A 1,101,632-nucleotide genomic window follows, 5' to 3' on the forward strand; every position below is an offset into this window, starting at 1 on the left:
CCGTGAAGTTCATCTAAATGTTATCGTTGAGTAAACTTAAATAGAACTGACTAAAGGTGCCGGTAACTTTTAGCTAATTGTACAAGTGAATGAATTGGAAGATTTAACAATCGAATCCTGTAAATCTGTGATACAATAAAACATTGATTAATTAATTATCTTTTTTAAGAAATATTACGGCATTTATTTTGTTATAATTTTTTTTATTCATTAATTAATCGGTAGATAATTATAATTCCTGTTGGAAATATTGGACAAATTAATAATAATTACATTAGTGAATAATTAATAAATAATATTCGCAAATTTACATATTAAAGATCTTATATTTTTACAATCCATTACAGTGATCAATATAAATATTTGTTGATTATGTATTTTTCGTTTTAATAAAATGAAGTTGTTTCATAATCTTTCTCATGTTTATAATAAAAAATATACATGTATTATATTCTAAATAATTAGGAAATATTTTTTTGCTATTTACAATATTAAAATTAAAATCGATTAATAGTAATATTAAAATAATTATTAACCAATCTAACACTTTTTTTCAGTATTATTTTATGATTTTTTTTTTTTTTACGTTACGTCTTTCTCCATCAGTTTTTTAAATATCTACAGCACAGCTGTATCATTAATTACTTTTCTTTTGCAAAAAGTAAGTAAATTTAAAGACTGATTAATTATTTAAAAATTTTTTTTCAAATCACTTGAGTGATTTTTTTTTTTTTTGAATTTATCTATTATCGCTTATCATCCTAAATTCATTTATTAATAAAATGTTGAAATTTAAATAGCCCTTTAAATTGTTACTCACTCTTTGCAAAACCAAAACTGTTTCAATAATAAATTTGTCCAAATGCATTATTCATCAACTACTTCAATATTATTTCTACTCGTTATTAATAATATTATTACAATTCGTTTACAAATGAACTTTCAATGTTTTATCATCTAAAAATATTATTGATATTTTTGACACAACATTTAATTTTATAATTTATAAAAAACATTGAACTAAAAAATTATAAAATCAATTGGCGAAAGATTGTTTTTTCTTTATACATTTAATATTTGATTTTTAGTTTTTAAATGATTCATTTTATTCTTATCAATCTTTCATTTATTTTACTTTCAAGTTTTCGAATTGGTAAAATTTTATAAAATATTCATTTATTTTTCTTCGTTTAGTTTTTAGACATTAAATATTCGCTTTATCTTGAATCATTTCCTCGGAACAGTTTCTAGGAAATAAAAAAATGTATTTTGTTAAATATAATGAATTATCGATCTTAAAAAAAAAAACTTTCTACGTCGTAATGAATGATTTTAATAAATAAAAACGAGGGTTGATGAATAAAGAACTCATGTTAAACAAATCATTCATCTCGTTTGAGCATTAACTATAAATACGATTGAATATTAGTGTAGTATAAATTGATAAGATTGATTATTAAACAGTTTTGGAAGCAAAGAGTTGTTAATTATTAATAAATTATTACTTGGCATTTATAATGTGAATTATGATGTAATTCTCAATCAAAGCTTAATCTAATCTTAAGTCTATAATATAAATTTAAAAAGTAAGGCACTAATATTGTCAATTAATGAATGCCTTTTGAGCGCATTTAAAATTAAACATGATTAAAGAAACACAATTCACGGAATATTCACAACAGTATTAAATTTCAAGCAGAATTAACTTAGAGTTAATTCTAATACAAGTCAGAAACTGATGGGAATATTTCAAGTCTTGTAATTAGTCTTTACAAATGTCTGACGTTTATGAATAAAAAAAATATATATCTTTTTTTAAACATAGAACACACACACGATCAGGATTAAAATGTTCAAAGCATTAACTTAATTTAAATAATAGCGAATGTAGAATGGACGAATGATATTGACTTTCGATCATATTATTTGTGATATATGATGATTTTAGAAATATAATTTTATGGTTTAAAATAAATTACAACCTCCTTAACGATGCCATACTTAGAGAACTGCATTTTGCCTTTCGAGTGGGTTGAACTGACATTGGAGCTACGAGTACATCTTCTCTGGAAGGCGAATCCGTGCCATTATTGCCTAATTCCTAAAGAAAGTAAAAAATTATTGAATTACAATTTCTTGATATCAAATTTATTATTACAACACATTGAATAAATTTCTAAAAGAGTTATTTAAATAGCTTTTTTTAATAACAAAAGTAAGATTATATTTTTTTAGTTATTTAGGAGAGGTTTTTTTTATCTTATTTAAATAACTCTTTGTTAGCAATGTACTTTCGTAATTAGATTATCCATATCAATTATTAAAATTAACGATATGGCCCACTAGAGTATTACACTTGATGAAAAATTTACCCACAATATTCACAAAGGAAAAGCATGCATTAATATTTGACAGAGAGAGAAATAAGTATGAAAGACTTACGTGTAAGATGACGATAGTCATCCTGATAAAGTTGTTAAGCAAGTCATAAAAGAAATTTTTTTTTAAACTATTAAAGAATTGTTAAAAAGTAGTTGTGATAGAAAGTAAAAGTTGAGCTGTGAGAAGGTGAATATTTAATCAAAATTATATATAATAATTAATGAATTTCTGATACAATTATCATAAATTACAATTGATTTTTAATTATTATATATGGATGTAGTGTATCAAGTTGTATGTATTGATATTTGATTTTAAATAGTTTTAAATAGATGCAATTGTAGCGTAGAAATAAAAATGCAGATTAGTAAAAGTGAAAAAAGCTTAATTTAAGAAAAAAAATTCATCGCAATAAAATAGATAAGAATAATTAATTAATAAATGAATGAATTTTTTTTGTTTAACTAACGTTAATATTGTTGCAACTGGCTAGACGCATTTGGGCAAGTTGCTGGCTCGCTGGAGTAAGGCTGTTCGTTGAGCCGAATGGTGACATCATTGTGGACATTGCTCTTTTCAATTTGCTTGGAGTTTTGTTGAAGCTGAATGCTCTGCCAACTTTCATTCTCGTACGTGATGCAAATCTGAATAGGAAAAAAACAAATTTTTATTTTTATCAACAAATTGCATTTTGACATTTAAAAAATTTCACGCTAAAAAATGGTTCAGCTAAAGAGATAACTCTTTTGATAAAACAAAGTTAAAAAAAAATAAGCTAAAAAAAAGTAATAAAGATAAGCTTTAAATCTTATATAATATTGCCAAGTTTTTTGAAACATTATGTAAAAATTGCAGATAAATTTTAACTACATACACATTTAATTTCATACATTTACTATAAAGTTTGTTTTTTAGTTTCTTTCTGCGGTCAAACTGCAAACCATGCTGCGTCTATTATTTTACTTGGAAAAATTTTGAAATTTAATGAAAAAATGAACTTCAAAAAAGAAAAAAAAAAAGAAAAATGATAAAAAAGAATAGATGAGTATAAAAGAAAAGAAAAAAAAAAGCAATGTACAATTTTAGGAAAATAATTAGGTGTTGTGCGAACACTAACGGTATTGGGACATGTAACGTAGTTTCACACATGCTACTAAGTAGGAACACATACGGATCCATATACTCCAGGTAAAAATTATAAAATAGGCTCCTGCAACCAAACATCACGGTGTCCCATTATTGTTCCGTTCCCATGCAGTATAAGAAAAAAAATTTTACATTAAAAACTAAACTATGTAATAATTGTATAAGTTTGTTTAACGAACTTTTGGTATTTGATTGAATTTAAAAGAATTAGCTAAAGTACACAAATGTTGAATAAATATGGAAATAACAGAATTTATAATAGTTTATACATAAATATTATTATAAAAAATGAATTTTTAAAAGTTTATTTTTATATTTTAAATAATACTTACTTAAATGCTTTACTCAATGTCCCCAAAGCGACGTCACTGGTATCAATTTCAAGCTGATGAGAGTCAAGACTAATTAAAAATGTATCCTGTAAAAGAAAAGAAAATTTATGAGTATACAAACTTGATTCAATTTGCTTTTGTACTTAAAAACTTAAACAAACTTACAGCATCAGCTTTGCAAACTGTATTCGCCATTTGTCTGCATAATGTTCGCAAATAGTTACTTTTATTTATTTCTTCATCTGTTATTGTAAATGAATACAACTTTTCCTTTAATTCTTGATTATTCCGTACCATTAAAGCAAATACTTTTTGACATTCTGAAAAATAAAAAAGAATTATAAGTTAAACTTACTATTATCATTATATAATTGAAAGTATTTTTATATTAAATCATGATAGAAATATCAATTACAAAATATACTTGACAAATATTTACCATCAGTTTCACGAATGTCGACAACCTTCTTTATTGTACTTAATGACAGCATTTTAATGTGTTTGTAAGGTTTACCCTGATTAAGTTTAACTGTGTGAAGTCCATTAGCCATATTAGGGCTTTTTAAAGAATTAAAAGCTTTTGAACGTTTTTTACATATCTCCAAAGTATCAGTAAATAAAAATAATACCAAATGATCTCCACGACCACTTAATCCTTCACCTAGCTCCATAACATCACACTTTCCAATAAATGATCGATGTGAAGATACTAAATGAGGTGGACAGTTGTCTATTTCATTGAAAATATCAAACATCACAAGTTGACCTTCTGTTTTTCTCTTGTCTTCATTTATATACGTCATCACCTCTTTAATACTACTGATTGATAGTTCCAAGGCACCATGGTCTGAATTATTCTTACTTGTATGTTTAAGAATATCAGTTAATAATAAGCTAATACTGGGAAGTCGTTGCACAGGTTTTATCATTAATTCTTTAAGGCTCTGTCTACCACATTCTGGTTTTGTTTGGCAAATTTTTAAAAACGCATGAAATCGAGGTTTATTTTGATCACATTGATCTAGCATTTCTTTAGTATTTTCAAAGAAATTAACGTATGGCGGGTAAGCTTTTACTAAGTCTGGAGCGTATTTCAAAAATATATTTCCTATACTGATATCTTCTGCCCAGTGTGCTGCACTGTATCGTAGTTCTTCCAACATTTTTTTATGCACCTCATAAATTGGCGGGAAATTTCCAAAAATTATTTTAGCTTCTGTACTGTTCAATAATTCATTACTCGTTTCAATATAATCTTCCAATGGTGATTTGAATAACTGAAAAAAAAATCAAGTTGAAATTATTTTCATTTAAAATCTGTAGTGAGTTAGGATATAGGACATTGACATTAGAGTGAGAAAATAAGGCATCTTTATACCTGCCTGATTGCCACCCGTAGTACCATTGGTACCTGACCCGGAGGTGAGGGTGGTAAATACTCAGGTAAAGATGCCATATTCCGTTCTTATGATAAAGTTAAAATTTGTACGATTTAAGGTTAGGAAAACGCCGGTTATTTTCCCGAAAAATGGGAAAAACCGATTAATTGATAGAAAAATTTTATTACTTACTGTCATTATTGTACTTAAAATACCAACGTAGTTGGACTCTGTTTGCACTAACTCCAAAAACACTTGATGCCGAGGAGATAAGTTTTTCCGGGTAGATTCTGCTGTTACAGCTTCTACTTCTGGAATATCTTTTTTCATTTTGAAATAATTAATTTATAAAATTTATTAAACTTTTATAGAATAACACACGTATAACTTTAATATCCCGACGGTTAAACACGACCCGATTTAAAAGATGTCAATTACCATCCAACATTTGCTTGTCAGGACTTGCAGTGCAATCTAAGAAGCTTCCACTAACACTCAGGTGACCTGCATCGCTGATGCTAGATCTTCTTTTGTGAACAGCCGGCGAATCGGTGCCGTTTTGTACAAGGCTCGACAGTGTGTCAGCAAGACGTTTGCGTTTCCGTCTAGTCGATGCCGTAGTAGGTGTTGCAGTTTGCTGATTGTCTTTTTTGACAGTTGCGCTCGGTGACAATATTGACTCCAAGTACTACGAACAAAGTATTATTGTAAAATAATGTTGCCAACTGTAGAAATTTTTAACAATTCTTACATCTTCAAATAAGTATTCTTTCTCATCAGCAGCCCCTTCGTTTTGAACTGACGTCCAAAACCACTCAGCCTTAACTATGAAGGCTCGCATTGCCGCCAAATCCGGCAAAGTATTCACGTTTGACTCGTCGACAACCTTAAATTAATAAAAGACTTTTTTTAACAAAATAACCAAGTAACAAATGACATAAACATTATCTGCACGTAGACACAAAGTATAAACGTTTTGGCGACAGTACAGTTTCCATAATTTGGTGAGCAATAAAGTGACCAGTTGAAGGGGAAGGTACGCTAAATCTCCTTGAAAATAGGACCCAAAGGAAGATAATGAGGTGTACAGGTCCGTTTTACGAGTACGTCATTCCTGACCATATTATGGAAACTCTGCTATATTCTAAACAATAATAATATAATGAATACTCTTATATTATTAAATTATTTTTTAATAATATAGTATCAATAATAGAAATAGTATGATGATAATTTTGATTTTAAAAAAATATTAATAACCGCCCTTTACTTCCCTTCACCAACAAAAATTGACAACAAATCCTACAGAAAAAAAATTTTTAAAACAAGTACCATCAAAGATGGCGCGTCCTTCCGTTGTTTAATCTTGAAGTATTTTTCTTTTTGTAAATTAGATTTAAAATCAACAGAAGCAGATATATCACGTATTAAGCCTTTTGGATACCTAGGTAGATTTGGCAGTGACAACCGTGTTGATTTAGATTGAGTAGAGAAGAAGCTACATGATAGAGAGCGTCGCTTGATCTTAAAGTCATTGATAGTATGTGGACTAATTTGCGTGGAGCATTGTTTAAATGAAAGAGGAAATGTCATATCGTGTATTGATGACGATGATGAAGAAAAAGAAGGAGCAGATTGATAATAATATGGATATTTTGAAATTGATAGTCTAGATTGATGTTTTTTCATTTTCTGATTCATTTCTTTGCATAAATATTCGTCAATATTTTCTTCTTGTTTTAATGATGTATTCGAACATTGCTTTTTCAAGCTTTGGGATTGATTTGCAGTTGCCGTGAATGATGGTAATGTAAAACATGATTTAGATTTTTTCCATTTAAGATAACGTCTCGGTATTATATGTTTTTTTTTGAATAAATTATTATCATTAATTGATAGAGGTTTTTTAAAATAATTATTTTTTAAATTATTTATATTTTGTAAAATTTTAGTTGAAGATAAAAAATTATTGCGTTCATTAAGCATATCAGATTCGTTAAACGAGTGAGGTTGTTCTGAATTAGAAGAGAAATAATCCATAAAAATAGCTGAATCTTGACTTGTATTTCTATAAAAACTACTGACTCCCGCAGTATCTCTATCAATATTCATAACAGAACCCAACGTCATTAATGAAGTTATGCTATTAAATTGACTTTTAGAAGACTCATCATCATCATCATCATCATCATCATCATCATTATTATTACTATTATTTAGAATTAATCGCGGACTTTCTTTATCAGATGGACTAAGAATGAATGTTTGATTTAATAAAGGGGAAGACTTGGGTGGTGAAGGGATAGATTTAGTATTAGAGTAATTAGAAGATTGTATTCTAGGAGCCTTAGTTTCACCATTTTTTGTGCGCTTGTTGTTAAAATCAGTAACCTAAACAATTATTTCAGCAAGAAGATAAATAAAATCCTTATTTAAAGCATAATAATAATATTTCATCAATTTGTTGTTCAAACTTACTACGTGGGTGCATTCAGGATCATCAATCTCTGTTGGTTCTCCCCCTTGCTGTTGAAGAACTTCACACATATGCCTCTTTTCATCATCAGGGAAGCCAAAGAAACATACTTTTGCACCAAAAAAGGGTTTCAACTTATACTGTGCAATCTAAAAGATATTTTATTAATTAACGATTACTAAAAATTTGTTACTCATTAATATTAATTTATGAATTACACTAATTTGTTTTTTGTTTTAGGTTAGACAGATCAACTTACCATATTTTCATTATTTGCATAGCTCGTCACATCATTTTTAGCATCCCAGAGTGCTATTACCCAATTCATAGACATGATAGGTACCCGAAAGGTAACAGCATATCTGTATTTATCACCACCACAGCAATTTGCAATGAGGTGAGTCACTTTTGCACCCATATCTTTTCTAATACTGCCTCCCATACTGTGAATCATATTGATGAGCCTTGTCTATCAAAAATAAAAAAGACCAATCATAATTAATATTTATAAAAAAAAAAAAATTTTGATTTCTAATTTGCATAAAAAAAAAAAAAAAGAATCATCTTTAATTTACCAATTCATCTTTTTTTCTGAATCCAGTAAACACTACAACTGTTCCGAGCATAGCTCTTGTGTACATGGGTCTGTTGATACTGGGTAGAGATTCCTTCCTTTCTGCCAACTGTACAAGTGCAGTTGGTCCCAATATTCTATTGAAATATTTCACATGTAAAATAGGTATATTATTTGGAAATAATAACAATTATCAATACATATTAAATATTATTTATGAAATGAAAATTGAAAAAGGATTTTCAGTGTCACCTGTGTGGGCTTTTGTGTAAAACTTCATATTCGGATCCTTCGAAATGCTTGAGAACAAAATAGGTACAATAAGTTGTATCGTCGACATATTCTACTCCAGTGTCAGATTTAAGAACAGGAACATTAAATTGATAAGCTGCTGTTTCAAGTATTGGATCACTACTGGCTATTCCAACTAAACATATTCTTTTTTTTCTTGGAAGGATTATTGCTGTAAAAAAAAAAAAAAAAAGTGTAACGAAGTAAATATTTCAAAACCAAAACAAAGTATCTTTAAGTAAAAAATGTATCAAAATAGCTTTGACTTTGATTATACATTTAAAATATATTATTATACCAAAACTAATAGCTTTATTTGGATTGTTTGATGAAATATATATTTGCAAAGTCTAAACAGGCTTTCCAATGATGCGGCAATTGCTCGTGTCCGCTGACGTAATTTTTTTTGTAGCTCTAATATGTCAAGGACGATATCAAAAAAAGTAAAAAATCGCTGTTCATAAATAAAAATATTTTTTTTATCGATAGTATGAACTTATGTGGCCATCAAAACAGTTAAAAAAACAAAGAGAATAATAATAAACGCGTGACGAATACTTATAGTCATATGATATAACATGAAGCTGCTTTATATTCTGAATTTTTAGGGGTTAGAATGAAATAAAAGCTATAGTATAATCTTTTTGGTCAATTTTCGACCGTTATTTTTCTTTTGGTAAACTAGGAAATATTCATATAATTCTTCTTCACTATTTTTCGATTTTATTATTTATTTATATATTTCTGATAACACTTACGTTCGGACTTCGTGGCTTCCTCACTATTTATATCACTGATACTGCTGTGTACGCTCTGCTCTTCCATTTTGACTGTTTCGTTATAACATCGAGACGCTCGTCCGTTTGTTCTCGTCTAAAGTCGCGAATTGTTCGCGAATAACAAATCTCAACAGAGTTTGCGAGTAGTAAAATAAAAATCTCAATGATAGCTATCATTTAAAATCCATCCTCATTAATAAACTAACGGTCACAAAAATCACACTCCCGCCTTGACGTATCATACACATCGATCTGACAAAACCATTAGTGTAAAAACATACTCGTGTACTTAAAACTTTCTCTCTTCTGTTTAGCTTTACTACAGGTCCTATACAGCTTACCACTTTACTGCTATTTTTTTTCTTTATCCTGAATGCTCGAAAATGTCTTGAGAAAAGAGATGTACAATAACAGCATGCCAACTAGCTTTACAAAGAGGAGTTAACTGGTATTTCTCAGTATTTAGTTACAAATATTATTCACAGAGAGCACTAAAATACATTTTTGAGCGCAGAAACTTAAATTTAAAATTTTGCAACATTATTTAATTTTTTTTTTCAATCAAAAAAAATTTTTTTTACACAAAAAAAATAATATTAAGAAGCTATCTATCATCTGAAGCTTATGCTCTTATGATTTCTTATGAAATATCTTTTATTTTATTTAAAGAACTTTTTATTGTAAATAACTTGTATCTTATTATTTAATTATAATAAAATTATAAGAACTAATAAAATAAATAATGAAGATTTATCGTCGTGAAAAATTGCAGCAGTAGTCATTATTTTTTTGAATTTTTTTGCCATCATTACATATAATAAAATAATATTTTCGTTAACAGAATTTACTTGGAAATTCATTACACATTATCAAATCTCGTGCACATGCTTTCATGCCCAATTTAGGCGATAATGAATGACAAATGTAATATTTGAATTAATATTCAAATAAAATATAAATATTTACATATTACTTTTATACAGTACGGTACAGTACATTTTACAGTAATACATTACAATTTACATTTTTTCCTTTAATTTTTTTTCGAATTTCAGATTAATAAATATTACAAATATGTGCTAAGTTCTATACAAATCAGTTATTCAAAATAATTTATATTTCCTTTTTCAATGACAATGATTAAGAATATTTTTATGTTTAACAAACAGTTATTAGTGAATAACTCAATATATATATATTTAAATAAATCGCATTTAACTTAAAAGAAATGTGTAAATAGCATCACTCACATTACAAAAATTGCGTGTGATAAAAACAATAAATAAAAGGTGTTTATATATAATGATATAATGTAAATCTTTTAGTAAAAATTATAATAAAAAAAAAACGTCGACCATGATTTGTATCCTCTGGAAATATATTTTCTCTGAAAATATCCTAATAAACCATATAATCATCTATTAATTACAATTGTTCTCTTAGAACCAATAGAGTCATCTAGCAATTTTTTTTTTTTATCAATTTGTTTTGTATTCACATAGTAAATCTATTTACATGAATAGTAAAAAAAATCTCTAGTCAGTTGATGTTAATAAATTAAAAAAATTGATTATCAAATTTTCGCATTTTTAACTCTATAGTATTAGTTATTACACATAACAATTGACTAGGTTTTTAATTAATTTGACTGCAATCATCTGAACTTTGATATTAATTAGCTAAATAACAAATATTGCAATTTTATTTATGTATAATTGTAAATCAATAAAATTAATATGCCAAATGTTTTTTTCTTTTTTAATTTCTTCCTAGAGGCATATCATTATGCACATGTAAATGAACCTAATTTTTTTAACTCGAGGTGCAACTAATAGCTACAATGTCGATTGATGAATAATTATAAATTACATATTAATTATTTGGAATGTAAATTTATTTCATCATCATCATCACTGTAATCATCACTTAAATAGTGATTATTTTTGTCGAATTCGAAACGTCCGCTTTTTTTTGGTGGTGGACTGTAAAAATATTCATTACTATCGTTTAAAAATTAATTAAACTTATTAAATTAAAACATAAAATATATTAATTATTATTAATATTTTACCTCACTCGATCCTCATCATTATTACTTCCACTACTTCCATTAGGACTACAAGCTCTTTTCGGGCTTGCTGGTGGAGATAGAGCTTGCATTATACGTCCTTTACTTTCATTCCAAATAGTCGACTGTAAACATAGATTAACAAAAAAAACTTGAAACAAAATTCATTGTAAATAAGTTTGCACCACTGATTATTTAACTTTGACAAATAAAACAGCATTGGGAATGATGTATAAGAAGATATATTTAATTTATTTAAAGGAACATAAAAAATGAACAATAGGTAAGGGATGATGAGTTACACGGAGGATGTAAAGATAAAAATGATTATAAATACTCTTGATAAAATTTTCTTGTGGATTTAGAAGTGTAAAAAAGGTTCTCTAACTATGTACTTTTTGGCAGTGTAAATTGTTGTTGAAATTCCAATGAGAAAAAAAATGAAACGTAAAAAAATAGTAAAAAATTTCTTTCGTGAAATACCCACCAAACGACCTTCTCTTCCAAAAAGTAAAAGAAATGCATCTATGAAATCACGTGATCTCTCTTCCCATTTGCTTATCATATCCACTCTTTTTTCTTCTATATTTTCGAAAACACGTTTTCCTTTATCTTTTAAGTCATCAAATTTATTTTGGAGGCGGAATTTTTTTTCCTAGAATGAAATGTTTGTTTTAAATACATATACATTCATATTTTAATCTTTAATAACTTACACTCAGAAAAGAAACATTCAATTCTTTAGCACTGTAACCTCTTGCTAGATTTCTTCTCACATAAATATCATAATCTTTAACTATTCTTGCAACAATATCTGAGGTAGAAACACCTTCGGTCCTTTGAGTTGCCACAAACATTCCTCTTGCTTTGATAGCTGCATAAACATCTTCAGCCTCTTCACTTGAATAGGGAATATCGTCATGGGCTACAAAGTCTATCTGTGATGTGCGAAAAATAAAAACAATTCAATCATTTACAACAGTTAAACGAGCAATTTAGTATGAATAGTCTTATTGTATTATTTCTATCTTACTTTATGCTTGGTAAGATATTCTTCATCTAGTTCCCATGGTGCATTTCGCACTACTTCATCAACGTAGCGGCAGTGTTGAACCGCTTCATATCTTTCTGTATCAGTCATAACGGTTCGACCTTTTTTCGCATGTGTTAGTTCATCATTGCAAACTAAAAATAATTTAGTTTATAATGAATAAATAATTTCAAACACTTGTATGAAAGTAATGTTTATATAGAAAATATATATATATATATCATACTTCCAACAATGAGATAAACATTAGGAAATAAATTTTTTGCTTGCATCAGTTGACGTGCATGACCTTGATGAAATAAATCGTAAATTCCGTCAGCATAAACTCTAATTCTTCTTGGAGCTGTGAAAAAATTCATTCGTTAAAATCATGCTTTTTAATGAAAAATGACAAATTCCAATGATAATTTACCTTTGCCACTTTTAGCCATTTTTAACGTAATTTTCGTGTCATAATCACAAGCTGCTGCTTCTGCAATAGCTTCTGGATCATCAGAGAATGGTGCTGCTTTGTAAATTGACTATAAGAATAAAAACAAATTATTACAATAAAATTGACACTTTGCAATGTTAGTAAAATAAACAGTAATTGAATATTATTGAATAAATCTGTTTCACCAATCTTCATGTCTTGCTATGTTTTCCAAACAAAATTAATATCAAAATATAGTACTGATATCACAATGTTGATAATAAAATTACATAAATGATAATACTAATTATGTTACAAAGTTTTAAACAGATAAAATTCTAGTAAAGTATTTATAAAATAATAATTTACCGGGAACGACGTTGGAGAATCACCTCGGGAACTTGGAGGATCATCATCTTGATGACTTTGAGAAAGTTTTTTACCGTTTGAATTTCGTTCATCCATGATTAGGATAAGCTTCTTGCCACGTTAGAGTTTTATTCAATACCTGTAATTAACACAAGAAAATTAAAGTTGTTACAAATAGTTTACTTTTATTTATCAATGCTTCCTTAATTATCTTTTGACGTTAGAATATGACCAACAAACTGATAAAGTTTAATTTATCGAAAAAATAACTAAAGATCAGTTAGAAATAAAACTTAAAATTATTCACAATTTAAAAAACGATATTAGTTAAAAAGCAAACATATTTAACTAACCTATTATTCTGATTATATTATAAAAAAAAATATTCCACTAATTTAATGTGGTTTATGATTATTAAAATGTACACTAGTTGTAAAAAATTGGATCAGTCTAATAAAAAATTTGTTGACAAATATGTCAATCAAAATAGTAGCGTATTGACATTAGAATAGAGATTCTAACAAATGACAATTGTAAATCAAAGATTGTTTTTTTTTTTAAATAAAAGTAACGCGTTATTAAAAGGCTAAAACAAAGACTTATTTTTTTATTCTATAATTTAATATGCCCGGCTGGCCTATCTTTTTAGATATCTTTTCATTCTTTAACATACACGAAATAAAAATCTAGTGCCAGATTTTAAGTTTATACAAACCGGGTATGCACGTTGAAATAAAATCACACTATTCACATTCAACTTTTATTACTGTTTCTTTAACTTCTCCATACGGATAACATTCAAAGTCACGTTTAGATCAACTTTGGACAAAATCACAATTGTAACTGACTATAAAATCCACCAAAATGTATAAATGTGAAGGCTAGCAGTATAGGTTATACCTGATTAGCGGACATAAACGATATGGAGTGGATAGAAATGCAGAGTGAGACTTAAAACTGTGAGTCAGGGACGTATATAACAAGTAGTAATACATATAATACAAACAAGTAAGGGGAAAGACAGTCTCATTGATCATGTAATGTCAATTTTTGTTTTTTTTTTCAAGCATTTCAATTAAGTTGTACTTTCAATCGTTTCTATTTCGTTTTTCAACAACGTTGAAATGGAGTTAACTTTAAACGCTCCGAAGAGAAACTTGTTACCTAACTATTCTATTATTAATACCTAAAAAAAAATCATACTATTGTTAATTTAAATAAAATTAAAACGTAATATTTATAATATTAATTATATATGTATATGTACCGATAATCAGCACTAGATGATTATAAAAATGACGACGTAATATCGGATGATCCACGGCGTCACAAAAAAATTGTCCACGTTATTAACTAAAAATATATCAAGTATAATTGACACAAATTATCATTTCTTTTTATACTTACTATTTATCCGATTGTTGTACAAAAAAGTCTGGAAAATAACCAAATTATTTATTCAACTATTTTTTTTATATTAGATTGTGTACGTCTAACAAAAATGCGACGATTAAAATAAGCATTAAATATTTTTATCACATTGTTTTTATTTTGATTGTTTTCACCCATCCATTCTATTTGTGGTTATTTCGAGATTCTTAAATATTAATGAGTTATTCGGCGAAATTGTTTTAGAAGTAAAAAACGGTTATTTTATATTTATTTACATTTATTGGATTAAAAGAGCACAAAATAGCCATATTGCTTGAATAATGTTGATAGATATAATATTAATAAAAATATTGATAAACAAAAAGTGTTCCTAACCACAAAATAATGTTTTGAACTTTAAAATTTTTTTTGAAAAAACCGTTTTTATTTATGGCGGGGAATGCATTGGAACCGGAAATTTAATAAATCGGAAATGACGTACTGCGCATAAGCTTGCGTATGAATCAACAGTCCACATCATTCGCTGTATTCCATCGGCGTGTCAATGACAGTCATGCACATACACATTCAATGGTAAAATCAAGCAGTAGAGTAGTGGTGTGAAAGCCACGAGACTTACAATAGTAACGAAATCTTTTTAAAACACACGCACACAGTATCCAAAGTCGAAAAATAAAGTTGTATGTGTGTCTGGGTCAACTACTGCGTGCGTGCGTGCAACGTGTGGTGTGTGGATGGGTTATTTTTCATTTTTGAATAAATCACGATGGTTATCCAACAAGAAGTTGTTTCTAAAGCTGAAGAAATAGCAGATCAGGTAATATCACAGAAAATATTCATATATTACTGTTAAAATTAGATTAAAATACTCCAAAACAAGTACTTTCTTCTAGAAGGAAAGGATACAATACTGTTTCCTACGGGACACAGGTGTGTTTCTCCTGTCAACGTCATCACAATCATATCCCTTCAATGTTTAACATATTTTTTGTCATTTATACATTCTATTATCTTAGTCATGATTTGTTTATAACTTTTTAAATGATAGGAAATGCAATACATTTATCACACAAAACAGTTTGAAAATTGTTAGAGGTTATGCAAGCATTGAGCTCCATAAATAGTCTTTTAGCAATTATCAATTATATTTTAGTTATTTATAGAATGTTTTGAATTAATTTTATTTTCTTTAATTAATTATAAATTATTTAAATAGATGAGTTGGTATTTTTTGTAAGAATGAACATATTGAACTCATTAATTACAAGCAGATGAATTGATTATTAATAAAATGTTAATACTTTTTAGGTAATTCGTAATGGAAAACATGTATTACCAACGTTAGCTCGACTTTGTCTGATTGCCACGTTTCTCGAAGATGGCTTACGGATGTGGTTCCAATGGAATGAGCAAAGAGAGTATATGGATATGTCTTGGGGCTGTGGAAGGTTTCTTGCAACCATATTTGTCCTGATAAATTTAATTGGGCAATTAGGAGGATGTGTCATGGTTATTGGAAGATGGCAAGTTAGTATAGCATGTGGAGTGCTATTTTTTATTGTTGTCCTACAAACATTCGCATATAGCATCCTTTGGGATCTTCAATTTCTCTTCCGAAATCTTGCCCTCATTGGTGCACTTTTATTGGTTCTTGCCGAATCAAGAGTAGAAGGAAGATCTCTGTTTGCTGGAGTACCTACTCTTGGTGATAATAAGCCTAAGAATTATCTACAGCTGGCTGGCCGTGTATTATTGGCTTTTATGTTTATTACCCTCATACGTTTTGAAATATCATTTATGCAGATAGTGCAGGATATACTTGGAAGTATACTCATGGTACTTGTAACGATTGGCTACAAAACCAAACTTAGTGCTCTACTTTTGGTTCTGTTACTTTCGGCATTGAATTTCTATCATAATGCTTGGTGGTCTATCCCAGATCACAAACCACTTAGGGACTTCCTTAAATACGATTTTTTCCAGGTAATCAGATAATTAAATTTTTATATTTAATCCTTGGTTTTTTTCTATCTCCAACTTTCATTAAATTTATTATTGTTATATTTCAGACTTTATCTGTAATTGGAGGATTATTGATGATTGTGTCACTAGGACCTGGTGGCGTGTCTATGGATGAACATAAGAAGAGGTGGTAAACTTGTACTAGAAGTACTAAAAATTGAAGTTAACATTTAAATTTTAAATTCTATAAGTGATCCTTGTCAACATTACTTATACAAAATGATAAGACGTAAAAAAATACCACAAAAGATAAAATAATTTTATATAACAAGTTAAAATCATTGAGCGACTACTTAAATGACTAGTGATTGAAAAATAAACGCCCAAGGATATTTAACGATGATTATAGAATGAAAAAAAATTCAAAACATATGTTTATTTAAATTTAATAAAGAATAAAAGAAGATATAAAATACAAACATGAATATGTTTAGATATGGAAGATATTATAATACAAAAAAAAATTAATGAAATACATTTACAAGAAAAAAAAAACAAATAAGACTAATTTATATTATCGTAAACATGATATTGTACATAAAACAGTGATTATGAAAGGGGAAAAAAATACATGTCTTTCGGTTTACTTTCGTTTCTTTTTTACCTATATTTTAGTTCTCTTATAAATTCTTTATTAATGATTCATGAGTGAATAATTTTATAATGTAAAAATCAATGAATAAAGTTTTTAAAACTTCATTATTATTAAACAATTTTATAAGAATGAAAATTATTAATCCATTTTTTAGAATGTTAATAAATAAGGAAAATTTGAAAAAAACCTGATTACCTATTTATTTTTTTTATTTTCCATAACCTTACATTATGTACGATTTCATATTACTGATTAACATTTTTATGTTTTCCACCAGTATATTATCGTTTAAAAAAGCCTATAAATTATCTTTATTCATTGGATAAGAAAAAAATTGAGAAAATTTATGATTTTTCTGTCAGTTTGAATTATTTTATTAATAAAATAGAACAAAACGGTTTTGAGCTAAACGACGCTCGAGGCGCCAATGAAAATCCATGATCTTATTGGTTACTACCACAAACGTGTGTGTGTATAAAACAACAGCTGTTTCATATCAATTAATTTTTTTTATACATATCATCTTATATTCTTGTTTATTGTATTAACTTTATATATTTACAATGGCATAGTTCTTAATTTATTTTAATTCATTTCTTTAATCATACAGTAAGTGTTTTTAATTATAACCTTTTACTCTTCTCTATAATGAATTTAAAAAAAATTTACATCTGTCAAATCCAACTTTTCAATGTCGACTTATGTTCTACTTTCTCTTTTAGATTATTAAATTTCGTTATAAAGGTTCATGTAATGAGATTCTTTCTGAAATGTAATTTTTATTTCTAAATAAATTGTGTTTACTCTGATAAAGGTTATATTTTTATCGTAGTTAACCTAAAAATGTTTCTGTAAACATTATTCACGAAATAGAAAATCAATAAACAATGTTCTAATTTCTTTCAGTTATTTTCATATGGTCTAAATTACTAACAAGTCTGTAGAAACTTAGAAGATGTTGTCAGCATTTAAACGTTTAGCTGGAAAACATGATGGTATGGGTAACACATCACCTAGGCCTGCTCATCAATCAATGCCCACAATATTGCAAAGAAAATTCGCTAAAGGAGTCCAATATAATAGTAAAGTTATTTTTAATTATATTTAATACTTAAAATAATTAAGTAGAATTTATAAATCATTTAAATAGACTTATTGAACATATGAGTAAAATTTAATTCAATTATTTTGCAGTGAAAATTATTATAAAAGGTGACAGAAATGTTGGAAAAACCTGTCTATTTCATCGTCTACAAGGTCAAAAATTTATTGAAGAATACATTCCAACGGAAGAAATTCAAGTAGCTAGTATTCAATGGAATTATAAGACGACAGATGATGTGGTGAAAGTAGAAGTTTGGGATGTAGTTGATCGAGGACGTAGAAGACGAAAATTAGATGGTTTAAAAATGGACAATGCACCATCAGATGCTATCATAGAAGAGCCGGCATTAGATGCAGAATTTCTCGATGTTTATAAAGGGACCAATGGTGTAATAGTAATGATGGACATTACGAAAACATGGACCTTTGATTATGTTCAACGAGAATTACCAAAAATTCCTGGTCACATTCCTGTGATTGTTTTAGGAAATCATTGTGATATGTCTCATCATCGAACAGTAAATGCTGATCGTGTTACATATTTTATCGACACATTAACTGATAGAAATGCTCAAATACGTTACGCAGAATCTTCTATGCGTAATGGATTTGGTTTGAAATTGCTACATAAATTTTTTAATCTTCCGTTTTTACAACTACAGCGAGAAACATTGATAAAGCAATTGGAGACAAATGAAGAAGAAACTCAACTTACTAGCCAAGAATTAGATTTATTTCAAGAGAGTGATGATGCTGATTATGAAAAATTTTTAGATAACCTTATGCAACGGAGAAGAGTGATAGCAGACTCAGCATCTGCAACGGTTCTAGTCCCTAACGTAACATCATCACTGAGTGCACATCACTCATTGTCTTCCAATAATATTCATAATAATTATGGACAACCAGATGTTAAAAAATCTCATTCAATATCTGGACCTATTGGAGGTGGAACTCCAATTCCTATTAAACAGAATGAAATAAAAAATATTCCAAAACGAGATATGAAAGTTTCTCAACAAATAGACTACTCATTAAAAAATTCAGCAGTAAATTCATTGTCAAAAACTGGAGATGCACCTGATTTGAATGGAGAAAAAGAATCTCAAAAGCAGCAAGGCTTTGTTTCAAAAATTTTTTCTATGAAAAAGAATGATGAAGGATGTCCAGGAACTGATACTCCTTTAGCATCTGTAGAAGATTTTATTCCTGATGATGGAGTTTTGGACAGATCGTTCTTAGATGACAGTAATCAATCGCCTCATAAAAATCAAGGAGACAACGCCTTAGAAAGTGATAGTGAAACAGAAACAGCAAATCCATTAGTAGCTGGATATGAAGATGATTTATCATCTGCTGATGAAGCTACTGTAGCTATGGAACCAAGATTAATTGAAAATCCATTAAGTAAACAAAGAAAAAGAATTGAAGAGGAAAAAAAAATAAATACTAATGTAAATTACAATAAACGTGATTCAATATCTTCCAGTGAACAAGAATTGGGAAATTCTGTAATGAATGGTAATTTTAAATCTCTTAATGATCATGATGAAAATTCAGATACATTTGAAAATTGGTTAAGTAGAGATTCCAAGTGGAGACAAAGTCCAGAGGGTGGAGAGGACGTTAGTAGCATTGGAACTAGGAAAGATAAATTAGATGTTAGTGATAAAAGTGTTGATGTGAGTGTAACAAGTTCGAATGTTCATTTAGAATTACTCGATAACTCAAGTGTTCGACCAGTTTACTCAAATTCTAGCAGTCCTATAATGAAAGAGAAGAAAAAGCATAAAGAAAAGAGTGATGACAAAGAAAAGAAGAAAAAAAAGAAAAGTAAAGATAAAGAAAAAGAAAGAGAGAAAAATGAAAAAGCTGAAAAGAAGAAAAAAAGATCGCATAATCGTACGAAAGATGAAGACCGAGGTCGAGATGAACTCGAAGAGTTTTTAAATGGTTCTAGTTCACGAGCAAATGTCAGTGTTGCTTATGAGGCTTTATAACAAATTTTTCCTTAAGATATTAATCATCACATCATATTGCTTATTTATATATCTGCCAAGTTAACGAAATGGATGAAATGTAAAGCAAGAATATATTACTCAGATGAACTGAGATGAATAAAAAAAAAATAACATTTGGGGTTGATTCCCGATGATAACAAGTTATTTAACGAAACATGTAAGAAAAAATCGTTCAGAGTTATAAAGATATTACTCTTTTCAAAGTACTGTTGCGTAAAGTATCAGTGAATATATAATATTCCATCAAAATAATTTTAATTATACGAAATAGTCATGATGACTGAAATTTATTATGAATAATATTTAAAATAATCATAAAAAGTTTATATACGCTCTGGAAGCAAAACTGCTAATGAAACTATTATATTAATAACATGAAAAAAAAAAACAAAATTAATGACTTTAGGAAAATTCGTAATTCAAGTTTATTAAAGTCACTTATTTTTATTTTTCCAATAATAAAACTTATTCTCCCATTGTGTATTTTCGTAAGTAAGTAAAATAATTAAGCCAATTTTTAAACTAAAAACACTTAATAATTATTTTCGAATTATTATAAATAAAAACAAATTGTATATTCAATTTTTATAATAATGTATCAATGTGAAAGTATATTTCACTCAAAAAGACAATAAATTTTACCTTCTTATATTTTTTTTTAATAAGATCTTTTTTCTTCAGTTGATAGAATATTATTTGTTTGATAAATATTATTTATAAAAAGCTGGTCTATTAATAAAGTTAATCATTGGCTTAATTATATATTATATTTGAAGTGTATCAATTAATGATTTATAAAATTTTTAGTATAAATATTTGATGTCTTCATATTGACTGTATAGTTGGTATATGTGAAAAGAGTGCAACGTCCGTCATTAGTCATTATTAATAACTATTTACAACAATGATTGTTAATTTTATAATTATTTTTATTAACTTCCAAATATGTGAAGTTTCCGTTCTATATTTATTCCTCAATAATATTTAATTACTTTTTGTAAATATTTCTATTGAATAGTAGATTTATTTAGCAACATTTATGTTAAAATGATCAAAGTTTTTTCTTTCATCATCTTGATATAACAGATTTATATCATTTTAATATCCAGTGTAATAACTTTATTGCTTGAAAAATAAATAAATGTATATTTATAATCAGAAAATCATTTTTATATTCTTCATTATAGGTATAAAGTATAATTAATATTTATAATAGTACATTCAGCACCAAGATCTTGTAATTATAATGACATTCGATTGATTCAACAGCATATTTTATAAGTAAATTGTTAATTGCGCAATAACAATTATTTATAAATAATATAATTATTTTGTATTAATAATAATTCACTTTAAACTTACTATTTTTATTGGTTGTTGAAATTTGTAATTGTAGGAGAATTTTATTGGCGCATGACAAGTATGAAATAACATGGTGGATCCTGCGAATTTCGAGCAAATGCTCGAGACTTGTTTAAATTAAATCAACGTAAAATTGAGATTTTATTATTAGTGTTTTAAGTAATATTATAGAATAATAGTTATTTAAACATTTTAATACGATGTCTTTCTACATTCGAAATATACCTAACAAATTATGTTTATACGTCGGCACACGAAACCAAATAATACAGTCTGATCGAAAGTTGACAAAACTTATGAGAATATCGGCATTCACTCACAAGGTTTAAATTATTACAATTACAATAAATAATGCGAATAACCTCAATAAATTGATAGAAGATTAATTATTTTATTTATTTCTATTTAGAACTCTCACTGTCACGTACTATTAACCTATTTTTCATTTATCGGCATATGCGACTAATACTTAACCTCAATTAAATAAACTTATATAATAAATAAAAACGTTTCTCTTTAATGATTGTAAATTCTTATATTTTAATTTTGTATATTTTTTTATAGGCTACTTCATCTTCAAGTAAAACAATAGAAAATGAATTTGTTAAATTACATACACCAATCAACACAATACAAGAAACAAACTTGAATAATTTAAATTCATCGTATTATTCTATTGCTTCTAAATTGGCAGAACAAACAAATCCAATCACTGAATCAGAAAAATTAAATCGACCTGCTAGCAATGAAGATAATAGCAGTGAAAAGAAAACAGATGGTCCTACGAAAGAACAGTTAGAATTTATTTACAGGACTCTCGAACATGATGTAAGAAATATTTTATTTTATTTATAATTATTTTTTATAATTAAATATATAATAAATTATAATTATTGATTCTACTACTAATAAACTATAAAAATTTCAGCTTCCGAAATTTTTCGTGACTGCACATAATTATAATATTTATAGTCCCCATTTGGAATTTGTAAATAATTTCAAAGGCGAAGTTTCACAGTAACTATCAATTTTATTGATTGATACAAAAATATAAATTGTATTTATTAAATTGATATTATTTCTAATTTTGTGTTTTAGCGGTCTACCGGCATATATAAAACAAACATTATGGATAAAAATCGCTGGTCATCTTTGCTACGTTTATGTTAAATTTGAAGTTTTAAAAATAACTAAACATCCTGAAGACAATACGGTAAGAGTGAGATGGCGAATTTGCGGCTTATCAACTTGGCAAGCCCTTTCAAATTTCTATAGAATGATGAGGAATTTAGATAGAAAAGAGACGTAGGTGTTTTTCAATATTTTTATTATTGATAAAAACAATTAAAGTAGTTATTGATGGATAAATTATCATAATTATAGGTGGTATGATGGCTTTTCAACATTTTTTGTGGGATCTGATGGAAAAGTATTCAAACATATAGCTGATAAAATGATGCCTGATAATGATCCAGTACAAGATAAAGAGAAAACTAATATCGCCGCAAAATTAACTACGTGAGTAATGCTGTTAATAGACTATTGAATGTCTATTATAAATACATTCACTTCCGGAGTGAGTGTAATTTGAGTATAAGCGTTATTCATTTTATTTCTTTAGTTATTTTAATTTATATTAACTATTAATTTTTTGAAATTTTCATCACTGTTATTATAATAACTATGCTCATTATTCACAAATTTTTTTTAATAAAAATTGTTAAATGCTACATTTATAAATTATAATTTAATGCGAATTATTCATCCGATTAAGTTAATATAAAAATAGTTTAATAAATATGACTTCACAAGTCAATTATTGGTGAGGAAGAGAGTGACTCTCTTGACAAATGCTTCGATCCGAATTTATTGGCATATTAAACCTGTAATAATTTCAGAGATTAAAACATCAATAATTAATTTCTCAATATTCACAATAATTATTAAAAGAAAAAAATTAACATACCTAAGTAATCATCCATCAACGTTCCAATAGCAAACTAAGACAAACAAATAGAATTAAATTAGATAAACTTCAGAGAAATGAATGAGTAATTAAATTATCTAAAAGCGACTTACGATTCCTGTAGCATCAACTCTTGTACCGACTATTTTCAATCGAATTTCATCATCAGCTTGAATTACAACGTCCTAAAGAATTTTTATATAAATATTAATTGCAAATCATTGCTTCATACTCATTGATTATTTTATAATTTTAATTATATTGGGTATGGACAAAAGTTTTAGCCGTTTTGCGAATCTCGAATACCGAGTTGAAAAAAATATATTCCTCATAAATAAATAACGCAATATTGCGCAGTAGAATTCTAGATGCCACAAGCTTTTAATAGCTCATGCCTACATAATTCTTGTTTATACGTAATTGTAACATAATTTTAATTTTTTTTAACTCTCTAAAAACGAATAGAACTCTTGCACACGCCAATATTATAAATAATTATACACAATGTGTTTGTTCTTACCTCTTCTTTTGATTTGTAACATGGTGGGCTCACGTTAGGACAAAATTGCATATCCGCTGGAATTGTCTACAAATAAACATAAGAAATATTTTAGATGCATAAGTAATTAATTAAAGAATGGGACTTTTTTATATTATTTACTTACATGATGAGATATAAAACACGATAATGGTCCAATTTCAGCAAACATTCCTACCTGTAGAGAGACAAATATAATTTTTGTTCTGCTTAATTATTATAATAAACAAGTAGATTCGTACCTTGTTGACTTGTGTTACTATAGCATCTAAGACTTCACCTTTAAATGGTCTAAAAACGATCGCTTTATATTTTACAGGATACACTACGAATCCTTGACCAGGTTGAATAATACCAGCTCCTATACTATCAATTGTCGTAACAGCAACAACAAATCCATACCTAAAACCCGGTGTTTACAAAGAGTTGTAAAATAGCATACTTGAAATAATTGAAAGATCATATAATTATAAATTAAATTACACTTACTTTCCGCTACAAGTTCCTTCGACTTCTGTATATAATTTTTGTTTAACTGTGTCAAGAAGTTGAGGTCCAAAGTATCTAGGATGTAGAAGGATCTCATGCTCCAAAGATATCTGAGCAAAATTTTGAATTAATTTCTTTGTTTATTACTTTTCTAATGTTTATGTATTATTTAAATTAATTTAATATTTATGCTTACATGATAAAACATTGTATAACATTAACGATAATTTTTTATAGTAATTTTTTAGATCGTTTAAAAATAAAAATAACAAACGCGTGAAATCGTTTGATGGGTTTTTTGAGGTTATGTAGACCTTAAGTCATATTTCCAATTTTCACAACAACAAAATACCACCACAAATTTAACATGTATTTACATCGTTTACATGCATATTTGTGTATGTATACATGCAAGCCTATTTACCAAACATACGTAAATCTATTCACTGTTATGTTTTGAGAGATTTTGCATTGAGCTTGTATTCTCATCTATTGTATAATGTTTAACAGTAAAAAAAATAATTTGCCGCCTAGGCCAAGCTTACCTTTACCTGAACAAATATTAGAAGATCTTCATAATGCAAATAAAAATGATATAACCTTCAATATCATAAAAAGTGGTGAGTAATAATCATTTATTCGATTTCACCAAAAACATTTCTTGTTATTATAACAATCAATTTAAATTGTAAATTAATATTTTTGTTAGAAAATGAGAAGAAATCAAATTCTTATTTCTCATCCAACACCAATGAAACTGAGAATATTTATGAAAAAGCTCGAGGATATTTAGATGGTATCCAACAATTAAAAGTATTGGAAAAACAATTAAATGAAGAACAAGAATCATTAAAAATCAGTTATGACGAAATTACAAAATTAGCACAAGACATTCGTAATCAAGCACAGGCAGTTCTTATAAAATAACACAAAACATATGATTAAAGAAATTAATTACAAATATTTCATTCAAAATAACACTTTATTTTTACACCAAATTGTTGATCACAATTATGACTTTACGTACTATGCAATACAAGAAGTATTTTTAAATTTAATTTATAGAGGATATTTGTATATTTGTTAATTTATTAACCACTTTAATCAATTACACAATTTGTACTGCTATTTATTTGTTCGGAATAATTCATAAAATGGACGGATAATGAACAACAATTACTGGAATATAAAATTATAATTATAAGGCACATTATTGTGGTAATTGATCACATAACAATTAATGAAAATCATATTTCTAAATTTTATCTAAATATAATTTTATAAGTAAAAATGAAAAATAACACAGTATAGTAATTTGTTCATAATAATACAACTATAAGCATAATGATATGTTTGTAACCTTGAGACCTTAAATGATTATCTATATTTATACTCAGATGTAAAGAGCAATTCTTGTGCTTGTGACAATGACTTAATTTCTACGACATAATAATAATAATAATAACTGGGATTTTAAGAAGATTATAATACAAAATTTTGTATGTAAAACAGCAATCAAGTGAGTAATATCATATTTTTGTGTTAAATTGAATATTTTTATGCAAAATAGTGTTACATACCTATTAATGAAGTTACGTAATTAGATATTGAGCTTGAATGTTACACTCGAAATGGATATTCTGACAAATTATTTATTCATATCAATTGTCATAATATTTGCATAAAAATCATTCAATTGTACTGAAGATTTATTTAGTAAACTTGATTACTTGGACTTATACTATACGTTGGATCATATCTAATAACAGGATCACTAAGGTAAGCACACCACGTAAAACCTGGCGGATAGCCTGAAAAAGTCATGCTCTTATTGTTAATTCAATCTGAAAATAATTATGGTTAATATTCAATACAATAATATGAATATTAATATTATTTATAATTGTTTTGATTTGTTTATTGTGATGTTAATTAGTAAAAATACCCATCGATAATAAAGCTGTTAAAAAAGAATAAATAAATTTATAATACTTACATATTTCCCAATTTTTTTTATAAATACAATATATAATTTTTTTTTGTTTCAAGTATTTAAAGCATGATTATGCGATAGAACAGAGATTTTTTCCTTTTTTTGTCCAGCTGCGTGCAAATAATTATTTACGATTAGTTATTATTCTTTGCTATTAATAACTACGATAACCTACTAGTATAAAAGAAAATAATTAAAACATTAACATCAATAATTAAATTTTAATTGAGAATCTAATAGAAATACATTGTTATATTCACATATAAAATATTTTTAAATTAATATTATCGATATGAATTTTTATTGCAAATATTATAAAAATTATTTCTCTCCCAAATACTATTTTAATACAAAATCAATCATCAGACCATATATTATAAAAACCAATTAACAAAAATAATAATAATAATTACAATTATTGTGCTAATTATTCTCTTGACTTTTAAAAAATATATTATGCTAGGAAAGACAATTTTCCAATTATTCAATTAGTTGTCTCCAATTTTTAAGTATTCTTATCATTCTACTTAACATAAAAACAATTTAAAATTGGACGGAGTTAGTTTGCAAATAATTACTAAAATTAATTGTTAAAAATTTTGTGCTTCAAAGCAGCTGGTAGATAGTACATCTATCTGTTTTAGTGATAAAATAATAATTTTCTAAATAAGATAATAAACTTATCAATAAAATGTTAAAGCAGATAGGTATACTAAAAAGTTAATAGCAAATAAACTGATGAATCATTTAAAACTACCAGCACCAACCCGTATTATAAATAGAAGTTTCTAATAATCTACATAATATTAAATAATAATTTAATGAAATATTACAATAAACTATAATCAATGAAATGGCGTATAATAATCACTGGTAATTATGACACTAATGTATATAAAATATATTTATATACATATATGTATATCTTCAACAAAAAATTAAAGGAATTCATTAAGTACACAGACGCACATTGTACAGAAGCGAAAAAAGTAGATATGTAGAGATAACAATTCTTCTAAAGATAAGAAAGTAACAAAATAGTATACTTCTGTCAATACATGACTGTGATGTTACTGTTTAAATAGCTATCAGCTGCCATTAATGACTAACAAAAATGTTTTCTATTAGATTACCAAAAATCTAGCTATATTATTATTATAACATCATGTATAAATCTTCTGTTTTCACTTCAATTGTATTTAAAGTACCTTGGTAAATAAATACCAACAAATATTTACATAAAAGCAAGTTCAGCCTTGTTCTGAAAAATTTTGATGATTGTGATGATGCCATTTAATTGATATGGTGAATGTACAAATACTTATTACAAAGTGTAATAATTATGCAGAGATATGGATTTTATTTAAAACCAAAATCGGGCATGGTAAATATTTGACGTAAAGTTAACTTGCCTCTGGGCTTGTATTTAAGATGATCCTCGATAAACTGGCAAGGACAACGGGCGGAGACGCAATGACGCGGAGGAACAGTTGGTCCCACGATGGTTCTATTGCGCTCCTGAGAGTCAATAACCAAGTCGAGTCTGTGACGAACAAATTGCCGCGTCCATCGTGACGCGTATCTCAGCAACAGCAACTCCGCCCGCTCCTGCCAACACACACCGTCACCATTCAACGAATAAAGCTGTGTAATTGTAAGCAATATTTCAAGGCACAATTTTAACATTATTTTCAAAATGCTGCAAAGCTAATAGTAAGTCAGAAACTAAGCAAGTTAAAAGGTTTTAAAAAATTATCCTCCTTATTACTAGATTATGTCTATCAATATCAAATTACTGGAATAGTTGATTTCATTTATAAACTCTATCACCTATAATATTATTAAAAATTATTTAATCTAATTAAGTCATTTCTTTCTAGCTATTATCTTTTATCATTTTTGCTTCTAAAAATATTGTAAAATTATAAAACTGTGGTCTCATACAAATGATGATCCTACAATTTTACAACTCATTTAAAATTACATTTAATTATCAATGTTCATTTTTTATGGATCCTTGTTTATTGACTTGATCCATTTTTTATCGACTAAATGACTTTATTATACAAGTACCTTATTATGCGATAAAGGTAATTTCTTTAATTTTATTTACTTTTCCTTGAGACTCTTTTTATTGCTCAATTGAAGAAGTTTCAATGAACTGTTATGTTCTAAATTACCACAAGACCATTGTTTTATGATTTTACATTACTTTTTGTTTTTCATGATGAAACTTTGTCCAATGATGGATTAAAATCCTCTGTCCCTTAAAAAGCTGCTCCACCTAGGACAAAAATCCCTGCCTTGAACACGTGGTTTATTACGTAACCATTCTTCAATGTATTGACAAGGACATAATGCTGAAGCCAAATGTCGTGGAGAAGAAGGATTACCACCTTCTTCATCAACTGTCCAGTCTAGCCGTCGTCGAAGATAGTCCTTTCCCCAACGTTGCACGTAACGACATAAAACTTGTTCACTTTTACCCTAATTTTACATTACATAAACATTCATTTGTAATACAATATTTTAAAAATAATAAAAAAAAAATAGATACAAAAGTAATAAGAGAGTTGGAAACAGGAAGTAAGCATTATGTAAAAGGCTTATCAGTAAATAGAAAAAAAAAAATATACATGTTTTACCTGCTTTCGAGATAACCGTGTAGTCGAGCTCCCTTGTATGACAATATCACTATCGTCAATATCCATGCGTTGTTGTAATTCTTGTCTTCGTCGTTGGGCTTCACTCGTCTCGTCGCCACCGATAATTCTACCTTCTCTTTCTTCTCTTTCAATAACATCTTGCAATTTTTTCTGCGAAAATTGATTATTGTTAAATAGCACAAAAGAAACCATTTACTGATAATGAAAAATTAAAAATAATTAACAATGTGTTGAGATATGAATTTTTTTATGTGACTTAGTCATAAGTACTCACTATACAATCAGTAGTGTCAAAGTATATGAAGCAAAGATTCACTTTATGACACGATATTTTTCCTCTGTCATCCAAGCCAAGTAGAATTTTATGACGTAACAGATGTTTATTCACTTGTGCCATACACTTCTCCAGGTTATGATTGAGTTTAATCTTGATAAACATGCACAAGAATATAGCAGCAGCATTTAAAATTAACCACATTATTCCAAGGCCAAAAAGAGTTAGCCCTGTGACACCAGAAAACAATAGGCCAAGGAGTATTATAAATGCTGTGAATATCCATAAGACGAGAATTCTTTTGTAGCATATGTTGTACATGTTGAAACGTACATCATTGACCAGCAATTCCATAATATGCACATAATCTTCAACTGTCAACTGAAATCAAATAGATAGATTTGAGATTGATGAAACTATTTATTACTCACATTAAATAAAAAAAGAAAATTATTTTTACCGTCAATCCTTGAGCCATAAGTTCCTCAGGAACTAGTTCAGGTCGAAATTTCGCTGGTGTAATCCAAGGCCACCTGGTATTAACTGGCAGTAGAGTAACAATTGTATCTCCATTAGCAAATCCTCGTCTTATATTACCAATAGGTGTGCTTATAATATTATTAATATTGTTCCGACCATTCGAAACATCGCGAAGATCAATGGTTTTTAAAGATGCACTTTTGGGGTCTGAAACTTTAACTTCAGATGCAGCAAGATTATCAGGACTCTCGGAAGATAATGATCTACTTAGCCCTGATCGATCTAAATTTATTTGGACGGATTCTGTTGCTATCACAGCACCTTTATATTCATTTTGTTCTTTTTTATGATTCTCTTCTGCTTTCTCAGCAGCTTTTATTATTTTATCAACACTCACAGTCACTGATTCTTGTTTTATTGTAGCTGGAATGTTTTCGTTTGTTATCTCTTCAGTGTGTTGTGTAGATTCTTCGTCGAATTGAACCCAATTTTTTTTAGCTGGTGCTTCTGTTGTATTTATAGGTATCGACACGTGGTCGGTACTATCCTGAGATATTGGAGCACTCATTTTATTGCATTGAATATGGTAAATATTCCTTGTCTATCGTTTTTCTTGATTGTTAGTTAATTATTTAAAATTTGTGTTTGTCAAAGAGGTACGTAAGAGTTGCCGTGACGAAGAAAAAATGAAGTAAAATTTTCAGTCATACTTTCACCATGTATTTAAATCTGTAAAAAAAAAATTCAACAATTAATTAAGTATATAAACATTGAAAATCAAATTCAAACAATTAAATAACTATTATTGTTCATTTCAGATATTCAATATCATTCCGCCATTTTCAACCAGTTTCATATGTGTATGTAAATATAAACAGGGAGTGTCCGTGGACGATATAAAACCGGAATTGACCACTTAACGAGTAGTAAATCAGAATGGTAAATAAATAAATTGATTTGAAAAATAAAAGTGATTTTTTTCTCTATTAAATAATCATTTTTCGAAATAAAACTTTCCAGTATTTCATAATTTTTAATTTCGTTCGGAAAAAAGGTTAAGACCGAGGGGTCTTTTCACTTTACCTTTTCAAATCAACTTCACTTTCTCTTTCGTAAATGGAAATCAATAGAAAAAAAACTTTTTTGGAGTTTAACAGAATGTATGAGTAATTAAAATATATTGTTAAATACAACTGACAAGTAAATTATATATTTTAGTTAATGGTATGCCACATGCAACGTACATACCTGGTAAACAGTCTGCAGTCTTATGACCAGGAGTAAGTGTATGAACAGTTGGTGGAAGCAGGTAGAGGTCAAGGGGACCCCGACGAGAGCCAGTCAGGTACGAGCGTACAACGGATATATACGAATGAAATGTGAACAGGCATCGATTGAGAAAGGGTACGTGAGTATATAAATTTCGAGACGTAATAGGTACATTGTTGTATCATTGCAAGATGAGAGTCAAACTAATTAGTGCATGTACTAGTGTTTTATTCTCTCTAATATTATGACGTTTTATGTAATAAAATATTTATCAGTAATAATTGTTGTTTATTTATTCTTAATAACAATAACCTAATTTTTCTATTTGTTTCTCTTAATAATGTTTAGATTTACATTTTAGAAATTCATTCACGGACAACATTATTTAAATAAAATATTTGAAAATGGCAGCAAGATATTTTTTAAGAAGCTTGAACTTATTAAGAAGTGGGAGAAATTATTTTTATTATGATAAAATTCAAACAAACTTTATTAATTTACAATTCATAAGATTAAAGCAATGGAGACAACCAAAATCATGGTATTATGATTGTTTATTAGAGAAATTAGATTTTATTGAGGATATTTAATTATTTAATTCATTTTCTATAGGAGTTTTAATAACAAATTCAAACAAAATTTAATAATAGCAAGTTCAGGACTCTGGGGATTGTTTAAGTTTGGAGATGACGAAGAAAATGATGCTGAATCTGAACTAATAATGTTAATAAAACGATCAGTCTTATTAATTCAGGTTTTACTCGCCCAATCGTAAATATTTTATATGATAAATCACCTTGGAAATTAAATAAATATCTCTATTACATAGAAAGACGAATTTAAAAAAGCTGAACAAATGTTACATGTTGCACTTCGTCAAGCACAAATGCTCCAAAATGAGCAAGGAATTACCTATATTTATTATGTCATGGCTGATTTAGCTTTCCAAGTCGGAGAAATTGAGAAGGCACAAAATCTTTATAAATCAGTCATGCAAAGATTACTATCTAGTGGCACACCTCAAGATGATATAAAGATTGTCCACATCAGTCTAAAAATAGCCAGACTGTATGAACAAGATGGAAATCCAAGGTAAACAAACTAGATTTATATAAAATAAAAAATTTATAAATTAAATTATTTATTAATTATTGATAATAGTAGTAATTACATAAAATAGCATGGCAGAAAATGGTTATCAGTTTTGTATTCAAACTATGAATACTCACCTGAAAGACAATCCTGATGATGAAGAAACTTTGATTCTATGGGCAACATTGAAGGATTGGTATGCAAAAATGCTTACAACTCAATCACGATATCCCGAAGCACTCGATAACTTTCTGGAAGCTTATAAAGTTTGCTCTCAAGTGAATGGAAAAGATCATGAATGGTCGCTACTACTGATGAATGATCTTGGAATGGTTCTAAGTGTTTTAGGACAACATGATGATGCTTTGAAATATTTAGAAGAAGCTGTCGAGATAGGTATTGTATAAAATCAATTGATATTACATTGGTACAGACAATTGATATTATTAAAAAATTAATTAATCATTTTAGGAAAAAGTGTCAAAGATTTAGATCTCACTGAAATGTATATAAACTTAGGATTTGTTTATCTCTCAAAATCTTTATACAAAGAAGCGCATAAAGCATGTATGGAAGGTTTAAAATATGCTAAAGAGAACGGGAAAGATGATTGTTTGGAGGAAGCTAATCAATGTTTATCAGCAGTAAAAGGATTATTTTAGAATAAATAATTGTATTATTTTTTAATTACAAGATGTTATAAATTATCCGCAACTGTATATAGAATAATAAATTATATTATAAACTGTTATAATTCAGGAAATAATAATTTGTTTAATTGTGTTGTACACAATAAAATGTATAATGTACAAAAAAAATAATACCACAAATTCATGATTCATTTTGCAATATTAACCGAAAAAAATAATTGATTCTGGAAAAAAATATTTCAAGACTAAAAATCGGACAAAAACTGTAAAAAATATATCACAATTAACTTCCATAGTACGATTCATAGAAACTTCTTCTAACTTATGGTTTTCATTCTATGTACTTAAATCGTTCTTTAAAAAATTCATTTATTCGTATTCTGCTATCAGTACCATCATATACACTCCAACTAGCAATGCAATTATTTCTTTTATTGATTGCCAGAATTTAGTATCTGATAATAATTCAGGTATTACGGATACAGTTGCAATATAAATAAATCCCCCAGCAGTAAAAGGAAGAATCCAGTGTGTAGCAATATCTCCTGTGGAAATCAATTATCATTACAAATAAAATATCTGAGTCTGAATGTTATCTATTATTATCTTTAATATGAATTAAAACATCATCAATTACCCATTCCTTCAGCTAGAAGAGACACATAAGTACCACACAAAGCACCTACAGCTGTTGTCAGTTGTAATAATATTGCCTAAAAAATAATATATGCAATTACGTTCTTTTGATAAGAGTTTTTTTTTTCATTTAAAATAAGTGTTATTTCTATTTACTTTTTTCTTGCTGCATCCACTTTGAATGAGAATAGCAAAATCTCCAATTTCATGGGGGACTTCATGGAGTAATATTGTAAAAGTTGTTACATATCCAACATTTTTTCCTGCTAAATAACTAGCTCCAATTGCTAAGCCATCTGTAAAATTATGTAAAAAGTCAGCAGCTAGATTCAGGTATCCAGCAATTTTAATGTCTTCATTCTCTATTTGTTCTTCGGATTGATTATTGTTTTCATTTTTTTCTGTCAGACTTTCTGTATTGTCTTCAGTTTCATTTTTCTTCTTTTCTTTCGATTGGTCTTTTTCCACTGTATCAGTGATACTGTGTGAGTGTGAATGACCACCTTTGACTAGTCGAATTGCTTTTTCTACCATTAAAAACATTATTATACCGAGAAGAACACATAAACCCACAGACATATCATGACCATGACTATGTCCATGTTCATGATCATCATGTTCATCATGTCCATCGTGATCATGAGAATGAGAATGCGGCGTCAAAGCGTGTGGTATCAAGTGAAGAAAGGCATCTCCAAGTAGACCTCCTGATGCAAAACTCAATAAAATCTTCAATAATGGTTCTTTTTCTTTCGTATTATCCAAAGGAACAAAAAATAGAATAATAAATGGAGCTATTGATATCAATAAAGTTGATGTCATTGCATTAAAAAATACATCTTTATTAGGTTCTGCTGATTTTTCATTTAATTTTGGTTTCGAGGGTTCATGATGATGATGATGGTGGTGATGATGATGATGCTGATGTTGTGGCTTTAAATTTTCATTAGCTTCTTTTGAATATTTAAAACTTGGATTCGCATCATAATGATGGTGATGATCATCATCGTGTAGATGTTCATGGGATTGACAAAGAAGCGGTAAATCCAAAAAAATCAATAATAAAAGAATAACTAGAGCAACATTTACCCAAAAAGAATTTTTTTTCCACCACCATACATTCTGTTCAGAACACTGTGAAGTAGTTTTCATGATGATATTATTTTTTATAAGTAGTTCTATTTATACACTTCATTTATTCATTAATTGTTCATTAACTATTTTAAGTATAACATAAATTTGAAATTATTTTTATGTAAAATTTAAAACAATATTGTATTTATATTATTACTATATTTATATTAGCATTTACGATGTTATGTCCACGCATAGGATAAAACGTGGATCAAATTCTCTACGCCAATAGAATTCGAGCTCCACTGAAGTAAAAAATTACGCATTTATCTCAAAATTTGTAAAGGAATATACTTGTAATGCCATCATGTATTACATCAAATAATGCTTTTTATTTTGAACATTAAGGTTAAAATCTTTTTTCATTTTTAAGTAAATAAATTTAGGAACATCGTTTTATTATTTAAATAAAAAAATGTAATTAAATTATGTAAATAATAAAAAACAAAATTATCCTGTAGAAATAAGCTACAGGATGATTCCTAACCAAAATAATTTAGCATTAGCGCCCTCTAAGAAACTTGAAATGAAGATGAACTTCTGAGCGTACACACACTTTTGAATAATAAACAAAGAAATTTTAACGTATTTTATAACATTAGTTTGGGTGAATGCTTCAGAGAAAATTTTAAATATCTAATTTAATGAAAATCCTTACAATGTTTTGTGTTAACCATTATAACTATAAGGGTGTAACGTATTTTTATTAGTTAAAATTAATAATATACATTTTACTGAGGACTAAAAGTGTCGTAGACGCTATCAAGTACGACTCTAACCTTATAAAAGCATTGTTTTCAAATCTGACTTCAAACTTATTTTATTGCATGATTTTTTTGATTTTATTATTACTATTTCTCTGTTGAATTCTTCGAAATGTTTAACAATTCGGAAATTCGTGGATCTTGCAATGCTATTTTCTCAAGCTCTCCTATTAATTTTAATAAAGAGAATGAGTCTCCTCTTAAAGCACGAACGTAAGTTTGTTTATGAATTTTTTTCTAAATACCAACACTTTTTATTATTTTTATCATAATTATATCTAATTTTTGGCACAGCTTTTCATCACTTATTTTATCAATATCACATGAATTTTGTATTGATTTTAAATTAGCATTTTACTTTAGTTAGTTCATTGTGACCAAGTTATTAATTAATTTAGTTTCTATTTTTAGTGGAAATACAAGTGAAACAGATTTAGCAAAGAAAACTCCAAGAATGGACAAGATATCGCAATTGAACAAAAACAAATCAATTTCTGTTGAAACAGTGGTGCTAAACAAAAATGAATCACTTCCTCCTGAACGAGTCAACAGTAGCCCCTCATTAAGTTTTCGTAGAGCGAAAATAACTAATAGATCGCAAAGACAAGATTCAAAGTTTTGCAAAAAATCATATTCAGATGACAAACTCAAAACTCCATCTAAATCTAAATCTATTAATCACGTTCCTACAGAAAAATCGCCTGTGAGGCATTTTTGTTCATCAAAATCTTCAAGTAATATTAGTAATATAAAGACTGATGGAACTCCATTCAGAACTCCAGTAAAGAGGTTTTTTGATAGCCATTTAATGTCATCAACACCGGATTGTTTTGGCTCAGTGCAATTCGAAACTCCCAGAGTAGAAAAGACTGATGTTACAAAGGATGAAGCGACTATTTATGACGAAGAAAACAGTAATCTCACCGTAGGAATTAGAGTAAGACCTATGAATTCTAGGTAAGTATTAATAAAATAAAGATTTGTGATTTTTAATCATCATTTCTACTAAGCTTTAATAATACAATGATTTAAATTTAATTTATTCCAGAGAACTGAATGATCAAAAGGTTTTATCTATTATCAAAGTAAAAGATTCAAGTATAATTGTTGAATGTGATTCTTCTCAACATGAGTTCATCTATGACCATTGTTTCGTATCATATTCAAATACTGAAAGGAAAAACCATGCCAGTCAGGAGACAGTATTCAACAATATGGTTTTACCTCTGGTACAAAATGCATTTGAAGGCTACAATGTATGTCTTTTTGCATACGGTCAGACTGGATCTGGGAAAAGTTACAGTATGATGGGTTCTGAATCATCTTTCTTAAATTCAACTACTCTTTGTGAAGATGCTGGAATAATACCTCGATTTTGTCATGAAATCTTTACTCGTGCTGCTGAAAATAAACAATTCAATACCAGTGTAGAGATAAGTTACTTTGAAATTTATAATGAAAAAATTCATGATTTATTAACCACTAATTCAAATCAAAGTGGAACGAAACGAGCTCCTTTAAAAGTGCGAGAGCATCCTATCTTTGGACCTTACGTTGTTGATTTAAGTCAACACACAGTTCAGAATTATGAAGATCTTCAAATGTGGTTGAAAGTTGGAAACTCACAGAGAGCAACAGCAGCAACAGGAATGAATGAAAAAAGCTCAAGATCTCACAGTATTTTTAGTATTATATTAACCCAAGGACAAAATAATGATCCAGCTGATGGAGTGGTTCGTTCTGGAGACTCTGGTCGTCGTAGTAAAATAAACCTTGTTGATCTTGCAGGAAGTGAAAGGCTTAGTCAGACTTGTGCCAGTGGCGAAAGATTACGAGTAAGTAACTCAGTTGTTTTTAAATATTTTCTTCAGCAAATATTTCAACAAATAATTATTATTATTATAGGAAGGTGTTTCAATTAATAAATCCCTCCTTATTCTGGGCAAAGTAATTGCATCTCTCGCTGAAAGCACTACCAATAGAAAACGTGGTTTCGTTCCCTATCGAGAGTCGGTACTGACATGGCTTTTAAAGGTAAGTTTTAAAATCTTTTTTTTTTTATAAACTTAGTAAAAACATCTCTTTATTCATTATTATAAAATTAATACATAATACTTGAGATTGTTTTCTTACATTATAGCAATAATACATAGCTCATATTTTATTCTTTTTTTATAATACTTTGTTAATTAAAAAAACTGCTGATTTCTGAGTCCATAAAAAAAGGTCTTTGGAATTGATCCGTGTGTCTTAGTGCATTGTATCCGTAAAATAATTAAACATAGGTGGTCGGATTTTTATTCGTTTAATGCCGCATTTACAGCTGCAATTGCACTGACATTGACACACTTTTCCGTTCATACTGCAGGTACATTTATTTGGTACTTGGGTTTTCTGCTTTTTTTCTATAAAAAAAGAATTAAAAAATCATTATTTGTTTCCATTGGTTACAAAGTTAATAGCTCTTATTAAAATCAAAATTTTTTACGCAACAAGTTAAATCTATTTTAAAATAACTATTTTTTTCTATGAAAACGTCATTTATGATTAAAACGATGACGTAAAATTGATATAAATTAATTTTCAATAATTAATCTATTAATTACCTTGTTTTTTGTTGCTTTTAAACATATCCCAACCCATATTTGTTGAGATTTTTAATTGTTACAACTTGTAGAAATTCAAAAAATATGTCTGGTGTATCTAGAAAATTCTGAGACTTATTTTCTATATTATCAACTGCAAACTGTAATCGATAACACGTAGGTTCTCTGATAAGTTTCTGAAACCACTGGGTAGCTCTGGTATCCACTGCGGCTTTATACAATTTGCACACGGCACCAAGGTTTTGCACAAGGTACCAATAAGCGCGCAACTCACAATACTTTGATTAAAGTATTTCTAAGTTCATTAATTTTTAATGTTTCAGAATAAATTAATTTACTTATTAACATTTAAAATAATTCTTAATAAAAAATAAAATATTTAGGACTATTTTTTATAGGTTAATTTTTATAAAAATGTTGCTTTGATCATCAAATTGAACAGTAGTGTCGTGTGCATCAAAATATGCAACAACTTTATTTGAAACGACATAAGAATGCTTTATAAGCAGTCAAACTATTTTTTATCAAAATTTTTAAAGAATAAAATGATAAAGTTTTTATTTGCAAATAAAAATGTGAAGAAGTAAATTTATGATTCATTTCAAATTAGAAAATAATTAGTTCTTTCATCGAAAACAATAAACATACGACAATAATGTCTATTATAAAGGAATATCAAGCATACAATTGATAATGATAAATTTTTATTAATTTTATATTTGAAAAATAGAATTGAATAATAATCAAGCTAAATAGTAAAAAGTAGTGAAACTTTTTTTATCATATTTTTATTAACATTGTGAAAAGCTCTTCTCATTATGTTTTGAACGTTACACTTGTTATTGAACTTTTTGGTTAAGTTTGAAAGAAAAAATCATCTTTCGGATTTATAGAATGATATTAAAATATCCAACTGCATCAATATTTAACACTTTAAATAACTCTTATAGTTATTATAAATATTGAACTTTTCATTAACTCAAAGTATAACCTTTTGTAATCTGTTTTTAATTATCACAAAAATAACAACAATTTTTTTCTAAACAAACATATTTATTATCGATAATAATAACTAGTATATTTATGATATTTATAAAAGCAATTAATTTTCTTTTCAGTAATCAATTTAATTAATACATCAATCAATACATTTTATACTTATGAAAATTCCAAAAATCACAATTTTTATCATTTTAAACAAAACTTAAATGTAGTATGATACAAAAATATTACTTATGCATTATGATCTTGATAACAATTCTTCCAAATAATTTACCTTCAAGCAATATTAATTATTGATTAATATTTAGTCAGATATATCGTGAAATTATTTTTTTAATTTCTAAATCAAGTGAACTATTAATCATTGATGAATCTGGAATAAGTATCAAAGTAAAAAAGAAAGTTAGCACAAAATCATAATATTTTGTCAGTCATATTGCCTGTAAATAAATGAGTACAAAGACTATTTAAACTTGGCTGAAATTATACATGTCATTCTTTGCACTTTTGCATTTTTAAAAATATTGTTTCATCTCGAACAAAACTATTCACAATATAAACATACGTGAACATTAATTAATGATATTTCTTTCATAAAAATCTTCACTTAGAGGTATTTTTCTCAATCATACATATAGACTTTTTTAAATTAAATAATGAAAATTTATCAATCTTCAACTCCTTCGATTTTTGCAGCCTTGTCTCATCATTATTCTTTTTTTTCTAGATCATCTTTATTTTTGCTGACATCTGTGGTAGTAGCGACGTCTTCTCCATCTTCTTTCTCTTCTTCTTCTTCCTCTTCTTCTTCATATATCTCATTACATGATGAGGTTCTGCTACGACGTCTTATGTATGATCCAAGAGCTCTTCTTTTACTTTCTTTGCATAAATAGCAATTTTCTTTGTGAGTGGTACGTGATTGGTGATGCTGGATCTGCTCTTGCTGTTGTCGAGTTGTTTGATTGGCAAATGATTTTCCTATTAATCAAAAAAAAAAAAAACAACTATTATTATTATCCAGTCATCATATTAATTAATAATTGATTAATATTCAATTGAAAACATATTTTTAATGCATATCAACAATTGAAATGCTTAGCATTTCACGTTATTTCCCTTTTTATATTTTCGCTTAGCAACCATGCTCATGACCTAACTGGTTACCGAAACCAGTTTGTAGAAACTTCTGTATAAATATTCAAATATGGATTAATTCCGTAGCTAAAGACACACTCAATACCCACCAGATTAACATTCGTGATTACTCATAATTATAATTTTTGATATTATGACCAGTCTTTTGACAATCTTTAACTTGTACTCGAATATTATCATATACTATCATACTGAGAAAGTATTCTTATCGGTCATACTACTATAATTATTAGATCATGTAATTAACGATTTGATTTATTTGCACACGTTTTTAGTTTTTATTATCAAAATTTGTATGAAACATTATTTTAAATGATCAAAAAAAAATATAATTCTGCTTATAACCAGATATGGAATGAGATTCATCAACTGATATTGAATAATTTCCTTCAGATAAACTCTTCTCATGGATTAAATTCTAGATATTAATTTTTTAATTCGATATTTAAAATGTGTTCTTCCCAATATTATCATATCTCCAAAGTACTATGAAGATTACAAGACTGAATCATAAAAACAAAGTCAACAAATAATCTATTTATGGTTTAATTATTAACTCTATCATTAGTTTGAGTACATGAAAGCAAAAAATAATTTTTATGTTCGATATATCTATTTGTTTATCATTTAATCAGTTGATGCAGCTCATTTTTTATAGCCTTGAAAATGCTGCAGGCCATTTTAATACTATGTGGTACTGTAATCTACTAACATTAAACCGCAAGGTGAGAACATGTTAGATAAAATAAACAATATTTGCTACGGCGCAATTGGGCTTGACCTACTTCAAGATAAAATTTCATGACAACAACAAAGAATTTTGGCTTATCAATTCATCTACTTACAAAACTTCTACGTTTTACTCCAATCAAGCAAAATATTCTTACCAATGATAAGCTTAAGTTCATCAGTTTCCAATTAGAAATCTATGTGGAAAATTTTTTTAAATACATTGTATACGTAATAATCGCTAGGTTGTTGATCTGGCTTTCACTTGAGTGGTTTACCTTTTAGTATTTTTTGCAGACATTTTTATTTTTATTCAACTTTTTTTAAGCTCTCTATTTTTACTTTCTGACTAAAATAATCAAACATTACAGTTACCATTTTACTGATATAATTATAATCAAATTATGATAATAGTTCTGTTTATTTGCTGGATATAAATATGACATTTTTTTTAGCTTATTAATTTGTTAAATAATTTCGTTGTTTATTAACAATTATAAGATTGTTTCTGATGAATATTAACTTATTAATTTATCCACGATAATGAAGTAATTTTTTTGTTTATCTAATGATTCAATATTTTCTATGAAAAATACGACATTTACAAGTGTGAAATCACCGTACTTTGCATGATGAAGTTTAAAAATATCTTTTCTAAAAATATTATTCAACACGTGACTTGATGTACATGTTATATTCACGACACTTGAACTTAATTAATTATACATACCATACTGAAAGTAATTTTTATTCCATGGTTGTTCATAATCTCGGTAGGCTGGTGTTCTGAATGATCCATAGGTCAGTACCTCTGGCATGTAAACAAGATCCATGGTTATAGAAAATTTTGAATCTTCGTACCAACTCCAATGACTTTACCAAAGATTTCAGTACTCTTTTTTTCCTCCAAAATCAGTACAGTTGCTTATTATTTATTATTTTAATTAAAAAAATAGTAAATAATTGAATAAATCAATTAAATAAGTGATATTTATATGCTATGGAGCACTAGAGTTAGGTTTTTTTCTACGCTTAGGCCGATTTTGTTTTAAAAATCTGCACATGGGCGTTGAATGAGGAATTTTTTACCACGAATTTGTATCAAACAAACTCCAAAAAAAAATTCGATGTTTATATACGTCTAGTACAATGGTCTTCGCAACTACTAACGTGTGATCAACGCGTACAAATGTTTACTTGCAAGTGGCTTCCCCTTCCAATCTTAAGTCCTATCCCTCTTTGTTGTCCCCTCAAATACAATTCCCCTCCCTACATGGCAGGAAGTGCATAATGTATATGTATATCGTCGAAGAGGTGTATCCCTCTTTTTGCGTGTTAATTTTTCTCTTCATATCAAATGTTTTTGACCAACATCCCACTCATAATCACTTAAACTATATACTGCGTACAAAACGTTGAACACACCCAGCACGTAGCTAGCATACAACTCACTGAAACCTGTTATATTACATTTAGAGTCCGAACGACCTTTAAATAAAGTCTGGATGCTGGTAAACGTGATCACTTCAACGTACACCACGCAATAGTTTGACTATTTAAGGCCCTTCAAATGAAATAACATCAAGGTCCTTCCAAATGACTCTCATTCATTGAATATGGAAATAAATCTAACGACATATATACAAAAATGTATTTTTCCAAATAAAATTACAATATTAATTTATAAAATAAGCCTTGAACTTTTATTTCATAATGATAATAAAAGTTTCTTTAACCCAGTTTTATTAGTCTTTAATAAAACAGCAATGGATTTATGTGGTACAGATTCTGTTGTTTGGAAAAAGAATCATATGTTGATTTGTCCCAAATCTCATTCTTCATAATCGATAAATAATTATTATAATTACAAAGAATAATATAAAATCTTATAAGATAAGAATTATAATTCATATATTTGCTTATTCAGTGTAATAAAAATTACTTATTCTCTTAGTTGCAAAAGTAATAATTAATTTTTTTTTGATAAAGAATATGATTCAATAGTATACAGATTTTAAAGCAAAAAAGCTTCTTTGGAGTAATCTTCAGAAATCATTAAATACATAATAGATAAGTTAAGAATTGATTCAATCGAAAGATTGAAGGTTGTTAGAGGAATGTTAGAAGATTATCTAATGTAATTGTGATATTTTTTTCTTTTAAGATAGAGAAATGTACACGGATTTTTTATTTAAATTATCAAATGAATCAGTCAAGGTTACGAAAATAGCCAACTGATAATAAATATAATAAACATCTTAGTTTTGAGGGAATTATCTGACATTATTTGAACAATTTGTATTTTTATTATTTTTAAATTCAATAAGTTGATAGATAAATTACGTCATTTTAAAATGATTTGTTTATTTGTTTAGGAAAGCCTTGGAGGAAATTCGAAAACTGCAATGCTGGCCACCGTATCACCAAGTAGTGTTCATCTAGAAGAAACTTTAGCTACACTACGATATGCATGCCAAGCAAGATCTATTGTCAATCGAGTTAGAGTTAATGAAGATGCTCATGACAAACTTATTAGGTAAGTAATTATAGTAACTATACTATTAAGAATTAGAACCAATTGATCTAAATTTAATTTTTACAACACTTATTTATTTATAATTTCATTTGTTCTTGTTTATTATAGAGAGCTTAAGGCTGAAGTTCTAAGACTGAAGAGTTATGGACGACAACTTGCTTCTTCAAGGCTTTTGAGTAATGAAGGGTTCGGTAATTTGGATGAAGAAGTGGTTAAGAAACAGGTGGAAATTGATCAACTCAAAGATCAGTTGAAGAAAACTGAAGAACAATTGGCCATTAATCAAAAGTAAGAATTGCAATAATTAATTAAAGTTTTAATAACTTCTGTAAAAAAGAAGTATAGGAGATTGGAAAAGAATATTCTCAGTTATCTAAAATGATAGGATAACATTAGAATGGTCCTGATTTTAGTCGGAAATGTGAAAAAAGAAAAATTGTCAGCAAAACTGTTTCTAGGTCATTTGCGGAAAGATTGCAGGAAGCAGGGGAACGTCGAAAGTCGGAGTTAAATTTCCTACGACATTGCGGAATTGCGGTTGAAATAGACTTGAAGGAAAAAAATTCTACTCCTTGTTTGGTTAATCTTGCAGCAGATCCGATGTTATCTGGTACATTGTTGTATCTCATTCCTCCCGGAAAAGTGCGGATTGGGCGAACTAAACATCATAAAGCTGTTGACACAATTGATATCATCCTCAATGATCCACTTGTTGCTCCATTCCACTGGTTAGTGACGAAAACATGACGGAAATATCTGATCAATAATGAATCAACGATTCATTTGTACTTGAATTTTTATTAATCACTATTTAATTATGGCTTGGTTTTGATTCGCATGAATGATCTTCGATAATTAATTCTCAGCTTTTTTTTTTGTTTTTATTTGATTGTTTTTTTTTATTTCATCATTTTTTATTCTTAACATCACTGAGTATCTCACTAATTAATAAAAAATTGAGTAGTAAGTGTATTATACAATCCGGTAGGGAGGTAAGCCAAAGACGAGGGTAGTGAATATACAAGTGAAGATGGCCAACTTCCTTCCTGTGTAGTACATACTATTCTTTGTTATGTTTATTTTAAAAATTCACGATCATTTTGTTTTCCTAATTATTCTCACAAATAAGAATGCTTTGGCGAGTTATAACTATTTGTTATCACGATAATTATTTATGTATTACTTATAGCAGTAAATGCTGCATACTTTATTTAAACTTGGTTTAATTATTTTATAGCACTGTTGAGAATAATAATGGAGTCTTAAGTTTAACACCAGAATCAAATGGTGATACATATGTTAATGGTCAAGTAAGCTTTTAATATCTTATTTAAATACCAAAATATTCAATAAATTAAATATAAATACCATATGATTAATTTAATATTATTTTTCAGCTTATATGTGATAGAGTGTATCTAAAACATGGAGATCGATTGATAATTGGAGGGAATCACTATTTCAAAGTGTGCAATCCTCATGATGAACGTTTTAATAGCCCCGGAAATAATCAATTAATTGATTATGAATTTGCACATCAAGAGATACTTAGTATTCAAGAGGAAAAGTTAGTTTTTCTTTTATTTTATCGATTTAATTATAATTTTAAATACATAAGAAATTAATTTATCTATTTGTTTACTTATAGATTGAAAGCAGAGCTTGAAGAAGCTAAGCAAAAAGCCTTAATGGAACTAGAAAATGCGAAGAAAGAAGTAGAAATACAACTTACTTCTCAGAAAAGTGTTTATGAAAATGAAATAAAATTATTGGGAGTGTCATTAGAGCAACACAAAGCTGCGCTAAGAGAAATTAATCAAAAGAAACGTGAATTAGAGATAGAAAAAGAAATATTAACATATCAAATAGAAAAAAATGATAAACAGGATGTTAATTGTTGTGAAACAATATCTATTTCGCCATATGAATCTAATTTCTTAGAGGAACTGAAAAAACTTCTCACAGAAACTACTAATGATGTAGAAACAGCTTTAGTGGTAGAAGCTAGTAATGAAGCAATTGTTTCTGCTGGAATTACTATGCATGAAATGCAACTGCTGGTCAAAGAAGCCACTGAACGGTGTCGAGAAATTGGCATTAATTATGTGAGTTATTTTTAACTGCATTAAGAATTTATATTAATTATTCAAAAATAAATTAATTCATGGGTATGTTTTTCTTTTTTAGGAATTCTTTCAACAAAAATTGATTTCAGACAAAGGCCTTGAGCCAATTATTAAAATCCGTGATAAAGATCGAATGTTGGAAACACTTTGGCAACCAAGATTATTTTTAAATTGGCTTCATAAGCTCCGAGACTTTGATGATGAAGATACTATCAAGGAATTGATAGAATCTGAAACACCTTGGGAGGCATTTGAAGAAAGTGAAATTCCTGAATACACTTTTAATTCTAGTCGTATCTCAATTAATCTAACCCCTGTCAAGAAACAACTCAATGAAAGTTTGCATCAATTATCGATGAATAGTTCATTGCTTGATGTAACACAAGATAAAACATCTGAGGTATTTATTAATAAAAGACATGATGATATGAATGCTTGTCTTCTTCAGATGGAACTCGCGACCAATACTTTGAAAAAACTGTGCCATCAGTATGAAAGTCGAGAATTAAGCGGAGAAGTTACTAAATCTTTAGATAATGTATGTAAAATTGTTTCGTCATTGCGAAATAAATTGGACTTAGCACATAAAAATGACCAGAGTAGCACAAAAAATAGTACAAATATGGAAAGTAGCCTTAATAATGTTGATAAAGAAAATATCTCAACTACGGAGACTCAAAAGATAGACCAAAATAATTTAGAAAATGAACCAAAAAAATTGAAAAAAGAAATTTCAAGAATAACTTCCAGAAAGTGCCCATTTTTTCAAGATAACTCACAAAAATCAGTTAGATTTAACGTTGAATAATTTATTATTATTATTACTACTACTACTACTACTACTACTACTACTACTATTCTTACTCTTCATATTACTATCATAAAGTTAAATTTTTTTGATTCACAAGTTTGTCTATGTTTTAAATTCACACAAATACTTTTTGAATATTTGATATTAAATGACTATCAATAAAAAATATTGAAAGCTTTGAACTTCCGACATGATTTTTTGTTAAAATTTTTCAAAAAAGTTACTTAATTTTTTATAAATTTTGAATACTATTTAAATGAGTTTTTCATTCTTCATACAAATTAGTCAGTAGGCAATTAAGAAGAAAAACTATCAAGAATGTAAATATCAAAATTTTTGATAAATACATCGATTATAAGATTAGTTTTCATGACAAAGAAAGCTGTGACTACTTCTTAATAATAATAAAATAGAATTATCATATTATAATTAAATAAGTTTTGCTTTTCATTTATTGTAATGATTATTATAAGTATTATTTAAATAATATATAAAGGCATAATGAATAAGATTGAAATAGAGATATTAATTTTATTGCAATGGTAAACAATGTCTTAATGAATAAAGATTTTATACATTTGTCAATATTAGTATTATTTTTATTATCAAGACGATGCCTTATCATAATACAATCCAATAAAATTAGAATAATTAATCAAAGTAATCCTCTATATCTATATTAGGATTCAATAAATCCTCACCATAAATACTAACATCTAGCTGATTAAGAATTAAATTCTCGCACATTTCTTCAAGATCAGTTTCTCCGATAAGCACTGCACCTTGAAGTTTACCGTCTTTAATAACAAGTTTTATGTATTCCAAATTTTTTGTTAACCTCAGTAAAATTTCATGATTTTTTTCCAACTTCTGGCCATTGTATAATCCTAGGAGAACTACTTTATATCCAAAAAAGGTAGTGACATGTGAAAATAACTCGAAACAAAAATCTTGGAAAAATTCGTCGCCTCTTAGAGTTGATGCCATTGATTTAGCAGCATATCGACCCATTTGATGGGCTTGAGTCCATAATCTCATTTGAAACCATTGCTCTGCTAAATCCCAACCAGCTGAACAGACATCTCCAGCTGCATAGATATCATTCACAGATGTTTCTAATTTCCAATCGACCAAAAAACCACCATCATCACCTCTTTTTAATTCTTCTAATCCCTTGATATCAGTATTTGGAATAACTCCTGTTGCTGAAACGATGAAATCACAACCTATGACTTTTCCATTCGTTAATTCAACATGAACAGGCCAATCAGAGTTCGCAGGAATTTCTTCTGGATTTAAAATTCGAGCTATTTCACATTCATACTCTATATCTACTTTTGTAGAATTATTTTTTTGACCTTTCATAACAAATGACTCATGCCAATCTGGACCAAGAGCTGCTCCAACATTATTCGAATCCTTTTTAGATCCAATTACTGTGTATTTAAATCGTTTACAAATATTTTCTTCTCCAGTATCCTTAGGTGTATTTTTTAATAATTTATCTTTGAAGAATTCTGCTGCTCCAGGATCGAAAAATGTTGCAGAAATATGTTTATCTTTAATTACCCAAATTATTTCGACATTCTCGACTTCATGAACTATTTCTGTAGCTATACCTCCGTTTCCAACAACAATTATTTTCCGAGCGTTGATGATTTTTTTTGAAAAAGTCTCAACTGATTCTGTATCTCGAATTCCCAAAACATAAGGATTGTCATATATGATGCGAGGTTTTGCTCCAGTACATAAACATAATTTTTTAAACTTTATCTTTACTCCTCTTTGAGTTTCTACTATTTTTTCTTTTGTATCAACCAAAGTGACGACATCATTAATAACAGACAATGATGAGTTACGATCCATTATAGATTGGAAATCTTTTTCTGCAACATCAAATTTCATAATAGTTTTACCCAGTGGAATTACATTCGTGACAGTTTTTACCAATGCATTGGCGCTTATTAAAATTGTTTTTTCATCACTTTCTAAGAATGATAAACCTTCTACACATGATACTCCAGCAATTCCTCCTCCGATAACAACGAATGTTGCATCCATAGTTAATTATTTTTACAATCTAATGTAATGTATCAAAATGTTTCCTGTAGTTTTTTTACGCAAGGTTTTCTTTAGGTTTGTACCATTCAGAGTAATCGTAAGCTCGGAAAGGAACATCAAATGTAATCAATCCATAAATTTTAGCTTTAGTTATAGCAACAAGTAATCTTTTATGCTGTCTTCGACAAAGATTTGTTACGCTGAAATAGAAATAAAGAGAATTAAAACCTATGGGGTAAATGTTATGCTTGAATTATCAATGAATCTTACTCATAGCCCAATATAGCTCCATTATACTCTGATATAAACTGTTTTAACAAATTCACATTTGTGTAATCTAAAACTAAATATTCATCTCGACAAATGGGGCATGGACTTCCATAGACAATGAAACCTTTTCTCTGTAAATAAAATTTATTAATAAATAATAATAACAATTTGAGTTATAAAATAAAATGGTAGAATAGAAATCCTTACAACACAACTCTGTCTAGTTTTTTTAGGAGGAAGCTGTCCCTTGTGATTTCTTCGATAAGGTTTCCAGACAGGTTCGTCACCATACGTTTGTTTATAAGCTAACATATTTATCAATTATTGATGTGAATTAATTAAATATATTCTCATCAATATGCATAAAATTTCATACCACTGCTAGCTAGGTATCGAATGCTAGTCTCTACAGGAATTGGATTTCTTCTATCTTTAGTAGGATCAATTGCCTTTTCAGAAGGATGCTGTTCTAGGTTTTCATTTTCTTCATCATTAAATAAAACAGTTCCTCGAGAAAACTGTCTTCCTACAGCAATCTAAAACGATAGATATTTTTATACATCATTCGTACGTTTTAAAAAAATTTTTTTTAACAAGTTTAAAAAATGATAGGTTATGAACATTACTTTATTTAATAATTCATATCTCAGTGATTGATGGAGTTTCGTCAGAATAAATAACATATTCAACTATTAAAATTAACAATTAACTAAAATTTTGTTATTTCCAAAAAATTTTTAGAGTGTATAGGTTAAGCGTGCACTCAATTTATTTTTCGCCGGTTCTGCTCAGAAGTTGAGAACCCTTAGGCCGCCATTTTTCTGTCTGTACTCAAAAGAAAAACTTTAAACATTCATTAATTTTTTTTTTTAAATACAACTAATTATTGTTCCTATTTATAATTAATTATAATAATTTTTAAATAATTTTTTATAATCGGAATGAATCATTTAAGGTTAGGTTAATAAAATTGTAAAAAAGGAAGTGGAAATAATTTGACGACCGACATTTTGTCACACTTACATCCGGGTTCCTAAAACGTATTTCCCGTTTGGTCGCGGCAGCTCGTGATACGTAGTTAGGTGAGAAAAATAATCGAAGTCGTCTAAAGTTGGAATAAAAACGTGAAAAATATTAAAAGGTAATGATATTACGATTCACTGGGTTTTTGGTTACAGATGACAGGTTGGCGAGAGATTATATGGGAATAATAAGAAAAAACCCAATTTATAGGATCTCCACCCAGCCGAGAATAAAACTCAAGACGCTGAAGCCATTACCCAATTAATCGGAGACGCTTGTATTGACGTTTTATTGTGTATAATACATAGTTTTTTTTTTTATTATACTATCGTGAACCAAGCGTTTACAATAAGGAACTTAAAAAATTAATTATAAATAATGTAAGTGGCTTATCGATTAGCCTTATAAAAGAAACGTATAAAATGAAATATTAAACGAAAATTCCTCGAATTACGTCACTATTAAAGACGATAGATTGTGCTTTCTATTCATAAAGAACAATAAAAATCTATTTGCTTATTTTCTTATATATAATAATGAAGCATATGTCAATGTTGTCTGTAGTGTTATATCTTAGTAATTATCGGGAACGCGAATAAAAGTGCAAATAAATGAGAACTTGAATTAAAGAAATAATTTAAGTGAATTGATGCATTTGAGTGGGTCAGAAGTGTTTTAAAAATATTTTATTATTCTACAAAATGGAAAATAATTATTACATTGGATGCATTGAGTCATTTAGTTGCCTATAGATAGATACAAAAAAAAACTGAGGAATTTACGAAAGTAACCGAAGTTGAACGATTTATATTCGTGATCGTGTCGCGTTAGTTGCATTTTGTGGTAGATAATAAGAATTCGAGGAAAAAAGGAGGAGTAGCGAGCTTAACTGCTCATATAGTGACGTCATAGATTTAAAATGGGGACATAACGATTTTGTATTGCGATTGGTTATCATTGGATTGCTGTTGAAATCCTATTGGTCGTTAGTAGCATCTAGCTTCCTTTCTCTTGCTCAGTAAATGGGTATGCGCAACACAAATGCGCAGATTCTTTAGCAGTCGATGGGCAAACCCCGTCTATCAGAACAATCGCCATTTCATATTCGCATATTTTTCATTTTCAGCGCGATATTTTTATCAATTTTGAGTCATCTTAGCAAATATAGACTCAAAAATAAATGTCGAATAGGATTTTCAATAAATAATCTACGGGTAGGAAAATAATTTAAAGATAATTTTCTTTTAGAAATTGTTCCATATGGAACAATGATACTCGTGTTCCTTTAGCGTATTTTCTCCACTAAGCTGATTCATGTGGCTTATTACTGTTAAGATATTTTATTATTTTTTTCATTTTCTTAATAATATTGTAATAATTTAAAAGTGCATGAGAATAATTTTATTGTGGAAAAAGTCATAATTTTTAAAGATGGCCAGTGATCATTAAACTAGATCATTTACGTGATACGTGGCATTTTATACTCATTAATACTTTCTTTACAGATTCAATCATGCTTTTAACCTTGTGGGACATCATCATCCATTAATTTGAAGAAGAAATTGCTAGTTATTAATTTAAAAAATTAAAAATGGTGAGTTTATTTATATAAAAGATATTTTATACACTATTTCGGTGGTATGAACAATTACATGTTAAAAGATCAGGTGAAAAAGGTGGCGCCACTATGGCGATAATTATTGTACCCTAATATGTAAGAGTCATGAGTCGGTATTCTTATTTCCGTTCTGCGAAAGAGGGGAAAATAAAATAGATCAATGACCTTTGAAATCACTCAACGCTATATTAGCCAATAACTTTTCTATCCTTTATTATTCATCAGAAATAAATACATAACTTAATTTTAACCGGCCTTAAAATAATAAGTTTTTGCTGTAATTATTGACGAAATTACTGAATTTATTTTATTTTTTATAATTTCAGCCACGAATAGATCCATTATCATTGTTGAAGTGTTTAAGCGTTTTATTAGGATCTACGGGTGGGATTAAAAGTAAAGAAGAGGTTCATCGCTTAGCGAATCTTATGACCAAGTTTTCAAAAAAACTTGTTTCTAAATGCATCTATATTCAAATTCTCAAGAGTACTAGTGCGGAATTATTAAATCAGTAAGTATTTAAGTAAGATAAAAATTAATTAATAGCATTTACTGTAAACATTGTAACTTTTTTTAATAAACTTAATCCAGAAAATCATACTTGTGATTTTTATCGAAAAGATCTTATTAAATAATTATTAACGCATTTTCATAAGATACTTTCAATTTTATGCATATCATTTTCTATCTAAGATCTTTCTATCTAAAAGCACGTGAGAATACAGATACTTTTTACATTGAAAAGTGTATGTATAGCTAATAAATTCAAAGCAACGTGCAAAATAAAATAGGACTCTGAACCATTGGGCGATTTCTTTTTAATGAGTCGTGCTTACTGATATGTTTCCAACAACTTTGATTAATAAATAATAAAATTTCTGATCTAAGCTATTAACTTTACATAATTAAAATTAATTGTTCATTGTGTTTTAGATTTATGAGCGATGGAGGATGGAATTTAATTCACATGTGGTTAACTGATGGTATTGTAGCTAAAAATTGGGCATTAATTCAAGAGTTATTGGAGCTTCTATTACTTTGCCCAGTGGACATCGACCGACTTAAAAGCAATAATTGTCCAAAGCTGATCAAAGGACTGTCTAAGGAAGGGAGTCATCAGAACGTTCGATTATTAGCAAGCCGATTGGTTGAACAATGGTTAAAAATTGTAAAAGGAGAAGCAGCTCCAAATTCCGTACCAATGCAGATAACAATCGCAAATCAACCAACATCAGCAAGATTTGTCGCAGTAAAAACAGATCAAAAAGACATGGTAGAAAGTTCTACCGTTAAAGTTCAAGACCTTAATATTAATGCGAATTCTGTTGTTAGAGATACAACCATTCAACATCCTATTGTTCAGCAGGTGCAACCAATTCAAGATCAAATTCACATACAACCCGTACAAGTACAAATTGTTAATACAACGTTACCAGGACAATTAAAGCCAACGCAAATAAAAAAACAATCCTATGTTGTAGTTTCTAATCCATCATCTCAAAATCAAACAGCCGTTCCAGTGTATAAAATAACTATTCGCGATGGCGATCAAATTCTCACTAAAGTTGAAACTGATCCTTCAAATATTTTTAATGATAGTGCGAATAATGTAGTTTTAAATGGAGAAATAAAAAAAGACGTTTTTGGTAAACAAGATAATGATGATATATCATCGACTGAAAATTGTCAATCATATAATAATGGTGTGTCTGATAATGTTGAGAGTGAAGTGAAGCAAGAATCTAATTGTAATGATGAAACTGAAAATGTTGTGAAAAGCATTAAAGATGAAACAGATAGTACTATAGACAATACTGTTAATAGTGAAAATAAATCTAGTGATAAAGAAAATCGAGAGTCTCAAAAGAAAGATGAAAAATCTAGCAATAGTTCTGATAAAAAAAGTAGCCATCAAAGTTCATCTAAAAGTACCTCTAAACATAGTTCAGGATCTAGTTCTCGATCGAGTTCTAGTTCACGCAAGTCTTCATCACACCGTTCTAGTTCTAGTAGTAAGAGTTCATCAAGTTCCAGTAAATCTTCCAAAGACAAGCACCATTCAAGTAAACACTCAAGCAGTTCAAGTAAAAGTAAGTCAGACAAAGAGAAAGAACGCGAAAAAGAAAAAGAAAAACAGAAAAAAGATCAAGCAGAAAAGGATAAAGCTACATTGGAGAAGGTCCAAGGCCAGTCATTGGGAAGTAAATTTGGTAAAATTCCTAAGAAGAAAGCTGAAGATGAAAAATCAACAGATTCAGTACGGAAATCATCAACAGAGTCACGCGAGAGTTCGAAAGAAAACAAAGACAAAAGCGATTCGAAAGACAAAAAATCATCAATAAGTCCTACTATTTTGGAAAAGAAGAACATTTCAATATCTATAGAAAATAGGAAAAATTCCCAAGATTCAACGCGTCCGAAAACTGTTAAAACATTCAATTCTAAATTTAGGTCGACAGGTCTTGAAGAAGAAGTTAAACCTCCACCTCCTAGGACTGCTAGTAAGAAAACATCTTCAACGGCCGATAAAAAAATTATTCCACCTAAAATACCATCATTGAAAAGGCCATCTCCAATTCGAGAATCCGGTGCTTCTGCTGATAAAAAAGCTAAGCTTTCTTTGGATCCTCCAGTCATTGTATCGGATGATAAAAAAGGAGGGATTAAAATTATTCCCCCAAAACCAAAACGTAAGTACATTTTTATACTTATTTATAATTATTACACAAAATTATTATGCAATAATATATTAATTTACACAAAATTTTTATTAAATAAAATCATATTAAATTCGTTACATATAATTTATTTAAAAAATAATTGATTTTTTATTGAAGAGTTAATATCTTGTTGCATCTAAGTATTAATAGTATAATATTTTTCTTTTTGTATTATTTAAAAAAATCTCTTCGCATTATTTATGTATATATCATGAAATAACTGTTGCAAAATGGTTGAATAACATTATTATTATTATTAATTTATTAATGGCTTACTATTGAGTTTCCAGGTGAAATCTTCCCAAATGGTTGGATATGCATCTATATCATTGATGGAGAACTTACTTTATTAATTAATTTTATTTTTTCTAGAATTTTTTTGCATGTTGAATATTTTATTAAAAAATTTTTTTTAATAGATATTATGAAGAATATACTGCTAATGTAAATTTTATGTTTGAAGAAAGAAGTAACATCTGTATCGTATCCTCATATTTTTTTATGTCAGGTAAAATTTAATTAATCTGACAAGAAGGTATATTTTATTGTAATTATTTAAAATTATAAGTAAGATAATTAGAGTCATCAAAAAAAAATAATAATAATAATAATAATAATCATAATTGAACGCGTAATTGAGATATAGTAAAACACAAACATGAACATAAAGTGATTGAAGAAAGAACTTCAATGGAGATGTATATTTGAAGATGTAACTCAACATAACATCAATTCAACATCATCGAATGGTAATATTTAGCTCATTATGCGGTAAGGAATACACTTGTTATTAATTTTTTCTCAATTTTTCTTGTATATGTATATTTTATTGGAGGTAAAACAATAAATTTATCATAAATCTGGAAAAACATTTGAGCTTTTGAGTTTTAGATACATATAGTCCACTTGAATATTTATTATTTCAAACGACAATTCACCAATTATTTATTATGGAATATGTTTCACACATATCTTAAATGAAAAATTTATACACAGTGAGCATGTGAAAATAATTAATAAACCAAAGGTTTTTTTTTCTTTTAATAAAACTGAAAAAAAAAAATGATCATAAACGTAATGAACAAAAATTATATTATAAAAATACATTCATATAAATGTCATGTTTTATGCGCGAATATAAAACTTTTAATTAAAAATTAAACATTTTTCATAAACTAAAATAATGATCATTACATATTTTTATAATAATTTGATTGCTATATACAATCACTTTTTTTCTTTCTCATTTTCTCACTTTCTTGATAAGAGTGTATGAAAGTGTGCAAGAGAAGAGAAAGAGAGAGTACTTTTATAAAAATAGATTCATTAGAGGGTAAAACAGCAAATAATATCCATTTTAATTTTCAAATAGAGTAAATACATGAGATATATATATATATTTATCTAACCATACTAAAGAAGAAGTAAATAAGATAAAGCACATTTAAAAATAATTTTGCTATTATTGAAAGTATCAAAAAACATTCAAGACAACACCCAATATTTGTTTAATTTATTTCTATTATTAATAACAAAAGAGAATTTAATAATAAATTAATACTCGGTATTTCATTGATTAAATTGTAGTTATTAAAAAAGATTAAATTAATAATAAAAAAGTGTGAAGTTTTCGAAATTGATATTAAAATAAATATGAAGCTATAAATGATCATTAAAAAGATTGAAATGATGATGCAGAGTATATTCAAGTGATTTCATTTTTTTATATTCATCTTTATGTTAATCAAATACTTATTTGCCACAGAGTTTTCTAATGGAAATAATTTGCCGCCTCGTTTCTATTTCGAGCTGAGTCAATGTTTTCTTAACAGGGTCTGTCGTGTTATCGCTATCTGTTTCACTGTTTGCAAGAAAAGGAAAGAGCCATTACACTACTAACCAATCAGCTGATATTGACTGCAGCGAGTGGACTCGTGATGTTCTGTCTGCACATCATCAGTTTAAATCTACTTCTTTTGGCCTCTTCTAAACTACAGAGAGGCTGATTCAAAATATTCAGATTTTTAATTTAAAACAAATTCATTTAAATAATTTATACTAATTATTGATAAATGAAATACTGAATTCATTGAGTTTATAATGAATACATAACATGCTTTCAATTAATATCCTATGAAATTTTATTATTTTTATAACTTTAAAGATCTTATGATCTTTTGGAAAAGTTACTTAATTTTTTAATTTTTTTATTCATATTTTATATCAATAAAAAATATAATATTTATTCTTTCATTAAATCGTAAGAGAAATGATCAATCATAAAATAAAAGTAAATAAAATATTTATTTAATAAATATAATTCTTCACCTTCTTATATTTTTTATATTAAGTTTACTATAATTAAATTTGAATATTTATCTTTAATAATAAAAGGAATTTTTTATGGGAAAATAATTTGATATTTATTAAAAAGTATTTTTATACAGATAAGCTTATTATATTGAAATTAAACATAATCTTATTTGTTGCGAAAAGATATGCAAAGACATGTGACCATTAATCGATCAAGAATAACTTGCTATAACTGTATAACTGATATTGTCATTGATATTTGTAAGTCATTTTTAAAAAGAAATCATGTAATTATTTTTTCCAGCAAAAATATATATATGACCTTTTTTAGCTACTTATTAATTAAGTTATTAATGATAAATACAATTAAAATAATGCGAAGAGAATATTAATGAATAATTATTTGCATATAGAATCGAATCGATGGATTTATTAATAAATAATACATGCATATGTTATAGCAATGGTACTGCAGGAGAGTGACATGTTTATGGACGCTTTGACGGCGTCAACAAAGAATAAAGAACCGAGAAAGCGGAAACGTCGGACGTCAGTATCCAAGGACGGATCTACCGAAGCGAAGAAATCTGAGGGCGCAAACTCGGTATCAGGAGACCATACAGCTAGAGATAGTACACCACCTCCTTCCTCACCTCAAAATACTGATGAACGATCTCTTTCAGTTAAACCCGAATTTAAGGTAATTATAGTTTTTTTTAAAAGAATAAATGATTTTTGTTTCTTCTTTGATGTTTACTTAATTTTGTTCTATTGTTACAGTTTTATCAGGACACTCTTGAAACAGATGAGGACAAAGAAGATAAAGATCGACAAGATGATAAAGATGTAGAAATGGATGAAGATAAGCTGAAAGAGAGAGGAATAAATGATGATGAGGAAAGAAGTCGAACGCCAACTAATGAAGATGAAGTTGAAGATATGAAAGGTCCTGCTTCTCCGGATGATCCTGAAGATACAGGACGGAAAGAATCAGATCTTCAATCAGAAATAAGATATGTCGATGGTTTAAGAAGTGTTTTACTTCTTCAAAAACGAAGAGGTCCAAAGAAAAATTTAAAATGGAAGACTGAATTAGAATCAGTCAGATATTTTGAATTGGATGAAACTGAAAGAGTTAATGTAACGAAAACATTTACTGATATGAAACAAATGGAAAAACAAAATGAAAGAGAAGCATTCCAGATGGCGAGAAAATTAAGTACTGAAGATTTAATGGAAGAGAGAACTAGGTGGAAAGTTTTAATTCCGATTGACTTACCTCCTCCTTTAGTAGAACCAGGAAAAGATAGCAAAGAAAAGGATATTCAGTATGCAAGAGAGAAAGGAATTCTTCAAGCTCTCTATTTTAATCGTAGTATGATTCCGGATTCCGCAGCGGAGCCTGATGAAGAACGTCATCATGTGATAACTGATCCGAAAATTATTCCTCTTGACGATCTCACAGGTAATAAAGAAAGTGAAAAAGACTTTACATCAGTGGCATGGCCAGAGCCGAAACCTCAATTAGCTTCAGTAGCTCCAGTTGTATCTAATGTTCATTTTCCATCATTTGCTCCACATAATCAATCAATGCCTACAATGCAAATGCAGTCGAATCCTATAGGGTCGATGAATCCAATGCCACAACAAATGAATCAAACAATGATGCCACCAATGAATCATATGGCTGGTAGTGTTCAAGACATGAATACCGGTGCTGGTGGATGGAGAACTGGAGATGGCAAGGTTGTTGTTCCTGATGTTCAAATGAATAATATGAATAATATGCCTAATATGACAGGAAATTTACCTCCTGGATTTCCACCACCTGGTATGGAAAATCCAATGATGCCTAATATGATGCCACCACCTCCAGGAATGTTTAATCAACAAGATGGTTATCCTAATATAATGGGTGAAGATGGTTCTTATGGTCATATGCCTAATAACTTCCAAGGTCCAGGAATGTTTGGCCCTGGACCTAACTTCCAAAATGGACCCAACATTCCGCGAGGGATGGGTCCAATGCATGGAGCTAATAGAGGTAGAGGTGGTCCTGGATGGTTTCGTGGTGGTGGTGGTGTTATTGGCGGCGGTGGTGGAGGAGTGGGGCCAATGCGTGGAGGCTGGGTTGGACGTGGTGGATGGAGAGGTAATGGAAAACAACCTCCAGTTTGTCGACAATTCAGTAAAAATGGTTATTGTAGAGTTGGTGACAAATGCCAATATCTCCATCCTGGAGTCAATTGTCCACCATTCTAAAGAGCCTTATAAATTTATATATTTGTAATCGATAGCAATGAATAGGCGACAACTTAAAGCATTGTCCAATAAGAGTGTACATAGAAACTTTATAAAGAGTACTAAAAAGACCATTTTGATTATTGGCTTTTCGAATTTCTGAGTGATGAATATTTTATAGGAAAAGCTTTATGTCTTCCTATTAAATTTTATATCGAATTTCAAAGATAAGCCCACTATGTCACTGCCGTGCAATTGATAAAGCTGAGGTAACTAAATACATTTCCTGTGATAGATCGTCATTAGAGACATTAACGATTGATATAAAATAATATTAAATATAAGATAACTATAAGTGAAGAAGTTCAATTAATAATGTATATAATCAAGCGATTATGAAACGAAATTTTTCACATTAATAATAATAATAACGATAATGTATATTTTCTTGTAAATATCATTGTATTATTTTTGTATAAACAATTTAGAGATTATAATTAATAAGCATGATAATATAATGATAAAAAAGCATTAATTATTAAAGAAAAAATTTCATAATTAAGAAAATTAGCTATAATAATTACAGTGGTGAATTTAAATATTAACTCTGATGAACATAGTTATGAAAGAATATTCGAACCAAGTTCTTATAAAAGTAATTTACCGATATATATATATAAAATTACAATTATTATTTTTACAGCTAGCATTATTGTTTAAATTAACAATTATTAAGTAATTATAAATTTTCTTTTTATTTCTTTTATACATGATTGATAATTATGTTTGTATATAAAATCAATTAATGTAATGAACTGCTTAAAGATATATGGTTGTAAAATTTATTTTTAAACAGCAAATTTTTTCATTTTTATCATATTCCATGTAAATAATTTTGCGAATTAAATTTTCTATTAGAAAAATTCTTTTTTTAATGAACAATAATAATAATTACTGAACATTTCGTCAAGCTATAGTAGATATGAGTGTTTGTAATTACTGAAAAATTGCAAATATCTTACTAAATATACAGTTAGAACATTAGTTAAATCTTAAGTAACGATGTCTCCTATGCTTTTGATTTCGATGCTCTTCGTCATTATGGCCACGTTTGTGTCGACCTGAATCATTATCACGCCTTTTTGATTGCCTACTCCACCAGTTTTCAATTATTGGAGGTTCTTTTTTGCAAGAATCTCGCTTTGTTTTATTATTAACGTAATCGACATCATCATCTGTGTAGCGATTAGAAAATTCTAAATCACAATCAGCAAGAAATTTCTTTTGGTCATCATTTAATTCAGCTATTACTTTATTTAGTTTCTGTAATTCTGCTCCTACAAAAACAAAAAATGTAATTAGATCAATGAACAATTGATTAATACATAACTTATTTGAATTGTTTGAAAATAATAATAAAATTAGAAAAAGGTTACCTTCTTCAATATCACGTTGATCATTAATTAATGAAGCCATTTAACAAATTTAAATTAATAATAAGATCTTAGTAATGAATATTAACAGTCACTTCAGGAAGAAAATAAAAAGCAGGCTTGTTTTCAACAAATTTATTGTTGACAATGAGTCAAGATAAAACTAAAATCTACTTTACCAACAACAAACAAAATTTTTTCTATCTTTCGATAGATAAAAACGATGCCGTGCAAATTTATTACCGACAGAGCATACCCAGCAGCAATGGCCAGATTAAAAAATTCCTCACTTCTCCCTATCGAGATACCTTCCTATCTATGCGTTCATTTTGTTCGTTAGATTTGTCGTCACATTTCAGAGTTTCATATTCACTTACATTTCTACGTATATTCTCGACATTTACAAAGCTGTCCTTGTGTATAAAACGTTAATAAATAAGTGATATTTATAAATATATTTATACTCATAATAAGTGTATGAAAAAATATTTGTCACATCTTATGTACAAAAAAGTATACCCAACGTTAAATTAATTGATGGTTATTCGTTTTACTTGTGCAATAAATCGACATCAGCAAAAAATGAAGCTGTTACTAACACTTATTTTCTGCTGGGCAATCATTTTAGTATCTGGTAATTATTTTCAATGCTTCACATTTTTTCTTTGTTTTAAATTGATAACATGACTTTTTTTTCTTTATTGTTCAGGCTTTATCATAAATTTTTGAAGAAATGCCAAAGAAATTTCATTGTTGTCTTTATAATAAAAAATAATAAACTGAAACATGATTTGGCAATATTTTGATATTTAATAACGGTGAAACAAGATTTTTGGTTTCGATTATACAGAGACAAAGAGCATTAACAAGTTTTGCTAACCGGTTTTTTCCAACATTTAGTCATGATAAATGATCTGTTTCTACCACCATTTTTTTATCACTTATTGCTGATAGGTTTCTATTGAATAGTTGAAAAAATATTCGTCATGATATTACATGGCGTCGAGATACGGCTTCGAATATAAACATAAAACTTTGGAATGCGAAAAAATGATGATATCTCACGTATGACACTAAGTTGTATGACTAAATTAATATTTACATGCAAGACTAAAAACATGAATACCTAATTTATATGTAATTATCAACATCTATTGTTACTTTTTGTCAATACTCACTTATCTTCAACGTATTACGTAATTTTTTAATTTCCATTAAGATCATTTTTAGATTAATCTCATTATCAAATTGGAAAATTTACAACCATTTAATATATACAATGGCAACTATTTATTAAATTAATCAGCTATATTCGCTAGTATATCATTTACATTGGATAAGTTATCTTTTCGTGTAATTAACTCAGGAAGAATGACAAGTCCTCTTTAGTAATGTTTAAAAAAATTAAATTATAATTATTACAAGTAATAATTTTATTCAGGCATATTAATCGAGATTTTGAGTTCTAATGTCAAATATGATTGTAACGCAAAATGTTTCAAGTAGCCAAATTACATCTTTTGATATAAGTTGATTTAAAGATTTGAGTTTATTAGCCCTACTCAAAATAAGTTTGTTGAATGTTATCTTAAAAAATTATTTCAGGTGCCGATCAGATACCAACAAAACCAATTGAAAAAAATGCAAGTGAAATTGATGTTCCAATAGAACCAACAAATCCTAATAATGTAACTTCAACAACTTTACTACCTCCACAGCCAGAAACTACAACCATTACAACAACTTCTACGACAAAAACTACAACTACAACTACAACTACAATTACTACTCCAAAAACAACTACACCTGATTCAAACACCACAACGTCTATTCCAACAACTACACCTACTCCAACACCAGCACCTCCAACACCAAAGCCAGAAATAGGTCAATGGACGGTGAATTCTACCAATTATACTTGTATTGTCCTTCGTATGGCAGCACAATTCAACATCACTTATATTACAAGTGATAATAAGGTTAATTTATTTGATAATATTTACACAAACGATAGCAATGACGATAAAGAAATCAATTTATTTTTAATTTTAACTAATTATTAATAATCTTATTGTATTCTTTGTTTATATAACGTGATATTTTTTCCAGACTATGTCAAGACACATGATATTGCCTTCAAGTAACGTCACTACTGCCTCGGGAAATTGTGGAGATCCAGAGCAAGTTATTGAAATATCATGGAACAGTTCCACATCACCAATGAAAAATAATGATTCATTGATATTCCATTTTATCAAAAATAAAACTCAATCTATGTACTCTTTACATCACATTGAAGTTAAAATAGCGGTAGAGGAATTACCGAAATTTAACTCCAGTATGTATAATTTATCAGTGATAATCGGATCACAGTAGATAATTTTTTAAATATATTTCTTTATAATTACTGTTAAGCATTGTATTCATATCATTATTTACTTATAGGTTCTCCATTGGTATTGATACATAATGCTAGTGAATATAAAATACCATTAATTAACTCATACAGGTGTTTGAAGTCTCAAAAAATATCTCTTTCGTCAACGGTGAAAAATACAACGGGTATTCTTGATGTATCCGATCTTCAATTCCAAGCCTTCAAAAATGAAAAGAGTTCTGCATTTAGTACAGGTGGATAAATTTAAAGATTAAAATAAAATCTAAATTAAATTTGTAGTGTCCATAATTAAATAGTATAATTATGATTAATGTAATAATTTTAATTTGCAGCCGAAGATTGCCCATATGAAACACCAGACTACGTCCCCATCGCAGTTGGTTGTGGACTAATTATTTTAGTGGTAGTTGTTTTGGTGGCTTATCTTGTTGGCCGAAGACGTAGTCAGGCACGTGGTTACCTTAGTATGTAAGAAAATACTAATAATGTTAATTCGGTTTTTTTTTAATTTTTATTACAATTATAATTATTGTTTAAATCCCTATAATTACAAGTTAATTATTGATGATTATTCGATGATTTATGAAATTATAATTATATTATCTAATGAGTCTCTTTGTCCAATTATTGATAATGTATTTTTTTCGTAAAATAACCTATTCGGTAAAAAAAATATCTTTATTTTTTCTATATCATTATATATTCCTATTCATCATTATTTGATATTCTAATTATAGAATCAATATATATATACAGTATGATATCAAATACGTTTTAAAGTAATGCGTAATTCGTGTACAATAAATATAAAAATTATAGTATTAAAAATAAATTTAATAAAAAAAGGCTTCTATCTTATTATTAAACCCAACAGTAGTTTTTTTTTGTTCAAATTAAATGTATAGCTTTTATGCAGTTGATAACAATTACAAAGAACAATCAAAGTTCAAAATATTTCCTGAGGAATTTTATTATTTTTTTTTTTTTCAAATGCGTAGTTCATTTTTAAGAAGATAGGGGCGCTGGCATCTTTGTTTACAGTTGTATAAAGCCGGTATGAACTTTTATTTCGTTAATTTTCTTTTCAAGTGCAAGTTTTGTTAATAATTTATGTTTGTTTATAACAACACAATTAACAATTAATTGGTCTAAAATGTCTAATAATAAAAATGTTAAAAAAAATAAAAAGAATTCAAATCAATCTAATGTACGATCAAAAGATGCTCATAGCTTGAACGATGAAGAGGTTTATCGGAAAGTTAAAAGACAGAAATTTAATCATAACAATGAAGAAAATGATTTAATTAAAAAAATAAAAGTAGACTCAACAAAAACTGTTAAGTATAATAAATGCACTATATGCAATCAGAGGTTATGTCACTTGAAAAAACGTGATCCAATGCCTCAAGGTACTGTTGATGAAGTTGTTGCATTAGTTGATAAAAAATTATCATTAACTGCTGATGATGAATTTGATGATTTTAAACCCACTTATAAATTAATCAATTTCAGGTATTTATTATTCACATAAGACTCGAGGTTTACTTCTAATATTATATCTGACAGTGTTGTTAATAATTAATCATCATATTTTCAGTGTGTATGATGCAAATGATCATTTGTGTAGATTTGATACCGGTTTGATAGAAGCTAATGTTTATCTTTACTGCAGTGGTTGTATTTTACCAATTTATGATGGAGATGTATCAAATCAAGAACTATCTAATGGAGTCATGGCTGAGAAAATTGGTCCGATTAATGAATGGTATGTAACTGGATTTGATGGAGGACCACAGCAGCCTATTGGAATTAGTACTCCATATGCTGATTATTATTTAATGTATCCAACTGAATCTTACAAAGAGTACATGGATCCAGTGATTGAAAAAATATATTTAAGTAAAGTAGTAATAGAATTTCTCACTTCCCAAGATAATCCTACGTATGAAGATCTTCTGGATGAATTACAGGTTTTTTTTCAAAGATTAATCAAAATTTTTACAAATTGCTATTGCAATAAAAATATTTATTAAAGTATAATTATTTGTTTCAGACTGTAGAATTGCCTGAAAGAATTGAGCGCTTTACTGAAGAAACTTTGTTAAAAAATGCACAATTTATTTGTGATCAGGTTATTTCTCTTGATCTGAATTCAGATGAAGATATCTTTCCTTTGCTTTCTACATCTTGTATGCGATCTCTGATAAAGCTTACTGGTGTTACGATTGAAAATAATAAGAAACAGTCAAAAATAAATGATACATCTCCAATCAAGAAAAAATCATCTCAAGTTGTTCTGACAAAGTTAATTCATCAGATTGTTAATAGATTTTTTGTAAAAACCCAAGATCAAAGTGATGAAATATTCGATACAGTCCCATCAATAGATTCTGAGAAAAATCATGTTCATAAGAAAAAAAATATTAAATCAACGAAAAGTAAAATTGAAACAAATAGAAAAAAATGTTTACATAAAACTATGGAGGCAATTGAAGATGACTCAGACTCTGATGATCAAGTAGAGAAGTCAGAGTGTTTTAAAGAATTTAAAAATTTACCTGAAATGCTGAGTAGTATAAAAATTTCTTCGAAAAAATTTCAATGGAAAAGCTTGCCTATTTTTGAAGAGAAAAATCGCACTTATTACAGTGAGTTCTCATTGGAGAATAATTATGAAACTATATATAGTTCTATCAATGGGTTTGTGAAGATAAAATCAAACAATCCCCGTTTTGAAGTAATTTCTAAAATTATTTCTATGTGGGAGGATCGGGAAGGAAACCAAAAAGCTCATGTTAATTGTTTTTATAATAGTAGAGACTCTATTTTAGGTAATTTAGGTGATAAATATGAATTATTCTCAAGTGATTTGTGTGCAGATATTATGTTAAAAGCCATTGATAGTCCTTGTACTGTCATTTATCAAAATATACCCACGAACTGGAATAAACTTGGTAATACAGAAGCTAGTGTATGTGAAAAATCAAGATGTGAAGCAAATCCTGTTTATTTTTATCGGATGCATTACATACCAGAAAGTGCAAGATTTGAATATCCTAACTTTGATTGTACTTCAAATTTAAAAAGCCCTAAATATTCAGAATCTTCAACAAATACTCGTAACATATCAGAAAAAAATTATTTCCAAGGTTGTTTAGTATGTCGACGAAGAAATGAGAGCAAAAGACTTTCAAGACCTAAGCTTCTTGAACCCAATAAAGCTGTGAGTGCTGATAAAATATTTTTTAACTGTATTGTATATAGAAATGAAGAGTATCGTCTGCAGAATGGTGTATATATTTTACCGTCATTTGTAAAATATAAATACAAATTTTCTATTCCAAATAATCAACGATCAAAGCAAGATGTTGATGATGAGATTTATCCGGAGTATTATAGAAAATGTTTGATAGGAGATCATGTTAAAGGATCTAATTATGATACACCTGAACCCTTTGCTATAGGATGCATCAAAGCTATCTATGTATCAATACAAAAAGAAAGTTTGAAAAATATTGATGAAGATACTGATGTAGATCCTAAGGATGTAACAATATTAATCAACAAAATGTATAGAAGTGAAAATACTCATCAGGGATCATCACTAACTCCGAAATCAGATTTTAATTTATTATTTTGGAGTGATGAAGAATGTGAAATTCCTTTTTCAGCAGTGATGGGAAGGTGTGAAATTATTTATAGGTCTTCAAATGAATCAATTGATGAATGGAGTCTAGGAAAATTTCATAAATTTTATTTTAATCAATCTTATAATGCTGATGAAGAAAAATTTCATGAACCATCAGATGAAGTACGATCAATAGGTTCTTCAATCCTTCAAAACAATAAAGAAAAATTTACCAAAGTTAAACCATTAAAAACTCTAGATATTTTCTCAGGATGTGGTGGATTATCTCAAGGCTTTTCAACCTGTGGAATTGCTGATGTGAGATGGGCAATTGAAAAAGACTCATCTGCTGCCAAAGCATTTATCAAAAATCATTCAAATGTAGAAATGTTTGAAGGAGATTGTAATTATTTGTTAAAAAAAATTATTAATAATGAAAAAGTAAATTTTCCAAAAAAAGGTGATATTGAACTTTTATGTGGTGGACCTCCTTGTCAAGGATTCAGTGGATTAAATCGTTTTAATTGTAATCAATATTCATACTTAAAGAATACTTTACTCTTCACTTTTTTATCATATTGTGATTATTTTCGACCGAAATTTGTTGTAATGGAGAATGTACAGAACTTTGCTCTACATCATAAGGGTTTGATGTTAAAGTTAGCTATATACTGTTTTTTACAAATCGGATACCAGTGTACTTTTGCCGTTTTACAAGCAGGAAATTTTGGATTACCTCAAGCTCGAAGAAGAATTATTTTACTAGCTGCTGCACCAGGATCAACATTACCAATGTATCCAGAGCCCCTGCATGTGTTTAGTAAACGCAGTTGTCAGCTAGATGTTGTTATTGATGGAAGAAAATACTCTCCGAATTTTTTTTGGAAAGATTCAGCACCTTATCGAACTGTTTGCGTTCGAGATGCTATTGGAGATTTACCGAAAATCAGAAATGGTGATAACAAGATGGATATTTCGTACGAAAATGATGCACAATCACATTATCAAAAGAAAATGAGAAGAAATAAAATTTGTGGTGATACTATAATGGATCATATATGTAAAAAAATGTCCCCTCTTGTAGAAGCTCGAATAGAAAATATACCAACAAATGCTGGAGCAGATTGGAGAGATATTCCAAATATTATTGTTAACTTAAGTGATGGTTCTGTTACAAAAAAATTAGAGTATAAATATAAAGATCATTTAGGAAGATTGAAAGGGGTCTGCTCTTGTGTAATTGGAGAAAAGTGTAATCCTGATGATCGACAAGAGAATACTTTGATTCCTTGGTGCTTGCCTCATACTAGTCATAGGCATAACGGTTGGGCTGGTACCTACGGCCGCTTGGATTGGGATGGCTTCTTTGGTACAACAATTACGAATCCTGAACCTTTAGGAAAACAAGTATTAATTTCTATTTAATTTTAATTTTATTGAATATTGACAGAAATGATCTTTAATCCATTTTTATTTTATTTATTCAGGGTAGAGTTCTACATCCAGATCAAAGTCGAGTAGTAAGTATCAGAGAATGCGCTCGTTCTCAAGGATTTCCAGATAATTACTGTTTTCATGGATCTGTAATTGAAAAGTATCGACAAATTGGTAATGCTGTACCACCACCCCTTGCTGAAGCAATTGGAAATGAAATTCTAAAAATTCTATGACAATTTTAGTTTTAATAAAAAATGTTTAAATATTTCTTAAAATTTTTATAAAAATTAGTCATATAAAAACATATACAAAAACTATTTTTTTATTTGTTTATAAAAAGAATAAATGTTTAATTCATAAAATTGTAGTTATTATTATGAAAGTTTACTTATCATTCAAAGGTAATGAAAATAAACAAATTTTATTAATAAAATTATTGCCATTATTTTTAATAATTAAATTAGTAATTTAGATTATGCGTAAATTCATACAAATATACAGTTATTTGATGATTGTATAACCTTCCTGAATTGACATGACAGTTGGAACAATTTGTAGATAAAGGCTAAGTATGTATGTACGGCTGCATACTTACACGTTGAAATTCCGCATTTAGAGCGTGTCATGGTGACGTTGACCAAAATAAGTTATTTTTTATGATTTTAAAATATAATTTGTTGTAAAAATATAGTGATTTAATTAATTATTTCGTAACATGTGGGCTGATACTGTCTTAATTGTATTTATTAGTATCTGTACAGCTTTATTAGGAGAAGGTAAAAATATTATCATACATACTCCAATTTCATTTTACATGTGATTAATTATAAAATTAGGAAAATTTGTTGCTATTTTGAATGATTGTTAACTTAAAACATATTTTATTCGATAGGTTTAACATGGTTAATGGTGTATAGAACTGAAAAATATCAAAAATTGAAAGCTGAAGTGGAAAAACAAAGTAAAAAATGTAAGTTACATTGTTTATAACCTATTATCTTTTCAACAATTGAACTTCTTTGTTTTGAAATACTTTTAAATTAGAAAATAAACCACTGTTTATTGTTTAAAAATTATTTTAGTGGAAAAACGTAAAGAAGCTCATGGCGATTCTCTGGATAAACAGCAAAAAAAGAAAATCGAACGTGAAGAAGAACGTTTGAAAAATAATAATCGTGATTTATCTTTAGTAAAAATGAAATCAATGTTCGCAATTGGATTTGCATTCACTGCTCTTCTTAGTATGTTTAATAGTATATTTGATGGTAAAATTGTTGCGAGATTGCCATTTATTCCAATTACATGGATCCAAGGTTTGTCACACAGAAATCTTTCTGGTGATGATTACACAGAGTGTTCATTCATTTTTTTGTATATTTTGTGCACAATGAGTATTAGACAGGTAATATTTCTTTATTATTAACTATTTATTTAATTAATAAATTTGTAAAATATTATACATATAATATTTTCTTACAGAACATTCAAAAATTGCTAGGATTTGCTCCATCAAGAACAGCTAGTAAACAAAGTGGAAGTATTTTTGGACCACCGCCTCAACAATTCAAATGAAAATATTTACAGCTAAATAAAAATTTCACTACGTTCTTTTTTTAGTGTCATTTAAATGAAGTGTTATTTATTAACTATTCTAAACTTGAGATTAATAAAAGTATAATTTTTTTCGATTAAAGCACAGCGGCAGTCATATATTCCTGTGTTATGAATCTATCAAAGCATAATCTATTAAGATTTATTGAAGTGAAAGCTCCATTTTTCATGACTTCACATAAACTTCGTCCAACAGCAGGTGACATTTGAGGTGCGTGTTCTCCAAATCCAGTTGCAAAAAAAATATGATTATAATACGGATGTACTCCAACTATTCCATTTCCGTCAAATGTATTGTAATCATAGAAACTAGCCCATGATTGTTTTAATTTAATATCTTTAAATGCTGGAACACGATGCGCTAGTGTAGGATGTATTTTATTGTAGAAAAAGTCATCATTTGGTTCTGGATTTTCATCGTACGATTCTTCATCTTCATCTTGTAATACTCGTCCAGCTGTGTAGTGATTTGAAAGAGTTTCTCTTTTGAAGTAACATCCACTAGTGTCCATAACCATTGGAGTGTTAAGACCAGGTCCATTTGAAGCTTCGAACCCATATAAAAATCGTTTCCTGGATATTGAATTTTTTTTTTATCAGTTAATGACGATAATTCATCTTTTTTGGAGTTCAATAACAGTTCGGAGTATTAAAAAATTATTTTTACCTTTTCTGTATTGGTAATGGAACAGATCTAATTCCCGTAGTATTTCCAATTTTCATAAGTTTAGCAACATCACTGCTCTCATGCCCTGCAGCTATCACACACATAGCAAACTGTATTACTTTACGTTCACCAGAAACAGTTTGGACCTAAAAAAAAGTAAACCGAGATAGAATATCAATTATTAAATATTTTAATGATTCCTCTAATACTAAGAAGTTGACTTACAGAAGCATGATTAAGATTTAGGTTTAAATTGATGGTCGAGGTTGATGGTGATGAGATAAATTCATTATCTGTAGAACTAATGATAAAACCTTTTAATTCCGCTGTTACAAATTCAACACCTAAATCAAGAGCTTTTGTTTTATAAGCATTTAATAATGCCCATGGATCAAATGATCCTTCTAATTCAAGACCTAAAGTTCCTAGAACAATTCCATCTGTATTTAACCATGGAAATCTTTTCTTTAGTACATCTTGAGATAATAAAGCAACTTTAGTTCCAGCATTATTCATAATTTGTACACTCTTTTCTAACGCTTCAGCTTCCTCTTCATTACGAGTAAGAAATAAATTTCCATGCGGACGATAACCAATGTCTATTCGAGGCTGTCCTCTGACACGTAAATGATAATTAATATTTTTAAAAAAGTCGGCGGCAAATTGTGACATTTCTATATTTTCGATTAAACCAAATTGCTGTCGTAAATTGTTAGAAGAGATAAGCATTGGCCTTGATAGATTCTGCAATAAAAAAGAAGTAGTTTGGATTTTATACATTTTGAATAATTCAACTTTATTTAGATAGCTTTTAAAGTTACCATAGGTTTTCTGTCAACAACAACAACACTCCAATTATCACCGCCCACTTTTTTTAGCCAGTATGCTGCAGAACAGCCCATTATACCACCTCCAATAATAAGCACATCAATATGAGAAGGAAATGATACTGAATCGGCTTCCAATTCTTTCCACGGTGAACGATATGGTCGTTTCCAAAAAAATACGTTGTTTCTAATCGTTCGGAATTGCTTACCCAGCACTCGGAATGCTCTGTCATATGCATCTTCTGGCTCCACTGGTGAAGTCCAATAACCATCAGGTTCTTTTTTGTTATCATAGGTATAAGTGTATTTCTGATTTACCTTATGCTATAAAATAATTCATACATTCGTCAAATAATTAAAAAACTCTTTACTACAAACATTCTTCAGTGATAAATATTAAATTCAATTACCTCTTCCTGCAAAACAGCAGAACTCTTGATTGATCTTGAACATATAGTGTCCAACGTTTTTTTATTTTGAATAATTCTTCGCAACATGATTAATACATATGATAATTAATTTCATGCAATCGAAGTATAAATTATTATTAATACATTTCCATGCTGAAATTCAATATTTTGGAGTTTATTTAATTGTAGTTGAATTCAATAATTATTAGAACCATAACCTTTGTTGCGGTAGATGGACTGTTTTATTTGACATCCTAACCTCTCCTGCCGTTCTCACATGGTAAACTTGTTTATTTATATCAGCTAACCACATGATACCGTGAACGGTAGACAATTTTTCTCAGAATTTTATGTGCTCCATAAAATAATCATTATTATTACATTGAAAAATGTTAATTGTTTATTATACGAGAAGATCTTCTGATAATAATATCAAAAGTAACCAATTAAATTATCTGTTGGAATGATTTCAAGGAAATAAACCTTTACTGATGATATCGTTTCATCGATGCATTTATGATTAATAAATTTTTAATTTTTGATATATTCCAGATGTTTTAACCTTTAAAAATTTAATTAATGAATGCAACAAGTATGGATTAAAGCATTGTCAAAATATTGTCAATAAATCAACAAGCAGATTACGTTGCATATGAAATGGGAAATTTGAATTTAGAATTCATTAGAAAGAGACGAACGTTAACATATAAATACACATAATCAGGCCTAGAGTTCTAGATGACTTATTTTGAATCTATTTTCGGCGATTTGGAATCCCAGCTGATCCCTACTTGAATGCCAACCACTTTTTTGTAGGCTCAATGATTTCCTATTTGTAGAAATACGAACAGTTTGCCAAGAACCACTATAACTGTTATTACTCAGTGTAATTTTGATGCAGCAGTCTAACGCTCGTTTTAAATATACAAAATTTAGATATTTAATTAAAAATCATTATAATAATTATTTTACTTGGTGCTATAGATAACAATTAATCTGGCGTCTCAAAATTATTGTTGGAATAAATCAATAAACAATGAATTAAAAGAGTCACTATATGTAAACAATCATGAAAATAACTGGTCTCAGTGTCCAATGTGCCATAGAACAATGCAAGAGCCTTGTCTTCTTGATTGCCTTCATCCAATTTGTTCCAATTGCATTGATGCATGTCTCAAAGTGGTACCACAAGGTATAAATATATTTAAAAAATATATTCTTTAAAAAAAAGTTAACAAAAAATCGCTATCAATTGGTGATGAAATGTTAAGACTCGCGACAATGGATTCAGGCTCCTTGGAATCTTCTTGGGCCATTCCAAGTCAAAGAGGATGTCCAATCTGTGATTACCCTTTGCCAACATCAAAATCACCGACACCTCCACCACATTATCCACTTCAGCACCGTCTTTTAATGAATGCTATCATAACAAGGCAACTTTTGTGCTACTGTGACACCTGTAACAATCAGCAAGAGGTAAGAAAATTCAATTAGTTATATACAAAAATATTTTAATCAATAAGCTAACACTTTCCTCATTGATTGAGCATAATAAATTCTTCCTAAGGCTTCTCTTCACTGTTCTACCTGCTTGCGGAATTTTTGTTTGACTTGTGGAACAAAACATCATCAAACTCGTGGAGTGAGAAGTGGAATCCATAAAGTTTGTCCACTCTATCAAGCTAAACGTTTTAGACGTACAACAGTGTGTCTTAAACACCCTGTACATCCAGTGCGATTTTATTGTATCGCTTGCCAGCAGGTTTGAATGCTTTTATATTGACTTGATAGTGATATTAGTAACTTATCAAGCAATTGTCGTTCAGGTGGCTTGCTGCGAGTGCATGTGGGGAGGTGAACATCGAGGCCATGCAAGTGAGGAACACACGGTAGCAGGCAAAACAATTTCTTCTCTATTAGCGAATGTTATCCGCAATGCCAAAAATCTTCTTGATAGATTGCTGCTTCGTTATACATTGAATTCATTCTCATCGAGCTATTCTTGTCGTAGCAATCATTCTACTCAACCGTATGCTGTCTATTGGTTATTTGTACTTTATTTTTTATCGATTCATCATTTATTTATTTACTCTCAGGAATCCTCAACATTGGCAAGACAAAGAGGACTCTTTATATACTAAAGAAGCTCGTCAAAGAATAGAAGAGTTCAATCGACTTAAAAATGCACGCTATCTTCTTGATGCTATTTCATTCACTGAACAGCTTCTTGCTGAAGGATCCTACGCAGAAATTTTAAGCTTAGCGAAAATTATTCTGAAAAGATTTCAAATGCTGGGTTTAAATAATCGATTAGGTAATTGTTAAAAATAATAAATAAAATATTAAAAATTAACTTAAAACTTACAAACATAATTTAAATTACGTTCAGATAATTCTTATCGAAATCATAATCATACGGGAGTATTCCATTGCTGTTCTTTCTGCTCGAGTGGTGGAAAAAAAGAGGCAACGTGTGCTTGTGGAAGAACGATGCCTGGTAAATAGTTTTATTAAATAAAAAAAATTAAATAATGGATAAAAGATTTATTTGATAAATAATGTTTCAAGGTGGCTACAGAGGTTGTGGCCATGGACACCCCGGACATCTTCATGTTAAACATTGGTCTTGCTGTGGATCAACAGATCCGAACAGTATTTGTTCGCAACAAGGTCCACAAAGACCGATCTATCGTTTTAGACTGTAATCACCAACTAATTTATTTAAATTCAATATCCATTGTAAATTATACCTAACAATCCTTGTATTTTCTTTCAATCGATATGTCTTTTATTATTTTTTTAATGACATTATCTAAATGCATAATACTATTCGATTGAAATTGAAAAAAAAATTTAATACTTTTATGACAAAAAATTGAAATTAATATATAATTAGATCGATATCTGAATAATAAAATAAATAAAAAATGTGAAGAAAAAAAAATTTGTTAATTTCTGTACACAATTTCAAGCATTATATACACTAATTATACCGGCATTAAAGCACATTTTCATTAATGTTTTCAAATGATCTTCATAATTAATTCCGTGTTTATTTTTAATTAAATGACGTTTTAAAGAGCTGTTAACTATTTCTCCTCGGCCGGGAATTTTCATTCGTACTTCTAAAGGATCAACCCATAAAGTATAACCAAGCCGCAGACAAACCTATATAAATAAAAACAATTATTAGTAATACCAATATTTTAAGTATTGATTTCACAATTAAAAGGTACCTTTGCTTGTAAAAAATTGTTCATTCGTAATTCCGTTTTAAACCATCGTTCAGTACATTCAGTCGCATAATTATTCCACTCAGTTTCTTGATCATAAGGTTGGATATTTGTTAAAAAAATTTCTACAATATACGACGGAGCTTTTGCTAATTCTTCAGGTAACTGAACAAGCTTACTAACCTGTAAATAATTAAATAAATGTATTTATTTATTTTTTTTTATAAAGAAATAAATTTTAATAATTACCCTTTGATGTTTGTAAACAAGTCCAGAATCAATACATCTTATGTCAACGACAGAAGGATTATTTCGATCATCATATTTGGTAATATTAATAACCTGCACCCTTTGATACTGATCGAAAGATGTATCATAGCCATAAAATCCACCAGCAACTATTGTCTTAATTTTTCTTCTGTTTTCTTTATTTGCATAAAAAGCAGAAACTTTACTAACAATGAAAGCATGATCTTTCTCTGATATTTTATATTCTTCTCTTTCATTATTTATGTATGCTAAAATTTTAGCAGAAAAATGAGTAGCACTGTGAATGTAAGTTATAATAAACTTGATTTCATCTCCAATTGATATTCCGCACGTGGGAGTATCAACATCAGAAATAAAGCAATGTCTATAAGTACATGTACTCAATGTTGAACAACTTCCTAGTGTTTTAATGTTATCACAAATAGCAAATGCTTTCTTCTTGTATTCAATGTTGATATAAATTTTTTCAAATGCACTCAATTGTTCTGATGAAAAATTATAGCCTGATCTTTGTACAAGATCTAAAACTCCACGAAGTTGTACATCATTTGAATCATCAATAAGAATAGTTACTTCACTTTTGGGTGATTTCTTCTTTAAGTTTGCCATCAAAGTCGAAAATCTAAAAAGAAAAGTACTTTTGCATGATACTGCAATTGAATAATGAATCAACCAATCTACATCAGTAATATTTAGATCAGGTAATACTTCATCGGTGCAAATTAATAATTTATACATCCCAGAAATACTGGCGCTCCATGAATCTTTGATTACAGATATATCTGTAAAAACCATTTCTGTATTAGCTAATAGGGTATCAAAATTGTCTTTTAAATATTCATTCAACTCTACAGCTTCTTCATCATTTGCACAAATAATCATCGTTTTCACCATTTTATAAATATTCCCAAGAAGTCCTTTAACTCTTTCTTTTTTCCTCTCTTTCAAAACAAGACGAGTTCTCAATTTCGTTCGGCAAAAAATAGCTGCATCTGCAAATGATCCTATGCAGATGTACGGATTATTAAAAATTCGTATGAATTTTTCAACATCCACAGACCAAGTTCTTGAAGTTGCAATAATTTGAACAGCCATCAGATCAGAAAGATTGTTTTGTTTAGTCGCAGCAACAGGAGTATATGTATATAACAATTGATTTAAAGATGTTAAATATTTTTTTATCATCATGTCTAAATTATCAATGACTAAATGACTGATATAATTAAATTTCAAAATTTCTCTATGATGTTCATCACTCAAATATCGAAGCAAAAATGGTGGAGTTGAGATAAAAACATGACACCCATTAAATATTTGAGCTGTAACTGATCTATCAGTACATCCATTATGAGCTGCAATTACTCGAATTTCTTTATAGTGATCTGGAAGTAGATCCATAAAAATTGCGTAAGTCTTCAAAACTTCTATCGATGTCTCGCAGAGTATTAAAACCAACGGAAAATTTTTCTCTTGATAATTCTTGATTTTTATTATGATGTTTGTGATGGGAGGAATAAATCCGAAGGTTTTGCCATGTTTTATCGGCGCAACTGCTAGCACATCAAATCCCTTAGCAATTGCTGACCACATGTGTGATTGTATTTTCCATAAATTATTTATTGATAGTTGTTTCAAACCTTTATGAACCCCTTTAGGATATTTTGCCTCAATAATATTGTTTAAAGGTTTGCATTCTAACTCACTATTTACGAAAATGTCATCAAACCCGAATCTTCTGTCTTTTATTTGACATTTTGAAATTTTATCTAAAATATCTTCACTTGATTTATCAGTTGTAGTAGAATCTTCCAAATTGTTAAGTTCGATGGAACTATTGGAATGTATAGTATTATTGAGACAACTAATAGCAACATAAGCATGTATTAATGCTTTTGTTAATGGAATTAACTTTTTATTTATAACTAAATGAAGTTCTCCATACTTTCTTTTATTCTGATAAGTCGACTGAATCTCAAAATAAACTGTTTCCGAAACAGATAATAAACTCTTCATCAAATCTATAGCTTCTGATGTCCACTTGGGCTCAATATTTAATTTTACGGGTTTATCTTTTTTGGAATGATACTTGGAAACAGGTAAAATATTATATAGACCAATAAATTCAGTAAGATAAGGGTCAGAAAGAATAGTCGGTGAAACTTCCATAAAAGCTTCTCGATTCATTTTAACAATATCTCCATAGTCTACTAAAAATGCTGAATACTTGGATTTTTTTTCATCGAATCCTGTTATCAACGCACGACAATGCCAAGCAGGAAGATCAACTTTGTCTGACATTTTTTTATGCACAATTGTCAGCTAGAAAACACCACAAACGCATTAGTTGAAGAAAGACATTTTGTCCACATGCTAAGTCTACGAAACAAAACAATACTTACTGTTCCAATAGCAAGCTTTGACTTGTTATCTTCCGTGCCTTCATTTAATTCTTCAATTCGTCTTGATTCAATCCGTAGCTTTTCATTTATTCGGCTGATAGTATTGTAAAAATTTTTTATGTTTGGAGTTATTAAAATTTTGTAAGGATCTATTGCTTTGTGTACTTTTACTTCTTCCGCATTGGGGGGAAAGAACATTTTTATTTTTAAGGCTAAAAAATTATTGTTATCAATAAATAATTATCAATAAACTTTTTTGTGTAAATAAAATTATATAAATATTTACCCATTATTAGAAGTTGTTTTAATTGCGACTTAATTTAATGTAAACTACCTAATGTACACAACTGCATTTGAAACAAAGGATTCACGAAAAATATTTAGAGATCAAAGTGCTTGAAAGATAATGTATACACGCGCTATTTCTGAGAAATCGGCTCTGGCATCAACTTCCAAATCAGTATGACAACTAAAGAGTTTGAAAACAAGTGTTACTAACCTAAAAATGTATTATTTACAACAGTGCGCGAAGCGCAATCAAATCGGTTGTTACTTTTCGCAATATAAATCAATTTTTTGAGATAATTTTTATGTTTTTTGTGTAAAAATCAATGTGACAATGTATATTTTTGATGTACAATATTTTATTGGAAATGTATATAAACAATGTAAAGCTATTTCAGTACCAAAGATTAATTTATCTCGATCACAAAAGGTAATCAATGCTTACATAGTAGGTTAGAGTTCATTCATTTATTAATTAATATTTATTATCAATTTTTTGTCAAGCACTGATAACAGAAAATTTATTCATTTTTAGATATTTATAATATGTTTGACTGGTGGAACTTTGTTATTAAGTGGTTTAGCTAAATATTTAAAAAGACGACGACGACCACCTCATCCTCATTTTCGTCGACCAACAATTAGACAACGATATATCAATACAAAGGGTTCAAATTTTGGTAATTAGATTATATTAATTGATACTTAAATGTGTAGGGATATCAATTATCCAGTTCAATACCCTTGTCCATCTGCTTTATTAAATATTTTGATCAATTTAGATGCGGTTTCACAAGTGTCATGGGCTAAAAGAAGTGAAGCCAGCACTCGAAGTCATATAAGTGACAGAGCTTCACTTGTTTCATCGATACCTGGTGGTCCCGAAGGTGATGTTAAACTTACTCCACAACAATACGGTGTTTTAGGTAAGTGACAAGAATTATTGTCATATTTGAACCCCTAATTTGGGTGAATATTGTGGTATTTTTACTACAAAAAAGAATAATAATACGATTATATTATTTTGAAATTTCAAATTTCTTATTTACGTTTACATAAATAATATAATTTAATTTTATTAACAATAGCAAAATATAAACAATCAAAATAATGACATAATTATTAATTACATAAATATATTTTTAAATTAAATTCAATTAATAATAATGGATATTTATATTCGGATTCCACACAACTTTTAAAATATTTAAATAATTTATAATTGTTAAAATTGATTTAAACAGATAAATAATAGGTAATTCAAAAGAATAATGTTGTGCAGAATAATTTTAAATACAAAAATTTTAATACAATTATTTTATAATTAATGTCATAGACAGATAAGTTAAGAATTAATTATTTTACTAACTAATAAATATTATTGAATCTTATAAATAAATACTGAAATATTTTGTTATCTTATAGAGATAAACAATTAACAAAAAAAATAAAAATAACATATTCATTTGTTTTCACTTAATAAAAATAACTAATAGCATTTTATTATATAACTGCCATCAATTTTGAATAATAAGCCCTAATTATTTTCACAATCTCTCATACTTTCTTATCCTAGCTTTATAAATATTACAAACTTCTGTAATTGTATCCCAATCTCAAAAATATAGTGTAGCTGCATCTCAATCTAAGCAACTACTTATTCTCTCTTATTATTTTTCCATCATGAACGTTTTACAATTTTCAAATATATAATATCATTAATAAGTTATTATGTTTTTTATCAACTATCACTTGACAAAAATTTTATTGAATCAGAATAATTATAATTGCTATTCAGCGAATAAAGGACTTTGCTAAATTACATTTTTAATTTGTTTAAAAAAAGATTGTTTCATTTTCTTTTCTAATTTATTTCAGAATTATAAATATTTTTTTGTGATAATTTTTTATTATTTATAACATTCTTTTATGTGAAATTATTTATTTATGTGAAGATTATAGATAATATTTATTTTATAAATATATATATATATATATATTGTAAGTGAGTTTCTAAACGGTTGATTTTGAATAACGGAGATATTTTTAAAAATGTTCATTACTTTTTTTCCATTGCCTGAATTATTATTTTTTTTCTTTCTTTCTTTCAGTAATACATTAGTTGCATTAACAATTATCTAATATATTACATACTTCTTGGCTTATTTTTGCTTGTACTTGACGTTCAGTAAGACTAGTTTACAATAATTGTAATAGATAATTTCTTAAACAGCTACATGTAAGAAGGCGTTGGGTATTTAAAACATATTTTTAATATTTTTGTTTTTTTTTTTGCATACACACAAATGCTTTAAACTCTCAAGCTTTCTCTTTTTTTTTAAAGGCAAGCATATAAATTGTTGTCTATAACGCATTCAACGTCCTGATTATTGATATTTTCATGCCAAATAATAACTATAAATCACATAGTTAAAATTCTTTTATTAAATTGGTAACTTTCACAAGTGTTTAAAGGCATTATTACGCCAAGAATTGTAAGAATAATATTTATATTTCTGTTATGTATGTATTGTTTGAATCTTTTCCTGAGAGAAAAAATAATTTCTAGCATTATAAATTATTATTAGTAGAAAATGTCATTCACAAAAATCGAATATATGTATGATACTTTTTTAAAGCAATTAATATATTAATTTATATCTTTTTTTTTAATCAATAAAATTATCAATTTTAAGCAAAGTAATTTATATCATTGGAAACAATCTTTGATTCTTTAGAATCTCGATATTTTAATCAAACAAAGAAGTACGAATATTATGAATAATTTATCAATAAATTATCCAATAATATTATTTTTTTTTTTAATAAAAAATAATTTATTTCTTATGAAAATCATCGTTTTTAAAACAATGAAAATATTACCATGGATTTAAATTACATTATTTTTCAATTATTTCAATAGAATTCTAATTAATGACAAATAAATTAGTCTCTTCACGTAATCCTAAAAATACTTGCAAAAATGGATGTTAAAAATACTACAATACTTAGTTCAGCTATATTAGAAAAGTCAGAAGCTGACTCTTCTTTGTTCTTTAATGACAATGGTCCTCTATCATCATTTTGCATTGAATTGTCAGTTTTTCTTGGAGGGATAATTGAATTTTCATCAAAGTCGTCTTTAACTATGTCTGATGTTGTACCAGAGAGTGTTGTTTTACTAATACTATCAGAATGACTTGTGCTACTGCTACTTACAACGCTGACACTTGAAGTGCTTATTTTTTTCTGAGTAACTGTGATGGTGGTCATATGTGAGGTTGGTGGGCTCAATGTTGTTGGGACGATACTTTGATTATTTATAAAATAAATAGGACTGAATTCTGGTCTGACGTTCATCATCGTTTGTTCCCTTCGTATTCCACTTATTTCCCTAGACCTAGTCTCTCGGTCTTCATAGTGAGACACTAGTTTCCCCATGTATGGTACCTCCATGTCTACATAGTTGGCCCTGAGTGTAACATTAACAGCTGTCCTTGCTTCAAGATAAATTTCGACCCTGTTTGTTGATAAAATCAAGTATAAAAAGTGATGAAATTATTTTTAGAGTTGATGAATAATGTTCATGTCTATCAAGAGACTGAATAAACTTACATAAAAAAGCTATTATGTAAATTTACTATCAACTCTGCACATTTATTTACTTTCTCACGCATTTTAAAAAGATACTTACGTGTATAAATCAGTACGATTGCCCTGCTCTCTCAAACCCCATTCAATATTAGGTAACCTTGTACCATTGACAAGTGTAATGGACGTATTTAGAGCTTTGATCATTGCATGACCCTGTCCCCAGTAACTCAAGTACTCATAGTCATAACTGAAGGCCTGGGCTAGTTTGGCTGGTTCATCACGATTATTACTAATAGTAATAGTTCCAAGTATTTGAGACTCATTCTTCAGAGTTCTCTTACGCCAATAATTTAATTTCACTGATGTTAAATCATAAAATATGGGCTCACTTTCAACTAGGATTTCACCAACCACAGCAGATCCTTCTTCTCCATTCTGAAATAAATAAAAATAAATGAATTATAATTAAATAATTATTCTAAATGATGATATAAAATGAATAAAAGACTTGAAATGAATCACAACGTATATAAAAAATAAAAATTAAATTGCCATTGTAACTGACATTTTTAACGTAATTTATTTTCCCAAGTCCAATTGTAGTATCAAGTGTGCCAATGTAGTGGGTGTAGGTTGAGTCAGTTTCATTATTATCTTCTTGTTTATTAGAGACAACATGTCTTGCAATGAATTTCCCGTCTGCTCCATCAGATACAAGAACTGTTCCTACAGGAATTTTATGAAATTTATCCCATGCAAGCCACCTCAATCTTGCTGAATTCTCGACATTTTCTAGCAAGTAATACTGGTCATGAGTAGAAGTGCTGCCTAGAAGTGTAACGGTGCATTGTTTCTTTCCTTTTATTTGACTTCCAGCCACCCATACACCACCATATAACACTCGACAGACAAACACTGGTTGCTCTTCATTCTCTACAGAACTGTCGGAGTCTTTTGAATTCATTCCATCTATAACAAACCATATTTTTCCAATTAATCCAAGACATCTTAATTTTTCTTCTCTACATAATAGGATTTTATTTTTTTTTAAATTTATTACTTTATGAAGATGATAAAAAATAACTAAGAATAGAAACTGTTACGTTAATATTTATGGCCTTACTGGTTTTTTCTTTCTTTTATGATGATGTAAAAATGGTGTTTGAATACCTTTTATGGTTTTCTGAAATCCACCGATAACAATCTCTTTGGAGTCATCACGGTGAGCAATAGGGAGCCAATTAAGTGTGCTAGAAGTCACAGGCTGATGAAGCTTGGAGTATATACGAACACTACTGTCGCCGGAAGCAAGTGTGATAACAAGTAGGATCATGAAGAGCATATTGCTCTGATAGATATAAGTATTAGACTTCATCTGAAAGCAGAAAAAAAATTCATTAATCAAGTTTCTTCAGTTCGAGAGTCTTTCTTTTGATAATGAATAAAATTATCTTTGATAAACTAGCTTCCAATAATTATTAATAACAACTTTATTAAGAAAAAATATTCCATGACTCAACTTTAACTTGAAAATTTACTTTTTTATGTGAAATAATAATTTGAGATAAATTTATTTCAGGTTCGTTAGACGTTGAAAGGTTACTGAAATATAAAAGAAATACAGTCTGCAATATTAAAAGACATAAAGTGAAATGAAAGTCAAACACTTTGTGTACTGGTTTTGAAATGTCAATTGTCCACATATTTTTGAAGAAAGAAAAATATTTTTTACTTCAAATTAAAATATTCATATCGCTGACTAATATGAATATTAGTAACTGAGCTGGTTTTTTTTACGATAAGTCAAGAAATCTGAGCTTGGTTCTCATAAAAAGACATTTAAAAAATATGAAACTTCCTAGCCATCATCAAGCTTTAGCTAAAAAATTTTTTTTTTTGAAGCAAAAAAAAAATCAAGAAGTTTTATAGGATTTTCTTGGATAAAAACCGGAAACGGAAGAAAATTTACTGATTCGCAATACGATTCTGTTGGTCACGGAACATGATGCAGTGGTAACGGTGCCTAGTTCCGTAGTGCCATTAAGAGATACATGTCGATATAATAAAGTTATTCACTCTAAGTACTAAGGCTATATGTCTAGGAAGCTTTTAGAAACCTTGACCAAGTATGTAGTTCACTTAAGAAAGCTTTAAACTATTAACAATTGACGCAATCAGTTTGCATCAACTGATGACCCGTGACCACTTGGCGCCGTTCTACATCCTGGTTACCTGTTTCAAGGCAAAAAGGATGCTTTAAAATCAGTGCACAAGAAATATAAAACAACTTGATGCCATGAATTCAATGCTAAAATACTTTGTGGTGATTCATCAATCTTCTTGATAACTATCTAAAGCTAAATAACATTTTTTAAACTCTATTAAATCGAGAAATACTTATTTCTAGTTTAATTTGTTCAAGTACTACCTGTTTACACTATTTATACATGATAGTTTTATCTTGATTATATTAGCATAAATTAAAATCATACCACTGTTGTTAATTATATAGCACAACACTCCAAAGTGTTTTTGATCTAAAATGTCATAAATCAACTGCAGCTTTAGTAAAAATACTCTTATGTAATGGCTATAGACTATTTGTGTATAACTAAAGTCTTATTCGGCATAAAAATAGCATAAAAATCGGATTGTTTTAATTGAAAAGACCTGTTTCAGAGATTGGAATGGAGTTAAAGTTGATTAGAAATTATTGATTTTATTCAGCTTTTTGGTAATCTTTGGTGCTGTTGATAGAAGCACTCTAATTAATTGTTATAAAAATATTTATATTATTCTAGGATTTATATTGAACTGCATTACATAAATAAAGTCAAAAGAAAAACAAATTTCATCTAGCTGGGGATAAAGTTCAATAAATTTCCCACCACTTGATATCTTTATTCAGGATAAAACTTCTCTGTTATGAATTAGGTCAAACTCGTGGAGAAATAAATGAGTTTTAAAATTATTCGGCTGAGCAAAAAATTGATTAATTATGTAGTGACACAACTGGGCTAATGCAGCAAAATTGCTGTACACAAAAAAAAATACTTCTATACATGAGAATAAGAATATTATTATTTTATCACGGATTAAATTGAATAGCAATAATAATTGATGTTTCAAAATCATAACTGTTGCTGATGTATGATTTCATTATTCATTCATGATTGAAATGAATTTTTTCTCCAGTCGACTTCACATCCACTTGATGTTACTTGGATATTTCAATCTCTGAATTACCATTGTTCCAGTCAGCTATCAATTAACCATGGGTTATTGTTCGATCATTATTATTATCATAACTGTACAGATTATTTGCCATGTTCAAACATTATAATCTTTGATGCTTCAGTTAAATCTACAATAATTATAGAGATTATTTTGGATCCAATGACCTCATTTATTCACCATTGGCGTTAAAGGTTGCAAAGTGAATAAGATCTCTGTTTAGGATCTGAAGGAGTTTCAAATTCATCTTCTTGATGGAATAAAATATTTCCAACGAATATATTTAATTAACCCAATGAATTATTTAGCTAATAATCATCTATGAATATTTATCAGCAAGTAAATTAGTTCATAATAAATAGATAGCTAATTATAACCCAGGATGTGTTTGAATTTTTCACCGACAAAGTGAATAATTATCTTGCTGATGGAAGTGAGCAACTAGAGTCTATTTTTACTGATTGAACACCTTTCGTGCCCTCCCAGGGGTAATGCAATTTAGTTATTTTTTAATTAAATAAATAAATGAAAAGTTTACTTAAACAGGATAGAATAAATTGAACGGTAAAATAGAGTAGTTTGAAAATGAGAGTCAGGTCACAATATTACCACGCTTGACCTATCTCTGTAATTGACATTGAGCAGTGATGAGTTAACGAGCACTCTCTCGGGTCATTTTAAGTGACTTTATACGTAGTCCAGGGGTCGATTCTGATGCATGCTCTACGTAGGCGGTACCAGGCATACATGAGAGGTGACTTATGTATCTAGAATATAATAGGAGAGTAATGATATACCCATACCCATACTCATCATACCCCATCTACTCTACACCTAACTACATTACACTAAGGCATTCTCCATTTCTGTGTCACTCTCTCATTAAATTCCATCACTCAATCAATTTATCTACAACCATATGCTCTAATACACATATTCGTTTAATAAGTCACTTTTTTTTTTTAATTTTTATTCTCTATTCTTTTTATAGCTAGCTTACTTGTAAACTACATCTAATTGTTGTTCATTATATTACGCCATGAAGTAATAAGATTTGCTATGGAATTGATTTTTAGCCTTCATCACATACTGTTTATCAAGTAAATTCTTTTTTATTCCTTCTAAAAGAATTAATAAAGCACTAGGCAATTTATTTTAAATAGAATTAAATTAAATTATTGAATGGCTTTTGTTCTAAGCCAACAATTGTTATTAAATTTTTTTCATCAAACCTTTTAAATAGAATACTCCAAAATAATTTGCCTTTTCAGTGAGCACGAAACCATTTTTTTTTTTCTACTTGGAATAATATTCTTTCAATTGTGGTTTTTTATTTTTTCATTAACTCAACACTGGTCACGTTTATGCACTGGTGCACTTTTTCAATCAAGAATTCACTGATTAAAGGAAATAGTTGATCAAGATTATAGTGTCAGTGGTGTCGTTGGGAAGAATCCACGTCCTGTTTAATCGAATAGCATCCACGCAATGTAATGTTTTCTATTGATTCTGTGCCTGCTGCTGAGAGGGGAATTATCCTGAGGGGCTACGAAACTCAACTTGCCTCCCTTTCAACCCCTCTCAATACCTCCCTTTACCTCAAGGTCAGCCCCTGGCAATCAAAATACACTGAACTCTATATACACTCCAACGCTCTCACAGTCACAGGTGCACAAGTTAACGATGCATCAGCATTTTATTTTTTTTTTTGGTGATGACTTATCTACTTCCTACTTCCCAAAGAAAATAAATTCATCAAAACCATCCATTGAGAACTGGTATTTCAATTTGACTATGACGTAAGAGGTATTTTTTTTTTCTGAGTTTATCCTGTGAGGTAGAACTAGAATTGCCAGGAATTCGAGATTCTATGTCAGTCGTTCTACACGACTGGATATTGAAATAGTATATAGATTATTTCACTTAATTGGATTAAGGTTCGAATGAAACCATGGGAATGTATACAAGTGTATTATTTTAATGTTTTCATGAGAATCAACAAGATTTAATTAGAGACCGGTATATTTACACTTGGAATCATTCCGAATGATTAATCATTGGCCTTGAAAGATACTAGGATTTTTAAGAGCTATTTCTTTTTGATCATTATTAGATGCTTGCAATGATTTTGGATATACTTATGATAATGAAGTTTAGTTGTAATATAAATTAAGTTGAACTGGAGAAAAATACAATGATCTTGAGTCATCTAATATACTCTCAAGAAGTTGTGTGTACGTTAGAACTTTAATGAATTTTTTCTGTCTTCCTTGCTACCCTTAATTTCATTTAATTGACTTAGTCACCAAAGTCTGGAGGTTTTGGAGTAACTTTAGCAGTGTCATTCACATATTTCTGTCAATCTTGGATTATTATTGTGCTTTATAATTACTTATGCCGACAAATTGTAAGTTAAATTAATTTTATTCAATAGAATCATCATTTGATAGCCATCAATACCTAGGATCAAATTGACAACTGTCCTATCAAATGTTATTATTGAAAGAGAAATGAAAAATGATTGGTAATCAGGGTTCAAGTACTTACAATAACTTATTTTATGTAGAATCACGTTGCAAAAAAAAATCCTGGTGATGTAATAAAAATTTTGAACATGAATGATTAAAAGTAAAATAGTCAAACCGGCTTGATCAGAGGTCTTGGTGTTAAAGTTTTTGAATAAAAAGATCAATTAACACGTTAGACACAAGAACATTGAGAAAAATAAATCGTGGTACATTTACAAAGCAAGCAAATGCGACTGACGCGAGAACCTTTTTGGCTTAGCTCTACTCCTGGCGGTTCTATTCGTTGGATGACCGTTATCTTTCCCTTTCTTCCTTGAAGCCAGATCCCTACTCTAACTTCATTGACTATCCTTTTTTTTCATACATTAAAGTCGCTAATATGAGCTCACTCTGATACACTGAATGACCCTCTGTTAGAGCTCAATGACAGGCACAACACAGAGTTTTGTTGTATTTTTTGTCGTTGGCAAGGAGAGAAAGTGTAAATGCGTACGATATGCAAAGTAGAAGGTACAGGAATCGACGTGGAACTGGTGTTTGTTGGATTGAATGCACCGATGCGCGCGTTTCTCTTGGTGTGCGAAGTAGTTGGGGGCTGGTATGGAATAGAAAAGGGTGCTGTAGAGGGAGAAAACACGAGTCTGCGCTTCCCCTAGACATTCAGTCTATCCGATATCGACCCCTCCCGTGCCCCATTCGATGACACATCCTCCCATGCGAATTTTCAAAAGCATTACGTCACATGCGTTGTGGTATTGACGCCGACCAAGAGACTCCAGTTCACCGGGATCTCATCTAAGAGTTTAGTTACTCTTCAAGAAACTTTTCTTCCTTACTATCCATTGTAATTAACTACTTTTACCAGGCCATAGGAAATGATTACTATCACTAGTCTCTTTATTCTTCTTTCAAATGAATTCCTGATTTTTCAACATGATATAATTAGCTTTCGAATAAATTTCATTTTTCCATTGTTATTTATTCAGTAGGCTTTGAATTTGTTGAACAAGTTAATTATTATTTAGTTTTATAACCAAACACTCCAATGACAAAGCCATAAAATTATTCTTATTGATAATTTATGCAATAACATATTACATAAATTTGTATTTAATGACTTTAAAAACGACGACGAGCTTGAAAAACCGTTAATTTATTTAAAATCTTGAAACTGAAGAATATTTTTATATCTTGGATCTTTGATAATTTTTTTAAATTTATTAATGCTTCGTCACGTAATTTATTATATTCTTATTATTATATACTCTTTATTCAGTACAATATAATCTTGAGATTTTAAAAATGTAAATGTTTCTTTTTAAACTTCACCAGTTTCTTATTTATGACCAGATGCTTGATATTCTATTATGACCAGATTGAATTATTGTACAGGTTTAGAGGCATTGGAGAAGGCACTTTATTGTTGGGAAGATGCTCTTACAGCATTCAGTTGCACTATTGGTACTAATGCACTCGCGCTACCATCAAAAGCTGATGCTGCTTTCACCCATGATGTTCAAGAACTCCTTGATCTTGGTTATCAAATGCAGAGCACTGCTGAATTATTATTCATTGATCAGGTAGTCCAGATAATATATAAAAACTTGTCCAAAGATTAGCTATAATGATATTAAATAATGTTGATAATTGAGTTCATCAATTCACTACTGTTACCAAAGAGATCACATTGTGCAAAAAAAAATGAACTCATTTATATTATGACATCGTTCTCATTGTTTGATGAGACGTAACATCATTTTTGTGGTAACTTTGTGTCAAGGATAAACCAATTGGTTTCTGTGTATGCTCAAAGCCATTTCTTTTGTATATTTACAGCATTCGGTGCTTTTCTGCAACGATAGTGACGGAAGTGAGGCGAGTCAAAGGCGTGCATCGACTAATCGTTCATTTGGAAGAGAAAAAGAAAAGGCTGATGCTGCATCATCACCCGAATCATTTGCATCTGCTAAAGATGGGGTAATTCTTCAACAAAAAAAAAAAATAATAAAATATTTAGAAAATCATCAGAATAATAATAGTTATAAAAAGTAAAAGTGTCACATAATATTTGAATAAATCTCTCAATTGTACCTCCTATTTTCTTTCAGGTAGCAGATCTAAGAGAATTCGAGGAATATTTTGAATTTTTCCCCCATTTAGAGCAACAAAAATTATATCATGCAGCACTGAAACAGCATGAGGACAAAAGCATTCCATGCAGGTAAACTATGGATTTTCATTGGAAATAGATAATTCGAATTCTATTATGTCAATCTATTGAAATTAAGTATCGATCGTCTTAATTTTTTTTTTATTATCATCATTATTATTTATTATTATACCTTTTTTTACTTTGTTTGTCGTGATTCAAGTCTTTTCCATTTTTTTTTTTACTATTCAACAGGCGGCTTCATACAGAGCTCGTAAAGTGTGGATCGGACGTAGAACACGTAGCAAAGGTTCACTGTTTACGTCAAGCCTATTCTAGACTTTTTACAATGCCTGGTGCCGCAACCTGGATCGCTGACATTGGTCGGCAGATCATCAGTGATTTAATTGTCTATGCGGATAAGGTATGCTTTCTGAAGGATGTGCTTGAGTTATGTAAATTCAAAAATGTCAACAATCACAGTATAAAAAAAAATTAATCCATTATTCATTTGAGTTACTTACAAGCAAATAATCATTATTAAAATATAAATAAATTGTTGAATAAATAAATAAACTAATTATTTTCCAGGATCCAGAAGAATATTTAATTCATTATGATAACATGATGGAATTCTTGGCCAATCCTAGTAGTTATAAAATAATGCATGAAGAATTAACAGCACGAGGTGTTAAATGTATCAACTTCTATGATGTCCTAATCGATTTTATACTTTTGGACGCATTTGATGAAGTTGATAAACCACCATCATCCATTAAAGCCATTCTGCAGAACCGCTGGATATCTGCCAGTTTCCGGAAAACTGTAAGAAAAAAAATCCATTAATCATAGTTGATGATGTTTATGATACTTAAAAAACGTAGCTTTTTAATGAGTACTTGGAAATGATTATTATTGATTTTTTTTAAGGCAATCGGGACTGCAGTTTGGTCAATTTTAGCTGGAAAAAGACAAATGCTCAAGTATAATAAAGGATTTTTAGCTCATTTTTATTTAATTTCTGAGCAAGTATCTCCTGTGCTAATTTGGGGATTCTTGGGACCCGAGGGAAGTCTAAAGTCAACTTGTCAATACTTCCGGGATCAAGTGATAGAATTTTTAGTAGATATTTTCAATTTTTTTAAAGTGAGATATACCAATGTCGATGAACTTGCGGAAGATATATGGAGGGAAATGAAGACAAGGGTTGAGAATATAAATCAACGACTTGCACTTGAGGGATGTTAATAACCAAGTAATTGAAAATATTAGTCATTATATGGAATAGTAAACACGAATCAAAGTCGTATAAATAAAATAGACTGTCATGTGTATCGTTGTTGATTCAATGAAACTGCCAGTTATTATGAGAATTATTTAAACAATCTATACGTAAATTTAGCTGATCGTAACTATTTAATCATGTTGAATAATTATTTAATACAAATTGATATAACCAAAAGCAATAATATCAAAAAAGCACATATATTCCAACGCATAAATATTTATCTCGTATTTAATTATAATATCCAGGGATGATTAGCAGCTAATCAATTCTCAGGAACTGTGGAAGATTATTTAATATATTGTATATGGATGTATAAATATGTATTGATGTACAGAAAAATGAGGGAAAGAATTTTGTAACCAATGGATCTGTATTATACACATAAAAAAATAGAAAAATCTGTCAAAATTATTGGTAAAAACTTTATGTTTTTTTTTACCTTTTGTTTATGTGGTAATTAATCATATAAAATATTATCCCTTTCGTCATCTGACTCATCATCATCGTCTGATGACCAAAAACCTGCTGGCATCAATGCCTCACGAGGTTCTTTATTTTCTTGTAAACCATCCCATGCTAGAAGAATTAAATGATTTCATAAGAAAAATGAATTGAAAAAATTATTTAAATAAGTTAAATATATAAATTTTGTTTACACGCTTCGAAAACATCTTCTGTGTTAAAGACTAGCTTTATATCGTCATATTTCTCTGGATCAGCCATTATTTGTGGGGGTTTGGATCGATGGTATTGAAGTCTTGGCCATTGTAGAACTGAAAATCATACAAAAGATTAAATTTTAATTAATTTTATAAATTAATCAAGTATTTTAGTAATAATAGTTTCTACCTACATTTGTGAGCTTTCGGTATGTGTATTCTTATTTCTCGTTCCAGGTTTAGGTTGATTATTTTTCCGGGAATGATAGCTCCAAAAAAATATAAACATAAGTAATAGGATTTATCTTCATGGATCGTACTAAAAAAAATTAGTTGATAACTTTGAAGAATTTCATCAAATAAAAACAAATTATTGTGGTATTGAATTACATTTCGACCGAGCATCAGGTCAGTTAGAAATTTTATTAATACATGAAGATTTAAATATATATAGTTAATCGTTAATTTGATACACACCTATATCTGATATGATCGAAATCCACGAATAAAAAGTATTTGTTTACATTAGCTAGCATAATCCGTAGCACAATTTTATTATCAGTTTGATACCAATATACTGTGGGAGTTCGGAATTTATTTGTAAGTAACGGTAATTGCATTTTTAATTCCTGCGGATTTTCTTCTTCAGGCTTCATTTTTTTTTTTTGCTTTCAGTAACAATTGTCAGCTTTAAAAATGTATGTCAAAATATCACTTGTTTATCTTTAAAAAAGGGAAGCACGTGTTGATTCAAAAAAAAACTTTATCAAATTTAGATATAGAGGTCACTTTTGACATAACCTCAAGATTATTTTCAACAATAAAATCGCGTTATAAAAAATGTCGATCATTGAAAATGCATCAAAAAATTACTTTCCTCAAGGGTGTGCGTTGTTCCATGATGTTTTCTGATGAGATATGGTTTGGTTGTATTCGTCATTGTTGATAATAAGTTTTTAGAGTGAAGTGAATTTTGAAATTGCCAAAAGAATGTCGCAAATTGATGATAAAAAGGATACTCCTGGCACAGGATTTCGTAAAATAGATATCGATGAGTATAATGAAAATAATTTTAAAGAAGAAGATGCTGATGGAGGATCAGGGCCTACCGGTCCTGATGAAAATGAAATTCTAGCACTACTTAACCAATATCCTTTTTCAATACTATTTTTTTATAAATTAATTAAATAATTTTCTGATTTCTAATAAATAAAATATTTTATCAATTCCAATGAATATTTTAAATTTAGTATTATTCAAATAGTATTTGCCTTAACGGATATATCCAAAGGAAAACATGCAGAAGCATTAATTACTGCTTTGAAAGCCGCACCACTTGGATCTAAAAATCAACAGGTCAAGGTAAATGTTGGGAACTATTTACATAGTAATATACAATAGTGATTAGTAAATAAAATCAATATATTTTTCTAGGATAATGCAAGGAACGTGATACAAAAGGTACTTCTAAGTATAAAATCAAATCAAATGGACGACTGTCTAGCTCAACTCGACAGGGATTTGATGGATGTGTTGATGAAATATATTTACCGAGGTTTTGAGATACCATCAAAGGATAGCAGTTCACATTTATTAATATGGCATGAAAAAGTGTACAGTCTCAGTGGAGTTGGTAGTATTATCAGAGTATTTACTGACAGCAAAAGAATTTAAAAACAAAATTTCTATTATTTAAGCTCAATAAAAAAGTATACATTAAAGTGAAAAATCAAATTCCACATTTTTTGTTAACATTATATTCAACATTTCTCTTTATTTTATATTTTAATATTTTATTCTTTTGTATAATTATGATTATAATATAATATGTATATTTTTTTAATATAACGATTATATAAGAAATAACACGGTAAAGCTGTAATAATGAAAAGTACAAATTAATTTTGTTACCCTGAATCTTGAATATTATATTTGTCTGGCTATTATTCTCCACAATCATGATCCGAAGATCAGGCTAAATTGTAAAACAGTGTAGAAGACAAAAAAATAATTATTGTTTATTCACATTTGTGTTTGACAGTTCTCATCATCACATTTGTTTGTCGGATTAAAAATAATGCACTGATGAAGACAGCTTTGGCTCTGAAATTTATAAAAAATAAATATTATCAATTTATTCAAAGTTATTCAAATAAATTAATTATCAAATTTTAATTAAAGTTTAACTTACTGTCCTTCTTTGAAATACTCTTTTAATGTATTACTAAAACGTTTGCTGCATTTAACAAACTCTCTTTTACGTTGATCGAGAGCTTGTTTACCTGAAACTCCAGGTATAAATGCCGTGACCTCATTTACGGCATCTAAGAGTTTTTTGATTGCGCTTGCAATTTCCCTGGAAAAAATAGATTTAATTAATTCAATTCCATTAGAATCATTATATAAATGGTGAAAGTATTAATTTTTATAACAACTCAACCAGATTATTTATGCATAAATGTCAATAATTCATACTTAATTGTTTCTAAAAATGTCTTTCGGTCGGTGATTTCATCAGGAATTCTGCTTAGTATTCTTTTTAATGCTGCTGATTTACGATTGAGCTCTTGGAATGCATCTTCTGACCTGGTTGAGCGATATTCTGCAGAAATAAATCATAGTTAATTTAATAGACTCTTAAAAAATATTTTTAGACTATTTGTTGTTGTTAAAAATAAAATATCCACCATCACAGTCAGTTGCTGCTCCTTGTAAACGAAGTACACTTGCATTCATGTCAAGACTCAGCTCTGCTCTTCGTACTATTCCTAGTAACAGATCATATGTGATTCCTGGATGAGCATTTTCTGCTTTGGATAAAGCAGATTTCAATGTTTGGGCTGCTATGACATTCTGAGTCTCCAACTAGCGTAAAAAAGAATTGTCAGTTAATTACAAAATTTTTAATTTAATTGAAAAATTATAATTAAAATACAAAATTAAATGTAATAAAGGTCTTACTGCATTTAATAAGTAAATCAGTACAGCTTACCTTATTTAATATCGGTCGAAGTATCACAGGGAGAACAAGTGATGTAACTGGAGTCTCATCTCCCATTGTCATCCTTTACGTAAAATCGAAATTTTTACAATGAAAACTCAAGTGAAAGAGTAAAAAACTTTCCTTACACTTATTAAATTATTATAGTAATTATTAATTTCTTAAAAAATATTTAATGTTTTTCCTTTCGACTATGTTTAGGGCTCAAAGAGCTTCAACAAGTCGTCAACAAAAATAAATTATCACTTCATTTCACTAAATTATTTTTCCTTTTCACTTGACAGCTGTCATTAAACAGTTAATCTACTACATGAAAAGGAGGTTAAGCAAGTACTTTGCATAGACATGTACATGTACTATCTAGCTATATATAGTATGTAAACATAGTATATACCTGTACAGTGTATTAATCAACGGAGTGGGAGATTAGAAACTTCAAAATAAGTGTTACTCCAGCTTTTACTAGAAGTAAAAAAAAATTATTGAACAATCTAACTAAATTAATAATATCAAATAATTATAACCTCTTTTTTTTTTCATTTACCTTCACTACTTGCAAATTTTAAAACCCTCAAAAATCTTTACTGCAGCATTTTTGAAAATTTATAGATAATTTATGCGCAAGTTCATGTGTTGCGCATCTTCTAACGTGTGCGCTTATTGGTTAGTTTGTGTCGCTTGTTGCGATACAGTCACCAATGAAGCTTCATGCGTACTGGACCCAGATTGTACCGTGAAAAACATTGAGCCGACTATCTAACCTAGTTCGGATCTTTATTTTTCTATTTAAACTTTATTTATCAATTAAAACATTGTTTTTTATTTGATAATAATATTTATTTTGAGTGTAGTGGAATATTTAGTCTGAAATTAAAATAATAGGTTATCATCATGCCTCAAAAAGTTGATTCGGAGGGGAACGTATATGTTTTTGTAAGTAAACCATTCATAATAGTTGCCTATAATTACATAAAATTAATTTGTATTTATTATTTTAATTTTTTGTCTTTTATAGAATGATGAGGATTTACCTTACGAAGAAGAAATTCTACGTAACCCCTATTCTGTGAAACACTGGGCTCGATACATTGATCACTTAAAGAATACAAAAAGTCCCAACATCAACATCGTCTTCGAGAGAGCTCTTAAAGAGCTTCCAGGTAGTTACAAATTATGGTACAATTATTTATGCCATCGAGTAAATCAAGTAAAAAATCGTCGCATTGATGATCCTCTGTACGAAGATGTTAACAATGCATTTGAACGTGCTCTTGTTTTTATGCATAAAATGCCTAGAATATGGATAGATTATTGTTCATTTATGACAAAACAATGTTTTATAACGAGAACTAGGCATATTTTTGATAGAGCTTTGAGAGCTCTTCCCATTACTCAGCATCATCGGATATGGCCGCTTTATTTGGACTTTGTTAAAAGCCATAATATTTCAGAAACAGGAATTCGTGTATTCCGTAGGTATTTGAAGCTCGCTCCAGAAGATACAGAAGATTACATTGAATATCTGATCTCCATAGACCGCCTTGATGAAGCTGCGATCAAACTTGCTCAAATAGTGAATCAAGATGACTTTGTATCAAAGCATGGGAAATCTAATCATCAGCTCTGGTCAGAATTGTGTGATTTAATTTCTAAAAATCCGACGAAAATAAAATCGTTGAAAGTTGATGCTATTATCAGAGGAGGTTTAAGAAGATACACAGATCAAGTAGGATCACTGTGGAATTCTCTGGCAGATTATTACGTCAGAAGTGGACTTTTTGAACGAGCTCGTGATATTTATGAAGAAGCTATACAGACAGTGACAACAGTAAGAGATTTTACCCAAGTGTTTGATGCTTATTCTCATTTTGAAGAATTGATTACTGATAAACGAATGGAAGAAGTTAGCAATAATCCTAATTCTGATGAAGATGATGATATAGAGCTGGAGTTACGGCTAGCGAGACTTGAACATTTAATGGAACGTAGACCTCTTCTTCTAAACTCAGTTCTTCTTCGTCAGAACCCGCATAATGTTCAAGAGTGGCATAAAAGAGTGAAGTTATATGAGGGACAGCCCCATGAAATCATCAATACCTATACCGAAGCTGTGCAAACAGTTCAACCTCATTTAGCTGTTGATAAACTTCATACACTATGGGTGGCATTTGCCAAATTTTATGAGGAGAATGATCAAATATCAGATGCTAGAGTGGTATTTGAAAAAGCAACTCATGTTCCTTATACAAAGGTTGATGATCTAGCATCAGTTTGGTGCGAATGGGCAGAAATGGAGATTCGTCATGGGAATTGTATTGAAGCTTTGAAGTTAATGCATCGAGCAACAGCTATACCATCAAGAAGAGTAGCTTATTATGATGAAACAGAGACAGTTCAAACGAGACTATATAAATCATTGAAAGTGTGGTCGATGTATGCTGATTTAGAAGAAAGTTTCGGGACTTTTAGAACTTGTAAAGCAGTTTATGATAATATAATCAATCTTAAAATTGCTACTCCTCAGATTATCATCAATTACGGTCTCTTTTTAGAAGAGAATAATTATTTCGAAGAAGCTTTCAGAGCTTACGAGAACGGAATTGCGTTATTCAAGTGGCCAAATGTTTATGACATTTGGAATACATATTTAACTAAATTCTTGAAAAGATATGGAGGTAGTAAGCTAGAAAGAACGCGAGATTTATTCGAGCAATGTCTTGAACATTGTCCACCTAAATACGCCAAAGTCTTCTATTTATTGTATGCTAAATTGGAGGAAGAACATGGATTAGCTAAGCATGCTATGAAAGTTTATGAACGTGCTACAAATGCTGTTCCTAATGAAGAAAGGTTTGAGATGTTTAATATTTATATCAAGAAGGCTGCGGAAATTTATGGTGTTCCAAAGACACGCGAAATTTATAAAGAAGCTATTGAAGTATTGAATGATGAAAACTCAAGAGAAATGTCGCTGAGGTTTGCGGAAATGGAGACAAAGCTTGGAGAAGTTGATCGAGCAAGAGCTATCTATGTTCATTGCAGTGAAATATGTGACCCCAGAGTCACTTCCCACTTTTGGCAAGTCTGGAAGGAATTCGAAGTACGACATGGAAATGAAGATACAATGCGAGAGATGCTGAGAATTAAAAGAAGTGTTCAAGCAATGTATAATACTCAAGTCAACATGATGTCAGCACAGATGTTGAGCAATGTAAATATTTCTCAGACTTCTGATACTCCGGTAGATGCTATGAAAATGCTGGATAGCAAAGCTGGTGCTGATACTAATACTTCAGTGACTGCTAGAGGTGCTATTAGCTTCGTTCGTGGAGTTACTGAAGGTGGAGCTGCGAATAATAATGCTAAAGTTAGTAATCCAGATGAAATAAATATTGATACGGATGATACTGATAATGAAGAAGAAGGAGAAGAAGATGTTGAAGAGGAAGATGTGCCCGTCAAAAAACGAAAAATTCCTTCAGAAGTCTTTGGTGGACTGAAGTCCAATGATGATGAAGGCGAATAAGATAATTTTTTATACATAATAAAGAATGTAATGTTATCGAATAAAATAAATTTGTAATTAGCTTTTTTCAAATCTTCAATGTATTTATTTAAGGATTGCTTCTTGATCAAATCCTCATATTTTATTATTTTAATATCTACCAATTGTATTTTAAACAGTGAAAGTGATTACTGATTTAGTAAATTAAATATGAATTCAATCAGGTGTAATAAAAAATGTAAAACAGCAAATAGCATTCGTGATAACTATTTGTGGAAACTACTGGTGATGAAGTAGCTTTCAATATTGAATGGACAGAAGTATTTCATTGATTGAAATCCATTTTTTTATAAATAATAAATAATGTAATATTATTAAATAAAATAAATTTGTATTATCATTAAATTGTTATTTATTTATATTATTTATATTTTAAATTTACAATCGAAAATAATTAAATGGTATAGCGGGGTGGGTTTAGAAAATGAACATCATTGAATACTTCTGAAGAATCACTTTCTGTATGTCCATTCGTAACCAAAACTCTTTTCATACCTCCAAAAAATATTAGTTCACCTTTTCCTAATATAAATGAGTATAATATTCGTTCTTCTGGACCTTTTTGTGCACATTTACTCTGCTTAACCCAAGTTGCTATTCGATCTTCACATAATACATTAGCTATATTTAATACAAATATTGATAATCCATTTACAATTTTTTTCCGTTCATTACGACGTCGATACTCTTCATTTATTTTATAAATATCATCTAAAAGTTTCAGACGGTTCAATCCTATTCTATTGACCCCATGATCAGGATGAAATGCAGCCATTGGTCCATTCCAATTATTCCGTTCAACAACAATTCGTACTCTTTGACGAGGCCTATGTCTATCTGTTGATGATCCTGGTGGTAAATGTCGTTGTCGATTCTCTGGTACATTGTGTTGCTCAACTGGTATGTTACGTTTTACTTCCGGCTGTTTGCAATTGTCTACAAAAGCAACTGGTCCATAACACATCACTCTCTCACTAGTACTTCGTTCTTTATTTTGATTCTTTGTTTTTCTTTTACTTAAAATAATTATGTTATCTCCAACTTTACATGCTGGATGGCACCAAATCATCATGGGAGCCCATTCATTGCCACTTATTTTAATTTTAGTCCAAGTCCAGTCGGGGTTTGACATATTCAGTAACCAAACATCATCAATTCCAACATTTGGAGCTGTACAACCTCCGAGAATCAGGAGATTTTTGTCATTTAAGGGGATTTGTGAGTGACCGTAACGAGGTTGGGGTTTCGGATCAGGAGTTGATTGTTGGTACCAGGAGTGAGTATCTAAATTGAAGCACCAAATGTTATTTGAAGATCTAGAAGAATTAAATGAATAAGAATAGATTGTTAAGAATATTTAAACCAACTATTTTAAAGATTAAATATAACTTTACCGTAAAAAATCACTTATTCCTCCAAACACAACCATAATATTGTCATGGACTGATGCAGAATGAGCACAAGTAGCTGGTGGACTATTCAATGTTTCAATAGCAGTCCATTTGTTTGCTGTTATTGAATAAATATGAAGTTCACTAAATAATTTTCTGACCTGAAAAATAACTTTTTATATTTCTATTCCATTTAAATAATAAGACCAAAGCTAGTTACCTCGAAAAGTGGATACGATGGGGGATGAGCCCATCCTCCAAATAAAATGAAAGACTTTTTATAATAAACCATACTCGCACAAGCTTTAGGTGATGGGTAATTTCCCATTGGAATCGGTCTTTCCCATTTACGTGTATCTAAGTCTAACTTCCATAAGTCATTAAATGTTGTACCAGTCTTTGTGCATCCTCCAAAAATATACATTGAATTTTCATAGGCACACGCTGAATGAGAATGACGTTTTGATATACTTGGCAAGCGCTCGTCTGTTGGTAGAGCATCCCAGAGAAGGGAACCATAGGCAACAGATCTTTGAAAATAAGACTCTCTATGTTCTATCACATCTATAACAATATTAAAGTAAATCAGTTATTTTTCTCACAACAAAAACAAATTGGCAGAAATTGATGTAAATAATTTTTTTTATGAATTAAATTGAAGATTAAATACATAAGCATGGATATTTTATGAAATTAAAAACAAGTTCAGTTATTATTGAATAATAAATAGAAAGATGCTTACGTTTGACAGCATGATACCATCGTTTACAAACCAACATACACTCTTTCAGATCTTTGTATGGTGGAATAAGGTTCAAAATATGTTCTAAAATTTCATCAGGTAAATATTCAATATGGCAAGCCATTGTTATTTAAATTAGAATGATTGTTTTTAATCATAAATTCGATTTATGTCAACTAAATGGTCTTGACACACTCCAAACAGGTATGTCAATCGTCTAACTTAACCAAAGTCATTGGAAATTTATAATAACGTATCACAATAGGTTATTTTAAATGTTAAATGTAGAGTATTTTTAAAAAATATGTAATAACATAATTTATTTTTCGAAAAATATTCGGTTTGTTGATGATTTTTTGTTGTCTAATTGCCAGGCTTATTGCGAAGTTACTTAATCCTTTGAATTCGATTTTACCGACCATTTTGTTTTTGGAGCAACAAACTGTTTACTTATCGATTTTAGAAATTCTAAATATTATTGTATGAGGGCGCCTCATGTTTTTTCTGAATGACGCCATATTCCTGAAGCAGAACACAAAAGTTCAATGGCTGCCTTTCATTATTATCATAAATCTTATTAATAAACGTATAATTCAAGTGATAAAAACGTATTAAATATCTTATAGTGACTTAGATTTAAGAATTGACGTGTTTAAAGTTCTTTTAAAATGTCTGTGACTTTTGCACAACGTGCTGGAAGGCCACCACCGAGCCCTGCTCAAATACAAAAGGTTCGTTAGTTTTTTTTTACTCCATTAACGGTATAATAAAGAAATAAAATGTTTAACTCACTTTATGATATGTATTTTAGATGCTAGATGAGAATAGTCATCTTATTCAAACAATACAAGATTTTCAAAACAAAGGAAAGAGTCAAGAATGTCTTCAATATCAACAGATTTTGCATCGCAATTTAGTATATCTTGCTTCGATCGCTGATGCCAATCAAAACATTCAAGCCTTGTTACCGGTAAAATATTTAAATAATTATTATTGAAAAGGCATTGATGAAATTAGTGAGAATCAATATGAAAGAATTTATTGTTTTTAGCCCCCACAAGGTATGCCTCCAATGGCTAATGGCCCTCAACATAATATGATGGGACCTCAGGGACCATCAAGTGGTCCTCCTAGTGGCACTGGCCCAGGTGTAGAAATGCCACCAAATCCACCACAGCCAATGCCTATGGCAGGTTTTAATCAAGGTCAGCCAACTGGTCATGGTGGTTATAGAGGTCCTCCAGTTATGTCTGGACAGGGTCCTGCAATGAATCGACCCAATACAGGCCCAGGCCCTCAACAATATCGTGCTGCTCCCCAAGGATATCCTCAACAACCATCACAGGGATATCCATCTTCTTATGGTGGACAAAATCCTGGTGGAAATTATCAAGGTCCTCAAGGTTCTGGATATGGGTCAGGACAGCCTAATCAATATGGAACTCCTCCGAATGCACCACAACAAGGATATCCTACATCGACACAGCAAAATTATGGTCCTCCTACTACTGTTAACAGCTATGGAAACCAGCCAGGAAATTATCCACCACCAGGAGGAAATCCACCTGGTCAGGGATACGGTCCACCACCTCCTCCAAACCAACAACCATATCCTCCTCCAACTTCAACTCAACAAAACTTTTCTCCAAATCCTCAACAACAACAACAGCCCCCTGGACAGTACGGAAGTCCTAGTCCTCAGCCAAATTATCAGCCTCAATCTCAACCACCTTCTCAGAATGCATATGGAGCAAATCAATCTCCTGGTAATTATCCACCACCCCCAAGCTCTCAAGCTTATCCTAATAATGTTCCTCCTCAAAATTATCCTCCTCCAGCTACTTCGAATAACGTGGCTCAATCGACACAAGGACCGCCACAACAGTCTGGTCCTCCTCAGAATTATGTTAGCCAACCAAGTCCAGGTACTGGTCCTCCAGGTCCACCTTATGGGCCTTCATCAAATTCTCCTCCTTTCAGTAGTAGTGGAGTTAGTGGAATCAATACTTACGTTCCAAGTAATCAATCCACTAGCACTCCTTCTGCATCCACTCAAACTTATCCACCTACTAGTGGACCTCCTCCAGCGACAGTTCAAGCTGGCAATTATGTTCCAGGGCCTACTCCTTCTGGTTATCCAGTTCATCAACCTTCACATTTAGTTCCACATCCTCATCCTGGACCTCATCAAATTCCTCATTCATCACCTGCGCAGTCTCAATCCGGACCACCACCACAATCGCAGCCGCCTGGATCTCAACAGCCACCTCCATCACAGCCCTCTTCTCAGCAACAGGTATGTTGTTTGTTCTCATTATTATATCAAGATTGAATTAATGATCTGAAAAAATACTAATAATAAATTATATTTTATGTTAGTCTCAACAGCCGCCAACGCCATCATCACAGCAGCCACCACAAGGGCCTCCCCCAGGACCACCACAACAGCAAGGAGGTCAACAACCTCCTCCCCAATCGCAGCATCATCAATCGCAATCACCAAGTCCAGTTCCAAGTAATTTCCCACCATCATCAGGTAACATTTCGCAAGGGCCTCCTTCAGGGCCACCTGGACCACCTTCTCAACAACCACCAGGAGGATATGGACCTCCCCAATCTCATCCAGCAACGACGCAGACTTATGTACCTTCAGGACCAGGTCAACCACCTCAAGTTTATCCTCCACATCCACCAAGTCAAGGTGGTCAACCTCATTATGGACATCCACCGTATCCACCACAAAATTACCCACCACATCCACCACCACCTTCTGGACAAGGATATCAATATCCACCTCGTCCTCCTGCAGGCCATATGCCACCACCCCCGGGTCCTCAAGGTCCACCACCGAATCAGTATGGAGGTTATGGTTATCAGCAACCACCGCAGTGATATAATAGGAATTTTATTCAAAAATGATTATGCAAATTTTCGATGTTATAATTATATCATAAATATGTTTATCGCATTGGAATTTTTATATTTTGAACTTTATTAACTTCAGTTTATGTTTAATGGACTATTGTGTATTCTTTTTATGTTTTTAAAGAAAAAATAAAGCTAAATTAGTTGATATAAATTTACTAGTCAGTTATTATTTACCTAGTGGTTATTAATGTTGTGCTCAAAATAATTCTACAATGCATGATGCATATTTAACGTGTTGTGATTAATGGACAGTTCAGATTTGACGTAACTAAGCAAATAATTTTTTAATTCGATAAAATCAGCGGGATGGTTCATCGACCGTCTCAAAAATAATGTATATACGTTATTGTATACCAATAACGGTTGAATCAACGTATCCTTTCAACCTCTCAGAGCATTTCTATCGGTATTTATAAATTTTTTGTCGTCTTTCAACCTTCGAGAAAAATTTTACCCAGATGCCATCTGTATTAACTAACTGCATCTACACTTTTCCGAAACCTGACCATAAAATTTAGCCAGTATTGCTAAATAAAAGTAGCCATCCAAAGAAGATAGTGAATAAAGAAATGATAATTTCATTTTCTATAGTAATAAGCCTGGAAGGATTTAAAAATTTCATATAAATATATTCCTCTACACCGACATTCCCTCAATATGATGTTAATTGAATGTAGGGAGTTCTTATCTATTTTATTTAAATTATTTATTTATATTTTAAATTATAATCTCAGAGGCGATTGTTTTTATTTTTCAATACTATTCAAAAACGATACTTGTGTGTGATGCATTATTAATTACACTGTTATTTAAATTTATAACTTTTTGAATGACATTAAGCTAGCTACGATCATATTTCATAATCATTCATTCCAAATTATTCTAGAATTATCGTTGTTGTATCTATGATAGACTGTGGTGGGAGAAAATTGCTAAAATTTCAAGTTCCAATGTTTTACAGTTTTGAAGTAATTTTATTCAATTGCGAAACAGTACTAAAAAATTAAGATCTTGGATGTTATGACTTCGTAATTGTTTAAAGCATATGTCTTTCAATTGTGAATTAGGTATTTATCGGGATGGTTCTATCGACCCGTCTCCAAAAATAAGTAGACTTTGACCTCAGTAGAGCATTAATCATTAATGTTCAAGATTAAAACCTATAATTTTGCCTTTTATCCTCCCATTTTAATGAATTTTATCAGGACAATCTACTTGTAAACAAATTTTAGGTCAAAGGCCATCTAGTGGTTGAACCCCTACTCTCCACATAATTTGTTAAAATTATTTAAAAAATCAGCATACAAAAATTTAATCTAATTTTTCCCATTCTATATTCATAACTATAGTTCAGTTTTAGACGATAAAGATGGTTTAACAACTTCATCAGAATGACAATCACAAACATGGTTTGGTTGACCTACTGGCTCCATACCATCCAATACCTTAATATCACTTATCATTCTCTGACTCCATTCCTACAAAAACAAAAAAAAAATTAATTTCCATTGTCTAATAAAATATCCACATTATTACTTTCATTACAATACGCACTTTTAACAACGAAACATAATAACAAAGCACATCTCTAGGCAGAGCAACCTGTCGAATCAATTCTCGACCATTCTTTGCAATTTTCCTAGCTATGTCATCATTCGCTTTAGCCCATTTAACCTTCTCAACTAAATCAGACAAGTTATGATTCACTGGAACGTAATGCTCATGAGGGATCAAGTGGTGATAGAAAAATTCATAATATTTAGAAGTTTGTTTGAAGACTAGAGAATCTCCAGCTAGCAGATAAGGCTGTCGATATGCAGCAACTGTACCATCAATATTCAGCTGATATTTATACTAGAAAAATCATGAAGACATAACAACATTGTATTCCTGATAACATTTTGGTAATTTATCAGTATCAAACTCACCTTGAAGAAGTCAAAAAATGATATATGACGTTCTCCAGGACCATACTTTTCCATTTCATTTTTAAAAAAGAAGAAATTCGTTATAGAAACATTGAACAGCTCTGGATTTTCTCTAGCAATATCTATCAAATCTAATCGTTCCCTTCTTGAATCTCTGCCTCTCCAGAATACCTTTTCAATCTTCTTTTCCCAAGGAGTTTTAATATTCCCTTGAACTGATAGAACATCTAGCATAACTCTAGCATAAAAACTTCAATAAATAACATCTCCAAGAGTAAAAGAAATAATTTTCTGATTGATGTTATTACCTTCCCATATTTTCTAATGACGACTCCGTAAGATCGTAAGTAGGTAAAACTATATCATTAGTATCATCAGATCCACACCAAGAGAAAATGGGATACAATTGATTATTTTTTGGTACAAGAGGCCAATCTCCTAGGTTCATAAAAAATTCGCTATCTGGTAAGTGTACTTTTCGAGACAAGGATAGTAAAATGGAGTCCGAAAAGATGTTGAATCCAACATGTTGGCCATAACATTTTCTGTAAATCTGTAGTGTTTTTATTTTGTTTATAAATATGATAGTATTTATGTAAGATAAATATGATAAACAGTAATTTAATTACCTTATTATTCTTTATCACATAATGACAGAAGCTGTAGCTGTGAGGCTTATGATAAGTTTTGATCAGATCAGCACGAATTTTATCAAAATCTACTTCCGGGAAAATTTTCAAATCTTCTTCTATTTGTGAGTATGATTCAGGACATTCGTAATTGGTCATCCATGATTCAAGAGATGGATGTGGACAATTACATTCTTCTTCATAAATTGGACCTTAAAATTAATTAATAGTTGAATTGAAAAAATGTCTCCTCGGTATCCAATTTTTAATTAATTAAAAGAGTTTACTTGTTTATTATCATGACTGAAGAGTTACTTGTATTTATTAGTTTCAATGAAATTATTAATTACAATGAATGAAACTGATGGGTCTACCTTTTTCTGACTTTGATGCTGATGTCAAAACAAGATCTTTTACTCTAACACTCATTTCAAAGTTATAACAAGTTTCGTACACTCTATAACGAACAATAAAGCTACCATCATCGCAATCTAATGTCTGTGCCCAAATTCTACAAGCTTGATTATTTTTATTACGACCTTTAATACTTGCAAAAACTATATTTTTTCCTGGTGACTTTGTTATACTGAAAATTATTTTATTTTGTATAGTGATGGTTTGATATCAATTAAAGAATTTGTATTACAGGTTTAAATGATTAGTATTTATAAATAAAATGAATGATTAAAATTAAAACTTACTTTCTTTCTTGATAGTCTCTTAATTGTAAAAAAAAATAACGAGCTCTCATCACAACCTTTTGTGGATTCAATCCAGGACCCCATACTAATGTTTTGGAAGGATCAATATCAATTGCAACATACAGAGGAATGTAGAAAAAAATGAGAAATATAAATTGTATAAAATCCATTACTCTATAAGTGAGTATTTATAGAACAAAATTGATGAATAATTTATCTATTTATGTGATCGATTAATTTATTTTCCTACAAAAATAACCTGGTTTTAATTCAACTTTTATAAATGGTAATATTATCACTTTTTAGCCAATTATTCATTAATAATTTTCTCTACTCTACACTTTTAAGATACAAACAAACTCCTTCCACTGAAAAATAAACAATTGATTCTAATCAGAACACATGTCGTTGTGACATAACCTCTCGATTGTTATTATTAAGAGCTATCATTCGTGTGTGAATGTGTGTGCACACATATCACTCTACATTTTAATTTGCTATTGGAGCGCACAATTATAAACTTTAATTAACGGAAACATTACTTCTAAGACTTTATTAATTAATAGTAAAATATTAGAACTGATAATAATCGAAGAAAAATATGAAATACATTAGATGTTTGATTAAAATATCTTTTTTATTATAAAATGACAATGGATATAAAAAATCATTAAACGTCGTTATAAAAAAATTATTAAACATCAGTCGTTTATGAATTCGCATTACATACGGTTCACACCTGAAAACCAAACAAATAAAAATATAAATTTTGAATAGTAGTTCAATTACTGCAAATAGGTATTACTCAATTGAATTTTTACGTACGTGGATGAGAATAACCACTTTGTCTCGGTAAAGCATGAACTAATCGGGGGTTGAAAGGAGGTCTCATTGGTGGTAACAGTGGAGGCATTCGTCCTCGAACAATAGGTACAGGATTACGCAGTGTTATCATCGGATTCATCATTATTGGTCGCATGTAGTTCTAAAGGAGGAAGGAAATAATTATTATATTTCGAATGAATGTCAATTTGACTCAATAACAAGCATATCTTACGTCATAAAAAATAGGTACTGGTACAGGCTCCATGTAATGATGTGGTATGGTCATTCTGCGGTCTCTTTCTCGAGAATCTCTACGTGTTCTACTATCACGGCGGTCATAATCACGATCTCTAGACCTATGTCTGTTATCATCATACTCCCTTGAAGGTGTGTGATGCCGATATTCATGAGATCTATTGTGACTTGATCTTGAAACAAATAGCATATTAATTTTAAGCAGTTTGCTATTAAATACTATCATAGTTTATTGATTTATTTATAATTATTCTTACCTTTCATATTTCGAACTTTGATGGTGATCTTTTTCCACCTCACTTCGGGATCTGTATCTGGAAAACAGATAACAAGTTAGTTTGATCCGTCTCAGCCCCAGTAACCCATAATTGCCAACTACAAAAAAACGTAGCTAACAAAGATGAGTGTTAAGGGCATAAACAATTTTTCAGCAATTTCAGTATAAATATATATTGCTTTTTTCAAAGCAATATTATCTTTGAAGAGATTACTCTTCAAGATATTATGCCATGTTTGACATAATTTCCATAATATATCCATATATAACGCAATAATATTTTTTAAGTATGTTTATAGTAACTTACAACTAAATATTAATATGAAAATGGAATTCTATCAATACTTAATGAACTATTATTAGAAAATTAATTATCAATATGATAAATTAATTTTTTTAGTAATATTAGTGTACTTACTTGATGACGAAGACAATTCAAAAATAACAAAAAAAAGTATACTGGTACATATAGATGAATTGCTGAAGCATGACTTACGATGAGTACCTGGAAACGTAGTTTTTGATTGCAGCATAAATCATTCAAGCAAAATGCATGGATTTTGGTAAGTGAGTGATGTCGATGATCATCTGATGGTGCTAAAACGAAATAAACCATAACATGTTCATAAATTGATAATGGTTGTGCAATTATAAAATCCAATTTGATCCAAATTATATGGAGAAATCTAGTAGCCTTCTTCGTGTGCTGGACATCATGGACTGCTCCTTGATGAGTGACATTATATGTAAAATACATGTCAAGAACGATACATACCCAAGCATGATGAGTTAATCGCAGTGCTGGAATGATACTATGAACTAAAAAAAAAAGAATGTAATAATTTTAACAAATATTGCCTACGAAGTTGTTGAGTAAACAACTCAGATTGGTGGATTTGTTAATCAACATCAATGATCCTAACAAAATGTACATATTAAATACTCATCAACTTACTTAAAAAGCATATTCAGCATACGGTGACTACGTACAATTACTTGGAATATTCTGGCTCACAATTAGCAAGCTTGAGCTCACCTATTGGATCAACAGATACTCAACAAGCAATCATGAGTCAGCCGTACTAAGGTCAGAACTAAGACATTTGGTTTTCAGGAGTCAAACAAGAGATGGAGCAAACGAGCTCACGAAGAGACTCAGCATGCAGCTATTCTCTACTCGTCATACTCCCGAAAAATCCAAAATCTTGTTAGTTCTAAATATATATCCATATATCCATATTAAATTGGAATCATGAATTAATTGTAACCATTCGTATAAGCAAACGAACCTTGACTCCCTATGTGGACTTTTACTATGATGATAACGTCTTGGACTAGGACTAGAAGTAGATCGTCTTCTTGAAGAATGAGGGATTTTAAAAGACCCAACAGCTACAACCTTGCGATGTTCTTCTATTTTCGCCGTACAACTTTCAGCTTCCTTTATTTCTTCTCGTTCGAAAATAGGCTTGGTACCTTCTCCTGTTAGAAAAATTATGCTATTAGAATTATGATGGTAAAACTTGTTGTTCATAATAACAAGCCATGCTAAAAATAACACCTGTGATTATTATTAAATACATGATTTTAGAAAAGTACTGAGATGTAGATTGATTTTTTGATATGATCAGTCTGTATGTCGATAATACAGTCATATAAATCATAAAAGAGTGTAAAAAAAATACTTCAATTTATATTTTAATAGTAATAGTATCAGATGTAATATAAATTCAAGTATTTTATAAGTGCTAGAAAAATTCACTGTAGTAATTGATGTCTTAAGAATTTTGTGATCTTCAGTGGTGCAAAAATCTTCCAGTCGATGATCTTCACATGTTGTTTATAAACGAAAAACGATTCGATAAAATTTCCAATAAGTCAAATAAAAATAAATTCTTTAAATGAAGCTGAAATGATGCTTTTTCAATGAACCTAATGTGATTAACTGTTGAAACCAATTAGAGTGCAAAGTTAATTTCTGTGCATTGACTATTCGTGTAGAAGTGATATTTGACGTTAATTAAATGTAGCACTTAATCCACAGCAAACGTTAATAAAAATATTTTCGCTTACATGTGACTTTGATACCTCTTGAAATCGTTCCTCGGAATCCATGACGCAATCTTCAGAGACGTTTTTTATTTAATATTGATTTACTGTTATTGAAGTTCATTTATTTTATCTTCCAACAGTTGAAATCTTCGGAATGACGTTCAATCTTCGAGTTCGTTGTTTATATCCTATTTTTATTATGCTTGAACTGTACTTATCATATTCATAGAAAAGTCAGTAGACTGCATGATTGTAGATATTATTCATTTATTGGATAACGAAATAGAAACTTCATTCAGCCAATAATTGTAAATAGCCGCAGAATATTTTGTACATTTTTATCACGCATCAATAATAAAAGGATATAAAAAAATCTAACTAAATTACCCTCTCTTCTTATTAATTTTATTTCCTCTGGATTTTCAATCCTTCTATCAAGTGGTTCTGCAGAAGCTTCTGTTGATGGTAAATTTCTGTGAATAATTGTTTTTATATTCTTCAAGTCTGTGATAGAAATTTTTGTACCATCACCTCCTTTAAACAATTTCTTTCTTGAAGACGGAGAGTCATATCTACAAATGAATACAATTATGTGTGAAATGCAAAAACTATTGGCTATTATTTTCAAATAAAAAAACCAATAAGTGAAAGATGAAAACTTACTTTTCAGACATGACTATATCTTTTGGAGTACTCTTTTCATGATGATGTTTTCTGTAAGACCTATCTGAAGATTTACTCCGATTTCTGCTATGACTACGACTTCGACTTCGACAAGATGATCTTCGACTGCGACTCTTCAATCCAAGTTCTCGAGCACGGCGTTCTTCATATTCTTGAATCATTCGCTGCTTTCGACGTTCATGTTCGCGAGCTTTTTCTTGCTCAATCATCCATTCTCTTCGTCGACGCATTTTTTCTTCCATCGAACGAGAGTAACTTGGAGTTTCACTTTTATTTGGCCTTATATCACTACCACGTTTCATGCTTATGCTGAGCTGGGTCATAAATTGACCTCTTTATATATTTGAATAAAAATGTAAAAACAATGTAAATAAATGAAGTAAAATGTTTTTAAAAGTGAGGTTAACTGAGCATTAAATGTTAAATAGAAAATTGTGGTCAGTAAATTCACTGAATAGTATTACTTAAAATGATTGAGGATACTAGTAATTTATATCTGCACTAGTTATAAAATTTCGGTTAGCAACAATAAACATGCAACAAAACAGACAACACAATTTCTCCTTCAAATACTGGGCGCAAGTGAAGCGTTACTTTGTAGCCGTGCGCAAAAACATGCGCAGATTTATAGAAGCCCGGTAGCGTTATCCAGTTAGCATTTGAAGCTTTTCAATCAATTTTATTTTGTAATTAAACAATTTTCTTTTGTAGAAATGTTAATTACACGAAATCCTTTGGTATATATTTATAAACACATAAATATTTTATCAATAATGAAATATAATTAAGTATGCATTATAAAAGATAAAATAATTTTTATTGTCTTGAACAATAAATTATGGGAAAGAAGTACAAATATTTGTTTAAACAATTTTTTTTTAAGGCTCATATTTATACTTCTGTATTCGATAAACAGGTTATCTCATGCAATTCATTCATAAGCTGTAAGAAAGCCTATTTATTTATACTTAAAGAAAATTCCTGAAATTTCAAATTCCTGAAAGAATATCATGTTTTGTTTCTAAATAGATTGGATTGGCTTACAAAGTGAAAAGTATCTAATCCCATAAATAATCTGATAATTTATTGGTCTTGACAGTGCTCGAAAATTATTCTATAATTTTAATTTTGTCGCATTATTAAAATTTTTAACCTCATAAATCTATCAATAATAATCAAAGTAATTGAGATCAAGCTGTCTGATTAAAACTATGCAGTCGTTTTTTGAAATCGCAGATATTAATCCCCAATCAACCCAGTCTATGATACCTCGATCAGAATCAGCTCGAAAGTTTCCTAGTATCTTTATCGATGAAGAAAAGAACCTCGGCAATTGGAAAAAATACTTGGAAGATACTTTAGAAGCTGACAATTTAGCCCAAGCAGACAATTTATTTGATCTTGTAGAGCAAAGTGTTATTGATGAAGATTGTGAAACAGTCATCGGTAGAATCATTTGTTTATTCAACCTCTAATCTTCATAAATATAATTCCACATTTTTTTTCAGATGAACTTGATATTCCTGAAGAAACAGAACCGAAGATATTGTCAGTTATTAGAACCATTATAACTATTTACAGTAAAAATGAGCAGAAAAGATATAGAGTTGGAAATGGATGGGTTCCATTGCTAAGTCGTCTGGTCAAGAAAAATCCAGAAAAGCTACCAACATATATTGCATTTAAACGCATGAGAGACAATTACGTTCCAGAACCTGGAACTCATGGATATGTTTTGCGTCTTCTACTTATGTATCATGATCCAGAGCTTTGCAATATGTTGGACAATGATAAATTCTCTCTCGCCAAGTACACTGAGTTGTGGGTCAATTCTTTATTCGCAGGAACTTGTGTTGAATCAGTACTAAAATCATTATGGGCATACCTTTTCAAACATGATGATCCTTTTAAAATTTTTTTTGTCATTCTATCAATCATTATAAATAAAAGGTGATTAATTTTTAACTTATCATCAATTTATTCTTTTGAAAATTATAAAACTAATTTCAATTCAATTTTATTGCTTTCAGAGCTAAAATTATTGAAATGAGATTTGATGCCAAGGAAAAAATAGGAAATGCCATACAACTATTTCCTCGTTTCATGGATGCTGCAGAAGTGAGAGAAATTATATCGTCTGCAGGTATATTGGACACGAATACACCTCCATTCTTCAAGGAATTGTTTAAAAATTTCATGTTTGGTAGAAAACGTGAGAAAAAACCTGATAACTTGCCTGAATATTTACCATCTTCAGCTTTTCAAGTGATCTCAAATATTCATGGCGTGCCACCTTACATAGATTTTCATTATTTCATAGCAGATTGTAGACCTTATGTCATGTACGAAAATGGACGGTTTGCTTTTAAACATAATTTCCATATAGATTGTGATTTGGTATCTGAATGGTCATCAGCTTATTTAAATGCTGCTTTAAAAACACTTAAATCAATGGTAGAGGATTTTGTAATTGAAGAACCTAATAAAGTTAAACACATTTGTGTAATGGGTAGTGGGCTACAAGGCTATGATCCATGTATTCAGAATGTCATAACAGCACTTTTGCACAAGAATACAAAATACGTGAGCATTCTCTATGGTGGATACAACACTGTTCATCAACTATTGAAATTAAAAAATGAACTTAACTATTCTCTGAGGAATCACGTTGAGAATAAATGTGTTTTTTGTAATCCAGTTTTACTTCAAACAGGAGATGAGCAATCTGTGGATAATGCAGAACTTTATCAAGCAGGTTCAAGCAAATCAGGAAATGCAGAAACACCATCACTGGAGCAGGAATTGAATATTCCTGGTAAAATAAAGCAAAAATTAAGACAAACTGGACAGGATATAAAAAACCAATTCATGTCATGTGTGAATCCACAATCACCTTCTTGTGAAGGTTCATCAAAAGGACTATCAGGTGGTATCAAACTACCATCAGATAACATCTATGAAGATATTGAAACGGCATATGGCAAAGGAAGTATGGCTACAGATAGTGATATCTATGGAGTATTCAATTTAAATGACATTACTACTTCCAATGTATCTTTAAAACCAGATGAAATATCATTGGAGCCTCAGTTCCAACCAGTATTGATTGACCAATGGACAAAAACTCCAGATGTAGAAAAGGTATTCAAATGTAGAGAAATTTTGACAAGTGGACGTACTTATGCAAGGTAAATATGCTATGATTTGTTTCTTTTTGTAATTTCTAGGCATGAAGGTGAAATAAATATTAATTTATTGTTTCAGTCGATTAATAGTGACTCATACAAATATAATTCTGCTACGGAGAATTGATCAAAAATCAAAGAATAAGGCTCTCTTAATATTAAACTGTCCTATTTTATATATTTTAAAAATCTCAGGAAGTAGCAAGAATAAAGATTTTATGACAATTACTTTTGATATGACTGGAACTATATCAGTGCCATATGACAAAGTAAAATTATTATTGCCAGGAAAAGAAAAATTCATGAATTTGATCAACAATAAGTTTGGAATTAATAAATAAAATAGACTTTGAAATTATTTATAAATTTTCTGACATTATTAAATTTATTATAAATATAAAATATTTTTAACTAAGTAATATTATTGATATACATGTAATATATTTAATTACAAAATAAAAAATGTTTCAAATATAAATGTCATGATAAATTGTCATCTATCAGAATTATTACAGTTTTTCTAGTCTATCTATATAAAATAAATAATGTTTTAATTTTGTTTACATCAACGGACCTTACTGGAAACCTCATCGACATTCTCAAGGAATATTAATTTATATTTATATTAATTTCAATGTTGAGTTCTATCATTATTGCACAAATTTTATGAACATTTAGTCTCGAGTATACTTCAAAGAATGGCTGAAGTACTTAATAGATCACTGTTTTCTGCTGAAGATATCGAATACCGTTTTTGCGATCCTGAACATCTTAACTTACAATCCGAGAGACAACTCACATCCATATCTACCGACCAGTTATCAAAAATAGCACCTTGGAGAAGATTTCTAGAAGAGACAACAACTACAGATGACATAGAATCTGATAATCTTTTTGATCTTCCAGAACAGAGTGCTATTGATGAAGATTGTCAAATGCTCATAGGTATGATAATGAGATTTCATTATGAATAATTACTAAAAAATCTAGATCTTTCTTTCTTGTTAAATAAAACTCTCTTTTGTCAGATGAAGTTGAAATTCCTGAAGAAAGAAAAGAACAAATGCTGCTGGCTGTTCGAACAGTCATCACTGTTTACAGCAAAAGTGAAAAAGAAACTTATAAATCTGGAAATGGATGGATTTATTTATTAGGTCAAATAATATCAACAACTGATTCAACCTTGGATATTTTTATCATATTTAAAAAAATAAGAGACACATACGTTCCAACACCACGAACCCATGGATTTATTTTGAAACTTCTACTACGTTATCATGATCCAAGCTTTTATAGTTGGATTAATGACCATGATATTTCTTTAGATCAATGCACTGAGTCATGGTTTAACTCATTGTTTGCACAAAATTGTACTAAACAAGTATGTAATCTCATATGGGAGGCTTTTGTCAACCACCAAGATTCATTTAGAATTTTTTTCATTGCCTTATCAATCATTCTCCTACAGAAAAGGTAACTTGACGTAATCAAACAAAAAAATTCCAACAAATGAATTTATTAACTAGATATTTTTATTTTTTCATAGCAACTTGGAGAAGATGGCAATAAATGCCAAAGAAAAAATCAAAGATACAATTAGACTATTTCCTAATTTTATCAACACTCAAGATCTGATAGATGTTTTGGAGAATACCAAAAAGTTCGATCTTAATACACCTCCTTTCTTTAGAGAAGCATTTGGATCTTTTATGTTTGGAGATGATCGAGAATCAACTCCTAAATGGCTACCTTTGTTGCTACCATTATCAGTGACTTCAATGTTGGAAAATCTTCGTGATGTGCGAGTACCAACTATTGTATCTGATTATTTTATTGTAGATTGTCGACCTTCCAATCAATATGCAGGTGGTCATTTTTCATTCAAATATAAATACCATCTAGATTGCAACTCATTAATCAAATTATCCTCTGGAACATACGCCATCAATGATATTCAATTGTTGATAGAAAGAATAGAAGCAGCACAAAATGTTTCACAAAATAAAGAAATCCATATTTGTTTGATGGGCAGTAATTTGGTTACCAATGATAAATGTGTCCATACACTAGCTCTAAAGCTTTTGAAGAAGAATATTAAATATGTCAGTATGCTGTATGGTGGATATGAGATCATTCACAATACTCTGAAAAAACAGAAAGAATTTGACAAGTATGTTATTGATCATAATGAAAGAAAATGTATTGTTTGCAATCCAATGAGAAAAAAGTTTACGACACAAATAAAGAAGAAGTTCATGAAATCTAAGGAAAAATTGTTGACTTGTGTCAATCTAATGGATGGTAATTGTGAAGATAATTCAAAAGATATTGAATATATATTTACTGAAGACAATAAAATCGTTGCTGCTAAAGAACCAGTTGGGCGAACTCGTAGCACAGTTTCGATAGAAAGTGATATTCATGGAGTAGGAAATCCAAGCATTTCTAATCGATCAAACCTTTCGACAGATAATGATAGCTCGCAGCTTCATATTCAGTTTAAAATAGTCTTGAAAGATGAATGGCTGACATTACCAAATGTGATGGAATTTAAATGTAAAGAAATTACATCAGATGGAGAGACACTTCCAAGGTAAATATCTTAAGTAATTGATGAAGTTTAATGACATGTTATGTGTGTTTAATTTGGTAGGTATGATGGTAGAAATAGCGATTAATACCGAAGCTTTTCTATTTCAGTCTATTGCTAGTAACTGATACACATCTCGTCCACCTCAGATTAATCAAAGATTTTGAAGACAATGCATATTTAATAGTTAATTGTCATCTTTTTTACATTGAGCGCATCCGAGGAAGTACGAGTAATAAAAATATGATGATTATTTCATTTGATACCACACATGATAATAGAAGTACACCGGAAAAACATCTAGTGCCTTATGAAGAAATCAAATATAGAATGAAAGAGAAAGAAAAATTTACTCAAGTCATTAATGCAAAATTTAAGACATTACAAGGTTGATATTTAAAGTGATGTAAAACTTAAAAAATTGAGTTGAAGTGATATGTTAAGATTAAAATATTTAATGGAATGAAAAGATGAATTTGTATTTATTAAGGAGTGGATGGGAAGGATTTGATGAAATAAAAAGACAAGAATTTATAAAAAAATTTTTTTTTTTTTTTATTATAGTGTACACTTGACCGGCTAGATGTTTTTAGCTGATCATAATAAAAATATATAATACTTTTTGTTCCGAAACAGTCTTGAAAAATAAAATTATTTACATTAACCTAAACTTAACCTATGACCAGTCTTAGGAGTTCCTTTTTTTTTTTTTTTATCACATGGAAGTAGTTTTTTTTTGTTAATACTTGGGAAATGGAGTTGATGTTTAGTCCACTTCTTCAACAGTTGGTCCATTGTAGTTGTCATTCTGACGATATTGAGCTCCACAATCCTGAGGACCATTGCCAGCACCACCCTGATGGATCTTGGTCATAATTGGCGAGCATATCTTCTGGATTTCTTCCAATTTGTGCTTGTATTCGTCAACTTCGGCTAAGGTGTTGTTATCTAGCCACTGGATGGTCTCAGTGCACAATTGGGTGACTCTATCTTTATCAGATTGAGTCAATTTAGAACCGCAATCTTCGACAGCTTGTTTGATGGAGAATACATAGCTCTCAAGTTGATTACGAGCAGCTGCCTTGTCTCGCTGTTGTTGATCTTGGTCGCGGTATCTCTCAGCTTCTGAGAGCATGCGGTCAATTTCTTCTCGAGATAGTCGTCCTTTGTCGTTGGTAATTCTTACGTCATTACTACGGCCACTGGCTGTGTCCTTGGCTGTTACATGCAGGATACCGTTGGCGTCCATGTCGAAGGTGACATCGATCTTTGGTACACCACGTGGAGCAGGGGCTATACCGCTGAGTTCGAATCTTCCCAGCAAGTTGTTGTCCTTTGTCATAGCACGCTCACCCTCGTAAACTTGGATGGTAACGCCGGGTTGGTTGTCAGAGTAGGTGGTAAATGTTTGAGTTTGTTTGCAGGGTATACGAGCATTACGTTCAATGATGTTGGTCATCATACCTCCTGCTGTCTCAATACCCAACGAGAGAGGTGCTACGTCAACTAGAAGAACATCTTGGAGTGTTGAATTCTTACCACCTTCACCCGTTAAAATAGCTGCTTGCACTGCAGCACCATATGCAACTGCCTCATCAGGATTAATTGAGAGATTCAATTGTTTTCCACAGAAAAAGTTCTGGAGCATCGACTGGATCTTCGGGATGCGAGTTGAACCTCCGACGAGGACGACATCGTGGATTGCTCTTTTATCCAATTTGGCGTCTGCTAGTGCCTTCTCCACTGGTTGTAATGTGGATCTGAAGAGATCTGAACATAATTCTTCAAAACGTGCTCTCGAGACTTTGGTGTAGAAATCAATACCCTCAAAGAGAGCATCTATCTCGAGTGTTGCTTCCGTACTAGATGACAATGTACGTTTAGCACGTTCAGCAGCCGTTCTCAACCTCCTTAAGGCTCTTGGATTTGATTTGATGTTCTTCCTATATTTTCTCTCGAACTCCTGACAGAGATGGTCAACCAATCTTGAATCAAAGTCTTCGCCACCAAGGTGAGTATCTCCAGCCGTTGCTTTAACCTCGAAGAGTGATCCCTCGTCAATTGTCAAAATTGACACGTCGAAAGTTCCACCTCCAAGATCAAAGATTAAAACGTTCTTCTCACCCTTCAAGTTCTTGTCCAATCCATACGCAAGAGCAGCTGCTGTTGGTTCATTAATGATCCTGAGGACATTTAATCCTGCTATTGCTCCAGCATCTTTGGTGGCCTGACGCTGTGAATCGTTGAAGTAAGCTGGTACTGTGATAACTGCATCCCTCACTTTCTCACCAAGGTAAGCTTCAGCAGTCTCTTTCATTTTTGTCAGGACCATTGAACTGATCTCTTCTGGATTGAACCTCTTCACTTCACCACGGAACTCCACCTGGATCTTTGGCTTTCCTCCTTCACTGACCACTTTGAATGGCCAATGTTTCAAATCCTGTTGAACTTTAGGGTCGTCGAACTTACGGCCAATAAGACGTTTGGCGTCGAAGACGGTGTTTGATGGATTCATCGCCACTTGGTTCTTAGCTGCGTCTCCAATGAGTCGCTCGGTGTCCGTAAAGGCAACATAGCTAGGTGTTGTTCTGTTGCCCTGATCGTTGGCGATTATTTCCACTTTTCCTTGTTGCCACACACCCACGCATGAGTATGTAGTGCCCAAATCAATACCGACTGCAGGCATTGTGATGTTTTGTTTGTTTAAACTTTAACTCCTCACTAACTCTCTTAATTGTTTGCTTTCTTTTTGTGTACTGGTGCCGGGTTCTGCTTGCTCGCCGCTTTTATACTCTCGGCCGCTGCGCACCACAGTGGGGGACGAACGTTCCAGATGCGTCGAATCGTTTTCTCTAGCACTATCTATGATGATACTCCTAAAAATTGAGAATTCTGGATAATTATTATGTCCTTCTTCATATTTTTTAGCTTAATTTTTTAATGAAAACATCAATGACATTTCCCTTATCAATATTCCAAGTCCAATTGCCAAAAATTACGCCTGAATCTTCAAGAATGTTTTTATTGAAGTGTTTTTTGATAAAAAATGATCAAATCTTTCTTGTTTACAATTACTTTATGTCACATTTATACATAATTGATACACTGATGCAAGTTCATTGACAAAAAGTGTTCGTTGATCAATGCTAGAGATAAATTATTCCAGCAACACCTGATATCTAGCAACACCTAGAATATTCGCAAGTATTCGAGAATATTCTGGTTTCGTACGAATGTGTAGGTGATTGTTGATGAAGGAGAGCGTTTATTTATATCACCAGCCATCAAAACAATGTCAATGACTTTGGTCATACGTCAACTATAGCATTTCTATATTTAAACTTAGTTTTGGAGTTAAAAGATATTAAAGGGACATTTCATACATAGATAACGGAATTTTCGAGAGCTTTCGCATGGCCCACTGATCAATAAATGACATTCACAAACGTTCAGTTACGTTTGAGTCATTACTATTATTAAACTATAATTTTTATCTGATACTTCAATAACTTGATTCATTCATGGAGTAAATAATGATGAATAAACATATGCTTACCAATCTTGATAAACTAACATGTTTACAAAATGACAATGATTGTTGTGTAGGTTAATTCTTTTTCATTTCAAATGAAGGTTTGACTGATGAGTTTGAAGGTTAAATATAAAAAAACATGATTCATTATGACCGGAAAATTCAAAAACTATGATGATGAGTTATAAAATAATGTTCTAGGTCATTGACTTGAACTAGAGAAGAAGAGAATATTCTAGGACCGTCTGGTGTCTCCAGTCAGCGATCAATACTGTCACAACAATGGTAACATACCGTCATTTATACATTGCTGTAAACTTCTAGAAATCACCGGATAAATCTCGAAGTATCTGCGGTCGATAACAAGTTAGGAATAGATTTGAATTTAAATGGACGAAAAAAGGTAAATGATAAACTGATTAGTGAAAAACCTATAGAAGTAATAGAAAATACTACGATAGAAGATCATAATCATAGAAATAATAATTGTTAAAGGTCCTTCCTACAAAAAATAGGATTGGAGCATTATTGATTTTACTTCCAAGTTCAGTTACGTTCGTACGCATGTTCGTGATATTTCTGGAACGTTCGTCCCCCACTGTGGTGCGCAGCGGCCGAGAGTATAAAAGCGGCGAGCAAGCAGAACCCGGCACCAGTACACAAAAAGAAAGCAAACAATTAAGAGAGTTAGTGAGGAGTTAAAGTTTAAACAAACAAAACATCACAATGCCTGCAGTCGGTATTGATTTGGGCACTACATACTCATGCGTGGGTGTGTGGCAACAAGGAAAAGTGGAAATAATCGCCAACGATCAGGGCAACAGAACAACACCTAGCTATGTTGCCTTTACGGACACCGAGCGACTCATTGGAGACGCAGCTAAGAACCAAGTGGCGATGAATCCATCAAACACCGTCTTCGACGCCAAACGTCTTATTGGCCGTAAGTTCGACGACCCTAAAGTTCAACAGGATTTGAAACATTGGCCATTCAAAGTGGTCAGTGAAGGAGGAAAGCCAAAGATCCAGGTGGAGTTCCGTGGTGAAGTGAAGAGGTTCAATCCAGAAGAGATCAGTTCAATGGTCCTGACAAAAATGAAAGAGACTGCTGAAGCTTACCTTGGTGAGAAAGTGAGGGATGCAGTTATCACAGTACCAGCTTACTTCAACGATTCACAGCGTCAGGCCACCAAAGATGCTGGAGCAATAGCAGGATTAAATGTCCTCAGGATCATTAATGAACCAACAGCAGCTGCTCTTGCGTATGGATTGGACAAGAACTTGAAGGGTGAGAAGAACGTTTTAATCTTTGATCTTGGAGGTGGAACTTTCGACGTGTCAATTTTGACAATTGACGAGGGATCACTCTTCGAGGTTAAAGCAACGGCTGGAGATACTCACCTTGGTGGCGAAGACTTTGATTCAAGATTGGTTGACCATCTCTGTCAGGAGTTCGAGAGAAAATATAGGAAGAACATCAAATCAAATCCAAGAGCCTTAAGGAGGTTGAGAACGGCTGCTGAACGTGCTAAACGTACATTGTCATCTAGTACGGAAGCAACACTCGAGATAGATGCTCTCTTTGAGGGTATTGATTTCTACACCAAAGTCTCGAGAGCACGTTTTGAAGAATTATGTTCAGATCTCTTCAGATCCACATTACAACCAGTGGAGAAGGCACTAGCAGACGCCAAATTGGATAAAAGAGCAATCCACGATGTCGTCCTCGTCGGAGGTTCAACTCGCATCCCGAAGATCCAGTCGATGCTCCAGAACTTTTTCTGTGGAAAACAATTGAATCTCTCAATTAATCCTGATGAGGCAGTTGCATATGGTGCTGCAGTGCAAGCAGCTATTTTAACGGGTGAAGGTGGTAAGAATTCAACACTCCAAGATGTTCTTCTAGTTGACGTAGCACCTCTCTCGTTGGGTATTGAGACAGCAGGAGGTATGATGACCAACATCATTGAACGTAATGCTCGTATACCCTGCAAACAAACTCAAACATTTACCACCTACTCTGACAACCAACCCGGCGTTACCATCCAAGTTTACGAGGGTGAGCGTGCTATGACAAAGGACAACAACTTGCTGGGAAGATTCGAACTCAGCGGTATAGCCCCTGCTCCACGTGGTGTACCAAAGATCGATGTCACCTTCGACATGGACGCCAACGGTATCCTGCATGTAACAGCCAAGGACACAGCCAGTGGCCGTAGTAATGACGTAAGAATTACCAACGACAAAGGACGACTATCTCGAGAAGAAATTGACCGCATGCTCTCAGAAGCTGAGAGATACCGCGACCAAGATCAACAACAGCGAGACAAGGCAGCTGCTCGTAATCAACTTGAGAGCTATGTATTCTCCATCAAACAAGCTGTCGAAGATTGCGGTTCTAAATTGACTCAATCTGATAAAGATAGAGTCACCCAATTGTGCACTGAGACCATCCAGTGGCTAGATAACAACACCTTAGCCGAAGTTGACGAATACAAGCACAAATTGGAAGAAATCCAGAAGATATGCTCGCCAATTATGACCAAGATCCATCAGGGTGGTGCTGGCAATGGTCCTCAGGATTGTGGAGCTCAATATCGTCAGAATGACAACTACAATGGACCAACTGTTGAAGAAGTGGACTAAACATCAACTCCATTTCCCAAGTATTAACAAAAAAAAACTACTTCCATGTGATAAAAAAAAAAAAAAAGGAACTCCTAAGACTGGTCATAGGTTAAGTTTAGGTTAATGTAAATAATTTTATTTTTCAAGACTGTTTCGGAACAAAAAGTATTATATATTTTTATTATGATCAGCTAAAAACATCTAGCCGGTCAAGTGTACACTATAATAAAAAAAAAAAAAAATTTTTTTATAAATTCTTGTCTTTTTATTTCATCAAATCCTTCCAATATATTAATAATTCGTTATGACTGTCGACAATCATCAATTATTATCATCTATTTCCAAATTTTCATCGATTTTGCCGTAAGTCAATATCATAAATGATGTTGAATATTGTCGATATATTTTATCTCTCTTCATATTATATTCAGGATTAGCTGCAAAAACCATTTAACAGTATCAGTTATCGTCTCGATTCTTATTTATACCTACTTTCATTTTTATTTAACATTCCAATTACTTACCGTTAACATTACAGTTTCCAAATTCTCCATTTCCAAAACATCCTATCAAAGGAATCTCTGGAAAAATACTTTTAAATATTGAAGACTCTACATTTTTACGATTGTTGTACCAATGTGCACCTCGTCCATTGCAAGAAAACATCAATCCAATTGTATGTTTGTATAATTGCAAATTATCTTTTAGTTTTAAAAGTTTACTTCTAATGTCTTTTTCATTAACGTCATTTTTATCTAAAAAAGTCGACCAAGATTTGACATACTTTCCAGATATTATCAAAGCTAGCCATGTAAGGTCATCTCCGACTTCTTCGTGCTGATATATTACGTCTATCTCTTTAACAACTCCACCCCATACAGATTTAATTCCCCTAAAATCATTTACTATCAGTTCAGTTCAAAAAAGAATTTAAAATATAAAACATTATTTTCCGTACCTCAAGTTCATTTTATTTAATTTACGAACCATATAACTTTCATCAATACATAATAAAATTACACATTCAGGATTTTCTAATCCACCAATACCCTTCTCAAAAATTTCCGACAAATCTGATTTTATTTCGTGTTCATATTCTGCTGAACCTATATATTCATTTTTCTCTCTTTTGAATATATACGAAACTGTTAAATACGCATTTATCATGTTAATATGGACACTTGGATCATCTGGCAGTAAAAAATATGATGACAAACATTTATTCTCTTCGTATTCTTCATTTTCTATAACTAGTCCAGGAACATTTATGCCTACACTGAAGCAGTTTTTTGGAAAATATTTCTTATAACCAACTGAAAATAGTAATTTATCATTACACTCCAGACGTACATTAATTGATTGTTAATTTTTAATTATATTTCTCAGTTATCCAGTTAAAAGTACTTACAAAAAGCACGATTATCTTCTCCTAGATTAGCAAGAACTCCGTCTTTACTAATAAAAACTAAATTAAGCATTGGCTTATTTCTTATAGAACTTTCGAAAATTCTATTTACGTCATGTTTTTTAATCAAATCTTCATAAGTTCCTGAACGGATGATCACTTTTCTGATACTTAACTCAAATGTCGCTACATCACGCCATAGTCTAGAACAAATCAATGAATACAGCAAGTTATAAGTAATAATTATTCGATTAATTAATAAGAAAAATTAAATATTTACTTGCAAACTTGAGAACAGTGACACAAATCAATGGCCGGTAGATATGAAAAGATGATTCCCAAAGCATCATATGATAGCAGATTTGATTCATCTTTTGAACTTTCAGTCTTTTCCCTAAAACATTAAATATTATTATTATTACTATTAGAAATGATTAGCTTAATAAAAAGTAAACTGAATGCTTTATTATATATTGTTCTTTTAAATCCTATTCAATGTTTCAAAGTTTTCATTTTTGTGTACATTAAAAAAATAAATACATGACTTACTCATAAGTGGATAGTTTACACTTTTTCCTATCATTTCTTTCCGGTTCAATCCTTCGATTACTTATTACATCAGCTTCCATGGACATAGTATGCAGATTAGGTATTCTTTCAACAACCTCCAATGTTTACAATAATTAAATAATAATAAAATTTAAAACACTAGTTGCCTCACTTTTTTCGCAACATATGACTCCAAACAAGCACTTGCTCATTCAGAGATGATAAAGTAAATTTCTTTATTATCGACTGGGCAATGATTGAATTATAGTAAAATTGACTATAGTAACTGATAAAACAAATTCAGCCAATGAAAATTGAGCTTTACATTCAAATTTCAATCTAAAAGACGAAAATAAACCGGTAACAATGGCTTATAGTATTTGGTGATTTGACACAAAAACAGATTAAATTAGAAACCAATTGTGAATTGTTTGTGTTTTTATTTGGTTGTAGTGATTTAATAGCTGCTTATTTTATTGCCATAGTATTATTAGTGTTCTAAGTAAAAAGAAATATTTTATATTATCAATAATTATCATCATAATGATCTAGATTGATCAAGAGAAATAAAAGCAATTGATTTTATTTTTTGAAACATCTGCCAGCATATCTTTTTTCATTGTATAGAAAGGTGTACATTGGAGTATAAAATTTTTCTTTAAAATCTCATGTTACTAACGATTGGATTAACGTTGTTGAATTTTTAAGTTTATTTATAATAAATTGAAGATGAATGAAGGAGCAGCAAAGAATGAATCTTTTACTGACAATAAACAAAGCATTGGTATGTCTAAATCTAGTCGATCTTCTTCATCATCAAAACTTCAACCAGAAAAAATAATGCTAACAATAGAAATGATGGAAAGTGATGATGAAGATGAAGATGGTGATGAGAATTACCTTAAAAATGATAATCCGGAGGAAGAAGAAATCGATCAAGATGTTGAAGAGAAGAAAAATGATAATGCAATTGATACATTTAATGTAGAATTAAAAAAAGAATTACCTAGTATTGAAGGGTTAGCCATCAGTCTACAGACAGAAGGTAAAAAGAGTTTTGAAAAATCTCATTCAAATCAAAATTATCATTGTGATAAAATTGATAGAAATAATGAATTAAAGTTAATCAACAACTCTTCCTCTCGATATCAATTAGAATATGGACGAATGGATATTGATAGCATTCCAAAAACTTCAGAGTCTTCATTAGTTCCTGAAAAATATTCAAGAACTCATGGTAGTTCTTCAGTTTTAGAAGCTACACCTTTAGAGACGATATCATCATCTTACTCAAGTGGAATATCATCAGCATCATCTGGAATACCGTCACTTAATACTGGAATATTGGTGACTTCTCAGAACCAAATACATGATTTATTGACAGGTCAAAAACATAAAGGATCAATTACTTCTACAACAATTCATTTAAATAAGCAATCAAACACGAAATACGAACAAGTTAGTACTCATTCTGCTAATGCTTCTAATGCATCTCATAAACCAGACCCTGGAACTATAACTACAAATACATTCCAATCAAGTCTCAATTCTGCTGCAATAAACATTAAACCAGAGTCTGGTGTTGTGAATCAAGCACATATTAATCAGAATACGTCTTCACATCATTTGCCACTTGAAACCCCTATTAAACATCAACTACCGACTGGAAGTATGAGACCAGTTCCATCATATTCCCACAGGAATCTTATGCAGACTCCTCAAAGCAAGAATCAAGCTAATTTCAGCTCCAATAAATCTTATGTACAAACTCCTGCAACAATTTTTTCTCATTGGCAAAATTTACTACATACCCCAGTGCAAAACAGTGGATTGGATCGAGGATCAGGACAAGGATCATCAATTGTTCCTAAACAGGAGTCGTATTGGTAATTAATTATCATCATCATCTTTAAGTTCATTATATTATTAATCATTTTTTCTTTCAGGTGCAAGAGTACTGAAAGAAAGGGAGTACGAAGGCCTCTGGCTGAAACAATGATTCAAGAACCTCGAACATCAACTGATAATGTTAAGTATGTTGAAACGAATCATGAGCATCATGAAATTCAAAATCAATTGCCATTGGAATCGAAAAATTATCTTCAAAAAGAATCCCAAGTTTATTCTCCTCTTCCAAATAAAACTAAAGTTTCAGAAAAAAGTTCTTTGGAGAACCAAAACTGTCCTACATCAGAAACTTATAAAAGAACTCACAGTGAAATTCAAAACCGACCAATAGAGTTTCAAAGTAGTGGACAATCATCACAAACATCTAAGTCACAAGAATCTAAAGAGAATATATATCCGACGTTTCGAGATAGCTTTGAGAAAAAAGAAGAATCTTCGAAAAAATCATCAGAATTAATTTTGGAGAATAATCAAATTAATAAATTATCCAAATCAGATTCTTCAACTGTGAAAGAAGCATTTTGTAATCTCCAAAACATTAATAATAAAGTAAACGTAGTAGCATCAGTACCTTCGAGTATAAATAAAATTCAATTAGGAAAAAATCTTGTTGTTAAAGGTGTGGAGTATTTGATTCTCGATAAAGTGGGCGAAGGTATGAGTGGAGTAGTGTACAGGGTTAGAAATCTGAGTAATTCAGAATTGAGAGCCATAAAATGTGTAGACTTATCTAAAATGGATAAAGAAAACGCTCAATCTTGTATTCAGGAGATCACAATGCTTTCTAAACTGCAAGGACCATCGATAGTTCAGATGTTTGATTATGAAATTGACAAACATATGATATATGTGGTTTTGGAAATGGGAGACACTGATTTAAGTCGTTTGTTAAAATCCATTACTGCAGAAAAAACTCCACCGTTAACCATGGTCTTATATTATTGGACTGAAATGCTATCAGCAGTAAAATATATCCATGATAATGGTGTAATCCATTCGGATTTAAAACCAGCTAATTTTTTATTAGTCAAAGGAAGACTTAAACTCATAGATTTTGGTATTGCTTCTACTATAAATGGTGATATGACGTCTGTAGTAAAAAATACAACATGTGGAACATTAAATTATATTAGTCCTGAAGCTTTAGTGGATATTGGAGAATCTCCCAGTCAGCACAGTAAATATAAAATCAGTTGCAAATCAGATGTGTGGTCGTTGGGATGTATTCTCTATTCATTAGTTTATGGACGAACACCATTTCAACATATTCGACAGTATTGGGCTAAAATAAATGCAATAGTTAATCCTGCTTCAAAGATTTCATTTACACAACCACCTAATGCTGATCCAATACCGCCAGTGTTGATTGATGTGATGAAAAAATGTTTACAACATAATCCTAAAGCTAGACCTTCTGTTGAACAGTTACTTCAAATCCATTATATACCAACTGAACATCCCAGAAATGTTCCAGAGATCCCACCCACTATCATCATGAAAATAAAAAATGTATTGAATGATGAAGAATGGCATCAATTCATAGAGGTAATTTGATAGATTATAATCATTGTCAATAATTATTTTCATTATTATCAATGATTGAATTATTTGATTACAGATTATGGAGAAGCAAAGAAAGGCTTGATTATATTTTTCATTGTCGATTTTCGCGATAATGTACATAAAATTTGTATAATTTGATAATTATGTGTAAGTGATGAACTAATAGTATTTTATAAAACAGAAACTCTAATTATTCAATAAAAAATTAATTGTTAAATAGATGTAGTATACATAATTATCGATAATAAAGGTAATTTTTTGGCATAAGGGTTAAAAATATGCTCTAACAATTGCTTTTTATCTGCACAAATTTATTTGAATTAAAAAAAAACAAGATATTAAATTATATAATTTATTATTAAATAATAAATGATTATAATAGTTTTATACAAAGAACAAAAGCAAAGAGATATGACATTTATTTATGTATGACTATAGTTTTACATTTTTTTTAATTAACTTGTCAATTGTTTTCTAATGTACAGACTTATTGTTATTTATAGTAATATAATGGCTATTCAGATATAAAGATAAAATATATTATTTCATGTGACAAAAATAAGAATGAACACGACCAAAAATATCATTCCCTTTATAACTATTTATTAATATTAAAATTTGGTTTTTCGGGGATCCTTAAGCCGTGATAAATTGGCTTTTAAAATGAGGGATCTAACACACAGCCGTTTGATGATGAATTTAATTGGAAAATTAAGTATAGATTTTAACTGAAAGTGTTATTCAAAGCATGAATAAAATCGGTCATATTCGGTAACTATTTATCTAAACGAATAAATAAGTATCTGAGTTAGATTATGGCTTTAATTTATTTTATAGTGATTGATACCAAAAAATTTTCAACATTATTACCATTAATAAGTGTTTATAATATGATCATTATTACATGCATTTCTGATAATATAATTGCACGAGTAATATTCACATTCATCACGTATTATCAATTTATTTATTCTTTTTTTTATAACAAACAAAAATATTAAATATAGAAATCTTAATGTTTTGAATTAAAAAAAAAATATTTTTAATATTATCTGAATTAATTCAGTTTTTATTCATCAAATGATTAAACTTTTGTTATTAATAAAAAGAATTAACATTAATAGCATGTTATTGAACAATAAAAATAGTTTGTACTATTATTTATGCAAATAATAATTTCAAAAAGCTATCTCAAAATCTTAATTACTTATTATTACACTTATATTATCCGAGAAATCATTTGAATTACTCACAATTACTATTTATTGAAAATAATTAAAAAAAAAAATCAAAAAATTCTCCTAATATTCTGTGACAAAAGATCGGATACAATACACTTTTTCTAAGTTAAATTTTACACTTGGTGAATTATCTAACATGAAATTCTCAATCTTAACATTGTAACGAATACTCTTCGGATAGAAAATGTATTTCTATGGACAACAATTAAAAAATTTAATCGAGAACGCATTCTACCGATTATGCGTTTACAAAACGATCCAATGAGTATGCATTAAAATGACTAATTTTAGAAACTTCGTACCTCTTCGTACAAAACTTTCAATCAATGTGTATTATTTAACTGCCAGTAATGAAATAATCTTTCATCTTTTATTAAAGCCATTGAATTGGGCCTTTGAAATGTAAGCATAATTTCTTTTACTTTGTTTTTAATTTCTTTATCGAAAATTCGTTCACCAGTTTTCTCCAAAGCAGCTGACATATCATATTCCACTGAAGGAAGTGGCTCACGAATAAATCTTGCAGCTGTTGCAACGTTTGGTAGAATATGATTTTGGAGTGCTCGAATTTCCCAAAGACTACTGAGAAGAGCATTGCTTTGAAGAGGATCACGTTCTTCCATAAGAAAAGGATCACCGACGCCTGGATGTTCAGTTATATCACCGCCTTGGGGATGATCAATAAGACGTTTTAATCCTGGATGTCGAAGTAGAAGATTGCCAATAAAAAGCAAAATTATTAGAATATCTTCCGGTGGTGCAACAAGAGTCAAACGAGCCAATCGTTTTGCAAATGCTGCTACTAGAGCTTCTGGTAAATGTCTGTAAAAAAGAATTATTTTTAAATTTATTCGATCTCTTGAAAGTCAATTAATAATACAGTGAGATAAGTGATCAAGAAAATATCAAGTTGAAGAAAGTAATAATAAGGTTGGACTTACGTTGAACTTAAAAATAAATCCGACAAATAGAAGAGTCGTGCTTTGTACTTCGTATGAAAAATTTCTGGTTCAAACATTGAATAGAGTTTGGTAAAAATATTAGGATACTCAAGATTATGTTTAGTCACAAGTACAAAAACTCCTTGAAGAGCAAGAAGCCCAATAGGGCCATCTATATCCAACGAATCCATTAAGAAATCTGTTAATAATACTGGTTTTTCTAAATAAGGCATAACTCTTTCCAAAAGGACTATCAAAAGTTGCTTGTGCAAATGGGGCGTTAATTCCCAGTGCATAATACATGCCCAAACTTTATTCAATGCTCTTCTAGTTGATGATTGATCCCATGTAAAATTTGTCAATGAATCATCTTGATTAACACAAAGTAATTCCTGATCATTTGTTGATGCTAGTTCATCATCTTTAGGAAATGATAATTTATGAATAAGTTCTAGCAAATTTTTTATAAATAATTCTTGAGGTTGTCTCTTTGGTGTTAAAGAAGGTAGGCTCTTCCACGTATAATATAATGCATCTTTGTATCCAGTAATTTCTTCAAATCTTGCTATCAGAGAGGAATTATCTCTATCAGGAGAAAGAAGTTTCATAAGAATTGGTTTTAGTCGATGAAGTGGAAAATAATAAGTATGCTTTTCCGTTGGTTCAATAGGAAATTTCCCTTCTTCAGCCATTAATTTCAATGCTGTAGTCAGAGCTTGTAGTTGTGTAGCAGTTTTATCACTTTCAAAGCAACACAAAATCTTTTCCCAAATTTCTTCATAACAGTTTCGTAACCAATTGATGTATCTAAGTTCTGGGCTTGGTTCTATAAAATTAAATTCATTTGATTTCATTGAAAATAAAATGTAGCTTTAGCTGACACAAAATATCATATTCAGCTATGAGCTACTAAAAAAAATCATCAGATAGTTAAATCAATGAATAAATTAAGCAAATTGAAGATGTCACGCTAACATAAATTAATTAACAAAAAATGTACAACAATAAAATCTTACCAGAAATTGTTAGGGCGATTGTTCTTTCTAAATACATATCACGTCTTTTTAATACTTCTAAAAAAATTGTCTCCAAAGTAAGGATACAAAGTGTGCTAGAATCCTTGAAAAAATAAAGAAATAAAATAATTCGGTAAATTTTTTGATTTTCAAATACCTAACCTAATTAGAAAAAAATCAGAAAAAATATGAAAACTTACATCCCATTGACCTATTATGTCGATTAGATTATTAGCATGTTTTCTTGAAGCAAGAAACTCTTGAGCTTTTTGTCTAAGCTGCTTAGATGACATTTTGGAAAATTGAGAATGACCAAGACCTACTGTTTCAACCGCTGCCATTGTGGCCGTTGTAGCAAAAAAAGATGATGAATGAAAATAAGAATCCGGCAAACTTTTGATCAAGACTATCCACACTTTGCTAACCTGACATGCATATAGACAACTGGTTGAGCAAGATTATGAAGCCGGCGCAAAAGAATATCGGAGTATTTTATATGCGCGAAATTTAAAAACATTAATATTGCTTGTACTCAAGTTTAAATAATTATTTTTCCTATTTATAAATTATTTAATTAAATTATAATAATAACAACCACGTGAAACAATCACCTCACTCACTTGCTAGTTCAGCTCATTGACTATATCGACTGTTTGCAACGTAGTTGTAGTCTAACCTCAAATTATACTACTGTTTTGAGAAGTCACGTGTGTCACATAGCACTCAAATAAATCATTTACAAATTATACAAAAATAACAGAATAATTTTTTTTATTAATAACTAATCAAAATGAGACGATTATCTGAAGAAAGAACTAAATTAGTTTTAGAAAAATTAGCTAAATAGTAAGTAAAAACTTTCTTTTTTATCTAGGTTATATTTTTAATTATTTTAAATTTTAAAAAGCAATATAATAATATATATATTGTATTATTTATACTTATTATATTCTTATCTTTCTTACTTTACTAGTAAATATCAATTCTCTAACCTATAAGAGATCTATTATTATTTATTATTTATAACAACTGTCTTGATTACAGTATTGGAGATAACGTTAAGCTGTTGGTAAATCGACCTGATGGAATTTATTGCTTCAGAGAGAAGAAAGATCGAGTATACTATGTCTCAGAGAAAGTTTTATCACTTGCATCAACAGTTGCTCCAGAAAATCTCGTTAGTTTCGGTACATGTTTCGGGAAGTTTACCAAATCTGGTAAATTTAGGCTCCATATCACTGCACTTCATTATTTAGCTCCTTATGCACAGGTAACTTCTTCCTGATCCACATAAAAAATTCAATAAATTTTCACAATATTAAATAAATTATAATTTTAGCATAAAATATGGCTCAAATCGGCAGCAGAACAACAATTTTTATACGGACATCACGTGGTAAAAGGTGGCATGAGTCGAATTACTGAAAATACACCTCAATACCAAGGAGTTGTAGTTTACTCTATGAATGATTTACCATTGGTAAGCAGAGTGATTCAATTATTTGATAAAACGATGGCTATTTAGTCATTTATTTATGCATTATTTCAATCATAGGGTTTTGGAGTAGCTGCAAAAAGTTCAGCTGATTGTAAACTCGCGGATCCAATGGCAACAATTTGTTTTAATCAAGCAGACTTAGGCGAATATATTCGATCAGAAGATACATTATTATAATGAACTTTTAATAATAGGTATTATTATTGAACTTAATATTAATTATTAATTTTAGATACCATACTTTGTATATTTTTTAAAATTAAAGTATTCAAAAAAATTTATCAATGTATTACTAATTTTTATTATAATAATATTTAATCCAACGTAAAAATAATGACGTTAGAATTTAAATAAGTTATTTTAACTTTAATTAATTTGAATGTCACTTAGATTTTATCAATCGATTTATCAAGTGTCGATTGTTGAAGCTCGATCTTCAAGAAGCTGCTGCCATCTACTTAGAAAAGCATCCTGAACGCGAATCAAAATATAAATTTATAAAAAACTACGTCAGTGTTAGTGTAAACAAACTGGAGTAAACCATCAAGTACTCAATGCGATGTAAAGCCTACATAAAAAAGACTAATTGTAACATATTAATAAATAATATATCTAGAGTTCAATTAATTTTGATATGTTAATTTTTGATTCTAAATAAAAGTCAAGTTTGAGATGCTGTTATATATTAATTCACATTTTATCTTGTTAATCAAAGTTGTGTAAATTAAGAAGACAAATCAAGAAAACGTATTGATTATTGATTGCTGCAGAATATGAGAAGCTAAAAATTACAGTGAGTAATCAACAAGTAGTCATTCATTATTTTTATGTTATTGATGACTTGTGAAAGGTTGGAAATTGATCTATGATGAGTGCGAGTTTTAAATTACAAGATACCATTCAAGAGTACTCATGGAATTTTTTTAATAATCTTGGTATAAAAGCTATTATAGTTATCAATCAAAATGAAAATCACAAGGATACTCTAATAGATAAAAAAAAATTTGAGTTTGTAATTGATTGAAAGTGAATAGCTTTTCAAAAACAATTGTATTCAATTTTATTTTATGCATCAAGTATTTAATATTATAAAACTGAATTACATTTAATTTAATGACATGATTATTTTAATAGAAAATATTTATTAAAAGCTCATTTATTATTTTGTAGACTTTTGAAATGGCTGAAGATAGTAGTAATGATCTATGTAGAGAAGACTTTGATGCTGGACCATCAAGTTATGATGAAATAGAACCAAATTTATATCTGGGTAATCTTACAGCTGCTACAGATATAAAATGGTTAAAAGAAACTAAAATTACACATATACTTACTGTTGATTCGTGTCCATTGCCAAGAAAAGTTCAAATTCTTCCCAATGTTAATTTAAAATTTATTCAAATCACAGATATGCCTCGTGAAGATTTTTTAATTCACTTTGAAGACTCTTATCAATTTATTAACTATGCTCTTCAAGATGGTGGGAAAGTTTTAGTCCACTGCTATTTTGGAGTTTCAAGATCTGCAACTCTGGTTATTGCTTATATAATGAAAAAACATGAGATGAATTATGATGATGCGTTTGAGTTTGTTAAAGCTAAAAGACGATTTGTTGGACCAAATCCTGGATTTATAGCACAATTAAAGTTATATGAGACTATGGGTTGGACAATCAATACTCAAGATGTTCAATTTAAATTATATCGTCTTCAAATAGCCGCTGATAAAGTTCGTAAAGCCAAAATTCTTCCTTCAAGTTTTGCTGATTTAATTAAACCAGATCCCTCTTTGGCGACTGTCCGTCCAGAGCCTACTGTTTATCGATGTAAAAAATGTAGAAGAATCGTAGCTAGTGCAAGTAATTTACTCCCACATTCTCCTCAAGAGAAGCAAGTTTGGAGATATGTTAGTGTAAGAAAACAAGAGATGAGATCAAAGCAAATGAAGGCTTTAGAAGAGGTTGAAAAAGCTAAGAAAGAGGACAAGTCCACTGAGATTTGTACTAAAACCTATTTTATAGAACCTTTAGCTTGGATGCCAGATATTATGCATAACGTGGAAGGAAAGCTTAATTGTCCTAAATGTGAAACAAAATTAGGATCTTATAGTTGGGTTTCTGGATGCCAGTGTCCTTGTGGTACAAAAATTGCACCTGCTTTTTATTTGATCCCATCCAAAGTCGACTGGAGTAATGCTGTACAAAATGTTGTGGTAACTGTTTGAATATTACTTCTTATCAACTATTCACATTTAATTATTAATGTCTTTCATTTTTTCATGGGTCATTCTTTTAATACTTGAAAAAAAATTATATTCTTTTTTATCGACAACATATTTTTAAGGATAATTGACCAATGTCAATTGTGATAAATAAATTAGAGAGACTATCAATTGTTGATTAATAAAAAAATTAATTTGAAAATTAGATTATTTTTAAGAAAATGTTTTTTGGTTAACTAAATTTAGTCTTATAGTTAAAAAAAAAAAATCAATAATATTAAAGTGTTCGAAAAAAATAAAATCTAAAAAATATTTTTTTATACTTATAATACCAGGTAATGATCCATGAAAAATAAAATAAAAATGCCAATTAAATAAATATACCGTTAAATTAAAATCATAATGATGATGTTAAATGTCGAACTAACTAATGAAATAATTCAATCAGTAATATGCAAATGAATAAGACTACAAAAAAAAACTGTGACCACATTCTAATCTTGTGCCAATAATAATGATGTCTCATTAATATTGATATTTGTAACATGAATGTTATTTATTGTACTTATATTAAAACCTTCATGTGCCAAAAAATATTTTAAAGAATCATTAATCTTACTTTATAACATTTAATTTAGTTTTAAAAAATTACTTTATTACCCTGTTTTATTTTTTAAAAATTGTATTATAACAATTTAACATCATAATAACCAATAATAATTACAACTAATATTTTAGTAACTAAAATTAACCCTAATCTTCCACACACGGGTCATTGAATTTGGCATGAAAAATTGGCGGTCGGAGAAATACTTATAGGATTACGTAACTTTAAAGGTATGAAGACGAGATTTTATTTTAAAATATTTGTTATAATATAAAATAGGCCATTTGTATAACAATGGATTTTTTTTTTTAGATTAGTATCATCCGTTAAAATCACTTGAAGCGTTATTGACACAAAGAGTAACCCATGTGTGGGGGATTTAGTGTGTTGAAAAATAATGTAGAGGACTAGGGTGAATAGAAATGCATGTAAAATTACTACTGCACACTCACACGATACTTAAAGTATAAAATACCAATACTTAAGCATAAATATCTTTGGTATCTCTATACTTGATGTATAATTAAGGCACTTTTTCGACTTAAAAAGAATTTTAGATTATTTTTAATCACATACTGGCATGCATAGCGGAATAAGCAGCTCCATAAGGATGACTTCTCAATCTAAGGGCACTTAAACTATTCATTGCAGCTCCATCAATACCCCCGTGTACTTCAGACTGGTGATATGATGGAAAACTAACATTACTGAGATTACTATTAACATATCCATGACAATTTGCTGTAGTTTGTATTGCAGCATAATGTTGAGATGATCTCCAATAATCGCTGTAAGAATATTGTGAAACTTGGGATGGAGATTGTAGAGACTCGGATGATGTTTCGTGAGTATGTGCTATCCTGATAGGTCGTAGTGGCAGTGTTGTTTCAATTTCTCGAGTAGGCACTGCACCACGATTTAATGCTGAACTCCTTTCATTTCGCCGAAACTTTGCTCGTCGATTTTGAAACCAGACCTATTAAGAAAAAATACACAATGTTTTATTATTCATTTAAAAGCTAATAAAAATTGAAACTACATTTATTAGAGTACAAATTGTTGCTCTAAAGTAGTAAATAAAGATATTGAGCAAAGAATTGGCTATAAAAATAAAAGAATGAACATGATAGTAGTGTAGGCAAATTTTTTTTATGAAAAGAAAGGAAGTAGAAACGGATACGACCGGAGACGGGACAGCGTGACGGCTCCTGGCAGACGTACAAGTAAAGTCTGAGAGACGCTTGAGAAACGGTGAGATGGCAGTTGAAACTAAGCTAAAGGAGAAGCCGAAGAGAGATGACGTGAAGAAAGCGAAGAGGGGTAAAGCCAGAAGAATAACCACACACGTGCTGGACTCGACACGCTATGAAAGCATGTGCTTTCTGGAGAGCTACTGATGCCGACGAGCTAATCATAGCTGTTTGCCTGACAACCTGTCTCCTCCGATTTTCTGCCTAACTGTCCGCGACCTCCGAATCTTTCGCCATAAGCTTACGACATAACACGACGACGTGTCATGCTTAAACGCAAACCATTTCTTACGATGTAAGCTTCAAAGTTTTTTTTTTATATTTAGTTTTCGTGTCTTCATTCGTTTTATTCCATGAAATACGAGATTTGAAAATTTTCTATGTATTTTTGAGTTCAACAATTTATCAGTTAATGACACAATATTAAGCTTGATGATAGCACTGATGAGTAATTTTTTATTTGTGTTAAATATTCAGTAATTTCAATCATTAAAGAGTTAATTCTAGAGTACAGAACATTTTAAAATGATTAAACATAAAACTTTATCAGCTGAAATTATATAATAATCAACAGAAGTCATGATATACTGACCAATACTTAACTACGTTTAAAGTAGCTAATTAAGTAACAATTAATTCAACGTAATTAGCTTTATTATATCCTATAAAATGTATGATGATAAAACAATGAACATTATGTGGGTTAAAACTGCAATCTAGATGTGAATTTTTTGTTACCTGCACTCTGGCTTCAGATAAAGAGACTCTTGTTGCAAGCTCTTCTCTTACGAAAGCATCAGGGTAATGTGTCCTCTCAAAAACTCTTTCAAGAGCTGCAAGTTGTTGAGCTGAGAATGTTGTCCTGCTTCTTCTTGGTCTTCTTCCTCCATTAGATGTAGATTCATTGCAATCTAAAAAATCAAACAGATTGGTTAGGATATTTATTTTTAAATTAAGAAATATGATGGAAGTAAAATAATATAAAATAAATATAAAAATAGAATGGGAAAAAAATATTATAGTTGAATGGATTTAGTTAGTATTGGTGTATATGTAGTATGTATGAGAGGCGAGAACACTCGACGCGCCGACTGGATCAAGTCAAGCGCAAAAAGGATCTCGATTCTTGATGCGGTGGTGCGATATTCCCTCAGCATAGGACAGACATATAATTCTTCAATGAACCCACTGTACTTGGGTAATCATCAAAGCGGTATAATCAAAGCAGCATGACGTTCATGAAACGCGCCATTACGATTAAATCAAACGCTTTGGCGTCTTTTCACTAAATGCATCATTTGTCAAATTCGTATTTATATTTACTTTACGTTAAATCATGTAATCCTTTTCTTAATCAAATTAATTTATCATTTAATTGATCAATGAATGATCACTTGGAAATGTTGTTAGAAAAGTAAGAAGTGTATTTCAATCACCAACTTGTCGAGTTTGGTCATATTTGGTTGCTAAAAAAAAATTTATTGGTCATAAGATATTTAAATAGATCAACATACATACCTAGAGAATGATTTGTGGTTGATAGAAGCCTCGAAACAGTAAAATCTTGGGGGATATGAGAATTAGCAACTTGAGATATGATAATTGATTCATTAACTGGATCCTCGCTTTCTGAAGTTAACATATTTTTTTGATGGATGTTTCTTCACATTTAATTGAATAACTGGGATACTTTAAACTATAAATCACTTGGATAATTGGTTAATTTAATGATACAGTTGATGATAAATTGTAGCAAAATAATTTGAAAACTTAACACAATGTATTACTTTATTTTTCCTTTAAGACTAATAAATAGAATGTTTCTGATAAATAGTCATTGAAAATATAGAATATACTTTCGACACGTGTACTGTGCGCTGTTTTACTTTCCACTTCTCTTACTACCTGTTATCTTTTGCTTCTTTTTCTTATGTAAAACCACTAATATAGCTCGTGTTCCCAACCAATTATAATTAATTATATATAAACGCAAATAATTCGTAATGTCATGCGAACATTTTTTTTTCATTTTTTTCTTTTTTTCAAATGAATATCTATTATAATTGAAGCACATACAGGAACACTGTCACCAGTTGAAATGAATTTAAATTAAATTATTCCTTAGTCGACGTGTCGTGTTTTATATCCATATCTAATTTGTACTCGAAGACTAATCAAATAATGTAAATTATGAATTTTGTCCAACACAAAATTAAACAGTAAAAGAAGAGAATATAAGGAAGACTTTGACGGGGGTAAATGAAAGTGTTAATTGGTAGAGGTAGATGGAAGAGTAACTGGGAAATTAATCTTTCTGAATAATTTGAAAGCTGTATGTGTATAGAGAGGCAAGATGCCAACTGACTTTGCGAGTTAAGACGTACTTAAAGGTCTACATCTCCTCCCTCTAAATCTCTTTCATTCCATCTCTTTTCCTCAACTCCTTCCTTTTATCTCTTCTCTTCTCACATGTTGATACATTATCCTTCTCTTCTCTTGCCTCGGTCTTCATTACTTCTCTAATGCTACTTGACGAAAGAAATAGAATTATTTGAGAGTAGGTGGAGATTTCTAAGCTCCACCCTTATCTCCTGGTCATTGGTGAACAACATGATTTAATTTTTTATTCAATCAAGTGAAAATATTCCATATCATATCAATAATAACCAATGTCCTCCTGGAATACTCCATTTTTTTTTATTTGATGAGATTTTTCCTCTTTATTTCCCTTTTTTATGCATTCTGAAAACAAAAATTAAAAATAATGAATGTTTTTCCTTCGTGGATTGCAATGGTTCAATCTAATATTAAAAATTATGTCAATATTAAGTTGATAAACACAATCGATAATCTAATCAACATAACTGATTTAGAGTTAACAGATCTCAAATACAATTTGGAAAGTAATGAGTCAGCAGATGCGATTTAGTTGAAGTCGAAGCTTAGTTACGACACACCGACGATGCAGTGACAATAAAACGGTTTGAAATAATAGAGAGAAAAAGAAAAATAAAGAGATAAATGCAAACGTCGCGACGTCTTGACGTGGACACGTCGTGACGCCCACAGAGAATTATTAGGCGGGACTGCAATTGCTACAAAATTCCTTTTTTTCAAATCTCAACACCAGTCACTATTTTTTTATTTTTCATGTTTACACTTTAGCTCATTTTTCATGAATCACAACTCCATGAGTAATTGAAGCCACGAAAAAAAAATCTGGTAAGAACATTTCTTATTTCGTCAGCTAATTTATCCACATTTCTTTTTAATTGGATGGAAACCAACATCTTGCTCCTTATATACCTAATGACATCATTTTTTCAATTTAAAAAATATATACATTCTTTACTGAACTATTTTTCATTTAAATTTACTGACCTTTAAATAAATAATAAATAAATAGAATTTTTTACTGCATAGTTGGAATTAAATAAAGACATTTTTTGTAGATTAAAATGTCCTAGTATGATCTTAGATCAGTTCATTTTCTTAAACTGACCTCTATTGCCGTAACAGAATTTTATACCCGTGTACCTAGGGGATGTAGCTATCAAGGTAAAACGAAACCGCAGATGTGGTCATCGAGGGTCTAATGCTGTCCAACATCATTGAGTCACACATCTTGAAAAAAAAAAAAATTTAAAAGGGGAGTGTCAGAAAGGAAAATCGTTTGAACACTCTTACCGTGAATAATCTATAATAGAGAAGACTAGTTAGAGAGTGATTTAAACTAAAATCACTCCAGAGAGAACAATTTTGTTTGGTTGGTAAAAATCTGAACAGAAGATGGCAAGACGTCGTTTGATTCTAACATGTTTATGACCCTTACAGATCCTTTGAGAATTATCGAGGGTTTCTACTCGCACAATAAGGACTAAATTTTCATCCCAAATCTATAACAGTCAGTAACGATTTATTTTACAACCTATTTAAAAAAATAAACCAAATAATCATTGTCATAAAAATAATTATTAAATATTATTAAACAAATGTCTATTCAAGTTTAACTTACTTTGTATTTTTGGAGCTCATCTTTCTTTGAGGTGGGTCATTTTTAATTTACTTTTTGCTGTTATTTAACACTCCATTCAACCAATTATAAGATTCATGCGTCATCTCCGCTAATTAACCCTAGGGAAAATAGTAATCCAAAACTACGTGTTCACTGATGCTCCCTCATTCGGTCTTTTCTTTATACTCTATTTCTAACCTATCACGTTTCGCCATCCTTCTTACATTGATACAGATGACGTTCTGCAGATCATGTCATACATCATTTTTTTTCTCTCTATCAAGTTCTTAATAACTCAATATCGTTTTTTTACCATCATGATAAATTCATGGCATGTTGTAAAGTTTTTTTATTGTTTGTTACAAGGGTGGTAGAGGTTACCAAGTAAACGATTTTTTTTTAAATTACAAAAATATATGAAACAATAATTCCAATGAATATCGAGTTGAATTTCCGGTTAAAGAACTCATTAGCTGTATTCAAATCTACAGAAAAAAATACAAACAAGTAAATAATACAGTGGAACCAAATGTCAATGGCAAATGACAGTTAGTAAATTGAACATGATATTCATGTGGGTAACTCACGAAAAAAGGTCATTAATAATAACCTGTTATCAATTACATATGAATAAAAATTATACGAAAAACAGTATAACCTATAAGCGTAATATGCGCACACACATATGGGGCGTTAAAAATCGTAACGGGTGCCGATATCATTCTCCGACTTGGGGGTGAGTTCATATAGAAAGACAAGAAAATTACAATGGTCTATATTACGGACACACATCAAGCTAGTCAGCTGGCAAAAGGCGTGACTTAGATCAGCTCCTGTTGGCCCTCACGCGCAACCGTAAAACTTATACGCATAATTTTACGCTCACCATACATTTATATTATTCGAATACTCTTGAAACCTGTCGCCAGTTCGAACCAACTGACATGATGTCAATGTCAATTAAAGTGACGTTTGGTATATTTTCCATTTTCACTCCATAATACTCTGTTCCAGATACTTATCAGTCCATAATTTATCAGAAATTGTTTATCGTTAAATTTTAATGTGCAAATGTTGAAAAATATTTTTAAATTATTTCTATGAAGTCCCAGATGACGAGTGGCTATTGAATAAATTGTTTTAACCGTTAGAAAAAATTGAATAATCAAATTCCAAAAAAATAATTTGACACAATTGAATGCTAAATCTAATAGTATTTTTCATCAAAAATAATTCAGCATACAAAAGATGCTGAATTTAAATTAGCTTTGACCACTTATTATTATTATACATTAAAGTAACAATCATTTAAATGTGCAGACCTTAATCAATGTGGTTTGATTGATTTAGCATGAATAGAAGTCTGCAATAATAAACTTAAATACAAGTCTGTAACCATAAAGTAAAGAAAAGCCAAGGGGGTAAAATGATATCTTTGATAGACCTTTTGAAGACCAATGCTTTTATTCTACCTTTCTCCTTCTTTGCTGGGGTGAAAATAACACCCCCGTTAACAGAGCATGACCCCTGCCTTATTCTATTTCCATCTTTCTTATCTCCGCCCTATACCCCTTCTGATCTCACCTACACATGCAGCAGTTACAAAAAACATTATGTATTCATGGTATTCCATCAGCATTCTTAATGTTCATCCACACTTATTCCTCTATTTCCTATCATTTCTTATTCATTTTCACCTTGGTACGATGCACTTCTTGCATAAATATTCTCCTAGGGGGTGCATCCTAAATGGCTTCCGTCACGCTTTTAATTTTTGTTATTCAATTTCTGCATTCTAATACACTTTATTTTAGTGCTTTATCTTCATTATAACACCTGGTGTTGGATATCTGCTGTTGGTCAGTGAAAAATAACAGTTATAAAACATAGAAGATTCTTAATAAACTCATCATTTTTTTTTATTCTAGATCCTCTGCTGTTTGTAAGATTAATTATTTATTGGGGTTCAAAATAACTGATATTATTCAACAAATTTTTTATACTCAACAATAGAAATACTTGGAATTGATGAAGTCAACGTTGCAGTTGGAAGTCAGTCATGCTTAGTTTATCTAGACATTTTTATTTATAATGTAAATTATCTATTGGAAATGATGCCATGTTTACTATCAGTCTCTCTTGACCTAATAGCCTAGAGTTTACACAAATTGATTAATCATCAACGATTCTATTCTCATATTTAAATGATGGATAGGACCAAATGGCGATTTTAGGATTAAGGTATTGTATATCAGTTAAACTGCTACTGCTCCAAAGACCACCCGTGGACTATTGGTATTTATCTTTCAGGTGTTGAGGGTGATTTTAGCATCAACTTCTGTCTATCTCCGTACTCTATTGTTTCCACCCTCTTTGACTTTCTGTCAAAATTTTTTGATCGGAAGTCTTCTGGTCATCCGGTATCTGAATGTAAATTCATCTGATGACCATCTGGTTAACTTATTGATAATGACACATTAAAATCTGATGATTTATTAATTTTTACATGTCATTTCAATGATCTGGACAGTACGGAATTAGAATATCTACCTTTATTTTAGTAACGGAAGCAAAAGTAATACTTATTCTCGATGTCTACACGTTATGTCTCATGAGAGCCACAAAAGAAACATGAGTAGTGTCTGTCTTACTTACATACTGTCACACTTAGTTACTAACCACCACGACAAATTTTCAACACGTGCACATTGGTATGTATCTCATAAAAGAAGACTATAAGATGATCCACTTCTTTTCCAAAATTAAGCTACTTGTTGTGCTGTGTCTCTAGAGGTATTTATAAAATAATCAGGACAATGTATCCTACCATTATTATCATTTTATATTCTCATTGAAATTATTTTATACATTTTTAAAAAAATACCATTCTTTTCAGGAATAAAATGCTGCTCAAATGTATAACATCCTTCTGTCATACTCTCGTTTTTTATGACGTCAATCTTTCTGGATTAATATTATTAAAGGACAATATGACCATTGGTCAGTGATGGTAGTTCAATTATGTCCAATACTTCCACCATATGTCTCATTTGATGAATTTTAATTCAAATCTATCGGTCACTTCTGACAATTTGATCAGCAGTCTGAAAAATATCAACCCTTTTAAATAATGACTAACAAAAGATAAAAATTAATGGAATAAATTTGGGCTTTCACACTAGAAATAAATCGTTGAGATATTTTTTAAAGAGTTCATGAGTCTTTTATGTTATTCCGAAAGCAATGATTGCTCCTGCTAGTGGAATATAATTATTTAAACATCAAGCAAAATTTGATAATGATGAAATAATGTTGCCAGGAATTTAATTATATATGTGAATGAATTTAAATTTACCAGGGGGGGCTGAAATATTTTAGGGTTAAAAGGAAGGTTTCGAGACATTCAGACAACATGGCCAAAGTTCAATAACATAGCTATATTAAAATTGGCTTATCAGTTGATCAATCTAAGGCGTTGTGTGTTATATTAATCATTGAGACAGGAAATGATTGGTAGGTACAACACGTGCAATTCATGCTTTATATGTACGATTGAGGGCTGATTATAGTAAAAGGGTTGGAAAAAATGAATCAGATCAGTGCCACCTGCCCTATCATACGTACATTTTTATACAAGAAAGTCTTTTATATGATATATAAATGAATTTGTAATTTTTATTAGTATGTTATTCATTTGATAATATTTTACAGAAACCACAACCAGGCAGATGGTAGAGGTATTTTGTTTTAGTGGCATTTTATTCACCGAAAAAAGAATCAATATCACAACTAAAGTAACTCACGAGCTGTAGAACAGGTAAATCAAGACTTGGCCACTATTTAAAATGTATATACCTTGATTTTCAAGGTCATAGTTCGAATGTGAGTAAGAACAAAAAGTCTAAACATTATAAAGAACGAGTACATAGAATGAATAAGATGGCAGAAATGTCAATTTGACAGACGTGAGAACCTGCCTAAAGCCATCATTCTTCTCATGAAGCATCAATAAAGACCAAAGAAATTTGCATGAAAAATTCTAAAAGTTGTTCTAAAAAGAATGAAGGGAAACAAATATTCTGCTATGAGCATATGATATTTTTTGTTGGATTTTAACAATAGTTGCTCTAGGGTTCAGAGAATCTATTACTGAAGAATAAGAAAGTAGCATTGATATTCTAACAATAATTAAATTAATTTAAAAAAATTGAAATACATTGTATCTATTAACTAGTTCAATTCATCAATTGATAATGATAAAAAATGAACCAAAATTATTATTGGTGACACGTGGCGAGTACTTACATGATCATTATGATGGCATATGCACATGAAAGTACACAATGCTAAACAAATGGAAAGTCATGTAGTGGAATACAGGGACGTATGTTACTGGATATAATTTTCATTTTATAAAATAGATGAATATCAGTTGATCTCGTGCTTATCCATCTGCATATGTGGCTCGTGCGAGCTACCCTGTCACCTCAATTGTCACTAATGATTTTTTTATCATTTTCCAACACCTATTGTCAACCGTTAAAACTCTGTTAAATATGTTAGCACATAAAGTGACAATTATAGATCTAAAATGAGTATAATTGGTTGGAATTAGTGAAAGATAATTATCCAGAATTAATTCAGTTGGTGAACGTTAAATGTTTGATGTTAAAAAAAGTCATTTCATTAACGGACAAGTCTATGATGCGGGGCCTGATGAAAATGATGATGAAGGTAATAGTTAATACCTAGTTTGAATACATGAAATGTGCAAGGAATATTGAATTGTAGGTACCAATGTTGCGGTAAGCCAATAGATGGTCTCTATCTTGATGAAAGTATGCTGCATGTGAATATGTATAGCCAAGCAAAGGTAATATGGGGGTGCACATTAGAATGAAAGATGCAGCTGTCCCGTATACAGACGATGGTATACTGCACCAAGTAAATGTTCCAATAACGACAATAACAGAAATCTTGGTTTCCTCTGCATATATCAATCTTCTATGTTCGTTTACTTATTGCATTGGACAAACACTATTTCCATGAAAATAAAAATATTTACTTACGTAACTGAAGTGAAATATTTATATGACGTGTGCTGCAGGAGAATGCATTCTGCGGTAAGAGAAAATGTCCAGCTCAAAGAGGGCTCTTTGATAAACTACAATAAAAATTTTATCCTAAGTATACAAAAAATTGCTAATGGCTTTCAAAAAGTCTTTTCTACCTCAATAACGACTGGAATATATGAAAAAAAATTACCTCTGCACAGGAAAAAAAAACATCTTTGCACATATTTATTTTTAAGATATGAAAATATTTCAATTTGATACACTGATGAGCTTTGGATCCTCATTTTTTTCTTCCATTCATGATGAAAAATATTAAAAAATATCAATAATTCATAATCTTGGAAAATCCAGCTGGGTTTGTCATATCTGGCAGTTTAAGTCTTCAAGAAAATAAGTTTCTTTACGTTGGAATAAGTCAAGGCAAAAGATCAAGAGTTTAGTTTTTATGATGAAAACAGGAAAAAATGAATCAATTGATACAGAACATTTTTTTGGATGGATTTAATTCAGGTGTTGGCGGATAATATGACATGATGAAAAGCTTGAAAACATCCTACACAAAGATGGTTTTGACGTCCTAAATGTCCACAAAAGCATCCATCATCGATTTAGAGTAGATACTTCTTTCTAGCCATAAAACTGAAAGATGAAAGAATCAGGGCGCCTGAAGCTGCAATACCTGAAGCAAGATGCACACAATGGCTCAGTGCATTTTTAAAGTGTGTAGGAGATGTGGCAAGATGAGTGTATTATTGTAGTGAATAGAAAATATGGGAACTATAGCAAAGAAGCCGGAAAATAAGAAGATTATTTCAACGATGAAGTATGAATATCGATTTTGCGGTGAAAAGCCATCTGTCACTAAAGAGTCCACTAAATGGTTTCAATGTATCCTGACGAATGTATATCTTTAGAAATGTTACAGCTTTAAGTAGCTTTAATAAAAGCAAACCGTAGCTTCTCTATTGTTGACCATGTCAGTCTATTTAGAGTAATTGATTTTAACTATCACATCTACTCATCACTGGCGCGTGCAATAGACATCATTTATTATTTCATTTTTTAATGTAATTTTTAGTTTAAAAAATTGTTTTTTTGGTGATAAAATATGTTAAGTCTACGTAAGTCTTGCTGATGAGTTGGATGAGTGAAGGGCACGTGCTAAGGAGTTCATACAAATTTTGCTTTCAACTTCTTTTATTTTCCTTCTTCTATTTCTCCTTCATTAAAGGTAAAAAAAAATAGTTTGTAAGACTTTGAAAAGTTGAAGTCTGAATAGTATGTACTGTTCGTAGGATTAGTCTGCTTTTTTAGCATTTAACGGCCAAAGGATTGGTGGCAACATGAATAGAATAGGAGTACGAAGAGAATCGAATTTAAGGGTATTATATTGAGGGACAATTTGTACTTCCGTCAAGCATACAAGCAGAATTTTTTTCTTCATCCTCGTGATTATTTCTTCAACCGCATTACAGCTAAGTCTTCCCTTTTCTATTCCTCCTTTTGACTTTGCTGGCGCTCGTGCTCTCAAGCGCAAATTTATGAATTAATAAATAGCAATCCGAGGGAGTTGGCTTCTAAGTTGAATTGACAATCTCATATATTAAATACAATTGAAGTGTGGTTTTCACGCGATCATGACTCTTGAGAATGAAAATTCCATTCAGGAATTTACACAAGCGATTAACTTTCTCCAAAGCCTTGGTGTTTACTGCTCCAAAAAGAAATTTACAAGCTGATCAGCTATGGTCATTCCAAGGAACAATTCATATCATTTCACGCTATTTAAACTTGACTTTATTTTATTAAAATCCAACAAAATATTTAAGTTGACTTGGTTTTATTCCTGCTGAAAAAAAAATCAATAGTCAAAGTTTCTTAAAATATATTCTTCTGAGTACCTTTGGATGGAATAATATATGTGTAGCACGTGCCCAAATTTAAATTTATCTCCAAAAATCTATGGTAAGTATTTAAATAAATAAATTCCGTAGCTCTTAATACCTTCAGATTTTCTGAAATAAATTTCATCCATCCATGATAATATTCTAACCAGGATAATGCTGACTAAAGGATAATTTGTCATTGTTCATAAATCTCGTGTTTTTAAAGATCCACTCTCGACAGTTTATCAATGTAACTCGTGACTCATGAGTATATTTCTTCAATATATAGTAGGGGAGATTAATAAATGGTTACTCTACCCTTTTTTTGCTTGCGACATTTTTCTAATACCCTTATTTTATTTTTAAATCGTCCATTTAAAATTATAAACGTTCACGTGGCTACAATTTATCAACATTTTTATGCTTATCAGAATAATTGAATTTAATTTATAGAAAATTTGTAAAATAAATAACAAAAAATTACGAGAATTATAACAAAAAATTTTAATTCGTTATAAGATGTTATCTCCAATGAAAAGGTCAATCCACCCTCTGTAATTGACAAATAAAATTGTACTTTCATTGCATGAACTTTTACATTTGGTGATAAAAATTTTGAAAAGTCATACAGTGGAGTCAATATCAAAACGAGGATCACGTAATGTGAGTTGGGCAAAAGAGGGTGACTTTTGGTGAAGTGGCAGAGGTGGTAAAGGTCTGAAATAAACTTTAGGGAAGGGATGATAATGAGTAGTGGGGGGCTTACCGGTTCAGTCCCTACCTTTATATGAACCCATAACATATACGACTGTAGGCCTAGGGTAATCCCCTACCCTTCGAAGCTACATAAGGCCCCAGTGAATAGTTTTACCATGTCAGTGGTTTAACAGCCGTTGTCGCGCCGACATACATCGCACGTTCGCGATCGCGGGCTATGCCACGATTATTCTAGTCGTTACGATTTTATTAATTAATTCAAATCATTAATTGTTGTTCTGTAAAAAAAAAAAAAATATGTTTTAATATTCAACGTTATGTGGATGATTTATATTAAAGTGAATTGATTGACATTTTAATTATTACGGATACCTGAAGAAATTAGTCGAGCATTGCTGACAGTTACTGGATGAAAATTTGTGCACTTTTGTATTTTACAAATTATTCAAGTGAGTTATTATTTTTATTTATTATTAATTAATATTTAATTATTAAAAAATAATTAAAATAATTAAGTAATAAATAATGACAATTAAGTTGTCTTTAAATGTTGACTGATTTTTATTTTTGCAAAGAGTCAAAAGTTCCTAAAGATTTACTGCTTTTTACTGCCCTTCCAAATGACCACATCTGTACAGCATGTTTTCAATAATTTCCATGACGTAGAGTATAAATTTATTACATTTTAGTGGGAGCTGACCAACATGGTCAAGCAATGTGAGATTTTATACGGTAATAAACTATCTTTAACTCCATTTACTTTCGTGATAATTTTAGAAAGTTCCCTTCTCTCTTTTTAAAAACTAGCTGATCTGTCATATATTTCACACATTTTATTGATATATTTCCAGTAGAACTAATTTTTATATTATTTTCGTATTGGATCAACTATTTATTTATTCTAGAATCGAATTTATCTATTGTTATTCTTCAAATTGTAGCAGAACAAAATTGGAAAATAAAAATAATATTTTTAAATAATAGCTTGATGTAACAAATTACATCAACATATTGAAGAATCGGGTAAATTTTTTAATATTTTATGTAACGTTCAGTTCCATTAGCATTCAACGTCAGGACTTGAGTAGTTTATTTACATGTAAATATTCTTTTCCAAGGACTTTTAAAAAGAACGTTCTCGTGTTTAAAAAAATATTCCGCCAGTTTGTGAAATCCACGCATGGTTGAAAGGGGTTCACTATCTTTCTTTTTTTTATCACATTCACTTTAATTGCTACTGGTTGCATGTTGATCAAAACTGATTTTCAATCTCACGAGATATATAATAGTATCACTCCAAAAAATATCAGCTGATCATTATATCGATAATCATTATCCTGATCAATCTTCCATCAAGCTGGCTCTTATTATAATTTTTTCCAAGCTCTTATAGAACCTTCAGCATCAGATAAACCTGAGGAAAGACAAAATAATTAAATATTATTATATTTCATGAGAATCTTTGAATTTTTTTATTTAGTTAAACGAAAAAAAAAATTCGGACAATAAAAATAGGCAGAGAATTTTCAACGACTAGGGTGAATAAAAAGAAAAACAAGTGTTATAATCTTGAATCAAAAGAGAGTGGATAGACATAAAGAAGATTCACAAATAAAATCAACTGTCCACTGTCAAAAAGAACGAGCGAGTAAGAATAAAAGAGAAAGATTGGGTCGTTTAGATTTCAAAGAAAAAATACGCCAAGTAAAGTTTTTTAGATTGGCACATGCGTGAGGAGAATACATCTGCCGATCGAAGAGAATTGAGAGTAAAGAATCAGTCGAAAAGTATAACAAGAATACTTTGGCAAAGAGCAAGAGCGTGAAACGAGAAGACGGGTCCTATAGAAAAGATTTGCCCTTCTCTTTTCTTTTTGGCACTATTCTTTTTTACTCGGCTTTTACTCACCCTCTCTATACATTTATCCCAGTTTAAAAAGCCCCAACATACCCCAACATACATACCTACATATATGTATATAAATATACGCGAGATTTGAAAATTGCAGTCAACCCCTAAAAGTTCTCTCATTGATTCTCGCGTCCGGTTCTCTTTAAATGTCCCATCAGACATTTCTCCACAGGATACTGCCCTTGATCCATTGTTCCAACCTTTATTTCGAGGTTCGTCTTTGCCTTAAACCTGCCTCCATATGTGCTAACTTCTATGAGCAAATCAGGGCATGCGTAACCTGGAAAAAAAATGTAAAATAAGACTAGTTGAAAAAAATAAAGAAGAATACGAAAGAGAGAGAAACATGGTCCAATGCATATGCATAAGTGCTCAAAATTCAGCCGAGTTATAAAAAGACATGTGTGCACGTGACTGGTTAGAGCTGTTTGATATATGCAAAAAAATCCTGCTACAAACAATATTGAAGACATTCATCTTTCTTGTATCATGGGAACGACATGGAGAGAGAGAGTATATCAAGGCAGGTGTGACGTAAATGTGTGCTATCTATTGTTTTATATATTGACTCAGGATGTTTGGAATCTCAGCATGCTTCCTAGCTATAACAGAAACCACATAGCATGTGTTCAATGTCTTGGCAATATAAATTAGAGCAATATAGACTCTAGATGAATACCTAAAAAGGTAAAGCAACGTTGGAGCAACTTTTGTCAGTTGACAAATGTCCACTCCAATAATTTATCGGTATAAACAGTTGATGTTGGTCTGAAGTCCTTGGTAGACTTTGAAAAGATAAATAAACAAATAATTTATCAATAATAATAGCTTATAAGAATTATTGAGCAAGATGTAATCCTCCAATTTTGATCATCAAACCACATACAATGATGGTGATTATTTTTAATTCCTCTCCTATAGATATTTTTTTTCAATATAAAATTTAACAATATTGAATGCAATATACCTTGGGGCACGAAGATTACATATAAGAATGGAAGAAAAGAGCGTTGATGCATATGTACGTTGGTTGATCCCCTAAACTAGATGAATAGCGACCATTTTCTTTCGCGATTCGACCGAAACGTTTCGCGTTTTCTGTTAGAGAGCTCATGTATGTTAGGATTTTTGGATCTCCCCGTTGTGTAGAAACACACACTCAAGCCAAAAATCAGGTACGAACCTTTGCTCACCTGCCTCCTTTTCTCCCCAGGCCCCTTTAATCGCATTCTTCAACTCCAAGATTGAACGCGAATCCCCCTGACATGGTTCTAACCTTCACTTTCCCATTCTCTTTTTCTATCTTGCTCTTTTTATTGTACTCATCTTTGTTTCTTTTTCGACACATCTAGCTGGAACAAGACTTGGATCCTCGTGCTGTCTTACCACGTGATCCTTACTGGAATGCCACTCCTTAGTCAATACCAGTTTTTTTCCATCTCCTTCTGTTTTATCTTCAACTTCTTTCGTTGCTTCATGTGTTTAGTTACTTCAAACTCTTTCAAGGTACATCAATGAACCCCATAATATTTTTTAAAACTTCATAAAAAAATAATTCCTTTTATTTTTCTTGCCACGCCTGTCTATCGTCATCTATTGTCTTCCAAGTTTTTTACGTATTTTTCTTAACTTTTTCCTCAATTCTGCTGTTTCATCACAACTTGTGTGTATACTTTTATAACAGCATAACTGATCAACAGGTAAAAATTCGTTGAGCCACTTTACCTTCCTTTAAGAAATCGTCGACATCCGTGACCTCTTCAACTTCTTAACTTGCGGATGATGATAATTTAAAGAAATACGGAAGGATATAAAGAAATGTCGTTTGTTTTTTGTCACTTTTAAGTTGACCAAATGTCGCATAAAGAAAACCTCTTCTTTAATTACAGATACAAAAAAAAAAGCACCAAGAGATAATTATGGTTTGATTAAATCTAATCTCCCTGGTTTCATCATACGGGATTATAAAAGGATAACTAGCAATTTTTGTGCATGATACCCCTGACCTATAACCTCAGCAATATTCATTGGAGCATGTACATAAAGAGTATGAACCTAAAAAAAAAGAAGACCAGCTATAACGGTCGTTTCATACATTATATATTTTATTTTTTACCTCTTTCCTTGTGGCTTCTTCTCATAGCATTTATTCGCGTTTCTTATTTCATTCTCTTTTTGATACGTAGAAGGAGACAGAAAAATTCAGACCTGGAACACGAAAAAAGTACAGCGGATGGAAATAGAAAAAGGACAATAAAAGAATTGTTCCGAAAAAAGAAGGGGAAACTAAACCCTAGATTTATAATTGTTCGTTATTCAACCTCTTCTTTTTTTTTATTCATCTCAGCTTTTATATCCTACTTCTCCTGGCTTTATGAATATCTCATACAGTAAACCTGTCGCCTGATATACATTTACCTGTTTTTTTTTTATTGCTTTTCATATCTGCTATATGGGAATTTAAAAATATGAATCATGTAACAATAGAAAAAACAGTTGTACCATGTTGCTTTCAATTGTTACATTGTTATATATATACTTATTTCATAATTCATATAAATAAAGCATTTAATAATACCTGAGTCAATTGATCAAAAACAATTGTTCCCAAAAAAATAAGTAAAAATTCCGTTGAATAATTGGAGAAAATATTGTTGATATTTTGTGTCATTTTGTTCAACATTTTAACCTAAAAATAAAAATAAAATATATGTATATAATAAAAAGGGTGGGAAAAAGCCATACACAGCCGTTATTAGTCAACATCAGATAAATATCTTTACTTTGAAATAAATAGAAATGCAGGTGAGCCCCACATGATGTTTGTTCCTGTAGAGAAAATGGCTTATTCGTTCATTCATGACGCAATCAATTGTTAAAATTATGTAAATAAGACTATCAAGGTTTAAAATCGTAATTGCACGAGTATTTACATAAAGAATGACATCAAATAGACCCCCCTCAACGATAAAGAAAAATTTTATTCACTCATCAATTAAACTATAAACCACTGAATTAATCTCTACATATAATAAGTATTGTTATACTATTACAGACATAACCTGTTGCTATAATTTTTTATGCACACGATATCATCTATTTAGATGCGATAACATATGCTCTAAAGGGTCTCTATTACCTAACATAAAAGAAATATTAGCACCGGTGCAATTTTATTGTCCGCAATCAACCGCAGATAATTTAACCTTAAATCACAAGTTCATAAAAGTATTATTTTTCAGATACTTTGTGGTGATATTTTTAAAAATCTGTCAGTAGATAAATGTTATTCTTGTTTATCATGACAGCATAAATGTTCATTGAATGGAAGTACTTGATTTTCAATGGTATAAAGATCGATATATTTTCTTGAAGTTGTTGATGCGGAGCATAAACCATTTAGAGTTCTTTAAAGTAGTTTAGTGCTCTTTATAAATCGATAAAAAAAAATAAATAATACATTATCTGATTGGCATAATTTCGGCAGTGATCCGAATGAGTTCTTGAACTCACGTATCGTATGTAGATTGCCAGATGACGGAGTAACCAGATGGGCAGGTGCCCCCTCAAATAGTATTCGTCCCACACTCAAGTTTCTTTGACTTGTGTAGCCCAATGCATTTACTAATGGCTTTAACCTTTACGTGTAAGTGCATACATGTGTAATATTATAGACTGCACACATGATGTACCTATATATGGAGTTAAATACAACACAAGCATTCGTATAAACTGAACACAAATTTAAATAAGTCTATAAATGCATAAATGGTGTATTTGTAAATGTGACATGACGGAATTCACTGGTGAAAAAAAGGCCGCTCGCGTGCATACAGCAACAGCCTGTATGCAAATGAATGCGTTTTTATGCTTTAACACTGACAATAGCTTACTCATATGTGCACTCTTTCTCTTTCTCTTTTCCTAGTATACATGTCCCTACCCCCCTTCGAGAGGAACCGTTAAAAGTTAAAACCTGTTGGCTTTAGGTGTGTGAATGCAATTTTTAAGTTGTACACGATATTTTGCTAACTATTGTTATGTAGAGTTATATTTATTATAGGGTATTTGAGAATTGATTTTCCTTGTTAACACCAATTAACTTTTCATTGATTAACTGGGGTGATGAGAGTAACACTTGTTTGCTGATGATGTAATCATATTTGCCCTTATTTATACCTGGAATGATTTAATCAATACATTTGTACATATTTGTGATAATTACAAGTTAAATACTCAAAAAAAAAATATTCAAGGTAATATTACCAACTTTTAAAGTGAAATAACACCAAAAAAAATAAGGTTATTTTTAACCCTACATTGCATACTGAAAAATTAAAATATAAAATAAAATATCTATTCATTTATTGAATTTTAATTTTTTAAATTATTTTTTCAGGTGTCTAGACCTTGAGTAACACACATATTTTTTTTAGACTAAAAAAAAAAATTATGCATTGTAGGGTTAGGTGGCTGAAGTCTTTTCTGTTTGGAGTAATCTTTATCTAAGATATTTTTTTAGGTTAAAAATTGATAAAATATTTTAGACAGTGTAGATCTAGACATCATTTAAAATTTATTGACGCCAAAGCAATAAATAGTTCTCCAAAAATTTTATCGTATCAACACAAATGTCATTTCAAAAGAAATATATTCTATAGAAGATCAATATCAGAAAAGAATGTACTTCAAAGAAAATGTCTGTGTTTCCGTTTTATTTTTATTTTATATCTTTTTAAATTTAGTTATACTTTTTCTAGACATGTTTTCATTATCGATTTAAGAATGAATAACGTTTCGTTTACCCAATCACAAAAGAATAATAACCGCGTTAACTTGTAAAACCGAAAAAACTCAGGTGCACATAGAGTAAAGCCCTCTTTTGCGTGGTTGTCAGAGGTTCACCTGTTTTGCTGTTTCCCGTATGCTACGACAGGTGCTCATCTATTGTTATTACCATCGTAGCGCCAAGCTTCTTCTGTCCTATCCTTTTTCTTACGGGTAATTAAGTGTACGTACCAAGAATACTTTTTACTGACCTTCCTATACCTTACTAACTTTAAACTTAATTTCGTCTTTTTGAAAAATACTCAACACGCCTCCTTGTTAAATCGACCAATTCCCATGTCAACTCTTCCGTACCCTTAGCACTTACTACGCCACAAAAATTAGTTTAATTAAAGTATAATGAAGGCAATCATCTCCATTCGTCAACTTCAATCGTAGATTTTTTAAATAAGATTTTTTTTATAACAGGTGTCAACATAGTTATTAATTCAAATACTTGGATTTTGAGTACACGGGAAAAAGAAAACATTACTTAGTACTGTGCTACTCAATAATTTCTTTAATTAATGAAAATGAATCTAAACCTGAATGATTTACAGTACTGTAATGAGTGATAATGAAGAGTTAGTGCAAGCTTTATTAAAATTGTTTGACAGATCACAATTAAGTTGCATAAAATCTAAAAAATGGTTTATTATTGTAATTTTTCCAGAAATGCTAAAGTGGGCAGTGTCTAGATCATTATCAACTGCAAGTTCGACGCCTCATGGTCCACCTACAATGGATAGAACTAGTCGGCGGCCTTTCCGTGACCTTTCCAACACACCACCTGCTGATGGCTTGAAATCAAGAATGACATCACAATCTGTAGCTGAAGGAGATCAGAACACAATGTCACGACCCACCCCAGGGCGTCGAAGACGCTGCAGGAGTCATGGAAGTGACCTTCGTACTTATTTTCAAGTGAGTACTGATGCGATTAATTTTATAATTTTTCTTTCCAAGTCACTTGAATGAATTTTCAAACAAGCCGTTATAATTACAGGCTACGAAACCAAGTTTGAGACGTCACAAGCGCCAATCTATCGCCAACGACTCTCTAGATTCTCCAAAGACAGAAAGCTCTTACCAAAGTACACCCCGAGTAGACACTGACATCGGTCCTTTAACCTACATTCCTGAATGCATTACTAATGTTAGATATTCTACAGCGTTAACGCTGCCAACAGACCCAACATCATTACCTCGCACCTACCCAAAGGTGTTTCAGCATGTCAACAACACTGAACTACCTCAGAACGTGATGAATGAAGCTCGAGTAAACTTCCAGTCTCATATATCAGACTTTTTCCAACAAATATCTGTTGCTGGTAGTCCGGAAGATGTGATGGAAGCTGGTTCAGTGTCTCTAAGAAAACCAAATTTATTTCACAAATATCAACAAGATGCAGTTCAATTAGCTTCTAATGAATTAAAAATACCTTCTTATTCAAAATTTACTCGGACTCATAAATTAAGTACGAGATCCAAGACTCCTTATCATACAAAAGCTCCAAAGAGTCCAAGTACAATTAAAGAAACTCCACTTGTTGGAAGCTTAGCTGAGTTGAGAATTGATCAAGACATTCCCAAGTTTGAAAATATGGACAATACAGTAACAGAAGTGCTTTCTAGGCAGCAAAAACAAAACGTAGGAAGTAAGACAGTGGCTGAAATTTTAATGTTGGATGTCGATGAAAGAAAGAAGGTTTTAGAAATGAAAGATGAAGAGAAAAATGTGTCAGAAGATGAAGAAAACAATGAACAAATAGATGATGAAAATAAAGCACCACATAATGATAGTACTGTTTCTTCAGCTAGTCAACTTCTTGAAGATCCTTCACCTATTTCTTGGGCTTTCAGGTCCTTTTCTAATGACTCTGATAGCGAATTTCCTTTACGCCGGCAGCGAGGAATCAGAAGAAAACGCCAACAAAGGGATCAAGGATCCAATAAAGAGTCAGCCAGCAAGAGAGTTAAAATGGGATCACAAAGTGTTAGTCCAGCAACAAAGAAAAAAATTCTAGAAGAGGTTCAAGAACCTCTGGCCGAGGCTGTGAATGTTTATGTCAAAAAGCCACCACTTGAGACTGACTTGGATTCTCCGTTAGATAAAAGAAATAGCAAGGTATTGAGTCAAAGTCAAAAAGATGAAGAAATAAATAAAATTCATCCATGGGATTCAGAAAGTCCTAAATCATCATGGATGGATGATGTTTTAAGCTCTAAGAGTTCATTACTACATTCTGCTACGGTAACTCCTGAAGCACCTCTCATTGCTACTGTAAGACGATGCCTTAAATATAGTCCTGACATCGAGATACCAAGGACACAGACTCGAGGGTCTATTGAAATTGAATGCAATGTTATCGGAGATTACATCCACGTACGAGGTTGGTAAATTTAATTATCGTTCATGTATGAAATGATTACTGAAAATAAACCCTCCTCTTATCTCTCTCTCTTTCTATTCTTCCTTCATCTATTTTTAATTTTTTTTAGTTGAAAGTTTTCGAGAAATCAGATCAAGCAGAAAAACTATTAATGATCTACTGAATAAATGAAGTATTAATGCTACATAAACTAGCTAAAGTGATTCCAATGTATTATTAATTTGATTCTATCCTCTATAAACCGTCTTACGTCATCGGAAGCTCCAGCTTTATGGAAATTAGGGTGAAATACTGGAATCGACACGTTCCTGGAAGATTGTCAGTACATGCGCATGATAACAGACCATCTACTGTTTCTCTCTCTAGTTTATCTTGTTGTTCCTCCCGGAATAGAGTTGGAGGGAATGAGAGACAAGAGTCAAAAGTAAAGAACCTGTGACTACGTTCCTGACTGATATTATTGCGCAATCGCGAAGATACTCTTCTTCCTTTTTTTTACCTCCGCTTTCTTTGTCTATCACATTTTATACTTGGCGTCCCTTTGGGGTAAAGTTCCAAGTGGTACCGAGTGTGCCAGTAACCCACAGGCCTTTCTACCGTCTCTATATTGGTTAGTAGGTTTTATCACTCTATTTTCATTATTTCCACGTCAGTTATCGTTTATTTATCAAATCCAATAAAATAGATTTCAAGTAAAAAATTATTTATAATCAAATAAAACAATGTTTCTTGGTGAAATAAACAATAATTAATTCTTTACTTAACTATAAAAAGTGTAGTTGTGGTTAGAAAGTACAAAATGTGAATAAAAAGTTGACAGAAGCTTGACAAAATCCAACAGAGAATAAGAAGGTCTTTATCGTCTATGAGAGGGAAATGAAAAATGTACATTAATACTGCATTGAATAAATCAAGCTAGTAAAACAGTAGTGTGACAAGTGATACAGTCAGCCACGACAGCAAAGTCTTTACCTAAAACTCTTTTTCTATTTACCATTCTACCTTTCATGCTTTTATTTATTACCTTTAATATCTTTATCAAACAACTAAGAAATAACATTTCAATTTTATTATCCAATGATATTACTTTCCAATCCATCATCAATCATCAGTTGTTGTTTTTTTTTATTATTTATCTTAATAATTAGTTTTTTTAAGTCATACTTTAAATGTATTATCAACAAATAATCTTTATGAAAGATTTTCATTCAATACAATTATTGCATTATTTATATTTAATTTTTTTTTGTGATAGTGATTCGTTGCAAGGATCTTAGAAGAACATACAAGGGTCCAATTCACGCCTACGTGAAGGTAAGCCTAAAAAATTCGTGTGGTGAAGGTGTAGTGAAAAGAACTGCAGTTCATCGTGCAACTCCAAATCCAGTATTCCACGAGACACTTATTTTGCCAAGTCCAAGTAATTATAGTTGCATCAATAAGTCTACATCACTAGATATTGCTGTTTGGCATCGTGATCGTAGAGCAAGGTAAACCAATTCAACTATTTTATTAACTTTTTTTTTTTTTTAAATCCTCTCTCTCTCTCAATTATTTCTAAAATTAAACTTGTTTTTATTTTCTTTTATATTTAAATAAAAATAGCTCGTTTGTTGTTACGTAACTGGATGACTTTGTGTCGATTACTGTTATGTATTGAAATTCTTTGATACTTTTAGTTCCATGTCGAGAATTTATTGTAAATCAAAGTACCTTCCGGAGCATAAAATACGAATATCAGAACAAGTTCATTTAGTAATCGGGAGAGGGGAATCGATTGTCAGTGCAGACATGCGCATGACATTTAATCCACGTGCGAAAATCCTATCTTAAGTGATTCTGTAGACTTAAATTAATGTTTAAGCTCTTGGAATAATTATTGAACAACTAATACCTAATTTAAATTGATAATAACATTGTAATAGGATGTATAATAATATTTAATGTCTTTTATAAAGAACAATTGATTTATTTAATTTTTATTTTTAATTACAGACGTAGTGAACTCCTGGGCTGCATGACTCTACCTTTACCCCTGGCACAGGATAAGGTAAGGAGCATTGATTGTTATTATATATATTGTTTCATAAATAAAACATGAGAGAAACTGAGTGAATAATGAGAGAAAAAGTTTCAAGTTTTAATGTAAAAGTTTCATATAATCATGATTTAAATTTACTCATATTAAAATATATATTAAATGGATTTTTTATCCCTTCTCCTCTCCTCTTTCTCAGAGGTCATGGTTAAGTCGATTATCCAATCAGCGAACCGCAACTATTTTTTTTTTCATCTACCTTTGCACAATCGTTGCAGTAAACTCGTGAAAGACACAAGTGTTTATTTTGTTCTGATCTTGTAAAGTTGATGATAAATTAAATTGAATAGTAAAGGAAGCCTTAAATAAAACAAATATAATATATTTTTTCTCAGTATCTATTTCTAAAAGACAAGTTCAATAAAATATTTCATTTTAAAATGATTGTCGTAGCTATTTACTGTGTTGCATTTCTCGTTGCTGGAATTCTTCTGAAAATTTTCACTATTTGTTAACGGGATATCTACTTCTGGAATTTATTGATTGCTGTTCAGACAAAATGTGATTATTTAAATTTCTTTAAATTGGTTTAAAGTATTTATAAAATGTTTATTCGTTATTTTTTTTTTTATTGATAAGGAAAATAAAATTAATTTTATGGTTGTTATAGGAAGCGACATGGCACCCTCTGGAAGTAAGAACCGGCCGAAATACAAGTACACCTTATGCAAAATTACCCCAAGAATGTGCAGTGTCTTCACCGCTATCAAAAGACGGAGATCAAGTAGATAATAATTCTTCCAATGCTGATGATCTTACTTATCTGAGACACCTTGAGTTAGAACCTCTAGATCCACTCACTGGTTTACCACTTAACCCTGGATTCACCGCAAGAGGCGGAAGAACACCGTGCACAATCACAAGGCGATTGATTAGACAAAATGTAGCTAATCAGGTAAATAGACTATCACATTCTAAACCAAAGCCATCAATCTAATTTCGTAGGAACAAATATTAGAATATTATACCTGGAATAGTTGTTTTTTTTTTATCAGCATCAACATGTTATTAAATGATTTTTCATTTGATCAATTAAAGGTCCCATGGGGTTTCTCATTATCGTGGGGACGACCACCACGGGTAGAACGTGTAGACCCTAATAGCCCAGCAGAGCGAGCGGGTTTAAGGCCAGGAGATCATGTTGTATTTGTGGACACGACAAATGTTGTCACGCGAGCTCGCGAGGATATACTTAACCTGATTCAAGCTGCCACTAATCAGTTGATTCTTGAAGTTTACCGCAAATCAGGACCTCATGTCAGTAGCACGCAACGACCAAGCCTGGTGAATGTAACGCTGCAGCCTGTGCCTCCTGATCATTCCCATGGTCAACAAGCGATCGCCTTCACCGCTGAGGTCGGTACAGGCGTATTAGTTTAGAATTTTAAATTTCAACAACTCCCCTATTATCCATTAATTGCTTCATTATTATTTATTCAATTGTATTATTATAATTATAATGATTTTTTTATGTAATAATTCATTATTGTTTCTTGACGTTATTTGTTCGATGATTGCTTGTACTACAGTGAGAGTAATGATAATTGCGAAGATATTAAAGTAAAAAAATGAAAAAAAGGCAAACTTTTAGCGAGTAATGGATAAGTCTAGGAAAAAATGTCTGCTGTGTTATTAATTTTTTTTTGCTTTATTTTCATTAAGTTTAACTATTTTACTTTTTTTTTATTATTATTAATATTAATGTACATGATGTATTATTAATTATTATTGATTATTTCAATAATTGTATATGTTTTATTTTGTATTTAATTGGAGTCAGATGACCAAGTATACGTTGAACAGAGCTTATTATTATTAATAAGAGAAATAATAACTAATACAATGAGCAGTAATCATTTAAATTATTATTATTACTATCGCGAATAATATGACGTTTTAAAATAATATATACATTTTTTATGTTCGTTACCAAACGTCCAAGTTGTTCGTCTAATTATACTTAAACTAATTATCTAATCAACCAAGTCGCGAGAGTGAGATTACATTTTGTATTTTGTTCTTTTTTCTTTTTTGTTACCAATAAGTTTTGTTTATAAAGTAAAAACTGTGTTTTAATTTTTTTCTCCTCACCCTTTCCTATTTTTTTTGCCTTCAAATATTCCATTCAGGCCATGATAATAATTTATGCATGTACTTGTCAAAATATATACTATTCAAATTTTTATTCAATAAAAATATCTATTCTAGATCTAATTTTAGATTGATAGATTAGATTCTAGTCGACTCAGTTATTGTATAGAACAGTTAGAAAAATATTTTTATCAGTAGTTTTAATGATATAAAAATTTAAATGGATTGCTTTGAAGAGTAGTATCATTTGAAAAACAAAATATTATCTATTTTTGGGTAACATGAACTTTATCATATGAATATGACATTAAATTGACATTGAGTGCTTTAAAAAAATATCTTGGAATAATATAAAAAGTCTAGTTTAATTTAATCAATTAATTTGATGTCATATTATGAATTTAAAGCTAAATGAAATGAAAAAAAAGTCTCAATTACCCAAAGTATCCAAAGAAATCCTCTAGATTTTTCCAAATCTTGCACCGGATGCACCCCCTGAGGAGGAGCTGAGCATCAGAGAGACTCGTTACTGGAGTGTATTGAAAGGTGGAATAAGCCGTTTTTATACACCATTAGCAGAACGACGTGACATATTGTCAGCAACAGATCATACTATTCTATTCCAAAACCTAGAAGAATTATTGAAACTATCAGAAGAGATTCGAGATGAAGGTGGTGGTATTGACAGTTATTTAGTCCGAATACCTAGAATAACAGCAAGCTATCGGAGGTATTTGAGTGGTCTCCAAAGAGCTTGCTGTCTTCTAGTGGCATTGCGAAGAAATTCAGCTTTTGCAAAATTGGTTTGTGAACCTGCTGTGCCTCATAAACGTCGTCCTGATTTGACAGGAGTATTATTGCTTCCTTTAGAACACTACAGGTGAGAATGAACCTTGTCATAGTCAAGTTGAAATCTTATTAGTATGATTCCTTCAGAGAAATGACAAGGCTGCTAGGTCTAGCGTCTCCTAGGAATTGTCAGAAAGCAAGAGATCTAGCTCAAGGCTATAGAGAAGCAACTGCTAATGCTGGGGTTATGGAACCACCCCGAGACACTGGAAGACCTTTGTTAAGTTTACAAGAAGTGGAATCGCGATTGGTCTTTGCTAGATGCAAACCTTTTACCCTTGCAATGCCTGGCAGACAATGGTTGGTTTGTTCATGTTCATAATAATATCTATTCTCTTTAAAAATTATCTTCACTTAAATAATTACTTGTTAGATCATTGAATGTATATTCAAATAGTTTTGTAGAAATTTTTATCCAATTTTTAGAACATTAATTATTCATGTTTATAGTTAATAGATTAAATTTAAAAAGATAATAGTTTAAATAATTTTTAAATAATTAATTTTTAATAGTCCTCACTTCAAAGTGAATACAAATAACATAATAACATTCAGAAAATTCTTTCTAATCAAAGGCTCTTCGGTGGAGCACTGGCAAAGGTTGAAGGAAGACGTCTCCAACCAACGTGGGCTCTTTTATTAACAGATCTCTTGGTATTTGCTCGGGTGTCTCGTGATCGAGTTCTCTTTGTTACTGAAGAACCACTTCGATTATCAAACATCGCAGAAGCATGTTTCACCGTACGAAAACGGCCTACTGAATTCCGTCTCCAAGTATCAATCAATCAAAATGGTACTTATCAGAACGGACATGTAGACGTGACCCAAAGTGGTGGATGTAGTCCTCACAGTCGACCACGAAGACGTGTGCTAGTGTTACGTGCCCCTAATCCTGAACTAAAAGCTGTATGGCATAATCTCCTGCAACGTCAGATGTGAGTAGAAGTTTAATAACATTAATTATTTAATCCCTTGAAAGTCACCCCAGCCTCTGAATCATCTTCCCTTTAACTCTGCCCATTTTAGCATCTATGTGAATACAGGATTCACGGATACGTCGACCTTACCCAGTCCCGAAGAGAGTCCTTACGTTGGTAGTCATTATACAACTGCTTGTGATTCATCAGCTAGTCCTCAGGTATTACTTTTCATTCAAATAAGCTTTCTAAACTCCATCATTGTATAATACAATAATAAATGTATATTTCATTTATAGAAACTTTATAATGAGTTTTATTTTAATATTTAATAAATATTATATTTTATTTATATTAGATCACTATTTCAAGAAACTCTCATGAGCTCGAAGATAAACTCCAAGAGACAAGTTTGGAATCAATAGCCAAGAAAAGTAGCAGCTCGAATCAAGAAAATCATTTAGCACAATGGGTCCGAAATTCTCATCAAATACCACCACCTGATCATGAAATATCTCTGGAAGAATGGACAGCAGAAGAATTAGCTGCTCGTGCTCCAAAAGAGTCTTCAACGTCTTCAACGAATGTTCAAGTTCATGAGCAGGGAATTGAAGAAAATACTGTACCAAGTTCTGATCCTGATCAACACAGCACGACATCGAGTGCCAGCTTGTCAACCGTTAAATCTAGTAATGTTACCTTGAAGAAAAATGGAAAGGAAACACCTACTTCTTCGCTCAACATGTGCCGAAGGTGCCACAGGTGGAGTTTTTGTGTCGTGATTAGGATAGAATTTTCTTTTATAGTTAGCTTTTTTTTTGATCATTATGTTGCTCAACAGAATAAAATCCAACTGCATGTGTACAATTATTCTTTTGATATTGAGTTGATTATAGTAATTTTTTTAATGGAAGTGGCATTGAATGTTTCAAAGTTTCTTTAGCTGCTGTAATAAAAGTATTATTTTGTGCTTTATAGGAAACTTTTGTTGATAAGCATGCAATTTTACTTGTACATGAATGAATTTATATAAATAAATGTGTAATGTAGAGTATTAAAAACCGTTTAGTATAACAGGTGATGATAATTATAAAGAATTAAAATAATATTACAGATCTGGGTGTCCTACTCCACCTCTTCCACGAGACCCCTTCTCTCCTCTCCCACCAAAAATATCAGTACTTCCGCCAACACCAGACTTTTGCCCAAGTCACAGATTAAAGAATGGAATTCATGACAGTCCAAGTAGAAGCAGTACTAATTGTACTCCTGCTGATGGAAATACTGAAGATGGTAGTGAAGATGACTTAGACTGTGATGGTGAACCTCCTTACCGGTTAGTATGAATTTTTAAAATGTAATTTTGATTAAATAAATAATTGAAATAATTTTTAATCATCAAGAGCACTACGAAGATTCGGAACGATGAGTAGTTTAGATCAAGATGATGAATTAGATGAACAAGAAGACGATAATCAATGTCCAGAATCACCACCGTCAGGTTTAAGATCGTGGACAACACGAGCTAGTAATTTTGTCGTTAGTAAGATGGTCCTTTTAGAGCAATTAAGCGAAGGAGTAGGTAGTTATTTACTTCAACCACCTGTACCACCAGAAAGAACTGAGTTCTCTTTAGATCCTAATGACGAAGAAGGTACAACATCAGGAGGAACATCTGGAGATGACATCTGGGGTACACCAACTTCCGGAGGACCTGATGATGACAGTTTTACAGCAAGTCCAGTAAGTTTCATATAATATTCTTCATCCAGTTCATGAAAAAAAGTGGATTCTATTTTTTCCGACTTTTACTTCTTTAATCTAAAAAAAAGTTTATCATTAGACTTGAAAAATAAATTATTCTAAATAAGTTGCTAATATTTTATGAGTAAAAGTTTTAGAAAAAAGAACTACCTTTTTTCATCTATGTTTGAAGGTACAGATTCTTTGAGTTTTATCACTGCCGCCAGATTTATTGAAGCACCAATAGATTAGACTGTACCTTCCAACACCTGATGTGGAATAAGAGCATCAAATAGCAATGACCATTAGAAAATAAAGCTTCGCACGGCTCTGCATGATACAACGCTTTTCTTCTCTTTGCAAAAACAACTATTAAACAAAGCTGTTCATGTACCTGACAACTTATCTAGCCGTCAATCAATGGAAACATCACTGGAGAGGACAATTATGGACTGACATTGAATGCTGATGATGACCCTGATGAGAGTGGTGATTCTGAAGATTGTAATGTAACAGAAATCAATATGGATCAGTTACTTGGTAACAGTAATTTTTCATCACTTCGTTGCTTCCTGAACCGAAGAAGATTAGAACCACTACCGGAAGAGGAAGATTTATCAGCAAGTGGGAAGGACCAAGTTGGATGGTGGTGACAGAGGTTGTATTCTATAAGCTCCAAGATTGAAGATGAGGAAAAAAATAAAGAACGTGATGAAATATTCGCTAAACTGAGTCAAGAAGATGAAGAATTTCGAAAAAAAATTCTGGACCTTCATCGTAAGCTTTCAGATGTTGATGAAGATTCCGTCCAAGTTAAGACATCGGAGAAGAAACCTGAAAAACGAGTTACTCTGGTCGAAGCAACTCCACCTAAATCATCAGAAGGTGGAAAAATTCTCAAACCTGCCCTCAAGCCATTTTCTAAAATTAGTTCACTTGATAGACCGGAAACTAGTCAGAAAGTAATTGACAAGAGAAAATTGAAAAAAATGGACTTAGAGTTTGAAAGAAGAAAACACTTGGAACAATTGAAAAAACGATCAGATAAAATGAGTCAAGCTTTAGAGGAAGAAAAAGATGATAGTACGTCTGTTAGACCTCAAGAAACAAATTTCCTTCATCGTTTAAGGATTCGAAGACGTAGCATTAAATTACTCAGTTTCTTAAGTGGAAAAATGTCTGATAAAGCTCAAGAAGAACGGGCTGCTAGATTACTTAAAATCTACATGCCTGAAAAAAATACTAAAGGACAAAATACTATTTCTATTCATCATACTTCGAAAGATGGAAAATTTTGGAAAGTTCGAAACCGAAGACGATCAAATTCTCCTTAAATAAAACCGATTATTTTATTTCGGATTATCAAATAAATTGTTCAATTATAAAAATAAAATTAAGAAGTGAAGAATAAAATCTAGAGAGTACTGTCAATATATTTACGTCCAGGGATAGAAGTATATGAACTATGTCTTTCAATTAATTGTCTAGGATTTTCTGAATGAGAAGACATGAATGAATTGTTTTTATTTTAAAAAAAATTCCAAGTATTGATAGATAACTCGAGAATTTGAAGAATAAAGAGGACTTTTTTAGAGCTTAAATGCAAATAAATTAGCATTATCAAAAGTATGAATAAAAAAAAATGTAATTAATTAAAATTCGATATGTTTATTTCACTAATGTGAAATTATAAACGCCTTGTAATTAAAGATATTAGGTTTGTTATATTGAAATTAAAAATTGTGCAAACGGCCTAGTGATTGTAATTAAAAAATTTTTCAATCATTCTCGAGTAACTTAAAAATGTAACTGGCCTAGATAATCGGCTATACTTAATACTATGTTATTTAAATGAATTAATAAACTAATGATTAATTAATAATACATTATTCAATATAATAAATTATTAATTAACGTTTGTACTGAGTACTTGGTATCGTTCTTAAGAGTTATTGGGAGCTCATTATGAAATAATTAAATGATCAGAGTTGCTTTTGAAATAATGAACATGTAACTATAATGATCTAATCTAATTATATTTAGGTCCGCACGACTGACCCAACGCGGCACTTATTATCTTCCATTTAAACATTAGGAAAATTTTGAAACTTAAGGTAACTAAATAAATTTAGAACTATAAAAACAATCTAATACATAAAACAAGTAATTAAGAAAATTAGAAAAACATTACTCTTTTATTGCAGATCAGTTTAATGTTACTGTTGGTAGATTGTAAAATCTTGTTTGACAGAGGCTAAGTTTAAAGGCGAATAAATTATACTATTTGTTGAATATATTGGTCATTTTATTGAAATTTCCTTTCAATAATGATTATTTATCATTTTATTTTTTACCAAAAACTTAATTATAATAATATTATTATTTTATTCATGTTATATTAATGCTGCTCCAACATCTTTCTAGAATATACATGAGTAGACGTCTCAAATTTATAAATTGTATCCCCTTTGCCATCTTTTTCGTAATTCTGTTCTCAATGTTTCACGATCTAGTCTTTTAGGATCATTCATAAATTCTACAGTGGCTTTTTCACGAGCACTATCAACTTTGGGTGCTAGTAAGAATTTTCCATTATCAAGAAGCCAAGTTTGCACTGAATCACTATCCTCCGGCAATTTCTCCGGTAAATAAATTGGGGTAATTTTGACTAAATGCTTAATTTTCCACAACTGTGCGCAAACTTCTGGTATATTTTTGACGATTGCAATATCGCTAGCCTTAATAATAAAGATTTTTAATAAAATTACACATGACAATGATCATCAACAGAAATTTTTATAACAAAATTGCGATTGATAATTAATTTTAATTATATTTATTTCATGTACTTACTATTTCATTTAGTTTGAGAGCATCTAAAATGTATTTTTCCCAATAAGGATTACCTTTGTAAGGTTTCACACGTTGGACCATTAAAAGTTTAGTCGGTTCGAAAGGTGGATCCTTATGGTCTGCATTTCTAATTAATAAATTGAAAATCAATTTATTTTTGCTTTTTAGTATAAAGTTTTCTAACTGATAATACACCACTCTGATTCTTTTACTAAAAAAATAATTTCAACAAAACTCACTCACCGAGGATAATAGGTTATTTTTCCATACTTTATTCCGTCAGGTTTCCATTCTCTTGGGGTTTTTCGAAGATAATAATTACGAGTTTGAATAAAACAATACAAGGATCGAGACATTATTTTTTGTCTAAAATAAATACAGAAAACATATGAATTATAGGTTAATTAAGCAAATTGCATTTCTTGTGATACCTTTCAACTACGTAAAAGTATTGATTTACGTAATGACACTGATTATATTCTAAAAGTATATCGTTATGATTACTTGTTTAGTTTTAATCATCAATTATTAGTGACAGTAACAATTAATATTTAAAAATTAAATAATTGTTTATTCAACAAATCATTAGAGGTTATGTGCGTATGATATGCGCAATGTCCACTGAGCGGCAGTAGTTTTTAATAACCACGGTTATTGTGGTTTTAAATTGCACAACATAAATTAAATGACTTAAAAACAAATATTTCATACATAAAATTGCAACCACTATCTCATTAATATATTAACGAATATTTTTTTATTTAACTTCATCGTACAACAAATTGTAAACATGTCGACATTGTTTTCAATGTATTGTTTAAAATTAACCAATTACAAGTCTCGACATAAACAATTGACAACAATTTTGAAAGTAAGCAATTATTTGCAAAAAAACTGAATTAAAATAGAAGTACTGATTGTAATTATAAATTATTTTTCAGCAAATAAAATGATAAACAAGCAATTAAATTTATTTATCACATTTTAATTTAGTGTTGGGCATCATCATCCACTTCGGAAAATGAATTGAATGAACAAAAAAGACGTCAACAAATATTGAGTAAAGGTCTTCCAGAAAAAAAGCCCATAAAAGGAGTAAAACAAATTGTACTAGTTGCTTCAGGAAAAGGTGGAGTAGGAAAATCTACGACTAGTGTTAATTTAGCCACTGCACTTAAAATTATCGAACCAGAGAAAAAAATAGGGCTACTAGATGCTGATATATTTGGCCCTACGATACCTCTTATGATGAATCTTAATGAAGCACCGCTTACTAATGATGAGAAGTTCATCGAACCTCTTGTAAATTATGGCATTAAATGGTTCTCTTCTATTTTAGACTGTCTATCAAAGTTTTTGCTGATTAGAATAATTTTTTATTCAAAATATTGTTTTAGTATGTCGATGGGATTTTTAGTCGATAAAAAAAGTCCAGTAATATGGAGAGGATTAATGGTGATGGGTGCATTAGATACTTTGTTACGTAAAGTAGCTTGGGGTCCTCTTGATTATCTTATAATTGATACTCCACCTGGAACTGGTGATACTCTTTTGTCATTAACTCAAAATATTCCTCTCAGTGGTGTTCTAATTGTCACAACACCTCAAAAGGCAGCTTTAGATGTAGCTCGACGAGGAGCTAAGATGTTTCAAAAATTATCAATCCCCATTGCTGGTATCGTTGAAAATATGTCAAGCATCATTTGTCCAAAGTGTGCTAGTGAAGTTCCACTGTTTGGAGATGGTAGCATGAATTTATCACAAGAACTTGGTAAATAACGATTTATATTACATTATCCATTGTTATTTTTATCTATATGGTGATGGTAATTAATTTTTAATTGATTATTTTTAGAAGTTCCAATTTTAGCTAAGTTTTCGTTAAACGAAAAAATATCAGAGTGTGGTGATTCAGGAAAACCAATCATTTTTGCTGAACCTAATTCTGAACATGCAAATTTATATAGAGATTTAGCAAAGAAAATGGTAGTTTTTTTGCAAAAACAATCAATTAATAATTTGTAAAACATTTACAATTTTTTCATCAATAAATATACATATTTTAATGATTTAATTAATACTTTGCTCATAATTTTCATAATTATTTAAATCTTCGCGCTGGTTATACAGAGACACCTATTAGCAGTTTTTCGCACTACTGGTCGTTATCGATCAAAAAAATTATTATGTTTCTCTATCTTATGTCAGCCAAGTCTAAGCTGTGAAAATACACAGATATGGAGTTGGCAATCTTGTAAATTTTGTGACTGGGTCTTTCCGATCATTACAATCTAACTGGTAATTTTTTTACATTTGTCTTATTTTTCTTGAATTACAATAAGAATACCCATCCTAGACAATTAATGAATTCTTTCTATTATACTTACTTTTTCAATATGCCCATTTTTTGAAATGGTCAATTAATTATATCACACTTTATCCACGAAAATAAATTGTCTATTAACAGTTCACCTGACGATTACATAAATGCTTTGAAGATTAATTCTCCAATTTATCAATCATTTATGTTAAATAATGATTAAAAGTTTTGTTGATGATAAAGTTATGTCACATTATAATTACTAAGTGGTTCCAATAAATACATATACCTGTTTTAGTGAAGGACAAATAAGATCAAGATGTTCCGTCAAACGACTAACCTGGTACCCCGGGTATCAGCAATTGCTCCACAACAAAACCAACAGAGAGGCATGGCCACTCTAAAAGCTATCTCTATTCGTTTAAAATCAGTCAAAAACATTCAGAAGATCACCCAGTCCATGAAGATGGTGTCAGCTGCTAAATACAATCATGCTGAGCGAGATTTAAAACAAGCAAGGCCTTTGGGTCAAGGAACCAAAATCTTTTATGAACAAGCAGAAATCAAACCACCTGAAACTGAACCAAAACAACTAATGATCGCTGTAACGAGTGATCGAGGTCTTTGTGGAGCCGTCCACAGTGGAGTTTCTCGTAATATTCGTGATAAATTACTTGCAGATTCCAATTTACGTGAAAACACTAAAATTATTTGCATTGGAGAAAAATCAAGAGCAATACTATCACGAATGTTTGCTAATAATATTCTCTTCGTTGCATCTGAAGTAGGTCGACGACCACCAACATTTACTGATGCTTCCAAAATTGCTAATGAGGTCATGAACTCTGGGTACATCATTAATTTTTACATTTTTGTTAAAGATAACTTGTTTGATAAAATTTTCAAGTACTTCAACTATAATAACCCTTATTATATATTTTCAGATATAGTTTTGGATCTGGAAGCATCGTCTATAACAGATTTAGATCTGTAGTATCTTACAAAATTGATGAACTGCCATTATTTGACAAACAAGCTGTAACAGCTTCCCCAAAGCTTTCCATTTATGATTCTATTGATGAGGATGTTCTTCAAAGCTATTTGGAGTTCTCTTTAGCCTCATTGCTTTTCTATTCCATGAAAGAAGGTGCATGCAGTGAACAATCCAGCAGAATGACTGCTATGGATAACGCTAGCAAAAATGCCGGTGAAATGATTGATAAACTTACTTTAACATTCAACCGTACTCGTCAAGCTGTCATTACTCGAGAACTTATTGAAATTATTTCCGGAGCTGCTGCGTTGGATTAATCAGGAAAATAAAGTGTATAGTCGACCAAGTTGGCAAGTGAAAATAATACACATATTATAAATTATAATAAATAATTGAGTTTACAATAATAATTAGAAAATTAAAATAACTAGAAATTGTTTTATCATTTGATGACTTTGCCCACAAAAGAAAATACATCAATTTTAATATATTTTTTTGCTTCTAATAACTTAAAGATAATGTATTATTTTAAATATTTAATTAAAGTACGTAATTATTAAATAATAAACTGCCAATTATTTTCAATACTTTGGTATTAATTTAGTTTACGTATGAGGTAAAATAGGTTTTAAATAAATTCTTATCACTACACACCACTGATTGTTATCCAAAATAAAAATTGAATAATCTATAAATATAATTTTAACTTATTTACAATATATAAATAAATTTTATTGCACTAATAAATCAAAATAAAATTAATAATAGTGATAACTAGATATTCGATAATAAGTTATATTACTCAAAAGAACAATTAATATTTATCTCTACATCTATGCTACCAAATCACTCATATTTACATCATCATGAAATTTATCAGTGTTTCATCAACTCAAAATTCTTAATTATGCAGTAACTTTGTTGTTGAAATCGTTATTATCATAATAAATAATTAAAGTATGTCAATATATATAATAAATAATTAAGAGATAAAAACACAATGATGTTACAAAATTAGTGAAATAGAAAATCGGCCTATTTTTTCAAAGTTATTAAAGATCGTTCATGAAATAATTTAAAATCAATTGTCAAGTTGGTGTCGATGAAGACGTTGATACGATCTTAATTAAAATATCATTTTGTCGATATTATATTTTGTGAGTTCGTGAAAAAGAGAATTAATTATTTAACTTTCCAAAAATGGCATCAGTATTTCGCTTTTTCTTTGGTAATGATAAACCTAGTTTGATTGAGACATCTCGATCAATTGATAATCAAGAAGATTACTCAGATGATGAATCAGATCAATCAAATTCAGAATCAGTGAATTGTGTTCGAAATCGTATTAAGCCAGTAGTTGCTGACTTTCATCCTACATCTGAATCAGCAGTAGATGGTATGTAGATTATAATTAGTTTAAAAATTTAAATAAATTTAATTGCTGATAAATAAATTTTCAATCATTCCTAGAAGTCGATAAGAAGCCTGATAATCTTGTAATCAAAGATGTAGACCTTCTAATCCATGTCAATGGTAACTATCACAACACTTCTAGATTTGATCGTATGCGTCGGAAAGATGATGGAAAACGACTAGTAGTCAGACGTGGACAAGAATTTTTCCTCAAGTTACATTTTAATCGAGAATTTAACGAAGAGATTGATGAAATTTATTTTACTTTTACATTAACTGGTGTAATTGCTTCTCTTAAACATGGTACTCATGTGATTTTCCCTCTACGTACTGATGAAGAATTACCAGAAAAACATTGGTCTGCTACTCTCCTTGAAAGGAAAGAGAATTCTGCTCTTATTAAAGTACATTTTAACTTACTATTTATTTATTTAATCTTAAAAAAATATACTGGTTAGTAAATTATAATTCTTTAAATAGATTTATTCACCAGCGGATGCAATAATTGGAAAATGGAAAATTGAAATTGATGCAAAGAGTAAAACTAATCCTGACTTATCTCACCATTATAATCTAAAACATCTAATTTATCTTCTTTTTAATCCTTGGTCTAAAGGTAAAAACTATTTTTTAATATTTATTGGTATTTATTAATTTTTCTGAAGAATGTTTCTAACAATTATTGCTCATTAGATGACGATGTCTTTCTTGAGGATGAAGAGCATCGTAAGGAGTTTATATTAGCAGACACTGGCTACATTTGGCGACTTCATGTGAATGAACCAGCATTCTGGAGATATGCTCAGTTTGAGGAGAATATTCTTGACTGTGCTTTATATTTAGTATCAGATATTGCAAAGGTTGATGCTTCATCTAGAAATGATCCTATCAAGATATCAAGAAAACTAACGGCAGCAATAAACTCTAATGATGATGATAATGGAGTCTTAACTGGCAGATGGACACAAGAGTATGAAAATGGTACTCCTCCATGGAAATGGACTGGATCCAAGGAAATTCTTCAACAATACTACGATAAAAAGCAATCAGTAAATTACGGACAATGTTGGGTCTTTGCTGGAGTTTTAGCTACTGTTTGCCGAGCTTTGGGATTACCTTGTCGAGTTGTTACTAATTATCAAAGTGCTCATGATACAGAGGGTAGTTTAACTATCGACTACTTTTATGATGACAATGCTAAAGACATCGATGATATTACTAATGATTCTATATGGTACAATAATTTTTATATATCTTTTAGGATGTTATTAATTGTTAATTGTGATATAAAAATGTTTTAATATCGTAGGAATTTCCATGTTTGGAACGAAATTTGGATGAAAAGACCAGATATTGGAGATGGTTTGTATGACGGTTGGCAAGTAGTTGATGCTACACCACAAGAAGCAAGTGATGGTATGTTCTGTTGTGGTCCCATGTCTGTTGAAGCTATCAAAAATGGTGATGTTTTATTGCCTTATGATGGAAAGTTTATCTATTCTGAAGTTAATGCTGATGAAGTGTGTTGGAAGTATAGTGGACCAACGGAACCTTTGAAACTCCTTGAAAAATATGTAAATCGGTTAGTTCTTAGTCACAACATAATTAATAATTATAACCATTATGAGGATTGGATTTGTAATAATTTCTCTACCTTCTTTCAGTATTGGAGTGAACATAAGTACAAAAGCTGTAGGAAAGTGGGCGAGAGAAGATTTAACACATTCGTACAAACATCCTGAAGGTATGTAAGGGAAATAACATTTTAAATTGTTTATGATTATTTTTTATGAACATAAAAAAGTATTTAGATAATAAAAATTGATTTAACATTTTAGGAAGCACTATGGAAAGAGAATCATTCCAGAAGGCTTTGAAACAATGTAACCATTACTTCAGTCGTTATTACATGAATGAAGAATTTTCTGATGTTAAATTTGATTTCATGTTATGTGACAAAAACGTTTCAAAAGACAATTATGGGTATGTTGTAAGAAAAATATATAGGGTTTTATAAAAATTGTATGTATTAATTTTTAAATAAATCATTTATTTAGTGCTATTCTTATGATTAAAAATAAGAATTTGGAGAAAGAGTACTCAGTTTCAATGGTATGTTGTGCTGAGAAAAAACATTATACAGGAAAAAGAGTAGGCAAACCATGGAAAGTCACAAATGATCAACACACTATTCAACCTGGAGATGAAAAAATAATTCATATTAATCTTGATAAATGTAAAGAGATTATGAATACAATCAATGATTGCATTGTTAATGTTAAGTGTTTAGCTAAAGTTCATGGAACAAACTATGAATTTCTTGCGAAAGAAAATTTGGAATTTGACAAGCCTAAGATACAAATTACGGTAAAAATACATCACTTTAATTTATTATGAATTTGAATATTTTTATCACTAATTTGTTATACTTTTTTATTAGAAAAAAGATGATGTTATCGTTGATCAGCAGCTAAAGATGACTGCAACTTTCATTAATCCCTTGAAAACTGATTTGACAAGAGGAAAATTCACAATCGAAGCTGTTGGTTTTTACAAAAAAACACTCAAATTCATAGTCGCAAAACCAATTAAGCCAGGGAAAGAAATAACTTGTGAGTTTTGTTTAACTCCTAAACATGAGGGCCGAGGAGTTGTAATTGTGAAATTCTCATCAGGCCATCAAATTGGCGTAGTTCAAGGGGCTATTAATTTCGATATAATGAATAAAATTTAATTTAATTTAGGTAACATATTTATTGCATTATTAATATGGTATATAAAAATTATAAACAAATATTTATTGTTAGATGTAAGATTCAAAAATAATTTAATTTAATGATAATCAAATTTAAAGTTCTTTCTTTTATTAATGATAGTTTTTTCGGTTTAAATAAAAAAAATGTATTACACATGTCAAAATAAAAATAGATTAATTTGAAAATTATATTAATAATTTTTATTTTATTTGAAAAACTGACGGGAGATTTACTTACTCATATGTGACAGAATTAATAAGCAAAATTTCCTGGTTATTTTAAATAATATAACTATTTAAAAAATACCAATGTTAAATGAAGTAAATAATTACCTTATTATTATTTATGTAAAACAATTAAAATTTTATCGTGAAATTTTATCCAAGCATGTTATTAACAATTATTGTTGCTTTTATCGTTTTTGCAATAAAAATGAAAAATAATAGATTATTTATTATATACAAAGGTAAGGCACATAACAATTATTTGACCTCTTTCATATTAAATTTTATTCGTGTTATTGTATTTTTTCTAAAGCTGAAAAATTTTTTTAACATTCGATGAAGTCAACAATTTCTTCATTTTTCTGTTACAAAGTCTTCTATTTATAATTTTCGAATTCTTTCCGAATTTTCTTATTCATTTTTATTGGTGATGAATCTGATTTCTTTGGATTAATTTTATTCGAATCAATTCTATTAAAATTTCATATGATTATGAATATTATCGTATATGATTATATATCAGCCAATATAAATAAATACATTAATCAGTGTCATAATATAAAGGCTACTGTTGATTTCCATCAGCATAATACTTTAAGACCCAGATAAACAAGTACAATTTAATTTTGGTGAAAAGTTTCTTTAATGTCACATTGATTACAAATTGACTTTATTAAAAAAATTAATGATAAACGATCATGTTTATCTTAATTTATGTTGAAAGTATGATAAATATTATAATAAACAAAATAGGCTAAAAATTAGAGTGCATTTTGTTATCATACAATACCTTAATAATATTAAGTACAGATGAAGTTATTGTAATAATTAAATGTTTAGCACAGGAACATCATTTGGACTTAGTAGATTGTCACAAGAAATTATGTTTTGAATACATCTTAATTAATGAATTGATTGATAACATCCTTTGCTCCTTATGCTAAATTATGTAAAGTTTAGTTGGGAAGGGAAATTGGAAGGGTCTGTTTACCAAGGCTGCCGAATGCTGTTCTCAATGCACTAATGGAATATTCAGGTATCATACCATCGCATGTTGAACCTTCAAAAAATCGAACGACATTAATGATCGGTACTGTATTTCAACAATAGTAAAATATTTAAAATTAGAATAAAAAGTTAAATGGATGGTTTTTAAAGGTCAGATACTAAACATTATAATTTTCAGGAAACGAATTTTAATAACTTACTTGATAGTAATATGAAAACAAGCAAAGCAGAAAATTTTATCGCAAGGTATTTTTTATTCTGCAAATACATTTTTGCAAGTTTGAAAATTCCTTAAAACTGATACTAAAGTTATATCCAATGTATACCATACACGGTTGTTTATATACTTCTTCAGCAGTTATTTGAGGCAGTTTAACGCAATAATTAAATAAATTCCCGTCTGTGGTAGTAATTAACAAAATTACTTTTATCTATAAATTTAATAAATAGAAAAATTTTCGTTACTTCATACTCATTAAGATAATGCATACTATTTAAATAGTAGCATAGTTCGTTCACAAGAAAATATTTTTTAAAAGCATTACAAAATTTTGCAATGATCGTTCAAAAGAACTGCGAACATCTGCAGTAAGTACACCGAGTGTCCCATACGAATTTGCTTCTGCATTTACGTATGAATCTTACGACAGAAAATAATATCAGGAACTAACTTACTCTTATAAGAGTATTTTACTTTTAAGATTTTAGATGTATATCGGACATCTTCTTGGCTCTCTTTTAAACGTTTGTTTGGCTTTCTTTCAGACATTTAAATAGTCATCTTTTTGGATATCTTTAAGATAACTTCCAGAATATCCAATAGGAATTTGATATCTTCCTATCTGAGTTTAAAAGATGCCTTCTGGATAGTTTTTTTCTAGTTGGGTTTACTCTAAGTACTCTTTTTCTTTTTAAATTTCGTTCTAAGGAAAAATTTTAAAAAATGCCCATTAGATTATTTACTGCTGCCTTTATTTATAGTAGAGCCATCTGGGTGCCAGAGTACAAATTAAAAAAATGTACACTACAGACATCTTGTGGTGAGAGTACCAACTAAAAATTCAAATATTGACCCATCGGTAATTTTTTGGGCATTGTCCTCTAGTGAGATGCGTGTTAATAAATGTTTTTACATTTTACTTTATATTATTTAATATTTTTTCGAAAAAATACCCTCATGTTTGAATAGTTTTGTCATAAGTTCATAATATCAATTATGAGTAGACCTTGGAGACGCTTTCGAAAAGGTTATAGACGTTCAAACAATGCCAACAAAAACAACGCACCACGTAATGCACATTTCTAATTTAAATAATTTTTATTAATATTTAATTTATTTATATGATTTTGTTTTTATATAATAGAATCAAATAAGAGAGATAATAATTCTCATAGATCAAGCAATGACAGTGACAATAATGATGAGGAAGAAGATGAGATAGGATCATCAATCGATGATAATGATTCTTTTTTAAATGTTTATGCGATCAAAGATGATCCTAACATCCGTTTTCATGGTTGTCATTTATACTTTGATATGAATGGTATAAATATAATTTAATACTTTTTAAAGAATCTAAGACTTTGTGATAATTTTTTATTTTTATTCATTAGATATAAGTAAAGATCGACTACTTGTTCGCAAAGTGGAGGCAGCAGAAAATTTTTTTAATAAAAACACAGCTATCCCAGCTAGCATATCGAATGATGGGCCGTCATTTAATGTAAATGTTGATAGTTTTCTTAATGATAAAGATTTTATGGATGATTGGAGCAGCTTTGAAAGCGATCTACAAGATAATCCTCAAGTAACTCTCAGTTGTTTAGGTTTAGGACTTCATCAGGCAGTAATTAATTTACCTTCAGATGAACTTATTGAAAGTCTTCATATGTTGAGAGTAAAAATATTCAATTACAAACCATTAATTCCATCAAGTGACATCAAAGTCAGCTCTTATGGAAAATTGATAGCAACAAGAGGTTGTATCATTCGAGTTGGTCGTGTGAAACAATTAGCTCAATGGTTTGTATTTTCTTGCATTTCATGTAAAGCAAAAACAATAATAAAACAACCGAATGGAATTTTAACATTGCCAAAAAGATGTAAAGAATGTGGAAAAGGTAAATTTAAACCAGTACTTAGTTCTCCATATGTGAGATCAATATCATATCAAGTGGTAAAATTGCAAGAACACTTGGATACACTACAAGAAGATCGTGGAAAAATGCCTAGAATTTTAGAAGTAGAACTGTTTGATGATTTAGTAGACACCTGTGCACCTGGTGATGATGTAACAGTCGTAGGAGTTGTGAAAGTTCGTGGTACTGATGATGGGATACAGAAAGGCAAAGATGCTAGTTCCAATGCTTTATATATGGAAGCTGTATCAATAGTTGATAATAAAAATAAATCTCAGGGAAAAAATTCGACTGGTATCGTAGAATTAGATAATAAAGATTTAATAGCAATAAAAAAAATTCATAATCGTCAAGATTTATTTTATCTATTAGTTCATTCACTTTGTCCAACGATTTATGGTCATGAAATGATTAAAACTGGATTGCTATTAAGTTTATTCGGTGGAACTGGTACATCAACATCGCGAGATGACATTCATGTATTAATGGTTGGTGATCCTGGTCTTGGAAAATCACAAATGCTGCAAGCATGCTCAAAAATAGCTTCTCAAAGTGTTTATGTTTGTGGTAATGCTAGCACATCATCAGGTTTAACTGTTACACTTACTAAAGAAGCTGGAACAACAGATTTTGCTCTCGAGCCAGGTGCCTTAGTCTTAGCAGATAGTGGTTGTTGTATTATTGATGAATTTGATAAAATGCCAACACAACACCAAGCTCTACTTGAAGCTATGGAACAGCAGAGTGTCAGTGTTGCTAAATCTGGAATCATTTGTTCATTAGAAGCTAGAACTTCTATCTTAGCAGCTGCTAATCCAATAGGTGGACGTTATGATGCTTCAAAAACATTGATTGAAAACTTGAATCTCAGTCAACCACTTTTGTCGAGATTTGATTTAATATTTTTATTGTTAGATAGACCTGATGAACAAAGGGATACTCTTTTATGTGCACATGTAATTAAATCTCGTAAAGGATTTTTTAATACTCGACAACAAAATGGATTACAAGCTTCCCAACAAAGTGATGAACAACAAAGTTCGCTTATGGAACGATTAGTATCATTTGGACATAATGAAACAATACCTCAAATTCTCTTAAGGAAATATGTAGCATATGCAAGACAATATGTGAAACCTAAGTTAACTGTAGCATCAGGAGAAATATTGAAAGATTTTTATTTAAAACTTCGTGAATGTCCAAATATTTTTGGATCTCTACCAGTATTTACTAGACAATTAGAAGCGTTAATAAGACTGACTCAGGTATTTGATTACATTTATATTTATAATACTTTTATATTCAATATTTGATTTATAATTAATTTTCTAGGCTCGAGCAAAATTGGAATTACGAACTGAAACAACTGAACAAGATGCTTTAGATGTTGTTGAATTATTTCAGTTCATGGTTTCTAGTGTACCAGAAAAGAGTTTCATTGGAACTTTGAAAGTTGATAACGGTAGAATAACAGGAAACAAAGTGAGTTTAAATAATTGATTTTTATAATAAAAATTACTCTGATATAAAATTTGGTAACTTGAATAGTAAAATGATAAATTAATAATTTTAACAATTTTTATAGGTAAGAGCATTTATAGCACTTCTACGAGAGGAAACAAGAGATGGAAATACAGAATTTACAAAAAATGAGCTAAGTGAAATAGCTACAAGAGGAGGTGTTATAATCCAAGATTTTAATCGTTTTATATTTAAATTAAATGATGAAGGTATTATTTTAAAGAGAGGTCAAGATAAATATGTATTCGTTGGTGATTAATATAAAAATATCTATTGAAGTTTGTTATATCCGATTGGCTCTAGTTCATTATGTAAACATTTAACATGGAAGAAAATTATTTTGTATGTAAGGAGGATTAGGAGGAGGAGGAGAAGGAGGTTGCTGCACAAATTGAGCAGGCATTTGAAATTGATACCGTTGATTCATCGAATGCTCTTGATGTGGTGGATAAGCTGGTTGGTTATTCGTAAAAGATGTAGGATATTCAAAATATTGTGGATGAAAATGATGGTGATGCTGATGCTGATGTTGTTGCTCCTGTGTATGTGAATAACTCATAGGCTGTTGGTAAATTGGCTCTTGACGTAATAGTTGAGCCCCTTGCATTGGTGGATAAGGTTGTTGAAGTCTTTGAGGTTGCTGGTTGTTGTACATTCTTTGATGTTTTAGCTGAGTTCTAGGGTCTTTAGGAGATGGTGATGTTGAAAATGTTGATGGGGGAGAAATGAATGCTGGTGGTAAACGTTCAATGCCATCATTATTCACTTCAGGACCAACAAGCTTACAGTAATTTGCCAAAGCTAATTCACGAGCTTTGTCTGCTGCGATTAATTTTTCTAGTGCAGCATTGACATCTCCATGCTCCATAAATTTAGAAAGAGCTTTTTGACCCGGCTCGCATATTGGATATAATTTTGTCATACATTCAGGTTTACCCATGCAATCCCACATCATACATCGATCCTGTAAACCATTTCTTTTGATACATTCACATCTGTGCATCACACTACCTCGTAAAAACACACTTTTAGTATCTTTGATGGGGATCTAAAGTGATCGAAAGAACTTATAGGTAAATTAAATTATTTTACGATGCATATTTAATAGAATGTAATATTTAAATTTACTAACATAGCATTCAAATGAATTTTGTTGAGGTGGTACATCTTTACAAATATTTATTGGTGGTGGAGCTGATGGCTTATCCCATTCGCATGGTTTTCTAAATGTATTTATTAATGACTATTAATATTTTTTATTACAAAATAAAAATTGATTACTCACTTTCTATCCATAGAATCTACAATACATTTTAATTGGGTTAATAATTCCCTGCGGCGTCTGCAATTGTCGTTTCTTCCATCACATGGCATTTTGGTTAATTAAATTTTACATAAACATAATTTTGAATGCATTAATTTAAATGGTATGATACATTTTTACTACGAATTTTTTTTATAAAAACAGAATTAATTTTTTAAAATTTTACCTACACTAAAAATACATACTCTACAATCAACATTTTAACAAATGACTAATCATTTGAAGTTGCTGAGGTTAGAATAATACATAAATATCTGAAAAAACGTCTGCATCATGTGCTATTTATTTAAAAATAACATTATTACTTTTAATTATCTTTTTTAATCATCTGTTCAAGTAAACGTGTGATTTCCATTTAAATAGTTTATGTACAACAGCGCCTGTGCAATCGTGGTCACATGGTACTTTTGCTCGAAGTGGCAGTAGGTGACGCGCAAAGGTGAAGAAACCTCTAAAATTTTATCTGTACAGAAGTTTTATTAATTTTATTAATTAAAATGACATTATTAACATTAAATCAAAGTAGTAGATTATTTAATTTGTGCAAAAAATACTCCAACTTGCGAGTGGATAAACTTGGTAAGTTGATTTAATTAAAATCTTTAACTCTGGAGCTTTAACATCAAAATTGTTTTTAGATAGTTGTATTATCAATTATAATATTAATTATTATTATTATTTATTCAGGATCTCAACTTGTTGAGTTTTATTCAACAGTTATTTCTCAAAATCCTGTCAGTGGACAGACATGTAGTCATCAGAAGCCACCAAAAATGTATGGACAACCTACACCATTAACTCATCCTCACCTTTTGAGTCCTGGTGAACTAGTGCCTGGTATAAAATTAGAAGAGTTCAAAGAACGAAGAAAAACATTAGTTAAACATATCGTTGAAACAGGAAAAATATCATCTCATCCTCATATTATAATTATTCCATCAGCAACTAAGGTTTATATGTCTGATAAAATTCCTTATTTCTTTCGACAAAACACTGATTTTCTCTACTTTACTGGATGTCAAGAGCCAGATAGTATTTTATTAATTGTAGTGAATGGTGAGAAATATGAATCAACATTATTTGTACAAAAAAAAGATTTAAAGTCTGAGTTATGGGATGGACCTAGAACTGGAGCAGAAGCTGCAATAGATATGTTTGGAGTTGATAGATCTCTTCCAATATCAGATTTTGAATTTTTCATCTCTTCCATTATCAGTGAAGATAAAAATAGTACATTTTGGTATGAAAATAATGAACAAATTCATCCGGAATTTCATAAAAAAATATTACAATTAGTTAAATCTACAGGATTACGTAGTGTCACATCTCCTCAAACAATATTTCATAATATCAGACTGATAAAATCACCAGCAGAAATTCAATTGATGAAAAAAAGCTGTGATATTGCATCTGCAGCAATCACAAAAACTATAGAAGTATCAAAACCAGGAATGAGTGAGCATGAGTTATTTGCTATTGTGGATTATGAATGTAGAATGAATGGAGCAGAACATTTAGCATATCCTCCAGTTGTCGCTGGAGGGAAAAATGCTAATATCATTCATTATATAAAAAATAATCAGATTGTAAATAGAAAAGAAATGGTATTGATGGATGCTGGTAAGTAAAAATGTATATGATTGATTATGAAAATAAAATTAATTTGGATATTTTGGTATAGGTTGTGAGTATCATGGATATTCATCAGACATCACAAGAACTTGGCCCATTGATGGAACGTTTACTCCTCAGCAAAGAATTTTATATGAAATAGTCTTAGAAGTCCAGAAGTCGTTGATAAAAAAAGTAGAAGAGTTTATTACTTTGGATCAGATTTTCTATGAAATGTGTCGACTACTGGGTAAAAGATTACAAGAAATTGGTTTAATACCAAAGGATTTTTCTTCTGAAAAAGCTGTCTCAGCTGCATACTCGTATTGTCCACATCACGTTAGTCATTATTTAGGAATGGATGTTCATGATGTAGGAAAAGTTACGAGGAGTCTTCAAACAAAGCCAGGGATGATTATTACCGTAGAACCAGGTAAATATAAATGAATCATACTAACAAATTGCTATCTATTAAATCAGAAAAATAAAAAGGACGAATTTCTTTTAGGTATTTATGTAAATCCTAAAAATGAATTAGCACTTCCGGAATTTTATAACTTAGGAATACGTATCGAAGATGATGTTCTTATAGGAGAGAGTGGTTCAATTGTACTTACTAAGAATTGTCCAAAAGAAATAGAGCAAATTGAATCATTAGCAAAATTAAATCAATTATAACATCAACATTGTAAATAAAGTATTTATATAACAATGGTGTAACCCTAAAATGGATTATTATTTATAAACAATTATCATTGTTTGTAAATAATCTTCGCCTAGAATATAATCATCTTTTTCTTATTAAATTTTATTTATGTTTAATTATCGCATTACTTTCAAACTGCTAAAGCATTTTTTTACATTAAATCAGTCAACATTTTTTTCTGCTTCAGCATTTATTATAATCGTTGAATTCATCATCAGGCAAGCTTCTACGTCTAGAATGTTTAGTCTTGATAATGATCAACATCCCGATTATCTTTAATAACATTTACTAACTAAAAATTCAAGTATTGATACATCAGTAATTTTTAGTTTGATACGATTTCTGTTTATATAACAGCATCAACAGAGATAATAGTTTTCATAGATTAAGCAATGACAGTGACAACGATGATGAGTAAGAAGAAGATGAGATAGGATCATCAATTGACGATGATGATTCTTATTTAAATGTTGTCGTGTTGATGACAGTCATTTATGCTTGATGCGAATGGTATAAACATAATTTAATACTTGTTAGAAAAATATCTAAACAGACTAAATCGAATAATTAGCGAAATTAAGTCAATTATAACATCAACATTGTAAATAAAGTATTTTTAATTTTTTATTCAAAAAGTTGTTTTGCAGGAAATACACGAATATTATATATTTGTATCCAATATAAAACTACTAATAAAAGTAATAATATTGTATATACAATTAACGCCACAATAAACATTTATTGTGAGAGAAAAATAGCGTTCAGATTAAAAAAATAAAAATATATTTGTGCATTACATAAAAATATTAAAGATGAAGATTTCTGAGTTTTGCGTCAGCTTGTTTTAGTGCGATGAAATTTGATAACTGTTTAGCACGAAGTCGTGACCAAACAACATGATCATGCAGAGCATGGATTTGAGCAGCAGCAAGAGCAGCACTTTCTGGATATACAACTGTTGTACATCCAAGACCTACAAATTTAAATTAGTTTAACAAATGGAAATTATTTACACTTGATTCTCATTTTAATAAATACCTGAAGGAATATTCAAGGAAGACCAGATATCCTGAGCAACGTTGTCAGGTTTAACTGGTGGACAGTTAATGACTGGTAACGTAGTGTTACCAGAGAGTACTGGTCCAAGACCGTTGCTCCTGCCTGCCACTGCGATCAACACAACCTAGACACAGAAAGATATAAAGAACCCTCATTAGCATAATTTATATCTCAGCTTAATTGATATGACTTATCATTCACGAGAGAGAGTTGTTGATTTCATTGCTAAGTTCAAATGACCTTTTCATATTCGGCGACAATTTTTAATGTTTCAGCTGTTCCTTTATGAGCACTGGTAACCCTTAGTTGTGCTTCAAGCCCAAGATTAGTGGCTTGTTTAGCGATTTTCTTGCAGTGCTCTTCATCGGATGGTGATCCCATCAGAATCACAACCTTCGACATTACTGGTGGAACTAAATGCTCTAACTGGTCAGCTACCCATTTGAAATTACGTTTTACAGTATCTAAATCAGCGTCTGTTACTGTAGTGAGATTTCTGTAGACCTAAAAACAATTATTTATTAAATCTTAATTAATTAAAGCACAGATTTTTTACAATTTTATTTACCTGTTTGTCTTTCATTAGTCGTTTATCACCAGATGGCCAGAGTCTCCAAGAATCACTATCAATAATATCAGCAACTAAAATTTCTCCATTACAATCGACACCAAATTCAATCTTCATGTCAATTAATGCACAATCTCGAGTAGCCCAGGCTCTTTCTAAAATTTCAAACACCGCCAAAGTCGTTTGTTGCATTATATCAACTTCATCTCTTCCAATCGTTACTCCATTTAGTTTAAATTGAGCCGAAATTATTTGTTGCTCAGACCATTGGGGATCATGATTAGCATCATCCTTATAGAAAGTCTCCTGAAGGGGAGGAGTAAATTTGTATCCTTCAGGTACACCTACAAATTGAATCAATTCATTAATAATAATAATACTTGCTTTTATGAAATAATAATTGTTAACACGTAAATGTTTATTACCTGGATGTCTTTTTAGAAAGCTACCAGTAGCCAGTCGTCTAGTAACCCATTCAATAGGAACCATTTGACATTTTTTAGAAATAAAAGCATTTTCTCCAGCAACTTTGACAAAAGCAGTTTTCAATCCTGCCTTATTAAGTAATTCAAACACTTTAGCATTCGTGGCATTGCTAATAGCAGCCTTTCCTTCTAAATCATGAGCTTTAACACCGTCACCAGCGGTAATACGATCTTTGCTTATCAGAAGACATAACGATGGATCATCAACAAGTTCAAAAACTTGTTTGGTTTTTCCCTCAATTATTAATTTACCAGTTTTAAAGCCTGCAATAAATAAAAAAAATTAATAAAAATCATTCAATAATCGATTTATTCAACGATTATAGAAAAAATCTTAGCTAAATAACTGTGCCCCTTCATGATATGTATTTGGACACGTGTGTACAGTCAGTAAAAAATTTTTCTCCAAAAATTATTACTGAAACCTTGTTTATTATATGTGATATATTTATAGATATACGAATGTAGCCCAAATAAAATTAATTGAGGAGTAAATTGGGCAATTATTATCACTATTATGATTCAAAAATAACCACAAAAAAGATATACATACCAGCCATGGTGATTGTTCGAAGAATCCAATAGATGTGTCGGTATACAATCGGAGTATACTCCAGATGATCTTTTTTTCTCCCCACTCAAAATATTCTATGATTGGTTCAGAATTTTTTTTATCACCGAGAAAGAAGATAATAAACTTCGAAAATATAAAATGTTTTAAATATTTATATCAAATAACTATTAAGAAATAATCAATGATAGATAGTCCCATATTGTAAAATAAATAAGCAAACTGATAAATATGACGGAGAAGTCCTTATCAATTGGAATTTGCCAATAATTTTGTAATTAGCAGATAATTTTGTCTAATCAAAAAAGGCTATGGAATTTAAACTTGTAATATATATATATATATATTTGTATTGAAATCTCAATCGATTACAGATGAATTGATGAAAGCATTGATCTTATGTTACAATAATTAACTGTAGAGCAGGGCAGTTTATTAACTGTGGAATAGTAATCAATCTGATGACTACAAACTCAAGAGAAAATATTTGATCCAATATTCCTTTTCTCAAATTCATTCTTGTTTGTCTTATAAGACGCCACGAGGTCGTTAGTTTCTACCTATACACATACATCATAATAGCACGCTGAAATCACACGTGGTAAGCAAAACTTACTTTGATCATTATCTTTTGAATGAGATATTCAATAGTTTCATTTACAGTAAACCATTATTTCATAACATGAAGTTAAAAATATTTTTTTAGAATAATTTATTCAAATTTTTGAGTATTTTAAAGTACACATTTATCAAAAGTACAGTCCCATTATAAAGTTTTGGAGTATTTGAAATTTTTAAGACGTAATAAAATTGGATCCAACTGATTTTAAATCTATATTAAAAACATTCAAAAATTTTTATTGATATTTTTTTTGAATCTTAATATTTTAAATTAGTGCTAGAGGAATGTTTTTTTTTTTTTTTTAATTTTTATTATTAAAAATAAATATCAGAATATTCTGGATAGTGATGAAATATTTACTATCAGGCTAAACACTTACATGTTGACGTATACAGATATTTTGTAAAAAATAAAATAAAATATCAGACTTGCAGGGGGTCAATAGTTTATAAGAGCATGCAAGATATCAATATTATAATATGCAACAAAATTATTCCAGTGGGATGATCAATTATCATATTGTTATTTACATAACTTAAAAGCAAAAGCATCTTTGTCAATTACTCAAGTAAATAATTTCTATTTGTTTTTCAGTTTTTTTTTTTTTTAATATTTATTTACATGGATATTTGCTAAAATTAATTGAATTATTTGATGTATTTATGTAGTTTACTGAAGAAATGTCTGGTGACACAGAAGCAACAGAATGGGCACTATCAAAAATGTCATTAGAGTCAAAAAATGTAGAGAAAGGATGTTGGAGTAAAGAACGAGCCACTCGTGGACAAGTATCATCAGGACTAACTCATGAATGTGGAGTATTTGGATGTATTGCAGCTGGCGACTGGCCATCTCAAATAGATGTTAGTCAAGTTATTTGTTTAGGTAAATTATAATCAACAATTAATTCTTACAATTCGAAAGCAACATGTTTTAAATATATAATTAAATTTCCAGGATTGGTTGCATTACAACACAGAGGTCAAGAAAGTGCAGGTATTGTCACGAGTGAGGGAATATGTGCAAAATCATTTCGAGTTCATAAGGGAATGGGATTGATAAATAACATTTTTAATGATGAAAGTATGAAAAAATTACGAGGAAATTTGGGCATCGGTCACACAAGATACAGTACAAGTGCAGCAAGTGAGGAAGTAAACTGTCAGCCTTTTGTAGTTCATACAGCACATGGTGCTCTAGCTGTTGCTCACAATGGTGAGCTTGTAAATACTGAATCACTGAGAAAAATGGTAATGATATATTTTTATTTATCTATTTATTATAATCAAACATTGTGTAATAAATAATGATAAAAATTATAGGTACTTGGAAGAGGGGTTGGTCTGTCTACACACTCGGATTCAGAGTTAATAACCCAAGCATTGTGCTTGAATCCACCGGAAGGTGAAATAAATGGTCCAGACTGGCCTGCACGTATAAAACATCTAATGCAGCTTGCTCCATTATCTTATTCATTAGTGATTATGTTAAGAGATAAAATTTATGGAGTAAGAGATCCTTATGGTAATCGTCCTTTATGTCTTGGAAAAATAATACCAGTCGGAAAATTAGCTGGAAATGATTCGAGTGATTCAGATGATGAAGAAGCAGAAGGTTGGGTCATTTCTTCAGAATCCTGTGGTTTTCTTAGCATTGGTGCACGATATGTACGAGAAGTATTTCCAGGAGAAATAGTTGAGTTAACTAGAGAAGGAATCAAAACAATTGAGATTGTAGAGAGACCAGACAAGAGGCCTCAAGCATTTTGTATATTTGAATATGTCTATTTCGCTAGAAGTGATAGTATTTTCGAGGGTCAAATGGTATACTCAGTCCGTATGCAATGTGGACGAGTTCTTGCAGTTGAATCACCAGTTGAAGCTGATATTGTGAGTTCTGTACCGGAATCAGGAACAGCTGCAGCTCATGGATATGCAAGAGAATCCAAGATTCCGTTTGCAGAAGTTTTATGTAAAAATAGATATGTTGGTAGAACCTTTATTCAACCAAGCACTAGATTGAGACAGTTAGGCGTTGCGAAGAAATTTGGAGCTTTGTCTGAGAATGTCAAGGGAAAGAAACTTGTTCTTATTGATGATTCCATAGTTCGAGGAAATACAATAGGACCAATTATTAAACTGTTAAAAGATGCTGGAGCAAAAGAAGTAAGTAATTTTATATAAAAAATAATAAAATTAATTTTAAAATTGTAAAATAAAAATGTATTTGTATAGGTTCACGTCAGAATAGCTTCTCCTCCACTGAAATATCCTTGTTACATGGGTATAAATATTCCAACGAGAGAGGAATTGATTGCGAATAAGTTAGATAACGTTAAATTAGCAAAACAAGTTGGAGCTGATTCACTGACCTATTTATCAGTTGATGGACTTGTTGCAGCTGTGCGATATGGTATGGATAATCGTGAGAGTACTTATATCGGTCATTGTACAGCTTGTTTGACCGGCGAATATCCAGATGAATTACCAGGTGATCTTGATTGGTGAATGAATGAATTTAAGGCAATAAATAATAGATTATTCATTAAAACATTCCAAGCTGATGTGAATCTTGATTTGATTCAGTATTTATTATTGTCAAATAATAGTTAATTATCAAAATAATTTCTGTAACAAATGTTTTCTTACAAATGAATCTTAAATGCTTCTTTAACTTACAAAATAATATGTATAAAATGTTGTTATAAAATTTTTATATATAAATAAGAAATACCAATTACTTCTTTACAGTATCACTTTATTGTCTTAATTCTTCAATGCTTTTTAAAATTAATCATTCCTTTGGTGCTAATTTGTTGTGTCTTTATTATGTTCATCTACACTAACTTCTACACTTTCACTATTTTCTTCATCAATATTCATGTTTGATAATTTATCACAAGTTGTTGAAACTTTTCCTTTTTGTTTTCCTTTCCCTTTTCGTTTTTGTTTAGATTTTTTAGTAGGTTGGGTTTCGCTTTTTGGTTTCCTCCTTTGCAAAACTTTAATGAAACCTTGATTTTTAATTTCTATTGGCTTGTGATTAAATTCACGTGACTCATTGTCTTCTACAGTATCAGTAGGGGTTGAAGTTGAAGTTGAAGCTGTAGTTGTAGTTGCAGTACTAGTACTGGTTACAGTAGAAATCATGGTAGTAATATTTGTAGTGGGACTAACCCAAGGAATACTATCCTTCGATGTCGATGGACCTGGATCAATGACTGTTAATGAATTAGAATTATTTTCAATATTGTTTAAATTATCTTGAACTTGAATTTCTGTAGATTGCATTGCAGAATCATCATTTTGTTCATCAGAATTGTAAATTTCAAACGGGTCATCATCATCAATTTCTTCATCAGACTCGGAATTTAGTTCAATTCCTTGTTGTCGTTTTTCCTTCTTCTGTCTTTGTTTTTCTAAGTATTTATTAAAAGCTTCTCGACGATTTTCTCTCATTGTTTCCCATACTTTCAAAGCATTTTCTTGATAATGCAGAGGAACTCCAGCCTCTTTAATAGCTTCTAAGTTTGGAATTGAATTAGAGTCATCAAGAAATTGAAGTTTGGGTTTGACAAAGACTCTTTTCATTTTTAATATTTTATTAGTTTTAGTGAAAAATTTAAAGGTCGGTACAGTATCAAATATTGGATCTTCAAACTTTGGATTATCATCATTTTCAAAGAACATATATGTTCCAACAGCATCTTCATATGTTCCTTCATAATACTGCAAGAAACCATTTTTTTTAAATAAAATAAAAATCGTAATTTCAATGTATGTTGCACTTACCTTGTCATTTACTTTGATTAGAGGATGTTCTGTATCTAATCCAATCATGTCTAATTGAAGGTTTTCATTGCAAAAAGTATCTGGTCCAGAAAGACCTTCAAATTCAACATAAACTAAAGTCTCCTCTTCATCTTCCTCTAATGGACTATCATAACCCGACATGGTAAGTCTTGATTAATATTAAATAACGAGTTTATAAAATTATATTATTCAACTTTAAATAGTATATTATAACATATACATATATAATCTTCAAATTGACACTAAACTTCAGCGAAAATTTTTAAAAAAGACCCGCTTAAAGTTAATGGAAGTGTTACCGCTAATTACAATTTAACCTATAAATCACATAACAATAAACAACTATTGTTTGTTAATAATATTTTTCTATCAAAAGGAAAATAATAAATTGCAGGTTAGTGGTTTTTAAAATTCAAATTAATGAAATATCATTTATTTAATTTACTGTTTACACTAATAAAAAGTTGTATTGACACACACAGACACTACACTCCTAAACTCGCCGCTTTGTGTGCAACAGGGGTACCAACGTGCAATGCCTCGTGGGCGACATTTCAAGGCTGCCAACGTAATAAAAAGCAAGCTTGCTGTTGTGTTAGGTTACTCCATTGAGCACGTGTTATTCTTTCCAACGGTATTTCTATAAAATTATTTAATTAATTAGTAGTTTATAGATATGTTAATAAATTGGACTCATTCTTGAATAACCTAAAAAATGGTACGACACAATAATCAACTTCCTGATAATTTACCACAACTACAAAATCTCATCAAGCGTGATCCAGAATCATACAAAGAAGAGGTAAGTGATGTTATTGTTTTTCAAAAATAAATATTTTTTTGTTTTATAAAATAGATAAATAAATTATTATGCATATTATTGCAGTTTTTACAACAATACAATCATTACAAGTCAACTCTAGAAGTTTTTCGTTTGACACCTGAAAAATACAACAAGAGCCTTGATGAATTGGTTATGTTTTTGGCCCAGGTAAATATCATAAGCCATAAAATATGGAAAGAAGTAACAATATTCCTACATGATAAACGTTTTGGTATTTCAGGTATAAATAATTGGATATTTTTGATTTAATCATTTACAAAATGGAAGCGTGCTTGAAATATTTTGAAAATACCATTCTTTGTAGAGAAAAAGTTCTAAGAACTTTATACTCATTGATTGGTAACTCCTCGTTTTACGACGAACCAATTCCTCCAACTCTTCTTTTATATGGTCACATTGCCACAGGAAAATCTTTAATTATAGAATCACTTTTAAAATATCTCGATTACCATTATTCCATTATAAATTGCATCGAGCATCCTACACCTAAAAATTTATTTCAATTTATTTTAGATGATTTAACAAATACCTCATCGATAAAATCATCTGAAGATAATGATAAATTAAAATGTGATAACATGATGCAATTCATTAATCATCTTCAAAAAATTAATTTCGAAAAACCAGTAATTATAGTACTTGATAAATGCGAAAGATTACGAGGTATGAATCTATTGGAAGTATTTGTAAGATTAAGAGAACTAACTGGATTAAATATTTGTACTATTTTTATAACCGATCTAGAATGGGATAAATGTTATACCAAAATGATTGGAGGCGATGAATACAAACCTATTAGAATATTTTTCCCCCAATATACGAAAGACGAAATATTAGAAATTCTCTTTTTATATAGACCTGCGGAAAGTAGTAATTATAGCGACGACTTTTATCGAAATTATCTTAATTTATTTTTGTCAGTATTTTATCGTTTCTGTCGTGATATAAATGAACTTCGTTATATGGCTAAAATCAATTTTGTCAAATATATCGAGCCATTTAAAACTGGACTATGCACGCGTGAAGATAACGTACAATTATTATGGAGAAATATTTCTCCTATTTTTAAAGCTAACTTAGAAGTAATTTATTTAAGAATTTCATCTAGTGATGATTACTGTACTACAACTCAATTTTCTCCGGACTTTGAATCAACTACAAAATTAGCGTTAAGTTTTGAACTGCCATTCTATGCTAAATATCTGTTAATTGCTGCCTACTTAGCTTCTCATAATCCCCCAAAAGAAGATAAAAGATTATTTATGAAACAAAAAATTGATGATGGTAAAAAAAAGAAGAAACGTGTAAATCGATTAAAACCTTCAAAAGCGACAAAAAAACCAACAGGCCCACGAAATTTTCCACTAACTAGAATGCTAGCAATATTTTGTACTATTATAGATGAAAAAGTAGATCTTAATGCCAATTTGATAGCTCAAATTTCTACGATGTGCCGATTAGGTTTATTAACAACAGTTGGAGGAGATTATTCAGATCTAGATGAGCCAAAATTCAAATGTAACATTAATTACGATTTCATTGCTGTTATAGCTAAAACAGTTGGTTTTACCATTAGAAACTATTTGTGTGATTTTATTAATTAATATTATTATTTACTTTTTTACTTACTGATTTATTGATTGTAATCTTTATTAATAAACAATTTACATAAAATAATACATTCTTTTATTGTATATACAGGTGGCCCAATGCTTTACAACCGAATTGGTAAATTATCCTCAAGAACTTATAGACATTCTTAAAAGTTGTAACAGAATTCTTGATCCAGATATGCGAATGGTAAATATATGTTGAAAAGAAATAGCAATTTTAAAAAAATTCAAACTATTTTAATTATATGATTGTATATATTTATATTTTCATGTTTTAGATATTTTGCAAAGCTTTGATTTTATTGAGAAGTAAAAATCTGATAGATCCAACAGCATTGCTAAGTTTATTCTTTGAATTATTGAATTGTGAAGATAAATCATTGCGTCAATTTTTACGAGATCATATAATAAATGATATAAAAAATGTCAATGTGAAGCATAAAAATATGAAAGTAAATACAGCTTTACAAAATTTCATGTTTAAAGAATTGCAGAATTCGAGTGCTCGAGCTGCAAAAATGGCTGCTGATATAATGATTGAATTATATAACAAAAATATCTGGAATGATGCAAAAACTGTAAATGTCATTGCAACAGGATGTTTTTCAAGATCAAACGTCAAAATTATGGTTGCATGTTTGAAGTTTTTCCTCGGTAAAGATCCTGATGAAAAGAATTCTGATGACAGTGATAGTGATGATGATGTTCCAGATTTAAAAAAAGTCTTGTTGGCAAATAAGTTCAATAAAAAATCCAAGAAACGCGATAAAGAGTTGAAAAAAGCTAAACAATTAATGGTAAAAACGAAAAAGAAGAAATCTAAAGCTCCACAGTTTAATTTTTCAGCTTTACACTTGATTTATGATCCCCAGGATTTTGCAGAGAAATTATTCAAACAAGTAGAAAAAAATAATGATCGGTTTGAAGTAAAATTGATGTCATTAGATGTTGTTTCACGACTTATTGGGATACACAATTTATTAATATTAAATTTCTATCCATATATTCAACGATTTTTGCAGCCTCATCAAAGAGAAGTAACTAAATTATTACAATTTGTAGCTCAGGCTTCTCATGAGTTGGTTCCTCCAGAAAATCTCACACCTGTGTTGATGACTTTGGCAAATAATTTTGTAACTGAAAGGAACTCCAGTGATGTTATGGCTATTGGATTGAATGCAATTCGTGAAATGTGTTCTCGATGTCCACTTGTTATGAATGAAGATCTTCTCCAAGATTTAACTATGTATAAAAATTATAGGGAACGTAGTGTTATGATGGCAGCAAGGTCATTAATTTCATTATATAGGAATGTTATGCCAGAAATGTTACATAAGAAAGATCGAGGACGACCAACAGAAGCTACTATAGCTTTAGAACCATTAAAATATGGAGAAGTTGATGTTAAAGATTTCGTCCCAGGAGCTGAAACTCTTTTAAATGCAAGTAAGAATGATGATATTGAAATCGATAGTGAAAATACTGAAGACGACGATGATGAATGGATTGATGTTAGCGGCAGCGAGGATGAAAATGATGATGCTAGTGAAGATGATGGTGATGATGATGATGACGATGGTGATCAAAATGAGGAAAAAGGAGATGAAAATGAAGTTGATGAACAAAAAGGTGGAGTCAAGAAAAGGATGAAAAAACAAAAAAGAACAAAGCTTGATAGAAAAAGAGAAAAAATGCAAAGACTTTTACGCATGAAAAAAGTAAAAAAGGAAGAATTCACTGCAGAAAAAAAAGAAAAAGCTGCTTTAATATCTGTAGAAAGATTATTGACTGATGAAGATTTCAAAAAAATAGATTCTGCCCTCATTAAGCAACAAGTAACACCACATGCAGCGAAACGAGGAATAAAGAGGCCATTTGCCAATGAAGAGAAAGATGAACTTGTCAAACTTGGAGATATCGAAAATATTTATAAAAAACGCAAACACGATAAACAAGCTCGAATGGAAAGTATAGAGGTAAATAAATACTGTAAAAAATATGTTGTGATTAAAAAATATTTTTGTATTTAATTATAATAATGCATATGAATAAAATTAAATTATTATTTACAGAAAGGAAGAGAAGATCGTGTAAAATTCGGCTACAAAGACGGACGTCAGAATCCACTGTGTAGTAAAACTAACCGCGAAAAGAAGAAAACGAAAGCTTATCAAATGGTTAAACATAAAATAAAAACAAAAGTAAAAAGATCATTTAAAGACAAACAGATTGCTTTAAGAAATCATCTTCTTAAAATAAAAAGAATGAAATAATATAATGTATATTTATCAAAAAAAAGAGACAAAATATATATTTTAAATTTTCTCCCCAGTAAATGTAGTTCGTTATTTACTATTATTGAGCGCTAGTGTAGCCACCACCATCTTATGTGTCAATTGTATACATAACAAGTAGTATAAGCGTTGCATTAGTGTTTGTTGGTGTTTGATAAATGGCAATAATAATTAAATAGAAACGTGGCTACTGTAAAACATCAATTTTCTATCCGATAAATAAATAATTTGTTATTTAATTACATTTAATAAACATTGACTAGTGCAATAATAGTTTTGTTACAATAATGCTTATAAAAGAAGAGCCTCAGTGGACGTTGGAGTATGGAGACGCTAATTTTCAGATATTTCCAGAACTTGAGTCACTAGGTATTGATCAAAAGCATAAATAAATAACTTGTAGTCTATTAAACATTACTTTCCAATGGCTATTCAATAGAAAATTTTCCAATGACTCCAACTATCATAATAAATAACTCTAAAACCCTTTTTAAATACTCCAATTCAAAAAATCACTCATTGATAGTTAAATGTAAGTCGAAATTTACATATAACGTAGGAAATATCAATGAAAAACACCTGTGTATCCGTTTATACATATTTTTAATCTGTTTTTTATTAATATAAATCTATTGTTCATCAACACTTGTGTGTTTATTCACCATAACATTGTATTGTCGCGTCTTGATACGCAATGATAACCATAGCGATAGCATTAGTTTATAAAAAAAATTATGTAAAACCACAGTGGTTAAACGGTTCTGTTTTTTAATCCTGTAATTCATTGCTTATATTTGTAAAATATCGACCAATTTTATCACCTACTATCAACGTGCAAAGCTTATCGGCGTAATGGTCAAAAGTTCTTTCAATTTCCATGCATATTTAAAATGTTAAAAAATATCTTTAACATGCACATGATACAATATTCGATTAAAAAAAATAAAAACAATCGATTTTGCTAGAATTTCATTTCATTTTCAATGACCGTAGTTCATATTCAGGTTTATACTCCAAATACTTTATGTGTATTGTAATTATCAGAAAAATTATTACGACTAGTACATGGTTATTATAGATAGCATAGAAAAGTATTCCTATCTTCTTCTCACACTTGATATGAGTCGGGCGACCAGCTGAGACAAGGATGTAAAATATGAACGGTCACATAATACACAACCACCACGCCGGGCCATTCAAACGTAGCTCGTTATGGGATCCAACAGCATGGTCGGTTATTGATAATCACAATAAAATATGTTTCATTTATTTAAAGAGTACATCATGTTTTTAAACTAATTTAGTGAAGTAAAATGAAAGTAATGTTGAAATAAGTTTATTTCATAAAACATTTAGTGACAGTGGAAGTGTGAATAAAATAATGAAAAAAGATATTTCGAATCACTGTATATTAAATATGATTGATTATGAAGATTATTTGTGGTCTTTAGGTAAATTAGTTGATAGTTTATCAAACATATTTGATTGATAGTGAAATGAATAATGTTAAAATCATTAAGTCTAGGTCAATTTCAGTGAAGAATTTAGAATGCTTAACAAATAAATGAAAAAAAAAAAAATGCTAGAGGAAAAAAATATAAAATAATTCAATGTTGTTCATGTAATTCTAACATTCCTTATTTTGATAAGCAATTGATACGATTATTATGAAATGAGTGCAGGTGATAATTTACGATGATTAGTTTAAATTTATTTTTATTATTAAATGAAGGAAAAAAATAACATTGTATTCAACATTGCATAATACCCAAGTGCACACCTGTAAACTCTGATGTTAATGATTCCATGTATACTACCAGCCAATGCGACGTTCGTAAAGTTTGTCGACCCTGAATTTCTTATCCTTTTCTCTTTTTTTTCTCTCTTTTCTTTCTTGCTAAACTGCCAAGCCATTTTTGAGTGCAGTGATAGGAATAGTACAAGCTCTTTGTTTACAGTAGTTATTGTAGTTTTATTTCTACACTAAATTTAAAAATAATAACAAGGTTAAATAAAAAAAAATTATTTACCATTCAGATAATGACTGTCCACCACTTCCTGCGGACGATTTTTTACAATCATTAGGTTCTGACCTTGAAATTCCCCTTCTTTTAAATGGAAGAGGGGACGAAGAGGATGGAGGATCGTTTGAAGCTGATGAGAGTCCTGATGAAATAATGAAAGATGCATCACTGGATTCTCTAAATAATTTTGACAAGTTTGGACTGAATATCGACGAATTAGATGATATGTTTTCCAACATTACTGATGCAGGTATTATTTGTTTTATTTTATCTACTCCATTATTTGATAAATATTCCTTAATTGATAAATTAATGTTTTGTTACTACAGATGTCGATCTGTCACTAGCGGATATGAAAAATGTAAAACTTGAATCCAGTAATTTATCTTTCCCACCATCACCAAGCCACTCAGAATCAAGTTTATTGGGGATAGACTTACAACAACAACAACAACAGCAACATGAATTAATTAACAATTCTTCAACAAAAAATATTAAATTTAATTTCGATACACCTCCAATATCTCCACCAGAGTCAGACTCTGCTTCATCACCTCCAACAGTAGCAACAAATCTATCAGTGTTTCAACCTATGAAGCTTGTTTCTTTAAATACTTATCATGATGATAGACAATCAATTCAACAGCAGCAGCCAATTCGTAATAAAATTTCAGTGGCAAATGGAAATTTTGCTAAGCGGCTCTGTATACAACAAACTACAAAATGTACAAATTCTGAGCAACCAAAAAAAATGATTGTACTGAGTGCTCAAGATTTTGCTGCGTTAACAAAGAATGTTCAGCAACAAAATTCGACAATGCGTCCATTAAAAATTCAAACTGTGAAGCGTAATATTGCGAATAATAATCAGAAACAGGTTAACTCCAAAAATACTATTAATCTTTCAATCACAAATAATGAATCAAAATCAACAACAGTAGATTTTCCTCAAACTAATCAATTGAAAATAATCAATACCATTCCAAACATCCAACCGTTAGTGGAGCCAAAAGTTGTAATGAATAGTAATACTCTTGTAATTGATACTATTAAAGATACAACGACTACAGCATGCACACCGATTGTAGTTAATCACAAAGGGGGAGGAGGAGTGAGTCAAGTTGCTCCAATTTTAATAAAAACTGAAATTCCAGATGTAAATTTGACCACTGCTCGTCAAGAATGTGAACTGAAAGCATTAAAGAGACAACAAAGAATGATAAAAAATCGCGAATCTGCATGTCTTTCGCGAAAGAAAAAAAAAGAATATGTAACGTCATTAGAAAAACAAATTTCAGAGCTTCAAGAACTGAATAAGCAGCTAAAAAAAGAGAATGCATTATTAAAACAACGGCTGTTAGAAGTAGAAGAAAGAAATTGTACAATGACAGGACAAAGTAATAGTAGTAACAAAGTAACTATGAATAAAAAAAATACTGCAATATTACTTGCTGTATTTTTTATGTTTTCTATAAATTTACCACTTTTCGGTGGTATATTTTTCCCTGATAAAAGTCAACTAGATTCATTATCGAATTCTAATATTAATATGGTGGCATTACCAGCGGTATTACAACCGAATACCAGACATGGGCGGTCTCTATTGTGGGCAGAACCTCAGAATGAAACTGAAAATGATGCAACAACAATAGAAGACCGTGTAGGTGCTTCGTCATCACCTGATATTCCGCTAGATGATGATGCGATAAATCGCCATCCTCCGATGTGCCCTATGTTTATAAACCAAACCGAATCGATTCGTTTGGATTATGAGCTAAGACGATGGATTAGTGGTGACGACGATGAAGACAATGATGGTATGAATAACAATAATAAATTAAAAAATTTCACCTTTGCAACAAAAGAAGACGAAGAAAAGCAAGAGAATAATTCTGGAAAAAAAAAGAAATCTTTAGGTGAATTACTTTTTTCAGAGTCACTTGAAAAAATAAATAAACAACAGAAGAAAAATAATAATGAATTGTTAAAGAAAAATGAAGAAAAAGAAAAGAAGATGCTAGAAGAGAAATCACGGATCAATGGTGTTGAATCTCCAATAAAAAATAATAATGATAGTAATAGTGCAGTTCAAATATTCTCACTTTTTGGTAGCCGTTTAAGACGACGAGATGATACATTCTATGTAGTATGGTTCAGTGGAGAGCATTTACTTTTACCTGCTTTGAGAAGAAATAATACAGTAAGGCCTAGAATGTCATTAGTTTTTCCTGCAGTTTCACTTGACAACAAGACATTTACATCACCTCAGAATCATATACCAATGATGCAAATTGATTGTGAGGTAACTGATACTCAATTGGTAAATTTAGAAAAATCTTTGATTCCTCAGCATCTGAGAAATAATTATGATAAGCCGAAATTAAAGAAAAAATCGTCATTGCATAATGATAATAAGAAGAATGGTAATAATGATAGCAGTAATAAAAATGAGAATAATAATTATGATTACAAATATCATAATAATAATAATGATAACAATAATCTGTCATATAAAATAAATAAAGAATCTTCGTTACTCTCTAAAGTTCCTGATTTGATGGCAACAAAAAATGAAATGCCAGCGATATTTTCGGAGCAGAAAGAAATAAAGGACACTATAGTGAAGAAGAAAAAAAAATACAGTGAATCAGCAAAAAATGTTAGCGCTACAGTAATATTATTTTCCATTTCTGTAGTTTTTAATGTATGTTTTATAGTATTTCTTTTTTTAAAGACTATTCCATATAAGAGACGAGTTAAGGTAATGTATGGTGTAAAGAAATTTGAATCGTACAATTAAGTAATAATAATTTTTATACAAATCTACGTTTAATGAATTGATATTGTACATTGTACTGCCAAATGGTTGAAATGAGAGGCTGTGCAATATTGAGAAAAATTATCATATAATGATTTTTATAATAATGAGAAGAATTTATTTAATTATATATCTACATATATATATATATATATATATATTTGAAATCTATTAGTTGTGAATTGATTGAATAATAAATACTAAATAAGAGTAGGAGAAATAGTGTAACAGAGGCATAATAATTGAAGAGTGAAACATATTGATGCAATAAATTATTGTTAAGACAAATATTTGTCACTGTAATAACAATATGTATATGTTGTGACAAAAGAATAATTCGCGACAATGGCGATAAAAATAATATTGTAGGAAGAGGCTACAATAATTAAAGCTTACAGCTATATAGCAAGTGGTGATGAGTATGTGAAAAAAAATTTGGTTCGATAAATTTTTACATACTTAGAATAGACTAATTTGTACTAGTAATATTTTTTATTGAAATTTTAGAAAAGCACAATAGCTAGTATATAAATGAAATTGAGTGAAATATTATTGAATAAATTTTATTAACAATGAAGTGAAGAAATTTTGTAGTTAATTTATAAGATATATAATTAACAAGCACAGAAAACATAACTTCCATAAGAAATTAGTTGATAATTTGAATAGAAATATATATAAATAGATGAGAGATTGATTACTTGTTGGTAAAAGAAACTTATCTTTAATTACTTTTATTGAATAATGATACAAATTTTCCACTTTCTTATATGTACATTTTGGATTTAAATGCTGAAATAAATATAGACAAATTAATTTGAGATTTTATTTTAAAAACTTATTTATAATTTTTGAATGAAGTATTTTATTACATTTCAGCGTTAAACTTCAATTCTGGCCTCAGAAAATTTTTCAAGTCCTAATTTGATGGCGACACTTGTCTCTTCCGTGAACTAATTATAGGTTAAGATCCTATAGAGCGGTAGCAAACAAAGTATATTTCCAGCTTTTTCAGAAACCACATGTCGACAGTGTTGATAAACGTGAAAAGCTAATGAAACTTATTGTTCAATAAATCAAATAAAACTCGTAAGTATTGTTATTCGAATTCAATTATTTATCAATATAAATATTCTTTAATGATATTTATTCATAGTGATTCTACCATTTTATCACGTATTTGCAGAGAATGACAAGGTTTGCTCGAGCTAAAGGCTCCAAAGCCTCAAATGAACGAGTTCCTGAAGAATCAACACCTTGGCATGTTTTGAAGCAACAATTGGAGTCATCAGTCACAAATGAAAAAGAACAAAAACAAAAAACTAAATCGGCTAAAGAATTATTGGAAGAAAAAGAGGAATCTTTGTATTATCCTAGCTTAGACAATACCAATACTGATTGGGCCGAGTTTGAAGATGTCAAAAAAGCGACAAAGCATAAAAGTGATTCTCTACCAGATACTTCTCCCAAAAAGAAAATAAAAAAACATGAAGCTACTGTTAATGCTAAAGAAGATGAACTAGTTGAAAAATCTAATAGTTTTTCTGAAAGTAAAGAAAACAATAATCATCAAGATAAAAAGAAAATGAAGAAAAAGAAACGAGCAGAAAAACGTAAAAATAAGAATTCTCAACTTGAGAACGATGGTAATGTAAATAGTGTAAATAAGAGTAGTGACCAAGACACTGTTTCACAGGATGAAAGTAAAAAGCCTTCAGTGATACTTAGCAAGAGACAAAAACGTAATAGAAAGAATAAAAATAAAACGAACAATAATACGGAAGAAAAAGGTGCTGAAACAAATAAGAAAGATAATGATGAAACATCAGGTATGTTTAATGTTGAAGGAAATGACTGGAAAAATAATTTAAAATTTGGTAAAAGTGATAAATCTTCAGAAGAAAATGAAGTCAAGGATAACACAGATGATAAACAACCTGATCTAACTGACAAGGTACATGAAAAGAAGCCTTTCGATAAAAGTCATCGAAATAATTTTAGAACAAACAATTTTAGATCAAATGATAATAGATTTAATAATAATACAAAAATGATAAAAAAAAGAAAACCACCAAAAATTCGTGATGACAAAGAACATAAAAGAAGAAAACCTGATCCAGGTGCAAGTAAGGTTATCATCAATGGAATGGAGATAGAAATTGTATTATACGATGGTTTTCCAGTTAAAAAAGAAGATGCTGATAGATTAAAAGAATTAAGAGAGAAAATGGTAATGAAAGGTATCCCAAAATCGGATATAGATGCAGCGATGAAGCTAGAAAGAAGAAAAGCTGAGAAAGCGCTAACTCGAGTGAAGAAAAATGTTTGTTTCCACTGTCGTAAGGCCGGTCATGTTTTATCAGATTGTCCAGAACTAGGTAGAGAAGAAGCTGCTACAGGAATTTGTTTTAAATGTGGATCAACTGAACACACTCATTTTGAGTGCAAAGTGAATAAGAAAGAAGAATTTCGTTTTGCAACGTGTTTCATTTGTCGGGAACAAGGACATATTGCAAAACAATGCCCTGATAATCCAAAAGGTCTTTATCCACAAGGTGGAGCATGTAAAATATGTGGTGATGTGACACATCTCAAGAAAGACTGTCCAGATTTAGTGAAGGAAAAAGAAGATAATACACTAACTCTTGATACGATTAGAGACAATGCAATAGAATCATTGGATGGTGCTGAAGAAATAAAAAAACCAGAAAATATAAGTAAAACAAAAAATAAAATAGTTAAATTTTAAATGATCCTATGATTAAATTAGATAATGATGATTGTAATTAAATTATTTTTTAAATAAAATATCAATGATGTGAAGTGTAAAATAATTGAATAATTTATAATTTACACAAAATCTATATTTACATGAGTAAATTTATAAACAATATACATTAGTGGAAATAGTAAATTATTTATATACTTTTGATTAAATGAACTAAAATTGTTATTTCCTTTAAAATTTGATAAATGAAATATTAAACTGTTGCTTGAATAAGAAAAGTCAAATTTCATTCTTTTACAAAATAATGGTGGTTTTTTTTTAATAAGTGTCCATAATATGTTATCTATTCTTATCGAGCTTATACACATGCTAATTCAAAGCTATCGTCCACTTACAATTCACTTTACACAATTCAGAAAAGTAGAAAATATTGAACTTTGAAATTTATGAATATGAAATAATGCTGAATGAAACGTTTGTAAATTTTGATCGATTATCTTGTGATTAATAAGTCTATTTCTACAAAAAATGTCTTCAACACAATATGCTATTTTTTTTTCTCTCGCGTTCAGCTTTATATATGATTTTTTTCATAGATAAAACTTTTTTTTCGGTTAATCGCAACTACTACATATATTAGAAGTTATCAACTTAATTACAAATGTATACGGTAAGTATTTTAGATTACCGTTTCTATGCACAGTGGTGAAAAAAAACCTACATTTAAATCTGTAGAAAAAGGTTTACAATTTTTTAAAATTAATTATCATATCTTTAGATAATTATATACTTAGAAAAATAATCATATTTTTAAAAAGCTATGAACAATTTTTTTCGTTTAACGAATTAATTACATCCAAAACCAATTTTTAAACTATTTTATCTTATCAGAGATATGCCATAATCATGACTTTCACCAATTCCAAACATTCTTTGGTAGTTAATATTTTTCACCACACGCATTACGTTCACTCCAATATCATTTTTATTTATAAATTGTACAAAGGTTGCTAATTTATGAATTCACGATTCTCTAATATTATTTTTAAGCTTATCTCAATAGATATAATTAATGAGAATACTCCTGCTATGTACTAGCAGATTCTGCTTTGTAAGCTGACTCAATGATCTCTTTCAAACACCTACCGAATTCTTCGATTATCAGTCGTTGAGATGTTTCTTCGTCGAACATATTCTTTTCAGCATCTTCAGCTTGTGCCATTAAACACTGACACGTGATTTCCACGACTTTATCAGTCAAGAAATTGAAAGGTTGCCTATAAAAATAAATATTAAGATTAAATCACGTAATTTACTACTAATAATCTAATCATTCTTTTCAAAATATAATATACCTTGTGCCAGTATTTGATGCAGCAGGAATTCGGAAATTCATTTCGGTTGGTTGTTGATTTTTAGATTTGCTCAAATTTAACTGTGATGTTCTAACTTCAATAGCATCTGCAAGATCCTTCAATGACTTCTTCTCTATAACTGATTCTTCTACATTTCTGCATCCTATACATTTACAATTACCCGAGCAAGGAATTTTCGCCTGTAATAAAAGAATTTAACGTCTATTAAATCTTGCGGTAGGGTAAAAAAACATCAGGGTTGAAGAAAGAAAATTACCTCATAACATTCACAATAATTTTTCAAACAACCACTACGTTTGCAGTTACATCCTTTATTGTGTCTTCTTGTGTCATCACCTAATTCTCGACCTTTCCCAATTTTCGGTCGGAAAGCATTAGGATTACGTTCCAAGCATGATTTTATTGCTCGTTGTCTTTCCTCTTCATTGCCGAGATTATTCGAACAATTGTTACAATTACACATATGGCAGAATTCTCCATTTGCAAAGCAGTCGCAATATCTGAGACAGAACATTTTTATGTATCAGTTATTTTACACAGTATTTTTAGAAATGAAAATTATTTTTCGAATTATTAGTTCACTTATTAGAAAAATTTAGAATCCAGATTCTATAGAAGCTTGCTAGATAGTCTTTTTTTTATTATAGAATTTCAATAAAAGAAAAACGTTTCAATGCCTCTTAAATGTTGTTTGAAATAACAATTGACTTCCATAAAATTAAATACACTATTACAATTATAAAATATCAAGAATTTAGAAAAAAATTTGCTGCATTAGAATAATGTACTTACAGTTTAAGACAGTGTGACTTTGTACAATTGCAAGGTTTTCGTGGTCTAATTCCATTTGGTTCAATATTCGAATTGTGTGATTTTTTCGGGGTTTCAGCGATCGTTATCGTAGATAAGTTAGAAGTAGAAATTTGTGACGATTGTGAACTTGAAAGACTTGGGGTTGATGATTGTGATTTAGATTTTGGCTCGTCAACATTCTGCTAAAAGAATAAATGCATTCATTCATAAGTATTCCATACGGAATTTTTTAAAAATTTTCTTGATAATAAATTAATTTCTACCTGTGATTGCTGAATGTATTGTGCAGGCAATACAACAATATTTCCAACGTTGGAATTCGTAGACAACACAGCTTGGCCAGAAGCTAACTGACTTAAAGCTGAAGCTGGTATTGCAACTGCACTCTTTGGAGAATTAGCAGTAGCAGGAATTAACAATCGCTGGTTTCCAGTAGGTGTCGAAATAGCCGTTTTAGGTGCCACAGTTCTTAAAGATTGCCCACTTGTATTAAGAGGAACAACTTTAACAATTTGTTGGGGTCCCGAAATTTTTTGAGCAACTCCAACCGTGTGCAAAGCTGGAGTTTTAGGTTTACCCACTGTAACGACATTAGATGTTCCTGTAGATGGTGTACTTACTAATCTAACATATTGAACCTGTCGACCAGGCACTTGAATCTGATGAACTTGATTAGATCCAACAATATTCTGATTTGTTGGTATCCTGATAATCTGTCCACTTCCCAGTACCGTACCAGGTTTTAAAGCACTTTGACGAATGATAACCTTTTGAGCATTTTGTTGAGTTGTTTTCGGAGTAGTTGAAAATCCAGAAGCTTGAGAATTGACAATAGGTGATGATTTAACCTGTGTTCCTGATGCTGGAGCTGGAAGTATCTTTGCTGGAGATTTCATAGAACTTGACGGAATTAATGTTAATTTGGGTGGCTGTGATGTAGGTGATTGCACTAATTTGTTAACAATAATTCCCGATTGAGTTTTCTGTGGAGTCGATGGGAGATACTGCTGAACTTTATTCGAACCAAGGAGTCCCAATTGATGTGCTTGAGAGAAAGAAATTGATTTTGTCGAGCTCGTGATAGCAGGACAACTCGAACTAACTATTTTTATTGTCTGATTTTGTGAGCTATCTTGCGTAGATGCTATTAGAACTTCTTGACCTGTTTGGGTCTGACCACTAGTTAATATCATTTTTGTATAAACATTTTTATTGTGCTGGTTGGCTTGAGCCGGTCGTTTTTGTGTGACTTGTGCTCCTTTTGCTGGTTGAACATTACTCAAAGTAATATTACTAGATTGACATGTAGCTACATGAGGTTTTCCAGGTTGAGCAGATCGTAAATGAACGATATTTCCTTCAGCCGACTTGGCTGTGATTAAAGAATGAGCAATAGATTGTAATTGACCTGGTGATGCTGATGGTGGATGAGAAATTTTTAGTATCTGGCTAGTTCCTTGTCCTCCAGCTGGTGAAACAATCATGATAGACTGAGTTTGTGTTGGTTGAGTCATTGCAGGTTTTATCTAAAAATATTCAATATATGAATTAAATAATGTAATTATTAAAAAGCTCAAAATTTATTTCAATTATTAAATACCTGTACAGCTGATATTGGAACTTTTTGTAACGTTGGTTTTGTTTGAAAAACCACATTTTGATTGCTTTGATTAGCAGTCGAATAAGTTAAACGTTTAGTTTTCTCTTCAGAAACATCAGTCATCTCTATATCAGGTCCTATAATTTCAGTTTCAACATGTTCTTCGAGAGTTATTATCTCTTCTTCTGTTGTTGTTACTTCTTCAGCATTCATGCAGTCTAACTCAGCTTCTATACTTGCAAAAGCTTCATAGTCACTTGAAGAATACTGCTCAGAGTTTTGAGAAAGACTCAAGGTACCCAATTCATTGTCACCCAGGCTGATGGTTTCTACCAGAGCCTCTGACTCTGACGATTTATTTGTAGCCATTGTAGATAGACTTTTCTAAAGTCTCCTTCCTGAAATAAAAATGATATTTACTTTTATTATAAATGACTGTTATGTTAATAATAATGTTAATAATATTGATAAATCTTTTTGACTTTTCTTGTTGACACTGTTCAGAAGTTTTTTCTTACCAAAAAATTAATATTTTTGATTTGTTATTGAATTTGAATTTAATAACACATTCGATTGTCCAGAATTTTGATTGTTATGGATTAAAGGGGCCTACGATGGAGTCATTCATTGGGCCTAAATTTAAAAATTCAAAAATTCAAATTTCACTTGACCATAATTAAGCTTGTGACATTACAAATCAATAAATCAATAATCAAAACCACTATATTAAACCAGAATATCAATAATTATGGCAATAATCACTCTTAAAACGTAATAAATCGAATAAATATGGAAAATAAGAAGCATCTTCGATGCTGTAATGTAGACATTAGCGCCATTTATTGCTCGAACGCGCCATTTTACATAAACTAAACTTGAAACTGTTTTTTTTGATAAACAAAATGATTATTCATGATTAACTCATAGAAAATACTGATAAGCATAACGAAAAATCACATATTATACAAGAGTTTATAAGTTTTAATAAATCAACAACCACAAAATATGATATTTTCTGACTTAACCTAGAATTTATTCCCTCGTAACAAGGTTTCACATAGCTGAATTAGGGTGTGCCTTGCAATAATACTTTTCAATTTATTTGCTCACTACTCATTCAATTGCTTGACGATTGAATAACCACAACACTGTGTTGATAAATCAAACAACAATCTAAAGTTTATCGAACATACCTGCTTAGAACCTTGATAACTCGAATTTGTTCAAAATCACGCGCCCACCATTGCTGTCCCACAATGCAATGCACGCCGCCGTGTATAAACAGACGCAGAGAACAACGTTTACGATTACTAAATGTCCTAATTTGGAGTCAATTAAAGTGCTCAAAGGCTCAACAAATGCTAATGTTGCTAACAGAATCTTATAAACTAAGTATTTTCACGAAATTTTATAATATTCAAAAACATCCAGCTAACTATTTCTTCGCGCACTTTGTAATTTTCGATTTCACCATACTTTGCCCCCGACCGCGGCTAAAAACACGTCAGCTATTACCGCCCTCTTTGCCCAATCAAATCTTCAGAAACTACAATCTAATAAAAATAACCTTTTTCTCATAAATTAACCATTAATTATGATATTTACCTGTGTTTAAAATTCGATGATTACTCAATTTAATTAATTGTGATGGTTTTTAACCTATAAACTCATCAGTATTAGTACTGACGCGTATTATCGCGGGAAACGGAACACAATGAACTGGTTTCCAAAATCGAAAATGCTAGGGTGGCGCCACCTACTTCCATCATAAATGATCTCAAGTAAAAATACTTGATTAATTAACAATATTTCATATTTTTTACATTATAGCTGTATTGTTTAACAAAAAAACATTGATAAAAATCTCTATTCAGTTTCACATATTCGTTAGATTTTTATGGAGTAACTTACAGCTGCCAAATCATTTAATTATTGTGACTTTTTTCAAATATTTTTTAGTATTATTATCATTATAATTTTCATACTTCCGTTACGTCATCAATTTATGAGAAGTCAACAGAACTGCTTGTTGAATAGTCGAGCTTGATCAAATAACCTGCATTCATATAATTCATACATTAACGATAGTGAACTTATGCATTAAATTAAAATTGCATTGGAATAAATTATAAAATGGCGGTGACTACAGCTGTAGTACGCCAACAACTTACTAATTTAGCTCATTCTGGTGGATCTCATAAAGATCAAGCTGAAAGGTAAAGTTTACGTTCATTCATAACATTTCATTTTGCTAATTTAAATAAACAATATATTTCAGATATCGAACAATTTTAGATGATATTTTATCATCCTCTGGAGAAGAACTCATTGACAACTTGAAAATATTTATTGAAGCAAGTAAGTTTTTTAAATAAATTAATCATGTGTACTCTAAAAGAAATTATTCCGAATGTTTACAAAAGTTATATACAACACGTATTGTTATTGTTAACAAGTTAGTTCTAATCTTTTTATTAATAGTCACATTCTAACCTCATATTAATTCTTTTTAGTTGTCAACGAGAATGTAAGTTTAGTTATTTCAAGACAAGTTTTAACTGATGTGAGTTCCAGATTACTTCTTTTAGCGGATGAAATATCTAAAGCTGTATCACACTACACATTGGATAAAGTAAGTAAAATTTATTACAACAAATAGGATAAAAGTTTCCACAAAGTGTTTAAATATGATCTTGTAGGTCCAACCACGAGTAATTTCATTTGAAGAACAAGTTGCTAGTATCCGGCAACATTTGTCAGATATTTATGAAAGAAATCAAAATTGGAGAGAAGCAGCTAATGTCTTAGTTGGAATTCCATTGGAAACAGGCCAAAAGTAAGATCTTTTTACTGAATAAAATATTCAAATGATTGAATGTACTATTTAATAATAAAATATTTAATTTATTTCAGACAATATACAGTAGATTATAAGCTAGAAACTTATTTGAAAATTGCCAGATTATATTTGGAGGATGATGATCCAGTCCAAGCAGAAGCTTTCATCAATCGGGCTTCCTTACTCCAAGCTGAAACTAAAAACGAACAGCTCCAAATTTATTACAAAGTTTGTTATGCTCGAGTACTTGATTATCGAAGGAAATTCATTGAAGCAGCTCAAAGATACAATGAATTATCATATAGATCTATTATTCATGAGGATGAACGGATGACAGCTCTAAGAAATGCTCTCATTTGTACAATACTCGCGTCTGCAGGTAATTGAAATGGAAGCGATTATCAAAAAAATTATTAGTCGAAAGAAATCAAATTACAAATATTCATTTTCATCAGGTCAGCAGAGAAGTCGAATGTTAGCAACTTTATTTAAAGATGAACGATGTCAACAACTTCCAGCGTATTCAATCCTTGAAAAAATGTATCTAGATCGTATTATTCGTCGTTCGGAGCTTCAAGAATTTGAAGCATTGTTACAGCCTCATCAGAAAGCTTGTACGATTGATGGTCTTGGCTCTACGATTCTTGATCGTGCTGTTATTGAACACAATTTATTATCAGCAAGCAAATTGTATAACAATATTACTTTTGAAGAGCTTGGAGCTTTACTAGAAATCCCGCCTTCTAAAGCTGAGAAAATTGCTAGCCAGATGATTACTGAGGGTCGTATGAACGGCTATATTGATCAAATTGATTCTATTGTTCACTTTGAAAGTACGTAATTCAATACTCAAGTAATCAGATTTTAGTTTAGAGCTTTTTGTTAGTAATTGATGAAATTTATTTTTTGCAGCAAGAGAAATTTTACCAACTTGGGACAAACAAATCCAATCCCTTTGCTATCAAGTTAATCAGATAGTTGAAAAAATAGCTCAAACACAACCTGATTGGATCGCTAAAACGATGGAGGATCAGCTAGTACATTAATTAATTAATTAATATAAGATATTTATATAAGCTTTTATCTATAAAGAAAGTGTTGCGATTTTATTTCAATATTATTTGATAAAAGTAAAATAATTTAATAATGGTAGTTTAAAAAAAAAATCAAGACACAATTGCTGTGAGTCTCCTGCGAAAGCAGTGAAAAAGTTTAATAAACAAATACTCCAATAGCTTAACATAATAACCGTGTTTGACTTTATTTTGTAAATTATTCAAGTGATTAAATCAGACTTAACGACATTAATCGAAAAGAAAACATGATGAAATTATGGGTAGATACAATAAAGTCGAGGTGAATGTTTTACAATTTTACAATAGAAAATAAATCTAATAATTCATAAAGACTCGATATTTATAACGATAATAGTGCGGCTGTGTGACTTAGAAAGCAAAACTATTTTTTTTTTTATATCTAAGAAGTTCAGATAACTTTCTGATTCAATGCTCTAAGCGAGCAAATACTATCTAAGCAATGAAAGAAAATAATTTTTTGTCTTTTAACGATTATCAAATCGTTTATCATAACCCAACTAATATTCTGCAACAATTGCAACTCTAATATTTTATTGATTGCTTAGTAATCATTTTTTTTTCTTTTTAAATTAGCCTGTCTTTCAGTAGGTGATTCTGCAAGGCACCCGGTTATTTCGGGTAAACTTATCTACCATTACAATACATATTAAATCGATCCATGACAAATGTCGTATATTATTTTTTTATTACGACATCAGTATTTAAAGTAATTATTCGAATGGGGAAAAATTTTTTTATCTTATTTTTTTTTTTGTAAACTTCGATGTTTAGGCTTCCAGATCCAAAGCCATACCAATCTTGTGACCACCAGAGCTGAAGTTTTTGCCATCAATGTTTGTTGAAAGACTCAAAGTAACTCCTGAAACAATTGCAAAGACATGAGCGATATATTCGAGACGAAGTTCTTCGAGGAATGCCCGAGACAGTTTAATTTAAGTTAACACGTGACGACAGATATAAATAGCCAAGTCTTCTGTTCGTCTACAAAACTAAGGGAGGCTCTTAGCATGTCTTGGACAAGGGCAATAGCTTCTATAGTCACTTTAAAAGATGCCTCTTAGCTTAGATAAATATTTTTATCGTAAACTCTTTGTACTAACCATCACGAAGTTTCTGCTGATATCCCAAACCAATTTGGAGTTGAGAATTGACTTTAGCTCTCAAACAGGCATCATTATCAAGATCGTATTTGGTACCGAGACCAAATTGAGTTGCATTATTGCTTGAGTTCCAGGCAATGCTGATGGCACCTTCAAGTCCAGGCTTGACTTTGTGGTAAATCGAACCATTGAACTCGCGGCCATTGTTTCTAATTGAGTCATAGAGAGAGAGTTTACATATAATCGTTGCTAATAACATATAATAATTTAATTAACACATTGATAAATATTTAGAAAACTTACACGGAAGAATGGATGGAAAAGTCTTTCCCCGTGAAACCGAGGGCAACATTATTTTTCGTAATTTTGCTTCTTTGAGCATCAAATGATGTCTGATAACCAGCCAGCCATCCTAAAAATATTTTTAAAAATTCAATATGATGTATACATGTTGAAAATGATTTTATTATTAAATTTATATAATAGACTTCTACCTTGATAACCAATAACGGCTGTTGAGTGAATCAATGGAGCACTGTTCAAGCTGAGATCAAGGTCTGTAGTAGCCGAAATATTTTCATGTTTATATGTAGTTTTTAATTGACCAGTTTTACTCCTGAGAATCAATAAAATGACATAACTTCCGTTAAGAATCAGATAACAATAGAAACTAAAAAAAAAAGGTCATATAATCGAGTTATTACCCGGTTTGAGGAGAGAAAGTGCAGCTGTAACCAATGCTAAGTCCTTGCAAAAGTTTATCTGCAATGGTAATACTAGTTTCAAGAAGATTGTCTGTATTCCATTTTTCAGTAAGAGTTAATCCATATTCTTTGATTTTATATTTTGTCTCTAAATTTCCGACAACGACTCCAGTGTCTTGATTAGAAAATCCACCGCTGGAAAATTCAACTCCTGAATCAGTTTTGGTCTTGACATCAAGCTTCAATAGACCAAAATGGTATCCTTTACCAAAAACATCACGAGCACTTTTGCCTAAATCTCCATATGTGGGTGGAGCCATATTCTGCAAACAGAAAAAATTGTTAATCACTTGAAAAATATGCCTCAATGTCAACTTATTGAATTATAATTTATTCATTAGATAAATTATGCCCTAGTTAACTTCGGTCATCTGGTTTAACCCAGTTTTCTCTAAGAGTTCGCGAGCACATTTCATTGATAATATATACATATATACATGTATATATGTGCGGCAATTTTATTATTCTTGCCATAAAAAAATTGACACTAACCAAGTTAAAATAAGAATGGAGAGTAAACTATTAGTAATACTATCTTCATTCAAAATAACCGGTGTAGGGCTGCAGTAAAATTAATTCGCGACACAAGGCGTTGCATAGAAGCAGTATTGACCTGGAGTGATTATTACATAAGCCATAAATTGAAGAAATGAATGTGATCTAAAAGTTGATGTACTAGTGATCAATGAGAAATCAATCAATTAAAAATAAAAATGGATCTAGGGACCGTCTTAGATCATGATCAAGTCGAAGTGTAAATTCTTCCGAGAACCTTGATCTCGCAAATAGTTTTAATGAAGGTCACCCCGTGAAAGACGACATTACAAAGGATTTGCAGAACCGGCATTGTTCAAAAAATGGTGAATAATATCTAGTAAATATGATGACTCAAAGATAAATGATTCGAGACTCTATTAATGATTAAATTTTGTAGAAACTTACGTCGTTAATTAAAGACAGTTGATTTGCAAGAAAATGCGAATAATCACAAGAGTGCTGCGTGCACGATTCTACCGGCCAAGGAAGCTGCTTTACTGAAATAGAAATGCGCACGCGCAGGATGTGGGAGAAGAAAATGGACGCGCGCAACTTCCAGTGCCTCTCGAGGATGAAGAAGGTACTAGAATATCACCAATCAAATTTTTGCCGCGATAAATTTGGTTCAGTGTATCGAGAGAACTCTAGATTGTACCATTTGGCACTGGACCATCTGTCGAAAGATATTTTTATATTCCATAAGTCTATAAAATCACGCGTTCTCAGTCTGGTCAGTTATTCTGTTCTACGCAATAAACTGATAAACAATTAATAAATAAACTGGAAGCAAGATTTCAATCATGTCACAAGCAACAACAGTAAGTAATTTTGGTCTTCTCTGTAACATTTAGAAAAAATTATTGACCAACTTTATTTATTTATTTTGGATTTTTTATAGGGCTCTTCTCCTGAAGGATTAAAATCAACTTCTACTTACAGTATTCTTCACAATGACCAGGTTGGAAGGTAAATACAAAGACCATTACTTTAATCTGACCTATTTCCAGGTCTATATTTGTTAGATTGAATGTTTTTATATTTAGCTAAATTCTTCAAGTTGTTCGATACATTTGGTTTCAAATGTATTTAATTTTAAACGTCTTTTATTTATTTCAGATATGTGGTGGCAAATAAAGACTTGGAGCCAGGGGAAGAAATTTTAACTGAACTACCATTTGTAGTAGGACCTAAAGCATCAACATATCCTCTTTGTTTATCTTGCTATACACCTTGGCCACCGACTCCAGATACTCAACCTCTATGTTCAGCATGTGGATGGCCAGTTTGTAATGAAGAGTGTGCCAATGCTCCTCAGCACAAAGATTATGAGTGTCCAGTTTTTGCTGCTGCAAAAGAAAAATTCAATGTCAGTGCAGCAATGGATGAAGCTAATGCTACTGAATGTCCACAATTGGAATGTATAACTCCTCTGAGATTACTTCTTGCATCTGAAAAATTTCCAGAACGATGGGAGAAAGAAGTTAAAATCATGGAAGCTCACAATGCTAAGAGATGTGTTAAAAAACAGTGGAAGATTGATCACGTAAATATTGTTGGGTTCTTGAGAGATCGTTTGAAACTTGACAGATTCTCAGAGGAAATGATTCAGACAGCTTGTGGAATATTGGAAATTAATTCTCATGAGGTTCGAGCTGCTTCAGGATATGCTGCAAGAGCTTTGTATCCAACAGTAGCTCTCATGAGCCATTCCTGTGTCTCCAATACGAGTCATAGTATTTTTCCAGCTGATTATAAGTAAATATTTATTTTAATGATAAAATAAATAATATCATTAATACAATTGATTTGTGTATTAATAAATATTGTTCAATTTCAGAGTAGTTTTAAGAACAACTGTGAGAGTACCCAAAGGTCAAGAGCTTTATGGAAGCTATACACACTCCCTACTACCAACATTGATGAGAAGAGAACATCTCTTGGAGGGAAAACATTTTTCATGCGCCTGTCAAAGGTGTTCTGATCCTACAGAGTTGGGGACTCATATGTCATCTCTTAAATGCAATAAATGTGACAACGGTGTCGTTGTTCCTCTTGATTCTTTAGGTAATTAAAATAATTGGCATCCATAATTTATAAAATATTGTTTAAAATAAACACTTCATCTAATCCATTAATTGATTATCTTTTAGATGCTGACAGTACGTGGAAGTGTACACACTGTGAATTTTCAACAGCTGGAGCATCAGTAAAGAAAGTCTTCAACATCATCAATGCTGAAGTTGAAGCAGTGGAGGCTATCAGTGCTATGGAAGGTCCTGAAGCTATTCAAAGTCGAGAAACTGTTATGAAAAAATATCACTCTGTTCTTCATCCTCGCCATGCTTTTCTTACTATGTTGAGGTACAATTTGTCAGCTAATACAATTCTTTTCCATATGTTAGTTCATTGTTATTAAATAAATCAATTTATTACTACTTTTAGAATGTCATTATCTCAACTTTATGGTCGAGTTGAAGAATACAACCTGGATGATTTACCAGACATTGTTTTGGAGCACAAAGTTGATATTTGTCGACTCCTCCTACAAGTTTTAGATGTCATTGAACCTGGATACTCTCGAGCAAGAGGAATGACTCTTTACGAGCTTCATGCACCACTTCTTTTCATTGCCAAAACTCAATGGAATGCAGGAGTAATTGATGATGCAGCGTTGAAATCAAAGATGACAGAAGCTGCAAGTATACTAAGGGAAGCTGCATCAATTTTAAGTCTCGAACCACCGGAAACCAGTGAAGGACAACTTGGATTAATAGCCAAAGAATCTTTAAAACAATTAGAAGAATCGATAAACAATCTTTAAAGTAATTTTTTTTTTGATATTAAAATATTAGCAATAATATTTCTTATATAATTATTTATATGTATATTCTATCTTATTTTTAATACTTATTTTCAGATATATATTTGTTACTAAAGATATATCATATACATAAATAAATTATTTACTTGTATCAATTGAGCAAACTTTGTTACTTATTTTTGCTTAATTACGCACATCTGTGTTCGTATATGTTTTCTATTTTAGTCGGACTTGTAAATTGGTGGAAATGTACTTTACTTGTTACGTATGATCTCGAGTTGATCTCTAATTTTAAATCTTACGCTGTTGGTTCACTTGCTTTAAACTTAAACATTGGTACATGTTATTTTAAATAAGGTATTTAATTCTTAACAAACAGAATTTTTTTTTTTTTAGTTAAATGAACATTATTACATAGATATAAAACGATGAAAATCATTGAAATTGTTGCTAACCCAAATCCAACTTCAAAGTATAAAGAATCATATTCAGAAAAATATGGGAAATATTTAGTAGCTGCAAAAAAGCTTGCAGCTGGTGAAGTTATTATACGTGAAAAGCCAGTTGCTGTAGGAGCTGCATCATTCAATAATACTTGTTTATGTTTTGCTTGTTTACGAGTGATACCAGAATCTCCAACAGCTAAATTTGAAGTTGTATGTTCTGGATGTAATATTGCAATTTTTTGCAGCACTAATTGTGAGGTAATGATGTTCAATACAATCTTATTTAAAATGAAAAATTACTTAATGATATTTACTTTTAGAAGAATGAATTATATCATTCAGCTGAAGAATGTCAGTTATTCAAAGAAAAATTAACTCTAGATGATTTGAAAAAATTTAACATAAGATCTATTTTACTTCCACTTCGATTGTTATTGATAAGAAAGCAAGATGAAGAGTTATGGCAAAAAGTATTAAAGTTAGAAGCTCACTTAGATGCGAGAAGAAATACTCTAGTCTGGAAAGAACGTCAAGAAAACGTTGTTGATGTTTTAAAAGCATTTAAATTAATTGATCAATCTCAGACCTCAGATGAGCTGATTCAGCAACTCTGTGGAATTTTAGATGTCAATTCTTTCGAACTGAGATCTCCAGGGTGTCTAAGTAATCCAGGATTATGTGGAATATATATCATAGCTGCTTTAATGGCTCATGATTGTAGAGGAAATACATTTCTTACAGTCGATGATGAGTTTCAGCTGACAATTTATGCTAGCAAGCCTATCGAAGAAGGGGAACCAATCTTCTTCAATTACACATCTTCATTAGTAGTAAGACTAAGTGTAAAATAAATGAGTTTTTAATTAAATATGTAATACATTGATTAAATTATTTAGGGAACTGCTGCAAGACAGGCACATCTCCTTCAAGGAAAATATTTCGAATGTGATTGCAAACTTTGTGATGATCCAGAGGAACTCGGAGCAAATCTGAGTTCTCTGTTATGTTCTAAATGCAAACAAGGAATTGTTAGATTTGAAGGAAGATCAAAAAGAAATTTTTATGCTCCTGAGAAGAATTGGAAATGTAATATGTGCGGACGATTATTATCAGGCTGTTTAATTAAAACAACTTTGGAGTTAACTAAATTTAAAATCGATGAATTAGAAAATGGGAGTATCAAGGTCAATTTAAAATTCATTTAATAATTTACTAATTGATGTTAGGTATAGTTAAATCAATTGATAAATTATTTCAGGAGTTGGAAATACTGTTAAAGAAATTATTATTAACTTTTCATTCTAATCATTTTCTTGTGCTAGCATTGAAACAGAAATTATTGGAGCTGTATAGACATGAAGTTACAAACTTGAATCCTAAAAAACAAGCATTAATGAGAATAATTGAACTTTGTAAAGAAGTATTGCAAGTTTTGGAGATAGTTGAACCAGGACTTTCTCGACTGAAAGGTATAATGCTGTATGAACTTCACTTACCAATAATGATTCTCGCAGACCGAAATTATGTAGCACGAGAAATAACTCTCGAAGAGATGACAAAACGACTGGAAGAAGCAGAAAGTTATTTGAAGAAGTCTTTGAGTATGATACTTTTAGAACCTGCTACAACTCCTGAAGGACGTCTAGCAAAAAGGGCTCTACAAGATCTCAAAAATCTTCGACAGAATTTAGAAGATGTTAGATCACTGCCATCAGCAATAGCAACTAATGTTTACTCAAAGAATGATAAAAAAACTAAAATTAAAAATAGAAAATAAATAAAAATAGCTTTATATAATTTTATATTTTCTAGATATTTACTTATCAGTTATGCTCATTTCAATTCAAAGTCCGTTTCTATTCGGAGTCTCTCGTTCATACTCGTGTTTGCTCCGAATAACATCGAATGTATAGCAAATCCCAACAATTGCAAACGACGTTTGCTAAGTCGAATGATCACCGGTATGGATTAGACATAGTGATGTTGATTTTAATAACAAGAATGTAAACACATTTTTGAATAGAAACAAATTCTCTTATTTCAACCGTAACTATTTATTCTCTAACGTCTAAACTTTTCATTTTATCTAGAAGTCATTAAAACTCTAGCAATTTTAAATATTTATTGAAAAAGACATAACCTTTACTATTCCATTCATTCAAAAAACTTGGAATTATTATTTTATTCAAGATAAGTAGTTAATTATTAATAAAAATGTTTGACCAAAGTATTGTGGGTATTTGTTTACTTCTTTTCCTAGCACTTGTTTTTAACTTTTCCATCCATAAAATTGAAGAGGGTCATGTTGGAGTTTATTTCAGAGTACGTTCTATCAAATGTTTCTTAAATATATTTAAAAATAAATAAATTACTGGATTAAACTAAATAATGTTTATTTATAATTTAGGGAGGTGCATTATTACCTCATGTCAGTCAGCCTGGGTTTCATATGATGGTTCCACTTCTGACGACTTACAGATCTGTTCAAGTTACTTTGCAGACTGATGAAGTGAAAAATGTCCCTTGTGGAACAAGTGGTGGAGTAATGATTTATTTTGATCGAATTGAAGTTGTAAATATTCTTGATGCTAATGCTGGTAATTATGTCTACACTATCGTCAACAATTATCGCTCATAGATTATTAACAACATTATATTTACAGTGTACAATATGGTAAGAAATTTCACAGCTGATTATGATCGAGTATTAATTTTTAATAAAGTTCATCATGAGTTGAATCAATTCTGCTCTGTTCACACATTACATGAAGTTTATATTGACTTGTTCGATCAAATTGATGAAAATTTAAAAACTGCCTTGCAAAAAGATTTACATGAGTTGGCACCAGGCTTAAGTATTCAAGCTGTTCGTGTAACAAAGCCTAAAATTCCTGAAACAATACGGAAAAATTATGAATTGATGGAGGGAGAAAAGACCAAGTTATTAATTTCTATAGAGCATCAAAAAGTGGTAGAAAAAGATGCTGAAACAGATCGTAAGAAAGCTTTAATTGAAGCTCAAAAAGAATCCCAGGTTGCTGAAATTCAGTATAAACAGAAAATCATGGAGAAAGAATCATTACAGAAAATAGCAGCCATTGAAAATGATCTGCACCTTGCTAGACAAAAAAGTCTTTCAGATGCTGAGTATTATAAACAGCAAAAACAAGCCGAGGCAAATATGTTATTATTTTCTAAGGAATATTTGGAAATAAAAAAATATGAATCCTTAGCTAAAAATTCAAAGATTTATTATGGACAAGAAATTCCCAAAATGTTTGCTTTAGGAGGATGTTCTCAAGAGCCTTCTTTAGGAGCAACTGCTACTAGTGCATTAAAATATGCTCAAGAATCAAGTGATTTATGACTTAGCTTTGTTTATCTTCCTGTTATATATTTGGCTCGTGTTATTATTTCTCGTTATGTATTATGTTCTTTGTAAGTATAAATTATATTGTTTTCAAGAATAAATTAAACCATTTTATAAACTTCTTAGGTTATTAATTTCCTATTTAGTATATTAACATCAATAATGATAAATTCAGATTTAAATTTTGGCGGGCATTTCTTGGCGCATGTCTATTAGTTGATTATTGCTGAATGAAAAATGGCGTATCCAATCAAATAGCGTGACCTTGTGTCTACTTTTTTTATGTGGTTATTAGCCCCTGACCAAAAAAACCTGACGTAACTTGACACAAATCAAACAGTTAATATTTTCATTTTATTTTTTAATATTTATCGCCCTTGGGGCTACTGCCAATTCATTGGATCTGAACATGATCCAGGCCATTCAGATAAAATTAAAAGTGATTGGGTAGATATAGAATTATAGTGATTAGATTCTATACCAAGTGATATAAGTCAGGTTAAATGTGAAAGTATTAGTGTGTAATTTAATAAAAAATTGATATTAACATTAAATCATGATAAGCTTTATGTCTTGTGGTCGTATTTTTGGCATCACCAATAGAAATAAGAAGATTTTAACAAGAAGGACTTATTCAACTTGTCAAAGGATATTTGCTCATCAGAATATTTTTCCTGATTATAGACCATCGTTAACAGTTGCTGGAATTAGGGTAATTTTTAAATTTCATTCAATTTATAACATAAAAAATATATTTTTCATTAATTATTAGGCATTGGATTAGCAAAAGTTTAAAATTAACTCTAAAAGAATACACTACAATCGTATAAAAAAATGGGTAGAACAGCAAGAAATCGTAGAAAAAAACAAAATTCCATATTGAAATCAACAGAAGAGGATTTATCAGTTCTTGAACGTATGGAAGATTGGATGAAGTCAATGGGCTGGTTCCCAACTTGTAATCTAGTACCATATATTTTTCCTATTACAAGGAGAGGTCTGAAGACTTTAGAAGACATTGAAGTTGATAGCTCACTTGCAATAATTCCTATGAAACTGTTAATAACAACTTCTGTCGTCTCTAACAGTGATATCAAAAATATCTTTCTTAGTAATAAGACTTACACAGCACAATCAGTCTTGGCAACATTTCTGTTATTCGAAAGACATCTAGGCTCAGCCTCTAATTGGAAATGTTATTTAAACAGTCTTCCTATATCATATACTGTTCCAGATTATTGTAACAATTCAGAAAAAAAAATTTTACCGTCATTATTATCTCAGGAGCTCAAAATCCAGTGTAGAAAAATGATTAATGACTTTAAGACAATCCAAGAATCAATCAATGAATTAAAAAATACCAACACTAATTTATGTTATCATTGTAAATTACCTTTATCTAAAATATTCACATTTTCTGCATACAAATGGGCTTATTATACTGTTAATACTCGAGCAGTATATTTAGATTCTAATAAAGATGTACATAATATTATAAATATACGAGGCGATGATAATTTAGCATTGGCTCCATACCTAGATTTATTTAATCATACATTTGATGCTTCTGTTAAAGTAAATTTAATTATTGATAAATCAGAAGAATATTATCACATCTATACTCTAAGATGTATTGAAAAAAATTCACAAGTGTTTATTAATTATGGAACTCACTGCAATCTCAAATTGTATACAGAGTATGGATTCTTTATTCCCAATAATCCTTTAGATGAGGTGCTTGTTGATTATTGTGATGTAAAAAAATGTGTACCAGTTTCTGAAAGTGCTAATGAATTTATTATGATTAATAAATTCAATAAAGATATTGGATTTACATCCACAGGGTTGAATTTCTCTGCTAAAATTGTCTTCTTTATTCTAAGTACAAATTTAAACACAGAATGCTGGAAGAAAAAAATTTATACATATGACTTTAATAGCCAGGATTTGATCTTATTAAATAAAATATCTTGTAAAATATTGGATATGAAAAAGATTGATTTAATGAATGAGTTAAAGAAAATGGAAGAACATGTAAATAGAAGCGAGAGTTTTGAAATTGCTATAAATTTAATGAAACAATATGTGTCTATTTTAAATCATTCTTTTGATTGTATCACGAAAGAACTGCTCTCAGTGGAAAATAAGTGAATAAATAAAGATTTTCGTTTTCATTAAAAATAAAATAATGTGTTAGAATTATTTTTATTAATAATTAAAAAATAATTAACTCACTGTAATTATCTCTAAAAATAAACAAAATGGAAAGATAAATTATTTCTTTATTTCAGTGTTGTAGTGGAAATTCTATTGACCGAGCCCAAACGAAAAAAAATGTTCCTCAAGCAAAACCTGTTATTACTCCAGTCAAAAACCCTCTCATTGTTGATGGAGTCACTGGAGGCAAACCAGGTCAACAAAAACGCAATTGTTTTCATCCTGGAGCATCAAGTTTAAATCGTGAAGATTTAAATTTCCATGACAGTTCATCCGTAACCAATTCCGAAATGATAAAGGCTATGCTAAGTTATATATGGCCAAAAGTAAGCCACAAATTGTTAAAGTAATATCCTAATATTATTTTATAATTATTTTTCATTGCTTCAGGAAGAACCTGAGATACGGAAAAGAGTAAAACTTGCTGTTGGATTATTAGTTGGATCAAAAGTGTTGAATGTCACTGTACCATTTTTATTTAAGCATGCAATTGACCATTTAAATTCTGCTAGTGTTGCTGCTGGAGGTGAACCATTGCTAGCCATGAGTACTGCACCTGAAACAATCACTACTGTAGGAACATCACTGCTGATAGGATGTAATTAATTAACTTATATTTTATTTTATAAAAATAAATAAAATATTCTTACTGTTTGTTTTTTTTATTTTCTATAGATGGAATAGCTCGTTGTGGTGCAGCAGGATTCAACGAGTTAAGAAATGCAGTATTTGCAAAGGTTGCGCAAAATTCAATTCGTAAAATTGCAAAAAATGTTTTCCTACACCTCCACAACTTAGATCTTAGCTTTCATCTGAGCAGGCAGACTGGAGCTCTTTCGAAGGTGAACTATTTGCAAAAAAAAATTTCAATTAAATGATAAAGATATTACGAAACTTACAGATGATTGACCGAGGAAGTCGTGGTATTAACTTTGTTCTAACAGCCATGGTCTTTAACGTTGTTCCCACAATATTTGAGTTGGCACTGGTTAGCACTGTCTTGGGAATCAATTGTGGTCCAGAGTATGCAGCTGTGGCTTTCGGATGTGTAGGAGTTTATGCAGCTTTTACGCTTGCGGTTACCCAGTGGAGAACAAAGTTTCGTGTTTACATGAATAAAGCAGAAAATGAAGCTGGTAACAAAGCTGTTGATTCACTTATAAATTATGAAACAGTCAAGGTGATTATTAGATAATTATTATTGATTTAATTTTTTTTTACAATTAGCTTTCACTATTCATATACACAGATTTTTGTACACTACTAGTATTTTAATAACGAGAAATTCGAAGCTGAACGATATGACGAATCATTGAAAAAATATGAAGCCGCTTCATTGAAGACAAGTACCAGTTTGGCAATGCTTAATTTTGGCCAAAATATTATATTCAGTGGTGCTTTGAGTTTAATCATGCTGATGGCAGCAAAAAATATAGCCAGTGGTAGGAAATTCATTAAATTTTAACTTTAAATTAATCAAAAAATATGTTGTAAAATATAAAAACATTTATACATAATATTTATTGTCTTGCGAATTCAGGAACAATGACTGTTGGAGATTTGGTGATGGTAAATGGATTACTTTTCCAACTATCAGTGCCATTAGGATTCTTAGGATCTGTTTATCGAGAAGTCAGACAAGCTCTGATTGATATGCAGACAATGTTTTCTTTAATGAATCGACCTCCTGCTATTTCGGTAAGTTAATTTTGTAATTAATGATTAAAAAAAAAAATAAATCATTTCAAATATCATTTTTACAGAGTATACAAAATGCTGTGCCGTTAATGATTTCTCCAGCCAAATCTGATATTATGTTCGATAGAGTTCACTTTCATTATATTCCAGGAAAAACTATTCTAGATGACTTATCACTTAAAATACCCAGTGGGAAGAAAATAGCAATTGTAGGCGGATCAGGATCAGGGTAAATTTAAATAACAAGAAAAAATCTTAATATAGATACTAAGCAATTATTTATTAACCTCGCTGTTATAGGAAGACTACAATAATTAGATTATTGTACAGATTTTTTGAACCACAAAGTGGAAGAGTTATTATCAATGGTCAAAATATTCGTAATGTAAATTTAGATGACTTAAGACGTGCAATAGCAATTGTTCCTCAGGTATAATCAGAATTTTTTCACTGCTCTGTAATTTTTACAATGTTTATCTGTCAGTTATTAATTTAAATATTATTTCCTCAGGATTCTGTTTTATTTCATGAAACGATATTCTATAATTTACATTATGGAAACTTGAATAGATCTAAAGAGGATGTTTATGAAGCAGCACGAATGGCAAACATTCACGATGCTATTCTCAAATGGCCTAAAGGCTACGACACGCCAGTTGGAGAAAGAGGATTAAAATTAAGTGGTGGAGAAAAGCAAAGGGTGGCAATAGCTCGAGCAATTTTAAAAAACAGTCCTATCTTGATATTTGACGAAGCTACGTCAGCTTTAGACTCCATCACGGAAATGGTAATAATTTATAAAAAAAAAAAATTTTCTGTCCTTTTTATGACATGATAATATCAACTGAATAAAATATTTTATTTAGAATATCTTGGATGCACTTCGTCAAGCAACAATGGGGAGAACTTCTATCGTGATTGCTCATCGTTTTTCGACAGTGCTAGACGCTGATGAGATTTTAGTTTTAGATAAAGGACGTTTGGTTGAAAGTGGAACGCATGATGAATTATTGAAAAAAGAAAATTCAGTTTACAATAAATTATGGGAAGCTCAGCATGTAGGAGTTATAAAAAATAAAAAAGAAAATATTACGGAATCAAGTCAATAAATTAAATTATTTATTCGCATTTCTTTTATGATTCCGACATTTGTGTAAATATGTTTATAAAAATAATAATAATATTTATGATCTTATGAATAATATAAATAAATAAATCTATTGTAAAAATATAAAATACTCGAAATAAAATTTAATTGTTAAATGTTTATCTGAGACTTTTCACTTGAGTTATAAAATAATAACTTTTCTAGAATAATTTATTGTAAAAAAATATTTAAAATTATCTTCAAAAACTAGAGAAATAATTTCTTTTAATCAATTTATAGTATTCTTTACTTTAAAAAATATATATTATTTTCAAAGGGAGTTGCTATGGCAACTATTTTATCAAAACAGACATGAGTACGATTCATTCATCAATTGGTTACTAACGAAATACAATGTTTCCGGTGTAATTATTATTTCTATAGTACAAATGATGATTTATATTAACAAAAGAATTGAAGAAAAAATTTTGTTCTTTCAAAATGCAGTGTAATAAATAACGTTATTGTTGATTGTAAGGAAATGCAAAACGAAGTGCCTCCGTTACCTATAGTACGTTCTGACGGACATAAACGATCTTCTAGGTAAATAAAAAAAATAATTCCACACAAAAATAATAGTTAAACAGTAAAGAATATTCTTTAATAATTACTTACAATCATCTAATCATTAGCACAATTGATCAGCTTGCAAATTGTTATAGAACATTGACTAAGGAATTTAGGTCTGATTCACTGACAGAGAAAATAAATCATTCACAATGCAAGAGCATACGATTTCTTCAATCAAATCGAAAACAATTAAAACCAATTGGTTTGTAAATTATGAAAAATCATTTCCAAAGTAGATAGATGTAGTTTCAATATATTTGTTGGGAATATTTGGATTAACTATTATTAGGAGGACCATACAAAAACAATTTGAGAGCTCATGGTGTACCAGAGTCTACCAGGATGTCAAACAAAAATTCCGGCATTGGCCAGAGAATTATTTCTGCCAAAACGTTACGGGTGAAGGAGCTACAGAATCAACTCACTGATGCTCATTATCATTTAAATGTAAGTTAAAATAAATTATCATTAGAAAATGATTATAATTTAATGAAAATTTATTGCTCTTTTTAAAGGAATTGGCCAATGAAAATAAACTGTTAAGAGCACTCCAAAAAAGGCAAGACTCTGCATTGAAACGTTATGAAGGCACTAATGCTGAGCTACCAAGAATTATTAATTCTCATCATGAAGAGTTGAAAGTTATTAACATGAAATATAAACAGCTAAAAGCTCAACATAGGTATACTTGTGATTTGTTAAAAGAAAAAGAAAATGAAATTCATTCATTGCAGGTGAAAAAAAAAGTTTTAATTATTTATTATGTTCTTTAATGCTTTATTTATTTATGTTTTTAATTTATGAAATATTTTTAGTCACAAAATAAACATCTACTACGACTTAGTAAAGACCAACACTTGGAAGAAAGAGAAAAATTGCAAATGCAAGTGTCAGATTTGAATCATCAGATACAACAACAGCATGAAACCATTCAGGTAATTAAAATAATTCAATGGAAGTATTTAATTAATTAAATAATTATTATTATTATTAATTGATATTGATTTAAGATCTTAAATAGAAAATTAACACTGGAAAGTAAAAGACTAAAACATCAAATTACAACTGAAGTTGCTAAGCATAAGGAAACGAAGAAAAAATTACAAGAAGCTTTGGAAAAGTTGAAAAATGCTGAACAAATGTTGGCAAGCAAAGAAAAACAAATATATAATGGTCGACTACCCGCATTTAACAGGCGGAAGAAAATTACTAGTCAATCTTTAACGAATCTTCAAGATAATAGGTAACTGATTAATTTATCAGTGATATACACCTATTTATTCTGTTCAATCGATGTTATTATTGAATATTAATAATTCCAGTTTTACTTCAAACTTCATCAAGCCTTCCAATAGTAGTAAAGATTTTCAATATGAGATGACAAAAAATAGTTTGGTAAAAAAATTCTATTGACTTGTTAAAGTATTAAATTTGAAAATAGATTCTGATGATTTTGAATATATTTTGTAGCCAAAGTTACCAGGAAGTGATCCAGATGAGTCTAGGATAACGATACCAAAGCCTAATTCATCAGAAAATTCCAGACGAAGTGAAACAATGACAAGCCTAGAACAAATAAGGAATTTCCGATTACCAAAATCAGGTCACAGTCGACGTAGTTCAATAAGTGGACGAAGTAGTCATGAAAGAGCTCAAGAATTAGATACTAAATTGGATTATCAATCGAATTTTATTGCCAAAAGTTCACGTTCGAGTTCATTACATAATTTCAATAATAATGCTGATACACAGGATTCCGAAGAAGATGAAGAAATAAAAAATATTACCCAGGGTCTTGCGAAAAAAACAATCGATGCTAAATATCATATACCTAATGAATTAAGGAGAGAAGCTGGTTATCCATTTAGTGATAATGATACTGATGATGAAGAAATTAAAGAAGAAAAGTTGATTACTCCAACTAGCAGATCAAGAAGTTTGCATGCAAAGTATAAAATCATTTCGTTATTTAAATATCAAGATACTTTAACTTATTCACGACTAATTGATTTTTTATTTTCAGACTAATTAACGGATATATTAGCTCGCCAAATACAGCTGAAGAGAATGTCAGCTCTCGGCTAAAAGAACCAAAAGAAGAAATGAAAAATTACCCAAGTATTATAAATAATAAAAGAATTAGTGGTTTAGTTAAAGACAATCTCAATACTGATAATGGTTGTGATGATAAAGTAGCTGATGTAGAATCTGAAGAAATAGAAGAAGAAATTCAAATAAATAATGAAACTGATGCTTGTAATATCACTTCTCCAAAGTCTGACATTGTAGTCAAAGATACAAAAAAGAATAACAATGAAGATGTACTAACAGAATCAAAGTCGTGGACAGTATTACAAGATAAAAATAGAGAAGAACGAAAGTTGGATGATTTATTATTTGATTTCCAAACTATTGATCTCAATAATAAGCCTACGAATAGTGACTCATTGAGCATAATTAATGATAATGATGAACTTATGCAGTATTTCGATAAAAATAGGCATACTGATGTTGAAGATAAACGATCGGATGGTAAACAATCCCAGCAAATTAATCTATCAAAACCAGTTTGTAATGGAGATTGGAAGATTGAAGAAAATAATTCAAATGAAGCAGTTGATGGATCGAATGAATGTAGAGATGTTAAAGAAGATCAAGAGCCAAAATCTAGAAGATCTGGAAGAAGAGAAAAGGCTAGTAATTCACCGAAACAAGATTCAGCAAATGGAACACAAGCTTCTGATCAAAAAATCTCCAATTTTAATAAACAAAAATTATTAGCTGCCATCAAAGCTATAGATGATAATGAGAATATTGAGTACCTCCCGAAGAAGAAAAGCTTAGAATCTGCTTCAAGATCACAAGTAACTGAAAATCTTTATCGTGGATTGCCAACTCATGCGAAAAAAAGAGAAGATATTATTAAGGATATCTTTGGACCTACAAAAGTAGAGACTAAATTACAAAGTGGTTGTAGTAAACTACATTGATAATTAAATAGAAATAAGACTAGATGTATGTTGTAATTAATATACAATGTGTATAAATTATTGGTAATATAATAAGAATGTTATTACATTCCATCATTTATATTTTTTTGTATAATATAGAAATATTCTAGTCATACTATTTTTTTAAACTCGACATAACTTATTTTTAATCGTCAACCGTCTTTATTATTAACAATATTGAAAAAAAATTATAGTTATTGAAATTTCTGAAAAATTTAACACTTATATAATAGTCATTTGTATTCATGTTTGTGATGAATTAAAAATAAAATTGTGTACAAAGTTTGTTATAGTTAAAATGTGTTAGCTGTACGTAAAAATAGAAGAATAAATAATTTTTTGTCTACATAAATAAATTAAGTAATTAATTACTTATTTACTTAATAAATTAAAAAGAATAGAAATACTGATAATATAACAATAAACAATTTATTTGTTATTCAAAACAGTATAAAAATAATGGACGGATTTTTTGTTTGTTTTAAAAATATTATATTAATACAAGTGTATGTATAAAATTGATTCAATATTTTTAACGATCATTTATATAAAATTATAAAAAATATTTAATCATAAAAAAATTAGAATATTTTCAATACTCACATTACATTAAAATTCAACTATATATCTCATTAAAAATCCCCCATAGCAGCAATAATATTTGACAGTGCTGTTCTTGCGTCACTATCTTGGAAGACACTTAACACATCCATTGCTTTTTGCGAATGGTCTTTTTGCAACTGCTTCGTCAACTCGATTCCTGGACCCTTGACAACAATGTCATAGACCTAACATGATAAAAAAATTAATTAAATTATTGAATTACTTGATTTCAAAATATTTACATACCTTGGCATAATCTACATTATGTACAGACTCCAATCCTTTATCAATCTCTTCCAGAATCGATGGATCATGCTCAATATGAAACATGACTGGTGCAGAATATAAATTAAAAGGTATTTGAGGATCTTTGCCAATAAGCGGGCTTAAATCTAAACAAGCCTAAAAAATTGTTGACATAATTAAAAAAGAAACATCTCAAATGTATAAAGTTGTATTTTTATATACCTGCCAAGCAAGAGCTAAATGTTTTCCAAATTTATATCCATAATTTTGCATCTCTTCATTATGACCAGCAAGCTTCAGCGATCCTTGGCATGATTTTCCCAACAACGCACCAGCACTTAAAACGTTTTGCAACGTCCACTCTCTAACAGCATACCCCGTTCGATCTGGAGGTGGTACTGGAGGCACAGGGTTATTTTGTCTATCTCTTCTACCAACGAATTCAGCTTCAGCTAAATCTCGTACTGCACTTGACATAAGCTCTACTACCTAAAATAAGAGAGCAAAATATTAATAAGAAATAATTTATTTATTTAGTTTTGAAGCAAAATAATAAGAATAATTACATTTTGGTTTCTTAGGCCAGCTAGTTCAGCACTGCTATTTGCCAGAAGATAATCTCCACTTAAAAGAGCAATTTTGTTGCCAAACATCATGTCATTTAATTCTGCAGCCTCTGGATAAACACCAGGTTGGATATTGACCAAACCTTTATGAACTAAGTGACTCGTTCTGATCATCTCAGTAACTTCAGCTAGAGCTCGTTGGCTGTGTAAAACTCCAGCTGCTTTATCTTCTTCCATGTCATCAACATTACGATGACCAGCAGCTTTGGAGATTAATAATACTATGAGACCCCATGCTTGCATATTATTTCGGCCATTATAAATCAAACTCCTGAAAAAATATACTTCATTTATAAACTATTCAATTAATTAATCAAGTTATCCAGAGACAAAAATAAAACAAACTTTGCAGTTTTCAAAAGAGGATGATTGGATCCAACAAGTTTTCTTAAATGAAGAGCTACATTAGCAATCTCATCACTTAAAAGCCATCTCAAGTTGAGGAAAGAAGTTGGATAGCCCACAATTTTTTCAGCTTCTGAAACTGCTCTATTCCAATCAGGTCTTTGGTTCGCTGCTACTTTAGTTCCATAACATCTTGAATTTTTGTCGTGTATTTCCAATCTTGATGAAAAGTTATTTCTATTTATGCTGCATAATACAGAATACTTTTCACATAACTTCACTGACAGAGCACTACTCTTCCGAACAACTCTTGAAATTGAATTATTTAAAGCCATTATAATTTTTGATTCTCATAAACGTCACTGATCTGCATTTAACGAAAACAGAAAGCAGTACTGATCGACAACCACCATCTAAATAATTACATGGTCAAGTCGGCCAAGTATTCAGAAACGTATGACGTTTCAAAACTTTCACCTCTGTCCTAAATTCCTACCGTAAAAGCATAGTATTTGACAAGTCATCAGATTCATTCTTATTTTTATATACTTTGTTTATGAAATAATTGTTTACAAATTTATTTCATGACAATTATTCAATTTTAAAGAAGTGAATCATCAGTTATTTAATAGTTAATTCTTGCAATACTTTAATTACAATAAATTTATGATTTTTATTTGAAAAATTATTATTTTGATTTAACCTAACCTAACCTATGATTTGTCCAATCGACTGTTGCTATTAATTAAATTTCCAACTGATTAATCATTTGATGAATTATTAATATTTAATAATAATATATTTACTTAATAAAATTGTTATTATTAATACTTTTATACACTACAAACAATTATTAAAGTTTTTGAGACAATTCTAATTTCTAAAACAACCTTTAACATAGGTTATTTGGTAAAATTTAGAAATTTATCAACACAAAATAAACTTTGATAAAAGTAAAAAATTTTCTAATTTTTCTCTGATTGAAATATAAGTAATGATGTGCACAAACCAGTCATTTTTATCTGACACTTTGAAAATCACAAGTTTTTCAAATATCTTATATTGCAGAAACGATGTTTATCAACGCTGTTTTTGCATTACTATCTTGAAAAGTATTTAATGCGTCGATTGCCTTCTGAGAATGATGTTTCTGTAATTCCTTTGTTCGTTCAATCCCTGGACCATTGATAGTAAGGTCGTATATCTAATGTTAAACAATCCTTGAATTAATTATTCTTTTAATTTTTATTCAAGACATCGTCTATTTACCATAAATTTACCTTTAAATAATCTATATTATGTATTGACTCTAATCCTTTATTAATTTCTTCGAGAATAGCCGAATCATGTTCAATTTGAAACATGACAGGTGCAGAACACAAATTGAAATGAATTGGTAATGAGCTCTTCTTCGTAAATGGTTCCAAGTCTACACCCGTCTGCAAATAATTCCATGGAATTCGCAAAATAATTGTCAAACAACTTTATTTTACCTGCCAGGCAAGAGCTAAATGTTTTCCAAACTGATATCCACACTCTTGTATTTCTTCATTGTGTCCACCAAGATTTAGGGTACCTTGGCATGATTTACCCAATAAAGAACCAACACTTAATGTATTTTGTAGAGTCCATTCTCTAACAGCATATCCAATTTTGTCTTCAGGTGGTACCGAAGGTATAATATTATTCTGGTTATCTCTTCTTCCAACAAAATCAGCTTGAGCTATATCACGTACAGCAATGGACATGAGTTCTGATACCTTTGATGATTAAATTAATGAATATTAATATTAATATATGCTAATATTTAATTCATTACTCACTTCTTGATTTCTTAAAGCTGCTAATTGAGAGTAACTATTAGCTAATAAGTGATCACCGCTTAGTAGTGCAACTTTGTTGCCAAATTTCATATTAATTAATTCTGTATTTGAATAAACATCAGTCTGAATATTGATTAATCCCTTGTGAATAGAAAAACCAGCTCTAATAATTTCCGTTACTTCTGCAAGAACACGTTGGCTATGCAGAATTCCAATAGTTTCTCTTCCTTCTAAACTATTTGGTTTACTTAGTCCAGCAGCTTTAGAAATTAATAACACTATAAGGCCCCACGGTTGAGCATTAACTCTTCCATTATTAATTAAATTTCTGCCAAGATATTTTTATTTAAAATAAAAGTTTTCTAAAAAAATGGTGAATAAAAAAAAACATTGCAACATACTTAGCAATATCTATTAATGGATGATTAGACTCCATCAGTTTTCTCAGGAAAACTGCAATATTGGCAATTTCATCACTTAAAAGGCCCCTTAAATTGAGAAAAGATGTTGAATATCCGACTATTTTTTCAGCCTCTGAAACTGTTTTAGACCACACAGGGTTTCTGTTGCTATCTATGCTAGTATGATAGCCCTTAGAATGGTGAGCTGAAATGAATCATTTTTTTTATGTTGACAATGATGTTGTATTGCTTTAATTTTTTTCTGATTTAAATATTAAAAATTAATTACCTAAAACTGTTGGCAATAAGTTAGTCCTCTTGGTAATCTTGGATATTGAATTGTTGATAGACATCCTTTCTGTATTTAGTAATATGGATTATATAATTTTTACTTAAAAAAATAAGAGCGTAATACTTTTAACAAAATACTAAACATTTTCATTTGAAAATTACCATGAGTTAATACTGATAAAAATACAATTATTGATATTTTTAATTATATTTAAAACAAACTATTTTATGTCATGATATTGTTGTAAATGTTATCGCTAATTTTCACGTGTAAAACTAATTAGCGCACGCGCAACTATTTTGGAGCATCGAGTCTTGAAAGAAAAAGGAATAATTTTCACTTATTTTTATTTTCAGTCAACACTTTTTAATTATTAAAATATAATTTTCATAAAATATGCATAAAAAAGTATCAAATAGCACTCAATAAAATATATCGCACAATTTTAATTTCAAATTTCATCCATGATAATCTTTGATTCCCTCCAGAATATCAAATACGGTATATCTGTAGATGGTAGTGCACAGTATCATTCGCTGCTCATTGAACAATAACTCACAAAATGTCAATTTATTGCTTCGTATAATTTTATACTAATATTTACAAACAATTAGTGAATGAACTGGTAGTTTTATTTCCTTGATTAATCATTTCAGTTCAAGATAATCCGTGTTTACAAACGTCGTCACATTGAGGTTAGAAATTATAAACATGTAATAAATAAATCAGAATGCACTTAGTAACATCAATAATAATTTATGTTTTTCAGGCCATTCTATTAAAAGAAAAAATTAATTATTTTCTGAAAAACAAATAGCAGAAGAAATTCAAGAAATATGGCGAATGTAGGAGGTAATGTAACATCAAAATTTCGCGATAAATTTCGATTAGTCCATAAAGAATTGATAAACTGGTTCCCTGGTCACATGCAAAAAGGTTTAAAACAAATGCAACAAAAATTAAAATCTGTAGATTGTATTGTAGAAGTTCATGATGCAAGAATTCCAATATCTGGTCGTTATGAACGATTTAGACATTCAGTGAGTGGACTGAAGCCTCACATATTTGTATTAAATAAAAAAGATCTAGCTGATCTATCTCAAAAGCAAGAATGGGAGAAGAGATTACACCATGATGGAATTAAAAATATTATTTATACTAATTTTAAGGATCAAAAGTGCAAAGGAATGCAATCAATTCTACCTCTAGCTTGTAAATTAATTGAAGAATCTGAACGATACAATAGAGTGGAAGCATCCGACTTTTCTGTGATGATTATAGGTGTTCCTAATGTCGGTAAATCATCTTTAATAAATAGACTGAGAAATAAATATCTTCATAAGTCAAATGCTACAGCAGTTGGACCAATAGCAGGAGTTACTAGATCAGTTCTTACCAAAATAAAAATTTCAGAAAAACCTCCAGTCTATGTCTTAGATACACCAGGAATTCTTACTCCAAATATCAGAGACATTGAAACAGGATTAAAACTAGCTCTAGTTGGTTGTCTTCAAGATCATTTAGTAGGTCAAGAAGTATTAGCTGATTACCTTCTTTATTGGCTAAATAAAAATCAACGTTTTGAATATGTGGATAAACTAGAGTTAAAGAAACCAAATGATAATATATTTGAAGTACTTGCGACTGTTGCTATAAGGATGAAAAAAATGAAAAGAATCAAAACTTACAACAACGAAATTATGGTGAGACCAGATATTGTTTTTGCTGCAGAACATTTTGTGCGTTTATTCAGAACTGGAAGTTTAGGTTTTTATTGCTTAGACGATGATATATTATAGTTAGCTATTATAATTCATCTGAGAAGTGGTTGTAAATAGTTTTTAAAGTATTTCTAATAAATATTTTCGAATGTAAATGATTGATAATAAATCGAAAGTAGTAATTTTTTCATTATACTGAAAAATAATTTCAATATTTGTATGTTTATTGGAATTAGGTATTTTTACCCCACTACCAATGATTTCCCTTCCTTTTCCGTTCAAATCGCTGACTACTTCCTTTCTACCCATGTCTTTTGACTTTCACCTCCAGTCAGCTGGTTCTGTTGATTCGTTATCCATATTTAAAATTAGGATACAATAAATTTAATTTAAATATTCTGTTAGTAAATAAAATTATTAATGATCTAATTTTTTTCTGATATCAATATAGTTAAAATTAAATTACAGCTATTATGTTTGCCCGAGTGACCTTTTATCCAACGCTATTTTATAATATGGTGATGGAAAAAATTACATCGCGACGGTGGTATGATAGAATTGATGAGACTGTTATACTCGGAGCTTTGCCATTCAAAAGTATGACGAAAAAGGTATCAAAATAATGATTAGGAATGAACAAAAACCTACGACATCAATTTAATTAATAAATCATTTTATGTTAGCTGATTGAAGAAGAAAAAATCGCTGCTGTAGTATCTATGAATGAAGACTATGAACTTAAATTATTCTCTAACACGGCAGAGGTATAATTATAATTTACTAAAATAATCAACAAATAAAAATTTTCCACATGTTTTTCAATCAGGAATGGGCGAAGTATGGAATAAAATTTTTACAACTATCAACGACAGACATTTTTGAAACACCATGTCAAAAGAAGCTGGAAAAGGGAGTAGATTTTATAAACCAATTCAACGGCAACCTCGACAATAACCCAAATAATGAAGGTAAATTACCGGGAAGAGTTTACGTTCATTGTAAAGCTGGAAGAACCCGCAGTGCTACTCTTGTTGGTTGCTATTTGATGAAGGTAACACTTTACTACTCAAACAGAAGCTTTTAGACTATAATTCAACACTGTAATATAATTTGTTAATTAATTAGAAGCATGGATGGACGCCCTCAGAAGCTGTCGATTACATTAAGAATAAAAGAGAGCATATTCTATTACATACTGCTCAATGGCATGCATTGAAAACGTTTCATCAAAGTAATTTACAAAACCAAAGATAGTACAAAAAAATTGTTCATTGAAAATTCACCTGTTAATTACGTATGATACCGATTTATTGAGTAAAGTATCACAAATATTCACTCATCTTCATTAAGAAATGCTAATTATTTACTGTTATAACTATGTATTTACAATTTTATTGTGTTTATAATAAAATCTTTTAACTACTTACATGATTGAGATATTTTTTTTTCATTTTTTACATGTTTTAAGGCAAATAATTTAGCTTCTTTTATCGCATTTTCAGTCATTAACGTAATCTTATCAGCTGGAAGCTTTAAAGCTTTAGTGTGGCTGATATGTAAAGGATTTTCGTCATCAAATGAACCCAATTGTATTGGTAATTCTTTTTTAATAACTTCCATCCATAAATGAGCATTAAAATCAGCCGTTTGATATTCCTATGATAACATATTTAAATATAGAAATGTATTTAAGTAAAATATTTAAGAAAATAAAGAAAATTTAATCACCTCTGGAACAACACATCGAGCTCTAACTTTTCTTCTTGATTTTAAAATCAAGAAAACTGGTAAATCTTTACAAAATTCAAATGCCATTTGAAGAGGTACACTTTCCACTTTAATGTCATTTGAATCAAGACAGTATACAATGAAAGGATCTGTTCTGGCATTCATGGCTTTGGCCATTTCTGCCCTAACAAATGACATAATAATTTCTTTTTTATCATCTTTTGTTGTAACATTCGCTAAATAATTCAAATTACTGTTTGAAAGTTTTTGAGCATCGATTAAGGGAGTGTTTACTCCTGTGACAGCTTTTATTATATGATTCGAAGCGCCTTTCGAAACAAAATTAATAATGGAAAATTGATGTAAAACACTCGTATTATGTACATGAGTTCCACAGCATGCTTCTCTAGAAATTAATATTTTGTTAAAACAATCAATAAAAAACTTTACCATTAATTAATTAATTTTACGTACTTGGATCTTAAACCATCACTATTGATTTCAACTATTCGTAGCTCTTTTTCAGGATAAACTTCACCTGGAACGAGAGTTAAGTCTTTTTCAGCCAAAAATTGGAATACACCAACAGGTCTCGATTCAACTGGTATTTCTGCATCTATACAATCATTAACCAACTTTTCTACTCTTTCCAAATGTTCAGGTAAGACTTTTACTCCAAAATTAGTGAATTTAAATTCTAAATGTTGGTCTCTGACAATACTTCCACGTTGTGCGATTGCTGGAAATGTAGCTCTCAAAGCTGCATTCAATAAATGTGTTGCTGTATGATTTCTCATTAAATTAGTTCTATATTTTTGATCAATAGTAACGGTTACGTCATCTCCAACGCACAATTCTATTTCTACATTTTTATTTTCTAATTCATCAATAGTCAATTGATGAACAACATAGCCATCTAATTTCTGAACATCAACAACTGTTAAAGATGTATCTTTTACGAAAATATTTCCTCGGTCTGATAATTGACCTCCTCCAAAAGCATATAGTGATGTTTTATCAAGCACCAGGCCAACCTCAGTTGATTTCAAAATATTACTGTCTAGCTTCAAGGAAGATTCAGACAGAAAATTACCTAGAACCATTTGTTATCAATATAAATATAATATATTAAACATTAATTATATTTATTAAATTTACCATTTACTATTAATCCAACTATGTTTGATACCAATGGTGGAAATTCATATGGAAACTCATATGGATGTCCATCAAAAGTATATTGATATTTGTAAGAATCATTTGTTTTCGGCACATTAGAATTTTTCAACTGCTCTAAACATTCTGGAGATACACTCATTCGTTTGAATTTCTCTATACCTATTCTAGATCGAATTCTTGCATTTTTCAAATGTTCATCAAAACCTTGCTTGTCTAGTGAAAGTTGTTCAATTTCAGCAAGCTCTTCCATTGCTTCTATGTCTAGACCATATGTATCATACATTTTAAAAGCTAATTCTCCTGATATTACAGATAAGTTAGGATTATTTTTAAGAGTCGTTTGTAATTCTTTAAAAGCTTTAATTAAACCAGGAGCATATGGGTCACTGATATTAGCTAACGATGGTTTAATCTTTACTAAATTCTTCCATGATTCTTCTGAAGAACTACGTAAAGAATCTAGAAGATTGCTTTCATATTCAATAATAGTTTGAATCTAAAAAACATAATTATATAATAAAATATTTCTATTTGTCTATCAAATATTTTAAAAATTACCTGCTTTAAATTTTTAATTATCTCCGGGTAAGTATTGCCAAGACTTTCTGCGACATAAGGTATCAATGTATGTAATAAATTATTTTTTCGAAATGTTTCATTACCAATAAGGATTGCTTTTCTCAAAATTCTCCGAAGTTTGTGATTCTTCTCAGGAATCATACCATCAGCTAAAGCAACAGTAATCATTCTCCCATGATCAGCTAATATTCTGTAACCAGTATCAATTTTATTTTCATCTTCAGTACCAAATTTTCCACTATATTTAGGAGCGTTTGTACTTTTATGGATCGCTTCAAAAAGGGGTTGGAAAAGATCCGTATCATAATTAGATTTTTTACCCTGAAGTACAGCCACCAATCTTTCAAAACCCATTCCTGTATCGATAAACTGTTTATCGAGAGGCACAATAGAACCATTTGTCAGTCTTTGATGTTCGATAAATACAATATTCCAAAGTTCCGTTAAGTTCGAAAGGTTTATTTGTTTAGTTGAGGTTTTATCGCTAGCTTGTAAAGATGTATCGATGTGAATTTCAGTGCAAGGACCACAAGGCCCAGCAATATTCATCTCCCAAAAATTATCTTTTATACCAGTTGCGAATATTCGATTATCAGGAATCCCAAGCTTTAACCAGATATCTCGACATTCAAGATCGGCTTTTAAATTTAATGATTCATCACCTCCAAAATAAGTAACATATAAATGATTTCTATCAATTTTAAATAAATTAGTCAAAATTGTCCAGGCATATTTGCAAGCTTCTTCTTTACCGTAAACTCCAAAAGACCAATTTCCAAGCATTTCAAAGAAAGTATGATGATAAGAATCAAATCCAACATCAGACAAATCATTGTGTTTTCCTCCAACTCTTATACATTTTTGATAATTAACTGCTTTTAAAGCAGGAGGATCATGTTCACCCAGGAATATGCCTTTGAATTGATTCATCCCTGAGTTAATGAATGATACCGAAGGATCACACCAAGGTATAACAGGACTAGGAGGGATAAATGTATGATTCAAATCATTTGTAAAGTATTCAATAAATTCTTTTCTAATTTGTTCAGAATTTTTATGATGCTTTCTGCTTGAATAATAGCGTGAATATACAATATTTCGATAATATCTTGATAACATAAATATCTCTTTATTAAATGCCATGTTAAAAATATTTTTATACCCATAACTCGAAAGCCGGTACATGTTTTTTAAATTTTGCTATTTGTTTATTATTGTTTGGAGGTTGGAAAATTATGAATCCATTCTCCACCGTGCCAACTTGAAATTATTAATTGACAACACATTAAGTGATTTAAGTAGATCATGCACGTAACTAACATGAACAATATTTGGTCCAGTTATTATTAGTTTTGAATTATTGTTTATTTATACATCAAACCATTGAAGTTCACAAGAGAAATGTATGGTGCGTTTACATGGATTATTTCACTCACCATCTTTGATGTTCATGAAAATCAACATGAAACTTTTTTGGAGGGAAAATGAGGTGTGCTTCATCTTCCCTAAACAATTTACAATAGCATTGTGACCAGACAAATTTGGTACCAATTAACGATCTGGACATTTCCATTTTTTAATATTATCTGGAAAAACAGTAGCATCTCTTCCAACTGTGGTTAAAACATCCATGATAATGTCTGATAACTTTATGAAATTCCAAGTCCCAACATTTGACTTGTCTATCTTCTCCACAAGAAAATACCTCTGTACGTCCTAATTACAAATTTTATAATAATCTGAGTTTGTTTACTAATTAGAGGTTGGGTTAGAGAAAAGGTTAGGTTAGAGAGGGCCCTGAAACGATCCTTTCGGGAACTAACTGTTTCATGTAAACGGAGTTTAAAGTGATTTTCATCAAAAATATTCATGAAAATAGAAAAGTGATGTAGAAGTGCGTCGGAATGCGCATAAAGCGTTGATAAAAGGTACAGTAGAACTCGGCAAGAGGATAAACCCACGTGACTTATGTCAGCCAATGAAATTGTTAGCTTTGTCCTGCCGCCAAGCTTATCCCCTGCTCTATTTGCACGCAGAAGCTACATTTCCCTGTTGCCTTATCGAAAAACGCTCAAGCCTTTTCAAGGATGAGTTTATCGATACAATAGTGTAATCGGTATATTTTAATTATTCGTGTGGTTTAGTGTTTTCAATAATCGATATACTTTCCAAAATTTACTCGCAAATGGTGCTTTACCAAAGTCGCCATTTTGGTAATACGTTGGGTTCAGACGTGCGGCTGCATCTATGATCTTTTTATTTTTTCCCTATTCCCGGTCGGTTTTTAAGAACATTTTCCTCATTACGACTATCCAGTGATATCAGTGATGACCCAGCAAAATAAAACAATGAATTTCCTAATACATGACGTTAATGGTGAGTCCAACAAATGCCCGCCAATAGTTCACATGCATGTCTTTATTCCGTTATGTTCAATTGAAAATTAAATATAACAAACTAACCATAATGCAAGTCATTTGAGTGCATAATAAATTTTTGTCATTTATCCAACATTATTTTAATTAATATTTTACTTTATATTTGCAATTATACATCCAGCTATTTTACTTAGATAAATCATGAAGGAACAACGTGCTCGAGTTTTATACAGCCAAGATTTTTTTTATTTTTATTTATTTATAAACGTTCCAATATTTATAAAACGTTCGAAGTTCTTTAGTTACTATTAGTGCACTCTATTTGACCTTTGGTTAATTTTTTTTTTATTTTTTTCATTGTAATGCATCATATAATAAAACAAAGATGTTACTAGAATATTTTACGCAACATCAAATATATTATACAATAAAATTAATTGGAAAAATTTAAAAATTGTGTATTACTATATTTTTTTTATTAGGACATCCGCAAGTTATTAAGGTAGTACAGAGTACACCTAATAAAACATTAAGTGGTATAGTGGGAACATCTAATACAAGTGGTATCAAGATATTCAAAGCCCCAGGCCAAGAGTCTCAGGTTTTAAGAACCATTAGTTTACCTAGCCCTTCTACTCCTGGTCCACGTGAGTTAACAAACGATTTTACATTCACCACCCATCATTCTTTTTATATCATATTTATTGATTCATAATAAAATATTTATCTAGGAGTTATGACAATACCCATACAAAATGCTAAAGTTTCGACTGTCAAAACAGGAGAATCAGCAGTCACGAAGACAATTCAATTAACATCAGCTCAAATGGTTTGTTAACTAACAATACAGTAACTAATTAGTGTTTTTAATTAAAACTTACATCACACTAAAGTGATATTCTCTTGATAATTCGTAGAGTGATATTAAACAAGCTATCGTATCTCAACAGCAAGCAAGTGGTCAACAGATATTGAAAGATGCTTCAGGAAAAACATTTGTTACTCCCATACTTGATCACAGTGGTAACCGGAAACGTTATGACGCCGATGGCAATGATTATGTTCCACAGTAATGCATTGTTAAATTTTATTTATTTCTTTAATGACTCTAGATATGTTCATTTAACTATTCATTTTAGTAGCAAACGGAGAAAAGCTGAAAAAGTTGGAAAGGGATTGAGACACTTTTCTATGAAAGTTTGTGAAAAAGTCAAGAAGAAGGGTACAACTTCTTACAATGAAGTTGCTGATGAACTCGTCGGTGAATTTACAAATCCGTCACACATGAATTCTTTAAATCAACAGTACGATCAGAAAAATATCAGACGGCGAGTTTATGATGCTTTAAATGTCTTGATGGCAATGAATATAATCTCCAAAGAGAAAAAAGAAATACGATGGTTGGGCTTGCCAACGAATTCACTTCAAGAATGTGCGTCGCTGGAGAAAGATAAAAAAAAGAAAGTCGAAAGAATTAAAGCAAAAACTCAGCAACTTCATCAGCTAATTCTTCAACATATTTCGTTCAAAAATTTGGTAGAACGAAATAGTGTTACTGAAAGTCTTCATGGGCCGCCGAAACCTAATTCGGCAATACAATTACCGTTCATAATATTGAACACAAGCAAAAAAACTATCGTAGACTGCAGCATCACGAACGACAAGTTAGTGTACTTTTGAATATTCTACAACTATTTATAGATTGAATTCTTTTTACATTCGAATTTATTTATTCTAGATCTGAGTACCTGTTCAACTTTAACGATAAGTTTGAGATACATGATGACATTGAGGTATTAAAGCGTATGGGCTTAGCCTTTGGTACGTCTTATTAAGATAACGAATTCTATTCTTTTTATGTAAAGCAAGCTATAAACCAGTCACTAATCGTATCACCTGTTATAATATTAATGTCTCAGGTTTAGAAAATGGAACGTGTGGAGAAGAAAACTTACGGATAGCCAAATCGATGGTACCCAAGTCATTGGAAAAATACGTCGAACGTAAGTAGAAATTTTTTTTTTATATCTATTCGATGTAATAGAAGAAATAATAATTATTTGAATGATACAGAGTTAGCATCAGGAGACTTAGAGAAATTCATTCCTGTAACAATTCCTGGACCAAGTACAACTATTGAAGGAATGGAAATAAAAACAGAGGAATCGAGTTCACGACCACCTTCGTCTTTACACACTTCATTATCAGAAGAAGCACTATCTCCACCCTCACAATATTGCTCGGATGATGATGAGGATGAAGATGAAAGTGATCAAGATGAACCAGCTGACAGTGATGTGGATGTTAACTAGCATCTCGGTTTCGTAACTTGGGATTCAATTTAAAAGCCTTTGCTTTTTTGCGAAATCAATTGTACCTAATAATTCAATCACATGCCATTAATGAGAGTCAGTTGATCGGATTTAACGATCAACTTATATCCCAGGTTAACTATCTATTCTTTATGCTAAACTTGAATCCAGAATTATCAGTTGGATCCTGATAATTTATTGGATCCATTATTAATAATGCAGTGAAATAATACTGTATTAGATATTTATGCAGAAAGTGGCTTGATTTCTTTTATAATTAGACACATAACGTAAGATATTTTTGAAAGAACTTTATTATTGAGGAGTTGAAAAAAAACAAATTAGAAAAGATAATGGTCACTTGAAATTATTTTAGAAATAAATGATTTTGTAACTCATTTATTTTACTCCTTGATTGTTTTAAATGAATAATTGTTTGATAGTTAAAGAGCAGAAGTATTGGATATGATGAAGAAGAAAAAGATGAAAAATAATAAAGTGTGCAGGGTGATTGAAACTCGGTGCTATTTTAATCGCGCGTTGTCTCACACAGGTTTATACGTCTAGCATATATGTATTATAAATTATAATCTGAACAATATTATCTCGACTACATGTATAAAATGTAACAATTACTCATTTTCATATGGCACATTTATAATAACAATAATTACTGTGGTAAATAATGATTCCATATAATGAGAATATTTATTTCTCAAAAATTAATCTATTAAAAGTATGGAATAAATTGTAATAATATGAATATTATTCATATAATTTCAGGTCAAAATTGTAGACTTATCTTAATTAAAATAATTTTTTTCGTACACTTTGAATAGCAATTGATTATGATCATAATTTCATTTTAATACTTATATATTTTTCTTCCTTTTTCATCTTCAATCACATATTAATATTATAATCTTTCAGAAAATAAAAAAATACCTGATATGTTAATTTACTTTTATTCCATCATTATTTTATGGCCCAACAAATTAATTTATATTAATAATAAAATCACAGTATGGTATTAAATTCAATCGAGATCATTATCATTATACAAGTCATCAAAATCTGCAACATGAAAACTGGTTATTAAAATCAACGAATTTTTAGTTAACATTTTATGACTCATACCATTGAAAAAATCTGCATGTACTGCTTTTTCATTAGCAGCTAAATCCATCAGTAATCCACTGAGTCCACCGGCCTAACAAATAAAAGAAAATTTATAAATAATAACATACCATAACCTCTTCAATTTCATTAATTTATTCTATATCACCTCTTCTAGATCCATATATGGACCAGCTCCTTCTGGAAACATTTCATCAGCAACTTGGGTTGGCTTCATTGTTAAAATCAATTTGCACTTCACAATATATGTTACTTCACCAGACTTCTTTTGAAGCTCAAATTCAAGTTTGCAATGTTTTTATTGTCAATAAGATGATTGATATTTCTGTCACTAGAGCACTTTTCATGAGTATATGACGTCCATTGAATAAAAAATAACTGAGAGTTGCAACAATTATAAAAAAGTTGAAATAAATCGAAAGTGTTATAATCGAACTATCAAATCGAGATTTCGATAGAACAGATAGATTCGATCCTTTCCACTTTACTCAGATTTATCGAAAAATACCAACGATTTATCGTTTCAGTTATATTATTTGTTTTTGTTTATCCTTATCAAAGTATTTAAGTGCGTACTCCAAAATAAAATTTATAATTATTAGATAAGTAAAATGACAATAATAATTAACTATGGCATGCTGGATCCAATTGACATCATTTGAGATTAGTCTAATTTTAAATTCTTGATTATTACTCTTTCTAAGTGAAAATAAGTGTATAGAGTTAACGTAATTGATTCGATAATGGAGCGATATTCAGAAATCCAATTGCCTCATGAATATTCAGAGTTCAAGGTTTGTATTAAAAGAATAAATTATAGTCTTTTATTTGTGTTATAAAAATAAATCATATTTCAGACGATGGAAAATTTATTGACATGTCAAATTTGTTATGATTATATGGATACACCAGTTATTACGCTTTGTTCTCACAACTGTAAGTATTTTTATTTATATATACATAAATTTTATAATGTTATAAGTTAAAATTTACAAACGATTTTCTATTTAATTATTCTAGACTGTTCATTATGTATCAGAAAATATTTACACTATAAAACAAGATGCCCTCTTTGCTTCAAAGAGGCATACGAAAACGAATTGCGTCCAAATAGAATTTTAGAAGATATTATTAATAATTATACAGTAATTCGAGAAAAATTAAAAAATGTAATTAAGGAAGAAAAAGATGTAGATAATAATGTAAATAACACAGTTGATAGTAACTCGAATAGTACATTGAATGATGTAAAAATCCTACAGTCTGCAAGCGGACTGTCAGAAGATGTTAATAAGAAGAATGACAAAGATGACAATGAAGATGAAAAATTGAAATTTTCTCAAACATCAAAAGACTGTCAGTTTAGTCCTAACAAAGCATGCTCCTCACAGTCAGAGGCGAAAATAATTGAAAATTGTTCTTCAAAAATAAATGAAGCTGACTCCAAAGATAAAGGGAATAACAATGATAATAAAAAGAAAATCGCCTGTTCAGTCTGTCAGGTGGAAATTTTATTAATAAATAAAGATAAGCATGCCGAAGCCTGCACTGAACGCGAATCACATCCAGAAATATTACCAGTGTAAGTTTAATTGATAAAGTAATTTTTTTATTAAATGAAACGATTCATTTTCTATACGTATTAAATTAAAAATAATCGACTCAATATTTTTAATGGTTCGAAAATGTATTTATTTATCATCTCTTTTTATTCTCTTTTATAAGCGATATTTATCTCAGTTCATTAAATTTGCTGAATCAAGCTTCTTTTCATGCTATAAATACATTTTTATCTACAGGAATAAGTCTGAACGTCAACCTTTACCAAAGTTAGTATTAAATTTAATGAAAGACTCAGAATTAAAAAAGAAGATGAAAGAACTTGGTCTACCAATACAAGGTACTCGAAAGGTACTGGAGAGTCGTTATCTCCGATATTGCACACTCTACAACGCTGAATGTGATAAGAAAAAACCAAGAAGTATTGCAGAGCTGTTAAAACAGTGTAAAGATGATGAAGCACTTGAAAAAAAGTTGGCAAAAGTTTCTTAATTTTTTTAACATAAAGTATTTGAAAAATGCTCACATTAGTTGGATTACACTGAACATAAAAAAAAAAAAAATTACATGAAGTGAAAAAAAATCCAGGTAAGATTAAATAATTATATGATTCATGAACTTTGAAAAATGATTAAATTAACATCAATATATTTTTTTTTATTCTTATACGTATATTTGTATAGCATTTTTGCGTGACATGTTATTAAATATAATTTATTAACATCACATTTCATCAATAAGTTGTATTTATAATTCCATTATTATAGATTTTTATTCTAAATATTAAAAAGGCATCAATTATCAATTAAGCAATTAAATACATAAAAATAATGCTTCTAGAATTGATTTATAATATTTACAGGATTATTTACTCTTTTGGTATCATTGCTTCCTAATTAACATTGATGACATAAAAGCTAACAATCAATAAATTACTTGATAATTTCTGTTAACATTTCCATTATATTTACTCAGTTTATTTGATATTGCTTTCATTCATTTATTCATTCTTATGATTATTTAGTTATTTAAATAGTTTCTCTATTTATTTATTCAAACAATAATCTCAATAGAATTTGATTTAAAAGCCATCGTACCATTTAATATAATTCCATCAAACACTTCACATATACTTTTCTTATTTTTTACTAATATTTTTATTTTTCAGAATTTGGAAAAATTAAATTCATTAACAGAATTTATATGATTTTTTTGTAACAATCTAAAGTCGAGTTTATTTATTTACTTATTAATATTAATTTTTTAAAACAATTTTTTTGATGTATCTTTATGTTTTATTTTTTCAACTATCATAATTTTTTTTTAAATATATTCTGATTTATATTTAACATTATGATATAGATTTTTATATGATTTAATAGCTCATTTATTTGATTTGATAGTTTTGAAAAAAATAAAGAAAAATTTTATCTTTTTCTTCATATATATTCTAAGCTCGATGATGATTTAATTTTACTATACCTTCTCTAATGATTTGTCTGTTTTTTGGTTTTTCTTTCGCGCCACAGTTATACCAATAGAACCTCGAATTTTTCTTAATAAATCTATTATTTCACTAGTTGGTGTATTTTCTACACTCTCATCATTTATCTGAAACATAAAAAATTAATGAAAAAATGTTACTCCAGAAAATAGAGATGATATAATATTGAAATACTTATGTGAAACGGTTTCATGATAAACTTCTTCATAAATTAATGTCAAAAAATATACATTGAAAAAAAGACAATTACCATAACTAATATATCGCCTTGTTTTAATCGCCCGTCTTTTGCTGCCACACTGTCTGGATGAACCATAGAAATTATCGTTGATTTATTATCAGGTGTAGGCTGCAAGCTGAATCCTAATCGGCTATTCCAACCACGCGTCAACTCAACCATGAATATCTAATGATAAAATGCAATAAAATAATTCATACACCACAATTACGTAATCAATTTAATTGAATTAATTTATTTTCAATAATTATAATAAACTTTTCACTCTCATAATTCTTTCATAAATAAATATAACAGTTGTGCTAGCATAAGTTCTATTTTTTTTTCTTATTTGAATTCTTATTGATATGTAAATGATGGTGATTCAAAGTTAAAAAGTAATAGTATTTTTTTTTATACATAAAAAACTAATAAAGTAGAATAATATAATAGAAAGAAAAACGTTATTCTACGTGTGATGTAAACTTAGAGTAAATCATCACAGTAATTTAGAAATTATGACAATAATAAAGATTAAAAATAATGATAAAAATTATGAGAATGATAAGAGTATTAAAAAAAAGTACATTTGAATGGTATGAATAAATAATAACAATTCTTTTTTACCTCGCAATCTTCTCGATGAATATTTTCCTTTGGGAGAAAATTATTATTCCTGGAGTTCTCCCTTTCCTTAAAATTCTCTCCATTATCAGTTTTATCGTCTGGAGCAAACATAACACCTTTCCACTTGAGCAAGCTTTTGCAACCAACTGGATCTTCAGCACTTGGAATTTTTCCTGGAAATTTACATTGAAAATTCACGTATTAATATTTCTTCCGCCATATTAAAATAACACGATACTTTGCCCCCTCCTGAAGCATGCCTAACGTTGATAACTCCACTGTTCACTCTACCACTTACAGCTCTTGAATGATATAAAAAACTTTTAATTACCTGCAATATTTTGATCGCTAGAATATGATGATGTTTTGTCTTTGGCTTTTCCATTATCGTTATCATTTTTACTACAAGTTGGATTGACACTTTGATAGGCTGGGTTTTTATAACTAAAAGTGTCATCGTTTGTAGTTTGGGTAAATGATACTATCGGTGGCATTGATACAGGCTCGGACGGTAAATTATTATCCTGCATATCATTAAATAACATATTTCTCTCATGACATTCATAATAATCTATTCTTCCATTCAAATTCATACGGCAAGCATTCACATTATCATTTGCATTTGTCTCTTGGTACTCTGAATCTTTCAGAGTTTTTTGGAGTTCAGACTTTTCGTTAGATGCCATCACGTTTAGAACTTTAGGTCGTGACAATTTCATGCTATTACTGACACAATCAACTTCATGTATATCATGATCAATTGAAGCATTATCGTGATTAGTATGAAACTTTTCTTCTAAACTTTCGTTGGTGAGTGATTGATCGTTGTTATCACTTTTTTCATCCAATAAAGTTGTTCGTGATGGTGGTCTTCTCAATCGCCGTGGTGAGCTGGATGAGCTGGGAGCATTTTGGGGATTATTGACAGGCTGAGAGCCGTCTGATACGTTTGGAGATAATTTTCGAATTGCCAAATCACACAGCATATCTACTGCTTCTTTTCTACAATAAAAAAAAAATACAAAGTGTTAGAGATTAATCAACACAAATTATATAATTTATTAAATAATTATTATTACTTATAGCTACTTAGTTAACTTATTAAATGTCAAACTTTTTTTGAAGCATCAAAAAATTATGAAAGCTAAAGAAAGCCTTCAAAAATAGAAAGACGTTTTCTATTAACTCAATACAAGTTATCTGGTTACTCAATAAACTTATTTTACGGTTAGTTAATTTTCGATATAGTTCAATTATGTTTTTAATATAACTCCAAGTATTCATTCTCAGCTTATAATTTATATGAAGATATTAATTCTGTTGGCTTTTAATCAATTGCCATATTTCATTAGTGTAGTATCTAATCGATTAATAAATGAATAAATAATTGTATATTTGCACAAATTGAAAAAGTTACAAATATTTGTACTGCTTTTAAAGCAAAACAATTTCTGGCAACCACTATCAGCTTTTAATCTTTTTTAATCTATCCAACCAAGTAAAATAAAATGTTAACAATAATTTATAGTCTAAGAAGAATAAATGGTAAAAGAAATTGTGTTAATAAATTACAGTACCTTAAACTTGTACGAGGTGGACGTAAGGGATGATCAGACTCTGTTGGAGACAATGCAGATACTGGAGTCTGTGCTAAATCACGGTAAAGCCGTAGTTTTACTTTAGGACCACATTGTCTAAGTAACGCAACAGCTTCTTCATGGCTCATTGGAGAAAGAGGAGCACCATCAACCGCAACTATTTTATCACCAGGTTGAATTCGTCCATCGCTTAAAGCTGGCTCTCTCACCAATGCCCTTACGTAATGCCCCAAAGCGCTGCTATCAACTTTCCTCAAAGTAAATCCTAGGCTTCCACCAACCTTCGTCATCTCGATATCGAATTCCTATATAATAATTAAAAAGTTAATTGCTAGTTATTGTTATCGAAACTGGTGTTATAATGACTGTAATCAATTAGTTTACTTACACCACAAGGTTCGATATGAAGCGGAGGAACAGGATTAAAAATACGAGGTTGTGGCAGTGGTTCTCGGCGTGCTGGAGGTGTTGGAGGTGCTCCAGGAGGTGTAATACTTGTCTCTCCTGGCAATCGACAAACAAGTAGCTCAACTGTACTTGACGTAGTTCGAAGAACTTCCAATGCTTCCTATAAATATTAGAGAGAGGAAAATTTTTTATTGACTCTCAAGTATTTATGTAAGAAAAAAAATTACATTACTATAGGTGTGATTCATATCATTTAAATAATTACTAAAACCATTACATAGAATGATAAAATAACTGATAATTAATAGTTAAAAGAAAGTTGAAATATTTTATTGCATCATATTTTCACTTAATGATGAGAAATAGAATTCTATCAATTATAATGTGCATTAAGAAAGTGATTTTATATTTAAAAGAGCTTTCTCTAGATTGTGAATAAATTTTTAGTATTTTTTCAATGTTTTAAAGGACTCTAAAAAATTTCACTTTATTTTCAGTCGTGTTCACTTCAACACGCTTTTAGTAAAGTGAAAACTAAAAAAACTACGATTTAATAATGTTTTAAAAGAGCAAATTATGACTGTAAAATTTATAATTACATTTAATTAATCCATAGAACAAAAGAAAAATGTACTTTAAGTATGAGTGAAGTGTTTTTTAGTTTATATTATGGAGCACTAATTGTGAAGACCATAAAATTAAAAGAATACGCTATATTTAATATGATGTTAAAATGAAAAAAAAAGAGAGAATAAAAATTCCAGCGAAGTTAATTGATTGTAAAAGATCTCTTTTAGCTGCCTTAAATAGTCAACTATTAGTAGTTCTATATACAATCTCATACATACGTAATTGGTTAAGTCAGAGAGAGGAATGCCATTTGCTGCTAGAAGAATATCACCAGGTTGAAGTTTGTTTGAAAGTGCCGCTGGCTGTTGAGGGAATAGTCTTTTTACTCTAATCGGGCCTGCTGTACCGCCACCAGAAACACTTAATCCAAGCCCACGACTAGTTTTTTGCAAGGTCACCCGGAACGTGTTTTCTGCAAAAAAAATAAATTATAACGATAAATAAACAAATAAAGAAGAACAGAAAAAAAGTTATTAAACTTTTCTATTCAAAAAGTCCGATTTTCTCCTAGTAATGACGATAAGACCAGGGTGCAGTCATAAATAAATGGCAAAATAAAACCAACCACATCATCGCGTTTGTATGATAACAACGAGTACCGGATACATTGGATAACTATAAATTGCCAGACATAGAGTTGACTGTAGTCTCTTGACTAGCCTTTAACCGGATATCCGATTTTCTTTCTCTTTCTTTCCCTCTTTCGCTCTTTTCACCTTTTTCTTGCTTACATTTGAATCCAATCTATTTAATGGTCGCTGAATATAATCAAGGTTTATCAATGGACCAACTGATAATGGCCTTTACATTGTGTGAGATCATTTAAACTTTGTTGCTAAATTTATGTCATACATTAAACCTAAGTAGTAACTGATTATTTATCAACCCTGTCGTCAGTAGATTCGGCATTTTATTTCATGAAAACTACAAAAAGAAAAATAAGGAGTCTACATGATATGTTATTTTTACATAGCGTTTATCACTACAGTTGTAGCAACCAAGTTTAAAACATTGTAATTTTTATTTTAAACTTGTTATTGTTTGTTTCACAAACTTGTTATCAGAATGAAGTTTGGAAAAATAGCATTCAAAATTGCCAGATATTTTTCATTGTATCCCAGTATCTGTAGCCTCTATTTTTGCTACTTTTTTTTTATGATAACTTTATATCATATGAATAAATCAACAAGGAATTTACTTCATGTTCATAACGATATCATACAATATTTAATGAACATCTCTAAATGCTAGATGATAAATTAATTGATCAACTCTCTTCTCTGTCTAATCATAGCTTTCAAAAATTTCAAACTTACAACAGCATGTATTTCAACTGATGTAAATGATAGATTCTCTGATTTTATATCATATAATAACTCTCGATTAACAGGATTTCAGTGATAGTTACCAAAATGCAATTGACACCTCTGTAAATCAGAGACAGAATTAATTAACTATGGCCTTCCTAATTAACTGCAGTCACTCTCCAGGCTAGGAGATCAGTGGCATATGTTACAGTACATGTACATAATTATTTACTTGATTATTATTTATATGGTGTGAATTAACGATCAATCAACACCCTGACCCTGCTACGTGTAATTCAATAGACACCTTTGAAAAGCATAGAGGAAATTAATCAACCACAACTTTCTTGATTCAGTTGAGCTTTTCTTAAACTTTCAATGCTCCAACCCTTCTTTTGTATTGTGAAGAATCGATTCTTCTACTGATTCTTTTATTGTATCAACTTTGAGGAAAAATAAAACTTTATTTTTCTTATCAAACATTCAATAGATGGTTTTAAGTAGTGAAGACCAAGTAAATTGCTACTAAGTTCCCTAATTAATTACAGTTTGTTTTTTATTGTTTGGTAGTTTAGTTGATGGCTTTGATTTCATTTTTTTCTATCATTGATTTATTTTTCAAAATAATTTTCAATGAATTTTCAATATAAAATAATTATATAAATTCATAAAAATGATTTGCGTTAAAAAATCGTAAAGAAATAAATTCCTTTTTATACGTGACACTGGATTAATACTTGAAAGCCACAAAAGAATTAATTATTCGAAGATTTCTCAATTTATTACAGATAATAACTTGCTCCAGCTTGAAAATATCTGAACGTTTGCTCCGATTCATTAATAAAATTCCTGTGCTGATTTTTCAAGTAAGAAATCTCACAAACAATGCATCTTTTATCTTATCAGACATTGAATAAATGCTTTTAAAGAACGAAAAAATTCATTTTCTACATTCTGATGAATTACAAGTATCTGAAGTTTGAAAGTATCAGTTTGCTATGCAAGAGTTAATGAGTTCATGTACATATACTGATTTGTTAAATATATTTTTTTTCATGATATGTACAGTGAAATTGAAAGGAGGGCACATTATTTTCTGAAACTAATGTTTATATAATATAATAAAAAGCTACATTACACGAGCTATTAATCAATTCGCCTACTTTGCTACTGATCTAACTGAATCATGGCAATTTAGATAGCAAGAAAATAGTTAAGTGATCATACTACGCACAATGACGTATGTCTGTGTAGGTATAGGAGTGGCCTAGTTTGGCAAAGAGCACTCTGCGCAGACCAAGGATCAATAGTGCGTGTCCTTGTGAATCCACATTAGTTACCTTTTTGTTGTTAGAAATAAAAACAAATGTAATAAAAAGTAATTATACTATGACCAGTTGTAATGAATCGCCCACTAAAATCATCAAGTATATCTCCAACAATCATGATGATGATATGTAATCATATATACACAACAAAGGGGAAAGTTCGAGCCCAATCAAAGAAATTATTGGATCATAACATAAACAAACAAGTTTATTTTCTTTGTTTCGTACTCACTTTTTAATTTATTTTTTTGCTGAATAAAAAAATTAATTGAAAAATTCTAAATAAACTGATAAAATTAAACTGACAGATGCATTCGATGCATTAAGAGAATGTTAAATAAAATGACTTTTTTTTTAGTGTCATGTAGAGAACCTGGAACAAGAAAGTTCGTTAAATATTAACGATAAATTAACTATTAGAATCACTTTAATACCTAGAAAACTTTTGTGCCATTAATAAATTCTATACGTAACTCTATGACGAAAAATAAAAAAAACAAACGTTAGAATATTTTAATTCTTGCAGTGTTTTAAATAGTAGGTAACAAAAAACTCAAAATTATTCATGCAAGAAGTTAAAACTCTAGATTTCAGAATTTTTTTTTTTACATGCTGATTGTTTAAATTAATCAATGTGAAGCTGAAACTTTTATTTTTATCCGTATTACTTTGAAAAGAATGTAAATCCAATTAATTCGGTCAAATAAATTCTATCGTAGATAATTGCAACCTTCAAGATTATTTTTGTTTTATTCCGTTTGTATGTAGTAGTAATATTGCAAATCATAGCTGTTGGATATAAAAATTTTTATTTCTAAAATAAACTGTTAATTGAGAGAATCTGTCATTGGAGTCTAGAATATTTTTAAATTTATTTATTAATCATCAATAAATTATATTGAAGATTTTTTTAACTATGAAATTAGTTCAGTTGTTCTTCAGGTGAAATTTGATATCGATTTTATCAAAAAAATAATACATTTATCATGATAAAATATTGAAATTAGGACAAACGAGTGATCTTGTTCTTGACCTTGCTCCAGTTTCTTATTTTTCAGATTTTTTTGAATTATAATTAATGATCAAAAAATTTTAACAAAACGCCATATGATTGTTAGTGGAATAAAAAATGTTTTTTTACATTCTATTAATAAGAATTAAAACCAAAGAATTATTCACAATAGCCAGAAATAATATATTAAAGTGAAACTATCCGTGTAAATGCTGCATTCAAGTAGAAATTTTCACGAGATAGTCTAAAATACATTTCAAGCTACTCTACGAGAATTTCACCATATTCATAAATGCAAAAAATATAAAATATTTATGTGTTTGTCATCCAACTTTTTGACTAAATAAATAAATTATTAGCTTCATAAGTTTTCAAATAGTGGAGAAGTCAGTGTACAAACAATTGTTTTATAAATATTTTAATCTTCTTTATTGGTCAATACGTTCTAAGCTAATTAATTTTATGAGTGAAATTGCTACTTGAACGATAAATAATAATAAAATAAAAAAGTCAATTTATATTAACTGTTTTAAATAACTCAAAACTGGGTCATCCACGTTCAATTTAAATATATCAAATAAAATTTAATAAAAAATTAATATTCATGCGAATATTCATAACATTAATACCAACTGCTATGGAATATTAATATTCAATCTTTTTAAGGTTTGCTATAACTCTTCTAGAAACCACTGTCAAATGTAGCAGTCAAGAATTATGATCAAATATTCACGACAAAGATGTTTCTAAAATGTAAAATTTATATATATATATATATATATTTTATTTATATAAAAATATTTTACCTGGATTTGCATCGAAAACAAATGGCTCTGCCAAAGATGGTAGATGTTCTTCTTCTGGTGATCGTTCGGAAGCATATCCCTGGTCAGCTTGATGTTCACATCCGACAGGTCTGCTAGTTTTCTTAAGCTCAGTTGAGTTACTTCTCTCAGGTGTTTGGTATTTAATCTGGTCGAGACGTGCAGGTGGCTTAGGAGCCTGTAATTCTTTTGTCAAGAAATTCCTATCGACTCTGTCAGGATTTTCTGAATCCCTACTAGGTAGAGGAATTGTTTGAATGCTCGCTGGATCACACCACTTTGGGTCTATTCGTCTTTTAGGCAATGTGCCCATCGTAAAATCCGTCGGGTAGTCTGTTCCGTTATGGTGGCTACAAACTCGGTTGTTGGATGGATAAACAGGTTCATACCTTCCCTCTGCAGGTTCCATTGTTCCAGAGATAGTGTCAGCATGTTGATTTTTAGGCACTATACTATAATTGCCATGTTTACATCGTACCAAGTCAACTTTGCTGTTCTGATGATATCTGAATCAGTTAAATATGAAAAATTTTAAAACATTTATTTCATTTGCAGAAAAGTGAATCAACTGAATTGAGTTAAATAAACGAATGAATACATATCTCAATTAAATCGGATAAAATGTTTCAATAGTTAGAAAAATATGTAGTGGTTAAAATTATTCATATTAAATCCAATGTTTTACTAGTCTGGTTATTCATTTGAAGATCAGTAAGAGCATATTTTAAAAAAAAAATATGAAAACCTGTTTTCCTAATAGATGAGGTCAAAAATTATTAATAACTTTAAACTATTTATTTTCTGTTTCTACATGATCGAGATAGTAGAGTGGATGCTGTAACTTTAATCTTTTATCTCTTTCCTGAAGAGTAGAACAAAGGTTGATTAAATTAATTAATGGAAACATACATTCTCATTGTTATTATTACGCACAAAAAAATTTTAATACTATGTTTAAAAAAGTTTCAGTATAATCTCAAAGTTCTGATTTTAGTTGGGAGGTTTCATTTGATTAATTGAGACATTTTCATTATGTAAATAGAATAATAATAAGTTTAATTAGAAAGATATGTCAACATACTCCCAAGGATCTCCTTCCAGTGAGCTTTGTGAGCGATATTTAACGAGGTCGAAATTCACTGTGGATTTATCATAGTATGGTACTTCATAATGAGACTTTTTGTAAGGTAAAGTTCCACCCAAATTCCCACTTATGGTGTCTGATATCACATTGTTGTTATCTGACAAGTTTTTGATAAAAGCATCTTTATCATTATCCAAGTTGTTTGGTAGCGAACCGGAAAATTTGTATCTGTAACAGAAATCAAATATCAAACATTAAACATGAATATCAAATATAAATATAAGAGAGCTCACAGATATTTTTCTTTAGGCTAAAATTAAAATTTTAGAGTAAATAAACGACAAATAAAAAAATATTTAGAGATGTAAATACATATAAATGTGACTTTTAGTCCTCATCTAAAATAGAAAAACGTTTTGTTTCAAGGGTTTTTTTTTTTTTACTGGTGAGCAGTTATCATTGTTTTGTTGTTTAAGAATGGCAAAACATAAAGAAAATTTAATCCTCAAAATGAATCGAAAAAAAGTCTCTCTTTAAGTGCTTTTCATACTTGTAAGTATACATTTTGTGCCCTATTTTCTACTTCACAGGTAAAAACAACAAAAATTAAAAAAGCAGCACGTGAAAAAGAAATGCAAACTTAATTATCTATGAAATTTTAATATTATTGTAATTATCATAACAGTTATTTTAGCTTTTAATTTTACATAGATTACCAATGAGCACAAAAAGTTTGAATAAAAAAATTCAATGAATTATAAATGATCACTTTAAATCTGCAGTTCTTAAGTTCTTTTCAGCTAAAAAACATTAGATATCCAGCTCGTAAGCTTCATTGAGAATTACAGCTCAGCATTTAGTACTAATTTAGATGTAAATTTATAAATTAGGGCAATTAAATTCGGAAATTGGTAAATGAAAAATACAATACCTTTCCTGGGTAGATGAATTGGAGCAAGGAACAAACATCTTGCTAACGTGACTTGCAATTTTACCCTTAGGATCACAGAGATTACCAGAGGATTGAGTTCTTCGTCCAGCAGTAAGACCTTTGCCATGATGACGACTTAGATTTGAGCCCATATTGTTTAAACTGTTTTCATCAAGTGATTTATTACAATCATCAGATATGCCCTTAGATTCAATAATCTCATTTAGAGCATCCTGAACTTGCTGAACTTTTGGATAATCAAAGTACTTGCTGATATCTTGAGCATTTACTTTATATTTTACTGGTATTGGAGGCTTAAAATAATGCTTATCTTGTTTTGACGACACATCTCGAAGTTGCAGTCGACAAAAACTCTCATGATTCTCCCGATTTATCTTCTCCTCTTGCTTTTCTTGACAATTCTCGTTATTACTCCTGTCGTGAATGTTGTTGTATTTGTTCGTATAGTTTTTACTAATATTTATATTATTATTATGATTATTATTATGATTGTGATGGTTATTATTATTATAATTGTTGTTATTATTTTTAATGTAGAGCCTGCAAGTTACAGCTGATCCACTTACACCTACAGGGGTCACAAGTGCTTCTTCACCTGCAACATAAAAATAATTTTCATTTAAATTATCATAAAGTAACATTATTTGTTATACAAATTAACCCACTGCAGTCTCAAAAATAACCTCACTAATAAATTTACCAACTTTTAATGCTAAATAATATATCTTTCCGTATTTCTATTCCTACTTTTCACATTTACATTTTTGTTTTTTAATATAAAAAATTCATAGTAGGCGACGTTGTTGATGAATATACATTGTTTAATCTAGTTAAGATAATTCTACCGTGAATGTTCAATAGGACTCGGTAGATTAATATGAATGTTTTAATATAAGAAAAATTACTTATAAAAAGAATATTCGCCTTTTCAAAAACTTGCTCAAATATTTTACTCCAAAAACTTTTGATTAAAAAATTTTAGCTTAGCTTACAATATTTTAGATTTAATAGCAACTTATTATTGATGTTAAATACTTTTAATTAAAAATTATTCTATCATAGATCACTAATTTATTTGAAAAAAATTATAAACAATAGAATATAACCTTGAATTAGTTTCTAGCAAAATAAAATGATTAAATAAATGTGATAGTACATTTAAACTTCAGTTAGATAACTGGAATATCGAGAGGAAGAATATGTTCAGTAACTAACTAGATATTAAAAATAACGAGGTATATATTGTTAGCTTAATTCGAAAACTAAATTCAGTAATTGGTTAATAAATGAAGCAAATACTTTTTTAAATGGTATAACAGACAATTAACTTATAAAGTGGGTTAAACGCAGAGAAAGAACATAACAATCACAGATAAAAGTATCAGAAATATCAAAATTTACAACTATCAGATAGCAGAGAATTTTTGTATTATGAATCAAGTACGTCATAAAATGACTCAGTTGTTGATAAGTTTTCTATTTAGGTCTCTAAATCCCTTACTATTTATTTCCAACTCACTCTATTGATTTCCACTTGTTTATTGAATTTTTTAACAAAAATAAAATCAATTTTCCATCAAATTTATATGATGTATTGAATTTAATGAATATTTAAATTGATTATAAATCAAAAGTAGTAGAAAACAATGGTAATTCCACTTGATAAGTTGATATGAAGAGCATTTTTGTGTTTAAATGGTGATAATAGTTGACTTATTGCTTCTATTATCATATTGAAGGAAGAAATATTTAATAGAAAATATTTAATGTCCATTAGATGTTCATAGAAGTAGTAAATAAAATAGAAACAGTGACTATAAAAATTTTTATAACACTTTGATGACACTAGTAAAAGTGTTTGAATGACTATTGTCACAATTTCACAGTAACGTGAATTCTGAGACATTTAAGTAAAAATATAAATTTATTTTTAATGATGAATATAAAGTTTATTTGAAGAGAAGAGTATTAGAATTAAGTAGTGAGAGGCCAGGGAGGTAGACTTCAATGATATGCCATCACTGTAACAATGTAAAAATAATAGTAGAGTAGCAATAACAATAAAAAGGTACATAGTAAGAATGAAAATAAAATAGACAAAATGTGTTCAAGTCTGTTTGCTACTTACGCATAATTTACAAGGATAAGGAGAACTAGGACACTCAAAAGCAACCGTCAACTTGGACAAATCCTTCGTGCAGAGAATTATTAAATTTCCCAAGAGATTTCCTCACAAAAAAGAGCAGAAGATTCTTCTACACCTATACAATTTATCGGTTTTCTAATCAGCACCAAGATGAAAAAATAAATTTGTCGTTGACGTGACACAACTTGATAATTTCAATCCAATATTTGATATAAACGAGTTAATATTAAATAAATATTCAAAATGTTGTTTATTGTAAAAAAATATCACATTAATTTGTCGAATTAAATGCATTATGCATTTACCAAAAAATTATTTTTATCAATAATTCATCTTTTTATTATTCATGAAATCACTAATTCAATATATTTATTGACTAACGAAAATCATTTATACTATCAATATTTGTTCAATTGAATTATTCTGATTTATTTAAATGAAATTATTTAAAGATAAACCCGTTAAAAATTCTTGAGAATTTCTTTTTATTCTTGTCCAGGCAAAACTAAGGACAGGAGACTCACTGCATTCCACTCTGTTGACACAGCTTGTTCGTACACAGCAAGGATCCACGAACACAGGTATAACGTACATGCTCACGAACTCGTTTTCACAGATGTGGAGTAACGCGTCACCTTCATCAATTTTTCTATACGACTCCAAATAAACAAATATATCACAAAAAATATTATACAAATTTTTATTTCAATTTGTATTTTAAATTTCCAATTATTTTCTTTAAGAAAAAGTATCGTTCCAATCACTGTAAAATTCCTTGAATTCTCAAAATCCGAAACTTTACAAATAAACGATTTAAAGGTTCTCGAACTTTTCAAAATATTCGTACAAATAAATGATGTATTTCTTCGGAACCAAGTAAAGCACAAATAATATTCTAGCACCAGTGAATTTTTCTCTTCAATGTTTATCAATACATTGCAATAAAAAGGTTAATTGTTTATAAGAAGCAACATAATAAAAAAAAAAAACCGTTGAAGTATTTGTTTTGATTGAAGAATGCTGCTAATAACAGTCATTGACGAATGTTTGATTGTCGTTAAATGACTGGAATATAAATTTACACTCGAGTATCATTTATTATTAATTAAATAGCTTTGGTTTGGATGAGGAATCACGGTTCACGCGTACGCATATCTCGGTTAGAACGCTATACTATTTCTGAACGAGCAACCACGAGAACGCGTATTCCGACGGTGGAAGCGTCATGGGGAGCAGCAGTCAGTGCATTAGGAAGAGAACAAGTGTATTCGTTAAATGCTCCCCTACACCTCTTATTATATTAGTAAGTTTCTCACGAGGCCAGTATTTTACTTGTATTGAGCTTGCAAACTCTTGTACAAATGAAATTGTATTGAACTAATTAAACTACTAGTCACTAAACTGACTACATTAGTGCATTACTATTTCTAATTTCCAACGGCTAAATGCCCAACAACTATGCTTCACAATTAACACTTTATTACTACCACTATCACTGCTGTGTATTGGTACGATATGCTTTTCGCGGTATTCTCCGCTACACTGAAAACCTGACCGGTTAACCATTCAGTTTTCCACGCGCTGAAGGCATTGGAGGCATATTATGTACAATTGAAAATAAGCTGTAACCTCTCCAGCCTATGTACACAATGTATATGTATGTATATACATTTTATTCACTAAAGGTATACTTTGTGCCGTTCGTAATTTGTGTCGAGTGCCTTCATTGCCTTCATTTTCAGGTGTATGAGACTCAGAGAGTGGGAATTTTGAGTTGAAGATGGTACGTATAGCACACTCTGTACAGATAGGTGAGTAGAATAAAAAATTCAATTAATATATAGTGTTACTTGAAATAATTTAAACATTGACATAATAGCAAATAGAGCAGCAAATATGCCTTTTTCAAATAGGAACAATTAGGCTGTGAAAATAAACATTTCATGCAACAGGAAATATTGTTGCTAAGTAAATTAAATAAATGACAATAATTACAACAGTCAAGATATTAATTAACACATAACTACTAATTGTTCATAATAAATTGTCTGAATTATTTTTTTTTTGTTTTGAAATTATCAATTAGTTGAGTCAATGGACTATCATTCAGCATTTCAGAAACTTTGGAAATTTAAATTGGAATAAAATTTTGTTGGTGATGTTTATAAAGTAAGTATTTTAATTTTATAATTTAAAATTCAATTAAAATTTGTTCAATTACTTAATAATTGAATATACATTTTGAAAATATACAATATGTCCTATGGAATAACCTTTTGCTCCATTTTTAATAATTGTAGTTGGAAAAACATTAATTCAATATAAAAGAAATTTAAAACTCTTTTTGTGATTTGTTTCAGGTTTTTATGACATCAAAAACAATATTAAAAGAAAGTGTTGCAAACAAAGTCAATTTAATTAAAATTCACTGAAAATAATTGACATGAGAAAGCTTCGTAATCAATACTTTAAAAGTTCAAACAATCAAATTAATAGATATTGATTTATTTTATTAATTAATTCAGTTTATTATTTGAAAGTTAAACCAAATTTATAATATCTCAATACACCGTTAATACAAAATAATTACTGCTCAAATTTAAAGCACAGCTTTGAATATTCGAGATTATCAATTAATACCTAAATCAATATGATTAAATATTATGCTATTCAGCATCTCAATGGAGAATTTTTTCCTGATTTTCTACTATCATTAGAGTTCTATATGTAAATAAATCAGCGAAATAAATAACTTTTGATTGATTTATAAGAGAAGTTGGAGTACTCTTTAAGAGATTTTCCTAAAGATGAAAAAAGTTTAATTTTTCAACAACAACAAAAAATTTATCTAATAAAAACTGAGACACATTTTATTGCAATTTATGGTTTTATTTTAAAATTATCTTTTTTTTTCTTTCATTTCTTATTATTTCTACGTTTGTTGAGATATTTTTCACTTCTTCATTTTTAATTACTTAAAAATCTCAAAGGTGTCTGCCAGTAACTGGCGCATGAAATTAAACGTTAATCACAAGTACTCTTTTATTATTAAACAAGAATATTTGGAGACATTTTTTTACCTGTCGTTTTTCATTTCTTTGTTCATGAAGAATACTTTGGACTTAGAATTATTAATCCACTGATCTATTGTCAAACAATATTTATTTATGTTCAATTAATTAATATTATTATTAATATAACTATTATTTTTTGTTTTTTTTTTATTATTATGATAAGAATAAGTGTTGTTAAAGAGAACAAAACTTCACACTAATTAGATTTTTAATTTGATAGAAAAAGAAATGACCCAATTAATCTAGAAGTTTTATGAGAAAAAGAGAATTTCTAAATCATCAAAGCAATTTTTTATTCACATCACTATTAATAACTAACAACATTAAATGAACGTATCAAGTAATTGTACCGAGTAAGGGTAGTTAACATGTTGCTCTTTCACCCACAAGAAGCTGAAGAAACAATATGGTATTAACAACGTAATGTCATCAAAGTATAATTAAATGATACAACTTTCTGTTAAACACTTGTCAAAATGATGAATATATTCTATGTATTATTAATATTGTTAGTTTCGTACTGGTGATTACAATAATGGAATGGAAACCGCAAAAATTAAATTCCTCAAGTTAACTCAGGTGTAATTCACCAAACTCTGAATAACGTTGAGAAATGTACGAAGTATGATCGATGAAAATTGTTTGTTTCGACTTGGAGGTTTCTTAGCAACTCAAGTCAGTTCATATACATATTTAGAATCCTAGTTTTGGCTAATTTACATTCTTTACTATAATATTCACAAGTTTGTGCTGGTTTTAACTTTTTACATTACATATTTTTGGAACCAACTACTTGCAACAGTGTTTAATTATTAATTTTAGCAACAATGAATTAAACGAGATAGTGTATCATCATTAAAAAAAAAAAGTGCTTGTGTTATTTTTAAATTTAAATGTTTGACTTTTTTTTTTATTGTTTTAAAATGATTGTCATGAACAATTTTAATGAAGACTTTTTTTTAATTTTAAAGTAAGCAGTGAAAAATATAAATATGTATGAAATATTATACACAAAAATTTATTTCTGTCACTTTTAACGACTTTAGCAGAGGCAATTTTAATGATTAAAATAAAAATGGAATTACCATAAACCCATTATCATCCCAGTATTTATTTAACACATACTAAAAGGGCAGTAATTTAATGCAAATTTCTTTACAATGTGATAAATAATAAGCTGGTTAGCAATTATTAATTTTATAACACATGAGTGATGAACTATAGCATAATTGGAATCGCAAAAGTGTTTATGTATTAATATAAAGCAATGTATAATAGATGTTATTATTAATTTTCCATCTCTAATTCCATTGGAATATGATATAATTAATAGATTTTCCAATAAACAATTAACAATAATGAATGATACATTTAATAATAATATATTAAATAAATGCTTTGATGTATATACAAGAAAACGACAATTTTTCAAATTTAAATAATTAAATAATATCATTCTCTTTTATGATTCTCTTGACACATTTCCCCTACACAAGTGACCTAATTCTCAGGCCAAATAATAATCAACAAATAGTGTTGAATTTAGATGAAAATTTGGAAAGTTGGTGATACACTTGAATTATAAATTATACAGTGAGAAAAAAATTATATAGTATGTATTTCTTTTCATAGTTGTTAAAAAGAAAGGAAGAAAAAAACCAAATACTTGTTACTATTAGCATTTAATTAACTGCTATGATATTTGGAGAAATAATACTCCTTTATTGATATCAATTACCTAGTTTTTTAATTAACTGATTCTCTCTCTCATAGAAATGATAATTTCAACTTTTTAATGAATTTTATTTCACAACAAGCTTTAGAAATAATTATTATAATTATAAATTAAAAAAAATATTTTATTGTAAAAGTTTGAAACTTATTTTTATTTCTTATTTTATCAAATTCATATCAATCATTGATAATAATTATTTTCTCTTATAAAACCACAGCTTAGTCGTTCACTTTGACTGGTGGTAGACTTGTTTGTTTATGTATATATATATATATATATGAAAAAAAAAGTACTTACAATATATTGAAAATTTGCAGCACTTTATTTCCTTTGATGGGAAATAAAGTTTTTCTTTTATTTAGATAAAACGACGTGTCAACGTAGATTCTTTTAAATTGAATTCTCTTAAACAAGTGTCACATGTACACATGGTGATGTTGTTGATGTGCATGACACAGAAATTACATGGTTCACTTTCAAGGCACACGTTTTAAATATAAATAAATTAACTGACTACAAAATGCAGGTAAATATTGTCATTTTAATTCAGACATAATTAAAAATACTAACGTATTTATCCATTGTTCTTGCAGGTGAGAACTTATTCGATTAATCCACTGTGTGCGTGACGAATTGAGATTATTCTCCTCAACAGTATCATTATTTTTCCATTTTTGGATGTTCATGTAATCAATGTTTGTATTAGGTGGTGAAAGTATACGAAATATTTGTGGCATTATTTTACTATAAGACGGCTTTAAAAGTTTATAAATATCACGGAAATAATTATTTTAATATGAAACTCAGAAAGTGAGAAAAGTAAATTACCAAACATTTGATTTCTGGTAAGAGAAATAATTATTCGCGTGTAATAAGTTGTGTAATGTAGACCGCGCGCGATATATATAACAAGTAAGGAGAGAAATGGCGACGATGGACCAACGTACTCGTAGATCTACGATCATACTGTGACACAGACTCGCTGTTAGCCTCTTTACTTCCTTGTGGAATAGGGGAGAGGAATAGGGTGGTATCGCGCGCGCGTTCCACCCCCACTGATTACAGCATAGCTCGATGACGCCACACAACCCCTGGTTAAACTGCGATCAAACGGTCCAAGGTTTTCGGCACTTCACAAATTTACAAAAGATTGTTCCTTTTATACTTTATCCTTTGTTTTAACATTTTTCATATTCCATTCCTTTTAGAGAATATTCTTCACAAAGGATTAATCATCCAACAGCTATTCGAATTATTTATAAATTTTCAAAGGTCTTTCTTCTTCACCAACAATCTTTGGCTTTTTATTATTTAATTGTATTTATTCAAGTTCAGGTATTATTTATAATTGTTATTAATAACTCTAGGTATTAATTGTACGATAAATATTGGAATTCAGCCAATTTTTACTTCATCATTTTCAACAACAAATATGCTTGCTATAGCAGTGGAATTATTTTCTCAAAGTCATTTTGATATGGTTTTAAGCCAATTTGTTGATTATTGAAAAATGTTAATAAGAACAGTATGGTTTTATGAATAGGAAAAAATTTGTAAAATGAAAAATATCAAAAATATGACGTTGATGAAATAAAGACTTCAAAGTATCTTCAAAGATGAAAATTGTGGTAGAAAAAAATTTTCAATAGTGATGGAAGATATAAAGAAGCCTTGGTGTTGAAGGTTTCAGATAAATATTCTTATTTTAAAGTGAAGACTTCAAAAGCAGATAAATTACTTTGTTAATATTTATCGTTTTTTTCCATTTACGTATATACGTAAAATAAAATATATTACAATCTATTTTTTTAAATAAAAAATACTAGCTTATCTAGTCTGTTTAATGGTCACTTAAATTATTATAATTATAATTATTGTGATTACTTATATCTCCATATACTTACATACTACTCTAGACTATTACTTACTTAGTAGCTAATTTATTTCAAAAGAATTTTATTATGCTGAAAATATCGTGAAAGAATTTTTTCAAGATAGCTAAAATAGTTTACTTTGATATGCATTATATAACTTTCTGGAAATGATGGAAAATATTTTTTAAAGATCACTCGTTATTATGTTAAATAAAAAATAAGTAAATATTTAAAATAACATCTCCAGTTTGTCTATCAATAATTCAATTTTTTTGAAACATTTTTATGTTTGAACTAAAACAAAATAAAAATAGTATTAATTATAGTCTCATTCAGAGCTACATCTAAAGCAGTTTAGTGATGAAATAATAAAATAAATAAAAGCAAAACATGTACTCTATTATTTAAAAACTTTACCTGAATTTTTGTCTGGTATTTGTTGGTTTGGATAATCACAAGCTCGACTTCCTTCTTTTCTTCGTTCTTTCAAAAATTCATAAACTTGATGAAAATAATCAGAAGCAAAATTGGAATTTCCTTGTATTCTATTTCCACATATTTTAGAGCACTCATCACTATAATTATTCTTTGTACTATCGATTCTATTTTCACCCATAGAGTATAATGGAATTTCAGTCTGACAATTAAACAATTGCCTTGTAATCGTGTCAGTCTTGTCATTTTCCTGAGATATAGTCCTAGATCTTGAAATAATATGATTATTATCTAAATAAAATCTTCTATTTTTTCTCTTATATCTTCTAATTTGTTTGTCATAAATATCATTATCATAATAATAAACAGTATTATTTTTATTATTAATATTATAAATAAATTTTCTTGTATTTGAGTCGTAACTGTTGTTATTGATAAAATAGTTTTGATTGTTATAAATAAAATAATTATTACTCTTGTCTTCATTAGTCTTCCATTGATTTCTGTATTTCGTTTGAAATTTCTTGTATTTTTTACTTCTAGACATTTCTGGAATCACTTGACGTTCATATAAATTATTCAAATAGACAGCCTTAGACAATGTGTTTAAAATTCTGCTACGATAATTTATGTACGTTTTGATTTTTCGATACCTGTCCTTGGCAATCTGTTCTTTAGTCTTGTCAGAAATCATTGTTGATGTAAGATCCTCTACTATCACGTGCCGCAGATAATCACCGATAGAATAAATCTTCATTTTTCCTGGTTTTATTCTCTTCCTCGTTGATGAATAATGACGATATTTGTTCATGTAATACCTTCGTGCAGGAAACTTTTTCATCATCAGTGTTGGGAGATTATTATTTATAAGTGAATCATTTCTAATTTTTGATTGACAATTAAATATTCTCACATTTACTGGTTTTAACTGTTTTTGACATTCAATACTATCATCAAGAAAATTATTGCAATCATTTTCACAACATTCTGCAGTTTCAAATAATAATTTATTGTTATAAGGTTCGATAATTGTTGCATATTTAACTGTTGAGTTGTTATTTAATTTATTATTGTAAATTAAGCTCTGTAAGGTATAGCATTTTTCATTAATTTTCAATCTCATGATTTGAATTTCAGGACAGCTACATGGAGAAGCACAATCATAACAATAATGATCGATGCATTGAACACTTTTATTGACATTTGAGTTTGATTTATTCATGGTGTTAATTGATAATTATTCAGTCACTACTACCATCGAATACTCTAATGTTTTTAATTTACAAACATTTTTAAAACTCTTTTTTGCAGTGAATATTCTATTTAACTTATTCATTTCTACTGGAGTGTTGATTTTTATTTTTAAATATTTAATAAAGTGATTTGTCGTAGCCATGTTTCCGTGAATTCTGAGTGTAGTTAAAAATAAATTAATTTCATTATTCAAGATTACATTCAGCCTTCATACGTTCTTAATAATTAAAGCCAATTTGATCTGTCTTTTAGATGCAAAAGTTGAACGAATTTTTATAATTTAATCATACAATGAAGAATACAAATGGTTAAGATGTCATCAAATAAATAATTCATTAACAAACATTAATCAAATGTTTCATTCATCAAAAGTGTGTCTTCAATTTCATAGTAATCATTATTTTTCATCTGTCAGTCTGTGTTTTCTCTCAAAATGTTTCTGCAAAGCAATTTTTTTTACGTTTCACTACTCGAAGTCTAGATTCACAATAAAATCCGTGTATGTTGTGCCACTTGACATTACTTGACGTGTTAAAACTCGGTAGTTAGGTACTTGAGTATAAAGCAACTGTAGTACCAGTACGTTTATCGCAAAGTAGAGTTGGCCTTACGGTGTGACATCATAAGCATGTTCAAAAATAAATGTCGAGTGGTTGGTGCGCGCAGACAGAAATTTCAACATATCAAATGTATTAAAAATATCGCGGCATTTACCTTCCTTCAGACAACGTGGAACTAAACAGTACAAGAAGAAGGGGAAAGAGAAAAAATATTACAGTTATGTTTTCATCCCTCAAATCTTTTTGCTTTTCAGTCAATGTTTAGTTGATGATAGACAAGAATGTCTATGACAGTTTGCCAGAAAATACGAGATAGAATTGCAAATCTATATGCTGAGACACTTATTTAAGGATTTACTATCTATATCTATTAGATATTGTGTCGTAAAATGTGTACATCATAAGAAAAGCAATATATTTTTCAGTATATAAGTTTTATTGACTGCAATGCAGATTGATAGATTGTTATGTATTTATTCCAACATGTATTAAATATATTGTTTAAAAAAAAAATCGTTTTTTTTCACATTTATGAATAAGAAATCTTCTTTCCATAATTATAATTATATTTTCATCCTATTATAAGTATTAGATTAATCCTTTTATGCATAAAAAATTCAAAACATGATTTAGAATATTTTTCATTATTTAGTCTTTTTTGTTGAGGTACATTCTATCAAAAATTTGTTCGTATTTTCCTATAAAAAATTTTAAAATACTTAATATAAAATATTTAATTAACTAAAAAATTAATTTATTTAATATTAAATTGATTCAAACTTCAAAAGTAATGCCCTCTATTTAATTTATAAAAACATTCATTTTTAGAAAATCAATTCTTAAGGTCAATGTTGACGGGAAAAAAAAATTAAAAAAAATTGTTGTTCATTCATTAGTTATGCGTTTCATTTGTGGTATTCTAATAATTACTATGTATCTAATGTTACTAAAAATAAAGTTGTTTTCAAAACATTGAGAAAAAAATTTCTAGAAATAGATTTTCACAACAAACATCTCAAACATCAATAATTATAGCTTCTATTTAAATTTTCTAATATAAAAAATTTCTACCTTATAATAATAATAACTCTAAAAAAATATCTAAAAAATTATTTAAAAAATATAATTTTTCTACATTTTCGAGGTATTTTAATTTCTTAACAATCTTATAAATATCTTTAAAAATAATCTGCATTTTTTAGGTCTGAACATTGTTATAGAATTTTATATAAACCAATTACAAAAAAAAATATATATTTATATATTTGGATTGCATAAAAGGATTAACGTAATTTACATTTGAATTCTTTTAAACTAATAATCAATATTCATATAAACTAAAAATCGATACTACTATTTAAATAAATTTTAAATACAGACTGTAAGTGTGAGTCATTAACAATGATTGCACACATTATGGAAGTGAATAAAACAATTACAATAACAATTATTAATGTTCCACAAATTTATGGAGGAGTATAATAGTAGTATCTCTTATTAAAGACTCTTGAGAACTCTGAATAATAGAGCTTAATAGAAAATACATAATAATAAATCGAATAAATTGTAATCAGTGAAGAATTTAACTAATGCACTTTTTAAATTGATAACAGTATACACAGCTGCATAATTGTAATAATTAAAATTGATATGTCAAATGTACAACATAATACAACAATGATAAGAGATATGTAGCTGCTAAAGATCAAAATAAACTATCTCTGAAAAATTATACAATTGCACACAGAATAAATTCTGTCTAAAAATGTGTAGAATATGAATACATTACTTATTGTTGTCATTAATTTACACATGGTCACGCATATACATTTGTTATTATTTTTTTAATTATTAATATTGATATCAACGTATTGTAAACTACTCTACTGTATAACAAATAAATATACATATACATAATATTAACTATAAAAGCTTTACTTATAAGCATCATCAACGTAAATATATTCTATCTAATGTTCAATTACTCGTTAATTAATCATTATTTCCTTCAATTTATTATACAATATGAATATTTATCAATTAATATATCTGTATTCCATTTGATATGCGATGATTTGCTAATCTAGATGAATCTTAAGTCATCAATTGTTATCTATGTTAATTGAATGGAATAATAATTAATAAAAATAATAGCTATTACCATTATTATTATCAATTATTATAATATAATGCAATATTATCTAATTATATCCATTATTAATAAGGAAGAATTAATATTATAATTTTTTTACGACATAGACAGTTGATTCTATCTCATCATCCGCGAGCAATATTAACAATTCAGTCATGAATGCTTCGACATTATTTTCTAATACTTGTTTAACGATATCAAACGTCAGACTTTCATTTCATCTTAGGGAGTACTTTTTTTTTAAAAAAATCATTTAAAAATATTCGATTTGATAAATAAAAATAAAAAATTAGTTAAAATAAAAAACAATTCAATACTCACAAATAATTGTTACTAGGCCATACTATCAAATGGGATGTATTATCCTATCTACGGGGTTTTTTTTTTTTTAAGTACTTGTTAACTCTTACTGCTTCACCTTTCTCGTTTTCACACTTTATCATATTTGATAACTAATATTTACACTGATTGCTACATACGTAATACGAAAACTGGTGTGGAAGAATATAATTCGGTTGATTTACTAAAGTTTTTAGTACCTTGTTTTTCAGTAGCCCTTTTATTTATTGATGATGGCAATACCTAAAAACATTAAATAAAAATTTATTAATAACTGACCAATTTATTATACTACTTATTAATATTTATTACAGTAGTTATGATAATGATGATTAGAAATTAATTATTCTTGTGATTAATCATTCGAAGTATTTAGCGTTATTGATATTGATTTAATTACAGGAAACTAGGCCAAGTTGTTGATAATATTATTGCATTTATGTTTAATATCAGTCAAAATTATTCATGCTATCAATTAATTTTTTTCATGAATATTAAAATTTTTAATATGGTTTCATTAAGTCTATTACTAACATTATTCTAGAAGTTATTGTTGAAACAGATCGTAAAAAAAGATGTACTATCTATTTAATTCAGCTCACCTTTTTCTTGTTATGCAAAGCTTTATCCCCTCCGTGGAGTTTATTATCTAGCTTACAATTTACTTCCAATTCGTTACGCATTCCTGAATCTTCCGATTTCCATCCGGTTGTCTTTTTTTCGTTTAAATCATCTGTTTTATCTTGGATTGAACTAATCTCAAACTTAATATCATTTTTTTCTATAGATCTATTGGTCCTTGTACAATCCAAGTAATCAAATTTTCCATTCAATTTATCGTCTGTGATGGATTTTATTTTAGGGTTGACAAATATTGATCCTATTGATGTAGTTGATATAGCATAAGATGTTTGATTAAAAATCGTACAATTATTGTCTTTATCATTATTAATCTTATCATTATTACTTTTAATATTCATATGAACGTTTATATTATCATTTTTATTAATATTATCTTCACTATGATTATTATTAATTGTACCAACTGGGAAATGATCCTCAGTTGGTTGGATACTGCTTGTTATGCATTTCGGAATAGCTAATTCCTTTAGTTCTGGTGAAGTTTTAGTTGAATTAGTACCTTCTATGTATTTAAGACTAGTAATATTATTAATGTCAGTTGTCAGATCTTCAGAAACATCAGTCTTTTTACCTAATAAATCATTATAGGCACTATTATTATTTAAAGAAACATTTTTATTTTTTATTTTATCAGCCATCATCTCTTTTTCGTTATCTTTTATCATTAAATATTCTAGCCGCGTGTCTTCCATCCTTCTTTCTTCAGAATCTATTAGAATCTTGGTTGGTACTGTTCTTAATTTTATCATTTCAAAATTATCAAGTAACTCATTTAATACAGTTTTTTTACTTCCAGATAAATTACCTACTGCTTTGATATCATCTTTATCTTTTTCTTTTAGGTCCGAAATTATTGTCCGTTTTTGTGATGACTTGGCAGAATATTTATGAAAAGTCACCTGTTTTTCTTGAAGGGGATCGATTGGTGTTACATTTTTCTGTATATCAATTGACGATGATGAAGGATAATCTTCGAGACTTTCAGAAGAGTGATTTTTATCGGATATATCTTTATTATCTGGCGTCTTCGTGAAGTTTGATGAATTTTTTAGAGGTAATGTTTTTTCCACTGGCGGAAAGTCAAGCGTTCTAGTTTGTGAAGTAAACTCTTTATATTTGTCTGTCAAAAAGTTCAAGTGGGCGTTATCTGCAAAAAAAATTAATGAATACGATTATTTATTATCCGACTTATTTTAAATAATTCTTTTTGATAAAATATATTTTTTTAATGAAAAAGAAATGCAATAAATAAAACCAACTCTGATTTTTTAACATTTTTAGATTGTAAAATCACTTTTTAAATATCAATCTCTTGCTTCATTGATCCGTTTTATAAGAAATTTATATAAAATAAAAAAAGTTAAAAAATAAAAATCTTGTAATATATATGAAGTATATTTTTATATTTGTTCAAGTAAAAACTACTTTAAAACTCACCCAATGATCCAGATCTGTTGGTATTATCTGCAAAAGTCAACATTTTTTTGTCATTTACTTGAGAGGAAATAATGACATCTTTAAAGTCTTGAGCAGTAAATAAAAGTGGTGGACATTTTTTCAATTTATTAGTTCTAGTCTGTTTCGCCGAAGACAATATTACTTCCTTGTGATTTAATAATTTTAAGTCAGAATTCTTTTTATAAATATTTATTTCAGGTAAGTTTCTTCCAATGATTGTTCCATCATCAACTTCAAATTCTTTCTTGGGAATTACTTGATTGTGATCACTTTTGAGTATCGAATGTTTTTTATTATAAAGGCTCTGTGGAATTTTTTCATCAAAACTTGTTTGAGACTTCAATGCAGTTGTAGTTTCACATGTTTTGTTGATGGTCTCGGTAAATTTTGGTATTGGAGGAGGAGGAGGCTTACGTTTCTTTCGGCGGCATGGTACGGGTGGTGGAATATTTCTTTTAACTAGAAATAAAAACAAAATCAAGTTTGTTTATTTATTTAAAATAAATCTAAAACACCAATTAATCCACTAAAATCATCGTACTTTGATCCATTTTAACTCAATTATTTTTTTAATTAATCAATTACAAATACTGTGATAAAAAATAAAAAAAATACTAATCAAAAAATCACGGAGCTTTAGAAAAAAGAAGTAACCAGAAGCTTTAGCACCTAGTAAGAAACTAAAGTCGAGTTTTATTTCTACAAATGAAATTACGTTAAGCTTGCCCTTCCCTCGCTCTTTTCCTCAACACGGAACTCATCTACTAGACTAAGATTAACAATAAATCAATATTTTAATCGAATAAAGACCTTTTAAGAACAAACTAAAGGTTTCAGCTGACTGGATTAGAAATAATGAATACCTGTTCATATGAAGACTTGATGGCTTGATGTACTAACATCAAAATCTTCAGGAGACAATAACAAACTTGCTGAATTTAATCCATTCCTCGTGACTGCTCTATCAATATTATAAAAATTATGTACGTCATAATTGTCCATGCTACTCGATCTTGCACTATTGTATGTACTTGATGAATTTTGATTAAATGCCAAGGGATCTGATAATTTTCGAGGTAGCCATTCTCGTGTCACTGATGAATGGACATCTGATGAACTGTTGCCTTTATTAAAATGTTCACTGAAACAATAATTAATTTCTTAGCGTATTCAATCTTCTATTATTATATTTGATAATGATTAAATTCTTGATAGATAATATGCTATCATAGTCAATGATAATCGTTAATATGATTGAGTTTACATCACTGAATTATATTACATTGATTTTTGTAACACTTTGATTGATGATCATTATTATTGGCTTCATCAATTGCAATAGATTATCATAAAGACAGAAATTATCTACTCCATTATTGATGAATTTCACATAATTCAAATATTGTTAGACAATTAAAATTTAATCAAATGATTGGTTGTATAATAAACAATATTTACTTTGAGTTGTGATTGTTGACTGAGTTAGTGTTCTGAAATTGGTTTTGTTGCTTAGAAGCACGTTCAGTTACTTGGGAAAGAACAAGTTCAACTGTTTCAGATGAACTATTTTGTAACATTTTTAGAGCATCTTCATAGCGGAAATTTAAAAGACTTTGACCATTTATCGCAACTATCCGATCACCTAGAAAAATAAATTTACTTTAGTACATAAAGTTAATTAACTTTTTCACTTAAGTTAAATAGATAAAGGTAAAAAAGGGTAAAGAAAATTTTAACAAGTTCTTTTGCTGTTACATAAAAAGTTGATGTAATAAAGTGATAGAAGAATACCTTTGTTAATGTTTCCAGCCATATCAGCAGATCCACCAACAGAAACTGCCTGGACGTAGACACCTCCATCATTTCCTTCAGTCACCTGAAGTCCAATACTTCCGCCGTGACCTCTTTCGAGTTTAATCGTTGAAAGAATCCTTTCTTCAGCAAATGACAACTCTTCAAGTCTTGCCATTAGTGAAGTTGACATTGTTTCGTCGTTGGAAAGATGAAAAGACTCGTCGTCCACTCTTATATCTGCATCTAAATTATAGAATTTATTTTTAATTTCATACTAGCTTTGTACAATGTTTCAAAGTAATATTCATAGCTCAATTGCAATTAACTCATTCATATAAACTTATGAAAAAATTTCTTGCTCTTTTTACTAAGCTGTTCTTTCCGTTTTAATTAAAAAATATAGTAAACAAGATTTTTTTTTTTTGTCATGAAACAAACTAGCGTTAATCGAAAATAAATTAAACTATGTCACTCTTAGGAAACAGTAGTAACATAAAAAGTGTGGTAGACATCAGTCCACTGGATCTGGAGATAATCACAAAAAAAATCTATCGTGTACACATACATACACAGACTAGAAAGCCCCTCTTTTTCGAAGCCGGTTAAAAACTAAGCATTTAAAATGAAAAATGTGACTTAATACAGTTTTTTGTACGAAGTACTTTTAAAGTTCATGAAAAGAGTAAAAATGTTAATACTTCACAATAGCACATCTGCTCTCAGCTATTGCAATATGGAATGATTCCACATGTGTGCTATTTTGATTCAACATGTTAAAAAAATACAATGAATATTTTATGAGACTATTCAGAATATTTTTGCCAGTTTCGAATAAATAATTAACTCCTTCTAACCTGTTGAAATAGTTAATTAAAACAAATAGTATTTAACTCGAAATGACAAAGCGAAAGTTAAAGGAAAATGTAAATCATGAAGTAGAAAATAGTAACGAGTTTTATTTGAATTCCCTAGACAATTCATTTGATGAATAGCATGGTAGACAACGATAATGGTTGTGATAATTGTTTTTGACAACCATTCTGATATTGAAATAGTTCCGAGAAAATGGTGAGCAATGCAATTAGAATTCTCAAGTGACATTGTAATAGAAATTAGCAGTAGTGAAAAAGTAGACACTTTTACAGATGTATTTATTGTGTTGGAGTGATGTTACTGACAAAACTATGAGTACCAATGAAAAATGAATTGTTCATACGAATCAAAATATCGAGAAAAAAAATCTCAAACTCGCTTATTCAATACATAAAGCCTACTCGTATTTTTAAACTTTTTTTTTGTTGATGAATTGTCAGAATATACTGTTCTACAAACGAATAAATATGCCAGAACGAAAACACAAGAAAAGCATTTATCTGAACGTTCCATTTGGCATAACTGGGTTGACGTGACAATAGAAGAGTTGACAGCATTTATTGGCGTGATTCTGAACATGGGCATTATCATTATTCATAATTTAAAGAATACTGCTTAACACTACGTTGAACAAATACCATCACTTTTGGTGATTCATTTTACAGACGAAAAATTTGAACAAATGCTCCAAATGTTGTATGAATATAGAGAAGAATTATTCGAGAGAAAAAAGAAATGACAGAAAAAAGTGTAAGATGAGTATGATTACGTGAAGATAGAATTAATTACATTCCAGTGAAGTTGAAAAAAAAACATTCCTAACTAAAAATGCAAATTATCTTCATGAAGATAAATTTTATTTGCAAAAGTGAGAATCGTAAAATTATTTGCAGACGATGCAAACAAGTTTGTCAAATTATATTTGATAACCTAGCAGTCAAGTTTTACTAGAACTGCAATCAAAATAAATATGTTTGCAGAATTAGCAAAAATCTGAAATTTGTAGTTTTGCCTCAGTAAACTTTTGCTGAAATTGACAAATATAAACTCAATAAGATTTGATATTTATCAGTTTCAATCTATGTAACTTTATTCTTTTTTAAAATAAAAAGTTAAATTTATCAGAATATAAAAAAAAAAAAAATGCTAAATATCTATTCCTCACTCAAATTTATTTGTTATCAGAAAAAAATCTAACAAATAAATTTTGCAAGTCTTAGGAATTTATTCCATATCTTATTGAAAATTCCAAGAATGTCTCAAGTCAGACAAACAAATACCTATTGAAGAATAGATCGTTATTTGAGGGCAACAATTTCAAAACTTACACACCAAGAATAAGCCCACAAGATAGAGAATCTGCATTGTGTTTTACGAGATACCCAAACTAGATACATTTATTTCACTTTTCCTTACTACCCATGTGTTGGTGCCAGCACAAAAAGCTTCGCCCTGATCTTATAAGTTCTAGGATTGTTTTACAACTATACCAGAAGTTACTAAACGCCTATCCTGAAGCAAGAGGATATTACATCTTTGCCAATGGGTGTTATACAGGAATCCCATTAGAGTACGAGCTATTGAAACTAAAATGTTATATAACTGGTGCATGGAGTACAAGTAAGCGTATAATGCATTCGAGATGTCATTAAAAAACCTACTTTCATAAACAATAATGTTGTAGTGTATTGATCGTGAAATATTCTACTTCTGGTGTCGAAGGATAAGAGAATAATTTCTGCATTTAAGCATTTACGAGGTCTCAACTATGGAGACTGTTAACAGAAGATTTCATAAAAATCTATTAACAGAATAGAATAATAAAAATAGTAGGTGTTGATGATAACACAGAGCATGGAAGTTTATAATGCATTATGTGAAAGTGATCTCTCAAGAGCTACTGATAACATAAATAATGAGAATGTGTGCAAAAGGTCAGCTTGAATGGCAAAAGCAAACATTTGATGTTTATCTAGTGATTAAGAGAACTAGTGGTCAGTGATTTCCATGAGGAAGCATTTACATATCCCAGAAGATCATCATCCTCAGATAATGAGAAAAAGCTCAATGCCAAGCTTTCTATTCGTATAATTTGCCATCTGGGAGAAGTGTAAAGGACAAAGGTGACTTGGTATGTTCCAATAGGAATATTAAAGGAGGAGCTGGCAAACTAATTATTATTATAAAACACGTTCTCGGAAGCCAGAGCTCCACATTAGTGAATGCTTCAAGAGATAGCACACAATAGAAAATTATGAGCTATAATTTTCACACTTAAGTCGAGAGCAATACTGTATTGTTGTTAAATTGAATAAATATTCTATAAGCATAGATATGTTAATTAAGATAACATCATAAATTTGATTATTTTCCAAGGACTTGGATCATTAGTATGCACTCAATAGGAATTGGATAATAAAAACTTTATGAAAAGGTATTCACACTTGAAACAAATATGAATGTGATTTTGTATCTGAAGATTTGTAGCTAATCAATATTGACAATCTGACATCATTTGAATGATTAATTAATAAAATTGACTTGGTAATTGAATAAAAATGAATCAATGAATATTGAAATCCGTGAATTAGTGTAGAATTCTTGCAAATTAATGCATCAACAGAGCTACAGAAATGCTATGCATAATATTGAAAAAATGAAGAACTTATTGATTCAATAAATAAATATTGAAACATATTAAACAATAGCTTGATATAAACAGTATACTTACTCAATACATATGCTTCAGTCATAGGAGATTCTTGTTGTGAACTCTGTGCAGAAACGGTTGACTGAATTGATAAAGTCGTATCAGACTGTGTAGAGAGCAATTCCAAGTCATCCGAAGAATCTTTTGGTATTGAATTACTATTGTAAATCGCACGAGTTCCCATTTTCACTCCTAACCTTCTCGGCAAGCTTGGAGTTCGTACTGACGATCCCTGAATACTTTGCTTAGAACTATCATAATGATTAGGAAGACTCGATGACTTAGCTTTTATTATACTTTTGATATCAAGCTCCTTATTTTTAATATTACACATTTGCTCAGGAAGCCGATACTTATTAACATCATTTTTTTTTGAATTTCCGGTTTTATTAATTGCTGCATATAGCTCTTCAGCAGGATGCTGAATAACAGCCTCTTTCGAAGCATCATAATTATTATTTAAAGGTTTTGATTTAGGAACATCATAAATAATTTGTTGACGATCACAAAGCTTTCCAATGCTCTCATAGTTATTTATAAATATTTTTTCTTCTTTAAATAGTGCCGGATATTGGGTATTTTCTATTTTCTCATTAAAATTCATTTGAGATCGTTCACTCTCATCTTCTGTATCTCTTGAAGCTCCTTCCGGTTCTAGGCGTGCATTCACTTGGGCATACAATGTGTCGTCTTCTTCTTCCGGTGTATAACAAACGGAGTCTTCATTATTTTTCGGCTGCCAATCACTTGAATCTTTCTCAGGATTTTCATTTTCTTTATTTTGATAATCTTCTAAAGTTGTTTTATTACATGTGTCATCATTAATCTTTATTTTTCCAATATTTCCAATCGATATTTTCATTTTACTTATTTTAATCTTTTGTTTGAACGGCGAAGTTACCGAATTTTCCAAGGATAATGGCACTCCAAAGTCTTTTATTAATCCCTGAAGTGACGTAAGCTCCGATCGAAGCTTCAAGAAGAATTGGTGATGCAGAGAAGTGAGCTTAAAAGCATAGTAACTTTTTTTGTGATCCATATTTAGTTTAAACTTCACTCTTTTACCGTTAAACTTAGTGTAAATAACAAGGTTATTTTTACTATAACTCAAAGTTTGGATATCCTTCCATTGCAATTTGATTAATTCCGAAACTTCTCGAAACTGTCCGGCTCTTTTAAATAGTTTAATTCCTTGTCCATAAACACCAAACCATATTTTAGACTCAGATTTTTTTGTTTTACTTTTGTCATCATTATTCTTCTTTAAATCTTTATCAATATCAATAGAATTCATAATTAAAGAATTTTTTGGAACCATATAGACATTTTCTTTACCATTGCTGTTAATTATGTAATCAACTTCTTGATCATTCGGAGCAGAAACAATTGCATTCAAATTGCTGTAATTATCAGAGTTGTAATCGATATTGTTAGCAACAGGATAATCAATGATATTGTCCAATTTACAAGTACTTTCAGTAGCAGAAACACATTTTATACTACACGAAGATGCACTAGCTTTAGGGCAAATATAGCTTTGAGCTTTTTTAAGCCTCTCAATGATTCTTTTCAAAGCTTTTGTTTCAATCGTAGCGATGTAAAGGTGTAATCCGTAATCATCAAGTTCTTGCGCATGTGTAATAAATAATTCTTCAGCAGTATTTGCATCTAAACCTGAAAGAAATAATAATAAACCATTAGTGATGAATAGATTATTGTTTTATATTTAAAAGTAACAATAAAAAAGCTATCAAACCTCGTCTATTTTGATGGGCTCGATGGAGTTGAGTTGTCAAGACATTTATATTGCAGTTCAAGTGTGGTCTCGGTTGATCAGGAGTACTCAGAATCAAAGTTTCCGGGACATAGTGTTCAAGCAAAAAATAATTACCCCGACCGTGTTCATTCTCGTTATAGTTACCAAACTCAGCTTGTAAAGCCAAACCCGTTAAGTTTATAAGTTGAGGTAAAGTACAAACTAATTGCTGTTCCAATATACACCGTCTTATTTGAAGATAAAGTAAGTGTTTTGATATCCAACTTCTAATACCTCTAAGAGACGGTAAGAAGAATCTTTGCCTAAGATATAGCATGAAACTAGTTGGAAGACATAAAGGTCCTTTATTTTTGTCGTTATTTAACCATCCTGGAGGTGCTACTTTGTGTAATTTTATCTCAGGCGGAAGCATAGCAAAGTCCCCAGCTAATAAAGCCGCCAGTCCAAGTGTAAAATTTTCCTCTAATTGTTCCGTTTGAACTATTGATTGAAACAATTCTCCAGCTGTTATTTTCTGACGATCACAGACTACGTCAATCCGCTGTCCAGATAATAAAATTACTACCAGTCTGCCTACATTATTTCCTTTTGCATCTCCCACCGATAATAATTTTGGCGGCTGATTCGCTCTAACCACAAACTCTGGCCCAACACATTGTGTCTTATTATTAAAACAGCGCATTGGTCCACTGAGGGTTCGATATAATCTCGAAGGAGCTCTTTGAATAGGCTTACCACGTCGAGCCCTTGGCCCATTCCTTACAGCATTTCGGGGTGGTTTTGGGGGCGGTGGTGGTGGTGAAGAGCTATTATTCTGAGCATGAAGTACAGCCTGTCCATTGAAATTTGATCCTATTCTCGGTGGCTTTGGTGGAACTGGTTTATGGAGGCCTTGAGGTATTGTGGAAGACTCCGGATTCTGTTGTGTCCGATTTAAATACTGTTTTTGTTGCTGTTGATGACTTGAATGGTCATCGTTACTTCCTACAACATTCCTTAATTCTCTATTCAACTCAGTAGTATTACTTCTCACAAGATTTTGTCTCAGCTCTAGAGAATCTTGATTGACGTTGTGATTATTTGCCGGCAACTCAACATTAGAATACTGTCTTGGTAATTGTGCTTGGTTAAACTGACTTGGGAAGTTATTATTATTATTAATATGCAAGGGATTATGTTCATGTTGATATGGCATGTGTTCGTTTATTTTCACACAGTGGGCGATGCTTGGCTGAGACCAGGTGCAGCATGTTCCAGACCGGGGATTTTCTTTTATAGGAATTGGCTGAGGGTAAACATCCTTCCGTTCAGCTAGTGGATGCCACTTGACAGCCGACAAACCATTGACTCTTACATCTTGCGAACTGAGAAATGGCTTGATTGGAAAGGCATAAATTGGTTCACTATAAACACTACTGCCGCTGATTGAAGGTTTTGTAACATTTCCATTTGTATTATTTTCTTTCTTTATCGGCTCAGCAACGTGATTATCAGCTCTTCCACCAATCAATGGATTTTTTGATGAACACTCGGAATAAATTGGTTGAGAGTTTGTTCGAGAATGACTTACTTGACCATCTAAAAGTATATTTCCAGATTTTATATCGACTTGAGATTGAAATTGAGGCTTTGCGCTTTGCAATATCCGTTGATCTCCTTGAAGCAAGCTCGGAAGATTCGGATGAGATCGTGAATTTCGTGATTGAGTTTTAAAAAGATTTCCTTTTTGATGTTTAGAATAGTGATGGTTTCCTGACAACTGTTGATTATTTTCCGAAAGTGGATTTTGAGGTTGACTTTTGTTCTTAGTTGGATGGTGACGCCGGGGATGATGATAGTAAGGATGTAATTGTCTTACTTGATGTGTTGTAGCCCGTTTTCGTGCTGTGTACTGAGGTGACCTCACCACCTCCCAGTACATATCCATTACAATATGTGTAAATGGTTTTGACAGCAACCGCATGCGACAGTACTCCGATATCACCTGGAATAGACAAATAGAATCGTTCATAAACAATCATTAATAAAAATTAAACGTAATAAATAAACAATCGATGACAGATAGTAATAAATTTCAGATAACAATCTTCATAAATTTATGGTTAAAAATGAATGTATTAAAAGAGACATTTAAAATAAATTATTCACTGTAATGTTTAATATTTTTATCTAGTCAGTGTAATAATTTTACTTGCCAACTCAAAAATGAATTTTAATTTAATTTCAAATGTATTTTATTTAATAACAATTGACTCTGAAAATTAAATAAAAAATCGGTGGTGCAATAAACTGCATGCAACTAAATTATCGTGCAGCAGTTCATGGATATGGTAATTGATAAATGGAATATATTATAAATAGTATCATTAGCACAAGCAAAGGAGAAATAAAAATATCATGACATGAAGTTTTTGGTGAGCAATGAATTTTTTAGTTTAGTATTAAAAAAAAAAAAATTCAATCCAATGAATAAATACAGAATGACAATTCTCATTAATTTTCTAATAATTGATAATTAATTATTAAAATGTCATTTAACCAATGGTTAACCGAAAGCTATATTCAACATTCATTTGAACTGTAATTTAAAAAATTAATTAACTCTATTTACCTTGAAAAGCATTTTACCTCAATCGTACAGGAAATAATTTAGTTTAATGAGAATATTCTGTTTTTGTAATAAGAACAAATATTAAATTAATTATATTTATCATTAAAATGTAATTTTAATGATCATTCTCTAATTAGATAATTAAAGAGAATCGCGGAAATTTTTTATTTTAAAATGACTTCCTTACTCCAAGCTATTTTAGTAATTATTATCGATTAATTTTCATGTCACTTATTGTTCAATAAAACAATAATTTATAAAAAAAAGAATAGAAAAAGTAGAGTACAAAGTTTTCAAATGAAATGTTCATCATCTTCATTATCCTCATTCCACTTGATTATATAAAAATGACACCTTTCATTCAGTGGTAAGTATTTAAATGAATTTAATTGCTTTCATTTAACATTATAATGATGAAGCAATTTGTATAATAATCAATTATTAATTATCGTGTAATTTGAATACTTATGTATTAAACATACATCTAAAAGGTTCATAAGAGAAGCTCGTCGTTGTGGATCTGGTTCAGTCATAGCTGCTAGGACAGATTGAAGAGCAGAAGGAGGTGAAACTGACACAGAGCCTGTCAGAGCAGCAACCCTTGGAGTGGTATCCAATAAAGCTCGACCAAGGGAATACATCCACATCTGTACAGATAAAAATAAAATACATTTTTATTCTACTTTTTATTCGCATATTCATCATGTGTGGCATTGATGGATTGTTTTTTAACCAGCAACAGTAATAGTAAATGTCCTACTGATGCATAAGATTTTTTTTTTTATTTCCATTTTACTTTTATGTTTTTTTTCATCAGCATGTCTTTCATCATCATTTAATTTCTCTACCCGTTTTCTTTTCATTTACATACCTTTTCTGACTCTGTATCTGAATACAATCGACCAGGTCTATATTCTGGAGGCAAATATGCTCGTGCTGTTTCTGGAGGCGCCACTTGCAGGGTTACTCTACCCCTTGGTGTCAGTTCGAGGGTGTGAGGTGTAACCACGGGCCCCGCCCGCGAGCCACTTCCCACAACTCCACTGTCTGTAATAATGGATGAAAGGTGATTATTTTAATCTTGCGTTAACAATACGATTTGTTGCTATATATTTAGACAACAGAGTCAATATTCTGAACCCGTTATTCAAATGTTACTTAAATGAGACTTTTGTCATTCAGTTAACAATGAAATTATTTATTGAACTGGAAGGAATTTGTTTAAATGATAAATCATAGATAGGTCGTTATTTATAAGCTCTGACAAAAGGAATAAAAATAACAAATATTATTTACAATAAACAAATAATGTGGTATGAAGTTTTTCTATTTTTAGAACATAAATTGAAGTTTTATCTAGAATTTTTCTTCATACTTTTTTTTACAACTCTTCATCCCTCAAAAGTGTATTTTAAATTAAAAATAAAAAAAAAATCTGTGATAAAAACATTCTTTTGTCTTGCAAATCAAGTATCTCATAATTTTATAAAATCCATATTTAATGATGATATTAAAAATAAAATATTATTCCTTAATGAGAATAATAAAGAATACATATCATTTGATTTCTTTTAGAATGATAATTTGAAAAAACTTCCTATGAAACATTTTTCAATGTTCATTTAAAAGAATCTTGAGAATTCAGGTAGATATTCTGGATTTATGTTATTATATATGCAATAAATTCAAAAGTTATCTGAAGAAGCTGATGTGACTTGAATATTTTGCATTCTTCTGTTATCAATGCTATAAAAATCATACAGTGAATTCTTTCATTCCAACACAAAAATAAAACCTTCATTTAGTTACCAAGTAAAAACACACAACTTACAATTAGCCTTGCAATAAGTTATTTAATAATAAACCACTGTGAGTCATCGATTGAATGAAGTTCTTAAATTTATTCTCAGAATAATTGTTCTCAAGAACTACAAATAGATATACCTATTGACTTTAACTTCTCTTTAATAGATCTCCGCTATAACTTGCTTATTCAGATTTATTTTAAGAAGCTTATTAAATCAAAGATGATTTTATAGCAGGCAATTACTAATCGTCCAAAAAAAAAAACAACAATTCCTCTTAGCAGGCTATCAAATACTTGGTGGGATTGTCATGAGAATAAAAGCTGCCTTAATCAACCTTTAATCTCAAACTCTTGAAGATAATTTATCCACTGATTTTTTATCATGTAACCAACACTGAACTCTAAAGTAAGAATAAACTCACTTAATAATAATGACAGCTCATTGACATAAATTCAGAACTCGTTGACATATTGATGCCAAGGAGACTGGAGAGATGCTTTTGAAGAGGTGATATTAGGTATTTTAATTAAAAAATTTCGAGCCTCCCAATTGCACAATATATTATTTCAGTCTCTCATCATCTCATATAATTACATCACAAATGCATCGACCAGGTGATTATTCCCCTCTTGTTGATTTTTCTAGCTCAACATGATAATTCTTTAGATTTTAATTAAAATTTAAATTATTCAAGGGCATACAATTTTCACTAATGACATTAATTGAATTAGCTTGAATGTCACGTATTTATTGTGATAATAGGAATGTGCTGAGGAATGTATTCTCATAGACAAGTCGAATTGGAGCAATCCTTTACTTGATATAGAGGACATGGACTATGTACGTTCCTCAGGCATTGAGTAAACCTCATATGTTGGAATTACCACCTTTTCTCATACCTCCATCCACTTCCATGCTTTTCTATTTCATTTTATGTGAAGATTTTCACTGGCTATTTATATACCCTGTTTAAACAGAGTCCTTTAATCCTGTGGATAAACACTGCTTCAATAAAACATTTTTTTACGAGTATTTAGAAAAATAAAAAAATAAAAAATACAGTAAATAAAATTTTTAATTATAAAATACTTGGATTAAAAATAAACGTCATTTTGGATTTTCTGTAATCCTAGAATAAGAGACCCTAAGGTCTTCTAGAGAAGGTACCTTCTGTTTCTTCAATTCCTTGGAGAATAAGCACTCTTCCAGGCTTATGTTGGAATAAATTTATCACATGAGCTTGAGACAAGTATACCAAAAGTAGTTTATATTAACCAACTTAGATATGAAGACAATCTATCTTATTCATGAGAATTTTGAAGTTTACTTCATCATTTATTATGTTGAATAAATTTCCTAGTATTGTAATAAATTGCATCTTCAATGAAGTATAGAAAAAGTAAAATAAGTATTTCCTGGAGATACAACAAGAATCAAAACTTTTTCAACAACTGACCTATCACTGACAGGATATTTTATTATGTACAACAATACATGTTTACCAGAACCCATTAGATGATGAATACATCTTGATACTATCTAGGATGAAGTTTTATAAGAAAGAAAAATATTTGTAAAGTTGTCAACTTTTATTACATTATCTAGGTATCTTTTTAAAATCAAATTTAACTTCATTGAGGAAAAATTCTACCTGCCTCTAATACCCAAATTATCCTGATCATTGATCTCCTTGATTGCCTTGGTCAACAGCTAGGAGCCCTAGATATTAGTTGAAGGAGATTGCTTGATCAGAGGGTTTCACTCTTGGAAAAATGTTTTGACAAGCATCAATTCATTTCATTATGATATCATGAAAGTTAAGATCGATAGGTTATGACGTTAATGTATTCAGTCAAATATTTTTGAAATATTGATCGTATCAATATGCCATTATCTTGAGTTAAGTTCTTTATTGGTATATCAATGAAAAAAAAACAATGTTAATTGAAGATTGAAAAATAATAATCTATAAGATTCTAAAATATATAAATAAATAATGTAAAAATTATTTTAGAAAAAAATTTAATTCAATCATTTCTTTTTTATCATATCTTCACTATTAATTTTTTCCACGTCACATTTTTTTCAATCTACTCCCAATTAAAAATCTTCGTGCAGTAAAAATATGTCATTCAATTAAATTGGGGTTTAAAATATATTTATTTCTATTTTTTACTCGTTTTATAAACACTAATATAAAGCTTGAAAAATTTACATTTGCTATTTTTTCTCAATAAAAGATACAAATCAATTGAAAAAAAAAAATTACTCTTAATTGTTGTAACAAAAAAAAATTGTTATCGATACCTATCATATTGATATTATTGATTAAATTAAATTTTAATAATGAAATAATTATATATTGTATTATTACTTTAAAACCAATATGCTTATTAATTTTGATTGGAAATGTAGTAAAGTCTACCCCAATCTTCTATTTCATTCAAAGCTATTTCTTACTTGAAAACATAAATTTAATTGGCTCCCAATATTTATTCAATATATTCAATTAAATATAAAATAAATCTTAAAGTCAAAATGTGGATGAAATTTTTATTCAATTTAAAATAAATAAGCTATTGAGTACTAGAACAATTATTAAAAATAAAAATAATCAATAAATCTATTTATTTCTACATAAATTCGTTTTTTTTTTTTTTTATATTAATTTCATCAAGCAATAATTTGTAATGCCTTCAAAGAGGTAGATTAGTATTTAAAATAATTTATGCATTCATATAGTCAGGTAATGAATTTACTAATCCACATATTGAAAACTATTCTATAACTCTTTGATATAATTTATTGAATAATTAACAAGCAATCAATCATCGATAAAAGTAATTTTAAACTAATTATATATCAAGTATAAGAATAATTATTTTTCAAAAAAAAAAATAATTTGATAATAAAGGTTATTCATAATGAATGTTTTAATTATTCCAGGTCATTATCTAAATAAAGATTACATAAATTTCAAGAGAATCTTTTGCTTGATTAATAATCAACGTGGCTTATAGCTAAAGCAAATATTTTCATTATTTTATTCCTTAATTATGAATTATATTTTATAAAAAAGAGCTTGAGTTTTAGCTTCATTAAAATGGCGTTGACATCAAAGCTATCAAGAATAAAGAATATGAAACACATCACAAGACCTAAAGAAAGATCATGACAAAAGGTAATTTTTTAATTTGTCATGACGTTGGAAACCTCATTGGTTCGTTGATATAACAATAAAATAACCTTTTTAAAGCAAAGAAATCTTAACAATACGTCATGAAATGTTAAAGAGACTTTTCAATTATAAATAATCCAGAAATGGTTGAATCATGTTCTTGGTTGTGGTTTAAAAAATATATATAGAAGCTTGCTGAAGCTCTAACATTATTCATGGTTAAGTGTATATTGGAAGATGTTTATAAAATGTGTTAGGTACATACTGGAGAGAAAGAGATCCTGGAGGGCCTGGGCAGCTTGGCAGAGTAAAGCCCATGTTTCTGCGGCGACGAGGCCGGTTCCTCTCAAAGCAAGAACATCTCCTGCTGAAACCGGCAATGTAGGACTTTCTGTTGTCTCCTTTGACATTCTAAAAATAAAAGATGATAAAATGTAGATTATATTGATCTCAAATCTCTCATATTTAGATTTATTTTATTTATTATTGAAGGATTAAAATTTTAATTAAACTGAAGAAGTAGATTTATAATAAAAAATAAAAGTACTAGAAAAATAATTAATTGATTTTTTTAGTTTGAATTCTCTTGACATTTTCCATTATATTCACATTGATAAGCATAACTATTATTATTATTATCAAGTGTTATATTATTTATCATGATGATTAATCAAATGAAGTTATTAAAAATTTGTAGAACTTTTTGGCAAAGGTCCAGGCATGAAGTTGGAGATGATTAATAAGTGACATTAATTTTTAGGAACGCTACTGACTCTTGTTAAATATTAACTAATTTTTGAATTAATTAATAATGTTGATTAATTCAAACAGAATCAATTGTGTAGTATTTTGATGAGTGCAACGAATTATAAATTAACCATCTGTTCAACTCATTTAATACCTGAATTTATGACTACTCTACACATTGTTGCTCAATTATTCCAATAAATATTTATTCATAAACCCAACTCATTATTCAGCTAAATATAGTTTTTAAAGTAAAAATAATCCGCAAATAATTAAGTAAAAATAGTTCCAATTAACGATGGATTATGAATAAGAATTAGCAAGATAAAAAAAAAGTTTTATAACTGAATGTAGAATGACTGTAATAAGTGGTGTGGAACTTATTATTTTCTCCTGGATGGAGTTACTGATTGAGAATAAAGTGATAAGTGTTGAGAAGTTGAGAATTTAAATCTATAGAATGAAGCACATTTCCATTGGAATTAGATTAACGCTCTTAACTGATTGATGCTCGATGCAGCAATGACCTATAGCTGCTAACCTTAATTCAGTCCAGTGCCAGAGACGAATGATTTTCAACTACTCAAAGTGGTGATGTGCCAATCTTCCTCCAACAAGCCTAATCAATTTACTGTCCGTTCAGCATGATAAATCGACTTTTAACACCAATTTTTCAACCATTTGATTTTCATCTAGTACTTTTTTACTCTGTGTGCTATCATATTATCTATTAATGTTGCAATAAAGCTTTCTTTTTAAACATTATTGTTAAAATCAGTGGCAATAATTATTATGAATAGATGAAACTAGAAATATATCATTAAGACTTAAATAAATGAAAAAAAAGACAAGTTAGGATGTATAAGTTTCAGTCAGTCTTAGCTTAGCTCCAGGATATCAATAATAAAAGCCTGCATTCTCTATGTATTATTAGTTTTATAAATTGGTTAATTATTTTGTTAAAACTAACTACCTTTATCATTCAACAATTATATTTATATTAAAGATAATAAATAATAATAAATAATAATAATAAAGAAATTTTTTATCTATTATTTTTTGTCATTGATAAAAAAAATTAATTATTATTATTATTCAAGCATTTCAGTTTAATTTTTAAGTCATCCAGTATTCTTATGAATAATGTAAAGGATTTGTTTTTGTTTGTTAAGCTTATAAATGACTCACGAATGTATAAAATTAAATGAAAACCTTCAGTATAAGTAAAAAAGATAAAAACACTGTTGAACATGATGTAAAAAAGTAACCTTCACATTTAAGTTGGTTTAATTACCGAGAGGCTCTTTAATTTTTCTAATTAGCAAGGTTTTTTTTTTAAAGTGAATTTTCTTTAGGTATGATTAACAACAGGTAAATTTTATTTATAATTATGTTAAGTAAACCAGCGAATATTTAATACTTGAAATAATTCATGATATAATCAGCAAATTTATCTCATATTGAATGAAAGTAAATAAATAAATACTCAGAGAACCTATTAATAATACTACACTTTATATGTAGGTTGTTGTCACAAATAAATTTTATAGTCACAGCTTATTCAAATGTTTAATAAATGTTTATCAATTACTAATATCACTATTTCGAACTCTGGTATTTATTGGAAAATCATTAATGGAATCCAAATTTTTAATAATGAATTCAATAAAGTAACTTAAAAATATTTACTACTTTATTTAAGTGATTTATTATCTCTTTCTCATTTTATTTCATTCATTATGAATTTAAAAAAAATAATTCACTTAAGATAAGAGACTCTATACTCGATCAGAGTCTAGAAGCCGATCAACATTAATTTTATGGCTTTTTATCACATTATAAAATATAAAACCCTTAATTAAAAATTATTTATAAATATTATTAAGTGTATTTTGATCATGTCACTAAATATCGGTATTTTAATTGAACTATTTTGTGTGGCATTAAGCAAATTTACTTGTTACCATGAGTATTTTATTAAGTGTACTCAATTTCATACTCATAAAGATTGGCTAGACGAGCATTATTATTACTGTAATTATTTTCAATACTGTCTATAATTAAAAATACATTTGAAAACGTTAACTATCTTTTTTTTTATTCACTAGACTATTTTCATTACCCAGTGAAAAAAATTTTTTTGACATTATTTTATAATTCATTTTGGTTCATTTTCTACACAGAATAAATTTTGGTGTAAAAATTATCCTACTTTAAAATAAAAAATCTATCACGGTCATTGTGTCGCACAGTTACTCTACTGTAAATAGAGTAAATCAGTACTCGACAAAAGTATTTTCTTCAGTAATATTTTTTGGGTACAATTATGGAATATATGAAAAATTTTATTTTGAAATTGATTGTAAAGTAAAATATGATCGTGAATAAGAAATTCTAGATTAGAAAATAATGGAAAAAATTTAAAATTTCAATTACCCAATACTCGTCAATCTGTAATTGAAATATTTAAAGTATCGAATTTTTATTTTTTTTCTAATTAAAAATTCCTCATTTCAGAATATTTATTATTTTATACTTTGTAATTATTAATTTAGTAATAATCCGGGATTAAAAAATTTCATTTTTTTTATACTCAACACTGAGGTAAATTTTATATCATATTTTAAGATAATTTTTACGCAAAAATATTTTTTGTGTTGGTTCTTTAAAAAATAGTAATTGAATGCTTGGTCTATTTTACATGACAATATTTTTTCCATTTTATCAGATTATTTTTGTAACACTTCCCTCAAATAATCGATTAATCTGTGGCGCAAAAAAATTTCATCAAACATTCAATGTACAACCACAGCTAAATAAAAAGGATGTGATCAGTACTTGAGTTTCAAGTGTAATACAGGCAACTACCGTAATATACTCGATAAAATATTCAAACTATGTAATTGCCATGATCATCATTCCACTAGATATATGAACCTTGACTCACGATAATTTTCAGTTCACTAATACATGATAATCGTAAACCTATCACTAGTTATACTCCTATTATTGAGCCATGCAATATTCAAGTGATAAACATCAATGTTAAAACCGACAAACGTACCTATTAAAGCACCACATGTGTGTTACTTTTATTCGTACTTTTTTATTGAAATTTTTTAATTGCTAAAAATAATTTACCAATATCAAATCTAATAATTTTCAATAAATAACAAAACTATCTACACATGTATTATTACCAAAAATTACACTGAATTTATTTCATTATTTTTTTTTTTTTTAATTTCCAGACGATTTATCAGATTAAAAATATGAATCTTAAGCTTCCTTTTTTAACAAAGCATTTATATTTTCGTTCAAAGAAGTGAAAAATTTATCTTTCCAAGTATTTAATACATCAAAGAGATATCATTTTAAATGATATTAAAGAGAGAATATTTTGTTTCACTATTTCATACATCATATCATTCATTATTAAAAACATTTATCTTTAATTTATAAATTATTCTAATTAAACTAACAACTCATGTAATATTTTAATACTGATTATCGATAATTATCATCTCTATTACATAATAATTAATTATATAATTGTTTTAAAATTATTTCATACAAAATAAATCATCCGTTAATTATTTATATTATTTATTTTTATTAAAATGAATAAAAAATTTGAAAAAATAAATGTTTTTAACGCATAAATATTTACTTAATCTCTTGGAAATTTCATCGCATTTGCAGCCGACTGTAAAGTTAAAATCTATAGAGATTTAAGTTTCATATAAAAACAATGGTCAAATACATTTCATTGTAATTTCCACTCTTATGAGCAAGGATTATAAAAGGACGAAAAAAAAGGGTTGGATAATATATTAAAATGATTTGAAATAATAATAATGATTGAATTAATTATTATAATGACAGTTTAAACATTCTCTCACGGTCGGACATGATGACATCGTTATCATTCAAATTCGAATTATTCAACGTGTAATAGCCAAATCGTGATAGCAACTTCGTGTGTGGCATCAGATGGTAGACATAATTGTGTGTTTGTGGTAAGTTGTGGTTTTAATTATCAATAGATGATCTACTAAAATGAGTTAATTATTTATTAAATGTTATAATGAATCATTTAAAACTATTTATGATGGATTGAACTAATTATTTAGTTTTAATCATTCATCATAATTTATCTACTAATATTTTTCAACTAAAAATTATCAAACTTTTAATCAGTTTAATTAAATTCAACATTGTTTATGTCAAGATTGAATAAATATTATTTATAAATTTTGTGCTACAAATATTTAGTTTGAGACTTTTATATTAAAATCGATCATTTGAAATGTCACGAGTTGAGTTTAAACTCCAAGTGGGTATTTCTAATTTTAAAAGAAATTTATTTAACATGAATGGATCTAAATAAAGCTTCGAAATGTATCTAAAAAAAAAAATTTACGAGTTTATTTTGGATGATTTGAGTTGAAATCTCACCAGATCTATATTACTTTAGGATATATACATATATTGAAAGGAAGTTTTGAATCAATATCCATTCAATAGTCTTCAAGATATCGTCTGATAAAATCTTGTCGTTTACATACGTTTCCCTAGTCTCATATCCATCCATGAAATTCATTCTGAAACTAAAATATCAGTGTCAAATATAACTATAATCAAATTTAAATTCTTCAATAAAAAATATTTTTTATTTTTATAGTTTGGAGTTTTTATTAAAAAAAAAAAAAAAATAGCTAAATGGTTACTATCGACTTTTGCAATCACGTATAATGCAGCCACTTTATCTAGACGATTACAGCAGCGGCAAAACACAAAGATCAAATAAATACAATCTCTAGTTTTTACACCATTAGAATAACTCTTCGGTTTTTCCCTTCATCGGTCTAAGAGGCAAAAAAATCGGAAAAAATAAGGAGAGATTTAAAGATTAGAGTAAGGTATGCATGTAATCCTTGAAAAATCTAACAATGCATACAAGAATTTGCACAGAACTGCACATAAAAATATTTCATATAATTTTGTTTAATTAAATTATCTTAAATGTGATGAAATTATTTCAACATTAAATAACTTATTCATTTAAAAATCACAGAATTTGATTGCTCTATTTTTGACATAAAAAAATATTAATCAATCCAATTCGAATCTTAGTGTTTTTGTTCAATGCACTTTTAAGTGTCTACATATGACGTCCTTGATTTAATTAAAATTTTAGTCACTTTTAATGCACTTGAAAATGTTTAAAAATTAATCATGTTAATCAAATAGGTGAAGTTATATTTCAACATGGGTAGTGCATTAAAATAAAATACTTTTAAATGTGTGATTTTCGGTGTTGATTTAAATAAAATAATAATAAATCATCCCCAACCAATAAATAACTCGTTTTAATCTGGTCTCAATTTCTTCAACCATCACAACTAATCTATAATCCAATTATCCATTTATTTATTATGTCCTCGCAACTTTGTAATCAGTGAAAATAAATAATTCGAGTTTCTTTTATTTATTCGGAATTTTAGTTACACTTTATGTTCAATAAATCACTAATTATTGATTATTGGCTAAAAGTTAAGTTCTAAGTGGAAAAGTATATTTTCAACAGCTCGAAACAGAGACCAACTTCTTCAGAAATGGAGAAAAAAAAAATTTTACTTCCGATGTTAAAGACTTGGCCGCAAATGACACGAAATTGGATGTAATTCAAAGTTTGTAAATAAGGTAAGTAACGTGAAATATAAATATATATTCAATTTTCTATTTTTCCACTCGATTTTTTTCTGTAACCAAGTGGATAATTTATCAGCAAATAAACCAGGTGACTACGTTTTTTCTAAGAAAGTCGTCTTTTCTAGGAATCAGCAATACCCTAACGAAAAGTTTCATCAAAATATTGCAAAGTCATCTTTTTCGTACATGTTCGAATCAATACTTTTTTTCTCTATCGTTATAACGACACTTTTCAGGCGAATATTGGTCGACCACAGACGATTAATATCAGAAAAAATTATCCAATTAATTTGATAAATAATCCTAGATATTATATTATTATTATTAATATTAAAAAATAATATAATGTTGTTTGATTTCGATAATTGTAAATTGAATAATAAATTTGATATCTAGTATCTGTAAATAAACTTGAAATCTATCATACAATTATAAGCTAAAAAAAAATTTCTCATTTCCTATAATTTTCTAGTTGTTTCCATTATCTTGTTTCCAATCAGAAAATGGCGTAATCAAGAGAATGAATATTTTAATTGAAAAATAATATTTATATTTTGGAAAGAGTTTTTTTTAAATAATTGCCATTATTTAAAAAAATTAAATTAATTTACTGGATTTTTTTAAAAATAAATATTTAATTAAAATGTTTTAATTTAATGGAAATGAAGAATTACCTGTTTATGATGAGAAAAAAATAGCATGTGAAAATAAAATAAAAATTTATATAAATAGTTTCAGCATTTTTCAAATCAAATTAAATGATTTTCGCTAGTAAAAGAGTGAATAAAATTATCAGAAAAGGTTTACGACATTCAGAGATAGTTTATTTCATCATTTCTGATGCTTATGAATATTTTGACAGGTCTTAAGACCTTTTATTTTGTTTCACGTGATTTTTTTTTATTTTTAAATATTCGTTCATATCACGTTTAAAACTTCAGTTCCATTACTTCTAAGAACACTTTCTAAGACACCATTATTAAAAAAACAAACAAAACATCAATTTAATCAAAATTAAAATAATCAAGCACGCTAAGAATATACATTTTTTTAATAAATTATTTTTTAATTATTTTAAGTAACCAATAAAAAATATTCCATTACGACTATTAAAAATTCTGATTTTATTAATTGAAAAACAAAATTAATTATTAAGAATAAATTATTTTTTCTCAGTACAGTAAGATGATTTGTTGAATAAAATCTTTGAAAAAGGAGCATTCACCTTTGGAAGTAAAAAAAAAAAAACGAAAAAAAAACCTGTAGAGAGATTGAGATGAATGAAAGCTTAGCAAATAAAATAAATGACATATATTTGCATAGACATACACACAGACACACAGCTGCACCTACCTTATACGTCATCAAGGGGTTCATTGTCACGCGGAGGTACTCTCGCGTTGATAATCTCATGGGTGAGGGAAATCGAACTCGCCTGTCCACCAGGTAAATAATAAACCAGGCATGATACTCCAACAAGGAATAAAAAAAATAAAAATACAAGATCGAACATCAAGAGAGAGTTCAATATCATTAACTGCATTGTGTATGTTGGTTATTTCGTTAATCTACTTCTTTACAAATATTCTACTATAATTTATCTATTTTTTATCTCCCATTATTTCACATTTTGAAGCTCATTTAATCCATTGTATTTCTTAGACAATAAAAAACAAAACAAAATATACATTTATTAATTCCTTTGTCGCGAACAATGATATAGCCGATTAGTTCAATGAAAATGTGATTATCACAAATATTTGGTATTGTTAATTAATCAAGTGGAAATGAATAGCGTGATGTAATTCAGAAATTTAATTGGAGCCGAGGAAATGGGTGAATGATACCTATATACACTTATAGATATAGATATACATCAATAATATTACATACAGTCAAACGCAACAGGAGAACGTAATTTGATTTTGATTCAATGTGTATTCAAGCATGTAAAATATATCGCGGTTATAAGATGAGTAGCCAGCGTAAGCATATATTCCTGTCACAAACATTTCCGTCTAAGTAGGACCGTTTATCAATTTATTATTCCCACGAAAGACTAATTCATTACTTTAAACTCTCTATAAAATTACATTAACATCTTTCCCAAAATTAATTGGCTAAAAATTCGACAATTTAATTAATTAATCAATTTATTTATTTTTTTTCACAACATTAATGAATAAATTAATTGGAATATTTTTGATAAATATTTTAAAATAATGTTGATAATTATTACATATTTGTGAAGATGTTGTTGTGTTAATTAGTCACTGATAAAAAATAAATAAAATACTGATAACATCAATGACTAGTGTGAAATAATTTTGAAAGTAACATCGGAGTAAATAAAGTCTCATGGGGGTGTACTTTTCTAATAAACGTGTGGTCTATTTCACTGTCAGAGAAATACTGAAGCAATGAGTTTGACGTAGTGCACGTTCGGTCGTTTCTCTTTGGATTCCACCCCTTGCATATCCACCCTACCCCTTCGGCTTCTCGAGAGTCTAGATTCTCATCCACCCACTCGTGCTCTCACGTCAAACGCGCATCCACCAACGCAACAGTTGCGCGCCCAGCCCTACGCGTCCATTACCGATCTTATACCCTCTATATTCTATAATGCTTTATATATAATGATACCACCCTCAAGCTTCCATTTATTTACACGATTCGAAACGTCCTCGTGATACTTTAACTCGTAGTTTAAAACCAATAAAAGTTTGTCTCTGTAAATATAGTTATAGTAGCCATACCCTTTATCCCATTTGTATCATCAGAACTGTGAGGATAAAAGTTTTTTCCCGAAATTTGCGATAACTAAAATTACATTACCGGTGATGGAACGTTTCAAATATCTACAACAATTCAATTTCAAGAAGTATGTTCTTTCTTTTAAAATAAAATATCTTTTATTTCACTTCTTTTTTTCTGAACAATAATGTCAAAATAATATCATGTAAGTTTATTGGAAAAATTGTAATGTTCAATGTAATATGTAACGGCCTTTATGTATTCATGAACCAGATGTGAGTCTCTAGACTCTTCAGAGATTACAGCTACAATTTCCCGCCTTTCATATTTTTTACATATTTCTAGTAGTCTGGAGATCATTTGATCAGACATTTCTTCAACGTTTTTGATCAACGATTTAAAGATCTTTTTTTATTTTTTTGGTTGACAGTTTGATGGTTGAATGGATTTAATTGTTTTAAAAATGTCGTAAAATAGGTATTGAGCAAATGGGTTTGTTGATAAATTGAAAGTTTAAAGACACGAGGGGTCAAGTGGACTATTTCATCATATTGTAAAATAATGGTACGAGAAATTATTAAAAGGAACGAAAAGTTTATTTAAAATGACAGTGAAGATTTTATAATTGAGACAAATGTCTGATGTGCAATCCAACATCAACAAATCGTTCAAGCGTTGCTTACAACAAAATTTGTCGTTTGTCAATCATTATATAGATGGAGATATACAATTATTATATAATATTATAAAAAATCTTGAAATATTTTTTCAAGTAAAATAGTAATGAGGTAATAATAGGATAGTAGTTATATATTTTTTAGATTAAAGAGTAAATTATTATTTTCTAAGTTTCTATTTTTTTTTATAGTCTTAAAAATTACAAAAAAAGGAAAATGAAATTTAATATAAGAAATACTTCAAGATTTCTCAATCGGAGCATCGATGCTCAATCACGAGAATTTTCAGTTTGTTGATATTGAATATTTCAGTCAACCAATGAAAGTTCAATCATTTGATTTCAAACTCCGATAGGTTGTAAAAATTTTTCAATTGATGGATGAATTAATCAGTTACCATTTGACTCAAATTTATGATATTTCAACAATTCAAGTACATCGAAATATATAAAAATCCATTTTTTATTTATCTTTATAACAAATTTTCGTAATTTCATCGAAATTTTTCATGTAATATTTGGCATACATTTTAACATAAAAAAAAATAGTCCCAGTTGTTAATTAAAAATAATAAAATAATTTAACGTTACAATACACAACCCACTACTCCAAAGAATAATTCAATTTTAAATTAAAAAATTGTCAGTGAATTTTTTTTTCCATGTCTTCCAAAGTGCAATCATTTAAATTGGTCCATTAAAGTCTAATTATTAAACAAAGAAAGAAGAAACTTTAATCAAATTTTTGGTTTAAAAGAAAAATCTGTCCTACATTAGACGTTAATTAAAATAAAAAAAATTATTTATTATCAGTTAATAAATTTCTGTTGAGGAGATTTTATTTATGTTGGCTATAAATAAGATCGTAATTCAGTTCAACAAGCTATCAGAAATGATGTGGCTATAAATTATTTTTAAGTTGAATTCTTGATAGTATTTTCTTTAAGTACTATTTTAAATGCATTTATTTGGTATAAATCAAAACCAATATTTTCCTTGCCCCCCACCCCCTACCCACTCTTCAATAGTTATTGAACTAAATTTCTTATAAACTTTATGAAAAATTTATTTAACATAATCCTCCATCTTAAGATCTTTCAGATTCTTATTCAATACACCCTAGAGCAGTTTGAAATAAATTGTATTTAAAAACGAACTCGTTCGTTGGATTTATAGAAAATTGAATAGGAAAAAAAAGATGATATATTTTGGAATTACTAGAAAACGTCATGACCAGCTGGACTAAAATCTAATCAGTTCAAAACGACTTTTATTCGAACATATCGAGAAGTAAGTTAAGAAACGAAATTCATTTAACCAAGTCAGTTGATGTCATTGATGAAGAATTTGTTGGAGAACATGTAGATAACGAATTTTATTTAACGAAATCCTGAAGAAAAGTTGGATTCATTCAAACCCATTCAAAGGTCAATCGATATGATTTGAGGTTACATAAAGTTTAAAGTTGAAATGGTGAACAAAGTCTGTCAAACAATTCTCTCAACTTATAATTCTGAGAGTAACCCTCGAGTTTCCCTAGTAACTCATAACTTGTTTATTCTTCTTCTTATTTAGATTTTATTAAAAATATATCCATTTGTACGATAAAAAATATCCTTTTGCCTTAAACTTTGTTAAATTTAATAAACTGTGAACAATATTACCAGAAAGTTCACTTTTTGGCAAAGAAGAAAGTTGTCAATTGGAAGCTATTTAAAATGTATTCTTTATTATTATACTTACAGATTCAGTAAGAGAATTCTAAATGATAACTTTCTCCTTTAAATATCAGTTGCACATGAAATGCTCTTTTCAGCAGGTATTAAAAGGGAAGGGTAATTTATTCTGCATTAAGAACAAGCAGAGGATCATTAGAAAGGAATCAAAAAATATATATGTTAAATCAAAGAAATGAATGTAATTAAAAAAATCGTTGCTGTTTTTAAGAACTCATTTTATCAACATAATAGTAGTCTCTTTTTAATTATGGAATTAAAAAAAAAAATTGGGATTATAATTATCAACAAATATATTATAAAAAAATTAAAAGTTATTTTTAACAATATTATTTGAAAGTATTTTGTTTTAATGAAACAATTCTCACTCATTTTAATGACAATCTAATAAATACTGGAGCAATTATGAAATATCAACTAAATAATTGCAATTATAAAGACTGTATATAGAAATTGAAATTGTGTTAGTATTATTTTTTTTAAATGAGTATGAATTGTGTATAGTATTCATTCAAAGTTTGAGTTACACATTTTCAACTTCTTGTTATACTTATTGAAAAGAGGAAAGTTACTTTTGCTATGAATTTTAATATAAAATGAAAATATATTTAGAGTTATAAATTATCAAAAATATGCATTAAAATATTATATGAAAATAAAAATAATATTTCCTAGGTGATATTATAGATGAAAAAAAAATAAATGATTAAAATAACTCGATAAATTTTTCTTTAAACATTAACGAGAATTTTAAATTCACTTATCATTGGAGAACAAAAAAATGAATGAAAAAGAAAAAAAAGCATCTTGAAGTGAAGAATTTTATTGAACGTTTTGAATGAAATACTTTCTTAAGCTTAAGAAATTCTTCCTTCTTAAAGAATTATCTAGAATAAAAAAAAAAAACCATAAAATTTTTTTTCTTCATAAAAAATTATCGCACAATGAGTAAAACTTTAATAAACAATTTTCAATTAAATGAAGTATATAAGCAGTTATATAATTCACTTCAATTATGAAGTTTTCTCAATACTTATTTTTTCGCCAAATTATAAAACTTCTTTCATATTGATATTTAATTTATTGCCAAGTAAACTTTGAAAAATTAAATTAATAGTAAAATCTATAATTGAATATTTTTTTTCTATCAATATTTTTATTTTCCAATCAAATTATTTTTCTTTCTATTTATCAATATCAAAACAGTCTTCTGCTTGATTACTCACATTTTTTTATTGCATCATACATCAAAAGGATTTCCAAAAAAGATTTTCACTTAGAAATTTATCAATCAATCCATCCCACTACTCTTGTGGCATGCACGCTATTTCGATCAATAATTTATTATTAAATATCAATAACTTTATTTAAAAAAGAAAGTTGTGAATAAATAATTTGATAAAGTATCATCTTTAATCATAACAACTCAAAGGATTTAAACTATTTGAATAGAGAATCCTTGCAATTCTACGGGCCACAGATGGTATGGACTGTCTAGATAATCGATCACCGATAGAATTTATGCTTATCTACTGACTACAGGAGCATTATTTGTACTGATGTTTACTGCATACAAATCGCAAAATCATGTCTTTAGATAGTAAACCACGCGTGTAATCTCAACTATTGGATGTTACATTGAGACGACAACGAGATTTTATTTCAAATATATCTAAAGTCTTGCGGAAGATATTATTTCATTCAAAAATTCTCTAAATAGAAAAATATTTCCTTGCTACTTTTTCTCCTATTCTTATATTCACTGTGATATCATGGAGAGAATTTATTTCACCATCAAAGCAGTATAATAAATTTATTCAAAGATTTTTTAGAGTTTTCATTCAAAAAAAAACATTCGTAATTTATTTTATATGTATTTATTTTGATTAATATTTTTTTTTTTATACTCTAGACTACTGAATTTGACTTCTGAATGAAGAATAAAAATTTTTTATCTTAAATAAACCATGGAAAAAAAATTAGCTTGTTCTTAAAGTCGTGTCAGAAATCAGAAAAAAAAACAATAGGGGTTGATATAAGGGTGGTTTCCGGATTTAGTAGAGAGTCATAATTTTTTGCTCACTCTCTTGAACCTGAATAAAAATATATTCAAAAAAAAAAAAAATAGTCTACTTTTTTTCAACATCATAATTTCAACATTTTTGATTAAAAAATATTCTAAAATAGTTATCATTACTCTTCACATTTTTTAAATTTTTTTCTTATTTAAATTGAAATTAATTGAAAAAAATTCTATTTTTAGTAGCAAAGATAACAGATGTGTTCCAGAATAATTTATTAAAAAGTCGTCTAGCACTGCTATGGAGTCTATAATAGGCTTACAAACCATTAAAGAAACCTTTTTAAACAAACTCACAGAAGGTAAGCAGAAACTATCGTTTCTCTAAACTCTGAAAGACAACACACAAGTTGCCCGTCATGCAGTGCGATAACTTCATACTTGCGGATGAGGTAAGTACTCTACTTGATACTGATAGAATCACGAATTAACCTCAGAGTGACACTTCATTTTAGTACCTCCATCCCGCACAGTCGACAGGTCAACAACACTTTAATCCAACTTTTTATACTTTTGTATATTGACACAGTGATTTTTTTTCACGAGACACTTCAATTATTTTTTTTTTTTTTACACTCTCCAAATAAATTTAATGGGTAAAAATAATCTTTAAAAAATCAGTAAATTCTGATAAAAATAAAGTGTAATTAATTTTAATTATACTTAACTAAGAAAATAGTATTTAAGATAATGATGAGTAAATGAATTTAAAAGAATATTTTTCCATCATAAAAATAATGATATTTAAGAGAATATTTTTTAATATCTTGTTTCAAAGAACAATCAAGAAAGCAGCTAAATTACTTAATAAATTAATTATAAAGTTTTAAAACACTTAAGAAATGAAAAAATAATTTTTTTCTACAGTAATACCAAGTATTATCAATGTCCTAACACTAACATAAAAAATCCATACAATTTAAGTGCCCCAGGTGCATAATTCTAAAGTTAAAGTAACCTTGTTACAACCATAAATCCACGAGTAACAAATATAATTACACATTAGAATAATCCCATATTTCACAATTCAAATAGAAAACCCTGACAGCTAGAAAAAATAGATTTAAAAGTATAATTGAATTTTTCTGTTCAATATTCAATCTTTTCTAGATAATGTAGAGACAAAATCATGAAGAAGCGAGATCGTCCAGAGAAAGGAGGAGATAAGAAATGCAAAGAAAAATTGGAAACTGTAGATGAGGAGAAAAACTTAAATCAAGGCTTTGGAGACTGGTTAAGATCAAGTGATGGTGTGGAAATGATGAGACTTTTTGTAATAGCTAATTCACTCGTTGCTTTTATCACAATTGGATGGCCTAATATGCAGCATGTATGGACTATCTTAAGAGATTATATAATGGGAGATGAAGAGGAGTAAATAGCATTAAATGTTCTATTTTCTACTCCTAAATCTTGTCATTTAGAACTTGAATTATACAGTGCTTAATAACAGTGTTTAATACAATATGACAGTTTTCAATTTTATTTAAAATATGATAAAGTGTCTCATCTTAGACGGATATTGCATTCACTTCTTGTTTCTTGCTGGACGAGTATCGATTTTCGAAGCACTTGCTGTTGGCTGCAAGTAATCGTGTTACTTCAATGGATTTTCCTCAATTTCATTGCACCTTACAACTGAGAGTGTCAAAATGCTCGTCTAAAGGTACTTGGGAAGTAAACTAGACATTTATTATAAAGGGAAAAACTTCAACCAAGAAGAAAGGAAGAAAGTAAGTGAGCTTGTGGAAAAAGAGAAACAAATAAAATTTCACAATGATCGCTCTCGTGATCCGAGGTTTTGTTTTAGTTGGAGTTCTTGGTTGGTATAGTGCCAGTGTTTGGAAAATGATTGATGGATACTTCAAAGATAAATTTGATAAGTACTTGCAGGAAGAGTACGTTAAAAATCCACTGATGAAAAAAAATCTACAAGAAAGACAGACTACTTTAAATGATAAATCAATTAATCAATTAAATGAACATCCAATTGATCCAATTACCATCAGAACAGAGAATGAAAATAAATCAGATTCGACAACGATTTCTGCAAATAATGTATTTTTAGGTCATCAATCAATGAATAATCACAGCCAACCATTACCAACATTGAACAATAGTTCAAACGGAAATTTAGTTTTAAATGCAGAAAATATTGAAATTAAAAAACATTCTGAAGAGTATTTTGATGGAAAAAGTTCAAAGTTGCAATCCAAAAAACAAACAAGTAATAAAAAAAGAGAAAAAATTGTTTTGACTGCTTCAGAGCCATTGAAGAAAAAGAAAAAAATACAAACCATAATGTTATCAAAAGAAGATTTCAAATCCGCTAGCATAAAAGCAATGAAGGATTTTGATTTTTCAGAATTTGAAAATGATGCTGAAGATAGTCAATATATTGAAGGAAGTATACCAGTTGCCAGCTTGTCCTATAAACCTAAAGCAGATATTGGTGATCTAGACAGAATTACAGACGATGAATATTGTCCAATAAATTCAAATAAAGATCAAGAAGAGTGTAGAGTAAGAAAAAAATGGCCTTGATAATAATACTAAGATTATTTTGATAATCTCTAATGATAAAATAGACAAAAATATTTGTAAATTAATTTAAAAATTAAAAGTTATTGAATAACCTGCATCATTGTGTAAATAATATACATTGAAATATAATGACATATTTTATTATTGGCTTAGACAGTCATTTGAATTAAAAATTAATTATGTAATAAATGAGGTTTCTTTATCATTTCCGAAAAGTTTATAAAAGCACTTAAAACACTTATTTAATATGTCAATGATGGTTCATTTAATTTTCTTGCTATATCGAATAAAGTATATTTAGACAACCAGAAGTTGTTTATTTTTTAACTATTTTAAAATAGAACGTAATGTTTCTCATGATAAACAATTTTTTATTTTTATTTAATTTATTAAAAAAAACGAAGAGTGTAAAAAATTAATAAAGCCTTTGAAAATTTAATTAGGTTGTCATAAATGACTTAGCAAAGTCTATGCAAGGTTACTTTGTGATTTAAATCTCTTTTATATATGAAAAACTTCTATAAACACACAGTAATCAAGGTTTATTATTCAACTCTACCTATTTATATTATTGTTTACCGTTTTTATATTCAAGGTTTTCATGCAGATTTGGTAGCAATTCAATAGTAAATATTCAATTGCTAACAAAGTACAAACACTCTTTGTATTTTACTCCAAAAATTGAATATCATTACCTGCAATTGTTTTGAGAAACTCATTATTATATATTTTCTCTGTAATTAAGATTTTTTAAGACAATAAATCAAACACAAAGAATAGTTATATAGAACATAACCTCCTTAATTTCTCACGCTAATTTATACTGAATAGAAATGATTCATGCATACCTCGTGAATGCTGTTTTTCGCCGAAAAGACGACTTTCTTCTTCGATTATCCACTTGAACAAGTTTTTAAATGATAAACGATTCATTAAGTTGCATTTATTGTTAACTCATTATTACTTTTCGGTGCACAACGCGTAAATACTGTCGTACGGTACGAACATATTGTTTTTCAACGTAAATTCATGCACATTTTATCATACGTATATTGATAATGGGAATGTATTGTAACATCGTATGTGAAAACGCGTCTTTTGCATTAGTTCACTTGGAATTTATCACAGCGTGAGTATCGCGGACTGAAATAGCGCCATCGTTGCAACACTAGCGCTCTAGCGGAATTTATAGAAAGCTTTTTGAGAATTTTCAATTCCCGTACTTATCGACATACTTAAAACAATAAATTTGAAATTATTTTTATTAATTATTTCGTTACGTAATTAAAAATAAAAAAAAATTAATATTAAAAAATTATTTCTAATCTTACACAATCACTTAAATAGATTATTTTGAGTTACAATTGATTTTTAGAATAAATAATAGGTGTTATCTCTAAATAAATTGTATTTTCATAAATTTTCCCCCTCCTACTTAGCTCTAGTCATATAATTGTTTCTTAATGTATTAATTTGATAAATGTGTTGTTATTTAAATCGGTTCAATCGCACATTTCTTACTAAGATTGCAGTGGCGTAAGTGGTAACGCGTCGGGCCATAAAGGCAAAGTAAATGCATACAACTCGACTAGTTTCAAAAGGACCTATATAGACCTAGACCAGACTAGACTCTTCGATTTTCGCGCCGTTGATCTTGGATCCTTTGATGGATATCAATCTCAATAATGCTCTGATCTTTGTGAAAAGTTCTCTCGAGTTCAGGACCCAACTCCCAAGATCAACGGGAGGACTCTTCTCAAGACAAGCTCTAATTATATCTCGTATGCTACTTTGTCATGGTTATCCGAAGGATCCTGGTTCAAATCCAGGCTGCAATCCATCTTTTTTTCTGCACATTTTTCAGCATGAATTATTGATTTAATATAAAAAAATATTCAATAAATAATTTTAAAACAACTGGAGGAACTCTCATTCAAGAGTCTAATGAATTTTTTTAAAACATTCTATCTCTATTTTTACATAGAAGTGACATCTATTGGAACTTTTATTTGGTACTAATGTAGAATACGCACATGTACCAAAAAAATCTCGGATAAAACACTGTTAAAAAACAAAACATCCTATAAGTTGCGATGGCGTAAGTGGTTAACGCATCGGGAAAATGCCGGTCCATCTCAAAGCATCTCTCTCAGGCTAAAAAAGTTCTCTCACCGAAGGATAAAACACCATCCTAAGGATGTTGACCAACCTTCGAAACGTGCACACTGAGAAAACTCCTGACGGGATACGTCATTAACGTGTCCAGATAGGATGCACTTAGGAACCCGAAGATCCTGGTTCGAATCCAGGTCGCAACACTTTTTTAGTTCTATTTTGTTATATCACTATTTTAAAATCAAGTACACCCATTTTTATTTTGATGATTTTTATATTTGTTAAATTCTAAATAATTTATTTAAATCTTTTTTCTAAACCTCTAAATACATCTCCTAAAAATGTCTTTCTAAGCATATACGGAAAAATATAAACATAAGATATAGTTTTCCTTCTGCTGTAAGTTCACCGTAAAAAAATTACATTTAGACTCCATAGAGTAGAAGATAATTTTTTTCACATCATTGTGATAAGAATAAAAATCTTAACAAACACAAGAAAAGATCAAATAATGATTTTTAAATCAATTATTTAAAATGTCAACAACAGAAAGATTCTGAATTGAGAGTAATAAAAACATTATTTATTAAAAAATATCTATTTCAAAGGGTTGAATAACTTTCGAAATTCAAAATATTCCGCTCTTTATAAAAGAACGAATAGCGCCATCTACAACACACTTTTCTGCGCATCATAATATGCGCGTAAAGAGTTTTGGTTATGTTTTACTTGCAACACGTGTGGAGTCAGTATAAATAAATCGAATTTTTCTAACGAAATGGCAGAAACAGAAAGTAAAAATATTGTGGATAATAACGATGAAGTAAAGAGTGTAAAGCGTAAAAAAAAACGTTCTGCTAATCAAATGGCGAAAAAATTACTGCGTAAAAAAAGCCGATTCAATGATAGCTACGAACTGGATTACGATACTTATCAGTATTTAATTAGAATTTTAGAAGTGTTACGAACAGAATTTTCTACAATGGATGATAAATTAGTGTTTGCCAATAATATTTTTGAGCAAATGAATGATCGAGAAGTTGAATACACTAAAAATCAAGTGGGATCAAGAGTAATGGATTCTCTAATGAGCTATGCTAGCTTTGAAGTCATTCAAAAACTTTCTGAAAGTCTTGACCACTCTCTAAGACAAATATTTAGTGATAAATATGGCAGTCATGTTTTAGAAAAATTAATTTATGTTTGTGCCGATCGAGGAAACAGCAAAAAAACTACTTCTGTTGATGTAAAACAAGAACAAGAAAGCAAAGATAAAGTTGATGTTCGAGAAGATCAAATTGATGAATATAATAAAATTGTTTTAAAGCTGTGTAAATACGCTTTAAATAACATGGAAGAATTTATTTATGACAATTATGCTAACCGTATTCTTAGGACTGTTATTGAATGTCTAGGAGGTTTCCTGAATAAATTTGATAACACAGAGATCAGTAATTCGAAGAAAACTAATTTATTGAAAACGTCACTATCCCCTAGGAGGGAAGTTATTCAAGAATACACAGATTTGTTAAAAGTAACAAGTCAAAGAATACTCAACTGGCCACAATTTCGAGAATTTGGAAAAGATAATCTCACCTCTGGTTTCTTACAGACTCTCCTGTACAGTTTAAATGAAGTTGATTCAAAAACAAACATGTTAATCATCAAAAAAATTACAAAAGACTGTTTTACTCCAAATCAAGAGGGCACTCTTTCTAATATTTTTGATTCAGAAAATTCTCTTAGACTATTAGAAACTTGTTTAGCTGTTGCAAAACCTAAACGATTTTCCAAATTATATGAACAATATTTCAAAGGTAACTTAAAGCAATTAGCTTTAACAAAGAACTCTAATTACAGCATTCAAAGATTGTGTGATTATTGTAAAAGTAAAGAAATTTTTGATCAAATTTTCGAAGAGATTTCTGAAGACTTCAATGAAATATTAGAGAAACAACATACTGGAGTTGTGCTAAGTTTGGCGAATGCTTGTCTTAGATTGCAAACAAAACAAGGACCATTTGTTAATTCAATAATTAAAGCTTTAAAATGTGACGGGACGGAACAACAGCTGCAACTTGTACCATTAATTTCACGACTAACTACCTACGATCAACTAGAAACTGCTAAGAAGCAAAACCGTGACATTTCTATTCATTTACATGGCAGTTTGATCCTCCAAGCTATTCTTCAATTTAATAAACCTATAAAAATAGTTAATTCACTACTTGCAATGAGTGCAGAAGATCTTACGAATCTTTTCAACGATCCAAGAGGAAGTAGGATTCTCGATGCCTTTATGGAAAGCAAATTTGTTGGTGAGAAGAGCCGAGAAAAGCTAGCTAAATTAATGAAAGGCTATTGGATTCAACTCGCAGCAAGCGTTCATGGCTCAAGATGTCTTGACAAGTTTTGGCAATTTTCCAATTATAATCAGAGGCTTCATATTATGGAGGAATTAGCTTCTATTGGACAATCATTGAGTTCTTCAAAGACTGGTCGATTGATTTATAATAAACTTAATGTTGCATTATTTGCAAAAGATAAAAAGTTATGGGCAGAGAGTCAAAATAAAGAAGAAAAAACTAAAGCTCTATTTGCGAGTATAGTTGGGGAATAATTAAATTTAAAGAATAATAAATTTATATTCATTTGTGAGTAATTCTGCTTGTGAGTAATATTTAACTTATGAAAGTGATGATTGTATGTCGCAGTGGCGTAAGTGGTAAACGCATCGGAACAATGCGGTAGATCAAGGAATAGGTAGGCCCTGCACCATTCAATATAAATCTCAATCCTCTTACAATGAACTGGGTCTGAACGCCATAAGGCTGAGGCATTGAAAGAGGAAAAGTGAGATTTCTACTTTGTTGGAGGGACTCAAATTGGCGATTTGTATTCCTTGATTGTGAACTTCCGAAGTTCTTGGTTCAAACCCAAGCTGCGAAATATTTTTTTAATATTTTATATTAAAAAGAAAAAAATGTAAAATGCTACTATTTAAAAAATTTTTAAAATGTTCATAATTTCATCATTTGTTAAATAGTTGTAAATAAAAAAATATTTAGTAAATGTTTATCTTTATTAAGTATTTATTCTTTTTTTAATTTTACGATTTATTCAAAAAAGTTATTTTAAATTTGTAACAAATTTCGATAAATAATTCGATTCAATTATTCACATATACACAAATTTATTAATAAATTTGTTTAATTATTAATTCAATGAAATTTCATCAATACATTCTGAGTTTGAAATAATTGTCCTCAATATTTTTATCAATGATATCTTCAGGCTTTATTCTGATTAAAAATTATCAAAAATTAAAACCAATAATGTACGTGTCATTCTATCCAAACAAGTGCTGCCCTCAAACGATTGAGCAATTGCTTTGATCATTGTGATCAGCAGGTTAGAGCAAAAACGTTTTCTGAAATTATTTACACCGATCAATTTAATACTTTTTGTATAGAAATTACTTTATTACGGAAAAAATAATACTCCAAAAGTTCTCATAACTGTGAATCTCTTTAATAATTAATGCATAAAAGTAATATCAATAGATCTTGTTCATAATCATGAAGTCATTGCGAATAAGTTTGTGCCTGGTCGTAGCAATTTGCGCTTTAGGCTCCAAATTAGTTTTAGCAGAAGATAGTGGAATTGCATTAACTAAATTTGGATCAAAAACTGGACCTACGATCAAATTTTTTTATTGGTAAATATTTTCTATCAATGCATCTATTCACAAGTTGTATAACCTTTTTCTACCCAACTTGTTCAATAATTTAATTACTAATTGATATTAATATCAGCATTAATCTAGGTTAATAATTTTTTGCAGTTACTCCTGCGGTTATAAACGAGTATTCGATGAATATGTAAACATTCTCAAACAAAAGTATCCTGAGCTTAAAATTCATGGTCAAAACTACGAACCTTCAGGATATAATATGTTTATAGCAAAATTTTTGGTAAATTTTACAATTTATCATATATTATTTCTTCATAATGAACTTGATTACAATAATAAAGATATCAAGAATTTCTTTACTATTCTTCAGTTATGAATAGTAGTTATGTGATATAACTATATAATTTGTATAAATAATGAGTAAGTAAAAATAATATTTTACAGGGATTCGCAAAAATTATAGTCATCTTTTTGATAATAAGTGGTGTGAATATAACTCAATGGCTCGGTCAACCTCAACCGTTTTGGTGGGAATGGTGTCTTAATAATAAATTCTATGCTTGTATTATGATATTTTTCGTTTGTAATGCGGTGGAAGGACAATTAATATCATCAGGAGCATTTGAAATTCATTTCAATGGTTTGTATTGAACTTTCAAGAATTTAATTACTCCAAAATAGAACTACACTTGATTTTATTAAATAATAAATCTCTCTAGATGTTCCAGTTTGGTCAAAGTTAGAAACTGGACGTGTTCCACAACCACCAGAACTATTCCAAATAATTGACAACCATATCCAAATGTTGTTCCCAGAAAGAGATTCTATGTCTTTTAACAAATAGCTAAATAATATTGATGACAAAGAATGATTAATATAAAGCGAATGTGATTACATAATTTACATAAATATTTAAAGTAAGAACGACTATATAGGTAAAGTTTTCAACAATTTTCCATGGAAATTGACATTCTTATGTCAAGAATAATTTACATTAATTATTGGATTAAAGGGATTCGTTAAAATCCTGTCTTGTGAGATTGATTAATCATTTAATATAAAATTAATCATTGACGATAAAACGGGTTCATATAAGAATTAAATTATTATCATAGGTTGTATCTACATGTATATAATAGTTAACATTGGCATCTGAAAGTGAATGGAATGAATTAATAAAAGTAATTTACAGGACAGCTAGATAAACTATGTAAATATTTATAATCTGCATAATAATTGTAATACTGATTCTATTTATGTTGTATTAATTTATTAATCTATGGATTAATTAATTAATTAAAATATATGATCATCACATAACTAGCAATAACATTCCTAGAATTCGATAACTGTCAAACTCGTATTCATTAAGTTTGGTTTAAAAAAAGTTCTATTGAATAAAAAATTCATAATTATTTAAAAAATAATATGCACTTTCTTATTAATAATTGCCCACCCGGTGTAAATTTATAATTCATACAACATAAAAAAAGAAAGAGGTTATAGAGTTGTTACCTATTAATTTTACTGATATTATAATTATCGGTGAAGTTTGAAGTAATTGTTTCGAATACGAATTAATTACATAATAAATTAAATAAATTAACTTTATTGGATTAATTGTTTTATTTACGTTTTTCGTAAATATGTTGTAGGGGGCGTGTAGAGAACAATGACTTGAAAAACAAAAAATAACTCCGGTTCCCGGTATTTCACAAGTGATAAATACTAATTACTATTTCTTTTATGGTTCGATAACACTCAAATTATTTTTTTTAGCCAGAGTTCATTTTTAACTTCTATCATTCGTAACACGACGATTAAACATTATCTACATGTAATGTATTACTTGTTTGTGCCTTTATAACCTTACTTCTTAGTAATATTCCTGTCCATTTTATTTGTGTTAATAATTGATAATAAGAATGATAATTTCGTATTCGTTGTATTCATCTTAAAATTTTGAATATTTGCTCTTTTTGATAATTATTGGATAAATGAATGATAAAATTGTTTAACAGAATACTTTGATTTTCAGAATGTCACATCATTGTTGCTGTGGTGATTCTCATTCAGAGGGTGAATTGGGAGTGCAGTATAATTTATACCAAAAAATTGATCTCGACAACGTAGAATGTTTAAACGAATATCAAGAAAATACTGGAGTTCTAGTTTTTAAACCGTGGGAGGAACGTTTAAACCGAGAAAAGGTATTTTTATTTACTATTCTTTCCATCTATTTCATTTAGTTAGCAATTTTCTATGACGTTATAAACTGATAAATTACATTCATCTGATTCATTGGTGATAAATTGAAAAAAAAATTTATGATATAGGGACAATTTCTCTGATGTATCCTGATGATCTAACCCTTATTTTCAATGATTTATTGTAAATAACGAAAACGTCTGAATTACAGTACGTAGAAAGTGATGCTGATGATGAAATTCTCTTCAATATTCCGTGAGTATTTCTAACGAACTAAATTTCAAATCATTGTTGATCTATTAATTTACACCTTTTCTATTATAGATTCACTGGGAACGTTAAACTTAAAGGACTGATTGTCATTGGAGGCCCAGACGGTTCAAATCCCACCAACGTAAAATTGTAAGAATTTCTTTATTCAAAGTTAATTGGACTGTCATTTTATTAGTTTTTGTCGTATACTAATTATTTTATCACTTGATTTTCTGTAAACAGATTTAAAAATAAACCAAGCATGACCTTCGATGATGTAGGATTAGAACCTGAACAAAAATTTGAACTTTGCAAAGATGACTATGGAGTTCATGAGTATCCAATAAGGTATTGTTGCCTTGTTTTTAATTAATTTTTACTCAATTTATATAGTTACCGCATTTTTATCATACCTCATTTCATGTCAAGGCTTAAATAACACTGAAAACAGGTATTCTCAGTAGTTTGTCAGTAAATTGTAAAATAAAAAACATCTATATATACATATATACACGTGGTATATTGTTAGATACATTTTCAAGGTTCATTTTTGTGTTTTCATATTGTTCTGAGTCATTATCTTCGTACCGATAAATTTCGAACGTATTTTAAACGACGTAAACAGGTACAAAAGAGCTAATTGTAAATGAAGAAACTTCATTTTAATTTTCAAGTTTTTAGCTCATAGAGAATTTAATCATGATAATTGAGAGTTCAGAGAATTTTCTTATGATCACGAGTTTTATTTGATGTCTTTATAAAGTAATATTTGTTTTATGTTGATCTTAATAGGCAAATGAAAAAAATGGCAATGATAATAAAATGTAGTACATCTCGGAAATTTTTATAAAGATAAAAAAAAAATTACATTTAATATTAAGCTGTTTTAAAATAATTTTTTATTAAGTGGTAAATCATAGCTGCATTTCAATTTTCCTATAATAATCTCATAATTGAATTTCATAACAGGGTGGTGAAATTCTCATCAGTCCATCACTTAACTCTTCATTTTTCCGGCAATGATGGAGCAGAAAGGACACGAATTGATTACATAGGATTAAAGGGCGAGTGGACTCCAGCTCATCGACATGGCGTAACAATTTGCAACTATGAAGTGACACCACAAATGAGTGATCACTCTGCTTCTGACTTTAGTTCATCATCACGAGAAATTCAGTGATAAAAAAAACTCGAAAACCGCACAATCTGAGATTTTTTACTCTATTATTCATCTTTAATAAGTACTCTCTCCACTTTTATCATTAAATGATAATTATATTACATCTCGAATGATGATTTAATTATCGTCTTGTTTATTAATAAGTAAATATTATTTTTTTATGGTTTAAGGTATTTTTCATAATCAATTGTTGATAATGAATATCATAAACTTGTAAAATTTTGAGATAAATGAGGTCAAGTACCTCTTTTTGATAAAAATATCAAATTTTGATCTCTATATCATTTCTTCTTACCGCTATAAATGCCTTCTCATGTTATTTTCGGCTTGACAAAGATCGAGAGTTCTCGTGAAATAACTTATTCAAGCTTGTTAATGTATTTTAAAAGTTTTAAATAACTTGAAGATAATTTTAAAATTGAAAAAAAATTTTATAAGTGAGTTATTGATTTGTATGTCATTAAAATGATGATAAAATGTGAAAATTAAGTTGCTCAATTTGTTTGTAAAGTTTATCGAGCATTGAAGCTTTGTTATTTCAGTAGATGCGCGCTTACCCGAAAGACTGGGTCGAGCAAATAAGGATCGACATACGAAAAATCCCGCATTCGCGTGCCGACTCAGCTGGCGTACACTTCGACGAGAATAGAATTAAATTTTCATCATCACATTTCTGTTATTGTTCTTCAATTTTATTATGACAATGAAACAATAACACTGTCATATAACTTGATGTATATACATGCATACGTTTCGTTATAAAAAAAACAAATTTGCATCACGTTGCGATCGTGTAAATTTTCATTATTCATTAGTGAATCCAAAAGTGTCTCAAGAGGGAGTCAAGACTAAAGAGTTGCCAAGGAAACAGTCAACGAAAGGTGCGCTAGTATTCAAAGTACTGCAGCTGAATTAAAAGATACGTCAGAAATCACTGTAAGTAACAAAGAAAATACTTTTTATTTATATTTTCTTTAATATTGTTGATCAATTTTTTCACATTCAAGTTTAAATCCACAATAAATAATTTTTACAAGCAATTGCATACACAAGGAAAAATACAAATTTTTTAAAAAATGATATTTGCTTTATTTATATTTGCACTCAAGTGATAATAATCTTCAGAAGTAAGTGTATTGATTCAAAGACTTTTTTTCAAGATTTTTATCGCTTCAGAATTGAAAGAAAAATTGAAATAAATATAAAACATAATGCAGTGAATTTTTGTTTTTTATAGAATTTTAATTCGACAAAAAATTCAATTAATCTATGATCATTTGAACATATCAAAATATTAATGAAAATTAAACTTTTTTATTGTTACGAAGTCATAAAAAGTGATTTTCTCTGTCAAAACAAAGATTAACAATAGTGTACAATAGAAGTAAGATGACAATAGAAATAATAATTGAAATCTTTGATGTAAGAAGAATATTCAAATTTTTTGTGCTATACTCATACATAAGTAATAAGTGATAATATTGCCATTCTAATTGAGACCTTAGGTGTAAGCACATATTCAATTCTATAGAAGTTTTCTTTGAAACGTGTCTTTCTTTGAAACATTTACGAGAAAAAGCTTTTAGACGTATAAATTAAAAACTTATTTTTTCAGTCAATGCTGTTCTGCACTCAACGTTTCAATGAGTTCAAAAAAATTAATTCTCAAAGTAAAATCTCAAATACATGTTATAGAAATTGATAAAATACAAAAAGAAATTCTTTAGCATGAAATTCGGATTATTTGAAGAAAATATCAATTTTGTGAATATTTATTTACTGAAATAGTTATTATTATATTGAATAGTTCACATAACATTCTATTTATGATGTTCATTTTCTACGACTCTAAATACTGTCCAACTGTTTATATCATAATAGTATTGAATATTCAATGCAAACATATGCGCTATCACTTCCTTATCGGTTTCCAGAAAATAAAGTGAATTGCAAAACATTTAAATCATTTGTGTAAAGTATTTTGTAGTGAAACACGTTTCATTTATTTTGTAGTTATTCAATGATAGTGATAAAAAGCAATATAAATATTTTTTAAAGTCATAGACCTATTAACAAGTCAAATAATTTAAATTTTAATAATTTAGAATTAATTGGATCTAGTTAAACCATAATCAAAATAAGCAACATGTCGGTATCATAAAAGTTAATATCTGAACTTTGATTAATGGCATCTGGATGATCTAATGTAATTCGTATGTTCAAAACAATTACTTAATTGATATTAATGAGTTTTAATTTTCATTTATTGATTTTAAATATATTACGTCTTTATTGTTAAATCAATTAATTTTTTTTTGGCCATAAAAAATGATTTATCCTTGTTGAAGTATTAAGCTTGGAATTATATTTCCATCGTCAACATTTATTGCCCTCATAAGCAATCTAATCATTTTCGTTGGAGCATTTAATGATATGCTTTGAATGTGGTAACAACCCATAAAGTTGATGTAATACATGATTTTCCCACTTTCCATGTCATTAGTATTAAAAAAAACCTTGATATGATGTACATATTCCTCTCGATTGGCCAAAGATCGTTCATTGACAAAGTGCAATGTAGGTCATTAAACTACTATCACGTCATCGGAAAATTGTGAAAGCCGATAATGCAATTTAATCCCAAGGATTTGTTATGTAGATTCTTTATCGAACTGAAATCATTTTTCTGTCAATTAAAATTTCATTTGTGTGGAATAGTTCCATTATCAATACTTCTCAGTCAGTAAACAATGCAAACATTGTTGCTAAAACTAATCCGTTGCAGCTATTCAGATATTACGACATGAACAATTAAAATTAATTATTTACATAATTCGAATGTTTTTAGTCTAATTAAATTTTAATTGTATTCAATGTTATTGTTATTATTCGATGATTTGTACAATCTACTTTTTAGTTGCAGTCATCTCCACATGGCTTTTGTATCTTTCACTATCTATTTTCAGTTTACCAATATACTTCATATGATCAATAGAGCCTATTATATTTTTCAATTTTATATCTGAATCCTACTCTATTCTGAGATAGAATCGATAGTTCAAATGGACTCTTAAATTGATTAGAAGGTCAATCATTAGTTTTTCAAAAAGTCCTAAAGTAGAATAATTAAAGTAGGTAATCAATGTTTCCTTTTTTTCACGGCCACTAGAAATGAAAAGACGTTTTCTGAGCTGTACAAAAATTCTAAGAAATTGAAGAAAATCCTCTTAGAATTATTCCAGACTATTTTTTCTGCTCATCAAGACAATATAAATATTGCAATTTGTTTGATCAAATTACAATTTTATTGGTAGCAATCTTCTTAAAGAATGTTTGTTCATCAATAATTATTTAAAAGATAAAAGTCAATATATTAAAAATCGTTAAAATATATTTTTTATCATTATTTTGCAGAGAAGGAAGATAAAAATCAATCATAAACTGAATTCTGGCATTTACTTATTATATCAAAAGTAAATAAAAAGAAGAGGAACACTGAATAAGCCTTTCCAGAATCTACTATCGGCTGACAATTATCAAGAAGGGTTGTATCATCACTGGAGATAATATTACTCAGAGCAAAGCAGATACATTATGATGCATCACAAGCCTGATTAAAAAAAAATAAATTAGAAATATTGATGCTTTTATAGATCATAGAAAAAGAAAAAAAAAGATGAAGTGTTTTTTTAATATTGAAGATAGATTAAATGTATATCAAAAGACCATATTTATATAGTTTTATCAACATTTCCTGCTTGCTGGTTTGCCACCACCATCGAAGAAAAAGCTGTCGAAACAATGTGGAGAGCTAACACTCCGTTAGTTCAGTTGCTGTCAAGACTAGGCATAGTGAACGTGATCACTATGAAGAACTAGTCTGCTTATAATTTTTATTTATCTTTCTTTATAATTATCATACAGTAATTGAGTGTTATATTAATCTTTTGATAGACTGGTTTTACATTTTATTACTTTAACTTCATGATATCAAAAGTGAGATTCTTATTTTTGAAATAAATAGAAAATTTACAATTCTTTCTCAGTTAATTAACTAATGAGTAAATAAATGATAAAAAACATTTATTTATAATGTGACTTTAAATGATGAAGATTAGGTTTGAGTTTAGTAATTTACCAAGAGGAAAGCGAAAAGTGTGTTTCTATTTTTTTAGATGAAATAAAAATGGGAAGAATTTAAAGATATAAGTGTCATTATCAACAAAGTGTGATAGCAAAGATTACATAAATCCTCTTGAGATTACGCATTTGTTCTTTGATTTTAACGTGATCAGTTGAAAAAAAAATTTACGGAGTGTTGGTTTATTAGAGCAATCATGACGCATCTACTTGAAGATCCTAATGAAGAGAAAAAGAAAAAGAGGAAGAAAGCGGAAGAAATAAACGATGTTGAAGATGAGGATGAAATTATGGATATTAATGAAACTCCACCACCTGATGGGGGTTGGGGATGGGCTGTAGTTTTTGCGTCTTTTATGATACACATTGTTAGTAAGTATAATGGTTCAAAAAATATTTTCAATATTAATTTTCGAATAACATTGATATTATTATTATTGCATTGATCCTCTTTCTATTTTCAACTTCCCACAGTTATTCAATGTTTGAAATAACTCTATGATATTTCTGTTAAGCCAGATTATACAATGTAGCTAACTTTTCCATTATTTGTTAAATAATGATGGAAAATATTTTTGAGATTGCTCAAGCTGTAATTACGAGTTAGAAATTTTATTAACAAGTAAACAAGTATCAGAAAGTATAATAAACAAATTAATTTTAAAGCAGAAGTATTGTTCCCACTATTTTATCATAGAAAAGTAAAAATAATTACGTAACCACGATAGGAATAAATTTATGATAATTATCTAAAATTAGTATTTACTAGTACCAATAGTTATAATTTTTTTTAAATAAATTCATTGGTTAAGAAATAGAATCAAAGTTTGAATAGAATATTTATTATGTTAAAATATTAAAGATTAATGAACAAATTATTCAGCTGTTTTTGCAATAGTAAAATAAAAAATGTTAATAATATGTAAAAATATTCTTTGAGTGATTAAAATTCCAACTGATAGTGTATGTAGTAATTGGACATATGCTTTCCTTTAGCATAAAATTTTCATTGGGTTTTATTCATTTATAAAAGTAATTGCAGTTTTTAAACAAACCTTTTAAAGTAAATCAGAGTAATGGGTGAATAGTTTTATTGCTAAGAGCTAGTCCATCCTTGACTTAGAAAAAATACGACATTGATATAAATGTGAATTTCTCGTATGTGAATAAAGAAAGAATCATTCATGAGTTTAGAAGATTAATCTCATGGACATAAGTTTTCTGATAATTGTAATGATTATAGTTTAATTTATATATATTTCAAAATGTGCATAATAACAAAATGTAAAAAAATCATAACAAATGTGCTTTCAGATTAGCTGATCTAAATGTGGTAAAAAATATAAGATAAATGATATTTCCGTTTCATATTCTGTGTGACCTTTGACATCTTCATGTCACATTTAATATTAAGTATTACTAGTACATGAGAAAATTGAGATATTAATTCAATGGAACATTCCAAAGAATCTTATTTTTCTTTTTACTTCGAACTTTGAACTCAAAAATTAATTTTAAAAATTATTTTACAGTTTAAAAAATTACGCGTACTAGTATTATGCGTGCAAAGCAAAAATGATCCTAATAATAATGGTAATAATATAAAGTGAAATAAATGTAGTAAAGACACGCAAGCATATTTCATGATTGTTTTTTATGATAAGTTTAAAATTTAATTTAATTGTCTATTACAGCTGACGGTGTGACCTATTCTTTTGGTGTTTTCTATGTCGAACTTCTCCATTACTTCAATGAAGGAAATGGTACTACAGCTTGGATCGCATCGATCCTTGTTGGCGTAACTCTATGCTCGGGTAAATTTGATTTTTCTTTCTATTATTCCATTTTTTTATATGAATATCATCATCAAATAATAATAAACTTTCAAAAGAAATATATTATCTTTCATTTTTATTTAATAAGTATTAAAATTATATAATTAATTAAAATTTATTTTTAGAATTAGTATTTAATTTCATGTTTCATTCGTAATATAATATTCATTAGTGAGCTATTATTGAATTAAATTGGATTATTTGTTAATGAAAATAGGACCTGTTTCAAGTGCATTTGTAAATAAATATGGATGTAGAACAGTAACAATAGCAGGAGCGCTTCTTGCAAGTTTCTGTCTATTGATAAGTGTCTGGGCTCCGAATGTTTTCACACTTTGTCTTACGATTGGAATAGGAACAGGTAAATAATATATGAGATTATCTTATGTAACATTAAATAAACATTGACTTAATAATCAACCTTTCTTATTAATATCTCTTAAAAATCATATATTTTGATGTTAAAAATTATTTCTAATCTGCTAAATCTAGTGAGGAATAAATTTTCGTCTTGTTTAAGGTAAAGATTTATTGCTTTGCAGTTAAATTATGTATTAGACTTTGATTAATTATTTGTTTAATTAAGCATGCTTTAAAAGTATTAATAAAATCGATGTAATTCTTTACAGGACTAGGTTTTGGATTAATTTACTTACCAGCAATTGTGTGTGTGACGATATACTTTGAAAAACTTCGATCACTAGCAACAGGTATTGCCGTTTGCGGCTCTGGCCTAGGAACTCTCATTTTTGCTCCTTTTATTGAATATCTCATTGCGACTTATGGATGGAGAGGATCAATGATGATTACTTCAGCTCTCGTTCTTAATTGTATTATTTTTGGAATGGTATTCAGGCCTGTTGAGCCTGTAAAAAATAAAAATATTCCATTAAAGGTAATTCATTTCACTAGAATTATTCAAATCTAGCAATAATTACATTTTAAACCAATCATTTCTGTCATGAAAAAAAAAAGATCAAATGAAATGTCGAGTCGTGAAATGGCAAAACGAAAAATAACTTCTTAATATAGCAAGCACTGATTGTAAGTGGTTTTTTATCTCTATTTTTTTGTTGCTAAATATAAATCTGTATTTTGAAATACAAATGAGACAAAGTCGTGCCTCCAACCAAGAACATCTACATAATAAAAGCACCGATAGCTTTATTAATTGTATCAGTAACTTTTCATGAGTTTCCGCAACATTATTCAATAAATTAAAATATAATATTACCAATAAAATTAATCTTTTTATTATCATTCCAGGAAATAAAGTCATCAGAATCAACTCTCAAAGTTCTTGAAACCAATGGAGTGTTAAAAAATGGTCTAAATCGACCACACAGTGTAAATAATGTTAGTACAACTTATCATTTTGTTTCTGAAACAAATGATAATAAGAAAGATCGTATAAGATTTGCAACCAGTCAACCAATTCTTAACAAAAGCGTTGCATCGCATTCAGGTCATTACCCTCATGCAGAACATGGTACAAAGTCATTTGGCAGTGGTATAATGAATAAACGGGATATTTTTTATCAAGGAAGTGTCGAAAATATCCGTAAAAGATCGTAAGTATTTTATGATATCAACAAGTTAAACAAAGTTTCTAAGAATTAACTTTTTCCCCAATAAATAAACCAAGAATATTAATAACCCATGGCTAAAATGATTTCCTTGTTTTCATTATCTTTACAGTGCTTCCGTTGGATACAATGAAAATCATATTCCAATCCAAGGCTCCCTGCGGAGTTTACCTAATGGAGCAGAGTATAAAACAAGTGAAACTACTGAGTGTCTTCCTCATGCTAGAAAATCTCTTGGGATTCTACAGCAAATGCTTCAACTCTCACTTTTAAAAGACCCACTGTTTCTTTTGTTTGTTATATCTAATTTCTGCACAAGCATAGGATTTAATATTCCTTACATTTATCTCATTGTAAGTATTAGCTGCTTTTGTGTTATGTGTGTTCAAACAATTAAATCCACTTGATTGAAATATTTAATGAAAGTCATGAATCCAATAATCTGATGGTTATTTCCTGTAATTTCAGCCACAAGCTCAAGAGCGATCAATTGCTAAAGACACTGCAAGTTATTTACTGGCAGTAATTGGGATTGCCAATACTGTCGGTCGTATTGTGCTTGGATATGTTTCAGATAAACCGTGGATTAATCGGCTATTGGTCTACAATCTCTGCTTAACTACTTGTGGACTGTGTAAGAATATTTCAATCCATCTAAAACCTTATAAGAAACTAAATTAAAGCCATTGACTTATTTAAATGATAATATTTTGTGTTTAATTTATTTCACAGCTACAGTATTAAGTGCGTACTGTCGTTCATTCATTTCGTTTGTAATTTACGCGAGCGTCTATGGATTTACTGCTGGCGCATACGTGGGACTTACATCTGTGATTTTAGTGGATTTATTAGGCTTAGAACATCTGACCAATGCATTTGGTTTAGTGTTACTCTTTCAAGGATTCGCATCATTTCTGGGACCACCAATTGCAGGTAAATTTCGAATTAAAATTTTTAATTCACCATTTTTACTGATAAAGCTTTTCAGTCATTGTAATAAATTTCGTCTTCCTTTCAGGATGGCTGTATGATGCTTTGAAATCATATGATCCTGGATTCTTTGTCGGTGGAGGATTAATAGCAATAAGTGGTCTAATACTATTTTTTATACCTTGTATACAAAGGCGTCTAAAAAGGAATGAAGAAAAATTAAAAATGATTACTGTTCCTACTTAATAATGTGGAGAATAAACTTGTATGTTTTTATTAAATTAAATGGAATTATTATTATTGTTTATTATTAAGAGATATTGATAGCAACTACTTACCGTACTAAAAGCTAATTTATAAGATGATTTGATGAATAATTTGAAAGTTCCCGCTCATCTAGAAGCCTTTCAAAATTCATTCAATTGGTCATCTACTTCAGTAGAAATTCACCTTTATGTAGAATCCAGAATGTTCTATGTTGGTCCACGAAAATAGTAACTGAAGCTTTACTGTTTTGTGATGTATCAAATCATCACATCTTGAGTGTCATTTTAATGGATAGAAAAAGCGATTTGGAATATAAAGAGTACTTTGGATATCATAAAAGTGGAGATCATTCATTAGTGTAATGTGTTAGAAGATCGAAGAATCTTTATGAGTAAAGACACCATATTGGTCTTTCCGATACTCGGAAATTGAGAAGTGATCAAAAGTTTAATTCAAGTAGACATTAAAAATTCATACTAGTTTTAATATATTTTTTCCAAACATTTCAAGTTCTTTAGTCAGCGCAACAATATTACGAAAAGGAATTTTGAGTAGAGAATTTGATTTACGTATTTATCAACAATTCTAATCAATAATTTCAGCCGTTAATAATTGTTGTGAACTGTTAATTGTAAAAATTTGTGTAGAAGTTTTTTAAGTGTTAATTTTATTTGTTTCATTAGAAAAACTGGAAAATATTAATTAATAGACTGCGCAATAACATATTTATTAATTGTTTAACGATTCATCTGTGTGATTTTGTGTTGATTGACAGCGCCACCTAGAATCATACATAACGGATTATGATGACGCGACATAATGTTTATTTATAAGTTATTTCTAAAAATCCTCATGAAATATTATTTCTGTGAACTTGAAAAAAATTCTATTTTTTTATTCAAATTATTTTGAGGTTCATTGAAACTTTATGAATGCATCAAATTCATAAAACGATTAAAGATGCATGATGGGTAGATGAGGAATGTGGAAAATGAATTAATTATTTCTGAGACAATTGTAAAATTTAATGAATAAAAAATTTAAAAAAATAATAATAGTGTACTCATTTATAAATAATAAACTGTTATATTTATGTTTAGAATTAATTATAATGGATGAATTAAAAAACACGTCGTCCTGTCAATGAAAAAAAAAATTGCATTATGGGTGGATAAGAAATAGTGGAAATGAACTGTCTAATTTTTTGATTGGTTAAATACATGTTTCTAGAATGTTAATAATGTTTACCGTTGTTTAATAACTTATTCCATGTGCATTTTTTCAAAGACTTGGAAATATAATATAAAGAGTAAGTAAAATTTCTTTTCAATAATAAATGAATAATTATATAATTGTAAATAGCATTCGAATAAAATTAAATGATAATACAAAATTTAAAATAGAGACTTGATGCTGACTTTTTTCTGAAATAATCACCTAAATAAGTGACGGGAAAAAAAACTGGATCCTCAAGTGAAGAGTAATAAAAAAAATGGAGAATTTCACTTAGAAACTCCCCGCCTTTGATAAAGAAAAGAAAATAGTCTGGAGAAAGTAGGTGTGAATGTGTAAATGGAATTTTGGCGGCAGACAAACTGATGACGTAGGTAGAAAGATAAAGAGGGTGGGGGGCAAGCGGAAGGGAAGTTGAGTCGGGGACATAAAGGAACAGTGAAATTGAACCAGTCGGTACGTCGCGGAAGAATGCGTAGCCATTGTTGGTGCTGCGATCGTTAGTTTTATAGATGTTGGATCGTAATGGATACGAAAAATAATTGGAGAACACGTGAGTTATTAGGAATAATAGTAAATCAAATTTCATATCACTGGTAAGAAACTAACAGCAGCCAAAAAAAATATCGGTGAAAGAGAATTGGTGACGGAGAAACTTGGGTCGTTGCGTCTGATCGTTTGGTGGCGTATGCGAACTGAGCGCTCGCGCAAGTGAGAGCAATAAGCTCGTGTCTGTGTAAGTGTGAGTGAGTGACACTCGGAGGGGCTACTCGGCGGCCGCCATAACACCAACGGACCAACCAAACTGGCGAGCAGGGAGAAAGCGTAGTGCGAGTGTTCTAAGACGTAGTGGTAGTGTTTTCAATTGAAATTACGTGGAAAGTCAACGTTTGAGTGATCAGGTAGGTGATAAGTAGTTAAAGCAAGAGTCCAAGTTCGCGTGATGACTAAAATTCACTCTTACAATATCATTTTTCGTGGATTAAGTGGCAGATAGCGCGGCAGACCCTCTGAGCTTTCTTTCCTGAGCGGTCGCACCGCCATGTTGAATGAAACCTACGCCAAATCGAGCTAGAGAGGAGCTGCGCGTTGTTCTTAATGCTAGAAATCTATCACATTGGTTAAAACTTGATAACTCCAAACATTCTGCTGTGTTTAGTGTCGGTTTCTACCAAGTTATAACCTTGTTTATTGTGCTCTGAGTGCATCAATTGAACTGGTTGACTGCCTGGTCGCCTGCCTGTCTGGGCGCGGGTCTGCTGTACTCTGCACCTATACCCTTCCCTTGGTCTGTCGTACTTCTTACTTTGCCGCCTTATTTCATCCTCATTCATTCCTCCGTCGAGTACACTATTTTTCTCATCTCCCAATAATTTTATTCAGTACTTATATTTCCTTAGATTTGTGTTTTATCATGTGCCACTTTTATCTCTATCGGCTGACCCTGAATTTCAATGCCATGGTGATCCTTTATACTACATATATTCCATCAATTTACTCTATATTCAATCATTTTTATCATTGTTTAAACCAATACTTTTGTTTTCATAAACTCCCCGTCATTTTTACCACCATTTTATCACAATATTTAACATTTTATCGGTGTGCTACTTTTTGGCCTACTTATTTCAAGAGACACACTTTTTATTTCGTTTACATAATAATTTTTTTTCAGTCAAAAAATTCATCTTTGATATTGAAAAAATTATTCCAATATCATTTCATTCAATATTATGTGAAAATTTGTTATTTATTTAATTACTTTCCCCTAAGATGAATGATGCATTAGAAGTTAGTAAACATTTATTCATCTTCATTTGCTTTCATAATTGAACTTATTACCAATATCAAACATCAATTTAATCTCAAATGAAAGTTTTAAAAAATAAATCATTTTATTTATTTAATGAAATAACTCAAGATTCTATAGATAAAACATCAATATTCATGGCAATTATATTATCATTTTGAATAACTTCTTTTTCCATATCATGTTACCTTGATAAAAGCAGAATGAGTAAATAATTGATACATCATTCCTAAATTTCATCACACTTCACTTTTTTCTGTATGAAAATGATACTCTGGATTGATTGTAAATTAATTAGAAACTCCATTCATATCGATTATTCTCAGGCTTCAAAATACAATAGATAAGGTGTTAGATATTTGTAATAAACTTTTTGAGCATTTAATCTTTCATGCTTCAGTAAATTATCAAATTTGATCATCATAGCAAGAATTGATTATTTGAAAACCAAAAGTTCTATATTCATTCATTTCCTATCATTTCCAATCCTTTCAATTGATTTTGATTAGACGAATATTTTTATTTTTGTCTCTATGTATTTCAATTGATATTCGTTATAAAAAATTCATCTTATACCCTTGAAAGTTGATTACAATTGAATGTTATTCAAAATTAGTTGCAAAGCTATTTAAACAGACTCTTTTCACTTGAGTAGATTTCAGAATGTCATAGTTAAGGTGTTAGCTCTTAAAAACCTAAATATTTGGCGTATTTTTATGTAATTATATTGCATTTAAATAAAATAAAATCATTAAAATTAGTAAAATTAACATGAGCTATTAAAGTGGGAGCAATGTTGAGGTTGTTACAATGTGGGGTTCCTGTTATGTTATTCAGATGTTGCTAAAATTGCGAATCCTGGGTGGAGTCTTGGCGAATCACATGAGGGTACAGGGCTGACATTCAAGTCTCTACCTTTTGGTAGGCTTGAGTAGTGTTATGTCTCCTCAGCATCAATCTCCCTGGTCGCAGCACAAACATCTCAGCAAGCAAATATCGAGCTACGATGCTCAAATCAAACTATATCATTGTCAACTCGGTTGTTGATGAAGCCTCGTAGCATCAAGCATCAGCATAAGGCAGTTACCTGCTACGTAGCATTTATGTACCATTTATGTCGGAAAGGTAGGTGAATTTCTAAAATCGTGGATCACTGAATCCGATTAAATCCGATCTTACTTATAAGCTTTTAAATATCACAGGTTTTATCTCAATGTTTTAATATGTAACCTTATATGATATTTACTACGTATGATTCGTTTAAATTTGTCTCTTTCACTCTTTTCATAATCATTTTATTGTAATTATTTATTAATAATAGGTATTTATATGATTGTATCTTCATAATTATCATTTTTGCACCTTTTCTGTTACAGAAACGAAGTCATCATGCAGCAGGTGGATACCAACCCGCCAAATAACTCTGTAAGTACATAATTTTCAATTTATCCTCCATTTACTAAAGTAAGAACATTCTTAATTACGCCAATATATTGTTCCAATTGTAAATGTAAAATAAACAATGTTATTCATTTACCGAAAAATATTGTTAGATTTTCAATGTTACTATTATTTTAATTATCCTTTAAAAGTCACTTGAATATAAAAACTAGGTTTTATAAATAAATTATTAGCTTTTTTGTTCAAATTAGCTTTCAAATTGCAGTAGTTATACTTGAAATAATGTTTTTTACGGAAATATTAAACTAAACTTTAATATAACTTTACAGTTAGATGTGGAGGAGCGAGAAAGGCTATGTAATATATTGAAGGTAAGAACAATAAATAAATTATTCAAACAAAAGTTTGTTAAAGCATGAAAAATATTTATCAGCTATAAAAAATCATGTTAGAAGCTATGAAAATCTAAAAATAATAAACATTAACGTGTTATTACACTTGGAAGAAAAATAATGATTGACATTAAATGGATGAATGCAAATATATTGATCATTTGAAATAGATTCTAATCCATATTGATTTATCAGTATCATTAATGTCATTTCATTGTAGACAAGTACGCCTGGAAGGACAACAGGATCACAATCAATTCCTGCGAAAACGCCACCACCACGAGAGGAGCCTGTAATAGAGCCAGTCAATGGGGTGGTCCAGCCACCTGTCGTACCTCCACCAAATCGTCCAGGACGAATAACCAATCAGCTTCAGTTCTTGCAAAAAGCCGTACTGAAGCCAGTATGGAAGCACCAGTTTGCTTGGCCTTTTCAGCAACCCGTCGACGCAAAAAATCTCAATTTACCAGTACGGTTTTATCATTTGTTTATTCGTAGCATTTAAAACTATTTCTATATTTAATCCATTAGTCCTACATAAATTGGTACTCATGATTTTTCTTTTATTCATCAGGACTATCACAAAATCATCAAGCAACCGATGGATCTGGGCACGATAAAGAAACGTTTAGAAAATACGTATTATTGGTCAGGGAGTGAATGTACCCATGACTTTAATACTATGTTTAGCAATTGCTACACTTACAACAAACCTGGTGAAGATGTTGTAGTGATGGCTCAAGCACTAGAAAAATTATACCTGACGAAGGTATGTTCATCAAACTAATGTTCAGCATATATGTTATGATTGATAGTATAAATTTCACTATGTATAAGAGTTCGATTGCCAGGCAACACAGTAGACAGTTTTTTACCATACTATATTAGTGAAGGATTAAAAAGAGCAATCAATACTTTTTACTTTATTTTAATTCGATACTGAAACTATATCATTTATTTTTTTTATTCTACAAAAATGTTTCATAAAAAATAGAGTAAAATGTAAATTTTCTTATTGATAATAGTCGATTAGAATATTCTTTCAATATCAGAGTTTAAATAAAGAATTAATTAAATTTAAATTCAACCTGATAGTTAAATAACTCATTAATTAAGTTTTAATTTAAAAGTTTCGAGTCTGACAATCACAAATCCTATAAAGTTTATTTTTGCTTAAATTTTTCAGTATTTTAACGAATAAAAATTATTGTAGCTAATTTTTTTTTTGAAAAAAAGTAAATGATAATAATTATTCGAAACAATTGTTTCAGGTTGCACAAATGCCAAAAGTGGAAGTGGAGATTGAACCTCCAGTGCCAAAAGGGCCAAAAGGAAAGAAAGCAAGAACTAACGCACCAATGATTCCTGGTACGCCAGGAGTTGGTCGAGGTCGGCCGTCTTCTGGAGCAGCAACAGTTAGTTCCAGTGTACCAAACAGTTTGACCCCTGCAGCCACAACGGCTGGAACCACTGGTGTTCTACCAATACCTCCTCTCGGTACTCAAGCACCAGTATCTGTACCTGGAAGTACCAATACTACCACCATTGCACCACCAACAAGTATAGGTGTTACGCCGATGGCTACTCATAACTCTTTACCGCAACAAGTGGTCCCTCCACCAAGTGGATATCACGCGCAGCCAGCGCTGGATCCTCAAGCAGCAACTGCCGTACCTGCGCCACCACAAATTCCAACCACATCTACTGTTATGCCACCTTCACAACCTGCTAAACTCAAAAAAGGGGTGAAGAGAAAGGCTGACACGACGACACCCACCGCTAATTCTTTTGAACCTATGTATCAACCTATAGATGCTAAAAATGCTAAACTTCCTACAAGAAGAGAATCTGGTAGACAAATCAAGAAGGTAACATAGTTTTTTTTCAAATTATTGCCAATAGATATATTTTTTATTACTTTGTGTGTATAGAATGTGCTCATATTTCAATCAAAAAATATTTTGGTACATCAAAAAGCTACAGCAAAAATTTTCAAGTATTAAAAATCATTTGATTTCAATTTTATATATATAAAAGAGGTCTTCTTATTGCAAAAATAAATTAGATAGTACTCTAAATTTAAAATAGATTATCGATTATTCTAATTTTATAATAAAACATTCTACCAGACGCTGTCGATGTCTCGAACTAAAAATTTTATAAAAAAAAATAAATCGATATAAAGTTTATTTATATTGCTTGAGTTAGCCTTTTAAAATAATCAGTTAGTTTGATGTCTAGTCAAATGCTTGATTTTTTTTATTTGAATTGCTAAATTATCTCCATCAAATTAAAATAATAAGTTGGAAAAAAATCATTTATATTGAGGTGCATTAAGACGATCTCCAGATGAATAAAAATCTTGACAAAGTGCTTCAAAATTGATTTTATATCGCATGAAAGAAATTTTGATAAAAATGATTCACAATCGAATCTAAAGTTTAAATGATTCGAATTAGTTGATTAGAATGGTTTAATGGTTGTCTTTGACGCTTGCATGCGTAATCATTATCATTGCATTAACATACTAACAGAGGGTTGATGATGGGGCTGTTTCAGCCATCGAGACAAGCGGAAGACGGCCTTGTGCCATTCCATCAGGCCAACATGCCCCTGATCGGGGCGATGGCCCAACAGGTACTCATAATATTTATCATCAACAATCCTTCATTCTCCATCTGTGTTGTCTTGTGGCTTGCAGTGATTTTTATACATTTCTATATTTATTCAATTATTATTTTATTCAAAAATTTTATCAATTTCTTTACGTAAATTTATTTTTAAAAATATGCTCAATGTAAATTCATTTTATTTACTATTTCAAAATTTCATAATTACTATTATAATTATTTTTTGCTTAAAATTGTGAATTAAATTAGATACTTTTTTTCGATACTTTACAACAATCATTAGTAATACTATTTCTTTTATTTTTAGCCACAACATGTTGGTGGTAAATCAAAGGAAAAACTTTCGGAAGCGTTGAAATCATGTAATGAAATTCTCAAAGAACTATTCTCCAAAAAACATTCGGTAATTATTTTGTTTAAATTCAATTTTCGAACGATTCAACTTTTAAAAGGTTGAAAGTATATTCAAATATACATTTGTTTAAAATTGAATAGGGTTATGCATGGCCATTTTACAAACCGGTTGATGCAGAACTCTTAGGTCTCCATGATTATCATGATATAATCAAGAAACCTATGGATCTTGGCACAGTGAAGGTATTTTCAATTGTTTTATTGATAATAATTTTATTGAGTAACGTTGAATTAAGAGTTTTCTATTAAAATTAAAAATGAAATTTTATTCAGACGAAAATGGACAGTCGGGAATACAAAACAGCTCAAGAGTTTGCAAGTGATGTTCGGCTCATCTTTACAAATTGTTATAAATACAATCCTCCTGATCACGATGTCGTAACAATGGCGAGAAAACTACAAGACGTCTTTGAGATGAGGTTCATTATTGATTCCAGTCACAAAATAATTCAATAAATATTTTATTCAACTTTTTTTCTATCTGTATGTTTTAATAATAAATTCAATCAAATCTAATTAGGTATGCCAAGATTCCTGATGAGCCTGTGGGTGGAATGGTGGCAATGAAGGGCAGCAGTAGTAGTGGTAGTAGTTCGGGATCAGAGTCGTCGTCAGAAAGTGATGATTCGGAAGAGGAACGTACGCAACAATTGTTAGTTCTTCAACAAGAATTAAAAGTGATGCATGAGAAAATGAAAAAGTTGATGGAGGGAAGTGGAAAAAAGAAAAATAAAAAGACTAAGTCGGATAAACCGAAAAATAAGCCATTGAGTAATAAAAATGCTGGACTTGTTGGAAGCCACAGTGGTGCCATGAAGGAACTTATGAAACCAAGTGTCGGGATACCGAATGTTTCGGATAGTGTTGGTGCTAGTATAGCGAGTGTTGCAATGGGCGCCGGAGACCTTAAAATGCCTGGAGCCATGCCAGTTGGTGTTGGTATGGGTCTACCTGGTGATCATCATCCTGGCATGGTTGTTGGACCTAACAAGACGCATCCTGGAGCTGCTGCGGCAGCGAATGTTAAACAAAAAGGTAAAAGTAGAGGACCTGGAAAAGCTACAGCTACAAATGCTGCCACCAAACGACCTAAAACGAATAACAGGTCGACGAGTAATAAAAAGAAAAATGCTACCAATCAACCACCTCCGATGCCATTTGATTCTGAAGATGAGGACAACGCCAAACCCATGTCTTATGATGAAAAGAGGCAGCTTAGTTTGGATATCAACAAATTACCTGGTGCGTAACTTCTAGAATTTTTAAATTAATATATCTCTGAGATTGAGTTAGGGTGATGCTTTGTTAAAATGATTAATTTTTTATTTTTATTATAATTGGAATTGTTAATTATTCAGGTGACAAGTTGGGAAGAGTAGTACATATTATTCAATCTCGAGAACCTTCTCTAAGAGACTCAAACCCTGACGAAATTGAAATTGACTTCGAAACCCTCAAACCATCCACATTAAGGGAGCTCGAAAGCTACGTTGCCTCGTGTCTGAGGAAAAAAATACGTAAGTTATTGAACAAAAATGTTTTAAGTAATTTAATTGTCAGTTTATACGTTTCATCATTAAATTATGATCTTAGCAATGATTATGAATCAAAATATTCTCGATAATAAATGAATAATAAATAAATACAATCGTTTTTTCTATAGATAAAAAAGTTAGTGGTAAATCTAAGGATGAACAAATGGCAGAGAGAAAGCAAGAATTAGAAAAAAGATTGCAAGATGTAACTGGACAATTGGGCAATGTAAAGAAAACTACTAAAAAAGGTTCGTTACTTGCCAGTTTATTATTTTTAAAGTGTAATTAAATAAAATAATAATCATTATTATTGCAATCAATTACTATTGCTAATTATTTAAAAAATTATGATTGATTAACTGCACAAAAAATTTATTGTCAAAAGTACAATAAAGTTTAATCCAATATTCTCTAAGTATTCTTAATAATTTTAATGGTTGATTAAAATTTCAGAAGACAGCAGTAAATCAGTAGATGTAGTGGGTACCGGAGGAGCTAGCGGACCATCACGATTGTCAGCATCAAGCAGTAGTAGCAGTGACAGTGATTCCAGTAGTAGTTCGCTATCCTCGAGCTCCAGTGATTCGAGCGACAGTGACGCAGGTTAGATATAAACCTCTTGTAACTGTTGCAATTATTCTACCCTAATATTGGGAACAATTAAGCTACTTAACAAAATTTAAGTAGCCCAACATAATAATGTGAACTGACAATTTATTACGCCATTTTAACTAATTTTATGAGGTTATTTGCGATTGTTTGTCAGTCGAATTATCCAATTTTATCATCATCATCATTCTTAGATTCATGTTTTGATATTTTTTTAACAATTAACTAATTAAGCAACTGAATAATTCAGAAGTGTTGATTTTTTTAATGGAATTATCCTTAGATAAATAGATATTTATTAATTAACTAATTTGTTTTATTAATGATAATATTCATGTCTTGACAAACATTAAAAAATACATTTCTCTTCCTAAGTTTTATTAATTACAGTAAATTTTCAATTACGATCTTCCATTTAAAGATTGTACTTTCCATACCGTATTTCTAGTCTTCATTAATAAATAATCATTGTAATTTTAATGTTTGTCAATTAGTAAATAAATTTAAATAAATAAATGAAGATCATTTATCAATCATTCTTCACATTATTTTTAATTTATCGTTTGATTAAATTCAAAATTGAAAGTGTGTAAATAAAATTTTAAAAAATTAAATACAAATGATTGAATAATTCAACATGGGCACAAAAATATCGCAAATATCTTCAATTTCAAAATAAACCCTCTACTGAATATAATTATTTATTAGAAAGGTGTTTTTGGTGGTAAAGTATTTTTACCATGTCGATAAAATCAAGCAAAAATCAAGTGTCAAGAATTTATATTCCATCAAATTTATGTTCCAATACCATTGAACGTATTTGAATGATATAAATTTAATGTTTATAATGTATGTGAATAACGTAAATTAATTTTTACCTAAAAAATCATCTTACTTGACACAAGATTTAGCTCTTGAAACATAATTTAAGTACATATAATTATATACATACATACATACAATTTTTTTTCGTTTATTTTATATAAAAAAAAAGAATATTATTATATCTATAATTAATACAAAAGAAAATTATATGAATAAAGAAAGCAATTACGGGGAGCAGGTGAGCTAGTGGAGTGCAGACTGTGTTTAGAGGATACCATAGTCATACCAGCTTCTTTTACTAATGTACGCGATCCATTATTAAACAATCAAAAATATTCATTGATTCTTTTGCCTTATTCGCCAATATAAAAACCAAATTTTCGCTGCATGAAATGCAAATAAAACGCAAAAAAAAATTCACAGATACTGTTCAAGTTGACCAATTTTTGTGTCGCAATGCTTTATTATTCAAATAATCATCATAATAATAAATAATATCTAATGAAATAATTATTAATAATAACAAACATCGTAAGACAAAAGGTATCGTATAATTTTTATTAGTGAAAAAAAGTCATTTAATAAATATAGATATTTCTTTTGTTTACTCAAGTGTGGTAATAAAAATTGGATTTCTTGAACAATTTTCGCTGCATCGTAAATCAAAAAAAAAAAATTAGTTAGATATAACAAGGACAAATTTTAATAAATAATATTTATGTAAATTCGATTAATTAATTTATTACGTGAATGTGTTTTTAACCAAATTTATTTATATGCCAACGATTGATTAATTTTTTTCGTATTATTTATTTAATCGAAATAATGACTTGAGGTCAAAAAAGGCGGTAGCGAGTGAGAGAGAGAATGAGCAGAGTGACAAATAGACAAACAAAGGATAAAATAATTCAATTGAATTAAAAATATTATAATAATAGAAATATTGTCGAAAGGAATGTTGAAGAATTCGAAGAAGAAAGATTTATTTATCAACATCATTTCATGGATACATGACATTTGATTCCATTATTTTAACTTGGAATTAATTATATCAGACAATCAGCACGACTATATGTGTGCGCAACGATTGAGCCATAGATTTCTTACAATGTCTTATCAAAAATTAGAAAGAAATGAAAAAACTAACATAGTCGTTTTAGAACAAGAATAAAATGCAGACAATGTGTATTGGTGGCTGGAATATTTCAATCGGCGCATTGTAGCATCATCTTCAATTACTTTTCAATAATTTTACCACAATAAAATTAAAAAAAAAAAGTTATAATTACAATAGAACATGTACAGAAACTTTGATTGTCCAATAAACAAATAATTACTCGGTTAAATCCCGTTTTAGCAGCTCCACATTTCTAAAAATCCCGAATTCCAGGGTTAGGCAACTCAAATTCGGATAAATAAAAATACATAAATAAAGGAGCTGTATGAAAATATTAAAAGTGAGTTTCAAATGGTATGTAGTGATGAGTTATTTAATAAATGAGTAAATTATTTTTAGAAAATCTACAAATTGTACAAAAATGGAGGTAATAGGACATTTTAAAAGTGGACAAAGCGATATTGAAGAAGCAAATTGATTTAAATTAAATTCCTATGAGGTAATAATTAAGGCGCACTAGCCTCCAAACACATTGTTTGCACTCCGCTAAGCTTTTTTTCGGTTATTCGATCATGATAAAATAATTTTTTTATATCAGAAACAGTAATAAAGAAAACCATTAACTTCTCATTTAGAAGTTATTGTAATGGGTCCGATTTTTTAAATTATTAACAAAAATTATTTCGACGTTGATTTAAGATGATAGACATGAAAAACAAAAAACGGAAAAAAATTGTTAACTTTTTTCGTCATATTTTTTTTTCATTATAAAATTTTTGTGAATATTGTTAGAATAACAATAATTAATTAGACTGGTATGGTTTTACATGCCTCCAATGTAAGAATATTAGTTTACAGACTATTTTTAGTAATAGTTTATTATAATTATTATTCATTTATTATTATTATTCTTATTATGATTATTTTGTCCAACAATACCACTCGGTGATATATATTATTTAATTGAAATTCATTAATTATGTCTATATTATAATTTTTCTTGCTTAGTTTTTTTCTTCATTTTTCACTGAATGACTAAAGTAAATTATGCTATAATGATTTTTTTAATATAAACTTAACCCGTCCTTTTAATTTAAAAATTATGATGATAAATGACAAACATATATAGTTTTAGATAATTTTTATACAAAAAAAAAAATTTGTCTTTTGTCAATCAATTTAAAATCAATAATCATTTGTTTAATTATACAACTCTATTATTTTCTCTCCTCTCTTTGTCTTCTTTGTTTTTTTAACTTTTTTTAACATTTTTTATACTTGCAATACGTTTTCTTATTGATTATATATGTTTTGCTATGTCAGTGTCATGTACAGTTGATTATTTAACTGAATCGAATCAATCAAGTTCTTGTATGAATGAATATATATTACGTTATGGAGGCAAAAAAACTCACGTAACAGTCTAAAAATGTGCATTAGAAAGAAGCACAAAAAATATTTCTTGACGATTTATGTCTTTTATAAAGAATGAAAAAATCATTAAAGATATATGTGTTGAATAAATATTAATTACTTTAGATGAAAGTGAACAATTAATTATCATGCACATTAATGAATAATTATTATGATGGCTATTATAATAAATATTATTGCTACTCATTGTTAATTACAATTACAATCATTTGTTTAATGAAAGTATGATTTGTTTGATGATCACAATTAGTATAAAATACAACTATTATTAGTATGATTATTAATGTTTTTTTTACCAATAATAATCTTCGTTTGAATTTAAGTACTTAACAATTGATATGAAAATCAAGACACAAAAGCAATGTAATTATAATGATAAACGTATAAATAATTTTTGAATCATTGATATGAGTAATTAATCGTGTTCGTCGATTTTAAAGAGATTAAATCTAAAGAAAATGTCACACCATTCTCGTCAAATATTTCCCAAGGGAATATAAAAAAAAGTAGATTTTGAAAATTAGGAAATTTATATTTAAATTTGATAAATATTAAATAGTATATGTAAAATGATTCATAATATAGATCAAATTATTAGTGTAGCCTGTTATATACATAGAAATCACTAATAATAACTATGTAATATCAATTATTAATTAATTAGTTTATTATTAAGAAATATGTGAATATTTTTTTTATTTAATTTAGGCTAAAATTTATAGGGCATTTAATTATTATACTTCATATTGCCTTCCAATATTATCATACCGAAGATTTCGCTTATTCTTAGCGATTTTATTATACTATATTTCCATTTTCTCTTCTAAGAATCGTAACTTCATTCTTCCTGTTTACACTATCAACATTTTTTAATAAACAATTACTGATTATTTCAACTAACAATATAATGAATTTATCAATTAGTTTGCTAAATACTACCATCAATAGTTTAAGTAACTAGAGTAAATAATCTTTTACCTCTTTTTTTATTTGTCTTTGTATTATAGTGAGCAAAAGAAAAAAAAAATATTCATAAACAGAAATATCACAAAAAATATTCATACTATAAAAATATTCATAAAAATTCCATTTTTGTAACTATCGCGAGTGGTATTGATCGGAATGATGCAAATATGAATTTTGTATATAGTGAAAATGATAAATAATTGAACTGTAATATTTAAGTATTGATCAATAAGCTCGATAAATCATTCTGAACAGAATTAGAATAAATAATTGAATTATTGATAAGTGAAAGAATTATAATAGTATGAAAGAACGAACAATTGACGAATTATGATAAAAAAAAACAAAATAACAATATACAAAAATAATAAAAAGAAATATTATTTTCTTTTTTTTATTCCAAGTGTATGTAAGTTGAAATGCAGAACGAAGAATTTCATAAACCTCGACGTGCAATTAGAGTCAGGTTTTGATTACCATTCGTTAATTCAGCTCGTTATATGATTTATGTAGTTAAGATAAACTAAATATTATCCGTACTCTTGCTCGTTGTTTTCATTAAATTATTAATTATTCAAAGGAAGATATATATGTTTTGCCTAATTAATATATATATATATTGATGAATATATATTGAATATATATTGAAAGAAAAAATTAAGTTAAGAGATTTTTTTAATACAACAATGAGCAAGAATTAATTGATCAACGATCTCAAAGTTGTGCTAACTGATTGTCTGAACAAATGAAAATTAATAAGTGAATATACAATCGAAATTATAAAACAAATTAATTGACGATATTGTGCTTTCAAAACGTGTTATTATCATCCCCAAAAGGATTAAAACAGATATCATAGCACTTATTCAAATTTATTTACTTTTAATTTATTGATATGATTAAATGTAAGCTTGAAAAAAAGCGATTTAAAAAATAAGACAAGAAATGATGATTAATAAATAAATAACAGTTTGAAAAAAACAAAAAAAAAAAATACAACAATAAGTCGTGATTGGAAGTTTTTTTCGTAGTCAATCATTTGTAATAACTGCTACACCATGAATAGAAAAAAAAATCATGTGCATCACTATCAATTAATCGTGATTAATGAATAAAAATGAAATATTTAGAACAGATGAAAGAAACTGCTGCAGAGTTTATAAAAAGGATTAAAGTCCTCAGAATTCATCGTTAAAAAATAAAAAAACAAGTATGGGTGTGAGTGTGTGTAATTATTATTAAATAAATAAATAAATGATAAATGATTTTTAGTGAGTGAATGTAATAATTGTGTACGCGTATACATATTTATATGCACACGCAATTGTTCGCTACACGATTTAAACACTAATGACAATTATGTAGAGTGGGAGTACGAACGAAAAAAAAAAATAAGAAAAAAGTTGTTTTTTGCGCGTAAAATTTTTTAATATAAAAATAAGCATTGATATGAAAGTCCAAAAAAAAAGGAACATACAATTGAGATATTTAAATTAACATTGTTGTACACAGTGATACAATTATAATATAAGTATATGAATAAAATCTATCAGTAAAAATACATTTTTGACGTTATTTAATTTTTCATAAGTTTTAAATTATAATTTATAATATATCCATTAAATTCTAATTATTAATGATTCTTTAAATGCTCAAATAATATTTTAAATATTTGGTATCCTTTAACAAACGTCTGCACTTCACTAGCTCGTTATGTTACAATTCCTGGCTGTTTATTTAAAACTTGCACGTATGTTATTGTTCGACGATTATCACATTGATTTACAGGAAATTCTGCAAATCGACCGCCAAGGAAAAAAACTAAAAAAACAGCTAATGCTGCACCAATACCAGGAAACACCACTGTCCCACCGGTAAAGTTTATCATCTTTATTATAAATATATCATTTTTAGTTTCTTTAGTACTCTTTTTTTTTTGCTTTTGATTCATTAGTGGTCATTTCTAATGATACTTACAATTATCATGATCATTAATATTAATTACATTATTAAAAAAAAAATAATTAATATTAATAGGCACCTACCGTAAATCATACGGGAAACCTTCTTATTAATAATCAACCTCCAAACACAACGGGACCAGTAACGAAGCCAGTTGTAACGCAATCCAATTCAATGCCCATTGAACAAGGTAATACTTCATTATAATCATAACATTTTTCGTATTATTCATTCATCTAAATGATTCAAATGTAATGTATTTAATTAAAAAGTTGTAAACTTTAGGATAATGGTGAGAATACAATGAAATGTTGAATTTTTAATAGGTGGAAACCAGGCAATTGGTGTAGCAGCAGTGACAGCCCCAGGGATTTCTGTGGCAAGTCACACGTCAATGCCAGCACAACCACCTCGACCAAGTTCCCTAGCAACAGCAGCTCCGATGAAGAAAAAAACTCCACCACCTTCAACAACGTCAAACCCGCCTACACCATCATTATCGGTACCAACACCTCCGCCTAGTGTAACTCCTACTAATGCCAATACTTCAGTAGCATCGCCGATAGTCACACAGACGTCACAAGTACCCACGACAGTTGGTAGTTTTCCTTCTGTAAATACTTTAACAGGTACGACGGATGGAACACCTTTGAGCCAACAACCTCAACAACCACAGCAACAGCCGGACCTTATGCAGCCTTACATCTCATTAGGTACTATTCGACAGACGAATCAATAGTTAAATTAATTTATTGGGAAATAAGCCGTTAGACCTCTATAGACTTTTGTTTATCTTTATTTCGTGACAACAGAATCCATGGCAACGAGCCAACCATCAAGTGACGTAAATATCAGCAGCATTAAAAAGGAGTCAACACACGTGTCAATGGTTTCACATATTCATCCGCCAACAACCAATAATGCTAACATTAACATGATGCCAGATATTAAAAACTCTGTTAACATTATGCCCACGAGTATGCCGTCTAATTTAAATTTGAGTAATCTCAACATGGCTAATATCAACATGAACTTACAACAAAGCATTGGCACATCTATGTCCATACAAAATCAATTGGAGAACATGATAAACACATCGTCTCAATTGACTAATATACAAAATTCACACAATATTACAATGGCTCCACAGCATTCCAATGGTTTCTCTAATGTTAAACGAGAAAATTCACCTCCTATGATGAATAATAATGGAATACCAAGTTTAAACATGGGAGCGACTATGGGAGCTATGAGTTCTATCTTTGATCCTCATCCTATACTCTCATCAATGCCAATGACAATTCCTCAACTAATTGTAAAGAAAGAAGAGAAACCAATGATTTCTCAAGCTCAAATGCCTCATAAACCCCCTATGGATGGTGAGTTTTTGTAATCATTTTATATATTATGAATTTTATTTCTGCTTTATTTGTCATTTCTTCTACACTGCTTTCAACTATGTATATATGTTAATGTTTATTAATATTGCTAAATAATATTTCTAAGTGTCGTAACTAACTATCGCTTTACTAATACATTTTTATAATAACATTTCTTTAGCCGGAGCTTTCTTTGCAGAGATGAGTTCATTAGGAATGCCTCCGATAAGCAATCATTCTATTTCACAACCAATGTTATCTGAAAAGAAAATGACACCACCTGATTCCAAAAATTCTGCGGCAAACTTTGCCTCAGCTTTTAAAAATAAGGTAAAAATATATTTTTAAAATCTTTAAAATAATTTTTTTATCAATAAAAAAAATTTATTTCTGTTAAATAACAATGAATTGTTCTATTAAATGTAGACTGTCGAGCAGAATGTAAAAAATGCTTCTTCATGGTCGTCACTTGCTCAAGCTTCAAGCCCCCAATCAGCAGCAGGAAGTAGTATGAAAAGTGCAGCGAGAGATTCTTTCCAGGCGTTCAAAAAGCAAGCCAAAGAAAAGCAGGATAGGGTAACTATATAATAAATTATTCAGTGTTAATATTTGCTGAAGGTTTAGTAACTCACGTAAGTAAATTAAACAATATTTATTATTTGAATAAAATATTAGCAACGTGCATTAATGGAGCAACAAGAAATGCGAAGACAACAGAAAGAACAAGAGAGATTAAGACAAGAAAATGAAAGAAAGAAAGAACGAGAAGAAGAAGATGCATTGGAAAAGATGATGAAAACTGTCAGTGATCAACAGGGCCCAGCAATAACAGCGACGACTCGCGCTGAAGAAATAAGAGTCTCGACGGAAACTGATAGCAGTAGTCCAAGTCATTCATCCAGTCAAGATAGAGCTGCTGCTGAACGTGAACGTCAGAGGCAACGTGAACAAGAACGTCGGCGTCGAGAAGCGGTAAGTTTTTTTATTAATATATTAATTGAATATTTTTTATATAAAATAATTAAAATATTTTGACTCAAGCTAATTTTCAAAAAATATTTCTATGAAAAAGCTTCAAATAATTTGTATATGCTTTTAGTGAAATAGATTTTGTTACTTGAGCCAAAATAGAATATTGCAAAAATTTTTATGAAAAGTATTATTATAAGAAAAAGCGATAAAAAATGTAGTTTTTAGATAAACTATAGTTTTATCATAAGGGGGACTGGAAAAGAATAGGTTTATTTGTTATTTCAGATGGCAAACAAGATTGACATGAACTTGCAGAGTGATTTGATGGCTGCGTTTGAAGAAACGTTATAATGAAACAAATTGCTCGTAAATATCCAATGAAACCGGGCGGGACTTGGATAATATTATCCGGATTTTGCCGCTGGACGATATTAATTGCTGAATTTTGTTAATATATTGATGATAATAATAGTAATAATAACAAAAATAATGAGGAAGATGAAGAATAATAACAATAATTATTATAATAACAATAATTATAGGAATAGAAGTAGTTCAAATAGAAATAATATAAATAATAATTATAATTGATTAAATAATAAATTAAAGATAAATTTGATTTAAAAAATAATGTCGTGAATAGTCAAATTAAATAACCTTCTAATATTGAAGGTATCACGAACGTTATTGTTACGTTATATTCATAACAATGGAATTTATTCCTTCAACTACTAGCAAGTTTTTTATGAGGTAGTTGAATCATTTTTCTTCGGCACAAGAGGCCATTTTTCAACGAGTTCAGATGCTATTGTGTCGCCTGACGGACACCTAAGTGTGACCATGTGTAATTATAAAATTGAAATACTTATTATTGACTTTAAAGTAAAAAAAACAAAAAGCAAATCAAAGGAAACTTTGATAAAATGCTCCTCTAAATGTTTGTGTTACGTTTTCCGGTTTTCATAAGTTTGTACTTTATGTAAATTTGGAGAAAAATTATGAGAAAATAAGTAAAAAACACAATGTTTGAAACATATAATGATTAATGATTAATAAAAACAAATAATGAGTGATACTTGTGTGCAGTGAAATAAATAAATGTGTGATTTGATTGATTGATTGAATGAATAGTAAGATATGACGAGAGGAAAATAATATGAAAGTTATGTATATTTAGTTAAGTTTTATATTTTTCCACATCCAGTCATTAATCATTGGTAGAAACATATATATTATTATGCAAATCCAATTTTTGCCAATTAACTGTATATCGAAATAACTATTATTACTCATCATTATTTTCAGATTTTATTTTCGATTATGAATCTACTGTAATTGTAAACACGTCAAATAGGTAGCCTTGTTAATTAAGAGTCATTAATAAATAACATACAAGATTTTACCTAAAACGAATAATACAACGTGGTGGTGTTCATGAATACGAAAAAAATACTGGAGTTTTTACGTAACTCTATCAAACGGATTAGGAAAAAAAAAAAAATAGAAATAAAGATAAATAATTTAGTAAATGGAATAAATTAATAATTAATTCAACAGTATGAAGATGTTGAAAGCAAAAAGGATTTGAAATCGTGAAAATTAGTTCGACTAAGACATTATAATATATTACTCGCTTTAAAATAAAGCTGTCAATTATTACAAGACGGTAAGACGTGAATTAAGGCTCGATTGCTTATCGTAAAAATCAAGATAAAAACACACACATACACTTGATATGAATAAATGTATCATGGTAGGGTTAATGAAATATAAGCCCAGATGAAGATAACTTTACTAATTTATTATAGAGTTAGAAAATGAAAGAAGAAGAAATATTTCGATAGATCTTGTATATATATACATATGATAAATTCATGAAAAAATAATCGAAGAAGCTTCATTGCTCGCGTCTGGCATCATCCACAAATAAAAAAAATAAACAAAAAGTTATTATCACTTGTATATTAAATTAATTAATGTTGAAAATCAGACTAGAATGTAATCAATATCATTATTTTTAATATACTAAGTTTTTTTTATTAATAAACAAAGTACAAAAAACTATTATTTGATACGATAAATAACGAAATAGTAATGTTTTTTCAAAAAATTTACATAATTAATGATGTTAATTGAGTTGATCAAAAATAATTGTATATTTCATTTAAACTTTCTTAGTTTAATGGCTTACGTTTGATTTATAATCGATAAAAATTAAAATTGATTTGTGAACTGTGAATTATTAAATGATTTTATAAAAAAAAATATAAATATATATTTTTTCTATCGCATTTTTTTCTTAGAAATCATCACATATAAATCTTTTTTTCTTTTTAAAAATTATCTCTTAATAAGTTACACAATGTTATTACTTTTTTTTTTTTCAATCAAAAAAAAATTTAACAAAACTAGTATTTTATATAAGCTACTTATTATTATTACTCATTACTACCCTATTTATGATCCATTTGATTATTTTATTATTCACCATGAATAGATGAATCTTATTCTCCTTATTTTTATCCTGTAATCAATTACTTTTGTTAATTAATTATTTAGATTGTAGATTAATTAGAATATTATAAATATTAAAAATTTAATAAGTAAAATTTATTTGATATTTCTTGTAGGCGCGACATTGCTATGCTTCTATCGACAACATTTTTTAAATAAATCCATTATTTATTAATGAAAAAATTTAGTAAAAAAAAATACAATCCTCGTAATTAAGAATTGACATTGTGCATGTGTTTAAATGTTTGTTAGTTTCTAAATTCATTATATAGTAGGCCGTGTCGTAAGTAAAAATTACATAAACAATTAAAATTAAAAAGAGATAAAATTATGTAGGTAATGTAAAAACACATTATAATTTAATTTTAAAAAAAAAATTTGTAAATGTGGAAAAATATATTTGAGAGACGGCCACGAGTTCGTATTAATTGAAATTTCATGAAAAGTTAATCAGCGATTTGTTTACGATAATTATTAATTTAATTATTGAATATTATTTAAAAAAATATAATATCCTGTATTATTTTTGAATGCAATGTTCTGATAAAAAAAAATACAAATGATATAAAGAAAATATCAGAACAAAACTCAGGTGATCGTCTTCGTTTGTTGAAGCGATTGGTTTTAAAAAATATTATCGTACTGAATGATTTTTTAAAATTGTTTGTTCAGTTATAATAATAATAATAATTAAAAACCAATTAAGATCTGGCTTCCAATAAATTTAGTGTATAAAACGAAAGTATGTTCCGTTTTTTCCATTAAATGACATTATATTTAAATATTGTTATTGATTATGAATTAAAGAAATACTTGATTAATTATTAATCGTTGATATCCTTTAGGTGTTAACCATTTTATTTCATTCGAGTGTTTAAATAGACGATATAAGTTGCAATGAATTTAAATAATATTAATTGAGTGAAATTAAAAATAAAATGAAAAAATAATAAAACCAATAATTGATGATAAAAATAAAATAATGGTGTATTGCCCGACGTGAGTGACAGCTAATAATGTTTTCTATCCTGCCACTCATCTCAATACAATATAATTAAGGATAAACTTAATAATAAACAGTAAAAAAAAAAAAATATGCAGTTTAGTTTTAAGAAGAAATATGTGTGATAGGTATTATAGTTGTATAATACGACGTTTATAAATGTAAATAATGGACGAAAGTTATTGGCAGCAATTTATTGGAATGCAGATATATCTTATGTATAAAAAAAAAAAAATTAAAAATAAAATAATAAAGTATGATTATTCACCTTTTAAAGGGTAAGCTTTGTAATATCTTTGAAATCACAAGCAAAAAACAAATAAAAAGGACGTCGATAGACAAATTAAATTATATAACATACTAGATCTCAGATTAAGATTAGCATTATGAAAATATAATGATAAACACCAAAATCACTCCGTTGTATCAAAACTAATTTTTATATAAGTACCCACAGGCGCACATAAACTCCTATGGCACATTAATTTTAGAATGAAAAAAAAAAAAACCCGATTAAATGATAAACTAATAAACTTACTATTAATGCTAGAATACTAAAATGGTTGTAAATAAATAAGAATAATATAAAATAAATAGTTAAAAATGAGATGATGCTTTATGTTGTTAAGTTAAAAGCAGTAATATTAATTAAATAATATTTTTAGAAGTCTCTCAATATCCATAAAAATATTTGCAAGATGTTTGTTTGTTGTTATTTAATGTTTTTAAGATCTACCTATGCATTTATTTGAATAAAAAACTTTTTAAACAATCAAATAATATTTATTGATTTTTTTTCTTCATGTTTGAATTTTATCTTTTATTTAACAACATGAAGCATATAAGCTTACATACGTAATAAATATTTCTAGAAATTTGGCAAATTATTTATACCATCTTTTGATGGTAAAAAAAAAATAGTTACGTAGATTGAAAGTGTCAAGAATTTAGAATTAGTTTAATAACAATGAGTAAAAAATTTATTACGTTTTTTCTTAGAGTTGGCTATTTTCTCCAATTTGCATGCAAACTTTTATCAAATGTAATATATTTGTATGCAATGAAAATAAAAAAAAAAATACGAAAAAAAATGAAAAACAAAATACATTAGAGGAGTGCGCTACTAATCTATGCATATATCCTTTATATGCTTATTAATTTGAGGTTTCATATTAATTATTAATTAATAACCAATTAAAAATATATTTATCGTGTACATTCATTAAAACCTTACCTATAAACACTTTTATTTAACAAGAAATAAATTAATAAATTTTTTAAATACCAACAGTACGTTTTATTTTACACAAACACAATAAAATAAAATAAGGATTTACTAATATTATTTATTAAATAATTAGCATGTAATAATTGAATTCGGATTCTTTATTGTTTCTGTTCTGTTTATATTATCATCGTCAATTGTTTGATAGTTAAAGTTTTTATTTAATTAAAAGGTGTCTGCATAACTATTTTTTGTGATGAAATTCAAACGACATTTATATATATATATTTAAATTTTTCATTTATGATCTAATTTTCAACCGTACTTATAGGCCTTTTTAAGCAGAACACTTTCTTTGGATTAACACGGCATACATATACACATATATATTTATATATTGTTTTTAAATTTAATATTAATCAATAATGTTAATCATAATCATAACTATATAATAAATATCATAAATTTTATAATGTAACTGTTGCTGTACAGCAAACAATTCAACTAGCAAGCTGATTCACACAGATAAAATGTTAACTAATAATCGATAATAATTATTTGAAATGCAACCATAACAAGATACTTTTTTTCTCTATATAGAAAGTTTTTCAGAATTATTACTTTTTAGTTTACATAATTGCTCTAAGATGTGATGAGTGCATTTTTGGAATGATCATGTATCTTATAAATTAATTAAAAATTTTCTACGTTTAGTATTTTTGCAACTAATTCTTTCTAAAGATTTACAAATTCTCGAATTATTAAGAGTACTGGCAAGTAAATATTACTTTCAAAAATTTTATTTGACAATTGTTTACTCTATATGTCATTAAATATTATGTTTGATGTCAATTTTTATGAGCTGAATTATATCGATATTTTTCATTAACAAAAATTTCAGGTGCAAAAATCAAAAATGAATGAGTCAATCGTGATAAAAGTTATAATACTTAGTTAAAAATTAAATTAATACTGCACTTGCACTCATCATAGTATCCCTCCTTCATTAGTTCATTAATTAAATTTATAGATTTATCCTTCGGACTATTGCCGTCATAATTATTGATCTACAGCTCTCTATTTCACGTATCATACCGTACAATTTGATGAAATTTTTGCTAGAATCAGAGCTCCAAAATATAAATAACAATTTCATTTATACATCTATCACATTCGCCACTACGATAGAATTCAAACCAATAGAGATTTAATAAACACGAATGAAAACAGGATATATATCTTTTTTGTATTGCTTATAATCGACTTGAATTAATTGCTTCAAATTAACATCAAGTTGTATCAGGAATTTCAATCAAATCTCTAAAAGTTCATTCTCACAGGCACTTAATATAAGCTGACAGTGTATCATAACTGCGAGTATTAATTCATTGATTTTAATGATGTATGATGAAATATTTTATTATGATGCTGCATTTATTATTTGCTTCAAGTTTAAATTTAATTGATATCGCTGATACTCATGAATGTTAATAAAGCAAAGAATCTCTAATTACATACAATTGTAAAGTCGTAAATTATTAATTCAGTCAAGTTTTTAGATGTGAACTTTACTTAAATCCGACAAGAAGGATTTAGGGGTTATAACATGTGAAGAACCTAAAAAAGAATCAAGAATAATAATTTAACTAGAATTTATCATTATCATACATAATTGAATTGAAATACTTACCAATTATAACTTCCCAATTTTTCAATGCATTCGTTACTTCATATGCACAGCGAATTTCTGAGAAGCAAACTCCACCAACGATAAAAACAATCAAGCGAGGAACATTTTTAATCGTTTGTTGGCCTTTGTCTTTGTGCCAATGCCCGTAACGTACACTAGAAACATTAATATTGAACAATAAATTTAATTTATAATACATTAAAAATCATAAAAGAGTTATAAATATTTATTACCTAGTTGGTGCATGGTAACCAGAACTAGCAGCTCGACTTGCTAAAAATTGGAAATGTTTTGGATCTAATTTGTCGTCAATAGCATCTTCCATAATATCTTTAACCACTGGAGTCCAACGACTCATTTGATATGTCTGTTCGGTAATCCTTTCTTTTCGGGGAACTGTATAAGGTTTCTTGCCTTTACCCTAATTAACCATTTCAATTTAATCAATTATTAGTCCCTGACGAATTAAGTTAATCATGTTACTGTTAATTAAGATACATACATCAACGTTAATGCCTAAGAGAGCCATGTTCATGATAGTTTGCTTATCATCAGGGGACACTTGAGCATGATGTATAAGCCGATTAAGATTTTCTTCACTGATTCCATTCTTACTAAGAACATATAGCGCAATAATACGTAATTTATCAATGTTAGCAACGGTTTGATCCAACAACACTGGAGTAATATTACGCATTTGGTCCTTAATACGTTCTCCTTCAGCATCAGTACCCATAGCCAAGTCCTAAATAATCATTACGATAAAGTTAAGCAATAAAATAACAGTGAATCATGTTTAAAATGGAGTTTTAAGTAATAATTCATGTATTTAAAATTACCTGTTCGACTTTACAGAGTTTATCGACATTGCCTTGATAACGTTTCATACAGTCTTCAGCCAAGTGCAAATGAGTCGCATATTTACTAAGCTCTTTCTGATACTGAGGCATTTTCTTTATCATCTGCGATAAATCCCTCATGCTTTGTTTATCGCCTTGCGGCATTCTCTTTGATTCCGTAAATTTTTTAAGGTTTTTTGTAACATTTCTAAATAAAGTCAATGAAAAAATCATTAATAACAATGTCAATATATTTAATCATTTATAAAAAATAATTAATACTTACTGAGAGACAACGGCAATATGTTGATGCCTTAATTCAACCCACAGTTCATCATTTTCATCTAGCAATACTTCTTTTTCAGCTTGACCTGCTGACGCTTCATAACTGTTGACAATAAAACGTAATTAATCTTTTCATACAAGTTTAACTTTGAAAGCATGCTTTGAATAATTGTGCACACCTATAAACATCATTCTCGATATCAAGTAAATCATAAGCCATAGCTTGCAGCGTAAGTTCATGAAGTAAAGGTGAAACACAATCAAATCCGCGATCAAGAATCAGCAATTGTGAGCGAGATTTCTCGGGTCCTTCTCCCATTGTTGGCTCATCTGCCTTGTAGGCATCTAGCTTTTGTTGAACCATTTGTGCTAGCTCAACATTGCGATCGAAGTCACTAAACAATTGTAATATGCATGATCAGTATAACTCGATAATTATAAAGTCAGTTATTGATTTTGCATCATAGATGGATATTGAAAAGTAAATACCACCAAGAAATATGAGAATGGAATAGTATAATTCATAGTAATTAATTAATGAGAATTTAATTGAATACCTTCTATATCTGACAGATGGATATTCTCCAAGAGTGGCACAAAGCGTTGCTATTTGCTCAGCACTTCTTTCCATATTAGCACTCCGAACATTGATGAATGAAGGATTGTAGAAACATTGGAAGGTTTCACGTGAATCCAATGAGAACACCTATTATTTTATCATGCATTAGCTCATTAAATAATTCAATTTGATAATGTTTTATACATTTTACATTACAGACACGCAAATCAACTACAAACTTGAAGCTTTTAATAATAATTACATTAAAAAAAAAATAAAAGGAAAAGTGAAAAAGCACATTATCAGCTTCTAAAGCTTAAAAATATCTATGAAAAATATTTAATGGTCTGTATTTAGCCATTATTTATTGATTATTGTTAAAAGCATTAAGATAGAAATTAAAATGAAAAGGAAAATAAAATAGTCGTTGGCGATGCTAATTGAATTTTTAAAATTTTTTAAAAGCATAGCAGTAAAAATGTAATCAACTTTTTTAATCATTCATTTTGATATAGAAAATGTACTATTATTATTTAAATATACATTTTTTTTATCACTACTATGATTTCTTTAGCTTTTTCATCACCTGCGACTCATATGGAAGAAATGCTATGTTGATCTCTTTGAGAGTTTTAATCTTTCTAGCGGCGAGTGACTTGCAGAGTTCATTGAAGAGCTCCTCCGGGCAAACTGGATCACAAGTGCAAGCATGAATGCAAGTTGAGATTGTTAGTTTGTGCTTTAGTGAATATATTTATGCTTGTTTATGATTGAATGAAAGTTTAAATATAAAACATTAAAATGAGGGGATGAAACGATAATAAAATGTATGAAAGAGGAAATGGTGCACAACATTATGTTTCTTTTGACAAATGGTCAGAATAACATATTGCACACTCAGTGGCAATTTTATACACCAAAAAGACGAATAAAAAGGAGTTAAAGATTGCATTGAAGTTTACATATATTCGCAGTTTATACATTTTTGAGATTTCACTTAATTTTACCTGCTCTTCATATGGTATAAATGCAATGTTGATTTCTTTCAGAGTCTTTATATATTTTACCACTGGAGATTTACGTAACATTGAAAAAATGTCATCAGGACACGCTGTGAAAAAAAATAAACTAAAAATTGGTTGAAGATGAGAAAAAAAAAATTAAATAGAAGAATAACTTAATCCATTGTAAGTAAAGGGGAAATAATGAGTATTAATGTTGTTAATAATTAAATCATCCTGGATTTACTAAAAGAAAAATGTTAGATAAGTTGTTAGCTGTTAAATGAATAAATAGTGGATTAATGTTAATTTGTTCAGTATCACATGGTTCTGCCAAGAGAGTATTAATTATACTTATTACTGTGATAAATCTTGTTGTTATTATTAAGTTGAATCAAGATAAATAAACAACAAATATACCTTCAGTGAAGTAAACGTGGGCATTTTTGTAGGTAGTTCTCGTAGGATTATTAAAATCGTCGATGAGTTTTTGCACAGAGCCATTGCACGGAGTGATAAGGTAAATCGCCTCCATCGATGGTAATGGTTCTCGTTTTTTGTTAATATCCTCTACCAACGTTATACCCTGTGCACTTATATCATGCATTTTACAGCACGCTGATACCATCCTCATTGCCAATTGATCTACTACAAGGATTCTCCATTCTACTCCACGATCAGACTTCTTTTTCTGCTTGATGACTTCATTCATAATCTCTGAAGCAAAATAAAATATACATTTTTAGTTTATTAAAAATATTATAAAATTATTCAACTTTAGAAATAGGTCAAAATAATGATGAAGCTATTAATCAACTTAGAATTCAATGTGGTTGGAAAAAAAATACTTGAACTTTTTTTTTACTGTTGGAATTATAGAGTGAATACAAAAATCAATAAGAATATATTCTATATTATGAGGGAAAATGATAACTGATATTACAGCAAGTTTTCTCGTTATAAGTATCATTAGTATCAATTATTTATGCAAGAACTAAATCGGAGATTAGTTCAATCTTTTGTAATAGAAGGATTGCATGCATTTATTTCAATTCATGGGGTAATTACATGAGATAATTGAAAATAAAAAAAAATCTGTAGGTAGAAAATTTGGGTGGCAATAAAATAGACATGAAAAATTTATGTGAGAGATTTTGATAATAAAAAGTGTATAAGTATCAAGAAATGCTCATAATTCAAAAATAAGACATAATCGTTGGAAAAACGATAATTTAACATGTAAATCACGCTAAGCAGTCTAATCTTAAATCTTAGGAATCCTTCATGTATTGATCGGCCTTTCAAGTCAGTGACGTCACCTCCCACAGTCACGTATGCTTATAAACAAGCACCCTTATGGGGAAAAAAACCGATCAATTCATTATCTTTTATATTATAGAAATATTAACATTGATTTTTGGGTGTGGAAAACTTTGATAAATAAACAACTTCAAAGAGTTCTGTTGTTATGATTATTAGCATACTGAGTCTTATTATTGGCACTGAATGTGAGGGTCAAGAAAACGTCAACCCCACGTGTAGAATCCAAAAATAGAATTGCAATGTCTGAGCAAAAGCGAACAACTTATTATTTATAATATATTTTGTTTCAACACATAGATGTTTAATGATAAATAAATATTATGATTCAACATGTAATAAATCTTTGTCAGATCTCTTTTAAAAATTGTTCGACTTGAGATTTTTCGAAGACAAAAAGAACAATTCATTGTTGAAATTTTGTTACATTCAAAGGACAGAAATAATATAAGAACTGATTGACAATAGACATGAGAAATCTGAAAATTGTAGTGTTGCAATAAGAGTTTGACATTTATGACTGTACTGAGACGTGCGATGAAGTCATCTTCATGAAAAGTACGCCTATAAAATGAATCGATAAAGTTACAAAGAAAGCTTAATGTTAGCTAATTAAATAATCGAAGGATAGAGCAATTCTTAAGGAAATAATTAAAACATAAATTAAAAAAAAATACAATGTAAATAAGCATGAAATTTAATTATTTTTTTGGTACTTACTTTGACCGACTTGTGCTTTGAGCGCCATTTTGACCAAACTGACACTGTTAAAGTAGTCGGTAGGTGGCGTGAAAAACTTCGAGCCATAAAGGACGCCTTCTATTTTTCACTTATTTATTTTCTTATTATTTATTGAATTTTTTTTGCGAAAAGGTGAAGGATAATGACGAGAAACACTGAAATAACTTTGTTTATAACTTTTTTATACTTTAAATATATAAAACAGGTAAATCTCAAATAAAAATTCTCTCTTTTTCATAAATTGATTAATTAGTCATGCTCCAGTAGAAATGGTATATAAATTTATTTGCAAAATCAATTTAATGAATCGTTGATTGTTCATTTGAATGTACTTTTTGAGACTAAATGGCTATCAACCTGAAAACAAGATTAACTAAGAGAAAAATCAATTATGGTTAGCGAAATGGATAATTTTCTTGTTATGAAGCTTCAATCATGAACTTTTAAAAAGTTTAGCAATAATGTTTAGTTGTAACTTTAAACATACTCTATTTAATAATTTATTTAATACAATATCCATTAAAAACATATAAAAATCATAAAAGCTTTTTATAACTAATAAAAACTCATTTATTGTTGTTGCTTGTAATTTCATAAAGTACTTAAAATAATGAAAATTCTTTTTCATATTCTTCTATTTTATTAGAAAATTATATTGGATATTAATTGAATAGAAAAATGGATAATAACAATAAATAAATTCAATGGAAAATTAATAAAATAAAAATATTCAAATGCTGAAACTACTTTATCGACCGAGCATGAAATTTTTTGACCTGCGTAATAGCAAAAATGCGCACGCAATTGTTTCTAGAGTTGTCAGTCGCGCGCATCGCATTGTATTACGCGTGTTTTGACTGATGGCGTTGTTCTCGTCAGTTTTCGGAGTGTTCCGTACGTAACCGTGAGCAACAAGAGTGTGAGTGTGTATGGAGTCAAAGCATTCACCGACTCGGCCTCGCCTCGCTATGCTTTGACCGTTGTTGCCGGCACTTTCAGTTTGAATCGAAGAGTTGACGGGAGTGTTTCGTGGCTTGATATCTCGTGTCAGTCGCGTGTGGTATATAGACCTGACGATCGTGTATGGAATCTGACACTCGCTTGTTTACATTTGAATCACATACTCCGTTCAAGTTGGTCAAGGGTCAAGGACCTACATAATACAAGAGTGATTATTATAAAAATTGTAAAAGTCATAAAATCAAATTATTCCATAGTTTAGTTTGAATTAATTGTTTAAGAGAATTAATATGATAATGTCATGAGTGATGATATGAAAATTTTTTGTAAACGTTAGTGATTAAAACGTGTCAATTCAACTTCTTGTGATGACCTGATGAGTGTTTGATGAGTGAATCGTTGTAACTGGAGATAGAATTGTTTAATAAAAGGGTGTTCATCGGTGAATCGGAGCATCATGAAGGTGGAGTACCCTTGTCGTGTTGAGGGCTGGCTCAATGTCTGTGGTAAGTCAATCTACATTTGTCTTATATGTTAATTTTTTATAAGTGATGACAGCCTAGTCTATAGTGTCCCATTTAAACTTCAATCATATTTATAATTAACTGATTACAACTCTGAAATACTCGGTTAAATTTTTCAATACAAAATCACACGGTTCATTTAATATACATTAATTTTTCAATTATTTCTCATAGCTTTTTATACTCTACTCCTTCGTTAGACCTTATTGAATCATTATGAAATATGTGACAGGGTGATTATAAAAGTAAAAGTAAGAGAAAACTATGCCTCGTAGTTTGTTTTCCGTTAATTAATTCACAATAATTAATTTTATTCATCAATAATCTAATCATAAGAAATTAACTTATATCTTTGATATATAAATCATGCAATATGCATTGAAAAATCAAGCAAAATACTTGATAAGCTCCAAATCATGAATCAATGCTATTGTTACTAATTGAAAAATATTTCACAAGTTTCAATTGTGACCATTTGCTTTGTTAAACAGATATGATGATTTATTAAACAATTTTCTAATATTTTTGACAGAGTTCATCACAACAATTTGATAAATCTTGAAATTAAGAAAAGCCAGCATGATTTCTGCAATTTAAATCTCTCTCTGCTCTTCAGTGAGAAAATTAATTCTATAGCCTCACCTAACTAAGCTATATTATTAATTTTAATCTTCATTTATTCCTGCCATAAGATTATAATTTAATCAAATTTTTTACATAAATTAAAACAATAATGTGGTGTAATCCAAGGTTAAACAAAGGCAGCAATTCAATGCCTGATATAAATAATCCTTTCATTACCTTTTAGTCATTAATTCAAAATTCATTTCATGGTTAAGCTACAGTTGATGTTTAAAATATATCTCCATTGTCATTTATGTAGCAATATAGTGCAATATTTTAATAGTTATTCCGGTTTAACGAGAATTAGTTGAATAGATGTAATAAAAATAAACAATTTATGGCGTCTGTTCCCATGTAACAAATAAATACTTAGATTTCTTAATTTATAATCAACTTGAGGAGTCTATGGTTCAACAGTAAATGTTTAAATTCAAGATTTATCAAGCACAATAAAAGTCAGCATTAGCAATAGTTTATTAAATTAATTTATAAATAAACTTACCTCATAATAAATTGGTATTTTGTTCTAGTTGTTAATAATGATTGTAGATCAGATAAAACTTACGTGTAGTTTTAAAAAATTAAAAGCAGCAATTAATCTATAGAAAATAGCGGTAAATTGTCCATATGATACTTCTTAATTAGTTGAATTGTTTGTTATATATGGAAAGTAAATTTAGCCATCAGATATAAATCATTAGAGTTCACCCATAGAAATTCACACTGGATGCAGAATAATTGCAATTCATGAGCATAATAACCGTGTATTGCATCAATATGTTTTGATGAAATCCAAGCTACATTTATAAGCATTGTGTATATCATGAATATAATAATATAATCCGAGTTCAAGTCGACCATAAACCTATGATTTCCTGTCTATATATTGCAATATCACATTCTGATTGTAATTTTATTGATTTGTATGGAATTTAATGAAGTCTATATTTACAAACATAAAATTATAACTGACGACAGGTCTCTTTTTGAATTCACTGAATACGTAGTCATATATTACGTATAACTAGGTGATTCTTTACTCTCCCTTTCACATTCAGCTTTTTAGTTGGTTAATATTCAATAGGTTGACTCAGTAAATATACTCATATTATTTACTGAGGTCTATTCTGTATCCCACCTGTGTTACACTATTCATATAAAGTTTGCCATCGAAAAAAGTTGTGTTATTATGTGTATAATAACTTGATATGACGTAAATCTAGCTGCACTAGAAATTTATACAATTTGAATTTTGCTAAGCTGCTCGTGCTTACACGTGACATGGGAACGAGTGGTGTAACGGCACACGAAATGTCTATCGTGAATTCTGCTATACAATTCCTATCTTTTCAACATGCCGGATGATAAAATGATGAATAAATCATGAGATTTAGTAAATAAGTACTGAGACTCGGGAGATATAAAAAATTTTTTTTGAAAAATGGCTCCGGAATCCAGATGATGATAACTCAATTGGAAACTTTCCAAAGTTGATAGCTCAAATTCTATTATCTCAATATACTCTTATTAGATTAAGTTTTGAAATTCATGTGCCTTCATTTATCAGTTTAATATAAAGAACCCTGTTATTGATTCCATTCCCTAATTCGCTATCATTGTTGCGAATCATAAAATTAGGAGTTGGAATCTTTATCTTGATAATACTGTTGATTGGATTTTTATCATGGATATTTATTTAATACTTTTTTCTAAATTAAACCTTAACAAAGCAAGTTAATCACTTTCTATAAATCCTTTTATTTGTGGTCTTTTAATTTGTTGACTCTGAACTTCAACTGTTTGTTTTTTATTGGATTAATGATTGGAAATTCCATCTTTACATGAAACTAAAAATTGTAAAAATATTCCATTCAGATTTAACAATGTCGATTGGTGCATTGATGAAATATTGATTCAGTGACATATAACATTGAAGCCATTTATTTTGAGAGGTTCTTTCATAATCCACTAAATCAGATATAGAATCGCTCCAAATTTATATGCATAGTTCTGAAAGAAAATTATATCAACAAAATTGAAATTTTCTGCTCCAATACATTGAAATAAACTTTCTATTTAGAACTTGAACATTTCAACATCAAAGTCTATTTTATCCTCAATTTTTCAAATCTATTGATTTAGAAAGATATTTTTAATATCAATAGCACCAGTTTCAAGATTTGTTGACATTTATTCAACATTCTTTTAAATTACTTTTTCATCGTATCATCATTAATTTGACTAGAGTATATCAATAAAATTTTTTCTAATGCTCTAATTGATGGTATTCTTAAACCATACTTTAACCACAATTAAAAAAAAATATTTCAACTTTCAAAAGATTCAAAAAAATATCTTCCTGAAAACAAACTGTCTGCAATGTGAATCGTGAACATCTATATCGTTAGAGTTCTTTTATAGAAGACTTCTATCTTTTGAACAAACTGAATGATAAAATGTTGAATAAATCATGAGTTTTAATACAGATATAACTAGCATGAAGAAAAGAAAATTTAGCTCTCGATTTCTGGTATAAAGCTTCAATTGTGCTTTTGATCCTTACCAAAATGTTATCCTATTAACGTAAGCGGCTGTGGGGTAGTCAGGATATCCTTTAAATTCCAAACTCTCCTCTTCCATTTCTCTATGTATGCTGCTATCACAAAGTATAGTCCATAAGTCATCAAAAGTTGTACAGAGCAATATAAGAAGTTTTAGAAGACAAGTCGGTTGTCTTTCTTCTACTACCCTAAATACTCTGACTCGATGGCGATATTTTTATATTTAAACTCTGGTATATGCTCTGTACGTTCCACTTGCTTTTATACTTGTCTACTTCTGTACTGCATTCAGAGTTCAAGCACGTATTTTCGTGACCCTTTATAATCCTTTATACTTTTATGCCACAATGGCAAAGTTATTATACCTTTGGAATATCAATTTTAAATCACGATCCAGGTAAACTTGACTAGATTATGAAGTCTGTAATTAAAAACTGACGTTGCAGGGGGTACAATAGTTGCTAAGAATTTATTGCATGATGCAGAGGGTACGTAGATTGCAAAAGCAATATCGAGGGTGTAGTAAGGGATATGATAGTAATAAGCAGAAGAATGAAGCAAGTGGTACGTGAATGGAATTTGTTTGACGAAGTTGATTCTCTCTTTGTCGGTGTGTTTTACTCCCACTATTGTTTCCTTTCAGGTCAAAGAGGTTCCTTAAATTTTATATCTTTGACACCCACTTTCTTCTGTCATCTTGCTTTCGTTTATTGCAATACCTGTTCCAAGAAGATTTCAATTATTTTTTTAAATAATTCATCTATTATTCTTGAGGGGACTATAGAACTTTACGCTAAGTTAAAGGGACTTGGAAAAAATTTTTCTCAGAAGTTGGTGACAGTTATGTCAACAATGATTAATGTTTTTTATTTTTTAGTTTTGAGGTCATGTTATAATGGAAATTTACTTGGAAGATATTTACGAACAATTACATTTAGATTTAATTTTTTTATTTATCCAAGCATTCCAATCTATGGTCTCTGATGTTATTTAATAAATAGAAAAGCATGAATCATTGATAAAATAAAAATTTTTTCGAATTGTTGACCCAAGTCTCAGGTAATTAAGTATTCAGAGTTTAAGTTTTGATGAGGAAATTACGAAATAAAAGTTACATAAAAATTTGACTATTTTTATGTATAGTTTTTATTCAGATAATTTTTGTAACCAATAAAAAAAATTTAACCTCATTTAATTGAAATCATACATCATTACTTGAAGCACTTTTTGAAGTAAAATATTTTGTAATTAAATAGTGTTTTTTTTTTCTTTCAATTCTGGGATTTCATTTAGAGAGATTTACAGACCCGTTAGAATTTTCTACCTTAAAAATATAATAATTATGTTTTGAAAATTCCTTTTCTTACATATTTTCCTCGAGAACCCTCTAATTATACATATAAGTCTACCCTGTACCACCCCACCATTTTATTTCCTACTTGGTAAAAAAAATTTTCTAAATACATGTAATTTAATTTTTAACTGAAATTATCTAACTTACCAGTTAGAAGGCATCATTATCATTGTGACCATCTGGTTGACGACGATTTGTAAACATTGAATTAAATTTTTTCGACATATGAGTGCTTGTTGACTACTTATTGAGGAATGTTCTTTCATTCTCTTCTCTTTTCTTTTTCTGTCTGATCATTTTGTCATCTTGAAGACCCAATTTCTGAAAATAGAAAAGACCAGAACCTGGAGTGATTTCTAGGTTACAACACAGTCACTAAAGTACAAATCTATGTATACAGGAATTAAAATAATTTACAATACAAAACTCACACGATTCATGTTACGCACGTTGCTCATACTTCCTGTCGTCCATGTATGCCCTTTGTCTACCATCCGGTCATGATAGACAGACATATATATATATATATTATCCAACATACCAGGTCCTGACAGACAGCGAAATAAAGTAACCATAGAAAAATAGCGTATTATGGAGATAAGTACATCACGCAGGTAGGAAAAAGAGCGTTACGGTTACTTTACATTTACAGTTATAAACTGACTTGAAGAAGACTCAATCTTGGATGCGGATACTCCCACGATTATGACCGTGAATTAAAATGCCTCATCGTAAATCTGTGAATCTTATTCGAAAGAAAAATATATATTATTATGTATTATTTATTATAAAACACCTTAGATAATATATTTTCATTTGTCTCACATATGACGTGAATAAAAGTTAATACGAACAATGATGTCGTTATCTACGATGAGAGAAATACATATATTTTGAAAGTAACTGTTTCACTTACCTCACTATCTCCAAGGCCATGAGACACCTTGAGGGTCCATAGCGTGCTGTAGTCACCTTGTTTCTTCGAATTTTACTATCCTGTCTTCTAAGTGCAACTTGATTTTTCTAAGATAATGTTGATGCCTGGGTGTCTTTGAGAAATAATACATTACTCGTGTCAAATGGAACTTTTCTGTTCTTTCGTTATCTTGAATCCTTAAAGTGTTTGGCCTTTGATGATAAAAGTTTCCGTTCGTGTCACAAGTCGTGTAGCAAATCAACTGATTGTTATCATTGATTTGATATGTTGGGGTAGATCGCTTCACCAAGCCGCTCGAAAAAGTAGTCCAAGCAGCCACAGGACGACCTGGGCCCCTTCAAAAATATGGTCGCTTAATTATTTAGCATAGCTAAGCGTCACCAAAGCTCTATATTTTCCTTACTCATTAGTTTAAGGCACGAATTGTTTTAGCTGCCAGTTTTACTCTTATACTTTTACGAATCAAAATCACTCGTGAAATAAATAAGCATCATTGCCACCTGGTGGTTATGTTATCAACTAAACTCGTTCACTATTATTCATAATTGTTATCAATAAATATATTTAAAATAACGACAATTCACAGCTTCTCAAGTGCAATACCGGTTTATTGACATTTACAAATGATTTGAAATCAATTAAATACTATCATTAGAATGATATAAACGTTTTATAATGATATTAAACTCGTTATGTTGTTCGTACAGACATAGTATCCATTAAAATAGCACGCCCGAGATGAAGTATATAGATTCTATCCTTTCAATATAAATTCGATTGATGATTCAATATCTATTGCGCTCTAGAAATATTCGCTATTCGAAATAGGTAATAGAATGAAAACTTTGATGTAATGGAAAAAAAAGTTCAAGTAAAATAGAAAATATAAATTCAGGGAAAAGATAGAGATTGAAAAAATGGTTGAACCTAGACTAGACTCATTGATAGTAGAGATGAATATCCTGAGGGGGGAAAAAAGAGTTCTTTGGGAACTCTAGGCTTGTGCAGCAACTTTGAAAGAAGCGTCAGAAGCGTAGAAAGCGACCAAGCGGTAAGGCTACACCGTATATAGGGAGGCTGGAATATCGATTACTCTCATTCCACCCTCAACCATCCCTTGCGAAAACGAGAGATACGGACGTGCTTTTGCGATATATGGATTAACTTATCTGACATCCACTTTTAGGCTTAAAAATAGGGTAAATAAAATATAATGGATCGTTTATTTTAGTGAGAAAATATAAAGTTAAGATAGAAATAATAATAATTATATATAAAATGCGTGGGGTATTTTTGTGGTGATATTTTGAATAAAATATTGTTATTGTCAGTTTATATATGACCTTCACGTTTTGTTTTTTATTTCTCTTATTTCATTTATAATACTATTTTTTTCTCTGAGGGCACGTATTTATAATGTAATGACGCATAATGTACACGCGAATGCATATCTCTTTCGCGACTTTCGCAAAAGAGCATTTTGCGCAAGTCTTCGCTTTTATTCTTATCGTATGGCTCGTGGAAAGAGAGAAAGTTATTACGGAAGTAAATTATTACGCGCGCTTTTTATATTCCCGTTCTATCTCCCTCACGTTTCAATACTCAAGACTCTACTTTGTTCATCCAAATTACTGTTGAATTTTATGTTGTGTACATAGGTATGCACCGATAAAATAACGCTTATGAATACAAGTACAACTCTAGATATATACGTCTAGTTATAAAATACCTTTTCCTTATTACATATTACACATTTTCGCAATGTTAATTTCGCAATTGAATAGTGGTGGACTATTAATACCTAGAAAATGAAGAATGTGTGAAGGCGGATACTAAAGTGATGATCTAAAAATAATTGAGATTTACACCCACGTTTTTATCCCAGATTTACAAAAAGATACCGAGCTACGATATATTTTATTACTCATTTGCTACATTTTAAGCTTTTATTATACATGAAAAGTCACAGTTAAATTATACCCGTTAGATGTATAATTTCAGGAAAAAATGAACGACAAAAATAAACTCGTATTTTCTGTGTTTTTATCGATTGAAAAGCCCCTTGGTTTCACGAAAAAAAATAGTAGTGTGGCTTTAAATTAATCTCTCTATAAATTTGCTCTCAGTGAATTCGTTTTTTTATGGTCTCTTTTCGATATCAATTACGGTAATAAAAAAATCATCGGTGCAATTTGATGAGTGAATATTTTACATACGTGACAATAGTTAATAGGAGAAAGAAAAAAAAAAAAATGAAATGCTAAAATGGTTGTAACACCAATACATATTTATTGAAAAATTAATAAATGCAGCGGCATGATGATCACTCAATGGTAATCATCAATGAGAGCCATATGAAATATTGAAATCGTGAGCATAAATAAATAATGGATTAATGTGAGTGGGAACGAACACATATAAAAGATGAGAAGAGAATAAATGAAATGAAAATTTGAAAGATTTAAAATAAAAACTGCAGCGGTAAAAAATGTTTTTTATTCCTTCACTGAAATATTAAAATAGACAATATATTTTTTTCAACTAAAAAATAATCACTACCTACGTAAAAAAAAAAAAGAATTATGCGGAATCCCAAGAAAAAATTATTTTTTTTATAAATAAAAGAATAATTTTTTAGTAATTTATTTTTATTATTACTTCCTTTAAAAAATATTTTTTCCGTTTACTAAATTCTCATAAAAATTTTTCATTGCTTAAAATTCTTACAGAATTGTTTTGGAGTTCCTGCGAAATTCCAAAAAAATTCTGCTCCGTTTCTTTTGCAGATCGTTCCGGAGTAGAATTTCGTACGTTCGTTCTTTTTTTTTTTTTACTTAAGTACAATTATTTTATTACTGTCAATTTTTATTCAAATTAAAATAACAATTGTTTCATTTTTAAACCCTTGAGTGATGCGAGCATGTTAAAATGAAGCTACTTCAGTCTACTTGCTGGCTTTAAAGTAGGATTAATAGATGAGAACAGAATTATTAGCGGAATGAAATGAATAATGAACACATATTATTGATGAAAGCTTTATAATCCTTCTAGTAGCTTTAGAAGAAAGTAGAGTGAATTAAAACAACGGAAATAAGCACCTTTTGATATCTGGATTCGTGACTCCCATAATGGTTGAGTTCGAGAGCACACCGGGTCGATAGACGCCAACGAGACAGTCCAGTCTAACCTTTCTCTTTTTTGTTACAAATAGCCTCTTACTGATTACAATTGTGCAGGCCATATCTTTATCGCTTATTTGTCATAGACTATCTAATTGACATATCTGATATAAGAACATTCAATGAAACACGCCTACAAATTTAAATAAATAATCTTGTAATGAAGACAAACAACATTGCAGTTAAATGTTTACAGCCACACTATAAAGTACTTGCACGTTAAGAATTTATTGTTCACTGCAAGCTCGATATAAAGTTCACATTGAGGTGAAATTGTCGAGTTTTTTATCTTTTTAATAAATTACTAAATAAAAGTAATGACTCATCGTATTAAAATGTCGAAAAAATATATATTTATTCCAGTAATATTTACACAGGTGATCGATAAGGGATTTTGATAGTTTAATTTGACGTTTTTTGGTTAATCTAGGAATTTAATTCACGAGTCCATATAATTTTATGATAAATAAAGAAAAAAAAATAATCATGTCGAGATAAAAAATCCCTTAAAAATAAAATGAATACCACGAGTGTAATTAAATTCATTTTGTGTGAATGAAGGTCATATAAAAAACATGAGAATGAAATATTTGGTAAGAAAATAATATTTTCTTGAGGGTTTCAACACGTGTTAGATTACCACATGAAAAAACGTTGATTTATTTATTTGTTTTCACCAATAAATGAAAAGCAAATATTCTTGATTGAAATAATATTAACGTATTTTTGAGGTGAATATAATTCCTCAGGTACAGAAAAATATTTTATTTCGATTAAATTCTTCTTCAAATATCGATCCCTGAATGAATAATAATAATAAAATTACATGTGGTGAGCAAATATTGATTTAGTACGATGAAGAGTGTTAGATAAATACATACATAAAATTTAGTGAATAAATTACGTCCATAGATTTAATTAATTCATCAGTTCTATAGCAAATATTCTAGTTTTTATTAATTATTTCATCAATTTTTTTATTGAAAAAAAAAAAATCATTTCTTCTTTACTTTGTCATCAATTTTTTAGATCACACAAACCCCATTAATTTCCTTCATGATTTATTATTTACAACAAATCGATGGAGTTTATTATTAAAAATTGATATAATCTTCTTTAGTGTAGGATAGAATTAAATTATTAATCATTGAACTTTTAGCCCAAAAATATAATAATGTTTCTTTTGAAATAATAAAGTTTCTAAATAAATAATTTAAATTGCACGAAAATTCACAGAAATTGGTGGTGAGGTTGATTTTATAATAAGAAAGGAAGTAGCAAATAATAAAAATTATATCTAAATAGCGGATCATAAAAAAAAAAATCCATGGGAACGACGAAAGAATCTAGCATGAAAATATGTTTCTTAGGGCTTGACTTGGTGGATTGCACAATAAGTTCTACTGACCTCTCGCACGCGATTCGGTTGGCAACTTAGCTTCTTGCATTGTTTTATGTGAGTTACCTTCATTCTGATATTTTATCGATTGCAAAATAATGTAATTAATTTAATAACTCCCGCAATAGTTTATATTACCAGGTATTTTTATCACTTGACTTAAGTGCAGTTGAAGATTTTCGTCTGTAAATCTCAACGATATATTTTATGGTTCAAATGTTATGTAGCCACGCAATCACAGCTATAAATATCGATGAAGAAGAACAAGAATCTTTTTATTGATCAGATGATTGTATAGTTCATGACTTTTAATTTCTCCACAAATTTAATTGATAAATAAATAATTCAATAGTGACTGAGCCTTAATGAAGATGATGAGAAAAAAAAAATGAAATGAATCCTTTTCCTTGTTATTTTAACGGGACTCTTCATAGAAAACATGTTAAAGATATTAGCATTTAAACAATGACAACACACAATGAGTCAGAATGTCTGCAAACATAAACGAGACTTATGTCTCGACTTCTCAGTTGCAACATCATTTGGTTGATGAATCATAAACCCAGATGATGAGAAACATTGATTTTGAATTCTCACGTCGATCCACCATGACCGGATCTACGAAGAGAATGTGTATATATTCTGAAGAGGGAGAGAAAAAGCAGAACGTGACACCCTTGAGTTGTTAGATCGGATTTCGATACGCGTATCGACGTTGGTGATTTTTTTTCTCATTCGTTTTCAATAACTACCTTGATTTTTTTTTTTGCAATAGAACACGTTCAATATAGTTGATAAAAAAAAAGTCGAGCTCTATTGAAACAAGTATCAATTAATAAGTCCTTAAGGTTAAAAAAAAATTCAATCTCAAAGCCTAGCTCCAGGATATATTGTAGTTTATGTGAAAGATTTTACTCTGCTTCAAAGTTTGTTGGAAACAATTTTTTTTTTTTCGTACTAAATTTTTCTAGACCACAATGCATATAAAAAGTTATCTTATATACATAAATATAAGCATATTGGCGTTGGGTATTGAACTTTAAATTTATTTTTTAGCCAATAAAACCGGTGATTAGAACAGTTGTTTTATTACTCAATTGATCATAAAGTTAGTTAATACAGCAATATAATGGTAATAAACAAATATTATTCCATAATTTGAAATGTTAATTAATTGTCTAGAATTATTTATTTATATAAAAATTTATTTATTTAGATTTGATTTCAACAAACTTGAAAACAGGTTCACCACATAATTGATTCGGGTCTGTTCATTGCAACCAATATGTCGATTAATAGGTCCTTAAGGCTGGAAAAAATACAAGCATTTAAATTGCAGCAAAGTCGAATAGTAGTTAGAAAATTAGAAAGCGAGAAATCGTGACTAGTCAAGTTGGCTTTTACCCAATGATTACGGGATTCAACGAGATCGATGGAATTGAGAGTATAATTAAATTATAAAAGAAAAAAAAAGAGCAAAAAATTTTCAAGTTTTTCCGAGCCTTGAATTTCATTTCAAGTTTTTTGATATAAAGTAATACGCAGTGGCGGGAATATATAAAAGTATAGAGCTCAAGGGAACAAGTAGATAGTTTTAAGGATACAACGTCCCCTAATGCATTTTCGCTCCCCTTTGTATGGACCCCGAGGCATCTAGACTTTGCCTGTACATTTAACTCCCTGCTTCTTCTCTTCATCATCCCCCTAGCAATTGATACATCACGCATCTTGTTCGTATACTCCAACTACACCACTATACTCTACATAGTCTCCCACATTATATTACTTTTTAACATGTATATGTCAACATATACATGTTTACCTCTTTGTATATCTGTGTACATAAATCTATCTCTACATATATTATGCATAGTAACTAGTAAAGTAGCGCAGAACGTAGGGATGGAAATAAAAAAGGGCAGAGAAATTTTCATGCCCGACGAACTAAACTCTACTCGTCTGCACCTGCATCGGTGCGCACCATGCGTTCAACAACAGTGCGCCGACTGCTTTTAATTCCGTTGAATATGAAATATTCTTATACATTCACCCCTTTTTTATGCACACGTATCATAATAAAAAAAAAATGCGACAGAAAAAGAAATTGAATTTTTTCCGCAATTTTTTATCGATCGATAAAGTCAGTTATCGACAAGTTATAAAAACTTCTTACCGACAGATAATTTATTACGGATAGGTAAGTTAGATTTCTCGGTGTATCGATAAAACAGAGTTACAGGTGGTTTAAAGAGATTTGAAGAAAAAGAATCTCCCGGAAGATACTCGATAGGTGAAACGTCGTGTGAAGGGAGAGAAATAAAATAACGGAACGTTCTAGTTGACTTGATGAGACTGGATGAAAGTCCGGTCGACCTTGTCCATCGATACACTTGTCCAAGCAATCTTGGAATACTGGTACATGGTCATCTACGATGTTCATCATGGTTAGGAGAACAAAAAGAAAGCGGAAGAATGCGTAGAGTAAAGTATAGAGAGACAAGAAATCACAAGGAAGGATGTGTGTAACTGCATAGCAGATTATGCGGTTCGTCGAGCGTGGAAATGCAGTTAATGACAGAACCGTAAGATATTCCACATGCGACACTAAATTTTTATGCATACATGACGTCAGTGTCATTTTTATAGTTCTACATTATTTTTATTTATTTTTCTTGTTGGGATAAACCGAAGGAAATGTACAGTTTTCTTACACCTGATGTACACATAAAATACTCATTCAATGTCGTCTGCAGATGTCGATTTTTATTATTGAACTGGTATATATTTGTCTTCGATTCCATTGTACAATACTGTTCGTGGATGAAGATATTTTTTTTTATAATGAATTATAGTTCTGGAATAATAATAAAACTGTCATGAATTTATTTTATCGATGGAATAGAAAAAAAATACTGAAGAAAACTTTCAACTAAAATTTCTCAATAATTTATAGCTTCAATTAGATATAATTTTAATCATTATTTCAGGTACAATATTTTTGAAAGTTTAAGAAAATTATCCATTTCAAGAATTCCCATTAATTAAAATAAAAAAGTTTTCCAACATTTATTTTTACTGATAAAATTGTTTTGGTAAATTAAAAGATTGGTTTTTTGTTTTTATTTGTATGAAATAATACTGAAGACCAGGTCACAATAGAAAGGACATCAACAGAGTTATTTTGACTGTTGATATTTGTTGTCAAAGCAAATAAATAACTCATTGAAAACAAATATTTGGTGATGCAACTAATAATAACTTGAAATGAAGTGGGAATCCTATGATGTTTCTTCAGCATCAACATATTCCATCTGTCTCGATGAATCTGCAATTGATGAATCTGTATATTAAAATCAGAATAATTAAATTATCCCAAAGAGATGAAGATTCTAGATGGATATTCCGGGTCGTCGGCCGGCTTCGTGGAGTCTCGGATTCAGTCGGACTCCAGTAGACTTAGTAGTTGCTTTTGCTTTGTAAAGTCAGTTGCTGATCAACCTGGACTGTGTTCATTTCGGGGATTTCGCGGCTTATTTGATAATGTGACAGTTGCGTGCATTTGCTCAATACCTTTCAAAGTGTAATTTCATTTTTTCCACTCACTGGATAAATTTATTATTCATTTTTCACCAAATATTGATCATTTTATTGTTGCTCCAATCAACCATCAATAATGTCTATTCTACCTACTGATGAATGGACAATTTTGACAGAGAATTGAATATAAAATATTTCCAAATGATGACTGTGAAAAAAAAAGAGAGTGATTTGTACTCTGATTCCAAGTGATGACAGGCAGGAATGGTAACAGTTGTATATTGATTAATCAATCAATTTGTCAACACTTGATTTATCCAATTTTTGTATGATAAATATGTCGACGATAAATAGTTGATTAACATACATCCGGAATTTTTGATTCTAATGAATTGAATGAAAATGCCGTGAGAAAAGTTAGCATGATGCCGAATGGTATATTCATATAATGCAAACGTTCATTTTAACTGCGGCGAGACAAAGCAAATACGTGGAATTGAGTAAAATCCCGACAGTGTATAAGTGACAATGCACGTGTACATGGAAATTAATTCCCTAGAATTCAGAGTGATTCAATATAATCATTATGGTTTTATCTATCATTATTATTATTTCCCTTTGAAATTTCTCTTTTAACCATGACCGTTGTTTACACTTGTGATTTAATTGAACGCAATTAATTCAGTGATCAAAATACCAACACGTGCATTACATTTAAAAATTACTGCAAATGCCAAAAATTTTAATTAAAAAGAATTTCTTCCCCCCTTTTTCCCGCGACTTTATTCAGACTCACTTGCAGTAAAAGACGTTAATTAATGGACTGTGTTAAAAAAAAAAACTACCGTCTTATGTATGCTGTATACGAATGGGAAGAAATTATAAACGGAAAGAGACGAGTCTCTTGCAATACACCAGACTGACCGAGTACATGAACACCATATCAACAAAATAACAAGTCTGATCTGCAAGCTAGTCTAGCAGGACTTTTACTGTTAGACGTTACCATGATTGGTATCCTGTGTGGCTAGGGTTTCATGATGAATATCGATATTTTTCACATCTATATTTAGTCCTTGATCAATTAAAAATGCTATATTAATTTCATTGATGTAGGACAGTATATATCTTGATTCATGATGGTCAATAAACTTTATTAATTGATCCATACAACTAATTGAGCTAAACAAATGATTTCTGAGAAATTTTTCATCAAGGAATAAAAATAATTTGATTGAGTATATTATTTATTCAATAAAAGCAACAAAAAATATGTATGTATTCCAAGAAGAATTCTTAGTAATTTATCTAATTAAAATATTCTAGAATTATTTATTACCATCAATTGTTGTCGCAGTTAATTAAAAATTTTACATTCAACTTCTTGGTTCAATAATTGATATAAAAGATAATGCAATAGTCCATTGAGAAAATACTATACCTTCATTACTATCAGTAATGCTTTTTATGATGATCATGAAACTCTCTAACTAGATTTTTTCTTTTCCCTACAACTTTTCATAGAATTTTTCTTTCAACTTGCCTACTTAAGCTAATAATCAACTATTAAAATAAATGAAGTGAAAGCCCATGTACAGTAGAACTTTACTAAACAGTAGGTAGATGGACATTCTCTGAATGTCTGGACAGTTAAATAATTAATCAGCGTTGATTAATAAACGACAAGTGAATGTTTGGAGAGTAGTAACATGGCATCGTGTCATCACCAATGCACAGACTCGTCCTGTTCATCATCAGAACTCCGAGGATTCGCTGAAGATGAAAGTGCAGTTAGTGATGTTGTGAGTTTCTTTGAGCCTTTGAGCGACTCGTGTGGCGAAAGCGACATGGAGGGTCTTGATTTCTCTCTATTTGAACCTCAAGTTGAACCCAACTGTTGCAGCAGCAGCCATCAAGACAGTCATGTCTTCTCTGGCATGCTTGACCTCTTGCTGCACTACTGTGGTAAGCAACTCTGCGTCTCATTTGTCATGACTCTTTGTTCAATCGTTGTTGAGTTCATGAGTTGTTTTGATCCTATCAGACCACCTAAAACTTACATCACCGATCATCATCTGATCCTTATCCAATATTCTTACGACCTCTTTTCAACGTTATTACCTACTTTCTGGCTTGTTAGCTGTAGGGTCATTTGAAAACTCTTTGATGTTTATCACCGGCAGCTTTATCAGAGTGGTTAGTCAAATCTTGTGCTATTATTAAACTGACTGATAAAAAATAAATCACTATAAAGTGTATTGACCTACCTGACCGACTTTCTGAACTCAAAAATAGCTATTGGATTACAGTAGCTTCTTTAAACATTTCTGCAACGGTTTAGAATCCTCTCTAGTCTCCAATGCTGTATATCTTTATCTCCAATGGATTCCGACAGGTTTTTCAATATGTACCTCGTGACCGTTTACTAAAATACCCGTTAATATTATTTATGAATGTGCCTTTTTTATTTTACCTATTTCACCAGCGTATGCTTGGGACTCATGTAGGTAAAATAAAACAGCACCTGTTAAATCAATATGATAATTTGTATTTAAATCTCTGAGTAGAGCTATTTAGATGGAAATCTAATAACCATTTTACTTATTAATTTAGTAAAGTTATTTATGTTTTATTTCGATTAGTGTGTCGTGTAACCTAATTCTCGTACCAGACAGTTGGTATGATAATACTTGGCTGATTGATGATGATAATGTTACGCCTTTTCTAAGTGCAATATTATATAATTACTTGAGATTAATTGAATTTTTTTCTAGTCAATCTATTGCTTATCTGATTAAATATAGACGATTAGATAAAGTAATTTGAATGTTTTTAAGTTTTTCATTTCACAATCGTTCAAAAGTCTTTTGTACTGAAGAATGAAGAAATCATTAATGGTATTTTGTTCCCTTCAAACTCACTTGATGATAAAATTACTTGTCTCCGCAGTCTAGGACTAAGTACTTAACGATTAATCATCATTTTTCACTTTTATTCACTTTACCATTTAAATTGAAAACTTCTTTTTTTTCAACAATAAAATACGTTTTATTATTATGAGAAATATTTATCAATAAAATTATTTAAAATATTTCTTATTACCTTCAATTACTCACAATTAATTAGATTAGTGGTGAAAAAATATGAGGATAAAATATCGTGAATTAAAGCTATTGGATAAAAACGATCATTAAAATAGCTGAGGAATAAATGATGTTGGTTATATATACAATCTTGTTCAGACAATAAAGCTCTTTATTTTATAATAATAATTCAGGGAATTAATCGGTGTATATTGGCAAAGGAAAAGAGAATAAAGAGAAAAGCATTTGACAAGGTGAGAGAGGTGAGACGAAGACTAAATGAAACTTCGTGCCCGGAATTAATTATTCGGAATGAACGCAGTCCGACGATGGCGAGACCATTAGCATCCGGAAATTGTCGAGGTAGTACTCTGCTATAGGATGTCAGTTCACCTGGCTTTAGTGTATAGGCTACATAACATGCTCGAGTAGCCTCACGAGATCTTTCACCTTTTCTTCTACGTAGCTTCGTTCATCCCATCCTTCTATCGTCTATTTTATCCTAGCCTTCTCACGAATACCAAACTTTATCTGCTATTGACGTGCACAAGTGTATACGCTCCTGTATACACTGCTTAGATACTCACTTATAATACGACCGGTTTGCCAATGCTAATCCCTTTCACGGCCGGTTTGCCACCGACGCGATTTCATAATTAGTAGTAAACTGTATCATGATCGAATAGGGATATATCTAATAGGCTTATCCACTTATCAACCTTTCACTATACTTGTGTGTTTATTTGTCATATATGTCAAAACAAAATTTATGCCTAATATTTCATTTTTTATATTTTACTATCTTTTATTGCAGAGCCAGACTGCTGTGGTAATGATACCGCAGGCGAAGCATGCTGGGAGCCTTGTTATTGTGTTCTTCTTCAAGATGAACAGACTCTTACTGCTTACAGGAGTGAAGACATGGCAGTAAGTACATCAATTATTTTTAGTACTATTCTATCATTTTATGGCACATTAATTATATTCATTATTTATATGCGCCTGTTAAGACTATTGATTCGATTCTATGATAATATTACTCTTTGGGTTCCAACTTTAAATCTTTTATAAGAAAGTTCTTTTAAATATAGAAATTTTCAATTTATTGGTTCCATGCTGATAACATTTTCTAATAATTTATTGCAAATATTTGCAGATTTAAATCATCAGGCATTTCTATTGCAATGATTCATGATAAATGAATTTGAAAAATTTTAATAGATTAGCATACTGATAGTGAATGATAGATAAAACTTTAGACAAAAATGAATTAAGAAATGGCAGTATAAAAAGTAATATAAAAACATCTTTATGAGTTAATGTAAAATGAATTTTTTTAGATATAAATTAGCATAGCAATAAAACAGAAATATTTCTATTAAAATATTTGCTTGAATGTTGAGAATCGTTGTAATAATTATGCTTAAGTTGTAGTAATTATTACAAAATTAATAATCACACAACATGAGAAACTGAATTGGCACAATGCAAAACTATAGCAATGAAATATTAGTCAGCAATTTTTTTCATGGAGTTTTTTGCTCTTAGTATGCTTGACCCTTATTTTTGAATACACAGAATTGATGAACTAGACGTGAGGCAATAAAAAATTTTATTATACCTTAGAGTTGTAGTTTATTAGCTTTTAAACATATACTACTGTTGGATATATTGGTGACTCTTGACATTGTGCAGCAGATGTTATTATTATTCTACTTGGATACATTATTAATTAAATTTTATGCTTGAATGCAGCTATTTGCTGGAACTGGATGCCTTTTCAGAAGTCATGGAAAGGTTTGTGCTTCTACACATTATGTTTAAAAAGATTTATTTTACATCCAACTTACCATAAGACTCAATTAGTTGTTCTAATTCTTACCATAATTTGCATGATGTTAAACTCGATTCATTTACATGATGTAGAAGCATGTCTTGGAGATGATAGAAGTGAATTATAATGAAATTTGATTATTATGTAATATGTTGACGGCTTGATAGAAAAAAATATGCTGACTTTACTGAACTCGTTAAGTTGATTGAAGAGGGTGAAAATACGTCGCAAATAATATTCATAGGATCATTGCTTCATCATGCTACGGCGTTTGTAATTGATAGGTTTGCTTAAATACGTTGGCCTTCTGTCTATGTCGTCCATTGCTCTTGTAGATTGTAATTAGTGACATCATCCTAATAACGTTAGATTAATCCTCAACGCCGATGGATGCAGATGACAGTTAAGTGTCATGCTGGTATAATTTTTTCTCTCATTTTTTTCATTAATTAATTAATTATTTTTTTTTCATGGCTATGATAATCAAGTAATCCTGTTGCAGCATCTCTCTGCATGAATGTTATTATTTCCAATTAGTAAATTAATACCTTGGTTAAGGTGATATGATTATAGGATGATTAATTAACGGGTAATTATTTCAGATTCGTGATTCAATGTTTGTCGAATTACCTCGTGTACGATTGGACGGTGGTGCGAGGGTTTTTCGGCAACATTGGGGCTACGAGTCGCGTCCATTAGCACCACCACCACCATTAATTGAGGAAGACGAAGGTGGAATTGAACCTGAAACTGTCAGTCTTCGTGAAGCCAACACCGCATCGCCTATAGGTAAGTTGAGAAATTGTAATGAATATATATATATTTTTTTTAATCAGAAATTCAATTTAAATGGATATTAAATAATGGAATTCTCAAGTACAGTATGAATATCATATTCTAATTTTTCCATTTCATTTAACATGCAAAATGATTTTTATAATATTAAATTTGTGAATTGTATTTTAAACTTATGTCAGTTGCAATATATGCTAAATAATGTATTTATAAATGAAATTACCTCAATAATTCTGGTTCAGAGGATAGGAAACGAGTTTCGTGGTGGAAAATTATATTTTAATTAGCCTGCGGTGTTTAAAAATTTTCAAAGCAGCTAAAAATAGATATTTAATTCATATTTATGAATTATTTATATCAACTTCATGCTCCACTGTTGATATTAAACTTCAAATAGAAGAGAATGTTTTAAAAATGAATTTTAATTTATGAAAAATTACTTTTTCATAACAAGAAATACGTGGTCTAGTATCTAAAAGCTTTTCAAGTAAGCTTAATTTTTTTTTAATTACAATATTACATCAATATCCGTGAATTATTTAAAATACATGAAATTAATAATTTTCAAATGATTCAGTTATAAATTATTTATTTTTTTCTTCTTCAAAAAATTTGTTTATTAGACAAAAAATTATTGGTTATGTTGATGATTCAAATAATAAGTATTAATCGTTAGTTGGTCATGTAGGAAGCATTAATTCAAAAGGTAAGTTGTTTATTTTCTACGTTACCGACATCCACTCTACTATACCAACTGCTCTCATTAGTTTAAAAAAATCAGACTGTCGTATAGCGACTCCAAAAGTTATTAGTATGAAACAATGCAAAATAAAAACATGACATTAGTTTTTGTAAGGATTTAAGTAAAGGAAGAATATTTTATCAACATCATTAACCACATCCTTGGATTATTATCTGCTTTAACCGCTGTTTGCGCAACTTTAAAAATAAACGAATGGTACAAAAAAAACAACTTCTATATCTAGCAGATTGACTTTAGCGTCAGTTTCAGTGCTGATTTACGTTTAAGTAGTTGAGTGTGCGAGTCATTAGAACGACGCACCCATGCCTCCAATACTCGTCGTCAACACTCAGTTATTTATCGAGTATATGAGGTAGAACGTTTCATCGCTCATTGCAGACAGCGTCGTTGTACCATCATCCGTTCGTCCCGGATATGATAAACTTTTAAGTCGCCAGTTTTTAACGATACACAAGTGCATTCACATTTTATTTTATTTATTCTTCGGGTGTGTACACATACATTTATGCAGTATGTATCTGAACTCTGTTGAATTGTTAACTAAGTTAATAGTTTTGTGTTTAATGTAATCAAATAATCAAGTGAATTGATACTTGTACTTCATGATACGACTTGGTGAAGTTGTTTCGTGAGAGCATATTAAACACTAAGTGAATTGTGTATTAAAATATTAAAAGATGGGTCATAGAAGACTATGGTGTTCCATTAAACGTTGGAGTCGAAAAGATTCTGAGTGTAGAGACGAAGATGATGAATCCTCATGTTCAGAAAGTGATTGTGAGTGCATTTCAACATTAAAAAGCTTTTACTTCAACTTCTTTCAAAGATTATTTGCTAAAATATTCCCAAAGGAATTTTTCATTTGTTGATAATAACAATTTTATATTTAATCCCTTTATATTCATACATTTTACTATCAAATGAACAATCCATTTGTTATATTTCATGTGATTAGTTTGATGCAGAAAAGTTCTTAGAGTTGATCAAGTGTTGGAGATCTCATCACGTGTATTAGATTTCTTAACATATCATGGAGTTCAATCACTAGTTCTCCTAATTAGATTATCTATCATCTCTAATTTCTAGGATCATATGTGTTAATCACTATATTTAGAGTCACAATATTGATTAAATTATATATTTAACTTGATAACTAAAACATAAACTAGCAGCTTATCATTTGATAAAATGTAAAATTTTTTATAAACAATAAATTCTTTTATACCAAGTTGTTAGCTAATGCTACATAAAACTTGCTGAAATAATTCACTTTGCAATGAATCATTGATCAAAGTCTACTTATTTATTGCATTTGTTTATGAAAAAAAGTTCTGCATCAACCTAAATGACCACAAATTGTAACAAACAGTTTAAGGAGTTCATTTTTCTCTTTATTTTCCTCTTAAATTACACTAGCAACTCTTGCAAAAGATTATCTTAAGAACCATGAAGAAGGTTAAACATCTTCTTAGGGTTGCATATAAGAACAAGAAGTTCTTTGTAACATAAGAAGACAATGGTTTCTCCTACATATGAGCGAATATGATACTTAACTAGTATACTCTGATTACACAAAGTGGGATATAATTTGACTCTGGTCACACTCAATAATAATTACGAAAGTTCTTAGATGCTATTAGTAACACTTAATGTATGATGATGATGATGTAATTACCTCTAGAAATTCACAACATAAAAATTCATTGCATTGAATTATGCTTTACTTAATTCGACTTTGAAGTTACCAACTTTTTTCTTGTTGTTGAAAGTACATGTTGCAACACCAGAGCCAATAGAAACTAAAGAATTTATTAATTTAGCATTATCTATTGATAATGAGTAATTACTTATTGAGTCAATCGGTGAAATCATGAATCACTGTACGTAAATCAGGTAGAAAAGAGGCTGTAATACATAAATAAAATATAAATACAACTGTACTGTATTGTTAATGATAAAAAAGAAACATATGAGGAAGTATTGTTTTACTATAATTCATGTCTTGTTCATCCTACGTAGAACTCTAAAGGATGACTCACAGCTTATATGCATTGGAATGAAATAAAAACATTTAGTTCTATTTTTTACTACACAAATAATGATGATACTGATGTGTGATCATGGTGATGATGATGATGATGATGATGATAGTAGTACTGATAGCTGTTATCTACTTGTACACAATTCAAACTTATATTTGCTGAGTATCAAAAGAGGATGAATGAAATTCAACAAAGGTTGATAAATAAATAGAAGAAGAAAGAATGAAAGTAAAGAGAAAAATGGTTTATCTTTTGGTCTAAAACATGAAAATTCTTAGCGGATGATGATTAGTGGAGTTTCCGTATTTCCTCACTGCTATCAATGATATCAGTTTGGATGATAAGCAAACAGTGATGCCCAACTTCTTGGTTTTTAATTCTGCTTTTTATCCTTTACTTTTGCTAATTTTTGTTATGTTAATTTTAGTTTGAAGTACAATGAATTGTAAAAAAAAAAGTAAAATGGATTTCCAACAGCTTCATTTTTGAGGAAAGTCAGAACTTTACCAGCAAGAGGATATGGTCATCGTCATACATATCTCCCAGAATTGTCATGCCTTTCAACAGCAAAAATTGATCCTCATTCCAAATTGTTGTCCTGTAAGTTTTATTTTTGTATCATTTATTTTATTCCATCGACTTTTAAAGTTAAAGTCAGGTTACATAGTATTTTTTTTTATTTAACTTTAATATAAGTAATCTTTAAATATCTATATATTTATATGATTCAACCTTTATAAGTTGGTAAATATAGCAATCAATAAAAAATTAATATTATTAAAATTACAAAAAAGACTTGATGATCCATGTTGGTAAATTTAGTAATTTTTTTCTGCATTATATAATTTTATATAAAAGTAATTTTTTCTCATACCTTGTAATCAATGTAAAGAGACCATTTTTATTTTTAATAACTATTTTATTCTTCATCAAACATCTCCTCGTCCTAGTCTAAAAGATCGATTGATAAATTATTGGATTTATGCAACTTTATTTATGGATCACTTCAAAGCTTATATAATTACATAATAATAACAATTATAAATATTATTATTAACTTCTGTGATACAAAGTGATGTCAAAGAATAAGATAATTCTGTGAAATGTCACAGATCATTACTCTAATTATATTAATTAGTAAATCTACAATAGTAAAATACAATTGTAAGTTACATAAAAAAAGAAAGAATCAAATATGTAATAGGAAGGAAAATATAAAATATTGATCAAGACACTTGTGTCATCTTACGTTCTATGAACGACTCTCTATGTACCTCTACTCTGATATTATATAAAGTAAGACCATAACAATTAGTAAATAAATAAGAAGCTTTTATGTTTACCTAGAGTCCTTTATAATGCTAATAGATAAAAGCTAGTGAAGTGTATGTATATTTAATAAAACAGGAAGTAAAATAATGAAAAAATAGACGAAAACTTAAGAAAATTGATATTCTCTTTCACCTCGTCCCACTTAGTCGCCCCCACCTTCCGTTTGACTTCTTATCCTCTGTTCTTTCTTCTCTTTCATTCTATTCGTTACTTTATACTTTATTTTACTTTTGGCGTCCGTTTAATACTGCGGCAATACATTGAAGCGGTTTTCCCATGTTTACACATCCGTGATCGACTTTGGAGAAAAGCCAATTGTATTTTTATGATTGCCGCAGAGCAACTAAACTTTAGAAATATTTTAAGGATAATTTATATTATTATGAAGTGAATTGTATAGAGATGTAACCTACATAGCAACACAAATTTCAATCTTATACATAGCTGATGCACACAGACTATTTTCAAGTAATACGAATATCCGGATGATGTGGCGACCCAACTTCCGGTAGTCCGGAAGTAGGACGGTGGTCTTATTGATGTTTGTTCCAACAAAAACAACAGGACTTTCACCTGATTACACTAGAGATATTCATGCTGTACACTAATTCTTATCGAGACGTGCAAAATAATATTTTCTTAAACTTCCTTTGACACTATTAGAAGTTGATATAAACATTGGATCAATATTTTATTTCTCTGATAAACTTTTAATGAAATGTTTACTCTAACTTGGTGTTCTACATGTTTAGAGAATCGAAGTGAAATGGATTTCCAGGAGATAAAGTGTTCTAATAATATTATCCTATCGATGCTATTATTTAATAATAGTTCAATCAAATGAACAGATTAATTTTAATTATAGAACATTAAATCATTTTGTGTATTGAAAATGAATTGAAGTTGGAAGCTTTTCTTTCCTTTGCTAATAAGAATATTTATTCAGGTCATAATTTGTATTATTTTAAGTTTAATTTTTCTGTGATTTTTTGTGTCTCAATCATCAGCTAAACTGAGTTCCACTTAAAGTTTGCTAATCCTATTTTTAAATATAAATATATTCTCTTTATCTCTATGTTTGATTCAGGAAATGGATTATTTTGAAATGCTGACATGATAAATTGCAAACGTCAGTAAATTATTAATCAAAAACAAATTTCCAGCTATAATTTAAATTAATTTCACGTTTATTCAGGAATGATTTGATATTGTGACAAAATTTATGTATTCAATAACTGTTATTAAATTGTAAATAAATGTTACCATAGGTATATCAAAATAACTAGATATTCATGGTTAAAATATCGTTCTATTTACTTGTTTAATTATTATAAAAAATAATTATTTAATAACCATAATTAACATCTTTTCACTTTCCTACAATCTTACATAATTACTGAAACATCTGTGCTAAAAATAATATTTAAAAAAAATTCTCTTTTTAAAATATGACAATTATTTTTATTTTTCTTCTCTTTAGATAGCTATTTTTTTCTCTGTATTTATTAAGATGATTTTTAGAAAAATATAGTGGCTTGTTAGTTGGATTATAAAAATTTTTTCAAGTAGCATTCTAGTAGTTAATTAAAATTTTTTTTTATCATGCAATTACTATAAATAGATGATGAACAATGAGAAAAAAAAAAGAAAGAGATAGAATCAATGTGTGAATGTTGGTTATTTAATCAATGTACATATAATAAGCATCACAAAGTAAAGCCAAGTAGAAGTTAGATTGATGTGAGTCCAGTTGCATAAGAGATAGAGAAACATCATTTCGAGAGTCTGCATTGCATCAAAACTCAAATGATGTTATACTGTAATTGAATATATTCAAAGTTTACTTGTCATGATAAAGCGATAGAACATGATCAAATAAATTGAATTAAAACTTTGTATTATTAAATAATGTTACGTTTATTAAATTACTATATTTTATTATTTATTTTTTATTATTGCAGGTGAGTTAAAGTCTTTGTCTTTACCCCGAGGATTCCCTCCGCCCGAGAATGAGGACAATTGTAAAGGTGAGTTGCTTTGTCTTTCGTGCGCTGACGACTAAAGTCAATTATCTACAAGTGAAAATTATCAAAGCACGCGAACTACGTGACACCTTGCTCTACTGTGATCTATACCTATTTTTTTTTACAATTATTCTTTTTCTGCGAAAAAATATTTTTTTAGGTCTACCCATTTACTCTTTTATATTTTGCTGTAAATAATCCTCTTAAAGGGTCTCTCAGGGATTTTTTCTTGTTAAATTAATGCCGAGAAATTACTTAGAAACCTGTACAAAGTGTTTAACATTTAAAATGAGTTTTAAAATAATGGCAAAACGTTTCCATGAAGTTTAAAATAATTTAAATAATTATTTAACATTTACCTCTATTTTAGAAGTATTTTTTATTCAGTTTAAATATTTTAAAATATTCAAATATAATACTAATATTCTTTGGATCAATAATTCAAGACCATTGAGATGATTAAAACTTAATATCACAACTTTGAACTTGAACGAATAATTATAAAAGGCTTTAGAAAATGAAAAGTTTAATAAAGGAGCATTTAATTTAATTTATTAGTGAAAAATGTAATTAAATCATTATCTCAACTTGAAATGATTACTGATGATAAATTTTAGAGAGTTATAAAGATCGCAAGTGATGCCATAAAAAATAATTATTCAACTTATAAAGTAGTTAATGCTGAAATATTACTCTTTTTTTGTTACAAACAACTACAAATGATTTCTATGAGGCTTTAAAAATTTAATGTGCATCTAAACATAATTAGTATAAGTACAAGAGCATCATAAAGTATCACTGAGCGTGAGAATGATGATAATAGTCTAGAAAAATCTATCCCAGTGGGTGAAAGCGTTATAACAATTTCTTTGTTTTATAAATTTTCTTCATTGAAGTTAACTGGTATGCACCTGACATGTCTATTGTGTTTAGAGCAATAAAACTTGAACTTTTAGAAAGAAAAATGACTGGTGGAATATTGTTTTTTTTTTCATTTGAGCATAAGAAAATGAACGATGCTATACATATGCACACTTTGAGGACTGGACCGTCATGCACACGATGCTCTAAAAATAGTGGTCGCCATAACCGTGTATGCAATATAGACTCTCAACTGGGGCACTCGCGTGTGCATCTGTTTTATGCTGTATGCAGAGAAAGAGTGCGGTAAACCAAAAGAGTTGATAGGGTTGCTAGTTAAAATGAACTTAAGTAACTCATAGTCGTTGTAAGGTTATTTAGATAAAACACCATCAGCCTATTTGCTTCTTTCCATATGTACTACTAATCTAGGTCGATTTTTTAGACCAATTTTACTTTAAAGTGACTGATAAGTGACACACTTATCAAACCATTTCCCAATAATTTGACTTTACTGCTAAACTTCTGACATGAAATTTCATTTTCTTGTTATCTGCTCTTCTAGTCATCCAATCAATCAGTTTATCTGTATTGTGATTGTCAATTTATTTTTATTCATCATTTAATTAGTTGTGAATATAAATAAATTTTTTTTCAATCATCAATTTATATTTAGAGCAATTTAAAATTAAAGTGGAATGTTGTGAATTAAAAATTATTAAAATGAATAAATAAATAAAATAAAGTCGAAAATAACACAAGCAATTATTGTTCTTTAATTCTAATTATTCATTTTTGTTATAAATTTATTCTGAAAATTTTAGAGTTTTTTTTTAGATAACAAGCTGTTGAGATTTCAAAATTATTGATAACACTTACAAGATAACAATTAATCAAATTAATTATCTGATTATTTATCCTCTAAGTTGCATTAAAAAATTATCTTAACATTTGCTTTATTTATCAAATTAAAAATAAAATATCAGCTTCCAATAAAAGAAGCGAATTGATTTATTTTGCATCATTTTTTATTATGCAAATATTTTTTTTTAATTATAGTAACAAAGAAATTAAATGAAATTTATATCTACAATTAACAAGCTTTCATAGCTTTTGCATATTGAAATTTTTCATTTACTCCAATTCATATTTTTACCTCTGTTTAACCAAATATTCGAGCAATTCGTTGAAAAAAATTTCTTTAATTATTGAATGAATTTTTCCAATAAAGACATACTGTGTGAACATTAATTACTTTTTTAGAAGAATATTTCTGTAAAAAATAAAATACCTGATACCCAAACAAATGAACAAACTTGAAAACAATAAAAAAAAAGAGATCAGGGATGGTAATTAGTGAAAGCTTTTATTTGCAATCCCGCAATGAACCATCACATTCTAAAACTCACACAGATAAAACGATGTGATCGCATTGTAACAAATATAGAGACGGGCACTGCGATGCGTTCGTTCGGTTTGGTTCGGCAACGCGCGTCTCCCACTTATTCTACACATGCCGACCGCAAGTCTCAGCAGTTTAGTTTCAACGTTGCTCCGAGTGAATTCGGATCGTGTTCTTTATATTCCAAAAGTGTTGTTTCTGGTGTTGTCACTGTATTTAGACTAAAACATGGCAGACTTCAGTGTTCCACACTGTTCAGTCCATCATAGATGTCTCGAATAATAATAAACACAATACTTATGGACATCAACATCAATATAAAGTGAAAATAATTTCGAACAGCTGAATTGTTATCAAGTGATACCGATACGAGTGTTTATAAAAAAACGTTCAAGTATTAATGAAGAAGAAAGTGTTATAAAAAATTTGGCCAACGTTAGATACAAAAGAACAAAGCATCTTTAGAGTGACAAGCTGATGTTTTTATATTAATCCTGTCTCAGTACGTGATGTCCTTGGAGTTTTGCAGCTCGTTTGGAAGCTGATTCCTTGTGTTCAAGTTCTTGCTTTCCGCGCCATCAGGATTGTTGTGTCTACTGAAAATAAGAAAAGTTGAAGAAAATATGAAGTAGAGTGTATTATAAAGTGAGAAAGAAAGAAAATATCTATAAGCTAAGCAAGTAACAAGCTTTAAGAATGTGCTTGACTGACAATTGTGAATAGAATACGTATATAATTGTGTTAAACATGTCTTCGGCTTCGTTGAAATCAGACTGACGTCATTTTATTCATCAAGAGGAGAACCTCACGCAGAGAATACAACAGAAAAGACGTCGTGCAGTCTCGAACATGAGTTCCATGAGTTTCCGTAAGAGATAATTGGCTTTATCATAACTTTACGATAACACACTTTAGTGTTGTGTGTTGGTGGCCATCAAGACTCTTTACTCTCTTCACGTTGGTCTATCACATGAAGCTCAACACCTGTTTTGTGATTACAACAACCGTCCAGGTGGTAAATAAGCAAGGGAAAGAAACCCTACACTGTACTTTATATGCACTTCCGTTCCATGTGTATAATAGCTTGAACAAATATTCTTGAATTTTATTACACACTCAATCTCATCTAAAATACTATGTGCTATATACTCCAACATGTTGTGTTGGCGGCTTAGATAAATTCGTAAGAACTGATGAGTGAATAAAAAAAAAAAAGACAACGCCCACCACCATGTGAGTAAAGTTATTGAAATGAACAGGACAGAGTGGACACATTTATTTACCGGATGTCGCGTTCGCACAACTGAGAATGCCGCTGCTTTGATATTTCAATTCATATTTCGTTGTAGCCTTGACTAAAAGAGATAACGATACGGAATACGCGTTTGTTTCATTAGCTAAAGCTAATCACTGCGACTCAATTTTTATGTGGCTTTGACTATTGTTTCGCTTGACAAGAAACAGCGGAAAACAATTTCAATGAGCAACAAAAAAAAAAAAAAAAATAACAAAACCGGTAAACGACAACAGAAAATAGTGAAGAATAAAAAAGCATTTATTACGAAATTGTTTAATGGTTTAATTATTTTTCTAACAAGCTTACTGTTGTACAGCAAGAAAAAAAATATATTTAAACTAAATATATAAAATTTTTCAAGCTAGAGTTACTTTGAAAGAATAAAAGCTCCATAACCATTTAAAATGGAGTAAATATTTTTATTTTATGTTAATTTAATGAAAAATTATCATAAATACTAGTGATATTAATTACTGTTTTATTAAAGACAAGTTTTAAAAACTGGTATAAAGCTTAACGACGTTGAAACAATTGTTTTAATAGGAATAAAAAGAATTACAAATAAACCAACAAGAATAAGTTTTCCAAGTAAAGGGAAAATGTGATGAAAAATGGGATAAGAAGTGTGGGGACTACGTCGTAGGTCGTATAAATGTAAATGGATGACGTAAAGATGTCAACTGATTGGACTACCTTACATACTAAAGAAGTAAATTTCTATAATAAAGAACCATAAGGAGACTATAAAGAAATAGTGCTGGTGGAATTTTTCAAAGAAGAGGGACACAGGAAACAGCAGGTAACGGCAGCTGGACGTCCGGTGTAGATGACAGTCAAAAGCAGATCCTTGAGTTCCGCCTTTTTGTCATGTGTATGTGTGGAGGAGGCTATATGTCAGAACACTTGAAACCATAGGAATAGAAAGCAGCTATTGAGAATCTGCAGAAACATTACTTGTGCAGTAACATAAGTGAAAGAAAAAGTTAAAAGCAGGTTTAAATTATACTTGCACGTTAGATCTGTTTATAATTTAATTATTTACAAGCTACAAGAAGTCGTGAGTGCTAAGTTAAAGCACATAAATATGAATTCTGCAGTATCTAATGAAGCTACTTCTCCAGGGGGTCGCAGACTCTCCAGAAGTTTTCACTCGTGTCTACGTGGAGCTGACACTGATGATCCTGAATCAGGTACACTTTCAAGTAATTTGATTCATTTGATAAATAATCACCATAATAAATTGATTCATTGATAGAAAATAAAAGGCTAAATGTGAACAGTTTAACACACATTTGATATTACCTTTAAGTCTATCATTATTTATTTATTATTTATTGATTTGACATTTTATTATTGAATAAACTTGGCAAAAGGACTCGAGTGAAATTTATCATAGTTGTGTAATAATGTATATAGGGATTAAAATATTATGCGTCAGAAGTAGAATAATTATTCTAGACAGGTTTCCAGCTGGTGATGCAATCATTGATGATACATATGAGGGTTTTTATGGTTATTTACGACTCTATTGGTGTTTAGTAAAATTCAGAAGCTAGAACACATCTTTGTAAATTGATAAATTATATAAAAGGGAAATTTTTGGAAACTCAACATGCTATTCATTGATATAAATGATGCCTCTTGAAATACTGTCATGATTAATTGATCAATAAAATTGAACATTTTATTTAATAGCAGAATTTTTCTTTAGAAATCATTCACTCTTTTTTTTTAATAATAAATGACATTCATTTTATAATAAAATTTCATTTAATACCTTTATAATTTATTTCAAATTTGAATTTAATTTTTATCAGAGTTTAATGACCGGAATTAATTTGTTGAGGTAGTTATTTAAAATAACAAAAAAATATTTCGAAGGTAATTAAAGAGGAATTTATCATTTAAAATCAACGAATACAAAAAGAAGGGGATACATTTGGTCATCTACCCCAAAAGAGGGGTCTAAATAAAATCAGAAAGCTAGTATGATATACATTTTGAAAAGCTATGCATCGATAGTTGCACCTTGCGTGGGGATTGTCACATGAGGGCGAAGTGTACATATATTTATTCGAATAGCTGGCGTGGCACGCAGCTGAGTACCTCATACGGTGTGACTACAGGATCGCGTTAATATTTACTCACGTACACAACCTCTACTTGAGGCAGTTTATTAGTGACACGTTCCAACTGTCCAGCGGCCTAAACGGCCTATCAGTTATTTAGTGTCCCCACGGGAGTGATTTGTCAGTGCGTGATATGAATTTTCAATCATAGACTCACTGTTCGCGCACTGAAAAATTCCAAATAAAGTTAATTAATCTTGAGATATATTTTTTAAAATATATTTTTTATTTTTCAATGAAGATTAAAACTCTAAAAAGGATTTATTTATTAAGGAGATATAAATGTACGTTTATTTTAACTGTTTTGGGGTAAAATAAGATTGTAAACACTTTTATACACACAGTTCATCATCATTATTGACACCCAAACAAGAGTCCAAGTCCGTTACATGTGCGGTAGTTGTTTTTTTTTTCACTAGTTCTACACGCAAACATCATCGTTAAGTATAGTAGAACAACAGCAGAACATTAAATCTTTTCTTTGACCGATTAAGTCGGTCGATTAACGAAAAAAATTAATTAGGTAAAAGAAAGAAACTGTAGAATACTTTTAGGAAACATTGACTCATTTGGAGCTGTAAAGTAATGAATTATTTATAAATAGCAAAATTAATTGGTATTTGTAAAAGTCATACCCGAAGGTTATAACAATTTTTTCCCTCTGATTCGGTTGTTGGTCCAGTACAGAGCAAGAGTCAAATAAAATGTTGGTGAGGGGAATTGGAGCGCGTGTGCTCCGATATGGTCAGCGAACCCATTAAAGTTGTTATATACGCAAACGTCGCGAAAAAGTTGTCCCCAGTACATGTAAAAAGGTGGACACGTGTGTTGGTTTGGTCCTCATTCAGATTTGCTTGGTAACTTTAAAATCGGAAACAATCTTGTCAATTAATCATCCAGAGAATTGAATGTCACAATTGTAATTGGTATTGTTTTATTTGTCTGTTACAGGTGAGTCGAAAATTAGATCATTGCCTCGAAACTCTTGCACAAGTAAAGTTAATTGCAAAAATGGGCGAGGTAAGCTTGTTATTGATAATAATAACAATAATCTAGCAATGGACGACTTTCTAAGTCAAAAACACCTACCGACAGACCTATATCTTGAAAAATATTCAAGACCCCACGCATGAGAATAAATTGTACATGTTCGCAAGAAGATAAAAAATATGAAGAACAATCTTTATGGTGACGCACAATACAACTCTAATGTGAAAGGCTATATGACTTTATAATTGACCATTGTTTATCGTGTGTCTTATTAAAGATAATAGAAACATGAAAACAGGATGTAAAAATGAAACAAAGATCTGATTCTCGAGTATGTTTCATTCATTGTGACATGAAAGTCCTATTTGTCATTTAAATTTGACAAATACTATTTTTCTACAGTCGATAAAAAAATTTCCTCTATTTCTCTTTTGATGGTAAATCATTCCAAAACCATAAAAATAATATTATCTATTTTATCGACAGTATTATGATAAAACAGATTTGAAGTAAATTTTTTTTGGTTTAAAATGAAAAATTTTCGCCTTTTACTCTATGATGAATTAATCAACTCATTATTATTTTAATTCAGTAGGAGATTTATTGATAGAAAATAATTTATTCTTGCATCGTTCTCGACCCATTAATGGAGCATCCCCTACAAGGTGGTGTAGTGTGATCTCTTTATATGGTTCTCCCCTTCACTTCTTGTTCGTTTATCGGATCATTGACCGTTGGATTAATTATTTTATACGCCATGGCTACGTGACAAAATAAATTGTACTCATTGATTATATCTGATGAATTTTTATTCACAGACAAAGCCGAAAAACGATTAGTAAAATGCGGTAGTTAGCTATTAGAGTGGTTTATAACTATTTGTACTGTTCGATCAGCCATTCTTCTCTTTTCTGTATAGGAAATAAAATTGTCGAAGAAGCGAGAGTTCTTTCCCACGTGCTTACATTTCACGGTGTAGAGGAGGTGAGAACACTAAGAAATACGACCGTTGTAGAAAAATATTCTCTTCTCTATCGTAAGGGGTAATTCTCTTTCTCTCTTTCTCTCAGATAAAACTTTAAATTGGGAAAAAATTGATTCAATTGCTTATTACCTTAATATAAGTCTTGACAATTATTTTTTTTTTTTTCTACAATGACTCTTATTAGTTCAAGTAAACAACTACTTGAAAAAATAAAAGCTCAATTGAATCAATTTGAAGGATACTAAAAATTTAATTAACCAATAATTGGCCTGAAAAAATATTTTTTCCAACCTTTTTTTTTTTTTAATTGTATTGATGATTAAAAATTAGTAGAATTTTTTAATAAAAAACTTTCTATGATGAATATTTATTAACATTAAAATGAAAAAGTTGATAATTAAAATTTAAAATACTAATTACTAATTTATGAGTTCAGAAAATTTTTTGGAGTTGAGGTAAAAAGATATGAATAGTGAATGAAAATGAATAGAAAATATAAACCACAAGAAATAGACATGATAAGAAAGTATTATTTCTAAAAATTAAAATAATTTAATGTTCTGGTAAATTATCCGACAATTTAGTAATCTAAAACACGATTTTTAATTCGTGATAAATGAAATTCTTTAATCAACTTGTCTTCAAGTCTTTTCAAACTCTCTTGCACGAATTAAACACCGTGGAACTCGTTTCGAACGGAGCATGTCTACTGGCTGTTGTCGTGGTTGCACAGTCACGTATTTTATTGGCATCTCTCTTGCTCATTCTTTCACTCGAATATACGTTGCTTTTATAATCCAAGTCCAAGCACCTTTAAACAAAATCTTTTCTTCTTCTTCTTCTTCTCAAACTCTCATTTCTTCAGCTTCTTATTCTGAGGCACGAATTCGCTTTTCACTTGTCGCATTACTTCCACTGTACTAAAACTCATTCATAATTCAATGTGCATTTTGTCAGAAGGAACTCAAGCTTTTCTTCATCATCATTTCGTCTCTTCTCTTTATAGTCCATCGACCTTTGAGAGTAAGGATTAAAATGAAATCCAAATTTAAATTAGTGACAAATGTCACTTAACTATGCCACCCAAGGAGGTGCATGCTAAAAAGAGTTTGCAACTCCGGAAGCCAAGCTGTCGCTAAACGAATATAACGGGCTGTTACTTCCTGTCCTGCTACGTAGGATCAAGTAATCTCAACAGCCAAGCACGTGCTTCTATCGACGATTCACCGGTGTTGCTTCTTTATTCCCCTTCTCTATTTACTACGCAACTCAACCACCAAGACCTCCATATAATGGATATAGTAGGGAAGGTCTAGTTTCCTTACTAGTATGTATCATCAAGAGACATCCTGGATAAGAGAGTGGAGCACCTCAGGCTCATACGACACGTTATCCCAGTGATTCTCATTTACTCCTTCTCATGCATTCTTAACACACTTTTGTCTAGACTCTAGACGCAACATAGATAACAGATGAAATAAATTTCAATAAATTTCATACTACTTTTATAGGTTGGTTCCTTTTTTTCTTTACCTCTTCTATAACACTCTTTCTTTCGTTCTTTCAAAAGGATCAAGAAATAAAAACCAAGAGATTTATAACTGCAGCGAATTTGAGCTTAAACCACGTTTATTTTTTCTGTCGGTTCATGTCTGAGCTTATGCGAAGCTTATGAGTCTTGTGCGAATATTTTTGGAATGTCTAAACAGATCTGATGCTTGTGTGTGGCTTGGAGAACAAAAGTGTATGGAGGTGGGATTTATAATTTCCAGGATTATGTACGGGAAAATGTTACTTGAGAGAATTGAAACTTGGAAATTATATATTGAAGTCAGGTACTTTTTGAATACAAATTCTAGGAAATTATGCGTATAAATAAGTTACATTAGATATAAATAAATGCATAGTCACTGTATAATGTAGCTGTGAAAAATGTACTAGCACGAATGTATATGAAACGTGACGGATTGTAAGACGAAAAGATACTCCCTATGGAGTCTGCAAGACAATTCTTATGCCATATTTTAGCATAATTTTCCTTTTTTATGGAGAGCAACCGACACTATAACATCATGTCAACAGTCTTTTATCATCTGAATCATCTTAAATAAATTATCTAGGTTTATCTGGGGAAAAAGATCACCTTCCAATCGATAAAGTAAACATAAAAACCATCTTTAAAGGGTGTTTATCAAGATGATGATGATGATGGAGACAATTATTCAAATATTTCAAATCATTTTGGATCTTAGATATGTACAGATTAAGTTGAGATAAAAATAGTTTTCATCAAAGACATTTGTTTTAACATCAATTACATATTTAAATGAATCATAAAAGCTGAAAAAATTATTTAGGTTTACTTGATTAGAATCAATGAAACAATTTATATGCAAAATTTTATTATATTACTTGTCCTTGATAATTGAATACATATTTTATTAATATTATGAAAAAAATTTTAAAATGATTCGATACTAAAATTATTAAATAAAAATTGAATTCATTTCATCATGAATTTGATTCAATTATAAATTCACTGTCAATCTAATTTAATACTTGAGTGCATTAAAACTCGGTTAATACATGAGATAATAAATAAAACAAAAAAAAAAACGAATACATTTCTTGCAATCTCAATAATAATAAAAAGGATAAGATTCCTACATATCAAGTAATGATCATTAAAAAACGTATAACTTTCTAAATACCAAGATAATTATGAAAATCAAAGGAACAAAAATAGAATGAAAGCAAAAAAAAAAAAGATGCAAAATTCATAGCAAGTGCAATTATTTAACATGATCTTCAATTATCTTAAAAACAAGATAATTCGTAATCAACATAATAAATAACAGAATTTTTTTCGCGGCAATATTTATCAAGACATTTGTGGCGGTTAGAGCACATTTGCGTTTCATTTCACGTGAAGAAGAGTTGGAGACGACACACATGTGTGCCGAGTGACAAAGAGACTCCGGATCTCATAGTTATATACATACATAAAAGCTACACTCGATTTACTTCTCAATTTCATAGGAATATTCAAATGAGTGAATCCGTGTTTTTTTCTATCTCTTAAAGGAAGTTTCGTTAAATGGACTGTACTATAAATGCACTCGGTGTGAGCATCAATGCCACGCGGAGTCGTAGCTTGGTGAAAGAATTGTAGAGGCGCTAGCTCTGCTCACTGGGTTCATGCTACTCTTTGGAGTATTGGAGTAAGCAATAGCAAGAATAGTCGTGAGTTCGTCCAGCTCGACGAACGACAGTTGTACGGTACGTTCTCACATCAAAGAAACCCGATACATTCACCGTGACATTCTATCGTGCATCAAGTGCTAAATACCACAATATTGGACACGAATACCTGTGGAAAGAAGCTTCTAAATCGCGAGACTTGGGTTATTATTTTTCAAGAGTAAACAATTTTTTTGCTTGTTAAACAAAGTGACATTTTTTCCAAGTGTTTTGTGTTGTACAATTTTATGGGACACGAGAGTTACATAGTTGAATTATTTGTGTTTTATTTTGATGATTTTTAGAGATCTTTTGAGGTGACGTCAGGGTGGTAGGGCTGCCTAGAATTGAGTCATCAGGGCGTGAGATAAATGCCTAAGTACTGCCAAGTTACACAAAAGGGTCACCACCATGATAATGAGATAATTTTTCGGAGCAAATAATTGTGGTTGATTTGGAAAAACTAATGAGTGGTTAAAAGAGGAAATTTGTTATTTTATTCATTGACTGTTGAATTAATTATTTTTAACATTAATGTTAAAACATTTATGAATTTGTAATTATTGATGTGATGTTGAAGAGTGATATTGAAGACATTTTCAGGTAAAAAGTAAAATAGATGTTATGTAAATGAGAGATTATTTTAGCTGTTAATATAACAATGATCGGCAGTGACGATAAGGAAAAGGAAAAAATGGAGTTACCAAAGCGTAGATCAACATTTTACGTTTCTCTAGAGTCAGAATCTCGATCTCACCATCATCCTAAGCTCACAAAGTGTCTATCTCAAGAGCCAGAAAAATATGTGTGCAATACATTTCCAATAAGTACAAAAAATGGTCCGGTTTTGAACCGAACCCTAAGCAACAGTGCAGAGTTAAACAAAAGGCCAGAGACGAGTATCGCAGGTACTCAAGGGAAAGTTCAAAGTCTCACTCGGATGTTTGAGACGCCTGCGATAGTGGTAGAATCGATTGGGAATTCAAATCAAAGGAAAAAGGTCGAGAGGACTCGATCGTTGAAGACGATCGAGAGGTTCCAGAGCCGTTTAGTTGGGAAAAGAGACACTGAGAAGAAAGATTGTCGGTTGAATAACACAATAGCTTGCTTGGATGGAAAAAGGGAGTTGAGTGAGTCGAGTGTAGGGTCTGAACGTAGGAATAAAAAAGAAGATGCTCGAAAATTTATAAAGGTTCAAGGACCAACTCGACACAGTAGCACCATCAGTAATAATAATCACAACAATAATAATAATCCTAAGCAAAACAATAACAACATTAACAACAAGAGCCATGAAAACAATAGCACCTTCTCCAATTTATTAATCAGAAGGACCCACAGCACCAAAGTGATACGAAGTGCTAGCACTCATGTTAAAGCCAATTCAAGGCATGCATCAGTTGATTGTCCAGGAGGTTTAAGTGGTAAAAATCGTGTCAATGACTCAGACATTGAGTTCAGAAATAATGCTGAAGAGGATGTAGACGAATCAGTGTTCGAGGAAAACGAAGCTGTTCATTCAGGTAAAATTTATTCGAGGAACTAATAGAGTAGATAATAAGTAACGAGGATGGGCTACATGAGAGCATGATGATGAGGATCGAGGAGAAAAATTAATGTCTGCTGTGTACATTCGATGAACCGGTCGGTGTGCATGAAGAAACGAGTTGAGACTTGCCACAAGAGTTGAACACAACGGTTCAACTGATCGACCCGATGGGAGTTGTGTAGGGCCACGAGGTTCTTGGGATCTTGTGGAACTTGAGTTGAAGCAATTTCTGGGGGACCTACTTGTATATTGCTTGGGCTTTGAACTCGTTCTTTCCTTGTGTCCTCTTCTCTTCTCCATCTCCTTCTTCTCTTCTTTATTTCTTTGAGCTTCTTTAGTTTAGTTATATACTTAGTGTAGGATTATATCACCTGCTCACAGATTTTTTGTCACAATTCATCTACAGTCTACTCCACCAGCATTCCAATTTTTGGTGGATGACACTTTGAAAGGTTGAAAATGTTTTTTAAATCTTCTTGGTAGTTTTTTAATCTCTGGATGATTATTGTGGATTAGTTTTATTTGAAAGAATTTTAATACAAGATTGATCATTACAATTTATTGTTAGAAATGAACAATCTATCTTTCATTTTTCAATAGCATCGATTGAAATGTAGATACAATATTTTTATTAATACATTTTTTAGCTTAGGATTCATAAGATTGGATATATAAAGACATTTTGTGACTTCATTGACATTTAGAGTTGATTTTAAAATTCAACATAAAAAAAAAAAAAAATGTTTAAATATTTCAATCATTTATATAAATGATCTTGGAGATTTGATATGAATGACAATGCAAATGTCCTTTCAATTAAAAAAAAAAAAAAAAAGGTAAAGTTACATAACTTTTTTCAATAGCTACTGAACACTCTTACTTTTGATTTATGATTTGATATTGTATTATTATGATTGCACAATAAACAATCTAATTTTTCATTCTCTGCTAATTGAATAAAAAAAGAAACAATTAATTCTAATAATCAATTATTTGTTTTATCCAAACAAAGGGTTCTAAATTCTACTCCAAAATGATTTTTATCCAATATTTTATTTCCAATGTGTTATGCTATGATGATCACAGCAATAAATCGTTTGTTTCTAACGAATTTTGACCAGCATTTGTTGAGCTTCACAATCTAAATAAAAGTGTCAATATTGACTTAGACCGGATTTCGTTTATCAACTTCTTTTTGACCATATTTTTCGATAACATAAACGACTACTGCGTGTTATATTTAATCGAATATTTACTCAACACTTTCAGTTGGTCAAATGAACATAACATAACATACCGGTATCAAGTAAATGACTCATAGGGTATAACCAATTAGATTCCAGCTTGATTTTCTATTTCACTTTGTGCATTAGATCTAAGCACTTTCTCTTCATTATCTCTCACTAGAAAAAAATATCCCATTAATATTATTTTTTAATATAACCAATTAACATAATTTTGAAAAATATGCTAATCAATTCAAACATGTTCTTTCGCTTTTAACAGCACCAGGATCATTTATCATAAACATTGATGGGGAAAAATGGTTAAGGTTGAACCAAAGTAATGTTTATACTTGAACTTTGGTCGAAAGCATTCGAACAATGCTGCTCTATCCAAGTTCCTCAATTAAAATATCCCGATAAATGTAATTAATAAAGAAGGAATTAGTTTTTTATATTGATGACTTTTTAATCGTATTTCGAATGGCATAAAAGCAAAATGTCAAATGTTTTATGTTTTATCGCCTGATAACAAACGAGTCGGCGTTATTGTCGTGTGTCAGTATAATCTGAAGCGTAAAAAAAACTTCTAGGTTTAGAAATGATGTGTATCGAATTGACTGGTATTTTTTGACGTTGATAAAGGGTCGTCTTTTAATAAAGTATCCTGTGGAAGCGTGGAAACATATCACGATTCTAGCCAATGTCAACCCTTTTATATAACTCTTCTGTAGATTTAACAAAATTGCCCGTATGAAATTGGAACGACCTCGTGTACATTTTATTCAAACATCCACATTGTAATATATATATGGACAATATACGTAATTTAAACTGGAGATAAAAGTGTTATTATACTTGTCCTACAGTTAATAAATCATCCAATGGGTGGCTGGATGTTGAACATTATGACCTACAACTTCTTGGTAGATTCTCTTTCCCTCATTTTTTTTTTTTAATCTCAAATTGGGATAAATGATTTCCGGACGTACAATAGAAACTATTCCCCTGAAAAATCATAACCATGTGTACCCTAGAGGGATTAATGCTTCACACTGGATATGTACCCATTATTTTCTCATTTTCTCTTGGTAAAAAAATTTCTTGTCACCCACTAACTTATCCATGTGTCTCAATTCATTATCTTTTACACTTTTTCAACGGTTTCAACGCTAGAGATGACTCCTGTTATGTCGCAATAATTTATCACCACAAAAAAACTCTATTAATGAGTTTGAATAATGTTTGATTATTTTTCAGCTGTTCTAAGATTCTAGAGCTTTTGAGATTCATTGAAAAATGAATTAAAAAAAAAGAAACATCAACGAAATTGACTTGTCTAAAAAATGATACCTGCATCTAGAGGTCCCAGGTTGCAGACGTAGCATTCAAAAAAAGCTTTCATCATCACAATATAATTAATATATATCTATTGCTCAACCATACCAACAGCAACTGTCAATGAAAGGTTGAAAGCAATCTAATAAATTAATGATTAATTCATCAATTTTACCATTCTAACAGGAATAAATGTTTTTGGAATCCTGTTGAAGAATTTATTCGTTAAAAATAATCTCCTTGCTGCGTAATTGGTGATTAATGTGAGATTGTAAGATAGAAAGAATGAAATAATGGTTGGAAAAAATAGCAAACATGTCATATATAATAACATTAAATGTTAAATAATTCCATGGTATGACTAATCAATCGATTAATAATTCCTACAAGTGCTTATGCCGATTCTTTAGCGATATGATACACATAGTTGATCAGTGTATAACGAGAGAGCTCAAGATATCGATCTTGAAGAGTTGAGCTGTAGAATAAAGTAGAGTAATATGCACGCGAGAATTCCCTGAGTAAAGTCTCTCCTACCACTTTTATTATATTCTTCTATATACACATTATGGCCTCGAAGTAGGCCTGCATATAAAAAGGCTTTGCTTTCACAACTTGACCAATTGCTTAATTACCGCTTTAGTAATATAAATATCGCATACAAGTCGCTCGTTGTTTCGACCTCGACTCTTTTCTTTGTTATCACGAAAACAATGACCAACTCTGCAGTCATTTTCGCTATGCTTTCACTCAAATTCTTTCTTTATAATTATAATTCTTTTTTAATTCCAATTTTACGAAGAAAAGTCTCCTCTTTCACTAAGAAAAAAATTGATTCCTTTCATACTTATACATATTTCATACTTTTATTCTCTAGTCTATCTAAGCAAGACAGCGTTATGTGCATAACTGCACGTTGGAAAAAAACACACATTTCCAATGCATAAACTATTTTTTTTTTCATTTTTTAAAACTGGACTGTATTGAAGTATTATCACCTTAAATTTGTCTCCACAGAATATGATTTATTTATTGGTTTTTTTTTTCATGAAAAAAATAATTATAAATGATCTTTCATTGGAAATGAAATAAAATTTCATTGCTTTATCATCTTTTTTTTTTAACCTTGCACATCCACGCCTTCACTAGTAAACACTCGGTTATTAGCCCACTGAAGTGAATGTTAAAAGTACCACCTTCTTGCCTGCGGCCACCTAAAGGGTTCAATTTTTGACAGACGACCCTCGCGATAGCATTATATCATACAAAGCACATTGGCTTAATCCGCAAAAATGTGGCCTTTGTCAAATGGGGGAACACAGTGATCTTTTAAAAGCTAGTTTATGCGGACACACCCTAGAATTATATATCTCGATGTATTAGCGACATATCAGGGGCCTTTTATCCTTTATAAGCTCTGACTGACCCATCAGACCCCCTTATATAAGTTACTTTTTTTTACATTCTTTTTACTTATGTTTACAAATGAATGAATTCATTGTCATTAAAAACGTATTTAGAGATGAAATATGTGTACCTTGGGCATTAGTTTCTTAAATTGATATTAACAGATATCATCTGCTAATTATTTATTCAACAGTTTGGTATAATGAGTGTTGGATAAAGAGGTAGATAACAAATTAATTTGAAGTATAATAATAATCATTGCACTTCAATTCTTTGCTTTCAATGTAGATATATTTTTTTTAAAAGTATAAACATTTCTGTTTAACAATGAATTTTAAGTCTTTATAGGAGAAACTGGAGCATTATGGGGACAATAAAAATTGTTCTATTACTTTTGGAAGTATCCCATATTGCCCCGAGTACCCCTAAATAATTATTGAGCTGTAATAAGTAATGATTTTATTAAAAATATATAGTAATTATTAGTAAATAGTAATTAGTAAAAAAATTTTTTCCACATAATTAAAAAAAATTGTCCTTGTAATTGTCATTGTAAACAAATACAATAACGAGTTGTTATTAGCATGAAAAAGAGTATATTCATAGTAATGGAGAATAATACTAGGAAAGCATAACTGTTTATCATATCAACTATTTATAACATTTAAATGCCAACTGTAATAGATATGAGCTCTTTTTCCATCATAACTCGCCTTTTTATTTGATTTTATTTTCCTATTATTGCTGTTTAATAAAACACTTAACTTTAATAATGAAATATAAATGACATAAAAGGTCAATATTTATTGATTAACATTTAAATGTCGATGTTGGGACAGTTGAGATGCTTATAACTGCACATATGACTCAGCTCTACATTCTACAATCACTCGTATAATTCAAGTTTGGTAACTCGTTCATACGTCTTAGGGATTAACGACCCCTTCACAGTCTCTATCATTTCTTTCTCTCTAAATCGATGTTTGAGTCTTATGGGATTACAAAGTCGTTCGTTAAATCAATACACGGTTCAATTATTGCTCATGCTATATCCCCCACATGTCTAGATATATTCTAGTAAGGTACTGGGTCTCTAATATCATTTAATAGTTGTAGAGAAAATATAGTTTCGCAGTTTGTAGAGGTATACATCAAGGAAAATGTTGAGTTAAACGTGCAACAGCGCGTGCATGACTTTCGTTGAAATATTAAAATAGTATTCGAGGCGCCGCTTGGGAAAGTAGATCAATTTGAAGTTTATTATGTTAAAGTTTAAACAACTTAGTCAAACCTTTGACTCGGAATAATCACAAGCAGATGTTTTTTTTTTATCTAATTCAAATTGAAATAATTTACTCGCCAAGTCAACCAGAAAAGGGCTGTTTTTTTATTTTAAAAAATATTTTTTAAATTCATAATTACCAGGAACAAAACACTTATATTGTTATTAAATAATTCTTTTTAATTGATTTAATTCTTTGAAGAGTCTATTATGTTGTTGAAATTTATTCATGAGGATTAAAATGTTTTTTTTTGGATTAATTAATGGCTAAAAAATTCTAAAGAACGTTGGGAAAAATTTATTTGATATCTTTAAGCCTTAAAACCAGTATTAAAGAGCGATGGGTAGTTTGTATAATAAGGAGAAAGATGATATGTAATATTCAAAGGGAAAGCGTGTCTTAGAATATGTCTACTCTCATGTTGCCGCGGAATAAACTTGATGGATCTTGGCTTAATGAAACTTACATGACTTGACGGTACATAAGTTTGATGATGATGATAATAATAATAGTAAGTGTTATTTGTGACATTTTGTGGTTGGACTGTGGTGTCGCGTGCTTGAACTGGAACGAAAGAAGGGGGTGCCATCCAACATAGAAACAAATACCAAGTTTAAAAGTAACACTTGGTGTGAGAAATATATATAAAAATCATTAGTAGGTGCATCGGCATCTGCGCCACCTGCGTACGTTCATTTCATGGCCACGGATGGTCATCTCGCTTTCGACAAACACACACGCGAGTACTCAAGAAGCATCTGCTGTTGTTCAAGTCGCGTGCCCTGCGCTGCTCCAATTATCCTCGATTTTCTTTAATATTCCCTGCATAAAAACAGCATATGCCTCTTGATAAAATCTAAATGTACATTCGAGCCTATTTTGGTGGAGAGAGGGTGCCCCTATACAACAAAGAAACGTTAGGTATGTGCATCGGGAAAGTCTTGAAATTTATTGGAAATGTGCCCATGTGCGTGCGTGCATTCATTTCAAGTGATTTTGATGCTATTTCAAAGTTGTGTTTTATCACGAAAGGCTTCGAAGGAAGATAAGTAACCGGGACTTGGTCTTTTTTCAATTATGAATGGTAAAAAATTATTGAGGAATTTCTTTAATGGGGCCTTTAATTGGTGGAAATTAACAATATACTTTGCCACACTTTTACTAAATGGTTTGTACACAAAGGAAAAACTTTTGCTACACCACAAAATGGTTATTTTTTTAACGAATTATTAATTGAAATAAATGTTACTGGCTCATAGTAAATTTTTTTTTTTAATTTTTTAAACATAATTTTAAAAGTAATGCTAAGTTTATTTCATATCTATTATGCTTCAAAAAAAAAATAAGCTATGGTAATAATTAAATTTGTTGAGATTATTTTTCTTTAAAGAAAAGTTGAATTTAAATATTTAAATTGTCATGCATTTTGAATGAATTCCAACAAAAATATGTAGTATAACTACAATAGTTGATATTTTTTTATGACACAACTAGCAATTGTAGCTTTCAACGCTTTCTATTCATAAAAATTTAATCCATATTCCCAACCACTTTTATCTATAAAAATTGCTAAAAAAAACAATGTTGGTTTTTCTCATGAACTCTAGTAGCAATAATAATATCTGCATGCTGCAATTTTCCATGAAACGAAATAAAATATTATATTTTACAATGCTCATTCTTGCCTAGTTTCTCCAATTACAATAATTTTCACAATTTATAAAATATAATCCGTTGAAAAATCGATTATATAAAAAGAAATTACATAAAAAAAAACAACTCCACAATTATCATAAATGAAATTACCACATTTTAACATCAACATATTACACATTCATTACGCATACATAAATTAGCAAACTATTTAATTACACATAATTTCCAGTGGAATGACAGAATAATTTCTCATCAGTCATCGCAATCAGAAATAACAATAATTTTCAAAGTAAAAGTCTATCCATTCGTATTCATAAATTTTTTTTCCAAACTGTACACGTGTGCATATCTTATAATAAACATAGCACACAATAAAGAAAATGCATCCATCCGTGTAAAAGTTGATCCATTAAATAACAAGTTAAGTATTTCTTCAGAATATACTAGCCCATAAACTATAGCTAATGTGAAGGATTGTAATAATAATCTACAGCCTTTTGAGGTTTACATTTGCTTCTGTATGACTATCCCACGCTTCTTGCATAATGTAGCTGAAATCGGCCTTCATTTCAACGCAATGGTTCCGCTTTAGATGCAGAAATGTATCTTAAATGGTTTAGAAATGTATTTTCTACTTTGCTACATCAAATTAAAGTCTCAACAACATTTTACCTCTATTTCATTTCTCCACTACTAAATCTCTCCAACCAAATGATTTAATGATTAGAGTCAACCACATTGTTCTGAGACATCAATGGTATCCAAATTTATAGCTAATGTGTGTATAATCGGTAGACATAACTCGACTGTTTTCTATTGGGGTAGTGAGATAGTAAATATCAGAGAATCAATGAAGTCTTGATGTGTTGCCTGGGGGCCCTCCTATCAACAGTATTATTTTATTTCTGGTAGAAACCCTATTTGCAAATTTGTTGTTTATGTCTTTTACCGTGAATCGACATTAATGTCAAACATTGGACAACAAACGATTAGAGTCCAGTATGTATGAAGGGTCTGATCGTCGTAAATCGTGTTCGGTCATCCTCCAGCTATAAATATCGCCCTTGAACAATAGTAAGCGTGTCAGACGAGTCATTTTACCAGAGTTTAACACGCCCTGGATAACAGAAATAAATACATTCAATACATTTCTGGTTTGTGCTGAAAAAAAAATAAATGAAAAAAGATAAAAATACTTGGGATTTTATTTAAATGTATTAAAGCTTGGACACAAGGGGTCTATGGGTGTAGAAGTGTGACTGGATGTAAAGGTTTTTGTAGTCGTGGAGTATAGATGGATATTATAACCATGAGGAGAATTTAAAAGTGACGATAATGGGTATCGCGTTGACAGTTGGAGGGTATTAATGCTGCTTGAATCCGCATGAATGCTTTGCAATAGCATCAGTTAAGCGGTTGACTCGTTGAAACGGACAAATGTCCACTTGGATGTAGATTAGGTGCTCTTTTCATGCTCACGAACCAATTGAAAATGTGCTGAAATGGAATGTGTCCTTGTTTTTTATGATTTAGATTTTTTTTAATTGGTTAAAGCATTAGCTTTACATTGGAATAGAGCCAATTTTTTATTTTAAACTCCAATAAGTATTGCCATTGAATGATCACCATTGATCCTACTTACTTGGAAATATTTCTAAACTTGAATATCAATTATTCATTCGGGTTTAGAAGATTTAATTGAAGAACTAGTCTGAGAATATCTTAGCATTTCCTAGTATTCTCTTATCGGCTCAGACAGATAATCATGTAGTTCTGTACTCCATTCTTTAGCACCCTTAAATCTGTCGTTAACATTTTATCAAGATATTTTATCAAACACTTATTGCTCGCCTGACGAGATTCATACGTCTGATATTCGTGTTAATTTAAATTGAAAAAAATTAAACAGTTATTTTCGTACATTTGATATTTCTCACCGATAAATACAAAAGCTCAAGTCACAAAAAAAATGCGTGACGATAGATAAGCATTATTTGTATGCAATCTCATGAAATCATTATGTAATACACAAACGCTTGAATTAGTCACGAATGCCCAGTGGGTGAGTCCAAACCCCTACATTTACAAATTACTTTTGCTTGAATCACGAAATTCAATAAACCTTTAAATTCACACTCCGTCACTTTTTTAAACGGTTAACAATTGAAAAGTCATTACATTATATTTCTTTATTGTTCATTAGCATAATTATACAGCTTGAATCATAATTATTAATATCACATGAATTCATTGTCATGCTGGAAATAAAAATGTGAAAATGAGATAGACGTGCATACTAACGATTTCTTCCTTTTTCCTTATGATTTTTAATTTGTTTAATAATTTATTTAAGGCTAGTAATTTTTTTTCATCTTTTCTAGAAAATAATCTTGCTATTTTAAGAAAAAGTTGGATGACTAGTAGTCAACTTTCTCCATAATTACTTGGAGAATGACGAAAAGATGAATTTAAATATTTACTGATAAAATTATATCTTGGATCAAGAATCATTTTAGTCTTAATCATAATATTCTAAAATAAAACAAAAATGTTAATACAAAATAACACAAATGAAGGAAGGATAAGAACGGAACGGATCCAAAATGATAGCAGGATGGATCCAGAATGATGGCAGCATCATGGTATTTCTTTCACCATTCTCGATCCATCCTACTATCAATCTACAACCATTCTGTTCTTATTTATTGTTAGCAACATTCAACTGATTTGTTCATGTTGGTTTATGATTGAGACTATAGCACATCAGACATCATTCTTTCTTATTAAATCTCATCCTGTAATTTTTATTAAACTTTTCCTTTCAAAATCCCTCCATTTGTAACATTATTTTACACTATTTTTCTTCGTGTGTTATTATTTCATTTAATAATATGATGATGAAGACTGAAATTATCCTTAATCCAAGACCATCACTTTTTCAGTGATCGTTAAAATTTTTTTCTTCTCAAACTGCTGTTACTTTACTCAAACGGACGATTAAACATTAGCAATCATAATAAAACTCGCATAATTATTATGCAGATAAAGCAGTTTAGATTTAACGTCAGTAGTTCCTTTGTTGCTCTCCATAAAGTACTCTTCAGATTTTTTCTGACCCATTAGAATCGTGCACAATTACTGGAATTGGATCTTAAAATAGTTACAATCATAAAATCTAGATTGAAGTGCATATGATCCCTTGCTGCGGAATTTGAATGGTCGTAGCGATCATTAGTAACCGTTGACCAGTGATTTAACAAAGAAGGGATGTAGGAGCAAATAGTATATAAAGCATTGCACCCGGAGAATATACATTCATATGTGTATATGGTATTGAATCGTGTGGCGCTCGTTTTTATTATTCGCTTCATTCCGTTTCAATTGCAATTCAACCGTAATACCAGGCGTGCCGCTAAGGGGATTATGATGCTTGATAGATCAAATGTCACCGTAAGACTTAAGGCGCCATCAAAGTCAGACAAAGAGAAGAAAACGTTTGTATTTTTTTTTTTTTTTGCTTTGGTTGATGTTAAAAACTCTGAGTTTGTTGCGTCTACAGATTTTCCCTTTGGATATGATCAAAATCAAGACTTGGAGGCACAGAAACTCTGATCTGTTGCAACGAATTATTTTTTTTTTTTCCTTCTTCATCTTTAGATTACACTTATATTAATGGCACTGTGCTCTCAACTTCTTCAAGTACAGCTGCATTTATTCTCACTTACTTCTTTGCCTCTCATTCGACCTACATCAAGAGTAGCAATTAATTCTAGTATAATGAAAAATATTATTGCGATGAAAAAAATTTTTTAATATTATTAATAATTGTGTCAAGGAATAAAGAAAGAATTAAGCTCTTGTAGAGAATTAAATTTAATTGGAAACAATAGGAATTTATTATTATATTCATCATAATAAAACCATTTAGTATTTTATAAATAAAATTTAAAAGGTAATTTTTTACTCAAAAAAAAAAACTTTTTAATTAATATTTTAAATATAATTATTTATTTCTGTTAATTATCTTTGTGATAATAAAGTTGTCTAGTTTGTAAAAAAATTACTGAAGAAAATATTTATGTAAAGTGTTTTTTTTTATTTCAAGAAATTTGTTTATTATTTTTCGAAGCAAATCTTTCCCCAGGCTTTGTAAAACGATTGAGAAACAAAGAGAATATACAATCACGGCGATTAGTAGCGAAAAAATTCACGAGTTATGGTTATGAGGTTCAATTAGTATTCGTGAGTCTGTAAAAGAGAGGAAGGAAGAGAAAAAGAAAAGTAAAAGAATAAAAGAAAGAGAAGGAGTGTGCTATAAGGCATCAGAAAGTTAGCAGTCTGTACGAGGATACAAGATGGATGATGCTTTTCCGGTGTATTATTTTATTTGCTCGTGGGATTTAATAGCATCTTCCTCGCTTGTTATTAACGCTTTACATGATTTATTGCCCAATTTACGCTTGTCAACGATTGAGATTATTTTTGGCTGCTTTATGATAAAAGGTCAATGTTTAGATCGAATTTTCACCCGATCTTCAAAATCGACAAAAAAAATACCACAATAATATCATCATTTGTCGATTTATCAATTCACGCTCTAATATATTTACTAGGTTCTGTGCTATTCATTGGAAAAATTTTGACAGTCCACACGTGGCATAGATTTTTTGGTGATAGACCATGATTCGATTGTGCCAAGGGATATCCTTTGTTTGCGGATACGGAAGTTTTTTTAGTACCAGTTCAGTAGTTTTTTTATTTATTTTGTTCATGACAACCCTCTGATATAGACCATCATTTTGACCACAAACAAGAGTTTGTGTTTTTTTTAGGGAAATTTTGTCATGGTGTTGAATAAATCGTTAAAAGAGTAACAGTTTTCTGGACAACGATTTTTTTCCACAAAAAATGGTTACTCCAATATTATTTTAGTCTCAGCAATAATTACAGTAACGGTCATCTAGAAAAACAAATAGGAAATGTATATCTGTTATTATTATTATTCAACAGTGATTGTTCCCATTTGTTTACATTTTATTTTCAATATTTGATAAATTTATTTACTCAATGAAAATTGAATTGTAAAATTACTGGAAACACTGAATTAATAATACAGCACAAATTGAATATTGTTTGCATTTGTAAATAATCAATATGCTATTCTTTTTTATTGCAGACACATCCTACGAGAAGGCATGCAGAAGGGGCAGTGCTCCAGCAACACCAGTCCTTGGTGCACGTCCTCTGGATGTTACTCCAAACAGAATTGTCGTAAGTACTGATTTTATTTTTTTAATTATCATTATCACTACTGATCAATCAACTTTTTAATATCATTTTTCAAGAATTAATTTCTGGTTTTAATAAAAAATAATTGAGAGTTATTTATTCAGTCTTTAGAAAGCAATAATCTTGATTGTTGGACAGTCTTTGTTGTGAACAGACCAAATAAATCCTCCTAGTCCAAAAATAATTTTCAATTTCAATAACAATACAATGCTACTTGATCTTCAAGGACTTATATATAATATAACTCCAACATTTTTTCTCATTATGCTTTTATTGTGAGAATTATTTTTATGGTCTCATTCTGATAACAGGATGAATAGAAATGTATATTTAGCGTTAAAATATGCATATGGCAATAATAGTTACCATCCAACGGTCGTTGTTTATTTTAGCTTATATATGTCAAAAACTAGTTTCCGCTGTCTCATCGATCTTCACTGTTCCCCTTCAGTATTCCATACGTTTCTTCCTCCTATGTATTCGTACACAGTTCATAGTATCTATCAGGTCTAGCTTCTCTTCTATACTTTCACATTTGGCTTTGGAAAAGGACACAGTTATTTATTAGAATGACAATGTTAGAAAAAATAATTAGCACACAGTTTATATAGAAAAGCTAAACGGCATTCAGATCTGAATTACGGTACTCCTACTTCCTATTTCCGGAACTAGGTACACATAAATGTTGATACCTCATGTAAATGTACACACTTTAGAATTTATTTCCCCTCCTAAACAATCTGGCAGGATGACTAATGTTGGAGTTTTCTTTGAAAAAATCAATAGATCAATAGCTCAATACTTGACCGAGTGAACCAGCTTGGTTCCATTTGCATTTCTCTATTTTACTTTCAGTACAATAGTGCCCATTAATTCTCAAACCGAAATTAATCTCTGCAGAAACTGGGACCCCATACTCTTCTTCCAGAAATAAATGCCGAGTGTTGGATATAACAGGATTAAAGTCGAGTGTGGGTACATTGAAAATTTCCATGCTAGAAAATCAGGAAAATGACCTGGTTCATTCAGAGAAAAAGGGTTGGAGATGATTCACTTTTTGGGGTCTAATCCAATATTTGTTATTTATTGGATTTAACTCATGTATTTGAATCATGAAATCAATATTTTATGAAAATAAATCTTGAGGATTAACATTTATCAATAATTATTCAACATAAATATATGCAAATACAACATAGCACTGATGTTGAGATGAATACGAAGTATTGACAAAAATACTTTAGAATGAAAGTAACTGGTAATATTTACATGATGATATATGAGCATATTAATTGCTATTAAACAAATCATAAAGACCATGTGCTGGTGGTGAAGTCAATGAGTTAGACAGAACTCTTGTTTAAGATTTAATTGCTTTATTTATCGTTCTTAGATCAGCATGGGAGAAAAAGAAATAAATGAACACATTTGAAAATTGAGTAAAGTCAATAGACAGCATTTTTTAAATGCACTATTTACTTTAAATTAGCATTTAGTGATAATTTATTGTATAAAAACGAAAGTTAAATAAAAATGTTAATGAATTTTATTTTTCACAAGATAACTTTCTCTAGATAAATTTGAAATTTTTATTAAACTGAAATCTAAATATAATTTGAGCGTTAAAATGAGGTTAGAAGATAAGAAAAACGACCTAAATGTTGCCGGAAAAAAGGGATTGAGAACCCTCATGTTCGAAAATTGCAAACGTTTTTATGATGAAAAAAGGATAAAGCGAATACATATATAAGATGAAAGAATGAAAGAAGAAAAGTCGACCCCACCTCAGTTACTCTCCTTACTCACATGAATGCTTGCAGACTGGGGCTCTTTTTTTGACCGCACAAAGGTGTGCTCCGGGTGCTCAAGTGGAGCCCCAAGGATCCCTTGACTTCGTTAGACGACAAGGTAAGATGGTCGCAAGCATCTGCAGTCGTCACTGAGATTTCGTCGTGCTACCATGTCCAATACACCGAGCTCAGCTGTCGTGTTAATAAATTTGCACATTTGTTAAGTTAAATTAAATCTTCTGTAATTTCCCTCGGGAAGTATTTTCAATTAAAATATTTAAATTGAACTCCAAGCTTACTACATGCAAGAAAAATAATTATTTTCATTTTGGAAAATTAAAAAATGTACTCAAGTGAATATTAAGTAGGTTGGATAATATTTTTATCATTTAATTGTGTCAACTATAGTGCGTAGTTTCTTATCAAAAAAATAGTCAGTAGAGTTGTGATAAAAACTTTTTGATTGTGAGGCTGCTATTGCAATGATAAAGTATCACAGGCTGTTGACGTTAGGAGAAAGATGCACGGAAATGTAACAAAAACCAGTAGCCAAGATACTAAAATTGTTCACGTTATAATCAACTATTTTTCCAGGGTAAATATTAAAGAGAAAGTTTGAAAATACGAAAAAATATCAGAGTAGAAACGAGTGCCTGTTACAAGGTCAATCATTAAAGAGAAATGAAAGATAGATTTCAAGTTGATACCCAACTTCAAATAATGATAATATTTTTTTAAAACTAAAAAAGAAAAGATCCAACAGTTATTTTGCAATATGAATGGTGAAAAATTAATAATTATCATCCAACAAAAAGTATTATTATATATATAATTAGTGATTATGCTAATGGATTGAAGTCTCCTGAAATAACTTGCTCATTAATAAACCATAAGTAAACTTTCAAAAAAATCCGTGTTTTTACTTAGTGCTGTTTAAAGTATAAATAGATGAAAAAGTTGATGGAAGGTTTTTGAAGTTTGAGGGTAAAGAAGTAAATGAATTGTAAACTTAATTAATTTGTTGAACGTTGTTTGTTCCAGAACTTCTTCTCGAAGCGGTCGTTCCGCTCGAATCCTCTGAAGAGAACGAAGAGCGTAACGAAACTTGAGCGCCAGAAGCAACGAGGAACTGGATTAAGAGGTTGTCGTTCACACGAGTCACTTTTATGTGGACAAGCTGTGACATCGATGGATCTAGCAGCAGTTACACCATTACATCCAAGTTTACTTGGTAGGCCACATTGTTTTCAAGTGACACCAAGTAATGGTCCACCAAAGTACTTCAGTTGTCGAACTGCTCATGAACGAGATCAATGGCTTCATAGGTAGGTCTCATTTATCTCATTAGAGCCAATTTATTAAATCGTTCAAAGAAATAAATTACTTCATAACTTTTTTATTAAGCTTTTCTCAGAATAAATCTTTTTTTAGCAGTTAAATTGTTATTAAATTAATTTTTTTAATTGCAAAAAAATATTTTTATTTGAATAGTTAAAATATCTGATCATTAAAATTCCATATCAATTGAAACAATGAAGCTCAACGAAACAATTAATTAAAAAATCAGTTCTCAACGTTTTTGTATAGGATATATAATTAATTCTATTGTATATTTAATTACAGCCTGAGGAAATCAGTTCAACCAGATGCAGAACAAACTCGACGAACGGACAATTCGCTCCAAATTTGGTTGCTTGAAGCCAAAGGTGTACCAACAAAAAAACGTTACTTCTGCGAAGTCTGTTTAGACAATACTTTGTATGCACGTACAACAGCCAAGTTAAAAACAGAATTATGCTTCTGGGGAGAGCACTTTGATTTCCATCATCTACCGTCTGTCAATACGATCCAAGTCAACTTATATAGAGAGGCCGACAGGAAGAAGAAAAGAGACAAGAATGTATTGATAGGTTCAGTCAGCATTCCAGTTCAGAATGTAACGTCACGTTATCTTACGGAAAAGTGGTATCCAGTTGTCAGTGACAAAGGAGTTCTGAAAGAACCGCCGGCGTTGAGAGTTAAATGTCGCTTTCAATCAGTTGACATTTTGCCTGTTCATGTTTATCAAGAGTTTCTGGAGTATCTCAAGACAGATTATGCATCGCTCTGTGAAAGATTAGAGCCAGTCATTGGTGTAAAGGCTAAAGAAGACATCGCTACAGCTTTAGTAGCCGTAATGCAACGCGAGAAAAAAGCACCACAATTTTTAGCTGATCTGGTAATGATAGATATTCATAGGATTGACGATGAAAGGTTGACTTTCCGCGGCAATTCCTTGGCTACCAAGGCTATGGAGGCGTACTTGAAGTTGACAGGAGATCGTTATCTTCAAGAAACACTTGGAGCTGTTGTGAGGGGAGCTGTGGATGGTGGAGACTGTGAAGTAGACCCACTAAAAGTTTCTTCACTCGCTGCATTACACAAACAACAGCAGAATCTCCGGGCAGCTGTTGAATTAGCATGGAGTAGGATTCTTGCAAGTCACGCACACTTTCCTCTGGAATTACGCGAATGTTTCCGCATTTTCCGCGAGCGTCTGGCGGAAATGGGTAGAGAAGATATCGCTGACAACTTAATATCAGCATCTATTTTTCTCCGATTTTTATGTCCAGCTATTCTCAGTCCATCACTCTTCAATATAACACATGAATATCCTAATGAAAAAGCTGCAAGAAATCTTACACTCGTTGCTAAAAGTCTACAAACTTTAGCCAATTTTACGAGATTCCAAGGCAAAGAGAATTTTATGGAGTTTATGAATGATATTCTTGAAAGAGAAGCACCTGCTATGAAGAAATTTCTTTTATCAATCAGTAGTCCATTACCAAAAGATGCACCAGCTAATAATTCGCTTGAATTTGATGGTTACATTGACCTGGGCAAGCAATTATCGCTACTTCATGGACTTCTTCGTGAAAGTATCTCATCATCATCATCACCACCATCAAGACTTCCTGAAATTCTTGATCGAATCTCTGCTGCTTTAGATCAACCATCGACAAATGTTATTCAAACTCATCGTTTCTCAAATCTCCAAAATAATATTTTCCGATATAATGATCCAACAATTTTGAACAGCAGTTCAAATCTCTCAGTGTCTGCTTCTTCGACTTTAAGCAATCACAGTACGTTAAATGGTACCTTGAGGGATAGCAATGAATTGCTTCAAAGTAATACTTTGGAGCACTCAAGCAATTTAACAAGATCTCCAAACGTCGTAAGAGCAGCAACGCTACCACGGAATGCTTATCTCCCTACAAATGGTAAATTACACTTACCAATACCTTCGGATGATTACCATCCGTTGGAACCTCCAGCATTTGTGTCGAGATCTCCAACACCAGTTAATCGACAGCACAGACCAACATTAATTCATCGCGCTGGCTATCGATTGACTACCAGTACAAGCCTTGCTAATGTTAATCACTGCCAAAATCATCCAACGAGCCCAACTCGCTCGGAAAGTCACAATAATCTTAAAGACGCTAACTACAATATTAATGTCAGCCAAGCAAATCAAATAAGCATTGGAACTCATCATCATACTAGACCATACACATCAAAACTGCCATCTCATGATAATCATGAAGACAATTATAATCATAATTATAATGTTTCACGGTCAAATAGTAGGAATCACTGCAAAGAAGAGAATGCTAATCAAGTTCAAAATTATAACAATGTTTCTAAGACAACTGTTAATGCTAACCCTATTGTTAATCAAGCGAATCTCACGCTATCTATTAATAATCAGTCGAATAATAATTATCATAATAATAATAATGCAAAAATAAATAATAATACGGGTACCAATGGAAACTTGGATGAGATCTCAGATTTATTAAGATATGCTGATGATGAAGTATCAGAATCCAAGTCACAAAAAGGTTCACAAATATCCATCTCGCAATTAAGCAACGTCGCTTCTTCAGGGTATCAAAGCTTTGCGGCTTACAGTCAAAGCTCGAGTCCAGTCGACCTCAGTAATAATGCTAATGCACACATAATTAATGCAGCACCACTCGCATTTGCTAATCCCGTGTATCATATGGAAACTAATCATGGTAGAAGTAACCGAAGAGACAGTAGTAGTTCTGATGAAAGGGACGGAAGTAGTAATGGTGGTGTTGAAGGTATCAAAGGCGTTGATCTTAGTCCTTCACCAACTTCACAAACGAGCTTGAGAAATAATCAGCGAAATGAACAAAACCAGTGGAGACAACTGAATGCCAATCATCGCGTTGTTGGCGAACAAAACCAAAATACTTGTTGTACAAAACTCATGAGGCGATTGTCTCTCGATTCAACGAGAGATTTGTCGGATACTAGTGAAGAAGAAAATTGCACTAATCGGCGGAATAAATCGCGGAGTCATCGAAATATTGATCAGGTTGGTTGAAAGCATTTAAAAGTTTTTTATTGCTGCTGGAAATAATTATTGAATAATTATAAAATGAAAAACTCAGTAAATGAGGAGATCATGTTAAAAATTGTTCTTAATCTCCAATGAACATTAAAAGTAATAATCAGTAAATACTATCTTTAGAGTTGATTGATGATTTATTTTTTTTAGAGTAGAATATTCCTCTTTTAAAATGAGTTAAAGTCGGCAAAAAGCTCCCAAACAAGTGGTGCTAATAAAAATGATCTCAGTTTGTAATGTCTTGTAAATTAATTCTCGTCAAAAGCATCTTTAGGCCAGATGGTCCTTGTTAAAAAAAATTCTCATAAAAAACTACTTGAAGCTGATTGATTCGTATAAGATATTCTACTTAAGAATTATATCTTAAATATACACTAATAATTATCTCAACAAGAAATTTATTATAATCAAATAAAATTAATATGATCAAACATAAAGATAAGAAATAAAAAATTCCTAATATTATTTTATTTAAAAAAATTTCAAACATCAACTTCTAAAATGATCATTTGTTTCTACTATCCAATTCTTTTACTGATTTTTCAATCTATATATTAAACTCTTTTGTTAATTCTTGTGTCAATCTTTATTAAAACAAGACTTTCTTATCTAATCTATTTAAAAATATATCAACAAATAATTAATTCTGAATAATTGTAAATAATTTTACGCACAGCTATACTAATGAGTTACTAACAATCTACTTACATTACTTCCAGTATGAGATGGAAATCGAGCGATTACAAAACAGTGTGGACCGATTACGAGCACGATTAGGCGCTACTGAAGACACTGACGTCGATGGTATTACTCCTGACACTAAAATGAAGAATATAATCTCCAGGTATTTTTTTTTCTCTGAATTGATCCCTATTTGTTAATGTTTTATTTATTCTATTTTTTCAAAAAATTTCAATGTTCAATTTAACTAATATTTTATTAAATTTTTTATTAACCTTTTCTCTATTTAATCCTTGAATTAATTAATTAATTGAATCATTTAACTATCATTATCATTATTTTTATTACTGAAATCATTATTATATTTAGTTGGTTCTAGAAGAGAGTTTAAAAAAGGTTCTATTATCTGATCAGATTAGTTTATTATCAATACCAATATGCAAATTAAATGTGTCTTTTAACTTATTATGTGTTCCTATGCATTCTATCCGCTGCATTTGGTATCTGGCTTGATCTGGATCTTGGTGTAAGAGTCAATCATATTAATAAGCTTTTCCCAATTTTTTTCAATATTTTTTCATACACATTTATAGTCTATAATAATTTTTATCTTCACGTATAAGCTTGAATTTATAAAAGTAAAGTAATCAAAACTTTCTACAAGACATAAGACACAATATTTTCTACGATTACTCGCAAAAATAAATATTATTTCTCCTTCAGAACATGATTATATCACTTAGAACAACAATGGAACATACAATGTAAATATTTACCACACGTATCTGCACGATTATTATCATTTTCGATTGCTTCATTTATTACATACACCAGATTCAAGTATTGATAGCAACTATGATTACTTAAACAATAATTTTAAGTTGAACAGAGCTGCTAAGTTGATGAAATAGACCTAGAAATCTAGATAAAACCAATTGAATTGATCATCAAATTAAATGAAAAAATTTTTAACAGATTTTTTTGTTTGGCAGATTGATCTCTGTGGAGGAGGAACTTCGACGCGAACAGCAGAAAATGTCCGCAGCATTGTCGTACAAGCAGCGCGTGATCGACGCTCAAGAGCAACAAATAGCTGCTCTGGATGCAGCAAATACCCGACTGATGTCATCAAACACAAGACTATTGTCCGCATTGAGCACTCTTAAGCAACGATACAATCTTAAAGCACAGTCAAACAGCAGTGAAGCCACAGCTTTACTCCAAAATATAACTGATATCAACGAGCTTAAGAGTTCATCTTGTTAAAATGATTTATAAAAGCGACCATTCAACAATCACAGAATTCAGTACTATCTTTTAAACAGTCACTAAATTAATATATACAAAGTATAATCATTTCAAAGAAATATTAAGAGAGAAAAATTAAAGATGATCGGTTTTTAATGTTTATAAAATTATTTATAATTGATATTTAATTGTTTAATGGATCTATCAGTCTGTCACTCTGCTTTTTAGGTTTCTTATAAACCTAGATGATGTGTTTAATAAGTGTGAAATATAGAGGCTAATTAGAAAGTAGTTTATATATTATATATTCACTAAGTAAATTATTAATTGCATAATTATTATTGTCAAATTACCGTCAATTAGTCTAGGACGGTTCATTTGTACGGGAAATTAGATTTTGTATTATATATCGCACGAGACTATCGACAAAGATTCATCATTAGAATTAAGGAGTAGTGATTTGATGTACTACTTGACCAACTAAATTGACTTAAAAAACAACTATCTTTTTACTTTTCTGTTTATTTATTTTTTAATGTTTTTTTTTCATGGATATATTTATTTTCTATTGATTATGAATTGTAATGTTATTTTCTTTTTTTTTGTTTATTATAAATTGAACAGAAAGTTAAGTAAATTGTGAAAATCGTCTCATGAATGATCTAATTAATTGCAAACAAAAATTAAATGAGACAATAAAATATTCAAAAATTTATTTACAAAAAAAATTCTTAAAAAGCGACAAAATGTAATAAATTTTATAAAAAAAAAGCTAAAACTTTACAACACATCATGATATTTATTTAGCAATTACTACCAAAGATATTGATTTTACATTGTATAAATAACAACTGAAATCATGTAAGATATTTTTTTTACTCACAACATTTTGAGATTTGTTAATAATAATTTACAAAAAAAGATATGAATAATTATGATTAAATAATTCATCATTATCATAACTAAAAATGTTTCAATTTTGTTCATAATTGAGAAAAATGACTTTTTGTTAATAATGAATCAATTATCTGATAATAGTCATTTATTACAAAAGAATTGTAGTTTTATTTACTGCATTTGGTATTCTACAAAACATTTATTGCAGTTGAAACAAATATGAGTGCATGAGAAAAATGTGTGAATGTATTGTTTGAATGAAAGTATGCGAAATTTATAAAAAGTTAATTAGACAGTTGAAAGTAAGATATAATGCAAAAACACTGGAGAAAATCACCGAGCGACTATTTAGGAAATTAAATGTAATTCTATGAAAAAGTATTATTGCTCCAATTTGTATAGAAATCACATGTTTAGTGTATTGATATTTAAGCCGTTTATAATTGTAGCTATTATTAGTGTTGTATAGAAAAAATTATTTTCTTCTTTTGCATAATTTTACCCTAATTTAGCACGAAGAAGATAAAACTTCATCGTTGAGTATTCTGTCACAAAATTGCTATGTACAAGCAATCCTGTTAAAGAGTATGACAAAATGAGAATATATCTCTCTTAAATTAACACTAAAGAACTTTAAAATGTATATTGCTAAGTATTAATTTACTCAATTATTTTTTTTCATTTCAATCAATGTATTTAAACTTGAAAATTATATATGGACAAATAAATATAGTTAAACATATTTTTTATTTATTATTTTTATGGTATGCTATATTTTTAAATACCTTAATTATCAAAACTTATTATTTCTAAGCAGCAAATTGTCCAGAAAATAATTTACAGCAATAATTAGATTATTATTTATTAATTCTCAATTTAAATTCTACCGCACCGACATATTTTCAACTAGATGGCGACACTTTGGTATTCTCTTAGAAAAACTGCTGTATCATATGTAGATAAATTACCGTGCTGCAATCAATTTAACTTGGTTAAGGAACGCTACCACCAGGTGGAGTATTTTTTTTTTGCAATTGAATCAACCGTGATCCCTCGCGAATAAACCGTCGTTTTCGCGTCGTCTCCCAAGATTTTTTAAAAATATTAATTATACTCGATTAATTATCTATTTTTAAAGCGTAGTAAGAATTATTATACTTAAACTGATCATCTTAGCAATTGTAACAATGGAAAAAAGTTATGAATCATGTACACAATGTATGTCATTAGTTGAGTACATAGGAAGCAAAGGTGGAACGGTTATTTTTTCTCTATTAATATTAATATTCAAAAATGGATGTAACTCTTTTAAAAGAGGTCAATATGTATTTACTCATACATTCAATAGCATTACTCTACACAAATCCAAACAATACAAGACATGACATAAAGGGAAACAGTCTGTGGTAAGTTTGAATCAGAATTTCTCAGATATTCTCGTAATATCTGTTGTTATCAATCACTCCAACTGATGGATATATATAATTTGTTATTAATTCTCTTCAGTAATTATCACACAATCATTCTTCGATAAGATTTTTATTAAATAAAATCCGAGAGATAATAGGTTATGTAACTCGGTTATCCCAATTAATGAATTCAATTCCAATACATTTATTAATGACGCAAGGATGTAGAATTATTTCACAAACATGATATTGTATTTTATTCAACTGCATTACAACATGTTCTATTTTTTTTAGGAATCTATGTAAGTCTTTGTTGTATAAGGGCTTATGAAAAAATAAATAAATAAAAAATATGAATGTATATATTCGTGTCACGTTCGAATATATACCAAGTGACTTGAGAAAGCAGTGGTGATAAGGTAAAGCGAACAAGTGCGATAAGCCAAAATAAGATAGTGGCCGGCACAGCCGTTGACACTGTCGAGCATATCTCAAAGTCAATGTCCTATGAAGGACTTGTCAGCCAATACGTCGTATTACATTCGTAGACTAATAAAGAACAATAATATAACACAGCTTTCATCTAAAGTTTATACAACACTTAGTAGTTTAATCTTCACTTCATTACACTTATAAACTGTATCAAACTATATTATTAAGCCTTTCAAATATAACCTTAAACTTGATTGCTTTTAAACAATCAGTCTCTCGGTTCAAAAAAAAGGCGCAATAAGACAGATAAAATGTAATTTAGAGATTTTTTGATAAAAATAAGTAGGACAAATATTACAGTAAAGTCTGAGACATTTGAGCAAACTACAATATTTTAAAAATTCTCTTCAATTCATTGATAAATCGAAATCAAAATGATATTTTTTATGAAATGACTGTTTAGTCTTTTCGATAAGAAGTCTTACTTTTTGGAGACCAAATAAAAAATGAGGTAATATTCAGGTTCTTTATGAATGGAACTAATTAATTTTATTTTGCACTTAATTAAAAATGCTTTTGCGTAGACTATTTGAAATAAATGTCAATGTGTTGTGTAGTTATCAATTCTATATTTAAAATCTATTCGACAATAAATCTATAATTGTTCTTTAATGCTCTATCTATGAATAATAATTAAACTATTTATATGAGCTCAATAAATACATATGTATTATTCATGATTAGTTTATTAGTTAAATTTAGTAACAAAATAATCTATAATAATGCGGAGATTTTTAAATAATTCAACATATCGTTTGATGAACTTTGATATTCTAAAAATAATAATTAATTTAGATCAATTGTTTGGAAACTGTAAATGATAAACAAATATCATACAATCTTTGGTAAAAAGACCGCTTAATCACTTCGTAGAAATAACTGACAATGAGTAAATTCTATTTTATAAGTCTTCCAAATATAACCTTAAACTTGGAAACATTTAATTACCTTAATTTCTAGATAATTGATTATATTTCTCTACTAGAAAAACAAGAAAAAATAGAATAAAAATACTTGGATATTTTTATGAAATTCTAGAATAAGTGTTAGAATAAAAAATGAGTAACCAAATGCAGAAACATAACATAGGTCAGTGGTTTGCCTCAGTCTGGTTTGAGAACGGCAAGTATTTGCGATGGTGATCGCGACCAAAGGGAAATAGAAAGCGCGAGAGGGGTGAATAAGAAGCAAAAGAGTAGTTATGGATAGAGAAGGGGTGGATAGTATGGAATCAGGAAGAGAAGGTTGTATCGCAAGGGTACAGTGTACTAGTGAACCCGCGGTGAGTGCGAGTTATCTCCCACCCTTTGTACACCCCTCGGCTCTGCGGGTGCTGTCGTGTAGCAGGGATAACGGGACTGTGTGCGAGGGGATGAGATGTTGCTGGTGGTGGGATTATATGATACTGTAGTGGGGAGGTAATGATGTTGAAGGGTGGGAGGCAACGTCGTATTCATCTTTCTCGATACCCGTAGCAATTTTTTTCACCAAAATTCATTGTTTTTGCCATTTTTTAAAGTGATATATTTGAAAAAATTTTCAGTTATCGACCGAGAAGACTGCGGAGAGTATGGCAAGTGTTTGAGAGAGGCAACAGAAGCGAAAAACTGATGGAGAGTGCGAATAAAAAAGGACAAGGGCGATGTTTTGAAGTCTGACGTGGGGTGACGGCGTTTGGAGAGGACGCTTTGGCGGGTAGCTCTCGCGGGGTGGGGCGAACGATTGTGTAGAAGGGTGGGGCGAGGCATTGGAGGAGAACTCGACGACGGCAAGGAGAGGTCATTGACCTGAGCGGCTCGCTGCCGGCTGCTAGAACGCTAGGCTGCTGCTCTGCTCGTTCCGCGTTTGTACCTCGTGCGCGTTTCTTTACCTCATCGCGACAACTATCACAGCATTCTAGTGTTCTTTCTCACTTTCGCACCCTTTCTACTTGGTATACACTCGAGTATACAGAATAAGTGAGCTTTCCCTTTGGTTTGTAACCGAGTGAAAATCCTTCCGGACGTTGTCGTTCGATCAACACGTCCAAGGTGGTAATAGTCTATTTCGTTCTTTCTTTCTTGCTTTCTCTTTCTCACTTTTTCATTCTTCCTCTACTGGTGGAGGTGGCGAAGGTGCTCTGGATGGTTGGCAGTAGTAGTGGTGATGATGGTGGTGGTTGTGCTGGTGGTGGTTTTACTCTTAATGTGCACGGTGTAGTTTTATTACTACTTTGCTACTGCTACTGCTGCTGCTGCTGTTTCTAATGTTGCTCTCTCTCACTGATATATGTTGGTTGTGAAGCATTATATTATATATAATAGTTGTGTGTTGATGACGATGGTGGTGAACCTCAAGCAACACTCGTTCACGCGACTCGACCGTGGCCGTGTCGACCTCGTTCATGTCAGCATCAACCCGCGCCCTACTAAATCTCTGTGCGGTGTGTGAAAAAAATTCTGTTCAATCAGATAAACTTTCAATAACAGAGGAAGTTTAAGTTTCTTCAAGTCAATAAAAAATATTCTTTAAATCCCCTACTGTATAGTCTATATAACAGTAGTTCACGGTCGCCAATTATTAAAGTGAATCAAAGAGGTGATTTAAATAATTTTCTCTAATTCAACGAATAAAAATAAACAATCCCATCAGTGTTCTCCAAGTGGATTTTTGTGATATCTTGTGCTTCGCTGGTTATTATACCAATATATAAATCTTAAATACATCATCAATGACAATATAATAATAATAATAATAAAATTAACACAATGTTAATGATAATGATGATTGTGAACAATTCTAATGAGCGATTTTTAAATCACAGTTATTCTTATCTCACTGCTTAACCTTGTCTTGCGTGTCATTCGTGAAGTGATGAAATTTAAGTATAAAAATATTTTTCTCATTTATTGCAACCTTTTTCATAAATTAACATGCAAATAATTATCTGTCATATCCTAATATCTTAGATGTTTGTGATATAAATAATCCCCTAATGTTTTTTCGTGACTTTTTTTATTCTTCCACAATTAACGATTCTCTTAAAAGTGATTTGCAATCCCTAGATAAGTAAATACAAAAGCAGTAGAGATTTTGAAAAGCATAATCGACACTTTCTTGATGTAAATATATATCTATATATCTTTGTGAGAGTTATGTTCTTTAGACTATGTGGATGGCTGATCTAAAGCTAAGCCATCTACGATTCTCTGGCCCCCGGCGTTCATTTCGGTCAATGAAAAAGAGAGCCCAGGGGGGAATAGAGCGTTCTATCGTGGTCCAACATAAGCATGTTCATATACGTGTGTGAATATTACGCAGAGGCAGATTCCTCTACATAGACTAGGTATTAGATCAAGGCGGAAGCGGAAGCGTGTTCAAGTCCACTCTATTTTCCCCATTTTTTCTCTTTATCCTCTCATAATAATTCTTCCCCTGTTATTTTTTCTGCTTGTTATACTCAATTAACAAAAAAACTATCACAACTTTTTCACCTTGTCTTTGACATTTCATTTATAATTGATTTGATACCCAAACAACTTTAGTAATCTATTGTTGTTTTGATAGCAAATTAAATGGCAATGGTGATGCTTTCCCTTTCGTTATGCCGACTTTTCCATGAACGTGCAGTGCGTACGTATAGAAGACAACGCGTAAAGTAGACGAAGAAGTTGAAGGTATCTCTGGTGATGGGAGTATATAGGAGCCGGTTGCACGTGTCGTCCGAGAAAGCATGTTACCGTGGCAGCTACGAGTGACTACGGTAACGCTAACGGGAACGGGAACGGGAATGAACACGACCTAGACGGCAACCGAGAGTTGAGTTGAGAGTGAGTGCAAGCGGAATTTAAAAGTGAAAACTGCGTGACGATCTCTTTGCTTAACTTGTAGCTTTTTCTTTTTTTTTCCACTATTTCTTATATTATTATCATCATCATCATCATCATCATCATCTTCTCAATGAACTTTCATTATGAAGAGCTATTTTAGTAGAACCTTAATGATTGTTATTAATGACTTTATCAGCTAAACAGTAGTTAGATACAAATGTAATGCAAAAAAAATATAAGCTTGCATCATAATGATGGTTTGACGTTGTATTTAAACTTTCTATTCATTCTTTCATTTCCTATGAATAATATTTCTGGAATTCTCGTGAATAAAATACTAAAAGTGACATGTTTTGTTTCCAATTTTAGACACGCAGGATGACGTTTTCAACGACTAATTTCGTGAGCATCATTACTACGGTTGCGACCACGCATCGTCTGACGGCTGTCAGTCTTGTGATAATCGTTAGTGTTGTGAACTGAAATACGTGAAATAGTTAAGAGGATATAACAAATTAAAAAGTAAAGAGTAATAAAAGAAGAAGGAATAAGGAAAAAATAATATATATTTTTTCTTTTATTTATCGTTATTTATATTATATATAAATAAATATATATATATATATATATACGAGTCAGTGTGAGAATAAGATCGAGGGAAGGCTTCTTCTGAACCGCTGACATTAGCATTGATGGCAGACTATCGATCAACTAAAAATGTAAGTCATATTTTCATTGTAATACATCTAATTGTTATTGTTATTATTAGTGATAAGAAAAAAGACTTATTTATTATTGATGATGATTTTTATAAATTTATCTATTATTGATGCTAATATATAAATATAGCAATAAAATAATTAAAAAGTGTGATCAGTAACTGACATGCTGGTCGCGCGCATGCAATAGTCGTTTAGGTGGTGTGTCTACTGCGCCAAGAGTAGGAGAAATACAGAGCGAAAGACTAGCGCGCGGAGGTCACTGGCCGTACGATCGGGTGATTTCGTCATGGCTCGGATCTCCTCGGCACTAGGTCAGTGATGGAGTCACTGGCCGCCGTGAACGTCGAGGCAATGACACCGAGCAAGCAACGTTGAGTCGAGTGTGGTGGTGATTTCCCCCACGTTTTGCTCTTTTCCCCTACGCGATCTTATACCAACGTAGCTAAGACTGATGCACGCCCCCGTATCAACATTTTTTTTCAGCCTCTTCCTTACTACTTCTGCTGCTTTATCTTGGCCTTCGAAATTTTTATCTTCCTCACTTCCTCTTCGTCCTCATCTTCATTTACCCTTCCACTTCCCCTACGGCCCCTATATCCAACGTGAACTCATTTTTCTTCTTCTTTTTTTTTTTTTATCTTCCGCGATCGAAATTCTCTTCCCGGCCAATCTTCTGCCACTTCAACTTTGCAATTGATCTTCACCGGGAGATTCGATAGACGGTGAGGCATTTCAAAAAAAATAACGGTCATGGTTAATGTAATAAATTTAGACAGCGAGAATGCGGGAGTAATTTAGGTTATTCAGGGTAGACTTGGCCATTTGTGGTCACTTTGGAGATTGTATCGATAATATACAAATTGAAATTTACCTTTAAATTCCCTAAAAAAAAAAAAATTGTAAATCGAAATAATCAAGTTTTCATGTTATTTTTAATGAATCAATTACATTGATCAACTTATTTTTATTCCAAGTAAAAAAAAAATAAAATCAATTGCCAGTTCTTATTTATTCTATTTCTTATGATGAAATAAATAAAGTCTAAATTTATAAAATATAAAAATAGAATTTTGTTGGTAAATTAGATAAGTTTTTTTCTAGTTTCAAAAGATGTTTAACTTTATTTTTTTTTTTATCTTGAAATCAACAAACGATTTTCTTATATACTTCAAATGATACAAAAGATATTTCTATTTACCCGATTATGTTGATATGCATTCATTTAAACACTCTCGAAGAACTTGAAAAATAAATTTTATTCAAATACTATGAGCATACCTGATGCAATAAAAATGATCAAATAAATCTATAGAAAACATTCCAGTTATTGAACACAAATGAAAACATTCACAAATGAAATTATTTATAATAAAATGAGATATTAACCAGTGAACTTATAATTGTTTCTATTAAAATCCACTTTAATCTTCATACAGATCATTTATTATTAAAAAACATTCATAACGATACTAGCTAATTAGTCATGAGAATAATCAGAGTAACGCCTCTAATGAAAGAGCATCATTTGATTGAATACAAACAACTAATGGAAAATATTCAGTCATCACCACTTATGCTATACCAACTGATTGAGCAGTGAAAAATGCTAATTGAAAAGTGGAATAACAACAGAAGCGGTGATGTTAATAAATTAAAATAAATTAATTCATTAATAAAATCGAAAGAAGGGAAGTAGTAGAATGTAGAGAACGGAAATGAAGAAGATTCTTGAATGTTGGCTATATAAGGTAGTAGACGGTAAAGCCATTACGGGAATCACTGGATAGCGGTATCGTGAGTAAATCTATACGTGTACTCTTTTGACTTGTAGGATATAACGAACGTCCCTTGTTCATTCCTTAGAGCCTACATATATACGTCTACACATCTACACATTGATGATATAAGTGAGTTCCTTTCAACACACAGCGGTGCTTCTCCATCTTCCTCATTATCTCCATCATCATCACCTTCACCTTCATCATCTTCATTACCATTATCTGCATCTTTAGCTGCTGTTTGCTCATCATCTTTCTTCTAGGCTGTTTTTTTTTTCATCATTTTGCCTTTTTTCATTTCGCACGCGACTTTCACCTCATCGTGGCTGCCAGAGTCCAACTGAACCGTCGCGCTTTCACTTCTACTTCACTTCTGACTTCAGGCTTTTATTCATTCATTCTTTTTTGTTGTAAACTGGAGCGTACTTAAGCCTATAAGTGAACGATACTCCAATTACACTTCTTTATTCATTTTTCTTAAGGCTCTGTGAAATTTCTTTTGCATCTAAGGACTCTCCAAAGGGCTGTGTAGAGTTTTAGCTTAGGTTATTGTAGCAAGAACTATCTTTTTTCATATTTCCCCTCTGTTTATTTATTTCTTAGAAAACTTGGTACAAATTAAATATCATTTGCTAAACATCAACAAAAGCTTTCATTCTTAAATCATACCTTTCTTTTCCTCGTGTCATTATTTATCTGATATGCAAATTTTCGAAGAATGTGTCAAAGTTGGATTGAGAGGTCAGACTTACCAAAGTTGAATGTACTTTGAGAGCAAGGTAGAAAATTTAACTCAACATTTACTGTTTTCCTACAAGAACCTCTCTCTCTCTTTCTCTTTATAGACTGCCAACTATTTTATAAACTTTTTAAAATAGATTTTTTTTTCAATAAAAAGGAAAATCATTTTCTCACGAATAAACGGTTCTTGCCTCCAATAACATCCAATTGACAGAAATTAATTTTCTATAAGAACAATGTTATTCCATTTCAAAACTGATCTTTAAATTTGTCTTCCTCTTTTCAATACTCAAACAGAAAAATTCTAAAAATCTGATAATTAATTTTTTTAATAAAAAAATATCTCTGTGATTTTAATTAAAAAATATTTGTTGAAAAAAATCTTTAATTAAAATTCTATTTGTAACGAATAGTAAAAATGATTTCCCACAAAGAGAAAATGATTTTTAAAGGTCTTACGACATTTGTTAAGTTAGTAGTTGGAGGATTTCCGTTATTTAGCAGAATATCCTTTGCTTCTTCAGCTTAATTACCAAGTGATTGGACGTTAGGTTTGAGCTAGGTTAGGCTAGACACTTTCGTGCGTCTATTACGCCGCCGCAACTTTCTCCTGACGAGGACGATGCACTCTTTACTTATAAATCCCCTTCCTTTTCCCCTTTTTCTTATTCTCATCAACGACCACGACACTTTACTATGCCACAATAACTCATATATGTTTATAATACCCGATGCAATGCTTATGATACACCGCCAAAGCTTTTTCAACTTAATGCATCGATATTATCATGATAAAATTATGTAAATCCATTTTATGTATAAAATAGATATTTACATGCATACTTCTACCTTTTATCCAGTTAATTTAACGGTTCGTGACGCATTGTAAAATATTTTAATTCAATGACCGCTAGAGATAAGAGAAATTTATCACATTCAATCTCTCTCTCGTTTAATTCACTTTTATTGATTTTATATTTTTTCCGTCATTTATTTTCTATTCAATGATTCTTCTTCTTCTTCTTCTTCCTTTTTTCTGCTATCTGCGATACACTGCAGTAAGTTTATCAACGTATTGCAGAGTAAAAGGCAGAAATTGAATTAAAAAAAACCAATGTGGTTCTTGGTTTTTATGATACAGCACTGAAAGCTTTGCGACGAGTTACATATCTCTACTCGCCGGTAAAAATACGTTGTGGGAGCCATGACTCGACCGTAAAAATACATCGAAATGCAATCGTTTTTTTTTGTGTTAGAAGGGTTCAAATCCTAATGCTCCTAATTTCATTCCATTTTCAATTCCATTTTCTATAAAATATCATATGACCTATCAAATTTAATAATCCCCTCTTTTCTTGGTCAATAGGTCTTCATATTATTCGATAAATAATAACTATTCATTTTTTTTTCCTCATCTGAGCATATTCATTTATTCCAAATTATTCTCATCTGTTTTGTTTTTAAGCTAAAAATTGTTGTCACCGTGATAGAATGTTTTTGAAATAAATACTTGTAATAGATGTATTATTATGATCAGTTGAAGCTTCAAGTGGTGTTTGAAATCCTGAATGTCTACTAATAGTATTGATTACTCCCTTCATTATAATAATAATTGTATAAAATAGCAATTTATCAGCATACCTACACATGATGATGACGACGACGATGATGATGATGGGATTGAAAATCCGTTCAAATACCCAACATCATTAGCAATTAATCTTGAAATAATATCAATTATAAACTCTTTCGCTAATTTCCATTTATGTCAGACAATTATATAAATTAGATCGATTATGAATTGATAATTCAAGGTGTTTAATCATCAATCTATCAGCGATAATATAAATAAATGTATGATAATATATGTTGATAGAATTTTTTCTCGAACTATTTTAAGATAACAGTCAAGTGAACCATTAAAATAAAATTTATACCCATGTTTAACAACTTTACTGTCGGATAAAAACATAACGTTTATTCATGGATTATTCTATGAAAGCCTATTAAATGTAGAATGCAAAAGAAAAAATGGCAAATTTTACGCTACAATTATTAAACGACCATTATTTTCATTGTAATTTTTTACTACTCATTTAAAATGATGATAAATCGAGCACATAATTAGAAGGGAATTTAATTATGAACAATAATAATATTAGTTATGGTTAAGATTTGAGTGTGTATTTTAGTTGGACAGTTGGAGAAAGAGGTCAAAGAAATGAATTACTTGATTATCTGGCAAAAGTGTTGAATATTTTTAATTTATTGATGTCGTGGTGGTGTGTACATATATTATAGATATATCTATGGCAGAAATATTTTAGATCGATAACAAAGTTATAGGAGCGTAGACGAGGTCAATTCGGGCAAAATCAACAACGGACGTACGCGATTCGTTCTATCAACGTTGAGTCTATTATAATACGCCTCTCGATATGATCCATGGCCCGTTGATCGTCTCGTGTCCTGCTTACACGTAGTCATGACTCGTGTCCGCGCGCAAGCTCGCGGCTTATACGATACGACATACTATGGGCATGGGGCAGGGTCAATGACTGGAGCGGGAGAGAGACGACACGCTTCGTTCGTGTTTACACGTATATACACCGTTCTCTAACGCGTGGGAGTTATTAAAAGCCGAACGTATCGCGTGGAAAAAAATCACCGAGTTGTTTCCACCATTTGACGCGTTTTTTTCCTCTGCTTACTAACGTTCGAGGGATATTTTTATCAGGATTCCAGGCGAAACAGTGCAGTAGCCTCATACATCACTCAATTCGCCATCTTTTTTACATTTTTTTTTTTAATTGAAAATATTTTTTTTTACATGAATTTTTTAGTCCCAATCTGCAATCATTTTGCTTACATGTGTTTTTGTACCTCCTGACGTCGTCGTCTTTCAATCTTTCGTCATCGAATCATCATTGGAAACAGTCTTCGATTTAGCTCGATTGAGCTTCATTAACTTCGTTGAAGTGCCAGGAACAGATAAGCTGAAAGAAGAAATCAATTAAATTCGGATTTTTTTTTCTCTCTCTTAATAAAAATAATTGAGAATTATTAGATTTGTGAAAGAAATTATTTTTTTATAAAATTTTTCGAAGGAAAAAATTTTCGCTATGCAAAAAGATTTAATCAATAAATCATTCTTTTGGTCTTTGATGTTTGTGAATATCAAGACCTAAAAGATGCAAAGTTTTGGATGACATAAGTAATACCATTTCAAATAAAACAATTTTGAAATACTAAAAAAATATTGACATACATTATGAGGAAAATGTAAATTTGATAAACAGTATTTTGATGAATAGTCGACGACGAAATATATTTTTTCATTTAAATAATTCATTTTTTATTCTGAAATATTTATTCAAAACCATTTTAATATTCATACAAACATATTTGTTTTGGTGTAAACATCAGATTGTCGTTCCCACCCAAATATTAATTGAAACAAAAAAAAAAATATTCGTTTCGCAATAATTGAATAAAAGATGGTATTGTTGTTGGGATTGAATTTATTTTGTTTGTTTTTTCCTCAATAAAATATGAGTTTTTTGTTCGTGATGTTATTAATCGCAGTTACGAAGATAGTGATCAATAGCATCGAAGCTGTGAATGAAGTGCAAGATATTAAACCGCACTTACATTAAAGAGGATGTTTTGTAAAAAAAAGCGTAACACATAACTGCGTGTAGATATTAATGTATATCAATATGAAATCGATACATGCAATGAAGGGTCAGTTGACCTCGAGCAACTTTCACTGATCCATTAGTTAGAACAGGTTAGAAACGTAATGCTCGGTCAACATAATCTCCCAGAACTTTTACTCTCCCTTCCTTGTATTTTTCCAACGGGAAAGAAAATAAAAGCTGTTAGATAAATATGGCAGTGGTGAAGGATGAAGGAAGAAGGAAGGTTCATTTCGCGGGAGTCCGTAGAGTAGCTAGTAGGTCAGCAGTGAAAGTGCCTAGAAGCAAAGCAGCATGATTGCAGCTGCAAAATGAGAGGAGGGATAACGCAGAACGTTCTCGGTACTTCCTGGTATCATAATAACTGCCTTGATATTGCACAAAATTCTTCATAGTTGAGTACGTCTCTTTAGACTTCTTATGGATCGATTGATTTTTTTCTTCTTCTTCTTCATCATCAGTTTCTTGTCTTCTTCTTGCTCGGCATCTTCGTCTCGCTCTTCTTATTCTTATTTCGCTTCCGTCTCTTCCTCGAGTCCGGAGTAAGGACGGGCATTGACCTCGACGACGTCGGGTTGCACCAAAATACATCGTTGTTGCACGCGTTTGGCTCCACCACGGATGTGGTCGTCTCGAGGGTACACTGTTGACTAGAATAGGAGGAAGCTGTAAGAGTAGTAAACATTCCCAAAACGAGGAATTCCATACAAAGAATTTATTATTTAAATCTCAAAGTACAGAAGCTAGGAAATTAAGGAGTAATAGAAGTTGAAGAGAGGATTTTTTTTCTTAGAAATAAACAAACAATCGATTGAATAAAAATTGCCGATAGCACAACAATGATTGGATTTTATTACTCTGGAGTTGCCAAAAGGGGTTCAACAACCTCTGGATGCACTCCAAGACGCTTCTTCTTTCCCCTTTCCATCCCTTCTCCCTCCATTTTCTCTCCAACAGCCGATCGATAATGCCTGACCGTGAAAACGCGGGAAATGTGCAGCTGCGCTCTCCTACGCTCTCGCCGGATATCAAGTTTGATAGATATATACATCAACACAACCCATACTTGTTCACTATTTAACCTTACGTCCTCATCGTCATCGTTGTCGTCTCAGTGTTGTATTTACTTCTCTGGAAAATAAACCGATAAGCCTTGATAAAAATGGTTGAAAGAGCAATGTCGATCGTGAAAGAAGGTCTTGGTGGATTTTTTTCAAATTATAGATGTAGAATTATCGTGATGGTGCCATCTTTTGTGCGTCAGAGTGGCTTATCGTCTAGGCTAGGTTCACCCAGAACACACTCAGAGATCCAGCTCCATCTGATGGTGTATCTACTAGTGTGTGTGTGTGTGTGTTACTGCATGGCAACACACGTTCTAAACCTCCGTGTAGAAGAGAGTAGACGGGTCATTGACCCTACGACTTGCTTTCCTTCACCAACTACACGTATTCCAAATTACACAAAACATTGGGTGTCATTCTAACATCAACTACTCTTCATCCTCCTTTCTTCCTGACTAATCATCATTTTGACATCAAAATGGACTTGGATTCAATTCATTTAGAATTTTCAGTTGATTGATTAGACTCACTCTTTTTGCATCACGAGTTTTATTTAAAAATAGAATATCAAATTTAGGGCATTTTTTTTTTAGTTTAAAATATTTTCCTAATTACTCAGCAGCACATATAGGTTAAATGATTTTTTTAGTTTCGAGGCTAAAAATATGAATATTTGTCGTGTAAAATTAATTTACAATTGCTGTGTAATTACTGCAACAGTGTTGTTGTTCGACAGCCTTCAACTGACACCGTCATATAATTATTTTTGCGCAATAGTTATATGGAATTTATGAAAATTAATGTTGATCGAGATTGATTGACATTAAATAAATATATATTTCTTTAATATTTTCATAATAAGTGCATTAAGTAACTTATTTTACACTTAATAAGATGTTTTTTAATCCATTTTTTATGCATAACATTCATTAGATATCGATTAGAGTTTATCTATTATTACATATTGAATGAATGAAAAGCAAACAGTTGTTTTAAATAAAATTAATCATACTAAACATTGAGGAGTAAAAATAAAAATGATGTATTTATACGAATAAATTAAAGAAGGCGTGGGTCAAATGTAATATTAGGCAGACATTAGACTCTGTACCACTCCTCTATGATACAATAAAATGCGTAATGTATGTTGTAGACTAGCGGTCTGGCATCGTAAAACCGATTCAAACGACTCGATTCATGTGTGACGAAGGCAAAGGAAACAATTCTTCTTCACTATATTCACTTTTCAATAATTCTATTTTCTCTCATAATATTTACATCACACACTATCGCATCAATAACTCCAAATCATTTAATATTCATTCCAAAATGTTAAACAATTATTTTCAATAGTTGAATAATTTTGATAAATTTGATTATTCATTGTTATTAAAATGGAGGATATTTAAAATAATTCAAATATCTATAATCAATAATACTCAATGGCTCTATTCAATAAATAGCATCTGCAACGTTGAAGAAATTCTCAACTCGAGAAAAATCAATAGGAAAATTTTCTTGTAAATTTTATTGCATAGCTTTGTTGTTCAGCTTCAAATGCATTGCACTTTATTCGTCAATAACATTGCGCTTTAAGAATAATCAACTGAATTATTTGAAGAAGGAAAACAGTCTAAAACCAAGGCAAATATTTAACCACAACAATAAGTTATTATTAAAAAATATTTCTAAAGTAGAGTCATTGAAAATGAAATGAAAAACAACATAGAATTAAAGGTAAAATGAAAATCCGACTAGTGCAGATGACGTATCAATAAAAAAATTATTTGAAAAGTATGTAAACAAACGACTTGAGACTAGCACGGCGTTGGCTCGCGAGGTCAACGACCGTTCGTGTTGGTAAAGGGGTGTGTGAGGGAACAGCAGCAAAGGGGTAGAGATGAGAGCCGGAAGGGTGGTGAGAAAAGGGGCGAGAGGAGAGTAGTTGAGTTGCATCGACCGGCTCAGCTGTGCACTATAACCCCGTCTTCTCTCTTCCCTTGTTCCTATATAGATATATGTACATCCCTTGACTCTCTTCTCAGCAATGTCTTTCCACCCCTCTTGCATGCCCGGACCTCGCGCAACTACCGAATCGACGCGTCACCCCCAACCGAGATGCTGCTATGAACGTGACCCTCAAAACGACTACGTCGTCAATATCATCAGTCTCTAATGGCAAATAATACGTTTGTTATCACAATCCTCTTTAATTATTCATGTTTATTTATACACTTAACTTTTATTGTATATGCTTTGAGCATTAGGACATATTTATTGGTTGATAATCACGTGAGTCATTAGCGGAGATCGGTATTTTATAAAAATGAGAGAAACATGATAGATAAGGAAATTTAGATAAGAGATTTTATTATTTTAAAAATCATTTTTCAAGGTATACCTTCACGTTATTACTTTCGATTGCTGACTACTGGAGCGATAATTAGGACACGCGTCTTGTTCAGCATTGCTTCGTTATCTGGGACACGTATCTCATAAGTATCCATGCATCTTAGATCATATAAAAGTCCAAGGTTATCATCTTGTATTCATAGAATATTTATTCACTTTATATATTACACTGTAAGAACTTTGCTCTTCTTCTTTCCTCTCTTAATATATGCTTCAATAGGCTCTTTTTTTACATCAACACATTTTTTATCTTCCTTTGTTTATTAAAAATCATTCGATACACTTGGATGGTGAATTTTTACTTCAACATGTAGAGAAAAGTTTCAACTCTTTTCTTCAACTAAAGTTTCGCGTCATCCACAAACTTTGGACAACATTGAAGAGCACTTTGACCCTTCACTTGGCAGCAGTCATTGCACTGGAAAGTATTTAAATATTTCAAAAGTTTGAAATTGATATGAAAAAGATTGTTTTTAAGATATTTTTTAAATTAAAAAGATGAAAATAATTTTTAATCAAATTGTACGTAAATGGATATTGATCCTGGAGATATTTTTCAAGCATCAAAAATAAATTGATTTTCCTCATAATGGACTAGCTCTCAACCTTAAATTGCTTTTACATTTTTTTTTTATTTTCTATCCTCTAGAATCGATGAGATCAAAAAAGCACCTGAAATAATATTTCGTTGCCGAAAAAGTTTCTTTTTAATAATAAAAGTATCATTAATAAAAGGTTGTGGACAAAGTTCTAGAGTTAAGTAAAAAGTCTGACAGCACACCCTTCGGCAAGCTTTGCTTTTACGTAGATTGAGCACAAAACAGCATAAAAAATACGAGTTTAAAATGAATAAAAGAGTGAAAATATGTGCTATGAAATATGGAAAGCATGAATCTTTTTTTTCTTGGACATTATTATAGGCTAGTTAATAAAAGGGGTAAGTGGACAAGACTTTGGGGGCTAATAAAAAGTGTCTGGACATGGAACCTACTGATTTAGCAGACTTATAAATATGTTATAAAACATGAAAAACCTTAAGACGTATTTTTGGCTTCTATCTCATCATAATTTCACGAGATTGAGAAAATTATCCCTTGGAAACTTGAGTCTTTTGGGGCTAATTTTATAACTTAGATTATATAAAGGCTGTCTGAAGGATGACAAAGTAGATCTATAGAGGGCAAAAAAAACACCTCAAAACTCCTAACTAACGGATCATGCTTAAATTAGCACAGATGATTTATTGGGCAAAGGAATCAAATTAAGGAATAACAGGGTTTTTTTCTTCATCATCATCACCTAACGGGATCATAAATAATGATTTAATAAATTCATGTAAAGAAAATTAGCAAATCTGTCGAAGAAAGGAGTCAAATGAAATTTCAATAAATTTAGCAGTCCAGTGAAATTCTAAAGAACAGCTTGGAGCAGTGTAAAAAATAGAGATGGTTATTGTGCGAATAATATATTGGATTTAATAAATAAAATGAAGCATAATTTTTGCAAGTGGTTGGTGGTGCAGTAAAGTACGTCTTGGAGTACAGGGAGAAGGCAACAACAGTGTACGAGGGAAAAAGAGAAGTATAGAAGGGGTTGTGTGCATTGAACCCGTGCGGTATCGAGCTACTACCCCCTACTCGGACACGTCCAACTCTTTTTATCCATTGGTATAGTATAACGATAATTCTAGCGTCCCGGACCTGCCACAAGATGTTTTGCAGTGCGCAGTGTCGGAGTGTTTACAATTTTTGCGCATGCGCCATCACCACCCCTTAAACGCTATGCTCCCTCTCTGCATGCAATAAATTCGCAAGCGGAGGGGATGCTTGTGGATAAATTGAAGTGGTGGTGGGGTATCACGATACGCGAATGGTCATCATGAGAGGCGGTGCAATGAGGTGCATTTCAGGTGGGAGAAGATTTCCTACCACTTTCGGTTGCAGAGCGGATCGGCGATATACTTAATTGTAGCCAAATGTGATCCCCTTCTTCCTCTTCTTTTGCATCAAACATTTTTCCAATTTGTTGGAGAAAGTCATTTTCAAATCAAGTCAATTAGTTTATTACGTCAGTTTACACATGATGATGATGATGATGATGACGTTAAGTCTAAAATAAGTAAATGATCAATGTCAATATAGACTTTTGTTGTCAGCCAAGTACTAATTTAGATGCGTATCAATGTGCTGAAAGGTAGAATAGAAAAGTTGACGGTAAATATAATATGATAATTCAGTTAAAAAAATAAACTCGTATATAATTGCGTCATGACTTGCAGCAAATGCTGCATTACGTAATTAAATGTAAAGCCACGACAGCAACGCCAACTATACGACCTTCCTCTATGGAAAGGATGGATCTAAATAGCAACGACCCGAATATGGGTCAACGTGCATTGTAGCACGACCCTCTTCACGCAACTTAACTCCCGGCTGCTTTTATGTCTCTCTCTGCGAAAATAGACACTAAACCCTTCTCGAGCTTTCATCCCTTCAGCATTCTTCTTCTCAAGCTCGTGTCTTTTTTTCAAATAATTACATACTCGTACTGGTCACAAACAAATAATTATCGATACGGCCGAGTGATGATTGGAGGGTATAAAGTGAGCACATATATAGTTGAAAAGGATTGGGGTAGGTCGGGCGAAAGCACAACGCTTGGATGTCATGTCGAGGACAAGTTGAGGGTGGGGAAGGCAAAGGGAAGAGTGGGAAGAAGCGGGAGTGGCAAGTGAGCTTGCAGCGTTCTTCAACCTTTGCCCTAGAATGCCCCGCTACACTTGTGTATCTACCACAAGTGTAACGGGCCGTTTATTCTAGTTACAATTATGCCCTCTATATATCTATCGTTTTAATACTAGTTCTTAGTAAAATTCCATTCTTATAACCAAGCAGTTTGTATGCACACTGGTAGAGACAAGAGACAATTAAAAATTATTATTATTAACAAGTATGTAGACGTTGCCGAGTATTTTTATTATCAAGATAAATCCTTGACTTGTTGTGCCAATGAGTATTGCGCCATTTGTCCTTGATTATGTAACTAAAAAAACATTGGAGAGCTCCATCATGCGTACCAACATTAATACGAATTGTTGGGAATACTCGTCAAGTTGGTGAAATTTTGCACAAAGGTATTATGATGATTATAATGCATGGATAGAAAAGGATTGGTCGGTGGGGCGAGGCGCAGTAAACCGTACTTAGGCGCTCTGTGACGACTGACCTAGTTATTCTCAGGAGGTAATGACCGATACTGCACCTAACCCTCCTAGAATATTCTGCGCTTACGCCGTTCGCTCCCTCTACTACCATTACTCGATGCCCTTCCTTTCTTCCTGCTCGTCGCGTGACCAACAAGGTGAAGAAGTTCTTTATTATCCACAACCTCTGAATTATGTATTCCAACTATATACTCTTGCAAATTATCATCTAGTATATTCAAATGATCACACAAGGAAATTGATCCGAAATTCCAAATACTCTGATCAAGAGACCGAGATTTAATACTGCAAAAAGCGTCAAGATCTGGGTCAAGTGATGTTTAGGATCCTTGAAACGGATAAAAAGTCGTAGAAGAGCAATCTGAGGCTATATTCAAACAGTAATATTGTAGATAACATTCGAGAAATCTTCTATAAATTTATTGACATTCAAATGATTGGCTGTCTAAGTTAGAAATAAATAATAGATAAATTTCTTTTATCATACTGAGGAAAAAATATTTGCTGCACAAAAATAATTAGAAATATTTGCAATTAAATATTTTATTGAATTTAACAAAATGTATTTTGATATTTGGTTCAAGATTAAACTGCATATCGAGGAAAATTCAAATGTTTAGTAATAAAAAACTTAAAGTGTTTAATTATTAAATATCTAAATGTTTACAATGTTAAATACCATAAATATATTATAGCATTTACATCACAATTAATTATAGACACAATAATGATTTTTTTATTGTGACTATTCTAAATTTTGATTTTATTAGTTGTTAAAAAAAATACTAATTGTTTAGAGCAAATTTTTTTCTCAGTGCAGAGAATCAAGATGGAAGACTATCAAAAAAGTGCATTTATTTTTCAATATTTCATTTGAATTGTCAAGTTTCTTTAATAATGCTCCATAGCTCTCGAAAATAGAAGTGAATATTTGTATGAATGTGACATCTCTGATGATCTGATGATATTTCGAGAACTGCTGGATAGGTTTTTAATCTGAGACCTCTTTTTTTGTAAGCATCTTAGCCACATTATACCTTTCCAAGTGATGAGGTTTTGATTTAAATCTGTTAATCCTGGCAGATAAAAAAAAAATACTCCAGTAATCATTTGTTATTCTTCTCTAACCTGACAAAATATTCGCCTCTTTTAATCAATTATTCCTCGTCTATCTAAATTTTTCATTTATTTTTACATCCAAGCATTGAGGAGTGATGATTCGATAAGTTTTATTGTTGAGTAGCTGAGTGAATTCAGCACAGAATATATTCTAAAGTTGCATACAGTCCTCGCACGTTGCACTTGCAGTTTTATTTTGTAGGTCAGAGTCAAGTTTCCTCTATTGCGTCGCTCTGTTGGCTCTTATTAAGCCTGACAAATGTATCTAATACATTTTTATTTTCCATTAAATGCTGAAGCATACGTTGTGTTCGTAGACGTAGTGGACGGAAAAAAATGTGCGTTAATTTGCAGACACGATGCGGTGATGAAACAAATAAACGGTCGATTGTCAGGCGCTCTTGCAGTCTCTCGATAACAAACTAGGCCGACAAAAACTACTCGATAACTACTATTATAACTGGGCGAAAAAATAGGCCTTGAAAGATACCAAGAGCTTTGACTTTACTCTATAGACTGCTACTTACTGCCACTTTGCTATTCTCTATTACATTTAAAATTATCCATATAAATAAACAAAATGGTTTCATGTATTTGTGATAAGATATGTCGAGAAAATATATTTAATCAATAGTTTTTAAATTCTTTTTATCAATAATAAGGTACATTTAATCAATCTATTTATTAATTATTTTATTATTTTATTAATAAAATTTAATCATTTAATAATATTGGGACAAACTTTTGTTAAAGGATTATTATGAAATAAATTAAAGTAACAATGGAAATAGGACAAGTCTTTTCATTTGAATTTATTGATGATAAAAATACAAAGAAATAATTTATTTACGTAAAATAATTCTTTATAAATAATAGAAAAGAGGTTTGAAAACATGCAGTTTTGTTATTGAACAGTATTATGATTATTATATTTAGATTCAAGTGTAATTTTAATTATCAAAGATTTTCCGTTAGAGTTGAAATATTGATGAAGCGTGAAAAAGAATTTTTGACAATTCAATGTTATATTTATCGTTACGAAATAGAGTGATGAATTAATAAAACGGACTTTCTGATGAAAAGTTGATTATAAATTCAAAAATATGAGTAGCTAATATCAAAAACTAGCATAAATTAGGTAGACCTCTAAATTTATAAATAATAATTGGAAATAAAAATATGCATTTGTCAATGTCACTTTTAGGAATTTACCAACAAACTTAACGACAAATATTCAATGCATATCTGAATACAAATATGTAGTGAGAAGGCCTTGAATATGTGTACAGATGAGTGAGAAATAAATAAATAGGCATAGATATTTGAAAATAATAAGTAAAGCCGTGTGAGCTTTGTAACTATCTTCAACAATAGCTTCGTTTAGTGACATTAAAAATAACACTGCATTTCTAAGCTGCTCCTACACACAGATATATACTTTGGTGCATAAATATGTACTCTAGGAAATGTGTGAACGTTTCACCAGTTTGCTAGCAGCCCCCACTCGATAACTCTTCTAGTCTCACAGGTCGATGTATTCTCGGTTGTTTATCTAGGCCACTCGAGGTGAATCGGTTCTCCACATCATCTTCTCCAAGGACTCGTGACTCTTACTTTATTATATTCGATATTGCAACGAGTCCGAAAACTTAAATTCGGCCCGGATATCAAGGTATTTCGTGTCTCGTGTCACGAACGTGACTTTGTATCATGAACTCTTTTTCAATTTCCGACGCAATCGTATCGCCTACGCTTTCCGCTCCACCAACAGACACTTTCAATAATAAAACTTTGACTAATTTATTGTTATGTTTACACATTATAATACTTTCATTTACTTTGGTCAGCTTTGATTACTTTGACAACAAAATAATATTTTTATTGACAAAACAACTGATTATCTCAGACCAATTATTTATCTTTATCAATATAAACAATTATTTTTTAATAAGTAAAACAACCATTTTGTTGAAATAATTATTTTTTATATTAAAAATACTAATAATTAATTTTAGAGTAATTATGATTCATTGACAGATATTTTAGTGAAATAATTTCTACCAAAGGTATTATGAAACAACTTCTGTAAAATAGTTTAAAAGAATGTTTTAAAACCATCTCTTTTTTAATAACAGAGTCAGAATGAATAGTTTTTCACGAGCATCGTTATGAAACACCCATTTTACAGGATTCACACTATAATTTGAAAGAAGAATTAAAATTTTATTAAGAAGAAAATAAATGACTGGAATGTAATGAATGAATTCAAGCGAACAATTGTTTTTATTTAGCGAGTCAACTAATTTTAAAACACGTTCAAGAAGTTTATTATGATAGTATACAAGCTTGTGCCGAGTAAGAGAATGAAAGAAGAAAAAAAAAAAGCATAAAAAACGAAAACGTATTAGCTGATAAATTTTTTTTGCATATATCAAGGTCTTGAGTGTAAAAGTAAAAGTGAATAGAATTTGCATATAAAGCATATAATGAATTTAACCTCAAATGATGTAGACACACGAAGGAAAATATATACAAACAACAGTCTACGAATGATTATGCAACTAGTGAAACTATCCTGATGATTGCGTTTGCCTGCGTGAGAGTGTAAGTTTATTGCCAAAGTTTTCGGGCCCAATGACCGCGTATAACCCTGCCCCTAACTTGTTAACATGTAGTGGGATTCTGCGCATGTATGTCCGTGTGGCAATAAATATATATATCGTGCAATATAAGAGGTAATGCATGCGCAGACTATACCTTCTTACACGATAAAACGAATCTTTGATTTTACCTTCGGTATTATATCGTGTGTGGTGGCTCGTGTGAAAGTAGGTGAGAAAGTAGGCACGAAGGCAAGACACATACGTCTGACGTCAGGTTGGAGAATGAGCCTGTAGGTGGGAGGCCAAGAGGATGAGAAGAAGAAGGAGGAGAAAGAGAGTATTTCGCTGAGCGTTGAATAATCATTTAATTGGGTTATGTACGAGGAAATGACCTATGCGTTTATTTGAGTCGTCGTGGTTAATTGTCAGTAGTATCTATACCATTGTATATAGAGCTAACGATTGCAAGCGATCTCATTCTAACTTTACGACTATTTCGTAAACGTTAAGACTCGTGGAAGGCGGAAATGCAGAACTAAAATAGAGCGATCGTATTACCCAGGGTCTCAGCCAATTTCCCATCTGGTTCATCGTGAGCTCGTGTCCAGGAAATAACTTACGATTGAGTGAAAGTCGTTTAGTCACTCTTCTGTATGTACTCTACTCTATATATCTTTTATAACCGACCTCAAACATCTCTTTTCAACTTACCTGACGTCTCCTATCATCCTATGAGTCAACAAATATCATTCTAATTTAGTAACACTATTTTTCCTGCTTCAACTAAAAGTTTATTCCTTTGGAGAACAACAGCATGACAGCATTTCGTGCATTAAATCATCTTTTTAACCAACGACTCTATTTTCTTCATTTAAATTCATATCAAATGTCATATTACTTCTTTTTCAATTTAAATAAAGCAAATGTTTGGATTAAATACAACAAAAAAAAAAAAAAACAAAATAGAAAAGTTCTTAATTTCTTTGACGTTGATTAGTTTTTTTTTTTTTTTTTGAAGAAAAAAATTGATTCATGAGTAAAAGTATTTTCCCTTGCTCTCAAATGATTCATTAATTTCAAATTTTTATTGTCGATAAATAATATTTCATTGATTGATAATAAAAGATTTCATTCCGCGTGCTATCAATCATACCAATTTTATAAAGGAAATTTAAAAAAGAAAGTTTCCTCAATAAAATCATCAAGGCTATGAAAAATCAACGGCAAAAAAAATAAATGAAGCAACATTTCTAATCTTTCAATCAACAAGTAAGCATTGAGTAATCAACAAGAGAAATGATGAGGAATTTTTGTATTTCAAGCATTCAAAATAGTTGCGATGACATTTGGAACCTTGGATCATGAAAATATTAATCAGAGTTTCTAATTCTGATGATCAAATCTATCAGAAGCGTTTGCCTAGAATTCTGGCAAGTGAATACTTGTCCAGCTTAATCATATAATTTACTCAAACAATGAACCAAATTTACTGTTCTTGTGTCTCGACTCGTATCTATTTAAAGTGCATATCGTTGTCTAGCTTCTCTATGTGACTCGAGGGCGAGGGCGATAAAGAAAGAACAGTGGGGGCACGGTGCTGGCTTGCAGTAAAGCTAAGCAGGGGGTTTATAGATAGCAACGTATGGCCTAGAAACCAAAGCGCGGCCGCTTCGTGTTTTTGACCCTTTGCCTAGCTACCGCTTCTGGGCCATTGCAATATCGCTGCACTATACTTACCATCACCACTACACATTCACCTACATGAATATGTTATATGCCATTTTACAATACATACACATGCGTACATGCACCAATGTATCCATGAGAAATCGAGAGTTTAAACTCGTGCACAAAAGTACCCGAGTGAAAAAGCCTACTGACGTAAATGCCGTAAAACTTGTCTGACAAGTCCACGCTTTGGTCTTGTAACATACTCTGGAGACCTTTCAAGCATTCGACTTCCGTTAATATATCATGATTTACCTAAACTTTCATTCAATTTGACATTGAAAATTTTTATCTCTGTCTCACTTGTTCAATTCTCACCACCGATATTATTTAATAAAAAATCATTAGGATGATTTTTTAAAAATGTTTGGGATAAAAAAAAATTTATTTTGGAATTGAAATGATAAAAATATGAATTTTAGTATTGATTTAGAGTGTCTGATGATTGTAAAACGGTATAAATACAAAGAGCAAAATGTCGGTCGCGGCGAGAGGCGAGGCAAACTTTCTCTTCTTTTCAGTGTCTCTCAACCTCGTTTCCTGTTTTACCCTTTACCTAATCCACTCGCCTTAATCTTTTCACTGGCCTGCATTACATCGTCTTGGTATCATTACCGAGTTGCACACATATTCCATAACGATATCCGCAGGGAAACTAGCAATAAAATTATCCTGAGATAAGAGCAGGTCATTAAATGGTGTATTGTGAATAGAAATAATTTTTATTCGTCAAATAATTTGATGGCTTGGGGTTAATTTAAAGTTTTATTGTCTTATTATACTCATGACATGAAACCCATCGGTCGTTAGAGTCGAGTAGATCGCGCGTTTACGTAACGCTAGAAACACGATCGTTAGCGGTGTACAGAGAGGAAACGATCGAGTGCGTTAACCTCGTGGTGCTGCGCAAGCGGTGCTACTACGACTAATCATAGCTTTCTCTATTTATTCGCGATGTGACACCAACGCATTTTTATCTATTACTTTTTTATCATTGGATGCTGTTCCATAATCACTATACTTCCATTTTGATATATTCCTTGAGATTATGCTTTGAGTTGTACTATTCCAGTTCAAACGTTTAATTAAATCTTTTGCTCCCATGAATTCAGTTGTCAGTGAAACAATTCGAGAAAAATAGTGTTATTAAGTTTCATTTTTTCAACAAAAGTCCGACAACTTTATTATACTGAGAAAAAAAATTTGCTGGACAAAGAAATGTTAATTTAATCAATAAAAAGGATTTAAAATATTTTATTGAATTTGATAAAATGTATTTTGATATTTGGTTCAAGATTGTGATGAGTTTAAATATACCATGGATCTTGAAAGACAAGATCAATACAATAAGATATTAAAATTTAATTAAAAATATCCTTATGGGCTTAATAAAACTGTACTCCGAGTATTAATAACAAGGACGATAATAATTGTTCATAAATTGCTATTTTTATGAAATTATATCATTTGAAATAATTTCTAAAATCATTAGAAAAAGCCAAGTACTTTAATTTCCAAATGTATTATGTTCATTAGAATTAAATAGATTATTTATTTTTAAAATAATTTTTTACTTTTTTATATGTAATAAAGATTATTTTTAATAGAAAGAAATTTTATTGAAAAAAAATAAATATCAATAAGTTAACATGAACTAAATCGGATCAATTTAATAAAATACTAGAATAAACCAATACTCAGATAATTCTACTCAAAATAATCGAGCAAAATAAAAATCTATTTTTATGATGGATTATTTGTTTATTATTTTCCCATAACCAATCAAAGATATTCCATTGCGACTATTCACAATTCTTATTTTACTGATGAATATAAATATTATTTGTTCTATTATTACTTTCATTTATTTAATTATAAATAATATTATAATTATTATCACTATTGTTGTTTATGATTATTAAGTTGATTATTATTCATGTTATATTTTTTTAAAGAAAATTATTTAATTAATTTTTTTTTGTAAAAATAGTTTTAACGAGTACGAAATTAGCAAGTAAAATTTTTATATTAAATTAAAATAAAAAGTTTTTTGAAGCAAAAAAAAAACCATGGAGAACTACTGATAAAAATGTATGTGAATAATAAAACGGAATAAAAATGATGATTGTTTTAAAATTGCGGAAAAAATACATTAGATTCAGTGTAAAAAGTAAAAGCGTTGAAAATAGAATTGATTAATCAAATTAATTAAAGAGAAATTGTCTTGAAAAATAAAAGAAAAGTGTAGGAAGAGAATTAAAATGATCAACTTGAATCAAACAAAATATCTGTGCTCCTGTATTAGTAGAATAATATCTCAGTTATTTTAATCAAATTACTAAGCAATTAAAAACAGCATAAAAAAGCAGGAATGAAATAAATGTTTCAACTATCAAGTAGTTACTTTTAAAAGCAGTAATAAAATATTTAAAAATAAATTGACAAACGATCTGCATGTGTAAACATAAAAATCATTTATAAAATCTACAAGGAAATGATCACATGAAATAGTCTTGTTGAAGAGAGGTGGTTTAAACGCAGAAGAGTGAAAAAAAGGTATCATTCTTCCATAATAATAAAAAATAAATTTCTCTTGAATAAAGTTTTCCAACAAATTTAATTTTCCAACTGCTGAAATGCGAGTGAAATGGGCAAAAGGAAAAAACTAGAAATAAAAATATTTCCTCGTTCTGTTGAAAAGGTCGTTGTCCCCATTGGAAAGAGATGTAATAAAGTGAGGGAGAGGAAGAGAGATAGCGGAAAGAGCAGAATTGAAGGGGTGTAACATGAGGAATGGGGAAAGGACGCCCTTGCCCTTGGCATTGTCGCTCGATACGAATACGCAGGGCTGTCCAAAACGACCGCCAGATTAAAGTTCAACGACCTCTTGTATCTCTGCGATTGTGCAAACGCTTCTTTTTTAACTTCTCTGCTACATCAATTCCATCATCGTTTTTATCTCAACTCTTTCATTTTAAATTCAAGAGAATTCTCTGTTGAAAAATTAATTACATTTTGTGCTAATGTTGATAAGGGAATTAGTAACAAAAAAAGATGAATTAAAAAAACAAGGAAGCCGAAAGTAGAGGGGAAAGATACGTTTACGCATGCCCTCGGCCTTGCCCTTGGTCGATAGCCATCCCCCTCAAAAGCATTGCTGGCCCTCGAGGCTTTCCTCACCACACCACGTGCTGTCGCGCGCCACCACGTGGACCATTCTGCGCAGGTGTAGATAACGTAAAAATAGCGGTGGTGGAAAACTCACCCTTCGTACTTTTTAGGGTCAATGCACTCTTAAATGTAGGCTAGGCGTGGCCTCTTTTCTTATCTCCTAAACATTTGCTCGAAATTTTCTGTTCTATACTTTTTTCACCTCTGGCTTTTTATTTATCTCATTTCTATACACTTTCTGTATAACTCCAACTCCAGTGATATTAACTTTTATCAATATTTCATTTACTTCTCTACTCTATCTCAGATAAATAAACAAATTTAGCACAAAAATCTCATGACACACTTATTCATTTTTCCTCATTTGCTTAATTAAAAATATTTTATTTAAAATTCCCTCTGATTGTTCATCTTCTCATTTAGAATAATTTTTATAATATTTATTTCACAAAATCATTGTTGAATAAAAATTTTAATTAATTTTTTCCCTTCTCATGTTATCTTAATTCTGAAAAAATAACATGGAATGTCAATTTCAATTTAGTTGGAAAAACAATTTGAATTCAAAAATATCAGGATTGTTCTTCGCCTTTTTTTTTTTTTAATAAAATGAAGAAGCATAATAAATTAAATGATGATTAGGATTTAGGATAAAAGAAAATAAAGAGGGAAAATGGTGTATGTTACTGGGGGTGAACGACCGCTCGGCAGGGGCACTAGGCTGGCACCCTCCTTACAAACGAGTGAGAAGAACTTATTGCTTAGTAGAAAACGTTAGGGAGTAGAGTAGATATATAAGCAGAGAATGTGCGGGAGAGCGAAAGAGTAGCGTCGAATGAGACGTTTGGGTGGAAAGAAAGAGCGAGGGAGCAGAAAAGGAGAAAAAGAAATGAGAAGCACAGCAACGGGGATCAATACTTACCACGTGGTTTGTCAGTGATACTTCCTGTTTCACTCAAATGACATTATAAATCTCAAGTATCTCTGATACTGATTCCAATAATAACAATGACAACCTACACATTATATTGTTACACATTAAATAAAATGTCTTAGTATTTTTTATAACTGTTTTCAATTATCTCAATTGTTGAATGAGATATTAAATCATCATCTTAAAAATAAAAACTGATATTACATCTGTTATATTAATTATTAACATTTTAATAAAGATTTATTTCTTATTAAAGGATAACAATATTTATTAGAAAAAATTGTTTGAGGAAATTTTATAGCAATTAATTAATTTATATTTCCGTAACAATAATTTTTTTTTTGAGTATATTTATTTCTTACTAAAGTATTAAAATATTATTGAATGTTAATAAATATTTGTTTGTAAAATAAATTTCCTTTTCAACTGATTTCGCTTATTAAAATATCAAAATTATCATTATCCGTTTTATTTACTTAATTATTAATAATAATATTATTAAATTCAATTTTTGTTTGTATTATACAGTACAACAATAATACAAAATTTATTCAACATTTCGAAACAGAATAATTATTATTCAATCAAAAATTTCTTTAGTTAAAAATATCTGAGTTGAGTTGTCTATAAAATATTTATACATTTTCCTATAAAAAAAAAAGTTGTTACTTCATTGTTGTTATTTAATATCGTTACTGAGAATATAAAGTGTCGATTAAACAACCATTCTGAAAGCAATTGCCAATAAATATACTCGACCAACATCTCTAAACAATAACTTTACAACAAAGTGCGAAAAAAAAAATCACCATTCAACAACGAGATTGAAAACTTGTACTTAACGAAGAAAAAAAAATCGTTAACGAAATATAATGTATAAGGATCATAAAGAGAGTGTCTGTTGTAGAGCGACAGCTTTGGTGTGTTGCACACCCCTGATTCCGAGTCTAGGTCGGTCATTGACCCGCCAGCATCCCCAAGGCTGGCTCGCCCCTACTTTGTCGGTCCAGGCGTTTTCAACGGTTTTCCCACAACTGTAGGGGTTACAGACTATATTACTAGTATATCTGTATATGCCTCTCCCCTCCCCTGTTGGTCGATCAACCACCAGTGGTATTATACTTCTCCCTTCGTGCCTATATCCACTCTGGGGATGACGTCAGTCACTGAATATCTCTCGAGCCCCTTACGTCTTTTCAATGCGTATATTCCTCATTATATTACTTCCGTATATAGACAATTGTATTTATTTTTAAACAAGCATCTAATCATTTGAGCAGTATTGTAAAATGGTAGGTTGTTTGCTGGAGAATGTGAAAAAAAAAAATCCCCAGTTTATTTGTACGAAATGGTTGTTGGGTAAATAAAAAGTTTTTGTGTGAAATGCAGTGAATTATATTTATCTAGAGAGTCATTGGACTCTTGTTGTCTCGGCCAAGTGAAAACGAAGGGAAATTTACAGTTACGTGTGTCGATTACGTGCGTCCTAGTTTGTTCTTATCGCAATATAATCATCAAGTGCGTGCGCGAATTTTCCGCCTTTAAATACTATTTATTTATTTATTGCCATTATTATAACATCGTCTGCATTGGCACTGATTTACTATACTCGTTATCGCGACTATTTATTTATTCATCATATTATTCCATTGATGTAGACAAAGAACGAGAAAGATATCATAAAAGAATATATCTATTTCTTAATTCACGACGTTATATGAATGAAAATCATCAAGCTGAAATTTTTATTCAATGCTTTTGCGTAAAACAAGTAAGTTTAAATAATGAATTAATTATCTGTTATTAGCAGCTTGCTTTGTAATTATTACAAAATGTTCTTGGAAAATTTATTCTGGATATAATCTTATCGGAAATAATTATTAACGATAAGGGATAGTTGGTTATTTTATTATTTCACTGTAGGAAAAAAACATAGTGACTCATAATTAAACAATTATTCGATTGATTACCAAGTGTCAAATATTGTTATTAAGACTCAAAAGTTATCCAACTCGACAAATCATTATTAAATGATTGAAATTTTTTTTAATAAAAATATCAATACATTTTATTAGTATTCCTGTAGAGCATTCTTACGAAGCAGCAAGTGGTTATATAAATTTCTATTATTTTCTTCATAATTTATAATAATAAGTATATATATAAAAAACACACATTATAATTTAGTACACACGTAACAGTACGTAAAAAATAATAGTAATAATTACAAAAAGTATAGTGCAGAGTCTCGTACACTAAGTGCAGTTACGTTTCGAGTCTTCTGGAGAGAAAGTTGCTGACCTCGTGGATAATTTTTTAAGGATTCTCAATCTCTGGAATCTCTTGTGTATATAAAGAACACAATATCATCAAGATGACAATTTATTTCCGAGCTTGTTGTATTGTACTAATGTAAAGCTAATTTACAATACTCTATTCTCTTCGATCGCGTGTGAGACACTGCTTACGAGATTGCAAAAAGGTGAATGCATTCATCATCCAATAAATAATTTCATATTATTTATAGATACTTTCTCTTTGTTTATGTTTCTCTATTTTGCAACGTATGATGGAATTTTACCTTTACATTGAACAATGAATTATTACGTGTCTTTAATTATTTTATCACTTTTGTTATCATCAGTAATGATTTTATGCAAAAAAAAAAATTATTATTTTATTCTTAGAGTGTCATTGTTTAATCTCTTTCTCAGTCTGATTAATGACTTTATTGGCTTGTATTTATTATTATTAAAAACTATTATTTAATACCATGAAATGCCTTTGAATTGAGGGTTTTTTAATAATAAATGACTTTTGTTACTTTCAATCTCAACTGAAATATTCCAAATATTTTTTTAATTTAACGCAATCTTTTTATAATGATAATAATATACATAAACTTTCTCTCTGTTTGTATTTCATTATCATTTAATACCTAACCTCACCTTTACATTGAACGATCAATTATTATATATTGTGTTAATTGTTTTATTGCTTTTATCTATAATTATTTGATTTGATTTCAAATAATTAATTTTTTTTAAATCTCATGTTTTATTTATTCTACTTGTTGAATACATTTTTGTGGCTAGCGTTACGAATATTTCATATTGCAATTTTAATTTAAAATTTTATTAAAGAAATGAAACAATTTATTCAAACTATTTTTTTAATAACAAATACTTAGTTTCATTTTTTTAAACGTTTTTTTTTTTTATTAGTTATTTTCTTTTCTCACCATCTCATTCATGTAATAATATTTTATTTATGCATTGAATTTTCTCAACAAATTCATTGGTTCAAAAATAGAATTAAAAAATGATTGAAAGTGAATAGATCCATTGGAATGAATGAAGAATAATTTATTAAAAAAATTTCCTGATTTTACCCCAAAAACTATCATGTTACAGTCAATAAAATAATTTGACAAACATCATAATCTCAGTGAAAATATTAACACAGCAATTTTCCTGCATAATACAAATCGGCAATTATTTACATATAATACTTTCTCTGTGTTTATATTAGTATGTTCTTAAAACAAACTGAACCGTTATCAAGTGAAGGATCAAGGAAGTGTAATAAAGTGGGATATTTATTAGATATAAAAGTCACTGAAGAAGTGAAAGACAATAGCCCTTGACCTTCCGGGCGATCAGAGTGTCTGATGGCGTGCAGTTGAGAAAAGATTATCGCGCAAAGCGAGAGTGAAAGGCTTCGCGCGAGCCTCCTGCGAAAACGAAAGGATATTTGGTGTTGGCAGTACTGGAGCTCGCTCATTTGCTTCCGCGCGACTTTCACCATTGTTAAAAAAAAAAAAAAAATAACTGACGAGTCAGCAAGATTTGCAGGTTATTGAACTCAATCATTACAGAGACTCTGTCGGGTAATCATGACGAGATTTATAGGCGACATTAACGACGACACGATGCATTATTGAGCATTGGAGAATTAGTGTAACTGGCGAATAATAAAATGAAACATTTGATATGTACTTATTAATAGTTAATGCCTTAAGAAAAAAAGGTCAACATGAAATAGGAAGTTGTTTTAGTACAATAATAAACGCAAACACTTTCTATATGCAGCCTATCTCAAATGGTCTTGGTACAGAGACGTTTTTAAATGGAACGTGACGGCGTTAAGCAAAGCGAAAAAACATTCGCTTCTTTTACGCACTCAACAGTTAAGTTACTAACGCCGTCGACAGTGCGGAAGAGATCGACCCCTACCCCAGGGAAAGCGTGTCGGTATTAATTTTCCGCGCTCCGACTTTATACTCAAACATTTGACGATTCTCTGGTGCTTTGTCTGACCTGCTCGGACTTTTCTACTTGCTCTGGACAAATATCAGGCTGACAAGAGATAAGAATTCATTTTGCCAGAATATTTCATGACTAACTGCTTTTGTTAACTGATACGAGTAATCTTGATGTTAAATACACCCTTTCGTTACTTTTTGTATAAATAAATTTTAAACTCGTTCGTTTAATACTCTTTGCACAAGTTTAGGAGTTTCAACATTTCTCCCTGATAAATTTTACAATGTTTTTGTAGGAGAACATTATTTAAATAGTTTGTTCAACTTAATGAAAATATGTTGAAATATTTTTAAACATTCAGTTTTTATAAAAATAACGATTAATTGACTGTGGTAAAATATTCTTAAATAATTTATTTTAATACTTTAGAAAGAAATAAATGCATAAAGAAAAAAAATTAACTGTAAACAAATAGTATTTTTTTCAATTAATAAAATTATTTAGGTCTGATGATTACTTGCAATAATAAAAATGTAATTTATTGAAAAAATACTTTTTTTTGTGCTCAACTATTTTAAATAGAATTATCTAAATATTGGTTTATTCTGATGTTTTATTGAATTGATCCGATTTGGTTCATATTAACTTATTGATATTTATGTTTTTCATGAAAATAGTATTTTATGAACAATTGTTATTCTTCTCGTTATTTATACTTGGCGCAAAGTTTTATCAAATCCAAAAGGCTTTTTTGGTTAGAATCAAATGTTTTATTGAGTTGATTATTTTTTTTTCACGATTCCTAGTGTCTCAAGAAGTGAGAATTACTCTTATGTCACTTGCATTTAGGCTCATCATAATCTTGAACCAAATACCAAAATTTTATTCGTTCAATTAACTTAAATATTTTAATTTTTTTTAATCGATTAATTGAAAATTTTTGAGTGCACAAAAATAAAATATTTATAGATCAATTTTCCGCAAACATTCTCAGCATCATTTCTAATTGAATTATTTATCTTTCATCAAATAAATCTCTCATAATTATTAACGACTAGTCATCTGGCCTTTCTCTAAAATTAATAGGACGAAATAATAATAATAATACCGAAACGTGTTCAATCCTAAAAACAACCAAAGACATAACAAGCTAGTTAAATAAAAAAAAAGCAGTAAATGAAATATAAATTGAAACGGACACGTGGCATGAGTCCAATCATCCAGCAAAAGTACTTTTCTCATATTTGCTTGATCGTAGTTGAATGTAGAGGTGTAAGCAGGAGGTTGCATAGAGAGTGCAAGTGCGCTGACTATCTAACTACTACCACCAGAAAGGAGATGTTAGACCAAAGCTACTAGTAGAGTAGGTATAGAAGCCCCACAAGAAGGGTTCTCTTCCACTTCCACTAACGGTTGCGTTTCCACCGCCTCCTGCTCAGTCTGTCCTCCGTCGTCTCGATCCCCCTTGCGCCGTATGCGCGCTGTTTGCCCGTGGCCGCTGTCCCAGTCGTCGCCCTACTTTGTCCAAGCCAACTCCGCTCGGCCCGCAATACACGATTGAGGAGTAACTCGCCGGTTTTAACCCCCCGCGAGTCGATGCAGTGTCCACGGATGAGTGCCGAGTTACTCCCAAACACAAACGCGGCCACGTGCTTTTACCAATAGCACGCCCACTATTATCAATTTATCATTCATTACAATTATTATTTCACTCATCACCTCTCTCTCCTCCTCTCTGTTTCACTCTTCTCCTTATCAAATTTAATGTCTCCAAAGAAGATCAGCTAAAAGTTTGTGCTAAAAAGTTGATTAAAATAAATTCTTCTAAAATAATTCAACAAAAAGAAAGTCAATAGAAAAAATAATTGAGTGCCATTCGACGAACATTTGGATTAAAAAAGTTGCTTAATTTTAATTCGAAATTTATCAACAAATGTGTTCATGATTATTATAATAATAAATAGTTATTTGTTAAAAGTTTGTTATATTTTATAAACAATATAAAATGTTGAAGATAAAAAATGCACTACTGAGTCATGAAAATAGTCTTAGGATTTTAAAAACAATGCTAGTGTGTGTTGAGTAAACGTCCTGGTGCGCAAGGACACGAATGCTTCGATAAGTCAATGTGAAGTAGATATCACAATAGTAGTACCAGGATGAAGAAATAATAAGGCTGCTTAGTTTGAAACTTACCACTGCCACATTGCTCATTAAGTCGTAGAGATTTTATTAACTTCAATTATGTGCATGTAATCATTCGAAATACTAATAAATGTTATGATTTAAACAAAAAAAATAATAATAAAAGATACATTGATAGAGTTAAAAAGAAAAAATAGGAGAAAATCTACGTGGGAAGTTGATGATTAATTATCAGAAAAAATATTGTGATCATTTTATCCTTGATTATATAGACTACTTTTAATTATTAATGTATTTATGTATTTACAAACGTAACAAGATATTGTTTACCAGTGTAATAATTTCAATTATTATATATTGCATTTATTTAAATAATCTTCAAAGAAGAATATCATAATTCACATTTTCGATGGCTTAAGCAGAAAAAATGTAAGTTTTTCACATTTTACTTAACACAAAACTATTATTTATCAATAAATAAATTAAGTAATTATTAACATCTAATTAAAATCAATCAGTCTAAATTGAATCAATAAAGATAAATTTTTTTTTAAATACTATGATGACATGAAAATAAATTAAACTAAAATTCAATTCAAGGATCAAAAATATTTCAGTGAATTCAAACGGTCGAATTCAAGTTCAAATATTACTTCATCAAAATATTATGATTCAAAAGGAAGATACAAACATTAATTGAATCCGAGTACTTTTATCAGAGTATTTCATCAATAAGCGTGTCGATTTCGCCACCTGAAGCATGTGATGAATGTACAAATTTTAAAAGGTCTAGGTCGTTGCATTTCAATTTCACGCAACTTCCGGTTCTTCAATGTTAAAACAAATCCTCTGGTTGAGCTCCTGGCATGTATATTACACGATGTTAATAGCCCCTGGAGATTTGAATGACCCTCTTTTTATTTGCCAAGTCATAAAAATACATACATTTCTCTTGAAATAAATAAATCAAGCCCTCGGAATTTGTGACGAATCTTGGATGACATTATAAAAGAGGGGGAGAAAGAAATTAGGCGTGATTAAAGAGTACGTAAATAATTGTGTCGTAAGAAATGAAGACGGATGACGTACCTGAGGTAGTATTCGCGTGCATCGGAGGCTACTTGAGTTTATTTGTCGACTCTGGGTTATATTGCGCAGACTCTGAGTAGCAGCACATCGTTCGTTGGTGGTTGGGATAGGTCAGGAGCATTACCTACGCACGAGTTTGCCAAAGTCGTCACCAGAGTTCACTTTACAGATATTCAATCCACAAGAACACATGCAATCATCATCATATATTAGACAGTCCACTTGTGTTGACCAACCACAAGAACCAACTCTCTAACGTAAATAATCATTTGGCAATCACACATATTACATATTTAACATCACTTGGGTATTTTTCGATGATCTGTCCTCGCACATAAGTAACAGAGTAAGCCATTGGCATTGGATAAAAAACTAAGAATTTCCTCGAGGTTCTTCCTTGATTGTTTCCATTTGCGTCTGATGGCGTTCGGTGATCTCATGCGTCCCTGACAGCTATTGGCTTTCGTATCAGCTTCAATATCATTCTTTTAAGCAGCTCTAAAACTCCAATGTGTATTGGAGAATGTCAAAGAACACGACAGACACATATTGGAGATGACTTTGTTCTTTCAATTTATTTCATTTAAATTAAACTTCATCTCCCTATGAACTTTGTTCAATTTTTCAATAGATCTTTCAAACCCTCGAGGCCAATATGTCGCAACATCTTTTATATTTTATATTTTAAGGGACCTCATGTTATCGCTTTTTTATAGTAAAGTTTATTTTCGGAATCGACGATGAGTTTTGTAGTAAACATGGTCAGGGAAAAACGTATTTTATTTTTTACGTATTTAATTTTTTTTTTCTTTGAATAAAAATAGATCTTCGAGAATTTTATTACAGACATTAGAACGAAATAGAGAAGAAGCGTAATTATATTTATATAGAACAATTTGATGATTTATATAAAATAATGCACTTTTTTACATTAAAATAAAACTTGATAAAAAAATTAGTCCAGTTATTAACATTAATTTAATGGAGCTGCTGATGAGTCATAATTGGTCTAGAGTAAATTTTTTACATTATTTTATAATTAATTATCATATCTGCAAAGCATTCACATGCTAATAAACTTAAATGAAAAATGATCAGTCTAATTTATTAATTATTAATAATTAAACAATTATTATAATATTTTTATAAAACTAAAAAACTACTTACCATAAGATTTATTTGATCTTAACATTGATAGTAATTTGTTTAACGCACAGATTAATTTATGTATCCCTTGAAATCAATTAATAATGAAATATTGCAATAAATTGTCGTATTAAAAGTGCTTGATTTCAATATAAAACATGAAAAAAAAAAGATTCTTAACCGATTACAATCATTTACTATTTTTTATGTACCCACACACTTTATTGATCTCCTGATTTATAGACTTTGCAAGTCGTTGGAATGGAATAAGATTTTATTGAAATAAATATCGACAAAGTGGCCCCCCTGGACAAACGTTTAATCATCAAATTCATGTAATAATGATGAAAAAAAAAATATGTCGTTAATGAGTCATCGTCCCTTGACATTTAAAAGGTCCCTTGACATTTAAAGTGTGTTCTTTGGTGTCGGATAAAAAATAAAAAAGAAAGTATTGCTTTAATTTAGGTCTCCGGAAGCGCTTTCTCTGGTAGACTAGCTGACAAAGTGTAGTATTGGGTGCGCGAGAGGGTCATAGGGTCGAGGACTCTAGTAGAAGTGCGAGAGAGGCAAGATGGGAGGGTCGACTATTGCACGGTCAATGTAGCCACGGGCTTTATATGTTACCTGCAATTGATATGTATGCGTGACTGTTGGATATATGAACACCAACAGTCCACCACTAGTTTAGCCACAGTGTGATTGACATTACTAAGTATGCCATGGCCGACCGCTCACAACGTGCAGCTACGGAATAAATGCAGTACGCGGCCGGCTGCTGCGGCCCACGATTGCCTAGTCTCACTCTAGCTACTATTCCACGTATATTACTGATCTCGACAGTCGTGTTATACACTACAGACCGAACATTTACTGCTCATTGCCTTTAACAACTCTCGACATCCACTCCAAGTCAAAAAACAAATTTATTCATTTATTTATCAAAAACTTTTACTCTCGTTCGAAAAAAAATAAAAAGCTGTAAATGTCGCAGCTCACTTTCCTTTCTCATTCGAAAGTGAAATAGACCTGAAATAAAGTCAATGTATTAACGAATAATCAGTTGGGATTTATTTTGAACAGTTGTCTAGAATTATTTTCTCGGTTCAATCAGAGAGTATGTCAGTGGTGATGATGACGATGATGTTGATGATAATGACACGGTTTGTATTGTCAATGAGTGTAATGTAGATATTTTTTAAGGGCAATAGAGCGGAAATGATGAATTTTTAGATAACAAAAAAAAGAATAGTTTAAATAAGAAAGTAAGACACAAGGAGTAAGAAAGGAGAAGAGTGAAAGTTTTTGGGCGGCGTTGAGTTTTTGGCATTGGGCACCTCTTTGAGATTGGGGGGACAACGGTATCGAGGTCACTGTTACCACCACTACTTACTCATACACCTCGGGTAGTCATTTAGACTTTAGTGAAGCTCAGAGATCGCGTGGCCTGCAAGTAGTGTCCCAAAAACATTCAGGCCCGCTCTCTTGATATCGTGACTTTCGCAAATAATCCAACACAGTTTATATGTTTAATTTTCAAGCCTTTTTTGGGTAATGGAGAACTTTAGTAGTGATCAGTGCCAACTATTTGTTCATTTGTTACCTAGGACACATATTATAAATAATACGATAATAAATTTATCTGTGGTTTGTATAATGTTCAATTAAATTTTTTTTTCCTTTTTTTTTCTTGACTCTAAGAAAGTATATTTGTGTCAGTGAATTTTTCGAAGATGCTTTCGTCTCTCGCACCACTACCACATCGTGTCCTCGAGTCGATGGAGTTGGCTCGAGAATTTATTCGACCTCCAACTATCTAAATTGCAATTGACGTTGTTTCGTGGATATTGGAAAAAAATTGAGTACAACAATTAAAATAATCGTAAAAAAGAAAAAAAAAGTCAAGAAATAATTATTTATTTGTATTACAATAATAATGATGGTTATTGTTATTGTTGTTGGTTAATGGATATAACGGTGTGAAATGTGATGGACTTGAGGATGTATTTATAGCAGGAAACAAATTTATTTTACGATTGTGAGATAAAAAATGTGCGCTAAAATGAGTGTCCTTCAAGGCCGACATTTGGGTATGATATCATTTTTATAGTAAAATCATTTAAAACTAATTACGTATCAAGTATCATTACTAAAACAGCCTTCAAAACATTTCTCAGTTTATTGTAAGTCATCAGTTACATCCACTGCAAACACATATTTTTAAAATCTTCAAAGTCATTATTTTAGTTAATTTAGTTGATAAAAAATTTTTTTTATACTTTAAGGAACACACTTTTGGGTTTATTTTAGAAAATGAAAAAAGAAAAAAGGGAAGATTCTAAAAATATTGAAGTTTTTTTTTTAGTTTAAAGATACTAAAAATTTTTTAAATTTAGAAAAAAGGTCTTTAACCTATTACTCAATTGTACATCTGATTACTATCACAACCATCATATAACTATCAGCCTATCGAAGTCGTTACGTAAACTGCAGAAATTTCATTTAAACTCTGTTTGCCGATCTTATAATTATTTTTATTTTATTTACTTGATATTCACGCAACATAAAGTAAGAAAACTTTTCCCATGCGATATATCTTTAAATGAAAAATCAATACCTCATTTGACAATTAGAAATAAATACTCGACTTTACAATAAATTCACTACTTTTATCTTCTGATAAAACTTTGTGATAAAAACTTGATAAGAAAATAGCATTGAGTAGTTGAAAAAAATATTTATCAAATCATTTCTTCTAATAGAATGCTAATATGAGAGTTTATTATATCAATGAAGTAAGAAAAAGGGTAATAAATAATTTCTAATTGGTTTATTGTTACATAGGTTTTAACAAAAAAAAACAAATACCAGCAGACATGATAACACGCGAATGACTTCCTTATTCCCTAAGACTTATGACACAACATAGCGATACTTGATGTAGGAAAAGTAAGGTAAGGCCAGTGGTATAATAGAAACTTTCACTAGAAGGTTCAATGTACCGAGGCCTAACTCTCACTAACCGATTCTCACTCTTAAATGAAAGAGAGGACTTGCGATTAAATACACCAACGAAGAAGATTCTCCCAACGTGAATGTCTAAATCTCTCGAGAATACGATGTCTGATCGATAACAGGCTCGACTACTTTTCCGTGAGATTGAGAATTACGAGAAATGAATATAGAGCAGGATTTGCCTAATGGTTTCATCATCAGTCAACTATGATAGATGGTGAGACTGATTTTATTAAATACGGAAGTTTATTTATTCTTTCTCCGTTCAAACATAGCTATAGATATTTATATACTTGGTGGAGTTTGAAAAACTACAATAATATGAAGAGTTAAAAATATAGAATCTCAGTTATGTTATAGTCAAGCGTGGGAGAACGACTTTCACCATTGGCCGTGTGAATTCTAGATAAAGATTCTCCCAAGGATTGTTTCAGATAAAAGTGAATTAGAAGAAAAATAAAAACATGTATTTACGTATCGGTGCATTCATTTTTTTCCCCTATATTTTTGCTTTCAATGAAAATGTAATTGCTGTGACCTTAAAACCCGATTTTTAAATTCTAAAGAATATTCTTTACTATAAAATACATTTTTTTACTTGTAAGAGTATTAATCATATACTTGAATGTAATTTTATTATTATTGTTAGTAATAATGTGGTGCTCTGTCTAATTCATGATCACTGATAATAATTTTTTTAATGGCTTTTTTAAATTAAAAAAAAAAAAAAGGTTTATAAAAAGTAGGTGTTGTTTTTCAATTGATAATTGTGAGAAAAACAAAATTATATTGTTGTAATATCAATAAGAAAATTGTTTTTTTTTTCTGTTTGTTGACGTTGAGTAGAGGCTGAAGGTGTTGGAGAGATGTTCCTTTCACTTTTATAGATAAAAAAAATCCTTAATGGAATAATTGTAAAAGAGTATAATTCTTAACCTATTTTCTGCCTTCTATAAATTTCTAAATAACTATTATAAAAATGTAAAAAGAAAATAGAAAAATCTGTTATCATATCGAATTAAAAAACCTGTATTCTTGAGTGACACAAAAAGCTGTCTTTCAGAAAAAAAAAAAAATATTTACCCAGAAATAAACTCATAATAAAAAATATGTTATCCATCTCAAAGAATTTTTAGTAACATATTTTCTCCGTTTCGAAATTCTCTGTCTGCATAATTCAAAGAAAATTAATGCTTTATTTGCAAAAAATGTAATCATCTTAATTACAAATTATTTACATTCCATTACTTTATATTCCTTAAAATAAACATTATTTATTACAAACAATTTATCCAAAATCATTAATAAAAAATTGACTCTTTAAATTGATCTCTAAAAAAAAAGGAAATATTTACTTTTGATTCAAAGTGTAAAACTAGAAAAACATGAAGCATAAAGTTAAAAGAACATTGAGAGTAGTTGCAAAGTAAAAGGGAAGGTTTTCACCTTTTCTCGTCATCGTGAAGATCTAGAATGAAAGAGAAGAAAAAAAGTACGTTGGTTAATTCATCAACGACGAACGACGGCAGTGTACAACGACAGCTACACAACGAGAGCGACACGGCAGTGGAAACGCGCGAGCGTGGCATGCATGCATGCATTGGTTACGCAAGAATGGCAGCGTGTGTGAGACTGGTGACCCACATACGATACAGGGAGCAAGGACCCCACTGCACCACGTACGTCCCCGCCAACCGAGTACATATAAGCCCGCGTCAACTACCAACATAACCAAGAATAAACGTCGGTATGCCGATCATTACCGATACCTCCCGGCCCACGTGACCCGAAAATACCCGAAGCCCTTTGAGTGACGCTCACACTTATATGTACATTACGGGCATTGCTCTGTTTCTCTCTTCCTCTTTAATTAACGATGCTATGAATTGCGATCATACAAATCGATTTGTTGCAGTCATTAAAATTACATCAGAGTTTGTGAGATAATTTTTTTTATTATTTTTTTTTTTCAACTATTTATCCAACACTTTTTGCAGGTAAAAAATATGCAAGTTTTAAATTATTGCGCAGTTTTATTCTTGCTAGATTGCTATTATATGCTAGAGAATCGATCATATACGATTCGTGTTGATTTTCCTAGAAGAGTATATATACATTCAAGTAATGTTCCAATTATATGTTATTGCAATCTAAATCGGGGTTAAATAACCTACTTCATGCCATAAGCTAGGACAAATACTGAACTTTACAAGTTCTATGTTTATAGAAAAAATTATACACATTATGATCAAATGTTTAACTTGTATAAGAATTTATGAATATTCGTGACAATTAATTTCAATGATTAAATTTACAAAAAACAACCTACCTAATCACACTTTTTTTCATGTTTCAATAACACCTGGTGTTTTAAATAATTTTTTATGCATTTTATTGCACACAAATCATCAATATTATTCAAAAGATACTTTGGTATTCATCAAATCAATGAATATTGATGCAAATCATCTACAAGTATCCTAAAAAAATTTATCCAAGTGAAAAATATTATTAAAAATTATGATAATTTATGAGAAATAGTGCAATATTTAATGAAATATTTTTTGATGATTTCAGGAATTATGACCCTTACGAGCAGCCCGTGTGAGCTAGACAACATGAGCTTGTTTCAAGACCTCAAGTTGAAAAGGAGAAAGGTCGACTCTCGATGTAGTAGTGACGGTAAGAATGATATCTTAAGCATAATATAGAAAAGGAAGATTCTAAGAATAAGAATTAGATGATTTGTCAATTTATAAAAGACATTAAAAAACCTAAATAGAATTATTCTCTTGCCACTTATTTTACTCCAAAAAAAAAAAACATTTTATCAATGATAAAAAAAATAATTTAAATCAATTAGAAGCAAACAACAGATTTAAATGCAAGTTTGACAATATCTTTGATCTCTCTATAGCACAAGCTCACTACTTACGGATTAATAGGAAGAAAATTGAAGTCAGTTTAAGTCTCATAATGTCTTCAGGGATGGTTTTAGATTGCTAATGCACGGCAAAATCTAAGGATGACAGGGAGGGAGATAGCTAAATAGCGTGGGCTGACTATAGAGGGGAATCAACTACTGCCCACGCGGTATGAACCCGGCTATGCACCACACTCTGTTATCCAGGGTAGTTTCATAGCAACGTCAAACGTGTCAGGACGTTATTCTAAACTTTTGCTACTCACTAAATTGTGTACATTCATTCAATAACCACTATTTGATATTTTTATATCTTTTTTCTATCTTCTTCTGATGATTTATTGATAAACTCCAGTTTTACAAGTTTGAATCAGTGAATAAAACTCAATGAAATATGCCAACATGGCGATGATGGTGCAACGACACTTGGAAATCATTGATCTCTGTATATACCACGTGAACTCTGCTTGCATTACTGAACGGCGCAGTTGCAATTTTTTCTATCATTTTTATTAATTAATCTAAAATATCCTATTTTATACTGTCAACAATTCATTTCAATTCCTACAATATTTCTTTTTTCATCACTCAATCGATATGATGTTATGTCATGTTCTAATCCTGTACTGCTAAAGCAATTTCTGTCTTCTTCATTCATTCATTGAAAATATGAATTTCCATACCATGAATAATTTTATTAATCATCCACAAGAATTTTGCCCTCCATATCATCATCATTATCAATTTCCTTTCTTTGAATATTTTCGCTATGATTATTCTCATGTGTATCCATCGTATCCTTACTTTGCACCAAATGCATTAAATTCATTCATGCTCTGGGAATCAAAATGCCGATGGTTAAGTTTCAAATCTTTTCACTCCAATGGTAATTTTAATTTAGTATTTCATTTCAATTAGTTGTGGGTGAGAGAATATTTCAAATTGAATGAACAAAAAATGTTTCAATATGTGGAAAAAAAAAATGATTATGGTTAACTGATTTTTATAGCGAATATTGAAACGTTGGATTTGTTTTGTAAATAAGTGTTTGGCTTAAATTAAATTCAATACTAGTTTACATGTAAATAAAAGAGTATTTGATGTATGGAGCAGTGATTCATAAACTGTTATTGAAGTAAAGTTGGCGCCAAACGAACTCATTCGAATATAATAATTTATTATTAACTGTTTATGATGTAAATTTAGTCAGATAAAAAAAAATATTGCTAAAATTAACAACCAATAAATAAGATTTATTATTAAAAAAGATGACCTGAATATTAATGTTATAAAAGTGAAAAGAAAAGTTGAAGTGTTTTTTAAAAATTGATTACCATGTTATTATATGAATATTTAAAAAAAAAAAATAATTATGATTACATTATTTTCCTAAAGCGTCCTTCAACTTTATTTTCATTTTTACGAACTGTAATTTTCAGAGATATTGAAATAATAATTTTCTCTTGAAAATAATCAAATAAAAAGCTCAATAAAATTGAATAAAGCTGATTGTAGCGATATTGAGGTGAGAAAAAAAATTGAGAAAGAATTTCTTTTCTCAGACTCGCCTGTATCGTTTGGATCAGCAGGATCACCGCTCGGGCTACAGCCAGCGGATGCACCTTCACCAATAACCTTTCCTGCTCCAGGGGAAAGCGTTGCGGATACATCGACCTCGTCACCAGACGTCAACATGCCCAGCTCGCCGGGCTGTCCGGTGGTCAAAGTAAAGAGCGAGTTTCTTCGTGGATCTCCAAGTCCTCGGAGCCCCAGCCAACGTGGTCCAAGTGGTGGAACAGGATCTACCTATCATCATCAAGATGTCCGTGAGACAGCATCACCAGATTCGGTTTTCCCCGAGCCCGTGATGAGTTCCACAAGGGTCAGCGATGAAAGACGATCCTTTACACCAACCCCAGCATCACCGTGTGTTGATACCAGCCATGCGGTGTCTACAACCCCTCTAAGCCAACAAGAGCAACCGAGTAGCAGGTGCGAGACGCCAGAACGAGCCGAATTATCGTCTGGTCAAACGAAACTTGACTCGGATAGCTCAGTCTTTGATGGAGGTGGAGGCGGCAATAGTGGAGGAGGTGATAGAAGAGTTGATGTGTCCAGCCAACCTAGTCCTTCCTCCCAGTATAACATCAGCCAAGCACCCAGTCCCAGTAGTAATTCATCCCACAGTTCTCAGCAGCAACCTCCAACTCCTCCCAGATCGAGAGCACCATCGGTACCAGCTCACATTCTAGCCCACCATCAATTCTGGTCGCAAAATTCTGGAGTTCAGGGGTTTTCTGCACAAAGATTACTCAATGGAGTCATCAGCAGCGTTGGCTACGGACAAAATGTGGGAAACCCTAGCAGTACAAGTATTGCTGGTAATGGTCCAGGACCTACTGGAAACATGGGTAGCCAAGGTAATGGATCCAACAACACCACATCATCACCTGCATGTAAGTATACTTTATTATTTTATTTTGTTTTTTCATCAGATGAAAAATAAATTATTCAATAGGATTTCGACCTAGATTTTCAATGAAAAAACACTTGAGAATTTTTTTACCAACTATAAAAGTTCATCTTTGCATTTTAAAACTTTAATTAAAACTTCATGAAATAACTTGTGGTTCATTTATTTCTTTCTCTACATCAAGTCATAAAATACTTGATGAAATAAAATCCGTAAAATCTTCTCGATTATTCTCATCAACGCTTTTGAGAATACCTCTTCACCCTTGAGTATGTCCAATGATTGATTCGAGTATCCATAAAATAAATCAACCATATTGAACGTTTTATTGGCCTTTTTACGACCTATTCGAAATTATTATTTATTCCAAATTGTTGATAAATGATAGCTTACTATTTATTTTTGAAAAAATAAAAAAGAGAGATTTTATAATTGTGCAAATGCAAATGAGAATAAATAGCTAGTAATTAAATTATCAATACATAGCTTCTATATTTCTTTTATGTGTGAAAGGATTAACAGCGATTATTGCTGGAACATTACATTCATATTTATGAATGTCCCATTGAAAAAAACCTCAACTGGATATTTTTATTGACACCAAGGATCATGTTTAATTAAACTTCATCTATTCGAGTGTTGAAATAATTTTTTTTCCAACCACAAAAAACCGTAAACTAGTAAAATGTTTATTATTTATGCATATTAATCAAAAATTGTTTTTACAGCTGATATGAAGCCACCAGCACAACGAGTAACTCCTTCAGCCCCTCGACCTCCACCTACAGTGATAATGGGTGAGGTTGGTGGTGTCAGGACTATGATTTGGTCCGCACCAGCTATGGAACCAGTTCCTCCGCCAGCGGCATCATGGACGACAACAGCGTCATCAGCATCCTGTTCTTCATCAGAAGAATCTGCAGCTCAGTTATTGCTAAACCTTGGCCAAGAATCCAGGGGGAAACCGCCCTGTGTTTCTTACTCCTCCGGACCACCGCTGAATATGGAAAGACTGTGGGCCGGTGATTTGAGTCAACTTCCTGCAGCTCAACAGATGCAGGCTCTTAACTTAACGGCATCCGGCTCGAATCAACCGTGGGTGAGAAATGGCGCGGCAGTTAAAACAGAACCGGCGACGCAGTCAATGCAATCGCTTGCAACATCGGCTGCTTCGTCATTACCGTCCCAAGAACATGAAGAAGATGAAACACCTATGATTTGTATGATTTGCGAGGACAAGGCCACTGGGTTACATTACGGCATCATCACGTGCGAGGGGTTAATATTATTCTACTTATTTTTATCAGACTTAAAGTCTATATTTGTTCGTTAGATTATTTGCCGGATTAACCTAATTTCTATTTTAATGCACTGCCATTAACAGATGTAAAGGATTCTTCAAAAGAACTGTACAAAACAGGAGGGTCTACACGTGTGTTGCTGAAGGTGGTTGTGAAATTACCAAAACACAGAGAAATAGATGTCAATATTGTCGATTTAAAAAATGCATAGAACAGGGTATGGTGCTTCAGGCTGTTCGAGAAGATAGGATGCCTGGCGGAAGGAATTCCGGGGCTGTTTATAATCTCTACAAGGTCAGCATTCAACAAGTCTTGTTTAATGAATTCAATGAATGTCAGAATCATGTTTAATATAAAAATAATTTTTTTCCATAAAAAACAAATTAATTCAAATGAAAGATAATTTAAAATATTATCAATTGATAAATAACTACTGATAATGTGTGTTAATATTTCATTAAAAAAGAAATTTAATTAATTATTTTTGGAATTGTACATTTAAAAAATTCAAATTGAATATCGTCATGGAAAATTAAGTAATCGTTTTTTCTAAATTTAACTATTTTATATTTGAATAGAAAGTTAAAATTTAAATAGTATTTAAATGAAGTTTCTTAATTAATATTTAACCTTATAAGCTAAGACTTTGAATAGACGTTAATATATAAAAATATATTCCATATATTATTCCCAAAGATTTATTTAAAATATGTCATGATTGATAAATTGATAACTTTCTACAGGTGAAGTACAAGAAGCACAAAAAGACGAATAAATCGAGTAACGTAAGTGGAGGTAATAATCCAGCCGGAGGAGTGAACGGTTCGGGATCGATAGTCGGAAATAAAAGTACAAATGTTCCTACAACAATGTTAGACAAACATATGGCAGCTGCGTCGAACATGCTTGACAAGCATATGGCAGCTGCGGCAGCGGCTGTCGCTGCTGCTCATCACAGTCAAGCGCAGCAACAGCAGCAGCAACAACACGCTCAGCTCGCCAGTTCTTTCTTGCATCACCACAAGATCTCATCGGCTGATCCACATAACTCTCAACCGACACCAAGTCATCCCAGTCATACCTCGCATACAGGACATTTAGTTAACGGAACGATACTCAAAACTGCGCTTACCAATCCTTCCGAAGTAAGTAATAAACATTAAATATTGTGTAAATTAGAGAAGAAAAAATAGATAATTCCATTAATATTATTGATGGCTAAAAAGGGAGGGTTTAAGTTATAATTAGTAACATTGAATTCGAACATTTAACGTAATAAAAACCTACTACGTCTAAAAAAAAATAAATAGTAAATATAATTGAAGAATATCCGAAAATAGATAAATATTTTATTGATAAATACTAGACACTTAAAGACAATTTCTTAAATTGAACTCATATTTTTTAAAAATAATTTTATTAATTAATTCAATTATCTTCAATACTATATGTATCTAGTTCTAATACTTATAATTATTATGAATAATGTTAAAAATCTTTTATTATTTTAATACTCCAAAAATAAGATATGACTACGTGGCAAATGAAATTTTTAGAGCTCTACTATCTATAGTTTTGAATGATTTTCAATGTTTAACTTCCATAAACAGATTATGCTATAGTAAAGTTATCGTAGAGCAGATGAAAGAATTGTCTATTTTCGAATGGTGGGAAACATTAATAGTAAATCTATGTGGTGGGAAGAAGGGACGATTATTTCGTTAGTTTTATGATGGTTTATGAAATTTTAACTTTGATTACCTTTTATATCTTTTATTTTAATACGTATAGAATTATCTTTAATTTGTAATATAATAAATAAAAAAAAAAATAAATGATAAAAATGACATTACATATTATTTATTTAAACTGAATTAAGAAATGAAAAGTGATTCAATTGCACTTGGACTCCAAGTCATGCAGGGAAAGTAGTAGGGAGGAGAAAGAGAATTCGGCTAAAGGCCATTGCCAAAAGTGAAAACGTCTCCATCTGTTTACTGATCACATACTCTACTGCTGTTTGATAAAGAGGTCACACTTTCCCTTGTAAACAGGCAGAGTTTGTCATCAGCTTGAACGGCAATAGAACAATTTATTCAATTCAGATTGTGTGATTGAGGATAGATGTAGAAAATGAGTTGGAAAAACAACGTCAGGGACAATAGAAAACCAGCGATAACCGGTGCCAAGGACGGACAGTTGCCATGGTCTTTCGTAACTCGTGAAAGTCCGTACAAAGGGACACTGACCTCCTCCACCACCATCACCTCCTCTTACTCTTCCTTCTCACTACTTGGTGTACCTCGTTTCTTACAAATCACCAGTGAGTACTTGTATAAACTAAAGGCTGTTTGGCTTTCTTAAAGTGCCGCGACGGTCACAGCTTTCCCTGGTTACTTGAGCCCACGTTTAGACATCGAGTCATGCGCTTACCATGTCTGAATCCGTCACGAATAGCTCTACGACCTAGGTACCAGCCGCGGAAAGGTCAGTGAAAGGCTGACTGTGGATTTTACGTAGGAAGTGTTGATATAAAAAATTTCTCCTGCTTGTAGTCCAATTGTGAAATATTGATAAATGTAAATATAAAGGTGATCATCATCATCATGATAATAATAATGATGATAATGACAATGATGGAGATGGTGGAGACGAGTCATGTGAATAAGATGACTCACATCACGCAATATTCACCTTGAGGGAAAAAAGATTTCCAAAAAGAGAAAAAAAATTCAATTGGTTTTTATAATGGAAATTGCTGAAGCTCTAAGGCATTATTGAACTTTTTCAACATTTTTCAATAGACTTAATTATTATAATTATATAGTTATAATACACTTGATTTAAAAAATAATAATTGAAATAAGGGCTTAAAATTTTAATACTTGTAATAAGAATATGAGTTTTTATTTAGTTAGTGAATTATTCGATTTATTGGATTGAAATAAAAAACAAACATGCTTACATGGATGACATTACTGATGTATATTTATTTAAACTCTTAAAAGTTTGTAAATTGTATTAATGAATAAAATTAGAAAGTTTTAGAAAAATTGATTTTGTTTATTTGAAATGATAAATAGTAGAATTTCGCCGCGTCATCACATTGAGAAATATTCTTGAATATCTTTTTAAAATGACTTTTCAATCTCTTTGTGAACTTTTCCTGACTCTAAACCTTTTTTCCGAGTTATTCCAGTTCATCAGATTAAGAATGTCAAGTATTGTTATTACATTCACCTATTTTTCTTTGTGATCCAGGTGGTACATTTACGCCAAAGGCTGGATAACGCCGTGAGTAGTTCGAGGGATCGGGCGTTCCCATTGGACACCACCCTCGCAATGATTCAAACTCTTATAGACTGCGACGAGTTCCAAGATATCGCAACATTACGGGTAAAATTCACTCCTTTGTTTATTCTCAGATCCCTAGTATGCTTTTCTTCACTTGTACATATTTATCTTGAGATAATTTATGGTACACATCATCTTGATAATGATAATCATGAAATAAATAAATTGCAGAACTTGGATGACCTGCTGGACCATAAATCAGACTTAAGTGAAAAGCTGTGTCAAATAGGAGACAGCATAGTTTACAAGTTGGTACAGTGGACCAAGAGATTACCGTTTTACCTTGAACTCCCGGTTGAAGTTCATACGAGGCTGCTTACACACAAGTGGCATGAACTTCTGGTGCTAACGACATCAGCTTATCAAGCAATGCACGGCCAACAAAAATTCACCAATGTTGGCTCGGATGGCACAGGCGCTGATTTTATGCAAGAAGTAATTATTGGATTACATTATTTATTTCTCAACATTATTTTACATTAACAATCATATCAATGAGAAATCAATTTCTGTAAACAATACATCTTACGAAACATTTTTCGAGCTCCAATTTTTCCTTATATAATAGGAAAAGATATTTCACATTATTCAAGCCATTATTTATTTCAGTACTAAATAGTTTCATAGTAGTTGATGTTTTTTTAAAAAATTATCATGTTTAATGGTCAATTATCATTAATAGTAATTGATTAGAGACATAATTGATAGTAATTCAATAAAGATAATTTTTTTATTTATCACTGATAGTTTGTTCGTGGTCATTAAAAGTGGTGAAATAAGTTAGTATTTAAATAAGAGAAATTGTGCTAAGTAATGTCAATTATTTAGAAAGAATGGTAATGAAAAAATTGTTTTTATTGTTATATAGGTTTCGAACAATATGTACACGCTACAAACGTGTCTAACGAGCATGATGGGACGAACCATAACAATGGACCAATTGAGACAAGACGTGGGCCTCATGGTGGAAAAAATAACGTATGTCACACTCATGTTCCGACGAGTTAAATTACGGATGGAGGAATATGTTTGTCTAAAAGTTATCACCATGCTATCACAAGGTAAATAAAATTTAAAAAATTGTCAAATTAATTAATTTAATTAGACGTTATTAAGACATTTAAATCAACCAAATGATAAAAAAAATTAATCTTCCTTCATTTTATTGTAACTGCTGTCACTGAAGATACTAAATGTAAGTTTATCTAGATAATAGAAATAATTCAATTATTGTTTAATTAATCAATTTATAAAAAAAATTTATTTTTCAAATAATTAAAGCTATGTTTCTTTTATTAGCTCGAGGAAGTACGATGGAGTTGGAGAATATACAAGACCGATACATGAGCTGTTTAAGGAGTTTTGTTGAACATAGTGCACCACAACAACCTGGTCGTTTTCATGAGCTCCTTTTACGATTGCCCGAAGTAAGTAAATTTTTTATCTATGCTACTGCATGTCTAATTGGAGCTTGTTTACACGCCTAGAGAAGTAAACGACCAGACAGCTACTGTCTATGTTGACTAATTAAAGGAATAATGATTGAATTAATGATGTGCTGAGGCAGGAAAATTACTGAATACATAAATTGATCTTTACATATTTGCTTTTGAGTAATTTGTCACCATTAAGTCATTTCTCAGGAAAAAAAAATTAATTATCAGTAAATTGAGAAGTCTAAAGTAACTGCTACAATAATGCTTTCAAAGCAATTCATCATTTCTAAGAATTAAATTAATTTTTCAATATGTTGATGACTAAACATTATTTTAATTAATTTTCAGGTGCAATCAGCGGCAACACTACTTCTTGAGAGTAAAATGTTTTACGTTCCTTTCTTATTGAATTCAGCAATTCAAAGATAGTAAATAGAAGAAATAGATATGTTGGAAAAATCTATTCGTAATCGAATAGAATTAAACAAAGAAACGTATAAAGTGACCCTTAAATGGAGGGTAAAGACTTTGTGTATATACATATATATATATATATATAAATATATATAAAAATATATCTATAAATATTATAAATATTAAAGAAAAACAATATAAATACAAGAATCCGTTCGTTAAAGTTTTTCTAACGAAGAAAAAACAGTACGAATAACAAATAAATAGAAACAAATGAGGAACAAACTTAAAGAGAGTAAAGAGTAAAATGCAGGGATCTAAGGACGAAACTGAAATAATTAAAAATGTTAGACGAATCATTGGATAAAAAGTTATAAAAAATAAATTGTAAAAAAAAAAAAATTGAAAATAACAAAGGCAAACTAAACAATCGAAAAAAATGATGAACTGAACTTTTATATCGAGACTAAAAGACTATATTTCTGTATTCAGTCGCGCAACTATGTCATTGTGTGTTCACATTGCATAATCCAATCGATATAACAATAAGCAAAGACTCTCATACGCCCAACGCAGGTCACTGCTTTGCCGCAACAATTAATCGACCGGCTAACCGACGTGATCAACATCACGCTTAATATACTTCTCCTTTAATCAATTACTCTTGAATAATTAAATAAATCAACAAAAGATTTATTTATAATTGTTATTGTTATTATGAAACAAAAAAGTGAAAAGTGAACTCTGCATTTCGACCAATTTTTTGATGCTTAAATCAATTTTTTATTTCATCTTATAATTTTGAATGATTTTTTAGAGTGATAATATAATTATGATAAACAAAATTATTTTATAATCATGACTGAACAAAAGAAAATATTTTAATACTTTTAAAATCGCATACAATCGATTGCAAGGCATTTTTAATTTTAAATTAAAATTGAGATGTAATTTAAAACTATTTTGTGTAACTGGAACAAAAAAAAAATTGTCATTTATAACAAATATAAATGGAGATAAAAAAATTTTTGTAAATGCATATAGAGCCTTAAAAAATTAGATTATTATCATAAATTCGATTTTCTAAAGACTGCACGTCGGTACGTGAAAGTACTCATATAAAAAGAAAATATTTAATTATTTCCGAAGTGTGTACACACACTCGGCCTCCTCCGATTGGCTCAATAAATTAAGGTATGAGATATATAAAAAAATATTATAAAAAAAAAAAAATTAATAATAAAAATACAAAGTTCAAAGTACCAGTGGCTCATGCTAGTTAATGTTATTCACGTTTCGGAAAACTGCTTCTCATATATAATATACATGCGCTATTCAAACAAATTATTTTCATTTCAAATTTGTAAATTCGTTTTATCTTGCCTCTATAGAGATTATTGAAAATGTAAATGATTCTGTTTTTATTATTGTATGCTGACGACTGTGTAAAACCAAAAAAATTATCTAAAATTACAATCAATTCAAAAAAAGAGAAATATCAATCTGTTAATTAATAAAGAAAAATTTGTCGATTATTCTTATTATTAAATTGATTAATGAGTGTTATATAAAAATTATTACAGCGTTATTCAACAAAAAAATATTTTAAGAATTAGACAATAAATTGTAATCAGCAGTTTGTTGACTTTCTATGTTGATAAAAATTGGAAACTATTAAATTAAATGACAAATTTAATTACAAGTTTTAATTAAAATTCCAATTGGAAAACATAGACCAAATTAACTGAAAATTAGTAAATAAAATTTTATTGTAATAAAATATAAAATAAATAAAAATTATCAATGAATTAAATGTTGATTACACAGTTAAATTTCATTGAAAAGTATTATAAATTATAAATTGTTTACAAAATATTGATGATAAAACAATTTAAATAAATTAATTAAATATAAAAATTAGTATCAAAGTCAAATTAATTAATAATTTTTAAGTGTGAAAATATAAAAAATTGTACAAAAAATCAATGATAACACAGTTGGGAGCATACTTTGATAAATAATCGTCACGAACTATACACAATCTTTGGGCCTATTCGCCTAGAGGATACTTGTCCATACTATAAGACTTAATTACTGGATGGATAAACTTTATGCCGTTAAAAAATGTACATTTGAATAAATTACAAGAATACGGTAAGGGCTACTGTATTACCCGATATCGTCGTACTAACGTGTTCAATCGGACGGTCGATGGGGTGTAACTGTCTATTAATAGCAAATATCATTCATTATTAATTATCAATATGATGTAAAAAAAAAAACCATAAAACATTGTCTTTCTGCATATATTTTTTTATTTTCATTTACTCTTCAATTTGTTAATATGTTTTCGTTTACATAAACTGCCATGCACGCTTAATATTCCAGATAATCGCGATGTCAATAATTAATTAATTGATAATTATTATTAATAATTTGTAAATATAGATAAAAAAATTAACAATTTATTATTGTTGATTTTTTAGAATATTAATTTAAGTAATTTTAATTTCTTGAATTGGTCTAAACGTTTTAAATGTATTTTTTGATTATGTAAATACGTAAAATTATTAATTAATTAATTATAATAATAAATAAAATAATAGCCGTGGGTCAATAATAATCAATTATTGGAATTCAATAAGAGCAAAAAACCACATTGGGCTGTCTTTTGTGTATATTAGAAATATGTACAAAGATGTCTGGGAGTACAGCAGCCTTTCACGAGGAAGGCTAAAGCGTTGGATCAGCAAGACTTAGGGCATTATACTACCGAGAGTATTATTATGCCCACTTTTAATATTTAAGTAAGAGTGAGAGTCCACGAGAAAAGTATGTCTCTCGTTTATGGGTTTAACTTTGTACATATTGTACGAAAAAATTTCATATTTAATAAATAATAATAACTCCTAATCATCACTTTCATAATAATAATAATAATATTAATAACAATAACTATATATTAAAATTACTAGTCTTGTTTTTAAATATTTTTGTAAATACATTCTAATCTCAATATTCGATTTCATTTATATAAAAAGTTTATTTTCGTTATTTAATCATTATTAGATTTGGTTTATGATTCATTATAAAGTAAATGAACATTATTTTATTGTAAAAGCTAATAAAATTGATAATAATTATAGCTAAAGATTTTTTATTAGAAAGTTTTATAGAAAAAAGGAATAATTTTTGAAAAAATTATTAAAGTTAACCCAGAAACGATAGACACAAACAGATATGATGCCGTAATGTTGGCATAATTAATTGTCAATGCGTGAGTCAAAGTTACCAATATTTACCTACGTTTAGAAAGTATACTTTTATTATTCGTTTATCTTAAACTATTCCTTTTGTAAAATGAGATTGTGCACTTACCTAGGAAGATATTATCTGCTCTGTTCGGCGAAACCAAGGAATACAAATATTGAATGGTTAATTAAAATAATATCAACATTACTTTAAAAAGTTTACATAATTATTTGCAAAAATTATTTTACACATTAATTTTATTCCAAAACAGGAAAAGTCCCGATTAATAAAAACAGTATTAAATAATAATTCAAATAAACCAAGTAAATATTCATGGGTAAATAGTATAATTCGTTCATAAAATTATGTAATGATGAATCATAATAATATGTTACTCATCGAAAATTCCACGAATATTAGTTGATAAGCTATTAATATTTTATATAAAATAAAAAAGACATAAATATCGATTGTATGACTGATTAACCAAACAGAGCAGACACATTCTGACTTAACGGTGTGTGAAAACCCCCTGTATTTTTATGGAATAAATAAGATATTTTAAAAAAAGTAAATCTGAAGTCTGGTTGGAGATGCCTTTTAATAGGGATTATAAATGTAGATAATATATTATACATAATGAACATAAATACACTATATTATTATATTGATAGTAAGGAAGTAAATAGAATTATTATTATATATATGATGAAAAATAATATTATTACAGAAATAAACAAACTGATTAAAAATAATATTCTGAGTTCTATGTTATTTGTATTTTAATTATTTATTAAATTATAAAAAAAACAATTTACGTATTAAAAAAAATTGTAATTATTATAAAATTAGATAAGCAATACCCAGAATAGACCGTTGCTTTATCATATTAAATTATTATTTCTACATCAAAATTATTTGATATCATGAGCATGAAAAGTCCTACTAATAATAGAATTTGTTTTTGATTTATCAAGTAAATTTTTTTATCTCTGCTAAGGTTAATCATAAAGCTATAATATTTCTGGTAATTAGCAGTAGTAAACACTGTTGAATCAAGTGGAACCTTTTGTTATTAAACATGAAATGTCAATTTGAGAAAAAAGTTATTGCAAGTCTCTGATTATTAATGAGTTATTTATAACATTTATTAATTTCGATAATTCGAAAAAATTATTTGGTAATAATTATATTAACATTACACGTAATTTCTTATCAAACTGCGCCATAAAACTTTTTCGTTATAACAGATAACACATGTATTTCTCTTATTTGTCTACGTTAATCCTGAAATCTATTTTTTATGATCGTCGAACACATTTGTGACATTATTAAAAAAAACTAGAAGGGTACATATTGATTCATATTTTTAATGATAATTAGATGAGTCAATAGTATATAAGCGACGTGTAGAATATTTGAGCTGTAGTCAATTTTTTATCGCCTACAAAATAATTAAATATTGTAAGAGATTGGAAGTAAGTTGCAAAATACTTGAAATGTATTCAAAACTATCCTATTTGTTTCTAATTGGGTTAATCAGCCAGGTATGTGAATATCACTAAATACAGAAGTATCATAAATGATATTGAAATATCAAAAGAAAAAAAAAGGAGAAATAATACGAGAAAAAAATACAAATTTCAGAGTATTGCTGCACCAAATTTAATCGATGAATTCACTGTTGATGAAGCAACAGAAAATTTTTATTTTAAAAGCATGGTATTATATTTATTTAATTTATCAAATAACACATATACCTTTTTTTATATTCTAATAGTATTGAAAAAATCATTTTTCAGCGGTCATACGTACAAGAATGTCTACATCGAGATAATTCAAGCAGTTTTAATCTAGAGTTGTTAGAAAATCAGGTATGTATATAATGAAAAAATTATTAAATTAGTTTTTTTTTAAGACAAGCTAAATAATTGGAAAAAAAACACATTCGAAATCCACTTATTAATATACATTTAATTTTTAACCAGATTAATGAGTCCTCTAACATTGAAAACATCTTATCATTGGACGAGATTGCAGAACTAGTAGAAATCGTATTTGACAATGTACGTATAAATCTTAATACCAATTTATAAATTTTTTTAAATATTTATAAATTCTATTCACTAAAAATTTTCTTCATTAGCTTATGAATGGATTGGACAAAGATAACTTTTCGGAGATAGTTGAACAGGCCAGTGAAGATGTAATTTTGTATTTTCTTTTCTACTATGTTAATGCCACTGACAATTACAACTGACAATGTAATTCTATTTTTTAGCTTAATTGGGTTGTTAAGTCAGGAAGAGAAACAGATCTAAACGACATCGTAAAAATAGTAGCTAAATCAAGTAAAAAGGTAATGAACGAATAACAAAATTTTTGTTTTTTAATTTTTTAGCTCTTATTAATATTTTTTTATTCATCTTATTAGTTCATGGAAGTTGTTATGACTCGTGATGAGGATTTTAAAGAAATACACTCTTTAAACTACGAGGTAATTAAATTATTAGTTAGACATATAATTATTAATCATAAATTAAATTGTAATAAATGATCAAGGAAACCTCGACGAATGAAATAAAACAATTTGTATATTTATGTATACTTTTTACAGTTTATAAAAGCAGTTGTACTAAATCAATATCCAGAATTGTTCAGATATTTCCTATATTTCTTGCAGCATATTATAGATGAGGTAAGAAATTCGAGCTGATTTCTTTTCATTAATTGTTTGGATGTTACATATATTAAAAATTCGTTCTAAAACAGGTCGATCACTATCAAGAATCAAATGACTTTGATGAAGCAGCCAAAGCTCTCAAATCAACGATTGAACAAACTAGAAATGAAGTAAGAACTGGAAAAATACGGTTTTTACTATGTATTTAAAAATTAAGTAAAATAAATATTGCAATTTTTTCTTTGTATAGATCATCAATTCACCAAATGTATATAATGATCAAGTATTCAAATCAATGGCGACATCAATCAATAGATTGGCTAATGAGGTAAATTAGTAACTTTAGCATACTTCAAACACACGGTTAGTTTCAAGATCAAGGCTCTACGTCCTACAATAATACAATAATTGATTGCAAATTGCTTGTTGAGTTTGAATGGACTAGTAGCCTGGACATTTATCGAAAACACTATTTGTTGTCTAAAAAATACTCAATGAAATCGTTTGAATTCTAGATTTCATTTCTTTTCAATATGGACCTGTCTGATGATAACAAATTCAGCGCTACACGATGCTTGGCAGAAGATGCAGTGGAGGCGGTAATATGCTTATTTTCAAAATTACATTATCAAATATTATATATATATATATGTATTTCATAATATTCAAATTATTTTAGATGTTCATGCAAGCATTCATGATTCAATTCCGCTCAGCAATCGACTCATAAGATGATTTTACGACAAAGTATGTCTACGAGATAATGAAATGTAAAAAAACTAATGGAATGATGGAAAAATTTTTAAAAATAAATCTGGTTAAAAATAAAAATAATGTTTGATTAAAAATATTATCAAATAATAAAATTTACTTGAATGCGTGATAACTTGTTTTTTAAAATAAGATCTCAATTTACCTCAGTATCTTCTCAAGATATTTTCCTTTTTCAATTTTAACATCAATAGTTTGTTTGAACAACTGTAGAATTAGAATTAGCTTGATTATTTTATAATGATCTTAATGAAACATAAAGTTAATAAAAAAATTCGTTTACAATTTTTAACGATTAAAAAAAAACCGTTTCAACTTTTCAAAAGGTTTGGACATCTAGGGACTTTACTGCGTCGATAACACTAGATTTAGTCGATAAAAATATCGTTTGGTAATATATCGAATCGAAACGTGGGAATTAATCGAATTACATACGGAGTGAATACAAGATTTCGAGATATATGGTCATGTCTTTTTTGTGTAAAAAAAATTATTCCATCATATTCTAATCACAATATGTATTATTATTCACAATGATAAAGTACATTTGACGTTAAAGTGTCCAACTTGTTTAATTAATCAAATTAAAAATAAAGGCCATGTCCTTTTTTGTATTTTATTAATTTTTATCTGGGTGTATTATTTTCTTATATTCCTGTAAAAGTTAACTGCGTTGATTAATATTATTGTCCATTCCAATATGACTTCGAATGCTGATGTCTATGATGATTTATATTTGTAAGTAATAAATAAGTAGTTTTTTAAATCATTAAAACATTTTTTTATAATTATATCACTGTGCTCACAAACATTGTTTTAGTTAATTTGAGTTTATTTTTATTTATTCTACTGTTTTTCGAGTTGTTAATATTTTTCAATATACAGTTTTAAAATCAAATAATTTATACTCTAAATAATAATATAACCTTTTTATTTAATATTTTATAGATATACTACAGCTGAAAAATTTTATGTTGAGGCAGTGAATGCCAAAGTACTGTTAGTAGTCGATAGATTAAATCAGCAAATATTTATTCAAGGTATGATAACAGATAAAAAAAAACATTTATTGTAAATAAATAATTTACAGAAATTATTGTATATTTTATTTTGATTTTTAGTAGGCACAGCAAGTCAAATTCCACAAGCTGCAAGTCGACGAAAAATATGGGGTATTATTGGGACAATTCGACTACTAGCATGTCGATATTTTATTGTAATCACAGAAGCAGAAAAAATTGGTACAATAGCAAATCAACAAATATTCAAGATTGTTTCAACGGACATTATTCCGTATTCAAAATCAGATCTTCATTTAACTGAGAAGCAGATTGAAAATAACACGACATACTTGGAGATGATCAAGTCAGTTTTAAGTACTCCATACTTCTATTTCAGTTATACTTATGATCTCAGCCATACTATGCAAAGATTACACAATACACCTCCAGAATTTCTTCAGGTTTGTTGACTAAATATTTTGATTAAAAACAATTATTCATCATAAAATATTTACACAGATGCCATTACATGACCGAGCTGATCCTCGATTTATATGGAACGCACATCTGTTACAAGACTTAGCATCTAGGCCAGAATATTCCAAGTTTTGTTTACCAATCATTCATGGATGTATCCTTTAAAAATTATTCATTTTAATTCAATTAAGTTAAGTAACCAAGTTACTCAAGTGCATAATGAAATTTCTTAACCACATATCATTAGTTATTTCTCTCAATACTGTTGTTGCTAATGGTATATCATTCAACTGGGGTATTGTATCTCGCCGAAGCATTCACCGTGCAGGAACACGGTTATTTTCACGTGGAATTGATGCTAATGGTAATGTTTCTAATTATGTCGAAACTGAACAATTGATAGAAGTTAATGGTGACCGAAGTTCTTTTGTTCAAACGAGAGGATCAATTCCCTTATTCTGGCATCAAGAGCCTAATCTCAAATATAAACCCAAACCACAATTACTGTTGCATGAAAATCATCAAATCGCTTGTTCTAGACACTTGGATGCGCAAATTTTTCACTATGGAAAACAAATATTAGTAAATTTAGTAAGACAAGTTTATTTATAAATATTTTTTTAATAATAAAATAAAATGTTTATATTAAATACTTTTTATTTCTTTAGATTGATCACAGGAATGCTGAAGGTATCTTGGAACAAGAATTCCGTTCTGCTATATCAAAAATAGGAAATCCTGATGTACGTTATGAGGCGTTTGATTTTCATGCAGAATGTCGACACATGCGTTGGGACAGATTAAATATTTTAATGGATCGTTTAGCTCATGATCAAGAACAAATGGGTTACTTTTTATTATCAAAAGACGGGGCTTTAATTTCTGCTCAAGATGGTGTGTTCAGAACGAATTGTATCGATTGTTTAGACCGTACAAATGTTGTGCAGAGTATGTTGGCTAAAAGAGCACTTACAGATGCTTTAGGAAAACTTGGTATTCTTCGTAACCTTGAGGATCATCCGTCTTTTGAAAAATTATTCAAAGAAGTATGCAAATAAATTTATTAAAAATTAACGCTCAATATTTAATAATTCACCAATTTTTTTTGAACGTCAGGTTTGGGCAGATAATGCTGATACTATCAGCATTCAATATTCAGGGACTGGTGCTTTAAAAACAGATTTCACTCGTACTGGTAAACGTACACAGCTAGGAGCCATTAGAGATGGAATTAACAGTGTAACTAGATACTACAAAAATAATTTTGCCGATGGTTTTCGTCAGGTAAAAAATTCTCAGAGAAATAATAAACACGAATTTCAAAAAAAAAAAAACTTACACGCTCAACAAAAAAAGATACATTATCAGTTTCTAATTTTATTTTATTTCAGGACTCTATTAATTTATTCTTAGGACGTTATGTTGTACAAGAGGAAGAGTGTATGCAATTGAAGTGTCCACTAGAATATGAAAGAAATTGGAGATATGCAACATTCCCATTAGTGCTTTTAATCGCATCATCTATGCTGGTTGCTCATGTAGTCCTTCCGACAACATATTCAACAGAAGTTTTACTCTACATGCTTTTTTGGGGTGCAATGGTCGCTGGTACATTTGCAACTATTATTCATCATGGAAAACAATATGTTGATAAGCCAAAACTATTGTAGTCGTACTGAAAATATTTTTATTAATACTAATTATTTTATAAATTAATACTCAAGAAAATATTGAGGAACTTGGTATAGATTTGGTGGGCCAATATTAATTGCACGAATTTCGATAATGTTAATATTATATGATTTGTTTTAATATGAAAAATTTTAATTGTACATTAGTAAATATTTGAATTGTGTATGTATATCTTTTAGAGAGAAATTATGATTGGATCTATTAAAACTATTTAACGAAAACTGTGTTATTAATTATGTACTCATTAGTAACAAAAGGTTTTTTAGTTATCTGTATTTGACTTATTTTTTAATTATAAAATTGTTGGTAAATTTTATCAATTTTATCTAATTTTCGAAACTATTTTTCGTCGGCAGAGTCGACTTTTCCGGAATTACCCGAAGTCGATTCTTTCTCCGGTCTAACTATAGCTGTAGTATAGTATACAAATAAACAATTTCTGTGATGAATAAAATAAATTTTAAACGAAATAGTTGCTCAAAAATATTTAATTTTTTTTTTCAATTATCTATAATAACTAAAGCGAGATTGCAATATTAAATCTTGGTTATATGGAATCTCGAAAGCATTAAAAAATCTAAAAGAAATTTTGTTCTCAGTTCAACAATATACGCCGTAAAGGAGAAGAGTATTTGAAAGCGGCATCGTTACCTTAACCTCTAATTAAATATGGTAAGTTTTGAAATTTAATATTGTTGATCAATGGGACAAGTTTGACATTTGTATTTTTCTGCCATATTTTTTTATTAATTTTCATTAAAAAATTTGTAATTAGGACGTTCAAAGGCATTCAGTTCATACATTGGTCTTTCGTTCGCTGAAACGAACGCATGATACTTTTCTTACAAATCAAGGAATGCTGCCTCCAGTTGATCCCGAATTGTAAGTTAATTTGAAATTTTCTTAACATTGATTTTGTTTATTGATTGATCTATAATAATCATCATATTTTGCCAGAGAAAAATTAAAGAAAAATATAAAAGCAAAAGATTCATACGGTCCGATAATTGAACGAGTAAAAACTAACGAACGTGAGAAAGTTAAAAATCACAACGAAAATACAGATCCACCTCCACCGGGCGGTAAGCATATAATTCGATTATTATGTATCCAGAATACAATATGAGAGATATTCATTCTGTATAATTTTTACTTTATATTTTGTAGATGAATCGTTTACTAATGTACCAAGTGATGCAGTGGTGCCCCATACCAATGTCTCTACAAGTACACTTTCTACAGCACTTGCAACAACTACCAATAACACAGTAGCATTAGCACCAAAAAAAGCTCCATCGATGATAAAACCCAAATGGCATCCGCCTTGGAAATTGTACCGTGTGGTTAGTGGTCATTTAGGATGGGTGAGATGTTGTGCTGTAGAACCTGGTAACGAATGGTTTGCCACTGGCTCGGCCGATAGAGTAATTAAGGTAAAAACAAATATTCAATAATTTGAAATGACATTTTTTCGAATACTAGATTGTCTTATAATGAATATACAATTACAGATTTGGGACCTAGCTCTTGGAAAATTAAAAGTGTCTTTAACTGGACATATCAGCAGTGTTAGAGCTCTAGCCTTCTCTCATAGGCACCCATACCTTTTCTCTTGTGGAGAAGATAGACAAGTAAAATGTTGGGATCTCGAGTATAATAAAGTTATAAGACATTACCATGGGCACTTGTCAGCTGTCTATTCGATGGCATTACACCCTACGATTGATGTATTGACTACAGCTGGAAGAGATGCTACTGCTCGAGTTTGGGATATGCGAACAAAAGCTAATGTTCATACTCTTGTTGGACATACAAACACTGTTGCAAGTGTTATTAGCCAGTCAAGTGAACCTCAAGTAAGTAAAATCATTAACTTGGATAAAAGTGCTCCAAAAAGATTGGATTACCAATTTTTGAATTAATTGTTTGGTTTCAGATTATTACAGGAAGTCACGACTGTACTATAAGATTATGGGATCTTGCAGCAGGCAAATCTAGAGCAACATTAACCAATCACAAAAAAAGTGTGAGAGCACTTTGTTTTCATCCTTCAGTGTAAGAAATTATTGTAATATAAAATTGTATGAATATTTAGTAAATTTTTCTAGCTGTTATAATTAATCTAATTGTTACAGATACATGTTTGCTTCCGCTTCTCCAGATAATATTAAAGAATGGAAATGTCCAGATGGTAAATTTGTACAAAATTTGTCTGGTCACAATGCTATTGTAAATTGTTTAGCAATTAATTCAGAAGGAGTATTAGTTTCGGGTGCAGACAATGGTACAATGCATCTTTGGGACTTTAGAACCGGGTAAATAATTTTAAACAATTGGATTCAGAGAATTTCAATTTTTCGAATTATAAACAACTAAAAAAATTAATAATTAAAATTGTAATTAACGTCAATTACAGTTATAATTTCCAACGTCTTCAAGCTCCGGTACAGCCGGGATCAATGGACAGTGAAGCCGGTATCTTCAGTATTACATTTGACATGACCGGAAGTCGGATGATTACGACAGAAGCTGATAAAACTATAAAAATGTACAAAGAAGATACAGAAGCGGTAAGTATAAATATTATTCAAGCTTACTTTCATGATTATGATTTTCTAAATAATCTAGTTCATTATTATTTTTTATAGACTGAAGAAACTCACCCAATTAATTGGAGACCAGACATTATCAAACGAAGAAAATATTAAAAACTGCATTGTGAAGTGTATATTATTATAATTGTACAAAATTTTTAATATAAATTGCTATAAAAACAAAGAGTAAGCATTTATTGATCAATTTTCATTATATTTCTTCATCTAAATCATAATTTTCTTCCGGAAAGTCCCCTTTTTTGACATGACTTGGTTTTACAAATCCACCATATTTTGGAGGGCATTCAAAGTATCTTTTCCCATTAACTCTAAAGGAATAAATGTATTATAATTATAAAGATTATTATAAAAAATCTATCATAAAGTATAAAATACTTACGACCCATCATTTTTGCCAAGAGGCTCATCATATTTAACTCCAACCCATAATCCATCTTTAAAATCTGTTTTACCTTTTAAGAATAAAATTAATTGTAATGATTGAGAACTTACCATTACTATTTTAAAATTGGTCATTAAACATTATTGTTCATTATTTTCATACATAAATAAAATTTTTTTACCAATATACATAATGGTAGCTCGTCGCGTTGGTTGTGAAGGTACACGAACTTCACATCTATCCCCAGGATTAAAACTCTTTACCATCTCTTCTTCCATTTCACGTTCCTGTTTTCGTTCTTCTTCTTTTTTCTTCATTTCTTCTTCATTATACTTTCCTAATTTATTCTTTTCCAAAAATGCTTTCACAGTGTCTGATCTTTTAGAATATTCTTCTTCGGATATGGTGAATTTTTCAACATTTGACAGATCATCTGTGCGTAAAAAATTATCAATGACCTGTAAAAATAAACAAATGTTTATATTAAACGTAGTAAGATTGAGAAATACTTGAATAAAAAACCGTCTTACATGAACCGTCATTCCATCATCAATAGGATAAGATCCTAAAAGCCGAGATCCTTCATTTGGACAGCATACAAGTTTATTATTCTTATCATAGACCTCCAACTTCATTGTAGCAGGATTTCCTCCTGTTACTAATTCCAATTTACCCTGGAAAAAAGTAAACATGGTTAGAATTTTTTCGCTGAAACAGCATCTTTGTTTAGGCTTAATAAATTTGAGTAATAATTTTTATTTACTTTAAATTCATCAATAGTAATTCCTTTTTGATATCTTCTTTCAACACATGACGTTTGTTGAGCAGAAGTCGTAATATTAACGTTCACAAAGTCTGAAGTGACAATATTGAGCGAAGTCATTTTTAATAAATAATGATTATTTACTCGATCAACAAATGAATATTGCAATTATATTATGAATAAAATAATTTGAGGCCGAAACCATTTGTTTAGAAGCTCTAAAAAATGTCATTCGGTTGGTGCTGCTCCCTACGGATTACTCCAAAAACGAATTATTGTTTAACCATAACCAATATGACGTACAATACGTGTTAGCCGTTAAATCTAAGCTTTTGTATAAATGCATACATCAACATAAATTAATAATAATTATTGTATTAAAAATTTGTTCATAGTGAGTAGTAGAATTATAAAAATTTGTTAACCAATATATTAAAAACAATGTCTAGACAAAATCAAAAGAAATTTAAATGGAATTTAGACTTTTCCCACAAGTAAGTGTAATTAATAATTGTCAATGACCTAGTAGTTTATAAGTGAATATTTTTATAGAATTTAATTTATTTGTTTTAGAGTTAAACAAGATAGAAATACTGAAATAGCTAGTCCTCCAGGATATACCCCTAATATAGGGCTTTCTCACAGTATTGAACATCTGAGAGAGAACGATTCTAATCATTTAATTATCAAAAAGTCATGGGATCTAGCGCTTGGACCTATGAAACAAGTACCAATGAATTTATTTATTATGTTTATGGCTGGAAATTCTATATCAATTTTTCCAATTATGATGGTCGGGATGTTAATTATTAGGCCAGTGAAAGCTTTGTTTACATTACAACAAAGTAAGTATTTTATTATTTAAATATTAATTTATCACATAAGTTACTCATTATTTGTCATAAAGTATTGATTTATCAATTAAAAAGTTTTCTGAAAAACGTACTCGATTGAGTAAAAATATTAGAAGGCAGCTATAAACTTATAGACATAAGAATAAACTTTTTCTAATCGTTTGACATAATAAAGGTGAAGCTATGAAGCTCTATAAAAGTTAACGTTCAATAAATTTACTCTAGATATATTTCACCTAGTACCATTAAGAATAATCTGTGCTAAATACGCAAAACCTTTTATAAATGAATGTGACTCAACAGATCTTTTAAAGTTGATGAAGTAGTTGATAATATAAAGTCGTATTGATTAATTTCTTTTTCTTTCAGCATTCAAAGTAATAGAAGGAACTCATGCCTATGCTCAAAAGTTTGTATTTTTCTTGGGACAAATAGTCAACATAGCTCTAGCACTTTATAAATGTCAATCAATGGGTCTACTGCCAACACATGCGTCAGATTGGCTGGCTTTTGTTGAGCCACCAGCAAGACTTGAATATTCGGGAGGAGGTTTTGTTTATGATTAATTATCAATGTTTCATCACTTTTTTTAATCTATTAAATCTTTACGTAAATAAATTTAATTACCATTGAAACCAACAGATTTATATTTATCATATCACAATGTTTTGAGGCAAGATTATATTTCCAGAAGAAAATGAAAAATACAAAGAATCAATTAATAGTTATAGCAGTATTTACAGTTATTTTTAAATTACATTGTGTTGCTATAATTAATCTATTTTTTCTTATGATCATCAGCGAATTCCTTTAACCTCTCTATAATTTTAGAGGGTTCATCTACTCTGGGAATCTGCAACAATGAATAAGTAATCATGTCATGCATTTATTTACATAAAATTAAAAATTAAATATCTTTTTGGTACCTCATAGTTTTGACAGAGATATATTCCAGTGTAAACACCTGTCCCAAAGGTTAACTAAAAAATTCTCTTAACTATAGTTATTGTAAAAATATCGATGATCAAATATTTATTGTCAATTGTTTCACTTACCAGGAATTTAATCATTTTTATAACAAAAAAGGATATTTATGTAGCGAAACCAAGCTCAAAAAATCAGAAATTGAATAGATCAAAAATAATTGAATTTTATCGATTTTATATACATTAAAATTAAACTAAATTATAATTTTGTGTGCATCATGATAATAGCGATCGGCAGATAAAAGAAGTGTCAGAAATATTTATTCGCCAAAAACATTCAAACGTAAAGACTCATTTTCATGAACAGCGAAACTCTAAAGCTTTTGTTCTATGAGTGTCCTTCGAAAGAGATTATAATGTTTTAATGTCAATTATGTATAAATTTTATTTATAAAATTCATTTTTTAGTGTAATTAATATTATTTAATCGCATTAAGTAATCAAAATAAATTAAAGCATCTTCAAAATATGTAATTTTGAATAAAGAATATCTCTGTAAACATCTAAAGGCTTGTATCCATGAAAAATGTACAGTGCCATATATTACTATTGAAGAGAACTCCAAATCAATATTCTTTGTATTCATCTTTTAATGCGTAGTTAATTTATCGCTGCTTTTTTTTAGTAAGCTATAAAACTCTACGCATTTCTTCATTTTTGCATTCACTTCAAAGCAATATATAAGTCACTGTAATTACCGAGAGGTCATGAATCGATTCTTTCCAGAAAAATATCAGTCTTTCAACAGCCATATTCCCAACCTCCCGGTGAGTATTTTTCCGTACAATTTTCTGTAAAGTTTCATTGGTCTTATCGTTTACATCATTCTACCGAAATCTAACCTTTACATGTTTGAAAATAGAATTAACTTTTAATTAGAAATATACTTATTAGATTTGCTTGTATTTGTTCATGATTTTTTAATGTTTAGTAATAATTTAGCATGTTACAATATTGAATGTGACGGGTGTAATTAATAGTGTATACTGTTTTACGACTACAGGTATGTGTACCCATCCATAAATTTCCTCTCATATCATAAAAAATATCACTGACAACCACTAAATTATTTTGAACAAATTTTTAATTTTCGCTATATATTATAGCACTAACATACATTTACAATATTCATAACCTCTAATTTATATGATTTTCAGCATTAAAAATTTCTTTAAATAATTATAATTAATAATTAATAATCAGAATTCTTTAATTACTGCCATTATATCATTTTATCAGCTTTAGTTTTTGGAAACAACAATTATAAATTTCATGAGAAAACAATCTCGTTTACAAAATCTTTATCATTAGAACAATCAAAATTATTTCAATGAAAAGTTACAACATAGTTACAATAATCTATTCAGCGCTTTTATTCGAAAAAATAGTTGTTCATCAGAGTGTGTTAACGATCCGTTGATGATCAACAACTTTATTCAAACCAAAGAGATGTTAACACTCTTTGTACTTTTCAAATTAAATATATATATGTATATGTATATAATATTCAATTCATAATAAACTCGACTGATTATATTCAAAATAAAACCAGCTACATAGTAAGCTGAAAAATATAACTGGCATTAATTTCTTTCTTCTGTGGTGATTCTATTTAAATTCAATTCATCTGTTTGATTGTAATCCCTGTGCATTACAGTTTTAAAACAAATATACAGATGCCATACATTCTGGTACGTGGTAATCTTGCGTCCTACAGCCACAAATATCCTTGGAGAGTGCTCGTTTCTGGTTTGAAAGGTATCATTCGTATTCCTTCTTATTGTATAGTTGACGTTTTTTATTTCACCAAACTGTAGTGCATTTTCGAATAAATTATGTATGCATTTAATTTCAAATCATTTTTGCCACCTTCATTGATTGAAGAAATATCAAAAGCTTTGAAAATAATTTAAATGTTATATTATTCATTAATACTAATTTCACCACAATACTGTTGCCTGAGAGTATAATAATTTGATTGTAAGAAGATAATAAATAGTAATTAATGAGAATTGAGGGGTGACAATTGATGATAAATATTTAACAAAAACTTTTTTCTATTTCAGCTTCAGATATTGAACAATTAAGTCGTTTTGCTTCTGGAGGATATTGTGATCAAGCGACAATCGTTTACTTACAACATCCTTGTGTAATATTATCCGCCCTAGAAGTCCTAGGATACAAAGTTGTCGCATCTTCTAGTACGAGTGTAAAACAAGATTACAATGAGTATATGTGGACAATGAGAAAAGATTTTTCTGAACCTGAACCAGAACCGATTGTTAAAACAGGTATGTCCAGTAATGCTACCTCATAAAAATTAATGTTGTTACCTAATCATAGAAACGAAATAAAAATTTTTGATTTCAAATAATTACTTAGATATTTACTGCCATACATATGCTATTTCATTATTGCACTTGTTTATTGCAATATGTAAAATAAATTAATGCCTTCAAACCATTGGTTTATTACAAATACAGAAAGATACGCTTTATATTATTCAAATATCAAATTTTGGAATGATTATAGATAATTAATCGATCTTTGTAGTTACTAATAATCATTTTAAAGAGTACGGGTCGTGATATTTTATTATAGTAACTGGCGCAGATTAATCAAAGTGAGGGCATTGACATAACCAAGACGTATCATCTCATCATTTTCATCAGACTTCAGCTATAATGGTCAAAAAACGGGGAGTTGTTTGGTCTTACTATGATAAGAAAGTAGAAGGTTCAACTGTAATAGCGTTTTGTAAATTTTGTCATCGATCTTACATACAAAATGCTACAAGAATGGAAAAACATTTAGCCCGTTGTGAAAAGGCAGCTCCAGATGTTAAACAATTATTTTTACGAGTTTCGACCAGTAAAAGGGTAAACCGAGCTCGACTTTTAGGAGCTAAAATAGGAGGAGATTGGATTAATAAAAATGGAGAAATAACTCTTGATATTTCCAATCTCACGGAAGCTGATATTGAAGATATTAATGAGTGGAATAGGCAAAAAGAAGAAATGGCTAATAATGAAGATGTGCCAGTACAAAGTTTAGATTTACTTGAAGAAGATGATGACCCTGCTGGTTGGTCAGGACAACAGGAAAGTTCACCTTCAAAATTACAACGAAAAAATACTGAATCAATGAAAACACATCGAGAGTGGATAAAAGAAGATGATCTTGAGACTGTGACCGTTGATAATTATGGTATAATTTTTTTTCTTTATCAAATTATTATGAAATACTTTGTAAACTATGATAGCCACACACTCTAGGAAACAATTTAATCATAATGATTAATTTGTTCTCAGTAATTGAAGCAGTTTTATTACAATATTGGATTTCGATGTTATAATTTTCTGAGAAACTTACAAAGTCTTTCGTAATACTAATTATTCAGTTTTTTATCAATAATAATAATTGACCATAGTTATTTGATTTATTTCTAGAAACTACTGAAGAAGAGCCACAGCTACAGAATGTAAATGTTGAACAAGGAAGAGTATCAGTAAATCCGCTTTTACAAAGTGTACAAACAATACCAGCTTCTCCACATTCACCTTTACAAACTAAAATTCTACAGGAACAGCTTTTAGAACGACGAGCTTTTAGAAAAATCGCAGAACTAGAGTTACGCAGAAAAACTCTAGAGTTTGAACGATTCCAATGGGAATATGAACATGAAAAAGCTCGTGCTGAGAAACAATGGGCTCATGAACTTCGCATGATGCAACTCAAAGAAGAACGTGAACGTGTAATTGTGCAAAGAGATATGGAAATTGCGGAATAAGATCGTTTTAACAATACTATATAATGTTATTAATAATTTATTACATTTTTATCAATTATATAATTTCATGTTTTTATTCTCCATCGAAATATGTTACGAAAAAATATTAAATACATAATCAATTCATCTGCCAATTGAATTATTGTAAACACAAATAAAGCGTTTCTTTCTCACTTTTTTGAATAATATCTCATATTCATGAATATTAATATTCGAAAATAATATTGCCTACATTTATAACAATGTACATAAATATTTTGTAGAAATAGTATAATAACATAAAATGAATAAAAAACGAGCCGACTTCATGAGTTACAGATTTTAAAACAAATGCTTATAATAATTTTTATTTTGTTTAATTACATAATAGTAACCAATATTATTTATTATTGTATGTTGATTTTAGCTCTGAAAGATCACGAAGTGTAATTATTTATAAGCAACTAACTGAAAAATGTGCGATATCAAAGCCACAGAAAATATTGGTTCTGTACTCGATGGTGAAATCTATTATTATGTTGCTGTAAGAGGTTCGCCTTTTGCCTCGGAATGTGCAGTTTTTGGATTAACGGAAAGCGAAACAGTTGCTCTATGTAAACGCTTTAATAGTTCTGGATTGGATGTTATAAATGGCGCCATGATCAAAGGTGTTTATTAATAATTATAATTGGTTTATATCTCATTATCATTGGTAAAAAGAAATACACCGATCATTAATCAAAAACTTAAAAATCACCATTTTATGGAAATACACCTCTTCTGATTGCAGGACCACCGTTAGCTGTAATCAATGCTCTAGCTGAGCTGGGCTATCGAATTGTTTCAAGCACTGGAGAGGCTGAAATACTTTGGACTCTTCAAAGAGAACTTTAAATCTGTCATGGTCTAATGTACCTTAAAAACTCATTAGCACTTCTATGAATGTTGTCGCACGTTTTAATCTATAGTCAATAGTCTTACAATTATCAAGAAATGCAACTGATTACTATACTCTTAAATTTTGTCGTGCAATGAACATTTGAGCATTTTAAATCATTCCAGTAAAATATTTTATTTTTTAATAAGAGTTTAAAATAAAGTTTCGAATACGTCATGTACGAATCTTCAATTAATAGCTACAAAAATCAAAAGATTATTCCAATGAATTATTTTATTGTATTAATATATATATTTTATAAACGAAAATATTTTTATTATATTAAAACTTTTATAAAACCATTTGATTGGGAGTTTATACTGATGTTTTAATAAACGTAGTCAATATTAAAATAAACAGGTACAATTAATGAATATAGAATAAAAAAAAAATTTATGGCAGTAGAAAAAAAAATATTGTTCAAGATGAAAATTTTTCTATAAATTTAAAAAATTTAGTGAGAAAATTTATTATTTGTTTCTTCTTCGAAATGTATTTTATGTATTTGTAATCGATCAATTAAACAAAATATATGAAAGAAAAATTTAGCTTCTAATAATAATTCCACGTTATTTATTGTAAATCTTCTAAACTAATTTTTCTTTACATACTTTGTTTACAGAGTCAGTATAGTATTGATTATATTACTTTCAAGAAATTCCTTACAGTAAATTGATTGAATTATAATTGCTATTATTATCTAAGAAATATATCATATACTATGGCTGAAGATCATCATCATCATGATCATGTATGCGAATCTGATAGTGGAGTTCGTCAAACTATTTCAGAAATGGATTTCGATCGTGGAATTTGGTATGCAGGTAAAATATTTTCATATTAGCTCAATATCGTTGCTTATAAAGTTTCACTTTTGTACTAACATTTATCATTTATTTCAATTCAACAGCTCAAGTAAATGATTGTGAACGTTTGAAATATCTTTTAAGTAAAGGAATTTCAGCATCAGCGACGGATTCTGCTGGCTATACCGCTCTTCATTATGCTGCTCGTAGTGGACATCTAGCAATTTGTAGTTTACTGCTGGAACATGGTGCAGATGTTAATGCAGTAACGAAATCTGGTCGAGCAACTCCTCTTCATCGAGCTGCTATGATGGGTAACATCGAAATGGTTGAATTTTTGCTGAAACATAAAGCTAATTGTAATATTCAAGACTCTGATGGGTACACACCACTCCATCGAGCAGTTTTATCTAATTTCCCAGCTGTTTGGGATATTCTTAAATTCAAAACTGATATCAACATTCGTGATAAACATGGCAAAACTGCCCAAGAATTAGCAGGTTCCAACAAGAATAATTTTCTTCTTGATTAGATAATAAAGAATTCAATTAATTTATTGCTACATTTTTATAATTATTATAGTTACGATTTTGTTCATAGTTTTTCTCAATCTTCTAATAAATAATAACGGGATAAGTTCATCTAAATTTAGAATGAAGTTTATAAAACAATTATCGATAGAACATGTATATAAGTGATAATATTTCTTTACAATCGTCCATTATCATAAAACAAACACTTTTAAATCTATAGTTTTATGAATTAGAAATAATGGTAAATAATTGTATATTTCCTTCAGAAGCTAAAAGAATGATCGATGATTTTCATGAAAAAATCATTTAACAATAAAGCATTTTTATGCATGATAAGTTATCATTGATACGATATCAGTGATGATTCTTGATACTTGTTAAAACGTAAGATCCTTTTATTGAAAACAATTCGACTGCATTATTTACAACATTCTAAATTTCAAAGAAAAGACATCAATTATTTTGAAGCATAGAATTAAAAGTACTTTCTTAATTATGGCTACTACAACTACATATCGATATATAATGTTGGTTGGTGATATTTATTATTTTACACCTTATGGATTGAATGAGCAAGAATTAACTGCAATTTGTGAAGCATTTCCTCACTATCCTGTTCCAGCTAATGGAAAAAAATCAACAGGTATTTTGAAAATTATGCAGAATGACAAATTGAAAGTGGCCTAAAGTAATAATTTATCATTTTGAGATTGAGTTTTTAAAAAAGTTGACAAAACCTGGCTAAGGAATAACTACTACTGTTGAAAATGTTTGATTCAACTGAAACTGATTTCAAATAAAAATGACCATTTCATTGATTTCATATATATCTTTATTATTTGTCTCTCTGCACTCATTTAAAAATTATAAATGATTACTTTAGGTCATTTCTCATTTGTTACCCTATATATTTTTATAAATATTACTTGTACATAAGTAAATCATATTTTTTTTATAAAAAAGTAGCTAATGTTATTCTGAATTACAGGAGCAGTGGTTCAAGCTATTAATGCTTTAGCTAATTTGGGTTACCATATTACTACTACAACTTTTAAGAACAATGCAAATCAGTTGGTTTGGATGTTGGAAAAAACTATTACAAGTCCATAAGTCAAGTCATATCTAAAATTATTTGATGACAGTAGCTATAATATCTTAAAAAAATATGAAAATGTTATTTTTAATAAATTTTATGGAAAAAAAAAGGAAACATTTGAAAGTATAATAATAAATGTATTTCGATTTTATAAATATTCAAATATTTCTCTATTAAATATAAAAATATGATCATTTATATTTCCTACTATTTATACTAACCAGACTATTTATTTATGAGCATACAAAGTGGTGAGTTATTTTCAGGAAAATTTATCTTCGATACCTTATCTTTTTTATTGATAATTGTATGATATTTCTTTTGTAAGAATCAAATTGTTTCAATATTGAATTTAAACTGGATAAACAATTTGTTACGTTTAACATTTACAGCTGAAACGAATTTTTTCCTACTAACTTTATAAAGTATTCAAAAGTTTGAATGAGAAGAATGATAGCTGTATAATTTTATTATTAAGTTTCTATAATGTCTACTAATTCAAGATATCATTACTTAATGTTGGAAGGAAATAAAGCTTATTTTATTCCTAATAGAGTAAATAAGGAAGAAAAATAAACACTTGAAAAAGAATTTGTACCTTATCAAATTACTCCAAGAAAAAGAATCCCAGGTATGTTTGCATTATATTAGGTCCCCAAGAAGATAAGTAATAAATTAATTGGAAGCAATCATTAATTATGTATTATACATTATGTTAAAAATATTAACCAACAAAATAAGACATTAAAAAAATTTAATTTTAGATGAAGCATTATCAGCGATAAATGCTCTAGCTGACTTGGGTTATCAACTTATTTCTTCTAGTTTTAATCACAATACATCTAATGTGTCTTGGATATTACAAATACAGGTTTAACAGGTGTTATTAGATAAAAAAATGTTGTAATATCCTATACGACGTTATTATTGTTTGTCAAATGAATATTTTGTTATTTCATCATGTAATATTTACAGAGTAAACTTTACACAGAGAAAAAATTCTAGAAACAGGTGAAAATAATTAATTTAAATAAGATAAAGTCAGAATAATTGCCACCCTTAAAAATAAAAATTAATAAAAATCTTTTATTTTCTATTAACCGAAGAAAAGGTTAAACATTACTGTCTTTTTCATTGAATCTAAGCAATTGTTGTATAGTGCTGGTGCAATTAAAAATAGGGTTGCATCCCTCAGAAGATATCAAATGAAACGTACGATTTGAGACCGGTAAAAATTTATTTTTGTGAAGGAAACTCTGTAATGCAAATACTTTGCTTTCGAATGATGTTTTCGGAATCAGTGTATATTTTTACATAGAAAATGTTCTGTTTTAGATGAGGAAATGAGTTTTGCGATTAAAGTTGCACCAGAACTCAATCATTAGGCGAGTTTTTGTCTTTACTCTATGTGCAATGATTTTTTAATGCACTTTTGAAAAATTACATTTTTTTTTGTATTTTAATGAATAAATAATTGAAAAGTGTTCATAACTTCTATTAAACATTGCCTCGTGTCTTAAGTTTTTTAATTTAATTCACAATATAGTTATAAATAAAAGTATTAATACTAAATTGATAATATTGTAAAAACATTGATATGATAATTTAATTGAAATTTAAATTTCGTAGTAATTGGATTCGTATATTATCGATGACTTTCGGCAAAGTTCGGTTATTTTAAAGATGGTTGCAGCAGTACGCAAGTTGGAATAGCCCCTGCACGTATCTCCCGTGTCGTGATAAACGCAAGCGCCATCTACAGAGTCCTTATGTCTGGCGTGCACTGTTGGTCTGCTCGCGGTTCGTTGCGTTAGTCAGTTTGTTTCGTGTATAGCCACGAAAATTGTTGGCACTTGTATTTGCGCCGGGAGATGGTTAATCATTAAGTCTCATCAGTTGCCACAATAAACTCTTAGTATTTAATGTTGAGAGGAGCAAGTGATCAATTCAATCTAGTGTATAAAAACAAAACATTAAATTTTACTACGATCTCTTCCACATACGAGTGACAATCGCGAGAAATGTAACCGTGTCGTGACGTCACACGGCTAATCAAGTGCACACACGTACACCAACACCGTAACCATCGAGAGACAGTGCGCGCGCGCATACGCATGTATTTTATTCGACAACACGAAGAAAAAGCGAGAAATCGGCTATGAAATAGGCTGTTATGCACGTGTAATCGGAAGTTGATTTGTTCACGGGCACTGGACGACATTGAAGCTTCTTCGGACTCCAGTGATCAACAAAGTGACGAACAAGGGAACAAAAAAGAAGGAAGAAAGAGTGCTAAGTAAGGTTGTGTTGGTTTCGGAGCTGAAAATAACGGAGAAAAAGAAAATAAATCATCATGGGTCCAGTAAAATTTGAAGAATATTTTTTCCTTTTGTGTTGATGTGGAAAGAAGCTATTGAAACAGTTCTTGAGTAAAATATACACGTGCATTGGATATATTAACTACGTCGTCGTCATTTGCTACCGTTGCTGCTGCTGCTGATGCTGATACGAGAGTGAACATCTCGTGGCGCCCCGCGGTGTTTTTCGACGAGAAACTGTCCATAACCTACGCGAACCGGCAAAAAGGAGAGACGTCTGTTTCGCTCGTTGCGAAATGCCATTACAAAAATTTCGTCCATGCAGTTGTGATTGATCCAAAGTGAAAACAATTTTCCTACCTTGAAATAAAAGGTATGCATTTTTATTGTTTATCTATTGTGCTTTTGTGTTATTGAGAATAATAAAATAAAATGGTGGAGGCGAGATTTACGCAATAAAAGAGTTTTATACGCACGTTCAGTATTCATCGACCCACAGAGTGATCCGTTAAAGTAGCTTTTCGACCGACAATCCCTTTGTGTCGGCGGTTTTGTGTGTTATTACCCTTGATTTTAATCTAGCCTATGAAAAAACATGCATCAAAAACTATACAAAATTATCACCTTTCAACTTTTTTCATTCTTTACATATTTTATTTAAATAATAGACAACTATTGCTCAATAATTCATTTTTTTATCATTGCGTAATTATTGTTATTAAAATCAATTAATCACTTTTCCATGCAAACCATTTTATTGTTATTATACACCTAATAACTGTACATCTTTTTTATTAAGAAAATTATTCAATTCTTTTAATTATTAACATTAGAGCTTGTAATGTTTTTCATGAAAAATTTTTTCTTTCATTACTTTAATTATTCACTTCCAAGTAGTTCGAGTAAATCGATCAACACTTAGAATGTTTTAAAAAAATAAAAGAAGAAAAATCCAAGTACACTTATTAAAATGCTATATTTCGCAATTAACATTTTGTAATTATATTTTAAATATGTTTTTCCGTTCAATAAGTAGTAAAAAAGTGATTATCATTAAATTAAATGCAAAAATAACTCCAAAAATTGCACAATGATTATTTTCGGAGCAAAATAAAATATTTTTATTATTATTATCATCATTGATTTGATTATCGAATCACATATGAACTCGATAAATATAACTGTTAATATATCTTAAGTTAAATCTAATGAATGGTTGCAGAGCAAAATACGCATTTTTTAACATACGATGATTATTTTTGTGATTTACGCAAGAGAGTTACAATTTAAACATATAACCAATGTAGTAATTCGTAACAGTAAGCGATAAAGCATATATGCTTGTCACATTGTTACTATGTAACATGTTTCATTGAAATAAGGGACACGTGGACAATGTTTCGGGTTCCTGATGGTTAAATTTTCTTTTATCTAGGTCAAGAATAAAACTCCTGTGGAATGCAAACTACTACAAAGCTAAAACCCTGCACAATAAATTGACCTATTGGTTCTTTTTTGCAGATTCGGATTATCACAGATTAGATAAATTGTATGAAATGCGCTTGTATCACTTATTTAGTCATGAGTTACTTTCTATTGATTAGATATTGAATTATATTCAGCTACAAGCTTTGCATATTTTTCGGAGTAAATGAAAATCTTGAAAGTCAAGTAATTAACGTTAATGTTCTTCGTTCATTTTCTTCACTTAGAAAACTAATCTTAGACATTAGTTCATTCATTAACTTAACTCAAAGACTTGAAACATTAAATAATAAGTTATATCCGATTGGAAGTATTAAATAATTATTCTATTAAAGAGAAATGTATTGGGGTAATAGAGATTACAATCTCTATTGTGATAATTTCATTTATTTTTATTTGAACAAAAAAAGTTATTAATATTTAAAGATTTATAAATATTGTTAATTAAACAATAATCGTATGGTATAACCACAGAATAAAAACATGACAAGAAAAATGTTTTTAAAACGTGTAATTTCATTCAACATGTAAAGTGGTTAGGAAAATATTTTTCGTAATAATTTAAATTTATTTCTATGAAAGAAAATGATGATTTCTCTTTTTCGGTTTTCATATAATTATCAATTATTAAGAAAGATAAAGTAATTAAGAATATTTATTATCTTAAGGATTATGTTGATTGGATTAACAGAATGTACTTGATTCCAGGTAAAAACAACTTGTAGCATTGGGACGGACCAACAGGCATAGAAATAAAAGAGAAAGAGATTATCCAAATGGCTCTGCAGGATATCATTTCCAATGGACGAAAATGTAAACCAAGTTGTTATTGGCATCCAAACGTAGACCTTAGAAAGTAATAATTAGGCGATTATTCGGGGGACAAAAGAAGAAAATAGAAGGAGAAATTTTGTGGTTACAAGTCGTCGAAAGTGACAGGTCCCTTCATCATTGTACCTGTCCATCGACGTCAATGTCACCGCCACCGCTGCCTTTGTCCCTGTTCATTCGAAGATAAATCGCTTTAGTGAAGTGTTGTAGTTGTAAAAGTAGTTTAGTTCAACATCTGTTATCGTATGCAAATTTAAATTGAAGAGGTAGTGGTGGTGGTTATAAAATATATAACTAAACATCACCAGGAAAAGATATTTGTTAAATAAAATAATTTACGTCCACTCTTCATAATATTTATTGGCCATATGAGTCTTCCACGAGGTGGAGTAGCAACTTCCAATTATTGAAGTGGTAGTTAATGATCTCTTTACTTCCTCAGTTCCTGTGATAGTGTACAATGAGCGTTTCTTAGAAAGATTATTTCAAGAATAATTCAATTGGATTGTCATTTTTATCATAAATAGAAAGTGAAAAATTGGTGTCATAGTGAAGTTAACAAAAAAATAAAGGTGACTTGTGGTGAAGCAAAAAAGTGAAATTAAAAGTGGAATTTCAGTGTAATTAATAATTAATTAATTAATATATTAATATAAAACATTATTTTGCCATTTTAAAAACGGAGAATTTGCAAGGATTTCATTCTCAGTCTACTCCAAATGACAGGAGGAGACGTATATCAAGCATTGCTGTTAAAGATGAGTGAGTGTTTATCAATTTTTTTTTAATCATTTGATTTATTACATAACTAACTCTATTAAGTTTAGACTTTGAAATTTCTCCGTTCTCCAAAAAAAAAAAAATAATCCAAAAATATTTTTCAATAAGCATAGTCATATAAAATGTATTTTACACTAATTGAATCACTCTTTTAATACTTTATAAGATTTATTATATATTTATTGTAAAACCAGTATAATTTTGAAATGCTTTATAACATTTTCAACTAAACATTTAAATAATTGGTAATTAGTAGGATTTAAGTGAAAGAAAAATTGTCTAGAATCATTGAAGCATTGAAGGCTTTGTTTGCTGAGTTGACTGAATTAAGGTATAATTAAAAAAGAGAGAATAATTATGTAAAGAATTCTCAGCATAATGAATTGTTAAGTCTAAGCATATGGTATAATGATTACACCAACCAGCTGATTTCCACTGTGTAAATCTTAGTGCTCTAGAGATCACAAGTGCTGGAGGTAAAGCAAACCTTGGCCCGGATCTGGATTTTACCGTTTATATTTTATAGTATCATTGCTAATCCTACCACTTTTTTCCTTCTGACTTTTTTTATCAAATTTCGATTTTTTTTTTAAAAATATTGCTCTAATGTTTACTTAAAGAATACCTGAAAAAAATTCATCATATATAAATATTTCAAATGAATATTTGATTTTCTTAAAACTTATCAAAACATTGAAAATATTTATCTGCCCCTGAGATGTCGTTCTTCGTCATACATTTTACATTAGTCGACAAATATATATATTTTAAAGTTAAAGACATGACATTTGTGCAAAAATTGTTTTAAAAAACATTAAAGTTTGCTTTGATAGTCGTCATATGTTTCGTTAAAATTCATTGATTATTCTTAGCAATGATGATTTGTTTGTTTTTTTTTTTGTTCTCTCCTTTTTGACCGTTTTAATATTTTATCATTACCATAATTTTTTTATTGTATAAAATATTACATACAAAAGTAGCCATACCAAAACTTTATTATCTTTTAGAGTAAATAGAATTAATCACTGATAAACAAACATTAATTTTATATTATCAAGTAGTGGAACATTCTTGAATAATTGTTTGGTCACCGGAGAATAGTTTTCTTAGCTGATAAAATATAAAAATAACTGAAAGAATCGAATGATACTTTTAATTAAAATTAAATGTTTGGATTAATAAAGTAAATGTTTTATCATTTTGGCTGAGAACTGATGAAGTTGAGAAATGTGACAATGAGCGCGAAAGAAAGTTGAATTAGTAATGGCCAATGACTGACGGATGACCAAATAGTGGGGGCATGAAGATTCGTCAGTAAAGTGCGATGTTGCCGTTTTATGCGTCGAGTGATGAGTTATGTTGCGACCAAACGAGTAGAGTGTAAAAGAGAGAACCCATACTAAGACTCTTCGTCGATCTGGCGGCAGAAAAATAGCGTTGCCTTGGCTTTCTTTCGGTTCGCTTTACCGCGAGTATCTTGACCGCGTTCCATCCAATTCATTCCTCAACGAAAAACAGATAATGTCCGCCATTCAGCTATTTTCCTGTTAAGCATACTCAATAATCCATTCTAATTAATCCGTCTCATTAAAATTTTACATCAAACGAACAAAAACCAAAATAATTACCATTCCGTTTAATTTCAATCTGGAATTACTATTAATGCTGCTCCAAATTTTTTAACTACTTTCTGCTATATTAATTAAACATTCAATATTAAAGGTTCGATATTGAGAGTTATATTTTAATTATTATTACAATCATTTGAAAGATTATTATCACTAAGGAATGTCAATGTGGTTTTTCTATTCAATTTAACTAAATTAACCTTTTTTTCATGTAATGATATTTTTTTCTCAGTATACATAACATTTTTTTACCTCTGAAACATCAAAAATACAAAGTATTATTCATTCTTCAAGCATAAACTTTGTGATAAAAAAATAATAAATTATTATCTAAAATTCAACCTAAAATTATTGTGCTACTTTAGCTCTTAAGATTATTCATGATAAACATTATTGTTGCGATAAAAAAAAATAGAGAGAAAATAATTTTCTTTTATTGTTGAATTGTATTTCTTGAGATGAGATATTATACGTTGATGTCATTGAAAAGTGAAACCGGAAGGTTTTAATATATTTGTAGATAACAATTTCGCTGACTCTTATACTTTATAGCAAACGATTTCACTGTAATCACAATCCAATTCCAAGTTAGTCAACTCAGTAAATTGTTCCGAAGAACCGCGACAACTGTGGCAAAGAAACTATCAGCTACTAAAGAGAAGTTTCAAGTATGTAAAGATTGAAGTGAGAAAGTTTTACTCAGTCTCTCACTCGTACACTCAAACTAGTTATATTAGTACCTACTTAGTAGTAGAGAAGGTAATAGCAAAAGCTGCGTAACGCTATTACACGTGCTCATTATACGCACCTGCGTAACTCAATGGCATACGACGTAATACGACAATCACGTTGACGGTTAGTTACATATCAAAAATTTGCTAGTCTTTTAACTGTATACGTAATTATTATGTAATATCATCAGTAATGGATTTTGACATTGGATTCAAATTGTTTCATATTGCTTTTATTGTTTGAAAAAACATTAACTAATTATCATAAATACGTGATTTTAATTAATAATTATTGTCATATTATTAATTGAATGATTATTAACTTTTACTCGTTATTTTATTTAACTATTTTACGCTTCATAAAATAGAAAATAAATAGTATGCAGTCTTTTTAACTGGTGAATGGGAAATATATTAATCTCTATCTTTACGTGTTGGAATTTCTCATTTAAAGTCTTTCCATTGTCCAGCAACGTAAATTACAAATTGTTGAAATATATTAAAAGAATATTGCAAGAAAAATTCAAATATATATATGTATTGTACAATTTTATTTATTAATATTGATTTTAAGATTAATATTCTTTATTATTCACAACAATCAAATTTGTTCTATTATGTTTGAAGAAATTCATCGTTACATAAATATGAAATTATTTATGCAGAATAAAATTTAAAGTATTTTTAATCATATTATTCAACGCTTCAAAATGAATTAACACATTTTTTCATGCGTGAAAATCTGAAAGCTGATTTTTTTCGGTAATTTTCAAGTCATTTCCGGAAATTATTGATTAATAGATAATGATTTTTTATTTTTATTCCATCGAAAGGAAAGAACAAAAATAAATCTGAAAAGATATAATTATTTTTGACTATTTCATTATCTACACCCTTATTTATTCCAAATATTTCTACATATATTTAATTTATCAACAAATATTCATTATTCATAAGTAGCATAGAATAAAATATTTAGAGAATAAGCTTGTTTCAATATATTTAGAAATTATTTAAATAATAATAAAAAAAAAAAAGAAGAAACCTGTTGTGAATTTGATTGAAAAATTCTATTTATTATCAAACTTAACAACACTTAATCATCATGATCATTTTTCTCTCTATTCATCAATAGCTTTTTTAGTGTTATTCAACACTGATGATCTAATAAAAGATCGATTAATGTATTTTAGTGTGAAGCCTTCACTGGAAACCATACAGTTTGTAATGTAACAAAAACGACTGGTATACGGGTAATAGAATTGAAAGATAAAAAGAATACAAAGTAAAGTAATGACAGTAGTGTATGCAGGAAAAGACTTGAATTGTCCCGCGAAAAACAGTTTGAAATAAAAGGAAAGAATGAGATATTGAGGCAGATGCTACGCGTGGCCAATTGTGGATTGTGATGAGAGTAGATAGGAAAGTATTTGAGAAAGAGAGTAATAGAGAATAAGACTAGGCGGCAGATGAGAAGGCAGCCAGGCAGGCGTGGTACCTTTACCGACCTTGACCTCCGTCCTCGGCTGACGCTTGTTCTTTGCAGACTGGTCGATATGCGACTTATGCTACTCCTCACATCCCGAACCCCTCGATAAGCCACCCTCTATAGCGTCGATCTGTGTGCGCCGCCGTCGCGACCCCCTTACCCTTTCTCTCGAATCTCTAGCTGACGCGTGTGTTGTATCGATTTCGCCAACTTGCTCTCGTCATCCATCTTTCGCCCACCTCTCCGCACTCTTTCGAATTTTCATCCTACGATAGAATTTTTTCTCACCAACTTTTTTTTTTTATATATACTTTTGTTCTGAGTCATTGTCTAATGAATTCTACTTCCATTATAAATCTGAATTAATGTTAGAATTGATCATACCATATTGAATTCTCATCCTACTAAAGTCTCTTCAAAGCCTTTCTTTTTTTATTTTCTTTAATCAATTTTTAATTAATTTTGTCTTTGAAAAACACACACACACAAGTTCAATTAATGTTACGATTTTTCTTTGTTTAATTGTACAAAAATCCATTCTCAATTAAAGTCTTTGGGTAACTAGAAGTCTATTGTGACTAAGCTCTTGTTGAAATTTTAGTATATGGGCTAGAAGAAAAAAAAAAATATAATCCCGCATAATCGATAAACTGTCATAATCACTAATGTTCGATATTAAATTTTCAATTGAGCCATTAAGTGGTCTTAAGTGTTACAATAAAATATTGTCACAGCTGTATTGGAAAATTTGGGATCTATTAAACTATAGACACTTAAGTAATAATAGCAATTAAAATGGTGAATGTGTAGCAGCAATATAGAGGGTTGGTATATATTCTCAACTAAAGTTATTTATTTTTATTGGCAAAGGTAGTTGTGGAATTAGTCTCCACGTGTATGTTTGAGCCCACGTAAAAATGCGTGTCAATTCTATACAACTCATATATTCTATTCCATACTTATTCTTAGAGTATAAGAATAGTTTTTTTCATAAATTATTTAACTTCTTCTTTACCGATAATCCGAAATGATTGAATTTATCATCAATTTAATACCCCATTAAATTATTATTCTGCCAATTGTTTTAAAAATTTTAAATAGATAATAAAATAAAATAAATAATATCTAATTTAATAAAATGATGATTCACTAGTATCCTAGAAATCTAACCATGTTAACAGACTTTATTGACTTGGAAACTCAATCTTTTTTTGCTCCAAAATAAAGTTGTTGAAGCAGGAATAACAAAAATGTTTCTTTTAAAATGAAATATTCATTTAAAAAAGAATATCCAAGTGATATTCTTATCTCAGTACATTCCATTAACGGAATAGTCAGTTTATAAATAATTCAATTAAATATCTTGAAAGGTGTGAAATAAATTGACAAGTGGTTAGAAGCATTTAATAAATACTTGGTATAAACATATGTTTAATTAAAACTAATGTGTCATGTTTTTATTGTATTTTAAAATGTGATAATATAAATAATTCCGATCTTGAAGGATTCTATTTATTTTTCATTGTCTCATTAAATCAAGTATTTCAACAATACTTTTTTACGTTTACTAAACAAGACTGTCATGTAAATGAAACTAATTATTAGCTCTAGTGGAACTAGTTGTGGTTGGTAAATTTTATTATCATTTTATCGTTATTTTAGACTTCACATTATCACAATAGATAAATTACCAATAAAGATTAAGGAATTTTTAAATATTTTAATGCACGAGGTGGTTGAAAAAAAAATTTATTCAATAGCGAAATAAATTAAAGTTAACTTCAACCAACTTGAGAAAGTGCAAGTACGATGTTATCGTTTAATGATCCATTAATAAGAAAATAGGATAATAATTTTTTTTTTTTTTTATATCAACTAAAGAAAACATTAATTCTTAGACAATCTAACATGGAGGAGAATAATAAAAAGGATCAACATTAATGATTATGTGATCTTTTATTCGTGATACAGGCCTTAATAAAATCATGATAAAATTTTATGTTGAAACTTTTAAAATTTATTTCTTATTGCACTATTAAATGGTGTATTAAGTTAATCAACACGTTCATTAAATTCCTATTCCATTAATCGAATAATAAAACGCTGTCTAGTGACAATCTTTATTCAATTTTTTTAAATAATTAAATATTATTAAAAATCAAAATGATAGAGAAATTTTTTGATTAAAATTTATTTATAAAAATGATTTTTAAATAATCAATAGTGAAATGTTAGGAATAATTTTTAATTCAAGTCTTCTAATAATACATAAGAGAAGATATTTTATTAATAGCAAGAAGCCAGGAAGTGTAGTTTTTTTAATAAAAAAAATCAATTTATTGGATCCAATTTCTTAAAATAACTTGACTTTTATTGTTCCTTAAAAAAATATAACAAAAAATACTTGTGATGGTAAAATATTTTCAGTAAAATGATATTAACGGAAAATATTGTGAAACATATAATACAACAATTTCATCTCTTAACGTCTCACTGACATTTTATATTAAATATAAAAAGTATGATATTAATTTGAGTAGTAGTTTTGGAGTATTAAAAAAAAAAAAAAATAATATATAATAAAAAATTAAACAGAAAGGTCATAAATGATGGTAGTTTTTTTTTGGAGCCTAAGAAAATATAAAAGCTAGGTATAACAGTTGTATAGAACGATACCTTGAGATACTTTTTCGTGATACTTTTGGTGTTCCTAATGGTTTGTTGAGCTACGTAGGGAGTCTAGGAGGAGAGGCTGAAAGCAAAGGGAGTAAAAGTATGTAGAGTGAGAGGCATTAAGGAAGAGAAAGAAAGAGAAGTAGACAGAATTGGTCGGATAGGCTAGGTTGGGTTTTCGTTTACCTCCTGAAAGTCCTGAAGAATCGTTGGCATGGGCGGTGGTGGATCGTTGCTACGTTGGTGCGTCACGAACGCGTTTCACGCGACGGATGCCCGGCAAAGCGGGAACAAAGAAGAGAGAAGGGGAATTGGAAGGACGCTTACTCTCTCATAGCTGGATTTCGTCGTGTTTCAGCTCGATGTTGCGCACACTGCCGACATTCTGGCGTCGTCGTCGGGCTCCCGTTCTCTGCCCTTTCAGAAGTGATTTCATGCTATGTGAAACACTGGCCGATATGGAGATATATACGGTTTTAGGGCAGGTCGGCCTCTCTACTTAGTTCCTTTCGCTTGGGTCAACCATTTCCAGATTAAACCCTTTAAACTTTTAAATTCAACCCAACACATTTATCAATGTTCATCCAACTTTCTTCTCTATCTTGTTACTATAATTAACGTTCGAGATTATACTTTTAAATCTTCTTAATCTCGGGTGATAATAAAAATAGTAAATACAAGGCATGATTGGGAAAAACTGTGAGACTTATATAAAAAAGTCGTTTTATTATTATTATTACTAGTCACCACTATTCAAATAGTCGAAAATAAAGCTACCGAACAGTCGAATTCATTATTCTTTTAAAAATGCTTTCATTTAAATTTATTGATGCTATAAAAAGTGATTTTGATGAATAAATATTTGAAAAAAAATTTTTTATTGGTGACATATTTGATGAAATAAAAAATCTTCTTTAGCTAATAATGAATAGTAATATATGTAAAATAGTAGAGTAAATGATAGAATTAATGAGAAAAATGTAGAAATAGAGGAAAGTGAAGCATAATAATGATACAAGAAATATGGATATTGGTATTAAATGAGGAAATAAAATAATGAAATTATTCAAATGAGTAACCAACCAACGGTAGAATATCCAACTCGAATATATATATATTCGTTAATCGATACTCTTCGCGGCACATTGCAGCTATTCGAAAGCGCCGTCAGGCCGAACATCTGTTCGGATACATCCGGTGCGCATGGGTACGCATGCGGCTTCTTTTTCGGACGCGTGCAACCAAACAATGTGTGGTACAGGTGCGCGTAGGAACCGCACATAAGACCTTGAAATATCACTGTTACGATAAGCTCCTAATTTATATCCAATACATGTTACACTGAGCTAAAATATCACTTCTTAAATTGTTTGAAAGAAAAATATTCTCGCCATTATGTCCATGACTAATTGAAACTATACCCCTTATTAAATATAACCCACCATATTTTATTTTAACAACGAATACACAAAAATATCATCCAATTGATTAATTATCAAATTCACTAGTTGTCTCTCTAGTAATCAATATTTTAATTATTCAATAATTATGTAATACCATTTTTGCATTCTTAGTAAGTGATAAATTTTCTAAATAAATAGAGATAAACGATAATATAATAAATGAACATATAAAAGTGACGTAATCAATTATTCACTATGTATAAAAAATTATATAAATGCCATAATTATCGTAAATTTTAATTATGCAACATATTTTTCTTTCGCATTAAAATAAAATATCTTTTGAATACCAAGAAAAATGTTTATAAAATACAAAGAGTAATTTTTAAAATTATCTTTTATATATTTTATAATTATATTCATAAATACATTTAAATGAAAGCTTGAATGTATTGGTAAATGTAGAATATTAAAAAAAAAAAGAAATTCTTTTAAAATATTACACAATCGTAATCATAAATTTTGATTATACAATTGTCTATATATATTTCGTGAATTACAAATAAGTGTTTTCATTAAATCAATATGATATTAAATCATTTAAAAAAAAAATTTAACATTAATAGTTACATTGTATATAACTATTAAATAATTTTTATATTTTTCTATGTTACAAATGATGAATGTATAAATGAAAAAATTTCTGTGAAGTAAATTATTTTTATATCTTAATCATTTTATTTCATACGCTCGAATGATTGCATTGTTGTATTACAGTAATTCATACTGAATTTTTACTGCATTTTTATGGTTCGTATGTTAACTCTGTTGATACAACTGGAGTAAAACAGTTGTACGAATGATCGTTTTATGAGACCAATTATCATGTGAGGAACTTTCTTCAACTTGCTTGGAAGAAATGATGTCGATAGTCATGTGGATAATATTCATCCATAAATGTACATTTATATATACAACATTGAACGTCGTGTAAATGTCCATAAATGTCGACATATTTCCAATATTCCTATGAGTGAATATATTCCAACGATCCACCAGAAAACTATTCTATTCTGTAGCTATTGGTTGCAGTCTTCATTGGAATTTTTTTTTTTATTATTTCCATCTCTACAATGCAACAGACTTCTCTGTCAAGCAGAGAGCAAACAACCTACGACAACTTGCCGTTCTCCTTTTTTTTCCCTTTCAACAGGAAATCTTAAGGACCCGAAGGTTTTATATTGTCATGCTTTATAAGACAATAGGAAGAATAGAAGGTGATGCGAATAGATGAGAACCGTTTGCGTGCCTAGATTTTCAAGGCCACCACTGTCCCTTTTACCTCTTACTCTACTCGATGAGCAAAGAAATGGAGGCAATCATTTGCTTGTCTCTCTTTTCTTCTTTTTTAACTCCTTCTAATAGCACGTATATACTCTTCAGTTAGACAGCCAAGTTACGCTTTCGAATTTTTTTTTCATCTCGTCATTTCGGTAAATTGAATTTCCTAAAGTCTGACAAAATGTCTGTGAGAGGAGAAGGAGAAGAGGGGAAAAAAACGAACCTTTTCTATCCGAAATTTTCATTGCATAACTTTGGTGATAAAGATAAAAGTATAGAATTGCGTTAAATCAATAATTGAGAGGTTGAAAAATAGTAGTAATTGGTGGGAAGAATTTCTAGAGTTGATTGGGTGTGGGTTATTGATATATTTTGGTATAAACAACAAAGGGCAAATTGGTTTCCTTCGGTGTCTAGTATTGTACATGTGATGGCTATTGGCACTGTACACGTTGTCGCACTTGTGCTGACGCAAAGACGAATGTTACGTCATCATATAGCCGTGGCTCTAGAGCGCGAGTGCGTTAGAGGTATTGCGGGTGTTCTATTTCAATCATTTAATACCCGAATTTTTTTCTCACTCAACGAAACTAAATAAAGTCACTTCACCTAGTTAGAAAAATTATTTTTACTTCATATGTTCATTGAAATGAGATCAAGATATATTATTGAATTTATTGTTGAGTTGAAATGATTTATAAAAAAGTGTGCTTTTGAAATATCACACCTGGTATATTTCGAAAAGGTAAACGAAAGAAAGAGAAGAGATTCTGTCGACATGGCAACGTCGATTTTATCCCCACTTTTAACTTCTTTTTCTCTTGTGTGTAATGTGTATTACGTCTGGTCCTTGTTTACTGTCATCATTCCGCGTTGGCATTCTCGTCTTTTCGTCTGCATGCGTTTATATCGTCATTTGGAGCAACATCAAGTGTAGTACTACATACTTTTACTGTGTATATATATAGATATATATTTGAGTTAATGTTGAGTATCGACTATCGTGGAACACCTTCCGGTCAGCTGTCGAACATCACTCTTGTACTCCACGACAACTAAAAAGACGAAACTCCATTCCGAAATATTCTCTACTCTCCATATAAACTCCCCATATCCTAGAGTCTAAACTTCAGACTAGATGGCTTCAAAGGAGGGATAAATACGTACGCAATAAATTTATATACTACTATCATATGACGCAAAGACAACTTGGCTCTTTAAAAGGAAATGGAATGACGTATTCAAAGCTATATTGCAGCTATCATTTATCGAGAGTTTGTCGCTAAAAGAATTTTTCATTATTTCAAGACTCTTTTTTTTCTCTCTTTTACTTCGTTCCAATTTATTGGCATTATTTTTTTTTATTAGAAAAAACTTGTTGTTGAGTTAATATTGCTGGATATTTTTTCACTTGAAAAAAAAAAAAGAGAAAAATGTACAATTGAAATATTAAATTATTCTATGAAATTAAAAATTAAATTGAATTTGTTTTATAAATAAAAATATAATTCTTTGCAAATAAATGATTTATATTGATCATGAAATAAAAAGGTTTTGCAGCTGCTGTATAATTTCAGATGACTGAAAAAAAAAGATTATTTCAACGAAAAAAACAAAAAAAAATTTCAACATGGACTTTGAAAATTTCTTGTTTAAGTCAGTAAAATTTTTCTTTCATGTTATTCACATAATGACTTTTTCCACTTGACCACAAAATTGTTAGAGGGGGGAACAATTTCGTAATTCACGTTAATTCGGCTGGAAACATGCGGTTAATTTGCAAGTATACGGGGGTGCCTCCCTTGAGCTCGTATATCTTTGCATAATAATAGATCCCACATCGATCGACCTATTACGCCAGATAGTATAAAACAGACTATAGCCTACATCTCATCGTCCTTTTTTTTTCGTCTTTTTCTCATTCTTAATCTCTTCGTAAACATTTTTTTCCAAGCATTACACGTGCGCGAGATTTACAAGCGATACTTTTAACGGGCACGAGATCACAGTGATTGGGGTCTAGGTTAAGTGACAATGTTTGTGATTACAATGAGCCAATGTAATCGTTACACAAAGCTCAAGTGAGACGACCAGAAGGGGGAGAAAATGTCATAGTGTAACAACACAATAACAGGAACAATTAATGTTTAAAAGTGCGAACAAACAATTTGTATATAAACGCGGGCGTTGGACGGCACTGGCTCGCGCGCAAGTCCGCGTTGCCATGATCGCCCTGGCCCACTGACCTATATTACAGCGGGTACAGGTCCCGCATACGAGTCGCTGTGCTGCTCGACCAATACTCGCGAACGCGCGAGACCTGCAGCTCTCCGCCGTGCCACCGAGACACGTTCTTGTTCCGAGCATCGTGTATCTCTCAACTAACGTCTACTACTCGCTCTCGAGATCGTTGTTTCACTATCATTGCTTCTACTATTCGCGGACTGGCATCATTTTTCCCTTTCCCCTTTTTAGTTGGTCGTTTTATTTCTTTCCTACTGATGGTTGGATTGTTACTGCTGCTACGCTGAACCAATGTCAATCAAACGAATTACTTTGGATTTTATTTTTATTTCTTGCCGTTATGTTATTGTAAATATGTTTACAACTGAATGTTGATACGACGATGCTTATATGGCTGCAGTATTTTTTCACTATTATTACCAGTGGTGGAGAAGAAAAAAAATACTATGAAAATGATGGTTTTAAATGCAGTGCGACAAGTGGATAATTATCACGTTTATGGATATTTTTGGCGTCCTTGTTTTATCAGGATGAAAGGTGCTCTTTCGTTTTTTAAAATATTTTGAAATTTTTCGAGTAGGTGGTTTGGGAAAAATAAAAATAATCTTCTTTTCACGTGATGTTATAAAACATACTTTTTTTTTTTTTTAATGTCGAAATTGTTGTGCTTTTTCTTTCAAATTGAAAAAGTTTATTTAGATGAACTAATTAGAATTGTACATGCTTATTTAGTTTTTCAACTTTTTAGTCCTTACAATTTTTTTTTTTCATTGAAAAAAGTTTTTTGTATTATTAAATGAATTAAATTGGGTTTATTTAATATCTTAAAATAGATGAAATATAAAACCCAATTAGGTCATATTTCACATTTATCTCAAAAACGTCCATTTATTTCATTCAGCAACTTCAATTATTTTGTTTCTAAACAATTTTCAAATTAAATCCGAGTTTAATTGAATTCTTATACGTGTAAATTACATCTATAATTACACATATTTTAAATTTTTTTCAAAATTAATTTTTCAAGTACTTATAAAACATTACCAAATTTGACCAGAATTACAATTCGATGGATGTTTTTAAATTATGGATAAGTATGGATAAAAATAGGCTGTTTTTCAAAAAGATCCAGTATTATTTCATCTTTAAAAACAAGCAGTCTTTTTATTTAAAATTCAAATGATAAAAAAAATTGCTGAAGAATTTAAATAAATCATCTGTAATCATCTTAAAGTTGTTTTATCGAATCGTTTAATTAAAATAATGACGATGTAAAAAATTTTTTAAAAAAATGTTAACACATGGAGAAAAAAGTTGAGAAAGCACAGGAAAAAGTGATGAAGCATGGGGAGTGCGTGCTTGCTTAATTTAAATAACGTATGACGTGTAATCTCATTGCGTCGAGTTGAGCTGATTCCAGTGTTTCTCATCCATTATCTATATATATATATATATATATATATATATATATGCAGTTCGTTCCCCCTTCCTTGTTCGCTAACAAGCACGAGGCAGGCTTCAGCATCGATTCCTGTACATTAAAACGTCATAAGATTTTTACATCTATTATATACACGTGTATATGTAATTTAGATAATTTAATGATGTTTCAGTTATCCAACAATTCAACAATAGTTGATAAAAAAATATTCCCCCTTTTATTAAGCTTCTATTATGCCGTTTATTAATATATTAACTATTAGTTTTTTGTATAAATTGATGTAGTAGATGGAGTGGCTTGTTTACATACAGTCTTGGTAGATAATTTTTCAATTTACGGTATAAATTACCTTCTAAATTGACTCGTTTTGACTGTAGTTGCTATTATGTGGTACGCGTGACAAGTCGGTATACATCAGAGTTCGTTACGACTGAATTATCTAGGACAATTTGGTATTTCGTCGTTAAGAAAATATAGAATATATTTCTAAGAAATTCATTATTGGAATATTCACACATAGAAAAAAATCAGTTGTCAAGAGAAATATTTTATGATTATTCCTTTTTTCAAAGTCCCTGCACCCTATCCCTATTACTACTACATCTATTCATTCTAATTTTTGTTCTTTTTTTATTATTAATTGTATTGTCAATATTTTTAGGTTTATAAACTTTTTAAATTCTAAACCCTTGTGTTTTTTGTTCAGATCTGGAACTGGGGAATTACAAGACCCATTGGGGGTTAAAATGAATGCGATAACTGGTGGCGTCACGAAGAAAAGGAAGAAATCAGATGCCAAGCCTCAGTCACAAATGTAAGTTAATTTTTTCATTGAATATTTGAAAGGTTGAAAAATAATAATATAATTCATTTATAAGTGAGTTAATTGTTAGTGAGAAAATAAAAAAATAATTGAATAATTAAATTGATTAAAAAATAAATTAAATTTCAGTGGCCATTTATTATTCATAAAAATGTTTTTCATTCTCTTAAAGTTGAATGAAAATTTTTGTGTTAAAAACAATTACATGAATAAGTGGTGAAGAAAGTGGATAAATATTTGTGAGGCAATAAAAGTAATAGAAATTACAAAAATTATTGAGAAAAATAAAAAGGAAAATGAAAGAAAATATTTGTGGAAGATATATATAGGTAATAAGAGTTTTATTATTATTGATTTTCATTTCAGTAATAAGTGCCTTAATGAAAAAAGACGACGCTACCAAGAAAACGAGTTCATCGAAGAGCTTGCCGTGCTGATCTCCTCTACGGACATGAGCTCTGGCAAGACTGATAAGTGTCAAATTCTCCAGAGAACCGTCGATCAGGTAAGAAAATACCTTTACCATATCAATCATTATTATTATACATTTTATCTTATTTACTTACAATAAATTATTAAATACAATAATTAATTGTTGATAATGAAAATGAAGTGATGTTTTCTACGTGCAAGAGTGGAGTGTAGTGATGATGATGATGATGATGATGATAATACACAGTGGTGGATGTTGATAAAATAGACGTCGTAATGTCTGATTATTATTTAGCCTATTCATTTACAATATTGACCTGTATGTAAAGTCAAAATACATCTGAGAATCAAGTCTAATCATTAATGGATGTTATGAATAAACCGCAAGGTCATTAAAAAGAGTTGAGGGTAAAAAAACATGTACGTAATTTTGGTCGATGATGTCGGAAGGTAACCGCGAAAACATTCAGAGCTCAAGAGAAATGATTAAGCACTCTTCAAAGTCCATTTGTACGATATATTATTTTTTTATTTTTTATTTTTATTTGCTCGCGTTCACTTTCAATTTAGGATTCTCCATGTAATGTTTGAATTAGTTCGAGTGGTGTAAAATTGAACATAGTGAGTACATGAATTGATAGAAGAGATGGGTTTGTAGTTTAAACAATAACAATAATCCAATCGGTTGTGGGATGAAAATAATTTAATCATGGATATGGATTTGTGGTGAATCTCGTGGTGATGCACGATATGATATGAAGCAAGTTTTGTTTCGTGTGCATTGTGCATTGCTGTGCAGTGTGAGTGTGTGTTTTAAAAGCGGCAACGTTGCTAGGCCCGTTTGTCGGACTCTCTGTGGGAGTCACCGACTTCTCGAGGCCACGCGTTAATTCACATTGAGATTACGACGCGATCTATCGGTGCCGGGAAATATAAACTCAAGGACGATTTTTCTTCTGCGACCGTGAACTCGGCCGGTAATAGAAAACTTTCAGTTTAATACACTTCACTTGGAAGTTTATATACTCTAGGTACAGTCCATGTGTACACTTTCCTACATCAGTTATTTATAAAAATAAAATGTACTTTTTCCATCCTAGTATTTCATCATTATTCAACGCTTGTTCTCTTGTACCATTCTCTTATTATTTATCAACTCTCATCAGTGAAGAAAAAAAAAAAGAAAAAAGATATATATATCATTTTTAAGGACTAAAAAAAATACAAGGATGTGCAGAGAATTCAAAAAATAATGAGATCTTATGATTATAGTAATTAAAGCTTAATTAATCATATTCCCTTTGATAGAATCTACGACTTAAATAGATTTTATCTTTTATTTCTTTTGTCCCATTCATTCGTACTATTTAGTTATCCAGTAATTAATAAAATAAAATAATGAAAGGTTTTTGAAAATGAAAATCCACGAAAAAGATAATAAAAAGAGATTTGACTTATTTTTAATAAACCTTCTAATCGTAGTCATTAAAATTATTTAAAGAATCATCGATAAAATCAAAATGTTAATAAACTGAACTTTGTTTTTGGTTCTTATAAAATGAAGAATGATATGCAGATAATAAATGCAAGCACACTTGAGTACATTGTCACGAAAATCATCCTGATAAACTCTCCATGATTTGAGTTTATGTACATTGTTATCATTAATATTGTTAAAATAGATAATTAAATAATGACGTCATTGATTAGTTTAGATGTGTAAATAATAAAATGAAGTAAAATAACCAAAAGTTTAGTGATTGTATTCTTGAACTGTGTCAATACTCAATACATATAATATTTGTTCATGTAGCTAATTTAAAAGCTATTTTGTCAAACAATTAATACTAATTGGATTTAAAATATTTGTAATGTCCACATTTTAATCTTAACATCTTAATGCCACGTCATAAATACACTTACAGATTCGGCACTTTAAGCGACAAGAGGGAACTAATAGTCATGCCGTTCAACAGGGTGAAGTCTCCTCCTCGAATCCTAGTATATTATCTAATGATCAAGTTGGACCCATTTTGCTCGAGGTATGTAACACGACTTGACGATCAAGTTCATTAAAACTAACTTTTTTTTTCGACGACATGGGACTTGAACATACACTTTTAAAGGCTTTTTACATTTTTACAAAATTATTTTTATCAAATAATATCTTTAAAACCTTAATCATCTCCTTTGTAATTGATTTTGTCACTTATTACTCACAAAAGACCTACAGTTAGTGACATTTAAAGGTTTTTTTAGAAAGTTCACTTTCAAATTTTCCCTTCTAACTTTGACATAATAGCTATAATCATTAGCTGCATTGTACACCTTTAAGTAACAGTATTTTGACAGTATGATGATCGTAGATGAAAATAATCAAAGAATCCATAGTAGATGAATGAGAATGTTGTTTTGGATCGTTGCGAAATATGCAACATATTTTAAATGTTTCACAGGCTTTGGATGGTTTTCTATTCGTCGTGAACTCGGAGGGTCGCGTGGAGTACGTTACTGATAATATACAACAGTATATAAATTATACCAAGGATGATGTGCTCGGGAAGGATATTTATAATATTATTCATCACGGTGACCATCAAGCCTTTATGCCCAGCTTAATGCCCATGTCAATAGGTCAGAACTATTCTCTTACTATCTTTTCACTTATTTTTCCTTATCACTGTTTCAATCATTCTTACTATTTGTGCCCATTTTTATTTATTTATTTATTTATTATTTATTTTTTTCTCATTGTAATTTTTGATTTATTTTATTTTTTTTTTTTAAATCGTTTTTACTATCCCTATAATTTCGTCAGTTTTTTAACATTAGACTACTTATCGGTTTTATTTACAGCAATGTACATATGTCAATCAATGTTTTATTAGCTTGTCATCATTAATAAACGATCTAAATACTTGGTAATAATTAAATAATTAATTATCAAATTATTTATTTTTATACCATACCTTCTTACTGAGTTCATTTGATTTATTAAAATTAAATTAAAAATTTTTTTTTGAAATAATTCTTAGTAGCTTGAATTCGGGTCACTGATATTCTTTTTCCTATGAAATCCAAATGATTATTTTTAGTTGAAAATAATATCAAACTTTCTCAGTATTTGTGTTTTTTTTTTTAATGAAATAAAAAAATTCTAAGACATGAAATTCGATTAAGTTGAAAACATCCGTTTATAATTTTTATTAATAATTAATTTGTCGAAATGCATTTTATTGATTTTCAATTAGAACATAGTATAGAATACAAAGTAACTTACTAAATATAGTATGAGGAAATAAATAGTTTTATTTTATATATTCATATTACGACAATGATCCGTTTAATAAATAAATATTTGTATAAAATGCCCTCCAGTAATATATTATCATTTCTAGAAGTAAGTTAATAATGATGAAATATTGATAAAAATATAAAATTGACTCAAACTATCATGAAAAAAGTAGACTAATTGAAAGAATAAATTTAACTTGTGTTACTTTTATTTTTTTAAGTTATTTTCTAATTATTAAACATTATTATAAATATTAAAAAACAATAGTTAACATTGATAAGAGTTTAAAAAAGCTGACGTAATTAAAATAAGTAATTTTCAATACTTAAGTAATATCTTAATAAAAATTCCACAAATTAAAAATTTTTCATTCAATGATAATTATTTAATAGTATTTTATTTTAATTAAATTTTTTTTTTGTTTTGTAAGACACAGATTTATTTTCTTTTTATCTCCATATTTTATTTTAAAATTGGTCTTTATTGATAAATTGTAAATTAAATCCCAGGGTGGACGAATGAGCCTCAGCTTCAGTCAAGAAATCGTACTTTTAACTGCCGTTTTCTCGTAAAACCTCCCGATGATCAAGACGAGACTATGGAAGAGAAGCAGCAGCGTGTATCGCAATATGAATCAATGCAAATATGTTCTGCGCTTCTTCCAAATCCCAGTGAACATTTAGAAAATAGTGATGTATCGTCTGAATCGTCCGACATCGGGTCTTGCGTAATGTGCGTTGCACGTAGAATTTCTTTTACTGAAAAGCCAATTAACACTGCACCAATTCATCAATTTACTATTAAATTGGATACTACGGGTAGGATTATTGCAGTGGATATTAGTAATCTTCCAATTCCATATTCTCAGTACATTCGCAAGGTAAAGACGATTAATTCAATTATTGTATTGATGCAACAGTTTTTGCATTTTTTTTCAGAGATTTATTTGAATCAATTTGTATCATCTTTAACCAGTTATTCCCATGGTATAAATCTATTTCGATTTTATCAGTACAATAATTGCAAACAGCTTCCGTCATCAAAAATAATCCGTGAATTTTTTTGGACTATTTTATTATCGACCAATACATTCAGAAAATTCATCTATATATTGAGACATGGAATGCTTAAAAAATACTGATAATTTAATAAATTATTGTAAGAAAATTTAATTTATGTTTGATAATTATTTTCAAAATTTTTTTCTTTATTTCCAACATCAACGTATACTTTCTAGTATTAATTAAATTAAAAATAACTTTACTAATCATCACATTAGTGATAAAAAAAAAGTAAAAAATACCTCAACAATTATTTTTTTAATGTAAGATTCAAAAAAAGAAAAAAATTGTTTAATTAAATAATATTAAACATCATATTCAGAATGCAAATATTTTTGCATCAATTCAATATTAGAAATAGAAAAGTTAGTAATATAATTAAAGAAAAATTAAAAAAATTTTTTTTTGAATTTTAGGATTTACATGGCACTACTGTCCACGATTTGTGTCATCCGAATGATCTCAGTAAATTTACTGCTCATTTGAAGGATACAGTACAATTTGGTGAAGGAGAAACATCCATATACCGACTGCGTGTTAATTCTGATAAATGTTTTAACGTTCAAACCAAGTCAAAACTATTTAAAGCAAACGCGATGAATGTACACGAGACAGATTTTATTCTGTCTACTTATTCAATAATTGGGTAAGTTGATAATTAATAACCATCCAATCCATTAATCAATAATCACCGTATCATCCCCATTGACTGATTTTATTTTCCATTATTACCATCTCCATTGTTTGATACTATTCATCATTTGTATAACAATCGATCAACTAACATTCAAGTCATAACCTACCACCGCGAAATGGGAGTTTTTATTATTTTATTTATATCACACCGCTTATTCACTTAATTACAACCGTACGCAACAGTTTAATAACCTTATTACCTTAGTAACCACGCACTGTCTTGTTTTTTTGGTGTTGGAGATCTGGCCACTCTTAAAAATATTTTTTACTTATAGAAAATTTATTTTAAGTGATAACACATTTATGTTACTTCTATTTCGACTTCATTAACTTTATCAATAACCATATGTTTAAGTGTCAACATTGGTGTTATTTACAACTTTCATCATTTCATATCCTCACGTACATTAACATCATTAGTTAATGTGAATAACTGTACAACAATAATTATTAGAAATAGATTAGGATAGAATAGTATAGATGAACTATGAAAATTATTATAAAATAAAAAAAAGTAGAATAGTGGGATTTAGAATAGTATCTTAGTATATTTGTTAAGTGAATATTACATAGTTTTGTTTGTTGTTTACAAATAGGGATAATGACTTAACACCTAGCGAGGGTGGTCAGCTTTCCAACAGCAAAGTGTGCTCAGGACACTCTAGTAACCATTGTGCGAATAATAATAGTAATAATGCCGGTAATAATAACAATAATGTGGGTGGTCCATTAATGTCCGTGGCTCATGTGAATGGTCAAGTGAGTGGTTTAAGCGGTCGATCCTTAACGACAACAACGAATCAAAGTGGTCCCTTCGGTTCGAGTGATTCGTGTAATCCGTTAAGTTCGCAAAACTCTAATAACCCATTCAACCATTTCTCGTCAAATGTGGACTTGGAATTTGAACTATTTCCAAATTCCTCATGGGACTTGGATAGTAGCAGCGGATGTGCTGATAGACCCGAGTCAAGAAATACCGGTCCACCAAACTCACGACCACCTTCCCAGCCAGCCCCATCATCAAGTCCTCAAGCAGCGTTCACCTCCAATTCCACAGTGACGTCGCACTGCAGTCCTTTAAGGGCCTATAGCCCGACTTCCATGATCGGTGCTCACTCCTTTAGTAATTCCTTCCCATTCAGTCCGCTTCAGGATTCACAGACGTCTTTGCTCAGCGTTACGGGTGTGATTAATGGCAGTGTCAGTGGAGCAAGTGTTGGTACCAATGCATCCATCGGTAAAGATGTGCGAGGATGTCCCACACCTAGCCACAGCATCGACTCTATTGGATCAGCTGCGACATCGTCGACAACAGGAACCTCAGCAACGCCGACAACATCCACTGGTTCACCGACAGTCTCATCAATCAGTAGTGGTACCACGACACTATCGTCACCAGGTTCATCAACTTCTACAGCAATGTCGTCATTATCAGGTACAACTGCGAGTCAGTCAACACCTACCACGACGACAAGTTCAACTGCGGTTACGCCTGTATCAATACCTGTGGCTACCACTACTAATTTACTCTCAAATGCCGAGTCCCAAAGTAGTTTGAGCTCCACAGGTGATTCTGGTAGACTTAGAAATCTATTGACGAAGGGTGTGAGTGCTAATAGCGATGATGCTCAGGACAGTACTAATAATGAAACTGAAAACCAAAATGATCATAGAATATTAAAGATTCTATTGAATGCACAAGATGATGATGAATATCATTCTGAACATAGTGCTAAAGTAAGACCATCACCAAGTATTGTTCCTAAACCAGCTGTTGAACACTCCAAGTCTTCTCACAACAACAATATGCTTCTACAGGTAAATTTCTTCATTTTATTTTTATTATCTAAATTATCGAAACAATCTTTGAATATTTCCTTCAAAGCTAATTGAAAAGTTTTATGTACGCAACAATATTAGTCAGGGAAAAAAAAGTTCTTTATTATTCATGAAAAATTACTAAGCATTAATAGAAACGTTGAAATTCGTGCGAGAAACAGAATAAAAAGTTTTTATATGTATACACATATATTTATATAGCTCAAGTTATTTGCTGACGTTGGTGTGTCACTTTTATTCTTTTAAGTCTTTGTAAAACTTATATGTACACGTGCCAACGTCTTTCACGTGCTTAAATGTAAATGTTTTAAATGAAGTCATTGTGGAGTAGTGATCGTATTAAAATATAAATTTGAGTAGCTCTTTATTCTCCAAGCATTAAAATATCTCTAATAAAAATGTTAATTTCTTCTTTTTAAGCTGCTGAACGACAAAAATGATGATGATGAAGATTCTCGTGCAGGCATAAAGAAGCAAAATGAACTCTTGCAGCAGTTGTTGAAAGATCCTGAAGAAGAAAGAAAAATGTTAGAACAAAAGGTATAAAATAGAGAATTTAATTTTTAAAACATTACATTTTTATTAATTAAGTTTTTCTTTTTTTTAAATTAAAAGTTATAACAGATTTATTTAGTTAAAAAATTTTTACCGCTCTTCCAACAGAATCGAGACGATGACAACATACTCAGAAGTCTCGGTTTCAAATCTCCTCCCTCTTCTCAACCTGGAGACCATACTCATGGTAGTACGTCAACACAGAGTGGCCAAAAAAGGCCAGGAGAAGACGGAGATTTAAATATGGCTGTTAAAAGACCGATGGATAATTCTCATCAAGTATCGTCGTCGGGTAGCAGCACATCAGGCCAGGGGACAAGTAAGCTGTGGGAGAAGAACAAAATGTTAGCGTCTCTCTTGGCTAAGCAACCTCCTCAGCCAACAACTATCCCACCAATTCCTGCATCTGTGATATCGGCAACTCCACAGGTATTAATCTTTTTTTTTTTTCATGTCAACTTATTTTTATTGTCACTAGCTTTTACTTATTTTGTTTTCACTCTTTCTAGGATAAGTTGCCCCGTGTTGCTGACCGATTGAAGCAGCAGCAGCAACAACAACAGCAGCAGCAGCAACAACAACAACAACAGCAGCAACAACAACAGCAACAGCAGCAACAACAACAGCAGCAGCAGCAGCAACCCCAACAACCCTGGACAGGAAGTGGAATGCAATCGGTTGGAAGTACCGCAACCACTACTGTTGCTACCTCCGCCCGAACTCCCTTCCAAAATCAATCGAGACTACCTCGCCAAGCAACCAATAGCTACCTCAGTCACATGCTAAGTCACGTTAGTATTTATAATTTTTTAATTCATCATTCAGAGTATTGTATTCTATAATGAAAAGAAATTTCAAGTGAAAGTTTTTGTATGAAAATTTTTATTGTCAATTTATACTACTATTATATTCAATTTTTCTTACATCAATTTAATTATTGTTTGTATTTATTTTAGGAGAGACCTCCAATAGGTCAAATGGATTCGGAATTCCCAAGCGCTGGTGTAGAATTTCATTCGTCCTCAGGAGAGTTAAATACGTATCAATCAGATCCAGCTTTATCTGAGATACTAGATCAAGTAATGGAATTCGTGTCAGACGAAGGGATTACAGACTCTTCAACAATGGCTAATCTCTTAGATCCTATAGAAGCACCTACAAACAATCCTCTTAACGAAAAAATGGCTATTTGCGCTATTCAAAAATCATTAATGCTTTGTGAAACTGCCGTCAATTCGACGTCTTCCACAATAACAATGCCATCAACTCCACCAGCTTATTCGTCTGCGGTAAAGATCAAAGTTTCAAGCATGCTTTTGTGAAGCTTTATTGATTAAAATATAATTATTTGTTTGAAATTAATTCATTAATTACATGATATTTTTTTTTTAATAGTTGGGAAGTGCAACATCTGTTACAACGGCTCACAATTATCAACCACCACCAATGTATCAACAACAGACAAGGGCGAGGTTTACTGGTCAGGCTGGAATAAGACAACCAGCCGTACCATTTACTCAACAACAGCAACAACAACAGCAGCAGCAACAGCAATTACAATTGCAACATCAACGAACGAAATTACTTCAACAACAGCAGTTAAAGCAACGTTTGTTACAGCAGCAACAACAGCAGCAATTACTCATACCATCAAATGCTACGGCACCTGATCAAATAACAGCGGGTATTCATAATATTGACAATTTATTAAATAATACTGTCGCACCGAATGTAACGTTACAGGTAAAGCTTATCTAAAATTATTTTCTATTCAAATTAATGTTGAAATAAATTATAATATTATTTTACTATTTTTTAAAATATTTTAATTGTAGCGATCCAGTGTTTCGGACTCTCAAATGTCGCCAGGGTATGGAAGTTCCGTCCAGTTACCTTCTACTCATCGCCTTACTCATTCTTATTCTCATATGCCAACAATTACTCAACAGTAATTAATATTTTATTATATTTTTTTTCTCATATTTAAAGTTCATTAAAAAAAAAATTCAAAGTCCTTGATTATCTAACAACAAAGTAAATGTAATAGATTAATTATTTTATATTGTTTTTAATAATCTATTTAATTATCAACTACACTTACACATAAAAACAAACGGATGATATTTATTTTATAACATGAATGATAAAAAAAACAACTAATAACTTACTTTTTAGCCCTTCGGTTAATAATAATTTCAACAGCGGTCAACCAGTGTCCGCAGCATCTAGATTATCTCCACATTCTCCCGCTGGAATGTTGTCTTTACTATCTCATTCTCAACCCCTATCTCCACGAGTTTCGCAAGTAAGTAAAGCAAAGAAATTACTATGTTATTTTAAAAATAAAACTTTATATTAAATTATCTTTATTTAATTAAATAGCCAATTTAATAGAAGCAAAAAATTTTCTAGAATGTGAGTATTAAAATCATTACCTTTTAGGGAAATTACGGGAACAATCCTAGAATGTTCAACGTAAACCAAGCAAGGGCGCAACAGCAACAGCCAACAGCAGCTCAACAACAGCTTCAGCAGCAACGATCCATGCCATCGCCTGGCACCGCAGTTCCGGCGCGGCAATCTCCATTTCCTGCCGAAGCATTTCCTCCTCCTGCATCACCAACCGCTAGCCAATTTTCACCCGTTCCAAATCCTGGTAATTCCAATCCTACTGCACAATATCGGCTTCAACGAGCATCATCAACGCCTTCAGCAACGACTCAACTGCCAGGTAATTATTTTTTTCTATAAATCAATCACACAACACATTCCCTTGGATAATAAATCACTAATAGTTTCATAGAGATGATAATAACAATAATGATTGATATATTTGCACCATACTATATCATATGTGCGGGTTTAAAATCACTTATATACAATATAATTAGTATAATCATATTTTCCAAGTGCTTTTTAATGATTATCAATATTTTTAACGCACATTAATAGTGATAGAAAAGATTTTCCTAACGCGTTATAATGAACCTTGTAAATTGTGTCGTAATAATGCAAAAGATTAATACACAAGATAGGTAAGTACAATTTATAATTATCTCTGTTCCATCGACTAATTAAAATTTATTAAATCTTCAATACGTAGTTGATTCAATTTATGCTACGTTATTTTTCAAATAATTTATAGTTTAATTTAATTCTCTTTCAATTTTGTGCATTCACATTTATTTAATAAATTATTCTACAATCAATGATTCATTATCCCATAGCACTCACGTGTTATTGTCATTATTAAAACTTATTAAAGATAAAATAGATATAAACACTAGTATGACAGAAAAAAATCCCATAACAATCATTAAGACAGTTTAATTAAAATAATTTATTTAACGTGAGTGCTTATGTGGAAAGTTTGATTTATTTTGGAGTTATGTTATTTAGAATTGATAGTCCCTTAAAAAGTATCGAGGTAGATTGTGTGGATGTTGCAGGTGGGGTAGGTTCTCCGCGACACTATGGTGGTGTCAGCAAAGATCAACAAGCCTTACTGTCTCCTAGTCATCCTCGCGCTGGTTGTCCCACAACACCAACGCATAATCAACATGCTGTGACGAATAATCATTTTACGAATCAACAACACTCTTCCATGTTATATCGCAACACTGGCAGCAATGTCAGTACCCCAGATGTACAGAATAATCAATTCTGTTACGATCAGGGTTCCGTACCTGCCTATGCAACGAGACCTGAGGACTCTAGGTCATTGCCTTCTAGTAATCCTGCCAGTCATCAAATGGGTGGTAAGTCATATGACCAGTTAATGTCATGTGACCATCACTGAATCATCTGTACAGACACCCCATTGTCATTTTGAGTATCAGCACGTTGGTTCCAGTGCACGGGACCTTGTACATCGACCATAAGCACTCCAATAGCCAAAGTTTACCCATCAATATCAATTTCATTAACTTTCATTCAAGAGCATTTGCCATCCATCGTTATACCCTCACTCTTTTATCATTCATTTATAGCCTGCAAGATCATCATAAAACACATTATAAACCTTCGAATCATGACAGCTTTAGTTTTTTTTATTGATTTTGAAGTAAATCATTTTTATTTGTAATCAGACCATTTGAACATAAACTTTCATTATTTTTTAATGCCTGTTTTTATCTACCATGAAGATTTTTTATTTTAATCTAAAGCTCCACAATAGAGAAATTGATATGTTCAAACGATCTAATTATATTTCTTTTTTTCCAAATTGTATATACATGAATATTTTACTTTGAATCATCACTTGTAAATAACAGCTCAATGTATATATAAACGATATTTGAATGCAACCTGATTTGAATGTGACAATGCTACAAAAGAGTCTTCTGATTGATATTTAATAACTGAATTGTTGAATTTAATTATCTTTTTTTTCATCAACAATGAATTTATCAAAGAAAATTATTTTAGATTCTTTCGGTTGCAACATAATATCAATAATTCACCAATGATCATTATTTAACACAAAGACCGATATTTTCGAAAAACCATTGTGAAACGTTGCATGATGCTTCACATTACATGTCCACATTACTCGTTCCACATTTTGTGCTCAATGAATGCTCACCTTTGTCATCGACTAATCTGCTACTGTGACAAGATGAATCCATCCATATGTGAATAACGATGTACAATCATCTGTTTACTGCACAGAAAAGTTCTTCATCTAATCTGCAAGAATTTCAATCTGAAGATAATATCTCTAAAAGATACATATCAATATTTGAATAACATTTTAATTGTATAATATATACAACAAAGAAATAATTTGATAAATGATTATCATTTAGATGAAAATTGAAATGATTAAAAAGAGAATAATTTTGTCAGAGTCATGGACATGAGCACTAATTTAAAAAAGCAAATTCTAGAAAATGTATCTCTTTTAAGCTTATATTCTGTGCACTGGTATCTTGCAATTTTCCAATTTCCTTCTGCTAATGTTCATGTCCTCGACAATTGTATCATTTTGTATAAGAGGAGACTGCCACTTGATTTTGTTATTTTTTCAAAAAATTATCTCTGCAGGCACATATAAATTAGATTTTTTTATAAGTAGTGAACTGCACAATGCACAATGTAGATAAAATAATTATATTTAATTAGATGAATAATTAGATCCATTAACGCATAAATTAAAATTAGATTGTACCATAATTATTTTTTGTTCAAGTACTTACTCTCCTCTTATTCCTGTAAAAAATGTAATTATTATTTTTCAACGATACTATTAATTTAATTGTCTTATTAGTAATTTAATAATATTCCAGTAAATGTAAAAATGAAGTAAAAATTTGAATCACTGAATGTGCTGTTTGTCGTCACCATCACCTGTGTCTCATTAAAAATAACAATCATTATATGTATAAAATGCAAAAATGTACAGTAATGGTGCCTGACCTAGTTAAAAATTATTATTAATCGAACTTTCAAGTTCTATTGCCAAAAATGAAATAATTGATCAACTATTCATATTTAATTAGAAATGATATCATTATCAACTTATCTATCTATAATTGTTTAATTATTTCACATAAATAATGAAATTTTTAACTAGGTAAATTAAGCGAAATTTAAAAATAAAATCGCTTAAAATAATTGTTTGTTAATATAAATTGTTATTTGTAGCATGGGGAATCTGCTTTCTCATTTTATGACGTCCATGAAAAATTGCATTGAGAAAAATATAAACTTGTGATTTACATTTATATAAATAAAAAAAAACCATTAAGCCTTAGCTTTGTTACTCAAGTCACAAACAACGCAACTAACTTTTCTCCTTAATCAACTTTTATGTAATAAAAACCATTAAACTGTAAAATATACCTTCATCCCATTGTATTATACCTTATTAGAGTTAAGTTATTTATCTTCTTGGAGAATAATACCAACATTTGTGTATTAAATCTACCTTTTATATACCACCCTGTTAGTGATTAATATGCTATTTAGAAAATAGCGAATTTAATTATTAGGTATAAAGAAAATTTTTTTTCGTTGATTATAAAATAATTTTTTCTTTATTTCTCTTATTAGGCAATAATACTACGTCGGAGTTTGTACGGCAAGAATTGAGAGCGGTTGTAGGAGCAAGAACTCAACAGAGAGTACCAAATAATATCCAGAACAACCTCATAGGACAAGTATCTCAAGAGGAACTGGAAGCCCTTGGACTATCATTTGAAATGTCTCCTGGTAAATAATTTAATCATTCATTTTTTTAGCATAATATTCATTTAGCAAATTAGCAATCAAAATTAAGACACTCAAATTAGACATTTTTTCAACCATCAATTATATATCAGTTTAACTCTTAATTTGAATAATTTTCGAAAGATAAAAATTTTATTAATGTGTCAGATTAATGCTCACTTATGACACTCTATGAAATTTTATCAAATGAATTGACTTGGTGGAAAATTGAGAGTTAAATGTTGCTTTTATATTACAAATTAAAAAAATTCTTATTCTGAAATTGAATAAATAAATTAGCACCAATCATCTTATTGAATTTAATAAATATAAACCCAATAATGATGACATGGAAAAAAATTTCACACTTTTCAATAAATTAAGGCACTTTAAATAGTGATACATTTTTAATAAATTAAATTATCACATATTTACAAAAATAGCCAAAACAATAGCACGATTGTCACTTTAATCACTGAAATTATTAACAGAGCTTCTTCCAGAAACACTTCAATAATTACACAATGATTAGATATTATAATGCTGTGAAAAAGTATTACACATGACTGAAACTATTATCACTCAACATTTATTAATATTTTTAATTTACAAAATATTTAATTGGATAACTTACAATATCATCATTCAATCAAAAAATTAGTTACACTTTAATTGAGTAATTTACATATACCATACACTTTAGTATAAATAAATAATTTGTGGATAAATAATGAATTAGTAGTTAGATAAATTGGAATACAAATAAAATAATCAATAAGTGAAATAGAAAAGCAAAATAAAACAATATCGTATGTCGACTGTGGTAACATTGATTGCTACAATGTCCTAAATAGGTGAGGCTGTGGCTAGCGATGGCCCTGCTAAGAGCTGGGCCATTGGGAGTGCCGGAAACGCGCCCTTCTCCTCAAGGGTAAGATCCCGTCGTCAATTAATTAATTATTTTACGTATTTTGATTTGTATGCTCTGCCTACCCTCTACGCTTCGCTTAAAAAACTTATTATGCACATTATATTGGCTAGTTACTATATTATACCTAAAATATTGACGTGATACTTTTAGAATAATATTCTTTGTAATTTTATTGATATTTTGCTTCTCTGCATGAATTTTTCATAATAAAAAAATATATGAATGATCTGCAAAATTAATTTTATAATAGAAAACAACAGGGATATTGTAATGAAAAAAAATTATTTTTTATTAACTTTTTTTTAAGTCAAGCAATCAGTATAAAAACATATATATATTGTCATTCCTTTTATCATTCTGAATATTTAATTTTATTTTTCCGAATATAATTTAAATAACCTTATGGCAATGGGCATTCAAAGTTTCAATTTATTATAATAATTCGCAATAAACATCAATACTTTATCATCCTTGATGAAGATATATTAGTGTAATAAAATAGTAATGCTTTTTCACAGTGCCGAATATAAATTGATTCTTTACGCATAATTTCCTCGTATTTTCTGTTTAATTTTATTATTCATGCCTAATAATTAAATTGTAGTTGCAACAAACTGCAATAGATGAAAATATTCCATGGTTAACTTTCGGGCCCTTTTTCACTTTATTATTGATAATTATTTATCTACTCACTGAATGATTTTTCTGGATATTTACGTTATTTGGTATATTAATTAGAATTAAATTTTATTGATTTAAAAAATCAATCTAATATTTATCAGTTCTTAAATATATTACTCGTAACATAATTCCCAAAATTAAATAGCAAATTATATTACTAAAGATATTTATAAGTTTATAATGAAATTATTTTTATTAAATTTGATAACATGAAAAGAAATTACCTATTTTTACGATTTTATATTAAATTAAATAAAATGAATTTATTTCTAAATAAATTCCTACTATTTCCGCTTTGGTGGAGTAATAAAAATATAAAACTGTAAAAATAAGGTGTAGAATCGATGAAGCATAAAAAAATAATATCTGTAAATTTTTCAGGGTACTATGGAGGAAGTAGTACGAGGTGATCCAAAATCATCCCTACTGCAGAAGTTATTATCCGAGTGACTGCAACATAATAAAAATATATATGTAATATATATAATTAAATTTAAAATAAGTTTAACTATACAATGATACACGCTAACTACTCCTGCGTCTGTACACATTCTATACGTAAAAATAAATAATAACTGTACTATATGTAATACTGTACTCATAAAAACAGTATAAAAAATGCGTCACACCAAGTGCATCACCAATTGATAGTTTTGCAATATCTTGAGTTAAATATATTGATAATCATATGTTGATTCATTAAAAAAAATTTTATAAGTAAACCAATTTATTTTGTTTGTGATTTTTTTTCTATTATTATTATAATTATAATAAATATTATAAATAAACCATTTATCATAGATTTCTTGGAGATTGTGATAATTGTTATTCTATTTAATTTCAATGGAGTTTGTATATATTAATTAATGTCAATTAATTAAAGATTGTTTTTAATTAATTGTAAGAAAAGTTACGACTTCTTTTGATATAATAATTGTACGTTATATTTTCAATGAAATATTATCAAATATATTAATAAACTTATAATAATAAAATAAGGTATAGTGAAATTGTTTGCTTAAATTTTTATAAAATGAGTTTTTTTTTTCTGTTATTTATTTATTAAAAAAATATTTGAGGTAAAAAGAAAATAGCAGGAATAAAGCAACGAGTATGAATCACTAGGTATGATGAAATATGAAATAGCTACAAGGTATATGCAACGTCGATTGGTGTAGCTTTTGGTAGCTGATATGCTACGGATTAATGAATGAAAGAAAAACTACGTAGGTACCTCAACGGTATACATTATTATACCACTGGCTGTTGAACATAGAATTATTTATAGGTTTTATTAATTATTGTTTATTATAAAATTATGAACGAATTAATTAATTATTACGATTATTAGTAATATTCTTACAATGTAATCATAAACTATTAATATTATTACAACAACAACAATTACTATTACTATTAATTATTCTATTATCAATATGATTATTATTATCATTAATAATAATATCATTAAGATAATTAATTATTGATATCATCATTATTATATTATATTATATTATATTATTATTACGTACAGAAACAAAAACTATTCTATACAAAAATGAAGAAAATTGCGTTTTTCTTAATTTAACATCTTTCAACTACTATATATATTTTGAATAATATATTTGTGATTGTAAGAATCTGCAACCAAAATGTGACAAAGAAAACTTGTTGTTGTTAATATGATTATTATTAATATTATTATTATTTTATTATTTTATTATTATTGACATTATTACTATTATGATTATCAATATACTTGTTGCAATTATCGTATAATGATCATACTCTGATCGACTACTATCGATTTATCATTGTAATGATTATTATTGTCATTATTATTATGAATATTAATTAATAATTACGATTCTGTTTAATTATAATATTATTATGTTATTGTAACGATATTATTAGTATTGAATTCTATGCGTAAGCGTATTTCAACCACTTTTAAGGGTACCTTTATAAAAAATATTTGCATTCAAGTGTACGTATGTGATATACATATGTATTGGTGATGCATTAAATGTACATATGCATGTGTGCGTGTGCGCGCGTGTGTGTACTAGTAATATTAAAAAAAAATATGTAATGAACGAAATAAGAAAAAAAAGATAAACGATCTTCTATTTTGCATATAGTCTGATAAATATCTCTCTCTTAATGTCTTTGAAGATATCTTGAGTTATCAATTAAAAAAAAGTGAGATGGTGTCAGTTGTTACAAACAAAAAAATTTAAATATAAATCTTATCGTGTATACGATATATATTTATGTAATTTATTTATATAAATATATATGTATATAATATATATTTAATAAAGAAAAAAAATTACAAAATAAAACTAAGAAAACCAGTATGCGCGTACAAATATGCATGCATATTCAATGAAATCTCACGCAAGTGTCCTATTTTTCCATAGAGTTTGTCGGCATTTGTCGTAGTTGAGAATTGCGAGATTTAAAAATAAATAAAAATACAAAAAAAAAAAAACTAAAAACAATTTAACGTTAAAAATGCTACGAGCCAGAATTATTGTAATTTATTCACTATTATTATTGTGGCAATTTAAGAGAGTTCAATTTTTATTATATGAATAAAATATATATAGATATATATATATATATACATAATTGACAACCTATTGATTCTTGTTATCGTTATCTTTTTTGTATTGTAATAAAATAATGTTCTGTAAGGTTGTCATAATATATGTGTATTGTTCTATGTTTTACATTCGAAATTTTTGCAATTATTATGGTATTGTAAAAAAAAAAAAAATACAAAATATTTCATCGACAAATTTGAACGATTCATGTCGAGTAGAAAATAGTTTAATAATATAATATATCTTTGTCTGCACAATTTCGATTTGGAACAAACAAATGAGAAAAATTAAAACAAATAGAGCTATTACTCTTTGGAAATACACATAAGTGAGATACTTTAATTATATACGCAGACATACTTGTACATTTTTTTGTTTTCATAGTTGTATGTCTGAACAAAATATAAGGACAAGACATGCATTTGTGTCCTCGTATAGTATGTGGACTCATGCATGCTTGTGTCTTGGTGTGTATAAAGTGAGTTACAAATACGTCATATAGATAAATCATATGTGCTTTCTAATGATGAATAATTTTATAAATATAAACGTAATACTTATATAATGCTGTCTAAATTTTTTATTCCTTACAGAATAGAATACATCTTAAGAAGAAAATATTTAGCATACCTTTTTTCAATGTCAATTAATTATATCGAATAATTCAGCCAATTTTTCAAATATTCTCTAATTATTGATATTAAATCATTTTTGAAAACATCATCAGACATCATTCTCTTTGATAGAGCTTCAATTGTCATAATTTTGTTTTTAGTCAATAATATTTGTATCTCAGAAGCAAGTTTTATCTGTTGGTCTTCAGTAAGCTCGTTCAATAAAATATCAGGGATGGAACGAAAATTGCCATCACTAGTAGTAGAAGCAGCTCTACTGTATTGTTGCATTTTATCTACTAAATATAGATTTATCAAAATATATAATGCAATCACTTATTTTTGAAAATTTGACTTTAAATATGTGAGTGTGATACCAAGTAAAGCTATTGGATATGTTAAAAGAGACATCCTTAAGGACATTTGAAAAGTATCGAAAAAACCATATCCCCTGCCAATATTGGGATTCATCATAACAGGTAAACTCGCTTCTCTAATCTCACGAAGATCACAAATGATGCTAATTAATTCAGAATTACTGTATGATGATAGGTTCATTTTTTTTAGAATATTTGAAGTATTCTAAGATTTATCTGAAATAAAATATAAACCAATGTGACATTTGATAAAAATAACTATTTACTTCATACACTACGTCTTATAAATGATATTACGCATAAGAATGAAATTTTTACCACTTCAATCTGTATAAAAACAGAATCAATGATGGCGATTTAATATTATAGGAACAGATAGACTAGAGTTATTTAATGTGTATTACTTTTATTAATAATAGATCAATTTCATTATCAGTTCAAGTTTATCTATATTTTATCTATTTTATCAGTTAAACTATCATAAAATTCAACCAATTTTTGTTTCATAATAATTTTTATATTTTTCGTACAAAATGTGCATTAAATTTAAAAACTTATTCATCATATTAATTATTATTTGTTCAGCATATTTGATATGTATAATTCACTTTTTATATAGAAAAATTTAATTCTTTTAAAAACATTTCAATAACTGATCGTAAAGTTTCTCTAAAACCAGCTTCAGACATCATTCTCATTGATAAAGCTGCAACTGTCATTATATTTTCTTGTGATAATAAACTTCGTATAGAGTTAGCGAGTCTTCTTGTTTGCTCTTCGGAAAGATCATTCATCAAAATATCAGGGACTGAACGAAATTCTCCCTCATTAAGAGCAGATGCTGTTACACCAGCTACTATACCACCTAAAAAATGAATGAAATTGAAACTTGCAATGAATTGATATATTTATAAGTGCACTCAAGTCATACCTAGTGCAATGCCTCTAGGACCCAAAAGCAAACCTCCCAAGGTTGCTGCTACTCCAACCATGAGACCCGACGACAAACATTTGTTCACCGTTACTCTCATAGCTTTAATTTCATTGAGTTCACAAATGATGCTAATTAATTCAGAGTTATTGCATGATGACAGGTTCTTTTTTTTAGACATTTTCAGATATCCTAAAAAAAATTTGAAATAAAATATAAATCAATGACACACCGATTAAATTATTTTATGAATTTACTTGATGGATCAACTCTTATAAATAAGGTTATTTATAAAATTATTATTAAATATATATAAAAAGATCTCTTACTGAATATATGTTCATCGAATAAAGCTTTGATTGTGATGCAGCCAAACTTCTCTCAAAACTATTGTGTATGATTCAAAGTATTTTATTATCATAGTATTTATGTGGACTTCCCTTTTGTGCGAGGTTTTTCAGATAAGAAAACTACCAGACTATAGGAACATATAGGAAACACTATTTCATCTTTGTGGCAAAAGATTTTTCGCAATTTTATGCACACAGCTGTATACATATGTTATGTATATATACATTGATAAAGCTCATTTAATATGGAAAGTGAGTCATCTATTCAATTTGCAAAACCAACTACTACCAATCAACACAAATTCAATATGAGTCAAAAACGAATGAATTTTGAAAAAGAATCGATGAGGTGCAGAAAATTAACAAAAAAATGAAAACTTCAAATGAATTAGTCTTTAAATAAATTCACTACTTTTTGAAGTCATTTTATGTTAAATCATAATAATTTATTAATATTTGTTCTACGTGGTTGGCATGGACAATTAAATGTTTAAACACTAGAGTTTAATTTTTTTTTAAATCTGTTGAACTGGAATCATACCTAATGCAAGGCCTCTAGGGCCCAAAAGAAAACCTCTTAAGGTTGCTGCTATTCCAACTATGATACCTGATGAAAAACATTTCTTCGCAGTCACTCTTAAAGCTTTAATTTCACGATCTATTATTTTATATAAATATTCGAGAAAATATCTTAAAAAAAAAACTCCGATATTGCAAAAACAATGATTTACTTTATAAATTAATTCTTTTCTTCTTCTCTTTAATTTTAAAATGATGTACAGAAAAATTTGCTTTCTAAGAAATATATCAAAAACGGATATTCTGTTGATAAATTGGTCTTTTATTTAAGTCACTTTATTACAAAGTTATTTTACATCTGAAAAAATTTTCACTATTAAAATTAAAATTATTTATCAAGTAATACAAACTGTCATGCTCTTTTTTTAGTAGATAACTTTAAATCGTTTTAAGACCTCTCTTGTAAATGTATAGTTAATCTTAAATAACAATACAGTAAGTGAAGTATGATTTTATACAGAAAAAAGCATTAAAATCAAACATTTTAAGCAGTATCAATCAACAAAATTTTTTAAATATTAAAATAGTATAGAGAAATAATACATATGTATAAAACTCATTACATTAACTTTAGATATCCAATAAATGTATAGCCATTGTTATCGTTTTCCAAGAGCATCTGTGTCCAAAGCTGAAAAATTAAATATATTAAAATAAGCATCATTTAAACTATGTTAATGGAGATGAAAATTTTTTTTAATTAGTTTTACGTACTTTTTCCATCACAGGCAACAATTTTAACTTTTCCAACATTAGCCACTTCTTGAACTTCTCTAAATTCAACATCATTCAACATAAAAGTCCACACATTATCACAAAACCGGTAGGTGTTGAGTTTTCCAGCCTATGTATAAAACATGAGAAGATGAATAAATTAATTAACTTATAATATTAAACTTTACTTCGTTTGCCAAGATATCAGTTATTTATTTTACTTACTTTGAATGTTAATCGAGATCTCACTCGATTGGCAAGAGCTTGGTTAATAGCCTTGTCGAATTGTAGTAAAACCTTGATTGCAAGTTGAGGAGTGATTTGTCCATACTATGAAAAACAAAATGAATAATAAATAAGCAACATTGTCATAATTATCAATTACTTAATTAAGTAATAGCGTTGTCAGTTACATACCTGAATAAGCTCGTCTAAACTTTCTTGAAGAGTATTACCTAATGTTGTATTTCTGTATAGTTGATAAGACATTTTTTATTATAAATATTAAAAATATATTTAAGATTAATCCTAAAATATTTTGTTTAATTATTTTTTGATTTATGTTATTATCTTGTGAAAGTAAATAGCGACGTGTTACTCCAAATTACAGAAAAACGTAAACCATGAAGTTAGGAGTTAATGGTGTAAATTCTGTGACATTTAATCTGAAGTTGACTGCTTCTAACTTCTTAAAGCACTATTTTCATTGAAGCCGAAATCTCAGCTATTTCTAACCTGTAAATTAATTAGTAAATACTAAATTTCCCATATACCAGTTTTTAATTATAATACAATTATGGGACAAATTAAATAAGTTCTACACAATTCAGAATATTTTATCATTCATAAATTACAGATATTGATTTTTCAATAAAGATTAATTTTGGCAGCTGAAATATTTTATCTCAAAAAATTTGTTGGTATGTATCAAATACAATCTGCATGTTCTTTCGCGCCTAATGAAATGAGTACAGATTTATATTTTATTGTAACAAATAGTACATTTTTATGAATATTCTTTACATTTCATAATTTTATCTTGAATTTTCTATTGTACTTTTACGTCCTTACAACTTATAATACTTTATTTGTTGCTTATTATATTGATATTAATTACTTAACTTTGATTCAGTAATGTATTGTATTCCTTTATTGACAGACTAACTGCAGATTTAAATATAATTAATATTCGCTAACGCAAAATAACTGTTTGGAAGATGTAAATAAAATATTAATAACTCTATTTTATGGAAACTTTTCTGCAGTACGACAAATCGTATAAAAATGTCAAACGTAAGTTCTACGTGTTATTTATAGATTGCAATTATTATGACGTTATTTCTTTCTAAATCTAGATTTTTTTTTAGGATATCAAGTATATGTAAAATTCATCTGAATGGAAAGAGTAAGGGAATCTAACTGCTATTTTTTATATCATATTGAAGTAAATTTATATGTTCAAAATGTTCGAAATTTTCAAAAGTTTGTTCGGGTGGATTGACGGGCTTTCGAGGAAGAGACGAGTTTCAGAAGTAGACTCTGACTCGACCAATGAATTTGCAACTCCATCAAAAAGGCATTGTCGTAACCATCTGAATAGTATGAAAAATAGCCGGGATATAATAGAGATCGAAGATGACGATGACGATGATGTCCAAGTTTATGAAGAAAAAATGTTCAACTCAAAGCCAAATAATCGTAGACCTTCCTGTTCTATTGGTGTAAATAGAAATACTATTCATAATAATCATAACAGTTCTCAATTTTCAAGAGGCTCATTAGATTATTCAGTCATTAAACCAACACATTTTTACGGTAAACACTTGCTTAATTCTAAACATGATTTTTTTAAACAGTCAACTTTGAGCAAGACTTATCAGCTGCAAGAAAAAGAGCAATACGGAAAGCTGTTGAGATCATTTCTTCCTCAAAGAATACAAGTCATACATTCAAAAACCAATAATAGGCGATCCCAGAAACCTATCGAAGTTATTGACATTGAAAGTGATCCGTCAATATCTTCAATAAAAGAGCCAGAGGTCTTTTCAACTCCAAAATATACTACACCTTCGAGATACTTTACTCCAATGGGTAAATCGTGGACAAAGCCTGCAGCGAGGCGTCAAAGTTCTGTTGAAGAAATTATCAAAATCGACGGAAATGATATTTCAAATAAAACGTTGGCTGCTTCAGCTGCAGTCAAAGATAAAACCTCACCGAAAGTTATTCCTGAAATTATAGTAATCTCACCAGAAGAAGTAACTACAAATTCTCTTCGAGATAGACTATCGACGAAGACTGTATTGAAGAAAGATTATATTCCTCGAGTTTCTGAACAATATAATGAACGAATGAAACAAAAATGTCAAGAAGCCGAGGAGTTAAAGAAAACGATGCACATATTAGCAAAGCGGAATCGTATGGCCCGTCAGATATCTCTTGAGCAGCAGCTTTCACAATCAATGAAACTCTATGACGAAATTGTAATAGACGATCAGTTTCTTGATGAACCAAGCTTACCAGAGCTTACGGATCCTATGCTTGCTGAAGTGAGAAACGCTTTGAATCTACGGCCTCCTGATGAAGTCTTAGTAGAAAGTTTCGGTTTAAGAATAACGAGAAAAGATATTCATACTTTGGCTGGATTAAACTGGCTTAATGATGAAGTAATCAACTTTTACATGAATTTATTAATTGCCAGAGGTGAAAATGAAAAATACCCATCGGTTTATGCAATGAACACATTTTTTTATCCTAAATTAATATCAGGTGGTCATTCATCATTAAAAAGATGGACACGAAAAGTCGATATTTTTGCTAAAGATATTATTGTGGTTCCTGTACATCTTGGTATGCATTGGGTTATGTCTATTATAGACTTTAGAGATAAATCGATACGATACTATGATAGTATGGGTGGTAAGAATCCTAAATGTTTGGTTGCTTTGAGAAAATATCTTGAAGATGAAAGCTTAGACAAAAAGAAAAAATCTTTCGATACTAGTGATTGGACGTTAGAAAATATGGAAAACATTCCTCAACAAATGAATGGAAGTGATTGTGGCGTATTTTCTTGTACGTTTGCTGAATTCATTTGTGCTAATAGAGAGTTAACATTTTCACAAGACAATATGCCGTATTTTCGAAATAAAATGGTTTATGAAATACTTAATGTCAAACTTTTGTAGTTCAGAAAAAACATAGTTTTTAAATTTTCCATTTTGAGTTTATAATTTATTATTAACAAAATAAAAAAAAAATATCTAGTGATTTTATGTATTTAAAATGTTCTTCTTTAATAAATAATTTTTGAAATTTTTCTTGTAACTTTGACAAAAAGGTCTTTACTGTGAATGAGTCCATTCAATAATTTGATAAGGTATTCATACGATTATATGCTAGCTGATGATATAATAAAAATAGAATTATCATCAAGTATCATTTTTATTCCTATGTTAAATGCAATATATGATAATAAAAAAAAAACATTTATAATACAGGCACAAACATCAAAATGTTATTTATTTCTCGGTAAGAATCAAACATGCATTATTTCGCTTACTTTACATTGTTTACAATAAAAATAGCACAATTTTTAGTTTGTTACTTTTTTTCGTACATAAAAAAGTATTCGATAAGTTGGTGTAATTTTCTACAATCAAAAATGATAGGAATAAAAATAAACATTTACAAATAAACTATGTAAATAATTATATTACAAATAATGAGTAATGTGCGATTGATGAGCGTTAAAAAATTAAAAACTAAATAATTAATTCACATGGTCGATTGATTAAATAACTAATTCGTTAGCACATACATTTGAATCACAAACGGAGAATAAAAAATTTTGTGTGAAAGTTTTGTTTTTTTTTTTTATTCTGGACGGGTGCAATTTTCTGTACACAGTAAAAATTTGTGATAATTTCAGATAGTTTATATGTTAAAAACGGTCTATTAAATATGTACTGAATTTTATTTATATTTTATTAGATTGATTACTTTGTCACAATCATTATTTTCAAGCAGACAGTAAATTAAAAGTTAGAAATTATCTTCTAAAAAATCCACTGTATCACATCTTACCGTTTTTAACGGATACATATAAACTCTTGAAAGTGTATTATGATAAATTTAATTCATTGGGTTCTTTTAAAAATTTATTTTTTTCTAACAAAATATAAAAAAACAATGTGCGTTATTTAATCTTAAAATATGTCATTATTATTCTATTTATAATACAAAACGGATGATAAAATTTTTTTGTCGAAAGATGATTGTGAAATTTTGTGTGTTTCTGTAATCGAGCAAACTCATATTTAAAGAGTATTAAAAAGGAGACTCACAAGGTTTCATAACATAATTTACTAATAATCAATTATCAATTATTAGTTAATAATTGTAGTGAATAAGCAAAATGTTCTTATAATTAATACAATGTCTATACATAGTCTTGTACAATGACTTTTCTTTCGTTTTTTCATTAGGTCCAATAACACGAAATATCTAAATAGTCGTACTTTTTATTTCATTTATTAAAATCGACGTGCAGTCAGAATTTTTTTTGTGTCATTGAGCTGCTCTTATCATTACTGTTTATTTATTAATTTATCTGTAGTGTAGAGTAATTTTATTTTAATTTAATCATTTTATTATCTATTCCTAAAGTTAATAGTGATCAAACTAGGTTTATTTCAAGTTGAATGGTTCTTTGATATGAACTACACGCCATAAACCTGTACGGCTACACATTTCACTAACATAAGTCACTATGAGCTTTTGTAATTGTCACGTAATAATTAATTAAAAATAAAACTAGGCAACAAAAATTAAATTTTTGTTGTTATAAAGCACTTAAATAGTACGTAATTATTCATTGCATTATTTCAAATAATTTTAGTACGATTGCATTTTCTTATAGGAATATACATGTAGTGTAATATGGTGTATAATTATATATACAATTGCAAATCAAGATTAAACAAAATTATAACGAAGAATCAGATTTCAAGGGTAAATATGTACATATGTACGCTAAGCATCTAAAGATGCTTTTACGGTGCATTAGAAGTCTAAACTAACGAGTCGAGCACTCGAATGTGATAAAAATAAAGCTTTTTAGCAATAAATAAAGTAAAAACAATTTTGTTCCATAGCTATATAACTAATAATTTAAATAATAATTTGGATAACATTTTCAGATGATCACAATTTTTTTTAAAACTATATTAAAAGATTTTAACACAGACATTGTTTATAAATATAACAATTAATGAATACATCACCAAATAATGCTCGATTCGACGTTTGACAGACTTTACAGCGAGCTTTGACTTAACATCATAATTATAATAATATATTATTATATGAAATATTACATGACGTATTGAGAATATACGTCGTATGAATACTAGCTTTGATTCGATTAATATTTATATCGTAAAATTAGTTTGGCGCCTCTTTAATATTATATTCTAATTAACTCAATAATTAATTATTTAATCATCTGTACTAATCGATAATAATAATCCTCTCTACACTTGTTCAGTGAGCAATACAAATTAAATCAGCCATCATTGCGTACACGCAATCAAATAGTATACTAATCTCTAGATTATTACACTATTTGATTTTTAATAAAAAATGCAATAATTAGTTTAAAGTTTGAAACGAATAAAAGTATGTAGTAAAAAAAAAAAAAAAAACATAATCACAGCTTAATTGGCAGGCAGCAGGCGGACATTTCGGTCAGGCACATACTGCCAGAACTCGATTTCTTTTCTTTTTATTCCAACTATTCTTCTTTTTACTCCTCCTTTACAATCCCATTAGATTATTTAATTCTTTAACTCTTTTACAAAAAGTTAACTGCCCTTTTTTTTAAACATAGTCGTTTGTTCCTGGACTGGTCAATGGCTCTTGTGCCTGTAAATTAAATTTTAATCAAATAATGTGGATACCATGTGTTTGATATCAGCTTTAATTTAATAGTAAGAAAAAAATTCTTCATTTATTGAAAAATTTTGTACCACTAATTTTTTAAAGTCAATTTAAATCATTTTAACATCTTGAATCATCGTTTAAGGTTTAAATGAATCTTAATAAACTTAATTACTTCAATTATTATCTGTACACAATTTTAATAAGAGTAAATGAATATTCTGTGAATTTAGGCGAATATGAAGCACAAAAGCATTATAACTTGATTGCTATTGATATTGAATAGACCATAAAATCATGTCCATACTCGAATTGACTACTAAAATTCTTGTAATAGCTTAAAATTCATGTTATTACTTTATGGAGAAAAAAGTTTCTGTCCTCGTTAAATCATGTCTAACTCAATGTTTTAATAGATTCATCAGAAACTAATGTGAATTGACAATTCAATAATTGATGAAATTAACTCAGTTATTTCAGATTAATAAAAAAATATATCCAGAGTTTGAAACAATATTGGAGCGAATAGTGCACCAGCAGCATAAAATGGTGATAGTTCGATTGTATAAGTTCTAGGAAAATTAGGTTTTAAATTGTTTTTAGGATTAGATTAATGGTGTTAGACGATGAAAGGGTTTGAATTTTTCATGAAGAAAAATTTTCTTGATGAAAAAGTGAATAAAAAATGAATATTTCATTACCTCCTCTCCAACTGTTGCCGTTGGTAGTGGGAACCTATTTTTCTCAAGACTAAATTGATCTTCAGTAGTTTTTCTGTACACTGGATTATCGAAATTCATGCTAGTGACATTACGGTGAAGGTAATGCCTATAGCAAAGCACTGCAACTAGTGCGAGCAGTAGAAGACCTAAGGTTACTACTCCTATGACTATACCAGCGACCAAGCCTGGATCTGTTGGCTCGTTGCCGAGATTACTGTTTCCATTCGCATCAGTTGCATCTGTAGGACCTGCAACTATAATTCTCGTTGAATTGCGGTTATAATATTACACGACAATGTAGTTTTATAAATCGCGAATGAGATTATTGCATGGTGATAAGATAAAACTTTTTTTATATCCAAAATTATTCTACTAAAAATGTATTTTATCTTATTCGTGATCCATATGGTCCAAAGTGTCGTTATATAAATCATGCACATATCCAATATATTCAATAAATACCCCAATTATTATTTAATTCTACAATATTAATTGCTGATACCGGGATCAAGAGATTACTAGTATTTGTTGAATTGATTACTTCAAATGAATGAAAATGATTAAAGTAATGCTAATGTATTAAATGAGTTCTATCTCACACCATGTTAATTAGGGGTAGTCTTTAGAATGTTAAATTCTTTTATAATTGGAATACTTATTGTGCCTAATTATAAAAAATTCTTTAAATTACACCCACGAATTCTCTCTGATCTTACCAGTACTTGTGGGCTCAAGTTTTTTAAACGGCCTCGTAGATTCTTGTGTTGTGGGTGCCACTGTTGTCGTTACTGGAGTTCCCAATATTTTTTTTTCATGCACCATCGATGCAAATAATAAATACAAAATAATAAACAAAATTAGAATGAGAACTAAAATTAGAATAATATGAAATAAGCAGTAAATTATTTTTGCCCAAATTAAATTTCATTGAATAACTTTGATAAAGTGCATAAAAGAGATAGACGTATCAAATTAAATGTTAAATTAAATTAGTTTTACTGAATATAATTCAATCATAATGCAAGTATTTTTTCAGTAGACTAATTAATTAACTAGTCTTTTAAAATTAAAAAAAAAATTCCATAAACAGATATCCATTATCAATCATATTACTCATTCAAAATATTTGCATTATATTTGAAAATAGTAAAGAAATAACTAATCGATAAGATAAATTTTGAACGTTGATGTTACGTTTCCCTTGAATAACTTTCAAATATGTATCTACATGCAAATCGTTCTTTGGTAATATTCTTGCGGAAGATTCAATATTTGAGATGCATTCGACCGCTAAGAGAAGCATTAGATGCACCAAAGAGCTTAATAAAATCCACTCACCGTTTTCGACGCACATGAGACCATCGGGCAATAATCTTAAACCGTCAGGACAAGCACAGCTGAGTAAGGGAGATCGTGAATTTATTCTTGGAGCAGGTAGACATAAATGACTGCAGTGTCCATTAACTGCTTGGCACTGATTCGTTCCGTCAGGTTGTCTGTAGGGATGATAAACGTGAACGACCATCGGATTCTGTTGTGATCTTAGTGGCGTTACGGCTTTGACTTCCTTGCCAGTGAATTTATTTGCTTTGAATATCGTCTGTTTGTCCCAATCTGACCAATATACGAAATCTTCGAATGTTGTGATACTGAATGGATGTCTTAAATGGTCTTGGGAATATAAAACAGTTCTCCTAGCACTTCCATCGTAGTTGCAAGATGCTATGATGTGTAATTTCGCGTCTACCCAATAAACTTTCCGTCCTATTAAATCCAGAGTCAGGCCATTTGGCCAAGTCACTTCACTTCCAACTATCACCTAGAAAAAGAATTGCAAGAGATAAGTAAATTATTGAACTGACAATTGATATTAGAAAATAATCAGTACGGTTATAAATTTTTTCTAAAGAAATCGATTGAACTAAATAGAGAACATGGAAAATAAATTTATTCTTGATATAAATTTTTTGTATTAATTTATAAAAAAAAGAAGTGAATCGATAGCAATGAGGTCATTTTCAACCAATACTGAAATTATTGGTAACGTCAATCATCTAAAATGAAAACTTAATAAATTATCTCACCGATCGATGAGAGCCGTCCATTCCAGCTCTCTCGATACGAGCTTCATCACCCCAATCTGTCCAGAACATCCAACCTTCCAATGGATTCAACGCGATTGCCCTCGGTTCTTGAATCTGGTCCTTTATTAATGTTTTACGCATGTTGCCTTCAAAATTAGCTATCTCGATAGTATTTTTACCAGCGTCAGTCCAATATATATGATTATATATCCAATCTACTGCCAAACCATCAGTTGTTGTTGAATCCTTATCAATAACAACTGTACGTTCGTTTCCTTCATCTATCGGAGCTTTGTAAATTTTTTTTTCATTCACGTCACTCCAGAATATCATTCCTGTTCGAAATACAAAGTCAAGAGCCGTAGCCATTTTTGTATTGTTAACGATAGCAGTCATTTCCTGACGGTCTAGAGCTACTTTTCTGATATCATGTCTTCGTGCAAAGAGTAGACTTGCATGTCCTTCTGCTGCTTTACATCTTGTCACGTTCTTTGGATCCCGCAAATACCCTGGTGCACAGCTGCATTTAAATGTTCCTTTTTCATTGAGGCAATATTGTGAGCAGCTTCCTGGTTCCAAGCACTCGTCCACATCTGCAAATAAATTTTATTGATCAGAGTCATCAGCTTGTGTACAAAGCAATCGACAAATGTTTTTAATCTGTCGATTAAAATTCATGACCATTAAATATTCATGTGGAATATTTATCTATGGAACTGGGAAACATGTAGGTTGTCTCTTACCATCGCACGTGCGATTGTCAATGAGTCGATATCCAGGTCGACAATCGCATCGATATCCAATTGGCATATCAACACAAATCTGTGTGCATCCACCGTTGTTCTTCAAACATTCATTAACACCACACCGTTCTCGACTCTCGTCTTCCCAGCCAATACAATCACGTTGCTTATCACAAACGTGACTCAATGGGATGCAGGAGCCTTCGCTGCACTCGAATTGAGTCTGTGCATCACAAGAAGATATCTTTGACGTACAATTTTTCTCGTCACTGCCGTCTTTGCAGTCTTGCTTATCATCACAATATGAGTGCCCTAAAATTAAATCAAATTTTATCATTAATTTCATCTTTTAATAATATTATTCGTTGAATAAAAAAGTCCTATCTGCTCCGAAATAATTTAATATTAAATATTACATCATACAGTAATATTTTATCTCATCTTGGTTTTCTCATTTGTTATTTTATTTTTCAATCTTCTCAAAATGAGGATAAATTTAATTTTCATTAATTATTTAATTGATTAATTAGTTAATGTACTTTGCGAAGAGAATGAATCTTAGAGTATTATGTTATATCCATGTAAATGTATTCAACTTAAACCCTTTACTGAACAAATATGTACTTTGCATACTTTGAAAAAAATTACTAAACGTTAACATCTAATCTTTTATTCAAATATTGATGTCGTACTTGGACTTCTTCAAAAGTACTTTATCATATTTATATTAAAGTTTATGATAAATTTAAAGTTGTGTCTATTTATTATTTGAATGTTGTGTAATTGAAAATGATAGAAAAAAACACTTGACATTTTTTTATAGCAGTTTCAACTCCATTACTTGATTCTTTTTATTATTTTTTTGTCACATTGATTCATTTAAATTTTTTATTCTGTAAGATGTCTGTGGAATATTAAAAAAAAGTGCAAACTGTTTAATTTTAAGAAGGGGGTTTTTTTAATCAAAAAAAGTTTCCAAGAGAAACATTGAAATAACGACTTTAGCCAAAACTGGGATTACAAGCAAACTCTTCCCAAATGAATTTGCACATACTGTTCACTCTTCAGGATTCAGAGTAATTACCCTGAATGTTGAGTGACCTACTTGTAACCTAAGAACAACTTTGATAAAAAAATTTTTTTATCAAGTTTTTTGGAGCAGTAACTACAAAATTAAAGCCAAAATATTTGGTGGCATAATACCCAAGTAAATCTGAATGGTTTCAAGAACTTGAAGTAATTTAATCAATTTTTTTCCATTACCTGAAATACACGTGTGATCTCCACACTGAAATTGATCAGCTCTACATGTGACATTGCGACACCTTTCTGGAGATTCATCAGATCCATTAGGACAGTCTTTCTCGTTATCACAGACCCAACTCTGGTGAATGCAAGTAAAAGGGTCTCCACAATGGAATTCATGTTCAGCACAATGGCTTGAGTGTTCACCGCGTGACACGTCTTTGCATCCTATCTCGTCAGAGTGATCCGGACAATCAAAGTCTCCATCACATCTCCACCTTGCAGTAATGCAGTATCCTTGAGAGCAAGCAAAATCCGTATCCGGTCTACATGTTGTCGGTGGACAATCTTTTTCATCACTTCCATCGTCGCAATCTGCATCTTGATCGCACACCCAATTACTTTGAATGCATTTCTTATCAGCACAAGTGAACTGATCCGAACGACAAGTTTCATCTAGTAAATAAGAATATTTTCAGTCAAGTACATTATTTATATGTATGATCTTTCTTATTGAATATTTTTTCGTGCTGGAAAAAGTTGAGAGTGATTGAAATAAATTGAAAAAAGGTATAAAACAAAAGTGTGCCATTTAGACTATCTTGAAAACGAATTTTTTTATTATAAAGAAACGTATGAAAAACTTTTCGTTCGCAGAAACAATATATATAATGAAATGAATCAAATAATAATAGAGTGGCGAAAAACTGTAAGACGTAGAAATGTGCATAACTTCTGTGTTAATGATGTTATTGGGTTGATCGAGGGTTCATTTGAAAGATTTCGACGGACAGGAAAAAGTGGATATGGTTAAAATCATCAGTGGAGAATAATTTATGCAAAAATTTTCGCAAGTTCCCGTTTTACCCCATTTTAGGAATGAAATAATTAATTTTTTAAAAGTTGGACCTGATTCCGCATTTCTACGCATTGAGACGAAGAGAATGAGTGGTCGAACTTGAAAATCGGACAACTTTGATTTTTCGACCCAAAAAAATGGCAAGTGGTACCCCTTTCCATTTTTTTTGGCCAAAAAATAAAAGTACTCCGATTTTCAAGTTTGACCACTCATTCTCTTCGTCTTGATGCGTAGAAATGCGGAATCGGGGCACCGTCCAGAAAAACTCACTTTAACACCCTTAAAAAGGGGTAAAACTAAATACACAATACGAATTATCATCCCCTTGACTTTAAACCCCTATAACTCATGAACGGACGGTCCAATAACTGTTTTTAAGGACGTTTTTGAAACCTTAGAATCTGAACTATCTAACAATATCCATGAATTTATTGGAAAAAATTTTTTTCACCCTTAAAATCGCTAAAATATGAAAAAAATTACATTTTTTTGGGAGTTTGCCAACTATTTTGGCAATTTTAAAGGTGAAATAAATTTTTAAGACTTTGTTTATGGATATGTATCTTTAGCTTAGATTCTGAAGTTTCCAAAAAGCTCCTAAAAATTATTATTTGATGAATTGTATGAGAGTTATAGAGGTCCAAAGTCGAGTAAAGGTCAAAAAATCATCTACTTTTGAACTTGGGACCTCTATAACTCTCATATTGTTTCTGCGAACGAAAAGTTTTTCATACGTTTCTTTACAATAAAAAAATTTTTCTTATCAGAAACATGCATTTTCCGAGAAGTAAAAAGTTGCAACAACAATTATGCCAATATTTTAGCAAGAAATAAAGACAAATTTTTTCTCGAAATCGTTTAAAAAACGAAATACTTTGCATTTAAAATTTAAAATACTGAATAAATTACATGCTATCTATTGAAAAAATAAAAAAAAGTAGTTTATCGATAAATAAAATATAGAGACTGATAATATTTTCATGTATTTTTATCACTTAAAAAAATTCAATTGATAAAGAGATTTTTTTTCAGAAAGAAGGAAGAAGTTATTTGAATTTTTTTGTATCGTTTTCTGTGCCAATTAAAGAAGAAAGTAAAGTCGATAAAAAAAATTGTATCAATTTAAAATTGCACATTAAAGGAAAAAATAAGCTTTTGTGCTTGGTAAAGTGAGAATGTACTATAGAAAGAGACTAAAGTTTTATGAGAGAAATGTAAAAGCTAGTATAAATACAGACATTTACTTTGAACTTTTGCAATTGTGACTCTCAACAATATACTATATCGTCATTTTTTTTTGTATCCATGTACACATATGCTAATAATACAAATACATAAAAATATCATAGCCTACGTGATTATAGAACAGAAGCAGGAAATTCAAGAGAGTTTCATTTTACATTTACTATCGATAATACGTCCAATATTGGTATTTAAATATAGAACTGTAGTACTACTGAGCACCTTGGGATTCTGTAAATTCTACGGAAAAGACAACAGACGGGAAAAACGAAAAGTTTACTTTTAATTAACTGTCATATAAATTGATCGAGTAATTTCCATTGTTTCTTGAGAGTTATTAAAAAGGGCTAATTCATACCAGTAAATTTTCACAACAATTTATAACTTTTCTTTGAATTTTAAATTTATAACTCGTTTAAAACTTTAAATTGGCTATTTTGTTGAAAAATCATTAGCACAAAAGACGACGAGAAAATAAAAAAAGATCTACTGACCAATTTTATCACTGAAGAAAAATTTATTTTCAAGAAAAAATGAAAATTTTTTTATTCCCTACAACCTAGTAGCAGGAAAAAAAAATTTCAATGAAGTTAAAAAAGCTTTAAATATAAAATCTTCGATATGAGTTTTCCCCATTAGAACAAAGCATGACGTTGCTTCTTTAGAGTTTCAATTTAAAAAAAAAAAAAAGGCATGAATTATTAAATACATATGACCTATAAAGTAAATTAAAATTATTGATTAAAATAATGAGTGTTATTTTAGTCAGTATATTAATAAGTAAACTAGTTAAGGCATGAAATCATGACTGCAAAAGTGGTGATAACAAATTAGAAGGTCATGGTTAGACAGATCATGCAAGGAATGGACGAGGGGTGGTGAAAGTTTAACAAGCAAGTTTGCGTGTATCCTTGAGGGAAGAAATGTATGAACAAATATGACGTAGAAGGTCCGTGAAGTTCTCCAAAGGTCAATAGAAACACATTTATATGTCGGTGCATATAGAGTAAGTTAGATTAGGGTTCTTCAAGACTGTGCATTTGTGATAATCCAGGGTCATTGTGGAATTCAATATATAGATAGGGATTGAAGGAATATGTATATAAAGGAAGAGAGATAGGAGGTCTATGTGTATTATGTATAGTACAAAAGCATTCATGCTGATGCATATTAAGCAGCTTACTGCAGTCAGCCTCATCAGACTCATCTGAGCAGTCTGGGTTATCGTCGCACATCCAAGCCAATGCCACGCATTCACCATTTCCCGATCGGCATGTGAACTGATCCACTGTGCAATTCTTGGCACCTATAAATGGTCAGAGTTATCGACGCTAATGAGCACCATCATGATTATTATTATGATGAATTATTATTATTGTTATCATCATTATGTTTATTATATGATAACAAATTTATTTAGATCATTAATAATTCATACAGTAAATATACCAACGTATCATGCTATGCTGTGATTAATTAATTAATGGATTCATGTGAAAGTTTCCACATATCAACTACATATCCAGTCAATTTACATGTTTAATTATATTTTTTACATACACTAGTTCTGAAAATATTTCGAGGGCCAGTAATTGATGCTGGTCGTTTTGAATCTCTCAATCAAAAATTTTAATTAGAGAAATATTCTCATGTTTTGTAATAAAAAAATATTATATACATTTTTAAATAATTTTTTTATTTTTATGAATTCAAATTCATGAGATACCTGAAAAATATAAAAATATTACGCCAAGTAATCCATACTAAAGGTCACGTTTTCATATTTTTTAAAACTTTTAACTCTCAATGATAGCTTTTTTTTGTTTTTTATTTATTCGAAATAAAAAAAAAAATCATAATCAAGAACTTTATCGTTACAGCAAAGTACTAGTCGGATTATTTAAAAAAATATAACAAATGAGAGAATCTAGTGAGTTAGATAATTTTTTTTAAAAAACATTCATAAATTTTTTTCACAATTATTTTGTTAATTTTTTTCAATTATTTTTATTCCGAGTGAACAAAACGATTATCTATGATACAATAAACTCTCTGGAATAAAATTTTAAACTTTTTTCATGGTAAATTTAATGTAATGTAAAAAATAACTCGCTATGATAATAGCATTGTAAAGTAACAATTAAAAGAAAAATAAATGTAGGAATTTTTTTTTTTCAAATCTCTAGATATTCGTTGAAGACAATTAGAGCAATCATTTTGATAAAAATAATTCATATTAAGAAAAAAAAAAAAGTAATGAATTTAATTAAATGAAAGCGCAGAAAAATGAGAAAACTTTTTCCTCAATCCATTAATTAACGTTAATAGTATTATTATTTTAATGGTTGTTTTATAATAATAATAATGATTATTATGAAATAAATGCCCTAGAAAGACAAGTAAGGTATATTTCTACAAAAAGATATTGGTCTGATGAATTTTTTAACACTATCGTCTATTCCGTAGTTTATTTTAGCAATCTTCTTGTCTCTTAGATACTCTCTCAGAACTTTTCCATATCTCCTGCACCTCCTTCTTAGCTGTTTCATTTCAACATTCATTTTTAACTTACTCTGACAATTCTTCTCGTCTTCTCCATTCTGACAATCATTTTGATGATCACAAACCCAAGATTTAGCTATACATTCTCCTGGACTACACTGGAATTCTGTCTCAGCACATGGTCTCAATCCTTATTAATTTATTTTTTAATTAATAATACATTCATTTTATCGAAATAATTATCAAAAAGTCATAAACTAATTATAGCTTGTATGATTAAATTATTAAATGTCATATGAAATATTTCTCGTAACTCGTGCGCCTAATGAATGAATTTAATTATATATATTAAATAAAATAAATTGACTTTTACAGTATTGTAAATAGATTCAGTAATTTTCATTGCATCATCATTGGCAAGTAATCAAACTGGCAATTAGAGTGGAACTCTGATCTCAATACATTTAAAATAAACACAACAACAAATAAACAGTGAATGAAATCAAATTAACATGAGGAAATATATTTATTAACTCATCGACTTAATCATCATTTACTTATTAATATGATTTGTATAAATAATTTTATAATTAGTCTATTACTTGATAAAACGATGAATTTTTTATGTCAAATAATTTATTTTATTACTATACAATTTAATTATCGTAGTTAAACTACTATTAAATAGTTATTGGGATGCAACAGAAGAGTAAGTAAGGATTCAGATTAAATTACTATCGATACCCTTTATATTAATTGCAAAGTTTTCGTCTCCATTTAATAGCATCTAAATTATGACGAAGCATCCAATCAAGTTTTAATTGAAATTGAATATTGATTGTCTTAAGAAAATTAACAAAAACATTAAGAACTTAATTATAATATTTTTTGTTGTTTAATCATTTGAATACTTCTTTCATATTGCTCTGTGAATTATAAAAGGAATCGAAACTCTGCTCGATGACCCGAGAATTCAATCAAGTAAGTAAATATGGTTTACGTATGTATTTTTGTATCAGCATAAAAATGAATTGTGCAATTTGTTATCAGTCGATGCCATCAATTCAATGCATTTCCTCATTATCTATAACAAATAGATATACGCATGCATACTCGTCAAATAGTTTTAGTTGTTAATAAAATTACGAAAGAAATATCAATACAATTTCCTTTTATTTTTATCTCTCTACCACTTTTATTCCTATTATTTATTCATAATATCGATGAAAATATTTTTATTGCCTGTTTAATCGATAATATAATTACTATAAAATAAATAACTAATTAAATTACCACGAGATAATGTGGATTGTAAATTTTTATTCAATATTTTCTTCATCATTATCAACATAGATTGTTGTTCATATGAGAAGAGTTCTTTATTGTTTACTGAGGTAAGAAATAAAGATTGAGAAATAAACAGTTTTAATTGTTTATAAAGATAGAAAAGTTTAATGGAAACATGAGTGAATAAATAAATAAACAATCATATAAATATCAAAGTGCATACTTAATGATTCCTCGCGGAAGTTATTGCTATAATAAAAATAAAAAAAAAATATTCGCGCATGTCTGTATTATATAGATATATGTATCGAGCTCATTGCTGCTGAATAAGCAAAACTATTTCCCTATCTTTGCTATGCTCTATGCTCTGCTACGTCAACTAAGGTATACTGTAGAAAAATATTCTCTCAAAAATATCAAGTTGAGAGAATTATTGTTGTTGTGCTATTGGATTTTTAACAAATATAAGACATTGAATTATACTAGAGTATATTTGAGTTTTAGTGCATATATAATTCAATTTATACACAATCTTTTCTTGTAAATGTCGTCTAAGATATACATGTTGTACTTGGGTGCTAGAGATCGCTCGATTGGCCCTTACTTGCTATCATTAACCCTGCCACTTCCTGCTCTCGTATTCCATGCAAATGCCTTGACGTGTACATTTGTCTTGATGTACATAATTTTTCAAAGTAAAAAACTGTCTCAGGATAATGTTTAAGAGCTTATAAATTTGCTCTAATTTTTTTATTGAAGTTTTCAAGAGCTGTTATGCATTTTAACCATTAAAAAAAAAACGTCACTTTTTCTTATAAATAAGAATTTTAATATATTATAAATAAAAGAAAATATTTTTTTTTTGTAAATACTCTATTATGTTAAGTATCTAAGTTGTAAAATTATAATAAATAATAAATAGTATGTGATATTTTATGAATTTTTTTCAATTGAAAATCTAGTGTCAAGAAAAATGGCTTCGATGTCTGAATTTTGTTCACGCCATTATTTCTACTGTCTCTGAACACTTTTGCAAGAGAAAAATTATGATGTAATTTTTCTCAAGTCTTTCATCTTTTTCTTCAAAGTAAAACTATGATAATAAATAGATTTTTTTTATACTTAAAATATTAATTTTGATTCATTTTAATTTAATATTTTTATAAGTAAAGAAGAAAAGGACATTATGAATTTTTTATTTTCTATCCTCAAGCTTTTGTTTTGATGTCAAGAATTCATTGATTATCTCAAAGCAATTTTTTTCTTTTAAAATAACATTTACAATTCGTAATTAAAAATTTTACAATCTATATATTTGAAAATGTGAAAAAAGCGTGTAGCATTAATAAATAAATGTCGACAAACGTGTTGAAGTTTAATTCAAACTTTGAAATTCACAGAAGAGTTGATTTATATTATTTAAATAAATAAAAGCAAAAAATTTATGTGGAATTAGAGTGGAATAAATTTGATGAAAAAACGTATATGTAGCGGTAGAGGTAAAAAAATAGTCAAAAGGAAAATGCACTGTCTGTAAAAAAATGATAAAATAAAATATTTATCTTGGAACTTACGGCAGACAGTAGAGTCTTCATCAGATCCATCAGAGCAGTCAGACTCGTTGTCACAGTGCCAATGTCCAGGTATGCACTTTCCGTTTTTGCACTTGAATTCCGTATCCTTGCAAGATTCAGCTGGAAATTCATGATCATAATGATCAATACTATGCCCAATTGTCGCAATACACAATATAAAATAGCACAAATTTAACATCAAAAAAATATCGAGTTTATTTCGTGACATTTTTCTGAAGTAAAATGACTTAAATAAATAATAATAATTTATTTAATAAAAAAAAAAAATGATAATATTTCAATCGAAACATAAATATTCTACTAGACTTCTACATGAATTCAACGGTAGTTTTTCGGAAGAATAAAACGCGAAGAAAATCTCCGTGGTACAGGATTGAGAGCTTTAAAGTCGAAAGGACGATTGAATTGAATGTGCGGATCGTTGCCCGATGAAAGTCGCGAAAGCTGTAAGTCGTAGTCGCGCGTTCGTCTGGCTTATATATAGCCTTCGAAGGCAACATATAGGATGGTGTCGAGGCTGCTGAGAAGTTGAAGAGCCAGATCAAACGCTCTATTATCACGCGCACAAGCCTCCACATTCTCGCAAGGATCATTCGTGTTTCTTCAGCTTTTGATCCTTAGTCTTTTAGGGTAGTAAGTGCCTTTGGTCGAGTATCAAACTTTCCGAAGCATTTTCACCATACTATTGAACACTTGATGCGGTCGAATACCTTCTTACCAATACACTTTTGTCATCCTATTTCTCTTGACAGTGACACAAAAATTCGATTATCGAAAATGCTAAAGCAACTTTTTTTTTATTATTCAAATCATGGATAAAAAACTTTGAAGGATTTTTTTGTAGTAATACATGTCAAAGTATAGTCATGATGTTGAAAAATCAATAAACTACAGGTTTGTATTTACACTAATATTAATCATAAATTGGTTTGATATAATTGCTGAGAGGTTGAAATATTTATTGAGATAGCTATAATAAAATTCTAATCGACCTCACGTCATTGCATATTATTTTCATCGAGATTTAAATCAGTGGTGGTTGAGGAAATGATGAAATATTTGAAAATTTTTCATTAATCCTCTAGAATTTTTCCCCATCATTTATTCTTGAATTATTAATAATAACAACCCAAGGTATTTCAAAAGTTGAGAAAATATTATTTAGGATTAAACTGGAATAATAAAAATTACTGAGAACAAATTTAATATCATTAATTTTTTTTCCAATAATACAAGGTGTTTGTACGTGTATTACAATAAGTCAAAGAAACGAGGCCAAGACAACCCCCTGAGAATTATATCGATTCATACAGAAATCAATTATTAAACTTTTTTATCATAGAAAAAAAAATGGAATTATTTTTGCATTATGTTGAAATGCTAAGAAGTTTTAATACAATCGAATAAATTGAAAAATTCATTTTTTTAACAAAAAGTTTATTATTAAATTGAACTGAGAAGATTATCCTTTTACTTGTGAACTGATTATTTAATAAATAAAAATATTAAATATAAACGTAGAAAATAAACTATTAAAAGTTTTAACTGAAACATATGTGTATATAATAGTAATCAATCAGAGGAACATTTTGATTGTATAACAGCAAATCACTAGGGAAATTTATTAGTAACTTTTTTTTTAACAATGTTTTTTATTTATTTTAATATTTATTTTGAAAGCAGCAGAATGTCCAATCAACTCAAGGATTCAACAGATAGACGATGAGACAATGAAATTAGAACGAAAATTCATTAATTGCTTCTATAAAAGAGTGCTATAGCGAGTGTTCATTTAATCAATTCATTTTGTATAATTTTTATCATTTTATTCCAAGATAAATGAATAAAATATATTGCTTTTACATGAGATACATGAATATCATATAAATTAAGTTAATCTTATTCTATTTTTCGTGTTTTATTACTGAAAAGGAGTCAGAGGAAATGCGAAAAGGTAATGAGGAACGTTTATCATTATTCATGGATATTAATGTCCAAGAAGAGGTTAATATTACGAGATAAGATTATATTAAGGTTTTAATACTTAAACTTTTCCTATTTCCTTTGGCAATATGCTCTTATATTTAATACTCTGAATAAATGATAAAATCAATGTCTCTAGGAAGCAAAGTTGAAACATCGACCACGTCATACACAAAGTGAAGCTTTTGTTAATTTCATATAAATACTTTCTCAGATGCCTAAATAAAATTGCAGATACTTTAAATTCTTCACTCGACATTTTGCAACTTTTAGCAACGTTCAGGATTGACTATCCAATAAAATATGTCATTTATTTGAAGATTGCATTATTATAGATTAATATGCAGAAAAACAAATAAATTATTTTTAATTAGCAAAAAGGATTAAGTAAATAATCGAATGAATTTAATTTGTATGAAAATAAAAACCATATTAATAAAGAAATTCATTTAATTAAAATGGTAGAAAAGCGAATTAAAAAATTATTTTCTGGTCACAGTAAAAGGTATTGTTTTTTTTAGGAAAAATAATTTTTTATTTATTTTTATTAAATTGTGTGTAAATTCAATTTCGTAATTTCAAATGGAAGAATTGTAGGTCACTTTTATCTGACACACGTATGCCTTAAGGGCTAATCTCGGTCCTTTTGTAAAACATTTCTTTCATTTTGATTCTCAACAATGAAATAAAAAAATTTGTATTTAAAAAAAATAACATTTGAAAATTTAATTAAATTAAAAATATTAAAAAGAGTAATTATTTTTATCATTCATGTGCAGCTGGTGAAGAGAACAAAGCGACATTGTAGGGAAAAATAATAGAAGTGAAGAATTAAAGTATATTTAAGTCAATTCATTCGAATACAGTCGAGAGAATTTTACTCTTATGTATTCTCTCTACTAAGTACACTAAGTACTATCTGAATTTAAAAAAAAAAATTAAACTTTTATTTTTTATGTTATTGTTCACCAAGTGCTGTTACTCGACTGTTTTAAATTTTTCCCCTTTCTATTATTTTTGTTTTCATTTTACAAATTGTCCCCTTTTCAGATATTAAAAGTTAAATCTAATTAAATTTCACAATCAACTCAATTATTGTTACTTGAGGGAAAAATTCTGGTGTATCAAATGCATCCATTTTAATGAATACATCCTACAAATACAACTTCAATAATAATTATTTTCAACCATTTTTCATAGTAAATTTTTTCTGAATTAAAAAAAAAAATCCATTTCAACAAATAAATTTTCTCTATTCAGGCAATTTTTTCTATACACACATTCAGCATTTCAATTAAGTTGAACATATAAATAAGTTTTTAATTTATATAGCCGAGTCTATTCAATAAAAACTTGATTATATGCACTCACTATCTGAAGTAGGATGTATTTATCTAATATATTACTGAACAAGTGCATAAAAAATTTGTTATCATAAACATTGTAATATTTTGTTGATTTAATCAATCCAAACAATAAAATGCGTTTGAAATAATCATTTTTATATGATATTATTATCTAACTTATATTTAGTTTGTACATTGATCGATCAATTATAATTTTCTACGCATTGATAGATGATAATAAGATGTATGATATTGCATCATTATATTAATCTACAATTATCGGAGATCACAAGTCGGGGTCGATGGTTTTTTGGGTGCAAGGTCACTTGGAGTGTAGTTAGAAATAAATGCAAACATGTGCAACAACGTAATATTGAGGATCAAGACATATATCGATGCTTGAAAGGCATTTGGTTTTTTTTTTTGTTTTGATTGTCACTCCATTTGTATAGTACTCAATAGCGAACACACGAGCAAATGAATACCGAATAAGTATACTGGTGTGGTGCTTAAATGGCAATTCTGGTCTGCTTTCCATTTAAAATGCTTTGGGATTCGTACTCAATGATTTATGGAGAAAATACGACAAAAACCTGTCTCGAACCATTGCCTATAAATGTCTAAATTATTTACCGATAGTTTTATCAATCGACAGAGGAAAAAATTGTACGAGGATTTTTTTTTTTTTTTTGAAAAATTTAATTAATACATATAAAATCTTTGATTTAAAAAAACCAAAGGTTTGATTACATTTTTTTAATAAAATAGAACTTTAAATTGAATAAATGTTTTTTATTCGTTAAAAGCAGCTCTACTAGTTTATTAACAGAGTAGAGTAGACGAATGAAAAAGTCAATTAGCTGATTTTTATAAAAATTTTATATATCAGATAAAAATGTAATTTTTTCTTTCAAAAAATTGAAACTATTAATTTGAAGGATAATTTTTTTGGCAAAAAAGAATAGGGTTTCAATTACGCCAGTGTTTTATTAAAAAATATATATATATATATATATAGTGATGTACTATTACTTCTGATAAAAAAAAAAAGTTGATTAAAAGATTCTTTTTTTAATCAAAAAGTAATAATCTACTTTTAAGGAAGAAAAATTAATTTTGCTTACTGAAAAGTATTTTCTAATTTACCCTACTTAAATATTATAAATTTTTCTAATAATTAAAAAAATACCCGATAAATGAAAAGTTTTTGCTTAATCGAATCAAATAATTTAATGATCGCAAATAGAAATAGACCAATCAATTTTCCGATAAATTTAATCCAATTAAATATACATTAATGGTTAAAAATAAATTTAATCCCAAAAACTATTAATCAATGAAAAAAAAATCACTATCATTTTATTAAATCCATTGATTAATCGTCAATTCAGAGAATTTTAAATAAAAACCTTCTATTTATTCAGAAAAAAAATGTCAACTGCCAAAAAAGGATTACATAACTGGATTACAACATTTACGGAAGTAAAATTCTCGACTAAATGAATGCAATTATGATCGATTCTCAATTTGCTCTTATTGCCGGAAGTTACAAGAGTAAACCAACAACTATCAACTGATTATAAAATAAAACTCGTTTATAGGAAATATCTGGTATTGATGTGGAGTAAAGTAGAGTGGACGTGCATGATGGATAACATTATTTTATTTACACTATCCTCAATAGGTTGATCTCGGCTGTTCAATGCATATTATACTTCCGGATGTGTCTTGAACATGATGATGAGTGATTTGGGTTCGCCATCGAGGAGATACTCGAGCCCAGAATTCGATGGATAATCGAACTATCAAGCAGGATAATGGAGCTTGGGCTACTCGATTCTCAGGCTGTGTTGTATTTCTGGGGTCTCATGCTATGCATTCAAGTCAACATGCGTGCTCCCTGTTGTGGCTTTCACCGTAATTATATGGTAGGTATCGAGACGTTAAAGCGACTGCGCACCGATACTACCGGACAAGTCTGACGCAACATTGCATAGCAGGCCTTGCACTATGAATTACAATGGTATTTATCCTCCACCACCCATACCCAATCGGCGAGGGTTTTATCTACTAAGTAGCTAAGTGACGGGTGACATAGGATAGACGAGAAGGTGTCTATGAGTGGCGCCAACGTTCAACGAATAATGATGGAAAAGGTGGAGAAGGGGCCAACGAGGGAAGAAGGGCGTGGTGTGAGTGACCGACTACTTTATCTGATGCAAGATCTCTGGGAGGCTGCGCGATGCACTTCGATGAAGGCTTTACATAAAGAGAAAAAGTTCTGCTGCTGTTGCTAAAAAAAAAAGTTGCTAAAGGACGTGATCTCTTCGGCCTTTTCATCGCATAATCATTCCAACGATCGTTCATTTTATATCATGCTTTTAAAAATCTATAATTTAACCATTTATCCTACATCAAGAAAAATCTGAGTCCAGGATACAAAAAGGATTTTATTCTTTTTTCGTAATTGAAAACTAAAGCTGTGAGAAGGATATTTTATAAATGAAAAATAAAATCACTGGAGCAATGCAAAAATTACAGTATTTTCTGTTTAAGTTGAAAAGCAAAGCTGGAATTTTTTACAACATGCTTTGTAATTTTTTACTTTGCTCTAGTTAATTTTTGTTTTTCATTTGTTGTTTTTTTTCAATGATTCTTTTTTTTTTTAATTTTTGTTTACAAATTACATTCTAAAATCCATGTATTGTGTTACTTGGAATATTCTATGGAAGATCTAAGTCTGCATTTTAATATGCAAATGAGAAATAAAAAAACATAGATTTTCTATAAAAGTAATTTAAAATTATTGCCTTGGTGAGTAACACTAGGCTAGAAATAGTTAAATTGAAGATTGGTTTTCAAACTTGAAATATGACAATTTTTCTCGTTATCATTGTCAGACTCAAATTATATATTCATAGTGATAACAAAAGAAATATTTTCCACAGAAAATAAAGAAATAGTGGATTGAGAGACAATAACTTTATGCAATACCATTCATTATAAAAGTTGACAGAGACTTATTCTATAAATCTCAAATTATAACTTATTTTCATGTACATATATATTTCCATACATTTGACACATAATCAGTTTCAAGTTCAAAACTCAAAAAACAAAATACCATTTCATTCCTTATATTGAAAACTACATAATAAATTCAAAACTTTTTGAATAAAAAAAGAAACTTTGACAAATTTAGGTTTATTTTAGATGTTATTGTACATGAAATTGCAATTTTATGATTGTCAATTCTAGCAGCAATACAAATGAACGAGACATTTAAAATAAAATTTTTAATTCACTGCCAGCAGCAAGTTTCATAAAATTATTTTAGTAGAAATAATGTAATTTATCGTTCAACCAAGTCGTGGGTAGGTGTGACCGTCGACACCACATGAATAATTTTCTGATTTAAAAGAAATTGTCTGGAAAATTTTCAATGTATTTTATATTTAAACATTCTTTAAATACCAACGAAAATGACTGACTAAATTTCCCAAAAAATATATACATATATCAAAGTGACCTCAATGATTCCTTTCTTTTCGATTTTCTCCCACATAAAAATCCTACAACCTGGTAACTTTAGCCTTTCAATGTAACTTTAGAATCTTGACCAGACTAAAATTATCATTCCCTCAACATCAAGGAATATTCATATATATATTATTTACATGCTTTTTCCTATTTCCACTCATGTGTATTTACATAAATTGATTATTGAAGTCCATTTCAATGTTAATACTTCAACTTCTTGACTTTTTAAAATCATTTTCACACAATAAAAATTCTATATGAAGGAGGCGAAAAAAATAATTGAAAAATAAATGTACCAGTTCAAGTGTACTAGTTGAAACTATGCAATTTTCAACATAACTGATTTCATTACAGAAAGCTCCCTCATGTAAATGAAAACGATTACTAGATTACAAGGAGAAATTCTATATTTAGTTGTATTGACTACACTTGTGTATTGGAAATTTTATTACAAACGCACAACAAATAGAACTACTAACTCCTACATATAATTTCCAATAAAATGTAATTCTAGAAATTCTCTTGAAAAATTAAAAATATTCCAATACCGTACTTTAGTCAAATATAACCAGGAATAAAATTAATCACCATCCAAGGAAAGTTTTCAATCTATTAGAAAATTTTGTCATACCCATCAATCATCACAGAAGATACATTTTTATTAGATGCATACCAAAAAATTTCAAAATCAGATCTTCCATATTCATTGATATACTTCCAATTTAATTAACTTGATGCATATTCGTTACAGTAATAATAATAAAAAAAAATGGAATCTTTTTTTAAAAGAACCTTTTATGTTGATAATTAAATCAATTTTTTAGCTTAATTTAATATGGTTTCATTAAAATCATTTTTAAAACTTCCATTTTAATGTATCACGTGACATTAGAGTAGACTAAAAAAAGATGAAATCCTTTGAGGCAAACTGTGATGAAGGTTTTTTGAGAAAGAAATGACCCTTTTCATCCGTCTTTGATTGGTGCTTACAATAAGTCCTCAAAATGGTCTAGAAACGCTATTTTTCAATAGCAGTATGATATAGAAGAGTCGTAAATGATTGGTTCTCAAGACTCTGTTTGCTTTAAAAGCACACTATTTATTCTCCTCTTCTCACTTCAATCATTAAACATCGAAAAGACTTTTTTATTAGATAATAGCTAAACGAAAATCGTTTGGAATGTATTCAATTCATCGTCAACTCCGAAAGGGAGGGGTAGTTGCATCAGGATCTTTAGAATTCCAAGAATTAATTGGTCTTGTATTCTTGTCGAATGGGTCGACAAAAGTAAGATGTTAGATCTCCGATTTTTGTTGTTAGATAATTTGATGATGAGATGGAAACTATTAACTAGGTTTCTACAGTGAGTAGGTATTAGCTCTTGATAAAGACTTTCAACTTTTATTTGACATTTTACGATCATTTAATTTACTTCTTGCTTTTTTCTGAACTTAAGTTTCAAAGAATGGCGGAAAAGAGTATAAAAGAAGATAAAAATAATGACGATTGATGTAAAAATACTGTAAGTAGCTTCTCATGTAATAGGATCAAAATATTTTATATAAATGTAAGCATCTTTCTTGTCCAACTATTATGATAACAAGACAGATATAGAAATGCGTCCGTTGTTTTTATAATAGTATTAAAGATTACAAATTAAATAAGTCTTATCTTTCAAAAGTTAATCACTTTAAGGGATTTCTCAGATTATTTTAATAAATTCCTTACACTCTACCTAAAAATTGAGATTTAAATAATCTCTATTTTCATCTTTACTACTTAAGTCACTCAAACGCTTTACATTTTAACATAATTCCACGTCGGTTCTTATGGAGATGACTTGGAGGAAAATTATTGCAATATGCCATTAGATAGATATATCTTTATTAATTGAGAATAAAAATATTCAACCAAGTGTGGGAACTGTCATTTATTTTTCTCTTATTATTTTCACATTTTGTTAATTCAAAATTAATTAAAATCTTATCTTAGATTTATTCTTTAAAGAGATGGGAAACAAATGTCCCATAGTTCTAGTAAAAGGGGAATCTTATATTTTTCCTGAGCAGTAAATAAATATAGTAAATCAATGATGGTCAATAAATTATTAAAAAAAGTATAAATAAAACAGTAATTTAGTCTGTCATACACGTCTATTAACTACCAATCAATAATAAAATACTGGAAGGAATTCATTCAAAAGTAAACGTTATATTGTTGATATCCTATTTTTATTAGAGATTTATGAGAAAAAAAATTGATTATTGTGAAGAATATAGTCAATTAAATATTTTATCATGTAGTAATATTTATAACTCAATTGAGTTTTAATATTTCATCAACAATTACCGTAAAATATTTGTTTATTGAATATTTAACAGATAAATTTTTCATTACGATGATGAATTATAAAGAGTTTGAAATGCGTCAAAGTTAATATGATTTCTTCCTGAACTCATAGGATTTTTTGCTACAAAATAAAAGTGAGAAATGAGTGAAAAGTCATGAACTGAAATGGATGAAATTTAATAAATGTAATTCAATATTAAAGTTGTAAAAAAATAAATAGAGGGAAATTTTTTTAAAGAGCATAATGTTGAAAAAAAAACTGTTCTATTAAATGCATAAAGAAAATTTATAAAATAATATTCCAATGAAAATAATAGAACTTGAGAATATGCCACTGCGTTTTGGAGTAAAAAATTATAAAATTTGATCGAATAGAAGGATAATTGAATGCATAGTATTGATTTAATAAAATATTTAAAAATAAAAAATGAAAATAAAAGAAACCATTTGAAAAAAATTAAACTGAAACTTCTCTAAAAGGTCGATTTGGGTTAAGTAAAGCATGAATAAGCGAAAGCTTATACTCGTTTATTCAAGTGCGCGACTTATTACACTTCTCGACAAATTAAATATTCCTGTGGGTCATCAACATGTACATATACATATAGAATTAAGAAAAAAAAAGCTCCTACAAATGATCATTCATAAAAAAGATCATATAAATAGAACGTGAGAAAAACAAAAGGACAAGTTGAATATCTCTTACTATTTTTGCATGAAGTTGATGCATGTGAAAAAAGCTCGAAGAAACACCCTCTTGTTTATACGAAAAAAAAAAAATAATTTAAAAACCAAAAGAAGATATTTTATTGTCGGCATGTGTTATATAACAGGTGTTGAATGCATAATATAAAAAGACAATTTGAACTTACGTTTGCATATGCTTGGACTCTCATCAGAATTATCTTTGCAGTCGTCTGCTCCATCACAAACCCATGGCATAGGTAAGCAATTACCATTTTTGCATTGGAATTGCCTCAAGGGACAAACTTTTTGAGCTGAAAATAAATAGCAGATTTATAAAAACGATTCTATATCCATATTTTTATACTCATTTTATTATTTTATAGTAAATTGACAATGGTCTGCTGAATAATAATGCTTTTTATATTCAAACTTTCAAACTCGAGTCTCAACAGTTTCAAAAACGTTTTCTATTCCAACGTAGGTTCTTGTAAAACTTTTTGTAAATATTACGTCAGAATTCAATCAGTGTCTGTTAATTAAAAAAAATAAATGAAACAAAAAAAATTGACGTATTCTTTTTTTTTTTTGTTACAAATTGATCAACAATAGTATAAATAGCGTGTTATTTATTTTTATGATTGAATTTTTTAATAAATCGAAAGCTAAAGATAATTAAAGATATATATTATTTTTTAAAACAAAGTTTAAAAAAAAAATCCCATTATTACAATTTACAGTTCCCTAGAATTTGGGTGATATTTTTTGAATTTTTCAGGCTGAGTGCATTTATTGGTTTGTTAACCCTAGATGTTTTCAAGCGAGTAATTAATATATTCAATATTGATGTGAAAACGGGATTAAAATTATAAAATAAATTGTAAAAAGCTAATATTGCTAATTGATTCAGTTATTATACAGTGAATTGTTAATTTATTTTATAAATGTATTATTGATAAATTTAATTTCATCCGTTAATAAATTTCATTTTATTACAAATAATTATTTTTATTTATATAAAATAATAAACGGACTAAAAAAAATTTCAATATTCAGTAATATTTCTTCAGTTTATTTGGAGTAATTAAAATAATTCCTTTCCACTTTATTTCCAACGAATCCTGAAGTAAAGTAGCCAGAAAGCAGAAATGCAAAGAAATTACAATTATTAGAGAGAATCATGAACTAAAATTACACAAATTATTTTCTATCTCTTAAAGGAAAATATTTTAATAAGAAAAAAATATTTATCCAACATAAATTTATTCTTGATAAACCGAAATAATTATCTCACTTCTGTTGAACGATGTGTCAATATAAGAAAAATATTATTTTAATCAAATTATTCAATGTCAAGAATATGTTTGCCTACTAAATACTCGTAAAAAATAAAACTCTATCACATATCGTCATTTTTTATTAAGTAAATTTGCTATGGAATTTACTTGTCTACTTGAATTCAATCCTAATTGTCTATGGAGTTGTTCATTGCCATGTGATCATACTGGTTTAGGAATTTTATTTAATATCAACTTAGAAGGGGCAAAAAAATATCATCACATCATTTTTCATCACATGTGTATAATAATTTTTCCATGCATCAAATGTCAAAGTTCATAAAATATTTAATAAATAATTTTGCAGAACTATTTGCACTCTATTCATCATAGAGTATGAAATATTTAATATTGCAAGGTAGAATAAATAAAAATTATCAATCATTTATCATCAGCAATTTTGAATGAAAAAGGAATAGAAAGTAGTGCAAAAGGCGGTGCTTTTATCGTTCGTGCTCAAGTGCATTGATAGAGATTAATAATAACTTTGAAAAGGACTTTTAATGATATCGAATTCTTTGTTGCCGACGACAAAGATGTAAAGAAATACTCGAAAGTCAAGAGTTATCGATCCGATAAATGCAACTGTGCAAAATACTTAGTGTCGCCATCTATCTAGTGCAAATAAGTTTCTTTGCAAAGAGGTATTCCCTCGTGTGTGCTTTTCTCATGGTCTTCTGCGTCAATACACGCATGAATATATACAGTTTACTGTAAAGACATACCATATTAAAGCACGAGTTTGTTTCTGTTTTGTTTACCTACTTAATTCATATGACTGATGTGTCACACTCCAATTAAACTTCCTACGTCGTATGAAAATAGATTTGTTGTGATAGAAATATCGAATACACAATTATTAGTTACTCACATAGCATAACAATGTTATTGCAAGAAGATGATAGTAAATAAAAATGTTGAAAATTTGATAATTGATTTAACAATATAGGAACCGATAACCAATTTTTTTAATTGTCGCGTGTATTTATTAGTGCATAAAATTCCATTTGAAATAACAATTTATTTAATAATAATATTTTATTATTGAAACTTCAAACATATTTTTGATAATTTATATTGATTTTTAATATTGTTTATTTTTCTAGTAATTATATTATAATATCAATTTAACAAGAGAAATTCATTTACAATAAGTATCAAATAAAATGTATCCCATGATCAATTAGAGAACAAAACTCGTGAAATAATTATTCATTTAAACCTTTTAAAGCTCCAATGACCACTGGTTTGTACAATTTACTAATTCGCAATAATGTCATTATTTTTAATTACATTTTTTCGAGTTAATTAATAAGAAAAAAATTTTTTTATCTCTTAAATAAATGAATGAATGATTGAATGAGTGAAAGATGTTGTTTTTAATTAACAATTCGATGATAATTATTCTAAAAGTTATTGGACTCACGTATTAATAAATTACGAATTTTCTTAGGTTCTTTGACTAATTAGAATTTTCGATTGTTGGAATTATAAAGTATAATGAACCCCCCGTGAGGAGTTGCCCAGACTAACTACTGCAATACGATTCCCTGTCCCTCGTAGTTTGTCCCTGAGTGTGAATTTATTCGAGCACTTTTTTTTAAGCAAGAAAAATATGATAAATCCATTAAATTAACACGTTCCAAGCTCCCTCGAAAAAAAAAGATTTACAAGTATAAATTACTTACTTATTGAGATCTATAAATATTTATTAAAAACAAAAAATATTTATTTTTATCAACTTGTATTTAATTAATCTAAATAAAATTTGAAACTGACATAAAAGTATAATACGTAAGTGAATGAGGAAATGTGTATAATGACAAACAGAACTTGTTATTTATTCAACAATTCGTTGAATTTATTTAGTTCTTAACAATGCTTTGATAGCTCGATTTTTTGGACTTGAAAACAGGACATGCATGATTATAAATGAAAAATAAATGGTTTGGGGATAATGAGTGTATTGTAAACGAAACAATAACGAGACAGTTTTCGGTTTTCTATTTTCTAGAGCATATTCAGGAAATTCACCACAAAAGTTGCCACCCGTCGAACTCGTCGTTTTGTTTACATTAAAAATTCTATGGAGAGTAGCTATTGTTGTGAATATTTATGCAAAACTTTTGAGTGATGGCCGTTCAAATATCATTTTTGTTATTTTTTTTTTAAATTGAATATATATATAAATATTTAATCAAAACCTTGGCATCACAACGTTAACATAGTCGTTGGTGAACATAAATATTGCATTACCAAGAATTATAAGTAAAGCTGATATTAATGGAAAAATCAACTATAGAATTCTCTCTATCATACTCGGGAATAATTTAAATATTAAACGAGAAGTTATTTTTTAATTTAAGTCAATATTAAATAGCTAGAATATTCCAATGGTTTTCCAATTTATCAACTTTTATGATCGATAATTTTTTTTAATTACACTCTGATTACGTTTAATAATTAAATGAAGCTGATTAATTATTTATTGAATGAATAACAGATAATTGATTCTTGATATTGAAACAAATATTTCTTTTTATTTTTATTTCATTCCTGAAAGATGTTGATCAAGTTATTAATTGTTTGACGTTTATCAATTTACGATACAAAGAAATAGAGTTTATGATAAAAATTAATTGGAGGAAGGAAATAAAAGATAAAATGTTACTTTTTTTTTTATTTGTTAGTACTAACCAGTGAAATAGAAGAAAATCGCTAACTTTTATCAACAACATTTATTGTATTATCTACTTTTTATAAGATTACGAACGTGCCAAATCATAATAAAGCTTTTGATAATAATTTTTTTTTTTTTCATAAAAAAAAGCCATCTGTGAAATTAAAGTTTTTAGAGAGAGAAAATTTAAGTAATCAGATTCCCTTGTAATTATCTCATCAATTGTCTTATTATCGAGATTCTCAGGGTTTTTTGTTTCAACAAGGAATAATAAAAGTGTCTCTGTTTCAAGTGTGAACACTGAAAAAATGATTAGATTTCAAATTCATTATTTTTCAATAGCAAGTCTCTAATGACAACTTCTTTTTTTTTAATAAAAAACGTTTCACTTGTTATAGGATTTAATAGACAAGAAAATTCAATTTGAGAATGAAACAGCTTTAATGAAGACTCCTGTCCGAGTATCGATATTTTCACTAACGATTATCGACATTTCCTATTTTTCAGTTTTTACCTTTCATTCTTTGTTAATTTTATTTACCTCTTTTTCTATCAACACAGGAGGTGTGTTCTAGATTTGTATTGTTTTATTATTTTTTTAAAATATATTTTCGATATATAAAGTTCTCTTTTTACATATAGCACTACTTTTTTTTTACATTCTTCTTTGGTATAACTGACAAATATCTCTGCTACTCTTTTTCACTTTTCCCACTAACTCAACTCGTTCAAAAACGAAAGAGTTTACACAAATTATCACTAATTAGTTTCCCTCTTCAGACGAACTGAACATTTTAATTACACTAATACTTTAACTCGTCAAATTTCTTCTCCATACACTAGTTACTTTAGAATGTAAATCAAGCCATAAAAATTTTAATTTCACGCAGATACTTTTTTGGTAAACACCTTACATAATATACAAGCTTGAAAGCATGCTATAAAAGTATAAACTCTATTTTTACCCCAAAAGAAGCATGATTTTTTTCGTGATAGATAGACTTTCGTTTATCCCCTACTCAATTTTTTTATCTCATCCATTTTCCTATACTTTTTTATCTAGACTTTCATCATAAAAAAAAGGTATTAACTTCATCTCTTTTTTCCCTTACGCTTGAATAGATAGATTAATACTTAGTCAGTGGGTACATGCGCGTACGAGAAACAAAACATCAACGTAATATGAGTGACAAAGGTACATATAATTAATATTTACATATTACATTTTATCTTCTTAATTATATCACGACTTAATACGTATTAAATCATCAGCTGTTGTTATTCAAAACTCGTGACAGATGTATAAGCAAAATAAAATTGAATTGCTTTGTCATAGTTTGATGGAAATACTTGAGTAAATTATAAAAGTATATAAAAATTCAAATAAAAGCTGAGAAAATTCTTTGAAAATCAACACCAATCTATCGTCATATTGTATGAGGGAGGAAGTGTGTACGAAACACATTGGATTGTCGCCCTTGTATTCACGACAATGATCCCTGAGAGAATAGAAGAAAACGAGGGCGAGACATTGGCCAATCCTAGGGATGTTTCTATTCAAACAACATCCTTAAATTTTTTTTCAAGTGTTATATACTCATGTAAAATGAGAAACGTACTTGGTGAAATCAGCAAAACAGTGCATTTTTTGAATTACTTTTTGGAATGGCATTTTCTTCCTGTAATCCTCGACAGGAATAATAATTTTTTTTACGATCTATAAAATAATATTACTCCAAAGTAAACAATACCATTAACGAAAGTGCACCCTAATAATTATTTCTCTCATAAAAAACAATTTTATTTTTATCATAAAAACATCGATGATTTCCAATTTAATATTATACTCATCAAAGTTGTTTAATTATTAATAATAAATTATTTTTATTTGATAAAAATACATTTTGGCAAACTCATGAAGGCTACCTCGAGACTATAATAAGCCCCAAGATGTTTTGATATAATTTTGTTTATAAACAACAACTCTATTTAAGTTGTTATCATATTATCTTATCATCTAATTCCAGCGAGGTATCTAATTCTGCTTCATTCATCAAACTTCTAATTGGAGGTATTTCTCTCATGAAGAATGTTGTTTTATTAAAGGTTAAAATTAAGAATAGTCGAGGGGTTAAAATAAGATTGACCTTAAGTTACGATTTAAATAACTAAAATAAAAATTTATTTATTTATTTACAAAATAAAAGTAATTATATTTAAATACCGTATTGAGTATTGATGGTATTTAATTTAGAATGCAAACAAACGATGAATTAAAAAATGTAATCAAATGAAACACATGTAATTTAATTCCTCGTGTGTGAGACAGGTTTAAGTAAATGTACTTACGATCAGTTGAGATTCCATCACTTGCTCCTGATGTATGGATAAGTGTAAAAATTACAATGAATGATGATAATAAAGTCAGCAAAAGCCGACTCGATGGGTCTTTAAACTCCATCACCACCCCTTCACTGTCTTTACACCTCCAGTTTCACTGTTTGTTTTATTTTTTCACTGAAAAACAGTATTATGTGAATAATTTAAAAGCTTAAAATACTAAGAATCAAAGGTGTTGAATGAAACGACAATTGTTGACAATAAACAACGTTACTGTGAATGAAAAAAGAGTTAAATAAAACCGGGAGGTTGTGAGGGCGTTTTGAGGAATTGTGCACGATAGCATAGACCCGGTTTGAGTGCACAATTACTCTCCGAACGTTACTCTCTCCCGGGCGAGACAGAAGTCACTGATTCTGATTCTGACGCACCGACATCGCGCCACCTGCGCGCGCATATCTCGCTCCTTTTCTAATATGGCGACGTCCTGCTCATTTGCGCTGATTCCCGTGGTCTTTTTCGCCATAGAGACAACAGCTGAGGTGGACCAACGGGATGAAGAGACGAGAGATTGGCAAATTCTATATCAATTATCTAACCTAACCTGAGTGTTCTGTCTTTCCTTTCGTTTCTGAGACACAACGCGACAAGGCAATTGGAGCTCTTGCGAATGACACGTTCTTTGGATACATCACTGCTTTTTTTTTTATTCTTCACTCACTTATTGAGACGACAAAGTATGTACTTGTACCTTGAATGCTGATATATTTATGCAAGACTTTATAAGTAGGTCTTCGAATCAACAAACACTTGCTAACTACTTTCATGTACAAAATTACTACATTATTTTTATCTGTGTTTTTTATTGTGAAAATGAGCTATTTGTGTGAAATGAAAATTAGTGTTTTTGAAATAAGGTGACATGTTTGGCTAAATTAATATATAATCAACAAGTTCATCTTATTGGCTAATTGAAAATGTAGCAATTAAATCTGCAAGAATTGGAGGTTAGGAAGATTGCAGCTGACAGAAAATTATTTTAATAAAATGGAGATTAATCCTTTGAGTATTATTCTTGTGAAAAGTGACAGTAAGGGTGACAGAATGTTGTTCAGGTATCCACATACCACTAATTACAAAAGAGATTCAAGTCAATGTACAAAAAGGAAAAATCCTTACTCTTTGATTATCGCTAAAGACTCTTTGCAGGTTATTTTTTATTGGAATCTTTGATGAAATTTAAGGCAGAGGGATATTTAATTATGTTAAATAATTCAATTTTCGTTTTCAGTCACTACCATGTCCAACATCAAATATTACTAATGGAAACCTCACTGGATTACCCGACGAAGTTCTGTCAACTCTATTTGCTGTCAAGCCAGAGCTTTGTGAAATGAAATTTGAATTAAAAGTAAATAATGTGAGGTTTGTTGGTCACCCAACTCTATTGTCATCTAGGGGAAAGGAAGTTAATTCATCAATGTTATTCAATGTTGTGTTTGCACTACAAGCACAAGCTGATCAGTCAGTTGTCAAGTGTTACTATGACCTCAGTAAAAGGTCAGTGTTAAAGTAATTTACAATTCAAAATAATAGAAATGACGATCAGACGATAATGAAAACAGTAATGAATTTTCATTCATTGCTTACAGACTGGGAATAGCTTTGAGACATGAAGAAAAACGATGTGGATTTTTGTCCGAGGAAATTAAAATGATGGTCTCTACTCATGATGAAATTGCCACTAGGTATGTAATTAAATTGCCAACAATCCGATTAGATTTAAACTCGTTAACATTAATTATGCAATTAACTCATGGCTTAATCCGTACAGAAGACGTCTGTATGCCATTAATATCTCATTAATTTTATGTCCTCATTCTCCCGTGAATTTATAATTGAACTCATCAATTTCTTACTTGTTCGTCCGTTGGAAAAGTAACACATTTATGAGGTCAAATTATCAACCAATGTGATATGAATTATAAGAGTCCATAAATTTCCCTACACTTTTTTTCAAGTAATACTTACTCATAATCATGGTACGATGACTGATGGATTTAATTTTTTAGGTCCGAGGAAGAAAGTGATAATGAAGAGTCACCGTATGAATTAATATTAAAGAAAAGCACATTAGCAAAAGACCTTAAAACAGCATTTGATAGTTTATGTAATACTGGAATAGTTAATTTATTAATCAACAAATGGATATTAGTTAGTTTTTGTTTACCACAAAAAGTACATCAATTTCATAAGAAAGGTTTTATAATGAATCCTGATGCAATTGATAGGTACAATTGAACACATAAGATTATTATTTAAATATTTTTTTCAATAAAAGCTAATAAAAGTGATGTAACTCATAAATTAGGGGTTAAAAGAATTAAATTGTTTGTTTCAGATGCTTAAACAGTTTAAGGCCATACCACGGTCTACTTTTGTTAATTGAGCCGATAGATCTACTAGATTCGTTGCCAACTGATGCATCGCCAGCTCTAAGACGTTTGATTCAAATGTACAATCCGTTAAAGAGTCTCCAAACTTTAGCAGCAGATTCAGATTTATCTTTAGCCCAAGTTTTTCAATTAACTGGTCATTTAGTTTACTGGGCTAAAGCAACTATTATTTATCCTCTCTGTGAGAATAATGTCTATGTTATTTCCCCAGACGCAATGATTTCTAGTCAATTAATGGAATCTTTTTCGGACCAATTTCCTGGACTCAATTTATTACAAGTACGTTTCAATTCATTGAGTTATTTGCTTTAATTAATTATGATACAGTTATTACAGTATTTTCGATTTTCAATGTATATTTTTTAAATCAAAAAATAATTAAGTTTAATTTTTAATTATAAGACCTTTTTACATTTAAATGAACATTATACAATTGTAATTGAAATAAAAAAAATTATACTATCCTGGATGAATTCTAGGTCATTAGTGAATTTTCACTTCCAACTTCAATCAGCCACAAATTAAATCCTCTAAGCCAACCGCAACAGCAGCAGCAATTAGTAAAAATAATTATCTGGATGTTAAAAAATCATTTATTACTGCAACTACATACATATGTTCAGTATATGCCCACTGATCACGGTCGGCATCCAATGGTAAGAGATAACATCATCATGATACAGCTCTATTCTATTATTTTACAATCCTACAATTCTAATATCCCGTCTCATAAAAGAACTGACCTTTAGTTAAATACCTTTTTTTAGGAGACCATAAGTCAAGATGGGTCTAGTCCAACTGGAGCTACTGAGAATGACAACAGCTGGAGTCTAAACAATACCCCTAAGGGAACACCAAGTGAGACTGTTAGGATCGATAGATCAGTTCCGATACCAAAAGAAGATGAAATCTTCGAATACCGACCTGAAAATTTCTCTATTCCCTCTGATGACATTATGTTACTTGATAAACTTTGTAGACTCGGATATTTTGACGGTCGACATCATCTAGAAGAAATAATGTACCTAGAAAACATTCGACGATCCCAACTTCTTCAAATTCTAGATAAATTTCGGGATATTCTCATCACGTCTGAACACGAAGATCCAGCTATTGCATTATTTTACTCACAGCATGGGTTTTCATGAATTGAAGATACATTTTATATATTTTTTTAATAAAAATACTTATCAATTCTCTCGAATAAAAAACTATTGGATAAATAAAAGTACAATGTACTCAGAAAATATCTTTTGTACATTTGAAAGAAAGAATTTGTTAATAAATAAAATCTAATAATCAAAATACCTTCTTGTTTCTTAGAATCGAATTGCGATATTGAATAGAAAAAATCATGCTTCTATTTATTTATTACACTGGATAATTACAACAATAGAATGAATATTTTCCAAAAAAAAGTAACGATTGTATTGTTTATTACATTTATAAACAATATTTAAAGTTTATTTACTTATTTTTACGTTAAAATTAAAAAATACGGCAAACTACGTCTGATTTTCTACGCCTTTCTATACAATCTTATACGAATTAATCGGAGTCAAAACGTTCAAAAATTTTCTTTTTTATTCGGAAAACATCAGAAGCAAAGAGGTATTCGATCGAAAAGTATAAAAATGAGTAGGTATCCGGTGGAACAACTCTTTTTTACCGGCTGATTAAAGAATTTAGTTCAAACTTTATTTCAGAGATGGCGCTAGGTGTATAATTTTAAAAATTTATCGTAGGCTGCCATCTCTGAAATAAAGTTTGAACTAAATTCTTTAATCAGCCGGTAAAAAAGAGTTGTTCCACCGGATACCTACTCATTTTTATACTTTTCGATCGAATACCTCTTTGCTTCTGATGTTTTCCGAATAAAAAAGAAAATTTTTGAACGTTTTGACTCCGATTAATTCGTATAAGATTGTATAGAAAGGCGTAGAAAATCAGACGTAGTTTGCCGTATTTTTTAATTTTAACGTAAAAATAAGTAAATAAACTTTAAATATTGTTTATAAATATAATAAACAATACAATAGTTACTTTTTTTTGGAAAATATTCATTCTATTGTTGTAATTATCCAGTGTAATAAATAAATAGAAAAGATTTAATTTTTTAATCATAGTTATTATTATCGTTAATATCCATATAATTATCAATAACTACAGCAAAACACAAAACAAAAATGTGATATCTGTACATCGTCCTTATGTAATTAACATAAACATTTTTCTGCATATCAGTAGCCTAAGAATAGGACGAAATTAAATCATAATATTCACAGATATTATACAACTTAGATAAGGTAAAGGACTAGCCCACACACTGCCTTTTTTAATTATCAAAGAGTAATGTGATTGAAATGAAAAAATAATTTTTTAATGTTTAATTGTTGAATTACAGTTTTTAGCAATTAATTAATTTAATTAATTGTATTAAAGTAAAATTATTAAAAAATAAATTGTGAATATATTTGAGCAGTGTGTGTGCGCCCTTTCACCAGATATCCTTATTTATTTAACTGTAATATATGTATTTTTTTGTTTCTTTTATTTATTTTAATCGATCATTCATTTACTTCTATATACTGTACATATGAACAACGCATCATTTACACTGTACACGCACACGCTCTCTGAGTATCTTTGCTGCCTTATCTTAAATATTTTTTTTTTTTTTTTTTTACTTTTTAAGGATGGGCAGGATATTTATGACCATTTAATTGTCAATTACACTTACCACTTTTTATACAACTTAATTATTTCTTTTTAAATATTATAGGAATTCATCTTCCTAAATACAAGTTTTTTTTTTTTTTTTGAATAATAATAGCTTATTTAACTACTAAGACATGAGCGCGTTATTTATTTATTATTAATTATATTCAATAAACCTTTTCGTATTTTATTTAATATTTAAATTTAAATATTGTCAATCTAAAACTCCGACAATATTATTCATTTTTATGTGAAAATTTATTCCTTTTTTAATATCATTCATAATCCAAATACGAATATTATGAATATTTATATGGACTCAAAAACACTTCATGCATCAATCAATTATTAATTATGTATGTTAATAAATTTTTTTTATTCAAATTTAATTTTAAAGTAGCAATAATTGCTGTTATAAAAAAGTGTATTGTTCTGTATAGTCTGGAGAATAATTTTGTAATGATGTATTTTACGCACTCAAGTCTGTGTTCATTTTCTTTACATAATAAATCTTTTTTTTTTTCTAGCTTGAAAGCTACCATTGTTGAATGTCAACAAATTAGTTAAAAAGTTATTACACTCCGCCCATACCTCATCGTAAATTGAATCATTTTTTCATCAATTTAATTAACTGGTACTCTCTAAAGACATGCGCCCTATGCGCAAAAGCAATATTGTTAATATATAATGTAATAACTGATTCTTTTATATTCGATTTTTTGTTTTATCTCTGGTAAAACTTGTTTAACAATTTTTCATTATTTTGTTTTGTTATTTTAGGGCTTTGTGTTACACAGTGTTACTTTTAATGTAAATTTTTGTGTTTCTATTATACAACACCGCATTATTTCAGATATTATATGATGCTAGGAGCGTTCATGACGCGTTGTTGATGATTTTTTAATCTCTTTTGTCAGAAAGATATTTTGCATAAATTTAAAGAGGGGTAAAGTGAATATAGGGCAGCACTAATGGTCATTTGAGATCGGTCATACATGAAAAATAGTATGACATGGTATTTTAAATTTAAATAAGAGCCCTTTTAGTTTGTTTTAAACGTGCAAATCGATACATAATTAGCTATAGCTTGAATAATAACTTTAGTAATAATCGACTGCAGCAGTAGTAGAGTAGAATAGTTAGCTGATAGTAATATTAGAATAGTATAGTGATAAGAAGTAATAATTGTAGCATAGTAATGATAGGACATAGTGTTAAATTCGCAGCATAGCGTTAGGCGATAATCATGAACGAAAATTTCATGAATAATAATAAGAATAAGAATAATAATAACTACAATAATAATAGTAATGATACAATAATAATAATAATAAAGAATTTAGAATTATTATAATTAATATTATAAATTTTTCATAATGTACATATCGATATTCTAAGCATAATATAATAATAATAATAATAATAATAATAATAATAATAATAATAATAGTAATTTTATAATAATTTTATAATAATAATCCATAATAACTAATATAATTATAATAATCATTATAATTGCAATATAGTACATCCTGCTAAAAGACTTTTATGATACACTAAAGATAAACACTACATTGGTAGAGTTTTCGCTCAATTATTTTTTTCTTCATTATAACGTCTACATGAATTTATAACTTTTATCTTTCACTTTCTAATTCGACAGGAGCAGCAGCAGCGGCTTCGGCGGCGGCAGCAACTATTGTTACAGTTATATAATACAATGGTTTCATATTTATATAGAGTAATATTATACAAAAACACATCACATATCGCACGGACCATTTTAACGGCCACATTTATGTTTTTTTTTTATGCAGATATCGTTAAATAATTAAAATCACAGTAGTTATGCCCTCGCTGGCTCCCTTAAATTTATACAACATTAACGTCTAAGCCTTAAAAAGTAACTCGTTTATAGATTGGTTATTTTATTCTGTTTTCTTATTATTTATTTTATTTTACTCATTAATTATTTATTTTCTTTCTTTATGAATCAGATTATTCAATGTTATCCGCAACCAAAGTGCAAGGAAGGTATATATTTTTTATCGTGTGTAAAGAAACAAGTGCGGATAACTTATAAAGACTCTTTTTGTCTTATAAAATCATATTTAGTTATTCAATGGTTAATAAAATCCTGGTAGGAGGGGGATGTGTCTGACCAGCTTGTCGGAGAGACCAAGAGTGAAGTCGGTCGTTCCCACAAACATGATCAGTGATAGACTGTTTGGTCAATGAAGACCCTCCAGACCATTGGAACCTTCCAATTTCGGCACCAAAAGAGTGCAGAGGAATGCAAGGATTTTTTTTTTACATTTTTATACCTTACTTTTACCTTGCTAACCTCCCCTCTATCACAACCCCGTCCCCCTTTAGGGTTACAATCAATCAAGTAAGCCTTTGGCCAGTTATCCTTCCTATTGTCAAGGTAATCTTGTAGGAAGTAATTTATTTTTTGTCATTAAATTATTATTTTTATCAATAAATTTCTTTTCTTCAGGTTCCAAGTGTTGATTTTCTTTAAAGTCTGAAGTTCATCCTTGTGGTTACGGGACGCTGAGGCTTCATGCCTCGTTGCGATATATACCCGCTTGGCGTGAAGGAAGAGACGACAGAAAGAAATGATACAAAAAATGCAGAGATTGATCACAATCTGGTCAACTTGTCGATCTCAAACAGTAGCGATGACGATGACTAAATGAGCAATCTCCGCCACTCTGTGTAGTAAATCTGGTGCTATCCTAGCAAGGCTTTCGTTGGCAAAGTCACACGATGGGAATATGTGTACTACATATGCAGGCTGGAAATAAATTACTCATGAAATCACCATTTCTAATTCATGTTTATAACTACAAAACTTTTTGAAATATATCGTTCAATTAATTACAAATGTTACCTGTTGTGAACCTGGTGCTGCAATATTAACGATTCCAGCAGCTTGCTTTTGTTGAAGATAAGTTATAAAACCTGTCTGTAAATTTTTACTCTGTTGAAGAACATCCATATGATCTCGTCCACAAGGTAGCGCCAATAGCATACAATGTTCATTATCAGTCTAAAAAGATAAAAATTAATTAGATAATTTTTATAAAAATTATAAAAATAAAATGAAATATTTTCTATTTACATACCTGCATTTTTCTTGCTACTCCATCAACTTGAGTTTGTTCAAGCCTCATTCTCTGAGCAATTCTCAACGGTGGTGTTGATCCATCGCTGTTACATGGAAGACTATCCTGAGCTACATTAGGATTTCCAAATACAAAATGCATTTGAACAGCAGCTTGATCATTTTTAAGAGCCAATAACCCTTGCCACATGACGGGGTATCGTTGTAAGAGCATAAGAAGAGAATCTGCTTGTGGAGGAACTTGAGAGGCATGAGGTGGAGTTGCCACTTGATGTTTTCTGTGTCGATCTGGAGTAAGTGCACGGTCTGTTGGTGCTTCACTAGCAGCCATAGGATATTGAGAACGAATGTGTGCAGGTGGAGGATCATAATAACCACCTCGAGCACCTGTAGGACCGCCAGCAAGAGCTGGATTTGTCGCATTATATTGTGGCGGAGGTGGAAGCCGTTGACTACCATGAAGCATATAAACTTGTGCGATTTGTGGGCTGTCTGTTGTTCGATCATGAGGAGTTCTAGTGGCTCTTATCAGCTCCAGAGGTGGACTATGGCTTTCTTCACCACCCGCTTCCATCTTTGGATCTAATGGAAGATGAGGAGATCGTGCATCAGGCACATGATACGCGATTCGAGGAGCTGTCAATGCTTCCTGTTGAGCTCTGAGATATTGTTGGAATTGCAATGGATGTATATAATGGGGTGGTAGTTCAGCAGCCCTTGAAAGTCCTCCATAATGATTGACAACGTCACCCTAGAGAAAAAAAAATCGATGAATAAAATTAATTGAAAGTAGAAATAAAATTAATCAATAAACGAACAAGAATAATAATAATAATATATAATATTGTAAGGAGATAATGATTGAGTTTTTATTGATTTTTGGTAGAATGAAAAAGCTGTAAGTACCTGAGAAGCATTAGCATGATGATGAGCAGGTGGGGGCAGTGGAGGGCTCTGAGTTCGATGTGGAGGAACGAGCCCGTATTGACCTCCTGGTGATGGAGCTGCGCCTGGAGGTCCATGCTAACCAATACCAAGCACAGTTAGTTAGTTTATGTAAATGCTTTTAGTTTTTAATTACAACACATCAGCAATTTAATTTAAATAACAATTCAATGAAATTAGCATTAAATATCCATTTAACAAGCATTGTTCACGGAATTGTTTTTAACCGTTAATTTAAATAGATGCCCTTCTATTTTTTGAGAGTAATTGTAATTACTATAACGATTATTTAACATTAAAAAAAATTGTTTGATTTATTACTGTAAATTAATTTTTTTTCAATACCTATTTTATAAAGTTTTTAATAATTTAGTAATACATAAAAAAATAATCTTACCAGTGCTGCTTCAAAGGGAGGAACTGGAACTCCTCGTCCTGGGCTTGCAGTTGGCACCATAATACATCCAGACATTGAAACCTCAACTTTAGGTGGTTCCATTCCAGCCATCTGAGATTTAAGTACTGCAGAACGTGAGCAACTCGCTGCAGAAATAACAGGCTTGGATCCAATGATATGTGATTCAGTGGGAGGACTAGAAACTCCTCCACTGACAATTGTGGGAACTAAGGCTTGCAATAAATGAGCTTTTGGATTGGGTAAATGAGGCTGACCATTGATACCCTTTAAACTTGTTGCTTGAGAAACTGGATTGTGGATTCTTGGGACCGGAGTTGTCGCTACATTACTTGGATGAACGTTAATCCCTATTTTCTGTGGCATGTTAACGATCGTAGGCGGTTGTTGTTGCTGCTGCTGTTGTTGTTGTTGTTGTTTAGCAGCTTGAAGAAGATGTTGCTTAGGATTTGGTGGAATGTTTGAACTGTTTAGTACTGGTGACATTGGCTGGCCAGGCTTTCCATTAGCAGCAGCTGCGGCAACAACAGAACTGCTTACTGGAGGTATTTGTTGCTGCTTTGCTCTTGGACTTAAACTCGGAGAAACTACTCTACCAGGTGGAATTTGTAAACGTAGTCCTTGATGTGCTTGATTGGGCTGTTTAATAATATTCAAAACTGTTGGTTGGCTTGGCATAGACATCATGGGCTTGTTTACAACAATTTGTTGAGCAACAGGAGTGCTGGCAAGTTTACTTGGATTTAATACATGAGCTTTCAAACTAGTTGGCTTAGATTGTACTGTGGACACAGGTGTTTGAGTAACGACAAGATTCGTAGCAGTAGTAACTATTGTTGATGTTGTTGAAGTTATTGTCGGCTGAATGACTACGGAAGACACTGGAGGCGCAGCTGGGGGTTGTGGTTTCGTAATAACACTCGGCTGAGACGTTATTGATTGATTCTTTGATGGTTGACTCAAGTCTGCAGGCTCCATACTTGGCTCTGCAACTTCTGTTGATGGCGGTGGTGGTAGTGATTGTGGTTGTATTGGTTGTGGCGGTTTAACTTCTTCAGAAACAGGTCTTGGATGCTGAGGATAATTTTCAATTGTATTATTTTCAACTGTAAGTATTCTGGTTTCTACAATAGGCCTTGGAATATTCTGAGTCTGTCCGGATGCTGAAGAGACGGGTATATATTGACCCTCTTCAGATTCTCTCATCGGTATAAGCATTCCAGTAACAGGATCTATAAGAGTCATTGGTTCTAACGCTGAAGATGTTGGTTTTTGAATTGCTTGTGGATGAGTAGTAGGCTTGGGTTCTTCCACCTTTGGAGTTTCATTTGTCTCAGGCTCTTCAGTACTAGATTCTCTTCCAACTGTTACATCTTTACTCTTTTCTTCACCACTATCTTCATTGGTTTCAGAAGTCCTTCTAGTTGTTTTTCTAGCACCTCTAGCTGATTTACGTGGCTCTACTGGATTTATTGGTTGTTGAACTGGTTTAGGTGTTGCATTATTGTGTCTAGTACTTCTTCTAGTAGCATGAGTGCCAGGTAAGAGTCCTTTATTGGCTGCACCCCGTACAACATCTTCAATAACATCATCAACAGTTGTTCTACTACCATCTTTTTCAGCCAATCGCTTAGATTTTCTCGTATTTGCAGCTGGCGACACAAATTCTTCGGCCGAAACTTCTTTAACAGCGGCCACTGGTTGAGTAGATTGAGCATTAGGACCAGTAGCCACAGTTGGTCCAGGTGATTTGATGGTTAAAATAAGTCGTGGACGGCCAGCATTATCTTCTTCACTATCATCATGAAATTCATATACATCCGCCGGGAGTTTATTCTTTTCTTGTTTGTTATTTCGTGCTGTCCTTCCACCTCTTTTACCCGGAGTTGTGGTTCTATTTACTCGCCTGGAAGCCACCCCACCACGACCTCCACGACCCTTCTTTGATCTTGCACGACGAGATCTCGTAGATTCAACTTCACACGTTTCAACCCCTTCATCTTGATCATCATTATTAGAAAAGTCTTTTTTGCTGTCTCCTTCAGCAGACTCATTATCCGGCCAGTCTTCACTTTTACTCGTATCATGATGATCTTCGCTTGTTTCCTCATCTTCATCATAGTTAATCTCTTTACCTGTAAACAGTGCATCGCAAAGAGCATCGACAGTTTTAATGACACTTTCGATATTTACTTCTTTAGCAGACCAGTAATCACTGTCTTCTTTACTATCAGTAGGATCTTCTTTTGAATTATCAATAGCCAGAGGATCAGAACTTGGCTCTTTTACAGACTCTTCAGTTGTATCTTCATCTTCATCGTCGTTTTTTACAGCCACGTCAACATTTTTAACTTCTTCTGGTGTTTCCGTCGTTACTTGAGATTCAGTTTTAACGACAGTCGATTCCGATAAGTTAACAGGAGCTGAAGAAGCTGTAGAATTGTCTGTATTTTCTTCTTCAAACTTCTCTACTTTAACTTTTGATTCGATATTTTCAGATGCTTGTTCTTGCGGTTTAGTTTCGATCTCTGGCGTTTTATGAAGGTCAATAGCTTGAGAGGTTTCTTCTTGCTTTTCTGCATCGAAAGTTTGAGGTGGTTGAGATGATGTAACAACCGGTTTCGATGATGGTGGAGTCGGCAAATCTTCAGTAGGTTCAACTTTAGTTTTTTGATCTCCAAATCTTTCTGGTACATCAGTGGGATTGGCTTCAATCACAGACTGTGTTGTCGATGTAGAAATTGTGGTAGGTATTGAAGTAACACTAGAAGTAGATACTTTAGTGATTGATGATTGGGTAACAGTAGAAACCAGAGGAATATGTGACTTGACGAGTAAAATTCCTTGTGAAATTGGAGTTTGTCGTGATAATTGTCCACTTGGTTGATGTGCTTGGGAGACAATCGGTGATTTTTCATGAGATACTTGAGAAGCTTGTGATACATGTTGGCTTACGACCGGTACAACTGTTTTTATCAATGGCTGATTAGGTGATGAAACAGTTGGAGGTACTAAATTGATATTAGAATGAACAACAGATTTGTGGACAAGATGTTGACCATGAGCAACAATAACAGGACTTGGTGCAGAAGTATGTGAAGGATGAGTTGTAAGAAGATGAACATTTGTTAACTCTTGCTTTTGTTTCGGAGATAACATATCACTTTCTGCAATCGACTGCTGCTTTTGTCGTGGAGATAAAGCAACACTCTCAGTTGTACTTGAAGTTTTGGCAAGAATGGACGTTGATGTGCTGGCACTGATTTCAATTTTTGCTGTCTCAGGAATGAATGTTGGTGGTTGATTGGGCGAAGGAACTTTTGGAGATGTCGAGGCCTTATTAGTTGATTCTGGAATTACAGCCGGAGACAATTTAGGTTCATCTAATCGTTGTGGAGACTCATTAGGGTGAGCTGGAATTAGTGTTTCAATAACAGATTTGCCTTCGAATGCTATTGGATCTCGTGGTTTGCTTGGATCTCTAGGAATTCCAGATACTAGTGAAGGTACAGGCATATACAAACGAGTAGGAATATTTAAACTTAATGGTGGAAGACCTCCTCGAGGATAACTTGGTGCCAAGGCTCGCATTCCAGGTGCATGTTGAATTAATGGTTGTTGACTTGCAGCCGTTGAATAAATATGCTGAGACGATACTTCAGGGCGATGAATCGAGAGTGGAACACTCACAGCTATTCTTGCAGGTGTTGTTGTTGATTTTACCGCGTGAGAAAGATGAGAACTAATTGTAGAGCCTCTGGACCATTGGCCATTAGGCGATAATGGTTGAGAAACACGTGGAGATAATTGTGAAGGTACAAGAGTTGAAACTCGAGATTGAACAAGAGGTGGTACCGTTGTAGGCGTTCCAGATACAGATGAAGACGGTATTGTCGTAACTACTGGCATCCTTGGTGGTGTTTGTCGTAGTGGTGGAGCCATTTGACTTTGTGGTGAGACAGGAAGTCTTTGATAAAGAGGCTGCTGCGCTGAGGTAACAGAAGGTCGTGGACTAGCAGCTGATAATCTTGGTGTTTCATTAATAATAGGTACACTACAAGGGAATGGTTGCTTGTATTGAGGCGTGGGTGAAGATGGAGGAACCGTTAAAGCCTCATGACCTACAAATTTCTCTTGATTGACTTCCGCATCTGTGGCTTCAGTTTGTGGTGCAGTTATGACTGGTTTGTGGTCGTCTGGCCACGAATGCGTGATAATTGAAGTTGGCGGCGGGCTTGGTGGTTTTACAGAAACTGGCGGAGTCATTGAATTTTGTGCTACCTTCTCAGGAACTACTGGTACAGTTTGTTTATTAACTGGAGATTTGTAGAATGAAGGAATATCCGGTGTCTTTGGTGGTTGTGTTAGGTCGAATGAGTCATATGTAGGATCTTCTTCAGTATCAGTGTCAATTTGTAAATCGTGTTCACTTTGAGGAGTATCAGGTTTTAAATCAGCATCAGCTTCCGCCGTAGATGCATTAAGGCTTTCTACAGCTTGTTGCATTTCTTCAACATCTTCTTGAGGTGCTTCTGGTTGTGGACCACTAGCACCGTCAGCTTCCGCTTCTTCTTCGTCACCTTCATACGAAAAGTCTTCTGTAGAAACACCAAAGGTTTCTTCCAGTAAGGCAGCCACCGCATCTTCAGTTTCTTCTTGTGAAATAACAACTCGAGGTTTATCTTCCACTTGTGGCGGAGGTGTAGCGGGTGCTGACACTTCAGGTTCATGATTACCAATACCAGACTGTCGATCACTTTCACGTTCTTCAGGTTCAGATATGCTTTTAATAGCATTTTCATGAATTTTTTCGTCGATATCAATACCAAAACCAGGAATAAATTTATCTTTTTTCTTTTCCAATTTAGTAGAAATTGTATCGACTGGTAAAGGTGCAGAGATAGGTGTTGAATTCTTTGGAATAGGACTGAGCAATGTTTCTCTCGATGGAAGAGTCGGAGAAGCAGTTTTACGAGGTAGAGGACTACTAGCTCGTGGAGGACTAGGATCAGCTCCCAAATACGGCAAGGCTCCACTTTTATCATGATGATGATGGTGGTGGTGATGGTGATGATGATAATCCTTTCTACTACGCTCCTCTTTTGACTTCTTTCGCTTTTTCTTTTTCTCTTTGACCTTTTCTGGCACCGTCGCAGATGTTGATGGTTCAATACTATCATTGTCATCAGTAAACCTGAAGACGTCATGGTCATTGCTCTCTGTACCAGTTGCAGTCTTAGGAGAGACAGGTAATCCAAGAAGTTTAGCTTCAATTTCTCGTCCAGCTTCTGCAAGATCAACACTATTTTCATCTTCAGCTTGATGACGTCGCTTCTTCTCTGTTTTTCTTCTGACTCTTTCTACATCGAGTATAGGAGATCTTGCAACGTCACTATCAGACCCGTAGGCGTTATTTTCTGATGGAAGACTGCCCAGACGATTGAAGAATGCTGTTGGTGGTGCTTCGTCAACATCATCAGATAAAGGACCAAAAATATCCTCCATTCGTTGAGAATCTCTTGCTTCTTGTCTACTAAGTCTCTTTCTTCTCGTCTTGGCTTTATCTTCACTAGTTCTTTCTCTTCGCTTTTCTTTCTTATTCCTCTGCTTTTTCTCAGCTCGCATTCTATCATCAGACGTCTCACTAACTGTCGCTGATGCAACGGTAGTCGAATCATTGACATGATTTGGCCGACACTCAGTAGAACTAGACAATACATTTTTAGTTTTATGTTCATTATTGTCCGAAGATTCAAGTTTAATACTTCCTTCTTCACTAGAAACAGATATTTTTGAACGTTTTTGTTTCTTTTTATGAGACTTCTTCCTCGAATCTCGCTGATGATTATTAACAACAGGATGATTTGATGGGAAAGAAACCACTCGTTCCTCATCGTCTGAAGATCTAGGTTCTTCTTTAACCGGCCTAATGTTATTTATTGATGAAGACACTGTAATATTATGTTTCTCTTCAGTGTCTGCAAAACCAAGATCAACATCACTCTCTAAGAATCTCTCAGTTTTTATCTTGTGTACTTTGTTGTTGAACGATTCCTCTTCCTCACTAGTGTCTGAATGAATTCGTGAGCGTGATCCTTTCCTGGAAAGTGACTTAGTACGAGTAGAGTCTGATTCAGAAGTACCTTCGTCTTCTGTAAGAGCTTTACTGCTCACAGAGTCACCATCCCAGGAAGTACTTTGTTTCTTCTCTTCGCGTCTCGCACGACTTTGTTTTAACTGTGAAAATTTATCTTTTAACTTAACTTGACGCTTTTCTTCTTCAAGTTTTTGCATATTTTTCGTCGATCGAGCTTTTACTTTGTCATACATAGAAATGTAAGCAGGTTCATCGTCAGGAATATCAAATATCGAATGTTTCTTAGGCTCATCACTATCGGTATCAGTATGAGACGGATGTCTCGTTTGCATTTCATGATTTGAAGAATGACCATCATCATTATCACTGTGAAGATTGAGGGGAACATGATGATGGTCACGTTGTGATGATTCCCTATGATGAGAACCTTGATTATTAGGAGGACTTGCATCGGTTCGTTTAGAGAGCTCTATTCTTCCCAGAAAATCTTTATCGAGTTCATGAGATACCCGCGGACTTCGTTCTCTTTCTCTATCCGATCGTTCCAACCGATTTCGTTTTTTCTGTTTGTCTTTTCCACTTGTATTGTCTCGGTTATCTCTATTCTCTCGACTATCACGACTTTCCCTTGATTCACGACTATCTCTACTCTCCCGATTTTCTCGACACTCTTTCAAATCTCGAGGTTCTTTATTTACATCTGTATGAGATTGTGATGCATCTCTGCTCTCTCTACTCTCTTGACTTTGAACTGATGTTGATGAATCTTTACTGTCCCGATTTTCCCTGCTTTCTCGACTAGCTCTGTGTGAATCATTTCTGTGTTTTCGATCTTCTGACCTTCGGTTTTGTTTAGGTCGGTCTTTGCTGTCTCTTCTGTGGTCAGAAATTTTCATTCTTTTACTCTCATCTTCTTGAGGAGTATCTTGAGAGGAACCTCGTCGTTTTAAAGGTACAGGCGCAGGAGAAGCTTGCCCTTGAGTCTGATTTGAAAGATGAAGATGATTTTCCGTAGGTTGTCGTCTTGATTCATCGCGATCGCGTTTTTCTTTATCTTTTTCTTCGCGATCACGTCTTTTGGTGTGTTCAGCCTTTTCTTTCTCTCGCCTCTCTTGATCTTCTCTTTCTCGCCTTTCTCTCTTTTCTTTTTCATGTTTTTCTTTCTCTTTTTCAAGTTTCTCTTTCTCATCTTTTTCTCGCTTCTCTTTCTCTTGCTTTTCACGTTCTTCCTTTTCTTTTCGTCTTTCACGTTCAACTTTTTCTCTCTCCTCCTTCTCTCTTTTCCGTTCTCTATCGATTCTTTCTTTTTCCTCTCGTCTCCTTTCCCGCTCGACTCGTTCGCGTTCTTCTCTTTCTCGTTTCTCTTGTTCTTCTCGTTCTTTTCTAATTCGTTCTTTTTCTTGTTTCTCTCGCTCAAGTCTCATTTCCCGTTCCTTCCTCTCACGCTCTTCTCGTTCTCGTCGTTCTTGCCTTTCTTTTTCTTCCCGTTCTTTTCGTTCTTTTTCAATTCGATCTTTTTCACGTTTCTCTTTTTCTCGAGCTTCATTTTCTTCCCGTTCTTTTCTTTCGCGTTCTCTTTCCTCTTTTTCTTTCCTTTCTTTTTCTTGACGTTCTTTATCGAGCCTCTCTTTTTCACGACGTTCTTCATCTTTTTCTCGTCGTTCTCGTTCCTCTCGCTCTTTTCGTTCTTGTCTATCACGATCCTCTTTATCTCGCCTTTCTTGTCTTTCTCGGTCTTCTTTATCTCTCTTATCACGCTCTTCTCGTTCTTTACGTTCATACCTAGCTTCTTTATTTTCTTTCATTTCTCTGCTATGTTTTTCTGTTTCGCTCGATGACTCAATCGACGTAATAGACTTTTCATCTTTATCATCTCGTTCTTTTCGATTCTTTTCGAGTTCATTATCATCTTTTTTCGTTTTCCTAGAGTTCTCTTTTCCCCTGTTATGCCTTGGATCTCGACTATCGCGACTATCTTTACTGCTACCTTCCTTTCTTTGTTTTATTCGAGTTGAATCAACTAAAGGGGTTGTTATTGTAGATGATAATATGGAAGAAGTTGAAGTTATGGATGCTGAAGACGTAGATGATTGATGATGACTACTACTTGATGTAGCAATAGTCGTAGTTGCAGTAGTAATAGAAGTTATTGTACTAATTAATGCTATGCTAGAAGTTGATGTTGAAGATGTAACTGCACTAGCTATCGAGGTAGATCCAATATTGGTTGTTCTTGCAGTAGAGGCAGCAAGAGCTTGAGCAGAATTGCTATTAAGATTACTTGCTGATGCCAAACTACTGTTAAAGCTGTTGATACTCGCTGCTGTACCGCTACCTAGCCCAATTGGTAAAGATACCGGAGGTAACTCTGGACTGGCAGTCTTGATTGATGTTCCAGGAGTAATTGGAGTCGCAGGCGTTGGATGTACACAGTTATGTACAGCTGTTCGTGGATCAGTCTTGAGCGAGGGCGAAACAAGAGTCGTTGTTGCTGCTGTTGCTACTGTCGTTAAGATTGATGAAGAAACCATGTTTCCTGTACTAGATGTAGTATTGTTGGACTGTTGTACCGGTGGATGACTAGGGAACGGATACTGCAAACCAACTTTACTACTACAGGCCCCACTACTGCCTAAGTTAGATGATAAGCTCGAAGAACCCACACCAGTTACTCCAGTAAATTCTTTGGGTTCATATTTCTCGCTAAAATTTTCAAGTCTTTTAGAATCTTCGTCAAATACACTCTTTTTTGCCAACACCGATTGAGCGATGTCTGAAGGTTGAAGTTGATTGACGTCAAGATCAAGAAGTCTATGACGCAGCCTAAACTTTTCCGATGCTGAAGCATCAAGCCTTGCTAATGTATCACCGCCTGCAGCACTTAAAGCTCGTGAGCCTGACCATTTTTCGTACCTTTCATCAAGAGAACGTATCTTCTCGGCAAAACTTGGAGATTGTGGTGCTATTTCACTGTCTGAGCTCGTTGGACTCGGACTTGAATGTCTTGGAGGTGGAGATGCTGGTGGTTGAGGGACTGGACTAGGAACTGATGATAAATTAGATGCACCTGGCGGACTCATGACCTTTGATAATCCTGAACTGCTCGATTTCGTGCAGCTAGTATTATTATTGTTAATAGTATTGTTACTAATAGTGTTAATATTATTGTTGTTACTATTATTACTACTACTACTGCTATTGTTGTTATTGTTGTTGTTGCTATTACTCGTGTTGTTATTATTCATCATTTGTGCAGCAAACCTAGGAAGAGGCAATGAGAGTGGACCCTCTTGACTTCTCTCTCTAAACCTCCTAGGCTCACTTGGAATGATATTCTCTGGTCGTTCATCTACAAGAGGCGTACCAGGCCTAGAGCCATCATGATGTTCATGATGTCTACTTGAAGTATCTCTTCTTCTTTTACAAGGTCCAGGCCCCCGTCCTTCACAACTTCCTCTTCGTGTGCTATGATGTACAAGTATTTTACTATCACTAACTCTTCTCACATCCATTCCTTTTCTTCCAGAGTGTGAGGTTACAAGAAGTGATGCTATTTCAGGTTCATCATCCTCGCAAAGTATTGACGACGATGACTCGAGCTTTGGTCGTTTCTTAGGCGCAAAACCCTCATCACCACTACTATGACATTCTTCTAATTGTTCAAGCAAATGCACTCTTTCTTTTTGTAGATGTCGTATATCTGGTGGTGGGTGTAACATTGACGATGGAGGAGGTTCAACACTAGTAACAACACTTTGAACCACATGACGTCGAGGAGGAGGTAATAAATCGTCGTCATTAAGTTTACTGTCTCCTAAAACACTACTTTCGTAATCGTCATGACTTGCACCACTTCCTTGGCTAAATTCATCATAACTCCTGAATCTTCTCGGCGCAGGATCAGGGTAATCACCATCATAATACGGATCCGCTTGATAGGAACGTCTACTAGTCCGTGACATAGCCGTAGGATGAGCAGGACTAGCACCAGGCGTACTTCCACCTCCTGGAGTCCGAGAATAACTCGCTGTCCTTGCTCGAGGTGGTGTTTCATACCTGGTAAACCAGCTCCCTGAATTAGGTACGGTGACAGCAGACTCAAAACTTCGCTCCCTCCTAAAATGAATTTTTAACCATTTTAGAAAAATGTTTGTCAACAAAAATTTTTAAAATTAATTTTTCTTCTTATTTTTAATGTTAAAACACATCGTGATGAAGATGTTCTAAGGTGAATAGAGATGAAAGACAGTGAAGATACTCACGCAACTTCGAATGTCGTTACGGGTGACGGCCTCGAATCCCATGGCTTTTCGCCTGTGACACCTTGCCGCTCAAGATGTTCGTAGAATGTCTCCTGACACTCCCGCGAGGCAAAATCAACTTGTAGTCGACGTCCTCTTAATGATGCACCTCTCATCTCTTTGACCGCCGTTTGAGCGCAATTAATTTGTTCAAAAAACACAAGCGCGTGGCCTCGTTCACGATCTACCACCACTTGGTTAACAGGTCCAAATTGGTGAAATTGCATATTCAGGTACTTCTCCGAGACACACTCGCCAATACCATCAACCCACACACACGTTGTCGGCATGGATTTACCAAAACCGAGCTTAATACGATTTGCACCAAGATGCTCACCATCCATCGACCTCATTGCTTTAACAACACTAGTGATATCCGAGTATTGACAAAATGCATAACTTGACACGGCTCCCTGCTTCTTAATGTCGATTTCCTGGAAAAAAGTCAATTCAATGCATTAATATCGCAGTCATTGCACTTACAGTCTATACATGTATTTATATCAATGCACATTATTAAAAATTATAATAACATAGCACAGATTTTATGTTAAAATTACTCTAAAAAAATTCATTTCAAATTTAAATAGCTATAAAAGTCAGAATTTTTTTAATTTCAAAACTATTAACGTCATAGAAGCTATGATTTTTAAAATTACTAGCATTATAAAAGTCATGGAAGTCATAATTTCCAGTCGTTTTTTTTTTTGGAGTCATAAATCTTTTAAGAGTCAGTTGTGACATTTCAAAATCATCAAACACATAAAAGCTGTAATTTAAAAAAATCCTAAGATCATAAAGATTACAGTCTCAAAGACCATCAAGTTGATCTGAATATTTTTGAATTTTTATGCAAAACACAAGTAATTTTAGAAATATTGAAAAAATAAAAACAAATACTCACGATAATTTCTCCAAATGGCTCGAAATGCTTCCTGAGTTCAGACGCCGTGACATCTTTTTCCAAATTGCCAATAAATAATGTTCGTGTTGCTTTAGGATGATATTCATCTAGTTCAGCCTCAAACGGCCTAAACTCATTATCATCAACATCATATCCTTGATAAGGCGCCACCTCAATCTTATATCCAAAGAACTGTTTGTCACGCGAGACCTCGAGCGCTTTCTCAACATCCTCAGGCTTCTTGAAGCAAACAAGTGCATACCTATCACTTGCTGCACCAACCACTTTAACCCACGTAACTTTCCCATGCTTTTTGTACTCATGAAAAAGTCCATCTTTGAGTGAGGTGTCGCTACTTCTTGCTGGTAAATTTCTCACACAAATCGCCAACGGCCTCCTGTCTTCGGATACAGCAGCATTACCAGTACGATGAGGTGAACTGCTTGGAGAACTGCTGTCGCCAGATGAACTGCCAGCAGAGCTGTTACTTCGACTGCTGCTACTGCTTCCAGAACAACTGGAACCACTTGGTGAACTGCTACCACTGCGGGATTTTCTTCTTTGTTTCTTGTGTTGTCTCAGTGTACCACTGTTTCCGCCGCTCCCACTGTTCCCACCGACACTCCCGCTATTGACTCCACCACCTGACAGAAAAGCAGAGCGTGATGGTATGTCCCACGACGGCCTAATCGAGGGCGCGCCAACTAGTTGTGTGCAGAGTGAGTTTATGTTTAAGTGTATGTTTTTGATGTTAAGTTAAATGGTGATCTAGTGAATTGTTAATGAGATGGATAAAAAATTGAAAAGGAAACAACTTTGTCCAGACTTGTCCAAATGAACTTGAATGTTCACAACTCATCAATGAATCACCGTCGAAACTACTAAGGGTTCTTTTGAAAGTAAAATCTATTCAATAGAAAAAATCATCTCAACTAATAGAAAAGTAACAAAAGAGTGATTCAATGTAAAGAATATGATTTTATCTCATAAATTATAGTTTCTATGATGATTGGTTGAGGAGTTGTAGGCATTGAAAGCAAAAAAAGAACTTTTATTTTGATCATAATGAATCCTCTAGTGAAAAGAAAATTTTTTTAATTATTGAAACTAGACAGATAGAATTTAATAAAATATAATCAAATGAAATGAATGAAAATGTATAAAACAATAGTCAGCATTTGAAATATGCTTAATAATCGAAGTTAAATGAAATAATTTAAGGGTGGCTACACTGAATAAAATTAAATTCAATTACTCAGCAAAAAATGGGATATTAGTATGTATCAGAGAATATATCTTTCTGTACTTTTGTGAGTTAATTTTGGATTAGTGGTGTTGGATTAGTGATGGTGATAAAAAAGAAATTCTTACCAGGTTCTTCCTGATAGCTATCGGTAGCCGCTGGTGATGGGGGTGGTGGTCCTGATCCATACCTCGACGATCCTGACTCATAACCAATCCAAGACGATAAAGGAATACCACCTCGATGTCGATCTAAATGAGATGGTGGCGGTGGACCGGCAGCGTACGAACTTGTGCGTGGATACAACCGATCCCTCGCCCTCGTCGACGTCACGTGGTAGCCACTCGTTGGTGTTGGTCTTCCTCGGGGAATATAACCCACTGGGTCGACCGTTGACGAATCAACCGAGTGTTCCACTCGATTACTTCTATCACCGGCGTAGAAACTTCCGTGGGATACGCGTGACTCGAAAGTCTCGCTAACTCTTTCGACTCCTCTCTCACTGACTCCAACACTGACACTTCCTGAGACTCCGCTCCCTGCGCTACTGTTAACGCTGGATCCATGATCCTCTGAACTTCTGTAATAATAAATTATTGAATGAGAACTTTTATTTAAGCATATAAAGTTAAAATATATATTTTTTTATATCAACAAGAGATGAAATAAATTCAATACTTTTTAAGTTATCAGGTAATACCATTTTTCTTTCTACAAGATATATTTTTGCAGCATTAAATGACTATTAGTAGAAAAAAATAGTATCTCGATAAATAAATTAAGTACATCTGTTTTAAAATTACTTTATTACTCAGCAGGTGTCCAATATTGTCATTTTTATTGGATACATTTTTCAAACCAAGTTCTTTTCAATAAACTTTCACTCAATTCTGGAAACACGTGTTTCTTCAACAATATCCAAAATACTTTTTGTTTATGATTCAGCCAGAGGCTTACAATAAAATATCATATTCAACTTTCTAAATAAACGATGCAATTTATTACTTTGCGACTTGTAAAAAATAAAGTAATATTTTTTTTTGAAATGGATAAAAGAGTCAATTTATTCTTGGTAATTTTTTTATTGTTGTAATTCGAATAAAATGATATGTGACCTAGAATGATTGAAGAAACATTGAAAAAACAAACACATCAAGTCTGGGTTCATTATATAACTTTTAAGAATGATATAACCTAAGAATAATGAGAATCAATATTCACTTACATTGAGATAATACAAAAGGATAAAAATAAGACTCGAGTGAAAAATAGAATAAAAGGTTAAATACTCCAGAGGAGTTGGTGCAATTCTAGATAATAAACATGCCACTTATAACGAAGCCACACCGAGTGCTTGTTTAACAAAAAATGGAAATTTGTTATTACGAACTTTAACTGCTTCTGAAAAGTGATGAAGCCCTCTTCAAGTCACTAGAATAATTGCAATGTTGTAGTATTATATAGGAATGAATACATGAAACAATGAAAATTGAATGGACATGGCGATTTATTTTCTACTAACATGCAAACGTGTTTCTTACGGTTTCCAGACTTATTTTTCTCGTTGGCGCCCACGAAAATAAATGGTAAATCGCTTATGTAGTTGGCACGAAGCAGCTTAGTAGCAAGCAAAGTGCCTTCATTCGTCTCTTCATGTTCTCAAAATAATTCGTTTCCAGCTTGTTTGAGTGTCGGATAGCAGGTCATCGGTTGAGAGAATAAATAAGTAGCATTTGTAACACGATGCTTCGTGTTTCTTTCATGAATAAACGTTCAATGAGTGATTTTGATTAGTACATGGACATATGGCAAAAAAGGATGTCTTGTTTATATGTCATGAAAAGTATAGTAATGCAAAAGATGGAAAACAAAAGTACTACGTATTTATACACTCTAACCGACATCGAGCTATTGTACAAAGAAAACAGTTGGTTCGAAGGCCATACGATATGTCAAAATGACGATACGATAACGTACATACAAACAGACGTTGTATTTCTAAAGACATCAAAGTTTTTCTACCAAGAATGTTTGGTTTTGTCTTTCTGTATTTGTTCCATTGCAAATGCATTTAATAAATATTTTGATTGATTTTTAATTTTTATTAGTAAAACTTATTGTTCTACTTTTATGCCAATACAATTATTGGAGCAGTGTTGATAGATTTTGTTTTTTTCACATTAAATACTACATTGTTTGTTTTAAATATACATTTATCACATCACTATCAGATTCACATTATTCTACATCACTTTAAAAATATAGTCTCATTAAAAAAATTTAATGATAAAGATGATTATCAGAATAAAGTTGATTGTTTCCTAGAAGAATAGAATGAAACCATGAAAAAGATATAATAATCCCAATGGGAAAAAATATTATAAAAAATCTTGGAAGTGTAGAAAATAGTCTGAAAATCCTTTACAAACCACCAACAAAATTAGCTGACTTCAGATTTGGAACAAAGTTTTCAAGTTTCTGGAGTGAGGCCAATATTTCAACTTCTTCTGTACTAGTAGAGTTTTTTTTCTCTCATGTCAAAGCTAGTAGAGATCTGTCAGACATTTTCTATTTTTATTTGGCTCCAAATTTAATTATCCAAATCATTATAAATACTATTTAATATTTCAAATATTTATTGATGTTTTTATTTTTATTTTTAATGCTACATGAGTCATTTAAAATGATTGAACTGCAGTTGAAGTAGATAACAATTATTTTGATTATTCATATCAAGCTTTGCAGCGATATTGTCCAGTTGATAACGCGTATATCATTGTAGAATTGAACGAAGAAAATGTGTATAGAGGAAATATATGTATATAAAACATGTACATATGTCTGAAGGTTTTCTATAGCCTTCTCTCTTTTTTTTTTTTATTGCAATTTGCACCAAGTCATACAATGTATGCACAGACATACTGATTCTCTCGGCAACGCCGCATCATTTTGTATAGCATACCATTGTCATAGTCGTCAACATCGTCACAGTCACCTGACTTTGTGAAATCAGGACATATATTATATAGTTGCTCCTGAATCTGCATTATTATACATTCAGAACAAAACATGTAAAGTAATAATGCGATAGATTTTCTATAGAGATATGAAGAAATTTGCATGGGAATGAAGCCATAAAATTTCACTAAAAATTATCATTTGTCCAAAATTAAGCTAAATGAACATTTGTGTTAATATTTTTATAATAAAATTTGATATTTAAAAACAACTTCATTTAAACTAATGTACTATAATTGATATATTTTTTGTTACTCCATGTTCAAGCAGACAACGTACATTAAAGTATGAAAAAAAAACGAATGAACTTCAGAATTAGAAGAAATTCTTTTTAAAATTCAAACATTCAATGTCATGATTATAATATCAACGTCAGAAGTCATGAAGATTTTTAATGAGGATGTAGAACGATTGACGTAGAAGCTAAAAGCAAATGCATGTACTGCATTATGGTAAATTCAATTTTTAAGTTATAATTCAGATCACGTTTACATTAATAAACGAAAGAAAGGTTTGATTTGAATGTAAGAATAATTAAAATTCTGAATTTTGTATAAAATTATCATTAAAAAAAAAGAAGAAAAGAAAGTATAATATAATACACTTGTTCCCTGAAGGTTGTCAACCGATACTTCAACATCATATGACTCCAAAGATAATACCAAAAATAATAATTATTTCAATAAATATTAAAAATATGAAATAATACTGATAATTAATGATAATAATAACAGAAATTGTTTTCATAATATAAAATTGTGGCAGAAAATAGAGTATAAGGTATTGAAAGAGAAATAGTATTGATGGTATAATTAAATAGATTAACTTTTAGATTTTTTATCTAGTTTAAATATATCTCTATCTAATGTCTTATCAGTATGATTGGAAATAATGTTTATTGATTACATATTTTATGTTTCGAAGCTATCAATAAATTTGGAAATTAGAAAAAAAAAGATTGCAATATCTAGTAGTATCAATAGGTAAACTCACCAAACAGGAAAATATTTTTCTAATCAATAACTTGATGAATGAATCATGTAACTCAAAATCTATCACGTGTGAACATTTTAATACAGACGGCGGTTTTATAATTTTTTTTTTTAATATTTCTTATCATCTTATCATACTTCCGGCGATGTATATATTTAATTCAACAATAATCATGATCGTGAAAGTCTAACCAAGGTTATGAACGATCTATATAGTCGTACACAGCGGATATATATTAGTATAATTGTATAATCGTTAGAGAATATATGTAAGGTCTTTTACAATAAATTTATACCAGTGAATCTATAAACATGTTGTCTTCAATAACCCAGTTGATTCAATAAAAATAATAATTGACATGAATATCTATGATTATAAATCGGGGGAAAAATAATAAGAGAAATATAATGACTGAATTGAAATGAAAAAAAAAATGGAAGAAACACAAGACTTTCAAGGTTTTCAAATGTATTTCTAAAGATGTAGGTTATGAAACGTGACGATAATTAGCGGTAGTGTGTCGAACACATTCACTAGAATGGAAAAGAATACAAGGATGTTACTCACTTAATAGAGAACTCATTTGTAAAATAATTTGCAATACTCTCGATCCGTGGCTCAAGATTAAATTCTAGCCATTGTTTTTTATATTCCCATTCACTTGCATCCAACACAGTATCCACAGATTCATTCAATTCCGTAATTTTAAATCGACATGGCACCATATCTCTTGGAGTAACCAGTAATAAATACTTGTGGTATCCAAGCCATTATATTATACATACAGATTTATAATCGTCACCTGAACACACTTCACTTCAATTCGTAATAATAACATTATTGTATGAATAAATATCACCAAGACATTTCAACTTAATCTGGCAAATTCTAAAACGTTCTTCTGGTTTAGTCTCGTATGGAATTGATGAGTACACCGGGATAAGAAAAAAAAGTGAGACTTTACTACTAGCGGTAGAAGTGAAGATAGTGGGAGTAGGGGAAACAAAGATAGACAGAATTGAAATAACACATGTCTTTTATATATATATATATATATCAAGCTTATAGAAAAATTGTCAATCCAATTCATTGTCGAACGGAAATGATTAAATATTAATTTTATTTTGTGTCACATTATGTGTGTTTTTTTTTTTGTATCCATATATCTCTAACAGGAATCAATAACTCTGACATTGTATCATAGGAATAATTGCGGAAATACTTCTAGTATAAATCAGATTTTTATTTCTTATTTAACGTGATTTTTAAACGAATAATGATGAAATGACATTAAATACTTATGATAAGATATAAATAAAAGTGAATTCTGATCAAAGATGGGAATGGTAATTAGCAAAGTTGAAGGAATAATTGATAATAAAATAAATATTAAACATCAAGTTTTTAAACTAACTCTTGGATTCCTAGCAATTGAAGTAAATTTCCAGGATATAATTTATGTGAACGAATAACAAAATTATATATGTGTCTAAGCTGCAAAATTTCACTTAGAACATTTAGATATCTCGATAACAGTATAGAAACTCAACGGTAACTTAATATAACTACTCTGCGACAAAACGTGTGATCCAATTAATCCTCAGTTTGTTTACTTTATGAGTTAGCATCGTTTGAATAGCATTCAGTTAACGTATATTTTATTATTAGAAGTGAATAGAACACTTTAATTATTTTCAACTCTAATTGGAGTTGTTCAAGTTTTGGATATTATTATAATATATTCAAGTGGGTAATTATTATTAAGCGTAGGAAGAATAAAATTTTACTTACAATTCATGATCTAAATGTAAGTGAATATGAAGTTCAATGATAATCATGTTATGAATATATTTGGGATTTTTTTTTTACTTTAATTATTAGGTGATTCAAGAAACTAATATTTATTGTGCATTTAACAAGATTATAATAATTTTAAGTCAATGATAAAGTAATCTTCAGTTATACTACATCATGGATCTCAGCTACTCTGTTATCACATATTATTATAGACATTTATCATAATGCCTAATTACATGAATAATTGAATATCGAAATGACTGAAACATTGAAGACAATTTAAATATAACTCTGCTACTGTAATACAAATTTTTAAGTTATTATTAATTTAATTGAACAAATGTCTAGATGTTATATTTTTGGAGCAGGTATTTTAGAATTAAATTTAAATGCTGGATGATAGATGAAATAAAATAAAATCCTGCTGTGAAGTAATGAAGTTTTAACTAAATGCTAACCAGAGTAACAAAAAAAAAACGTTAAAATCATGCTATCTATGCATAGTAAGCAGGATTATTTTATTAGAAAACTTTATCATTTAACTTTGGTTTTATTGTACAATTCCATCTTCAACTTTATGATTAAATTCTATCATAAGCTTTGATGTTTTAATTTCACGATTGTCTGTAAATTTAAACATCAATAAAAAATTTAACGATGTTTATTTTTTTTTTATGAAACAATACTGAGGGTTAAATTCAAGTTCACTCAGAAATTGATATCTGCAGTCAGACAAAAGTTGATAAAAAAAAACTTGTATTAAATACAATGAAATCAGATATGAATAAATCAACTTTTAATTTGACCAACATCAAAAAATAAATTAGATTAATATCAGAGTTTTTTGTTTTATGATTGAAATGATAAACCTTTTATAATCAATGCAATAAAAAGACAATTTCAAAAGCTTCTAGAATTGCTTTGAAATTTATTTCGCTAGAGTCTTATCAAGTTGAACGAATTGTTGCGATTTACTAATACATACATAGAATAAAAGAAACAGAAGACTCTTTTACCTCTGGGAGTACTGTGAGACTTTACATTACCCTAAGTTACATTTCCTCATTTAAAAAAAAATATAATAACAAAAAAGAAAAGGATATTACTCTAGAGCAAATAATATCAACACAGTGAAATGTTTTATTAAATTCTAGCCCTTCTTGAAATTTAATTTCATCTCATTGTAACATTCTTGTTTCCATACCAAATGGAACAAGGTTAAATTGATGCAAAATAAAACTCACCCGTGCGTGGGAAACCTATGCTGAAGATGCTGAGGTTCGTAGTATTGGGTTGTAAGGGCTCTTTCGTCCAAGGTATGTTCAGTCGCGTGAGCCTTCGCTGCGGACTTGATATCCATGAACGCCACCGTCGCTGAGGCACCCCCGCTACTCGTCGAACCACCCCCAGCACTTCCACTCCCGGATCCTGTACCAGAGCCACCCTCGCTTCCCTCACCGAGTGAACCTCCGGATCCGCCGTCCACAGGGCACTCCTCGCCCCGGGGTAATAATTTGACGCTCTGCACGCGTCCATACCTGCCAACATATCAATAGTATTCATTAAAATTCACTAAATAAAATAAAACAACAACAACACTATCAAGTAGTTTTAAAAAAAATAAATAGGGTAGATTTTTATTTTGTTTTTAAACTCACTAATTATGCTACTAATCTCCAGGAAAAGTTGGAACTGTTTCCATGAGTTTTAAAGCTTTCTTTCTCTGACATGCATGGATATTTTATTGCAAGATATATTTTACTTTTTTTATATCCTCGGATTTGCCGAGAATAAAAATAAAAAACACGTAATGTCCTAATGATAAATTTAATATCTACAATGTTATTGTTGAGGAATTAAATCGAGAAATATTGTTGTTTTTTATTTGAGTAATAATTCAGTGGGCTATAGATCAGGGAAAAATATTTTTATACGTAAGAATGATATCTATTATATTGTTTATACTTTCAAGTGAAAAAGTAGACATACAGCACGTTTATGTTTTCAAATACAAAATTAATCCAAGTGATTATGACTTTTAATGAGTGTATGAAGGTTTTTTTATTTTATACTTCAAGATTGTTTGACGTATCTAATTTTAATCCAACAAATAGGAAGCTTTTGTTATTGTGTTAATAAAAAAAATGATAGAGTTGACCTTTCTTAGTGTAGCGTACATCGTGATATATTTACTCACCTATGTATTAAGTAGGTAATATTATTGGAAAAGATTATTGTTGAGGGACTGATACGTTTGATAGAAAAAAATATATTGAATTGATAGCATCCAAGAAGCTATTGTTAAAGGATTAAATAGAGAAAAAAAAGGAAGAAATGTAGTTGTTTTTTGTTGAGAGCAATATTTTATTGAGGTATAGGCGAAATGGAACATTAAATCCGAAAAAAGAGAGAGGAGGGAGCAGCAGGAGGGAAGTATCCTTTCTCAATCTAGGACCTCGTTGTGTGCTAGCAAGCGAGGCTTTCCATAATACCGGACATGAGCCGGTAAAATTAAATCAAGGAAAAAAGGGAGAACGAAGAAGAACGGGTGAAAAGAGAAAGATAAAAAATATATAGAGAGATGGGAGGCTTGGTCCGATCGAAACTTGCTCGTCTGCGTTCGCATTTACGCAGATATAAAAGCCCCTTGGATGTTTTTACTGAGAGGCCATGACGGCTTTTGCTCTGATGGCTTGAGTTAGAGGGAGCAGATTTGTGTAGGAGGAAGTGAGAAAGCAATGGGGGCTGCGCACTAACACACGGAGTTTTCAAACAGAAAACGATGATGACGGTTTCATGCAATGAGGGGAAGAAGGAAGAACATTGCATCTTCTCCAAGCAACCTAGAAGAGAGCGAGAGAGAGAGAGAGAGAGAAAGAGAGAGTGGGAGCTGTGAAAGAGGTGTATACTGTTGGAGTGGTGGTTATTGAGAACATTCGAAGAGTGGGAAAATTAAATCGCTTACGTGGACGCGCAGGCGCAAAAAAGTGTCCAAGCATCGAAGCCAACCAGGGAGTTACCCGTTTCACTTCGCGCGAGTAACACGCATTTATCTGTCGCTCCTACGTTTTTTTCATTTTAATAATCATCCATATACGTTGAGATTGTTTTATATTTTGTCTCTTCACATCAAGGATATAACGTATTTAATAGTAATAAAAATTCATCAAATCTGTGGGAGTTGGTTGAAGCTTTTTATTTTGAAAAATATGGAGAGGATATTTGAGATCATATGAAAGAAGTGACTTAAGAGGCTTCTGGAATTTTCTGTTTCAAACTTATATAGGAATTACAACGTTGCGTCATTTCACGAAATTTTCAACAGTTTAAAAAACAACTGCGTCATCAATGATAGCTTTATGAGGGATTTGAACCGATTGGAGTACTGCTTAGTGGCTAGGGCGGGGTCCTATTACTCCAAATGAGGCTTCTCTCATAATACCAAAGCATTCTCAATTTTCGTCGTGCAATGAATCCAATTAGTTGTTGAATGTTTGTCCTTCTTATTCTATCTTTATCTGCACGTAATGTAAAATACGATTTTCTACGTGGATAATAATTCGTGATAATTTTACACCGTTACTCTCTTATTATACTTGAATGTAAGACGTAGTCTCGAACTTTCTACGATTGCAGTTATTTGTATTATCGGTAAAGAAGAATTGAAAGAAATCATATCAAAATCATTTATTTATGTTTATTTTGATGATTATAATGGAATTTGGAATTATTTCTTAGATTGGCAACATCATGGAAGATTTATTAGTGAAGAAAAGTGGCAGGTGAATAAAACAGAGATGTGAGGCAAAATTACACAAAATGGCGGCGTTATTGCGCGAGAAATCATTGACGTGGTCATTATCTTGGTTGATAAAAACTACGTAATATCAAACAATTTTGCACATAACTTTTTTATTTTGAACAATTTGTTTTTTTTTTCTTTTGTAAATGAAGGTTTTTATGGCAGAGGATAGAATATGCACATAAAGAATGAGTGATATATATTTCATAATGTATTTGAGTGTTGTTGCTGACCCAAGAAATCCATTTTCTATCCCTCCACAAGTTTATTGTGGTTATTCAACCACAAGCTTGAACGGAATGGCCTGAGTAAATGCGTGCACTTTGATAGATGATCTGTTTCTCGAGGGAGAACATGTAGTGAGATAGGAATGCAAAATAAATAAAAAAAAAGAAATGAATATAAAAGATTGTGAATATAGTGAAGAAATAACTACGTGATTCAAACTCTTCAATTGATGCAGTTATCATCTTCTGCAGTCTTGCTCGAGAATATCAAGCTCGCCATTGCCTCGCGCTTTTGCAAATTCTCTTTTTCTCTGTTGATTTTCACATACAATGGACACATGATCTCAGTCGAGCCTTGACTCCCCACACTGAGAACGCCCTTTACTATTGCCACTGCAACTCACGCGCTCGTCTCAAGCTTCTCTTGGTTTATATCAGGGGAGAGATAATACCTTTTGGGAGTAGGGAGGAGTGCTTAAAGAGGACAAGCATGTGAGGAGGGAAAAGATGCGCGCGCATATCAAGCGGAGGACGTCAAAAGTTGAGGATAAAGTGAGCGGGGAAAGAGAAAGAAGGAGCAAAGTGCCACGGTGGCTGACTAGCGAGCGAGCTGTGAACCATGCGGTGTGTTTTGTCTCTTTGCTTCTTCATTTCTCAACTGATATGAGGCAAACCACGACTAAGAAACCTCACAGAGAAATTTCGCTTGCCTCGAAAACTCTTATCTCACGAGAGGATGCTCTAAATTCAAACCAAGAACCAATTTAAACTGTTCAAGGTGTTTTATGAGATGGTATTGCTTGAAATAACACTGTTTGTGGCACGAATTTATGTCTTCTAGAATAATTATTATCTTTTACACTTCTATTTCATTGGTTTCACTAACAAAATCATCATTCTTGGATCAAGAATAATTCCATTCTTGATCATAACATTCTTAAATAAAATAAAATAATTCATGTACAACATAATATGAATGAAATCAGGATAAGAACAGCATGGATCCAACATGATGGCTAGGTCATTTAAGAATATTATGATCAAGAATATGATGTTGATAGTGTTAGTAAGTAACAGCTAATCAATAATGTGAATTCTATGCAATTCTGTCATCAAATTATTCCGATATGTTGAAAAAATTGATCAATCATAATCTCGAGAAGAAAAACAGGTTGTTTACACAGTTCATATGATATCTTGAATTAACTGATTAAGAGTTGACTACTTGAAAATGATTAAAATTATCTCAAAAATAGAATCTGCTGATTATAAAGACTGACGTATAACTGGTAAGTCTGGTCAAAGTTGCAAACATTTTACTGTACTAATTTTGATGACTTTTGTAAGTATATTTCAATAATAAAGAAGAATTGATAACAATTATTTTATCATGTGAGTGAAGATTATTTTAATAATCAACCTACTACGCATTGAATTAATAACTGCGAGGTGTTAAAATAAATATAAAAGTAATTACCTAATACAATAGAGGTAAGATAGATATTGAAAAGATCATTCAACGTTGAAATTACGGTAAAATGATCCTTTTCTTTCGTTTCTGTATGTATTCTATCTATTGAATAGTGCCAACTCGAGCTGACAGAACACAGTGAACGGACTGTCATTGTCCTGGACACATCCGGAATTCGTTTCGCGTGAATTCAACGTAATTCTTGGTCCTCTGATCGGATTGGCGAGATTGTTGAGGCGATAAATGTGCCGAAATTCCTCTGGCTACGTAAGCGAATGTGTTCGCACTGGCGTTTGTCTTTCTATCTATGTTTGAAATAGGAGCCGAACGGGAAATCAATACATCGGCCAACAGTTGAGTGAGTAAGAGAGGGAGACAACTTCAGAGGGGTTGAAACTATAGAGAGAAAGAGTATGAGGCGCAAATGATGGAATCAAATATTTCTTTAGTAAACTTATAAATGTAAAAATATTATTTCATTTCCATTTTCCTTCCATTTCCAAAGATATTTTTATAACTTCTAGATGACTATGGCTATCAAGACAATGTTGTTTTTTACATTTTTTCTAAAAACAATAGCAAAGAAGAAACTCAGCAGGGGTGCGCGTTCAACGATTCTGCGAAAAGTCGAAGACTATAAAAAAAAAAGAAAAGAACAATGCCAGTATGAACGCCGCTGGCCTCTCTGGCATCAGTGGACGCGGTATCATGAGCAGCAAGGGGAAGAGGCTTTTGTTCCTTGATCCCTGTCCGCTTTAGCTGTGTTCCTCTGGTCGGCTTCGTTGTGTCTTTGTCTCTCTTAAGCAGAGCAAACAGAACGAAATGCTGCTACGCGTGGTGCTATCCCACGATTATTGTTTCTGGCACTATCCAGGATACTCTAAAAAGAGAAGAGAACATGCGAAACCGATTGAGCCCTGCTGAAGGGTCTCTGGAAATAAGACAGCAATGTTGTTCTGCTTGAAAGGTCGCAGAAAAAGCGCACAAATACTCGAAAGCATTGACAAGGGACATTTGAGATAGGAAATAAGCGAATAAGACAAGAGGAGAAGAAGAGACTCCCTCGGGCCGAGCAACGAATCATCATCCTCCAGAGAGGCGCACGAAAGCGTAAATTCGAAATGTGGCAACAGCGCTATGACTCAGCTCTACTTGTTTCTCTGCTTCTATATAATGCCGTCTCTCTCTTTTCCGCGCCCAACCGCTCTTTCAGCGTCAGGCAGCTGACACCCTACTGTAGCTATCTCTCTCAACGACTCGTGGCAGACAAGCCATCTCACTCGCACTTCACGTCGGATCGTCTGACCGGTCCCCACCAGGAATATTCTTCCTCGTGCCCCAGACTCTCTCGAGTTCCCTATCCACCTAACGTCGTACTGACAACTGGTTCGTTCTCCTACCATCCTAGTTGCCAGCACTACTACACTACGACTGCTACTACTACCAACAACTGGATCGCCTGTTCAAGCTCTACCCTCTCCTGTATATATTTACTTGCTACTATATGTCGACTCGACTGTGTCACATTGTACTGGTGAAACTAGTGTGCAAAGCCGGCACAAAGTCTCGTGCGAATAAAAACATCTATAGGATATGTTAGTCTTCATTTATTTTCTTCACTACTAGCTCATCCAATTCTTTACCAACTCGTGATGGTGATGGTGGTGGTGATGTTGTCTCTCTATTCACTCTGACTATCCTCTCTCACTTGCTCTTTATCCAACTTTGCAAACACCAGTCGATAGTCATTGCATACATCTTCCTACTTGCCAGTTTAGAGAGGACAATAGCAAGTCTCTGGGCGTGGGCCCAAGAACGAGAAAGGCACTAGAGATATATTATGCCAGGTCACAAAAAGACTTAGTGGCGATTGTCGCTGAATCGTGCTTTATGGCTACGATTCATGAGACTTTAGCATTGGAACAGGTTGCTTGGATGCTGATTTGTAGCTAGTCTACGACGACTTTGACCAAGTTGTATATCAGCCTTACATATTTCTTTGCTTCATACTACTTGATCAAAATTGAATGTTATCAGTATTGATTATGAATTATTTGTTAAGTGATTCATTTTTTTTTTAAACCAATTCAATTATACTTGGCCTCATTGGAGGACATTTCAAGGTCTAACTTGGCAATATTTTTCAGCCATGACTGAAATTATTTCAATGACTTTGTATACAACCATAGGTGCTGAAAAGCATTTAAATTGAATTTTTTCGTGTTACACACAATAAAATAGGAAAGTATATTTTATTTGGACATTCAAAGTAAATAGGATTCCAACTGCGATAAAAAAAAAAGTGGATAACTGAAATGGAAGCAGGAAAAAGGGAACACTTTGGAGTAATATTCATGAAAACAGAATAAATCGAATCATACACTTTAAAGTTTGAATATTATTCCTGTAGCTATGCTCTAGTAAAGTTAATTGTGTGACCCTGAATTCAAGTAAATATTTATTTTCAAAGTCTTATCTAGGTTGTAAATAAAACTAATAAAAATATCTAATTCATCTAATCTTCAAAGTGGAAGCTAATAATAAATTAAAATAAATAAGTAATCTGAAAGACGAATTTCATATCAGCTAATAATGTAAATGTGTTTATCTCAAAATTGTGAGGATACAATTTGCATGATTTTAATAAATTTACTTAGTAATATTTTTTTATTATGTAAATCAACATGAAATATTTATAAACTGTCTACGAGGATAGGAAATCGATGGAGCGAGTTTTCGAAGGCACTTTCAAAAGGAAGAATAGAAGATTTCATTGGATATGGACCAAAGATTATCACACGAAAATGAGGTAAAAACAGGAAGTCACCTTTATACAATTATTTGCTAAAATTGTCTTGGGGTCATAAGTGAAGTCTTGGTTTCTTGTGTCGTTCTACTTTCGAATGCTGAGCATGGACATAAACCGTGCGAGAACAACTACGTAAAGAAGCCAATCAAGAAGTCAAGTCGGTGGTATAGGTTTGGCAACGATGCTTTGGGTTGTGCACCTGTGTTAGCCTCAGTCTTCTCTCAAATACCCGCTATTTTCTTTCGACTTATTTTATTCATTTTATCCATTCCATTCCAGACACCAACATATATATTGTTCATGTCTGCACCTCGTAAAATGCCTTGCGATATCCACAGGATTTTTAACTAGTCAAATTTCAAAGAAAAGACTAAATTGTTTGTTGAGTTTTTTTATGATGAGAACGTTGTAATTATTCAAATGCCCCAACACTTGAAGAGAACAATTTTTATCCTGTTTATCATCGTCAATTAGCTTTGGAGTTTCAAAAGATAATCATTTCTTGGAAAGAAATTAGTAGTAGTCTTTAAGTGATATTTACTTTAATTAATATTATCATTAGAGTTTTGGTAATTTTAGCTTATATTAAAGAATATCTACTTTTTTTTTTAAATATCAATTTATCTAACTTCATCAAACATCATATTCCTATCTTTTAAGTAACAAATAGCATTAGAATTAGTTACTCATTTCTTTCCATGAAGAATATTCAGCAGGGATTTGGAATACTCATTAGCTGATATCAATGAAAAATGGTGAAATATCGTGTTGGAATTATTGAAGCATAATTTTAGAGATAAAAGTCGGTGAAAAAAAAAAGAAGAAAAATAGTGAAAAGATATAATACTATGGAGATTTAATATGTCACACAACGGTTCCGTTATGTCGGAGTAATAAAAAGAAACGGCCACGCAGGAAATTCACGTTCTGTTGCCGATGGAATTGAGTTTAAAGAAGCTACAGTGGGTGGGTATATGAGTATAAAGCATAAGGAATAGAAATACCTAACGGACTGACCACATCAGCATGAAGACAATTAGCAAGAGTATAAAAGGATTATAAAGCTTCAGTAATCTAACATTATTTCATTGTTTTGAGCATTTAGGTGTTTAGCTATTGGCATAAATTATATACTTGAGTAAAATTTATCGTGGAATATTTTTTTAGAGAAAAAATTATCGACAGAAATCCGCTAGGAACTATGCTCTTAAAGAGGAACTCAACACATTATAGTGTTACAGAGGATATAAATCTCTCTGTCCTCAATAATTTTCTATTTTCTTTTTATTTTCTATTTTTTTTTTTCTTAAAAAGATAAAGATAAGTCATTGCATCTTAACGTTACTGACCATGGACGAGAAGACTATCACCTGTTCAGATCAATGCATCCGGTAAATCCAGTCCACACGTTTTGATGATGGAGTATCAACCACCAACTTAGAGCAGTTACGACCGGTTCATACCCACTATGCTGATCAGCACTTAAATATTTTTTGACTATTTTAAATGACAATCATTTCAAGCAAGTATTAAAATTTAATGTAACATGAGAAAAGAGGAGTAAAAAAACAACGAATAAAAATATAAGAAGAAAATACTCATCATGATCACCACCACCACGACCATCATCATCATCAACATCATCATCATTGTGGAAACAAGAATAAAGAGATGCCACGACAAAAAGTCGGTGAGGAAATAACGGTAGTCTGTTGTTACGAGCACGATGGCCCTGATTCCTCATGTTTATGCATCTCTTTATAGTGTCACTGGAATATTTTATTACTGTAAATCATTCACTTGAGATAACCTCCTATCCATGGCTCTCCAAACTTTACAAAATACCCTTGCCAAAAGTTCTTCACTTCAAACTTAATATCAAGCAAAATATGTCTGTATTAAATCAGTTTTTGTAAATTATTATCATAATAAAATTTTGAAACTTCTAAATCTTCCAAAATTCACTCTAAAACATATTTTTTGTCTCATGAAAAATGACGAATATTTATTTACGAGGTCAGGAAATGCATGAAAAATATTATCATAAAAAAGCTGGTATTTTAATTAAATAAAAAAAATTTGTTGAAAAAATAATGATTAAATCAATATTCCAGGATAGAATATTTTCTCAACAAACATCTTGTATCTTTAAATAAAATATACACTTCAACTGGTTTCAGTTATTCTATGAATTATTATAAAAATACTACTCTTCAATGAGAATTCAAAAAAAATAGTAGAACATTTATTCTAGTAATAAATGATTAAAAAGTATGATATATATTTTCTATTAAATCTTTATTTGGATCTAAAACCCAACGATTGAAGCAGAAATATTAATTGACACAGTTATCATATAAATAAATAAATACAAATTAATTTCATTTTATTTACGTGAATATATTTATATGAAGGAAGAAAAAAAAAATTCCTGCAAGGTTAGAAATGCAAAAAAACTGTTACTATTTAGCATAAGTAAATGAATGATAATAATCGTACATACGTCTCTTTCACAAATCAAACGAGCCAGAGTGTAATGTTTAACTGTAAGTCAGTTATCATAGTCATAGTTATAGCATTGGAGAAAGCCAGACAGTGTCCGGCGCGTGCCAGGTAGAAAATATACGTAAAAAAGAGACGTTGGTCGTAGTACTTGGCTCTCGCTCTTGTAATTTGTACAGGAGAATGAACACTCGAGTCATAAACGTTGAACTCTAGTTTGGGGTGAGTGTCAGAGTAAAAAAAGGGTTGGAAAAAATATAAGTCGATGGTGTTGTGTATGTTTTAAGTGCAAACGTCGGTCTTTTACCAGGCCAACCTCTTTTTTTTTTATTTTCCCTTCTCTCTCTTTCTCGTACTAACCCTCTCTCTATTTATTTCTCTTTTTCCACGCTCTTTTTCACTGCACCGATTTCTCCACACTCAGTCGTTGCAATAGGCATTGCATTGTTGTAACATTACACATGGATAAGAATTTTTCCGTACATGTTACATGTCCATGTTGCCATGTACATAGATTTTTATATATTATGCAGCAACCCTACTCTACTGGTCAGCATACAGAAGGATGATTTGTACGTTGTGTCAACATTGCAACAAATATACGAGGCTTGAATGTGGACACTTGAACATTGCGAAAACTTTACTCAATTTCAACAGTTTTTTTTTTATTTCATTGTTATTTACGATTCAAATTTGTTCAATCATTTGAATTATTTTTTCTCCCTTTATGTAATGAATTATCGGCATTATTATCAAGAAAAACATGCAAATGAAAAATAAATAAATTCAATTCAATGTTTACTAAATTATACAATATTTCTCAACGATCACTAGTAGTTTTTTTTTTTGTTTTAACGTAAATAAAAAAATTCCTTATTATAATGGATATTTTTCTTTCATGTATTGATAAACATTGAAAAATAAAATAAATAAAGCGAAATTCGGTATTTGTCTAAATATCAAATATTTCACAATTATTTTAATTTAAAATTTAAATCAATAATCATCGTTAAAAATATGTATTGTTATTTTTTAGAGTATTGTTCTATGGAAAACAATTTTTTTTTTGTTCACAATTATGCAATTAAAAGTACTTCGAGATAGTGAATAAAAGTGAATATAAATGGGCACGGTAGCAGTGAAATGTATTGTTTAAAAACATTTAGAAACTTTCTATAGATGTATATTATGTGTGAATAATGCATAAAAATGATGTTGGATGCATTAAAATTTAGAATGAAGATGTTGAAGGTGGTATTGTAGAACTAGAAACACGGCGCTTACGTATCTGACAGGTGATTGAGTATTACATCATTTGAGTATAGTACAAAAAATAGAGACAAATATGTACGTAGAATGACGGCGAGATAGGCAAAAAGAGAGAGGACGTTGTTGCAATATAACGTTTTATTGCAGTCTATAGCTCAAGTGGGAGATAGATTTTCGCGATAGTCGCATTGAATTTCCGGCGCCGACGCACAGGTAATTGTGACGAGTTGTTACGTACTCTCGGTTGATTTTTTTTTTTAATGTTGGCAAGAGTTCACGCGTGCAACCAAGTTGCCAACACATCTGTGCGCCACAATTTGTAATTTGTATTTTCCTTCATTTTCTTTTACTCTCGTATTCTATTCAGTCAAGTCAATAGAAACTGGATTTTAATCAAATTCAATCAACTATTCATAAAAATTACTCTTGCATTAACATATTGTTATTTAAAAACAAAAAACGTTTAGCGAACGTTTTTAATGAAAGCATCTTTTATTATTTATCTTTGAAATCAAGATATTTATTTTATCGCAAAGATAAAAAAATTCTTTGTATTGAGGTTTTGTTTATCAACAGAGCTTCGGAAATTTACATTTTCAAGATAAATACATGCAAACTTGGTTTAAAAATTCTTTTTTTCAATAAAAAAAAATGATATCTAGATATGAAATTGACACTAATGGCATTGATGTTCATTTTTTTTTCTCTCCAATTTTAAAAAATTTTTCTTTGCATTTAAATTGACCAATTATAGAAGAATTTTAATAGCTTGATTGTCAAGCAATCATACGTAATTTTGAAAAAATATTTTTGTATAGTATAATAATAAAATATATATATATATATAATAACTCATATGTTTATTCAATTTATATTCACATATATTTTCCTTTCTCTCAATTCATTATCAGAGTAAATAATTCTCTGCTTTTAAATAGATTTATTATCAAAAAATAGTCACAACTACATTATACCTCATGTCTAATACATATTTCATCTATTTTGATTTTAAATAAAGCCGATTACAATATACTATGAGTAATAACAAAAAAAAAAAAAAAAATTTAATGGAAATTTTTAAATGAATTTTTCTAGTTAACTAGAAAATCCCGTAATCAGTTAATAACTGAGTAAAAAGTAATTTAAATTCATTTTTAATATTTTTGGGACGTACTCAAAGGAAGGTCATGTTTTTTAATTGACCAATTATAAATAAATTTGAATAGTTGAATGATATTTACTAGAGACGAAAGAAAAAAACTGAGGTATATATTTTAGATGAATATTATTATAAACACAATCAAGATGATACTTTGGACACACACGAAACGTAAGACGTGTGCTTGTTGCTCAACGTGCTTGTCGAGCAGGCGCAAGCGTTTCGACACGCCATAATTCCTCCGTTGCTTTTGGCCCGTTTGCTATATCGTATATAATACAGCAAAAGCAAGCAAAAGTTCAGAGTAGAGCTTGAGAGAAGCACACGGGCGTATGGCCACTGGCACTGGGCGGCGAGCGTCGAGTAGTTGCGAGTCAGGTATTATATCCAGGTGAGGTCAACGACCTGTTAGCAGCGCGAGCGCAGAGGTAGTAGATAGTCAACGACTACTTTCACGTTGACGTCAAATAATGCGAATGGAAAACGCCCGGTCACCCAAATTATGCCATGAATGACTTCAACTCTCAACAACAACAAAATTATATCTATTTTTATTCTGCTACCTCCTTTGAATATTTTTTCTGCTCTATGTAATTGGGTGATAAAAAAAATATTTCAACCATTGAATATAGATAATATTTGCATTAGATAACGACATGACAACAAAGACCTACAAATATCGTTAATATTTACTGAAGAGTAAAATATCTAAAGATGTCGACAGTGCAATGCTAAAATCAACAGAACATATCGAGGATCTCTTATTGATTTGACATGCATTTATATCAGACAATGTCAAAACCGTCAACTCTCCACCTCTTTCTCCAGTCTAACGCACTCATTACAATGTCTGTCCACATGTCATGCTAAACATTTTCCGCTAACGCGAAAGGTAAAGACAACTGTACTTGTTCATAAACCAATCTTGATTATTATTCATCATTATTATTGAGGACTTGAAGTAGAGTTGATATAAATAAACACAGCGGGACACAGTTATTAGGTAACAACACGAACTCAATGGAAATAATTCTTTCATCAACTCCGATTCCTGACCTTGGACAAAATGAACAGAAATTAGGTTTTCAAATGCAGATTGTATGCACCTTGTCCTTGTTGAAGAGAACAGACTGCTCGTGAAACTCGATTTGTTTGTATTATAAATACACCAACGAATGAAAGTAAGAGAGGACGCATGAGGAATATGCAAATCCTGACAGAAGGGAGAATATACAGAAAAGACGGCTACGAAAATAGAACGGGAATAGAAACAGCCATAACGCGCGCAAGATTCGCGTCCGGTTTACCACCCATCGTGTTTGAAAAGTTATAGAAACTGTGCCACCCAGGATGGTTTTAATTTATTACGTGTTCTAAGTTTCTTCTCTCTTCTTCTACTCTTAGACTTAAGCCAACTTATAACTTTGTTCGACCTGCTTTTGTATGATCTTGATGCTAAATCATTATGCCTATCAAATTCTTGACGAATTTATGATCCAGAAAATTACATTTTAATTTCTTTTTTTCATCATTATCAATTCATCAACATGTACATTTATTTTTTCTACAATTTAATATTATTATTTACTGCTGCGTTAAGAGAAAATTTTTCATGAAAACAATATATTTTAGAGTAAAAATAAATAAGCTTATTGAAGGAAGAAAATTGAATTTTAATTGGCTAAAGAAATATCTAATGAAGGAGTAGTATGAGTAGTAAAATGATTTTCTCTCAATTCACATGCAACAGTAATATCAATTAAATATCTGATGAAGAATAATTATCAGTAATAAAGTGAACAGTAAAAAATAATGTTCACTAACAACTATAATTGAACAAAATAAAATAAATAAATAAATAATACAAATGTTTGCGTGGCACAGAAACAACTAATATCTAATCGAGTGATTATTGCCTAGATCTAAGAGATTGTAAGATAAATAATTTAATAACATACAGGTAGAAAGATCTAGAAGAGAAAAGAAAGAAAAGAAAAAATCGATGCTTTATGTTTGAGTAAGTACTGAGCGTGAAAAAATGAGAAATGTCGATTGCAATTGTGATTAGGTATTCTGCGGTTAGTAGTTGTCGGTCACACGCGCGCTTCTACCTTTTAAACATTAACCAACTAAACTACGTAACATCGGTACTCGTATGAATACCGTAAGTGGCCTTTGACGGTGAGAGGAATATCATCGTGAGATACTCGTAGGTTTTATATTAAAGATCGTTGCAGCATCACGAAAAGACTAGTTCCTTTTCTCTCTTTAGATACAATCCTCTTACGTTGCTTGAGTATATATACACTTTATTTCTTATGAAATGTCGTCTTGTCTTTGAGGATTAACTCCAATAAGCCAATGACTTTTCAATAATTTTTAATAGTTGGAACAACAACTACTATATAATTTAATCTTCAATAAAATCTATTAATAAATCGGAAAAAAAAAGAAAACAATATAGCTCATATATTTTTATCTTGATAGTTAAAAGAACAAAGTTACAGCTGTCATTTATTGATTGTAAAAATAATTTCTTTGTGTTGATACTATTTTTGGAGCTTTCAGTTATCGAGTAGGATAATGAGGGTATAAGTTACAAAATGTGTTATAAAATGGCTATAAAAAATTATCGAGATCATCTAGCTCTAGAAAAAAGTAAGTTTAATTGAGATAAACAATCAGATGGATAACAATCAAGTAAATAAAAATTTCGTTTATATATCAATTAATGAGAGAAACTACTTTTAAATAAGCAAAGAATAATTGTTGTTATTTTCTTTCATTGTATCAATAATTAAATAAATAAAGTTTAATTGTATTATAATTGTACTCAACAAGAAAAAAGAAATAAAACTTTGTTTAATGGGAAGTAATTTTTTCAATAAACCTTAAGAAAGATACGATTGAAATAATGATTATATAAAAGAAACAAAGTTTATTTCAAAGCAGAAAATTGATTAAAAAATTTAGTTTCTTTGTATTCTATACAATTTGTTCTCTCAATGTCTGTACCTGTCAAACAGAATGACAAGTATGTAAAGTCCTTTGTGGAAAAAAACAAACTTTTTGATTACTTTCAAGGGTGTATAGTCTGGAGAATAAAGAAAAAATTCGTCGAGTTATTGTTGTAGTAGATTAAAAGCAAATAAAAGTTATATATACGACATGAAGCTTTAAATCATTGCCACGCGGACATTTACTGCGAAGTGTACAGTTATGCGTCGGAGGAATAATATCGCGCTCGGGGTCAGTCGATACGGGACATGGTAACCTTATCCACATATATGCAAGCTGGTGCACACATTGAGTATATGTACCAAGTATACACCAAGTATAACTTGAATTCAATCGATGCGATCTAATGACGTAAATAATTCTTTCTCTTTTGTCCTTAATACACCCACTGAATTATTTATTCCAATTTATATCGTCCATGATTAATTGTTTAATCAATTTTTTTGACAGACCTAATTTACCATTTGATGACACTCAAACCTTTCATTCCATCAAGCTTCACTCTATTTGATAGGCTCGAAAAAGAAATGCTATTTTTTATTTATTTTGCTTACCTGCAACAGAAAGAAAAAAAAAGATTACTCATTTGCTTTACTTATCAATTCAATTTAAATTAATTATTAAATTCATTTTAATGGAGCTAAAAATAGTTGATAGAAAGAGAAGAATGTTCTTCAAATGAGTAAGCATGTTTGTTTTGAATACAAAAATTGTCAATTAATATTGAAAGAATGAGATTAAGGTTGAAAATAGATAATAATAGGAATAATGAATAAACATTTACTTTTTATTTTGTTTTAATTTAAAAGTAATTAAAAAACAGTCGTATTATTTGTTCTATATAAACTGATCCTGATTAATCATTTTTTCGCCGATATTTCAATAACCTTATGTATATACATACCAAGGCCATAAACGAACATTGATAAGCTATTAAACGAGCAAAAAAATTTCTTTCTCGGTCAAGTCGTAATTTTCTTCATAGAATTATCATTTAATTTATTAGAATTAATGTTCAAGGGAGCACGAAGCAATCAGTGGACGTTATTTTATTTTTCATCATAAAAAAGTGCTTGAGATAACGCCAGAAAAACAGGATCAAAGAGAAAAGGAAGAAGGATTAAAGAAAGAGAGTAGGTGGATAACCAAGGAGATTCAACGTTTATATTCTTGTATTATGCTTCTTAATAACGGTGCGTGTCGCTCGTCTAACCAAAGCTTTTTTTTTTTTATTCTCTCCAGCTTCAAAATATCCTTGATTCTTCCTTTCTGATTCTAATTTCCTGACCTCGTTTTTATACATATACATTAATATATTGCCAACAGGACAAAAAGAAGAATAAGAGGAGGTTGATGTGTATTTTATTTTATTTATTCAGAGGTTGAATCAATTAATTTAGGCCTCCTACGCCTAGATAACTCTATATTAGTGTTAGAGATAAATCTTTAATAGTCCTACGTGTGTGACTGCAAAACTTTGAGATTTAATGATACTTGGTTTAAATAACTATTATTACTCATGTCTTATGGGGGTCATTTGAGAGAGAATTACGCGCTTTGCAGACATTTCAATGACTACGATAAATGTTTACGTTAAGTTTCTTCGTCAGAGTGGAATAGGTCGGGTTATACTTGTCAGTGCTTATGTGTTGCAATGTTTATTGTGGCAATTGGACGAAGTTAAAGATGAAAAGACCATCTTGTATGTTTATAAAAAATCAGTTATATAAATTTATTCATGTTAAAATATCATTGAATTACATGCAATAAAATATAAATTAAGGAAATGAATAATAAATTTTATTCAAATTTACATTTAAGGAATGATCATTTAAAAATTCCAACATTTAAGAGACTTTATTTTAATTTATGACAATAAATAATATGAGTAAATTATGAATATCTCTGCTTCAAAAGCATTATTTACATTTTTTTACAGTGTACTTAGTGGTAATGAAAAATTTAATTTGCATGGAAAAATGTTCAAATAAATATTTTATAGAATAATGTATAACAGTGAATTGAAGGTGGATAAAAGAAAATCGAATGAATAAATAAGTAATAAAATGGAGTAAAAAAGAAGAAGAGAAAATCGAAGAAAAATATTATTCGAGGCCAACAATATACTCCAACAATCAATCGTATCCTAGGAGTGGACGATAGTAGAGGACGATGCTCTTTCGACCTTATCGGCAATTCTCACAACGGGAAAACATAATAACCGTAGCGAAAAGTTTTTTTTTATAGCTGACAAAAAGAAAAAATTAATAAGAAAAATTACGAAGAAAAAACTTTAGCTTAACTAATTAAAGATAACACGAAAAATAGTTAGAAATTTTCCAAGCTTTCTTTCATTCTTATATTTTTTTTTCTCTTCTTACATAACTCGATTTGCATTCAATAAATCATAAAAAAAAAATGCAAACATAAAACAGATTGGCAAATTTAAATATTGTTACGTAAATTTTTCTCAATCAGATGAGCTTTTGACAGAGCCCATAAATTAATTTATCTTGCAAAGAATAGTTACGAAGAGATTAGAAATGTTGGTAACATTTCTAAAGTGTTTTAGAGAGGTTGAAGTAATTTTAAATGGTTTTAACGATGTTGGAAACATTTTGAAACACCAGAGAGACAATTCTGGGTGAATTTCTCGTACGGAGCAGAGAATACACGGTGCATTCTATCTCTGTTGCTCTTTCAGCATCAACGGAAGGGTGTGTGGATGCAGCACATTGCAACAGGTGGGCATTAGGTGTCAGCCACCGATTGTTTCTCCCGGACACGCGGGAAACCATCTGGACTAGAGTTTTGTTCGCGGACGTGTTCAGTTTCTTCGAGAGGTGCCTTCACTTCCATACTAACACTTGAACACTTTGCCCGAAATTATTCCACCAATTTACACTTGAACAAGTGTCTAACTTATCAGTTCTTTTTGTCATCGAAAAACTTTACTTTGTCTCATGAATAATCAATTTCATCAACTAATTATTAAAATCAATAATTCACCATTAATGATTAATTTAAATATTTAATTAGCAAATGTCAAAAAATTTATATATATATATCACAGGATTATTTGGATGTTGATGTTTTCACAATGAATAAATATTCAGAGTTAATTTCTAAAAATTTATCTGCACGATAGTTTTATGGTAATGACAAGTGAATTCTTTAATTGACAATATTAATGATGGCTTAATAAACATAATGGAATGTTGTTTGGTCAGTAAAGAAGATTACCAAGTATTTTAATGATTTTTTTTTCTTCCTTTTGCCAGATGAAGAGATTTTATTATTCAACGTCCATCACGTACTTGTGCACTTGTACATCCTGTGACGCAAAGAATCTCATAACAACCAATCTAAAGTCTGCACACTTCTCTCGTAATTCATTTATCAAACTCTCAAGACATTTGAAGAGTAAAGACCAAAATAGAATAGGTGGCCTTAAATATAACAGTGATCCTTTTAGAATTATTTCATAACAACGCCAATGACAATAATAATAACAATAATAGACTATTCTATATATTTTACGATGTAAAAAATATTTTTCCCTTTATCAAGTTGTCATATCTGACATAGAAATTATTGGATAAGTGGGAAAGCTCATAGCTTTATTACTTGTGGAGTGTTGACAGCATCGATCCTATAAACTAAAAGTCGACCATTCTGTCGTAAGAATATAGATGAAAATATGTGTAAAGATATGAAGATATGAAAATACAAGAGATGAAATTACGATAAGGTGAAGCAAATGAATATTTCATTACTCTAGACTTCTTATTTGCTCAATATTTTCTTTTATCGACAACTCGTCAGCTGTCACGCGATGGTCAATTATGCAACGAAGCTATGTTGTTGAGCTAGCATGAAATTCATCAAGTATTCTCATTCTTGTAATACAATGTATCGAATTGATATCAGATAATATATATTTCAGAAGAAGCAGCTGTTCCATTTAATATAATTATGACCTACTGAAGTATTTTTGGATGTATCAAGAAATCGACAGGCATTTAAATACTTCTATATTGATCGTTACAATGAATTGAATGAAAAAAAATATTTTCTCCCTCTTCATTTTCTATAAATAACCATCACCTACATGATATATTGATACCAATAATTTTTTTTACTGAAAAAAGAAATTGTTCTTTTTTTTTTCTTTCCTTCATATAAATCATTTCTTGAGGAATTTTTAAATAATCATTTGTATTATAATGAGGAATATTTAATAATCAACAGCATCAGAATGACAAATTTATCAAATAATGATATCATTGATTAACTTATTAATCAGCAAAGTCAAAGAGAATTATATATTTTCTAGGTAAGTCTTTCGTAGTATGCCAAGTATATATACATATAAAAAGAATTGAATAAAACAAACATTAACTTTGATGACGTACGATGTGATGAGAAAGCCGCATTTCTGGTGCGAAATCATAGAAGTGTTTATACAGGAAAAGAACGCTGAGAAACGTATAAGAAACTGTCAAGAGGACTTGTGTGTTTGTTTTCCTCTTTTTTTTTTGTCGGAATAAATGAATATTAAAAGAGAATAGGAGGAAATATAGAAGAAAAGACAAAATAGAAAATAAGGTCGACACACACCAACGAACCTGGTGATGCGGATGATAAGTTGTAAATTATCCATTGCCAGAGTTAGGCATGATTCGTAGAGTGGCTTGTGTTGAAATAAATCTGAGTCAATCGGGTCTTCAATCAACTCATATCAACTTTAGGTCTAATCTTCTCATAGAGCTCCTTTAAAATATAGCACCACGTGTTATTTGTTCCTCGATCATCACTCCTATCGAGTGCGTAGCAACGTTCAAAGTCGACTCGTCACGATGCGACGTTTTTTGGGCCACGTCAACGTTACGAGTTAGTGGAAGGGACAAATTACTGGGAGTAAAATGGTGGGGATCAGAGAAAATGGCACTCTGCCAAGTCATTCTCGTCCGCGTGGAGTTTTCAAGCACACGACAATGTAGTGCACTCACTCACTCTTTCCTTTTAATACATTTCTATATGTTTCTAAATGTATTTGTCATTGTATTTATCACCAACATCCACACATATCTACATACACATATGCATACAACTGTCGGCAAGCTTTCAACTAGAAGACTGGATATATCCTCGGGCGCATGCTACACGCAGCTACATGTCCAGCACGTAAAAGTTTGATATCTATGTGCGATGTGCGACGTAAATGTGTGCCACACTTGATGTTCTGCTATACTTTTATCGGTTAGCCTATCGGCTCTATTTTTCTCATACATTCAAATGTATATACAACATTGTGGTGCTTCCAACTTATTTTCAAAAAATTCACAGCTTTTTTCATCAATATTTGATCGAAATGACAATCAACAATTTTTTATCCAGGTCATTCGTACAAATAATTTCACTATAAATCAATGAATTCTGTTTAAACTGTTCTAGATTGATAAAAGAGTTTACTTAGATTTTATTGTTATAAAAATAGAATCAATAAAAAAGAATTGTAAATGAATACATTTGAATCCATTGGGATTAATTGAAACAATTTTTTTCCATGAAGAAGAATATTTTTTAGATAGCTACAAAAAATATTATCTCTTATTCGTCATCCGTTGTATCAATAATAATCGGAATATTTACGTGATAGAAAATAATATTAAATAAATAAAAGTTATTTATTCGAAAAAAAAATACATTAATAAAATATTGTCATCGAATTTTTATTGATTTCTTTTATCTTATTTCCAATTCTTAGAACATTATAATCAAAATAATTTGATGATTCTCCCAACAATAATAAGATTAGACGTGAATAAAAAACTTTGAATTAAGATGATTAATATAATAAAACTAACAATAACACACATGCTCATGATAATGATAATAAAGCATACATATATGGGTTGGAAACTGCCGCGAGCCACGAAAGCCTACAAACTGTGCTGAGTGTTCACTAGAATGAATTTTCCAACTAGTAAAAGCCACAAAAGCGTGGCGGAAGCTCAGTGCTGTGGTTTACGTCCATTCGCGAGTGTAGAATAACACGTGGATAGCTTCAAAACACCGCATCACAGTCTGGAGAATTCATATAATATTCTGTTTCATCGCAGATGATTATGATACCCAGATATTATATTGACAATTGGAAATAACTATTCGTCAACTCACTATATAAAATGATGTCATATTTAAAAATGTCTTTTTTAACATAAAACATCGATAGACGGAAGAGAAGGTTTTGTTATCGCAACAGATCAAAGGTCTGTGCTCATAACAGTCTTAATTTCTGTTAAATCTCTAGGAAAAATCTATAAACCTTGGGTTGCGACAATATTTTTTCTCATGTAGGAAACAGATGCAAGATATCACATGCAACAGAAAGACTGATGTCAACGTTTCGATATGCAAATGAAAATTACCTATGGCTTCTATTAATTTATTTTTATTTGAGATAATAAAATTAATATAATTACATAATCGATAATAACGAGTATATGTATAGATTTCTCTATATATGTATAAAGTCTGGAAGATAGGAAAAGAATAAAAGTGATAATAACGATGCAAAAGAGTACTCGAAAGGATAAAAAGAGGATAACATTAAAGAATTTTTTTTACAAGAATCAAATTGTATGCATATTGAAGCAATTACCATCTTCCTAACTTATCTCGATGATATGACTGCGTTATAGTACTCTACATGTGCGGATCATAATTAAAGATCTCGCGAGATAAGCAATTTTCTCGAATGATTGGTATACCTTGCCAACGCGAATAGAGTATATAGATATACATGTTCTTACATCTCATTTCAAGTGTATCTCGATATTAGCAACATAATCTTTGCAACTTCATAATCCTTAGATTACCACGTTTATTAATCTAGAATAATTTTAGAAAAAATATTTGCAGCATCATTTCCTACACCTGCTGATGATTTTGCCCCTTAATTAATAATTATTTTTATCATTAATTAAGATAATTTACACTAATTACGTGCATTGACCCATTGAAAGTAAATATTTGCTTTAATTCATCCGCAGTAATTTACACTGAGTAATTAAAGTTTTTCCACCATCAAATAGCCGCTGTATCACTGTTGATTTTTTTTGGTAGAAAAAAAAATAATCTCTTCTCTCGTGTTTATTAATATTTTATCTTTATCAAGTACAAGTGCACTTTTTTTTACATAATTTTTTCTGGCTTTTTTTTTAAAAGATACTTTATTAGCATTTGAAACCTTTGAATGCTGAAAAATGATTTTATCATAATTTATATTTGAAAAAAATTTACTAAAGTGCAAACAGATGAAAAAACGTGAAAAGAGTAAAGTTTTAATTCAATTATCCCTTTTGTATAAATCAACATTTTAAACTAAACACTCCTTGAAAATTAATCGACAGCTGTCAATATTGTTAGTTAGACGATGATGTTACTGTCACTTAAATGTAATTGAATTGACCCGAATACTTAATAAAATCGATTGATTTCTCTCTACATTTTGTGTTCTATTTGTTTATTGTCAGGCTGCAGTCAAAGTATTTTTATGATTATGATGATGATAGTAGTAGGTAACTTGGAGTATCTAGAGTAGAACATACACGAAATTCTTCTATTGCATCATTTATTAGAATATTTAAAGATAAACGATTGCAAATTCGTGACCTGCAGTTGAATAATAAAAGCCATAACACAGAGAATGGAAGTTCGATAAGTCACTCATGGACATATACATACATTGTATACACATTCATTCCAAAATTACGTTCTCAGCTATGTAGAATAGATCATCCAGAAGACTGATAGACTTTATGATGTTTCATAAAAATTTCAAACAACAATTTACTCTAATCAGTGTCACATTATGCGTCAATCATCATTCTTTTGCAATATAAAATATTATTTATTGTTTAAAAAAATACCAGCGTATTTTTAAAATGTGTCAGCACTTGTATTGAAGCATAAAGAATTAATTACTCCATTAAAAAAAAATGTTATGTAATAATAAATAACAGGAAACTCATGATTTCATCAATGATTTCTAACAATTAATTGTTTGGCTCCAAACTCTCCAAAATAAATCATCATTAGCATTTTCATCGGTATGATGAGTTAGAAAAGAAAGGGAAGAATACCGAGAAAGCCGGATATTTACGATTCAATCGAAAGAAAAAAAAAAGTGCAGGACGAACGACCTGCAAACAATGAAAGGTGCCGCGCGATGGATCTCGAGCGTAAAGACAACAAGATCTCTCGTTACGCACGGTTAATATTTGTGAGTGGAAGTAAAAGAGTACAGACAATAAGAAAAAAACAAACCAAATTCCTCTATTCAATCAATCATTAATTTATTATGTTAAACCACAGTATAAAAAAATAATAAATAAATCAGTCTAATAAAATAGCAATGAAGTTGACCATGAACTCTTTTGATTTCAGAGTGATTATCGAGATATAATAATTTATAATTTAATATAATAAATAATTCTACATTAAAAGTGTCCACTTATAAATATTGATGGTCGTATCACGTTCAATTGATTAATCTATTATTGTATTTTAATGAGTTTCAGTGTTGTGGGAACGTATGTTGTTCAATTAAGTTGTGTAGTGAAATTAAGGGTTGGAATATTTCTTCAGAATTTTAATTAATAAATCCATCAGCTAGTAATTACGTAAAATATTTATGAATGACAATGACAGGAATATTTTATATTATAATATTTATTATAAATTTAAATTGTTTAATAATTTATGACAATAACTCAACTAATGAAGATTTATTAATTCTAAATGTTTATAACAATATTTTATTAATTAAATTTTTTGTCTGCATTCAAAGACATGAGAACTCTGCTCTTGACATTTTTTTCCAATGATTTGACTACCATTTAAAATATTTTAACACATTTCAGAATTTAGTTTGACATTTACTGGAATTCATTTATATTTTTTTGCATGAAATGTCATAAAGATGGTAACCTTTGTTACAAAAATAAAATTAAATAAATATATATTTAAAAAAAAAATATTTACTATTTTAATCAGTGGTTGTATCGAATAGTAAATTAATTTTGTTTCAGATGATTTTATAATTATTTGTTAAATGCACTTGACAATTTTAATTACTAATATTACAAATAATTGAACCGTTTTATTTCAATAATAAATAATTGAATAAGTATTTATAACGAATAAATAACACTGCAAAAAGTATCCAAGTATTTTTTACAACGGAAAGAAGAAATAAAACAATTTATTGAAAGTTTTAGTTTTGAATAAAGAGAAGGGTAATGTTAATTTATGAATTTTAATCTAGTGTTTTTAATAAATTAAAAAAATATGAAATGGAATTTTTCAGCACGTGGATAACTTAAAAAAATGGAAGGAAATTTTTATGATAAGAATAGATTAAACTGTAGAAAATTTTTCCTTTTCAGTTAAAACAACATATGTTCTAATTTGTGGGAAATTTTGATAATTAAGTAGAAGGTCACTGGCCCAAGTAGTTCAAATCAAGCCCTATTTTGGAGTCCTGAATATGATCTCCTTCATTTTTGAGGCTTCTTGCCTAATATGGCACTCATAAGGTAGTCAATTCAGGCCCGGAAGGGAAAATAAGGTCAGGGTCATTTAGAAATTATTTATATAATGGGTAGTTTTATGGTAGTAATAGGGTAGTCACATAATGGTATACCGTAAGCAAACGTAATCAGGTCCATATATGGTCATATTTCTTTACTCCTTGGGATATGAACTGTTTTCTAATTTTAAACAGATATACTCAAGGGTGGATAAAAAAAAGACGATAATAGCCCTATTGAATGAGCTTATTTTGAAAATTATAAAGACAAATTGGAGTAATTTAAAAAGCATCGGATTTCACCCGTATTGTTTGAGTGAAGATTAAAACAAAAACAAATAGTACTAAATAGTAGCTTGAAAATTTCCGCATTGTCTTTCATCCCTTTGCATACAACTGAGAATACAACGAGCTAGTATAGGGCTGCAGGTGCTTCTGGCGACGATTAAGAGAAAATAAATGCAAAGTGCTCTTGCGATCTGCTACGGGAGTATGCATGGCACACCTGCATATCTGTTTCTTTTTAGAATGCCTTTTTTATTCGTAGCACGAGTCATAAGATTTGTATTGCTTGAAAATAAAGAAAGCAATCGAATGGAACGGAAATGTTAAAGATAAAATTATGTACCTAATAAATATAAATCTCGAAATATTTTGAATAAGATTATAATAATTTTGTAACGACGAGAAAATTTTCATTCAGAAAAACAAAATTAAAATGACAGTGTTATAAAAATAACTTTGAAGACAATAAACGTGATTCCACTACGGTTATTCAAGATAGATTGGCATCGTTGGATAAATGAGGATGGATAAGACACGTCATCGAACAATTTCTTATTTTCTCAATGAAAATGACGTTTATACGAAAACGCAAATAATTATTCAGCCTTCAAAGTGGCTGTTTAAGCGCGTTGCCAACTACAGAGTAGAGACATTTCACAAACTTCCCTGGGTCAGTTTCATTCAGTCGATTCGATGATGACGTTAATAAACTGTTACATAAGAATTGTTGTCTAACTCAAGCCGTAGATTTGAGCAGAAGTTTTTTTATAGCTACTCCATTAACGTAAATCAAGCATTTCTCTTATCTAATATTATACAAAAAATAATCTAAAAACATCATCAAAACAGTATTTTAATTACCCGTTATAATTATATCGTTTCATTATACTAATTATAGAATTATCAAATTATTTTTTTCGAATTGAAATAATAATTAGGTTCATCAATAAAAAGTATAAATAAAGAAAGTAAAAAAAAAAGTTTAATATTTAAAATTGATTGTTTGTTTATGAAAATTTTCATCGTAAAAATAGTAATTGATTTCTTATTTGTCTCTCGGATGGAACACTTTGAAAAAATGTTTGACTTACATAAGATGTTTTCTTGGAGATTAGGTAAACGCTTGGTTTTCTTCCCACGTAAGAACTATAACAACATTAATGTTACGAATACAGGTATTATTCCTTGTGCGTCACGGCATTTTGAACATGTCAACTTTTTCAGCGATGCAATCGTTGTTAAGTTTGGGCGGATGTGGCCGCGAATGACTCTAAGAAATCCCGCGAATATTCAAAGCGTGTCGCCGGCTGTTTTGGTTTGCATAATTTAGATTGGAAGAACGCAGGAAGTGTGCTGAAGCGTGCAGATTCGACGGGAGATCCGCACTCTGTCATTCTTTTATTTTTATTCTTCTTATTCTCAACTTCTTTCTTGTTCATTTTCTTGCCTCCTTCTCAATGCGTATATATAAACCAATTGCCACGGTGAGTTTACAAAAGAACAAAAGGGCAAAAGAGGAATACATACTTATTTGTTTCAAAGAGAATGAAAAGGAAAAAGCAGACGTTTTTTGGCCTGCATTCAATTATAGTCATGATGCCCAAATTACACCGTGAACAATTTCGTGGTAATTTAACTGTCTGTGTTAAAAATGTTGCACGTTCAATTTGTGGTATATTTTTGAGTGAAAAATTTCTCGTTAGGATATAAAAGCGAAGTAAATTGAACTATATTTAATCATTGGGTAGAATTATTTAAAAAATAAATTATTATCTTGAATAAAAAGTACATTACTTTAACTGATATAACAAAAAATATCATTACAATTTTTCTAAAATTATTTTTACAGTAAAAAGTTCACTATTTGCTTGGAAAAAAATTAACTAAACAAAACATTATTTACTTAATTAAAAAATTTAATTTAAAAAAATCTAAAAATACATATTCAATAAATGCGAGAATGAAATTGTTGAAATCTGTTATTAAAAAAAAGTCTTGTGTTTGTTTTGTCTTCATATTGGTTTATCGATAAAACGATTAAATGTTTAATTGAAAAAAGTTTGATGGCATATTAAACGTCATGAATAAATGAATTAGATGAAAGAGAAAGGTATCCGGCTTCTCACATCATATTACACACTTTCGTACTCATTATACCAAATACCTTAGCGATAAGGCTTTGTGGCCTTGTGCGTACTTACGCATTACGATTAAGTCCGAGGACTCGTTATACAAATACGTCTACGATAACCAGCTACACGGCCTCATTGCTTGTAGACTTTGCGCTGTTTCATATTCTATATACATATAAACACATAAATGAAACTCAACTTGCAAACATTTACGATTTGTAATAGATTCCAATTGCTTATTGAACATCCGCCCATTTATAGAACGACGATGAGATATTCTGAATAGTAAATATGGATATCAATTTTTTTTTATTCTTCTATTTAAAGAATAAATTATTTATTTAACGCTATGATAATAATATACTGACGCAAACAGTGAAAAAAAATTCGTACATTTAAATAAACATCACAATTCCATATTTGATAATAATTTACACGTATGAATGACAATTGGCATTTAACTTTTATATGATAATACCCTCACTAAAATTTTCCAGTGAATAATATCAAATATACATTGACGGATCATTCAATAACGAGATGCTGGTAATTTTTCAAGTATTTCATTGGTTGTTTGTGAAATTCGATATTGAGTTTGTTGGACTAAAAAAAATAAATTGTTTATTCAACATTTTTATTTATAATTCTTTTTTAGAAAAAAAATATTCTTTTTCTTTCTTCAAGTTATTAACATCATTAAATATTAAAAAATTCAAAGATGGGTGGAATAATTACATCACTAAATGATTATTACTCAACGAAAGCATGGCAAATTATTGCAATATAAAAACCTTAAAAGAGAAAATCACTGTAGTTAACAAATTTTGTAACCAAATGTATATATTTAATGGATAGAAATACAACCTCTTGACATGCTCTTCTGAACTTTACACTCTACAATAACGCAATCGATATGATATCAGTGTTTGAATAAAAAATCAATGACGAATAGAATTTGAGTCATTTTCTAATATAATGAGTGTGAATTTTTTCGCATAAACGATGCTTGTGATAAATGATACAACACTGATTAATAACAAATATTAATTAATGATAATCTGTTAATTACGTGTTGGTGATGTATTACACCACATAGACATTCGGATCAATGACCTTGCTTTGTATGTACATAAAAAATGTGTAAATTAATTCTTTAGTCACGCGATTTCACGGTGACTACAAAATTCAATTTGATTTTGCGAAATTTTACTGCATTCATCATCAAATTCCTTTATAAATTTTTCTAGTGTTCTTCCTCGGTGAAATAATTTTATAAAATAACGTTGGAAAGAGAGAAACGTAATATCAAAAAAGGGAGAAATATATAAAAGAATTTGAGTTTAATAATGAAATTGAATAGAAAGATAAAGAAAAATCCTTTTTATGCATTTGCGGGCATTGATCGCACTCTCGTCGTCAGAGATGCGAATGCTATATAGATATATACACAAATATCCGAGGCTAAAGCGTGTCACGGTCAGCTGGTAGTGGCGCACGTTCGCGGTGAACAACGACAACAACGTTTCGCCTGGACGTATAGTATGGAGTGAGAATGGTGAAGATGCGACAGTCCTCTCAAATATGCCAATAACAGATTCCAGTTTTAATCATTAAAAATAAATTCTATTTGATTTAAAAATGATGAAAAAAAATTCAAATCACCTTTTTGGAGTAAATATTTTCATATCAATAATTTTCATTATTATTACTCTTCAATTTTAATGATGATCACATTTATGATATTATCATTTAAATTCAATTTATTCATTGACTGTCACTATTTCAATACATTTGCAGTAAATTATTAATTTCTCATATCAGCTCATCTTTGTCAGATATTAAATTAAAAATTATTTTATAATTAATCATAAAACTTTACTGTCAGATCATCAGCTACGAGATATTTAATTCCAAAACATTACTATATCTGTTATCTTCAACCCTAAATTAAAGCTGTAATTTATAACATTACCATCTCTCATTAACCCTCGACAATAAATATAACTAACATGTATTTTATTCACAGTTATTTAAGCGGGGAAGAACCAAAAAAAAAAAAATAAATAAAATAAAACCAGGAAAAATATAAAAATAACGTAAAATTCATGGTCGTCGCACAGGTGGAAAAATTACCACAAATGACTGCTCTTTTTTTTCTCCCTCAGAATGTGCGAGACACGTTTAACTTTTCAAAGTCACTTGACAGTAGGGAGCAAGATCTACGCCTGCATGAGAGACGCTTGAAGAGTAAAAAAGTAAAATAGGAGATGTACAAGTATCAGAATGAAAGCGATCATGAGTGTCACAAAGGTTAAAAAGAGATAAAAATAGGGAAAGAAAAATCATGAATATTTATCCGAGCAGTTAAAGTATATACGACAATATCGAACGTTTTTTCTTCTTCCGTATTGGACAACATTTTGTACACTGGACCCTCCAAGTCAGATGTAAACGTTTTTTAAACGTAAATATTACATATCAGATATACATAATGTGTTAAACGGTGTCCTCTTGCACTTATATTTACATTTTATATATTTATTTTCAATATATAATATATGTCAGACTCTAGACCCTTCAGTGCTCTTTCTATCGATACACTCACGACATTCGTTACCTCGAGAGTATTCAAGAACGACGTATATTCATGAATATGTTGCAAAGAGCCTCAAGGCTTCTCTCGTTTCTTCTCTCTATGTGATGATGTCACTGAACTTAACTATATGAGAAAAGGTACGATGTTTCTCAAGACAACGAGAGACAAACAGGAAACTAGAACGTGACTTTTTGCAAGCTAAACACATTTGTACATATGAATGGTGAAAGAGAATAATTTAACAGCATCGTAAATGTTAAGAAAAGATTTAAAAAAAAAAAAAAAAATAACTGAAAAGCAACAGGATTAAACTGTTTTTTTTTTCTTCTCTCTATTTTATTTTTTTTTTTTATTCTATTCTATAAATCTACTATAGTTCTCGTTGGTCGTTGTATGTTCAAGTCGTATCGTAATTTATAATGTCTAATGGACACACTATACTATAGAAAATATTCTCATAAATATTATTTAGAGTGAGATCATTTAGAGTCGACGAACGACCGTTTCCTTTTTTGCCTGAAGGTAATTGCCAAGCACACGTGGGCGTCCTTCAGTCAATCTTTTGATGATCAGTAGCTAAACTTCTATATAACACACATGTTAAATTGTTCAAATGATTTGAAGAGAATTAGATAAATTTACTAATTCATAAATTACCAATGTATTATGTAAATTTTTTATTTCATTTCTATTAACTGCAAAATAAAATTTCATTTTTTTTTCTTTGCAGTAACTTAAGATGATGGAATTTAATTTTATCTTTAAAAGAATAATTTTGAAATATTTTTTTTAAAATATATGATAAAGTATATATCTTCTCTCTTGAATAAAATGACGTAAGCGTAATCAGAATAATGATAATAAAAATGAGTAGAATAGTCTCAACTAGTGTGTAAATGTCAGGTCTTTTTTCCCGCGTTTATTGGAAAATCTCACGCTGCGTCTTTACAATGTGACGCGGCAACGTGATGTCTAAAACAAACCATTGCTTGAATACACAGAATAATAGTGACGTAATATAACAACACAAGTGTCAAAAGTAGGAGGAGTTGTGAAATCTCATTACAGTGTCTAGGAGAAACCAGATCTTATATTCTGAATTCTACACTGCACAGTGTCACCAAAGTATATACTTTACCTTTTTCAATTTATTTCCAACCCTCGTCTGCATTACTATTGTACGTTTCTGATAACTCTATTCCTCACACACTCATTGCCCGAGGATTTTTTAAATTTTTTCCCCTATTTTTTGAACTACTCACTGCTCATGCACTGCAGTAGATACTGCATATTATATTCAACTCCTGCACCAGCTCTACTCTCGTCAATTTTTTACAGGAAAAAAAAAATTCAACAAAAGATCAAAAGGCAAAGTTACTTTTTATATTACTACTTCACACGTGCAATTAACCTTAAATTCTCGCAAAAAAGACAAAGAGACTACTTTTTTTCTTCACTTTAATGACGGAAAAAACATTGCCCTAGAAATTCAGTAAAATTTTATCTTTAATTTTTTCTAATAAAAAAAAAAAGATTGAATAATAATATCATTTATTAAGCCAAGGCTTTTTCAATGTTTATAATGATTAAATTAATGTGCTTTTAAACAATAATAATAGTCCAAGTATATTAGATTTTATTTTCTATAAAAGATTAATAAAACTGATTAATCTTAAAATGCACTCTGCATTAAAAATATAGTTTAATTAAAATCTTAATAAATTAATAAAAGATCCATTAAAGAAGCTATTAATACATTAATCTCCTTCATTGATTGGATATTTTCCAGGTTTAAAAATGGCTATCGTCTTCTGGCATTTCATTTCACCAATAAAATCAATATATCGAATCATTCAAGCTCTAATATTTTTTCCTAAGATGAGAAACTTTCTTCATTTTTTCTCATTCTCATCAACAGTAAATCAAAAAAAAAAAAAAAAATTGACGTTTATTTACTTCTTCTAATATATAAATTGCAAATAAACCAAAACAATAAAAGATTTAAATATAATTAAACAGTCAAAATCTACACTCAATAAAGAGAGATATTTTAGGATTCCAAATTTCTAGAAATTCCAGCTTAAAGTTAGAATGGACGAGAGAGAAAGCAGAGACCGGTGGTTCCTCTTATTGCGAAGAATAATGGCAAAAGGGGTTGCAATAGTTCGTGACGCAGAGTCGGTAGGGATACCGGGTATTCTCCCCTATATTCTGACTCGTGCTTCACCCCACCAACATCAGGATATACCATCAGCCCTCGCAATGCCTCTTGCCTTCATGGACTAGCCCTTCTCCATCTCTCGCATTCCCCTCTTATGCTGCTTAACCCTCGTGGGTTCTATTCCCCTCTAACCCCGACAACGTTGCCGGATGTTACATAATAGTCCCGAGCACTGTTGCCACATCTAGAACTCTCTGGCGTTGCCAAGTCAAGCCCTCGGTACTAAAACGTACCCTCGACCAAAATGGAACGATGGCTAATATGAAAAGCAAGAGAAACTATCACCCAGTACGAATTGTAAATTTTGTGCATATTCGATTTGTTCTTCTTATCTTGTTGTTCTTTTGTTTATCATTCAATTATTTATTCAAAATATTGCACTTCCTCATTTATTCGATACATATAAAAGCAGTGCAATGCTTAGACTACTGGTTGGATTGATGGATACAAACATTTCTCAATATTATTTATTGTGTATTATCATTTCATACTTGTATTATTATTACTATTGTTATTAATATTATCGTTATTATTATTAATATGAATGAGATGGAATTTCTGTGAAATCAACTATCTTGTATTATGGAAGTTTTATTCATCATTATTCTGGTATTTTGATTATTGTCATTAAATTGAATACATATAATTACGTTAAGTTTGAATAATAATGATCATAATGAGGTTGTTTTTGGTGTTATATTTGTAGAATTTATTATGATATTATACCGTAAAATTGTGTGGCAAATGAGTGAAAAATTGAAAGATAAAAGACTAAAATTATCACCTGACACCTTATCTTATTACATATTTTCTTTTGTATTTTATTTCATAAGCCTTTCCCTTTTAGTTATTATATTCTCTTGCAAGACATGTATTACTCATTTCAGGGTCTCAAATTATATTTCCGAATTGTGTGCTTGAATTCTTTCTCTTGCTTTTTATAGTTATTATTATTATCATCATCATTATTATTATAACATCCATGATTCATAATATTCAAATTTCATATTTGAGTATGTATTATAACGATACAAAGGAAAATATATTTGCTTAATAATAATGAATTTTATACACCAAATGTCGACACTAAAAAATACTCAATTGTTAAAGCAATGATTTAAATAATAATTATGTTATTAAAAAAATTAAATAAAGTGTAATATCACAAAAAAGGATTATTTAGATTATAAATGAAAATAATTGTTTATAATTATACTGAGGTAAATGAAACGATAAAACTTGTGGTTAAAGAAAAAAGTTGTTTATGAAGTAATAGTTGAAATTTTCAAGTGAACGGTTTATTGTTCAAAGTAAAAGGAGATGAATTTAATCTAGACAAAATAGGCGTATATTAGATTCATTTTAGTACGATTAATAGGAGAATAAGGGAGGTTAAAGTTTTCTAGAACGATCGTTAACGTGATATGCACGATCAAAAAACGATAAAGGATTATAAGCAGCTCATTACAGCCTCAGTAACATGCAATCTCTCTCAGATTAAGAGTATAATTACAAAGTAAAATCTATTTTTCATACACAGAACAAAAAACAAAGGAAATAAAATACATCGTAGGAGTACTTAAATGATAATAGTGCCGATCTGAAGATGATGATGAAGTATGTAAAAGGATAAATAGTGTGACAATGACTAAAACTGTAAGACAAAAATTAGGGCGAAATATTTAACGGGAAGAGAAAAGCTATTTCAAATATATATCTCAAGAACGTGAGGCATGACAAAGGCTTGAGAAAAAGGTGTAACGTGACACAATTAGGTCGAGGCAGGGACCCTATATTCCGATTGTTACCCCCCTCTTACATACTCTCGCAGTCGACCCTAACATTCCCCCCTCGGCCGGAGGGTGAGGCCTTGAAAGGCACAAAAACAAGCGTTCCGGCTGGCCCCGAGGAGGCGATGTTGCCAGTTTGCTTTCTTCAGCATCGCGCTTCTTTACCTCGCTATACACGGTCCACAGATCTGACCATAAAAATTCCATTCTATAAATTTTCACGAGTATCTTTTATGTACTCGTTTCCTAGTTTGGGGAAATTATTTTTTTCGATAAAATACCTACGTAGCATTATATTATTTATCATCCAATCATCATCACAAATGCATTCACTGTTTAAAAAATTCATTGATTTAATAAGACAGTTATATACTGGCTGGAGATAAACATAAATATTATTCTATTAATGTTCCAATTTTTTAGAAAAATACTAGAGTAATATAGAATATATTTTAATTTATGTAAAATAAAAATTTGTTTAGATGATGTGTCTAATGGAAAAATAGTTGAAAATATTTTTTCTATTACAAGCTTGTTTAACCGTTTACAGTTACATTGATCATTAAACCAATTATTAAGGCTCACGAACTATTAACATAAATAAAACATCAATCATAACATGGTTATATGAAAATCACTGTGAGAAGAAAAAAATCCTGATCTAATAATGAATCATATCAAGTAAGTCAAGCAAGTAATTTATTTGAATCTTTCCTCGGAATTAAATAGCTAGATAACGTACTAGCATATTGACTAATTATAGAATTTTTTTATTAACTAGAAAAATAAATGAGACAGAAGCTTTCTAGTTATTGGTGTCGTTACATGATAAATATCTCAAAAAATACTCTATAAATATACGGTAGTAAGCAGCTGCAAGTTAAAAAAGCTATTATTGGAAAAAAAATCGATTAAATTTTTTATTTTATCAGTTTTCATCTACATTTAAACTAAAAGACCTTTTTTTTTTGGGAAGTAAATTATTTGTTTGGATACATCTTCTATGACCTTACCCTATATCTGTTATTAGTAAACTAAAAAATGAACCCTTCCAACGAGATTCTTATCTCAAAGCTACCTTTAATAGTATATTCGAAAAATAATTAACATAATTATTCCATTCTTTCGAAAAAGGACGAAAAGAAATAAATAAAATTCTTTTCTCCAACATTAAATGATTATGACATCATCAAATAAAATTTTAGACTCATCGAATACTTGTTGTATGACAAATAAATTGTAATCAAAACAAGGAAAATACATCATAAAATTACAGTTAAATAAAATGATCATCGATAGAGAGAAAAAAAAAGGTAAATATTTAAATAGAACATTTAAAACACTCGTTTATTTCGTGATTGCGGCAATGAATTCAATGATAATGAAAGAGAGCCGAAGTAATGAGGAATAATTTAATGACTATTGTATCAGAAAAAATAGTTTGTATAGACACGAGAATGGAAATACAAGTTGTATGTATCAGGTACTAGCTAGCAGTTAGCAATAGGAGTGTGTTAAAATGAATAAATAAGAGTAAGAGAGATGGAATGATAAAAATATAGAAACAGGTGTCTCGAGTTCTACGGCTTGAGGATCGAGTTTGCGACACGTCGAGGCGAACAGCCTTGTCGGGAATACACAAACGCCGAAGGCGGAAAAGTACGTGGGAAGCCGTGGTTGCAGCACTCGCAGTTTTCAAGATGAAAGACTACATTGCAAAATACAGTTCAAATTAATTTATTGTTAAGATAAATTAAAGGGAATATAAATGATATTACTAAACTGAGTGTACATAACTAAGTACAGACATGATGAGAAGATGGAAGAATAAAAATCCTACCCAACATCGAACTACATTCAGAACAACACATCTTGTTGGTCGAATTTTTTACATACTTTTTAAAGTTCATAATATAATTATAATCCAGGAAGACGTGGAAACTTTGGTGTTATTATATTGTAAAGAGTTGAACAGAGTTCATGAATTTTATCTCTATTACTTTATTTTTATTCTAATGTTTTTTGTTTAAAGTAAATTTGAATGAATTGACTACAAATTTGAATTTAATAGTATCCTTATTCTGCTATTTCTCAATGGCCACGACCTTTCACGTAAACGTAAAGGCCATAAAATGAACAAAATATGTCTGTAGGTTATCAATTCTTGCTATGTAGGAAATAAGCCTTTCAAAAAGTTTTGACTGTGTGATATTAAATATCGTTGATGTTTATATATATTTTTATATATATAATACTGCTGTCACGATTGGTTATAAATGATATTGTGATATTTTCTCAATAAATCGAGAATGAATACTGTCGATTGATATTGATAAACAATTATTTTAAATATTTCTTTTACTACTAAACTTCGTTAATTTCAGTTATTGTTTATATTTATTCGTTTTGACATGAAACTTCAATTTGAAAATTTATTTCCAACATGGCATAATATTTAAATTGAAATTATTTTTATTCCAGAGATGATACTTTTGGCAGTTTCAAACTTTTCAGAAAACTATTACATGAACAACATTTCTTTAAAAAATTCAACAAAATTTAAATTCAGAGCAGTAACATTCTTTTAGAGCAAATAAATATTTTACTCGCTCTAAAAATTATATCTTTAAAGTTGATAAATTATATTCACTCCAAAAAATGTGATAAATATTTTTCTATTGTTTTGAGAAACTATTTCATATTGATTAAAAAACAAAACTCAATTTATTACTGTTCCAATAAGTGGAAACTTTGTGTAAAACTATTTAAAAAATACCTATATCCTTGACAAAAATTTCGAGTCAAACTAACTTGAACTTTTGAAACTATACATAATTTACTCCAAATCGTGTTTTTAGTGCCAAGAGAGTTGTTATTTTTTTCTACTCTAAAAAATGTTTAAAAAAATTATTTCTCATTTTTAAATTCTTGTTTTCCTAAAAAAATAATTCCAACCCCCCAAGGGACCACTTAAAAATTTTAACATAAAATTGTTATGTTTAACAATTTCGAACACTTAAGCACTGACTTTTGAAGATAATTTTGGCCATGACTGTATGTTATATACAACGTGGTGGATGTATATAGATAGTGACTGGAAAGAATGAGAAGATGGTACGCGAGAAGAAACCCGTTCGTGGCCGAGAAACACGAAGAGGGTCTTGAGAAAATGAGGCGACGTATTTTTTTTATCCATGGTTGCGGTCGACTTTCGGCCTTTTGAAACCAAGACTGGTTTCCATGTGTATCATATCATGGGATATAATAAACAGGGTCGATATTTTCGAGAGGGCTCATAGGAAGCTTCCACGGTGAAAGTTTATCAATGTGCGACACATACGAGAAAGTCTGATCACACATGAGTACCACCCTGGAGATAAAACTCGCAAAGCATGCACTTCTACTTCTACTGATGCTCGAATGCAATAACGATGTGCTCTCATTGTAAACGGCTCATGTTTCCGAGTATTGCTTGAATAACATTCTATGGTTGCGCCAACCATTATCCGTAGACTACTTGGAAGCATCGTAACTATTGGTGAGAGAATACCACAAAACCTAAAGCTTCACATTATGTCACGATATGTTGTGTTTCGAGAATCAGCGGTTTTCTTCGACCATTTTCCTTTGAGGTTTCAGAATCATTTGAAAGAAAATTGATTTCTACTAAAGAACATTATTTGTCTATTTTCTATACAATTTTGTCATGATTTAAAGTATTATTTAAACTTAAGCAATTTCCGTTTTTAATAATAACAATGTATAGTTTCATCGCTAATGTGGAAAAGTTATTTTTTATTGTAAATAATGTATGAATTCTGTGAATTTATTAAAGTAATGAAAAAAAAAGATGTTTGCTAATGAATTATTTGTTAACCAAACATAAAATATTTGACTTTCAAAAAAGTATGTCACCAAATTTCATTTATTTTATCCTTTTTTTTTTTTGGTTCAAAGAATTTTTTCCATTTACAAGAGAATTATGAATATATTTGTAAAATTTTCTAGTAATAAATTTGACGTCTTGAGGCAATAATATTCAACATAAATTGAAATTTTCAATTACGTTAAATCACCATGTTAATTAAATTTTTTTTAATATGAGTTTATAAACAATGATGATAATTCTTAAAATTTTAACAAACATATAAATAAATTTTTATTAATTAAATTAAAACAGATTAATTAAATGCAATAATAATTAAAATTATTGATTCTCCACATAAATTTAAAAATAAAAGACAAATATTTAGGTCTTTTCAACTTCAGGATGATACCATACATTGGTTTTCCATACATAGCATCAACTCGACCTTTTATGAGTCATTTAAAATTTTATTTACTATAAAAAATTGTTTAAATTTATTTAACTCAACAAAGCTTTTTGCCTGTCACGTAAAAACTTAATAATTTTGTATATTAAGAGTAAAAAAAAATTCACGATAATTATGATCAAGTAGTTGAGTGAATAAATTTAGTCTCTGTTTAAAGAAACTCTATTTAAATATCAATAAACCTGACATGTTTTATTTTCCCACAAATGCTTCTTTACCAGAAAATTTAAAGAATTTGAAGTTCGAATACTTCAATCACTATTATTATAATTAACTTCCCATACTTGAAATTATTTTGCATTCCACTCTGGAATAGCTCATTTGAATGAATGTTGACATTCACATAAAACGATGTTAGATAAAAATATCAATAATATCTAATTAAAGATCTGGGAATTATTCTCATGCATCAAAAACTTAATACCATAAGAATTCCAATCAATAATTACCGCCATTACTATCAAAGAATAAAGCTCCACCTCAATAGTACCTTTTCATTTTCTTTACAAACAAAATGAAAAAATAGAGTAAATGTGAAAATGTACCAGGGTAAAATAATATCAACAAATAAAGATCCTTCAGAAAGTTTATAACGATATATCTATTAAGACGCATGTTTGCACACTCTTCATCTCATGCTGTTTTCACTTAAAGTGTACTTTTCATCTGAGGCGTGGTTCGCGAGAAAATCTGATGAGAATCGTCTCAAGGGGAAACGTACATGGGGAGAATTAGTAGAGACTAGATTAAGAAAGATATACTGCAATGCATTAGCATTACAGCAAGGGAGAAGAAAGATGCATGAGCTGCAATTGCACACGAGTTGCAGCACCAGCAGCAGCAGCTCGTTGGCTTCGACATACGCGCACCACCGAGCATCATCGAGACATAAGTGGCTGCTCTTGTCCGTATGCCCCTGTGCTGATGCTCTCTCGAGGCTCGACGAGTGACGACGGGCCAAGTACCCAACCAAGCAGTGGAGTTTCCACGACGATTGCTGCATGTACGGGTGCATTCGCGCGAACACGTACAAGTCGTTTCTTGTGAGAGAGCAGAGCACTAGCGTGTTATGCTTGTAGACCGAGGGAGAGAGAACAAAAGAGAAAGAGAATACATAGTGCAGTGTTGCCAAGGAGCGTAGGAGGTTTTGTATGTTGTAAAAGATGTTCTTTTTACTTGAAAGCCGGCAACACTGCTGGCAATTGTACCAATCTCCCAACCAAAGTATATGCTTTTATTCTATACTGACACTACGCGGGACACACCACGCGATTCACTATTTTGGCGGGATTATCATTTGTCTAAGGATTTTCATTATTAAACTTTCGTCTGTTTGACTTTTCATTAGAGCTTTTAGGATTATATTTTCACTTTAGAAAGTATTTTATGAAAGACTTATGGGAGTTTGCTGATGGAACGAGGAAATAGAATAGTAAATTTGCTTGACGAGTTTAAGTTTTCTTCCACTCTATACGTGAATGAATTTTATTAATATTTTTAAATGAATAAATACATCTAAATCTTCAGAGCTGAGAATATTTTCAACCACATTTATTCCATCCATTTATGCTAAATAGAAGAAAACTTCTTCCTTTTTTTACCACTCATTACTATTCTTAAAAAATTATTTTTTATTTTTTATTGAAAAATATAACACTAAGTTTACACATCAAATTATAAGTTGTTTTTAAAATTCAAGGATAATGCTTGTAACTGTTATTGTTATCATGAACATCAAAGAATTGCTTCTTCACATACTTGTATGTTAAATGTGTGGAACAAGTTATCGTTTAGATTGATGTATGATGTGTTTGAAAACTTAAATAGAACATTCAATATTTTATTCATAATAAAAAAAAAAAATTCTTATCACAGAATAGAAGAAAAAATTTTCTAAAACTTTAACAAATATTAACAAGTCAATTTTTTTTGTCTCAGTGGTATACAGATTTTAACGATGTTGATTTTAGTTCAAATCGAGGTAATAGACATGCTACAGTACAATGTTTAAATTTTCAACGATATTTGCGGCTGTTGACATTCTAGTATATACACAAGCTATACATATATTTATGTAGCATCATCACGGTTTTATATACCAAAGCAACATGTTTTTTTCACCGACATTGCCGCTGGCCACGTTTAATATGCACTGTATGACGCCACCGTCACTCTGTCGCCAGGCAGTGGACACTTCCCCGGAAAAATATTCGACTATAAAGGTGTTCTCAACCTGATTATTAATATAAGCTATCATCAAATTCAAGATTTCAACATCTTAAATTACTCGAGAATGAGTGAATAAATTTTTTAATGATACTTCAGACATCTTAATCTGTCATTTTTTTTTCTTCTTATCCATGCAATCAAGTTACATAAAAAATTATTACATGAAGTAGAGTTGATAAAAGTTCATTTTCCAGGTAATATCAAGTACTAAAATAGTTGGATTATAAATTTATCTGATAAAAACTTTAATTCACTGTCATATCATCTTCTAATAAATAATAGCAATAATTCAAGAGAAAGAAAGGAAAAATTATTCACCCGAGTCTCCAAGTGTTGGGAACTTAAGGTTCAAGAAATATCACTTGATGACGCTATGGGGATTTCCAGTTAAATGACTGGCTATAGCTGGTTATAATATTAGAACTGATGAAGACTAAGGAAAGGAAGCCGAGGGAACACGTAAAGGTGGAGTGTATCTTTAATAAAAATAAAAAAAAAAAAGTTTTATTCAAGAATTTGAATAAAAATCGTAAATAATCATGATGAAGGATTGAAATTGGAAAAAGAATCTTTTCAAAACAAAATCTTGAGGTGTTGAAAAGAAAGAAAAAAGAGTTTCAATGGAAAAGAAAAAATAGAACATGCATAAAAAATAATTTTCTATAAAAAAATTAAAAAAAAAATGTAAACTAAATTAAGAGAGACTTGAAATGTTATAAATAAACTTTGAGTGAAGTTATAACCAAGTTCATGGAGACGACCCGAAGAAGCTGGACTGTTTTATGGTAGGAAAGTGCAGTGAAAATAGCTCTCTCACGTGTAAAGCATATGCACTGAAGGAATAATTAATGCAAGAAGGGCTTTGAGTACCAATGTTCAAATGTTGGTTTTTCAAATTGATAATAAATATCTAAAGAAATAATGTGAGTCATAGATTACTACGTGTACGTGTATAGATTTAATTATAATTATAATCCATTGCCTGTGGTCTTAAAGTGTTGTGTTCCAAGAAGACTATTCTCGAGCTACCTACGAGATCGATTATGACTTTTCTATGGGAATATGCCCTTTACCTTCATGCTTCGAAGCTTTCAGAGGGTGACTTTTACAACGCAATTAAATTCGCTTTCTTCTTTTTCTTGATTACAAATATATTTTACAACAGCGTAAAGATTAATGACACCTTATATTTATTTTATCGCAACAACTACCTAAAAATATATCTGCATTTCTTCAGTTTTATTATCACTTTGTTACTACCTTTCTAATTATTTTCACTGAAAAAGACATAAGAAGTCACAGGAAATTGAATGGAAATGAAATAATTTTTTTTACTGTCGTGAAGAAATACTTTTGCTTCAATTTGTGCGGCTAATTATTATACGAATGAAACTCTGGTATTTGAGTGAAAATTAAAATAACATTTTTCAGTTAATAATCAATATTGAAAAATTTGTGTAATAGAAAAAATATCATTTTAAATAATTTATTTTTCTGGGAATAAATCTTGTTGAGGTAAAAAATAAATTTTATTGGCTAAATTTAAATTGTGTAATCATCAATTATTATGAAAATAAACGTAATGTTTACATACCATTATGAAAACATGAATTAAATTAAATTAAATATCCATTAGGAAATATCTGATAAATATTGACATTTAGTAATTATTATTTTCTGATACAATATGTGTAATGTCAATTCATCTATTGAAAAAAAGAAATGAAAAAAAAACGGATAAAATTTTATTACTTACTCAACTCTTTTTATAGACAAGACACTTTTATTTTAAGAAACTCTCAACTTTTGACATTAACTATTTTTAATAAAAAATTTTCGATATCACACTATTTTTTACCTCGAAAAATTTCCGAGAAGTTTCTTTTTAAAGCTCATTTTTATTTTTTTCCAAGTGTAATTGACCTTCTTGTCAAGTAGATTGTTATATAAAATGTTCCAGAATACATTTCTACACTGGAAGAAAGTCTTCAAATTTTCATTTATATATAATTTATCATATTTTTATTATTTTATTAAACTTTTTTTATTTTATTGCAACTGACAAAGTCGGCCGAAAAGTTAAAGGGATGTATTTGTATATGAAAAGTGTGGCGGTGGTGCGTAAAATGCGTGTGACTTTTAAGTCCAAAGGTTTTGGAAGATTGACGTTGGTTGTATGTATTAGTACATTATATAGCAAAGGATAGCATCATCAGTGAGATAGAGACTAGAGACGTGAGTGACAAGCAAAGAGAAGTAAAGTAAAAGATAAAGAGAGAAACTAAATGAGGAGTCTTGTGAGGGAGGAAGAGACGTGGAAGCGCAGAGCGACGTCGGACGATGGGAGCAGGCGAGAAGAGAATAGTGGGGTGGGGCAAGATAGGGGACGAGAGAGTGAGAAAGAGTAAGCTGGAGAGAGAAAGAGATGGCCGACCGCGCGCGATCAATATACCAAAATACGCCGGCAAGCCGCGACACATACAGTCGAATGGGCGCGCACGGACGCACATACACGCGCGTTTCGCGGGCGGGGGCGCGCGCGCACCAGCACCAGTAGCCACGCATACAGGAAGTATCGTCGAAACGAATCACCCAACCGCACCTACCTGTGTATAACACGTCAAACTTGTACAGAAGTACATGCAAGACAACTACACAGTATCTTCACCTTTCGCGAATTTTATATTGTTCTCAATTTCTCAGAACTGGCTTTTTATTCCACATAAAACTTATACGTGTCAGCATTCGATCAAAACAAAAGACAAAAACACACATACACAATGAGAAGAAAAAGGATGAAGAAAAAAAAAATGATGTGTAGGGACTGCGAGATGAAAGGTGTAGAGTAAAGGCAGAAGGTAAAATTAGTTTTATTATTTGATGAGAGACGACGAGTATAAAATAGAATGAGATGAAGCAAGTAACGATTTTATTTTTGAAATGTGATCCAAGAGCGATGCCCTAAAGGCCCCGATGATGTCGAGGTGAAGAGAAGACAGATAAAGAATATGAGAAGAAGACTAGGCAATGTGTAAAGCTTTATTTCGATGCTGGGGTCACGGCATCTACGACACCCGCCATTTTGAGTACGATCCTTTGAAGAGAAGATTTTCTCTCCATCTCTTTTGCTAATATTTTTCTACCACATCCTTTGCCTGCATTAAATCTCAAGTTTCATATAAAGTATACTGATATTTATTACGCGGATATTTTTAACATCGATATCTGCCGGTCTTAAATTGATTTAAACAGATATGTCAAGCAAAAAGTACCAAGTATATTCTTACATAAATATTCCCACTTTAACCATAATAATGTGTAACGTGTATATTTCATCCTTGGAAAATTGACTTCATTGTTGTAAAATTGTAACTGAAGTATTCTCCAACGTATTCTATACTCTAAAAGTTTTATAATTAAAGAGAATAGAATAAAGAAATTCCTGATCCATAAGAATTTATTTATATTCTCTACATACCACAATAAACTTTTAATGAATAAAATACAATAAAATCATCTTTTTGAAAATAAAAAACAAAAAACTATCATTATTTCTAAGAGTTAAAATATGACTTTTGTTATTATTTTTATAACAATGAGCCTTATTATGCATATTAATAAAAGAGTCAATAAATAAAACTGGAATGAAAATTTATAGCAGTTGAAATAAAAATGAAACTTTACTTATTATTATCATTGATTAAAATTGTTGGTTAATTTTCTAAATTCCTCATAACATGCACATTCAAGTGGGAAGGCTTAAATGGCTTTAATAAATAATAAACCGAAAATGAAAGACAAAGAAAGAAATAATGAGACTCGCAATGCTCGTCCATGAGTTTTCGCCCTCGTACGTTGGAACGACCGTTTAATATCGCCAGCTGGCACGTGAAGCGGCAATGTACTGTCTGGCATTGCAAATGCTGTCAGCCGTCCCTGTGTTTCGTTCGACTGCGCCAGAATTTATATCGTAGGGCCTAACAAACAACTGTTTATATGCAAGGAAATGAATTAACTTTAAATAAAATGCACATCTTATTAAAGTCATCTACTCTACTTTAGTTGGTTTCTTTACAAACTTATCTCACCTTTTGTGGCCTTAAAAATCATAAATTGAAGAAAAAATGGTACGATCTCGACATAAATCCGCGTGAAATCCCCTCATAAGCAACCGCTGAGCAAAATTAAGGTCGTCCACCAATCGTGACACTCTCCGAAGTTTAATCAAGAGCTCCAGGGTTTTCGGGGTTGACTATCAGTATAGAATCCCCAGGCATTCCAATGCGGAAATAACAAGCCCTAGGTACCACAGTTTGTCGTACCTTCACATTTAATTAAGATCAAAATTACCTTCTATCCGGATTAATGTTGAAAATGATTCAAAATGAATCTCGTGGCCATCAGAGTAGCCTTCAATTTCCTGCATTAAATTCTAAAAACTTCCATTTACACCAGTCTATCTAAAAACCTGAAAAATTATACTCTATCTTAAATTTAATATCAAGAAATTCTTTAACAAAGAATTATCGACGTCACTGTAAAGTATACATATTTATTTATATTAAATTATATTAATTAGTGGTAATATTATCACTTATTTTTTTTTAACTATTTATCAGCTATAGGAAATTCATATTGACTTTGTCGACTGATAGATAGAGTTGGAATAATTTATATTGTACTTTTATAAAGTTAATATTATAGAAACACATTATTACATATTAGTTTAAGAATTTTTCCACTGAATCACTAACGCACTTGATATCTTTGCTGAAGTAAATCCAATGTTATGAACTTTAATATACTGAAAAAAATGCTGTCATTTACAAATTATACTTCAACAACTTCATACTGCGTCTCATGCAATAGTTTATTTAAGAGTTATGAACATTGAAAGTTGTTGAAGTCATTTTGAAACAATTGGAATTCATGAAGCATGATGAAAACAAAACACAATTGAAGATAATTGATATAGTTAATAAACAAATGAGGAAGAATAATAAAAAACAACTGATTAATGAATAAAAATAAGTCAAAAGTAAATTTTGATGAAATTGTGGAGCCGAAGGTTGAGTGACACTGAACTGTGTCACCGTTAGTTTTGTCTCTCTTTTCCCTTCCTCCAAGAAGTTTATCTCACTCTTACGCGTGCGCCACACTACTCTGTCTCTGTCTTATCAATAGGATTGGCTAGAATGTTTGTAAATTACAAATGTTTCAACAGCGAATTGGCCTAGAAGATTGAGACTAGACAAAATAATGAAAGGAAGTAATAGAAATAAAGTATTATCAAGTAAATGTTCATGAAATCGTTGAATAAAGAAGATATTGCAGAGGAAAGTTGAAACTGGAATGGACGCTAGATTGGGAGCCGCAAGTTGATCGACACTGTCGAACAATAACTTCGTGCCGCCGCGAGCTCTCAAAATGGCTGTCCTCTGCTATTATTACTTTGGGAAAAAACAAACGAGGAGAGGCGCGCGCCGGGGTGTTCTCTTGCTCACGCTACGAAGAGAAGAGAGACAATACTCAAGGCCCTGATGTCAGTGTATGCAGAGGATTCTAGGATAATATACGTTCTGTACCGAAAACATCATGTTTCTTCGTTTATCAACGATGCTGTTGAGAAAGACTAGTTTAAACACATTGCTCTGGTGTAAGAATTGTTTGTTTAATATACATATAGCAATGATGAATAAACACACCGAAAAAAAGTCATAGTTGCAAAGCAAAAGCCCTTTGTATTTCATTTCCATTCATTTTAACAACGACGCAATTTATTAAGACACAATATAAGGGATCGAGAGAATTTTATTGCATACTTTTTTCACTCGCTTTTCCTCTTCGTTGCCGGGGCGTTTCCCTTAGAACGCACTTCACAATTTGCGCAATAGACGAAGAATATTTGTTATTTGAAGTATTTTATATCGTTGGAAATGTGCTTGGGGATGATTACTTTGAGTGTGGTAATTATTATTCATTTACTCCAACTCTTGACTTCACAATCAAATTCACTCAAATTTTATGAAGAATTATTTACATTGATTTTCATTTAAAATTATTATTACTATCTCTAAAAAAAAATTTTCCTGTTTAAATTTTTATTCACATTAACTCTGTTGAAGATTTTTATTACTTATTATATAAATTTCATTCTATTTTAAGTTTAATTAAAAAAATGTCAACATTTCTCTGGAAGCTCATGTTAAATTTTCTTAATAAATATTTGAATATTTTTATATTATAATTACATTCAAAGAGAATCTTTTTAATTTAAAAAATAATTTATATTCGAGTATTGTTTGTTTTGATTTTGAAATGATGAAATTATTTAATTCACAGAATTGTGCTTGATGCTTACTAATTTTTTTAGCTTGTATCACTCAAATACGAAGAATACTATGCTAGTCATGACTAAGAAATAATGTAGTAGGATGGTAAGAATAGTATGAGGAAATGAAGAAAGGCAGGTATGAATAAGAACGAATTTACTTAAGCTTGGCTGACCAAGGGCTACTCAAGGTTTAAGACGTAGGTATTTGCTTTTAGTTGAAATAGAAAGTACTTTATAAAGTACAGTACATAAAGTATGTAAGAGTGAAATAAAGTGAAAGAATGGAACATAAAATTTTCTTTAGCTCACCGTTTGAAATGCTCTCTTATACGATCCTCACGGATGTTTTCCGGCAGATTTCCAACCCACAGGTGACGTGTCTCTCTAACCATTTTGCTCCGAACTCTTCATTTGGGATCGGATGTTGTGTTATCGTTTGGCGGCACTGTACAACGACACACAACTTCGAACAAAATTTTTTAATATTTAATACAAATAAATTTCCACTTAGGCACACTTTTCACCACCAATACACACTTGCAGAGCCGTAGCGTGAGAGACGCTGCTTGGCTATCTCTCTTGCTCTCATGCACACTCACGTTAAATTCAATTTGACCGTCGATTTAAGAATTATTTCAGACGTTATTTATTTATTTTCTTTCAAAACCGTACTATTGATGCACAACTGAAGAATTTTCCAATGAAATTCTTCTTTTTAACAATCACCACTTTAAACAATCAATCACACTGGTCACTAATCACTAGATGGTAAAAGGTGGTGACCCCTTACACGGGGGTTGTCGTGGCAGCGCAGAAAAAACGAAACTTTATGCGCTCGCGATAAAACAGCACCGCGACCGCCAATGAGTCGTGGGATAATACACCACTGGTAGCAGCAAAGAAAACCGTTGCTGGACGCCACATGGTACAACACTAATCTAAAAAGACCCTAATTACACGACACATCACCACCCGGGCACAACGACTCTCGACGATGATTCGTTCCATTTCGTTCGAACATATTACACTCGCGAATAATTTTTTTCCTTTATCCTTTGCTTGATTGAAACTCGTTGATGATATCACTTGACAAACTTATACTAATAACAGTAATCAATATGACAGAAAAGATGGAATTTTTTCCTTTATTTAATGTTGCACGTAACACAAACTCCGTTTTATGTGCCTGATACTAATCCGACAGGCTTTTTCACATCACTTGCCACACACGGTTACGTGAAATACACAACGTTGATGAAACTATGTAAGAATAGGTTATAATTCCTTGTAGACGCTTCAGTATTACTTTGTTGCGTTTATATATCCCATAGGTTGATAACTTACGTATCTACCTATTACTTAGTGTATACAGTTTAACAACCGCTCTTTTAACTTGAACATGTACACGAACGGAGCTGGCTTCGCTCCTTCTCACTGCACTACACTACACGAAGTGACGTCACCGTGGCGGGAGCGTAGCGTGGCTCGCTAGCCAACCGTATTTTGTTTGATGGTGGGGATGAAGAGGGGAATGAAACGACTCTACTGCGAGAGGCGGCTTGCGATCACGATCTGGCGTCCCCGCCGGGAGGTATATACTGTAGTAGGGGTAACACTTGGTTACCAAAGAAGTGGGGAAACTCGGAGGAATTGAAGCAAGGCTAGGTGGGGGTCACGGGACTCAAGGGGAGGAAGGATAACGGGTCGAACGAGCTAACCCGAACCTCCACACCCCGCGTCCTTTTTTTCACAGCTATACTCCTTTCTTTATCTAACTAATGCTTCGATATAATGTCACGTATATTTTTTTACTCTCTCTTTTTCCATCTTTCTCCGTCGTAGCCTCACTCTTCTTCATCGTCCTCCCGCTAAAATCGTATCTGTTGTCAACTACTATTAGATCTATGGCGTCGTTCACGCAGACGCGTTGCCTTCAACTTATTCTATTGCTTCTCTTTCCAGTTTTATCGTCTGTTCATTCGTAGTTCTTTTTACATTTCCGAATGACTCGCTTATATCTCTATGTATCTATTGTTTTTTTTATGATTTCTTCGTGTTCGTGATACAAAAATGCTTCGAGTTATTGTCTAGTTTATTATTATGCTATACCAGCCATGTTTGCTGGCGTCATATTTTTGGAGTACTGTTGAGAAAATTTACTTAATAAATGATTTTGTATTTATCTAAACTGTATATACCTTAGTGATTGTTGATCTTATCATATCTTTTCATATAATTTTCGACGTACTTATTGAAATTTTCTGCGAATAATAATTTTTATTCCCTGATGCGTAACACGAACATTACATGACGCCATTTCGTGATTGACTATGACACCAATGGCGCCTATACCACAACGCCATCTAATAAGTCAATAAGTAGATGGCAGCATCTACCGTAGGCACTCAGTGACCTCTGGTCTATTTATGTTTGATTTTTTATCCTAAAAAATTTAATTTTGTTTATTTATAAATATAAATTGTGTGATGTGATATAATAAATTAAAAATAATGATAATATTTCTCATAGAAAAAAAATTTCTACTGTGCATTATAACAAGCATTAGTTAATAATTTAATTTAATTTATACGGTCTAAAAAATATTGACAAACATTTAAATAATAATAAGTAATGATTTATTATTAAAACATATTGACACAAATAATATTTATAAATTAAGATAGTTATGTATGCTGACTATAAATATATAATGTATGTAATTCAATTACAAAATTTGCAATGGTTATTTTTATAATCCTAATAGATAATAAAATTTCATAAGAATAAATATTTCAATGTATTTTTAACTCTAATAATCTTTATAATTATCCCATTAAATCTAATAATAATTTTAATAGTATTTTGCTATTTTTTTCTTTTGGCAAATATCAGATTTAATTTTATATCTAAATTGATAATACAATTTTTTATGCCAACATTTTATTTTTAATATATCTTCACTTATTTTTTTCTATTTGATGATTATACAATAATAACATGATTGTAAAATTGAAACTCTTTATTATATTATAATCATTAATGTGTTTCTAATAGTAACCAAGTGTTTGTAGTTAAGGAAATACGTTGACTCATTATCAAAAATTTGATCCTTCCATTGTGTTAATGTTCAGTTGATGTCTTTATTTTTTATATATACTCTGCACTCAAAGGGTCAGTATAATTAATTATAAAGAAAAAGCTTTATCGTGTTCGGGAGTGAAAAAATGTCAGAAACAAACGTTGATAAATCTCAAGAACCATCCATCATGTCGACTGATCCCAAAGAACGTATATTAGCACGAAGGCTTCGTATTCAAAGAAGATTAGAAGCTATGAAAAAGTTGGTAAATTTCCTCATTACTTTAAAAAAAAGTAATTAATTAATTCTTTTTGAATTTCATGCTTTAATTACAATTATTAATATTTTTCTAAAGGCAAGATAGGGAAGAGGATGAAACTACTGATGAAAAAACAAAGACTGAACAACAAATAGATGCGAGTACAGAATTTATGCAAAAGTTAGTTGCTGAAGGAGACGAAGTGGTAAAATAAAAAAAAATATTCACAGTAAACAGAATAAAATTTATAGAATAGTTGAAACAGAAATTAACAAATTCCTTTATTCATTATTTCAATTAGATTTCAAATGTGAGAATAGCAAATGATGCACGTGAAATACATCGTCGTGAAGAAGATTTCAAAATACGTGAAGTTTTATTAAATAAACTTAAAGAAGAAGCTGAAGAATCGATGATGAAATGTAAAGAGATCAATTCGAAATGGCCAGAGCTGCTTGAATCGAAAGATCCATTGGATATACACAATGGAATTGAGTCACAGAAAATTAAGTGCCAAGAAGTTTTAGAACAAAAGGATGTTATTATAAATGAATTAAAAAAAGCAATTGATAATGCAGATCATAAATTTGCTGAAGATCAGAAAAAGCAGAATGAAGATATTGATTTATTGATTGATAGAATTGATACACAGGTATTTAATTTTCTACCTTTTAATAAACTTAATTATTTACTTTTAATCATTTCTCTTGTAGATAAATTTGATATATAAAGGGTATCGTCGTGAATTGAATCTCATTGAAGATACGTTGAAGAATGAAAGAAATATAATATTAGAAGATATTACAAAAAGATGGGATTCTTTGTATGAAGAGCGACAAAATAATGAACTTCAAGGCGTAGAACGTAGGCGAGAAATAATGCGTGAATATGAGAAAGAAATGAATAGAGTATTAATTGAACATCAAGAACAATACAGAGCACAAAAGATTTGGCTAGAGAGCGAGTGTCAGAAACTTCAACAAGAAGTAGAGAATATGAAAGCTGTATGTTTATTAAATCTTGAAAAGTTAGAGTATAGCTATGCTATTCTCAAACGAAGAGAGAGTGAAAATATTATTGTCAAGAACCAACAAAAAAGAAGAATTAATAAGTATGATTTTAAAATAATATTTTTCATTCTTTTATTGTAGTTAATTTTCTTTTCCAGGCTTCAAGACATTGTTAATAATTTGAAAAAAAATTATACAGATTTAGAAATAAGTACAAAAGCAAAAATAGAAAAACTAATGGACGAAATAAATAAAGCAAAGAAAAATATCATAGATTTAGAGCTGAAATCGAATCATTTTACTATGATTAATGATAAGCAGTTTATGCAAATCTGGGAAATGAACACAAAAAATGCAGACAAGTTATTGGAACAAGTGAGTTCATTGACATACTTTGATTCTTTATCTGAACAGTTGGAATTTTTCAACAATGAAAAATGATTTAAAACGTCTTTATATTGTCTTCAGATATTCAAAGTTGACAAAATTGTCTACGAGCAAATGTTAGGATTAGAATGGGAGCCACCAAAAGAAACCTTGTTAAAGAAGGAACAATTACCATCATATTGTAAAGCAATGCTAAGTATTGAACGAGGTAAATGTCTGCTATAAAAATATTTGTGCAGTTGGACAAGTAGTGATATATTTGTTTTTTTCAGACAATGCAGAGAAAGACGGTAATGTCAAGTTATGTAAATCGCAAATAAAAGATAAATCTCCAGAGAGAATAAATTCAGAGAGGAAATTATTAAGACACATCATGATGCAGATTTCAGACCAAGCAGAGTTTCTGGTTGAAGAAAAAATTCTAGAACTTCTTTCTCAATATTCCGAAGAAAATCGAATGATCGTAAAGCTTGATCACGTCTTCCAGGTAAGTTAATTGAATTTTTAAAATCTCGACCAACGTAATTGTAAAAAAATTGATTGATTTTCTATTTTTTAGGCATTAAATATTACGTCTGAAGATCAAATTCATGTGCTAATTAATTTTTTTTTGCCCTACTCTTACTGCCCTACTTGTATTGGAGAAAATGAAAAAAAAATTAACGAGCTGTTACGTAAACCGCAAAAAGAAAAAGAATTCGAAGATGAAACTATTTGTCCGTGTAACAGTCCAGAATTAGATGAGAAAACTACTCGTTTAAGGCAAGAAGTTTTGAAATATATTTCTACTGAACCTAAAACAGATAGAAGTGAAGAAGAGAATATTGAAGAATCAAAAGATTTGAGCGTGGAATCAATCACGGAAGATATTGGGAGTTCTGAGAGTAAATTTAAATAAATAGCACAAAAATATTTAAATTATAATTATTTATTCAAATACTTACTTTTGTTTCATAGAAAATGATTTTCAAGAGAACAACTTGACGTGTGATAAAGGTCACTTGTTAGAAATACAATCAGAAAATGTAATAAAAGCGTTGCTAGAGTTTAAAGAAAAATACAGTGAAGCTACACGTGGCGAGATTTCCCAGAATGTTAAGGAAAAAATCTCTGATAATAAAGTAGTACTCTCACGCTGCATATCAGAAGAAGATATGAGAGAATATTGGAGACGATACAGAGATATATTTTCTTCTAAGAAAGAAAAACTTTGGGATGCTTTGATGATAGGATTGAAGAAATATCATGAAATTTTAAGAGAACGACAAAAGTTGATTAATGAAACGGAAGCAATTCAGAAACAAAATTCTGAATTACGACGTTTACTTGAGAGCTATGGAGTAAAAGTAAGTAAAATTTGTGAAAACTTTATCAGTTATTGTGTATTACTAACATTATTATTTATTATCATTTCAGTCAACAGCCAATTCAACTCAAAGAAAGTCTAGATCAGCTCATTCAGCAATTTAGACTTTCTTTGTATACAAATAAACAAACCAAAGAAAATATTTTTCAACGATAAAATTAATTTCTATGAATCATCAACATATTTTATTGCATGAACAAATACAGCCAATTTTTTCAAATAATCTATAAATTAATTGATTTTATCACACTTAGCTTTATCTATATGTTAGATGTACATATCTATATTTATATATATATATATTTATATTTTTTTCATTTTCATCTCACTCAATAAAGTATTTTTTACTCATCTTCTTATCATAAATAATGTTATCGATCAAGTATGGAACATACAATTAATTGATTATTTGAGAAAAGATTGTAAAGTTAAAGAATTAATTTATAATCGAACTTTTTTATACATGTGTATATCCCCCGGAGATAAAATTATTAGATAGAGATGGAATTACATCGATTCTATGGTTTCCAAAAATATCTTCTTTCTTTTTTTTCACGAATGGAGTGTACCTTTTTTTCTTATTTTTTGTAGCATTGCCGGTAATTTTTTGCGTATGTTTTCTCGAAGAAATATGCTGAAATAATTTTTTTTTTTAATTAATTAATAATATCTTGAATGAGTATTTGTTAAATTAAATCATCATTAGATTTTATCTTTGAATTTTATAAAGTAGAAAAAATGAGAATATCATACGATGTCGTATTGAGCTTTCGAGTTGAAGAACTTGTTGCATAACTGGCAAGAAAGAGGTGATGGTCGAGTAGGAGTTGATGGAGCAGTGACTGACGATCCAGATGATGTTGAAGATGTCGACGTCGCCACAGACCCAACATCTGTTGTCACTTCCATCGGAGATGTTCCACCTAAGCATCAATGTGCAATCAACACTATCTATCTATCACAACTGGAAGAATTGCCATTTGTGATAATAAATTAGCTTGAGCTACATTCATGCCCAAAAAAGAATAAAAATTAATAAAACAGAAGACTCTTTTTCTACGAGGCAAATGCCAACCACAATATTTATGATAATGAAGATGTTCTCAATGTTCTTCACTGTAGAATTGATCAAATCTTACCTTTTTCATTGAAAATCAATTAACAAAAGACACATATTGAATAAAGGTTAAAAAGTATTGAAACGAATGAAACTTAAAATTAGAAAGCATTAGGCTTTATTAACACAAATCAAAAAAATACTGTTTTATAAAAAGTCATTTTAGAAAAAAAATTAATAATCATACAAAATTTGATTGTGTATAAGTATTCAATTGAAATCATTCAAAATAAATAAATAAATAAATAAATAAATATATATAAATATAACACAATGAACCATGTTCTAATTAAAGGATAACAGAATTATAATTATGACCAGGTCTCATATTTGACTCATAAGAATACGAAATAAATAAATTGGAATCTAGAAAACTCTTTAGGAATCATAGAAATAAATGATAAATAAGTGTTACGAAAAGTATAATACATGCAAAAGCGAAAAGTAATAATGAATAAGCTAATAATGCAATATTTCTATAAGTTAATTCATATAACTGAGCCTCTGGTTTATTGCTACGTTTATGCGGAAGTAATTCTTGGAATGTTTCAGGGTTATTACCTTTCATAGCTTTTTTCTTGTGCCGGTTACCTGCAATAAAAGTAAATGTCAGTTTAGAAATTGTAAATTTTTAACAAAACAAAAGATGTTGAACTTACCATTTAAATGTGTTTGAAGTTGTTGTATTGAATTTAAACAAACATTACAAACATTACACATCAATCCATTCGCTTCTTGGTCTTTTGTGAAGGCAACTTTTGTTTCTTCAAGTGTTGCCATGATTACTTTGGATCTTATCTAACGATAAAAATTTTTACTTATAAATCATTATAAAAAAACATTCCAATAATTGAATTGTTGTCGATTTTAGTACCTGTTTGGCATGTCTAGCTCCTTGCAAGTGTGCGTCTAATACTGTTTGACTAGTGAAACATAAATCACAATCTTCACATCTCACTAAAGGCTTTTTTGTTGGTAAGTTTCCCATAATATTGTCCATTACTGCCTTTGTGACAGGATCATTTAGATTTGAATTTATTATCGGATGAGAATGTAACGCCATAATTACTAAAAAAAAGGAACAGTCTTAATTTTAGTATTTTTTAAAATATCCTATTCATTCTTTGAATTCACCATTCTTGGCTTTAATTTTAAAAACATAATGCTGTCGATACAATTTAAAAAAAAATGTAAACAAGTACCTGCAAACCTGAGTTGATTAATGAAATAAATTAAAAAGTGAAAATCAATAAATTATTTTACAAATTGGTTAATGGAGTTAATTAGTTAATATTTCGATTTATTATTTATTAGTTTAAGTACTAGTTCCATTCATAAAACACTAATAAGAATTTTTTTTTCAGTCAACAATCTGTCAATAATGTCTTGAATTTTTATTGACGTTCATAGAGAATGAACTTGGCAAAATAAATTCCACTGGTATACAATAATGGCGGAATTAGCAAGAACTTTTTATAATCAGTCTATAAACTCTGTTTATGATAGAATAACACAGGTAAATTAAAACATAACTTGATTGAGCAACGAGTACGCATGTGAATTCATTTTTAGAGATAATTCACATATTTTTAGAACGAAGAGAAGCTGCGAATAATAACCGATGACAAATGAAACAGTTCACAACAAACTGGAGATTATTGAGCTGTAGCCAATAGCGTTACATAATTTTGTACCAATCAGATAATCTCTTGTAAATTGTCGCTGTGGCCTTTAGCAAACAGTAGCTTAAACTTCTGAACCAATGAAAACATTTCGTACATACCGTCCATCGCAGTATATACTTTTGTATGTATATGTATATGCTGTGTCGTGAAATATAGCAGCAGCCATCTTATATTTTGTGTTAAAGAAAAACATTATTTGAACAAATGTTTCGGCCCATGCTGTGAAATTATTGGACGATACATGTACGCTCGATGAAGCGTATCTTTTTTACGTATAACCTGAACCACTATATTAGCAAAGGTTAGTATAATTAAAAAGTAATTGAATTTTTTAGTTGTAAGCATCAGAGCCTATCAGCGCGCGCTGTGCATTGGAGTGCGGTTTTAGCGTCAAAATAATCCAATGTTTGTTTAATATGTTATAGAAATAGTTTGTGACATTTGTCAGTTGACTCGGAATTTTTAGAAGAATTTAATTATACTTTAAGTCTTGAGAGATCATTTTACATTCGTAGAAAAGTTATGCAATCAGCTGATCGCGTAGATCTCTTTTGTCACTTGTCAAAAATGAATGTCAAAGTAATAAATTTGATACTTGATCAATGTCGAGGACAATTGTTCAAAGATTCTAAAATTTCCCTTAATAATTTTATAAATTGTTTCATGTTTAAGTCCACTTATGTATGTGGATGACTTGAATTTAATGCTATTGTGTCATGCAGGTGGATTGGTACGCAGGATATGAGCAGTTTGTCAAGCGCAATCTGACTCTGCTCCCGAATCAACAGCCAATACATCAGCATCCTGAAAATCCGGTTCAAACTTCTCAATCAGATATAATGACATCAATGTTTGATCAACAAATTAAAAGTGAACCAATGGGATTTTATTCGGTAGCTTCGAGTAGATCTGACGGATCCAATTCAATGGTAAATTTATCAGACGATCGTGAAGATTTATCACAGCAAGACGATCACCTTCAATCACAGCAACAGTCAATACAAGCTCATCAACAACAACAGCAAAACCAACAACAAAATTCCCAAAGTCAACAGGGCAGTCCAAATGTTCAATCTCCACCTTCGCGCCAATCTACCGGCCAACAAACTGTTAAAGAAGGGAATAGATCCAAACCACAACCGTGTAAAGTCTGTGGAAAAGTGCTCTCTTCAGCTTCATCTTATTATGTTCATATGAAACTTCATTCTGGCAATAAGCCTTATCACTGCACAGTTTGTGAAGCAAGCTTTTGTCGAAAACCTTATCTTGAAGTTCATATGAGAACACATACTGGTGAAAGACCGTTTCAATGCGAACTTTGTCTTAAAAGATTTACGCAAAAAAGTAGCCTCAATACTCACAAACGTGTCCATACTGGTGAGAGGCCTTATGCTTGTGACATTTGTCAAAAACGGTTTGCTGTTAAAAGTTATGTTACTGCACATCGTTGGAGTCATGTAGCCGAGAAGCCTCTCGTCTGCGATAGATGTTCGCTTACTTTTACATCCAAAAGTCAGTTTGCAATTCATATTCGTACTCATACCGCTAACACAACATACGAATGTAATATTTGTGGACGTACATTTGTTCGTGACAGCTATTTGATTCGACATCAAAACCGAGTGCATCGTGATTTGAGTCAAAATAATTCGAATCATAATCCAGCGACTCCGCAAAGTAGTGGAGGTGCTACCCCAGGGGCAGGATTTGAAAGTCCCGTTTGTGAATTACGTTACAGTGATGGACCATCTTCATTAGATGGTCTTAGTGGTGGAAAGGGTATTGCCGCAGAAATAGCTAGTTTAGCTAAACAAAATAGTCTTCAGCTTCCTGTACCATTGCTGCATCCGCAGACGACAAACTAGTGTTTAGACGGCAGCGCGTCCGAATCTCTGCCGTTGCAACAACATTCACCACAACATGTGGCTTGCTCCACAGCGGCATCATCACCCATCACCATCAATTCACCTTTAACTCATGATCAAACCACGCCACAAAGTGTCTACCAAACTTCTGTTTCCTCTGGATCATTGGATAGTCCAGAGCCTCACCTGTATCCTCACTATCTATCTTCCACAGAACTTACTGAATCACATCATCCACATTATCAGGGACATCGTAGTATTCCACCACCAGGAATTCATCCTGCACTCTACTTGTACGCTCAGTACTCAAACAATTCTTCTATTTATCCTGAGTATATTCAGCGCTAGTTATCATCGTTATATTAACATTAAACATTTTTCATACCATATAAAGGCTGTGTGATAAAATTTTATTCATGAAAAATGTAATATTAGGAATCATTCTGAAAATAATCAATAAAATAGGGCTTTATGATTAATTTGTAATTAGTTTTTCAGTTTATTAGCAAAAGTTTATATTGAATTAAGTTATTTTCTAATAATTTATCAATTTAAAGCTAATTATGAATATCTTTAAAAATTTTTTTGATTCATAATGATCCTAATTGATCAATTTTGCGATAAATCGTGATGGATAATTTTTTTTACATACGTCAAAAATAACTGACAATGTTAAGAGATTAAAAGAAAGAGGTTTAATGTTAATGTAAATCGATGCTCCAAATCTCCACATGTTTCTAATCAGCACTTTTGCTTTGTCTTTCTTTAAAGTACGTACGGAAATATGTGTATTATGCGATCATCATACATATTTATATTATATTTTTAAAGGAATTTAGTCACTTGAATCTGTGATATAGATAGTAATTATTATCAGCAAGATTTAAATATTGGTTTACTATTTCGATGTCAAAACAAAAGAGTAAAGCAATGTCATGGAGCGGTGTAGTTTATTGGATTCGAAAGCAAAACATTAAAAAATGATGGTCTCGACTTGGTCTCTACTAACAATATTTGTTAGTAGATACCCTTTTACTATAACTGATAAACTGATAAATAGTTATCAACCATTAGAGTAAAAAAAGCAACCACTGTTAATTACTCTGATATTATAAAACAACTAACAACTATTTTTTTTTACTCATAGAATTGTTATCACTATTGTCAACGCAATAATCGATTCTAACTAGTTGCAACGTTTCAAATAGTTCAAAACACAAATGCGCTGTCATAGTACTAGATTTTTTATTACTATCATTATAACTACTATTATTAATACTATTTTGCGTAATTTGATTACTAAATTTAGTATAAAAATATAGCTTTTTATTGTTTAAATTTTTAGACTTCTAAAATTGAATTTCATCTAAGAAATAAAATGATTTATAAAGTTATGTGTGAAAGAATTTAATCGTCATGGTTTTTCAAATGTGTAAGTTGTTTTTTAATTATTTATGTATTTATATAAATATTTCGAAATTTTCATTGAAATATTTCAGTTATTTAGGTTGTAATACAAACAATTCATATTACTAATATTGAATTAAATGAACTTTTTTATTGATCGGCAATAATTGCAATTAAAAAAATTTTTTTTTGTAAACGAGATTTTTTTTTACCGTACTTACGTTTATTTGCACATTCAAATTTATTATTACATCTATAAATATGTAAATATGACGAAATTTATTTGTTTAATGTAGAAGGAATGTTTTATCTCTTTTTATTATAAAGTTATTCTAATCTAATATAAGTTTGTATAATTTATGAAAATTAACTTAAGTCATATATTATACAATCAGTTATATCTAAAAATTATTTAAAAGGAACTCGAAAAACCATGACATATGCGTGAGAATGGATATTTTTTATGATTATTCAATTTTACTAATTTCAGTTATTTGATAAATAGTTGTTTCATCGTTATTAATCCATATTTGTTTTTATGATTGAAAATTTTTATTGATAAGATAGACATATTTTTTTCTGCTTTAGAGCTTTAGATTTTTTTAGGCATTAAAAAATTTCTTAGCAATTTATTTTAAAAATATGCGTGTGTATGCCTGAGGCTTTCAGTTTCATGTGAGATACCAAGTCATCGGGTAAGACTGATTAATGTAGCAGACTGCTGAAAGTACTCTGTCTTTTCGAGTACTTCAAAGAAATAAAAACAAAGAGATCAAAAAGAAATTTTACATGAGATTTAAACAAAAGTTGATAAACGGAAAAAAGAGGGGAAAATTATTAATTAATGTTGGTGGAAAAATAAAAATAGTTAATAAAACGAGTTGTGTGACAGAAATCAACATTTTTTTAAAAATTGGCTAGTCATTGTGCAGCTATATGGAATAATAATACACTACAAAGCTGTGATTAAAGCCTCTGAGTATATACTCGTGTAGCTTCTAAGTAGTTTATAAACGGGTTTAGTGATTAATTAATTACCTCTAGATTTTTTTATTTATTCATAAAAAAAAATTCTCGCTTGCTTTTCAGTGAAAAAAACTTTAGTTGTTTTGATGTTAATGATTTCATTTGAATATTATTATATTTGTTCGCCAACTTTTATGACAACAAAACACACAATATTCAATTATTTGTAAAAATCATTTTCTGTTCAATGTTATTTAAATATTTTAGAAAAAAATGAAATCGAATTTAATTGTTATAATCTATTATGAAAAAAAATGATATAAATATAAAAGTAGGTCCTCCGTTTTTTAAGATCACATCGGACCAATTGAAAATTAAAATAGCTTTAAAGAAAGCTGCTAGTAAACAAAAAAAACATATTATTACAATAATGAGGCATAAGATTTAATAAAACAAAACCATATTAATGTATATTCATTTGTAATCAATAGTTTTATATAGTAAGAATTTCGATTAAGTTGCTAAATATTAATTTATTTATTTTTAATAGTTTTGTGAAGTGTTATTTGTCAGTTATTTAACTATTACAATATCAAACATATTTTTTTCTTAGTAAAAAATATTTTTTCGACTTGAAAAGTCGATATTGTAAATAATCAAAGTAAAAGAAATTTTTAAGTAGGCATAGCAACTAAAAGTCACAGCCGGTAATTTTAAAATAAAGAAAAAAATTTAATTTTTTTAGAAATAAATAAATAGGGAATGCAAAAAAAAAATTTTTACGTAACACAAAAGCGCACTTGTAATAATGAAAATTTTGTCTGAAAAAAGTTGTGTTGTGGTAAATGATGAAAGCCAATTATATTTAATAATTCTTAACAATTACTAAATGTAAAAGACAGAGAATATACGTGATACACAATAAGCAGCTTCTATGTATAACATACTTAAGTGGAATAACAAAAAAAACACTAATGAATAAAAAAATCCAATGATAAATAAATAATACCACATAACAATAAAAAAATTTTCAAATATTTCACAAAGAAGATTACAGAATATCGAGCGAGATAATTTGGTGGAATTAACAATTTACACAATTAAAATAGAAAAAAATTAATTATGTAATGTAATAATGATAATTACAAACCACTAAACAATATCTAAATAATGTCTGCGTCGCTCGACATTGCGCCTGTAACATTTTGCTTCGTTAGCAGAGTACGATGCCATTTATTTTTGTAATACGTTTATGTAGGGATAGTTCTTATTTTTATATAGAGGTTTACCGTGCTACCGTAAGTCTTAGAGGCCTGAGTAGGGTAGATCATTAGAATACCGCGGAGATATGAATTTGATGCGCTTGCACGGGATGCACATGCGTGCAAAGTACTCGCTTCTGCAATTAGCAATATCAGTCTGCAATAAATTTTCATTATCCATATATTGTTTGTTAAGAAATAGTCTTTTATCTAGTCTACTTTATTTTAATTAAAAATGTTAATAAAAAATAATTTTACATTCGATATTATAATTGAATAGTTTTAAAGTAACACAATTAATAACATGAAATAAATTTTAATTTCTACAATTTTTTGCAATAAAAATGAATTATTTGGATGTTGACACAGAACAATTGGATTAATAGTATAAGTGCAAAAACGAGTACTATGAATACGCTTGACTTGAATAAAAACTGAGTGTAAAAAGGAATTTGGTGGGTGCCATTTAATAAAAAAAAAAAGCGTTGCGTGCCATGAAAAAATACCAATTGAATAAAAAAAGAATGATATTAATAATTATCAACTTGCGAGGAACTTATAGGGATTTAAAGTAAATCGATATGATAATGAGTAAAACTGTTGGGAAGAACGGACGTGCTCGTGCTGTGCCGGGTATAGCATTAGAAACAAAAAAGAAATATACATAACTGACTTGTAAACATTATTAATATAAAAAAGAAAAATCATAGTAATAAATCTATATAAATATAAATATATATATAAATATATAAATACAGATATAAATATGAAATATAAATAACAGAAAATAAAGCGGCATGTAAAAGTGAGAGCCGCAGTTATCCACCGAAATAATAAGTAATAAAGAAAAGTAAATAAATAAACTCGACAATGAAACAAAAAAGTAGGTAAAACGTAGATCACGCGATTTAAATGTACGTATTCAGCAGTGAAACTTGAGTACATTTTTGTAATAGAAAATAAAATTTAAAATATTGATAATTAATAATAATATTAATGATAATAATATTAATTAATAATGAATAATTAATTGATAATTTTAAAAAAAAACTCGACGCTTGATATAGCTCTCATCGACATATCCTCTGATTAAACACATCTGTTTACGTACATACAAAATACTTAGCAGGTATATATGTTTGTAGGGTATTTTAAGCGTAAATAATGCCCATTAAACAGAAAAAAAAAACGAAAAATAATTAGATCCCTATTATACATAAAAATAGTACAACTAAGGCAAGTGTGTACTGTACATAGCTGTCATTTACTTCCTAATGTCCATCATTACCAACTATATTATTAAATAATTATACATAAACCCATTGTACTGCAAGACAAGACATTAACCATTGTTGTAATAATTATCAATTATTATGATTATTATTGCTACAAGATAAAACAAATATGAATAATGCTAATGTATACTTTTTGAATTAAAGTAAGATTAGAATTAGAGAAAGTAGACCCTCACTTTCCGCACTGAACAAAAATCAGCATTCAAAAATTACATCTGATTCATCAAAATTGGATTCTACCTCAATTCTACAATAACAAAAAAATATAAATATCACATTTTTCATAAAAAAAAATCTTTAATGATGAAGTTCAGTTGAGATAATAAATAAACTTGTTATTTGAAAACATTAGCGATTCGTTGGTCTGCAACGATCTCAAACTGTGATAATAAAAATGATTATTTATCTGTTTATATAAAAATTTTTGATCTTAAAGATCTTTTTTGTTATTAACAAATATGCAATAGTATCAGAAACTTAATATTATTTGGATAATCGATGAAACATATTTTATGCATTTCTGTGCAAATTGATTTTATTAATGTGATGCAAAAATTTTGTAATTTATTAAGTTATAAATACTCATAAAAGTTTATTTTTAAACTATTGTGAATTATTTTGTAGATTTTATAATAGTTTGATTGAAAAATAATTGAAAGTTATTTATCATCATAGAGCTTGAAATACATATATAGAAAATTTAGCATCACATTGATAAGAAAAAAGTATTTTTTTAGTTTAAATAAATAAATAAAAATTGAATGTAAAAAGCTACTGAATGCTAGTTAGAGTATAAAGAATACTCATAATTTTCAGTATATTATATTCTATTGTGATGTTAGATTAAGCTATGAATTAATAGTTATGTCAGAGGAATGAATTGAGATCGTTGTAGTCAGACTGAACGTTAGTGTGAGGGATCACTTTCATTATTTTTTTTAAGCCTCTGAAAAAAATTTAATTTTTTATAGGGAGGCAATGACAATTTTTGTTAAGATTGATAGAAATAATTCACAAAGCTAATTAATAAAAAAAATTAACTGGACAAAGTCTAAGTGATTTTCGCTAAAATAAAATTTTATGATACTGTAAATTGTGATCAATCATCAAGCTACAATGTAGCTTGTTTGTAATGTCATAAACAAACAAAAAGAATTGTGTATTAAAGTAGATATCCATCGAAAAATTTCTATTTTTATCCTTAGATTTTAAAATTTATTAAAAATACAAAAATTCATTTATTATTCCATTTCTACATCGACGACTGCATCTTCAACTACAATCTGTTCTGCTGCTACTGTTGGCTGTATCAACGGAAGTGGATCAGGCGATTTTGTGTAAATATTACTCGCTGAATGTTCTTTTAAATATTCACCGCCTTTTTCCTCATACTCCTTTCGACTCACCAAATATTCTGGTAGATTACCACTCAGTCCAAAATCACGAGCACCATACCAACTATCTAAGCTAGCATTTTTAGCAATACTAATTCGAAAGTTTGATTTAAACGGTCTAATCTCTTGAAGTTCACGATGTAAACGTTCAAGCAATCCGGGGAATTTCGCTGGGCTACCCGTTAGAAACACATTATTCACAAGTCGAGATTGTAATTCAGGTGAATAAAGTTTTAATACGAATTCTATCGTTTCAGCAATGCCTGCTTCTACTGATCCAATCATGGAAGGTTGAAAAAGTATTTCTGGAGCACGCAATCGTTCTAATCCCACATGTAACTGATGCGTTTCACCTGGTATTACAGGAGTATGGGAGCCTGGACCATCAAACTCTGGATCATGTTGGCGCAATACTTCTTCAAGCTCTAAAAGCCGTTCTTGTTCTATCTCTGAGTCTGAATCTCCGCCCTCCTATTGAGATTAAATGAATTTTTAAGATACTTTTAACATTCATATTGTATTATTAATCATCTCGTTTCAAAAAAGGAGCTTACCCTATTAATAACTTTGTAGACATCCCAGTCTTCATCCCTAATACCAAAATCATCATCCCTTTTCTCTTTTTTTGCTAATTGGCTAATAATTCGCATCCTTTCTTGTGCTGCTACTGTTCTACGCTTAGCCATATCCTGTCTACGTTGTCGTTTGGCTGATCTTTTGTCCAAAATTTCTTGTCTGCATTAATATAATAAATGGCTTTAGTTCCTAGTTCATTATAAGTTTTAAATTATCAATTAAGACATAAAAATATTCAACCTTTTTTTCCGGATTCCAGCAATCCACTCATCAAAATCTGCTTGGTCTTTAGGTTGTAAAGTAGTTTTAATCTTTGATTTCGTTTCCTCTATTCCTACATTATCCTCTTGAGAATTAGCAGCAACAATTTTTTGTCTAGTTTTCTCTACTTTTGTCTGCAAATTATTTATCATCTTCGTTAATTCAGTCTCATTAGATAGACTAAAGGATTTAAGTGCCCGTTGAAATTCTTCGGGCTCTCCTTCATCTATTAAATCTCGAACTGCAAGAAGCTGATTAAGTTGCTCTTCATCTTCTGCCAACTATCAAGTAAATAAGTTTATTATTATCAGCCAATAAAAGTTAATTGTTCAAGTTGTGTCACAAAACATACTCGCTCCTCTCGTTTTCTGGCATTAATTTCCATTAAGCGACGTGCCAGTTCACGTTTCCTTTCTTTTTGCTGTTCTAATGTTAAACCCGGAGTGGTTGTTGGTGCTATATAAGGCAGTTGGATTCGCAATACATTGGCATCGTAATGATCTGGATCAGTCCATTTTTTTATTTCGTCTTGATAATCAAGAGCTATCGTGGAATGCTCATGAATTAATTCCTGGATTTATTATTATTTAAGTAAATTGAAAATCATGAAAATGAATAATAAAAACAATTTAACTTACTTCAGCTCTGCTAGGAGTGATTGCATTTACATGAACGGGATATTTTAATTGTAAAAGTCTGTGCATGTACGAAGTTATATGGTATCCACCAATATTTATTCTCCTAGAATTTGCAGCATCAGCTCTTCCATCAAGTATAGGAATTATATGTGTTGTGTGATATCCAATACTAATGATAAGTCCATCAGGTGGACAATTGTTATGCTGATAAGAAAAAAGGCAATCCACTCCGTAAGCTATTGATGGAACATTGTAGCATTCAAACAGAAGTTCTGCCATGACTGAAAAGTAATTCCAAACAATAGTAATTTTATATATTTAATCAACAATAGATAAATAAAAAGTACTTACGATTTCTTGAATAATTAGGATTCAAAAATGCTTCTGTAATAATGATTGGATGATTTACTGAACCTTCTGTATCAATTCCCATGTGAGTAAATGTATAATCAAATATTTGTTCTTGAGCTTCGAAATGTGTTACAACATTACGATCGAATTGTGTCTTTAACTGGAATCTTACAGATTCAATATTTGTGATATCATTTCCAACTTGAACTTCACCATCTTTTTTACCTCTTTCTTTCCTTGGTTTAGCAATAAGATTTTTGAAGATCAATTGAGGTTCTTTCTCAGTTGCCCAACCAACTCTACAATTATACGATCCTATAAAATGATAAATTATTCATATATAAAACAAATCACATCAGAGGTAAGAGTTTTGGAGCTGAATGTAAACATTCAGACTAAACATCAAATGTTACCATTATCTATAACCAGTGGAGTTGATTCTTTTTTTATTCTTTCAGAATAAACATGAATAATATCTGGCACTGTTTTTTCATCTTTTAATTCCACAATATCCATTTTTAACTAATAACTGTTGAAAATGATTGGAGTTGACTTGGGATATGTTTACATGGTTTATACTACTGAAAATAAAGGTTAGGTTTTATCGACAGCTAGTAAACTAGATTTACTTAAAAGAGTTAGAACTCTTCTTTATTGACATTTATTTAAATTTCAATCCACTCTAATTTAAAAACTTTTCATGCAGAAATGCTCTTTATATGGCTTGCTCGTTATGAGGCACTTTCAGTGATTGGCTTTTTGAGAGCGAACTTCACTCATATTTCCATCCAAATTCTTTCTACCTAATATTTTGTAATCATATTTTCTCCTTTTAATTCCATAAAAATTTACTCAGCTCTTTTTTAGCTGAAAAGGTAGGAACGTTTGGGTCAATTATAAAAAATATTTTTGTTTACATTTTTAATAAAAAAATTTGCAATTTATAAGAATAAAATAATTTTATAAATATTTGACATATTTATTATATTATTCATTAACTGAGATATAATTTTTTTTTTTAAGTAATCATTTAAAATAATATTTCATGATTTATAGCAGATAAATTTATTAAAAATTCAAGGCTTTAGTATATTTTACTGATAATGAATAAAAAATGAGCACTAATTGACGCACATACATTTTTTCTAATTATATATTGCCAGTTGTAAGTGCAGATATGGAGGAAAAATAATACAATGACCACATTTGTCAGATAAATGTGGAAATTCCTAAAGTCTACAGTGAACAATTGACCTGTGCAATTCACGTGCATGTAATTTATTTACTCAAGCATGACATGGAGTATATAAAAGGTGGATTGAACGGGTTGGAAGTTTAGAAAGTTTAAGTATTTTGTGTATATCCTTATGTAAATATAATTTTTTCGAGCACAATGAATATGCATAAAATAATTTTGTTAACTGCGGTGTGTATATCACTAATAAACTTTATTCAAGGAGGGTAAGTGGAATTTCAAACAAAATAAATGAAATATTCATCAACGTCCATAGCAGTTTCATTTAATGTTCAGGTCATACAAAACAAATAATTTAATTTACACAGAAAATTTTTGAAATAAAACTTTTTTACAGAGATAACACAGAAATATCAATTGTTCCAATACTTGGTCCATTTGATCTTGCTGAAGGCCCACATTGGGATGAAAATAGTAATATTTTATATTTTGTGGATATTCATCAGCAAAAATTGTACTCTTGGGATTCTGAGACAAATGAACTCACTTACACATTCATAAGTAAGTATTACACTCACAGAAACAGCTACATATACATTCTATTGTACAAGAAGAGTTATTTTGTATCAGAGTATGGTCCAGTGAGTGTTGCAGTTCCAATTGATGGCAAAGAAAATAGCTATGTAGTAGGGAGTGGTACCAATCTTGTTGAAATATATTGGAATCGACATTTTAATGATACTGATCCTGATGTGGAAATTATTCGAACAGTTGACTCGACACGTCTATATAACAGATTCAATGATGGAAAAGTAGATCCCAAAGGGCGGTTTTGGGCTGGTACAATGGCAGAACATGGAAATGAGTACCCACCTAACCAAGCTTCTCTTTATAAATTTGATTCTGATGCCAAACGTAGTACAATGATCAGTCCAGTAAGCATCAGCAATGGTCTTGTATGGAATCATGCTAATGACACATTTTATTACATTGATTCTCCTCAAAAAAAAGTTTTTGTCTTTGATTATGACAATGAGAGTGGTAATATTAGTAAGTCATGATACAGTATTGGTTTTATTAAGTTTATATTTTGTTGAAGAATATTAAGTAATTTAAAATTACATTATAATTGTCATTTAAGGTAATCAGCGAACTTTGTTTGATTTTGTAAAGTATAATATTACTGGAGTTCCTGATGGAATGACAATCGATAGTACAGGAAATCTCTGGGTAGCAGACAACTTGGGTAATGGAAAGGTAAGAATGGTAGAATCAGTAAAGACTGAAAATTAAAAAATCAATCAGGTTCGTTAAAGATATAACTTTTTATAGGTGCTGCAAATAGATCCTTCTTCTGGAGAGTTGTTACGAATAGTTGATATGCCAGTGACTCACGTTTCAAGTTTAGCTTTTGGTGGTCCGAATAAAGACATTCTATACGTAACAAGTGCAAGAGAAGGTTTAGAAGATGAAATAAAAAATCAACCTTATGCAGGTTTTGTATTTGCTATTTATGGTCTAGGAGTGACTGGATCTCCAATGTTATCTTACAAACTGGAAGATGACATTGTTTTTAATAAGTAAATAATATAATGATGTATTTAACTGATGTGATGAATGTACTTTTTGTTTCATAATTAATTTAAGTTAACATGATCATCATGTTTCATGGGAACAATGGCATTTGAATGAACATGAAATAGAATTGAAGGGATGTAAAATGTAGACAAAAGACCCAGAGAAAGAATTGAACTTGAAGAATAATATCTTGTGTAAGTCCTTGTATACTTAGCAAGTAGAACACTACACGTTAAGGTAAAGTCCAAAGGTTCGCTAGTCTAGTTGAGGAAGTTTCATGAATAGCTTGGGTGTAATATTAGAGGTACTTTAAAGGGTAAAGTTACACCAATAACAGAACTGCAGGCGCTCGAAGCTTGATAGAATATGCAAATTGTCTGTCTAATGACTGTGTGAGCGTCCTTTCCATACTGGATCGTAATATTTCCTGGCTTTTGCATCAGATGTCCGGACACTCTCCATCATATAGTTACAGAGAATTCAATCCTTGATTATATTTAATCCTTTATTGAACTTGAAGTTTTTGGAAGCTGTAAATATGAATAAAAAAGCATTATTTATTTTCAGTTTTACTGGAAGAAAAATCTAAGAAAAGTTTAATGAAAAAAATATTTTCCAATAATTGAAATATTGAAAAAAAAAGGTTTTATTAAATTTATTTTATAAAATGGTAATATATCTTGGAAAATTGATAGAACCAATAGTTTAGAAAGCTCTTAACATTGCTGAAAACTTGAGCCATATTTTCAAATTCAACAAACTACAATGGTCCTTCGATAATTGTCTGATATGTTCAAAGAAGAAACTTAAACCTCGTAAATTGGTAAAGCAACGTTCCCACTAGTGCCCTGAGGACTAGCTTGTTCTAGTAAACTTTTATACTGCACGCTTGGTGCATGTCCAAGTGTTTTGTGAGAACTCAACAGATTCCATTGGAATTAAACCATTTATTTATTTATGAATGAGAACTCGAGTTCGAGGATGTAGAGACAGAAAGGACATTGAAAAGGACGAGGACCAAGTTGATCGAGTGTTGAATAAATACTTTACAAGACATGTAATTTTTTGTTTTTTTCCGCAATGTTTTATCAATACTATTAGAAGTTTATTGGGAACGTCGGGAAGAAAAAGGGCTTTTACATATGAAAATAAAGTTCTCATTGTATATCGTAAAAGAACTTTACTCGTTTGACAGCTTTTTCCCATGAAATAAAATAAGTCTGAGGCGGCTTAGACTGTTCCTTGTTTTCACTTCTTACTTTGATCTTATTGATTACAAAACTTTACTCTATTGAATATAAAATCTAGTCATAAAGTTATATTTACTGTTTCTGAAAAGAAATATGAAGACATAAGATAGACACATAAATTATTTTAATTTCTTTAGAAAAATCTTAAAAGCTTGACCTAGTAATATTACAATGTATAATAATATTTTTCCAAAGGATGCAGCTTTTTCAGAACTTCTTCATCTCATTTTCCAAGCACATAATGAAACTTTATTTGAAATTTAATATGATGCCTGCTATTGTTTTTATGATTTAAAAGATGACTTCATGAAATATTTCTTCTTCCTTATACAAAAACTTCATATTGTCTTGATGCTTTATATTATTATCAGTGAATTATCTGGAAATATCAAGAAGAGATCATTATCAACATTACCAGTGAAAACTACTTGACCAATATTTAATCATTTCACAAATAAGAATAACTTTAGACAGCTTGATGGAGGTCGTGATTATAGAATTTCAAAGTTTTATAAGAATCATTACAATTTTTTGTTGAAGTTTAGAGACTTTCCATAGATGTTCTAGTTCTTGAAGAGTATTGCTATTTCATTAAAACTATTTTATGGTTTGTTAAAAAATTGTTCTCGAAAGTTTGACACAAATATTTTCAATAATTTCATACAAGTAACAGAGCTGAAATTGAATCATAATCAATAAACATTAATTATTAAAGTTATAAGTCTAGTTCTGTAATCATCAAAATTTTAACATTAATATTCAAGAGCTCGAATTTCATCGGTTGTCTCTTTTCGGGTATTTAATTGGAATAATTGGTGAATACAATTTTAGGATTACGTATGGAGCATAAAATGAAGCTAACTATTCCGGATATACATAACCTGAGCTGTACCACTAATTTTTCTTCCCTAACATTTCCACCCCATTTATCCGATATCGCCATGATATTTTTATCCTAGTGAAAAATCTATTAGCGAAATAACTAGTGCTGTACAGTGCGCTGGTATATATCTAGTTGGTTCATATTTTTTTATCACCACTAGCAGTATGGTATCAAAGACATCCATTCACATTTACTGAATTACTTTGTGTGCAAGCATAGGGAAAATAACTTACCCGGTAAAATATGAAATAAGATGAAACTTTTTTTAATTAAAGAAAAAAATTAAAAACTATTATAACGTTTAAATGAATTTATTGATGATGAAGACCCTACCAGTTATATCGTTTATTTTTCTTTTCATTAAAGAATAATTACAAATTTAATTAATATTGATTTTTGCTAATGGTTCAGGTTCATTAATGTTTCAAAAAAGATATAAATGTTTTATGACTTCGTTGGAGTAGAGTAAAGTTGGAGAAATAATTGGTGAATTGATACTTTCTGTGATGTTAATTTTAAATAATAATATAAATTATTAACAAAAACGGCAAACTATATTGATTTTATTTAGTTAGAAGATCTATAAAAAGAGAAGTAAACAAAGAAGTCTTGATCAAAGAATGAACGTAATGTAATTTTTAACAAGTAAGATACAAAGGAACAAGGGCTTTGGTGTTCTTGAAAGAGAATAAAACTAGTGCGGAAGTAGAAGTGGTTGTAAAGTGAGAAAGCGAGGAAAGAACGGAGAGGCGGAGATGGTGTCTCAGAGCAACAACTTGAGATGTAAATCAATGGGTGATAAGCACAGTCGTCCTGTGGGACTGGGAGCAGAAAGGTCGGCATTTTGTTTGCTCAAGCAGAAGAAGGTAAAAAGAAGAAATGAGGGTCGCGATAGACTGAGGTAATTTACCAACGCAACGAATGACAAAACGAGTATCACAGAAAGGTGGGGTCTATCTGGAATTATTTATTCACCAAGTTGCCTAAAATTTTTCCTGTCAAACTGAAGGCCAAAATAAGGAAAACGCAGTCTTCGTACCGCCTCTCGGAGAACGCCTCTTATTTTTCAATTCTTGCTTTGGTGGAGCTTTATTTATTTATTCGATACTCGGATCAATTATTCATACGTCTATATGCGAGTAGGTTTTTACTCAGTATGAAGAAAAAGATGAGTCCTAAGAAATCATGCATACTTTATGTGAAATATTTTCGACTTGAAATTCCTCAGAATAATCAATGAGAGAAAGTTGACTTGCCAATCATTTTTACTGTTAAATAACATAGGTTTTAAAAATAATTAAATCCATATTTATTTCTTAATAGAATGAGTCAAGGAGGAATGTTTATTGTATCATTTATTCGAACAATTGAGAAAAAATGTTGCAAGTTTGTTTAATCAGTAACTAGAGAATTTTAAATGAGAATGATAAGGAACAAAAGAGCAGGAATAAAAATCAGGATTTTAGTCGTGGTCAGAGTGAATGAAATGCGAAACATCGAGGCTGACATGCAATTAGTGGCGACGACTGCAAATCGTCGTGAACGCCAGTCCTACGATTTACCACCACGTCGATTCTTTTTTTTCCTGTTTTTTCTACCCTTTTCGACTTCTGTATCTCACTTTGCTTCTTTTTTATTACTACTTTTTCACCTTCGTTATTTGGTCTTTTGTTTTTAATGACGTGAGTACGTGAGATCCAAAAAGTAATATTTCACTTTTTTGCAGTTTTATTTTCATTGTTAGAAATTTAATTGATTTAGCTTTTCATAATGAGTTAATGATAACTCTATATAACTATATAAATCTATATTTAATACAATAATAAATCGTTTATATTTGAATAATACAGACGGAAACTCTAATTAATATGACAAAGAACAATGAAATAGGATAGCAATAATCAGAATAAGAGACTAAGAAACTTATACTCTAATCTGAAAATTACAATCCTCCGGCTTCGTGCTTCTCTCTTTGTTTCTTCTAGAGCTATAAGGAGTATTCTAATCATATAAATTACTTAAAACTACTAACAAAAGTCCTTAAATATTTCTCCAAGGCTTTCTCTTAGATTTATTAAATGTATTTCAAGCCTCAATGTAACTTCTTTATTAAAAATTATACCATCTTTTCTTTACTAAAAAAAATTACTGCATTCTTTTTATTTTCATTAAATGAAATTAATTAAATAATTATTCATATTTATTTAATACTTCAAACCAGAAATTATTTTTATTTGTAACGATACCTGATATCTTTGATTTTTTCCAGAACATTTAAATTAGTTTATTTTATAAAAATGTTTTCAATTTTTTTTGAGCTTATTATTTATTCTGATTTATTTGCCAACTAAAAGAGGGTCGAAAGTTTGAGAGAACATTTTTTATAATCGATCTGACAAAAAAATAATGGGCAGTATTTTCTTTACAACTATTTATCGTTTGATTTTGCAAAATAAACTTGAGAGTAATGAGTACTCAGTAAATTTATGTTTAACATTTTTTGAATAAAAAATACTCGTCCCTATCAATATTCTATAATTTTTCTTCTTTTATTTTCTCAGTCCTTTCTTTCTGCTTTCTCTAGAGTTTTTGCACATTTTTACGCCTGAGGAGTTCTAATTACCATGAAGACAGAACTTTTTCTCGCAGTTCATGGGCAAGTTGGAGAAAACTTATTTCAGTTGTCAGTTTTGCTTCAATGCTATGAAAATATCTTATTTAAAGGCAAAAATGTGAAAGATAGGAATTTTATATGAGTGCCAAGATTTAATGACTAGATTTCAAATACTTTCAAATGTTTTTTATTTCTAAGGTGTGTAGAAAAAAAAAAATTAAAAAAAACATACGATGAAAGACTGTAGAATAAAATAAAAATAATAATAATAAAATGGATTCGTGAAAATGTCTAATGATTTTCTTTACGACTACTATTCTTTCGTAGATTTCAAGGAATGTGCACTTAGATCAACGGTACGAAACGCAAGAGCATGAGAGCGAGAGAGGAGAAGAAGAGTGCCTGCCACTTCCATACCTTCTATTTCCCACGGTAATTAAATCAATCCTCGTGGTGTAGAATGAACGAGAGCTATTCTAGACTCTTTCTGTTGATGAGAAATACTTGTGCAGTCGCGCAAAGTACAGAGATTGCATGTCAACTATTTTTTTTTTATTTTCAACTCTCGAACATTCCTTCAGACACACAGTTTTTAGAGTATCAATTATTCTCCAATGAATATTGATAAAGTGCGAAATAGAAGTGCCACTCTAATGAATATTGACATCGAAGATGCCTTTAAAAGTCATCTTTTTTTATAAAATAAATTTTCATAGCCATTTTCCTGCTTCAACTTTTCAAAAGGTGTTTTAACAAGTTATTGGAGTTCTGTAATTTTAATATAAAAAAAAACAAGACGAAAAGTAATCTTAAAATGTATGTAACGAGAGATTTTTTACATTGATTTTCGATGAAATACGATCTTTATTGACAGCATGTAATGTCCATCACTCAAAAAACTGTTTGCAAATATTGTATTCATACCTTTTAGGGCACTCTCTGCTTTCAAATGATCTTTTATTCATTTATTTTTTTGATAAATATTGACAGAATATGTGCTACACATGTTGACACATTGAATATGGATCATACAAACGTTACAATATAAGTTATTTTTACGAAAAAAAAAATTGAAATTCGGTTCAACTCAATAGATTAAAATAATATGGGGATGATGTTGAAGTCGATTGATGGTATTTTTATTAAACTATAACGCTCGTTTATTTATATCCAGTCGTTTGTGAAGCACTGAAATTTTAATGCATATACGCATTGACATATTTTTTTATATCGTGATGTTTTGTACTTTTGATAGTGATACAGGCTGTTTGATTTTTTAATATCGGTAATAAGTTACATAAGAGTATTTTTACCAATATTTATGTCTTTATCAAATTTTGTTATAAAAATAAATATGTTCATGAACATGAATAAAAAATTATAATATGCTTTTTTATTAAAAAATATTAAATTCTACGAACTTACGAATTTTCGTCGATATTGATGGAATATTTAATAACAATTCTGAAGCATTACATCAATAATTACTAAATAGCCGTAGTCTATTATTTCTTTCAGGCTTGTTTTTACCTCTTTACAAGAACCATATTAAGTGAGGCATCAGCATAAAGTAATAATAACACTTATCAGAAAATAAATTTAAACCTGGAGGCGAAAATAATGTCACTCATTTAGTAATTATGATTTAAATTTTAACGAATATTTTGATTAAAACAAGTATTCTTGAAAAAATAAATCTTTCGTGTCCTTAGTAAGAAAACGTTTATTTCACAGGCATGATGAAAAACGATTAAGTTTAAGATGTGCATATTATTAAAAAATTAAATGATCCACGTGAATTAATTAACAAGAGTAAAATTTTATTATTCTTAGTTGAACTTTAGTTTACGGAGCGTAGATTTTTAACAAGAGATTCATTTTTATTTCTATTCTTTGGCTACTCTTTTTGGTCTTTCTGAATTTTCACGTACTCATATCTCCATCGATATTAGTATCAGGCAGCCGGGTGTGATGCAGCTGATGCAGATTCAGCTTTAAGATATTCATGAGTCGATCGTAAAAGATGCAGTCCAATTTTCGCGTTGACTTGGTTTTTATGGTGATCGAAAGTTATGTCACTTTTTTTCTTCATTTTTTTTTGTTTTACTTTTAACCACTTTTTTCTAAACTTGTAAACACTGAAGCGATATTGTCCCACATTGTAAATGTCCGCCTAACTTTAAACGTTTTCAAGTTTTTATAGACTTGCAAAGTGAATTAAAATTTTATTAACATAGCAAATGATGTGCTCGAGTTAAAAGAGAAAGTTCAAAGAGTGATTTAATTAAAAATTTTTACCAACTATTGTTTCGTATAAAATTACTCAAGTTTATTATTATTTAAATTTTGAAGTCTTCCTTAATATTTACAATAATTTAATTATTCATTTATTTAAATAGATTTCAAATTGAACTTTCAATTTTTCTAAATAAATATATTTTTTATTTAGTCTTAGACTGACACAATGAATATTGAATTAGCTTTTATTAGATTGTCAGAGCTAATTTTGTTAGAAAAGTTATTATTATTATTATTAATAATATCAAAAGTTCCAGTTCGGTTAGCTAACGTTTGAAGAAAGAACGAATAGTATTCATAGGGTACAGTTGTATCAAAAGAGCTATATCTATTCTAGACATCTGTATTTTATGTCGAGCTTTATTCTGGAGTAGTTGATATTTGCATTGTGCTGTGCACTACATAATTCTATCTAGCCATTGATACACTCACCTACTTTCCATTCAAACGACTCTCGATTTGACTTAAGGACCAAGACGTGAGATATTTTTTACATTTATATTTTTGCTACAATTTTTATCTCCATTAATTACTATTTTTTCCCTAACAAGTCTTATTCAATAAATTTGCAATTTTTTTCATCAGAAAAGTATCTGAAGTTTATTTTCGATTGGTTATTTACTGGCTAGAGTTTATTGAAAATAAAGATTTATAGGATTTCTTAAAAGTTTCTTCCATGCTTGAATTAATATTTACTAAACGTATAAAAATGTTTTTTTTTTCATCCATCTTTATAAAATAAGAAATAAATTCCATCAAAAATATTATTGTAGCAAAGTCAGTAGTTATTAGATTTATATGTTGAAAACAACTTTAAATTCGAACTGAAGGAGTTGTCGAATTAGTACGCTCTGAGAGGTAAAACTTGAGCCAACTCTTTCATTTCGTACTCCTTATTTAGTAATTATCACGTTGATCGTAATTATCAAACTATTTTAACTAGTTTCAAATTCAGTAGACAGACTTTAGCTTTCGTGTCATCCTAGCAGCTTCTTGCAATGTCTTTCCTCCTTTAAAATGTGCAGGCATGACTTCCTGACTCATCTAATTTCTTCTTCCTTCTTCTAGGTACGATCTTTCGAGTGAGTGTCGTACGCTGCAAATGTTCATAATAATTTCCAAGATTCTTAAATGTTATAATTTGATATAAATATATTTTACTTGCATGTTTCTGCAAATTTATGGATCCAAATTGTTTGAGTGAAAAACTCCGTCGCTAAAATTTTATCACTTTCGAAAAATTTCTATTGAAATTTCTAGTATTTATCTCATGAAAAATGTACAAGTTAATTTCCACAGAATCTAAATAATGAATTAAATGGAATGTAAAAGAAAAATTCTGTGGTCATTCAGCTCAATGAAATTACATATTTACTTTGGTTGGTAATTATTGCTGGAGTTTGAATCACACTATTTGATATTTTTTTATCATTTACATGATTGAAATTTTTGACGTAATGAATAACAACTCAGTAATTGACCAGCTCTTTTTTTTTTGAAACATACATCAAAAAATTTACAGATAAATTTTTTAAAAAAATGTTAAGATAGTTTTTATTTATTTATTCAGGTATTGAAAGTATTGCATTATTTTTTGCTAACATTAGAAAATTGACAGATGTATTTTTTCTATTTTTAAAAGGATAAAATTTTTGTTGAGTCAAGATAGTTGTGCATATTGAACAGGTATTGGAGATAAAAACAGTAAGTTTACGATAGTTGGTAACATATTCGGAATTGAAAGCCTTCAAAATTGGAACAACTGGAAATTATTGGGGTCCAAATAAGTGATACTGAAGATGCTCTTGATACGAATGGCAGTGTTAACATAACCCGAAGTTCAAGAAAGTCGATGAAGACTATCACTTTTCCACATGTTTTACACTATAAAGAATGGTGTTGGATAACATTTAATCTTACATTTCTATTTCTCAACCTCTCCTTGGAATGAAAAGTATCTGGAGAGTTATAGAAAAGTAGCTAGTCGATAAGGAAAGGTATAAATAATTTTGTTGAAAACAAGATAGGAAAATTCCCAAGAGATATTCTTTGTCACTTGTTTTATTTTGGAAATAGAATTTTAGTTGTGAGAATTCTCATGAGTCCTATTTGGTGAAGCAAATAGTGACTCTGTTCTTGTATCTCATTCTTTCTGCCTCTTTAACTTGTTTTCTCTTTTGTAATCCCCACAGGATATTATTTTTTCTGAAGTCTTTTCACACCGGGAAAAAATATAATTTTTTAACCACTTCAACTATTTCGAAATGAGGAATAGAATTTTTAAAACATTTTTTTTGTTTGCTCTCATTTTTTCATACACTTTTAAAATTTATTTTTTCTATCTTCTAAATAGCTTTTTCCAGAAGTAGAAAATAATTTTAAAAGAATATTAAATCAGTCTATTACTCCATTCTTAAAATTTTATAATAAATTTTAATATGACAAACAGAGAGAAAAAAAATTTATTTCTATTTCGATAAAAGCTAACAGTTATTTTAAAAAAAACAGTCTTTATTTCAGTAACTTTCATCGCACTATCCATCCATCAATCATTCATTTACTTGACGTTGAAGTCCAGAATTTTTCACCTATTAACGTTGATGTATGATTTTTTTTTCTCTTTTTAAATATTCGTTAAACGTTCGAAATTATTTTAGACCAAAATTTTATGTTTAACGTATGCTAAAACAAAATTTTAATCCACGACTCAAACTAAAATCCAGCCGAGTGACACTATGTAATTAAATGTTTATGTTTGAGAGTTATTTTTTAAATTTACCAGTGCCGTTAAATTCACAAAATTAAACAACCTATAAACTGTTGAAAGAAAATAAATACTATATAAAATATATTATTTAATGAAAAGCTCGACCATATCATTGAAAAACGTATCGTCTGGTTTACGTTCGTGAAGAAAAGTTCCCATAGGAGATTATTACCAGTTTTACGTTGCGCAACATCTCGTAAATTTCTTGCAGTTCTCTTCAAGATGCTTTTCATCTTCAAATCCACCTCTTTGACAAGAATACTATTTTTTTTTATGTTACAGCAGACCAGCTCTCGCTTATTGAATAATCTTAGCTCGTATAAATTTATGTCAACACTCATAAATTACTTCTCAGAGCTTTTTTTTTAACTTCTATGTATAAATTTATTGATATGATACGATATTCAAATAGTTCATCGATGACTGAATGCAATTTTCGATCGTGTTATGCATCAATTATACAGAGAATCAAGTATTTTATTAGAAAATGAAGATAGACAGAAGGATACTCAGATAGAATATATGAAAATGTCAAAGTCCACTACATTAATCAAGCGGCTGTTGTGGCGGCTAATTAATTCCTATCACGCGTGCATGAATATCGTATCGGTCGCATGTCTCGATTCATTCTCTTGATTACAATACTCACTATTTCACATATATCGGATGAAAACAAAGAAAAATACATGTATTCTGATGTCACAAAAGATTGGAATTTACACCTTCAACACGATGATTTTGTAATGTTTGTTTTCACACATGACAGTAAATAATATATTTATAATCAATGAAGAGATACTAGAGGAGAGTGTATTGCGGAAAATTACCCTTTGTTTGATAACTACATTGGTATTGATTGAGACTTGGATATCGACAAGGTTCGATTTTTTGACGAGAGAACTAAAAATTTCGACAGCAACAAGTCAATAATCGTTGACAAGTAAAGAGTAATTTAAAAAAGAAGAAATAATCTAGCAGTTGAAGCAATTTCGATGAGCTTGATGCTGCTATGAGAATCAAGTTGGAATTGGAGAAGATGTGAACAGAGATTGGTAGGAATTAAATTTTACTGGTAGGCTTGTCAAGCAAGCCTCGTGTGATTTGAAATCGATAGAAGTGCATCGGAGTGCAGATTTAACAGATGTGCACATTGGCCTGTCACCGTTATCGTCACTCAAGCACGCATGGAAAAGATTTTAAAATTCCGTTAGAACTTGAATGGTGATCGATTAAAATTTTTCCGAGCTCAGCTGTCGTCTTATTTTTGTCATTTTCAAATCACTTTGGAGTTGAGGGTTAATCAGAAAAATTAACTTTTAGGACTCAGTTGAAAAAAAAACGAATATCTGGAATTCATTGGAAGATGGCTGTTGAAATAATCATTTTTTAAATTAATCCAATCAAAAGCAATATATCATTTCTTTTTAAAATTCTATAAAGCCCGCATAATACAATGTTTTGCTACATTGATTAATTTCCATCGTACTCTCGGTTTTGTAAACATTCGGAATTTGTGTATTTGCAATTATCACTGAAACTTGTGCGCAAATTGGTTTCTCTTGCGTGCTAAGCTAATCGGATAAATGAGAATGCGAGAATAGAGACAAAACCTAATTCAATATTCTCCACAACTTGAATGTTTTTAGATGAAGCATTTGAATTTATTTTTTACAGTCTGTTCAAACTTAACCCATTATAGAAACAGGAGATGAACCAAGAAAAATATTCAAATACCACAAGACTTTGGAGCTTCTAGGATATCATCAAACACAAGTATACTTTTTCCAAGGGGGATTCCTGAGTCATTAAACTTGTCGTAGAACTATCTAATTTTTTATTGAAATGGAAGATTGATGATTGTTAAACAAAAAAAAAGTTAAAAAGTTTTTAAATGAACTCAATAATTAAATAAAATATTTCCCTTGTTAGATTTTATTTTATTAAAAAATATCGTATGCTTTTATTTCTAGTCTTGTGAAAGATAAAACTACCTCAGTAGTATGACTGAAGCAAGTGATACAGGTCAACGACAAAGCGAGCCAGCGCTCACACGTCTATTTAATACAGCTAAGGAATTTAATTTCTTCTTCTCTACCTTTTCTTATATAAACTCTTTTCAAAACACGTCTAGAGTTTTTCCTTCTCTACCTCTCCGACAAGCTTCGAATATAAAGTCCAGTTTTAAAATTCTATAAAAATCACTGACACATTAATTGCCTTCCTTAAGGTAATTTTTTTTTAGTTAGATAACTATTTCTGCTTTTTTTAAATCAAAAATCTTTTCATATTAAAATTTAAGGACTTTTTATTTTCTCCAAGTTGAAATGAATGAAAAATGTCAGGCAGAATAAAGTAATTAGGGTGATAAGGCTTTTTTATTGATGAATTAAAAAAAAAACTCCTTTGTATTCATAATTAGCAGAATTGAAAGGACAATAGAATTGAGAACAAAAATAATTTAAACATAGTATTTTGATATGAATGATTTTTAGATTTTTAATTCAGGCCAGAAATAGCTGGATGAAAAAATATGAATTTTTATCTACGCTTTCATTTTTTACCAAGCAAAATTTTGAATATTTGACATAATTTTATTTTGATTGACATTGAATTTATTAGAAAAAATTATTAATACAGGTGCTTTCCGATATAACGAAAATAATTACAAAAAATCTGCTTGACGTACTCTAAGCTGGACTGGTAGCTTGTTTACGTTTAATGATTGTACAAACAAGCGCCTTGTCTCAAGTGGAGATAAATTCTTTCAAGTATTATATAAACTTTTTGAAGAAATACGATGAATTCCTAAGAATATATTCTTTTATGGAATTTCTTTTCTTACGATAAATTTTTTAAAGGCATAAAATCGTAAAAGGTTTTTCGAACGGCCTTTTCAAGCAACCAGGATGGAGGTCAAATAAAAATTTAACTCACACGAGAATATAAAGTAAAAATAAAAGGGGAAAAAATAAAAATAAAAAAAAATAGAACAAAGAGATTGAAAGGAGAAAGAAACGAGGTGTCTATGTTTACTGGCCTGATCTGACAATCGACGAAGCTAAAAATTCTTTTAAAAAACAAAAAAACGAAAGCTAAGCGACTTGAAGCGTTAATCCGCGGAACAAAGGGTTTCCTGTCCCGTTTAAATGGAAATCGATTTTTCTTTTTTGGCATCATTCGACTCTAACGCACCTTCATGAAGGTTCAAAAACTTGTATTGCATCACAACTTTTACTCTATAACGTAATTAGAAGTTATAATATAGAAGTTTTTTAATTCCATTGAAAAGTTGATGGATCCTTCCAGGTAGTAATTTAAATTTGGTTCTAATTTGGAGTCCTGAACATAGTCCTCTTAATTTTTCAAACACTTCATTTGATGTTGCACTTATTGGAGAGTAAATTCAGATCTGGAGAAAAAAAATAAAATCAGACTCATATTCTATTGCTACCCAGGTTGATCTTTAAAATATTTTTTTTAACAGAAACTAGCTAGAAATTGAACAGCAAAAGATGAAAATGTAAATTTCTATGTAAAAAGACGAATTTTCTTTCTTCAAGAACACGTTGATCTGTCTTTTCCAATATCCGCATAAGAGGGTTTAATCCAAATTGAAGAATAATACTAGAGGGATAATCCGGCCGTAAAGTTCGTAGGATCGAGCTCGAGTTTCGATGCAAGAGTGGACAGAATAGAACTGGATAATTTGAATATTTCGAGTGGGAGCAAGATAGCAGAATTACCCGATAAGAAGCTGATTCAAAAGACTAGTGAATCTTCATACAATCATCACAATTGTAATCGATGTTATGATGATTATAAATTTACATAGGTTTTATCAATATTCCTGATTACCAAATTTCATTTCAATTTCGCTCAAAGAAAGTTGGGATGATTTTTAAATCTCGAACTCGTTCCTTCCTACAGATTTATTTGATGCTCTCTGTAATATAAGATGTTTGAAGGGGTAATCCCACATCCCATGTTGATTTTTGAAAATTGAGTCTTTTACAAGAGGCTTTGCTTGTTGTGAATAAAGGATTCTAGAATCACAGAAATTGAGGTCGGATAAATATTGAAGCATCACATTGATGCAAATTCTTTTACAAATAAAATATTTATGACAAAATATTTGGATTCAAAACTGTTCAAACAATGTGAGTTACAAAATTAATATTGAAGTATTTTGAAAGGAATTCAATTGATGTAATAACACTGAAAAAAAACAATATTCCTAGATCAAGGATAACTTTATTCTTGATCATATTCTTGAATAAAAAATGATTTCATCTACTTTAGGTTTTTTTCAGACTTAAGAAAAGAATAAACATTCTAGATTTATATTAAAATATAAACTTTTTGTTCGCTAAAAAATAATAATAATACAATTACAACACATAAGGAATGAAGGCAGACTGATGGCTGAATGGAGACAGACTTATGAGAGGGTAGCTTTCATCTTGTCACTGTCCTGTAATCAGCTTGCATTCATTCTATCATTATTCAAAAATATTTTTACAAGGTAAAAAACTTTAAAACGTACATCACAAGATATAAACTCCATCTTCAAGATTTATTATCTCCAAGCAGTAAAAATGCAAATTTCCAAGCAAAGACATGAGTCAAATGACTATTGGCAGAAGAATAAATGCTGAAAGAGTATGTAAGAGCAAATATACTAAATAGTGTACAAATTACATGGTTAAAAAATGGGAATAGGGTGGTTAAACTTCAGACTTGCGCTTCAGTTAGGTAGACTTAGTTACCTACACTACTCTGATACCGGTGTAGTTACGTTGTTATTGTGCGCAGTTCTCTTTATGCAGGCAGGCGACAGAACTGGTTGGTGGCTTTATATAGGGTCAAGGGAATATAGAAGAGAATGAGATACAGAGAGAGAAAGAAAGACAAGTTAGGGGCATAGTTTGGCGTGCCTCGTTGCTGCTGCCGAGCTACAAACTTATTCTAGTGCAAGCCTGTGTGCCGCCAGCCATCCGTGCCTTCGCGATAAATTGTTTTCACGTGTCGAGGATGTTAAACTGTTTTTCTCTTTCTCTTCACATGCATCTCATCCGGCATACATCTCATCAAAGCCAATGTATTTTCTGTAACATTGTTATTTCATCCAAGAAACTGTACTTCCTTCAACAACTTGATCATATTAAGTTTGTTTGTTATTTCATTCGTCATTAATTTATCAACTCATTTAATATAATTCAAGCACATCAGTCTAAGGTAAAATAATAATGGAGAAATAACAATTCTGATATGCTGATGAAACGAGCTAAGACATTGTTTCTGTAACTTTTTATGCTAGAATTTCTACTTGGTAATGCAAATAGCAACGATTGACTAGATTTTTCTAACTGAGGATGAAACAATAAAAGTCAAGGAATTTTTTAATTGAAAAGTTACAACCTGATTCAAGTTAAAGTGATCAAATGGTTGGATAGAAACAAAGAATTGTTGTAAATATTCAACTGGAAGTTTCTTTTCTACCCTTGACTAGTTCAAGAGAGCCAATCTAGCACACTATGGTTGCGTATATTTTATTATTTTGATACTAACACAAGCGCAAAGATACATCTTGAGGTTAACGAGATTCGTATACGTTTGATGTTTGAGAAAACTTGTATTTTATACAGCAAGATGTTGTTACGTCTTGTACGTAAGAAAAGGTAACCGAGTAGTTTTCATCTCAGGCAAATCCACAGTCAAGAGACTGCTGCTGGTGGATTGCTTCAACAAGAGCAAGAGTTTGCATATCTCGTATGGGTGTACAAGGAAGACTCGTGGATTCCTTCAAAATGAAATTCAACCTCGACTCTGATGTGAATATAAAGTCAAGCCTTGGTTTTATTTTGATGAACACATTGAAATATTGCTATTAAAAATTTGGACAGGTTGTAAAATACATGATAATGTTTCATCAAAGTTTTCCATAGGAATTTTATTATCCATTTGGAAAGTTGATGAGGTATATTTCTGTAACTAAATTCAAATGATTAAACTTTTTATGTAACTATTTAAATGTTGACAATAATTCTGGTGAAGAGAAGAGTTAAAAAGACTGAGAAGGTTATCATGCATCTTCAGTCTAGTTCTTGTTTAAGACAAAAAATAATAGTACAGGTAATTGAAGTCATTCTAGTGTGTCGCACTTAAGTAATTTGCATCTTAGCTCGCGTCGAGCGATCTGCTCCTTCTTGCTGGAAATAAACTTTCAAGCAAAATTCCAGTATAGTATGGCAGGGATGAATGGGACCCGTGGGCTGGGGCGTTGATAAGGGCAGAGTTCTCTCTTGAGTTGCGCTGGGGTTTCTTGTAAGACGGTAATCTTCAGTAAGTAACAAAACACAACCCACTTCACTTTAGGCAACATTCAAGTATTCCTTAGAACTACAGCTAGAGAGAGAGAGAGAGAGAGAGAGAGAAAGGAAGTACATTGGCGAAGCGAACAAGGCTGCACCATAATCCGTTAAGTTGGTATTTTTTCTATAAATATTCAAAATTTTTCATTTTCATAATCATAAAAATGATAAATAAATGTTTGACGTGAAACTATGCAGATTAAAAGATTCAAGAATGTAATAAGAGATTGTGAGAAAGATGGGAATGCTTTGTATAGTGGAATTTTCATGCACTTTACCTTCAACCGGGGTGTGAGAGATACGTAAGTGTGTCGGATTATCCGGACCATTGCTTAGTGAATTCAGTGGATCTGGTCCCGCACTACTTGCGTAACCACTTGCTACATTTTCTCTCTTACCTCGTGGGACATTTCGAAGCCAGTGGGGTTGAATTGGGTCGAACGGATTACGCTTTAGACTTACCATAAATTTATTTCAAACAGTTAATTATTGTTTTAGTTTATGTGCTTCTACCTCATTTATTAGCAGCCAAGGCCCAAAATTCATAAATAATGAATCTTTTAAGTGTTTTGTTCAGCATTATCTCTTGTAATATTCATTATCTCTGAAAGAATGTATTTAGTAAGCTCCATCTGCTATAATTACTCCTAATAAAATTAATCAATTATTAACTAATTATTAATAGCATTCAAAAAAAATCTTTTTATGCTTGTTTTAGCTTCATTTTTCCCTGATTAGTTAATTAATATTTTGTAATATGAGCAAATCAGTTATCATCATTATCAATCAATTAATTATCTAAATGGAAATGTTTTTAACCATATCAGATCCAATATATTGAAATACAATTTAATTGTAATAGATTAATAATCATGCTATCATTAATGTAGATATTACACCAGTGATGATAGATATTGTTCAATTTTCTAATAAATCAATTTGTGGTACCACCATCTAAATTAATTCATTTGGGAAACAGCTAGAAAAGTAAATAAAGATTATGCGAGAAATAAATTAATCTAAAACTGGATTTTAGTAAAAAAAAATACTAGTAAAATGTATATTAAAAATGATTATCAAATATATAAGTATTTACTATATTAATATAAAATAATGTTAATCTCATTAAATGATAACCAATGGGCCTATTAAATTGGCTACATTCATGAATCTCTATAATTATGAATTTGATAACTAATAATATTAGCAATTAATTAAAAATGATTGAAATCACGTGTAAAAAATGAAGTGTGAACTTTTTATTTTATCATTTTATGTTCTCAATTTGAAACAATTATTTCTACAAATTTACCAAAGTTCTATAATTAAAAAAGAGCTCAATATTGGATCTTCATCATCAAAACATGGTCATTAATTACTCATGGATGTGCAGTATGAAAATACAGCGGAAAGCCAAAATCCGCTCTAATTATTATCGGTTATACGATAATAACCGTGAGCGTTAACTGTATGAACCAGAGAAAATGTTGGTAGTGGTAGCAGAGAAGGGAAAGGGAAATAAAGCGGATCGTTGGAGAGAACGCTTGACCGGTGCCGGTGCTATTAGTATAGTAATCATCATCGTTATCGATTTGCAGACTTGCACATTCACCTCTCTCTTCTATCTCACGTTCTCTCTTGTTGAATTTAGCTGTAGGGGCTAAACGAGAGATGTTTGTATATATGCACGAGACAGAGAAAGAAACTGTCGACATTTCTACCGAAGATTATCGCGTTTGATTCAATTTCCAATACGATTCTAAGCCTAATTTATTGTCTATTTGACTTGAGAGTTTAATTAATCTGTTTAATAGAAAACAGACAATGTCAATCATAAACAATAGTAATTAAAACAACTTCAACTACTTGAACAAATGTATAGAAAAAAAGCAATTTCTAGTTAACTTTAAAAAGTTTTTTTATTGCTCAATTTCTCAAAGAGAAGTCATCTGAGTCTATTCTAGATTAAAAATACGTTTTGATTGGATTTTTTTAAAAGCGTTTAAGAGAGCGATAAATGGATACGTTTTGTCATCTGATACTCAAAAAAATATTTGAAAACAAGGTTTTTCATTTATGTATTTATTTCACTAGCAGACAGAGATATAAAATTCCCTGAATACTGCCATTTTTTATCTCACAACAATTATTCTCGATAAGGTAGTCATTTATTTTCCTCACGACATTATTGCAGACTATTGTAAAAATTTGCTTTTATTTCAGATTGTCAAAAATTGTAGATCGATTTATTAATTTTCTGTGGCTTTTTCAGTAAGATAAAATTGATGACAAAATAAAAAAAAATATCATCAAGCTGGTATTGCAAATTTTATAATAAGATTATTTTATGCAATCGAATATAATCGAAAACAATACCGTAAAGTTGAAAGAATTCTTAAGAAATTTCAATGCAACTACCTTTCACATTTCGTATATTTCGATGTTCAGTCACTTTATATGCAAAGCTCTACAAATATTCCGTTCGAGATCTCAAAATATTTCTGATAGCAGGATAGAAGAAAATAAGAGGATAAATAAATGAAATAGATGGAAACAAAAATAAACTATAGAGATTACTATCCAAAGCTTATTTGTTGACGTAATGTATCTTACATTTAATTTCTAATAGTGTTTAGGAAGAAGAAATATGCTTCAGGTACTAAGAGAATAGATATTAGAAAATTAGGAGCACAAGTCGACGGCTTGGTATCCCCACGAATCAAGAAGACTAGTGAAATTCTTGAGCTTGCTATACGAGGGGTGAATGTGCATGGCAGGTCAGGGTAGCTTGAAGCTGAGTCTTTGCAATTAACACAAACGTTTAATTAAGCATCTCCCTACGTGCTCGTATACGCCATTATTCTCACATACCTGGGTTTCAAGTCGTGATATATTACTGGTAGTAACAATTATTTCTATCTAGGAACTCACCTCTATGTGACTCCTTTGGAAGTCTATTTTCAAGCATTTGAATTAATAGTGGTCCTACTAATTTTACCACCTTCATTCTTCTAACTTCTTTTGTTTAAATGAATCTTGAAGATCACCAACACTCATTTTTTTTAACTTTTTACATCAACATATCTCAAGTACACTTTCTTGCTTTGTTTATAGTTCACAACACATACATATATTTTTAATTTGATATTAGTGATGTTTGAAATTTGTTTGATAAATGTCTTTTCAGCTTACAAATAGAGTCTTCAGATGTAGATAGATATGATAAATTAGTCAGCTCCATGATATCTGGAAAATATGGTACAAAATAATTTTAACAGCATTGAAATGTTGAAATTTCAATTATTCATGGAATAAATTATGATTTAGCTTTTAAATAAAGCGCAATAACTATTTAGCTATTCACTGTTTATATAGTATTCAGAATATATACGGAAATTGAATAAATATCAATACCAAGTTTTGTACTATAAACATGCGAAAATTAATGCAATGATTGATTTATTGTTGTTCATTAAATAGTTGCTCATAAATTTAATATATCTGCTGCTTTAAAATAAGCACATTAAATTTTAAGTGGGAAAAATTATTGATTATTATATTTAAATAAGTTTAGTTTCAACGAAAAAAGTATTTTTTAGAAGTAAATTAAGTAAATGTTAAATTCAGTAAATTTGGTTCAGTTGAAAAAAAAAAAAAACTAATGATGAATAAAACTCTCATTTTTATCCTTTTACAAGGACCATGTTCTTTAAAAATGATGGTGTGGTTTATTGGTATGTCAATAGCTATGATTTACTCTTGACTTTAATTGATTAGAATGATTGAAGTAAAGTATCAATCCAGATTTGTCATGGTGAAGGGTACAGCATAATGCTAGTATAGTAGGGACACAAAAAGCATCAATTCAGTCCGCGTAATCGGGTGGTAAATTTCATGACTATGAGGCGAAAAGTACGAAGGAGTGAAAAGGGAAAAATCGCCATCGTATAAATTTTCACGTCTTTGGCCATTCTCATCGTTTCTCTGAGATAAATCTATAGCTCGTAAATAAAAGACTAAGTGAGGTGCTCGTATGAGTAATGGAAAGATACGTACGTATTGTTTCGTAAGCAAGAGAGTTAGAATGTTAGATCTAATATAATAGGCAATACACAAGCCTTTGAAGAAACTGTTTTATTATTTTTTTATTTTTCCCTTAAAGGCCGAGGCGTCAGGATATCAATCTAAATAGCAATAAGCGTAAGATAAGCTGTATTTATGCGTATCGTGGGAGCATTTCCATTTTGGCTAGCATAAATTTATAGTGAGGCCGAAAATCGTAATTCGAGATTCTATCGAATTTAGTTAAAAAAGGTAAAATAAAAACGGAGAAAATAAATGTATGGAGGAACAACCAGATGCGATAACGATCTCCAATTGATCTCTGTATTTTACCGGTTGGTCGATCACTTTGGCTTAACGTTTGACAACGGAAATACTGCCTGAAGGGCCGCCAGAAATTCGTATTTCAGAATTGGCTTTTCGCCTATCACCCTCACGACCCACCTCGACCTTTTCGGCTTCTCGTTTGGTTAACGTTGTACGAACACGATCGAGGAGTGTGGTTACACAGATACTCTTAATGAGTTTAGAGCGACTATTGTTTACTTTCCACCGACAAATTTTCCAAGTTTGCTATGTTCTCTGAAAAAAAAGATAGTTATTTAGTTTGTTCTACATCGTTTTTATCAATTGGATAGTTTTATACTCTAAGTGAATTTTATTTTCTTTAAATTTACCAATACTTTTTCTGCGTTGTTGTAATATTTGTTTTTAACAAGTGTTGAATGAAATATGCAATCTTCATCAAGTAAAGTAGAGATAATAGAAAATACATGTCTCGACTATAACATACATCGAAATGAAAGAGTAATACAATATCATTTCGAGAATTCACCATCGATTCTCTTGAGGGAATCTATTCAAAATTAATTCCCATCGAGATTTAGAGACTGCGGTCGAGAAATATCAATTTGTACGTGAAATATTTTTGCTGAATAGAATAAGCAGCTAGAGAGAACAAATTTCGTTCATGTTCGATTATATGCTTTTATACACCAGTACAAATACAAAAGATTTTGTGGTGCTATTATATGTGAGAATTGGACTGGATCCACAATGCATTAAGGTATCACTTGAATCATTGGAAATTTATTTGAAGGAGGTATTGCTAGCCAAAAAATATCCTCTAGAATGAACAACTTTTTTATCAATTATTTAGCACTTTAACTCCATGTTAGTTAATCGATAATGTCTTCTCATTAAGTTAATTAATGCAATCCAAGCTATCTGAAAAAATTAAATTTTTTTGAAATTACTAAAAAGTTTCCATTTTATAGAAAATTCGAAAATAAAATTATTTATTTAAATTTATCGGTTGAAAAAACCTTCAAAGTTTGGTCGAAACAGCCAAGGTTTATTGTTTTATTCATGAAATTTGTAAACTACAAGAATTTTGAATACTTCTACTGAAAATATACTTTGTTCAGTATTTTATTAAAATTTTTACACATATATAAATGAAGAAAAACACTTCTAGTAAATGGCTTAAAAAAGGACTTTGTTTATTGTTCGTAAATTTTTATTCAAATCACATTGGGTTTTCAACTCACCTATGAAAGTTTAGATATTTCATTGGTTCTAAGTGTGTTACTGTCGTTTGAATTCGACAAATTTGTTTTCGGTTCTAACTTGAAACAGTTTTACCCGAAAAATAGCAAATGCTTGATACTCTAAAAGTCATCTCGCTACGGCTCATTTTATTGGCAGGAGCTAGTGTGTAAAATGAACGAGCATCTACTTGAAGAAGTTGGGTAGAGTCTTGGTTGGTATAAAACAGAAACGATTGCATTTTACGAGGGGTACGCGAGTTGAATGTACATCGGTTTCCCCAAAAAAATATATATATATAAATTCATCTTTATTTTTTGGCACTTTAAAAAATTTATTTCCGGGCTTTTCATGGTCTTTGAACTTTATTATTCTTCCAATAAAAATTTTTTTTTTCTCAGACTAAGAATTATTCTTCAATTGTAAAAATCGTGATAGAAGTTCTAACAATTTACTTCGACAAATTTTTTAAAATATGCACTCAACCTTATAAGACTTTGATCTCTCAGTAATTGAATGAACTTATAGAGTATCTAATTAATGCAGTAAGCAATTTACGTTGATGAGTTGAAAGTAGAACAAGATATTTTCAATTAAAACTCGATAAATTTAAACTTTTTTGAAGTCGTTATTTCGAAGCTGTCTTACCATTAGTATGAGTAGTGACGCCTGAACTAAATTGATTTACTTCTCTGAATAGCAAAGCATCTATTTAGCATAAACTGGGCAATCTCTAACCTTCCGTAAGTTGAAAAAACTCTTTTCTCTTCAAGATGAATCTCAGAAGACGGTGAGGAATATTTAATCCTAAAATGCTCCATTTTTTTATCCACCTTGTTATATAAAATGTTCTCATTACGACCTGTGATAAGTAGAATTTGAAAACAAATTAACTTTAAAAATGATGTACAAAATAAAAATTGTATTCATTTATTTATGAATTAATTTCATCAAAAGATCCTTTGATTTTCGTTTGTTTGAGAAATTAATTACTACTATGATTTCAATTTGCAATTTTCATTTATATTGATTTAATTGATTATTTACTTTTCTTGAAGTACAAATGAGTATATTCAAAAATTGAATCTCATCAGAGTAACAAACGTTAATAAAATTAATCAACCAAATGGAACAAATCAATAGGATAATTTATAAGTAAAAGAATAACATTTACTTACGATAAAATAGTTAAGTAATACTCATTGTTAACAATTCTAGCTCAGTACACTTTGAAAGTTGTAGGAAAGGAATGGAAGATAAGCAGTTAATCCATTACCAGTTAATTGAAGTGAATGTAGCAGCATCGTTTTCCCTGACACGTATGCGCGTTGTATTATTAGAGTAGATGAACGCTATACTGTGCAAAATTCCTGTAGATGGAAATGGAACAGGGGAGAGGGCGATGCGCGAGCTTCAGTTAATTTATAAAACAAAGAGTAACTATAATCGCTATCCGGTGTGGATTTGAGATATATATGTACAAGTTTGTAACGACGTAGCCGTTGTCTACCAATTAAAACTTGTAAACTACTTCTCGTACGAACCCTTTTAGTTCTTTGTCATCGCAGCTTCTAGTGCTCTAATCATTCTCATAGCCAACTTCAATTTCACTTCAGTGGAGATATCGATATCTCGTTATTTTACTAGTGCTGCGCCCTCGTTACGAAATTTTTATTTACTACGCAATTCTTTTGTCAAGCGCTCAGCAAGTTAATTCAATATGGCGCTCGACGCCCGCGGTAGTGATTGTTGCATCGATCGCGATTTTAATTTTTATCGTGTTTTCTTCGAAATGTTAAAGATATTTAATTCACTTTCAATACATTTAGTTATTTAATTAAAATAAATTATATTAGTTTTAGTTTTTACGTCGTAATTATTACATAAAACGTGATATATTTATTTATTCAAAACACCGGCTTTTCTCGCTTGGCGTCCTTTTCAATTGTGGCCGTTTCGTGTTCGCGAAGTAATGAATTTAAACTATAAAGTCTTTCCGAAAAAAGAAAATAGTCTTATATATGAAAAAAAGACTTTTGTTTGATATATTTTATATTGAATATATATTTTTTAAGTAATACGCGTAATTTTGTTACTGGACATTTGATAAATTTTTGCGTCGCAATAATAAATTCTGAGAAACGGAGTATAGAGATAGTAAACAGAATTCTATGAGTAAAATAATTTATATGAGGTGAGTAATTGGTTAATTACTTAGCAAGTTATTGATTGTCTTGTAATTTCTTTTTAATTTATAATACATTGTTTATGAATCAATTATTTTTTTTTAGGCATCAACACGTATGTATTATTGTTTTTAAATTGTAATTTAATCTATCATATTTATGTTTCTAATTTTTCTTTGTATGTTTAGGTGTATTGTGATTTGCTTTTCTGCTGTAAGAAGTAAACTAATGAGTGTTTATGTGGTGTAGCGGCATCAGATTCTCAGAATAAGACGTATATTTATCAACATTTCGTTGGTGAGAAATCTCCTGAGTGGGTAAGAATTTTAATCATCTAACATATTAAAAAAAGAATAATTTATTTCTACTTGAAAAATTATATTCAAACATACAATACAGTTAATGCAAAAAATTAAACATTTGATGATAATAGAAAAATTATTTCAAAGAGAGAAAATATTTAAAGCTGCACATTATCGTGGAATGTTCATGCTTTTGAGTTGAATGAATTTTTTTTATTTTACTGTTCGTACATATCAAGTATGTGCACATTTTAATCATATTTTATGATTATACTATAATGGTTATATTATAATCACTCATACGTGAATGCTTTAAAACTTTATACAAGCATTTTATCTTCAGATTTACTACTGTGTATTTACATTGGATCCTCATTATGATTTGCATAAAATTATTAAATTTAGATTCAGATCTCAATATAAAATTTTTTCAATCGAAAAAGATCCTTTGAAGCTACAGCAAATGCTTGAATCTATAAGCGTCTAATTTTCAAACTTACAGTATAGGAATCTCATCATATGTTTAAATTTCATCCTTAACTTCAACCTCGGTAATTTTGTTTCTATATCAGTATCTGCGTAATAAAGGTAGCTTGTTACTACGTGAAGGAGGTTCCTTTATAAGCTACTTTAATCTATGGTGCAAGCGAATATGAAATGAGCATATAAATTTATACGAGCCATTCTCTAACCACCTTCAAGTGCCTCTGGTCGATCATAACTCTGCGTCTAGTGTCTTTCTTCAGCTCCTCCTATACCTCAAAGTTCCTTCAAAGATAGAGAGAGAACAATATTATAGTTTCGTTCCTTTATTGTATCCTCTTCTTCATTCGCTTAGTGTTCTTCGATACATTATTCTTGAGTGTTGATGCTGACGGCAAATTTCCGGGGTAGCGTGTGTTGGGTACTCTTATCGAATCGTTTCAATTGAAATTCATAGGAAGATTAACGGCCTGTCATACCCATCAAAGTGAAATCGAGTATGCGTAAGAAACGATCATGCCTATTTTGATTCAAACTAAGTTATAAATTTTTATCAGCAATTTTCACTTAACTTGGCGTGGTGTCTAAGCATTTATCTGTCTAATTCAGAAGTTTATGTTTTTTTTTCTTAATTTACTGAACGGCATTCAAATGTTAATTCATTAATTTAGAAATGTTTAAAATGGCATTATTTTATCTTCTGTGTGCTTTGAGTTAATTACAAACTTAAATTATTATTCATTACTAATGTTTTATAATTTTTTTTTCAGTTGTTACTTTGACATTTCAAAGGTTGTAACTTTTCGATGGACTTATATTAAATAATTTTCTTTCTTAGAAAGAAAGTTCATTTATTCCTGTCAATTGTAAAATAGCTGAAGAAAAAACACCGTTCAAGTATAATAATCAGATGGAGTACCGTTCAATGTTTGTTAAACTGAGGGTTAAATAAGTTATTATTGAAACGTCACTTTCAGAAGAGTAAAAAAACCACAAAGATGAGATAATCTGAAGAAAATATAGAGAAAGCACAGCACGACGCAATGACTTTGTTAATCTCTCAACGAAGAAGCCCATCGTTCTGGCAATCCGTCGACCACAGGAAGCAATTCGTAGTTTTCCAATCAGGAACGATAGTAGAAAAGGCTTTTTCATTTTCCGGGTTGTACGCGACTCGCATTATATATCTGAAACCGGAAACAGTCTATCAGGCCTTGGTGGTAGAGACGATTCTTGCTTATATTTTCCTCCCTTTCTTCGTTATTCTTTTTACTCTTTCTACTATCTGTTACCCTCACTTCCTCCACTGCTTGCCTTTTTTCTCCGGGGTGCTCGAGCGCAAAAGATATCGCGGCTATTGTCCGCGTAATCGAGACAATCAGAGTTTTCCCAGTGCTAAAGTTATTTTTTCTCAAGTGTCGCCATTTTTTATTCCGATACTATTTACTAGAACCACTTTTACAACAACAAATTTTCCAAGAGTACGATTGCATAAAAAGTATCTGCTGACAGTGATTTAACTCGTTATTCCAACCTTTTATCAGATGGATAGTTGCTAAAATTTGCGTTTTCATTCATTTTATCATCTAAAAAACTTCTTAAGTAATTAGTTTTGTTTTTCTATTCAAATTGTTTTGAATACCCTCGCATTAAATATTTCATTTAGTCATTAACTTATTTTCAACATGAATGATTAGTCACATTTAACACAGAGCTTCAAAGTGGATGTTTATCATTGTGATTATCTTTCATGATTTTTCTACTTGTCATAATAAATGTAATTTTCTCTTGCTTTAGTATAGTTCATATTCATTAGTCATAATTGTTACCTATCCAATTACCTGTACCAGAATGCGTGGAAAATTTTGTTTCGTACTAGCGTAAATACTACGTTTATGTTTACATGCGTAGTCTCATATTTCACATGCACGTCGAATGCAGTTGGTGGTTTCAAATACGTTATTGTATATTCAGGTATTCATGCCATATTAACATCCTAGTAGTGGGTTGGAATTTGGAGTGTTTCTCAAAGTTTCTGTTTGCTAATCGGTTTTATACGCTATGCACATTAATTTATTACATTTCAACAAAGATTTATTGAAATTTATTCATATTAATTTGTAATATTTTCCTCTTTTAGATATTTTCATCACATAAATGAATAGTTTTTCAATAATTCTTTGACTGATCATCATTATTAATTAATAATGACTGAAAGAGTTAATCATGTTAGAAAGTTAGCTGTGTGAGTTTCTTGTGAATATTAGTAGTCTAATTTAGATGGTAAGAAAATTGATAACAGTCATCAAAGACGCTCGCCTTAGCTGGTAGCGAGTTGGGTATGTATATAACAAAAAAATAGATCAGTTATCTTGGTAAATCGGCCACTTAGCTTTTTATAAATTAGCCAATAAACTTCATTAATGCCGTATCGTATATTCTCCACTTTCATGGGGATGGTATCCAGCATCTCTACTTATCTCGGTAGCGCCCAGCACATTTTCACTGCCTCTATTGAATTTTATATCGACCTAATATTTCAAGAGACTTGTCGAGGCTTCATTATGACTCAGTACTAATTATATCCGTTAAATTAATCTCTTCTTTTCTCTATGCCCTTTTCTGACAATACAAATAGCAGAACACATCTGTTAATAGAAATTACATTTTACTAAGTAATTACATAATTTACCTAATGTCTATAATATTAAATATTTTAATGACATATTCATTATAAAATCAGAAAATAACATATTTATATTCTAATTCTCCTCATACATCAATTATTAAAATGACATTTGTTGATAGAAATTAACATATTATTCCAGCTTTGTTGAAGTTTAATTTTATTCTAGACTAGAAACAATGTGTCAACTGTACACATCTTGTAATATTCAGTTTTGCAATTTGTAACTTGAATTAATCACAAACAGTAAATGAATTTTTTTTAGCTTGAAAGGCTTTTAATTGTACTTTTTATAGAAGTAATTTATTTTTGTGGAAAACAATGAACATCAACCATCACGTAAGTAGAGAAAACTAACAAAGTGAATTACTATTGTGTTCTCATTTATTAATTCTGGTTGTAATAACATGATATTTTTGTTGTAGCACTGCGACACGCTTTTTCATTGGTGTATCGAAACATACATAAGCCCCATGGTTGGAGAAAAAGTTAAACAATAAATAATACCGTTTGCTTTCTTCAGTGGAGTTGTATAGCTTGGCTTGAGATCGGAAAAACCTTGTGGAAAGTAACCGTTTCACGTCAATAGTAATAAATAGCTTTATGGATTTTGTATGGAATTGGTGTACGAGTACTCCTGCTTTTCGCCGTTTCAATAATATAAATAACGTATAAAGCGGCTCGATCATAAAATTGAATTATGCTTTGCGCTTGAATCATTCTGTCACGTGCCCAGTTGGTCTGTGAGGTATTATCGGATATACATAAGCTATAAAAACTATTAAGAAAGCCTTTCGAAAATTAGATGCTATCCGGATACTTCGATTTGTCAAGTTTCATTTAAATTTTTGCCAAATTTAGAAAATCTTCAATATTTCTCTTGAAATTTATGTTATTAGTTATTGAACATTGTTAGCATTTCAATTGTTTTTTGCTTTTGTTGGGGATATAAGTGTTTACGCTTCTGTGTTCTTCCCAGCAAACATCCGGAAGATCCTTTATTTTCTTCGCTGATTATGCCGCGTTGAGCGATAAATCGTTTTCTACGAGAAATTGAGAGAGAGAGAGATGTAGAAAGTGTTCCAAAAAGTCTTATAAGTAGTCGCATTTTTGGCTCACTACCAAGAAAATGTCCGTCGTGTTCCCCAAAGAAAAACCACTAGAAGTTTTTTTATTTTCATTTTTTCTCTACTTTTTATTTATTCCAAAGGATATTTAAGAGGCTGTACGACAGCTTCTTTCCACGCAGTAAATTTGATTTTCGACGCCTTAGAGAACTAAGTAAGCATCTTCTACTTGGCCAATAACTTATGTTTTATTCACATTTATCTGCTTTTATAAAACTTTTTTCTAAATTTAAGAATTTAAAAAGTTTTGAGTAATTTTTGATTTATTTTGTCTCCCCTATCAATATTTTCTATTTCTTGTTTAAATAATATTTTGTCTTTAAATTATATGACAATTTATACGATGTTGTCACGTACAACTTTTCGATCGTAAATGTGTTGACGGGGTAACGGTGTTATAGACAGAAAACGAGTGGATGTCGTAGAAAATTTACGACCGATTTATGGAATCGCTTTTAAAATTGCATTTCTCAGGTTTCAGCAAGTATCAAGAAGTTTTGTTTATGACTTTTATGACTAAAGTACTTGGGTCTCTTTAACAAAATAGTTGATTAATGTTTTATCATTCTTTCTTTTTTCTATCTTATTTTCAATTTATGATTTTGGCAAGAAGTCAAGCAATGTTTAACTAAAATCAACCCCAATAATTTAATCTCATCGCGATTTTCACGTATATGATCTTTAATACTATTTACATACTTTCTAATAAATCTATTAATTTATTAAATTAATTAGTGTTAGCAGTTACGTAATAATGATAACAGCTTCAGACATGTTTATTTATTGAATTAATAATTAAATTTCGTGATAAAGCAGGAGGAGTACTGCTGACATTGTGCATTTCTGACGAACGTTGTCAAATAAATTATCTATCGTTGGCATTATGCTGTAGAGAATGATTCATGCATCCAATATCTTTCGACACTATTGCAAATAAATAAATAAATCACTTAGATAATAATTAAATTAAGCGGGATTACGAATATTTTGTTCGGTATCATCTTGAAAATGAACTGTGACTTGTTCAACAGATAATGATAAAGTTTTTATGACAAAACAAATGACAAACTTTCTTAATTTGGTTAGTTAAATTAATGGTTTAATTTTATCGGCATTCTTATGAAGTGATTATCTTTGAATCTTAAGCTTTTAATTATTATCAAAGAATGATATCTTCGACAAAAACTTTGGACGGACTTTGATCGTCTTTTGTACAACAGATAGACAAGCAACCAAGTTGCAAGAAGAACAGCAAAGACGAACTTTCCTACTGTGAATTACCATTTAAAGCGACTTAGCCAAGATTCTGAAGAGAAATTCTCTCTTCAGGCAGGGATGAAGTTTGGAATATGACATGGCTTCTAAAAGTGCAAGGTTAGGCTGTTTAGGTAAAAACTTGGTATTCATGACCATATGTAACAATACTTCACTGATGTTACTTTGAAGAGAATTCTTATTACTTTCTAAAAATTTGAATATTAGTTATAAAAATTTTTTTATACCTTTCAAAGTGTTAACCTACTTATAGTCCAGATTAAATACAATTCCAAAATAAATGAGAAAATTTTTAAATCTTCTGAATGGTGAATGTAATATTTCAATTAGCATTCAAATAACTCTATAGAATCACTGATCATGAATAAGATCGTCGATGAATAAAAAAATGTGCTTTTTAAACCCCATTTCTTCTTTATATTTGACTTCAAATAATTGAGAAGATCTATGAATAAAATTCATTTGGTGTTATAAGAATCATTCACTTACATCATTTTGTTTATTCTTTATTTCCATTATTGCGATATATTTTTTTTGTTGAAGAAATAAAATTCCGGCGAGAATGTTCACAAGGGTTCTCCAGATCATTTATTATCCCTATTATCTCATTTCTAACCACATTTCTCCTCAGGGACTTGAGTATTTCTGGGCGTACTTACTTTCTATCTTCTGTGATTTAGGCCTGCTTTCATTTTGCTTTAGTTTATGAAGATATTGATGCCTTTTAAACTAATAGTATTGATGTATTTGATAGTTAGGAGGTTTTTTATTATTGCCACACAAAATCCAAGTTTTTGAGTAGAAATAAAATTCTTGAAAAAAATGAAAAAAAAAACAATTAAATGATCACTTGAAATATTTTTTTAATTATTTTATTTTAATTGTAATAACTAGAATGTTGTTGAAGCTTGTTAAAATTTTATTTTGTAAACTTCAAATTGTCAATTAAATTTTTGAACTATTCTTCTATGATAATTTATCAAACGAAGCACGTGAGAATCAGTGTAATGAAATAGATTAGTTCTGTTTTTACATATCTTTTGTAAGAAATAAAAAAGAAAAGAGAAATCATTGTTAATCGATGTCGAGTTGTCTGAAAGATTTCTAGAAGTTAAAGAGTTCATTGGCATTGATGCTCAGTCTGTTGAAATGCTTCGTCTATGTTAGAATCCTGCTGAGTCAAAAACCAGTTTCAGCACACTGCCAACTTTTGCCTCCAAGTTTCTTAGTAGACCGACATTTAGAGATATTTCGTGATCTCAAGTGACTGTAAGGAGTACAGAGCCAAAAGAAATGATGTAAATTTTTTTTTTCTTCGTAAGTAAGACCATCTCAAGAAAATTTATATGCTTATAAAACAATTCATTCATCGTAAATTGATTACATTCGAGGAAAAGTACACATCGTTTTTCTAGCAAGATTTATGAATCAAAACAAGTTCGATTAATTAAATAACTCGAAATAAACAACTCTTTGGTAAATGTCCTGCAGTCACTTTTTTATCACATTTATATATCTATCTATTTTGGAGTTAACTTATAAGAGGTGGATTTTATAAATTATTGATTAGGACTATAAAACAAGACATATTCATGAATAAAATCTATTTTTTTGTATCTTCTTTAGAAGATTCTTTAATAAGTTCAGAATAAATTTATTGGATCAATTTTTCACTTTATGCTGACGTTCATGAACTGAAGAATATCATTTTTGTATCGTTATCATCTTTTTTCTTATAAATGAATGGATATCAATCGAGTAGAGTAAAAATAGAATATTTTATGTAAAAATGAATGAATAATAAGATATAAAAAATAAAGACCAAGAAAAATGGAATTGGGTCGAATTGATGGATATAAAAAATTGACATTCAGGTGTTTATTCACGAATATCGACATTTATTATTATACATCGTGGTTATAAACAATAAAGTGTATATTTTATAAGGAAAATGAAATATTGAAACATTATAAGTGCACTTCTCAAAGATTTTGATAAAAAAAATTTTTTAAGAAATTATGGCGTAAAAGAATGTATCGTATGAGTAAGTTTCAAGAGTGTGTGGTTCTCTTGTTGGAATGCTCTTTAGTTTTTTGTCGAGTTATAACGGCTAAAGTTTGTACGGATACTACTTTCATCGAATTCTTGGCGTTTACACTTGTAGACTTTTTTTGCCTTCTCGTCTAACCTCGAAAACAGACTTGATAGAAAAATTTCAACCAGAAAAAGAAGTAAAAAAGAAAAATATAAAAAGGAAAAAAAATTGAAGAAAGGAAGATAAATTATATGTTATTAGAAGCATATGTTCGATATCATATAAAATATATTATTTAAAATGGGATCTGATTAAAAACATAAAATATGATGAAAAATGTTGAAGAATGAGAGTTGAGAAATTCTTTTTAAAAATAAAGATTTTGATGAACGATGTGTCAAAAGAGTTGACGGTAGTACTATTGAACAAACGACTTATATCTGTACTTATAAAGTTCGTAGATGAACGAGATTCAGATTCATACGGTTACCCCTGATGAAAGGCTTTAGTACAAGGAGCTTGTACTTGTATCTGCATGTCTAGCTTTCTGTTTAGTTTGTTTCACGTTCAGCTTTGTGCTAATTACGAAGTACTCTAATTTACTCTTCTGTACATCTATGAGACATAACAAGCTGTCTAGAGTAGTTGTCGTATCCATCTTGCCATTTGTCGAATTACAACACTTTGGATTAAAGCTTGTATTAATAGTAATTGTGAATAATTTAAAGGAAAACTCTTGCTGTTCGAAACTTTGTTCTAGTTTGTTTCCATTAGTATTTTCAGTTGTTTCAATAATTTTAGTATTTATGTGTTATTTTCAATAGCTATTTATTTAAATTTTTGAAACTTTTATTTTTAATTTCTAGCGTCATTTACAGGTGGAGTAGCTTTATTATTTTCTGATGTTTGAAGCAATCGATCGTGGATGATAAAAAGTTATTTAAAATGTTTTATTTGAAAAAAAATGAAATAAAATACTCACTATTGTTTAAAGAGATAGAGATAATATTTTTTATTATGTCTAATACTAGATTGAAATGATCAACAGAAGTCTTTTTTTTTCTCATCAAGTTGTTGGTGCTAATCCACAAACTGTTTAGAAATTCTAGCTTCTAAGTTTATAGCTGTAGTAAATTGTAAATAGAGACTATTAATGATGTAATTAATTCTCAGGCTTTCTTGAAAATTAGTTTGTAATGAAGTCAAGATGCAATGTAATAAATTAATGAAGACAAAAATTTTCATTACTGAAGTTATAATGAAAATTTAATGATTAGAAACTTATTCGTAATATATTCTATCAAATTAATTGTTAGCTTTAACGTCCTATCGTTAGTAATATTGGCAATTCGTTAAAATCGTTTATTAATCACGTCAGATTTTCGTTGATAATTATGACAGGAATTCGATAAAGTCATGCTAAGCTTCATTATCAGAATTAATCGCTGATAAGTAGATTTGTTCTTCATTGAACCCATTGGTATTTGTAATTTAATGAAACAATTACTCTACAATTATGGTTTTGATTATAGACAGTGATGTAATAAGTGTTCATCAAAGCTTAACTTATTTTCCATTAGCTTATGGGGAAATTTTTGCATCTTTAAAAAAAAAAGTAAACAAATGACAAAGGATCATAACAGAATGATTTATTTATTGAGCTAATAAATTAATCACATGCCAACTAAGGGAAGTGGACGTGACAATGCTCTTGATAACAGCTTGAAAATTTGAATTTGAGTAGACTTTTATCTTTAGAGTAGGGCAATGGTTCTCGACTCTCTTGGGAATGGAGCAAAGAATAGTTGTGAAGAAAAGAGGGTCGGAAAAGGAGCTTTATTAGGCCTTAAGATATTGGGCTTTCCCAGTGGACCAATGAAGTCTGCTTGAAGACTTTAAAAGTTCAGTAGCTTTTAGGAATGAATAACAGTCTCTTCTATATATGTGACAATTATGTAATTTTTTTATTTCACTTCATGAGCTATAACAATGTCAGAAGTGTTAATGTATGTATGTGTAACGTTTTTAGGGTATTGTGTTGATAAAGTCTAGGTGTTGGACGAATAGTGTCAATTTAAATTCTTGAAACGAAGAAAAAGTGAGCGTTTCATTTTTTTTTAATTCACCCTATGTACTTGTCGGCTTTTGAATATACGCACAATTGAGACTCTTCATTTCAATGAGTCGAGCACTGTCGTGTCGACACTCCAGTCACGCGTATGCAGCATTCGAGACACGTAACTTTTGTCAAGTGCTGACAGATTGCACACCCTTAGCTTTATTCTACTGAATTCTTGCATTCAAGTATAAGAAACTTATTCTCTATTCGAGCAATGTAAAAAATTCAGTCAATTATATTCAATTACGTTAATGTGCTCCCTTCAACAGAATGATTTACAATTGAAAAAAATTTTCATCAGAGTTCAATGTTTTGATTTCACTCATTGCTTTATCAATAAGTTAACATCAATCAATTATTTCTATGGGTTTAATTAATTCTTTTTCATCATGAAAAACTTTTCTAATTTAGATGAATAGGTTGGAAAATATCCAAAAATATCGAATCGAAAATGAGTTTCCATATTTGGAATCATAAAAATATTTAATATTATTAATGAGATTATCATTAAAATAAGCAAAGATCTCATCTAATTTTGTAAACCTTGTAATATGAAAGTGGTAAAACGTCGTGTAAAAAATTCATGATGATATTAATTTATCAATTTAATTTCTTATCTTACAGAAATACAATTTCACCAAATCTTGACGTTTGTTCTGAATTTTCTCTGCTACAGAAACTAGTTCAAGAGGTAATAGCCCTTTCAAACTGTTTACTCTTCTCAAATTAGATAATTCCTAAAAAATGAAAGGTTAATCAGATGATTTTGAAAGTGACATTTTGCTATTTTTAGCTGCTTCGAAATTACTTTTAAAAGCATATTCATTTTTTCAAAATTCTGTTACTTTTTTTGTCTCGTCTTCTCTCTTTATTCTCCTTAACTTTTTTTATTTTAGATGCTTGTTTACCATCTTATACACTGACGCTTTTACTTCTTTCGTTCTTTACACTGTGACAGCATACCGCACTTTTGTGAAACAAATTTTCCAGAGTTACTGGAGGATCCACTTATCGTAGTCCCTCTTTTTTCCGCAAGCATCCACTCTTCATCACGATTCTCTTGAGACTGAGCAACGATTTTACAACGAACAAAACGTCTAAGTCTCCTGCTCAGGTTTTCATAGAGAGAACCAAAATGCTTTACAAAAAAATTAAAAGAAAGGGTAGAGACACGAGAACAAATAAATTTAATTTGAGCTCTTGAACGTGAATATGCTAGTGATGATCCTTTTGTGCAAATATAATTCTAAGATCAAGGAATTTTGTCGAATACACGCTAAAATAATTTCTATGTTGAAGCATAAGATAAACTTTATAACACGCTTCTTTTGAATTTTTTTTCAATCAGATACTTATAAATATAAATACTTGACTAAAGTAAATTAAATTTTTTACTGGATGCCATGCTAAAAAACTAGAATTTTTATTCATTTAAACAGAAAATTATTTTTTCAAAAGCCAAACGGGGTTATTGTACTGATAATAATTATTCTTTCATTTCCATTAATTATAATCTAAAACAGTACGATTTACTACGTAAAAAATTTTCTGTAAGGAAAGTATTTTTTAATTTTTTGTTGAACCAGTTTTCTTTTCTATAAAAGTTGAAAAAAGGAAATTTTTATTTGTTATGTAAGAAAAATTGTTAATTTTTTTATCTAAGAACAATATTAAGTTTGACTAATCACTTTACATATAAAATAAAATAACGAAAGTATAATTAATTTTGAAATTTTACCATAACAGAGTAAATTGAATAAACATAAAAAAACTGTAGCGTAAACTTCGTGGATTAAAGGTTGTCCGGTATTCTTTTATACTGAAAGGATGCATCAAAAGCGCGTGAAGAATCTTGAGCGTAGTTCTCCAGTATCTTTTTACCTTGCATATTGATTATAATATGTGAATTCTAGCGTTACAGACAAGAGGTTGCTGTTGATGTTGGAAAAAAAAGAAGCATGAAAAGAGTGTGTCCCCTCGAGCGTTTTTTTCGCTTGTCGTCAGTGGGCTGTTGTTCTTGTCAGTATCTGGAGTTTTTTTCTTTTTCTCTTCTGACTCTTTTATCGTCACTTCTTTTTCCTTCTCTTGTCTTTTCTTTCCATCCTCGGTATCCAGTTCATCGTCTCTCTTTTTTGGCTAGGGTAAAATCGTAAAATAACTGTGTGCCCGACTATGTGTATGCGCACTCTACTTAAGTCCCCATGCAATTATGTAAAAACTATGCTAATAGAAATTGTTGAGAAAAGTACAATTTTCTTGAGGGACGTTGTGGTTTGGATGGCATAGAAGAGAATGAACGAGTAAAAGACAATGATATCATCTAACTTACAAACTTGAAAGTTAACGAAAAGCTAGAAAAAATGAGAAAATTAAGATCTTTCGTAAAAGGAATATTGTTAATAAAATTTAATTCAATCTACTATGCTTAATAGACTAATCGTTTTAAATATTTTCTGTGATTTATAATAATTTTTCTAAAATCCAGCTAATTATAAATTATTTTGATTGCATATATTACCATAATCATATTAAATTATAAAAATTTTCAGGTATAACACCAAGTTAATCAACATGCAAATCCTATGGAATCAGTTTTAATATAATGCAGTATTAATAATTAAATACTAAAATGTTTTTTAATAATTCAAAATTCTGATAAATCATAATGTGTATGCAAAACTGACCATAGGACGGTTAACTTTTTAAAATCGATACTGAGCACTCTCATTTCCTGTTCCTTCTTAGGATATCTTCGTCAGAATTCTTTTTTTATCTGTTTCTTTTCCCTATTACTCTAGTATTTTTTCTTTTATTTATTTCAGTTTCCTACTCCAACAGAGTCGACTTTTATACTTTCTTACTTTCTGCCGTAACGTTTCGAATTTCTTTTCTACTTATTCGACTATTTTCTCATTCTCAAGTACTCTTCTGTCTGTACTCCACAAGCATAATCATTTGGGTATTTGGACAGACTGACTGAGATAAAGTCGATTTAGATATTGGAATATGAAAGAAAATCATTGGTATTCTTGTTGGATCCAAGACTTATTAACTTGATTGCTGGATTCAACTTTTTAAGTATGGAGCTGAAGAACAGGAAAAGCTTCCAGAAAAAATAGGGAAAAATTACATAGATGATAATCATGTAGCATCATATTATTACAAAAATTGTCAGATATTCATAATTTTCTAAGTGGTCGAGCTTGAAAGTCGTTTGAGGATCCTAAATTTCATCTACATATTCATGTCTATAACCATGACCTTTTTCCTCGTTGAAATCCGTTGACAACCATCCACTATAGCATCCCCAGTTACTCGTTTTTTTCACCCTTATTTTTTATGTCTCATTTCTTCTGTATTTTTTTTTTTATATTCTACTAAAAACGTCGAGAAATGTATTAAAACTTTCGCTCTAACTTTATTTTGTCTGTATTTATTTATTTAAATCTGATGTTCGTTTTTTTGTTTTAATTTAACATTAAAATGCTTTGAATTCTAAAATGATTCAAATATTAGTCAAAAAGAATTTAATATGAGAAAAGAAGGGGTGAAGGAGAGGATAGAGCAAGGGGTTTAAGAAGCGAACAGTCGTTTAGTTAAGAATCTTAATGGTCTTTTGGAATTATTTCTTTTTTCTCTTAAGCTTTTCATTATTTAGTCAAGAAAGCTTCAATTGTTTCGTTAAAAAAAAATACGATAGTTGACTATCTTTACGGTAAGATCGAAAGATTAAAAATATTTTCTTGTGTTTAAATCTTTTACTAATAATTTGTAATTCTTTCAGAGCTGTCAATGGCATTTTATTTAAGGTAAATTGTAATACAAACAGCAAGAAGTTCCTCCGTAAATGAAGATTGAAGTTGAAGTGTGGAAGAAGTAAAATTGAACTACCAGCAAATGCTAAAGTAAAGACATGAAAAAAATAGAGGAAGAGAAAATCATGTTTGACAGTGTGACGTAGTACTTCCGAGATGGAGAAAAAACCTTCTTTCCACGTTCATCGGTCCCGAAGGTCTGGCCAACATTGCTACAAGCTCAAGAAATTTCCTTCAGTGCGCTTGGAGTCGGATCACTGAGTTACCATCACCTTTATATACCCGTAATACTCATGGAGTATTACTGCAGTAGTAGTAGTAGTACTAGTAGAAGTAGTAGTAAAGCTGCACTGGAGAATCTTCTAAAAGCCAAGGGAGACGTTTTGATCTATTGACCACCAAACTTAAGGGTTCTTCGTGTCGGAAATTCATCGACGCGCGTCGAAGATTTCTGCTTGTCTTCTTTCTTCTTCTTTATCTCAAAGGGAAGCTTGCAATATTTTTCTCTCGACTGTAATCTATTCTCATTCATTTATTTTATTTTTTCATCCTTTACCCTTTATCTTTTCAAACGGAAGCGTCCGAGTTTTAACGATTATCTATCAAATAGAGAAAAGACTATTATTCGCAACAATACTCATTAATTAGCGAGGTATTCATTAAAGTTCTTTTGAGCTTTCATTGATTTGGGAATTCGAAGCGAGGAATTTTTGTATGAATTACTGATAAAGGAGATTAACTTTTTAATATGATATATTTGATAATTTAATGTTGATCAATAATTTAGTAATCACAGAGTGAAGATTATAGATGCTTACGTTGAACTATCTGTTGATTATTTTTATTGATTTTTTAGGATTCTTCTGTTGACCAGGTTTTATTTCTTGATTAATTGCATCGACACTCTTTGCTCGATCAATAATATTTTTACTGCTCAAATAAAAATTTTTTTTCCGTTCATCATTTTCACTTTTTGTAATTTATTGATGCTAAATAATTAAATCTTCAATATGATATTAAAATTTTATTGATGTTAGTCGAGTGATAAATTTTTTTGAACGATGATTGATGGATTATCACAGTTCCCTCAAATGATTTTTCAATGATAATCAAATACATCGGAGACATAGTTTGAATGATTTAATCATTAAAGTGTCAAGCTTGTCGACAACTCTCATTTTCGAGGTGACGAAAGTGAACGAATGACGCAAAGACAATAAAGTAATTTTCATTAATGAATATTCCTATGGAAATAGAGAAGTTGGGAAAATGGTCGCGAGCGATTAGATACGGGCTTGGTAATGGCAGTAGTCCAATCTGCATTCGTAATGACGGACGTAGAAAGTGACACAGTGTCTGACCTCGATGGAGAGGACATCGGCCATCTATTAACCCCTCAGGCCATACACTCTGTCTCTGGTCTCTCACCATTACAGTTCTCTCTGTCGGTTGGAACTGTCGAGCATTTCTCAGAGCTACTCTTAACGAGCGTCGACCACCGTCACCACTGCCGTTGAATCACCCGCATGCTTTTCAGCCTCTGGGCTTCGTACTAGTGTTCATTCATCCCTTTCGTTCTCCTCTTTAGTCCCAACGTCCAAAAGGCAAAAGTCAGAGCTTCAGAAACGTTCATGCTTCGCTGCTATTTAGAATACACTTACAGTCATGGCAAATTGGTTTGGTCAACTTACTATCGTTCTTCCAATTTATTCTAACGTTTTCTCAAGTTAAATTTGTTGAATTGAGTGTTACTCTTCAGAATAAAATTCGCGTAAAAAACTTCCTTTTCAAGTCCCAAATTTTATTTAGAGTTTTACTCTTTGGATATTTATAATTTTTATTTCTTGACAAATAATTTGTCTAATATTTGTAAAATTTTTATTTTCAGCTTTTAAAATAATTCTTTTTTAATTAGAACTCAATTTCATTTGAGTATTTTTAAGTGAAATATTTATTTTTGAAGGGAAAAATTTCTTCAATTAAAAAATGGCTTTTCTTTTTCATTTAGAATTTTTTCAAAGTTTTTTTTTCGTTATTTATTTAAGCTATAAAACCGCAGGCACGAATGCATTTGGCAATCGAAAAAATGGTCGTGATTTAGTTCAAAGAGCATTTGTTATTTATCGATTCTTCTTTAGATTCTACTAATAGTCACATGGTGAAGCTGGGAATATAAGTAAAGTTATATTGCTCAGCTCAACGTTATAAAAATGCTGCAATATTCTTCTCCTCTTTCATTCTTTCGTTTTATTACTATCTCTGGATTTGCATTTGAACAATTTAAATTATTTCCAATGCCATCGAGTGTCGCTTTATCGTTAAAATATAACCATTAAATTTTTTTTCATTCTTTTATCAACTAAATATAAATCTCTGGTAATAAAAAAGTATGAGGAAAATTAAAACTTTTATGTTAATTCAGTCTGAGGTTTTTTGAAAAATAAATTGGAGATATATGTAATCGTGAACATCGATTAAAAGTGCAAGTGAGGACCCATTATGGAACATGAGAAAGATGAGTACGATGAACAGTTAGTCACGCGCACAAGTTTCGTAGATCGAGTACGCCAACTGGTGCTTCTCGTTTACAAAGATGAATGAGAATGTGAAGAGAATTGCAAAGCTCTGTATACATTATTTTTCTCTTCGCTATTACCATATATGTACATATCATATGACAACACTGAAAGTTCAGAATCTTGCTTTCATTTACACATGGTAGTTGGATTAATGCAAAGTAATTTGAAGTCGTGTCAAACTGAATTATTCTACTTTTCTTCATTCTAAAAATTACTCTGTCATGTCAAAGAGCTTACTTTAGGTATTAATAAACACCAATATTTATAAAAATAAAATAAATGAGCAATTTAGTAGGATTAAAATTTAATTGAACTCGTTGCAAAAGATTAACTAAAATAAATTTATTAAATTTAAATAATCAAAAAATAAAAAGTAAGAAGTTGAAATAAAAATTCCAGTTTTATGTAAATGACTAGTCTGGTTTATAAAAAAAATGGTAATGTTAAAAGTATAAAAATAAATAGATCGGGTAGAATTTTTTTTTCTTAAGGAAAAGCAATACTTGAGTCGAAATATTTAGGTGCCGGTGGTGATATTATAAAGTCTAATGTTTATATTCTATAGTTTCAAACCGCTTGGCGAAGAGCAGAAGCAAAACTAGAACCTACTTTGGTTTTGCATGCGACAAGCTATACACGTGCGCTGACCGATGGTTTATTTTTCTTGCCTTTTTTGTTTTCCCTTTCATACTCCCAAGAGTTCTATTTTTTCTTTACTTCCGGTCGTCGAGATGAAGCTGAGTACTTGTTCTCTTGTGTAAGCTAACGAGAATTTACATGCCAAATGAGGAACAATGTACTAGCATTGTTCATTAAAAATTCTTTTCCTTTTCTCCATCTCTCTCGTTTGTTTTTGTACGTAATTATTATTCTACTGCAATTACATCTCTTTCAAACTAACATGTAAATTTAAACTGAGATGTAATTAATGCTTTCAAAAAAATGAATACAATATTAACAAAAATTTTTTTTAAAGCGTTGACTTTGGAAGATAAAATTAAGATTTTGCTATAATTAAAAAATAATTAATAAATAGAAAAAAATTAATCATAATTAAGATAAAAATAACTCGTAAAGTATAATTATTTTATAAGTTAACTATACTCTTTTATGTACTAAATTATGATAGATTATAAAACTTTGTTTTGCAAAGTATCTGTTGAAAATTCAAGTTATTCATCATGTCCAAACAGCTAGGTGATTTTTTCGCTTTATCATCCAGCTAGATTTGGCTTTAGAATACTGAATTCAACCATACACATCTATCTGCTATCTTCATACACATTCATACAAAGAAACATCATATAAAAACAGCTTTTAACTCTGTATTAAATATTAATTAATAAATATTTTCATGTTCCAAAAGTAATCAAAATTTAAAAACTTTAGCTTAATTCAATTACAATAAAATCAACAAAATTTTCATCACTCAGAAAATTATTGAATCATAATAATAAATTTAATTAATGGTATTGATAATATTTTCAACGGGGTAGAATTTCAATAACATTATAATAAAATTTATATTTAATACAGCTACATAAAGGTTTCAGATTAAATTCAACTTTCATTATATTTTTTAAATAACATTATAATTATTTATATTCATTATGTCAACGTTGATAATGTATATCACAATATTAAATGTCCGAAATAACTGTCATAAATATTTTATTATATTTAATAATAGAAATATTTTCATTTATTTATAAATATTGTAAAAGGATTTCATCCATTTTATTTTATGATTGAATTGATGTAATCTAGTTTGTATGTTGCGTAACAAGAATTTAGGAAATCAAGAAAACTTTGTTATTTTTTAATTTAATCAACGCTGCGTTCGTATACGTTCGATAAATGATTATTTTACGTCATCATCTTCGGAAATGTTTCTCCTGTCAAGTATTAGATTATTCTCTATTTTTCATTCCCTCGTTTCTTTCGTCTGATATACCATCGGAAGCATTTGCGACGGGATGTAATTTTCTATCGGCAATGCACTGCAGATCCTGTTTACACTTCGACTCTATGAGTCGATGGAAAATTTTTTTCCATTGCTTATGTCTATGTATAAATCATTTCTACTGACACATCATTTATTTTCTTTATTCCACCATGTTATCGTTCGTATTTCATAATCCAGGATATATTGTAACTTGAGGTCAGATAAATAAAAAAGCAAGCTTTCGATTATGTAGTCGTGATTAGCTTTAAAAATCTATTATGCTTTTTTTATTCAGAGAGAAATTTTCGAGAAACGTTAAAAGAGGTTTCATAAAAAAGTAGGAAAAATGTTTCTTGAAGGTAATTTCTTGTGTACTTCAACATGTTGGAAGCTGTAAACACATGTTTTGATGCTTGTAGTTTTGGTTCAATGATGTTGTTTGCTCTATTCTTCATCGTGTTCTTGCTAACTTCATTTTTATTAAGTTTATTATTTAATTTCTTTACAGCAAAAAATATATCATATGAATTATAAAAAATAATCTAATATTATTATAACTTCATTAATTTCTTTTATACTTTTCACGATTCTTGAAGTATAAACTTTGATTATGATGATGCTAATACCAACTATGTAATTTCAGGGAACGTGGAAGAAGATAATGTAGTTCAGGGAAGTTTGAAATCAGACGAAATGTTGCCGCTGAAGGAATACTGTTCGACTTTTACATTTCACTCTGCTGAAGAAATAATCCTGTGCAGGAAATCCATCAACTTGGCGGATACGAGGAAAAGCAGAGAAAGTAGAGAAATAGACAGTAAGTGTGAGAAAGAGGTCTTAGAAGGGCGAAGGGGTGATTGAGAGCCTAAGATCCGTAAACCGTTTCTTAAGTCTCGCGAGAACTGCATGAGAAGCCGTTTCGGGCATTAATCATTCACAAGTCGTTTTCAGGAGTATTTTATGAAGGCGTTGAAATGCTTTGAAGTGTCGAAATGTATGCAAGTTATACATAGTTGGCTGCAATATAGTTACCGCATTCAATGATAAAAGCTTTCATCATTGATAATCGCATTATTTATTTAACATTTAACTCGGCTATTCTTTTAAAAAAGGTTTTTGTGTTGCAATCATTTTTTTTAATTGCAACCATTTATCAGACCCAATTGTCCATCAACCGATTTCTCTTTAGATTGCAAAAACTACCCATTTATCAATAAAAAAGTTTTCATATCAACATTTCGATATTTAAATGTCATTATGCAACTTTGTCAATTAGTGAATTATCAGCAATTAAAGTATTTGAAAGTCTCGGAACAATTATACAGTTGCAATCTTACTTAAAGTCAATTATTCGTGAGAGATCATATTACGGACACACATACATTTGACACTTAGGACAGTGTGTTGTGACAGTTCTGGAGAAATCAGCCTAATCGAATGTTCAATTAATAACAATTATCTGTAGAACCGGGTGTATCCATCGATTTTCGCGCGACAGTCATCGTACAAGTTCGGTTATTTTCGTAGACTTTCGGATGGATCCGTTTCCATGGAGGTGGGGCTTGCAAGCTTCACTACGGAACGCCGGCTATTCGAAGCTTGATGTTCAGAGTACGCGCCTCTGAATCGCATAAGACACTCACGGAAGAATTACGAAACGTGATTCGGCTGTAAACCTTTTCGTAAATTTATTAACCATGAAGTGAATTTTTTAATTGTTCATGTAAACATTGAGTGTTTTTGAATATTTAATGTCATTTGAAAAAAATTATCTCTGCTTAAAAAAAATATATTTTTATTGTGAATTGTTATAAGAGACAATTTTTAGAAATTCATTTTAGTTCAATTATTGAATTTTTTTTTTTACTGTGTTTGAAAGTTGATAATCATCAGAGAAATATATAGAGATAATAAAATTGAATAGTTATCAGTAAATGGTTGATAGGGTGAAGAAAGTTATGCTTGCTTTTTAAAACGTGCTTTTGTCAGGTGAAAAATGAATTAAAGTTCTTCCCTCACCTGTTGTCAAAATGTTAGGAAACATTAAAGTTAACAAGCTTGTATTGTGTTAGAGTTTGTTATCCTAACGTTGAATACTATATCTTCCACAGTGACGTGGTTTTAATTAATTATTTGTGTGCAAGTGTTCAGTGAATAGTAGACATTTTAGAAATTAATTAAACTTTACAAATGAACTCAGAGTTGAGGATCACCGAATTATTAATTGATAAACTGAATTATTTATGAAGATTATTTAAGTAGTGTCAAATCTAATAGTGACTGAAAAGTGTAGACTTAATGTTCAGTTGTCATTTTCGTGTTCAATGAAACAATAAAAGACATAAATTCTTCAGTCTCGATTTGTGGTGAGTAATTATGCTCCGATTAATTGCACCATTTTCATATAATTACTTAATGGAGTACTTAATGTATGTACTTACATGCAATTAGAAAATGCCGAGACATTTTCAGGGAATAGAGTGAAACTGGATTACATATGACGTTGGTAAAAGCAAAAAAAAAAATTACACTCTGTTTCTAGGTCACTTTTTTTTTGCATTAATACAAAACTCTGCTATCTATCTAATGGGGTCCACTTTTAATGAGATAGTTTTTTTTTTTTTTTAGTTTCATGCTCTAAAAAATGTATGTAAAAGCTTACAATTTTTATATTTATTTATTATAAAATTTAATTATTAATTTACATTTCAAATGTTGATTCTGTCGATAGGTAATTAAAATTCGTGGTATATTATTTAGTGATCCAATTATTGGTAAATTGATTATGTTGTTAGCATATCAATATTTTCATTGCATATTTTTGACCTACATATTGTTGTGAACGATGCATTTTTATCTTCTGTCCATGAATTTTAAAAATATTCCTCTTTTTTGAGGGTGTGATTCATTTGATCTATAATACACAGAATTTACAGAGAAAAGCCCATACATGGTAGAATTTGATATAGTTCTATTTCCAAATGAAAAATAGATTTGACAAATAAAATTGGTATTGGAATAGTTGAAAAAGTGCTCCTCTCTCACCTTCAAAAAAATATAAATCTCCACTGAAATGTCCAATCAAAGCCCTCCTGTATTTATACCGATGATGGTGCTTTCCAATTTTTGTTTCACGATTCCCCAGAGGCATTTGGTTTCACAGATTGTAATTACCAAATATTCTGACGTATCAAAAAGTATGTATAATATCTAAACTTTATAAATGCATACACATGTATGTAAATTCACAATGAAAAGATTTTTTTTTTCTTTACTTGTTCGTTAGTTTAATCGAGAATTGGTAAAACCACGAACGAGAAATGGAAAAATATATCGAATTCGTTCGTTCGTGAAAATTAGGGGTTTTCACTACTGTAGAAACAGTGATAGATTGGTATCCACAAAAATTGTTCTGTTGGGATATTCCAGTGTCCATAGAGAGAGTATGTGAGGTTAACCACTACGACACAAACATTTGTACAAATCGATTGTTAATTTCAAGTTAAAAATTCATCATAAATACATACAAACAATAGTGTTTCCAATAGTTTTTCAATTTCAACGTAAATGTTAACAATATACAAAAACCACTAAAAAAATAAATAATTGAAAAAAATACATTTTATATGTAATTAAAGTAAACAAAACAAAAACTCGTCATGTTTTAAAAATTTATTCGAATATGAAATTGAAAAAATAATATAAATAAAATGCGGAAATTGATCGTTCAGAAGCAGTAGGTAGCTTTGCCAAAATCATTAAATAAAGTTTCTAAAGGTTCCAATATCGATATCATGGTAACGAGATAAAGTAAGTGGATTTCCTCTCGATTAATCAGTCGTAAATAATCAGATTATTAATTTTTATATACTAAAAATATAAATTAACAATTAAATAATTACTTATTTATGTATTCATCTGTTTATTAATCTTTATTTCAATTCGAATTTCAATTTAATATTATTAGTTTGTTTCCATCTCGATTTAATTACATTGGCGGGTATTTAAAAAACTCGTTAGCGTTTAAATACATCGTTTAAGAAAAATAAAGATTCTGATTTGATAGGCGAGATTTACCGTTTTCAATAAACTTTGCTGGCTGCCGAGTAGAGCAATGAAAGGTGTGGAAAAACGTAGTTGATCGAATTGCTGTAAAAATCAGCGTTGAACTTGGAAACATGATTTTCGACGTGAATATATTTCACTTAGGCATCTTTACTTCTGTCGTGATCTTACTTCTTGGTTCTTCTCACTTCCATCTTTTTCTGTTTCTCAATCTTATTCGATCATAAATCCTCGAAGAATTCTCCCCCGAGGACATTATACAAGGTATAAGGGAATAAGAGAGAAACGTCATAGCACTTTCTTCTTCAACTAATTTTTTTTGTATAAGCATTAGCCGCAGGCTGATTGATATTACGTTGAATTCCATTTCATTTAGATGTAATTAAATTCCTAAGGATGATTTGTACGAAAAGGCGATTATTGGAATGCCATGTTTAGCTCTTGGAATCATATGAAATGAGGGATTGATAAAAACTACTTGTGACGTTGACGGAGATTGCTTCTTTATTTTGAAGAATTAAAGGGTGGATCGATTCAAGCACTGTATCCATCATGTAAATAGCTTCTAAATATTGATGGAATCTATTGCAATTAAATTTTTAATAGTTTGTGCATTATTTTATCAAGGTTGATTGATTCAATTTTTGAGACTGAATTTTAGAAATTGATTTATACAAGCCTTCTCTATCAACAGTAATCTTATTTGATACAAAATCATATTTATGTCATGAACTCTACTCCAAAAGTAATTTTTCTCTCTCAAACCCGTCTTTTACTTTGAGCTTTCAAGAATATTCATGAATTTCATTATTCTTATTTTTTATTAAAAGAATTAAAGCTCTCTAGAAATTTAAATTTTTCAACTCTGTTTCAAGTCAAGATTTATTCACAACTTTATAATTCTTGAGGTATTATTTTATTTCTGATGACTGATGCTTGAAAACAGCTTAAAGTGTTAGAGACGAAAAGTTAATACTATTGAACATCATATTTTCATCATTAATATAAAATAAAAAATTTGTGAATAAATTTTTAGGTGAAGAGGTGATGGAAAAAAATTTAAAGAGCAGAGCAGAGTTCTTTTTATTGATTATCACAGAGTGCATCTAAGTAAATATATTGGTGAGCAAAATTCTCTTATACCAGATAAAATATAAAGTGTGGAAAAATGTTGAGACAAGAGCAGACAAGAAACATCTAAAAGTTAGACGATGTAATGAAATTTAAAGATTTTTTTTTTGTAATGTAAAAAGGCTTCGAATATGTGAAAAAGAAACGGTCGTAGAAGAATGGAAAATATCCTGACACTCGTTGAATACTCGATTATTATGCATATGTTGAATGTAACTACATGTTGAAAACGGAATCTTTCATTCGAAACCTTTAAACTTTTTTTTATTCTCATTTTATGATGACACCACTTTTTCTCCCAGCTTGGACTTCTTTCAGTCTCCCTATTGAGTCATCTTTATTGTGAGCATGGAGTAAAAATTTATTGTAAAATTTCCATTTTTATAAAAATTAATGTACACTATTCAAATTATAATCAATCATCAATGCAATATTTAAACCATGTAAAATATGGAAGAATAATTCTTTTTATTTATTTTTTGGATCAAAGTCTATAGTAATGATCTGCCTACGATTATTCATTGTGCAAAGTGTCCAGTTTTTTGACAAATTTTTTCCAAAGCTCTAGGCGCTTTAAGTAAAATTTTTCGATTACGCGTATAGCAGGATTCAAAAAAAAAAAAAATCAAAGTAAGAGTAGTTAAAAGCTTTAGATTGGATAAAGTGAATGTGCATAGTTTTTGTTACGTTTGTGGAAGTTTTAGATAAATAAAAAATAGAACATACCAGCTGGTTTTTGACTTTAAATGGATTTTCCTAAAGGCAAAGTTATTTCTCTATTTCGAATATTACCCAACCAGTTGCTTATTATTTATATTTATTAAGCCGACTCATAAGTTATTGAGCAAATGCTTAATTTGACATTTTACAAAGTAATCCAAAGTTATTACTTGAACACTAATCTTCAATCTTCTGTAATGAACAAGAATAGGAAGAGTCAAATATCAAAAGGTCCTTGTATGACAGTTCGAAATTGTGAAGAAGGTTTGAGTTAATTAGGATCTAGATATTAAGAACAAGTGAGGATTGGGGTCGGGTAAATTTGAGTTGGAAACTAATTAGGAACCTAAAATTAATTTAATACATGAAGCAAAAAATTTATTACGTCAAAGTTAATTCTGACTCTTCTGAATTTATTTTATTTAATAATAATGGCTTCTAGTTATTATTATAATATTCACATACTTTTGTCTGCAAAAAATATATTTTTATCAAACTTTTCTTTTTTATAAGATAGTTGAATCACCAAAAAATTTCAGGATGTAAAAATTCGTTGATTAAATTTATCATTTATTTTTTAAACATATTCGATAAAAAATTAATTTGAAAAAAAGGTAAACCTTGACTGTGTTTATTTTATTTTATCAAACGCTTTGGAGCACGATAAATTAAAATATATCAGAACATATTTAATTTTAATTTCAGTAAAATATTCCACGAAGTATGATAAGAAAATTAAATATGGTTCAGTGCAATTTCTATGCCAATAGATAAAAAATTGTAAAAAGTTTAATGTACGATTCAAAATAGTGAATAAAATCATGTTCTTCTCGTATTTAGAAACCGTATTCTTCAAGGTCTTTAGGGAATGTTGGAAATGCACTTGGATTAACGAGCGTCATCGGATTACAACCATGGGAATACTGTTAAGGGAGAGAAGTAGACCGCGAAAATGTACTTTTACGAATGTAGATGCTGGAGAAGTTGATAATTCCACTTGAATGTAACGAGCATGAGTATTCTTGGGAGTTGTTAACAAAAATTAGAATATAATTGGGATAGTGAATACTCCGTAAAATTAGTGTATTAACATCATATCGGACTGATTAAAATTGTCGACATTATGCTACATCATATTTGTTACTGTCTCGGTAGAATAATGGAAATTTCTGTTCTCGAATCACTAAATTATTCAAATTCATTATTCAAATTTTAATTATTATTGCAAGATGGATTAAATTTTAGTTTTGAATAATGTACATTCAATAAAAGAGGAAAATAGTAATTTATAATTTCATATCTCTCTTTTATGATTTATTAATTCATTAAATGATTCAGTTACTTTTATAATTTTTTTGCCTCTCGGACTCTCGGTTGTTTGAAGAACAAATACGTTATTATTACATTAGATAATATTTATTATTATTTTAAAGCTAAATTAATATTAAATGTAACTTCTCTTGATGAATTATTTAAGTCACATTTTCAAATTAAACTAAATTAAATCTGCTAAGAAAAGTTACTTTTGAAGTAGAAAAAAATATGATTTATAATGAGATACTGTATAAATAACAAATAAACTTACATTAAAGAAAAAGTTGCGGATTCAATTGTGGCTTTGCTATAGTTATTTACTATACAATTCATTCTTCTCACAAATCACGTTCGCACTCGAGACATTGAGGGTAAGTTTGTTGTTAGAATACTTTAGCAGGTACTTTGTTCTCCCAAACTCGCACAACTGCAAACACAATTCATTAATTGTCTTGGCATGGTAGCTGGTGAAATTAGTGTAGGTCGTAACCATTCGTAAGCCTAGAAGCAATTCGCTAGTCGTATCAACGGCTCGTAATGATCATCCCCCTTACATGTGTACACCCATTAACAAAATCTCTTGTGACTGTCTCTATAGCGATTTGTCTATCTCGATATCTTCCGTGCATCAAGATTTATTTATCCGCTGGGAATTTTCTATCTTCTGTCGTTGGTCGTAGTCGAGTTCTGCATCCGAGAGTCACTCTCTAGAGATTTGCTCATCAGAAAAATTAAAATTGTGTACTAAATTATTGAATTACTCAATGCAGGTCGAATTATATCCATTTTCATTTTTATCTGTGCTGTTAATTTCACTTGCAATTTTTTAGATTATTCAATTTATCTACTTAATCGAATTATTTTTTATCATTTCTATTGGATTATTTTTTTATCATTTATTATTACTTTATTTTATTTCCTCTCGTTCATTCAAATGAAATTATAACATTTTTGCATTTATATTGTTGTAAAAATTTATCTGGTTGACATTTTTTCTTTCTTGTTGTAAATTTTATCGTACGATTACTACGACATTTTGTTAGAAAGTTACCTTAAACTCTGTGACTGCCCTTTAGAACTCCTCGAGATATTCATCCTTTTGACATTCTCTGCCATTTAAAGGATTCTGGCTACTATGCTGATTCTATGCTCTATCAAGTTTCCTCGCACGTTAGATATCTTCACACTAGATATCTTCTCATGTTGGAATTTTGGTCGCGTTTCTACGGTAGTGGGTTCACAAAAGTCTAAAGATAGAAATCTTTTCAAATGTTTTGTCAGCAGAATTTTTATTCTAATATTCCTGAAAAAGTTTCTGAAATTCGAAGACCTGTGCTAGAATCTTTTTACAATTCTTCATCGATTTTTATTGTTTTCTCAAACAATAAATTAAACAATGCAACAGAATTGTTGATAAATAATTCTGAAAATTAAAATTTCATTTGAAATTCACACAAATCCCAAGGAGTCTTTCACTTACATAGTTGACCTCTGCGGCTTGGAAAGTTACGCAAGATCACTTATGTATTTTGCAATAATTGAAATTGTTTTAACAATACAAATGGAAATTAATGAGAGAACTGTTTGAATTGTATTTGACTTGGTCAGACTTATTCGTCAACTCCCAACTAGTTTATCTGTATCGTAGAATGAGATTGGTCATCCAACAAGTATCAAACAAACTATAGATTGATAACTGGGTTAGATAAATTGAGATAACGAGCGGGATGGTGTGTTTCAATTCACGTTTCCACGAATGGTTATAACAAGGTTTGGTATTGTACAATGAAACTATTATACGAATAGATATTGGCGTCAGATGTTTGTTTGCTTTAGGACATATGCATATAATTATCGAAAAATCAATGCATTCAATGCGTATATATTCCAACTACTGTCATTTTTTTATTCTCTATCAACATTCTCTCATTCATATCTCCTCTCCACATATTAATTACATCTCCAGGCTAATAGTCATTATAACATAAAATGTAAAAAGCACATTAAAATGTTTTATGGAGTAATGGATTATTATTTTATAGTGAAGGAAAGTTGTTGTTTTTAATATTTTTTATTATTATCACGCTTAATGGATATTTTTCACACGGATGTGGGCGAAATGGAGATAAATAGAATAGTAGTGAAAAACAAGATTGACGAGAAAAACACATGAGAGTTCTCTTTTTCGGTAGGTAGCTTCAGGAGAAAAGTTCAAAAGGATTAATGCTTATCCACAGCAACTTGTTGAGTGCTATGTCTGAAGATAAACGGTGCGTAAGTTTGCGTTGGAGGATCTAATTTTTTTTTAACTTACCTTCGGCAATGTGAGAGTTATCGGGATAGAAATTTGACACATTTATCTCGATGTGCATTATTGTGAACATCGGAGTCGAAAGTTTTTTATTGACATTTTTTTTTCTGTGATATGTGAAAAAACTCTGTTTATGATAAAAAATAATAATGAGTCTAGACATATTAAATTGAATGGATTTTGCCAAATTATCTGTAAAAAAGTTTCATTTTATTGAAATAATTTTTTATAAAAGTCGTACACATTGGTGCTTTTTATTATTAGAGATAAATTTATAGTGATCTATCCGCTTATTAGTCGCGATTTAATTCGATGTTTTGATCATTCTGACGGTTTTAACTATGTTTATTATTGAAAGTCATGCACGGAAACTAATTGACTGCATCAATTTAAATTTATCAATTTAGTTTTCGAATGAATAAATCTGCATAAATTTTCACGAAAAAAAAACATTTAGGTCTTTATAATTTAACTTATTTTATTCGCTAATTATATATATTTTTTTATCAATAATATATTGCATTTTATTTTAAAATTTTTAATATACTTGAATGATTAATTGCTACAAAAAAAATTTTTCATTAAAAATTATTCCGAATCCAAAGTGCAGTATTTTTTGATAACATAAATATTGATGATGAAAGCAGTTTTATGCTTTTTTCAATTTTTCAACATCTGTTGTGTTTATTTTTCCAGTGCTCAATAAACATTGGTTTTAACAGGTTGAACGTTATGTTAAAAAAATATACACACACATTTTTTATTGAAACATTTCTGATCAAGCTTGGAAAATTCTGGATGGCATTGACGAAAGTTTAAATTCAAGCGAACATATTTTCCGAATGTCGATTTGCTCGATTCCAAAGGGAGTGTATTGTAGACTTGCACACAGAATATGTCATTTGCACGTGTTATCGCGACAAAGTGATCGTATGAGTGAGCAGGAGCACGGTCTTGATGCTTTGCTTCCCTGGGGGTCTTCTTGTGGCCTGAACACAAGAGAGAACATGCTGGCAGAATCGTAACTCATTGTAATGACACCCATTTCAAGTAAAACTGTCATAATCCTTATTCATCTTTCAATTTTTTATTGAACACATTTGTGTTCAATTACCCTAATGGATGTTGATCAATTTAGTTATTCGTAACTTCTCTATCGATTTTCAGCCTCTTATTAAATAGAAGACACTTTAGGGGAAATTCGAAAGCTCCATCTGGTGATTTTGCTTTGATAAAATGCGAGATGTAAATTGAAACTAAATCGAATGGGAGATCGAAATCAATTGAGTATCGCATGTTTCAAAGCAGGGTTTTGATACCAAAGCTTACGCAGATATGTTACTCCTTTGTCAAACTCCTATTTCATACTTCATTTGCACACTCAATCTGATCTAAAACGTGACTTGGCGTTCGTATGTACTCTGAGCTAACCTAAAGGCTTTTCCTGCTGAAATGTACACATCTGAACAAATTTAAGATTAGCCCGAGAGATCTTAGATAACATTTACGTAGTCTACATGTCGATAGCTAACATTAAGACAAAGAAACAAAATCTTATACTACTTTTCTTCCAGTTATATTTTTATACATCATTTGAATATAAATTCTCTTTTTATTTCTGCCATTGAATAAATTTCTTCCAAGCTAATAGAGTTCTTCACTAACTAATGGACATTTTTGTGTTAAAGGAAAGAAATGAAAGAGATAAAAGCTCAAAATAGAATATGAAAATTCTCACGTATTAAGAAGTTTTGTTTTCGAGTGTAAATTAATCGTTTACGGAAATCGAGAGCTTGTTTTTAGAACTCATTTACATGTTAAATTGAGGGGAAAATACTTGGAGTGTAATGAAAGCAGGAAATAAATGGAAAAGAAAGGATATTGCTCTTTACTTGAATAATTTAGAAATACACATCTGGATGTTTTTTTAGAACACTTTGAGAGTTTGCTATTTCTTGTTTTATTCAAATGAAAAAAAAAATCGAGAGGTTCTTACCTCCATTTCTAATGTTGCTATTTTATTTATAAAGAGCAATACGTATTTATTGAGTAATTTCTAACAAGATTTCCAGAGATATTTTCAAAATTAAAACAAGTTCAACATTCCATTTTTAATGAAAACGTTCTAAAAATTCTATCCGATTTTTTTGTTTTTTTCGGAATAAAAAACATAATTTCTTTTAATAATACATTTTTATATCGATCTAATATTTATGAAGCATTGGTGAATGTTTATTTTACCAGACAGCCCTGGGTTTTCACATCAGTTGCAAATACCGAAAAATAACAAACATTCAGTGAAATGAAAATAAATAAAAAATCAAATACATGTAAAAACAATATATATTTATATTAAATATAAAGTATTTTAACTAAAATCACGAAAGCATTTCCATACGAAGTTGGAAATTTTTTTAAATATTATAAAAAAGTTTTTTTTTTTTTTCAAATATATATAAATGTGTTGGTTAATATTCAAATATTTTAAAATTACTCACACCCAGTTCACAGAGTTTGTAAAAATAATTTCATAAATCTCATAGTTTTAACATGTTGCATGCAATTAGAGATGGAAAAAATTTCTATAGAAGTGGTCACACACAGAGGACGGAAAAAGGAGTTTAGAATTCCAAAGGAAAGTTTTGCATTCTCTGAGTGCCTATCTTAAGCGGAAATCACGTACTGAACTCGCCTATTGCAACAGACAGGATGTGTGAGTCGTGTTAACGCGACATTAGAGCCGGAAAGGGAAGGATAATTATGCACGATGAAACTATTACCACGAGTCATGCTTCAGACAAGTTTCCGGAGAAACTCTAGTCTGAGTAGTGAGTAGAGAACAATTCTGTTGTCCTTGAATACGCAGGATAGTATACGTACTTGCAATGCTATAGTCCTTGTATGCAATGGACTCGAGGTCCTTAATGATAAATTACAGTCAGGATGTCTTTTTGCTGCCCACCTAATAAATTATATAATTTAGTGTTTTTCTTCTTTATCAACAAGGAGACTCATCATCAAAATATATTAAGGAAATATTTCTTTTGAAATTATGGCTGTGTAAAATTAATAGTTTTACTCTTCATATTCATGATCAAGATGAATTTTTTAGGAAACTCGAGGTAGAATAGTTATGAAAGGCATAACAGCTTTTTTTAATCTCAGAATTTCATCGTTGTTTTCAACGTATGTGAATCTCAACTGTGGACTTTTTCTGTTGGTTTTTGTTTAAAGCAGATTTTACTGACTAAAAAAAAAAACTTGAAAAAGTAGTAGCTGTTTTTAGCGTTCTATTACATAAAACTTGGTAGTTTTTTGTTCTATAATATTCATTAAGGCATGAAAATATTTTCCGATTGAGAATTTACGCCTGAAATCATCATGCCTGAAGGCACTGTTAGGCTTCTTGTACTCCTCCTTGTTAGGAAAAACAAAGGAGCCAATATTGGTTCAATATTGGTCAAGATTGACCGAGATTGGCTCAATATTAGACTAACCTTGGCCCCTCCGTTAATCATGGTTATCTCTATATTAGTCTATATTATTTGATGATGAAAGTGATCAGATTAATTTACAGAGTCATCATTAGATAGACAGAGCATCACCTCTAAAAGATATTCACTAATAATATTTGTTAATAAATAGTTTTAGCAGCTAACTATCTTGTGAAATTTAACTAAGAATTTTTTAATATAAATTTATTCTTTTATTTTATTCTCAATAATACCTTAAACTACTTTAGTCGATAAAAAATGTTTCTAAGTAGAATAGTTCTTTTTTGTTCAGACATTCTAGAGCTGAGGTATTTAGAATTTATTTTTTGTTGATTTAGTCTTTTTTTAAAATAAATTTTGTAGGATAATCTCTTGCATTTATTTATAATTTATAAAAGATTTTTTATATAAGAAATATTACAGTGCTTATCTTCTAAAGGACACTCGGAAGAAAAAAGTTGATCTTAGGTGCTTCTGTAAAATGTACAACCAGTCTAGAAGTTTCAAGAAAGTGTAAGATAAGAGGACAGAAAGAATTTTCTTCAGTAAGCTGAAGTCACAGTATCTGTCGTGTCCCAACAGAATTTGTTTCAAGTCGCAATTCTATCCTTGTTGGAGAGTACGTTTGAGACTGGCCACGTTTGGTGCTTAGCTAAATTATTCAATTCATTCTCGTAGAGTTCGGGACTAACTCCCACACTAGGCTAACGTTTGCTCCAGCTCGTAAACGTAATATCCCGAGACGAGTTTTCCCAGGAATTTTGTTCCGGGTACAGAGATCAGAGGATGCGAATAATTGGTGTTAGTAACAGCTATTTTACCAGGAATTTAGTAGTGTATCTACTTTTTGTGGACACCACTTTTCTATTTTTAGTGTTCACGTAATTAAGATAAACAAGAACAATTATGAAACTTGATACATTAATTTTATTAAATATATTTGCCATCAATGTGTAATTAATCAAGCTTTAATTATTGCATTTTACTTTCTCACAAGTTAATTAAACTCAAACAAGTTTCAATTTTTTTATTCGATTATTAATAATTAAATCCCATTAATATTTCCAGTAATTTAATTTGATTCAAATATTAGCTGCTGTGTTCAAGAATGATATTTTTATTGGAATATATTTCAAACAAAAAATGCAATATTTTACTTTGCCTTGGTAATAAAATTTTGCATTTTATCTTTTTTACTACCTTCATGAATGAACATGGAAAAAAAATGTCCAGATTACATCAGATCTTTGTTTTAAAAATATTCCATTTGTAAATTCACGACATATGTAACATATTTATTCTCAAATATCGAGAGAGACTTGATATATTACAAAAAATTTTGAATCAAAACGTTTTTAATCTAATTACTTCTAACGAACGATGCATCAACAATAGAAGCATTTTTCTATTAACTAGTAAAAAATATTCATTTTTATTTTGTAAATACCTTAGAAGCATAGAAAAGATATTTCATGCAAGCATGTAAATTTATTCGTTAGCAAAATGGGTTTATGCATTTTTCAACAAGACATTAATAAGAATGCTGCAACAAAAAGCTAGACTGATCTTTGTAAATTTTTACAAGAATTTAATAGGACGATGTAGCATATAGTATGATGATAAAATGGGTCTTTTTAGAAATGGGTGAAAAGTATGATCCGCACGCAAGCCATTAAGGTCTCGGTGAGGCTTTTGGCGTAGCGATACGTTCCGGTACCTTAAGTTGATTAAGTGTCGGACAAGCTGGTATACTCGAGTATGTCGCTATAAAATGTCTGGCATCTGTCACGCGGCTTTTCCGCCTAAAACCATTCTCCTCTTTGCCTCCATATAAACCAGCATATCTATTATAATGCCAACATTCTCAAAATCAACACCCAGAACAACGAAGATGGCTTCACCTTATATATTTGCTCGTCAATTTACCAAAGAAAATGTTAAAAATAAATAGACTAAATGGTGGAATGATTTCAAGCTCGTCGTGGACAAATATTTGGCTTCTTTGAAATGTCAATATCACGATAGGGGTATTGAGTAAGAATAATGGATGCTGTACAGATATCCAGGATCTCTGATGCTTATCGAAGCAATACCTTTGGCCATCCATCGATTCCACAGCACGTTTCTCGGTATTCTAGACTTAACAATCGGGTGAGCGCGTTAATCAGAATGCTTCTCTCAACAATTCGAAACTCCGCACACAATCTCGGCTACGAGTGGAGTGTAGGCAAGGTTGTAGGAGTAAATTGGTGGATATGCAGCAGCAACGTTGATCGCATATAGCTCGAGAAACTCGCTGCGGTAAATACCCTCTTGTACTCATGGGGCAATGACAACACTAAGGGAGTTGACGTTGGTAGAACCGGTCTCTCTGTTCTGCATCGTTCCAATTACCATGTCTCCTAAAATTACCACACACTGCTGGACGTCACCACGTGTGCGCGACATTTATAGGCAATGACGGTGAACACGTGGCGTTTGAGAAACGAGCAGAAACCTCTATTTTTCCCTTTTTTTTTTTGTTTTTGTTTGTTATTATGTAATTAATTATCTTTCAGGTTCTGAAGCAACAAAAACACATCTATGATTTCTTTGATCGAGTCATTATTTTAATTAATTATTTACCAACGGTATTTTTTAGGAGAAATTTCTTTGAAATTAGATAATATTTTTTTTAAAAGTCGACTTTAATTACCAACAAATACAATCAATAATTTGTTTTTCAAAATATGAAGAGGTCTTTCAGAACTCGTCATGCTCTTTACACGGAAAGAATCTTTTTACTGTTCCGAAATAAAATGTGGATATATACAAGTGAATTTCGAGTTACTGTAAGTAAAATTCACTTCTGTATACACACGTTTTTACCTTTGAACTTCGAATCGTATACTTTTCATTTTTTTTCTTCTAAGCAGTGAAAAATTCTCTCCGTGTATATTTATTTTTTATTCAGTTCAAAAGATATTGATGCTTGTTGAAATTTATTTTTAATAGAAAACAAACTTTTAATTAAATCTTTATAATGATATGTTTTTAAATTTTCAACTAATAGTAAAAAAAAATATTTTTCCATTTTGAAAAGAATAGAAAGTAAATGCAGTCACACCAAGATGCAATCAGAAGACAGATGAAATCGTATTTGATATTCGATGGATTTTCATGATCATTAGAGAGAGTTTGAAATAGAGCGACTAAGAGAGATGATAAAAAAAGTGGAGTATAGTTAGATGAGTAACCTGATTGGATTTATCGGATCATCAGATTGCTATCGAGGTTCTGAAGTAATGTCGTTTTATATTCTTCAAAAAGTTTTTCAAGATTCTTTATACCTAGACTTTATCACTAATTTAAGCTTGACTTTTCAGTACAGTTGAGAGATTTTTGTAGAAACAACTTCATTATTTTTTTTCTATCCAATAGGAATTTTTCATTTTTCAACTTCGTCAGGGTTTTTAAAACCACTCAGTACTTCTACACCACAATTAAGAATTTCTCTCTTCTGCATAAAGTTTTATATTTCTCATCATTGGTCCAAGTATCGTATTTAGATAATTTTTAAATTCTGTACATTTCTCTTCTGATTCAAAATCTCGATAACTTCCCCAAATGATGTGACCACTTACGTTGTGCTTCAAAATTTCTTCAAATGAAATATTTATATCGCGCTGTAATAAAAAAAAACATAATTATCAAACAAGAAATAAAAATCATAACATTAATTGATGACAAAATAAATAAATATTTACTCTTGTAACAAAAGTATCTGGAGCATCCTTATATTTATACCAGAAATAAGGATAAATTTCCAAAGGTCTATCATATTTATCAGCAATACGACGTGCTTCCACCAACCGTCCGTTGATCCATCCTATTTTTTCCTCATCTGATAACGTTTTTGATGGATAAAGAGATGGTAATAAAACATCAGTACTATTCCAAAGCCATTTTAATCTATTAAAACAATTGCTTTTTCAAAAAATATTTTAAAAATTACATTTAAATTCATATGCTAATGACCTGTCATTATCCAATCGAAGTCTGTTATCACATTGATAATCTCTTTGCCCAGGTGACAAGTTGAAACATTCAGGATAATTATAAAAACCCCAGGAAGCATTAGGTCTAAGTCTCTTAGCATTTCTGATGGTAGTTTTTAGAAAAAGTCTTGCACCAATATGAAACTGTGTTGAAGCTCTTCTTCTCAAAGTGTCGTTATCATAAGATGGATTATCTATTTGTACAAGCTTTTCAGAATAATTTCTATAGTGCACTAAAGCCGATCCCCAGTTTTGTCTGTAAATGGGTCTCCAGTATTCAAAATCAATTATTCCAATTCCAGAGAAGTTGGGGTCAGTTTGTTCTCTGAGATCCGCTCTAAAGCGTTCCAAATGTTCGTCCAGATTCCCTCTTTGAGGTACTCCACCATTTATGATAGTAAAGGAACCTGAAAGTGTTAGTTATTAAACATAATAATTGGATGTCAAATTAAATTTAACATTTTTCTACCGTTTGAATTCTTCAATAAACGAGGAAAATTCCCAGGATGATACATTATGGTTATATTGTTACCCCTAAACGTGTCATTTAAATTTTGAATTATTCCGTAATTGCTGCTAACCTCGGGAAAATATATCCCATACTTGTTACATGACTCTGATGGAACATTCCAGTAAATCCTATAATCCTTGGATGCAGGAGGTGATGGTGGGCTATTATTAGTTGAGGTAGCTTGACATGACCTATTACGTAAAATATAATATTTGGATAAATAAATTTATTTAATAGTTTTTAATAAAGGTTATTGGTCTTAAATAATTTATTATTTAATAAAAATCTAAAATTTGAATTATTACAACCCATTGCAAAATTTTTTTTGATAAATGTTTGATAAAGAGTTACGATCACTCAAGTCTATTTGGAATAGTAACTATAAAAAACAACCAATTTTTCATTTATTATCACCATCACTAGAGATAGTTTCTCTGTTCAACTATAACTCTACACGAGCACATGTCACACTGATCTATTCTGACGTTAATAAAATATTTCTTACATCTTACCAGAGAGTTGAAGCAATAATAGAGAAAATGATACAGAACATAAAAAATTTAATCATGTTGAGTGACTAAAAAAAATTTAATACTCGTATAATTTCTTGGATGAAATTCTTTTCAATACTATTATTGAATTGATCGGCGTATTTAGCTATTACATTCTGAAAATATTTATGAAGTCTTTATCATATATAAGATATTTCGTCATTCCCTAATAGCTTTTGCCTTGAAATATTCTACATCGTACTTCTATTCGTGCAGTCATTTTGTCACGTGTTCTGTATTTGATATTAACGATCACTATTCACTCTAGTCAATAAAAGTTATTGATATCAATTATGTACATCCAATATTTTCTATGATTGGAAATATTTCTTCACAAGTTGATGTCAGGTTGTAACAAGGTAAACAACATAATACAATGCAGAAGTATTTGGGTAAAACTTTATTTTTGTGGATATTTAAGTAACATGTTATATAAAAAGTACTTTTCTTGGTAAATTCATTCACCTCTGCAGCAGTTTCTTGAAAATCCCTGGGATTTGTGAGCAAAATCCTAGAATTGTGGTCGATGTTCGACCAGAGCTTGACAGAGAAAACCGACAAAAGCCTTAGCTAACTCTGCAACAATTGTAGACTTTCATCTTTCGAGAGTAAACCGACGGATAAATTTCTGAGTTACTGCTACGATTACAACATATAAAATATACGTACTTGGTCCATAAAAGTATTAAGCTCATACTCTTTTTACAACTTTTTTAATCAAACTCTTTTTAACATTATTTTCAACTCTATTTGTCCGAATAATAATATTCTATATTTATCTTTTGATTGGATTTTTATTTTCTGTCAGCATGGATTGATTTTTTTTATGATAAAATATTTCATTTTATAATCCATTAACTGTGTTCGTGTTGAAACACGTTACATTTTACAATCACGGAAGTCAAATCGATAGATGTATTGTATTTTATAGTTGTTAATTAAAAATTTTATAGTTGGAATTTTACGACAAACAGACAACGTAATTTCCTTGGATATGAAGATGGCCAATGTTCGTTTACGATCATTCCTGTAAGCTTATCGCTTACTTGTTATGTGTATTTGGTTTTTCAACCATTTCATAGACAGGTAAATGTAAAAATAAAAAACCAGCAAACAGTTTATTTCGTTGCATTGAGCAGGTAGTTTGCAAGAAAATTATGACATGGAAGTTAAAAAATAAAAACATGATGCAGAATAGAAGCATCGTTGGAGTCATAGAATTCTAGAGGTTGAAAAATTAAAATATCTTGGACTTTCCTCTGCTTCTGGTCTTCAGATCTTATTATTTTTTTATCGGATAGGTAGAAACAGCAAAGGAAAAAAAAGTTCGTGAAAATACAGAAAATTGTGGACAAAGTTAAAAAAAAAAGTCAAGCTAAAGAAGCTTCTCTTTTTTATGCTCAGGACATGACGCTACATTTCCACGCTCGTGCTCAAGGGTCTTACTTTCATGTGGTGCTTCTACCTGAAATGGTGTATTCCACTTGGGAGAGACAGAGCAAGTAAGCTTTCTACTTGAAAAATGAAGTATCACTTGTCACTTTGTTGTCTAATAGATCAAAATTGGACTTTTAATGTTTAGACATTTTTTTTTTTAAATGACTATTAAAGTGAATGTATTTATTCTACAAAAAAGAGTGGAATTACGAAGCTCAATTCAATCAATACTTGGACTTTTTCTATTCAGCATCCAACATGATAACATCATGAAAATTTAATTAAGAAGTTGAATTAAAAATCTACTACAAGGTTAATTCATTATAATATTCAAAAAAAGAGGAGATATAAATGTGTAAAGTTTTGAAAAGGTGATTCAAGTTTTTTCAGAGCTTTTTAAAGATATATTGCAGATATTTTCCTTTTTTATATTGACTGTTTAATGTTCGTACGTAATAGTTATCTAGTGTTGTTATAAAAAAGTAACATGTCCCCTGTGGGTATTGGGAAACTTTAAAAAAAATGGAAATTGCTCTTTCGAAACCGAGCTGTTCAATGTCCACCTTCTCTATCTAACTTTATAGACGACTATAAATATACGGTTGTTAAAAAATCATGTTTTTTGAAAGACTCAAAATGTTGGCAATAACCCGATGCGTCGATAGTTGATAGATTTCCAGAACATTGAAAAGGAATAAATAAATGTCAAGCTGTATTACTAGACAAATATTTCATCAATTAATCAATCTGTTTGATATTTCATTAGCTTCTATGTTTTCTTAAACGATTGTTTTCAAGGCATCATTTTGTGTTATCTGCTTTGTTTCACTAATGAGTTAATTTAGGAAAGTCAACTAATGGTAACTTTCTGGAGCCTTTATGAGTAAAAGCTACTGGTCAATTCTCATTGAGGGAAGCCTATTGATGTCAAGGATGTGGCTAGATTTCGCTGGTATGCCACAAATGAAGCTAATCATGTGGTTGTCGTCTGCTGTGCTAGATTGTCTGCTTCAAAGTCTCTCTCAATACCACTAAAGTGTAATCATTTGGCGAATTGAACCACACGCATAGATTCACTATCACCAAAGCTATTATTCATGAACGAATTTGGCATAATGTTGAAGAAGTTTCAAGGCTTCATTCGTTTTCGGCACTTACTCATGTAATTCACGATTCTGTGAATTTCAATAAAAATTTCAAACTTTCTACAGTTTATTTTAAGAGTAATATATTTCTTCTAAAGGGAAAATCGACTTGGAATATACGGAGTATGTATATATACATCTTTGACAGATGGCAAAGCAACTGCAGTCCTCATGAGGAAAGTTTTTTTCAGTCGTCTTCTTATTTCTTTCACTGGTCTTATGTTATTTTCTTTGTTGCTCCTTTGGAACATAAGTTACGAGATTATGATAACTAGAATGGCATTTCGGTATCTGAAGAAAAGCTTTTAAAAAATTTCTTTAAAGTTTGACATTTAATTTAAATAATGAATAATTTACGAAATCCAATGTTGTATTTTTTTTACATTGTTGATTTTTAATAGACATTTTTTAAGACATGAGTTAATCTAATTCTTCATCCAAGACATTCTATCCTACATTAGAATACTCGTATCAAATAAATTTCGACTTGAAAATTTTTAATATTTATGAGCGTCAATAATTCAAAAAAGTTTTAAAGCTTCCAATGTCTTTTTTTTCAATAATTTATTGGATTCAATAATTCTTTCAATAATAAACTAGTATCATTGCTTGATAGAAAAAAGTTTTGTTTCAGAGAATGTTTCATTGATTGATTCGAAATATTAAGACTTAAAGTATTGGCAACAAAACAGCGGATTAAATGTGTTGAGTGACATCCTATGCTAAACAGATTTAGAGTCCAGATTTAGTAGTAGAATTTCGAGGTGTCGTTGATCCGAATTTCGATATCGGATGGAATTCTAGGACGTTGATGGGATTTCTGATGTTTGGTCAGGTCCCAGGGCTTTGCGATTGCAAATGTATTCTCAGTGGTTCAGTTGAGGCAGGATGCATTAGCCCGTAGATAAGGAAATTACACATACACACCAGAGTCTTTGTTGATGAAATACAACATGATTTTGTCTCTGCTTTACCACGCTTTCTAAGCACAGTGAATTCAGATTTGTGGCTTCTTTTGACCAAGGTCTGTAACCAAAAACATGACATGTTAAAATACATTTATAAGCATTTAGAATGTAAACGAAGGATCTAAATGAAGAGAAGTAAATTAGAGAAATGAGAAGAAGCATTTGATCATTGTCATTCGTTAGTTTCCAACATTTACTGTATTTGGTCAAGCAGGCGTTGACTATAATACTTGCAAATTTATTCCCACACCCGTTACCACAGTCGTTCATGATAATTCTGCTTCTTGTTTATATTCCACGTATACTACTATGAACAAGTAGGGGCGAATAAACTGCACCCAACCAAAAGCTACTGACAATCTAGCACTTGCATGTTATTTTGGCAAGTGTTCAAGAGGGATGCATACTCTCAAGTGTCGAGATACTATAGTTCTACACGCGTTAAAGAGAATACAGCAGCTATATGAGGGGCGGGAATGAAGCTACAGAAAGAAGTTTTCGCACTACTTTCCAGTCCTGGCATCAAGCCCATCGCCTCCTCCATAGGAAGCAGGAACAAAAGATCATTCCATTGGACTCAATTCAGTGGAAACAGACAAAGAAAACAACAGCATCTGATCTTCTTAACTGTAAAACTATGTCGAGTGGGGATCGATGTGGCAATTTAGATGAAAGAAATGAATGTAGGCTAAAAAAATAACCATCACAGACTATTATTCCAGCTCTAAAACCAGGCTATGTTTATGAATAGTCTACTTTTAATATCACAGAAAAGTTAAAATTCATTTTTTTGTGAATAATTTTAATCCAGCATAAATTTACATACTTATTCTAATTAAATAGAACAATAGTTAAACTTTTAAAGGAGAAAATTGATTAAAAAATGAGTCCTTTCAATTTGTTGATCGTTGAAAGTGCTGATATTTACTGAAAGTTGTTTGAGAGATTTATGACTGTTGCAACTGATGTTGAAAATTTACTGGAGAGACGCTGAAGGGCGTAAAATAAATTAAAGGAGTAGAGTCTTATTATTTATATGTTTATTTATGAATTAATAAAGCTTTATAACATGTCTAACCTGTGTTAAAGTCTTACGAATTATCTGCAACTTTTCACTTTAACCATCAACAATTCGTAGGCAAACAATTAAGCTTTGCACTTGCAAACTTCTCTGTCGGTGGATCCTTACTGGTTGCAAAGTCATCAACATTGTGCATTTGTGTAGAGGCTATGTATCCAGGTGTTTAGTGTTCACGAGGAAGTTTTGTGTCTATGTGTGTTAAGGGAGTAATTGTGTTTTCAACGAGCTAGATATCAGTGAAGATAGTTGGTGGTTGTGTTGACTACGTATTACTCTTCTCTCCGGTCGGAGTTGTTGAATGTTGTGATGTACTTTTAATCAAGAGGATACGAAAATAGGTGCCAATGGTATTAACGTGAGAGGCTGCTCACTGATAATACTATTTTGTACAAAGTTGCTTCCATAAATTCATTTTGAATGATATAAAGCTAAAGTTAAGATTGCTCTGATAAAATTGAGCTTGTATATAAGGTAACTTGAACTCAGTTTTTCCAATGAAACTACTTACAATGCGGTTGGAGCAAACTGCAGCACTGTTATCTATAAGAGGGTTTATCTGCATTTGAAATTGATAATACTGGATCGATTGTCTGATGTAAAGACGGCTTTGGGGCCACCCGAAAGAGAGTATCGGATCAAGAAAGCTTGTGGAATGGTGCATTCAAATCAACTGAAGACTTGAAATCGTACTCCAAGTCTTTCGATTACTGTGCTATTTTCTGATATTACTTTCTGCCTGCCTCGAAAGCTTTTAGACTATACTGCAGAATTTTAGGCTGATAAAATGACTATTTGTATTAGCTTGATTCACTGAAGGTATAAAAGCATTGGAATTATAACAAACAGTTTATTTCATTTCATTGGAATGCAATAAAAAATTTCTGTAACAAACAAAGTAGCTAAATGTCTTCGAGGACGGCTAATATTCACTTTAATTTCAATGGTACGTTTTTATAGGATAGAAGTATCATCTTGTCTCTGGACGAGATTCGATTTCATGGAACAGAAGGTTGAATTGATGGAATGAATGGGCAAAGGAGACGAAAGGTAGAAATGAGTATAGACGAGAACTGAGCAATTCAATAATGATGCATTGGAATGCTGATAATTTACGTGATGTGGCTCAAGTATTTCACTTCAACGCTCAACGACTGTTTCATCACTAGTGAAATTGTGTCTGATATTTTGCCCTTCTGTTACTCGAGTTGTAATTGATCTTGGCTATTGTTTTTACTTCAAAAGGATTTTGTGAAAAAACATTCAATGTAATTCCTAGCTTATACATAATGAATCAATCACAAAAGAAAATTTTTATTACAAAGTGATTGAAAAAAAAAATTTTGAAGCAAATCAGATAAAAGTAGAGGCCTTTTGAATTTTATGCATTAATTATCTTCTTGATGAATGCATTTTTTAATCTAACTTGGTCTCTGTTTTATGCTGTTTTACTTGAAAAGAAAAATATTTTTTATGTAATTTTGTTTGCTTTCAACGATTGAAAGTTTTATCGATTGAATCTATGAAAAGCTTCTTCTTGTTGTGGAGAAACTGTAGTATATACAATGAAAGGAATGTTGAATGGTACAGAATAAACGTTGTGAAAAAGAAAGATTGAAGAAAATAAAAAAAGATAAGATTTTAATCCGGATGTAATTGGGAGTACTTGAAATTCTTTCCTTTTTTTTTTCTAAAAGTTGTTCATCACTCTAGTGATAAAGAGTATCCAAAAAATATATTCTCTCAAGTCCTTTCAATATTTAAAATCAATTCAAAATTAATTATTCAATCAGAATAATGATTTATGCAATCAAATTTGCAATAATTTGACAATAAAATTTCCAAATGAATATTGAGTTGAATAATTTGACGCATTGCTGTATTTTTATTTACTAGAGATAGAAATCGATAATAGTAAATCTTATTAATATGAGAAAAAAATATTGCTACTGATATCTAGAAGCTCGAACGTGTCTCAAGGGGGAGGGAATAGAAAGTCCAAACGAGGCTGTGTCTGGAATACAGAAGCTGGAAAGAATATTCCCCGGAATATTCGTGCCAAGTCTAGATTCGTTGCTAGGATCGTCCGAACTCGCATTACGTGTTCAGGATAGAGATCGGTATGGAAAGAGAGACAACAGCATACATTTTTCTGGACAAATCTCTCATGAATTCTCTTTCTATTTGTCGAGACTTACGTATGATTTCTTACTGACTAGTTTTTCTTTCTGTCTTCCAATTCTCATTAAAAGCAGCAAAAATTTCTCGTTACTTGCTGAAATATTGTCGTAATTATACAATCGTTATCTCGTTAACGATGAAATCCATAAGACAAAGAATGAGGGGGACTACTTTCGCTTGAGCGGATAATTGTTCACGCATTAAAGTCAGACTTGGCTTAGGTCGAGGAAAAAGGAATAAAAGTGAAATAAAATGTAGAAAAGGAAAAACAAAAAGTCTTCTGTCCCATCGGAATGGCACATGAAATAATGGAGGGAACGTGGTGACTTTTAATCTGGCGGTTCTTTTGCCACGTTGAAGCTTTACATAACCACGCTAGCAAACCACCAGCTGTTACTCCGTCACTCGACAGTCATTTATCGGTTCCGATTTATTCATGTACATGAAATAAAACGTGTGTTGGATTTGTCAGACGAAATTGTTTTTGTTTTTTCTATTTTACGCCTACAGATTTTTTCACTTTTCCTTGTTTCCCTTCAGGATTATCTAGCTTTATAGTTTTTCATAACATGCCCATGAAAATAATTAATTTACTTTTTCCCCGTTCTCTTCTCTTTTGTTTTCACCACCATTATTATAGCTACAAATATTCTTTTATAATAGGATTAAAAATAAAAATAATTCATCATGAATGTTCAAGTCAGTACACATACATTCGTTAGGGTTTTTTCTTGATATTTTAACTAATGATTAAACATCGTAATTTACATTTTCGTGTTAATCAATATTTTGACGAGAATTTGTCCGGCTTCATCAATTGGCCGATAGTCAAAGTACTGTTTACCGACCAAATGCCTACGTGGAATATTTAAAGCGAATTGGAAGATCACAGTAGCTGCAAAGGACCACTCTGAAATCAGCAAATCAGATTGGCCCTTTAGGGGTCTGTGTACTTGTCTGAAAAAGAGAAAAGTGACTTTTAATTGATTTACTTTCGTTTGATATTATTAAATTTACAATTTATTCGATGTTTTTTTATCGGATTACTCTTCCTTCATTTTCATTACAATTTATTTATACTCCAATTAAATTCAATCAAGATATTATTTGTTATTTTAAAATGTTCCATTGAAGAAAAATATATAAATAACAAGAAAAATTTATCGAGCTCTATTATTTTCACATTTGATAGGAATATTTATGATGTTTTTATTCTTCACGCAAGAATTATATTTCATAGTATTTATAAATTAAAGCAAAGAATATTATGCATTCTTAGTGCGTTGACATGTGTTTATTACACTGACTAATTAACATGTTGCTGATAACATTTCATACAGAAACGTCGAGTAATTTGTTATGAGAACTGAGCTTTTTTTTCTTTCTAAAGATACACATCATTTTAATGCATAAAACCTTTGCGTGTAAGTGTTGATACTCGTGTAATGTTGCGTGTTTAAAATGCAAGTTGATGTAAACTTTAGATTTACCATTTTTATGATAAGGCGATAAAAAAAAAGCCTGGAGGAAAAATATGAATCATATGTAGGTATTGTACCAAATGCTTCGGTAATACTAAAAAATTTAATTGGTTTTTTTTATCTTTCGTCGTGAAAGAAATTTATTTCTTAGCTACAAAATCACATCAGAACATTAAAAAAAATAGAGACTATTACATGGAAGAAAAAACTTATTAAGATAAAAAAATAGTCAGATAATTTTTTAAAATGATTTCCTTATGTACAATAATTGCAGCCAAGTTCAAGTCTTATTGCATGTTGAGTAGACAAAGAAAAAAACAATTGCGAGCTTTTAGATTCATTAACTAACCGTAAAAAATTCTAGTAAATTCATTTTGACATTTTAAAAACTTTTTTGTGATTGCATTTAAATTGAATGAGTAATTATGGCCAAAGTAAAAGCAAAAGGCGTTGAAAAGTCTAAAAAAATTTCCAATAATGGTAAAAAATTAAAACCCATGAAAATAGCGGCGTTAATATTCTCAGCTATTCAAGAGCTCAGTGAAGCCAAAGGATCAACTCCTAATAAGATTACTGGATATATAAGTTACACTTCAGATCTCCCTGAGAATCGAGTAAAACGTCAAGTGAGTATTTGGTGTTTGTATTAACCTGAGATATTTTTAAATTTAAATATCCAAGCAAAGATTTGAGGAAATGAAATCTCTAGATCCCCTTGAAATAATTCCAGACTCTCAAGTCGTTGATTAAAACAAAATTTATTGATTAAAATAGGTACAAACAACTTTGAAGCGAGGTGTGGAGTATGGAATTTTAAGAAGGTATCGAGGCCACTATTTTTTACCTACAGGAGATGAATTAGACCGTGCTAACAGAATAGCTGTACGATTTGCAAGATTACCAACACCAGCACCGTCTACTCTTAAATCTAATCTTAGCGAAAAATCCAAGAAAGCGATTGAATCTTCCGGAAACAATCGTTTGAGATCGCGTAAGACTTCTCATCCAATGAAACAAAGACGATCAAGATCCCTCCCTGCATCACCTGCTTCAAGTCTCTCAGACACCAGTTGGAGTAGACGAGATTCATTTTCACAAAAAAGTGACGTAGATTGATGAGCAAAATTTCCTATCTCAGCTAATAAATTTTTCGTAAGACCACAATCGATAGATTCTTCAATTTAGATCAATAGGAAAAATATTATTTAAATTAATGATACTATTTAAATTATCTCCACGGCCATATCTAGTGTTTTACACATCATTACACTTAATATCTTTGTAAATAGCTTGTTCAGATATAAAAACGATTCGATGAATAATTATCGTATTCACTGGCTTCAAAAGTTCTTTTAATAAAATAGGAGAGGAAAGTTTTTCTTCCAGTACATTTCATTGATTAGGAGACGGCTAGATGAAGTGAGTTTAATTACCATTGATGTATTAATATTCTCCAAGATCAAAAGTGAATGAAAAAGAGATAAATGAAGCGATAAAAAGTAAAGATGAACGACGGTTTCAATTACGTTATCGATGTAGGTATATTGACTTTCTTCCACCTTTTTTACTATTTGCAACATTAACTTCGTCAGTTGGATCATTTTTTTCTTTTTTGGTTCCCATAAATGCCTGATTTAGTCCTGCTATGAAAACCATTACAGAGTGTCAAATTTTGTGAGATGAAAAACGATTTTTTTCAGATAAAAAAGAAAGTGCGAGGGTGATGTTTAATAAGCTTCTCATGTTTGTCGTTTATAAAGTTGGGAAAGACTTTCAATCTCTTCAATAAATTTAATACTTTTTGAAAATTCATTCACGAAGCAGGAAAAAACTCATTTTCACGGACAAAAAAGTCTGAGATAATAATCATATTTTTAATTTAACACTTAATCAATTTATAATTTTTGATTCAGACATTTTAAAAATAAATTCTTTGCAAAAGCATAGAAAAACTGTTTGAATTTTCATTTAAAAAAAAATAAAACAAAAATAATTGAGTTGTTTGCACATCCAGGATTAGATCAACTGTGAAATTGTAGCAACACCTTGAATATCTGATACTGTGCATACATGCTATCAGAGACCTAGATCTGTTTTCATCTGTCGCCTCATTCATTGTTCCTCCATCCAGCAGGACAACCTCATCATTCAATCGCTGCTGCCAATCCTAGCTAGCTGTCCTAGGCAGGATCTCTCAAATTAGCCCTTATAATACCATCTCACACAGCCGATTAGTTTCTAAATAATCTCCCATTAGCTACACGTCCGCTAACGTTCATTGGTTTCCAGTGTTAGTCTTCGAATAAACAGCTTAATGATCTACTACTACCACAACAAGTATTTACCTCGTCCACTTGACCGTCTACGTCGTGTTCTTCTTATTATCATGTGTAGGAGGAAATATTTAGACACATGTTCAGCATGATGTTGAACGATGCTCCTAATAACTGGTAATCTCAGTTTCAATAAAGCTTGACCATGAATAATTATGTTAAAGGTTGTGGCTTTGAACTACTAATAGGTTGACTTAATGAAATATATTACATATAAGCTCCTTTGATAATGTATATTGCTGTAATCTTATAGATTGATAGTCCATTATCATGACCTAATGGAATATTATATTTAGTTGTTGAACCCTAATATTTAACCAAGTCATCATCAAACTTAACTCAATTGCAATTAAATGATGCAAAGGAATGTTCAACTTCATTTTGATATTCAATTAATCATCAAAAGTAGTCTTTTGTTGCTCTACAATCAATATTAAAGAGGTTTGTTCAATGTAAATCCTTCTTTTCATTACTTCGAGTTCATTAAAATAATTGTATAGCTGGAAATAAGAATGCATTTCCATGCAAAATAGAGTTTAGAATTAATTTAATTCTTGTTAAGGAAAAAAAGCTACTTTTATTTAAATTTTTTATAATCGACAAAGGTAAACCAGTCGTACTCAGTTGGAACAATCCTTATTGCAAGGAGTATAACTACTGTATTCACTAGGGTGGCCTAAAGTTCCTCTTGGTTAACCTAGTAGCCAGTCGAACGCATGGAACTGGGCATAAGTTTTGTGCATGCTGCAGTGTATGCGTTGTGGTTCTACATGAAGCTTTCTAAATAGTTTCCGAGTGCATACTATGATAAGCTCAAAACTTTACAACAGACTAAAACGAAGGAAAATAATACGAGAGTATTCACAAGGAAATATTTCATTTCCGCTTCAGAGGGATTTTTTTCACACATTTAATCCTAGAGATTATGGTCTTGGATATCAAATTTTTTATACCTCATAGTTTAAATTGCATAAAAATGAAATAATTATAATGAAAAATATTATTAACACGAGAAATATTGAGAAGATTTTTAAAAATAATCCGTTGATTCAATGAGTTAATATTTTATAAGTTCTAAATTAATATTTATAAAAAAAGCTCTCATCTCATAAGCTGCTTCCTTTATCCAAAGATTAAATTTAATCCATTGGTATCGTGTAGTTCTCTAAATACTGTATCTAAAAAAATCATAAAAATAAGAATGAATATTTGAATCTGGTATTCGATATACTAGCATTGATGTGAACAGTCCGGTTCATTGCATTTTCCAATTTTCGCAATTTCCTTTCTACCATCCGGATAAAAATTCCATCGCGTTTTACCTACATGTTCATATCATCGCTCCTTCCCTCGTCGTTTCTGTTTCCCGTGAATTTCCTTTTTATTATGTACTCTCTACTTCTTTTTTATATGTGTCAGTGTTTTTTTTTCTTTTTTAGTTAAACCTAGGACGGCGTGGAAATTAAAGCGCGTCGGAATAACGAAGTTAAGGGGGTCTCTATTGCATTTTATTTTTAGCGCAGACGTGAGTTCCAGTGGGAATGGGAGAAACGTAGAGGTGATGTCGGAAGGAAAGAGGTATCGTTCTTTCCAAGTCCCCAAACCACCTGCAAGCAACCCGCAGTTATACCACTGACAGAACTCTGCTCTGAACACTGGTTAGCACGAAGCATCCCTTTCCCTCTCGTTTTTCACTCGCCAAGCTGCAAGCCTCTACGTCTTCTTCTTTGGCTTTTTTTCCTCTCGGCGACCTCACGCGCAGAACCGCCTCCACACTACCAACGTACAGTCGTGGAAAACTAATGCTGATTCTCTTAACTCACACGAACCCAATTTATGTCTCTGTTCGTGGCCTTTTCCTTGTATGAGGTGAGAAGACTGTGAGTAGAGAAACAGACATGATTTTCCTTTTGCAGCTTTTTTTTTTTTATTTTTACTTTTTTTTCCGCTTTAAGCTTGTTAAGTGAAAATTTATCTGCTGTCTTATAGCTCCAATAATTTTCTTAAGACGTGCTGTTGCTTTTTGAGCTTGTATTAAAATCTTATTTTATTCTTCATTCTCTGTTATTGACTGACAGTTTTCAATAATGTCAATTCAGTTTTATTTGATTTCAGTAATGAATTTTATTTACATGATGATGAAAAGTATTTCCGCAGTCTTGGTGTGATGGTTTCCTAGAATTTAGTTCTATTACTATTACACGATACCAAGTTTTTTATTTCTTATATTTGGCTTTTTTGATATTAAAGAAAGTTTAACAGATAGTTGAAGAAGTACTAAAAGCTTTTCAGAACTTGACACCAGTACTTTGCATCTATAAAGGAAATGAAAAAACTCGTATTATTTCTATCATAGATATTACCATCGTTCTTACCTTTACTATGGTTTTCAATTTCAAGTTAATGAAGTAATTAAAAAATAAAATTAAATGTCAAAACAGATAATTAAAAAATATATCTTTATTCCTAGTGAGAATTTGAGGACTACAAAATGATTTATCAAGAAGGAGTACCAACATCTGTAATGTTTATATTCTTAAGAAAAATAGATTAAAAGCAATGAATTGAAATTTATTGAAATTCTTTGTCTTTGGTTATATTTTATATAACAGCAATAAATAAGTATTACACAAGTTGGCAAAACTTTATCTTTATTATATGTGACAAAATAACGAGTCGAAAAAGGTCTTTTATCTTCTTATTTTACGTCTTTTTATTATGTAACACGGACGGAAGCCATCGTTGAAATTACCTTGGGCATGACAAGAGATAATGGCATGAGGGAAATGAACAAGTATGATGTGTAGTTATAGTTGTGTTAGGTTTAATCGTAGTATTGTTAGATACTTGTACTTTCATGGATCACAATTGCTAACGTTGTTCGACTTATTCATGCTTTTCAACTTTATTTTTCTCTATAAATATATCCTTGGATACGTGAAACTTTACCTTATCTTTTTTGTATTTTTTCCTACGACCATTCCCATTTCTGTTTCATCCTGCCTGCTTTCCACCCCTCGAGTATCATAATTTCAAATTTCCAAGACGTCTAGACCGTAAATCAAGTTACAGACGAGACGGTGGAAGATGTAAATCGGAGAATTTTATTTCTTCAGGTGAAAGTGTAATTATTACTTTAAACTTCTGTGGGGATATTTATAATAATATTAGTTATACAAATAATATTATTCTATTATTTTTTATTGAAACTGATGGAATAGAAGGTGTTATTATTTATTAAAAATTATTATTTGTTAAAATAATATTTAAATATTGTTTTAAAATAAATAATATTATTCGTGATAGAATTTTTATCCCCTTTCTACTTGAACGTTTGAATGAAACTTCAAGTTGAATTTTTTTCACCATAAGAGATACTCCAAGTACTTGTAGAAAATACGGCCTAGTTTGTAATAAGGCCTATCCTCTTGAAGATTGACTTAAAATAGCGCGAATAAATTATATTTCTATTCTTTAGCATTATTTTTGAAATCTTCAACAAAATTCTAGATAACTTTTTTTTAAAAATATTTTTCTATCAAAAATTCATCATTCATTTTTATCATTTATCCTTCATAAATTTTTAGAGATTGATATCCGATAAGAGTTGACATAAAAAAATATTAATTATCACAGCCACATACCTGTGGGCAAATCACTATAATGGGAATTCTAAAAAGAATTTTTCGATTTTCCAATGGTATGTTCCTCTTTAAATTCTAGGCACGTAAGAAATGCCATCTTTTTATAAAAAAAAAATTCTACAAGTCTCCAAGACTATCAGGATTTCATCACGTACACTTTCAATCTCTCGTAATTAATAAAAGCTCATTTTTAATGATCATAAAAAATTTTTAATCATCTCTCGTGTATGGTTCATACAAATATAAAATTATTTTAATTATCATATTCATTCGATATTATTATTATAATAATAATAATTATTGCTTTCATTAGATTCTACCAAATATGAAATAACATATGAACTGATAAAATTAGTGAAAAATTCATCAGCAACAACTTGAATTGGATGAATCAAACTCGACAGATATTTAATTGGGTTCTTTAATAATTGATGTCATCAAGTTTATAGGTTTCCTTATAGTTTATTTTTGTTCTCCATTTTATATTCTCATAATTAGAGATGGTACTCAGTCTCATTGTTCTCATTTATCAATTAGCTGTATAAAAATAATTGAAGACTAATGAATGAAATACGACAACGTGGGGTTTTGTACTGACGTGGTCTAATTTTCTATTTGAAAAGACCTTTGGGGATCAAAGCTTGTATGGCTGGCAGTAGGTGGAGGTCGTATACTAAGCGACCAGTGCTGCTGTTGTTGTTTACTGGTCTTTCCTACTCGTCCGCGAAATCGTCGAGAGACAGAATGAATAACGAGCATTCATCAGATTTTCCAGGCTGAGCTTGACGGTCGTTGCTCGATTGACAAGGCTTCTATTATAGATAGATGAATAGTGAATTCCTGTCTGGTTTATTTTGTATACTCAAATTCCTGAAAAATCAATTGTCAAGTCCAGAAATACTTTAGTTATTTTTACGCTTATTTTAAATTATCAAATAGCTTTGTGTATTAAAATTTCACTGTTCTTAATTCATTTATAATTATTAATTAAATTTTATCGTCGCAAATATGGGCCTGATCACGTTTAGCATCGTTACACATTGTAGTGTGGTATTTGTTGATTAGTCTTCAACTAATTTCCTGCTTTATTCCAACAATTTAGACAGATGATAAATTAAATTAGTAAGAGACTGAGATTTAAAGGTACTTTTGGACTGATTTTGTTTTTGGAATCAGAACAAGATGGAGTAAATAAATGATTTTTTCAATTGTTAAGACTTTCGTCAGATGAAGTAGTTTGTTTATTACTCTTACCATCAAGAGTTAATCGCCTTCAGCTGTGTCCACACCTTTTGCTTGACTCCTTTGTCATGTACGTCATGTTAACACTCCGTGTTCACTGTCGTTACAAAGCGTCTACTGGTACAATACAAAGCGTGCAAACACCTGCAACTAGCATTTCACGGATGACTTGCTACAATGGTAGTTCGAGGGTTTCTGTTATTGCTCTTGAATCGGTTCTTTAAGAATAAGATATTTGGCTAGTTGGTCAACCAATTATTCACGATAAATCAATACTCGTGTACTTGAGAAATTGGAATAGTTGAAACTGAGTACAATCCTATTTCAAAGTACCCTTACGTTATTCCGATCAGAGATTTTAAAATCAGGAATTTAATGATGTAAAATTTTTTAATATTATTCACTTCATGTTTTAAAAATATTTTCTCTTTATATTTTCATTCAAGAATCATTCTGAAACACATATAGGAAGAAGCGCAGTAAAGTGTGCTGCTTCCAGGGGTAGCAATTTAAATCACGCCATCATTTTGCCATTCATTTTATTTTATATGTACATGTATTATTGTCTTCTAGTAGAGAATGCCTCATTATTTTTTATTTAAGAATATCATTTTATTTTATTATGAAACAGACCCAGCAGTACAGCCACTGCTAGAGTCACAAAAGCCTGAAGGCAATAACATAGTTTACAAAAATAGTCACTTAAAAAATAATAGTGACAGGTATTATGATTACAATAGATATAACTTATAAAAGGAAAATCATGAAACAATTCAGGCTGCATAAAACTAGATTCTAATGCAATTATAATATTTAGTAGGCAACTTTATTTACATAAAAAAAAAAATAATAATTGAAAAAAAAACATAACTTATGAGTAATACTTCAAAATTGCAAGTACATAGCAGTGGTGCAGTACCTGTACAATAAGCGTTCAATATATAATATCTATTACTAGTTGTCAAGAAAGATCTGATTATCTGTACTTGACTAAAAGTTATTATAATCAAGAATAAAATTATTTTTAATCTAAAAATATTGCTATTTCAAAGTAAAACATTTAATAACAAACAATAGAATTTGCAATGCGGCTATGTGTCATTGTTGAATCTCTTCTGGAAGCGATCAGTTTTGTGTATGTACTTTATATCTTAATTTCCGAGTATTCTATCTCACCTCCACTCTATTCTACTTTCTTCTACAGTATTTAAACATTGGCATGACTTTATCTACAAATAAAAAGGATGTTGTTCAAATTATGATGAGGAAATAAAAGGAGTAAAATTATAGATTGATGTTGGATTCCTTGGAGCAGTTTTTTAATGGAAAAAAAAGATCAAATAAAGGGGTGAATTAGTAAAAAGGTAATAAAAGGAGGAAACTTTCTAGACATTTGTGAAAATTTTTGGAATTTTCTTTGTCCTTTCTTCCGCTCTAAAGTATTTTAAGAGGAGGATAGTCTTGAGACTTATTATTCTTCTCGCGGAATTCCTTTGAGGGGGCTAAGAGGCTGGTCCAATGAACGTCAGTATATTTATATGTAGGTTATCGGAGTGCCGGAGATTCCATAACGTACCCGTGGGACAGGACGTGCATTCCTGGGAAATCCCCTGAAGGTGGATCAGCTCAAATGCAAGGCCAAGATAAATGATGCGAAACCCTATGCATAAGTGAAATTATTTCAAGCGTTTGTAGCTCATTTAAATATTTATTGAATACATTTGTTGTGGAATTGACACTACCTCCATCCAATAGAAACTTTTGACAATAAAATTTATAATGAATCGCTACGAGATTTATCAATAAATGAAAATATTCTGAAACTTGATGTAAATCGAAATAATAATTTTATTTTTTTTTTTGTAATAAAAATAGTTAAGAAGATTTGGATCTGATAAAAGTTTTGATTATAATCTATAGAAATCCAAATAATATCTTAATCAGAATAGTTATAACATCGACGAGATATTGGCGAAGACTTTGGAAATGTTTCAACACCACTTTAATTAATTTTATTTCTGAGTGATGAAATTCACAGTGCTGACTTAATCTCATTATTGAATTTTACCGTTTTGCTTCGAGTTTATAATTTTATTTTAACTTCAACTTTAACTTTATAATTACATTTTCTTTTTTATTCAAATACTTTGATAGTTTTCGTTTTCTTCATCAAATATAAAGTATCCCAAAATTGTCTTCTAATTTATTAAAAAACATCTGTCAGCTTCCTTTTGTCATTTTGTTAACGAAGTTATTTGGAAATAATAAGAATAAATGGATGATGAAAGCTATAAATGACACAATTCTGATAGTTCGAGTGTGAAGAGAAATAAAAATAAACTCTGACACTGATATCAGTCAGGCCGCTTTAGTATTCGCAGATAGCGAACGTAGATCTTGGTCTTATCTGCAGTAAATCGTAAATCATGAAGCCGCTTAAAAGCGACTAGTGGTCAGAGATGGCCTATGGGTAGCGTCCGATCCTTTCCATTTTCCTAGGATAACGGAAAACGAGTTACGACCAGGGTCGGAAAGTCAGAGTCGACATCGTAAAGCTTTAGAAGATCGCGTGCGCGCTTGTATTTTAACTTTATCCTGATCTTTTTCTCAGAATTTAAATTGACTTCTTGAAAATCCTCGTTCCTTAATGAGAATTTATTCCAGTCACTCGGATAATTTTTGTCCCAGTACAGATTTTTGTCATTATACTTGAAAGGAATTCTATACATGCTGCTATTATAATTTGTGCTTAAAAAGCACATATTTCACGTATGAAGATATGAAATTGAGATAAAATATAAAAATTTTTAGATCCAACTGTCATAGCGTATGTATCCTCTGAAGTTAATGAAGTGTACAATTATACTGAGGATACATGAGTTAGAAGTATATGAAGTAATAGAAAGAATAATGAAGAGGAATAAGAAAAAAATGCATTTTTGAGATAACATGAAAGCACGTTTTTTCAATTTAGTAGAGATGCTAAATTGAGATTTGCTGAGCATAAAAATTTATTTTGACATCAATTAAAATTGGAGTATTTAATAAACATTTCTAAGGAGAAAGAATTAATTATTTCTTTAAAATTAATCTTATTTAATAAAATTAAATTTTATAATTAGCAATTAAAGATTGAAATAATTTAATTACAGAAATATGATGAAGGAAACCGCGAAAAAAAGTAAAGTAATTAGAGATCCGAAGCTTAGTTTAAATTACAGAATTATAGGAAATGAAATATAAAACTGCATAGACTACGATTTTTATTCCGAGATTTAGATTAAATTTTTTCTTTTGGTAAAAGGTAAAGACACATATATAAATGAAAGTGCACTCGTTGGTCCATTTATGAGCACTTCCCAGACATTTTTACTTCACGAGAAGAAAAAGAGCATGGAAATAGAGTGGGTAACAATTTTCTTCGATATATGAGTTATAAAACGCTAAAGTGAAATAAAAGAGTGAAATATAAAAAATATAATCAAGCTTTTAGGGCTCCACCTGTTCATTTATCTATTAAATGAATTTTTTTATACGACATTAATGGGCTTTACATTCAAATAAGTATTAGGGCCAGGGTTTGGATATATTTTTTTTTATGTGGTCGTTAGATAAATAGCATCATTCATTTATTAGAATATTAAAGCTAAAAATGTTAGCTGTAAATTCGTTAATATAGTCGTAAAAATTAATATCTGTAACAAGTTATGCAAGCTAAAAAATTAAACCTTCTTTATTATAGTGTGCAATCAATAAATATTGGACTTTTCTGGATTAACAAGCGTATTTTATTCCAGTAGTTGTGGAAAATTGGTGTGCTTATGAGAATGCTTCAGTAAGCAAGTTGAATAACGAGACAAGCCAGCGACACATTAGTTTACCTGATGGTTATAGTATCTATACATTTGCAGGTGTATCCTGGTGCTTGTATTCTGGCTGCAACCGTCGCAATGTTGGATCCATAATGCACAATATAGAGGTGTGATAGATCGTGATATCATATAACACTTAGAAATGTGGATATTAACACAATATACAGTGTAAAGACCTGTCTGAAACTATTGTGAAAGCTGTATCAAATAGCTTGAGTTAATTCCAGATCGATTTCATGTTGAAGTTGTTTTCGTTTTTTAATTATATAATGTTAATATCTACATTCATTATATTTGTTCATTATATCAGCAAACAATAAGGATTACTTTATATCATATTTCTCATCGTCTATTATTCAATTAAATCTCTCTTCCCCTATCAGCAAAAATTGAAAGTAATCTTTTGAAAAAGTAATATCACTGATAAATTTGTTATTTAAGAAAATTGATGAGAAATTTCCGGTTTTTTCTTCAATCAAATTGAAGCTGTTCGATTCCCAGAGGTTGAACTAGAACCTAAAAAATATTTTTCTCTCGATCCAACTGAGTAAACTGACCCAGTTAGGTCATACCTTGAATGACATGGGTAAATTAATCAAAAGAGTCAACAGTTATCTGGTACTTGCAATGTACTATATGATCACGTTACATTCTAAGATTATTTATTCAGATAATGATTAATTTATTGAATAATGTTATACTAATATGCTCAGTATTGTTTAATACGATGTAAAGTAACCACATTAATTTTAAATGAAACGTGAATAAACATAGTTGATACATACCTAATGAAACATATACATATTAAATCACTCGATTTAATTCTAGGATGGTTTTAATGAAGTTTAAATTAATTCATTGTATTGATCGTAAGATTTGTCAGAGGATGGTACACAATTATTTGTTATGCAAGATAGAATTACTAGTGTTGTATCATTCTTGTTAATTATTAAAGCAATCTTTCAGTAAGTTAGAAAATCAATAATTTTGATATCAAAATTTTAGCATCCATTTGTTTGCTTGTCTTGACAGTTTAATTCAACGTAAGTGATGTTATAATTTTATAAAGAGGATCTCGGAAGGATTTTTTATTTTGACTGTCAAGTTTTATAAAATAATGATGAGACAGTTATAAAATGCATAATACATAGTATCCCAACAATGAAGGAATTGAATTTTTTTATTTTTAATATTAAATATTAAATGTGCATAATTTTATTTAAATATCTTCATTTATATTTTTATTTACATTCATGAATATTCTATTCTATTTACTCATTTTTTCATAACTTCCGGAATAACAGCATTTTCTTCCTCCACTTTTACATATTTTAATATGATTATTCTTCCAATTTTCATTCTTGAAAAATTGATTCAAATAAATATATCAAAGTGAACAATTACTACATACATTCAATAGAAATAATCGGGAGTCACCTATAACTTAACCTTTATTTAAAGTTTATAAAGAGGTAGAAAAGACTGTTACACTCATGCAATAGTCGAAGGAAGACTGCAAGGGTAGTATCTTGAGAGGGCTTATGTAAGCTTCTGAAGAGAATTATGTGAAGAATAATACCAAGCATTTTCAGGAGACGATCTTTTTTGTCTACGCTAGATGCTACGCCAAGAATGCACGCTCGCATATTTCAGAGATACTTTTATGACACGTGCAATAAAATCCTATTGAAAATAGGAATTTTCATTTTCTTAACAGCCTGGCTGTAGACAAATTAAAATTGCTATCGAAAGCTTGATAATAAATAATCACTGTCCAATTTACTTATAGAATCGTTCAATTTAAAACACACTAGTTCAAACAAATAAAAATAAATTTGTATATTTTTTTATTGTCAATGGTTTTTTAATTTTTATTGTAAAAAAAAGTCTATCTCAGTCGGTAATTCCTCATATGATATATGAAAAGCATTAATGAACACGAGTGTACAAAAGAGAATGACTATTTTTATAGAGTGGTTTTTATTGGGAAAATTAAAAAGTAATTAAAATGGTAATTCTCTAAATTAAAGTATTATAAATTCAATAGTGATGAGAGATATATCACAATCACTAGAGGAAAAGCAATCATTAAATGATTGCTTCATACGCGAAATCGTTCTCAAATAAATCACACGACAGGCTCAGCGGTAGGTTGCGGGAATTCAGGGTGAATGGCTTTGACTTATACGATTCCTCCTCACATTGAATCTGGATTTAACACCTCATCCCTTTTGATCTCTCATTTCCTTCAACCGAAAACTTCCCTATCTTGACGGAATGTCGAATCCAGATGCTCCACACGTTTTCAAGTAAACCTCCATAGCACTTAAGTTCGTTGATCATTGTCAATTTAAAGCACTTGTAGACAGTTATGTCTTATAAATTTTTCTTCAGTTAATCATGATTTTTCTTAGCGCCGTTGTCACTGACAGCAATGAAATCTTGAGGCTCTATAGAAATTACACAAACAATGACATTGAAAGAACTCTTTTCATGTCACCAGAAAAAGAGATAAATTACTTCTTTCAATATAACGAGGAGCAAAAATGCGAATAATCATCATATGAATAGTTTTTATTACGTTATCGTAATCGATTTTAAGTTTTTTCTTGGATCTCTAGCTTTTTGTTAGAATAAAATCCAATTCATTTACTCTATTCCCTTGTCAAAGACTGATTCAATTTTTTCAAGGTTGTTGAAGATAATTTTTTCAATGATTTTGCTTAATTAAATCTATTAGATTAATTCTTACTTTCTGAGATACCATGGGTCTTAAAAAAAAATTATGGTCCAGTCTTTAATATGGTCCCTTAATTCATTTTGCGAACACGCTACGTCTTCCATCAGTTAGCCTACAAATATATTGAAAAATAATTTCTTGGCAATAAACAGAAACTTTGAAAAGTGACAAATGGTGCTAATTCAACAGAGTAAAATGTAATTGAAAAAAAAAGTGACCTGTAATCCTATCTTCTTCTTTACTTAGATAATTCTATTTAAAATATCGAGCATAATAAAAATATGTAATCAACAAAATGTATTTTTTAATGCATAATTTTTTTTTATTATTTCAAGTAACCATTGAAATTGAATCTACAAAAACAATACCATCAACCGAGGCTACTTCGACTCTGCGGAGTTACTTTAACAGTTTTGATTATCTTATAGTGCACAAACTTCCTGGAACCTCTGAGTCGACCGAAGAGATATCCAAGGTAGATCTTGAATCTAGGAATCTTCTTTTTATATCGATTGGCAAAACCCCCAGAATCGCAAAATATGTCAAAGAAGCCTCGATTTACGGTATTATATCAATTCTAAAGAAAATATTTTATTCCTCTATTAAAAATTTTGATTTTATTATTTGAATAAAATATTACTTATTTACAGTAAATTTATTTCTCAGTATACTTGTTAATCAATATGTCCTGGAGAACATTAAACAGATCAACGACTGATAAATGAAATTTCATTGGTTTCAGAATATCAATTGTCGGGAAGAAGTTGAAAGCCATCTTGAAATGTAAGTAATTTCCATATTGAAATCATGAATTTGCATTCAATTCATAATAAGAGACACTAGCAATAAATTAAATGCCGCGCCGATAGTGAAACGTTTGGTAGTTTGACCTCCGACATTTGGCTCTTGGCTCAGCAATGCTTCAGTCAACCTACATCCCTTGCGTCAATTACCGCGACGGTATTTCCAGCCGTTTCTCAGCAGCAGCAGCTAGACTACTGGTGGCCTCGATGGCGCGAACAAGGCGATAAAGCGAGAATAGGTGACGCCCGGGACTGAGGGAACGTTGGAAATTAACGCCCCATTCTCCCTAGTCGATGGTCTCCGCGTGGTTCTCATCTTCGTACCAGTTTTCGCAAAACGGTTTTCACCACTGCGTAGCTGGGATTACATTAATTGAATATTCATGCTGCAGATTTGCATCAATTCTTTGGTATCGGCTCTTACTCGCATTTCCACTCCCCCATTTGCCCTCTCTCAAATATGCCAATCCCAATGATGCACTCCATATTATTTGACTATCTGCTTTCAATAAACATGTGTTCAAATAGTCACAAAGCTAGTCAGGAATATTGTGTGTTGTTTTTTATTTTTTCGTAATTTTATTTTCATCTCATGCAAGTTTCAGATACTAAAAATGGAAGTCTTTTTTAAAGACGGAATCATTAATATTTCATTATTTAAACAGCGTCAATTTACATCTTTCAATCAAGAATTTATGGAAATTGTTGATATTCATATTTAAAATAACTGATCAATCTAGCTTTAAAAAAATTAAATTCAATACAAATATTTTTTCTACCGAAGTAAAAAAAAACTGCAGTGCTGAACTTAACTTTTTATGTAAGTTTTTTTTTTGCAAAGCAGTTTTCAGTGTTTATAAATAGACTATAAAAATAAGTCTTCATTAAAGCATGAAGTGAATTTATTATTATTCTGTTAAAAAATGATAAAAAATTTAATTGAACTATTATTCGTATAATTATGCAATTTAAATTACAAATCATGTATTCTTTATAAACTAAGAAAATGAAATAATTATGAATTCACTAAATATTATTCTGCAAATATATTCTACATAAAAGTGTTAATGAGGACAAAAACAATATTTTGTGCTTCAAAAGAAATTAATTTCACTTTATGTACATTTTTAAGAACTCATAAGAAGTTTCAGATGAATATTTTATTTGTTTCATACAAATGTGTTATAATATACAATTTTAAATAATGAAGATAACGGAAAATTATAAAATAACAATCCAATTTCGATAGTAGTTTGAAGGATAAATGGAATTGATGCAGCCAATAAAATGATGCATAAAAAGTGTGATATAGTCTTTTTGAAAAAGGTTGAAATGCGTCTTAGCACTTTTGTTGATTCAATCAGCATCGATTTTGCCATGTCTTCATGAAAAGTTTATTTTCTCTCGTCTTTTTTTCAATGTAAATCTCGTGTTTTCGGATTCTATGTTGATAGTAGCACCAAGGATGTTGTCTTCATGGGTAAGCATTCACGTAATCTATTTCAATTTTCGATTGCGTCGCTCGCATAAACTTATCATCTTAGTCTTTCCATGTTTCTGCTCCTGAATACTGAAATGTGTTGAATATATATATATTCCACAGTGCTATTTTCAATTTACATTTGTCTTCGATCCAAATGGCATACAGTGAAAATATTTAGTAAATATTTTATTCCAAATGAAATCTTGGTATTTTTTGTGAGATAAAAAGATTGTGTTTGGAATTAAATTGTTAAATACAACATTTTAAGGAATTGTATTAACTATGATAATAAGGATACAGAACGAAATTCGTTTTCCTCTCCTCGGGTGCACCAAAAACATTTTGTTCTAGACAAAGGATGGACTGATGGGTCCTAAATAGAACATGAGCGACTATTAATGCTTCGGGAAAACAACACATTCTGTTTCAAAGCTCGCAGTTAACGAACAAAGAGAAACAATTGTTTCTCGAGGATTAAAGCACTTTTGTTTTTATCATTCTCTGATGTATGTCTACAATTTTTTCCATTATTATTTATTATAATAAAATTCGGAGAATCTCATCTGTCACAAGAACTCGAAAGTTATCAAATATTCTTAATTTTCGGAGTAATAATATTTTTTTACCATTCAAATCATCAACGGTTTAATTTTTTCTTGTATTTCCACACAAGAAGAGTCACTTATGACTTTTTGTTGAATTTATCAAACCAATAAATTATAGTAAAGTATGGTATTTTGTTTGAAAGATTTCACAATAATATAATTAAAAGCAATAGCAAAAAAAAAAATTTCACGGTGTCTAGATTAATGTAAAGTACAAGAATAAATTAGCTGGCATGGACAAAAAAATGGGCGTAAGTATATATATATGAAATGGTATTTCACGAGTTAGCTCGAGCTATCCAGCTTTTTTGGCGTCGAATAAATTCGACGTCACCGGTGTAGTTTGGACAAAGTACAAAAATCGATTTTCCAGGCTCGACTCGCGAGAACTTCCGGCGTTTAAAGAGGCTCATTATTTAGCTGCCACGATCGAGCATTTAGTCGGCCTGAGACTTGAGGAAACAGACCAGGAGAGTTGGATCACAACGACTAAGATTGATAAATTATCAGCTTTGAAAAATGTTAAACCAATGCAACTGGCTCTCTAACATCGTTCTCTCTATGCTTCCGTTACTCGGTTTAGACAAGTTCTTTTCCGTGAAAGTTGCAAGCCGACTTCTCTCGTCAATCCATGAATACCCCAACGATAGATTTGGAAGGATGCATGTTCTCTACATAAATTTTGGCTCGTACCAGCGTCGCCTGTCATAGACGCGGTCGTGTTCAACGAGCCGGATTCGACGGGGTATTTCTCATTTTAACGTCGACGTGACTATGACATTCATCCCTCTTTTCTCTCTTCCACCTTCAAACTTTTTATCAAATTTATTCCCTGTCAGATTTTATCTTGGATCTAAATTGATTTAAAACGTTCACCAGCGAAATTGTTAAATAACTTGCAGCTATAAATGGTTTTTGTATATAATATTGTTAATATATTGAAGCTCTGACTAAATGTATCGATTGAATTGCATGGGCGAGACAAATATCCATGGGTTGAGGTCAGACTCGTGTATCGGACATTTCTTGATTTATGTAACTTCACACGAGTGAACGTGTTACGCGTTAATGGGTATTCGTAATTTGTATAAATTGCAGCCAAATTTATCATCCTCATCGATATGACATTCCTTTCCACTTTAGACCTGATAATATAAACACATGAAAAACAATTTTTTTCTTTTAACAAGTATCGACTTTTCTATTTTTTGGTTCATTTTTTACCTTCCAAATTCGTAGACGTCATGTCATGTCTCTTGACGTAAATTTTGCATCCGTTAAATTTTTCACTCTTTTCTGTGTATATTGACTAAAGTAAAGTTGAACAGAAAAAGTGATAAACAATGCAAAATAAAAAATTTCAATTTTTTCTCGCTATACCAAAATGAAAATAAAAGAACCCACGAATTCTACGTATTTATTTTCGTGAAACGTGAGTAAGAGAAATGTAAGGCAATAACGTACACTAGTAGAACATATAAAAGTCCATAGAGAAAAATAGAAATATATTTTTATTCCATATATATTCCTTTGCATTTTTTCGTTTTGTTTTATTTTACCGTTTTGGAATACATTTTGTTTTTTATTTCCCTAAATTCCGTCAAACATGACTCTATCCATATGCACTACCAGTGCCAAAATTGATTCTACCGCAGTTTTTCTCATAAAATAGGATTACAAATAAAATAAATGTTTCGACGCAATACATTCCAACTTCGGTACGGAATATTCACTAATATTCCTCTAATAACCAAAGTGTAAACTCTTGAATGAACTAACAAACCTCTCGAGTTACAAATTAAATTTGAATTATGTAATTCCTCATCAAATGTTATCAAATTGTTCAAAAATACATCAAAAACAGCAAATAAATTAATTTGATATTTAAACGATCACTCAACTTGAAACATTTCTTCCATAAAAATAAATACAACAATTCTGATGTATGTAGATGATCAATGGTTTCGTTTAAATTATCAAATTAAACTTCATCGTTGCTCTGGCAGAATAATTTTAAATGTAATTGAGTATGATAGATGATTATTGTTGTATATCTTAACGAAATTTGAATGTAATGATATACTCAGAGTTGGTATTATATGCGAACGTCGAGCATAAGGCAAGTCTTTATCACTTGTCAGCACAGATGATGGCAAAGATGATTTATTTGATATTCGCGTGAGTGAAAAAGTGAGCAATATTTCATGGTCTAACGATGAAAGCAAAAGAAAATGAGGGAGAATGAAACAAGAGAAAATTAAAATTTACTTGCAAGCTTTCATTACGTTCATATGAAAGAATGGGGGGATAGTCACTATTTTAGACCGAAAATAGGAGCATCCTTGCTTAAAATTGTCAGCGACGGGGCGGCTCATTAAAATAGTTAAACCCTCATTAAAGCAGTTAAACGATGTCTAGAGGAGGTACTGAGGTGTCTTGCATGCTATTCCACATCAAAACTCCCTAGCCGTTGCTCGCGCGGTGATAGGGTCGGATATCATAGTGAAAGTTCCCTTTAACTATATTTGCGACGGTATATCACTGTGCCCTAGGGCTCCATTTTCTTTTCTCTCACTCTTTCTTATTCTGGTGAAGAAGAAGAAGATGCTCTTTAATATCTCCCTAACTGACTTCAAAAATCATAAAACATTTTTTTTATGACTTTTTAAAAACTTTCTTTTATATTTTAACTATTTAAAATTTTTGTGAAAAGTTGTTTCAAAATCATCCATCAAACTCTGAATGGTCAAATTTTCTATACATCAATTTTTTCAATCGCCAACAAAATTTTACAACCTCAGAAGTGAAGTGAAGCACATCTTTAAATATTTAACATTCAATCTAATTTATGAGTTTAAGATTGAAAATAATTATCAGTAAATGTTAGGAAATGTGCAAGTTTCTAGTCAGCAACTGCCTTATCAGCTTAACATATATTTTTGCCTAGGCAATGGTTAGTCTTTTCACTTTATCTTATTCTTTAATCGACTGATAAGTAGATGAAGGGTTTGTGTGCTTTGTATCTGTGCACATATTCAATATTTTATGAATTTTATTTTTGAGTATGGAAAATAATAATGTCTAAAATGAGGTATTTTCATTGAGAGTAAATTATTTTTATTGAGATAATAATTCATTGTCTGATTGATAAGTGAATAATAGATCCATTGAATTAGGAATGAAGAGAGTCGTATTTGGAGTTGCATAAGATGATTATAAAGTGTACATATGTGTATTCATAGCGTCTGTATGTCCTGTTGATTTCCTTCATCCGTTTAGAGTGCTTAATGTCTTCACATTCGCCAGTGAATTGTCAAATTTAATCCTCGGTTACAAGGCTAAGTAGGATCTTCTATTCTATGAATTCATTAATCATCAGGATGTAGAATTAGTCAGAAACTTTTCTAGATAATAAAATGATGATTCACATGAACAAGTTGGTAGGATTGTTTTTACGATAAAAATAAAATTAATGACATATTTTTGTGATAAGAAATAATTAGTGGAATAAAAGTACCTTGTTTATTCAATTATTAAAATTATTCTCTGACTTTTAGACTAATTCTATCTCTCTGTTTTGATGAAATTTATTTTTTTTGTCTGAACAAAACTACCAAACTCAAAGTTTTTATAGAGATTCATTTGTAGATGACAGCTTTCAGTCGATCAAGTGTCATACTATATTGAATTTTTTTGATTGACGTTATATTGTCTCACCAGGTTGTGTAAAATATAAAAATGAACTCTCAAAATAATTCAATAATATAAAAATATTTGTAAAGTATAAAAGAGAAAAAAAATTGATGAAAGAAATTTATTAAATTGAATATGCAAAGTTCTGTGGTGGCCATCAAAATGAAACAATAACCAACAGATAGAATCCTTAAAAATTGAACCACAAAGTTTTTTTATCAAGAAAAGTGGATACTTGGATAGGTTAGGAAGAAAAACCAAGTAAGGATGAAGATGAAATCAAACTTTTAGCACACATGGAGCTTAGAAGAGTTGAAGCTGTGATGTTGCACCATGCAATTTACGTTCTAACGCGTTCTGAGGAACCAGAGCATAGAGCTTTCGTGGTGCATGATTATGAAGAAAAGATAAGAGCCATGACCCACACACAGTTTAATATTGAATGTGTTAAAGCTCTAAAGCTGAGAGAACCACCTTGTGGTGATACAAACAACACACTATCTAGGTCTAGAACATGATGAAAATTGAGGCCTATAATTCAGAGTTATTGAGAAGGAATAATCTATCATTAATTATTTTCCACGAAGCATAATCTAATTTATACTCTCCACTAAATAATCTATAAATATTTGATCCAAAATTTAATACATGGTTGATGCAGTATGTTTATAAATTATAAACAATGAAATAAAAGTTCAATTATTTAATATATACATATTTTTTTCGTTACACCGTTCAGGAATGCATAAAGAAGCTGACCTAAATTTCAGCGCCCTTATGACAAAAGCTCACTTGACTATCTCTCTCTTTCTCTATTTCATCCTCTCTCGTTCTTCTTTCTCCCTCATCTTGATGATACGTGAAAGGTATAAAAACGGGGACGCGTCTTTGTTCGACTCTGGTTTTTGTGTCGTTACTTTTCTCTGCCTACACGTTTTTATACGTGAACCCTCTACGTTTGCCTTTTTTTTACTTCTCGTTTACCTCTTTTTTCACTTCTACACTTTTTTCGTATCGTCACATTTACAAAGTGCCAAGTTTCGAAGATTCTTTCTAAAAGTTATTTAGAGTTTCACTATTACAACTCCAATACTCCTATTTTTCAACTTTAAATTTAATAAAACATTGTTTTCAATCAATGTTTTATGTCTTTTTTTTTTGTTCTCAACATTTAATAAATTAATCTAATTTGTACACCACTGATACAATTAACGTTTAAATAAATTACGTGGAAGGATTAAAACAATTACCAAGTGAATTAAAAGTTATTCATGCATAATTTAAATTACTTTTCAAGTGAAAATTGATACTAACCTGATCTAGCTATTTTTGTTGCAACTAAAACCAGTATACTTTCAATAAACTTATTGAAGATAAAACTAATTGATCAATGAAAAACTATGAACAGTGAAATTAACTTACCAATTCATATCAGTTAAAGTAAAGAATCATGATCATACTAAAGAAACATTTTACTTAAAATAATTAATTAATTTAACTGAACAAGTGTCATAAAAAATAATCATGTAATAAAACTTGACTCTCTATTTATTTATCAAGGAATGCAATCATACATTTTACTGGCAATTTAACTCTGATAAGGACCGACACATCAACGTATTTCCCACATATACTTTAGGACTTCATGTTTTATTTCAACATTCCCAACCCTTAACTCAAGCCATCAGGCTCAGTATGTGTTACCCGAGAATGATAACAGGACGAGTTGTGCACTCTTCCGTATCTAATAATTTTGCCATATTTTCTTCGGCAAATGAACTCCTCTGACAGATTCTCGTGCGATTTTTTTACCTTTTCTTTTCCCTCTGCTTCCTACTTCACGCATCATTACGTATCTACTGAGAGGAATAAAATTCAGGCGAGCATAGATTTGATTTACTTGTTGTGTTCGAACAAATCAAAGAGCCAATTATTATTATTGGATCATAAATGCATTGGATTGTAAGTCAATAAAACTTTGTTACCAGTTAACGACGACTCATCATACAGTCAATATCAAAATCATCCAATTATGCCTACCACAATAATCTTGTAATAGACGATTAGTGCTGCTGGCCTGCTTCAAGTTATACATTGATTTGGAATGATATTATCTGGCTGTTATGAAGTTACTGTCAATTAAGTAGATGGTCAGCCTCCAACTTTTTCATTAATGAGACAATAAAATTCCAAATGATGAATTTATCATCAAACTCTATACAATATGTTGCTCATCACGACTATTGATTGTATAATTTTTTTTATAACTCATTCATAAAATGCATTCTTCTAAGCTTGTTAATTTTAATGTTTGCATTTTATATTTAAACAAAATTAATAGTATAATCTTTTTCACTCTTTAGATAAATATTGTTAAATATCATAAAAGCCTATTACCATATTTGCATGCATTTCTCATTAAAATATTTATGAATAAGGTTAGAGGAAAGAATGATGTTTGTACCATTGAAGCAAAGTAAAATATTATGGTTCTTTTAAGCTTCAGTGTATGTCAGAAAAGGGCTACTAGAAAAATTGCAACCATATACTCTACTTGAGGCTCTCGCATATACTATTCGACGTGAATGTGGGCGGCTGTAATCCGTGGATGCTTAGCGTTGCAGGCATTTTTTCATATTATTTACGACATCATAATGCCTTGCCCAGAGTAGAGGCAGCTGCTCGAGAGTTTTTTTTTTTATTATTCTTGTAATGGGCATGCTTGACTAACAGAAAAAATTCAAAATTTTAATGATAGAAGTTTTTCTGAAAGCCTATCATTTTCAGTTTAGCTTTTGAAATATTTAATGCTTAATTAATTTTATACTTTTTAATATTTATCATTGAAATGCAACTATAATAATTGCTTTCATCTCAGATTAAATTTGCAAGTCTTCTTTAATTTTTATTTATGTGTAGAGAACAATTAATGCATTTTCTTATAATTTTAGTTAAATAAACTTGACCATTGAAAAGATAAAAGATTATATTGCAAAGTCAAGGTGTAATATACATAGTTTATTTATCATATATTATCTTGGAAAGTTATTAATCAGAAACGTTGCATCTCTTGGAATCCATGGTGCGAATATTTTTATTTTTAAATAAATGATTGATAAGTTATAAATGATAAGTAACTCAATATTGAAAGTCAAGGAATATTAAAAAAAATAGTAGTGATAAAATTTTCAAAGATTTGTATTTAAATAAAATAAATTAATTTTAAAATTTTAGTTAAAAAAATATTTCCAAATTGCAGTGAAAAATATTGTAGTATAACATTGTTATCCTTGTGTTTTTGAGTAGGATATGAATATGTCTAGTGTCGAATGTTTCCTCTCTCGACTCAGGTGTTCTACTTGAAATAAATGCGAGTTCATGACACAAGCGTATGGTAAAGCACGGGAATGGAAAAGTTTGTAGTGGGTTTTTATAAATACCGGTTGTTTGATATTTTTTATTTTGAAATAGAGAAATTTTTCAACTGATATTATTTCTTGCCCGACATTGTACTGCGGTTGTAATCGGACTCTCTCTCTCTCTCTCTCTCTACGTGTTGACAAGAAAAGAATCGTAATCAGTGTGGAAGTAAAAAGGTGAATATGACATTTTAAAGCTGGATAAGAATAAGTCGTTGAGCTTCTTTAACTAAATTATATATAATTATTGAGTCTTTCACCTATTCATTAATTAACAATTTAATGAATTCATTGTTGTAAATATTTTATCCAGAATAATATGTTTAGAATAAAAGTAAAAGCTTTTCGCACTTATTAACTTTCACTTTACGTTGCTTTAAGTGGCGAACGAGTAGGAGTTTCACGATTGAATAAGGAACGAAGGATGTACAGATTCCCTTTTCCATTTTCATCGATGAAATATCGATTCGCTAACCGAGTAATGGAATTCCGGCATGAAATTTATGAGTGCTCGCGCGGGAACGTGCCATGGATGTTCGCGCTCGTTTTGCTTGTGGCATTTCTGCTCCTTCGTAAGGAGTTTGCAAAAAACTTGCTTCGCATGCTCGATAAGCATGCCCATCGAGAGCAAAGTCAACAGCTTGTGGATAGTACAGAGCAAGATAAATTAGTTTTTTTTATTATACTAAATTTTTTCTCCTATTTATTATTTAAATTAAAATCTGTTAAAATTTATAAGAATTTATGATTATGATTCCTTAATCCTCATTTGCATATCTAAAGAGTAAGAATTTTTTCGCGTATTTCTCATGAAGGAATTTTCATTTAGGAAACTTCATAAAATGCTAAAATAAACATCCAAGTAAATATGATAGAGAAATGGGTAAACGTCGTGAATTTTTGTGACAGGTTTATGAGTCACAAGCATAACAGTATGTAGGTTCTTACAAACCGTGTTTTAGCTGTTTTTATTCCACCAACATCGTAAGCATCTCACCCTTCATCTCAGGGAAAAGAGCTTGTTGCTTGGTGCATGCGGTCTGGTACCCACAGAACGTGAGTGTTCCAACTGAAAATTCCCTAGTGTAACCCATGAGACAGGAAAACATTTTATGAAGTCAAATAAAAAAGAAAAAGTACTAAGAGAAAAATTACAACCAGATATCATGCGTATTTTAGATAGTTACACACATCAGTTTACATCAAGTATTTAGAATTTTAAGGCCTTCTTTTCAACAAAGCTCTTTAGCTTCCCTTCCAACTTTTACTTTTAATGTTTAAGTTACTTTTGTAGAGTAATGAATTATTCTACATTTAATAAATTAATCAGAATGATATAAAAAAATATTCTATTTAAAATTGACAAAATATACAATAATCATGTTATTCAATTCTTGATCTTTCTCTTAGGAAAAAGAATTTTATATAAAAGAAATCGACAGTCACAATTCGGTGAATTCTCCGTAAAGAATATTCCCATTGGTAATAAATATGTATTCAGGTTCATTTAAAAACGCTGAGACGTAGAAAATTCGAATACGAATAGAAAGAGGTGCATGAAAATCTGGTGATTTGAGCAAAATCATCAAATCAGAAGAGATGAAAAGATGGCGTGAGAGATAATTTTTTATTTATTACTTTCTTAAGGAGGAATAATGAAGTTAGTAGAGTACGTGTGAAATGCTTGCAATTTTAAATGAAATTCTTTGATATGTTTTCGTATTAACTACAAGTCTTTTATGCTCGTCAAAGTACTTTATAACTTGAGATTTAATTTTCTTTTAGATGTTTTGATGAAAGCTTTGACCTATGTCACCACTATCTTTTCGAGAAGAGATCGTTAATGTGAGTCATTTTCACTTTGATGTTGAAACCCACAAATTGATGTTACTCGTCTATAAATTTTTGATTATCGACTGACTTTTAGCAAGCTTTTAAGCTCAAAACGTCCTTTAAAAATAATATCTCAAAACTACAGACAGCAAAGCTCAATTTATTCTATAAATCTATAACTTCAAAATGATAAAGTACCTATTTCTAGATGTTGGAAAATAAATCACAAAAAATCTTCAAAAGATTGTTTTTCCACTACTGCAGTCATTTAATTAATTTTCATATGTCTAGTTTAATGCATTGACCCTCGAAATAACTTCTAATAAAATCGAGTGTGAATAATTGAATTAAATTAATTTCATCCATGACCATCAAATAGACAATTCATATATGTATAATTCATTTTTGTAGCTATAGCTACCAAAAATGTACAATCAACAATAAACCAATTTAAAAATAAAGTTAAAAAAAAAATGTAAATAAAAAATAGTATTTTTTAATTTTCAGCTAAACTGAAAAAAATAAAACTACGAAAAAAATACTAAAAACCAACTTTATTGTCTGTGAGATAAAAAAAAATAAAATGATGAGATAAAAGGTTTTACAGCGATCGAGGTATTAAAAGTGAAGAAGCAGATTGGAATTATAGGCTAACTGAACCCGATGGAAGGGTGATATATTAAAGTAAGAGTTAAGCACAACTGATAGGATTTACTTCTAGAAAACATAGTTATAGGTATAAATTGAGTGACATCGTGGTCACTTGCCTTCAAAAGCTATTTCACTCTATGCTCGAGTATACACAACGTCAGGAACTTTGTATAGCCGGGAAGTTGAGTTTATAGACATTGGCAGTAATGAAGGAACATGATAAGGGGTGAGGACAGAACTGTTAGGACGAACAAAATAGTTTGGAAATGTCTGTCCAAAGCATTGAAAACTCGTGGTGGTTTTTTAAGTCGCAAAGTTGAACTTCCGGACACTGTTAAGCTTATGGAGTTTAGCAGACTAGTCAGCAAATACTCTGACAATAAATGAAGGACAAATATAACAAATAAGAGTTTATTATTTTGAGTTTTATGCTATTGACATTGTATCAATTGTTATTTTATCAAATGTTAAAAAAAAATACTTCTTTCGATCTTGTTTTTTGATAAACTTACGACCAAAAAGAACAAGAAGTAAAAGTTTATTATTAAATAAAGTGTATTGTTGAAAACAAGAACTCAAGAGGCTTACGAAACTATCAAGTTGTGTAAACTCAATAGCCTCCACTTACTATCCACTTTGCTAGAAAATGAATGCATGTCTTAGATGTTCATCAGCCTCGAGCTTAAGCTACGTTAAGTAACTCAAGCTTAAACTACTTTCTAAATGAGTTAAAAATTTCTATAAGTATTGAAATAAAAATTAAAAACCATTTCCAGGACGATGCAAAAAAAAATGTAAAAAAATGAGGTGGTAGTACGTTATAATAAATTACACCAAGTGTCAATGAAGATTAGTAGTAAGAAGTGTATGAAAGAGAAGAGGATGAACGTGACAAGAAAATAGTAGTTCTTGACGTACGATATTTGAGGAAAGAGTTAATTAATGTTCCTGAATGCTGAGGAAGTCGCTGATTAGAGTTGAATTTTGTTGAAAGAAAAAAATAGATCAGTTAAAAATTAAAGTGTTCATTGGAACTTGAAAGCAACAATTCAAATGAATAATAGAATTTTCAATTGTTTTAGAAGTAGAAGAATACTTTTAAATCATGCTCTAGATAATGTTTTATAGTGGGAGGGAAAAATTTATTCGAAATAGAAAACTGTTCCCATATGAACATTTCAATGAAAAATTGCAACATCTCATCATATAACTTGATACTTCATACATTCATGCTAGCTCGTATCAACCTTTTTGATGGTCTCATAATGCGTACATTCATCTACGAGAATTTACATGAATTTAGCATAAATCATTTCGTCATCAAAGTATTTTTTGTGATTATTTAAATTATATTGTTTCTTGGTTCGAATTTTATTTAAAAATATTCTCTAGTATTCTCTTTGACAGATTAATATTGAAGTATGTAAATTATTTATTAATTTCCAAAGATAAAACTATTCATCTCTGCTTCAATCCACACTGATATTCTTGTTTCTTGCATAAATAAAAATATTTAAATATTAAAACATTATAAATACGAAAAGCTAGTTGAATATTTAACAAAAAATTTATTACTGCAAAAGCTCATATTTGTGATGCTGGTAATATTTGGTGATATAGTGGCAATTACGTCATCATTAAGAATTTAACAGATACCAAAAATAAATCCCTGGAGGCTGCTAGAAAACTTTAAGGCGGGATACTACTTCCGACGGCGCGACGCTCGAGTAAACGGGGTGTATACATTGTCTTGGGATGTTGGCACGAACCTCATCGTACTAGGGATGAGCGCCAAATGGAACACTCTAAAGTTACATCCCCACAGATTTGCCCACTATTTGTTTTTTTAGCCTTTCTTTTATTTTTATCATTCTTACAATCACTTCTCTACTAACATTTTTCCGTCATTCATAACTTTTTTCCTTAAGACAGCTGAAAAAATCCCAATTAAACTACTTACAACGTCCATTGTTCAAGAGCCAAAAAAAGCTTTCAGCGAAAAATTTATTTGAAGAAAGCTGGATATATTACACCTATTTTAGCTACTTACATGTAAGATCCAAGAAAAGAGAGTATTTTTAAAAGCAATTTGGTTTTTAGCAATCATCGGAAGTTGAAAAAAAAACAGTAATGTATTTAGAAATAATTAAATTAATGTCTTGTAGCTTACTGATGAACTAGTAGGTCATTCTTCCTAAAATAAATTCAATCAATTCTAGTAAACAATTTATCATATGAAATTTATAGCTAAAATTCATCAATAAACTAATTGAAAACTTGTTACAATATGCCATGAATAGAATAATATCAAAACCCCCAATCCTAAATTAATTATTACATATATAAACTAGTTATTTATTCTATTGTCTATAATCAATGTTTGTGTCAATTAAATCTTGTTGAGTACATGTAATATAAATGATTGAGATGATATAAACAAGTTTCGAATAGAGTAGTTAAAGTTAAGCATTGAGTAACAATAGTAATATTATTTTAATTTAAGTCTATGTTATGTCATATAATATTATTATTGTACATAGATATATATATATATATATATATAGATATATTCATAGTTGGTACAGTGGTAGAGAAATTCAACTGGAATGTAATAGATTACGAATGGACAGGCACTCTTGAGTATCAAGAGATGCATCAGTGGAGAATGCATCGAGGTGCGAATAGTTGGGATTCCACTAGAACCAAACTAGAACACGTTTGTCCCTCGCTTAGAGTTCTATATTTAGTAGAAGGTAAAATCCACTCAACTATCAGCAGTTCTAAATTGTGATCAATGGTTTCTCCATTCACCTATCATTTACTTGATCGGAAATTGCTACTATTATTTGTCGATGTGATGTAACGCCTTATAATACACTTTGATTATTTCTTATTCGACCTGCTTGTACTTCTATGGTTATTATCAGCAGATAAGAAAAATCAAACTCCTACATATCTTGAGTGAAGACAATCATTTTACTTAACCATAAAAATATGAAATACGACATTATTTTTCATTTTTCTTTCTCTTCTTTTCAATTTCTTCGTTATGGTTACGTGTCTACTTCTTGAAATGCATTGCTTCCTTTATTGAAAATTTCCTGTCATAGGTGGAATCAAATTTATAATAAAAATAGACATGAAATTTTCTGGAATGAAAAACAAACTATGATATTTTCATATTGATATTCCATATGAGTATGTCAAGTGGATAAACTCCAAAGTAAGTTAATTTATTTACAACTTCAGGTTTGTCAAGCCTCCAAGCTTTTGATGCAAAATGTCATTAACTAAATACATCAAAGAAACCTCTAAATTTGATTACGAAAATGACTTAAACTAAAAATTGTGAAATGAATTTTGGAAAAATCTATTGAATTGACTAGATTAAAAGCTGGTTGATAGACAGGTGTCAAGTACACATATACATCAAGAGAGTGTGGTCATGGCTTGTTTAACCTACTGTGACTAATATAAGGATGTGAAACGTTGACTGCCTTTGAGCTGATTTACGATAGAAACCAGAGATTTCCTCGAGGCATAATTGCGCGTCATCTCTGTATCAAGGAGACGGCTAGCCATTATCTAGATAAGTTAAAGCTCGACTCCAATCCTGATAGACGTCTCAAACTCTCGCGTTGTGTGTGATGGGTATTAGGTTTATGCCCATTCATACATCCATATATCGATTGTACTGCTTCGAGCGATAGGAACCGAGCACATCTGAGTAATGAGCTCAACCAAGAAGCTTTGATAATGGGAATTGTAATTTACCAAAATGCTCTCTGAGAATTGATTATGCATATTTTATATCATCATGCTAAACTAATCATTTTAATAAATTTTAATTTTATTTTTAAATTGTGATAAATATTCTCTACAGCTTTGATGTAGAAAAAAATACATGATGAATTTTGCCATTTTTATCAATCTTATTTTTTAAAAAATATTGCAGTGAATTTTTAGAGCGTTCATAATTGTTCCTAAATGTTTAATTACCCAGAGAAGTTATTTTTAGCATAGAACAGAATTTTTATTGACCACATGTTATGGTAGTTAGTAGATAATAGCATCAAAATATTTTATTTTTATTTTTCATTGTATTTTTTGAATATTTTGTATGATATTGTTATAAACATTTTTGTGATCTTAATATAAAAAGGAATTTTAGCTTGAGGCTCTAAAAAAATATTATGTACCATGCTTGATGGACGGTATGTTGGAATTTCTGTTTCACAAGAATCATCGCAATGTCCTTAGGGTATTTATCCTTTGTTGCCGATGGGATGAAAAATAAATTCTAAAATACCATATAAAAGTAAATAAAGTAACGAAATGGATCTATTTCCAATTTTTGCATCTCTGTTTCATAGTTTTACTGTAACATCTATTAAATATTTTTAATTAAAGCTGTCGAAAACTTTAGAAGTTCAATAGAAATAAATTTATTAAATTTATAGTATTAAAGATTACAAACAGCAATATTTTAACTGAAAGCAATTCAACAAAAAACATAAAAAAAAATAACTATAGAATACTCTAGTGATTTTGTATCATTTATATTCTTCAAGATCAACATCTTGATTGCTATTAGTTGGCTTGCAAGCTAAAAGAATGTATTAAACTTATTAAAGAATTGTTTAATTAATCATTTCAAAAGTTGTAGAATGCACAAAGTGAAAAGTTTCATATTGAGAGTCTTCTCAAAATTAATGAAAAAGAAGAGTAGGTCAACTACTTTAAACATATTATCGAAATTTCTTGAGTTTCACGAATAAATACATTGTCTCTGTAGCTTCTTTCTCTTTCTAACTTCTTCAAGATTAACAGTACTTGTTATTTTTTTTATCTATTCTTCTACAAAAGAAAATCGTCTTGCTCGCCTCTGTCAACTCAACCTGCTTGTAACTTTTCCCAACTTTATGCAGATGTTTGTACTTGAAATATTTTTTCCACCTTCTCAGACATATAATTTCAATACGAAACGTCAGAAAATTCGAAATAATAAAATAATAATTTTCCAACTTGATCACGAATATTAGACATTTTGATTTTGACGTGATGCAAAAGGCCTTTAGAATTTCTGATGCTGAATTGATGCCGGAAAATTATAGGAGGGCGTATTGGGAGTGATCGGTGTAGATCGTTGTGGTCCATTAGTGCCTCTGAAGGCGACTAATGGCTTTAGGTTCCACCATGGGTATTGAACCAAAGTCATCGACCAATGAGGCAATCCCATAGACTCATAGGCTGTAGAGCTTGGTGCGTAATTCCTCCTCCTACCTCTTCAGTAGATTCTATACCCTTCAACTATCACTCAATGATGGTACACCTATCGATAGGCTTTACGATGTGAGATACACGCGTAAACCATGCCATTACCATATCCGTAAACGATGTTGGTTATATCTGTACTGATCCACATTCTAGTAAAATAGCTTTTAGTGCACTACAATATTCTGAATTATCATATTCCTCTCGGGTTTCCTTGGACCATGAACGATCATGTTAATTCGACTTGCTTCTGTGCCAATCTACCTTGATACAAGTGACCCATTTTTCTGTGATGACTTTGAAGAACAAAATTATTGTAGGAGATGAAAATAATCTTTCTTATATGTGATGAACTCTATTTAACTATTTAATTATTTATTTTTTTTCTTTATGTTAACGAGTGAATAATTAATACTTTCTTTTGGAGTAAAGAAAAAACTGCCAGTATGTAATTTATAATTTGTCATCTTTGACAATTTATGGTTTTCATAAAAATTCTAGTCTGCAACCTCATGAGATTTTATTCAACTACATTCGTTATTTTATTGACAGATCCATCATTATGTGTCTTGAAAATATTGAACTTTAAATTATTTCTGACAACAGTTTTTCTATGTGATAAAATAGAAATAACAAATATAAAATTAATTAATACAGTTTAATTATCAAATTCCAGTTTATAAAGTCTTACGATGCTCTTCCTGAATTTATATAAAATTAATTATTCTTTGTTTAGGAAGTTGAAACACTTCATCAGATTTATTTCTTGAGACTTTCCACTAACCTTTTTGTTTGCAACGACGCTTGCTTTTCTCCTTTATTACATTGAATAAAGGTTTAGTCTTTGTTGGATCCTTCTGGAGCTCAAGTTTTTATGTGGTTCTAAAAAAAAATTAATCTCGAATCACGAAGTTCTTTTTCTAGAAGGTTAAGCAGGAAAAAGATAAATAGGAAATGAAGCACGTTGGAAGGATCATTGGGACTTGATCTTATTAAAGATTTCATCCTGATGCTGGAAGTTTATTTAATTCTACTTCTTGGAGAAACGATGGAAAGATGAGAAGGTAATGAGCAAGTCACTAAAAACTATTTTGAAGTTTTCCATAAAACCTCTCTATTTCTTTCTACTCTTAAAGTATTTTCATAAATCCATCGTTTGTCTTACTTTAATATTCAACAATAACAGTACATAAGCTATTTGTTGAAAATTCCCAGACAAATACTTGAGTCTATCATAGCTTGTGTTCTTCAAATACAATCAATCTTGACCTGGACTATTCAAACAAGTTTCTATTGATGCTTAAAAAAGCTTCCTTGAGATGGTATACTTCTATTCTCCATCCATCGAAGTTGATATCATTTTTAAGAGGTATTTCAGAATAAGAGCTTAACTTGGACGAAGATACGTTGAACAAATTTTAATGAAATGACTTTCCCACCTCAATCAAGTACCTGGGATCCAATTTATTGATCAGCATTCAAATGAGTTATTGATCAACCCATGATCAAATAAATGATAAAAAGCAATCAGCAATAATATAGGTCTTAAACAAAATAATTGGATTCAAATAGACCTGATGCAATAAGTCGTAAAGGCTTGTTAAATATGATTGGGTGCAATTTGATTTAATCCAATATTTCATGATAAATACCAGGATCTAATTGGATTTGAATGAATCCCATACTGGGATCTCATGTTACACTTCATCATAAATACATAATTGCTTACAATAACACTCTCTTGAAGATACACTTAGAATATTCCTTGTGCTTGGTGATTACATCTTTGTTCATTATTAAATCTTTAGAAACATTTTCATTTTTATTTATTAAAAGAGTCATAAATTCCCACTGGTACAATCTGTAACCATTTGGTTCCATTCCATATTGTAGACCTCAATAATTCTAATATGAAAAAATTGTCTTATCATTCATATTTTTCTGAAGACCTCTTACAGAAATCCTACTATTGAAAGCTGAATACGAATCTAGTACAATGAGTTACGTCGAATGTAAATGTCTGACATTCGTATCATGAGGGGCGGTACTGGCCATTCGTGCTTGCTCTTTTCCTTCTTCTTTTATATGCTACACACGTTTAAACGACGTACATACATCTACATATACATGTCTACATAAAATAGTGGAAAGACAGAGAAACAGACAATACGAATATCTTGTCTTTTCTAGTTCAGCATGTTGCATCGTGCACGAACTTTTCAGCCACCCAGTCGACAGTAGAAAATAATTACTCGCAATGGCTGGAGTCCAGGAGATAGTCGAGTCAGCTTCGTGAATCCCTTATTCTGGTTTGCTTCATCTGACCTTTCAGCTCACCAATTCATTCCTGCATTATGTACTTCAATGTACGAACATCATGAATCTGATTTACTTTATAATAAATAATTTTTAATTATTTTTGTACTTAATATTAAACCGTCTGATAGATGAAATATTTTTTTATTCTATTTATCTATTGATTTATTTATGGAAATTAATTTATATAAATTGAGAGGATAGTTAACAATTGACTGTGAAAATTCTTAGCATAATAAACATGACAATTACAAAATTTATGAAGCTTCATAGTTATAACTAACAGCATTTTAATTCGACTCGACAGACCAATGTATATTATTACTCGACGCTTGAGTGATTCTAATTACACAGTATTTTCATGGATCGTAATTATTCCAAACAAATTTGCATCGAGGAAATAAAATGTTTCATTAACTATTGGATTTTTTCTTCAATTGAAACAACAAAAAGATAATAAAATAAAAATTTAATAGTGAATCAAATTTAATTTGAAAGACTTGAAAGTAGGAAGAGAAGTGAAAAAATAACTGGACATGGAACTAGTAAGATTTAACGCTGTTGGATATACTTGGTTTCAGAATTAAATCGATGGACGTAGCCGGAAAAAAAAGGAAAAATTCAGTGAATAAAAGACATAAACTATGACAATAAAAACATGTAATAAAAGACATAAAAAAATTTCTGTCAACGCTTGAGTGAGTTCGAATTTTATAACTGGCTCGAACGTGCGTTTAATCGGGTATTTCATTCTTCTCTCCACTTTTTTTTTGCAGCTATTGTATCGCAAAAGTGCAAAATTGACTTTATTTCTCAGTACAGTGTGCATAATAGTTCCTATAATAATAATTTAATCCATATATTCATTTCATGTATACTTTATACGAATATAAATTCAAAAGCATTCTTGAGGTAATTATATAGAACGTAATTCAATAAAAAGTTCTTAAAGGTTTTAATAGTACTCATAAACGAAACATTACTTTATTCCTTGTTGTAATAAAAACATAAATTAAAATCTCGTTGTAAACTTAACAAATAATGAAGTCATTTACTTCTTTTTAATTATTTATACGTATAGAAATGAAGCCATTGCAATTACAGTTCTAGATACTTTTGGCATGTAGCATCGTATTTTTCGACTGCTTAACTGCGAAATTTTTGTTCTGCTTTTTGTTTTAAACTTTTTATGAGTCCAGTCGTTATGTTCTTTCACTAAATAATATGAAACAATTTTCAATGCATTGAAGTTATAATAAAAGAATTTTTAAAAAAATTAAAAACCACAAAATGAACCATTCATTTGTGAAAAAAAAAATATAATTAACAGGAAAAATAAATCAAAACTTATGAATAAATATTGTTCAAAAGAATAATTGCAGCGTAAAATAACTAATGAATTTGTTGTTGCTTCAATGAAGTCTTTAATAATAACTGATGCGTAATTTCCAAGATAGTTAGCAAATTATTCTGCTCCTTTACTGCCATATACATTTCTTAGTGTAAAGAAAAGGAAATGTATAGTAAATATGTAAAGTGCAGGGACCTGACAATTTAATGTCATCTAGCGAAGTAGAATTAATTAGTTCTTAAAAGTGTTCCAAATGTCTTTATACAACCTAATGATGGTAATCACAAGTAATGTCGGTATTACGTGGCTAAACTTTAGAATCAGAAATAGTTAGAGAATGTGCAGTGTACTTATTAAAGAGGAATATGGACTGTAGTTCATGAATAGATGGCTTCGAATATTAATTCCCAACATCATAATATATATATTTGAAATGTTTGAATTTCGAATGCAGCCCTCAAAACATACAGAGTAGAGTCAATAATTTGAGAGAACACTCTAAAGTACGTAATAACACTATATTTCCTCGATGTCAGTAGTAAAGCTTCTTCATGTTGAGGTAGAATCAACATCTAGAGAATCAAAATTCAATGAAGTAAATTTTTTCCAAAATATAGAAAACAAATTGAACATTTATTGAGGTTGATTAAAATTTGTTCTTTATCCTTTTCGTGATGAGTTCCATGTTCAAGGGATTTTACTCGGTCAAGTTGAAACAGTAGAAAGGGATTTTTTGTGCTGTGTTTTTATCAGAGACCAATTCGGACTTCATTTACGCTCGTCGTGACCAGACGAAGCAATTACTCCAATTCTACAGAGACGTGCTAAGTATAAGAAAGTGCTTTATCTTAAGGCTTCAAATGCACTAATCATTCGTGCGAAACCTCAGATAAAATGTTCATTACTTTTCTATTTATATTTATTACACATCATCATAAAGACTTTATTAAATCATTAAAATGATGATGATTGAAATTTTCTTCAAATAATTTTAAAAGTCATTTATTTAATCATCAAATGGTAAAACAATTTTCAATAACAGAACTAGTGGTTAGAACTAGTTCAAAATGAAAAAAAGTCAGTGGTCTTATTTGATAATAATCCAAGTTCACAGCTGTTGCCAGACTACACACTCGATTGAGTTCTTTGAAGAACTTGAGTTCCAATGCAGACTTGGACAAGTGGTGGTGATTGAGCTTGAGTGAAGTCTGACCAGTTCCGAGCATTGACCACTGGCTTTGGATCAGTTTTAATTCTCTCTCAGTAAAGATAGCACGTCTAAAACTTGAAAGTACTCGGCCGCACATGACATAAGTAAAATAAAATCGATACGAGTTGTCGTTTAGAGACCTGAGACTTACCCCTTTCTTCTCCAACTATTCCCTCTTCACCTTTTCTACTTGCGACTCTGTTTCTCTTTACTCAAGCTCACTTCCATCTCCCTTCGGCATCCAGTGAAATGCACAGCGATAGCGACGGATTACGCCAAGACTTCTTTTTATTTCTCGCACCGACGACGTGACAAGAATAAATGGTAGACATCCCTCACGAAGCAGTTCCATGTCCGATGCTGCTCGCCCACCGCCCCTACGACTACTGTCCGCCCTTATCGCTTGGAAAAGTATAATATTTCTTTTTATTTTATTTCGGATCTATCGTCAGTCCTGTGGGCTTATTTCCAAGAGTCAGTCAGATATGATGCAAGAGATGAATTTCCGCTTCTTTTCTATCATTCTTTTTTCACATCACTCTATCACGTATTTTCTTTTTCTTAAAATCATTTTTTATTTCTCCTCTTCAACATGTTTATCTACCTCTTGACACCAATCATCATCTTTCATGATACTCTGAGACGTAAATACCTTTGTGAAGATGATACTGTTGATACAGTACATCTTAAATAACGTCTTGCATTATTTAAGTAAATTTAATGAACTTCTTGCCAAGTTTTTGTCTATAAACTTTTTGACAAGATGACTGTTTTATTCAAAAGCTTGTTATTCTAGAGCTTAAGAAATGTAAAAAATACTGAGCTTCATTGGTATTGAGTTTATTGAAGATTTAAAAGAGTCAGGCAAATTGTTGGTTATTCAGAAAAGTATTGAGAATAGCTTGAATCGAAGAGGAATGAAATATTGCTTCAATAATAGAATAAAATTTTACGAATTGTAGAATTAATAAAAATTCATAGAAGGAATTGTATCGAACTTGAAGAGTCTTGAATAAAATTTTTCAAAGATGAAATGAAAGATGAAGAAAGTAACATAAGTTTATAAATGCTTGATAAATAAGAAGTTATTGAGCATAGAACCTTGAATTTTATTTTTTTTTTCATTTTAATGTTTGTGAAGAGATAAAGTTATACAGATTTGAAAAAATTCTGAAGAAAAATTGTGGTAAGAAGGAAGAAAATAAAATAGAGTCAGAAATAAATGCAACAAAGCCTTTATTTCGTAATAATGACAACAGTTTGTTTATCACAGTAAATATTACAGCAATTTCAGTTGGACAATGAAGTCTTTGTTGGAGTAATAATGCCACACATATATATGTGTATTGCAAAATAGAAAGAGAATGATGCTTCCGGTAGTTTGTTAACAGAACTATTGATGTAAACTGATATACGGGCAAGCATTACCTACGAACCACAGTTTAGAGTACATACAACAAAATGAAGCTCATCAATTGGATGATTGAAAAGAGAGGTAGACAAGGGCTAGTTTCTGGAACCGGTATGTCGACCCGCATTTACTCATTTTAGTGGATCCTTTTTGCGTGAACCACGTGCCAGACATTCTCGAATTCTGTGGTCACAAATGTCTACCACAAACAAACTAAAACTATGCTGGTAGATTCACTAAAGTCTGACCAATTGAATTACGAGAATGTGATTTAGAGGAGAAAGCCTAGAGAGATAGAAATTAGATTGTCAACAATTAACTATTCAACTGATTTTTCGCTTGAGAAAATAAGATTTCCTCTTCTGCTTGACTATTTTCAGCTCTTCTTTTCAAACCCTCGTGCGAATAGCCAACATCAATCTAAAGAATTTAATTCTTTCATTTTCACGAATGGCAATTGTTTGTGACACTTTTGTTTTTTCTTTAATGAAAAACATCTGATGAAGCTTCAGTGGAAGCTTATATTAGCTACATATATGTTTTACATAAATAATAGGACAAAAACAAGAACAGTTAGAGATAAATAAAGTAATGATATTATAAAGCAACTAAACATTGAGACCACAGTCTTGAAAAAAGTGGAGTATCCTTTTGTTTTTATTTATGACTAATTAGTTATTTAATTGTTAATTAAGAGTCAAAGAATAGCCAATATCATTTACAAATTAAAAAAAAATCTATCGTACCCCCATATATAAATGTTCTCTTGATGTTTAAAGTCTTCAAACAATTTATTGATTTTGTAATGTCCTTTTGCAACTCTTTCATGTTATCATCAATTTTTTTTTTAACCCATCTCACACTAGAGCTGCGTCAAAGTATGAAGTTTATTGTTTAATACTTCATTCAGCATCGCAATTTGTTCGTATTGGAATGATTGTGTTCATTATCGCGAGTAATAGATTAACAGTTGCTACAAAGAGACTTTAGAAAGGGAATATTTCTATTCATGATACTCTGTGTAGCACAAGAACATCTATCACTAGCTTGGATGTTACTTCTTATGTAAATATCATCAAAACTAAACTTTTCTAATTAATTCAGTAGCTATTCGAGTGTTGAAAGATAATTGTTAAGTACTGATTCAATGTAACTTTTGTGTGAAGTTCATGAAAAAAAGTATTCCTTTGCTGCAGGTGATCGAAGATGTGTTCTGTAAGTAAAAAATTATTGCAAGATTTGATCTCATATCTGTTGTGGTAAAAAGAAATTTTTTTTTCCTCCAATTTAAAAATGAAAAAGGAAAGAAAGATCGACAGAAACATTTTTTATATTTTTATTTTTAATCATAAATATAAACTCTTTGAATTTGTACTCCACATGATAAATATTCCATGAACAGTAAAGTGAAGTTTTTTCCTATCTGGTTTTCAGTAAACATCCCTTCCAACCATTTTAATATCAAAGTAACTCATGTATGATGAATAATTTACAGTGAAAAAATTTTAAAATACTCAATCAATCTGAGGAAAGTTAATTTAAAATTCAATTCTAAATTCCGATTATACTCATGATTTTTTTTCTTCTGCCCTGTCAGTCACTTCTCCATTGAGGCTTTTTTTTGTCTTAAGGCCACAGACTTTGCTTTCTTCTCTCACCTGTTAAAATGCAGTCTCAAGAGTCTTTTAAGTACTTTACAGAATGCGGTCTAAAATAAAATTAACGTAGTAGGTCTTTAAAAGAAATTAGTATTCTAGTAATATCCTTTGATCCTTTTAATATTCTGCTATGACTGTACTAAGATAAATAAAAAGAAAGAAAACAATAATTAATAAAAAAAAAAAAAAGACAAGCTTGACTTTAACTTAGATAACAGAACTGGGTAAAACAGACAGAATAGACAGGAAAGACGGTGAGAAAATCTACGGATTAATTGTGACAGAAAGTCACTCTAATGAAAGATTTTAAAATTGACTTTGGAATTAGCTTCTTGAAATCCCTAAGTAAATGAACTTCTGGATTATTTTTATTCAAAGTAGTTTCCATATTCTATGCACTTTTTTGTTGGTTCTTACAGTCATTTTATAATATTTTAGTTAATCTTTCAAGAAGTAAAGATGAAAAAATATGCAATTCGTTTATTTAGAAACATTTTGATTTTTAAAAAATCCTCTCTTGCTGCGGTATAATCCTGATACACTTGCATATATATTTGTATTGAATAATATCATTTAAAATTTTTATGAAGAGAAATAATACAGAAATATGGTATGAGTATTCCTGTATTCATTTGAGTGAATTTATTTTCAATTTAAAATATTTTTAATTCATTAATTAAAGAATCTGTAGAGGATTAATTTGCTTCCATTTAAAATATTCGTTATTTGTAAACCATAAAACATGAATAATAATTGAGAATTCAGATGTAAAAAAGTAATATAACTATTAATTTATAACTTCCTTTGAACATCCGGTAATATTTTTTATCATGAATTATTTCAAAATGATAAAAATAAGAGAAAATTATTGGAAAAAATATTAATATGCAAAAGCATAACAGTAAAAACGGAAATTTGATTTAAAAAATGTTTCCTTACATGTAAGTATTCAATGAATATTCATTGGTTTTTATTAGCTATTTATTGAACCAATCCTCATACGTTGTAGAAGGTAGCAATATGTATTCATAAAGTGATTAATTCATGCAAGAAATAGATTCCATAGGTGGAAAATGCATTGAAATATTTCAAAGCTCATGAAATAAATTACAGCAACAGAGTAACTTTGTACGCCATTTCGGTATTTATATCGCATATGAGAAAAAAAAACTATTCAAAGAGTCTAACATCTAAGACGGAATCTTCTTTGATCCTACTTCACTTACATGAGTTTTAAAAGCTATTGACTTCAATAAACTGCAGTAAAAGTCATGACTTGTATTCCAACCTGAATTTCACTGCAGTTTCTAGTCAATTCAAAATATATACTACATTACTTAACCGTAAGTTATGTAAATTGAGATACTTAGAAAACAAATTAGATTAATGTGTCGTAACATTTGCGAATATGAGACATAAAAGAGGAAAGGTCAGGGGTTAGATATATAAATGTTGTACATGTATAGAGTTGACTAATTAAGCATCCCTTTTATACTCGAAAGCGTAGAGCAGTTAGCTAAATTCAAATGGCCAAGTTTGGATGGCATGTAGGTATACAGCGGGTCAAAATAGCCCCTAGGATAACAATAGAATACACGTAAATATATTCAACATGATGTCTTTCTCAATAAACTCTACATTTCCGTAAACTACTGCCTCTATGAGAATTAGGTTCATTAAGTCCAACCCCTCCAGTCCCAATGTATATAATCATACGTATGCTACCATAATCTCCAACGATTAAAAGTTTTTTCCAAACAAAACCACCTCACTGTTCGAACTCTATTCCGATTAAACCTTTTTTGTTTGAAATTGGAGAAAAATATGTCCAGGGATTTTGTTTTTTAAATACGCAACATTATTTGCAGTATTTTAGTTGGAGATAATAATTGATTGGAAAAATAAATATTTTTTGTAGCTTCTGATATAAAATATTTAACTGAATTCCATCAAGATCGATTCAATGATAATTTAAATTTATTGTTTATTTTTTTAAACCTGTTACCAATCTAATAGTCTTGATTTTAATTAACGTTCAAAGATGGTGATTCGATGACATAAAATATCTAATTTTAAAAAATAGAGAACAATTTAATTTCTTACTAAATTAATCAAATTTTTCATAATTGCCATCATTACTTATAAGTCACGTTTCGCAATTAAGTTGATGAAAATTTTAATTTTATTATAATCTCCTAATCTGCATGACATTATTTTTATTTTTTCAAACAATTATTTTTTTTATTTATTAAGCATAATTAAGATGGGAGGAGTTGAAATTATTCGGAAAGTCAGGTGTTGCTGAACTGGTGAAATGTCAAGATTAAAGCATTGTAAAAAGTTTATTAAAGAACCTTAAAAAAAATCGAATCTTAAAGCAGATGATTAAGTTTAGAAGTTTGAGAAGCATCACTTCATAGTGAATATCGTGGGTGTCCTTTCGCTTAGTTGTTTTCTTTGACTCGTTCGTTCATGTCGGCAACCATTTTGGTAGACCGCAGTCGTTCGAATCCACTAGAATAATTTCCAAACCCACGGGATAATTAAGGAAGTTTTGTCGGTACAATCAGTTCTCGTCTACTATCTTCTACGTTCTCTCACTCTTTCACTCTCTCTTCTTGGCGATGTCTTGTAAAGTTTACTCTCTTCCTTCGATCCTACGAGGCGCGTTGGTCGATGGGAAACGACGAACCGAGGAGATGCTAACACCGCAAACTTGCTAGGCGAAGACAAGCCCAATCCTGCAGTGTATTTGTGACCTTCCTCTTTCGCCTCATACCAACCTCTTGCCGAGTGATGGCTTTCTCAAGTATTGCAGAGTTCAATTTTCATCCTAAATGCATCCACTGAAAGGATGTGACGCTCTGACGTTAACAACCTCCTCTCCTATATTGCATTTTATTTTACGAATTGACAAAAAAATTGATGGATTTTTTTCGCGAATTTCTGCAATATTATCAAACATGTTATTTTAGATTTTTTCTACTCATTCCTGAATTAAAAATTTAAGCTAAGGCTTAATGATAAGTTGAATTAAAAGATAATAATTGCAAATATATTGAAATTAATCTACACAAAAAAAATGTCTGTATCATCAATAAATTTTATTGTACATGTTTGCAATCAAACCAGTCTGTTTAATCAATTTTTCATTCTCTTAAAAATCTTATACATACTATTTTCATTTAATAATGATTACCATAATAATTAGAGTTTTGTAAGAAACAATAAAATTCATAAAATTAAAGAATCAATAATTTTGCTATTAATATTTTATTTTTATCAATAACATTTAATAATTTTCTCTGAATTAAACAATATTCATAACGATTCCGATCACAAATTTTTTACAATATGTTAAAAATATTCAGATTGACTTTTGTGCCCATTTTACTTTTTTTCATATCCACTGGAAGTCGAAAATTACTAGTTTAAATGACATATGAAAGTTCTCTGATGAATTTACGTGATGTTTTGTTATTCCGAGGAAAAATTATAAAAATCTACTGACAGAATATGTGTTGTTTTTACAATCCCTTTTTTCGGTTTAAAATTAAAAGCCTTCAGTAAAAATCACAAACTGGTGTCGATATCACAAAAAAAAAGTTACGAATGTCAATTGCATTTAGTTGGCTAGACATAAAACATTAAAAATTATCAGGTGCATAAAACATTTAGCATTCAAATAATTATCATTATGAACTTTCATTTAATCAGAAAATCTATTTTTTACTCTCTATAAATTATTTCTGTAATTGCAACAGCCTTTTTATTTGTTGTAATTACAAACTGAAATTATAACACCTACACGTGTTGTTTGTTCAACATACAGATAAAAAAGTCTGTAATAATAACAAACTGAAAATCTGTTGCTGTTCCAGATAATTTTTTTCCGTGCATGGTGTTAAACATTGTAAACACTTTGAGTGTTTAATTTCTAAACACTTATGAAATAGTAGGAATTGCAGTGATATACTGAGCAATTTTGTTTAGATTGGTATTGATCATATAATGTTGTTTATTAACTTTTTTAGATTAAGTTGTTGATTTTGAATTATCAGACAAATTATTACATAATTATTTTGATGAAATGTTTGTATTATTAATGTGTTGAGTAGTATATTTCGAAAGTCAAGTATTTTGTATATGATCAAAGCTTTGTTAATTATGATTATTACTCCAAATGGAGTAATGAATTTGTAGTTACATTCAATTCGATACTGTGATATAAATCTCGTATATTAATCAATGCAAATATTTGTCTCTGTATAATTTTGTTTTGGAACGAAAATATTTTTTTTTCCTTCATTAAGCTTCAATACTTTTTGTTTTCATTTTCCTATGGATTTCATGGCAATTTATTTGAAACACGAACTGAAAAATTAATTTTGCAATTGCAGTATATGTAGTGTAAAAAAAAACGCTTTCGGTATTCATTTTGTGGCCTGTATTTTTAGTCAGTTTTGTTACGATTCATAAAAAAAAACTTGAACACATTTTTAATAGACAGAAGAAAATATATTTGCTTTTTCATTAAAATAATTTTTTCAACATGTATTAAGTATTGAAAAATATACAAGATACGATCAAAGTTAAAAGAGTATATCAGAATGATTTTTTCTATTTACTGAGGTAGAACTTATCTAATCTTGCTTTCAATCTCTCCTGTGAAATCTCATGATAAAAAAATTCCCTCAGGGTAGGTGAAACATATACGTTCAACCTGACGCCCTTCTGGTAGTGATATCCCACGAGATATCCCACACTTTTATTCTTCTTCTCATTCCTGCTTTATAGAGACATATGAAAGAACAAAATAAAAATATACTTTACTTTTAGTTTAATATTAGATCAATTTTATGTTTTATAATACTTGGGTAAAAATTCTTAAGTATTTTCAAGTCTCTATAAGTATAATGAAATATCTTTTTTATTGAGTTTTAAATTTTTTACTCGAATTTTCGCCAATTAAATTAATAGATCATGGAATGTTTTTTCTTTATTTAACTACAAATGAATTTTCTAATGTAGTATGTTCAATCAAATTAATTAATTACACTTTTCATTGTTGAATTAGTAAAACGAATAAATATAAAATTGTTTTTACCTCTCAATTAAGTTAAATTGAAATTTTTAGAAACAAATTTCTATTTCAATAAAAATTAATTAAATCTACTTCATTTCCAGGTTTCCATACTTCCTATATAAGCTATAATTTTAATCTTCATCATCACCATTGTTTTGGATAAATCGTGGAAGCTGTAAAATGTGAGTTTTATTTGAAATTTAATTTTAACAATAAAAAAATGAGTATTCATAATAGAAGGGAATTTTAAATTGATTTAGAGTTGATAAAAGTTCAAACACAATCAGTTGAAACGCTTTTAAGCCAATAAAAATCTAAAACAATATTTAAAGCGTAAAGTTGGAGGATCTCTCTAGGGTCAGGGTACTTACAATTTGTTTTTATAATATATTCCCGTTGAAAAAAAAGGAAAAAATATTATAAAAGTGTCATGCAAAATATATTGCTCGACATTCTTCAGTATATACAGCTCCAAAAGAGTTTCGTCATTGTTGCAGGTGGATAAAACTTTAGTTTCATGCTTTTCCTCTTTTCCGGCGCCACATTATACCCTTATCGTTTCGGCCGAACGAACGGCTATCCCATGCTCAAAATCCTCGTCGCCGGCAAACGGATATCTGTACCACAGTTTGCCAAACTTTCTCATTCTCAGTGGGCTTCTGACCTCTATACGAGCCTTTCTCATTCCCCCAGTTTCTCTATGTCCATAGTCTCAGAGTCTATGCATCCCTTGTTTCAAACACCATGAAGAGAACTTGATGCAACTGCACTTGTCTTTGTCGTTCTATCGCCATGTTCGGACGAGTCTGTCCGTCCGGCGTCGTCTACGTCGTAGTCATTCTACTAAAGTTATATTACTTGTTTTTATTGTAGGAGTTATTGCACATCAGAACACGCTGTATTGGAAAACAAATTCCTCCCACTGGCTTTTGAGCTCTCCCGAGGAATACAAACTTACATCGAGGTGTATATAAAGATGTAGAAAGCCTTAAATAGTCAAATAGATGAAATTTAAGAAAAGAAAAAGAAAGTTTCGTAAAATGATGAGTTTGTTGGAAATAAAGTAATATATGAACCGATAAAACACTCCAGAGACAAACTTTAGACGCATTTTAAATATTTGATTCTTTTACTTTAAGAATACTTGCTTATGCTCTTTTCAGCTTATCTATGTTCACAGAACAACTTTTTCGATTCCATATTTATATTTTATTAATCAAGAGAAACTTTTTGAATTGAAAATTAATCAATAAATTGATTTCTAATATTTCTCAAGAGGATATTTTTATGTATATTATTTATTAAATTATAAACTTCTGGAAAGTAAAAGACACTTTTCAGTCACTTATATTTAAGAAATATTAAAGAAGTGAAGAATCAAATAAATTTTATGCGATTGATGAAGAAAGATAAATTCGATGAATATACGCTACAAAGTAGATTAGAGGACAAATATGTCTTTATCATTTTTCGTTTTTATTTGACTTTGGAATTTTTCTCTCATTTCAATAAATTGTAATACATAAAAACATTCAGTTAACAACAAAATTTATTTCCAGTCCAAAAGAATTATTTCGTTATTTTGTTTTTTATATAAAAATATTTTTTAGAGAAAAATATCCAATTTTATGATGGCAATTTCACGTGTTTATTTTAAATGATTTAAATATATTTAGTTGCTGACACTTTTCCAAAATTCACTAGCAAATTTACGAAATATCAGTTGTTATGTTTATAATAAAAACGTGTTATTGAACAATTTATTTCCCTTGGGTCATTACATCATTGTTTTGTGATTTATTCAAGTATCAGAATGCGCAGATAAAATGCGAAAATGGTATTGAAGTAATGAATATAGGATTTCCCAAAACGGATGAATGTTTTATCAGTATGATCGAAGCCAATTCTATTCCATTTTTGATTTGCATTTACACTTTTGCCAGGTATATACGTTATTCATCATACGTTACGCATTATATTGGACATTTTCATCGAATAATCAAGTATTATATTCGCGCCTGACGTAGGACATGAATCATAAAAGAATCTGGCTATAATTTCAGATATTGTATATATCGAAATACATAGATACTTATATGATTTCACATACATATATATATATCGATGAACAGCTCAACCATATATTCAACACTTCTGTTACCTCCTGACATACCCTTCTGCATTCGCATGGATATTCTACTATCAAAGCTATATACTACGAAGCAGAATGGAGACCCAATGGATATTCACAGGTTAGGTGCCGAGTTCTGTTATTGCTATTGGAATATGATACTGTTCCCCTGAAACGATCTATCGTTTAAATGCTATTTTGCAGTCTTTTATTTTTCTACGGTAAATTCTTGTCAGTAAAGAACGTCTTTGTCGTCTATCTAATAATCTAGACCAATCTTTTATTCTTATTCCAATAAAAGCCAAGCATTCAACTCCATCTTTTACAATTTGTAAATGTAAGAAAATCATTTTCTTAAAGTACAAAACGTCAGTCAATCATTTGCATCTAATTCAATGAATTTATTTCAATAGATTACTTGAATGCATTTAGAATATTTTATACTCTTTTGTGTGCTAGCAAAAGCGAAATGTATTTTACGTGTTGAAAATCAATTTTCCTAGGAATTTTGTTGAAAATACTTGCTCAGGGTTTCACAAAGACACTTGTAAATATATTTTAAATTTACATTTTTATTTATACTTTAAGACTCACTCAATTTTTTTTAAGTACGTGCATTTGGAGAAAGAAATGTTGGAAATATCAATGGCTTTTGACATATTGACTTGATGCAAAAGCTCAAACATTTACTCAGATAATAAATATTTATTGCTTCATGTCAATACTATTTTATTCATAAATAATTGCAAGCTTTAAATAATCATGTGATAACAGGTTTACAAAAATTAAAGAGTCATATCATGATGATTTTATAGCTTTTTTATTGAATTGGTAAACACTCTGTTAATTAGCATAATATTTTAACAGTTCATTGAATTCGATAATTTATCAGCTAAATTTCCATTATAGTTATAATAACAATATTTCCCTACAGAAAGTTTATTTTAACAGAAAAAAACATTTTTGTATTCTAATGAAAAAGATGGTAAAAAAAATGTGATGAGCCAAAGAAACCTTTCAACTCTGAACCATTTCACTTGGTAAAATGTCTAACTGGACCCGGAAAACCCAAAATCTCAGAAACTTTTCCGCTTCGGTTGTGTTAGGGAAACCGTAGTTTACTTCTCGTCTTTCCTCGTTTCTACTTGCGCGGGTGAGAAAAAAAAAAGAAACTAGAACGAGGAAAAGCGTGTGCAATGGAATGGGCTATTCTCTCATTACTCTTCGTTCGGTGCAGCGGAAAAATATTTGAATCCAGTTGGCTGACCTCGTCTACAACACTCATTTTCTTCTCTTTCACTTCTTTTTCATTTTTTTTCTCTTTCTAGGATTTTTCTCAGACAAAGATTCTCATGTCGAATACTCACAGTGATTTATTAAAAACTATAAAACAGATCATTAATAACATTAGATTCCTTCATTAAATTAAATTCATTTTTAATTAAAAACACTTTCAAAAAAAAAAATCATTGGCATTTTATTTGATAGGATTTTTTTATATCATTTATAAGTGAATCACTAGTTCATAAAAATAATTCGTAAATCCTTAATTAATAAATGTAATAAAAACTTCAATATTGATTTTACGTAGTTCGAACATGGAATTTATTTGTAATTGACAACATTTCGTTTATGCAAATAAATTTTTTCGCCAATATATACAATACAAATATTTTCAATCGATGTTTTATTGAGATTGTAATGAAAAAAAATTCAACATGATAGCTAGCTGCATATTTTGTCTAATGAAAGTTTGGGTATCACGTAATTGCAATATATAATCAGAAGCTGATACTGACTCAATAATATTTTCATATATTCCTCTCTTTCTCGTACTCTATCGACCTCTCATTCATTCGTATTCTCTCTCTTTATATATCCAAGTATTCAGTATATCGGTGTTAATTTCACGAGATCTTCAGATTTCTGGTGAAGTCTGGAACGTTGGAAATTGCAACTCACCCTCAAACCGCCCCAAGCGTCTGCAATATCTCGTCAGTCGTTAATCGTACCAATACTCCGATTAAATAAGTCCATATTGACGTTTGATAAAAGAAAAAAAGAATCACGATTAATATCAAATAAAGGCGTTTTTGTAGATAAATCTGTAGCATGAGGGCTTTTTTTCTATCTTTCCATTCTCTTATTTTCTGTAAATTCCCTTTTCTCCTGATTAATTACAATGGAATTTCATAAATCAAGAGAAGATAAATGCTGACAGGATCAAGCCAATGTAGATTTCTAAATGAAATATATTCACCGGTTACATGCTTGAATAACAGCCATTAGAAACTTTCATAACTCTGCATTAGCCAGGGAACGTTTATGTTATTGATTCATTCCAACAATCTTAGCATTCTCTTAAAAATTTCTTAGCTTAAAAATAAATCAAAAAACATTCTCTTTATCTCTTCTAAACAATAGCAGCCAACACGTATTTCTACAAAATCAGTATAAAAGCTGTTTGCTAAAAATTGACTAGCCAATAAAAGATTTGCATGAAATTACAAGTGTCCAAGTAAATCTCTATGCAAATAAAGAGTCCAAACAATGTTACCAGCTTATGAACAACATATGCATGCCTATAATTAACTTTTTACCTCTTGTTTCTTTCTGTTTTCTTTCATTAAGTTCATTTCACGTAATTCAGTACGCAAGACTATATGACTGCTTCTACTTAATTAGAAACAGCTCGAGGCTCTGGACATGGAATAACAACGACACACGTTGCAAACTCCAAAGGGTGAACCTATCTGATTCAACATTCAATGAGATCTTCATTACACATGCGATTGGCTTTATTTGCATTATGATTATGCACTGCACGTAACGTGCTAGATTAATATCATGCACAAACATACATTTGGTATTGGAAAATAGGAACGAGTGTCATTTTGGTGTTCTAATTAGGTATATTGTTTCCCTAGACACAATAAGTATTCAAAAAAAAACCTAGGAACCATCATGGTTCTTTCATTGAAACTTTTATTCATCTATTAAATCGAAATTGATGATTCAAAGTAGGTTGATATTGGAAGTTGTTTATAAGATAGATTAAAATTTTGATATAATTATAATTACCATTGCGAGCAATACGTCACCAATGGTAGCCAGGACATGATTGAGTAGAGACCGCATGAGATAAAGTCATCCCCAGAGACCATCAGAAACTTAATTAACTATTCCTACCCATAATCCCTCATGTATGTTACGCCTTCTATGATGACCCTCAAAGCCTATACGTACAGCACTCTCGAGAGTCTCATCCTCCTAATTCTCTCTACTCTTGATCAGGCAACTTGTGCATGCTCCAAATATAACTAAGAGCTTTCTTGCGTGTAGTTTTAATATTTGAAATATGAAAGATGCTCTTGCAGAGTGCAAAAATTTTAAGGAATGGTAAATATGCGTAGAGAACATTTTGAAATACTTGAATTTACTTTTCCCTTCTAAGTGTTGTGGTGCTTTGATCTTTCAGTTTCATAAATAGATGAGAAAATGTTTGAGTGTAATATTAATTTTTATTTTCATTTGAAATGAAGTAATTTAGCAAAATTGCATATTAACGTTGTCTAGTTTTTCGTAATATTTTGTGTTTAATTTTGCAGTTATAATTTATCTTCAAAAGGGAATAAAAAATAAGTTATAATCAGAGTTTTTATCAAGGTTTTTTTAAAATAATATACTATTTAGTTATCATAAATTAAATATTCTTGTCCATTTGATAAACTAAAATGGAATATTTTATTAAAAATATGATTATATTTGCTTATAGTGAAAGGAAAAAACATTTATTTAAATTTTATGGTATAATCTTCTGGAAAAAACACTATTTTAGTTAAATATAATGAATAAATACGAATAATCCTAGGTATTTAATTATTTAAAATGAAATACATCGAATAAACATTTGAAAGAATATGTTTTAATATATTTTATCTAATAAATATGTTTGTGAAGAACTTTACATACATTTCTTGCAATTGAAATTTATTTTTAATATTATTTCTCATTTTTCATTTATAGTGACTCTTTATGAGCATCTTATGGTCATATTTCTACCCATAAGTAATAATTTCTGGAATAAAAATCTAATCTAATTGCTTTTTAGTGTTCAAATACGATCACGTTATAGAGATTCACCTCAGGCAAAAGTTGATGGCAATGGGAAATATGCACATGATATATCGATGCAAACCTCTTGCCTTAAGCTTTTGGATATTACTTACACTATGTCTGGCTTATACTCTTCACATGTCGGCGAGAGAGGAGGCAACTTGAAGCTCATTCCCGACAAGGATTTCCCATGGCAATAGTGGTAGTGCAAGTAAGCCCATCCAGTTCGTACCGAGGAACTTGAGCAAGAGTTCAGGTCATTGGTGTAGGACGTAAGTGCATTATGGATCCTTGGAGTTATACGCATACACATGAAGTAGTTACGTATGTAAAGCCTGTCGTACTTCCTATTATGATAGAGAATGTTGGACTTACGGCAATGGATCTAAACTCAATCTAGATTTTCCTCATTGATTAAATTCATCACTGAATTATGAGACTGGATTGACGCTATAGTTTCATTCAGTTAGCTTCATTCAAGAGTTTGACAAATTAAAGAGGTTAATGATAGCTTAATGAAGTAGACACTTCGATATCTTTGTTACATAATTACTTGAACCTTAGATGAACATATTTGCTTAATTAATAGTTAATCATCTTGAATTGGATTCTGCTATGAGAATCCTTGATGTCATAATCAGTAAACGGAGCTACTTGTAGGTTTTATGACTTCTGATTTTTTTTTGTTTGAGAAAAATAGCATAAATGAATAAATAAAATGACTGTGATTTTCATTAAACAATGTTAGAATGTTTTATAATTTGTAGTATATTAATTTTAAGGATGCAGTGTAGTTAAGTTTATTAACTTTGAAACTAAGTTTCTGTTGCATAAATTGATTTTATAATTTAGTACTCTATATTAACAATAACCAAGTTCCCTTGATATCAATAAACTAACTTTAATTGAATGTTCAATTTAATTTCAACACATCATCATCGCTACAAGTAATAAATTTTCCGTAACTTGTCAATTTTTTTTTTTTTTTTTTTTTTTTTAAATATTAATAACAATCAGTTTTTAGCATTTATATGTTATCTCTTGTGTCTTTGTCACTTAATCTCTGGGATACTTTTGATTAAAATGGGATAAGTTTTTAACTTATGTGACATTTTAATACAAAACACAAATTGAAACAGATTTGAAATTCTTTCATATTATTTTTCAAACAAAAATTTATTTCTTCGACTAAGCTTAAAATATTAATGGAACAAAAAAAAAAATTAATGGAACATTCATTGTTTATGTAACATAAGAAATATTGGTCAGTTAGAATTATATTGACATTACACTAGAGTCACAAGGCTTTTATATATATGTCAAAAATCTATTAATCTTGCAAAAAATATTCGTTATCTAGTAATATCATTTTTTTCAATGTACAGCTAATTTAATACTTTTCAAAGATATTTTTTATAATCTTCAAACAAGCCCAAAAGAGCTTTTACCGTTCATTTAAAGAGTCTTAATCTAATCTCAAGTTTATAATAAATTGAATTATCCACGTACGTTTCATCTTTTATTCATGGATGTAATCTCTTTAATTCTCTACTAATTTAGAGAGATTAAATCCTTTAATCAGAGATTTTAAGAATGATTATTCCATATACATTCAAACGATGCATATATGCCTTTAATGATACTGATGACGAAAAGTTTATTTCTCGTAATTTAAATACGCTTGAAATACAGGACAAAATTAAAATTGGCATCGTTTTATATATTTTATGCATGTATCTCGTTAAGGATTTTTAATTGAATTTATGTATACACGAAGAACAAAGTAAATTTCTCTACAGCATTATTACTAACATATTGTTAAGTTGTGGTAAACCATAACTCGTAGCCTAGAAGAGGAACGTGTTACTTCACATAGGATTTCATTGACTTGAGTACTTTTACCAGCAATTATACTGTACTGTACTTACTGAGCCTCTGGGGCATAGCTCAAACTGTATATTTGTAGCCGCTACTGTTCTTAAGAATCTCCAACTCTTGGAGATGGCAAATGCATTTCGGCACGTACACTTTACTATATTATATTCCAAGATCTTCTATATAGCCTTAGGCCTTTATATTTTAGATACATTTGCAGCATTTCTCTTGATGCCCTCTTTCGTATGCTCATATCAACCACATACATTACATTTAATGCTCCAACTCCAACCCAATATTCATGCTAGACTTCAATTAACAAATGTTATATCGAATTTAACTAAAATGCTAGAATAAATGATGTTTATTTGTTACATGATTTATATTCAGGAACCTTTAGCAATTTTTTTTCTCATCAAATAGTTGGTTGAATATGTCGAGAGATGGGGTTTTGAAAATTATTGAGGTCAAATTTACATACACTTCATATTTAAATGGAAAAAAGTTTTTTCTTAATTAGATTGAAAATGGAATTTACTGTAATAAAGTTAAGTCAATATTTGCCACTAGAATATTACATCATTACTCCAATAAGTTTCATGATTCTGAAAAAATTGAGGTTTAGATTGTAAAACTTTTCTATTTTAGAATATAAATTGGAATTCCAAGTAATGGAAAAAATATATGTGATATTTTTTTTTTATTTTTACAAGTTTATTTAAATCAAAGTCAAGAGAAGCAAATTTGATATTCTTTGTATTTCATAATAAATAGTAAGTGTATATTAATGTATGTAAGTATTTAGTTTACCAGCTTATCTCACTTTTTATTTTAATCTTAATGTTGCTTTAACACTATAACACTCATAATAAACTTCTTAAAGTTCTCAAGTAGAAAAATTAGCAAAGTTTATCGCAATTCTAATTAACTAATAGTCTTAGAGATTGAAGTTATTGTTAGTAGCATAATTTCTAATCTTACAATTTAGGTTCATTCGAAAATACTAAAAGTTATATCTGGTACAAATTATGATAAGAATTTACCTTTCAAATAGTTTTCTTATTATACAGGGTGCTTTTCAAAGAACTTTTGAACTCGTTCAAAACTGCATTTCAAGTGGAAATAAATTCAAAAGAAAATAAAACTTGAATGGAAATTTTTTTGTTAATTCTACGATAAACAATAAATAAATTTCAATAGAGGAAAAAAATCAGTTTAGCATTTTTATGAAGGAAGAATAATAGAAGAATATCCATAGTGGTATCTGTTTGGAATTTAAAATATTAATATGATAAAGAAGTGAGATATTGCAGGCAAATTAAATTGAATTTCAATTTTAAATTTGATCTAAAGAAACGATGTAGTAAGATATAACACTAGAATGCGTAGATAAAAGCATTTGAGGTGCAATTTTGAAGCTCGACGCGTACACGTCGACCATAGGCAACATAAGAGAGAAAATTGAATTAATCGAGCAATCCCAACAAATTGTAAGCCTTCACCTTCTCTTTCTCTCTCTCGCCCAGTTGAGAAGTCTGGTAGCTTAATTGGCTTTATAGGAACACGAGAGAAAGCTCTCTTCTACCTTGCCTTTGTAAAATAAACATAATTTGAATAAATGAAAGTTCTCAGGCATTCAGTTTTGTTTCAACTCTTCCTACTATATTTTCTTCATTTTTTTTTTATTTGATACCAACCAACAAAACTTTGCCAGAATGCGAATGTCTGCGTGATACCCTTAACGAACCCGTTACCTAAGTGGCAACTTAATGCTCGTCGAAATTAAAGTTTTGCATTTCGTCGGGCGAGAAATAAAGCCCAAAGGAATTTTATCCTTATTTCAACTTTCATTTGACTCTTTTCATCTCACTACTAGCATTGGTTGTGAAAAGTTTCAGTACAGCTGTAAAAAGGGCATCTGTACGTTTGCAAATGACGAGGGCAATGAGCATAAAAAAGAAAAGTGGTAGTAGAGTGTAGAAAAAAATAAAATCGCTGTGAAGTAATAGACGTTCAACCTATTTAGTATGTCGATTTACACCTTTATTTCATCAACGACCATGTAAGATAGCTCTTGAATATAACTTTTAGAAGATTATTAACATTATTCATGATTACATTGAAAAATATGTTAATCATTCATCTTGAAAAATGATAATTTTTGTTCAAAACAGTTATCTACATTCCAGGGCTGTCTTGTAGAGAAAAATAATGGACCTTTAATCAACTAAAGCTTATTTTGAAGCTTGGGATATCTACTTTAAACTTAACAAGTTCATTAAACTCAAAAAAAAGTTTTTTCTTTAGACTTTCACTTCAAACATTTTAGTATATAGCTATTAAAAATTGAAGAATCATCAGTTCTCTTTCTTTCCAATTTTTTGCAGACTAGTGAGGAAGAATAAGATTTTTCGAACATAAGATGTTGAAGTGGAAATTATAAACTTTAAAATGAGCTATAGTTGATGAAGATTCAATTATTCTTCACCAAGATATTAAATCTTAAAAGTCCATCAACATCTAAGAATGCTATAAAAATTAGTAAAGGCTATATTTATTTATAATTGTGGGAAGATAGGATAATACTCTACATGATTACAAATAAATATTCTGAATAAGTAAACTTTTCTGTTACCAATACTAACAAAACTTGTTACATCAAACTTTTAATGAGATTTACTCTGAACTACAGAGTCACACGTTATGAAATCGTGAAAAATCAATAGTGAATGAGAAAAAAAAATAATGAAATCCACCTATAACATGTCACATTAGGTGTAGTCGTCAAATTAACTTAATATAAATGTCAGTATAATGACGCAAAAAGGTAGTATAAGAGAGCGAAAAAGAAGTAGACTTGGGGGTGTAGCAAAATTAGTCGACAAATCGCTTGGGACGTTGACAGTCATGACAGTATATTTGTAGCGACACGATAAGTCCATGAGAAATACGAGGGACAGAGCACCGAGTGGATTTGGGATTCCATCTCTGGTTTTTTTTCTCTAGAGAAATGTTACAGAACTTTAGTAGAAATGCGAGAATTTTGCTTTGCACTTTCTTACTATTTTCTCTGCAGATACTTTGTCTATGAACAGTCGTATTTTTGGGTAGCGGACAAAACTAAGCAGAAATTGTGCGAGGGAAGTTCATTCTGCTATTCGTGAAAGTTGAACGCGCAATAAGAAAGGATATTCCTTGCTTCGTATAAAAGTAGGTGGAGGAATAGTAAGAGACAGCTAAAGCTCTTTAGAGGCGGACAAACATTAACATGAAAGTAGAGAAGTGAGTAGTGAACTCCATTTACAACATTGGACACAGGCAATAGACCAAGTCAAGAGGAAAACGTCTTAAAAAAATGAGACCAGAGAAACCGAATGAAACGAAAATGAAAGGTTGCAGATTTTTTTAGACGCCAACAGAAATAAGCTGAAGCATGCAAGAGAAGTTGGAGAATTATTGAAACAAAGCAGACTGTTAGAAGAGAAAATTAAAAGCAATGAGAATTTAAAAATGAAAGAAGGGTTAAGTAAAAGTCCTATTAAGAAGACTATTAAGACAAGTTCGAAAAATTTATTAAAATATTTTCATTCTAATATCAAATAGTATTAAAAAATATCAACCTCATTGTCATAGTTTATTATTTCTTTAACCTCAATTTTTTAATGCTGGACAAAGTATCAATTCAAACTTTTATCGACTTTTTCCTCATCTCTTCTGCTTCTCTGCAAAATATTAAATGCTATACTGGTGAATTTTGTGTTCTTTTTTGCTCGAATATATTACAAGTATAACTCTTGGTATTACCTTTATGTTATACACCCTCAAACAAACTAGTTAAGACTCAAGTTTTTTTCTCTTGTCTCCTTAACAAGAAAAAAAATGAAAAATTTCTGCAATCAACCGCATGATGAGTTTGAAAGTTATTTTTCTTTTTTTTCCTATATAGAATATAAAAACTCTAGAGTAGGAAGGTATAATATTATTGTGTATACAATCCACACACATACAAATTGCAAAGTCTGGTAACTTTTGGTCGTTACGTATTTTTTATTGTTATTTCCTTTGCTCTCCACATTATTCACCTCAATTAAATGAACATTGAGCGGCTAATGTCTTTGATAAATTTCAGTAATGACATCATTTCCACCCTTAGTGAAACTCTGGAATCTTGTGTTCTATTAAGGAATCTAGAGTTGTGGGCACATACGATTATCTCTTTTCTCTTTCTCAACATTCGAACCCTCTGCTCGCGGGTTTCTAGCCATACGAAGGAGTTTGGGGAACAAAGCATAAATCACAAAGCGCCGAACATTCGTTACAAGGTATGCAGACCATGAAATACAGAATGTTCGTATTCCATTCGTTATATATACCTATGTATGTATACATATACACCAAGAGAGAGACTATTCAGGGTCTCACTCTCCTTACTCTTATCCCTGAGTCTGATTCCCTTGTCTACAACTACTAATATTAACGTATTCTACTGAATGTTATATGTTACGCTCAGCCAAGCAAATTCTGTCGATTGGATTTAGAGCCAGTTCTGAAAGCTTTAGTGGTTAACTCAAAATATACTATTTTCTTTCTTTTGTCTTACAACACACTCTGCTACCAAATAAATCTTTACTTTTATTTTTCATCTCTTGTTATTTTATTAGATACTGCAACATATCGAGGTGTAATTGTTTGCTTCTCATCCACTTGGAAAATAATTCCATTAGATAATTGGAAAAGTCTCTTCCACTAACGGAGAAAGACGGTATTAGGCTCTGGAGAGATCAATAGTCGAAATTGTGTAAAAGAGATCTGGAGGGGAAAAAAAGAGTAGTTGAAGACTGTACAGAGATCACAAAGCCACATCGTAACTGTGAAAATAAAAAAGTGAATACAAAAAGAAGGAAAAACCATATCCAGGCATTTTTCTCTTCTATTACATCGTCGATATTGGTGATTATTACCAACCCTAGACGATTATTGCCAACGGAATGGCCAATTTACCAAGCGCGTCCGAATAGAATGAATAGAACAGAAGAAGTGCTCGTGCATATGTCGTTATATCTTGATTGTTCTTTTGATTTGATACATTCTTTCTTATTATTGTAATTACTGTAATAGCTGTCTATCTGATTTGTTCATTTTTCTATTAAAAACCCTCTAACAACTTGTTTTTCATTGCTCAAAATAAACGAAGCTATTTTAATTCTTCATTATTCTTTATTATTCTTTTTTATACTCCAATGAGCATCAGTTTTTGATAGATAAATTTTTTTTTCTGTCCATTACAGTATTTGAACTTCAATTAAGTTGATATTGATCATAGTTCACTAGTGAAGCAGTTAATTAATTAAATGGGAATTTCATCGAAATGAATCTTAATAAAGTTTATTGGTAATAGAAATGGATACCAATCATCCAATATTTAATTTTCATTTGTTCTCGGTTATGTGTAGATAGGATCTCTACCTCAGAATGTCGATGATATTCTGGAGTCATAGAAAGGGTGTTATTTCGAATAGTGTGGTTGCATGTTTGTGGCTCAAATGTCGAAGATAGAATTTGCAAGAGGTATTGAGAGGTAGTGAGAATGGTGAATGGTATATAGATGGCTTGTCTATATAGATAGGATGGAGATCAAGAAACTTGTGGTCGGAATTTCAATTTATATGGCATAGAGTAATTATTACTCAGTAATATATAATTACATTCAGTATTAAACGTCTGGTTTGTGGCCAATAATGAAAATTAAATTTGACTTTGTCTGCTCCTTAGACTAATTACACTGTCCTCAGTGAAGTAGTAGTTCAGACCACTATGATTGGCTTCCATATGACCCTTTGAGCACTGCTACAACTTACCACAACTATGTAACTGCTGGTCGAATATATTTACTATCAAATTACAGAATAATCAATACATCTATAATAGGGATTTTCCTGTATCTTTCACCAAAGATACTCCATTGTGTGACCCAATTCTCGAAGTATTGGCACTTATTTAATATTCTCTATCTTGCATAAAAGTATCAAAAAAAAACAATTACATATTTTAAAAAATAATATTTTTATTACATATTTTTTATAAAAGAATTTTTTGTGAATTTTTATTGAAAGGAAAAAAAATGCTATAAGTTGCAATATTCATTTTATTCATATTAGAATTTCTTTTTTGCTACAACACTCGTTACTTTTAGAACAATTGCTGAAGCATTGAAAAATTTGCTATTTTTCCAATTGTGAGTAGTTGAGTGCAAAAAGGTCCAAGTTGCTGGAATTTTTCAATAGAAATCCTTTAAAGCTTTTTTTTATTTTACACTATATACATACGAGATGTACTAGAGAGAATCAGGTAAACCTATAGAACTATTCAATAACCTTATCTGAACGGTTTTGCTCGCTCTAAGACTCGATTCTCATACTTATGCAGACTCAACTACATATGAATCCAATATTCACGCAGGCAGTTTTGGTTGGGATATTATTCCTATTGAATTCCTGTTACCACACTACTTAGATGTATTTGTCGTCGTAGAAACTTCTCTTCTCTTATTGAAATGAAAATTGAAAATGAACATAAACTTTAACTTATTATTTCTGGGTTTTTATCAACTTATTATATGAATAGTTTGTTGAAATAATTTGCAAATAAAAGAAGTTTTTCCTACTATTGATATCTTTGTTTGTCCCTTACTATTGAATCATGTCATGCACATACCCGTGAAAAGCTGCCTGGAACTTTTCAATTGTCACTACCATCGCTTCAATTTTACATTCAACCACGAATTGCCATTGAATGCATGGGCGTTACTTGTGGCACTCGAATAGATCCACAAAATCGATGGTGTATTGTTTCCATATATGGAAAAATTGCGACAGATTTTTCAAAATTTTCTTTTTCAACTTCGGACTCGTTAATTCGCTTCAGTCTTTTATTTTCATGTGGAATCATCATTGTTTCAGCCTTTCTTCACTGACTGATAATAACTATAGTCAGCCAGCCAAATTCAAAAATGAAAGAACTTCACCATAGGCAACGTTAGCTAGAATACACTCGAATAAATATTTAGCAAAAGTTATTTTTCAAAAAACTGTGGAATACAGATGGATAAATATACACAGAGAATTTTTCATTAGAAAAGCTCTCGATAATATTTTGTGAAGTATTGTAATAATGGCGGAGTATTTTCCAGAAAAATTTTTGGAATTTTTCAAAAAATTTAACAACTTTATTCATTTATCAATAGCATGTGAATTTATACTTGAATATGGATTTGATATAAAGAAATTCTTTTAACTATTTTGGAAAAAAAATTATCAAAGATATTATAAATTTTTCAAAAATTTCATTAATAAAAATATGAAAAATCAAAAAAGTTTTATTCTCAAATTATTGTTCAACCATACAATAAATAAAAATGATCTATGAACAAAAGAGCTAACAATTGACGTTAATTTTAGAATTTAAGTTAAATTCTTCCTTATTCCTCTCTCCAACGTTATCCTTTCTATAGTATTACTTTTTTTTTTGTATTTTTTCTTCCATTCCAGCTGGCTTCTTTCTGTGCGCTTCCCTTCCAATCATATTACTAAGCTTTACAAGAAAATATTTCACGGGTTTTCATTTTATCTTTATCTCTTTTGATACTATTTTTTACCTTGTTCTTTCAAACATTTCCTCCTTCTCGTGCTTTGTTTAACCTTTCGACTCATTTAAACCGTTCGCCTCCAGGTTTTTTTTTTGGTTACCGTTAATCCTATATTGTTGCTCACGGACTGATCTTTCACTAACGAATCGCTTTTGTTGAATTTGCTATCAATAGCAACCAGAATCGCCATGAGAAAAAGTCACTCATCATATGTACCTGAAACGAAAATTTCTCCTTCGAGCTTTTTGTCTGGAAATCAAAATTTAATTAGAGTTAACGTAAAGCTCAACCCAATACTTTTCTATCAACCTACTCAAATTATTTCTCTCACTCTTAAAAAAAAGTTTATCGTAATAGTCACTTTTTATTTCAACCCATCAAATGTAAGCTAATATTTTTTTGCTTCAATATATATAATATTTTTAAATAATTCATGGTTATAGGACCAATAGTTTGGAGATCATTGCCAAAATTCTTTAAATTGTAGCTGAAACGTGACTTAAAGATAAAAATAGTCTTAGAAATAGTTCAGAACCTGTGGTGATTTGACATCATATTCAGCTTATTCGATGTTTAGAACTTAACAACATGAGTGTGAAACAGAATTTCCTCGGAGTCACGACAATTTTATTTAGTCGAATAATGTTGTACGTTATCAAGGGAATCAGTGGCTGTCGAGTGCGATTCGATGTTGCACAGCTATCGAAGGTGGGTCATTTCTCGTTTCCACTCCCTACTGCTCTTTTATCCACACTCTTCAATACTCTTTTATTCGTTCTCTTTTCCTCCTATTTCTCTACCACCCATTCTATTAATCGGTGGCTTTGACAGCCGAGCAATGGTACTCGATAGCCATAGTTACCGTGATGCAGGAAATTGGTAGGACTTGAAATTTTCCAACGCAACTCTTCAATTAAACAATGTGAGTACCAATGCTAGCAAATGGACAATAGAATTATTTAATTCCTGAATGGAATAAAAAATAGTCCGAATAACCTCCAGCTTTATTAACTTTCTATAGTTTGAATATTCCAAATTTTCAACAAGATTTTCCTATTAGCTCACAGATTTCAGATTTTATTTTAATTCGAAAAAGAAATTACGACAGAATAGTTTTATAGATTCTATAAAATCTATCGTATCATTTTTTTTAGCTTTCAGCTATTTTTTTCAACAATCGAAAGGAATAGTACTCTTCGAAAAATTACAAAACCTTCATTAAGAGTCTTATAATTAAATTTTCTATAGAATAAGCTTCTTTCAAGTAAATTAGATAGATTATTTCAACTTAAAAACCGTTGTTAAATCATTCCATCATTAAAAAAAATTAATTTCATTTAATTAACATTCATCAGTATTATTAAAAATTTTTCTTCACTTATTTTTCAATAAAATATTGTTAGAGATTAATAAAATATTTTATTAAATCAGATAAATGGAATCAATTACTTATTTTTAAATATATTATTTCATAATGAAATCAATTAATTTTATTTCATAGTTATTAAATATTTAATTGTGCTGTTGAAATATTTGATTTAATTGTTTTCCCATAAATAGTATCCAAAAATGTATTTTTAAATATATTAAAGTCACTTTTTACTCCATTAGCTAAAAATCACTGATGAACTTTAAACTAAAAAATGACAATCAATCAAAAAAAGAAATCTTTGAAGGATTTCACATTATGAGAGTTGTATCCTTCAGAAGTTTGTCTATAACTTAAACCCACCAGCAGCTTAACATCTAAGTTTCAGAAAGTGTCTAACGATTTCAGATTTAAGCAAGTGTTAACGTGCTTGTGCACTTGGGAATTTAGTCTGTTTACTTCTAAGTAAGGAAGGTAATTTGACGCAGTAAAAGAGATTTATACTGAGAAATATCTGGGTTTGTATATACACATATCTATCTGTAGAATTTCAACAAATAAAAGCAGTCACGAGGATAAAGTTGAGAACTAAATTCAAGATAGGTAAATTTATTCTATATTTATTTATTTACATTTCTTTGATCTCTTCATCCAGCAGTACGAATTTGCTTACAGTTTAGAGCTTAATTGGAAGGTAATAAAACAATTGACCGTTTGCTTTGAAAGAGCTGATGCAAGTTTAAATACATCAACTATTTTCTAACGAGCATGGATTTTGATACTTGTATATGTTGATGACAATGTGTAGACCTTGATTCAAGTGGATTGATGTAATTATTTATCATAAACAAATAGTATATAAATAATAAACAAAATCTGTGATTGTTGTGCACTAGATGCTAAGCTGTGCTAATGTAGTTTCCTGATAAATGACACACAGGCACCAGTGCTTATATACTCAAACGCTAACGTCGTTCGTGAATCGTACGATCGTGTAAATCCAAGCACTAGAAATTTGCAAGTAAATAGCAATTAATCAATGTCTGTATAAATTGCTTGTGCTATTAATTTGTAATTTTCTATTGCGCAACGGTTTGTATTCATCTGTAGATATGGTATTTCATAGGTTGATGATTGTTGGCAAATAATATTATATATCCGAGCTGTAGGTAATATTGAATCTATTGAATCAATGAGAATTGGTGACAATGAGAGTAAGAGAAAAAAATAGTTGAATGAAGAATTGATTAAAAGGAGTTTGATGAAATTTAGCAAACTTATTTTTATGATTGAATAAATATTTCTGTGTTTTGTGGTTAAAATTAATAAATTTTTATGAGAAAAATAAATCCAGAGGAAATATAAATGGAAGGAACAATGTGGAATGTCAGCATAATTTAATTTTTCTGTCCCACAAATTTGCTTTGATTAAAGTTTTCGTGAAATATCTACTCTGGAGGTAACTTCACCAAGAGGGTATTCAAATTGATTCGCTGTCAGAGCTACAAGTATAAAGTAAAGATGAAAATCTTTTTGAATAAAATTACTTTTCCATGTCATAAATTCTTTTTATTTTTCAAGTTGATTTCTTGAGTATTGATTTCTGATGAAAGCTAACATTCTCAATCTTAAATTCAGTTAAACAGTGAAGTGCAGACCCTTGAAAGATTTTGTTGGATTTATTGATAAATATAAACGTATATTAAAATTCAACTTTTGTGGAGGATGTGAAGAGAAAATAAAATTTCAAATAAAAATTTTCTGGAAACTCGAAAGCTCAGAAAGAAAGTAAAATAAAATTACGCAGGAAAAAAAATAAAAAGAAAATCTGAGTGGTATTGAAGAAGTATCTCATGACGAGAACTTTATCGTCATTTGTACGACTGTCTTGCGAACGTATTGAAGCATGAGGTGCTATCGTACCAGTATAGTGTCATGCTTTTTTATTTCTATTTCCTTTACTTGGTGTAGCTGAGTGTACGAGTGAAAAAGTAAAGAGAAAAATTTAAAAGTACGCAGGATGGTATGAAGAGAAAGAGGGAAAACACCAAATGTAGAATAAAAGTTTCGGGCAGTCGAACTGATTCTTCCAAGTGCCGCTTCGACTCTGCTTTTCAGTACAAAGTTAACAGAAAAGCGGTAGTAAAGTTTCAAGGTATTTCGAAATTTTTTTGATACGCAAGGTGTTGAGAAAAAGAATAAAAGAAAAATGTGGCAAAAAAATCAATTTTATTCCACCACGAATTTTTGGGGCTTAAACTTTTTCATTTTATATTGGATTACCAGTGGAAAACGTTTATTCTGCACTGAACAACTTTTTTAACAAAACAAAAAACACATTCCAAGCCTCTTCACTCACTAAATTAACTACTTTTCACCTCAATAAATTAATTTAAATACATTTAACAATTATTTTCACTGAAAGCTCCTCGTTTAAAATAGTGAGTATGCTACTGTTTTAATTTAAGGGAATGACAAAAATGGCTAAAAATCTGTCACGTCTTTGACAAGTCAGCAAAAATGCTAAAATGTTCTTACTGGGAGCTCTAGTATCGTTCCGACAATCTAATATAGAATTAAATTTACGAGGAAAAATTTAATTTCACGCTAAGAACATTTAACCGTTGAATCTATTATCATTGTAAAAATTTTTCACATTCTATCAAATACTCTCCTCTATTTTCCTTTCCCCTTTTCTATATTTCATTCTCTTTGATGGCTCCACATCATAATTTTATCATTAAAGAATCTTCATCAACGTTATTAATAATCTCTATCATTATTGATCATTCGTAATGCTTAATATCTTAATTGAATTAACTTTCGAATGAACCTACCATTTACAGTATTATTTAATAAATAATATCGACATGCTCATTAAGCAGTATTGTTTTGATCGTAAAGCATCATGTAAATGCTATCTAATGCAAACCTCGTAACATGAATGCAAGTTTAACTATTGTGTTGGGCTTTTACGACGACGATGCTTCGGTATTTAACATAAACACGCGTATTTTGGAATTTGGAATATTACATTGACGGCATTCTCTGTTGGAATATCTAAATTCATGCTCTTCAAATAATGTCATTCACATTTCAACAGTTATTCGATGCAGCGTGGAATACTGTAATTGATATTTGTTTTTATTTTTCCATTCCAGAGAAGAAGAACAATATTTGATTTATATTAAATCAAATGTAAAAAAATCACATCCTTACTCGAAAAAAAATGTTATAAAGTTATGCAAATAAATATTTATGAATAAATATTTGATACCCAGGCAAATTGTTTGATATTGCCTTTTTTCTAATTAATCAAGAGAAATATAAAAATGAAATAAAAATGTTTCTACTGGTAATAATACATAATTTTATAATTAAAATGTAGTGAAATGTTTTCATCATGTTTTATTCAATCGATAGACAAGGATTATGCTATTGAGAATTATTTTTGCTCATCATAAAGCTTTAGATTAAAAAGTAAATTTTTTTTATAAAAATGGGCTGGCATAATTAATTGTAAGGAAATATTTGACAAAGAATTTTTGCTGATAAAATAATTCTTTTTCAAAGCAGTGCTCTGGTGTTTATTTAGTTTGCAATTCATGCCATTAATAAATAGAGAAATGTTTTTTTAAAGTTCTGATATTTTTAAAAAATAAAATACAAAATATGTTTCATCATACGAAAAGAGTCTGAAAATCGTTGAATGCTTTGAGTTTACATAAAAGTGAATATTTTTAGAAATAAATTTTTACAAATTAAATATGAAAATAAAGGTACGATTCTATTTTAAGTCGAAGAACATATAAATTTAATTCATGTAAAAATTTTTTTAATATTTTTATTTCCGTCTAAATGAAAATAGTTGTGAAATATTTCCCTTGTGTAGAAACATTTTACTCTTTGTGAAGTATGCGATTGTATTGCAACGATATTGTTGATACCATCCGGGAAATAATCGATCGCCGCATCTTTCGCGCACGCGAAATTTGCGGGTATCATCCGGAAATAAGTTTTTCAGTTCACCGAACTTCGTCTTTTTGAAAATCCAAAAGATCTAACAAATAAACTTACAAGAAGGGGATTTGAAGCAGCTTGTGCAAGTACAGGATTCTAACATGTCATATATAATACTAGTAAACCGAAATACACGTACATTGACGAACAAGGAGGATGAGTGAACGAGGAACCAAACGTAGCCATAGAATTTTACTTTTCTGTACTTAAATCTCTGATCATGGATAATACCGCGGGTACATGAATATAAAAATGAAAAAAAAAACACGAATCAGAAAAGAAGAGACTCAAAGTTTACTCAACAGCTGTGGAAAATGTATCGTCGTTATATTTGTACGAGTGCTTCCTTGCGAACTCCTTTTCATACTCTCTGGCCTCAATTTTTTCGATCTCACTTCCTCTTTCATCTAAGCATTATTCACTTCAAAACTATAATGTCGCATTTCATGAATCTCTCTAAAACATACTAGAATAATAGAAAAAAAATTTTAATAATCATAATTCTTTAAAATGGACTATAATTATCCAATTAATCTCATTTTGACAACTTTTTTCACATTTTTATAAAGACATTATTAAATAAATGGTATTGTAATTCAAATCAGAAGAACTCTCAGGATAAAAGTAGAGCCAATTACATTATTAATAGAATAGTTGGAAGATTTTTAATAAAAAGTCAACCAGTGCTTCAGCTTTTAAAAATTTTTTTTATTCCCTTGACTTCTTTTCATCTTCAATGTATTCTTAATATGATGTTTTTAGATAGTAAACTGCAAAAGTTTCTTGAATACACTCAGTAAATATTTATTCCCTTCATTCAATATTCCATCTTGTTTCAGCTTCTTTCACACTTTAAAAATATTTGTTAAAAGAATAATTTATAAAATATTGACAAATTAACTTGATAAACCTTATTTTTCCTATCTTGAAAATTCAATTTCATTTATATTCCAAACTCATATCCTACTTTATATACCGAAAGAGTAAAATATAACTGAGTTTCTCAACAGAAATTTATGTTTACATGTCACTTTTGAGTCCGTTCTCATTCAAACTTTATGCCCAACAGGAATAAGGACGAGATGTCGCGTATTGTCGTCTGTATATAGAAAGCAGACAAGTAAATATCTCAGTGAAACGGTAAACGGAATTGAATAAACATTTTGCAACGACTAACGCTTGACAATGGTGCGAATTTAAAAGTCGCTGAGCCCGGATGTGGTTCACAAACGTCAAAACCGTCGACCGGAAAAATTGCTTTTTATTCTTCTCCTTCTTTTTCTTCGTCTGAAGAAGACACGATTCCAAGCTTTCTTAGATATTTTCTATCTGTATGGAGCACCGTCTTTCAAGGTATCTGCTCGTAACAGCTTTAATTTGAGGTGACACTATTTATATTTATTTAGGAAAATATCTATTAGACGATTTTTTGCTCTGAAAATCCTAATGCCTTCAAGTAACAGGTGTTATCAAGTTCCAATAATCGATTTAATAAATAAAAAAAAACATTAATGAAACATTATTATAATTAAATTATATTATATATTTATTGTTATTGAATAATGGAAATTATTCAATAAAAATAAATATGATCATGTATGGGTCTGATTAAGTTTTCCTATGGTAAACCATAGTGTCACTACGCTATTACTACTTCATGACTACCTTACTCATAACATAAATAATTACTCCAAGGTCCTGGTCTCAGTAGATTGTCTCTTCTGGACCTGAATCTACTTCCTTGTGAATTCCATATCAGGTGGGAAGTGTCAAAAATCGAATTGGCCATCTCCTAGACTCCATAATAGCCGGATTTACCTTGTTACCTGTATTAATTAAACTTTAACAAGAGTGCCGATTACAATAAAAATATCTGATGAATTAGTAAATTCTCAATGAAGGAAATGACTTGTCTATAAAATCTGAGCAATATCCTTTAGGTGATAGTGTTTGTGAACTACCATTTCGAACCATCAAGAGTTGGAGAAGGTGAAGGGTCGACGTGTTGAAGATACCTCAAGTAATTCCAACCGGAAAACGAAAAGACTATTACATCAAGATCACGTCTGACCCGAGAAACTGCTGCTGAGGATCTTTTAGATGTGCTATCAAAAAGAAAATTAAAATTAACTAGATTCTTATCATAATTTATTCTTAATATTTTTTATGAAATTATATAGAAAATAAAATGCAATAGAAGTTTTATGAAATTTTTTTCAAAAATCTAATAAAAAGAAATTCCAACTTCTCAGTTTAACATATATGTACTAGAAAGATATGACACTTTCTTTGAGATGTCGATTTAAATATTTCTCGAACGATTTCATCTTCAGAGCCTTGCCGAAAGCCTCGAGCAATGCCGTGATTTCTGTGATGTCCATGGGAAGACAAGAAAAAAGTCTTCCACCACAGTAATGCTTCACTTTCTTATACTGACTGTTTTACATTCCTTTCTTTCCTCGACAAGTCCTAGCTTCATCTCTTCATGCATTTATGGATGCAGGACTGTGAACATCACTTGGTATAAGAACTTTCTAAGCTTTGTTTGTTCACCGGAAATCATGTGTTTGTGTCGAGTTTGTTTCCTCTACAATCTCTTTACTATCTACTACAGTATAGAACTACTATAAGCTTGATTTCGGCTGAATAAAATCAAAGGTTAGGCAATTGACTGAAGAATTTTTCACATTGATGATCCTAGCTAATTTTTAACTTCTTTTTCATCGAATTATAACTCTGTAAAGCATTCATAAAATATTACAAAAATATTTCTAATAGTATTTTACAAATATTTCTTTAACAATGATAAATTATAATTAATTGTATAAAAAAAAATTCAATTGAAGACAATCTATTATCATCAGTTTGTAATTGAATTGTATTTTTCTTTTTTCAGATTGAATCAACAAAAGACTGACTGCCTAGAGAAAAGAAGCGATGGATAAAAAGAAAAAAAACAATTTCTCTGAGTTGACTTAAAAAGGAGAATCTGAATGAACCAACAAAAAAAAAACAAAAGACAATTGCACATAAAACTTTCATCGTTTTTACTTAACTAGCATCAAAACGAACTCCTATAAAATAAAATAGTTTTTTTTTAGATACACGGAATTCGTAGCAGCTTTCTCTACAGTATGAACCCAAACTCGATGAGTGTCTCCCCTAAGAATAGTCGGGGAGACTGGAAAAAATATTCATAACGCGATTGCAGTAGCTGCGGACGTGCTAGGAAAGAATAAAAAAGATTTGAGTGTCCAAGGCTTTCCAACTAGATTGTTCTGGTCGTTGAAAAACAAGTGAGTAATTAAAAATATAAATGAGAAAGATAAAAGAACTTACATAAAAAAAATTTGTTAATTCTATATTTTTTATGCTGGAAATAAATTCTTTTAAAATTTTCATCAAGTTCTAACTTCATTCGTTGCATAGAGAAAGATTAAAATAATTGAAAAAATATCCATTAGATCCCTGAACATTTTTAATTATCATTAAATAAAATTTTAAATCTGTTAATGATCATCTAATTATAAGTGACATTAATGCAAGTGTATTTTTTGTAATGTTTTAGCGAAATTGAAGAGTGGATTCATTACAACATGCAAATGATATGGAAGGCAGTCATGATAATGTTAATAATTGGCATAATAGTGAGATGAGAAATCTCTCACGATAATTTTCGGAAACGATATAATCGTAACGATTATCGTTGCGCGCAAACCGCGAAACGTCATCAGTCTCCGTCCAACGGTATAAACGATTCGCGCGTAAAGCAGAATGAATTATTCACCGTGGATCGGCACAACGGGGCGTCGGTGGATGTCCGTCCGGTGACAAAGTATCACGATTTACGTTTAATCGCGATTTGCAAGTTGCCCCTCCACAAAGTGTACGCGACGTCCATCTCATGTGGTACGTAACCGTGTGTCAAGTGCATCATTTTTAATTAACTTATTACACTTAAACAGTCGTCATATAACTAGATACATGAATTCTCTTCTCAAACTACCTCACTGTAGACTTCACCATCAAATTACTCTTAAAATCCAACTAATTCTGGGAACATTTAATGTGTAAATATAGTGAAAAATTTGAGATTAATTAATAATAAACATTCCCTAAATAAATAAATCTCAGTGAATAAATAAATGAATTCCTGCTGTACAATAAATGCAAGGAATTATAATTTGTGATGTTCGTGGGCGTTCAGATCGATACTGGATGTTAAAAACTAAGGAGAAACAGGACGAGAGATCTTTAAGATCGTAGGAGAAGATAGAAGAATAGTTAAGAGGACGAAGAAGAAGAAGGATGGATAAGGACCGTCACTACAGGACTTATGACGGCTTTAAGGCTGCAAACAACGGTAATACATCGTCTTTGAAGCGTTTACGAGAGTCTTCTAAGCCTCAATCTACGCAAATCGGTTGTCTTTGCTTCGGAGGAGTACCCGATTTTGCCAGCCGCCACTCTTTCCTCAAAGGTTTCATCATAAACCTTTGTATATGTGCGGCTCTCGTTACATACACTATCGTTGGCAGTTTCATTTTCCTTAATATTGAAGGTGATGTTGATGGAGGTCTTCATCAAAAGAGTCTTCCAACTATCTCGAAAGAAAATCGGCACAACACCACTGATTGGATAAATAAGGTTGTGTATCAGTTTTAAATATCTTCTCAACTTTTTATTATAATTATGATTAAATTTTTTTTTGTTTTGGTTTTTTTTTTTCATGGAAGTCAATTTGTGTTGATATGAAATTATTTGACTATGTTAATGAGATATTTGTTAGTTTAGAAAAATAGTATACATTTAATTACTGGCTGGTCCCACGGTAGCTTGTAGCACTTAATTGATGATAGATATTACGGTCGAACTGGCAATTATTTGCTAGATAGATAAATTGATGTCATTAAAATACCAGGCTGGGACGTGGTGCCACAAAATCTCGTTGGATCGCTATATGAGTATTAAAGTACTTCGCTCCATCCTACTTCTGATATTGCTTTGGTACCAATATGGATATTACGTTATAATAAATACCCTCTCAATATCTGCATCATAAATTTTAATTCGATCTCCAAAATTATACAGAGAGTATTAAATTTATTTATTTAATCAAGTATGTTTGATGAGTGTAAAAGCAAAAAGTTGGATGTTATTAGCACAAAAAAAATCTATTAGATGTTTGTAAAATTTGTAGACTCCTCCTTTTATTCTTTGAAGAAAATAAACAATCCAAAGTAGATACTAAATCGAAATTTATTAGCTCTCGGGCCGTTTGCCACACGAATCCTTATCGCAAATCGTGATAACCCTCCCGCCCGTCGTCGTCTCTCCTTACAATTCTAAAGTTTCTGCAAGAAGAAGCTTTAAGCGAATTGGTCCGCTTGAATCCTGGCAATTATTTTTAGTTATCAAGTAAACTAACTATTATTATGTTCATTCCTCATTCCTGATCTTTATAAACATTTCAAATCTTAATGAGACATTATTGAATTGAGATAAAAGAGATATTGATGCTGGATACACTCGATGTGCTTCCGATGTTTTATTTTGTCTACGAAACTTTTTACAAATTAAATGTAACTTAATATTGCTCTAAAAAAGCATTTAATGAAATAGTTAATTAATCTATTTTAATGAAAGATTGTTTTCAATAGTATTATTAATTATTTTAATGTTCATAGGTGCTGAAAAATACACGACTGGAAACTGTGCAACGTCTTTGGCAAATCACTGACAAATTTAACGTGCTATATCCAGACAATTGGACACGCATGACTGAGCAAGAAATATCACGTTTTCAAGAAAACTTAGTGAAGACGTTAACCGAGGGTATGCAAGCGAATCATCCTACCAATACACACAAATCGTCCAACAATGATGATCCAACTGAGCGTAAACTCTACGAGTACGAGTGGAATTTTGCGAAGGCCTTTCTATATTCGCTTACAGTGGTTACGACCGTTGGTGAGTAATTGACCAAGACTTACCTCTTGTTGTCTTTGACATCACTTAAAAAGAAAAAAATCCATGGAGAGAAAAGATTTTAATTAAATCAGGTGCATCGGATGAATGAAGTGAGTTGACTCACGAATCTAACTCTCTAATGTTAAGCTGACAAGTAACACGAATCACTGAACAAATTCGATGAAATTTCTATGGTTCATTGCCCCTTTTATTGCTTTATTTTAAAGTTCTTCATTTTTTTCTTTATTTGATATTTTTGTCTCTTGTTTTTTTTTTTAATCTCATTTACCTGTTATAACTACATTGAGCACCGTCATAATTAGGAATAAACGGCTTGGAAAAAATGTTCACTGCTGGTAAAACTCTACAACCAATGAGTACTAAAGTTGAAATAACTGTTGAAATTTTTACGTCATTTAAACTTTTTTATTTTGATTTTCATATCGAGAAGTAATTCAAGCGAAATGCTTTACAAATTTACCTGACAAATAAAAGTAAACATTTTCATTAATCTCCTCTATTTTATCAACAAAGAACTGAATACTGAAATTTAATACATTAATATCCTCATATTATAACTAATTTTATCTGCAATAATATAATCATTTCATTTAACACTGAAATTTGTAACTAAAAAACATTTAATTTGATATTGAATTTCCAAGTCTGACAATAGCTCATGCTTTTCCCTCAAAAATGATATTCATTATATGATCCCTATTTAAATGATTTTATGAGAATCATGAGTTATTACATTCGCAATTTATAACAATTATAAACAATATAAATGGATAATTCTGTTAAATATTTTATTATTAATTTCAAAGTTTACATAAAATACAAGTAATGACAGCTATAATTACTCGTATTATTACTGACAACAAATAAATTAGGTACAAAATGGAAATATTTGTTTATGATTAGTAGCTCGCAAGAGACTAAAGCTGCTATGATGTTGGATAGATAATTACTAGAGACAAATAGTGTACGATTTAACTTCCAGTCTAATTTCTAACGTAACCATAGTGTCCAGACACTTCTATTTGAACCAACAGTGCTATTTAACAAGTTAAATACACTCAAACTATGTACAGTCTTAACGTCTTCACCACCTTTTATGCACATCCTTTTCTACATGTCTTCATGTCTATCTTTGTTTCATCCTATTTTCGCTTGTTCAAATTAACTGTTACTACAACGATCGTTTACTTAGAGTATTTAACGGTTGCCATGTAAAATCTTGAATATATTATTTCATTATTGACCAAGATTTTGGTATCATGAATTACTCTTGAGATTGATAAAATACTAATTAAAATAGTAAGATAATTTTAGTCCTTTTATTCTAAACCATTAAAATCAATTGAAAATTCACTGAATGGATGTAGTAATGATTACAAATTCTTTATATTTTCAGTAGACTATTTGATTTCCACATTAATTGAAAACTTGTTCAATGGTGAAAAAATCTAGTATAGCTAAACTCGAAATAGAATAAAAGGAGTTTGATAGCGGAAATATGACAACTAATAGGTAGCAGTGTTAGATGAAGAAAGACAGAAAGCAAATTAATCCATTTTGCTGTGGTTTCCATCATCCGACTTTGCCCATTATCGGCATCTCCCTCTCATCTTTCTACACCACAGGAAGCCACTCAACTTTTTTCACGATCCACACCAACGTGTTTTCTCCTTCTCCCATCAACCATCTGATTTTTTTCAGGATCCCTCTTCCTTTCGCTGCGACAGTTAATTACGAAAAGCATTGCGGTAGTTTTTATCGGGTCCAAGCATAAAAATATTGCTGGGGATACTTTAACTCATTCGTATTTTAAACGGCTTATCGTCTACTGAGGAAGTTTCTATACCGAACGACGGAGTAAACGAGAATGATATGACAGCTGTTTTTTAGCGTCCGGTTAGAATAAAAAATACAAAAGATTGGATATGTGGAAAAGACGAAAAGGGAATTATTGTAGAATGTGAGCATTACGTACTAGATAGATTTATGTTTGTTAGTCCTATTAGTTGGAACAAAGATAGAATTTCATAAAAATTATGTTGCGTTTCAGTTATCTGATTTTTAACATCAAACATTGTGAAATAAAACTACTTGTAAAGCTCTAAAATTAATAGTCGACATGAACTTTAAATTTATTACGCTGTTACAATCTTTTTCTTTATGAGATTGTTATTTTTCCTATGATATTTCATCATTTTTCTTTGCGGAATAAAAACAGTCATTATAAATGGAGATTTTATCTGAAAAAATAAGCTTTAAAGCTTGACTAAAAGATTTGAAGCCATTTCGATGCAGGAAATAATTTGTTTAAAAATTTTCTAGATAAAACTAAATAAATAGAATTTTTGACATATAAGCAAAGTTTTTTTTCATTGAGATCTTATAAATTGTAATCCTAGATTTCCGTAAAAAGCGCGTAAATATTAGCAAAACGAAACGAGAACATTCTTAAATTCTTTAGCATTCCTTTGACGTGAAAATTTCTTTAGAAATTTTTTTCATTCTTGGCATTTTGTTCTGTTTGCTTTAAATTCTCCTCTCGTCTTGCATTCCCACAATATGGATATTTTGAAAACTGTGGTAGAACAAAAATAAAAATGAAAAATCACACGCCAATTGAGTAATGTTTTGATTTATTTAATGTCTGTTTAACATCGAAATATAAACAGTAATAGAAATAGATGTTAAAATAAACTCATTGCACTTGAGAAAATGAACTCACTCATGAAAATTTGGATATTTGCCCTGTAATCAATTACGTAAATTGTTAAACTCGCCCAACTAAATTTCAAACTTTACAACAGACTAAAACATTACTATTTTGATTGAAAAATAATACAAATTGTTTTAATTATTAGAAAACCCTTTTTAAATCCATTTAAATTAATTCGATTATTATTTAAACCAATAGCTGGATTTTTCTTTTTTTTTAATGAACACTTTGTTTATTACTTCAACAAAAATATCAAATACATAAATAATTGAAAAAAACCGTGTGTCTGCTTGGTTATTGACTTACTCTACTTGAAATAGTTTGTGAAGTATCCAATGTTCAAATATTATTCAATTTTTTCGATGATGAATAGCACTGACTTGCAAACTTTTAAAGAATGTGTAAATAGAGATAGATTTTACAAATTTCAGGAATTTAAATTTGAGATAAACATTAGCTTTCGTTCTATCACGTACCGATTTGTTGTTTCAACATGTTAGAAAAGCAAGTTTGAAACATTTTCCAGATATTTTTCCGAGAATTATAAATAGTTATGAGATACAATAAAAACTTTTATTCATTCTTTTGGCAATGAAAAAAATTAAGTTAAAAAAATTAATAGCTACGGGATGATTAAGAATCAAATAATCATATTTCATTAAAGGGAATAAAGATGAAAAGGATAATAAATAAATGTCAAATTATCATCATAGTCATTAAGTACTATCCTTTTACAGAACTTAAAAAGTTAATTCAATCGGATTTTGTTGATCTAAAGAAGCTTTGTGAGTATTTTAACTTGGAGCTAAAGAATGATCACCCAGAAGAGTTCATTAATCACAGTGACTACTTTCACGTCATCATAATCTTCAAATCCTATAGTGGTAGTACACTGTAGCTATCACATTTGTTGGTTGCTTATGTGGAGCATATCATGTTCTAGTGGATGGACTTTTCTGTTCTGCCGACCATCAAGAGCGAGTGAGAGTGAATCCAGCACATTAGTGAGAAGCACAGGACAGTAAGAAAGAAAGAAAAAAAGTTTTTCATTCATTCACTCATTTCTTTTTTTGTTCCTCATTTCCTTTCGTGTTAAAAAAAAGTAGAACATTGGCTGACTAGCATTACAAGCACAGGGGTTTGGTTTTGTGTACTTAGTAGAAAAAAGTAGAAGCATAATAAGCCAGAAGAGTGAGTGACCTGCTGTAGAAAAAGTTAGCATCTGAATCCTAAGTGTATGCGGGGTGGTTTGTAAATTTTAATTAAGGCTTGAGGTAAAGATGTCAAGACTTATGTACTTGCTAATGGATTGTCAAACACGAATGACTCCTAATCGAAATTTGTCACTGGTTTTTTTTTCGTGTAATCTTGTTTCCTAATACATCTATACACAAAATACAACGCCTTAAATACAAAACAAGAGATCGATACCAGTGTCTTCTACAGCTGATCTCCAATTACGTGCTCTCGTATCGGTAAAATTTGATTTAGTTTTTTTTTCTATCGTATCTGCAGGCAATTTAGCTCTTCTACCCTAGAAATTCGATGAAATTGAATTACGAGTTCAAGGAAAGTTGAAGTGACATCAAGAGTTGAGTCTTAAAATCACAAAAGTAAAATCTACAAGAAATCGTTGATCATCAGGACATTTTTATTTTTATTCGTACATCCTTTATGGAAACACCAGGGATCAAAATGAGTTGTTCGTCGAAACGTGAATTGAAGATGAGAAATTCCATAATAATAGATAGAAAATTGTATGAAAAATAAATTTGGAAAATTTTATTGTTAAATTTCCAATATTATACAAGAAAGTAATTTTTTAAAATCATCTAAAAGCTACTTTAAGGCTTTTTATCAATCATATTACGATAAATATTCGAATAAATCTTTTCAAAGAAGACTTTAATCATTTTAAAAATAAAAAATATAATTATAGTGAATAATTTATTTTCAGTATTTAATGCTCTTAACTGTTAGAGCATAGAGTTGGAGCAAGAATTTGCTGTCGCACGTCAAAGAGGGATATAAAAGAAAGGAAATAATATTAGGAAACCCTTCATAAAAAAAAATCTTGAAACATCTTCAATGTTCATAAAATGAAAAAAGTGACGTTTCACCTTCGACTGCAATCTTTCCGGATTGGAATCACTGTCTTCTTATTCTTCTTGCTCTCATTGGGTTCGAAGCAGCAGCATGAACCTCTTTCGAGTTCTCTTCCGTTCGAAAATGAAGGAAGGCGAAACGAAGTCACTCACTATTTTTTTGATCGTAAGACAGTAATTTCCTTTTTATTTTACTCTTTTTATCTCTCACATTTCTTACCTACAATTTTATCGAATTCAATGAGCTTCATTATTATCTTTTATTTTTGTAACCTTTTCATTAGCTCCAAAGCTGCAGTTTTTTACACTGTTTTTTCCGTCACTAATCAATGGATTAATTATTTTTTAAATTAATTTTTTCCTTCGATTTTTCTCTATTTCACTCCGAGATTGAACTTTGTCATGAGTACATCCTTTCCTTCATTATTCAGACTATAATAAAAAAATATCATTAATGATAAAAAAATAATAAGCTTTTTAAAAATAATCTCGAATAATATTCTTTTGTAAAAGAAAAGAATAATTAAACTAAAAGAGTATCTTTTTTATATTTAGTACATTATATTGAAATGAATATTATGTAAATGTACTTCAGGTCTTCTTATATTCGTGATATTATCATTGATAGTAGACAACAGAATAGGTGAACTCAATCTCTCTCAAAAGAATTTCATGAAATCGAAGAATCTGGTGAAATCCCAGTGGAAATAACAAGATACCTGTCTGTAGAGTTTTTTGTTATATCTTTTGAATATTCGATTTTCAACATCGTATCTTGACATATCGATAGACATTGGCAATCATATAAATAACACGTGAAGAATATATATCAAATTTGAAAATGATTGACGAGATTGATCATTATAAAATACATTTAGATGTATCCAGATTTATTTTCAATACAACACATAAACATTCTCCAACTCTTCCTTTCAACTGGTTTCAGTTATATCAAGTTATTACTAGCTTTTACATTAATGAATAAGTTCACTTTTGACTTGTTGAATATTCTGTTAATGGAATAATTCTATTGATGGTCAATTTCTTTCAACTGAAACATATATTTCCACTTAGGAGTCTTTTGATTTAATGAAATAATAAAAGTCTTTCTATTTGAAGTAAATGATGAAAATAAAAACCAGTTGTTCACGTCTTTAAATTAAATGTAATATATCAAACAACAAGCCATAAATTCTTGAAAAATGCTTTCTTAATGTGAAGATATAACAACAGTGGAAACCTACATCAACCTGGGTCCTAAAGTGGAAATAAACTTGCTCTTTTCGCGAACAGTTGCCTTCTATGACCTTAAACTGACTCTCACTTCGTAAATGCAATTCTCTTGAGTGATTCTCACAGAAATATAAGGGAACCGCAGGTGGTACCATTTACAAAAGTTGTAAACTCTAGACTTTTTTCTAAAGTTATCAAAATTTTTATTATTGCTTTATCTTTCTAAAAAATTATATTACTTTTATGGCTTTATTAAAATACCTCTAAGTGGTTACACAAGTTCATTTGGAGTATTTCTTTCATCTGGTCTAGTTTTATTGAATTAATAATTAAAAGAATAAGGTAATAGTATTGTTATTGAATTGATTTTTGTATGAAATTTCTTATCATTAAAATTAAAGATATGTCGCTGATAAATTATTAACTATTTTCATGTTATTGAACTTGGCCTATTTCCAAAAGTAGGTCATTCAGCCATCAGCTGATTACTCATCTTCTTTATGCAGAAACTTCTGTATAATTTAGTGAAAACTGTTTAAAAATAAATTCATTTTATTTTCTAGTATATCAGAAAAAACATTACCAAGTTATGACTTTAAAACGATATAAAAAAAAGTACTTGTTTCGACTTGGGAAAGCCAGATATAAAAATGAACGACAATAAAAAGATTTTTTATTGTTCCATATTCATCTGAGTTTGATGGTCTTATCACGAAACTCGTGAGAAACATTCGTGCTCATGGGACGTAATACTATTTGTATTATATTTTGTTTGATAACACTAGTAAGTTTTTTTTAGATAAAAAATAATTGAAAGAAAAATAATAATAATAGCAATAAATAAAAAATCGATATTAAAACATAACAATTTACTATCTAAGAAAATAAAGATAAAATTCTCGGTACGTATTTTTTGATGAAAATAATTCGGTTATTTATTCATCTCTTTAATGAAGTTCTTGCAGAAATGAGCTGATAGGATTGTGCAAAAATTCAATATGAAATAATCCAGTAAGTGATAAAGGAGTAGAAGAGAATCTATCTATCAACAAACTCATCTTCATCCTAAAACTTTAACTCGCCTTAGTCCAATATCCAGAGGAAATCGGGTCGATTTAGGTCTCTTCCTTCACCCGATATCAGGCAAATGGGAAAACAGGTGATCAGAGATAAGACTCTTCCCAGGGATGATCAAGCATTCATGCAAACTTGAAGGATCACTTTCAGTGTTGTATATTAATTATTATCTGAACCACATAAGCGGTCTATGCCAACCATAAATTACATGACACTGCTTTGATACCCGTAGTCGATTGAGTGAATAGCTTATCGTAGCTTCGAGGTTCGCATACCGTCTCTATCTATAATTGTGCATATGCACTAGACAATTGTGGTATATAAATCAATATTATTCTCTCAAGTACTTGTTTCGTCATCAAAATTCATGTTCAGTTTTATATTGAATCATGTATTCATTCGAGTTATGATCGATTTTCTGTAAACAACAGTGCAATATAATTGCCAGATGAAATTTCGGAAGAGAAATAAATAAATGAAGGAATATAATTGATATTTCGGAATGTAAACTTCATTTACAACTGGTATGTTGTTGATTGGGAATTGGATTACATAAAATTGAAAGTTTAACTATGATAATAAAATTTTTTATTAAAAAAAACCCCAGTGTGTTTTTATACATACAATATACAAAAATGAAAATAATTAAATTGATTTTATAATTAAACTCAGCTGTATTGAAAATAATTTAGGGTAAGTTTTTTCATAGAAATATGATTTTTCTTAATATCCTGAAACGTTAACAATCAAGTTTGAAGATTCCAGCAATGTAAAAACTGTAAAATGTAAAACAAAATTGATCTCATTGGAAAAAACAGTTATTCTCTTATTGATGAGTTATGGTGATTCTTTTTTAACACTTAAGTAACTTATTTCAGCAATACATTTGTTTTCTCAAGTAAAACAAAAAGTCCAATGCACTTTTATCATGAACAATTGCAAATTTTATTGGTTAGCTAGCAGCAGTTCTAAAATTTCGTTGAAATTGAAACGCGACCTGATGGCACATACATGAGTGTTGCATAGAGTAAATAGATAGAAAAAACCTACATTTGCACCGACACAATCACCAACAATGCTAGAATGTACAACAACGTTTGCAGTTTATCCATAGTTTCACACATCTGTCTGAAAATTAATCGGCTTATATTACTCACACGAATTATATGTGTTGAAGAGAGTAAAAGAAAAATAAAAAATACAACTAAGCTTCAGATTTCTCTTATTCTCATATTTATTCATTTCACATATCTCATTCAATTAATTTTAAAAATAATTTTCAGTCCTTATACATCATCTATGTTTCTTCAATTTCAACCTTTTGACCTCAATATTTTACTTCATTGATGTTATTTGTGTGCTACATTTTTTGTGATCTTACGAGTGTTTCAATAAATAAAAATAGAACAGAAAAATCTATAATTGGCAAAAACAATTTTCAAAGCTATTCAGCAAATAAACCTTTCATGCGTCTAATGAAGAATACAAGTTTTTTCCAATGTATGTACTCAGTTTTATATGTTGCAGCTAAACAGAGAGAAATCGAATTATTTTGCTGCTGTTTAGCAATTTTTTATCTACAAATATAATGGCAAATATTGACAGGTAGGCTAATGAGGTTATTGATGACAGCACAACAATTTCCACTCATTTAAATAATAATAAAACAAAAAAAATTATCTGTTCTAAATATTTTTCATTATGTCCATTAAAAATAACTAAAAAGTGGATACTTACTTCAAAAAATTACAAACATATCATTAATCGTGAAAAAAAGGAATGAAACTTTTCCATTGTTACCCTTGTGGCCTTCATACAGAAATCGAATTGCATGTGGAAAGTATAGGTCATTTTTCACAGCGGATGGTCAGGAAAGCCATCTGTTGGAATCGTGACCACACGAAACGATGAGAAAAATCGTTGGTAGAACGGAGTTGTCTAAGAATCCCAAGGCAATTGGATATCTGGAGAAACAAGATATTTTCTTCTTTACTCTACCTCATTTTGCCTCTTTCTTTTACTCTCACTTAAACCAACTGTCGCAATGGACCAATGTAATGTAGAAAATAGCCAGAAACCGAAATGCGAATGTCACATAACTCGACAGCAACAAATTCTTATCCTGAATTCGGCTGAGGAAAATATCCACCTAGTAGCAGAGGAAGTTCAACAATTGAAGTAGTGTAAGTAAAGAGAGAAAAAATATTTGATAGCAAGCAAATGGTTACAGTTCAATATCTGAGCAATGTCAAATGCCTTCAACATATCTGACGTAGGTAGATGGCTCGATAATAAATGTGCAAACCTTTTCCTCGCAAAATGCTTAAGTCAGGTTGATAGATGACACCCTCTTTATCTGCTATCAAGAAACACTCATGAAGACAACGAACGTAGCGACAAGTTTCATTAATTATTACGACCTACTTGTTCAGCTGAAGACGTCAACGCTAAAACACTTAAAGAGCTCAGTAACAATAGAAAACACCTACATATTAGTTATAGAATTAGTTGAAATTTTACTTGAATAAATCACTCAAGAAGATTAGAACATTAAATTATTCATATAAAAATCATTTTCTTCAACTTTAAACATTTCTCATAATAGTTTTTATTCAAAAACATTTTCATAAGCATTAAATTACACTTGGGTAGTTAATTTTCATGACCATTTGACAAAATATGCTAATGGAGATTAGAACTTGATTCAATTTCCATAGTGAAGAACGATGTAGCAGAAGTTAAAATTCACCTGGTCCTCTGAACTAAAGTATTTCACCGACTCGTCTCATAAATATTTCATTACAATTTCATTTATAAGAAGAAAAATAATTTAATGTTCACATGCATAGAATTACTAAAATAATTTTTAAAAAGTGATTAATTATTCATGTCTCAAAGAATCATTAGACTGCAATAAAGTAATCATTTAACTGCATGCAGAGTAATAAGAGGGTATAGAAGAGAAAAGAATTAAACATATAATGGAAAATGAAAGGCTCAATGAAGGTATATACCTAGGGGTTATCGTCTTAAAAGATTTTACGAGAGTCTACGTCAACATAGAGCCTGAAGCTCTATCTACTCAAGTTTTTTGTCTTCATAATATACTCCTTTTTTGTTCAGTGACATCAAGGCAAACCGCTGGGGCGATCTTGGGAGTAAAAGAGAAAAAGAATAGAGGAAGCCAAGCACTTAAAACGCGTGTAGACGGAAGTGAGGGTTGGGTAATCACGAACGTTGGCCTTCAGGCGAAAATCTCTTGTGTCCTGGAAAGAAGTAGACTTTTATATCAGTCATGAGAGTCTGACCGCCAACGCCAAGCGCAGTAGAAAAGTTTGCTCGCGGCTGTCGTCATAAAAAATACTCTCACTCAATGTCAATAGCTTTAGCTGTCGAATCAGCCCAAGACACTCAACTGTACTTACGCAAATATACTAAAAATAGAATCACTTACGTATTATATTTATTACGTATTTAATAAATACTTTCAAATAATATTATTATAAACTTACTCTTTCAAAGGAAAATATAACGTGGTATATTTTTGCAATATCGTTAGAAATAATATTTGATTTTATACATTTTAATGGAAAATATTTAATTACATTTTGTTAAAAGAATCCAACATATTTTCTAAAAATTTTCTATAGACTAATAAACTAATAGAATTACTTGGAAAAAAAATTCGCTTTACTTTTTACAGTTATATTTATTTAATATATTTTTATTAGATACAATTGAAGATAACTTTTTTTGATGAAAAGTATTTTTCATTTTATTCTGAAGTTAATATAGCAGAAATCAAAGTTTTATTCAAACAATATGATAACAGCAAATAGAATTTAATGTCTATTTGATTCAAATGATTAATCGAATATGATATATTAAATAGTAGAATTTTGTTTCAATTAGAATGATAAATTATGAATGCCTAGTCTCAAATTCTACTTCAAATATAAATATCATTGCAAGCTTTCAACAAAGTTGATTGCAATTATAGAGGTCTTGTCAAAGTGAATTTTAATCATGGAGTTAATATCAACATAGAGAGAAAAGTTCTGTACAAACAGTGGTAATATCAACATGGTTTCGATATTATATCCATTATAACTTATAATGGAGCAAACTTGTAAAACAATTAATTCAAAATCTGTCATTGTCATTTATTTATCCAGATGAATCATACGTAATTAGTTATTCATTGATATATTTTAAGTAATAATATTGGATTATTTGTAATACATCAATACTTATCATTAAGTTGACAAACATTTGTTAACTTAATCTCCATTAAACTTCAATTTACCAGATAATATTTTTCAAGAGTTTTAAATGTCTGTAAATCTATAAATTTCATCTCTTGGTGATAATTTGTGATGAATTTATTCCAAGTAAAATTTGTTTCCACGTGATTATGGATCTCTAAAAGCGATATGAATGTGTGTTTTCTGGGAGATAGTAATTTTATTGGCCTTCCATTATCAAAATTGTCATATTCATATAACAGTTATCATTATTAAGTAGATTAAACATGTATCTATTTTATATTACATTGCATATAATTATCAGATTTTCAAGAGATTAGTAATTCAAACATCTCAGTAGTTTATTGTTCAATTTTATCTTTACGAAATAAGTAAATTCAATTAAAAATCAAAAACACCAGAGATCATAAAGAAAACAAAGTAACGTTAGTTAATTTTAGCATTAAAAAAATTCAGTTAAGTTTTATTTGTATGTGGAGATAAAACAAGTCTGAAAAGTTGGAGGAATGGGAAGAGGGTAGATATGAGGAAATCATTACAAGAGAAAGCACGCAAAGTTTTTCTGGGAAAGAAAAGAATAAGAGAAAATGGTCGATAACAAGAGAAAGAAAAATGAAACAGAGCAATAGTTAGGATATTACGAGGAGATGGAGCGTGAGACTGTAGCGGTGGCAGCGGTCGTAGAAATTTCACGGGATTGTTGTAGGCAAGTAAGGTAGACACCATAAAAATTTGGCTCGATGAGCCTTGAAACTGCAAGCCGGTTTCTCTTTAGAGCGAACAATTCCGCGGTCTGGAGTGAATTTTCCACTATTTGACGAGGTCAGGCTTCGTAGTCGACAGTAGAACGTTTTTCCTCTTTCATTCCTTGCGTCCTCTTCACATCCGTTGCATCCACAACGTCGCCAATGCTGGCGCCATTCTCGCTCTCTCACCCTCTGGCTGGTTTGTTGCCCCAGAAGTGCCCGGGAACAGTCGGGGTTTATTGACTGTCGCAAATCGCGTAGGTGAACCCAGGTCGCAGAGGTTATTGAGTTCGACCTGTATATACGAGAGTCACGATATATGAGAAGAGCGTGCGTGTATTTGTGCCCGCATGCATCACGGTCACGTAGCAATATTCAAATAAAGACCCGAGAATCACGTCGTGAAAGCTGCCTTTATGAGGAAACGACGGTAACGGCTGCTAGTGTAACAAACGGCTCTATAATAATGTCAACCTGCTGGTCAGCCAACTAAGTTTCGTGGTTAATAATATAGAAATTCGATTCTGCATTTTCTTTTTTTTTTTGATTTTTTATTATTTCAAAATTAAATTCGAAATTTATTAAACCATCATATGATCAAGAAAATAATGTTAATGTTAAGTTTACTGCATTTTTAGTTTTTTAAGAAAATTATTTAATATATTTTTTTTGTTTTTCAGGAAGTAGAACAGATTGTAAGATGGATTGATTGAATGTTTAACTCATATAGCCAGCAGTCACCAAAGTAGCAATTTTTAAAGGTTGCTAAAAAGTGAGCTTTTTTAGTGATGATATCGATGAAGTGATCAGTGGTTGGAAAGATCTGTAAAAAATTTAATTTTAATAAACGACTGCTCTTATGACTCGTTCAACACAAATACTTATTGTAGAAGTAGGTTTGAATCATATTTGATCAATATCTACGTGAAAAAAAATTATTTTGGTGATTGAAGTGCACTGGAATAACTTGTAAGAAAACTCCAAATTACATTGACTTTAGGAATTCAATTATTCATTATATAACAAAAAAGATTCAATTGATTAAAAACTAGACATTTTACTGAAATTAACTTGAATGAATTGAACAATATAAGCCTATAAAAAAATTTTCCAATAGTTAATTCTTCTGTAGATATTTCTGAAGGCTCTATTCAATTATACAATCATCCTCTCTATTCCTTTCATCAATGTTAGTAGAGAAAAAAAAAATTATTTTAATGATAGAATAATTTTTTTTATACTCTATAAAGACAAGATTGAAAAATAAGTTGAATATCCACATTAATGATTTCATTCTTCTCAAATAATGTTGGCAGTAGAGAGTGAAAAGATTAAATGTAAAAGGATTATCTTCATCATGAAAAAGCGTTTGAAATCGTAAAATTCATAGCAATAACTGTGATTAGAAATTTTATTGGAATTAATTAGAAGATATGAGGTTATTACTCCGATTAGTATTATGATAAAAAAAGGAGACCGACAGATAATGACAATTAAAATGTTGAAAATAAAAGAGGGAGTATTTTAAAAAAACGTAGTGAAATTGGAATAATGATAAAGGAAATGCAGTATTTGTGTTCCTTTTGTTTGGAACGTCACAAAATAAAGACGTCTTTCATTGTTAAGGTTGCTCGTGGTTGCTTTAAGAAGGTCGTTGACTGACTCACGTTAAATCATCTTCTTCTTTAGTTGGTTTCTTCTTCTATTCCTCGAAGATTCTCTGCCAAACATCTTAATTAATCCTGTCTCTGACTTAAACAAGCTCTCGGTCAATTCTACTATAAAATTAATTAGCACTGAGTTATTTCAACTAAAGTTTAAAATTTATTTTAATGAAAATACATTAGCTGCTGAAATATGAAGCTGCAGGAAAATTATCAATTAATAAATTATTTTATTGGAAAACTGATTTTTAACTTTTATTATTTTGTAACCACTCAGCAGAAAAATTCCATTTTTAACCAGGTAAAAACACAAACTCGTACATCTATTTATAATGACAATGGGGAAAGACAATAGGACAATTTCAATCATTGCCAATCGGATAAATTTTATACACTATTTCACTTGATCCGTCACGGTTTGTTTTTTAACTATGCTGGATCTTAATTGGATTTTAATATTGGTGTCCATTTGAATCAATCAATATACTATTTTTATTACTTTTCGTATAAAAAAATTTCGTTCCCCATAGTCCCACAAGAGGAAAAAAATTTGTTTTTTCTTTGCTGCAGCATAACTTAGTTTTTTGCTAATAACTCGGGATCTCTGAGGCTTATATAGAAAATAAACATGTCAATGAATTCGTGAAAATGAGATTTTCTTATTGTACTAGTTAATATCATAACCAGAGCATAATTTATGCAAAAATTTTCGCAAATTCCCGTTTTACCCCATTTTAGGAATGAAATAATTAATTTTTTCAAAGTTGGACCTGATTCCGCATTTCTACGCATTGAGACGAAGAGAATGAGTGGTCGAACTTGAAAATCGGACAACTTTGATTTTTCGACCCAAAAAAATGGCAAGTGGTACCCCTTTCCATTTTTTTAGGCCAAAAAATAAAAGTACTCCGATTTTGATGATCGAGGACTCATTCTCTTCGTTTTGATGCGTAGGAATACGAAATCGGGGCACTGCCCTGAAAAATTCACTTTTACACCCTCAAAAAGGGGTAAAACTGGATACACATTAAAAATCATCATCCCCTTGACTTTAAACCCTTATAACTCATGAACGGTTAGTCCAATAACCGTTTTTAGGGACGTTTTGAAAACTTTGGAATCTTAGCTAAACACTCATATTCATAAAAAACGTTTAAAAAATTGCTTTCATCGTTAAAATCGCTAAAATATAAAAAAAATCACATTTTTCTCTCGTGGGACTATGGGGAACGTTTGGGGAACGAAATTTTTTTCATACGGGTTATATTAAAATTACACTTATAATGATTATAAACTTTGTATCAGCCTCAGCATGTAAAAAACCATTTTGATAAAGTTTTCACATTTTTTTTTTACGATTTGACTTGCAAATTAAACAAAATAATTTATAAGATAAATACGACATTAAATATTTCCGTAAAATATAAAACAGATTTAATGTAAACCTTTACAACACTATTTATCACCGGTATCTGGCTATGGTTTTTTATATATATTTTTCATATATTTTTTACGATTTATTCGTTTCATAAAAATCGTTGATATCACCAGTAATGCTGTAGCATTTATTTGATACAATACACATAATGAGGTAAATTTATCCACTTGGATTGTAAAACACTCTGAATCAGTGGGAATAATTTGTAAGAGCTGTCATAGACATGCTATAATTATTCTATGCTGCTCGTTTATTTTGTTCTATAGGTTGACCATTTAAAAAAATGGGTTTTACAACTCTTAAAAATGTTGTACTTGATTTTCTTTTGTTTATAATGCAATAAAAATAACTGGTAGTAAGTAAAATCATTCTGACGATAAAAACTCTGTAATAAATTTCATCAAAAAACATTTAATTCAATAGAGTGGAATATATTTCAACAGCTATATGGACTTTTAATTATTAAGTAATGATATCTGAAATTTATAAACCTTTTTATTGATAGTCAGAGCATATTACACGCTCAATTCAAGTCCACTAATGGTATTTTTATCCTTAGTTTAAGTACTGAAATTCCAACACTTTTATGACAAGCAGTAGTAACACTATCGCAAGCTTTCAGTACAGGTTATCGCAAATACGTGGTTCTTGTCAAAGTGAATTTCTATCTCGACAAGATATGTAACATACTTAAATTTCCGTAGTATCAAACAGCCTGACGGGAATACGGATGTACACGCTTTCGAGTTTCCTGGACTTTAAATCGTTCAACTCGTTCGTATACACGATCGACTGTCAAATTGGCTATCAAATTTCATGTTACTGATGCACATGACATAGTGAAAAGTGATGAGTAGTGAATAATAAGTTATTTCTTATAGAAGCACTTTATTCGATTGATTCTTGTCATTGATATATTTGCTTGCTTATCACACTATATTCAGAGAAAAAAAATAAAACTACACTTTGGAGTAAATAAGATCACAACTTATAATTAGAATCAAGTCATTGGATAATTATAATTATTAGCGGCATCATATGAACTTGACAACTAATTTTGCTCCAATGAGTTTAATTAACCTGAGGTAACATAAATCTTGAGAATATGTTATTGCTAAAACAATTAATAAGCTCAAGAACATAAAATCTAAATTATAAATATTTTTCTCATTTAATTTTCTGAATAATCGTAGAAAAACATTAATGGAATGATCAAAGGTTCACACCACTTGAAACAATAATCATTAAGATTAGCTAATGAACTGATCTTTGTGCAAATTCCAACCATTCAAGTTTAGACAGTACAAATAGCAGTAGACCTGACAGTCATATCCAACCGAGACACTTTACCTGTCTTGTAACGAGAGGATGTTGACACACATAGAATAGAATAGCTCGAAAGGATCATACCCGTATATCCTATTATTCTGTGTACTGTTATCTTCGAACGCAGACTATTTAACTAAATTACATTACGACATCGTAGGTCGATGACATAACTAGTACTAGATTGCACTCATTTACGGTTATAATCCTTTCAAATTTCTCTATATTTACTTCTATATACATATATATTTTATTCATTAGACTTCTCTTGAAGGTAATAAACATTTAGACTAGTTTCCATCATTATCTTGAATTCAAAGTTTACATTCAAGCAATTTCAAGAAATCTCTAATAATCTTGAATTCATAGTAAATTAAGGTGATTTATATAATTTTTTTTTATTACATAATTTATCTGATGATTACTTTTTTTGAATGTTCTATTTACCATACGAAGAATATCAGCTTTATTATATCAATTGAATTTTTGAAAATAAAAATATTCTTGATGATAAATCATGGATAAGAGAATTAAAAGTATTTTTGTACGTTTTCTGAATTTTTTAATTCTGTTACAACATATTAAAAGGAAGTACGTGGGTCAAATAAATTATATCATTTTATCTTGTTTGTTTTAGTTGGTGAAACAAAAAATTCTCGTCAATTTAAAAAAGCAATTTTTAATGACAAAAAAATGACTTAACTAAAAAAAAACCTCTACTGACAGTAATCAATTACCAGACATGGAGACACTCTCAAGTTGGGTTTAAAAGACTTTTACAGTTTTCTTTAGTTGCTTGAAATAATTATAAGTAAGACAGGAATAGGAGATAAATGTTTGCCGATAGCAACTCCCAAGATGGAGGCGCATTTTGGCGTTTAATTAAAGCTACGAATAATTTGCAAGCTCGAGGAAGCTAGGTAGTATCTCGAAGATGAGTCGTATACTATTATAAGAGAGTGAGTGGGAAAGTAAAGGAATATACATGTGTCCCCTTCCTAAGTAAAGTAAATCGTGTTCAAGTCTTTTGGCGACTTGCAAAACAACGAACAAAGCAAAGGTGGGTGGAACATAAGCGTGTTGCAAACTCACCTACATTCATACATTACTCGCATCTTATTACCAAGCTTATAGATGTGAGGACAGCTTTAAAATTAATAACGTGCTCACGCCCAAATATAGTTTGCATAATTAAACCTATATTACGAATAATTATTTTCAAGATATGTATATGTATATTGACTCAACTATTTCCATAATCTTCTTCCTTATTTTCTCTTAAGAAAATATTGAAGAAAAACATAGTTTTATAATTAAATTCTGTAAAGCTTACATCTGTTCAAATTTATTCCAATTTTCATGATTGAAGTCGACTTTTATGAAAAAAATAGAAACTAATGATCAACTGTAGAAAGTTTAAAATTTTATTTGCAATTTGTTCATCTGTCAGATTTAATATGTAAGTGGATGAAGAATATCAAAAATACAGCATAGTTGAAGTAGATTATATTCGTAGCTCAAGCAAGATTATTTTCAGTAAGATAATAATGAAAAATGAGTAGAAAATAAAAATACTGATATAAGTAACAGTAGACAATGTAAGAGTATGTGACAGGCACCGGATGCCATATTTACAATGAATGGCGACAGGTCTTAGAGAAAAGAGAATACGAAAAACCTGGAGAGAAGACATGCTGATGTATGAGATCCTTCTCGCTATGCCTGTTTCTCAACCCCGTCAAGGAAAATGTCGTCCCATAAAACATATCTTAAGAACCACCTCACTGTCTGACGAGTCTTGGCAAGATGTTTCTACTCCATTGAAATACATCCGTTACACCTCTAGCAAAGAAAAGCATCAAGAAGTATGGGTGAAGCTAGTGGGAGTTGTAACTCATATGAGTATATCCTTCTATTTCTTCACTCAACATATTACATTTCCCTTTTGTGCATTCCTGGATATAGAACGGTGCGTTTATCGTTATCAGAGAATATTAACCGCCCTTTACTATTCTCTCCTACCTTATACTTCCACTGTTCAAATTCATCTGATAAACGATATGTCAGTTACAGCTCTCCGCTATTACCTAGACGAATTTTATGATAAATTTTATAACATTGTGACAAAGACTGACAGATAACATTTTTTATGGTTTTTAAAAAATGTAATTATCGTAAAATGTAACATAAAATCATCTTTAGCGAATTGACATCTTTTAATTTTTAAGACAGCAATTGCTTCAAAATATTTAGCTTTTTACTTGATCTAAACAATTAAAAAGATTGTTGTCTTCAATGATAAAAGATAGGATATAAAAGTAATACTTTAAATTTATTTAAACAAATCTATTTTTCAATTAAATTGGTAGTTTGTTTTAAAAAAAACATGAACATTGTTCTGAATGTCTAAAGAATGTTTTTTCCAATTTTTTTAGCATGATAGAGATGCAATAAAGAGCTTCTATTTTATGTAGAGAACTTTGAAAATTGTTGGTCGTTGTTTATTGAATGCAATAGTTTCCAGTGACAATGTGGATACTAGAACAAAGTGGAAGTTTTTAAAAAAATCAGCCACGTTCTGTGTTTAGATAAAACTGCATAGTTTTATTGAAAAAGATTGAGTCAACACATTCTCGCAAAGGTATGATTCACAAAGGGAGCTTCAAAGTTTCAATAATTAACGACTAATAAACTCATATTGGTAGTCTGTCGACACGAAGAACGATATATTTCATATTCTGTAGGAGCACAGAATGTTTGCTCATATTGCGGTTGTACGTTGGACATTTGCAGACTGGAAACGTTGTCGTTTTGCTGGTAGTAGTAATAGAGTAAAATCGTAAATCATATAGACTTTGCCACACTGTCTCGTATTCTGTATAGAACCATACTATATACTATAAAATACAGACATAGTGTGACACAAAATAGTTATTGTTACCACAGCAATTTTCTCTTTTGAATCATTGAAAATTTCCATTCTCATGAGTTTATATTTCTTTCCATCCTAAATAACAGATACGTAGAATGGCTTCATACTTATTTCTGATAGCAATTTGCACATTTTTGAAATGTATATAAAATTTGATTTGATGGTAACAACTTCTGGCTTTTGCAATTTCTTCTCTCTCCACTATGACGCTATGAGAAGTTGCATCGACAAATGCAATGTTCGTTGATCCTATTGACAAGAATACCGAAAGAAAAATGAAAGAATGTATGCACTCTATAACTCTATCGTCAAGTATTCCAATCGAATATACGGAAGGTACGTGTCTGTGGTATCTCCATGTAAATCGTCTTCTCTACGCCACATGTGTCACCATCGTTTTTACATATATATACGTCTTTACAACTTTTCCATGTGTACCAGTAAATAAGAATGGGAAAAAAGTGAGCAAAGAACCGTCCACAAGACCACTGCAATGTGACGTAAGGAGAATCAGCGGGAATTGGATTTAGAGCCAAGAAAATATAGACAGTTTTCGAATTAGAGCAAGTTTCATAGAATCATCTATTTTATAGCATTGATAAAATATCACTAAATTTTATTCGAAGCTAGATTGTTACAAAATATCACAGATTGGCTCACTGATCAATTTAGATTATTTTTATCATATTTTTCCCAACTTTTTCTAAAGCTTTTTCATACAGCTTTTTGTGTAGATAAATGATCAGGATAATTAATTGAATGATCAGTTATTTGTTATGCATCATTCGTTTTCAAGCTTTGATCAAACATCAAATAAAGATAATGAAAAATTTCCACGAGATAGCTTAGTTAGACTTCATAATATACAACAAAACACATTTAATAAAACAATTAGCTTCCGGTGGCTTGAGATAGACAGCTTCATTCAACGTTTCCCAATTAGTTTTCGTTTTTTTCTTTTTACTTTCCTGCCACTCTTAGCTGGTTTAATGCAAGCACCATCTGCATAATATTCTATCGTAAATCTAGGGAAAAGCTTCCAGAGAAAATTCCTTATATTTTTTTTAGTCTACTTAATCGTTTTGCTCTGGTATAATCACAACCGCTTTAGTTTTTATCATTGTATATATTACAAAATATGAGTCTGCGTGTACATTCATAGCTATATGAAGCATCAATTTCATAACACATTGATTTTATATTTCATTTTATTAATATTTTATTCATTATTTTGTTACTAGCTGAATCGTAATTCCAAATGTAATTAAATCATTCACAAGAAAATCTCATTAACTTTCCATACATTATTTGCTAAGATAATTAATATTGTTTTCAATTATTTCCATTGCAGATGTTGCAATTCATTCTATTGAACACTTTTTCATTATCCAGTAATAAAAGAATCATATTCCAAATATTTTATGATGAATATTTTCCACTTTATTATATTCACTGTCCACTTTGTTAATTGAAGAGAAAATTTTTGGTAAATTTTAATCCTTGCAAATACATCTTTTTCAAAATATTGATTATTCTATCAAGCTTCCAAGATTGATATCGAAAGGATAGGCAAACGCATTTCTGTTTGGTACGGAAATATTATTCTGAGGAAATGAAATATGCTCCAGTCATAAATCATGCCTGACTATCGTAAGCTTTTTTTTATTTGTACTAAACTAGAAATGACAGTTGAAAAAAAATAATAAACGTTATAAAAGAATAAAGACATTAATTTAAAAAAATATATATAAAAATAAAAAATGTATACCTCAATATAGAATTTTCATGAGCAGAAAAAAAAATAAAAACATACATTTTTATTCATAAGAAACATCTAGTTCAGTTTGTGAATTAGTTGTTTCTACTCATACATAGACAAAAACACACTCTAGGAAAATTAAATTACCAAGCAAGGAAAGTGGAAAAATCTACATTCAATTCTTCCAGAATTTATTTCGTGCATTTCAGTGGTATATTATTTTCTTCATGCGTTATTCTTAACTTAACATAAACTTGTATCATACTATGTGCATGTTGAAATAAATATATGATGACACAGGTAATACATAAGTTATTTATTAACATGATACATGTGTCCTACATAAAGCAAGAAATGCTGAATTGTCCAGTACACTGTATCCTGTTATTTTTCACAAAGTAATTTTTCCTCGTTTTCCGGACAGTTTGTCTGGAACTACCGGAAATGCACTAGATTACAGTCACCCGAAATAAATAATATCTCTTCGTTTTTTACTTATAGTTATTTCATAACTATAACTGCATTATTCAAATTATTTTTGCAATTTTTTTCATATTGAATCGTCAATATGGATTTATATTCAATTAGAATAATTTAACCTCAACGTGACAGACTAGTGTTATGTACATTTTTTTAAATTAACTGTGGTAAACTGTGTAGTTTATTTTTCAGTTATTTACAATACATCATATTAATCGTTGATGTAAAACAACTGAGACTGTACTGGATTTTAGTAGTCAGAAATAAATAATTTTCATGTATTTTTGTTTGCTTGATAACAACAACAGTCATAGCTTCAAACTGCCAACAACTAAAAATTTTGAATACAAAATTTTGCAACATTATTTTACAACATCTGCAATGATTTTTAGCTCGATTCTCACCCATAATAACTTGATGTACAAAACTGTTTAATTTTCATTCCATTTTAGTCATTTTCCCTCTGATCCTCGACCTCTTTTTCCTTCCAGTGTCCGACAGATTGGAATAAAATGGATTAGTCGCACGAGAGTTGGCAAACATCGGAAGGGAACACGATGGATGTAAATGAATTAAAGCGCGTACACGTTGTTTTAATCAGAAGAGGTCGAAATAAAAAATCCAATTATCCAAATGAACGATTTTCGACACGTTATACTCTTGGATAGTAGTAAACTATATTTAGTAGGATCAATTCATTAACTGCTCTTGTAGGATTTATGTTAGTACTTTAACGTTCACTACAATTGGCAAGCAAAGTACTTGATGTTGAGTGATATACATATACTAATGATGATATACAACAGAACGTAATTTATCCAAAGAGTGGAGAACAGCAAAAAGTGGATGAAGCTTCATGACAAGTTGAGACTTGGAACTCTTACTAGTACAATTTAGCATCCTGTTTCCCTCCTAATGACATGATGTTGTGTGAATCAGATATTCAACCATATTGTTACTTTTCAAGTGTCCTTTAATATTCAATTCTCAATTCCACTTTTCCAAAAGCTTGAATTTGGAGATTAACGTGATAAAAGATGGGTCTATTCCTGTCTAAAACTTTCTTTCACTCTGAGAAATGCTGAAAAGTACTTCAAACTGTATTAAAACATATGTCAAATACAGACTAGAATGAAATTCAGACATTTATTCCAATAGAACTATTTGAATCTTTATGTTATAAATTATCACTTAACTTAGAGAAAATTGTTTTATCAAAACTTGATTTAAAAGTTATTATTTTTACGAAAAAAAGCTCTAGTGAAAATCACAAAAATAATTTTGAATATAATAAGTTAGAAGTGGTAAGTAAAAAATAATGCAAGCTGGTTGTATTAAATCACTAACCGTAACACCACATGGGGTTAATGTATACAATATAATAGCATCACTACTTTGCTGCTTTGATTTAAATAAAAAACCTCTGAATAGAAACTTGCACGTAAATGAAAGCTTTTTCTTCAACCCTAGATTCATAATGTTGTTATTTAGTAATAATACATGTTTTAGAAACACTTTTATTCAATTAACTCAACACAGAAAGTTTAAGTTAAAAAACATGTTCTATTAAGTTTTATTCTTAAATTATACCCATTAAATATAATTAAACATAAAAAATTACCTCATTAAAAATACCTAATTCATTTTATTTTCATACTCAAATTTAATTAAACATAATCCACGGGTTCTCTGCCTTTTCCGGTTTTTAAAATGGCTGATTTCATTAATCTTATATCACCCTTAACTTTGATAAAGTCATTATCTACATCAGTCTCAACGGTATCCAGGAAACCTTCAATAAATTCAGCTCTAGTATCATACAAACTAATATTTAATTTTGTTTTCATGAATTTTATTGGATCAAAAGAACCGCCATACCAATACCACATATTTTTAAAAGCTTCCTGAACATCAGGTAGTAATTTTTCTTCATTCAAGCCATATTCAATAACTCTACTAACATCCACTTGATCAGATAATACATCTTTCAACATTTCACCGACTGGTTCTGCTTCTCTTTCGGTACAAGTAATTTTTGGAATGTAATTTTTGATTGCATTCAAAAGAGGGAGATTCTTTTTTACTTCAGGAGCTCTCATTACAGTCTCTAGAATTGCTTTCAGTATAAATCCTTTCTGGGGATATAATCCAAAATCAAAATCGATATTTAATAGTTGTAATAATCCAGGTTTTACTAGAAAATCAAAAATAAGTTGTGATTCCAATGATTCATTAGATGTTTTCGAAACATTAAATTTAATTAACTCTGCAAATCTCATTTGGAAATCATAAATTGAATGCAATAGATACACTATTTCATTAAATAAAATTCTATTATTTTTAACTTCATCTTGGAATAATAATAATTTACAGAGCTTGATGATAAATAAACGATTAGTTTTATGATATTTCAATTTAACTGTTAATAATTGTCCTTTCGAATTTAATTTTATGATAAAATTTCTAAATGTTGGGCTTATGGATTTCAAAAATAAAGCTAGACTTGCATTGTTAGGTTTTTTATCTAATGGAAAATTATTTGCAGAAAGAATTTCTGATGCATGATTTTCAAGTCCATTCTCTAAAATACCATAAAGTCTTATCACTTCATAGTATATCAATCTTCGAGCACGAACTTTTTTGATATCCAGCATTTTAATCAATAACTTTTTCAACAAGTCTTGCTTTGTCCCATTGAAAGTGATTCTTGATGAACTGAATTGATCTTTTTTATTATGAGCTATATTTACACTTGTCTTTTTTGGAGATTGTCCAGCCATTCTGTTAGCAGCATAAACTAATGAATCTTCACTAAATAATGAATTCTCAGTAGAAACATTTTTCTGTAAATTTCTTTCATGAACTAATTTACGAAGAATATCTTTGACCAAGTAATCAATTTCTGGATCTTTCATGAAAGAAGCTAAAAAAGTGCTGACGTTTGCTATAAGAAGTATAGGGTTGATATCAACTGCTGAACTATTCAAGTTCATTAACCAAGCAGACAAAGAACGTTTAGGTATTTCCTTTGGACATTTAGAGATAGTGCTTGTATCATTTATATTTATACTCTTGGAGAAAATACTAGACTTATCTTCAAGAGATCTATAAAAACCTAACTTTGGTACATATTCATATTTTGAAGGTTGATGACTCAATTCAGGAGCTTTATTTACCATGATATCTCGTTTATTTCTTATTATCCGTGGATCATCATCAATTTCATCATGTTTATGATGTTTACGACCATGGTCATAGTTATCGGTGTATCGATTACCTATCATAGAAATTTCATTTGATGGATAAGTACTATGACTATGATTTTCACTGGTTATATTACGATTTTTCAATCGATCCACCACCTTAGTGACTACACCCAGTACACTTTCACTCATTGGTGTTCGAATTTTTATTCGTTGAATTAAAGCTATCAATAACTTCTCTGGAGTATCATAGAAATATCTATTAAATCCTTTTAATGCATATGACAAACTAATTGTTCCATTTTCTACCATTTCTTTCAACGAATTCACCTCTGGTATATTCATGGAGTTTCGTAGAGTATCAAACAATAATGAAATATTCAATTGTTCATTACTAAAAAATTCATCCATGTCCTTGACTACATTAGATCTGATTGGTTTCTTTAAATGAGTTGCCAGTCGCTCTGCAATTTCTTTTACTTTAAGATCAACGTCTGAAAGATCTGATAGAACTTTCATCATTCTCTGTACTAGTTCATAAGGACACTTAATACTAGCAGAGCCACTGAAACCCGGAGACCAATTAGATATTTTATTAGAACGCAGAATATCAATTATAAATCTAAAGTCTTCATTTTCATCAGGAGTTAATTCACTGAATCTCATATTAAGCATTAATACTGCTAAGACTGGTTGAGTTAGGATTATTTTACCATCTTGAATAGCTGAAAATAGAATTGCAAATTCTCGTCCTAATGAGGCAAAAATGACTTTGTCAAAATGATGGCTCTTGCTCTTGAGACGTAATGATGGAATTACTTGAAATCCAATATCTGAATATAAATCCATTTCTCTTTTTTTCGATTTCATTGTAATAAATAAATGTTCTCGCGCTGAATATTTCATTTTGGAGAAGAATTGCGATAATGTTTCTAAAGCACTCCTACAAAACGGCGGCATTACCTGCTGAAGAACTTTGAATAATGCAACAAATTGATTTGATTTATTCAATTTTGCAATGGACGTTAATTGAGGTAAAAGATCCATTGTTTTGATATTATTTTTTCGAACTTGTTCATAAATAATATTTAAACTATCATCAATATTTTCTATAAAAGCATCACTTTTCTGATGAGCTAAATAACTTAAAAATGCAAGAATATTATCTCGAACAGTTGCTGCTGCCCAACCACGAATAATCAATGAATCGCTTATTGTTCGATTTGATATAAAATTGCAAGTCGTTTCATTGATGTCTATGTTTTGACATGGAGATAATTGAAAATCTGGAATTTCAGAGTCAGTTGAAAGATAAACGTAACCACTATGTCCAAGATTATTTTCATTTTGGAGTCCAATAAATGTTGTTGCAATTCCAGGATGACCTCCAGCTGATACCTAAAATATTTCAAGAACAATTATAAACACTGGATATTATTTTACAATTATTCCAAATTTATTGGAAATAATAAAATTTATTATAGTCATAAAATTAATTAATCGTCAAAATGATTATTTAATATTCATTATACATTTATTACTATTATTCAGAATATCAGGTGTTTTCATTTGTGTTCCTGCTAGTGACATATTTATTCAATATCTTTGTAACTTTGTGATGCATAAATTATCTTGATGAGTAATGCAAAAATCAACAAAAATATATAAATATGAATTATAAATTTATAATAAAATAAATTACTCGTGTAAATTTACTTACTTTTTGTAGAAAAGATATAAATAATGATAAATTGAAGAAAACTATTTGCAGTTTCATGATAAAGAATGTTTTACCCAAGAAACTGCTTTGCTACTGAGACTGTAAATTTTATGGAGCATTAAAAATTATAAGTCAAACATGAAAATTTATTATAATTATGCTTATAAATTTCTGATAAATACTACTCGACATTGATATCGATTAATAGAATCAGTTAGCTTGGGTTATAATCTAAGCAAATAAATATAGTACTAGAGTACATAAGTATTCGAGTATGAGATTTTCTTGGAGCCTTCAAATATCTATCATTTTTAATCCTATTAAAAGTATCGAAATCACTATTACAAGTGACGTCAGCTTTTCTGCATGGTAAAAATTAGAAAGCTATTGAAACGCATTAAAGATTATATATTCTTTTATTGACAATAATTCTAATAAATGTTTATGTAAGAATAATAAATTTCAAATATATTCTAACAGAATAATAAAAAGAAGACATTTAAAATCATTATTGATTAATAACTTAAATACATCACTTTTCTTCATCCTTTTCAGAAATTATTACTTCTGGTATCAGCAAATAAATATTACGCCTCATTTCTTCATCAATATCTTGGTTCTTACCAAGATGCTCCAAAAGTCCTCGAACAAACTTTCCTGTTGTTCGGTGCTCTTCAATGAAAGAATCTTTATCTACCTCCAAGTATTGTGGATTGTCGTGGAAATAATCCATTAATTTGTTGTAAACTTTTTTCTTCTCAGTAGACAATTTTTCGTATGGTAAATGATGTTCTATTAGTTGTCCAACATGTACATTATTTATATCTTTGATCATAATCTGTATACTTGGAAAGATTTGTTTCCATATCCAACCAACAGGAAGACTATTGTTAAGAAGTACTTTATCTTTGTAGTATTGGATAGCAAGTTTAGTGTGCACATCAATATTAATATTTTTGTTAATTAAAGCAGCATTGAAAATTTCGTGCAAAAATTCACCTCGAGTCATTTTTGCAGGTGGAAGAGGAATATTTAATTCTTCAAGTAAATTATTTCTTGATAGAAATTTTTTTATAATAATAAACATATTTTTTTGAGATTTATCAGAAGGTTGAGGAAGAGCTTTCATTAATCCTATTAGATCTACTGCCCATTCTCCGTGTTTCTCCCGTGCTTCACCTAATATAATATCTTTAGGAATTTTAATACATGCAGCTGGTTGTTGAATAACTTTCCAGTATTTTTTGATGAGATTAAAAAGTGACTCATTTAATTTAACTTCTTCCACATCTAAAAGCTTGAATAATGTCCATACAAACAGTGCACCTCTGTTAGGAAATCTTTTCATTTTTATGTCGTGACCAAGTAAAGACTTTATTCTTGTCAGTTGAAAAACATTAATCAGTGGTTCAAGTTCTGTGCTGTATTGACTATATTGACTATTAGCTGATAACTGTGGCATTAAAGTTGGAAACGGATCAGAATTCCTATCAATTGGAAGTAGCCAATAAATAGGATTTACTAATGGCATTGTTACTGTTCCACATTCTTGGTATTCAGGTGGAAATCGACCCAATATATTTATGGACTCATCAGCAAGACTTACTGTTGACCAAATAATTTGTTCATCAAAATTCTGCCCTCGTGTCATAAGTGGAAGAAATAGATAAGGAGAAATGAGTTCTAATGATGCTAAAACTAATGATAAATTATTCAGAATACTTGGGTTTCCTATAATGTCTGGATTCTTTAATGCGGATCTTATCAATGATATTAAAGCAGATAGTCTCGTTGGATGTCGAGAAGCAAAATTCTTTCCCAGAAGAGATTCAGCATACTTCTTTCCAAATATAACTGTTAATGGTTCTTTTACATATGTGTTCAAAGTATGAGTACACTCTGGAGCAACATGTTCTAAGATATCATAATTATTTGATTTTTCATGCAGAGATACCATCGAAGGTAAAATTATAGCATTATCGTAGTTTTCTAAATTATCCATTGATGTAAAGACTGGAGGTAATATTTTCAAAGTTTTAGCATCAGGAAAAGTAATAATGCATTCGTTAGGCTCCACCCCAGGTGGTAAAGTTGACATGTTGGTTGGCAGTGCACTAATTGGAGGCAAAGGTTCAACACTACCTTTTTGACTAGAGTTCGTTGCTGATTTTTCTTTGAAGTTATTCATTAAGTGAATTGAAAGTGGTAGATGCTTTACTAGAGCCGGCAATATTTTAGGAAAAATTTTATTTTTAAGAAATTTTAATGGAAACCTGCGTACATGCTTTAAGGGAAGTTTATGTCGAATTTTTTTGGGTAAATTTTTGATTTTAATCTTTGATGGATGTTGAGGGTTTGTCATCGCATAAGCAGTATTTGGGTTTAGCAGAGCTGTTGACATTAATGGATCTACAGGCGGTAACACTAACGGTTCCATGGGTGATGAGATTACCAGAGGAGTTGACTTCTTTAAAGGTATCTTGTTATTTAAGGGGTAGTCTCTTTGTTCTTGGAAATGGTTGGGTGGTATATTAGTTAATCGTTGATTCTGATTTTTAATGTTCAGCTCTTCATTAACATGATTAATCAAAATTTCAACATTATTTATCAGTGATAGAAAAATGTTCTTCTCCACGAGAACATTTCTTAAATTATTCAATAGAATTAAAATATAATGATCCGGTTCAATGTTGGGTTCTATTTCAGGCACAATAAATTTCTCTATTAAATCCCAGTGATACAAATCATTCATGAAAGTATTAAGTATAATATCTATTGATTGTGAAATAGGAGAATCTTCATATGTATTAATCATATCCATAATCAACCACAATGATGGTCTAGTCTTTGGTTTCAAGTTGCCATTAGAATGATATTGAAACAAAAGGTTTGATAAAAATATCGTTACAATTCTTTCAGTGTCTATTTCACTTGGTGATAATGTTATTTGCAATCTAGCAAGTAATGCCATCAAGAAATCTTGTGGAGTGTTATATTTATATCTATTCAATCCCACAAGGATTTCAGCATTGGGGTTGGATAACAACTCCCTGAGGTGCTTTTTCATTCCAACAACTCGGTCGTTGGCCTGACAAGGAATTGCTAAGTTGAACAAAAGATCAACATTTAGACCATTTTCCTTAATTGGGTTCAAGTTTTCTGCATTATTATAATTCATAGCTTCTTTTCTTCTAATCTTTAAATCATCTCTTATGTATAGTAAAGCTTTTTTGATCTTTAGAGCAACTATATCATCTCCACAAATTTTCTCAATTACACTTGAAACCAAGTTATACGGATTGGTAGTATTTATTGGTTGATTATAATGAACCCAATGTGGAATTATTTTTGTCAGCATCTCTTCAGAAATAAATGAGTTATATTCTTCGAAGATTGGATCTAAATATTCATTTGGTATATTTTTCAGGATTGAACCAAATAATTGCTGTGAAAGTGGTACTTGATACAAAGAAAGTTGTTGAAAAATCTTCACATAAACTGGTCCCATTAATTTTTCAGTCATTTCTGATTCCAAATCATAATGTTTTATTTCATCTTGCATTTCTATATTTAAAATCGATTTTATATACTTTTTTGAAAGTCCTTTAGTCAGATCAAATAATTCTCTTTTTGATTCAATCATAATCCATATATTCTGATCTATTTTATTTTCACTTAACTGCGTACTCCAAAACTCTACTGCTGATTTCATATAGATTGGAACACTGGACTCAATATTATTTATGAATTCTGTAAATTGTACTGCTATATGCTTGTCAGGCATTTCACTTATAAGAGGCAAGAGATTGTACAAATAAACTCTCTTTTGTTTCACTGCATTGTAAATTAGTTTTAAAGAGATATACTCATCGATTGTCAAAAAGCTCGATGGTAATCGTAACATATAGCCCATGATGTAAATCATATTTTCCCAGAAGATATCGCATATCCGAAGTTTTTCCAATACATTTCTATCAATGTAATGATCAACACTAATATCAGATTCAAAGGGCGGATTTTGATGTCCGAATTGAATGAAGTTTCCAGGGCTTACGAGAGAATTATCGATAGTATTAATATTATTGTTGATGTTATTATTGATATTACTGTTGGTATTTGATCTCCTTGTTTCATTATCAAATTGCTCACTGGATTGAAAATAGTCGAAATCATTGGCTTCAGTATTATCGTCATATTGGTCCTTTAAAAACATTTTATAGCAATTAAAATTCATTTAATCACATCAGTCTGTTACAAAAGCTTTATGGTCATGACAATGATTTATTTTATTGATGATTTATTATTGAAATGTCATTTAAACTTTTGTAACAGTAACTCTGTATTGATATTATTACATTAAACTTACTACATGTCTTTTGATTCTGTTTGGAAGATGATATTGCTTTTTCTGGAAGAAATAAGAGGCATTAAAAGAAAAAAATCACATCAAAATTTTATGATGATGAATAAAAATATTCTATAAACAAGTTTATGCTGGATTTAATATGAAAATTTTTCTATGCCAATATAATAATTTTCTGATGTACTATAACACTATGCATTGAAAGAAATAAACTTACAAGATAATGAGTATCGTTAAAAACACTTAAAAATATTATTTTCTTTTATATGATTCTTTAAAATTAACAACTTACTATTAACGTGGTTGAATTAATAACCACAGGAAATAAAAAAGATATGCAAATAAAATACAAACAGTATCTTATTGTCGTTTTAAGATACATAATATAAACTATAAAAATCGTCTAAGAGACTGACGTAGCTAATGATATTTCAATCTTTATATTGAATATAACTGTACCCACAGTGCCAACGATTATCAATATGTCATTGTACAACCGTCTCAAATAGAATACTTACATGTTACGATTGTTGTTATGAATCGATAATTAAATTTACAAAATTGATTTTACGCTGTTTTCATTGATTACTCTTTGTAAAAACATTCATCTTGTGAATACGTATTTTGATTGTTATAAAATAGCATTTGATTTTCATCAATTATTGAGAATCTGGCGTATTTGCAATCAGTATTTTTATTAATGATAATAATATCATAAATTATAAAGAAAAAAAAACATTTCAAATAGTCAATCAAATTTGTTATTATGTAATTAAAATATTTTGATAACATATAAGTAATGTGAAAGCTTTGGAATTTGTTTCGTTTCATCAAGGTATTATGAATAAAATTAATTAATCCATACTCTTTGTTAAACAATAGGTTTAATTAATAAATTAGTCTGGCGTTTGTTATTAATTAATAATACTTTTAAATTATTCAGAGCTGATTAAATTCATTTATGCATTTTCTCAATTGTGAAAAATTCAATAATATTGCAAGAATTATTTAGCAATATAAAGCTGATATCTAATGTAATTATTATTTTTTCAGGTTTTGGAAGAGTTGCACCAAAATCAAATTGGGGAAAAATAGCCACGATGATATATGCCTTTATAGGAATTCCTTTGACACTAGTATATTTGTCGAGTGCAGGTGGATTGCTATCACGTTGTGCTAGAGGTGTTTTTACACGAGCTTGCTGCTGTTGTTTGTGTTCAAAATGCGGTTACTGTTGCTATGATGAAAGAAGAATGCAGGTAAATAAATTATCTTGTTCTTTCAATGTATTCTTCAAACGTATATTATAAAGCTATTCTTGTTCTTAATTAATTTTAAAATAAATTCATATTATGAGCTGCTCTTTTTAGATAATAAAATTAAAATTAATAAATATCTTGATGAACAACAAATAAAAGAAATTCATTTAACGCTAGTGTATGTTTTACTTTCGAAGGAAAAAGAAAGAAGAATGAGAAGGAAACGTCAACAAGAAGAAATGAATCAACAACAACAGCAGCAGTTCGTACAAGGGGCATTTTATCTCCGGGATAATACTTCAACCTTTCCCAGTTCTGTAGAGATCAAAACTAGTCCAAAAGACGAAGTATCAAGTTTAGGTTCTGGGGATAGGCCCAATGTTACTATCATCGCGCCTGTTGGCATCTGCTTCGGAGTGATGTCGTGCTACATCATTGCTGGAGCCTTTACTTTGTACAGATTAGAAGGCTGGGATATGATGGGTATTTAAATTTATTTTTAACAAAAAATTATCTATTTAATATATGTCAATTATTTTTGAGTAATCATTTTCAAGATCGATAGAGAAAAAATAAATATGTGGTTTTAAATGTTTTAGATGCTAGCTACTTCTGTTTCATGAGCTTGACCACAATCGGTTTCGGCGACATGGCTCCTGGCTTATACTATCAGAACAACATGAGTAGTTGGAGGAATATTACATTATGGTTTTGTTCATGCTACATAATAATAGGAATGGCTTTGACTGCCATGTGCTTCAACATAATTGAAGATGAAATAGTACATCGGTTTTTCCTTAAAAATGAAAAACAAGAATCGGTAAAACCAAGCGCCAGCGTCGATGAACTTACATCTGAACCATTCCCACTGACATCGTGACAATTTCCATCAAGTAACTGTAGTCATAGAAATGCAGTCGAAGAAACGTTATGTAATGAACAACCTGGTAGTATATTTACTCATGAAAATGAAATGAATATTTTAAAAGACTCATATAATCAAGTTGACGTTACGCGAGATTGTAAGTCTGCTATTAAACTTGAAGATCATCATCATCATCATATTAATAAATCTATATCCGCAGTTTATACACTTCCGGAGGTGGAGGAAGAAGCTGAGGAGAACACTGAGATGTAATTTTATCTCCTTAATTTATTTCCCATTTCATGATGATGTGTCATTAAAAAGCACATCTATTCTGTATTATTTAATGATAAAAAACTAATTAGAAAATGCTAAACGTTTCTCATCTGTTCGTAAATAAGACAAAATATTCACAAATATTTGAAATTATTAATTACAGTTCGATCAGCCATGAAAATAAGCTCAGGATACTCCAGTTTTTTATATCATTTCTTCATGAGATAACACACGTGATGATTTTATTTTTTATTGGTCTGGTTACCTTAAAAATTTAAAAAAAAACAAAAAAATTAAATTATCTAATGTTTATACTTGTCTATAGTTAAGGATACAAAATTTTTTTAATATTTGTTTATCTAATACATTTTTAGATATAAAAATAAAAGAAAATTAAATATGATCTCGTATGATGTAATATATTTGAAGAAATTGTCGAGTATTATGAACAAAGTTTATTCACCTTTAATCGAAACTGCCGAATAAATTAATAAGGGTTCTTATTGAAAATGAGGATCTTATGATCTTATGCTCAAGAACAATAATTAAATTAATGTTAAAAATTCACCAAAAATAAATAAATAAAACTGTAAGAATGTTACATTTAGAATGTAAAGTCAGCTTGTATTTGAATATTAATGATTAAATGATTACCAAAAGTTAATTTATAATTCATAAATAAATAGTCCAAGTTTAAATATTAGGACGACCTTTGCATGACTGTAGAGTGGCAAATTTACTTTAAAGCATATTTTTCTTTGATATTTTTTAAATTCACGAGAAATTTAATGTCAATTCGTGCAGAGGACATCCTATATTATTAAATACATTCTAATAAAATTCCGTGGAATTGAATGTGTCCTTTTTCTTAGTTTTTAACATATCATAAAATAAGATTGACTGGTGTAAGTGAGTGATTTTACTATTAAAAAAACATCGAGTTTGATTTAATTTAAATTCACTATAAAATTTATCCATATATTTCTAATCACTTTCCGATAATTTGATGTTTCTTTGCATCCATGAGTTTCTGACCCAGGTACAATGCACGAGACTCTCTGTATCGGAAAAAGTTATCTGATCATAATTAAATTACAATAAAATAATTTCAAAGATAAACCAAGAAACATTTCAAGAGGCAGTTAGATTTGAGTCATAATTGTTCACGCCAAGGTTAGAAGAACTAAGTAACATTCGAGCAATTAAAAATGTTCTAGTTGAAGATTGAAAAAAGAAAACAAAATAAGGGACACACTTTTAATCTGAAAGAGATTTACTCAGCGAGAAAATTGAAGAATGAAGACTAGAAATGGAGTAAAAAATATATAATGCACACTTCATTAAAGCTCTATAAGAATTCCCTGTGCGGACTCGAGTCATTCCTTGTGACGATGTTGACTCTTTCTTCTATCTTTTTACATCCTTCTCTTTCTCTGTCTTTCTTTCTTATTCCACTATTCTCTGCAAAATTTCCTTCTTTCTATTCCTCATTTTGCAGAACTCCAGCTTTGCTCCAGATCCCCAGGGAAATATCATGGAATCGTGCGACCGGGACATTGCGGAGTGTTCGAAACTTTAGCCAAGCGATCATGAACAAAAAAAATACCAATGAAAGTCGAGTACCTTGGGAGTTATTTTTCTCGATGCAGCCAAAGTAATCAAAATCTCTTCCCAATTTTTTTTTTCATGCAAATATCATATTTTCCATAAGAGAGTCGATGATAGTTAAAGACTACTTTTCAATAAAAATGACATGTATGTATTCTACAAGTGAGTTTTGTAGTAAATTTTCATCTAATACTTGTTCAAAATGTTTACAAGGTTTCTCATCGCTAATTGCTAAATGAATAAGTTCCTTTATTCGATGTTGACGACAGTGAAAATGAATTCAGACCAAAGTCTAATAAACGTAAAAAGCTAAATGTAGTTTGACATAAAATTTTATTTGATATTATCACGAGGTTGAGCTGTTGAGTGTGACTTTAATTTTACTGCGTAACTGATGCATTACCAAATCGTTAAATTGACTGATTGCATGTTACAATATCAATTCACTCATGATGTGAAGTAAATGTGATTATGCGGTGAGTTTCACAGAGGTCAAAACAAATCTATTCACTGTTAGATGTTTTTACAAATTAATAGTTTCATTCAAATAAATTAAATAAAAATATAATATAAAAGAGAATCGAGTTGACTTATTAAAACTCGCTAATTCATTGAAAAAGTTATTTTATTTTTAATGGAGGAGTTTTAATAAGTTATTATTGTCTTGTATATACAGAAATATAAAAATACTTTGTACAGTAAAGTCAATGATAAATTTATTAAATATTAACATTAATATACATATAGTCCATGTAAATAAACACAAATGTCTGATGCATCTTTAGACTGAGTTTAAGTATGCTATGGAAAATACTAAAAAAAATTAAAATGTGAAAAGTGAAGTCATAAGACCACTGTATTCATCATCGTAACAATAACTATAATTCCTAGAGAATTCAAAGTATGTATTTAATAAATCGATTTATGAATCATTTTCTGAAAATCGAACTTTGATAAAAAAAAGAACACTTATAATGTTACTTGTCGTTTCTAAATAATTTTTGTAAATTTTATCTCACACAATAAAATTATAAATAGTAAATAAGATGAAAAAAAATGCTGTCACTGTAAAATATTCATGAGGCACTATATTTGTCTGTATAATCAATTGTCAAGCATTGTATCTTATAATATGAAATAAAAAAATCGTAAAAATCTCTAATAAAACTTTTAAATATTTATTCATTATACTTAATTATTAACAATAAATAAAAAAATTAATAAAAATAAAATGATAGTGATAATCTTAGGTATTCACAAATATTAGTATCATACATTATTAAAAACAGTCTTAATTATTATACCTTAATTACAATGAAAGTTTGTACAGAGTATTTACATTTTTATTTTCTCTTCTTGAGCTAGTAGTTGACTTTTAATTTTTTGGAGTAATTCCTTTTTAACTGAATCAGGAACTAAACTCCTAGCTCTCGTCGTTACTGTAGATAGCATATTATCGTATGTAATATCATGTCCTTTTTCTTTTATCAATTCTTTGCAAATGATCTTGACTTCGTCTCTCCAACCGCACTCAACAAGTCGACGTCGGAGAAGTTCTTTTAATCTGGAATAATATATTAAATTAAAAATTATGGGAAATGTATTTTTATTATTTAAGAAACAATATGTATGCTTAAACTCCAAGTCAACATCATTTTTTTAATAAACAAACGTTGAATATAACCTTTCCAATGACAATAAACTTACCCATCTCTATCTCCAACCATAACTAATCGTTGATGAGGTGCTGCCTTCATTGTAAAGCTTTTTACACGTGTGATAATTTAAAAAAAAGATATTTTACTTAGTTAGCCTTTTATTTACAATTAAAAATTGTTTACAAAGTACGATATGCGTCAATGAAGCGTTCAACAAGATCTGTGATGATGAAAACACAATCATCTGTTAGCTGGTGACTCCTCTGGTGGCCGAAGTCTATATTTCCAAAGAAATTCACTCTCACGCCACCTAGAAAGAAAGACAGATAATTCATTTAAATTCAAATTTATCGATTGTCAGTTTTTTTTTAATCGAAAGAAAAACACTGTTCTGCCATCTTTTAAATAATTCCAATAACAGCACATGATTTTACTTTATCGATATCAAATAACTTTTTAGCTCACATTTCTTCTTGTTGAACAGAGAGTTCTGTCTCGTTAGTACTACTTAGTATCATAGTTAACAAATAGTTTGGTTTTCACCACAAGTCCTTCATTCTTTTAATTAGTTTATTTACATCAAATAAAAAATAAAAATATTAAAGTGCAATAAAAAGTTTTATACCTGTATGACCCACAAGACACTGCGATCAACTATTTTATACATTTTAATCAGCTGTTCGGACAAGTTGCCTATTTTTTCGTCGTCTAATTATATAGTTTTCCTTTCGTACTAGTGACAAAAACAAGACATTTTCTAATAAATTTAATAAAAAATACGGAATAGATATTTAGGGAAATATTCCAGAAACATAGTTATAGTATTCAAGATTTAGTATGTTGCAATTCATGAGCATTGAATTGTAAATGTTGAGGTTGGTTGTACATTCACATATATGTATATAATACAGAAATGTTGTCTATGTTACTTGATTAACACCATGCTCAACCTGTCATTAAAATAATACTTTTTCATTATTTCCACATAACAAGTATCGTCGGTTCATTAAAATTTTTTTAAATATGGTGTTTATTGATCAATCAACAAAACACATTACATGTATTTTTTTATTTTAGATATTGCGTTTGATAGTATCTGCACCTGAAAAAGGATTTTTATTTGCATCATCCATCGATTAATCTATATATCTTTAAATATATGGATAAAATTATCATTAATAGTTGAAATTGTATTCTTAGACATACACATATTGTATATTTTCTTTGGGTGAGTTTTTAGGATTGCTAAAAATTCTTAATTTTATTTATTTAAACATCCGATATATGAAATATTAATGTGAATTATTTTTCAGTCTCAAATAGAAAAATGACATTGATTGAAGGAGTAGGTGATGAAGTCACAGACTTCTTTATAGTAGTCGGAGTTTTATTAATTGGATGGATTGCTTGGTGCTCTACAAACATTTCAGAACAACCTCTCATTCGTACTGTTTTGATATTACAGCATAGAACACGCACACATATTGCCGAACTTAGAGCTAATAATCAGTCAAGTAGAACTGATAGTAGAAGTACAAACAGTGAAGAATCAAGTGATGAATCGATAGCTGTGAGTAATGATGCTAACAATGAAACGGAACAAACTTGTCCAATTAATAGTCAAGAAGGTATGTTTGTAAAAAAATAACTACAATCATAAGTGTAATAATAATTATAATAATTACACTAGCATCACAAGTAACACCTGAGGCGACTAATGCTTCGAATGCAGTGGAAAATACTAGTTCTGAAGAAGTTCTTATCCAAGCAATGGATTCATTAAACGATGGTCCAAATTTACATTATAGACCTGTTAAATTAACAACTCCTGAATCTACAACGACATCAGAGGCATCGTCCGTAATACCTCCTGATTCCGTTAGTGAAAGCGCTTCATGCGAAGACAACGAAATAACAATAAAGTTAAAGTTTATTAATGATGACCAAAAATTGGTTACTGGACGGTTAAAAGAGTTGCTTGGAGATTTCAAGAGGTAATAAATTATTGTTTACAGTTGAACTAATTATATAAATCGTTTATTAATCTATTCACTAAATTTTTTATTGATTATCTTTTAGACGACATTTCCAAGTAGAACTCGATGCTCAAAAAAGAGTTCGATTGGTATTCAATGGTCACGTGCTACAACCAGATAGTGAAACATTAGAAAAATGTGGTCTTTATAATAATTGTGTGGTTCACTGCTTAGTGCACCAGCCACGATTACCACCTGTATCTGCATCACAATCAAATGCTACAGATACTTCATCTATTTATTCCGGTCCTCAGTCCTTTGCAAACGTTTCAACTGGAGATACCGGTATTAGTTCTCTTCACAATGAATGGGACCTAAGCAGATTATTAGTTAGTATTTTAACACTCATTCTTGCATTTGCATGGTATTCTCGATATTATTACGCTCAACTATTTACTGCGACGACCACACTCGCTCTTTATGCCTTAACAGCAATATTTACACTTTCTGTTGTTGGCCACTTTTTCCCTGATCAAGATAACTTTAGAGAAATCGAATAAATTTTTTTATTCGAAAATAAATTATTCTTCAATTTTACTATTCATTTTTGTAAAAACTTCAGTATAATGTGGCCATATGGAAAAAAACCATATAAAAACGTTAAAATTTTTCAAAAATGATTCGGTACTTGGAAAAAAAGAAACAAATTATCAAAAATGTTACTCGAACCAGTGCGATTCGAATAAGTTATCAATATTGAGTAAACTATATTTTTTGTTTATCATACAAAAAATTAATTGATAAAAATTTATATTTAATGGTTTATATATAATGAATCATAAATTTAATGAAAGAAATGGGTAAAACCACTTATTTTATTCGTACATGAACTTATTACTTGATAAATAGATAAATAGTTGTGAGAATTTGTGAAGTTTGATAGTTGCATAATTACTACATAATGTTGTATATTTTAATGTCTATATTGTTACTATTATTTAAATCACGCAAGTGTATAAATTTGAAATTAATCTCAGTGCATAAAACAGAGTTACATAATTATTGAACAACAACCATTTGGATTCTTTATTTCTTATTAAAAATGTTTTGATTTACCGATATGATATAAATATGTAAAAAAGAAGTTGAATCTATTGTTATTATTTTATGTAGTAAAAATAAATAATTATTTATTTGATAATTAAAGGAATTACTTTCTTTATTAAACGAAGCATTTATTTAAATATGAAAAATCCTTATTTATTCATAAATTACATGGATATATATCACACAATTCCAGTTTAAATGATAATTAGTAAAAATAATGTGTCAAAAATTAGTTCTATTAATAGCGAGATTAAAAATGTGAGTCAAGAAGATTTTGGGTTATTTCAAAGTTTGTTCCAAAGATGGAATCTATCTTTTTCTTCGCATTCTTGCTGTCTATACGATATTTTGATTTAGGATTCTCTAAAAATATCGATGTCTTTTTATTCTCGTGTGTTACACAAAGAAATTTACAACATGGAGCAATAATGTCTATTTCTTCATGATAACAATCTTGTCCTGGTTTTATTACGAAAATATATTTTCTATTTAAAGTCCGTATATCAATTCCTTCATTAAGTTTCTTTCGGTCACAAAATAGATTATACTGTTTATCATAAATGCCGAAGATAATCTCAATTTCATCTTTCAACTGCTGAAAAGTAATTAGCTCACGATCTCGTGGACTTTCTATGAAGATTGAGCCTACATCTCCTTTTTCAGCACCCCAAGGTTCAACGTCAATAAGTTTAACATTTACATAAGCTGAACTAGGTTCATTGCCTACACACGATGTATTCTCAGACGTATTTGTATTACGTTTTACTAATAATAATTTCATCTCCATACCTTTGATCTTCTGCATTTCTTCAATGATAACTTGAGCATCGGTAGGAGTTTCAGCATATTCTTGTTGCGGAGTCTTGGTAGTATTTTCAATAAATTCTTTATATTCGACAATAACTTTAGCTAGAGAACAATTAGGATCAGAGATTTTGTAATAGACATCAGCAGCATCAGAAGGAACCAGCTGTGCTTTCTTCCTCAATTTCTGCACTCTATTAATAATTTCTCTAGCAATTCCTTCATGTTGCATCGATTCATCTGGAGTTATATCCAGAAGTATCAAGATATTTCCTTCACTATGAGCTTCATATCTGCGGGATAACTGCTCAGCAGCTGGACCAGAAAAGCTAAACATTAATCTTAAATCTTGTTCTCCTAATTTATGTTTTTGTACTGTAATTTCCTTTTTAACCAAGAACTCTTGTAATTGAACATCCGTTAACTGTTTAATTGCCTGAATAATTGATTTGAATTCTCCTTTTAATCTAAACCCTAGAGTTTTATGATCGGGTTCCGCTCTTAGCACCACTCCATATTTTTCCTTGTCTGTAGTTACTGTTAACTCTTTGACATTCAGCTCTTCCAGAATGTATGGCTTTAAACTAATTATTTCTTCTAATATTCTAGCATCCTGATGAATCACTACTACTTCTGGAAGCGGATATTTAACAGGAATTGTTTTCCTGTCTCGAACAACTCTTCCTAATTCAATAACAGTTTGCATATGATAAACTGCACGTTCAATTTCTGTATTAATCAGCTGAGAACGTGGGTCAGGAATCATTTGATAATGAACACTCTCTAAGTTCTCCTTAAAATTTTCTTTCGATAACAATGGAGCCAATTTTTGAAACATGAATTCGCTCAAAAAGGGTGTGAAAGGTGCATTGATGCGTACCATGGTATATATGACACTGAAGAGAGTATTGAGAGCATGTTTACAATCTTCCATTCCATAGTCTCCCTTGATTCTTTTCCTGTTCATCCTCACGTACCAATTAGTCAAATTTTCAATATATTTAATCAATTTAGGAACAACTGTATACAACCGATAAGCTTTCATTTCTTGTTTCAAGAATTGAAGTAAGGTTTGAGTGAATGACAAAATCCATCTGTCCATAATATTATCAGAGACATTAGAAATGTCTTTGATATCTCTATAAATAAATTCAGACTTCTCTTCAGTTTCGAATCGATCAATATTCTGCATCAAAAATCGGAATGCATTATACCATGGAAGGAAGACGTCTTTGATAACATCGCGGACTCCTTCTTCTTTAAATCTCAAGTTTTCTGCTCGAACAACTGGAGAATTAATCAAATAAAGTCTTAAAGCATCTGCTCCAAATCTATTAACAATCTCCAAAGGATCAGGATAATTTTTTTTACGTTTAGACATTTTTTGGCCATCAGATGCAAGTACTAAACCATTGCAGACAAGATTTTTGAATGGAGGTTTATCAAACAAAGCAGTGGAGATCACCAAAAGTGTATAAAACCATCCTCTGGTTTGATCTATGCCCTCAGCAATAAAATCTGCCGGAAAACTGTCTTCAAAGTCCTTTACCCTATCGAAGGGATAATGCATCTGAGCGTAAGGCATTGATCCAGACTCGAACCAACAATCGAAGACTTCAGGAATACGTCTCAATGGTTTACATCCTGGACGTTTTGATGGAATTTCCAAGTTATCTATGCTTTCTCTATGGATATCAGTAATTTTTTTTCCCGTGAGTTTCTCTAATTCAGCTATGCTTCCAATACAAACTATCTCTTTATTATCTTCAGACACCCAAAGAGGAATTGGATTGCCCCAATAACGATTACGACTTATAGCCCAATCTCGAGCATCTCTCAACCAATTACCGAATCTTTTGTCTTTAACATAATCAGGAACCCAATAAGTTTCTGCAGATGCTGATAAAAGCTTATCTTTGATACTCTCTACTCGAATAAACCAAGAAGGTACAGCTTTGTAAATCAAAGGTGTATCCGATCGCCAGCAATAAGGATAGCTGTGAGAATGTCCAACATGTTTCACACATTTGCCATTTGTTTGAAGATATTTAATAATTTCTTTATCAGCATCCTTTACATACATTCCTACAAAATCTTTAACTGGTTCAGTAAATTTTCCACAGCTGTCTACTGGACAAATGGCTTCTTGATCTCTAGTAATGATTCCTGCTTCCAAGCAACAACGATAATCATCTTCACCAAAATACGGAGCTTGATGAACAAATCCTGTACCAGTTTCTGCTGTTACATAAGTATCATTTAGCACTTTGAATGCACCTTTAGCTCTCAGATGTTCAAAATAAGGAAATGGGGGTTCGTAAGATTTTCCTTTGATCTCAGATCCCATTCTTTTTTCAATAATTTCATATTGATGATTAGATTTATATACTCTTTCCAATGCTGCTTCCAATAAAATATACTTTTTATTTGTTGCTTTATCAATTATAACAACATATTCAAAGTTTGGATTACAACAAAGAGCCAAATTACTTGGAAGAGTCCAAGGAGTGGTTGTCCAGGCAAGAATTGATGTTTGGGGCTCATCTAGAAGAGGAAATGCTATAAATACGGATGGATCTATCACTTCTTTATAATTCTGGCCCGATTCAAAATTGGATAAAGGTGTATTACATCCTGTAGAGTAAGGCATAACTTTCACTCCTTGGTAAACTAAACCTTTATTGAATAATTCTTGAAAAATCCACCAAATTGATTCCATGTACCAAGGGTATAAAGTCTTGTAATCATTATTAAAATCAATCCAACGACCCATTCGTCCTACAATCTTTTCCCAGTCTTCAGAATATCTCATGACGATCTTTCTACATTCCTTATTATAGTTTTCTATTCCCATTTTTTCAACATCATCTGGACCTTTGATCCCCAGAGTCTTATCTATTTCATATTCTACTGGCAATCCATGAGTATCCCAACCAAATCGGCGTTCTACATAAAAGCCACTTTGATGTGCATATCTCGTTACAATATCCTTAATTGTTCCAGCTAGGATATGGCCATAATGAGGAAGTCCTGTTGCAAAAGGTGGTCCATCGTAGAAAGAATAACGTGGCTTACCTTTAGATTGACGGACACTGTTTTGAAAAACATCATGCTTCTGCCAAAACTCGAGAATTTTTTCCTCTTCTTTAGGAAAGTTTATTGTTTCAGGTAACTTTTCCCTCATGATTGTCTAAAATAATTCAATTCTTTTATTAAATAAATTACAGATTAAATTTATTATCATGAAAAAGAATCGTAGGTTATTATTTATTGAAAGACAAGAAGTTGATCAAGATAATAACGAAGAATATATGTATGCATTCTTATAGGTTATAACTTTAAAATTATTATAAAAAGCCTATCAGAATTTATTAAAACTCTATTTTTTTTTAAATATGAAGATTTTACTGAGTAAGAAATTTATTAACAAAATACTAAACGAACCGGCTGGAAAATATGATGTAACCTATATAACTAATACTGAACACGTTGTCAAATAGTAATGAATTCAACATCTTATCAGTTGTAAAAATGATATCACTTACTATGTTAGTACGTGCTGATGAATATTAAATAGTACAATTGATAACGATTATTTAACTTTAATGGTCAATGAAATTTCATCCTCTGTATTAACAGATATTGATGGTTATCACAGGCAATAGTGTGATATAGTCGGACTGAGAAGAGAGTTCCTCAGAAGCTCTTCATGTGTTCTTGTACGCTTGCGCAGTAGTAAAAAACATGGTAGAAGGGGTAGAAAATCAGTGGTGGGGAACCCGAAAGCATTGAAGCAACTGAGGAACTCTTTTCTCAGTTCGACTATATACTGATGCAAACTAATAAGATTTTTCGTTATATTCACGTCTACTGATCATGGAGTAGTGTACGTATAGTTAGAGTTGATGGATTGAGAACCACCATTTAATTTTAGCGTTCAAAATCAAATATTTGAATAAAATGTACAGATTAGAATGTTGAATCAAAAAGGAGATAGAATAATGAAACATTTTCTCTATAAAATTAATAAAAAAATTATTTTTATTTATTAGTTTGGTCAGATTATAAAAATCATCTTAGAAAATAACATATGCATTTGACATTAGTTGACATTAGTAACTTGTTCAATGGCTAAATAAAATCATATAAAAAAGTGGCATCAGCTTAAAAATTAAATTAACAAAAATTATTTGCACTTGAGTACCTAATACTTGGTAAATTGAATATTTGGAACACTTAAATAATTCTAATGCTACGTTTAAAAAAGTACTCATTTTTGTTAATTGGAATAAAATTAATAAAAATATTAATGAATAAAAAAACAACTATTTTAAATGCAAAAGTATTTAAATGCATTATAGTAAGTAATAAATGATATAAAAACAACAATCAAAGATGAACACATTTAACCCACATATTAAACACTATTTACTTAATTAAATTCTTCACAAAAATTGACTAGAACGTTGAATAAATTATCTCTATTTTTTTTATTCCAACTGCAATGATTGTGTTTATGATGTTCCTTTAACTTTTTGTTGTGGCGGTTGCTGTTGCTGTTGCGGTAGCGGTTGTTGCTCTAATCGTGGTCGTGATATACCAATATAGATTACTTGTCTTTGATCATCAGGATGAATTAGTTCTTCAGCATTTTTCCAACGATATTTTTTTTCATTTTCTCTAATTCTCCTGCTATCAATATAACTAACAACACAGCTGGCAGGAATCCATACTATTGCAGTACTGATAATAACGGCTCCAACTACATTATCCTTTAAAAATCTAATTACTTTATTTATATTGATGTCTTCGATTATGTCCCAAAATCGTTCTACAACGTCCTGAATGGTCTTCTCACAAACTCCCTAATTAACAAATCAAAACAAACTAGTTATTGATATCATCAATAAATCAACATGTGTATATAATAGAATATGATTAATAATTCGTATGTATTTCTAAAATATATTTTAAATTTATAAGCTATAAAATAAATGATTTCTATTTTGATTACATTACAAAACTATTCCAATATGTTGGTAAACACAAACATGAATAAATACAATTTCGAATAGTGTCTTATTCGGGTGAAAAATAAACTTAAAATTACTCGGAATTTACTATCCGAAGAGTAATCGACGATTATTGGTGTAAAGGTAAAAATATATTTTCTCCGAATTAATCATCTACTTAAACATAGTTTATTGTATGAATTTTTAATCTATTTTTTACTTGAAGATAAATTAATTTATAGTTAATTTACTAAATAAAGGTCTGCCTTTTTGGATAAACAAATGGAGACAAAAGAAAACCCTAAAGAATTTAGAAAAAATATAGAAGATACATTAATTTGCCATGATACAAACAAAAACAATAATAAAGTTGAACAGTTTTACACATGTGAAGAAAAATGGAACATTCTACAAGAACTTCAAACAATGTCTCCTGAATTAGTGTGTGAAAAATACAATGTGGAATTGGCTTTGTTAGAAAGATGGATTGAAAATTCGGTAGTAATTCAAGAAAAATTAAAGAGAAATAAAAGAAGTCGATCATCGTCAGATTCAAATAGTGAAACAGATTCATCTTCTAGTGATTCTGAAAGTGGTATACCGGAAAAATTTATTTATCCAAAAAGTAAACAGAAAATTCTTCAAGATTTTGAGATATTACATAAAAAACAATTTAATCGTAAATATGGAATCAATCAACATATTTTACATATTTTGATAATACAAAAGCTTCAAGTAAAGGACATTCGCAACAAAAATTCCAATGAAAAATCACAAACAAATCAGAATCAAAATTTAAACAATGAATTTATTGATTGTAATATAGAAAATTATTTGAACTCATTTATTAACTTTCAAAGCTCAAAAAAAGGCTACACACATGAAGAGTTGACACAAATAAAGGTAAATACTGAAAAAGCTCAGAAATTAGTAAAGCATTTGTATGATTGGTATTTACAAATGCAACAAAAAGGAATTTTTATTGCTGAATTCATGTTAAAACAAGAGGCAAACCGAATAGCTAGAACGTTAAATTATGATAAATTTCGAGCCAATAATACTTGGTTGTATCTTTGGTATGAAATATACAATATTAATTTATATACTATCAATAAGTGTGCAGAATATTTTGATCGAAGTTTTCTTTCTCAAAATTCTGATTTTGCTAAACTTTCATCTAAAAAGCATGTACAAGACAATTGGAAGGACAGACAAGAAGAAATAGATAATGTAGGAGAAGATTTATTTTTTTGGTACGATGATATTACAAAAGATGGGAAGATTATATCTGACGAAGACCTATTTGTTCGAGCTGAATCAGTAAGTATACTTTTGAATGATCGACCCTTTTTTCCTGATATTGTATGGCTTTATGAGTGGAAAAAGCAGTATAATATTAAATGTGCTGAAACGGAATGGAAACTTTTCAAATACAGTAAATCGTATTTTAAAAGACACAGGAATGTCAAGGCACATAAAATATACTTTAAAAGAAAAAGATTAAGACTTAATAGAACTTATAAAAACCAGCTGTCATTATCTGCATCATCTTCTGAATCTAACGAATTAGATGAAATATACTTAATGAAATCATGGAGACCGTTTTAGATAAAAAACAAGCTTGTCGAAAACTTGAATGATTTTAATTATATTTACTGACCATTTTTATTTATAACGAATTAGTTTTTATATTGAACTAAATATTATTTAAAAATATTTAAATTTAATTTTTTTATTGACTCTTCGGTACGTTTATTGTATTTATATGGCATCATGTAAATTTTACTGTTCAATATCATTATTTCTTAATGATTAGTAAGTAATGAAAGCAATGTACTTTCCTATTTGATCAATTAAATATCTCCGTTGAAAAATTTTAGTGAAAAATTTAATACCTTATTACAAAATCCTTGAATGCAAGGTGTACCATCTGGCAAAATATCTGGAGGATCGATAGGGAAACATGTCTCATTCAAATTCATCCTACAGCATCGTTTACAAGCATCTCCAACTAAAGTCATAATAAAATAATCATTCTTTTAGAAATTACTTCTACTTCATAATTAATTAATTAAATATTTTTCTTACTTGTATCGCACATGCAACTTTGTAATCCTTGAGTTTCACAGTATGGCACACATTTTCCAAGCCTACATTGACCACGTTCCAAACAACTTGTTCCATTTTTCATTGGAGGTGATCGTGGACATTCACTAGATGTACCCGTACATCTAGATTCTTGTTCACATGTCGCATACTGAGCATCTCGACACTTTGTGCCCTCTCGCATAAAACGACAATTTTGACAACATGGAGAATTCTTATCACTACATACTGCGCCCTGATTTCTTCTTAATTTACAATTCTTATCGCAACAATTATCATTATCTTCAGTACCTAACAATCCAGCATCACATTCTTCATCTCCTTCTACTCTTAAATTTCCGCAGAATGATTCTTCAGGTTCTGAAAAACACCTTCCAGATTTGGCTTGAAGAACTTTTTTTATTGATCTTAGGCTACACGGAGAAAACCTTTTGTTATTTACATCGTAACCACTGACGCTATACGTATACATTAAATAAGATCCACCTTGACTTGCACTTGGACTGCATTCGGTAACATCAGGATCATGTTCAGATCCCCAATTATGACCAAATTCATGAGCTGTTACGAGATCAGCCTCCCTCGTTATTACTCTTTGGCCATAATGATTTCGACTAGAACTTAATCCAGAATTTAAATAAAGAGTGTATCCATTTTTAAAGTATTCAGGAGTGCATATACCTCCAACAGAATTTCTTCTTGGTGATCCAACATACGCCAAACCCAAAATACCACCTTCGAATTTTAAATCAGTAAATAAATGAGCTAAACAAAAATCTTTGTGACTATATTCTCGACTAAAAACTTCTAGTAATGTTCTAACATCCCACTTTTCTCTAACCATATTATAATGTGTATCTCCACCTCGAACTCTTGTTGGTTCACTGTGAACAACAATTTTTTTAATGACGAATCCCATGCCTTTGAACCCATCTTGTTCTAGACGATCCTGCCAGAGAGTATCATTATAAATCTTATGAACTCTATCAATGAGACTAATTAAGTAATTTATAGTTGTTTTTGTACTACTAGCACCCATTTCTTGATAAAAGCGATAATCTGCCACAAGAAGCAAAGGGCAACGTGTTTTTGTAGGAGTATACTCGTATGTTTCTGTTTGTCTTTTACTTCTATTATGACTTGTAACTTCTTCTTCTATTTCTATTTGATCATCATCATCATCATCATCATCATCTTCCTCGTCTTCATTAGAATGTTCTTCTTTAACGTAACCGCAAGTTTTTGGAACTCCATGAGTATGTCCTTCGCCATTCTGTACATGCTCCCAGCTAAATTTAACGTCAGATGCTTTGTACATAATCATTGAAGAATTATCCAAGTGAGGAAGATGCCTCCAAGCTGGTTCAATATGATAAAACTCATCAGAAATAGTTATACTTCCTGTTAAAACTCCATCATCGATATGAAGTTGTGCATGAGAATCTAGTTCTCCAAAAACTCTACCATGATAAAAAGTTTCATGGTCTACATGTACTGTTTTTTCTTCTCCATCAGCATTGATTTCATAGGCTTTGAATTTGGAATGAATTACGTGTTTTCTTGGAGTAAGAATTAGTCTAAAATGACGTCCATGAGCATAAAATTCAACTTCGTTTATTTTGTTATAGGGATGATAACTATGTTGAGTTCCTCGTTTAATAATTTTATGTTGTAATTTAGATGGATGTAAAGTTTCATAATAATTTAAATTACGATGAAGGCTACCTAAAATTATAATTTCATAAATTAAAAAACTATAGTAATCAAATTAATTTATATTTTTAATACAAAAAATTCTAAAACTTTATTACCTAAACATTTTACTCTTTAAAAATTACTTGAAAATCGATATAATTATTTTTGATTACTAAATATTTCGTGGAATTACTAAAATAATAGAAAATAATTACATAAAAAGTGAAAGGTTAACTTACTTGAAAATTGCACAATTAACAGGATATAATATACATGGTGGAAACAAGTAATTTTTTTCATATCTATGATTACTAAATATAACAATTAATTATATAAATACTGATAATCCATATATAATATAACAATGTTCTATTGATGTTTATTTATCTCACTGACAAGTCTATTTATTTACTCATAAACATCCCTACGAAGTCGGTCGATTAATCAACAAAGTGAAGGAAAAGCTAGGTCAGAAAGATTAGATGGCGCCAATTTCAGTTTACGACATGTAGCTGTATTCACGCACATTTACAAATATAGTCGGACTGAAAAGAGAGTTCCTTAGATGCTCTTCATGTGTTCTTGTGCGCTTGCGCAGTAGTAAAAAACATGGTAGAAGGGGTAGAAAATCAGTAGTGGGGAGTCCGAAAGCATTGAAGCAACTGAGGAACTCTTTTCTCAGTTCGACAATACTGTGTTTTAAGGAATAGAACATCCTAGAACATTCTTTGCACTATTTAAAGTATTGTTAGACGCAAAAATTAAACAGTAATTGAAATATCTTGTATCAAGAGATTTACATAAACATAACCTCAATTTTTTTTTAACTCCAAAACATTCAAAAAACAAGTTTACATAAACATGTCAAACGAACGAGGTCTTTTACTCTGTTATAATCGTGGCTGTGGTAAAGAATTTGATCCTGATAACAATGAACCTGGTAAGTTGCATATGAAATATAATTGAAACTCGTTTTGTGATTGTTATATATTATAAAATTGAAATAAATAAACAATTGAAATGTAAGACCTGCATAAAAAGTAGATATTTTTCTTTGATCATGATTAGTAATCAATAAAGCTATATCTCTAATAAGTATTATTCTTCAATTAGATGCCTGTGTTCATCATCCCGGAGCTCCAATTTTTCATGATGCTTATAAAGGATGGTCATGTTGTAATAAAAAGTGTACAGATTTTACTGAATTTCTTAATATAAAAGGATGTACCAAATCTTATCACACTAATCAAAAGCCAGTAGAACCTGAAAAACCACCAGTGGATAAATCTAAAGTTGACGAAGTAATAGAATATCGTGCTCCTGTTCACAATGTACCTGCTATGAAAAGACCACCTTTTGAAACACCTCAAATCATTATGACACCAGTTGTATCTTCAACTCTTTTAGAACAAATCAAAGGACTTATTGCAAATGAACCATCGACAGAAGATAAATCAATTGTTAAAATAGGTGAAAGTTGTAAAAATAAACCATGTAAGGCTAGTTATCAAGGACCACAGTCTGATTCCGAGACTTGTACTTATCATCCTGGAGTTCCAATATTCCACGAAGGGCTTAAGTTTTGGTCGTGTTGTCAGAAGAAGACTACAGACTTTGGAGTATTTCTTGACCAACCAGGATGTACACAAGGAACTCATTTATGGCTTGTAAAGGTGAGCACTTCATTTGAGATTTGAATATTATTTTGATGAACTAAATTTATTTAAAGAATATTTTATTATTAACATTTAATTTAATTATAGAATCAAGGGAAGAAAATTGAATGTCGAATGGATTGGCATCAAACTGGGTCATTTGTTGTTGTGTCTATTTATGCCAAAAAATACAATCCAAATAAATCGTCAGTAAAATTAAATCCCATTCGATTAACAGTTGATCTCTTTTTCCCTGAAGAAGATTCTTCATATTTAATGGATGTTGAATTAAGAGGAGTAAGTTGTGTTGTCTATTAACAATCATTCAAAGTTCATTTATAAAAATTGTAATTGATATCTTTCAACTAAATATATTATATTACAGATTATTGACGTAGATAAAAGTTCAGTGAATATGTTGCCAACAAAAGTAGAAATTAAATTAAGAAAAGCAGAGCTGGGCTCATGGTCAAAGCTAGATTTTCCAGGGGAAGTAACTGCCAATACCAAAAACGCACAAGAAAAGGATGACAAGGATGCTGTTGCTGACCGCATTGATGCTGTTGACTTGAATGATTTGTAAAAATCATGAAACATTGTTAATTTACTCATTTTTTAAATAAGTATTTGCAATATGACTTCATCAGCTTCTTTTTTATTATATAAAATAATTTATATATTTTTTTCATGTTACGTGAATAAAGACTAGAGAAAAATAAAAATATTGTGTTTTATCATTTTTGGAAGAATAATAATTATTAGGGAGAATAAATAAAATTGATGTAGATACATAGTTATTTAATAAAATTTTTATAAGATTATTAAATACATTTAATTTATCTTTTTTTTATAAAATTATAAATCAAGATATAAAATGAACAAATACATTCATTATTATTACTTATTACTTTTACAAAAAAAATTTTTTATTTTCATTATTTGCTTGCAAATTTGATCCATTTTTTGTTTATTGTTGACTGTCATTTCATACAAAAAACAAATAATACTGCTAAACATTCCCATAAGCCAAAACTGAAAAGCAAATTTTAAAGAATTTAATGAGATTGGTTTGATGGTTTCCATCGGTTCATATCGTCGAAATCCATAAATAGTCCTTTCGATCATAAATATAATTCTCTCAAATTTTTCTCTCCATAATTTGACAAGATATGACTGCTCTAAATACATCATTACAGTATCAACACGATTTTTCAGTGGCCAATCGTCTCGAGTCGCAAAAGTATAATAGTTTGCAGTATCAAACAGTTCAACTTTATAAAGATGACGAAAATAAGGTATATCATCATCTATAAAACCGTATGTTCTTATACAAGCGAGAGATTTATTTTTTCTTATCGCGGTTATACAGTCTTTATTTTTAAAATAGTACATTTTTTTCTTTAATTCCGGATCTAAAATACAAAATTCCAAATCAGGTGGTGCACTAATGAACTCATATTTGGGATCTTTAAGATCTTCAATACTCATGATACTTGCATAACTCTCGTATTTAGTTAAAAATTGTGATAAATGTCCTTGAAAAGTTGCTTGAATAATTAAAAAATATATTAAAATTGTTGCAAAAAATAATCTTAATGGAAATCCATCCATTTTCGTATACAATGATGTATTTGTCACAAGTCGAAGAATTTCAAAAGCAGCAAATGATGCTTTTTTCTTCATCACAAAAAATAAGACAATAAATGTTATAACAATCATGGCACAAGTGAACATAAGGATGGATATACCATAAAAATTCCAGATTTTTTCCAAAGGTGTAAGTGGATCTTTCTTGAGGGCTATAATATAATATTTATAATACCAAATAGGATATGTGATACTGATGTCAGGATATCTTGGGCTATATTTATCTATAAAGGCCATGTCAAAGGATCCATTGCTTAAAAAATCATAAAAATCCCGACCTTTCAAAGTCTTTAAATCAGTTGTAAGATGAAATGTATTATTTATTGCGTATTTAATTGCTTTTCCAATGTCAGAGTAGTAACGAGATAATCTAGTTAACTTTGCCTTTTGATCTTCTTGAGGATTTTTCGAAACACGCATTTTAGCTGCGATTCTTATTGGTGCACCATCGAGTACTGCAGTACGATCAAAGTAAAATCCAGTACAAATATTTTCTATTAAATAGAAAATCATAAATTAATTATACTTTAATAGTTAAAAAAATAAAATACATTACCTTCATCATAAGGTCGATTAAATACAGCCATTTGATCATATTTGTCAGATTTCGAAATAAGATTCCAATTGTTCAGTTTTCGATCAGAATATGGATTGAATGTATAAACTTGTAACTTTCTTCGATCATTTATACAAAAATAATAAGAATTAATTAAGTTCCAATCCCATGCCAAGTCAAAAGCATCTATTGTTTGGTTACAAAAAAATTCTGAACGATCTACTATAAACAATGGAATTCCTATATGCCACCATTGGGATTTCTTGAATGCAACTAACATACTTCTAAGTTGCTCTGTTGAATTGATAGAAGCTATAAAGGCATGTATTTGATACAGTGGTTTATGATTTCTATGTATTATTGAATTGTCTAGAGATACAACATTGATTGGATTTGGATTTTTTAAAAAAAAGTCAATGGTCTCAATAGATTCATCATCAATTATCACTGTTTTTAATTCTGCAGAGCACGATTTTAAGACGTTGATCTTTAAAGAAGTTAAATAATTTTTTATTTAAATATTTATTATAATCAATGGATTAAATATGCTTACCAGAGCTGTATTCATGATTGAAGAATTCTCAAGAGTTTTTTCAGGTGGTGTATTCGCATATAATGAGTTCACTATATTGATGAATGAAAAAATCACAGTTATAATAGATATTAATTGAATACATTTATTCATTACTTTAAGAATGAATTTATTGTAGCAAATAAATCCACTCATAGCAAAAGTCAGAGTTGTTTTACCGATGAAACTGAAGGTATGCTTAAAATGGATAAATATTAGTAGGAGTCATGATTCTTATCAAGAATCGAAAAATATTCTGAATTATAAATTGAACGGAAATGACAGCAGGCAAATAATCATTAGAGAAAATAATATAGACAACACTCTAGTTCAAATAATAATTAAAATAAATGAACGTAAAATACGTAGTTATTCATTGTAATTTATTCAATTAATAATTGATTTAATTAGAAGGTGCTTATTTCTTATATCTTATAATAAATAAAAATATGATTGAAAATTTGAATTCATCATATCCTTCAATATTAATTTAATTATTGCAATTGATCACTTAAATTCATTCTTGTTTTTCATACATTTAGAAGATAAAAGAAGTGGAATTTGATTTGATGGTGTCATTTTTAATTTGATTAATTGTGAGGAATATTTAAATAGGGAATAATATTATCAAAACTTGTAGAATAATATGACAGCAAACATATAATCGATAGATGAAGAATCAGAGATATAGTAGGGCAGGAATTCCTAGTTCAAATAATAATTAAAATAAATGAGTGTCTAATAAGTGTGAAATTCGTCAAAATCACAACGATATTAATCTGACTTTTTTGACTTGATGAATAAAAACGAATTGGGTTATAAAATTTGATGGTTTACCAAAATGACAATTATAAAAGAAAGAATAGCGTTACAAAACTTTATGTGCATAAACGATTATGATTCATTTTTGAAGATTTACTGAATAAATTATTTTTAAATAAATAATCGAAATTATTGTCAAGCTGTATGTTCTATTGATAATGGAGAATTTAAGATTGGAAAATTTATATATTCATGTCACAAACCGAGCTAGACCAATCACCATCAGAACAAGCAATATTGCAAGCACGAGGCTATAAAATAATGAAAAAACTTGGTGAAGGTTCTTTTGCTAAAGTAATAATTTTACATATTATTTATATTTGTTTACATATTGAAATTATTCAGATAATTACATGTATCATCACTTGTAGGTTTTTTTAGCTGAATATAAACCTAATGATGATCCAGATAGTAATATCAGTCTAGCTTGTAAAATAGTTGATACATCAAATGCACCAAAAGATATTGTAAGGAAATTCTTTCCACGTGAATTAGATATTCTGGTGAAGCTCAATCATCCACATGTTGTCCAAGTGCATAGTATATTTCAGAGGCGCACAAAATATTTCATATTCATGAGATTTGCCGAGAATGGTGATCTCTTACAGTATATTTTAAAAAATGGCCCTGTTGGTGAAAGTCAAGCACGAGTTTGGTTAAGACAGCTTGCTCTCGGTATACTGTTCTTATTGAATAAACTAGTTTAAATAATAAATAATTAGTAACTGACTGATATTAATAGATATGAATCAATATTAAAGTCAGTAGAAATAATATTTTAGTATATATACATACCTTCAGCAAAATTATATACCTTTTACATTTTTTAGATATTTTTTATGAATGGAAATAAATGATCAATAAATTAAATTATTGTGAAAACATGAGAAAGTATCAAATAAAATTGTTATTTCAGGTTTACAATATTTACATGAAATGGAAATAGCTCATCGTGACATAAAATGTGAAAATGTATTACTAACAACAAATTTCAATGTAAAGCTTGCAGATTTTGGTTTTGCTCGTTATGTAACAGATATTCGTGGAAAGAGAGTGATGAGCGATACTTTTTGCGGTTCTTTATTATACGCAGCACCAGAAATACTCCGAGGCACTCCTTATAATCCTAAAATTGCTGATGTCTGGTCACTCGGTGTGATTTTATATATTATTTTGAACAAAGCTATGCCTTTTGATGATACAAATTTGACACGTTTATATGAGCTGCAAACTAATCGTCGTTGGAAATTTCGACGAAAAATAGTTGATGAGCTCAGTGAGAATGTAAAAAAATTAATTACCAATCTTCTTGAACCTGATACGTCAAAGAGGTGGAAAACTGATCAAGTTGTTCATAGCAGTTGGATTGCAATGGATCCGAGATTAGTTATACTTAGTCCTATTGAACAAGCTGCTCTCAATAATGCGATTGATGAACGCAAAAAGAATGAACAAAAATATTCAAAAAAGCATACGGTTATTAATTATTTTTTTAATAAAATATTTTATTTATATAATTACTTGCTAATATTAAGAAATTTTTAAATAAAAACTTGTCTATTAAAATTTATAGATAATTTTTAAAGTTGACCAGCAAGACAATTCAGAGTATAAACAAAATATTCCAGATGCAGAGAATATAAAAATAATAAAAGAAGTTGACAAAACCCCCATCAATTCCTCCTTCATTGAAGGTGATAATTTATTTAAAAATAGTGAACCAATAGCTGCTACAACGTAATTTATGATAATGTATTTTCTTTACATTATTTAAAATTGGCATTAATAGAAAAAATTCAACTTACCAGTTCTTTTATTATTGAAATAATAGTAACAATATAATAATAATAGTAATAGTAGTAGTAATAATAATGAGTAGTAATGACATAATGATAAATGAAGACACGAATGCTCTTTCAGATTTATTATAGCGTCATGTATGTAGAGATAATTAATTCAATCGAGCAATAATAATAATCAATAAAAGAATTATTTCATTGTCAAAATTCAAAAAGACAAATGACAATGACAGATTAAAAAAGCGATGTACAACGTATATAAATAACTTGGCTCTAGTAATATTTAATATATACAATATATAATATAAGGACATTTATAAACGACATATTAAAGATTAATTTATAATTTATAAATACAATGATATCCTTTGATCCGAAAACGGTAACAGAATCAGCGAGAAATTGCTCAAATTCTTCATCAGCCATTCAATCGTACTTCTTATTTATTTATTTATTATTTATCATTTCATGAATAGACGAGTCTTTCTCTGATGTTATTTATTATTATTATTATAATAATCCTTTTTATGCAACGATCAATAACGATACAACCCAGATCGTAACTTCGATATATCACATTGCAATTAACAATTACTCAGCACAGCCAGCGACCATTTTTCTTCAAAACCACTTTGTTATTTTATTTCATAATTATCTATTAATTTTACTGTTATATATTCCTTTTCACTGTTCTTATGTTTTCTATTCTTCATTCAACTTTTTTTATAAATTTATCAAAGAAGAGTTAAAATTTATAACAGATTTCAATAACAAATTCTTTTTTAATTTCTTTCATTTCAACAATTGCAATAATTATTGCGAAAGCAACCATTCCTTCGAACACATGAATTGTAAGCTACACTTTAAATCTTTTTATTTTTTATTAAATTAATTTATTCAGTTAAAAACACAAGTTCATTATTTAACATTCGACGATTTCAAATATCTTTTACTAATGTTAATACACTTTAGAATTAATTTATTTTTCGAATTTGTATTAAATAAATTTTTTTTTTCTTTGCAACTACTTTTTTACTTTGTCTACGTATATCAATCTCTCTGGATCACACAGCTGCGCTTTTTTTAATGGTCAAACATTACATTATTATTATCATATCCATAAAATTCATACAACATACAGTGTACATAAAAACGTCTTACAGTCACGATATTTTTATTTAAAATCGTAATGATGGAAATTGACGATTTTCCATGTAACACACAATCCAAGATTAAACGAAATCTAATGTAACTCAGCGTACAAGTAAAAAAAATAACTAATTATGATCATAATGAAATTATAAAAACAAGAATAATTATGGTTGTTCAAAATAAAATAAAATAAAATAAAATATTATGATAATGTATTTAATTAATAATAATAGTGAATAATTAATAATAATAATAATAATTATAATAATAATAATAATAATTTTAATGTAATTACTCAACAATATAATTTAAATGAGAATAAATTGTTCAATGATGTGCTTCGTTCTCTAAATATAGATAACACTGCATACTATGTCGACTACAGGCAATAAGAATAATACTATCAGTTAATCAATATGATCTAAATATAATAATAATCATAATTATAATTATAATCATAATAATAATTAATGATTGATAATCATTTTAATTCGTATTGTTAGTGCTAATTGTAAAGTATATACATTGATTAAGGAGGGAGAGGAAGAAAGGGAAAGACAGGGGATAGGTTGACATATCTGATTTGCATCGATAAATTATTAATTAAGATTATATGTACAAAATATCGTGTAAATCTCCATGTCTATAGTCGTATCATATGTTTTGTGACTCAATATTTTAGTTGTAAAACGCAACAAACGATTATTTATTTCATTTTTCATTCCATCTGTATACAAAAGTCTGCTTATTGGCTCAATGATGGTTCTATTGTTGTTTTTATGCCTGTAGGTGGTGCAAAGATTCTTATAAACAAATAAGTTTAATTACCAAACTTTATTTATTTTATCCATTTACTGACTCTGTTCGCAATACTTTCCCCTTCTTCGGTGTGTGTTTTGTTTATTTATGCATTTATCTAGTTTTACTTGATTTATTTAATTATTTATTTAATTTTCGCTATATTAATGCATTTAGCACCTACCAATGTAGTTTTGGTGGCACTCATTCATATGGAACACTTTTTGGCATCCTTCATACCCCGGTAATCATTGTCAAAGTCTAACAAGAACACTTTTCATTTTTCCTAGCTTAGATAACTTCGGTGTTCATGAATATTAATAATGTTAATATAAATACAGTATACGTGATAAATAATGGTTGAGTATGTCGAAGTCATATGCAATTTAGCTATTTTTTTTCTTTATAATTTGTTTAAATATTTTATGTCATTCTATATGTATGTATATTAATCATTTTCCTAACTGTTTTCCGTCCAGTCTATATATAAATTTTATTTTCATAGCCGCACTTTTATATGAACTTTTTTTTTATTATCCACTGACATATCTGAATGCAACGGCAGATATTTTTTTTTCTATACTGAAAGAAATTTTTTTTTTTTAAAAGAAAAAATTTTTCAACTAAAAACGGAATATTTTCATAGTTGAACGATTTCCATCCTTATAAGGGGATTAAAGATAAATATTTTTCCACGGAATAATTATTATAAAATGGAAAATAAAAAGGGAAAAGCAATAAATATTTGAATGAAGATGTTTTATAATGATAAAGAATTTTTTTACTTTTAAATCTATCCTCTCAGCATAAGCTTGCACGTGATTTTCATTACTCTTCTACGGTTGCATTTCTCCAATTGAATTTCAATCTCACTATCATTTGCATTCATTTATCTATTGCTTGTTCACTATCTTATCTTTCCAATCTTCTAATTTGGATTGGCACGATCAATGGATTTTCTCTAATAAAAAAGGCACTGCTTTTTATATAACTGAGGGAAAATAGCTCCTCATTGGTGATTGGGTGATTTAATGATGGATTTATATGAATTTTGAGAGCACATAATGCAATGCATTTTACATCAATGGTATGTTTAATGACAGTGAAATGAATGAGATGTGAAAAAATAAAAAAAATTATTTTTTTTTGTAACTTTTAGTATATGTTGTTTCAAAAGACCGATTAGCGGTTGTAAAAGTCTGTAAAAGCGTAAAAATGGGTCCACTGTTGTAGGCAATATTCTGTACAATACACGTATAAAAGTTTTAAACAAACATTCGTACAATATTTCATTAAGTTATCTACCCTTTTTTGTTGAATAAAATGCTTAAATGTTTTTTATCATTTTCAATGTATGTTAAGAAATAGTTTCAATATTCATATTTTGTTTAATTCTCGTTCTAAAGTAAATAGAAGAAAAATTTTTGACTGTCGAAAAATTTATCTAATATATATTTTTCCAAATGAAATCATTAGCTAGATAATTTTTTATATTTTTCCCTCAATTTTCTGATATTTTTTCGTTACTTTATATTCAATCTTTTAATTCTTTCCTATTCAACATTTAATGAAAAGTATATTTATGTAATTTTTTCAAATAAATTTATATTTATACTTTTAAAACACTAGGTTTTGCATTAGAAGGAGAAAAAAATCGACTATAAATGATTCCAATGAAGTTTCCAATTAACAATAATTATTAGACATTGACACAGTTAAATCTTTGTTTAAATTCATCAATTTATCTTTCAATAATTTTTTTTTGCAATACCTTTCCAATTTATCTATGATATCCATTTATTATTTATTTATCTATCATCATTGTTATTTTTTTCTATATATTTATTTATTATATTTTCAAACAAAGACTTCGTCTACCTGTAGCAACCTCTTCCTTCCTCTTTTCTCAATTAATCAATTTCATTGAACACTTGGTGGATCTTGCAATTTGTATAACTTTACTATCTCGTTAATTGACGAGTAATAAATACATCCATACCATTTCTTTATCCATAACTTCATTTTTCTAAATAAATGCGCGTTCCAAAACACGATAGGAACAGCAAAATTCGAAGATGTATAATAAAAAAATCGAATTCCTGGACCATAATCGCAATCAGTCTGCCAGAATTTATTTATTTAAAGCGACTGAGTGTTCAACACTTTCCTTCATAATACATTACAACGTTATAATAGTAATTATCTATTATATTAATTATTAATTTAATATAACAAACACTGGCTTCTTTTGACTGTGCGACTCGGAAGAGGAAAGAAGTAAATAACAATGCATATAGCGATATCAGTGGTATTAGTTAATGTTTTATAGATGTATATAAAACACATGCATATAGAATATTTTTTTATAGCATTTATATATATTATAAAGCGCTATTCCCCGCTATTTAGTCCATTAGACATGATAAATGCGTGTAAATATTTCTCTATATACATGGTATAGAGTTTTCGCTCGGTTACTCTTCCCGATGGTCATTTACTTTGTTTATTTCATTAATTACCATATTATTAATTACTCTACATAAAAACGGGGATTTGTAATCAAGTTATTACCAAGTCTATCTCTTTCCTCTTGGCTTTTTACCAGTCATTTTATCGTGTGTCTCACATCAGTCTCACTTGTATCGATTTTTTTTCTTAATGTTTTTTTTTTTTTTTTACTTTTAGTTTTTTTTATTTTAATATGTATAAAGGAACACGCTTGGATATTTATATAAAATTTGGATCTCCACTGTATAGTCAATATTATGATGACAGTGAAAATTATCCATTATACTATTAACTTAATTGCAATATTTCTCGCTGTACAAATTTTTTTAGTTTATGTCAACTTTTTGTTTTACTTTAATTATTGGCAGCATAGTAATTTCGTTATTTTTTCTATCAAAGACGTAATGGTCGATTATAAAACAATAAAAAAACCTATATTGTTGATTATAATCAATGAATTCATTAACTAATTATTTATAATTACTATCGTAATAATTATAATGTTTAAAATAATAGTAAAGTAATAGCAGCATTAATTAAAAAGTAATTAATGATATATAAAATAATATTATACTTAAAAGTTATTTGTGTAAAATCGTCTTAATTATTAGTATGTTTTATGATTCCCATAAAAATGTTCATTGTTCATAAAAATTCTTCAGTCAATTATATTTTCATCAATGCAAAAACTGAGTTTTTCTTACAAGCATGAAAAAGCTCCATTCATTTTTGAATATTTCTAATACCTAATAACTGTATGAAGACATTATGGTTTTATTTACTCAAATATTTATCTAATTAAATTCATCATAACATTATTCATTTACATTTTACTGATTTGTGTTTAACAATTTTTAATGCTTCTAAATAAGAGAATCTATTCCATGGCTTTCTACGCAGCCAGCCACTATAAACTATAAAATAAATATAAATCATGATCTTGTATGTAATAAAATAAAGAGAAATGATTGATATTCAAATTTGAATAAATTAATTGACTTTTTCATGCAATTTGGGATCACAGTTTTTCCCTTTCCTCTTGGCTTCATGTGTCTTGTTAATGTTGGTAGATTATGCTATTTGTTCTTTTTGTTACAATCAGTGTTATTTTTCGTATCTATGTTGAAAAATGTTAAGAAAAGAAGAAAAAAAAATTCTTTTGTATCTTTTCTTTTCATACACATACAACATTCATTCATATCTATTTTGTTATCAGTTACACAATGTTTTATATCTCATTTTCACGTTTTCTTTCATTTGCTCCATTGTTTGTATAAAATATCTATACATTATATAGTCTTCTTCGCCAAGTCATCTTAGTCTTGCATTTAAATTTGTATTGCTGAATACTATCAAGTACACGGGTTGTCAAAAATATGTGGCCAGGTAATTAAAAATATGTGCGTATATCAGAAAAATAGACTTGAGTATCATCTGAGTAAAAAAATTACCAGTTTCATGTTCCATAATATGCAATAATTATAATAATTATCATCTATATTATTATAATTATTCATAACTTTTATAAATTTCATAATGAAAGTGGTGCAACCCGTGTGCCTAGTAATATTTATCATTTACTGGTAATAATATAAAATGATCATTCGATAAAATTATAATAGTAATAATATTAATAATAATAATATTAACTAAAGATTTATAAAGAATGATGTAAAAAATTGCATACTATGTGGTCGATTTGTTGCGTATTTACTTGGGTACTCGATAATAGCGTAGAACTAGGTAACCAAGACTTCTGAACACCACCAGAAATGCTAGCAGTACTGCTGTGTTTGCCCATAGAGGTAGACCAGAACCTCTGACACCTCCCTGGCTCTCGAGTATTGCAGATACTGGTATCGTCGTTCCATTTCTGCACTCGGGGAATTTGCTTGGTTGAGAACAGCTATTAAATCAAAAAGTTTATATTAGTTTTTCAATTATTCATTTTAATTTAAAGATAACTTTTAATGATCTTTCAATAATTAATTCTTGGACACTATCTATCATTAATCCAAACAGCTGAGAGATAACTTTCGAAATTCATTATTCTGTTAATAAATAATAAGTTTTTTTAGTCTGAAGTTCTTAATTTATGAAAGATTTAGTTAGCAGGTGATCAACAAAATTTAGACTAGGTCAAACAAAAATATATATTTAGAATTGTGATTAATAATATAAGAGTTTGCGTGATAAAAAAAAATATATTTGAATAGGTAAATAGTAGTTATCTTTACCTGATGGGATCGCCGACACCAAACTCTAGTATCTGCATGTTTTGGTAGGCATAGTGCACCATACTAGTATAACGTGCCCATGCAAGCCACGGTGGCACAGAGGTTGCGAGGTAGCCACCTAATAGTTGTGTAGCCAGAGTGTAAAGCGCTGAAGCTGTGATGCTTACCTGAAGATCAAGACAGCATGCACCGACGAAGAAGCCTACGCTCTGTAATTCCAAAATAATCATTTTTAAAAAATAAAATAAAAGCTTGAGATAAATGTGAAAATTTTTTGCATAATTCAAATGATAAGTACCTGCGCTACAATTGTGTTGAGTAACAAAAAGGCAAGTAGCGTGATAAAAACTGCTGGACTGTGGAATCCTAGCATTGGATAGCTGATTATATGATAAACTGCCGGAAGAGTTATGGTCAATGGCAATTCGCCAACCATTTTTGCCAAATAGTACGCTGAAAGTCGATATGACCCCGACAGACGTTCCTTGTTAATAACCTCGCGTTCAGGAGGAACTGAAAAATTTATTTACGATTATTATTTCAGCTAATTTAGTTAATTAAAAATTTAATTAAAATGATGATAAATCTGTTATCAAATAATAAATTAAGAATTCATTTATAAATGATAACTTACAACTGGAGAGAGCACCAAAATGTGCAAACAGCATCCAGTATGTTGTGCTAAAGAACATCCAGCCTTGAATATCATGTAATGCAGCTTCAGTCCTAGGTAATCGTAGCCAAAGAAGCCCTGCTAAGATACCAAGAGCAATAGTTTGAAGCCAATTGAGCCGTGATAACATTCGTGGCCGAGCTTCTTGGAAGTTTCTTTCGGATAATACCTAAAAATTAAAATTAAATTGAAATTATCTTGAACTATGGTAATACATTTAAATTAATAATCAATGTAATTGACTTCAATTACATTTGAATAAAAGCTCTTAAATAGTTTGATGATATTCACGATAAATAATGGCGATAATTTGCATGATTTAAATGTTGAAATGACGACATATGTGATATCAGAATAACGTAATGCACGATAACTTACTTTGAATTGCGACCAAAAACTTGTGGGCCATTGCCAGGAGTAATCATCGTCTGCTGAACTAGCACTACTACTAGCATGACTTTGAGTGTCCAGCCAAAGTGTACGACCCTCATCTTCTTTCACTAATGGAAAATCAATTTTATTAGCACCACAACTATGATTATCAACTAAAAATAACCAGTATCTACTCTATTTATAATTCAATGTTTACATCAGTTGTTCAATTCATCTATTTATAAACTAATAAATAAACGCTCTAAATATTGATCTGTACCGTTGTGGGTAATGTGATGCTCGTGATAATGGATGAGATGATCACAAAGCGGATGCTGACTGGGATTATATTCAGGACGAAGTTCCGGTGGGCAGTCTGGTCCCTGTCTTGCAGCTCTTGCTGCTGCAACAATACGTTCTCTCACCTCTTCCGGCCCCTTTATTTGCTCCACTGCAATGAGCCAAAGTTGGTAGTACAGTTACATTTTTATGAGCTCCAATAATTATTTTAGTAAATACATAAACCATTAATTTGATACGCTTTTAAGCTTAACCTGTACACACATTTGTAAACTTAAAAGTTTTAATCGTACAAACATTCCAAGTACTTACGGATAAAATCTGCTGGATTGTAATGAGGAAGTAAAGTAAGTCCGATGGTTGCGAAAAACCTTCCAATGTTTGCAGTCGAGCCATAGTATGCTACTTGGCCACGACTAAGTAGCAAAAGTTTGCTGAAACTATGAAACATCCGTGAACTTGGTTGATGGACGGTAACCACGATACTTTTACCCTCCTGTTCTGCATATTTCTTCAGTCTAGAGATTAATGCTTGTGCTGAATGCGAATCCAACCCACTCGTTGGTTCCTACAAGTCATTTAATAAATGGTAAGTAACTGATTTAAATAGTCATGATAACGAATCGTTTAGATCATATCAATTAATTAATTAATGCATATGTTTTTTTATAAATGAATAGTAGAAATTAACTTTAAAATCAAGAGTGATTGGATGATGTAAAAATATACATAATGTACATTCTCCTCGATCCATAAATTTATAAACCCAGGTATACGTGCAAAGCGTTCATGGTTGATTTAACAGTATAATTTTACACTTCAACTTCTTGAAATGTAAATTGTAGTGAAGTAAATTTAAGAGAAGTTTAAGAAAATGAGACTGTTTACAAGGGATAAAAGCATTAAGAATTCATTGTTTTAATCAGTCAGAAGTCTGATAGATTATTTTTAAGAAAATTTATCAAGTCAATGCTTACATCAAGCAACATTAATGAAGGATTAGTGAGTAATTCACAGGCTATACTAGTCCTCTTCTTCTCTCCACCAGAGAGGCCTCGTTTTGTGTAATCTCCAATAACTAAAATAAATAAAATACAACATTATTAGTGAATTTTTTTTCGAAACTTCAGTCATCATAATAAATGTCAAGAAGTTAAAGCAATGATGGTCTGAAGTTCTTTAAGTTGCAGCTTACTTTACATTACTGCGTTCTCATTTTTGTGAGCTGATGCGATAGCAAAAAGGGGGGGAATACAGTTGAAGAGAACCAAGTTACAGCATCTAAATGTCGAAGCACGTTTGGTTTATTACTGAGTTTGGGTACTTACTTGTATCCTGACAGCCGGCGAGGTCAAGAACCTCAATGATATGATCCACGCACTGCATCTTTTGCGCGTGCGAAAGTGTATCCGGAAGCCTTAGCCGTGCTTGGTACTAAAATTAAAACATATCGTTTCCTTGTTATATTTTCAGCGTCAATCATGTGTTTATCAAACAAATTAGTCTAAAATAACCTACTTACAGGTTTTATAAATACTCATGACAAATATCCTTTCTTTCACGTAAATAATTTGCATTTTATTATTTATATTTTTAGAAGATCAATCTTATGTTTTTATAATTTAATAAATTATAAATAATATAATATATAATTTTTTTTTCAATTTAGTAAGAGACATTAACTTAATTTATAAAAACTACTAAAATAGCACCAAGTTTCATTCATTACAGTTTCTTTACAGAATAAATTTGCATATATTCAAATGATCACCATATTGTTTTCTAAAATATGCATAATTACAGTTATAGAAAAAATGATTTATAACTTGAAAAATGAAAAATTGGCTGAATGGTAAAGATAATTGAATAAGGAAAAATAATTCTATAGAAACGATTATTAAATAAAAAAAAAAGTAATAAAAGGCTAATAAGATGCAATTTATTTTTTATTACTAATCACTGTATCTATTCTTCTAAAGAAAAAGAATCTATATAAAGTGATTTTCAAATAAGAGCAATATAAAAAAGCCATCAAGTTTCGCAATTTACCCTAATGAATTAAAAATCAAAATGAGCTATTCTTCCCATTCATTTCTTTGTCTACTTTTTTTTTCTTTTCAGCAATGATGACCCGGTCAGAATTTAAAATACCATCATCGATCGTTACCGGTTTTAGAATGTTCGAATGGGTAGTTTTAAAATGAAAGATACTCACTTGCCCTTTCGTTACTAGCGTGTGCTACGGTAAAAAGAGAGACAAGAGGATACAGTTACGCGTGATGGTCATCGTTCGTTCGAGTAATCGTTGGGCGTTTGTACAGTCATGATCTCTCTTTCTCTTCCGGCGTGCTGATGTGCCGGACGAAAAGGAAGGTGCCGTTATACGTCTTTTACGTGATGTCCCGTTTCTTTGTGTGTATCAGAAGAGACTTGGCCCAGTCTGACCATCCATTACAAAAATTGGGACAAACTCACACCCATATACTCACATACATATGCTTCGTCCTTGCACTAGAATTCTTTTTATTCGTAAAAAAAACTCTGCCATTAAACTTTCACATTTATTTTATCTTTTTTTTTCTTTTCTTTAATTGGATAATGTTTGTAATGCTTTATTTATAAGGATTGCCAAAAACATTCCATTTATTTAATTGAGTTAAATAATGAGTGTTACATTTGTAAAGCTTTGTTTAATTTTGAAATAAATAATGAGTTGAAACGAATTTTTTTTAATCTCAACATTTGTAAATTTCAGGAGATGAATAAAAAATTTAATTTATATATTATTTAAAATAATATGACTCATTTTAATTTAATGGTTGTAAATAAGTTTATATGAATGAATACCGTTACAAAAAATTGCTTGAATTATCCTTGAAAAAAATGGCGAACAAAAATAAATCATTTTTTCGAGAAAAAATTTAAAGCTTTAATGTTTTTTTAAATAGTTTTAGGAAAAGCTGTTCAAGTTTATGATGAGACTTTAATGCCTATTGAATAATCCGAGATCCAACAGTAAATATTCCGTAATTACAGTGATGTAATTACATTTCCGAGTAGAAGATTGATTATTTAAAACCCATGTCTGACCAATATAGACTCATTCTCCTTGTAAGTCTGCCCAACAGGCGAACGACTTAACCCCAACTAATCCGACCGAGTTTAATTCATCCTCGTATTTCTTTGTGCCTCGTCACGGGGTTTCTCGAACCCTAATTTCGATTTATTAGAGTTCGTGATACGATTCGTAGAAAAAATACAATCACTACATTCACCGCTAAACGAATAAATGGCTATTTTATCTTCAGCAATTGTGGCTTTTTTTTTTCTTCAAATTTTATTATCGAAAACTTACTTTAAATCATATTTTAGCGATCGTAAAGTTTGAGAAATTATTTAATGATATCCTTGAAACACAAATCGAGGATGAATTTTTCAAATATTCTTAAGATTCGGCTATAAAATTTCCCGTTACACGCTAATACCGATTGAGGACTTTAATTTTTTTTCGCTCTCTCCTTCTTTGTTGTATCTTTTTTTTTTCTGCTTTTTTTTGCGAGGGATAAAATGAACCATAGCAAAACTCATTGCCACACCTAAGTGTCCATCGTTTGTGTGTCAGTTTGCACGTACGCAAACTGGACTTTCTTCGACGAGACACATGTTCACACGTGTCAGATGTGTATTATTTGAGGGGACTATTCAGGCACTTCTGTAGTACTTGGTTCCCACTCTTATACTCTATTCCTTTCAAATTCTTTTCCCGGTTCTTTCGAAATATCTTGCCCGTTTATTTCGCAATCCTGGACGACTCTTATGCTCACACGAGATGGTTTGCAAAAAATTATTATGTTTATAATTTTGCGAAAAAATAATATTTAGTAATGTAGAAGAAAAAATATGTTTCATCAATGTCCTTAGAACTGCAGAAAAAATGAGAACAAATATAAATTAGATATTTAGGATCAATGAGACATTGCGAATAAACTTTTTATATACAATTGTTATATCTGTCATGTAGCTATTCTAGGTATAATCGGTAAAATCAATTCTGACGTTTAAACTTGTTGAAAACTGTGTCAAAATAAATGACAAAGGTTGTCTACCGTATCAATAGGATATCTATATAATTGAAAATATTTTTTAATCAAATACAACAATACAATAAACTCAATTTAAAATAATATTAATTACAATTGATTTCGTAGCAATGAAATTAAACAGCTTTACTGCAATATTTCGCAATGACATTTAAAATTGAACTTCAATCATATAAATTTTAGACAAAACATTTTCAAAAAATTTAATTCTTTAACATAAAGGTGAACAAGATAGTTAGATAAAAAATACTGACGAGCTAATATTTATTTCAACACTTAAAAAAAATTTCAACAGCAAAAGTAAATATTTTTATTCAAGTCGAATATATTACAGAAACTTTTTGTCCTATTTTGACGAGTTCAATGACAAGATTACCGATGTAAATGAAACATAAAATCCTTCAATGATGTCCTTACATTATACTTAGAGCACCTTATTCTTTTATTAATGAGTTCTATGAAATAATTCGCATGATTTTGGCCACGACGACACAAAGTGTCATTGATAATTCAATCGATCAGATGAAATAAATGTGTGATATTTATTATCTAGTGTTTTTCTTTCATGTATTCCTCTGAACGCGGATGTATTTTGTACGGAGGTCGTATATTTTATCCGGGCTTTATTCGGCGCATAAGAAGTCGTTGCCACGGTTCACCCTGCAAATTATTCTGCCGACCTCCGTTCAGGCTTCTCGGGTAGAAAGCACGTACATATATACATGTATATATCCCTCTCATATACATTTGGTCTGTCGTATGTTTTTTTTCTTTTCCTTTCTCTCTCTCTCTCTTTGTGCATATATTCGGGACCTCGTAATTCGGGCCGAACTTGCCCTCTCTTCTCTTCGATTGAACCGCGTGTCGGGTGTGGAGGCATTATGCGGCAACGTACTAGTGTATATAGACGGCGCCGAACGTTTTTGAAACACGTAAGACGCACGGTTCACTGACCGAGTTATGACGTCACATGCGCACGCTCTCTCCCCTCTCATAAATGAGCGGCGTGCGTAACGGTCGATGCCACAGGATGCCAATGAATTGCGCAGAATCACTTAGCGCACGCAATTTGATTTTCTGCGCTCACTCATTACACCTATTGATCGATAGATCACACGCACTTACTCTTACACCAATAGATGAACGTCTTTTGAATCTTACCAACTTCAATCACTCATTCTCGTTTCTCTTTTGTTATGGTAGTTTGTATTACTCAATTATTTCGCAAAACTTTTCGTTTGGAATTTTGGGTCACCAGTCTCTGTTTCTAAAGAATATCACTGTCTGTCTACTTCCTGGTTTCTAATGCTTTCACACGTTCGGCATAAGATATCGTGACCCGATAACACGTTAGACTCGCCAATTTCAGCACACAGTTTTGTGAGGACACTTCATTACCATAATTCCACCGTCATAAAATCTCTAATATTCATTATTGATCTTATACTATTCATTACATTTCTATCCCAGACGATTTTATTACTCATAAAAATATGCGAATAGATATTTATTCATTTTTTTTAAGGACAACATATTTATTGAATTTATAATTACAAATATTTAATAATAGATAATAGTCATTTATTTATATAAAAATATTAATAGATTTTCCAAGATTAATTTATGGCTTTAAGTTAATAATAAAATATTTAAAACTGACGTTTAAATATGATAAAATATCCGGCTTGTTTAATAGACATATCCTTTCATAATTTCTAATGGCAATGACACTAAAATAAATTCTAAAAGAAATCGACTTGATATCCTCTAAATAATAATAGTGAAATAGATGTTTAAATATTTAATTATTCATTGATATCTTCCGTCAATTGATTTATTTTATATCAAGTCTAATATCGAAAAGATATTTTTTGCCAATCAATAATAATTAATATAAAAAAAGATGTAGTAAATAAATAAGGAAGATTATATTAAAGATACTTACCTCTAATGTTTGACGTAGGGTTAAATCAGGAAAGAAAACATCTTGCTGTTGCACATAGCAAATTCTTCGACGCCATCGTTTTGTCAATCTCTCCCGATTTAGCCAGATTTCTCCACCGTCTAGACCAACTCGTCCAGACAGACAATTTAAAAGTGTCGTCTTTCCACATCCTTCGGATAGAGAATAAGAATTAAGTCAGTATATACATGTTCATAAGTTGTTAAATAAATTTTATGAGGAACTGTTTGGAGTGTTTGACATATAGAAATATGAGTTGATTGCCAGTGATTGGGTATGCTGTTTTTAAAGGTTCGTGTAATTATTCAATGATTTATGTCTTTTGAAGCTTAAGAGCTCTCAGAGTTGGTCATGGAGTAGAGAAAGCCTGCAGATAATTGGTCAAAATAATTATTTCAAAAGAAACTATAATAAAAGTAGATCCCTCAAAGGATTATAAGTTATATGCATAGGCACTTGAATGCACCACCATTAAATTCACCAATTTCCGTTAAGTTTTTTGGGTACAAAAACTCGTGAAGAAGTTGAGAAGAATGGACTCTTGGGATGAAATAGGGGCTTGCAGAGATGAAATAATACCTGAGGGTCCCATGACTGCCAAGAGCTCACCCGGTTTGACCACCCCGGAAACATCGCGAAGGAGAACGCGCTTCTCTTTGAACACCTGCAGTCCCCGGAAGACCAGCTGCACCGGACGAGAATCCAATGGACACACCAATTGCAGCGCTGAGCTTTCCACTCTGTAAATAAAAAAGTTAAGGGTAAAATTCATGTCACTGACTTTCTCATTTGAATTTTATCATACAAGATACCATGTACCTCTTCTTTATTCTGCAATCGATTATTTTTGTCATTGTCAATGTGTTTTTTTTTTTTTTTACAACATTCAAATGAATTTCACCAAAAATATTTGACTGTAAAATAATATTGATGATAATTTAAGACAGTTGTAATTTCGACTGATGTAATAATATATAATCTAATGTCGATGATTAACAATGGCCTTTGCTGATTATATATATTATTCATTAACAGATAATTACAATGTATCTCGCGAGTATCAGTAACACTTGGTTCATTTTCATTGATATTTCAAATTTCAATGACTAGAGAAAAATGAAAGATTGTTTGTGGGTCACAGTATTTTCTTTTATCTTGATTGACAAGCTGATTTCTGAATAAATCAACAAAATAACAGATTATTAAAAAAAAAAAAATTTTTTTATTTGTATTAAAAAACAAATCATATTGAAGATAATAACTTAATTAATATTTTTTCAGTCTTGTGTACGATAATAATTACAGTAAACACTGAAAGTTTTTAATATATTCTGAACACATCCACTTAAAAGTGTTGGAAAACTCATTGCGTGGTGAAGTGGCTGGAGTAGTTGAAACAAAAAGAAAAGACAAAAACTAACTAACCGGTAACATCTTCACTTGTGGCGTCTCACCATGTTCGTCACATCTGTGCACAACTTTCTAACGAATTCCCGAGAATACACAAAGACCTGTTTCAGAAATAAGAGGGAAATGATTTCACGACAAATACTACATCACACACAAGTCTGTCTTTCGAGTTAATGAATCATCCTTGACCCGAAAAACGTATAGAAAATAATGCATTCGATAATGAAATTTGAACTAGAATAGTCAATTGATGAAAATAGTGAAACAATGAATGAAATGTGTGTGGTGTTGATATGATGAGTGGTGGTTGATGCTGGATGATATGGTGAAAACCTACCTGGGTATTGTTCCCATGACAAATGATCTTGGAGCATAACTGACGTAGTGTGAAGTTGGCGAATGAAATTAGAAGAACTACTCGCTAGTAGAGCGCATCGTGACGGGAGGGCAATACACAAAAAGACGAAGCGTCATTCGACACGAGGAGATAATAAATTCCCAGCAATGGCGGTATCACGACGTCATGGAGTTCAGTGAACTTGCGCTTACGGGAAGAATCTCTGTCGACTTAAAACGCATGTTGTATTGTATATAGAGTGTACATGTAACTACTTGTATGCATATATGTAAATAAAATACGTATATGTTTATATTGGTCACTGTATATCGAACACTCGCCAGTGTGACGCTTGGCACGAGCGTCGGCTACATTCAACAACTCCTCCAGCCAAAATATTACCTAGTTTATTGGATCAGAGGCGCGTTGAGAATCGTTAATAAAACGCCGCCTCGAGAAGGAAAAAAAGTACGAGCCGACGGTTTGTGCAATTAAAAGTCCAAGAGGTTCGTTGAACTCATAGTACCCTTTCGTTCTTTTTTCTCACTCTTTTCAACCAGCCGAGCTCATTTCTTCCAATGTGCACGAGCTTTTTGATCAAAATTACTCACTCACGGATTACCAATCTCACTATTCTATACACTTCAACAGCTATTCCTTAGATTCATGGAATATTAAGTCTTGACAGCTATGAAATATGTACATTTAATTTGGTGCAATCTTTCTTTATTTTATTCCAACTATCATTCGAAGGCGAACTAGTTTGTGTTGGTGCAGAAAAATGAGAGACAGTTTATAGATATAAATTACTTGGATTTTGATGAATTATATATTTTTGTTCCTGAAAACTAAAGCTATACGAAATTGCTCTTCAAGAGGACAGGTAGCCATGGAGTGACTTGTTTTATTGAAAATCAATAAGCCAAGTTTTTATTATTTTTTTTCGAAAACATTTACTGCAAAATGCTGTTATGTATTTGTTATAAACGATATTTTTCTATCGAAAAGTTCTGTCATATAAATTCCATCAAAAAGTTTGAAAAGTCCAAGATGTGACAACCATTTCTCCAAGAGAGTTTTCTTCGAAAAGCTTCCCATCATAACTATCATTTTTTCATCAGTGCTCAGATGAAATAAAAAACTTGCTTAAGCCAAGAAAAAAGACATACAAAATATAAGTTTCTCGTGTGAGTAAATTTTGAAGGATCGATTTTTAATAAAATTCTATTATTTAATCATAAAATCTGAATATTATTTACAAGAGATTTTTTTTTTATCAGAAAAAATGACCTTTATTATTAAACGTAAATTATAAAAGAAGGTTTAATTCAGTAAAATTAATAAAAAAATGTATTTTTAATAAATTCTTGTTTATATACATGAGCACTGGATTATCTTGAATGCTATGAATGGTTTCCGCCGAGCAAACATGAAATTATTTGATGTTCTTAAGACAGGTTTTAGCCACTGGGATATTTTCAAAATTTGTATTATATTTTTACCAACCAATTTCTTTGCCTAATTTTATTATTCTTTCGTGTGATATTTATTTTTTTTTTAACAAAAAAGCATTTAAGTGAAGACAGAAGACTTGCGTATGTATACATACAAAGAAAGCAACAATATATGTTACGAATAAGGTCTAGCATCATAAATTGAATGAGCAAAAGAAATGCATGACGTGGGCGTATGACTCTACAACGACGTCCAAATCGTGTGAGACGCATTGCGATTCGACCTTGTTTGATTATGGATTATCATTATTTCAAACAAATATATGAGAGCAGTCATCAGCTTCAAGTTTATTATGACTAAATTTATTTTCCACTTAAAAGTAATTTTTAAAATCAATTTGAAATGAAAAATATCTATGTATATATTAGTATGCAGTTTGCTTTGTCATAAATTTATTATTTTATCTGTCAACTGTCAACTCAATAAAATCAACAATAAGACATTCAAAAGTTGTAGAGATGAATTATTTAACTATTGTCTAATGTTGTAAATTAACTCAGACAAATTGTTTATAGCCAATAAAGACATACTGCAAAGTACGAGTTAGAACTTGGCTTTACGAGGCAACGAGACTAAAAGATTTATTGTTACGACGCTCGTAGATTTACCGTCACAGACGGTGAGATCGTCTAATGGCTCGTCTGTGAGGTGAGCTAGCTATAAATATCGAAATTTTGTAAATCAGAGCCAAGCTAATGATAATAATGATCAATAAATTTTCTATCAGTATGTTGATAAGAATTATTAGAGTTCAATGTACTCAAATGACAAAATTCCATTCGTTTGTCATCGAAAAAGAAGAATTGAGTTTTATTCTTTTATACAATAAATAAAAAAGAAGTAGCACATTTTTATTATTTTTACAATTATTTATGGCGTAGAAAATCGCCTCCACAGACCAACTAAGAGGACAAATAAAAATCTTATAAAAATTTTTTATTGAAAATAAATTGAGTTCATTGACTTGATGAAAAAAATTTATTTCAATTGATGTGTCGATTATTTGCAAATAAAAACAAAATCTTAGAAAAAAAAAGTAGTGAAAGGTTTATTTCATTATAGATGAATCCAAACATTTATATATCTGTTATTATTGGATGAAATAATATTTTTGGAAATGAAATAAATCATCATTAAAAAGGGTGTTAAAATTTTAATATGACTTTACAAGGAATTTTTTGCACTGTAAAAATATTTTTTATATATTAACGAAAGCAATAACAAAGACCCGGAAGAGTGGAGGATCTAGATAATACGATCGACTACAGAGTAGTTTGTGATCGTATTTGTTAGAGCTACAGTAACGATAATAAATAATAGATTATTAGCATATTAAACTGTTTATGATACATCTGGTCACTTATGTAAGAATATATAAGTCTTTGAAGTTATTTTTATCCTCTGAACAAATTACTCAGAAACTAAACCTCCAGATCTCCTACATATAATAGCATTGTTGAAGATCATGTGACTTGTGAGAGAGATCGAAGGGAAAGTATCGTTATGAAATCATTGATTGAAATCATAGTTTTTGTTTTTACTACAGTAATACATTTCACAATCAATGAAGGACTTATTTTTTGCCTTATTCATTTTAAATAGAATTCAATTTAATTGAAATGTCCAATATGTTACTTTCTTTTGTGCTTTGCAGAAACTTGGTAAATAAAAAGTGGATGATAAAGGGAAAGTAATGTACCGTGATGTCTTTCATACATCTCAAACGATGATACTTTGAAATTACAGCAAGCTGCAGCTGCAAGCTTGAACCTACGAGGCCGCACTAACCCCGATTCGTCTGACTGGTTACTAGCCATACCTACTAGCATCGTCCGGCATTCATTTCCACTAGCGCAAACACATTTATTTTGTTTGATGTTTTCCACCGTTTTTACATCAAGTCAATAAACAATCATACATTTTTTGATCTCTTCAATCCAGTTATCGGATATCCAATCATTTATAGTAAACAATGTGGCGAACATCAACTGATCAGTTTGCAAATAATATTTCAACAAATATTAGTTAATAAGTAGAGGGTTTTTCGAATGAAATGAAGCTCGGAAGGTGGAAGAGTTTGGTAAAATGGTTGGTATTGGATAATCACTGTCTTTTTGAATGGAAAAAGATGGATTGAATAAATAAACAAATGATACAGATTATTAGGAAAGCTTTTAAAAATCTTTTAACAAGAAAAGGGAGTAAATGAAAAATTGAAGAAAGTATCAGTGCTGAAAGTTTGAAGCTACGAGGTTGTGGTAACCTCGATTAGTCTGCTTGGCTGGTTGTCACATCTACTAAGTGCACGAGAGTGGTATCAAAAGAAGCCTTTCAAGAAGCAAGCTTCGTGTGTCAAGTATAGTATAACGCTTGTTGTAATCAATGTAAACTACCAGATATATTTGCCTGGTTACATTATTATATATTCACCAAGAAGTATTTATGTTTCAACTAAATTTGAAAAAATAATAGAGAGTTATAATGGAGAATGTGCAGATGACAGAATGGAAAAAGAAAAAAATAAATTGAAAATAGAATAATGAATCAAGAAATAATTACACTCCATAAGAGGTCGACTTGTTCATAAATTTCATATTTTACATTACAACTGAGGGTAATGTACTCCATCAATGATATTTCAATTCGATTAACTCGCAGTGACGTGTATTTGTCACTTGCTCGCCTCCATATGAGTGTCCGTACTTGACTTTCTGCATCATTGCGAAAGAAATCATCCAAGAAAAACAGAGTGAGAAAAAAAGTAGAATAAAGAAAGAGAGAAATAGTCGCATATACATACAATGTTGAGATCATTATTTAATAGCCAAGTAATCAATCCTTTTTAGAAAATATGCATGTCATGTTTTATTTACTAGATTGAGTATATTTTTAAATTCATCATTCGACAATTCTTAAAATAAAGAGTCCAAGTAAAGAAGGGATGTAAATTTCGAATAAAAAAAGGTTGTACAAAAAAGCAAGCAGTTTGAAAGTTTGCCAAGAATATATTCAGTCCAATGACCTGTGACACAGCCACCTCCTATATAATCATCATCAGCACAGTGAAATTGTTGCAATGATGTCAAATTATGATTATTGTATATAAACACGCTTAATTAATAATTTCTTTAAATGTTTTTTTTACATCAACATTTTCATTGTTTCATAGAAACCAATGAGGGTAAAATCCGTTGCTGATAAACAATATCGTTCACGTCAACTTGTATATACCAAAGATCTTCATATACTCGGTTTTATCTCACTTTGTTGTCGTTCATTTTCATCTACTGAATATTTTACATGCATTTACAAGCACACAATAATTTACATTTCATTTAATTGAATAAATTGTTTTCATAATCATCACTTCTATCAGTAAAAATACTCTGGAAATTCATTCCAGCTTGACGAATTATGTCATTAAAATAAATACATGTTTATTATTTTTATTAAAAAAAAAATAATGGAAAGGTAAAATACAACAAGAAGATGAAAATGAAATATTATTTATCATAGGAAAAATATTGTATTTGTTGAAAACATAATATTCACTCTAAATATACTTAAAAGGAGAGAGAATAAAAGATTTAGAAAATATTAGACGAGAGTAGAGAAATCCTTTGATGTTTATTTATATCAAACATCCGGGATCTGGAGTCTCTTTGACTTTATCGAGCAATTTCGCGGGTTTTCGATTGCGCCTTTTCATCGGTCAGTGACTTTTATATGGCAACTTTTCGATTTGCTTCCTGATGAGTGAGAGAGAATTTGATATGATATCTACTCGAGTAGATAAAAAAAATATAATCATAATATAGACTAAGCTGACATTGTTGACAAATCGATGGCAGTGCTTGATCTATTTTATCGAAACTTTTTACAGTGAAGATTAGTCTAACTATTCTTACACATTGCAAATGTATCAATTCCATTTAAATGCCAACACAATTCTAAATTATGTCCAATCAAGAATTATCAACATCAATTAATTATTAAAAGAAAAAATGATACTTGATAAATGTTTGAAGTATTTAAAATAAATGTTGAGGAATATAAATTTGAATTGAAAGTTGAAACTTGGTAGTCCAATAAATCTATCAAAATTAGAAATTTGCTTCACTGTGTGAATAAAGCGTACTTTTCATTCAATACAAATGTGTGTTAACTGAGTTTAAATATCAGTAATATTTCAAACAATCCCAACTTGGATATACACAGTCACTTTCTTCCTAGCAATTAAATAGGATTTTTTTCTCGAAGGAAAAAGCTAACATCTTATGATGTCTTGTAAACACTAGCGTGATGAGGTTTGCAAATAGAAAAATCTACAATCTACGAAGGAAAGTGTACATGAATGCTTCTTCTGCTCCATGTTCTTCTTATTCTTGCTTTTTCTCAGCATCAAGTGCAGAGAGTATATATCTAGCTAATTCATTTAAGGAGGACATTAAAAACGAGTTTGTATATAAGCAGATAGTTAAAGATTATAATGAAGACATGGTTTTTAATCTGGTACTGTTTGATTACCTGTCATTATCATCGTGATGATCTTTGATTGATTATAAAATTATAATTAATCATCATGGAAAAAGGTGATGAGAAAAATATAAATAATAATATATATGAATGAATAAATAAATAATTTAATTAATAAAAGACTATGAATTGAATCTTGTTCTTTCAGTTGATGAGACCAATTCACTTTGAATGACCAACTGGCCTAATTTCTTGGGGCGTTCCCTTGCACCAATTGCACCAAGTACTTTCAGGTGTACAGAAATGCCACTTATATATGACGTTGCAGCCAACAAAATAAGGTACAAAAAATGAGTAAGAATAAGAGAAAGAGAATGAAAGCAAGATGTTTGGCGAGTACGTGAGTACATTGAACTATAAAAACATTTATTACTCTGTGCTTCGTAAAACGGCAAATGAGCTGATCTTAATGGATGTCTGTGGTCAAAATAACTCTTTCAAACTTGCTCAAAATATGTCCAAATGAATGAGTTTTATTTTACTTCTTATTTACCTTTTGCTTTTTCTCATTTAACTGACAATTTGAAAATATATTCCAATTATACAGGTGAGGGTAAATAAGTAAAGTTAAATAAGACAAAAGATTGAAGAGAAAGCGCATCAATTGACTTTTGTAAAAAAGATCATTTCAGAAGCAGGAGAAAAATTATTGCAAACATTTTTTATCATTTCATTCATGCCGACAGTGAGTTATTAATGTAATGAAAGAAAGAAATGAATTAATTGTAAGTAATGATTGGAAAGGGAAAATAATTTTTCAAATAAGATGATAAGCTTTGGAATCAGTATTATAATATGTAAGTAGAAAACTGGGGAGTTTTTATTATCATCCAAGGAATTTTTTATCCAGAGGTTGCAATACGTTTAAAATAGAAATGCATACGTTTATAGTGAACAAATATTTATAATTAAAATTCTTTAATTTCATTTAGAATATCATTAAGTTTCTGATTGGTGTAGCAACGAAAGCCATTTATTAGCGAGATAATTATTTCTCCAAAGCAGGTCGACTAACGCAAAGTTTATCGCGATGATCACTTTAGCTATCATTATGGAAGATTTCTCAGTACGTGAACAACTGCTAGAATTTAACGTTGTTTTCATCGCACACTATACTGGAGGATTATCTACATTAGAAGTGCAGCTGAGTTGTTTAGTAATTTATTCCCACCAAGTGACTGTAAAGCGTATTTGTTAACGAGAATTTCTAGCTTCTCTTCTCTCTAACGAGACTTTCAACGTTTCGTGCGTTATCTTTATGCTTATTAGCAGGTTCGTAAATACCTAAATTACAACTCTTGAGTTTTCAGTGATGAAACAATGTGCATTTGCATTAATATTGATCGAATTAATAGAATAGTCGAAGCTCGAGTATTGGTATAAAATTATTATTAGAGTCAATTACTCAGGAAATAATTAAAATATTTTTGATTGCACATTTTTTTTATTTTTTCAACTGTTGCTTAAATGTTTAATTCATTCAATTGGGTTCCTATCTTCACTATCATCAGATTATCCAAGATAAGCTTTGTAGTGATAAATTTGGAAAATATTTGATGAATATTTTTGATTAGATGATAAAATTGTTCCGCTAAAGGTCTTGGTGTAAATTGGTGTAAATGATGTTGGAGATTTGAAGATAGATAGTAACAATTGGGTGTATAATTATAAAATAGTTAATGTAAAAGTTTAGAATGTTTAGATGTAGGTAAACTGAAAAGGACTCGTGAAACTTGGACTGGATTTTTCGAGGATGCTGGCCCGTGCCGCCTTTCACAAGTGTCATCGTGATGGTCGTAAGATCGGGTTGACCTCCGTGAAAAAAAATGGTATAAAATCGAGGTTACCCCACAGGTTCGCTACGCAGACATATACTGAAAGGAGAGAGAGAAAATGATCTCGAAGATCTACCTTTCACAAACCGCAAACGAGCCGCCGTCGTGGTCGTCTTTTCTACTTCTATTCGTCGCACGCGGGCATCGTGACAAGAGATGGGCTGTAACCGGGACCTTCACGAGAAAAAATCTAAAATCGAGGTTACCCCGGTAACAAGAGAAAATGGATCCGCGCGGATGCGCATCGCCTTTCCCGTCTCTTGATAGCTGTTCATTTATTCCAGTCGCTGAATTGTCCAACAAATACATACTCCAATCATTGACGAACAACCAAGCTAAAGAAGTAGGATGAAAAAATATTGAATCGAGGTTATCACATACACCAAGAGAAAATCATGCATTTTATGGGGGGCAAGGAAAAAGGAAGATGTCTTCTATTTTATGTTTTCCCAGGAGCATCTCTCTACTGCTCTCACCAGCCACGCCCATGCTTCCCAACACACTATCTAATATCCCACAGGGATTATTAATCAGATCCACATCGCTAATTACCATTTAAGCCAACGTCAACCTAAATCACATCATTTTGTAAACACTCCATTAGTCTAACACTTTCTATCATAAATTCACTACCCTCTTCTTCTTTATCTCCTTTGTTCTCTGCATCCACTGATGGTGAGCTGCTTCATTTCTTCAAACATTCTCCATTTCAATCTTCAATTACTGTTATGCCATTTTTAACTATTCATTCATACATAAAACATCAGTTTATTATTCAGTTTAATCAATTGATTAATATTCATTGAACGAATTCCATAACACTGAATTTTTTTTATCAAATAATAACTGCTCTAGGGGAATTTCTAATCTTGAAACTTCAATCATTATCCTAGGAACACACTTCTTCTAAGCAAGTAAATTGATTTGATCGAGGAATACTTTTCACGTTGATTATTTTGTAGAAATTATTAGAGATGAAAAATTTTCTAAAAAACAATTGCATGTTTTCTCCATGTGTATAAGGAGATTGCTTGTTTTTCATTTCTAGTATTTTACTATTCTTCTCTATTATGCTGGTATATTCTCCATAATAGCATGAATTACATTTCAGACAGTATTAAACATTAACAATAGCTCGAAATGCTTTTATCATACATATTATGTAAAATTGACTAGAATTTTTCATTTTCACTTTGAATAAAAAAATTGTTGTGTTGAAATTCTATACCTTCTGAAAATTTTATTTTACATAATCCTAGAATGCATTCAAAATATTAGGTGTCATTTCAATCAAACAAATCATTTATATTCATGAATGATTTAAAATCATAGCTATTAATAGGCTTGATTAATAGCAAAAATTTTTTACAGAAAGTTTATTGAAGCAATAAAAACAGCAAGTCACACGGTTTCGACCATGACTGTATTAATGGCATTAAAATGCAGTCATTATCCTTTTTGTGATTATTTCTCTCGGATGAACGGGCAGGTGGAACAATCGCACGACGTTTCGAGGGCGAAAAAGCAACCGGAACCCTGGGCTATGTCGTCTCGTATCTTGGTAAAACTCGTTCACAGCAGGCTGCCACACGGAAGTGAACGGACGGCTCTCTCAGGATTTTTCAGCCCAGAAAACCTATCGCGTGGGTGTCGCAGCCTGGATACCTCGATGTATCAACCTCTCCTTTGCGTACATGAAACTCAAGTATTCAGGTATGATCTTACAGGAGAGAGAACAAGGAAGAAAAAATGATATTACAAAAAATAGAAGTGTGTGGGAGCTGCGAGTTCTGGAACTGCTTTCGTACAAGGTTTGGCCGCCTTTCCGGGCGAATGTTATGCGAGAGTCTCATTTGTGGGCTGCTGCAGACTCCACATCTGCACAGTGACTCGCACAATGGGTCCAGGCGTAGTCCTCTCTGACTTGCCTTCACTCCTCCACACACGTGTGGGTGTCATTTACCGCATGGACTATTTTTTTCGGCCTCGATTGCTGAGAAAATTCAATTCTCTTGGTATCCAGGGTCAGGGAAAAATAGATTTTATCTCCTAAGGTTATCGACTTCTTTACAATTGTCTTACATGCACTGAACAAAGACAGAGTATTCTGTGAATTTATTGTCTACATGCTTTTAAATGTAACATTATTATTATCACCGACAGAGTTGTACTACTTCTATTTTTCTACGCAAATTTTGTTTGCTATTTTTTCTTGTTTGCACCATACATGTTTATTACCACGGAAATTTATTACTCAGAGAATAAAAAATTCATACTGAATTATATTAAACGATAATATTTTAGAGTAAAAGCAAAAATGAGCGAATTCGATTTGATCATTGAGGAGAATATCGATTGGTGTCTGGTAATAATGAATAAAGTTTCTGCAAAATGAGTCTGATATGATTATTTAACCTGATGATGAATAAAGACATTTATTTTCGGTGATAAAAATATTTTCCATTGCGAAATTGATTAAGTAAAGAATATTACATGAAAAAAGAGAGAGATATAAGTTTTATAATATTTTGATGTCAGAAATGAAATGGCTCGTTTCACCTGAATATATTTAAGTTTTCACCGAGAGAGAGGAATTCCCACGACTTTCCTCCGGATCTTGTAAAGCATCGGCTTACTCTCAAATCTAGATTACAAGAATTTACACCATTATTGCAATGTAAATATGAATTATAGCCAGCAGTTTGAAGTTTATAAGATTACGAGAGTTTGAATAAATAAGTCAAGTCATATACCTACATACACAAGGTATATGTATTCATAAGATTATGTATCAATAAAATTTCATCACGCTACACACAAGCGTCTTCTTTCATTTGAGTTTTACCAACAGTTCATTGGCTTTCTAACGTATTGCCTATGTCTGGTCCCTATCAAGATAGATCAAGATTCACGATTCCTCCATCTTAAGGAGCCTCGGGGAAAAGTAACGGCACTTTGAGATGCAGGATGAATTATTCCTAAGGATAAGTAGAACCAAAAATTCTTCAGATTATTTCTTCTTGCATAATAAATCAGAATCTTGTCTGAGGATCAGTAGGATAGAAGCTTAAAAATGGATGTAATTACACATATTTGCCAAGATCAGATAAAATTACCATCGTATTTCTTATTCCCTATCATCATTTCGTATTTTATTTTCTGTAACTCTCTTTTATACTGTGCACTGTTTGATGTGTGACTCTAGTTCGTCGATGAAGTCAGCTGCAACAGTCTTGGCATGAAAAGATAATGAATCCTCGTCTACGTATATATATATATATATATAATATCCCTGTGGGAGTTTTAACTGATGAGGACACTGCACCAGCTCGTAAATTCCATCCACAAAGTATCTTACAAATGAGAAAAAGTCTTCTGTCAGGATTCGTCTTACAGACGACTCAGAAAATGACGATGGAGAAAGAACGATGATGAGACGGAAGAGATCTCTTCCTCTCTTATGTACATAAGAGTCAAGTCAACCCTATTTTTGGCATATACTCGTGCACCAGAGGTAGCAAAGTGCGATGTAAGCCAGTCTGTAAGACATTTCACCAAGATTATAGTAGTGCATCGACCCCGAGGGTCGTCGTTGCCACGCCACCACCCTCAATACTTTGCTCTCCCTCTTCCACCCTCTCTCGACTGTGTCATTATGTCTGCCACGAATTTCATTCTTAATTCTTCATCACTAGGTAATTACTCTTCAAACACCTTCATTTCGAATCATCTTTTTGATACACAAGAGATTTATCAAGATAAAAGTCCTTCATATTCAATATTTTATCACCTACTATTGATAAATCGAATTCCATTAAATTTAATCACTTTTCTAATAATCAGTTGAACTTTTTTTTGTATGATGTAACAAGAACTTCATTGATAAAAATCCAATAAAAGTTTTATTAAACTGTTTAATATATAATCTAACATTAAACACTGGTCTTTGCATTTAATCAATTACTGTTGCTTGCATTAATAATATTATATTTTATAATAATTTATATTGGAACTAAAGGAAATTTAATAAATGATAATGAAATTAAAATCGATTCGTTCTTCAATAATTTTCAATCTATATCTTTTTAGATAAATTTTCTCTTTATCTTAATTAACTATGAATAATTAGAGATTTAATTGGGTGGATATTATTTCGACTAAAACGATGTTAGAAATGTACTCCTTTAGGTGTTAAATAGTAATATGTAGATCAGATTAAATGAGAAATGACAAAAGTACAATAATGGACTGCATTTACATTTAAATAGAAATTAACTGGACAACTTTATTCATTTCGTGACTCATATGATAAAAATTCAGCATTTCATAGAGGTAAAATTTTTTTTAAACATTTAACTGTAAAACCTGTGATAAAAATTAAATCTGTAATGAGTTTTTACTGAATTAATTAAAATGAATATAATTGTCTCTGATTAACTGATATTGATTCAATAATAGCTAAGCTCCAATAAGTAATTGGGAATAATAACAAGGTTGAAAAATCCTTTGGAAATATTTCGATAAACGTAGGAGGTCATCGTCATGCCGAGACAATGAAGAAAATAAATATAAAGGTATATTCTCAGCTGCGTGCCGGGTGGCTTTTAATATTCGTTTTTGCCAATGCTTAGAAAAGTTTCTTCGCGTGGCCTAGGCTTGAGCGCACGTCGTCTCGGTGTTGAGCATGTGGGAATATAAAGCGTTTTATGACTCCGTCTGAGTGCGACGGCAGCTTGCGGCTGAGGCCTTTGCCCCGTGCAAAAATTTCTAACTTATCTTGGTGTAACGACAAGAGAGACAACAACATACGTTACTAATATAATGCAATAGGACCCTATGTATATAGGAATCCATGTATTGGTTAAAACAACATGAACAAGTGAGACAGAGTATTAAGGTCCTTGCGCTCATTTTGCTCGTCTCAAGTGCGACGCCCTCATAGAAATCATAAAATCCATTGACATGAAAGGCTGAGTCAACGTCGGTCAAGTTCGTGGCATGACAAATAATGCTAGCTAAATTATATAGTCTTAGAAAATATCTTGACAAATGTTGGTTTGGTAGAGAAACCTCCAAGGATCAGGTTGTACCATGTGGAGAGGCAAAGAATAAAAATGGCTATGAAATAGTTAACTATTATTTCTCTTGAGTCTTTTGGTTGATGATGGCACCCCAGGGTGTCATAAAACTCATTGCTAGGTACGTCGATCTCATTGCTTCGCCGAAGAAGATGAAAGAAAAGACGAGGCCTTTACCCTGGCCTCCACGTGCAGTATTCCAATCTCGAGTTTTCCTAGACTGTCGTAAATTATTTGCAGACAAGCACAAGGATACATTCCTCTCTCTTGTTCCGTCTTCCTCTCGTCAGTCTTAAGCCTCTTGTTCTCTCCTGGTCTGTACTTTGCTTTCTCTCTCGTTCAAGGTGGAGGTTGTTGCACCCTGCATTGTGCATGCGTGCTCAGGGGTGCTTGTACGCGTGTATACTCCTCTCCCCGGCCCTGATCTGTATGCGATCCGTTCCCTCCCGCGAGCGCAATGACATTGAGAGGGAAAGAGACGAGAGAAAGAAAGACAGACTGACTCTGAATGTCGGGAGTCCCCCAGCGAGATACTTGCACGAGCACTAACTGGGAGATCTTCAGCTGGATGGCTAGACGCTTCACTTTTCACGCATACGACCTAAGTAAAAAGAAACAGACTCGGAGCCTTGTTCCCTATGGAAAAAATCTGCACTAATTTTTATACATGTCTGAGAAACCTTTCTTTCATCTTTGCAAACTTCTTCTTTTATCTCAATACCATTTTTTTCCAACGTTTTTATTGTCTTGCTTGAATTAATAATACTACTCATTCAAGTAAAGTCATACCAAAATAGCTGCTAAATTAAATATTAAATATTATTCACTTGTTTTGCAATATTTAATTGAACATCATTTTCTAGCTCAAAGATACCGACTGATCTAAAAGATGATTTTTTTTGCACAAGAATGAACTTTATAAGGCAATTGAGCTAATAACAATGCAATAATAATCATTAAAGTGTCATTAATAGAATAACAATAATCGTTCATTCAGCTTTGAACATGATGGATATCATCATTGATGTAAACTCTTCACTTAAGGGTTAATTAACAACCGATGATTACATCCAGTTTCTTAAACGATAATAGTACCAGTTTTTTTTATAAACAATTAAGTCAAAGTATTTGGTATGATGTTGGAAGAGACTCCTTAAGATATCTCCCAGTTAAGTATAATGTAAAATAAGAGTCATTTAAAAGATGTTAATGATAATTTTCTTCCATAAGTTGAAGGAAAAAGCTATCAGAATAAATCTGCATCTGAATTCCTAGAGGACCGGAAGTTTACAATAAAGGCTTGGGCTTTATTAATTGAAAGGCGGTGCTAACTGCTTTTATAGACGATGCGATTGTCTTTTAAATAGATAAGAAAGGTACTAGACTGGTGATTGCATTGGATTTAACTATTTAATTCTCTCGATCTGCAGGATGTTCATTGTCCTCTGTAAGTGAATGGCCTCCAATGTATATCCGGTAGTTAAGTCACTTTTATGAAGCAGCACTTACGTCATGATCTTCAGGGTAAAGTCGATGAAAATAAACTATCATTATCACCCAATGGTATTCAATCAATCTCTTACTATTATGTAAATACAAAAATTAAAATTCACTTATATGAATAAATTAGCAAAGAGGCATACAAATATAATATAAATATATCTGTATATACATTGCAAGAAACTACGCAGTATTTATCTATTTCTATCTTATGATTCATGACGATTTCACTTGAATCGTTTGCAAATGAAAATTTTTCCAAAGAATAGACTTGTAGAGTAAGATAACGAAGAAAGAAATGGTGATACAAAAGAAACTTTCAACTGTGTGAAAATATATTTTCACTCTATGATACAGCATGACGAATGGTTGTTTTAAGATGATTCAAATGATGCCAACAAACTTTGAACTATACAATGTATGTAAATACTTGTAATTAGAATAAAATAATTGCACGTAGAGAGAATAATATTTTCTTATGAGTCACTCCAAGGTATTATTTCAATATTTACATGGCATGAAAAGTTCAAATACTTTCAATTCAATTTTTAATAAACAATCACTATATGATGAAGAAAAGTAATGAGAGCAATAGAGAAATCCTAACTACAAGTTGGAATAATATTTTTCTTCAAAGTCAAAGAGATTCAATTGAAATGATTGAAATACCTCAGCAGTTGAATGATGAAAAATGAACTTTGATAAATAAAATAGTAATGAATCGCTAAGTGCATATGCACTTATAGTAATTATCAGAAGAAGTAGGCGTTTAAAAAAGTATAATTTGCAAAATCATTGGTGAAATAATGATAAAACATTTAGTGACTAGAGAATATAATTAAATGTATAGATATTACAGATAACTAGAAGTAGCAATTAACTATTAAAAGTTGAAAGACTGAAAGTATTGGCATGTAAAAGAGCGTAGGAGATAGCATCAGAGTCCAATGCACTTTTAAACCTAACCTAAGTGATAGTTACCTACGCATTAGTGATTTCTCGCCTTTCTCCTCAATTTTTACCTGAAGCTCAAGCTCAGGTCATTCACCTTTTAAACCCACGAGAGTACCTTTGTGATTGTTTTGATTTTGTACAGTACAAAAGAAGATGCAAGAATTCGAAAGCTTGACGGAATGGATTACCTTTCTCTTAAGCTGATGATGATGATGGCTGTCAAGGAGAAAGAGAAAAGTGGAAGCGTCCGTTTCTTGTTTTCGTGGGATTCTTATGTATGATAATAAAAGGAATTGAATCGACTTTGTTCACTTGGCTATAAAGGAGGAAAGTTAAAAATGGCAAAGAGCAAGTGATGAGGTAAGAAAAGGAAGAGAAGGGACGGAATGGAGAAACGTAAAGAAAGAAAGAGAAGACGCAGCGCAGGTCGTTGGAGGTGGAAGAGAGAGAAGCCGGTGCAACGACCTCCGACTAGGTCGTGGCCTTGACCTCCTTGCGAAGAAACCTCGCTTGCTGTACATGTTAAGTCGCATCAGCAAACTCACAACTCAGACTCTACTGAGGTCCGATAGACCAACAAGGACTGAACTAGACTATGAATAAAGGTTCAATGACCATTCAGGAGACACTCCCACGAAAATTCAAAGTGGTCTGGTCTCCCGTTCACCAGGAAACCGTACGATTGGACATCGAGCCTGCTCGATGGACCGTGCGATTGCTTGCTCTCATCGCCCCTCTCTTTCTCACTCTTTTTATGCAGACCAAGACCGAGATTTCGTTTTCTGCGCCAGAGACTTGCTTAACTTTTTATATTAAGAAGATATCTTGTTGCGGCTGATACATATCTTCCACCTTGATCTCTTTGCATCTTTTAAACGTGTCTACATCTGCATTGCCGGATAATATTGGTTTCTTACCTGAAAGCAAAACAAAAAAATTTTTTTAGATACTTATATTCTTGAAATTGAGAGAGACAGTAAATAAATAATGATTGTTGGGTCTTTGCTTATATTCATGAGACACTAACCAGTATTACACTAACTATACTAGGAGCGAAAGAAATATCGGCCTGTGATTTAGATAAGCTTTTGCAACTGAGTTCAACTACAGTTTATATGTTATTAATGTATCTCTTTACATCTAATTCATCACTAATAATACTTTATGCTAATAATATTATTTTATTAACATTCTATAACTTATTAAAATAACAATATTAATTGCTTTTTTCATACTTATTCATTTATAGTGAATTTTTTTCCTCTTTATAATATAATAATTGTATAAAAATTTAATAATATGAATTATTTATTATTCCAATTGACTCAATAAATTTTCGTCATAATTTAAAAATAAAGATTCATTTAAAATTCTATCGAATAATATTTCTCTAAAAAAATTAGACGATTAATTATTTGATAACAACGACATTAATTACTTCTTTGATGAAACTAATAATTAAAAAAAATTGTTAATGAATATGTTTTACCATTAAACACTAGTTAACTTTTCTTTTCAATCATTTGTCAAGTTGTAATGATTAAAAAAAAAATCTACTTTGCAAATATTTTTGTAATTTTAATTAAAATTCCCTGAAGCAGTTTCTAATTAATTTTTTCATAATAAAAAGGTAGTCGATAATTTAAATGGATTTTTTCACTTCTTTGTAAGGAAAAAAAGATGGCCATTTAAATTTGACAAAAATATATACGTTCCAAGAAATGGGGGTTCGTGAGTGAAATGCAAGGAAGTTCAGGGCTTGAAGAGACCCAGTAACTGTTTCTTTTTCGGGAGAACAAGAAGTGGATAACGGTAGATGTACCTATACAGTGTGCTTTCAACACGGTTACATTATTTCTGCTGTTCATGTGTTGCTGCTTCTATTGAAAAAGCGCTATATAGTGGTCCTTCTCACGTGACAATGCCGTTACGTTTCATGGATAGATGGGATTAGAAGTGTATTTAGCTAAGCTAAAAACGAATCTCTGTATACAACATCCATTAGAGAAACTAGACGCAGTCTTCTAACGACTTGCTGAAAAAATTCGGAGGTTGACTTCAGGAAACGTCGCTGGGTGGCGACAGGCATAAGACCTACATATTTAAATCCATGGCGCCAAGCAGATCATTTTTTTTTCATCATCAACTCCTTCATCCACTTGCTTTCTCTCTCGTTACTTCTTCACGCGAATTCCGAAGCGTTTACGCGAGCACGCAATCGTAGTGTATGGTAACGCAAGAGAGTGATAGATAACTCAAACATGCGAGTAGATGACTTTGTCACTGTGTGCATAGTCTACATATGCCACTACTGTCTTTCTCTTTGAGTTCAGAGACCTGGAGAGAGTTTCGAGTCATTGGATCATATAACGCACGTCCCGGGACTGATAAGATTCCCTCATTCGTCCTAAATCAATTAAGGGGACATTGTGCAGTTGCTTCAAAATTACATTTTTTTTTTCATCTTTATTTTGTTCATCAACCGAAATTCGTGATCATCTCAGTCATTGATTAGCATTTCAGTTCACTCATTTTATCGATTGTGTTGTTTAATTAATTAAATTTATTTATTTCACTAAAATACCCATCTTAATATATTATTATGGATGATAATTTTGTGAGATATAAGTAAAAAAATATGTTACAAGCCAAAACGAATATTACTAACATCAAGTTTATTTATAAACATGCTGTAATTTTCAGTCAAGTATTTTTATACGACTTTTTATTTATCAATAATCACCAGTGAATGAATGAAACAATTAAAATATTTTCAGTATTTATTTGAACTGTCTCTTAAAAATAATTTATTTCATCATTATTAAAATCTCAGTCGCCCTAAATTTAGATCTCAACACGGTATCATAATCCTAATATCCAAGACGAACAGCAAGATTGGGAAAAAATGTGTTATTCGAGCCAAAAGGTGCGGTTGAGATCAGCTGGTAGTTCGGAGTCTGGGGTTGGCACATTAGGTTGGTCGGTGCCGGCTATCGACCCAGAGTTCGCCGACCTTTTTGCGCCACCTTCCACCTCTCAACCCTCCCTCACACCCTCCGCTGCTGCCAACGACCTCTCGCCTCCCCTCATTCCCCCACTAGCAACCTCACTCGCTCCCCTCTTCTTTCTCTTGCGTTGTATTATTCGCTTTATCTGCGCACGTCCATCCTGCTTTTGGCGAGACCTCATGTCGCCCCCTCTGCATCAGCTTCATCCCTTCAACTGCATCAGCAGGTCCTGCTGTTTGTATTCCCTCACTTTCTTCCTTCTCGTATTCTCTCCTAACCATCTCCCTCGCCTTTCAATTACCTTCAACGCATTTTCCCCCCTTTTTTGATGCTACTACTTGCTCCACTCTTTCATTCTTCCCTCGATGTATTTTATTTCTCGTTGAATACAACTTATTTATTCAAGATAATAAGGTGAATACTAAGACAAAATTCTTATTAACTTCCGAATTATCGTGAAACCAATTGTACGAAAAATTATGATGCGATAAATAATTTTCGAAAAGGTTCTTTTCTTTTTATCGTCATTGCTGCAACATAATGGAATAATGTGCTGTACCACTGCAACAACATTACGAAAGAACGTTGGAAGACGATCGTATTTTTCATCAACCACAAGTGTGCCGTTATGCACTGGTAGGCTATTCAGTTTTTGGTAATTACACGCTGAATCATTTTGTGGTTATACCGTAAAGCCTTATTCTACTCGTCGTAAAATAATTGCAATGACGATATAAAAAAAAATCATATTTTCTTTTCTCCGAAAAAGAAAGTATCAGAGTTAAATTGATTTTTGTTCCCATTTCACTCGGTATTAATAGAAAAAATTTCACATTAAATAATTGTTGTTATCATCTCAATTACGGTTGTAAAAACATGACAGTTTTTTTTTCAATTACCGATTCATGATTGGATTTAATAGGAAAAAAAAAACAAATTAATAATTTAATGTTAAAAAAAAAATAAACACAAATTGGAATAATAATTTAAAATATTCATGTAATTTACACGAATTATTAGTCAAATTTTAATAACCGTTGACAGATCACACGATAGTTAATTTTATATTAATTGAATATATTCTTTATTATTTGAATAAAAAAATTTTATTCGGTTAAAAACGATGAATATTTATAAACTAATCAAAATTCTCATTAGATAAATCATGAGTTATTACAAATTTATGCAGTATCAAATAAATATTTTATTTTCTTAAAATATTCATTGAAATAGCCGGATATGCGAGCTCTAACTTCAATTTCAATTACGCTGAAATAAATTTATCAATAAATAATCAATTTTACTAAGAATTTAAAAAAAAAAAAATTAATTTATTACTTAAATATGAATTAGTGGGAGTTGAATTTTTTTCTTTTTTTCAATAACAAGTATTTTATGAAATAGTAACTTTATTTATTATGTATCCATTTTTAATATGCTTTTGTCCGGAGCTATTGAAAGGTGAATTCTCTTGTATATATTCAGGCGAAATTTTTATAATAATAATAAATTTTATACGCTATAAATAAAACATTATTGAACTCTTTAACATAATAACGGAGTGTAAGAATGTATGATAAATAAAAAATTTTTCAATATAGTGGTTAATAATAGGATGGAAATTTAAATTCTCTGTTTTTTGGAATTTATTAAAAATTTCAATAAGTAGAACTATCTGTTTTTAGTCCGACATATATTAACAGCAAATTCTCTTAGATATATAAAATTAATTTGCTCAATACCACAATCATTTACAAGAAGTAAATATTTTACAATTGACAATCTAAAAAAAAATCAATCAAGTCTAAAATTGTCATCGAAGAATTTTCAATTCTATCAATTAATTGTATTTCTTGCTCATGTAACAGAGATTGTAATTGACGATTGAAAATTGCAGATGAGAAGTTTGAATAATGCACAGATTAATGGCGTAATCTGGACAATCTGCAATTTGGATCGAAGTTGAGGGAGGAGAGGTTGGTGAAAGAGACAAGCGCATGTGCAAGATGCATAGTATAATGCATGTGTTAGAGGAGGAAGGAAGAGAGGAAGGGACAGTGGTATGGGCCACGAGCGTCGGGACGCTGCACGGTCGATACAGGCAACCCGACTAGGAAGTACCCGGGCATCAACCTCCGCCCATTTGCTCACCCGCTGCTTTCCACCTGCTTCACTTGATCCTCCATACATACATACACCTAAACGAGCATTGGAAAATTTGTGTGCCAAAAAGCGAGGAAATGGAAAGATGGGATATCAAGATGTGGATAACACACACCAAGAGAAAGTTTTAGTCACGAGTATAACCCGAAAAATACGATTAAAAAGCCACAACTTTTTTTATGTAGGTGTAGCAATTGTTCAGAAGACAATGGAGTTCATTATGGAAACAAATATTTTTGTTCTTGCAACATGTGGAACTAATAACCAGAATTGTTAAGAAGAAGTTTGATTGATTGTTTTAGACCAGTAGCATATGTAAATCAATGTATTAAAAACAAATTCAAAATTCTTTTTGTAAATTAAATATTTAGTTTAATAATAAAATAATGATTCGATGTTAAATAATTAGTTCAATAGCTTTTATTCAACATCTCTCTTAAGCCTTCATAAATTAAATTGTTCTATCAATTATAACTATAGTCATCTGAATAAATAAATACTAACTTTAGACAAATATATCAGTGCACTTGCAATTGATATGTATATTTAAAATAAATGATTACTAGTTTTCTATTATCAACTCAATTACTAATTTACCCAAGAAAATATTGAAGAAAGGAATATTTACATACTGATACTGTAAAACAAATACAACTGAATATCCGAACGTTGCCAAAAGAAATATTTTGGCAATGGCTCATTATTTAGAAGATAGGTAATAGAAGATGAAGTAAAATAATTGAACAATACAGCTTTAATTGGAGCTTTCCATGGCACATAAGACAGTAGCACTTGAAATAACGGACAGGAGTTCAATAAACTAAACGGAGACGCAAACTAATCAATAAAGACGATCGGAATTAGTAAGAGACAAGTAGTCGAGTGGTATTAAATTTTCTGTCGGTACTGCAATTATGTTCCTTTCCTTCTTCACTACAACCTGTCTGAATCGTTCTCATCGTCAACGTCGCTCGCCGTTGCGGCGCGTGTCACGCTTGTCTCGTTTCCCTTTCAATTCATCCGCCAGTTGAGAATAGAACGAGAATCGAGTGTACAATCCAGCAGCCGGAGCATTGAAGCGAATAAGGTTCTCTCAGCTGTCTAGGAATCCCAGACACTATTTCACTTTTCAATAATGACCAATATGGAAATAACCAACGAGTCTGTTGGTTATTTTAACTGCCAGACGACCGCTTTGTCTCACATATGAAAAGTTAACATGTTACTGATTATTCATTATTTATGATTGCATTAATTAATCTGTCTGAAAGTCTGGCATTTTTTCAAGCTCTAATTAATTTTGCTGTCAATAAAATTATTTATTATTTATAATCAAATTAAATATTTCTTCTTATATATTTATTACTATTTCGTTGATATTCGTAGAGGTATTATTATTCGACTGCATTAAATTAAATGGCATGTAAAATGTGATAAAACCATGAAAGATCGAAAAACCGGATATTGAAGTGTGGGTGAAGGTTCACTGGCCTTTTAATTCGACAAGACCCCAAATGATTTTTTTTCTTCATTCTTTCATTCACATACTGGTTCTCTCATTTGTCACAAATTGAGAGAAAGACAACCAGACAAGAGATTATAATAAAAAAAAAGGTTAGAACGAATTATTGATCAGCAGTTTAAAGTTTTCCTATAGCCAATTTATGCAACACTAGCCTCTGACATTTTGAAAGAACTCACGAATTATGCAGGTGACTGAGCTCTGGGTTCAATGTATATCAATTAGCTTATTATATTAAGGTAAAGGAACTGTTGTATTATGTATAGCCAATGGTTTATTATAAATTAACCAACTTCTTGGTAATTAATCTTTTACTCCTTCTCAGAATCATGGTTTTTGTCTGGCAACATTATAGTTGAAGATCCATTACCAATCATGAATAAAAAATTAACAAAAAAAAAACAAAAATTATCATTTAAATGTTTTATTAATTTTTGTTCTAATTATTTACTTTAAAATGAATAATAATTTTTATTAGATAAGTATTTGGATTGTTGGTGTGATTCATCTGTTTACACTTTTTAATTATTGTTGAATGTTGGAGTGATTGAATTAAATAATTGAAGCACAGTACATCAATAACAATTAAATTAATAATCCAAAGCGGAAAAAAATTACGTAAGCAGCTCCAAAAAATATTTTTAATGAATGGTTTATTAAATGTCAGACACTAATCCATCACACTCAACACTTTTACTTTCTTTTTAATTATATTCTCTATTTATTAGATCAAGAGGTCTGACAAATAATAAAGTTATTATACAATACTTTAAATCACTTGTTTGGATCGTGAAGACATCAATAAAGCTTATTCTTGCCCATAAAATGGGCTTGACATCATCTGATATCTATTAGGTTTTGTATTTATAATCTCTTACGTAATCCCCTAGTGGATGCATTAACATATTTTTATTTTTATTTCAAAATATCCGGGAGTTCTAGACGATGATATTCAAGACAACCAGACGATTAACCGCTTGGCGTATAAGTTGGTAGTAAACAGTCAGTTATTACTACATAGACACATGTCTACGTTATTATTTTGGCTATTACCAGGCAATTCTTATCGCATGGGTAAGAACTAAGAATAAAAGTCTCACACAAATTGCTTGGAAAATAAATGTATCTCGAAAATATTCTGATAATGCTGATGCTGATGATGATGATGATGATGGTCCATTTCATTTAACTAATTGGATAAATTGTTTTGTTTTCCTTCAATCATTTTCTTTCTTTGGTTACGGCTCTAAGCCGGCGTCATACTTAAGTCCAAACACGCAAGAGAGTGACATAAAATGGGAGAGGTGCGTTCGTGTCAAGAGATCAATGCTCCAAGCGTAAATGTCGTACTTGGATCACGCAAAGTGAGAGAAACAGTGACCAGTTTATTATTATATAGCCCTATCTACCAATGAGGACTTATCAATCATCTATTAATAAATATTTCTATTTTTTTAAATTATTCTAAATCTTTAAATAATTTAATCCTTTATTTTTCAGCCTATTTTTTATTATTGTTTTAAAGATCCATATTCAAAGCAGTTAGTCTTAATTTTTGATTTAAAATTCAATTTAATCAATAATTTTTTGCAAAATATTTTTTTTCCACAAAATTGCAAGGAAATGAATATTCTAAACCAACATTGGATTGCCTAGAATGTTCGAGCTTGTAAAATTAACGATTACACCTGCGTGTCTTTATTACAAAGTATCTTATCGGCGTCTTATTGCAAACAAAAAGGATTGAAAAAAAAATAGAAGAAAAGAAAATAGAGATTAGATGATGGATGATTAATGCGACTGCATCTTTTCGCATCTAATGAAGACGCCTGTGGTCGTAACCACATCGTGTGTTCGGTATAGGAGTGGTTGGCCACCCCTGGCCTGGATACCACCGCGTGTTGTTCACCTCCGTGTGAAAGTAATCGCACACACGTAGGCAGAGCAAGCACAAAGAGAGAAGACTATACAAACACATGGATATAAAATGTACATACATGATCGAGAGTTCGAAGTACCAGGCAGAGCGGAGTCGATTTGTGCGAGAGTGACTGTGGGCAGTCGTCTATATGTCATGACATCTAGCCACATGTGCACGCAGTGCACACAGATGATGAACAAATATTTCTAGTGTAGGTGCTGCAGAAGCCAAGCTACGAGAATCATCAATCTCGATTTTTTTTTATTAATTTTATTAAATATCAAAGCTATTTCCAAGATGATTTATAATATTATTCATTAATCAACTGCTTTGATCACTGTCTAGTAAATTAATTGCAATTAACATTTTTCTTTTAATGAGTCATTTTATTTTATCATTATTTATTTGCTCTTCGATACTTGCTAATCATTTTCTCATCATCATTAGCTTTTACTTTCCACTATTTAACAATCAATTTTTTCTTTTTTTACATTCCAATTATAAAAAATCCAAAATCTTCATCATTAATTGGTAACCAATTAAATCTATCATTAATATTTATTAACAAGGTAAACAACGTTTAGAAAGTATTTTAAAAAAGCATTAAAACTCGTTAAAAGTTTCTTGTTAATTAAAAGTTATGAAATAATAATTTTAAAAAAAGCATAACTGCTAGAGCTTTCTCATGAGCTTTACTACAACATGTAGATTGAATTGAAATTTTCATCTAAATAATTATCGATCGGTAAATGACATTTTCCCGAGTGTGAATAAACCGGAAAAAAGGTAATTAAAAAAGATATAACTATATCAGTAACTAAAGGGAACAGTTGGAGTTATTTTCCATTGTGAAAGTGGTAGATTAGGAGCGCGAGTTTGTATTTTTTTCTAGGTCGAGAAAATAAGAGAGTGTATGTCGAGTCTTGGGTTACCGGAAGATAATTTTGTCGTTCTTACTCTGTCTTCAATTCTCTTATCTCTCTTATTCCTCCCCCTCTTTCTTTTTCTCGGCTGGTTTCTCTGCAAACTCTTGCGTAAAACTTAACGCTGACACTCTGACTATATCGCGCCCCATGCTTATTTTATTATTTGCTCTGAAGTAATTGATCATCTATTTTTAATTCCAAATATTTGTCATAATATGAATGTCAATATATCAGCAGTGAACATAAACATGAGTTTATTTTTATCGTGAAGAAAAAAAAACTCGAGATTTTAAAAATAAAAAATTCGTTATTTCTTAATGAATTTAATTAGATGTTTATCAAAGGGATTGAAAGTGTGTGAATACAAGAGTGATGTACCGTTAAGCAGAGCAGTGCTGTTAGTATGGCAGTATGTTAGCTGGGCAGAACTGCACGTAGGCTGCTAGACAAGATGACTAGATGTAGGTGGGAAGAAGGTATCGCATGAAAACCTGTCCCTACAAATCTCTGTATCGTCGCTATCAGCCCTACACACTCATGCATTTATGTATAAACTTTAAAAAGAGGTCAGTGATGCGAAACAGATGAGAATTAATGGCATGGAGAGCAAAATATAATAATATATGTGTACTGAGTGTTAATGGCTATGACACCGTGACTGGCAATGTCATGGAGTACTCAACGCTGTTCCATTTTATTCGCGAATGATGTTAAAAGATAATTAATCTGAATAACATCTCAACTAGACTCATTTTTTTATTATTTTTATATTGTTGTAATTATGTGATCTTGAAACAATACCCTATCATTTATTCATTTCTACTAGATTTATTTTGTAATTTATTGTTATTGTTGCGAGAGTTTCGCAAAATTACGAGAACAATATGTTTATTATGATTAATGAAGTAATAATTGATGCGTACATCTTTTTTTATGATGGAATCATTTTACTTTATATATTTTATATTTTTTTTCATTCACTGAATTAATCGAGTTTTAAGGGTAATCGAGTTGATATCTAATTGATTATTGGATTTTAATATTAATTGACGTGAAATTAAAAGTTATGCAATTGGAAAATATTTAATGAATGGTCAATAAATTTAGTCATATTATGTAAAATATTTTTGCAAATGCAATTATTGTATTATCAAGTAAAATTCGTTGATGAAGAGAAAAGAGTAATAAAAATTTTTTTATTTCTACCCAAAGAAAATTTAATCAATAAAAATGTATACTTTTATTGTGAGAATATCGTCATTTGTATTTCTTTTAATAAAATTGTCATTTTAATAAAAATAAAAGTGTTTTCTCTTGTAGTTCGGATCTTGTTTCCCTGCACTATCCATTTGACCTTCCCCATTATCATATTTATCGCATCAGAAAAGAACACTCGCAGATATCGAAACGTTCAATTCCTCGACTGGAATTCTCGTACATCCAAGGTCACAGCTTTAAGAGAAAAGAAGAAGCAAAATAAAAAAGAGTAGGAAAAACAAAAAGAAATGAAAGAGGTAAAAAAGAAAATTCACGTACAACACGATTCAGTGATATGTCGCACTAAGTAACTTTCCAATTTCAATCCAGATAACATCTCTAAAATGACCCACACCAAGTCGAGAAATAATGTAACCCTGCATAGTTGACTATGCTATTTTACAAGGAATATCAATAGAATATATGCCCAAAAGTCAATGCGAGGAATGTCGTAAAGATGAGTGTTAAATATCACTTTTCAGTTGTTTCCTCTATGCTCCAAAACGACATCTAACCCCTACACCACCACCTCTTCATTTTCGATGTCTCATCGCACTTTTATTAACTTATGAATAAAAATTCTTGTCCTTTTTGCGTCTTAAAATTGAAATTAAACAATTTTATATTATCTGTGTTCTTTTTTTGCACGTGTAAATTAAATAAGAGACACAAGAGGGACGAAGACGAAAGGAAGACCTTGATTCTACAGGAGAATTTCATGGGTTTATAATTACGAAACTCACTCATACATACAAATATTTTCGGTCGAGGTCGCGACACGTGCCTGTTCCGAGAGACTTCAATAAAAATTCGCAAACTACCGATAGGTATTTGAATATTTGCATTTTTTAGTGTTAAGAAAATCTCATGGCTCTGAAATATTCAACTTAAATGACTGTTAATTCCCAATTATAAGCTGTACATATATTTTCGATAGCATCTTCGATGAAATAATTTGTAAATAATATTCAAATATTTATTCAACAGGTAAATAAAATAATATTTAATGCCGAATTATAAATAAAATGAATAATATTAAAATGAATAAGAAGATATGCCAGTTTGAAAAAAATGAATTTTTCATTGAGAAAAAAAACTGCAAACTCGATTAAGTTTATTTTGCAAAAATACAACTCTCCTGACTTGGTTTATAATTCAGAAATGAATTTGCGTCATGAGAATAGTTTGTATGATTATTTTAAGTAAAGATTATATTCTTCTCGAATTTTTCATTGGAAAGCCAAAGACGTAAAATGGCTCATATGAAGGTCATGTAAGTGAAAACAGACAATTAAGTCAATGTTAAATACTGCAGAAAGTTTTTGGTGCGACTGACATAACATTCAAACAATCGTAAAGATACCGATATGTCTTTTAAAATCTCTAAGATCAATGCCAAGACGTCTGTCCCTGACTTGACTTTGCAATTCTAGAAACAATAAAATTTTTCTTTGATGAAAGAGAGTAAAACAACTCAAGCAATATCATTTCTTCTTTTTTTCTAAATAAAACATTTTTTTAATCGCCTCTAATTTAAATCTTCGTCTATAATAAATCTCTTATACACAATGTGAGTAACAGATGTAAACATATTAACATATAACTTAGGACTCTTAATACTATTTTGGGTTTGGTTAGAAGGTTAATTATGGAATTGAGCCAATAAATATTCTCTTACATTGTCGATCCCAAACAATCTCTCACGAAAACATAAGCTAAAGTCTTTATTTATTCAATCAATTGATCCTCATTTGAAAGAAAAATAACATGTTTTGAATGAAAAGATTCTGATGAGCACGGAAGCACGTTCATGTGTCCGGGAATGATGTCGATGAACCTGCTCGTTGACTCTAGGATCCTCTTTATAAGTACCAATTGACCCAAGCATCTTTTTCAATTATTGAGACCTTTCGTCATACCTCTCAGCTCAATTTTGGCACATGACACGTGAAAAAGACCTAAAAGGCCATCAGAGAGAATAAGAAAATTTCTTGACAAGAAAAAGGAAAAAAAAAGAATAGGGTTAGAGAGAAATGTTCAGGACCCCACACTTGGAGGTCTCATCTTTTTTCTTACATCCTTTGATTCTCTTTCTTCCCTCCAGACCATTCTGGAGTATTCTTCAAGGTGTAAAACTACTTCAACGGCCTAATAAAAACTTTTTTTTTTCATTTTATTCGTGAAATTGAATATTTACCCAATGGATCCATGGATTTTTTGCCAGTTGATTGATAAAAATGCTCCTACTTTCGTACAGATGGTGGCAATAAATTTTCGCCAAAACCATTTCCCCATAAGAGAATAAAATTTTAACTTGAAGAATTTATGAATTTCAAATAATAAAAATATTTATTTGACTCTTAATTGAATTATTTTTTTAGAAATAAAATATATTAATTAATTCTTGGAATAACGATGGCAATATACTCATAAAAACATCTCTATTAAAAAAAATTAAACTTCCATCTTAATAATTAATTAAATCTGTCTCATAAAGTAGAAATAAAATTTGTGTAAACAGTTTAGTGGTATTTAATATGAATATTTATCAAATTCATGTCCACTAGAATATTTTAATATGATAAAAATAAATAAAACAAATAATTTAGTTGAAACAAATGTCACCAAATAATGTAAAACCCATAGCTACAAGTGAGAAAAAAAATTATCAACAATATTGTACAGTGTATATTTTTTTTCTTCGGAAACTGGTAACGTAGCCTCTATTTTTAAAGCTGGTAAATGGCATTCTCCTCTAATTCAAAATTAAAAATGGCATTCCTTCGAAGTCGAGAGAGGTAGATGGGAAGTGATGTTTTCGCGGGGTACAATAGAGTCTGAGATAGGCTGATGAGGGTATTTGTTACATTGTTGGGCTATAATGGGGAAGAGGGTCTTATATAGTGGATGCGGATCTCTCTGATCTCTCGTAATGCGAATCCCAAGCAAACCTGTATAGCACATTGGAAAGGATGTTGATGATATTTTAGGTTACTCCTCCCTAATCTTAACGCGACACTCACCACACAATACCATCCTTGTGTAACAATAAATCATAGATCAATTAGTTTGAAATAATTTTTTCAAGTAGATCCTCAATTCATGGAATCACTTAACTTGATGAATAATTGTTTTTTTTTTCTACGAACAATCAAGCAAGACAAAGCAAGTATTTCTGTCATTACGAATGCCTCTGGCTGTACCAAGTGCACCTGCAGTCAATGCTAAACGCATTTTGCATGTTGATAGAGCAGTTGATGCCGATTCAAGAACGAACATGACAACAATGTAGTACATGAGCATCTTTTACACAAAAAATCATCATTAAACTATTTTTCTTCATCATAATGATTGCCTTTTGAGTGCAAATACTTGAATAATATTATTCCACCATCAATTTCCGTCTGCATGCAGTTAATACCTCAATTACATATAATTTATTCTCTCCATATATATGATGTTTCATTCATAAAAGAGAATAAGGAGTAGAGAATATTCTTAGAAACCAGTAGGATCTTGAAGAATCTCATATACTGTCCATTCTTATCAGAACTTTCGTCCGACATCTGTATGATGATGATGGGGGAGCTGACGGGTGACAGATCGATCTGGCTATGACCTTAAACTTGACCCTGACATGCTCGAGACTCGAGGATACCTCTCGTCAGACAATTAAGATTGATAGCAGTTCTTAGGGAGAATGGTTAGAGATATATTCGGCTTGTGGTAGTTATATAAGTACTAATACACGAGCAAGCATCATTCCCTCATCTTTTTGTGACCTTTACTGATGTAAATGAACTTATTATTGCACATATAGACCTTGAATACTCTCGAAATTATACAAGTACACTTGTCTACTCTCTGTGTGTTGGAAGTAACTACTTTTATTACTCGAAAATTTGTCGGGAAATTTTACCTCACAAAAACTTTTAATATGACACAGAGCTTTTAGCTTAAATTGATTGACTAAATTCGTTGAAATTTTTGGTTACAAAATAATTTAATTTTTCAATAACTGAGTAAAAATTTTTTTTTTTAGAAAAATCCAAGTGAATAAAATTTTCTATTTATCTGATGAAATAAAAATACTTGGAATTGATATTCTGCTCAGTGCAAATTCTTGCATTTTTATGGTCACTTGGAATATATTTATGAAGTTTAAGATCCTAAATAAATATTTCAAATGACGTAACAGAAAAATTGATAATGAAAAGCTTTCAGTATAAATTAATAAAACTTCCATTTATTTATGAAGATAAATTTATTTGAAATTCATGCTTTTAAGAAAACATTATTGATCAATACACGTCAACAAAGAGCTAAAATAAATTTTTCAATGATTATCTAGAGCTTTTAGCTTCTGGTTTACGTGCTTCTGAAATAAGTTAAGAACAAGTTGGTTATTTATCACAAGCATTTGAAGTTGAGAAATAATTTCAGTCACGACCGCAACATAAAAGAATGAAGATGGAGAAGATTTTTCACTGATTACGTAGCTTAGTGAAGAGGCAATGTTCATTCTAGCCTGCAGCACCTCACTAAGATTCTCATCTCTGTAAAGAGGGTTCCAAGTGAATCCTTAAGAGTAACAAAAAGGGTGCGCACCCCTTATTATTTCACCCCATCTAAGTAGGCTTCTTGTTATGATGAATTACAGCAGCATCACCAGAGTATAATGAACTATGAGTTAATAAAAAAAAGCAAGAAGAAAAATATGTATAAAGCGTACGATGCATCAAAGCCTATATAGCGCCGTGTCATCGTGTTTCATGGTGGATTTCGAGAATTTCAAACGGAACGGTTCGAACATCCGCCAATTTCCGTTAGTCGAGAGACTCTCTCCAGACAGAGAAGAAGAGAGACCTGGTCATTGCAAAACCGTTAGACAGAGCGAAACTGGTCCATGATGATGCTTGGCTACTGGCTATTACAGAAGAAAAGCTTCTGGTACTCCTACTGTCAACTGATCTACCATCGATAATGATCGATTAATAGACGATGTCGTCAATGCAACTGCTAAGTCATCATCTTCTTGAGCAAATTCCCATCTAACGGGAGAGCTGCTGTCGCGTGCTTCTGCGCATACCTTCTAGTCATGTTCTAAGACGTATAATCGTTGTGATAAATAACTAGTTAATTAGATATGTAATTTATAATTACAGACAATTAATGGTGGTTTCATAAATTCATAAAAATTACATTCATCATCTTTATCGTCTTGTCAGATAGTTTAAAAATATAATTTTAAATATTATACTGAGGGAAAAATTGATGATAAATGAATTGAGTATTGCTCTACTGGGGGAAAAAACCCAATTATTTTTGTACACAGAAAATAAAGTTGATGAATTTTTACTAATTGAAAACAGGATGTTAAAAATTGTTTTGCAAAAATTCCAATTTAAAAACAGTTTCATACTTTCTCTCTGAGATAATTAATTTTCACCATTTATTTGTGAATGAGATTTTTTTTTTGCAATTTCATTTTTTACTCTATTAACAAAAATTAAATGAAATTCATTTTTTAAATCAAATCATTTTTATCATAAAAATAAAAGTAGGAAAATTTTTTCTGTAAACATCTTCATAAAATTAACAGGCGTTAAAAATACTGTTTTGAATGAAATACAATCCTTCTATATCTGAAGGAATCATGTCCAGTTTATATTTTCAAGGTGTTTAAAAATCAACGGGTTTTTTTTTGAAATTTTTTTTTAATATGCCGATGACTAATATTTAGAAGAAGATCAACGTCAGTAGCACTTTCTACACAGGCGTGGTACTGACAGATGCAGACTAGCGTTAATAATATGCGCAAACATTCAATTCCTGACTAGTATAATTTGTTGTATATTAAAGAAAAAGAAGAAAAAACGAAGGAATAAAAAATACAATAGCATTCATTTATATGCATGATATTTAAGAGCGAAATAGACAAGATTGAAGGTGATAATTTGGTAATTCCAGTGTGAAAATTATCTTCATGTGCAAGAGAATTAGACTAGAGTACGTTGTTTTTTTTTATTTATCTGATGTTGCATTCAAAATTACACACGTAAATCTTCATATAAAGCCTTCCTAGTGCAATTAACACTGTGGTGGTAATGAATAAAGGAACTTTCCAGTGATTTATTTTAACACAACTCACCGATTAAATAATAAAGAACTACTGCTTGAATAATGTTGTTTAAAAAATTGTTTATCAAAGTTTAATGCACATAAAATGATGAAAGTTTGATCGTTAAATGAAGTCAGTGCAATGTCGTAATATTTCAAAAATGATTTTCTTGGGATTTATGATGCTGAAAAGGACCAGATGGCCCATTGAAAGTCACCTGAATTGCAAAAGTCTAGTTTTGCATCACCCCCACGACACCAGACACGACACAAGCGCATTGCTTTAGATTCAAATATAATTCCGCGTTGGATGCATAAAACAGTAGAAAAAGTGTTGAAATTCCAGTGTATTTTCGACGTTTTCTCCGTTGCATGGAATTAAATAAAGACCAGAAACCTAAAGATTGTTCCAAGAAATAATTTTGATTTTTACGATGCTTATACTCTCACGCGAGTTATCGCTAACACCCAAAAAACAAGGGAGTCACCACCACCAGTCTTTTCTCTCTCGAAACCCGCCACCTTGGCCGGGTCACCTACTCCAAGGTCATTATGCGGACGAAAAGTCAACTGATGGTAATTTTATGTATTATTGTTTTTTTTTACATTCTTATTTTATCTTCTCGTCTGCTAGCTTCATTCACGACTTAGACAAGTCTTTGGTGGGTGCAGATGCACCTGGACCCACAATATGTCAATGGTTGATGATCCCAAGATGTGTTTGCATTTCGCGAACATTTTTGGCAACCTTGGAAAGTGTTAAAATTCGCACTTTCGGTCTCGGTCAATTCGGGCAGAACACCAAATTACAGACCAACTGACCGGCATTTGCTTATGCTCTCGTTTTTTAGTTTCTTTTCCCACATTTTTCGGAATAATTTGTGCTAAAACTACAGCGTTTTAAATTTTCTGCACGAAAATGTTGCTAAATAGTTAATGTCAGTTTAATAATTTAATGACTTGAAGACTTTTGCAAGGTAATCATTATTTATTTTTACCAGAAAAATTGTATGTAATTAACAGACAATGATTAATAAGATTAAAACTGCAATAGTAATAATCAAGAAATTAATTTCAATGTTCAATTAGATGATATTCTTAACAAACTTTTATTGACTATTAATGTCGAAAAATTAAATTCATGACTGATATATAAAATAAACTTTTAAATTCATTAATTATTGTGGAAAAATATTCTTATCCAACTTACAATTAAATTGAAATTAATCCATATTAGTTTGGAATTGAAAATACTTTTCCCATGCAACTTGTAAAAAATTTCATCAATTAAGAAAAAAAATAATAATTTAAATTTCAACAAGCACATATTAAAACCTCTCTAAGTAAATTCATTATTTCAGCGGCTCGATTCACTTGATCTCAATGGAAAAACCCATCTGAATGTTTAATTAATTCTTCAATAATACCTGTTTAAAAAACCATTTAAATTGAAATGAACAGTAATAATATTATAAAAAGTTGATTTTATAAAAATTAAAATTCATTTCAATAATTTAAATGTAACTGTACTAACCAAAAGTCAAGTAAAAAATCTTCTCTCACCATTTTTTCTTAATCACTAATATTTATGGTTTCCAACTGTTATTAATTATTTAAAGATCCTTCAAAATAATAAACACATAGACTTTATTTTTACTATCGATAATTAAACGTGCAATCGAGTGTCTTTCCAGAACTTTCTTGGAAATATGACTCATATCAGCATTCCAATCATCAATTTACCTTGAAGTTTCAGAAACTGGCTGTAATTTTTCTTTCTCAGCAGCATCAAATATTATCAACGTGATAAGGTAATTTATAAATATAAAAATATTCATCAGTAAAATAATAAAATAGTTAGAAGAAAATAGAATGAATTTAGAATAAAATAATATGGATATCCTAGGCAATAAAATGTTGGAAAAGATTTTTTAAATTCAAAATTAAAACAAAAATGACTTTTTTGTCTCCCTAGTAGAAAGAGACATGGAGGCAAGGTATGGTGATAAAATTGAAAGTGATGGGACATTATGGACACTTTTGGTTCGTTTACGCCCGCGTCCAACCAAGGCTGATGCTACCATGCAGTTGTGACCATGCCCAAAGCTGTATATATGCAAAGCAAATGCAAGGCCGCCTGCCTTCGTGAATTTCCTCCTCCTCTTTCTCTTTCTATCGAATCTTTTTCGAGCTTCAGTCCCGTTCGTGTACCAACCAAATGGCGTGATACCCATGGAAAATAGTTTAAAAAAAAAAAAAAACATCCTTAACACTTAATTGACAGAAAGGTAAAACTGGACCCTGAGTGTGGTGTTTTGTAGTTAAAGACAAACATTTAAAAACGGAAGTATGCGTGACTGTTGGCTTTCTCCCGTTTATTATAAACTTTTATGTTTCTTTTTGTTGTTGTAATTATGATGATATGATGGATAATGATAACAAGCCCTTCTCTTTAAATATATATCAGTGATGAAGAAACTGATTGGACCAGCGTGACCTTTCACGTCAGCAAACGTTTATAAAGACTGAGATGCCATTGACAAGGCAGCCCTCACTCTGCACTAAACTGGTAAAAGACCTGCTGTGGCCGGACCTGTTAGGTCTGCAAGTGTTTCTATCTACTGCCTTCAAAGTAAAGCTGGCATGAAGTGATCGACTTGACGGATCGAGTTCACTACAGCTGTTTTCTTCTTTCCTCATCTCATCAAAAAAAAATATCCATTTCACAACGTTTGAATTATTTCAGCTTAAATGTTATATTTAATTATTTAATGCACGAAGAAGAGAATATTCTCACCATATAATTCAATAGAATTCAACTTAAATAATAATTTGATGCTTTCACAATTTCCTTCTGGCGAATACAATTATTGGAAATTTTTTTTCATGAATGAATTGATGTAAAAATGATTCAAATTGTTCGATAATTGAATTTAAAAAGAAAAATATGTCTGTAATGAACACTTGCTTCATCACCAAAAAACTTTATAATATAATATATTTAACATCCGCAAGTATTTTTATCACTAGTGAATTTTTTAATTTCTGCAAAATCTTAATTAAGATTTTTATTATTCTAGAGGAAGTTAGAGGACGTGATTCTACATGTGTAGAGAATGAATAAAAAAAAATAATCTCAATTCTTCCCTGGATCATACGTAAGGCGTTCAGTGGATATTTCGCACTCTCCGAGAATATCTCCTGCAATTTTTCTCGCTTGGCCGCATTCTTCCGCCGGTGGGACTGCGCAACGGCGCTCACCATCACCACACCGGGTGGCTTCATTTATTTTTACTCCCTCATTCTCATATCTGGAGACATCACCGATAATATATATCCAAAATTGACACGTGATTATTTTCCAACTCGACAAATGTAAATTTCCTTGAGGTCATTGATCATCAACTACTACTCATCCCCCTTCTTGTTGACCGTTTTATAACTATAGACAGAATTGCTATGGCATTTCAAACTCACCCTGACGCTTTTTATCTTCTCCACGCGCGCGGACGATATTTATAGGGTGACGCATGTGCCTACAGACTCAAACTGGTTTCTCCAGTGGTATCGGTTTCCGCTGGAATCTAAGAGTGTACTCGAATGCTCTGACCGTTTCACGAGATGTAATTGGAAAGCAGTTATTTTGTGGCTAAAGATCATTGCTCTTTTAATTAAAGCAGAAAAAAGATTTAAGATGTTACGAGGGGGAGTTTAAGTGACAATAGGAGAGGTCAGAGTCGTAGCAGGAGATTAGCGAGTGACATCGGAGGTCTCGCAAATGCCTTAATAAGGAAATCACTCCCTGACAACCAGCAGTGACACCCTAAGACATGCGCAAAACGAGTATTTATCTTCATATGGATGAGCTTTTATTTATTTCTTTTTTTTTTTTACTTCCATTAAAAAAATTTATTTCATCTTTTTAATAATAAAACTTAACGTTTCATTTAAATTAATTATTTGAAATAAAAAAAATTAATCCGTCTTAAAGACGTAATTTATTTTTAAATTTTATCTTTTAAAAGTAATATTTTTGCTGTAATATTCCATTTGTTTATAAATAAATCAAAATTAGTTTTATATACCAATATTAATATTAATTCTATTCTGAAATAATTAGAAAGTTAATAAATTCAAACATATTTTTTACTCTGAAAAAATTATTATTCCAGTTTTAATTTTTCTCAGACTGTCAACTTTTAACTACGTTTTACCTTTAGCTCAATAATTACCATAACAATTGCGCTGTTACTAAAAATACATTCAAGTGAATAAAATTTTTTCACTCACGACTAATTACATTAATTGTTAGTGTAACATTTTTCATCATGATACAAAATTAATTAAACTTTTTTCATTAATTGTTATGTTTTATTTTTTCTTTTTAGTTTACTAAGAGTATGAAACGTTTTACAAAGTATCTAGATGTTTGACGTTACAGTTCATAAATTTTTAATCATGACTGATGGCAATAACTAAACTGCTATCAAGTATCGAAGAATGTTTTTGTAACAAACAAATACGACGCCCTGGTCGGTAGTGTGAATCGAGGTCGTGCGCTCGTATTACAAACCCGACGGTAAATTAATTAACCGAGTAATTGAAGCGACACACAGCATAAAGTATGAGAGTGAGACAATAAGCAAAAGTAAATGAGAAAGAAGTAGAGAGTAATATGTATGTTATATCGTATTCACAAGTTGAAACGATCATATATAGAACTGTCGATATACAATCTCTCTTCGATTTCTTCAACTTAATCACCAATCGAACTTGTACAATATAACTTTGTAAAAACATTCTTGTAAGTTTAACTAACAAATGTTTGTAAATTGATGTATGTTTGAGTTTAATGACTTTTTCGTAATCCAAATAACTATTTAATGCACTCACTCACTTGATCCAATTGTTCTCCAAAGAATGGATTGATAAGACATTTTAAATAAACATTAGCTTGTTTTCATGCTAATAATAATCTAAGTATAATTTTAGAACCAGTCATTTTGATCCCCTCATTTGAATGGGATTCATAAAACGTCAGTAGTAGTGTCATTATTATAGGCAGGCTGCAGTAGAAAGAGAGTTACAAAATAAATGCTAACTACTCTGCAGTCTACCGCAAAAGAAGCTGTGCTAATCCTAGAAATTTCGCGGTCGTTCATTAAACCTATTTTACGTTTTGATTACTTCATGAGATATATTTTTTTTCTGTCTTTTCAACTACACAATTGCCATGATTAAGACTAAAAAAATTAATTTTAGATTATGAAAGCTAAGTTGAAAGGAGAATGATGCTAAAAATAACTCTATTGACTTGATTATTTTTATTATGTATAATTTTTTAGCTAATAATAATTATTATTATATCAAAAAAATTAATTTTGAAACATCCTTCTATACAATCGAAGCATCAATGTAATAAATTGTTGACTTTAAAGAAGTAATTTAAATCAATAATATGTTTTTTATGAATTTTCGGACACGTGAAAAATATACATCAGACTGGAAGTAGACTGAAGAGTTAAAAATCCATAACAGTAATAAAATAATAATAAAAATAGTGGAATAACTAATTGATTCTATGTGAGAGTCTTAATCTCTTACTTAACTTTTTTTTTAGTACTCAATATTAATAATAACAACAATTTATGTCTATATAAAGGAGTATTTTAAATTAATAATAAACATCTCGCCATGTTTATGAGCATTGATAAAAAAATAGAAAAAATAGTTGGTGAATTTATTCAATAAAAAATGAACATAAATTCATTAAAAATATGACTCTATAACTGGTGTGACAGCTTTTGGGATTTTTTTCTTTTTTTTTTTTTTGGCAGAGTGATAAAGTAACCGAAAAAAAATGATATGAGACATTCTTTATTATTTATTGTGAATATATTTTTTCCAGGTTACACATAGGTGGGTATGCAATTTGGCTACATGTCATCAGTAGGATATTTTTGCAGGTGCACTAAAGCGGACTTGTTACGTGATCTGCAGCGTTATCGTTTCATTGTGAATAGAGGCCAACAGTTTACCGTGACATACCTACCAAAAATTACCTATTCAAACTTATTCACTTCCAAATGGTTTTTGAAATAAATTTTTTCATTTTTTTGCTACAAAATAGAATCAGTATATCGCGATATTGTGCCGACACAAAAGCTTATTAGCATATTTAATGTCAAGCGGATACATGCGGCGTCGCGTTGATCGTCTGCACGCACTCTAGTACATTCATTTGCTGCATGTATGTATGCACTCATGTTGACATGCAGTTACTTTGGTATATAAACGCATAGAGGAGGCGGATTACGCTCGAGTCGATGACCCAAGTATAAAACGTTCTCGTACTCACTCCATAGCACCCCCGCGTCACTTTTCTCATTTTCTTTCTTCTATTCCTCTCACTGTCTTCCACCAACACATTTACACATCATTGAATTTTACTCCCTAATTGTTTATACACATTTTTTTTCACTCTACTATTTTATTTTTAATTTATTTAAATCCATGTTTTTAATTATTTATCAAATTGAAACAACATTATATAAATATCTTCAATAAAAACAAACAAATTCCATGGAGATTGATTTGTCTATTGCGAATGTGCTAACTTTGTAAATCGATCAAGCGCTGACATTCAACTGACATGACATTTTATCGAGAAAAAATGATTTGAATCATGATTAAACGCTGACAGTGACACAGTTATGAATGGAATAAATTGTAAAATCTAAAAGTAAAAATGAATTATCAAAAATGTGATGTAAAGTCAAATATGCTAAAATGGTTGTCAGTTTTTCATGTTAAACGTTAATCATGTACCATGTACTTGTGAATACTCTGGAGAAACACCTTTAGGGAATTGCGCCAGAGGTTAGCCGCAGATACCCACCTCTTCTACTTAGTTTATATGACTTGCAGTGTCATCATTCGTTTATTCTTCTAATTCAACGTTCATTTTGTCGTGTATCCTCACCGCAGGTGTATTTTAAATCTTTTCAAGACCATCTTTATTAAATTATAAATATTTAAAATAACAAAAATCAAACCCTAAAGAAACTTTAATATATTTTTGTATCTTTATTTTTTATTTAAAATTTTTGACAATATACAGATTTGCTGCGGGTGGAATTAAACTGATAGGATGCAGTTTCGTTCCATAAATGTCATGTAAACCGAATCCGTGTACCCTTGCGTGCTCGTTAAATGCGTAAAATTCAAGCTTTTCATGATCCTGATTCGGTGACCCTGGATTTATAAAAGGGACATCGAAAAGCCGAGAGTGAAAGAGAGAAGCAATGAATAAAAAATACAAAACACAACCGAAGAACAGGATAGGCTGAGGGACAGGGGGAAAATAAGATAAGGTCGCGTGAGGTCGTAAAATGCCGGACTAAGAACGAGAAAGCTTGCCAAATGTCTTTCAACGATTGACCGACTTGACGACAGGAGATGTCGTATTTCGACGAAACGTTACTGCTTGATTCTGATCAAAACAAACAAATCAATTGGATACTTTTAAAAAAGATTATATGAAAATATTTCAAAGGATAATTGACATAAATGACCCTTATTACTACCTTTACTTCAGACTTTAACTGACTTCAGCTGTAATTTTCCAGTAAATTTCCAACTTCATATCAATTTTTCATTAAATTAAGTTCAAGGTCTATGCTAGATTAACTTTAGAAATCATTTTAAATAGCATGGATTTAAATAAAATGGCTATTTATAAATTTACGAGGTTTTCCATTTTTTGGAGTAATAAATTTTTTAGTATCTACAAGGATCAATATTTTTCACTTTACTAAAATTATTCTTTTCAATTTTCGTAGTTTTTCAGTAAATTATTAAATTCTTCAAAAATATTTTAAACATAAATTACTCAAAAATTTTCCTTTTACTCAAACTAATATTTTTCCTCGAAAATGTCAATCATTTTTTAAACTTTCTTTTCTTAAGAAAACCCTCTTAATGACTCTTAAATTTCCATTATATACAATTGAACGGACAAAAAAAACATTTCCAACTTGAAAAATAATCTTTACAACGAAAAATCACCCGAGCAAATTGAAATGAATAGTTTTCTAAACTGGTATTTGACATGGTAGATTTTAGTCAAAAATTCAATTGGCAAATAGTAGCCTGAGGAAATGAAAGGTCTAGAAATTAGAGAGCATAGATTCAGGTATATGGATTTAAGCCTTAGGCATTGTAAAAGGCTTTGGGAGGGTGAGTTGATGGTACGGTCAGTGGGAGGCTAAAGCTTATAGTTCGATGGCAGATGAACATGAGTATAGCAGTATTATACAGGGAAGATAAGAGAGAAAGACTGGCTGTGGAACAGAGTGCAGTCTGACTCGCTGACTGACTAAACTAATGACATCGTTACTGACTGGCCTGGCCTTATACTCTCTCTACACTTCTCTCCCTCGAACGACCACCCGCCCCTCTTTCTCTCTTTCTCTCACTCACAGGTTGCATTTTGCAGCGGCGATGCTCTGCAGAGAGCTCAAGTTGAGTTCAATGACCTCATCCCTACTCGTGCTGCAAATATTCCTTTCTCTCTCTATTACAGTGAGGCTGCTCATGCGCCTCTTTCTCCATCGATTCTCTCTTCTCTGTCGCTGATTCTCATTTCTCGCCTTGTCCGATGCCTCCAGTCTTGCTGTCTCTGTTTCTCTAGATGGTCGTCTTTCTTGTCTCTGCACATATACTACACCATCAAGTGCCACCCGGTGCGTACTTATAAGTATGTATATGCGCATGCACGTCGCTTCTCCGTGCGCATTGAGCGAGAAACAAGGCGGCAAATACCGCTGAGAGTGAGAGTTCAGAGATACGTGATGTTAGCTTTTCTATACCTATATATACACATATGTACACTAAATAAATACATGCATCTATATGCGCACTGATCGTCTATTCACATGTGCATATGTGAAGCCGAGAGCTGCAGATAAATGCTTGTGATACTTTTTTCATTTTTATTTCCCTCTAGCCAACTTGCCAGGTTCCTCTCGAGTATACTAGAAAAATTTTACGACACCCCTTTATAGACAGTACACCATTATGGAGGGAGGAAAATGCAAGTAAAGAGACGTACCAAGTCGTCTTCAGGATCGTAACCAGTCAGCCTCAAGGTTCTTTATAATTTGTGTCCCATCAACAGGAAACTATTAATTTTCTTAAAAATCACATCTGTTTATGCGCTTAAAATTTCACCTTTAATTCATAAGATGGAAAAATATCTTTTTTCTTCATATTATTTTATTTTTCAAAAAATAAAATTATTTAAAATACTTCAATAATAAATTGCGATCTATCAATAACTAATGAAATGAAAAAAAAACTTTTCCATCTATTGAAATAAATTCAATATTAGTAAATCTCAATGATTTCATATTCTATTAAATTTCCATTTAAATAAAATTCCTCCATTAGAGATGAAAAAAAAATCCTCTCACTATTTTTTTTATTCTTCGATTACCTTTCAAACTAATTGATTCTAAAATTTACTATCAATACAAAAGGGTATTATTCATTACCATTCACATTGGATAGCACACAAAAAATACTTGAATAATTGACAAAAAAAAATAAATTAAAGTATTTGATCATTTCCAATAAGAGCCATGACTGCATTGGACAATTTTCGGGATTCATTATTTAATTATTTTATAATAGAAAGATAATTGGATCGAATAATCGTGAGCCAGCAACAAGTTGCAGCGTCAAAGAACGGTGGAATTGACCTCGACACACTCGGAGGTCGCTGCAGCAAATGACTTGGCTGTGACTCGATAAACATGATACTGATCGTGCTATTAAATCAAAGCGTATGATCAAAACACTGCATTATATACACCAGAAAGCATACAAAGGCGTTGTTAAGGTGTCACTTTACAGATTAATCATTATAAATTATTTACTGATGTTAAAACACGATTATCAACACTATTGTTCAAGTCCACTCAATTATAAACTTGAAATTATATCAATGGTTATTTATACGATTCATTAATTTCGACTGATTTATTGAAAAAATTATACCAAGAGTTTATTCACACTGCAATTAAACGCGTTAATGTGTTTCAACTGATAAATCGAGGTTAGAAAGAAAATAAAAATATCACAAGAAATAAAAATAAAAAAAAAAACAAATCAACGATATAATATATAATGATGTGGTTTTTCAAACGTCTCTCATTTTTCTTGTATCTCTGAAGCCATGATAACACTCAATTATATCTAAATATATTTTTATTCTACTTTATCTAATTATAACTAATTTGTTAATTTTTCATTGTTATTCAACGATTCTTGAAATACTCTTGCATCAACTATCAACTCTAATCATAATAAATAAACTTCTGAATAAACAATATACGAAATTAGTGTCATTTTTAATTATTTTTGGAGTAAAGAAAAAAAAATGATTAGTTAATTGATTACAAAAAAATGTATGTTGTAATTATTTGTGAAAAAAAAATAAATAAATAAATAAATAGCAAAAAAAAAGTTTCAGTTCAAAGTTAAAAGCCATTATAAGTCATATTTGAGCATTAGTGAGATAAAAATTTTTCGTTATTCATCATCTAATACCTCTCATTAAGACGAGGAAAAAAATTCACACGAATTCTAGTCGATAGAGAGATAATGAGTTTAGAATGAGTTTGCTCGTTTTATTTATTGAACAAACCTCATCACCAACTTTATAACCGTCAATAATCCAAAATGTGAGTATTTTCAAATGATTTTTGAGGTAAGATAGAATTAATTTACAGACTTGAGAATGTTCTAAGCCTTTATGATTTTTTTTTTATTTTCTTCTATCAATTGTTAGTTCAATGAACTACGAATAAAGATAAATTCTAAGCCGACATCTAAGAGAGGTAATTAATGAATGTAATTAAACGATAAATGAGGGATAATTATATACTCAAAGTATTAAACACGAGCTGATTAATCGTTTGAAATTCTAGTAGAAGATAATTTGCTGTTTGTAACTGTTCTCAACCTTTCATACTGTTTTTATGAAATAAAGAATGCGAGACGAGGAACGAAAATGAAGCAAGGGAATCATTGAAATTCTAACGGTTGAAAAATCATAGTGGCTTTGGAATAAACACTTTTACTGCGTGTTAACACGATGATGACAAAAACCGAATAATAAAAGAAAAAATAGATGAAAGAAAATACGAAAAGAGTTACGTACACTCGACTCTTGATCTGGGAGTTGATTGGCACGTTAAAGGTGTCTATGTATAACAGGGAGTACCTCGTCGCAGTGTAACAAAAATAGAATTACCTCGCGCCCGACTCGTACCACTGTCTAGATGTGTCTATAGTCTTCAGTAAATTGTCTTACAACCTTTTTTTATTTTTAACATTTTATCAATTATTCGGACTTGCTTTTAGCTTATTTATATCAACAGGAAGTGACTGGAGACACTCGGAATATTTTTAGTTTTATGGCGAAATTATTTTTAATATTATCTTATTATTTACTTCAAAATTCGCATATGACCTTTTCGACGATTCTATTTTTACTCATATCATTCTATTAATTATTTAACTATACTCTGTTTTTTATCTCATTACCGGACAACTTTTGCACCTTGCGTATAATAAAATTGTTTAGATAAACACTAAATATTTTTTTTTCAATTCTATAATATTTATTTTGTTTTATAAATAATTATCTTTATAACTATAGCGGCAATTTTATATTTTATTTTTATCATTACCTACCACCACACTTATTTGCGTAAATTCACTTAAAAAAAGACAATTTTATAGCGGAAAAAAACTAAATTAATTAATGATGAAAAAGATAAATTAAATGTTATTTACACTATTTACAAATAAATAAAAATCATCAGATTAATTGAATAAATAAGAAACAAATAAAAATGAATACATTTTTTAAATATATATTTATATATATATATATATAAAATAAAAGAAGGTAAAAAAAAATTAATTCGCTTCATTAATTATATTCTATTCCGTCTCCTCTGTTGCATTAAACAAATTAAAACTTTGTCGATTAAAATAAAGAATAATAAATAAAAAAGACCATTCTAATAGATAAATGAACTACTTTTTAAATGATATATTGTGGTCATTGGCACCGATTTATTAATTATTTAAACAGGTCTTTTGTCAATTTAAAAGGTTAGAATGATAAAAAAAAAGCATTAGATAAGATTATAATTTAAAAAATTCTCAATGTAATTGAAATTAATGTAAAAAAACGATAATTATTGATCTAGTTCATGTTAAACTAACGGAACTTGAAATGAATCAATGCTCTGTTTATTCATTAGGCTTAGCACTAAAACTCATGAGGATCACGATAATGATAAAATCGGTGACGGTGACACAAGGAGCTGTGTAGAAGTGATGAGTTCGCGTGTGTCGAAGCGGAGAAACTGGGACGACGACATAGCGATAACAAAAGAGTCACTGTAACGCAGTTTGCACCCATCGTACACAGTAACACACGTGTCTATATTACTGCCAATATATACGGATATTTTAGCTTAAATTATATTCCTACATAAATAATATACTTTTACTCAATTCTCAAGACACGGCTCATGTATTTACGTTTCCGGGCTTATCAGTGCAATACATTAAAGTTTCAAAACAATTCTTTGTTTTACTGATACGCTTGATAACAATAAGAACAAAGAAATTGAACAAATATTAATTATACACATTTTTCATTATTTAATTATTAACATTTTCTTTTTTAAACTCAATGATGATTATTTTTTTTTTCCAAAGATTTGCGATGAACGAATGTTAAAACAAAAAAATTATCATAATCGTTAGAAATATTTCAATTGCTAGTTAATAGTTATGATTTTATTTACATAATTAAATGTAATTTGTTCAAAAATACTATTAAAATAATTATTTGAGTGTAAATGTAATTAAAAATGGTAATTAAATAATAAAAAAAATGAACTATTGCCATATGATAATGATACTAACACCACAATATTTATTCTCCTGATAAACTATTTAAATAAATTAAATTTTATCAGAGTTTAAAAATAATTAAATAATTAGAAGAAGACTTTGGAATTGCAATTTCATCAAATTAATTACAGACCTCAATAAAACAATTATTTAAACATAAACTAAATGAAACAGAAACTGTGTTACCAAACTATCGCAATGACACGTTTACGTAAAAAAAAATCTTGGAGCCCCTGAGATGTCGACTGGTTCGTGTTGAAACGAATTTAAGGCCCAGGTCAGGGACGCGATTTAAGTTAACTCGTGATTCAACGCGAGATGCATGTCACCCTCAAGACTTACGTGACTCTCATCTTCATCTTTGTAAAGCATGAAACTTTTTAGCCTTATTTTTGAGTCACTTATTATTTGTGTAATGTAACCGAATTATCACAAGAAGCACACATCTTTAAAAAAGTATACAAGACGATGAGAAATAAAGTGAGAAAGAGAGGAAAAAAAAGAGTACATTAAAGAAAAAATAAAGGCAGGTCAGTAATGCTTGTTCTTTAACTGAAAAAGTATATAAAATGAAAGCGATATTAGTGATGATCACTTGACGATGCCATCGGCAACGAAAGGGAAGATTGAAAGGAGAATACTCTCTCACATGTGTTATATGTTCGATATATAGCAGATGATGTGACCGCGTGTAATTTTCTTGAGTGCAGTATATATCAGTAGTTATCAACTGATTTAAATTCTTTATAGGTATATCTTAAGTCTTTAGTGTTCTATCAGTATGATTGAACGATCAGTGAACTTGTATTTCATTACTGATGATTAATTTTTTACAATAAGTCCTTTTACCATTAAGACTCTCTTCTTTACAGGAGAAAGAGGATGAAGAAAAGAGAAAAGAAAGGAGAATCTTTACTCATCTTTGTTGGTATGGAGTAGAGTAAAGCTTTATAAGACGTGTTCGCGAAGCAGACAGAAGGGGAAGGGACTCTGGCGGCGCTCTGATTCCGTCAAGGACGCGTTTCAGGCTCGTGCATCCGTTTCCCGGGAGGCAGGTCAGTGACGTCTGATTCCTATCCGAGACTACCGGCCGCCTTCTTCGTTTCTGCGTGCGTTTTTTCTACTCAACACTCGACAATCCATCAGGTGAATTTTTTTCTCACGGTTCCATTACATAAATTAATTATTTTATTAAGAGAAAGCATTTATTAACTTCCTGTGATACAGAAAAAATCCCTAGGGGGGTCTAAAATATTAAACTATGATGAAATTAATATCCTAATATGAAATCAATCATTTGAAAGATCATCATAAAGTTAAATATTTATGATATATAAGGAAGTTTATCTAGGCATTTTGAATGTTAATATTAATTGATGTAATGTAAGATAAATTGCTAAATTAATAGAGTCAATGAACTAGTAAATTTATCTCATTTTCTCTCTCTCAATCTCTTCTCTCCAGTGATCATCTCTTCTACCCCTAGAATTTGCGATGAAATTCTTCGCAGACGTGCACGCGGGATGTCTACTCGGGAAATTGAATTTCCGCTTGGCTCTCTGCCGACCAACTCAAGTTTCTTCCGTCTTACGTATGGCCAATGTGATAATCAACAAAAGATATAGACCATTGTTTATATATTAATTTAATGTATTTTTCCTTGATTCAATATGTCATTGACAAAAAAATTAATCTCCTTCATCAGATCAATTAACGATATCATCAATTACTTGTAAAAAGAATAATTAAATAATTATCGATTTTAAAAAAACTTCCTAAACAACCAATAAAAAATAAATTAAATAAAATATCCTCAATAATTATTGAAATAAGGATCATAATAATTAATTAAAAATATAGATTTGAAGCTGCTTATAGAGATCAATCATTTATAATGGAGTGAATAAGTTGTTTGCATAAATTGATTAATTCTAAAACCGCTCGATCTTCGTCACATTCATCCTAATTATCACGATAATAGTGCTAAATGAAGATTTAAATGAATAAAGTACTAGCAATTTGCATATTAACACTCCGGTAAACAGGATATATTTAAAATATATGCATTTGATAGATGAAAGAACGGCGAGTAAGCATGACAAATCATGAATCTTCTAAGGCAGCGCGAGGCGTGAATTTACAGCAGTAACATGTCGTATGTGCTTGATTCTATCCCTCAACAGTATGTATCGTGAGCTCAAAACCAGCAGCACGACAATCCTGGCGTCTAGCCAATCACTAGTAACGTCTCAGCGTCACACACGTCTTGTCGGCGAACCATAGCCGGCTACTTGGACAATTTTCTACATCGTCAGACCTTGGGAGCTGGACTCGAACTGGCCTTTGCCAATCTGTGTGTTTCGACGAATAAGTCTACTCTCGATTAAAGAAAGAGATCTATCAAAGTATCCAACTATTAACAGTTAAAAATAGAAAAGATAAAAGAAATGATCGTCATCAAGTAGCTTGAAATAAAGTGGACTTTTTTTATTTTTTAATCAGATAAAGTCGATTATCACACGATGAGAGAGTCGAGTGAGAGCCAGCAGCAACAGCAGGAGGAGGACACGCGTCTTGTTTTGCCCGTTAAGGGATTAAAGCGCGAGCTCGCGTGCAGGTGCAGCAGTCGCGGTTACGGGAAGAGCGCGTGTACAAGCGAGTGTGGTTGGATTAGATAATCGAGAGATACAAGGAGAGGGGGATAAGAGAGAAAAGAAAGAAAAATAATAAAAGAATATATATGTTCCAAGGCCTTAACTCCTCCATCTAATCGTTCTCGAGTAAATGGTGCATGCTCACGGGTGCTTTTTTTCTCATCTATTGATTGCATCAAAGTTAAATAGGGTAATATTCAATCTACTTAATGGTTTCCACTCTCCGTTTCCCTTCTATATATTTTTCATTTCTTCCGACTATGCACATATATAATGCAATATTGAGGTGCTTCTTTCTTTTATTCTATCAGAAGGTTTCAAAACGAATTATTATCTCCTTATTTTTATAATAATTATAAAATAAAGAAAAAAATTAATTTGCTGGAATTGAGATATTACATAGTCAAGGTTTATATTAACAAAGCTTTGACTTTTTTCACCCTTATCAATATGATGAAAATAAAAATAAGTATTTATAATTTTGTAACATTATTACACACTCGAGTGAAAATTTTATTATTGGTAAATAAATCAATTAACATTTAGAAATGGGGTTAAACAAAATTTTCTATATTTATTTAAATAAATCTATTTAAATGATTGAAAAAACATTTAAGATAGTATTTGTTTTGTTTTTTAGAGATTATTTTAACAATTAGACAACTAGGTAAATATTTGAAAGCCAACATGAATACATTTTTCACAATAAATGGATTAATTTTTTGTTTGTCTTGATAAAAAATATACGGAATATACAAAGCATTCAATATATTCCAACCGCAAAAATTTATATTGAATACCAGAAAAAAGTTGTATTGAAAAATTAATTCCTATCATTGTTTGAAGGAAATAATTGAATTTCCATAAAAAAAAAAATTCAAAAAAAATATTGAAGAGGAAAAACTGGTAGAAAAAAATTAGCGGATAGTTTAAAGTGAGTTGAAAGTGAATTTAAACTTTGAATACGTTTGAAAATAATTTCTGCAGATTGCTGGTACATTGGGTACACTCTTTGGATATTTGTCGAGCGCGAATAACGGGCTATATAGGCCCGGTGAGCACGCATACACTGACGTGCACTTGAAATGCACGATTAAAGTGCGTGTACGCATGAGAAAGACTTGGGTGGATGTCGAGGTGCAGGGCAAAACTCGCGAGATCAAGAATTGCCACGAGTCGAACCGGTTCTGGTGTATTTTCACGAGAGAGACCGATCTCTTTGCGTCCTCTCGTTTGCAGACACTTGCTGCTAAGCTACTGGCCATGTGTATCCTGCTTCTTTCATCGATAATGAGAAGGAGTAGAAACGCGAAACGAGTAAATGATCATAGAACTAGAACAGTTTCATTCAAGAAAATTCCATTTTTCCTACTTGGAGAAACTTGCAATTTTTCTTTCAACTTACACGTCAGAATCTCTTCCATTCCTTCTCTCTATATATTTCTTTCTCTCTCATTTCTTAAGTTTCTTCTCACTTTGAGTTTTGTGGCCTACTTGAGTACTGACACGCAGAGTCGCTAACGCAATGCGCAATCTGTATGTTTTTCTCGTGACCCAAGTCTAATATTTCAATCTCAAATATTGCGTGAAAATCTAGTCATTAACAAAACCATTTTTTTCTCTTTTTCGAGATTTTTTTAGTCATTTTCACTTATAGAAAAGTAGACGGTAAATGCTACACGGATCTCTTTATTTAACTTGTCACACAATAAATAAAACTATTTCTTTTTTTTTTCTAAAAATACTTGTCGAGTGTAAAGTATTTATTTATAAAAAAAATCATTTCTATTTACTATTTAAAAACTTGAACTCAATCTTAATGACCTGCTTCTCATCAACTCTCGAATATACTTATCATTTATATAAGCTTATGAAATTATTATATATATATTTGAAGTGAGCTTTAAAAACTTATTATATAATAAACTTGTAAATTAATCTAATTATTTGATAATCTTTTCTGGTATTAAGTTACGAAGAAATCATTCAATACTAATTCGCAAAGAATTATTTCTCTTTCTCTTTAATTAATCATGTTACCAATACTCTACATGGATTACCATATGTTAGAATTTGTGGCAACAATTTTAAATGTTTATCAAATATTTGTAAATATATTTAAACTCTTGGTTGATTAAATTATTCCAGGAATCAAATGAAAATGCTGAAACTTATTTAAAATTAGAACAATTGTGTGAGCTACTGTAAATGTATTTTAACTGTTCACAATACAAATTAGGTCAAAATACAATTCTGCAGAGAGAAAGAATGCACAAGTGCAAGTATTTTCATTCAAAACTCTACAAGAAAACTCATACATTCAAGATGTGAAACCTGCCTCTAATTATTAACCATTTTTCTGGTTTAAATAATTAAGAATAATGAGCAAAAAAAAGAATTCCTAATAGATGATAATTTAATTACTTATAGAATAATTTGTCGACTTTTCATTGAATAATTTAGTAATTAATTACATAAATATTGCAAAAAGTAATACTTTGCGAGAGAGAAAAAAGCGTTAAATCAGAGATAAAAATGTGTTTTTATAAAAAAACATTAGTCAGATGATTAAATAATAATACCATTGTCTAATAAAAGAATTTCTCACTTTCTTGTAGCAATAAATCATGAGCAATGAAACATAATTATCTAGTTTTGTAGCAAGAAAAACACAGAGTTAGCCTGACAAAACAACATAATTAGAATAAATGTATATTTATTTTAGATTAAGAAGTCATTAATAAAGTTTTATCGTCTGATAATTTTCTAATTTCTGATAAATATTCATTTATTCTAAGAATCATTTTTATATAAAAAATAAATTAATTCTTTTTTCATTTATTCGTCGTTACGATATCTTTATTATTAATTTCCTTCAAATCTGTACGTTTTTTATTCGTATCTGTATCTATTTTATCAAATTAAAACGAGCTTTCTAAAGCTCATTTCCTATCCAAGTTTTGTTTCCTGCTTGAAAATTTTTTTTTTTGCCCCGCTTACTGATGAAAATTTTTCATGAAAAAGCGTACTTTAATAACAGTAACCTCTCTTTTCTTTTATCCAGTGTTCGTTTGTTGAATTTTTTCGGAAAATTCTTTCTTTGGCAAAAAATATTACAGATGACAAAGTGACGTAAAAAAATTCTAATATACTCAGATATTGAAAAGAATATTATCATGATGGCTTCAATAAAAAAATATATATCATCTTCACTTGAATTTATCGAAAAGTAATGCAAAAAATATTGAAAACGACTATGACTAAAACAGTCTTCAAAATTACAGCGATGAAATAATCGATTAAAGTAATTTATAAATAATCTCCAGAATTTTTAAACAATAAACCCACTTGACGGTGGACTATGTAAACGTCCGAATGAGAATCTGGCAAACATTCAGACGCAAATCAAGAATTTTACGAAGTCGAATCAGGGATTTTACGAGCAGCAAACTCGAATTTTGATGAAAATCTCACAGCTGTAAGACATAAAAGCCGTATAAAATTTGAAAAAAAAATGAAACTAATCCAAAGAGTTTCATAATAAATAGGAAAAATGAAATGAATTAATTGCTATTTAAATAAAAATAATTCGATGGATATCGATAAATTATCACGAATGTTTCCTAAACGGAAGAGAAGAATTCTCGTAATTAAAGTCGTTATCATCAAGACAAGAGCTGTCTTATCATGTAGCTTGGACTATATATTGTTTCATTGCGAAATGTATTAAGAGGTGATAAGAATAAGAAAAAAATAATATGACACTAACCTGGGGGGATTGATGATCGGGCGTCCCATTGCCCGCTGTTGGCGCTTTTCGTTGCTGGGCAGGCGAAGATAATCTTGGTCGCCGAGGAGGAACAAATCCTTTGAAATAATCATGTCCACCGCCTAGCTGCTACCTCCACCTTACTCTTCTTCACTATTTTCGTATAATTTATTATGGTAACTATACTTTTGACACCACTTATTTAACCCCCCTCCCCACTGATCAACAATTCGTTATAAAAAGTTGCACAGAAAATACTCTTGACTTAATATCGTGACTTCTAGAGTGATATGAAGTCATGAGAACTTGAATGTGAATAGCTAAAAGTGGCCATGAAGAATGTGGTGACGAATCTAAAGGGCAATCACTTCATGTTTTTCGTTGGAGAAAAATCTCAGCAGGTCAATCCTCTGGAATCTTCTCGACCTTCTCACCACACTTTTTCTCTCTCGTATGTTTTTTTAGATATGTTTTCGTGATTTTTTATCCACGAATCGTCAATGAGTCTTTTTGGTCTGAAGGTTTTAAAAGATTTATATCTTGTGAAATAGTTCCGCCTTTGATGAATTTTTTTTCAATTTTCTTTCTGGCCTCTTATTCTTGATACTCTGAAATTTAAATTAAACCCAGTCAGTATGATGTAATCATTTTGAAATTATTTCTTGCTGAAAAATAAAACATTTATCATACTTATCATCTATCCCATATATAAATACTTTTGTACATCTATGCATAATTAAATTAGTTTGAAGAAAAACAAAATTCTTCATGCTAATGAATATGTTATGGTGGATTTCTAGATTGACATAATTATTATTTAAGTATTTTTGAGAAACACATCATGATTATTTTCATCCCATATAAAGACGTAAAAAGTGAACAAGTTAATAGAGTTTGATAGTCATAAAATGTTTATTGTAATAATCAATTAAATAAAATTAATTTATGAATAATATGAATGCCAATGTTTTGAATTCATAGCATTCAGGTCAGTTGAAAAACCTTGGCAGAGTATCAATATAACTCTTACGACAAATTTCAATTCCAATAAAAATTAATTTAAGTTTCATTCAAGAGAGAAAATGCTTATCTAACGACTGTACATTATCTGAAACTAATATAAAGATATTTAAAAATAGGAAGCGTTAAATTTGATAATTTTTTATCGAGTTAAATAACAGCATTTAAAGCAGAACGGAAGAAAAAGTAAAGTTTTCAAGAGGAATGAATTTCGGGGGAAGAATATATAAGATGTAATACACAAGAGAGTTGGAGTAATTTTTAGCGGGCGGTTCAACAATCTGTGTCAAACAGGAACAAAAAAAAGAGACAGAACGACAGGGAAAATAAAGAGATATAAAGGTCTAACGATGTGCCACTGGTGCGGTCTGTTTTCAACGACGGTGGGCGCGTATATACGACGATGTGCAGTTGCAATTTACTCGAGACGAGTTGCTGGAGCGCACGGAGCGTGGCGTAAGTAGGTACCGAGTGCATCGTTCGCTTGAATTGCGAGGGCAAAAAAGTGAGTCATTTCCTCCGTGCGTCGAGTAATCGTTCGAACGCTGAATGTGCGATCAATTTTTATCAAGTATCTCTTTTAACCTCATCTGTAGTTCAAACTTTCTATTAAAAAAAAATTACTTTCGATTGCTTTAAATTCCTTTTTTTGTCATCAATTGCAATTTAATTAAGACTCAACAAATAAACAAACATTAGTTATTTTCAAAGAATACAAAGTTTCGACTTTTTATCTCAATATTTCATTTATACTGATTAAAAGTTTGAAATTGAAGACAATTTCTATTGGAAAATATTTGTCTGATGATTTACCTATCAGTGGAGCAACAAGTTTAAATACCACTCCCTCAGCAGCATAATATTTATCAAAAGAATTTTTTTAACTTAAGTAATTATTTACTGAACTATAAACAAAAATTAATTGTAACTAATAAAATTAAAAAAATACAAAAATACTTTTTCTTACTCAATAGGAATACAATTGACTGATTGGAGTTAGAATAATTCCAAGTAATTGAAGACAACATTTGGTGGAGGAAAAAAACAAAGATTTCTAGGAATGTTCTGGAGCGTTGTTTTTGAGAATAATGTTTTGTCTGTTAGCAATAAGGCAAGAAGTAAATATGATAAATAGTAAAAGAAAGATCTATTTTCGCGCGGAGAAAATTAATTGGCAATGGCAGTGAGAAATTCAGAAGGGTCTGTCCGTCACCGATGCACCAGAGCGCACATTCACGACGCAGAGACGACGAGAAGAAGAAGAAGAAGAAGAAGAGAATGAGAAGAGAGACGACGATGAGCACGCGGCCATCGCGGGCACGCAGAGTTGCAGTCAATGAACCCGCATGCTTTTAACAAAGTTTTTCAAGCGGTCCGCCAATGCCCCCGCGACCAAGTCCCGACTGCCGTTCCATCGTCACCTTTTCCTGTCCTTCTCTTCTTCGACCCCGACAGAGCCACTAAACCAAAGTTAAGATTTAGCAGCATCCAACACCGCACACTTTTTCGCTCTTCTTTATTTAATTACTGATAGAAATAAATAAAACGTTACAAATGCCAATACATCAATCACTCCAATACGATTGGATTATTAGTTGTCGGTTATTTCGATAATTCCCTGTTTGTTTCATATATCTCTATTGCGTTTAATTTTTTAACTAATAAATACGAGACGTTAATAAAAATGACACATAGTTTATGGACGTTAAAATCAGGAAGTTATGGATAGGAAAGAGTGGTGTGGTTATATGATTACTAATCACATATTCACTATATCGTTCACTGACCCTATTGCCCTCAGAGTTGACACGAGCGCGCCGAAATCATGGCGCTATCTTGCCACTTCGATCGTAAGATTCCTGGTGACTTTCATGGTTCCTCTTCGTCGTCTTCGTCAGATCAATAATTATCCCTTACTTTTGCTAATCTCCCTTTAGTTTATCTCAATTCAAGTCAAACTCAATTCTTATCACTTTCGCAGAGTTCCAATAAGGTTAGCGTATTTTTTGTTTACAAAACAGCACTGATTTTTTAAATTAATTCTAATTGAATTTTATTTTTCTTAGTCTATTGAACACACTAGAACAAAGCCTACGTAGTATCGAGTTTTGTTTTTTTTTTATAAATAATTATTTATTTAATTAACGTACGTCGAAGGGTCGAGTGTTGACGACGACGCAATAACACGACGCGATACTCTCGATGGTCGGATGCAGACTGAGCTCCGGTGCGCTGCGCGCGGCGTCTAAAGGCGAAACAACTGCGCCGCTATCCTCCCCCTTGTATTGGCTATCAGCCGTACAGAGTAGTGAGGAGGCTTTCATGTCCAAGCTGCATATACAGAATTCAAGGGACTTATTTCGATCAAAGCTTCCATTATTTTTTTATAAATCTCTTTTACCTTTCCCTATCTAATAGAATCTTCCTGAGAAAGAGAAATCTTTAGAGGTTAGTAAGTATTGTTGACACTTGATCCGTTACTAGTGTAAGTATACCAAAAATTTTTTTGGTACTATGTAATACATAATTTGCAATGAAAAACACAAAACTTTTCGTACTAAATAAACTATTGTTCTTCATATTAAATTTATTTTTATTAACAATTGAAATTTTTATAAAACTTTGCTGTAGTTATTGATAAATCATGTCTGTCTTCTGATATATTATGTAGAGCTTTTTTAACCCTATTGATTGAATATTATACCCAAGAACCTATTCTAACCTACGTTTAATATTATAATTAGAGTTTATAATTTTTTTTTATAAAGTAAAAATACTTTTATCAAAATATTAATTTTACAGGAATATCCCACATTTTTCCATCGTGCTATTCTGGATTAAAGTTAAAGTTAGATCTTCAGTTTTGTGATGGGGTTATTATTATTATCATCAATGAACAAGTCTGATTCTAAATCAGTTCTTAAATCATCTTGCTCATCATTTATCTGTCGAGTAGAAAATTAAAACTATCGAAAGATGTTTGGAGATATTTATATGCTCATTCTGACCAATATTATTTGGTCTTCACTATTACTTGTTATCTTCATTGTAAGTATTAACAAAAAGAATTATTCAACTATTTTTTGTAATAACTATTATTATTATTAAATTTCTATTGGATCAAGTGTATAAATATTATTGAAAAACATTTCTTTAATAAATTAAGAAAGGTTTCTTGATACTTTCAATATAATAATAATTATTTGCTCACTTAATTGAAGCAATTTCTTAATTCTTGTAATTTAATGTTTTTTTAATGAATTTTAACATACCAGTATTTATACCAGTTTGTATGAAACATTCATTGACAAGCTTTTGCAACTTATTATTTACCCTTAACCTAAAATTTCATATTTATTGCAGCATTATTTTTGGAGTTGTGGAAAAATGCAAAGGAAATCAGCTTTCCTCTTTTTGTATTCTCACAACAAAGTTCGACTTTGGAATGAAATTGGGCCGATGGTATTGCTACTTGTTTGTGATATTGATAATTATCTGCACGCTATCACGGTTGATCAAAGGAAATCCTCATGAAGGGGCCGAATGGTAAGGCAAGGTGGTAAACACAAAGAAACTTAACGGCGAAATCGAGAGAGTCTGGTGTTACGCCGACTTCTCAGCCGTAACTCATCTCCTCCCTGTTCCCGATTGCGATCGAAAAATATATCTTATATACTGGTGATCGACGTTTGATCAAGCCACAATTTCCGTGAAAGTTTTCTGGCGCCGGACGTTGCGGTAAAAAAATTGGGGTGTACACGAGTCAGGGAAGCATCTAGATATAGTTGATTACTTGTTCATGTGAAGGTTAATAAACTTCATAGTTTATTTATGACCCTGATAATTACTCTATTAGATAACATAATGGACAAACTGGCCCATTAACCTAATTGAAGCTTATTTTTAAGATTTTTTGTTAACTAACATCGTCTAGAAAGTATTCATCCATCTCTATAAGCTCTTACTCAGGCAAAAAAAAATCATCTATTAATAAAAAATTAAGCTATGTAATTTATAATTGATAAATTTTAAAACTTAAAATAGTTTTAGTCTTAGCATTTGCTCATTACCTATCTAAGATTAATTGTCGAAATATAGTGATGATATTAAATCAGTGAAGAATGTTTTATCTTAACCTACTTCTAATCTCATTAAATTTCTAACTTCAATTATTATAATTTCTCATTGAAAATTAGTTCAAATGAAGTGAAATACATTACCAGAAAGTTTAATTCCCAATTAAACTTTGTCAATAGCAACTGCAACTCACCTGGAAAAAAATAATAGGAAAAATGTATGAAAAAAATGGAGAAAAAAGTTTGAGAATTATTTGAATAATAGTAGAAAAAAAAAGGATTTGACGTAACCAATGAAATGGTGTTAATTAAGATAATTAATGGAGTTAATTAAATAATTGAATATCCAGAACATGACAGAGTAAGAGCAAAACTACGAGTAGAAATGAAAAATGTACCTGAGGATAATACTGCAAGTATAAAATAATATTTATAATTCAATTTAATTAAACAGGTAGTAATTTAATGGTAATTTGTGTGAAATCAAGTATTAAGTTTTATTTTTTAAGTATTGGAAACTGACTTTAATATTTAAATTATGTCAATTTTCATACTAATTAAATAAATACTTTTATGAAGTGTATTACGATAACGATTATTGGAATAAACGTTTTTTATATAATCTCAATGGTCACGTAGATTGTAAAACCAAAAGCACTGTTATAAGTGCCAAAATTGTAGGGCAGTGGAGGGGAAGAGTTTCGTGAAAGCGTCTCGAGTTACGGGCTCCTGGTGGAGCGTTTATCAGATGTGCGTGCAAGCGAGTAAGAGCATTCGACTTCTTGGGTCATCGAACTCTTGCTTGTTTACGAGAAAAACAAATCAAAATGCTTAGCGCGAAGTAGTGTAGAAGGGCTGAGCTCTTTGAAAAGAAAAAGAGTAAAAGGAAGTAAAAGGAAGTAAGAGGACAGTCAAGGAATTGGTAGAAAAAAAATGCTTACTTATTTTTAAATTTAGAGTTACAAAACTTATGGGTTCCTAGAACATTAAAAAACTCGCCTTGACATATATGTTGATTTAAATATAACTAAATAAAAAAAGTCTAATTTTTTTGTATTAAAGAGCTCATTATGTCAGAACAATTTTTGTCATACTTTTTTATAGTGAATATTTACTCAAGTGATCAAGACGTGTGTCTATTAAAATAACTGTTTTATAAACTTTGATTCAAATATTAATTTGATAAAATTGAATTAGAAATGATTAGAAAAAGATTTTGATAATGATTATAAAAATAAATTCACAATCAATTTTTAAGACCTTCGATTGTTGAATATTTTTATAAATTACGTCTTCAATAAACTGTGACTAAACAGATTTTAAATCCAAGTATATTTAATCATGACATATATTATTTTTATAAAGAAAGATTTCTCTTAATTGAATCAATTTTCTAATAAATAAAATTCTCTTTTATTCAATTAATCAATAAATATCTACTAAAAATGAAGGTTTTCTAATTGCAAATATTCTTTTGAGAAGCTACATAAAAAATAAAACCTGAAAACTTTTAGAATAAATATAAATTCACATTTTTCAAGTTAAAATGGGCATAAATAATATGAGTAATATTTGGTGACAATTTAAAAATGTTATTGGTCAAGGAGTTGATTAATGTCCTCCGAAACTTTCACCTGGCAGTCGGAATGCTCATGGACCGGTTGTTTGCACTGTTTCTCGAGAGAGTTCGAGGACCCTGGTGGTTTTAAAGGTAGTAGTTAAAACGAAGTAAAATGAAAAATCGATAATTGCTATACAATTATGAACAAAATACAGTGCATATTATAGGTAATAACCAAAGGTCATATTTGAATAAATTTCCAATTACAATGAAATAGAATAGTTTGACAGAGTTATTAGGTAAAGATGATACGACATAAGTCAATAACAGCAATGTCGAATGCGTCTGTAATGCGATGAGTCGAGATTGAATAACCGGATATTACAATCTAGATCGCAAACACCGGAAATTGAAAGAGTCGCAATGAATGCAAGCGTTTATACTCAACGCCTGAGAATCTCTTTCTCTTGTGTGTAGTGTAGTAAAGTTAAAGATGCTGCGTAGAAGAAGACTAGTGTGGCGCACCCGTGCATGCAGATACACGATAAAGACTACTAATTAGAGAGTCGTTCAAATAAAAAGTTATTTCACAAGTCGACGGTGTAGAGTATGAGATGCAACGCTCAGTTGTGTCGCTCATAGCCGCTTAGTTGAATAAAGATAAACGTTCTTTGCATGCGAACGAACAGCGTACATGGACCCTTGACTCAACTTGTTCCTCTTCGTCTTCACCCCGATGTGAAAGACGAACCAATGACGTATGACCATCTATTGCTATCTCTTTCTCTTATTTCCTTTTCTCCCTGTGCAGCTTTCACGCTACTGCTACTGCATCTCTTCACTATACTCGACCAGTGTCCCACATTGCTATCTCATTCTTTAATATGACATATTCAATGGAAACATCCGTCCGTACACTTACTTATACTTCAGACCTATGATTTATGCGCGTGCAATTTTATCCGGATTAATAAACATTAATACGCGGGAAAATGCTGCAGATTAAAGACATTATTAATTCCACTTATTCAAGATCTATATGCTATGTTGCAAAAATATTTTCTTAATAATTTTATCCAACACAATCTCATTACTCAAAAAAAAAAAATTACAAATAAATATCAGTATTATTGAACTCTCTCTCTCTCACTATATTATCATTTATTATTTCTAATTGCTTTTTATTAATAGTATTTTTTATTATAGTTTCAAGCTAAATGTGTTCTGCTAATAATAGCAAATTTAAATTGAATAATCACAACTGTTATTTAGATATATTTAATTAAAAATTTAAAATTCAAAAATGATTAAAATGCATTGAGTTAACAAATATCCTTGAAAATAAAAATAAAGTATTTTCATCATTCATTCATATCAGGAAGAATTAGCAAAGATAAAAATATTCTAGGAAGAAATAAAATAAAATAGAAGAATAAAAAAAGATAAAGCACGATGACAGTGATCCCTTTTGCTGGTGAAACGCATACTCTACCAATATAAATCATTACGAAGCCCATGCAGTATAACGTACAATTAAATAATTGTGCCCCTTGAACTACTTCTCCGTGTTGCATCGTCGACGCACAAAAGAAATAGTTACAATTGGGACGCGAACGTACAATGAATGGGAGTGCACATAACCCATATAACAGGCTGCCTGCTTGCATATCTTGCTTTTGTTCTGTCCTTCCTTTGCTTTTTCTTCTTGATTATCAAGACCTTCTCTTTATATTGTTCATTCGTTGATATATTCCATGAATATATTTACTCTAATCAAAAAAGTCGATAATCAATCTAAGTATTTTTGTACTGTTTAATCATGTAAAGTAAGAACTTGTTATTATCAGGCTGTCATGACTTAACAGACACTTAGCGTGCAATAAGATTCAATTGTAAACTGTCGAAGACTATTTTTGTCACGATACAAGTATGTGAATAGCCGGAACAACTTTCTGCTATGATTATTTGCTATTTACTCCCAACTTAATCATTAAAATTATACTGGTTTCTCATAAATTCGAAAATAAATCGAGAGAAAAATATTTCTTATATATTTATAATTAAAAGATTTTTAAACTTTCAATATTTGTACATATTTTCACTGTAAATTACAAAAAATTATTCTACTTACTTGATTACACTGTAAATTCAGTCAAAATTAAATACTCCAATTTATTACTTGACCTGCATTATCTTGTTAAAAATTAAGCGAAAATATATATAAACTTATAAGTACATATTTAAATAATTTAGACTATTACAAGTGATCCACTTGTATTATCATCATCATCATCATCATCTTTATCATCATCGTCGTCATCTTCACTAATTGACTCAAGTTCTAATCGTTTTGATGTGATGCCTACATTAGTGTCTGCCACAGACAAAAATTCAATAATAGCTCTGAAAATTTTAATAATAGTATGTAATATAGTATTATTAAAATAATTTTAATTAGGAAACAAAATAAATAATTCAACAAATTTCTTACAATAACACGAAACCTTCAGATGAATTCCAATTGATTGAATTTGGATTTAAAAATTTTTCTGCTAAAAGTTCGTTGAAATTTTCTTGTAAACGCTGTCAAACATGTATAAAACATCAATAATTATGAGATATTTTTCGTTAGTACATAATTTTGTTAAATAATTAATTACTTTACCTTTACTGTTTCTCCAACGCTTTGTTTACATAAAAATTCGAATCCTTGACGAAGAGTTAATAAAGATCTTTTTTCCAGTTTTTCTATAATTAGTCTTTTGTTTAATATTTAAATTAAATTTTTAATAGTAAAAATATATCATTTAAAATTTTTATACTTAATTGGCCATTAGAAAACGCAAATATTAATGCAGCATCAGTAACACACGTCGTATCATGCAAATAAATAGCCGTAGACTTTTTTTTTTCAAAAAAAGTTACATAAGGAGTTGGTAATGCTTTAGCTTCCATATTTATACTTTTGGGATGAATTTTTACAGTTCCATCTTCAGGTGTTGCAAGTATTGGAAAACGAGCCTGCTTTCTTCATAAACAAGAAACAAAATGAGCATATTTTTCAATTGAAAATTGTGATAATTTTAAATAATTCTCATCTCTTACTGGACGATGGCAACATTTGGACACAATGCAGCACAGATAATGGCTTTTATCAATGATAAATTACGTGAATTTATGTTACTCTCTTTATCACGTGGATTAGCACTCTTCAAAAATTGCATATCATACATATACATGGCGAATTCTTTTTTCATTTTTAATAATAATTCAAGAGTGTTAAACGATAAAAAATATTTTGAACAAAATAGTCGAGCATTTTTCCGTGACTTTCTTCTAGCTTTTTCAAATAGTCTGAGAGCTTCAGCAAAAGTTATATGATCACTATATTGATCCAAGCCAAGTATTTTTTTCATTTTATTTGCTTCTTCCTTTTGACTTCTAGGACAATAGAAAGGGTCTTTATAAGACAGGCATGCTGCGATAGCAAATACTGGCTCAACACAAGAAAATATCGAAGCCCATAGAATCATTTTACCTATGATAAATGTAACAGTGAGTAAAATAAAGAATGCTATTATTTAATTTTTTTAAATCAATACTTACCAGTTTTTACATCTACTGGCAACTGTGCCAAATGATACCCTAACGGCGTTAAATTTTCATCCTCATCAAGAGCATTTGTATCGATCAATAAATCTATAGCTAGCTTAATAGCTTTCTCTTCTGGAGGATCCAAGACATTCGCAAGAAAAACGTCTGCTCGACCTAATTGTAATAATTTGATTTGTAATACAACTCGTTCTAAAGGTGTTCGTATCATTTCTGGAGTTTGATATTCATCAAACGTTGCTTCTCGTGCCCTTGTATATAAACGATAACATTCTCCTGGTTGTACTCTATAAATCAATCAAAAAATATTTACAAAAAATTAATTATTCAGAACATACCTTAATAATAATTAATTTTACCTTCCGGCTCGTCCACGACGTTGTTTTGCATTTGCTAATGTTTCCCATTCAGGCTTCAGCATTTCTAAACTTAGACCGATATCAAATCTTGATAATTTCATCTGTCCACAATCAATTACATACACAACGTCTTCGATAGTAATGGATGTTTCTGCGATTGAAGTAGCAATAATTATCTTACGAACTCCGACAGGAGGAGGATTAAATATCATCTTTTGATCGGCTGTTGGTAGTTGGGAATGAAGAGGATAAACATCAAATTTATTCGAAGGAAAATGACCAGATTCTTCTAGCAATTCGCATAACTGAGTAATATCTCGCAAACCAGGTAAAAATACTAAAATAGCACCTGGTCCTTTATTGTTACAAATATACTCTATTAAATTTCGAATTAATTCCAAGTTTATCAACTCAACCATTGGATTACGAAGTTCGTGAACTACATAAGTCGGGTAATTTCCTTCTCTTATTAATTTGTCTAAAGATGGTAAAATAACTTTGGCATGAGATGTTGTTAGGTCAGTGGGCAAAACTTTTTTTGCGGTGTCAAATCTGAATTTTGTTAATTTTAATATATCTTCTAGATAATACTCAGTTACCTCATAAGTAAAACCTGGTATATGAATCAAAGGACAATCCCCATAATATTCTGAAAATCTTTTTTCGTTTAACGTTGCACTCATAAGAATAACTTTTAAATCAGATCGTTTATGAATGACTTGTTTCAATATAGTCATAATAAAATCAGTTTCACTATTTCTTTCATGAATTTCATCTAAAATGATATGAGAGTAATCCCTTAATGCCGGATCACTTTGCATAAATCGAAGTAACACACCAGTAGTGCAGAATAAAATACTTCCATAATCTCTACAAAGAGCTTTTTCAAGTCTTATTTGATAGCCAACAGAATCTCCAAGATTTTCTATACGCTCTGCTGCAACTCTTTCAGCTACAGAGGTAGCTGAAATCCTTCGAGGTTGAGTACAAACTATTTTTACAGTGCTCCCTATTCCTTTTTCAATTGCATCATCTAAGATGTATTGGCATACTTGAGTAGTTTTACCACATCCTAAAAAAAAAATATAAGCATAATAGAAAAATAAAAATTTAAAAATAATATAGCATAATTAAAAATGAAATTTATGTACAATCGAAAAATTTCAAATGGAGCTGAATTTCGTCAAAAAAATTGGCTTACCAGTCTCTCCACTTATCAAAATTACTTGATGCTTTTCCATTAATTTTATTATTTCATTTCGCTGTTTATATGCTGGTAATTTATAACGGAATGTCATCATTTGCTGATATGCTCGTTCTTCTTTCTTGGCTTCTAACTCTTTTTTTAATCGGTTATTTAAAGTATCATTATTAACTAAAACAGAATTCATACGCATAGCCCATTCTAAACTATCTTGAATATTTCCAGAAACTATTTCGAAGAATTTTTTTCTGAACTGACGATTTTGCATTGATAAATTATCACCATCACTGCTTGATTTTGTAGCTTCAAGAGCCTCCATGAGTAACCGGCGAATAGTTTGATCGGTAGAATCAGGCAAAGAAAAAAAGCGACGATCTTGTCCACTTGAACGTGATGATGACTGATTTTCACCTCGTTCTTCCTTTTTTTTTCTACTCAAGTCTCGATAATAAAGTCCTATAGCTTTTCCTTTCAATCCTGGAGGACGTCCTTGGCTTTTTCGTTGAAAATTTTTTTGGCTCGAATGATTATTAGAATCTTCTTGATTACGTTTTTCTTGAACACTGAAGTCCTCGTAATCAAAATCAACTGTTAAATGGAAGAAACGTTTGATTGAAAAAACAAAAGAGCAATGTCAATTGAAAGTCGATATTGGGAATCACCATTCTTTAAAATATCATAAGTGTAGGTCAGTATGATTGGTTGAATGGAATAATTAATTATAGCATATTAAAGAGTTAATACAGGGAATCACTTAAGTTTTAAAGACCAGTGTTGCATGATTGAATACATACATTTAAGTCAAATTAACAATATTTAATTAATAAAATTAAATAATTGATATACCTGAACGCTGCCGATGGGCACGATGCCCTTGGCGATTTTTTTTCGACATGATTAAATTAATTTATAAAATCACAGACAATAATGTAATAATAAATAAGAAAATAAATATTGTTGTTCATTTCACATGACAATAACATACTCCATTTTTCCTGTCATTCGACTGGCGATGAAAATTGAAACTATTTTCAAATGTCAAGCTATCAAAAATTAGTTTTAGCGCCATCTTACGAACGATTGGATATACATTTTTTGTGGCTAAAATGCTCACGACATCTAGAATGTTTTTGTAATCTGAGACAAATTCTTTTGGTTTCTTTTACTCGTTTTGTAGCCGAGTCAATAGAAATTATACAAAAATGGTAATTTTAAAATCTGTTTTTTATCACATAATCATTGTAAAATATCTAAAAATAAAGTTTGAATTGTGTTTTATATCATGTTGATGAATTTTAGTGCAATATATTGTAATCTTTTTAAAAATATTTAAAACATTTAGTTTTTGAAAATTTTAAGGTTATGTTCACCTATCGCATACGAGATATTTGGAAGTTGTGTCAACATTAAATTTAGATATCTTGTAGATTTATATTAATATATTGTCGTAACAATTAAAACAATCAACTTTTTGGCGTTTATTTTATACAATAAACGTAGCAATCTAATAAAAATTTCTTTGCGGTTTTCATATATTTTCAAACAAGAAGATTTGTAGTGCCAAGTTGTGATAGATGATTAATAACAATTGATTTGTTTACAGGCTAAACGTACAAAGAAGGTTGGAATTACCGGAAAATATGGCACACGTTATGGTGCATCACTCAGGAAGATGGTTAAAAAAATGGAAATTACCCAACACAGTAAATACACATGCACATTCTGTGGCAAAGTAATTTCTCAAACTTTATTATTTTTCATATTTTATAGTCAACACTACGACTAAATTTTCAAATTAAATGTTCATATCAAAGAAAATAATTCTCAATTCATGTATTATCGTTATTTAGGATGCTATGAAACGCAGTGTAGTTGGAATTTGGTCTTGCAAACGATGCAAAAGGACTGTTGCTGGTGGAGCTTGGGTATACTCAACGACAGCAGCTGCTTCAGTAAGATCTGCAGTACGTCGATTACGTGAAGTTAAAGAACAATAATTTCAATAAATAAAATGTCTTTAAAAAATTATACAATGTGTTATTATTTAATAATCGATAAAAGTAATTATCTTGTTATGATTATAAACAAGTTACCAAGAAAGTTCACTTATCATTCATTAAATATTTATTAAATTCATTAAATATTCGTGTTCATTTAATCTTTATCAATTAACATAAATGAAATAACAGATATTTGATCTGTAACAAAGATCCGTGTACTTATGATAGTATGAATCGTGATGTACAAGCGATGGAGATATTTACTGATTATTCAAATATTAATTACGTGCAATGGAATGAAGGAAGATTCACTTTGCTTTGCAACTTAATATATCTACAATAATAATAACATCAATTGTCCAATACATTGCTTAATTAACTCATGATAATAATAGTTATATTACTAAAATTAATAACAGTAGATAGTATTAAAATAATTAGGATAATACTGTTGAATGCATTATCCTATGTAAATAAATGATACTTGAAATCTCCATAAATTTTATGAGTGGGAAACAATAGAAACTTAAAATTTTGGATTGTTAAAGCTAACGCATGAAATATTATAAACTATTGGAAGAACTGAGATAAAGGAATTAAATTCCTTGTACAAGTGGGCGGAACATTTTTACATTACTGCTTGCCTTTTAAAAATATAAAATAATTCGTAAATATTACTCGTCATAAGATAAAAAAAATACATAACTAAATGTTTTTTTTTGCTAACTTATATCCAAGTACTATTCATTTACAATCATTTTAAGTTAAAAATCGCTTATAAAATCGGACATTTTAATTCCATAATTATATTACCAATTTAAAACTGTACAAAAATAAACATCGTAGTCTGGGAAAACAATTAATTAAATATATATTCAAGCTGTAGTGAATGAACTATTCAACCATCACCTTAAGTGTTAATAATTTTTTTAAATGATATTTATCAAGTTATATAGAACTCTTCCTTATTTGTAGATTTCACTTTTTAAGCTGAGATATTTGTTACATTGAAGGTGACAAAAAATATTTAACAATTATAATTTTTACAATTTTTGTCACATAATTCATCCCTTTGCTTGTCTTATTAACATCTCTACAAAATTTTTGTAAATGTCACAACTATAACGATAGAATTTTCAATTTTTAGTGATGTATCAAAAATTAAGTTAATGGGAAGGAGTTTAATCGAACATCTTAGATATTGTACAAAACTATACAATTATATTATTATAATGAAAATTGTGAAGACTCCTCATATCAAGTTTGATCTTAAAAAATAGAAAGGACAGTCTTTGAAAGACACCGGTCGTTTTATACAACAAGTGTACGTATTAGATAAATACAATCATGCAAAAATTGTCTTTACATTCATTAGTAAGTATAAAATGTATCTGAAGTATTTTTTATATGATGATGAACTAATAAGCAATTTTTTCAAATAAAAAAATATTTGATTGCTTGTTTTACATTCAATCGATCATAGCTGAGACACTTACGAGCTTATTGCGTCCATTTAATGTTGTTTTAATTAACGCTTGTGATTATTTTTATTTTCATTGCACTCATTCCCTGCAACTTATTAAGATTAATTTTCTAATTTCTCCATTATAACAATTATTATTAATATTCATTATTAACAGTTGTCTGATATGCTTTAACTTCTACTATTCCTTCATTCACTCATTATACAGTAGGATCTCGCATTTATAACTTTATTTAGCAGCTACCACAGCGTTACTTATTTAGATGCAGCATCAAGGCATACCATACGAACAGGGCAGTAAACTCTGTATGTACTGCTATTCATGAATCTTTTTTTTTTCTATTTAATTTTTTATTATAAACCAATAAAGTATTTCAATGATTTATTATAAATGTATTCTTTGAAATTTTTATCAATAATAATTATTTCAAAGAATACATTTTAATACACTCACTCTGACGTTCATCTTGCATTCAAAGCTCTCTGAGAGCCAATCAGCAAATTAGAATTAGAATTCAATAAATACATTAACAAGTATTGCGTGAAATTATTTCCCACGTTAGCTAGCCGATATTAGCTTGCTTGCCATTTAAATTTACTAGCCATTATCCATTTTTGTCCAAGATTATGCACATCACATGGAGCTAACACTGGCATTGATACATCACCTTGTTGAGGAACTGCTAGACAATATCCAGTATTTGAATGTCTAATCATCTTTGTCTGAAAACAACAAATTATTTCAAGAATTTTTATAATCATCCAATATAAGAAAAAAAGATTCATAACGAAAATAAAAAAAAATCTGCATGGTATTTTATCTTCTAGTTGAATGCAATAAATTTTTGTCAAAGAAATTGAAATAAAAAATTTACAGAGATAGATTATATTTTTGAATGTTATTCATGCGTTAAACAATTTATCAAACAATAGACAATTGATTGCTTTTTTTATCACTACAAGACTACGTTTGAAATATTTATATTGCGGAAACATTCGAATATTCAACTTAGTGATATAAATAAGAATTTAAACAATAACAAAGTAGAAAATAAGTAAATATTTTTATACCTCTTCGTTGTATGACCAAGCTTGATTGCCTCCCATTCCATGACAACGGACTATTTTAACTGGACCCTGGGGACTTGCTGCATCGAGGCACATGTCATCAGACATTATTTGCTGTCTTTTAGTGTAAGCAAACACCTGCAAACAGGGAGTTTACTCGTATAACTTTGCATTGTTTGACTATGGTTAGTTAATATCTAGACGTAAACACTAACCTGATTGCCACCAAGACCGTGGCAATAACTCAAGCCAACATTTTCTCCAGATCTTCTGCCCATAGTGTCTAAACAATTGCGCATTTCTAAATTTTTTACATCTCCCAAATAATAATAATCCAGTGGCATTGGAGATTCAGGATAAATGTTCTCCAAGTACCACCTAAAACTTTTACATTTCAACTTTTCGCGTAATTGTACTCGCTGCGATACATCTCCCACTGGAACACTTCGAGCACCTAGAAAATTATTTTATTCATTTAATTTCAAAATGTATTTTTCTCTCTTTAATTTTTTCGTAATTAAAATATTAACAATTCCACCTCAAATGCATCAAGTGCTATTTACAGAACTCTTGTGTAAAAATAAATAATTAAAGTTTTTATCAAAACTTTCCATATACTTTTCACAGTTTTATAAAGTAGATTCAGAAACAGTGCTAATTAAATGGTTGCTTCAATATTTATTGCAATTATCAAAACCATGCATGATTATATTATTTGAAAAAATTAATTCGTGCAACAAAATAACTTTTTATCATGATAACAAATATTTATATGTTCATTTTTAAATTAATTTTAGAGAATAATAATCATATTAAGGATTTCATCGAAGTATATTTTTAAAAAATATACGGAAAGTCTTATCCATTAAAAATTACAAAAGTTTCTAATTAATTAATGCATTGATTAATTAACTAAAAACTAAATTAAAAGTCTCAGAAAAAGATTTTCTGTTTTCTTTATAAACGTAAATAAAAATATAAATAAATTGGTGCTCGTGTTTGCAATAAACCATAAGATAAAGTGCATGAATACAACTGAGAAAAAAACTCGCAACATTAAAAGAGCATTTGTTTAACTGGGTAAACATTTACAAAAGATTGCAGTGAAAAATTCAACGGGTATCTGATAATGTAAAATATAAGAGTCCACATAGTTGATGTCCCTAAATAGTAGAAAGCTCGTGGGAACATGCTCAGGATTAAAGATGCTAGATAACAAAAAAATGTTTATAAATAAACATAATATTTAGAATTAAAAAAAAAATATAAAAACTCATGCTGCTCCATAGTGTAGTGTCGTTCACTTTATTTGTGTATGCTCTTTTTCTGTTTCTGTTATTAGTTTCTACCTGGATTAATGTTGTAATAGAAGTATTTCCACTGGTCCAACCAGACTTCAGCAAGCCGCGCATTGTTGTGGTTCACAATCTTGCTCGTACCACCGGGAAACGTATACGGTGTTGATTTACGGAACACGTGCCCGACATGCGAGCACGTTGCAATTTCCAATGTCCCACCACACATCCAAATCTAACCAACTCAATGTAGTTAGTGTGTTAGCAATTACAATTAACATAGAAATTACAAAAAAAATGAAATTGATAACAAGACCCTAATGAGTTAATTAATTAATCAATTAAATTAATAAAAAATAGGAATAAAAATGCTGATACATCTTCTTGAGCATTCTTGATGACACCTATAACTATTTTTGCATGGATTTCGATATTGGTAAGGCGATAAGTTATGTTAGTCGGTTGGATGGATGAGTGGTTAAGACAATACAAGTGTTTAGCGAGCCAAAAATAAGCCTGGAATCTTAATTAATCATACTGGATATTTTAAAAGTAATCCTAGGGATTAAAAATTTTAACAAGAGCAGAAGAGAAGAAAGCAAAATGTTTCCTGTAAAAAATTTGATATATTGGGAGCATATCAGTAAAGAATATTTTATTAATTCACTAAAAAATTCAATGAATTCTTTTTTGGGTGAATCAGTTGATTGGTTGAATATCAGATACCCGTTAGCAATAATTATTGGATGATTGATTTTGTTATAAATAACGATCATCATGTCACTCACTTTCAATTCGTGCACAATACGATGCATAACTTTATTAATTGCCTGTCAGAAGCAGCAAAATGATTAGAAAATATTAAAAATTTGAAACTGTAAATACTTTTTCAAATCTCAAGTTAATGCATAAATAACGCGATGAACATAAGACACCAACTGTTTATATTCCAACTGTTCAATGATGATGATCTAACCTGGATTCATGGCATAGTAAAATTCTCTCCACTCATCCAACCAGACCTCTGCTACTCTAGCTGTGTTGCTGAGTATAATCTTGCTGAGACCACCAGGGAACGTGTAAGGACTCTTGTCACGAAAAACATGACCCACGTGTGAACACGGGCTGATTTCTAAAGTACCACCGCACTGCCATACCTAAAATCAACTTATCATTTTCCAAAAGTTCATGGCAAACAAAATCTAAGTATCCACAACTTAGTCCTTTATTTTGCATCTTAAGCATCAGCTTTTAGAATGATCTGAAAATTAATGTAAATTTCCTAGCGAAAATAAACTTTTACGATTCTAATAATTAACCTTTTCTAAATTACCGCCATGAGTATTCCGCATTGTTGAGCATTTATTGATCACTGGGGGCTATTGTAAACTTTCCATAATTTATACTAGGTTTCGTATTTTTCAATCAATAATCCTTTATCTTTTATAGTGTTTAACAAATAATTCTTCAGGCTATACGACAATAATGCAACAATGTAATTTTGTTAATTATTTTAAAATTCACCGATTAATAATTTCTTGACAAAGTTTAGATATTCTAATATAAGGGGTATGCTCTAAAACATACTGGATTAAAGTAGAAGGTAGATGTTATTAAATTCTAATGAAACCTCACGGAGGTGTAATCAAGTAATAATACTGAGTTTCCTAAAATTGAATTTTATCTCCATATCTAAATTTTGTATCATCAGATACTTGTTTAAGGCCGAATATCAAAAATGCATCACTTGCTTTTAGCAAAAATGTCACGAACCATTTTAATCGTTATATAGTATAATATATACAACTTTTTTTTTCGATTTATCAACACTATCATTATAGATGTCTTCTGACACTTTCATTTACAGTAGAAAAATATATTCATAACGATGTAAAAGTAAAAGAAAGTTTATATTAATATTAGAATAATTAAATCAAAAAAAAGTAATTAGAGAATAATTGTAGTAATTAATTACAAGAAATATAATTGAATAAAACCAACAATGACCTACCCTAAAACTCATTTCAAGATTTTCACCGCCCCAAATATCCATTCCTTCATCGTATGCTCCAATTTCATAAAAATACTCTTTATCAATAGAAAAAAGACCACCAGCCATCGTCGGTGTTCTTAATGGAGCAGTTCTATCACCGTTGCGCCTGTCCATTTCTCTTTGTGCTACTCTGTACCTAATAACATAATTATCGTGGTCAACCACCGATAACTAATTCTCCATAGATGAGAAAAGTTCATCACTCGTTAACCGATTCGACAAATAAATAAAAGAGAAAGTTTAAAGTGTTTAGTTACCATCTAAAATTGAGTTTCCAGTTGAACCCTCCCCATGTCATGTCACTCGCAGTTATATATTCAAATGTATCATCACTGATAACGTCTATAATCGGGCAAACAACAGTTGTCCTATTTTCTACGATCCTCGATAAGAGTGGCTCAAGCCAACCTTCTGTGCATTCACAATGAGCATCGAGAAATGTAATAACTTGTCCCTTTACATGTTTTGCTCCCAAAAGTCTAGCCCTGATCAGTCCTGATCTTTTCTCTGTTCGTAATACATACGTTGGAACAGGTAACATTCGTACGTAATCTTCTAAATCTTGTTTTAGATGATCTGAAATACAAATGTATAATAATTTGTAGAGATAAAATATCACAATATTATATTAATGATAACAGTATAACATAATTATTACTTTGATTCAAACATTTATAGCTAAAACTTTTCTATATCAACTTTTCCTTTGTATGATCAATCTCAATATATAACTTTGAATTTAATAAAAAATCGATTAAAACATTCTTTTACACTAGCAGTTACATATTATCAATCTAATGAATTTAATTTAGATCTTAATTGATTTCAACTCTAATTATGGCCAATTGTCTCGAAGAATAATTCAAATGATAATCATCAATGACTTGACTATAATTAATTCTTAAATTAAATTAATTAAACATTTGACCGGATCAATGAACAGAAAAATATTTAAAAAGTTTGAATATTTACCTCGTTCACTAGCATCATCAACGAGAATAATCTCTTTAAGCAAAGACCTTGGGGATCTGTTGATAACAGACCAGACTGTCCGCAATAATGTGCTCCAAGCTTCATTATGAAATACGATCACAATGCTGGTGGTTGGTAGAAATTTAGGATATTTTTTATTCTTGCATCCTTCTAATCTAACATCCTTCAAAGAACGGTTCAACGAAATCATGTCACTGGCCATGAGATTAAATTGGTTCAATTTGAATAGTTCTTGTTGTTTCGCTTCATTTTCTGGTGAAATCCGAACTGCTGATCCCATTTCTCCGGGGCTTCCTCGGTTTTCTCGAACTACTTTAGCTGGTCTCCATAAGTGCAATTCCGATTGTTTATAACCCCAATTTCTTTCGGTTGTCAGCTGGACTTCACCTTTTAATGCTTCAGGATGTGCTAGAGTTTCATCAGTAGATGTTTCTTTAACTTCGTAGCATCCCCAACCACTTCGACCAATGCAGTCTGAGTAGTACATAAGTACCATAACATCAACTAGAAACCATACTAGAGAAGTCAGCAGTATCACTTGGCAAGTGTGGATACGAATCTTGGAACGAAACATTTTTGCGGTTTAGTGTTGAGCTGGAGGTTCTTTGAAATGCTGGTTTTATCACCTAGTTTTTGTAATCGAATGGTCAAGTAGCTCTGCTGACTTTTCTTGTACCAGGACAGACAACTCTAGGGCTGGTATTCCTGGTCTCTCATAACGCATCGAGTTCATCTAAACGCTGTAACAGACAATAACTATATTTTTAAAATTGCTTCTACAATAACCTATTAAATGTTACATATTTATTTTTTGTTTTTTTATCAGAAAAAGAAATTGGATTATTTACTTTGAAAATAATAAAATCTGTCATATGGAGACATTGATTGATTAAATATTGCAATAGATACCTTGCTTCACACATTTTGTTACACAAATAGAAGCTATTATTTAATGGTTAATTTGATTTTTTCATTTAATACTGCAATTTCATCTTATTATCCGCTGGATTACCTCAAACGGCTAAGTATTATGTAAAAACCGCCGTTTAGCAATGAAAATGAAGAGAATAAATTCAATAATTACATATAAAAGATCTTTAATATCATAGCTGTAGTGACTAAAGAATATTCTCTTATCACGTAATTCCAATATAGATTTAGAAAATTGAATATTTTATTTAAATTAGAAAATCTGTCTTCAAACTTTCTCAACCTCAAAAAAAAGACAAAAGAAATAACATTAATATTCCATGCATAATGAAGACTAAAAGATCCTTGATATGAAGTAAAATATTTAATTTCAATTAAATCATCGTTTAGTTAATTGGCTACAACGAGTTAATTAATAGAAAGACGGTGTATAACATAGAACTCACGTGGAGCACGTGTTATAATTAACACTACGTTGAAAGAATTAAACCCATCTTTATTAAGAACAACTTTTTATAGTATATTTATAATAAATATAATTATTGACAATTAAAAAAATCCTTAATTAGTCTCACTCAAACAATTTTATTTGTTTTCTTTGAAGCAACTTTTTGCTAACACACTTCCAGGAATTTAGCAATATTTCTTCATTTTAAAATATATTCGTTTAATGAGTTTATGCTTAGATTTTGAATGAACTTTTTTGCCCAATCGTTGGTAATTAAAAAAATCACTTGTTAACGTCTAGCAAAATATTTAAACTAAAATAGATTTCCTACCTACTTCAGTTGAATTAATAGCAAGTAGTTGAGTTTCATAATTTATTTATAAAAAAGTAATCATTTAACTATTAATGGAACTGCGTTTTCAATTACTCAAATCTTTGAAGGTGTAAATATTTCTTGCTGAAAATTGGTTTATATTCATAGAGTGAAAGTCCTAGAAATATTTATTCAAACGACAACAGAAAACTTTGTATTGAATACTAATCTAGAAGCAATAACGAAAAGAGGATGAAGTTATTTTAAGTTATCTCTAAGCAAACGCTACATTTAACGCACTATTCAATGCAAGTAGGCTCATAATGTGTGCTTATACTCCGTTAAATTCATCGAATCGTGGAGGCATGAAAAATTCTAACATTACATCAGGGCAACCGGAAACTCTCGTCAGATATGATTTACATTTTTCGCATTGATTTGAAAACTTAACATATCCGGAGGAAAAAGAAGCATTTATAGATTGAAAGTGACCTGTAATGATAGAACAGTTAGGAAAGGTCGTCAGAATTATATAAAAAAATAGAAACGCAAAAATAAGCGGATGTTGAGATATCCGTTATTGAACGGAATGATGCAGGTCTAGAGTTTCAATGATATCGCACTGTGATGTTTATTCCCCATCCTACTCTTTGATGCAATCGTAAACCGGTAAAATATATGAGTGGTCGTCACCTAGTGTGTGATGCGTTTCATTCAACTACAGACTCATCCTATCACATATTATATCTTCCACCTGAGATGAGCTCAGCCGCTGAAACTAGCTTTTTGTTTTAATTGTGATTCGTTGATACTTTTTTTTATAATTCTTTTTAAAAACTGATTTTATCATTTTAAAGGTCGTGTGATATTATTAAATTAATATATATAAAGTGTGAGGATAGTGATCATAATAGAATAAACAAGCTGGTACTGTAACAGAATAGTTTTTTTTTGTGTAGATTCAAATCATAAAAATATTTCTGAATAAATATCCCAGGAGATTTAGAATGATCCAGGGTGAATGGAACATATGTTTAAAGTAAACATGAATTTGAATAAAAGTAATTGCCATTGTTGGATGAATAAATTTTCTGCAACTGGCATATGGCATGAGTGTTGTCTACATTTTAAAATTGCGAGAAAATAATCGATAATTTTCAGCTACTATATCTAGGTGGTGAAAAGCTGTTTAATCAAATCAAGTTGATGTTCCTGTTCAATAGTTTTGATAACGTAACACACAAACCACTGAATCATTGTTTCATTGATTTTTAAAAATGAAATATGTGCACATAAAAGATTCTTCTCTGGATATTTATCTCGTGGTACTGCGTATAAGTAAAATCATTTACTGGTTGACTCATTTTACTTTCAACTCCAACAGCTATTAATACTTTTCTCACAACTGATAAATGCATTGTTCAAAAAATTTATCATTTTATCATCAGCTTTTTTTTTTTAACAAAGATGAATTATTTCGAAAGATTTTTTTGGTAAAAATTAAATGATTGATCCATACCACCAATGGTTTGGAGTTAATATACTTAACTGCATTTAATCATGTTAAATAATTACTTCATAAATAAGACTCATTAATAATAAAGTAATCTCATAGTATACTTTAGTTAGCTCCAGGTGTTTAATGTGTCAACTTTACACTTTGCAGGAGTTCAAAAATAAATCAACTTTTTTTTATGTCTTGCACATTCAATGGTTTGTTATTTATTAAAGGTAAGTAAAGTAAATAAGGTCTGCTGATGATAAAAAATTTCCATCATGTATTTTCATTGCCTTTCAAATATTGAATGTCAGCTTTTCAAAGTTTACAATGAAATGAATCATTTTTTTATGCCATTTATAATTATTCTTCATTATTTGTTTAATAAGATTATATCATTTTGCTTGCTTATTTATTCAATTTGAATATCATATTTGCTTTACAGTAGCAATGAATACAGTTGTTTTTGAAAAGTAGCTCATAAATGTCATCAACAAAGTAGATGAAATGAAGGTCAGCTGGAGGAATTTCTAACATACCTTCAATTTGTCGGAGGTATAATTCATTACTTTGTGTCAGGTATCTTTCACCTGTACTCGGACTCGATCGTGCATGGCATGCCATTGTTACCGTTATTCCTCGGCAACAAAGCTTCCTATACCATTATAAACGGTATTTAAAACAGAGAAAAAAAAACCGCCAAGGGAATATGTCCATTTTCCTAGACTCACGACCTTTGACATCTAGATGATTGTTTAAGCTAAATGACTATCATCATGTTGCCTTAAAGATGAAATTTTTCCCAACCTATGTGAGTCAGAGAAGATGTGCAGTGAGCATTCCAAGGATATTTCGAAATAAAGGAAAGGTTAATTCTTGCATCAGAATAGATGGAGATGATAGAATTTTTAATCAAAAACCAATGACTCATAGTTGTATTTCATCAAGCGTGGCAGTTTAATTAAATTACTATTTTCGGTTGCACTGTTCCATTCTATTCGTTCTCTATAACACTTTCAATCTAGGATACAATGAAAACGTTTATCCGTACATGTAATGTCTTCTCGTACAGTGATTGTAGACATTTAGATATTGAAAACTATGAAATTATTGATTGAAAATAAAAAGTTAGCAATATAATGAGAGTTAGGAAATAAATATTTTTCAGCTTTGATAGAATGTTTTGCACTTGAAATGTTTCCAATTGTAGCTTAATTAAAACATACTCAAACATTTTATTTCCACCAATTGGAAAATTGATTGTTTGTTTCATTTTCGTTGATGAAAAGAGAAATTTCTGTCAAATTGGCTCAACTACTCTAACGAAATAAAAAATAATAGAGAAGATTTATTGAGCAAGTTCTATTCGGGGAGAACAAATTTTAATTGAATTCATTTTAAAGACATTTTTAAATGTGGTGTTACCAATACTGCCAATACTTTTTGTGATCATAAAATCCCTCAGAACTTCCACAAAGTACGTAACAAAATTATCCAATATTAATTTTACGACCGTTCGTTCAACCAGCTTACTTTGTTTTACTTTTTTTCTTGTAGCATATTTCTAGAGCCAACTGTTTTCTTTTATAATCCTTTATATAAACGTCCTCTATAGAACCAACGGAAGTTGTTTGTCTAGCTAGTGTCAAGTAGTGATTTTATCCGCCTATTTTATAATAGCATTCCAATTAATGACAGTCATTGACTTTTTTAATATAATAAGCACTTTAAGCAATCATTTTTTCAGTAATGATTAAAATCCAATAAATTAATATAATTAATTCAATTGTTAATTAACCACCTAGCTATTTTATGTTGTTTATAATTATTTTTAAAAATCCCCTCTTTCATCACAATTAATTCGTTACAAATCCTAATCTTAACAGTATATTCTTGACAACGATTCATTTTTTTTTAACCACATACAAAAAATTAGAGTGTAATTATACTAGTAATTATCACCGTCACGAATCTACAGGAGTAATGTAACTTTGTAGTGTGCTTACTAGCGTCTCAAATATATACGTAAGATATAAAAAGAAGATCTATGCTTTTAAAAAAAAATCTCTTTCACAGTATATTCTTTTAGTTATCAATTTCAATCCTTTTAACGATGAAAATAATACCTTGAAAAAGTATATCAACTTCACAGCTAATTTTTTTCTACCTCATTTAATAGAAATAAAGGAAATGACAATAGCCAAAATACTCCAATTAATTATAATGACATTTTGTTTTCATTATACTTCAAAACAAAAACAAAAATATGAAAGCATTTTTTAATATTAAAGTTGAGTTTGAAAAATGAAAATTTTATGCAAACAAGTGGAAAGTTTATGAACCCGTGAATAATAATAAGAAGGACACGGATGCATGGAGAATAGTAGAGATTTAATATGCACGCTCCTTAAGATTATCGATAGCAAAATGAATCCATAATATAAGTTATGTATGAGGGTCTATTGTAAAGGAAAACCGCCAAGTGTTACAATGTGGTAGTTGACCATTCAACGGTAAAACTGGAATATTTAACATTCCACCTTTTAAGTATTCAATAATTTTAATTATTAAAAGAAACAATTAATTCATGAAAAATAATAGCGAATGATTAATCAGTTGCCAAAAACAAATATTAAATAATATATGTTTAAAAACAAATATTGCACAATATTTTTTTTTAACAAACGAAAGAACGAAAATCGTTAATTTATTCGTAATAATAATCCAACCTGGCATAAATTGATTTAATTACCATTTAAAAGGTATATAATATTATTCCAGTATATTAATATTATTTAAATACCTTATTATCTATAAAAAGCACGCAACACACTGTATTTTACCCTGGCAATGTATCATAAAACATGCAGAAATAATTCAATATTAAAATAAAAGAGACTTCCAGTGAAGAAAATATAATGAAATAAATACTGGTAAAGCACCATCATAAAACACTCCATAATATATTAAAAGTGTTCTTGAAATACAACTATTACTTTATCATTATTTTTATTCTGATTATCGAGTGATATTCAATATCATTATAATAAACAAATTCTCTCTACTTCCCTTAAAATTACAATATACTTATAACGGTTAATGGGATTATTTGTTTTAACATAACGGTCGTAATTACATTCACACTATTAAATTTTCTTTAATAAGTTAAAGTATGTTTGAAATAAAAAGACAATTTAAATAATAACCAAGTGATAAATAATAATTTATCACGCTGATAATGAATGTAAGTAGTAGAGAATTACATGAAAATACTTTCTAAAGAATTCCAAACTGTGGAAGGCATTATTTAAATTTTTTATTATCTATGAAAAACACGTTTCCCCAGACCGATATTCTCTTGAATTACAGTGATTTACAGACTATTTTGAATAAAATCATCTAAAGCCATGAAAACGACTCTAATATTGAATAAATGTGAAATTGAATATTGAAAATATTCAATATATGTGTAATAATATATAAAAAAAGTTTTTTTTTAATGATTATCTGTCGAATAATTTGTATGGCGAAAAAAAATTTTTAATAAATCAGGAATAATCATAAAATGATAGGTAAAATAAAAATCCATTTAAAATGCATTAAAAGTTGCCTCAGGATATTATCTAGCACAACGTCAAAATTATTTTTAATATTCATTCTAGAATGTTCATGAAAAAGTTATAATACGTAACATTTTATCCGATAATATTTATTTGAAACAGTTGCAAAAACAAATCTTAATTAAACGTTGAAATAAGTCAAGATGCAGAGAAAATCTTTCCATTATTTATTCTAGTGATGACAATTAAATAAATTACCTGAAGCATAAAAAATTTTTTAACATTTTTCTCAATAAAGAAACTGAAAAATATTATAAGTAAATACGTAAAATTGAATTCAAAATTTTTCCCGAAGGTAAGTGTGATAACTTTTTCTACTATTGAAAAAAATTTCATATTTTAGAGCGAACATGTAGGTCAATTTGCCTTGCAATAAAATATTTCAATTTTTATTTTTTTAGTTGTACTAAAATGGCAGCAATCTTTAGTAATGTATGAAATAAAATACTCAAATTTTTGTAGATTTTAACTGAAGTCCACAATTGTTCATCCAATTAATGGTAAAAACCTCATTCCTATTTTATATGTTACAAATTATCTATTCAATTGATAAAATACTTTTAAACATATCTGAAGATTAAATTTCATAACACAATAATGGAACGTGAGTGCAAATAATGATACCTATAAAAATTTTTATATCTCTTCTTCCGCGATGAAATACACATGTATATAATATAACATGAACTGATATCATATACAATACATACTATGAAGATAGATGTTTCACTAGTTCGAATAAAAAATAAAAAAAATTTAATCGCTCAATTAATCAACTAAATGCTTATTCAGGATTTTCAATATTGGAGCAGAATTTCAGGTATTCATATTAATAACCTGTTAATTTGATACACAAAAGAATGACTATTGCCAATTGTAATGTAGCGTAATTCATTTTATTTTGCCGCTTAAACAAATCTTTCTTTTCATTCTTAAAAAATCTTACTCTGCATGAAAAGAGAAATGAGCTATATAATGCATCAGCTCTTTACCTGCTGATAAAAATGCAGTAATAAGCAGGACTTAAAATTCCAGTGCAATGCACTACAAGAGTTGGGTCCTGATGGAGAAACCTGTATATAAGATTGCTCTCTCTTTGAATCTTGTCCACGTCGATCGGTCCGCCCAATTGCGGTCTCGACGTGGATGTCGATGTACTCCTGATTCTCTTGAGACAACGTTGTGTACACATAAACGTTGAATACATGCATGGAGTCACCCACAGAAGTTAGATCGTTAGACAAAAGTCAACACGAAACCAAAAAATTCTATCAATACTTAAAAACGTTATTGTATTTGGTATATTAAACCGACTACACCTTGTACATATGTGAAGTGAATGGAAAAAGCACTTGCCTCTTTGGAGGTTTCGTGACGTTAAGTCAGTATGTATGTGTCTATGAGAAGTCTTGAAGGAAAGCGATGAACAGAAAGGGGAATAAAAATGATAAGAGAAAGAAAAGGAAGAATTATTACACTCACACGTTGATATATAGAAATGTAATAAATTGTTGATAATTAAAAACAGTTATAAGTCACTCACATTACTCGTTTTTGTCTATTTAGTAAATTTAACTTAAAAATTTTCGTCTTCAATCAAACATTAAGCTGTTTATACACTCACGTGTTTATTTAAAAATAAAATAACTACACACAAATATCAATAACTTATAAACTATCAGTCACTAACTTGCCACAGGTGAACATCGCGAATATCTTCGTACGTATGTCCGTGCTAACAGCACCAGCAACTTCAACACCATCACCAAGCGACAGTGAGCCTTCTCCACTGCACCGAAAGGTTCAACTATTTTAGATGTTGACACCTGTTTACCGTTCGCGGCAGCACCGAGCTCATAAATGCTTCACTACACGGTTAACTGAAGATGCTTTTGTATGCTATGTCATTTTGTGTTGGTTTGTTGGTTAAATACGAAAGAGAATGTATGGGAAAGATTATTGATAAGCCATGAGTTGAACAGAATCATTAATAAGTAACTCGCCATTCAGATCTACTAGATCTAGAATTGACTTTCAACGACATCTACTGGAATGCAGTTAAAAGTCAGTTGAATTTAAATTTTCGCGCTAAAACTTTTGAAATAATTGAAAACTGATTTTAATTATTAATTAATTTCAAATTAATATTGATATTCACTCTATCAATGAAAATGATATAATTATCAATAAAATTACATTGGACCAATATATTTTGGGTTTTTTTATTGTAAGAGCAATCATTTTAAATTAATTAAAAAATTCTTCTGCAATTACAATAAACATTATTTAAATTAAAACTCATTTGTAACAATTAATTTTATAAATTATTATTTATACATTGATCATTCTTATTCCAAAACAATATACCTCGTGTTCACTTGATGGTTGATAATATAAAGCATAATAATAAAAAACGATCATTTAAAATTCATTTCTACTTTTGTTCATTATTTAATGTTATTGTTAATTCAACGATAAAGTTGATAGATCGAGTCATATTTGCACAAGAATTCATATCACAGGTACAATATGTGTATAATGAGAGCGAAAAGATCTAATGTAATTCTACTTTTTTTGTTAAATGTTAAAGAGAAATGCGTTTAAACAATTTTTATACGTAAAATTGTTTATATTTTTCCTTTTTTAATGATGCATTTAAATATTTATTTATTCATTTTCTAACTATCTTCAATCTATTGAGATTATTAAAGAAAAGTATTAAAAAATTCCAATCATTGGTAATCACGTTGTGCACTTTGACGTTATTTATCTCTTTATTGACTTAATAAATCATTTAATTTATCTTCAATTATTACATTATCATAATTATATATTATAAAATTAATACAAAACACACCACAATTCCCACGTTTTCTTGCCGACTTTAATCATTAAAGTATGTATTCATCAACAACTATAAAAATGTCTTACTATCTTTTTTCCTTTAATTTCACTCTTATACTGCTTACTGTAAATACAATAGAAGTACAATTTCATCTCATTTATCAATTTCACTCTTATTTTCATGTAAATTCTTCTTCTGGAGTGAACTCGAGTAAGTCTAAACGTAACCCTGATAATTTACTGCTACGATTATGTTTCAAGTAAATTTATTATTCACAGGGCAAATTAAATGCATATACTGTTAAAAATTTATCTTATAAATTTACAGTGAGCTTACAAAAGCTTATGTATAAAATTAAACAAACTTTTTGGTTCTAAATTCAATTAATGGTCACATATTTTTTTGCTCTTATAAATTATTTACGATATGACTTTGAATTTAATTTTTTTTTCTATTTATTTATAACTCTTTACAATTCCAAATAAAATATTAAGCAATTTCATCATGATAGTTACTTTAAATTGATCTTTTTTATTAAGATCCTTTATCTTAATAACATAAAATAATTTGTATACTGTTTTTTCACACTTACAGTTTATGGCAAAAATTACAATAATTATTTCATACATTTTAATTAATTATTTATGAAATGAAAAATATAGGCATTTAATATGAATTTATTTATAGCAGTGGCTGATACCACCAATATTTAAAAGTAGTGAATTGATACTTTTATGAAAATTTTAAATTTTCTTTATAATTTCAAATTTAGAAAATGAGCAAACAGAAAAATATACGTTCTTAAAAAATAATATTACATGGGTATATAATGTTGATAAAATGAACTACCAAATACAAATGAAATTTGAAATTTTTATCTAATTTTTCTTATATTGCATTAAAAATATAGTAAATTTACAACTATTTTTAACAGCACATGTGAAAATTGACATTTAATTAAGAATTAATAGTAGTGTTTAATTTTTGTCTTAGATTGATCCCATATATGCGTCTTTAAGTTAATTATTCTATTGAAATTTCATCGATTACAAACCTTAATTACAATTTATGACGCTTGTGAGTGTAAATTTTCTTCTGCAGCACTTGATTTTAAATTATTAATTATAATAACTATCAATTAACTAGTAATCAATAATTACATATGTGAAATTTTCAATTATTCCACAATACTTGGCGGATATTGCAATTTTTCTAAACGATAGAGATGATGATGATGGTCTCTATCGTGATTAAGAAAAGACTCGACGAGAAAGGAGAACACCCGATAACGATCCTGAGTATGTCCCTGAGAGGGGTTCGCACGTTTTACTCTGAACCATTGTCACTTTGAATGCTTTGAAAAGATTCACTGACGCGTCTGGGCAAACATCGAGATTGTATCCTCTCATCCGCTTTCTCTTTTCTTTTCTCGTGATTTTGTTTTATAACCACTTTCATTGAATTACTAATTACATTGAAATTCTGGTCACACTCGATTGATTATTTTTTTATACTTATGCAATTTTTTCCTCTTTAAATCTCTAAAGAATATCGAAGACCAGCTTCGTTTTTATTTATTTATTCTAATTATTTAATAGAGCAAATTAAATAAAATTTTCATTTATTATCAACATTTTTGTGTTGAGATCTGATTATTCATCTACTTTAAGAAAAGTTAATATTATTAATTATATTGATTTTCGATATATAATTTTTCATAAATTCAACTACAATTTGTTTATAAATCTAATTAATTAAGCGATTTTTCATAAAGTTTGATTCATTCTTTCATTCTTGAATGTCGAACAGAAATCCAGTGACAAATTGTAGTATTTAATATTACTTACAATTATCAATATACTATTATTATATATATATATATTTCTAATAGAGTATATAGCAGTATCAATGATAGATTTTAAATAAGTACAACGTTTTTTCTATTAATTCGCTAATAAAAACTTAATTCATGGATCTTGGATTTAAATTTTCTTTCAATAGAATTCGTAATTGATGCTATTATTGAAAGAATTTTTTCATCAGATCTTTTTAACGAAAAAATTTAATATTTAGTATTTAATTTATTTTCTCTGGTTTAGGGAAATCGTACGGCTTTGTTCATCCAGTGAACACATGAGTATTTAAAATGTTTTATTAACTATTTAAATACAATTTGAACTACGGTTAAAATTAAGTCTATTTAGTTTTCTAAATTTATTCTTTTTTTTTTATACAACTTTCATATCTATCTAACATGATATTTTTTTTTTTTAATAACAAAGAATATTATTCAGATAATTTTGTTTGTCCTATCATTTTTAAATTTAAATTTTCTATAATTTTTTTGTATTTATATTATCATACACACTTTTTTTTAATACCTTCATTATCTGTCTTTTTGTGACAAATTCGTTGAACGAGAAAGAAATGGTCCGATATTCTAGGACTGAGTAGCCACCATTTTAATCCTCTAAAATATGAATGTTATCTTTTAACTCATTTATATAAAATTTGTGGCTTCTACTAGTGATAATGCCTACAAGTATTAATAAAAATTTATCATACTCCTTAATTTTGTATAAAAGTACGTGATGCAATGAATAATGAAATCTAGTAGGAATGTATATTTATTCAATTTCAAGAAAACAATTCGTCTACAACTTGTTAATAATTAAAAAAAAAAATAGTTTACCCATTAAATTGAATTATTTGTACCTGAATTGTTCTCTTGAAACATTTACCGAATCAATTGTAGTATTTAAACCAGTTGGGAGCTATTTAATAATGAATTCAAGTATCAAATAGCTAGCACAGTGAGATAGTTAAAGTCCTCCTATGTCTCAGAGGGCTAATCGTTTCATATAAATACTTAAATGGGTGCTTTAAACACTCGTAGTAATTTGTTCGATGACAGTTACATCACGATAACGTCTTGGTCTTGGTCTATATGTTCCTTCTTGATAGCTTAGACCCTCAGGAACACTTTTGCTGGATCTTAGAGTGGTGTGGTAAGGCCCAGAATGGCAGTAGTGTTCCATTGAATGAGGGCAAACACGCTCTGTTGGTTCAGGAAGATGTTGATGATGTTGATGAGGTCGAACATCTTGCTCAGCATCTAGAGGTGTGTGTAATGACTGAGACTTTGGTAATCTCATTCTTGGTGGTGGCGGACAGTGACAAGGTGTGGGAAACGGTTGGCTCAAATGTGACAACTGTGATCCTCGTAATATTGGTGATGATGGTTGTCTTCCCCAGCCAACCAAAAACAGTAAGGCAGCACCACACAAGGAACTAAGAGTGCAAGCGTAATAACCAATTCGTGGAGCACTTTCATTCATGTAACCTGGAAAAAAATACAAAAAAGATGAAATCAAATAATAAGAAAGAAATAGTAAAAGCAATCGATTCTTAATTAAATTATTTAGTTGATTAACTTGTTCCATTGTTTTTTCTGTCGTTTTCAACCAAGTAACTATTTAATTAGAGAGATCGTAACTACAATTAATGAAAAGAAAACAATTGTCTGTATACTTTCGCGCGCTTTCGACTAGTCTTGAGTTTTTTTTTACCAAGTACGTGTATTTATTATAACAATTATTTACATTTCAACAGCAAGTTATAAATAAATGAGATGAAAAAACTATGCTAAAGTTTTTTAGGTAGGTTTTTGAACTACACTGATATCACCCTTAATGTTATTTCATTAATTTTTGTAATTAAAAAGAAATCAAAATCTCCAGTAAATTTCTATAGTAACTTTTTATGAATTAAAATGTCAGTAAAATAATAGACTAGAAACTTGTATAAGATATCGAATTAATGGGAAAACTCTCATCCAAAAGTATGAAAAAAGAATCTACTTATCTTCTACAAATTCCAAGTTAAAAGCCAAAACGTGGTCTTAAATCAAAAGTCGTAGGAGTACAATATTTTTTATCTGACAAGTTAATGACTTACAAAGTTTTTTCTAATGAATTAACAATTACTGTTGGCACAAGCAAAACCGAAGACTTGACCGCAAAGTATTGGTCACGCAAAGCCAGTGTGATCCCTGTAGCATTACTGGACTTGTTGCGATTAATTCAGTCTTTTGAGCAAAAAAAAGTCCGTTGGAAGAAAGTAGTTAATCACTTGATAAAATGTATGTATACTGTAGTTATCTTCATTTAAATGAACTTTTTTAGTGTTATATACACAGTAGACGTCTAATTATTTTCCTCTGGGTGTTTTACTACTAGTCTATGTACAGTCTTAAGGAAAAAGAAGTGAAAAAATCAGAAAACAAATCAAAACTTGTGTATCTAAGAGAAAAAAACGTGGAGTAGGTAATAACAGAGGTAATTGGAGCGAAAAAACAATTAATTTATCAGCAAGTAGATTTTTAACTTCTTTTATCACCTTTTTTTATTATTTTCAGATCTAATTTTATGTTTCCTATAAAAGCTTCGAATACGATCCAAGTTATCCAATTAAAAATGTTCTTGTTATGAAAGAACATTTCAAGATATTTTTGTAATATGTAATTAAAGTCAGTATAAAATAAATCTAAAATATGTTAATAATCTTAAAAATTTCTTCTAGATATCTTTCTATATTTTATTTGAATATGAAATATGTTTTGATATTTTTATGCATCAATTTCAATTTCTAATAAGAGTAGATGTTGGCTTGGCTATTTACTTTGAAGATAATTCAAAGAATATTCAATCAAGTTTGTTTTTAATCTTATTTTTATCCATTTATTTACAAATTATAATTTTTACTGTAAATATTTTTCTTTCATATTTTTTGTGAATATTTTATTTTTATTTACCTGTTAGAGGAACTCCAAGTAAAATAGGTAAAGCTTCAGCAGCTTGAACAAGCGCCCAAGCACGCGCGAAATGACGTGTTCGGAGACGTTCTAAAGCTAGCATTTTCAAGGAATAAAGTGCACCACCAAGCGATGCTCCATAGAGGGCAGATGCCAATACCAGTCCATGGTAATCCTCCACGCTTCCAAGTGCTGTTTGAGCTACTGCTGCAAAATTGAAGAGAAAAAGTGTTGTTACTTTTTTTGATGCAAATAAAAAGTGAAGAGGGTTAATTAAAGCAGTTTGATATTGAATTTATTTAGTGAGAAGTTAAATTGTTGTTGTAATAAATCTTTTGTTTTTATTCTTTTATTCATTCCATCTGACGTTGTTTTCACGATTTACAGTAAAAGCTAAATGCATCATCTCCGTTTCTGTATTTAGAGCAGGAAATTACAAATCTCTTCCTCCAACAATCCGAATTTTCATCCTGAATACCAGTAGCTGGCTCAAATGTCGACAAACTTCATCTCTTTACTTGCTTTTCTAGGGTCCGTTAATCTCAAGGAGGATAATGCATTCTCTAGGGAAAACGAAGAAAAAGAAAAATACGTCAAGCTGTTTGTTTAGTTTGCCGCTCTCAAGTGTCCTTTATCCTTCTATCTCTATTGTTTTTACAAAGAGAATCGTTGTCTTCCTGGCGATCTTATATCATGTGTACGAGTGTCACAATCGGATTCCAAGAGTCACAGCGTACAAAAAGTCACTTAGAAACTTGCCCCTGAACTAATCCAGGAAATTCCGTGGAGAAAAAGACCTGATTTTCCATTTACTGTGTTTGTCATCTCCTTTACAGGGTGAGATTACAACACTGGATCGTGTATGTACTAACCAACACCGAGGAGAGCTGCTTGGCAGAGATATTGTCGTGACACGAGACATTGAGCTGAGGGTCGAGCTGTTACTACTCCCCAAGCGGCGCAACCTAAAGCTGCTGCGAGGCCCAAACAGGTTTGCAGAAGTACTAGTTCGTTTTGTTGCAATTTATCCTGATGTCCTTGAACTACCTGCAAATCATCATAACAGTTAATTAATTCTTTTTTCCAATTTTTAACTATAATAAATGTCTACAATTTTTTATAATATGTAAAAATGACTATCAATTTTTAAATGATGATGGATTAGCTAATTGTGATGAAATTTATTACTGCTTTTTAATTTTCGAAAAAATTTAATCTGCTAAAAACAAACTATTACAAACTAAATGAACCATTAAATCACGATTCTAGATAATTAATGTAGAGAAGAAAGCAATAAACAAATAATAGATGTTGTAAATAGAATTATATTACTGGGTAGCAGTATGCCCTCAATTACATAGGGTTTCTAATGGACCATCAAGTTTATAGCTATATAGCGCATACAATACGAAAGTTCGACTGGTTAAGTTATGATCTATAAACCCAAGAGGACGTTCATCAAGTTGAGCGTATCATGGGAATATAGCTAGAACCTCTCTAATTAGATTAATATAAAAAATGGCCACTAATTAACTTGATCAATAAATAAAAACTCGAAATATGAAAAATTTTATATGTACGCCCCTCGAGAGAAAGGCCTGAAATTTTTTTTATCTTTGTTATTTTAATTCTGAATTTCCATATTTCATTTCAATATCTTCTGCATTATTGATCAGACGTTTTTGTAAATTTTAAATAGTCATTTAGCATTTGAAAAACAACATGTCGAAGAGCAAAAATAATTAATTGGTTAAAAGCTTTAGTAAATTTAATAAATTAAAAATAAATCTAATTTAGATTATCATTTTAATAAATACTTACAATATAAAAAGCTGGTGTATAAAGACCAAAAGCAGCAGCTCCAGCAGCAAGCATCAACATTCTGACAGGCCTGCTTCCAAGTGGACTGAGATCTACCAAAGGCTGCCGTGGTGAGTTGGAATTCGCATGTTTTTCCTTTACTTTAGGACGTTGACTTTTCAGATGTAGTATAGCTCTACGTTGTGGGTGATATAGCGATGCACTCCTGTAGATGAGTCCGAGAAAAAAAGCTAAGGATAGTGCACCCGTGATAGTTTGAAGTCCCAACTTCCAGCCAAGTTTTCTGAAATTAATATTGACAATTTTTAAAATAAATTCATGTTTCAATTTTTTATTTCCAAGTAAACTATCAATATTCATCATCAGATTGATAATCTTTATCAATGCAAATGGGTTTTATGATACTTCATTTTATCTCATTTAATGTAGATTATATTTTCATCAATGGAGCTATTTTATCATTCTGTAACTGAACTTCATCATATTTGTGTTGATATTGGTGTTAAATAAAAATTATCATTCTTGATTAACATCATCAGAAATTGAGTATGAATAATATATCCAGAGTTTCCTAAAATTAATAATCTCTTTTTATTAGAAATTCTTTTTTAAATATGTAAATCAAAGCAATAATCGAGAGATGTAGTATTCTAAAAGTTTTCTTATTCTTTCTGTTCCAGCTCAAGAGTTTGAAGCTATTCTGTAAAGATAGAAACGCTTGGAAAATTTTATGAAAAGTATGAAATAGTTTGTTGAAAATATTTTAATTAAGCACTGAAAAGTGAAATAATTAATGCCATTACAGATCCTATACTTTTTGTATTTCATGAAAATAATTATTATTGTATTTTATTTCATTTCAATAATTGGTATGAAATATTATCAATTCGATGATTATTCATCATTCACCATTTTCAATAAAAGGCTGTAATTACTCAGTTATAGAGATACAGTTGTAATCTTTTATTTCATGAATAAGAGATATGTATTGATTACTAGCTTTATGAATTTTAAACAGGTAAACATGTGCATTAATTATAAAATAAAAAAAGGTTTCAAGTTCACCTTTTCAATCTTTGAAACAAACTACACTCCCTAGCACACCATGGTTCATACATTACCATCTGACACTGAATGATGATAGAAAATATTTTCGCAACATTTTAGATAATTATTATGCTTTCAGTATACATATTTTGATGGATTTCCCCTTGTGTTGAGACACAAAATCCATTTGAAAGATAAGAAATTAAATATATACCAGCATATTTATAACTTAATTAATGAAGCTTAAAACATTTGATGTCTACAATTTAAAATAATAAATTTGAATATCTAAATATAATATATTGATTGTTGAAATAAATATGTCAACAGCAATTGAGTAATAATGAAGATGTTAAAATGTTTTTTTTATTAAACGTACTTTTTTTAATTTCGTCTTCTCGAGTATGTTTAGATTGGCTATGATGAAAAAAGTTCATTTCCATCAATCAAAAGTTTTCAGGGAATGTATAAGCGTTTAACCGCAAAATAGAAGAGAAAAACTATCTGTTGTTGGTGGAGTAAGAGCTTTTTTCGTAGCAAAAAAAAGTGTGGGCGGTTGGAAAGAACGCCTGGTAGTTTGAGGTGAGGTTGGAGTTGATGTGCACACGAGTGCTTTTGCGTGGGTGGTTTTCAGTAGTGACTTTTTCCTACATGTATTTGTTCTTTACCTATAAGTATAACATTCGCGACACGATGTGGTGTGTTGTACTACGTCTGACCATTGAAGCCTTTTCTACTGCAGCTCACGTTCGTTTCAATTTTCGTGGATTTCAAAACAGTGAATATAAAAAAAAAGTCAAAGAGCAACACATTTTACTTCAATCTCAGGAAAACTCAGCATATGTTTGGCTTATTCTGAATATAAAACTATTTTTTCTTTTTTTTTGCAGTCGGTTTGATGAATTACTTTGTCTGCCTAGAGTCAAATTTCAGAATCCGTCTGGAAAATGACTGCATCGAATGTTATAGATAAATTCAGTCCATGAACACATTAACGTTCGAATTAGAAACGTAAATGAAGTTAAGACCTCATTTAAAGCAGAAATTTACTGAGCCAATATGAGCTTTTGGTTAAAATGAATAGGTAGGATGGAAGAGAGATGATTAAAGGATCAAGCTCACTAAGGAGACAGGTTTTTAAACCTCTTTGTTATTTCAGGAGTTTAAATTGAGTGTGTGTGTGTGAAGTGTAATTTAATCTCTTCCCATTCAACAATACTTCTAAGTGGTATATTTGCCATTTTGATCATTTAATTTTTGGGTAAGTCAACATCTAAAACTACCTCAAGTGGTAAATAATAAATACCATCTTTAAATTTACATTTATATATCTCTAATGTATGTGCATATTTATTCAGTTCAATTTTTTACTTTCAACTAAAACTGAGAAAATTCACACTATTTCTCGATGTTCTTCACAAAGTCTGGAAAGAAATACTAATATTTATGAATGTTTTGTAGACAACTTTTCAACACAAATTTATTCAAATCAGTTGGTGATAAGTCGTCAAGTTAAACAACATTTTTTAGAGTTTATATAAGAGATTGTTTCAAAAAATTATCTTTTATATTCATTGTGCAATAAATACGACAATAATTGTTTAAAATAAATTTGTTCTTTTTATCTTCAAAAAATATCAATTAATCAGCAGAATCTAAGTGTCCAATCACCAAAGACTTTTAATCACCGGTGCTTTTAGTACGGATCAAGCTACAAAACTCTAAAAAGTTGAGGAACATTAATGATATTGTAGAACAAAAATTCTTTGCTTGTGCTAACTTTTTTAATCTAGTATTTTTCTGCTTGACTGATCCTCTTCATTATTTTATTAAGTTGCACTTGATAACGAAATTTGTTAGATTAAAAAGAAAATACATTATTCTCCTAGATTCAAATTGATGAAATTAGTTCAATTATTGTTAACAAGTTGAATATAATTCAAGAATTTAATTACTTATCTAACTTTTATGTATTCCCTATTGTATGAATATTATTACAACTATCATTGTTTGATATTTTTTTTTCAAGGAATATTAAAAATAAAAAAATGGTATAAAGAAATGATAAATCATCCAACTCATCAGAAAGAACTTATGCTTTTTTGCTCGAATTTGTCAAAACAGTGACATTTCAATTAAATTGGAATTTTCTGATTTATTTATTTCTCTACACTGAGTCAACAAATAAATTTTTCTTCCAATTATTTATTTACATGTTCTACTTTCAGCTAAACTTAGCTCTCGATTTTCAATACTTTTGTACCAATACCAAAGTATTCCAAGAATAGTAAATATGCTTCAACCATGAACCTGAACTCGGTTCAGTTTTCAGGTATTCACAAAGGTTATTTCTAGAATGTTTCAAGTTGGACGTAACACGATTCAGAAAAGGACACATGAAACCTAGTATTACATCGAATGGTTTTACCAGAAGAGCAACTTTGTTTCATAATTATTACTATTCCACAAGTAGCCAAACAGCTCAAGAAGGATGTACAAAATCTAGAGCTGTATCAGTTGGTTTCAGCAGAACACCAACTCTCTATAGTAATTATCATACTTCTCTAGTTGGAGTATCACCTCGGGGTGAGTTGACGAAATTCAGCTCTCTGTCAAAAGACTTTACATCTTTTGATACCAGTATTTAACCACAAAGTTACACTCAAAAGAATCTACACTAAAATATTATTCAATTATTGTGCAATTGCTACACCTTAACTAAGGATAAGAATTGATTTATTACATGTACTTGGTAAGCATCTAATCTTTTTCATTAAATCTTTGAGATTAATTATTATTTTTCTTATTTAAGTAACAATTAATTAGTTTAATCTTTGTTATAAAGGAAGTAACATCTATTTCTAGATCAATAATAATGAGATACATTTCTGCAGATTAGATCCCAAATCCTCTTAGAGTAATCCATTAAAATAATCATATAATCAAAGAACATAAATCTTCATCTGTTGCACATGAATAAATTCTAAACAACGAGAAGATGAAATTACCAAGAACTTTTTTATTGTGAATCTGTAAAAATGATTTTCCTGAATAATTGATGTCTCGTGTCTATTACTAGCCAACATGGATGAAAAACTGTTATGCATGATCTGCCCATCTATCAACTTGTTTCAGAAGGTAAAAAAAAAAAAATGAATGGACTCGTACTGCTGTGGTGAAAGAAGTTTCACTTCATTACATTCAGAGATGATTAAAATTGAAGAATTTATTTGAAAATATCATTTTGGACCAAACAATTTATTCTTACCAAAGAAAATTTGAATTGCAAAGTTTGGTCTTTTATTCATGAAAAGAATTGTCTAGTCATTAACTAACAAACATATCACGTTTATGGAATATTAAGTGAGTCTATCGTTCGATTTCGTGGTAACCCCATACCAGAATGTGTCAAGCGAGATTAAAATGTTTCACGAATCACGTTTTACTGTGCCATAAATAAGCGATGTAGCAAGGGCGTAAACTACAATTGTGTGTCACTACATGAGAAAAAAAACTTTATATAAACTAGCTGTCAAGCATTTCGTTGCTGTCAGGGATTTCGGCTGGTATTTTTCCTTTTTTTTCATTTATTTTTTTTATTTACTTTATAATTTAATTTCAAAAAATTTATTCATTTCCCATGGAAATAATTTAATTACATTCAAGAAGAATTTTTCATTTAAATGAAATGTGAGAACTGCAAAATAAAAAAAAAAAGAGGGAGAAAAACAATTCTGACTAATTTGTCCTACAAATGTCAGCTTTCACAGGCGGTTTCATTTTTTTTAATTATAAGATACGACAATCATGATTTTTTTCCAACGTGCCTCTAGCAAATCTCATTCTATGCTATTCATTTCAATTCTGATTTTACATTATTATCAAGATTTTTTATCTAATGAGACTTTAGTACTTAAAGTATTAACTTAATAACCATCTTACTTTATCAAAACTCAAATTGTTTCTAGAACTAGGTCATTTTCATTGATTATAGGGCTTTGAAATAGTTTTTTATAGAAAATCTGACAAAAAACGTATAACGAAAAAATTTTTTTGACAGTTGATGTCATATAAATTATTCAATAAATCAAAGTGATTGTTACTATTGTATGAAATCCGAATGAAAAATTAACGACGATTAAAAAATTTTTTTAGTAGGCATGGCACTGAAATATAACAGTTGTTCAACTTCGTCGAGTTTGCATAACAATAAAAAATTGTAATTTAAACTACATTGTGAGTAACAAATCCATGAAAAAAATTTTTCTCTCATTTATTTCTGCAATTGAAAATAATAAAAATGTTCCAATAATATGCAATCAATAGTTGAAGAATTTGGTGAAATCATAAAAAATGTCAGTTGTGTTAAATTTATTCAATAATTAATTTAAATCATGTAATCCTACTTTAAAGATTAAATAAGCTTCACAAGAATTAGCATAAATAAATATTTATTGAAACAATGAGCATTAAATTGGACCAATAAAGAAAATAAACAGATATTAACTGAAAATATATGTATTCTAATAAAGTATTCCACATATTTAATTAATAAAAAATTGATTAAAACTTTATTTAACTTAATAGCATGATAATAGAAACAATAAGAAGAGATACTGGTAGAGCTGAATAAAGATAATATTTTAATTAAAATTTCATTGTATCGAAAGAAGATAAATAAATTGAAAAACTCTGACAGAGAAGTAAGATAAGGGCGAAGGAAGTGACAAGTATAGTAACTTACCCAACAGCTTCCTTGTAGAGAACGCTAAAAAGCGCTATCCCAACACCAGTGCCAGCTTGCACTACCATTTCCACGAACTCGCGTCGTTTCTTAAAGTAATGGCCCAACACCAAGCTGGCAGTTTCCTTCACAAGTCCCGCACCGGCGCCCAACACCAAACCGTAACTGTTGCATTTTGTAAAAGTAAATAGCATGAGTTTACGACAACATAACAAGAAAGGGGATTGAACTTGTTGTATTTTTAACAAAGTTGTTTATTTCTCCTTTTCTTGTATTGACAACCAGAAATAATGTGACATATAACACGGTTGTTCTGCAATCGATATTGAACTATTTTTAGTTTAATTGATTACAAAGAAAATTCAATTTTATAAAGAAATAATTCATTTATTTTATAATCAATTTTCTGATGATTCTAAAAGGTTCTTTCAAAAGCTTCTGTGACGATTCGTTTACTCAGAAATTTCAAACAGAGTGAAAAACATTTGCTTTGATAATGAATGAGTCAATAAATGAATGTACATCAAAGATTATAAGTAAATTTAGAAGATTGAAGTAGAACTTCAATTCAAGTTGAAAGCTCTGACAACATTGGACAACGAAACAATTGTGATAGTAAAGTAATATCAATTATTATTCATGTTCAATTTGCTAAAGAATTTCTTAAGAATTTTTTAAATAAGATCTTGTGTTCAGGAAAGAATTCTTTGAATTTTTTGACTTGAAATTCTTTACAAATGCATTTGTAAATTGTCTGATATGCTTGTTATACAAGTCAAGTCATTTTTTACCATTTTTTCCAAATGCATTATATATTTTCTCGTTGGTATTTTAAAATTTTTGAATGTCCAAGCTTTCACCATGACTGAAAAATTCTAAAAGAATAATTTTTCACCATAATTAATGGATATCCTTAACCAATAAAATCCATCAAGTTCTCCAATATTAGCAACGTTTTTAAAATATTATTATGTTTAAAATAAAAGCTTTCGTTGATTAATGATGTTTAATAATTCATTTATGATGTAAAAAACGTGATACATCTCATGTATGCTATAAATACTTGAAAGTTAAAGTGTTCACAATGAAATTTATGCATAAAATAAATGATGACATTGTTGAGAATGACATAGTTAAAGAATGAAAACTACTTCATTTAATTCTAATAAATTATAGTGTAATCTAATTATGCAATGTGGAGATTAATTATTTAAAAAATAGATGACAAAACAGAAATTATCTCATGCATATTAATGTCTAATATCATAGAGATTAATTTGTATATTATATAGTAAGATATGTAGATTGAAAAAGGGAAGCTAAAATTCTTGAAACGTTGCCAATATTGCAGTTTAATATTATTTTTATAAAAAATATAGCCAAAACCGATATAGAAGATATTTTTAAAACTTCACACGAAGGCTATATTAAAAATATATTCAATTTTTAAAAAATATTCTTAATCCCATTAAATACCTGACAAGACTCAACTTCATTTTAGAGAATTTTTTTTTCAACAATGTAAAATGCTATTACAATTGAATCTAATAATCCCAAATTGATTTTTGAATATAAAATGTGGTTATTGAAATTTGATAACAATTAGCATATATTTTTGAAATAATTATTTTCAGATAAATAGATTTAGATCACCAAGCAAATGTTTTTTACATCAATTTTAAAATATTTCCTGGTAAAATAAATTTTACTCCAGCAATTGAATAAAATCCAAGTGAATTGGAAAATGTAATCGAAATCGAATTAGTTTTATTACAAAGACCACACTATTGTACTCCAAAAAAAAGATCTTGTCAAAGTGATTGAAAAATTGTAAAATTCAATAAACGAAAAAAAGTAATTTTTTTCAGCTCTCCAGAACAATTTACTGATTAAATAAATTTAAGTTTAATAGCTGAAGTAAGTCGTTTGGAGAATGCTGTGACATCGTATTCGATAAAGGGTAGGAAGTTGAAAAGTCCTCTTGCTATATCTAATCCATCTATCTTTAGACCTACTAATCTCATCGTTATTAAAATCCCTGCATACCTGAGTAGCACTTGATGCATCTGAAGAGCAAAAGAAGTAAAGAGAGATGCTAGAGCCAGAACAAAGCCACCAATGACGGCAGTAAGCCTTGTACTTCCTCGACGACAAGCACCAACAACCAGCGGTGCTGAGCCTCGTGATACAGCTGCGCTCAATGCACCAACCCATGCTAAAAATCGATTCAAATCAGTTATTCAACCGTAACACAATCATTAAATTGTCAAATATTTCAATAATTTTTGTTACTTTTTTTTCTATATACATATGATGAACAACTGTTATCATGAACAGGTCAAGAGTCATTTGGACAATTATAATTTTGACTTTCCAATTTGAGTTATTCACCATTTATCATTTAGGATATTAAATGAAAGCCAATAAGTCTACAATAATTAATTTTAACCAACATTCTAATTATAATTTTAATCATATTAATGCAAAATTTGACTCCATTCATAATCACTCTTTTCATTCTGTCTAGGTAACTTTCTAATTATAATTGATTTTGATGAATATCCATTGAATTGTTGAGATTTATGAGTTAAGATTGATTGAATTATTATCCCAATCAGTTGATCTATTTTAGTTGCTTTTAAACTGGAAACAATCAAATGTAAACATAACAAAAAAGTTTGTTTATAATTTCATGAATGAATATTAATGAACAAATTATAATTCTGAATTTCTTGAAGAAATAGTTGTTTATGAAATGCAAATTTAGTTTTTATTAAAATATAAATTGTTTTTCAAATACAATAAGAGTTTAAGGACTATTCAGAACTCAAGAGCATCTAGATCTGCGTTAGATATTGTATTGGATATTCATTCCACTAGTAGTTTCAACTTGTAATCTGTTGGATGCAGCACTACAGAGTTAACTGGTCTGAACGGAATTGTTACTGTCACAAATTTTCTGATTCAATAAATACAGATTTGCAGATAAATCGCTTATCATTTACAAATAGTAAAATTATGTCTCAATCTATTGAGAAGGATATTTTACACTCTAATAAATTTGATTTAAAATGAGACTTTTTCTATTAACTATTATCAGTCCAGAATCATTTGGAAAAAAATTTTTATGATTTTAATCAACAAGAAATCAAACAAATGAAAATTGAGCATTTTATCTAAACAATATATGTCAGTGTTTTTCTGCTTTATTGCAACATGAAAATGCAATGACCGTATATTTCCATAGACACAATTACAGCTTGATCGAGTGATAAAAATTAAAAAAAAATTAAAATCCCTATTGGAAAAATATTTACATGAATAATATTCAAATAAAATTATCAGATATATTTATTCGTAATAAAGAAATAAAATCCAACAGAAAATTTTTGTGATTCTGTGATCGAATATTTTATGATCGCTATCAACAATTCACATGTTGATTGTTTTATTTAATTTACAAGAGTATTCAAGTTGATAACTTTTAATTAAAATGGCGACTCATTTATTTACTGATCAGGAAACATCTCGTCTGTTAAATATATTCCAGTAGTCAGTGGAACAAATTCTCCGGATGAATAAAAAGAATATCGAGAATCGGTTAAAATTCAAAGTTTAGGTCATTTGTTTTTTAGACTCAATATGAAAAACCTGCAGAATTTCAAGTCAAAATTACCGATTATTTGTGGTAAGCCACAAATTATCGAATTTTGGCTCTCGGTTGGATACAACAAAAACTGAATTCCAAGTGACCCGCAAAAAATAAGTTTTCGCGCTGCTGGACGTGATAGGTGGTCAGCAGGTTTATTGATGTAAATATGCAAGTAATCCGCATTATATACTTTGGACAAAAAATATATTTTACATAATTAAAGCAAACATGTTAGCGTAATATATTATTTAAGTAGAAAATCAATGACAAGAGCTAGTATATAGGAAGTGAAGAAGTGGTCATGAATATTTATCAACCTCGCCTGGCTGTATTCTAACTTGAAAAGATGAGATTTCCCCACGCCAATATATTTCAACAGGTAGAATAGATCGGAAAAATACTGTTGAAAAATAAATGCCAATGTTTTGAAGCTGCTATTTTCAATGCATTAAACTAGAGACTCTCGTTCAATTCTCTAACTCTTATTCAGTTGGACTAGATTCTCTAGATGAGGGTTTATTGAGTCAAGGCTGAACACTAGAGAGATTCCTTAGTTTTAAATGTTGAGAGACACTTGTTGCCATCTTCACCAAAGAATAAAATTCTCAAGGTACTAAAGGTATTTTAATACACTACTACATTAAAAAGAAATTTTTATTATCCATCAAATTGTATGGAATAAAGAGATTTATTTCATTTGAAAACTATTCATTATTTACTTGCAGATTTAAGATAATTTTTTTTCATCAAATAAAAAAATCAGATAGCCTCTAAGTTGTATTTATCATGGAGTCAGTGATAAAGGTAAAATATAAAAGCTTCACTGTTTATTTTCTTTCGTGTGGTAGTAATTAATCGATTAATATTTATAAATTCATTGACGATGTATTTGAAGAGAAGCCATCGAGATGAAGGGAAAGACTATAGAAGTGTCTATTTACCTTTTATGAATATATAATTCTAAGATCTTTGAACGCATCTTTTGTGTATTCTGTATAAATCAACACTGAGCTCATTAAAATCAGCCAAGTCCTTTATGAGATAAATTTCCATCTACTATAAATTTATATGTCTTGTCTTAATGATCAAGATTTCCAATTTATTATCATAGAAATTGAAATCTAGAGAAGCAACAAAGACAGGATCAACTAAATACCAAATATCAACGTTCATTATTTCTTTCCAAAATAAATGGATCATTTTTTTCATCATTATAATTTACAAAAGAGAACAAATATTTATTATTTATTCATATTATTATTGCATTAATACAATAGCCACAGGCACTTTTATAAAAATCATTTTCCCAGAGAGAATATAATGTCTGATTTATGCTTGATATATACTACTGAAAAATACTTATTACTTTATTTCTAAAATCTATTAGTGCTCGCCGTATATTTTACCGTCTGATTCAATACCGAGATTATCTACTAAATGCTATAGTTTCAAGCTTTGTTATATTTTTTCAAGCTTTTTTTTTATTAATATAAAAATGTCAATGCTATAAGTATAGCGCTAAGAATGAGAAGCGAGCGGTCGTTGATAAATTGGAAAAGATAATAAAAGTGTTGAAAGAGAGAAGTAAAAAAAATAAAAGTGAGAAAGTTGGTGTGAGATACATCCATTGCTTTGTGTTCTTTGACAAAGTATTTTCTTTACGTTACTTTGACTCGATATCCTCCGATTTTCTCTATTTATCCACCTTCCTGAAAAGTTCAACGAGTAAGAAGGATATAAATACACGAAAATAAATGACGGTAGTGTGACGGGAAATATAATGGCTTTATTAATCAATTTTTATCAATAAAACTCGTGTGTGGTCTCTCACATATAAATATAATTATCGAGATTATTTTATTTATAGCTCATCCATGACATTGGCGTCATTTATGACGTAATGATAAATATATACGCAGGTTCCGCATTTATCAATGCAGCCTTTTATTATATGTACATATAAATCTACCCTTGAAACTTTGACCTTCAGGATTATTCATGCGAGTTAATTGATTATAAAGAGTTAATTTATCTTCAATAGTTCATTGTATGGTATTTGGATGATATAAAAGCAAGAACCTTTCACTCTTACGTGTCTTTTACTTCCAGTCTTTTTACTTTATTCTTTTTTATTTTCTTTTTCTTCATCTTCCGGATTCTTTTAAGAGCAACCGGTAGCACTGGTCAAGAACATCAGGTCATGCGTTTATATATCACTTGATGGATCTCCAAAGCTTTGACCTTTCCTTGACTTATTGTTATCAAGCACACTCTCATTCCTATTTGTTATCTACTTTACTTTGTGTGAGATCTAAATCCTCAGAAAATCCGTGAAATAATGAGAACAAAATTTTCTCGATACAAAAAATGTCTTTCGATTTTCTACAGAAAATAAATTGATGCTTATCTCACTCTTTAATAAGCTCACTTTTTCTTATCATTTCTCTTCTTTCGAATTCTCCATCCAAATTATTAACTAGATTTTAAAAGACTTTGAAGGATGGCTTTTAATTTTTTGTAATAAGAAATGAATGAATATTTATAGTTTCTCATTAGAAGGAAGAATAAGCCATGTTCTTTGTAACATTATTCGTGTTAATTGATATATAAGAGCTATAAGTTATCATGATGTGTCGAGTCAAGAAGAAAATTTTCACTATAATGTGATGCATATATTTCAGTCAACAAATAATTTTTATAAAATATGACTAATATTAACTTAGTGAAATAATTTATAATTCAAATTCAGTTTTCATTCTTATGTATTTATCTGTTGAATTACTGTGATAAATTAATTAATTAAATGAAAGAAGCTAACTTGATAATGATCTATCGCTGCGGTACATAAGTTAACTAAGAACTTTAAAATATAATTAATTGGAAAAACTTTAATATGATTATGTAAATGGTTGTTAATTAATTTAGAGCCTATGAATTGAAAGTTCAATTTTAGATGATGCAAAAAGTGATGAAATTAAATTCATCTAATAATCTAATCAATAATTTAGCTAGATTCATTTAATTATGTTCCGGTAATTAAATGTGATATAATTTAAATTTATTCAATATTGTAAAGTTATAGATGATTTATATTATATCTATGTAGAACAAATAATTGTACTGAGTTAGTCAATCATTCAATGCATCATGACTAATTAATATATACCACAAAACAAACCTCATTAGACAAAGCCATCAAGAGCAATAGTTCTCGTCATGTATCACTTGGAGATTCGCATGGAATAACAATGGAAATTCGAGAGAGAAACGTTTCTAGTCATCCACTTCACATCATTTTAGCATCAGTAGTTTGTTCACAGCTGACTTTTGAGGACACCATGCAATCCAGAAGTGCTTTCGCGTCACCTCAGGCGAGAATTAGTGCAATGCTTGTCTCTGTCATTAGACCAACTGCATAATAAATACTTCCGTCGTTCATATCGCGCTTCTCACTTCATATATATATATATATATATATATATATATATATATATATAACACCGATGCTGGAGGGTGTCATAAGGCAGATTGCACTCTTGTCGTGTGCTTCCTGACATTCTATTTAGGAAGAATTTTTTTTCTCATCTTTCTTATTGGCAATATTCAAATGCTGTCAGACTTGAGACTACAATACTTCTTTCCCATTGTTTAGATGTTTTTTTTTTTACAACGACTGTAATAATTAAATTACATATTTTTTTAAAATAATAATTATAGAAATCCAAAACTACAAATTTCTATTAATGATAAAAAGAATTAAATTCCAACGAATAATGTTCTTTGTATTCATTTTTAATAATACTTAATTAAAAAATTCTTCGTATTTATTAATATAATACTAGAAAGATATAAAACCATTATTAAATTTTCTCAACAGAACAGGAAATGTTCATAATGAGTACCAAAACTAAAACTTCAATTTCAATTATATTTTCACACTATAAAATTACTTAAATTATTAAACCCTATTTTTCTTCATTTCATTCTAAAAATTACTTGACTTTACCGAGTACTGAATTATTAATTAAGTTTCAGAGTACACGCAAACAAATTGAATTTTTAACTCAATCAAGAAACCTGTACTAAATTCATTAGGATGAAATTAAATTTTTCATATAAAATTCATCAAATCTTTTCAAATAACTTCAATATGGTTCAATCAATGAAGCAGTAGCCTCGATCAATTTAAGAACATGAAACAAATTGATTAACCCATAGGCAGACAAAATCGATTAACCAGTCCTTTCAACATCATCAAAATGCTGGACATGTGAAGATAATGTTCAGTATGACCCTTCAAAATTAGTCAACTTTAGCCAGAGTTTGTGCATTATTTAGAGCTGCTGTGTTCATTCAAAATTGAATCTCCCATTCTTTTTAGACATATTCAACGGAAATATAATAAAACTGATATCGTTTTTTTCATATTCACAAAAGCAAACTCATAGATTTGATCAAAGAACTAAAATAAAAATTTTTGCATCAAACTTAATGCTATTTCTTCACGACTTCAGACTTTGATTTCATTGTAGCTAAAAATATCATTTTGTTAAAGTTCATGAATATTTGAAATAATTAACGATCAACAGTGTATCACTGAGATAATATGATATGGACCGCATCGTTTGTAGAGTACGGTGTGAATATTAACGAGCGGTCTACCATTATCTTTGAGTATGAAATTCACTCGAGCAGAAGGTCCTCTGGCTACTGCCAACGATAGAGAACTTGTGACTATCTCTGATTTTAACATGCCCTAAGGATGTTACTATCATATTATCTGCATTCTCAGAAAATTAAAGTAGTCATTATGTTAATAAGCTTGAACTATAAAGTAACTTAACTACAGGTCAATTTTCTGTTTGCCTTTTTATTTTACACTCATTACAGTCCCATTTTAACTCAAAAGAATATCAGATGCACTTTATTATATTTATTAAAATGTAAAAATCAAAGATAATGTCAGATTAAAATCTTTTATATGAATACATTAATATCGACACCCCAAAAATACTGTAATTTTCTAGTAATTCCAGATAAGCTGCTTATATGAATCCATTAACAGGAGAGACTTTTGGAAATTTCATCAGCTTTTTGAGTCTTTTCATAAGTTATTAATGTTCAAGTAATTACTCTCAATCGATAAGTTTTCATTCAAGTATTATCGAATCGGTAAAAAAAATCAATTTGACCTTAATAATGGGAACAATATAGGTAGGAAGTTAATGGAGAATATTTGGATTTACCTATGTCTGTCAAATGAGGGCTACCAGCTAAATGTTTAACAGCTTGAAGATGTAAGAGTCCAAAAGCAAGCTGCATGCCTGTGGTGAGCAACAGGGCGAGAAAACCGGCCGCACACACTAACCATCCCCAGCCACCTTCAGGATAAAAATGTGATCGCATACCTGCTACATCTAAACCTAAAAAATAAAAAATGGATTAATAAAATTGCAATTTGTAGTTTCATTATGAAAAAAAAACATTTCGATTTTAAAGAGTAAATTAGGATAGAATGGTACTCAAAGAAGTACTTGAAACTTTTAAAATATACTAAGACTTTGCTTGTACAGAAAATGAGATCCTTATTACTTTTACTCTAGGTGCTGCAATTACCTTTCCGCATGCTAAATTTTTTTTATAATTTTAATTAACACTTGTAAATTACCACACAGTGACAAGATTTTTTTAGCAATTAAAATTTATTAAATATAAATCTTGAAAAGATATTATGTAAGTTATGACTGTCCAATTATATATAGTTTTTTCTCCTTTTTGAATTAATGTATGATAAATCTTATTTTTAGTATGATGAATAATGACTCTTGAGAGTTTTTTCTTCAAAAAAATAATATGTAAATAATTTTTCAAAATAAATATTTATAAACATCACGTTATTTTTATTTAATGGGTGATCAAAATCCTTTTTATATGTTATATGTAAAAGATGCGACTTTCATCCCTACTGAATAAAACAAACATCAGGGTGAGATAAATTTGAAATAAAACGATGATAAACTATAGCTGATAGGCTGATAACCTGAATAAGAATGTAGGCCAAGTTTAGTAATGTATGAAATAATCAAAAGAATAGAAAATACTTTCAAAAGGAAAACAAATAAATAATAATTATTAACATTATGCTTTTTTGTTCCAAAAAATAATACCAACGATTAAAAATATAAATCAAGTTTTAATTAATCACCCAGTAATGATTCAATATTTCCCCTAAATAAATATTAAAATAATTAATGCACGCGATTTCAATTTTTATAACCACATACATGAAATTTATGGAAGCTTTGATTGAAAAAATTCCAATTAAAATAAAAGCATATTTTTGTATTTAATCAAGGCATAAATAATAAGCGCCTTCTCATGAATATTATTCTCTGTTATTTAATCAGATTATGTGTAGTATAAATTATTGAAAAAATTTCGAGATTCGTAAAAAAAAAACATCAAAACCATTACTTAGAAACAACTTTAAAGAGTTAAGTAGAGAGAAGGTTAAAATGTGCAGTTGGCTTATCTCATCACATAAAGACCAGAGGCTAGATGTTGGTAGAACATTAGATAAAAGCAAAGTGCAATTCTCGAAAGTTCAAAGATTAATATTCAATTGGAGTCAGTGTGCTTAATGAAAACTTTAATGATAAATCATAGGAAATGAGCAATTCCACCAAGACTATATCTTTTATTAAAAGTAAAGTGCATTGGCTTACAAGACATGTTGATCAGCAAATGACAAAATGAAAAATAAAGTGTGAGCTCATTAATAATAAAATTAATCAGTAAAATATTTACACAATTATTGGTTAAAAGCATGTAGGTTATGGTGAGAAATAATACTAAAATAATAATAAATGAATATATGATGATTATATGATCATGTATGTTGTTAAACATTTTTATGCTCGTGTTACATTACCAAGCTTTTTAATATTAATCACGTTTGCATTTGGATAAATAACAAGTTATCAGAATGACGGTACATGAATGCAAATCAATAGGTTTGGTTTTGCATCTCACGTAGTGGAATGAGAGCGAATTATGTGAAAGAGAGAAAAAGAGAGAGATAGAAAATGAAACGCACATAGAGAAATTGAAGCATTCATCGCTTCACCTAGTACATATTTCGTATTCACCTGTTCGACGCAGAGCTGGCACACAACGATGTAGACTGCGGAGATCACCAAGAACCCAATTTGTATTTCCACCTAGGTTTTCGTCCATATCCATGCAACGTATACGAGGATCTGAAATAAAAAAAATTGTAGAATTTCAATTATATTTATACGATTTTTTCTATTTTATTTTTCAAGCACTGTTGCATGTATTTTTAGCTTCAATTTTATTATCTATTGATATTGATATGGCAAATATTTGAATAATTTCCATCAAGTTAAAAATATTAGTTATTCACATATGTTTGAAGAATGAAGATGATTAATAGATAAAAAAAATCACCTAGTTTATCTCTTTAAACTTGGGAAAGCCCCAACTTAATGCAAAGTTATGATGAAGGTATGAATAAAATATGAATTGTTTTTTTTTTGGCAGGATCTAGGATAATACCATCAAAAAATAAATGGTTATTGTGTCTACAAAAAAATAACAATAATAAATATAAGTATAAATTTGAAAGTAGGGCCACACTGCAATGTGTAGTTTAACGTTTCTATTGCTCAAGAGAACGTAAGTAGTTTGGAAAAGTTTTTTCTTTAACTAACTAAATTTCTTACCTGGTTAAACTTCACAAAAGAAAATAGCGTTGGAAAAATTGGAAAATCCAATTCGCTAACTTTAATTTGAATGAAAAAAACAGACATCATAAACTAGTATAATTCAACATATTTTCAGTAAATCTATTGTTATATTATTTCTCTCACTATTCACTTTAATCAAGCAGAAAATTGAATATATTCAAAGGCATAAATTTGAGGATTCATTTCATAGTATTCTTAATTAGCAAGATAGCAATAGAAATGAAGTTTCTGATTAGCTTATGCTGGTCTCCATCGCATTGAATATATTGTTTGGAGTTGTTTCATTAGGAAAGCTTAAGCAAGACATATATACTGAGGACTGAAAATTTAGACCGTGTAGTCTGCATGGTATGTACACAGATGCATTAACGTCTAATTACCAGAGTAGTTGGACTAATCCGTTTAACTAGTCCAAAGTACTGAAGTGTGAACTATGTATAAACTACAATAACAGGTTATTTCTAAAGTTATTTTATTCAATCATTGACAGTTCAACAACTCGAAGCAAATATTACTAATCATACTCAAAAAAAATTTATTCTATTCATTAGCTTTCAGATTTATTCCAGCATGTGAATTTGCTATATGTCTGTCTTACATATGTGTGCTGCTTTCTAGACAATAAATCACTGATGGATCTAAAATATTAGATTGAGACCTGAATCAATATTTTTGACTCTTAAACATCTCTTTTATTTATTTTTCTTCCATTACATTTGTAGAATCTCACAATTCCTCTCGTCTTCCTTTAAATCACGTCTTGGTACATCACTGCTCTCAAAACTAGTCGTGCGTAATGCGAGACGGCTTCCATTCTTCTTCAAAGCAATACCCATTGCAGCTTCTTTGCCGCACGTGTGATAGCTTTGAGTACCTTCGTTTATTGACTTGATGGAAAGGAAAAAGGTCTTTTCATGGATAAAGCTATCAAATGTTGTCATTAATCAAAAAAAGTATATTTTAGAATAAAGTAAAATTAGCCAATATTTGAAAATAAATTAAGGTAGAAAATATTTTTCATCATCTGCCACTTGCAAGCGTTTGAAAATTAATTTCATTTCTCTAAGTTGATAATACGTTTTTAATAAAAACATCTCAAGTATTTAATATAGAAGTTTCTCTCTTTCGTCGAATAATTCTCAGTAAAATAAACTTCTTGTTATATTTTTTTCAATTTAAAACAATTATTTAACTCGTTAAAGAGACTGTAATAAAGTGAGAATTTGTTAAAGACACTCATGTGATCATCTTGCTCTTTGGTATAACATTTCTTGATAAAAAATATCTTTAAAATAACGTGAAGATGTAGCAAATGATTTAAGTGAGCATGAATAAAGGTGTAGTTACTCTCGACTTTGCCATATACCTTCTATATTTTCTCATTATACGAAAGGATGTTGGAGAATCCATTTAAAAACAACGAGAAGCTCATCTACTTTTCTTTACCTCGGTTCAAATTTATGTATATATAAAAGTACCCATACTATATTTTCTAGTAGCTATTTTAAGTCTTTTCCCTTACAAATTCAAAATATATTATGCTAACGATGAAAGTTTTATTTTCAATTCTGTTTCAAATGTAAAATAATAGTACCTCTGTTGCTTTGAACATCTCTTTTAATACTTGTAAGTCAAAGTTAAGATATATAAAATTATTCATGTACAAAAAATGCTGAATTAATCCACTTTGATTGAGGTAAATGTAGCCATGGGAAATAAATCAAGTCTATTTGATTCTAATATGAGCATCATACAACTATTACGTTCATAAAGCAACATAAATTCTCAGGTGAAGTATTAAATGATTGAAACAGTTATATGCATTTCGTGTTGCCATATACTATGAGTAAATTAGCGTATAAACGTAAACATGCTGCAGCAAAGGCCACGATGTAAATAGATAATCCTCGTTAATGTACGGTCGGTCAACCACGATAAAATGTTATATGTATTTATAGAATTGCACAAATAAATAATATTATAAAAAATGACACAGTAACTCAGGAGCACTTTGAAAAGTACATCATAATTAAATTTAACATTAATTAAAAGTCACATTCAATGATAAAAAAAATTATTAAGTAATAATTTAACAGGAATGAATGAAGAGTTTGACAACTATTGGTAATAGAATTTTTCTAATTCAGTCAAGTCAAATTAATTAACAAAATGTTTTCATCACCTCTGATACAATATTTTTTAATTACTAGCACAAAAAGACCTTAATGTTATTATTGAGAAGAGACGGACCTTCGATTTTCTAATGATTTGATAAGCTACCACCAAATCAATAATAATTTCCTTCAATAAAAGTAAAAAGGTCAGAAAATTAACTTAAAATTTAATCTAATATTTTCTCGATGAAATGCAGTTAATGTAATAATGATCTTGTAATGAAAAGTACTTTTGAAGCAGTTTTATAAATTTTAAGGGTTGTGTCGTTATTTGAATTTTTTATTTAAATGAATGACTACCATTTGTAATTAGATTTTGACTATAAAAAAAATTGCCAGTACATTTTATTCTTATTGTGAGCTTTTGAATCGAAAAATATAAAATGAGAATAGTTAAAAAATAAAGTACTGGTGTAAAAATAATAGTTGGAAGCTTTAAAAAAAAATCGAAGTAAACAGAAAAATAAAAATAAAATGGTTGATAAGAGAAGAAATGAGCTCTCATATTTTTCGTAATATCTGTAAAAATATTTCGAGTCAATAAACAGAATGGACCATTTGAAATATTTTATAAAGTCTGTAATTTCTCCATTTTTTTAACTGTATCTTTGGAAAAAAATATTCTAACTTATCTCAAAAATTCTTCGAATCAATCCTTTCAATTTCCAAGCGTAAAGTTCTCTAAACTAGTACAGTTGTTGATGGAATCGAAGAAAATTATTCTGTAATATACTGTTAGCATTTCTCTTGAAAAACACATAAACGAATGTAACGAGAGCACTATAAAGATAGTGAAACATTTTTTTTTTATGCTTGAAAAATAAATGTCAATAAAATACATTTTCCTTACCTCCATGAAAGGAGTTGCAACGATGAGGCGTGTATGTACCATTTTGTCCTTCCATACAGTGACTCGGAGTATAATAATGTATAGGGGTGTGTGGAGTACAGTGGCTTGGGGTAGTTATGTGTATCGGATGACAGTGTAAACATCGCCTGGGTGTCTCTGGTATCTAAAAAACAACGATTTTTTGTTAAAAAAAAAGAAATAAATAGAATAAAAATAAACTAGAAAGGAGAATAATGGAAGTTGATATTACGATGAAAATTTTACCGAAATAGACAAGAATAATGAGAAAATAATAGACGGAAATTATTTATTACCATTTAAGTAGGCATGGTGGAAAGTGATGAGTAAAGTAAAAAGTTACGAAAAATTTAATATTAAAGAAAGTATCCTTTTATAGATTAAAAGTTTCACAAGTATATCAGGTTAAAGGACCGAGAAATTATAAAGTAGGCAAAGATGAAGTATCATGCTTGGACTTTTTTGAATGCTTGAAGTCATTATGGCCATTTTAATAAACACTTAAACTTTTGACAAAAAGATATTTAAGATCAACGTTTGATTGAACTCTTTTTGTGTCCCAAAAAGGTAATGACTTTTGAATTTAATTGAAAAATATTTTTTTAAATAACAACACGTTATCAAAGCTATCAAAAATACTATTCTACATATATATATATATATAGAAGGTAACCAAATTTAAAGTTGAAAATATTTTAACGTTTAAATAGAATTTTTATATTTGCAGAAAAAATAATATCTGTATTACTAATCGAATGAAAAAAAATATTAGGTATTTTTGAAACAAATATTATAGAATAGAGCTTGAATTAGAGCTTTTCATATTAATACTCAAAGGCTAATCGAATTAACTCTTAATGAAGAAATAGATGATTCAATTAAACATGAAACATAATTACGATTGCTAATCTAATAATAATTGCTGTTGTAATACTCAACGTAATTATTCATATTAATTTTATAAATTTATTCATCCATTATGATTATATTATAAAAAGCAATATTGATCCGAAACAATAGGAATATTTGAAGACGTGGTTTGAAAATTATTTCAAAATGGTTTCCAATATTCTCTTAAATGTCAAATTGAATTACAGACAGTAGTCAATATTTTTCTCTTCCAATTAACCCCATCGCTTTCAAATACCTACTCTCCACAACATCCGTGAAAACATTTGATGAATTAGGAATTTTTTTATACAACTGAGAATACAATAGAGAATCTAAAAAAAATCAAATCAATTCTTGCAAAAAATAGAGTCCATTTTTTTCTGACACATTTAAAATATATTTTCCATCAGAAAAAAAAATTCTATAGAATATCGATGAAAGCAAAGAGAATAAATTGAATAAAATAAATGTACTATTACAGATAAGAATGAAAGATAATAAAAATCAGGTGTCAATGGGTAAATTGGTAATTAATAGAATTAGAGTAAATTACCTGAGAATGTTGAGATCGAAGAGAGCGAATTGATCCCGTGGGGTGAAGAGAGGGTACACTGCCACTAAAGCTCATAGCAGAATTTCTACAACCACCAGCGGGTGTCGACCAACCACCTCGTACCCCCGGTGGACCACCCCACCCTACATTTGTTCCCCCACACTCGTCTAACATCTTCACTGCCTTAAGTGCGACATTAGAACTACTTTATTACTTCCGTAATGATTTTTCTTTACTACCCACATTCGTTTGCTAATCGAATACCGTAAAAATCTTTGAACGTTGTACTTTCTCCATTTTCTTTTCTTCTCGATCATCTTCATTCACTTTATGACTTACAGTGCTTTATTATCACTGCATTCTCGTTTGCAGTTGATTAAATTTTTCTACTTCGTTTTTGATTCATTCAATCACGAATTCTGCTTTCCTCTGCATCATTTAACGTCGACAGCTGCAATAAAAAAAAGAAAAAATATTTTAGTCTGCTTAATAGAAAAACGATAGATTTCAATGTGTATGCAATATTTTATAAAATATCGAGGTTGAATTCATTCTGATGGTAAATATTATCACTTATAGTATATTTGAATTATTCAGTAGACATTTATCAATTATTGATTTATTAAGTGTATTGTACAACATTATTAATTCATCTCAATATAAAAATGTTAATAATATACGAAATAACGTGCAATATGGTTTTGTAACTATTAGAAACTTTTCAATTGAGTGAAGTTGAATGAAAAAATATTTAAAATATTTTTCCAGTATTTTACACTTCATTCTTGTTAATTTGAATAACCACATACTTTAAAAAAAATCTAGAATTTTTTTTGTGAGCTTAAAAAAAATTAAAACTATCACAGTAGCAGACTTTTGATCTGTCATAGTTTCAGAATATTTTTTTTAACATTTAAATGTAAAAAAATAAATCTTTTCTTTAATGGTAAAAGTCAGTGTGCTCATACATCATAGTGAATTGGATGACACGTCAAATTTTCTCTATTTTCTTTTTTTTCCTTGTTAAAAGTTAGTTTAAACATGACACTGTAAGCTTTGGACATTTGTTGGCAAAAGTTGTACACCATCGAATACTTAATATGTATGAAGCATCCAACAGAAACGAAATCAAGCAGAACTACTAGTGTCAGGAAGCGTAAAGAGATTTATCTCCAAGCATTATATGATACTTTTTCATAATTCTGCTGTGACTTGCGATATTTTTTACCTCGCTATCGTTTCGAGAGATTGATTTTTTTTATTATTATAACCTCTAAAATATCCAGAATATCCCTCATTTCTTATTTCTGCATTGAATAAATGAATCATTACACACTATCGACAGAAATTTAATTCTCGGAAATTCAGTGATAAGCAAAAAACTTGCACAATTATGTAAATACTTACTTTCAATTTAGATTCATTCATTAAAAATGCTATCCATTTTGAGGGAAGATAAATGATTGGAGTAAAAAATTCTTGAATGATAATTGTTGCTACACTTTGATTGATGGTTCAGTTTCTGAAGCACTTGGTCTATAGTTTGTCCATGAATTGATAGTAATACATTTTCCTGTTGATTTAAGCCCTTCTATTCATACCAACTGCTTCAATTTTGGCTGTACTGCTAAATAACTCTATTCAAGAGAGTCTGAACAAAATAATCCCCAAATACAAAAGCTCACCATAAAAATAATAACCCCTAAAAAAAACTTGCTCTGAGATTAGGTTTTTAAAAAGTTATTTGTATGTTTTTCATTTTGGAAAGAGATTGTTTCATAAAAGTACCTAATTTTCCCCCAGGTATTGATTTTCTAAAATGTCTGAATAACTTTGTGATGTTTCTAGATAGTGTAAAACTCTATAAGAGGATTGATGGGTAAAAAGTAATGTTTCAAGAGTTTTAATAGAGAATCCCAAGATCTGCCAGATCAAGAACTTTCACCAACCTGTCTAGATTCCAAGACCATTTATTTAACTAAGAAAAATTTTCAAAGTCATTTTTCATGTTTTTACCAGAAAAATTTCTTCTGTTAAATATCTTTAATATCTATTTCGTGATAATTTATTCTTGAAAAGTTATTGGAGCAATTTTCACTGAAACTTTTATTTGAAAAAAATATCTTTGATAACATTCAATAAAATAAACAAAAATAATCTCAACTATTGTTGGAATTTTTTTAGAAAGTTTGTTTAGAAACAATTAATGTTTCTAATTTTGCAAACTTCATCATTGTTTAAAAAAAAATAGATAAATAAAACTATCTTTAATACATAAAAGGTATAAATAATCTGATCAACGTGGCGTCTAAGCTCGGGCAATATCAGGATTTTCTCCTTTAGCCTGTAAACCCACCGGATATGAAGTTGTGGAAGAGAAAAGGATTCTATATGCGCCCTTCAAAAGCAGTAGTTTCATCGTAGGGATAGAAAGGGTCAAGAAAAATAAGTCGAGGCGTAGGTACTAAAAGACGCATCATCGATAATCCTTCTAGATTAAATCCACCTACGATGCAGACTATATTGAGCAGAAAAAAGCTCAATTCTTTTTAAAATATTCTTTCCACTTGAATTTTTTGTTGAAATCATTCTCATCTATTGCCATAAATAAACACATTAGATCTTCAAAATGTTAGCAAGTAAATAAATTTCATGGTATAATATAATTCCAACAATTTCGTTTATATTTTTATAACATAACAGTAAAACTTTCTTCTAGAATTATTATGAGACTATCAGTATGCAATGAAAAAAATTTCCTTAGATAAAATATTTCATTGAAATATGTCACGTTCTTGTAATATCGAATCACGTTTTGCTGAAATAAAGTTAAATATTACAGAAAAGCTAGTAATTTGAGTAAATAACAAGATAAGCATAGGAATAAAAAAGATGAAAAATTGTTATATTATAAATAATACCTCAAATGTGTCTATTAATTTTGTAAAAGAAGTTCATAGTCTAATGAACTTGAGCTGTTTTTACCACCGGTTGAATAATTGTTTGTTCATAAAAATTTTGCCACAAAGAATATTATGTGCGGGACACTTTCAAGCTATAAAACCAATGGCTTCACCGGAAATAAACCATTTTCAAAGCAGCAGTATATATCCACTAGATATATTCAACGGAAATAACTTTGACAACTGGTTTATAAAAAAAGAAGAAGATACGATATAGAACAAAACGAGGTCTCGTCATCGTTAAAGTTTTGTATGAGCTTTTTTTCTAACTGTCGTTCTATTGATTCACCTTGCAATCATCCGAGCAATCCGCTTTTTTCAAGCATATCCTGTCTCGTGATTCATCTGTTGATGAACAAATGAAGGTGGATATAAAATTGCAAATCCCATTCTTAATTCATGCTTTTAATTCTTCTTAAAATCTCATCTAAATGTCTCATGTGTTTTCCTGAATTTTTTCTTCAACAAAAAGCCATCTGCCTTTGTCTCGTTTCAATGAAAGAGTGACTAATTCATGCTTCTTTGGTCAAAAGAAAGAAAAATTGATTTTTTTCCACAAGAAAATAAGGGGATGCGTGAGATTATTGACTCCCCTCTTATATAAATTAATAGCAATTTATGTAGTAAAAGATGTATTAATGTTTCTTTTCAGTATAATTCCAACTTTGTAAAACTTTTCTCCGTTCATTTTGCTCCAATAATCATCGATGAGATTTCTGCTTCTTATGTCACTGGTTATAATATATAATACACTACGATATAAGCGTTAAAACTTTTGTTCTTGTCTAAGCTATCGAAAAGCCTTGTGGAATATCGATTTGTGAGATAAATGTTGAGAAAAAGTTTTTCTCGACTTCTTTTTTTTTCGATATCCATAAAAGCTATATTCAAACTATATTATTTCACTTCAGAAACATATATTAACCCTTGGTTTAATTTCAGAAAATAATCCAATAAAAAATATATTTGCGACATTTGTAATTTCGTTTCTCCTAAATTTCACAAATTCTTATAAAGAAGGCCATTTATTCCTATCGACAAACATCAGAGAAAAAATAAACTACCCTAATTTTTATTCATAAAAACATTTAGATAAAAAAAAACAAAAATTATAGTATTAAAAATAGAATTTGTTTTCCTTGAAGTACTTTGATTGAGATTGATTTTTTCTTAACATTTTTTTTGCTATATAAGAATTAAAGATCATTAAAAAATAATACGTTTGTTTCAATAATCTTTCATTCTAATTTTAACGTACTCTTTTATGGAATAGGCATTAATTTGTTTATGTTTTTCGAAGTAATTAAAGACAAATTAATTAATATACAAAAAGCTAGTGTGTATATTTAATAAAAAATATTATTTATATTTCAACAGGCCCTGGATCTTTTTTTTGATATAGCCCGAAGTGATCGAAATACCTTAAGCAAAGAACTATGTGAATAATTTTTTTCAATTAAAGAAATCATAATAAACTTTTGCAAAATTGAAGATCAAAGTGGGAAGAAATTTGCGAATAAAAGATTTCTGATCTAATTTTGGAATAAAATAAAAATTTTTTTTTCTTCTAAAACTTCTTTTCATAAAGACTTTCTGTTCAATACCCGCGATATGATTCTTCTAAGATCAAATGTAAAGAAGATAATGTAGAAATTCCGGTATGAGCTTTTTGAATGAAGGTGTATTATTGATTTCATCTCACACAAGTCTCCCTACTCCAGCCCTACGCTCCTTTCTGTATACCTTCAGTATTTCCCCGTCACCTCCACCTCTCTGCTTTCTCTATTCTCTTGCTCTCTGCATCCATGTTCTATTCCCTCGCTGTTGCTCGGGCTGCCAGCAGCCGGGAAACCCCGGGACCTATTGCTCTATATATGTCTAAACTCTTGGTCCAACTCAACCGCTGTTGCGCACTTGAAAAACTAAATTAAACGGTAGAACATCATGTTGAAAACTAATCTATTCATTTACTGATATAAATTAACATTCAAAAGCTTTCGTCACAACTTTCAATCTGATCTTTTGATTTTTACTGATAAATCTCGAAATCGATTTGAAAATCTAGAAACTCGTGTGGAAATCAGTTAATACCTCTCAACGATCAGTCATTCATGTGGCAACAGCGTGGAATGGATGTAACAGGTTATATCAAGAGATTTACACGTCTAGTGTACGATAAATCGATCGTGCTGCCTTCAAAATATGGAAAAAAGGTTTAAAAAAAAAAGTGTTATAGGAACCTAGATAATCGCGGGAGTATAAACCGTGTTGAATGGTTTTGTTTTTCTCACCTACTTTTTATTTTGCTTTCTTCTTCTACTTTTATTGATCATTTTTATACCAATTTAAAACATCTCGTAATTATCCTGTGTTTTTTGCTCACTTTTTTACCCTTAATTACCTACATAGAACACAAATAAAAATCATTTTCAAGCAATAAAAATTTCTCACGTGTACAAGTTGCTTTCTTATAGTGCACTATAAATTTTATCATTCTCTTTACAATTACTTTTTCGATATTAAAAGTATTTTTTTTTTGCTTTCTTCAGAATTGCGTTAGTGGCTTAGGGTTGAGTCGTTATTTAAGATAATTATCCCATTATTGGTATCATAAAGATAAAATGGTAATTTTTGTTTAATCGATTAGGTATTCTTAATTACCAATGAATATTAAGTTCGACCAGTTTTATAGCTTGTGGATAAGTCACGTAGAATGTAAAGTAAGTAATTGGAGATATATTACAAAAGTTGAAGGTAATATTAAATAAGAGATGTGAAGTAAACTTTGTAAGGTCGAGAGAACTTGTGGTTGGTCACCACGATTGAGTTCTTACTTGTTCGCTTAGTCTTTACAGTTACAACGACTTCAGCAACCACCAGCTTGTTCCAAGCATGATGAAGACTACATAGTGCTCGGGTACATAATGAGGAACAAGATGTTCTATTTATACATGGATGAGCTTCTCGAATTTTGTATAATGGAACCAATAAAGAATGGATAATTATCAAAACTTTGTACATTTTTTTTAATAACTACGACTATGGAAGTTAATACATAAACTTTTATAGCAAAATGTATATTTATTTAACGTGAATAAATAAACTTGATAAACAGAAAACTTTTAATTATTTTATCAATAATGATGAAAGATATTTCATTACGATTGTAGAGTTTAAATATATTATGTGCAATATAGCAATTGTCTCGATTTTCGCGATAATTAATTGTAATTACTTGAGTATATATTATAACTCTGCATAAAATTCGTAATTACCTCATTTCACTAGTGATAATCACGAGCATTTGAATTTTTGTCTTACTCTCTTGTTTATTGCATTTAAAATCTAATTAAAATTAATGTTGATTAGAGCTATTTAAATCTGAAATTCTTTTTATCCAGTCAAGTATGATTAAAATTTCTATCTTTTCATTTGGTACGGTAATTTTAATTTTAAAGAATATTTACTTTGTGTCTGTTCATAGTTCTTCGAGATTTTGTGAATTTTTAGGTTTTCCTTTGTTTTCGAAAAGTTCAAAAAAAAAAAAAAAAATTTACACTCCAATTTATCAAAAAGTGTATTTGAAAATTTACTTTTACTTTCAAAAATTTTATAAATTTGTTAAAAAATTTTCATCGGTTTTAATTTTTTCTAAATATACACAGACAATTAGTGATAGTATTGGAACTGTTGATACATTTTTTGGATATTTGAAAAAAAAAGCAGAAGAAGAAGAGCAGAGGAAAAAAATTCTTCAACAGAATTATTGTTATAATTAATAATAGAATAGATATGATATCAATATAAAAATAACATCAAAATTGGTTGATTTCTATTTTTCATTATCATTTATCAATAATAATAATGATAATAAGAGTAATAATAATAATAGAACGATGATAAAATAGGTCGAAGAAAGATAATAAAAATACCGATATTTTCCTGGATTTCACGTTACAAAGAGAACAAAGCGTCAAATGTAGACTAAATAGACCAGATTCCTATAGGCATTTGTTCTGCCCTAAATGTTCTACTAATAGTTAGACGCATATAAAAGGAATCAATGGAATTAAAATTAATAAACTTAAAATATATTTGCTCGTTTATAAAAAAAGGCAATAAAACATGTCTAACCACTTCGTAGACAGTTCTACTTAACATTGCTTATGTTTCTCTAAGTTCAAGTATACTAGGACGGTAGCAAGATGTTGTTCTAAGATGTTACTCAGCCAAGAAAGCTTACGTGAGAAGAAAATGAGAGGAGAATTTGACGATTCAAGCAACAGGTGCTGAAGAAGCTTATAGAAAACACTAACACCGAGTCATCGTTTCTCTAAATAATTAATAACGGTACGGAGTTTAGATAATTGTTGATTCATTCAAACTAAAAGGGTATACTCATCAATACAAACTATGTCAAACTCAGATTGTCTATAAAGTTTATTGGAATACTTTGAGCAAAAGTTTTAAAAGTTGTTCAAGCAGAAAAATACTATGTTTTTGATTATTTTAAGTTGAATTCATTCTCACTAAAGCTTGAAAAATTTTTAAACTTTTTTATTCCATGTTTTCTTTAGTTTTTAATAAAACAGAATCAATTTGGAAAATGTTTCTACTCCAATTTATTTTTTTTTCGACTATTAACAATGTTTGATCAATAAAAAGACAATATTCAACTACTTATTCTAGATCAATTCAAATCATTTCTGACTTCAAAACAATGATCAATTATTAAATTTCTACTCAGCAAAAGCTTTTCAAAGGTATTTTTTAACTCTAAAAATAATAATATGTAAATAAAGAAAACATATGTTTACAAAAAAACTCAAACTATTTTATATTCTCTATTTGAATTTAATACAGGCCGTTTACTCAATTACAATGTTAACGCACAAACAGGTTAGCTTCCAACGTAGAAAATGACAGAGAGATATAGGAGCAAACGATCCTTTGTAAATCCTACCACGAAAAGCCACAAGAACAGAGAGAATCGGAAACAAAGTTTCTAATCGGGTTTGAAGTTGGATTCGAGTACTGACCTCGACTTGTGCTTGTAGATCTCGATTCGTCGATACATATGTTACAACGATATATATTATTAAACAATTTTGAATAATAGGAAAATCTCCCTGAGGCAAGCTATATCGGATATGATTGTTAAATACATGTCTAAATACATTAACGATAAAACATACCCACCGGAGTGTACAATAAAGCCGCCATATAATATCTTCATTAGCAACCATTCATGTATATTGTTAATCTACTCAATTATTTTGAACAACCAACTGAGCTCCAGAAAAAAAGCAAGACAAAAAAAAGAAAAACAATCGATCGAAAAATGGAAGAAAGCTCATTACGAGACAAAGCTGAAAGGTTGGAGGAAACCGTTGGAGACAATTGATTGAAGAGTTCAAAGAATCTAATTAAGTGATCGAAAGCAATGATAGACTTGAAGGAAATAAATAGGATAAAAAAAGTTGGTGACAAGTAATTATAAATAAGAAATAGAACGAATTGTATGAAATAGATTGATTTATGAAACTGCGATGTATCTTCAGGAAAGTCAACATCCTGAAAGTGTCAAAGCTTTCATGAGATACCGCAAAGTCCCTCATTGAATTACCATTTGATATTGGAATCACATAAATCTTGTCGACACCGGAAAGTCCTGGTGATGCCATCGATGGCCCCCAAATCACATAAAAAAGATACAGGTGCCGCAAACGTGTTGCCAATACAATCATCACTAACACAGTAATCGTAAATGATATTCGCTGCTCTATATTTGAATAATAAACAAGTTCATATGGAGAACAGCAAAAGCAGCTTTGGAGCTTGTCTATTGTTATTCTGCTCGATTATTCTGTTGTTTTACTGCGTTATTGATTGATGAACTAGTCAGCCTTTGTTTTCTTTCTTAAACACCGAACTCTTGCCAAGAAAATTAATTAAACTGTATATATGACAAAATCATGTTCACGTTTTATTAGAATACGGTTTTAAAATTTAATTAAAGGATTATTATTTATTTGCTAATGATTAAATTGTGTCAATGAAGAGTGGTAACAATTTTAAAGGTTACTCAGTTAATTATCACATTGTTATATGAAGATATTACATACAGTTGAATATATGCATTACTTTCCATTACATGTATGTACAATTATTGGAAAAATAAATTAATGGATTGAATATTTTTGTAAAAAGACTCAGTTTAGATTCATTTAATCGGAATTCAATTTTGGTAAAATAGCATATACATTTAAAATGTAATTTTAAAATTTTTATTATTTCTTTTGGGATTACATTGTTTGTATGAACCAGAGTTTATATTGTTTTAAATAAACATTTTATTGTTTATCACCATGCTTGAATACACAGATATTTTTTGTATCAGAAGTATTTTTCATCCGAACATGTTTTGTCGAGCATATTTTTCATTCAGGATATTATATTTTCAGAAAATTCTTGTAGAATATTTTACATATGAACGAAATCTGAACCTTTTCTATAATTATTATTATTATTATTATTATTATTATTATCATTATCATCATGATTATTCAATATTGATATTGCTGTTGATAATGAGGAATTAAAAGTTTTGCTTTAAATATATTGAAATCATTATACCCAATGCTTCGAGCACCACATTAATTCCTTTATTAATTATTAAAACAGTTTAACATTTAATTGATTAAATCCCACCACTTCATCAGTCATTTTTTTGCTCATTTTAATTCAGGCTGACAGCGCTATACAAATTCTGAACGACACAATAAAACATAACAAAAAGTGGTTTCATGTTTTTGCTGGTTACTACCTTTTCCAGTACTAAACAAAATTGTGTTTTCGTAATGTAGAGTCACAAAATAATGAACCTCTCACTTTCCTTTCTGGAAGTCTGATACCAAGTAGTAAGAAATTCAATTATCAGTCAATCTTGCAGGTAATGCAAGTCGTGTTTGCTATTACGAGCTTTACATTTACGAAGATGGAAAAGGGATCTTATCTCGACTCAAGAGTTGTTAGGACCATCTTGATTACATGTTAACTCACTTGATCTCATCGACAAATTCACTTTCCAACTCCATCAAGCTCAACAACTATTTATGTTGGGTTTCGACGTTTTGTCAAGCTTCTTGAGAATATCACCTTGAATAGATTTTCTCACGCATTGGATGTTAGCCATGAATATCCTCAAGGCTTATCTTAATATACGTGTCTGCTCCTATTCAGTAAAATGAATAGAAACACTCATGCGATGATAATCAATAGTATCTTCAACTCATGCATCCTGGTGTATGCCATGAATTGTAGTTTAACTAATTACTGAATGAATTTATTTGACAAATTGATCATTCATCTAGATGATAATTATCTATTGAAACTATTTATTGGAGTGTGAAATATTGAAATTTCTCTTAATCAATAAGTAAAGGATCAAGAAACTAATCAATGATTGTTATATTGATCCCTTAACTTATTGATAAGGGACAAAATTATTCAAGGAGATTCATCATCAACTTGAGCTCTAGAATTTCAATGAAGACACAGATAATTATTTTAAAATCATTTAAATTTAATAACACAAAAAGAATGTTAACTATTGTGGAATTTTTCTTAAAATGCTTGTTTATTATCTTCATGAATTATTCTTCAGAAAATTAATTCTTTATTCATCTAAGACAAATATTTACTCAAAACAATGTTTATTGTATTAGAATGGTTTTTTTTTCGTTTCCCAGGGTTATCAATATTCATAAACCCGAGAGAGTACAATAAATTTGTGTATAAAATCCAACAGAGTATTCATAAATATAATAAAAAAATTTTAAATCTCATTTTTAATAAAACCAAAAGCATTTCGATTATTAATAATTATCCCATCATAAACAGCTTATTCATTATTATAATGCATATGTTTTTCGCATACATTTCAATAATTTAGAGCTACTACAGTGTGATAAAAACATCATTATTATTTTGTATTTTACTTGGGATAATGATACAGAAAATAGATGAAAAAAAAATAATGAATGCATTGGTAACAGCAGAATCTGCTATTCATGAATATCTTTTTAAAGGTTTCTTCGATGATTTGTTCAGTTGTTATAAATATGATTATATCGACTTAAAAAATGTTCATTTTTATAGAAAATAATCATGATATATATTATGCCTTGATCTATTTTCATCATAATAATTAATTTTTCCTGAATAGTATATTGTCCACCTCAATTTCCATTGTTGCATTTAATTAATGAGCTCTCTCTCTCTCATTAAACCATCTATTGATAAACCTAAAATTGGTTACTTGGAATATAAAATAAATCCTTATTAATAGAATCGATTTAGTGTTATATTCTTCAATCATACTTCGTCTATAATGATCATAATAATTAATGGATATTTCTAGGACTACATATTTTACTTCAACTTCTATTGTTGCATTTAATCAACGAGTTCTCCTTTGATTGAAATCATTTATTGGCAAACTTAAAATTGGCTTCTCTGAATATTTAATGAACTTCACTTAATAGAATCGATTTTATGATTTTCGTCAAGTCGTATTACATAGATATATCACAACATGATATCCTAGTAAAAATATTTTTTTAAAAAATGTTGTGTCTGATTTACCATAATCCAGTGTATTTTGCTTATTCTGTCAAAATAAAGCGTGAAAAATCTGTTGGAATATATTGAAGTCTAACATTTGTTCCAGTTTTTGTTTCCACGTTGATCGTTTTTGATCATTTCACTATTGAATATTTTTATTTAATAGTAATTAAAGAGAACATGTTTAATTTTATATTTTCTGCTTCAGTTTTTCCATATTTATCTATAAAATGATCTTTTTATTGCGTTGTTTACTGTGGAATCTGAAATTAACTACTTCAAACATCAATAGCATAAAAAAAAATGGCTAATTTCATGAAAAAGTAATGACTTTTAAAAAAGCCAGATGTTTATTAAAAATCAATGTTGATGTCTGAAATAACATTTTGACGTTGCTGAATATTCTGATGAAAAATGAATCATCAGAGACCAAGATCAAGTCAAAGGTTAATTTAATTAATAAAGACCACAATTTATAGCCGGATGTTAATTTTGGTACTGAATGAGAAATAATAGTTACTTTTTGGAGATCAGAAGATCATGTCGTTAAATCCGATGATATAATCGTTATGTCCACATAAAATTTATGTTGTATAATTAATGGTGATCTTAGTAATTGCTGAGTTTGCTTTTTAGAAACCGGAAATGAATCACTGACGACTTGCTCTCGCCTTTACTGAATAAAATTTATTTCCCGACTTATCCTGCGTTCATCCTACCTTTCGTATATCTTTTTGAGCACAAAATCATGAATAACATTCATGAATCATTGATAACTTTTCATTTAAATATTTTCAAATAAATTGTTGGGCTATTTTTATCTTTACATTCAAAACAATATTTCAAACACATTAACAAAAAAATTCGTCCAACTGATTAATTGATTAAATAATAAAAATATTCAATCTGAACACAATGTTGACAATAAGTCCTCATATAAATGAGTTTCGAACATAAATAAAAAATAAGAATAAAAATAAAATCTAGGTTAATTACACCGGGACTTAATGATTCTAAAGACTACCCTTTTATTTCAACTAAAGTTCTCAAAGAGTCTTTCATCACTGGAAAGTCTGTGTGAAGATAAAGTATATTGTAAAGTCAAAAACCTTAACGTCAGCAGACGTCGCAGCGAATCGACTGCTCTATTATTCTCGCACGTCTCATTTCACGTCAAATACACCCCGTGATAAGCTTGACGTTATCGACTATGCTTGGCAACTCTACACCGAAACACCAGTTGTCATGTTTTCTTGATACCAGTGATACTATCCGAGTTAAAAAAAAAACCGCTCAAATTCATCTATAAGCTGTACTGAGTCAAATGTATTTTCTAGGTTGACAGACGATTCACCAAATGCATGAACACACTGATCATAACTTTTTGAGGGATATAAATATTGGAGAAAAATATTGTGAAACATATAAAAATCTTTCAGAGATGATTTATTAATGGAATTAGGTGTGAATATCAAAACTTTATTTGGAATAATATCAGCAAGTTGTGATAAAATGTCTTTCAAACAGATCGTTGGAGAAATTCATGAGCTTCTATTAGTGTATGAAAAGTAGTTTAGCATAAACAACTTTGATGTGAAGATAATCTGTCATATTCATGGAAATTTGGAAGTGTATTAGTTAATAATTCAGCATATCGAATAAACTTTTCAATAGTATGATAAATTATACATAAAAAACATATTTCGAGTGATCTATGATCACTGATGAAAACAGTATTTAAGAAACATTTGAAAAAAACGAATCGAAAATAGTGGTGAAAAAAAAATCAGCACATGTAAAATTTTTAAATGAGAGTAATTACTCAGTAAAAAATTTCAAAGAAAGAAAAATTAAACCCATACAAATAAAACTTCGTTTTGCCTTTTGTGCTTTAACTCATGTTTTATTATGTAAAATGAGACAAAACGAGATGGTTCAAAACTTCTAGAATAATTGAAATAACTTTATGATCTCTCAAAAAAGTTATTCGAGCTCGTGTTTCACCAAGGTACATAGATAAATACAGACATGTTTCGTACATATATATACATGTCTCAGCAGACTTATGAAGAGAAATCTCAGATCATTATCTAGGTAACGAAATATATTGTCCTAACGAGACCATTATTTTCACCAAAACTTTTAAATAATAAACATCACCAGAAAAATCATTTTTCATCATCAATTTTACTCTTTTTTGGAAAATTAAAATAACAATTAGACTGTGAATAATAATTGATTCCATTTCAATGGGGTGCCAGGTAAAATAATTATTCCAAGGATTTAGCAAGTTACGGTGACAATTGAGTTACAGGAATCGATTTTCACTACAGAAACTGTGCTCAGTACAACAACAATTCCCGATGCAGTCTAGTTAATCGAAATTTTTGGAATTCTCTTTCCCCTTCGTTCGATAAAAGTCCCACCACAAAAATCGCATTATATGGCCTTCGTCGTTTATTAAATTTTCAAATGAAATTTTTCCCAATTGATTTTTTCCAAGATGACACCATAAATATTTTTCAACTTTACTCCAGCAATAAATTACTGAATGAAGGAGAATTTTCTATAAAACTAAAGCAATAATTACAACCATTATTTACTCTAGATCCACATAAGAAAAAAGTCATTTGAATAATTTTCCTCAATATTGAAGATGTAAGTTTCCAAACCAATATTATCACTATCAAAATTACCAACCATTATTCATTCTTTTCACTATCTCTTTTTTGGAAGATAATTAATAATGTCGATTAATATTACCCAAGGTGAATTAGATGAAGTCAATTGGAAATGGAAACTATTATTAATTTACTTACATGAAAAACGTCGCAAGTCTTTAGATCGCTAGCAGGTGTTCCCAAGCCGTCCCGTGAATCCACAAAATATTGGAAATACATTAAATCTTCATATGGCTCACGTACGTAGTCTGCGCTATTTTGTCCAACTGCTTCCTTTCATAGTGGAGCTGTACATACATATATATTTATGTAATTCAATTAGCCTTTAAAAAAAGTTCATATGGACTTGAATTGAAGTAATAAAACACAATATTTTCGACAACTATTTATTTGACTTATGCTTCTAAAAATAAAAAAAAAATACAGCATTGTTTTATTTTCTACTACTTGCATACGAGTATGATAACAAATTTTATCATTTTTTTTCTATAAAAAGAAAAATACTCTTCAACTTTTAGAAGAGTGAAAATGATAACATAAAATTTTATTTTAATTTTTATTCATATTTTTTTAGCTAGCAAAAACCACAAAAAAAGTAGATAGTTATTACAACAGATTAATTATTAGATAGAAAATGAGTTTTTGGAGCCACAGAATCAACTTCAAGAAAAGTCTGTACTAGTAGAATATATTTTTTCGTGGTGAATAGAGAAAGGTGAGCATTAATTGAAATGAAATATTAAGATGACAAATTGAAATGAATCTTCTACACACGATTGTGCGGGTGAAAAGTACAGTGTTTTACAAATATAAATTTCTGCCAGCGTATGATGCGATTCTCTATTTCCCATGCGAATAATACAGAAAACCCGAAGGAAAGATGTAGGGTAGTAGCATATGAATATCCGTAGGGGAAAGACTGAAAGCACTTTCAGTATGTGACACCCTAGAGTAAAGTAGTCAAACGAAAACTTACTTTCAAAAGTTGCGCGGTAAAAAATAATGTGATAACAAGTTGAAGATACGTAGTTGATTTTTTACTAAGAATGTCTGAATAATTTTATATTCATGGTTTTATTTAATTTTTTTAATTTTTCTGTTTGTAGAAAAAATATGTATAAATATTTATGATGCTTAAAAACGAATGCAAATGCAAATTATACTGAGTAATCATAATGAATTCTGTAGAGTGCTAAAACATTTATATCAATTTTCTCGAAAGTTTTTCCAAGAGTGTTAATTGTTATTGAAATGAAAATAGAGACCTAAAGAAAATTTAGGTTAATTGGATTACAATCAATGGAAACACGTGTTCAATTATTTTGAATTAACGACAACTTTATAGAATACAACCGATTATTTGATTTTATTTTTTCTAATTATTTAAATTACAGTCATCAGAGCTTGACATTTGATGATTAGCTTGTTTTCAAGAATAATTTTTTTTTTGTCTTTGAAAATGAAAATAATTTTTTTTCAATGCAAATAAAGTCTAAAATATTTTCTGGAGCTTAGAATAGAGATAAAAAAATAAATTGAAGTCGTAGCCAATGCTGTTCAAGATCCTTCGACGAATTGGAGAAGAAAAAGATATAGAAAAACTTGAAAGTTTTGGAGAGTTTTTATTGATGATTAGAAAAAAAAATTACAAAAAATTGTTGATGGAGTGAATTGAAAGTAACTTTTCTTTTAAAAGACTTGAAAAATAATAAATTTTTGGAAATTCAACAAACCAGAATCTATTTAAAAAGTAGTAAAGACGTGATATCGTCAAATGACAATAAATCTAGATTTAGTGTCGATTATATCTGTTTTTCTTTCTCACACCTCTCTTAACATATATAAAGTCGAGCACTAAAATTTTATCGGGTGGAAATCCAACTCTATAAATGTAAACTATCAATTCCCATATTGTCTACTTTGGATTAATGATATGCAATGTTTGTCTAGAATGTCAATTTAGAATCCTCATAACACTCAAATTACCAACTTCAAATTTTTTTTCATAAAATCGTTTCAATTTTTAATGAATTTAAAAAAGTTAAGAAGCAACACAAAATGATTCCTCTCTAGAGAATATGCACAACGATTGTTCAAGGTAAAATAACTAAGTACTCATAAAATATTTTTTATCATCATATTTAACCTGTTGTTTCAATATCGTTATTATCAAAAGTAATTCAGTGTCAAGAATTTTCCATTTCACAAGTATAATTTTTTTCAATCATCAAATTACTTACTGACCTGAAAATCAATTTTTCAATCTCAAAATATACACATGAACTTGTTTTAATTTTTAGATCAACAATTTTTCGAAGTTATAAAAAAAAATTTTTATTCAAAAATGAAAATTAAAATAATTTTCAACAATACAAAATTCACTCTTAAATTATATTCTCGTGTCATTTTTAACCTGTTGTCACTACTACAACATATGAATATTCCTAGGTCCTCTGGAGAATATAAAAAATTCTACTCCACAACACAAAAGCTATCCTTGAATATAACAAGTCGTGATATAATTTTTATATACAAAATTACTGTATAATAAACAACTAACAACAAATATTCATACGAACCCTTGATGTGCAGAAGTAAATGTTTTAAAAATAATTCAAAAATTCACGTGAATTTAATTATAAAAAGAAATACAGAATTTCAAATTTTAATAAAAAAATTTTTTGTATTAAATCTTTATTTAATAACTTGGTTTTGAATATGTTCAATTTAGGTATTCTGATAACAATAAAATGAAACTTGATCACAACTCACCCGCCTAATCAGAACGAGGGCTGCCGCGCGACTGAAAGCAGCATCCCTGTGCATTCCCTTCTCCATCTTGCACCCCGCTAACTCGCCCCCACTAGCGCTTCCTCCCACTTTCTCACGCTCCCTTTTCTTTGCAATTGCTGTCGCCGTCGCCGACGGGAACCACCGAAGAGTCTATCCACCACTTTTTTTTATTTTCCTTTTTTCATCGTCATACCACATAAGTCTACCATCCACTTTAGACTCCCTTGTTCCTTCCTGTCTGACATGCATACTACAAACAACAGAAACAAATAGTAAGTATGTTGTATTCAAGTGACATTATTGCCTATACCACATTTTTCATTCAACGTCTTGATCTATAAGAATATTTTTGTCTCATCAAACATTATATTTAACATCTAGAAACCATTATACAATCCTATTAAATTCGCCATCCATTTAAATATTATATTTCCTGACTATTATCATTTTTAATAGATCTATTTTTATTAATAAATGATTTCGTCTGATGAAAAATAAACATTTTTCTTCATTTCATTTCATCACACTTTTTCTATTGACATAGTGACATTTAGTTCACTTTCCAAGATTATGTTCAGACTATTGCATCCCATTAACTTGTACAAAAATCCTTTTTTACAAGTCATGTTTAAATCTTATTTTACTCTCAAGTGTATTCTATACAATTTTTTTAATAGAATAATAATCTATAAAATATTTGAATAACTTATATCAAAGGTCTACCATACATTCAAATACAGGAAAATTATGCTTTATAAAAAGATGCCATTCTTTGACAAAATATAACGTGGAATTATATTTTAAGTCATACTTAATATATTAGTGCACTAGGAATTTTATCTATAATAAACTGTGGAAAGAATGAAAAATATCTTTTAGGATTTATAGACGTTTCCTTTCGTATCTTACTGACACAATAATAATTTTTTAGATCCATAAAAATCATCTTAAATTACATATATGCAAAAAGAATAATGTTTTTATAACATTCTGAAACACAAATGGTTATCTAAGAATATCATCTCAATGTTACTGAAAATTTTAATACTGCCAATTAATTTCAACTCCATTCAAAAATATGTACACTAAAATTACAATAAAATTTTTTATTGCTAAAGATCGACTGATAAATATGCTATTTAATGCTTGATTAAGTATCCAACAGAGATTCAAGCAGTTATTGTTTTTAAAACTATTTTGTGGCCTGGTAAATAATTAATTTGTCTAGTTGAGCATAAAAAGATTTAAAAGCTAAAATATTGGTTTGATATTATTTCACAATACTACAGCTGTTGATCTATTAAATACTCTAATATCATAAATAGATAACATCTTATATCACTGTAAATCGGTATTAAAAAATGATTACTCGAAAAAAGTGAGTCATAAATTGTATTTTAAGACATATCCAAGTATTTGAACAGAAAATGACATGAGAAAAGAGTTTTAAAAATTTATTTATATCAAAATCTATCTCCATATGGATCAGTTGGGAGCGAATGGAACGGAAAAACTCGATATATGACATATGGATGTCATTTCTTTGAAAAATACGAGCTATTGTCAGGTTTTGCATACACGACTATTGAACTTTGGTATGCAGTACATCATGATGCACTCAACCATCAACTGAATTTCGTGACTATGCATCAACCTCGTTCATCTACGACTTGAAATCCCAGATAAGTAAACAATTTTGTGTATTCTCCGGCACGTTATTTGATGTCATTAAAAAAAAAAGCTAAGGAATTTGTATAAACATCTAAATTGGTAGCTAATACTTTGTTTATCTATAATTACATATCCGAACGAGTAGATAAAGTTTATGTGTGGTCAGCCGATAGAAAATAATGACTTCGTCGTAGCGAAAATTGTTCCCCAACTTTTCGACCAATAACTAACTTTCTATCTCAAATAGAATTTCAAGTTTTAATTATTTAGTTTTATGTTTCTGACATGTCTTTTATTAATTGAAAAAATAATACTTCTAACAATGATTTATGTTTTTTTTAGTTTCGATTTCAACTAAATGAAATAAAGAATTATTAATTACCAATAATAAGTTTAATTATAATGGGAGATATTGATTTTTGTGTAATACTATTAACTGGTTATCAAAAGTAGAGATTAAAAATTGAATTTGGTTAAAAGAATAAATAGAATAATTTTTCTGTCATAATGTGCTTATATCAAAATATGATTCTGTTTACAGATATCATCTTTATTTATTTTTTCGATGCTCTTCCAAAGCAGTGCAATCGATTGCTATTTAAATCCTATTTAAATTTATCTAGACGATTTATTTCTCATGAGAATAAATGAAATTGGACTCTTAGTGATGATACGAAAATAAATTGGATTTGGACTCGTCGTATAATCTGAATTTTTTAAATGTCTGAGGTGTAAATTTAAATCACACAATTCCTTTGCTCTTCATATGCTGAGTTGTCTGCCGTCAAAAGACGACAAGACAAGTTCTTGTCAGAAACAAGGACTTAGCAATCACATTGTATGAAGAATCTAGTTCACAGCTTTGGCACGAACGGTTAGACGATGTCCATTAATTATACGTACCTAGATGAGAAGCCAAAAGAAATCCGTCTCGGTCGCTCGCTCATAAGCGAGAACGGTCGTCGCGTCATATTGCGGAAAGAAGTTTCACAGCTTGCGATCAATAACCACGATATGGGGTCAGAAGAAAATCAACTTCAGTATAAACTTTATCATTGTCAAACTTTCCTCTTCGATGCTTAATGACTTGTTCTTACAGGAAAACTATTAAGTCAATCTTCACGACTATAAATACATTAATGATGCCATCTGCTAAATTGAAACAAAAAAACCAAATAAAAAAAATTACAAAATAAACATTTAAAGATGAATAAAAAAAAATAAATTAATAAATAAATTATTTTTGAAGTATTTTCCATAGGTAAGTTTATAAAAAATAAGTTAACTTTATCTAAATTTTATTTATATAACTATAACAATATTTTATTTAATTGTTACCCCGAATTATACTTAAACAATAATAATGAGTGTATAATATGTAAAAGTAGTTTAAAAATTTATGGTTGATAGTCTTTATGTACCTGTATTTAAAATTCTGCGTCAATCACAAGTGCATATATAATAATAAATTTCTTTACTAGTTCAGTAATCATTGCTCTATTGGTAATTATTGATTGTACTAATTTGTTGGATCACATTTCTCAACTGAGAGAGGTCAGACTATAAGATTCTTGATTAAATTATTTTTATAGGACAATTGTCTATCGGAATACCATTACTTTCATGATTGTTTTGGTGTTGTTTTAGTGGTAAGATACACGTATTACCCATAAAATTCATAAATTTGTGTAGCTTTCCATCCTAATTTTTGAAGAGCTCTAAAAAGAAATGATAAAATAAACATTTATGGCCATGCTTTGTCGATAATCCTGAAATATATATCAACTTACTCTTCAGCCACAGCCATAAAAGGTTTAGGACCACATGTAAAAATACAGCTCTGATTAACAGCGTCACCGATTAATTCCTTTAATAATACTTCAGACACAATTCCACGTTTTCCACTCCAACTATCATCAGCTTGTGATAAAATATGAATGACTTTCAACCTTAAAGTTAAACATAATCATGGTGTAACATTGAAATTTCTTTTGATTATTGCTTTAGATTTATAAGATTGCTTTTTACCTTTTGTCTTCGCATACTTTCGCTAACTGAGGACCATAAAAAATATTTTTCTCTTCTTTATTAAAATTTAAAAGGTTTATCGTACTCCTAAAAAATTAATATTAATTACTGCAACAATTATATCATCCATACAAAATTTATTGCCAACTTCGCAAAAAATTTAATAAAATAAATAGATAAAAATTGTGATCGAAAAAAAGCTCAACAAAAAGTTTGAAAGACTTACACATTTCGTTTGCCAAGTGCTCGTTGAATGATTCCAAGCATTGGTGTCAATCCAGTGCCGGCAGCAAGCATGTGAATGGTAGAATATTTATCATAGGACTCAACTACAAATGTTCCCAATCCACTACTTATAGAGAAGGTTTGCCCATGCTTTAGGGCTGTTACGGACGGACTTAAAGTACCTTCATTGTATTTTTTTATTATTAAACATAAACAATCTGGTGTGTATTCAGGCGGTTTGTTTGCAGGATGGAGACAAGGTGGAACTGGTGTATATGGCCTTGAAACTTCTACACCTAAAACAAGTCAAGACTATTAACAATTTCATCAAGCAAAGAATAAATAATGCAAGCATTTAATTTCGATTAAAAGTATTATTTCATTTATAAACAAAATTTATGCAATGCAAATTTATTTTATTTGATTTATGCAACAAAAGTTTAATATTTAATGATTAATACTGGTGAGGAATAAAGTTATTACCCATCACATTCATTTTTGCTTCAACATGATGGCCAACAGGAATGATTTCTAGATAATCCTTCGACTTTGTGACCAAAAGATGAACATCATCACATAGTAAAGTATTGCTGACAATTTCCCATGATCTATAACTTCGCTCAGAGTTTTTCATTTCATTAACAACAGTTCTGCTACCGTACGATTTCCACAATGATCCATTTAATTTTGTGAAAATAAATGTGGTTTCCATCGATGCAAAGTTTTGTTCCCATTTGGGTGGCCATTCAACACCTTCAGTGAGATCATACTCGTGTTTTACTATACTATTCTGTAGACAAATTTTTATGTTGAATTCCATTTCACTTTCTCGTATTAGTTGAAAACCAGGAGATTGATTTCCCGTTGTTTTATAGACAAACGAAACAGTGTTTGTAGTTTGTTTCCAATCGCTTTGAAGTTTCGGTGCCACGGTTATTGATTTTTCATTCTGTTCTAAATTTCGCACTGCAAAGAAAAATCAACATTAATAACTTTTGATTAAAATTTCAATAAACTGTGTTTAATAATAAAAACGGTTACAAAAACTTCCCTCTTTCACAAATTTATTTAAAATTATTTTTAATTTAATGGTATATCATTTAAATCCAATTACTTTTTCATGTTTTAAATAGAAAAATAATTATAAAACAAAAAAGTTAAATTAAGATTTATTTCTGAAATATCGTAAAGAATTTGGTAATAATATTAATAAATTATTCAATAGATAATACTAACCACCAACGACAAGTGGAGATAATTTAGATGTAGGTTTCTTATTATTTTCTAGAGTAGAATCAATTTCTACTGGTCCACTTCTGCTCAATCTGCCCACAATACACTTTTGTAAAATGCTCTGGTAATTAACCCACGCATGGACCTAAAATTCATGGTCTACAGATACATAAACTTACATTACTTAATGGTTTTCATGGGCAGTTTGGAAAAATTTCAGATTTTTTATACCCCACACTTACGTCTTCAAAAAGCTTCGTTGCATCTTTGCCGACACCTCTCATTAATTCATCCACACCTCCAGGGTGAAAATCCATGTATCTTGTTATATTGAACACAATACCTATCATAAATTTAAAAAATTAAGACTTTTTATTGATAAACGTATTAAATGATGAAAGGTATTTGAAATAATTATAATTTAATTATTTAATACTTTTCAAATTAAAAATACAAACTTTAGATTATTATCTGAAAGAATGATGCTATTTTCTTTTGTCAGAAAAAATAATATTACTGTAATTGACTGATTTAAAAGAATAATAACTTAAAAAAATAATAATAAAAACAAACCTCTTATTGCAATCCAAGCGTCGTTTCGTTCATTATGTTTAGCGAGCTCAGCTGGCGTGACGACTTGATAAACTCCTCCGACTCCAGTAAGATCAACACCCGAGGAACCGAGGCGAATCCAATCCATCAAACTGTGACCAGGTGCTAGAGCTGTTTTATTTCTTGGGTTACCTGAGGAAATAATATCAACATTACTATTTTATTTTTATTAGTTATTTTTTTCAACAATAAAAACTTCAGTAATTTTGTAACATTCAAGTGTCATTCAGTATGGTATTTTTAGACTAATCGATAGACGTCAGGTAAGCTGAATGTAATTTTCAGAACGCTGTAGAACGTCCAATTAACTCTTTAGTTAGCTATCAAGCTGGTATCCTCGATGGTATATTCAAGTGTTCACCAAAGCATGAATACGAATTTTCACGAAGCGAATGTGCGCATGAGAATTGAAATGTATCCGGTAACGCATTCACTAATTGATTGTTACGGTTGTTACTAACTGTCCTGAATGTGTAGCTTGAGCCTTTGCTTCTGCTGAGAGCTGTTATCCTCCATGACAGGCACAGATGATGCTCCACAGCATCGAGGCATTGTCAAAGACTGACTAACTTCATTACTAGCAATGTACAAACAAAGAGTAAAGGTCAAACACACATCCGTCCTAAGACAATTGAATTTCTGTACAAGTCTACATCACCACGTGGTTCCAGATCGATAATTGTCAGCCCAACTTCACACTTGACTCATTGATTCATCACGTCAACATATGTACACACTGCCATGCTTAAAAGTTGACTGCTATAGTAAAGATACACGAGGTATCAATACGAGCGTAAGATAGAGATAGATCAATAGGGAAACCGACTAGCTCAACACGCAGGACTTTTCTCGTCGGTATTCACACCTCCGCTCCCTTTAAATTAAACAGTTTCTCTGATAGTTAAAGGACCGGTTTATTTGCATTTGTTAATGTTTGTAAATAGATATTACTGCTTTCAGAGATTCACTAAACGTCCGGAACAAATCTCTAACATATACGTCGTGCGGAAACTAGCTATATTCCCAAGACGTTAATGAGCTGGCTATTGTTCACTTTAAAGACTGGACTCCAAATTGAAATTGATCCCTTTGAGAAAAAGTGATGTTAAACACTGTCAAAAATATTCGATATAAGACTATTTTTTTATAAAAATAATACAATACATTCAACTTTGAATTGTCAAATGTTTTTTTTTTTATTTTAACGAGTGAAATATTGGATCATTAATTATTCTTGTCAGGAAACTTTTATCAAAACAAATCTCTACTTTTATTTGATGATTATTTTATATCGACTTTATTAAATATGGAAATTAATCTTGAAAATGTTATTCCAATAAACCAAATAATAAAAATAAAATAAATGAATCGTTATTTGAGTATGATCTATTTATTTTTACTTTCACTATTTATTGCTTCACAATATTTTTCATAAAGTGAATAAAAATAGAAACATGTTCATCGATGAGTTCATTCTGATAAAAATTGGATAAAAATTTTTATTTATACTCAAATAAAGGTATTTTGTATTATTTCATACCCATGGAAAGCCTTGATATTGTTTGATAAATATATTACTGACAACGAGATAAGTTTCTTGCTATCTAATATTCTGAGTGATTCAACCTTCTTATTAATGAATTATTGTCATTATAGTGTTTTGTCATAATACTCTCATTAAAAACGGTTCGTTCGTTTTGATCTTCCGCCACTGCAAACTACCGGGTTTTAAATATACCATAATAACCTTCCTACTCTGGCATTCAAATATACCTAAAACGTGAATACTTGGCATTTTAAAAGACTTGTCCTGTCAAAGAAAAACAGTTGAATATAGAAGGAATGCAAGACACTTGTTGCCTGTTATCAAACTCAACAGGTTTGATATCTTGTGTGCTAAACCATTATTACTCTTTAGAGAGTCCAACATGTTAAAGATAGATAGGTATTGAGACAAAACTATTAGAGAGGGATGTTCAATAATGTGTTTAGATGACTCACCAGTAGCAGAACCTGTGCTAGTCATAGAGCTTTTTATTGGTCCAGATTGCACAGCAGATATCTGTTTTACACGTGCTACTCCAGTTGGCAATAAAACGGAACTCTTAGCCAAAATACTCGTAGGAGAGTCTTTTGGCTTTACCTCGACCTTTTTCATCTTTTCTGGGAGCTCATTGGCACCAATACTTTTAGATGCACATTGATCTCCTTTTTCAGAAGAGCTGTTTAAATTTATATTATCTGCAGAATCCATTCCGGTATCCGGAGGTTGTCATTGAAAAATCTTGATGACTGTCTAGAAGTATTAATATTATTCAAGTATTTTTTTTTATGATAAATTCTTTAAATAACTCTTTCCCTTTATGTTAATGCTTTTTTAATATCATTTTTTACTCTACAATGAAACCAATTTTTAACCATATTTATTTTAAAAATAATATGTTAAAAATTTGTAAAAAGTGGCAAATATATACATATAAAAATCGAACTATTTAAGTTATTTATAAAATAATATAAATATAAAAACTATTAATGTTAAAAAAAAGTTGTTTACTTTCAATTTGTCCTGTAATTTTATTTATAAATAAATAATAGCATTCCCTTGAACCACGACTAACATGTAAAGAATTACTAAATGTACGTGTTATTTGTATTACAGTTCCATTTTTTATATAATATCCAACAAACTCAAGCCATAAAAACTATTATTACGCTCATTAATGACATTTCACAAGTCAAATACCAGCTGGTATCAAGTGTTTGTTTTTGTTGATAAATAGTAAACCATTTTGCTAAAGTATTTAACCTCAAAGTTTGGTAACCGACAAGCTTTATAGAGCAGGATTTAACAATAAATGTCGATTATTTACTGAAAGTATTACGACTTCTGGAATACTTACTAATCAATTTTAAGCAGCTTAATAGCAAATCAAGTACAATAACAAAATAACTGCAGAAATTACACTTTATGAAGTGGCTAATCAACTGTCAGTGTATGAGTAAGCTTTATCTACAACATACTCTATACCTATCAGCAAATATGACAAACTGTAGCAAAACTGTGCTCTATAGTCGAGAGTATCGAACCGTTCCTTCATGAGCATCACAAGAGCATCCAGTAATCCAGTTGTACCGGTGAAAGGAGTTGATGATATTTATGGGAGTATTTTCTAATTTTTTAATAACAATAAATTGTCAAGACAGAATAGAATACATTCAAGTTGAACAACACCTGTGTCTTCATTGAATATTCAAGTGTTTTTAAAAATATTTATGTAAGTATTTACATCTTATTTTCAAGTATATATTCATAAATATGATGAGTGAATCATTCAGATGACAGCGTAACAAATTTGCTCGTAAAAAATAAACTCGTGTCAATTACTTTTTCTAAGCTACTTCCTCTGCTTTATTTAATCAATATTTATAGAGAACATTCATGAAAATTCTTAAGATATAATTAATTGAATTGACACTAAATAAAATGATAATAAAGCTGGTATTTCAAAGAAATCCTCATAAAATATTAATAAAATAGAGTATAAATCAAGTATGATCAGTTAACAATATGTAACTATTTATAAATATTTAATTAAAAAAAAATTTATTATTACTATAATTTATAAAAATTGAAGATTTATTCTGTAAAGTCACTAAATTTTTTTACTTTTTTATATAACTTATAATTAGTAAAACAGGAAAAACCTCTTATGTGATAATATACTTTTTACCAAACATTTTCAAGGATATTTTGATAATTGAACAGTCGATTATAACTACTGGTAGCATTTCGATTGATTTTGTTATTATACTATTATCAATTTATGTGAAGTAATATCTTAAAATACTAATACACTTTTCAACATCATTTGCGTTGCTGAACAATTATCTTCAAGTTGATCTCAAACATTTATTCTTTCAGATGTCGTGTAACATCAATTTTTCATGCTTTTATTAGATTTATATCTAAATATGTATTGCTATCTGATAGTCACGTATATAAAAACATACATACAATGTAAAAATAAATTATATAATCCGAAGATCAGTATAGTTAATATTCACGGCCATTTGCCAATCAATCTACCTTTTTATAGACTTTTTATGTAGCGTAGCAATTAAGTTTTAATAGTATAGCTGAACGAAAATCATTCAGCACATTAAAATTTCAGCTAATGTAAGAAAATGGCCACCAAAACAACTAACAACAGCACCAAAGTTGTAGGAAAAATACTGTCTGTCGTTCACAAACTAATTGAATATTTTGGACGATGGTTTTACCTTCTGACAACTTATTACACAGGCCGTCCAGAGCCTCTACCTCCAGCAGACAACCCGATTATTCTAATGAAGAGTTTAACTGCTCTATCCATTATGATACGACTGAAAAAAGTAAGTAATAAAATATTATCTTTCATTTTCACTTCACTACTGAAATAAATTTTTCTATCTTCCAACAAAAAGTAGTACTACTAATAACTATCATCATAATAATAATCATCATCATTTTCATTGATAGTTGAGCTCAGAGTCTGTAGTGAAAGCTTACATAGACAGGATAAGAAAGATCCAACCAGTATTAAACTGTCTTGCAGAAGACAGGTTTGAAGAGGCATTAGAAGAAGCAAGAGAATATGATCGTATCTTGAATTCATCAAATGCTCCTTCTATTGAAGAGCTGGAGAAAGAAAAACCATTCTTCGGAGTACCTTTCACAACAAAGGTAAATTAATTTTTTTTACATTCAGACCATGCTCATAAAAATACTAATTAAATATTGCAGGATTGTATTGCTATTAAAGGTATGAAACAAACAGCAGGTCTTGTTTTACGAAAAGATACAAGAGCTGAAGAAGATGCTGAAGTAATAAGACTACTAAGAAAAGCCGGAGCTATTCCATTGGCTACTACTAATGTTTCTGAACTGGCTATGTGGTGGGAAACGAGCAATTATTTATATGGCACCACAAGGAATCCCTACAATACTTGGTGAAAACTATAATTTAATTGTAATCGATTAATCGTAAACTGATTAAGAGGAATTTTAGATTTAAAATAATCTGGATAATTTATTTTAGCCACATTGTTGGAGGTTCATCAGGAGGTGAAGGATGCCTACAAGCAGCCGCTGGTGCACCTTTCGGAATAGGATCAGATATTGGTGGATCCATTCGCATGCCTTGCTTTTTTAATGGAATTTTTGGACACAAACCATCAAAAGGTTTGTAATAATAAGTCAATTATTTCAATGAAAATTGATTCGTTTAATTTCTAATACATTTGAATGAATGACTCAACTTTATGAAAGGTCTTACAATTTATCAATTTGGAAAAAAAATTTTCTCGATGAAGAGTAATAGATGTAATTAAGAACAACTATCAACTAATTGGATAATTAACAATAATTCATTTTTATTCGAAGGAATTGTGTCGAATCATGGTCAATATCCTTGCCCACATTGTGAAGAACAATATAAATTGCTTGCCATTGGACCGATGTGTCGGTATGCTGGAGATTTAAAACCTATCCTTAAAATAATTGCCGGAGAGAATGCTTCGAAATTGAATTTAGATGAAAAAGTTGATATCTCTAAACTCAAGGTTAGATCAAAAATAAAGTTTTTTTTTTTTTTAAATCGATTATTAATCGGTAAATTTTTTTTGTCATTGAATAGTTTTATTACATGGAAGATGACGGAGGCCAATATTTGGTTTCACCAGTATCAAAAGATATCAAAGAAGCGATGAATAAAGTTATATGGTATCTTACATGGAATCATAAAGTTAAAGTTGAAAAAGTACAAATAAAAAAGATGAAAAAAAGTCTTGCATTGTGGCTTGCTAATATGACTTCACCGGAGGGTAAAGATTTTGCTTATGAGTTGTCTAACCGGAAGAAAAGAATAAATATTTTTTGGGAGTTTATTAAATGGGCGACAGGAACTGGTGAACACACACTTATTGCTTTAATTACAGCAGCTTTCGAAGCATTCGGAATTAAATATAACAGTGAAGAAAGATCCAAACTGCTTCAAGAAACTCGAGATCTCAATGAAGAGTTTCGAGTGAGTATACATATTTTTATTAATATAAAAATTACATTTTATTGAAATTTGTATGTATCATTCACAGGACATGTTGGGTAAAAATGGAGTCTTTTTATATCCAACCCACCCAACGCCTGCTCCACTTCATCACGAACCACTTCTGAAGGCGTTCAATTTTTCTTATACTGCGATTATCAATTGCCTTGGCTTGCCAGCCACTGCCTGTCCTCTTGGATTTAGTAATGGGCTTCCAATAGGTATACAAGTTGTTGCTGGTTTATACCAAGACCATTTAACACTTGCAGTTGCTGAAGAATTGGAACGAGATTTTGGCGGATGGGTAATGCCAAATACAAAAACAGAACAACCCGGAGAATGAAAAAAATTACAATACTTTTAAATTTTGATTGATTCAAAATTTGCCTTTATTTTTATGATATATTTATCTTGGATATTTGCATTGCATTGTTTAATGCAAATGGTTTTTAATGTATTATTTTTTCTATTTATCTTAAATACTCCTTTATACTGAAATTAAGAGTAAAATATATTTAAGACAGAAAAATATATATATATATATATCTATATATGTGATGTTGGAAACTTTTATACAATAATATGTTTATTGTGCAAAATATGATAATCATGGAAATATAATTTTTTCTAATTCACTTTCTTAAAAATATTGATTTATTTAAGTCATCTCGGTAATTAAGTAAATCTTAATTGCATAAAAAATATTCCTAACTTTATTTGTAAGCTTAAATTTACTTATTTTTATTCAGATTAACTAGCTGTAAAAATTCAATTCAATAATTAATTTATTTATCTTACGTAAGATACAGTAATACTTTACTCGCGAAAGCTAATTAATAACACCTGCATAAGAGTGGATATTATTTTGTTGCTTACATAACTGATTACGCGAATATCAAATAATCAGACCATACGTGAACACATGTACTCAACTTATATTTTCTTAAATTAATTCTTGATTCATCTTTTATGTAAAGATAATTTTTGCAATATCCAAAGCTCTCACTTTCTCTGAATATTCAATAAAAAAAATTTCACCTAAGAATCGTAGCTCCACAATATTGGCAACTTATTTTGTTCTATCGTTTAACTTTTGCATTAACCTTCCAAGATGCTATAGAGAGAGAGAATAAAACCGGATTTTTATTTATAAATATGTCATCACAGGCGAACGGAAATACGAATAAAAAAGTACCCCAAAAATATTCTTAAAAATATTTTCAACGAGTTAAGTTTACTAATTTCTGTATAACTTAAGTTATAAGATTAGTTTCTTCCGGAAGTTTTTCTTTCCCATTTTTAAGAACGATTTTTTCAACTTTCAAATTGTCTAATGAATTCTTTTGACTATCATCGCTATCAAATTGATTGGAAATCATTTCAAACTCATTGGAATTCGCATCAGCCGGAAATTCAAGACATTCAATATCCTCTGACTCAGACGACCCACGTACTCTTACAGTATTTCCTTCCTTATCCTTTTGAATTTTAATTCTAAAGTCATCATTAGGTTGAGACTTTAGTATAGCATCTTTCTCACTTTTATTCGCAATGTTCTTATCCTCATAAGCACTCGACCGTCGATTATTAACATTATTTAAATTTTCAATAGATAGTTTTCCTGTGTTTCGCGTGACATCAATTAATGGAATTCCATAGTTTTGACCATTTTTTCCCCTATTAAAAACATCTTTCCTTTCACTTTTCACTCCCACTGATGGTGAGTTTTTTGCAATCTCTTTGTCCCGATTTATCGCAGCGAGTTCTGCTTCTTTCATTGCTGAATGAATCACCGGTTCTGCCCAGAGGCCTGGATTGAAGGCCGGTCCGGTTCCTCCGAGTTCAGCGGGCAGAATATCGGTTGGTAAATGCTCATGCAAAGTGCTCAGATTGTTGCCATGCAGATAAATCTGACAAAAGATATCAAAATTCTTTTGTAAAAATTTATTTGTTTTAAAAATAAACATCTAACTAACTATAAACTTAATAATGTAGTTGAAAATAAAAACTTGTCAACTTATCAGCTTAATAAAATATACATACAAAAAAAATATTAAGTGCTACCTTGTATTTTTTTAACTTGTTATTATTAGATGTTTATTTTTTTCTTAACAAAAGCTTTTATGTTACTTACCTTATGACGTGTTTTTTCATCAAGGAAGGGCTTCACAAGCGCAAGGGTTGCTTGAACATAAAGTGGAGGCGAAAGGAAGTGGATGGCCTTGAATCTTGCTGGAAATCGTCCACGAAGTGCAGCTATCAGGTTTCGCACAGCTGCTGCTCCTAGAGCTCCACCTTGACGTAATGAAAATCCACTCCAATCTACAACAGCTACGAACCCCGATTGCTAAAACAATTCAATTATAAAATAGGATTAGCATTAAATATGCTGTAATGATAAAAACTCTATTACTCCATTAAGTATTCACTCAAGATCGTTTACCTGATTACGAGGGTCTTGAATAAGTGTTTCAAGTACGAGAAAGATAGCACGTTGAACAGACAAAGCCGGAACTGCAATTGGATCCCATTGGGATGCTAATATCACGAGGACACATCGGCCTTTCCTGAAACAAAATTTATTGGATGATGATAACTACATTAATTAAAATTAGGAAGCAATTAAGAAAAGAATGAAGAACCTTTACATAAAGTTTTTAAGTTATTTAAAATTAAATTTTTAATTAATAGATTTCAAATCTAATTATTTTGATTATCAAGCTTATGCGGAAAAACAAATTTTTCAAGTTAATGATTTGTAGACATAATATTTCTTTTGTATGTTTTTGTATAACTTGAAAAGAATTTTAAATTATATTTTTTTTACCAGATGTTTTTGACTAGAAATATTAAAAATTAAAATTTCAACTCACTTATCACGTGCTGGAAGCACTCCTGGAATACCAGCTCGTAAAGCACGTTGCAAAGCTGGATCACGGGCTGTGAGGTTGCCAAAAATGTCCTGACGTTCTGCCACCTGTGCCTGATAAGCTGCTATCAAAGCGGCAGCCTGTTCCACACGATATTTCCGGGCCAACAGGAAGCGTGTTATGTATTCATCGGTACAGTGCTTCAGGTCTAACGAATAACAACGGGATACGATGATAATTGTGCATGCTCTGCGGGAAAACGTCGGCTATACAGAATATACATTCAAGAGCTCTACGGATGTGACTTGAATGCCGTAATAACAGAGTGAATAAACTCAGTCGAGCTAGGGTTACTTGTTCAAAATGGGCTTTTATGAATAATATGACTAATATGTGAAAAAACAAAAAAAGTTTAGAATTTTTCATTACTTACCTACTTCAGGCATTCCTCTTAAAACAGCTCGCACTGTCTTGATCGCCAGTTTTTTATCTTTTATCTCTAGTCTTGTTTCATCTTCATAGATTCTGCGTGCTAATTCAGGACTTACATGCCCACGTGTAGGATCCCACATATATTCACAGTACTCCGACATTGTTTAAGATCTGGAAGTAATAAATGTTCTCATTATTCTGTTATAGATTAACTGTATTTATTTATAATTTTTTTATTATTTGTTAACCAGATAAAAGTTGTTTGACTACTTGTCTAAAGCTTTCATGATTATTAATTTAAAAAAGTAAAAAGGTCAAAAACTTGAATATGATAAAAAAAATCTAGTTATGCCTAGTCTTACTTTCATTTAGCTTTCCTAATATTTGACTAATAAATAAAAATCATTATTTAATTTTTCAATGATCAATTTCTAGAATTTTTTTTTTTAGATTTATCCTGTAAACTCGTTGAAGCATACAATTTGTTATTTTGTAATTAAATTCATTACTTGTTTGATCAATATATTTTGCATGAGTTTACAAATTACCTATTGTTTAGTTCAGTTAAAATGTTTATCAATACTGTCATCTATATTTAAAATAAATTTCGGACGTCTGAGCATTTTTGCAACGATTAGTATGCGAATAATAATTTAGTAAACTTCTCTTTGACATACAAAAAAGTAACCTTGGAGTTTATGATTCATTCAATGTAAACTTTGGTTCGACTTTGTCAGATGTAAAATAAAATATTTATCTGTTTAAGTTTTATATAAATGATAACGTAATGGTGTGATTAAAATAAAAAAGATTTTAATCTTCAATTGCAAATATGGTATTTAGATATTGTAAAAAAACTCCATAACCGTGGAAAGTAAAGGGAGAATATAAATCATAAGGAGATGTTTGTCTGGACATAATCGAATGGTCCAAGCGTTCGTTTCTTTTCTCCAAGAATGGATCAATTACGCCTTTATCTTGCAAGTAAAGACCTTCTCTTAAATGACCACCTTTGAGTTAGCAAACAGCGTAGGCATTGATGCTCCTTCGAACGGAACTTCTCAACCAGTTTAATAGAAGCAAAAAACTAAAAATCCAATTCATGGAAATTTAACCGTTAGGAGTTTGCTCAATTTTAAAAAGTTTTAATGCTCTATTTTTGGTTTGAAAAAAATAAGATACAGGATGTCAAAAAAAGAGAAAGCCTTGCATGGTTGTTAAGGTAAAAAAAAGAACAGGATGAAATCGACGCCAACGGTGAGTCAGCTTCAAACGGGCAAATGTTGCTTATACACTTCACTTGTTCACATTATTGCAAAACTATACACCGTCCTTTCCAACAGTTCAGCGATTCACTGTCACTATTCAGTCCCATTGCATAATGAAAAAATAAGTTTGTGCTTGTTAGTTACTTATACCTTTGGTCAGAACTATACAAAGCGTTTCAGAGTACTTCCTGTCTGTAATAATTTTTCAAACTTAGTCTTCTTTGTAGCATGATAAATTAAAAAAAAATAATCATAAATAAAGATGATTAAGCAATTTTCTATTACTAAATTACTGTTACTTGATTGTTACAAAAAAGAGTTTCTATTCGATACTTGGTTAAAGTAATAATAATAGTAATACCATGCATTTTTCTAGTTTTAAATTTTAACACATATGAAAAGTATTGAAAATGAACTAAGAAAGGAAAAATGGAAGAAACTCTATTTATTTAGCTGAATAACAGACGATAAAAAATTTTAAAAAATGAGTAATTCGAGCTTCTGTCATACCGCAAGGTCTTGTAAGTGACAAAAAAATACTCTATGTCTGTATTTGAATGAAGAATATATTGTTGACAAGTGCGTATTATTTGTAATTGTACACACAACACTTCAATTTTACTCATTTCTTTCTTTCGTTTTATACATAGTATTTTCATTTGCTGTGACAATAGTACTTGTTCATTGACAGAACTACAGCCATTAGTGAGGATGTGTTATGTGATTCATAATTATCTATGTTAAACTACCGTTAAGAGTTGCTGAGCGATACACAGTTAAATAATGCAATTGCATTTCAAAGGATTCAACTATATTTTTAGTAATTCTATTCCAATTTTTATTCGTGATATAGATTAAATAATCAACGAATAAATTATAGTTCATATAAAAAATTATCTATAAATAAATTTGTTGCATAATCTTTTTTTCTTCATTTATCTTTAATTTTCTTCATTTTTCACATTTTTTACCTTTTAACACTTTTTATGAACGCAATTGCGTGAAAAATGTTATCAAACGAATATGAAATATATACATAATAGAACTTGTTTAAAACGATCGATAGAATAAGATATAACAAGTGTCATAAATATGATAAACCTTCGATAAGTTTAAGTGAAATACTTTATTTTAGCTATCCATTATTTGACACAGATGTTATTACTCTATTTAATAATTATTTATACAATTATGGAAACAAATTAAAAATTCATTCTGAAGATGATTACCTGGTTTTTGGCAGATTTATGTTGATAGCAATGTAGTAATTCCCTAACAAATGGTGGTGAAATGTAAATAAACACCAGCGGTAAAATATCACGCACTAGCCTGGAAGGATATGTTCGAGTGATATGTAGTGCCTGGCACTCACGGACGTGAGTTTACGGCGACTGATTCGAACTGTGTTGGCTGACCGCGCGCAACCACGACCGCTTCCACCAACCGACCATATTATGACGTTGAATTGTAACATGTATTGTTGGTTGCAAGCATTGCAAGTAATCTATATAGTCATTGATTCTTGAAAGTATATTCTATATCTTGGTTTTTTCATTATTCTACTTATATATTCTGTTTTCATTTTACTTGGCTGACCACTGAAAAGTATACGAATGAAATAAAGAAAAATTAATAAAAAAAATGATTGATCGAATTTTTTGCACAATATTAGCAGTGTGAATATTACTTTTACAGAAGTTTTTCTTTGTCAAAATAGCCTCACTTTTTGCGTACATGAAACTTTTCTATTTGTTACGTTTTCTAGAATAAATTGAAATAATTTAGATTAATTTTATTTTATACATGATAAAAAAAAACTTTCCAATTACTTACCAAAGTGCTATATTGAAAATAGAACAAAAAATATTGTAAAAACATACTCGTATTACAATAAATCGGCAAAACCCACATATACTTCATTCTACTTTTTAAAGAATATCTTCTATTTGATTTGCATATCGAAACCGGATGATGATCTTCTTTATGTTTTAGCAAACCGTAAAAAATACATAGCAGAAACATCCTGTAATACTAAAAAGAATTGATTTAAATATTTTACTTCAAGGAATTATTATTCTTTCCTTTTACTTTATTGTCATTGACCACCATAGTAAGAAATAAAAAATATATCATCAATTTCGGATTCATGGTGATAATAAAATGCTTTGTGATATCTTAAGAGATAGAAAATGTTGAGAAAGGTCAATTTAATTAATGATTGATGAATAAACAAAATTCCATACTTGCAATAATGTTGCAGACATTAGAAATTTTATGATAGCGTGTATATGTAGTTGAAGTAGTAATTAATGTGATAAGATTTTTTATTAACCTATACTAAAGTTTAAAGTCTTTAGTTAACTTTTCTATCGGGTATAAAAATAGTTATCCCGTTATTCCAGGAGAATTGTATTTTGCATTTAAACTTTTTTAATTTAATTTTTTCTAATGATAATGAATTGTAAAATAATTAAAAATAGCATGATGCAAATCACTTTTCAATTACTACTAGAATGGATTTAAAGATTAACTGTAAAATAATTCAAAACAAGATTTGATTGATCGTTGTTATCCTTCAACTTTAGTCAGTAGGCATAGCATTTCAATTAACTATAACAAAATATTTGCATTATTACTTGTGAGTCACATAATTTATTTAAATGAACACCAATTAATATGCGCAGTCTTTCAATATAAACATTTGCATTTATAAACAAACAAAAATTTATGATCAAATTTTATGCTTTCAGCTGTCGGTAAAATAAAGTGTCACTTTATCTTTTTATTTATAAACTTTTTAGTTGCAACTAGATGTCGTTAGCTGTTAGTGACAGAAAAAAGTTATTTGAACAATAAAATCGATAATTAGGTTATTATAATCTTAGGTCAATGTCAACATCTTTACATCATCGTTAATGTTAATGACAATTGTATAACATTTTATTTATATTTAATACTTCGTAATTAAATTGTTAATCTGTATTTAAATTGATTGATGAAAATAAATTCATAACATATAAGGTAACAGATAAAAATTTAACAAAATAAAATAAAGAGCTCATGTTATTGTAAATATCGTCAACATAAACAGTTATATCTCTATAGCTTTAACCTTCCAAATTTTCGATTTAGTTTATAAAAGTTTATCAAAATCCGGGAGACGCAAATGCTAAATATGATAAACTTGCTGTACTTCGATAATTCTACAATAAAATTTGCCTCAGTCATCATTGAGACTTTGATTCAATCTGTTGTTTGTTGGCAACTTCCAGCTTCGATTTTACACGTAGAAAGTACAACTTCGGCCTTCAAAAGCATCGACAATTATTTCAAGGTATCATATAAATTTAATGTCATTGTTTGCTTTTTGATATGTATTTTTTTAAACTTCAAATGTACAGCACTGATGTTTAAATTTCAGAAAAAATCTAATACAACCAAATTTTTTGATTTATGTTTTTATTATATCATGTGCTAATAATTTTTTTGCACTCATGATTAATTTTTGAGCTGTTTCTATTATTCAATTTATAAAATTATTGTTATGATTTTGCCAACTCATCACTGATTAGTAAATATCAAATGCACTTAGATATTGTATTTTGTAAAGTTTATTTTTGTCATGATTTCATTTATAGTTTAACTAAGATGCATATTTTCATTTTTAAATCAATATTTACTTACTATATTTACAGCAACTCAATAAGTGTTTCTTTAATGATAGTATTAATCAATCTTAAACTCTTGATTTGACCTGTATCAATCATTTTACATTGGAATTAATGCGTCTGGTATTGAGTAGATTATTGCAATAGCAGACTAAATAACGATTAGGTATGATAAAAGAAGTGAGAAAGAAAAAAAATGGAAAATTTAATCGGTTTTTTTTAATGAAAAAAGTCGAGACTTACGGTAGATGTAGGAATAAAGGAGGGATGAGGATGAATTAATGGTAGTGGGAGAAAATAATCAACGAACTTGACGGTCGAGAACAGGTTCCAGTTCACGGACAAGCTAGTAGTCTTTATAAAACTGAATCAGTGGCAATGATGTGCAGAAATGACTTAGTCGTAGTGTCTCTCATTTAATGTGATCTTGAATTTGTAATTAATCTGATATTTACATTATTTTAATCAGAAAAATACAAGATAATAATTTCTATGTAATTATAATTTATTTTATCATGTAATAACATTATAAAATTAATTAATAAGATATATATCTAAGATAGTGTTTTTTTGCAGCATAATGTCGTCTCCAATTACTCTTCTGCATTTTTTGATGGTTGGATGTTATGGTTTCACACTTTACTACACATTTTTCCAACTTAATATTCCAATAATCAACCAAAAATTCCAGAGTTTTGATCCAGGCCAATTCAAATACTTGACAGTATGGGGAGTGGTGAGTTTAATAAATTTTATAATAAAAACAATCTTTTAAATTTTTTAAACGCTTCCCATTAACGGCAGAAAATATTTTTCAAAAAAAGAATTTTTTTTACGAACCAAAGGTTATGTTGAAACGATCGATTTTCGTGACTTGTTTACATTGGACTTTTGTGAGAAGTTTGAAAAAGTATATTAATTTTTTAAATTAATAGATGATGGAAAACGAAGTGAAAATAAATTATCAAATAAAAAATTGTCATACATTATTCAAAAAAATTATTATTCTTGAAACTATTTTACAAGACCAAAGTAACTAAGTGACTTACATATTATTAAAATGACTCAATTAATGAGTATATACAAGTTCTTTAACATAACAATAATTCCAATTATTATGAAATAATTGATTAAATAATAATTTAAAAGATAAAACAAACATCCAGAAACCTTTAAATCTAGACTTCTGGACATAATTAAGAGTTGCAAAATGATTACTCATAAATGAATTGACAAAAAAAAACAAATTTTATATTAAGTAATTCAGGTAATATATCGCATTATATCATACATTTATAATTCTATGGACATAGAATTACATGCTGTCCTTCCTGGTTGTTTTCCCTCATGCGTCTATTTATCAAAGTAATTATGTGCTCCGATTTTACCTTAATTCTTATATAACTGTAAATTCAGATTTATATAATGCTCCATCATAATATCAGTCAATCAGTTAGATGATACTCAGCATCATTTTGTATTCAGTCATACTGAGATTGAACTTTTATACACCAATTTGTATGCATGTGTGTTTATTTCATTTGCAAGATAATTCGAGCTCCTAAGAAGCTTATTTTCTTAAATGTATGGTCTATTAATGATGTTAGATGATTCAAATTTCATTAATTAATTTGAATGATGATAAAAAAATTTAGAACATTACTCACTGTTGTTTTAGTAGCTGACAAAAATAAATACGATTCATCATTAACGGTGATAAAATGCTGAATAATACTTATATTGTATTTTTATCATTTCCTAGTGTCACTATCAGTGATATGCAAAATGAAATTTTGTTTTTATAATTCTTTAAATTTCGATATTCATTTTCCTGCTCACCGAATATTGGGAAAGAATAATGAGGAAAATTGGTTGGTTTTGAAAAAAATAGACAATATTAATTTTGTTGTTATTAATTATATTTTGTTGGTAGGAAAATAAGTTTTTATTTTTTATATTATCTCTCTTATTAATACATATGAAGGCACATTGATGAGGGATATACAGATAATTTACTCTAAAGAAATCTTATCTCGGTCTGATGTAGGAAATTAAATGATGGAAGATATCTACTAATTATTCAGATTAGAGAATCAATGAATTTTTATTATGCATACCTTATAATCATATTTAGAAGGTATAAACACTTAGCAATTGTAAATAAATAATTTCTAAATTTTGATATATTCTGTTAAAGTGAGAATGACTTTTAAAAAGTCAAATGCCTTCGAATGGAAATGACCCGATGAAAAGTAAAACCAGCCGTGAATTTTATGACTTTTAGGGTATCCTAGTAGTTACCGTGTTATTGCGACATTCATGTAACTTGTTATTTGAGAGAAAATATATATTTTATTTTATTCTTGATTTTGAATTGATTATCTGAATAAATTTATATACCGCGATAGAGTATTAATCAGTTTTTAACGTAAAGTATTTGTAAAATTTATTTATTAGTTTGTTTGAAGGACTCGAGTGATCACGACACAAAATAAGTTAAAAATGAATTTTTAATGTACTTGTTTTAAAAATAACTTACATGTTATTTTATTTTTTACGACTGTTTTAAAAGAAGTCATAAACAATTTATAGGAAATCAAAGAAACTTAGAATAACCATTGATTTTTTGCATTGTTTAATTTAAAATAAGCCTTAATATTAGCTCTTTATATCAAACTATTAAAAAATAATTAATTAGTTTCAAGACTTGATGTTATTCATTATATTTGTTTATGTTTTTTTCCTCATAAAAATGCTCATCAAATTTGGAAATAAATTTTTACGCTCCAAAAAATAAAAATGACTACTACAGTCTTTGGACTGAAAAATTGTGACCCAGGTTCATTAGAAAAAAATTCCAACAGAATTATATTTAATCTCTTAAGATACAGAGAATAATCTTTATAAATATGATAGAATCTTCAACGTCAGAGTCTGACAGGTGACAAGGTGATTCAATTTTTAAAAGAAAATTTAATTTTTTGGAGAAACCAGTTTTTAAAATTTTTTTTTTTATCAGAGTATATTTTCTTTCAATACTCTGTCAACATTCAACATTGTCAGAAAATCATTCAACGTATTAAGTAACTTGACATAAATTTTTATTTTTTCGTCATCCCTCAAATGACTCCCACTATCACTAAAGGTAATCGTGATCTCTGGAACCCTCTCACTTCTCCCCTCATGATACTCATGCGCTGCTCTGCTTCTAGCATTCGTCAGTAAGTTCACAGTGAGTCGTCTAGCTCAAGCACGACTCATGCTAAAAAATATCAGCTGACTGGAATTCAATCTTATCAAGTCATACAGGAAATTGAGAAAAATTTGCGTAGACATTTTAAATTTAGTTGTGTGTGTATGTGTGTGTTATTTCAATCCGGACATTAAAATGCAAACTGATAGTCTTTAATTATATCTGAGCTCGCTAAACGTAGAGCTGAAGTGTGACATTTAATTTTACATTGCACATCCTCGGCCTCTCTTATCTTCTTGAGTGTTTAGGGATAAATATATCAAAGCAGTTATTCTTTCGTAAACAGTCTTCGCGTGGTTTCGTCATTGAACAACGATATAATCGGTAACTAATATAATTGATTAACAAAAATAGCAGTTTATAACATTATACACACTTGTAATTGAGCATTGTTTCTCTTCGTGATAAGGTTATGTATAGCGACTTATATGCAAAATATTGTATTTCGCAAGACACTCTGACGATGAATAAATTACACACCTATTTAATAAATATGAGATAGTTTTTATATCAATTATAATAGTACAACCTTGAACTTGTCTTTTTTTCTACGATACGGAAAAAATATCCGTTGAATAAAAAATAAAATTATAATAATTAAGTAGTGTTGATATTCTAGGATAGTTTCAACCTCGATGTGTTGTTGATGTTGCACAATAAATTTTTTTTTTTTATAACAATAATAGAAATCTCTAGTGCCAAAATTCATTAATTTAATTATTTTAATGTTTAAGATGCAAGAGAGTTTAATGCTAGTTTCTAATGAAGTTAATTTATATTTTAGTCATTGAATCCGAAATTTTCGCAAGATTTAGCACATTTTTCTGAGGTTGTAAATTAATATTTAATTCATGATTGAAGATCAGACGTAATTTGTGCTTTCTCTCGGAAGGTTAAGTAATTTCTATGAAGATAATGTGTCCGTGATTTTAATTCTATTATAAAATAGCTTTCGCGTATACCCATTTACGTGACTCTGTTGTGTCATCGATAAAAAAACGTGGACCGACTGAATATGAACAATGTAAATCTAAATATGGAAACTTAACGAGATATTTATCTTTTGTTCCTTTGTAAGTCGAGTGTTAATATGACAGTTGTTTGAAAACAACGCATCCATACCTCATAAACATAAATTATAAACAAAACACCGATTCTATAGAAATTTACAAAAGTAAATTAGTTTTTTTTTTACATAAATAATTTCAATTATATAAGATCTAGTTATTTGTCAATTGTAGTTTATCCTCGTCAAATCCTTTTATGATTAATTAATTCATTTGAAAGCAATCGTGTAACTAGAGAAAGTATTTATGGGTACAGAAATAACACCATTGTTACAAGTTTGACTACTTACTTATGATTTCATCAAGAAAAGTTCATTAAATAATTATTTTTTACTTTTCATACCGATCTGTGAAGTAATCAGAGTTTCTTAAATTGTTTAAACTCATAATTATCACCTATATTGTAAATACTTCATAATTATGATAATTATCCGAATTATTGTACAATTTGCTTCACATAATCAATATTAGAAATTTCAAGCTTATAACTATCGGTAAAAAAATTGACAAGAAACTCAAAGTACCTACAAAACAATTAATTTGCATACACAATATAATAATTCACTATTATAAATCATTTTTTAATGCAAATGATTATTAAATTCATAAATAATGATGGTTTAATGTAGATTCAACTATCAAAGTTGATTTTATTTTTACAAAGATAATTATTGTAGACAAAAAGATACAAGAGAGGTCGAGAAAAAATTGAAAGAAGATGCGGGAAGCCTTGTTGATTGGATTTCATGTGATTGCCTGTGTGCAATTTGCTTTTTCTGTTTACTATGACTTCACCTTTACTGTGGTACCAAATGGTATTCTCAAGATTCATGGTGCTTTTGGTGGAAAGTTTAAATTTCTCACATTTTGGGATGCGGTTCGTATAAAAATATTTATCATTAAGTATCATTTATTAGTGACATCTTTGGTATCTTAATTCACTACCTACACATTGGTCAGGAATTCTTTTCAATGCATTTCTTACAAAATCCTACATCAATGACTAAAAGGTCAACGAAACTTTTTTTGGAGTAGGTCATGATATTTAAAATATATGGCTAAGCCTACGACATTATATGATGAAATAAATATAGTACAAAAATAATTGGAAATGATGATGTTGAATTTCGTGATTAACTTTAATGATGCTGACTAAATTTTTCCATTATTTAATGAGTACTTGAATGATAAATAGCTTTTTATTAATGCTAAACTCATTTATTGAGTAACCAGGAAGAAAAAAATCATGATGAGTATTTAAAATTTATTTGAATATCATTTCAAAGGGTTTTACTAGTTAAAATCTAGCCAGTGGCCAATAGCTTTTTTATTTACGTGACAACTTGATTTTTATTTTACGTAATGGAGAGAAAACTCGCTAGAGCCTCCAAGAAAACGGATGTATTATATGTAATCTTACTTAAAGAAGACGAGGACACATAGATTACCGTAATAAAACCGCTAGAACTTCACATTTTTTTCAAATAGACAATAAGAAATAAAAAGAAAAGTAGACAAAAGAGAGAAGAATCAGACAAAAGTAGCTTTATTCTTTTAAATGCTTCAGGCTAGACCTTTTCATTATTTCTCCAACAAACTTTGGCCTGATCTTCAATTCCTTTATTAGTAAAAGTTCCAGTTATAAATGAGTGTGTTAACTTATAGATATCGTGAGTACATGACTTGTTATAAAAAACTGATAAAACTTTAGCTGATTTAAGATTGAAAAGCAATTTATTGGAATCAAAAAAATGAATGATATTTAAGTGTTTAATCATTTTGTGGTTCACTGAAAATGGTCTTATATTTTGTAAACATTTATTTAATGTGGTCTGCAATTTCATGGCTCTGGAAAACTAAAGTCGTTAGGCAACTGGGGAATTGAGAACTTTCTATAAAACCACATGTTGCTGAACGATAAACGATCAGATTATTTATATATGTATATTATAAAAAACCTGTGATGTCTATCCACTTATATTTATTTATTCGGTGATTGAATATATCGATTAACTTGATCACTGATTTTCAATTTCGACATCAAGTTCCACTCCATGGACTCCTCACTACTATAACACGATGTTGGATAAACGCATGTCAATGTACTTAACATAATAATAGTAAGTGGTGTGGCAGTTTGTGTGAAGTTTCCAATTGACAGCTGCCCACTTATACTCTACACACTCTGCAAATAACCCAGTTTAGCTCTAATGAGAAGATGAACTGTTTTATTCCCTGATGTGCATTAAAATGCGACAAGCATTTTACTTCCTCCACGTTCATAAAATTATCCTTTCATGCTCATTTTTCATGCAAATTTTATAATCATCAATAAATCATTAAAATTTTTAAATCCTATTTTACTAGAATTTGAGAAATAATTATAATAGATCCTTGAAATCTAATTTATGCAAAATGTTCAATATAAGTAATTTTTTGAATTTTATCTCACTCAGTACCTCAGCACCAATAAATTTTTAGAAATTCAAAATGTAGAATATTATTAAAATATTTATTAATTAGTTGGGATATTTGTGTATTGAATAATTTATGAATTAATCTATTTTCATTCATGGATGGAATTTTAAATTTCAGATAATACAAGCTATATTCTTCTTTTTGTGTGTTCTTAATGATTTCTATGGTACTAACAAACTCGTTACAAAAAATGTGCCAGTCATGCGACGTATCAAGGATTATTTCCATGCAACATACAGCTTCCCACTTGCTATGGTAAATATCAATATCAATGATTATTATTTCTTTAATTAGTTCACTGAAGATCAAACGATATTTAAATTATTAATTTGATGATAAAAGTAACATATAAAATATTCTAGTTTGTAGGAATTACATTCTGGTCATTGATGTTTATTGATCGAGAATTGGTACTGCCAAAAGCCTTAGATCCATATTTTCCATGGTGGTTAAACCATCTAATGCACACTATGATCATGGTGTCAACAATTATTGAAATGATTATTGCACCAAGGCAATATCCTAAGAGATTAAATGGATTGATTGGGCTTTATGCTCTTATGTTAACTTATTTAATATGGTAATTAAAAAAAAAACCTTAACAAATTGTTTGGCTATGATAATATCAATAAATTTTTATAAATAAATAAATGTCATTTTTTGTAGGATGCACTTTATTTATTATATGAGTGGTATTTGGGTGTATCCAGTAATGGAAGTGCTCTCCTTGCCATTAAGGATTCTGTTTTTCCTGACGCTATTTGCATTCAGTGGTTTTCTGTACTACGCTGGCGAAGCCTTTGATCATCTCGTTTGGGGTAACGAAAAATCTAAGCAAAAAATTCATTCAAAATCGAAGTAGCCTCGTGCTCTGTCGCCGAGAGGTGACGGGAAAACATACTCTGCTGTCATTGGTGGTGGTGAATATAAATCATGATGGTTCATTTTCCCTTTTTTGCTGAACTGCATGTTAATGCATTTATTTAACCAACTAATGAATGAATTTTTATTTGTTTTCTTTAGCCAATTGCGTCACTTGCATTATTCATTAATCGTCCATTTTTTTATACTAAAAATAGATATTAAATGTGTTATATTAACTAAAAATTCAGTTGAAAAAAGTTAATAAAATTATTTGCACGGGATATAGGCAAACGAAAACTTAGGGCAGCCGAAAGTACTGATCAAGAAAAATTATAAAAATCATCACGACTGGCAAGAAGATGAAGTTTCCAGTGCAATCGAGATTACTATAGTTACCAATCACCGCCAATGATTCTGCTCAATTTTTTCTACTACGACGATACATTTTTCAGTTTTATGCACACAGTAAAAAATTTCGTGTTCACAATGTTAATTTTTTGTGCTGATTTAGTATTTGTTAATATGCACAGTTTCATGTTCGTTTAATAATTTAACATATTAGTTTAACATTTCTTGATCATTCACTCATTTTATTAACAAAATTTAAATGAAATTTTTTTCCTATTGAGTATCGAAAATTATTATAATTATTGTTTTAATTAGATGTATTATAAAAACGCAGATATTCATTTCAATATCCGTACTATTTAACACAAATTTTTTTACTGTGTATGTAAATAATCGATAAGATTTGTTTAGCTTAATCTGTTAATAGATAAAAAGTTTAGTATTTGAAAGTCGTTAAATTTCATCAACAAAATTGAATTCTTAATAGAAATAATAATCTCATGAAACCGTGTGTGTAATGTGCCAATTAGTTTTAATTAAATTGTATACTCTACAAGAAAATTACAATTATCATAAGATTATATATTTTAAGTAATCATAGCTTCGATTACAATCATTATTTGTTACATGATTATTATTCGGCTTTTTCTTTCTGTAAATATCTTTAAAGAACCTCTTTATTGCACTTAGTTGCTGTGTAGGTTCCAGAATCATTTTTGTATTGCACTTAGTATGTATGTGTATTTTTAGTTTACTGTTTAGTTTTGATAAATAATAGAAAAAAATAAAAATAATTTCGATTTCGATCATTAAATCATGTGTCGAATCGAAGCCAAATTTATTATAGAAAATATCGTCTTACTTTTTTTTCAGGTACAGTTAAAAGAACATCAAGTACAACATCTAAAAAGAAGAAATCCAAATAAGAGTCTTAGCTGATTAAACTCGACAGTGCAATTACATAAAGTAATAAATATTAGCAATATTGTTTTTATAATCGATTTATATAAAATCTATTAACTCATTTGTACGGATTGTAAAGTTGATCATTTTTATTTATAAAAATAGTCGATAAAATATATATGTTAATGGTTTTATTTTTGTATAATTTTCGTTACAATGTTGACATCGTTCAGGTGAATAACAATTTATCAAACTGAAAAAAATAGAATTAGAAAATTGAAACATAATATAAAATGTATGTACAATAATAATGATGATATTGATATTAATTCATTATATAAAAAATTAGATGAAACATATATAATTGAATCAATGCCTTAGTTAAAAATGTAAAAATGTGTTCGAAATGAAAGAATGTGACATTACTTAATAAAAATATTTTAGTGCCTAAGAGTAATTACTTTAAATGTCTGCCTATGTATTAAATATAATATTTCTTACATTTAAAATACATTTCATTTTATACACAGCTTAAAAATAGATATTGTACATCACGAGAGTTTTTTAGAAAAATTTTTTCGTATAAAAGAAAGCGTAGACGACAAGTTAAATGATAAAAAAGAGATAAAAAATTGTTATTTGGTATAAGTTTGATTCATTAACTAATAAAATAGATATCAAAACGGTTTTATATAATTTTTCATATCAAAAATATGATTAGATTGATGCAAACTTTTAATTAATAATAATTAATTATAAATAAGCTATAAAAATGATTTTCATATAGTTGTAAAAATCTATCAATAAAATATCTCAGAAATTTTATATTACTCCGTTATAAATTCATAGTTTCCCGCATCAATCCATTAAAATAGTTATTTATCATAAATTAAGTAGAAAAAAAATAAAAAAGGAAGTAAAAAAAGTTTACTTAATTCGCTAGACGTTCTTATGATTTCTTTCATTTCGTCGTCCTTCTTTAGACAGTCTTGCTATGGTAACTGGACTAGTTGCCATGGTCTTTACATCTGCTTTACGATTACTTTTATTTAACTGAGGAGAAATTTGTGTCCCCTTTGAACTGCAATTCCTACTATTTATAATTTCGTCAATACTTTGTTTTAATTCCTCCATTTCTAAAATATCTAGAGGCAATGAAGTTTGTGTAGCTATTTCTCTCGCACTTGAGTGTCCATCAGACTGCATTATTCTTGATAACTCTGGACAGTAGGACGTTAAACTTGAGTTCAAGTCTCCTATACCAGAGTTTCTATAATTTTCCTTTTCATTATCATTTATCTTCATTTCACTTGTCTCCTGCAGAAATTGTTTAAGTACAGTTTCATCTTGGATAATAAATTTACTCTTGCGATTCTCCTTACTTCTTCCCGTTTCATGATTATAACTTCTAGAACTTTTATTGCTACTTTTGCTCTTACATCTTTCTTGTGGCTCTTCACAAGTTATCATTTTTGTCTCTTCATCAGCCTGGCTTTCTTCACTATCTGAATCATTCTCATTCTTATCATTAGTTATATTTCCTGCTTCAACATCAATATTCTTCTTATCCATAATTTGAAGATTTCTCTTTTCTTCAGAGCTCACATTTTCATCACTATCTGTCTGATTGTGAAATAAAAATGGCAAAAGTATTCCTACATTTTTTTCATCAATAACTTTAGAGTTGAATACACCACCATCTAGACCAGCAGTTGCTGATCTTCGTTTCAAGTTTGGAACTTGAGGAATATTCTGAGTCCCGCCCATTGTTAAAGCATTTAAGATTTGAGCTCCCAGTTGACTTTCTTGTGAAGTCGTACTTCCTCTTCGGAAGAGTGGTCCTACTTTCGTAGATCTTGATTTACCAAAGTCTCTTCTTCGCTTTCCTCGTCTACTCCTGGCTCCAGAACTGGATGCTACTTTTCTTGTTGCTTTAACTTCAGAAATTTGCACAGAAATTTGCGAGTCGAGGGAATTCCTTCGTGATTGAACAGACACTCTCTGTACACTAAAACTTATCTCAGAATCTACTGAGTTTCTTCGATTGCTCGACACAGATGCAGTATTTCCACCTACCAATGCTCCTCTTCTTGTAACAAATTTTGGTAGAGCTGCTGCCCAAGTTGAGCTAAAATCTTGAGATGCTACTGAATTGAGATCAAAATTCAGTCCAACGGGGTCGTCATGAGTATTATGGAAACTGATCGATAGACGACCAGCATTGTTAAAAGTTTTTCTTTTTGCAAAAGCTTGAGCAATTACTTTGTGTTTCTTTAATTTCACTGGTTCTTCCGATTCACAATTAAATGTTCTGAAATTCAAATAAAGGAATCAATTAGTAATATTATTGATCTATTAGCAATAGATTAATTAAAATTATTAATTATATTATTACCGGCGAAGAAAACGAATCCAGGTATCGATAGTTGAACTGGTCCAAACCCATGAAGACATTAGAACACCCGCAAGAAATGGTGCTAGTAAATGCAATTGTAGTTTTGTTACACTAGGTTTGTACTTCATTTTGCATTCAGAATCTTCAGAGTATTTGGTAATTAAACATCTATTGAAAACGAATAAAAAAAATTGATACAACTTTTAAGAGGCGTAAATTAATAATACTTACATCATATAATCTCTGAAACTTTGGTGCCACTTCGACGAATTTTGAAAATCGTACATATGACAATAAACTGTTATAACTACAGCGAGAAATGTAAATACAGAAAAGCACCCCATTCTTATGATTGTGCCACGAATTTTGACACTTGCTCGTTCGGATATAATTTCCTGACTGCTTATCTTTAAGCGAATTAATGTAACCAAACCTGGAATACATATAATAAAAATGAAACAAAAATATAATGAAACATTATTCGAAAAGAAAATTAAATTGAGCATCATTTAATCTACTTTGTTCTTACTTACGATAATCCAACTATTTATTGAATGAGTGAATGTTTGAAAGCATACAAAAATCATAAGACAATCAACAATACTTTTAATAAAAAATCATTCATAAACAGTTTAATAAAAAATGCCTACCTCTAGACAGAAAATATCCACCAATGAGTATTCCAACTAATATGGGACCAAGTAAAAATCCACTTCTTATAATATGATTAGTGTATCCAACGAAGCAAATACCGGTGACACTATTTCCATCAACTTCTCCAAGAGCAATAATTGTTACAGTTAAAACTAAAGGTAAACACCAGGCTATCAAGTGAAAGTAAGCACTTTTCTTGTCGATCTTGTCTTGGATTGTGCTCAATGCTTGAAATCTCATGTGCCAAGCATATGTAAGAATAACAAACCAAACTGTGGCAGCCATTGAAGAGTAGTAAATTAAAACGAATACTACAACACAGGATAAACTTCCCCCACTGTAATTGAAAAAGAGTTTTGTTTAATTATATAAGTATTAATTAAAATTTTAAAAATTGACAATGAATTTTTACCTAGGTTCGTTCATTCTTAAAGTTCCATCTTTTCTGCAAACAATAGATTCTCTATTTCCTGAGGTAAATTGAGCAAGCCATCCAATACAAGAAATTAAGAAGCAACAATTAATATAAAAAATAACTAAAGCAGGATATTTATTGGCACTTCTCCAGTCAATTAAAAATGTTATGACTGTAAAAAGATTGAACACTCCAGAAATTACAGCACCCCAAAAAATGAAAGAGTGTATCTGATTTTGTTGTTCAGGTGTATATAAAGGGTCATTGCATTGGGTACCACATCCTTCAACTCCTTCAAATATTGCTAATGAGTTTTCAGTGGATATCAGTGGATTTATACATTTCGTTGATGTATTAAAATAATAATCTCTCATGTAATCGTTACACATCTTAGGAAATAATTTCGTATTTTCACAATTTATAAAATTTGGCCATATAGTATGATTAAAAAGTATTCTGCAAGGTCCTGAGACTTTTTTACAAAACTCTTGTGAAGGTAATTCCACTGTATTATTATTACATTGTGGCATAAATAGAGAACATAAAAATGGTTGAACTACTGCCCAACATTTAGGAATGTGTCTTAAGACTTGTAAAATTTTCAGTCTTTCCTGAAAAAATACACATAAAAGATCAATATATTATCAAAAATTCAATGAATTTTTTGAGTGATTACAAAATTTTGTTAATTTAATTACTTGAATTTGATCTTGAGTCATAGGTTCTGGCAAAAGATCAACAGTGGTCATGGTAAATGGTAAAGGAGTGCCCATGCACGTGCTATATTTCATTTTGACACATTTTACTTGTTTTCTACAGTTAACAGAGGCAGTGGGCTCTACATGAGGATACCTCTCAAGAAGGTAACTTGGATCATGTAGCCGGACAGCCAGGTCTAAATTTTTCCACGTACCATTTTCTCCATTTTCATTTCCTTCAAAACTTTCACTTAGCACTGAATTAACTTCATTAATTGAATAAAAAACGAATAAATAAGCTAAACATAGAGAAGCCTGGAAGTAAACAAAACATATTATTAATAAAGTTAAATAAACAAAATTAAATAATCAAATATTTACATATGATATTTTATAACCACTATTGACTCTAAAAATAAGCACTTTGGTATGCATAAAATCAACAAGTGATTGAATAAATTTTTTAAAATGAATTATCGATGATTATTTACCTTATAATAATTATGATAATTTTGCCAGAACATTTTAGCTATGTGAAATTAATTTACAAATGGAAGAACGCTGGGCCTAAGCGTCTTGAGGCTTCTCTCCACTTCTCTCGGTACACAAAGCGTTGTACATCGTCTAAACCTTGCCAGCTACATCACATCCCGCTTAAGGATTGCCGGACCACACACACGTTGATGGTCTTCGGGCCACCCACGAAGCACCCTGCATGATTGCACCCCCTCCCTAACCTCGAGGGTTCTTGAATGCATCACCGAGAGAACACAGAGAACAACCAAAAAATACTAAGCTATAACTATATGTATACAGAGAACTCCGAAGAATACGGATTTCGATTTTGCAAACCTTCAGTTAGTACATACTATCACAATGTGATGTCGCTACTTGTCTACTTTTGTTGGCGTCCCTTCCAAAAACAATCAGCAAAAACATCAGATGTCTTACCTAAGCCTGCAAAATAAGAAACAAATAAACTATAACTTTTTATTATCGAGTTTGAACGATCATCCCAGTTTTCAAGGCATAAAAATGAATGAACAAAATCGGACTTCTTTATAATGAATTTAGAAGAGTCATAGAAGTAAATAAAATCGTCCTCACTCTCGTGCAAACAGGTATGATATCACCATTTTTAAATCCATTGATTTAAATCTCGCAGATAATTTAAATATTTAATCAAAATTTGTAGTACACAATATAATTTTTTTAATGAAAATATTTATAATAAAATGAAAAAAAAAAAAAAAACATTTATTTTAAAATTTATAACATTTTTTTAGTTGCTCCTACCTGGCTTGATAATGTAGATAAGAAGAATTTGTTCTTGCCGACACAAGTTGATAATGTTGGATCTGATTAATATGTATAAAAGCATAATTTACATAACCTACATAGAATAATACAGAAGTAAAAGTAATAAAAAAAGTGACGTCAAATCATGTTTGATTATTTAATACGTATTTATAATTAATTTATCGAGTAATCAACAGTATTTCTATTTAATTGAATTTTCTAATTTAATTTATTTATAATCAGACTTTTGATTATTTACAAAATAATAAAATAGAATTTTAGTATACGATTTTTATTGTGATCTGTCAAGTACAGCTGTAAAGTACACGTGTACACAAAGAATGAAGTAAAAGTGATAAAAATATTTTTCTAAAATATGCATCGATATATATATAGAAATTATGGAACACATATTACTATTAATTAAAAAATATTGATAGCTTCGTATCTGGCATATGAAGCTTATCATATAATTTTTCTTGCGGTATTGTTACACCCGTTGCAGGAAGTATGGTAATTACCCCTATGGTTGATTAACAACTTGCTGATGATAACGATATCTCTAGTCTCATTTACATGTTAAGCAGCTTTATTCCTTCAAGCACATTGGTTGTAAGATATTGTCATTAACTTAGTGGATTGTAAAAACAAAAAAATCAACAAATTAAAAATAGAAAGAGTTAAAAACATTTGTGCCAAGTGGCACATGTTGTCAGTTGAACTTGATCAGTTCTCGTAGACATTCCATGAATATTAGGAATAATTTTATTCCTTGATGAGATTTCTTTGGTAATTGAATTGAATATTTAAGTAAGTTATTAATGCATGCTATTGTTAAATTTAATCGCTTAACCTATAAAAGTGTTATAGTTAAATGATTTATCAATTGTTTTAGTATAATGATGTCATTAATCAACATTGAATGGCTTCTTTTATCAATGGTAATTTTTTTTGTGGACTGTCAAGCCGATTATCCTGATGATTGGACAAGCCAAAGAGAGCCAGTATGTCCTCATCTTTATCCACATATTTTTACAAGTTATACTCCTAGAAGTAATTGGACTTATGGAAAATTTACTCCAAAACCTGAAATTTCGAGTACAAAACAGTGTGTATTATCTTGTTGTTCGGAACCACGATGTCATGTAGCGTTAACATTTAACAGTACGTGCTATCATGTAGAGTGTAAATTTTCGAAAATGTGTGTACCTGTTTATCGGCCAGATCTCGCAAATTTACCTGATCCACCAAGAATGGTTTTAGTTAAACCGATTGAACGTGACGTCAGTTGGGGAGATATCATCAATCAATTAAATTACGAGTCTAATCCTACGCTTATTGATATAGCTGAGAGAGATAATTTAATGCTCAAAATCTCTTGTTTAGGCAATTCTGACTGTCAAGAGGCTCAAATTTGTGTAAAGCGTAACGATGTGGATGACAAAAATGATGATGGAGTTTGTGAAGATGTTACACCCGAGTTTGAAATGGATACAGATGCTAAGTCTAGCATTAAAGAATCTACTCCAACTAATCCACCGGTGAAAAAACAACTTGTTGTATCAGCGGTATCGAAAGAAGTTCGTTTACCTGACAATCAAGCTACTTTATCTGCATTTACTTTTCCCGCAGAACAAGGAAATGAACACTACAATTATGCTTGGAGTTTATTGAGCCAACCAGAGGGACATACTGGAGTGATGACTGATCAAAATCGTCCTACGTTAAAACTGAGTAAGTTATCTGAAGGATTATATAAATTTCGAGTAACTGTAACAGGCTCTGATGCTTCTGGAGAAGCTTATGCTAATGTTAGTGTACTTCCGCCGAAAAGAATCAATAAACCACCAATTGCCATAATCACTCCGGCTTCTCAAATTGTTAAATTACCTAATACTGGGGCAGTCCTTGATGGATCATCAAGTACTGATGATGACCAAGTTATTTCTTATCATTGGGAACTGCAACAAGGACCCATAGGATATCAACCGAACCTTGTTGATACACCAACCCTGCAATTAGATAACCTTATCGCCGGAAACTACACATTTAAATTAACTGTTCAAGATTCTGATCATGTCACGAATTATACTACTGCCAATATAACAGTTTTAAAATTAACAGACTATCCACCTAGTGCGAATGCGGGACAGGATATAATCATTTATCTTCCTCAGAATACCATTACGTTAAATGGAAATCTTAGTACTGATGACCATGGGATTACAAGTTGGGTATGGACTAAAAGTCCTTCTGATGAAAACAAAGCAGTTGATATGCAGAACACGCGAACTCCTTACTTACAGTTATCTAATCTAGAGGAAGGAATGTATACATTTGTTCTGAAAGTTACTGACGAATCAGAACAATATTCTACCGCAGAAGTTCATGTCTTTGTTAAACCACCCACCAATAAACCACCTACAGCTGATGCTGGAAAAAATATTACCATTGCCTTACCACAAACCCGGGTTGTTTTGAATGGAGAAAATAGTAAAGATGATATTAAACTTGTTTCTTACCACTGGGAACAATTAACTGGTCCCAATAAAGTAGAATTTACGTCTGCCAATAAATCTTCAACTAATGTTACCAATTTAACAAAAGGAATTTACACGTTTAAATTAACTGTTATTGATGATAATGGAAATAAGGATTCAGATACAGTCACTGTTGAAGTGACACAAAATAAAAATGCACCACCAAAAGCTAATGCTGGTGGAGATCAAGTAGTTATTTCTCCTATAAGTGCCTTGGTCATAAATGGATCTAGATCAACTGATGATTTAAAAATTGTCCAGTGGTTATGGACAAGAGATCCTTCGAGTTTAGCCATCGGTAAAATTATTGATGGAACTGATCACTCACCAATTCTAATGGTTACTGATATTATTCCTGGTCGATATGTTTTTAAATTGAAAGTAACTGATGATCAAGGATTAAGTAGTGAAGATACAGTATCTGTTATTGTAAAACCTGATCCAGAGCTTCTTAATCTAGTTGAGTTGACTTTAAATATTGGGGCGCATTTATTAATTGAAGCACAGAAGAATACTTTGGTAGTCAAATTACAAATGTTATTGAGAGAAGAAGCAACGATTGTAGTTCGAGATTTGAAGGCTGAACAACATACAGGACGTGCCTGCTTAATATTTTATGTTCAGAAGAAGGATCAGAAATCATCAATGACAGGAAGAGATGTTGTTGATAGATTGAAAGAGAAATTAAAACAGGATTCAGGTCTTCTTCAACTATCTGTAACTTCACTTGATACTGTTATTTGTCAAAACAACTGTTCGAATCATGGTGTTTGTGATGAAGAAACACGGCAATGTTTATGTGAAGCTTTTTGGATGCAAAATCTTATCCAGAAATATTTTGGAAATGGTGAAGCTAATTGTGAATGGAGTATTTTATATGTCATTATAGCACTTCTCTCACTAGTAATTTGTTGGATTGGTTTAGTCTGGGGAATTATTTGTCTGTGTCAACGAATGTGTGGTGGAAAAAATCGTTCAAGGTTTAAAAAGAAAAATCGTTACTCTCTTCTTCAATCACAAAATGTAGATGATAATGAGCACAACACGTTTTCACCGCGCAAAATGGCTTTGTCCGAAACAGACACTGAATCAGATGATGTTCTATTTGAACATCGCAGACTTAATAAAAATATGGATCTTAACTACAAAAATGGAAAAGTCAGAAATGGTTTCGTGAAAACTGGATCAAGAATTAAAGCATAAAGAGAATTATAAGGTGTAATATTTTTGATTAATTTTTAAAGTACCTACTTTTAGATTATTTTATATTTTAAAGCGCTTTTATGTAAAATTTTTATCATTATAAATGATGAAAAATTTTTAAATAACTATTCCATACTTTACATCTTGGAAAGATGAAGGTCATAGATTTTTGCCTATAAAAGTATATAAAATACTTACTAGTCTTTTTTGTGGCTGTTAAAATACTTTTACATTAAAAAATAGTCAATTTATATTAATATTCACAAATACAACCATTGTTTCACCAATATCTTGTATAAATATGAAATGAGAAAATTATCGAAATATACCAAATTATTTCTTACTGTAAATATACATTTATTTTTTGTAAAATAGTATTAATATAAGGTATTCATCGTTTGAAGATCAATAGCTAGTCTATAATTATTTAATTTCACTCAATAACAATTAGTATCTATAAGTTTAAATAATAACGATTAATTTTATGCTTTACAATGATAGCCTTGCACGTTTTGTTGGTGGATCTTCTCGTCCATTTAGGTAATCTTCGTATGGTTTAAATGCAAGATATTTACAGAGACGAAATGTTAAAGTAGTTTTTTGATAATAGTCCGGTACCATTTGAATGTTACTGATTACTGTCGATAGCAAATGAGCTCGCTCTACAAAAGATCCTAAAAAATGTATATTTGGTAAAACTTATTTATTAATTCAAAATTGTATCTTTTATTTTACATTGATAACAAAACATACCTGCATTTTCTACATCTAGAGTAATAAAATGTACATGAAGCTGATAATATGACGGTTGATAGTGGAAAAAAATCTTTAATTGATTTTCAGAAATATTATAAGTTTCTTTTATAGCTTTAGTTCCAGCTTCTTTAATATTTGTCAACAGAGGAAGATGGCTTTCATTCAAATCTCTAATGCTTTTTATTTTTTGCCTCACCAATGCAATCAAGTATAACGATTTTTCATCTTTCATTTTTAAATCCTTTACCAGGACAAATCCAGTTTTTTTATCGGGGTCGTTGAAAATGACTCTATCTGTTTCAGCTTTACCTTCTAAAATATTGTCGACCCACTAAAAGAAAGTTGATGTATTAGTCTCATAAAAATTTAACTTATTTATTATTAACTTCCGTTGTATCAATTTAATGAGTTTAACAATTTTATTTTTATTACAAACCTGAAGAGATAATTGTTGTGAATTTATAATAGGAAGTGTGACATTTTCATATACTTCTGGAGTTTCTTCCACAAGATAAAACGTTGGTGGAGTAAATTTTTCAATGTGTTTGGGCGTAGCAGGATAAATGATAGTAGCAGCCAAACCTAAATTAATTATAGCGATTAGATATAACTTCATTTGATAACCATCGGAGTTGTACCATGTTTGTTGTCAAAAAATAAAAATATAAACAAACCATTGTGTTCCTTTTCTGGGAACAAATCATAACCTCTATAAATGTCATTGCGATATATTTTTTTTACTATAGTCTCATCATTAAAAAAAGCTTCATTTACTGATAATTCTTCTTTAGGAAATCCTTTTTTTTCAAGAACAACTAACGCAGGTTGTTTATATCCTTTAAATGTACCCTCAACAGCAAGTAATTTTTGAGTTACATCATTCCTCAGAATTCGTTTTACCGTAAAGTTTGAAAGATTATTCAACAATTCATGAATAGTGTCATTTTCATTTGTTGTAGACTCATTATTGTCGTTCACATTTTGATCTAAACTGGCTTGACTGTCATTTAATGAACTTTTGTATTCTTCGCATACCAACACGTCTACTGAACCGTCCGCCATCTTTATTATACTGACATGAGCAAAGCTCTTTGTTGTGTTACGTCACTTCTGTTGTATATGAGCGCTTGTCACATGTGTAATAAAGTCTTCCGTTATTTTTTTTTATAACATTTATTTTTATGAGTTTTACTTTTTATTTTACATACCGCTAGAGCTTGTATACACTTAAGTTTTAAAATTGATTACTAATTTCTTAGTTCATTAATTTCATTTTAAACAGTACATCAGATAAGAAGTTAGAACTCCAAAACGTACGTATTTATTTATTATATACACGAGAGCAACAGTGTCAGGAAATAATCGATTCACTTAACATGCAGTATATTATTAATAGACTTTTTATTTTAGATTAGCTATAGCAATAAATTAAATAATTAGTTTCATAAATAAATATATATAAAAAATTTGAAAAATGCATATTGCTGACTAGAATACAAAATAGATTTAATAACGACTTCGATTAATACTTTCAGTTGATTGAAGATATTTTTTATTACGATTAAATGATAAAATTGAACTTCTGGAACTTTCACATAAACTAGCAGGTGATGAAGAAGGTTTGATATGCTGGGTACAAGGTAATATGATATTCTTAGCAGCAATTAACTTTTTTACATAAACTTCCGCTTCTACGTGACGTATAGTAAACTCGGTTAACCGCTGAAGGCCAAGGAGATTCTGTTCTTCGATTTCGCGTGTTGCAATATCCTTCTGCAATCAAATAATGATTACTCGATTGAGTTAACTGTATTTTCCTTAAATAGAATATAGTAGGCAATTAGTAGAGCTTATGTATATTTACTTCTTGTAAAATTATGATATCATCATTAGCACATTCACAAAGTCGCTGAATGTCCTTGTAAAGTTTCTTGAGCCTCATATCCGCTCTAGATAATCGCCCTTTCTGGTCATTAATTTGCTTCTCTAGGGCAACAACTATTTCGTGTCTTCTATCTTTCTCCTCTTTCATCTGTTCTAAGTCTTCTAATGACAATTTATAATTTTCTTCAGTTATCTATAATAGACAGAAATAGAACATTAGTCAAAATAATTTAAACATCATATATGTAATAATAAACTTATTACCGATAATTCACTTTTACTAGTGTTAAACTGAGATTTTTTTCTTTTTAGTTCATCTAAAGCTTGAAACATTTGATGATCAAGTTGACTTTGTATTATCTGTTTTGAACTGTCGTCTTCCGCTGTTCCTAATGACAATTTATATTTTTCATTGCAGGCATTAACTACCCGCAAGGTATTTTCCATACTCTTAATTTCTTGCTCAGTTTTTCTAATAGCCGCATCTAATTTGTCTCCTCTTTCTTGTAATTCGTATTTATACTGTGCATTCTGTATTTTTAAATATGTCGTTGCTGGTAATGAATCGCCAGTAATATTTGCATTTGAAGTAGCAATTATATTGTCATATCGCGACTGAAGGTGGAGAGTTTGGTAGTGTTTTTCATTGATTAATGCACGTAATTCTGAGCATTCATTTATAGCCAATTTATTTCTTAAATTAAATGCTTCTCGTAACATTTTTAATTCCGCTATTCGTTCCTTCATTGCCTGAATCAAGAATAAATAAAAATTAAATTACTACTTCCTACGTTTTAATAACAGTATACGTATGATTTATTATTATACTTACAGTACAAATCTTCAAGAGACATTGCTCTAAATTATAAACTCTACTACCTGTATTTCTCATCATTTCTTCTGCTTGAGTTATTTTTAATTCTAGAATATTTTTTGCCACTTGTTTTTCTTCGTTTAAACGCACAACTAACTTTAATTGCTTCTCGCCACCTTGCATCATCAATTCAAGATTTTGTTTTTTATCCTTCAACAACTTTACTCTATTATTCTCTGCATCTAAAGTACTCTGAGCTTTTTTTAATTCATTCTGAAATAATTGATAACACAACTTATTATTGAATATTTACTTCGTTTATTAATGTAATTAATAGATTTTTTCTTAAACTTTATTTACCTCTAATTTGATCATATGATTTCGGAGCAATTTCGAAACGTCGTTCCTTTTATCGAGGGCCTCTAGAAGTCCATCAATTTTTTTTCGTTTCCTTTCCAATTCATCTGCATCTTTACCCGCATCCTTTGTACCTTTTCCAAGTCGTATTTTACAATTTTCAATCAATATATCTAGTTTATAGGCTGACTCTTTTCTCTCTTGAAGTCGTTTTTCCTCTTTTACTTGAGACATAGCTAAAAGTTCGATTTTTTTCAGCTCTCCTTGTTCTTGAAGTTCAATCATTCTCCTATCATTCTCTCGATCACTAATTTTACTCATTGTTCGAGCAGATAAGCCTTGGAATCGTTTAATTTCGCTGGATAAAGAAAATTTACGTCTTTTTTCTTTCTATAATTGATAATAAAAATATTACCTCCTGACATTAGACGTTTAATTATTACGAAAATATTAAAAAATACCTCAATCATGGATTCTAATTTTTTTCTTCTGTCCTGAACATTCTCACTCTGATTATTGACTTTATTCAAAGTTGCTTTCATGTCTGCTATTTGTTTGTTCCAATCATCTATTTTTTTCGTTTCATTCGTAATATTTCTCTTCATTGCTTTTATTTCAACTTGCAAATTTTGTATCTTGTAGCTATTATCAGTTAAAATTCTTTTTTGTGTTTTGTATTCCAAATTACCCTCATCAATATCTTTTGCAACTTGATTACGTTTTTCTTTGGCTAATACAAGAGCTTTTTCCAGATTCTTTATTGCATATTCAAGCTCTTTATTGCAACTTATTTGATTATTCATAAAACTATCTGATTCATCAAGAATTTTTAATTTTTCTGCTCCAGCAGTTTTTAAAGTTTCAATTTCCTTGATTATCTTCTGAATATCATCATCTCTTTCTCGTAAAATTAAAACACTTTGTGTCCAACGTTCTATCAATTGCTTACGAGTATTTAAAGCTTCTGTATAAAATTTAGCAGTTCTATCTAATACTACTTCTTTTTCACAAATATTATCTATTACCTTAATGACAGCTTGCTTATGAATTTTTAATTCTTCGGTCAACTTCTCTCGTTTAAGATCTAACTCTTTAAACTTTTTCATATCCAATCTGACATATTTTCTTATTAATTGCTGATGTTCTTCATCACGATTTAAAATCTTTTTACATTCAAGGATTTCATGTTTATTGAATGATACAATTCTTTTTAAACATTCTAAATTTTCTTGCAATTTTTTAATTTCTTTGGTCATTGATCCAATTCGCTCTTGAGTATCTTTTTTCTCTTTTTCAAGAGAACGAAGCTCCTTTTCAATAGCTGATTCATCGTGTTGGGACAATTTTTCGAAATGATTTTCTGCTTCATATTGAGCTACACAAGCTGTCAAAAGCTTTTGATTATAATTATAAAGAACTTTAATATCTTTTAGAAATAATTCAATGGCATGAACTCGTGAATTTGTTTTGTCTAATGTTTGAGTCAATTCTTTTTTCTCTTGTAGTTTTTTTTCAATCTGTACATAAAAAATTTAATATGAATAAAGTGCTTGAGTGCTAATTTCGAACGAGTGTATTTTAAAATTGAAATTTATTAAATAATTACTATAAAAATCTATTTATTACCTCTTGTTCAAGTTGTTTATTCTCTTCATTAGCTACGGGAATTCGAAAACCTGAATCCCATCCTAAATCTTTTAAAATATCTTTCAAGGATCCCTTCATTTTAATTAATTAAATGAATTTAAAAACAGAAATTCATTCTCGCATAAATAATAATTGCATCAATGATTCATACGATTACGAAACAAGTTCAATGAGTGACAGCAAACAAACTCTAACCTATATAAGTTGAAATGACAATAGTAAAATAATAACAAACAAATATAACAATATTAATGAATATTTTTATTAATTATGAAATAAACATCATTGATTTAATTATTAGTAATTAAAGTACCTTAAAAAATATTACTGTCAGTATGAAAACAATGTTTTTTATACAAAATTTTAAATTGGAGTAAATTTACTCCAAATTTTTTTTTTATTTTGAACAGGTTGTACGACTGCAGCGCTCAAACTACAGTTGCTTCAGTTTTCAAAATGGCGATATGTTAGGGAGATAGTGCTGTAAAAATGTCAAGAAAATGTTAAATAATTATTTTGTTATAAATAAATAAGCTGATATCGTTGAACAATGGAGGCAGGGACAAGTGGTAGTACTCGAGCTACCAGATTTATGATGGAAGGAGTAGGTGCGAGAGTAATACGTGGACCTGAGTGGAAATGGGGCAAACAGGTTAGAGTTTCATATAAACTTTCATTATATTTCTCCAAACATATTTTATTTTCTAAATTTATCACATTGTTGTTAAATAAAAATTTATATTGAAGGTTATAATAATAACTTATTTACCATTTTAAATATAGGATGGAGGAGAAGGTCACGTTGGTACAGTTAGAAATTTTGAATCTCCTGAAGAAGTTGTTGTTGTATGGGATAATGGAACTGCTGCCAATTATCGATGTTCAGGAGCATTTGATCTGAGAATTCTTGATTCCGCCACGACTGGTGTTAAGCACGATGGTACCATGTGCGATACATGCCGACAACAACCAATATTTGGCATCAGGTGGAAATGTGCTGAATGTGGCAATTATGATTTGTGCTCCATTTGCTATCATGGTGATAAACATCATTTGAGACATAGATTTTATCGAATTACAACGCCTGGTAGTGAACGAGTACTTTTAGAGCCAAGAAGAAAAAGTAAAAAGGTAATGATAATTTTTTATTTATTGAAGCATTTAAAAACAAAATAAAATATTGTAATTAAGTGATAAAGCATTAATTTTTATTATTTTATCTCATGAAGATAACAAAGTAATATATTGTAAATTTATTTAAAAATCACTTGGTAAAGGAATGAAAGAAATTGTGTTAATGCATAATTTATAATTTATTTATGATATTAATATTTAATTACATAAAAAAACAGATAGCTATTCGAGGAATTTTCCCTGGAGCAAGAGTAGTTCGAGGTGTTGACTGGCAGTGGGAAGACCAAGATGGTGGCAATGGACGACGAGGAAAAGTTAATGAAATTCAAGATTGGTCTGCTGCGAGTCCAAGATCTGCTGCATATGTTATATGGGATAATGGAGCCAAGAATTTATACAGAGTCGGCTTTGAGGGGATGGTTTGTACCTGAAACTAACAAAGCAATTAATTTTTAAAGGTATTAAAAATGAATAATCTTTATTCTTAGGCTGATCTTAAAGTTGTTAATGATGCAAAAGGACAAACCGTGTATCGGGATCATTTACCATTACTTGGAGAGCAAGGTCCTGGTCGAACAGGTCCTCATGGATTACAAATAGGAGATCAAGTTAATGTGGACTTAGAATTGGAGATTGTCCAATCACTTCAACATGGTCATGGAAGCTGGACCGATGGAATGTTTGAGTGCCTTGGTACAACTGGAACAGTTGTAAGCATTGATGAAGATCATGATATTGTCGTATCTTATCCTAGTGGAAATCGATGGACATTTAATCCCGCTGTGCTTTCTAAAGTTCAAACTCCAGCGCCAGCTGGAAACTGTTCAACTACCGATAGTCAAGCATTTGCAGTGGGTGATTTAGTCCAAATCTGTAATGACTTGGAAAAGATTAAGTTATTGCAACGCGGACATGGTGAATGGGCAGAGGCAATGGCACCGGTTGGTTATTTTTCAAATGTATTTTCACTTTGAAAACATTGGAATATTACATAATACTTTTATTCATTTTTCACTATGATAGACGTTGGGTAAAATTGGTCGGGTGCAGCAAATATATCACGATGGCGATCTAAAAGTAGAAGTATGCAGTACTTCGTGGACATACAATCCTCAGGCTGTTGTTAAAGTAGCAAGTAGTGATGGAAGTGTGCCAGGAAATAATAGCGGGGGTTAGTGAGATAACTACAGAATATTTTTATCAGACTTAAAAAAAATTTCCAAATTAACATAATACCTTTTTAGAACGGTTATCTGCTCTGCTGAAAAAGTTATTTGAGACTCACGTATCAGGGGACGTTAATGAGGAGCTTGTTAAATCTGCTGCCAACGGAGATGCTGTAAAATGTGAAGAATGTTTAAAACGCCTCGATGCTGACGTAAATGGAGTATTTGCTGGTCATACAGCACTTCAAGCAGCAAGTCATAACGGTCATCTAGATGTTATAAAAATTCTTCTACGTTATAAAGCTGACGTTGAAATTGAGGTATGTATTACTATAGCTACCATAAATTTTATACTCTTATAAAACTCAAAAACAACTTTCTGTACTATCTATTAATTTATTTTTCTCTCTTAATTTTTTATAGGACAAAGATGGAGACAGAGCCGTTCATCATGCTGCATTTGGTGATGAGCCAGGGGTTATGGCTCTTGTTGCGGGTGCTGGAGCTGACTTGAATGCTAGAAATAAAAGACGTCAAACTGCGCTTCATATTGCGGTTAATAAAGGACACGCAGGTGTTGTTCGTACGTTATTAGAATTGGGTTGTCATCCAAGTCTTCAAGTGAGTATTTACTCATTACAACATTAATTACAGAAACCACTTGACATATTTATTTTAAAATTAATTAAATAAGATTATTCATTAAAAATTTCAAAGCACATGAATTTTTGATTGTTTTATTTTACTCGTCAGGATGCTGAGGGAGACACTCCACTCCACGATGCGATCTCTAAGAAAAGAGACGACATGTTGACGCTGTTGTTAGACCATGCGGCAGACATTACTAGGACAAACAATACCGGTTTTAATGCTTTGCATCATGCTGCTCTACGCGGAAATCCAAGGTAAGTCTGAATACTCTATTCTGTTGTTGACTACTGCATTCAATTGCTTTTGTCAATAGACAATTGCATTTATACAATAAGGAACACGTTGTATTACTCGTATAATTACTATTTAATAATCGACATTAAACCAAATAGAATTTTTATCATCTAAAGAAAGAATGAAAAAAACTTCTTTTTAAAAAAGTTAATTGAAATTTTTACTTTACAAGAGATAGTAGTCTTTCATTGAATAAAAACAATTGGTTTAATGCCAAGCAAAAACAAAAATATCTTTCCAATTGTTGGAATCCAGGAAGTGTACTGCAATCGTGAGAAAATGGGCAAAAGAGAATTGCCTCAGTAGAAATAGTGCGGTGAGGAAACTAGGGAGAGCTTTCGGCATTGGTATATACTAGACTCACCATCTTCTCGCACACCAACTCGTCCAGTAATGGCTGAGGTTGGATGGGTTGCTGCAAGTCTGTGCTTGAACAGGGATTTACGAAATTTATCACTCGAACTCTGGGTAAAGGATTAGCAGACATTCCTTCTACTCGTACGTTTTAAACGTTTATCCACGTTTTATTCGTAAATAAAACTTGTCTAGTCAAGAGGAATGTTTGTTTAGCAACACTTTTTTTGGTATTTAAATAGTCTAGTTATAGAAAAAAACAGCAAGTACTAGATATATTTAGTTCTTTGTTACAAGTTACTGTACCATTTCTACAATCATTTCTTCTTCTTCTTCTTCTTCCTCCTCTCATTTTCTTCTCCTTGACCTTCTATAATAGATGTTCATGTTCTTCTTCTACTGCTCCTAATTCTTGTCAATGTTTCTATCAAAGTAATAGATTTAGAGTAAGACGATTGTAGTTGGTGGCATTAAGGATTCTAGGAGTTTAATCAAGCTTGGTAAAGCTTGCAAGGGAGTAGACCAAAGATGACGTAGGATTTTGGTCCGGGTTTCGGACCAAGCTTGCATTGTTCACGGCGATTAATTCATTGCCGCTTACCGCAACTCACCGCAAACCACTGCCTTCATCTACCTCTCACGTGCCAGTGCTCTTCTTCTTCCATCCTCTTTTCTTCTCTATTTCTCTTCTCACTAATTCTCTTATTCTCCAACACGTATCAAATTACCCTCTAATTAATTTACCAATTCAATTAATACTTTTTCATTGAAATTCTTTTAATCTTCATTACACGGAATAATTATATTGGTGTTACTCACACGGATATGTAGTAATAGACGAAGAGTGAGAGAGAAATGAAAACGATTTTGATAATACGTTTAACTAGACTGTAGATATATATGTAAATCTATGCAGATTGTTTGCTGACAAAAATCTCACGTATATTCCCTCTAGCAGTGACTCGAGTCTCTACTGGGCGTTTACTCGTGGTTCGTATAGTGGTTCAAGTAACTTTGGCATATAAATGTATGGAAAAGTACAAGAGAGAACAAGAGATGTTGTAGAGGTATCGTTAGAGAACCCTAGGGATGAATTAGGTCGTTAATGCTACCTCTTTGATATGCGAATTATAGAGCTATAATTTCCAGACAGCTAAGTTACTATATTATTCCCTTGAAAGTATATTCCGAATATGTCATGAGACATTTTATAATAATATAAATCTTCATTTCCGTTGCTAAGAAAAAGCATAAGAAGTTGAAGAAAACAAATATTTCATTGAACCAATTCGATGTCATTTCCACTTGTATTTGATGCTAAATCTTGAGAGTTAGTTCTACTCGGATGCAATTTACTTCTGAGGAAACTCCATCAATCAGCCGCTACGTACAGACGGTTTAAAAGCAGTCACTTGGGTGTCGTTGACGTGGGTGTTGGTGCTAGATGCTGATAAAGACAACTTCTCACACCTATGTCATCTGTCATGTAATTATATTATTTTTATTTCCTGCTAAAAGGCCAAATAATTTCCGTCGTCGAGTAAGAAGGACCATCAGTCAACTAGAAGGATTGAAAAAAAATATAGAATCTCATTCTTCTTTTTTCTATTGAGTGATACTTGTTTCTTTTGTTAGTTTTAATTCATTTCTTTTATCTTTTTCATTAGTGTAGGTAAGATTTTCAACTTTATTTTTTTTTACACCATTTTTTTCATTTGTATTCAGTTAATTTCTGTTACAATACAAAAAATTGGATATCGTATTTGAATTGAAATCAACAAAAAAAAGTATATTGATATAATTTTCTTTGCATAATGCATAACTATTTGACATAATTGTAATAGTCACGAAAGAAAAATTTCCAGTTAATTCAAAATAAAATGCTTCCAAAATGTAACTTAATATAAATTTCATATGAAATTGCTTTGAGGTAAATATATTATAGTAACTGCATACAATCAATATTATAACAAAAAAATTGTTTAATTTATAGCAAAATATATAGTTTGGGAATATCAATTTATACATCTGTGATAAAACAACAGAAAACGATCTAATATTAATAACTTCTTGGAGATTTTTTTTTTAAATTTCTACTTGACTTACCTCTTGTTACATTTTTAATGTGAAAGTCACGATGAAATATCTTATCTTTTCAATATTTTATTATAACTTTTATGACAAGTTATTCCGATAGTATTTTCTGAGTATATTATGAGTTATTGAATTGAAAGTGAAAAGTCAAATAATTTCATTTAGAATCGTAGTATAAAATCAAATTATTTCATTAGAATATCAACTGTCACGAAAGAATAGTTTTGAATATGATTCGACTGTAATTTTGCATAATTTTATCAAAAAGTTTAAATGACATTTTTATAAGAAAATAAATGAATAAAGGTTCTACTAATATTTTCTAAAGAATAATTAATAATAAAAATATCGAGCTATTTTCTCAATTAATTTTTTTCCTCCTAAATATATATACACAGAAAGAGAGTAAGATATTGGATGGAAATGATATCATTTATCAAACAATATTTGACCTCAGTAAAGTTCAAGATGATTTTTTATTTTTTTTATACCACATCATAAGGTTTTATTTACATGAGAATTTTTTAACTTATAATTAAATTTACATAAAATTAAATTCGTGCGTGGTTTTAATTAAAAATTTGACATTGTTTTTAAATATATAATTTGAATAATATTTACACACTCTTTTAATGTACATATTCTTACGTTACTAATTAAACTAGTATACAGTAGAGAAAGCCCTTTTTAACTTATCTCATATTTCTTGTTTATTTGAATAAAAACTACCTAGGAATATATAACAAAAGTTAAGTCAACAGTGTACTTCTTCTTCATAATGAAAACAGCTAGAGAATAATTAGAACTGTGACAATGTAGTTTAATAATTACAGTTATTAAATAAAATTTGGAGTTAAATCAAAATACAATGGTTAAAAAATGAGTTTTAAATGCTGTAATTTCTGGTAAAATAATTTTCATGTGGTACATAATTATAACCTTATTATAAAGAGTCAATATTTAAAAGACAACATGTGAATTTTTTTACTCTTTTATTATACACTTTTTTATTGGAATTATTATTCTTTCTTGTTATTTTTTATTTATTCTGGTTGATTCTTGTTTTTTTTTTATTCACTCTGAATGAAGTGCTTCTGTATGTATGAAGTTGTTTATAGAGAGTGAAAAAGATTGGATTATCAGATAAAAATAATTGGAATAATTGTGTGTATGGGATGTAAAAAAGTGAGGTGTTAATTTGAGATAAAATGACTTATGTATGCACATCTAGAACGATACACGAATTCCAATATAACAAAGCTGGCAGACGGGAAATGGAGTTAGAGGAAGTGAACGTCGGTGAAACCACAAAATGTGAGATGGGCGTTGGGAATACTAGACAGTTGGGACCATTTTATGCATACCAAATACATATCAGCCTATTCTGATGCATTGCATACACGGACAATTGATTTATAACCCAAACTGTCCTCTTTTCTCTCTCATAAATATAAATTTCTCACAAAAGTTATCTCTGATAAGTAGATCACGTTTTTCTAGCCTTAAAATTGGATTTTTCAACCTCCTCTTCATCTCTTTTACCATTCTCTTGTGCTATACAAAACTTTACATTAATCCAAAAAATATCATCATGAATGAATGAATGAATATAATATGAGAGTAACGTGAAAAAAATCAAAGACATTTCTTTTCTTCCTTTTCCAAGCTATTTGCCAAAAGCTCAATAAAATTTCGCGCATCTGCGGCGCCTTCACATATCATCCAAGTTCGCTTGCTATTTACCCCTCTCGACTCCTTTCCACCCCTAGGGGTTTCCAGCACCGTTACTTTCGCTCCCTTCTCTGCTATTATCAACATACCAATGTATATTTCTATATGTGTATATACATATAATCAAAAGTTATCAAGTTGTACGAGTATGAGTAAGGTATGCCTCTGTTATGTAGCACAACTTTGGTATAGCTACAGTTAAGTAGTGACGATGTCGTTTAGGTCGGACGCTCCCATGCACATTTGAGTAGTTGTGCCTACATGGCTTGGGCTAGTATGTACTAGGGATTGTTTTTACGACCCAGTTGCTAAGATTTATAGAGACATTTTACAAATTTTCTCTTTACTCCAAATTCTTTTAATATATCACTTGGAATCGTTTTTCAGTTTCCAATACTTATTCGTGGTCGTAAAACTGTTGAAAATATTTATTTAAGCTGGACTATTGATGTTTAGTTTCTTCCTAAAAGTCTGTTTACTCGAACTCTTGTCTTCAGATATGTCTGTTTACTAGTGCCTTTCATTCTTTTACTTTTACTATTGATACTTTTTCTACAAACTCAGGCGTCTCGTTACTGACGTCCGATTCTATTTACCACGTCTTGCTACTGTGAGGCCTTTTCTCCTTACACAGTCTGTTCACAGAATGTCGTTCTCTACTTGAGTCTTACTATTTAAGTTTTTTCTACTAGAGACTGTGTTTATTACACTTTTTATACTTGTGCACGTTGTTTGAGTAGTTTTACGATAGTAGATTAATTTTTCAAGATTTGTTGTATTGTTCATTAGATTCAAATTTTATTTTTTCTTCATTAACAATAATAATTATAACAATAATTATACTAATGACTATCTTCATTATTATTATTGTTAGTAAAGAAATAGTATTTTTTTAAATAGATTTTATGCCTTTTTGTTGAATATAAATTATATAGAAACTTCAAAGAAGAAATGATTTTATTTTTTTTCATTTCAATTAAAATAACATTAAGCGTTCATTTCTTTTAACAAAGTATCTTATTATATAAAGTTAACATTTTTTTTCTTCTTTTCAAATTGGAAGAATTGTTTTCTCTTAAAAGACTTTGTTATTAATAGAAACTACTAGATAAATATTTCTAAAAGATATTTATAGGATAAAGTTTTATTTAGAAGAGAAAATTTTATTAAAATTTTTATTAAAAAATGGAAAAAAAGAATAGAAATAACAATTTTTTTAGATATTACAGGTTACCAGAATTAATAAAATTCTTTTATTACTTTACAAACATTATTTTATAATTTAATCGATATTTATTCAGCTTTCGATTATGAAATTCTATTATTCATTATTAGCTAAAGTATCTTCTCAAGCTTTATTACTCCTGCAGTAAAGCTCTGAAGAGCTTTTTAATATATTTTTCACTCAAGATCTCAATATACTTAACAAAGTGACTATTTAATCATATAACAATTTATTAAAAATTATCTTCTATCAATAAATTGTAATCTCATAGACTCAATATAGCACAATACGAGATACAATTATTTGTCTGATGTGTAACAGTGAGATGTAATGAAGAATATATGTATATTGGTTTCTCCATTGTTGATTATGAATACCACGAGTAGTGGTGAAAATGATCACATTGAGTGAGAGAATCTCATGCAATGCCTTGGGGACGTAACAGTAGCCGATGGTGTGTAAACTAACGAGAATCCCTCAACCAGACTCTCTGTCTCTCTTTCTATCTATATCTCTATACGTTGAATCTCCAGGGATCCAATAACACTGTTTTATAACAGCAATAAGAATTATCACCTCATGATAACTGTTTCTACTCCATAACTCAGATTAATCATTATCTCTAGGAATAACAGCACAAAGGACTTTCAATATCAGGATTCTGAGGTTTCTTTTTATTTTGATATAATCCTGGACAAAATCATCACTTTTCCTTTATATCAGGCGGTGAAAAAGATGAAGAGGACAGATAAAGGTGATTTTAAAGCGATACAAAGGAAGATTGAGATGGGAATAAACGTCAAAGTGATTATAGTAGATGTTTATTGGCGATTTATGATGTAATAGATTTTGGCGAATTTTCCCCAAGAAGATTATTCTTGCACAAGGAGAAGTGTGTGCTGCTGTAGATTCTAGTGTCTATGCTCTAGGATATATAGAAGCGGACACAAACAGAGAGAGAGAGAGAGAGAGAGAAAGGGAGAGAGAGGAGACAAGAAGAGAAGGGAGCACTGGTGCGGGCTAGCGCGAAGCTGGGGCTTGGTGGAGAGGGTGTCGGATACGGTTTTCAAGGGGAAAGAGAGAGGGGGTGAGAGTGGTTGGTGCATTATTGATCCCAGTGTGTGCGGACTGGGCAAAAAGAGGACCCTGGCAAGAGCAAACGAGAAAAAGAGAGAGAGAAAGAAGGAGAGAAGGAACTAGTGGGAGTTGGGTGAGTTTTCTAATGGATCTAGAGAGAGCATACCTACACCATCTTAAATAAAACGATTTGGGCGGAGCTCAAGACCTCAAACTGACGATCGGCTCGCGGGCGTGCCTAATAGTACCAAGCTGTTAGAAAAGTTATTTATTTATGTTTCAGGTGTGTGCTTATCAAGATTATCTTCAGTATTATTATTATATAGAGTCTATATTGATTTCATTCATGACGAGGAAATCTTTTTATATACACCTCAGGAATTTTTCTTCATATTTTTTTCCTTTATATTCCTTTGCCTTTCGTTTTTTCTCCCCTTTTTTTATATCAATATTTTTTTATTGTTGATATTGTGCCATTCAGCGTTTATTATTATGATTCCGTTGCAGACTAGAAAGAATGTGAATAAAAAATTCCAAAAAACAAACCGTCCAATGACCTTTGTACACTTGATAACTATTTACTGGAATAAAAATGAAAAAAAATACAAAATCGGTTTTTTTTATTTTTAATATTAATGGAATTTCAATAATTTTGGTATGATAATATTTTACATTGTGGTGTAGTATATCAACGAATGTTTGAGTCTTTGATAAATTTTGAAGTCTCGTTTGGAATAATAATAAAAGTGTGTATGTCTGATGGATAAAACACAATAATGATGATAATAATAATAATGAAATTGATTAACATAATTTATTTTTTTTTGTTTGATTTTTTTTTTTTTAGTATGAAAAAGAAAGGTATTATTATCATTCCCGGACTTAACATTTCAGCATTCCCATCCAGCAGAGCTCTTCACAATTTGAACTTGTAGACGATTTGCAATGCAAAGACGTCTTTCTCAAGGACTACTAACCAAATGCTAGGGATGCTCGTTTTTCCCATTTTATACGACTACTCTTTTTCTACTTCTACTTCACCTTCTTCTTCTTCTTCTTCTTTATCCTACCATTTTTTCCCCTTATTTTATCACATAATTTTTCTTTTTTTTTCTTCCCTTTACCTACCTCTAACTTTAATCTACACGACCATTTATTATTCTTGTATTCTTCAACCGTAACAATTATGAAAGAAAAAAAATCCAAGTAATAACTTACTTCTCTTGTGCAAGTAAAATCGACTTAGTCTTATGTACATCTAAAGTCTAAAGTGTAGAAAAAAAGAGAGAAATGGGTAAGGAAAATAATGACGCTTTGAAATATTATAGAAGTAATATATTAGTAACGTTGAATTTTCACAAAACAACATTTTGATAATAAAGTTAACATCTATTTATTAGATTAAATAAATGAAGTTATTGAACAATAATTAAATAACTAATATTTAATTAGTAATAGTAGAGATGATGATGATGATAATGATAATGATGATAGTAATAAATAGTAATAGTATAGTAATAATAAAAATACAAAGATATACATCTTAATGTTCAATTTCATTGATGGTGTCTAATGTCAACTAAAGCTGGTTGAAGGGGACCAAATGCGTCAATCGTGCGATATATTTGACCCGTGTTCAACCAGCTAAGCTTAACATTTAATTCCAAGTCGAGAATCGAAGATTATATAGAGCATATTCTTGAATAAAACATAGCTATATCTTCTTAAATAGTAACTAGATAAATTTTATATATAACTTGACTCATCAATAATTCTTCTTTATCATACTCTTGTCTTATAAGTTATCAATAGCACACTTTAGAATGACGACAGTCACGTGACATGCATTATTTATTTATCTGATTTAAAAGAACAATTATTGTACATATTATTTTCATGCAAAACATACAGCCAACTTTGATACAGATAGACAATAGAGAGACAGTCAACATTTTATCACTGATTTTCACATTGTATCTGATTGTTGCTGACACTGAACATACAGTTGATGTTACATCAGATATACGAAAATGATGGATTAACTGTCAACTATTGGTACAACGATGCAAATTAACATTTTAAATATTTTTTTTAGTGAATCTCCAGTTAGTTAACTGGACTTTTATTTAATTGAATGAATTAGTTTGGTTTAATGGGACTTGAGGTAATTTCATTGTTGAGAATGATGCGAATTTTTTAGTGATAGAAATTAAATTGGGTTAAGTGAAAAGAATTGAATAGGTGTTGGAGATGTATAGATATATATATATATATATCAATAGAAAATAGGAAGGGCAGATAAATGGAAAGATAGGAGCAAGAGAAATCGAGATATTCTTGCCGATCTATGGGAGTTTTCTTCGACGTTAGACTGCCACGCGTTTTCAACGTGAGGAATGAAGTCTATTTCAAGCGCAAACGCAGATATTCGAGTAACATGAGACGCAGGCGTTAAATATATCCTCGGCGCAGCCATGATTCTCTCTTTTCTTCTCTCGCTCTCTGATGCCAGTAGTGAGACACACGATTATTATTGTGATAAATATTCCATTAGAACAATTCATTAGTTAAAAGTCAAATGTTATTAGTTAGAGAGATTTAATAAATGAAGTACATGATTGATATTTATTAATCATAAATACCTGAAGGTTAAAACTAAATTCGTTTTTTTTTTTTTGTGTTCATCGAGACATTATATAATTCACGTGGATCTTGAATCACATAACACTTGATCTGTCACTACATTTGTCCAAAAACCAATCAATCTGACGTGTACACTATCATTTTTGAATCAAACAAAACGTTTTATTTTATTTATTTTTTTTTTCTTTCTTCTTGCCATCAATCACTTTTTTTTCCTTATTATTAAATTATTTATTTGAAATGTGTTTATATTTTATTTAATAACTTTTCTTTCTTTGTTTCCACTCAAGTCTTAAAAAAACTGTTCTTTTTAATATTTTATATAACACTCGCGTCAATCAAAGTGTCAGAACTTCTTTTTTTTTATACAGACGTACTGATTTTTTTTTCTCTCTCTTCAGAAGATGTTTTCTTTTTTATTTATAGTAATTTGTTTATTGCAGTTTGCGTGTGTGTGTATGTGTAATGTGCAGTGTATGAATGAATGAACGAATAATCGGTATTTTTGACATTATACATTGTTTCTGTAGCGGTACCTCGACTCTGTGACTCATCTTTGTCCTTTTCAGTCGGCAACCGCTGCCCCGATATTTTCGCCACTCGCGCAATCGCTGTCCCAGCTCGTTTATAGTGTACATTTTTAGATAGAAAATTGTGTAACCAGGCGCACGACCTTACTACACCCGTTTTTTATATTAATTTTTTTTAAATATTTATTTACCTCATTTAATTAACGAGCTTAATGTCAAAGGGAAAAAAGTGCAAAAGAAAAGGTGTTAAAAAAAATAGAATAGTAGTTTATATAGAATGAAAAAAAAAATATTTATTAATTTTGTAGCAATTTATAGATTTCCGTAGTGACACTGTGACATTCAATTTCCCCGCGTCGTTTCAGTCTATTCTCCGACGTCTCTTCCTCCTTATAACATCTCTCAAAAGATACTTGATCGTTTATAAAATAAGAAAAAAAAATTTAAAAGCACTCTTATTAGTCTTTTCACGGAATAAAATAAAGAAAAAAGAAAGATATTTTTTGTGATAAAGTAAAATGCAAATTAAACGTCATTAATAATTTAAATGTACATAGCTGTTGTAGCTGTCAGCACCAATTCCCATGTTGGTATATACGTGAAATGATTCAATCAAAACTCGGTAATAGAGAAAACAAATGATAATAATGAAATTAAACCAGTTTGAATAATAATGACATTATCATAATGGAAACTTGTATGTATTCCGATAAATAAATTTTATTCACTCAAACATGAATTAGTTGAAATAACAATTAATATCAGTTGTAATGAGACATAAATTGCTGTCAAAATATTTTTTTCTAGACAAATGATGTTGGAAATCTATATTAATAAATAAAAAGCAACGATAGAATAAAAATAAATGCTAGTACATCTACTACTATAGTAACTACTAAGCAGATACTTGCGATAAAATAACGAAAATAAATCCAACAAATTTCCACTCACGACTCGCGTACAAAGTTGGCGTGTGTTAACTGGCCGATTAGAGAAATATAATGATTATTAGGAATATTATGAGAAAGTGTCTTTAGACTAGACTAGAGTCTCCTTTGGGCGTTAGTGAAGAGACTTTTCGATCCCGGTTTCCAAGTGCCAACGGTTAAACAGAGTGAGAGAATAGCAGAGAAGCTTGGCTGAATGTAGAGAGAGAGTAGGGCGGTGTGGAGGGGGAGACGAGAATACAGCCTGAGTCGATAGTGACGTTCGTCCGACTAAAACGTGAACGTACTACTGGATGGGTGCCCGGGCCCGAACTGTGCAGCCGACGCAACGATGGGCGCCGCAGCACTTCCCCGCTCGCATCAGGGCTGTGCATTGCTGGGGGTGGGAGTGGGTGCGACGCCTGCGCCACCCATACGACCCTTATAGGACGTACCAACCCTGTCCTATCTTCCCAATGTCTCCCCACTTGGCTCCTCGGCACAAACGTCCGCGCCGTCGTCAGCCCCGAAAAAGCTTCTGCGCTGCTTTCGTTCCCCTCTTACCTTCTTCTTCTTGCGGTCCACACTCGCTATATCTAGAAAATATAAATTTGGGTCAAATACCACCTACCGTGCCCTAATGAACCTTCGATATGACCTATATAACACACCTGCTACGTACCTTGGTGCTTTTTTCGATTCATCAAGATTTGACTTGCCACTGCTACACACTCACAAATTAACATTCCATGTTAATCGCTTATAATTACATTATTGACGTTCGTGTTACTTCGCAGTCGTTGACATGTGCAAGGCGTGCAAATGATTAATGCATTAATTATACCAACCATTCACCACCTTGTTCATTCGACATGCTACGAGATACACGGATATATGCGTGCTAAGGAAATCGGTTGTTTGTGGAAAGAGTATCCATTGATTTGATTGCTCGTGAAGAATCAACTCCTAAACACTTATTCAAAACAAGAATGATTTTATAATTTCAACTTAATCAATATTCACAATACTTTTATTCATTTATTTTTTAAAGTTTTTTTTTAACAAATTATTTATTACTAATAATTGGAGTTTTACTTTAATAAGAGGAAAATAATAATTATCTCAATACAATTTTTTATAAACTATTTTATTCAGTATTTATAAAACTTTTACATAATCAGTTATTATTAGACTTACATCAAATTCATAATTATTCTATAATCCTTCGTTAAATTTACTTTATAATTACTTGGAATAATGTTATAACATACATAATGTATTACGTGGTGGTTTTTTTCTTTGGTTTCAGAATACATTATTTATTTGGAAATTCTCTGTCGATACAGTCGCATGTTAATTTAAACTGAAATCTCAAATAAATTACTGTTAAGCACATAAATGGTAAATAATGAATAGTAATAAATATTTTATCAACTAATATGCTACATATCAACAAATAATTAAATTTAAAATTCATCAATACCTAATGAAACCTTGTTAACGGAATAATTTAGTTTTATTACGGCTCATTATTTTATTATTAATAAACACTCAAATTTATCCGACAATATTTAATATCATCACAAAACCTTTTTAAATATACATTTATTTATGTTAATGTATATATATTGTTTTTAATTATCGATAATAATTTGTTAAAATTATTTTTTGTCATGTTTATTAATATCTAGTATTGCTAAAAAAAAAATAGCATCAATCAACCTATATTTTTCACTTCCAATATCGTACATAAATATAAATTTATAGTTTTTCGTTATCAAAATTAAATGCATATTCTTCAACACATATCATTTGCATTTATTTTTTTTTTTTGTGCGTTTTATTTATTTATATATTTATTTATTTATTAACTATTTTTTGCGTTTGACAGTTTTACTCGCCAATAGATTTGTACAACTCGTACTCCAGGCAATAAATAATCTCTGTGACATATTTACTCAGTATATCATGTTCCAATTGGAACTAAAATCAAATTGCACCTGTGAGTGATTGCTTAATTTCTCATATTTGTTGTATTTATTATTTTACCTCGACATTTATTTACAACGATAAAAACAACAAAAAAAAAAATACACACAAGATATAAAAACAAATCTTCAGTTATATACTTTGTCATCAATCTCCATCTTTCATTCTTTTTAGCATCAGAGAATGAAAGGAGAAAAAAAATGAAAGGAATTAAAACGAAAAAAATGGCAAAATTAATCTTGTAACATATATTGTCTTTATTCTTCTTATCAGGCAAGAGTTATTGCAATAAATCCTCGAGTCGTTTTTTATGGATATAATAATTAATTATCAAAAGAGTAAGTGCTCTGCATCTACTGTTATCACGTCTGACTATAGAGGTACATTACTACTACTCGAGCTGTGGATGAAAAGCTCAGAAAAGAATCATTAAATATTCAAAAGAGTGATCGATAATGATTATATTCAATTATTTCTATTCTGTTGTTATCTTAATTTATTCATCATTAGCATAAGAATATGCCTTTCCTGTTCACATTAATAAAGCTTCGAAAAAATTTATCAAAATTGTAATCAATCAAATTTAACTAACAAATGTCACTAATTTGCATTCATTATTATTTATTTTTATTGTCCATTAGTTATTTTCAGTCAAATAAATCGTTTATTGTGAATTTTAGAACTATGAAAAAAATATTTGATAAATTTTCAATACAAAAATACATTAAAATAGTAGAAAAATATGTTAAAATTAATATTAATGTTTATTTATAATTAAAAAGTCGATAAAAAAAAGATGTTAAATAAACAAATATTTTTAATTACTAGAAATTTACACAAACTCAATTGATTGTGTTCGGAATTGCTTTGGTTAGCATCTAGCTAAGTCAAATATAAAGTTGTTTAATTGAATAATCAGTATTTCATATTTTAATGAATAATAAGTCTAAATGAAGATCAAGATATTTTCAACTTCTTCACTGAAGTTGAGCTTTCATTTTAAATTATTAACAAGTCTAATGTCAACTTATTCTAAGAGATGAGTACGAGTTTTTTTCACGACTTTATAAATAAAATTAAATGAATAAAATATTTAGATACGTGTAAATAAATGACAAAAAGTCTTAACAAGATTAGATAATTTTCAACAAGGATTTATTTGTTGCATAAAAAATATTCGATAGCTAAAGCTTCTTGTAACATGAAAACCTATTACTTATACATGAATAAATGTATAGATTTCAAGTAATAATTTAATCTTCTTTGATGAGGATTAATACGCAGTTGCATTAAAAAAAGTTACTTTACAATAAATGATCAAGATATAGAATAACGCAAACAGTTAGTGTGTTAGATATTATTAATCATGACAGGTTTATTAGAAAGAATCGATATTGACTTTTAAACAGGTTTTAAAATGATTAAAAGCTCCATTTCCCTTATTAACAATTATTTTTTGGATTAAAGCTTACAAAGAGTAATATTCAAAATTTAATATTCTGGTGACAGAAAGGCTTTAGGCATGGATAAATATTAATATATGATTTAATCTTCTTCGATAAGAATTTCCATACGGTTGTATTAAATATTAACTTTCAAGTGAATGGTTTATTTAAAAAGACTAAGTAGAAAATATATGCTTTTATCAGCGACACAATGCTTATTAAATTTTACAAAACTACATTAATAATAAATAGGATACATTTTCGATAATGTAACGATTGAATTTGTAATTCAAGCGAGTGAATTTATTTTTCATGATCTTCTTTTTTTTTTGATCGTCGGATTATTCAGTGACTAGACAAAAAGTCAGTTAATGTTAAAAAAGAATTTGAAATAGATCAGTGTATTTATTGGAAAAACAAATGTTATTTCAGTGATACAATGAAAAATAAACGCAACTAGTGCGTATGGAGCGACGGACGATATCGCACTGGAGTGAATGCCAGTGATGTCTCGTTCCTCAGCCGACGCCTATCCCAGTTTGCGCAAGCTCTTCACCACATTCCAAAAGCTCGAAAATACTATTGTGTCTCCAAACACTTTGAGCTTTCCACGGTCGTAAAGTACTCACTCCTGTACCACTACTGTCTTTTGTCAATTTTTTTCCCAACTTGTTTCTACTTTTTTTTTATTCTATTCTGATTAACTAGATTCAACATTTCCGTTGACAGGAAATCAAAGTAAACAGTTTCTAATTGTCTGTGCGGTTATATACAAATCCCTTTAGGCAATTGATTTTTTTCTTTTATTTATTCTATTCTATTATTCTTCAAGTATTTTTTTCTTCCGTGCTTTTTCAGCATATGCGTCTGAAGTTTTCGATGCTTTTTCATTCTACAATGGTGGTACCACCTGCTTGCACATGCTTGTCACACTTGAGACACGAACAAATGATGTCAGATGAAAAACTTTTCGTTAATCTTTATCCTGGATACTTTATATATACCCATATACCTATATATGTATATCTATATAGAGAGAGTTAACTTTAATATTCTTACTGTGTCCTATACAGAAGTATAAAGAATCTGTGGGGTAAAACGAACCCTTTTATTTTTTTATAGCTTAGTTGGATAAAAATAGCTTCGTCAAATTTTCATTTACTAAAAATAAAAAAAATTTCTAATTTCTCTCATCCAGACAGCTTTTTTTTTTTTTTTATTATTATTAATTAAAAAAGTATAATCATCTTAACGGATTAATAATTATTTTGAAAAAGTACTAGAGTTTGTTAGAAATTCAGTGAAATAATTCTTTATAGAGTCCTTGCATGAAATATTACGTTGAATTTTTCTCTATCGAATAAATGGTTGACCTGTTCTGAAGAGAATATTCTGAATTGTTTGATAACTTTAGATTTTTTCCCGAAAAAAAACGCACTGAGTGTACTCATTAGTATAGAATTTTTTTTGGAAAAAGAAATTTTAATGAGCCATTTTATCCTAGAAATCCGTTATGTGGTCTTATATATTTACATATTATTGATTAATTTGTTTTCTCGCTTAGTTATTTGGTAAAAATCCAGACGATGATGTAAGAGAGTATAAAAAAAAGTACCGAAATATGAAACAGACTAGAGAAAAATGCGAAAAATGTTGCATGAAATTTGGCCATTTGCCAAAGTATTAATCAGTTGATACCTAGAAAACATTTTTAAAAAAATTATTTATAGAGTACGAAATGATAAAATGAGTTGTGAATTACTCACAATAGCATTAGCAATTACGTTATGGAGTGTATAGATAGTTTTGTTACAGTCATTATTCATATTTAACATTTATCCAACAGTTAAAACAATCAAAATACGTAGTGTTATTCAACGCATATTTAAGTAATATTATGTGCACTTTTACATAATTTTGTATGCCATTATGTTTCAGACTTTACATAATTTACATATGTAAATTTTATATGTATTTATGCTGACCTACATTTTTATGAAAATCAAATTTGAAGATATTTTTATATTAAATATTAAAAATTATCATTTCTATGGAGTACATTTTCTTTGTCGCAAATTTTAAATTGTAAAAATCTTTCTGTCATACAAAGTCACCATTTCATATTCATCTTGAAAATAAAAATATATTTGAGATGATTCCTTTTATTTGCGAAAAAAGGAAACGAATATTAGATTAATCCTCTAGAAATGATTGAGGTTGAAACTTGAATCATAAAAATAATAACCACAGATATAAATAAACTAAATAAGTCTTACATGTTGTTATGACTTTTATTGAAATATTTTCAAATTCAAATAATATAAATGTATTCGAATGAATAATCAATAAATAAACGTATAGAAAGAGCCATTGATAAAGATATATTAATTAAATTTTTCCCATTAAATATAATAGTACAGTTTGCCCTACTTTTCTTTTTTGTTATAAGAATCGAATCTTCATATTCATCAATAATTACAGTTCAACAGTTCATTCATAATAACAGATTGAACGGATATTCTTTCTTTTATGAAAACTCAGATGATTCAGTTAATGATTAACTGTGCAGAGAAAAAAATTCTCCTGCAATAGATCGAAGGTCGACTTCTGCTGTGTTTTCAGGAAAAATCTATAGATACAACAAAAATCAAGACTCTAGTGGAAGAAGAGAGCTCTGATCTATTGCAGCAACAGAATTTTTTTTCTACCATGTCCATACTTTTGATTTGTACCATGGTTTTTCAAAAGCATCAGCTGTCTTTACCACACCAGTCGATCTTTTTGTAAGCAACAAAATCAAGGAAAAAAATTTCTCCAATCCAAAGAGAGTTGAAGAACTATTCTATTTTTCATATTGATTAAAATATTTGTAAAAAAATGGCCTTGTAATATCATATTACTGAATGAAATTGAATATTTAAAATAAGAATTTTCATTAATACTTTTCTCATTAAAAATTCTATGCCATTGAAAGTTTGTTAATTTGCAAAAATGAATTTATTTATTTAAAAACGTAAAAGACACTTTCTACATTCCAGAACTAATATGCTTCTCTGGTATGTTACTGAGCCAATATTACTGACGGCTCGACTCCAATACTATTCTATAGGTAATAAGGTATCTGTGTCAAACATAACCATGTTAAGATTAAGGATAACTTTGAATTTTAATTTAAATATTTTCACAAAATACTAAACGTTATTTCAGCCAGAAATTTTAGTTATCAATATCCCCGAAAAAAAAGTTAAACTTAATATTACGAAATACTTTTGAATTTTCTCTTTAAAAACAAAATTCAAAGTTTTGCAAATTTTTTTTTATCAAAATAAAACACGAGAAATGTTATTTTTCTCCTGACCTAGTCAAGATACATTGTCATCTACTGAATGGCCTGGGTGAATTTACTAAAAAAGTTTCCCTATTTCACTTGACTTTTTTTTTATTTCAATCAAAGGCTCAGCTTTTTTTTCTATTACTCATATCCAATTATCGACAGCTAAACTGTTATACGATTGAAATTTCATTTTTGCTAATATTTTAATAAAGCTCATAATATTTTAATTGAATAATAATATGAATGCTTACCAATTACACTTAATGGAATTTTTTTTAATTTCTCTGATCAAAATTTGTGGAACAATGCAATATCATCTCATAATGTTCGCGAGGTTGTATCGATTTTAAGAGGATTTTCGTACGGGGATATTGCGCTGTCTACGAATGTCGATTGCGGATTACTAAGCGATAAGCTGATCACTATGAACATAATTGGAAATGTCTAGTCAATTCCTCAACGGCTTTTGCACTGCGTCATTTCTGAATTTGGAAAAATTGAAAACAAAAAAATAAATACGAGTGAAAAACAAGCATAAAAATAAGGAGGAAATAAAATAGATAAAAGCTTATATGTGATAGTATCAGTGGTATAAGTTCTGAAATTGAACAGCATTCACAGAAAAAAGTGACAAAAAATATCACGTGATTGGAATATTCAGGAGTTTTTTTTTCTTTTTGCGGGACAATTGATTTGCTGATGGCAAAGTTCCATCTATAAACAAGCTATTTCGCATTCTAAAAAAGTAAAAAATTATACAAATAATGAAAAATGAAAGACATCAGAAATAGAATAGCCGTGCAAAGTCATTAGTTTTTGACCTACTACATTCTGCTACTCGACCATATTTTATTCTTGTTCAATTGTTATAGTAAAGTGCTTTTCTATTTAATTTAAATACGAACATTTCAATGTTGTTGTTGTTGTTATTATTATTATTATTATTATTATTACTATATTGTTATTATTATTTTGCGTATAAAATTTCAGATGGTTATCCTATATTTTATGTATAAAAAGTACGGTAGTTGGTAAAGAGAAATGATTGTTAAAAATTACCCTGCCAGTGACATTATGGTAGTTTAGAACATTTTATATATATTTATATTATATGACTTTTTCTATTTTGCTCTTCTTTTTCTCTCGTTGCTCTTAGAGTGCAAAAATGTGAAAAATAAAAATTGCTAAATTTTTACGAGTTACCCAGAGATGAAGATTATATTTCTGCAGAGAAGAAAAATGATTGTGCAAAGGAGGTATTTTATTGAAAAGTTTCAATAAAATATTTCTCTTTTGTGTGCTACAGAAACTTTATATTCTCTCTTAACAATAATTTATTTTACAAGAAAATATTTTTCTGTTTTTCACTAAATAAGTATTATTAATATCTATTTATTATAAAAAATCTCTAGGGATATTTATTGTTTATTTATAATATTTTTGTTATTTCAAAAATCCATTTTCTCTTTTAGCAACATCTGTATTTATCTTTTCAATCTCTATCTTCTTATTTATAATGAACCAATTGTTAGATCAGGATTTTTTCTTTCACTTTACCTAAACTTTTTTCTTTATGGTTAGTTAGAAATAATGATAAAAATGAAGCTTGCGAAAATGTGATCAAGTTATCACGAAAGCTATCATTATTCTGAAACTACATAACTACTATCTTCACGTCGAAAATGGATCAAATGTTGTTGTTTTTTTATTTTTATTTTAATTCATTTTAGCTGTTAGAACTTTTAGTAAAGTCGTTTATTTCAAATTTTTTCTTTCATATTCTAAAAATTGTACATACATATACACAGCGACTTTTTACTGTAACGAAAAGTTGTTTGGAAATTTTTAGTTTAGGAGATATCTATGTTCTTATTGATTGCTTTCTTTCTCACTCAAAAGTATAAAGTTACCAGAGCGCACATAAAGTTGCTTAGTGATAAAAGTTTTCTTCAAAAACTTTTCCCTCTCTCTCTCTCTCTCTCACTCACCTTTTTTTTTCAAATTTTTTTCTTTTTAATTCTATTCCTTTTTGTAACTCTCTTTTCTTCGTCTACTTCCTACAGTAATCTTAATCTTCATTTTTTTCGTAACTAGATAAGGAGAAATCTAAATTTGATGGATTACTCATTTTCTTAAATATAAAACTTTTTATCTATTTAGCGGAAATAAATAGAAAAGAAAAAAAATGAGAGGAAATGTTTCTTAATGGAGAGGAAAATGTATTTTCCCTTTAAACGATAATGAAAATCATAACACATCGTGCGTGTGAAATTACTAGTAAGCGGAATTTGAGTTGAGATCATCAATAGACTATATCGTTATCATCATCATCACCATCATCATCCTCCTCATTTGGTGGTTAGTATAGCTGAAATGCTTTGCTGACGAGCGGGCGTACGTAAGCTTAAGAGATCTCGACTAACGTAACGAATGCAAATTACTGAGTGCTCATTACGATTCGTGTTACGTAACCATCCCGCGTGCTTGAAGGCACGTCACGTCCTCCAGCCACACAGTCCGTGTTCGTCGAGCAACTTTTTGAAGTATTTACTTCGACAAAAATTAAAAAAAAAAAATAAAAAAATATATATATATATATATACATAAATAAAACAAAACTTTAAGCCGAATAAAAATCGAAACAAAAATTTACAAGAAAATGCTATCAAATAATCCAATTTTATCTCAATTTCTTTCATTTCCCCGACTCGCTATTTTACTTTATTCAATTTTACCTGCATTTTAACATGAACATGCACTCATTAAACCAGTTGGTAATTTAGGAGAATCGATTGTTTATTTAAATTACTTGGCTGAATTCAGGAAATCAGATAAATTTCCATTTAAATAAAAATCTATGGATTTTATTGAAATTTTTATTTCTATTATTAATGAATGAATTAATAAGTATTTATGAGCTAACAATATTTGTTTTTATTCAATATTATTCTATCTCTAGGTTACATTATAAATCATCGTTTCAGCGGCGAAGATCAATCTTTCTATCATAAATCAAGTATTAAAAAAAAAATCTCTGTACTTAAAAATTAATCTCTATTATTCAATGTAGGGTCTTTCGACCAGAACAAAAATTCAATACCTGATAATTGAAGAATGCCGGTACAATACCGAATAATACCACTTTTTTCTAGTAAAGTTAATTACATTCTTGTATTTATTTTGCTTTCTCGTTACATTTAACTTTTTGATGATGTTTTTCATCAAAATTTAATTAAAATGAAAAATATTTATTGATAAAATACCGAAATAATTTACCAACAGTTAATTAATTTATTTATATTCCATAATGACAAAAAAAATTTCCAGTAGTATTATCGCATTTTATTTCGACATTTTATAATTTTAATTTTATTGGAATATTGATAAATGTTTTATGTGATAAAACGATTTATTATTATACGAAAGTTAATAATTTTAAAATAAATTCTTCATTCAAGTGGCTTTTGAATGAAGCTTCTAGTGAAACAATAGACTGTTATCTTAATATATTTCAATATCGTTTAGCAAATACGGACGAGGTCCAATTTAGCTGGTGGTTCAATTCAGTCAACTTTCCCCTACATCAGATTTTAACAAGAGAAATGTATACATATAAGCTCTCTTAATAATTTAACCCATTTTGAATGAAAACTTTTCTAATCCAAAAATACATAAAACTTTAATTCACATAATTTTCAGAATATGAAAGGCAAACGAGCTTGTTATATAATCCGATTTTAAATCTATTTTTCCTCATTTTCTTTTCAATATTACTTACATTCTACTCTAAAATATGTGTGTTCACGTTAATGCAAATCATTCACAAAAATTGATTACTTTTTTTTTTAATAACATTATGTTATCTTTTAGCAATACTGGAAAGCCATTATAGTAGAAGGATTTTTTTGTTGCAAAAAACATCAATAAATTGAATTAAAAATCGATAAAGTCATGTAACATTTTTTACATTCACAGTAACTTTGTATTATTTGAGATAGAAAATTTTATTATAAAACATTCACTTCGTTATCAATTATTTCATTGATGATTTAAAGCCCAACTTGCATCTCTATTTTTAGTCAAAAATATCTAGAGTTTTAATCCAAATAACATTCGTAATAAATACAAAAAAAGGTAATGTTTAATCCAATTTAATCTTTTTTGTTGTTAGTTATAAATGGTACCCCATCAAAATGACTTAAACTCAATTAAACAGACTTAAATAACATTTTTTTCAATTAATTAAACCTCGAAAATACACTATGGTAAATTTATCCAAAACAAACTTTAGATAACAGTCCAATAAAATTTCCATTCAAGCCAAAATTCCATCATAAGTTTTATTAGCACAGAATTTTATTCAAATTCTATCGTAAAGCATGTACTGGTTAAACAATAACTTTTTATGAAAATTTATAGTTGATTTAAATAGCAATTTTTCCTTGGTTCTTTTCCATACCGACCAGTAGGAATTTATGTAAAACGACGTGTTTAAATAATATTTAAATGCGATAGATTATACCCTTGCTCGTTATATCTAGGATAATATAATCGATTTGTCAGGCTATATCTTTGCCAGCAGATGTGTGCACATGATTCTGGTTAAACTCATCTCCAATGGACATATTATGTGTACGGCGAATTTAATGATATTATCTCGACATATTTCGCTTGTAGAACAGCTTTACCTACAATTCAATATATATATAAACATATACGAGTGAAAATTTTCGGTATAAAGTCACTCTGATGCACTCGTATGGGTGTGTCAAATATTGATTTCAGAGTAGGGTACATAGTCTGTTTTCTAGAATTGTCTCTAGTCAAATTTACAATCAACATTTCTCGACAACTACAGCACAAATACAATAATTAACTAATCAACGTTAATTATTAATTAGTCTAGAGAAAATGTAATTATTTATCTCGGATGGAAAATTATTTTAAACTTTGTCTCTCATGTATCAAGATGTTTGAAATTGATTGTTTAAGTTATATTATCAATATTAAACAGAACCAATGGTAGTAGTACTGGTAGTAGTGGGTAGTATATATTATCTACATGAAGGAAAATTTATAGTCATGTTTACTGTGCGATTGTAGCTAAATTTTCGCTATACAAACACACTTAATATAACTAAAATGATAATATTTTTTTTTATCTAGACTATGAAAGAGATTTTCTTATAATTAATTATTTAATTTATTTTGTGATATTTGAGGTAAATGCTTTTTTTATGATAAACAATTTTTTTGCTGCAATAGAGATAAATGTCTGGAATTATTATCTAAATATTATGATTTAAATTAATGTAGTGAATTAAATGTTATATTTAACAAATATCAACAGTCTTTCATTTCAAATTAATATTTTTAAATGTAATAATTGAAGAAAAAAAAAAAAAATAATTGTATAAAGCATTTATGAAAAAAATTTAATATCGACTGCAATTGTTACTCTTATCATTTTAAATAGAAAATATCATGAAAGTACAGTGTAACAATTACAAGTTTTTTCTTTAGAGCGATTGTGTAATGCGTTACATTATATCTTTATGCACCTTTTGTTATGTTGGTTGAAACATTAATTTCCGACATAATTTAAAAATTTTCATTCTGAATAAATATCAAATATTTCTTTCTCCTACAAAACATTTAAAATATTTAATATCTCATATAAATATAATTCATTGACAGAGGAAGGTTAAAAAGTAACAACAATATCAAATAATAATTCATATCTAGATATCGATGGAGTTTTCTTGCTTTATTTATTTATTTATTTTTTTGAAAAGAATATTGTTTTGTGACATTCGATATTCCAAAATCCAGATAAATTCAACGGTAGCACATTTTTCTCGTTGCCTAGATAGAAACAAAGATTTGAAGATATCTATATAATGCATAAGAGAGATTGAGAGTACGAGGGAGACAAGGGAGAAAGCCTTGGTCGTACTTGGATTCGATTCCATTACGGAGCGCTTGGCCCGAATGAATTTCGATTCGAAATTCGAAACATTACTCTCTGGGTGTTCCACAGTCGTGTCGCGCGTACTGACCACGAAATCCTCGCGAGCCCACACGACACGACACACATAACTTTGTGCACTATCGGAATTCAATTAATTTACATTTATCTTAAACTACTCTCTCAAGTTCCACACTAATTAAATTGAATTGAGCCAATTCATCTTGACGTCAGTTTTTCGTTCATTTTGGGCCATCAGCTTTTACCTTGGGGTATCAACCTTGTGCTAGATACAGATAAGAATTAAATGATGAGCTCCAAGAATGATAAAAGCTTTGATTGTCATACATGGTGTTGTAGCTCGTAATGAATATAATTAGATAAAACAATAAAAGAAAGGCCAGGGGGAGGAAGAATAGTATATCCATGAGGAAGCTTGCAAGTATGTCGTATAGTAACCCTGTGAGCCCGGGAAAAGCGCAACCGGGTCGAACTTCACCGCCATCCCTTCCACGTCACCGCGACTGCCACCGCCCCGGACTGGAAGAATAGATTCAACGAATTTCGTGTGCTCACTGCAATTAAATTATACATTCACATTGTGGATAAGAGGAAGAGAGAAAATAAAATGTATACATGTACATTGTATATGTATAAATGTATATGGATATATATGTGTACACTCTATCAAGATATAAGGGTGGGAAGAAAGTCTCCCAGGGATTTTCTCACACGCGCGAACCATGTCGACGTACCTATTCTCTGTTTGTTTCTTTGATTTATGAACCATGGTGGAAACATAAAATACAACTCCAAGTCAGCCTGACCATTCGTTGACCATTGAACAAAAGACAGGAATCAGAATCTTGGTGGAGTTGAACAGAAAAAAAATTATTCCTTTACTCTATTATTACTATTATTTCTTCCTTTTTCTTATTTTATTCTTTTCACTCGTTCAGGAATGAATTTAATTATGGCTAAAAAACTCCATTTTCTGCTGAATTTTCACCTAAAATCTTGCAACTCTTGGTGGTCTATTTTGGAAAACAAAACAGGGAATATAAAATAGAATTTTATTTTTACTTTTGAATAATGAAATAGTTATTCTAAAATAATACCGTTTGATTCTGATTATTAATTGCTTTTTTAGCAGATATTAAAAATGATCATAGTTTAGTTATTAAGCAAGTCATTAATTTGTGATTAATGAATGTGACTAGAACTTAAGTAAACTTCTGTTATTGCTTTTTTTCATATAATTAATGATTCCTTATTTAGAAAATATTAAAAGATAAATGGAAGTTTAATAAAATAACTTTTTTTCCATTGGCTCTTGAATGACAATAAAGCTCAAACCAGACAATAAGTTGCAGCAAGCATGTTCTATTTTAATGAATACTTCAATGAATTTGAGTATTTACTTGACAATATAAATTGCTGACGATTATTAATTTAATTTATTGGTGAAATAATGTCAACTCTTTCCTATTATAACTGGCATATTGTTGAATCAAATAAACAGTTTATTAGTTTGATTTGATGTTATACTGTTTTGCCCCCATTTTTTTGGGGGGGATTCAATTTGTCGTAAAATTGATAAATCAAACTTTTAGATTACTTGAATAAATCACAAAAAATCTTATGAAATAGTTTAATGATCATGTTTGATGGTAGATAATTAATTATTAGTTTTTTCCAATTTCTCAAGAGACACGACTTCTGCTCCAGTTGACATTACTGATATCAAATTAGTCCTCTTGGCAAAAAATCTAGGTTAAACAGTTTACATTATTTACATTATTTAATTTAATTATCATGAAACAGGTTTTACTAATTATTCAACCTAGTAATTGGATTGGATGAGAAAAAAAATGAAGAAAGTTCCAAGTGTTGGTGGTTCGAGAAAATTTGTCAATATTTATGATGAATGAAATTTGCTAACAATTTTTTTTTATGTTATAATCAAAAAATTAAAGATGAATTGTTTATGATTGATGGTGTATTTTCTAGGAAACAAAAAGAAAAAAAAAGAGGGAAACATCCAGACAGAGCAATGATTTATTTAGTTCTATTTAAACATACTATGTTACAATTAATAATTTTTTTATAAAATATAAAGTCTCAGTGTTCATTAAAATTTATTTTTCATAATTAAATAACGACATTAAAGGTATATCGTAATATGAAGAGGAACAAAATTTTTTCCAAGAACTTTTTTGATGTTAATTGGCAATTGACTGTAGTAACTGGAGCGTTTTTATGAACATTGATGTGAGACCAAGAGAGATCGTTGGTGAAGGGAAAAATGGTGATCCTAGCGTATATGAGAAGAGCCTCGATGTCTGGAAAATTTGCCCCTCCACTTGGTGAAACACTGAATCGATTGGATCGCAGAGCAGCTGGCCGGGGACAGAAGCAATCAGAAGTCAAGAGAAAGCTCGTAGCGCCGATTGAGGAAGACGGAGCAAGTCGAGAGGAAAGAGTATATATCCTTTAGTTTCTTCTTCCTTATACTAGGCATCAAGAACTATACTACACCAACGACATAAGATGAGAAGAAGATAGCGTTAGTGTTGGGGGCTTGATAATATCCTTGGTTGAGATACACGTGACCCTAGTGCTTGAACCAAGTTCTCACCAAGCAAGGAGCTATGTTGGCACTTCCATTGCTGCTTGGCGAAGCACAGCAGCGCCTTCTCCACCCCTGAACGTGACATACATAACATTTAGCATTTACGAGGGAATGCACCAGGTCCCTATTCACTCTATTTAATAATAGAAAAAAAAAACAATTTAACTTTACAAAGCAATATATTTCACCTTACATTTAATGATAAAATTGTTAACTCGCTGGAGAAGAAAAGAGACTGGAGATAGATATAAAGTTACCAAGAACTCTTTCATTTTGTTCGAAAAAAAATCTCCAGGTCAGAGGTGCAATCAAAGATACATTTTTCTTTGTCATCTAACTCTGAATGTATAATCATTTGAAAAAAAACTCATCACTTTTTTTTGCTAAACGGACAACCATTAATCTCAACTGAAATTATTTTGTTCAATGATTTTCATACTTTTTACCCCCTTTTTTTTGAAGAACTCCAAAACGATCCTTTATGACTCAGTAATTTCAAATGTCATAAAGAAGATAGAAGAGAAAGTATTCATTTTTCTAAATGGTGATTAAATTATTTATAATAAATAATTTCTTATTTGACCATTCAGTAATAAATATTCAAGTATTCTCCGTAATATTTATATTGACAACACTTCACTTTTCATATATTAGTTGTATTGGACCAATAGGATATTTTATATTCAAGTCTTGATCTACTTTTATTGGATGATAGAAAAATCTTCTTAAATAAAATTACTAGAGAAGTAATATTTATTTATTTACAACAAAGACAATTGAAACAATAAATTCGAAAATCTTATTTATTTAATTTGATTTCTTTTTTTTTCAAAAATTCTTTACTATAATTCTGTTATCAACTTATTTTATTTGAGTTTTCTGCTGAATACGTGTAAAATTAATCACTAAAGATTTCTCTTCTTGAAACTTTTTTTAACAAAGACTTACCTATCGTAATTATATTAAATAAAAGAACAATTAGGTAAGGTAGACAGAAGCTTTCATTAGATACCAAGGGTACAAACTACCCTTTAATTTTATTAAAGAACCTTTACACCTTAGGTATTTAGTATCGACTTTATTTGTTCGTTACAATTGTAGAGAAAGAAATAAAAGTGATAATTGGATATCTAAAACGTGAAAATACTTCGATAAATAAAGTGCTAATATTCATCTCTATAAATAATATTTACACCATTTCCCAAGTGACATTTTAAATTCAGGTTAAAAATGTCAATAATAAAAAGCTTTTTTAATCCATAATATTATTCACAATAACTTGTTATAAATTAATTATCTAATGGATCATAAATAGTGATATTTCTTTTTGATAAGCGTATGTCTGTAAAATTTATTTCAAAAATACATCTGGGATGGCTATTTTCATTTTTTTGTTTTATCAAACTTTTAACTTTCATTCTAGTTTGAATAAAAAGTTTATGTTGACATATCTTCGCTTTCCTGTTTGTGATTTAAGTTAAGTCGAGTTGCCTCAATGTAAATAATAAAAAAGCTTGTTTTTATTTTTCGTTGTAAAATGTAGAACAAATATAAAATAAGTTGACATAACTTTGAGGAAGATATGTTAGCTAGTAACATAAATATGTTGAATATTACAGAGTCAATATCATTAAGAATAATAAAAATAAAAAAAGTAGAAATTGTGTCAACTTAACTCCTTGTTTCGTGGCAATATATAACTTTAATAAGCAGTGAAATGTTGTGTTGAATATATCAGGATCTGCACTCTGTATTTCCATATTTTCATTGGACTTAACTTCCATTTCATTTTCAACGAATGAATTACTTGATCTTTTTTCCTTCTTCCACTTCTTCGTTTTTTCCCTTTTGTTTGTTATTTTAGTGAAGTTAACTTATCTCAATAAAAATCGTTAGATATGACATTTGAACAGCAATATAAAGTATACTCAAGTCAACATAACTTTCTTTATATAATCAAACAATGAAAGTTACGTTGGAATAATTTAATTATAACTACGAAATGGAATTTAGAGCTGAAAGAGAATGTGCTACTCTCGAAATGGGCTTTACAAATCATTGTGAACAACATAATAGTTTTATAAAACATAAACTTACAATTAAAGAAAACTGAGAACAAGGTGATGACAGTGAAGGAAAAAAAAAAAAAATAATAGCTCTGTTTAATTGGTTGAATGCTCTAAAAAAGCGAGTGTAGTATAATTTGATTTGTTATTGGATACTGGGCTCCGAACAATCGTTGGGAAAGAGGCGTCGTGGTTTCATCTCTATGTAACGAACAATAAAAAAAGAGCTTTTCTATATTGAAAAATCGATAAAATGCTTCAAGTATTCCGTCAATTATTTCTTTCCGGTGCAACATCGATTCATCGATAGCTATTTTTGGATCACGCTGTGCTTATTATAAATAATAATGTGACCTTTACACCATTTTGAGCTCGTTTATTTATATTTTATGACGAGGTGAATGACTTTAAACACCTAGATTTCATGAAGATAAAACAATAAATAAAAAACAACTTTATTTCAATGATGTATTTAGTATTTTTTTTTTTCTTGTAAAATGTTTGTTGAATAATTTTATTTTAAGAAATTATTACGTAATTTTTATGGTTGGTAAACAAAACAGGCACATATTTATTAATGATTCATTACTTCTCTCTACTTTGACTTCCACATAACAGCTATACAAATTCACCCTAGATTCTCTCTCGCCCACAATTAGTTATGATCTTTCTATTGTCTGTTCTAGTCGGGCAAAATAAACAAAAATTATTTGAAAGAAATAAATATTCAATAGAAGATAAAAAGAAATATATATTTTAGTATCACTAAATTCCTAAAATAAATCAGAAATATTTTTCCAAAAAATATTTCTATGTCATTGTATGTGAAGAAATTTCAGTCAAACAATTTCTTACGAAGGAATGATGTAATCGGAATTTCTGAGAGTGCAATCAGTACATTCTGAAGCAGTTGAAAACTGATTAAATTTTACGCGAATTTGGTCCAACAATTTTCAGTAATTTCAAAATGTTTAAAAATTTGCCCAACAATTTCTGGTGAGTAGACGATGCAATCGAAATTTTTGAGAGTGCAATTCTCAAGTCTTTCATTTAACTTGAAGTTAATCAGATTTCACACAAATTTAACTGAAAAAAATGCAAAAATCCGTTTTTCAATTAAAAAGTTTTAAATGTAATTTTAAGGATCACATTCTCAACAATTTATTTTACACAATCTTATTACACCTTTTTTTCTAGATAAACTAGAAAATACAATATTCATTTTTATCTCTAGAATCTAGAATATTCAATTACTTGTTGAAATTTATTTTACATCCAAGATCTTATTAGCCTCTTAATCCATGGTTTTTTAAATTTATCTTTATAATAAGCTGGTTATGATGAAATTTTTTCTTACATTGATCCTATTAAACTACAAAATAATTAAAAGAAAAAAGGAAACAATAAAATTAATAAATGGAAAAACAATTTATCTAAAACAACTCAAAAGCATTTGTACATAACTAACAAAATAGTCATAAACTTAATCTCTCATTTTCAAGTAATTAGAGAATGAATATTGCTTAGTAAATTGATATTGAAACTAGGAGCAAAGTAAAGTGAAACGACAGGAGAATGCTCCGAGTGTTAAGTTAAGATTTGGCGAGGAGGACTGTTGAGCCAAATTCATCAAAGTGAATAGATAGAGAGAACGATCGTAAGATGCACAAAAATAAAGACGGATGATGAAACAAGCGGGCTGACGACGACGATCTTCAATTTACTCTTGCAGCAAACTTGAAGCGCTGACGTTTTGCTTACGTGTTAGAAACTGCTATATAAGTGAACATATATTTCTACTTTAGATGAGTTTATATCGTGAGAAGCTGGTGTGCAGGGGGAGGAGGATCCACGTGGTAAATTAGATGGAAATATTTTGCTCTGAGATGTAAAATAAACGAGTGCAATATTGGTGGAGCAAGTTGCCAAGATAGAAAATGAAGAGCTTGATGATGGTGGCTAGGGGGGGGGGGCTTAATAGGAATACCAGTCATTAGTAGTGTAGATAATTTTAAGTTAACATTATTAGCAGTGATAATACTATTATCATTATTATTGTTATTATTACCATTATTTTATAGATGCCATTAACAATATCAGCATAATTTATTCACCTTTATTAAGCAAATTAACACGAGAGACAGCTAAATTAATTTTCACATTACGTGAAGCAAATCAAATATCATGCTATGGCCATCAGCATGTGGTCGCTGATGCTGTCTAGTCCCCCATGAATGTGAACTTTCGATTCTCTCTCTATTCATGTTCAAGCCAATAATTTGATTCACCCGCGACTCTTTTTTTTTTTTTTTTTATTTTCATTTTCCAGTAGCTGTACGTTATACATTTCTTGTTGTTGGTTAGTTGCTTTCCTGAGAATAGACTAGTGTCCATGATGCGACTCCACCATAATGTTCGTTATATAAAGCGAGAAAAAGAAATGAAATAAAAAAGAAAAAAACACCGAGTTATCGCAGAAACAGCTGGAATGAGTGCTCGAGAGAGGTCGTTTATTTTCAAAGCAAATTTCGTCTCTTCGTCGTCGTCGTGAATAACAAAACGACTAAAAAATTTTATATTATTATACGTAGTTGAAAAAAAAGCAATTATCTTTAATTCTTCACCGGACAAATCTTTTTCAACTAATCTTATTAAAGTTTTATAACAATAGATATACTATTTCACCCACGGTAGTAATTATTTATTCTTTTTTACTTTCTGGTTTTAAGTTAATGAAGATTTTTTTTCTGTAAGATTGATACTAATTGGTTTATCTCGTAAATAGCATTTGAATAATTATTACTTTTGTTTTGTACAAGTGACTAAAGATCATGACAAATGATCGCAGCAATGGACCAAAATAACTCTCGTAACCGGAGAACTTATTTCTAGAGATATGGTGATGGCGGCTTGTGACTATTTCGACCTGACCGCACCCGCAAGACTCTTCTTCTTCTTCTTCTCTCTCTCTTTCCCACTTTATCAAATATTTTCCCTCAAATCCGTTCATTATTATTATCATCATCGTCATGATAATCATGATAAGTATTGTCAAAGAGTCCACTTGAAGACCTTATTTTTTTTCTTCCTTCTTCTTTTTCCGCTTCTTCTCTTCTTGTTCTCCATTTTCGACTTAATTCCATTGCCATCATCTCCGGTATTATAATACTAACACAAGGATGCTTGCTTTTTACTGTTGAAGAGGGCAAATTTAAGAGACCATGAAAAAATAATTCTTGAAGATAAGCCTGGGCGCAGCTCCATACTTCTTTACATTCCATACGTCGTATTGCACTATGGGAAGTAAGGAAGTACGGAACAGTCGCTCGGCCATGATTGTTTCAATCCTCATTGCACAACTTTTTTCTTCTTCTTCTTCTTCTTCATCTTCATTATATAACACACTTATCTTTCTTATCTTGAAGATCTTTCACCAAAATAATGATTAAAAAAAAAAAAAAAGAATGAAATGTTAAAATCTTAAATGAAATACAAATGAAATAGATGAGAGGGCTAATCTTTTAAAAAGTTCCAACGAACCAAGCACTCCTCTTAGTTAAAACCCATCAAGATGTGCACTTGAATTCCCCATAAATTCCGGGTCACGACGCCGTCGAGAGTGAGGCTGTATGCAACGTAAAAAATTATCAAGTTCGCTTGCTCAACGATTCTTAGAGTCGTTGTCGCATGTATACCTTCTTTCCAACTGGACCGCTTTCGACTGAATGCCGTCAAAGTCGTTAGGCACAGCTTCTTCGAGATGAAGCCCTCTAAAAATGGCCGCACACATCCCATTGGCCTTCTTGTCGCACCAACAACTTCTTGCTCCCTCTCCCTCAAATACGATATGTAAGCTTACACTTGACTAACGCGTCTCTCCTTCTCACTCTACATCTTTCTTTTTTCTCTCTTTCTCTATTGCCACTCATGCTAACTCCTCGCGCCAAATTTGTCTTTACTCGAAAATAGGCGTCCCACGGCTGCTACCACATGGGCGACTATTCCTGGATGGGTCAGAAATTACAGTGTCGATAACTTGGACTCATTTCCCTCTATACATGTCCCCTAAACAGAACTCTCTCTTTCTCTCTTGCTTTTGGATCTGTACACACAGGAAGAAACATTTGGTGAAAAAAAATATGTACATGTTATTATTAAGATTTTGAAGCAAAATTTATAATGTTAGTTGCCAAGGAAAAAATTCTTTACACAAATAGCAAATTTTATTTACACGTGACAGAAATTTTTGAATAAGAAATAGTATATAAATCTGAGCAGAATTTTTCAATGTAAAACTTTCTAAAAGCCTCTTATTTTTAATCATTTTTTTCAAAATATTTATTTTAAATTATTTGATAAAATTGAACTTGACAAATTTTAAGTAAAAATATCCCACAAATTTATTTCATACAAGTTATTTTTAAATTTTAAACAACTAAAATAAATGAAAAATAATAAAGATTCAATTATTTTGCAAAACAACTATAAGAAGAATTATTATCCACTTTCGTGTCTCACAAATGTAAAAAAATATCTGAAACATGCAATCTATTTGCAATTAATTTTTTTCCTCCCACATAAATTCTTTTTTTCTTCTTAGACTTCTATTACGAATGAAAAACAAAAAAACAAAAACCCAAGTCAATTATCTTTTTTGGCACAAAATTAAATGATTATCAGTTAGATTTTATTTTGGGAAGTATTTAAAAATTATTCGCTTTCTAAATGAAGAATGGAAAATAAAATATAAGACATGTAAGACTTTAAGATCTAAAATAAACCAGTTGCCAGACTCATTCGGTGGTGAATCCTCGTGCAGGCACGTTACAACGATCGCAACCGTTCCATTCGTCAACGTAGTGACTGCAACATCTATTTTTGTTGGCACTCTATCTCTCTTTCTCTCTTCTCACTCTTCTCTCTTACCCTACTACTCTTTTTCTTACTGCTGCGCATTTAGTTAAAAACAACCCCCCTTGACGGGATTAATGATTGCCGTTTGACTGTTAAACAGTCTTCAATTCTTTCGCAATTACTCCCTTTTGCCCTAGATTTTTTATCTCGTTAATTTGACCTAAAAGAAAAATTTATTTAATTGGAGCATCATTTAGTAACATTTTACTGATGGAAATTATAAGTCAATTTATTTTTCATCTCACCTAGTTTCTATGTTTTTTTTATTTGATAAAAAAAAAAATAAAAATAAAAAGACATTTCTTAAAATTTCAGTTTTTCACCCTCTTCTTTTTCTCTTCCCTTGGGTGGTAGCTCTTGTCGTATCGAATTACGGAGTTCAGGACGTTGAAAATAGCCGTGCGTACGGTAGTAAAGACTTTGCAGAGTATAACTATATGACAATGAAGACACGATGAGAGAACGAAGACGAGGATGTTGAGAATATGATGGCAAGGGATACGAAAAATGGGACTTGAGAGAGATACCAACATAAAATGCCACTCTACTCATAGAAAATTTAAAAGCTCTCGTCTTCTCTATAACGTTGCATCGTTATATTGAATATCCATATTCATGAATATTTCATTTACGGTTATTTTAATTAAAAGAAGAATATTTATTATGTGCGTATATACATATGTATATTCAAGTCAAGATAATAGATAAGCCTATTATAACCTTGCGTTTTCTCTTGAAATATTGATTTTAGATACCAAGTTTCCTACATGATATCTCTTCAAGTTATTCCGTCAAAAATTAATGTTAGTCTTTCATTTTACGACGTTCAAAAAAATTTATTCTTCTTCTATGCCATTTTATGGTGTCTCCCTAAATTTTCTTATGATCAATATGAATAAACAATAAAGGCTATTAATAAATTTGTTAATTTTTGTATTGATATGTTATTTCTCAATTGAAGAAAAAAAACATTCAATAAATGAGAATTCAGCTAATTAAAATGCCATTTTAATGGAAATGTTTGTACTTATTATTTATTTTATTTAATTAATTTTGATTCAGGGAAATTGAATATAATGACACTTCAGATTAATGAGTGTAAGTAATGCAGTTTTAAAAGCACACTGCAATTTTCGATTGTGAAAATATTTATTAGTAGAGAAAAAGTTTATTTGAATGTTTTGCATATAAAATTCAATCATAATCATTAAAGAATAATGGAAAAATAACAAATAATATTCATTTATAACTATTACATTTTGGATTTCTTTAAAGTTTAAATGTAATTCTCAACGATTTTCATTCAAGTTTTTCGACTTCAATAATAGCAAACAAGAAAGAGGAGGTACACCAGTAAAACTCTTTCATTTAAAAGGCAATAAAAGATAAGTTAAGTCCAATAAAATTGTAAAAATAACAAACAAGAATTTTCTCGTATTTACTAAATATATATGAAATAGTTGACTTATTAATAAACTTTTAAACATGTTGCAATTTATAACATTTTAAATGATTCGATTTATTATTTGTTCGAGCTCTAGTTTAAAAACATTATTTTACGTAAAAATTTATTATTATACTCATTGCTAGAAAAATTTGATAAAATTATTTATAAATATTTTTTTAATTATTACTTGAAGAGATGTTTTTTAAAAGTTTAATGTATACCCTCAACTTCACATTAAATATTCCAAGAAAGTCAATTTACTTTAATGTAATTCTTTATAACTATAGTTTAAAAAAAAGATTTATCAGTAAATTTTTCTAAATATCCCAATTTTCAAGATAGTTTTAAATATTCCATTTATTTTTCGTTATACATTCCAAATCGAATATTTATTATTGAGAAAAAATATAATTTAGCCCATATGTGGTCATCTTTTCCATAATAATATATAAAGGAAGAAAAATGGATTGGATAAGAGGATTGGAGAAATCGTAGCTCGAAGATTATTCCAATGACTATCTGATCATGCATGAAATTTCTTATCTTGTCGAAGTAGAAGTAATGCTTCTCTGTATAGTATTCAGCAACGTTCGACAATTCAGGAATATAATCCCGAATTTCCGTCGAGCAAATATACACAACTATCGATTGCGCCAAATCGCTGGTGCTGCTGGTGGTGATGCTATATACTCCTATACATATTCTTAGTAATATTGAACGTCTTAAAATCATCGCAGTGTAAAAAAAAAATGAATTATATCCAATACCTGATCGAAAAAAAAATTCCATAAATCTTTATAATTTTTTAAATTCATGACAAAAAGAAATGAATTAAACCCAATAGCCGAGTTAAAAAATGTCATAATAAATCTTGGCATTTTTTGCAATTTATAGCTTGGAGAATATTTTTTTTTTTTTTTGGCTTTAAATGATAATACGCGAGGTAGATTAAGAGAGAAATTTTAAGACTCTTGTGTTTTTCCTGAAGTACAAATGAACATCTAAAAAAATGTGAGGGGTGGAGAATGCGAATGAGAGAGAGAGAGAGAGAGAGAGTGAGAGAGAGGTAGAAGTGAGGGTTGACGAGACCAGACATGTGCCACGGGCATGTCAACATGTGCAGTGTCTGCTAATGCAGCCTGCAAGTCACTGGAGCCTCGTGGTGGAGTACTTGCTAGGAGACCTCTCTTGTTGACGACAGCTGCACCAACCATTTATTTCTCTCACTCTTTTTCCAGCTCCCTACATCGTGTTCTCTCATACACATAATACTCTGTGGTACTATACCCCCTTTGAAGTGAAACCCAGGGAGGTCAGGCACTTCCTGTCCCGTCTGTGAGACATTACTCCTAATACGGTCCATGTGTCTTTCGACTCATTGTCATATTCTACTTTTACTAAATAATACTATATCGTTTATTTCACCACATTTGTAGAAGAAAATAAACATAAAGATAAAATAGCCAAGCATTTTATATGTGTGCATATAAAGTATTTTCTTGTTGAATTTATTGCTCTGTATTATAAATGGCTTTGTGTATGTATAATGCTGAGAGAAAAATTCTTTTAATGAAAATTTTCAATAAACTTTATACCAAGTAACTTGCAGAAAAACAAAATCACTTTTAAAAATGTAAAAATACTCTTGGAAATATTATGTTATACTATTTTTTAAAATAAACATTTCACATGAAAGATAATTTCATCAAATAATTTTATTGGTTCAAGAATTTTTTTTAACATTTTATACCAAGTGGAATTATAAAGTTTACATTGCAATTAAAGTCTATGTATTTTGTACTAAAAATTTTTTAATAGAGATACTTAGTTCATAAAAAAATGTCCTTTTTTAATTTAATATTTACATTACTATAGGCGGATAAAAAATTAAAAACTCATTTTTTTTAAAATAAAAATTTGGTTTAATTATAAATGAATTTAAATAAAATTTTATTTCATTTATTTAAAATTATCTATTTATCTAATTAATGAATGGACCTGAGGAAAAAAGAATAAAGCAAAATTAATTTAAAATCTAATAAAAAACGAAATTACGTCCAATGTTGACGTAGAGTTGAAAATAATTGCATGGTACGTTTTATCACTTGACATCTGAAGCATTTATCTAGTTTTTTAAATTAATATACGACAATTTTTTCACACAATGACACATTTTTACACGAATTATCCATCCATTATAAATTTTAAACTTTTTAGTTATAATAAAAATAAGCGAAGCATAAATTGAAAATTATTTACTCGTTTTTTTTTTTATCATTTCATTCTATTCTTCCTCATTCTTGAAATTTTCTCTTCAAGTCTATATATGTCAGATGTTTATATCATATCATGGCAATGTAAACATCAAATATACACTTTTAAGCCACAATACAAAACATGCCTACAAAATTCTCATCGTTTGCCGTAGCCCAGCACTTTTCTGCCATGTGGATAATGAAAAAAAGTGAAGAAGAAAGAAAGGGATGGAATAAAAAAAAAAAAACGAAAGAACCAAGGAGAAAAGTAAATTGAAAAATGCTGATAAAATAATGTAATTCTTTCAGTGCAATGCGGATTCTTCTTTCAAAGCTTCCTCGGCCATGGATCGTTGATGAGAAAAAGGATGACGGTTATACAGCCCTTCATCTTGCTGCCCTCAATAACCACGTTGAAGTCGCCGAATTATTGGCTCGAGTTGGCAAAGCTGACCTGGATCTTCAAAATGTCAATTTGCAGACTGCGCTACATCTTGCTGTAGAACGCCAACATACCCAAATCGTCAGAGTAAATGACTTCTTCAAAACTATTATTCTTTCAACAATTGAAAAAATTTCTATTATTAACTTACTATTTTTTATTGTTACATTTTCTTTTATTGCTATTTTTTTTTCCTTTTTAATTAATGTCCTCAGTTACTGGTACGTGAAGGAGCTAACGTTAACGTTGCTGATAAAGACGGTGATACACCGCTTCATGAAGCTTTACGCCATCATACATTATCACAGTTGCGACAATTGCAAGATGTCCGGGATGTTGGAAGACTATTAATGGGTCTTGGTACACAAGGACAAGATAAGAAAAGCAGTTCTTTTATCGCCTGTTTTCTAGCTGCTCATGGCGCTGATCTAGAGTTGAAAAATAAAAAAGGCCAAACCCCACTTGATCTTTGTCCTGATCCAAACCTTTGTAAGACTCTAACTAATTGCCACAAAAATAAAGAATCGTAAGTATTACATGGGTTTTATTAAAATTTCATTTAACTCATCATCAATTTGTTGCTCGTTATTAATTTATTCATTTATTCTTGACAGGCATGACATAGAAACAACAACACATTCAGCGACGATTGATGAATGTCTGGTATGCTCTGATGGAAAGCGTGAGATGCTTTTCAATCCTTGTGGTCATGTTGCCTGCTGTAATACATGTGCTCCAAGAGTTAAAAAATGTTTAATTTGTCGGGAAAATGTTGCATCCAGACACAAGGTAAATAAATTACTAGAATATGGTATGATTAGTTTTTTTTTCTCCCCGTTTAAGGGAATCTCTTACGTGAAAAAGCTTCAATTTGAACGTAAAGTAATGTAGTGCTTGAAGCTGTTTTTCGAGTATTTTATGAGTTTGAAAAATTTATTAAAATGAAAGTTTATAAGTATGCTCATTGCATGCAATGACGTATTACCCAGGGAAATCCAGTTAACATTTTATCAATCATTTCAACGTCAATTTTAAATTTGTCAAAAAAATCAAAAATTAAATTTCTCATGTAAACTGGTATGTCATTCAGAAAATTCATGTATATTGAATAATGTATGCTAGGAGAGAAAAAAAACAGTCATACCAACTTGTAGTTGGTATGAATTTAATTAAATATATTCAAGCAATATTAATAACACTAATGTATTGATTTTTTTTAATTAGATTGAAGAGTGCTTAGTTTGTTCCGATCGAAAAGCTGGAATTTTATTCCGTCCATGCGGTCACATGTGTGCTTGTGAAAGCTGCGCTACTTTGATGAAGAAATGCGTTCAATGTCGAGCTCAAATTCAGCACATGGTACCACTGTCCATCTGTTGCGGTGGAGGAGGTGATATTTCTTATATTAAGGGGCACAATGCCTCAGGTATTACGTGATCCTTAGTTTAATTCAAAAAATAATTTTATATGATATCAAATAAAAAACAATAAACGCTTTTCTCCTACAACGTCCATTCATAATTCAAACGGTGTATGTGGATGTATGTTTAATATTTATGATAATTATTTTTATGTGCAGGAACGATATCGGAAGTTAAAAATGATCCTGAAGAGGATGCTACGCTGTTGAATACTAATAGCAACGATGCCGTATTAATGAATAATGGTAGTAGAGATACATCTCATAGTGATATTCAAAAATTACAACAGCAATTACAGGATATTAAAGAGCAGGTTTGTATATTAAATCAAGTACTGACGTTAATGGGTTTTTAATGAGTAACTTGAGTTAATGTATTTTGTTTATAGACAATGTGCCCAGTTTGCCTGGATCGATTGAAAAATATGATATTCTTGTGTGGCCATGGAACATGTCAAATGTGTGGGGATCGCATGTCCGAGTGTCCAATTTGTCGGAAAGCTGTAGATAAACGTATTCTACTCTATTGAAAGCATAAAGAGGGTAAAAGAAATTAAAAACGAAATAAAACCAATATTTAACTTACTAATTAATCGATAAAAGACTGTGACTGCGTATAGTTAATTTGCGAGCCGCATATTTACTACACGCACAGCTGTAAATGGACGTTCATATTTGCAATTTAATAACTATAAATTATTGAAAAACGATCAAGACATTAGACATAATTTTTGTATTTTTTCCAAACATATCTGTTATTACAAATGACTTTCGATAAATATTTTTGTAGATTTTCAAACAAACTTTTTTACGTTATTGATAATATTATATTATAGAGAACAATTCATATTCCATACTTAGTCAATGTGTAATAGTTGTAACGATAAGTATGAGACAAAAACAGATGATATAAATAATATTTTACTTAAATTAAACTAAAACTATGTTATGCCTAATAGCTATTTATATTAGGCAAGATATTAAACATTAAATTAAGTAGGTAATTAATTACTCATTGTTCTCTTTTGTTATTTGTAAAAATTTATTGATATATGATCATGAGATTATAACATAAAGACAGGTTGATTATTTCTTTGTTATGTGACATTTATATACAACAATGTATACAATTAATGAATTAACCGAAATATTCGGATTATAAATAAATAATAACAATAATTATTGCTTAATAGTTTGAGTAAGAAAATGATTTATTAGTTTAAATTACAGTAACTAGAAAAAATGTGATATCCTATTATGACAATAGCTTCTTCTTCAAATTATTGTAATTGGCCAAAAAAATGTACACAACCGCTTAATATTATTCTTAAAATTTTAAATGTATTACAATAACTGCACGGTAACAGCGCAATTAAAATTTAAAAAAAAAATAATAATACAGCCAACTTATTTGCAGTTATTAATTAATATTCATTAAATAATTAACGTATGAAAAAATTTGATATATCTTTATCATTGCATGCCTTTGTAAACATATATTTAATAAATTATCTTAATTATTTATGCTATATTAACAATCTATTGATGTGTTAAGATCAAGCGACGGTAATTTTTTAGCCCGAGTAATACGATCTAACTCTGCAGCAGCATCATTGCGCATTGTAGTTTTATCTACTGGTCCACCTTCTAAAAGTATTGACAGACGTCCATTAAATTATTATTATTATTATTATTATTTTTTCCATTATTCAATGTTAATACCTATAGAAATGGAGATGAGGAAAACTTACCAATTTTAATTGGACTCGTGCCAGTACTTCCGGGTGCTGATCCCGGTCCTCCAGGAGATGGGCCAGTCTTTTTACTCAGCAATGAATTGAAAAAGTTTGCCAAGACACCTTCGCCCGACGGAGTTGTGCCAGTGCCTTTGGGATCCAACTTCTTATTAGGCGATGGCACCTACATAATTAGTTTTTCATTATATATAATAAATTAAAATGAAACTTTATTAAATATTTTTAATAATAGCAGGTTATACCATGGATATTAGAACATGCTATGAATGTTTGCATATGAAATAATTAATGTACACGGATAATAAAATGTCACTTGATAATTAAAATAATAAAATTAATTGAAAAATTTTGTAAATTATTGATTAACACGATAAAGTGTGAAGGATGAGTAAACATTTATAATGAGTGATAAGTGATATAATTTTTTTAAATTGCGAATATCATAAATTATTTTCATTTCATTAGTCACACTTGCAACACCAATAGCGTGCTCAAAATTAACCGATGGTATCACCTGTATCATGGGCCCTGAGCTTGCCTGATTTCGGGTAGTAGGCGATCTAGTTGGGTCTCTTGACCCAGATAATGTAGCTTGCTGTCTAGCTAAAAATGCTTGTTCATCTTCTGCTTGAATTTCTACTTCACGTGTTAAACACTAAAATTCATCAATCAATTAATAATAAAAATATAATTTTTTCTATTATCGTCCATAATACATAATTTTGAGTAAAAAAAAAAATAGAATCATTTATAAAAATAACCTTTCTATTTATCGATGGTTGGGCAATAATATCCGAGTAATAATCATCTGGTTTCATCGATTGTAAGTTTTCATACAGAATACCTATCTTTTTCATGTTATCCCAACCAGCAGGTCTAAAATAGAAGATAACAAAGTTAAGTTATAAATGATAATCTTCCTTTTTATTGTTAATGTGAAGAAAATATTTTCAATTCCTCACATTAGAACAGCGTCCTTTTCTACCACTAACGCAGGTGTTCTGAATGGCAGATTATAAATTCTGTGAGTAAGATATTTATACAGCAAATCGCAATTTTTATCTTCTTTTGCAGAGGTATAAAAAAGACCTGCGCCATATTGTAAGCAAAATCGTCTAATCCACTGTTGCATAAAGTCAAAATGTTCATCTCTGAAAATTTAATTAATTATTCCATTAATATTTCTTGATTAAAATTAATTAAAATAAAATATTTAGATGAATAAATTAATAATAAATCATACTTGTAATCATGCTCCTTCTCAAGAGTTGACATGTAATCTGTCTTCGTAATTACAACAACGATATCAAGGCCTAAATTAGAAGTGAGTACACCTTCAGGTAATGGTAAATTATCTGCATCATCGTCTAAATTACGGCTTGTACGCCTTAATGGACTCCCTGGGTCTAATTCGTCGCCTGGTTCTGTATAGTCTTGCCATTTTTTAAGATCTAGAATTAAATAATTTAGAAGATAATAATTTCAATGAGACTGAAATGGTGTTTAATTCTTTAAAATAATATTAACATACTTTTTTGTCTACATTGTTGTTGAGTATCATTATCTAATGGTAGATTATCAATATGATCACTAAGGAGCGAAGCCCAATTTTGCAGTTGATCGAGTATTGCCCAAGGTGTTGTCATTGCAGCTACAAGCATCACTAAAGTATGTGGAAATCTTTCAGCATTCAATGCAAATCTCAAAAGATTTGCATGACCAGGATCTCCATCTAATACCCATACCGATAATCTTGTTTGATCTGCAGTTTAAAAAAACTAATATTAAGATTTACATTCCTTAAATTACTTGTGTATTTTAACGGAAATTCTCACCGTCTCTGTAATCATCCCTGACGTCAATATATGCAAATTCTAACCCAGATCCTTTCTTTGGATCTTCAACTCCTTGTAGCTTTGCAATGAGCGTTGTTTTACCACTTTCATTGTCACCTAGTGAAAAATTTAGATAGTCACTTTGTATTTTAAATAATAGCCATCATTCTAAATTGTTAAAGCACATTAAAAAGTGGCTTTTGATGTTTAAATACTTTAAATTGTTGACTATTCGAATAAAATAAGTTTACTTTAACATCATTTTTTTTTTTTTTAATTAAAAAAGAGTGTTTCAATAATTTACCTAGTACGAGAACGTTCTTATTAGAAGGTAATTTATTATTTCCACTATTTTGAACTTCAGCTAAAATCGAAGACCTGTAATAAGCGTAAAATGATTTTGTAAATATTATTAGACATGGTCAACCAGTGTTATGTCAAGTTCAAAAATTGTAGCCCATTACAATGATCATTTATAAGGAGATAAAAAATTATGTGACCTTGACTAGGAAATATTGATGAAGGTTATGTATAATAAACATACCAAAGGTTGTCTTTATTTTCAACATCCTCTTTTTTCTTCATTTGAAGTCCATGACTCTGTGACATGACTGTGGTCGCCGCCATTATCTACTTGATATGACTAAGCTCATGTATGTCGAAGTTTTTAATCAACACTGTAATATCGATGAAAATTGAAAAAATGGTTAACACTGAGAAAATCAAATTGAGGGCGCTTTGTTTATAAATATTGATTCATAAAAACATGGCACAAAAAATTTAAAGAATATAAAAAACAAATATTGTTATTGGAGTAAAAATAAATCAGAAATACATCGTGTGAACTTTGCCTTTCGTAAAGTATTACTAATAAAATGAATTAAGCTTCAAGAAAATTATTTAACAATTATCACAATTCACAGTAAATAAATAAAAATTGATCAAATCTTTTATATAATATTATTATGAGGAAATATCAATGATAAACTCAATTTAACCATATGTTTTACCTCAATCTTGTGTGGTAGAATACAATTCTTTGATAATGATTTTTACTGATCTTTATTACCGATAGAAATTTTCCAAATAATTGTCATAATTGTTTAAAGATTGCTCTTGTGCAGTTTGTCGATAAAGTAGGTATTTATGATACTCCAAAAAACATTCGTTCCTAACCTCACAAAATTCACACGTGTCATCTACAATACTAACGAGTATTATGAACAGTTAACAATAAATATTAACTAAAGTTCACTAAACGTTTTAAATAAGTTTAATTATTTATATTTTTAAAGTTAATTTGAAATTTTCAACAATGAATAAGCCAGGTAAGTTTGAAATTACTGTGAACAAGCAAACTTTTTTAATAATGTATCTAATGATCATTGATTTGTCAAAAGGTCGCTTTGTTAAAGCTCCATCTCAACAATCCAAGTATCCCGGTAAAGCTCCTGTAGATCCAAAGAAATTAGAAAAACATAAACGAGGTAAAGGCGTAGAACTACGTCCAGGAAAAATAAGAATTAAAGGAAAATATAATCAAGAACGATTGAAAAGAAAAGAAAAAGCAGTACAAAAGGCAGCTGAAGATGCTGCTCGAGCTGAGTTGTTGCTTACTGAAGATCCTGGTTTCTTAGAAACTGATTCGGGTGAAACTTCAACTCAATTTAGACAAAGTCAGATAGTAGCCAATACCGATATAACTAGTGCAGCTAAGCAATTTCATTTGGACCTCCCATTCGGTCCGTACTGTTTGAAATACACAAGAAATGGAAGACATTTATTATTAGGAGGTAAAATGGGTCATGTTGCAGCTTTTGATTGGGTCACAAAGAAATTGGCTTGTGAAATAAATGTTATGGAATCTGTCCATGATGTATCATGGTTACATACAGAGACAATGTTTGCAGTAGCTCAAAAAAATTGGGTTTATATTTATGACAATCAAGGAATTGAATTGCATTGTATGAAAAGAATGAATCTAGTATCTAAATTAGAATTTTTACCATATCATTTTTTGTTAGCAAGTGCTTCAAAAGAAGGATGTTTAGCCTGGTTGGACGTATCGATTGGTAAAATGATTTCTCGTTATAACAGCAAGCTTGGAAGAATATCAGTAATGACACAAAACCCTTATAATGCTGTATTATGTGTTGGAGATTCTAAAGGAGTCGTGTCAATGTGGTCTCCAAACGTTGAACAGCCTTTAGTGAAGATGCTATGTCATCGACAAAGCATCAGCGCTTGTACAGTTCACCCTCATGGAACTTACATGGCCACAAGTTGTCCTGACCGGTCTACAAAAGTTTGGGATGTTCGTAATCTTTCTGGACCCGTTAGTACTTTGATAACTCGAGCTGGAGTTAACAACTTGGCTTACAGCCAACGAGGACTGCTTGCAGCATCTTTAGGGAATGTTGTAGAAGTATTTAGAGATGTAGATTACAGTCCAAAACAGTATCTACGTCACAAAGCTTCATGGATTGTGAACGGAATACAATTTTGTCCTTTTGAAGATGCTCTTGGTGTAGGTGAGGCAAGGGGATTCAGTTCTCTGTTAGTTCCTGGTAGTGGTGAAGCCAATTATGATGCATTAGAAGTGAATCCATTCCAAACGAAATCACAGAGACGAGAAGCCGAAGTTAAAGCTTTACTTGATAAAATTCAACCGGAACTCATTACTTTGAATCCCAATGCTATTGCTGAGGTTAATGTAGCTTCTGTGAAAGAAAAATTACCAAAAGAAAAAAAAAAGAAGCATGGTCCTCGATTCGTATCAAAATAAATTAGTCGATATAACTAATAATTTTATGTATTATATAAATATTTGTAATTGTATATGTATATATTAATCAATTTTTATAATAAAATATTATAAAACATATTTAATCGTTCTTCAAATTTTAAAAATAGTTTTTAATAAAATTTATTCCAAATTAGAAAGGAAATAAAACATTTAAACCAAAATTTTCATCGAAGGCTTGCATTTATTAACTGAAGTAATCTTTGACAGCAGTGATTTATTCATCAAAAAGAATAAGCAATATTACAAGAATTTTCTTGATCATAATAATAGATATAAAGTTTTAATAAATTGTTAATTAGGTGAATAAGATAGATAAAATTTTTCAATAATAATTAATTAATTTTGAAAAAGCGTGCGAGTAAAATCTATATAATCCAATGCTGCTGTTATAGGTCGCTCGGTTTTCGGATCAACATAAGGTTTCATACGAGCCACACAGTAATCAGCCATTTCTTTAGTAAGGTTCTGTAAAAAGAAAAAAAATAAGATCTTTATTAGTATCAGAATATTTTACAATAAAAATTATTATCAATTTAATATAAATAAAACACTTACAGCATAAAGTTCCTCTTTAGTGACATAAGGCCGATCGGCAGCGGTGATAGCTCTAAAGGCATTCTCAATTTCTTCTGAACTTTGAACGTTTTCGGTTTCTTTACTTATCATAAAGGCCATATATTCTTGTAGAGACACATAACCGTCGCGATTTGGATCAACGACGTCAAGAATATTCTCAAACTCTGGGTCAGGTTGGCCTTCTTCCACCATCGGCAAATCATATCCAAGAGCTCTTAGACATGACTTGAATTCTTGGTGATTCAAACGTCCACTCTTATCTTTATCAAAGTGCTTGAACATCATTGAGAACTCTTTAAGAGCATCTTCGGATACACCAGATTGATTTCGCGCTTGTATCTGCTGTTCTAAATTATGCTGCATACGCATTCCGAGCTGATCCAGTTGATCCCATTGTTGTGCTAAACCAACAGTACTGTGCTCAGTGTAACGATTGTCCAGAATTAAATGTTCCTCAAGAATTGCTCCTAAATCTTCAATTTTCTTGAGATCTTGACGGCGTGCCCGAACTTCTTGAGTTTTCCTCTTAGTGGCTTCAAGTTGTTGTTCTAAAGATCCAGAGCCTTCCATCATGGAAGTTCTGGTCTCTGCTAACCACTGATGGAATGCATTAGCATGTTTAGCAAACTCCTTTCTTAATTTATCATTCTCTTCTTGACGTGTGGCTTCTTTAGCAAGTTCCACGTCACGTTCTTTAATTATCTTCTGTAAATTACGCCACGTATCTTCAAGTGCTTCCATGGTAAACCAAGTGTAAGGATTAGGTCCAACATTGAAACTCTTAATCTGACGATCAAGAGCAGCAAGAGCTTGGAAATCAGCTTCAGCTGATGAAAGACTGGCTTGGAATTGTGCATGAGCTTCACGAAGTGCCCGAATTTCCTCGATGCTATTACAACGAACAGGATCAGTTAAATCTTCTTCAGCATTTTCAAACCATGAATTAAATGCTGATGCTTTCTTGGCGAACGTAAGATAAAGCTCTTCAATCTGTCTAAATTGATCTTGCATACGAAGAAGGCGTTGTTTCCGCGCATCTGAATCAGCTAGAAGTTTCTGCCAACGAGTGATAACATCAGCATGACGTTTTTGGATACTTGCAGCTTGGTCATGACCAGAATCAACAAGTCTCTCCTTCAAACTTGTAATGTTTTGTATTCCCTCGTGTTCAAATGCATGCAAACCAGCATCAAATGTTTCCTGCTTGGTAAGCAAAGTTTGAACAGTAGATAAATCACGACCAAACTCTTCAGAACGAACGTGAGTCTCCTTATCAGCGATCCATGACTCAACAACATCAGCTTTCCACATAAATTGTAAGTAAGCTGAGTTATCGTTGAGACGAGTCTTCCTCTTAGAGGCCAAAGCACCAAGTTGTTCGAGTTTATTACGTAATTGATTACAACGTTGACTAATAGCATCAGCACGATGATTTCCTGCTTTGATCAAAGCCTCACCAGCTTCACAAATATCCTTACAGCGTTCTCCATGAGCTGCAAAGTCAGTTTCAAATGCTTCATGCTTTTTCAACAATCCTTGAACAGCTGCCATAGTATCTCCGTAATCTTCAACAGATAGAAGTTGTTGTTTCTCAGTAATCCATGCTTCTTCTTCTTCAACTTTAGCTAAAAATTGTTGATAAGTCAATGATTCATCAAGTTTTTGACCTCTAGTAGCTGCCAATTGTTTCAATTCAGCCCAAGCTTGATTCAAAAGTTTCAAACGTTGTTCAATTTCTGGGACACCAAGGTTAGAGACATCCATTAATTTTTCTCCAGCTTCTTGAACTGCTTGAATAGCTGGTTCATGACTTGCGAGTTCTGCTTCTAATCTCTTATGTTTTTTCTTCAAGTTTTGAACTCCAGTTAGGTCACGACCGTAGTCATCAGAGCCAACAAGTAATTTTTTCTCTTTAATCCATGATTCTTCATCAGCAATATCTCGGAAGAATTGATGAAGGGTATTGGCTTCATTTAATCGTGCTTGTCTATGTGCAGCCAAGTTTCGAATTCTTTCATAGCGTTCGTTAATGCTTTGACGTTTTTCCTGAATACCAGCAGCATCGAATTGTCCACTTTCAATCAAAGAATCTGCTTGTGCATTCATATCTTTAATTCTTTCTTCATGGGCTTGAATGTCAGCTTCAACCAATTGATGTTTTTTCATTAGATTCTGAACAGATGCAAGATCTTTACCAGCATCTTCTGTGGTCAATAAACTTTCAACTTCTCCCAGCCAGAAATCTAAGTCTTTCACTGCAGCAATATATGTACGTTGTTTGTTAGCTTCTTTTAATTTCAACGATTTCTCAGTAGTCTTCTGGGTTAGATATTCCCATTGATCAGCAATAGAAGCTAATCGTTTCTGAACAGCGTCTTCAGATCCAGCACATTGATGTTTTTCAATCAGATTTCCACCCATTGCCAACACTGATTGAATACGATCGGCATTGGCAGCCAATTCAGCTTCAAATGCTTGGTGCTTTTGATGCTTAGATTGAATATTAGCGGGATCTTTGTAATTTTCTTCAGTGGCAAGCTGCAATTTCTCAGCAATCCAATTTTCCATCTCATCAGCATCTCGAGAGAATTGTTGTAGAGTTTGAGATTCTCCTAATCTTGATCTCTTTTCAATAAGAGCATCTTTAAGATGTCTCCAACGATCAAGCACTTGACAGCGACGATCATCAATTGGCTTAGCAGCATAATGTTCAGCAGCTATTAATTGATCAGCTAATGTTTGAAGTGCAGCAATTTTCTCTTCATGAGCATTGATTGCCTTGTCAAAATCTTCGTGTTTTTTTATTAATGCTTCGACATTATCACTGCTGTCCACAGTATCAGCACTACTTAAAAATGCTTCTCGGGCACTCATCCAATTTTCAGCTTGTTCGCAATCTCTGCAGAATAATTGAAGTTCAAGATTTTGATCCAATTGCATACGTCTTTGAATCCAAGCTTTTTCTAATTCTTGTCTAGCTTCAGCCATTGATTCCAATTTTTCTTGAATTTCAATGCTTGCATAGTGACTGGACTGTAAAAGTTGTTGTCCAAATAATTCGAATGCTTGGAAAGTTCCAGCACGAGCATCGATTTCGGTTCTGTGTTCTTGATGACGTTCGAGTAAAGCTTCAGCGCCAGTGACATCAGAAGCTAATTCTTCCGAAGCAACGAGACCCATCATAGAATTAATCCAAGCCATAAGATCACGATAATCACTCAAGAAACGTTGTAAATCATAAGAATCAAGGAGTTTTTCTTTTCTTGAATTAGCTTTAGCAGTAAGTTGAGTCCATTCTTCATTAATTTCTTTTTGTTTAACATAAGTTTGCTCAGCTGTATCAGGATGTGATTGCATTAAACGATTTGCAGTTTCATCTAATTGTTTGATTTTATCTCCTAATGCCGCTAAATCTCTTTCCAAACCCTCATGCTTACGTTGAAGTGCTTGAACACTTCTTAAATCTTTACCAAGATCGTCATTATTAAGGGCTGCATCTTTCTCACGAATCCAATCTTTGGTTTCATCAACATCACGATGGAAACGTTGAACTTCATGAGCTGATCCAAGTTGACTAGCTCGTTCAGCTGTGAGAGTTTGTAAGCTGGTCCACTTTTCATTTAAATCTTGAATTTGGGTTTGAATTTTTAAAGCAGCCTCTGTTTGACCCAAACTCATTAATTGAACTGCTATCTCATTCATTTCTGCAAGTCGGACCTCATTTGCTTTCAGGTCAGCTTGGAAGTCATCGAATTTCTTTTGCATTACCTCAACTTGTTCTAAATCTTCACCGACATCTTGAACTTGAGCATGATTTTCTTTATCTTTAATCCAGGTAGCTAATTCTGCAGCTTCTCTGACTAATACATAAGCTTTTGCGGTTTCATTTAATTTATTCTGACGTTCTCGAGCAAGCTGAATTAAATCATCATATTGAGCTTGAATTTGTGCTTGTCTAGCGGCGATGGAACTCTGCTCACGAGCTAAATTTTGCTGAGAAGCACTTAAACCAGCCTCAGGCTCAACACGTTTTACATAAGCAGCAGGAACAAAGCCTTGTCTATCATTAACTTCAACTTTCCACCAGTCTTTGTTGTTAGAATTCAGAAGAGTCAAAGTGTCGCCTTTTTTCATGGACACTTCTCTGGGCGATTTTTCAGCATAATCATAAAGTGCTACAACACATTCTTTTCCGGCAATTTCAACTGTAGGAGTTTCTTGTTGTCTACAAGCCGATGCTTGTTCTCGTAAAGCAGCAATTGTGCTAGCAAACGCCTCTAAATCACTTACCAGAGCTTCATGTTTCTTCAATAATGCTTCAGAACTATCTTCATCCTTGCCGTAATCGGCATTGAGAACAATTGGTCTCTTTTCTTTCATCCATGATTCAGCTTCATTAGCATCAGCGAAATATTGATGAGCTTGGAGAGAATCGTCCAAGTCTACTTTACGTTGTCGAGCTTTCTCTTTCAATTGTCCCCAATGTTCATCAAGAGCTGACAAACGTTGACTAATTTCTTCTGCAGCAAAATGTCCTTCTTCAAGCATTCTTGAGCCTGCTTGACAAACAGCAGCTACTCTGGGTTCATGATTATTTATTTCAGCTAATACAGCTTGATGTTTTTTCTGCAAATTCTGTACTCCAATTAAATCACGACCACGATTTGTACTTGCTGCTACAGGTTCTTTTTCACGAATCCATGCTTCTTCATCTTCAATGTCTCGGAATAATTGTTGTACTTGTAGTGAATCTAATAGCCGTTGTTTTCTGATACTCATTGGTCGTTGTAATGCTGAGTAACGAGCTTGAAGTTGTTGCTGCTTCGTTTTAATATTTTCAGCATCAAAATGTCCTGTACTAACAAATTGTTCAGCTGCCTGAGCAATAGCATCAATTCTATCAGCATGAGAAGCGACATCAGCTTCCAAAAGAGCATGCTTTTTCTGAAGATTTTGTACACTCGTCAAGTCCTTGCCATAATCTTCTGACATCAATTGACCCTCAACTTCTGATAACCAAAGTTCAATATCTTCAACAGTGCGATTGAATTGCTGTTGTTGAGAAGCTTCTTGAAGTTTAGTACCTTTCTTCTCAGTAGCTTTAGCAAGGCTCTCCCATAAAGTCACGATTTCATCGATACGGGAACGAATACGATCACTTGCATAATGATTAGAATCAATTAAATCTTGTCCGTTGGATACCAATTCTTCCATTCGAGTTTTATTGGCATTTAGTTCTTGCTCAAAGTTCTGATGTTTCTGTACTTTTCCATTCAAGTTGGTAGGATCAAGATAGCTGTCATCAGTAGCAAACTTTAATTTTTCATTGACCCATCCTTTTGTTTCATCACAATCCCGTTCGAACTGCTGAAGTTTATAAGCATCTTCAAGTCGTTGACGTCTTTGAGCTGATTTCTCAAAGAGAACAATACGTCTGTCAAGCAGAAGTTGACGACGTTGAGCTACATCATCAGCTGCATAATGTTCACCTTCAATTAGTTTGCCAGCAAATTCATCTAAAGCCTTAATTTTCTCCTCTTGAGCAGCAAGAGACTTATCAAAGTCCTCATGTTTCTTAATTAAAGCTTCAACACTGTCGAGAGAGTCTCCTAAATCTTCATTGGCTAAAAATGCTTCTTGTTTAGCCATCCAAGCATCGGCTTGTTCAGTATCACGATAGAAGAGTTGAAGATCCATACATTGCTCATACAGAATACGCCTTTGTTCCCAAAGTTCGAGTAATGATGCTTTATCTTCGGCTAATGATGTTAATTTACGAGCTACCTCTTCAGCTGCGTAGTGTTTACGTTCTAGCAATTGATTTCCAGCTACTGTAGCAGCATCAAAACTATCAGCTCGTGCATCAATCTCTCCTTTGTGTTCTTGATGACGTTCGAGAAGTGCTTCAGCACCAGCCACATCTTTAGCTAGCTCATCAGCAGATATTATTGCTTTCATGTCATTCATCCAAGACACTAAATCTCTATAATCAGCCAAGAATCTATGTAGATAGTAAGATTCATCTAATTTCAATCGACGTTCTTTAGCTTTAGCTGTTAGGCTTTCCCATGATTGCAAGATTTCCGCCCGTTTTGCTCGAATTTGATTAGAATGATCAGCTTGATGAATTGCTGCTAAACGATCTGCTTCAGCACTTAATGTAGCCACTTTATCTTCAAGAGCTGCTAAATCACGTTCGATTCCTTCATGTTTACGTTGAAGAGTCTGAACACTTGCAAGATCTCGACCGAAATCATCTGACGATAGAACTACGTCTTTCTCAGCGATCCAGGTCATAGTCTCATCGGCATCACGATTAAATCTTTGAATTTCATGAGCTCCAAATAATTTTTCTTGTCGCAAAATAGCTAGTTGTTTCAATCTCTGCCAGGATTCATTTAATTCTTCTTTTCTTGCGAGAATTGTATCACGTTCGGGATGACCATCGAGTAAAAGTTTATCTGCGAGTTCGTTTACTTCAGTAACTCGATACTCCTGGCTTGCAACATCTTTTTGGAACTCATCAAATTTTCTTTGGAGTACTTCAACATGCTCTAAATCATGTCCGTATTCATCAGTAGTAACAAAAGCTTCTTTATCATGAATCCAAAACATTACTTCATCACAATGGCGCATAAATTGAACAAGAACCAATGCTTGTTGGAGTTTAAGACCTTTCTCAGCAAGTCGTGACAAAAGCAATTCCCAGAGTCGATGTAATTCGTCTAATCGTTTACGTATCATGTCACTGGAGAAATGATGTTGGGCTATCATCTCATGTCCAGTGTTGTCAAGAAGTACAATTGCATTGGAATGGGCAGCAACTTCTGCTTCGAATGCTTGATGTTTTTGAATTTTCGCTTGTAAGTTTGTTGGATCTTTGTAGTTTTCATCAGATGCCGCTTGTAATTTCTCATAAATCCAACCTTCGAGCTCATCCGCATCACGTTTAAAATACTGAAAAATAAATAAAACAGTGAGTCATCTAATTGATTGAGAGTTAATAGTAAATGTTTATGGCTTCCAAAAATAGTTGTGATGTAAGTCAATAATCATTAAGGTCAATAAAACTATTGTCAATTAATCGGTGACCTAATAACATACCTGAAAACGTCGGGAGTCTTCGAGCTTATCTCGCTTATTGCGAGCTTCGGTTTTGAAATTTGAATAACGGCTTAACACTTGTTCTCGCCGTTCTTGAATGTCCTCAGGATTTTCAAGAATTCTTACTTCCTTCGGTGTTATTTGATCCATTTTTTCAGTTGTTGTTAACGCCCAATAACCAAGAATTTAAGCCTAAAATGGCTGTTGGGTGTGGCGTAAATTAACTATTTGATAGCGGGATCAATAAGCTCACGAGAGAATGCGCACTTTTTCAATCTATAACCCTGCAAAATATATGATATAAATATTAATAAACTATTGAAATAATCTTTTCACACTGTATTTAATATGTAATTATTATTTATTTAATTTCAATAATTATTAAAAACAATATACTCCGAACACACATACTTCCTGATTACTTCACCGTTTCGTGAGTCACTGGCTTAAAACTGTTCTTTACGCCTTTGCCCGTCGTTATTCGGGAATCTTCGAATAATTGACGACATAACTGGACAATGTAACAATCTACTTTATTGACACATGATTATTTCGGCAGTTGGTAAAGAAAAAAAATTACTTTAGAGGGAGAATTTTGTTTATTTCAAAAATATTTACATTCAAACTAGATCAGATAAACACTTATTAGATCGAAAGTGTTTGTTTATCGTAGAAAATTTGACTTTAATCTGGTAAATTTCCACAATAAATGTAAGTTATAGAGTCTTTGTTTATTTTTCTTTGTTAGAATATGATGTATTAAAAAAGACATCATTAATTAAATTATCAAATCAATTTTTATATATAATTTTGGGTATGTAAAAAAAAGACTTTCTATTACTGATTCTCGAATAAATTTTTATTATTCATTGATTAGTCATGTTTCTTATCTACGAGTTTGTTAACCCTAATTTATACTTTTTAAATACCATTTGATTTTATTATACTTTAAAAGATTTATTAAAGGCAAAAAAGAATTTCTTACGAATTCCAAGACATTTTTTATCACTGAAGAAATAATGATGAAAAGAAAAAAAATGATGAGATTAAATAAAAAAAAGTATGTAAAGAATGTCGTTATCAAAATGAGTCGTCTTCCTGATATTATAAAATTATCGAGACATCAAAGTGATAATAATGATTGGTCAATTTATCCACCAAGAAGTTAATTATGTTAAATAAGTAATAATTATGAAAGAGATAAGGATATAATGAAGAAAAATTATTATTATTATCATACAGTATTATTTTATTAAATTTCACCTAGAAACAACGAATCACAGAACGTTACATTAGAGTTCCTTATATCGATTTATCATATTTCACATTTTACAAGTAAATTATTTAATTGTGTTTTTTATTTCTACTATAGTAAAGTCTTATCTGTTAAAATATCTGTAATGTAATCAATGTAAATTGAATGTACCTAAAAAATAGGTTGTTTTGTTGCAGTAATCATTCGACAATTTACAAATATTACTCACTTGATTATTTGTTGTATTAATTAATTCGTAAAAGTTATGTTTGTTTTTATTTATTGATGTAATAGGTACTTGCTTCTTCAGTTGTACTCTGATTTC

At 30.0% G+C, this 1,101,632-nt stretch overlaps 129 protein-coding genes, 6 long non-coding RNA genes and 1 other non-coding gene across 247 annotated transcripts; 76 read left to right on the plus strand and 60 right to left on the minus strand.

Annotated features, from left to right (window-relative positions):
* Positions 1 to 1,113: 1,113 nt before the first annotated feature.
* pbl (epithelial cell transforming 2 pebble) lies at positions 1,114 to 9,781 on the minus strand. Of its 6 annotated transcripts, XR_004691050.1 has the most exons (17): positions 9,339 to 9,781; positions 8,542 to 8,752; positions 8,291 to 8,426; positions 7,975 to 8,184; positions 7,718 to 7,864; positions 6,572 to 7,630; positions 5,991 to 6,125; positions 5,678 to 5,927; positions 5,432 to 5,559; positions 4,300 to 5,137; positions 4,026 to 4,180; positions 3,861 to 3,946; positions 3,554 to 3,592; positions 2,852 to 3,026; positions 2,443 to 2,464; positions 1,983 to 2,101; positions 1,114 to 1,247 (listed from the first exon to the last, which is right to left on the minus strand). XR_004691050.1 is itself a non-coding variant. In XM_035093126.1 (16 exons), the coding sequence occupies exons 1-16, from the start codon at positions 9,403 to 9,405 to the stop codon at positions 1,205 to 1,207; spliced, it is 3,798 nt and encodes a 1,265-aa protein (XP_034949017.1). In that variant the 5' UTR covers positions 9,406 to 9,781; the 3' UTR covers positions 1,117 to 1,204. The 6 variants fall into 6 exon arrangements, 5 of the variants coding, with proteins under 5 accessions (XP_034949017.1, XP_034949049.1, XP_034949026.1 ...); XM_035093126.1 differs by lacking the exon at positions 2,443 to 2,464 and having other exon boundaries at positions 1,117 to 1,247; XM_035093149.1 differs by lacking the exon at positions 1,114 to 1,247 and having other exon boundaries at positions 1,335 to 2,101.
* Positions 9,782 to 10,108: 327 nt separating this feature from the next.
* On the minus strand, positions 10,109 to 14,991 carry LOC118072456 (choline-phosphate cytidylyltransferase A-like). Of its 5 annotated transcripts, XM_035092357.1 has the most exons (10): positions 14,667 to 14,991; positions 14,527 to 14,612; positions 13,260 to 13,398; positions 12,891 to 12,999; positions 12,705 to 12,821; positions 12,461 to 12,612; positions 12,144 to 12,365; positions 11,915 to 12,082; positions 11,431 to 11,552; positions 10,109 to 11,341 (listed from the first exon to the last, which is right to left on the minus strand). In XM_035092357.1, the coding sequence occupies exons 3-10, from the start codon at positions 13,353 to 13,355 to the stop codon at positions 11,236 to 11,238; spliced, it is 1,092 nt and encodes a 363-aa protein (XP_034948248.1). In that variant the 5' UTR covers positions 13,356 to 13,398; positions 14,527 to 14,612; positions 14,667 to 14,991; the 3' UTR covers positions 10,109 to 11,235. The 5 variants fall into 5 exon arrangements, with proteins under 5 accessions (XP_034948248.1, XP_034948256.1, XP_034948265.1 ...); XM_035092365.1 differs by lacking the exon at positions 14,527 to 14,612 and having other exon boundaries at positions 14,667 to 14,990; XM_035092374.1 differs by lacking the exons at positions 14,527 to 14,612; positions 14,667 to 14,991 and adding an exon at positions 14,160 to 14,381.
* Positions 14,992 to 15,182: 191 nt separating this feature from the next.
* On the plus strand, positions 15,183 to 17,259 carry Surf4 (Surfeit locus protein 4). The gene is made up of 3 exons (XM_035092444.1): positions 15,183 to 15,468; positions 15,960 to 16,634; positions 16,721 to 17,259. The coding sequence occupies exons 1-3, from the start codon at positions 15,418 to 15,420 to the stop codon at positions 16,805 to 16,807; spliced, it is 813 nt and encodes a 270-aa protein (XP_034948335.1). The 5' UTR covers positions 15,183 to 15,417; the 3' UTR covers positions 16,808 to 17,259.
* Positions 17,260 to 17,549: 290 nt separating this feature from the next.
* LOC118072407 (rab-like protein 6) lies at positions 17,550 to 20,914 on the plus strand. Of its 2 annotated transcripts, none has more exons than XM_035092269.1 (3): positions 17,550 to 17,877; positions 18,175 to 18,350; positions 18,463 to 20,914. In XM_035092269.1, the coding sequence occupies exons 2-3, from the start codon at positions 18,224 to 18,226 to the stop codon at positions 20,370 to 20,372; spliced, it is 2,037 nt and encodes a 678-aa protein (XP_034948160.1). In that variant the 5' UTR covers positions 17,550 to 17,877; positions 18,175 to 18,223; the 3' UTR covers positions 20,373 to 20,914. The 2 variants fall into 2 exon arrangements, with proteins under 2 accessions (XP_034948160.1, XP_034948169.1); XM_035092278.1 differs by lacking the exon at positions 17,550 to 17,877 and adding an exon at positions 17,953 to 18,082.
* Positions 20,915 to 21,823: 909 nt separating this feature from the next.
* Positions 21,824 to 23,683, plus strand: LOC118072507 (uncharacterized protein C6orf136 homolog). The gene is made up of 5 exons (XM_035092433.1): positions 21,824 to 22,078; positions 22,320 to 22,583; positions 22,684 to 22,772; positions 22,854 to 23,060; positions 23,139 to 23,683. Exons 1-5 carry the CDS (start codon positions 21,956 to 21,958, stop codon positions 23,275 to 23,277), a joined length of 822 nt encoding a protein of 273 aa, XP_034948324.1. The 5' UTR covers positions 21,824 to 21,955; the 3' UTR covers positions 23,278 to 23,683.
* On the minus strand, positions 23,066 to 25,178 carry Rpb7 (DNA-directed RNA polymerase II subunit Rpb7). Its single transcript, XM_035092459.1, has 8 exons — positions 24,945 to 25,178; positions 24,749 to 24,858; positions 24,502 to 24,661; positions 24,387 to 24,437; positions 24,242 to 24,307; positions 23,835 to 23,906; positions 23,722 to 23,755; positions 23,066 to 23,638 (listed from the first exon to the last, which is right to left on the minus strand). Exons 1-8 carry the CDS (start codon positions 24,954 to 24,956, stop codon positions 23,622 to 23,624), a joined length of 522 nt encoding a protein of 173 aa, XP_034948350.1. The 5' UTR covers positions 24,957 to 25,178; the 3' UTR covers positions 23,066 to 23,621.
* Positions 24,700 to 25,711, plus strand: LOC118072533 (UPF0449 protein C19orf25 homolog). The gene is made up of 2 exons (XM_035092484.1): positions 24,700 to 25,368; positions 25,458 to 25,711. Exons 1-2 carry the CDS (start codon positions 25,248 to 25,250, stop codon positions 25,673 to 25,675), a joined length of 339 nt encoding a protein of 112 aa, XP_034948375.1. The 5' UTR covers positions 24,700 to 25,247; the 3' UTR covers positions 25,676 to 25,711.
* A 716-nt stretch (positions 25,712 to 26,427) lies between these two features.
* On the minus strand, positions 26,428 to 31,553 carry LOC118072417 (transmembrane protein 268). Of its 5 annotated transcripts, none has more exons than XM_035092314.1 (7): positions 31,410 to 31,552; positions 30,142 to 30,890; positions 29,682 to 30,062; positions 29,387 to 29,557; positions 28,154 to 28,385; positions 26,745 to 26,851; positions 26,451 to 26,559 (listed from the first exon to the last, which is right to left on the minus strand). In XM_035092314.1, exons 2-6 carry the CDS (start codon positions 30,727 to 30,729, stop codon positions 26,793 to 26,795), a joined length of 1,431 nt encoding a protein of 476 aa, XP_034948205.1. In that variant the 5' UTR covers positions 30,730 to 30,890; positions 31,410 to 31,552; the 3' UTR covers positions 26,451 to 26,559; positions 26,745 to 26,792. The 5 variants fall into 5 exon arrangements, with proteins under 5 accessions (XP_034948181.1, XP_034948189.1, XP_034948205.1 ...); XM_035092306.1 differs by having other exon boundaries at positions 26,473 to 26,592; positions 31,410 to 31,553; XM_035092290.1 differs by lacking the exon at positions 26,745 to 26,851 and having other exon boundaries at positions 26,428 to 26,559.
* On the plus strand, positions 31,423 to 33,276 carry Ttc19 (tetratricopeptide repeat domain 19). Of its 4 annotated transcripts, none has more exons than XM_035092394.1 (6): positions 31,423 to 31,565; positions 31,792 to 31,971; positions 32,043 to 32,184; positions 32,260 to 32,522; positions 32,611 to 32,918; positions 32,994 to 33,276. In XM_035092394.1, the coding sequence occupies exons 2-6, from the start codon at positions 31,835 to 31,837 to the stop codon at positions 33,182 to 33,184; spliced, it is 1,041 nt and encodes a 346-aa protein (XP_034948285.1). In that variant the 5' UTR covers positions 31,423 to 31,565; positions 31,792 to 31,834; the 3' UTR covers positions 33,185 to 33,276. The 4 variants fall into 4 exon arrangements, with proteins under 4 accessions (XP_034948285.1, XP_034948293.1, XP_034948311.1 ...); XM_035092402.1 differs by having other exon boundaries at positions 31,448 to 31,569; XM_035092420.1 differs by lacking the exon at positions 31,423 to 31,565 and adding an exon at positions 31,573 to 31,686.
* Positions 33,217 to 35,270, minus strand: Catsup (Catecholamines up). The gene is made up of 3 exons (XM_035092336.1): positions 33,965 to 35,270; positions 33,810 to 33,885; positions 33,217 to 33,717 (listed from the first exon to the last, which is right to left on the minus strand). Exons 1-3 carry the CDS (start codon positions 34,958 to 34,960, stop codon positions 33,542 to 33,544), a joined length of 1,248 nt encoding a protein of 415 aa, XP_034948227.1. The 5' UTR covers positions 34,961 to 35,270; the 3' UTR covers positions 33,217 to 33,541.
* A 279-nt stretch (positions 35,271 to 35,549) lies between these two features.
* On the plus strand, positions 35,550 to 47,152 carry neb (nebbish). 2 transcript variants are annotated; one of them, XM_035092246.1, is made up of 11 exons: positions 35,550 to 35,919; positions 36,118 to 36,663; positions 36,755 to 37,541; positions 37,612 to 37,740; positions 43,577 to 43,737; positions 43,846 to 44,025; positions 44,196 to 44,465; positions 44,975 to 45,047; positions 45,135 to 45,304; positions 45,386 to 45,842; positions 45,925 to 47,152. In XM_035092246.1, exons 1-11 carry the CDS (start codon positions 35,819 to 35,821, stop codon positions 46,669 to 46,671), a joined length of 3,621 nt encoding a protein of 1,206 aa, XP_034948137.1. In that variant the 5' UTR covers positions 35,550 to 35,818; the 3' UTR covers positions 46,672 to 47,152. The 2 variants fall into 2 exon arrangements, with proteins under 2 accessions (XP_034948137.1, XP_034948147.1); XM_035092256.1 differs by lacking the exon at positions 44,196 to 44,465.
* Positions 39,530 to 42,650, minus strand: fok (fledgling of Klp38B). Its single transcript, XM_035092469.1, has 2 exons — positions 41,932 to 42,650; positions 39,530 to 40,295 (listed from the first exon to the last, which is right to left on the minus strand). Exons 1-2 carry the CDS (start codon positions 42,032 to 42,034, stop codon positions 40,024 to 40,026), a joined length of 375 nt encoding a protein of 124 aa, XP_034948360.1. The 5' UTR covers positions 42,035 to 42,650; the 3' UTR covers positions 39,530 to 40,023.
* A 55-nt stretch (positions 47,153 to 47,207) lies between the features above and the next one.
* Positions 47,208 to 48,755, minus strand: Pyroxd1 (pyridine nucleotide-disulfide oxidoreductase domain 1). The gene has a single exon (XM_035095157.1). It carries the CDS (start codon positions 48,733 to 48,735, stop codon positions 47,326 to 47,328), a length of 1,410 nt encoding a protein of 469 aa, XP_034951048.1. The 5' UTR covers positions 48,736 to 48,755; the 3' UTR covers positions 47,208 to 47,325.
* Positions 48,755 to 49,830, minus strand: mRpS18B (mitochondrial ribosomal protein S18B). Its single transcript, XM_035095158.1, has 5 exons — positions 49,632 to 49,830; positions 49,382 to 49,541; positions 49,213 to 49,310; positions 49,006 to 49,136; positions 48,755 to 48,935 (listed from the first exon to the last, which is right to left on the minus strand). The coding sequence occupies exons 1-5, from the start codon at positions 49,686 to 49,688 to the stop codon at positions 48,791 to 48,793; spliced, it is 591 nt and encodes a 196-aa protein (XP_034951049.1). The 5' UTR covers positions 49,689 to 49,830; the 3' UTR covers positions 48,755 to 48,790.
* A 200-nt stretch (positions 49,831 to 50,030) lies between these two features.
* LOC118074164 (serine/threonine-protein phosphatase 1 regulatory subunit 10-like) lies at positions 50,031 to 59,425 on the plus strand. 4 transcript variants are annotated; one of them, XM_035095154.1, is made up of 7 exons: positions 50,031 to 50,087; positions 50,184 to 50,408; positions 51,534 to 51,622; positions 51,973 to 52,157; positions 52,580 to 54,336; positions 57,141 to 57,379; positions 57,460 to 59,425. In XM_035095154.1, exons 3-7 carry the CDS (start codon positions 51,620 to 51,622, stop codon positions 58,939 to 58,941), a joined length of 3,666 nt encoding a protein of 1,221 aa, XP_034951045.1. In that variant the 5' UTR covers positions 50,031 to 50,087; positions 50,184 to 50,408; positions 51,534 to 51,619; the 3' UTR covers positions 58,942 to 59,425. The 4 variants fall into 4 exon arrangements, with proteins under 4 accessions (XP_034951045.1, XP_034951043.1, XP_034951044.1 ...); XM_035095152.1 differs by lacking the exon at positions 50,184 to 50,408 and having other exon boundaries at positions 50,031 to 50,146; XM_035095153.1 differs by lacking the exons at positions 50,031 to 50,087; positions 50,184 to 50,408 and adding an exon at positions 50,449 to 51,242.
* Positions 59,426 to 59,748: 323 nt separating this feature from the next.
* LOC118074052 (uncharacterized) lies at positions 59,749 to 60,660 on the minus strand. The gene is made up of 2 exons (XM_035094943.1): positions 60,357 to 60,660; positions 59,749 to 60,257 (listed from the first exon to the last, which is right to left on the minus strand). Exons 1-2 carry the CDS (start codon positions 60,394 to 60,396, stop codon positions 59,962 to 59,964), a joined length of 336 nt encoding a protein of 111 aa, XP_034950834.1. The 5' UTR covers positions 60,397 to 60,660; the 3' UTR covers positions 59,749 to 59,961.
* Positions 60,661 to 60,700: 40 nt separating this feature from the next.
* LOC118074051 (lysosome-associated membrane glycoprotein 1-like) lies at positions 60,701 to 63,367 on the plus strand. Its single transcript, XM_035094941.1, has 5 exons — positions 60,701 to 60,987; positions 61,959 to 62,332; positions 62,463 to 62,691; positions 62,799 to 62,984; positions 63,084 to 63,367. The coding sequence occupies exons 1-5, from the start codon at positions 60,891 to 60,893 to the stop codon at positions 63,221 to 63,223; spliced, it is 1,026 nt and encodes a 341-aa protein (XP_034950832.1). The 5' UTR covers positions 60,701 to 60,890; the 3' UTR covers positions 63,224 to 63,367.
* Positions 63,368 to 63,786: 419 nt separating this feature from the next.
* On the plus strand, positions 63,787 to 68,125 carry LOC118072239 (DNA (cytosine-5)-methyltransferase 1-like). Its single transcript, XM_035091941.1, has 4 exons — positions 63,787 to 64,263; positions 64,349 to 64,721; positions 64,805 to 67,786; positions 67,867 to 68,125. The coding sequence occupies exons 1-4, from the start codon at positions 63,905 to 63,907 to the stop codon at positions 68,047 to 68,049; spliced, it is 3,897 nt and encodes a 1,298-aa protein (XP_034947832.1). The 5' UTR covers positions 63,787 to 63,904; the 3' UTR covers positions 68,050 to 68,125.
* A 220-nt stretch (positions 68,126 to 68,345) lies between these two features.
* On the plus strand, positions 68,346 to 69,444 carry LOC118072282 (calcium load-activated calcium channel). Its single transcript, XM_035092001.1, has 4 exons — positions 68,346 to 68,592; positions 68,709 to 68,786; positions 68,899 to 69,218; positions 69,296 to 69,444. The coding sequence occupies exons 1-4, from the start codon at positions 68,532 to 68,534 to the stop codon at positions 69,386 to 69,388; spliced, it is 552 nt and encodes a 183-aa protein (XP_034947892.1). The 5' UTR covers positions 68,346 to 68,531; the 3' UTR covers positions 69,389 to 69,444.
* LOC118072251 (FAD-dependent oxidoreductase domain-containing protein 1-like) lies at positions 69,225 to 71,761 on the minus strand. 2 transcript variants are annotated; one of them, XM_035091974.1, is made up of 6 exons: positions 71,550 to 71,761; positions 71,332 to 71,484; positions 70,916 to 71,245; positions 70,320 to 70,838; positions 70,095 to 70,240; positions 69,225 to 70,000 (listed from the first exon to the last, which is right to left on the minus strand). In XM_035091974.1, the coding sequence occupies exons 2-6, from the start codon at positions 71,416 to 71,418 to the stop codon at positions 69,505 to 69,507; spliced, it is 1,578 nt and encodes a 525-aa protein (XP_034947865.1). In that variant the 5' UTR covers positions 71,419 to 71,484; positions 71,550 to 71,761; the 3' UTR covers positions 69,225 to 69,504. The 2 variants fall into 2 exon arrangements, with proteins under 2 accessions (XP_034947865.1, XP_034947857.1); XM_035091966.1 differs by having other exon boundaries at positions 71,332 to 71,761.
* Positions 71,762 to 72,196: 435 nt separating this feature from the next.
* Positions 72,197 to 74,267, plus strand: LOC118072267 (tripartite motif-containing protein 45). 2 transcript variants are annotated; one of them, XM_035091990.1, is made up of 7 exons: positions 72,197 to 72,523; positions 72,603 to 72,807; positions 72,899 to 73,093; positions 73,158 to 73,360; positions 73,428 to 73,645; positions 73,721 to 73,828; positions 73,900 to 74,267. In XM_035091990.1, the coding sequence occupies exons 1-7, from the start codon at positions 72,501 to 72,503 to the stop codon at positions 74,034 to 74,036; spliced, it is 1,089 nt and encodes a 362-aa protein (XP_034947881.1). In that variant the 5' UTR covers positions 72,197 to 72,500; the 3' UTR covers positions 74,037 to 74,267. The 2 variants fall into 2 exon arrangements, with proteins under 2 accessions (XP_034947881.1, XP_034947875.1); XM_035091984.1 differs by having other exon boundaries at positions 72,623 to 72,807.
* Positions 73,861 to 77,657, minus strand: LOC118072243 (putative ATP-dependent RNA helicase TDRD12). Its single transcript, XM_035091955.1, has 5 exons — positions 77,520 to 77,657; positions 77,234 to 77,445; positions 74,814 to 77,153; positions 74,568 to 74,747; positions 73,861 to 74,499 (listed from the first exon to the last, which is right to left on the minus strand). Exons 1-5 carry the CDS (start codon positions 77,521 to 77,523, stop codon positions 74,299 to 74,301), a joined length of 2,937 nt encoding a protein of 978 aa, XP_034947846.1. The 5' UTR covers positions 77,524 to 77,657; the 3' UTR covers positions 73,861 to 74,298.
* A 95-nt stretch (positions 77,658 to 77,752) lies between these two features.
* Positions 77,753 to 90,732, plus strand: Miga (mitoguardin). The gene is made up of 9 exons (XM_035095026.1): positions 77,753 to 77,948; positions 78,054 to 78,198; positions 78,301 to 78,444; positions 88,267 to 88,454; positions 88,711 to 88,851; positions 88,983 to 89,095; positions 89,279 to 89,447; positions 89,615 to 89,848; positions 89,954 to 90,732. The coding sequence occupies exons 1-9, from the start codon at positions 77,853 to 77,855 to the stop codon at positions 90,269 to 90,271; spliced, it is 1,548 nt and encodes a 515-aa protein (XP_034950917.1). The 5' UTR covers positions 77,753 to 77,852; the 3' UTR covers positions 90,272 to 90,732.
* uzip (unzipped) lies at positions 80,385 to 87,405 on the minus strand. 4 transcript variants are annotated; one of them, XM_035095023.1, is made up of 5 exons: positions 85,579 to 86,758; positions 82,283 to 82,487; positions 81,678 to 82,081; positions 81,213 to 81,547; positions 80,385 to 81,038 (listed from the first exon to the last, which is right to left on the minus strand). In XM_035095023.1, exons 2-5 carry the CDS (start codon positions 82,485 to 82,487, stop codon positions 80,474 to 80,476), a joined length of 1,509 nt encoding a protein of 502 aa, XP_034950914.1. In that variant the 5' UTR covers positions 85,579 to 86,758; the 3' UTR covers positions 80,385 to 80,473. The 4 variants fall into 4 exon arrangements, with proteins under 4 accessions (XP_034950914.1, XP_034950912.1, XP_034950915.1 ...); XM_035095021.1 differs by lacking the exon at positions 85,579 to 86,758 and adding an exon at positions 82,633 to 82,830; XM_035095024.1 differs by lacking the exon at positions 85,579 to 86,758 and adding an exon at positions 82,651 to 82,736.
* Positions 89,721 to 91,766, minus strand: LOC118074109 (uncharacterized). The gene is made up of 5 exons (XM_035095029.1): positions 91,448 to 91,766; positions 91,165 to 91,289; positions 90,968 to 91,084; positions 90,751 to 90,887; positions 89,721 to 89,846 (listed from the first exon to the last, which is right to left on the minus strand). Exons 1-4 carry the CDS (start codon positions 91,624 to 91,626, stop codon positions 90,769 to 90,771), a joined length of 540 nt encoding a protein of 179 aa, XP_034950920.1. The 5' UTR covers positions 91,627 to 91,766; the 3' UTR covers positions 89,721 to 89,846; positions 90,751 to 90,768.
* A 50-nt stretch (positions 91,767 to 91,816) lies between these two features.
* On the plus strand, positions 91,817 to 92,748 carry Arpc5 (Actin-related protein 2/3 complex, subunit 5). The gene is made up of 3 exons (XM_035095030.1): positions 91,817 to 92,118; positions 92,260 to 92,332; positions 92,405 to 92,748. Exons 1-3 carry the CDS (start codon positions 91,961 to 91,963, stop codon positions 92,642 to 92,644), a joined length of 471 nt encoding a protein of 156 aa, XP_034950921.1. The 5' UTR covers positions 91,817 to 91,960; the 3' UTR covers positions 92,645 to 92,748.
* Positions 92,749 to 92,778: 30 nt separating this feature from the next.
* Positions 92,779 to 94,321, minus strand: Ccm3 (programmed cell death protein 10 Ccm3). Its single transcript, XM_035095028.1, has 5 exons — positions 93,963 to 94,321; positions 93,658 to 93,835; positions 93,446 to 93,572; positions 93,162 to 93,326; positions 92,779 to 93,073 (listed from the first exon to the last, which is right to left on the minus strand). The coding sequence occupies exons 1-5, from the start codon at positions 94,032 to 94,034 to the stop codon at positions 92,989 to 92,991; spliced, it is 627 nt and encodes a 208-aa protein (XP_034950919.1). The 5' UTR covers positions 94,035 to 94,321; the 3' UTR covers positions 92,779 to 92,988.
* A 247-nt stretch (positions 94,322 to 94,568) lies between these two features.
* Positions 94,569 to 97,569, plus strand: fand (Pre-mRNA-splicing factor SYF1 fand). The gene is made up of 2 exons (XM_035095019.1): positions 94,569 to 94,904; positions 94,987 to 97,569. Exons 1-2 carry the CDS (start codon positions 94,863 to 94,865, stop codon positions 97,495 to 97,497), a joined length of 2,553 nt encoding a protein of 850 aa, XP_034950910.1. The 5' UTR covers positions 94,569 to 94,862; the 3' UTR covers positions 97,498 to 97,569.
* A 301-nt stretch (positions 97,570 to 97,870) lies between these two features.
* On the minus strand, positions 97,871 to 100,103 carry Fbxo42 (F-box protein 42). The gene is made up of 4 exons (XM_035095027.1): positions 99,670 to 100,103; positions 99,148 to 99,491; positions 98,931 to 99,088; positions 97,871 to 98,852 (listed from the first exon to the last, which is right to left on the minus strand). The coding sequence occupies exons 1-4, from the start codon at positions 99,791 to 99,793 to the stop codon at positions 97,931 to 97,933; spliced, it is 1,548 nt and encodes a 515-aa protein (XP_034950918.1). The 5' UTR covers positions 99,794 to 100,103; the 3' UTR covers positions 97,871 to 97,930.
* Positions 100,083 to 102,731, plus strand: LOC118074104 (basic salivary proline-rich protein 1). Its single transcript, XM_035095020.1, has 4 exons — positions 100,083 to 100,400; positions 100,481 to 100,639; positions 100,721 to 101,965; positions 102,049 to 102,731. Exons 1-4 carry the CDS (start codon positions 100,338 to 100,340, stop codon positions 102,559 to 102,561), a joined length of 1,980 nt encoding a protein of 659 aa, XP_034950911.1. The 5' UTR covers positions 100,083 to 100,337; the 3' UTR covers positions 102,562 to 102,731.
* A 431-nt stretch (positions 102,732 to 103,162) lies between these two features.
* LOC118073169 (protein O-glucosyltransferase 2-like) lies at positions 103,163 to 106,290 on the minus strand. The gene is made up of 7 exons (XM_035093503.1): positions 105,856 to 106,290; positions 105,529 to 105,740; positions 105,155 to 105,366; positions 104,834 to 105,078; positions 104,526 to 104,763; positions 104,152 to 104,451; positions 103,163 to 104,075 (listed from the first exon to the last, which is right to left on the minus strand). The coding sequence occupies exons 1-7, from the start codon at positions 106,023 to 106,025 to the stop codon at positions 103,941 to 103,943; spliced, it is 1,512 nt and encodes a 503-aa protein (XP_034949394.1). The 5' UTR covers positions 106,026 to 106,290; the 3' UTR covers positions 103,163 to 103,940.
* A 183-nt stretch (positions 106,291 to 106,473) lies between these two features.
* LOC118073963 (peptidyl-prolyl cis-trans isomerase G-like) lies at positions 106,474 to 110,546 on the minus strand. 2 transcript variants are annotated; one of them, XM_035094791.1, is made up of 8 exons: positions 109,928 to 110,546; positions 109,796 to 109,836; positions 109,652 to 109,720; positions 108,502 to 108,694; positions 107,193 to 107,249; positions 106,913 to 107,108; positions 106,681 to 106,840; positions 106,474 to 106,594 (listed from the first exon to the last, which is right to left on the minus strand). In XM_035094791.1, the coding sequence occupies exons 1-8, from the start codon at positions 110,269 to 110,271 to the stop codon at positions 106,578 to 106,580; spliced, it is 1,077 nt and encodes a 358-aa protein (XP_034950682.1). In that variant the 5' UTR covers positions 110,272 to 110,546; the 3' UTR covers positions 106,474 to 106,577. The 2 variants fall into 2 exon arrangements, with proteins under 2 accessions (XP_034950682.1, XP_034950674.1); XM_035094783.1 differs by having other exon boundaries at positions 109,652 to 109,836.
* Positions 110,547 to 111,073: 527 nt separating this feature from the next.
* On the plus strand, positions 111,074 to 113,474 carry LOC118073919 (TBC1 domain family member 23-like). The gene is made up of 4 exons (XM_035094726.1): positions 111,074 to 111,394; positions 111,457 to 111,898; positions 111,979 to 113,136; positions 113,213 to 113,474. The coding sequence occupies exons 1-4, from the start codon at positions 111,160 to 111,162 to the stop codon at positions 113,472 to 113,474; spliced, it is 2,097 nt and encodes a 698-aa protein (XP_034950617.1). The 5' UTR covers positions 111,074 to 111,159.
* Positions 113,475 to 113,717: 243 nt separating this feature from the next.
* On the plus strand, positions 113,718 to 116,432 carry LOC118073929 (TBC1 domain family member 23-like). Its single transcript, XM_035094737.1, has 4 exons — positions 113,718 to 114,078; positions 114,162 to 114,606; positions 114,680 to 115,726; positions 115,834 to 116,432. The coding sequence occupies exons 1-4, from the start codon at positions 113,832 to 113,834 to the stop codon at positions 116,114 to 116,116; spliced, it is 2,022 nt and encodes a 673-aa protein (XP_034950628.1). The 5' UTR covers positions 113,718 to 113,831; the 3' UTR covers positions 116,117 to 116,432.
* Positions 116,423 to 118,500, minus strand: LOC118073937 (major heat shock 70 kDa protein Ba-like). Its single transcript, XM_035094750.1, has one exon. The coding sequence runs from the start codon at positions 118,407 to 118,409 to the stop codon at positions 116,490 to 116,492; it is 1,920 nt and encodes a 639-aa protein (XP_034950641.1). The 5' UTR covers positions 118,410 to 118,500; the 3' UTR covers positions 116,423 to 116,489.
* Positions 118,501 to 119,888: 1,388 nt separating this feature from the next.
* LOC118073943 (major heat shock 70 kDa protein Ba-like) lies at positions 119,889 to 121,968 on the plus strand. The gene has a single exon (XM_035094759.1). It carries the CDS (start codon positions 119,982 to 119,984, stop codon positions 121,899 to 121,901), a length of 1,920 nt encoding a protein of 639 aa, XP_034950650.1. The 5' UTR covers positions 119,889 to 119,981; the 3' UTR covers positions 121,902 to 121,968.
* Positions 121,959 to 124,049, minus strand: LOC118073953 (F-box only protein 22-like). Its single transcript, XM_035094770.1, has 6 exons — positions 123,838 to 124,049; positions 123,569 to 123,682; positions 123,292 to 123,491; positions 122,842 to 123,196; positions 122,408 to 122,775; positions 121,959 to 122,320 (listed from the first exon to the last, which is right to left on the minus strand). Exons 1-6 carry the CDS (start codon positions 123,921 to 123,923, stop codon positions 122,205 to 122,207), a joined length of 1,239 nt encoding a protein of 412 aa, XP_034950661.1. The 5' UTR covers positions 123,924 to 124,049; the 3' UTR covers positions 121,959 to 122,204.
* Positions 124,050 to 124,196: 147 nt separating this feature from the next.
* On the plus strand, positions 124,197 to 127,598 carry Mps1 (Monopolar spindle 1). Its single transcript, XM_035094994.1, has 3 exons — positions 124,197 to 125,723; positions 125,784 to 127,290; positions 127,364 to 127,598. Exons 1-3 carry the CDS (start codon positions 124,567 to 124,569, stop codon positions 127,388 to 127,390), a joined length of 2,691 nt encoding a protein of 896 aa, XP_034950885.1. The 5' UTR covers positions 124,197 to 124,566; the 3' UTR covers positions 127,391 to 127,598.
* An 861-nt stretch (positions 127,599 to 128,459) lies between these two features.
* On the minus strand, positions 128,460 to 131,146 carry LOC118073178 (nucleolar complex protein 4 homolog B). 2 transcript variants are annotated; one of them, XM_035093525.1, is made up of 5 exons: positions 130,932 to 131,146; positions 130,707 to 130,840; positions 130,507 to 130,609; positions 129,491 to 130,316; positions 128,460 to 129,371 (listed from the first exon to the last, which is right to left on the minus strand). In XM_035093525.1, the coding sequence occupies exons 1-5, from the start codon at positions 130,936 to 130,938 to the stop codon at positions 128,873 to 128,875; spliced, it is 1,569 nt and encodes a 522-aa protein (XP_034949416.1). In that variant the 5' UTR covers positions 130,939 to 131,146; the 3' UTR covers positions 128,460 to 128,872. The 2 variants fall into 2 exon arrangements, with proteins under 2 accessions (XP_034949416.1, XP_034949407.1); XM_035093516.1 differs by having other exon boundaries at positions 130,707 to 131,146.
* A 10-nt stretch (positions 131,147 to 131,156) lies between these two features.
* On the plus strand, positions 131,157 to 132,510 carry LOC118073207 (60S ribosome subunit biogenesis protein NIP7 homolog). Of its 2 annotated transcripts, XM_035093581.1 has the most exons (5): positions 131,157 to 131,352; positions 131,551 to 131,776; positions 131,846 to 131,986; positions 132,062 to 132,198; positions 132,395 to 132,510. In XM_035093581.1, the coding sequence occupies exons 1-4, from the start codon at positions 131,297 to 131,299 to the stop codon at positions 132,179 to 132,181; spliced, it is 543 nt and encodes a 180-aa protein (XP_034949472.1). In that variant the 5' UTR covers positions 131,157 to 131,296; the 3' UTR covers positions 132,182 to 132,198; positions 132,395 to 132,510. The 2 variants fall into 2 exon arrangements, with proteins under 2 accessions (XP_034949472.1, XP_034949463.1); XM_035093572.1 differs by lacking the exon at positions 132,395 to 132,510 and having other exon boundaries at positions 132,062 to 132,270.
* Positions 132,511 to 132,656: 146 nt separating this feature from the next.
* On the plus strand, positions 132,657 to 135,285 carry MKP-4 (MAPK Phosphatase 4). 2 transcript variants are annotated; one of them, XM_035093545.1, is made up of 4 exons: positions 132,657 to 132,797; positions 133,175 to 134,215; positions 134,963 to 135,061; positions 135,144 to 135,285. In XM_035093545.1, the coding sequence occupies exons 2-3, from the start codon at positions 133,184 to 133,186 to the stop codon at positions 134,963 to 134,965; spliced, it is 1,035 nt and encodes a 344-aa protein (XP_034949436.1). In that variant the 5' UTR covers positions 132,657 to 132,797; positions 133,175 to 133,183; the 3' UTR covers positions 134,966 to 135,061; positions 135,144 to 135,285. The 2 variants fall into 2 exon arrangements, with proteins under 2 accessions (XP_034949436.1, XP_034949427.1); XM_035093536.1 differs by lacking the exons at positions 134,963 to 135,061; positions 135,144 to 135,285 and having other exon boundaries at positions 133,175 to 134,404.
* Positions 135,286 to 135,348: 63 nt separating this feature from the next.
* Positions 135,349 to 138,656, minus strand: LOC118073203 (paired mesoderm homeobox protein 2-like). Its single transcript, XM_035093558.1, has 3 exons — positions 137,600 to 138,656; positions 136,820 to 136,992; positions 135,349 to 135,807 (listed from the first exon to the last, which is right to left on the minus strand). Exons 1-3 carry the CDS (start codon positions 137,721 to 137,723, stop codon positions 135,400 to 135,402), a joined length of 705 nt encoding a protein of 234 aa, XP_034949449.1. The 5' UTR covers positions 137,724 to 138,656; the 3' UTR covers positions 135,349 to 135,399.
* A 9,076-nt stretch (positions 138,657 to 147,732) lies between these two features.
* LOC118072981 (uncharacterized) lies at positions 147,733 to 153,727 on the minus strand. Of its 2 annotated transcripts, none has more exons than XR_004691052.1 (7): positions 153,199 to 153,727; positions 152,264 to 152,374; positions 151,802 to 151,893; positions 150,365 to 151,740; positions 149,739 to 150,287; positions 148,147 to 149,188; positions 147,733 to 148,052 (listed from the first exon to the last, which is right to left on the minus strand). It is a non-coding gene; the product is annotated as an uncharacterized lncRNA (long non-coding RNA). The 2 variants fall into 2 exon arrangements; XR_004691053.1 differs by lacking the exon at positions 153,199 to 153,727 and adding an exon at positions 152,469 to 152,862.
* Positions 147,954 to 166,897, plus strand: PsGEF (Protostome-specific GEF). Its single transcript, XM_035093181.1, has 15 exons — positions 147,954 to 148,223; positions 155,186 to 155,436; positions 155,519 to 156,905; positions 158,161 to 158,395; positions 158,901 to 158,955; positions 159,614 to 159,898; positions 160,042 to 160,359; positions 161,559 to 161,974; positions 162,031 to 162,243; positions 162,519 to 162,878; positions 162,970 to 163,081; positions 163,219 to 163,613; positions 163,975 to 164,196; positions 164,264 to 164,603; positions 165,014 to 166,897. The coding sequence occupies exons 1-15, from the start codon at positions 148,184 to 148,186 to the stop codon at positions 165,254 to 165,256; spliced, it is 4,872 nt and encodes a 1,623-aa protein (XP_034949072.1). The 5' UTR covers positions 147,954 to 148,183; the 3' UTR covers positions 165,257 to 166,897.
* mRpL30 (mitochondrial ribosomal protein L30) lies at positions 166,881 to 168,025 on the minus strand. Its single transcript, XM_035093193.1, has 4 exons — positions 167,888 to 168,025; positions 167,700 to 167,822; positions 167,457 to 167,583; positions 166,881 to 167,341 (listed from the first exon to the last, which is right to left on the minus strand). Exons 2-4 carry the CDS (start codon positions 167,810 to 167,812, stop codon positions 167,054 to 167,056), a joined length of 528 nt encoding a protein of 175 aa, XP_034949084.1. The 5' UTR covers positions 167,813 to 167,822; positions 167,888 to 168,025; the 3' UTR covers positions 166,881 to 167,053.
* A 169-nt stretch (positions 168,026 to 168,194) lies between these two features.
* Positions 168,195 to 169,481, plus strand: Nubpl (NUBP iron-sulfur cluster assembly factor, mitochondrial). The gene is made up of 4 exons (XM_035093017.1): positions 168,195 to 168,327; positions 168,450 to 168,778; positions 168,854 to 169,227; positions 169,312 to 169,481. The coding sequence occupies exons 1-4, from the start codon at positions 168,247 to 168,249 to the stop codon at positions 169,479 to 169,481; spliced, it is 954 nt and encodes a 317-aa protein (XP_034948908.1). The 5' UTR covers positions 168,195 to 168,246.
* Positions 169,482 to 169,658: 177 nt separating this feature from the next.
* On the plus strand, positions 169,659 to 171,200 carry ATPsyngamma (ATP synthase, gamma subunit). The gene is made up of 3 exons (XM_035094955.1): positions 169,659 to 169,754; positions 170,075 to 170,625; positions 170,721 to 171,200. The coding sequence occupies exons 2-3, from the start codon at positions 170,096 to 170,098 to the stop codon at positions 171,085 to 171,087; spliced, it is 897 nt and encodes a 298-aa protein (XP_034950846.1). The 5' UTR covers positions 169,659 to 169,754; positions 170,075 to 170,095; the 3' UTR covers positions 171,088 to 171,200.
* Positions 171,201 to 171,970: 770 nt separating this feature from the next.
* LOC118072874 (annulin-like) lies at positions 171,971 to 174,917 on the plus strand. The gene is made up of 9 exons (XM_035093031.1): positions 171,971 to 172,166; positions 172,241 to 172,587; positions 172,664 to 172,799; positions 172,877 to 173,417; positions 173,493 to 173,765; positions 173,848 to 173,927; positions 174,022 to 174,166; positions 174,241 to 174,550; positions 174,624 to 174,917. Exons 1-9 carry the CDS (start codon positions 171,971 to 171,973, stop codon positions 174,915 to 174,917), a joined length of 2,322 nt encoding a protein of 773 aa, XP_034948922.1.
* Positions 174,918 to 177,258: 2,341 nt separating this feature from the next.
* On the plus strand, positions 177,259 to 180,109 carry LOC118074091 (DNA helicase MCM8-like). The gene is made up of 5 exons (XM_035095004.1): positions 177,259 to 177,460; positions 177,536 to 177,715; positions 177,786 to 179,575; positions 179,643 to 179,792; positions 179,896 to 180,109. The coding sequence occupies exons 1-5, from the start codon at positions 177,388 to 177,390 to the stop codon at positions 180,088 to 180,090; spliced, it is 2,388 nt and encodes a 795-aa protein (XP_034950895.1). The 5' UTR covers positions 177,259 to 177,387; the 3' UTR covers positions 180,091 to 180,109.
* Positions 180,110 to 180,119: 10 nt separating this feature from the next.
* Positions 180,120 to 181,339, minus strand: LOC118074094 (uncharacterized). Its single transcript, XM_035095005.1, has 3 exons — positions 181,117 to 181,339; positions 180,964 to 181,054; positions 180,120 to 180,879 (listed from the first exon to the last, which is right to left on the minus strand). The coding sequence occupies exons 1-3, from the start codon at positions 181,203 to 181,205 to the stop codon at positions 180,151 to 180,153; spliced, it is 909 nt and encodes a 302-aa protein (XP_034950896.1). The 5' UTR covers positions 181,206 to 181,339; the 3' UTR covers positions 180,120 to 180,150.
* Positions 181,340 to 181,583: 244 nt separating this feature from the next.
* Positions 181,584 to 183,478, plus strand: LOC118073725 (xaa-Pro aminopeptidase 3-like). The gene is made up of 4 exons (XM_035094422.1): positions 181,584 to 181,734; positions 181,843 to 182,775; positions 182,837 to 183,199; positions 183,275 to 183,478. Exons 1-4 carry the CDS (start codon positions 181,653 to 181,655, stop codon positions 183,442 to 183,444), a joined length of 1,548 nt encoding a protein of 515 aa, XP_034950313.1. The 5' UTR covers positions 181,584 to 181,652; the 3' UTR covers positions 183,445 to 183,478.
* Positions 183,479 to 184,232: 754 nt separating this feature from the next.
* Paics (PAICS bifunctional enzyme) lies at positions 184,233 to 186,330 on the minus strand. Its single transcript, XM_035094445.1, has 6 exons — positions 186,138 to 186,330; positions 185,525 to 185,848; positions 185,100 to 185,443; positions 184,772 to 185,035; positions 184,511 to 184,655; positions 184,233 to 184,445 (listed from the first exon to the last, which is right to left on the minus strand). The coding sequence occupies exons 1-6, from the start codon at positions 186,142 to 186,144 to the stop codon at positions 184,279 to 184,281; spliced, it is 1,251 nt and encodes a 416-aa protein (XP_034950336.1). The 5' UTR covers positions 186,145 to 186,330; the 3' UTR covers positions 184,233 to 184,278.
* Positions 186,331 to 186,532: 202 nt separating this feature from the next.
* On the plus strand, positions 186,533 to 189,516 carry LOC118073711 (amidophosphoribosyltransferase-like). Of its 2 annotated transcripts, XM_035094394.1 has the most exons (6): positions 186,533 to 186,756; positions 187,277 to 187,345; positions 187,446 to 187,662; positions 187,735 to 188,027; positions 188,100 to 188,942; positions 189,012 to 189,516. In XM_035094394.1, exons 3-6 carry the CDS (start codon positions 187,458 to 187,460, stop codon positions 189,282 to 189,284), a joined length of 1,614 nt encoding a protein of 537 aa, XP_034950285.1. In that variant the 5' UTR covers positions 186,533 to 186,756; positions 187,277 to 187,345; positions 187,446 to 187,457; the 3' UTR covers positions 189,285 to 189,516. The 2 variants fall into 2 exon arrangements, with proteins under 2 accessions (XP_034950285.1, XP_034950274.1); XM_035094383.1 differs by lacking the exon at positions 187,277 to 187,345 and having other exon boundaries at positions 186,534 to 186,756.
* LOC118073747 (general transcription factor 3C polypeptide 6) lies at positions 189,364 to 191,115 on the minus strand. Its single transcript, XM_035094455.1, has 2 exons — positions 190,569 to 191,115; positions 189,364 to 190,505 (listed from the first exon to the last, which is right to left on the minus strand). Exons 1-2 carry the CDS (start codon positions 190,728 to 190,730, stop codon positions 189,585 to 189,587), a joined length of 1,083 nt encoding a protein of 360 aa, XP_034950346.1. The 5' UTR covers positions 190,731 to 191,115; the 3' UTR covers positions 189,364 to 189,584.
* Positions 191,116 to 191,164: 49 nt separating this feature from the next.
* Positions 191,165 to 195,394, plus strand: Mys45A (SDA1 domain containing protein Mys45A). Of its 2 annotated transcripts, XM_035094363.1 has the most exons (5): positions 191,165 to 191,391; positions 191,476 to 191,580; positions 193,135 to 193,233; positions 193,325 to 195,022; positions 195,119 to 195,394. In XM_035094363.1, exons 1-5 carry the CDS (start codon positions 191,305 to 191,307, stop codon positions 195,317 to 195,319), a joined length of 2,190 nt encoding a protein of 729 aa, XP_034950254.1. In that variant the 5' UTR covers positions 191,165 to 191,304; the 3' UTR covers positions 195,320 to 195,394. The 2 variants fall into 2 exon arrangements, with proteins under 2 accessions (XP_034950254.1, XP_034950262.1); XM_035094371.1 differs by lacking the exons at positions 191,165 to 191,391; positions 191,476 to 191,580 and adding an exon at positions 191,961 to 192,096.
* Orc5 (origin recognition complex subunit 5) lies at positions 191,356 to 193,110 on the plus strand. The gene is made up of 3 exons (XM_035094435.1): positions 191,356 to 191,391; positions 191,476 to 191,580; positions 191,654 to 193,110. Exon 3 carries the CDS (start codon positions 191,694 to 191,696, stop codon positions 193,035 to 193,037), a length of 1,344 nt encoding a protein of 447 aa, XP_034950326.1. The 5' UTR covers positions 191,356 to 191,391; positions 191,476 to 191,580; positions 191,654 to 191,693; the 3' UTR covers positions 193,038 to 193,110.
* Positions 195,395 to 195,462: 68 nt separating the features above from the next.
* On the plus strand, positions 195,463 to 200,782 carry Atf6 (bZIP_ATF6 domain-containing protein ATf6). 2 transcript variants are annotated; one of them, XM_035094293.1, is made up of 3 exons: positions 195,463 to 195,709; positions 197,378 to 197,614; positions 197,694 to 200,780. In XM_035094293.1, the coding sequence occupies exons 1-3, from the start codon at positions 195,628 to 195,630 to the stop codon at positions 200,162 to 200,164; spliced, it is 2,790 nt and encodes a 929-aa protein (XP_034950184.1). In that variant the 5' UTR covers positions 195,463 to 195,627; the 3' UTR covers positions 200,165 to 200,780. The 2 variants fall into 2 exon arrangements, with proteins under 2 accessions (XP_034950184.1, XP_034950192.1); XM_035094301.1 differs by lacking the exon at positions 195,463 to 195,709 and adding an exon at positions 196,358 to 196,791 and having other exon boundaries at positions 197,694 to 200,782.
* A 353-nt stretch (positions 200,783 to 201,135) lies between these two features.
* On the plus strand, positions 201,136 to 202,994 carry LOC118073719 (probable ATP-dependent helicase PF08_0048). The gene is made up of 2 exons (XM_035094407.1): positions 201,136 to 201,271; positions 201,369 to 202,994. Exon 2 carries the CDS (start codon positions 201,372 to 201,374, stop codon positions 202,929 to 202,931), a length of 1,560 nt encoding a protein of 519 aa, XP_034950298.1. The 5' UTR covers positions 201,136 to 201,271; positions 201,369 to 201,371; the 3' UTR covers positions 202,932 to 202,994.
* Positions 202,995 to 203,877: 883 nt separating this feature from the next.
* On the minus strand, positions 203,878 to 208,437 carry LOC118073659 (protein lin-54 homolog). 6 transcript variants are annotated; one of them, XM_035094327.1, is made up of 8 exons: positions 208,305 to 208,437; positions 207,218 to 207,332; positions 206,700 to 207,097; positions 205,363 to 206,625; positions 205,079 to 205,281; positions 204,543 to 204,786; positions 204,266 to 204,465; positions 203,878 to 204,187 (listed from the first exon to the last, which is right to left on the minus strand). In XM_035094327.1, exons 3-8 carry the CDS (start codon positions 207,066 to 207,068, stop codon positions 203,998 to 204,000), a joined length of 2,469 nt encoding a protein of 822 aa, XP_034950218.1. In that variant the 5' UTR covers positions 207,069 to 207,097; positions 207,218 to 207,332; positions 208,305 to 208,437; the 3' UTR covers positions 203,878 to 203,997. The 6 variants fall into 6 exon arrangements, with proteins under 6 accessions (XP_034950218.1, XP_034950242.1, XP_034950204.1 ...); XM_035094351.1 differs by lacking the exon at positions 208,305 to 208,437 and adding an exon at positions 207,893 to 208,197 and having other exon boundaries at positions 205,079 to 205,278; XM_035094313.1 differs by lacking the exon at positions 208,305 to 208,437 and adding an exon at positions 207,893 to 208,197.
* A 124-nt stretch (positions 208,438 to 208,561) lies between these two features.
* Positions 208,562 to 210,783, plus strand: CSN4 (COP9 signalosome subunit 4). Its single transcript, XM_035095181.1, has 7 exons — positions 208,562 to 208,915; positions 208,978 to 209,057; positions 209,213 to 209,331; positions 209,399 to 209,535; positions 209,613 to 209,917; positions 209,994 to 210,371; positions 210,451 to 210,783. The coding sequence occupies exons 1-7, from the start codon at positions 208,833 to 208,835 to the stop codon at positions 210,582 to 210,584; spliced, it is 1,236 nt and encodes a 411-aa protein (XP_034951072.1). The 5' UTR covers positions 208,562 to 208,832; the 3' UTR covers positions 210,585 to 210,783.
* LOC118074179 (voltage-dependent anion-selective channel-like) lies at positions 210,716 to 217,994 on the minus strand. Of its 2 annotated transcripts, none has more exons than XM_035095186.1 (6): positions 217,800 to 217,994; positions 212,440 to 212,762; positions 212,230 to 212,351; positions 212,039 to 212,147; positions 211,736 to 211,944; positions 210,716 to 211,494 (listed from the first exon to the last, which is right to left on the minus strand). In XM_035095186.1, exons 2-6 carry the CDS (start codon positions 212,757 to 212,759, stop codon positions 211,403 to 211,405), a joined length of 852 nt encoding a protein of 283 aa, XP_034951077.1. In that variant the 5' UTR covers positions 212,760 to 212,762; positions 217,800 to 217,994; the 3' UTR covers positions 210,716 to 211,402. The 2 variants fall into 2 exon arrangements, with proteins under 2 accessions (XP_034951077.1, XP_034951076.1); XM_035095185.1 differs by lacking the exon at positions 217,800 to 217,994 and adding an exon at positions 213,442 to 213,599.
* Positions 213,626 to 215,934, plus strand: SmydA-3 (SET and MYND domain containing, arthropod-specific, member 3). The gene is made up of 6 exons (XM_035095180.1): positions 213,626 to 213,854; positions 213,935 to 214,002; positions 214,153 to 214,791; positions 214,874 to 215,100; positions 215,187 to 215,397; positions 215,479 to 215,934. The coding sequence occupies exons 1-6, from the start codon at positions 213,837 to 213,839 to the stop codon at positions 215,855 to 215,857; spliced, it is 1,542 nt and encodes a 513-aa protein (XP_034951071.1). The 5' UTR covers positions 213,626 to 213,836; the 3' UTR covers positions 215,858 to 215,934.
* Positions 215,970 to 218,105, plus strand: LOC118074175 (SET domain-containing protein SmydA-8-like). 2 transcript variants are annotated; one of them, XM_035095179.1, is made up of 5 exons: positions 215,970 to 216,193; positions 216,254 to 216,561; positions 216,627 to 217,133; positions 217,200 to 217,487; positions 217,562 to 218,105. In XM_035095179.1, the coding sequence occupies exons 2-5, from the start codon at positions 216,286 to 216,288 to the stop codon at positions 218,078 to 218,080; spliced, it is 1,590 nt and encodes a 529-aa protein (XP_034951070.1). In that variant the 5' UTR covers positions 215,970 to 216,193; positions 216,254 to 216,285; the 3' UTR covers positions 218,081 to 218,105. The 2 variants fall into 2 exon arrangements, with proteins under 2 accessions (XP_034951070.1, XP_034951069.1); XM_035095178.1 differs by having other exon boundaries at positions 215,973 to 216,193; positions 216,624 to 217,133.
* A 126-nt stretch (positions 218,106 to 218,231) lies between these two features.
* On the plus strand, positions 218,232 to 219,791 carry LOC118074178 (erlin-1-like). Its single transcript, XM_035095184.1, has 3 exons — positions 218,232 to 218,625; positions 218,711 to 218,900; positions 218,967 to 219,791. Exons 1-3 carry the CDS (start codon positions 218,518 to 218,520, stop codon positions 219,668 to 219,670), a joined length of 1,002 nt encoding a protein of 333 aa, XP_034951075.1. The 5' UTR covers positions 218,232 to 218,517; the 3' UTR covers positions 219,671 to 219,791.
* Positions 219,792 to 219,971: 180 nt separating this feature from the next.
* Positions 219,972 to 224,824, plus strand: ABCB7 (ATP binding cassette subfamily B member 7). Its single transcript, XM_035094928.1, has 11 exons — positions 219,972 to 220,385; positions 221,965 to 222,216; positions 222,281 to 222,488; positions 222,566 to 222,732; positions 222,792 to 223,070; positions 223,158 to 223,332; positions 223,431 to 223,588; positions 223,654 to 223,817; positions 223,889 to 224,018; positions 224,100 to 224,375; positions 224,455 to 224,824. Exons 1-11 carry the CDS (start codon positions 220,230 to 220,232, stop codon positions 224,695 to 224,697), a joined length of 2,208 nt encoding a protein of 735 aa, XP_034950819.1. The 5' UTR covers positions 219,972 to 220,229; the 3' UTR covers positions 224,698 to 224,824.
* A 261-nt stretch (positions 224,825 to 225,085) lies between these two features.
* LOC118072883 (lebercilin) lies at positions 225,086 to 228,295 on the plus strand. Its single transcript, XM_035093042.1, has 9 exons — positions 225,086 to 225,278; positions 225,398 to 225,507; positions 225,595 to 225,752; positions 225,821 to 226,039; positions 226,121 to 226,240; positions 226,316 to 226,548; positions 226,628 to 226,700; positions 226,776 to 227,254; positions 227,329 to 228,295. Exons 1-9 carry the CDS (start codon positions 225,217 to 225,219, stop codon positions 228,293 to 228,295), a joined length of 2,421 nt encoding a protein of 806 aa, XP_034948933.1. The 5' UTR covers positions 225,086 to 225,216.
* Positions 228,296 to 228,824: 529 nt separating this feature from the next.
* Positions 228,825 to 230,943, minus strand: LOC118072932 (decaprenyl-diphosphate synthase subunit 2-like). The gene is made up of 5 exons (XM_035093116.1): positions 230,137 to 230,943; positions 229,732 to 230,062; positions 229,388 to 229,654; positions 229,166 to 229,321; positions 228,825 to 229,104 (listed from the first exon to the last, which is right to left on the minus strand). The coding sequence occupies exons 1-5, from the start codon at positions 230,469 to 230,471 to the stop codon at positions 228,949 to 228,951; spliced, it is 1,245 nt and encodes a 414-aa protein (XP_034949007.1). The 5' UTR covers positions 230,472 to 230,943; the 3' UTR covers positions 228,825 to 228,948.
* A 49-nt stretch (positions 230,944 to 230,992) lies between these two features.
* Positions 230,993 to 232,788, minus strand: LOC118073563 (decaprenyl-diphosphate synthase subunit 2-like). Its single transcript, XM_035094139.1, has 6 exons — positions 232,650 to 232,788; positions 232,361 to 232,565; positions 231,960 to 232,287; positions 231,630 to 231,896; positions 231,417 to 231,575; positions 230,993 to 231,340 (listed from the first exon to the last, which is right to left on the minus strand). The coding sequence occupies exons 1-6, from the start codon at positions 232,711 to 232,713 to the stop codon at positions 231,194 to 231,196; spliced, it is 1,170 nt and encodes a 389-aa protein (XP_034950030.1). The 5' UTR covers positions 232,714 to 232,788; the 3' UTR covers positions 230,993 to 231,193.
* Positions 232,680 to 239,266, minus strand: AlaRS-m (alanine--tRNA ligase, mitochondrial). The gene is made up of 6 exons (XM_035094129.1): positions 237,839 to 239,266; positions 237,260 to 237,776; positions 236,576 to 237,194; positions 236,102 to 236,507; positions 235,801 to 236,029; positions 232,680 to 232,718 (listed from the first exon to the last, which is right to left on the minus strand). Coding segments are annotated over exons 1-6 (2,979 nt in total). The 5' UTR covers positions 239,045 to 239,266; the 3' UTR covers positions 232,680 to 232,716.
* On the plus strand, positions 233,451 to 234,971 carry LOC118073574 (mitochondrial GTPase 1). Of its 2 annotated transcripts, XM_035094160.1 has the most exons (2): positions 233,451 to 234,355; positions 234,842 to 234,971. In XM_035094160.1, exons 1-2 carry the CDS (start codon positions 233,489 to 233,491, stop codon positions 234,860 to 234,862), a joined length of 888 nt encoding a protein of 295 aa, XP_034950051.1. In that variant the 5' UTR covers positions 233,451 to 233,488; the 3' UTR covers positions 234,863 to 234,971. The 2 variants fall into 2 exon arrangements, with proteins under 2 accessions (XP_034950051.1, XP_034950042.1); XM_035094151.1 differs by lacking the exon at positions 234,842 to 234,971 and having other exon boundaries at positions 233,451 to 234,529.
* PTPMT1 (protein tyrosine phosphatase, mitochondrial 1) lies at positions 233,461 to 235,762 on the plus strand. 3 transcript variants are annotated; one of them, XM_035094172.1, is made up of 5 exons: positions 233,461 to 233,504; positions 234,842 to 234,984; positions 235,057 to 235,137; positions 235,200 to 235,424; positions 235,499 to 235,711. In XM_035094172.1, the coding sequence occupies exons 1-5, from the start codon at positions 233,489 to 233,491 to the stop codon at positions 235,625 to 235,627; spliced, it is 594 nt and encodes a 197-aa protein (XP_034950063.1). In that variant the 5' UTR covers positions 233,461 to 233,488; the 3' UTR covers positions 235,628 to 235,711. The 3 variants fall into 3 exon arrangements, with proteins under 3 accessions (XP_034950063.1, XP_034950083.1, XP_034950073.1); XM_035094192.1 differs by lacking the exon at positions 233,461 to 233,504 and adding an exon at positions 234,223 to 234,355 and having other exon boundaries at positions 235,499 to 235,762; XM_035094182.1 differs by lacking the exon at positions 233,461 to 233,504 and adding an exon at positions 234,651 to 234,773 and having other exon boundaries at positions 235,499 to 235,762.
* A 578-nt stretch (positions 239,267 to 239,844) lies between the features above and the next one.
* Positions 239,845 to 243,390, plus strand: Dp (transcription factor Dp). 3 transcript variants are annotated; one of them, XM_035093297.1, is made up of 8 exons: positions 239,845 to 240,235; positions 240,720 to 240,884; positions 240,969 to 241,066; positions 241,188 to 241,306; positions 241,377 to 241,901; positions 241,976 to 242,058; positions 242,157 to 242,240; positions 242,311 to 243,390. In XM_035093297.1, the coding sequence occupies exons 1-8, from the start codon at positions 240,187 to 240,189 to the stop codon at positions 242,547 to 242,549; spliced, it is 1,362 nt and encodes a 453-aa protein (XP_034949188.1). In that variant the 5' UTR covers positions 239,845 to 240,186; the 3' UTR covers positions 242,550 to 243,390. The 3 variants fall into 3 exon arrangements, with proteins under 3 accessions (XP_034949188.1, XP_034949182.1, XP_034949171.1); XM_035093291.1 differs by having other exon boundaries at positions 241,155 to 241,306; positions 241,380 to 241,901; positions 242,311 to 243,389; XM_035093280.1 differs by having other exon boundaries at positions 239,846 to 240,235; positions 241,155 to 241,306; positions 242,311 to 243,388.
* Positions 243,391 to 243,498: 108 nt separating this feature from the next.
* LOC118073034 (COP9 signalosome complex subunit 9) lies at positions 243,499 to 243,984 on the minus strand. Its single transcript, XM_035093319.1, has 3 exons — positions 243,835 to 243,984; positions 243,687 to 243,759; positions 243,499 to 243,623 (listed from the first exon to the last, which is right to left on the minus strand). Exons 1-3 carry the CDS (start codon positions 243,901 to 243,903, stop codon positions 243,586 to 243,588), a joined length of 180 nt encoding a protein of 59 aa, XP_034949210.1. The 5' UTR covers positions 243,904 to 243,984; the 3' UTR covers positions 243,499 to 243,585.
* A 119-nt stretch (positions 243,985 to 244,103) lies between these two features.
* On the plus strand, positions 244,104 to 246,031 carry LOC118073024 (E3 ubiquitin-protein ligase RAD18-like). The gene is made up of 4 exons (XM_035093309.1): positions 244,104 to 244,480; positions 244,544 to 244,622; positions 244,707 to 245,268; positions 245,486 to 246,031. The coding sequence occupies exons 1-4, from the start codon at positions 244,430 to 244,432 to the stop codon at positions 245,736 to 245,738; spliced, it is 945 nt and encodes a 314-aa protein (XP_034949200.1). The 5' UTR covers positions 244,104 to 244,429; the 3' UTR covers positions 245,739 to 246,031.
* Positions 246,032 to 246,610: 579 nt separating this feature from the next.
* On the minus strand, positions 246,611 to 268,106 carry LOC118072342 (uncharacterized). 5 transcript variants are annotated; one of them, XM_035092158.1, is made up of 12 exons: positions 259,408 to 260,008; positions 258,866 to 258,998; positions 256,717 to 257,332; positions 255,783 to 256,013; positions 254,684 to 255,207; positions 250,449 to 250,642; positions 249,581 to 249,760; positions 249,172 to 249,497; positions 247,926 to 248,596; positions 247,595 to 247,767; positions 247,001 to 247,156; positions 246,611 to 246,857 (listed from the first exon to the last, which is right to left on the minus strand). In XM_035092158.1, exons 2-12 carry the CDS (start codon positions 258,867 to 258,869, stop codon positions 246,723 to 246,725), a joined length of 3,210 nt encoding a protein of 1,069 aa, XP_034948049.1. In that variant the 5' UTR covers positions 258,870 to 258,998; positions 259,408 to 260,008; the 3' UTR covers positions 246,611 to 246,722. The 5 variants fall into 5 exon arrangements, with proteins under 5 accessions (XP_034948049.1, XP_034948014.1, XP_034948022.1 ...); XM_035092123.1 differs by lacking the exons at positions 258,866 to 258,998; positions 259,408 to 260,008 and adding an exon at positions 265,984 to 268,106; XM_035092131.1 differs by lacking the exons at positions 258,866 to 258,998; positions 259,408 to 260,008 and adding an exon at positions 260,371 to 260,500.
* LOC118072366 (uncharacterized) lies at positions 259,973 to 262,794 on the plus strand. 2 transcript variants are annotated; one of them, XR_004691002.1, is made up of 4 exons: positions 259,973 to 260,540; positions 260,626 to 260,694; positions 260,970 to 261,052; positions 261,244 to 262,794. It is a non-coding gene; the product is annotated as an uncharacterized lncRNA (long non-coding RNA). The 2 variants fall into 2 exon arrangements; XR_004691003.1 differs by having other exon boundaries at positions 260,479 to 260,568.
* A 4,622-nt stretch (positions 268,107 to 272,728) lies between the features above and the next one.
* LOC118072218 (uncharacterized) lies at positions 272,729 to 304,499 on the minus strand. Of its 2 annotated transcripts, none has more exons than XM_035091912.1 (10): positions 304,258 to 304,499; positions 287,423 to 287,568; positions 283,043 to 283,218; positions 282,654 to 282,818; positions 279,540 to 281,544; positions 277,805 to 279,457; positions 274,198 to 274,443; positions 273,865 to 274,048; positions 273,270 to 273,547; positions 272,729 to 272,865 (listed from the first exon to the last, which is right to left on the minus strand). In XM_035091912.1, exons 2-9 carry the CDS (start codon positions 287,565 to 287,567, stop codon positions 273,274 to 273,276), a joined length of 4,848 nt encoding a protein of 1,615 aa, XP_034947803.1. In that variant the 5' UTR covers position 287,568; positions 304,258 to 304,499; the 3' UTR covers positions 272,729 to 272,865; positions 273,270 to 273,273. The 2 variants fall into 2 exon arrangements, with proteins under 2 accessions (XP_034947803.1, XP_034947809.1); XM_035091918.1 differs by lacking the exon at positions 304,258 to 304,499 and adding an exon at positions 294,973 to 295,734.
* Positions 302,253 to 303,461, plus strand: Xport-B (exit protein of rhodopsin and TRP B). The gene has a single exon (XM_035091927.1). It carries the CDS (start codon positions 302,642 to 302,644, stop codon positions 303,407 to 303,409), a length of 768 nt encoding a protein of 255 aa, XP_034947818.1. The 5' UTR covers positions 302,253 to 302,641; the 3' UTR covers positions 303,410 to 303,461.
* Positions 304,500 to 306,252: 1,753 nt separating the features above from the next.
* Positions 306,253 to 308,515, plus strand: LOC118074122 (nucleolar protein 9). The gene has a single exon (XM_035095054.1). The coding sequence runs from the start codon at positions 306,303 to 306,305 to the stop codon at positions 308,142 to 308,144; it is 1,842 nt and encodes a 613-aa protein (XP_034950945.1). The 5' UTR covers positions 306,253 to 306,302; the 3' UTR covers positions 308,145 to 308,515.
* Positions 308,516 to 308,892: 377 nt separating this feature from the next.
* On the plus strand, positions 308,893 to 310,427 carry SelT (selenoprotein T). Its single transcript, XM_035092782.1, has 4 exons — positions 308,893 to 309,242; positions 309,369 to 309,498; positions 309,663 to 309,858; positions 309,938 to 310,427. The coding sequence occupies exons 1-4, from the start codon at positions 309,103 to 309,105 to the stop codon at positions 310,060 to 310,062; spliced, it is 591 nt and encodes a 196-aa protein (XP_034948673.1). The 5' UTR covers positions 308,893 to 309,102; the 3' UTR covers positions 310,063 to 310,427.
* A 2,979-nt stretch (positions 310,428 to 313,406) lies between these two features.
* Mct1 (Monocarboxylate transporter 1) lies at positions 313,407 to 321,635 on the plus strand. 2 transcript variants are annotated; one of them, XM_035093482.1, is made up of 10 exons: positions 313,407 to 313,794; positions 316,273 to 317,370; positions 318,693 to 318,812; positions 319,051 to 319,194; positions 319,463 to 319,728; positions 320,100 to 320,404; positions 320,532 to 320,772; positions 320,888 to 321,053; positions 321,152 to 321,352; positions 321,438 to 321,635. In XM_035093482.1, the coding sequence occupies exons 2-10, from the start codon at positions 317,196 to 317,198 to the stop codon at positions 321,593 to 321,595; spliced, it is 1,776 nt and encodes a 591-aa protein (XP_034949373.1). In that variant the 5' UTR covers positions 313,407 to 313,794; positions 316,273 to 317,195; the 3' UTR covers positions 321,596 to 321,635. The 2 variants fall into 2 exon arrangements, with proteins under 2 accessions (XP_034949373.1, XP_034949381.1); XM_035093490.1 differs by lacking the exon at positions 313,407 to 313,794 and adding an exon at positions 314,928 to 315,071.
* A 1,650-nt stretch (positions 321,636 to 323,285) lies between these two features.
* LOC118074151 (homeotic protein female sterile-like) lies at positions 323,286 to 341,796 on the plus strand. Of its 2 annotated transcripts, none has more exons than XM_035095123.1 (23): positions 323,286 to 323,751; positions 325,497 to 325,784; positions 326,036 to 326,084; positions 326,390 to 326,431; positions 326,673 to 326,921; positions 327,027 to 327,221; positions 327,724 to 328,320; positions 329,012 to 329,089; positions 329,390 to 329,485; positions 329,578 to 329,679; positions 329,770 to 329,915; positions 330,017 to 330,738; positions 330,855 to 331,013; positions 331,160 to 331,279; positions 331,485 to 331,634; positions 337,771 to 337,856; positions 338,020 to 338,134; positions 338,271 to 338,657; positions 338,757 to 339,323; positions 339,505 to 339,653; positions 339,750 to 339,899; positions 339,999 to 340,295; positions 340,581 to 341,796. In XM_035095123.1, the coding sequence occupies exons 2-23, from the start codon at positions 325,774 to 325,776 to the stop codon at positions 340,644 to 340,646; spliced, it is 4,533 nt and encodes a 1,510-aa protein (XP_034951014.1). In that variant the 5' UTR covers positions 323,286 to 323,751; positions 325,497 to 325,773; the 3' UTR covers positions 340,647 to 341,796. The 2 variants fall into 2 exon arrangements, with proteins under 2 accessions (XP_034951014.1, XP_034951015.1); XM_035095124.1 differs by having other exon boundaries at positions 339,523 to 339,653.
* A 4,155-nt stretch (positions 341,797 to 345,951) lies between these two features.
* Positions 345,952 to 351,488, minus strand: Rop (Syntaxin-binding protein Rop). 2 transcript variants are annotated; one of them, XM_035093403.1, is made up of 11 exons: positions 351,452 to 351,479; positions 349,832 to 350,128; positions 349,418 to 349,521; positions 348,409 to 348,557; positions 348,031 to 348,246; positions 347,853 to 347,954; positions 347,567 to 347,774; positions 347,230 to 347,472; positions 346,961 to 347,148; positions 346,728 to 346,882; positions 345,952 to 346,654 (listed from the first exon to the last, which is right to left on the minus strand). In XM_035093403.1, exons 1-11 carry the CDS (start codon positions 351,477 to 351,479, stop codon positions 346,593 to 346,595), a joined length of 1,752 nt encoding a protein of 583 aa, XP_034949294.1. In that variant the 3' UTR covers positions 345,952 to 346,592. The 2 variants fall into 2 exon arrangements, with proteins under 2 accessions (XP_034949294.1, XP_034949302.1); XM_035093411.1 differs by lacking the exon at positions 349,418 to 349,521 and adding an exon at positions 348,997 to 349,100 and having other exon boundaries at positions 346,593 to 346,654; positions 351,452 to 351,488.
* An 850-nt stretch (positions 351,489 to 352,338) lies between these two features.
* Positions 352,339 to 412,850, plus strand: raskol (Ras GTPase-activating protein raskol). Of its 9 annotated transcripts, XM_035095160.1 has the most exons (11): positions 366,520 to 366,814; positions 368,072 to 368,512; positions 370,445 to 370,557; positions 371,386 to 371,427; positions 372,067 to 372,253; positions 378,358 to 378,423; positions 402,957 to 403,051; positions 405,901 to 406,184; positions 406,483 to 409,249; positions 410,002 to 410,126; positions 410,956 to 412,850. In XM_035095160.1, exons 2-11 carry the CDS (start codon positions 368,257 to 368,259, stop codon positions 411,227 to 411,229), a joined length of 4,209 nt encoding a protein of 1,402 aa, XP_034951051.1. In that variant the 5' UTR covers positions 366,520 to 366,814; positions 368,072 to 368,256; the 3' UTR covers positions 411,230 to 412,850. The 9 variants fall into 9 exon arrangements, with proteins under 9 accessions (XP_034951055.1, XP_034951056.1, XP_034951051.1 ...); XM_035095164.1 differs by lacking the exons at positions 366,520 to 366,814; positions 368,072 to 368,512 and adding an exon at positions 352,339 to 352,938; XM_035095163.1 differs by lacking the exon at positions 378,358 to 378,423.
* On the minus strand, positions 358,702 to 358,852 carry LOC118074206 (U12 minor spliceosomal RNA). Its single transcript, XR_004691186.1, has one exon. It is a non-coding gene; the product is annotated as a U12 minor spliceosomal RNA (small nuclear RNA).
* A 514-nt stretch (positions 412,851 to 413,364) lies between the features above and the next one.
* Hr4 (Hormone receptor 4) lies at positions 413,365 to 466,057 on the plus strand. 6 transcript variants are annotated; one of them, XM_035094695.1, is made up of 12 exons: positions 413,365 to 413,514; positions 418,188 to 418,537; positions 455,249 to 455,353; positions 457,157 to 458,050; positions 458,796 to 459,345; positions 459,452 to 459,662; positions 460,112 to 460,513; positions 462,630 to 462,764; positions 462,894 to 463,157; positions 463,591 to 463,783; positions 464,022 to 464,149; positions 464,507 to 466,057. In XM_035094695.1, the coding sequence occupies exons 3-12, from the start codon at positions 455,254 to 455,256 to the stop codon at positions 464,585 to 464,587; spliced, it is 2,958 nt and encodes a 985-aa protein (XP_034950586.1). In that variant the 5' UTR covers positions 413,365 to 413,514; positions 418,188 to 418,537; positions 455,249 to 455,253; the 3' UTR covers positions 464,588 to 466,057. The 6 variants fall into 6 exon arrangements, with proteins under 6 accessions (XP_034950586.1, XP_034950579.1, XP_034950604.1 ...); XM_035094674.1 differs by lacking the exons at positions 413,365 to 413,514; positions 418,188 to 418,537 and adding exons at positions 449,816 to 451,303; positions 451,376 to 451,746; XM_035094688.1 differs by lacking the exons at positions 413,365 to 413,514; positions 418,188 to 418,537 and adding an exon at positions 447,135 to 447,850.
* A 3,069-nt stretch (positions 466,058 to 469,126) lies between these two features.
* LOC118073873 (uncharacterized) lies at positions 469,127 to 471,325 on the plus strand. Its single transcript, XM_035094648.1, has 12 exons — positions 469,127 to 469,371; positions 469,472 to 469,546; positions 469,627 to 469,698; positions 469,813 to 469,890; positions 469,971 to 470,030; positions 470,106 to 470,183; positions 470,259 to 470,321; positions 470,442 to 470,522; positions 470,597 to 470,677; positions 470,758 to 470,835; positions 471,023 to 471,106; positions 471,187 to 471,325. Exons 1-12 carry the CDS (start codon positions 469,324 to 469,326, stop codon positions 471,235 to 471,237), a joined length of 849 nt encoding a protein of 282 aa, XP_034950539.1. The 5' UTR covers positions 469,127 to 469,323; the 3' UTR covers positions 471,238 to 471,325.
* A 402-nt stretch (positions 471,326 to 471,727) lies between these two features.
* On the plus strand, positions 471,728 to 474,669 carry Sac1 (Sac1 phosphatase). Its single transcript, XM_035095190.1, has 8 exons — positions 471,728 to 472,016; positions 472,227 to 472,318; positions 472,400 to 472,740; positions 472,799 to 472,910; positions 473,004 to 473,347; positions 473,425 to 473,802; positions 473,873 to 474,040; positions 474,148 to 474,669. The coding sequence occupies exons 1-8, from the start codon at positions 471,979 to 471,981 to the stop codon at positions 474,424 to 474,426; spliced, it is 1,752 nt and encodes a 583-aa protein (XP_034951081.1). The 5' UTR covers positions 471,728 to 471,978; the 3' UTR covers positions 474,427 to 474,669.
* Positions 474,670 to 474,864: 195 nt separating this feature from the next.
* Tango4 (transport and golgi organization 4) lies at positions 474,865 to 477,226 on the plus strand. Its single transcript, XM_035095192.1, has 9 exons — positions 474,865 to 475,120; positions 475,224 to 475,330; positions 475,406 to 475,530; positions 475,616 to 475,881; positions 475,960 to 476,304; positions 476,385 to 476,503; positions 476,584 to 476,763; positions 476,865 to 477,018; positions 477,097 to 477,226. The coding sequence occupies exons 1-9, from the start codon at positions 475,118 to 475,120 to the stop codon at positions 477,154 to 477,156; spliced, it is 1,359 nt and encodes a 452-aa protein (XP_034951083.1). The 5' UTR covers positions 474,865 to 475,117; the 3' UTR covers positions 477,157 to 477,226.
* LOC118074185 (tubulin-binding cofactor B) lies at positions 476,787 to 478,451 on the minus strand. The gene is made up of 6 exons (XM_035095195.1): positions 478,209 to 478,451; positions 477,976 to 478,119; positions 477,627 to 477,903; positions 477,443 to 477,515; positions 477,112 to 477,371; positions 476,787 to 476,986 (listed from the first exon to the last, which is right to left on the minus strand). Exons 1-5 carry the CDS (start codon positions 478,326 to 478,328, stop codon positions 477,254 to 477,256), a joined length of 732 nt encoding a protein of 243 aa, XP_034951086.1. The 5' UTR covers positions 478,329 to 478,451; the 3' UTR covers positions 476,787 to 476,986; positions 477,112 to 477,253.
* A 19-nt stretch (positions 478,452 to 478,470) lies between these two features.
* Positions 478,471 to 479,698, plus strand: EMC4 (ER membrane protein complex subunit 4). Its single transcript, XM_035095196.1, has 3 exons — positions 478,471 to 478,702; positions 478,782 to 479,053; positions 479,432 to 479,698. Exons 1-3 carry the CDS (start codon positions 478,650 to 478,652, stop codon positions 479,626 to 479,628), a joined length of 522 nt encoding a protein of 173 aa, XP_034951087.1. The 5' UTR covers positions 478,471 to 478,649; the 3' UTR covers positions 479,629 to 479,698.
* A 128-nt stretch (positions 479,699 to 479,826) lies between these two features.
* LOC118074187 (uncharacterized) lies at positions 479,827 to 480,429 on the minus strand. The gene is made up of 3 exons (XR_004691185.1): positions 480,118 to 480,429; positions 479,989 to 480,042; positions 479,827 to 479,915 (listed from the first exon to the last, which is right to left on the minus strand). It is a non-coding gene; the product is annotated as an uncharacterized lncRNA (long non-coding RNA).
* Positions 480,430 to 480,460: 31 nt separating this feature from the next.
* LOC118074184 (uncharacterized) lies at positions 480,461 to 484,167 on the plus strand. Of its 2 annotated transcripts, none has more exons than XM_035095193.1 (4): positions 480,461 to 480,815; positions 482,115 to 482,339; positions 482,650 to 483,255; positions 483,498 to 484,167. In XM_035095193.1, exons 3-4 carry the CDS (start codon positions 482,733 to 482,735, stop codon positions 483,836 to 483,838), a joined length of 864 nt encoding a protein of 287 aa, XP_034951084.1. In that variant the 5' UTR covers positions 480,461 to 480,815; positions 482,115 to 482,339; positions 482,650 to 482,732; the 3' UTR covers positions 483,839 to 484,167. The 2 variants fall into 2 exon arrangements, with proteins under 2 accessions (XP_034951084.1, XP_034951085.1); XM_035095194.1 differs by lacking the exon at positions 480,461 to 480,815 and adding an exon at positions 480,841 to 481,051.
* Positions 481,725 to 482,365, plus strand: LOC118072898 (uncharacterized). The gene is made up of 2 exons (XM_035093067.1): positions 481,725 to 481,806; positions 482,115 to 482,365. Exons 1-2 carry the CDS (start codon positions 481,725 to 481,727, stop codon positions 482,363 to 482,365), a joined length of 333 nt encoding a protein of 110 aa, XP_034948958.1.
* A 1,212-nt stretch (positions 484,168 to 485,379) lies between the features above and the next one.
* Positions 485,380 to 487,234, plus strand: LOC118074124 (ankyrin repeat domain-containing protein 39). The gene is made up of 3 exons (XM_035095064.1): positions 485,380 to 485,578; positions 485,665 to 486,736; positions 487,082 to 487,234. The coding sequence occupies exons 1-2, from the start codon at positions 485,476 to 485,478 to the stop codon at positions 486,090 to 486,092; spliced, it is 531 nt and encodes a 176-aa protein (XP_034950955.1). The 5' UTR covers positions 485,380 to 485,475; the 3' UTR covers positions 486,093 to 486,736; positions 487,082 to 487,234.
* Positions 487,235 to 488,966: 1,732 nt separating this feature from the next.
* LOC118074123 (nuclear receptor coactivator 2-like) lies at positions 488,967 to 522,953 on the plus strand. Of its 8 annotated transcripts, none has more exons than XM_035095055.1 (21): positions 488,967 to 489,880; positions 491,701 to 492,585; positions 506,260 to 506,367; positions 506,743 to 506,881; positions 508,734 to 508,850; positions 509,265 to 509,442; positions 510,613 to 510,983; positions 511,581 to 511,810; positions 512,457 to 513,678; positions 514,120 to 514,239; positions 514,363 to 514,683; positions 514,764 to 515,045; positions 515,211 to 515,543; positions 515,650 to 515,997; positions 516,090 to 516,202; positions 516,430 to 516,559; positions 516,697 to 516,985; positions 517,704 to 518,012; positions 520,309 to 520,467; positions 521,319 to 521,395; positions 522,458 to 522,947. In XM_035095055.1, the coding sequence occupies exons 3-21, from the start codon at positions 506,300 to 506,302 to the stop codon at positions 522,524 to 522,526; spliced, it is 4,875 nt and encodes a 1,624-aa protein (XP_034950946.1). In that variant the 5' UTR covers positions 488,967 to 489,880; positions 491,701 to 492,585; positions 506,260 to 506,299; the 3' UTR covers positions 522,527 to 522,947. The 8 variants fall into 8 exon arrangements, with proteins under 8 accessions (XP_034950946.1, XP_034950951.1, XP_034950953.1 ...); XM_035095060.1 differs by having other exon boundaries at positions 513,003 to 513,678; positions 522,458 to 522,944; XM_035095062.1 differs by having other exon boundaries at positions 513,036 to 513,678; positions 522,458 to 522,944.
* LOC118074125 (uncharacterized) lies at positions 521,739 to 526,071 on the minus strand. The gene is made up of 4 exons (XR_004691182.1): positions 525,995 to 526,071; positions 525,677 to 525,892; positions 525,316 to 525,598; positions 521,739 to 522,526 (listed from the first exon to the last, which is right to left on the minus strand). It is a non-coding gene; the product is annotated as an uncharacterized lncRNA (long non-coding RNA).
* Positions 526,072 to 526,180: 109 nt separating this feature from the next.
* Positions 526,181 to 527,141, minus strand: LOC118073306 (protein C19orf12 homolog). The gene is made up of 3 exons (XM_035093725.1): positions 526,937 to 527,141; positions 526,608 to 526,799; positions 526,181 to 526,541 (listed from the first exon to the last, which is right to left on the minus strand). The coding sequence occupies exons 2-3, from the start codon at positions 526,786 to 526,788 to the stop codon at positions 526,288 to 526,290; spliced, it is 435 nt and encodes a 144-aa protein (XP_034949616.1). The 5' UTR covers positions 526,789 to 526,799; positions 526,937 to 527,141; the 3' UTR covers positions 526,181 to 526,287.
* An 829-nt stretch (positions 527,142 to 527,970) lies between these two features.
* On the minus strand, positions 527,971 to 528,880 carry TfIIA-S (Transcription-factor-IIA-S). The gene is made up of 4 exons (XM_035095116.1): positions 528,668 to 528,880; positions 528,476 to 528,580; positions 528,251 to 528,380; positions 527,971 to 528,167 (listed from the first exon to the last, which is right to left on the minus strand). The coding sequence occupies exons 1-4, from the start codon at positions 528,737 to 528,739 to the stop codon at positions 528,136 to 528,138; spliced, it is 339 nt and encodes a 112-aa protein (XP_034951007.1). The 5' UTR covers positions 528,740 to 528,880; the 3' UTR covers positions 527,971 to 528,135.
* A 102-nt stretch (positions 528,881 to 528,982) lies between these two features.
* Positions 528,983 to 531,968, plus strand: LOC118074145 (sentrin-specific protease 1-like). Its single transcript, XM_035095113.1, has 3 exons — positions 528,983 to 529,170; positions 529,410 to 529,543; positions 529,618 to 531,968. Exon 3 carries the CDS (start codon positions 529,705 to 529,707, stop codon positions 531,436 to 531,438), a length of 1,734 nt encoding a protein of 577 aa, XP_034951004.1. The 5' UTR covers positions 528,983 to 529,170; positions 529,410 to 529,543; positions 529,618 to 529,704; the 3' UTR covers positions 531,439 to 531,968.
* Positions 531,969 to 532,757: 789 nt separating this feature from the next.
* On the minus strand, positions 532,758 to 563,145 carry LOC118074143 (very low-density lipoprotein receptor). Of its 5 annotated transcripts, none has more exons than XM_035095108.1 (11): positions 562,739 to 563,145; positions 556,561 to 556,686; positions 546,449 to 546,568; positions 542,269 to 542,391; positions 539,003 to 539,440; positions 537,740 to 538,051; positions 536,997 to 537,589; positions 536,251 to 536,731; positions 535,629 to 535,700; positions 534,892 to 535,166; positions 532,758 to 534,175 (listed from the first exon to the last, which is right to left on the minus strand). In XM_035095108.1, the coding sequence occupies exons 1-11, from the start codon at positions 562,848 to 562,850 to the stop codon at positions 534,131 to 534,133; spliced, it is 2,697 nt and encodes an 898-aa protein (XP_034950999.1). In that variant the 5' UTR covers positions 562,851 to 563,145; the 3' UTR covers positions 532,758 to 534,130. The 5 variants fall into 5 exon arrangements, with proteins under 5 accessions (XP_034950999.1, XP_034951000.1, XP_034951003.1 ...); XM_035095109.1 differs by lacking the exon at positions 542,269 to 542,391 and adding an exon at positions 543,658 to 543,777; XM_035095112.1 differs by lacking the exon at positions 542,269 to 542,391.
* Positions 563,146 to 563,241: 96 nt separating this feature from the next.
* On the plus strand, positions 563,242 to 566,427 carry Nprl3 (GATOR complex protein Nprl3). Its single transcript, XM_035095114.1, has 7 exons — positions 563,242 to 563,938; positions 564,021 to 564,289; positions 564,382 to 564,477; positions 564,802 to 565,020; positions 565,131 to 565,464; positions 565,665 to 565,841; positions 565,953 to 566,427. The coding sequence occupies exons 1-7, from the start codon at positions 563,777 to 563,779 to the stop codon at positions 566,331 to 566,333; spliced, it is 1,638 nt and encodes a 545-aa protein (XP_034951005.1). The 5' UTR covers positions 563,242 to 563,776; the 3' UTR covers positions 566,334 to 566,427.
* A 1,939-nt stretch (positions 566,428 to 568,366) lies between these two features.
* spen (split ends) lies at positions 568,367 to 644,236 on the minus strand. 6 transcript variants are annotated; one of them, XM_035095034.1, is made up of 11 exons: positions 644,202 to 644,236; positions 638,832 to 640,965; positions 591,991 to 592,284; positions 585,067 to 585,518; positions 583,696 to 584,399; positions 582,753 to 583,225; positions 572,376 to 582,606; positions 571,940 to 572,056; positions 571,035 to 571,784; positions 570,800 to 570,958; positions 568,367 to 570,703 (listed from the first exon to the last, which is right to left on the minus strand). In XM_035095034.1, exons 2-11 carry the CDS (start codon positions 638,912 to 638,914, stop codon positions 570,575 to 570,577), a joined length of 13,392 nt encoding a protein of 4,463 aa, XP_034950925.1. In that variant the 5' UTR covers positions 638,915 to 640,965; positions 644,202 to 644,236; the 3' UTR covers positions 568,367 to 570,574. The 6 variants fall into 6 exon arrangements, with proteins under 6 accessions (XP_034950925.1, XP_034950927.1, XP_034950928.1 ...); XM_035095036.1 differs by having other exon boundaries at positions 583,696 to 584,339; positions 644,202 to 644,235; XM_035095037.1 differs by lacking the exon at positions 571,940 to 572,056.
* On the plus strand, positions 593,775 to 596,158 carry LOC118074116 (uncharacterized). Its single transcript, XR_004691181.1, has 2 exons — positions 593,775 to 594,397; positions 594,485 to 596,158. It is a non-coding gene; the product is annotated as an uncharacterized lncRNA (long non-coding RNA).
* Positions 641,593 to 644,962, plus strand: LOC118074113 (dynein regulatory complex protein 1). Of its 2 annotated transcripts, none has more exons than XM_035095040.1 (10): positions 641,593 to 641,862; positions 641,957 to 642,065; positions 642,162 to 642,512; positions 642,574 to 642,971; positions 643,029 to 643,245; positions 643,339 to 643,465; positions 643,530 to 643,744; positions 643,817 to 644,141; positions 644,215 to 644,603; positions 644,674 to 644,962. In XM_035095040.1, the coding sequence occupies exons 1-10, from the start codon at positions 641,747 to 641,749 to the stop codon at positions 644,725 to 644,727; spliced, it is 2,301 nt and encodes a 766-aa protein (XP_034950931.1). In that variant the 5' UTR covers positions 641,593 to 641,746; the 3' UTR covers positions 644,728 to 644,962. The 2 variants fall into 2 exon arrangements, with proteins under 2 accessions (XP_034950931.1, XP_034950932.1); XM_035095041.1 differs by having other exon boundaries at positions 641,733 to 641,866.
* On the minus strand, positions 644,632 to 647,417 carry LOC118074115 (zinc finger protein 346-like). The gene is made up of 6 exons (XM_035095045.1): positions 646,943 to 647,417; positions 646,615 to 646,808; positions 646,400 to 646,538; positions 646,302 to 646,331; positions 645,377 to 645,546; positions 644,632 to 645,257 (listed from the first exon to the last, which is right to left on the minus strand). Exons 2-6 carry the CDS (start codon positions 646,801 to 646,803, stop codon positions 645,081 to 645,083), a joined length of 705 nt encoding a protein of 234 aa, XP_034950936.1. The 5' UTR covers positions 646,804 to 646,808; positions 646,943 to 647,417; the 3' UTR covers positions 644,632 to 645,080.
* A 133-nt stretch (positions 647,418 to 647,550) lies between these two features.
* On the plus strand, positions 647,551 to 649,468 carry LOC118074114 (zinc finger protein 350-like). Of its 2 annotated transcripts, XM_035095044.1 has the most exons (2): positions 647,551 to 647,726; positions 648,148 to 649,468. In XM_035095044.1, exon 2 carries the CDS (start codon positions 648,265 to 648,267, stop codon positions 649,288 to 649,290), a length of 1,026 nt encoding a protein of 341 aa, XP_034950935.1. In that variant the 5' UTR covers positions 647,551 to 647,726; positions 648,148 to 648,264; the 3' UTR covers positions 649,291 to 649,468. The 2 variants fall into 2 exon arrangements, with proteins under 2 accessions (XP_034950935.1, XP_034950933.1); XM_035095042.1 differs by lacking the exon at positions 647,551 to 647,726 and having other exon boundaries at positions 648,142 to 649,468.
* Positions 649,469 to 655,406: 5,938 nt separating this feature from the next.
* Arp5 (Actin-related protein 5) lies at positions 655,407 to 658,011 on the minus strand. The gene is made up of 7 exons (XM_035093703.1): positions 657,854 to 658,011; positions 657,441 to 657,755; positions 657,090 to 657,370; positions 656,804 to 657,022; positions 656,431 to 656,732; positions 656,169 to 656,349; positions 655,407 to 656,085 (listed from the first exon to the last, which is right to left on the minus strand). Exons 1-7 carry the CDS (start codon positions 657,954 to 657,956, stop codon positions 655,462 to 655,464), a joined length of 2,025 nt encoding a protein of 674 aa, XP_034949594.1. The 5' UTR covers positions 657,957 to 658,011; the 3' UTR covers positions 655,407 to 655,461.
* Positions 658,012 to 658,692: 681 nt separating this feature from the next.
* On the plus strand, positions 658,693 to 660,399 carry LOC118074121 (regucalcin-like). Of its 2 annotated transcripts, none has more exons than XM_035095053.1 (5): positions 658,693 to 658,901; positions 659,033 to 659,196; positions 659,278 to 659,685; positions 659,777 to 659,892; positions 659,968 to 660,399. In XM_035095053.1, exons 1-5 carry the CDS (start codon positions 658,834 to 658,836, stop codon positions 660,217 to 660,219), a joined length of 1,008 nt encoding a protein of 335 aa, XP_034950944.1. In that variant the 5' UTR covers positions 658,693 to 658,833; the 3' UTR covers positions 660,220 to 660,399. The 2 variants fall into 2 exon arrangements, with proteins under 2 accessions (XP_034950944.1, XP_034950943.1); XM_035095052.1 differs by having other exon boundaries at positions 658,696 to 658,901; positions 659,266 to 659,685.
* Positions 660,400 to 681,457: 21,058 nt separating this feature from the next.
* On the minus strand, positions 681,458 to 683,323 carry LOC118074087 (uncharacterized). The gene is made up of 3 exons (XR_004691179.1): positions 683,185 to 683,323; positions 682,655 to 682,868; positions 681,458 to 681,685 (listed from the first exon to the last, which is right to left on the minus strand). It is a non-coding gene; the product is annotated as an uncharacterized lncRNA (long non-coding RNA).
* Positions 683,324 to 683,961: 638 nt separating this feature from the next.
* Positions 683,962 to 836,792, plus strand: LOC118073218 (TWiK family of potassium channels protein 7-like). Its single transcript, XM_035093593.1, has 11 exons — positions 683,962 to 684,200; positions 684,381 to 684,509; positions 703,202 to 703,375; positions 743,556 to 743,596; positions 773,708 to 773,788; positions 797,659 to 798,058; positions 798,331 to 799,409; positions 800,450 to 800,732; positions 832,831 to 833,036; positions 833,234 to 833,519; positions 833,636 to 836,792. Exons 7-11 carry the CDS (start codon positions 799,071 to 799,073, stop codon positions 833,914 to 833,916), a joined length of 1,395 nt encoding a protein of 464 aa, XP_034949484.1. The 5' UTR covers positions 683,962 to 684,200; positions 684,381 to 684,509; positions 703,202 to 703,375; positions 743,556 to 743,596; positions 773,708 to 773,788; positions 797,659 to 798,058; positions 798,331 to 799,070; the 3' UTR covers positions 833,917 to 836,792.
* LOC118073227 (hyaluronidase-like) lies at positions 718,280 to 720,794 on the minus strand. Of its 4 annotated transcripts, none has more exons than XM_035093612.1 (5): positions 720,654 to 720,794; positions 720,100 to 720,332; positions 719,611 to 720,037; positions 719,340 to 719,523; positions 718,280 to 719,258 (listed from the first exon to the last, which is right to left on the minus strand). In XM_035093612.1, the coding sequence occupies exons 1-5, from the start codon at positions 720,707 to 720,709 to the stop codon at positions 719,076 to 719,078; spliced, it is 1,083 nt and encodes a 360-aa protein (XP_034949503.1). In that variant the 5' UTR covers positions 720,710 to 720,794; the 3' UTR covers positions 718,280 to 719,075. The 4 variants fall into 4 exon arrangements, with proteins under 4 accessions (XP_034949503.1, XP_034949496.1, XP_034949519.1 ...); XM_035093605.1 differs by having other exon boundaries at positions 719,340 to 719,544; XM_035093628.1 differs by having other exon boundaries at positions 719,340 to 719,544; positions 720,647 to 720,787.
* LOC118073249 (uncharacterized) lies at positions 729,299 to 730,794 on the plus strand. The gene is made up of 2 exons (XM_035093641.1): positions 729,299 to 729,608; positions 729,757 to 730,794. The coding sequence occupies exons 1-2, from the start codon at positions 729,408 to 729,410 to the stop codon at positions 730,096 to 730,098; spliced, it is 543 nt and encodes a 180-aa protein (XP_034949532.1). The 5' UTR covers positions 729,299 to 729,407; the 3' UTR covers positions 730,099 to 730,794.
* A 150-nt stretch (positions 836,793 to 836,942) lies between the features above and the next one.
* On the minus strand, positions 836,943 to 837,691 carry LOC118073475 (transcription and mRNA export factor ENY2-like). The gene is made up of 2 exons (XM_035094000.1): positions 837,493 to 837,691; positions 836,943 to 837,349 (listed from the first exon to the last, which is right to left on the minus strand). Exons 1-2 carry the CDS (start codon positions 837,540 to 837,542, stop codon positions 837,121 to 837,123), a joined length of 279 nt encoding a protein of 92 aa, XP_034949891.1. The 5' UTR covers positions 837,543 to 837,691; the 3' UTR covers positions 836,943 to 837,120.
* Positions 837,692 to 837,930: 239 nt separating this feature from the next.
* On the plus strand, positions 837,931 to 840,493 carry LOC118074100 (transmembrane and ubiquitin-like domain-containing protein 1). The gene is made up of 5 exons (XM_035095013.1): positions 837,931 to 838,318; positions 838,521 to 838,671; positions 838,757 to 839,071; positions 839,134 to 839,437; positions 839,523 to 840,493. The coding sequence occupies exons 3-5, from the start codon at positions 838,771 to 838,773 to the stop codon at positions 839,977 to 839,979; spliced, it is 1,062 nt and encodes a 353-aa protein (XP_034950904.1). The 5' UTR covers positions 837,931 to 838,318; positions 838,521 to 838,671; positions 838,757 to 838,770; the 3' UTR covers positions 839,980 to 840,493.
* Positions 840,494 to 840,670: 177 nt separating this feature from the next.
* IleRS (Isoleucyl-tRNA synthetase) lies at positions 840,671 to 845,005 on the minus strand. Its single transcript, XM_035093329.1, has 2 exons — positions 844,876 to 845,005; positions 840,671 to 844,520 (listed from the first exon to the last, which is right to left on the minus strand). Exon 2 carries the CDS (start codon positions 844,512 to 844,514, stop codon positions 840,777 to 840,779), a length of 3,738 nt encoding a protein of 1,245 aa, XP_034949220.1. The 5' UTR covers positions 844,515 to 844,520; positions 844,876 to 845,005; the 3' UTR covers positions 840,671 to 840,776.
* Positions 845,006 to 845,576: 571 nt separating this feature from the next.
* On the minus strand, positions 845,577 to 850,669 carry Tace (ADAM 17-like protease Tace). Its single transcript, XM_035094575.1, has 4 exons — positions 850,383 to 850,669; positions 848,431 to 850,173; positions 848,238 to 848,353; positions 845,577 to 846,195 (listed from the first exon to the last, which is right to left on the minus strand). The coding sequence occupies exons 1-4, from the start codon at positions 850,441 to 850,443 to the stop codon at positions 845,845 to 845,847; spliced, it is 2,271 nt and encodes a 756-aa protein (XP_034950466.1). The 5' UTR covers positions 850,444 to 850,669; the 3' UTR covers positions 845,577 to 845,844.
* On the plus strand, positions 846,375 to 848,214 carry LOC118073851 (uncharacterized). 3 transcript variants are annotated; one of them, XM_035094587.1, is made up of 2 exons: positions 846,375 to 846,486; positions 846,603 to 848,211. In XM_035094587.1, the coding sequence occupies exon 2, from the start codon at positions 846,625 to 846,627 to the stop codon at positions 847,948 to 847,950; it is 1,326 nt and encodes a 441-aa protein (XP_034950478.1). In that variant the 5' UTR covers positions 846,375 to 846,486; positions 846,603 to 846,624; the 3' UTR covers positions 847,951 to 848,211. The 3 variants fall into 3 exon arrangements, with proteins under 3 accessions (XP_034950478.1, XP_034950486.1, XP_034950497.1); XM_035094595.1 differs by having other exon boundaries at positions 846,408 to 846,486; positions 846,569 to 848,214; XM_035094606.1 differs by having other exon boundaries at positions 846,430 to 846,486; positions 846,585 to 848,214.
* Positions 850,670 to 850,673: 4 nt separating the features above from the next.
* On the plus strand, positions 850,674 to 852,426 carry CHORD (CHORD-like protein). The gene is made up of 4 exons (XM_035094620.1): positions 850,674 to 851,083; positions 851,257 to 851,816; positions 851,907 to 852,095; positions 852,184 to 852,426. Exons 1-4 carry the CDS (start codon positions 851,005 to 851,007, stop codon positions 852,379 to 852,381), a joined length of 1,026 nt encoding a protein of 341 aa, XP_034950511.1. The 5' UTR covers positions 850,674 to 851,004; the 3' UTR covers positions 852,382 to 852,426.
* A 2,957-nt stretch (positions 852,427 to 855,383) lies between these two features.
* Positions 855,384 to 857,189, plus strand: LOC118073267 (testis-specific serine/threonine-protein kinase 1-like). The gene is made up of 4 exons (XM_035093663.1): positions 855,384 to 855,688; positions 855,766 to 856,069; positions 856,311 to 856,870; positions 856,968 to 857,189. The coding sequence occupies exons 1-4, from the start codon at positions 855,587 to 855,589 to the stop codon at positions 857,133 to 857,135; spliced, it is 1,134 nt and encodes a 377-aa protein (XP_034949554.1). The 5' UTR covers positions 855,384 to 855,586; the 3' UTR covers positions 857,136 to 857,189.
* A 5,042-nt stretch (positions 857,190 to 862,231) lies between these two features.
* E23 (Early gene at 23) lies at positions 862,232 to 928,024 on the minus strand. The gene is made up of 13 exons (XM_035093653.1): positions 927,608 to 928,024; positions 924,801 to 925,408; positions 871,876 to 872,036; positions 871,279 to 871,448; positions 866,562 to 866,667; positions 866,211 to 866,311; positions 865,546 to 865,801; positions 865,214 to 865,384; positions 864,940 to 865,061; positions 864,523 to 864,730; positions 864,187 to 864,401; positions 863,889 to 864,097; positions 862,232 to 863,557 (listed from the first exon to the last, which is right to left on the minus strand). The coding sequence occupies exons 2-13, from the start codon at positions 924,911 to 924,913 to the stop codon at positions 863,362 to 863,364; spliced, it is 2,028 nt and encodes a 675-aa protein (XP_034949544.1). The 5' UTR covers positions 924,914 to 925,408; positions 927,608 to 928,024; the 3' UTR covers positions 862,232 to 863,361.
* Positions 928,025 to 933,567: 5,543 nt separating this feature from the next.
* Rhau (RHAU helicase) lies at positions 933,568 to 937,622 on the minus strand. The gene is made up of 9 exons (XM_035094993.1): positions 937,479 to 937,622; positions 936,630 to 937,220; positions 935,429 to 936,500; positions 935,064 to 935,356; positions 934,563 to 934,995; positions 934,280 to 934,485; positions 934,123 to 934,205; positions 933,949 to 934,040; positions 933,568 to 933,860 (listed from the first exon to the last, which is right to left on the minus strand). Exons 1-9 carry the CDS (start codon positions 937,525 to 937,527, stop codon positions 933,707 to 933,709), a joined length of 2,973 nt encoding a protein of 990 aa, XP_034950884.1. The 5' UTR covers positions 937,528 to 937,622; the 3' UTR covers positions 933,568 to 933,706.
* Positions 937,623 to 937,758: 136 nt separating this feature from the next.
* RpL37A (ribosomal protein L37A) lies at positions 937,759 to 938,660 on the plus strand. Its single transcript, XM_035092232.1, has 3 exons — positions 937,759 to 937,837; positions 938,236 to 938,364; positions 938,483 to 938,660. Exons 1-3 carry the CDS (start codon positions 937,835 to 937,837, stop codon positions 938,627 to 938,629), a joined length of 279 nt encoding a protein of 92 aa, XP_034948123.1. The 5' UTR covers positions 937,759 to 937,834; the 3' UTR covers positions 938,630 to 938,660.
* A 78-nt stretch (positions 938,661 to 938,738) lies between these two features.
* Pgant5 (polypeptide N-acetylgalactosaminyltransferase 5) lies at positions 938,739 to 954,264 on the minus strand. Of its 5 annotated transcripts, none has more exons than XM_035092201.1 (8): positions 953,877 to 954,264; positions 945,504 to 946,264; positions 944,789 to 945,107; positions 944,490 to 944,667; positions 943,455 to 943,635; positions 941,399 to 941,637; positions 941,187 to 941,321; positions 940,689 to 940,838 (listed from the first exon to the last, which is right to left on the minus strand). In XM_035092201.1, the coding sequence occupies exons 2-8, from the start codon at positions 946,096 to 946,098 to the stop codon at positions 940,689 to 940,691; spliced, it is 1,797 nt and encodes a 598-aa protein (XP_034948092.1). In that variant the 5' UTR covers positions 946,099 to 946,264; positions 953,877 to 954,264. The 5 variants fall into 5 exon arrangements, with proteins under 5 accessions (XP_034948101.1, XP_034948092.1, XP_034948083.1 ...); XM_035092192.1 differs by having other exon boundaries at positions 953,816 to 954,264; XM_035092185.1 differs by having other exon boundaries at positions 953,326 to 954,264.
* Positions 954,265 to 957,437: 3,173 nt separating this feature from the next.
* LOC118074059 (monocarboxylate transporter 4-like) lies at positions 957,438 to 1,009,352 on the minus strand. 5 transcript variants are annotated; one of them, XM_035094959.1, is made up of 14 exons: positions 1,003,665 to 1,003,904; positions 1,003,147 to 1,003,392; positions 1,000,552 to 1,000,822; positions 997,918 to 998,066; positions 983,511 to 983,961; positions 982,049 to 982,211; positions 978,404 to 978,514; positions 976,502 to 976,678; positions 969,650 to 969,818; positions 967,604 to 967,768; positions 961,813 to 962,095; positions 960,864 to 961,038; positions 959,992 to 960,198; positions 957,438 to 958,521 (listed from the first exon to the last, which is right to left on the minus strand). In XM_035094959.1, the coding sequence occupies exons 5-14, from the start codon at positions 983,682 to 983,684 to the stop codon at positions 958,061 to 958,063; spliced, it is 2,085 nt and encodes a 694-aa protein (XP_034950850.1). In that variant the 5' UTR covers positions 983,685 to 983,961; positions 997,918 to 998,066; positions 1,000,552 to 1,000,822; positions 1,003,147 to 1,003,392; positions 1,003,665 to 1,003,904; the 3' UTR covers positions 957,438 to 958,060. The 5 variants fall into 5 exon arrangements, 2 of the variants coding, with proteins under 2 accessions (XP_034950850.1, XP_034950849.1); XM_035094958.1 differs by having other exon boundaries at positions 1,003,147 to 1,003,395; XR_004691173.1 differs by lacking the exons at positions 957,438 to 958,521; positions 959,992 to 960,198; positions 960,864 to 961,038; ... (4 more) ...; positions 978,404 to 978,514; positions 982,049 to 982,211 and adding exons at positions 1,004,034 to 1,004,192; positions 1,004,272 to 1,004,358; positions 1,004,498 to 1,004,792; ... (4 more) ...; positions 1,008,343 to 1,008,637; positions 1,009,242 to 1,009,352 and having other exon boundaries at positions 983,699 to 983,961; positions 1,003,147 to 1,003,395; positions 1,003,665 to 1,003,961.
* A 77-nt stretch (positions 1,009,353 to 1,009,429) lies between these two features.
* On the plus strand, positions 1,009,430 to 1,012,993 carry LOC118073517 (fatty-acid amide hydrolase 2). Its single transcript, XM_035094071.1, has 8 exons — positions 1,009,430 to 1,009,616; positions 1,010,514 to 1,010,733; positions 1,010,861 to 1,011,064; positions 1,011,125 to 1,011,330; positions 1,011,420 to 1,011,562; positions 1,011,764 to 1,011,942; positions 1,012,017 to 1,012,406; positions 1,012,474 to 1,012,993. Exons 2-8 carry the CDS (start codon positions 1,010,527 to 1,010,529, stop codon positions 1,012,765 to 1,012,767), a joined length of 1,623 nt encoding a protein of 540 aa, XP_034949962.1. The 5' UTR covers positions 1,009,430 to 1,009,616; positions 1,010,514 to 1,010,526; the 3' UTR covers positions 1,012,768 to 1,012,993.
* Positions 1,012,994 to 1,013,191: 198 nt separating this feature from the next.
* On the minus strand, positions 1,013,192 to 1,019,328 carry LOC118073523 (clavesin-2-like). The gene is made up of 9 exons (XM_035094084.1): positions 1,019,238 to 1,019,328; positions 1,018,828 to 1,019,025; positions 1,018,682 to 1,018,755; positions 1,018,224 to 1,018,592; positions 1,015,728 to 1,015,897; positions 1,015,298 to 1,015,502; positions 1,014,868 to 1,014,991; positions 1,014,559 to 1,014,771; positions 1,013,192 to 1,014,334 (listed from the first exon to the last, which is right to left on the minus strand). The coding sequence occupies exons 5-9, from the start codon at positions 1,015,885 to 1,015,887 to the stop codon at positions 1,013,678 to 1,013,680; spliced, it is 1,359 nt and encodes a 452-aa protein (XP_034949975.1). The 5' UTR covers positions 1,015,888 to 1,015,897; positions 1,018,224 to 1,018,592; positions 1,018,682 to 1,018,755; positions 1,018,828 to 1,019,025; positions 1,019,238 to 1,019,328; the 3' UTR covers positions 1,013,192 to 1,013,677.
* An 829-nt stretch (positions 1,019,329 to 1,020,157) lies between these two features.
* LOC118072185 (androgen-induced gene 1 protein-like) lies at positions 1,020,158 to 1,030,184 on the plus strand. Of its 7 annotated transcripts, none has more exons than XR_004690993.1 (6): positions 1,020,158 to 1,020,328; positions 1,021,239 to 1,021,398; positions 1,027,578 to 1,027,715; positions 1,027,823 to 1,028,040; positions 1,028,127 to 1,028,380; positions 1,028,611 to 1,030,184. XR_004690993.1 is itself a non-coding variant. In XM_035091876.1 (6 exons), exons 2-6 carry the CDS (start codon positions 1,021,243 to 1,021,245, stop codon positions 1,029,596 to 1,029,598), a joined length of 717 nt encoding a protein of 238 aa, XP_034947767.1. In that variant the 5' UTR covers positions 1,020,166 to 1,020,328; positions 1,021,239 to 1,021,242; the 3' UTR covers positions 1,029,599 to 1,030,184. The 7 variants fall into 7 exon arrangements, 4 of the variants coding, with proteins under 4 accessions (XP_034947767.1, XP_034947776.1, XP_034947785.1 ...); XM_035091876.1 differs by having other exon boundaries at positions 1,020,166 to 1,020,328; positions 1,028,127 to 1,028,278; positions 1,029,546 to 1,030,184; XM_035091885.1 differs by lacking the exon at positions 1,020,158 to 1,020,328 and adding an exon at positions 1,020,876 to 1,021,156 and having other exon boundaries at positions 1,028,127 to 1,028,278; positions 1,029,546 to 1,030,184.
* A 194-nt stretch (positions 1,030,185 to 1,030,378) lies between these two features.
* Positions 1,030,379 to 1,034,620, minus strand: smo (smoothened). Its single transcript, XM_035091772.1, has 8 exons — positions 1,034,590 to 1,034,620; positions 1,034,229 to 1,034,484; positions 1,033,738 to 1,034,052; positions 1,033,037 to 1,033,650; positions 1,032,621 to 1,032,961; positions 1,032,202 to 1,032,403; positions 1,031,971 to 1,032,138; positions 1,030,379 to 1,031,886 (listed from the first exon to the last, which is right to left on the minus strand). Exons 2-8 carry the CDS (start codon positions 1,034,259 to 1,034,261, stop codon positions 1,030,515 to 1,030,517), a joined length of 3,045 nt encoding a protein of 1,014 aa, XP_034947663.1. The 5' UTR covers positions 1,034,262 to 1,034,484; positions 1,034,590 to 1,034,620; the 3' UTR covers positions 1,030,379 to 1,030,514.
* Positions 1,034,621 to 1,034,643: 23 nt separating this feature from the next.
* On the plus strand, positions 1,034,644 to 1,039,129 carry LOC118072141 (dyslexia-associated protein KIAA0319). Of its 2 annotated transcripts, XM_035091792.1 has the most exons (4): positions 1,034,644 to 1,034,858; positions 1,035,024 to 1,035,549; positions 1,035,624 to 1,035,846; positions 1,035,932 to 1,039,129. In XM_035091792.1, the coding sequence occupies exon 4, from the start codon at positions 1,035,936 to 1,035,938 to the stop codon at positions 1,038,777 to 1,038,779; it is 2,844 nt and encodes a 947-aa protein (XP_034947683.1). In that variant the 5' UTR covers positions 1,034,644 to 1,034,858; positions 1,035,024 to 1,035,549; positions 1,035,624 to 1,035,846; positions 1,035,932 to 1,035,935; the 3' UTR covers positions 1,038,780 to 1,039,129. The 2 variants fall into 2 exon arrangements, with proteins under 2 accessions (XP_034947683.1, XP_034947675.1); XM_035091784.1 differs by having other exon boundaries at positions 1,035,024 to 1,035,846.
* Dcps (Decapping enzyme, scavenger) lies at positions 1,039,130 to 1,040,688 on the minus strand. The gene is made up of 4 exons (XM_035091854.1): positions 1,040,210 to 1,040,688; positions 1,039,972 to 1,040,117; positions 1,039,533 to 1,039,866; positions 1,039,130 to 1,039,453 (listed from the first exon to the last, which is right to left on the minus strand). The coding sequence occupies exons 1-4, from the start codon at positions 1,040,595 to 1,040,597 to the stop codon at positions 1,039,269 to 1,039,271; spliced, it is 1,053 nt and encodes a 350-aa protein (XP_034947745.1). The 5' UTR covers positions 1,040,598 to 1,040,688; the 3' UTR covers positions 1,039,130 to 1,039,268.
* mib1 (mind bomb 1) lies at positions 1,040,656 to 1,086,506 on the plus strand. 3 transcript variants are annotated; one of them, XM_035091742.1, is made up of 16 exons: positions 1,040,696 to 1,040,848; positions 1,041,071 to 1,041,175; positions 1,044,648 to 1,044,889; positions 1,045,021 to 1,045,368; positions 1,045,590 to 1,045,790; positions 1,045,860 to 1,046,312; positions 1,046,395 to 1,046,542; positions 1,046,616 to 1,046,857; positions 1,046,961 to 1,047,158; positions 1,047,291 to 1,047,442; positions 1,084,422 to 1,084,641; positions 1,084,770 to 1,085,080; positions 1,085,169 to 1,085,343; positions 1,085,779 to 1,085,980; positions 1,086,134 to 1,086,288; positions 1,086,364 to 1,086,506. In XM_035091742.1, the coding sequence occupies exons 3-16, from the start codon at positions 1,044,788 to 1,044,790 to the stop codon at positions 1,086,502 to 1,086,504; spliced, it is 3,048 nt and encodes a 1,015-aa protein (XP_034947633.1). In that variant the 5' UTR covers positions 1,040,696 to 1,040,848; positions 1,041,071 to 1,041,175; positions 1,044,648 to 1,044,787; the 3' UTR covers positions 1,086,505 to 1,086,506. The 3 variants fall into 3 exon arrangements, with proteins under 3 accessions (XP_034947642.1, XP_034947633.1, XP_034947652.1); XM_035091761.1 differs by having other exon boundaries at positions 1,085,779 to 1,085,944; XM_035091751.1 differs by lacking the exon at positions 1,041,071 to 1,041,175 and having other exon boundaries at positions 1,040,656 to 1,040,848.
* LOC118072152 (coiled-coil domain-containing protein 39-like) lies at positions 1,040,920 to 1,044,611 on the minus strand. Its single transcript, XM_035091806.1, has 8 exons — positions 1,044,551 to 1,044,611; positions 1,044,217 to 1,044,432; positions 1,043,052 to 1,044,107; positions 1,042,594 to 1,042,980; positions 1,042,252 to 1,042,506; positions 1,041,684 to 1,042,169; positions 1,041,400 to 1,041,612; positions 1,040,920 to 1,041,308 (listed from the first exon to the last, which is right to left on the minus strand). Exons 2-8 carry the CDS (start codon positions 1,044,313 to 1,044,315, stop codon positions 1,041,042 to 1,041,044), a joined length of 2,763 nt encoding a protein of 920 aa, XP_034947697.1. The 5' UTR covers positions 1,044,316 to 1,044,432; positions 1,044,551 to 1,044,611; the 3' UTR covers positions 1,040,920 to 1,041,041.
* Positions 1,086,507 to 1,087,126: 620 nt separating the features above from the next.
* On the minus strand, positions 1,087,127 to 1,090,724 carry Dlic (dynein light intermediate chain). 2 transcript variants are annotated; one of them, XM_035091819.1, is made up of 11 exons: positions 1,090,577 to 1,090,724; positions 1,090,111 to 1,090,243; positions 1,089,871 to 1,089,944; positions 1,089,567 to 1,089,683; positions 1,089,263 to 1,089,493; positions 1,088,975 to 1,089,182; positions 1,088,694 to 1,088,882; positions 1,088,493 to 1,088,607; positions 1,088,246 to 1,088,386; positions 1,087,726 to 1,087,894; positions 1,087,127 to 1,087,621 (listed from the first exon to the last, which is right to left on the minus strand). In XM_035091819.1, the coding sequence occupies exons 2-11, from the start codon at positions 1,090,191 to 1,090,193 to the stop codon at positions 1,087,506 to 1,087,508; spliced, it is 1,443 nt and encodes a 480-aa protein (XP_034947710.1). In that variant the 5' UTR covers positions 1,090,194 to 1,090,243; positions 1,090,577 to 1,090,724; the 3' UTR covers positions 1,087,127 to 1,087,505. The 2 variants fall into 2 exon arrangements, with proteins under 2 accessions (XP_034947710.1, XP_034947718.1); XM_035091827.1 differs by having other exon boundaries at positions 1,087,133 to 1,087,621; positions 1,088,270 to 1,088,386.
* A 1-nt stretch (position 1,090,725) lies between these two features.
* On the plus strand, positions 1,090,726 to 1,092,352 carry LOC118072172 (WD repeat-containing protein 46). Its single transcript, XM_035091840.1, has 2 exons — positions 1,090,726 to 1,090,894; positions 1,090,967 to 1,092,352. Exons 1-2 carry the CDS (start codon positions 1,090,882 to 1,090,884, stop codon positions 1,092,349 to 1,092,351), a joined length of 1,398 nt encoding a protein of 465 aa, XP_034947731.1. The 5' UTR covers positions 1,090,726 to 1,090,881; the 3' UTR covers position 1,092,352.
* Positions 1,092,353 to 1,092,533: 181 nt separating this feature from the next.
* On the minus strand, positions 1,092,534 to 1,100,535 carry alpha-Spec (alpha spectrin). The gene is made up of 4 exons (XM_035095003.1): positions 1,100,464 to 1,100,535; positions 1,100,053 to 1,100,336; positions 1,092,928 to 1,099,905; positions 1,092,534 to 1,092,837 (listed from the first exon to the last, which is right to left on the minus strand). Exons 2-4 carry the CDS (start codon positions 1,100,200 to 1,100,202, stop codon positions 1,092,709 to 1,092,711), a joined length of 7,257 nt encoding a protein of 2,418 aa, XP_034950894.1. The 5' UTR covers positions 1,100,203 to 1,100,336; positions 1,100,464 to 1,100,535; the 3' UTR covers positions 1,092,534 to 1,092,708.
* Between the last annotated feature and the right edge of the window lie 1,097 nt (positions 1,100,536 to 1,101,632).

This window comes from Chelonus insularis, unplaced genomic scaffold (assembly GCF_013357705.1).
Source record: "Chelonus insularis isolate UGA/USDA-ARS -01 unplaced genomic scaffold, ASM1335770v1 contig_131_pilon, whole genome shotgun sequence".
Classification (NCBI taxonomy): Eukaryota; Metazoa; Arthropoda; class Insecta; order Hymenoptera; family Braconidae; genus Chelonus; species Chelonus insularis.

Coding starts and splice junctions, on each gene's coding strand:
- pbl (XM_035093126.1), bottom strand. CDS start 9,405: ATGGAAGAGCAGAGCGTACACAGCAGTATCAGTGATATAAATAGTGAG. Junction 7,865..7,974: donor ATGCAAATAATGAAAATATG/GTAAGTTGATCT, acceptor AATATCTTTTAG/ATTGCACAGTATAAGTTGAA. Junction 5,138..5,431: donor TTTTAAGTACAATAATGACA/GTAAGTAATAAA, acceptor TTTTTTTTTCAG/TTATTCAAATCACCATTGGA.
- LOC118072456 (XM_035092357.1), bottom strand. CDS start 13,355: ATGGATGAACGAAATTCAAACGGTAAAAAACTTTCTCAAAGTCATCAA. Junction 13,000..13,259: donor ATTCTCCAACGTCGTTCCCG/GTAAATTATTAT, acceptor TTATTCTTATAG/TCAATTTACAAAGCAGCACC. Junction 12,083..12,143: donor TGAATGTTTCTTTTCTGAGT/GTAAGTTATTAA, acceptor ATTTCATTCTAG/GAAAAAAAATTCCGCCTCCA.
- Surf4 (XM_035092444.1), top strand. CDS start 15,418: ATGGTTATCCAACAAGAAGTTGTTTCTAAAGCTGAAGAAATAGCAGAT. Junction 15,469..15,959: donor CTGAAGAAATAGCAGATCAG/GTAATATCACAG, acceptor AATACTTTTTAG/GTAATTCGTAATGGAAAACA. Junction 16,635..16,720: donor TTAAATACGATTTTTTCCAG/GTAATCAGATAA, acceptor GTTATATTTCAG/ACTTTATCTGTAATTGGAGG.
- LOC118072407 (XM_035092269.1), top strand. CDS start 18,224: ATGTTGTCAGCATTTAAACGTTTAGCTGGAAAACATGATGGTATGGGT. Junction 18,351..18,462: donor TAAAGGAGTCCAATATAATA/GTAAAGTTATTT, acceptor ATTATTTTGCAG/TGAAAATTATTATAAAAGGT.
- LOC118072507 (XM_035092433.1), top strand. CDS start 21,956: ATGTCTTTCTACATTCGAAATATACCTAACAAATTATGTTTATACGTC. Junction 22,773..22,853: donor TTCAAAGGCGAAGTTTCACA/GTAACTATCAAT, acceptor TTTGTGTTTTAG/CGGTCTACCGGCATATATAA. Junction 23,061..23,138: donor AATTTAGATAGAAAAGAGAC/GTAGGTGTTTTT, acceptor TCATAATTATAG/GTGGTATGATGGCTTTTCAA.
- Rpb7 (XM_035092459.1), bottom strand. Junction 24,438..24,501: donor TAGTAACACAAGTCAACAAG/GTACGAATCTAC, acceptor GTCTCTCTACAG/GTAGGAATGTTTGCTGAAAT. Junction 23,756..23,834: donor GAGTTGATGCTACAGGAATC/GTAAGTCGCTTT, acceptor TGTTTGTCTTAG/TTTGCTATTGGAACGTTGAT.
- LOC118072533 (XM_035092484.1), top strand. CDS start 25,248: ATGTTTAACAGTAAAAAAAATAATTTGCCGCCTAGGCCAAGCTTACCT. Junction 25,369..25,457: donor CTTCAATATCATAAAAAGTG/GTGAGTAATAAT, acceptor TATTTTTGTTAG/AAAATGAGAAGAAATCAAAT.
- LOC118072417 (XM_035092290.1), bottom strand. CDS start 30,729: ATGAGTGCTCCAATATCTCAGGATAGTACCGACCACGTGTCGATACCT. Junction 30,063..30,141: donor TTATGGCTCAAGGATTGACG/GTAAAAATAATT, acceptor ATTTGATTTCAG/TTGACAGTTGAAGATTATGT. Junction 29,558..29,681: donor TTGACACTACTGATTGTATA/GTGAGTACTTAT, acceptor CAATTTTCGCAG/AAAAAATTGCAAGATGTTAT.
- Ttc19 (XM_035092394.1), top strand. CDS start 31,835: ATGGCAGCAAGATATTTTTTAAGAAGCTTGAACTTATTAAGAAGTGGG. Junction 31,972..32,042: donor TGGAGACAACCAAAATCATG/GTATTATGATTG, acceptor CATTTTCTATAG/GAGTTTTAATAACAAATTCA. Junction 32,523..32,610: donor GAACAAGATGGAAATCCAAG/GTAAACAAACTA, acceptor TACATAAAATAG/CATGGCAGAAAATGGTTATC.
- Catsup (XM_035092336.1), bottom strand. CDS start 34,960: ATGAAAACTACTTCACAGTGTTCTGAACAGAATGTATGGTGGTGGAAA. Junction 33,886..33,964: donor GTGGATGCAGCAAGAAAAAA/GTAAATAGAAAT, acceptor ATTATTTTTTAG/GCAATATTATTACAACTGAC. Junction 33,718..33,809: donor TCTTCTAGCTGAAGGAATGG/GTAATTGATGAT, acceptor TGATTTCCACAG/GAGATATTGCTACACACTGG.
- neb (XM_035092246.1), top strand. CDS start 35,819: ATGTTTAACAATTCGGAAATTCGTGGATCTTGCAATGCTATTTTCTCA. Junction 44,026..44,195: donor CAATTGGCCATTAATCAAAA/GTAAGAATTGCA, acceptor AACTGTTTCTAG/GTCATTTGCGGAAAGATTGC. Junction 45,305..45,385: donor CTTAGTATTCAAGAGGAAAA/GTTAGTTTTTCT, acceptor GTTTACTTATAG/ATTGAAAGCAGAGCTTGAAG.
- fok (XM_035092469.1), bottom strand. CDS start 42,034: ATGGATCTTGTTTACATGCCAGAGGTACTGACCTATGGATCATTCAGA. Junction 40,296..41,931: donor TAAAAATTACTTTCAGTATG/GTATGTATAATT, acceptor TTTGATTAATAG/GAAAATCATTTGCCAATCAA.
- Pyroxd1 (XM_035095157.1), bottom strand. CDS start 48,735: ATGGATGCAACATTCGTTGTTATCGGAGGAGGAATTGCTGGAGTATCA.
- mRpS18B (XM_035095158.1), bottom strand. CDS start 49,688: ATGTTATTTATTCTGACGAAACTCCATCAATCACTGAGATATGAATTA. Junction 49,311..49,381: donor TCGATACCTAGCTAGCAGTG/GTATGAAATTTT, acceptor TAAATATGTTAG/CTTATAAACAAACGTATGGT. Junction 48,936..49,005: donor GGAGCTATATTGGGCTATGA/GTAAGATTCATT, acceptor TTTCTATTTCAG/CGTAACAAATCTTTGTCGAA.
- LOC118074164 (XM_035095152.1), top strand. Junction 52,158..52,579: donor AGTGCGGAATTATTAAATCA/GTAAGTATTTAA, acceptor ATTGTGTTTTAG/ATTTATGAGCGATGGAGGAT. Junction 57,380..57,459: donor CAGTTAAACCCGAATTTAAG/GTAATTATAGTT, acceptor CTATTGTTACAG/TTTTATCAGGACACTCTTGA.
- LOC118074052 (XM_035094943.1), bottom strand. CDS start 60,396: ATGGCTTCATTAATTAATGATCAACGTGATATTGAAGAAG. Junction 60,258..60,356: donor TCAACGTGATATTGAAGAAG/GTAACCTTTTTC, acceptor TTGTTTTTGTAG/GAGCAGAATTACAGAAACTA.
- LOC118074051 (XM_035094941.1), top strand. CDS start 60,891: ATGGTTATTCGTTTTACTTGTGCAATAAATCGACATCAGCAAAAAATG. Junction 60,988..61,958: donor GGCAATCATTTTAGTATCTG/GTAATTATTTTC, acceptor AAATTATTTCAG/GTGCCGATCAGATACCAACA. Junction 62,692..62,798: donor ATTACCGAAATTTAACTCCA/GTATGTATAATT, acceptor ATTTACTTATAG/GTTCTCCATTGGTATTGATA.
- LOC118072239 (XM_035091941.1), top strand. CDS start 63,905: ATGTCTAATAATAAAAATGTTAAAAAAAATAAAAAGAATTCAAATCAA. Junction 64,264..64,348: donor TATAAATTAATCAATTTCAG/GTATTTATTATT, acceptor TCATATTTTCAG/TGTGTATGATGCAAATGATC. Junction 67,787..67,866: donor CTGAACCTTTAGGAAAACAA/GTATTAATTTCT, acceptor TTATTTATTCAG/GGTAGAGTTCTACATCCAGA.
- LOC118072282 (XM_035092001.1), top strand. CDS start 68,532: ATGTGGGCTGATACTGTCTTAATTGTATTTATTAGTATCTGTACAGCT. Junction 68,593..68,708: donor TACAGCTTTATTAGGAGAAG/GTAAAAATATTA, acceptor TTTATTCGATAG/GTTTAACATGGTTAATGGTG. Junction 68,787..68,898: donor GGAAAAACAAAGTAAAAAAT/GTAAGTTACATT, acceptor AAATTATTTTAG/TGGAAAAACGTAAAGAAGCT.
- LOC118072251 (XM_035091974.1), bottom strand. CDS start 71,418: ATGTTGCGAAGAATTATTCAAAATAAAAAAACGTTGGACACTATATGT. Junction 71,246..71,331: donor CTGCTGTTTTGCAGGAAGAG/GTAATTGAATTT, acceptor ATTATTTTATAG/CATAAGGTAAATCAGAAATA. Junction 70,001..70,094: donor CCATTACCAATACAGAAAAG/GTAAAAATAATT, acceptor TTCAATATCCAG/GAAACGATTTTTATATGGGT.
- LOC118072267 (XM_035091984.1), top strand. CDS start 72,427: ATGTGCCATAGAACAATGCAAGAGCCTTGTCTTCTTGATTGCCTTCAT. Junction 72,524..72,622: donor TCTCAAAGTGGTACCACAAG/GTATAAATATAT, acceptor CAATGGATTCAG/GCTCCTTGGAATCTTCTTGG. Junction 73,361..73,427: donor AGCAATCATTCTACTCAACC/GTATGCTGTCTA, acceptor ATTTACTCTCAG/GAATCCTCAACATTGGCAAG.
- LOC118072243 (XM_035091955.1), bottom strand. Junction 77,154..77,233: donor CAAAGCTTGCTATTGGAACA/GTAAGTATTGTT, acceptor GGTGTTTTCTAG/CTGACAATTGTGCATAAAAA. Junction 74,500..74,567: donor ACAATTTTTTACAAGCAAAG/GTACCTTTTAAT, acceptor TTATTTATATAG/GTTTGTCTGCGGCTTGGTTA.
- Miga (XM_035095026.1), top strand. CDS start 77,853: ATGTATATTTTTGATGTACAATATTTTATTGGAAATGTATATAAACAA. Junction 77,949..78,053: donor ATTTATCTCGATCACAAAAG/GTAATCAATGCT, acceptor ATTCATTTTTAG/ATATTTATAATATGTTTGAC. Junction 88,852..88,982: donor TTGCATCTGCTAAAGATGGG/GTAATTCTTCAA, acceptor ATTTTCTTTCAG/GTAGCAGATCTAAGAGAATT.
- uzip (XM_035095021.1), bottom strand. CDS start 82,815: ATGTGGACAATTGACATTTCAAAACCAGTACACAAAGTGTTTGACTTT. Junction 82,488..82,632: donor AAGTAAATTTTCAAGTTAAA/GTTGAGTCATGG, acceptor TTCTGCTTTCAG/ATGAAGTCTAATACTTATAT. Junction 82,082..82,282: donor ATTTCAGAAAACCATAAAAG/GTATTCAAACAC, acceptor GGTTTGTTATAG/ATGGAATGAATTCAAAAGAC.
- LOC118074109 (XM_035095029.1), bottom strand. CDS start 91,626: ATGAAGCCTGAAGAAGAAAATCCGCAGGAATTAAAAATGCAATTACCG. Junction 91,290..91,447: donor TTCGATCATATCAGATATAG/GTGTGTATCAAA, acceptor AATTTTTTTTAG/TACGATCCATGAAGATAAAT. Junction 90,888..90,967: donor AGAAGATGTTTTCGAAGCGT/GTAAACAAAATT, acceptor TAATTCTTCTAG/CATGGGATGGTTTACAAGAA.
- Arpc5 (XM_035095030.1), top strand. CDS start 91,961: ATGTCGCAAATTGATGATAAAAAGGATACTCCTGGCACAGGATTTCGT. Junction 92,119..92,259: donor ATTCTAGCACTACTTAACCA/ATATCCTTTTTC, acceptor GGATATATCCAA/AGGAAAACATGCAGAAGCAT. Junction 92,333..92,404: donor CTAAAAATCAACAGGTCAAG/GTAAATGTTGGG, acceptor ATATTTTTCTAG/GATAATGCAAGGAACGTGAT.
- Ccm3 (XM_035095028.1), bottom strand. CDS start 94,034: ATGACAATGGGAGATGAGACTCCAGTTACATCACTTGTTCTCCCTGTG. Junction 93,573..93,657: donor AGCAGCAACTGACTGTGATG/GTGGATATTTTA, acceptor TTATTTCTGCAG/AATATCGCTCAACCAGGTCA. Junction 93,074..93,161: donor GAGTATTTCAAAGAAGGACA/GTAAGTTAAACT, acceptor TATAAATTTCAG/AGCCAAAGCTGTCTTCATCA.
- fand (XM_035095019.1), top strand. CDS start 94,863: ATGCCTCAAAAAGTTGATTCGGAGGGGAACGTATATGTTTTT. Junction 94,905..94,986: donor AGGGGAACGTATATGTTTTT/GTAAGTAAACCA, acceptor TGTCTTTTATAG/AATGATGAGGATTTACCTTA.
- Fbxo42 (XM_035095027.1), bottom strand. CDS start 99,793: ATGGCTTGCCATATTGAATATTTACCTGATGAAATTTTAGAACATATT. Junction 99,492..99,669: donor ATGGTATCATGCTGTCAAAC/GTAAGCATCTTT, acceptor ATATTGTTATAG/ATGTGATAGAACATAGAGAG. Junction 99,089..99,147: donor CATCGTATCCACTTTTCGAG/GTAACTAGCTTT, acceptor GTTATTTTTCAG/GTCAGAAAATTATTTAGTGA.
- LOC118074104 (XM_035095020.1), top strand. CDS start 100,338: ATGTCTGTGACTTTTGCACAACGTGCTGGAAGGCCACCACCGAGCCCT. Junction 100,640..100,720: donor ACATTCAAGCCTTGTTACCG/GTAAAATATTTA, acceptor TATTGTTTTTAG/CCCCCACAAGGTATGCCTCC. Junction 101,966..102,048: donor AGCCCTCTTCTCAGCAACAG/GTATGTTGTTTG, acceptor ATTTTATGTTAG/TCTCAACAGCCGCCAACGCC.
- LOC118073169 (XM_035093503.1), bottom strand. CDS start 106,025: ATGGATTTTATACAATTTATATTTCTCATTTTTTTCTACATTCCTCTG. Junction 105,367..105,528: donor AGCATCAAAGTCAGAAAAAG/GTAGACCCATCA, acceptor ATTAATTTTAAG/GTCCAATTTATGAAGAAGAA. Junction 104,076..104,151: donor ATTATGTTTCGTTGTTAAAA/GTGCGTATTGTA, acceptor TTGTTTTTGTAG/GAATGGAGTCAGAGAATGAT.
- LOC118073963 (XM_035094783.1), bottom strand. CDS start 110,271: ATGACCCAGCTCAGCATAAGCATGAAACGTGGTAGTGATATAAGGCCA. Junction 108,695..109,651: donor AAAATTAATAAGAAGAGAGG/GTAATTTAGTTA, acceptor TTTTTCTAACAG/GAGAAGGTACCAAGCCTATT. Junction 106,841..106,912: donor CAGTACCTATTTTTTATGAC/GTAAGATATGCT, acceptor TTCCTCCTTTAG/AACTACATGCGACCAATAAT.
- LOC118073919 (XM_035094726.1), top strand. CDS start 111,160: ATGCAGTCGTTTTTTGAAATCGCAGATATTAATCCCCAATCAACCCAG. Junction 111,395..111,456: donor AGATTGTGAAACAGTCATCG/GTAGAATCATTT, acceptor ATTTTTTTTCAG/ATGAACTTGATATTCCTGAA. Junction 111,899..111,978: donor TCAATCATTATAAATAAAAG/GTGATTAATTTT, acceptor TATTGCTTTCAG/AGCTAAAATTATTGAAATGA.
- LOC118073929 (XM_035094737.1), top strand. CDS start 113,832: ATGGCTGAAGTACTTAATAGATCACTGTTTTCTGCTGAAGATATCGAA. Junction 114,079..114,161: donor AGATTGTCAAATGCTCATAG/GTATGATAATGA, acceptor CTCTTTTGTCAG/ATGAAGTTGAAATTCCTGAA. Junction 115,727..115,833: donor GATGGAGAGACACTTCCAAG/GTAAATATCTTA, acceptor TTTCTATTTCAG/TCTATTGCTAGTAACTGATA.
- LOC118073937 (XM_035094750.1), bottom strand. CDS start 118,409: ATGCCTGCAGTCGGTATTGATTTGGGCACTACATACTCATGCGTGGGT.
- LOC118073943 (XM_035094759.1), top strand. CDS start 119,982: ATGCCTGCAGTCGGTATTGATTTGGGCACTACATACTCATGCGTGGGT.
- LOC118073953 (XM_035094770.1), bottom strand. CDS start 123,923: ATGTCCATGGAAGCTGATGTAATAAGTAATCGAAGGATTGAACCGGAA. Junction 123,492..123,568: donor CACTGTTCTCAAGTTTGCAA/GTAAATATTTAA, acceptor GATTTGTTCTAG/ACTATGGCGTGATGTAGCGA. Junction 122,321..122,407: donor TGGAAACTGTAATGTTAACG/GTAAGTAATTGG, acceptor TGGTTTTTGCAG/CTAATCCTGAATATAATATG.
- Mps1 (XM_035094994.1), top strand. CDS start 124,567: ATGAATGAAGGAGCAGCAAAGAATGAATCTTTTACTGACAATAAACAA. Junction 125,724..125,783: donor CCTAAACAGGAGTCGTATTG/GTAATTAATTAT, acceptor TTTTTCTTTCAG/GTGCAAGAGTACTGAAAGAA. Junction 127,291..127,363: donor AATGGCATCAATTCATAGAG/GTAATTTGATAG, acceptor ATTTGATTACAG/ATTATGGAGAAGCAAAGAAA.
- LOC118073178 (XM_035093525.1), bottom strand. Junction 130,317..130,506: donor AATCGCCCTAACAATTTCTG/GTAAGATTTTAT, acceptor TTAATTTTATAG/AACCAAGCCCAGAACTTAGA. Junction 129,372..129,490: donor GATTTATTTTTAAGTTCAAC/GTAAGTCCAACC, acceptor TCTTTTTTACAG/ACATTTACCAGAAGCTCTAG.
- LOC118073207 (XM_035093581.1), top strand. CDS start 131,297: ATGAGACGATTATCTGAAGAAAGAACTAAATTAGTTTTAGAAAAATTA. Junction 131,777..131,845: donor ATTTAGCTCCTTATGCACAG/GTAACTTCTTCC, acceptor TTATAATTTTAG/CATAAAATATGGCTCAAATC. Junction 131,987..132,061: donor CTATGAATGATTTACCATTG/GTAAGCAGAGTG, acceptor TTTCAATCATAG/GGTTTTGGAGTAGCTGCAAA.
- MKP-4 (XM_035093536.1), top strand. CDS start 133,184: ATGGCTGAAGATAGTAGTAATGATCTATGTAGAGAAGACTTTGATGCT.
- LOC118073203 (XM_035093558.1), bottom strand. CDS start 137,723: ATGTTAACTTCAGAAAGCGAGGATCCAGTTAATGAATCAATTATCATA. Junction 136,993..137,599: donor AACCACAAATCATTCTCTAG/GTATGTATGTTG, acceptor TTGATTTTTTAG/ATTGCAATGAATCTACATCT. Junction 135,808..136,819: donor TATCTGAAGCCAGAGTGCAG/GTAACAAAAAAT, acceptor TTTTCTTAATAG/GTCTGGTTTCAAAATCGACG.
- PsGEF (XM_035093181.1), top strand. CDS start 148,184: ATGAAAATTTGTGCACTTTTGTATTTTACAAATTATTCAA. Junction 158,956..159,613: donor TACCCCTGGCACAGGATAAG/GTAAGGAGCATT, acceptor TGGTTGTTATAG/GAAGCGACATGGCACCCTCT. Junction 162,879..162,969: donor AATCTCCTGCAACGTCAGAT/GTGAGTAGAAGT, acceptor TGCCCATTTTAG/CATCTATGTGAATACAGGAT.
- mRpL30 (XM_035093193.1), bottom strand. CDS start 167,812: ATGTCTCGATCCTTGTATTGTTTTATTCAAACTCGTAATTATTATCTT. Junction 167,584..167,699: donor AAAATAACCTATTATCCTCG/GTGAGTGAGTTT, acceptor TTTATTAATTAG/AAATGCAGACCATAAGGATC. Junction 167,342..167,456: donor CTCTCAAACTAAATGAAATA/GTAAGTACATGA, acceptor TTTATTATTAAG/GCTAGCGATATTGCAATCGT.
- Nubpl (XM_035093017.1), top strand. CDS start 168,247: ATGTCGACATTGTTTTCAATGTATTGTTTAAAATTAACCAATTACAAG. Junction 168,328..168,449: donor AATTGACAACAATTTTGAAA/GTAAGCAATTAT, acceptor ATTTTAATTTAG/TGTTGGGCATCATCATCCAC. Junction 169,228..169,311: donor GAATTTATCACAAGAACTTG/GTAAATAACGAT, acceptor GATTATTTTTAG/AAGTTCCAATTTTAGCTAAG.
- ATPsyngamma (XM_035094955.1), top strand. CDS start 170,096: ATGTTCCGTCAAACGACTAACCTGGTACCCCGGGTATCAGCAATTGCT. Junction 170,626..170,720: donor AATGAGGTCATGAACTCTGG/GTACATCATTAA, acceptor ATATATTTTCAG/ATATAGTTTTGGATCTGGAA.
- LOC118072874 (XM_035093031.1), top strand. CDS start 171,971: ATGGCATCAGTATTTCGCTTTTTCTTTGGTAATGATAAACCTAGTTTG. Junction 172,800..172,876: donor TTTTAATCCTTGGTCTAAAG/GTAAAAACTATT, acceptor ATTGCTCATTAG/ATGACGATGTCTTTCTTGAG. Junction 174,551..174,623: donor AGCCTAAGATACAAATTACG/GTAAAAATACAT, acceptor CTTTTTTATTAG/AAAAAAGATGATGTTATCGT.
- LOC118074091 (XM_035095004.1), top strand. CDS start 177,388: ATGAGTAGACCTTGGAGACGCTTTCGAAAAGGTTATAGACGTTCAAAC. Junction 177,716..177,785: donor TTTATACTTTGATATGAATG/GTATAAATATAA, acceptor TTTATTCATTAG/ATATAAGTAAAGATCGACTA. Junction 179,793..179,895: donor GTAGAATAACAGGAAACAAA/GTGAGTTTAAAT, acceptor CAATTTTTATAG/GTAAGAGCATTTATAGCACT.
- LOC118074094 (XM_035095005.1), bottom strand. CDS start 181,205: ATGCCATGTGATGGAAGAAACGACAATTGCAGACGCCGCAGGGAATTA. Junction 181,055..181,116: donor GTAGATTCTATGGATAGAAA/GTGAGTAATCAA, acceptor AAATACATTTAG/AAAACCATGCGAATGGGATA. Junction 180,880..180,963: donor AAAATTCATTTGAATGCTAT/GTTAGTAAATTT, acceptor CGATCACTTTAG/ATCCCCATCAAAGATACTAA.
- LOC118073725 (XM_035094422.1), top strand. CDS start 181,653: ATGACATTATTAACATTAAATCAAAGTAGTAGATTATTTAATTTGTGC. Junction 182,776..182,836: donor AATGGTATTGATGGATGCTG/GTAAGTAAAAAT, acceptor ATTTTGGTATAG/GTTGTGAGTATCATGGATAT. Junction 183,200..183,274: donor GATTATTACCGTAGAACCAG/GTAAATATAAAT, acceptor AATTTCTTTTAG/GTATTTATGTAAATCCTAAA.
- Paics (XM_035094445.1), bottom strand. Junction 185,036..185,099: donor GACTAATGAAAGACAAACAG/GTAAATAAAATT, acceptor AATTGTTTTTAG/GTCTACAGAAATCTCACTAC. Junction 184,446..184,510: donor TTCCTTGAATATTCCTTCAG/GTATTTATTAAA, acceptor TTAAATTTGTAG/GTCTTGGATGTACAACAGTT.
- LOC118073711 (XM_035094394.1), top strand. CDS start 187,458: ATGTCTGGTGACACAGAAGCAACAGAATGGGCACTATCAAAAATGTCA. Junction 187,663..187,734: donor TAGTCAAGTTATTTGTTTAG/GTAAATTATAAT, acceptor TTAAATTTCCAG/GATTGGTTGCATTACAACAC. Junction 188,943..189,011: donor AAGATGCTGGAGCAAAAGAA/GTAAGTAATTTT, acceptor GTATTTGTATAG/GTTCACGTCAGAATAGCTTC.
- LOC118073747 (XM_035094455.1), bottom strand. CDS start 190,730: ATGTCGGGTTATGATAGTCCATTAGAGGAAGATGAAGAGGAGACTTTA. Junction 190,506..190,568: donor TAATCAAAGTAAATGACAAG/GTAAGTGCAACA, acceptor GGTTTCTTGCAG/TATTATGAAGGAACATATGA.
- Mys45A (XM_035094363.1), top strand. CDS start 191,305: ATGGTACGACACAATAATCAACTTCCTGATAATTTACCACAACTACAA. Junction 191,392..191,475: donor CAGAATCATACAAAGAAGAG/GTAAGTGATGTT, acceptor ATATTATTGCAG/TTTTTACAACAATACAATCA. Junction 195,023..195,118: donor CTCGAATGGAAAGTATAGAG/GTAAATAAATAC, acceptor TATTATTTACAG/AAAGGAAGAGAAGATCGTGT.
- Orc5 (XM_035094435.1), top strand. CDS start 191,694: ATGGAAGCGTGCTTGAAATATTTTGAAAATACCATTCTTTGTAGAGAA.
- Atf6 (XM_035094293.1), top strand. CDS start 195,628: ATGCTTATAAAAGAAGAGCCTCAGTGGACGTTGGAGTATGGAGACGCT. Junction 195,710..197,377: donor TCCAGAACTTGAGTCACTAG/GTATTGATCAAA, acceptor TTTACCATTCAG/ATAATGACTGTCCACCACTT. Junction 197,615..197,693: donor TTCCAACATTACTGATGCAG/GTATTATTTGTT, acceptor TTGTTACTACAG/ATGTCGATCTGTCACTAGCG.
- LOC118073719 (XM_035094407.1), top strand. CDS start 201,372: ATGACAAGGTTTGCTCGAGCTAAAGGCTCCAAAGCCTCAAATGAACGA.
- LOC118073659 (XM_035094343.1), bottom strand. CDS start 207,068: ATGGCTACAAATAAATCGTCAGAGTCAGAGGCTCTGGTAGAAACCATC. Junction 206,626..206,699: donor TTCCAATATCAGCTGTACAG/GTATTTAATAAT, acceptor GAATATTTTTAG/ATAAAACCTGCAATGACTCA. Junction 204,188..204,265: donor GCATCAAATACTGGCACAAG/GTATATTATATT, acceptor TTATTTTTATAG/GCAACCTTTCAATTTCTTGA.
- CSN4 (XM_035095181.1), top strand. CDS start 208,833: ATGGCGGTGACTACAGCTGTAGTACGCCAACAACTTACTAATTTAGCT. Junction 209,536..209,612: donor CCATTGGAAACAGGCCAAAA/GTAAGATCTTTT, acceptor AATTTATTTCAG/ACAATATACAGTAGATTATA. Junction 210,372..210,450: donor TTCTATTGTTCACTTTGAAA/GTACGTAATTCA, acceptor TATTTTTTGCAG/CAAGAGAAATTTTACCAACT.
- LOC118074179 (XM_035095186.1), bottom strand. CDS start 212,759: ATGGCTCCACCCACATATGGAGATTTAGGCAAAAGTGCTCGTGATGTT. Junction 212,148..212,229: donor AGCCGTTATTGGTTATCAAG/GTAGAAGTCTAT, acceptor AAATATTTTTAG/GATGGCTGGCTGGTTATCAG. Junction 211,945..212,038: donor TTTTCCATCCATTCTTCCGT/GTAAGTTTTCTA, acceptor TGACTCAATTAG/AAACAATGGCCGCGAGTTCA.
- SmydA-3 (XM_035095180.1), top strand. Junction 215,101..215,186: donor TGTTCCTCTTGATTCTTTAG/GTAATTAAAATA, acceptor ATTATCTTTTAG/ATGCTGACAGTACGTGGAAG. Junction 215,398..215,478: donor GCTTTTCTTACTATGTTGAG/GTACAATTTGTC, acceptor TACTACTTTTAG/AATGTCATTATCTCAACTTT.
- LOC118074175 (XM_035095178.1), top strand. CDS start 216,286: ATGAAAATCATTGAAATTGTTGCTAACCCAAATCCAACTTCAAAGTAT. Junction 217,134..217,199: donor ATTACACATCTTCATTAGTA/GTAAGACTAAGT, acceptor TAAATTATTTAG/GGAACTGCTGCAAGACAGGC. Junction 217,488..217,561: donor TAGAAAATGGGAGTATCAAG/GTCAATTTAAAA, acceptor AAATTATTTCAG/GAGTTGGAAATACTGTTAAA.
- LOC118074178 (XM_035095184.1), top strand. CDS start 218,518: ATGTTTGACCAAAGTATTGTGGGTATTTGTTTACTTCTTTTCCTAGCA. Junction 218,626..218,710: donor ATGTTGGAGTTTATTTCAGA/GTACGTTCTATC, acceptor TTTATAATTTAG/GGAGGTGCATTATTACCTCA. Junction 218,901..218,966: donor TATTCTTGATGCTAATGCTG/GTAATTATGTCT, acceptor TTATATTTACAG/TGTACAATATGGTAAGAAAT.
- ABCB7 (XM_035094928.1), top strand. CDS start 220,230: ATGATAAGCTTTATGTCTTGTGGTCGTATTTTTGGCATCACCAATAGA. Junction 223,333..223,430: donor AGCAAAAAATATAGCCAGTG/GTAGGAAATTCA, acceptor TTGCGAATTCAG/GAACAATGACTGTTGGAGAT. Junction 223,589..223,653: donor ATCGACCTCCTGCTATTTCG/GTAAGTTAATTT, acceptor TCATTTTTACAG/AGTATACAAAATGCTGTGCC.
- LOC118072883 (XM_035093042.1), top strand. CDS start 225,217: ATGCAAAACGAAGTGCCTCCGTTACCTATAGTACGTTCTGACGGACAT. Junction 226,241..226,315: donor AACAGCATGAAACCATTCAG/GTAATTAAAATA, acceptor TATTGATTTAAG/ATCTTAAATAGAAAATTAAC. Junction 226,701..226,775: donor AGATGACAAAAAATAGTTTG/GTAAAAAAATTC, acceptor TATATTTTGTAG/CCAAAGTTACCAGGAAGTGA.
- LOC118072932 (XM_035093116.1), bottom strand. CDS start 230,471: ATGGCTTTAAATAATTCAATTTCAAGAGTTGTTCGGAAGAGTAGTGCT. Junction 229,655..229,731: donor CTGGCCTAAGAAACCAAAAT/GTAATTATTCTT, acceptor CTCTTATTTTAG/GTAGTAGAGCTTATGTCAAG. Junction 229,322..229,387: donor ATTTAGCTCTTGCTTGGCAG/GTATATAAAAAT, acceptor ACAATTTTTTAG/GCTTGTTTAGATTTAAGCCC.
- LOC118073563 (XM_035094139.1), bottom strand. CDS start 232,713: ATGTCTATCAACAATTCAATATCCAAGATTACCAAGAGGACTAACTTA. Junction 232,566..232,649: donor CTTATTGCCAACAGTTTTAG/GTAATTAATTTT, acceptor GATTCATTTCAG/CTCACCATTCTAAGGGCTAT. Junction 231,341..231,416: donor ATAATATAGATTATTTAAAG/GTAAATTTATGG, acceptor GTTTAACATTAG/ATATACGACCTTACTATCAA.
- LOC118073574 (XM_035094151.1), top strand. CDS start 233,489: ATGGCGAATGTAGGAGGTAATGTAACATCAAAATTTCGCGATAAATTT.
- PTPMT1 (XM_035094172.1), top strand. Junction 234,985..235,056: donor TCAAAAGTATGACGAAAAAG/GTATCAAAATAA, acceptor ATTTTATGTTAG/CTGATTGAAGAAGAAAAAAT. Junction 235,425..235,498: donor TTGGTTGCTATTTGATGAAG/GTAACACTTTAC, acceptor TTAATTAATTAG/AAGCATGGATGGACGCCCTC.
- AlaRS-m (XM_035094129.1), bottom strand. CDS start 239,044: ATGTACCGGCTTTCGAGTTATGGGTATAAAAATATTTTTAACATGGCA. Junction 237,777..237,838: donor TAATTAAAAATTTAAAGCAG/GTAATTTTTAAA, acceptor TATGTTTTTTAG/ATTCAAACTATTATTGAATA. Junction 237,195..237,259: donor AGTTGGATTAATAGTAAATG/GTAAATTTAATA, acceptor AAATGGTTCTAG/GTAATTTTCTGTCTGAATCT.
- Dp (XM_035093280.1), top strand. CDS start 240,187: ATGACCCAGCAAAATAAAACAATGAATTTCCTAATACATGACGTTAAT. Junction 241,902..241,975: donor TGCAGCATCACGAACGACAA/GTTAGTGTACTT, acceptor TATTTATTCTAG/ATCTGAGTACCTGTTCAACT. Junction 242,241..242,310: donor ATTGGAAAAATACGTCGAAC/GTAAGTAGAAAT, acceptor TGAATGATACAG/AGTTAGCATCAGGAGACTTA.
- LOC118073034 (XM_035093319.1), bottom strand. CDS start 243,903: ATGAAGCCAACCCAAGTTGCTGATGAAATGTTTCCAGAAGGAGCTGGT. Junction 243,760..243,834: donor CATATATGGATCTAGAAGAG/GTGATATAGAAT, acceptor TTTATTTGTTAG/GCCGGTGGACTCAGTGGATT. Junction 243,624..243,686: donor ACATGCAGATTTTTTCAATG/GTATGAGTCATA, acceptor TTCATGTTGCAG/ATTTTGATGACTTGTATAAT.
- LOC118073024 (XM_035093309.1), top strand. CDS start 244,430: ATGGAGCGATATTCAGAAATCCAATTGCCTCATGAATATTCAGAGTTC. Junction 244,623..244,706: donor TACGCTTTGTTCTCACAACT/GTAAGTATTTTT, acceptor TAATTATTCTAG/ACTGTTCATTATGTATCAGA. Junction 245,269..245,485: donor CATCCAGAAATATTACCAGT/GTAAGTTTAATT, acceptor TTTTATCTACAG/GAATAAGTCTGAACGTCAAC.
- LOC118072342 (XM_035092123.1), bottom strand. CDS start 267,223: ATGAATAAATCAAACTCAAATGTCAATAAAAGTGTTCAATGCATCGAT. Junction 248,597..249,171: donor CCACCTCGTACAAGTTTAAG/GTACTGTAATTT, acceptor TTTTTATTGTAG/AAAAGAAGCAGTAGATATGC. Junction 247,768..247,925: donor TAGCGATCAAAATATTGCAG/GTAATTAAAAGT, acceptor GTAAATTTCCAG/GAAAAATTCCAAGTGCTGAA.
- LOC118072218 (XM_035091912.1), bottom strand. CDS start 287,567: ATGTCAAAGGAGACAACAGAAAGTCCTACATTGCCGGTTTCAGCAGGA. Junction 283,219..287,422: donor CCAGGATCTCTTTCTCTCCA/GTATGTACCTAA, acceptor CCATTATTACAG/ACAGTGGAGTTGTGGGAAGT. Junction 274,444..277,804: donor GACTGAAGCATATGTATTGA/GTAAGTATACTG, acceptor TCTATAATTTAG/ATGCAGATATAAGAGTGGAC.
- Xport-B (XM_035091927.1), top strand. CDS start 302,642: ATGATCGCTCTCGTGATCCGAGGTTTTGTTTTAGTTGGAGTTCTTGGT.
- LOC118074122 (XM_035095054.1), top strand. CDS start 306,303: ATGGCAGAAACAGAAAGTAAAAATATTGTGGATAATAACGATGAAGTA.
- SelT (XM_035092782.1), top strand. CDS start 309,103: ATGAAGTCATTGCGAATAAGTTTGTGCCTGGTCGTAGCAATTTGCGCT. Junction 309,499..309,662: donor TGTTTATAGCAAAATTTTTG/GTAAATTTTACA, acceptor AATATTTTACAG/GGATTCGCAAAAATTATAGT. Junction 309,859..309,937: donor ATTTGAAATTCATTTCAATG/GTTTGTATTGAA, acceptor AAATCTCTCTAG/ATGTTCCAGTTTGGTCAAAG.
- Mct1 (XM_035093482.1), top strand. CDS start 317,196: ATGACGCATCTACTTGAAGATCCTAATGAAGAGAAAAAGAAAAAGAGG. Junction 319,729..320,099: donor ATAAAAATATTCCATTAAAG/GTAATTCATTTC, acceptor TTATCATTCCAG/GAAATAAAGTCATCAGAATC. Junction 321,353..321,437: donor TCTGGGACCACCAATTGCAG/GTAAATTTCGAA, acceptor TCTTCCTTTCAG/GATGGCTGTATGATGCTTTG.
- LOC118074151 (XM_035095123.1), top strand. Junction 326,432..326,672: donor GGCTATGTAATATATTGAAG/GTAAGAACAATA, acceptor ATTTCATTGTAG/ACAAGTACGCCTGGAAGGAC. Junction 338,135..338,270: donor TTCAATGCCCATTGAACAAG/GTAATACTTCAT, acceptor AATTTTTAATAG/GTGGAAACCAGGCAATTGGT.
- Rop (XM_035093403.1), bottom strand. CDS start 351,479: ATGGCGCTCAAAGCACAAGTCGGTCAAA. Junction 347,955..348,030: donor ATCGAGAATGATGTTTATAG/GTGTGCACAATT, acceptor TATTGTCAACAG/TTATGAAGCGTCAGCAGGTC. Junction 347,473..347,566: donor AACTCTGTAAAGTCGAACAG/GTAATTTTAAAT, acceptor ATGATTATTTAG/GACTTGGCTATGGGTACTGA.
- raskol (XM_035095159.1), top strand. CDS start 389,986: ATGATCGGCAGTGACGATAAGGAAAAGGAAAAAATGGAGTTACCAAAG. Junction 406,185..406,482: donor CGAGATCAATGGCTTCATAG/GTAGGTCTCATT, acceptor ATTTAATTACAG/CCTGAGGAAATCAGTTCAAC. Junction 410,127..410,955: donor ATGAAGAATATAATCTCCAG/GTATTTTTTTTT, acceptor TTTGTTTGGCAG/ATTGATCTCTGTGGAGGAGG.
- Hr4 (XM_035094674.1), top strand. CDS start 451,707: ATGTGCGCTAAAATGAGTGTCCTTCAAGGCCGACATTTGG. Junction 455,354..457,156: donor CTCTCGATGTAGTAGTGACG/GTAAGAATGATA, acceptor TTCTTTTCTCAG/ACTCGCCTGTATCGTTTGGA. Junction 460,514..462,629: donor CGCTTACCAATCCTTCCGAA/GTAAGTAATAAA, acceptor TTTGTGATCCAG/GTGGTACATTTACGCCAAAG.
- LOC118073873 (XM_035094648.1), top strand. CDS start 469,324: ATGTATTCAAAACTATCCTATTTGTTTCTAATTGGGTTAATCAGCCAG. Junction 470,184..470,258: donor TAGCTAAATCAAGTAAAAAG/GTAATGAACGAA, acceptor TCATCTTATTAG/TTCATGGAAGTTGTTATGAC. Junction 470,836..471,022: donor TCAATAGATTGGCTAATGAG/GTAAATTAGTAA, acceptor TTTGAATTCTAG/ATTTCATTTCTTTTCAATAT.
- Sac1 (XM_035095190.1), top strand. CDS start 471,979: ATGACTTCGAATGCTGATGTCTATGATGATTTATATTT. Junction 472,319..472,399: donor TCAGCAAATATTTATTCAAG/GTATGATAACAG, acceptor TTTGATTTTTAG/TAGGCACAGCAAGTCAAATT. Junction 474,041..474,147: donor TTGCCGATGGTTTTCGTCAG/GTAAAAAATTCT, acceptor ATTTTATTTCAG/GACTCTATTAATTTATTCTT.
- Tango4 (XM_035095192.1), top strand. Junction 475,882..475,959: donor CGGCCGATAGAGTAATTAAG/GTAAAAACAAAT, acceptor ATACAATTACAG/ATTTGGGACCTAGCTCTTGG. Junction 477,019..477,096: donor ACAAAGAAGATACAGAAGCG/GTAAGTATAAAT, acceptor TATTTTTTATAG/ACTGAAGAAACTCACCCAAT.
- LOC118074185 (XM_035095195.1), bottom strand. CDS start 478,328: ATGACTTCGCTCAATATTGTCACTTCAGACTTTGTGAACGTTAATATT. Junction 477,904..477,975: donor ATGATGGAATGACGGTTCAT/GTAAGACGGTTT, acceptor TTATTTTTACAG/GTCATTGATAATTTTTTACG. Junction 477,372..477,442: donor CTTGGCAAAAATGATGGGTC/GTAAGTATTTTA, acceptor TTATTCCTTTAG/AGTTAATGGGAAAAGATACT.
- EMC4 (XM_035095196.1), top strand. CDS start 478,650: ATGTCTAGACAAAATCAAAAGAAATTTAAATGGAATTTAGACTTTTCC. Junction 478,703..478,781: donor AATTTAGACTTTTCCCACAA/GTAAGTGTAATT, acceptor TATTTGTTTTAG/AGTTAAACAAGATAGAAATA. Junction 479,054..479,431: donor TTTGTTTACATTACAACAAA/GTAAGTATTTTA, acceptor TTTTTCTTTCAG/CATTCAAAGTAATAGAAGGA.
- LOC118072898 (XM_035093067.1), top strand. CDS start 481,725: ATGCCATACATTCTGGTACGTGGTAATCTTGCGTCCTACAGCCACAAA. Junction 481,807..482,114: donor GCTCGTTTCTGGTTTGAAAG/GTATCATTCGTA, acceptor TTTCTATTTCAG/CTTCAGATATTGAACAATTA.
- LOC118074184 (XM_035095193.1), top strand. CDS start 482,733: ATGGTCAAAAAACGGGGAGTTGTTTGGTCTTACTATGATAAGAAAGTA. Junction 483,256..483,497: donor TGTGACCGTTGATAATTATG/GTATAATTTTTT, acceptor ATTTATTTCTAG/AAACTACTGAAGAAGAGCCA.
- LOC118074124 (XM_035095064.1), top strand. CDS start 485,476: ATGGCTGAAGATCATCATCATCATGATCATGTATGCGAATCTGATAGT. Junction 485,579..485,664: donor TCGTGGAATTTGGTATGCAG/GTAAAATATTTT, acceptor TCAATTCAACAG/CTCAAGTAAATGATTGTGAA.
- LOC118074123 (XM_035095055.1), top strand. CDS start 506,300: ATGAATGCGATAACTGGTGGCGTCACGAAGAAAAGGAAGAAATCAGAT. Junction 506,368..506,742: donor GCCAAGCCTCAGTCACAAAT/GTAAGTTAATTT, acceptor TTTTCATTTCAG/TAATAAGTGCCTTAATGAAA. Junction 508,851..509,264: donor TTGGACCCATTTTGCTCGAG/GTATGTAACACG, acceptor AATGTTTCACAG/GCTTTGGATGGTTTTCTATT.
- LOC118073306 (XM_035093725.1), bottom strand. CDS start 526,788: ATGTCTAAAAAAAAGAACCTGTCATCATGCAATAACTCTGAATTAATT. Junction 526,542..526,607: donor TCCTAGAGGCATTGCACTAG/GTATGACTTGAG, acceptor TTCATTTTTTAG/GTGGTATAGTAGCTGGTGTA.
- TfIIA-S (XM_035095116.1), bottom strand. CDS start 528,739: ATGTCTTATCAACTATACAGAAATACAACATTAGGTAATACTCTTCAA. Junction 528,581..528,667: donor GTTTAGACGAGCTTATTCAG/GTATGTAACTGA, acceptor TGTTTTTCATAG/TATGGACAAATCACTCCTCA. Junction 528,168..528,250: donor TGTTGCCTGTGATGGAAAAA/GTACGTAAAACT, acceptor TTAATTTTTCAG/CTTTGGACACAGATGCTCTT.
- LOC118074145 (XM_035095113.1), top strand. CDS start 529,705: ATGTTCAAAATGTTCGAAATTTTCAAAAGTTTGTTCGGGTGGATTGAC.
- LOC118074143 (XM_035095108.1), bottom strand. CDS start 562,850: ATGGAGTTTAAAGACCCATCGAGTCGGCTTTTGCTGACTTTATTATCA. Junction 537,590..537,739: donor TGACAATCGCACGTGCGATG/GTAAGAGACAAC, acceptor ATTTATTTGCAG/ATGTGGACGAGTGCTTGGAA. Junction 535,167..535,628: donor ACTTGAGCCCACAAGTACTG/GTAAGATCAGAG, acceptor CGAGAATTATAG/TTGCAGGTCCTACAGATGCA.
- Nprl3 (XM_035095114.1), top strand. CDS start 563,777: ATGGAGATTAATCCTTTGAGTATTATTCTTGTGAAAAGTGACAGTAAG. Junction 564,290..564,381: donor TACTATGACCTCAGTAAAAG/GTCAGTGTTAAA, acceptor CATTGCTTACAG/ACTGGGAATAGCTTTGAGAC. Junction 565,021..565,130: donor AATCCTGATGCAATTGATAG/GTACAATTGAAC, acceptor TGTTTGTTTCAG/ATGCTTAAACAGTTTAAGGC.
- spen (XM_035095034.1), bottom strand. CDS start 638,914: ATGGTTAGAGAGACACGTCACCTGTGGGTTGGAAATCTGCCGGAAAAC. Junction 582,607..582,752: donor GTAACGACATTCGAAGTTGC/GTGAGTATCTTC, acceptor AATTCATTTTAG/GAGGGAGCGAAGTTTTGAGT. Junction 571,785..571,939: donor ATCATGCTAATGCTTCTCAG/GTACTTACAGCT, acceptor TTTTTTCTCTAG/GGTGACGTTGTCAATCATTA.
- LOC118074113 (XM_035095040.1), top strand. CDS start 641,747: ATGTCAGAAACAAACGTTGATAAATCTCAAGAACCATCCATCATGTCG. Junction 643,246..643,338: donor CAGACAAGTTATTGGAACAA/GTGAGTTCATTG, acceptor TATTGTCTTCAG/ATATTCAAAGTTGACAAAAT. Junction 643,466..643,529: donor AATGCTAAGTATTGAACGAG/GTAAATGTCTGC, acceptor TGTTTTTTTCAG/ACAATGCAGAGAAAGACGGT.
- LOC118074115 (XM_035095045.1), bottom strand. CDS start 646,803: ATGGCGTTACATTCTCATCCGATAATAAATTCAAATCTAAATGATCCT. Junction 646,332..646,399: donor ACTTCAAACACATTTAAATG/GTAAGTTCAACA, acceptor CTTTTATTGCAG/GTAACCGGCACAAGAAAAAA. Junction 645,547..646,301: donor CAAGAAAAAAGCTATGAAAG/GTAATAACCCTG, acceptor ATTGATGCTTAG/GTGGAACATCTCCGATGGAA.
- LOC118074114 (XM_035095042.1), top strand. CDS start 648,142: ATGCAGGTGGATTGGTACGCAGGATATGAGCAGTTTGTCAAGCGCAAT.
- Arp5 (XM_035093703.1), bottom strand. CDS start 657,956: ATGGATATTGTGGAATTAAAAGATGAAAAAACAGTGCCAGATATTATT. Junction 657,756..657,853: donor TCCACTGGTTATAGATAATG/GTAACATTTGAT, acceptor ATCATTTTATAG/GATCGTATAATTGTAGAGTT. Junction 657,371..657,440: donor TCCTAATTATTCAAGAAATC/GTAAGTACTTTT, acceptor ATTACTTTTCAG/TCATGGCAGAACTTCTGTTT.
- LOC118074121 (XM_035095052.1), top strand. CDS start 658,834: ATGAATATGCATAAAATAATTTTGTTAACTGCGGTGTGTATATCACTA. Junction 659,686..659,776: donor CAATGAGAGTGGTAATATTA/GTAAGTCATGAT, acceptor TTGTCATTTAAG/GTAATCAGCGAACTTTGTTT. Junction 659,893..659,967: donor ACAACTTGGGTAATGGAAAG/GTAAGAATGGTA, acceptor AACTTTTTATAG/GTGCTGCAAATAGATCCTTC.
- LOC118073227 (XM_035093605.1), bottom strand. CDS start 720,709: ATGATTAAATTTTTTATGTTCTGTATCATTTTCTCTATTATTGCTTCA. Junction 720,038..720,099: donor TTTATTGAAGAATTCAAACG/GTAGAAAAATGT, acceptor TAACACTTTCAG/GTTCCTTTACTATCATAAAT. Junction 719,259..719,339: donor CAGATACTTTTGTTACAAGA/GTAAATATTTAT, acceptor TTTTTATTACAG/CGCGATATAAATATTTCATT.
- LOC118073249 (XM_035093641.1), top strand. CDS start 729,408: ATGGCCAAAGTAAAAGCAAAAGGCGTTGAAAAGTCTAAAAAAATTTCC. Junction 729,609..729,756: donor AGAATCGAGTAAAACGTCAA/GTGAGTATTTGG, acceptor TGATTAAAATAG/GTACAAACAACTTTGAAGCG.
- LOC118073218 (XM_035093593.1), top strand. CDS start 799,071: ATGGATAAGGACCGTCACTACAGGACTTATGACGGCTTTAAGGCTGCA. Junction 833,037..833,233: donor ATGATGAAAGAAGAATGCAG/GTAAATAAATTA, acceptor TTACTTTCGAAG/GAAAAAGAAAGAAGAATGAG. Junction 833,520..833,635: donor AGAAGGCTGGGATATGATGG/GTATTTAAATTT, acceptor TAAATGTTTTAG/ATGCTAGCTACTTCTGTTTC.
- LOC118073475 (XM_035094000.1), bottom strand. CDS start 837,542: ATGAAGGCAGCACCTCATCAACGATTAGTTATGGTTGGAGATAGAGAT. Junction 837,350..837,492: donor ATGGTTGGAGATAGAGATGG/GTAAGTTTATTG, acceptor ATATTATTCCAG/ATTAAAAGAACTTCTCCGAC.
- LOC118074100 (XM_035095013.1), top strand. CDS start 838,771: ATGACATTGATTGAAGGAGTAGGTGATGAAGTCACAGACTTCTTTATA. Junction 839,072..839,133: donor TCCAATTAATAGTCAAGAAG/GTATGTTTGTAA, acceptor TAATTACACTAG/CATCACAAGTAACACCTGAG. Junction 839,438..839,522: donor TTGCTTGGAGATTTCAAGAG/GTAATAAATTAT, acceptor ATTATCTTTTAG/ACGACATTTCCAAGTAGAAC.
- IleRS (XM_035093329.1), bottom strand. CDS start 844,514: ATGAGGGAAAAGTTACCTGAAACAATAAACTTTCCTAAAGAAGAGGAA.
- LOC118073851 (XM_035094587.1), top strand. CDS start 846,625: ATGGAGACAAAAGAAAACCCTAAAGAATTTAGAAAAAATATAGAAGAT.
- Tace (XM_035094575.1), bottom strand. CDS start 850,443: ATGAAAAAAATTACTTGTTTCCACCATGTATATTATATCCTGTTAATT. Junction 850,174..850,382: donor GTTAATTGTGCAATTTTCAA/GTAAGTTAACCT, acceptor TTATAATTTTAG/GTAGCCTTCATCGTAATTTA. Junction 848,354..848,430: donor AAGTTGCATGTGCGATACAA/GTAAGAAAAATA, acceptor TTATGACTTTAG/TTGGAGATGCTTGTAAACGA.
- CHORD (XM_035094620.1), top strand. CDS start 851,005: ATGTCAAACGAACGAGGTCTTTTACTCTGTTATAATCGTGGCTGTGGT. Junction 851,084..851,256: donor TCCTGATAACAATGAACCTG/GTAAGTTGCATA, acceptor TTCTTCAATTAG/ATGCCTGTGTTCATCATCCC. Junction 852,096..852,183: donor TGGATGTTGAATTAAGAGGA/GTAAGTTGTGTT, acceptor ATTATATTACAG/ATTATTGACGTAGATAAAAG.
- LOC118073267 (XM_035093663.1), top strand. CDS start 855,587: ATGTCACAAACCGAGCTAGACCAATCACCATCAGAACAAGCAATATTG. Junction 855,689..855,765: donor GTGAAGGTTCTTTTGCTAAA/GTAATAATTTTA, acceptor CATCACTTGTAG/GTTTTTTTAGCTGAATATAA. Junction 856,070..856,310: donor GTTAAGACAGCTTGCTCTCG/GTATACTGTTCT, acceptor TTGTTATTTCAG/GTTTACAATATTTACATGAA.
- E23 (XM_035093653.1), bottom strand. CDS start 924,913: ATGATTATTTCAAAGGATTTGTTCCTCCTCGGCGACCAAGATTATCTT. Junction 866,312..866,561: donor CGCCGGCTGTCAGGATACAA/GTAAGTACCCAA, acceptor TATTTATTTTAG/TTATTGGAGATTACACAAAA. Junction 865,062..865,213: donor GCATCACATTACCCACAACG/GTACAGATCAAT, acceptor ATTTTCCATTAG/TGAAAGAAGATGAGGGTCGT.
- Rhau (XM_035094993.1), bottom strand. CDS start 937,527: ATGTCGAAAAAAAATCGCCAAGGGCATCGTGCCCATCGGCAGCGTTCA. Junction 937,221..937,478: donor TGCCCATCGGCAGCGTTCAG/GTATATCAATTA, acceptor TCCATTTAACAG/TTGATTTTGATTACGAGGAC. Junction 934,206..934,279: donor GTTTTCTAATGGCCAATTAA/GTATAAAAATTT, acceptor GACTAATTATAG/AAAAACTGGAAAAAAGATCT.
- RpL37A (XM_035092232.1), top strand. Junction 938,365..938,482: donor CATGCACATTCTGTGGCAAA/GTAATTTCTCAA, acceptor ATCGTTATTTAG/GATGCTATGAAACGCAGTGT.
- Pgant5 (XM_035092210.1), bottom strand. CDS start 946,098: ATGTTTCGTTCCAAGATTCGTATCCACACTTGCCAAGTGATACTGCTG. Junction 943,636..944,489: donor ATCTTGAAATGAGTTTTAGG/GTAGGTCATTGT, acceptor AGTTGATTTTAG/GTATGGCAGTGCGGTGGTAC. Junction 940,839..941,186: donor CTTGGTCATACAACGAAGAG/GTATAAAAATAT, acceptor TGTTGTTTTCAG/ACAAAGATGATTAGACATTC.
- LOC118074059 (XM_035094959.1), bottom strand. CDS start 983,684: ATGTTAGACGAGTGTGGGGGAACAAATGTAGGGTGGGGTGGTCCACCG. Junction 978,515..982,048: donor TTGCAACTCCTTTCATGGAG/GTAAGGAAAATG, acceptor TTTTTATTTCAG/ATCCTCGTATACGTTGCATG. Junction 976,679..978,403: donor GCCAGCTCTGCGTCGAACAG/GTGAATACGAAA, acceptor TTTATTTTTTAG/GTTTAGATGTAGCAGGTATG.
- LOC118073517 (XM_035094071.1), top strand. CDS start 1,010,527: ATGGCCACCAAAACAACTAACAACAGCACCAAAGTTGTAGGAAAAATA. Junction 1,011,563..1,011,763: donor TGGACACAAACCATCAAAAG/GTTTGTAATAAT, acceptor TTTTATTCGAAG/GAATTGTGTCGAATCATGGT. Junction 1,012,407..1,012,473: donor ATCTCAATGAAGAGTTTCGA/GTGAGTATACAT, acceptor TATCATTCACAG/GACATGTTGGGTAAAAATGG.
- LOC118073523 (XM_035094084.1), bottom strand. CDS start 1,015,887: ATGTCGGAGTACTGTGAATATATGTGGGATCCTACACGTGGGCATGTA. Junction 1,015,503..1,015,727: donor AAGAGGAATGCCTGAAGTAG/GTAAGTAATGAA, acceptor GTTATTCGTTAG/ACCTGAAGCACTGTACCGAT. Junction 1,014,335..1,014,558: donor ATGAAAAAACACGTCATAAG/GTAAGTAACATA, acceptor ATCTTTTGTCAG/ATTTATCTGCATGGCAACAA.
- LOC118072185 (XM_035091866.1), top strand. CDS start 1,025,701: ATGCGGGAAGCCTTGTTGATTGGATTTCATGTGATTGCCTGTGTGCAA. Junction 1,025,860..1,027,577: donor TTCTCACATTTTGGGATGCG/GTTCGTATAAAA, acceptor TTTAAATTTCAG/ATAATACAAGCTATATTCTT. Junction 1,028,279..1,029,545: donor CTTTGATCATCTCGTTTGGG/GTAACGAAAAAT, acceptor CTTTTTTTTCAG/GTACAGTTAAAAGAACATCA.
- smo (XM_035091772.1), bottom strand. CDS start 1,034,261: ATGTTCTGGCAAAATTATCATAATTATTATAAG. Junction 1,034,053..1,034,228: donor ATTATCATAATTATTATAAG/GTAAATAATCAT, acceptor GTTTACTTCCAG/GCTTCTCTATGTTTAGCTTA. Junction 1,033,651..1,033,737: donor TGACTCAAGATCAAATTCAA/GTAATTAAATTA, acceptor GTATTTTTTCAG/GAAAGACTGAAAATTTTACA.
- LOC118072141 (XM_035091784.1), top strand. CDS start 1,035,936: ATGATGTCATTAATCAACATTGAATGGCTTCTTTTATCAATGGTAATT.
- Dcps (XM_035091854.1), bottom strand. CDS start 1,040,597: ATGGCGGACGGTTCAGTAGACGTGTTGGTATGCGAAGAATACAAAAGT. Junction 1,040,118..1,040,209: donor CCCAGAAAAGGAACACAATG/GTTTGTTTATAT, acceptor TAATTAATTTAG/GTTTGGCTGCTACTATCATT. Junction 1,039,867..1,039,971: donor CACAACAATTATCTCTTCAG/GTTTGTAATAAA, acceptor ACTTTCTTTTAG/TGGGTCGACAATATTTTAGA.
- LOC118072152 (XM_035091806.1), bottom strand. CDS start 1,044,315: ATGAAGGGATCCTTGAAAGATATTTTAAAAGATTTAGGATGGGATTCA. Junction 1,044,108..1,044,216: donor ATAAACAACTTGAACAAGAG/GTAATAAATAGA, acceptor TTTTATGTACAG/ATTGAAAAAAAACTACAAGA. Junction 1,042,981..1,043,051: donor AATTAGAATCCATGATTGAG/GTATTTTTTAAT, acceptor TATCAATTATAG/AAAGAAAAAAGACGTAAATT.
- mib1 (XM_035091751.1), top strand. CDS start 1,044,788: ATGGAGGCAGGGACAAGTGGTAGTACTCGAGCTACCAGATTTATGATG. Junction 1,046,858..1,046,960: donor AAGCTGACGTTGAAATTGAG/GTATGTATTACT, acceptor AATTTTTTATAG/GACAAAGATGGAGACAGAGC. Junction 1,047,443..1,084,421: donor GCTCTACGCGGAAATCCAAG/GTAAGTCTGAAT, acceptor TAATTCTTTCAG/TGCAATGCGGATTCTTCTTT.
- Dlic (XM_035091819.1), bottom strand. CDS start 1,090,193: ATGGCGGCGACCACAGTCATGTCACAGAGTCATGGACTTCAAATGAAG. Junction 1,089,945..1,090,110: donor GAAAATAAAGACAACCTTTG/GTATGTTTATTA, acceptor CGCTTATTACAG/GTCTTCGATTTTAGCTGAAG. Junction 1,088,387..1,088,492: donor AACCATCGATAAATAGAAAG/GTTATTTTTATA, acceptor GATGAATTTTAG/TGTTTAACACGTGAAGTAGA.
- alpha-Spec (XM_035095003.1), bottom strand. CDS start 1,100,202: ATGGATCAAATAACACCGAAGGAAGTAAGAATTCTTGAAAATCCTGAG. Junction 1,099,906..1,100,052: donor AAGACTCCCGACGTTTTCAG/GTATGTTATTAG, acceptor TTTATTTTTCAG/TATTTTAAACGTGATGCGGA. Junction 1,092,838..1,092,927: donor CTAAAGAGGAACTTTATGCT/GTAAGTGTTTTA, acceptor TTCTTTTTACAG/AACCTTACTAAAGAAATGGC.